Genomic DNA, 1,068,057 nt, shown 5'->3' with positions numbered 1-1,068,057 from the left:
CAGTATAGTGTAAGGAGATAACAGTTTGTGGGGGGATGACAGTGCAGTGTGGGGTGGTGACCAGGGCCGCCATCAGGGGGGTGACAACCATGATGGTTTTCACGGGCCCGGCGGCTCTGGGGGACCCGGCTGTCCGGGCCCCATGTGTAGCGGCCGAACTGCCGCTGGTGCAGTTGCTCCGGGGCCCACACGCTGATGTCCCTATATCTTCAGGGGCCCAGTCAGTGCTGTGGTCGTGTAATAGTGCGACCGGGCCCCTTAATAAAAAAAAAAAAAACACAGCCGCAGCAAGTGCTGCTGGGAGGAAGTGGTCACTTCCTCCCAGCTCACTCCACACGGGAGCCAGGCCATGAATAGGGAGAGTCAGCTGACTCCTATCAGCCCCAGCCACCTTCCTGCAAAGAAAAGGTAAGAGACGGGGGGCGTGTCCTGACATCCGATGTGAGCGGTCGCAAGTGATGTGAGCTCCCGGTCGGCGGCAATAAAACTGGCATAAACAACTGCAAATATCTACTTAATGGGCAACAAAAGGAAACAGACTCAGCCCTCACACACCCAAGAATCAGGCACGCCAAGAAACTCGATCGGTCTCGATAAGTATTTCCGAGATACAGTGAAAGTGCTCGGTGGAGGCCTAACTGACAACATGGCGACGCCATCTTGCCCGCGCAAAACGCCCGACCCCAGCACGACAGGAGAAGAGATCTCCCAAACTACCAGCATTGCAGACGGGCTAGCAAACATAAGGGAAACCCTCGCACATTTACCTTCCAGGGACGAGCTGGCTAACATGATAGCGAAGCTAGAATCCTCAGTGCAAGATCAAGTCTCCGCCATTTCTGCAGACATCAGGCAAGTAAACACGAGGGTGGGAGACCTGGAAGAAGACAGAGACCAAATTTTAGACAGACTCCTCACCCTAGAACATCAACAAAAAAACAGAGACACCAGAACCCACTACATTATGAGAAACACTGAAGACCTCGACAATAGAGGCAGAAGAAATAACATTAGGATAAGAGGGATCCCAGAATCACAGGAAAATCCTGAAAACCTCCATAACATAATACAGTCTTTGTTTAACAAGATTCTACAGAGACCAGAAGACACCCCAATTCTACTAGATAGAGCACACAGGGCTTTAAGACCCAAAGGCCTCCCACAAGACTCCCCCAGGGACATTATATGCAGAGTTCATTATTATACCGTAAAAGAGGACATTATGAGAACCGCTAGGGACTCGTCAGACATACTGTTTAACAATGCGAAAATACAGATCCTCCCTGACCTGGCATGGCTGACCCTGAGGGGCAGACGGGCGCTGAGACCGTTAACATTAGCCCTGCAACAAGCCAATATAAAATATAGATGGGGATTCCCCTTTGCTCTCACGGCCTCCCATCAAGGAATACAAGCCACCTTAACTTCAGCAGATGAGGTAGAAGCTTTCACCCAACGACTAGGCATTCCTAACATAGAGATACCGGACTGGTACGACATCTCAGAACCTGAAAAGACCAAACCACAAACCATGAGACAGACGGGACAAGCGATGGACACGCGAAAAAGAACGTCATGGAAGACCCCGCCAGCCTCACCATTCTTAAGATCAAGGAAAAATCAAATGACTCCTAGGAAAATAAACTGAAACGTGCCCAAGAAGCGAAGAAGAAACAACTTCTAACACTTAAAGAGACATATCATTGACTAAAGTAATATTGATCGTACTCACCCGCCTAATCACCGACTAAGGGAAGGGTAACTATACTCTGTAAATGCCGAATAGTATTGTGATAAATCATAGTATGTAATGACTATACCTACCTGTTACACATGATTATGTATGCAACAACATTATGATCAAATAGATAGCTGATGACTCACAAGTACACAGACTAAAACGCATACAGTAGACACGATGTTATTACGCTATTACGTTGAAGAATTGTTTAATGCTATCAAACAGAAAGTTCAAAACACCATACCACTTTTAATACTTGTCACAGGCATACCTATTTAAGAGGCCCACCCAATTTACAAATGTTCATAGCCAGTTAAAGACGACAAGCGTCAAATGGCCGCCTACCGGAGAGTTTACTCAGCTACGGAGGCACAGAATTAGAGGCACTATACACAGTACTATAGTGCTCCAGTTCACTTAGGACACAACCCACGGCCTTAACGGCCAAGAGCGGTACAAACACCTACTTCATCCCTCCAACGCATACCTTTGCATCATCTGGGCTAGCCCCTAGCGCTAGACGAACCCAGAGGAGAGTACCGTCTCCTATCTAGAGATCTACCCATAATCACTCCGCACACTATCACGCAACCCACTAAAAGGTAGATTTCTATACCCACACGAAGGGTCCAAAGTTCGTCCAGAACCCCCCCTTCGTGATACTACTTACCTACAAATCTATCGAAAGATACCTGTAAATAGTTGATGTTAGATTGTTTAATTGTTTATGTACTCGATTTGTATGCCTATATACTAGCAGTGTTACATTCCCACACAAGCATCCACAAACCATTAATCCACCTCCTGATCATACCCAGTGTACTTACAAAGTACTAATCTCCTGAAAATTTACCCCACCTTTCAAACAGATAAAATATAAATAATATTACACTTCATAATGGGCTCACTGAAAATATGTTCCATCAATGTAAGGGGGTTGAACACACCAGAGAAGAGGAAGATGGTTCTAACGGACTTAGCAAAAAACAAAGCAGACATAGTATTTCTGGAAGAAACACATCTGAAAGGTGCAGAAGCCCCAAAACTCAAACATCATCAATTCCCCCATGTATATTACAATAACTATAATCAGAGCAAGTCACGAGGCGTAGCAATATTAATAGGGAAACAAGTCCCATTCACGTACTCGACACATCTCACTGACGAATCAGGCAGATTCATTATCCTACAGGGCACAGTGGGGTCGGAACCTATTACCCTAGTAGCAATATATTTACCCAATAAACATCAATGCGGAGCAATGAGGAAGATAATGGCAAAAATAAAGCAAAATACTAAAGGCATTCTCATTATAGGAGGAGATTTCAATGTATCACTAGACGCCAATAGAGACAGCACTTCAACACATAGTACACACCTTAACGCCACCAGAATCCAAATGCAACACATCATCAACACCCACCAACTATCAGACTGCTGGAGAATATTCCACCCGACGACTAAAGATTATACTCACTACTCCATCCCAAACAAATCATATTCCAGAATAGATTTTTTCCTCATAGAACACAGAGACTTAGGTCTGATATCAGACACTTCGATAGGCCCAATGACATGGTCTGACCACTCGCCAATATATCTTACAATATCCATCCCCTCACTCCCACGTCCAAAAGGAACGTGGAAATTAAACCCCTTCTTATTACAGACACCAAAAGTGAAGGACTCAATAGAAAAATCAATAAAACATTACTTCCACGAAAATAAAACCCCAGACACCTCCGCCTTTACACAATGGGAAGCCCACAAAGCAGTAATTAGAGGGGAACTGATCAAGTGGGGCGCCCAACTCAAAAGGGAAAAAAACAAAAAAATCAATGATCTACATAAAGAAATCTCACAACTAGAGGAAGAGCACAAACTATACATGACAGACAAAGCATATTGCAAACTTCTAGCCCTTAGAGCCGACCTAAAATCACTCCTCCAAGACAAAGCGAAAAAAGCGATTCTGTGGACAAAACAGCTCCACTACGCTCAAGGAGACAGAAGTGGAAAATTTCTAGCTCAAGCCTTAAAACAAAAACAGATGCTCACATACATCCCCAAAATCAAACGCTCAGATGAGACCTACGCACACACCACAGAAGACATAGCTGACACTTTTCATAGCTACTATACATCTCTTTATAACCTAAAAGACAAGGAAGGCAATGCAGAAGAAATTAAATCATACCTAGAAACCAAATTCGACGTTATCCTCCCAACAGCTGCCACGAGGTCCTTAGAAGAACCATTCACTATAGACGAAATAAACATAGCTATAAAACAGACCCCACATAATAAAAGTCCAGGCCCAGATGGGTTCTCAGCCTCTTATTACAAACTATTCCAAACGGAACTAACCCCACACCTACTAGAAGCAATCAACTCTATCCCACAAAAAGAACAGATTCCAAGACAGGCCCTAGAGGCAACAATAACCCTCATACCCAAACCAGGGAAAGACATTGAGAAATGCACCAGCTATAGACCAATATCCCTAATCAACGTGGACATAAAAATTTTCACCAAAATGTTAGCGACTAGACTCAAACCATTCCTACAAAACCTCATTCACCCAGACCAAGCAGGCTTTGTCCCAACTAGAGAAGCAAAAGATAATACATCAAAAATCATAAACTTAATACATAACACGAAATACGCCAAAAATCCAACCCTACTCCTAGCAATCGATGCTGAAAAGGCATTCGATCGAGTTGATTGGTCCTTCATGTTCAATACTCTAGAAATGCTAGGATTTGGACAAAGATGGATGAAATGGATTAAGGCAATTTATTCCGTCCCAACAGCCAGACTAAAGGTGAATGGACAACTTTCCAGACCATTCACGATAAGCAATGGCACACGCCAGGGGTGCCCGTTATCCCCATTACTCTTCATCCTGACATTAGAACCTCTACTACAAGCGGTAAGAAACCACCCCGACATTAAAGGTATTACAGTTCAACAAAATGAATATAAAGTATCTGCGTTTGCAGATGATTTACTCTTCACCATTGAACACCCCGTCAGCAGCCTTCCCAAACTAATCCAAATCATAGACGACTACAGTGCACACTCAAATTTCAAAATCAACACAGACAAGTGTGAAATCCTCAATATCACCACACCTATAGATCAAACAAAGAAACTAAAACAAAGATTCCCCTTCCAATGGGCCAACCACTCCATCAAATACCTAGGGATCAAAGTCACCAATACCCATAAAACATTATACAAAGCGAACTTCCCAGACCTATTAGCTGCAATCCAAAAAGATTTACAAAGATGGGACAAACCACACTTCAGATGGATGGGCCGAATTGGCATTATTTCAATGAATGTCCTCCCACGCATCCTATACCTCCTGAACACCATCCCCATACACATCCCAGGGATTTTCTTCAGGAATGTACAATCGCTGCTAACCAAATTCATATGGGCCCATAAACGGCCGAGAATTGCATTTAACCTACTGACCAAACCTAAAGAGGGCGGTGGGCTGGGATGCCCCAATATACAAAGATACCACAAAGCAATACACCTGGGTAGGGTTTTAGAGTGGTCACGAGAGGGGAAAGCTAGGAAGGCTTGGGTGCACATTGAACAAGCACAAGTGCAAACTCCACTACGATCACTCCCCTGGTCTCTACCCATAGACAAAGAGACCGCAACAAAAGACCTACCAACCATTACAACCACCCTTCAAGTCTGGAAAAACATTTGCACGAACGAAGACTTTATCCCGACACCTTCACCCTTCTTTCCAATATCCCACAATCACAGATTCCCCCCAGGCAGGAATAATACACTACTAAACAAACTCCAAATCAGACCTGCAAACAGGGAAGTTATGCTAAAAGATATAGTCACAACAGAAGGACTCCTACCACTAACCGACATTACTGGGGTACACCAGCCTACGCTGTCACAAGCGTTCCAATATCACCAACTTACTCACTTTCTATCCAAAGAAGGCTTACTACACTGGCAACCCAGAGAGGCCACTAGGTTTGAGAAACTGTTCACACGCCCACCAAAAACCCAAACTATTTCCATATGTTACAAGTTACTACAAGACAACACAAATGGCGCACTCCCTTGGTACACAATCAGAAACAACTCATGGTTTCCCTCCCCAGTGGAGGAAAAGACCTGGAGGGTGATTTTTATGAAAATGTTAAAAGCCCACTCTAGCGTAACCATCCAAGAAATAAATTATAAATTTTTATCCCAATGGTACACCACTCCAATAGACGTCAACAAATACGATGCCAATGCACCAACAACCTGTTGGAGATGCATGAAGGCGCTAGGCACTTACCGCCACTTATGGTGGGACTGTGGCAGAGTAAAGGGTTTCTGGAAAGAAGTACAGAGAATCACAGATCTCGTAAGCAAAGTCTCACTACCACTCACCCCAGAGGCACTGCTTTTCTTCCACATCCCACTATCCTTGAAACAATTCAAAAACTCGATAATACTTTATCTTTTAACCGCGGCCAAACTGGTAATAGCAGGGCTATGGAAAACTGATGTTAGACCCTCGAGACGAGAGTGGTATCAAAAAATCGAACACATTCATAAAATGGAAGAATTGAGATTGTCAGCACTAGACAAATACCTCACTTATTACACAATATGGGACCCATGGAACTCCTATCTAAGAAACCCCAGTTAATTACACTTAACTTCATGTAAAATAATCCAATTTCAGATGGCAGCAAGTAGAGTAAATTGGCACACTAGTGAGCCCTACCTGCTCAAGAAGAGCTCAACTGCGCTCTCCTCCCAGAACTCACACATATACACATGTCGATAGGAAATATCTTGTTATGTTGAAGACAGTTGTATTCTGTGTGTTTTTTAAAACAACTGTTGGGAATTGTATCACAACACCAGTATGTTACATTGCAAAACCTTCTGTATCACTGTCACATATAAGAATCTTGAATGTACACTGCTAAACCCTTACTATGTTTACTAATTCTGAAATGTGAAACTGTTTATTCTATATGTAAAACCAAATAAAAAGATATTACATAAAAAAAGAAAAAAAAAAAAAAAAAAGAAAAGGTAAGAGACAGGAGGGTGGCTGAAAGATGAGCTTTGTGTGTTTGTGTGTCTGTATGCATGTATCTATGCCAGTATGAATGTATGTCTGTATGAATGTATGTCTGTATGAATGAATGTCTGTATAAAGATAAGGTAATGGGGCTGCGGCACAATAAAAAGAAAAAGAAAGAAGACAATAAATATATATAAGTCCTAGCTTAGTTGAGTTGCTGTATGAGCAGAGTCCAGACGGTAGGAACTGTGATCCTATGCTGATCTCTTGGGCTGCGGGGTTCCGCTTCTTGTAATCTGTTAAGGCGATTTAGGCGGCAGAGAGGCACCAGAGGGCGAGAGGCCTTAGGCGGCAGCCTAAATCGACTAATTAGAAAGCCACCACTGAATGGGGCAACACGAGGGCACTCTTAGCACCATAACCATTACAGCTAGCTCCAAATCTCGACTACCTATTCCACTAAATATCTGGGTTACTCTACCTCTTTAAAGCTAAATCTAATCATCCCCTAACAACAATTTGTTTTGTACTGGTCGCAATTTAATGGTTAAATGGTATTTACCGCGAGGCTGGCAAGGCATTTGCTTTGGGAGGCACTTTCTGGGGGACGGCAAAAAAACCTCCCCCCAATCGCCCTGGCAAATGTCTTGCCAGCCTCTTGCCCTGGGGGTCCAGGAGATGGCCGGCTGGCCATCTCAGGGCCCACCGAGGCTGGCAGCGGCGGCACTTTCCGGGCGGGCGGAGAGGGAGCTCTGATCTTCCTGTTCAGCTTCCTCGCGCGCACCGCAGTGATGCCGGAGCAGGAATATGACATCACTCCTGCCCCGGCATCACTACGCGGCGCACGAGGGAGCTGAACAGGAGGATCAGTGCTCCCTCGTCGACTGCAGTGACAGACCGGCCGCCCAGCAGCCCCACTAGACCCCAGGGAAAGCGAGAATCCATCCACCTTAGCACTCCCAAATCTAGGGAGGCTAAAGGGACTGAATTTAAAAAAACAAAAAAAAATGTATGCCTAGGGCAGCACAAAACCAGGATACACCACTGCCCTCAGCCGAGTCTCTCTTAGGCAGAAATGTCTCCTGGCAATATTTTGCATAATCGTACAGTATTCCAAAGAACATATCTACCTAGGTTGTTTTGCCAGAGTTCCCATGCCACCATTTCCTAACGCTGGTAAATAGAATGTTTTTTGCACTTTATTATTCTGACAAACACCATCTTGCCTGCAGTGATCATGCTCAGTAGGCTGTGTGTTCTGATGTGTTTTTCAGCCTGATAATTTGACTGTCACCTGTTACATATTTCATACAAGTATGCAATTTAAAAGCTTTTGAAACAGTGCATATTTAAATATTGGGAAATACATTGAATGCGAAGATGAAAAATAAAAAAAAATAAATGCCTCTTACATCCAAGTCTGAAATATTAATTTAATTTCATAAAATATTTCTGTGGATCTATGTAGTGGAAAGCCTTCTAGTTAACACACAATCTGAGCCTCACAAAGTGAAATGGTGCAAGAAGCATATAAAGTGGTATTTAGAATAATTTCCATTGCATGTAGAGTCCTCTCGTAAACAGACCTTTGAGCATTACTGTACTGTGCTTTACTTAGACGCACAATTAACCTAACCTTCATATTAATCTGGGAGTGAACCATGGTTGAAAAATAAACATTGCATAAATGTAAATATACATTCGGTTAGCGATGGTCAATTGACTCTTAATAGCTGTAATTGACAAAGCAGAAGAAAAATCTGTGTACTATAATCAGAGATGACGGCCTCCTCAAGCAACCATGAAAACATATTCTGGAACATGTATGAACTTTATTGTGAAGCTGCCACTTCTTGATGTATTTTACAAAGATATCCTACAGTTTTATGCAAGCAAAGTTCAACTTAAAGTTCCATTTAAATCTCCACTGTGCTATATTAAAAGCCAAATCAGAGAGTCTTTAATGAGGGCAGTTGGTGGACTGGGAGCAAGGATAAGTACAAAACTCAGTTGACCAGTGGCTTCTTATCTGCTATCAAGTTAAAGATACACTATTAGCACCCTAACCACTACAGGACGCTGTGATCAAGTGGTCAAGAAATGTCAGCTTATCTGCTTTCAATTTAAATGAAAATGCTAATATCCATAACCACTACATGACATGGTTGTGGTCAGTAAATATCAACTTATCTCATTTCAAGTTAAAGAAACACTCTAAGCACCATAGCCACTACAGGACGTTTTTATGGTTGTTATGGTACCAGCAGTGCACGGGAGCCTGTCACTTACTCCCTCTGTAATGAGCTATGCCATCAGTAATGGACTTAGCTCATTGGCTGATAGTGCTCAATGAACATCCAATGAGCTAGTATTGCACAGCAGGGCTTTAGCTCAATAGAACTGATTGCAGCTTGTTACAGGAACTTCCAGTTCTCTAAGGAGGTAGTGACCAGCACCTAGAGGGCCCTGGGTAAGTTGTCAAACTATTTAAATTGTTAGACAATGCACTCTGGTGGTTGTGGTGCTTGAAGTGTTCCTTGAACCTGCTAGATCTTCCCACACTATACCCTGCTACTCATTTCCACCGGCCCGTCATGGAACACAGCGGGGCTGGCGCTCGTAAAGTGCCGATAGTGCCGGCCCTGCATAGACTGGCAGGGAAGATCCTGCCCGATTGCCAGTCCGGGCCTGGATGTAAGTAATGTGCATTTACCTCCATCGTAGGAATGTAATAGTGGCACTACCATCTTGGAAACTTTCTCTCATTAATACTTCATACATGGACATGAGATCCCTCCCATTGTGGCAAATGTAACAAGGTACTCTTGCCTGTTATTGCCAATGTTGAAATAAACCTGGATCAATTTCACAAGCATACTCTTGGCAATCCACAGTGATTGCTGGAGTGGGTGCAGACTTCATGGATAGTTTGCTGAAAACTGCACTCACGCAAGAAGCTATTCCTTGTCTCTACTACCTCAGACAGAGAATCGGAAGTGCAGTGCTTAGCTCATTGGGTGACAGTGATCAGCGGAGGCTCACAGCCAATGGACAAACCCTGCACTGCTGGGATAAGCTCAGGAGATCTAATGGAAGCTAAAAAGTTTCCAGCTCTCTATCATCAGTAGTGGAGTCGTGAAGCCTCACCCACCGCACCCCAGGTAAGAAGTCAAACTGTTTTACATTTGGCATTATGATTGGGTGACTTGTAAAACCAACACACACTTTGACTGAGAGAAACACACCCTTACTGATACACACACACACTGACATACACAGTCATTAGCACACACACTGTTTTACAAACAAACACTTTCAATGACAGACACACACTGATACACCCACTCAATGATAGGCACACACTCTCAGAAACATAAACACTGACATACGCTCACTGACAGACACTGACATACAAACACCCTCACTGATTTGACACACTCTGACAGACACATACACGATCACTGGCAGTAACACACACACTGACAGACACACAGTAACTAATTTGATACATACTGAAAAACGCACTCACAGATGCACAGACCCTCACTGATGTTACACACTCTGACAGACACACATTCATTAGCACAAAAACTCACTCACAGACACACTCAATCACCCACAGATACACACAAACACTGACAGTCACACACACTCACTGACAGATACACACTGACAGACACACACTAACATACATACATTCACTAACATACACATTAACTGACACATACTAGCGTACAGACACACACTTACACATGCATTCACTGACATTTTCTCGTACACTCAAAATTATTATTTTTTTATTCTGATTTAAGTCCACCCAGCCTTCCTACATTTGGGAGAGTTGAAGTTACATATAGTGTAGAATATTGCATATTCTGTATATTCCTATTCAAATACATATTAAGGTGTGGCTGTATAATGGGTTAAACAGAACAGATGGTGTTTCCTATTCTGTACCATGAGGTCTCTGGAATTTGCTGTATAAGAGATTTGGGGTGGTCTTTATATGGGGAATTTCCTTATATGGCTATTCTAAACTACAGGTTATGACGTAATTTGGGCTATAAAGGGCAGAGGACAAAGGACCACGTTCTCTTGCCTTTCCTGCTACGATCCGATGTCCTGAATTGCTGATACAAAGACGACTCTGTAACCATTAAGACATACCATCTGTTAAGTATATTATGATTTGCTATTGAAGTAGAATAAATACTTATTTTTTATAAAGAACGTCAGATTGCGTATTAATACTTTTCAATAATATAGACATATATTATTGTGGCGAGCATTTGGCCCAAGACTATATATACATATATATATATAAAAGACTTATTCAACTAAATAAACACACAGGAAGATATTACATTGACGAGCCAGCCAGACTGTTTTTCTGGCATTCCACACTTCCAAGGGGGGTTACTGATCAGAGGAAGAGAGAGAAAGGACGGATCGAATTACTCTGTATTGCAAGTGTGTGCAGCCAGAAATTCAGACAAAGCACCGTGTTTAAAAAAAAAACTGTGTGCAGATTTCTGTGTGTTAATCAGAAGACAAAGATTTTCAAATCACAAAGACTGTTCCAAGATTATATTCTACAACAGACAAAAGCACGTGTTATAAAGAAAGCAGCACAAGATACAACGTGTATTCTAGAAGCAAGCACGTGGAAGAGATTGGCAAGCATCCAGAATCAAACTGCGCAGACTAAAAGCAGACGGACGTGCAGTAAAGATCAAATTGTCTGGTGAGTAATAATGGATTTTGTTACAGAAATTGCAGAGAAAAGTAAACTTGATTTTGTGTTTAATAAATGCTATACAGATAGTCAATTGTGGGCAAGTTTATATGAGCAATGTAAACAAGCAAATGCAGCTATTGATAATAAACTGTTATGTTTAAATAAAACAAAAAAGAAAATTAGAAATGTTTTAAAATTGGTAGAAACCTTTGACACAATGATTCTTAGAACAGGAGTAGCTCCTACAAAATTGCAAGTAAAGGTGCAAGATTTAAAAAGTACACAGACAGACATTAAAGAGAAATCTGTATGTGTAACAGAAATCAAATGTACTAACTGTGATAGACTACAGGCAAGTATTTGTGATTTGGGAGAACAGTTGGATCTTAAATCTGAATTGATCTGTAAGCTTAGAAATGAAAATAAACAAATGTGTGTAATCACAAGGAGCGATCATAATTTGATACCCGAGACCGTTGATGTCACAGAAATATCATCCCAGTCTGATTTGCAACGTAGAAAATTGTTAGATAAGGCTGCAAAACTTAAATTAAAAATTCAAGAGCAGCTGATGAAAGTTACCAAAGATATTCCCCCATATAATCCATCAATGGATGCCTTTGGTAATGCAGACATATTTGAGTCTAATTTATCTAAACATAATTTGAACGACGAGCAAAGAAATAGACTATTCAAAATTTGGCTGCCAACATACATTGCACGTAGACTGACCCCACCCATAAGTACCCCTAATGATGAAGATGGTGAAATAGTCCATGGGAATGAGCGAGATAGATTGACACAATTAATAAGATTAACAACAGGAAATGAGCATGTGGATATTGAGGTTTTAGAAAAATTAAAACCAAATATAAATGAAGATGTCTTCAGTTTCCTTTTAAAATTTGAGCGTGCATACAGATTGGTAATGAGTATTCCTGATGATCAGACACCAAAATCTATGATAAATGCATTTGTAAAAAAATTTAAATATCTTGATCCAATATCAATTGCATGCGCTCTCCAGTGTCAAAATATTGAGGACGCAGCATCATTTATTGATAGGATAAGACGGGAATCCAGACAACAAACAGTTAAAAAATCTGTCTGTGCAGTAAGGAGAGATAGGGGAGAGGAAAAGCCCAGCTACAGGAAGTACTCCCCTCCCTCTCCTCCTGCAGCTGTTAAAACTCAGACAAAGAGGAGAGACCCTCCGAGTTTTAATATGCCCCACTCACACTATGAAAGAAACTCGACACATGGTCTGGTCTGTTTCTATTGTAACAAGCCGGGTCATATAAAGAGAAACTGCAGGAATTATTTTCATGATTTACAATCAAGGGATCATGGCAAATCAAATGGATTTATTCAAAATAATCCTAATATAGAAAACTCCAGAGATTCGCCATATACTCCTCTGATAAGGCAAGTGAGAGAAATTGTTGCTTCCTCAAACACAGGAGACAGACATGGTGTGATTTCTAACATGTCTAATCAGCCTGACCAAATTTTAAATTCACAATGACAATCTAAAGTAATCAGGCCACGTCCACTTGAATTTTTGGCTCCATTAAATTTAGATGGATGTGGTAGACCATACATTAAATGCTCTTTAAAAGGTTATGACACGGAATTTCTCATCGATACAGGTGCTCAGTTAAGTATAACTAGTTTACAACTACCCTTATCACCAAATGCACCTATATGTACAATTGTAGGATTTGACAGAAGTGGAGGATCTATGGCAACATTAGTAAATAATGTTACTTTAGAAATACCTCAGTGTTTAAAAACAAAAATTGATATCTGGTACTGCAAAAATGTTGATAATATCATAGGCACAGATGTTATGCAAAGAAGAGGTTGGATTGTTGATTTGGGAAACAAAGCTATTTGGAAAGATGCTAACGGTAGGAAACCAGTGCTATTGGATCCTACTGAATATGGGGAGTTAGGAATTGTTTGTCCAGTAGATGTAGTGTCTACAGAAAGGCAATGGCCTAATACTAGGGATAACCTTGAACTTAAAGAGATTGTACAGAGTTATCCAGATTTATGGGCACAAAGTAAAAATGAATGTGGAAGATTTAAAAATGTGCTGATTGACATTCAAGGTCCTGATCCACTCCCACAGAGGCAGTATAGATTACCCCCAGATTCAATTGATTCTATTGCAAATGTCATTAATGATTTGGAACAGAGAGGAATAATTAGAAAAGCAAATAGTCCATGCAACCATAATCTGTGGCCAGTGATAAAAAAAGAATCAAATTCCTGGAGATTAACAATTGATTTAAGAACATTAAATAAATACACACCACCTTCTGCACATGTGGTGGCAGAAACCCCAGATATGATGTCACGATTGACGTCAACGGCTAAAGTATACTCAGTACTAGATGTAAGTAATGGATTTTTCTCTGTACCACTGAAGCATAGTTGTCAATATAAGTTTGCTTTTACATTTCAAAATCAGCAATATGTGTTTACTGTGTTACCCCAGGGTTTTCACAGTTCTCCAACATATTTTCATCAGGCATTGGCAAAAGTTTTGTCTAAGTTTTCTAGGCCAGAATGCTTGTTACAATATGTTGATGATATGCTTTTGCAGACTGAAACTGAGGAAGAACACCTGATTCTGTTAAATGAATTATTTTTCCTTTTGCAGGATTCTGGTTTAAAACTGAACACGCGCAAAGTAACACTGATGCAACCAGAAGTACAATACTTGGGTGTACACATTGGTCCAGGACACAAGAAGCCAGTGCAGGAAAGAATCAAAACTATTTCTTCTCTTCCTGTACCGACTTCACACAAGGCCTTACGCCAGTTCCTAGGATTAATGAATTTTTCCAGAGAATTCATTGAAGGGTTCGCTGAAAAAGCTAAACCTTTATATGATCTCTTGAAAAATAGTGAATCTTCATTTGGACCATGGACAGATGAACATCAGAATGCATTTGAGGTACTTAACCCCTTAAGGACCAAACTTCTGGAATAAAATGGAATAATGACGTGTCACACACGTCATGTGTCCTTAAGGGGTTAAAAGAGACTTACAGGTTGCACCTGCTTTAGCGACAATACATCCAACTGCATCTTTTGCAATTCAAGTACATACTTCAGAGACGGCTGTCTCCGCAGTACTATTACAATTGCAACAAGAGATATGGAGAGTAGTGGGATATTTTTCTAAAATTCTTTCCCCAGTGGAAAGAGGGCTAGAAATTTGTGCCAGACATTTGGTAGGAGTACATTTTGCGGTAATGGCAACGGAACACATAGTGGGATTCAAAGACATAATTCTGCAAACACCACATACACCTTTGAAATTACTTCTTGAAAAAGGAATTCCAGGTGTGTCACATCAGAGATTTTCACAATGGTTAATAGCTCTATCACCAAAGCAAATTAAGGTAGAACATAAGGCAAAGTATGTACTTCCACAACTAATGCAATATGAGGGTAAACCCCATGAATGTTTAGCAGAAGTTGAAGAGAATTTTCTTTCTCTTTTCAGAAAGGAAGCAAGTGAATCTGATGAACCTGTGTTTGTTGACGGGTCCAGATTCTGTTCAGATGGGAAGTACTATACAGGTTATGCTATATGGTATCCAAAACGAGGATATTCAGTAGAGCATAAATTGCCAGGTCATTTGTCAGCACAGAGAGCAGAACTTGAAGCATTAAAAACAGTACTAACACTTGAGGAAAAAGAAGGGCGTCCCCTAGTGATATATAGTGATAGTTCATATGTGGTTAGATCACTAACAGAACATTTAGCTATATGGAAAAGAAGAGGGTTCGTAGATGCCTCAAATAAAGTGTTAGCACACAAAGAGACACTAGAGACCATATTTGGAATTGCGTCTCAAGAACCATGTTTACATGCTATAGTTAAAGTTCCTGCCCATCAAAAAGGTAAAGATTTACTTAGTGAAGAAAATGAAATAGCTGATAAATTAGCAAAAAGAGCAGCTTTAACTGGTGAAAATGCATTGCAGACAGAGCCTATGTCAGTAGCAGTGGTTAGAAAGACTAACACACAGCCTCCATCTTTTGCAGAAGAACAGGCAAAGGATTCGTCCCTTGCGGCTTCTCGGGTTGATCCAAAACCTCCATTTGTTCATGAGAACGGGGTTTTGTGTCATGACCAAAACGGAGAACTGTGTCCGGTCATGCCAGAACATCTAAAAGTGTTATTTACACAATATAATCATGAGAGTTTAGGTCATATTGGACAGCAGAAACTATTAGAGGTACTCAGAAATAAGTTTTATTGGGATAACATGGAAAAGACTGTACAACAGGTAGTACAATCATGTTTGATATGTGCACAAATAAATCCCAGACCTAAAGGACAAAAACCACCTATACAACGTATAGCACCTGCAAATGGTCCTTGGTCAACTTTACAAATTGATTTCATTGGGCCATTACCAACAGGTAAGAATGGATTAAAATATGCGTTAGTAGTTGTGGATGTATTCTCTAAATGGTTAGAAGTAATTCCACTGACTAAAGATGATTCACAAAAAACGGCTGAAGCATTATGGACACACATTTTCTCAAGATGGGGATTCCCTAGACTTCTAGAGTCAGACAGAGGTACCCATTTCACAGGGAAAATCATGCAAGCACTGTGTGCTATTCTAGGCATAGAGCAGAGATTTCATGTTCCATATCATCCACAATCTGCTGGGATTGTGGAACGTATGAATCGAACATTGAAATCTAGACTTTCAAAGATGTTACGTGAGAAAGGCAACACATGGGTACAGGCACTTCCTGCTGTACTTATGGGTATTAGAGGCACTATTTCTTCAACTACACAATACACTCCATTTGAATTGATGACAGGTAGGAAAATGCAGTTGAATTTTCCTAATGAACCATATTTGTCTACCCCACAGAAAGATGCAATTGCTAAAAATAAATGGTTGCAAATGATGCAGGAAAATTTGGAGCAAATTCTTCCACATGCAGCTACTCGTATGTGCAAAATGGCACCTCCTGATTTTTCAAAGTTTTTAAAGGGGGGTATGGTCATGATAAAAACTTTTAGGAAAACTGGACCTTGGGAGGCAAACTGGGAAGGTCCTTATAACATAACAGATACAATGGGACAAACAATGGTACAAGTGCAAAGACCTCTTGATGGTTCACGGAATAAACGGAGGCAAAATTGTTTTTGGGTTCATGCAGATCAGTGCAAATTGTATAAACCTACAACATAATCTGATAATATATTGATACTGCTTTGTTTTTCTTGGTCTATTTTAGATAATTTGTAAGCAGACCTACAGACGAAAGTTGGCCGGTGACAGACGATGTGTTCGCAAAGACAACCGTGTAGCAGAAAGAAGTTGTTCGTCAGCATCCTGCTAACATTGATGACCACAGTTCTTGTAATAGTTATTTTTAAGATGAACAAAACGACTTTCAATCAGGAATTAAAGAATGACTTATTGGGAAATATTAGAAAAAAGAGAGACAATGAACAAGTATTGAAAGGCCATGTTTGTTTCGGGACAAAAGATGGCTATCTACAAGTATGCAATGTGCGAATTAATTTCACAGGAGATAGTGTTATTAATTTAAACATTACAATAGGTCCTAATGATTTATTTAGTTGGACTAAAGGTTCATTTGTACAAGACAATGTAAAAACGGGATCATGGGAACTTAACATATTACAAAATGCATATATCATGATTGTAGTTAATGGAGAGGAAATGGTAAATTGGTCAGGTGACATGTATGTGAATGTTGCGCAAACTTCAGTAACAACACGAGGACGAGGTGGTGAGGTACTTTATACAATACAATATTGGCTTATACATTTAGAGCCAGAATTCCTCTTAAAAAACAATACTCCAGGTATACCTTGGATATGGGAAATACGAGCATCTAGGGAATCGTTGACAGTAAGAGTTAACATGATGTTTCTGGTAACTGATTATGTTATGCGGGATATTATAATGAAGCCTAGTCTTGTAGATATCCAGGAAGGAAAGGAAAGACTTAGATTAACATGTAGTACACATATAAGTTTACCCCCTGAGTCTGTAATGACATGGAAAAGGGAAGGAATGTTTTTGGGTAGTATGTCACATACAACGCCAAATGTTATTCACAGAGGTGTACTAGGAAAGGTGGATTGGTCGAAAGAAATGTTTGTTTTCTATTTAGACAATCCTACCTACAGTGATAGTGGAAACTATCAATGTTGTATAATGTTAAGAAATCATCACGAGAGATGTGGTGATGTTAAGGTAAATGTATTCTCTCCCAGAATGGTAGAATGCAAAAATAAGGTTTTTAAGTTATCAAGTCCCTTTCAATTGAATCATTTTCAATCAAAGCCTTTGTTATTAGATGGGAAATTTGCAACAATAGTTTGGCATTTTAATGTTTCTCAGTGGAAAATTTCAACTAAATTTCCACAATGTAAGGAACATTTATTAAATATGGAACGAGGCTTAGAACATTGGTTTGGAGGAAGTAAAGTATCAAACAGGAAAAAAAGAGATATTGTAGAAGGTATTATGGCTGGATTTGGTACTATAGGAAGTATCACCAATTCTATGGATATTCAAACATTAAAGAAAGATTTGGGAACTGTAGGGTTAATAGGGGGAAAAGGATTGCATATTCAAAGAGGTTTAAATCAAATATTGAAAAGTATGGTTATGAACACAGCCTCTGTTATTGCACCCTCTGTTCAACATTTACAGGAAGCTACTTTGGCATTAATGAGAAATGCAGAGTCATCCCAGGTAGCCAAAGCTTGTTTAGAGATACAAGTTGAATATTCTACAGATTTTAAGGTGATGGCACAAGCATTACAAGGTGGTGTTACTCCTATAGAACTCAAACGTAGTTTACCTGAGCAGTTTGCATTCGCAAAAAATCATACAGATTTATGGGTTAACAAATGGTTGGGATGCAACAATGATATATGTATAAGTTCTTCTTTAATACCAATTTCTGGTATTGAAAAAACACTATTTTCAATGTCGGTATTAGGAATTCCTATTAGTAACACACAATTATTATTTTATAAATTACAATATCCTGATTTTGTATCTTACAATGACATTACTGAACTTGAACAGGTAGATCTTTCTAGTTGTCTACATTTTGCATCCAAAATAATATGTTTAAATAACCAAGTTGAAACCATTTATCATTCATGTTTTCATAACCAAAGTTCATGTTCCGGTAAAATTAAAACAGTTAAAAATCCTCATGAAATTGTAACTCCCATAGAAAAAGACAAAGTATGTGTACAGGTTATGTCAAATAATGAGTTAGTAAGAGCTACATTTTCAGAATGTACACATTCAGAAACATTACAGAAAGGTTTATATTGTATCAATGGGGGTCCACTGATAATACATATACAAGGAACTCAAGTTAACATATCGAAGAGTCCTATACAAGACATAGATATCATGCCTATTCAATTAAATGTTTCACAAACAAATGAGTTTCCATGGAGAAAATGGGCAGATGAGATTAGGACAGAAATTCAATTTGAACATGAACAGGGTAAATTAAAGGTGATCGAACATGAATGGTCAATTGTTTCTAGTTCCTCTTGGTGGAAAGACATAATTAAAAGTACAAACACACTTGCTAAATCATCTGTAGGATCAGCAATTGTAAATATTTTATTTCATCCATTTATTATTGTTATATGTGTATCTATAATATGTATTGTTTTACAAGTAATTATGCAATGTAGAATTAGAAAAATGTATATACTCGTAAATGAAAAGGTTAAACAGAAGGAGGATACACTAAAGAAAACTGTAAACAGGGTAATACACAATACTTCCAAGGAATCTCAGATACTGGGTAGCTATGAACACATCTCTTCTTATACCCAATGAATGTGATATGAAATGTGATACGAATGATGTATGAATGGACAGGTAAATAACATTTTGTTATGGTTTATAAATAAACCATAAACAGAGGGAAATGTAGAATATTGCATATTCTGTATATTCCTATTCAAATACATATTAAGGTGTGGCTGTATAATGGGTTAAACAGAACAGATGGTGTTTCCTATTCTGTACCATGAGGTCTCTGGAATTTGCTGTATAAGAGATTTGGGGTGGTCTTTATATGGGGAATTTCCTTATATGGCTATTCTAAACTACAGGTTATGACGTAATTTGGGCTATAAAGGGCAGAGGACAAAGGACCACGTTCTCTTGCCTTTCCTGCTACGATCCGATGTCCTGAATTGCTGATACAAAGACGACTCTGTAACCATTAAGACATACCATCTGTTAAGTATATTATGATTTGCTATTGAAGTAGAATAAATACTTATTTTTTATAAAGAACGTCAGATTGCGTATTAATACTTTTCAATAATATAGACATATATTATTGTGGCGAGCATTTGGCCCAAGACTATATATACATATATATATATAAAAGACTTATTCAACTAAATAAACACACAGGAAGATATTACATATAGTTACATAGTTAGATAGCTGAAAAGAGACTTGCGTCCATCAAGTTCAGCCTTCCTCACATTTGTTTTTTTGCTGTTGATCCAAAAGGCAAAAAAATAATAAATAAATAAATAAATAAAAAAAAACCAGTTTGAAGCACAATTTTGCAACAAGCTAGGACAAAAATTCCTTCTTGACCCCACAATGTCAGTCAGATTTATCCTTGAATCAAGCAGTTATTACCCTACATTGAAAGATTATATCCTTGAATATTCTGTCTTTGCAAGTATGCATCTAGTAGCTGTTTGAACATCTGTATGGACTCTGATAAAACCACTTCTTCAGGCAGAGAATTCCACATCCTGATTGTTCTTACAGTAAAAAAACCTTTCCTTTGCCTTAGACGAAATCTTCTTTCTTCCAGTCTAAACGCATGGCCTCGTCTCCTATGTAAAGTCTGGTTTGCGAATAGATTTCCACACAATGGTTTGTATTGGCCCCGAATATATTTGTATAATGTTATCATATCCCCTCTCAGGAAATCCTTCCCTGAGGACTACTGTGTGTTTTTTTTTACCACACCACAGTAAAATGTCGCCACGGAAATGCCTTACTAGCCTTGCAATAGATGCAGCACTGTATACCAGCAGTATAAGTAGTGAGCACTATGTATACAAGTTTGCAAGTTTATAAATTGAACTTTACCATCATATACAGTATGGTCATGATGACAAAGTTTAATTGATCAGTTTGGCACAGTAAGAGCTGCAATACCATGAGAGTTGACAGGACTGCACAAGATTTCATAACGATTAAATCCTGTTCGGTACGAGAATGGTGAGCAACTGGTATCCCTGTACACATGAATGTACAAGTGGTGGTGATTTATTAACAAAATATATATATTGTGAAACCTAATATGATTTTAAATGGCATTTAGGGAGACATATATAGGTGTTGACACTTAGTAAACTGCTAACCTAATAGAAAGGTCTCCTATAACATGTATATACAATGTAAACAAAATACACATGCACATAATGTCTATGTACTTTATGCTTTTGTCCATATATGGTCATTACATTAGCCACTCCCTCTGACATATTGTCTATGACATATCTATGATGTCAGTGGGTGTTTCATCTACATCATAAACGGTATATACTGTATATCACAGAGCAATGAGCTGCAGTGGGAGTCATAGTGAAGTGAATTCTTATCAAACAGGTAAGTATCTTGTTTACCTGCATTTAGCAATAATAATACCTGCTTACTATCAATCTGTATTTTAAAGGCCAACATTAGTGAAATTGTTACAGTTGTATGATAAACTGTATGTAACAGGCAGCATTCACTGAATACTGTAAAATATGAAATAGTAGGAGTTGTGTTTAGGAATTAGGTAACTAGTAACCAATGTTGCCCATGGTGAATAATACTGCCACTGATAATGCTACAGTAAAAGTACATTACTTATGTGACTGAGATGAGAGCCGACTGACTGCCCCAGAAAAATGTGTGATTTATATCAAATTGTTCCTAAAAGGTTTTTTTTTTTACTAATCCAAGGGACAGAGTCGCAGGAGTCTAGGCAAGATACATGATTAAAAACAAACCTCTTTGATCAATAAACAGATCTGTAATGTGCCAGCATGACTTTGTGTCAAATTTTAGAGAATACAATCTCATCTACACATTGTGTTAGACAATGTGCTAGCAAATGTATACATTACAATTCATTAACATTTAAATATTTTGCCCCTCATGGGTTTTACTGCTATTTACGTAGCATTAACAATGATATGTTGGTGTTGACTGGTATTGTCCATTGCTTTTCAATATTATGTGATTTTTCTGCCTGCAGTATTTTCTTATCGGGCAATTTTGAAATTTTAAAATGTAACAGTTGCAGAATAGTGGATTTGGTTTGCATAATTTACAGTCTGGCGCAAGGTGCACAAAGATGGCCGTCAAAGGCTGAATAGGAAAACAGAGCAAGTGATTTCTTCAAAAATGTCAATATGTATGAATTTAGAAAGCAAATTATGAGATTCTATAATATAACATAAAGTTTAAATAACTATATAAAATGTATTTTTTTTATGACAGTGTTCCTTTATTAATTGTATTCTTAGTGGTAATTGTGCCAGCACGGGGTTTAACTTGAATATATGCCTATCTGAATGTGAACATGTGAACTGGTGCAAACATTTCCCTTTTTATAACATTTATCCTTTTCTTATTTTTCTGAATTTCCTTCGCCTACACACCTGTGAGTCCTGTGAGCCAGCTCTGGTTGCAAGTGATGAAGATTTGGCATTCTCAATCCATCTTGGAGCATCTGAATTAGCGAGCAAGAAAGTCTAATTTTTATGACATAATAGTGGTCTTCTTACTGTTATATTGAATGATGCACAGTAGATACATTATATATAAATATATAATCATGCTGTATACTGTACAATATACAATGGTAAGAATTGGGAATTAAGATACCTTCGGAATGTTATTGTAACTTCTGTTTATTCTATTATATGTAATATTTTTTATATACATATTAGGAAGTAAACTGGATACAGAGTGTGTATCGACCATCATGTGACCAAAGGACCTTATAAGCTAGACCAGCCCTTTATAATGCTTCGGAAAACATTACGGGTTGCATTGGGACCAGTGGCAGCTGGTGAAGTTTTAAGATGGTGGAAACCAGAATTTGTGTTTTTTCTTATCATAGCGATAAAACATAACTAAACCAACATCATGTACAGATAGGCTAGGTAGGAAACAGTAAGTCAGACTGATTTGACCCCTGTGTAATGATAATCAGCATAACTGACTTAATTAGTGCCCTTGATACAGGGTTGTGACACCGATCGCTGTTTTTTAGGGTCAGGAAGGAATTTTTGCTTGTAAATCAAGATTTTTTGCCTTCCTCTGGATCAATGGGCATAGGCATAATAAATTTAAACACATTTAAACTAATAAAACTAAATAATAGTAAACTACTAATTAAAGTATTTTTTTGTAAATAGAATTAAAATTAGCTTGCAATCTAAATATGTATGGGTGTGGTTGTAGTAATCTAAACAAATTTAAAATTATATATCATATGTGGAACTGCTGCTGGCTAACAGTCATGGTATCTCAACCAAGACTAAGAATATAGATTGTTATGATGCTTGTAGTATTCTAAAAAGAAATTTAAGAAATACAGTTTCAAATATTTAAAATTGTATGTAAATATAATTGATTAACTTTAATTATGAATAGTTTAAACATATAATTTAATTAATTAGCTTAAGTAAACAAGAAAAAAAAACTAATACAATTAATTATTATAAAAACATAAATATGGGTTATATAAATTAATATATACTAGTATTAATATAAAAAGGTAAAAATATAAATATAAATAAACATCAACAAATAGGAATAAACTAATACAAATTAATATACATGGTACAAGTTCTGCTTTCCTTGGCGGTCTTATCTTGCATCACTGACTCCCTTTTGAATTTCTGGTTTCATGTTGCACTGGTACTTTCTGCTGCTCCTCTCCCCATTTTATTTCTTTACCTTCAACCTTCCCCTTTTTTTTTCTTCCCTTATTTACCCTCCTGTACTTCACTCTACTTTTTTCCTGTCTCTTCATTGTTGCCTTTGTCTACCTTGCTTGTTCTTGTTTTTTTTTTTTTTTATTCTCTTTTCTTGCTCTCTTTTAATAGATAATTGTTGTGAGACTTTATAAAAAAAATTTAAGGATTCCTTCAGACTTGAAACTAGTTACGTTAAACTGTTTCTGTTCTTGTTTGGACATCTATTTTTTTTTTTTTTACTTGTTTATACATTTGCAGTTTTGTGAGTAGATTTATTTTTTAAACTTGTATCTTACTTGTTTTTTTTTTTTTTATAATTTTTTTGTGCATGCAGTCAGGGTATTTATATTGGCAGACATTTTGTGCTATGATAGAAATTAAAATGTATATTGTCAGAGTCACTCTGAACAGAGCAGACTCCATTTTGTTATTTTCAAGCTAACAAAAGACATAAGATTTCTGTCCTTTCTGTAACGCTAACTAATGAGCTGGGAGCTTAGGAATGTTTGTATATACAAATCAAGTGATAAGAAATGAGAACGGGGGATGGACAGACTGTCTAAATGCTAATGGAATAGAATAAATTTTAAACCCAGACATTTGTGACAGAGAAGATTAAATAATTGAATTTTACTTTCGATATTGTATAAGATCCCATTGTAATTTAGAGGTTATATTTAGTTATAACTGTCATATTAGAAATTATAGCAGAATTTGCCAGACACATAGTCTGAAGAAAGCCCAAAGAAACTCTTTGAACTGACAGAAAACTTAAATTATAAATAACCATAAAGATAAGCTAAATGACGTAAAAATAGCCACCATGAAAAGTTAACTCTTTCCTGGATAGGTATGTTTAGTGGGGCGAGACTGCCCTCTATAGACCAAATACTTAAATTGCTATCTGGAAGGTAACCACACCTCCAGTTTTCTGTTGGTCTATCACCTAGTGACGAACAGAGAATTTTTCCCTTTAAAAAAAGTTAAGACAAAGGGAAGAGGGAGATGCAAAGGAAGCAAGGGAGGAGTGAGCAGTCGGGGGAAAAAGTCAAAGAATCGGAAGCAGGCTAAGAAAGAAAAGCAGAGTCAGAGCGAGAAAGAAACATTCCTTGACACTTAGCTACCTGAGGACATCTGATGAGAATGTCTACTCAACTGGTAATTATACTGGTTTCATTTAATTAATCTAAATTAATTCAAATTTTCTAATAGCATGATATATGACTGGATAAATCACGATCAGATTTCGATATTTAGAAATCTTAGTTACTAAAGAATATATAGTTATAACATCCCAATCTGCAGATGGGAAAAGAATAATTATGTATTAATGTGACATATCACATGTTAGCATATCGTGATATTTATTTAGGTGTATTGATTTACTCTAAAATAAGATAAAATATCTGTTTAGGCAAGTTAAAATTCTGCTTATAGAACATGGTAGATTACTCTTATTGGATGGTTCCAGGAAATGACTAATGAGCTGGTTTAAATGTTATTTTATTTAAAATTACATGAGAATAGGTCTTAATTACCTAGGAGGTCTAGCCAGCATTGAAAGGGTTATTCTAACTGTTAGCTAAGTTTTATGGTCTTTTTTTTTTTTTTTTTCAATATATAGATTTTTATTGGAATTTAGGTGAGTATCGAACATATAAATCATACAGCGTACATACATATTACAGCATATAGAAAACGTTCCTGTTACATTCAAGCCAAGTATTGATCGTTACGTTACAGTCTTCTTGTACAATGCCGTGCAACCGTGCACATAAAGTAGTTAGATGTTGGAGAAGATTATGATTAGCACATTCTTACAATATATACCGGTGAGGACGTTAACTTTGTTGCATAGGTGTATAGCCCACAGATATTACAGTAAACCTGACAGTTGCTGACTTGTACAAAGCACCGGGCGGTGACATCGCATGATGTACTATCGTGTTTAGTAGTGGATAGGGTGTAAAAAAGGGCATGCCCAGCGAACGGTCACTACTGCTACTGCCAATGTTGTCTTTATATGTGCATGATGGTGCATCCATTGTTTACTACAGCATTGACGCTCAACCATGTGTTTGGGGCGTTATGCTACTCGAGGTAAGGTTTAGCAGTAGATATAGTGGGGAGTTCAGGATATAGTTCCCCTGAATTTTATGTGCCGTTTTGTATATCCACGTCAGCTGTGGCATTTGGGTTCGCCCACTGTCAGGATTGTATGGAGAGTGTAGAGACGTTAAGGAGCAGCCTTTATGTACCCACAGTTAGGATGCTGAATCATGCCATTCCACACCATCCCAGTGCCTTGTAGTGTGTGGTTTTACATCGACCACAAAGTCACCGTAAAAAAAAAAGAAACGTAACAAATGTAAACATGCATACATATGTACCAAACTATTAAATTTATAACACAATATAACATAAAAGGGGAAGGGGGGGAAAGGTGGGTATGGGGACTTGATGAGCATCTGAACATGTAGGAAGACTACATTCGACATAGGAACTCAGGTTAGCTCGGGCTTGCTGAGCTAGATACTCTCCGGGTGTGATGGTGTTATACAATGCCACTTTATGGCTTGCGGGATTTGTAGGATGAATGTGAACTAAATTATGATTATTGGATATTGAATAGTGAACAGTGAATAGTTCCTACCCCGTTGCAGAGTAGGATTCCATGAGTGAAGCCCAGTTCTGCCACCGGGTCAGGAAAACCTTTGTGTTGCCACCTTTCGCCCATTCGAATTCATGGTGGTATGTCAAGTCTACTCTGCGCAAAACCTCTATTAATGAGGGGATCGTAGTGCTCTTCCAATGAGAAGCTATACTTAATTTTGCTGCTACTAGGATATTTAGTAATGCATCTCTTAATGGTAAATCACGTAAATTTGGGATGATGTGGAGAAGATATATTTCCGGGCGTATCGGTAATGTAGTCTTACAAAGCTCCTGGATACATTTCTGGATATGTTGCCAAAAATTTGTTAGGTTAGGACAGTACCAGAATATATGCTCCAAGGAGCCCACTTCTGCCTTACAACGCCAACACGTAGGGGGGGAAGCTGGGTATATTTTGTGAATTCTGCTAGGTGTTGGGGAAAATATTATATATATATATATATATATATATATATATATATATATATCAGTTTAATATGTGCTTGATTAAGTCTGTGTGTATGGGAGGTCAGGAATTGTCTTCAAAGGAGTCTCTATCTAGGAAATCACACCTTAGGTTAGAGGAAAAGGGATGGCTGGGAAAGTTAACACTACAGGATAGACAACACTTTGGGCCTTGGGAAAGTAAATCACATTTTACATATAAACTGATCTTCACAGGAGTCTCTATCTAGGAAATCACACCTTAGGTTAGAGGAAAAGGGATGGCTGGGAAAGTTAACACTTAAATAAAATAACAGGATAGATAACACTTTGGGCCTTGGGAAAGTAAATCACATTTTACATATCAATTGAGCTGAGGAGTTTGCTATTTACAACATGGGAACCAATTCCTTTAAAAATAGAAGATACTGACATCACATTAGATTAGGTTTGGTAAGACACACATGCTGCACACAACATCTCACAGCACATACACAATGTAGCCGATATTATTAGATAGATGGAATGTATGAGTGTTATGAATGTATTTTAACTATAACTCTGTACCATTCTTCTTCTGTAATATTTAACTGGGCAGATTCTAAGTAAAGATTTCTCTCTGGTAAGAACTATGGTGTTGGCTGTTTATTTGTAATATCGGATAGAATACCTTAGTAGTGCTAGTCATATATTTATCTGGACAAGGGGATAAAGATATATGTTAGTTCTTGGAAGAGGTGACACAGATATTACATTCACTATTAAAACACAACGCAGAGTGGATTTCTCTCAAATGGATACCAATTGGAAGTATTGGTGGTGAGAGAAGGATTATACAACATAATTGGTGCCGTGACCGTGGCCGGAAGATTTCTTTCTTCAGAATCTGCCTACGATCCAAGTTTTAACATCAACGTATTTGGTTCTGTGACTGTCAGCCAGAAGAGGTTTCCAGTGTCTGCATAAAGCTTGGTGAGTATATTTGCTATTTATTATATTGTTGCAGTGTATATTTTTAATATGGCATGTAAAAAGGTAGATGCAAAAATGACTTGTTCAGAAAATGTTAAACAATGGCTTATGAATTATATTAAGAGACATGGTGGTCCTTATGAAATCTCTCAGGATGGTAAACAGTCATGGGAAAAGATGCAGGAGTTTTTAGGAGAAGTGTTATTTGAGAAAAACGTGTCTGATAAAAAAAGAAAAGGGTGTATTATGCAAGCATTACTATCATGTTGTTTAAAATTAGAGGGAATTTTAAAAATAAAGGAGGATGAAATGGCAGAGCTTAACTCAGTAATTAACATGAAATCTGAGAAATTGAATAATAAGATTGTAGATCTAAGAGTGCATGCAGTTACAACTGGTGAAGCTTTGATTGAAAAGGCCAAAATGTGTGAGGAGCTTACAGTGGAGAATGAGAGGCTGAATGAGAACATTTCGAAGATGCAAAAAGAATTGGATGAATGCAGACATGCTACTAATATGGCTTTTAATAAAATGGCAGAAAGCATGGCACCTTTGAGTAGGTCTCCTGTATCTGAAATTCCAGGGTCTATTGCTAACCCAGGGATTGGAGATACAGGATGCAAACCTCTTTTTCCATGGGAGGATTTGAAAGAAAAGTCAGTGACAAATCTCCCTGCGGCTCCAACTACAACAACCACAGTGTTGAATCCAGATAATTCTGGAGAGATTCAGCTGGTTACTAAGCAGTTAAAGCCACAAGAAATGGATGCCATAGTTAGAGAAATAGGGCAGGTCCCTCAGGAGGATATCAATCGCTTTTTGAAATGGTTTTGTGGAATTCAAAGAGTGAAAGAGATGTATAGTTTGACAACTAGTGATATGGAGAGAGTGCTGCAGAGAGTTGTTGGAAATGGATTGTGGGTCAGGATTGTACAGACATGTGGTCAGCAGCGTAGAACTAGGGATATGTTGAAAGAGATCTTGAGAGCACTTTATGGAGTTACATCAAATGTGTCATTGTCTGGAAAAATTAAACAGCTGAAACAAGAGTCTCCGTATGAATTGTCAGCTAGAATCTCCACAGTGATGGAACAGTTTGGTGTCAGTAATCCTGGTTTTGAACAGGGAGGGATGGTGCATAGATCAATGTTTTTGGATGCATTAGAGGAAGATATTAAGGATGAGATATTATCTGTAACCCCAAACCCATCAGAAATGTGTGATTTACTGTTAAGAGCTGATAATTTGTGGCGAAGAAAGGTTAAAAATGAGAGTTTTGCTGTAGATGCTGCCAGGATTTTCAGAGTAGAGAGGAGAGACAGGTCTACCATGTATCCTCAGAAACCAATCAGGGGAAATAGATTTCAGCATATGGGAAATTTTAGAGGTGAGAATGAATCTGGTAGTGACAAAAGACGGAGAGATCCACAGAGGGACCATAGGAATAGGGATAGTGCTGAAGGGAGCAATGTAATGGGAGACAATTGGAGAAATAGATGGGAGGAGCCTCAGGTAATCAACAATAATTGGAATAATAGTAATAACTGGGAGAGGCTAAAATGGAGAGATAATAACTGGGAAAATCCCAGTTGGAGAGAAAACCGAAGAAACAACAGAGAGAATACTTGGAGAAGGAACCATAGATGGGATGAGCAGCCCAATAGACGAAATTGGGATAATTGGAGGAATAAAGAAGGGAATAGCGAATACTGGGACCTGAAGAGACAGACTGAGAGATTGGAGGCAGAAGTAAAAGCACTTAGGGAACAGATCAGAGAGGAGGGAAAGACTGATCAATTGAGGGTCCCCAGCAATTAATAACTCCCATCATTTTTTGGTTTTTCTCTACATCTGTGTGTATTTTTGTTTTTCTAATAGCCTTTAATAGCCTTAAGCTGATTTTTTATTTTTATCTTTGTATGGCAACAGATCGTTGTCAGTTTTCTTGCATGCTGACAAACATCTTTGATGGTTTGTCGTTTTTTTTTAAAAAAGGGGATATAACCGAGCTTCAGATTGGAAACAGAGTAATGTTGCAAATTTTTTCCCCCTACCATCCATTTCCAAAACCAAAATGGAAAGGTCCATTGTGCTTGACAAAATTGGCCCTTATGTGTATTTGTTAGACGTGGGAGATGAGAACTTTAATATAAATGTTAACACAGTCTCTTAGTTCTCTTTTCCAGATAATAGGAGATGGAGTGGATCCCTGGAAGAGCAGCCCACATAAGGAATATGAAGTGCAAGAAAACAGCAGTCGTGATGTGGTGGTTATGTGTATCGTTTTTTTATGTATATACTGTATAGCTTAGGAAGGAATGTCATGATGAAGAATAATAATAAAATGGTACATCAGAGTACTCCAGTAGAGGGATATCATAGGGAGAAAAGGAATTCGGAAAATTCAGAGAATATCAAAGTAACATTAAAAGTAAAGGAACAATCACCTGATGTTACATGTAAAGACAATCTTACAGTCGTTGGGCCTATAGGGGGGTGGATAGTGGTACAATGTAATATTTCAATGCCTAAAACTAACTTTCCCTCTGAATTTGCAGGTTGGAAATATCCAGGAGGAAGTGATTTACATAAGAGTACCAGTATATTTTGCGCCAATGCCACAAAGGACGTGAGGATAAAGATGCTGCTGGAGAGAAATTTTACATTTTCCCAGGATGGTGTTGTAACATGCAGCCCCCATCAGACTGGATTACGTAATACAGTTGACCCAGCAATTAACATAAGAATGATAAATTCTCAGGACTGTCCAACTACCACCCTGTGGCCAGAGCATGGCCTTTTCTTCCAACCAACACAAACTGTTGCGTATACTGATGTATCTTATGTAACATTACCATTATTGTTAAATTTTTTATTATTTAATATACCAGAGAGGTGCCCAGAGATGACGAAAGAATGGTTTAAAAATGTATTTCAAGCACATATTAATCTATTCTGGGATGCAACACAAGGGCTCAAGTTTAGAGAAAGAGGAAAAAAAGGGATCTGGGTACTGATATAATCTCAGGACTCAGTTTGGGAACATCAATTTGGAATAGGGCAGACATAGAGGGTCTTAACTCACGAGAACAAAATTATGTTAATGGGTTGCAGCAAATTCTGCTTAAAGAGGGACGAGTGGATTTTAACACTCTAGCTGAAACTGATGTCACGATACAGAACATTCACACAGTTGCTGCAGATTTGCAGTGGATTAATATATCGGTGAATGCTCTCAGAGAATCAGTTAATAACAATAATGTATCTAAAGCTATGGTATGTGGTATAGTTGGAAATTTACTAGACGAACATCTAAATTTAGGCCTCCAAGAAATAAAACGAGGGGAATGGCCCAGAATAATTAATTCTACCCTAGTCTTTGATCTGGTTAGGGAATATGGCATAGATTGTCAGAATGTAGTCCTTTCCAAAATTAAAGGTCTGCAGAGTTGGTGCAATAAGTGAAAATTAGGAAAAAAAAGGTAATTCCATTAATAATTGACATTCCAGTTTGGACAGAACAGCCTGTACCTGTTTATAAGATGACTATGTTTGGTGAGTTGGAAGTGGCTAATCACACTAACGTTTTAAAACAATCCCTTCCACAAACTCGCTTAGTAATAAAAGAAGACCAGTTCTGGAAAGTTATCAACCCCAGTTGCTGTGACAGACGTGGTAATGCTTGGCTTTGTTCCTGTGTACTTGAACCACTAGTCCAGGCAGATGGGTGCATGGTGGAAAACTCAGGAAGCTGCCCTGTTCACCTTCACAAACCCATAAATGGCTGGAAAAGAGTGGTGCACGGACAGGGTCCCACGATCTGCGCACTGGGAGTATCTTCAGTTCTGTGGCAGCAAACTATACAATGTAGGGTACCCCAAACAGGATGGTGTGTTAATCTTACCTATGGCTCCATGAAAGTGGGCAAGGAGGTCATAAGAGCCAATATCCAACTCACACAAAGATCTATGGACGTGGTACAGGAAGATCTAGGAAATTGGAATAAAATGGCTCCCTCACTTTTTAAGAAAATGCCACCACTTAATGTAGATTTGGATACATTATTTAAAAGAAATAATCGAAGGGTTGTGCAATTGCAAGAGCTGGTGAAGGAAAATGTAGCCAGCCTTAATGATTTAACAAATAGTTTTCAAGAGCCCTGGTGGAGCATACCCTACAATATTTACACACACCCAGGATTAAGAACTGCTTCTGTAGTATTTGTTTGTCTACAATTTGTTTTAATCTGCTCTCTATTCATTTTATATTGCTGTTGGAGGAAAGAACTAAAAAAAATCCATACAAAGCAGGAAAAATTAGAGCTCACATCCATTTTAGGGATATAAAATATATGTGTGGGTTCATGTCTTGCCTTGATTTTTTTTTTTATACAGAAATCAGAGTGGGTGGCGGGGTTGTATGTGAATAATCTCCTTATTAGATCTTATTCAAGTGGGGGAGTGTTGGGGAAAATATTATATATATATATATATATATATATATATATATATCAGTTTAATATGTGCTTGATTAAGTCTGTGTGTATGGGAGGTCAGGAATTGTCTTCAAAGGAGTCTCTATCTAGGAAATCACACCTTAGGTTAGAGGAAAAGGGATGGCTGGGAAAGTTAACACTACAGGATAGACAACACTTTGGGCCTTGGGAAAGTAAATCACATTTTACATATAAACTGATCTTCACAGGAGTCTCTATCTAGGAAATCACACCTTAGGTTAGAGGAAAAGGGATGGCTGGGAAAGTTAACACTTAAATAAAATAACAGGATAGATAACACTTTGGGCCTTGGGAAAGTAAATCACATTTTACATATCAATTGAGCTGAGGAGTTTGCTATTTACAACATGGGAACCAATTCCTTTAAAAATAGAAGATACTGACATCACATTAGATTAGGTTTGGTAAGACACACATGCTGCACACAACATCTCACAGCACATACACAATGTAGCCGATATTATTAGATAGATGGAATGTATGAGTGTTATGAATGTATTTTAACTATAACTCTGTACCATTCTTCTTCTGTAATATTTAACTGGGCAGATTCTAAGTAAAGATTTCTCTCTGGTAAGAACTATGGTGTTGGCTGTTTATTTGTAATATCGGATAGAATACCTTAGTAGTGCTAGTCATATATTTATCTGGACAAGGGGATAAAGATATATGTTAGTTCTTGGAAGAGGTGACACGGATATTACATTCACTATTAAAACACAACGCAGAGTGGATTTCTCTCAAATGGATACCAATTGGAAGTATTGGTGGTGAGAGAAGGATTATACAACACTAGGTACTAAATACCATCTTGCTATCATCTTAAAGTAAGCTTCCCATAGCGTGACACATTTTGAAGACTTTTTAGTATACCTGAGGGAGACTTCCCAGTCCTCCAGAGACGGGGTTATCCCTAACGAATTTTCCCATTTCAACATATACGGTAACTTGGAGGGTTCATGATAGTCCATCAGTTTCGAATAACAGAAGGATAGAGATTTACATGAGGGACTAAGTAGCTTCGCAGAATACCATTGCGTGCCTAGATAACTAAAAGATAGCGGGTCCATGTACTTAACTTCTTGAGTGAGTAGAATATGTTTGATGCGTAGGTACAAGAACACATCCCTAGGGGGCAAATCGTATTCTTCCTGCAATATAGGAAACGGAAGTATACCATCCTTATTAAATAGTTTGTGGACATGAGTTACTCCCATGGACGCCCAATGGGATGTTTGGAGATTAGGAGATATGGTGGAGAGGGCTGATACGGGAGCGAGATATAACGCTTCCGGCCTAGACCACAAAACCTTGCTCCAAGACGCCCATGATTTTGTTAGGAACCGGGAAGTTGGGAGAGTGGAAGGCAAGGTTAAGGTGAGGGACGCCCAAAGGGTTCCTGACAGAGATTGCGTACCTCCACAGGCTGATTCTAGGTCAACCCAGACCGGTTTGTGTGGTCCTGCCAAGAGATTCAAGCTCTGCGACAGTAGGGTGGCTCTATAATAGAAGAGGATATTGGGAACACTGAGACCACCTCTTTTGAATGGTTGCCATAAGGTGCAAAAGGAAACTCTTGGAGGTTTTTTTTTCCAAATATGGGCGTTGATGATTCTCTGAAAACGGTTGAGGAGGGAGATCGGTAATTCAATAGGTAGTGTTCTGAACAGATAGAGTATGTGCGGCAAAATCATCATCTTAATTGTGCTAATACGGCCAAACCAAGACGTAAAGAGTTTGTCCCATGACTCCATCTGCCGAGAAAGTTTGGATAAGACTGCTATATGATTGGCTTTTATGGTTTGGGGTTTTGAAAGCGTCAGTTTGATCCCTAGATAAGAGATTGCTTTCCTTTGCCACGCAAATGGGTATGTCTTTTCCAAGTCCTGTATTAATTTCTTATTAAGTCGTATGGGGAGGATCTGGGTTTTACTTATATTATTCCTATAATAGGAGACCTCTCCATACGTAGTTAATGTGTGTATGAGGTGAGGAATGGATCTGGAAGGATCGGCTAAAAAGAGGATAATGTCATCGGCAAAGAGTGCTATCTTTTTTTCTCCCGCCGGAGTAAGTAGACCAGGTAATTGTGTGTCAAGTTTTATCGTCCTAACTAGGGGCTCTAAACACAAAATAAAGATCAAGGGTGACAAGGGGCACCCTTGCCTTGTCCCATTAGTTATGCTGAAGCTCCTAGAAGTGAAACCCGAGTTGAACACTTTAGCGGAGGGGGCGGAGTATAGGGCTAAGATGCTAGTTATAAAGGTTTTGGTGAAACCAAAGGCCGATAGAGTACCAGACATATATTCCCAATTCAGGCGATCAAAGGCCTTTTCCGCGTCTAACGCCACCAGGACGCCCGATTTGTCGTTCGCTTTAGCCCAATCAATCATGTCCATACAGTATCTGGTGTTGTCCCCAACTTGTTTGCCGGGAACAAAACCCGCCTGTTCTTCCGAGACCAGTTCACCCAACAGGGGACAGAGTCTATTAGCAAGTAATTTGGCGTATAATTTGACATCGGCATTGAGTAGTGATATCGGCCTTAGGTTTCCACAAAGTGTTGGTGCTTTATTTGGCTTTGGCAGTGTGATAATATATGCTTCCAGCATTTCTTGGGGGAATTTACCAGTTATTCTAATCTTGTTAAACAGTTTTGTGAGATGAGGGATTAGACGTGGAGCCATTTTTATATAGTAGTAGTTTGATAGGCCATCAGGCCCAGGCGCTTTATGTTTGGGCAGGGAGTTGATTGTGGAGGCTACTTCTTGTTCTGTGAAGGGAGCATCTAAAAGGTTGTTATTATGAGCCGAAATTTGGGGAAGCGAAATTTGAGAAAGATATCGGTCTATGTCAGAATGATTTGGATTGGTCGTGTTTACATTATCGCGGAGGTTATATAGTCCTTCATAAAAGTGGGCTAATTCATCCACTATGTTAGTCGGATTGAAAATTTTTACATTGTCCTTGGAGTATATATATGGAATTTTGGTTTGTAAATATTTTGTCTTAAGCTGAGCTGCCAATAACTTGCCAGCCTTGTTTCCCGAAATGTAGTAGGTCTGTCGGGTGTTGCGTGCTTGGAGAGTGTATTTTTGCATATGGATCATATGGATGTCGTTTTGTATTTTAGTGATCTGTCGGGAGAGTGATTTGGACGGGGAGTGTTTGTTGGAGTCTTCTAGTGTTTTGAGTGTAGCCTGAAGGGAGGATTCTTTAGAAGTAAAAGTTTGTTTTGCTATTGAACCTAATTTAATAAATTGGCCCCTAAGCACTGCTTTATGTGCTAACCATTGAGTTTCTACAGTAGTGTCGTCCGTCATATTGGTATTGAAATAATTGTCGATCTCCGTAGATATATGTTGAATGTTAGAAGGATTCTCAAGAAGAGACTCATTCAAACGCCATTTGCCTCTTCCAGTTGTGGGATAGGGTGCGGTAAGCGTGATTAAAATAGGGGCATGATCGGACCAAGTCCGAAGACCAATCGATTGGTCTTTGAGGTGAGGAAGAGTTTTTTTGTCAACCAAGCAAAGGTCAATGCGCGAATATGTCATGTGGACATGTGAGAAGTAAGTATAGTCTTGTGCTTTAGGAAATAAGTTCCTCCATGTGTCATAAAGGTCTTGTTCATGAAGGAGCTTGGAAAACATTTTACCATTGTGAATGGAGAGTTTGCTGGGATATTTATTACTAGCTCGCTTGATGTCCAAAGATGGTGTAAGAGTGCAATTACAATCTCCGCATATTATTACATGACCTTTTTTAATGGAATTTATTTTTTTGATCGATTTGTTGAGAAATTAAAATTGAGCTTCATTAGGTGCATAGAGTGACACTATTGTCATTTGTATGCCATTTAGATCACCTACTAGTATGAGTAACCTACCAGCCGAATCGACATATCGCGTCGCGGCCGTAAAGACCCAATCTTTGTGAAAGAAAATTGCAACACCTCTAGATTTATTTGGGGAATATGCGTGGTATGCGACTGGGTACTTTAAAGAACGAATCTGAGGAGGGTTGTGTGTCGCAAAATGGGTCTCCTGCACACATACAATAGCGGCTTCCGCTTTATGCATATCTTTCAGTAGCTGCCTACGTTTATAGGGACTATTGAGGCCCTTAACGTTTAGAGAAAGGATTTCTAGTGTGTGAGGTGTCATTAAATCAATTTAGTGGGATATCAGCGTAAGCATTGCAGTGATAAGTACAATGCTTTAGGTTTTGTACTTCTGGGCGTATATTGTCTCCGAGCCTGGGCTCGTGTCTGAAAGGGCTCTCTAGTGTATCGTACTAGCACCTGTGTGGCAGGAAGCATTGAACCTACTGGGCATTTTGGTGGATTGAAATCCTTGAGTTCCATGAGTAGATGTAAGAGGGGAACGGGAGCATCAGGGGGAGAGGCACAAGGGAACATGAGGGGTAGATCAAAACAATAACAGTAACATAGGTATATACAAAAGGAACCTTGGCCAAGGTTCACACAAACAGCCATCCTAGGGGTAGGGAAACACATAACCCTAGACGACTTAGGGAGGGTTTTGGGGCTCCTCCCGACCTTTGTCCCAACATATCGTAATATCATAGTAAACCTAAGGGGGACGACTAGATATATTTTTAGAGCTTCCTAAGGGTATTAGAATAGTGTGACCCATACAGTCATTAATGGAAGCCCACTGGGTCGGTCACGCAAGTTTTATGGTCTTAAGCTGCAAGCTCCGTGAAAGAAAGTTTTTCTTTGTCTCTGTGAAGCCCATCATAAATCTTCTTGGCAATTGCTATGTTAACCATTGGATTGTGTATTGCCATGTATATAGAGAGGAGCCATGTTTACACTGTATATAGATGGGAGCCATGTTACTCTGTATATAGAGGGAGCCATGTTACTCTGTATATAGAGGGAGCCATGTTATTCTGTATATAGAGGGAGCCATGTTTACACGGTATATAGAGGGAAGCCATGTTACTCTGTATATAGAAGGAGCCATGTTATTCTGTATATAGAGGGAGCCATGTTTACACAGTATATAGAGGGAAGCCATGTTATTCTGTATATAGAGGGAGCCATGTTTACACGGTATATAGAGGGAAGCCATGTTACTCTGTATATGGAGAGGAGCCATGTTTACACTGCATATAGCGGGAGCCATGTTACTCTGTATATAGAGGGGAGCCATGTTACTCTGTATATAGAGGGGAGCCATGTTACACTGTATATAGAGGGAGCCATGTTACTCTGTATATAGAGGGAGCCATGTTTACTCTGTATATAGAGGGAGCCATGTTACTATCTGAGGTGGTTAACTATGATTGGCCCTGGCATGTGTGTTAGTCTGGCCTGCATGGTTGTCTGGCATGAATAAAAGTAGCATGTTTCAACTATATTAGTAGTTAGACTAGTTTGCCCTAAAACATATGCAAATGGGGAGTTTGCGGTTGTGCAAATGGACTGTTTGCGGTTGTTTGCGATGCGTTAAACGGGGAGTTTGGTCTGTCACTGTGAAGCGGGCGTAACCCTTACACTACCTGATCGATACAACATCATACCTGATGTTTTAAAGCACGTTATTCCAAACAATTTAGGAATGTTAGGTGATTTATGCCCTTTATGGATTAAAACCAGACTCTGCATCAACTATGTAATTTTCCATGGGAGTTTTGCCATGGATCCCCCTCCGGCATGCCACAGTCCTATTGTGGCCAGAAAGAGTCCCTGTGGGTTTTAAAAATCGCCTGTCCATTGAAGTCTATGGCGGTTCGCCCGGTTCGCCCGTTCGCGAACATTTGCGGAAGTTCGCGTTCGCCGTTCGCGAAACGAAAATTTTATGTTCGTGACATCACTACTGGGAAGCTGTATATAAGTTAAGTTGTTTATATCTTACCTTGCCCTTTGGGTGAGTATAGGTTACATACATATATTGCTGGTGTGTTTCCTACTTTTTCACATATACCTGTTGTTTTATTTTATTTGTATTTTTTTAGTTTAAAAACTGTTCCAATTACTTATCAAAAGTGTAAAAATCAAGGATGTGAAAATTATAATCCTTATTTGATTAAAGGGTAACACTCCAACCTATTATGGATTTTAATGAATAATTTAGGCTAAAAGAAAAACTATTGAGTAATGAAACCAATAACAAATGGTGGGAAATTGCTTTTTTGGAAAATTATTTAACCCCTTAAGGACCAAACTTCTGGAATTAAAGGGAATCATGACATGTCACACATGTCATGTGTCCTTAAGGGGTTAAAGGATAATTTAATAACTGAAACAAATACCATCATTCAATGGAGACAATGAGATTCTTTTGAGAAAATTGTATGACATTTTATTAATTTGCTCATTCCAATTAATCGATTTAATTGTCATACATGCAAAAGAGATAAAAGAAGAACTAGAGGAGGAAATGAAGGAATTGGAAGTTCATTACATGTTGAATGTAGGGAGTGTAAGTAAAGAGAGGAAGAGATGCACATGAGGTTTAAAACGTCCGATGAAAAAAATGCAGATGCCAAAAGTAAGAGATGCAGGAGTGAAAAGGAAGATAAGTTGAAAAATATATTTCCACACAGAATAAAATCCTCCATAAAAAAAATCATATAAACCCCCTCCCAAAAAAAGAAAACAACATTCTGCTAGAACCCCATTAAATAAGGGTAGGAGATTTGGGAAGTTTTTTGAAACTACTTGCCACCATAATAATTTAAAATTTAGAACAGTAGACTGTGACGATAGTCACCATCACTGGCGACCATATAAACTTGTCCCTTCTCTCAAGAAGAAGCCTGTGGAGGCGGGCGAAACGCGTCACACGGACGTCATTGGAGGGCGGACCCGGAAGCGATCACGTGACCGGACTACAACCAGGAAGCGTTTTCGAATACATTTGTTTTATGCTTTTATGTGGGTGACTCTGCGAGCCTATACCCACCACATCCAAAGTAAGGGTTTTTAACTTTTTTGTACAATAAACTAAATTGTGGTATTATTCAATTGGAGGTCCTGCCCTTCTTCCTTTTACACACAGCACAACAGAATCACCAGTGGACATATCCTTTGGATTATCCTGCAGTGTGGGGACATCCCCTCTTCTAAGGAGCCTTACAAACCCAGAGCCAGGGGTGATAGGGCTCTGGGACATGTGAGTTTTTCTCCTATAACTCTTTTTTTCCATATTACCATTACCAGATGGTCTGCACCATTATTTGTTTCTTTATGTTTACAGATTAATTTAGCGTGTTCTTTTGGTAACTATGGTTAATCAGTCGTTTAGAAATTTAGAGAGAAAAAATCAGATGAGACAAATCTAACTAAAGAAGAAGAATATTTATTAAAGCTCTGGCCAATATAGAGGACATAATAATAAAAGAGATGGATAAAGGGGAGGGGGGGGGGGGGGCTAGGGATTATGTCAATGGAATATTATTAAAAAGAATCTGCTATCTAATAATATATTGGGGGACAGAAAGACTTATAGGTCATTAGAAAAAGACCCAGCAGGATCTTTCAATTCAACATTAAGGGAATTTTTGACCACTGCGGTTAAAGGGAAACTCCAGTGCCAGGAAAACAATCCGTTTTCCTGGCACTGGGGGTCCCTCTCCCTCCCACCCCCAATCCCCAGTTGCTGAAGGGGTGAAAACCCCTTCAGTCACTTACCTGAGACAGCGGCGATGTCCCTCGTCGCTGCCTCCTCCTCCGCGCCGCTCCTCCATGTGATTCCGTCGGCCGGTGGGCGAGACTGATCCCGTCCACCGGCCGAGGAGACTTAATGCGCATGTGGAGCAATGCCGCGCATGCGCATTACGTCTCCCCATAGGAAAGCATTGAAAAAGATTTGCAATGCTTTCCTATGGGAAAATGAGCAACGCTGGAGGTCCTCACACAGCGTGAGGACGTCCAGCGACGCTCTAGCAAGGAAAATCCTTGCTAGAAATCAGGAAGTGACCTCTAGTGGCTCTCTAGTAGACAGCCACTAGAGGTGGAGTTAACCCTGCAAGGTAATTATTGCAGTTTATAAAAACTGCAATAATTAAACTTGCAGGGTTAGGAGTAGTGGGAGTTGGCACCCAGACCACTCCAATGGGCAGAAGTGGTCTGGGAGCCTGGAGTGTCCCTTTAATGAGGCTATTATTTCACAGAAGAATTTTGAGTTTTTGTGTAACAAAAATCCCATTGTTCCTATTTTTTTTTTTCAAAAATTCACAAATGTTTAACTTTTTCCCTCCCGGGTGTCTCATTATAAGTCGCTTTATTGTTGCTAACCTTTTTGCCTTTTTTGATTTCTATCTTCATAAATATGCACAGGAAGCATTTTCATACACTAAAGATACAAAACCCATTTGACAAAAAATGCATAACATTGAATTGGTAGAGGAATACAGCTGGGTTATATTAGACGTGATATCTTTGTACATGGTTATATGTCACGATATGGGGTTAGAAGACATTTATACTTATTTGAGTGAGAATGCCAACATTCACCAAGGTTTGAGTGATTTTGTTTTGTATTTGGTGAGATTTATATTAGAATGCAATTGTTTATTTTTTGAGGGCAAGTTTTATTTGCAGGTCACTGAGACCATCATGAGCACCAGGTTCGCCCCCGGTTTTGCCAACATCTACATGAGGAGATGGGAAGACTGGAGGGCAAATCTGTTGCCTTGACAGAGATAGATAACAATATTATTATTTGGATTGTTATTATTATTTCATGATATTGTAAAATATTTAAACTGCAATCAATTTAACCTGGAATTCACTCTGGAGTGGAGCATAGAGAAATATATTTCTTAGATGTTACTTAGATGTTACTCTCTTTAGTAAATAGGGGAATACGAGATCCAAATGCTTTTTGAAACCAACAGTTGGCAGTAGCTATGTCCATAGAAAGAGCTGTCACCACCAACTATGGCTGAAAGGGGGTATCCAGAGGTCAATTAACCAGGTTGAGACATAGTTGTTCAAAAGTTCAGGACTTTAAAATCCAGGTCAAACATATTAAAAATAAACTATTTAAAAAGGGATATAACAAAAATAGCATTGATAAAGAAATTAAAATATCTACTAATATAAAGGTTAGGATCATGGAGCACGTGAACAATATTAAAAAAGGCCTTACATCCCAGTTGGTTCAAGTGCATTGCAACTCATTTCCTGCGTTAATTTAAAAGATTTTGGCTGTATAGGAATCAAAAGGGTTGAAGCCCATTGCAGAGGGGGATATAGAATTTAAAATGTATCCCAACGTGAAAATATATAAGTTGAATACACTGGACCCGAGGGGATTAAATGTCGATATAGACCTGGTGTGTTTTTTGTAATTGTCTGGTGGACAGCACTAAATGTCAAAATTGAATATTATTACAAATTAACTAATTATATGGAGTAAGGGGATAACATCAATAATAATTTGGTATATTTTTGATTCACAGAAAATATGAATTTAATTAGTAAGTTTAAGGGAGAAGTCACTATATAAGATGATATGGGTGAAGATTACCGCAGGACCCTTTTAGACAGATATGATGTGTTGTGAAAAAGGATAACATGGGCATATGTGAGGGAACTTGTGATCACGTGATCAACATAATGGAACCATTCCTAGCAACGAGCAATGGAATGCACAGGAGTTCAGAATTGAAAGCAAGTCGAAGTGGTCATACTATGGGCAATGGAACACATGGAAGTTCAAGGTGGAATGCAGACGTAAATTATCATAGGGTCTACATGAGGAAATTAACTGCTAAATAGATAATTGCTGGGAGAAGAGGTGTATGTCAATCTGGAGGAGAGTACTGGTTAATTAATTATCTGGCGGAAATAATAATTGACTATCCAGGAGGAACGCCCACTGAACTACCAATGAACAATAGGGATTATATATATATGGGTACTTGGGGGGGGGGGGGTATCAGGCTGTAGGTTTTCATGTCATTTATGTTGTTTTAATTCACTGTGTGGTCCCTGGGGAACGAAAAGTGTTGGATCTGTAGCTATTTTATATATTTTGTATTAATACTTTTAATATAATTGAATATAAATCTTTTGATAACTGCTGGATCTCTGAGTTTAGTTCCCTAATTAAGCAGCAAGTAAGACACAAGAGGCTTTGGTCCCCCATTGATATAGGGGGAGGCACCTTGAGGTGGTTCCATAGTCAACATTCCTGTGAGTGCAGCCAGCAAACTGTCATTCTCCATATTACATAATATTATTTCACTATGTATTGCTAATTCTGTTTCAGGTACTCATCTGTATCCAGCTTACCGTATATATATATCTGTTAAATAAATATACATAACCTAATACAGGGGTAGGCAACCTTTGTGACTCCAGATGTTGCGGACTACATCTCCCATAATGGGCAAAGCATTATGGAAGGTGTAGTCCAAAGAATCTGGAGTGCCAAAGGTTGCCTATGCCTGAAATAATAGAAATAAACATTAAAAATGAATTAACATACATGATAAACTTGGTGCTTATAACAAGGTCTGATATATTTGGCAGGACTACCTTGCATCACTCTCCCCAATTGAATTTATGGGTTTTTTTTGCCTTATATCATACTTATTTTATGTGATTGCTTGATGTTTTGTTTTTCAGTGTATCCTCTCCGTTTTTTAATAAAACTCTTAAAATATATATATATATATGATATATAAACATATCCTAATAATGATTAGTTAAACTCTGGGACATACCTAATTACCAAAATAATAATCTGGATAATTTATATACAAACTCATAAAGATATAAATTAATGCAGTCTAAAAAAAAAACTAAATAACATAAGAAACATCACCAATGTAAATCACAATTTTAAAAATTAATAAAAATAGTTTTAAACTAATTATTTTAGTTGTTTAGTCATTATTTTTGTCTTGTTAATAAATATAGCAGACACAAAATAAATAAAAATAAGAAATATCACAAACGTAAAGCAACATTTTGAAATTAAATGAAAAAAAATGTAAATTTAAATTATGTGTGTTGTCATTATTTTTCGTTTCGTGGGCATATAAAGCATGTGTATCTGTGTCCATGCATATTTCTGTGTGAATGTGTATGACGGTGATGTAGATTAATTTAGAAATAAACAAATATGTTTAAATGTCTATCTGTTCCTGTCCAAATTTGAGATGATTAAATTGCGTATACGCAGAAGTAATTCAGACTGACACACGGAGTTCAGGTTAAAATAACTTCGAGGAAATTTATTAGCATCTGAAGAAAAAGCGGTCTCGCAGGCCCTTATAAGGGGGATTTTGCATCATCATTGATTATCAAGATATCAGTAAATAAACATCATTAATTGGATTAATTGTTAAGTGGCTGTGTCAATGTCCACCCATCAATATGATTAATTGGCTCAAAAACTAAGTGGTTAGCTAGGTGTCCTCCCACCGAGAGGTGGTATTGTTCTGGACACGGGTGTGGACGGAGCACGAGGCTTACTCGGTGGAAAGGGGGGCTTGGGCGTCATTTTGCGTAGTTAGTGATGTCAGTCTCGTGGTCAGGTGGAAGGTTCTTTTATGAATAGAACATTTCATTAGGCCGGCGTTCTCATGGCCTTCATATTATACTATGTTGCAAATTACAGAAGATTCAGCAATTCCGGGGTAAGTCATGTCTTTATAGAAAATACAGTCTCTATTCATTACACTAAATGCTGTTAGGAAATTCTGTCATGTAATGTGGACAAAAATGGAGGGTTTGTCATAATGTGAGGTTATGTGAGATTAAAATGGAGTTAGTACAATAATTCAATACAGGTTCAATAAAGATTTTTAATAATTCTACATCAGTCCCCCCTATGAAATGTTAGATTCTAAAAGATAAACTTTATTAGTTAGTATCAGAAGACGTGTTAGCCCAAAGGCACAGAAACCCCGTGGCCGCTAGCTAGGTGTTATTGCAAAGTGCAAGTCTGTCCCTTCATCTGACCCTAGTAGGCTAACTCATCCGTCTGCAGGGCACTCGAACGCTTCACTACCATGGGTGGCCCACGATGGCTAACCCACCACTTCTCCACACGGTAGTCTTTCCCATACAGACAGATGCTGTCCCTAAGCTGGTCCCTACCTAGAATTCTCGCACTTTATCAATAAAAGGGATAGTTTGCAGCGGTATACAGGGTGAGTTGAGATCTTGGAAGTCTCGGTCATCAACTGTGAGATGTGCGAAAGTGGGTGCCGCTTGGGCTACAGTCTTCAGGAGGAATTTTCTCAGACAAGGGAGGACACAACAAACGAGAAGAGCAAAGATAAAAAGAAAAATTAGTATTGCTATACCAATATGCATTAAAGCTTTTTGCCATCCTGTCATCCAACCAAACCATCTTTCCCAGGGATCTTTTATCCCAGAATTCCTTTTTAACTCTTCAGAGAGCTCATTTAATTTCTCTATGGCTAAGGTAACTTTACCATTAGGGCCTGTGTTTTCTGGGATGTAAGTACAACATGTCATGGTGTCGGGCAAAATTTTACATACACCTCCTTTCTCAGCTAGAATCATGTCTAGGGCCATTCTATTCTGGAAGGACATTTGGGAGGTAGCCTGCAGCTGTTCGGCTAAACCCTGGAGGGCATCCCTGGTGTAATTAACAAAGCGTTGTTTGTTGTAATAGATGTAATTTATCCAATTTAAATTCTTGTTTGCAGTAACTATGGTGAAAAGTGATTCAAATCCCGCGGCAACTTCATCTCTTGCTTTAAATTCATTGGGTACCCCCCAAGGCACCCCAATGGCATCAATGTAAATGTGAGGGTCAAAACTGCCTTTTACTGGGGCTTCACGCTTTACCTTGGTTGGTGTGTGTTTGGACTCATGGGTGTCGGGGTGTGTGTCAGAGATAATATGTATAGGCATGATGGCTTTAGCCAGAGTACACTCCCCCCACCATTCCTTGTCCATCCTGGATCTTAGCTGTAAATCCCCACACAACCAGTAAATATCCCCCAATGACCTAGTATGGAATTGCAGAAGGTTCATGGAGACAGTTCTGTAGGTGGCACAATACCCTTTTGAGAAGTTACCCAAAAATTTACCAATTCCATCATAATTAGCATAACAGGTGTAATTACCTTTATAGACTGTAACACCGTCTGGGGGTTTGACATCCTTGGCTAGAAGAGGATACTCTACTGTCCATGCTTTGCATATGGACCTATTGAAATCGTAGTGATAGGCAAAAAGACTCAAAACACATTCTTCTATATCTACTGGTAAGGTTAAAGGTACGGTGCCCAGGTGAGGCCGGGCACCACCACACACATAGCATGTGGTTCTGTTATGCTTGTTGGCATTATATTTCATCCATTCTAGCCATAGATTAACATCATTAAAACCTGTTTCAGCGGCCATGGTATCTTCAAAGGTGGGGTTTGCAATGGCCATCATGTCTTTAAAGGACTGGATGTGTGGTTTTAATGGGTTTGAGACCATATGGGTGGTCCCTTGCCACTCAGAAGAGTTGCACATATCTTTTAGGTAGAAATGCCCTAGCTTGTTATAGGAACCTTTTTTCCAATACATTCCCATCACATACTGGTCTGCATCTGTTGGACTGGGATGCTCAATATTTAGGATTAATTTCATTGGTATACCTCCTCCAGGCTTTCTCAGAGTCATTCTTTGGAGAAGGGATCTACCATGATCATCTACTTTAGATAAGGCACTTTTTGGTTTGTAACCCCAGGCAGGCCCGGCATTCCATCCCGCCGCCCCCCAATGGTTACAATTGTGCCCCCATTGTTTGTCAACTACACAAACATAGGGGTCCTTTGAATGAGGGATATCTCTATAGATATTCTGAATCTGTGATGTAGGGAATGGGCATTCTACGATGTCACAGTAATCAAAAGTATAAGTAGCCACACGGGTACATGATGAATTGTACCAGAAGGTGTACCCACTGGCATCTTTGGTGATGGCTACTTGCTGGGCCTTAATTAAGCTAATTAAAGGACCACTCTAGGCACCCAGACCACTTCAGCTTAATGAAGTGGTCTGGGTGCCAGGTCCAGCTAGCTTTTACCCTTTTTTTTATAAACATAGCAGTTTCAGAGAAACTGCTATGTTTATTCTGAGGGTTAAGCCAGCCTCCAGAGCCTCTAGTGGCTGTCTCACTGACAGCCGCTAGAGGCGCTTGCGTGCTTCTCACTGTGAAAATCACAGTGAGAGCACGCAAGCGTCCATAGGAAAGCATTATGAATGCTTTCCTATGCGACCGGCTGAATGCGAGCGCGGCTCCTGCCGCGCATGCGCATTCAGCCGATGACGTCGCGAGGAAGAAGAGGAGGAGGAGTAGAGCTCCCCGCCCGGTGCTGGAGAAAGAGGTAAGTTTAACCCCTTCCTCCCCCCAGAGCCCGGCGGGAGTGGGTCCCTGAGGGTGGGGGCACCCTCAGGGCACTCTAGTGCCAGGAAAACGAGTATGTTTTCCTGGCACTAGAGTGGTCCTTTAAGGAGATAATGTACCAGAGGTACATGGTTGTGCGGTATCTGCTTCCTCTGGGGCAGGAGTCTTCTTGCAATGGGAAGCGTGGATCCAGTGTGGCCTGCCGGCCAATTTGACGGAGGTTGCGGTGATCAGGAGAACTTGGAATGGTCCGTCAAATCTTGGTTCCAGGGTATGTTTCCGCACAAATTTCTTGACCAGAACCCAATCTCCGGGAAGCAGGTTGTGGGTATCTGTATCCAAATCGGGATCTGGAATTGAAGAGAAAACTTGGGCATGTATTTTGTTCAAGGCATTTGCAAGTTCAGTTACATAGTCTACTAAAACATCAGTTTGAAGCTGCAACTGTTGTGGGTAATAACAACCTAGTCTGGGTGCAGTCCCAAATAGAATCTCATATGGGGATAGTGAGTGCTTCCCTCTAGGTGTGTGCCTAACGCTGAATAAAGCTATTGACAGGCTTTCTGGCCAGGGCATCTTTGTTTCTTGTGACATTTTTAACATTCTGGCTTTTAGAGTGCCGTTCATGCGTTCCACTTTGCCACTACTTTGTGGGTGGTAAGGGGTGTGAAAGGCTAGGGTCACTCCCAGAGCAGTCCAAATTTCTTTAGTCACTGTTGCTGTAAAGGCTGGGCCCTGGTCACTTTCAATGACTTCTGGAAGTCCAAATCTACATACAATATCTGCAAGTAGACATTTGCTGTTGTCTTGGCAGTGATATTGGCCACTGGGTAGGCTTCTGGCCAGCCTGAAAACATGTCCACTATTACCAGTGTATATTCATGAGGCCCACTCTTGGGCATTTGTATGTGATCAATTTGAATTCTCTGGAATGGGTACATGGGCTTAGCCAGGTGTTTCAAAGGCACTTTGGTTGGCTTTCCTGGATTGCATTTTGCGCAAATGACACAGGCCCTACAGAAGCTATTGATCAATGTTGTGATTCCAGGTGCTTCATAATACTTCTGAATGAGGGCAGCCATTAAGTCTTTTGACAGATGTGCAGGTTCATGTGCCCATTGGACAACTGCTGGATATAAATTTTTAGGAAGGCAGAATCTGAAATTGTTGTAGTATATTCCGTCCTTTAGGACAGCTCCTTTCTTCTTCCATTTCTGGATTTCTTCGGGGGTAATTGCAGCTTGCTGTTCCCGCAAAATTCTTAGGTCAGTAGGAAGGGTCTGCAGGGTAAAAATAGGAATTTCTTCTTGTCCGGACACTTCTTCATCCACTTCCTGCAAATTTCTTGCTGCTTGCTTAGCAGCCTGATCAGCCAAATGGTTGCCCTTTGCTTCATCTGTATCCAACTTCCCATGTGCCTTAACTTTCAAGACGGCCACTTCTTCAGGGAGTAGGAGGGCATCCATTAGTTCCTTGATTGCAGAGCTGTGTTTGACTGGTGTACCGGCAGTGGTAAGAAATCCTCTTGTCTTCCAAATGAGGCCGAAGTCATGTGCCACACCCAGAGCATATCTTGAATCTGTATAGATGTTGGCACGTTTTCCTTCGGAGATTTTGCATGCTGAAGTCAGGGCTTGTAATTCAGCTTCTTGTGCAGACATTGCTGGTGGTAGAGATGATGATTTGATAACTTCATCTGTTGTGGTCACGGCATATCCTGTGTGGTATTTTCCTTCTTCATCAGCATACCTTGAACCGTCCACAAACAGAGTGAAATCAGGATTTGTTAATGGATTCTCATGTACAGTTGGCAGATGTATTGTCTCCATTTTCATCTGTTCAAAACAGTCATGAGGTGTCTCTGTGTCATAATCGTTCACTATGACCAGGTCTTGAAATTCATTTTCCAGGAAATGGCATGGCCATGCTTCAAGAAGGTCAGTTGTTGGGTACTTGGCAATGCCTTTTTCCTGTAGCTGTGATTCATCCATGGTGGCCCATAATTTTGCCATGGGCCCAAGATCATTCCATGATTTTGTTTTCAACTTGGTAACAGGGACATGTGGAATAGCAGTATCCCAATGACGGTACAAGTAATTGAGTTCTGGAGGTAGTTGGATCAGGACCATGCTATTGCCTTCAGAATCACAATAGAAGTCTTGAGCAGTGAGTTTCACCTCCACCCAGTGATAGAGTTCATCTTCATAGCAAGGTTCAGGAGTGATGTTTGGCTTGTACCACGTGGTACAGAAGGCATATCCTGGACCCTCACAGAGAGGTGTTTGTTCTTTATAAAAGGTTAAATCAGGATGCATTCTCTTGATGGTACCAGTGAGAAGGTAGATGTAGGTTTCATCCATGATAAACCCATAGTAGATACCCCCCTCAGGGAGTGGAAGAAGAGTGGATGGATTAAGAACTTGACATCTTTGAATGGTAATGTTGTCAGGTAGCAGGAGATGACACTGTAGACGTAGGTGTCTGGCAGGAGACACATGCTTGAGCTGAACTTGGTTGATGATGGCAGTGATGTCATGAGGGGCCAATATAACCAGAGGGTGGCCAAGGACCAGGTCTGCAGTTCTTTCAATAAGTTCTCTTGCAGCAAAAACAGCCCTAAGGCAGGAAGGGGTCCCTCTGGCCACAATATCCAGCTGGCAGGAGAAAATTCCAATAGGCCTCTGGCGGCCTCTGTGAAGTATTTTGCAGATGGTGGGACTCCAGAGAGCAGTGTGTGAGGGTTTGGCACAATAGGGGTGTCCAGGACAGTTGCTTCATTGACAGCACGGAGATCCTGAACCATTCTGTACTTCTCTGGTTCACCTTTTGGAGTTTTCTTCTTCACAGGAAATAATGGAGTGTTACACTTTGATTTACATTTCACGAGAGCACCCTTCTCCAAGAGGGCTTTGATTTGAATTAAAATGGCTGCAGCTTGTGCTGGCTTTAAAGGATATTGTGGTTTTCTTGGTAATTTTGCTCCTGGAATGAGCTTTACCACCACAGGTGGAACTTTTAGGTGGCCTATGTCTTCTGGGCCTGAGGACCATAGTTTTGCAGGTACTCTTGTCTTCAATGAATCCGGGAAATTGGACCTCAGTTCCTTTGCCTCCCCATGGGGTTCTTCTAGATGGATCATTAGAGGCAGGGAGCACAAGGCTGAGGTGTCTGATACAGATAGAGGGGTAGACAGTTCTACTTGTCCATCTGGAGTGAATGTAATAGAGGCCTGCAGGCGGGAGAGGACATCAGCGCCTAACAGGTTAATTGGGCATGTGGAGGATACCACAAAACGAGCAAGCAAGCTGGGGTAGTTGCCAACTCGTAATGGAGTAGTTAAGGGATTGTGTCTTGGTTGGCCATCCACTCCAACACAAGAAACATCAATATTTGACAGAAATGATGCATCTGGCAGGTCTTGTTCCCTTAGAACACTTCGGGCTGCACCTGTGTCAACCAAAAAGGTAGTAGGTTGTCCTTCAATGGGTAGAGTCACAGTGGCAAGTGGCCCCCCCTTTGGCGCCCCACGTTGGGCGCCAAATTGATGTAGATTAATTTAGAAATAAACAAATATGTTTAAATGTCTATCTGTTCCTGTCCAAATTTGAGATGATTAAATTGCGTATACGCAGAAGTAATTCAGACTGACACACGGAGTTCAGGTTAAAATAACTTCGAGGAAATTTATTAGCATCTGAAGAAAAAGCGGGCTCGCAGGCCCTTATAAGGGGGATTTTGCATCATCATTGATTATCAAGATATAATAAAGTAAATAAACATCATTAATTGGATTAATTGTTAAGTGGCTGTGTCAATGTCCACTCATCAATATGATTAATTGGCTCAAAAACTAAGTGGTTAGCTAGGTGTCCTCCCACCGAGAGGTGGTATTGTTCTGGACACGGGTGTGGACGGAGCACGAGGCTTACTCGGTGGAAAGGGGGGCTTGGGCGTCATTTTGCGTAGTTAGTGATGTCAGTCTCGTGGTCAGGTGCAAGGTTCTTTTATGAATAGAACATTTTTATTAGGCCAGCGTTCTCATGGCCTTCATATTATACTATGTTGCAAATTACAGGAGATTCCGAAATTCCGGGGTTAGTCATGTCTTTATAGAAAATACAGTCTCTATTCATTACACTAAGTGCTATTAGGAAATTCTGTCATGTAATGTGGACAAAATGGAGGGTTTGTCATAATGTGAGGTTATGTGAGATTAAAATGGAGTTAGTACAATAATTCAATACAGGTTCAATAAAGATTTTTAATAATTCTACATCAACGGTGCTTGTTGATTGTGTGTGTAGCAGTTTGTGTCAGGTTGTGTATGTGTGAGTGCATATTTCTGGTGTGCATGAATATGTGTGTGTGTCAGTTTGTGTGTGCAGCAATGTACATTTACAACAGTGTGGGTAGTAGTGTTTGCCTGAGACATTGTGGGCATGGTTAAGCAGTGTGAGTGCAGTATAATATTGCTGTGTTAAGTCAAGACACAGGTTTGATAGAAAATAGGCTACAATTTTGCAGCGGGTCATAAATATCTTTCTGAAGATCAGAGTCAGGGGGGAGAGGGAGAAAAACAAAACTAACAAACAAGCAGACAGTGCATAAGATGCTTTTTTTTCCCTCCCTCTCCCCCCTCACTCTGATTTTCAGAAATATATGTATGACCCTCTGCAAGAATTGTGTCTATTTTCTAACAAACCTGTATCTTATCTGCACTCCTGTCGCTTTAACCCCCGTATCACAACTCAACTTTGAATTCTATGTGTCGTCTTGCTCAGAAATGCTTCAGGCTTGAGAAAGGGAGGTTCTCCTGAAAGCTTGTCATTAAAAAATTCTGTTAGTCCAATAAAAAAGGTATTACAAGATACAGAGTTTATTTGTTTTTTACATCTACATCACTGGACTAATACGGCTACAATCTCTACTTGAACACTATATATATATATATATATATATATATATATATATATATATATATATATATATATATATATATATATATATATATATATATATATATATATATATATATATATATATATATCTATAATACCTTCCAAATGTCCCTATTTAGAAGGTGTTCAAATCTCTCTGTCCCTGTTTCCTACCATAATGTCCAATTTTCTAGGAGCTCCATATTGTTGGTGTATCTGTGTGTAAAACAAAGTTCCACTGCAATATTACTGTATTAAGAAATCAGTCTGTGTGAGAACAGCCCTCCCTCTGGCCACCATTCTATTCACACCTCTAAAATTAAATTGTCCCTCTTTGTCTACTTGGCATGGTGGAAGGCATGTGCTATCCTAATCCCCATTTACTATATAGAGTTGACCTTACTAGGGTTGCCATGACCCACTGTCCTGTCATTCTCAACTGAGTATCATTTACCAAAGTGTGACACTCAGCAATCAGCCATACCTTTACTTTGTCCTGGAGTCCTGCAATAGCGGTAAGTTGTGATTTATAGAAAACACGGTGCCCATGTGCAAAACATAGCATGGGGCAATGCAGATCTCCAGCTCAAACTATATTTCTTTCATGCAACTAAAATAAGCAGCAGAACAGACATCCTTAACCGATATCACAAACAAACACATAATTGACCTTATTGAAAAAAATAAGTCTATTTATTTTGCTTTCAGTTTTCATTTCCGTCCTCGTTATCGCTCTGTGATTTTCCCAGTTTGCTGGAAAAAAAAGAAATCAGCCTTCAGGTCTATTGAATTTTTTTCCCCTTTGCTTACAATATTATCTTTGCTGGCACGTAGGGGTATAATAGTATTTTTTGTTTTTTATTTGCAAAATTAATTTACAAATTGTACAATTGCCATGAAATTGATATTATTCTTGTTTATTTCATTTTTGTTGTGGTCCTTTATGGAAAGCAATGAATCAGTAAAAATATGGGCAGATGGTTGGGAAATATAAGGGAACAGAGAAAAAGAGAGTTTTCTATTGCATATGAATGAGGTACACAGTATCCTGAATGTGCACATTTAAATTGGGGTGATGCCGAATTGGCTAAATCTCTAAATATAAGGGAATCGATGCATGTTTACTGCAGAAACATATATTTTTTGCAGTACGTGTAGCATGATCTTTAACTCCTGTCTGTCTTTTCCATCATCTTGCCGAACATATCATGCGTCAGATAGGATATATATTCTGCATTACTGTTGTTTTATATTAGTTATATTATAGGACTTATTTATTTTCCATATTTATGATTTTGTTCTACCTGCATTTCTGAACACTGAAAATATATATATATATATTTTTTTTAAATTCTTTATTTTAGAAGTGCAGTGAAAAGAACAAGCTTGTATAATGACATGTGAGAAAATGCATAATGGCAGTATGTAAACAGATAAGGTCAAGATGTGCTGCACAAATTTTTTGTAATGATAACATGCTTATTCACCTGAAGACAGTAGTTGAGAAGTGAAAATAACAAAGGTCAGTCATTTTGACCATGCAAAGAGATGAAATAGCTAGACATGTGAGTGGACAGATGTCACATAACAATAGCCAACAAGCTGGGTTATTCTGATACGGAACAGCATGGGGCTGCACACGGGTAATAGAGAGGTAGAGAGATTGGCATAAGGTGTGCAATGGAATTGCTTTGAGTGTGAAATAATAAGAAAAGTTGCAGTGTGGTGCTCAAACAGTGGGAGTAATGTAAGTTAGGAGATTGAGAGCAGTGTAACATGTAGAGCCATATAATGCACAACATGGAACTTACGTTCAATGGCATTAAGTTCAAGTTTTTCAACCTACACCCGACGTATGGCGGGTGTTGCTGGTGTGGTGTCTATGGCTTGAGTCTCCGGTGTTAGCACCCCACCAGTCCCAGTTCCTGGTGCACTCCTGCGAACCTGTTGCATCAGTTCCATGGCAGATTGCTGCTAAGGCTCGGGGTCCCCTTGTATGGTGTAGTCTCGCAGGTGGAGTGGTGGTCTTCAGGATGGGAGGGAAGCTTGAAGGGGGTACTCTCTGGGTAGGTCGTTGCTTGGAGGTATGGCGGCATACCGCTGGTCTGATTTTGTGGTGTTGAAGTTTTCGTCGGGTTGCCCTCCTTCTCCTCCCTGCTACTCAAGCTGCTCCATGGCCCCATCCAGGAGTTGCTGGCTGCTGTACAATGTCCTGTGGGATCTTTGCCGGTGGTTCCGCCTCAAGATTGCCCCTACGAATGGCGAGTTTGGCCCAGAAGTCAATTAGTAGTCTCTCCGATAGAGAGGGCAGCGGAGAGCTGGGCGTGGAGTTGCATGTGGCATCTGCCATGCTATTCCTTGCTTGTTCAGTGATACAGATAGGGCAAATTTGGCGTTTTGTTGCTGAGTCACAGATTATGTTTGCCGGGATATCCCCCGCCGGCGGGAGGGAAGGAGGATGGTGAGAGAAAGAGTATGCCGAGGAGGCCTCCAGCTGAGAAGGTTGCAGCGGCTAAGGGATCGGCCGCCTCCCCCATGCCGTCTGGATATGCCCTCTGTAAGCCTCAGGTCAATCCCTGTGGAAACACTACCGATTTCGGATGAAGGTTCCGTTGCTTGTTGTCGCCGTGGTAGACCCCTGTTTCTGGGGCTTTTGTTCAGGCAATGTTTGGGGCTTTTTGCTAAGATTTTGGCTGTATATGAGCCGTTTAGCTTGGAGCTCATGTAGTATGTGACCGCTCAGCGTGGCTTCCAGGCTCTGCCCCCTGAAAATATAATTTTTAGGCAGCCCAGGACAAATCCAGGAAATAAATTCACAGAAAACATGAATCCTACCCCTAACCCTACCTCTAATCCTAAGAAATTCCTTCTGCTAATAACAGTACTGATATCAACGGATGGATTTCCTAGTTAAACCAGTAGAGAGTAGACATGTGCAATTCGTTTCGTTCTGAATATGTATTCGGACGAATTTCAGACAATTCGGACATTCGGGTACTTCCGAATGTCCGGATTGCTGAAGTGCCGAATTGCTGAGGTCCCGAAGTTCCGAAATTACCGAATTTCCGAAGTGTCGAAGTGCCGAAGTTGCCGAAGTTCCGAAGTGTCGAAGTGCCAAAGTTCCGAAGCACAGTATTGCCTAAGTACTAATATACTTACCCAGTGAAAGAAGAAGAATGTTACATTGTAAATAATTTTAAATAAAAAGTATACAAACATAGCCAGGATTCAGCTGTAAGCATTTGCAACACTTACAACAATCAAGTAACATACATTCATATAAAATGTAAGTTAATTAGCCTGTCAATGTAATGACAGGACTGAATAAGTAGATAACTCCCTAATTCCCACGGTATTAGGGAGCTATCTACTAAACGGCTGAAAGACCTAAATTGGTCTATCAGCCACATTTACTAATACTAAGTAAAGATTACTTAGTATTACTAAATTATGCCATGTCTATTTAACAGTGAGCAGCCTCTGGCTGCTTAGTGTAAAAAAAAAAATAAGTTCCCCCCTCCCGAGCCCCTGGCCCCCACCCCTGAGCGGTGGGTGGGGGCCCTAATGTAAAATGATGGGAGGATCTATTGTCCTCCCCCCAAGCCCCACCCCTGAGCGGTGGGTGGGGGCCCTAAATCAGAATAGGGGGGGGCCTAATGTCCTCCCCCATGGCCCCCACCCCTGAGCGGTGGGTGGGGGCCCTACAGTAAAATAAGGGAGGGGACATAATCTCCTCCCCGCTGGCCCCCACCCCTGAGTGGTGGGTGGGGGCCCTAAATACTAATAAGGGGGGACCTAATGTCCTCCGCCCCGGCCCCCACCCCTGAGCGGTGGGTGGGGGCCCTACAGTAAAATAAGGGGGGCCCTAAGGTCCTCCCCCCTGGCCCTCACCCCTAAATGGCGGGTGGGGGCCCTAAATACTAATAAGAGGGGGGACCTAATGTCCTCCCCCCTGGCCCCCACCCCTGAGTGGCAGGTGGGGGCCCTAAATTGAAATAAGAGGGGGGACCTAGTGTCCTCTCCCCTGACCCCCACCCCTCAGTGGTTCCCAAACCACTAGTCACCCCCTCCCCCCCCCAATAAAAATTATCCCCCTACCTACCCCCCCACCCTAAAAACTAATGAGGGGGGGACCTTTAACTAAGTACCTGTAAAAAAAAAAAATTACCATTCAATGTTTTCTTTCTTCTAAAATCTTATTTTTTCAGCCCCCAAAAAGGGCAAATAAAAAACCATAATAACCAACGCAATTATAAAAATAAAAAAAATGAGCGCAAAAAAAAAAAATTCCTTCTTCCCCCCGCTAAGGGCTCCGCGCAGACTGAGCTCTGCAGGGCGGGGGAAGGCTTATAAAGCCTTCCCCGGCCCTGCAATTAGGCTCAGAGCACTCTGATTGGTGGGTTTAAGCCATCCAATCAGAATGCTCTGACAGGTAAATGAAGAGACTGACAGGTAAGTCACAGCACTCTGATTGGTTGGTTTGAAATCCACCAATCAGAGTGCTCTGTGTCATTTTACACAGCGTGGGAAAGTTCTTTGGAATTTTCCCACTCTGTGTAATTTGACTCATAACTCTCTGATTGGTTACTTAATCCACCAATCAGAGAGTTATGACCCAAATTACACAGCGTGGGAAAATTCCAAATAACTTTCCCACGCTGTGTAAAATGACACAGAACACTCTGATTGGTGGATTTCAAACCAACCAATCGGAGTGCTGTGACAGGTAAATGTAGAGACTTTCCTGTCAGTCTCTTCATTTACCTGTCAGAGCACTCTTATTGGATGGCTTAAACCCACCAATCAGAGTGCTCTGAGCCTAATTGCAGGGCGGGGCAAGGCTTTATAAGCTTTCCCCCGCCCTGCAGAGCTCAGTCTGCGCGGAGCCCTCCATGGGTGAAGATGGATTTTTTTTGGGGGGGCGCTCGTTTTTTTTTTTATAATTGCGTCGGTTATTATGGTTTTTTATTTGCCCTTTTTGGGGGCTGAAAAAAGAAGATTTTAGAAGAAAGAACATTGAATGGTAAGTTTTATTTTAATTTTTTTTACAGGTACTTAGTTAAAGGTCCCCACCTCATTAGTTTTTGAGGTGAGGGGGGTAGGTAGGGGGATAATTTTTATTGGGGGGAGGGGGTGACATTTTTTAGGGCCCCCATCCGCCGCTCAGGTGTGGGGGCCAGGGGGGAGGACCTTAGGTCCCCCCTTATTAGTATTTAGGGCCCCCACCCACCGCTCAGGGGTGGGGGCCAGGGGGGAGGACATTAGGTCCCCCCCTTATTAGTATTTAGGGCCCCCGCCTGCCGCTGAGGGGTGGGGGCCAGGGGGGAGGACACTAGGTCCCCCCCTTATTACAATTTAGGGCCCCCACCCGCTGCTCAGGGGTGGGGGCCAGGGGGGAGGATATTAGGTCCCCCCTTATTAGTATTTAGGGCCCCCACCCGCCGCTCAGGGGTGGGGGCCAGAGGGGAGGACCTTAGGTTCCCCCCCTTATTTTACTGTAGGGCCCCCACCCACCGCTCAGGGGTGGGGGCCAGGGGGGAGGACATTAGGTCCCCCCCTTATTTTACTGTAGGGCCCCCACCCACCGCTCAGGGGTGGGGGCCAGGGGGGAGGACATTAGGTCCCCCCCTTAATCTCATTTAGGGCCCTCACCCACCACTCAGGGGTGGGGGCCAGGGGTGAGGACAATAGATCCCCCCCATCATTTTACGTTAGGGCCCCCACCCGCCGCTCAGGGGTGGGGGTGGGGGGTACTTTTTTTTTTAAACAGTGAGCAGTCACAGGCTGCTCACTGTTTACTAGACATGCCCCTACTCGCGGTATAGCGAGTAGGGGCAAAATTTATTAATACTTATTAATTTTTACTTCGTATTAGTAAATTTGGCTGAAAGACCAATTTAGGTCTTTCAGCCTTTTGGTAGATAACTCCCTAATATCGTGGGAATTAGGGAGTTATCTACCAAGTGGCTGCAAGAGAAGTCCCGAGGTGCCGAAGTCACGAAGTTCCGAAATGCCGAAATTCTGAAGTGTCGAAGTGTCGAAGTGCCGAAGTGTGGAAGTGCCAAAGTGCAGAAGTGCTGAAAGGCCGAAGTACGGAAGTTGACGAATTTCCGAAGTGCAAAGTTCCGAAGTGCTGAAGTGCCGAAGTTCCGAAGTTGCCGAAGTTCCGAAGTCTTGAAGTGCCGAATTGCCTAAGTCCTGAATTGCGAAAATCCCGAATTTCGGAATGCCGAACCGAATTTTTTTCCCATGCACATGCCTAGTAGAGAGCTTAATGTGACAACATTAAAAACACAGAGTATACATTTAATGGCACAATATTATGCAGGGTGTTTTCAATCTTTACAAGTTATGTTTTGTCTCTAAATGACTGACTAAATAACTAATGTTTTGTTTACTTTGCTTATGAAAATTATTAAATCTCATATACATTATGCCTCTCATATGTAAATGATGTTGTCAGTGTGTAAAAGTAATGTATTCTCAATTAACACATGTTTGGGATTTGTTTGTTTATGTTATTTAAATAAAATGTGACTTTATTTTCCTAGTAAAAGTTGTGACTTTTTCTTGTGACTTTTTTTTTCTATTCACCGGCTTGGACATATGCTGCTACAAAACTTAACATTAAAGGGAAACATTAAACATCATGAAAACTACAGTTAATTGTAGTGGTTATGGTATATAAGTCTAACCCATAGGTTGTTTGACAAAAAAATGCATCGGGCACAGTCGCTTAGAGTGAATCGTCTTCAGCCAAACTGATAATGTAGAAACAAAACAAACTGATTTTGAAATGTGATTCCATCCAAACTGGTTAGGAGAGGGCCAGGCTAACCCACTCCCAACACTCTCAGCTTTTCATTGCAGTCCAGGTTGATCAGAATTCCAATAATTTAATGCACTGTAACCATTAAACATGAAAAATATAAAAATCACAATAACGGATATGGTAACGGAATTCAGCATAAGTGTATTATAAATAGTACTGGCTGAGTATCATGTGCAATGTAGTTAAAAAACCTTTCAGGGGCACTGGTATGCTGTGTATGCAGGACAAATTCTGGTTTCTCTCAAAGCAAGGCATTACTGGTTAACAATGCTGCAGAGCTAATTATGAATGTAGAACACATGTTCTCCTGTTTCATTAATATCCCTAAAGTCTTACCTTTGAAGCTTTGATTGTTACCATTATAAAAGGGCAAGATGTGTAATCATGCACTTTCCTCGTAATTATTCACTCCTGATTTGGTCTGCACCTAGATAGTAATTATGGTAATGCCAAGTTTGTCAAAATAGGAGTTTGAAGAAAAAGTGATACTATATTCTTCTCTAACTAAGCGGAGATGCATAATGGGATATAATGAGCCGTGTAATTAAGACGCGTAAAATACCTTTTAACGTTTGATATTTTCATTTTGCATTACTCAATTTCCATCGGTAAGATATTAAGGCAGAGACTATTGGATGAAATGAACAGGAACATTTCTTTACACGGTTCTTTGACATTTTAAAGGGAACATCTAGTTTGTAATAAATCTGATCAAGGATGCTTGTTTGTAAATATGCCATGCGTCACTTGATGTTTATGTAGTGACACGCCACCTTGATTGATTCCTGGCAGTGACTAGACATGTGCAAGGGGACTAGACATGTGCATGTGACTGGGGTCTTCACTTTCTAAAATTGGTATTTCTGTACTTTCACATGGTGTCTGACCTCTCACTAAGCAATCTACATGTAAATATTTTTTTAAGGTTGTCTTAGGTACAACGTCAAAAAGAACACAATTTTATTTACTTATGCCAAAATTGGGATTAAAACGATTTCAGATTAATTAAGTAGTTTTGATGTATAAACAATAGCCTCTACAGACTCACTGCTTAATTATCTGCCATTTATGAGTTGAAACACTTTGTTCATGCAGCCCTATTTATGCCTTTCCTTGGCTGAGACTCACACAGCCTCTCTACACGCTTCTTGAAAAATAACTCAACTTTTTTAGCATCGCTTATTGCACAGAGTGTTTAATTTAGAATTTCTTTTCTCATGCTGTGCTAATAGACTGCTAGACACTGTAACAGCCTCCTGTGTGTAATTATAGTTCAATTAACGGAGAAGGACATGAGAACTTCTAAAGTCTGCACACTGTGTTGTAAGATCTGATTGAAAATGAAACATTTTTTTTCATAGAGGCTGTGTGAGTCACATTCAAGTGGGATGTGGCTAAGGCTGCATAAACAGAAACAAAAGTGATTTAACTAAATTACAGAGAATTGAGCAGTGAGACCACAGGGGCATTATCAATTTAATTATCAATTATCAATCACCAAAACTTTTATTAAGCTAAAGTTGAATTTAGAGTATCCCTTTAAGTTAAAAAAAAACATTCAATAATGTTTGGTACTTATTAGTAAAACTATTATTATTATTTATAAAGTGCCAACAAATTCTGCAGCGCTGTACAATGGGTGGACTAACAAACATGCAGTCATGTGTGTTGTCTACACAGGAACAGAAGAGGTTGATGACCCTCCTTACATGCTAGAGGGAGTTGGGTATAGTGACACAAAAGGTAAGGGTAGGGTAGAAAACTAGGTTGCTAGAAAATAATTCACTGAGGGCTTAGTTTATTTTTAATGAAAATTGCAGGAGAGGAATCAGGGAATGGGGAGGGAAAGCTGTTAACAGTTTAATCGATACGCTTTCCTGAAGAAGTGAGTTTTCAACGATTTTTTGAAGGAGTGGAGGCTAGGTGAAAGTCTAACGGAAAAGGAAAGGGAGTTCCACAGGAATGTGCAACCCTAGAGAAGTCTTTAAGATGAGCATCATAGGTGGAAGTACGAACAGAGGTTAGACGTAGGTCTTCGGCAGAACGAAGGTGCCTAGACAGGACATACTTGTGTATTAGTGAGGATAGGTAGTTTGGAGCAGCCAAGATATGTAGAGATTTGTAAGCAAGTACCAGAATCTTAAATTGAGCCCTATATCTTATGGGAAGCCAGTGTAGGGACTGACAGAGGGGGGAGGCGTGGGAGGTGTGTGCGGACAGGAAGATGTGCTTCTCCGCCTCATTCATATAGACCAAACGTAGGCAACCTTCGGCACTCCAGATGTTTTGGCCTACACCTCCCATGATGCTTTGCCAGCATTTTGGATGTAAGAGCATTATGGGGGATGTAGTCCACAACATCTGGAGTGCCGAAGGTTGCCTGTCCGAAGTATAGACTGTAACAGGGCAAGTTGGAAACACGTAAGACGGATGTGTTGTTGTCTATTTGAATTTGTGTGTATGTGTCTGTAAATTTATTTTAATTTATTTATAAAATGTCTTACCAGGAAAGATACATTGATATATCTCTCATTTTCAAGTATGTAAGTATGTATCTGTGTGTTAATGTGCATGTATATCTATGTATGTATGTGGTAGTGTATGTGCATACATCAAAGCAGTCAAACACCAGCACAACGTACAACTACACTCCTGCAATCTAACACACATATTACCTACAAACACACTCCTGCATTCAAACAACAAAATGATATACAAACTAAACCCTTCACTAAAACACAAATACTTCACACAAATGTACATCCACATTTAAAAGTGAACATTACATTCAAACTCGGTCCTGCAATCAAACGCAAACATCACATACAAACACACCCCTGTTTTAAAACACTAAAATTACATACAAGCACCCCTTCAAACGCCAACACTATACATTTCACTATAGTGTCAGTATATGCCATAGCTCTGTACAGATATACAACCTAGAATTTTTTTTTGACTTGGGGTTCCTTGGAAAAATATTGAAATATTAAGGGCGCCTTGAAAAGTTTGGGAACCACTGCCTTGATCAACTATGCTTTCAGCTTGGCTACTGTGGCCTTAAATTTAAAAATCAATAAGAATTAATTTTGAATTCTCACTTTATAAAAAGGATGAATGAAGTCCCATTGGCAAAATAAACAAGTTAAATTAAATAAAATGGGGACCTCTTCATCATCAAAAGAGCCTAACACTTAGCTCATACTTCTTTCCATTGGCAAAGGGACAAAGCGAGACATTTACATGGTGAGCTTGTGGATCCTCATCACTCCTAGTTCACGAAAACGATTTCCTAGTGCCCAATATCCCACTTGACTAAGTCTATGTGTTGTTTGTTTGTTTGTATTTTCCATTTCAAATGCAGCTTTTTTTTACATAATTGTCCATTTTGCATGGAAAGGAGAAGAGTGTTTCATTGAATTAAAAAGAAACTTGGATATTGCAAATATCAAACATTTTTTGCCCATTTCATCGACTGTTCAAACCTTCGTTTGTCCTTTGAAATTAAATAACTGTGTCATATGTTGGCATGTTTATTTTCATTTCAGGAACTGAGTGGAGAGGATTTTCTTTAATGATTAGGTAAACATGAGTTTTGGAGTGGAGGGGGGGGATAAAAAGGATTATTTTGATTTTCCATTTTGGCAAAGTTAGGTTATGTTGCTTGAGTTTCTCTGAACCCCAGGTCAGCATTGAATAAATGGACTGTGTATTTTTGGCCATGTACTATTATGTGCTTGTAGCTGTTAAGAATGGCAGATATATTTATTAACTGGAGTGTGTTTAACAATGTCACTGAATCATTCTAAAGATAGTCACATGACATACATCATGTAATATAAATGCAAATCTGGGATCAATGTGTCCAAAATCTCACCACTTGTTATATTCATTGTATGCAAAGCATTTAACTAATGTACAACCAACTGAGTTATTCTGCCTTCCCAAACAATATTGTTATGTTTTGGTTGCTTCATTGTTGCAAAATTATTTATAACAGAATGGAATCTTACTGTAAAACATTTAAAATAGCACGCATTAATGGGGACAATTTAAGAAAATTCCGTGCTACATATTTAAAGAAACACTACAGTCACCTAAATTACTTTAGCTAAATAAAGCAGTTTTAGTGTATAGATCATTCCCCTGCAATTTCACTGCTCAATTCACTGTCATTTAGGAGTTAAATCACTTTGTTTCTGTTTATGCAGCCCTAGCCACACCTCCCCTGGGTATGATTGACAGAGGCCTGCATGAAAAAAAAACTGGTTTCACTTTGAAACAGATGTAATTTACCTTAAATAATTGTATCTCCATCTCTAAATTGAACTTTAATCACATACAGGAGGCTCTTGCAGGGTCTAGCAAGCTATTAATATAGCAGGGGATAAGAAAATCTTAATTAAACAGTGTAACGGATCGCCTGGCACCCCGAGCGGGTACCTCCGTTAATGGATGCTCCTAGTGCTTCCTGAGGACTCCAAGCACTCTGGCAGACACCACAATCACCGAATTCGAGAAACCTTTTAAATTCTCCCAAGCATATGAATGCTGTAGACCATTGAATAGGAACCATACGAATAGGCTTGTACTCCTAGCAGTCAACTGGAACAGCATACATTAAATCCTTCCCCCAATAATGAGACGACACATCACTTTGAGGGTAAAACAGGAACTCTGGACTGGCTCATCCAGCCCGGCTTTTATTCACAAACAGGTACATACAGGACACTCCCAGGGGGAGGATGAAATTGACCAATCACATGGATGTACCTCCCAAACCTTTCCTCCCCTTAGATTAACACTTAACCCAATTATACAGTACACACTTTTCCCCAATTCCTGGATGTACCCCAAATACATATGATACACCCCTAAAACAGATATCCCCTGATAGCCCTGATCTGGGTGAGCAACATACTCAAAAATCACCCAGATCGGACCAGGGGTTCGGGAGTTATGAGCAGGCAAAGTTTTGACCGACCGCATGGGTAAAGTATCCGAAAACAGTTCCATGCATTTTGGCCCTGCGGTCGGTCACAAACAAGGGAATGAAAACAGGCGAATTGCCTGTGTTATAGAGCCTGGAGAGGGTTTGAATGAATTCCCTTGTTTGAGGGGTTCTTTCTACCGAACGGCGGGCCATTCGGTAGTTTCTATACGAAATCCTGGAAGTCTGGAGGTCTCAGCGGTGTTTGCCTAGTCGAGTGTCCGATTTTAGTTCCAGACGCTCGACGGCAAAACACCGCTGTTCGGTAGTTTAAGATGGCCGCCGCCACGTGTTCGGCTCCCGAATGGCGGCCACCCAGAGGACACAGACCACACTGCACTGATTGCCAATTACCCGTTTGCAACATTGTTGCAAACTGTAATTGGAGGCACACTCATTCCTGGGTGGTCTGGTTGTTCGGTAGTTTCACTCAATATACTGAATGGAGTGATTCTACCGAACAATCAGATGAATGCTGCATACAAATCACCCAGGATAAACTTAACACATATATAAATACATATATAATATTACAGGCAGTACACTCGAATATGCTTCACAGTCTTAAAGGGACAGTAGTCCCAAAAGTCCCAATGTGTCCATAGATGCTGTTAAAAGGGCCAGTAGCAGCAATATACAGTATAACAAGCCCAAATATAAATCTTTAAATGTACCAGTTTTCCAGGGGCCATAGTCAGCGGGTAAGAGGCAGGCAGCCAGGCCCCTCCAATGTCCAGTGGCGAGGTGGGTTCCGCCACAAACAGAACTTGCCATAAAGAAAGCCTAAATAGGGCTCTCTTTACAGGAAGTGTTTATGGAAGGCTGTGCAAGTCACATGCAGGGAGGTGTGACTAGGGTTCATAAACAAAGGGATTTAACTCCTAAATTGAGCAGTGAGGCTGCAGGGGCATGTTCTATACACCAAAACTGCTTCATTAAGCTAAAGTTGTTCAGGTGACTATAGTGTCCCTTTAATGTTCATCATTTTTTAACCTTCATATCAGTCAGAATGCATAAAAATATTTTATTATATACAGGATGGCCATACTCAAACCATCCCTTCATTCATTCTTGTGTTACCTGACGAAGATGTGACCAAGTGATAGTCAATCATACACTGCCAAAATTTCACATTACCCATTAAATAGTAACACAGGTCACTGGGCTGCCAGATGGAAATATCAACCTTGTTTAATTCCTTTGAATTTAATCTGTAACTTGCTTTTTTTTTTAAATAACATAGAATTTGGCTAAATCAACCTTGAACACTGAAAAACATACGGAAATATACATTGCAAAAAACTAAACATCAAGAGGGGGCGGGGCCCGACCGCCATGCTGACCGGTCGCAGGCTGGAGGGGCTCCTGCGGGATTTGGCCTATTTCGAGGATAATACCAACTTTACAGCCTGCCCCGGAGCCAAGACAGTACCTCCCGTGTCCAGGTAGTTGCCGGTGCCACTGTGGTCCCCGAGATCGGGAGTCTAGCAGCCCCAGAGGGTGATGTGAGGCTTCGGGGCCTGCAGCCCACGTGGGTGTAGAACGGGGCGGACGGCCGCCGTCCTGTTTTGGAACCTGGCAGCCGTGAAGCAGCCCAGTGATGCGTCCCGCGGGCCCTGCTCCTCCCCCATGGACCGGGGGGGTTATCCCGGTCCACACTGGAGGAAATTACCCCCAACGTTGGCCCATCGAGCCTGCAGGACACAGTGCAATCCACGCCAGGACGCCAAAATGGCGGCGACGCTACCGAAACTGCCTCCCTTCAAGCAGCTCCGTCCGCAGGATTACAGGCAGCATATACCACAGCCGAAAACACAGCAGAGCTGCCACTTGTAAGCTGGGCACACCGCCCAAGCTACCAATGCCCTGACCGCTGCTGCCGTGGAATTATACCAGGATCTGCTCTAACCCGCATCAAGTGACCGCCACAGCCACCTCTGAGCCGTCCCTCACGCTATCAGTGGCAGACACCTCCTCGTCAAGCGAACATGTCGCCCCCTGGCAAGGCACATCTATGCTGGACAGATATGTATATCCAATGGGCATAGGCTAACAAGAATTAATTCATGGACATGTAGTCCTGTCCCCACACTACACATCTCGAGGGACATTGTCACTGTTGGCAGCAAGGCTCCGATACTTACCTCCAGTTCATATCTTAGTTTAGCTTCCATGTACAAGCTTATACCATGCTGTATGATTTTATCTTTGGATTCTAAGCAACTTATTCCCTCTTGCATTACTTAAGCCTGCATAAGTCTTAATACTCCTCTCTTAGCATGTTTGACCTGTGATTAGCTACCTAACATCATTTACCCTACCCTATGTAGGCCTAAGCATGATAACCTTGATATTATAAAAAACAAAAAAGTGCATTTACTCAGACATGTCATGTACTCTATCAGTGAATTCTTTGGTGAAACCTTTGCACTGTCTGTGTTTATATGTGAAATTTGCAAAGCACTACAAAAATAAAGAATTAAAAAAAAAAAAAAAAAACTAAACATCAAGATTATATTAGTAATGAATACAACAATGTTCACAATACAAATACAAGCTAAAAAGAAATTCGAAATCAATGGTGTCTAGAAAGTGTCCTTGATTTCATGAGTACTAGTAGAATTAAGTCGATGATAGTGAATGCTAGAGCATTAACATCAACTGTGAATACACGAGCCAGAGTAGATGCAGCCATGGGCTACAGATAACTATTAAAGAAAAAAACTTATTTACAATGGAATAATTACATTCACCCCAACATGAGACTGATACCTCCAAAATGTATCTACAGGGAGGGTCAGCGTGGACAATTTCCATCTGTGCAAATGACTCAGAAAAACAATTTGGACAAACCAAAACAGTGCGAAATGAGCCATTCAGTGTACTGCAAAATATGTACATAATATGACATTTTCCAACCATTTGGTTCACATATTAGTGAGAAGAAGTAACCAGTATACATACAAAGGGAGCAGCAGTAAAAAAAATAATCTATTCTTATATATTTATTAAATATTTAGTATATAAATAGAGATTTTTTTTTACTGCCCCTAATTTTTGCATCTGTTCGGGCACTTCTCACTTGATCTGTCTATTAAGTCGACAATTACTGACTGTCCCCTAGCCAACAATCATCTTTTTCCCATCAAAGAATCTCTTGTTTTGGCTAATACAGCTTTAGCACTAAGTTACCATTTGGCTGTGTCAGAACTCCCCTATGAGTATGAAACTGTGTTTAGGATTTGTGTTGTAGGCATTTTTCACATTTGGAACCATGCTGGAGATAGCATCTTCACAGCAGATGGAATCGTAACAATGTGCTAGTAAGAAGAGTCTGATTTGGAAGTATGAGTCCTGTTTGATGATGTCATAGTTATCGCTTTGGTAGATATGTGACAGAAGGCAAACTAAATTTGAATGCCCAGTGTGTGGTGGATCTCATTCAGGTCTTCCTTTCAAAAATGGATCCAAACTATTCAGGTAGAAAATACAATGCAACAATGAGCTTAGGTAATTTGCCAAGACATTCAGTTTTTAGGAGTGTCCAATAGAACATTTAGAAGAAACTTATGAAGCCCACTACTAATTCTTGTTTGTGTTTGTTGGGACTACTGATTTGGTCTTTGACAGTCGTAGTTTGCTAACGCCTGTCATCAGAGTCTTGGAGAATTTAGTTTCCAGTAATTAGTAGGCCTCATGTACCTCATGCTTCTGCTCAAGAGTAGTTGTAAGATTTTCAAAGATCTGCTTTCTGACAGCAAATTGACTATTTAATCGTATATCAGATTCAACACTCTGAGGATCTCTCTGAAGTCAATTAACAATCTTCTTGCTGGTGAGAACTTTACTTGCTTGGAAACATGAAGCTCCGTTGCACGAGGCATGAAAGGGGACAATGTCTGCCATGGACCTCGGAGATAAAATATAAGCTTTTAATCAATGTTCTCTTATGCCTTTTTGAGTCTGACATATTACGGTGCAGAACTTGCTTTTCCATGCAGTCACAAATTGGTATGTACTGTAATGACACTCAAAGTGTTTAAGTCCCTGAAAACTGAGTTGTGTAAGTTTAGCAAATATTTTGCAAAGTTAAGGACAAAAAACGTGTATTTTGGAAGAAAAAAAATGAATCCCAGCGTGTAGGAGATATTTTGCAGCACAGTTGCTCTGCCCTAAATTTTAACTTGTTTTCAAACTCATTGTTCGACAAACAAATCACAAAATGCGACATTCAGAAGTTGGGGACAGAAGTCAAAAAAATCTGCTAAAGTAGCCAACGGCTTTCTTTACTCTGGTAAAAGAATCATTGCATCAAATCACACTATTTGCACAGGGTATCTCAGATCTACTGTAAAACTACTGTCATGGAGATGCATGTTATGTATTGAGAATTTCAGAACTAATCATGCCATGGCATATATAAAATAAAGTCTATCCAAGCATATGATTGGTAACTTTATTCTTTGTACTTCTTGTGACAGCTTCCTGCTCAAGGATGAGAAACACAGATAAACTCCTCTGAACTTTTCTTAATTTACCTCCATTAAATCTTACGTAACCTGTCCTAGCGATACACTAACAATATTGGAATTATTCTTATAATATATTATCTCTTCTAGTGTAGGCGATAAGCAAAATCCTTTGAGCAATTTGTTCCAGACAATAAGAATTTGTGAAGAATTAAGTGGTGTTTCCAAAATTAACGGTAGTCATTGCTTAGAGATCAAGTATTACTCTCCTTTTCCTGGTGCTCCCGACCAATGGTTACTTAAATGGCAGCATGCAGGTGGAAAAGAGCTGAGGACCTCACATGGTTCCTTTAAAGGAACACACTAATTTTATCAATAAATATATTTATTCATAATGATTGAGTGTTACTTTTAACTATTTGCTTCAGGCTCTACTTTTGAGATTGTAAAAAAAGAAGATAAAGTAACCTTTAATCCAGCGATCTCGTCACGGATAGTGCTCCACGTGCTAAGTCTATCAATGATGGTGATCTCGGGCCAGTTCCAGTTCTCAGAGAGGAGCATTGCCTCAACACTTGAGAAGAATTATCAGCGTTTAAACCAGGTATGAAGTCACTGAAAGTGCTCCACATGGTATAAGTCTATCAATGATGGTGATCTCAGGCCAGTTCCATTTCTCAGAGAGGAGCATTGCCTCAACACTTGAGAAGAATTATCAGCGTTTAAACCAGGTATTAAGTCACCGAAAGTGGTAGACTTCAAAGACTGGAGTTTGTCTATGGGAATTGCTTGCAATGGCTGTCTGATTGACAGCCACGAAAGGCATACTGACTGCCCAATGTTAACATAGCTGTATCTAAAAATATGTGGCACTTTTAACCCCTTAAGGACACATGACATGTGTGACATGTCATGATTCCCTTTTATTCCAGAAGTTTGGTCCTTAAGGTTAAAGGGATTGAAGCATTGTGATTGGGCATTAGATTGAGTTATCATGTATTTTATTTCTTTGCAGAGAATTGCTTTAATATATCTCTTGTTTTTGTGTGTTTTTGTTTTTTTTTTCCTTTCATCTTTATACCATGCTTGCTTCCAACATAAAATATTATCAACTGTGAAATAAAGCAAGTTTTCAGCTTTTTAATGATACTGTGTATATATGAGTATATATGAGTATACATACATAGCATATCACTTTAAACATCATTTTGTTCCACGATAAAGCTTTAAAGCACACAATGTGTAGTTTCCAAATCACAAGGGATAAATAGAAGCAAATTTTCTATTGAATATAAAAATGAGTACAGGAAGGCAGATAATAAAATTCACAGTGACGGCACGCAATATAAATCCGCTAGAGGATATTCACATTTAGAAATGATTATTCGCAATTTAGATTTCGTCTCTACTGAAGAACATAACATCAAATAATCGTATTCTAGCTAATTAAACAAATTTTTCAATGTTTTTAAAACACAATATAATGTTGAATCCTTGCCGTAGAGAATGTTTGCTACTTGTGCTAAGCTGAAATAATAAAACTATATTATAAAGCATTTCATTCAGGTGTCGCTGGAATAGTTTGTGGTAAAATTAAGCAGAATCTAATATAGTATACACTATGAAAGGATCATATAAATTGAGAACCCATCAGGTGACATACGTAAATAGCGTTTCAATATGGAAACCGTTCTCTGATATTGTATTTGATAGGCTTGTTGTATGTTTATTAAGGATATATATACCTTGCTCCTGGACATTCCCACAAATATATCCTCGTCTAGCACAGCTGGTAAAAATCTAAATATGGCGTGGGGAAACCATTCAAACCATTAAGTGGATTTGGCATATCTAATATAAAGTTAATATAATTTTTGATTATAAAGATGGACAGCAAAGGGGTTGAGGATCATAGTATATTAGCAGGGATAGTGCGTGATCTAAACAAAGCCCAGTGAGAGCATATTTCTTCATATTTCAATAAATCTGTATGAATCAATCTGTATTTTATTTTGGCTCAGTAATGAATTTAATCTCCAATAACGTGCTAAGCCGATATTCGCAGCCATCATTATATTTAAAAGTAATAGGTTGTTAGATTTAGAATTAATTGGTAGACCTAAATGAAAGAGGAACCGTTGGACATCTATATTGATCTGTTTTTTTCAGAATTTTTTCTGTATTCTTGATCACCATAAACTTGATTTTTTTTTAAACACTACAACTCCACCATAAATGGATAAAATAACCTACATTACACCCCCAACAATAATAAGGATTACTAGCATTAACTTGATGAATAATTTGCAGGACTCTGCACCATCTATGGAGGATTTTTAATTCAGGTTTGAGTAACTTGGTGCATTGCTTTTTTAAATAGTCTAAAAGAACTATACCACATTTCTATAATCTGTATCTGTATAATCTGCATCTGTACTCTGAATAATTCACACCCATATCTATGTCCCATTTTACCATACCTGCTGATTTTTTTTTTTTTTAATTATAATTTTTTTTTTTTAAGAGATATTAGACAAACAATAAAAAAGTATCCAGTATGGAGTACAACAACACAGGTAGTATGTTAACCCATTTTTAAATGTGTTATATCATGCTAAAATCCCTTGCGTCTGAACCATGATAGGTGAAACTTTGGGCTGGAGGTTGCTTGCCAGGAGCGGGATGCGCCCGAATCATTAACAGTATAGGGTATGTCAGATAATTACTTAAGGCGCAGATAATGAAGAACTAACGCTCGGGCAGGAGAGCAGTCAATGACCTAGGGCACTCTTATTGATTAGTTGGTATGGATTTAGGCCATGTAGGTCTGTTTTGGAACGTGCTACTGTTAGCTTGTGCACGTGAGAAGGAGCAGTGCACGTTCCTATAAAAAGTGAGGGTGGGGGGGGATATTATCTAGGCAGGGTGTCTGGCCGTTAGCTTACAGTATAAATTGTTTTATTTAGTTTGAATAATATTTTTTTATTATCTGTTATATATAAAACTGAAGACAAAAGACTAATAAGACTCTATGTGTGTATCCGTATACTCAAACCCCAAAGAAATCTGGGAGAGTAATACCTACCCACCAGAGTCTTATGTACCGCAGAGAGACTGCAGGGGTCTCAAAAGGGGCTTAAAAAAAAGGGGCCCCTGACGAAGATGCATTCTCTAAGCATCGAAATGCGCGTTGGGCGTTCTCATTTACATCACATGAGCACTGGGCACTGAATGGTCACCCTAGCACCATGACTTTCACTCATTATATGTATTTTTAACCTAATTTTTCTACTCTATTTTTTCTCATTATTCCTATGCCTGTCTAGTTAGTTTACCAGGGAAAGAGGCTTTATAATTTATACTGTCAGCCTGTTTTAGACTGACTTTCTGATTTCAATATTTTCTTTTCTCTCCCTGTGGCTCCTTTTTAAGGAGCAATATCCTGTTTGCTATTTATTGAATATATAGAAGGTGTTTTGCTGTGCGAGGTATCGACTTTAAGATGCATTCATATAATATAGATTCATTCATTATGCCTGCATACTCTTACAGCTTACACTTCTACTAAAATCTTTATACAGGGTTTTTGTGTGACACTGCTTAGAAGATGTTAAGTATTGGGGCATATATCACAATTGATAATCTCCTATATAGTCCATAATTTTTAATAAAGCTGTTATATAGGACTGGAGTATATATATTACATTTTTCTAGACTGTATCCCCTATACATCTTTCTCCTGCAGATGGCATGAGGAATATTTGTATTCATTGTATACCAACTTTATACAATAATTGTTTTGGGTCTCTACTACCATTTTTGTATATGATAGCCAGTTTATTCTCCACACTACTCTGCTATATATAATTTCCAGGCGATACAGATGGTCTAAGGATTGTTTTATATCTGAAGACCCTCTGCATCTTTCTTTCTTTTTTGGTATATATATAAAACTGTATTTAAAGGTAAATCTTCACCTTCAATATAGCAGAGAAGGATTTCTGTTATCACAGCTTGCTATTTTGTATGCATACCATGGCAATGATGATTGTTTACACTAAATAATGTGTAAACATTATAGCATCAGCCATATCAATAATATTTGGAAAAAACCTTCATCATATTTCCTAAATTTTTAACTAAAAATTTTTTATTACCCCAAACAAATCTAAGGAACATTTTATGGAAGGAATGGAATAGTTTTCTTCGAACTTTACATAAAGAGACACTATTTAACTTACTTAAAGGGACACTATAGACATCCACTACCCTCTCAGTAAAGTAATACTTCCTGATATTATTTTTAAACCTTTGTCCCTCTAATTTAAGACTATGTCCTCATGTTGTGGTAGTTTTTCTTCTTTTAAATATAGTCTCCTCCTTTACTGTGTTGATTCCCTTTATGTATTTAAATATTTCTATCATATCCTCCCTGTCTCATCTTTCCTCCAAGCTATACATGTTAAGATCCTTTAACCTTAAGTTAAACCTTAAGGGTAAGTTGTATCCTGCAATCCATGAACCAGTTTAGTAGCCCTTCTTTGAACTCTCTCTAAGGTATCAATATCCTTCTGAAGATACGGTCTCCAGTACTGCGTACAATACTCCAAGTGAGGTCTCACCAGTGTTCTGTACAATGGCATGAGCACTTCCCTCTTTCTACTGCTAATACCTCTCCCTATACAACCAAGCATTCTGCTCGCTTTTACAGCTGCCCTATTACATTGTCTGCCTACCTTTAAGTCATCAGAAATAATCACCCCTAAATCCCTTTCCTCAGATGTTGAGGTTAGGACTCTATCAAATATTCTGTACTCTGCCCTTGGGTTTTTATGTCCAAGGTGCATTATCTTGCACTTATCCACATTAAATGTCAGTTGCCACAACTCTGATCATTTTTCTAGTTTACCTAAATCATTTGCCATTTGACTTATCCCTCGCGGAACATCAACCCTGTTACATTTCTTAGTATCATCAGCAAAAAGACATACCTTACCATCAAGACCTTCTGCAATATCACTAATAAAAAATATTAAAGAGAATGGGTCCTAGTACAGATCGCTGAGGTACCCCACGGTTGACAAGCCCATGCTTCGAATATACTCCATTGACTACAACCCTCTGTTGCCTGTCACTCAGCCACTGCCTAACCTATTCAACAATATTGGAATCCAAACTTAAAGATTGCAATTTATTGATAAGCCTTCTATGTGCAACAGTGTCAAAAGAAATCTAAGTAGCCTTACTGAAATCTCCATAGGAAATCATTAAATAAGGCATTACTATGGAGAAATCGTAATGCGAGCCCGGTCATTGGAGGAGTGAAGGTGGACCTGAGGTCAGTGGCAGAAGAAGTTTTTAACCTCAAGTTTTAAACAAGCTTGTTTTTCTGGCACTATAGGTTCCCTTTAAATATTCAAACTTGTTCTGTTTTGTTTTGAATGGTATAATGTGTTATAAATGTGTCATGTTATGTGCTATGTTGTGTTACAGATATATGTTGTTATGTCCTACGTTAGAATTCTGTGATGCAGCGGTTTTGTAAAATAGTAAGACAATGATGGAACTAGAGGCAAACCGATGTTTGTGTTATGAATTAGTAGGTCTTTCTCTGTCCTCTTATTCACTCTTCAGTTTCAAGCAGAAGCGAGAAAGTGAAAAGATTGCTTCAAAACAATAATTTACAAAGTTAGCACTTGACTTTTGCCCAGCCTCTCAAAAGTATAGAAATATATACGATTACAATTGTAGTGGTGAAGTGCACAATAATTTCAAAATGTAACACCCAAACTTATATGTATCTTACAAACAAGCAGCATAATTTCATAGTGCCATTTTTATTTTTAAGGATGCCTGTTTTAGTGGGCAGAAGGTGGAGATACATAGCATTGTGAGAGTGTGAGAGTCCACATTTACCTTCTTAAATAAATCAAAACAAAATGATGTATGTATCAGACTCTCCCCTAGTCTTATATCCTTTAAGAAGGGCCTCAAAACCCATCTCTTCAGGAACGCTTACGGCCTCCCAGAGTAACCTCTACCTCACATACCCGTCCCTTGCTCTCTCCTAAAGGGCAGCACTCTACTCTCTCCTTCAGCTCTGTTTCACTTCCACCTTGTTTGATTGCTATGCCCTGTGTTTTATACCCCACCTCCTATAGACTCTAAGCTCATTGAGCAGAGTCTTTGTCAGTCTACTGTTCCTGTAACATTTTGCACTTGTCTCATTTATTGTAAAATTTCCCCCTCTTAGAATATTGTAAAGCTCTGCGGAACATGTTACATGTTGGCGCTATATAAATGCCAAAAATAATAAAATAATACTAATGTATTTATTTAATTCCTTTGCCCCTATATTCTTGTGATGTATTTATGCAGTAAGGGACAAATTCTGAAATTGCTTAGAACTTCACTCCTGAGCAATAAAGTTGCACATGGAAAATAATGGTTCAGAACACAGCTGTCTGTTGCACATTTACACAACCAGGGATCTTTGACAACAAACCAACACTCAGGATTACTTTATGGAGAGGACTTGACCATCTAACTCAGGCTTCCTCAAACTCCGGCCGTCCAGATGTTGCTGAACTACAAGTCCCATGATTCTCAGCCTATCTATTTCATTCATAGAATCATGGGTAGTTCAGCAACATCTGGACGGCCAGAGTCTGGGGAAGCCTGATCTAACTGTTTAGAAACACTGCCTTGTTGTCTGTGTGTGTAGCACTGTTTTCACTGCAATGCAGCTAGACTAAAATAGCTTCTCATTTTTTCTTGGGTGCATCGTTGTTAGATGAGCTTATATTCTGTGGCCAAATACTCGAAACCTTTTGGTTCTGGCTGGTTTGGTATTATTTGGGCATCATTTGTCTTCATTGTTTGTTAAATGTTTGTTACATGTGTTTGTTTGCTAAAAGTGGGCAAGTTTTTGACTTTGTGTCACCTAGTAACTCCAGAACTGAGTGAGGGGGAGGGAGGCTTTGCTCTCATTGTTTTTTATTCAGTAGATTAATTCTATGAATTCTACTTTTACTTGCTGGTTGGGCTACTTTATCTATTTATTAATGCTCTTACTTTCTTATTTGTTTTGTGATTGTGACTTGTATTTAAAACAATTTAACACTGCAATGCAAAGAAGTATTGTATTTACAAATGACAACACAACTGGACAGAACTCCATCTAAGAGTTGATGTGTTCTTATATGACCTCTAAACTTTTTAGTTTATTAAGGAGCTCATTAGCCTTAGTTTGTAATTTTGCAAAGCAATAAATTATATAAAGTGCTTACAAATAATATAAAACAAAATCTGCCACAGGGGGAAACGTATGTGTTAATTTGTACATTTTTAACCTACGGCGTCAATCACTGCAACAGAAAGTTTAATTAGGGTACTCTACCTTCTTAGATTAACATGTTTGAACAGCTGGAACAGATGCTGTATGTAGTTCATATGTCAGCCCTGCCAAATCTCAACAAAGGTTTGTTTTCCAATGATAACACAGTAAAAACTAAACAAAAGTTAATTTTGGAGGATTTAAGGTGTGATCAGTTAAATATTGATTTTACATTTCTAAATCTTTAATATATCGTACATGCAGCTAATAAAAAAAAAATATTAAAATAAAATCCAAAAATAACTTAGAATTGCCTACTGTGTGATATATATTCATAGTTAAAGCAATTTTGCTATGTTTTTATTTTTAGTATAATGACAAGTTCTCTTTAAAGTTTCTTAGTTGTGTACAATGAAATAGTCCATACATGTATCTTTAAAAAGAAAACATTTTGAAGTGGAAAAAAAATATGAAACAGCAACAGCCAGATTTGGATTAAATAATTTTATTACTCTAAAAATGAAAATATACTTGAGATAACTGAGTATCTGAGCACATGCATTACAAGGCAATTTTTTAGTTAGGCATGCATAGATGTATAGGTCAACCAGAAATTATATTGCATATACAACTAGGTTACTCTTATAGGATCTCCTTGTCAAAGCTTAGTACATGTATGACAAGTGTGAGCTAATCCTGCTTAAAAATCAGGGGTCTGCAATTTAAACCACCATGTCAAAATGTTTTGCTTAATCTTTATCATTTACCTCTTCATTTACAAACCTCATTACAAACTAAGACCTCGATTTACTATTGTTGGATACGTTTTTTCCGAATAATTTAATATTTTTGAATAAACTTTTAAAATAATTTAATATTATGATAAAAAAAATGTATTATCTTTTGGTATTTTTTTATTTAATATTTTTCGATAAGATATTTAAATAATTTTATATTTCAGAATAAATGTAAAAATAAAAATTGAAAACATTGAAAAAATATCTTATATAATAATATATGACTGTATCAAAATATATCAAAATAGAACAGCATATTTTATCTCAGGAATATGATATCATTTTAAAAAAAAATATCCAAAAATATGAAATAATTTGGGGGTGGGGCTTGCACGGCATGGTGGCTGGACATGCTTCCTGAGAGCTCCAAGCCTGAATATAACATAAAGCCCAAAAAACAACTCTCAGCATGCCAGCCCGCCACCAACTGAGACATACCTGGCCCTGGAACCGATTGAGACACCGGGTGAGTGCCAACAAGGTGCTCCCTGCTGACTTTCACTGTGCTTCCAGTGAGGCCTAGCGAAGCAACTGGGCGAGAGAGACAGCCACTCTCTAGTCCCTCAAACCCACGCAAGGTTGTCCTGCTGACCCGATCCCCCCCCCACTTTGGACCGGCGGGGGTCATCCTGGTCCAACACTCACACTCACCTGTCGAGCTGACTAACTGCCACCATTAACACATGGTGAACCGTGCCTCTACCAACAAGATGGCCAATGGATGCCTACAACAAGGGCGCACACAACATCCACCACACCAAGACCCAAGCGACTATATCAAGACAGTTCTGCAGAAATTGGATGCACACTTCAACAATTTCTGGGCTGCTCTTAATCCACCAACCAGAGTGTTATGAGTCAAATTACACAGCGTGGGTAAATTCCAAAGAACTTTCCCACGCTGTGTAAAATGACACAGATCACTCTGATTGGTGGATTTCAAGCCAACCAATCAGAGTGCTGTGACAGGTAAATGTAGAGACTTACCTGTCAGTCTCTTCATTTACCTGTCAGAGCACTCTGATTGGATGGCTTAAATCCACCAATCAGAGTGCTCTGAACCTACTTGCAGGGCGGGGCAAGGCTTTATAAGCCTTCCCCCACCCTGCAGAGCTCAGTCTGCACGGAGCCCTCCATGGGTGAAGATGGATTATTATTATTATTTTTTTTAAGTGCGTCGGTTATTATGGATTTTTTATTTGGCCTTTTTGGGGCTGATTTTAGAAGAAAGAAACCATCAAATGGTAAGTTTTATTTTTCTTACAGGTACTTAGTTAAAGGTCCCCCTCATTATTTTTAGGGTGAGGGGGGTAGGTAGGGGTTAATTTTTTGGGGGGGTCACTAGGGGTTTGGGGACCCCTAGTCACCTGCTCAGGGGCGGGGGCCGCGGGGGGAGGACATTAGGTCCCCTACTTATTAGTATTTAGGGCCCCCACCCACTGCTCAGGGGTGGGGGCCAGGAGGGAGGACATTATGTCCCCCCTTATTAGTATTTAGGGCCCCCACCCACTGCTCAGGGGTGGGGGCCAAGGGGAGGACATTAGTTCCACCCCTTATTAGTATTTAGGGCCCCCACCCATCGCTCAGGGGTGGGGACCAGGGGGGAGGACATTAGGTCCCCTCCTTATTCTAATTTAGGGCCCCCACCCACCGCTCAGGGGTGGGGGCCAGGGGGAGGACATTAGGTCCTCCCCCTTATTAGTATTTAGGGCCCCCACCCACCGCTCAGGGCTAGGGGCCAGGGGGGAGGACATTATGTCCCTCTTTATTCTAATTTAGGGCCCCCTCCGTGGGAATTAGGGAGTTATCTACTAAGCGACTGCAAGAGAAGTCCCGAAATGCCGATGTTCCGAAATTCCGAAGTGTCAAAGTCCCGAAGTTCCGAAGTGTCGAAGTGCCGACGTTCCGAAGTGCTGAAGTGCCAAAGTTCCGAAGTTGCCAAAGTTCCGAAGTGTTGAAGTGCCGAATCGCCGAAGTCACAAATTGCAGAAGTCACGAATTTTGGAATGCCGAACCGAACCGAAAAATTTCCCCATGCACATGCCTAGTAAAGTTCCAGTTGATTATGTGGTCATGTACAAGAAGAATAGCTTATTTGGGCTATGTCTTGCCATATACCGGAATAATTTACGCTATGTAAGTCTGACATATAAGACCTAGAAAATAAATACTGACATTTTAACCAAATAAATGTTGTGCATGGAATTAGAATCGTGTGAGAATAAAGTAGAAATACTGGAATGAAAAGGACAAACTTATGGATTTTTATATTCTCCGTTGTTTGCAAAGCAGACGTTTTTATTGACTTCAAGTTTCTGTCGCCAGACACACCTGGGACATAAAGATAATATTCCCAACAATACTTAGTCTGGCGATTAACGAAGAACCACGCTTTAACAACTCACAAGCTCATTAGTCTTATTATACAACCAACAATGCAGCCGTAACATGTTAATGTATAATTCTTGTATGTTATTAATTAGTGGGAATTTCTATCATTATGAATAAAGTCAGGTTTTGGGAAATTGATGGAGACATAATTATGAGCAATCTGTCACATTGTTTGAAAGTACAATCCATAATCTTTTCTTCTTGAGCTGCGTAGACCTCAGCTGAACTTTTATGTATAATTTATACAACTGTTTGAACACAGATTAGTGACAATAATACAGATTCATTAGTTAATTGCAGCAGATAAATAATCAGAAGAACCTTTCTTGTGTGTTGCTATACAAGTTGAATTAAGCTTTGATACATTATTACAGGAGCATTTGCCACTGATTTAGCTATAATTAAACAATCTTTAGCTATTGTTTAACAGTTTATGAATTGGTTCTTTTCCTGCTCATATCTATTTTCAAACAGCTGGTTGCTGTGATCACATCTAGTGGGTCTTAATAATGTACCTTCCCATAACCTTTCTTCTAACTTTATTAATTTAAAAAACGTTTTTTTATCTAAAATAATGCAATTGCATTTCTCTATTCTTGAAATATGTCCTAGGTTGTACAAATAATGTATGTATCTATCAATATCACTACAGAGAGGGAAAAGTCAAGGAAGCATTCTGAAAAAAAAGAGGTGGACTGTAAACTGCATTACTGGTCTTTAGAGGTGTCGGGGATTAAAACAATATTTCCCCATCGCAGTATTTCTAAGCAAAAACCATTTGAAATAAAAGAGCAACTGATGGGACTAGCTGTGGTCTAGATTTCAAAGAAGTAATAATTTAAAAAGCCAAAGTTCTGAATTGCAGATAACAGAATAGCCTGTTAAGCCAAGGTCATAATAATTCACACACTATCAGGAATTGAAGATAATTCAAAGTGAATTTTAAATTTAAGTAGCTGACCCTGAAAAAATTCTCCCAATCAGCTATGCTTTCAAATCGGCTAATTAGACCTTCAATTTGAAATTCACTTTGAATTTCTTGCAATGTACCGCTGTCAAACACAAAACCATTTTATGGAAAGTCAGGTTTTTGTCAGCTAGGTTGATTTGTCCCTAATTTGTGTTTATAGAAAAACAATTCACAAAAAGAAAAGAAATCTTTGTTGCAGTGTCATATTTCCTAAAACACTATCGATGCCTAGGTAATGCTGGGTTTCAGTACTATAGTAATTGCAATCTATTTTTAGTATTGGTAGCAGGTATAGGAAAGCACTGGTTGCTGGCTCTGTGTCCTTTGAAATGATACAATATATAGATAAAATAAATTCTACCACCGCTATCACTTGAGCGGTGTCACTGCTCTACTAAATGTGAGTAAAACTAGCATTTACTTTTACCTGTTTAACCTCCAAAAGCTACATATCCACCAGTGGGGATTATACCGCTGTATGCTTTTTTTTAATCAGAGCTGGTCTATAGCTCTATCAAATGTGAGTGTGAATCCACATATTCTTATTGTGTGTCTTACATGCAGTACTTGACTATCTACACTATTATTGTTTTTTTTCTGTTTTGTTACATATGCTTCCCACCAACATAAACCTGGATGATTTCCAGCCCGGAAATTGCCAAGAATATTTTGGCCTTATTGGACTTAGTATACTCATTATCTGGTGCAACCTGTTTTTGTGTAATATAAAACAGTGCCCTTCCAAGAAAATATAGACCAAAAAATATAGTGTTGTATTACCAGGCTAAACATAAAGTACTCCAGAAGTAGTAAGCATACAGTATCAGGGCCAAGCTAAGTTTAAGACTGCCAGAGGTACACTAATCAGGTAAGATGAAGTCATAATAAATGCTAAATAAGCTGGGTCTATACTAAATCACAATACAAGACACAAAACTCAATTAAGGACAACAGGAACCACAAAAGGGCAACTACCCAGAGATGGACACAGAATAAATAGTCCTGAGAATGTACATCATCATTCTGGATCAGTAGGCTGCCTTAGAATGTGACACACATATGTCACCTGACAATGTGTTGGAACAGGTATACTTACAAGCTATAGTTGTGTCAATAAAAGATACAGGTTTGGAATGTTCTGCCCTATTACAGCTGAAAGAAAATGTAAATGATGCTGCAAGATGGGCAGGTAACAAGACCCGCATGTGAAGAAATTTAATGTGAACCATTGGTATTTAGCAAATGCATTTCTGCATCCATTGAAGAAACACTACAAGCACCATAACCACTTGAGTGTCAGGAGAACACTGATTCCATCCCCAGTGTAATCTGTGATACAATTTTAATATTTTGAATTCCCCAGGTGTGCTTCATCCTATCTTTTTTATAGGAGAAGCAATGTCTTGTTGCAGCCTAAGCAAAGCTGATACACGACTTCACTCACTGGCTGAAAGCACTCAACCAATGCTCTCAGCCAGTGACACTAGTCCTGCTTTGCCCTACATAGCTCTGTAGAACTAACTAGATTCTTCCACAGGACAATCATGGAAGCAAAACGTAGGACTGCAGGCACCCAGTAAGACCCAGATAAATTGCCAGATTACAGTGGTAACCTCCATGAATTAGTCCTAGAGCTTGGTTGATATATTACTCATGAATAACATGCCAACCTTAATAATAATAATAATAATAATAATAATAATAACCTTAATCCAAAGAAGACCATCAGCATTAAAGACCCACTATAGTGCCAGGAAAACATACTTGTTTTCCTGGCTCTATAGGGTCCCCCTCACCCACAGGGCCCCCATCTCACCAGGCTCTAGGGTGAGGAAGGGGTTAATCCCTTACCTTTTTTCCAGCACTGGGCTCCCTCGGCACTGGGGACTCTCCTCCTCCTTTCCCTCATCGGCTGAATGCACATGCGTGGCACGAGCCGCGCGCGCATTCAGCCAGTCTCATAGGAAAGCATTCTCAATGCTTTCCTATGGACGCTGGTGTCTTCTCACTGTGAAAATAAAAGTGAGAAGCGCGGAAGCGCCTCTAGCGGCTGTCAATGAGACAGCCACTAGAGGTTGGATTAACCCATTTGTAAACATAGCAGTTTCTCTGAAACTGCTATGTTTACAGCAGAAAGGGTTAATCCTAGAGGGGCCTGGCACCCAGACCACTTCATTAAACTGAAGTGGTCTGGGTGCCTATAGTGGTCCTTTAAAGCAACGCTGTCACCACCCTCCCTGCAATACGAGTATTTCATTAAGACAGAATCTTTAGGAAATATTCATATTGATTGTGCGGGAATTTCACTGAAATTCCAGCCCAGTCAAGAGATATACAGAGACAAAGTAGGGACTACTCTGTCTCAGTATTCTTCCTACACCTGACACTCCTTGACACTCAATTGAGATATTGCCTTCAAAATGTGTCAATCCGCAGCCCACAGCGGTGTCACTCTCTGTTATACCCTTGTGCATATGCAAGAGTACAGCAGTGATGTTGGCTCCTGCCAGATGAAGCACCAGGAGCAGAAAATAATTGACTGGAAAAGGATGGTAGATGTTCAGGTAAGTAGTACTCACGTTTGCCTACCCTCCCAGACCACCAGACCCCCAGCGGCTATGTCATTGTTGGGGGTCTTTGCAAATTTTCCAAAGTCCCCAGACGGTGCCATCTCCCTGTTGTTCACAACCAATAACACAGTTATTTTCAAAATATTGTAAACTCCATCTTCACCCAGCTTGTCAATGAGAAGCAGCTAAATGTTCTTTGGGCTGTTTAAAGAGTGGTCTAGGCACCATAACCACAACATGCACATGTAGTGGTTATGGTACCAATAGATTGTGTGTGCCTTTGTCCAGTTTTTGGTCATACTGTTTTCAAGTTTTGACCAAAACCAGCAGTCCCCATGGCACTCGCAGCCTGACCCCCCTGCTTGAATATTCCTAACGTGTCCTTAAGTTCTAGTTGCATGAAGTGGATACATTGCCTAGACTGCTTGCTTGACAAGCCATGCTTTTCTATGACAGACTGAGTAAGGACAGAATTGTCAAAAAATACATTGCCATTTTATTTTTCTCATAGTCCAAATAATTACCAATAAAGTGCTCTTTTTATACAAAGTGCAAATGTGTAGAAATTTAAAACAGAGCATTAATATGCAAAGATGTGCTGCCAAGTAAACTGGAATTCCTCCAGATTCCAAAAAAGTGCAAACACCAACCAAACAAATGTCTCTGGCACAGTGTGTTTAAATATGTTCTCTTCTTCTCACTATCAAAGGTAAATACATTTAAAAAACAGGGCATATTTCCCGTACAGAAAGCAGTGCATGTACGCGCATGTAAAAAAAAGAGATTAAAGCAGTATATAGTGTAGTATTTTAATTTATACAGATTTAAAACCATATGAGTATACACAGTCACAAGTAAAAAGCACAAAAGGAAATTGTGCGAAACCCACTTATTCTGCCGTTTGCTTCCACCTGGTGTACCATTGACGTCACCACACTGATGACATCACTGTGGCAAATCTAGCCACTCAGAGATCTTAATTGTAGTTTAAAATGACTGGTGTAATTTCTCTGCTATGTGTTAGATTCTGCAATGTATGCGGCATTCGTGTGTTACACCACACGAATACCACTAATGTTACACCTTGATATCCACGAACAGTGAATCACTGCACTGTTCGTGAGTTAAGCAAAGTACCGAATGGGAGACCACCCATGGACGGCCGTGTGTCTCCAATTAGGTACTTTGCAACATTGTATCTATGTTAATTGCGGTTTGTTGCGGGTGGCCGCCATTAGTGTACCGACTACGAGGCGGCGGCCATCTTTGTTCGCGGAAAGCAAGCAGGGTTTTGTCGTCGAGTGCCTGGAACTAAAATCGGCTACTCGACGACACAAGCCCCCCTGGACTTCCGAGCCGTTCGGGAGTTTACCGTTTTCGGGACTTTCATTCCCTCAGTTCAGGCAATCGTTTAAACAAATTGGTCCTGATAAGGGAAACTGAACGGCGTTCGGTTATTTGTGCCCAGGTCCCAGCTATGTAATAAATGGTAAAACAGATGTATAGCCTAAATATTATGTTAGTTACAGATTTTAATATAAAAACTGTATTCCTCTATACCAAGGGATACTACCATTAGCAATGCATTCTGGGATAAGTATCTCCTTGGTACAGCAATGTATGATGGGTAATATACAGGGAGTGCAGAATTATTAGGCAAGTTGTATTTTTGAGGATTAATTTTATTATTGAACAACAACCATGTTCTCAATGAACCCAAAAAACTCATTAATATCAAAGCTGAATATTTTTGGAAGTAGTTTTTAGTTTGTTTTTAGTTATAGCTATTTTAGGGGGATATCTGTGTGTGCAGGTGACTATTACTGTGCATAATTATTAGGCAACTTAACAAAAAACAAATATATACCCATTTCAATTATTTATTTTTACCAGTGAAACCAATATAACATCTCAACATTCACAAATATACATTTCTGACATTCAAAAACATAACAAAAACAAATCAGTGACCAATATAGCCACCTTTCTTTGCAAGGACACTCAAAAGCCTGCCATCCATGGATCAGTCAGTGTTTTGATCTGTTCACCATCAACATTGCATGCAGCAGCAACCACAGCCTCCCAGACACTGTTCAGAGAGGTGTACTGTTTTCCCTCCTTGTGAATCTCACATTTGATGATGGACCACAGGTTCTCAATGGGGTTCAGATCAGGTGAACAAGGAGGCCATGTCATTAGATTTTCTTCTTTTATACCCTTTCTTGCCAGCCACGCTGTGGAGTACTTGGACGCGTGTGATGGAGCATTGTCCTGCATGAAAATCATGTTTTTCTTGAGGATGCAGACTTCTTCCTGTACCACTGCTTGAAGAAGGTGTCTTCCAGAAACTGGCAGTAGGACTGGGAGTTGAGCTTGACTCCATCCTCAACCCGAAAAGGCCCCACAAGCTCATCTTTGATGATACCAGCCCAAACCAGTACTCCACCTCCACCTTGCTGGCGTCTGAGTCGGACTGGAGCTCTCTGCCCTTTACCAATCCATCCATCTGGCCCATCAAGACTCACTCTCATTTCATCAGTCCATAAAACCTTAGAAAAATCAGTCTTGAGATATTTCTTGGCCCAGTCTTGACGTTTCAGCTTGTGTGTCTTGTTCAGTGGTGGTCGTCTTTCAGCCTTTCTTACCTTGGCCATGTCTCTGAGTATTGCACACCTTGTGCTTTTGGGCACTCCAGTGATGTTGCAGCTCTGAAATATGGCCAAACTGGTGGCAAGTGGCATCTTGGCAGCTGCACGCTTGACTTTTCTCAGTTCATGGGCAGTTATTTTGCGCCTTGGTTTCTCCACACGCTTCTTGCGACCCTGTTGACTATTTTGAATGAAACGCTTGATTGTTCGATGATCACGCTTCAGAAGCTTTGCAATTTTAAGAGTGCTGCATCCCTCTGCAAGATATCTCACTATTTTTGACTTTTCTGAGCCTGTCAAGTCCTTCTTTTGACCCATTTTGCCAAAGGAAAGGAAGTTGCCTAATAATTATGCACACCTGATATAGGGTGTTGATGTCATTAGACCACACCCCTTCTCATTACAGAGATGCACATCACCTAATATGCTTAATTGGTAGTAGGCTTTCGAGCCTATACAGCTTGGAGTAAGACAACATGCATAAAGAGGATGATGTGGTCAAAATACTCATTTGCCTAATAATTCTGCACTCCCTGTATGTGTAAAACCCAGTCCCCCATGTAGTCCCCTACTGGACAAACCCTGCATTGGGACTTGGGAAACCCTGTACATCTGTAACCTCATAAATACTGTGCCTGTAATTAAAAACCTCAGTTGACCTCCAAGCTATGTGTCGTCTAGTCCTTGGGAGGAAGGGATTGTAACTACGCTACCTGCATTTTGCCTGTTTTGGATCTGCTTATCCTGTCTACCAGCAGAGATACCGTGGATAATACTACTACTCCGCTACAATTGGTGGCAAGCGACGGGATTTTAACCACACAGCAAAGCAGCGTTCGGCAGAAATTAAAATGAACAGAAGAGAAGAAACAGCAATTCGTGAGTTAAACCATTCGGATGAAACCGGAGTTCGGGAACACGTGGAAACACATGAACAGCCGGTGAATGGAAACGAATTATGCACTTTTGAAATGGAGCACATTAAAGGAGTTACTAGAGGCGAGATGAACAATAGCCAGCAACAAGGCAAAGGCTATTCTAATTGCGGAGCTCATGGAAGGAGACAGAGCAGCGGCTGCTGCAGCACCTCCAATGAGAAAGGAGCTAACAGAATTTGAAAAAGAGTTCAAGAGCAGGATAGCCCTGTACCCAACCACACCACCCCAGGAGACTTTCAGGATCATGGCAGGATGTGCAAGAATACATCATGGCCAAACAGGGCCAAACAAACCAGCCATCCAGAGAGGGGTCACCGGCTCCACCCAGCATCATACAGGGAAAACCAAAAATTCCCTACCAAGCTTTTAACCCCTTAAGGACACATGACGTGTGTGACACGTCATGATTCCCTTTTATTCCAGAAGTTTGGTCCTTAAGGGGTTAAAAACATCATGGACACAGAGGGCGATATTGATGGATACTTGCAGGACTTTGAAAGACTGTGCCAGCTGCATGAGATCAGGCCTCATGATCAAGTACCCCTGCTGGCTGGTAAATTATCTGGCCGCGCAGCGGAAGCTTACAGGGCCGTGCCTGATGAGGACAGCAGAGATTACCAGAAGGTAAAGCAAGCCATCCTAGCCCGGTATGCCATTACCCCTGAGGCATACCGACTCCAATTCCGGGACCTGAAAAAACAGGAGAAGGACTCTCACACTGAGTTTGCACATCGCCTACAAAGAGCAGCCACTGGGTGGATTGAGGCAGTGCAAGCAACCACTAACAATGATATTATGCAACTACTGCTATTGGAACAGTTTTACTGGAGATTATCTACAGAGATGCAGAACTGGATAAGGGACTGTAAACCCTGTACCTTGCAAGACGCCGCTAAACTAGCCGACGAGCACCAAGACACTAGGCGAGAGCAGCGCCCACTACCTAAAGTATTTCCCCAGCCAAGCACCCTTCGGCCTGCCGTGGTCGACCCCCCACGATCTGGGGGGGGCTACAATCAGTACCAACGCAGATACAACAACCGGGCACACATCCGATGCCATACCTGCAACCACCTAGGACATGTACAAAGAGATTGTCCCCGAAACAGGGCACGACCACCATGGCCCAACCAAGGACAACCACCTGTCCCTAGAGGAGCAGTGCACTGCTATCAGACAGGAGCATTTGTACAGCCCTCCACCACCACCCAGATGGAAGAACCGCTAGGCACGCTCCACGAAGTTAACCCGGTGCAAGCGGCATCGGACAACCGCCAAAGCCATCGACAAGTGGTCCACATAGAAGGGAAGCGTATGGAAGGACTGAGGGATTCCGGGGCCACCATCACTTTGGTCCGAAATCATCTAGTTCCAAAAGAACAACTCACAGGGGATTGTATAGCAGTACGGGTGGCAGGGGGAGCAATCTACAAAGTTCCCACTGCCAAAATACATTTGAATTGGGGAGCAGGGGCAGGGCAGGTTGAGGTGGGGATGATGCAAGACTTGCCAATGATATCATTAGTAAAAGGGCAGGTTTTGTGTAAAAAGTGCAAAAAATTAATAGTAACACTAACTTTGGCCAGTGTTTGTGACTACATAGCTGCTAAAAAAGACTGGACATAGCACATTTTAAATACCATGTGTTGTCTAATTTTGAATTAATTAATTAATTCTCAATCCAAGTCTGCCATTTGGCCTGAAGGGCCAAGCAAAACAATCTGGTAAATTTCAATTTGTAAAAACTGAAAAGGGGAAAGCCCTATGCCCTATGCCCTATGCCCTATATTTGACCCTGTAACTTCCCAAAACCCCATAAAATTGTAATTGTGAGACACCGCTGAACACAAATATGTGCATTTTTTTGGAGTAAAAAATAACAATATTATGATAATCACAGTTAAAATATAATGCAGAACGATTGCAGAAAATAACAACATTTCTTAATTTATCACACTTTTTTATTTTATTTTATTCATATAAATATTTGATGTGAAATAAAAGCCCTATTTCTCCTGAACAAATTGATATATAATATGTGTGGGTGCACTTAACATGAAAGAGGTGAATTATTGTTAAATAAATATATAGCGCAAATTCCACATTTTGTTTTGGTTTTGTTTTGGTCAGAACGTGTACAAATGCCTCTGTCCTTAAGTGGTAACACACACTGAACCAGAGATGTTTCTTTGTTTGGCATTTTATTTTTCTCTCTATTTTTTTTTTTGTATTTCTCAGGTCATAGATTTAAATAACCAGATATCACTATTTGTTACATCAATGTTCAAAACCCAGCATAATATGGTCAAACGTATGCTAATTGCTCTAATCTAGAATTCACATGTTATTCCCCACCCCCATTAACAAATAACCTGCTTTTTTTTCCACTGTGGTCCAAACACTGATTTTTCCAGACAGAAAACCCATTTTAATTGATGCAAAAACACACGCTGTCCTCAAATCCAACTGCAACCTCTTCCTACAATAAAAGTGAAGTACCTCCCTCCTTCTTCACACTTTATTTCCCCTGCTCCTACTGCATAGCATTCTACCTCCTCTGACATAAGCCATTCTCTCAACTCTTACAGATGTTGCCAACGCAGATCCTGGCTACCGTACAGATTTAACACACTGAAAACATGCTGTGATCTTCACTAACGACTACGAGAGAAAGCGACTTGTAACTGGTCCCAAGACAACTTAATCAGGATTACGTCTTCTAGGAAATAAGGAGATATGAACAATTCAAACGCACTTTAGGTACGTACAAGAATGTAACCTCTTATTTGCAAGTTTATTTATTTATTTCGTTACATTTCTTCTGCTGATGTGCTTTGAGCGTCATTATTAAACTACAAACACAAACAACCTGTGCAACGGAGCTTTTCAATGTTTGTTTACAAACTGCAATCGTTTTCTGGGTCATTTTGGAATTCGAAACAAAACTAGGACAGCTTCGAATGGAGTCGACTGATTTTGTAACAGAGCTTTATTTGCTGTTGATAAGACGTATACATGCTAATCTGTTTAGAGTTGGCAGATGGTTTGAGAAAGTAATGAGTTAGACGCAGTAGAGGCAATATACGTAAGGATGCATTTATGTCGAACTTGAAAATTTCTAAGAGTAAAAAAGTAATTGTTCAGTATTCATAAAATATGAAAAGATATTAACAATAAAATGTTACATATAGTGTTAAACCATTATGAAATATATACATGTTTGCAAACACTATGCACATATAATAAACATATATATATATATATATATATATATATATATATATATTTTACTGTTGAATAAAACATATGATGTTCTTACGATATAACGATGCAGTATACTTATGTTGTGCTGTCTCTTTCGGGTTGTTCTTCATAAAGGCTGTTTTTTTTTCTCAACTATGTTAATGTAACAAATTATAATTACATTAGGAATTTTTTGATCTGATTATGTTCTCTCTGTACTTCCAGTCGTGCAGCTCCAAATTTGGTAGGCATTTTTTAAATATTATATCAATTAAAAATATCCCTCTTTCTGAGGATGGTTGAACATCTTTTTTTTATGTGATTAACTATCTTGGGCAACATTTGGTTTGCCATACATTATTCTGTACCGTGTCCATTTGAAATTAAATAACTGTATTAACAATATTTATCTGTCTGTCTGTCTGTCTGTCTGTCTGTCTGTCTGTCTGATCTTAACAGTTACACCTGGAGATGGATGATAAAAGAGACATAAAAAATATGTTTTAACTTTTTAAGTGAATCTCCATGAAAAAAAAAATGGAACAGAACTAAAAATCACTGCAACTGGTAATGTCTGATTTGATTGTTTAGTTTGTATAGTTTAATTTTAAGGTACAGGTGCAAGGTATTTTGTATAGCTGCTTCTATAGAAAATGCTAAGAAATACATCACAGTAATTCTAGCTCTGAACATGTGTGTTGGGTGGTGTGGTGTGGTATGACCTCACGTTATATAGTGGTTCTAAATATATGTGTTATTAACAATTATATTTAATATTAACAAAGTATTTAAAGAGATATTCTTGGCACCATAACAACTTCATCATAATCAAGTTGTAATGGTGCGAGGAGGTGCATCAGCTCTGCCACTTCATTTCTGTTCTAGTCTGAGGCTTCAGTCTAGAAGACCCTGACTGGGCGCCGCTGATAAGCTGAGAAAGTAAGAAGCTCTCCATTCTCGAAATAGAGTGACAAAGATACGGACCTTTTTTACTCTGTTGTGTGAATGGTGAGCAACTGATTGACGAAAAGAGTCAGTTGACACGCTTAGCCTATCAGCAGTGCTCAGTGCGAGGCTTCCTGATTGAAACCTTGGACTGGACCAGAAGTGAAGGAGCATAGCTGATGAATGCTGGATTGAAGACTTTAGGTTTAAACTGTTTGTTAATGGTTTAACCCCTTGAAGTAAGCCAGTGCCCCAGACCTACTTGCACTGTTACAACTTCATTCTGGTAAAGTTGTTATGGTGTCCAGAGTATTGCTTTTATGTTTTCAAGATTGTCCTGAAGTCTTGAGCGCCTTTATTACCCAACTAAATGGTACTCATTTCATTAACCTTGGAATAATGTGAGTTGCCTCTTTTAGGAGTTAAACTGGGATTTTGAGTTTATGCAGATTAAGTCTATCCCCATTAGCTATCTCACTTGCAGAACATGTTCAGATATATTCACCATTGCCCACCCCTGTGATGCTGACTTTACCACTCACTATTATTTGTTTATAGAGATACACTTTATTTTTTAACTAAACAAACATGTTCATAAAACATGGTAATTCCATATATAACCACTGCCATGACAGTAGTCATCCTAGTCTTTTTATCTGTGTCCACAAATTTTAGATATATAACATCCGTTATGTTGTGTTTGTCACGGTTATATTTTGCCACCATGTATGATTTGTTACATGGAAAATCCAGAATTCAGATGTGTTCTAAGAATTTAAGTCATTCTGACCCTCATAATATTTAGAAGAAGAACTGTATAGTATGTATCCTATTATAATTGTAGCATTTGTGTTTGATTTCACTGAATCTCTTAAAAAGTATAATGAGAAGGCAACATTGGTCCAAATTTTCACATAAAGGAACTCTCTGTCTTTACATTTTTTACACAAGAAAACCTTTATTTATAAAGCCAGAGGGTGTAAAATGCCATTTAGAATGTTTTGTTGCCCCCAAGATGCCTTAAAAAATTGTTAGCCTCTAATTGAGTGGCAAGACAGTCCCTTGTTGCAGATCTACTCCGCAGGACACTGTTGCGTTGGTTTGAAGTGTTCCTTTAAATGGCTTTTTCTTGCATGAGTGACACCTAAATCTATTGGTTCAATTGTATTTAGGATGCCACAGGGTATTCCATTAGCTGTCGCAATCTTCAATTAGGTGCTGTCAAAGGATACGGGGAGTTGTTGAAAAAATAATGACTTGAAGGACCACAGCTTTGTAACCACTAAATATCATTACTAAATGTGAAAATCTTGATATCTCTGCAAATGTTTTCACAGTGTATTATATTTCTTCTTCATATTCCGTTGCTTTCATAGTAATTGGTTTTAATTAACTGCATGAAATAAAATGTGGTGATTTGAAAATCTACTGTGAGAGATTTTCCTATAGAAGGTTTTCAGAAGGCAGCTGCTGTCCATAAGAGGCTGGCTGAGAGCCATCCAGATGTGCCCTGTTTCGCAACATGTAAATCCTGCCTTCTAAGTGCACTTTCATCGACAGTAATGGGAGCAATTTGTACCTACAGTCACATATGTTCTATAACGAGAACAAATTAAAAGTGGCATCAGACTCTCCCATTAATGGACTTCACTGGTTTCAGATCCAATACCAACCAAATTACTTGAGGCATCGTCATATGCACTGTCTTCAGGGCCATTATAGAAAAGAGAAATAAAACATGATGAAACATAGAAGTTAAATAGAAAAGGCACCCAACTGCAGAAAACATTACACACTACCATGTTTATAAAATAATACATTTTTATATTTCCAAAAACAGATTTCTATCTCTACTGTAATGCGTATGGTTCGTTGAATTTGGCAAATAAAAAAGAGAAAATGGTCTTTTAAAAAAATGTTATTTATGTATTTATATAACGAGAATATTGGATGGTAATGGTGATAAATGTACGGGTATCTTTGCTAAATTTTTATTCATTTCTTGACAACCAACTGGAAAAATGTATGCCGACATAGCTGAGTTAAAAATAAAATGTCTCCAATTTAAACTATTTTAAGTTAAATTTAAGCTAAATTATCATAATTTGCTGTTTAGTGAATGAAGCTCATTTTTTTTTATTTTTTTTGCCAATGTAATTTCCAGTAGTCTATTCATCTTTGTTATTTGCTTTATTTTTTGCAGCTAGGGATGATTCACTTATTTTGTTTTCTGTCAATCTTGAAAGCTAATTGGACAAGCTGTCGGAAGAACAACATTGAGAATGCAGGTTCAGGACATAGATTTTAAATTCTTATGACCAGGGATTGTGGTTGGATCTTTTTTTAGATTCTTGGAATATATCATCAAGATCTGGATTTCAACTTATTAGGGCACTGATTAGGACGTGGATATTGTTATGAGGAACAAGAGGGCAACATTGTAACCTAAACTCTTTTAATGGAACACGAAGAAACATGTATTCACACCTTAACACCTGTCACGATTCTGGGAACCAAAACACGCTAACAAACACACAGAAAAGGTGCAGTACCGGGCTAAGCACACAAAGAATAGTCAGGAGACAAGCCGAGTAAGGGGAACCAGAAGACAGAATAACGAGAGACAAGCCGAGGTCAAAGGGTAGGAGAAAGTCACAAGGTCGGATAAACAAGCCAGAGAGTACATAAACCAGAGAGAATCACAAGTAGAACAGCAATACTAGAAAGCAAAGACCACAACAGGGCAGAGAGAGACAGGAAAGGTAAGTATTTAACCCCTTTTAAACCCATTGCTTAACTCTGATTGGATAATTTCCAATCAGAGTTAACAATCACACGTGGGAGATATTTATACCTCCCACTGTGATTGAGGCACTGTGCCTTTAACGCCGGGTCAGGTGGCTGACCCCGGCGTTTACAAAACTGGGCGGTCTCCCAGCGTGCAGCGGCATGCATGCTGCCGCTGGGGGACAAAGAGAAAGATGCGGGCGGCATCTGAGGCTGGGAGGATGCCGCTCGCAGAGCGCACGAGGAGAAGGGGACCGCGGACGGCTGGAGGGTGAGTGCCGCGAGCGGACTGCAGCCTCCCCTCGCAGCCACCCGCGTGATCCTGACAACACCAAAATGATCCCCATGCTTGTTTTAAAAAAAAATATATATATATATAGTAAATCCAAATTTCTTTAGCCTAATTGAGATATTTAAAGAAAATAGTTAGTAACCAGTATCTTCCTATACACTTATTTATTATTTTTCTCAATGTCGAAGCTATTTTGAATCAGCATCCAAGTTCGGTCAGGTGTGAAATTAAGTAAATTTGAATTGTTTTGCTTATAAAGATCCAAGTGATACTGTATGTTGGATTACTGCCAACCCACCGAGCCATACTAATTGTCCCCAGGCAGAAAAAAAAAAACTGTTTTTATTTAGCAATGTGGTTTAACAATTATTTCCAATGGAAGGGACATTGCCATTTTTTTTAAACAAACCCCACAATAAATTATTTATTTATTTCTAGCTGTAACATGTTTCACACATAGAGGGAATTTCATATGTAAGAAGCCAAAATGAAAGCATAGTTGACTTTGCAAATGTTTTACACTTTCGCTACTTTGACGTTAAATTTAAAATTCACTGTGAAAAAATTCCTGACACTTCTCACTTTAGTAAATAGCATTTACATTATCTGTTTTATTAAGTTTAATTAGTATAAAAACTTACTTAAAATGTTTTTCTTAAGAAAAAAATTAATTTAAAAAAAATGAAGTGGTATGGATAAAATAGTTCATTTGGTGCCAGCACTAGTTGTTCAGAATTAACTCAACGTATCATTCTTCTGAGGATCACATGATGAGTACCATTGATTTGGGTAGAAATAAATTCTAAACTCACATATACATGAAAAAACAAAAAACAAAAAACAATCAATGGATTATTCCCTGTGTTTTTATTATTGTAAGAAGATTTAGTTATGTTGTGGGTTCCCTGAGATTACAGATTAGTAGATTAGCAGTTAGTTGTCTGCCAGCGTGTGTGTCAGGCTCACAGCGTATACTGTGCCCACTTGCCCAGTGCCACCACTCATATCTGGTGTCACAATAGCTTGCATTTATTAAAAAACTAAACTTTTTTGACTGAAATATAATAGCAGTCAGTTTCCTTCACTAGTGTGCGTTCAGGGCCTGCTCAGTGCCACCACTCACTCATATCTGCTGTCCCAATAGCTTGCATTTAAAAAAAACCAAAACTTTTTGGACTGTAATATAATCGTAGTCAGTTTCCTTCACGAGTGTGCGTTTCAGGGCCTGCCAGGGCACAGTGTCACACCAGTGCAACTCATATCTGGTGTAACAGTAGTGTACATTTTTTTAAAAAAAAATACAGTTTTGACTGTAATAGATTGAATAGCAGTTAGTTGTCTGCCAGCGTGTGTGTCAGGCTCACAGCGTATACTGTGCCCACTTGCCCAGTGCAACCACTCATATCTGGTGTCACAATAGCTTGCACTTAACAAAAGAAAACATTTTGGACTGTAATATAATAGCAGTCAGTTTCCTTCACTAGTGTGCATTTCAGGGCCTGCCAGGGCACAGTGTCACACCAGTGCACCTCATATCTGGTGTAACAGTAGTGTACATTTAAAAAAAAAAAAAAATTGACTGTAATAGATTGAATAGCAGTTAGTTGTCTGCCAGCGTGTGTGTCAGGCTCACAGCGTATACTGTGCCCACTTGCCCAGTGCCACCACTCATATCTGGTGTCACAATAGCTTGCATTTAAAAAAAACGAAACTTTTTGGACTGTAATATAATAGCAGTCAGTTTCCTTCACTAGTGTGCGTTTCAGGGCCTGCCAGGGCACAGTGACCCCCGGTATAAGCAGAAAGTTTGACTTGCTTGAAAGCAGAGAGTCACACCGGACAAGCACTCCTGTCTGCCCTGAACGCACAGGTGGAAAAGTGTCTGACTCCGCAGCAACTGGATATCGGCAAACTGGTTTGTGACAACGGAAAAAATTTGTTGGCGGCATTGCATTTGGGCAAGTTGACACATGTGCCGTGCATGGCACATGTGTGTAATCTGATCGTACAACGCTTTGTGCATAAGTACCCAGGCTTACAGGACGTCCTTAAACAGGCCAGGAAGGTGTGTGGCCATTTCAGGCGTTCCTACACGGCCATGGCGCACTTTTCCGATATCCAGCGGCGAAACAAAATGCCAGTAAGGCGCTTGATTTGCAACAGCCCAACACGTTGGAATTCAACACTCCTAATGTTCGACCGCCTGCTCCAACAAGAAAAAGCCGTTAACGAGTATTTGTTTGACCGGGGTGCTAGGACAGCCTCTGCGGAGCTGGGAATTTTTTTGCCACGTTACTGGACGCTCATGCGCAATGCCTGTAGGCTCATGCGTCCTTTTGAGGAGGTGACAAACCTAGTCAGTCGCACCGGAGGCACCATCAGCGACATCGTACCATTTGTTTTCTTCCTGGAGCGTGCCCTGCGAAGAGTGCTGGATCAGGCTGTAGATGAGCGTGAAGAGGAAGAGTTGTGGTCACCATCACCACCAGAAACAGCCTTATCAGCATCGCTTGCTGGACCTGCGGCAATGCTGGAAGAGGATTGTGAGGAAGAGGAGTCAGAGGAGGAATGTGGCTTTGAGGAGGAGGAGGAAGACCAACCACAACATGCATCCCAGGGTGCTCATTGTCACCCATCTGGTACCCGTGGTGTTGTACGTGGCTGGGGGGAAGAACATACCTCCAGAGAGATCACTGAGGACGAGGAACAGGAAATGAGTAGCTCGGCATCCAACCTTGTGCAAATGGGGTCTTTCATGCTGTCGTGCCTGTTGAGGGACCCTCGTATAAAAAGGTGCCTGAAATGTTACCGAATTACGGCAAGTCGGAAAGGATGCAGCAGTTCCAAAATCAATTAAAAAGTATGCTTTACACAGTGTATAAGGGTGATGTCACAGCACAACTGGAATCTAAGAGGGGAAGAGGTGAAAGTAATCCTCCTCCTCCCACGACCACGCCGGCAAGGACAGGGCGCTTTACAGACGTGTTGTTGATGGAGGACATGCGGAGCTTTTTAAGTCCTACGCATCGCCACAGCCCTTCGGGGTCCACCCTCAGAGAACGACTCGACCGACATTTAGCAGACTACCTCGCCTTAACTGCAGATATCGACACTCTGAGGAGCGATGAACCCCTTGACTACTGGGTGTGCAGGCTTGATCTGTGGCCTGAGCTATCCCAATTTACGATAGAACTTCTGGCCTGCCCCGCTTCAAGTGTCCTGTCAGAAGGGACCTTCAGTGCAACCGGAGGTATTGTCACTGAGAAGAGAAGTCGCCTAGGTCAAAAAAGTCTAGATTACCTCACCTTTATTAAGATGAATGAGGGATGGATCCCGAAGGGACTGACAGTGGGCGATACATTCGACTAAAAAAGGCCTGATGAGGGGGACTACTTAACACACCACTCCTATCTGGTGGCACATTAGATTGCACGCGCAGTGCCCCAAATTTGAAGTAGGAGGACCGACCAAGCATCTTTTTCCATCTCCCGCTTCCTAAAATCGATGCCTTATATACACGTCCCCTGATAGGGGACGTAACAGGGATTAAACTGATAGGAATAGTACTACTTAACACACCACTCCTATCTGGTGGCACATTAGATTGCACGCGCAGTGCCCCAAATTTGAAGTAGGAGGACCGACCAATTATCTTCGGCACTCCAGATGTTGTCGAGTACGTCGCCCCCTATGCTTTGTAAGTATTATGACTGTAAGAGCATTATGGGAGAGGGACTACAATATCTGAAGTGCCAAAGGTTGCCTATTCCTGGTCTGAAAGATTGTGGAGTGCCAAAGGTTGAATACTCATGTTCCGGTATTTGCTATTTATGCCTGCTATAATGCTACACATTATTGTGATGCCAGCCAAAACACTGTACCCCAAAAGCATCACAGACATACATGTGTCTTATTAGTATAACCAATCTCTCTCTCTCTCTCTCTCTCTCTCTCTCTCTCTCTCTCACACTCTCTCTCTCTCTGTCTCTCTCTCTCTCTTTCTCTCTTATAACCCAAGTGCTTCCTTGACATAGTACACTTATGGTAAGCAGTTCCATATAATGTGCTCCTTGTAAAAGGCCTTTTTTTTTAGCATAATTAATTTAGTTTATCAATAATGAACTCCTGTTCTCACCCCCTCTTTTTTCAGACTTACTTATTGTCTCTGTCCATGTCTTTGACCTTTTCTTTGAAACAATTTATATTTTTATATCAGATCTCTACTAACATGTTAGTTTCCTATTGTATGTTACCAGTCAGGGGAATCGTTGGCGTTTTGGTGATATTTTGACCAGTAGGGTGCTAGTTCTCCCCTCGGTTGCAGGTGACTTTGGTAATCATTGCATATATTGCCAGTAAGTTGTTGTAAGGCTTGGATATTTTACATGATTAAAAATCACGGATTTCAGTTGGGATAAGACATTTTTCTAACTTATTCTTAAGGTGTGCCCCCAAACAATGGGGCTAAAACCACACAATATGTTGTTTTCAGCCATGCAAGAGACTCTACTCTAACATATTTTATACCTCAGACACCAGCACCTTTTAGAAATATATGCAGTGAAGTACAGATTGAATAAAGGAATTAAGGTCCAACAGACCACAGTAGGAACTGGAGGGGTTTAGTTAAGTAGTCGGTATAGAGGTATGCAAGCTGGTATGTTGCAAACTATAATAATACCACCATATTGGCCAATCCAATATCTGTTACAGTGATTTAAAGCTTGGTGTCTTTGTTAGAACCCATGTATGTAATGTGTAATAATCTTCATAAATATCCACTTTATTCACTGGAGATAAAATCCAGAAAGTAAGTGACCAAACACTTGTTGATATTGCAATTTTTTTGTCTTTTGTTTAGTTGTCATGAGATTGATGTCAAAGCTCTAAATTATGTGATGGTGTGTTTTAGATATCCCTGCAACGTACTTCCATTTCCAGAAATGTATCCTTATCATCGGGAAATCACAGCACTTCTATCAATTCTCTTCAGGTAAGATAGCCACAGCATTTATCTTCAAACTTTATCTCTTTGTCTTTTTTTTTTTTTTTAAGGTAGTCTTTGTTCATATCAGCCCAAAGAGAAATAAAATGAGGAATCTGGTTGGTGACAGAACTGTATCCCTATTCAGATAAAATAAAGGTTCGGCGTTTGTTCAACTGTTAGAGAAGACAAGACCAGTTGTCTACCCTATTCGTCCAGTTGATTAACAACAGGCTCACATCCACATGAAAACTTTTGGCACTGCATAGGAATACACCTGAAATATTTGAAGGGAGGGTTCCTCTTTCTGAATTTAATTTCTTTTTTTTCCCCACATCGAGATATCCCTTTTTACTTGCAGAGCTCAGGGAGAGCTCTTTGTCTACTCAATATTTGACAGTGATTCTTGATCACCGACAGCATGCAGTGCTGAAAGACCCGTTTATGATATTATGGAGGCCCTAATGCAATACTAATTTATATCAGGAATTGGAGCAAAGTTTGGCCGAGAACTCTCTGATGATGCTCCCAGCAAGTCACTGCCCACTTCCCTGGTACGGCGTGAAGAGGAACATTGCTCCATGTCTTCCATTTCACTAATAGGGGTGACCTGCAGGGTGCTGGGAAGCATGCATCTTTGCTAAACGGTTAGTAAACCATTTATTGGTGATGCAGGACCTGTGCCCACAGACTTCAGGCACCATGACTTCGTCAACCTATGAAGTGGTTATTGTGCCTACAGTGTCCCTTTAACGTGCCTGCAGGATAATATAATGCCATTATTCATTCACATCACACAAATAAAAATAACAGTAGATGAAACACTTTGCGTATTATTGATTTTGTTTATATTTTCTATTTGTTTTCAACAGCATTATGCATTTTTCCTTTGTAAAATCTGATGGCGAAATTCTTCCTCCAACTATTCAAAAGTTAATGAAAGGATACAACAAGTACCTGCGCCCATTCTTTGATAGTAAGTGCTACTTGTCATAAGCTTACCTGTACGGCAATGTGCTGCTTTTGAAAGGTTTGACTTTTTACCTGGGGTCCGAGTGCTACCTTCACTAAAAATGCTGAAGAGCTGGAAGTTCCTAAGCAGGAACTCACATAATGTTGTGAGCTTTACAGGGTTTAGCCCGCTGCAGTGTATCACATAATCACTAGCCATAGTCCTTATGGTTCTTAAACTATTCCTTTAAAAGTTGTTGTTTTATAATTTTTTTTATTTATTTATTTGGCAAAACAACTTCACAGATATTAAGAGTAAAATTTCAGGGCTGTAAAAAGCTATTTTTATGTTTACATAGCTCTCGAAATCAGTATGATATGGTTTTTCTTGTGTCCTTTTTGTGTTTATGCAATGATTACTTTACCTTATTCTCTTCTGGTTGCCAAAATTGATGTTACCCCTTTTCTCAGTTAATTGTGAGAAAATAACATCGAACATTTAAGAGACTGTGACAAGGATAAGACGGGTATAAAATATATTAAAGGAACACAGCTCAGTGGGCTAATGCATCATCAGTACTGGCAGGGTTGACTCATCCATCCGAGGTAGATAAAATGAGTACCATTAAATTGGGTAATAGTAACAACCCCTGGATGTTGGGCTAAGGTAACATTCCCAGGATGTACTTAAAAACCATAGTAATTTGAATGTACCTTTCCTGGTTAAATACTCTGTTATTATTATTTTAATTAATCAAGTTGTTATGATGTCTGGAGGATCTGGTCTTATACTAGGCCAAAATAGCAAATTTGCTTCAAATATAACAATACTGTGTGAATAAATTCAAAGAAAATCATCTTTCAACCCCTCCCCCAAAAAACAGCAATCCTGGAATTTTTATTTTTTTTGTCACTCAAAGTTTTTAATAAGGTCATGCAATAGTTACAGATGGGTGTGATCACACAGATGTCCGAGTACAGTTACACATAGTTTAGCATGGTATACAATGACAATGCAATAACAGTTTATTATCAGGGGTAAGGGAGGGGGGCCTGTGGCAGCAGGGGGGGCGTTTGTCGGAGACATTGCTGCGTCCGGTACATAGGGGGGGAGGTGGGGGATTAGCAGTCTGTTAGTTAGCGTGTAGTGGGGGATCCTGGAACTATTTCATCCTTCTTATATTACAGTATTCTTATCAGAAAACGTGAACCTAATTACTGTCATATTGATACATTGTATCCCTTCTAGTCCATATGGACACAGTAAGGTGGGAGACATGAACCGGTGGATCTAGACACATTGGGTGGGGATACAATTAAACTTCTTGTATTGGTCAGATCTTTACACCACCTTCTTTGCCAGAAGATAATATACAGCCCTAGTGACCCTGCAACAAATATGCCATGCATGGTTTGTTTAGTTATGTGCCAGAGAATATATAGATATTTTTTTTCACTTTGGCTGTTGTTATGTTTTGTTTAGTTTTTTTTTTTTTTTTGCTTGTTTTAGCTGTATGCTGTTTTCATTTTGTATACATATAAAAAGAATAAAAGGGTTTCTTCTATCATTTTAATATTTTCTGGACACACTGGAACATGTGTTCCTCCTGATGCCGAGTCCGGGAGAAAAATACAATTGTATCCCAGGGTTAAAAATGAGATAAAAATAATTGTAAATATACTGATTTTCTTCCGAAATATTCTTTGCTACTTGCGATACTTCCAGCAGTATTTTAAGAGTGAACTCGTTTTCTCTACAAAGCTTCCCCATTGTGCATATCAATAAAGCCACATGGTTGAATGCACAAGACTAAACAATTTTAACCTTAAACAGATTTGAAGATTTGGAATAATCAGCAAGAGATATTATAAAGCATTCCAAGATAATGTCCCCTGAAGATATCCGCCGAGGTTTTGCTAAACTACGGGAGACAGTTTGATATTTATTTCATATATTTGCTTATCTACATTTCCCTCTGGTCATATGTTCTAATCTCAACTGTCAAAGCAATATATATATATTTATACATATATAGTTATGAATTATTAATATGCATTCAAATTAAAAAAGATATTTTTAAGAGCTAAATCTTCAATAGATTGTCAAGATGCTCTGTCAAAAAATGTTGTTCTATTATATTTATAGGCCCTTTCTAACATAGTAATGAATTGCTACTTTATTGCTCTATAATTTATTGTCTTTACACGTGATTTTAGAGTAATGATTTAATTATTATTACATTTATCTAATGTTATGGCCATTTTAAATAATTACTATATATTCAATCTTGGAACGGAATGCAGAGATTCTTTTAATTATTCATATACAAGCTACACCATAATGGCCCTCTACATAATTATTTTATAGAAAGTTCCCTTTCAACAAAATATTACCTGTAAAATGGTTTGCTAATTGATTCCACTGGGTTATCTTATTTAATACTATCACATTATTTAATCACTCAAGTACATTAGCTTTGTCTGGTTCTCACTTAAGATGTTATTATTACCAACTGAATAGTTCTTATTTTATGAACCTTGGGAGGATGACATAGCCTGTTGGTAAAAGCAGGAATCAAACTGCTGTAGAAACTTGTACCATGGACACCGTAGGTCAACTAGTGACCACTGAACAATTACTAGTAGTTAAAAGACAACTGTCGCCTTAAAATCTATTGTTGATTTTAAAGAGAACTGTCACCTTTCAAGTTTTGAAAGACTAAAGGACTTTTTGCAATGCTAAAGACTACCCGGTACGAGTGAGGAGATCCCCCACCACCCCCCTACGTCATTCTGACGAACGCGGAAGTAAAGGAGGTAAATACAGACGCTAGGATGCCCGGTTGCCGGTTGCGTCTAGATAGAAGGGGAGGAGCCTAATACTGAGCAGGAAAAAGGCGTGAAAAGACTCCTATTTAAAACAAGACTTAACTGAATGGATTTACACGTTGAAAAAAAGCTTTGGCTGAAACGCGTCAGTGTGTGGAGAGTGAGATTGCTGTTTTCTATTTCTTTGCTGCAGTTTTTACTTTGTAATAGAACCTTTTTAAAAGAAACTGTATCCTCAGCATTTCAAAAGAAGGGACAAGTAAACAGTCGGCATTTGATTCCAGCTACCACTACTTCTTATCCATTCAACGCTCTTAGTCTGAGCCAGCTTCTAAGTGGCTCAGCAATATGTGAGTTTGTACATTTATTCACTATTTTAAATTTATCTGGATGTTATTAGCCTATGTTTATCCTGATTTTATGTTCACAGGATTCAAATTGAATACAAGGGTAAATAAATTTACTATTTGTGTGTGCTCTCACCACTTATATTTTATTTTCACAAGTTTTGAAAGTAAATCGATTTTTTCAAAACGTATAAGTAAAAAAAAAAATTAGAAACAAAAAACTCATCCCTACCTTTAGTATATGACAGGATCCATCAGCCATATACATACACCTTGTGTCAGACAATGTTTGAAAACCAACAGTTAGTGTCTATGGTCTTTCCTGCTTCTGTGTAGGTGGTGAATCAGGGGACACCACAGAGAAAATCAGTTTTCAAGTACTGTCTAATCCAAGGTGGATGTATATGGCTGAGCATCCTATCATATACTAAAGGTAGGGACGAGGTTTTTGTTGCTTTTTTATTTTTTATATACTTTATTTAAAAAAAATATTTATTTTCAAACGTTGATAAAAGGATTATTATATTAAAAAATAGTTTAAGATGACAGTTGTCCTTGAATAGTCACTTGCTTGAAACTTTTCTTCTTGTGGAACTCACACAGCTTTCCATCTGAACAGATTGTTAAAAGATAGATAAAGATACATGAAGAGGCTTTCATGGAATGTTTCAGAGAAGAAGAGAGAGAGAGAGAGAGAGAAAGAAAGAAAGAAAGAAAGAAAGAGATAATTTATTCTTGAAAACTTCAGTAATAGGACCTCATACGCTCACAGAGTCCCACAATGTGAGAACCACATGACTGAGTCAGGTGGACCCTGATCTGGTTCATGTTGTAGGATCTAAAATAATTGATAAGTTCCCCAAGATGGAATTTCAGAAAGAGATGCTGTTTCAGGTACCATGGATCCTAATGATTTATTTTTAGGTTTTTGATTGTCCTAAAAAACTTGATTATTTTTGAATAGTTCTCTGTTCTTGGGCTGTAAATTGATGTTGAATCAATTTTAGAAAACATACAATTATAGATCCAATCGATATCTAATTGATGATGTCACTTTGTTTCTTATCATTCAGTCCAAGATGTTTTTTCACTTACCTGTATATTTACAGATGGCATCATTTGCTGATTGTCACAGCTAGTAATAAATAGCTAAAATCCATTTTTTTCATAGTACATTGTGTTGAGAACCTTCATATTTTATCATAAGTGAAAAAATTCATAAGTGAAAAAAAAGACATATAGTAAGATATATAACATACCTGTCTTTTTCTATAGAGGCAATTTTGTATTATCTGTGTAATACTCCCAATAGACCATTTATCCCAATCGCCGTTAAATTTTCTTAAAGTAAAGTAGATTTATAGATATTTATTAATGTAATATTCTAGCAACTTGCAATTGCTGTGTGTTGGGTGTTCCAAAAATGAAGTAAACTAACCTGGCCATTACTGATTTGGTTTAAACCCCAGAAAACACACAGGTTTATTCACACAAGTGAGATTTCAAAGTATATTTGAAGGGAATTTTAATTTTAGCCCACCTTGAAAAAAAATCTCTAAGCTAGCTAAGCTTTCATTTTAGCTACTCTGAATTAATTCTAAATTCACTTCAGTAAATAAGTCTGACATTGTTGCAGTACTTTCTTTAGCGTAAACATTTCTAAAGATCTTTCTTCATCATCCAGATAATGACTGTAAACCTAACCATCTGATTGGACCCTGTATGTCGCCTGTCTAATGATGGTGTAGAACAAATCAAATTAATCTTTTATCATTTTGTACTTTATAATACCAGTGAATAGAATAGAATTAATTCAGAAATATGCATTCTTTTTATAATGTCAAATAAAGTTATACATGTTAAATTACAAATTACAATAGACTTTCCATTATATGGATAGTTGGTAAGAACAAGTCACTTTGAACAAAAATCTCATGGTCGGACATAATATGATGTCTAGGATTGTATTTCTTAAAATTGTTTTACAGTTTGGGCATTTTGATTTTTGTTGTGTGCATTCTATGGTATTTGAGTTGATAATTATTTGATTGGAATGTGTGTTTTCTCCACAATACTAATGTGTAAATCTAATGTCCTCTTATTATCATACTCAAGTTTGTTTCAATATATACATGACTACACCATTTAATGCTCAATTCTCTGCCATTTAGGAGTTCAATCACTTTTGTTTATGCAGCCCTAACCACACCTCTCCTCCCTGTGACTCAGACAACAGACATGCTGTGTGTTTACATTGGAAGTTCCTATCCTATTTGAACGGAAATCACACACAAGAGGCTGTTGTGGGCTCCAGCAGGCTATTGAAAGAACAGGGGATAAGAAATTCTAAATACAAAACGTAGTACAATAAAGGAAGCTAAACATCTTGAACTATTTTTCAGGAAGTGAGGAGAGAAGTTGTGTGAATCTCAGCCAGTGGAGGTGTGGCTAGGGCTGCATAAACAAAGCAATTAACCTCAAAATGGCAGGGAATTGAGCAGTGATACTGCAGGGTATGATCTATAGAAAAAAAATGCTTCACAAATCTAAAGTTGTTTTGGTGTTTGGAGCATCTTTTTTTAACCACAGGTGGCCCATCTATTTAGCACTATAACCAGGGCCGCCATCAGGGGGTGACAACCGTGACGGTTGTCACGGGCCCGGCGGTCCTGGGGGGCCCGGACTGCTTTGGCAGTCCAGGGCCCCACAATTACACTCTGCACACATATATAGCGATCATCGCTATATATATGTGCAGCCGCGGGCCCCCCCGGCTCCCTGTATTTGCAGAGGGGGCCCAGCGGACTGCAGGAGCACTTTCCAGCATTTCCCTGCGTCTAACTCCCGCGAGATGTGCTGTCGGTAGAGCGTTGCCATGGGTTACCATGGCAACGCTCCGCGCGGCACGCACACCACATCTCGCGGGAGTTAGACGCAGGGAAATGCTGGAAAGTGCTCCTGCAGTCCAGAATGCCACCAGACCGGACCACCAGGGATCAAAGGATCTTCCCCCCTCCCTGAACAAGGTAAGAAACAGGGAGGGGGGAATAACTTTCATTACATTACATACATACACTAATAAACACACTAACACACACACACTGCATTTATTACACTAACACACACTGCATTAATTACACTAACACACACACTGCATTAATTACACTAACACACACACTGCATTAATTACACTAACACACACTGTATTCACAACACTAACACACACTGTATTCACAACACTAACACACACTGTATTCACAACACTAACACACACTCTGCATTCATTGCACTGACACACACACACTGCATTCACTACACTAACACACACTGCATTCACTACACTAACACACACACTGCATTCATTACACTAACACACACTCTGCATCCACTACACTAACACACACACTGTATTCACTACACTAACACACACACTGCATCCACTACATTAACACACACACTACATTCACTTCACTAACACACACGGCATCCACTACACTAACACACTGTATTCACTACACTCACACACACTGCATCCACTACACTAACACACACACACTGCATCCACTACACTAACACACACACACTGCATTCACTTCACTAACACACACTCTGCATCCACTACACTAACACACACATGCTGTATTCACTACACTAACACACTGTATTCACTACACTCACACACACTGCATCCACTACACTAACACACACACACTGCATTCACTTCACTAACACACACTCTGCATCCACTACACTAACACACACATACTGTATTCACTACACTGACACACTGCATTCACTACACTGACACACACTCTGCATTCACTACACCGACACACACTCTGCATTCACTACACCGACACACACTCTGCATTCACTACACCGACACACACTCTGCATTCACTACACCGACACACACTCTGCATTCACTACACCGACACACACTCTGCATTCACTACACCGACACACACTCTGCATTCACTACACCGACACACACTCTGCATTCACTACACTGACACACACTCTGCATTCACTACACCGACACACACTCTGCATTCACTACACCGACACACACTCTGCATTCACTACACCGACACACACTCTGTATTCACTACACCGACACACACTCTGCATCCACTACACCGACACACACACTCTGCATCCACTACACTGACACACACACTCTGCATCCACTACACTGACACACACACTCTGCATCCACTACACTGACACACACACTCTGCATTCACTACACTGACACACACACTCTGCATTCACTACACTGACACACACACTCTGCATTCACTACACGGACACACACACTCTGCATTCACTACACGGACACACACACTCTGCATTCACTACACGGACACACACACTCTGCATTTATTACACTAACACACTCTGCATTCACTACACTGAAACACACTCTGCATTCACTACACTGACACACACTCTGCATTAACTATACACACAGCATCCACTACACAAACATCCTGTATTCACAGTACACACACTACATCCACCACACATTTAAACATTCTGCATTCACTATTCAGAGACACTGCGTCTAAAACACACACTACATCCACTAAACACATTGCATCTAGTACACACAAAAACTACATCCACTACACACACTGCATCCGCTACACAAACACACACTCTGCATTCACAGCACAAACAGTATCTAATACACACAAACACTACATCCATTACACACATTCTAATTCCACTATACACACCACATTCAGTCCTGCATCATTGTCTGCGGACTAGGTAAGAGTCCTGTGGGCGGACTCGTGGGTGGGCCGGGGGGGGCGGGGGGTGGGGCGGGCCGGGGGGATGGAGCGGGGGGCCCAGACCTTGTGCTTTGTCAGGGGCCCCAAAATTTCTGGTGGCGGCCCTGACTATAACTATAGAATTTAGCAGGGATAACTGTATATATAGATATCTTATTCATAATATTATATGGTTTCTAAGAGTTCCTCTATTTGAAATATATAAATATTTGAGAATACAATAAAAATAGGGTTTGTCTCGGAAACAATCAAATGTTGTCTTATAAAATTTGTGATTAAATAAAAATATAAATATAGACATAATAGCCTAGACTAGCATAACTTAATGATCAATTATAATATTTTACAGCATAGGTTATAAGATTAAAGAATATGCTTGCAATGTTAGTAAAATAGAATCACATACTCTCTTGAACAAGTCAACCTCTCAGCCATGATAAAATGGAACAGAATCTCTGCATCCAAAATTTTCTCCTCTGTGTCTTATAGTAATATTAACACATATGTATTCCTTAGATGTTATGACCTACCTTAACTTGGCAAAGATACAAGGCCATGAGCATTTAATGACATAGCTTTGACTTAGTCATTTCACATGGGAGCATCTTAATACACAGTGGAGTGGAGACCAAATTGAAAACAATAGTTTGAGTTCTAATAGAAATGGAGACTTGGTACATTAGAAAAGCAATATATTATGCTTACAAGGAGTGTTACCTGATTTGTGGTTTTCGTTATCCTCTCTACCATTTAGACAAAACACACATTTCTGCTACATGGTCCATTCATCTATTCACTCTCATCACTCTTAGTTGACCTATACTGGAAACGGCTCCACTTGGTCTGCCATTTGTTTCTTAGTTTGTATGCTATAGCTTACTCTTGTTTTGGAAAGGTTATTTGATAACACTATCTTTCAGTAGTTTATATAGGTAGTAGTAGTTTATATAGGGTCTAATCTTTATTTCACTATGCAGAACATTAATGTTTACACATTATAATGATATAGGTATTGAATAACCAATAATACAATTAAAAAGCCTCTACAAAGGTATTTATTGCTACATAAATCACAAGCAGGTATAAATTTGGCGTATATCAGTAATTTTTATTTTGTGTATCTACTTAAAAATGCATACCGCAAATCAAAATAAGGTATTATTTATCAAATGCCTATAACAACTCTTCCTGCAAAGATAATGTCGAATGAAAAAGACCAGAAACAAAAACAAACAATAGTGCAGTCTCTTATATTAAAGTATTACTTTGGAGCAGCAGAACATTATATCAAATAATAAGGTGAAGTAGGACAATGCAGAAGAAGAATATTGATTGTTTTAAGTGCCTAACCCAAACATTTACTTTGAATGCCTATATATCCACTTTCTTTTACATTCCACAATAAAACACAATGCTGTCTTTTTCTGCTCCAGTGGCTATGTCACACTAATGCCCTCTATCTTTTCTTATATAAAATGGGTAGACATTTTTTATTAGATTTTGCTTGCTCTTCTGAATATCATTGTTACTTTAACAACCCAATCAACTAATGACTACATCTGGACAGAATTTGAATGTTTGGCAGTGATAGGGATACAACCCATAATCCAATAATCCATCTTCTCCTTAAATTGAAGTTGTAAACTTGAGACAATAAAATAAAAAAGAAGGTAAAAACCGGTAACTTAGTCAAATTAAGATTCCCCAGGGACCTAGACAGAATGCCAACTTTGGATCCCTCCTAAAGCTCTGAGTGTTGTGTGTGTGGTGGCTGTGTGTTATATGTGTATGGGGGAGATTGAGTGTTATACATGAGAGTGTGTGTATTGGCTGAGTGTTCTGTATGTAAAGGAGGCTGTGCATAGAGGAGGCTGAATATGCCTGTGCTTGCATGTATGTAGTAGCCGAATTTTGTTTCTGGATGTGTCTGTGTGTGTCTACATGTAGGTGAGTCTAAATGTCACTATGTGGTCCAGTGGAGGACACTATGGGCTGGATCCCTGGTGTTACAGTGAAGGGTTCACCCTTCACTGGCCCATAAGAGGTCCTCCCCATAATGCCTTCCACTGGGTAGAAGAGAAGAATGAGCTGGAAGCAGGATCCCTGATAGTCCTGTAGGGGATCATTGTGGTAAGCACCAAAGTTTGGTCCAGATCACTTTAAAAGCTCCCTTGCTGTTCGGTGCTTAGTCAGTGACTAAAAGCCCCGGCTGATAATATGTGTAGTTCCTATTTTTTTTTCTGTGTGCTACAAATTCTTACAAAAATCACAAAGCATGTTCCAAATTTTGTCTGCAGGGTAATATTTGTATTTTATGGTATTTGTTTCCAATGTGCTGTATAACCTTAAAAAGTCAAAAAATATCTAAAAGTGGTCTGTGATGCTCCATTTTCACAACCAGAGCAGCAGTGGGAATTTCTACATTTAATTTTATTTTTCAGACTTCACAAATACATATTTGCTAAATATATGCCGTAAACAAAATGTTAAATCTTGGGAAGTGATATTTCCCCTTTAGCTGTTAATACAATAACTAATTCTCTTCTTGACTCTGTTAAACCAGTTTTAGGAGAAGAATACAGGATTGTCCTAAATAAATAATCTCAGAAAAAAAAACCTGAATTTTACAAACACTTTTCTCCCCATCTATGGCACTCCCTCAGTCATTAAGATCATTCATTATTTCCTTTCTAATTAATATTAGATTACCTGTACTTGCTACGAGTTTGTTTTTATAAATGCTTACCCCTAAATAATTCACACATTCAACATTGAAATGAGACTGTAGGTAAACAAGCTCTGAACTGCAGATATTTATGCGCAACGCTTGAGATTTTTTTTGTTATTAAAGGAAAAGCCTAAGTTTAACCAATTAAGGACACATGATGGAAATATTCCGTCATGATTCCCTTTTATTTCTGAGCTTGTGTCCTTGAGGGGTTAAAACAAAAATGTCTGTTTAATAAACATATGCATTTATCCATTCTTCACATTTGTTTTCCTAAGTCCCTGAAGATCTACTTCTTGTGAAAGTCCCACACTTACCTACACAGTTTGCCCAGCGCTAACTTCCTTGGGGACGCAGCGAGCATTTTTGGAAGCTATAAAAACATACGTGAAAATATTTATTAGTAAAATGTTTCTAGGATTAAGAGATTGATAAATACGGAATACGTACTATAATATGTACAGCACATTTTAAAGTCTCATAAGTGAAAATGTTGTTAGAATGTTAGAAGTCACATCATTGTTATCTGTCAATAATAATTATAGCTTTTGCTTATCCAGTCCATTGAACTATTTCTATGAAACATCACATATGCCTCTAATTGCGTTGTGTAGAATTTCCATTGTACATATTAGAAGAAAATGGTAAAACATCTCACCATATAATTAAAGGGTCTGCCGAAGCACCAAAATTACTCTTAATTATTTAAGATGCAAATATTATTCCCCTGCAGTCTCACTGCTCAATTATCTGCCATGTAGAAGGTAAATCAATTTATTTATTTATTACTGGCATTTATAAAGCGCCAACATATTCTGCAGCGCTGGTTAATGCAGCCCTAGCCATTCCCCCCTCCACCACCGCTGCCCTTATTCATGGCTGTAACATGGCTGGAACATGTCATAATAGAGTATGCTTACTGTTGAAGTTCCTTTGCACATATGTATCATGGCTAATCAGTTACTATTTTGCGTGCTAATTTGGACATAACAATTTGAGACACATTCTACTGGATCTCTCCATATTTAGAAAATTGCACAGAATAGAATCTGTTTTGCCTTTATAAATCTCCACCCACACGACCTGCTCTATGAATTGCCTGCTAGTGCAATGCAGCCTCCTGTGTGAGATTAAGTAAAAGTCTTGATGTTATATTGTTGGATAAGCGGTCCAAACAATTTAATATTTCTGGATACACTTTTAAAATGATTAAAAACATTAAAATATATATATATAAAAAACATCATATATGAAAAAAGTATCAATATATCAAGAATATAAAAATGTCAATACATTTGGATATTTTCTCAATATTAAATAATTTTAAAGGTTTGTCCAAAAATATTAACTAATTTGAAAAGGTTTAATAAAACCTATTAAAAAAGCATATTTTTGGACCAGCACAATGTGAGTATTTAATTGTATTCATATAATTAATAACATATTTAGTACTTAGCAATTCTTAAGAAAAATTTGAAACATTTTACTAATAAATATTTTCATGTATAAGGAGAGGTAGTAGCAGTAAAAACAAGCCATTGTACAGAACATTGGTGAGACCTCACTTGGAGTACTGTACACAGTACTGGAGACCGTATCTTCAGAAGGATATTGATACCTTTGAGAGAGTTCAGAGAAGGGCTACTAAGCTGGTTCATGGATTGCATGATAAAACTTACCAGGAAGGGTTAAAGGATCTTAACATGTATAGCTTGGAGGAAAGGCGAGACAGGGGGGATATGATAGAAACATTTAAATACATAAAGGGAATCAACACAGTAAAGGAGGAGACTATATTTAAAAGAAGAAAAACTACCACAACAAGAGGACATAGTCTAAATTAGAGGGGCAAATGTTTAAAAATAATATAAGGAAGTATTACTTTACTGAGAGGGTAGTGGATGCATGGAATAGCCTTCCAGCTGAAGTGGTAGAGGTTAACACAGTGAAGGAGTTTAAGCATGCGTGGGATAGGTATAAGGCTATCCTAACTATAAGATAAGGCCAGGGACTAATTAAAGTATTTAGAAAATTGGGCAGACTAGATGGGCCGAATGGTTCTTATCTGCCGTCACATTCTATGTTTCTATGTTTCTATGTATGTTTTTATAGCTTCCAAAAAGGGGAAAAATAGGGCAGTCTTGCCTCATACCGTTATGAAACTCTAAAATACACAGCCTGAGATTGACACACTGGCCGATAGATTTGTGTTTATTGACCTCACTCTTCTGATTAAATAAGCTTTATTGATTTTTTCCAATACGTTTTCTATGTATCCCCTGTGGAGTCGATCTGTGACAGCAGAAGTCATTCATTTTTGGTATATGGAGTGTTCTTATATTTTAAATATGTTCCTAATAACATCAGATGACTCGTGTCCTTAAATAAAATCTACTTGATCATAAGGAATTAGAGTGGCATTAAATTCACACAGTAATATCTACAGAAAATAATATTGTCAATAAAACGGACAGTTAACACATTTGATTTAGATACTGAATAAAATTATCATGTGTTCTACCAGGATATATAAGCAAAAAATAAAAAGTTTTGAAATATAAACATTATAGAAACAGTAAAACATGCATATCATATAACTAGGATTAAGATATAATTTAAAGTTCTATTCTAACCAAGTAAAAAACATATTACTCACATAATATATGATTGCCTCTCAATTTATTCTGGTGTAATAATCAACAATTTGATTTTGGATGAGTTTGATGTTCATTGCGAAGAAGTATTTGACAGTGTGATTTATTAGAAGTCTTAAAATTCTGCAAATTTGTTCCAAAGTGCTATGTCATCTTCCCCATACTCCTCTATCTATTCAGGACAGTAACAAGCTCTGTTGCATAAAAATGAGTGTCATATATTAGTAAAACATATTTAACATGTCACTAGAACAATTTTAGCTTTAATCATCCATATTATTTATTTAATATAGCTCTTATAAAATGTAGACAAATAAAAAAAATCTTTAAATTAAAAATGGTAAATTATGTTTAATGCTCTGAATTCCACAGACAAAAGTGGTTCAAGGTTCTCAAGACTAAATTGAACTGCAGAGACATTTACTGATACATGATGTAAGTCTTATAGTTTATGAAAGGAACACTGAAGTACTATAACAACTACAGTGCCCTGTAGTGGGTATGGTGCCAGAAAGGCCCTGGTGCTCTCGATGGGTTAGTAGTCAAACTGTCCTCGCATGGTTTGATTGCTTGCCCAGGCACTAGGGTACTATTGGCATCATAAACTATACAGTAGTGTTCTTTTAATATATTAAACCTTTTACATTCATCTGTGGAGCCTTTACAGATAAACGTGAGGATTGTGTGTATTATGCCCCATAGTATAGCCACAAAAGCACTCAGTCACCGATTCTCTACGTAGCACATAGCTCTTTTATTTATCCCTGACGGTGATATCAAGTGTATGAGGGACTAGTGAGACCTGTTGAAGCAGTTTAATTATTCCCATTTACCAGGTAAGATATCCTATGGGGTGCTTTCAATTATTTTGAGAGTGCAGCCACTAAGGAAGCAAAGATAATCTATGTGTCCATCGTTCTAGATCACCATAAATATAGGTCACAAAGGAAGCTCCAGGCCCTTCGGGGACCTAGTACTGAGTTACAAAATATGATTTTACCCCCGACCTGCTGCATATAATGGGGGTGTAGAAGGGACTTCATAATAGTAGTCTAGGGAACTCATCGCCTAATTTGTTTATTTCGTATACGGTAATGCTTCATCAAACCCAGTTAGTTGGCCCCATAGTTGTAGTCTTTTGGGGGAACTAAAATACACTTTGGATTGATTTGGATGTAATTCAGTTTACAGCTCATTTACATCACAAATGGTTTGGCAAATTTCAGAGGATAGTTAATTGAATATACTCCAAAATCTTCAATTAAATTGGTTCAGTTATTTCATGAATTGTAGAAAAAAAAAAATAAAGAGCTTAGTGAATAATGTAATTCATAAATAATACGTTATGAGGCGACTTTAATGTTTGCTTCAAAGATTGATTTAGTGAGCAGCTTTTTCATATCTACATGATGAAATCTACATAAAATATTTATTTATATATTTTCTTTGTGAAAACAATATTTTTGACCTTTCCTTTATCTTTTATGTTTTTTTTTTTTTAATGGATTAAGCTGTAAACAATTATGGGCTTTTGAAAGGGTGGGCTTCAATTTACAGCCTTCAATATCCCTTGCTGATTTAATGACGTTGAAACCCCCAGTCGAAGGTTTTATCCTATTAAATTTTTATTTGGGGAACTAGTAACGCAAGCTCCTGTCATTATTGCATTTGATACATTTTGGAGTCATTAATATATTATTTTTTTGCATGCTTAAATATTTATAGTTTTTGTATGAATTAATTTTTTTTCGCAGAATGCTGCACCATAAGCTTGCCTCCTTAGCCACACCTCCTCATTCCTGCAAAATACTTCCTTATCAAATGTATGTACACAGCTCAGCCAATGAAAGTGCTGATTGGTCTAAACTGCAAAGCAACCTCCATTAGAAGTAGAGGACACTAAAGGAGGCATACAGTAAGGAAATGTATACGTTGTGAAATAAAAGCCACTCACTCAGTGCTATTGAGACTGAGACTGTGATAAGGAAGTCTTTTTCTGGAGTAAGAGGGCGTGGCTAAGAAGGCCTCCATGACAGCTAGGCCCCGCCCCCCGGAAGCTGCATTCTTAGAGAGAGGAGAGACAGTGTAGCTGCTGCTGATTTAATAGGGAAATCGATAGCTAGGCTAGTGTATTCAGTGTCCACTACAGTCCTGAAGGAGTCATCTGATCTCTGCTGTAAGGACAGCACCCCAAAAAGCCCTTTTTAGGGCTAGAACATCAGTCTGCTTTTTTTTTTTTCCTGTGTAATCTAATTGCAGTTGCCTGCCTGCCAGCGTGTGTGTCAGGCTCACAGCGTATACTGTGCCCACTTGCTCAGTGTCACCACTCATATCTGGTGTCACAATAGCTTGCATTTAACAAAAAAAAAACTTTTTTGACTGTAATATAATAGCAGTCAGTTTCCTTCACACGTATGCGTTTCAGGGCCTGCCAGGGCACAGTGTTACACCAGTGCAACTCATATCTGGTGTAACAGTAGTGTACATTAAAAAAATACAAACTAGAAATTTGACTGTGAAATAACAGCAGTCAGTTTCCTTCACACGTGTGCGTTTCAGGCCTGCCAGGGCACAGTGTCACACCAGTGCAACTCATATCTGGTGTAACAGTAGTGTACATTTAAAAAAAAATACAGGGGGCTTGTTGTCACCTTTTGGGGACCCTTGGTGTTGTACGTGGCTGGGTGGAGGAAGAGACCTTCAATGACATCAGTGAGGCAAGGAACGGGACATGGCTAGCTTGGTATCCAACCTTGTGTAAATGGGGAGTTTGCGGTTGTTCAAAAGGACTGTTTGCGGTTGTTTGCGGTGCGTTAAACTGTGGAGTTTGGTCTGTCACTGGGAAGCGGGTGTAACCCTTACACTACCTGATCGATACAACATCATACCTGATGTTTTAAAGCACGTTATTCCAAACAATTTAGGAATGTTAGGTGATTTATGCCCTTTATGGATTAAAACCAGACTATGTAATTTTCCATAGGAGTTTTGCCATGGATCCACCTCCGGCATGCCACAGTCCAGGTGTTAGTCCCCTTGAAACAACTTTTCCATCACTATTGTGGCCAGAAAGAGTCCCTGTGGGTTTTAAAATTCGCCTGCCCATTGAAGTCTATGGCGGTTCGCCCGGTTCGCCCGTTCGCGAACATTTGCGGAAGTTCGCATTCGCCGTTTGCGAACGTAAAATTTTATGTTCGCGACATCCTAATGCTGAGAATATTAAGAAGAAAACTTGGCATGGGCATATGGCAGGGCAAGGAGAGAAGGTAGTTATATTGTTTAATAAAAGGATTATAGATGAGATTAGAGATATCTAGAGGACAGAGATGAACTTTGGACAGAGAAGAAGATGGAACATCATACAAAATTCAGATAGGATGACCAAGGGAGAGGAGAAAATATAAATACAAAATAAATACATAATAGGAAGACATTTTCAGAATACTCCTGGGAACAGTCTAGTAACATATACATAGTTACATAGTTACATAGTTGAAAAGAGACTTGCGTCCACATATGTTGTTGCTTCCTCACATATGTTGTTGCTGTTGATCCAAAAGAAGGCAAAAAACCTAGTCTGAAGCACTTCCAATTTTGCCACAAACTAGGAAAAAATTCCTTCTTGACCCCAAAATAGCAGTCAGATGTCTCCTTGGATCAAGCAGCTGTTACCCCACTAATTAGAAATTATGTCCCTGTATGTTATGTTTTTGTAAGTATTTATCCAATTGCAGTTTAACCCCTTAAGGACCATACTTCTGGAATAAAAGGGAATCATGACATGTCACACATGTCATGTGTCCTTAAGGGGTTAAACATCTGTAGTGACTCTGACAAAACCACCTCTTCAGGCAGAGAATTCCGTATCCTTATTGCTCTTACTGTATAAAAACCTTTTCTTTGCCTTAGATGAAATCTCCTTTCTTCCAGCCTAAATGTGTGACCTGGTGTCCTATGTATAACCCTGTTTATGAATAGATTATGAATAGATTTCCAGATAAAGGTTTGTACTGGCCCCGAATATATTTGTATAAAGTTATCATATCCCTTCTCAGGCGCCATTTTTCCAAACTAAACAGATTTAATTTTTTTAACCTTTCTTCATAACTAAAATGCTCCATTCCTTTTATCAATTTTGTAGCTCGTCTCTGGACTTTTTCTAGTGCCATGATATCTTTCTTTAGAACAGGTGCCCAAAATTGCACAGCATATTCAAGGTGTGGTCTTACCAGCGATTTATAAAGAGGCAAAATTTTATTTTCATCCCGAGAATTTATGCCCCTATTTATACATCTGCCCATACTTTAAATATATTTGGCCAACATATATTTATTTTAAGAAATCTCAAAAATATATATTTAATATGTATTGTTACCCAAAGCCTTTTATTCTGATGTGTGTGTCTCGTCTTGTTTTAGATGGGCCTGTGACGGTGGGAATGAGCTTGGACATTGCCAGTATTGACACAATATCAGAGATAAACATGGTAAGCTGTTATCACAACGTTACACTGGATGTGTCCCCTTCCCAAATCCTGCATCCTCACTCAGTATGCATGGTTAATTCTACCAGTTAGTTTAATTTTCACTCTTTGGTGGAGCTGGTTTATCTTGACACTTTCAGAAGGAGGAATGAGACGAATGATTGTGAGCTCAGGGTAGGTGAGTAAATATTTATGACTGCCAAACAAGGGACGACTCTAATTTGGGCAATGTAGCGGTACCCAATAGCTCTAATATCTTCAGAGCTTTTATTAATTATCTATTGGAAAATGATTTGAGGAATGAATGGACAGTTCTCAAAGTATATACACTGCATTAAAGAGAATCTATAGTCCCGAAAATACTAATATATATATATATATATTTTCAACTGTAAGTTCCCTGCTAGTACAGTGACCTCTTTTTCTGTGGAAAAATAAATAAATATAGTTTACGTAACTTGTTTCAAACCTCAAAACGCTGCCTTTCCAGTTGCCCTCTTCATCTCCTTCTTCATTAGTAAGCATGCTGATGTCTTCTATCTTGTTGTCCAAGACTGACTCGATTTTTACTGTGGAAGTTCCTCTAGTGTCTGTCAGGAAGAAAGCCATTAGAGTTTTATTGAGCCCCCCGAAATATACAAAATAACAATGTTTACAACAATTGCAGGACTAAAACTACAGGGCCACTGCACCCATACTACTTCATTCAGATAAAGTGGCCTGGGTGGCTATAGTGATCCTTTAAAGCTAGGAACTGAGGCATGTAAGAGTATTACCAAAATGATGTACACTACAAATCTGGATGAGAGGCTAAATTAAAGCAGGGGCAGTACCTGTGGGACTGGTGATGACAGAGTTTTTTAATGAGTGGGTTACAGGACAGTATCTAATGTTCCTGGTTGCTACATTGAAAGTTGTGCAATCCCAGTGATGTGATTCACCTGGTGAATTGTGGGAAATAATCAGTGGGGATGAGATGTAAATTATGAGGTATGAAAACATGAAATTTCAGCTTATATAACAAAAACAGTTTTAACAATAGAGAACAAGCTACATATTTTACAAAGTTGTATAAACACTCTGGCACTGTGTCAAAATAGTATCTAATGTAATAATTACTTAAAGGGAAACTAAAGTGCCCTCTCCCACAGCGCTGAAGGGGTTAATAACCCCTTCAGTCACTTACCTGGGTCCAGGGCTGATGTCCTTGGCTCAGCTCCTCCCCTGCCGCCAGCCACCGGCAGGGGGAGGCCTAATGCACATGTCGTCTAAGAACCCGGAAGTCCCTATAGTGGCTGTCAGGTAGACAGCCACTAGCGGAGGACTTAACCCTGCAAGGTAAGTATTGCAGTTTATAAAAACTGCAATACTTACATGTTCAGGGTTAAGGGTTAGGGTGATGGGAGTTGGCACCCAGACTACTTCAATGGGCTGAAGTGGTCTGGGTGCCTGCATTGTCCCTTTAGCCTGTTGCTTATATTTGAAACTATCAGCAAGAGTTTAAACATGCTGGTAAAAACAAAACAAAAAAAAAACACCTCTTGTTCTTAATCCAAAATCCTATAAAGTATCCTGTTATATTCTATAAAAAATACGAAACAAAAACATGTATTGCCTTTTATTTCCAAATGTACATATATTCCTCACCTGTAACCGTGCTTAACGTTTATTTAAGAAAACTAAAAGGACTATCAACCGACACATACAGCATTATTTAACACATATTTGAACGCTATTTATATAAACACATCTTTCCTTTTAAATAAAATAGAAAAAGTACCTAATATTGCATTTCTTTAGGATTATACAGCTACCATATTTTTGAGGCAGCGCTGGACCGATGAGAGACTTTGCTTTGAAGGCAACAAGAGTTTAAGTTTAGATGGACGGCTCGTGGAGTTGCTTTGGGTTCCAGACACGTTTATTGTCGATTCAAAAAAGTCATTTCTTCATGATATCACTGTTGAAAATCGTCTAATAAGGATTTATCCAAATGGAACAGTACTTTATGCACTGAGGTAAATATTCTACCATCTAGTTTAATATATATGGGTTGAAGACTGCTTGCTCACACTGGACATAGCTCAGTCACATTTCGCTCCCTATATATGCTTGTCTCTAGTGAATTTTTATATTTGCTTGTTATTGGTAGTACTAGTCTAGGGCAGTGGCGTCTCTAGGATTCATTTTTAGGGGGGGCACAGGGTGGGCCAGGGACAAAAGTAGGGGGGCACATTCAACCCCGCCCTCGCCGCAGTTTGACCCCGTCCCTGCCGCATGTTAAGCCCCACCCCCGACAAAATGTGTTTTTTTTGTTTTTTTTAGAATCCCTGGTGGAGGATTCATTATTTTCCACCAGGGATTATTAAAAAAACAAACACATTTCCTTTGATACAGTGCCATAGTTGCCAACATTTGAAAAAAAATTCCAAGGACATTTTGCAGCACAGCTATCAATTACTGTCTGTGTATAATATCCCTGGACAGTCAGTGCTCTCTGTATAATACAGGGTTGTGTGTATAATAAATTGGGACAGTCAGTGCTCCCTGTATAGTGCTGCTCTCTGTATAATACAGGGCTGTGTGTATAATAAATTGGGACAGTCAGTGCTCCCTGTATAGGGCTGCTTTCTGTATAACACAGGTCTGTTTGTGTATAATATCCCAAGACTATACAGGAACACTGACTATCCCGGGATATTATACACACACAGATCTGTATTATACAGAGAGCAGCACTATACTATTATACAGATAGCTGAGCATATACCCTATGTCCCAATCTCTAGACTACTAGTACCTGTCAACAGCAGCTCCCAGACGTCTGTAACAGGGCTAAAGTGTGCGGCAGCTCACACAGATGATTCAGCTGTAAAGCGCACTCGCTGGCAGAGCCAAACTGAGAATCCAAAGCAGCCCTGGAAAAAAATGTATGCCATTTCTACAAGTCAATATGTATATATTGTACAGTGAGCACACAAGCTCACTGACATGTGCAAATAGGCTTACTGACAGAAAAAACTCTCTGACTCACACACAAGCTTACTACAGACAAACTCACTTGTATAAACACAAGGCTTACTGCAAAGAAGTTCAGGGACACACACAAGCTCACTAAAGACAAGCTCACTGACACTCACATGCTCACTAAATAGAAGCTCACTGACACACACAAGCAGTACCATCTTAACAGCGTTAAGGGACCCCGGGCAAAGCAGTGCACTGGGGCCCTTCCTACACAACAACTCACAGGAATAAACATTTTAATTATTCATAGACTGCTGAGTACATACACACAGTACACTGAATACATACACACACACACACACAGAGATTTCTGAATGCACACAGACTACTGAATGCACACAGGTGTTGCTGAATGCACACAGGCTGATTTATACACGTACACACAGACTGCTGAGTCCATACACACACACAGACACACACACAGACTGCTGAGTCCTTACACACACATAGACTGCTGAACAGGGCTGCCATCAGAAATTTTAGGGCCCCAAACACAGCTCCCAAGGATGAGCCCCGAGTCCGCACACAAGGATGAAGTGTGTGTGTGTAGAGCAAAGTGTGTTTAGTGAATGTAGTGTTTGTAGTGAGTGCAGAGTGTGTTTAGTGAATGTAGTGTATGTGTAGTGCAGAGTGTGTTTAGTGAATGTAGTGCAGAGTGTGTTTAGTGAATGTAGTGCAGAGTGTGTTTAGTGCAGAGTGTGCTTGTAAGGATTCAGTGTGTGTGTAAAATAGGGGGAGGGGAATATTATTTTTTTTATTTATTTGTGTATATTTCAATTTTATTCCCCCCTCCCTGGTTCTTACCGTGCCAGGGAGGGGGGAGATCGCATTTCCTGCTGATCCAGTGGCATGGTGGAGGGAGCCAGCCGCGGTACATTGAAGAGGGGGCCTAGCAGCACACATTGTCTTCCTTTCCGGCTCCTCTCTGACTAACTCTCACATAACAGGCATGTGTGCTGTGTGGAGCGTTGCCATAGTAACCCGTGGCAACGCTCTGGCGGCCGCAGGGTGCAGGAAAGTTACAGAGAGCAGCTGGAAAGGACCGTTATGGTTGTCATGCCCTGATGGCGGCCCTGCTGCTGAGTCCATGCACACACACACACAGACTGCTGAGTCCATACACACACACACAGACACAGACTGCTGAGTCCATACACACACACACACACACACACATACTGCTGAGTCCATACACACACACACACAGACTGCCTAGTCCATACACACACACACACACACACACTGCTGAGTCCATACACACACACACACACACACACACACACATACAGACTGCTAAGTTCATACACACACACACACACACACAGATTGCTGAGTCCATACACACACACACACATACACACAGACTGCTGAGTCCATACACACACACACACACACACAGACTGCTGAGTCCATACACACACACATACAGACTGCTGAGTCCAGACACACACACACACACACACAGACTGCTGAGTCCACACACACACACACACACACAGACTGCTGAGTCCATACACACACACACACACAGACTGCTGAGTCCACACACACACACACATCAAGTCTACCTGTTGCTGGCCTAGCTGTCTTCTGGCCTTTGCAGCAGCAGCATGGGCTGCTGCTTAACGGCGAGGGCGGAGCTTATATGTGGGAGGTGGGGCTTCGTTTGGGGGCGGGCCTGTGCTGGGGAGCCTGTCAGTGCTCCCTCCGGCTACAGACAGCACCCAGCACCGCTCCAGCTTCTCTCTCCTGCATTCCCTCGGGCTGTCACAGACTGTTACAGCCTGAGGGAATATAATCTAAACACATGGCCAGCAGGTTGCTGGTATTTGGGAGGGCCAAGGGGGGGCACAGCATGATGTAGGGGGGGCCATGGCCCCCTCTGCCCCCCCCAGCAACGCCACTGGTCTAGGGCAACAGTAATGACTGAAGCTGTGAGAGCTGTATAATCCCAAAAATGGAATGGGCTTTTTAATCCCCAAAATTAGAGAGTATAACCATGTCCCAAAGCTTCCTTTTTTCCCGTGATGCTAGCAGCCAGCAGAGAATGGAAGGAATTCAGGATCTAGAACCTGAATCAACCTGAACCTAGTTCATAATATTCTGAGCATGGCCCTCAACACCCTCTGTTGCTGTGTGTCCGTGTCTTGTTGCAAATACATGTCTGTTAGTCTGCCTTTTGTACAGCACTGTAGATTTTTGGGGCCTTTATAAGTAATAATACATTTCTGGCTGAAGGAACGGTCTACTGATGCGTTGGGTAAGAATGAACAGTGTCCACTTAAACCTCAGTGTTTGGCTTTCATAAAATGTTTCTCCATAGTTTCTCAGAACTTCTAGAGGTAAACCAAAAACTGCATGTATCTGCATGTTGTTACTGAGTCCATATCACTGATAAGTCAAGCAGATATATTTTTCTAGTTGAATGCGATTATGTCATGGGATGCTAACATGGAGCTAATGACCAAAACCATTCATGTATTACAGGATTACTACAACGGTTGCATGCAGCATGGATTTAACAAAGTATCCGATGGATAAACAGACCTGCACCTTGCAGCTGGAAAGCTGTAAGTAAATATCTCATTACCATTATCAGTAGATGTTCCCCCTGTAATAATCTTTTATTTCTTGCACAATCCTTAAGAAGTGAATATCATTGCATTCTGCAGGCAATAGTTTCATTGTGTTGTATGTGTTATGAAAGGCAAATGTAAGATCTTATCTAAATTATGCAATTCTATTCTGGAACCTTGTTTAAAAGAGTAACTGATCAAGTTTTGAAACATAAACATAATAATAACGTTATTTGTCAATTACAGATTAATTTTCTTTGTTTCAAAAATTACATTACAAAGAAACTATTTCAAATATTGAGCTTGAGAGCTACAAAACAAACATTTAGAATCATCAGTAGATGTACGTAGGATCCCACTTTAAAGGATTAGTCCAAACAGTGTTTTGAAGTGGTCATGGGTCAAGAACCCTGTATGTACACATGCTGAGACATTTTATGTTGGTACCAGAACTACTTTAATTCAACCTTGAGCAAATTCCATCAGCCAGGCCCGAACAAAAGTTTTTTTTTTTTATTCTTTATTTTGGTCACTCAGCATGTGAAAAAGGATCAATACAATATGTGGGCTATTGCCTTTTCCAGCTGCTCTCTGTCTAACTTTCCTGCACCCTGCGGCCGCCAGAGCGTTGCCATGGGTTACTATGGCAACGCTCCGAACATGGTGCCACGCTGAGTGAGTTTTTTTTTTTGTGTGTGTGAAAAACATGGCAGTCAACGAAATAACATAGCAAAAGTACTTCCCCCTGGGCACAAGTATAAGGTATACTCAGAAGTCGGGCTATCTAGTGTTAGCTTAGGTGCTCCAGGGAGCAGGGGTGGCCCCCTCCGGGGATTCACATTAGTAGGTAAACTGAACCATCTTGGTTGGGGGGCGAGGGGAATACCGGAGCCAGCGTTATATTGGATTCTCCGTCTAAGATCCGCGCTTAGTGCGGGCCCTTTTGTGTGTGGCTCAACTATAAAAGAGGGAGTCTGTAAATGGGGTGGTACAGTGGCCCATTCTAGTTGGGCTGGGTACGGCAGGTTAAATAAAAATTGTGAAAACATCTATGGGATCTATGGCATCCTACGGGATGGAGAATCGTCCTTTCTGTGTAACTCCCTCAGGTTGTGTTGCCTGCGGGTGTAGCGCGCCGGGACGATCTGGGTATAAATTCCCGTACTGTGGTGGGGTCTAGCCGGGTCAGGGTGGTCATAGATTCATCTTGCAGGGCGTTCAGGCCCAGCAGGGCCAGGTGTCAAGTTCCTGCGGATTCTTTGCCCGGTATGCAGTCCCTTGGAAGGTGAAAGTGATGAGTCGCAGGGCACCCCAGCGGTACTGGATATTGTTGGATCTCAGGCATTGTAGGTTCGGTTGAAACGATTTGCGCCAACTTAGTGTGCTCCTTGTAAGGTCGGGAAACAATGTTAACTGAGAGTTCTCAAATAATAGAGGGTTTTTCCCTCGGGTCGCAGCCAAGACTGCGGTCTTGTCTTGGTGGGTTTGGAATTTCAGAATGAGGTCAGCCGTGGCGGTTGGCGGTGCGTTTGACGGTTTGGGCAGGCGGAACAGGCCGTCTAGCTTCATAAGTTTAGCTTGTTTAGGCTGCAGTAGCGTTGCCATGAGGCGCCTTACATAGTGTGGGAGGTCGGCAAGCCCAATGTCATCGGGCACCCCTCTGAGCTTTAGGTTATTTCTCTGTCTGTGTTCCTCCAAGGCCTCCACTTTTTCTGCTGTGCCGAGTTGTTGTTTGCGGAGGTCTGACAGTCTCAGTTACAGAGTAGTTAGTCATGCATCTTGGGCATTTGCAGTGGTCTCTAGAGAGGTAAGCCTTGTGTTGGCCCTTTCCATAGCCTCTTTAAAGGTTACCCTGTTGGCAGCTAAGTCCTGCCTGAGTTCTGTGAACATTTTTGTTAACAGGGCTGCGGTGACCGGTTCCCCTGCTGGGGGTGCTTTGGTTGTGTGTCCGGTGGACTGGGCTGCCAATACACTTTCTCCCAGGTCCGGATAGAAATCCTCCGAGGAGTCGGAGTACTCAGCTTCCCCCAGCACCATTTTCTCCCACGCGGCCTTTTGCGAATTCCGCAGGAGTTCGCCAATATCATGGCCGAAAGGAGGTTTGTCTGGCCTCGGTTTTTTGTTTTTCTTGCCCATCTGTACTTCTCCTACCCGTGGGCTAGATTTGGGAGAGGTAGGTGCCCGATCTCCGCCGGTAAATCGGGTATTTTGCTTGCGTTGGTATGGAGCTGTACACAATGCGTCTTTGCTGATCTGCAGCTAGCCAGAACAATAGTTTTAAACTGACTAATGAAAATTCTATGCATATTCTATGTGCAGAGATTAATTTATTGACTGAGTGAGCTCAGCTGAACCTCCCAACCAGTGAATGAATGGCAGTATAGACATTCTGCAGTGCTATGCAAGCCATCAAGAGGGATATTAATTTCATCATTTTAAATTTCACTTTCTTTGTTTTGTCTACTCTTAAAAAGGAGAGAGAATTACAGATACTAAAATTCCAAGTTATCTTTTCAAGGCTGTCAGATACCTATTGATCTCCCAAAAATCAGTGGCTGCAGCCGAAACACAGCATGCTTGGAGTTGCTAGCTAGAAAGTCTGTTATTACAGTCCAGTGGAATTAACATCATGCAGCCTGTTATTCATTGGGATTAATCACTCTCCTAATTTATATATTGTACAATGCATGGACCACTTGGAAAATCTGATGAATCCAATTATTTCCAACAACTGTCTCTTTTTTAGTTTAGTTTTTAGTTTAGTAATCATAAAGGGATACTTCAATTATCGTAATAGTAAGAGTCCTTGGGCAAGACACCTAATGATATACATACCTCAAATCCTCATAGATTGTAAGCTTGTTTGAGCAGGGTCTTCTTTAACTCTAATATACCCTATAATTCTAAAACACTGCAGAATGTGTGGGCACTATATAAATGGTAATAATAATTGTGAACCCCTGTCTCAATATAGACAATTAAAAAGCAAAGGTGACTACACCAATCTTAGAGAGTTACTCCAATCATCATAACCACTACAACGCGGGGTAGTGGTTATGATGCCATTACCACCCTGGCCTTGTTCCCCTTTAATGAGGCAAACTATTTAGCAATGGTCCTCTCCTCGCAGGTCTTAGATGCTCACTGGTGGTCTTTCGGACGTGCTTCTGCAGAGCCAAGACTGTTGGTCATTTATTGAAAGCATCAGACCATTCACACCTCTGCCAATGACTGGCATTGTGTGTAATGATAATTGCACAGAATTGGGATTAACCACCACACAGCCTCTTCCCTTACTTTCCTATTAATCATATCATTCCCCTTGTTCTCTTTCTCTTTAGTCTGTTTCCTGCTCTCTCTTCCAAACTTATATTCGGCATTCTTTTTTTTTTTTTTACGTAAAGCTACCCCTACTTATCCAACTGCTCTCTAAAATAAAATATCGATAAAACACCTCTGAGAGTATCCTCCTCTATATGTTTCAACAAAAAGCTCCACTCTCCCCAAACATTCTTCTGTTGTTTCGTTACCTGGGCTGAAGTGACAAAGTTTAGTTATTGTTCATTTTAGACAATATGGAAAACTAGAGACCCTCCCCCTCTCTATTATTGGCTGATAATATTAATCTAGGCGTAAAGTTGAGGGGGAAAAGTTATTTATGGTTTCTAAAAGGAAACATGTATTTCTACATGCAAAAATTGCAGGTCAGCAATATGTTAAGAGTGAATAAATCTACATTTCAAATAACTTTGTAACACTTAACAGAAAACCAAAAAATACATGTAAAAACGCTAAAGTGCTTCTCCACTATAAATGCTTTAAATATTTTCTGCTTGGTAAATCTTCTCCAATATGTATGAGTGCAACCACTTACGAATGAGACCTGCGGAGCTCCATATTTAATTTATGAAGACCTGTTATGTTGATGTGCTAATTGGCTCACCGGGATAAATAACTTGCTTAACCTATTTAATACCAGAAGGAAGAGCAATCCCATACATTTTCAAAAGGTTACACATTTTAGGGACATTTTTTTACCATAGGCACCTTAAATATCCATACCTTACAGTTACCTGCAAGGCATTTGAACCAAATATTTACATATGTATTCATGGCGACTAATTAGAAATTCCTTTTTATTTGTTTTCACGTTAGGAAAAAAAAGGCTGCTTCTAAAAGTCTTAACGGGGCAGCTAGTAGATTTTAGTGTTTTCCTTATTAACATTTAATCATTTAATTAGTACCGGCAGTAAAGGAGCAATGAGATGTTTTTTTATGTAAGCCCCAAGTTACAGAATTTAGAGAATTGTAGACTATGTTCATTGGCATTAGGATGTCCATGTAACAAAAAAATGGGAGAAGAAGATGATTGTAAAAGCAGAGTTCTAAATTAAACCAGTCATCTCAAACCACTCAATGTCTGTGCTTTATGAATACTGTACACTTGTTATATATGGGCCTTAATATTTTTGGATAGGCATTGCAAATGATTTAATATTAATTATAATATTCTGGAAAATATTTAATATTGAGATTTTTTGTATATATAATTTTTATATTTGTTTTATATATTGATATTTTCTGATGTATTTTAGATTATATTCAGTGGTTATCATATTAACGAGTAAGTGTTTTCTTTTGTTACTATTAATTATTCTTGTAGTATCGCCATCACCATAGAAACCCCCAAAATCAAAGGGGGCACAGTCTTTTCCTTAAAAAATAAAATCTGGAAAATATTTGTGATCGTACTTCTAACCACACAGTTTTATACAGGCAAAAATAGCCACAATTACAGACAAGGTTCTCACTGGTATAAGTTCAAGCGGAGCATAATGATATACAGTATATACATATATATAGGAATCCATGTTTAAAATGGAATGAGGCAAAAATGTGATTCTTTGTTGAACTAATTTGCATATGCCCACCCAGAATCCTTTGTGGTTGCAACATCGCTGCAAGTCTTATGGCTTGACTGGTGTGCAGATTTTTGTTTAACATTGTATTAAGTATCCACAGACTTCAGGTGGAAGGGGTTTTCAATCACAATTTTTCCCCACCATAACCTAATTATATATATATATATATATATATATATATATATATATATATATATATATATATATATATATATATATATATATAATGAAGCCTAATGGACTCTGTAGAGGGGTCTCTCTAACACTCTGACCCACATTCACAATATAATAATTTAACATAGCTCTCTGATACCCAGCCCAAGTTGGCAGATGAATTACTGTTGCAGACTGGCTGATATGGCTGGCAAGCTGACTGCTGTGACTGGTATACTGCTGTGGCTGGCTAGCAGGCTGACTGCTGTGACCAGCTGGCAGGTTGCTGTGGCTGGCTAGCAGTCTGCTGTGGCCAGCTGGCTGACAGACTGGCTGCTGTGGTCAGCTGACATGCTGGTTGGCTGCTGTGGCTGGTTGGCAGGCAGGCTGGCTTGAAGGTTTGCTGCTGTGTCTGGCTGGTCAGATGTCTGTGGCTGGCATCTGTGGCTGGATGGCAGGCCTCTTTCTTCCCCCAGTGTGTCTCTTTGTGGCCCTCTTTGTGTCTCTTCGTCCCCACAGCCTCTCTGTGTGTGTCTTTCTGTCCAACCTTATCTCCGCTGTGTCCCTTTGTGCCACAAAGCCCGCCTGTGTGTCTCTTTTTGCCCCCCAAGCCCTTCAGTGTGTTTCATTGTCCTCCCTCAGCCCCTCTGTATTTCTCTTTGTGCACCCCATCTTCTCTGTGTGTCTGTTTTTGCCTCCCAAATCCTCCGTGTGCCTTTTTCCCCCAGCTTCTCCTGTGCCCTTCTTTGCATCCTTCCAACTGTGCCCTTCTTTTGCCCCGCTCCTTCTTTGCCCTTATTTAGCAACCTTCCCTTTTGTGCCCTTCTTTTTCCACACTCTCCTCCTGTGTCCTTCTTTGTCTCCTACCCTGTGCCTGCTCAGCCTCACCTCCCTATATGTAGCATGGGTGTGCATGCGGTCTGTGGTGTAGGAGCCTTTGTTTCCTCTACTTGCTCTGACAGGCAGCAGTTTGTTGCTCTCAGTAAGCACTTCCTGTCAGACTGGGTAGAGGAAACAGACTCCTCTACCATGGTCTGCCTGCTCGGCCATGCTACATGTAGTGACTGGCAGGAGAAAAGCACTGTGCAATTCGTTCCCCTCCTGCCAGGGCTCCCAGGGCAGACCGCCGGCCCCAATTTAGTACACCACTGTAGATATATATATATATTTATATATATATATAAATATATATATATATTTATATATATATATATATATAGTCTTAGGTGAGGCTTATAGATAACTACAGTTGCAAGAAAAAGTATGTGAACCCTTTGGAATGATATGGATTTCTGCACAAATTGGTCATAAAATGTGATCTGATCATCATCTAAGTCACAACAATAGACAATCACAGTCTGCTTAAACTAATAACACACAAATAATGAAATCTTGCCATGTTTTTATTGAACACACCATGTAAACATTCACAGTGCAGGTGGAAAAAGTATGTGAACCCCTAGACTAATGACATCTCCAAGAGCTAATTGGAGTGGGATGTCAGTCAACTGGAGTCCAATCAATGAGATGAGATTGGAGGTGTTGGTTACAGCTGCCCTGCATTATAAAAACACACACCAGTTCTGGGTTTGCTTTTCACAAGAAGCATTGCCTGATGTGAATGATGCCTCTCACAAAAGAGCTCTCAGAAGACCTACGATTAAGAATTGTTGACTTGCATAAAGCTGGAAAGGGTTATAAAAGTATCTCCAAAAGCCTTGCTGTTCATCAGTCCACGGTAAGACAAATTGTCTATAAATGGAGAAAGTTCAGCACTGCTGCTACTCTTCCTAGGAGTGGCCGTCCTGTAAAGATGACTGCAAGAGCACAGCGCAGACTGCTCAATGAGGTGAAGAAGAATCCTAGAGTGTCAGCTAAAGACTTACAAAAGTCACTGGCAAATGCTAACATCCCTGTTAGCGAATCTACAATACGTAAAACACTAAACAAGAATGGATTTCATGGGAGGATACCATAGAGGAAGCCACTGCTGTCCAAACAAAACATTGCTGCACGTTTACAGTTTGCACAAGAGCACCTGGATGTTCCACAGCAGTATGGCAAAATATTCTGTGGACAGATGAAACCAAAGTTGAGTTGTTTGGAAGAAACACACAACACTATGTGTGGCAAAAAAGAGGCACTGCACACCAACATCAAAACCTCATCCCAACTGTGAAGTATGGTGGTGGGGGCATCATGGTTTGGGGCTGCTTTGCTGCGTCAGGGCCTGGACGGATTGCTATCATCGAAGGAAAAATTAATTCCCAAGTTTATCAAGACATTTTGCAGGAGAACTTTAGGCCATCTGTCTACCAGCTGAAGCTCAACAGAAGATGGGTTTTGCAACAGGACAATGACACAAAGCATAGAAGTAAATCAACAACAGAATGGCTTAAACAGAAGAAAATACGCCTTCTGAAGTGGCCCAGTCAGAGTCCTGACCTCAACCCGATTGAGATGCTGTGGCATGACCTCAAGAAAGCGATTCACACCAGACATCCCAAGAATATTGCTGAACTGAAACAGTTCTTTAAAGAGGAATGGTCAAGAATTACTCCTGGCCGTTGTGCACGTCTGATCTGCAACTACAGGAAACGTTTGGTTGAAGTTATTGCTGCCAAAGGAGGTTCAACCAGTTATTAAATCCAAGGGTTCACATACTTTTTCCACCTGCACTGTGAATGTTTACATGTTGTGTTCAATAAAAATATGGCAACATTTCATTCTTTGTATTAGTTTAAGCAGACTTTGATTGTCTATTGTTGTGACTTAGATGATGATCAGATCACATTTTATGACCAATTTGTGCAGAAATCCATATCATTCCAAACTGTAACTGTATATAGGATTTTTGAAAATAAAGAATGCATTTAGATTGGTTATTTAAGTAATCTCTGTTGACCTTTAACTAATATAAATATGCAATTTCTCACAAAACTGTCAACATTTTGCTTATTAAAAGAAAGGAAACAGAAAATATCAAAGAACCTACCCTATGTATATGTATCAGTGTTCCAGTTTTTTAAGCTATGTGAAGAGGATAAAAAGTGTTTTTTGGTTCTGTATATAACTTCTTGGTTCATATGTAAAGCAAAACATCCACCTATGTCCCAAGGCCAACTGTTCGTCAAGCTCTGGCAAATAAATGACCTTTTATGAACAGTTCGGTACATCACTACTGCTGTGTTCAGCACTTTCAATGGCTTTACTTTATTTTTATAGATCTTGTAATTCTTGCTAGGACTGATGCATCCATTTATGCAATGCAGTTACTATCATGTTTATCTTGCTCTGTCTCCAGGGGGGTACAATATCAACGATGTCATGTTCTACTGGACAAGAGGAAATGATTCAGTTCGTGGACTTAACACATTACGCCTGGCACAATATACGGTTGAAGATCATTACACATCTGTATCTGAAGCAGTATATGAGACAGGTTGGTTGGGAAATTTGCTTTAACACAGATTCTTCTTGTTTTCCTCGACATGTGGTCTAAGAGAATGAATACCTTTCTTTAGCACTTTATTTCATGTTGACGTTTCTTGTTGTGCCTCTCTGATTAAAGAATTGATTGTTTTTGTATTGTTTTGTATTATTATTATTCATATAGCGCCAAAGTGTGACAGTGCTTTACAATGATAGAAATGGGATATGTAGAGGGGAAGAAGGCCCTGTTTAAACGAGCTTACAATCTTTGAGAATTTCAGATAGGCAGATATATATTGTTTAGTGTGTTGACCATGGACACTTCCTGGTAATATATTTGAATCTGTCTTTTCTGTTTCTAGTAACCATTGTATCTACTCAATTTCTTCTGAAAGGGGTAGTTTATGCACCTGGAAGGTCTAGAAACAATTTAAGGCCTTCAATTGTCTTTGCGTGGTGTAGATAAAAATGTCATGGCATTAGTTCTCCAACTAAGGTATAACCATAACTCCAGAAAATATTGCATTTACAGCCTAGGAGCCATAATCTTCAATCTGGTAACATATGTTTTTTGCAAAGTTGACAAGTATATATATATATATATATATATATATATATATATATTTTTTTTTTTTTTTTTAAAACAGTATATTGTATTCTTAGTGTTTTGTCCTCTGCAGTAGTCCAGAAGCATTGTATTGGCCTTAGTAGTCTTTTGATATTATCACATATTCCTTCGAGATAAGTAAGCACTGCCTACATGTGCTATCTTCAAGGAATGCGCCAGCAATCATGACTTAGACCAGAACTGTCACTTCTCTGGAAATTACATTATAGAATAAAAAACTGAAAATCATCTTGACCTTGTGTTAACTGTCTTTCATCCTATGCTCAGTTTTAGTAAGTGAGAACATAATCCAGTTGAATCCTGTCTGGCACAGCAAGGGCATGCTATGCAAATGAGGAGGAAAACAGAAACATTGTTTTACTTTCTCTTTTTCCTCTAACTATGTTCAATGGCAGAAAAGGGCAACATTTATAACAATGACTGACAGGGAGCCGAGGAGTAGGCGCCCAATTCCACGATAGATGTGTACATTTATACTAATTAAAACCATATTTATTAATTATATGGAATAAGTGACAGTTCCAATTAAGGTTTATTTTTAACCAGTTGTCCAGTAGTTGCACCCATTCTGGGGATTTGAACTTAAACCACTGAACTCATAAATGCCAATCTTCAGAATACTGGTAAGGGTGCCAGGAGGCAACATTATATTCCTCAATGTGTTCATATTTAGCAAGTTGATAGGAAACTTTACATTGCTGCACACTGCTCCTACAGTAAATCGAAGGTAATAGTTAGAAGTCTTGATGAGGTGTGTACTTAGTCCTGTGCCGGTTATATTATAATTAAGGGGACACCCAGGAAGTCTCCATGTAATACATTTGGGTACATTAGAAAATAATTATCTTGAATAATAGAAATCACAAATTGAATGAGATCAGACAAATACAACCAGGTGTTCATTGTGCCAATGACTAGTGCTGTTAGAATATTGTGTATTGTACCCACAGTTCACATGGTTCTAGGAAGAATCACGATACTGTACATTGTATTCACAGATAAAGTGGTTCTATAAGGAATCAGGATACTCTACAATGTTATTAAAGCTAATGTTGTTCTAGAAGGAATTAGGGTATTGGACATTGTATCCACAGATAATGTGGTTCTAGAAAGAATGAGGATACTGTAGAATGTTATAATAGCTAACATGATTCTTCAGGGAATTGTGAAATTGGACATTGTATCCACTCAAAATGTGGTTCTAGGAGGAATCAGGATACTGTACAATGTTATAGTGTAATAGGTAACGTGTTTCTATAAGGAATTAGGATATTGAACATTGTATCCAGAGATAAGGTCATTATAGAAGGAATCAGGATATTGTACAATGTTATAGCGTAATAGGTAACGTGTTTCTATAAGGAATTAGGATATTGAACATTGTATCCAGAGATAAGGTCATTATAGAAGGAATCAGGATATTGTACAATGTTATAGTGTAATAGGTAACGTGTTTCTATAAGGAATTAGGATATTGAACACTGTATCCAGAGATAAGGTCATTATAGAAGGAATCAGGATATTGTACAATGTTATAGTGTAATAGGTAACGTGTTTCTATAAGGAATTAGGATATTGAACATTGTATCCACACAACATGTGGTTCTAGGAGGAATCAGGATATTGTACAATGTTATAGCATAATAGGTAGCGTGTTTCTATAAGGAATTAGGATATTGAACATTGTATCCAGAGATAAGGTCATTATAGGAGGAATCAGGATCTTGTACAATGTTACAATGGTTCTAGGAGGAATCACAATATTGTACATTGTATCCACACGAAGTGTGATTCCAGAAACAGTCAGAATACATTGTGCATTATATCTGTCGTTAATGGGGTGCTGTGCTGTCTGTCTGACTTTTCAACAAAAAAGACAGGATGCATACATGATTTTCTTCATGGGAAAGTACATTGTGACTTATATAACCTGCATCTGGTTCTCCTACATTGCCTACAGCAGCCTAGATGGAGGCATCAGACTCAATCAGATGAAATAATATTTTTTTAGCTGTTCTTTGTTACATGACAGTGAACCACGTTTTTGTGTATAAAAAAAGATGTATGTGCTTTATTATTATGGCAAGAGTATTTTTTTTTTATATACATTAAAGATTATATTATTTTTCCTGACCCATAGAGAGAGGACGCATAAGGTATTTATGATGATAATAAAATCAGGGGTTTGAGGACAGACTGACTAAGATTAATACATTCGGTAAATTACACATAATTTGTAATGGACAGAAAGATACTGATTGTTGCTCTAACTCTTTGTTTATTTCGTTTTTGGCACCCTTAATAAATACAACTCTTTTCTTAGTTCTGTTGTAGAGCTGAATGTAGAAGCAGGAAAAAGTCCATTAATTTCTTTACTTGGTATGTTCAACTGATGATTTCAGTATCTTGTAATACCTTCTAGGTATATTTTGCAGTTGACAAGTCATCATCGATCTTAACCCTAAAAGGAATACAAATCTGTTTTACTAACACTACAGTGTTCTTGTCCCTACTCTTATTCATGTCTCCCCCCATGTGCATTAAAATTTAAAAACATTTAAGATTTCTTTACCTTTTTCCAGTCTAAGAGCTCCTTTGCTACTGCTTACTGCTATGTCTTCCCCAATGTCACGGAGGAGGCATGACCTCCTCCTTCAATCTCCAATCCAATGTTCACAGATGAGCATTGAGGACCTAATGGGCATGCATGGTGAGTGCAGCGCGCACATTCAAACTTACCTATACGAAATACTTTCCTATCGGGCTTCCACGCCATGTTACCAGGTTCTACTCAATCAGTACTGCGAAAGCACCTCTCGTGGCTGTTATACTTTCTGAAAAACTGCATGTTTTAAATTAAAGAGTTCAAATGACAAAGACAGTGAGATGATCTGGGTGACTATAATGTCCATTTAAAAATTCCCCATTCATTTCCATTTTAATTCCAATACATCCCTTCTTGATCTCTTTGCTAGTGACTTTCTGTTGTCCTCTGTTCATGTTGTAGGTTTTCCTTACATGATTTCTAAACCATTGCTCCCATATGCCCTACCTCATCCTATCTTACTTTCCTATAGCTGCCTATTTTTTAAGAAGTCCCATAAAGTTTACCATCTTTATGGGTAACTTCTCTTGTTACAACAGTCCTCAATCCCTCCACACATAACCTGTTCCTCTCCAGTCCACTTTACTCTTATCCTCCACTCTATTCTACCTCCACACACATTTTACAAAGCTCACATAAAATGTCATCTGTACCACTCTTCTGATGTGTTAATCTTCTTCTTTTGTTCCTACATTGCATGCTCGTTTGAGCCTCTTGTATCCGCAAACTTTATTTTGACTGTCAATTATTTGCTGCAATGTTATAAAGTGCTGTAGAATATATTTGCATGATATAGATAATATTTGCATAATATATTTCACTGTTCTGAATTTAGATTACAAAATGTACGAATATAAAGCCAATATATTGTTATTGAATCGCAATCTACAAATCTGCCCCTTTATTTACTGGTCGGAGCTTTGAATGATACATTTTACTTTCTTATCCTTGATATTTTTCAGGACGCTATCCAAAGTTAATCTTTCACTTTGACCTCAAAAGAAACATTTTGTATTTCATACTGGAAACATACGTCCCCTCAATTCTGCTGGTTGTGCTTTCATGGGTGTCCTTCTGGATCAGTCAGTCTTCTGTACCTGCTAGAATATGTATTGGTAAGTGTGGTACCTGTTAGTAAATACAAGAAAAGGTGAGTTACGAGTTGAGGGGAATTCCGACACAGCTCGTAACGCCAGATCATTCCTACCATGTTCATTCATATAGCTGGAACATCTCACCAGGAACTTAGGGACTACTCCTAGGAACTTAACAGATTAAAAACTAAATAGCCCGATTGAAATAAAACTAATGTTCCACAAATCTAGAGCTTTGTTTTACAACCCCGCTATATTTTTACTTAGATTACTGTCTCCCCACAATCATTCAATCAACATATACTGAAGCTAAAGAAAAGAAAATGTTACTTGCGCTTTTTCCTTAATCCCTATGTATATTTAGACAAATGGAGGTCATTTAGTTGCTCCAATGGCCATTGGAGGGATGCCCGCCTGCCAACGTCAAGGCAGACCCCCCCTAAGCGGGTCCTAACACTGACCCTTCAGCCTGCTTCCTTGAGCTTCTGGCAAAGATATCTCTAATGAGACAGAAAGGGGTATTTTTTATATACACCCCTTTACTTATTAACCCTTAATAGGGAACACATGGGATGGGTAGCAGCATTGTAACCAGGCTGTGTGATACAAAGTAAATACAAATACAAAAAGAGAAGTCCTGCGCTAAAGCAGCAAGGACTACAACACACATCAGCCCCAATATGTAGTAAAAACCAAAGAAAAGAAAATGTTACTTGCGCTTTTTCCTTAATCCCTATGTATATTTAGACAAATGGAGGTCATTTAGTTGCTCCAATGGCCATTGGAGGGATGCCCGCCTGCCAACGTCAAGGCAGACCCGCTTAGGGGGGGTCTGCCTTGACGTTGGCAGGCGGGCATCCCTCCAATGGCCATTGGAGCAACTAAATGACCTCCATTTGTCTAAATATACATAGGGATTAAGGAAAAAGCGCAAGTAACATTTTCTTTTCTTTGGTTTTTACTACATATTGGGGCTGATGTGTGTTGTAGTCCTTGCTGCTTTAGCGCAGGACTTCTCTTTTTGTATTTGTATTTACTTTGTATCACACAGCCTGGTTACAATGCTGCTACCCATCCCATGTGTTCCCTATTAAGGGTTAATAAGTAAAGGGGTGTATATAAAAAATACCCCTTTCTGTCTCATTAGAGATATCTTTGCCAGAAGCTCAAGGAAGCAGGCTGAAGGGTCAGTGTTAGGACCCGCTTAGGGGGGGTCTGCCTTGACGTTGGCAGGCGGGCATCCCTCCAATGGCCATTGGAGCAACTAAATGACCTCCATTTGTCTAAATATACATAGGGATTAAGGAAAAAGCGCAAGTAACATTTTCTTTTCTTTGGTTTTTACTACATATTGGGGCTGATGTGTGTTGTAGTCCTTGCTGCTTTAGCGCAGGACTTCTCTTTTTGTATTTGTATTTACTTTGTATCACACAGCCTGGTTACAATGCTGCTACCCATCCCATGTGTTCCCTATTAAGGGTTAATAAGTAAAGGGGTGTATATAAAAAATACCCCTTTCTGTCTCATTAGAGATATCTTTGCCAGAAGCTCAAGGAAGCAGGCTGAAGGGTCAGTGTTAGGACCCGCTTAGGGGGGGTCTGCCTTGACGTTGGCAGGCGGGCATCCCTCCAATGGCCATTGGAGCAACTAAATGACCTCCATTTGTCTAAATATACATAGGGATTAAGGAAAAAGCGCAAGTAACATTTTCTTTTCTTTGGTTTTTACTACATATTGGGGCTGATGTGTGTTGTAGTCCTTGCTGCTTTAGCGCAGGACTTCTCTTTTTGTATTTGTATTTACTTTGTATCACACAGCCTGGTTACAATGCTGCTACCCATCCCATGTGTTCCCTATTAAGGGTTAATAAGTAAAGGGGTGTATATAAAAAATACCCCTTTCTGTCTCATTAGAGATATCTTTGCCAGAAGCTCAAGGAAGCAGGCTGAAGGGTCAGTGTTAGGACCCGCTTAGGGGGGGTCTGCCTTGACGTTGGCAGGCGGGCATCCCTCCAATGGCCATTGGAGCAACTAAATGACCTCCATTTGTCTAAATATACATAGGGATTAAGGAAAAAGCGCAAGTAACATTTTCTTTTCTTTGGTTTTTACTACATATTGGGGCTGATGTGTGTTGTAGTCCTTGCTGCTTTAGCGCAGGACTTCTCTTTTTGTATTTGTATTTACTTTGTATCACACAGCCTGGTTACAATGCTGCTACCCATCCCATGTGTTCCCTATTAAGGGTTAATAAGTAAAGGGGTGTATATAAAAAATACCCCTTTCTGTCTCATTAGAGATATCTTTGCCAGAAGCTCAAGGAAGCAGGCTGAAGGGTCAGTGTTAGGACCCGCTTAGGGGGGGTCTGCCTTGACGTTGGCAGGCGGGCATCCCTCCAATGGCCATTGGAGCAACTAAATGACCTCCATTTGTCTAAATATACATAGGGATTAAGGAAAAAGCGCAAGTAACATTTTCTTTTCTTTGGTTTTTACTACATATTGGGGCTGATGTGTGTTGTAGTCCTTGCTGCTTTAGCGCAGGACTTCTCTTTTTGTATTTGGATATACTGAAGCTAACCAAATCAAACCACTTATTTTTCACTGGTAAATTTAAGGCGCTACGTGGTTTTTAATTCCAACTGACTTATAGGATCCAATGGATTGTTAGATATAATTCAGTCTCAAATTTATCCAATGCACTTCTGATGTACAGATCTTGCAATGTTAAATGTGGAACAGGTCTCTATTAGAGATGTCCCGAACAGTTCGCCAGGAACTGTTCGCCTACGAACATAGCTTGTTCGCGGTCGCCACGGCGGGCGAAAATATGCGATGTTCGGTCCGCCCCCTATCCGTCATGGAGGTGGGAGGGTCTGGGAGGAAGGGTCTGCTGCTGATTGGCTGGAATGTGTCTGCTGACTGTGAGGTACAGGGTCAAAGTTTACTCAATGATGACGAATAGGGGGCGGACCAAACATCGCATATGTTCGCCCGCCCCGGCGACCGCGAACAAGCTATGTTCGCCAGCGAACAGTTCCTGGCGAACTGTTCGGGACATCTCTAGTCTCTATTGCTCGTGAATATCATTCTGTGTTCTAAGCTGTACACATTGCAAGTACTTAGCAGTGATCAATGAACATGTTCATCTTTGTCTATATAATTCCTTGCAATGAAACAGACTATCTTTAAAAGAGATCATTAAGAATGGATAAAATCTAACCTGTTCAGTGTTTTGGCAACATTTAAAAATGAAGTGCTATTATTATATTATGTGAAAACAGAACCACAAAAAAAAAAAAAGCACATTTTCAATTATCTAAATAATTAGTCAAATAACTTAGTAACTACACATGTGTGTGCATAGAAACAGTAGTCGCCTATAACTGGAATATTCACTGGCCTGACAAAGTAATAATACAACATTAGTATTTTCTAAAAATTGATTGATTCGTTTTTTCTTAGGTGTTACAACCGTGCTCACCATGACAACGCTAATGATGGGCGCGCGGACATCTCTTCCAAATGCCAACTGCTTTATAAAGGCAATTGATGTTTACCTAGGAATCTGCTTCAGTTTTATATTTGGGGCACTTTTGGAATACGCCATTGCCCATTTTTGTACTCTTCGTCTACCAAATCAAAAGAACTCAACACAGGTAGAAAACAAAATATCAAGTTACATTAATTATCTGCTAATTATCGTCCAAAGTCACCTGTGTTCTGTCTGCTCTGTTTTTTTTAAATCATATTCGCAAAGACACTCGCACACTAGCATGATTATATTTTCACTTGATAGAACTAGTGTATTTACTGCAATGGTATATGTATGAAAAGGTATATATTGTTAGATTTTATTCAAAAGATTGCCTACTGTGATATTGTGTCCATAGTGCTACTTTATCAAAGATAACATTTACTTTATGGAAGATAACTGTCACGACATAAATTGAAAACTATAGAATGTTTTCATGGAATTAGCATTTGAAGAACTGTTTTTTTGCTTATCTCCTTTACTGACACAATATGGGGGTATATATCTGTATGCTCACATCACAGAGAAAAAAAAAAAGAGGCATAAGCAAAATAGCTAACGATTTACATATTTTTTTACAATGTAACTACTAGTATAGTTATAGCCAGCAGATGTATTTCCAGATGTTGTTAAGCCACTGTTTCAACTATTCTTGGCACATGATGGAGAAATTAAAATTACAATTATGAATGAGGTGCCAAGATATTCTGCAGCTTTGTGCAACAGGTAAACAAGATAAACGATTAACAAAACATGTTTAACATATGGGAAGAGTAAATGAAGAGGGCCTTGCCCAAATGAGCTTGCAATTTAAAATCTACAATCTGAGCATAGGTTCACCAAAGAGCAAGAAAGTTGTGATTCATTAAAAGATGCAGATCTACCTACTAGTTACTCCTGGGCCACGTCCCTACGTGGGAATATGGATTCATAAAGTATAGTCTAAAAAGAAGTATCATATTTTCTTGGTAGATGCATTGTAAGTTATGCGTTCAATGACAATAACTTTGATTTTTATAGGAAGAAAAATTAAGTACCATTAATTTGATGTTGTCAGATAATTTCCAGCATTGACCCAAACCTGGCATTATGCTAATGATCCCAAGGGGGTGAATCTACACAGTACGTGGTTGGGTATTGGGTCACTCAGACACTATCCCATGCTTTGCTGTTAAAAGATGTGTTGTAAGACAATAGGTTATTTCAAAGCATTGTGGGTTTGAAATCTTAAATCCTAAATACTGGGTATGCTTACTTGTTTATTGTGCGTGGGTTTTTGGGCTGCCTTGTCTAGGCTAAATGTCCTCAACCCAGTCCTCATGGCATGTCAGCAGTCCAGACTTTATCAGTATCCTCATTGGAACAGATTTGGCAAATGCCCAAATCTTGGACTGTTAGTGCAAAGACTGGTCCAAGGGACATTTTTTTTGAAGAGTTAGTATAGGAATATAATTGAATGATTTAGTAAAGCAATATATTTGCATGTTGGAATTATGCAATCCTTTATAAAGTAATACAAGCTATTTTCTTTTACCAATGCGCTTTAACTGTGATTTCTCATTGAATCGATGAATGAAAAACATGTCTTGACTCAAGAAGAATGCTTTCTAATTTTCTATATCTTTTAACATAAGGATATGGATGATGGTGATATCGATATGAATGGATCCATTGTTGCAGTCTCCAGTGAAGCGAACAACCAAACACAAGTTACTAACAGAGAAAAGAAAGACAATGGACGGAACAATAGTGCATTTCTTAAAGCCAAGAAGAGACTCCTATGCATTTTTTACTGCTTACGAGTTGAAAATCCTCATCATATAGATAATTATTCAAGACTATCTTTTCCTTTATCATTTATGGTGGTAAATGTACTGTACTGGGTGTATTATCTGTATTTCTAAATTTCCAACCTCACCTACTCGTACAGCTCTTGTATATATTGGGGCTATGTGCAAACGTATGACAATACTTTAGAGTTAAACAATCTTCATAATCTTTTTTTTTTTTTTTTGCTATTGTTGTTGCTTTCTTAGTAGATTAAAAACTGTATTTATTTGCTCAGAACATATTCTTAAAACATTAGGTAAAATTTATATTTTATGCTGTATATATTAAATACATTAAACAATTATTTCGTTCTGGAAACAACAAAATAGGTGTTTATATTTTCTACTATTTATGGTTTTGGTATTTTTCATATTTTTTTTGCACTGCATAAAAATCTTAATGTGAGCTAAATTATTATCTAACGCTAAAAGAAACAGAAAAAATAGCAGGATAATTAAGACGTATTACAATTTACGTTATAAAGATTTTTGTACGTGTTTCATAAAATGATCAGATACTTTATTATATGTAAACAATAGACACAATTTTTGAAAAAAATAAATAAAGACATATAATGTATCACATCAAATAGATTACCCATTGGCCCATAGACGTTTTTTTTTTAGTAAATTTGCACACAGAATTCATCTTGGGAGGAACTGGTGTGCTTTTATTTGTTTTGCCAAGAATGTAAGAAATATACTGGACTGTGCAATTTAAATTATTACGTTTCACTAACTTTGGTTGTGTTCAGTGGAGTATGGAGCTAAGAGCACAGATTTGAGGTGTATCATAGACCAACACAACTCACCATGACTGAAATCCTTAGCTGCACCGTATCTATAAGGTTCTACAAGGTGGCTGGTTTCCATTTATGTCACTTTAGGTCAACTAGTGTTAAAGTGAAAATTCTAGGAAATTTGCAGTTAAAATTGCATGTTCATTGTCCTCTATATATTAGCATTACAGCTGCTTAACACTCAGATGCATAAGAATATTTTGTTGAGGGACACGTGGCTCTGATTAAGCTCTGGATAAATCATTGGATGTTCCCTTGATAATGTTGGTGCTATGAATGCCATAGTGTTAGGTGGCAGAAGCTTCACCCATCACATGTGACAAATGTTTCAAAAGTTGTCCCTAATTTGCCTCCTGCATGTCTTTTGATTGTTTTGAAATTTCAGGGAAAAATAATGTTGTATTTTAGAGATTTCAATAAAGAATCAGTATTTATGAAAAACCGACAAATGATAGTTTTACTCTAAAACGACAGACTAGTACACTGTCCACAAGTCAATTAAAACAGAAACACGGCTGGTGCCATCACTCACATTCAAGATTTAAAGTTTGTACAGTTCATCAGTTGACTTTTTTTTTATAGGTTTCCGATTGGAATAAATATTATCGGAAAAATAGAAACATATGATGAACATCATCCAAGTGTTGGGCTACAGAAAATTTCAATCAATTGGTATCACAGAAATCTCATCAGTCGCAATTTTGTCAAAACAGTGCCAATTTCAGGGTCCTGACCCGCCTTCCTGATTCTGTTCACTGGTGTCCCATAACAATGGACACCAGGGAACTGTTCTTGGCATCATTAGATGCGCTCACACTTTAAACAGGCACTGGACCCTGCAGAGAGTTTTTCAGAGTCAGCAAATGATGAGAGCAATAGGCTAGCAGAGTTATTTCCAGAACCGGGAAATATTTGGCAACTGACACAGCAAATTTTAGGAAAGGCGTAGGCAACCTTCAGCACTCCAAATGTTTTGGACTACACCACCCACGGTGCTTTGCCAGCAGTATGGGTGTAAGAGCATGTTTTAGGGCATAACTGCTGAAATAAAAAAAAAAAAGTGTAATTTTCAAATGTGGCTGCTTTAGCCTAAAACGTGAAATTCCCTTTTCAGCTCCTCACACTTTCTGGTTTACTGAATCTGTTGGTGAAGGTCTCCAACTGTTTTACACGTTGACTAATTGCTGATGTTACAATCACTATGGTGGTTTACTTGTGGTACTGCAGATTAAATTATTGTAGATCTGTATACAGAAGTGTCACTTTATTTATTTAACTTTACACACATGCACTCGTTAAGACTTGTACTATCCCTTCTTTCTCATTTGGTATAATTTCTCTTTAAAAGCGCTAACTCAGCTGTAATTTATTGGGAATAGATTAAATAAATGTTACTAATGGTACTCTTATCTTTGAAGGCACAATTTACCTGCATCAATGTTTCCATTTAATTTTGGGATTATTGTGGTTATGAAATATTGTAAATTAAGCAATAAAAGAAACTATTGTACATATAGCAATAATTCCCTTATATAACACCATGTATGTTGTTTAACCATGCATTGTGTGATTGAAAGTTAAATATGATGTTTAATCCTCATTGCTTGCAATAAAAAAAAAAAATGATAACCTGAACAAACCAATGGGCCTTTATAATTGTGTTCTCTTTACTATGTCTCAGATTTTGAAGTTCTATGATAATACTGAATGATATAAAATTGTATCTGCATTCATAGGTAATAAGTTCATTTTCCTTATCTCTGATACAAGGAAAACATTTCTGTCAACAGACACATTTCAACTCAAGGATCAATTCAGAAAACAGTGAATGGATAATGGGAGGTGAGTTTAACGAGACACCATAGGCACAAAAAACAAATCCAAATTTAGCTTAATGAAACAGTTTTGGTATATACGGTAGATCATACTCCTTGCAGCCTCACTGCTCAATTCTCTACCATTTAGGAATTAAATCACTTTGTTAATACAGCCCTAAACACACTTCTCTGTATGTCACTTGGACAGCCATCCAAATATTTTCTTGTTAAGGAACCTAGATATACTATGATCCATTATCACACAGTCTGTTAATCTTAATTTGCTTATGTCCTGCTCTTTTAATAGCCATCCAGAGCCTGCAGAAGCCTTTTGTGTGTGATTAAAGTTCAATTTACAGTGCAGGATATTAAAAAAAACTTATAATGTAAGTTAACATCTGATTAAAAATGAAACCATTATTTTCATGCAGGCTGTTAGTCACTGTCAGGAGAGGTGTGGCTATGGCTGCATAAAGAGAAATAAGAGTGATTTAACTCCTCAATTGCAGAGAATTGAGCAGTGAAACTGCAGGGGCATGATCTGCATACTAAAAATACTTCATTACGTTGCTTTGATGCCTATAGCAGTATCCCTTTAATGATGAATTGACAACCAACTGTTTTACTGAGTAGTAGGAGTTTGATTCCAATGTCACAATTTAGACTTAATTGGTTGTATTCATTAAACAGTGAATTGTGGTCAATTGAATGCAAGATTGCAACATGTCAACCAAGTTGGAGACACAGCTATATTGGAGAATTTACCAATGCAGCTATTTTGACCTAGATTTTGCCATCTCTTTTTAAGTCCTGCACAATTTTTTGTTTATTGAATCTAGAAGTTTATGTTTTACTTGCCTTTCAAACATATTTTAACTTGCTGGCTGTTTACATATTTGGCAGTGTTATAACCCGGCACGAGTTACACAATATATCACACAGTTTACCAATATACCTAACACTTTTAATGTGATACAAGTTAAACAAAAAAAAAAAAGATCACAAAAAACATTTAAAAGTATTTAAAACTTTTTTTTAATGAAACCTCTAAACAAGCTTTGGTGCAGTTAGAATACTTCAGAACCTCCATTTTAGACAGGCTCCACTATATATTAGAAAACAAATCTAATTAAGTAGCATCATGAAGAGTAAAAAACTATCAAAACAAGGTATAGCTTATAAAAAGTATGCATTAAACATCTCCTGGAGTATCATTAAATCTAAAATTAAAAACAAGAAAGAACATGAAAAAATATGAACCTGTCTAGAGAAGGCTACCAGGACTTAATATCTTAGTAAGGAGGGATACAGCTAACGAGGTAACAAAGAAATCAGTGGTAATTCCAAATGGAATGGAAATATCTGCAGCTAATATAGGAGAAAATGTCCATATGAGAATTATAAGAAAGTGCTCACTAAAAATTACCAATATCAAATCTCATTTGGAGCTTACTAGGCATGGAGCATGCAATGCATTGATGACAAAACATGTTTTCTGCTCTGCAGAAGCCAAATCTGTTCTTTTTGCCTGAGCACAACATGGTAAATCCAGTATGATAAAATCCAATGCTGAGTATGCTATCCACGGAGTTAGGCGGTGATAACAGCTTCTTTGGTAATGAATAAAAAACTGGTCAGACCTAAGTTGCAAGATGATCAGAACCAAATGTATTCAGTGGTATTATTTGTTTCAGCCTGAAAAAGAGCTGAGACTGTAATGGAGATACACCTTGCACTATGATAATGGCCATACAACCACAGTCAAAGTTATGCTGGAGTGGTTACAAAATGCACAACCTGAATGTCTATTAAAGGACTATTAAAAATCCTGATCCTAACCTGATTGAACGTTTGCGGAAATATTGGACAATAATTATTCACAAACGGTCCACAACAAACCTGAAATAGAATAAAATTAAACATAAAAAGCAAATGAGATTGGTAGAAATAATATATAAGAAAGGAATTATGATTTTCACTTCAGTAATACTTTTTGACAACTCCAAACTCCAAAGTATTGTTCTAGATTAATGTGGCTTCACTGCTCAGTAGTTCAGCTAAGCTGACCACATGCTGTCATTATGGGATTATTCTTTGGATAAAAATGACATGTCTATAATACACTTTAACCCCTTAAGGACACATGCCATGTGTGACATGTCATGATTCCCTTTTATTCCATAAGTTTGGTCCTTAAGGGGTTAAAAAAGGGAATCACAATTTGAATGATCTGTACATCTTATCAATACCCTGTTATACAGGCACAAAAAAAAAGTATACGCCTCCTGAGAAATGTGCTTTTTTTGTATAGAACCCCAAATCTACAAAATTATAAGGAGACCTTTCTTGTTTTCATGCTATGATGACAGTGGAAGTAGGACATCAGCTCTCATCAGCATGTCTGATCTCTGTACCTACTTGACCAGTAAAAATAGAGAGGTGACCATAATGACTGCACCAAACCCATATCAGTTATTTTGTACAACCTAGCTACAATTGTGTGACAAGGACTTAAGTCGGCCAGCCGCCCGCTTGGCATTTACAGACACTGGGTTTATCAATTTCCTTGACATGGCTGACCGAAGGACCTCGCTATACTGTGGCTGGGGTTTATGCTCTTTTGTAAGATGTCATGCAACCACTAATTGCTTGTTTACATTTCTCTGTTTTTTTTCTTTAACTTCATATTCCTATAATCTTGTTTCAATAAACAACTAGTTTAATTTACAAACTTTAGTGTTGAATTTACAAAATCACTAGATTGGTGATTTAGTGTGACTTGTACTGACACTGTGAATTTACCTGACATATCAAAACTAACGATAAAAGGTTAAAAAACAAATTAGTATCACAATCAATATTTGGCATGACTCAAGCATTCCATACTCTCACAATGAAATAAGATGTACATAGTTCTACTGACAACACATTGAGGTCGTATGCCTCATTAATTTGGGAATAAGGCGACTGATGGTAATAACTTCATGACACAGCTTGTTCTTCCACTGCTTGGTTATATACAAGTTTTTATTTCTATTCTACAGTCACTGTATTTTTTATCTATCGGATCTAATTATTCATCTCATCCGTGCATCTGTCTGCCCATCCATCTGTCCATTCCCTAGCAGATTTCTTTTCAGTATACAAGGTATGTGACAAAAATGTTGCTAAATGTTTGCTGATGTAAATTAAGTTCACTTAAATATTAAAGGACCACTATAGTGTCAGGAAAACAAACTTGTTTTCCTGGCACTATATAGCCCTTAGGTCCCCCCCCCCACCCTCAGGGTCCCCAACCAGCGCTGGGCTCCCTCGGCACTGGTGACCTCTCCTCCCCCTCCGACATCAGCTCCCGAATGGAGCCGAATGCACATGCACGGCAAGAGCCGCGTGCGCATTCAAAAGGCCCATAGAAAAGCATTACTCAATGCTTTCCTATGGACGTTCTGCGTGCTGCGGTCTGGGTGCTCAATGCGATTTACGCATTGAGCGTCGCAGAAGCGCCTCTAGCGGCTGTCAGGAAGACAGCCACTTGAGGCTTGATTAACCCTTCAATGTAAACATAGCTGTTTATCTGAAACTGCAATGTTTACAGCTGCAGGGTTAAAACCTGGGGGACCTGGCATCAAGACCACTTAATTGAGCTGAAGGGGTCTGGGTGACTATAGTGGTCCTTTACGTGCAAAGCCTGAAGCATTGCACCATATAGGACATGATATTGGCTGTTTAAATCACTGGTAATAGCACTTAGAACAGGAGAGCTCAACTTTGAATCTTAGCCAGACCACCTCACCAGTAAGTGTCCCTGGGAAGAACACCTAACTATATATATATATATTTCCACCTACCTCAGATTTCCATAGATTGTGTGCTTGTTGGACTTCTTCACCTCTAAATAGCCTCTTTCTATAATTGTAAAGCACTGTGGAACATTTTGGTGCTATGTAACTATGTAACCATATAAATACTAATAATATACCTTTTTAAAATATCATATAATGTTTACATATATGAAAGTAAACAGTAACAAAATGGAAATTACTAGGCTATATGGGCTTTTTCAGTATTGACCTGTAGCTACAGCTTTTGATCCAGAGTTTGGGCCCTAGCATATGAATAATATATATATTGGAGTGGGCCAAAATTCAGAGTAGGATTCATAGACAAATAACTTGAAACAAAACAAAAATAACAAACAAATAATTTGTTAGTCGTTATTTTTTTTTGTGAGGCGACAAATGGAGCTAATTTAACCCCTTAAGGACTGAGCCAAATGTACACGTTGTGAACAAAACAAAACGTAAACAAAACCTGCCATTTGCGCTATATGTCTGTCTAACCGTAATTCACCTCTTTCATATTAAATGCACCCTCACTTATTATATAGCATTTTATTCAGGGGAAACAGGGCTTTCATTTAATATCAAATATTTAGCTAGGAAACATAATTTAATATGAAAAAAATGGGAGAAAATAAGAAATTGTATTTTTTTAGTTCTACATGACATTTTAACTGTCAATGTCATAATACTGTTTGCTTTTACTGCAATAAAATACACATATTTGTATTCAGCAAAGTCTCACGTGTAAAACAGTACCCCCTATGTACAGGTTTTATGGTGTTTTGGGAAGTTACAGGGTCAAATATAGCACATTACATTTGAAATTGAAATTTGCCAGATTGGTTACATTGCCTTTGAGACTGTATAGTAGCCCAGGACGATATTATTGATGTGATATTTTTTACTGTTTTGAAATATTTGTGTTCAGTGAAGTCTCCCGAGTACAACAGTACCCCTCATGTACAGGTTTTATGGTGTTTTTTTAAAAGTTACAGCGTCAAATAAAAGGCTTGTGTTTCATTTTTTTCACATTGAAATTCGCCAGATTGGTTACGTTGCCTTTGAGACCCTATGGTAGCCCAAGAATGAAATTTACACCCATAATAGCATTCCATTTGCAATAGTAGACAACCCAAGGTACTGCAAATGGGGTATGTCCAGTCTTTTTTAGTAGCCATTTGGTCACAAACACTGGCCAAAGTTAGCGTTAGTATTTGTTTGTGTGTGAAAAATGCAAAAAATGCCAAATTTGGCCAGTGTTTATGACTAAATGGCTACTAAAAAAGACTGGACACACCCCATTTGCAATACCTTGGGTTGCCTACTATTGCAAATGGTATGCCATCATAGGGGTAATTTTTTTTTTAAGTAAAAAGAAAATAGTACGCCTCTGGTTTTAAGGGGTTAAAAGTTGTCCTCTTCCGTATCTAGTAAAACAAATCACCATACGGTAAGCATTCATTGTATGTAATATCACTGAAATTGGTTCATCAATAAAAAAAAGTTATTGACTCATAAAACCCTATTCTGAATTTTGCCCAACCCACGTATAAATATATATATATATAGGCTTGACTGGTGTGCAGATTTTTGTTTAACATTGTATTAACTATCCACAGACTTCAGGTGGAAGGGGTTTTCAATCACAATTTTTCCCCACCATAACCTATTTGGATTTTGCTTCCCAAGCACTACGAAGCCTCAATAAGCAAAGCAGTAACCAACCTCATGCTGATGAGTTGCATTAACAACGAAACAGCTGTCCATGAGTGGTTCACTGGTTTTGCATCTTTTCCTAAATTGTGTTCCAAGCAGTTGTATACAGCAAACACAGATTAAAAGGAATCCATGTTTAAAATGGTACGAGGCAAAAATGTGATTCTTTGTTAAACTAATTTGCATATACCCACCCAAAATCCTTTGCAGTTGCAACATCGCTGCAGTTTTGGGATTTCTGTGGGAAAAGCAAGTCTTAAGGCTTGACTGGTGTGCAGATTTTTGTTTAACATTGTATCAACTATATATATATATATATATATATATATATTCTATCTATCTATCTATCTATCTATCTATCTATCTATCTATGAAACCAAGAAGTCTGCACTCACCTGAACATGCATACTTATAGGCGTGCAGCTGGGGTCAAATCATATTCTGTAACTAAACCCCCATTTTTTGCCTAGGTGATGTGTCTTTAAATAAAACTATTACATTGAAATTGCTGTTTAGTGAATAAGCAAGTGCACTGGATTTTGTATGTTGTATAAATTGGGCCCAGCAGCACCCTATAATGTATGCATGTTCAGATGAGTGCAGCCTCTTGGTTTTATATATATATATATATACAGTTGCAAGAAAAAGTATGTGAACCCTTTGGAATGATATGGATTTCTGCACAAATTGGTCATAAAATGTGATCTGATCATCATCTAAGTCACAACAATAGACAATCACAGTCTGCTTAAACTAATAACACACAAAGAATGAAATGTTGCCATGTTTTTATTGAACACACCATGTAAACATTCACAGTGCAGGTGGAAAAAGTATGTGAACCCTTGGATTTAATAACTGGTTGAACCTCCTTTTTGTTTCCTGTAGTTGCAGATCAGACGTGCACAACGATCAGGAGTAATTCTTGACCATTCCTCTTTACAGAACTGTTTCAGTTCAGCAATATTCTTGGGATGTCTCGTGTGAGTCGCTTTCTTGAGGTCATGCCACAGCATCTCAATCGGATAGAGGTCAGGACTCTGACTGGGCCACTTCAGAAGGCGTATTTTCTTCTTTTTAAGCCATTCGTTTGTTGATTTACTTCTATGCTTTGTGTCATTGTCCTGTTGCAACACCCATCTTCTGTTGAGCTTCAGCTGGTAGACAGATGGCCTTAAGTTCTCGTGCAAAATGTCTTGATAAACTTGGGAATTCATTTTTCCTTCGATGATAGCAATCCGTCCAGGCCTTGACGCAGCAAAGCAGCCCCAAACCATGATGCCCCCACCACCATACTTCACAGCTGGGATGAGGTTTTGATGTTGGTGTGCTGTGCCTTTTCGCCACACATAGTGTTGTGTGTTTCTTCCAAACAACTCAACTTTGGTTTCATCTGTCCACAGAATATTTTGCCAGTACTGCTGTGGAACATCCAGGTGCTCTTGTGCAAACTGTAAACGTGCAGCAATGTTTTGTTTGGACAGCAGTGGCTTCCTCTGTGGTATCCTCCCATGAAATCCATTCTTGTTTAGTTTTTTATGTATTGTAGATTCGCTAACAGGGATGTTAGCATTTGCCAGTGACTTTTGTAAGTCTTTAGCTGACACTCTAGGATTCTTCTTTACCTCATTGATCAGTCTGCGCTGTGCTCTTGCAGTCATCTTTACAGGATGGCCACTCATAGGGAGAGTAGCAGCAGTGCTGAACTTTCTCCATTTATAGACAATTTGTCTTACCGTGGACTGATGAACAGCAAGGCTTTTGGAGATACTTTTATAACCCTTTCCAGCTTTATGCAAGTCAACAATTCTTAATCGTAGGTCTTCTGGGAGCTCTTTTGTGAGAGGCATCATTCACATCAGGCAATGCTTCTTGTGAAAAGCAAACCCAGAACTGGTGTGTGTTTTTTATAGGGCAGGGCAGCTGTAACCAACACCTCCAATCTCATCTCATTGATTAGACTCCAGTTGGCTGACATCTCACTCCAATTAGCTCTTGGAGATGTCATTAGTCTAGGGGTTCACATACTTTTTCCACCTGCACTGTGAATGTTTACATGGTGTGTTCAATACAAACATGGCAACATTTCATTCTTTGTGTGTTATTAGTTTAAGCAGACTGGGATTGTCTATTTGGTTCACATACTTTTTCTTGCAACTATATATATATATATATATCCCTGGCTTTGCACTGCTCCCTGTCACAGGTGATTATTTTGGGGCTCTATTTAACCTTGCCCTGCAGAGAGTCCCAGGAGGAAGTAGTTTCCAAGTAAGTGGGTTAATCTCATAAGAGCAGGCATTAGGCTGCTAGAGTATGCCAAGAATGGGGTACATTAACGTTGTGCCAGGCTTATGCAATATATGATCATATAATGTAACTAAACTCCCATTATGCAATTCATGCGGAAAACACATTCTGATGTAGCAACTAGCAGGTTTATTTACTAAATAGAGAAGGGTAACTTGAAATAAACAAATAGCCAAGTTGATAAACTTTGCAGAGGTTCCATGTTGGATAAATATTATTTTCCAATATTCCCTGTTTGTAAATACGCACTCATGTCAATTTTGTTCCTAGTAAATATTTGTAAAGTATTAGACATCTCTAATAACCTTTACCTGACTAACACAAATCAGACAGCTAGTTTTGTTAAATGCTGGCTGTCCTTTTTATTGTAAGGTTGCAAATTCGTATTTGACCTATAGATGTCACTTTTTACCTCTTTTTACATACTGCCAAAGTGAGCTATTCTTACAAAACTCTAGTATAGAGAAAAACTCAGATTCTAAAAATAAAAAAAAGGGTTTTTGTGAATTATAAATATAATCACTGCAATAAGAGACTTTGGAACTATGCAATAAATCACACATTTAATTTGCATTATTTCATCTGATATATAACTATCGACATAAAAGCATATTTACTACTTTACTCAGTGCAGGGTGTACTCCACGAACAGTTTGTTTCACAGTAAGTAAGTAATATAATATTTAAAAAACCCAAGCATTTTATTATCATGATCAAAGTATTTTGGTGCTAAGCTATTCATTTAAATATATTACATTAATAGTATAAACTTTAATACTGGTAAAACTGTTTATTTACAAATCTAAGTTGATAAGATAGTTTTTACAGGACTACGCTTGTGATATCAAAAATAATGTCCAAGGTGATATCTAGAACTTCAGCTAGAGTGGTACCATAGGCTCATAAGTGCTCCTGTATTCAAGGTCTTTTAGGGCTAAGTTCTTGGGGTTATTATAATTAAAATAAATTGTATTGAAGTTCTTTTTTTTTTTTTTTTACTGAGGTTGGTGCTTTGGTGACAATGATACGTTATGATATTGTATTTAGGAAGAATACTCACCAGTAAAGATATGCAAACAAGGGTGCAAAGATTGCGGCTCAACCAATCTGGTATAAAGTCACAGAAATAACTTTTCTTTTTCTTTATGTGAATATTTTATGCTTACTGTTTTATTTTCTTGTCTAGGTCAAGATTAGATGAAGACTACTTTTGTTATTTAAGAGAACAGGTTTAGGGATTTATTCGCTAATGATTAAAGTGGATCTGCCACTTGTGGGGGTCTTTGCATAGTTTGCAAAGACCCTTGAAGGTGACATTTCTGGTTACTTTCTTGAAGCTGTCCATCATGGCCACTGCCATCTTCATTTTCAGGATCCTCGTCAACTCCATGCTCTTCCTCATATGCCAAGAAATGCGTCAATGCTGTACTCTTGAACATGCGCAATAATTCAACACTGAGGTCTACGGATGATCCCACAGCAGACATTGCTGGTGAACAAGATTTGGTGGTGGAGCTCTGCCTATTGTCAAATTTTGTGAGCCTCAGATTTGTCCATAAGACAAATGTTTGTATCACTTTGGAATTACAAAGAAATCTTAGAGATTTTGGATCCTTTCTTGTTTATTTTTACCCCCGTTAGCTCCGGTTCCATTTGTGTAATTCATTATTTAATTTATTTAATTCATATTTTGCTAATCTTGAAAGATTTGGACACTTGAATTCATTAAGGGAAAAGAAACAGAATCTTGCTGTTGGCATTTAGATAATAGTATTTTCTGTCCTCTGAAAAGCAAGTCACAAAGCTGTACGCATGTTAAAGAGGTCTCTCATTCAGCACGATCTTTACTTGGTAACAAGAGGAAGAGTGGTATGATGTGTGTACGAATGTGCATGATGATGGTGAACATTTAGAGAGAACATGTCTGAAGAAAACAGACTTATGGTTTAACAAAATGTAAACATGGACATTTCTATGAAATGGCAATGTTTTATATTTCCCGATGTAAGACATAAGACTTGTGGACCAATATTACTTCATTCAGTTGATTGCAGCCCGATTTACATCCTGTTGTAAAAAAATGAGCAATTTCAGTTTTGCATGTTTTTTTTTAATTGCATGAGCTTTCTTTCACATAGTCTGTCTATGATTTAAATGTTTTAGTTATTTCCTTGGGCAGATTACTTCTGACTTGCATCCAATAGCAAATTCTTTAAAAATTACTTGAAATTTAAGGTGAAGTTTTGCTCACACTTCACTCATGAGTTATTTGGATGATCCATCCATGTTGTTGACTTGCTTTCTGTTTGAAGTTATTTAGCATGTCGGCAGCCATTTTATTAAGTCTGTGTTAGAGATTCACTCCTGCATAAAAGTAATGGAGGCCTCAAGTTTCAATAGTGAGAGCAACAGTAACAGAAAGGAAACTTTTAATGAGCCGGAGGTGCTGGTAGATTTTTTGTAAGGTATCTTGGATGGCCACGGATGATGGATATGGACATATGGCTGCTGGTAATGAGTGTGGATAGATGGCTTGGATTATGGGTATGGATGGATGGCTGGGAGTAATGAGTGTGGATGGATGGGGGATCATATTGATTCACTATACCCTGCTCATGAATGCCTACTCCTTTGTTGAAGATGTAGCTCGATAATAGCACCAGTGAGGACATCTTTACTCAAGTTTTGCTTATTTTTTTTTGCGTTATATAAAACGCATAATTGATTTTTGAAAGTGAAAACTAAACTTTTGCTCATTGCGAACCCTAAAGATTTCAGCAAGAAATAATGGTAACATGTTTCTAGTAAAACACACATCACGGAAAAATCTTCAAGACGTAAATACAATTTTTTAAACAAAAATCACATACATGATTTTTGTTCAAACTGTGATTTTTGATGCAACATAAAAATAGGGCTTCTAGAGTTCTTAAAATGTCCCTTTTAAGTATAGTTAAAATAAAATGGAACATTAAATGAAAAAAATATTAACACAAGTAGTAGGTGATTTCATTTTTTTCATTTGTGTAATTTCCAGAGAATTGTTAGTTCCCCTTTAACTTGTCCTTTACTAGACGTGAAACTAATCAGGATTGGAATCGTTCACTGAAAATGTTTTCTTTTTATATTCGTCCAGCCAACCATTCATGATTTATCTTCAGCATCTCCTGATCAAGATACACGACAGCATCCTTAGTATAAAGATAAGGAAATATAATCATAGAATTACAACCATAATATGAATAGATCAATCATGTGAAATATTTGTTTGTTGAAATGGCATATCAAAAATCTAATTTAGAATTCAATGTCAATGAAAAAAAAATGTAGAGCTACAACATTCATACTATTTTAGTACAATGAAACACCTTCATTCATAAACCAAGTATGCTAGTACAGAGGGACACACCGGGAACCTGATGTACGACAATGGACCTAATATTACAATATACAAACATAAAACAAATGGATAGAAGATATTGGATTTCTAGTGCTTGTGCAATGGCTTCCCAAACCAGAGTCTCTTCCTTCTGGCTGTAGATAAATGTGACAAGGTGATGTAGGGAAGCAGCGCCTTCAGTAAGGTCCGCTTGCTTCTCCGCAGACTTGTAGTGCACATGGTTGTTGAGAAACATACAACCAGTCGTGAATTTGTCCATCTACAAGAACATATGTTTGTTTTGTTTTATGAAACGGTGATGTAGGGAAACAACGCCTTCAGAAATGTCCTCAAATCCAATTGAGTATAGCAGTGCTTTCCAAACTTTTTAAGTTCAACAACCATCCAAGTCTGTGGAGAAGCAAGCGTATTTGCACAAGAGATGCAACTTCTCTATTGAGTTTGCATAATTAATGCATACCTGTCAAGTGTCCCTATTTAGGAGGGACAGTCCCTATTTTGAGCTGAAGTCCCTTTCCTATCCTAATGTCTCTCTTTTCTAGGAGCTCCATATTGTTGATGTGTCTGAGTGTATAACAGAGCTCCACAGCACACAAATTCTCACAGTACTGTATCTTTAAACTCGTATACATGAGTGTAGAAATCAGTCTGCGTAAATAAAATACATTGTTCTAATTTCCATTTCAGTTACAGAAATTGTTATTAGTAAGTCACTTTAGAGTAGCCAGACAAACCCCGTCCCTGTTTACAACTCCACAATGACCCCCGGTTCTTTCTGTAATGGCACAAGATGAGCTAAAACCAGCTTGAGATCTGAGCGGGGACCCACCGAAGGGCAGGCGATTTGAGCTGTTGTCTGTTCTCAGTAATCTCTTGCACCCTGTTTTTTGCTGTCCACAACTCCACTTGCACCCCTCTCACTAAAGTATTCGTCGTTGTCCATTTGAAATGTTGGGATACATGGGAATGAACTAATGTTTGTTCATCCATTGTTTCTTTCATTCAACCATTATAAGTCGAATAAGAAGCCACAATAACTCTATAGTACTTGCTCTTGTTTCACTATAGATTTCTATAAGAAAACAGAAAGCGTGCAAGTACAAACATCATATATTTTTTAGAAGCATATTTTTTATATAAGAATGGAAAGCCAGAGACATGCGAGTTTATTCAATAAAGTCCAAATGCCCCTGAACCACATTTCCAAATATCTAGTTTTGTCTGGTGTATTCGGACTGCAAAATCTGGACCCTGGTCACAAGATTTATCAATGTACAAATTTTGGCAAGTAGCATCTAATTGTATGTAAATACCCACCATATTTAAGCCTGTCTGGATGCAACCAAATGGCTGAAATCTGGTAGTAACATCCCCAGGAGGTACTTGGAAACCAGAGTAATCGGAATGTACCTTTCCTGGTTAGATACTTTGTTATTATTATCTGGATATTGAAAATTTGGAACCAGATTGTTAAAATCCAGACCTGGTTTAAAAAAAAAAAAAAAACAACCTCAAACTATTTTGCTGTTGGTAATGGTTAGGAAACAGGTAAAAAAAAAAAAAACGTTGGCAGTGCATGGTTAAGTAATGTGGCAGCTGACCAGTTTTTACTAACCAGTGGTTACACACACAAAAAAATATGAGGTGAAAAGAACCCCCTGAAATTCTCTGTTCACCCCCACATGGTATGTTGTGGGCTGCGACATCTACTAAACAGCGATCAGCCCATCTGCTTATGCCTCTTACCTTGGGTGTGCAATGCCGTATTAACATAATGGGAACAAGGGATCCTCTCTTTGGTCACCCCTTACTCCCCTCCCACAGCCGAGTAGTTAGGGGATTAAATGGATTAGTGACTGGGCAGCTATGGCTGATCAGTTACTAACAGGTCTTATTAGAAGGCAAATAGAGGGCAAAACCTGACACTGGTCCTTCTGCCCCAGCCATGGGCAGCAGGTAGGTGCGATATGATAATGATAGATAGGGCATATTATTGTCTCCCTCTGCCCTCCACCCATGGCCAGCTGGGGAGTTTTTTATATAATAAAAGAGGGCAGGCTTGCCAAGTTTTCCACCTTAATGGCCCAATATCCATGGGCAACAAGTGGCGGGTATTTATATAAAAAAGGGGAGTAAATTTGCCAGTTGTTTACCCCACCACAACCCATAAATGGGCTGTGGGAGGGGATAAAATATTATGTTAGGAAGGCGCATGCCACTGTTCCCCAATAAAAATGTCCATTTCCAGTAGTACCAGAGACTGCCAAATCCACCCAGCACTAGTCTGCTAGGAAAAAAGGCTTTTTCTCCACCCCTATGCCCCCCATACCCTGTAGGTATACAATGTTTCTTCAATAATCTTTAGGTTGTGTTAGCCATATGAGATAACCTTAGTCGTGGTACAACTGTATCTGAGGGACTGCAGTCCAACTACACCAATGGCTATACCATATGGTTAACACATAGCTGCAGGAATCAAAAAAGGAGGTGTTTCACTAGCCAAATCCAGTGTTACCTACTGATGCCCACCATCCTCATTGTCTAACTTTGGAAATGGCATCCAAACATACGTTCTAAAAAAATAAACACATAGCAAAATAATTAAAAGAAAAAAAATATTGCACGTCCTATAAAAAAAAAATAATCCTTTAAGCCTGGTGGTTGGAGGAAACTGAGCAATTTGTTCTGTAACATGCTGCGGCATAGAATATGTTATCATTATGTTTAGTGCCTTCATTGGCTGGAAATGAGCTGTGATTGGATTCTACTTCTCCCCCATAGTCATCACAGGAAGATAAAAATTGGAGAAATACCAGCCATGTATTCGTCAGTGTTTAGAGTTACACAGAAAAGCTGCAAAAGTTATTTTGTTAACATTGTAATTGTGTACATTCATATGTTAAGGTGTTGTTTGTGTTTTGTCATCAATTTGTCCTGTGCTATCAAATTCCACCTGATTCCTAATTCTAAAGATCTACTTGCAGTATATAATCGTTTTAATACGATTCACACTTTTGCGTTGTTAACAGTGATGTTCCGTCTGAACATTTAAATCTTCATGTTTCATAATAGATTCTAAGGATTGAATAAACTCTGAGCATTAATTGCAGTTTTAACTTGCTTTTAAATAAAATATTTTTTTTTTCCAGGCAGATTGTTGAGTGAATGAAAAACATCAGTCCATTCTCTCCTCTGTTTCCCATCATTTTTGCTTATATAAACAGGCCCCTATAAGCTGTGGTATGTACGAGAAAGGTCAGCTCTAACGCATCCAATTAACTGTAACCAAGCACTTTTGTTTGGCTTGTAAAAACGGATGAAAAAACACTGAACATTGAATAATAGTATCAAATGATCTCTGTTTGAATATCTAGGGTTGTAAAACAGCTGGATAAACTGAATAAAAATGTACAAGACCACATTTACTGTATCCCTATAAAAATTACACTGTCTCACAAAAATGCTTTATGTGTGTGTAACCTCCAGAGCCCTGCCGTGGCAATCTGTTCTCATGTCATTGAAATTCCAAGTGGAATGGTCCTAGGATTAGGTAGACTTTACCACTCCTTGTAGACTTACATCGATACCTAGAACAGATATCTGACCACCTTGGCAAAGTCAACTCTTATCTCATGAAAGCCAAGGCAATTCCAGTGATTAAAATTATCGAGTTACTCATGGTAATATACTAAAGTAAGAATTATTGTGAATTCAAAATGAGTTCAAGTTCGAAGGGACCATTAAGACTTTATTTAGATGAAATTGCTATGGTGCCTGGAGTGCCGCTTTAAGGCTAAAGTAACCGAGCAAACAAAATTATCTCAATCAACCTTGTTTCCAGTTCGAAATTCATTTTGAATGCTGCAAAATTCATACTTTAGTGTATAATCCTGACTGTGTTAGAGTTACTTGTTATTAACTGTGTCAATTTACCACGTGTTACTACTTAGAATGTTGCATTAGCATGTCTCATGACACATAAGAGCAAGATTTATCATGCATAAAATATACATATTAGTGATTATTTTGCATCTTCTCCAGCTCCTAAATTTCCAGAGCACAAATTGGCAATCACGATTACCTTCCTAGGATGAGTCAACATAAAATATCTTGAAAAAGACCTCTTAGAAGGTCGAAACGTTGCTGCCTTTTTGTTTCATTAAATCTGCCTGCGGCTTTAACAAGAGTGCGTGGGAATTTCTTTGTTGCCTTAACGTGTTGGGATTGCTGGTCCTGTTCTGGAGCACCGGTGGCTGCAAGGATTGAGTGTGGTTCCTATAATCACCTTTGCAACATAAAATAGCTGTCCAAAGTTAAATCCACGTAACTTCGTACTATAATAGGGAACACCACAATGTCTATTGCAACAGGTCTGCAGCACATTTATAATTTTTTTTGATCTTTGAAAAATAAACATTCCGTAGAGTTTAGTGACATCTACATGGAGGGCTTTTGAACAAGGAACTAAAATGATTCCGTACATGACAAATTAACTAAAACTTGTTTTTTTTTTCAATTGATTTCCTAATTATCAATGAATTTACATTTGTATTTTTAAATTAATCTCTGGGTTATAATGGCAAAAATGATTCATTTAAAGGACTATATGCAAGCGCACAACATGGATGTCCATTATTATGGGTGAGAAGGCAGGTTGAATTATTATTATTTTTTTTAAATATGTTTCCCTTATTCATTTGATAAATATTGGAAAAAATGTTTTGAAAAAAATATATATATTTATAAAAATTAAATCTAATCTCAATTTGCAAAAAAAAAAAAAAAAGTCTTATAATAAAAATAGCTTTACATCTATACAATTTTAATATTTATGACTTGGGATGTCTCAGCAGGAGGGTACCGTTTTAAACAAACTTTGCACATAGATATAAAGCCTCATAAGAAAGCAGAGAATGAGCAATGCCAATTATGGTTTTTCGTTTTTTTCTGTTAGAATAGAGCATGATACTCTCACTATGTCAATATACATATGTTACAATATATACACATTATTGATTGTTGACACGTTGATAATCATGTACAATTTTTTCTTCTTATTATTTTTAAAATAATAAACAACATTTGGGAAAAAAAATAAAGTGGCGAGATTGGTGAAACAGATCTTTTCACTGCCACAGTGGAAAGCCGTGCGATGGGGTGCTAACAGAAAACCAGGTGAGATTTTATTAATTGGTTATTTGGCAATGACAACCAATAGATCATGTGACAATTCAAAGAGCAAGCAAAGGAGATCTAAAAACATGGGAAATTTAAGGTACATGACGCAACTGATTATGTCACTTAAAGAAGACAGGATAAGGACTGCAGCTGGTATAATGTGATCCAAGATCATGAACTTACCCCAGATGGACGAATACAGCCCCAGGATGGGTGGGGTGAGGGGAAAGGTAAAATATTAAAGTTAATCAACTGCAGTAATAATTTGTTATTTCTTCAGTACACTGCTTCCTCCAGCAAACTATCTTTGCATTCAGTTCTAATCATTGTTATATGTCTCCTGAGAGTGGGCATGCCCCAAACTTAAAGGGACACTATAGTCACCAAAACAACTTTAGTTAGTGAAGCAGTTTTGGTGTATAGATCATGCCCCTGCAGTTTCACTGCACAATTCTCTGCCATTTAGGAGTTAAATCACATCTGTTTCCATCAATGAAGCCTGAGCCACACATCCTCTAGCCATGAGTGACACGGCATGCATGAAGAAAAACTGTTTTCCTTTATAATTAGATGTAACTTACGTTAAAAGTTTTTATCTCCAAGGATACATTGAATTTTAATCACACACAGGAGGCTTCTGCAAGGTCTAGCAAGCTATTAACAAAGCAGGAGAAAATAAATACTAAATTAAACAGAATTTGCAATACAGGAAGTATAAACTTTAGATGACTCATTATAGGAAGTGTTTAGGAAGACTGTGTAAGTCACATGCAGGAAGGCGTGACTAAAGATGCATACCACATTGATTTAACTCCTAAATTGCAGAGAATTAAGCAGTGAAACTTCATGTGCATGCTATATACACCAAAACTACTTCATTAAGTTAAAGTTGTTGTGGTGACTATAGTGTCCCACAAACCTTCTCCAATATATTCATCTTCTTTTGTTTTTATCTGACCTACTTTTCTTGAATAACAGAGGCTACTTTGTCTTATGTATTTTTTCCTGTGGTTTACAAATCTTGACAAATGGTAGAACTTATGGAAACTCAACTTCCTTTGCCAAAATTTGACACATCCCATATTCCTGCAATGCTCACCTTTCCATCGAGTCTATCCTCTTTAGTCTCACAAACTCTCTTCTTTGCAGAGGCCAGCGCATGCCCAGTACAATTGTCTCTGCTTGCGGCTTTCTGTGCATGCATGGCCAGTGTTTGTTTCCAAAGACACCGGGAGGATGTTATTGACAGGTTTTTAGAAATGGTGCCATGTGGGATGAAGACTCAGGGCCAAAAATGATGGAACGGAGCAAAAAAAAAAAAATGGCTGGGGAAGAAGATTAATAGTTTTATCATTTCTAGGGAGGGGGCAATAAAAAAAAAAACTGATCGCTTATGATAGACATTGAAAGCTTGTTTGAGCAACCTAAATATCCCCTTACTATCATTGAAAACCACTGCCAGGTTGGCTCTGTATAAATCCTAATAATAATTAGAAGAAGAATACCTACAAATATGTTAAACTGACTATTTATATTCAGAACATGCAGGGATAGGGGGATGAGTAGAATATTTTTGGTTTGCTTACTGGACATTAAAACTAATCATCAATATGCATTTTGTCCAACTCTGGGCTGCATTCATTGGCTGAGAGTGTCTACTGATACATTCAACCACTGAATGGCGCCCAATTATAGATGTAATTTAAGCATTGCTAGTGTAGACGAAATTACGAGACCATAACCACTGCAGTAGTTGTTGTTGTGCTCATAATGCCCTTTTATATATCAAACTGATGGTGCAGGTGTTTTTGTCTTTCTTTTCTATGATACAATATAATTGCCAGTGAATACTATTGATCTCATTTTGTGTTTGACCTTGATCTTGCAGTGTCTATCATTAGCGGAGCTATAAAAACACTTAACTCTTTGCTGAAGTGAAATTATCCCCCCGGGAAGTGAAAATATGAAAGGTCCATAATGTTAGCTATCATTTGGCAGGATATGAATTGGCAGATTGTAAACTGGCCGATTATGACAGAGCTACAAGGTTGGCTATGAGCATTCTTACCCACAGAGCTGCAGAGCAGCGTACAAAGTACCTCGATTTGAAAAGACAATTGAACTTCTAAAAATATATTCAACCGTCTTTGTTATGCTATCCTCATTCATTCACCATGGCTGGCTGAATTTCACATCCTTCTGGGTATTGGCATTGCTTCTGATGAATTGCTGCTATATATTGATTCTACATTGTTAAATTGACTTGAATGTATTGTTTCTTGTTGACATTTTGTAACAGGTAGATAAAATTAAATAACTGTAAGCCAACAATGCCGTATCTATAATCTCTACCGTATCTCCTGATACTTTAAAAAGGTTGTGTACATACATTTTGAATTATGAATATTTCAGAAGAGACCTTGTTATTCAGTTCTCAGCTTTAAGCAACACGCTGTTCATTGAATAAATCCTTTTTTTCTTACTAGAATCTAATGGATTTAAAGGATCTGCATTGACAATTATCTGACACTTGATCGATACAAAGATTTGTGCGAATTTGAAAGTGTGGCGCAAGAATGTTTTTTGTTCTTAAAATAATCCTCCAAATACCATAGTTTTACAGTCTGATGAAGTGGTTATGGTGTGAGGCGTTCCCCTGCTGCAACTGCCACTTCTGCTCTTCTCCAGCAGGCGACGCCAGATGATCTGAAACCAAACTTAAGTAAGGAACTAGCAGATCATCAAAAAAGTCGTCTCTCAGTTCACTTAGAACTTTCAATATATAAATGGGAGGGATGGATCAGCGCTGTAAATATCTAACTAGAGGGGGTGAAAAGAGGCTGGCAGCTAACCCCAAGAGTAGGGATCACTCTTTGCCTACTAATGAAAATAAAACACAGAAAAAAAAGAAAGAGCTAGGGGTAGCGCCACAATTTTGATATGCACAGTGATATATACAGTATGTATTATATAATAGATAAACAAATATATAGTTAAAAGTCCAAAATGGTGTTCCTATGTATTTTGTGGGCATTTCGGGATTTTGTGAAAAAATGTTACTTTTTCTGACCAGAGGATTATTGAGTTCAGTATGTTCTCTAAACTCAATTATCTTGCTGGCTCAGAGGAGGAGTTATATACTGTATAAATTGAATGCCTGTGTTTCCATTAAACCAGTCTTGTCCCAGCATTAAGATTTGGCTCATGTGTGGTTTATTATGCGACACTAGCGATATTGGAACCTGTGGATTATTGGCGTATTGTTTTTATGGGAAAAGGTTATACAAGACGGTGATACATTCTCAGACCATCACAACTGGTTGGCAGCGGCGGGATAATCCCTTTTTTCTGAACTGAGAATCCAAGGTGGGCACTGGTGTACAGTGAATGGAAGGCTGGTACACACAGCTTAACCCCTTAAGGACACATGACATGTGTGACATGTCATGATTCCCTTTTATTCCAGAAGTTTGGTCCTTAAGGGGTTAAACACAGCACATTGAAAGAACTATTAGCAGTTCATGGAAGTAGTGCCAGCAACAAAGCGAAGCGGGTCATAATCAGTGAACTGATGGAGCTAGACCAAGAGAACTTGGCTGCGCCAACCCTGACCATTCGGGAAAACGAAACGGAGATCACAAGAGAGATTAGGGAACAACTGGCACTGTTCGGGCCAAACCCATCTCCCGAAATCATCATGCAGGTGATTAATAATGTAACTGAAAATGCAAACACCAGGGAACAGTGAGAGCTGGAATTATGTTTAGCTGAAACACAACAAACGGCAGCAATATCACCAAACAGAGGCAGCAACACAGTCGAATCGCAGAAGATTCCCTTTAGCGCATTTAAAAGTTTTAATGACACGGAAAGTGAAATTGATGGCTATATGGCAGATTTTGAATGCCAGTGTGTGCACTACACAAAGTGGCTGCAGATGAATGGGTCCCTACGTTAGCAGGAAAGCTATTGGGCAAAGCAGCAGATGCCTTTCGGGCCGTTCCAAACCACGAAATTCACAGTTATGAGCGGGTAAAAGAGGCGCTCCTAGCCAGGTACGCAGTAACCCCTGAGGCATACTGCAGAAAGTTTAAAGATTCCCGCAAAGTGGACAAAGACTCCTACAGTGAGTGGGCATGCCAGTTACAGCTGTCAGCATCCAACTGGATTACAAGTTGCCAAGCGACCACTGTAGATGACATCCTGCAGCTCAATCTATTGGAACAATTTTATAATTTTATACAGACGGATGTTAAAGAGTGGGAAAGGTACCACAGACCCCTTCCCAAGGCAGCTTGACTTGTGGATGAATATACCCTTCTACACCCCAGGTCAAACCCCCCAGGACTGATCCACCAGCCCAGCCTGCAGTGGGGAGATACCAGACCCCAACCCGGCACACGTTGATCAACCCTGGGCGCTCAGTTAACAACAAACCATGCTGTCATCGCTGCAAGCAACTGGGGCACGTTTGCAATAATTGTCCCCTGGAAGCCCCCAGATCCAACTGGACTCGGACTGGTTTTTCCAACCCCCGGGCTGCTGCACACTGCGTAGACTACCCTGCGCCAAGAGCTTGGGACACCAGAGAATTGAGCCGTGAGGAGCCTCTGGGAACACTTCATAAAGTACACCCTGTCCAGTCAACCATTACAGACCACCGACAGCATCATTGTCAGCTGGTGCTGGTGAATGGAACAACTGCACGAGGCACTGGTGCCGCCATCACATTTGTCCAGAGGCATTTGATTGATAACTCCGAACGTCCTGGAAAATCTGTTGCTGTCTGGGTGGCCAGGGGAGCTATCTACCGTATTCCCACCACCCATGTCCACCTAGATTGGGGCGCCGGAGCAGGCAACGTTAATGTGGGAGTCATGAAAGACTTACCCACTGAAGTATTATTGAGCAATGACATCGGCCCGTTACCTTCCTTGTTTGTACCCACACCAACCTTTTAACTATATATTAGTTTATCTATTATATAATACATACTGCTTATTTTGCTTTTTTCCCCTATTTGAAGTTTATATATTTTATATATATATATATTTATATTAATGAATGTTTATTTCCAAGGGCAGACAATGATGATTTCTAGGCTTGAGGAAAATGCATTAAATACTTTACTTTTTTTAATAGAGTAAAATGTTATTGGGCGTATAGGTTGGTATTTAGACTTTCATAACACACATTTATAGTTCCAGTGTAATTGGGAACCCAGTCATAAGGTACTTTCCTGTATCAACATTATGACCTTGGTATGATGCCTGAGTGAACTGTACGGTATGGGTACCATGAGTGTGAAAAGCACTGGGCACTAAGGACTGGAGGCCCACTGCAAAAATGGAGGAATAACTTGTCTATTAACTCTGGGGTTCTCTGCATGTATAATAAGTCCGCATTTTACTGCAGCTGGGTCGTAAGAAAATATATTTGACCATGTGTTTCCTTAGTCAATAGGAAGCATTAGGGGGCGTATTTTACAAACGTCCCATAAATTGCTGTTTGGTATGTGATGGATGGGAAACTAGCTGAGTTTCTAGATTGGAGAGTGCTGACGGCTCAACAGTGTGAGAATGCTCCCCCTACTGGCCGCTTGCTGACAGCTAATTCTAATAACACATTGACACAAAGATGACTTTCAGGGTCAGCTGAAGACTAACTTGTCCCATATTAGGCTGTTACAAAATAGACAGCTCAAACCAACCTCTAATTATTTTTCTTAAGTTACTTACCTTAAAAAGTGGCTAAACCTAATTATTTATTCTTTGGCAAACCATCTAGTTTTCTAAACACATTTTAACTAGTCATTATTGAAATGAACCTCAGAGGGTTTACTATGAAAGGACCACATAGGGAACAAAATGCAGAAAAAAAACTGTTACAATGAAGATTTTGCATAACTGAATGTACAAAAGAGATTGTTTTATAATTGCCAAAATTTTACAGTAATATTTGTACTTTGTGCAAATGTTAAAGGCTGTGTTTCATTTATTAAATAATTCACAGAGTCTCATTAAGATGAGCACTGAAAATTCCATTTCTTATCACGGCTTTGTTATAAAATGAACATTACTTTGGCAACGTTCCACATGGTGGCTGCACAATTTGGGGCTTTTTAATACTGTTAAATAGACGTTCAGACTGTTTTTTAATGTTCAGAAATGTGTTATTGAAATTGCTTTGTATGCATGAATCATTATACACAGATAATTATCTTGAATATCTAAATAACAATTCTCTACTTGATGACCTTGGTATATTTTGCATTAAATATAAGGTTGTTTTTACAAATACATATTTTCATTTTTTTAGTAATACATCTTTTTGTATTTGGTGTATATTTATGAATATGTTGTTCTCAACATAGCCTTTTGCAGTTTGTATATATTAAATTAATGTATAGTTACTAGTGATGTACCGAACTGTCCGCCGGCGAACAGTTCCTGGCGAACTTAGCGTGTTCGCGTTCGCCGCGGCGGGCGGACACATGCACAGTTCGATCCGCCCCCTATTCGTCATCATTGGGCAAACTTTGACCCTGTGCCTCTCGGTCAGCAGACACATTCCAGCCAATCAGCAGCACTCCCTCCCTTCCACACCCTCCAACCTCCCTCCCAGCATCCATTTTTGATTCATTCTGAAGCTGCATGCTTAGTGAGAGGAGGGAAAGTTTAGCTGCTGCTGATTAGATAGGGAAATTGATAGCTAGGCTAGGGTATTCAGTGTCCACTACAATCCTGAAGGACTCATCTGATCTCTGCTGTTAGGACAGCACCCCAAAAAGCCCTTTTTAGGGCTAGAACATCAGGCTGCTTTTATTTTTTATTTTTTATGTGTAATGTAATTGCAGGTGCCTGCCAGCTTCTGTGTGAGGTTCACATTGGATACTGTGCCCACTTGCCCAGTGCCACCACTCATATCTGTTTTTACAATAGGTTAAGCTTTAGATTTTAAAAAAAATATATTTTTTTCACTGTAATAGAAGAGCAGTTGCCTGCCTGCCAGCTTCTGTGTCAGGCTGGATGCCTTGCCCATTTGCACAGTCAGTGCCACCACTCATATCTGTTTTTACAATAGCTTAAGCTTTAGATTAAAAAAAAATATTTTTTTTTTCACTGTAATAGAAGAGCAGTTGCCTGCCTGCCAGCTTCTGTGTCAGGCTGGATGCCTTGCCCATTTGCACAGTCAGTGCCACCACTCATATCTGTTTTTACAATAGCTTGTATAGCGTGCTTTTAAAATCAAAAAAACATTTCCACTGTAATAGAAGACCAGTTGCCTGCCTGCCAGCTTCTGTGTGAGGTTCACAGTGGATATTGTGCCCTCTTGCCCAGTGCCACCACTCATATCTGTTTTTACAATAGCTTAAGCTTTAGATTTAAAAAAAATTTTTTTTTCACTGTAATAGAAGAGCAGTTAGTTGTCTGCAAGCGTCTGGGTGTCAGGCCTCCTTCAGCGTGTGCTCTGCAGACCTGTGCCAGCGTACTTTGACAGTTGCCACTCATATCTGGTGTCTCTGTAGCGTGCTTTTACAAAGAAAAAAGGTTTCCAGTGTAAGCTAATAGCAGCCAGTCAGTGTCCTTCAAGTGGCTCTGTCAGGCCTACAGTGTGTGCTCTGCAGAACTGTTCCAGTGCAGATTGCCAATCATATCTGGTATCTCTATAGCGTGCTTTTACAAAGAAAAAAGGTTTCCAGTGTAAGCTAATAGCAGCCAGTCAGTGTCCTTCAAGCGGCTCTGTCAGTTCTACAGTGTGTGCTCTGCAGAACTGTTCCAGTGCAGATTGCCAATCATATCTGGTGTCTCTATAGCGTGCTTTTACAAAGAAAAAAGGTTTCCAGTGTAAGCTAATAGCAACCAGTCAGTGTCCTTCAAGCGGCTCTGTCAGGCCTACAGTGTGTTCTCTGCAGAACTGTTCCAGTGCAGATTGCCAATCATATCTGGTATCTCTATAGCGTGCTTTTACAAAGAAAAAAGGTTTCCAGTGTAAGCTAATAGCAGCCAGTCAGTGTCCTTCAAGCGGCTCTGTCAGGCCTACAGTGTGTGCTCTGCAGAACTGTTCCAGGGCAGATTGCCAATCATATCTGGTGTCTCTATAGCGTGCTTTTACAAAGAAAAAAGGTTTCCAGTGTAAGCTAATAGCAGCCAGTCAGTGTCCTTCAAGCGGCTCTGTCAGGCCTACAGTGTGTGCTCTGCAGAACTGTTCCAGTGCAGATTGCCAATCATATCTGGTATCTCTATAGCGTGCTTTTACAAAGAAAAAAGGTTTCCAGTGTAAGCTAATAGCAGCCAGTCAGTGTCCTTCAAGCGGCTCTGTCAGGCCTACAGTGTGTGCTCTGCAGAACTGTTCCAGTGCAGATTGCCAATCATATCTGGTATCTCTATAGCGTGCTTTTACAAAGAAAAAAGGTTTCCAGTGTAAGCTAATAGCAGCCAGTCAGTGTCCTTCAAGCGGCTCTGTCAGGCCTACAGTGTGTGCTCTGCAGAACTGTTCCAGTGCAGATTGCCAATCATATCTGGTGTCTCTATAGCGTGCATTTAAAACCAAAAAATGATTTTCACTGTTATAGATTGAATAGCAGTTTAGTGTCCTTCAAGCGGCTCTGTCAGGCCTACAGTGTGTGCTCTGCAGAACTGTTACAGTTCACATTGCCAATCATATCTGGTCTCACAGTAGCTTGCACGCATAGTAGCACTAATCCCCAAAAAAATGACAGGCAGAGGCAGGCCACCCCGCAGGGGCCGTCGTGGTCGTGGTGCTGTGATTCCCTTTTGCCCTAGAATAATATCCAGTTTTCAGAAGCCACGTACCCTGAACTTGAAAAGTTCTGAGGACATAGTTGACTGGCTAACACAGGACACCCAATCTTGCACAGCCTCCGCTCGGAACCTTGACGCACCATCCTCCTCCAGCTTAGCTTCAGGCACCTCTCAAGATACCACTCACCCGCCTGCCGCCACCACCGAAACTAGCACCACAGCCGCTTTACTTGGTATGTCAGAGGAGTTATTCACACACCCGTTTGAAGAAATGAGTGATGCGCAACCATTATTGCTAGAGGATGTAGATAACAGGGATATGTCTCAGGCAGGCAGCATTAAACACATGGAGGTACGGTGTGATGATGATGATGTTGTGCCTGCTGCTGCTTCCTTTTCTGAGTTGTCAGATACAAGCGAAGCGGTTGATGATGACGATGCGTCCATGGATGTCACGTGGGTGCCCGCTCGGCAAGAAGAAGAACAGGGCGAAAGTTCAGATGGGGAGACAGAGAGGAGGAGGAGACGAGTTGGAAGCAGGGGGGGTCGTCGCAAGGAGCTAGTGGCACAGTCAGACAGCATGCATCGGCACCCGGGGTCAGCCCGACAGCACGCCAATCAACGCATGCTGCGTCCACCACCAGAATGCCGTCATTGCAGAGCTCAGCAGTGTGGCATTTTTTTTGTGTCTGCCTCTGACAACAGCGATGCCATTTGCAACCTGTGCCAAAGGAAACTGAGTCGTGGGAGGTCCAACACCCACCTAGGTACAACTGCTTTGTGTAGGCACATGATCTCACATCACAAACGCCTATGGGATCAACACATGAGTACAAGCAGCACACCTACTCTAAGCCGCCATCCTCCTCCTGGTCCAGCATCTTCAGCCACGTCAACCACTGCTGTCCTCCTTGCCCCCTCTCAACCATCCGCCACTCCGTCTCCCGCCTTGAGCAGTTCCCGCTCATCTGCCCACAGTCATGTGTCTGTCAAGGACATGTTTGAGCGTAAGAAGCCCATGTCACCAAGTCACCCCCTTGCCCAGCGTCTGACAGCTGGCTTGTCTGAACTATTAGCCCGCCAGCTTTTACCATACAATCTGGTTGAGTCTGAGGCGTTCAAAAAATTTGTAGCTATTGGGATATCGGCAAAGTGGTGTGTGACAACGGAAACAATTTGATAGCGGCATTGAAGTTGGGCAAGTTGACACATGTGCCGTGCATGGCACATGTGTGTAATCTGATCGTACAACGCTTTGTGCATAAGTACACAGGCTTACAGGACGTCCTGAAGCAGGCCAGGAAAGTGTGTGGCCATTTCAGGCGTTCCTACACGGCCATGGCTCACTTTGCCGATATCCAGCGGCGAAACAACATGCCAGTGAGGCGCTTGATTTGCGACAGCCCTACACGTTGGAATTCAACACTCCTAATGTTCGACCGCCTGCTCCAACAAGAAAAAGCTGTTAATGAATATTTGTATGACCGGGGTGCTAGGACAGCCTCTGGGGAGCTGGGAATTTTTTTGCCACGTTACTGGACGCTCATGCGCAATGCCTGTAGGCTCATGCGTCCTTTTGAGGAGGTGACAAACCTAGTCAGTCGCACCGAAGGCACCATCAGCGACATCATACCATTTGTTTTCTTCCTGGAGCGTGCCCTGCGAAGAGTGCTGGATCAGGCCGTAGATGAGCGTGAAGAGGAAGAGGAAGAGTTGTGGTCACCATCACCACCAGAAACAGCCTTATCAGCATCGCTTGCTGGACCTGCGGCAACGCTGGAAGAGGATTGTGAGGAAGAGGAGTCAGAGGAGGAATGTGGCTTTGAGGAGGAGGAGGAGCAAGACCAAACACAACAGGCATCCAAGGGTGCTCGTTGTCACCTATCTGGTACCCGTGGTGTTGTACGTGGCTGGGGGGAAGAACCTACCTTCAATGACATCAGTGAGGAGGAGTAACGGGAAATGAGTAGCTCGGCATCCAACCTTGTGCAAATGGGGTCTTTCATGCTGTCTTGCCTGTTGAGGGACCCTCGTATAAAAAGGCTGAAGGAGAACGACCTGTACTGGGTGTCCACGCTACTAGACCCCCGGTATAAGCAGAAAGTGGTGGAAATGTTACCGAATTACAACAAGTCGGAAAGGATGCAGCATTTGCAAAATAAATTAAAAAGTATGCTTTACACAGTGTATAAGGGTGATGTCACAGCACAACGGGATTCTAACAGGGGGAGAGGTGGAAGTCATCCTCCTCCTCCCACGACCACGCCGGCAAGGACAAGACGCTTTAAAGACGTGTTGTTGAGGGAGGACATGCGGACCGTTTTAAGTCCTACGCATCGCCACAGCCCTTCGGGATCTACCCTTAGAGAGCGACTCGACCGACAGGTAGCAGACTACCTCGCATTAACTGCAGATATCGGCACTCTGAGGAGCGATGAACCCCTTGACTACTGGGTGTGCAGGCTTGACCTGTGGCCTGAGCTATCCCAATTTGCGATAGAACTTCTGGCCTGCCCCGCTTCAAGTGTCCTGTCAGAAAGGACCTTCAGTGCAGCAGGAGGTATTGTCACTGAGAAGAGAAGTCGCCTAGGTCAAAAAAGTCTAGATTACCTCACCTTTATTAAGATGAATGAGGGATGGATCCCGAAGGGACTGACACTGGGCGATACATTCGATTAAAAAAGGCCTGATGAGATGAGCTGCCTTGGTCTAAAAATGGTCCACACGCTGCTGTACTTTAGCTCTGAATGACGTTTGACTTGCGTGACTTATCCGCCACCAACTAGGGTTCAAGCCGTCATGTTTTAGGGCACTTTCTGCCTGTGAAACAAACATCAATTTTTCTGGCCGCTGCTACAGCAGCGGCTGCAACAATACCAAATTTTTCAGGCATGTGTACATGCCTAATTTTTAGGCCCACTGGTGCAGCACTGTGGCTTCAAAAACCAGACAAAAAAAAAATCATCCAAGATGGCACCAATATACCAGTGGTCTAAGCATCTTCCCACCTTGGCCTAAAAAGGGGAGGTGATTCCACAATTAAAAATCGCTGCCATATACACGTCCACTGATAGGAGACGCGGAAGGTATTAAACTGATCAGAACAATACTAAACTCACCACTCCTATCTGGTGGCACATTAGCTTGCCCGCGCAGTGCCCCAAATTTCAAGTAAGAGGACCGACTAAGCATCTTCTTCCATCTCCCTGTTACAGAAATCACTGCCATATCCATAGAAATTGTACATAATATCCCAGAGAGTTTTACAGGGCCAAATCTTGTCGCCTGTTGAAAGAGGTGACCTTGCTCGGGTCCCAGGTGTGCGGTTCCTAAAATGGCTGCCATATACATGTCCACTGATAGGAGACGCGGAAGGTATTAAACTGATATGAACATTTACTAAACTCACCACTCCGAGTGCTGTTATTTATTTAAATTTTCTGTGGTGAGGCTTTACAGGACAGAGTGCTTCTCCACGGGACATGTTAACTCGCGGGCAGCTGGCTCATCAAGGAACCAGAGCAGCTTTAACGAGCAGCTTGAATGGTGTCCCAATAGCTTGCATTTAAAATCCTGTTAAATGTTTTATAATAACGTCAGATTGCTTTGCAGCAGGATATCCTTCCAGAAGAGATGTATTTGACAAAATGTTGTAATACCTTTAGTAAAAATTAGTGAAAAAATAAATCACAAGCAGTGTACAAATGGCTAATTAAAGCTAAGGATTTCAGGATTAACCATGTTTTAGAGAAGGAGATCCCACCAAAAAAAAACCCCTTGTTCGATTCTAGAAACCTGGTGTGTATGGTAATCTGACCCAAGTCAATGAGGCAAAACTGCAGATGGAAAAAACATGCAAACTCACAAGTTACATTAGCACCACCAATCAAAAAACACTGAATAAACAGACGCAGAACTGTAGCCGTCTCTATATTTTAAAGTAAATTAAGTCATACAATTCACCACCCTCATTTTCTAAAAGGGGAAAAATTACTATGGGTCACTTTACCACCAGTGAAGTTCAGCCCACCCCCGGCTCCAACCAAGTGACTGAAATCCTCCAAGATGGCACCAATATACCAGTGGTCTAAGCATCTTCCCACCTTGGCCTATAAAGGGGAGACGATTCCACAATTAAAAATCGCTGCCATATACACGTCCACTGATAGGAGACGCAGAAGGTATTAAACTGATCAGAACAATACTAAACTCACCACTCCTATCTGGTGGCACATTAGCTTGCCCGCGCAGTGCCCCAAATTTCAAGTAAGAGGACCGACCAAGCATCTTCTTCCATCTCCCTGTTACAGAAATCACTGCCATATCCATAGAAATTGTACATAATATCCAGGATAGTTTTACAGGGCCAAATCAGTTGAAAGAGGTGACCTTGCTCGGGTCCCAGGTGTCCGGTTCCTAAAATGGCTGCCATATACATGTCCACTGATAGGAGACGCGGAAGGTATTAAACTGATATGAACATTTACTAAACTCACCACTCCGAGTGCTGTTATTTATTTACATTTTTTGTGGTGAGGCTTTACAGGACAGAGTGCTTCTCCACGGGACATGTTAACTCACGGGCAGCTGGCTCATCAAGGAACCAGAGCAGCTTGAACGAGGTGACCTTGCTCGGGTCCCAGGTGTGCGGTTCCTAAAATGGCTGCCATATACACGTCCACTGATAGGAGACGCGGAAGGTATTAAACTGATATGAACAATACTCCACTCCTATCAGTAGGTCCACCCCCATCAGGGGTGTTGAGGACAGGTGTCAATCCATACCTGCCAAGTGACCCTATGTAGGAGGAACAGTCCCTATTCTGCTCTGTGTCAGTGTGTATCAGTGGCTTTGAGGACAGGTGTCAATCCATATCTGCCAAGTGACCCTATGTAGGGGGAACAGTCTCTATTCTGCTCTGTGTCAGTGTGTATCATGGTCTCTGTGGACGGGGAACAGTCTCTATTCTGCTCTGTGTCAGTGTGTATCAGGGGTGTTGAGGACAGGTGTCAATCCATATCTGCCAAGTGACCCTATGTAGGGGGAACAGTCCTAATTCTGCTCTGTGTCAGTGTGTATCAGGGGCTTTGAGGACAGATGTCAATCCATACCTGCCAAGTGACCCTATGTAGGGGTAACAGTCTCTATTCTGCTCTGTGTCAGTGTGTATCATGGTCTCTGTGGACGGGGAACAGTCTCTATTCTGCTCTGTGTCAGTGTGTATCAGGGGTTTTGAGGACAGGTGTCAATCCATATCTGCCAAGTGACCCTATGTAGGGGGAACAGTCTCTATTATGCTCTTTGTCAGTGTGTATCAGGGGCTTTGAGGACAGGTGTCAATCCATATCTGCCAAGTGACCCTATGTAGGGGGAACAGTCTATATTCTGCTCTGTGTCAGTGTGTATCATGGGCTTTGAGGACAGGTGTCAATCCATACCTGCCAAGTGACCCTATGTAGGGGTAACAGTCTCTATTCTGCTCTGTGTCAGTGTGTATCATGGTCTCTGTGGACGGGTAACAGTCTCTATTCTGCTCTGTGTCAATGTGTATCAGGGGTTTTGAGGACAGGTGTCAATCCATATCTGCCAAGTGACCCTATGTAGGGGGAACAGTCTCTATTATGCTCTTTGTCAGTGTGTATCAGGGGCTTTGAGGACAGGTGTCAATCCATATCTGCCAAGTGACCCTATGTAGGGGGAACAGTCTCTATTCTGCTCTGTGTCAGTGTGTATCATGGTCTCAGTAGGCGGGGAACAGTCTCTATTCTGCTCTGTGTCAGTGTGTATCAGGGGCTTTGAGGACAGGTGTCAATCCATATCTGCCAAGTGACCCTATGTAGGGGTAACAGTCTCTATTCTGCTCTGTGTCAGTGTGTATCATGGTCTCTGTGGACGGGGAACAGTCTCTATTCTGCTCTGTGTCAGTGTGTAGCAGGGGTTTTGAGGACAGGTGTCAATCCATATCTGCCAAGTGACCCTATGTAGGGGGGAACAGTCTCTATTATGCTCTTTGTCAGTGTGTATCAGGGGTTTTGAGGACAGGTGTCAATCCATATCTACCAAGTGACCCTATGTAGGGGGAACAGTCCCTATTCTGCTCTGTGTGAGAAAGAGGAACGGGAAATGAGTAGCTCGGCATCCAACCTTGTGCAAATGGGGTCTTTCATGCTGTCGTGCCTGTTGAGGGACCCTCGTATAAAAAGGCTGAAGGAGAACGACCTGTTCTGGGTGTCCACGCTACTAGACCCCCGGTAAAAGCAGACAGTGGCGGAAATGTTACCGAATTTCAAGTCGGAAAGGATGCAGCATTTGCAAAATAAATTCAAAAGTATGCTTTACACAGCGTATAAGGGTGATGTCACAGCACAACGGGAATCCAACAGGGGAAGAGGTGAAAGTCATCCTCCTCCTCCTCCCACGACCACGCCATATCTGCCAAGTGATCCTATGTAGGGGGAACAGTCCCTATTCTGCTCTGTGTCCGTGTGCATCAGGGTCTCTGAGGACAGGTGTCAATCCATATGTCAAGGTGTCAATCCATATGTCAAGGTATCAATATGTCATATGTCAGGTGTCAATCCATATCCATTGTGATTTAGGAATTTTAGGTGATTTCTGCCCTTTATGGATTAAAACCAGATTCTGCATCAACTGTGTAATTTTCCATGGGAGTTTTGCCATGGATCCCCCTCCGGCATGCCACAGTCCAGGTGTTAGTCCCCTTGAAACAACTTTTCCATCACTTTTGTGGCCAGAAAGAGTCCCTGTTGGTTTTAAAATTCGCCTGCCCATTGAAGTCAATGGCGGTTCGCCCGGTTCGCCAGTTCGCGAACGTTTGCGGAAGTTCGCGTCCGCCGTTCGCGAACCGAAAATTTTGTGTTCGCGACATCACTAGTCATAATACAGCTAACATTATAACATCTCCCAAAGCACTGAATATAAATAATCGTAGAGATACATTGTAAACGTAGTCACTTTGGAAGTTGTAATAGCATTAGAGATCTATTGCCCCTCACTCCACTGTCACCATTCTTAGTTCACAGATGATCGAGAGGACAAAACCAATAGATTAGGAGCAGTAAAATAGTCTACATTAATATAGTGTATATTCATTAAATATATAATATAGAAATATAGATTTTATTTTTTACTGACTCTCCTTATTTTCACTTGATCTGTGAATATGATCAACATTTAGTGGGTGTCCCATAACCATTAATAAAGTCACTTTTTCCCATCATTCATATTTCTTTTGTTTTGGCACCTTGGACAAAACTCAGATTCACAAAATAAACTAAGTGGTTCATTCATTGTCTGTGTCATGTTTTTTTTTTTTAATTCATCCACATAGAATTTCAGAGTTTGGGATTTTAAACAAATTGGCAATGTCCCATAATTTGAAATCGCAATTCGCTTGAAACTGAATCTACAAGTCTGATAGAAAACTGTCTGATTTATCTATAGAAACTTCCACATGTAAAGCAAAATTCTAATCAATCTATACAGATTGAATTGGAGATTTTATTTTTCTTATCTATTTGAGTCTAACATAGTCTGCCAGTTTTCACGTCTGCATAACCGACTCCTTAGCGGCTTGACCCTTGTGTGTTTAATTTCTACAGCCTTTTCTAAACTGTGAAATATGTGTCTCAATAGAAATACCCATAATATATGTGCCATTCACAAGATTATACAAAGCAAAGAACAGACTATAAGCTTCTTTTACCGAAAATTTTGGGTTCGCGACAACACTAATAGTTACCTTCTATAACAGGCACCTCAAAATCTTCCCCCCAGATGTTACAATTCACATAGTTCTTTGGCCATCCATTGCATTCAAAGAATTCTGGGAGTTGTTCTGGAGGTCAAAGTTTGAGATACCTGTTCTATAATAATCAAAATGTAAACCATCTGCTATATGCCACTTTTATATTTGGGAATTTACTATGCAGTGAGTAATAGTGAATTGAACAAAAAATGTAGGTCAATATGTAAAACCTGGGCAAGATATCCAACTCGTGGTGACCTGGAGATTTATTTTTGGGCAGCGTCACCATCTTTGTGTTTCATGTGTTAACTCACTCATGTCAGTTTCTCACAGAGTGTTAGTGACGTGATTCTCTCGGAAGTGACAATGCTGGAAGGAGGTGAATACAACCAATGATGAAGTTGACAAAGGCTGTGAAGTTAACATAAAGAAACGTAGTCCCCACTCTTCCTTATGAATAACCTTTTAAAAAAACTAACAAAAACAATGGAGCAGCAAAGGGAGGATTTGGGACAGATCTATGGGAGGAGGGGAAAGACAGAACTGCTTTAGGATTGTCTGAATAAGACTGGTAATGTCACAAGTCTCTTTTTAGTTTAATAAAATAATAGGACACCCCATCTTTGTGTGTACCCTGTGTAGCTACACAGATCACATACTAGAGCAGGGGTTCCCAATTAATTTTTCCTGTGGAACCCTTTGACATAGGGTATCAACATTGTGGAACCCAGCCCCCACCCCCTACCCCCCAAAAAAATCTAAATCACGCCATTTTTTTGTATGTGCCGGTGTGTGTCAAAGTGTGTATATCTGTGCTTCTATGTGCCAGTGTGAGTATCTGTGTGTGTGTGTATATCTGACACACAAATACACACACACACACACACACACACTGGCACATAGGGGCACACAGATACACACACAGACACACAGATACACACACCTTGACACACAGTGTGTATCTGTGTGTGTGTGTGTGTGTGTATGTATCTGTGTGTCAAGGTGTGTGTATCTGTGTGTCAAAGTGTGTGTATCTATGTTTTTATGTGTTTGTGTATCAAGGTGTGTGTATCTGTGTTTGTATGTGCCAGTGTGTATGAATCTGACACACAGATACACACACTGGCAGATAGTGGAACACAGATACACACACTGACACAGATACACATGCCTTAACACACAGTGTGTATCTGTGTGTCAAGGTGTGTGTATCTATGTTTCAAAGTGTGTGTATCTGTGTTTGTATGTGCCGGTGTCTTTCAAGGTGTGTATATCTGTGTTTGTATGCGCCAGTGTGTGTATCTTTGTGTCAGTGTGTATCTCTGTGTGTGTATGATATACACACACACTGGCACACAGATACACAATGACACACACCTTGACACGCAGATACACACACTCAGATAAACACTGACACACACACCTTGACTCACAAATACACACACACTCAGATAAACACAGTGACATACACACACTTGCACCGATATATACACACTGGCAGACTCTGATACACACACACACGGGCACATACACACACACACACACACACTTAGATACACACAGTGACACATAAACAAACCTTGACACATAGATACACACACTGACACACTCAGACACACATACTCTTTGACAGACACACATACACTCTCCCTGACAAACACACACACTCTTTGACAGACACACATATTGTGGTGAAACCAGCCTCGCCACTGTCCACTGGAGGAGCCTGGTCGCCCGCCTCCTGCCGCTGGACTATGGCCCCTGTTCGTTTTCCCTGCAGAAAGGCTGGTTTGTGCCTTTCTGCGGACTGTTAAAGCCATGCTACCCAAGATAGCTATGCCATGGAGCCCAGCCGTATACTGAAAGAATGTATGAAAGACTTTGGCTGCATGGCGATTGAACTGTATGTATGTGATCTGAGCGCCATCCGGTAATAATGTGCGCTCAGATCTAAGCTATCTGGGGATAGGTTCTATGTGATAAACGTAACAGTATGTAATTTTATGTATTTTATTGTCCTTTGTCTGCCATGTGGCTAATGGAGTTTTGCCTCTGTCCTTGGAGATAATTGGATTACTTCCCAATTATCTCCAGGACAGAGAGGAGGGATTGTGATGCATTGTGGGATTGTAAGCTTGTGATTGGTCAATGTCCAATATGTTTACCCGTTTCCCATCTGGTCCCCTAGGGGAGTGTCCACCAGATGGGAGACCTGCATAAAAGCCGGGCAGTTAGCCCCAGTAAACCAGTTCCTGCTTGACCCTCAAAACGAAGTGTCAGGAGTGTAAGCTGATTGTATGCTTTTCCTGTTCGGCTGTTTCCAGTATTCGTGTGTTTCCTGTTCGGGAGTTGGTGAATTCGTGTAGTTTGCAGTTCAGGAGATTGGTGCTTACAGTACCTGTCGGTGCATCTGGAAAGGGGAATATCGCCTAAACGGTTTTTAACCTCTGGTGAGCAAAACAGTCCGTTACACATATACTCTCACTGACAAGAACAGGTACATTATCACTAACAAACACATACACTCTCACACACTCACTGAAACACATACAAACTCCCTAACAGACACACATACAATATATTTATTTTTAACATTTTACTCCACCGAGCCCCCTTACCTTTAGGAGTGCTGGCATGGAGTCCCTGGGGCCCATTGGGGCTGCTGGGCGGCTGGCACGGAGTCCCTGTGGTCCAATAGGGCTGCTGGGCAGCTGGCGAGCGGTCCCTGGGGTCCAGTGGGGCTTCTAACCACGCCTCTTAGTAATGCCGGAGTGATGTCATATTCTGGCTCCAGCATCACTGCTGTGCGCGTGAGGGAGGTGAGCAGGGAGATCACTGCTCACTGCTCCCTCGTCGCCCGAATTATGGCGGAACCCCAATAAGTGTCCCGCGGAACCCTACACGAATTGGGAAACTTTCTCCTAGAGTATAACAATGACAGTGATTGTCATTGATTTGTACAGAAATCCATACTATGGTTGCTGTATCTGAAGGTTTTCATTGGAAGAAGTTTCATACAATGAAATGTCTTTCTATAGCAGTGTTCATTTTGGCGACAAACTTCCATTTAGTTTTAGTCATAGTCTTTTGACTAAAAAGCCATTTTAGTTTTAGTCATATTTTAGTCATCTGAATTGTATTAGTTGTAAACACACCTAAAATTTTATGGGTTTAGCTAAAGTCTCTGTCTGTCTGTTTTGCTTCTTCCCCAGACCCTCTGTGTCTCTCTGTGTGCCCCCTAGCCCCCATGGGTGTTTCTCACCCAAGCCCCGGTGGCAATTTAGGCAGCAAATTTCAATTTAGTTTTAGTCACAGTCTTGACGAAAAGGCCATTTTAGTTTTAGTCGTATTTTAGTCATCTGAATTGTTTTAGTTTAAATCTAGTTTTAGTCGACTAAATCTCAAAAATTTTATTTGGCTAAAATTTGACTGAAATTATTAGTTGACACAATTAACACTGTTCTACAGAACAAAAAAGCAAACAAACAAAACGCAAAATAACAATACATTATGTAGTAAGAAAACAGTGCATTTAAGCACACAACTTCAATCAAGTAGCAGTAAATGTTTTTGACAATTACTCAAAGTCACTGAGCCCTGGCATGCCAAGGTATACACACCATTAGTGTAAAGAATAGGTAGTGGACTGTACTTTATCTGTTGTTAAAGATCCCCGTACTTTCATTAAATGTTTAGTTTACACGAAGATGGACATAAACATTCTTGATAGTGTTTATGAAAGAAGACAAATTGTCCATGACTAAGATATCTCTGCAGACTAGTTTAGTTCAAAGTTCCTAAAACTCATTTTTACACGTTGCCAGGGCAGGATGCATTTTTAGAACTTAAAGAGCAGAAGAAAACTGTTAAGTTTTTAAAATTTTAAGAAAGACGCAGACGTAGTCATAGTTTTAGTGTTGACTCTAAAGTCAAGTCATCTTAAAGGAGCACTTCAGCATTAAAAAAACAATATTCGATTTTAACAACTGGAGGGTTCCTTAACCCCTTTGCATGCCAAATTCCCCCCTGTTTCTAAAAATAGAAATAACTTACTATTTTTCTCCAGTGCCAAATCATCTGAAACCATGCCCTCCCCCCCTCCCCCTCCCACCCCCCCCAGGAGACTGCCAGTGATCACACTCTCCCTTGCTCTCTGGCTGAAATTGGTGCATGCATGTAAATTGCCATGCACCGATCAGATGCAGTGAAAGTAACACTTGCCTACTAGAATGCATCACATAAAGAAACAGTACACTAATGTGTAAAACAATCGTTCTGCTAAACAATCATTCTGCTAAAACAATCATTCTGCTAAAACAATCGTTCAAGCGGCATGAACTAAGAAGCCCTCCTGACTCTCAGCTTGACGGCTAGGCTGGCACTCCAAATTCTGTTAATAAAAGTGCAGATTTCTCTTGAAATACAAAATTTGATTGTAATTAACTTCAACGCACTTCAGCAAGTTTGGAGGATGCCAGTAATTCTATGTTCCTTTAATAGCTAATTTTTTTCAGAATAGATGGATGGATGGATGGAGAGATAGATCAGACAGACAGACATATATGGTTCTATTCTTATGAAAATATCCATATTTTGCAGAAACTGGATGTATTTCATAAACAAGTATAATAATTATATTATGATACTTTGCGAGTAAAACTTTAGACCAGTACGTTTGTCATGTTCTCTTCTAAAATCGACATGGAAAATAAATAGTTCATTACCTTATTCCTTTGAGTGTTCTGACAGCGGTGCTGGGGATGTAGCACTTATGATAGAATTTTCATTGCTATGCAAATTGAAAATAAACTCCAATGCAATATACAATTGTTTCTTTGTGTTTATGAGCTCTTTTGGGATTACCTGCCTTTTAACTAGGATGTGCAAAATGAAATGTTAACTACGGGTATTTATTTTTCAATATTATTTTTTTTAAAGTTGTAATAGACTACCGTTTAAAATAGATGCTACTTTTCCCACAGTTCTATTGTTCTGCCTATTAATAGACAATTTCTAAAAATACATACTGTAGCTATCACAAAACATTTGCGAGAACCACGAAAACACTCTCCAATTTCCCGCCAGCACGCATGTCAAAATATCAAATTGTGCTGGTACAGAACAGACCTCAGGGACCTAAATTAATCAAGTGAAAAGTAATTTCTGAACAAAAAATGTCTTGGACACCAAGATGAATACAAAATACAAAAGATAATACATAGACAGTGAGAGAGAGAAAAAAAAAAGTGTGGTTGGACTAACTCGGGAGACCTTTAAATAGTGCTAGCATTTTGCAATATATATCTTAAAATTAATACATTTCATATTCAGTTACAAAAAAAATATGGTTGATTGAAATACAATTTTGAAAGCAAGCACAACTTTGGGTCAGGAGGGTAAGATTTACAGATTTCCAAGTTTTCCAGTTGAGATATTGTGTTCCGTGAGACTTGCTTAGCATACTAAATAGACTCAGAATGTTTTGAAAATCATATCTTGGATAAGGTCTTCCTTAAAGATCAATCTCTGTTGGTTGCACTGAATAACCTATTCTTTGGATATCTTAAAATTCTGAAAATGGTAATTTAACATCTTAGTATGCCTCAAAGTGTAGATAGGAAACTCTTCAACTACTCAATCACTTCACTCTTTTTATGTACTGGCCAAAAGATCCAAAGAGCAGAGAAATAACTGATATCTCTTTAAAAACAACATTATTTTGAATAATGCCCCAACCTTTCTCAGCCCCTGTGAGCTTTTCCCCACCCCTACCTTTCACTATTTCTGGAACTTACGGTGGTGTCAGCATGGCCGAGAAAGGCTCCGTGGCACCCGTGATAGCAACATGCTTCTGCAGATGTCCTGACCCTTTGGATTCCTGGTGTGGTCTCCCTGGCTGCACCACTGGCCATTCTAAACCTGAACTGATCTTTTACAAAACACAATCAGTTATTCGTGTTCTCCACAGCAGAAACATCGACTGTTGCTTTGCCAAACAGCAGTAATCATAAAGCTTTTCCGCAATAATCACATCAAACATTGATGTAATGTCTAATTTCAGTATTTAACTGTAGGGACTCACAGTACACGAGTTTAATGACAATATTCTATTGTAATGATCCAGTGCAGTGAAAAAGATATCTGGATACATTTCAGAAAGTCTTGCAAATGAGCCACATCTAACACTCCGAAGGGATCCAACTCATATAAATAAACATTTGCATCTCACTATAATAAAGATGCAGCTGCGATCTGGAATTGCTAGATATTATTTAGTAAAATGGTGCTGTGTTTCATTAGTCTACATATCCACCTGCTGTCTGTCTGTCTATTTACATATCTGTCTATCTATGCAAAAATGCAAGCAAAGTTGACTTACATCATTTTATGTGGTCAATGTGTTTGCATCACTCATATCTCACCTTCGAAAGCAGGATTTAAAGTGAATGATGTAGCTAAGGGCTTCATAAGCTTTATATTGATCAGTTACCTGCTTAAACGAACACTCAAAGCACCATGACAACTGCATCCTGCTGTAGTACGTATGGTGCCAAGAGTGCCTATGCAATGTAAGAAGTCAAACCATTTTAGCATGATTCGACATCTAACCCTAGTCCTGCCTTGCCCGATGCTGCATTTGCCTCATCCTCCGCATCCGATCTTCTTCAGTAGAAGAACTCAATTGCCTCTTTAGAGCATAGCAGGGCCAATGCACAACTGTAATCAATGGATGAGATCCAGTAAAAGAAAGTTATGGAAAAATGTCACCTCTCAATACACTTTGAATAAATACATTTTTACCAATATAGCTTGACAACGTACCTGTGGTCTGCTAGTTGCCTGCTACAGCGTCCTCTTTCAAGGTGCTTCCAATAGCTCCCCTGAGCTAAGCACCAGATTAGCGGCTGAGATAATCACCCGAGTTCTCTCAGCCAATAAGAGAAGTATTATTAAACAGTTTGACTACTTATCCTGGGAGAACACCAGAGCACACCTGGCACCATAACCAGTACAGTGACAATAGTAGATATGGTGCTCAGAGTGTTCTTTAAAATATATTTATAGTCTTTAAATTTTAAGTAGTAGAATTGGAGAATTTTTCTACCAAACTAAGCATAATTCTTTGTTATAAAGTCACTTTCTAAAAATGTTACACTGGTCCCTTTCTGTTTCTGCGAGTGTCATGTAGTTCACATTTTGGGATTTTGAGCTTTAAATGCATTGTTTTTCAGCTTGTGGCAACCCATTTCCATCACACATTTTGACCAGAACAATAATAATTTTGTTCACAATCACTAAGGTTGTAACTATCATTTCAGATTAATAACGCTTTGGCAGCTCTGTTCGGAACGTTCTCTGACTTATACAGAATGAAAGCACATCTGTTTCTTTGGGGTATACAAATCACATTTATAGTTTTTTTTTCTTTTTTTTTTCATTTCTATCAGGCACAGTATCAAGGGGCACCAACAGATTCTTCAGCAGAATAACATTTGTAATACAAATATATTCGTAATAAATAGAACCAGACAAAGGACACAACGACCACTGTTATCTTGAGCCATGTTGATGTGACTTGAGGACAGTAATTGGAACAATTATTCTACAACTTGCAATTTACAGCCAAAGTGTTGTATGATTAAAAAGATGGAATGGTCCAATATGCATACCTCCCAACTCTGACGTCCTGAGAATCAGGACCCCAATGGGAGGGATGTAAAAAGGGGGGGGACTGTGATGAAATCAAAGCATTATCTCCACCACCAAAGGGGAAGACCTGCCAAGAAAGGGGGTGGGATCGTCTGAGTTAATGACAAGTCAGCCTAGTCTGAATGCAATAATGCAGGCCAGCCACTAAGGGCAGACCCTGCAGGGAGCGCTATTTCAGTGCTTCTTGCAGGGTCCTAGTACACTAATCATAGAGAGAGTGCATCTATTGATGTGCTTGTGCTATGATTGTTGGAGACAGTTCCCTTGTGTCCACAAAAAGTAGGACAGCAGGCAACTAAAAATCAGGACTGTCCCACAGACTTCGGGAAGGTTGGGAGGCATGATCTAAAAATCAGGACTGTCCCACAGACTTTGGGAAGGTTGGGGGGCATGATCTACAAATCAGGACTGTCCCACAGACTTCAGGAAGGTTGGGAGGCATGAATATGTGAACCATTTAAGCAGACTAGAAAATAACAGCTCTCATTGCTTTCCACAAATAGTCACACTGATGCAGTGGCGTACATATGACCCATGGGGCCCCGGTGCGAAAATTGATCCGTTTCCCCCCCTCCCCCCCACGCTTCCTCTGCGCGGGCCGGGGCCGCAACACATGGCGGCAGGCACCTGGTCGCAGGGCGCGGTATGTACGCGGCATGCACACACACTTAAAGGACCACTACAGACACCCAGATCACATCAGCTCAATGAAATGGTCTGGGTGCCAGGTCCCTCTAGTTTTAACCCTGCCGCTGAAAACATAGCAGTTTCAGAGAAACTGCTATGTTTTACTGAGGGTTAATCCAGCCTCTAGAGGCTGTCTCATTGACAGCCGCTAGAGGAGCTTCCGCGAATCTCACTGTGAAAATCACAGTGAGAAGACACTGAATGTCCATAGGAAAGCATTGAGTAATGCTTTCCTATGGGCGGTATGAATGAGCGCGGCTCTTGCCGCTCATGCGCATTTGGAGCTCAGAGGCGGAGGGATCCCCAGCGCCAAGGGAGTCCGGCGCTGGAGAAAGGTAAGTGCTGAAGACACACACTCTCACGAACAGACGCATACACACCAGCTAACAGACACACACATTTACTGACAGAGACACACTCAGCGACAGACATACATACACACTTACAAAACATACACTCTCACTGACAAACACACACTCACTAACAGACATCAAATAGACTCACTAACAGACACACACAAACACACTCAGTAACAGACACACAAAGTAACACACTCACTGACACTCACTATCAAACACACACTCAATAACAGACACACTCACTGACACTCACTAGCAGACACACACACACTAACTAACACACACTAACACTCACACACTAACACACTAACACACACACACTAACATACACACACTAACACACACTAACACTAACACACTAACACACACACACACTAACACACACACACTAACACTAAAACACACACACCCTTTATTTATTTAATCCCCCCAGCCTCCTTACCTGTGGGAGTGCTGAGGGGATTCCTTGGGGTCCAGTGGTGTCACCCGGCGGGCAGGCTGGCGGGCGCGCGTGGGCCCCCTGGTGGGCCGAGCCCGGTCGGAGCCGTGACCCCTGTGACCCTGGTATGTACGCCACTGCACTGATGTCACAATAAGGATTAGTTGAGTGTGCCATCTCACTGGGTTTCTTTGACCTGGTAAGCCATGAGCTCTAAAACACATAATCCTGCCTAACTGTGTCGGACCAGTTGGGGATAAGAAGCTTTGAGCTGTCGTCAGTGCAAATCTCTATACTTTGCTACTTTTTGGTACAGATGGCATATCAGAACATCATACCAGTCAGTACCTGTCTCTGTTGCTTTGAACATGCTGTATTCAACATTTGAGTAATGCTGGAAAAAAAGCAGGCGGATAAATGAATAAACCAACAGTGTTAAATCGAAGGGTCTTCAGTCTTTTTTCTCTTTCTAACCGCTCAACGTAAGCAATATGGGTAGAGTAAAAAGACAGATTAAGCATAAGGTTGGTAGGTCCAGAAAATCTATTTGGCCAATCTGCCTTAAACAAGATAGATGATATAGATCAAGCTATGACCTATGGTGTTCTATTTATACATCTCTGTGGTGTATTCCATTTATCGATAAAGATGGATTTGGTCTATCTTTATCGATAAATGGAAAAAAGAAACAAGCAGGATTGTTTGCTCTCAGCACGCTTTTGAAAAATCTATCTAATTACTCGAAATTGGTTAAGAAATCAGTTTGAGTAAGTTACAAAATTATTTACACCAACAAGTCCCTTTGTCTGTATATTGAAAAATAAATCATATATGCATATGCTGTATGTCCTTACAACTGGAATTAATTTCTTAAAGGGACACTATAGTCACCAAAACAACTTTATTTTAGTGAAGTAGTTTTGGTACATTTAGAAATTATCACCTTAGTTTCTGTTTATACAACCCTACACACCTCACACCTCACATGGCTGATGTGATTTTCAATCCGATTTAACTTGCTCTAAAAGTTTTTCTCTCCTGCTCTGTATATTGAACCATGCCAGTGTGTGTGCATGTATCTGTGAGTATATTTGTGTATGTGTGCCAGTGTGTGTACCTGTGTGTTTGGCTGTACCAGTGTGTGTATCTGTGAGTAAGTGTGTGTATCTGTTTGTGTCAGTGTGTGTGGATGTGTCAGTGTGTGTATCTCTGTGTGTGTGTGTGTCAGTGTGTTTATCTGTATGTCAGTGTGTGTATGTGCCAGTGTGTGTGTATGTGCCAGTGGGTATAATCTGTGTGTCAAGGTGTGTGTTTTGTGTGAAGGTGTATGTATGTATCAAGGTGTGTGCATGTGTCAGTGTGCTTATCTGTGTGTGTTAATTTATATGTGTATCTGTGTAAGTATGCATGTGCATACATCTCAGCAATCAAACACAACATGCAAACACCCCCTTGCGAACACAAACATTACATAAAAACACCCCGGAATTCAAACTCCTAAATTAGATACAAATGCACCCCTTCACTCAAGCACCAATGCTATAAACAAATGTACATCCCCATTTAAAAAAACAACACTAAATCCAAACACCCCTGCATGCAATTGCAAACATTACATACAAACACACCCCTGTATTATAACACTAAAATTATATACAAACACCAACTCTATATACAAAAGCACACCTGTATTTTAAAGCCAACGCTCCATAAAATCACACACACACCCTTCATTTAAATGCAAACACTACACAAGTACACCACTGCATTCCAGTGGTAATAGCACATAAAAATACATCCCTACATTCACACACACACTCTATAAAAAAACATGCTTACACTCAAACGCTGCTCATAAATATAACCCTGCAAGGATTGACAAATGGTAGATCCCTAGTTGGCATAGCATCTTGGGAGTTGAACGACAGATGGAGATCTATCTTTTCGTCGCTCTTGCGCTAGAGTGGGGGGGGGAGCACACTTTCTTTTCTTGCACTAGGGCCTTTTCTACATTAGTTCCACCACTGGAGTACATGATTGTATACCAGGGAGTGGGGAGACAAATGCTTGCCCAGAGTAAAATCAATATTAAAGACAGCCCTGAAGCAAGCTATTTACAGTGCAGGAGATAAGAATTTCTAAATTAAACATACCGTGCAATAAATGAAGTGTAAAATTTAGATATCACTTTACAGGAAGTGTTTAGGAAGGTTGTGTCAGTCACATGCAGGGAGATGTGACTAGGGCTGTATAAACAAAGTTATTTAACTCCTAAATGGCAGAGAATTTAACAATAAGACTGCAGGGGCATGGCATTTATACCAAAACTGCTTCATTAAGCTAAAGTTGTTGGTGACTGTAGTGTCCTTTTAACCAGGAATTGACAAAGGAATATAACATTTGCAACCAAATTAGCTGGGCTAGAAAGGTAGTTGAGAGAGGGAGATGTTTGGCTGTTTTTCCATACATTTTATGTTTCCTTGGCAAGTCAAGAAAAACAAGTAGCAAGAGAGGTGAGAACGGACAACAGCTCAATTAGCCTGCCTTTCGGTGGGTCCCCGCTCAGATCTCAAGCTGGTTTTAGCTCAACTTGTGCCATTACGAGGAGAACATATCTGAAGCATATATTAGACTGGTCTCACCCGTACAGGCAGTCCAGATCAGAAATGCCAGCAAGTTCCCTCTGCACGAGAGATACGGCAACCCCAGACGATCGTTTTAATGTTGTAAGGTATCATCAGTGGGGTATAGCCAATATTCCTCTAGGCACTGTGAGCAAGGGATCCACATCTGGATTGCACTTTAAACTTAAGGAGAGAAAAACAAGTAGCAAGAGAGGTGAGAACGGACAACAGCTCAATTAGTAATGGGAGGAATGGATCAGCGCTGTAGATACCTAACTAGAGGGAGTGAAATGAGGCTGGCAGCTGGCAGGGATCCCTCTTTTCCTACTAATGGAAATAGCAACACAATTTTGATATGTACAGTGATATATACAGTAGGTATTATATAATAGATAAACAAATATATAGTTAAATGTTCAAAATGGTAAAACAAGTACAAGAGATAATGTAGATATGCACCTATCAGAACCTATCAGAACTATTTTTCTACCAAGTGTCTGGGTAATTCTTCAATGGGCGTAGGAGGGTGGGTTCAGCAGTGGAGTCCGTATGAAATAACAGAAAGGAATAACAGGGTAGTATGTTCTTACAGGAAAAAAAAAAGAAAAACAATATAGACCTATTAACGTATTATGAAGCTGTAACTAGCTCCAGTATGAATGGCATACAGTGGTACAATCCCCACTTGCAAGGATACTTGAGAATGAAGTCTTTGTAGTAGGTGGACTATAAAAGTAAAAAGAAGCAACAATAGTGCTCACTGAATAAAATGCTAGGAGTAAGGATAAATGGAAACATACTCACATTTGCCAGAGCAGACGGACTGCTCTATGGATCAGGCATGGGTGGTATAGTCCCCACCAAGGATGTATTTGGAGTAGTAGTAGTAAATAAAATCCAAATAAAATAGTAGTGATAATAAAAATGTAGAAAAAATAGTAAAATGGCACACTCTAGTAAAGTGTAAAATAAGCCAAAATACCTTTATTCATATAATAATGAAACACAGGTTAAAACGGCATAAATAGTAACCACAATGCTTTTCGCCTCTAGGGCTTCTTCAAGTTGAGATAAAAAGGAGTGATCTGACATATGAGGGTTTAAATAGGGTAATGAGGTATTGCCAATTTGAAATTGGCCCAAAATGGCATAATGATAATCTATTGTATACCTTTAAAAATTAACACTCTATATATGTTGAGAGAGATGGGATTAATATATTGGTTATATTTATATTTAAAAATAAAGCTTTTATGTGATAAAAATGGAAATAGTAAAGTGGTCAATAAAAAAAAATGCATTTTATTTAAAAAGACAAAATAGTTCTGGGTAGATAAATATAATAAATTAATATGTTTTAAACAGTCAAATAGCCTTACGGAGAGACCTTACCCTGGGCTGGATAATAAAAAGAATATTATGGAATAGGGAAGGTGGAGGGGATATTGGAAACACAGATTTCATGATTATCAGAAAATATAGCAATATAGGTAAAACATCTTTAGAGTCCAGAATTGACGATCTAATATATGTATAACTGTGTAAAATGTTATATTTGACTTTTACATTGTATTAGTATATAAACATAAAATATATTTTTTAAACATGGTATAATAGGCTAAAAGTGAAAAATGATATGATCATAAATGAAATACAGATAAATACAATGAAAATAAATACATATGAACATAAAACATATGGTAAAAATGAATATATATATATATATATATATATATATATATATATATATAAATGGTAATTATCTCCATAGAATATTTTAAAAAGTATATTTAATAACAAAAATAAAGAAAATTAAAAAGGTCAAAGTCTACATTTAATCCATTTGGGGCAAGGGTTTTTAAAAGATAGACCAATACATTTCTTTTTGACCTATGATTTTTTGATAAATCTATTAGTGCATCTGGTATAATGTTTTCTGCCTTTAATAATTTTAAGAGCGCTTCACATCTTTTTTTGTAGTGAATGATAGTGTATAATTATTGGACATCGCATGTTACTAAAATATAATCTGTTTGCCATATGAAATGGTTTAAAAAGCGAAGGAGGGTCATGGGGTCTTTGAGATATGATTTTATTTTTTTGACTGAGGGTTGTAGAATGATATCTATGTTTTATGAGAGATTGGATAAGGCAGAATTTATACTGGAAATGATGGGTCTACCTGGTGCATTTTGATCGTTTTTGTGTATTTTTGGTAGAAAATAGATGACAGGGATTTTAGGGTAAGGTACACTTATATAAGTTTATTCTTTTTTGTTAAAATGTTAGATTCAAGACCTTTTTTAGAAAATATATCTACAATATTTTTATGGCTGCAGTGGGATCATGTGATAGTTTTTTTGTAGACTTTGGGGTCATTAAGTTGTTTGAAAGCCTCTTCTCTTTTGTCGGCTGGTTTTATGACAATACTGTCATCTTCTTTTAGTTCTTTGAGGGCCAATTGTTCACTGTGGGTTAAATTGTGATACTGGTGTTTATGTTTTTTAATTTTCTTAAGGTCTTTTTGAACTAATTTTTTAAAACCTTGAGTGGGTCTGACTTGAAGCTATCTGGGTAAAAGTTAGAGCTTTTCTTTAAATGGGTGGTGATAATTTTAGGCTTCTTTATGGGCTCTGCAGGTGGATGGTTGGGAATAAAAGGAGCATCTGTAGAAATTGTTTTTTCTAAAAATAACCTCTTAAGTGACGCTTTTCTAACAAATTTATTAACATTTAAAAAGCTTGGAAGGGTTGGAAAGGGTTATTGGGGGCAAATGTAATGCCTTTGCTTGAAACAGAGATATGTGTGGAAGATAAAACTTTTTGGGACAAATTCAAAATTCCTAATGATTTTTCGTCAGGGGGGCTTATTGTCTGTCCAATCTTTCTCTTTTGTAGTCTTCTGCCTGCTCTTCCTCCTCTATACTTAGAGTTCTCTTTCTTGTTCTTGATGGGTATGGTGTTTGGGGAGGGGCATTGGTGTTTGGATGTATCTCTAATCTGTAGTAATAGATAATATATAATAATAATTTCTGAATCTATAGAAAGTTGGTATTTGTTTTGGTGACTTTAATTAGTAGGGGAATGTTGATGGTCATTAATCTTGAATGTGTATCTCAACCTTTGGGGTCTCTGAGGAGTGTCATGGAGAGTTCTTCTGTGAGTAGGTGAATAATTAGTGAGAAGAGATTTTCTGTATGTAGGATAATTTTGGTATTAAGGTGACTGTGAGATTCCTAGGGATACAATTTGAGGTTCTAATTGTTCATTGGGGTGACTGGTGAATTTTGTTGTGATGTATATTGCCCTGATAATGGTTATTGGTATGTTTGTGATAATATGATCTGTTGGAAGGTGGGTGAGAGATGTGGTGATGGTGTCTACTGAAATTGTTGGAGTTAGAATGGTTATAAGAAGTGTGTGTTCTGGATTGCCTCTTTAACTTAAACTTGCTCACGGTACCTAGATATTGGCTATACCTCACTGATAATACCTTACAAGGATTAAACAATCGTTTGGGGTTGCCGTATCTCTCGTGCAGAGGGAACTTGCTGTCATTTTGGATCTGTACTTCCCGTATGGGTGGGACCACTCTGACATGCTTCAGATATGTTCTCTCTGTAATGGCACAAGATGAGCTAAAACCTGCTTGCGATCTGAGTGGGGACACACCGAAGGGCAGGCTAATTGAGCTGTTGTCCGTTCTCACCTCTCTTGCTACTTGTTTTTCTCTCCTTAAGTTTAAAGGGCAATCCAGACATGGACCCCTTGCTCACGGTGCCTAGAGGGATAATGGATATACCTCACTGATGATACCTTACAAGGTTGAAACGATCATCTGGGGTTGTTGTATCTCTTGTGCAGAGGAAACTTGCTGGCATTTCGGATCTGGACTGCCAGTACGGGTGGGACCAGTCTGATATGCTTCAGATATGTTCTCTCTGTAATGCCACTAGATAAGCTAAATCCTGCTTGAGATCTGAGTGGGGACCCACCGAAGGGCAGACTAATTGAGCTGTTGTCCGTTCTCACCTCTCTTGCTACTTGTTTTCCTCTCCTTGGCAAGTCTGTACAATTAATCTGTTCCTCCAACGGCAATGACGAAAGATGGATTATTAGATGTAGCTGAAGTTATTATATCACTTCTTTGAAAACCATGTCCACTCAAATGTGACCTTTGCCAGGTTATTTTTTAAATCCGTGCGCAATCATTTTTCGTTATTCGATTGTACTGCAGTAAATTGCTCACCCTTTCAAAATATCTATTGATTTTATACGTGTCTCCCCTATGTTTTAATACAGAGTTAGTCAAGCTTGTGAAACCCGTCATTCATAGACTACAGACAGTACCCATCAAGCTCTGACTAAGAATGATGGATAAAATAGGTCAAAACTGACTACCTGTCAGTATCTCTTCTTTTACCCATTCAACATTACTATAATTACATGTATCACAATACATCCAAACAATAGGTTAGCACACTAATATATTACAGTTGTTAATTATTAATCAGAAACAAACATTGGTGTTTATTCTAAAAACACCTAATTGTAGTGAATTGCAAATTTTTGTCAAAAACAGAGGATTTGCAAAATAATTCAGCTATAATCACCTATATACAATGTTATCCTGAAATTTGCAATTTGTGTTTCTGTTTATTTTCAAATCAGTGTTTAGTGAATAAAATAGAACTTCACTTTATGTTCTTTTTGAGATATTAAAGCGCGGCACTATTTTGCTGGTATTTAGTTTATATTTTACACAGGTGTTTTATTGTGCCTGTAGCTGATTTTTGGATATAATAAAACGATTTAATATTTTTGCATAATCTTTAAAAATGCATTGTCAATATATTAAAATATCGAAAAATATATCAGATATAAAAAAATATATAAAAATTATAGAATATTTTTCAAAGTGTGATATAATTTTTAAACGTTTATCCAAAAATATTAAATTATTTTAAAAGCTCCAAAAATATTAAACCAAGGACTTAGTTTCCTAGTGTCCCACAGTGTCAGCATAGCGAGAGCACATAATTTGGGCACTAGGACCTTGCAGAGAGGGCTTCAGTAGTGGTCTTTGCAGGGTTCTACATATTGGAACCTGGTGAGGAGGCTTTCCGTCAGTCTGGTGGGCTTGAAGCAAAACTGACATGCCACTTTCTGGGCTGGCCGGGCCACTTTGAATGTCACCATTGATGCAAGTTGCATCATTGGTGACGTCCCCATGAAGACTTGCCCACCTGTCCTGATTCAATGCCTCACTTTTGTGGGAGGTTTATAAACCCTACGACCTAAATATTTAGCAGTCAATCCAAAAGAAGAGTCTCAAAGCATGGTTATAAATAGTCTGTTTTAAGTAAAAGAGTCAAGCTGTATAAACTGTATTATTAAAACAAACTAAACATTTCCGAATTGTTTAAAATTAAATAAAATCCACTTTAAAATGTAGAAATAAAACCAACTAAAATACTTTGGTGTACTTGTTTCTCGGCAGTAGAGGAAGATCTACACAAAAGAATAGAATTATATCCACTTAGTAAATGAGCAGATTGAAATGCGTCATATCAAAAGCAGACAGGATGCGGGTATTATTGGAACCACTTGTGACGAGAAGACTTAAAACAAAGCAAGCAAGTAGGTCGTCATTAGAATTACTATTGAGACCTAAGCCATCACAATTTTCTTTGCTCACAATGAAAAGCCCTTGAATTAGACAGGACATTTTTTTTAATAATATGAACATGAAAAATAATTAGATACTGATGTAGCTGAATAGATACATAGATAGAATCTCATCATGTGAACTGCGTATGAACAAAAAGTTCTAATATCTATCATTTCATTTTATTTTTCATATTTAAAAATATTTAAATAGAAAAAAAAAATGTAATTGCCACGGCCAGTAAAAATACTCAGAAAGACATCTCTTGCAAGGAGCAGCGTGCACTAATATATTCATGCAAGTTTCTAGTGTAGTTTATTTCAGTTGTGTTTATGGTATGTATTATATTGTTTGCAACTTATGCCATATTATTTCTAGGGGCAAATGCAAGTGTACGCGTAGTCGTAATTATTGTAATAGTTGTTTTACACGAAAAGGGTACATTTTGCATCAAGTGTAAAATTGCAGAAATTTTAGATAATACATTTGGCTTCATTAGATACTCTATACCATTGCACCACCAGCCCTAACCTTGAGTAGTGAGTAGGGATATACATTTAATATATTTTATATATTTTAGGGAACACACTAGTTTGGGCTCCTGCCCTCATCTATGAGCAATGAGGGTGGGCACAAGTATAATAGATTGGAGTGCTTATCAGTTGTCCACTGTAGTCATCCATGACTAGCAGTATAATGAGTGGAGGCATGTCTTAATCCCCCTTGGCCCACACCTATGTTAAGTAGGTGGGGCATAAATATAAAGGACAAGAGAGTACATGCCAGTTGGTGGGCAGTGGGTGGAGGTTGTAAATATTATTAAGGGTGGTGAACATACTTGATATACCCCGATACATCCTAGTCCCCCAATGAACCCCTAGTAGTTCCACTGTATGCCAAGTCCACGTGCCCCTATACCCAAGTGGCAAAGGGATTTATCTTTCATAACCTTGATGTTAATCAAATGGTATACCCTAGCTGTAGCTGTAGTTGAACTGCAACCATCATGACGCTCAACCAGTCTACTTACCACGCCAGGATTTACAACCAGCATTCCAAAAAAAAGCCAACCTAAAACATGTGCTACAAACAAATAAAATCAAAAAAATGTATTGCATTCTAATAAAAAAAGAAAATAAATCATGATGGCACAGATGGGCTGAACGCAGAGTACAAGCCAACAGAGGAGAGGAAATCACTTTTGTTTGTTTATTTGCTTATAGAGCAAGTTGATTGGCTCGTTTTATTTGCGGATTCTCACTTAACTCAACATGTATTACACATCCCATTGCTCTCCAGTGCAGCACTGAAATGGTTCATTGAGCACTGAAATGATTAATTAGAACTTCTATTTTTTTTGGTGAAGTTGGAAAATGCACTTTTTCCAAGCTGTAAAATGGTAAATGATAATTTGCAATTGGTATCAGTGGGAGTCGATGTTAGCACGCAGGCAATAAGACAAGGGTGAATCGTGCAAAAAAAAAAAACAGGATTTTGTGGCCGGAACATCTACTGGCTGATGTAATAGCAACAGGTTACAGCTGATATTTTGCAATCACGTTATTATTATTTTTTACAGATTATCACCTGTTTTCTTTGTTTTGCAAATAAAGGCGCTACTTTTGAAAAATAAGGAGCACTGGATATTTCAATTTTATCCTGAACGAACACTTTGCAGCCATGGGTGCTCCCCTACGCTTTCCTTTCTGGCATAATCACCGACAATCTCTGGAACCAGGTAGAATTTTTGTAGAAGAGGCGACATGATACTTCTTTGTAAGTGATTGATATAAATTACCTCTCAAATACTGTTTTTTTGTTTATATAGCTGTCATGTCTACTTTAAGCATTTATTTGAACACTATTCTTCTTAAATGATGATCAACATATAAAAAAAAGCTCAGTAAAACACAGGAAGGAACATTTTACACTTGATATTTTTATTAATATAACCCACTAAATCACATTGGTATCGGAACTCCAGCGTACTTCTCTACTTACAATAAATGAATATGTTAAAGTATAGCTTTTGCCTACTAACATATTGTCATTCCCTTCTCCTGCTTTTAGTTTGATGTATTGTACAATTACCAGTAGGAAATTGTATACTTTAGAATACAAAATACACTGTAAAGAAAAGGCTTAATGTCTGATATTATTGCAGAAGGCCTAATAAAACAATCCGTTTATTCTCCATTACAAAGCAAAATAGGATAATATATATTGTATAATGAATTGTTTGCACGTTTGATGTATTCCGTCATTTTGTATTGTAGAAACTGCAATGGGAAAATTATTCCAATCAAACCTCATCTGTAATTCAGTGATGCAGTCTGAGAACAAATGAGTGTGATTTAAGGATACGTCGTTTGCGCATGTCATGCAAGAAGCAACGTATGCTTACTTCAGCAATAGGTAACATTTAGAATACAATGTACTGATTGATTGTATGTTATGGAATCTTACAGCAATCGCAAAGTAAAAATAGTTAAGAACGTTGGCCTTGATTTATTATTTTCTTTTATAAGAATTTCAAATGATCACAATCTGTTAGAGATCTACAAAAGTCATCAATAAAGCTTATAGTAACATTACATTTTCTAACAGAATGTGATCATTTGAAAAGCTTACCCCAAATAATTAAATTAAGACGTTTGTTTGTAAACTTTGGGTGGCAAGGACCTCCTGTTTTAATGAATCATTGAACAACCTATTAAAACATCTATGCAACTACTGAACCTACTACTCTTCCTCTGTGTGATGTACTTTGCAAGGTGCTAAGCAAATACACCTGTTAAATGTGTATATATATATATATATATATATATATATATATATTTATCCCCTTAAGGACCAAACTTCTGGAATAAAAGGGAATCATGATGTGTCACACATGTCATGTGTCCTTAAGGGGTTATACAGCATTGCAACATATCTGTAAAGTAATAAGCTAAGAACACCGTTAGTGTCATAGACATATATATATATATATATATATATATATATATATATATATATATATATATACACTATTAAATAACTCCTGCACTTAGTGTACCCCCTCTACTGTAAACTGTAAACCAAAAAGTGCTAATTACATCTCTTAGTGCTATATAATGATATATACCATATACATGCATTGTATAACTCTTACATCTACTATAAAAATATGTAAAGTACTAGGTACACCAGTTGGCACTATATAAGTAAAATATACATATACTGTAACCTAATACACCTCCCTGAACTGTAATATAAAGTACTAGGCACACCTGTGAGCACTATATACATTTACAGAGAGGGTATACCTAAATAAATTTACAGAGAGGGTATACCTACTGCACTTACTGTAACTCCCTCCCCTTTTAAGTGTACCTACTGCAGTTGCATGTTATATAGTTACATAGCTGAACAGAGACTTGCGTCCATCAAGTTCAGCCTTCCTTACATTTGTTTTTTGCTGTTGATCCAAAAGAAGGGGGAAAAAAACAGTCTGAAGCGCTTCCAATTTTGCAACAAATTAGGGAAAAAAATCCTTCTTGGCTCAGAATGGCAGTCAGATTTATCTTTGGATCAAGAAGCTATTACCCTACATTAAAAAAAATATATCCTTGAATATTCTGTTTTTGACAGTCACATGTGATTCATTGTTACAGGTGTCCTGGAACTCAGTGGTAATAACAACTTCACCCTTAGTGATCCCTCCTTTTGCATCACTCTAAAGGCTACAATGAAACATTGAGGATTACTTACAAAAATAAAAAATGAGAATGCAAAGTGATTGTAAATGTCAAGGGGCACTCCACTGCCTAAATAAAAAAATATATTTTAAAAATAAATAAATCAGTTTAGTAGATGTACTCCAAATGAAAACATGCATGATTTCAATTATAATTTATTTTTTCCTTGAGGGAATATTTAAAAACAGTTTGTAAAGACAACAAATCTCTTGCTTGCAGTCTTTGCAAACCTTCCTCTTCTAACCACGCCCAGATTTCCCGTGGCTGTCCAATCACAGACTTCCCAATCCAGTTCAATGAGAAGTCTTTGCACAGCAGGTGCTCTGGGCAATTACTGCCTCTTGAGTTTGGCTACGCTGAGCTAAACAACCAGGAAGTAACAGGGTCTGTTGTCTGATTGACAGCCAGGGGGTGTAACCAGGTTAATTTAGAAAAGTACTATTTTTTATTGAAATCTACACTTTTTGTAAAATTCAAAAAAGAGGATACACTCTTCACACATAAACACTTCAGTGAGCTAAAGTGATTTAGGGGTCTGGAGTGTCCCTTAAAGGTGAACATTTCTGACCTGGAAATACTCTCTAAGTCAGCTATGCTTTTAGTTCAGCTATTTTGTTCTTACATTTGAAATTCACTTTGAATTCTCACGTTAGTGAATAACCCTGTTTTAACAGTTTGCTCAGTTCATTTTTCAGAAAACGGCATTTGTCTTGTTTTTAACTGATTTACTCACTTCATAAGTGCAATTTTCATCCCGAATGATCTATTCAAGTGCGAATTCAGAGCACAGAGAATTCCGTCCCACTTATAGTTTATTGAATACAATCCTGGGCCTTCCTTCGTCTCTTATTGTAGATAATTACAAAAGATAAGATTTGGCGTAAAACATCTGACAATATTATATGACTTTATGCTTCATGCCGATATTGCAAAGAGGAATTTAAGACCCCAGAAAGCACAATGAACAACGAAGGCAGGATCAACAAAACATGCAAGTGTTTTATAGGGTATGAAATTTAAGAGTCTTTAAGGATACATATTAAGGTTTAAGTGACTTACAGAATAAATACCAGGTCTTATAGCACAGTCTCATATACACGTAAAAGCATTTCAGGCCTCCATTAAGGGAATGGACATTGGCTGACTTTGCACGACCATGCTATAATGCATTGTAGTTCTTTAAACATGAATGAAATGGGAGAGCCCCGTGAACCATGGGAAAGACTGAACAAACATTACTAGTGTTTATTCAATGTACATATGGAATTTGTAGAGGTCCATGTTCCTGAGTTCATCCATCATTTGCAGCCACGTTAATGTAACAATAACATTTTAAACGAAACCCTGAAACATTTTCATTATGTATTCTTGTAAACTTTGCTGTGTTTTTTTTCTTTTCTTTTCTTTTTTTTTTAGTGTTCTGTTTATGAAGGATTTTCAAGTTTACTTCTTACAAAAATATATTCCATGTGGAACGGTCTCTGTCCAACTGATAGATGTTAGAGTAGAGCACCGGGTCTGGCTAATGAGGGGAAAATAAGGAGACAATGATCACTGCGAAAAGGCAACATTGTAGCTTACAGATTGACCTTTGTAGAATTACTTAATCACTCAATGCTGTAGGTAAAATTGCCAAGTAATGGATGGATGTGCATTATGTGTGCAATACAATTGATGCAAACTATACTAACAACTGAAAACGAAATGCGTTGTATTGGAATTCATACCAAAGTCAAAGTCATGTGCATTTCATAGGCATAGGACATAGAATCATAGAAACAGAATGTGACGGCAGATAAGAACCATTCGGCCCATCTAGTCTGCCCAATTTTCTAAATACTTTCAATAGCCTCATCTTATAGCTAGGATAGCCTTAAACTCCTTTACTGTGTTAACCTCTACGACTTCAGCTGGAAGGCTATTCCATGCATCCCCTACCCTCTTAGTAAAGTAATACTTCCTGATATTATTTTTAAACCTTTGCCTCTCTAATTCGCTAATGTAAGACTATGTTCTCCTGTTGTGGTAGTTTTTCTTCTTTTAAATATAGTCTCCTCCTTTACTGTGTTGATTCCCTTTATGGGAATATTCAAAGGTACAGATCCCTTCTTTATTTCTAAACAGAACCAATATTAAACTGCGTCTACATTCCCACTGGACAGTTTGTGAAATGGGACCAGGTTTTAGTGTTCATAAACACTGCTATCCCTGCGATTCCGATTATTCTAAATAGTTTTAAAAAGTTGCAATCAACACTTACCTGTTTACATTTCCCAAAGAGAATGTATTTGAAGATTGTATGCTCATGTAACCAAACTGTTTGTAACAGTGTTTTTTTTTGTTTTCTCTCATTTGTCCTCTCTTTGACTTTATCAATAGTGTGCATTTACTAGATGTATAATTTTATGCATTTACGATATCTCAAAATAAAAAAATAAAGATTGTCTAAAAAAAAAAAAAAACAGGCACTGCTATTTCAAGGCAAGAAAGCCATGTACCTATTCATTACTCATCCTTAGAAAAAATGACATTTACATTTAATGTTTTCATCTAGAGTACATCTTCATTTTAAATAAAAATATAAAACCAAAAACAAACTTCTTAAGAACTTTCTCTGGCTGTTATCCCTTGGCAGCTGTCCTGACCATGGTCTGTGGAGGCAGACCGGAGAGAGACGACTTATTCAACAAAGTGTTAATTGATGGGAATTCAAATTTAATTTGAAATTTCAGTCCACATTAGCTGAATTGAAAAAAAAGAATCAAGTCAGCTATGTTTTCAGCTAATTTTTAAATTCACATTAAAAATAATTTTTCACTTTATTAAATACGGTACTTTGGCATATTGCCACAAAGCTAGTACAGACAATCGTTCTCACATCCCCCGATGCTTTACCAGCATTATGGGAAATGTCATCAACATCCACGTAAGGTTGCCTACCCTTGAATTTGATTCAATTCCAGCTGTCTACCGATACAAATAGTAACAGTAATTTATCATTTTTTTCTAAGGATAATTACATATTGGAAACACAAACTTTTTTTTTTTTTTTTTTTATAAGAATTGCAATTCCCTAAATATAAAGAAGACGAAAACGCAGGGATGAAAAGTCAGCACCCTGGCCAGTCTCATCGATGATACTCAACGGAATGTGATACATTTCCACATATTTCACCAGGAACAGCGATGAAATTGGCAGCAGTAATTTATCTACTGTATGTGAAAGGCTCAGCTCTCTCTGGGCAGAATTTGCATTAAATTTTATGGTGTGCTCACAAATGCTTAGGACAATAGGAAAATATAATAAGAAACAGCTCCAAGGAATGAGAGCAACTGTGCAAATTATGATTCAACTAGGAGTTCAGATACAGATAGTGAAAATACAAGACCTCCTGGCTTCATATTTTGCAGTTGCCTCGGGGTCTGGATATTATAGATATTTATTTTTCCTGTTTATAGTTCAGTGGGGAAGAGGTGGAACGCTCATATCAAGTTATAGGGAAAACATTATTCCCTTTTCACTTATTTATTTTTTCTTCTACTAAAAAAATCTTTAACTGTTTGGTTGTTTGCACAGCAATGTACCATGGGATTAAACGGGACATGACATTTTCTGAATTATTCCCTCAGTTATTTTAGAGTTAACCTGTCATGAGGTTCACCTTAAAAGAATACTCCAAGCACCATAACCACTAATCTCACTTTAGTGGTTAATGTGTCAGGAGTCCATTGATGTCCTTCCGGTTAAGCAATTAAAGCATTGGAGACTGATTTCACAACTTATCTGGGGTCTGCTGGATGTTGGTCGCCTCCTCCTGTGCCCCAGGAAGCTGCAGCCCTGGAATCACTCTCTGCCAATGAAAAAGGGCTTAGCTCAGTGGAGCTAACAGAAGCTCCTAGCAGGAGATTACGGTTACACCATTGGAGATGACCTGGAGGTACCTAGAGACAAACCATTCTTAAACAATATGACTACTCACCCCAGGAGGGTGCGATGGCTTTCTTAAAGGGACACTCCAGGCACCCAGATCACTTCTGCCCATTGAAGTGGTCTGGTTGCCAACTCCCATCACCCTTAACCCTGCAAGTGTAATTATTGCAGTTTTTATGAACTGCAATAATTACCTTGCAGGGTTAAGTTCTCCTCTAGTGGCTGTCTATCAGACAGCTACTAGAGGGACTTCTGCCTTCTTAGAACACGAAAAGTCTTTTAAATGACTCTGGACATCCTCACGCTATGCATGAGGACCTCCAGTGTCGCTGGAATCCCCACAGGGAAGTGTGGGCAGAGCCTGACCCAGCGCCGAGGGACATCGGCACTGGATTCAGGTAAGTCAGAGAAGGGGTTTTAACCTGGGATGGTGGGTGGGAGGGAGGGGGACACTCCAAACGGGTTTGTTTTTCTGGCACCGGAAAGTCCCTTTAATACAGGTAATCATGTCCTATAACACTGATATTTTGATTTCATTGTAGTAATGCCATCTGCACACCGGTCATACATTCCTCCAGCATGTATAAAGAATAACACAGCTACTACAGTGTAACCATTGTGAGTATTGTGACAGCAAGCAGATGGTAAGCAGAAGATTAGCAAGCAGAGCTGACACTCAGTTCTCAGCATAGACCACCATGCTCTTTTTACTGAAGTTTATCCTGACAATTAATTAATTAATTCACAATTGCTAGTACACAATGCAAATATGATTTTTATTTTTTGTTCTGCTAAATTCTGCTAAAATAATTAACATTTCAAATAGAATCTTGAAATAATGAAGAAGCCCTACGTACAGCAGATCATATACGAAACCTTAACTATCAGCAAATCTCAACTCCCAAAAATATTTTCTAGCCTTTTCCTATGGTTGGGGAAGCAGAGGTTCATGGGTATTGTAGTTTGCAAACAGATGGAGGTGTTCGATTTGAATGCCAAGAAAGAGATATATAGAATGTTTCTAACAAAAAGTGAGGCAAAGTTCCAAAATTGAAGCTGTCACCATGGAAACTAACAGAATCAGGGGGAACATTCCACAGGTTTTTCACTGGCCCTACTTTTTCAACTTTGTCCCACTTCTCTGACATTTATTTAACTTTCCTCTTTTCCAAAAGCATTTATTTTCCAGCTCTGTTTCTTGCAGGAGCATGACGTGCTACTAAAGTTCAAAATAGCTCTTGGTTGTATTATAGAAGGAATCATTACTTCTATCGCGCTGTGTTTTTTCCACTAAACAAAGCACTGTAGTAAATTAATAACTGAAAATCAAAATTATGAATTACCCGTGATACAAAGTGAATTCAATGTAGATTTCAAATGTTAGGCCAAAAAAAACTCAAATTCACTTTTTGGGTTATTCACTAAAGTGAGGACTGCCAGGGTATTTAAAGGAACCCTATAGTGTCCTAGTTACCATTTAGCTAACTGCCCCCCAGGCAAGGGTTAAAAAGATATCGTACTTACTTTCTGACACTGTGCATGGCTAGCCCTGCCTACTTAGCTGAGATCATTAATCTTGCCTATTCCAACCATGTGAGAAGCTAGTTCGCATGCATGGCAAAACGCTGTGCCAATCAGAAGGTCTTGAAAAAGCCATGTTTCACATAGCTATTTCTGTTTTACATTGCAGGGTTAAAAAGACAAAGACATGATCTGGGTGCCTATACTGTCCCTTAAAAGTGAAATGGTTTGATGTCTTAAAGGGGCACTCTAGTGCCCAAAGGAAAAAAAAAACACTGTTTAGTAAACATACCCCAAATTAAAACATGCACACTTTTAATTATACATATTTTTCATTGTGGTTTATCTAACGACACCATATAAAATCTCCAAATCTATTGTCTACAGCCTTTGCAAGTTCTCCCCTTCTCACCCCACCACACTTCTCAATTGAGCTCAATTTTCAAATTGAGCTCAAAGTTTTTGTAAAGAAGGTGCTCTGGGTAATTGCTGCCTCTTTAGTTTAGCTCCACTGAGCTAACCAAACCAGGAAGTAAAAGGGGCTATCCTCTGATGGACAGCCAGGATTTGTAACCAGGTTAAGTTATAAGAGTGGTAATTTCTTTTGAAATCTGCACATTTGCTAAATGAAAAAAGAGCACACACTTTTCACACATAAAGCAATTCAGCAAGCTAAAGTGCTCTAGGGGTCCGAAGTGTCCCTTCAAGGAGTTCTTGCAAAGGTAAAAAACATCATACGATTATTGTCATTGATTTCAGTAGCAGAATCAGAGAACTAGTTTGCAAGTTTAAAGCAGCACTGTCAACATCTGAGAACTTTAAATAATTTGGTGATATTACTGCTGGGGATCCAGTGGGTGGAGATGGGCAGGCGAAGCTGAATGGTACATATCTGAACCTGTCCCTAGCAGATGCAGTCATCCATTTCCAGCCGGTCCTCTTCTTCTTTTCTGCATGCATGAAGTACAGCACAGAGGTCTAGGAAGGATCCCATGAGGCCCTCCATAGATAGAGTCAATTTCCCTGCAATTGTTAGTGGTGACGGCTGGGTGGTTTGACAATTTTTGGCGGTGGTAGGTAAGTCCAGTGTGTAGAAGTGTCAGGCATAGGAAAAATACTGAGACAAAGTAGTATCAGTATATATTTTGACTGGGTTGGAATGTCAGTGACATTCCAACATTGTCAATATGAGTATTTCATAAAGATCCTATATTCATTTTGCAGGGAGGAGGATGACCATGCCACTTTAAAATCAAAACGGTAAGCTGAAAAGACAAAAATGATTTCAGCAAGAGGAGGAGATTTTTTTTTTTCTAATTTTTATGTTTTGTTCAACTTGCTGTTAAGTGAATAAAGCCATATATCGTTCTTTGGATAGCTGTATGTGCTATCTCAGCTGTAACTAGTCCAGACAGTTTGTGAAACCTGATACAATAGTTCAGTATCGATATTTTGGAAACTAGTGGTTTCTTGGCATTGTTGCTGGCATTCCTCGAAGATCACGGGAGCGTTCTATTTGCAAATCAACTGCCAGGCTATGTAAGTTGTAAGCAAAATAAATGTGCAAGAATAAAACTTAACAATATTACTTCTTGACTTAACTTAATCATATAATTTGTCTTTAAAACATTCCAGATGAATAAAGAATTTACCCATGCAGTGTGGTAACTGAGCCAGTACAAAGTATGTGCATATGAAGGTTAAATGATGTGTTACTTGCTGTTGGGGGCATGCAGCTAATTCAAAACACACACACACACACACATATATATATTTAGCACGGTATTTACTATATATATGTAATTGTTGCAAAAGAAGAGAGCACTTTTGAGACTTTAGAGTAGTTTTAAATGTTGCGTTATTCACGTAAGGCAACATGAAAATAAATGTATCTGTCAATGTTTCAGTCCGCACTTGGACGTTTGTTACTATTCACAAGAATGTTAAAAGAAAAAGTGTGTGAAACAGAAACCACGAAAGTGAAGTGGATCTAAAAAAAATCCAGAATCCAGTAATTGTAATATATTCAACTTTTACACGCCAGAGGCGATCAGATCCTTTAACTTTAACATTCGGGCTATTACAGTGAGGGAAAAAAAGTTATTGATCTCCTGCTGATTTTGAACATCTGCCCACTGACAAAGAAATGATCAGTCTATAACGTTAATGGTAGGTGTATTTTAACACTGAGAGACAGAATAACAAAAGAAAAGTCCAGAAAAACGCAGGTCAAAAAAGTTATAAACTGATTGCATGTCAATTAGTGAAATAAGTATTTGACCCCTTCGACTTAGTACTTGGTGCCAAAACACTTGTTGACGTTTCTTGTAGTTGGCCACCAGGTTTGCGCACATCTCAGGAGGAATTTTTTTCCCATTCCTCTTTGCAGATCCTCTCCAAGACATTAAGGTTTCGAGGCTGAAGTTTGGCAACTCGAGCCTTCAGCTCCCTCCACAGATTTTCTATGGGTTTAGGGTCTGGAGACTGGCTAGGCTACTCCAGGAACTTAATGTGCTTCTTCTTGAGCCACTCCTTTGTTGCCTTGGCTGTGTGTTTTGGGTTATTGTCATACTGGAATGCTGGAATGAATTGTCACAACGCATTTTCAATACGCTGGCTGAGGGAAGGAGGTTCTCACCCAAGATAAGATGGTACATGGCCCCATCCATCGTCCCTTTGATGCGGTGCAGTTGTCCTAAACACCCCCAAACACCCCCAGAGGATAATGTTTCTACCTCCATGTTTGACGGGGGAATGGTGTTCTTGTGGTCATCCTCCAAACATTGCGAATTGAGTTGATGCCAAAGAGCTCGATTTTGGTCTCATCTGACCACAACACTTTCAGCCAGTTCTCCTCTGAATCATTTAGAAGTTCATTGGCAAACTTCAGACGGGCCTGTCCATGTGCTTTTTTGAGTAGGGGATTTAATGTTACCAATTGTTTTCTTGGTGACTATAGTCCCAGCAGCCTTGAGATCATTAAAAATATTCTCCCGTGTAGTTTTGGGCTGATTTCTCACCATTCTTGTGATCATTGAAACTCCACGAAGTGAGATCTTGCATGGAGCACCAGACCGGGGGAGACTGGCAGTTATTTTGTGTTTCTTGTATTTGCGAAAAATTGCACCAACTGTTGTCACCTCACCAAGCTGCTTGGCGATGGTCTTGTAGTCCATTCCTGCCTTGTGTAGGTCTACAATCTTGTCCCTGACATCCTTGGACAGCTCTTTGGTCTTGGCCATGGTGGAGAGTTTGGAATCTGATTGATTGAATGATTGCTTCTGTGGACAGGTGTCTTCTATACAGGTAACGAGCTGAGATTAGGAGAATGCTTTAAGAGTGTTCCTAATCTCAGCTCCTTACCTGTATAATAGACACCTGTGAGACAGATAGCTTGCTGGTTTATAGGGGATCAAATACTTATTTCACATATTGACATGCAAATCAATTTATAACTTTTTTGACATGCGTTTTTCGGGATTTTTTTTTATTCTGTCACTCACGGTTAAAATACACCTACCATTTAAATTATAGACTGATCATTTCTTTATCAGTGGGCAAACGTTCAAAATCAGCATGGGATCAAATACTTTTTTTCCCTCACTGTATATGTCTGACAATTACTGGGATTTTTTTAGACCTATTTATTTATGTATTTATTTTCTTTCTGTTTCTTTCTGTGTGGGTCCTATCCTTATTGTCATGCACCTTTTCCTATATTAAAAGGTTTGTGAATGGGGGCGTGTCCTGGACCTGATCCTGAACATGCCCTGCTGGCTTCATGGAGAATCAGCCCTCCCACAGCACACAGACCCGACCGGACAGGTTTATATATCTACCCCTAACATGTCTCAGCACAAAAGCAAGAGGGCTACTGCCAGGCACGAAACAATATTTTTTTTCGGTGCAAAATTAAGCCAAAATCAAGGCTCAACACACCGCAATGAAATCCAAGATGGCACCGACACGGACCCGGACAAGGCCTTGGAGCCTCAGTCGCCGGATGTAACACTCACCAAGGAGGTGCTACAATCCATGTTTGATTGCATGGCGTCAAAGCTCCAAAATACCCAGCAAAAATCCTTCCAAGACCTACGGCGAGACTTACAAGAACTGGGTGACTGCACATCTGCAGTGGAAAACAAAGCAGCAAAACAGGTGGATGCCAATAATGATCTTGCTACAACAGTGGAGGAGTTAAGGGCGCAATTAGACTACTAGGAGGCAAAAATGGCAGACATGGAGGGTCGAGCACACTGCAGCAACCTCCGTATCAGAGGATTGCCAGAGTTGGTAAGCTCTCAAGACCTGCAGGCCCATGCAAATGAGTTATTCTGACCTTCCCCAAGAAATGCTCCTGCTAGACCGCATACATAGGGCAGTTAAACCCCAATATCTTCCTAAAGAAGTGACCATCACTAAGCTTCACTACTACCATGCCAAGGAATTAATCCTCAGATCCAGCTGAACAAGGAAAGATGCACCCTCCAAGTTTAAAAGCATTCAAATATTTGCCGATATATCAGCAGGGACCCTGAAGAAGCGAAGATCCTTCCTGGCTGTCACGGACCTGCTCCGAGAAAAAAATTCCATACAGATGAGGATACCCTACTAAACTGCTCATTCATTGTGATTGAAAGATCAACGTACCCAAGACACTTGAGGAAGACCTCCGTACACTACGCACCTGGGGACTTTCTTTACATGAGACCATCAGTGAACCTACCAGATCCAAACGAGTGTCACCGGAATAGAAGAAGGCATGCAAATAGATGATCTGAATACACTTTGCAGTCATCGATGCACACTGCGGAGAATGCCAGACAACGCAAGTATATAGGTTCACTCTGGTGACCTATTCCTGTATTTTAGCACAGGGACACACTTATGCAAAAAAAAAAAAAGCGATTAAGTTTACTTACATGTGATATGTGTAAAAAAAAATATATAAATATATGTTCACCTAATGTAGAATTAGAGTCTTCTTATATAAAACTTTGCAAAACTTGTACTGAGGGCTGACGAAGCGGATGCTTCTCCGGGATGGATGCTTACGGCTTCCTCCCCCACGGCACCATGACGAGGTGCCTAGCCAATTCACAGGCTTGTTTAAATTATTTAAAAGTTATTTTATTGTTTTAATTTTATTCTGTTTTATTTTGGAGGGAATGCATGTATTACGTCCCATACAGTCGCACCATTGGGCATTTAGACAAGGAAACCAGGTCACTGATTTAACCTTACATGCATTAGCTATCGGGGCAATGCCCCTAGACAAATCAGTGCTGGCAACGCTGAGTACACAAGACACAGAGGTAAGTGCAGAGGGGACCCATGAGGAGGAGGTCTCCTGGCTTGATGGAGCTGGGACAGGCAACACCTCCACACTAGAAGTTTTAATAAAAGTTATATATGTGTTTTTTATCTGGCAACCCCCATGAAAATGTATAGCCATAATGTAAGGGGATTAAATATTCCCATGCAGAGACACCAACTGGGAAGAGATTTAGACATGATATAGACGTGGTCTGCCCGCAGGAAACCCATTTTAAAATGGGCATACCCGACATTGACTAACACTCACCCACACTAATTCACTCCACAGTGCGAACTAAATCTAAGGGAGTTTCCATTCTTGTTAGCAGACACATAGCGTTAGAATTATACACGAAAAATATAGATGATAACGGCAGATGTGCTATATTTATTGGAAAATGTAACAATGTACTTTATACAATTGCAAATGTCTATGCACCTAACACAGAACAGCGGAATTCTATACACAAAGTCATCCTTAGAGTAATAAAAATTCAACAAGGCATCACCATTTTATGCGGGGATTTCAACCATGTGTTAGACACGGCCCTTGACATCACCCTGTCAACACACAGCCCAAGGTACACAACACTTAAACGACAAATGCAGGGCAATGGTGAGGCTACTTTCAATGCACCACTACTACGACACCTGGAGAGTGACACATGTGACAGACAGAGAATAGACTTATTTCTCCATATCCACAACTCTTATTCAAGGATTGATAGATTCCTGATGAGAGGCTCTGACTTAGACCAAGTGGTCGAATGCAGAGTGGGACAAATATTGTGGTCGGACCATGCACTGGTCAATCAAACCCTGAAAGACCTGTACGATTTCAAAAAAACGCAGCCCTTGGAGGCTAAATGAGTCTCTTTTAAGAGACCCTGACTTCTCCCGACAACTCTCAGTGGACATCTAAAATTACTTCACTGACAACACCACCACTGACATGCAGCAACATACCATCTGGCAGGCACATAAATTGGTCATGAGGGGCATCCTTATAAAAAAGAGCCTTGTACCTCCACAAGCAGGCAAAGAAGCAGCTGCTGCAATGGCAGCGAGAGCACTACACACTAAATTCTCATAACTAAATTAGCCCAACACCGCTCCTACGGGAACAAATCATACAAATTACAAGACTAATACAACAACAAGCACTAACAAAAGTAGACTTCTATCTGAAAAAAACTAAAAGCAACACAATACTTTATTAACTGTTGTCTGTTTAAGGAGAATAACTTTGCATGTAATGATACAGGGGCTATTAATAATTGGGGGTATGTGACATTGTACAGAGGCTATTCTTTTGGAAGGGTTTTGGATCAATAATTTGAGGACAATGCATTCACATAGTTTAAATGAGGATTTTGATTATGACTTATATGATGTCCATTTTATATTATTGTATTACATTTGCTATAATAATGATTTGTTGTTTTGTATTTACAATTTGTTATTATTTATTTTTGTATTGATTGATTGATTTATCAAAGTTACTGGGATGAATGAAGCACCAGAAGGTAATAAAAAAAAAAACGTACCTCCTGCACTGCAATTCTGCGTAGATGCAACTTTGCCATCCCATGATCCCCCGGGCTCATGTCATGTGTGCTTGGGGCGTCTCACAGAGAAATCCCAGCACTACAGGATTAACTAATTCACAATACATTGACTTCCTTTGTCTGACAAAGTTTGCAAATTAACGTTAAAAAAAAAAAAATCTGTCAAGAATTAGTGCAACAAATAGATAACTTTGGTTAGCCGTCAGGTTGTGCTAAAATTGCGGAAATGACAATTCCTCTTTAATCAGCCTTTCTTTCCTGCCATCAAAAAGGCAAGCTAACTTCACATCTGTTTTGACTCCTAATCCCTTCCCTCTAATATAGTCTGCTGTTTTCATTGTAAATATATTCTAGGAGTTGGTGGTTGATGATGATGGACTGAAAGAAGGTCGAAGTATAGTCAGGTATACAGTTCGGGCCACACAAAGGACAAGAGTTCTACCAAAGAAATGTGTTCACCTACAAATAGTGGTTAATATTATCTAAAATCTATTCCAGTGGAATAAGAAATAAGAATAAGAAATAAGAAAACACACTAGCTGCCCCAAAAATTGGATCCTCCCAATCAATGTAAAGATTTAGCCTTAACTTAAAATGTTCTTCGCTATTAGATGGTGGTTATATGTATAAGTATGTAGACTTGTGTCTAAACACCTTCGTAATGTATTTGGCTACATACGTACATTAACTAAAGTGCTTTGTGTGAACATCCATACTCCTAAACCTTATGACTGAGGAATGTAATGCACAATTGTGTCTCCTAAACTTTGAATGGTTCCTTTTCAAGACTGTTGCTGAAAAATCTTTATGGCTTTAATAAAGTTCTCAAATAGCACAAAGTGACAAGAAAAATAAAACTCTACATAGCTCATGAAACATTGGCAAGCACATAAACATCTGTGAACATATGGTTTTACTTAAATCTCCCTCCCTCGCCTTAAGGTAGAAATGTGTAGTAGCCGAATTCATTAGTGCATGTAAGAAAGTCTAACTGTTATTGCTGTGATAACGTATCAGCCATATACATTTATTCAGACATTAAAATGAAACATTTTGACATCATAATGAAGATGTCACAGACTCTACTATGGCTTATTTAAAAAAAAATAAAAAAAAATTATAAAGGTTTTTTTTTAGATCCACATATAAGGTTGTAATCATCCAGGGGTTCACATAGCATGTAATAATTTGATTATTAATAGTGATTTGATTTTTAGCTTAGAACTAGCATATTTAGAAAAAAATATAATTTTTCGCAGTTTGACTATTTTGGCAGAAATCTTGCAAGTTGATTGGCAATTCACAACAATGGGTGAGATTTGTTCTGAAAAGTGACAGTTAAATTCTGTCATTATTTTGATCGTAGTTTAAATAAAGTGTTGATCGTATTTTAATTGAACTGTTCTAAAAATGATCTAAAAAGAAATCGTTTACTTCAAAGTATATTCTGCCGGCATTCACAGAAACTTCCATTTCAGAAGACCGCCAAATTTAGAGTGATAGAATACAAAGAGTTTTTTTGTTGGTTAGTTAAACCATCCCTATGCTGCACTTCCCCCTCAAACAAAAAAAAACCCAAAACACACAATTTACTTACCTCTGTTCCAGCACAGTGGACAAGTTCTCCCTTCAGAATGGTCCTCCTAGTCTGACATCATTCCCCCCCTTCTGCCTGGGATGTAGGAAGAGGATAGCCTAATGGGAGGACCTGCACAGCATGGATGGAGGGGTGTACTCTATCGGATGCCTTTCACCAGCATGGTGTGCGTGCAGGCGTCCATTAAGCAAAATATTAATATTAACCACTCTTGTTCCAAGCTGGCCATGTTATGCTTAATTATGCTGTTAGAGGCAAAGTTACACCTCTGGCAGGGAAGAAATTGAACTTAATATGTGCAACTTTTCATAGTAGAATCAAGGCACCATGTGAACTTGCAATCACTGAAGGGGTTATAGTGCCTGGAGTAACTCTTTAATAAAATTTACTGAATAGTAGATTTAAAAGTATTGACAATATTCTCATAAATATCCCCCAATACATTATTTATAAACCTTCGACCTAAAATTTGAAATGTCCTTGTCTTTCGATCCAGTCGTCATTTTAGTGAATGACCCAAAAAGGGTTAAGTTTGATTATCCAAAGGTACCTGATGAATTAACTCCCAAGTGCCTGTTTTACAGTAAAGATACAAAGGATGTGGTATTATTATAGAGATTACAAACTGTACCAGAGAGTTAAAATGGCTTCCATGCATTTTTTTTTATCATTTATTAACGACATTCGCTTTAGAGTTTATCTTTGAATATGCTACAAGACCCATGTGTGTCAGATCTTGCTTCTGTCGTACTATCAAAGGTTTCAACATTTTTTATTAGGCCAATAATGATGCAAAATACATTAGAAGAGAGAAGTAGTGGAAAAGGCAGCTAAAGTTGAATTACCCACTGGGAATTGGAAATATTTTAAAATATCTGAGCTGGCGAACATTTATTTGAAAATAGAAATGTGCAATCCCGTCGTTACTTATTAAAAGGTTTTTTTAAGCTTTCCACAGCACGATTACTTAGCTCTTATTTTCCGAGCTCATTTTTTAAAATTGTTTTTTGTACTTGGTAAAATGTCAGTATAATACATTTTCATGTTATTATTATTATTAATATTCTGATTTAAGGATTAAAGTGCCAACAAAGTTTTAGTTCCAAAATGAGTTGATGTTCATACGAGGAGTATAAAAGCATATTTTATAGAGGTTGAGGTTATTTCTGCTACTGAATTTAGCCAAAACCCAATAAGGGGGCTCTGGATTCTCCTACTGTCATTTTCACTGTGGTTAAATCTGCAGCTCTGTGTTTCGAGATCACAAAAAAAGAAAACGGCTCTTTGTGTGCCAAATAGTGCACAAGGGATTGTTTTGCTAAGTATTGCAGTGTCACTTGGTGGGAAATTAAAGATCCAATATTTTGCCTTCCATGAGGAAAGCCGAATAACAGCTTATTCGCTTGGATTTTCAGTGGCAACTGGGTTTTCTGTTATACTATTATACTAACTGGTTTGAATGGCCCATAAGGGACATTATATAATTGCCCAGAGGAGTAATGGCAAGGCTTTGGTCCTCAAAGAGAACATTTTTCTTGAAGTTCTGTTATTCAGCTGGTTGAGCATAAAATTTAATTTAGGATGAGAGATCCTGTCTTGGATCAGTCGCATGCCAAGCCCACCGTGTTTGCAGGCTATCATGGTCTTTAGCAGGTCAGGTAAGAGACTTTTGTCAGGGCTATCGTTTGGTTCTTTATTGGTAACTTTAGACATGGTAACTCACAATTTAGTATAGCTATCAAGCCAAAGTGGGAGAAGGAATTTATAGAGGAAGGTTAGTAAAAAGGGGAGAACTGAAATAAAAGAGATTTAGACAATAAACCCTAAGCAAGTTTATTTATAAGTGAGATATTGACAGAAGGTAGATGAAGAACCTATAAATAATATTATTGGTAATAGTTAGATTGAGAACCTATAAGTGAAATTATAGGTAGGTATCAGGATAGAAAACAGAAAACAAGAGTTAGGCAATATGCCCTAGACAGGTTAGTAACAAGATATAATTAGATAGTTGAGAAAACCTATAGATGAAAGTATAGGTTATTTAGAGGGACAAAAAAAACAGGACAGAACTGAAAGGTTTCAGAATTGCAAGTAAAACACGTTTAGAGAATCAGCCCCCTGTTTCGGAAGGAGTACTGATAATTCAGGTAAATTACACTTTGCAATACTGGTTAGCAGCGTAGATCAGGTAGATATTAAGCAGGTTGGTAACATAAAGCAGATTAGTAGTGGAGACCAGGTTGGTATGAAGTAGGTTGGTAACCTTAAGCAGATTGGTAGTGTAGTTCAGGTTGGTATAAAGCAGGTTGGTAACATAAAGCAGATTAACAGTGGAGACCAGGTTGGTATGAAGTAGGTTGGTAACCTCAAGCAGATTAGTAGTGTAGTTTAGGTTGGTATAAAGCAGGTTGGTAACATAAAGCAGATTAATAGTGGAGACCAGGTTGGTATGAAGTAGGTTGGTAACCTCAAGCAGATTGGTAGTGTAGTTCAGGTTGGTATAAAGCAGGTTGGTAACATAAAGCAGTTAATAGTGGAGACCAGGTTGGTATGAAGCAGGTTGGTAACCTTAAGCAAGTTGGTAGTGTAGTTCAGGTTGATATAATGCAGATTGGTAACCTTAAGCAGGTTGGTAGTGTAGTTCAGGTTGGTATAAAGCTGGTTGATAGTGTAGATCAGGTTGGTATAAAGCAGGTTGGTAACATAAAGCAGATTAGTAGTGTAGATCAGGTTGGTATGAAGCAGGTTGGTAACCTTAAAAAGGTTGGTAGTTTAGATCAGGTTGGTATGAAGCAGGTTAGTTTCAGGTAAGTGTATAGGAGCCAGGATCAGAAGTTCTTTCAGGTAGACCATAAACTTCAATCAATGTAAAGGCCCCCTTCTGAGCAAGGTGTGGCTCTTTATAGTCAGATGTAGCCATTCAATTTAAGGCAGGTGTGAGAGGGACTGTGAATTAAGACTAGTGGCTAGGGAAGCCACTAGAGGTGGAAAACTGAAATTGTAGAAATGAAAACAAAAGAAATGAAACATGATTTTGTATGTCAGGATAGGATCCTGACACAGGCATTACTCCTAAACCAGAAGATAGTTTAATGTACAACAAGGGTGTAAAAAACAAGGGTTATAGAGGATAATTCGTCCAAATGTCCCACAGATATCCTGGTTTTCAACTGAGTTGTTTATTGTGTAAACTTTGCTGTGAGAAACAAGGGCTATGCCATCAAGATCAGGGACAGAGGTTGGATGTGGAACACGAGAAGGATCAGTGAAATGGTTTTACTAAGACCAGGTCAGAAGATAAGCTAGAACCATCTATTAAGGTAAGAGACCAAGCTAAAGCCATGTATGAAAGTTAGAAGCCAAGCCAGAACCAAATATAAATGTCAGACACCAAGCTAGAACCATATATGAAGATCAAAAGCCAAACTAGAACAATATATAAAAGTATATATTTTGCAATACACTAATTGGCCCATTTTGCACCATTTTAGTTAATTTAAATCATTTTCTTTTTTATTGCATTGACAAAATTTGTCGGAGCTCAAATGCCACATGGACGAATTTCCGTCCACCCAAACTAAAAATTTTCTTGGATGAATCAATTAGACCAAAGCAAATTTTTCAACATGCACAAGTTTACCGCCTACCAACTTTGTTTGCTTAGACTACTTGCCAAGTGTTAAATATATATATATATTGATTCTGAGTCACATAGCTTATTTTAATATCCTAATAATAAAGACAAAAGATAGTAGTGACTATTCATGATATAAACTTGAAACAAATATTGCAGAGTGCTGTTCTTGTCAGTTTATATTGTTCTTAGAAAAAGTCCGGTATCAAATCTCATTGTGTGTTTGGTTTATTAAGATTCTTTGGAGTTGTGGTCTCAGCTGAAGATGTTTGTTTTTTCATTCTGCTCCAAAAGCTCTGAAATCCCACATGGATAAAGCAAAAATGTAATACATAAAAACAAGACAAAAAATAAACAATGTCAAATAGTTTTGTTTATTAGAATGAACATAATAGCACAACAATGAAAAGTTTAATGTCAAAGTGTTGATAAGTTCAATGGTAAATTGTAATAAAATTTAAACAAAACTTTGGAAAAAAAACATCTGATCGGGGAAAACTATCAAAAATCAGCTACAAGCACAGCTTAGTTCAGGGATAGTCAACCTTCGGCACTCCAGATGTTGTGGACTACATCCCCCATAATGCTCTTACACCTACAATGCTGGTAAAGCATCATGGGAGGTGTAGTCCAAAACATGTGGAGTGCCAAAGATTGCCTATGCCTGGCTTAGCTTTACATTTGCAATATGGTCTTCAATTTACTGATATTCACTACAGAGTGATTAAACCCCCAAGGGTACGAAACTTACTGTTTTGCTACAACTCAACACATATCTTGACTTTATGTAATGCAGTAGACACAGTTTCAAGTGAAATAGTCTTATTCCAAACTCTTCCATATAATTGTCAGCCTTTAAAAAAATAGCCTAGCCTCACTCTGGTGATCGCCAAAATGACTTACTTAAATGAAACAATGCTTTGCATTGCTGGAAACATGTTAAAAGAAGACTGATCAATTAGTGAAATGTCAAAGTTTCTCATGTTATGCTAGTGAGAAATAGCATTAAACAGCAGTCCTCACGGAAGTTTTGGAACCAAAACTCCCAAATGATTGGCCATCCAAATGCTTGCAGACTATTATAAGAGATAATTTCATAATTTTATATATAAACGCATTAGCATAATGTAGGAAAAATGTATCACCCATGAGTAAGCATTCTCTTCATCCATACATTTGTAAAGCGCTGCGGAATTTGACGGCGCTCTATAAATAATATAATAATAATAATAATAATAATAATAATAATCCAGATATATTTGTAAACAAGCTGCAGTTTTATTTGTTTTAATCCTTTTATGACAGACGCTGTGCCAGGGCCATGGTTTGGGGGGACACCCGGAGCATGCATTTTGCAGGAATGGAAAACAACAACAGTAATGCAAGGCTGCGCCAAAGTGTATCAATGTGGACTACGGATAGTAAAAAGCATATAGATAAGACATATATATAAAGTGCAAACAAATAGTTAGCAATTAGGATGTTGTTATTACATGTAAAATAATCCAAAAAGTTTATAAGTGGCACTGTGGCGATAAATGTCTTTAAGGTGCTTGGTGATGGGGTGTCCTCTCTGTTTAGAGTAGTCCGATTGTTCTCGTAATATGGAAGACACAAGATAAAAGACCAATCGTACAGAATGTATGGGTCAATATATGTAAAAAAAAGATATATATATTCGACTCACATTTAAAAGAGCTATAACCAGCTCTGGTATAACAGGCGTACAGCGGAATGATCCCCGCTTATGGGATATATGGGTGATTGTCTTCTGTTTAACTGTTTAACAGGGTATAGGATTATTATAAAAAATGTACTTACAAGTATAGTTCAGGCCAACTGCACTATGGTAATAGCGTTGGTGGTATGACCCTAACCTCGGATAAACTTGCAGGCAAGCGATAATATCGATAAGATTGATAAAAAGTCAGGTAAAAATAGAAAATGTGTATAAAAAGATAGTTGGCACAGATAGTAACCAAAAAACCTTTTAATTATATAAAATACACAAATAATAAAACCTTTTACGCGTTTTGCCACTAGGGCTTTTTTATTTTTTACAACATTTTGCAGGAATGGTATGATAAAAACAATTAGTGTCAAAGGTTTTCGAAACTAAACAATTAAAGTGACAGTGCTTGGATGAATATACTCTCAATGCAAATTATATATTGGCTCAATGAAAATTATAATTAAAGTGACATTACTATCCAAAAACTCCTCAAATATATACCTGTGGTCACCTTCGAAGGAGCCTCTGAAGCTGGGGACTGGACAGAGTCTGACACTGGGCACCCGGAACATGCATTTTGCAGGAATGGTCCTGCCGTAGTGACCAAAATTCATACATACTATTTCATTTCTTTCCCACGGTTTGAATTAGTGTACGACCCACCTATAGTAGGGTACTGTGAAGTAGTCTTGGGCTTAACACAATATGGCCATATGGTGGAACTAAATCCTCATATTTCTTTGCTGAGATAGCTTAAGTAGCTGTATAGATTTCAAAATATATTTTTATATGTGTGCTGTAACTTAATCTGTATTAGAACGATGATGATGTCACAGAATTACCCTGAAGATGTTACAAATATTAGTATAGCACCTATTTGAAACAAATTTGGCACATATTTTGGATAAAACAACCATTTTGCATCATTTTAATTGTTGCTGCTTGCATTCTGTGTTCATTCTACAGAAACAATGTGGGTGACTTTTTAAAATAATTTAGGGACCTAATACCAATTCACAGTAGTACTAAACTATGCAGTTATACCATTATGCAGAGGATTGCAAGATAAAATACCACTTCACAATGAATCAATATTATGTATTGATTGGCAGCCCACTCTCCCCACTTCCACCTTCCTAATTGTTAGAATGCAGCAATACATTTAAACTTGCTTACTGTATTGAAATAGAGAAAAATAATCTGTAATTTCTAATTCCCATACAGGCATTTATAAAGGACAGAATTAAGTTTTGCCAGATTTGTTTGTTTCTCTAAACTGTGAACTTCAGTTCTCTCTGATCTATGAACTACATTTCCTCTGCATAAAGTGCATTCAAAGAGCATGTGAATAGTACTTATTATAGCATAGAGTAATAGAAATAGTAATAGTGATTATTATTATTATTATTATTATTATTATTATTATGTAATCAATGGGCCTTTTCTATAGGCAAGGGCCTGGAGCTTCAGCTCCCTTAGCCCCTGTGTTAATTTGGGATGTGGTAGAATTATACATTCGCAACATGTAAAGGCATGTATAGACAGCAAACAAATCTATATCAACTGTCTGGTTCTATCTTGTCATCATTGGGGAAGTCCTACCTAGTATTATAAAGATGTATGTAATAAAATGACTAGGTTCGTTCTGCAGAGCTTTGAAATGAATATACAATGAATATACAAATAAATAGAGCTTTGAAATAAATATACAAATAAATACAAGTACGGTAAATTGTGAATGACAATCAAGTTCAGGCTAACAGAAAACTTTTATAGTATACGAGAGACAAGAGCTCATGAAAATCAGGAAAAAAAATGGTGGAAATGTAACAAAAATACTACCGGTAAATATTTTTTGTTGGTGTGTTATCCTTGATGACCCTGTTTATATATTATCATTCTGCATCAATTTGCAAGAACGTATTACAGCGCTGGTTTAATAAACCTGCGATGAGACAGTGATTAAGCTCCAGCGGTTGCAAAATTGAATCAGATGGGCAATCTCTCTGCTATCTAGAGTTCTGTGTATTATAATAAAGTAACCTTTTAAACATATCTTGGCAGTAACCAGGTTTTGTTTTAAAGACAATGATAGCTTAACCACCAATCAATGTATTGCCTTGGTTCAATATAAGATATAGTATTACAGCTGTAGCTAAATTTTGGCGTACACTGCACAGCTACAATTCAAAGATTTAGGATTTCTGAAAAACTGGACGACGTTCATTTCAAATTCAGAAATGTGGATTTACGATTGTCTTGTCCGTGTTGTAATTTGCATGTGAATACCCTTAGCTCACTGCATCACAATAATCTGTATAAATACATCCTTATCGTAGAAAAGCTTTAAATTGCATTTTATTTCTTTTCTCCTTGCCTCATCCCATAACGTCCTGGATTATATTAACGTTAATTTAGATTTGGGATGACGGGCTGACGGGCTGATTTGATTCCATCTTTCACCATGCAGATCAAGGAGCTTTTGTTCTGATGTATTTGACGATATTGCCTGTGACACCCTATTTTATATTAGCAGGTAAAAATATCATTGCAAAAGAAAAGATTGGATATAAATGCAAGTATCCTTGAGGTTCACCAGTCAGTGGGGAAATATCTTCAGTTTGCATATTGTTAGGTATTTTACAACACTATTACACGATCAATGTTTTCTCATCTCATTATTAACAAATTGGTAAATCTGACAGAGGTAAACACAAAGAAACAAAATCAGTTATTGCTCACCAATTGGGGCTGATTATGTTTTCAGATGTTGTTGCAGTACCATTTTCAGAGGCATTAAGAAAAAATATATTTTCTAAAATTTTATGATTAGAAACATGATCAAAGGAAAAGGCCAGGGGTGCACTAGTGCAATTCAGAATAAGTGTAATTTTGAACACAAAACACAATATGTAGATTCCATTCTCTGTCTGTCTCTGTGGGTCTGTCATTCTTGCATTTCTGTCTGTCTGTGCCACGTGCCTCTATGTCTGTCACGATCCCGGGGAACCCAACACGCTAACACACACACAGACACACACACAGAAAGTGTGCTGTACCGGTCCTTAGAGTGGCCGGGCTAAGCACACAAAGAATAGTCAGGAGACAAGCCGAGTAAGGGGAACCAGAAAACAGAATAACGAGAAACAAGCCGAGGTCAAAGGGTAGGAGAAAGTCACAAAGTCAGTATAACAAGCCAGAGGGTACGTAACCAGAAAGCACACGTTCACAATCGATACTATAAAGCAAAGACCACAACAGGGCACAGATAGACAGGAAAGGTAAGTATTTAAATCCTAGCCTGAATCCTGATTGGCTAACCACCAATCAGTATTAACAAACACACGTGGGGGATATCTATACCCCCCACTGTGTTTGTTGCACTGTAGCTTTAACGCCGGGTCACGTGAGTGACCCCGGCGCTTAGATAATAGTGCCGGCTCCCAGCGTGCAGCGTTAGACATGCTGCCGCTGGGAGGAGGAGAGGAGGACGCGAGCGGCGTGTCAGGAGGAGAGGACGCCGCTCGCTTAACGGTAAGGGGAGAGGGGACCGCGGGCGGCGACGGACCGAGGGTGAGTGCTGCGAGAGGATTGCAGCCTCCCCTCACCGCTGCCCGCGGAGCCCTGACATAACCCCCCCCTCGAAGACCGCCCAGGGGGCGGGAAGCCGAAGGCTTCAAAGGAAACCGCGCATGAAAGGAGCGGATCAAGGAGGGGGCGTCCAAGTCAGAGACAGAAACCCACGACCGCTCCTCCGGGCCATAACCCTTCCAATCAACTAGATACTGCAACCGACCTCGAGAGAAACGAGAATCAAGGAGAGCAGCCACCTCATATACGTCACTAGAGACCGCGCGGAGGGCATCGGAACGCCTGAGAGAGCCAGAGAACCGATTACAGAGCAAGGGCTTCAAAAGGGAGGTGTGAAAGGTGTTAGGTATGCGCATGGAAGGGGGCAAGGCCAGGGAGTAGGATACAGGATTCACCCTACGCAACACCTTATAGGGACCAAGGAACTTGGGCGCGAACTTCATCGAGGGAACCCTAAGGCGGAGATTCCTAGAGGACAACCAAACCCTATCACCCGGAGCATAAGAAGGAGCCGCACACCTACGACGATCAGCAAACCTCTTTTGAGTAGCAGCAGCACGACAAAGAGCAGCATGGACCTGATCCCACATCTTCCGTAAGGAGGCGAGGTGCTCGTCCAAAGCGGGCATTCCCTTGTCGGAGAATACACCGGGAAGGACAGCGGGTTGGAACCCATAAGCCACCATAAAAGGACTTGCGCCAGTAGAAGAATGAGACACAGTGTTCCTGGCAAACTCAGCCCAGGGAAGGAGACGGGACCAGTTGTCCTGGTGTGCATTCGTGAAACAGCGTAAATACAACTCCACAGACTGATTTGCTCGTTCGGCAGCTCCATTAGATTGCGGATGATAGGAGGAAGTAAACGATAAGGAGACCCCCATCTCAGCACAAAAGCCTCTCCAAAACCGAGAGACAAACTGAGGGCCCCTGTCAGATACGATATCTTGTGGTATACCATGCAAGCGGAACACTTCTTTGGCAAACACCTGAGCCAACTGAACCGCAGAAGGTAGCTTCTTAAGCGGAATGAAGTGCGCCATTTTGGAGAACCTATCCGTTACAGTCAAAATTACTGTCTGCCCATCAGATGAAGGAAGATCCACAATAAAGTCCATGGATAAGTGTGTCCACGGTTTCTTGGGTACAGATAGGGGCATAAGGAGTCCCAGGGGTTTAACATTAGGGGACTTACACTGTGTACAGACACGGCAAGCCTGCACGTAATCTACCACGTCTTTTTTGAGTGAGGGCCACCAAAACTGTTGGAGAAGACCCTTGTAAGTCTTGGTAACCCCTGGATGACCAGCCGTTTTGGCTGTGTGAAATAAAGTCAACAACTTCTTTCTGTCTTTTACTTTCACGTACAGCTTACCAGTAGGTGTCTCAGAGGGTGCTTGGGGTTGGTATGACTTGATACCATCAAGAAAAAGAGACGAGATAACCAAACGGGTAGTAGCTATTATATTAGTTGTGGGTACAATGGGCTCAGGAGTGGAGGTAATAGAATCTACAGGTTCGTACTGGCGGGAGATGGCATCAGCCTTGACATTTCGATAACCAGGCCTGTATGTGATTATGTACTGAAAACGTGAGAGAAATAAAGACCATCTAGCCTGACGAGAGGATAACCTCTTAGCATCTGCGATATAGGATAGATTTTTATGATCGGTTATAACCAAAATCTTGTGTCTAGCTCCCTCTAACAAGTACCTCCATTCTTTAAATGCCATCACTATAGCTAATAATTCCCTGTTCCCAACGTCGTAATTCTTTTCAGACTCTGACAAGCGTTTTGAAAAGTAACCACAGGGAAGGAGGGGTTCGTCATACGATTGTCTTTGTGACAACACTGCTCCTATACCTGATTCAGAGGCGTCTACTTCCAGTACAAAGGGAAGGGAAGGATCAGGATGGTGTAACACAGGGGCAGTGGCAAATGCCTTTTTTAGAGTCTCGAAGGCCACAATAGCATTAGGATTCCAAACCCTGGGGTGTAAACCCTTTTTTGTCAGTTTAGTGATAGGGGAAATAATGGATGAGAAGTTTTTAACAAACTTTCTATAATAATTGGCAAACCCTATAAATCGCTGTATTGCCTTAAGTCCTTGGGGAAGGGGCCAGGACAGTATAGCTTCCAATTTTGAAGGATCCATGCTGAATCCTTGTTCAGAAATAACATAACCCAGGAATTGTACAGAGGTTTGGTCGAATAAGCATTTCTCTAATTTACAATAAAGACCATTCTGCAACAACCTTTTAAGCACCATCCTAACATGAGTATGATGTGTCTTCAAATCTGGAGAATATACAAGTATGTCATCTAGGTAGACTACAGCACAGACATGCAGTAGATCTCTAAGGACATCGTTTATGAGGTCCTGAAAAACGGCAGGAGCATTACACAATCCAAAAGGCATGACCAGATACTCGTAATGCCCACTACGCGTATTGAACGCCGTTTTCCATTCATCATTCTCCCTAATACGAACAAGGTTATAAGCCCCCCTGAGGTCTAGTTTAGTAAAATATCTAGAACCTTTGACACGATCAAACAATTCGGTAATGAGGGGAATCGGATAGGCATTTTTAATCGTTATATTGTTTAGGGCTCTGTAGTCTATACACGGTCTCAAATCGCCCTCCTTTTTTGCCACAAAAAAGAAACCAGCACCAGCAGGAGAGGAGGACCTTCTAATAAAACCTTTACTTAAGGCCTCTCGTATGTACTCCTCCATGACCTGGTTTTCTTTCTCAGAAAGAGGGTAGACCTTACCCCTAGGAGGCATAGTACCCGGTAATAGGTTTATGGCACAGTCATACTCACGGTGTGGGGGTAGCTTATCTGCCTCCCTTTTTTCGAAAACCAAAGCAAGGTCTGCATACACAGAAGGGACAGAAACAGAAAGCGGTTTAGCCGTGGGCACGTTAAGTAAACAAATGGGACGTACTTGGGCCATACAGTCTCGTTGACAAGATTCCCCCCAGGAGAGTATGTCTAAACAACCCCAATCAAGTACTGGGTTGTGTTTCACTAACCAGGGAAAACCCAGAACTATGGAAGCAGTAGGGGAGTCAATTATTTGGAAGGTTAACCTTTCCTTGTGTAAAGCACCCACACACATCTCTATATCTTGGGTCTCATGGGTCACCAGAGGTCTCTCAAGGGGTCTACCATCTATGGCCTCAACGGCCAAGGGTGTGGCCTTTTGGATCAAAGTCAAGGCTGCGGTTCTGGCAAAGGTCTCATCCATAAGGTTGTCAGCCGCACCTGAATCGATCAAGGCTTTAGTTGTTATGGTGGTTTTATTGACCAAAAGAGAGACCGTAATAAATGGTCTGGAGATGGACACATGAGGGGACAAAGTCATAACACCCGAGGCCGACCCCTCTCTAGGCCTTAGGTGCTGGAGTTTCCCTGTAATTTAGGGCATGTATTACAGTGGTGACCCCTCTTTCCACAATAGAGACATAACCCCTCCCTTCTACGATACGTTCTTTCAGCCTCAGTTAACCCCGTAGCACCCAATTGCATGGGTTCGGGGGATGGTTGCCTAGGAGCGGGTAACGCTAGTAATGCAGTACTGGGTAGAGCAGGTAACACCCGTGTATCCAGCCGTCTTTGACTACGTCTCTCTCTAATGCGGTTATCAATAAGGATTACATAGTCTATAATATCATCTAGAAGGACAGGCAGTTCCCTGGATGCTATTTCATCCAGTATGTAAGCGGCCAAACCCTCCTGAAAGGCTGTTACGAGGGCGTCGTTATTCCAAACCACTTCAGCTGCTAGAGTGCGGAATTCGATAGTATAATCCGCTACAGATCTGTTACCCTGTCGAACCCTAAGCAGAGCTTTGCCAGCAGAGGCAACCCTACCGGGTTGATCAAACGTGCGTTTGAATGCGGACAAAAAATCCGCAAAGGACATAGGAGACATATTTTCCCACATGGGGTTTGCCCATGCTAAAGCTCTCCCAGACAGGTGGTTTATCAAAAAGGCAATTTTGGATCTGTCGGTGGGATAGGAACGTGGATTCATCACCAGATGGATGTCAATTTGATTGAGGAAACCACGACACAATGCTGGGTCACCACTATAGCGCTGTGGCGGTGTCATATGGACTACATGGGCAGGAACGGGTACTGGAGTGGCAATGGGTTCGGACACAGCAGCAACCGCCTCCTGGACGGCAGGCTGCAGGTGTGCAGTACGAGCCAGTATGGTCTGCAAAGCTTGAGCAAACTGATCCATACGGTGGTCCAAGCCATCCATTCTAGCCTCCTGATTAACTAGGAGCTGTGGTATGTCAGCAGGTTCCATTATGGCCCTGTTGTAATGTCACGATCCCGGGGAACCCAACACGCTAACACACACACAGACACACACACAGAAAGTGTGCTGTACCGGTCCTTAGAGTGGCCGGGCTAAGCACACAAAGAATAGTCAGGAGACAAGCCGAGTAAGGGGAACCAGAAAACAGAATAACGAGAAACAAGCCGAGGTCAAAGGGTAGGAGAAAGTCACAAAGTCAGTATAACAAGCCAGAGGGTACGTAACCAGAAAGCACACGTTCACAATCGATACTATAAAGCAAAGACCACAACAGGGCACAGATAGACAGGAAAGGTAAGTATTTAAATCCTAGCCTGAATCCTGATTGGCTAACCACCAATCAGTATTAACAAACACACGTGGGGGATATCTATACCCCCCACTGTGTTTGTTGCACTGTAGCTTTAACGCCGGGTCACGTGAGTGACCCCGGCGCTTAGATAATAGTGCCGGCTCCCAGCGTGCAGCGTTAGACATGCTGCCGCTGGGAGGAGGAGAGGAGGACGCGAGCGGCGTGTCAGGAGGAGAGGACGCCGCTCGCTTAACGGTAAGGGGAGAGGGGACCGCGGGCGGCGACGGACCGAGGGTGAGTGCTGCGAGAGGATTGCAGCCTCCCCTCACCGCTGCCCGCGGAGCCCTGACAATGTCTTTGTCTGTTCCCTTTGTCTGTCTGTCTATCTATCTATCTATCTATCTTATTCGGTCTGTCTGTCTATCTATCTATCTATCTATCTTATTCGGTCTGTCTGTCTATCTATCTATCTATCTATCTATCTTATTCGGTCTGTCTGTCTATCTATCTATCTATCTTATTCGGTCTGTCTGTCTATCTATCTATCTATCTTATTCGGTCTGTCTGTCTATCTATCTATCTATCTTATTCGGTCTGTCTGTCTATCTATCTATCTATCTTATTCGGTCTGTCTGTCTATCTATCTATCTATCTTATTCGGTCTGTCTGTCTATCTATCTATCTCCTTTTCCTCTCCCTATATCTATCTATCTATCTCTTTAAGAGGTATGAGAATTTCTGTTATGTCTTTTACTGTCACACGAAAAATCTAGGAGAAACAGGATATCAAAACCCTGAAAATTGATTGAGCACATTGTGTTATCACAATGCAGAACCAACTGTCAGTGACCTAACAAAAATCAGAGATAATAACTAATGGTTGCATCAGTCCTGTAGCACATTTTCTGAAACACAGGTCTACATCAGGCATTTTTAAAAAACTTTACATTTATATAAGCCACGCATACATTGATGCATTATTTTCCTTTTAAGAAAGTTAGACGTCCATTATTCAACACCTTTTGTCATCCTTTGGAAGCACACAGCTAGTCAGCTGTCTGCTCACTCACAGTCTGGGAATTTTGAAACAATTCCTACTGGCAAACTCCAATAAGAGGAAAAACACGGATATAAACAAACAGCAAAGTGCATGACTTTTCGTAAGCAACCAAGTAAAACATCTTCAGATTACATGAATCTTCCACGTAAAAAACACTATGAATTGAGTCCAGACATTCCATTAGACAGTCTTGATAAAAAGGCACTCTCAAAAAGGAAATGAATAGTTCAAAACTGTCACTTACCTTCATTGCACTTCCATGTTCTGGGAGGTGACTTGCGTACATCTCTGTTTTGGTTCTACTGCTAATTTACATGACATGCCCTGGTTGTGCCAGGAGAACCAGATATACACTACACATTATACAATCAAGGTTCCACTCCATTCTCCTCTCCACTATTCTTTTGTAGAATACTCTCATTACTGAAGGTGATTAAAATCATGGAAGATTCAAGGAGAGTAAAACCATTTTGGTAAATATGCCTAGTTGAAATGTGATGCCTTTTATAGATGTTTCCATGTATCCAATCATTAAGGGGTCCATAGAATTTACAGATACTGCTGGATTGAACACAGGTAGAGATTACACAGACAGATGAGGGTGGGCTTGGATAAAACCAGATATCGCTGAACCAGCCCAATGTACGTCCTGTAAGTCCCATTGACAAGAACTTTATGTTAAATTGGGCCCTTACTGTGGTGCCTTAGGAAACCACCCTATTAAATATATACAGAAAGTATTTTGAAATCCAGATGAGTTATGCTGCCAAATGTTATTGGTGAAATATCTTTGCCAAAGAAGAACTCATTTTTATGTGTCCCCCATAAACAACCATTTAATTTCTACCGAGTTGGGTAGGGAATTTTGCTGAACAATATTACAAAGATATTGATGAAAAGGTCATTAAATCGTTTATCCCTTGCTGCTCTTGCTTGCTTTGCAATGGAATCATATTTGTGTCTTGATTTGAGTGTCTTTTAACCTAAGAACGCATTTTTTTTTTATATTTATTTATCTGTAACTTAGAATTTAGAAGATGCAGCACACGGATGTGTATTGGTGAATATGGTAATGAATGTATTATATATATATTCCCCAAATCTGTAGATTTAGAGGTACTGAGTGCTAGCACTAGGGAAGTATGAGACAATGTTTCCTATTTTGTTGATGTAGGAGTTAACTTGGAACCTTTACTCCTCAAATAGTGGATTCATTTAAATTCCCTTTTATCGTCAGATTTTGTCAGCATCGACTACTTCCGTTTACCTTCCCATTAAACAGACTCCGACAGACAGACCCTCTCTTTACATGGGTGGAGATTGCTGTTAGTCTTAGGAAACTATGAACCTGAGGAGTCTCGTATCGCCATAGATGACAGGAAAAAAGTCAAATGCCAGATTCCATCTAACCCGCCAACCTTAATGATATAGGATTACACTTATAAGCCTGCTTATAGCACTTTTTATGAGTAAAACATCCAACTAAATGCTCAAAACAGTGAACTAGTCTCAGTATCCAGATTCTGGGGTATAAAAGCAGACATTCAAATCTGGAATACACGATTTTGGTAGTGAAGGAGTTAATAATAAGAGTAATGAAATACATTATCTTGATGTAGACTACTGTATTGATAAAAAAAGAAAACAATAATATATTATGTCTGGCATCTCATTATGTGCAGTGTAAACAAAGAAATGCTTGTAATTAAAATTATGTCATTAGTAAATAGTTATAGATTGCACATAAAGATTTATACTCATAAACGGAATATATGAGTTTTTTTTTCCCAAAAAACACGTAAACATAGATAAATATGTCCCTTTTTCGAGAAATGTCACTTTTGTTTGGTTTGTGTAAGCATCTATGCTTCAGATCTAAGCTTACTCCTTCATCTGTCAAAAATCTGAGTTTTTATTGCTTTCAGAACTAAAATTGGTGTACATTTCAAACTTTCCGCCCTGTTAAAACTGACAGGGTTACTCTGTGTACTCTCAATTGTAAATTAAAAACAATTTAAAATGTAGGCCAAACTAATGAAACACAGAGATCCCAGGTGTCCCTACAGGGCCGCCACCAGAAATTTTGAGGCCCCTGACAAAGCACAAGGTCTGCCCCCCTCCCCTCACCCCCCACCCCCCGCCCCCGCCCCAGTGTAGTGGATGCAGTGTGTGTGTTAGTGTAGTGAATGCAGTGTGTGTGTTAGTGTAGTGGATGCAGAGTGTGGCTTAGTGTACTGGATGCAGAGTGTGTGTTAGTGCAGTGAATGCAGTGTGTGAGTCAGTGTAGTGGATGCAGAGTGTGTGTCAGTGTAATGGATGCAGAGTGTGTGTTAGTGTAGTGGATGCAGTGTGTGTGTTAGTGCAGTGAATGCAGTGTGTGTGTCAGTGTAGTGAATGCAGAGTGTGTGTTAACGTAGTGGATGCAGTGTGTGTGTTAGTGTAGTGGATGCAGAGTGTGTGTTAGTGTAGTGGATGCAGTGTGTGTGTTAGTGTAGTGGATGCAGTGTGTGTGTTAGTGTAGTGGATGCAGGGTGTGTGTTAGTGTAGTGGATGCAGTATGTGTTAGTGTAGTGGATGCAGTGTGTGTGTTAGTGTAGTGGATGCAGGGTGTGTGTTAGTGTAGTGGATGCAGTATGTGTTAGTGTAGTGGATGCAGTGTGTGTTAGTGTAGTGGATGCAGGGTGTGTGTTAGTGTAGTGGATGCAGTATGTGTTAGTGTAGTGGATGCAGTGTGTGTGTTAGTGTAGTGGATGCAGAGTGTGTGTTAGTGTAGTGGATGCAATGTGTGTGTTAGTGTAGTGGATGCAGTGTGTGTGTGTGTTAGTGTGTTTACTAGTGTATGTATGTAATGTAATTAAAGTTATTCCCCCCTCCCTGTTTCTAACCTGGTTCAGGGAGTGGGGAAGATTCTTTGATCCCTGGTGGTCTGATGGCATTCTGCCCCCCCCCCCCCCCCCCCCGGCTCCCTGTATTTGCAGAGGGGGCCCAGCGGACTGCAGGAGCACTTTCCAGCATTTCCCTGTCTCTAACTCCCGCAAGACGTGGTTTGCGCGTCTCGCGGAGCGTTGCCATGGTAACCCATGGCAACGCTCTAACGGCCGCACATCTCGCGGGAGTTAGAGACAGGGAAATGCTGGAAAGGGGGCCCGCGGCTGCACATATATATATCGATGATGATGATATATATATATATATATATATATATATATATGCAGAGTGTAATTGTGGGGCCCTGGACTGCCAAAGCAGTCCGGGCCCCCCAGGACCGCCGGGCCCGTGACAACCGTCACGGTTGTCACCCCCTGATGGCGGCCCTGTGTCCCTATGTAGGATAGGCACTCCCATCCCTATCCAAATCCCTCTGTTGGTGTGTCTGAGTGTATAACAGAGCTCCACAGCAATAATAATCCTAGTAATGTGTCTGAGTGTATCACAGAGCGCCACAGCAATAATACTCCCAGTAATGTGTCTGAGTGTATAACAGAGCTCCCCAGCAATAATACTCCCAGTAATGTGTTTGAGTGTATAACAGAGCTCCGCAGCAACAATACTCCCAGTAATCTGTCTGAGTGTATAACAGAGCTCCACAGCAATAATACTCCCAGTAATGTGTCTTTAAACTACAATAAATGTGTTTAGAAATCAGTCTGTGTAAATAAGATACATTGTTCTTGACTTAAATTACAGATTAATTTTATAAATTGTTATTAGTAAGTCACATAAAATTTCTCAGAACAGTCCGACCCTGGCCTTACCTCCTCTCGTACCCCTAAATTAATGTGTACCTCTTTGCCCATTAGAAATTATGACAGGTATGCAAATTGAAAGCATGGCCTGAGAAATTTTGGAGTGTAGCTTTTTTGGCTTAATATTTGAAATACAATTTAATTTCACTTAGAATTTCTGACATTTAACATTTTAGCGAATGTGGCAGAAATGCCTCTCCAACGTGTTCTTGGAGGGGTCTGCTTGCCAGCCTCCTGCCAAAAGACTATGGGCCCTTTGAAAACTTATATGATTCATGTACTTTTGTACTCCAGAAAGAGAGACCGACCGTTAGCCCTAATTCCCTGGAACAGTTTTACGCATAGGACCATGTCGGTCAAAATTATGACTTCCATGGAAACCCCTGAACCGATCTGGATGATTTTTGGATATGCTGGTCCCCCAGATCGTTTTGTGGGGTTTCCATGTGTTTTGGGGGTACATTTGGGGTGTTGTTAAAATGTATGTTTTCTGTGCCTGGAGATAATTGAGTTTGGTACAGTTCCTGACTCAATTATCTCCCAGACACAGGGGAGGGATTATCCTGTTTTGTGTGGGAGTGTCCTGGACCTGCGAGCCAATGTAATTACAGTGTGTACTTTGTCACAGTCCCCTCTCAGGTCCAGTGGAGAATGCCCCTGGAATATGCTATAGAAAACCCCTTGCATGGGGCCTTGCATATATGGCCAGTTGTGGCTGCCATTAAACAGTTCCTCTTCACCCTTTACATAGGGCCTTGTCTCATTTGTGCAGAGAACAGCTATATTCAGGGTCGGCGCTACCTGTAAGGCGACCTAGGCAGCCGCCTAGGGCGCACCTTAGCAGGGGGTGCCGGATCCCTGTGCCTGGAGTCCCCGCTGCGGCTCCTAATGCTGCACCGCCTGAGCGCTTTAGCAAGCCCCAGGCAGCGCAGCACTGCTGTATTGAGGGCGGCCGGGTTTGAGTGACTGGCAGGAGGGAGGCACAGAGCGCTCCCTCCTACCGGTCTCTCAATGTAGCGTGGCCGGGCGGCGCGGAACGCGGGACAGGATCCTCTGTTTCCTGTACTCGGCTGCTGGCCGAATGACAGGAAGTGCTCACTGAGTGAGCACTTCCCTTCAGTCCGCCGGCAGCCGGGTACAGGAAACAGAGGTTCCTGTCCTGCGTTCCATGCCGCCTGGCCACGCTACATAGGCAGGAAGGAGGGTAAGAACCATTAGGGGAGGAGGGAGGTGTAAGGACCATTAGGGGAGGGGGGAGGAGTGAGGACCATTAGGGGAGGGGAGGGGGGAGTGAGGACCACTAGGAGAGGGGGGATGGTAAGGACCACTTGTGGGGGGGGGGGGGGTAAGGGCCACTAGTGGAGGGGGGGAGTAAGGACCACTAGGGGAGGGGAGGGAGGAGTAAGGACCACTAGGGGGGGAGTAAGGACCACTAGTGGAGTGGGGGAGTAAGGACCACTAGTGGAGGGGGGGAGTAAGGACCACTAGTGGAGGAGGAAGAGTAGGGACCACTAAGGGAGGGAGGGGGGGAGTAAGGACCACTAGTGGAGGGGGGTAAGAACCATAAGGGGAGGGGGGAGTAAGGATGACTAGTGGAGGGGGTGGAGTAAGGACCACTAGTGGAGGGGGGGGAGTAAGGAGTAAGGACCTCAAAAAGGAAATGAATAGTTCAAAACTGTCACTTACCTTCATTGCACTTCCATGTTCTGGGAGGTGACTTGCGTACATCTCTGTTTTGGTTCTACTGCTAATTTACATGACATGCCCTGGTTGTGCCAGGAGAACCAGATATACACTACACATTATACAATCAAGGTTCCACTCCATTCTCCTCTCCACTATTCTTTTGTAGAATACTCTCATTACTGAAGGTGATTAAAATCATGGAAGATTCAAGGAGAGTAAAACCACTTTGGTAAATATGCCTAGTTGAAATGTGATGCCTTTTATAGATGTTTCCATGTATCCAATCATTAAGGGGTCCATAGAATTTACAGATACTGCTGGATTGAACACAGGTAGAGATTACACAGACAGATGAGGGTGGGCTTGGATAAAACCAGATATCGCTGAACCAGCCCAATGTACGTCCTGTAAGTCCCATTGACAAGAACTTTATGTTAAATTGGGCCCTTACTGTGGTGCCTTAGGAAACCACCCTATTAAATATATACAGAAAGTATTTTGAAATCCAGATGAGTTATGCTGCCAAATGTTATTGGTGAAATATCTTTGCCAAAGAAGAACTCATTTTTATGTGTCCCCCATAAACAACCATTTAATTTCTACCGAGTTGGGTAGGGAATTTTGCTGAACAATATTACAAAGATATTGATGAAAAGGTCATTAAATCGTTTATCCCTTGCTGCTCTTGCTTGCTTTGCAATGGAATCATATTTGTGTCTTGATTTGAGTGTCTTTTAACCTAAGAACGCATTTTTTTTTAATATTTATTTATCTGTAACTTAGAATTTAGAAGATGCAGCACACGGATGTGTATTGGTGAATATGGTAATGAATGTATTATATATATATTCCCCAAATCTGTAGATTTAGAGGTACTGAGTGCTAGCACTAGGGAAGTATGAGACAATGTTTCCTATTTTGTTGATGTAGGAGTTAACTTGGAACCTTTACTCCTCAAATAGTGGATTCATTTAAATTCCCTTTTATCGTCAGATTTTGTCAGCATCGACTACTTCCGTTTACCTTCCCATTAAACAGACTCCGACAGACAGACCCTCTCTTTACATGGGTGGAGATTGCTGTCTGTCTTAGGAAACTATGAACCTGAGGAGTCTCGTATCGCCATAGATGACAGGAAAAAAGTCAAATGCCAGATTCCATCTAACCCGCCAACCTTAATGATATAGGATTACACTTATAAGCCTGCTTATAGCACTTTTTATGAGTAAAACATCCAACTAAATGCTCAAAACAGTGAACTAGTCTCAGTATCCAGATTCTGGGGTATAAAAGCAGACATTCAAATCTGGAATACACGATTTTGGTAGTGAAGGAGTTAATAATAAGAGTAATGAAATACATTATCTTGATGTAGACTACTGTATTGATAAAAAAAGAAAACAATAATATATTATGTCTGGCATCTCATTATGTGCAGTGTAAACAAAGAAATGCTTGTAATTAAAATTATGTCATTAGTAAATAGTTATAGATTGCACATAAAGATTTATACTCATAAACGGAATATATGAGTTTTTTTTTCCCAAAAAACACGTAAACATAGATAAATATGTCCCTTTTTCGAGAAATGTCACTTTTGTTTGGTTTGTGTAAGCATCTATGCTTCAGATCTAAGCTTACTCCTTCATCTGTCAAAAATCTGAGTTTTTATTGCTTTCAGAACTAAAATTGGTGTACATTTCAAACTTTCCGCCCTGTTAAAACTGACAGGGTTACTCTGTGTACTCTCAATTGTAAATTAAAAACAATTTAAAATGTAGGCCAAACTAATGAAACACAGAGATCCCAGGTGTCCCTACAGGGCCGCCACCAGAAATTTTGAGGCCCCTGACAAAGCACAAGGTCTGCCCCCCTCCCCTCACCCCCCACCCCCCGCCCCCGCCCCAGTGTAGTGGATGCAGTGTGTGTGTTAGTGTAGTGAATGCAGTGTGTGTGTTAGTGTAGTGGATGCAGAGTGTGGCTTAGTGTACTGGATGCAGAGTGTGTGTTAGTGCAGTGAATGCAGTGTGTGAGTCAGTGTAGTGGATGCAGAGTGTGTGTCAGTGTAATGGATGCAGAGTGTGTGTTAGTGTAGTGGATGCAGTGTGTGTGTTAGTGCAGTGAATGCAGTGTGTGTGTCAGTGTAGTGAATGCAGAGTGTGTGTTAACGTAGTGGATGCAGTGTGTGTGTTAGTGTAGTGGATGCAGAGTGTGTGTTAGTGTAGTTGATGCAGTGTGTGTGTTAGTGTAGTGGATGCAGTGTGTGTGTTAGTGTAGTGGATGCAGGGTGTGTGTTAGTGTAGTGGATGCAGTATGTGTTAGTGTAGTGGATGCAGTGTGTGTGTTAGTGTAGTGGATGCAGGGTGTGTGTTAGTGTAGTGGATGCAGTATGTGTTAGTGTAGTGGATGCAGTGTGTGTTAGTGTAGTGGATGCAGGGTGTGTGTTAGTATAGTGGATGCAGTATGTGTTAGTGTAGTGGATGCAGTGTGTGTGTTAGTGTAGTGGATGCAGAGTGTGTGTTAGTGTAGTGGATGCAATGTGTGTGTTAGTGTAGTGGATGCAGTGTGTGTGTGTGTTAGTGTGTTTACTAGTGTATGTATGTAATGTAATTAAAGTTATTCCCCCCTCCCTGTTTCTAACCTGGTTCAGGGAGTGGGGAAGATTCTTTGATCCCTGGTGGTCTGATGGCATTCTGCCCCCCCCCCCCCCCCCCCGGCTCCCTGTATTTGCAGAGGGGGCCCAGCGGACTGCAGGAGCACTTTCCAGCATTTCCCTGTCTCTAACTCCCGCAAGACGTGGTTTGCGCGTCTCGCGGAGCGTTGCCATGGTAACCCATGGCAACGCTCTAACGGCCGCACATCTCGCGGGAGTTAGAGACAGGGAAATGCTGGAAAGGGGGCCCGCGGCTGCACATATATATATCGATGATGATGATATATATATATATATATATATATATATGCAGAGTGTAATTGTGGGGCCCTGGACTGCCAAAGCAGTCCGGGCCCCCCAGGACCGCCGGGCCCGTGACAACCGTCACGGTTGTCACCCCCTGATGGCGGCCCTGTGTCCCTATGTAGGATAGGCACTCCCATCCCTATCCAAATCCCTCTGTTGGTGTGTCTGAGTGTATAACAGAGCTCCACAGCAATAATAATCCTAGTAATGTGTCTGAGTGTATCACAGAGCGCCACAGCAATAATACTCCCAGTAATGTGTCTGAGTGTATAACAGAGCTCCCCAGCAATAATACTCCCAGTAATGTGTTTGAGTGTATAACAGAGCTCCGCAGCAACAATACTCCCAGTAATCTGTCTGAGTGTATAACAGAGCTCCACAGCAATAATACTTTCAGTAATGTGTCTTTAAACTACAATAAATGTGTTTAGAAATCAGTCTGTGTAAATAAGATACATTGTTCTTGACTTAAATTACAGATTAATTTTATAAATTGTTATTAGTAAGTCACATAAAATTTCTCAGAACAGTCCGACCCTGGCCTTACCTCCTCTCGTACCCCTAAATTAATGTGTACCTCTTTGCCCATTAGAAATTATGACAGGTATGCAAATTGAAAGCATGGCCTGAGAAATTTTGGAGTGTAGCTTTTTTGGCTTAATATTTGAAATACAATTTAATTTCACTTAGAATTTCTGACATTTAACATTTTAGCGAATGTGGCAGAAATGCCTCTCCAACGTGTTCTTGGAGGGGTCTGCTTGCCAGCCTCCTGCCAAAAGACTATGGGCCCTTTGAAAACTTATATGATTCATGTACTTTTGTACTCCAGAAAGAGAGACCGACCGTTAGCCCTAATTCCCTGGAACAGTTTTACGCATAGGACCATGTCGGTCAAAATTATGACTTCCATGGAAACCCCTGAACCGATCTGGATGATTTTTGGATATGCTGGTCCCCCAGATCGTTTTGTGGGGTTTCCATGTGTTTTGGGGGTACATTTGGGGTGTTGTTAAAATGTATGTTTTCTGTGCCTGGAGATAATTGAGTTTGGTACAGTTCCTGACTCAATTATCTCCCAGACACAGGGGAGGGATTATCCTGTTTTGTGTGGGAGTGTCCTGGACCTGCGAGCCAATGTAATTACAGTGTGTACTTTGTCACAGTCCCCTCTCAGGTCCAGTGGAGAATGCCCCTGGAATATGCTATAGAAAACCCCTTGCATGGGGCCTTGCATATATGGCCAGTTGTGGCTGCCATTAAACAGTTCCTCTTCACCCTTTACATAGGGCCTTGTCTCATTTGTGCAGAGAACAGCTATATTCAGGGTCGGCGCTACCTGTAAGGCGACCTAGGCAGCCGCCTAGGGCGCACCTTAGCAGGGGGTGCCGGATCCCTGTGCCTGGAGTCCCCGCTGCGGCTCCTAATGCTGCACCGCCTGAGCGCTTTAGCAAGCCCCAGGCAGCGCAGCACTGCTGTATTGAGGGCGGCTGGGTTTGAGTGACTGGCAGGAGGGAGGCACAGAGCGCTCCCTCCTACCGGTCTCTCAATGTAGCGTGGCCGGGCGGCGCGGAACGCGGGACAGGATCCTCTGTTTCCTGTACTCGGCTGCTGGCCGAATGACAGGAAGTGCTCACTGAGTGAGCACTTCCCTTCAGTCCGCCGGCAGCCGGGTACAGGAAACAGAGGTTCCTGTCCTGCGTTCCATGCCGCCTGGCCACGCTACATAGGCAGGAAGGAGGGTAAGAACCATTAGGGGAGGAGGGAGGTGTAAGGACCATTAGGGGAGGGGGGAGGAGTGAGGACCATTAGGGGAGGGGAGGGGGGAGTGAGGACCACTAGGAGAGGGGGGATGGTAAGGACCACTTGGGGGGGGGGGGGGTAAGGGCCACTAGTGGAGGGGGGGAGTAAGGACCACTAGGGGAGGGGAGGGAGGAGTAAGGACCACTAGGGGGGGAGTAAGGACCACTAGTGGAGTGGGGGAGTAAGGACCACTAGTGGAGGGGGGGAGTAAGGACCACTAGTGGAGGAGGAAGAGTAGGGACCACTAAGGGAGGGAGGGGGGGAGTAAGGACCACTAGTGGAGGGGGGTAAGAACCATAAGGGGAGGGGGGAGTAAGGATGACTAGTGGAGGGGGTGGAGTAAGGACCACTAGTGGAGGGGGGGGGGTAAGGAGTAAGGACCTCAAAAAGGAAATGAATAGTTCAAAACTGTCACTTACCTTCATTGCACTTCCATGTTCTGGGAGGTGACTTGCGTACATCTCTGTTTTGGTTCTACTGCTAATTTACATGACATGCCCTGGTTGTGCCAGGAGAACCAGATATACACTACACATTATACAATCAAGGTTCCACTCCATTCTCCTCTCCACTATTCTTTTGTAGAATACTCTCATTACTGAAGGTGATTAAAATCATGGAAGATTCAAGGAGAGTAAAACCACTTTGGTAAATATGCCTAGTTGAAATGTGATGCCTTTTATAGATGTTTCCATGTATCCAATCATTAAGGGGTCCATAGAATTTACAGATACTGCTGGATTGAACACAGGTAGAGATTACACAGACAGATGAGGGTGGGCTTGGATAAAACCAGATATCGCTGAACCAGCCCAATGTACGTCCTGTAAGTCCCATTGACAAGAACTTTATGTTAAATTGGGCCCTTACTGTGGTGCCTTAGGAAACCACCCTATTAAATATATACAGAAAGTATTTTGAAATCCAGATGAGTTATGCTGCCAAATGTTATTGGTGAAATATCTTTGCCAAAGAAGAACTCATTTTTATGTGTCCCCCATAAACAACCATTTAATTTCTACCGAGTTGGGTAGGGAATTTTGCTGAACAATATTACAAAGATATTGATGTAAAGGTCATTACATCGTGTATCCCTTGCTGCTCTTGCTTGCTTTGCAATGGAATCATATTTGTGTCTTGATTTGAGTGTCTTTTAACCTAAGAACGCATTTTTTTTTTATATTTATTTATCTGTAACTTAGAATTTAGAAGATGCAGCACACGGATGTGTATTGGTGAATATGGTAATGAATGTATTATATATATATTCCCCAAATCTGTAGATTTAGAGGTACTGAGTGCTAGCACTAGGGAAGTATGAGACAATGTTTCCTATTTTGTTGATGTAGGAGTTAACTTGGAACCTTTACTCCTCAAATAGTGGATTCATTTAAATTCCCTTTTATCGTCAGATTTTGTCAGCATCGACTACTTCCGTTTACCTTCCCATTAAACAGACTCCGACAGACAGACCCTCTCTTTACATGGGTGGAGATTGCTGTTAGTCTTAGGAAACTATGAACCTGAGGAGTCTCGTATCGCCATAGATGACAGGAAAAAAGTCAAATGCCAGATTCCATCTAACCCGCCAACCTTAATGATATAGGATTACACTTATAAGCCTGCTTATAGCACTTTTTATGAGTAAAACATCCAACTAAATGCTCAAAACAGTGAACTAGTCTCAGTATCCAGATTCTGGGGTATAAAAGCAGACATTCAAATCTGGAATACACGATTTTGGTAGTGAAGGAGTTAATAATAAGAGTAATGAAATACATTATCTTGATGTAGACTACTGTATTGATAAAAAAAGAAAACAATAATATATTATGTCTGGCATCTCATTATGTGCAGTGTAAACAAAGAAATGCTTGTAATTAAAATTATGTCATTAGTAAATAGTTATAGATTGCACATAAAGATTTATACTCATAAACGGAATATATGAGTTTTTTTTTCCCAAAAAACACGTAAACATAGATAAATATGTCCCTTTTTCGAGAAATGTCACTTTTGTTTGGTTTGTGTAAGCATCTATGCTTCAGATCTAAGCTTACTCCTTCATCTGTCAAAAATCTGAGTTTTTATTGCTTTCAGAACTAAAATTGGTGTACATTTCAAACTTTCCGCCCTGTTAAAACTGACAGGGTTACTCTGTGTACTCTCAATTGTAAATTAAAAACAATTTAAAATGTAAGCAAAAAAAGGAGAAAAAGGAAGACTTAAACGAGCACTCAATGGATAGGGGGTAACCCTCAAAAACTACCAGGGTAGTTGCAGACAAAAATAGAAACAGGATGAGTGCCCTGCGTTATTAATACGTAACCTTTACTAATATATATTAAAAAGATAGGTGAAAAACCACCAAAAAAGGTATGAACAAGTAAAAATCTGTTATAATACCGATAGAGTACAGTGTCCCACACTAAAAATAAGTAATGAATATGTGGGTCTAACCGGATATATAACAGGTAATCCAACGTATGTGTGAGGGGTTAAAACCCAATTATGTAGACCCCCACCATGTTGGAAATACAGACTGCTTCAAAAATCAATAGCAAGGACAATGATACCAGAAAAAGCAGGTATAGCCGTGAGAACAGAGACCTTAATCAATAGATCACTGAGGCCACAGGTAAGGCTTCAAATAATAAATTGGCAATCATGGGATCATACTCTAGTACATCATAACCCTAGAGAGAGGTCCTGTTCAAAAGTTTTCAGTGTCCTCTCTTAAATACCTATGTGCAAAAGAGCAGTAATTTTGCACATAACAAATATACAAATATAAATGAATACAGAGGTCACATGGACATATGATGTAGGCGTAATAGGTAATAAGCTGTATGCCTAGATAGAGGGAACAGCCTTGATAGTTGGTATAGTACAAATGTTAAACAGATAAACCCCCCTCTATCTCCTAGGTAATCCTAAATAGCCTAACATATAAATGCCCAAATAGCACACTCGATAGTGTGCCCTATGTAACCAGACTCCTGATAAGTCGGAGAGAGACTTCAAAATGTACCCGGGAGAAACAGGGTGCAGCCCGGCCAACACAATAGTTATTGATAAAAAGGTTTTGTGGACTGCAACAGCATCACAGTAAACCTTGACCACCTCTCCGGGTTTCGCCTGATAGGAGTTGAAGTCCGCTCAGAATCCATCATATCTCAGTTGTCATGATGAACGAAAAAAGGGAGATACATCTGGATTGTCAGCCCCTGACGCGCGCGTTTCGCCCGCAGCTCATCAGAGGATTTAAAATGTAGGCCAAACTAATGAAACACAGAGATCCCAGGTGTCCCTACAGGGCCGCCACCAGAAATTTTGAGGCCCCTGTCGGGGTGCCAGGCAGTCCGCCACAGCGAATAATCATGCCGTGTCCATGGGTGTAAGAAATACAGGGTAATGTAACTAATAATAATAAGTGGCCATTATGAGAGAGGACAGATCCCACCAGCTATGATGATCTATGGTGAGTTAATTATGGTATTTGCACCTTTAGTTAGGAGTAATTTGGAAATGTATTTCATATTAAATAACTTATAAATTGTAAACCACTCTGGAATGTATTTAGTTAATAAGACGTGGGGGTGAATAAATGTACACTGAAAAATCTTATCTCATGAACCCTCATAAATCATTTCTTAAACAGGTATATGCGATTTATAAGTTGACTTACTTAAGTTTGTTGTTATGTCTCTTTTATATTGGTGACTTTTTATTGTGTAATTAACTTAAGGTAATGAGGAGTTTCATGGTTAATGCTAGGGCAAGGTATGGGTTAATGTTTACTGTTAGTGTAGTGCAGGAGTTCATTTTTAATGTTTAGTGTTATTGTAACATAGAGGTTAATGTAAGGGAAGTTCTGCATATTTAGGGACAGCACTGGATCATGCATCTCCCAATTCTGCCTGAGATTAGTGGGAGTTACATTCCTTGCAAGCAGCTATTTCAGCGGCAACTGTTAAAATTGAATAAAAAAATACAAATAAAATAAAATATATATATATATATATATATATATATATATATATATATATATATATACATGCATTGCATTAGCACACTGATAGTAAATAGCTTTGACATTATCATATCTTTCAAACGTTCCCATCATCTGCAGGATTAAACCACAGCCGTAGATATTTCCCTTACAAGAATCCCAATAATATTCATTGTAACCAGCCACTAATAGTAGCACTGCCTTCATGGCTGAGTGTGAGAGGTGACCCAGATTCTAGAATGTTGCAGAGTGTGTGAGATGTGACATGCTGTATAATGTCAGCCTATGATCCAGGGGCAGAGACGGGGGGAGGGACAATAACTGATGGAGGGAAGGGGGAGTGGAGGGGGTGAATGAGGGATGGAGTGTGCTGCTGACAGCAGAAGTCTAACACACTTTTTCCTTTACAACTTTCTCCCCCTAGCACTCCACTTCTGATAAACTTTAACACGGCGCTTAGTTTTCTTGCATTCACAGACAGCTGACTGTAAGGAGAATGACATGGTTTCATTTTAAGCTCAGACTGCGCACAGATAGTAAACATGATTCCTTTCTTGAGCCATACAATTCTGGATGCTAGACGTCCGACAATGTCCTAGCATGGATGCTGCACAGCTGCTACCCTGCTGCTGCCTGCTATTAGCCCTCGCAGACGGCTTAATAGCCAGCAGAATCTGCCCGGACCTCATCACTGACAGCTGTCTGTGCACTGCCGAGCGCTCCAAAGGACTCCGGAGGCAGAAAGTCATCCACATCAGAGTGGTGTGCAATGGAGGGGACTTAGTGGAAGTTTTACAGCCTGTTTTATTGCCTAACAAAACAGTCACCCTGTGAGTACATAAACCCACCTCATTCCGAGTGTTTGGATTTAATAAAATGTAAATAACACGGCTACAAAATCTCTCTGTATCTCTTTATCTACTAATACAGCTATCACAAATGATAAAAAAAATCTGTCTATCTATCTTTCTCATTCGGTCTGTCTATCTCTCTCTCTTTTTCAGTCAGTCTGTCCATCTGTCTGTCTGTCTGTCTATCTATCTCTCTCTCTCTATTTCAGTCAGTCTGTCTATCTATCTATCTATCTATCTATCTATCCATCCATCTATCTCATTTGGTCTGTCCGTTTATCTATCTATCTATCTTTCTCATGCGGTCTGTCTCTCTGTCTATCTATCTATCCATCCATCTATCTCATTCGGTCTGTCCGTTTATCTATCTATCTTTCTCATTCGGTCTGTCTCTCCGTCTATCTATCTATCTATCTATCTATCTATCTATCTATCTATCTATCTATCTATCTATCTATCTGTCTATCTGTCTGTCTGTCTGTCTGTCTGTCTGTCTGTCTGTCTGTCTGTCTGTCTGTCTGTCTGTCTGTCTGTCTGTCTATCTATCTATCTATCTATTTCAGTCAGTCTGTATCTCTGTCTGTCTACCTATCTATCTATCTATCTATATATCATCCAGCTATTTATTCAATATATTAAACACCTCATTCATTGTACAATAAGTTGGTTACTATACATTTTGTAAACTGTTCAAGGCTTACAGGAATATCTTCTTTGGCTAAGTTACTTTTTTTGTAATCCTTTGCAAAGTATTATCATGCAAAAACTCCAAACTCACTTATAATTCCTTATTAATGTTTCAATTGTTGTAATATATAAAGTAACAGCATATTTTGCAGTGCTGTACAATACGGGGGCTAACAAATCAGTAGTTCTAACCAGACAAGTTGGACATACAGGAATAGAAGGTGCTGAGGGTCTTGACTGAGCAAGCTTACAGACTGGTGGGGTATAATTACACAAAATATAAAAGTTAGATGACGCAGTGGGAGGGGTTGAAAGATGTGGAGAAAGGAGAGGGATGGAACGATGTTAATAGTTTAATTGATATTGGGCTTGTGTAATTTGTTTTGGCTTTTAAGGGCTTTTCTTAATTTTGATCTTTAAGCTGTTGAGTAGATTGCTTCCTAATCTGGTATCCTTAAATATAGAAATCCTACATAAGAACAGCACATTAGGGAGTTAACTACTAAACAGCTAAAACATAAAAATTAAGAAAAGGGTTTTTCTTAATTTTGATATTTCAGCAGTTTAACAGATAATTCCTTAAATTGGTACTTTGTAACTTTATGAGTGAAATCCTGATTTTTTTTTCTCCATATGAATAATGGGCATGTGAATTTCAGAAATTGCTTATATATCTGGACATATTTTGGTTCCTCATGCATATCTCTAATAGATATGTCTATTCGGAGAAGTCATTTTAATGGTCTAATGGAGCGAGCAAGCGAGTTCCATAGGGAAGTGTTGATGTTGGGAGTCAAAGCAGAGAAGAGACACAGGTCTTTTGCAGAGCAGAGGGGCCTTTATGGACCATATCTGTTGAAGGATAGGTAGATAGCGATAGTTTTATTAAGCAATTTGCCAGTAACAACCAGTATTTTAAATTGAGACCTGAAGCTTTTACATAGCATAAACTGAAAGAGAGGTGAGGTGTGATTGGTCAGGATACGCCTGACTGCCGCATGTATTATGAACTCTAGCAGAATTAGCTGGGAATAAGTACAACTAGTGCAGAGTAGGTTGGCGTACCTGAGACAGCAGATGTTCTACCTGTCTTCTTCTGATTTCTCCCCTCCCCAGGTGAATCAGTTATCATGATTATGTAGAAAATGTAGCATTTGTTTAAAAAATAAAAAATAAACATTCATTTAATTACGTGTATTTTGTCATAGTTGATATTCCCCATGACTATATTTGGTGGGTTAAATAACATGCAGCCAATATCAAAATTACAAAAAACACCTGCTTCATGAAATATACAATTGATAATAAAAGTCATAAGGGAAACCATTTTCATACAGATATATTAAGATGTTGGGAAGTTAATATTTAACTTTGTTTTCCCATAAGACTGAAGCTACTAGTAGCTTTTCAAAGATGTCTAAGTTAGAGAAGAACACACAGAAGCTATAGGGTCCTGATTTATGACGTTTTGTCTTACATAGAACCTCAGGTGTGCCACATTACAGAGTCTTGTTTTGAATGCAAATTATTACATTTATGCATCGTACTGGTCAAATGGTAAGTAAACAAACCATGTGTGTCTACCTCAGCGTTTCCCAACCCAGTCCTCAAGGCACACCTACCAGTCCAGGATTTAGGGGTGACCCAGTTGTGTCTAAGGTCTTTTTTATTTTATTTTTCTAAAAACACCTTAGCCACTGCTATGTAATCCCTAAATCCTGGACTGGTAGGTGTGCCTTGAGGACTGGGTTGGGAAACACTGGTCTACCTGCCTGACCAGAACTGGAACCATATGCCAGATTAATATTTTATTTTTTTATTAATCTGCAAATTTGGAGATTTGTTATCCATTTGGTTAGCTTAATACTAGTTAAAGTGACTTGTCATTTTATGCCTGTGTTCTATATATAGTGCTCAACAGATGTCACTGGATTCTAAAATAACTTAACCTGGATTCAAATAGCTCCGCCTTTTGCATCCCATAAATACTGCATAAGTTTAATAACCCTTGTTATGAATGTTGATTCAAGAAGGTCAAGTTCCTTTTGCGGCCATCAAATCTATCAATCTTACTGGAGATATATCTTAATTCCTTCACTACCTAGAAATTTTATAAAACAAAAACAACAACTCTAATCTATGCGTTTTGTGTCCTAAAAAGTAATGTGCGCATGTATTTTTAATGTTAGTGTGCACAGCACATTTTCTAATAATCTGGAAATTTATTTGTCAAACATTATGCTGATACGTGTATTTTCATTTTGGATTTACATAAATTATATAGAGTTATATATATCCACATAGTAATGTAAAATGTGTTGAAGTTTTAAGGGACACTGCAATGCTCCAAGCACCATAACCCAACAGACTATGGCCACCACTGAGAAGCTTGAGACGTCTGTCCGATAGTTTAATCTCAGTATATAAGAAGAATTAAGGTCTGTATCAGGGCCAGTGCGAGACTATTTTGCACCCTAGCAAGACCCCCCAAAAACAAAAATTGCCAACTTTGTGTGTCTCTTTCTTTCTCCCACAACTCTTTTGTGTGCCACTTATCCTCAGCCCCTCTTTGTGTCTCTTCCTCACTAGCACCTTAGTGGGTCTCTTTCTACTCCAGTGCATTTTTGTGTCTCTCTACTGCCTCCAGACCCTCAGTGTCTTTTCGCCTCCCCAACCCCTCTATGTGTCTTTTTATCCCCTCAGCCCTTCCATGGGTCTCTTTGTCCCGCAAGCACCTATGTGTGTCGCTCTGTCTCCAACCATTTTGTGTGTTTCTTTTTACCCTTCCCCAGCCCCTCTGTTTGCCACTCCCCTCCTCAGTCCTCTGTGTGCGTCTCCACCTCCCCCATCTGCCCTCTATGTGCCTCTCCCCCTTCCCTCCCCCTCAGCCCTCTGTGTGCCTCTCCTCCACCCCTCAAACCTCTGTGTTCCTCTCTTCTTCTCAGGCAGCTCTCTGTGTGCCTCTTTCCACTCATACCTCCTTCCTTGTAGTGTGCTGAGCCATGAACTGGGGTAGAGGAGCTTTTATTTCCTCTCCCCCATCTGACAGGAAGCAGTTCAGTGCTCTCAGTGAGCACTTTCTGTCAGTCCAGATAGGGGATAACGAAACTCCTCCACTGTAGTCCGTGGCTAGGCCACACTGCATGCTGTAACTGGCAGGAATAAATCGATGTGCTCTCCCCTCCTGCCGGTCACCCAGAGAAAGCGCCCCCTAGGTAGCTGCCTAATACACATAGCAGTCACGCCGGCCCTGTTCTGTACTTATTATTATGTGTTATGTCATATAGAACTGCAGATTGATATCGAGGGTAGGTTTTTTTTGAATACTTTCTGGTTTCTGAGGATACCTCTATCTCAGTTTCCTGCCAATCATTGTTATAAGTCCTGTCATTTGCAGCTGGCCATCATCATTGAGAAAGCAATGCTTCTACTTCACTTGTTCCTTCCCTGTTTTTGCCTTGTCTGAAATGAATTTTGACATCATTGGCTACATTTTTAAAAGAAAAGAGGGCATCCTATGACAAAAGGTGATTTTCAATGTTTTATTCAATGGTGTAGCTTCTAGAAGTGACAGTTCCCATTTAACTCGTAACTTCAATGTTCGTGGAGAAATGGGCATAACTCTATTTTTGTTAAAGACTCTCATATCTCATGTCTTATGTTGGCTTCCTTTGGGAACTGAAACCAATTTGAGATAACTTCTAAAATTTGAATCAGTGCAAATGGACTCAATCCAAGAAATATTGCCAAGATCCTTTACAACTTTGGAAGTAACAATACTGCCAAACACTCTATTTTCAAGGACTATACTTTATAGCCAATATTTGTAAAATTTGAAAACTGGCCCAGGTTGACTGCTTAGGTGATGAATGAGCAAAACCCTTCCCTTAAAATTCTAAAAGGAACACTAGTATTACAAAAAGACATCTTTAAAAAGTTTTGCTTTGTTTGCTTCCTGTTAAAGATTGGAAAATAATTCAAACTTACCTTTTCTCCATTACTGTCCTAGTCTCTGAGCTGTAGCCACTCCTTGTCTTACGAAATGCTTCTTATCAACAATCTTGGTTCAATCCAACGCTTCTCACAGAGAAGCATAGAGGACCTACTGAGCATGCGTGACAATCGCCAGCCAATCAGATACTTCTTACAAAGAAGCACTGAATACAATATTTATCTCTGAGATGCATTAAAAGTGTTTGGTGATGCTGGATATGAACACTGATTGAATTTCCGATTTGCTGCCATAAGAGGCATTCTAACTAATAAGAGTAACCATTTCCATGTCTCACAAAAGGCAATGCTTTTTCAGAGTGCAAGGACAAGGGCTATGCATGAAAAGGAATGCAATATGATGTAGTGGTTTTGGTGCTTAGAAATGTTATCTTCATGTTTGAATCACTGGAAGCCCTAGGAGGGTGGGAAGCATTAACACTAAGATGGTCTGCCAATAAACCTACTTTATGTAAAGACACACCTGGTCAAAATTCAGCAATTCACAACAAAGAACTCTATATGTATACCTAAGTTATGGTCTGCATCACTGTTACTTTGAGGCAAATACTCAATTTGTGGTGGCTAGTAGTGGTGAAGATTTTTTTTTTTCTGAATAGAATTGGTTTCAATTTCCATTAATTTTTGGTTCTTAGAACTTAGTATAAAATGTTTTGAATCAAACTGAAAATTGCCCTACAATGAATTTGTTCCATTAACAAAAAAAAAAAAATCTCTAAAAAAAAACCCTGTAAATTAGTGATTCAAAGTTGATACTAAGAGGAAGTGGCTAATGGGGCAGTAACCACCACAAAACTAATACAGAATTCTAAATGAACCAAATCGGCCCAGCTATCGTGCAATTGTTTTTTATCAGAATTTGAATGAATTGTGGTTCATATTTAAAAAATTCAAAAATGCACCAAATTGGTCAAAATTCGTCCAAATTTCAATTCAGAACAAACCAAATCTCCAGGCTTAGTCGCTAGTGGTCATTCTGCGCATATCAAGATTCTAGGGTTCTTTGTAATGAAATCTATTACACTGAGATGCATAAACAAAATAATTTTCTTGTATATTAGTGATTATTTCATTTGTATCACAAGAATTAATCAGAAAATGCTAGGAAGAACGTTTGATTCTCAGTCTGGAATATATGAGCATAACTCCTCGTAGACAAAGCTTTACTGAGCAAGGTTTCCTAGAAATTCCAGTGATTTGGAGCTGAATGAAATATTACATGCCTCATTTATTTTTTCTGCTCATTATAAACAGGAAAAACAGTCAAGAAACAATCAGCAAATTGTTTCAAAACTGGCCCTAAAGCTCGTTTTTTTTTTTTTTCTTTAACAAATCAATTTAAGCCAGTAAAAAGCAAAGATTGCATGCAACTTGATGTATGCTGAGGGGGAAAAACATGGCTAAAGGAAATATCATTCAATCTAACCGTGTTATACAAACATGAGATTTAATCTACATTCCACTGATAAAATCAACAAAACTTCTTTTTCCAATGTTACCCAAGGGGGTTCTGAAATTATTGCTGTAAATCTTGTAAGACGATGATAATTACTAAATTGTCTACTCAACTGATATGATTTATGTGACTACTTTTTGAAAAATAATTTTTACATGTTGACGTGGCTACATTTAGCAGAAGGGGCAGAAGTAATCTGATGTTTTTCTGATTGGAATTGTGCGCATGTCAATTGGATACATTGCATGAGCAGAATTAGATTTCTGCAATTAAGCAATTTCTTTCTGATTGATAATCTATAAAATGATTTTGTTTGCAATGCAAATTGCAGGAGGGCAGGCTTTCAATGCCATAAAAGTGATTAAACTTTGTATAATTTCTAAGATCAGTGGCCAAGATTCGGGTGTGACGCAGAACAAATATCTCATCTCATCTCATTGCTTATCTCGACTTCCTACATCGATGTCTTGTTAGAGCAAGAAGTACTACACACTGGAAGATAAAGAAACGTGAATGGGACACATTTAAGGATACTAAAAACAATATATCTATACTTAAAATTACACCATAATGTATCCCGGGTCTGCATAGCAAGTATAACAAACTTTAGAAAACATTATTTACACTAGTTAATGTATTTTTTTCAAGGCGTTCACATTACTGGCGAAATATGAAGTTTAATTCTCCAGCAATTGTAAAACTTAAACTGAAGTTTATTCTTCGTAACGCATCCTTCATAGACTGTGATGTAGATCTTAAATGTTATCTATATTTTAATTGGCTCCTATCCAGGCTTACATAAGGGAATGTTGTCAGTTATATCCTGTTTATATTGCAGGGATCAACCTAGAGTAAATTGTTGATGAGTGAAGAAGACCAAATGGGTTCTGAAGTGTGCATTGCTTTTCCTGGCAAGTTAGCCTTTTTAGTCTATTTGATCATATCATGTATTAATATTAGGGAGGCAAAGTATAGGCTGATACAAATAAAATGAAATACTCATAAGTATTTATTAGTGAATCATATGGCTTTATTCAATATATAAGTTTGACCTGCTTGTTCCAGTATTTCATTGAAATAGTGGACCTCCTATTGGAGGTGGACTTGTCATAAATTATAGTCTAGAGATTATACTAGATTGTATAATGAACAATAAAGCATGTTGCTGGCTAGAGAGAGAAGTTATGGTCATAAGGCCAGACTTATTTAACCTCACAGAAAATTCACAAATACTCAAGTAGCTACTCCTGCCAAGGGTCCTGTCCTGTGAACAGTAAGTTGGAGACTACTGTGAGAGGTGATCACCCAAACTGGACAAGTAAGGTTCAGAAAACATATTACTTGGCTTAAATTCTTATTTATGCTGTGGTATTCAGGTGATAAAATCAGAATTTAAACAAACTGTGCAAATACATTGAACATCCTTGTATAAATGCCAAATGTTTCTGGTGGTGTAGAATGGTGGGGGAAATTTAATTGGCACAAAGGCTTCTTGAAACCAAATGAGCATCCTTCAAATACCACAAGTTACAAGCGTACATAATCTGTTTTTAATCAATTTCGTCTGGATTTCAGCTGTCCGTTGGCATTTGTTACGGCTGAAATCAAGACCAAATTCAAGCCCGTTCGGTACCTGATTTATACAATCGGTACATTGTTGAATTCCATCAGCAATGTCCACATATTGCAGTCCGAATGGCCCTGGATGCAGACGTACGATCTTGCCCCAGTACAGGGCCATTCAGACTAGTGAATAACCCTGTATGCCTTAGTACATACCATTTTAACTTAAAACAGCATTAATATTTATTTGTTAGAATGCACAGAAAGCATATGAAGTTAGGGGAAAAGTGTGTGATCTGTTGTTCTGGGACATGTAGAACAGTATAATTACCTATTTAATTTTCATTTTTTTTTTATTCATGCATTCATTCTTTGCAGAATTATCCAAGGATTAGAAAGAATTAGAGATTTTAGTTATCCCTTGTCAGGCAATGTAAACAGTGCCGAAAATGTAATGTCTGAATTTTTTTTTGTTTTATAATATACAGGAGGTTGAAAGTGAAAATGGTACTCTTATGATATTCATTCAAGGAATGTCATTGTATTTTGAAGTATGCATATTCCACAAAAAATTGTATATATATATCCTGATTGTATGGTGTCAAAATACAACAAATGTAAGTACCAGGTTAAAACAAGACTTCTATATTTCAAAGGCCACTATGTGGTGCTTTTAATTCATGACCCATGGCCAGATCTCGTCCTGACTCCACCTTTCTCTAGCTGATATTAAAAAGCACTATAAAGACTGAGCCATGCTGACTCCTGTACAGTGTAGAAGTGATTGCATCAGTATCAGAGTTTTGTTCACTAAAGTGAGAATTCGAGGTGAATTCAAAGTGAATTTCAAATTTAGGACTACAGTAGCTAAACTGCAAACATAGCTGACAGCGAATTTGTCAAGTTTGGCTAGTTTGTCCTTTAATTTAAAATTCACTTTGAATTAATCGTGAAATTTCCCTTTAATGAAAAATCCTGTTAAAGTTGCTCTGTGTTTTAAATTACGCTTTCTATAAAATAGAAAACAAAACCCAGACTCCATATACACATTGGTAATAACGAGTTTCATGAATATAAAATCAATGCCCGCCCTTTTGTTTATTTGAAAACTTTGTTCTTATCTTAACTATATGTCATCGGCAACATAGTTTCAGATACTTCAAATCAGACAGCCATCTTTCAAACTATGATTTTTACAACCTTATAAATAGCCGAAAACCATATCACCACAAAATGGTCCAATTTTTAATTTAACAAAATTGTATCATTGAAGTGAGGTCCTGAACCCTGATCTTCCGCATAACATTTTTTAGGATGTGTTTTGTGGGACATTTACATCCTTGACATTGGTGTTGATCCAGAACCAAACGTACAATGTTCACAATCAGCAACAAGCTGTTTCTTAGATTTCCTTAACTGCTTGGAAATTGCAATGAGAAAAAAAAAAAATCCTTGCAGACAATCAGCCGGCTTTCATTCAATTTTATTAGTCCTCGGAGAAAGATCTTTACCATATGGATTGTAACTCTTAAATATTGTGTTTTTTTTCTTCAGGAAATAGGCTGTACGGGAGAGAAAAAGAGAGTATTGTTATACTTGCAGCAGCCCAGTTGTTAATAACTAATCGTTCTATTCAGTGAAAATTGCTTTTACGTTACCTAAAACTACATCTCTAAGCAGAAATTTTATGTCATTTCAAATCCCAACATTGTAAAGGATGTAAAAAACTACAGCAGTTAGTTACTATACTTAATAAAAGAAGCTTATAGTCTGTTCTCTGCTTTGTATAATCTTGTGAATGGCACATATATTATGGGTATTTCTATTGAGACACATATTTCACAGTTTAGAAAAGGCTGTAGAAATTAAACACACAAGGGTCAAGCCGCTAAGGAGTCGGTTATGCAGACGTGAAAACTGGCAGACTATGTTAGACTCAAATAGATAAGTAGAATACAATCTTCAATTCAATCAGTATAGATTGATTAGAATTTTGCTTTACCATGTGGAAGTTTCTATAGATAAATCAGACAGTTTTCTTTCAGACTTGTGGATTCAGTTTCAAGCGAATTGCGATTTCAAATTATGGGACATTGCCAATTTGGTTAAAATCCCAAACTCTGAAATTCTATGTGGATGAATTAAAAAAAAACAAAAAAAACATGACACAGACAATTAATGAACCACTTAGTTTATTTTGTGAATCAGAGTTCTGTCCAAGGTGCCAAAACAAAAGAAATATGAATGATGGGAAAAAGTTACTTTATTAATGGTTATGGGACACCCACTAAATGTTGATCATATTCACAGATCAAGTGAAAATAAGGAGAGTCAGTAAAAAATAAAATCTATATTTCTATATTATATATTCAATGAATAAACACTATATTAATGTAGACTATTTTACTGCTCCTACTCTATTGGTTTTGTCCTCTCGATCATCTGTGAACCAAGAATGGTGGTAGTGGAGTGAGGGGCAATAGATCTCTAATGCTATTACAACTTCCAAAGTGACTATGTTTACAATGTATCTCTACGATTATTTATATTTTCAGTGCTTTGGGAGATGTTATAATGTTAGGTGTATTATGACTAGTGATGTCGTGAAAACAAAAATTTCGTTTCGCGAACGGCGGACGCGAACTTCCGCAAACGTTCGCGAACTGGCGAACCGGGCGAACCGCCATAGACTTCATCGGGCAGGCGAATTTTAAAACCCACAGGGACTCTTTCTGGCCACAATAGTGATGGAAAAGTTGTTTCAAGGGGACTAACACCTGGACTGTGGCATGCCGGAGAGGGATCCATGGCAAAACTCACATGGAAAATCACACAGTTGATGCAGAGTCTGGTTTTAATCCATAAAGGGCATAAATCACCGAACATTCCTAAATCACAATGGATATGGATTGACACCTGACATATGACATATTGACACCTTGACATATGGATTGACACCTGTCCTCAGAGACCCTGATACACACTGACACAGAGCAGAATAGGGACTGTTCCCCCTACATAGGGTCACTTGGCAGATATGGATTGACACCTATCCTAAGGATCCCTGATACACACTGACACAGAGCAGAATAGGGACTGTTCCCCCTACATAGGGTCACTTGGCAGATATAGATTGACACCTGTCCTCAGAGACCCTGATACACACTGACACAGAGCAGAATAGGGACTGTTCCCCCTATATAGGGTCACTTGGCAGATATGGATTGACACCTGTCCTCAGGGACCCTGATACACACTGACACAGAGCAGAATAGGGAATATTCACTAAATGCCAAACATTCCAAACATTGTTATACAGGGGAATATTCAGTAAATAAGGATAAGGGGGGGGGCACCTACTGTTCTCCCCCCCGGCCCCCACCCCTGCGCGGTGGGTGGGGGCCATAAATCACAATGGGGGGGACCTACTGTCCTCCCCACTGCCCCCAACCGTGAGCGGTGGGTGGGGGTCATAAAAATAATGAGGGGGGGACCTACTGTATGATGTTGTATCGATCAGGTAGTGTAAGGGTTACGCCCGCTTCACAGTGACAGACCAAACTCCCCGTTTAACGCACCGCAAACAACTGCAAACAGTCCATTTGCAAAACCGCAAACTCCCCATTTGCACAAGGTTGGATACCAAGCTAGCCATGTCCCGTTCCTTGTCCTCACTGATGTCATTGAAGGTCTCTTCCTCCACCCAGCCACGTACAACACCAAGGGTCCCTGAAAGTATGCTAATAAACTGAAAAAATAAAAAATCTCCCAAGAAGGAGATCTAAAACTGGCATAGGAAAAGGTTAGACAACTATAATAAAGTGATACCTACAAATCCTAGTGAGCATAGGTGTATAATAGAGGGAGAAACGGAAAGCAGAGTAATGCTTCCTAATACCCTTTGTTAAAGTAAATTGAGTAATGGACAAACGTCTTTATTGTATCATTTATAAATAACAAAGGGATACTATACTCATTCCCCTATAGTGGCTAATTGTGTAATAATGGTAATACTATTACCTATTATATAATATTGGCAGGGGCAAGGAAATTCCCTCTAAATAGATGGGTATAGGCAGAGAGTATGGAGACCGGAGTGATAAAGTGTCAATAAGGTGATATAAAGTTACCGTATATACTCGAGTATAAGCCGACCCGAATATAAGCCGAGGCCCCTAATTTTACCCCAAAAAACAGGGAAAACTTATTGACTCGAGTATAAGACTAGGGTGAGAAATGCAGCAGCTACTGGTAAATTTCTAAATAAAATTAGATCCTAAAAAAAATATATTAATTGAATATTTATTTACAGTGTGTGTATAATGAATGCAGTGTGTGTGTATGAATGCAGTGTGAGTGTATGAGTGCAGCGTGTGTGTATGAGTGCAGCGTGTGTATGAGTGCAGCGTGTGTGTATGAGTGCAGCGTGTGTGTATGAATGCAGTGTGAATGTATGAATGCAGTGTGAATGTATGAATGCAGTGTGAGTGTATGAATGCAGTGTGAGTGTATGAATGCAGCGTGAGTGTATGAGTGCAGCGTGTGTGTATATGAGTGCAGCGTGTGTGTATGAATGCAGTGTGAATGTATGAATGCAGCGTGAGTGTATGAGTGCAGCGTGTGTGTATGAGTGCAGCGTGTGTATATGAATGCAGTGTGAGTGTATGAGTGCAGTGTGTGAGCGTATGAGTGCAGTGTGTGTGTGTGTATGAGTGCAGTGTGTGTGTGTGTATGAATGCAGTGTGTGTGTGTGTATGAATGCAGTGTGTGTATGAGTGGTGTGTGTGTGTGTGTGTTGCAGAGCCTTGGTGGGGGATGGGCAATTTTTTTTTATTATTATTTTAATTTTTTTTATTATTATTTATTATTTTTATTTATTTAATTTAATTTTGTATTATTTTTGTATTATTATTTAATTTTTCTTTTTTTTATTACTACTAACTATTTTTTTTTCGTCCCCCCCTCCCTGCTTGATACATGGCAGGGAGGGGGGCTCTCCTTCCCTGGTGGTCCAGCATTGGCAGTTCAGTGGGGGACTGTGGGGGCTGTAAGAGAGTTTACTTACCTCTCCTGCAGCTCCTGTCAGCTCTCTCCTCCTCCGCGCCGTCCGTGCAGCTCCCTCTGTCAGCTCCCACTGTAAGTCTCGCGAGAGCCGCGGCTCTCGCGAGACTTACACTGGGAGCTGACCGAGGTGCTGAACGGACGGCGCGGAGGAGGAGAGAGCTGACAGGAGCTGCAGGAGAGGTAAGTAAACTCTCTTACAGCCCCCACAGCCCCTGTCTGTATTATGGCAATGCAAATTGACATAATACAGACTATTGACTTGAGTATAAGCCGAGTTGGGGTTTTTTAGCACAAAAAATGTGCTAAAAAACTCGGCTTATACTCGAGTATATACGGTAAATGTATCACAGACACACAGCCACCCTTTCTCTTAGCTAGTTTACAGAAATGCTGGATAGGTAGAAGGGCTATAAATACTCAGAGAGATCTAAGAAAAATCCTCTAAACTAGACCTTATCTACTTAAACACATTCAAGGGTGTTCTAAGCTAAAGCTCAATCTAAACGTTTAGATGACTGCCTGATTTCCCATCACAGATGCTGGCTAGGAATAACAGTGTGCAAGACAAAGAGTGGGTCTAAGTGCCCATAGTGCAGTAAAGTGTCCCTAGTGAAGTGAAAAAGAGAATAACGAGCTGGCGCCCAAGAGAATAACGAGCTGGCGCCCTATCAGGGGATGATTTTAGGAACCGGGAGATGGAAAAAGATGCTTGGTCGGTCCTCCTACTTCAAATTTGGGGCACTGCGCGTGCAATCTAATGTCCCACCAGATAGGAGTGGTGTGTTAAGTAGTACTATTCCTATCAGTTTAATCTCTGTTATGTGCCTTTTTTTTGTTTGGTTTTTGAAGCCACAGTGCAGCACCAGAGGCCCGAAAAATTAGGCATGTACACATGCCTGAAAAATTAGGTATTGTTGCAGCCGCTGCTGTAGCAGCGGCCATAAAAATTGATGTTTGTTTCCCAGGCAGAAAGTGCCCTAAAACATTGCGGCTTGAACCCTAGTTGGTGGCGTATAAGTCACGCAAGTCAACCGGCATTCAGAGCTAAAATACAGCAGTGTGTGGACCATTTTTAGCCCAAGGCAGCTCATCTCATCAGGCCTTTTTTAATCGAATGTATCGCCCACTGTCAGTCCCTTCGGGATCCATCCCTCATTCATCTTAATAAAGGTGAGGTAATCTAGACTTTTTTTACCTAGGCGACTTCTCTTCTCAGTGACAATACCTCCTGCTGCACTGAAGGTCCTTTCTGACAGGACACTTGAAGCGGGGCAGGCCAGAAGTTCTATCGCAAATTGGGATAGCTCAGGCCACAGGTCAAGCCTGCACACCCAGTAGTCAAGGGGTTCATAGCTCCTCAGAGTGTCGATATCTGCAGTTAAGGCGAGGTAGTCTGTTACCTGTCGGTCGAGTCGTTCTCTGAGGGTGGATCCCGAAGGGCTGTGGCGATGCATAGGACTTAAAAAGCTCCGCATGTCCTCCATCAACAACACGTCTTTAAAGCGTCCTGTCCTTGCCGGCATGGTCATGGGAGGAGGAGGATTACTTTCACCTCTTCCCCTGTTAGATTCCCGTTGTGCTGTGACATCACCCTTATACGCTGTGTAAAGCATACTTTTTAATTTATTTTGCAAATGCTGCATCCTTTCCGACTTGTTGTAATTTGGTAACATTTCAGCCACTTTCTGCTTATACTGGGGGTCTAGTAGCATGGACACCCAGTACAGGTCATTCTCCTTCAGCCTTTTTATACGAGGGTCCCTCAACAGGCACAACAGCATGAAAGACCCCATTTGCACAAGGTTGGATGCCGAGCTACTAATTTCTTGTTCCTCCTCCTCAGTGATCTCAATGAAGGTATGTTCTTCCCCCCAGCCACGTACAACACCATGGGTACCAGATAGGTGACAACGAGCACCCTGGGATGCCTGTTGTGGTTGCTCTTCCTCCTCCTCCTCAAAGCCCCATTCCTCCTCTGACTCCTCTTCCTCACAATCCTCTTCCAGCGTTGCTGCAGGTCCAGCAAGCGATGCTGATAAGGCTGTTTCTGGTGGTGATGGTGACCACAACTCTTCCTCATCCTCTTCACGCTCATCTATGGCCTGATCCAGCACTCTTCGCAGGGCACACTCCAGGAAGAAAACAAATGGTATGATGTCGCTGATGGTGCCTTCGGTGCGACTGACTAGGTTTGTCACCTCCTCAAAAGGAAGCATGAGCCTACAGGCATTGCGCATGAGCTTCCAGTAACGTGGCAAAAAACTTCCCAGTTCCCCAGAGGCTGTCCTAGCACCCCGGTCATACAAATATTCATTAACGGCTTTTTCTTGTTGGAGCAGGCGGTCGAACATTAGGAGTGTTGAATTCCAACGTGTCGGGCTGTCGCAAATCAAGCGCCTCACTGGCATGTTGTTTCGCCGCTGGATATCTGCAAAGTGCGCTATGGCCGTGTAGGAACGCCAATGGCCACACACCTGCACGGCACATGTGTCAACTTGCCCAACTTCAATGCCGCCAACAAATTTGTTTCATTGTCACAAACCACTTTGCCGATATCCAGTTGCTGCGGAGTCAGCCACTTTTCCACCTGTGTGTTCAGGGCAGACAGGAGTGCTTGTCCAGTGTGACTCTCTGCTTTCAAGCAAGTCAAACCCAAGACGGCGTAACACAGCCGTATCCGGGATGTGGAATAGTACCTGGGGAGCTGGGGGGGGGTGCCGTTGATGTGGAGCAAGACGCAGAAGCAGAAGAGGACTCAGCCGAGGAGGTTATGGAAGAGGATGGAGTAGGAGGAGTAGAGGAGGTGGCAGCAGGCCTGCCTGCAAGTCGTGGCGGTGTCACCAACTCCTCTGCAGAGCCACGCATTCCATGCTTGGCAGCCGTCAGCAGGTTTACCCAATGCGCAGTGTAGGTGATATACCTGCCCTGACCATGCTTTGCAGACCAGGTATCAGTGGTCAGATGGACCCTTGCCCCAACACTGTGTGCCAGACATGCCATTACTTCCTTTTGCACAATCGAGTACAGGTTGGGGATTGCCTTTTGTGCAAAGAAATTTTGTCCGGGTACCTTCCACTGCGGTATCCCAATAGCCACACATTTTTTGAACGCCTCAGACTTAACCAGCTTGTATGGTAAAAGCTGACGGGCTAATAGTTCAGACAAGCCAGCTGTCAGATGCTGGGCAAGGGGGTGACATTGTGACATTGGCTTCTTACGCTCAAACATGTCCTTGACAGACACCTGACTGTGGGCAGATGAGCGGGAACTGCTCAAGGTGAGAGACGGAGTGGCGGATGGTTGAGAGGGGACAGCAGTGGTTGATGTGGCTGAAGATGCTGGACCAGGAGGAGGATGGCGGCTTTGAGTTTGTGTGCTGCTTGTACTCATGTGTTGATCCCATAGGCGTTTGTGATGCGCGATCATGTGCCTACGCAAAGCAGTTGTACCTAGGTGGGTGTTGGACTTCCCACGACGCAGTTTCTTTTGGCACAGGTTGCAAATGGCATCGCTGTTGTCAGAGGCAGACACACAAAAAAAATGCCACACTGCTGAGCTCTGCAATGACGGCATTCTGGTGGTGGACACAGCATGCGCTGATCGGCGTGCTGTCGGGCTGACCCCGGGTGCCGATGCATGCTGTCTGACTGTGCCACTAGCTCCTTGCGACGACCTCCCCATTCTTCCAACTCGTCTCATCCTCCTCTCTGTTTCCCCATCTGAACTTTCGCCCTGTTCTTCTTCTTGCCGAGCGGGCACCCACGTGACATCCATGGACGCATCGTCATCATCAACCGCTTCACTTGTATCTGACAACTCAGCAAAGGAAGCAGCAGCGGGTACAACATCATCATCATCACACCGTATGTCCATGTGTGTAATGCTGCCTGACTGAGACATATCCCTGTTATCTACATCCTCTGGCAATAATGGTTGCGCATCACTCATTTCTTCAAACGGATGTGTAAATAACTCCTCTGACAGATAAAGTGAAGCGGCTGTGGTGCTAGTGTTGGTGGTGGCGGCAGGCGGGTGAGTGGTATCTTGAGAGGTGCCCAAAGCTAAGCTGGAGGAGGATGGTGCGTCAAGGTTCCGTGCGGAAGCTGTAGAAGATTGGGTGTCCTGTCTTAGCCAGTCAACTATGTCCTCAGAACTTTTCAAGTTCATGGTACGTGGCCTCTGAAAATTGGGCTTTATTCTAGGGCAAAAGGGAATCACAGCACCACGACCAAGACGGCCCCTGCGGGGTGGCCTGCCTCTGCCTGTCATTTTTTTTTGATTAGTGGTACTATGCGTGCAAGCTACTGTGAGACCAGATATGAGTGGCAATGTGCACTGGCAGAGGTTGGCAGAGTAAACGCTGTAGGCCTGACACACCCACTTGAAGACAACTAACTGCTATTCAATCTAGAACAGTGAAAAAAGTGTTTTGGTTTTAAATGCACGCTAGCATGACACCAGATATGAGTGGCAATGTGCACTGGCAGAGGTTGGCAGAGTACACGCTGTAGGCCTGACACACCCGCTTGAAGACAACTAACTGCTATTCAATCTAGAACAGTGAAAAAAGTGTTTTGGTTTTAAATGCACGCTAGCATGACACCAGATATTAGTGGCAATGTGCACTTGCAGAGGTTGGCAGAGTACACGCTGTAGGCCTGACACACCCGCTTGAAGACAACTTACTGCTATTCAATCTATAACAGTGAAAAAAGTTTTTTTGGTTTTAAATGCATGCTATTGTGACACCAGATATGAGTGGCAATGTGCACTGGCAGAGGTTGGCAGAGTACACGCTGTAGGCGTGACACACCCGCTTGAAGACAACTAACTGCTATTCAATCTAGAACAGTGAAAAAAGATTTTTGGTTTTAAATGCACGCTATTGTGACACCAGATATTAGTGGCAATGTGCACTTGCAGAGGTTGGCAGAGTACACGCTGTAGGTCTGACACACCCGCTTGAAGACAACTAACTGCTATTCAGTCTATAACAGTGAAAACAGTTTTTTGGTTTTAAATGCACGCTATTGTGACACCAGATATGAGTGGCAATGTGCACTTGCAGAGGTTGGCAGAGTACACGCTGTAGGCGTGACACACCCGCTTGAAGACAACTAACTGCTATTCAATCTAGAAGAGTGAAAAAAGTTTTTTGGTTTTAAATGCACGCTAGCATGACACCAGATATGAGTGGCAATGTGCACTGGCAGAGGTTGGCAGAGTTCACGCTGTAGGCCTGACACATCCGCTTGAAGACAACTTACTGTTATTCAATCTAGAAGAGTGAAAAAAGTGTTTTGGTTTTAAATGCATGCTATTGTGACACCAGATATGAGTGGCAATGTGCACTGGCAGAGGTTGTCAGAGTACACGCTGTAGGCGTGACACACCCGCTTGAAGACAACTAACTGCTATTTAATCTAGAACAGTGAAAAAAGTTTTTTGGTTTTAAATGCACGCTATTGTGACACCAGATATTAGTGGCAATGTGCACTTGCAGAGGTTGGCAGAGTACACGCTGTAGGTCTGACACACCCGCTTGAAGACAACTAACTGCTATTCAGTCTATAACAGTGAAAACTGTTTTTTGGTTTTAAATGCACGCTATTGTGACACCAGATATGAGTGGCAATGTGCACTTGCAGAGGTTGGCAGAGTACACGCTGTAGGCCTGACACACCCGCTTGAAGACAAGTAACTGCTATTCAATCTAGAAGAGTGAAAAATTTATTTTGGTTTTAAATGCACGCTATTGTGACAAGAGATATTAGTAGCAATGTGCGCTTGCAGAGGTTGGCAGAGTACACTCTGTAGGCCTGACACACCCGCTTGAAGACAACTAACTGCTATTCAATCTAGAACAGTGAAAAAAGTTTTTTGTTTTTAAATGCATGCTATTGTGAAACCAGATATGAGTGGCAATGTGCACTTGCAGAGGTTGGCAGAGTACACGCTGTAGGCCTTACACACCCTCTTAAAGACAACTTACTGCTATTCAATCTATAACAGTGAAAAAAGTTTTTTGGTTTTAAATGCACGCTAGCATGACACCAGATATCAGTGGCAATATGCACTGGCAGAGGTTGGCAGAGTACACGCTGTAGGCCTGACACACCCGCTTGAAGACAACTAACTGCTATTCAATCTAGAACAGTGAAAAAAGTGTTTTGGTTTTAAATGCACGCTAGCATGACACCAGATATTAGTGGCAATGTGCACTTGCTGAGGTTGGCAGAGTACACGCTGTAGGCTTGACACACCCGTTTGAAGACAACTTACTGCTATTCAATCTATAACAGTGAAAAAAGTATTTTGGTTTTAAATGCATGCTATTGTGACACCAGATATGAGTGGCAATGTGCACTGGCAGAGGTTGGCAGAGTACACGCTGTAGGCGTGACACACCCGCTTGAAGACAACTAACTGCTATTCAATCTAGAAGAGTGAAAAAAGTTTTTTGGTTTTAAATGCACGCTATTGTGACACCAGATATTAGTGGCAATGTGCACTTGCAGAGGTTGGCAGAGTACACGCTGTAGGTCTGACACACCCGCTTGAAGACAACTAACCTCTATTCAGTCTATAACAGTGAAAACAGTTTTTTGGTTTTAAATGCACGCTATTGTGACACCAGATATGAGTGGCAATGTGCACTGGCAGAGGTTGGCAGAGTAAACGCTGTAGGCGTGAAACACCCGCTTGAAGACAACTAACTGCTATTCAATCTAGAAGAGTGAAAAAAGTTTTTTGGTTTTAAATGCACGCTATTGTGACACCAGATATTAGTGGCAATGTGCACTTGCAGAGGTTGGCAGAGTACACGCTGTAGGTCTGACACACCCGCTTGAAGACAACTAACTGCTATTCAGTCAATAACAGTGAAAACTGTTTTTTGGTTTTAAATGCACGCTATTGTGACACCAGATATGAGTGGCAATGTGCACTTGCAGAGATTGGCAGAGTACATGCTGTAGGCCTGACACACCCGCTTGAAGACAAGTAACTGCTATTCAATCTATAACAGTGAAAAAAGTTTTTTGGTTTTAAATGCACGCTAGCATGACACCAGATATAAGTGGCAATGTGCACTTGCAGAGGTTGGCAGAGTACACTCTGTAGGCCTGACACACCCGCTTGAAGACAAGTAACTGCTATTCAGTCTATAACAGTGAATACAGTTTTTTGGTTTTAAATGCACGCTATTGTTACACCAGATATGAGTGGCAATGTGCACTTGCAGAGGTTGGCAGAGTACACGCTGTAGGTCTGACACACCCGCTTGAAGACAACTAACTGCTATTCAGTCTATAACAGTGAAAACAGTTTTTTGGTTTTAAATGCACGCTATTGTGAAACCAGATATGAGTGACAATGTGCACTTGCAGAGGTTGGCACAGTACACGCTGTAGGCCTGACACACCCGCTTGAAGACAAGTAACTGCTATTCAATCTAGAAGAGTGAAAAATGTATTTTGGTTTTAAATGCACGCTATTGTGACAAGAGATATTAGTAGCAATGTGCACTTGCAGAGGTTGGCAGAGTACACTCTGTAGGCCTGACTCACCCGCTTGAAGACAAGTAACTGCTATTCAATCTATAACAGTGAAAAAAGTTTTTTGTTTTTAAATGCATGCTATTGTGACACCAGATATGAGTGGCAATGTGCACTTGCAGAGGTTGGCAGAGTACACGCTGTAGGCCTTACACACCCGCTTAAAGACAACTTACTGCTATTCAATCTATAACAGTGAAAAAAGTTTTTTGGTTTTAAATGCACGCTAGCATGACACCAGATATCAGTGGCAATATGCACTGGCAGAGGTTGCAGAGTACACGCTGTAGGCCTGACACACCCGCTTGAAGACAACTAACTGCTATTCAATCTAGAACAGTGAAAAAAGTGTTTTGGTTTTAAATGCACGCTAGCATGACACCAGATATTAGTGGCAATGTGCACTTGCTGAGGTTGGCAGAGTACACGCTGTAGGCTTGACACACCCGCTTGAAGACAACTTACTGCTATTCAATCTATAACAGTGAAAAAAGTATTTTGGTTTTAAATGCATGCTATTGTGACACCAGATATGAGTGGCAATGTGCACTGGCAGAGGTTGGCAGAGTACACGCTGTAGGCGTGACACACCCGCTTGAAGACAACTAACTGCTATTCAATCTAGAAGAGTGAAAAAAGTTTTTGGGTTTTAAATGCACGCTATTGTGACACCAGATATTAGTGGCAATGTGCACTTGCAGAGGTTGGCAGAGTACACGCTGTAGGTCTGACACACCCACTTGAAGACAACTAACTGCTATTCAGTCTATAACAGTGAAAACAGTTTTTTGGTTTTAAATGCACACTATTGTGACACCAGATATGAGTGGCAATGTGCACTGGCAGAGGTTGGCAGAGTATACGCTGTAGGCGTGAAACACCCGCTTGAAGACAACTAACTGCTATTCAATCTAGAAGAGTGAAAAAAGTTTTTGGGTTTTAAATGCACGCTATTGTGACACCAGATATTAGTGGCAATGTGCACTTGCAGAGGTTGGCAGAGTACACGCTGTAGGTCTGACACACCCGCTTGAAGACAACTAACTGCTATTCAGTCTATAACAGTGAAAACTGTTTTTTGGTTTTAAATGCACGCTATTGTGACACCAGATATGAGTGGCAATGTGCACTTGCAGAGATTGGCAGAGTACATGCTGTAGGCCTGACACACCCGCTTGAAGACAAGTAACTGCTATTCAATCTATAACAGTGAAAAAAGTCTTTTGGTTTTAAATGCACGCTAGCATGACACCAGATATAAGTGGCAATGTGCACTTGCAGAGGTTGGCAGAGTACACTCTGTAGGTCTGACACACCCGCTTGAAGACAAGTAACTGCTATTCAATCTAGAACAGTGAAAAAAGTGTTTTGGTTTTAAATGCACGCTAGCATGACACCAGATATTAGTGGCAATGTGCACTTGCTGAGGTTGGCAGAGTACACGCTGTAGGCTTGACACTCCCGCTTGAAGACAACTTACTGCTATTCAATCTATAACAGTGAAAAAAGTATTTTGGTTTTAAATGCATGCTATTGTGACACCAGATATGAGTGGCAATGTGCACTGGCAGAGGTTGGCAGAGTACACGCTGTAGGCTTGACACTCCCGCTTGAAGACAACTTACTGCTATTCAATCTATAACAGTGAAAAAAGTATTTTGGTTTTAAATGCATGCTATTGTGACACCAGATATGAGTGGCAATGTGCACTGGCAGAGGTTGGCAGAGTACACGCTGTAGGCGTGACACACCCGCTTGAAGACAACTAACTGCTATTCAATCTAGAAGAGTGAAAAAAGTTTTTTGGTTTTAAATGCACGCTATTGTGACACCAGATATTAGTGGCAATGTGCACTTGCAGAGGTTGGCAGAGTACACGCTGTAGGTCTGACACACCCACTTGAAGACAACTAACTGCTATTCAGTCTATAACAGTGAAAACAGTTTTTTGGTTTTAAATGCACACTATTGTGACACCAGATATGAGTGGCAATGTGCACTGGCAGAGGTTGGCAGAGTATACGCTGTAGGCGTGAAACACCCGCTTGAAGACAACTAACTGCTATTCAATCTAGAAGAGTGAAAAAAGTTTTTTGGTTTTAAATGCACGCTATTGTGACACCAGATATTAGTGGCAATGTGCACTTGCAGAGGTTGGCAGAGTACACGCTGTAGGTCTGACACACCCGCTTGAAGACAACTAACTGCTATTCAGTCTATAACAGTGAAAAAAGTCTTTTGGTTTTAAATGCACGCTAGCATGACACCAGATATAAGTGGCAATGTGCACTTGCAGAGGTTGGCAGAGTACACTCTGTAGGTCTGACACACCCGCTTGAAGACAAGTAACTGCTATTCAATCTATAACAGTGAAAAAAGTTTTTTGTTTTTAAATGCATGCTATTGTGACACCAGATATGAGTGGCAATGTGCACTTGCAGAGGTTTGCAGAGTACACACTGTAGGCCTGACACACCCGCTTGAAGACAACTAACTGCTATTCAATCTATAACAGTGAAAAAAGTTTTTTGGTTTTAAATGCACGCTATTGTGACACCAGATATGAGTGGCAATGTGCACTTGCAGAGGTTGGCAGAGTACACGCTGTAGGCCTGACACACCAGCTTTAAGACAACTAACTGCTATTCAATCTATAACAGTGAAAAAAGTTTTGGGGTTTTTAAATGCACGCTATTGTGACACCAGATATGAGTGGCACTGTGCACTGGCAGAGGTTGGCAGTGTACACGCTGTTGGCCTGACACACAGACGCTTGCAGACAACTAACTGCTATTCAATCTATAACAGTGAAAAAAGTTTTTTGTTTTTAAATGCACGCTATTGTGACACCAGATATGAGTGGCAATGTGCACTGGCAGAGGTTGGCAGAGTACACGCTGTTGGCCTGACACACAGACGCTTGCAGACAACTAACTGCTATTCGATCTATTACAGTGAAAAAAAAGTTTTGGGGTTTTTAAATGCACACCATTGTGCCACCAGATATGAGTGGCACTGTGCACTGGCAGAGTACACGCTGTTGGCCTGACACACAGACGCTTGCAGACAACTAACTGCTAATTAATCTATTACAGTGAAAAATTTTTTAGGGTTTTAAATGCACACTATTGTGACACCAGATATGTGTGGCAATGTGCACTTGCAGAGGTTGGCAGAGTACACGCTGTAGGCCTGACACATCCGCTTGAAGACAACTAACTGCTATTCAATCTATAACAGTGAAAAAAGTTTTTTGGTTTTAAATGCACGCTATTGTGACACCAGATATGAGTGGCAATGTGCACTGGCAGAGGTTGGCAGAGTACACGCTGTAGGCCTGACACACCCGCTTGAAGACAAGTAACTGCTATTCAATCTATAACAGTGAAAAAAGTTTTTTGGTTTTAAATGCACGCTATTGTGACACCAGATATGAGTGGCAATGTGCACTTGCAGAGATTGGCAGAGTACATGCTGTAGGCCTGACACACCCGCCTGAAGACAAGTAACTGCTATTCAATCTATAACAGTGAAAAAAGTTTTTGGGTTTTAAATGCACGCTAGCATGACACCAGATATAAGTGGCAATGTGCACTTGCAGAGGTTGGCAGAGTACACTCTGTAGGCCTGACACACCCGCTTGAAGACAAGTAACTGCTATTCAATCTATAACAGTGAAAAAAGTTTTTTGTTTTTAAATGCATGCTATTGTGACACCAGATATGAGTGGCAATGTGCACTTGCAGAGGTTTGCAGAGTACACACTGTAGGCCTGACACACCCGCTTGAAGACAACTAACTGCTATTCAATCTATAACAGTGAAAAACGTTTTTTGGTTTTAAATGCACGCTATTGTGACACCAGATATGAGTGGCAATGTGCACTTGCAGCGGTTGGCAGAGTACACGCTGTAGGCCTGACACACCAGCTTTAAGACAACTAACTGCTATTCAATCTATAACAGTGAAAAAAGTTTTTTGGTTTTAAATGCACGCTATTGTGACACCAGATATGAGTGGCACTGTGCACTGGCAGAGGTTGGCAGTGTACACGCTGTTGGCCTGACACACAGACGCTTGCAGACAACTAACTGCTATTCAATCTATAACAGTGAAAAAAGTTTTTTGTTTTCAAATGCACGCTATTGTGACACCAGATATGAGTGGCAATGTGCACTGGCAGAAGTTGGCAGAGTACACGCTGTTGGCCTGATCACAGACGCTTGCAGACAACTAACTGCTATTCGATCTATTACAGTGAAAAAAAAGTTTTTGGGTTTTTAAATGCACACCATTGTTCCACCAGATATGAGTGGCACTGTGCACTGGCAGAGTACACGCTGTAGGCCTGACACACAGACGCTTGCAGACAACTAACTGCTTATTAATCTATTACAGTGAAAAAAAAATTAGGGTTTTAAATGCACGCTATTGTGACACTAGATATGTGTGGCAATGTACACTTGCAGAGGTTGGCAGAGTACACGCTGTAGGCCTTACACACCCGCTTAAAGACAACTTACTGCTATTCAATCTATAACATTGAAAAAAGTTTTTTGGTTTTAAATGCACGCTATTGTGACACCAGATATTAGTGGCAATGTGCACTTGCAGAGGTTGGCAGAGTACACGCTGTAGGCCTGACACACCCGCTTGAAGACAAGTAACTGCTATTCAATTTATAACAGTGAAAAAAGTTTTTTGGTTTTAAATGCACGCTATTGTGACACCAGATATTAGTGGCAATGTGCACTTGCAGAGGTTGGCAGAGTATACGCTGTAGTCCTGACACACCTGCTTGAAGACAACTAACTGCTATTCAATCTATAACATTGAAAAAAGTTTTTTGGTTTTAAATGCACGCTATTGTGACACCAGATATGAGTTGTGGCACTGGGCAAGTGGGCACAGTTTCCACTGTGAGCCTGACACGCAGACGCTTGCAGACAACTAAGTGCTATTCAATCTATTACAGTGAAAAAAAAAGGTTTGGGGTTTTTAAATGCATGCTATTGTGCCACCAGACATGATTGGCACTGTGCACTGGCAGAGTACACGCTGTTGGCCTGACACACAGACGGTTGCAGACACCTAACTGCTAATTAATCTATTACAGTGAAAAAAAAAATGTTGTTTTTAAATGCAAGCTATTGTGACACCACATATGAGTGGTGGCACTGGGCAAGTGGGCACAGTATCCACTGTGAGCCTGACACACAGACGCTTGCAGACAACTAACTGCCATTCAATCTATTACAGTGAAAAAAAAGTTTTGGGGTTTTTAAAATGCACGCTATTGTGTCACCAGATATGAGTGGCACTGTGCACTGGCAAAGTACATGCTGTTGGCCTGACACACAGATGCTTGCAGACAACTAACTGCTAATTAATCTGTTACTGTGAAAACAAAATTTTGTTTTTAAATGCAAGCTATTGGGACACCAGATATGAGTGGTGGCACTGGGCAAGTGGGCACAGTATCCACTGTGAGCCTGACACAGAAGCTGTCAGGTAGGCAGGCAACTGCAATTAGATTACATACACACAAAAAACAGACTGATGTTCTAGCCCTAAAAAGGGCTTTTTGGGGTGCTGTCCATACAGCAGAGATCAGATTAGTCCTTCAGGACTGTGAGGCACAGGGTCAAAGTTTAGTCAATGATGACAAATAGGGGGCGGATCGAACCGCGCATGTGTTCACCCGCCGCAGCGAACGCGAACACGCTATGTTCGCCAGGAACTATTCGCTGGCGAACAGTTCGGTACATCACTACTCTCCATACAGACATGCTGAAACTCTGTAAAGATGCTGTTATAATGATACCTTATACTCCGAGTTCCACAAACCTATATTTTATGGATACAAACTGTACGTTCTCCTATTTATGCACCTTATCTGCTCAGTATAGCCTTTACCAAGACTCCATCCAAAACGTTTAGTTGGTTTTCTGCTCTGCTCTGGTTTGCTGTTTTGTGTTTATGACTTTTTCAATTATGATCATTGCCTTGTTACTATCAGTTCTGTAATATTTATTTCCTTTATTATCCGAATCCCTCCTTATCAATCTTCCCTATACACAAGTATCAATTTAACAGGGTAGTAACAGTATCAAAATAATTAGCAAGTCTGTAGCAGATTTCTTAGTTGCTGAGAGGTATACTTTGTTTAATCTTGTAAAAAAACAGATACAATTTGTATCTTGTAATACCTTTTTTATAGGACTAACAGAATTGTGTAATGATAAGCTTTCAGGAGAACCTCCCTTTCTCTTTAGACTTGAGAAAGGGAGGTTCTCTCGAAAGCTTGTCATTAATAGAATGAGAAGCCAGGAATCAGCAACAGTAAAGGGGGGAGTCCAGAAAAAGGAGTCCAGTGAATCAAGCAGGGATCAATATCTGGTAAATGAAATAAAGAGCAAAGAACAATCTTAATTCTAAAGCCAAACGTTTGTAACCATTTTTCCAACTTAAAAAGAGTGATAATCTGATAATTGCAGTCTTAATTTTTGAACCAAAGTCATAAAAATCGAAATCCCTCCAAGCAGTACCGTAGGCTGCAGAGAGGATTGTTGTACAGAGATGTAGTTTGTTACACGATACCAAAAGTTGTAAGCCAGTGAATCAAAGCTAGCTGAAACAGTTCATGAGGTAATGGGGATGAAGAAGACTTGTCATTAGACAGAACGTTGAGGCCTGTGGAAGTTAAACCTAATGGTAAAAATACAGTGTGCATAATATATTAGGTTTTTGAACACAATAACAGTGCAAAGGGTTTCTGGTGGTGGCTATTAAACATCTGTATATAAAGCCCCACCAGAAATCTCTTAAAGGTGACAGTTTCCTATATGACCTTACAGGTTCTTTAACTTTTGCCCCTGAGTGGAGACTAACTGAAGTGCAAGCTATTACGTGGTTGCCCATTCTCAGTGTTCTTATGCCGTCTGCTTGTTTTTGCATCAATGCATTTTCATAGGGTCTCCCTAAGTTAAAGGGTAATCGATATTTTGGCACTGTGCTTACTGTGCCTATAGGGTTATTACTCAAACCTTGCTGACAAGGCCCAGAGAGAGCAGTCTGTTGGGGTTGTTCTATCTCTTGTATAGTGGGAGCTTGCCAGTATCTAGGTATGGACTATCCTTGTGGTTTGGCAGTCTGATATGCATCTAATCTAGGTTCTATCTGTATTTGAATATGTGAGCAAGAGATGGTGGACATGATTTTAATGCCAATGACTTGTTTATTTATTCCAAATAAATATGATTGTAACGGAGCTCCGTGTACTCCGATCGAGTACCCTCCGTTGATGGATGCTTCCTAGCTTGCGCTGAGGACCACAAGCACCGCACTGGACACCACAACCACCGCAGACTCCACAACCGCCGTAGCTTAACGGGAGCCGTGCCGTCTTCCTTCCACCCTGGATCGGCTTCTGTCCTCCAGTACCGTGTGGGGAAGACCTCTCCTCCAGGATCCGGAACAAGCTCTTAAAAGAGCTAAGTGATTAAAGCTCAGGGGAATATGCAGAGCATAGCAATCCCCAGTGTGATACAGCAATTCCCTCCAATAACGAGACAAGGCTACGTTTTGAAGGGTCAAGAAGAACTGAGGACTGGGACACCCAGCCTGCTTTTTATTACAAAAAGGTACACACAGGACACTCCCAGGGGGAGGTTGAAATTAATGAATCACATACATGGTACCACCCCCACGTCTCCTCCCCTCAGATAAACACATCACATAATTATAGCATACAGTAAAAATACAGTTTTCACACATACACTGTAACTTTAAAACTATACATATTTACTCCATACTCCATACTCCATAAAAATTACATATTTAAACTCAGCATACATCAAACATAAACACTTCCAAAAATCAGCCAAATCCCTCCAGTGGATCAAAAGTTAGCTGGAAGTCCCTTTATGACCGACCGCAAGCACAATTTCCTGCCCAAAACAGTTCCATAGATTTTGGCTGTGCGGTCGGTCAATTTCATGCCGAAAAACGACTTCGAACGGGACTTAGTCTCTGGAGCTGAAAAACGAAGTGTAGGAGAAGGTAAGGGTCAGCGGTGTTAGGTAAAATGTGTAGCCGATTTCAGTTCCACAGAATCTTTAGCATACACCGCTGACCGCATTCGACTGAACAAAGATGGCCGCCGCCACGTGCAATTAACCTGCAGTAACCTCACAGCCTGGGAGGTAAATTGCCTGCACACTTTAACTTCTGGGTGGTCCGCCTGTGTGGTATTTGGTTCAGTAAGCCCTATTTACTGAACCAAGTGGGAGAAAGCCAGGGGCAAGTTATTTTACAGGTCTGGGGACATAGTCTTAAAGGGGTATTGTTCAGCAAAGTCACAATATGTCCCCAGACGGTTCTTAAAGGGCCATACACACCCAATAAAAGTTAGTAAGTTTTCAGGGACGCAATCTTCCAGGGGCCATAGTCATGAGGAAGGAGGCTGGCAAATAGGGTTCTCCACAATCCAGGGAAGCAAGGCAATTTTCCATTTAAAGGGCCAGTTACAAATAGCGATTTGTAACAATGATTTTAATGCACTTTAGTTTATTCAGATATATTATATATATATATATATATATATATATATATATATATATATATATATTTACTGCTGTATATCATACTTTGTAACTCTGCCATTTCTCACCAAAAGCAAGCAAACAAAGCATTGTATTAAAAAGAAGTAGGACTTACAAGTCATTTATTTTAGACAAAGTACTTAGACACAGTTTTTAACAAGATGGTTACAGCTATCAGTTATGTTTTACAATGTTTAAAAAGGAGTATTAATGAAAATATAATTGTGTTTTGCTTGGTAATGACCCAATGGTGATTCATTTCAATTACTATATACAACTGCAAAACTAGTTGGGGTTGACACTCTGTTATATATGTATCTGCATAGGCAGATAATGCATTGAACAATATTCAAATTGTTATCACTTTATTAAAAGATGAGCAAAAAAATAACTTGACGTTCCTGTGTTTTTGTAATTTACTTTGGATATAACTATCTAGGAGAATAGAGACTGGGACGAAGAAGCTTCTTGCACTATTATAAATGCAACGAACACAAGTTGTTATGGTACTTGGAGTGCACTTATTAATTCGGGGAGAAATCTGGTTGTCATTTAAATTCACAATGGAATTTTTTTGGGGTGGGGGAGGGGGGAATAAACTTGATGGATTTGAAAACTATCTCAACCTAAATGACTAATATTTTTTTTGCAGGTATATGTGTTAATATTTATTTTATTATAAACAATTTGGAAATTGTGGCTTGTTTTCATAGATTTTGGTAGATAAATTCAGCAGAGCTCAGCATTGTGGGCTCAGGAAAATCATGAATTAGGATGCACAAAGTCTCGGCTGGGTTTAGTAATTAACGGAAATTGCAAGTGGCAACTTTCACAAAGTCTTGATGATAAAGACCGAACAAAGAGAAACAGTACCCAAGCAGTTGGTGCACCTGTGGATTTAAATCGCAAGGTCAGAGATACAGAATAGATCTATTCTTCATTATAAATGTCGCCTAGGGAATTGTGATTAGCTGGTTGGGAAAGCTAATTGCGTGAACACTGTCAAGATGCACATCATAAACAATGCACAGGATGTATCAATGATGCGTGATTTGATTAACAATACATTGACTAAATACATACAACCTGCCCGTTATTGCTGCTTGTAGAATTCAGTTTAATATCCCGGAGGTTAGCACATGGAGGTGATGTGCTTGATTGACTCTTCTAAGTGAGAGGAGGGCTTGATACAAAATTGGTTTTCTAGAAAGCACTTGCTTTGAATGTAACAGCTGACTCTTTGAATTAAACAGAAAGAATAATTCACTTTATTTACCCGGGAGAGCTAGAATTTGGACCTAAGAACAATACCAAGCTTGTTGCTATATATATTTAGAATCTCGCATCCAGAGGATAGGTATTTGATTTAGTCAACCGGTTCACTTGAAAATGTCCCACCACTATCAGATTGATTCATATTTCAAATGTAAGGCTAGAGAAGCTGAATGTAAAGCATAAAAGGTTTCCAGTTTGGCTATTTTGATTATTTTGCCAATTAACAAAAATATAAAATGCATTCACACACAGTGACACTAACCCCTACACACAAATGTAGCAATGCATATTGACACTAAACACAAACCCAGACAGCATTCACAAACACTGAAGCTACATACTGTATACTCACTTTCTGTATGCTCACAGCCCCCTTCAGCATTCACTTACACCCATTCACATTACTCAACAATCCACCTCTGCATTCATATACATTGACAATATACACACAAAACATAAACATGCAAAACACGTATTTCTGAGTGAGGGAAAAAGTATTTGATCCCCTGTTGATTTTGAATGTTTGCCCACTGACAAAGAAATTATCAGTCTATAATTTCAATGCTACAATGCCAAAATTTGCATTTTATTGCAGTAAAAGCTAACAGTATTATGACATTCACAGTTAAAATGCCACGCAGAACCCCCCCCCCCCCCAAAAAAAAAGACAAATCTTAATTTCTCACACTTTATTCGATTTTATTCATATTGAATTTTGCGCAAATTCCAGGTTTTGTTTACGTTTTGTTTTGATCACAACAATTGGCTCAGTCCTTAAGGGGTTAAATGTTGATTTTATTACAAATCAAATAAGACGTAACCAATACAGGGAAAAAAGGAGATACAGTAAAAAAAAAATTATGTTTGCATTTATATATTATATATTTAATAAATAAATAAATAAGTATATACAATTACAGTAAACTAGGGATGGGGGGGGAGTAAGGAGACTTGGGAGTTTTTTGGGGGGGAAATAAACAAGATAACACAAAATATTTATGATGACAAGAGTACCAAATATATATATAAAATAAAGATATATAACGTGGCACTCACCCTTTCTCAGACAGCAATTGATTTTTGCCTGGGTGCAATCCCACGTTGAAGAGATATATAAACAAAAAATGAAGAGATGCACTCTCAGGGCTTTGAAAATGAAAAAAAGGAGGATTTATTAACCCCTTAAGACCGGAGGGCGTACAATTACGCCCTATTTTAAGCGGCTCTAAACGCCGCCGGGCGTAATTGTACGCCCTCCGGTCTTTTGTTACTTACCCGGTCGCCGGCGATCCCACGCCGGCGATCATGGTTGGGGGGACTCCCAGGGAGCCCCCCACGGCACGTCCGTCCTTTTCAGCCCCCCCGGGCCATGTGAGAGTGAGGTCCTTGCGAGGACCTCACAATCACATGGCCGGGATAGCTGGCTGCAGCAATGCCAGCAGGGGGACTAACTGTAATGACAGTTAGTCCCCCTGCTGGCTGGAAATAAAATAAAAATGTTTTAAATAAGTGTAAAAAAAAATATATACTTAGATCATATATATATTTATCATATATATATGATCTAAGTATATATATACACATACACTGTCTAGGTGTATTTTACTATTAATATATATATATAATTATGTACATGTATTAATATCAAATTACACGTAGACTGATACTGATTAAATATATATATATATATATATATATATATATATATATATATATATATATATAATTTTTGTTATATATATATTTATATATAACATAAAAAATATGTAAATACGTAAAGAAATAAAATAAAAAAATAATTAAAAATAAATAATTAAAAAATATATAGATGTGTGTTATTTCGTTCTAACTGTATTGTGATATTAATATATATATATTTATATCAAAATACACGTAGAACGAAATAATATATATATATCTATATACATAAATACGTATATATCACTATATATATATATCTATATATAAATAAAAATATTTTTTAAAAATTATATATATATATATACATAAATGGAAAATAATCTTGCACTCCATATAGTAAAAATACTTGCCCGGTGCTTGTCAAGCAAAATGTAGAAAAGTTGAAAATGATAGCACTCCCAGGACTCCAACTTAAGATTTAACAATTAATAGTTTACAAAATAAAAAAAATAAAAAAATCAACGTTTTAGTCTGCTATTTACAGACTTTCATCAGGACTACATATATTAATTATACACATATATTTATGTAATATATTTACATAATTAGGTATCCTAATTAATTACAATTTGCGGGACCTGCCTGACAACCCATCCCGAAAGTATAGGGAATTTAATTTGCTAGCACCATATTTAACCCTATAACTTTCCAAGACACCATAAAACCTGTACATGGGGGGAACTGTTTTACTCGGGAGAGTTCGCTGAACACAAATATTAGTGTTTCAAAACAGTAAAATATATTACAATGATGATATCGCCAGTAAAAGTGAAGTTTTTTGCATTTTTCCGGGCACAAACAGCACTTACACGGACGATATTATTGCTGTGATATCTTTTACTGTTTTGAAACACACATATTTGTGTTCAGCGAAGTCTCCCGAGTACAACAGTACCCCTCATGTACAGGTTTCATGGTGTTTTCAAAAGTTACAGCGTCAAATATAAGGCTTGTGTTTCATTTTTTTCACATTAAAATTCGCCAGATTGCTTACGTTGCCTTTGTGACCCTATGGTAGACCAAGAATGAACATTACCCCTATGATGGCATACCATTTGCAATAGTAGACAACCCAAGGTATTGCAAATGGGGTATGTCCAGTCTTTTTTAGTAGCCACTTAGTCACAAACACTGGCCAAAATTGGCGTTTTTGCATTTTTCATATACAAACAAATACTAACGCTAACTTTGGCCAGTGTTTGTGACCAAATGGCTACTAAAAAAGACTGGACATACACCATTTGCAATACCTTGGGTTGTCTACTATTGCAAATGGTATGCCATTATGGGTGTAAATTTATTTCCTGGGCTACTATACAATCTCAAAGGCAACGTAACCAATCTGGCGAATTTCAATTTCAAATGTAACACGCTATATTTGACCCTGTAACTTCCCAAAACACCATAAAACCTGTACATAGGTGGTACTGTTTTACATGTGAGACTTTGCTGAATACAAATATGTGTATTTATTGCAGTAAAAGCAAACAGAATTATGACATTGACAGTTAAAATGTCATGTAGAACTAAAAAAATAACATTTCTTATTTTCTCCCATTGTTTTCATATTAAATTATGTTTCATAGCTAAATATTTGATATTAAATGAAAGCCATGTTTCCCCTGAATAAAATGATATATAGTAAGGGGGGGTGCATTTAATATGAAAGAGGTGAATTACGGTTGGACAGACATATAGCGCAAATGCCAGGTTTTGTTTACGTTTTGTTCTGTTCACAACGTGTACATTTGGCTCAGTCCTTAAGGGGTTAAAGAAGATATTACGTTGAAAAAATAACCAACGTTTCGACCCGTTCGGGTCTTTCTCAAGGAACAGGTCGAAACATTGGTTATTTTTTCAATGTAATACCTTCTTTAATAAAGCCTCCTTTTTCATTTTCAAAGCCCTGAGAATGCATCTCTTCATTTTTTGTTTATATATATATATATAATACAAAAATATACCTTTACACATTTTTGTAGTGCTCCTCCTGTTGCTTGTTTCTTTTCATGTGATCGGTCAACCAAACGGTGAGAACATGCATCAGTGTTCTGCAAAAATGATATATAACGTTTACATTTTGCAGTGCACTTATTGCCCCATTTTCAAGCCATGTTGGTTTGTCTGAATCATGTTTACTGAAACGATCACATTGACAAAATGTATCCAAACTGAAATGCCACACGGACAAATTTTCAATCAACAGAAACCAAACTTTTTCGCTGGACACACATCTACTAAATATAATAAATACGACATACAAATATTATATCATATACCAGAAAATATACAGATTTACCCTAGTAATACATTCCATTTGACTTTTTGGGAGATACTTGTATCAACCCATCTGTAAGTAATGGGTTAGCATTATGTTACCAAATATTTTATGCAAGCATGCCTAAATGTTTCAAACAGCACACAACCATATTGCAAGTATGAAATAACTTTGGCAAGTGATTGTGGGCAGCTGATAAATTAGATTTTGTGTGTAACGATATAACCCACTTCATTACGTGCATTTTTCGTCGGAACAATAAACACCATGTGGCAAGTGGGACATATAACCGCAGGTTCCGTCTGTCTATGTTGTAATATTAATGCAAACTGCCTATCAATTGGATCGTTATAATATCTGGCACTTGGAAAGCCCGCATGGCTAGACTGATTAAATGTCTCAGCATAATTTGTCTCAAATTAAAAATGAATTTCCCTATAATCAGTAACTAGTATACAAATATTTTATTGGTAGTGACAAGATTGACACAGAGTTCTCAGATTATAGGAAGTGATCATAATTAGTTGGTGTATAGCCAAGTAACACCGCTGAAGCACAGTTTGTAATAAAGCAAGTACTTAATTACTTAGTAGTATGAAACAAAGAAATGACAACACAGGCATTGCAAATTATAATGAAATACCATCAGGGATTCGGAGAAGTGGACAAGGAAATAGAGAATTTGATTGTTTAGAGTAGACTAGTGGGGATAAAGTTGTCATTATATTGCAAATGTATATGTGTGTATAGAGAGACGAAAAACCCATGTATTTCAACATTTTAAATGGACAAAAATGTGTGATTAGGCATGCAACCAGGTGGTGGGACCACTTCAGAATATATTAAAGGGGATGTGTTACTAACGATTTTAATATTGTGTTGACTTATCCTTATATTTTATAAATAAGTACTTATGAGGTGTGACAAATAATATTAAATGTTGAAATTCACTGCCATTTTTATCCTGCAACTGGGTGCCTCCATCTTAGCTCCCTGTCAATCATTGTTATAAGCTCTGTCATTCGCTTCTGGCAATTAGCATAGTGAAAACATACAGAGACGAGGCAAAATTAAACACATTTTTTCAATTTTTCTTGCTCATTTGCAATTTTTCCCTGGGGTTATCTTGGCTAAAGTGGAGTATAATGTAACTTTCTAAATAATTTATAGAAATTAAAACAAAAATAGGCATCTCAAAAATAAAAGATGAACATATGTTGCAGGTGATTTTCCATGTAGTACCCAATAGTGCACTTGCAGAGAAGTTACCATTTCTCTTCAAGAATGTCACGACATGTTTGTATAACTGAAAGAAGGAAATTACGAACACGATTAGGCATTTCATGGCATTATTTTTGAAGGGGCTCCTATAAACTTTACTGTGACTTTTATCACTGAAAAATCTGTAAGCCACACAACGTTCTAAGAACTTAGTAAAGAGACAATATTATAGAAAAGTGGAAGAAAGGGATTTTGTAAACCTTGCATAGCATGTGATTTTGTGTAAATGTTTATATTCACACAAAATATATTTTGACTACAATATATAATATACATATGCTCTGTTTAGAAGCCAACAACTTGCTCAAATTGTACTTATAGCTCAGCTGAATTTCTACATCGCCCAGCTTAGATTAATTTGACATCCTGCCAAATTCAGCTTCTGAACCAGTACATGTACGCCGCCATTTTGAAATCCACATATTTGATCTCAGTGTCGATTAATGTGGTTAAAATTCTCAGCAGTCAATTACTGTGGGTGTAAACTATTGTGGAACTTTGTCTTCATGCCTCACAAGTCATATACAAATAATTGGACGTTATTAAGATTTCTCGTCAGGTGATAATGTGCAAGCAGTAATTCATTTTAAATGCTTTATGACTATAGCAAAGGTTACCGTGTATGTAATGTAATTGTAAAAGTTGAGTTTCTTATTTGTTATCGTTTGTTTTACTTTTGTATGCTTGTGGTTATGTTAAATTTCCTTTTTCAAACTTAACTGGGTATATTTAAAACTGCCATGTTGAATAGTTAAAGATTTTTCTTGAAGATTTATTTCAGGAGTTTGTCCATATGAACTTCAGTAGGCTTGCCTCATTCGAGCTAAGAATCATGGGAAATGTGAGCTGATTTACATGAAATGCCCTGACTTTGCCTTCGCGAACATTTTTGTGATGACACTGAAACATTTTATTCCTCTAAATACATAAAAGTGGTAGATAACATTGCTAATATTCTACTAGATACATCAATACTTACATTTTGAAGTGACTAACCTCTTTTTCTATGCCGTATAGTTAGCAATTATTGATACTTTGCATAGTCTAAGCGACATTGCCTTTTATTTAATATTAGGTTTTAAGGTCATTTATTTATTTAGATTATTTATTTAGAGTTTCTGCTTTGGTTTTCAACTTACTTACTTGTTTATTCTATAAAGAATGTTTAATTTATTCTGTGTTTGTTGAAATACTGTCTATAAGTAGAAGGTATTAAATAATTACATTTACTTTTCGACTGAAACTAAACTGCATTTCTTCAAAGAACTTTAAATATCCAGTGATCATGTGATGTCTATCTATGACACATGGGAACACGTGAGATATATTTCTCCATGATAAAAGGGTTGATCTTCATAGGGAATGTAGTTTGGAAACATGGTGTGGGGTGGCTATGCTTGTTAACACTGCCCTTAAGCATGTGTGTGACTTTTTGTGACCTCCTAGATAATTGACTTTCTATCTCCAAATCTATTTAAATCCCCAAATCTATTTAGTATTCACTGCACTCAACTAAACATTTTTTTAACCCAGAAACATCTTTACAAAACAACTGATTTTTTAAAACATTTTTTTTTTTAAATTAATACTTCAATTATTAATGCAGGTTTACCTCTCACTAATAAAGCTACATTAGTCACCAGGGCTTAAATGTCTGTATAGTATTTTAATGTCTGTATAGTATTTTAATGTATTTTTAAACAGTTTGGCATTTTAAAAATACTATTTTGTAATAATGGTAAACAAATTGTATGCATTGTGCACTTATCTAAACAAAGTTCCTTCTTCTGTTAAATGCAACAGTGATAAAATAAGTTGTGATCAAATGTAAAATGATAAAAAAAAAAGAGCTTTTAGTCTGGAAGGCGGAGTCGGGTGCAATATAGGAAAAACATCTGAGCGCGAGGCTTATTAACCCCTTCACTACTAAATGTTATGATGTCACAGAAATGTGAATGTTTAAATTTTTCAAAACATTGGTTAAATAACTGGCATGTTAAAAAATTATAAAAAAACACTGAGTATTTGAGGGATGGTATATAGAGTGTCCTTACAAGTGTGCTTACAAGCTTGCATACATTCAGGATCTTTCCCCCCATCCCCCTCCCTTTTTCGCTCACTTAATAGTTTTATTTAGTAAACATGTGATATTAGAAGGAAGTCTAAAGGCATGCTCTTGCTCCTTAGCTGAATTGTTATGAGAAATGCTGCGCAGAACATAAAAAGCAATCCATGAAACTTAGTTGGAAACAGATTTTTTTTTTGCTACCCTTTTATTATGCAGTATTGTTACATATTAACTATACTCTTGCCATCCATCATGGCGGAACCAGTCACTTAGCAAAAAAAAAACTACTGTATTTGCTTCTGATGCTCAGTTCTTTATAGCTTGTTGTGAACTAACAGTAATCCCTCTGCTTAAAGTCAAAGGAGTGCTGTACACAAGTAAGCTAACCTGGGAGCTCTGAAGAAGGAGGTCCATGGCCCACCAGGAACAACTAAAAATGGAGGTCCACAGGTGTCGCAACATAGGGTGAAGGAAAAAGTGAAAAGGCTGCAAGAGTCTGAGAAAAAACATGATATTTGTTACTTGATACTATACTCCCAGCAGACAGCATAGTGATTACTAAAAATAGGATTCACAACATAGGGTGAAGGCAAAAAATATATTAAAATGTAAAAAAGATACAACGTTTCAGCCTAGAGGCCTTAATCATGTATATGACTATGGTTGAAACATGGCAACTTTTTTTGTCCTTTTTGATCTCCAATAAATATATTTTTTGTAAAGCCTATTTTTAGTAATCACTATAGAATGTGACGGCAGATAAGAACCATTCGGCCCATCTAGTCTGCTCAATTTTCTAAATGCTATCATTAGTCCCTGGCCTTATCTTATAGTTAGGATAGCCTTATGCCTATCCCATGCATGCTTAAACTCATTTACTGTGTTAACATCTACCACTTCAGCTGGAAGGCTATTCCATGCAGCCACTACCCTCTCAGTAAAGTAATACTTCTTGAAATTATTCTTAAACCTTTGCCCCTCTAATTTAACACTATGTCCTCTTGTTGTGGTCGTTTTTCTTCTTTTAAATATAGTCTCCTCCTTTTCTGTGTTTATTCCCTTTATGTATTTTAATGTTTCTATCATATCCCCCTGTCTCGTCTTTCCTCCAAGCTATACATGGTTAGATCCTTTAACCTTTCCTTGTAAGTTTTATCCTGCAATCCATGAACCAGTTTAGTAGCCCTTCTCTGAACTCTCTCTAAAGTATCAATATCCTTCTGGAGATATGGTCTCCAGTACTGCGTACAATACTTCAAGTGAGGTCTCACAAGTGTTCTGTACAATGGCACGAGCACTTCCCTCTTTCTTCTGCTAATAGCTCTCTCTATAAACCCAAGCATTTTGCTGGCATTTCCTGCTGCTCTATTACATTGTCTGCCTACCTTTAAGTCATCTGACATAATCACCCCTAAATCCCTTTCCTCAGATTTTGAGGTTAGGACTCTATCAAATATTTAGTACTCTGCCATTGGGTTTTTACATCCAAGATGCATTATCTTGCACTTACCCACATTAAATGTCAGCTACCACAACTCTGACCATTTTTTTTAGTTTACCTAAATCATTTGTCATTTGGCTTATCCCTCCTGGAACATCAACCCTGTTACATTTCTTAGTATCATCCGCAAAAAGACATACCATACCATCAAGACCTTCTGCAATATCACTAATACAAATGTTAAAGAGAATGGGTCCAAGTACAGATCCCCTTGGTACCCCACTGGTGACAAGCCCATGCTTCGAATATACTCCATTGACTACAACCCTCTGATGCCTGTCACTCAGCCACTGCCTTACCCATTTAATAATATTTTGGTGTGAGTTTTGGTGTGAATCATCAGCTAAGTTAAAGCAGACATATGAAGGTGTGGGCACAACCCGATAGCTAGCTAAATATCACCTGGCCTCTGCTTTATTCCATAAAAAAAACTTTGAGTGCTTTTTGCATTTTAATTTACATTGAATGTCTGGGTGTCTTGGCACAGCCAGGGCATACCATGTAAATTAATATTAATATTAAGGATGTTGCACTATATAACGAAGTTGTGTAAGGGAATGTGGAAATGCCACTTTCAAAGAAGGGACTGCTCTTTGTAACTTGAATTTTTATGAGCATTTGTAAAGTCTAGGGATGGATTCTGAAGATGAATTTAACTATCTCATAGTATTATGAAATAATCACTAATACTAGAAATAGTATTAGAAACATTATTTAACATTACTTAAGGGCTATATATTTTTTTGTCCTTTTTGCTAAATCTGTACCAAAAGTCTCTTTATACAAAGCATTTGTATTTTTTCTTATACTGAGCAGCTGAAGGTGATTCATTGTACATTTCAGTAGCCTAGTTGCCTCGTTAATGAGATAAAACACATGAACTGCTTATATTATTATTTAAATACCATTCTTTCTTTGATCTCTAGGTAAGTCATTAAGCTAAGCTTCTTGCTACATCAATTTTTCGGACTCCAATCAGAAGGATTCACTGACGTTTTCTTCAAGTTCTTTAACTTTAAAAGCTTGATTTTCTGCATTCAGAGGTATAGATATATATATTTCATTTCCTATAATTACATAAATACATAACAACAGTAATTAACATTTTCACTACCAAGCGTTTTGCAGAAAAAACACTGTGACAAACTCCCCTTTTCAAGTGAGTTTGCCACGAGTTCCTGGATCAGCCTGTTTTCCAGCCTCCTGCCCACAGACTATGGACCTTGTATGATGTGATACAAAAGTCTCCATTTGTGTATTTGGACTATGTGGTTCGGGAACCGACTAGCCGCACGAATCGGAGACCACCCTGGAGCTTGTTATGCCTAATTCCTGCATAGTAACAATTTCCACCTCGGTATTCTAAGTGTTCGTCTGGGTGGCCGCAATTCCTATGGATGACCATGAGGTGGCGGCCATCTTGTTCGCATGAACGCAGGCAGCGGTGTTTGGGCATGAATCTCATGGAACTAAAATCAGACACAGAAACTCCCGAACATTGCTGGACATCCATCATCGCCTGCGCTCGGTTCTACACAAGTTAGAAGGGCACTGTTCGGTGGAATTGTTCGTCTAAAAAAGGGGAACAAGCTCCAGGGTAAGACCATTGACTATGTTTGGTAGTTTGTTCATTTTTAAACTACCGAACTAGATCGACCGCAAGCCCTGATTCTCTGGAACTGTTTTGGGCATGTGACCATGCTTGCAGTCGGTCAAACAAATGACTTTTAGGAAATTCCTGAAACCCTGAACTGATCTGGGTGATTTTTGGATATGTTGCTCACCCAGATTAGGGATATCAGGGGATCAGGGTTTAATGTATTTTTAGGGTACTTTTGGGGTGTTTTGGAAATAGTATGGTTTTTCTGTGCTTGGAGATAATTGGATTAGATTAGTATACTTCCTGATCCAATTATCTTCCAGGCACAGAGTAGGGATTATCTGATTTGGTATGGGAGTGTCCTTGACCTGAGAGCCAATGTAATTGTGTATTTGTTTCTACTGTGGTTTACTCTCGGGGGGGAAGTGCCCCTTGCATGGGGACATGCATACAAGGTCAGTTGTGGCTGCCATTAAAGTATTACAGCTTGCACTTCCAGAACTATGTGTCATCTGGTTACTGGGAGGGGAAAGGGCTATTCTTTAATCACTGTTCCAGTGAGGAGGATTCAAGGGGAAAGTCCTTGTAAGGACTAGAACTCCCAGGACTGAGCATCGACCAGTGCCTGGGGGTGTCTAGAGCGAATTTCCCATTCGGCTCCAGGAAGGAGGGGGTCCAGGACTAGAGCTCCCAGGACTGAGTGTTGTGCAGTGCCTGGGGGATGCTAGAGTGAGTTCCCCATTCGGCTCCAGAAGAGAGCAGTTCCTGGGCCCCAGTCAAGCCACGGCGACTGTGGGCAGAAGTGCTGCGGTTTGTCCCCTGTTCCAGCTAGGAAGCGGTCCTTGGCGGAGGTACCCAGCCAGGGGTACAGGGAGCTCCGTTACAAACACTTTCAGAGTAGTTTGGGTGTCCTGAAAAGTAATGTTTTAATGTGTTTTTGTTTTAATATGCCTAGATAGTGTATTATTTAATGGAAACCAAAAAAAAATTATTATTTCGATCGACTGGAAAAATATAAAACATAATTTACCAATTAACGAGGTTACAGATAATGAAAACAGAGTTGTTATTAAATAGCATTTCTCAATAGCATTTTAGAAATACATCAACAAATGCCAAAATCCTATATGCATTAATTTCACCATGATTATTTATGTTATTTTTTTTTTTTTTCCAATTTGACAATTTTTATTTTTTTTTGCAGAACATAGGGGGTACAGAAAAGAAAGGGTAAGGTTAGGAGGGGAAAGTAATACTAGTTTCACCAGTTGTTCATTATCAATTTACATTACCTAGTTATACATTTTTGTTGTTTCCAATTTGACAATTTTTATCTTTCTTTCTTAGCATAATGCGTAATTATTTCCGGGGTACAGAAGAAAAGAAGGGGAGGGGCATAACTTTTTAAGTTTTTACATTCTTGGCATAATTCCATGAACACGTAAACAAGTCATACATTGCAGTAGTCAGTGCTTTATGCATCAACAATATCCACAACCTGGGAGGCCGGGGAGATGGTTGTCGGTCACAGAATGTTCTCTACCCTCTAGGGCGTCCCTTGGGAGGGTGCCCGCGCCTACCCTGAGGTGCCACTTACTAATGTGTTTCATGCCTCCGTGGTGAATGATATGGGGGGGAGCTTATGGGGATGTGTAGGGGAGGGGTCGGGGGTAACTTATATACAAGTGGGTATAAATCAAAACTGCACTACGTTATCAGCCTGATTTGACGGGTGCTACAGGTACCTGCTACATTTCCAGTCCCCGTGTGACACGATGACTGTGGGTGAAAGGAGAAGGAACAATTGTGACTTCAGCCCATAGGTCCTTATTCCCGCTTAGCATGATTCGACAATTGGTGTAGTTGCGTCTTTTTACAACACTTTACAACACTTTATAACCCTTTATATCACTTTATATCACCCATCCCTCGGTGTTCCCATCCACTCTGTTGTTCACTCTTCCCCATCTATTGTACATCCCGTTTGTGTCCAGTAGCTATCCCATATGCAGCGTGCTTCCGCTGTTGCCCCCGTTATTCCTATTTGGCGATATGCCATTGATTCATAATCCCAGTTTGTCTGGATTTGCCTAAGTAGTGCAGATTTCTTTGGGGTCGTTTGTGTTTTCCATGTTCTAGCTATGAGGAGGCATGCGGCCACTATCGTATGAAATAAGAGTTTTGTATGTACCCTGGTAAGACCTTCTGGCCAAATGTACAGGAGGCAGATTTCTGGTGTGAGTCTCATAGGTGCAGGCAATATGTTCGTAATGATTTCGCTTACCATGGCCCAATATGGTTGGATACGTGGGCAGGACCACCATATGTGAAGTAGGGAGCCCCTGTCTGCCTCGCATCTCCAACAACTGGAGGATGTGCCCGGGTATACATGTGCCAGTCTCGTTGGTACTAAGTACCAGCGGTACTGTAGTTTCCGTACCTGTTCGAAGTGTGTGATACAGGAGGTGTTACCCTTGTGGGCCGTGAAAGCTTGAGCCCATTGGTCCTCGGTGAAGGTGCATCCCAAATCTGCGTGCCATGCGTGTTTAAAATTGTCTACCGTGAGTTTTTTACTCTCCAACAGTGTAGCGTATACTAAGCTAAAAATCTTTTTGTGTGGTGCCCCCTTGAAGCACCAGGCGTCAAATCTGGTCATTGTTGGCGTCTGGAGGCTGGCTGATGTCTTTTGCAAAAGAGATTTAAGCTGTAAATACGGGAAGATTGCCCTAGTAGGTAAATTGAACTGCTCCTGTAGGTCTGGGAATTGTTTTAAGGACGTTCCGTTATATAGGTGGTATACGTGTGTACATCCCGCTTTCTCCCATATGTTGTGATCAAATGTCTGGTTCCTCAAATGGATGCTATACATCGTTGTGGCTAGCGAAGTGGCCAGAGGGCCGCTTAGTTGGACTTGGTGTGTATCCCATGTATTTAATAACAACTTGGTCTGTTCTAAGATGTACGGTGTATCCGGCCGTAGCCGTTTCGGGACCCAGAATAGGTGGTGTAGCCCCACTTTGCCCGCCCAATAGGATTCTATAGCCACCCATTGGGGTACGGAATCTGTCCTGTGTGTGGTTGCTACTGTGGAGAGGAGTGCGGCCTTGTAGTATAAATGTATGTCAGGGAGGTTCATTCCTCCTTGTTGTATTGGTTTCTTGAGTACTTGGAGTGCTACCCTGGGTTTTTTGTTTGCCCAGACAAAACGAGTAACTTGTTTCTGTAGGGCTAGTGTGTATTGTTTGGGGATGGGAATCTGTAATGTACGGAACAGATATTGCAGTTTGGGGAGTAGTGACATTTTGAATGCCGCTATTCGCCCGTGCCAGGAGTGGAAGTCACTTTCCCACTGGTGAAGTATTTGTGTGAGTTCACTGGACAGCCTTACGTAATTATACTTAAACATTAATTGTGTTGACCTAGCTACCTTAATACCTAGAAAGGTTAGGTAATCATCCCTCCAGTCAAAGTTAAAGGAGTTCTTCAGGTTACGCAAGAGTTGGCCCGGTAGGTCAATGCCCAACGCCTGCGTTTTCGTTAGGTTAAGTTTATAGTAGGATACTTTATTATAGTCTTGTATACACTGTAACAAGTTAGGTAAAGAAATTTGTGGTTGCGTCAATGTGAGGAGTATGTCGTCCGCAAAGAGGTTTAGGGTATATTCCCTGTCGCCCACTTGTACTCCATTAATGGATGGGTGTGCCCTTATGACCGCTGCCAAGGGCTCCAGCGCCATCACATACAGCAGTGGCGAAAGGGGGCACCCCTGCCTTGTCCCATTAGTGATCCTGATTTTATCAGATACAAACCCGGAGTTTAGGACTCGGGCCGCTGGTGCTGAATATAAGGCCCTGACCGCCGAGATGAAGCCCCCCGGGAGCCCGAACCTTCTCAGGGTCGCCTCCAGGAATCCCCATCCCAGCCGGTCAAAGGCCTTCTCCGCATCCAAGGACAGCAACACACCCCCCCCGGACCCAGCCGCTTTAAGGCTGTGCATGAGGCTAAGGACTTTCCTTGTGTTGTCTGCTCCCTGTCGGCCCCTCACAAACCCCACTTGGTCGTCATGTATAATATGGGGGAGCATGGGTCCCAGTCTTAGTGCAAATAGTTTAGCTAGGAGTTTGACGTCCGTATTGAGGAGCGAAATTGGTCTGAAGTTCTGTGGGCATGTCGGTTGTTTACCTGGTTTGGGGAGAGTAATGATATGGGCAACCTGCATCTCTCCCGGTAGTGTCCCCGTGTGTATCGCTTCATTGAATACTGCCGCTAAATGTGGTGCTAGAACTTCCCCAAATTTGTGATAGTAGGAATTCGCGAAGCCGTCTGGGCCCGGGGCTTTAGCTTTCGGTAGGGTTTTAATTGTGTCTCTAACCTCCTCTGCGGTGATTGGACTCGCCAATGCTTCCTGTTGTACAACCGTCAGGGTAGGGAGCTCTACGCTATCTAAGTAGTCAGCAATCTCTGTCTCCAGTGGTTTGTGTGTTGTCGGATCGTGTTTGAGATTATAAAGGCCTGAGTAATATTTTGCAAACTCATTGCTGATGTCTAAGGGGGTTATAGCCTTCCCTCCTGCACTGGTGTTTAAGTACGCTATTTTTTGTGCCTGTTGTTGTTTTTTTAACCTCGACGCCAGTAGTTTCCCTGCTCTATTCCCCTGAGAGTATTGTGTTGCCTTCATCCTTTTCAAATTATATCCCACTTTGTCAAGCGCATTTTGGCGCAAGTCGTGCCGTATTTGGGAAATTTGATTTTTCCTCTGTGTTGTCGGGTTAATCTGATTTTGGGCCGTCAGGGAGTAGAGCTCTTTTTGCCACCCTAGCACTTTAGCATGTGTTTTGCGTTTTATATGTGATGCTTGTTTTATGAGTATTCCCCTTGCAACCGCTTTATGAGCTTGCCATAATGTGTGGTGTGACAGCGAGGGGCTCGCGTTTTCCCTAAAATAGGTTTTAAGAGAGTCGTTCAGTGAGGTTGAGAAGGTGGTATCGGTAAGGAGGGTCTCGTTTAGGCGCCAGGGGCTTTTATGCTTAAAATCGTATTTGTCTTTCAGAGTTAATTCCACGGGGGCATGATCTGACCATACTATTTGTCCCACCTTGCTGTCTATTATCTGCTCCAAGTCCGCCCCCCCCACCAGAAACCCATCTATTCTGGAGTAGGTATTGTGGACTGACGAATGATAGGTGTATTCTCTGTCTTCGGCGTGTGTTACTCGCCAGGCATCATAATAGTGGTGCAAGGTCAGTAATTTCATCAGGGCTGCACATTGCCTTTTTAGTGGCCTATATCTAGGGCTATGCTGGGAGAGTGTAGTGTCTAGAGTTGGGTTCAGGACATGGTTTAGGTCCCCACAGATAATCGTCATTCCTTGCTGTATATTCGCTACCCTTCCTATTATTTTATGGAGAAAATTCCTCTGGTTGGTGTTGGGGGCATAAATATTGGCTATCGTGTACAAAACATGGTTTATACGGCCTACTATAATGGCATATCTGCCTTCTTTGTCTATGTCTTCCAAAATCAAATCAAAGGCTACTTTTCTGCTTATGTAGGTGGATACCCCTCTAGATTTGGTAGCTGCCGTGGAGTGGAACTGGTGAGGATATAAAGAGGTCAGAGGGCGTGGGTGCGTCGTTCCCCTAAAGTGCGTCTCTTGTAAACACACTATGTCTGCATCCTGTACCCTAACGTCCCTCTCCAGGAGATGCCTTTGCACTGGGAGGTTGAGTCCCCTCACGTTATGACTATACAACTTTAGGGTGTCATATAAGGGAAGTATCTGTATATTGCAAGTGAAAGTAGTTCGAAACGAGGGCTCTGCCTTCCCCAGCCATGTCGAGCCAGGCAGATCCCCTCCTGCATTCTCCTTTGGGCACCTGTCTTGTAGCCCATTCCGGAGTCCAGCTCCAGGTTTGGGAGTGCAGCGTATCTGTTATCATAAAGGACAATTAAAATGGTTGGGCCACCCACTAGGCCCGGGCGGGGGTTGGTGCGGGATAGGTAAGGTGACATAACAGTGAAAAAACAAATGACATAACAATTAACAACACAACTTTGCCATACAATTACTAGAGAGAACAATATTGCCAATTTGTTGGCTAGGTACCCATAGGGGGAACCTTGGGGGTCGGAGCTAAAAGCTTCGATCCTGGTTGATGGTGCTACCGCGAGGCTGGCCCTCGCTGACTCAATAACAATTTTATAGACCCTGTACATACTTATCTATTCAATACCTTTATCCGCTAGTTAACTAGTCTCCGTAACATGGGGAATGTCTCGTGAGGCCACGCGGGCGGTGTGCCTGGGGGCCGACCTACCCCGCTCCTGGTAGAGCTGGCACTTCTACTACTGCTATTGGGGTCGAGTGATTCCCCTCTCCCGCCACCATCACCCCATGTTACCAAATTTGTTTGTCACTCGGTTTGTTAGGCTAAACCAAAGCCTCTGTTAATAGTAGTTAACACTAAACACAATCAATACTTATAACTATGTACTAAGCGGTGTCATCTGATACTTGCGGACTCGGGAAAGTTCTTGGCAATGTGGTGGCATTTATTTCCTCGCCTTCTTCCATGTTGAAGGCAAGCGGTTGTCCTGAGTCTGTTTTGCTTGAGAGGCAGGCATGTCAATACCCCAGTCTTTTAAGAGTTGTAGGCCGTTGTCCGGGCTTGTGAGAGCTGTGAGAGTCCCGTTGCGGTGAACTAGCAGCTTGGTCGGGTATCCCCACCTGTATGCGATGTTATTCGATCTGAGAGCTTCCGTGATCATGCTGAAGGATTTTCTCGCTTTGAGTGTCATGGCGGAGATGTCTGCGAAAATCTTGATTTTCTGGTATTCTGTAGGCAAGTCCATGCGTGTTCGGCTAGCCTTGAGGACTGCTTCCTTGGCGTGAAAATAATGCATTTTGAGCACTACATCCCTTGGGATGTCTGCAGGCAAGTATTGTGGTTTTGCGACTCTGTGTATACGGTCCAGCAGCAGGACGTCTTGCGGGATGTCCGGTACTAAGAGGCGGAACATCCCAGTTGCAAAGGCCTGTAGATCTTGCGGGCCTACTTGTTCCGGAATATTCCTCAGCCTCAAATTGCTCCTTCTTGCGCGGTCTTCTATATCGGCGAGTTTCGCCTCGTATTGGTTTAGGCGGTCCCATGTCTCCTCCATCCTGTCAGTTAGGCGATTATGTGCCTCAGTTTGTGCTTCCACGATGTTTTCCAGTTCCGAGGTACGGGACCCCAGTTTTTGGATGTCTGTGCGGATGTCCGTGAATGATCTCTGCAGTGTACCTTGCAGCTTAGCTTCCATGTTGTCGAACATAGCCTGCAGGCTTTCTGCTGTCAGCACGAGGCCTGCAGTCTCCGCATGTGTTCCTTGCTCGTCGTCTGACTCAGCGCCATCTTGCGAGTCTTCCGGTATCAGGGCCCCTTTTGGTTGCCCCTGTTTGTTGCCGAAAAAGTTCAGTTTGTCTTGCTTTTCTGATCCCCTTTTGCTTCTGTGATGAGACATGGTATAAGATTTCCCGGATTTTTGTAATTTTCCGTCAATTTGGGTCTTTCAAAGGTATATGAGGGCCTAAAAGCCGCGGAGCTAACAAACCATGCGACTGCTCGCGTTCAGGTCCAGGCCACGCCCCCCGATTATTTATGTTATAATATGTTTTATTCATGTATTGTTTTCAAAGATGTTGTATAATATTGTATTTCAGACTAGATTATATGTACCCAGATTTTTATATGAATTTTTCAATTTTATGTATTCATGCTGGTCATTACATGAAAAGCCCTGCCACATAAGGGCACATTTATCCTTAAGAGAAATAGACTGGCATTGCAATTGCACTCGGTATATATACTACAACAGAAGGACACCTCCCTTTTTTGACAAAGCTCACCAAGTACGGGCGAAATGCGTTGATGAGCTGAGTAAAAGACATTCACTTACCATCATTTACCGGTATCAGCAGAATCTTACAGCGGTGTAAAGTTACAGCGTCCCTCCGTTTCGGCTTTCAATATTGCAGCTTGAAGAAAGAATTGTACACCGATTCAGCTGCTCAGACAGAGTGGTAAACCTTCTTTGCACACACTGCCTATCTGCAAATACTGGACTTTTAAGTGGTTATCATAACTTATTTACCACTTTTTCTTATATATGTGCCAAGCTTTTTACAAGGGTTTTAACAATTTGAAATAAACTATTGTTTGACTATATCCCCTTTTAAGTATCCTTTTAAGGGACTACGAAACACTAGACTGTGGATACATACTAATACTCTCAAACGTTTATGCTATTTTATGCATATAAAGTTTGTTCCTGTACTTCCTGACTTGGCTTTCATCAAATGATACAAGGGGATTTTTCCAGTGACCAACTTAACCTGCTTTTCCAGCATTGCGGTCTCCAGAAATATTTCATAAGGCGCATATAGTCTGAGCCACTGTTTACGGCTCAGCACCACGTGAGTGGGCAATTTTATATTTATTCTATTTTGTTTATCTTATGCAGGCTATACTATGTTCTTTATTTTATATTTTTAGGGCATTCAAGACATATGGTAATATTGCCTGTTTTATATATTTTACCTGTTTTATATTTGGTGTATAGAGTTTGCTCTCACTATACTATTTATGCTATTTCATTGTACATTTTCTGTGTGATTTGGAGTGATTCACACTTGGTGATTTGAGCACTTCTATCAATATTCTTCCTTTCTATTATTGTGTTTTATATATACTATTACTCTATTTTGGCAACAATACCAAATATACTGTTATCAACCTTGATCAATTTTATATCCACCGCCTTGGAGGTGGAAAATAGACTTTGCACTTAAGAATACAAATACTTTTTATGCTAATCCCATTTTTGACAACATCTAGGGGTAGACTTCTCTTCCATATTAGATTTTACAGGTTTTCAGGAATCACATTTCATGTGCCTCGCAGCTTATACTTTTTAAACGTATATATATATATTTTTTTATTATTATTATTGTAAGCCTTTGCGCTTTTTTTTATTTTATTGGTTTATACATGAGTACCGAGGAGAAGGGGTTAATGAAGCACATAACACCATGTCATCTTAAATGAAATGGGGTTATGTGCTAGAATAGAGGTGACCAAAATGGAGATCCCCAGATGGTACAAAATTACAACTCCCATGAGGCCCAAGTTCATAATGGAATTTTAGTTCTATTCATTTCTGGACACACTTTTAGAGCAAAATACTTAATTTAGACCAATTGTTAGCACATTCTAAGATACAATATTATTCTATGTATAATAAACAGTAAGTTAGTTGCTGTAGCAGCAGTGCCTGGGAAGGTGTGTGTTTCTGTTCTATATTCTGTTCCTTAGTAGTTTGTTATGATTTTGTGCAGGAGGGTTCCTTCCTTCCATTTCACTCAGCCATGAAACCTTAGCTTCCTCCAAAGTATTATTTTAGTCTTCTCTAGGGGAATTCCAATGTACTAAGCTTAACATTGGACTCACTATCTTCCTATACAAAATACTCAAAAACTAGTTTCAGACTATGAGCTTAGCTAGAATGAAGTGTTTTTTTACATTTTTATGCAGAGTTATTCACTAACGGGAGAATTCTAAGAACATTCAAAGTGCATTTCAAACTTAATGTAAAATATCCGAACTTCAAAAAGTCAGATATGCTTCCAGTTCGCTACGCCGACCTACAATTTTAAATTCACTTTGAATTCTCACTTTAGTGATACTAATAGTGTATCAGTAGTGAAAGTGTAGTGTATAGTTTATATAGAGGGAAAAAGTAGGAGCATATATATATATATATATTATATATTTAATAAACGTATAATATTTATAGGTTTTTATTTTTAATGCTCTTTTCTTTTAACCTCAATTGGTTACTTCTCACTTGGTTTGTGAACCAAATGGAGGAAAAATGCATTCTACAATGTTTATATGTTGCAGTACACTGATGGCCAGTTTTGTACCGATGAATATTTTTTTCTTAAACAATTGAATGAACAAAATTCATACCAAAACGTCAAATGAACAAACCCAGAAAAGTCCAAAGTATTTTTTTTTCTTTCAAGCCAAGTTGGGAGGTGCGGGCGGACAGGAAGATGATCCTCGCCCCCGCATTCATTATGGACTGTAACGGTGCAAGTTGGGAGCACGTAAGACCACTGAGAAGCGAATTACAGTAGTCAAGGCGAGAAAGGACAGTGGAATGGACCAGCATTCCAAAATGACTTCTCTGTACATACAGGTGATACTCGAAAAATTAGAATATCGTGCAAAAGTTCATTTATTTCAGTAATGCAACATAAAAGGGGAAACTAATATATGAGATAGATGCATTACATGCAAAGCAAGATAGTTCAAGCCGTGATTTGTCATAAGTGCGATGATTATAGCTCACAGCTCATGAAAACCCAAAATCCACAATTTCTGTAAATTAGAATATTGTGAAAAGGTGCAATAATCTAGGCTCACAGTGTCCCACTCAAATCAGCTAAGTGTGCCATAACACCTGCAAAGGGTTTCTGAGCCTTTAAATAGTCTCTCAGTCTGGTTCAGTAGGAATCACAATCATGGGGAAGACTGCTGACCTGACAGTTGTGCAGAAAACCACCATTGACACCCTCCATAAGGAGGGAAAGCCTCAAAAGGTAATTGCGATGGAAGTTGGATGTTCCCAAAGTGCTGTATCAAAGCACATTAATAGAAAGTTATGTAGAAGGGAAAAGTGTGGAAGAAAAAGGTGCACCAGCAGCAGGAATGACCACAGCCTGGAGAGGATTGTCAGGAAAAGGCCATTCAAATGTGATGGGGACTTTCACAAGGAGTGGACTGAGGCTGAAGTCAGTGCATCAAGAGTCACCACACACAGACAGATGCTGGATATGGGCTTCAGATGTCGTATTCCTCTTGTCAAGTCGCTTCTGAACAACAAACAACGTCAGAAGCGTCTTACCTGGGCTAAAGAAAAACAGACCTGGTCTGTTGCTCAGTGGTCTAAAGTCCTCTTTTCTGATGAGAGCAACTTTTGCATCTCATTTGGAAACCAAGGACCCAGAGTCTGGATGAAGAATGGAGAGGCACACACTGCAATATGCTTGAAGTCCAGTGTGAAGTTTCCACAGTCTGTGTTGATTTGGGGAGCCATGTCATCTGCTGGTGTTGGTCCACTGTGCTTCATTAAGTCCAGGGTCAACGCAGCCATCTACCAGGAGATTTTGGAGCACTTCATGCTTCCTTCTGCAGACAAGCTTTATGGGGATGCTGACTTCATTTTCCAGCAGGACTTGGCACCTGCCCACACTGCCAGAAGCACCAATGCCTGGTTCAATTGCCGTGGGATTACTGTGCTTGATTGGCCAGCAAACTCGCCTGACCTGAACCCCATAGAGAATCTATCATTGCCAAGAGAAAGATGAGATACATGAGACCGAACAATGCAGAAGAGCTGAAGGCCGCTTTTGAAGCAAGCTGGTCTTCCATAACACCTCAGCAGTGCCACAGGCTGATTGCTTCCATGCCACGCCGCATTGAGGCAGTAATTGCTGCAAATGGGGCCCAAACAAAGTACTGAGTCCATATGCATGCTTATTCTTTTCAGAGGTCCGATATTGTTCTCTGTACACTCCTTGTTTTATTGATTGCATGTAATATTCTAATTTACTGAGATTGTGGATTTGGGATTTTCATGAGCTGTAAGCCATAATCATCACACTTATGACAAATCACGGCTTGAACTATCTTACTTTGCATGCAATTTGTCTATCTCATATATTAGTTTCCCCTTTTACGTTGCATTACTGAAATAAATGAACTTTTGCATGATATTCCAATTTTTCAAGTATTACCTGTAAGTCTAATATCCAATATGCAGTTGTTAGTCAGTTTATTCACTCTATTATATATATATATATATATATATATATATATATATATATATATATATATATATATATATATATATATATATATATATATATTTTTTTTTTTTTAAAGCTGGTGAATTGGCTTCTTGGAAAAGGGAAATCATTTCCCAGGGGTTTTTATGGTTTAGTCAATGCCTACATTACGTACTTTCCTTTGAGAAACTAGTGGCGTATTCAATAAAGTGAAAATTGTCAGGATTTTAAAGTGAACTCAAGGTGAATTTCAAATTTAGGGCCAAATTTTTCCAGATTGACTATTTGGCAATACATTTTAAATTCACTTTCCATCCCTGGCAATTTTCACATTAGTGAATAACCCTCTTATAGTATAACCATATCACGGAGCTTGGTGGGTTTTATATCGATTCTCTTTGTGAGTGGAGTAATTACTAAGATTCTAAGTGAGAACTTATTTCACAATTTTTATATCCACCATTTTCCTATCTCCACCCCCAAAGCACAGCCCTAAGATACAAATGCTTAAATTAATTAGGGTTTTGATGTATTCAAATATACAGAGGAAAAAAACATGATTCTATAAGACCATCGCTGCGTTTGGACCCAAAAATGGGACCTTGTGTCATACTATCTAATTATGGGGATATGAAGAAGCTATTTTAATTTATGTTGCATTGAAGAATGGGTCATTCGACTAATTAGTTGCTTGAAGAATGTTTTTCCAAACTATTGTCATGTACATAATTTGAGATGCTGACCAAAATGGTTAAAGGGTTACTCCAACCATTATAACCACTACAGCCACTGGTGCTGTTCCTTGGTAATGGGGATAACAATTTTACATTGTGATTATGATTTGCCGTCTTACCTTGGTCCCCACCGAGTGTCGAGACTCTGCTCCTGCTGACTTATCCCATCTGGCTTCTGCATAAGCTTGATGTTGATCCCTCTGGCAATTCATTGGCTGATAGAGTCAGGTTCTTGCTCTCTGTCAGTGAATAACATCCTGTGCATAGAAATGTGACCGGCCAGGTCTCTAGTTTCAGTTTTGAAATGATGCCCTGTCATTGATGGTGCCAGAGGTGGAATAAAAACTTTCGACAACAGAGGGGTTTAATTCAGTATGAGCAGTATCTTATAGTGAATTCTGCACAAATGGACTCCAGGCACCATGACCACTTCAAATCACTGCAGTGTTAATGGACCTTAGAGTAACTCTTTAACCCTTTAAGAACCAAACTTCTGGAATAAAAGGGAATCATGACATGTCACACATGTCATGTGTCCTTAAGGGGTTAAAGGAGCTCTCTAAGCACCATAAATACTACTATAGTGTGCCGAGTGCCCTCTTTAAAAGCCACTAAACCCCATAAAAAGAAGTGTGATTGCATTTTCCTGATACTCTTTAATCATAAACAATGTAAGTAATTTCCTTAATCTGCATGTGACAAAGCAAATCAGTTTGGGGGGTAATTAGCAGAGTGCGGTGAAGTTTACTTGCCATAAGCAAGCTTTTTGAGAAGCGATGATCATTGTCCTTTGGATGTAGTTGAATTTAATTCTTGTAATCTTGTAATGTGAACCTTGCTGCAAGCACTGGGTTTCAATGTATTTAACAGGAGCATAAATTGTTTGGATGGAATCCACAGCATCGAGAAGCAACTCAACGTTGCATAAATGACATTCACAGAGACATTTTAGCAGGCGTGCTGATATTTCTAAAGGCCGCATTTTGGTCTAGTAAACATTAAACTCCGATGTTGGATGTCTTCTGACAAAGCGGAAAAGGATTTTCAATTTAAATTGTGCCCACTGGTCATTATTGATTTTGGTTTCCGTGTGTGTTTTTTTTTTTTTTTTTCGAGAGAGATCTCAATGACTCATGAAGCAAGACAGTACACATTATCAATATTTCAATGAGCCAAGCCGTTTCTGAAGGATACTAAAAGAAAAAAGCAATCAATTGTTACAAGAGTATTTTTGGCATAAATGTTTTACAATGCTTAACCATGTTAAAACCAATGGGGTCTATGCTGTTAAGTGTTTTCACTACCTTTCACTACCAATAAATACATGTGTTTCTGTATGTGCAGATCTTGAAGACACTATTGGCATCTCCTTGTATGTTTATAACTTCCTGTGTGTATTTGTCTCTGTGTGTATATGCTTATTTGTGTGACTCTGTCTCTCTTTGTATTCCTCACATTACATGAGGGCAATGTGAGAGTCATATGATAGTAAATGGTAGACTACTATAATATATTTTTTAAGGGTCACTACACAGCATTTAGGAGGAAATGTGGAGGCAATAAATGTGGAGGCAATAAGATAACATTCAAGGTAATAAAAATGGGGTAATATGACATTCAGGGTTTAAAATGTCAAGTTCCACGCTACTAACGGTCCCTTTTAAGTTACTTGCCTCTGAAAGCCTGGAGTGAATTTCCACTGGCCAAGGCTAAATATTTTAGTCGACAATGACTAGTGAAAATTTTGATCCTTGACATATGTGGCAATATATACATGGGCTAACATGAAGTCATATGGAGGAAAGTCATATGAAGGAAAGGTGTGACAACATTGGTGGCAAAATTTATATGGGGAAACATGCCAAAGCAGTGGCATTAGACAACTTAAGGGGCAATAACAAGAGGGCATATGACAATACTCAATATGGGGGCAATACATTGTTGGATGATTTCTTTGTGAGCTTTATAGAATATATAAAATTACATCAGAAAACAATGGAAATATTGAGCATAATGTAGAATTTGCACATGTCATTATAACCCCTCTCTAAGAATGTTATTGCAGATTTGCAATGCATTTCTCTTCTCCTTTTGACTTTTCAAAGATTTCAATGGATGGTCCCAAGTAGGGGAGGCCATCGCTGATGCAATAACAATCATAGTGATCTTTATGTTGAACTGCAGAGGGTATAGTATGGCTAGAAATGAATGCAAACCATATTATAATGAAGCTAACCTTTGTTTTATAACAATTAGAAAGCCATTACATTTACAAACCTTTATTTTATAGTCCTTGTTTCCTCTTCCATCACTTACATCAGAATTAAGCTCCCACTTGAAGTCAGTAGGTTAAAATACTTTCAATTCAATTCTTACCACCCAAAAAATTTAATTGGAATAAATTTATTTGAGGTTCGGCTCACCCAAATGTCATCCATGTAAAAGATTTGGGAACCAATTCAGATGACCCAAAAGGGTGCAAACAATATTCGTAACACTGAAGTGCAAAATATACACATAATATTCATATATTCATGTCTATCTATATTGCAATACAGTGATAGACTAATTTGCGGTCCCTGTTAATGAAGCTAATTCCGACATAATTTTGACTGAATAGAATGGTATTTTCCAGTCAAGTCTGGTCCACATTTAGCCTTTATTTGTGATTTTGAGAATTTGGTTTTGTATTTTAGGCGTTCGGTTCATACTATCCCCGGTTTATTTATTTCTTATTTAATTATTAATTTACTTTTTGCTTGATTTATATTTTATTTATTTGATTTAGAGGCTGTTCCCCTAACCATCAATCATCTCTTCTTCTGGTGCCCCAGACAGAATACTGAAGCACAAAGTAAATGAAATTAAATGGCCATTTTCTGTGCCTTTTTTTTTTCCTGATACGTCCATATAATGCTTTAGACTAATGGAATTCGGACGAAACGTCAATCGGCTAAAATTCTGACGAATTGCAGTTAGTTTAAAACGTAATGCACATGTCTATACTTTAGGAATTTTCAGAAAATAAATGATGGCCCAGGTTCTTAAGTTAAATCAAATGAGCAGATTTTTTTTTTTTTTTTGCAGTGCATAAGATGTTACAGCGTTTCACGGGGTACCCCAAAGGCATTCCTCGTGTTAGTCAGACAATAGGTACATTGGGGTATATGCTTGTACTTGCACATTTTTGGGTTAAGGTCGTGTTCTGACAAGATGATGTGCAACGTTAGTTAGTTATATAGCGACATGGGTTATGCAGGCAGAATATACATATCATATAAGGTACTTAGACAAGTGAACACGGTACACATGAGTAGGCACTATGTTTTGTGTAGTGGTATTGCTGATCCAGGATTGCTCCTAGGCGACTCACCCGGGAAGGCAGCGCATATGTGGCAGTTACAGGCAGTGTGTGGGAACATATATTAAACATGACTGTTGCAAGCGAAGTATGAGTGCAGGTCGAGTAACAGTGTCTGCCGTGTTAGGGTGCCGTGAGTGTTAGTATGGTACATGGTACTGGTAGAGGGATGCATGCGGTATGCTATGGTCAGAGGTGCAGCATGTAAACTTAGGTATGTTTAAGGCCAGGTAGCTAGCCACAGATATAATATAGCATAATATAATGTCACCCAGTTTGATCAAGAGTCTGTAAGGTTGCATACTCTTCAGGAATCACCGATATGGTAGGTCTGGTGCTTCAGTAGCCAAAACTTTTTCCCACTTCATAATGCGAGGTTTCTCAGGAGCTGTTGCCGCCTGTCCCGTTGTTGTTGTGCAGCATGAAGTGAGTGTCCGGTAGAGTGGGCATAGCAGGCAGTGGGTTCCTCGTTGGATTCTCCTGGGCTCCTGTAGTGTCAGTCCTGCCACTGAGGGTTGGTGTCAGTCGTGTTGGTGAGCTTTATGTCATGAGCGTGCTGCTTTCTGGGTCGTTTGGTTAAGGCTTGTGTGGAGTGAGTGCGTAGTAATTACTTCAGAGTCACGCCTTGCCTCTCACTTGGAGATCCTGGAGGGAGTGGATGCCGTACGGCGCTTCCATTCCTCAGTGCCACCGCTGTTCCCTCTCCGTGTTGTGTAAGTGGGTAGCTTGGTTTTTGCTCTGATGGCCTCGGGGGTCGGTGAAGGTTTCTCCGCCTCCCTTTGTTGTAGGGACGGCAGTCAGGAACTGCTTTGTGAATCGTGTATGCGTGGAGGTAGCAGGTCCCCTTTCTACCTCCTGAGCACATGGCGCCCGCCATTTTAGGTTCAGCGCGCGGGTCTCCCCAGCTCCATTTGTGGCTTCTCGGTTGGGGTCCCAGGGTAAGGACCGGGATCACCCCCCCGGTCCATAGGGGGGGAAGCAGGGCCGGAACTGCTCGTGATTGCACCTCGGGTTGGGGTCCGTGGGGCAGGATAGCGGGGCAGCGGCCGTCCGCTCCGCTCACCGCAGGTGAAGGCCCCAGTGTCGGCCACGAGATTCTCCCCCAGGGGACTGCAGCCTCGAAGGCCAGCCTCTCCCTGGACCCAGCGGTCCCCTTGCTCCGGGTAACTTTGTTGTTGGTCTAATTAGGGCGATCAAGGCAAGTTGCAGTGCCTGGATTATCGGTTTGTTGCAGGAGCTTCTCCTGCCTGCGACCGTCCCGCTCGGCGGTCCGGCCTCGCCCCCATGAGCAGATTTATTAAAGCAGATGAAAAGCAACATTTTGTCCCAGGCTTGACAAAGGCCCTGTTGTGGGTAGAAACGTTGATTTTCATCTGCTCCAATAAACCTGCTCACTGGATTTACTTTGAGTGCCTGGACCATCATTTCTTTTTTTTGCAAACTTCATTGTGAGTATTGGCCAACCTTAAGCCTGGTTGCATCCTGAGATCCAGGAGATTGCGGTATCCATTACAGTAATTACAATTACATACTTTAGGAATTTGTCCAGCTTGACAAAGACCATGTAGGTCGAAACGTAGGTAGGGCTTAATTTTAAAAAAATATTTTGCAAACCACTTGAAAACTGTTTGACAAACTTTTCTGCATACTTTTTTGTTTTTTTTATACTTCTTCATTGAATATCTTTTTTACATCAATCTCCGCACATAACCACACTTTTTTTTCCAATTGAGATGATTTTACACGTGACCCTTTAAAGCGTCTGTAACTGGTCATTAGAATTCTCACTACAGCTCCAAGCTCGCGTCTTCTGGGCTTCCTTTTAATGAATATGTGCATTCCTCTGTCTCTTTAAAAAATAATGAATGTATAAGCCGTCCCCAATTAAAAAATTCTTATTTTCTGCACTATACTTCTTTTAAAAACGCTATTGCTGAGCTGTGCCAATTTACATATAAATCCCTCTTTACTAAATAAAAAAAAAACAATTTTACTAAAACTGCAAAAAATAAAAAATATTTCATAACACGTTGAATATTTTTTTATGAGAGCTTGTCCATCATACTGTCAGCATTGCAGGCTAATAGGATTACATAACACGCTTGTTGGAAAATGTTGTTAATATTCAGCACGCTATATTTAATGTTAGATGTAAGTCTCTTGATAATTAACTATATATTTCTCTTACATGTAGAAAGAAGCATTTTCAATCTTATTACTCACTTGTGAAAGGGATAACCGGCTGCAAAATTATGTTTGCAAGAAAAATATTTTAGGAGTAGTTCTCATGCCTCAGCAGTAGCTCAGCGGGACGTATGGCTTTAGATGAAAAATGACATTTAAAGTGAACCTCTAACACACTATAAAAATGATGAACTAAATTTGAAATAATAAAATATAAGGAACAGTGTTGTAGGTCAAGAGATCTTATAATGAGAATGCTGACTCAGATTACACTGGGAACCTCAAAGCGGCCGTTGAGGCCAAGTGATTTTTTTAGCACAGGGATGTCAAATAATGAGGTGGCCTTCAACTCCCAGGATGCTTTGAATGCAGTAGATGGCCAGAGGATCATAATAGTTGTAGTTCAGCAATATCTGGGGGCTGGAGTTAGAGATGCCCGATCTAGAAGGACTTTGTCCTGTTTATTGATGGTAATGTTTGAGTTGAGGATACAAAAACACAGTCCATTATCCGGATTCAGTGTCCGCACCATATAGTCAAGTTTAATAAGGGCATGGTGAGAAAAGACTCTAGGAATAATGCAGCAAAGGAGGAAAATAGAAATAGAATAATGCAGCAAAGGAGGAAAAAGTTGTGCCAATTATAAACAAATGTGTTTAGAATATTAAAACACTAAAACAAATAAACAAAGAACAAGTAGCAAATTTAAAAATCCAAAGTCAATATGTAAACTTGCAAAGGTAGCAGCCAAGTCCCATAGGGGTTCTTTTTATCCCATTCTATAGGGATAGCAGATACAAAGTTTCTTGGGAACCAGATATACATGCAAAATAAAGCAAAGCAGAAAGCCAATAGTGCAATATGTTCAAATATTACGTGGTACTTTTAAAGTGCAAGTCACATATGGTCCTACTCATGTTTTATATAGCTAAGACCAGCTCTAGTATGATGGGTTTACAGTGATATGATCCCCACTTGTAGGATACCTGTGCTAGTGACTAGTGTAGTCAGCAGTGCAGTTTTCACAGTGGTATAGGGACCATGAGCCCAAAAATGACATAAAAATTACAGCAATAGTGCTCGCTGTGTACACTAAACCAGGAGTAATACATAAAAATAAATTTACTCACATTTAATTGAACCGCTCAATGAATAAGGTGTGAGTGGTATAATCCCCACCAAGGACTCTTTTGTGAGACCCACTCTGGAGTGATGAAAAGGATACCAGGCAAAAAAAAAAAAAAGCAATAAAAAAAAAGAAAAATGGCACAATCACAGTGTAAAATATAAAAAAGTGTGGAGGAGTATCGCCACCTTAAAAAGACACTGGTAAGAATATTATAACCAACATAATAGGTCTACAATAGATAGATACACTTAAAAAATGGGATAGAATGAGATCTAAAATACAAATAAATACTCAATGTAAAAATACCCAAAATACCTTTATTAACACAGTAGTAAAACAAATTAAAAGTCCACAACGCGTTTTGCCACTTTTTACTCCGTTATTATTTTTTTAAATTATTTTATTGCCTGGTATCCTAATTTTACTCCCAGCAAGAACTACTCAAGAAATCCTTAGGTGGTGATTATTCCACCCACGTCTTATCCATAGAGCAGTGTGTCTGCTCTGGCAAATGTGAGTAATATTCTCTTATTTATTCTTCTGGTTGCTTTTTATACAGTGAGCACTATTGTTGTTTCTTTTTATTTGTTGGTCTACACATCATTGAAACCAATCTTCATGTATCGCATAAGTGGGGATTGTACCACTGTATGCCTTTCATGCTAGAGCTGGTTTAAAGCTCTAAAAAACATGAGTAGTACCATATATATTTTTATATTTTCTGGACATACTGCACCATTAACCTCTCCTTCTTTCCACATATGGATCGCATCTGATTTCCCAACAAGAAAATGTATCTTGAACAAGTTTGTGATTGCTCCTCAGGAAAGTATTTACCATCATCTTTTATTGGACTCTCTATCTTGGACATATATTCATTAATTTATATTTTATTTGTTATTATTATATTTATCTAATTTTATATTTATTTCTATTTTAGGTCTCATTCTATCCCATTTTTAAGTGTATCTATCTATTGTAGACCTATTTATGGCATCTTATGTTGGTTATAATATTCTCACCAGTGTCTTTTTAGAGTGGCACTAATCCTCTACACTTTTTTATATTTTGTACTTGTCTCACTACTATAGGGATAGAGGGATACCCTTCCTTTTGGAGGAAAAGCTGCCTTAATTTCACTTTTCCCTGTTTGTTCTATCAGCGCTGACCCTTTACTACTGTTTCACAGTATAAAAGTAGCCAAAATTACTTTACTTAGAATGCTATTTATTAAACATGTTGTAGATTTTTTTTTTTTAAAGCATTCTAATTAAAGTGATTTTGGCTACTTTTATACTGTGATTGTGCCATTTACCTTTTTTATTGCATTTCTATTTTTGCCTGGCATCCTGCTTTTCATTCCAGATTGCCTGGTATCCTGTTTTTCACTCACAAAAGAATCCTAGGTGAGGTTTATACCACTCACGCCTTATTCATTGAGCGGTGTGTCTGCTCAATTAAATGTGATTATTGTTATTTATTACTCCTGGTTTAGTGTACACAGTGAGCACTATTGTTGTCATTTTTATGTCATTTTTGGACTTATGTTCCCTATACCGCTGTGAAAACTGTGCTGCTGACTACAAGGGTTGATAATACCACCGTACGCCCATCATACTAGAGCTGGTCTTAGCTCTATAAAATGTGAGTAGGACCATATAAGACTTGCACTTTAAACGTACCACATAATATTTGAACATATTGCACTATTGGCGTTTTTCTTTGTTTTATTTTGTATATCTATATGGCTCCCAAGAAACATTGGATCCGCTTTCCCTATATAAAAGGACAAAAAGTCTCCTCTATGGGATTTGCCTGCTACATTTGCAAGTTTATACATTGACTTTGGATTTCTATATTTGCTACTTGTTGTTATTTGTTTTAGTGTTTTAATATACTATACATATGCAGAGTTAGTTTCATTTGAATTATGACATAACACACTATATTTTTATGTTTTATTTCTTTATGTGGGTACGTGAGACACAGGTACATATTGTAAAGTGCTTCTCTACGACTAACACTATTTATGTATTTTTGAGAGTTTTTCCCATGAGTGTTGTAAGCTGCTGTTTCACATTTTATTGTTTTTTTTTCCGAATAAGCAAATGTAAGTCCCATTTTTGTTTGATTCACTTTTTTTTAAAGGGTCACTATAGGGTCAGGAACACAAATATGTATTCCTAACCCTATAGTGAAAACCCACCATTTAGGTGGCTTGCCCCCCCCCCCACCCCCTTGGCCCCCTCAGCCCCCTCAGAATGGTTTAACCAATATATATAGGGTATAGTACAGAAACATATACCAATGGGGGCTCCACAATCACCAATTGTTAGTATAGTTACCATAGATTTCTCATGATGACCATATAAGAGACCATATAAGAGATAAGAAATGAAATTATATATGGTGAAGCACTTAATGACACAGGGTAAAACAATAAAAACAGAAATATACACTCACAAGGAAGATGGCACAAAGAGACATATATCTTATTGTGCAAATACGCTTGGCAACCCCTTCTGGGTTAAGTCCCCTTTAAAAACAGGTCCAATGTCAATGCCTTCTAAGGATGGATCTTTTCTTTATAGGTCTGTATATAAAGAGGCACCAGGCAAGGCTGACAGGTAAAAATAAAAAAACAACAGAATTTAAATGTACCGCAACTAAGGAGACTTTTAAAATTAGGAATGTTATTTATCTTCTTGAATGTAAATGTGGCATTCAATATGTGGGACGTAACATAGAAACATAGAAACATAGAAACATAGAATGTGACGGCAGATAGAAACATAGAAACATAGAATGTGACGGCAGATAAGAACCATTCGGCCCATCTAGTCTGCCCAGTTTTCTAAATACTTTCATTAGTCCCTGGCCTTATCTTATAGTTAGGATAGCCTTATGCCTATCCCACGCATGCTTAAACTCCTTTACTGTGTTAACCTCTACCACTTCAGCTGGAAGGCTATTCCATGCATCCACTACCCTCTCAGTAAAGTAATACTTCCTGGTATTATTTTTAAACCTTTGTCCCTCTAATTTAAGACTATGTCCTCTTGTGGTAGTTTTTCTTCTTTTAAATATAGTCTCCTCCTTTACTGTGTTGATTCCCTTTATGTATTTAAATGTTTCTATCATATCCCCCCTGTCTCGTCTTTCCTCCAAGCTATACATGTTAAGATCCTTCAACCTTTCCTGGTAAGTTTTATCCTGCAATCCATGAACCAGTTTAGTAGCCCTTCTTTGAACTCTCTCTAAGGTATCAATATCCTTCTGAAGATAGGGTCTCCAGTACTGTGTACAGTACTCCAAGTGAGGTCTCACCAGTGTTCTGTACAATGGCATGAGCACTTCCCTCTTTCTACTGCTAATACCTCTCCCTATACAACCAAGCATTCTGCTAGCATTTCCTGCTGCTCTATTACATTGTCTGCCTACCTTTAAGTCATCAGAAATAATCACCCCTAAATCCCTTTCCTCAGATGTTGAGGTTAGGACTCTATCAAATATTTTGTACTCTACCCTTGGGTTTTTACGTCCAAGATGCATTATCTTGCACTTATCCACATTAAATGTCAGTTGCCACAACTCTGACCATTTTTCTAGTTTACCTAAATCATTTTCCATTTGGCTTATCCCTCCTGGAACATCAACCCTGTTACATATCTTAGTATCATCCGCAAAAAGACACACCTTACCATCAAGACCTTCTGCAATATCACTAATAAAAATATTAAAGAGAATGGGTCCAAGTACAGATCCCTGAGGTACCCCACTGGTGACAAGCCCAAGCTTCGAATATACTCCATTGACTACAACCCTCTGTTGCCTGTCACTCAGCCACTGCCTTACCCATTCAACAATATTCGAATCCAAACTCAAAGATTGTAGTTTATTGATAAGCCTTCTATGTGCAACAGTGTCAAAAGCCTTACTGAAATCTAGGTAAGCAATGTCTACTGCACCACCCTGATCTATAATTTTAGTTACCCAATCAAAAAAATCAATAAGATTAGTTTGGCATGATCTCCCTGAAGTAAACCCATGTTGTCTCTGGTCTTGAAATCCATGTGTTTTTAGATGTTTAACAATCCTATCCTTTAACATGGTTTCCATCACTTTCCCCACTACTGAAGTAAGGCTTACTGGCCTATAGTTGCCCGACTCCTCCCTATTACCTTTCTTGTGAATGGGCACAACATTCGCTAACTTCCAATCTTCTGGGACTACTCCTGTTATCAATGATTGGTTAAATAAATCTGTTAATGGTTTTGCTAGTACACCACTAAGCTCTTTTAATAGCTTTGGGTGTATTCCATCAGGTCCCATTGACTTATTTGTCTTTACTTTTGACAGTTGAAATAGAACCTCTTCCTCTGTAAACTCACATGTAATAAATGACTCATTAATCCTTTTTGTTAACAGAGGTCCCTTTCCTTCATTTTCATCTGTAAATACCGAACAAAAATATTCATTGAGGCAGTCAGCTAGACCTTTATCCTCATCTACATACCTTCCTTCTTTTGTTTTTAATCTAACTAATCCTTGTTTTACTTTTCTTTTCTCATTTATGTATCTAAAAAAAGTTTTGTCCCCCTTTTTTACTGACTGTGCTATTTTCTCTTCTGTGTGGGATTTGGAAGCTCTTATAACTTGCTTAGCCTCTTTCTGCCTAATCTTATAGGTCATTCTGTCTTCCTCACTCTGGTTTTTTTTATAATTACTAAATGCTAACTTTTTGTTTTTTACTATTTTGGCCACATCTGCGGAGTACCACAGTGGTTTCTTGAATTTTTTGCTTTTACTGACAAACCAAGAGATGGGGCCACTACTGCCCCCAGATAATGGCAGTAGAGTGCCAAGGGCCACACAAGCACAAAACAACCCACTGCAACAGGTACAGAGCCAGAAACCCACAGCAGCAGCCAGCAGATAAGAACCATTTGGCCCATCTAGTCTGCCCAATTTTCTAAATACTTTCATTAGTCTCTGGCCTTATCTTATAGTTAGGATAGCCTTATGCCTATCCCACGCATGCTTAAACTCCTTTACTGTGTTAACCTCTACCACTTCAGCTGGAAGGCTATTCCATGCATCCACTACCCTCTCAGTAAAGTAATACTTCCTGATATTTTTAAACCTTTGTCCCTCTAATTTAAGACTATGTCCTCTTGTTGTGGTCTCCTCCTTTACTGTAGTCTCCTCCTTTACTGTGTTGATTCCCTTTATGTATTTAAATGTTTCTATCATATCCCCCCTGTTTAGTCTTTCCTCCAAGCTATACATGTTAAGATCCTTTAACCTTGCCTGGTAAGTTTTATCCTGCAATCCATGATCCAGTTTAGTAGCCCTTCTCTGAACGCTCTCTAAGTAGTGATGTCTCGAACACAAATTATAGACTTCAATGGGCAGGCAAATTTTAAAACCCACAGGGACTCTTTCTGGCCACAATAGTGATGAGAAAGTTGCATGCCGGAGGGGGATCCATGGCAAAACTCCCATGGAAAATTACACAGTTGATGCAGAGTCTGGTTTTAATCCATAAAGGGCATAAATCACCTAACATTCCTAAATCACAATGGATATGGATTGACACCTGACATATGACATATGGACACCTTGACATATGGATTGACACCTGTCCTCAGAGACCCTGATACACACTGACACAGAGCAGAATAGGGACTGTTCCCCCTACATAGGGTCACTTGGCAGATATGGATTGACACCTGTCCTCAGGGACCCTGATACACACTGACACAGAGCAGAATAAGGACTGTTCCCCCTACATAGGGTCACTTGGCAGATATGGATTGACACCTGTCCTCAGGGACCCTGATACACACTGACACAGAGCAGCATAGGGACTGTTCCTCCTACATAGGGTCACTTGGCAGATATGGATTGACACCTATCCTCAGAGACCCTGATACACACTGACACAGAGCAGAATAGGGAATATTCACTGTAGCGGCACCCCGGTGTATTAGGGGTTTACGCCGCTGAGAAGGTGTCCTTTCCCCCTTCTAGATGAAGTCAGCTAAAGCATAACAGGTTCCCAGGAATTACGAATGCAAGTAATTAGCCATCCCCTCCAAGCACGAGACGAGACTCTGTGTTGAGGGTCAAAGTAGGAATAACGTTTATTCTGCAACTCGGGCTTTTATGCCGTACAACAACACCTCCCCGTATCCGGAGGAGATAATACATTTACAGTGGGAGTCACTCCCACTGTACCGAGCAGAATATTTTACAATTATTACAGGTTTAATAACACACACAATATGTAACGAAAATACAATGTGCTACGTGTATTAGGGAACGGAGATCTAAGGGAACAATATACGTGAAAATCCCCTAGATCGGTTGGGCCGTTCGCTAGATACACGTTTGCACCAATTACGCAGGAACCATATAATATAAACAAAAACTCTCTTTTGGATCCGGTGTCTTTATTTTGGTACTTTGAATCCGTCGACCAGCATGGGCGTACGTTGTCGGTAAGGTCGAAATTCGTCGTGTGGAAAGTTCGGTCATTAGTCCATGCGGTCAAAATGGCCGCGACCCATTGTTATCTCCACGTGGCGGTGTGTACCGTACGGATCCACAAGTACCCGAAATCCACAATAATCCACATACAACGGCAATTCTCCGAGATGGTATCTGTCACTCCAAAAGGGGTCTGTCACATTCACTAAATGACATACATTGTTATACAGGGGAATATTCAGTAAATAAGGATAAGGAGGGGACCTACTGTCCTCCCCCCTGGCCCCCACCCCTGCGCGGTGGGTGGGGGCCATAAATCACAATGAGGGGGATCTACTGTCCTCCCACACGCCCCAACCCGTGAGTGGTGGGCGGGGGCCATAAAAATAATGAGGGGGGGACCTACTGTATGATGTTGTATCGATCAGGTAGTGTAAGGGTTACGCCCGCTTCACAGTGACAGACCAAACTCCCCGTTTAACGCACCGCAAACAACCGCAAACAGTCCATTTGCATAACCACAAACTCCCCATTTGCACAAGGTTGGATACCAAGCTAGCCATGTCCCGTTCCTTGTCCTCACTGATGTCATTGAAGGTCTCTTCCTCCACCAAGGGTCCCCGAAAGGTGACAACAAGCCCCCTGGGACGCCTGCTGTGTTTGGTCTTCCACCTCCTCAAAGCCACCTTTCTCCTCTGACTCCTCTTCTTCCGACTCCTCTCTCTGCATTGCCTCTCTCTGTGTTATTATAAGGTGTGTTAAGTAGTACTATTCTTATCAGTTTAATCCCTGTTACGAGTAGAGGACTATTTCCTTGTTTCACCAAACCCCTTCAAAGATGGAAAAAGCGGTATGAGTTGAAGGAAAGAGGAAATGTGGTCAGGTGGTGGTGCCAGCCCCACCGAGGGCTTGTACCCAGGTATGCTAATAAACTGAAAAAAGAAAAAATCTCCCAAGAAGGAGATCTAAAACTGGCATAGGAAAAGGTTAGACAACTATAATAAAGTGATACCTACAAATCCTAGTGAGCATAGGTGTATAATAGAGGGAGAAAGGGAAAGCAGAGTAATGCTTCCTAATACCGTGGTTAGTACCCTTTGTTAAAGTAAATTGAGTAATGGACAAAAGTCTTTATTGTGTCATTTATAAATAACAAAGGGATACTATACTCATTCCCCTATAGTGGCTAATTGTGTAATAATGGTAATACTATTACCTATTATATAATTTTAACAGGGGCAAGGAAATTCCCTCTAAATAGATGGGTATAGGCAGAGAGTATGGAGACCGGAGTGATGCTGTCATAAAATGTGTCAATAAGGTGATATAAAGTTAAATGTATCACAGACACACAGCCACCCTTTCTCTTAGCTAGTTTCCAGAAATGCTGGATAGGTAGAAGGGCTATAAAGACTCAGAGGTCTAAGAAGTATCCTCTAAACTAGCCCTAATCTCCTTAAACACCTTCAAGGGTGTTCTAAGCTAAAGCTCAATCTAAACGTTTAGATGACTGCCTGATTTCCCATCACAGATGCTGGCTAGGAATAACACTGTGCAAGACAAAGAGTGGGTCTAAGTGCCCATAGTGCAGTAAAGTGTCCCTAGTGAAGTGAAAAGGAGAATAACGAGCTGGCGCCCTATCAGGCGACATGTATATGGCATCGATTTTAGGAACCAGGAGATGGGAAAAGATGCTTGGTCGGTCCTCCTTCAAATTTGGGGCACTGCGCGTTCAATCTAATGTCCCACCAGATAGGAGTGGTGTGTTAAGTAGTACTATTCCTATCAGTTTAATCCCAGTTATGTGCCTTTTTTTGTTTGGTTTTTGAAGCCACAGTGCAGCACCAGAGGGCCGAAAAATTAGACATGCCTGAAAAATTAGGAATTGTTGCAGCCGCTGCTGTAGCAGCGGCCATAAAAATTGATGTTTGTTTCCCAGGCAGAAAGTACCCTAAAACATTGCAGCTTGAACCCTAGTTGGTGGCGGATAAGTCACGCAAGTCAACCGGCATTCAGAGCTAAAATACAGCAGCGTGTGGACCATTTTTAGCCCAAGGCAGCTCATCTCATCAGGCCTTTTTTAGTCTTTTAAATGCAGAGGTTGTCAGAGTACACGCTGTAGGCCTGACACACACTTATGAAGGACACTGACTGCTATTATATTACAGTCAAAAACTTTTTTGTTTTTAAATGCACGCTATTGTGATACCAGATATGAGTGGCACTGTGCACTGGCAGAGGTTGGCAGAGTACACACTGTAGGCCTGACACACACTTATGAAGGACACTGACTGCTATTATATTATAGTCAAAAAGTTTTTTGTTTTTAAATGCACGCTATTGTGACACCAGATATGAGTGGCACTGTGCACTGGCAGAGGTTGGCAGAGTACACGCTGTAGGCCTGACACACACTTATGAAGGACACTGACTGCTATTCAATCTATTACAGTGAAAACATTTTTTTGTTTTTAAATGCAAGCTATTGTGACACCAGATATAAGTGGCACTGCGCACTGGCAGAGGTTGGCAGAGTACACGCTGTAGGCCTGACACACAGACACTTGCAGACAACTAACTGCTATTCAATCTATTACAGTGAAAACATTTTTTGTTTTTAAATGCAAGCTATTGTGACACCAGATATAAGTGGCACTGTGCACTGGCAGAGGTTGGCAGAGTACACGCTGTAGGCCTGACACACAGACACTTGCAGACAACTAACTGCTATTCAATCTATTACAGTGAAAACATTTTTTTGTTTTTAAATGCAAGCTATTGTGACACCAGATATGAGTGTTGGCACTGGGCAAGTGGGCACAGTATCCACTGTGAGCCTGACACAGAAGCTGGCAGGCAGGCAACTGCAATTAGATTACACAGGAAAAAAAAGCAGACTGATGTTCTAGCCCTAAAAATGGCTTTTTGGGGTGCTGTCCTTACAGCAGAGATCAGATGAGTCCTTCAGGACTGTAGTGGACACTGAATACACTAGCCTAGCTATCCATTTCCCTATCAAATCAGCAGCAGCTACACTTTCCCTCCTCTCACTAAGAATGCAGCTTCCGAATGAATCTAAAATGGATGCTGTACAGGAGGTGGTAGGATCTGGAAGGGAGGGTATGCTGCTGATTGTCTGGAATCTGTCTGCTGACTGTGAGGCACAGGGTCAAAGTTTACTCAATGATGACGAATAGGGGGCGGATCGAACCGCGCATATGTTCGCCCGCCGTGGCGAACGCGAACACGCTATGTTCGCCAGGAACTATTCGCCAGCGAACCGTTCGGTACATCACTATCTCTAAGGTATCAATATCCTTCTGAAGATACGGTCTCCAGTACTGCGTATAATAATCCAAGTGAGGTCTCAGGAGTGTTCTGTACAATGGCATGAGCACTTCCCTCTTTCTATTGCTAATACCTCTCCCTATACAACCAAGCATTCTGCTAGCATTTCCTGCTGCTCTATTACATTGTCTGCCTACCTTTAAGTCATCAGAAATAATCACCCCTAAATCCCTTTCCTCAGATGTTGAGGTTAGGACTCTATCAAATATTCTGTACTCTGCCCTTGGGTTTTTACGTCCAAGATGCATTATCTTGCACTTATCCACATTAAATGTCAGTTGCCACAACTCTGACCATTTTTCTAGTTTACCTAAATCATTTTCCATTTGGCTTATCCCTCCTGGAACATCAACCCTGTTACATATCTTAACATCAAGACCTTCTGCAATATCACTAATGAAAATATAAGAGAATCGGTCCAAGTACACATCCCTGAGTTACCCCACTGGTGACAAGCCCAAGCTTCGAATATACTCCATTGACTACAACCCTCTGTTGCCTGTCACTCAGCCACTGCCTTACCCATTCAACAATAGTGGAATCCAAACTTAAATATTGCAGTTTATTGATAAGCCTTCTATGTGCAACAGTCTCAAAAGCCTTACTGAAATCTAGGTAAGCAATGTCTACTGCACCACCCTGATCTATAATTTTAGTTACCCAATCAAAAAAATCAATAAGATTAGTTTGGCATGATCTCCCTGAAGAAAACCCATGTTGTCTCTGATCTTGAAATCCATGTTTTTTAAGATGTTCAACAATCCTATCCTTTAACATGGTTTCCATCACTTTCCCCACTACTGAAGTAAGGCTTACTGGCCTATAGTTGCCCGACTCCTCCCTATTACCTTTCTTGTGAATGGGCACAACATTCACCAACTTCCAATCTTCTGGGACTACTCCTGTTATCAATGATTGGTTAAGTAAATCTGTTAACGGCTTTGCTAGTATACCACTAAGCTCTTTTAATAGCTTTGGGTGTATTCCATCAGGTCCCATTGACTTATTTGTCTTTACTTTTGACAGTTGAAATAGAACCTCTTCCTCTGTAAACTCACGTGTAATAAATAACTAATTTATCCTTTTTCTTAACTGAGGTCCCTCTCCTTCATTTTCATCTGTAAATACCGAACAAAAATATTCATTGAGGCAGTCAGCTAGACCTTTATCCTCTTCTACATACCTTCCTTCTTTTGTTTTTAATCTAACTAATCCTTGTTTTACTTTTCATTTCTCATTTAAGTATCTAAAATAAGTTTTGTCCCCCTTTTTTACTGACTGTGCTATTTTCTCTTCTGTGTGTGATTTGGAAGCTCTTATAACTTGCTTAGCCTCTTTCTGCCTAATCTTATAGATCATTCTGTCTTCCTCACTCTGTTTTTTTTTATAATTACTAAATGCTAACTTTTTGTTTTTTGCTCTTTTGGCCACATCTGCGGAGTACCACAGTGGTTTCTTGAATGTTTTGCTCTTACTGAAAAGCCTAATGCAATTTTCTGTTGCCTTCAGTAGTGCAACTTTTAAATAATCACATTTCTCTTGGACGCCATTTAAATTGCTCCAGTCTGATAATGACTCCTTTACACATATTCTAAGTTTAGAAAAGTCTGTTTTTCTAAAGTCTAAAAATTTTGTTTTTGTGTGGTGTGACTCAGTCACTGTTCTTATATTAAACCACACTGATTGATGATCACTGGATCCTAAACTTTCATCTACAGTAATATCGGATACCAAATCTCAATTTGTTAACACTAAATCTAGTATGGCCTCTTTACGAGTTGGCTCCTCAACGACTTGTTTTAGAGACAATCCCAGCAGGGAGTTTAGAATATGTGTGCTCCTGGCACAAGCATCTATTTTTGTTTCCCAATTCACATCAGGAAGATTAAAGTCACCCATGATGATAACTTCTCCCTTCATAAGGAAACTACATGTCAGAATCCTGGAACATTTTAATGGCATTAAAAGAGGAAATATAATACACAGCGTCCCCCGACACTATATAAACTGCCCTGATTTTAACCTTTTTAAATAAAGGTTTAATGTAATGGATTTTAAATGTATAGGGATAGATGCTATTACTCCCCATTGGAGAGGAGGAGATATTGAGAAAAGCTTTAGCTATGAAAGAAACAGAATGGATACATAGACTTAAAACTTCCTCCCCTAGTGGTTTGAATGTGGATATAGATCTGTTGGTTTTTATGGATTGATCGACTATGCACATATTAATGTTTTACATTTTGTATCCTTTTTAGAAAAGACAAACTTCATTTATAATATATATATATATATATATATATATATATATATATATATATATATTTATATTTTATATCTTATATTTTATATATATATTTTTTCTCATCATTGGTGCCTTTTTAAAACCAGGTTTTAACCCTGGTTTATTATTATTCTCATTATATATTTTTTTTTTCAATATTCCTGAAGTTGGTGCCCTTGTTATGTCCTCCAGCCGGAGATTTTTGATGATTCTTCTTCCTTACTATTCTTGATTATCATGTGGTTTTAATAAAATAAAATATTGTTTTGTGTTATTAACTATTTAATTATATATATATTAGTTTTATTGGTATTATATACTTTCTGTATTGTACTATGCCACACAATAAGGTTTTTAGAAGTATTTTGAGTAAATAAAATTGATTGATGCAACTATGTTTATAACTATTTTTAAGAATGTATTAATGTATTATTATATTAGCACATTAAGAGTGTACAAGAGGTTGTTCCACTCCGTTTTTTGCCTTTAGTATGTGAGCGCGATTGCTCACAATAGTCAGTCAGATCAAGTGGTCTGATATTGACTAATGTCCTCGGGCATACAGCAACAATAAAGTTTTTCTGCGTGTCAGGCTGGAAAGCATTGGATTGGCTAAAATCGGCAATGGGTCGGGGCCAAACGCCATTTTGGCAAATCAGCACCTCCTCATAGAGATTATTTGAATCAATGCATCTCTATGAGAAATATTCAGCATCTCCATGCAGAGTGTGGGGACACTGAACGGCAGTGCTGCCTACAATGCAGCCCTGAGCCAGGAAGCCCCTCCAGTGGCCATCTAAGGAGTGGCCACTTGGAGGTGTCCCTAGGAGAAGGTGTCCCTTTCAGAGAAAAGGCAATGTTTACATGAAAATGCCTGAAGGGAGCTATTATACTCACTAGAACAACCACATTAAGCTGCAGTTGTTCTGGTGACTATAGTGTCCCTTTAATAAAAAATATGTGATTCCTAACCTAAAAGGTCAATATTTGGTCTTATACAATAAAATCAGTGGCTGCTTATAATATCATCAGTTATACATATTTTATTAAAATAACGATTTATGACATTTAGGGCAAATCATTAAAAATGCAGTTTAGTTTAAAGAAATACGAGTTTCCATTATAATTGTATGTTTCTAAAAGGCACAAACTGTTACTTTTCACTCCCTGTGTTCCTCTCTAATTAACAAGTACATTCTTTATGTGTAAGAAAAATAATTGACCCCTTCAAATGGAATGAAATAAAACGAAAAAAAATAAATATTCTGAATGAATGACAGGCTTAAACGAAAGCTCAGTTATTTGAATCCTTTTTTTTATTTGTATGCTTGAAAAGAAAATGGGACTCTGGAGAATTGACTGCAGATGGACAATATGTGAATGCAACTCCTTGAAAATTCTTGTCGTAGTGAAAATGTTACTTTTGGAAATAAATAAACCAAAAATTAGAATTCTGACATTTTTGCCTATAGCTGTGCTGTCATATTTTTACGGAACAAAAAACAGCCCAAAATGCATAATAAAGAACACTCAACTATTTTTAATGTATAAAGTAATCTGACGTAGATTTTAATTCACGTTTTTTATTTAGATGGTACCATAAAGGGCTTATGATTAAAACAGCATATACTTCCTGTTTTTTATTTTCCTTGTGCTGTCAGTCCAAGAAGCCTGTTTTGTAACCTTTCATGACATCAGGAAAAAAGCATATAGGAAAATGTATCTGTGATACTTTGTTAACAACTATCGGCAGCTGATGTTTCCTGCTTGTGGACTTATTCAGAATTATTTCAATAAAGTAGTATCTGATGTACAGTGTATTAGTCCCAACCACATTCTGAAAATACAAGTTAAAGGGACACTGTAGTCAACAAAACAACTTTAACTTAATTGAAGCAGTTTTTTGTGTATAGATCATGCCCCTGTAGTCTCACTGCTCAATTCAGGAGTTAAATCACTTTGTTCCTGTACATACAGCCTTTGCCCCACCTCCCCTGGCTGTGTCTGACACAGCCTGCATGAAAACAAAATGGTTTCATTTTCAATCAGATGTTAACTTACTTTAAAAGTTTTTATCTCCTGCTCTGTAAATTGAACTTCAATTACACACAGGAGGCTCCTGCAGGGTCTAGCAAACTATTAACAGAGCAGGAGACAGAATTTGCAATAAAGGAAGTGTAAACGCTAGATGACTCTTTATGGGAAGGGCATAGGATGCTGGTGAAAGTCAAATGCAGAGAGGTGTGCCTGGGGCTGCATAAACCAAGTGATTTAACTCGTAAATGGCAGAGAATCGAACAGTGAGACTTCAGAGGCATGATCTATACACGACAACTGCCTAATTGAGCTAAAGTTGCTTTGGTGACTATAGTGTCCCTTTAACTTTGTATGTAACGTCCATGATTTCCATTTTTTTCTACATGCATTGACACACTGGTGACATTGATATTATGAATATATCATAATGAATATATAAAGACCATGGTCATATCGGCATTTACATGTTACTGTGTGCATATGGACACTTAGTTTCCCCTTACTCACGCTTATCATTCGTTCATCAAATAACTTTAGAGGCATAGTAGAAAGTAAGCATTCTATGTAAATTTCTTTGAGAAAATCTGGAATAGCATTGAAAGCAATGTTTTAAGAAAAAAACAAAGCCAAACATGATAATTTACTTCCCTTTTAATGGAATAATTCTCTGTATTATTACAAAAGGATTATTACGTAATGATCCATAGAAAAGCAATCCTATGTTTAAGACATATAATTAATAATTGTGATCAATTTGCCTAATCTTGGGTATCTGGCATTTAGGTGACCTCATGTAAGACATTAGTAAGAAAACTAACTCTTGAACATCAAATGTGCACAAATCAGACCAAAACATGTATCAGGTGCTTAAACAGTTAAACGTGAAAAACATAGATTAAGAAATCAATATGTACAAAGGTTAACATCTCCCCACCCTAAACAAAATGTAACAATAACAGCAAACAGAAATGCACAAAACCAGATCTGCACCAAAACAAACATTTTTCTGATATCTCCTAAATCACTACTTTTGGTGTTTTTAACTACTTTCAATGCATTATTTTACTTTAGTTTGAAATGTGATGAGCATAAACTCAAGAAAGCATATAGATATGACAAAATTTACCAAGACAAAGGATGAACAGTCCACAATACAACACATTTAAGAGCGAGCAAACGCATGAGTAGCGTTGGCAAAAAGACGGGGACACAATGGCAGTTCCACTGGGGGTGAACTCCACAAACGAGATAGCCAGATAAACGAAATGATACAACGGGAGGGGCACACACTACCATACGACCCTACTGGTGTTCCCTGACCTACACGCACAACACCGTTCACACGGACACTAATCACACCTACAGAACATAGTGAAGGTATTAAGCTTATCAATACATCCATATATACCCTCAGGGCTAACCTTGTTTGATTTCAAATGGTTCTTAGCCTGGTAATGCCCATATGTTAAATTCAACTATAGATCAACGACTACACATCTTGGCAGTACCTGCGAGTACAATGTGTAAGGCAGCAAATGTTTAATTTAATTTTCGCATTTATGGAGACCTAAGCGTCTCATTATGTATATATACAACTGACTTACTTTTGATTTCAAATGTTTCTTAGCCTGCTATTATGCCAACACACTAAGTTCAACTATGGCTCAACGACTGCACATCTTGGAAAGACCTGCGTGTCTAATGCCTAGGACAGCAAATATCTAATTATACTTCAGCATTTAGAGAGACCTGCGCGTCTCAAAATGAATATACGCAACTGCTTTACTTTACTGCTATAATCAAACAATAAAAATAAGATAAAAAATAAATAAAATAAACGTGATGAGCATAACATTATCTTGATAAAAGTCCCTGAAATTCTGATGATTTGTTACATCTGCTTAGAACTCTAATAAAATATTTTTTTTTTTTAGTATTAAGTCACAAGAGAAGTCACTCTCAAGCAATTAAATTCCCTGGCCAGGGAATTGCACAGGGGCTGTATCTATTGGAAATATAGAAATATTGAATGTGAGGTTGTCTCTTGATGTACATATACATCTCAAACCACAAAGCCAAAGTTCAAGTGGTTTATTGATGTTTTTTTTTCAGAACACAGATATGACATTATCTTTCTTTTATAACTATTACATGACTTCACAACATCTTCACAACGTGCTTAAGTACAGCATATGATATATAATATATACAAAAGTTTATATAAAATATAATACAATGATAAATAATATAAGAAGAACAAACACATTAATGAATGAAAGAAAGAAAGAAACATATTAGTTAGCTGCATACATATTTAATTCAAAGTCAGTACTTGGTAGAAGCTCCTAGGACTCTCTGAGGTTTTTGGGATATGTCTAGCAGATTTGCATCTGCATCTTTCAGTGTTTTAACATTCTCATGGGAATGTTTTTATATATAGTGTATACATAAGTTTAAAACAGAAATTCTGAGAGCATAAAATATATGACACAATCAATAATTAATGGCAAATGTGCAGACCATAGATTTACAGTGACAGTTCAAACGACACATAAAATGTATAGAAAATCAAAAGAGATGAGTTTACCTAAAGCATAATGTTTAAACTTAAAGCAGCACTGCCCTCCAAACCCACTATCAAACCCACCCTCCTCCAAAATGAGTATTTAACAAAGATAAAATCTTTATGAAATTCGCAGATTGATTGTATTGGATTTTCACTGAACGTCCAACACAGTCAAAAGATATACTGAGACAAAGTAGGGGCTACTTTGTGTCAGCATTTTTTTCTCTGCCTGACAAAGCTTGACATTTGGCGGAGCCTTGTCATATTCCCCACGCGTCACTAGTGACAGCTGTACAGATATGAACTCTTTCTATGAAGGATCCTGTGGGCTTGTGGTATCCCCCATAAACCTCAATGGTGTACTCCCACACATGCTGAAGCACCAGGAGCGGAAGAAGAGTTTTAGGAAGAGAACATGTTCAGGTAAGTAAATCTCGCCTTTATCTGCACCTCCTGGCCACTGGAACCAGAGCAGTGAATTCACCACCGATGATCGTTGTAAATTATGCAAAGTCCCTACATCTTGACAGATCTGCTTTAAACGTTTTTACAGTCATAAATTGAAGAGTGAAGAATATCAGGAAATGTAGCTTTAAACAGTGTTAAAGGGTTACTCCAAACATTACACCCACTGTAGCCTACTGTATTGATTATGATGTAATGAGTACCCTTGATGTTATTCATTGGTAATGGTGCCATCCAAGGAAACCATTACCAAACCAACATTTTGCTCTTTTGCCTGGGAACATTCTGGGCTTGTCTGAAGCCAGTAAATGAGATACCGATCCTACCTGGTAATCTCATTGGTATATCTCATTGGCAAAGAGACATGGAGACAACAGCTAGTTAAAATAGCAATAAACACCAGAAAAGAGGCTTACATGCAGTAGTTCCTCATAACTGGTTATAAAACAAAACAATATACACTGTATTTCACGTCTCTCACAGTGGGGAATTAATGTTTCTGACATAATTTGATGTATTTTTTCCTGTTCTTCTTTGAGTTAAATGAACCAACTGTTTTGCTTAATCAAGTTTTTGGTTTGGCAAAATGTCCAGATTCTTCTGAACTTTGAACTTGTACAAATCTTTTTGCTCATTATAAATGAAAACCTAAAGAGTGTCTGCCTCAGACTCATGGGACTCTACAATATTAGTGACTGTGTAATTGATTTAATGTCTTCCCCTTATTTTTATTTTTATAATTTTTCAAAATTTAAAATAAATACATTTATAAATCAAAAGGCATCTGCCAAGTTTCACATTGAGCCTGCAGAGTTTGTCCTAGAAATATTCCCTCTTACTTCTGTAAACATCAAAGTAATAAAAGACCACTAACATCGCTCAGGCCACCTCATCTCAATGAAGTGGCCTGGGTGCAGTGGTCTTATCCTTTTAACCTGTAATTTAAAACATTGCAGTTCATTAGAAACTGCAATGTTTGCTTTGCAGGGTTACATCCACTTCTGGTGGCTGCCATACTGACAGCTACTAGCTACTCTTACATGGCACATGATGTGGAGGTCCAGATATAAAAGCATTGATTCAATGCTTGGATTAGTGGGTTGCGTTCGCCATGCATGTGCATCAGGTACCCAATGCTCCTCTTTGAGCCATGCCTCCATCGTGATGCTTCAGAAGCCACAGAACTGGAAAAAGGTAAAATTTAATATAATCTTCATTTTTATGGAAAATGGGGGAGGACTGAATATACCTAGGGACAGTGGCATTATGGCATTAGGAATAGAGATTTGCACTCATAATGCTTTAGTATTTGTTTAATAGAACACTCCAAGCACCAAAACTACTACAGCACGCTGTAGTGGTTATGGTGTCAGGAGTACCTTGTTACTCTTTTAGGGTCAGTTATAAAACTGCACTGTAGTGGTATGGTGCTTGAAGCTTTCCTTTATGCATATTATACAGAGGTCTAGGTGCCATGAATATACTTTTGTCATCCCTAACATAAGAGTGAAGGGAAGGCAAACTGATAACTTACCTAGGTACCTATGTAGGTTTTCAATATCTCTAAGTTTGTAAGAATTCATATTTTTAGTTCATTCAGAAATCAGCAGTAACATAATTAGTGATGAGTTCCTAACAGGTTCAGTAGAACAGAGCAAGGTCGTTGAAAGATTCTGCCATACTTTTTTCCAAGAGTCTAAATAGGAGACTAAATCTGGCCATGGTCTTGTTGCCTTTGGCATTACGAAAATGTATCTAGGCAATGACCCAATGAGCTATATAATTTTAGCATCCAAACTAAGACTTGGAGGCTGCAAAGTGTTTTATAAATTTTAATATCTAAATGTAAAAAAAAATAGTTTGTATTTGTTTTTTATACTAATATAGTTCAAGAATTTCCAACTTAACTCCCACTTTTCATTTATTTAATTTTTTTTGAATATTTCCTTTGGTCTTCAAACAAAGACTTGTGAAACATTAAACGTACGGTTTATTGACATTCTTCATGTTTTGCTTTGTGCAGACTTCTCAGTAACAACAAGATCTCGTTGGTGAAGAACAAATCTTTTCTCGGATTAAACTCGCTTGAGAAACTGTGAGTAAGATTTTTATTACATCTCACATCTTGAAATATTTGCAAAAGCTGAGAAATTGTTAAAAAATAAATAAAATAAAATCTGATGTATTCAACAAACTGGTAACTTAAGTCACAACTCTTGAATGTGTTACACTTGACAATGTTCTAGTCTGGTTGATTTACTGATCAAAAAAAAACATGGTGAACCAGAAAGACCACGGACTCATGACAAATAGTTCTATAAATAAAAAAAGAGAAACAAGAGAAACATTTCATCGAATGTATTTTCACACAGCAGAAACAGAGGCGTTCAAAAACAATTTGCAAGACTCTTCGTCTTTCGTTCAAATGTCCTCCTTGTGCTCCGTCACGTTGAAGATAATGCAGTTTCTGTTTAATCCACTTATTTCACCTTTAAAATAATGACTGGAAGCTTTTTGCAATAATTTGCATTATTAATATTTTTTTTTTATTTTTTTTTTAACTCCTTACCGGGAAGATTTATGAGCACATCATTATTTTGGATAATCTCTAACACATTTAGATTTTAGGTGCAAGGTTGTTACATAAGGGTGAAAATGAAAATCTAATTGGAAGACAATACAACTTAGATACAAAGTGAACACCAACGTTACACACATTTATTTGAAGGACATAAGGAATAGGCAAAAGTACTCACCGATGATATACAGAAGTCCTCCCACGATGCCAACTGCACCCAAATCTTTAGATTTAAGGTTTCCATTAATTCACAGTTTTACCACTTAATCTTTGATCACAAGAGGTTGTAGAAATGGACACTTTAAACCAAATATCAATAGCCAAATAGTTTATGATTGACCTTCTTTATTCCTTCAATAGCCACTCGGCAGCTGATTTAACATCAACTTACCAAATTAAACCAAAACGTTTACCTGGTTACTAATCCAAACCCCGATGTGCTCTTTCAAATCATAGATGCAATGCCCATTAAAGATTACTCTCACATGTTCAGGTAATCAACCTAAGTGAGTGCTATGCTAACAATTCATTTAGCAAATTTTCTGTTTGTTTCACGGTTGTAAACATTTGGTGTTTAGGGTTCAGTTGAATACATGTAAACACTGTTTAAGCTCATGGGCTTCTCTTCTTGGTAATAGTATCATAATTATAATTTACTTACCAGCACATACAGGGTGTTGACTTCAAATAATTTAAAATACATTTAAAATTAAACGAACACTCCGGTCACATAACAACCTCCAGCGCTGATCTCAAGGTTCCCCCGGCGTCATCCAGCTTTTCTATCTTATTTACAGTAAGCACAGAGTGCCGCCAGGCAGGGGTGCCTCTGATTGGCTAGAGCGAATCAGTATTGTGCTAAAGCCAATCAGTAGATTCCCATTCATAAAAAGGCAAAAAGACAAAATAGCCAAACTCTAAAAAATTCTCTAAGTCCTTCCAGGTAGGCTACCATGACCTAAAATTTGAAATTCACTATGAATTCACTTTGAATTCCAAATTTAGTAACTAACCTTTTAAAGTTGTATGAAAGTGAGAATGATTCTCTTAATTAATGTACATCAGACACTCTAACATAAATAATGACCAGTTCCATTATATTAAAATATATTAACTTCTCCTAAACTCTATAATATGCTGCCAAAAGACTCCCATTGTTTCCCAATTAGACATACAGGTGATACTGAAAAATTAGAATATCGTGCAAAAGTTCATTTATTTCAGTAATGCAACGTAAAAGGGGAAACTAATATATGAGATATTTGAGATAGATGCATTACATGCAAAGCAAGATAGTTCAAGCCGTGATTTGTCATAAGTGCGATGATTATGGCTTACAGCTCATGAAAACCACTTTTTGTAATTTTCCACATAAAATAAAATATCTAAAGTTTGAAAATCACCAAATTTGACCAAATCAGGTGAAAATATAAGCAATCGCTTATAGTAAATCTAAGGGATTAAGATGCTTTATTTTTAAAATATAGCCAAGTGGAGGGTATAAGGTCCTCTGTAATAATGTCAAGTGACACTTGAGGAATCCCCAGGAGGAGGGATGAAACTAGCTATGACATCAGTCTCCGTCTGGCAGCGAGAGAGGGTCTCTCTGTTAGATGCCGAGCACATAGAAGTCTGCACTGGTACAAAGTAATGGGCAAGTTTCCAGGAATTACAGAGGAGTTTTGTTGCATTGTTACTTTTGTCTTGTTATATTGCAGACATGATTCATTTCGGAAGAGAACTTTATACCCTCCACTTGGCTGTTTTTTAAAATTTATTTTGGTTTGAAATAAAGCTTGGTGCTAACAGGATTCTGGCGATTCTGTCGTCCGTGTTTAGTATTGATAACCCCTTCTGGATCCAATGATTTCCAGGTGCCCAGCTGTCTAAGTGGCACACGGCCACTCTTTGTTTGTGAGTTGATTCATATGGGATTGCACTGGGAGGGTACATATTTTAAATGATATTGCATTTACTACACATTGCATTGGAGGAATAAAAACAGAAACATGTGTTGCTTCTGTTTCTCCAACTAGACATACTTGTTCAATGACAGTATAGGTCAGACATTTTATTAAAAGATATGAGTACACACAACAGTGTGGATATCTAGAGCTAGTTATATTTTTCCGCTCTCACAAACACATATTTAGTTTAGTTCTCCATGTAGCCCCATACTCCTCTGGAAGGTCGCACTGAAATTGGTCGCATTGAGGAGATGCAATGCGTGCCGGTGACAGACGTCCCACACTCAAAATCCCATTGGCCAGTCCAAAACCTTTGTTCCAAGCTGGTTAATGAAGCTGCTGGATGTGGTGTGACACCTCTGGACAAACAGACTCCAAGCACCATCACCACTTCAAATCAAATCACTGAAGTAATTACATGAAGCTTGAACCAACCCTTTAACAATCAGGGTTTGTGACCATTCTATTTTAATGCACAATTTTTCTGCTCCTACATAGGTGTATAGGAGATGCACTTTAAACTGGAGCATGTTCAATATTATAGGTCACATGTTACATAGTTACATAGTTACATAGCTAAAAAGAGACTTGCGTCCATCAAGTTCAGTCTTCCTCACATATGTTTTTGCTGTTGATCAAGAAGAAGGCAAAAAACCCAGTCTGAAGCGCTTCCAATTGTGCCACAAACTAGGAAAAAATTCCTTCTTGACCCCAAAATAGCAGTCAGATATCTCCTTGGATCAAGCAGCTATTACCCCACTAATTAGAAATGATATCCCTGTATGTTATGTTTTTGCAAGTATTTATCCAATTGAAGTTTTAACATCTGTATAGACTCTGACAAAACCACCTCTTCAGGCAAAGCATTCCATATCCTTATTGCTCTTACTGTAAAAAAAACTTTTCTTTGCCTTAGAGGAAATTGCCTTTCTTCCAGCGTAAATGTGTGACTTTGTGTCCTATGTATAGCCCTGTTTATGAATAGATTTCCAGATAATGGTTTGTACTGGCCCGAATATATTTGTATAATGTTATCATATCCCCTCTCAGGCGCTGTTTTTCCAAACTAAAGAAATTTAAATGTTTTAACCTTTCTTCATAACTAAAATGCTCCATTCCTTTTATCAATTTTGTAGCTCGTCTCTGCACTTTTTCTAGTGCCATCTCGAGAATTTATGCCCCTATTTATACATGACAAAACCTTAATGGCCTTAGGAACGGCAGATTGACATTGCATATTGCTGCCTAATTTGTTGTCTATAACAATTCCCAAATCCTTCCCGTGTATGGTTATCCCTAGTTCACTACCATTTAGGGTGTAACATGTGCACAAATGTTTTTTTATGCTATAAATGCTCATATATACACACACACACACACACATTATATATGCTAACATAAATGCTAAAATGCAATCATGCAAACATTATTCACGTGATACAGACTTCAATTTTACGTGGGTTTGACGGGCCTCTCTATGCTCTGCATACTGGCTGGGATTTTAAGTGCAGGATACTTGAATATACAAGCAGTTCTCTGTAACGGGATGTTTCTGCAGTTGAGGAGTGAATGAACTAATTACATAACACCAATAAAGCATTTTAATGACTTGTTTCATCCTTTAAACAGATTCTCTTTATCTGTTCATTTGTTCTAGTGGCCGTTATAGTGTATTCAGCACATCTGACTAAGCAGGAAATAGCTACTTTTCTTAACTATTTATAGAGGCATCCGCAAAACTGCCCTTCAGATTTGTACGGCAAACCCTGGCAGTCCATTTAGTGAAATGACTTTTATTAGGTATTGTGTAATTGAAACTATATAATTTCTTTGTAATTGTGCTGTATAATTAGATTGTGTAATTGAAGCCACATAACGCACTGTATAATTGAAACCAGTACCCAAAAAAGTAACAGCTGGATAGGAGGTGGGGAACAAGGAGAAACTTTCATTGAAAGAAAGTGCTTGCTGTCTGATTGTGTTCAAAAGGGAACACGTACCATTGATGCACAGCAAATTATGGATGGTGATTATAAAATGTGATTATAAAAATGGTGATTATAAAATTGTCTTATGTTAATATTCTGCCATATTTTTTTACATTCACGTTTTATTTTTATTTTTATTTTTCGCTTTTGAACACTTACAATGTATTACAAGTGAAAAAATGGAACAAAGAGGACTGTAGGCATAGTTGGTTAAACCGTATCCGATGACTTCATAGAAACGTACATCTTCAATAAAAATGTAAGCAATACAATCAAATCAGGAAAAGTCATAGCTGTAATTTGTAAGTGTACTTTACACACTTTTCACTCAACAACATGTAATATTTAATGACACATAGAGCATTAATGGCATAGAGGATATAAACCTAAATCTAGGAAAAGTCTACATTGTGTCTAGAAGTATTAATCCTGAAACAAATCAAATAATTGATGGCAGGTGGGGAGAAGGAAATGAAACTAAAATAAAAATATGAACAATTAAAATTTTGGGCATCATTGTCACAGTTTAATATCCATGAGTCCAAGGATTTCGGGCTGTATGTTTGAAACATTAAGTTGATACAATATTAGATGTATAACAATGTTTAAATATCTGATTTTTTGGCATTGGTAAGGAACCTGATGGCTTATTAACGTCTCTATGCGTAATGAAGGCTTCTGCTGCTAGTGGCAACAAAACTCTGTAGTGTGCTCATTGTGTACAGAGCACTCAACCCATGCACTTCCATGCATGGACTGAGGTCAGGCACCGGTTGTCGGAATGTAGCCAGGACTTTGACATACAAACTGAGTGGTATGGGGTGGGGTAACATTTTTCAACCTTCAGTAGAGGGGCAGAGGGACTGAATGGAGCCCTACCAGAGGAACCAGTTTCTATGCAGTGTGAAAACTAAAGTTTGTGTATAAGTGAAGGTAAAAGGGTCATTATAGTCCAAATTGATTAATAGCCTAGATTAGTAAATGAAAGTTAGAAGACAATATATAGTATTTTGGAAGTGCAGAGTGTGTTTATTTTCTGAAAATATCATAGCTTCTAATCAGGGCCGGACTGGGAAAAAAATTAGGCCCGGGCATTTTTCAATCAGAGTGGCCCCCTAAGAAGGGGGCAGGGCCTGAGAGGGTGTGTTTTGTCATCACTAATGACAAGCACGCCCCCTCTCAAAGTGAGCATGTTGGTTCAATGCGCAGAGCCGCGCTGAAGAGCTCTGGCATTAGAAAAAGGCCCTGTATTTGTTCTGCGCAGTGCAAGCAAATTTAATAACATGCTTGCGCTGTGTTTGCTTTTAAATTGTCTCTGGTGTCTCCACAAGTGGGATACCAGAGGACAAAAAGGCCAGGAAAGTGTATGGTGCATGTGCTTGGAGCCTGCTTGTGGGATTGCGTGTGTGTAGAGTGTGGTGTGGTATTGTGTAAATAGGTCAATTTCATTTGTGTTTGTGGTGTAATATGTGTGGCTAGGGGCTGTAGAGTGTGTGTATAGGGGGCATGGTGTTATAGGGGATGTAGCGAGTGTGTGTTTAGAGAATGTTGTATGTGTTTGCTGACACAGAATGTAGTGTGTGTGTAGGTGGTGCAGTGTGTGTGTGTGTAGGAGATCTAGTGTGTAAAGGACCCAGAGTGTGTATAGGAGATTGTGTGTGTGTGTGTATAGAGGATTAAGAGTGCATATAGGGTAAGGGATCTAGCGTGTATCTGAAGCGTAATGTGTGTAGTGCTGTAGTGTGTGTGTGTATATATATACATATATATACACACATATATATATTTGGATGTATTGTATGTGTGAGGGGCGCAGTGTGTGTGTATGTAAGAGGGGTGCTGTGTGGGAGGGTGTTTTTATCTGCCGTCACATTCTAATTTTTTTGTCTGTTAACTCACTGAGGGTTATTTATATATTATATATATATATATATATATATGTGTGTGTGTGTGTGTGAGCGAGGGTGCTGTCTGTCTGAGGGTGCTGTGTGCTGTGTGTCTGAGTGTGCTGTGTGTCTGAGTGTGCTGTGTGTCTGGGTGCTGTGTGTGTCTGGGTGCTGTGTGTGTCTGAGGGTGCTGTGTGTGTCTGGGTGCTGTGTGTGTCTGAGTGCTGTGTGTGTCTGGGTGCTTTGTGTGTGTCTGAGGGTGCTGTGTGTGTCTGGGTGCTGTGTGTGTCTGAGTGCTGTGTGTGTCTGAGGGTGCTGTGTGTGTCTGGGTGCTGTGTGTGTCTGAGTGCTGTGTGTGTCTGGGTGCTGTGTGTCTGGGTGCTGTGTGTGTCTGGGGGTGATGTGTGTGTCTGGGTGCTGTGTGTGTCTGACTGCTGTGTGTGTCTGAGGGTGCTGTGTGTGTCTGGGTGCTGTGTGTGTCTGAGTGCTGTGTGTGTCTGGGTGTTGTGTGTCTGGGTGCTGTGTGTGTCTGGGGGTGATGTGTGTGTCTGGGTGCTGTGTGTGTCTGAGTGCTGTGTGTGTCTGAGGGTGCTGTGTGTGTCTGGGTGCTGTGTGTGTCTGAGTGCTGTGTGTGTCTGGGTGCTGTGTGTCTAGGTGCTGTGTGTGTCTGGGGGTGATGTGTGTGTGAGTGTGATTTTTTTATTTAAATGTAATTTTAATAATTTTTTAATAATTATTTTTTATTAATAATAATAGTAAAAAAGTTATATCCCCCCCTCCCTTCTTACCTTTAGCCTGGGAGGGGGGGAGGGGGCGTTTTGCCTGGGAGGGGGGGGGAGCCGTTTTGCCTGGGAGGAGGGGGGAGCCGTTCTGCCATTGGAGAGCCATGCTGCCTGATCCCTGGTGGTCCAGTGGTGAGAGTGAACTCTAGCCTGCAGGCTAGAGTTCACTCTCGCGAGATCTGAGCGTTGCCACGGTAACCGCGGCAACGCTCAGAATCCCGCGAGAGGACCCGGCGGAGCTGCTGGATAGAGCTCCGCCGGTCCTCTCCTCCCTCCCTCTCTCACACCCCAGCAAGCGGCCGCCTGGAAGTGTCTCTGGGTCGGTAAAGAGAGATCTTTGATCTCCCCACCGGCCCATGGAGACACACAGCAGGGCTGGCGCTTGGGTAGCGCTGGCCCTGCAGGAGCCGGCCGGGGAGATCCTGTGATCTCCCTGCCGGCCTCGGCCCCACGGCCATCGCGGCCCACCGGGCATTTGCCCGGTATGCCCGATGGCCAGTCCGGGCCTGCTTCTAATAAGATAAAGGAGAATGAAAGGTCTTCTTCAAACTCGCTTTACATCCACAAGGACTGTGTGAAGAATTTCTTTCTTCACATACTGTAGCCATCTACGTATAGCTGCCACTGGTCTTTTATGGTTTGTGCAGGTTCAATTGTAAATTTTTACATAAAATTTATATGTTTATGTATATTATACGTGATGATTGGTTTAATAAGCCTTCATCAATAAAACCACCAGATCCTACATTCATTAGAGTCTGTAGTATATTTGCTCTGAGTACCTAGACTATAAATCTAATTCTAATGTATTTTTTTTTATTTACTGGGAAACATGTCTGCAGATGCTCTCCAACCATGTGTGTAGATTCTCAACTGCAAAAGTGTAGCGTTAAATGTCGGCAGAAAAAAATAAGCAAAATGAAACGGGTTATATCAGGATTTAATTTAAACTAACACATTTTGAAATAGCTCCTGCTCGAAGTCTTGTGATCTGTTAGCCCCTTATTTATGACCAGATTCCAAGTTAGAACATTGATCATGTTCTTTTTGTTGAGACCTTGTAACATAGTAGAGCACGTTCCCTTAAAGGGGAGCAGACACTTCTCTGTAATTTAACATTGACTAAAACATTCAAAATGACCTATAATTGTTAATTTATTTTTTCCTTGAGATGCTCCATTTTAAAAAAGAATTCTATTAAAGATTTAGCAAATTACATCACAGTCATTGTCAGTCTAGGCACAGTTCGCTCACAAATATACATTAAAAACTGCTATATCTACAAAAAAGCAAATGAACAGAACATGCAATATTGCCTGCAAATTAACACAAAGATATTTTTTTGATTGCACTTACAAGATGACAGCGTTTAAATCGTCTTAATGGATAATGGGGGGAGCTAGACCTCCTTCCTGGTAATCTCCAAACTCTAGAAGCCATGCACCGGAGTCCAAGTGGACCACCCTCTTGAGCTTCAGTAGAAATTATCTATTTGACAATAAAATGATTATTAAATTAAAATAAAACACGTTTACAAAATAAAAAAAGTCCTACGCATTTCGCTCTCCCCAGATAATTTCTTCAGGGACCAAAATATAAAACAAACAGTAAAATCAATAACAATACAAATGGCAAAATAGCTGCACAGTTGGGTCGTGCATTGATAATGATTAGAAGAAATAGAAACATTGTTTCATTTTTCATTGTATCTACATGCTTTCTCTGTGGTGACTGACAGTCAGGTGAATAGGACAGAGCTAATAACAATGATTGACAGGGAACTAAGATGGAGGCATCCAGATGCAGGATAAAGAGGTGGTGATATCTATTTTTGACTTTATTTTTCATACCTTACAAAAACATATTTGTAAAATAGAGGAGATAAGTAGATATAATACAAAAAATCTTGGCAAGTGACAGTTTCTCTTTAACCCCTTAACCCCTTAAGGACACACGACGTGTGTGACATGTCATGATTCCCTTTTATTCCAGAAGCTTGGTCCTTAAGGGGTTAAGGACCAAACTTCTGGAATAAAAGGGAATCATGACATGTCACACATGTCATGTGTCCTTAAGGGGTTAAAGGAACAATGGAAGTCATTATGTGTGATGTTCTCAACCACATCATGACAAGGAGATTGGAAAAAATGGAAACATTTTGTATATTATGACTGCCCTGTCAAATAACATTTCATGCAGAACTTAAATCCATATTACATATATTCAGTTTCCCTGTTTGGACTTGAGGACACTAGCAATGATGACATTTTGCGATTTGTTTTTACAATCACAATTTTCACCCTTTTCATTAATTGCATCAACACATATAATATACCTTTTTTAAAGGACAAAACTGGCTTTAATTTGACGTGCCCTATACATTTGTATAATAACAAATACAGAAAAACACAGTTTTGGCAATATTTATATTTATACAATCGTTCACATATATTAAGAATCTTTGAAGAGTAATACCCAACAATCCATTCATGAAATTTCAGAATTGTATCAATAAACCAGTGCGTCCAAACATTTTTTTTTTTAAATCATCTTTTGGTGTCTTGAAAAAATTATAAAATCAACTCTAACACAGATCTTAATAAAAACTGAACTTCTGTTCACCCTGCACCCCTCAAAAATATATAATGTGTTGTGCGATATGATTCAATGGAGTTAAAAGGTTATGAAGCAGGTGTCTGATGTTCTAGCCAAATAAATAAATAAAACTCAGGTCAGTGGGTATTGAAAATTTCAATCCAGTTAAATACTCAAACCAATTATTTCAACAACTGAGAATAATGTTTGGCTCTCACTCTTTGCTTTACAGAACCATGGGGACTTGTGGAATGTGTAGACTTTATTTGAATTTATGATACGTGCTGTGACCTCTCTCTAAACCTGATATAAGCACTTAAGGAAAGAGTGAAAAATATCTGTAATTACAATAAGTTTGGCTCATATAAATGTACTGTTTCTTGTTATCCCAATATATTTTCTCATTTTTTTCAACAGATTTTGGCAGTTTTAGAGCACACTAACTGCTCACCACAATAGATCGTGGACTGATAAAAAAAAGTACATGTAGAAAAAAGTCTGGATCTTCTAAAAAATAGATAAATATATATTTTTATTGCATTACCTTTTTTTTTTCTTTTCATAAAAATACTGGGATCACTTTCAGTCTGGAATCACATGGTTAGTAGGTTTATCTAATTCAAAATACATTTTAAAAAAAATCAATGTATTCATAGACTGTTACAAAAAAACTTATAAATATAGTAAAGTTATAACATGTTGTGTTCCATGGTTAAAAATGGTATGAGTTTAAACTAAATTGTAGAATATAAGCTTTATATATTTATATAGCTGTTGTTTGCAATGATGTCATACAGTTTCTAATAGGGACAAAGAAAACACATTCTAATAAAATTATATTTTAACTTATTTTACAAATTTCACATTCCCTTTAGAATGTGACTGAAGGGTAATCTACAGTAGAAATTGTGTTAAAAGTTATATAATATAAGAAATATAATGTTCATATAATATAAATGGAATATCCATTGTTTGGCGGTAGCATAGTCACACATAAGCCTGTGTTTAATAATTAACATATTTTTTTGCTTGTTTTTGTTAATTGTAGACAAAATCCCATCTTCAAAATAAGGTGACTTGGTTGAGGGCAATGAATTTAGCTGATTAGGGGCATTTGTTACATTCCTGTTTGTAATGTCTCAACACACTATGAGTAAAGGGTTGCTCAAAGCACCCTAACAACTATAGGTAATGGGGACCAGTTACCTGTAATCCATAGACTAGATTCAGTTAAATAAACTATAAAATGTTTTTTATTTGTTTATTTATTTTTTATATCAGGATATATGTTTATCTATTACTCAAAGGTCACAACCTAATCCAAAAGGATCCTTTGGCCAAAATGAATGCAAAATGGTAAATCACAACATTGACTCAGATTTGGTTTGAGGTCCCAAATTCAGGTCCAGCGACTAAGCTCAGCTGAGATAAAACTAGTTGGAGACTCAAGTAGAAGAACATTGGTGGATTATAAATTACACCTTATTGCCCTGGAGCTAGCTCAACATGCACTAGTTGTTAATTACTTAACCACATAGCTATACTTTTCTAACAATTTAAAGGTCCAATATGCTGTTACATTGTCACTTACCTTTCTACGTCCTTTAAAGATTGTGATGAACAGATAATATATTTAAAATATATATTTTTTTATTTCTTTCATCTTCATCATTCCTCCTCTTGTAAGTCGTTTCCTTCTTATAACTTCTCTTTTTTGATCTGCTTATTAACAATTTAACGTTCCAATATTCTCTTATGTTGTCAACAGTCCCGTTATCATCCTTGAGAGATTATGATAAATACACCATTTATTTAAAAAAAAAAAAAAAATCTCCTATATTCTTTCTCTTCTTGTGACACTTTTTTCTCCTTATACTTTCTCTTTATTGATCTGCTTTTTGAAAGAAAACTACCTTTAAAGGTTTATATCTCTTTAGTTGAGCAACATAATCCATTTTAAAAACTCATTCAATGTATTTTTCTTTTTTTAATTTTACACAAGGATAACATTTCAACAAAAAAGTTTCTTGTATCAGGACTCTAGAAAAGAATCTCACAAAGCTTAGCTATCAGAAATTCTTAGGCAAGATTCATGACAATGGTAAGTAAAAAACAATAAATAATAGTCAATATCAAGCATATATTTAAAAAGAGAAGTCTCTCATCTCTGAGACTTACGGCAGAAAGCCCAAATATTGCCATAATGAAGATAATATATCCATATATGACAACAAAAGCTGTAGAGAAGCCAGCTTTATTGAGAACAAATGTTAGCAGTCGGCACCTACCTGAGGAATGATATGCATTAAATATGATTTAATCCTGTTTACCTTTTAGGACTATTATTCTTAGCTCATTGTGGTCAAGATTGTTGGATTTTATCTAGAATGTGTTGCGGCTATGCTACTTCCGGCTTTGGATATATTCTCCTTATTTGCTTACACTCTAAAAAGTATCTTGTTATGAAGATTAACTCTTCAGGGCACGTTTAGCACTGGCATATTGCCTTTTATAAGAAAATGTTCATCATTATTGAGAAAAACATTATAGTGTAGATCAATATAGATATACAGACAAGGTCTAAAAGCTTATCTAGAGCTTCTCGAGATTCTTTAGAATTTTGAACCATTTTGAATCCGAGATAACCTCAGGTACTTAGCAAATATATTCCACTCATTGTTTCTAGCATACAGGCTTAGATCAGTCTTAACGTGAACTAAGCTGCATATCCAACAATGAAATCTCACAAAACATGATAAATGTTTTATATACTGTTGGTTAAATAAAACCTTAATTGTGTCCTTCCCTATGTGTCCCCATAAGGCTTTAATGAGCATGATATTGAAAGCATAAGCCATGAGCTGCCAGGGTTGAACATATGTTTTTTTTAGAAGCTGAGATTAAAATCACCAATAGAAACAGCAGACAATAATGGACAGGCAGTGAAAATGTCCCATTCTTTAACAAATTCACTAGAAGACTTAATGAAAGAAGGATAACTGTAACACAATGTAAATTGCAAATTTGATCTCTGCAGGAGAAAATTAATCTCTTATCACTATTATTCAGTTACAGAATCCCAATTTTCTGCCTACGAGTACCTGAGCAGACAGAAGAAAATGAAGCATTTTGGAGCATTTATCTTTTTATCGAAATTATATATTGCCAATTACTGAATTTACAGTGTACTGTTGTGGTTATAGTGCTTGATGGATCTTTTAAATTATCCATCAATATTTTTACAGTGTGATCACTGATCAATTGCCTATTTCAAATACAGGAAACATTTTGGTTAAGCTTAACTGTGCTCGTTTCCTGTCTCTTAAACTAACCCATTTACACAGATAGACACACACATGTGGGAGTTAAATAAGGAAAAGGGATCAGGGGTTCAGCAACATTAGTCATGGTGTGTGTAGAAAGGGGGACAAGGACAATAAGCGTGTTATATAATTCTAAATACCAATCATAATATAAACTCTCTGGTTCATCAACAGGAGACATTCAGAGAGAACATGTGACAAAAAATAATGGTTATTTAGTTGCAAAATTGAAAAAAAAAAATACAGGTATAAACCACCCAGATGCAGCGTGTATACAATGGATACAAAACGGTAATTACCCTTCTGGGTTTTAGGTATAACAAAAGGATTCCTCTCAATCCCCAATACAAATAGCAAAAACAGGATATACCTAAGAACATGAACAGAGAAAGAAAAGCTGATAAGGTAATAGCGTTAATTGTAATAAACCCCAATTATTAAGGTTGCACTCACAGAAAATTCAGGCTCGTCAATAATCTGTAGAATGTCACAGATCCAGCAGTGTTCAGATATCCAATAATGCATGTAAAGAGATATAAAGAAACATAGTGCAACGCTGATATAAAATTAAATCACACGCTTTAATGGTTACACGTACAGCATATAAGAAGATAAAAGGCCCATCAATACAACTCTGCATTCTCCGGTCCTAATCTCTGTAGTGTGGAGTATAGGGGTCCTCACAGGTGTTGTAGGCAAAATATGGGGAAGCCGAACGGACGTATTGCGTTCCAGACACACACCATCTACGTCATCATCCCCCACTGACCAATACCCATGATTTCCTGATTGGTGGAACGCATGTGCGTTCCAAAGACAACTACCGGAACTCCATATATGGATAGAGCTGATTGATGGATCTGCAAAAGATGGGAAGAGACAGGCGGATTGGCCGAGAGTAACCTGACACATAAAAGAGGGACTTTCAAATGAGGCTTCGGTCTCAATACAGACTGCAGCATTTTATCTCTTGGACAACTTAGTATTTTTTTTACTCCAGATGAAGTCTAAAGTTACTAGACAAAACGTAACCGGACCGGGCAATGCAGGACCGGGCAATGCAGAGTTGTATTGATGGGCCTTTTATCTTCTTATGTGCTGTAAGTATAACCATTAAAGCGTGTGATTTAATTTTATGTCAGTGTTGCACTATGTTTCTTTATATCTTATTTAGTTGCAGTAATGAGGAAACACGCATGCACGCCATTCGGCAAAACTAAAATTAGAATCCGTGAATTTAGGAGCCTCTGTGTCTTTAATAAAATCATAGATTACTGGTTATTATAGTTGCATTTGTGTCACATATGACTCATTTGTATATCCTCAATTATATTAATGTGATGTCATTTCCTCCGGGGAATGTAAGGTGTGCTGGGAAAGCTATCTCTGCTACTCGAGAAAGCAGAGACAGCACACTTCCTTACATATCTTAGGATAATCAGGGGAGCTCTTTTGCTTCTCCTGCCCCAACGACCAATGCATTCATTTCACACGGTTCCATTTCTGTGTTGTTATGGAAACTTGGTGCAATATTGTCAAACCTTACTTAAAATGTTTGCAATTTGCTTTTCATCTCATTACAATTTATTGTTTGGTGAAAATTCCAGCTGGTTTATTCCATTCACTTGGTTTTACTTGGCATCGTCGTCTTAGGTTAAACTCTTATCTCACCAAATAAATTGTTCTATCTTGGCTCCAAATTGACCAGGGATCGTGCTGTGGTCAAAGCCCATGTTTCAAAACCAAACTGGAAGATAGTCATCAAGAGATATCACAAGTAGCTATTAAAGTTGTAGAAAACCAGTGACCAGCTGACCACAGTAACATCAAACCCTCAATCAGTCAGAAGAGGGGAAAGAAAATGCCTTGTCTCCAAGACTTCAGAATGAGGTGGAACTAGCCCTAACCCACAAACAGTTCTCACACTCAGAAACAGCTAAAGTATATGTGACATTGTAACATTGGGATAATGGGTCACCTGAGGTCCCATCCGGGAAGAAAGAAAACGGTTTGAAAAATTATGATCTTCTGCCTCATTTAGATTTCCTAACCAAGTTTTTTATTTTCTGCTAAATAAGACAAATATTGTGCCCCATTACCCATCTACGAAAGATCATAGCCCCAGCATACATATTTTTAAAGAAATTTGCATTATTAAAAACTGAACATATGTTTATAAAATCAGAACAGGTTGCTGGCTATCATTAAGCAACTTAATACATGCATAGTTCATAAAAATAATCAAATAAATATTTGTATGTTTGTTTCTTACTGTTGTTGTTTCCAAATCTTATTTCTGTGAACTGAACCACACTTTGCTTTACTGCCATAGTAAACTCAATTACAATTATCGTTAGTCGTGTCCTGAAACTATATCCACTCTTGCTCACAAGAAAAAATTCAGTTAGGAGCATAAAGGGCCGTCTTTAAAGGGGGGCAAATGGGGCAGCTGCCCTGGGCCCAGTTACTCCTGGGGGGCCCAACGTAGCTGCCCCGTGGGCCCCCTGCTGGTGTCCAAACCCTGTGGGCTGCGGCACTTGATGTAATCAGAGGCCCCCGGCCCTTTCAGAGACTGGGCTCCTTTTATGCAGCTTGCTGGGAGGAAGTGAGGTGAGATCACTTCCTTCCAAGTAACTCAGTGCCGCTGGCGAGTAAGAGAAGGTTGAGGAGGCATACACAGGGGCAGGGGAGGGACTAAGGAAGTCAGACTCCCATCAGCCTTGGCCATCCACCTTCCACTGAACCCTAGGGAAGTCCCCCTTCCGTACCAAAAAGGTAAAATATGGTGTAAATTGATATATGTGTGTGTACCTGGGTCTGAGTCAGTGCATCTTGCTATATGTGTGTTTTTGGCTGTGTGTGTGTGTGTGTATCTGACTGTGTGTATGTCCATGTGTGTGTGTGTGTGTGTGCATCTAGCTGTGTGTGTGTACATCTGGCTGTATGTCTGTGTATCTGGCTCTATGTGTGTGTGTATGTGTACTTGACTGTGTGTGTGTATCTGGCTGTGGTGTGTGAATTTGTCTGTGTGTGTATGTATCTGGCTGTGTTTGTGTCAATGTGCTTCTGGATTTGTGTGTGTATCTGGCTGTGTATCTAGCTGTATGTGTATCTGGCTGTGTTTGTGTCATTGTGTGTACCTGGCTGTGTGTGTGTATCTATCTGTCTGTGTGTGTTTCTGGCTATATGTGTCTATCTGTGTATGTACATCTGTGTGTATGTGTATCTGTGTGAATGTTTACCTGTTTATGTGTACTTGTGTGTCAATGTGTATCTGTGTGTGTGTGTGTGTGTGTTTATGAGCTGTTTAGTGAATAAAGACCTTTGCAACACAATATGTATGTAGGAGTACTTTTATTACATATTTGTAATCACAGTTTTAAAGTAAATATTATATACCTACAAAAGTACCAATGCTAGGTGACAAAAAAAAAACAGTGGCATCAGCCCAAGGGTAAATGTATAGCCATTCCCAAAACACTGCCGTATATCACACCCTATGTCCAACCCTAAACCCTAAAAAAACAATGAAAGGATAACATTGCCCTTGGTAGCAAAGTACAGTTTGCTAGATTTGGAAACTCAACCAATTTGGTGACCTTTTGAGTTTCTAAATTCTAAATCAAACGTCACCTTCAAATAAACTGAATAGTGCGATAGCGGGGACATTTAGGTTGATTCTGAGTTTGGAATTAGTTTTGCAGTGTCTACTGCCACAATAACACCACCTTTGTATCACAAATTTACAGTTTGAGAGGTTTTATTAATTACAAGGTCACTACAGGCACCTTTTTTTCCTTTACTTGTCCTTTAATTTTTAAAATCCAATGTCACTGGAGCAGTAATCAGCCTATGTTTATCTGATACATGATTTCATTGCTCCATTAGTTATATGAACACTGTTCACTTTTTTTTATTTTTTATTATTCTTTATTTATTTCATTTTTTGTGAAACAAGGGATGGGGTTACAGAAAGGAAGGGAGGCATCAAAAAGTAAATTTCTTCGGTTTTTTTCGTAGCTATGTTGAGCCTATTGCACACATTACAGTGAAATTCCGTACAGGTTAACCTTTTTTAGGGTGCACATGCCATGTAGAGGTCTTGACCTCTAGCCCTTTTGGGTGTCCTGGTGTATGTGACCTTATTGTTTGTTTGTGGTGGGTTTGGCCTGTTGGGTGCTGAGCAGGAGGTGCATTGCTATGGGTTTTTGTGTGCAGGGTTTTTAGGTGCCTGTACTTGGGCTTCCAATCGTCGTGTGTGTCGGAGGGGGTATTGGGTGAGGTGTAGCTTGGGGTTGATATGTAACTTGGAATTTGGGTTCCGTGTACAGGGTGAAACTGTTGGGTGTATGTGTTGTGTGTTGTGTGATAGTGTGTGTCTTCCTTCGTGTGGGGTAGTGTCGCTGGTACGAGGTTCTTTCCTCGTGAGTTTTAGTCGTGAGGTTCTGCTGGGATCTGGTGGGTTGGAAGGTAGGTTGTGGGATTTTTCGGGGAGTTCTGCAGTGCGGTTTTTAGTTCTTGAGCATTGGGGTCTCTTTGCGGAGGGGTGGTGCGTCCGTTACCTCGGGTAGGGCGCATGCGACTCCGCTCTGTTCTGTGTATCTGGCGGAGGGGGCTGCCCCAGAGGTCCGGGTACGTGAGTCTATTTGTTTAGTGGGGCAGAAAGTTGTCCATTCAGTCTCTGTAGGTGCGTCTTGGTTCTGGTCGGAGAGAGGGGGGAACAAGAGGGAGAAAAGAGAGAGCAAAGAAAGGAAAGAGAAGTAGAGAAAGACGAAAGAGAGAGAGAAAAAAAAAGAAAAAAAAAGGGGGGAGGGGGGGTCCAGATTGGGGTATGGGTTCTGGAGGGTGGGGGCATCGGGGTCTCTGGGTGACCTAGGGTGCCAGTGTGGTCCCAATGATCCAGGGGTCCCATATTTTGTGGTAAGATTGTGTGGTGTCATGCGCGAGGGCTGATAGTTTGTCCATTTCCATCGTTTCGCTGATTTTTTTTAATACTTCCAGGGTGGTTTGGAGTGAGTTGCTTCCCCAATGTTGAGCTATGGTTCTCCGGGTGGACAGGGCGACTCGTGCCGCCAGTTTGTTCTGTTCCCTGGTAAGTGAGTCATGTGGTTTTGACAGGAGCCAAATCCAGGGGTCTAGTGGGAGGTTGCTGTATAGAATTCTATTAACTCTGCGCGCAATATCTTGCCATAACCGGGCTATATGCGGGCAGTGCCACCATAGGTGGATGTAAGTGTCTTGTGCGCTGCACTCCTTCCAGCATCTGTCGGAAGTGGTGGTGCGCATTTGTTTCAGTTGTAGGGGGGTGTGGAACCAGCAGAACATCGTTTTATACGCTTGTTCTTTATGAGTGACGAATATGGAGATAGCCGCTGTGGCTTCCCATATGCTCTGCCAGTCTGTTGGATCCTTAGGCGGGCCTATATCTCTCTCCAATGCCGTGGTGTACGTTAATGCGTTGGGGGTGTTGGTGAGGTGTAGGATCCCATAAATGGTGGAAATCTGTCCCTTTTGTACTGGTGTGTTCATGCACATTTTCTCGAAGAGTGTATGAGCGGCCGTGGCCGTGGGTTGGTTAGCTGGGTGGGTTAGGAAGCTCCTGATTTGTAGGAAGCGGAAGTGTTCGAAAGTGGTGTGTGGTGTGTCATTTGGGAGGTTTGCGAAGGGTTGAGGTGCGTTCCTTGGAAAAAGTGATAGAATCGGGTCAGGTTGTTGTCCTCGTATCTTGCAAAGTGTTGTGGGGTCATTCCGGGTTGGAATTGTTTATTTCGGAGTAGTGGCGTTAGTGGGGAGGGATTGTTGGTTATGGCGTATTTCCTGGTTATTCTATCCCAGACTTGGATTGAGTGGGTAATTGCTGGTGATGTGGGGGGAATTTGTGGTCTGTCCTGTTTGGGTAGCCAAAGGTATAGGGAGGGGAAGTCGTGGCCGAAAAGGTCATGTTCTATGTCTACCCATAGTTTGAGCCCCGCCGGGGTGTGGAGGTTTTGGATTTGTGCCATTTGGGCAGCTTGATGGTAGTCCCAGAAGTTGGGGAGTCCCAATCCTCCCTTCTTATGTGGGATATAAAGGGTCGCTCTTTTGATCCTGGCTCTTTTGCCTGCCCATATGAATTTGTCTATTTGGGACTGTAGGGTTTTGAAGTCCGTTCTAGAGATGGGTATAGGTAGAGCCTGGAATAAATACAGAAACCTTGGGAGTAAATTCATTTTGACTGACGCTAGTCGCCCAAGCCAGGAGATTGATAAGTGTTGCCATGTTTCCAGGTCTAGGCTGGCCCTGTCTAGCAATGGGAGGTAGTTAAGTTGATATGTGAGCTGCAAGTCTCGTGGCATATGTGTGCCTAGATATTTAATGCTTTGGGCTTCGCAGCGGAATGGGTACATCCTGTTTAATGCAGACAGTTCATCATTGGGGATGTGGATTGGCAGGGCCTCATTTTTCTGAGATTCAGTTTGTAGCCCGATAGGATTGCGTATTCTTCTAGGAGGGCTAGCAGCGGTGGTAGGGAGGTGTCGGGGTTTGTCTGTGTAAGCAATAAGTCATCGGCATAGGCTATTTTATATTCGTCGTTGCGTATTTTTATGCCTGTTATTGTCGCTGTCTGTCGGATTTTTTTGGAGGAGGGGTTCTAGTGATAGGGCAAAGAGGAGGGGGGATAGGGGGCAGCCTTGCCTTGTGCCGTTGTAGATGAATGAGGGGGGTTGTGAGGGGGGTTGTGCATTGTGGATTAGAAGGTTCGCCGTGGGGTGGGTGTATATACCCCTGATGGAGTCTATAATAGGCTCTGGGAATCCCATCCTCTGGAGGGTTGCAAACAGGTAGGGCCAAAGGACCGCCTTTTCGGCGTCAAGGGAGAGGAGAAGGGTGGGCTGGCGTCGGTGGTTGGCCGTCCAGATCAGGTCGTATGTTCTTCTGGTGTTGTCGCAGGCCTGTCGGTGTGGGATAAAGCCGACCTGGTCTGGATGGATTAATTTGGTGAGGAAGGGTTGAAGTCGGTTTGCTAGGAGTTTTGTGAATAGCTTGTATTCTGTGTTTAGTAGGGATATTGGCCTGTAGTGGCCTGGGTCCTGGGGTCCTTGTGGGGTTTGGGGAGTATGCATTTGTTCGCTCTGAGCATATCTGGGGGAGTGTGTCCCCTTCCAGTAGGGACGTGAAGAGGGTAAGGAGATGCGGTAGGAGTGCCGTCGAGAAGGTTTTGTAGTATAGACCTGGGAATCCGTCTGGTCCTGGGCATTTGTTGGGTTTCAGGGTCTTCAAGGTTATTGCTATTTCTTCTATCATTATAGGTGTGCTTTGGGCCTGTTTTCCTGCCTCCGTAAGGGTAGGCATGGGGATCTGGTTTAAGAAAGCCTCTATTTTTGTCTGCATAGAGGAGGGGTCCTTCCGTATATCTGGGTTATGGTCATATAGGGAGGAGTAGTATTCTTGGAAGGTGGTTGCTATTTGTTCTGGGATGGTGCTTATGTTACCATCCGGGGTTCTGATCTGGGTTATGTGTTTGTTGCGGGTGCGTTTACGGAGTCTATGAGCAAAGAGTGTGTCAGCTTTGTTTGATTTCTCGTAGAACATTTGTCTGGTCATTGTAGGGCCTTCTTTGAGTCTTGTGCAATACAGTTTTGTATTTCTTGTCTGTGTGTGTGCAGTTGCGTCATGAGGGTGGGGGTCGGGTTAGATTTGTGTTGGAGTTCCAACGTTCTGAGGGCGATCAGGTGTGTTTCTAGCTGCTGAAGTTGTAGTTTTTTGTGTGCTGTGTCCACAGCTATCAGCCTGCCCCTTATGACCGCCTTGTGGGGTGCACCGCCCAGAGGGTGCATGCGGATGAGACAGAGCCTTTGCTGGTGTTGAAGTAATCAGTAATGTCTGTTTGGGTCTGGTCTCGGATTGTTTTGTTATGGAGGTGTATGGGGTTAAGCCTCCAAGACCATGTCTTTGTTGTTTGTGGGATTGTGATGGTGAGGGTGGTTTCCGCGTTGTCCGACCAGGTGATTGGGCCTATCGTCGCGTTTGTGATGTGAGGGAGCAGGGAAGGGGACGCCAGGAACATGTCTATACATGACTAGGAGGAGTGGGGGTGGGAGTAAAAGGTGTAGTCCGCGGTGGAGGGATGGAGTAACTTCCATGCGTCTACGAGTTGGGTGCGGGAGACGAATGTCTGTAGCATTTTGTCGTTCCGGGTGGAGGGCGGGGGTCGTGCACGTGGTGTGTTATGTCGCCGTCTGTCCGTTTCCGGTGATAGGGTAGCATTGTAGTCTCCACCCGTAATCAGGTGGTGTGCAGAGAAGAGGCAGAGGTGTGCCTGGAAGGAGCTCCAGAATTGGGCGTTGGGGTGTGTGGGGGCGTAGACAGAGGAGATGGCGTATCTATGTGGTCCCACCTGGCCTACTAGGGTTATGTATCTACCTTGAGGGTCTGGGACTGAGTGTGTAATGGTTAAAGGACAGGTTTTTCGGACCATGATGGCCACTCCGTTAGTTTTGCCCTTGGGGGAGTTTGCTAAGTAGCAGTATTTATAGTGCCTGCTCAGAAGGGGGAATGCCCTTGTTTGTTCGTAATGGGTTTCCTGGAGTAAGATTATGTCCGCCTTGGAGCGATTGGCCCATCGGGTGAGGTGGTGTCGTTTGGCCGGGCTATTAAGGCCTTTGCAATTGATAGAGAGACATGTGAGATGTGCGGGGGAGGGGTTTCCCTTTTTCCCGGGGCCCGGTGTGGGTGGTGTCTGGAGTTGTGATGGCATCTCGGGATGGCTGTGGTTGGGGAGGGGAGTTGGGGTGGGGGGAGGAAGGGGTTGGTGAGAGGGTATATAAAAGAGAGAGAGAGAGAGAAAAAGAAAAGGAAGGGAAAGAAAAAAAGAGGGGGGGATGGATAAGGTTGGTGTGTGTGAGCCTGGTCTTACTTGTACATTGCCAGGCCATCCTGGGGGTCCGGAGTGGTCAGTCTGTACCTCGCTGGTCCAACGAGGAGGTGTGGTGGGCAGCGGAGGGGGAAAGAAGAGGTGGTGTGTCGTGTCCAAGTCTCCCTCCTCCCTGAGCAGTGGTGCACTTGGTTACACACTTGAGCAGCATCTGTAGGCAGAGAACATTGTGTTAGATGTATATATTAGGAATGTGTTCATGTAGGTTATATTAGCGTAGTGGTTTTTCCCCTTGTTTGCAGTCGTAGCGGAGCTAGTAGTGGGGTAAATGCATATGAGGTTTTACATGTGTACAAAACTTGTATACAGAGCAATATTACGGAACAGAAAACATTGCTAACAAAGAAAGATTAAACTGTAGTTAAAAAAACAATAACATTGCATTGAGAACCTTTGATCATTATCACCGCATCAGGTGCAGTGAGGTTTGTGACCTGTCCTGAAGTGGAGGGCTTTTGCTTTGGTCTGGGTTGGTCATACTATATGGGTGGTGGCCCACTTCCAATGGGTTTTTATGAGACAGGCTGATATGTGGGGGAGCGTGTGGGGGTTAACTAAAGGTAGCGGTACCGGGGACTCTCTTCCAGGCTGCGAGCACTGTTTCGTGGATCTAGCGTCAGTTCTTGGGTGTGTTCCCTTGTTGTGTTTCCCTTATCAGGGGTCGTTGCTAGGGTTAATCGTATGGTGTGGCCCTGGAGCCGTTTGTATGTTATGGGGGCTGGCGCCCGGCATATTGTAGGTGGCGCGGGGGGTGGGGGGGCTTCCGTCTACTGGGCTTTCAATTGTCTGGGTCCCCTTGTGTCCCACTCTATCTCTGTCTCGCCGTTTGGCTTCTGGTGTCATCCGTTGGGGGGGTCCAGGTCTCCGCCGGGTTGTGCCATGAGGGTCAATGGTGAACTGCGGTTGGGCCAGGGCAGGAGTCTGGGGGTCTATCATGGAGCCAGCTTAGCGTCTCTGTGTTGACTGACGTCAGGGTATGCCAGTCTGGTGAGGGTGTGTGTCCGGGGTTCCTGGTGTGTTTATGGGGAGCGTGGGTCAGCCCAGGGGAATCTACCTAACCCAGTCGTTTCTGCCCTGTCCCAGAAATACATAATTGCCGCAAACCCTATCAGCAAACCTCGCGGTCCGTACCATGCATCATGTGAACTTTGCAGTGGCCTAACAAGCAAGGGTGCATTATGTTACTCTTTCAAATCCAATAGCGAGGGTGAGGGTGATCGGGGTAGCTGAGTCGCGAGGCCCAAGTTGTACGATCGATAAAAAAAAAATATATATATATATATTTTGTGTCCTCCGGTCTCTGGTGTACATTTCTATTGCATGTATGCTTTTGGGGATCTTGGTGCTTCTCGACGTAACAGGCATTAGGGGGTAGCATGGAGGTCAATGTCATTAAACGTTGGGGTGTTCCAGGTATAGCTTCGGCGTGCCTGTCCCTTGGCGGGGAGAGTATGTAATAAATAAAAATAAATATAAATCCCCCTTTTTTTTACCTCCCTCAGGTTGGTTGTGTGTTCCGTGGTCTCTAGTCCTGGGGCCAGCGGAGTGGGTAAAAATGGTCCTGGGGGTTGGGGAATGTGTCCGTGGGCCTTAGCCGGTGCGGTTGCCCCTGGAGTTGTCCCTGTCTCAGGTGAGTGGGGTAATGGGTGGGGTGGGGAGGCTTGGTGTTACTCACCCGGTCTCAAAGTTTCTGGATTCAGTGGTTGTGGGCCCGGTCCCAGTATTTAGTCACGGTCTTCGGCTTGTGACGGTGCCCGTTTGCGGGGCGTGCCGCGCGGAGATCTGGAGTATCTCTCTCTTTGTGTACGGGGTCTGCCGCCTCTGTCATCGCTGATGGAGGCAGTAGGGTGAGGCCCAGTGAGTCCGCGAATGGGATAATAAAAAGAAGAAAGAAAACCAAAGGTACAAAATATTGTGAATCACCAAAGTGATAATATATAAATGAATATACCGTATATACTCGAGTATAAGCCAAGTTTTTCAGCCCATTTTTTGGGCTGAAAAACCCCAACTCGGCTTATACTCGAGTCAGAGTCTGTATTATGGCAATTTGCATTGCCATAATACAGACTGGGGGAGAAGGGGGCTGGCAGAGCCGTAACTTACCTCTCCTGCAGCTCCTGTCAGCTCTCTCCTCCTCTGCGCCGTCCGGTCAGCACCTCGGTCAGCTCCCAGTGTAAATCTCGCGAGAGCCGCGGCTCTCGCGAGATTTACACTGGGAGCTGACAGAAGAGCTGCACGGACGGCGCAGAGGAGGAAAGAGCTGGCAGGAGCTGCAGGAGAGGTAAGTTACAGCTCTGCCAGCCCCCCTCTCCCCCCCACTGAACTGCCACTGGACCACCAGGGAAGGAGAGCCCCCCTCCCTGCCATATATCAAGCAGGGAGGGGGGACGAAAAAAAAAAATATATAAATAAAATAAGAAATAATAATATAAAAATAATAAGAATAAAAAAAAATTAAAAATAAGAAAAGGGGTATAAGGACCACTATGGGAGGGGGGGGGGGGTATAAGGACCACTATGGGAGGGTGGGGGTGGGTTAAGGACCACTATGGGAGGGAGGGGGGTATAAGGACCGCTATGGGAGGGAGGGGGGTATAAGGACCACTATGGGAGGGAGGGGGGGGGATAAGGACCACTATGGGAGGGTGGGGGTGGGTTAAGGACCACTATGGGAGGGAGGGGGGTATAAGGACCTCTATGGGAGGGAGGGGGGGATAAGGACCACTATGGGAGGGTGGGGGTGGGTTAAGGACCACTATGGGAGGGAGGGGGGTATAAGGACCGCTATGGGAGGGAGGGGGGTATAAGGACCACTATGGGAGGGAGGGGGGGATAAGGACCACTATGGGAGGGTGGGGGTGGGTTAAGGACCACTATGGGAGGGAGGGGGGTATAAGGACCTCTATGGGAGGGAGGGGGGGGATAAGGACCACTATGGGAGGGTGGGGGTGGGTTAAGGACCACTATGGGAGGGAGGGGGGTATAAGGACCGCTATGGGAGGGAGGGGGGGTATAAGGACCACTATGGGAGGGAGGGGGGGTATAAGGACCACTATGGGAGGGAGGGGGGGGATAAGGACCACTATGGGAGGGAGAGGGGGGATAAGGACCACTATGGGAGGGAGGGGGGGATAAGGACCACTATGGGAGGGAGGGGGGGGATAAGGACCACTATGGGTGGGAGGGGGGATAAGGACCACTATGGGAGGGATGGGGGGGATAAGGAACACTATGGGAGGGAGAAGGGGTTAAGGACCACTATGAGAGGGAGGGGGTGGGATAAGGACCACTAGGGGAGGGGAGGGTAAGGACCACTAGGGGAGGGGTGAGTCAGGACCACTGGGGGGGGGGTGAAGGAACACGGGGGTGGGGAGGTAAGGACCACTGAGGGAGGAGGAGGGGAAGTCAGGACATATGGGGGGGGGGGAGGGGGCGGCAAAAAATGTTTTGCCTACGGCGGCAAATATCCTTGCACCGGCCCTGCACACACTGCATTCACACACTGCATTCATACACACACACACTGCATTCATGCACACACACACTGCATTCATGCACACACACACTGCACTCATACACACACGCTGCACTCATACACACACGCTGCACTCATACACACACACATACGCACACACTGCATTCATTATACACACACTGTAAATAAATATTCAATTAATATATTTTTTTTAGGATCTAATTTTATTTAGAAATTTACCAGTAGCTGCTGCATTTCCCACCCTAGTCTTATACTCGAGTCAATAAGTTTTCCCAGTTTTTTGGGATAAAATTAGGGGCCTCGGCTTATATTCGGGTCGGCTTATACTCGAGTATATACGGTAATACAAACTGCAGATGTGTAGAATTATACGAAGTCGAAATTCGAAACTCACAAAATTAAGTTGAAATCAGGCGTATCTCCCTCTATATTGGGAAACTGGACAGTATAGAAGACCTCCAGCGATGAATCTCAATATGAGATGATGACAAATCTTCTAATGCACTCCAAATACAGAAAAGAAAATAGATAGTGCAGATGGTATAAAAAAAACTTAACAATTTTATTGCATATATTGCACTTACAATGTGTCAGAGTAAAATCAGCTTGTCTCCACACTAGGTGGTATTCATAAGCAGCAACTGAACCAATCAGGATGCAGGATCAGGAACAGTAGTAGCAGCACCAAACAATATACAAATAAAAGTTCAGTATAAAAAACAAATAAAACAATTCCGCGAATGGGATAATGTCTGTCGGGCTCGTCAGTATGTGGGTTTGGTTGTCTTTCCGTACCACTAATTTGAAGGGGTGCCCCCACATGTATCGGATGCCGTGATGGTTTAGTGTGAGGGTCAGTTGTCGGAGATCCCTCCGTTTCTTCAGAGTAGATGGGGCAAGGACCTAGTAGAATGCCAGGCGGGCTCCCTGGTGTTGTGGCGGGGTGGTTCTGGCTAGGCTGAGGAGCTTTTCTTTGATTGCAAAGAAATGCAGCCTGACTATGACATCTCTGGGAGTATCTGGGTTCAGTACAGGCGGTCGTAGTGCTCTGTGTGCCCGGTCTAGTAGGAGGTCTTGTGTTGAGGCTTCAGGCATGATTGTTTTAAACAATTCAGTAAGTGTGGTGTGCAGGCCGTATGCTGTGACTGTTTCGGGTAGGCCCCATATCCGAATATTATTTCTTTGGGATCTGTTGTTTAAATCTTCCAAGCTTTCCTCCATGGTTTCTATTTTAGCATGCAGGTAGGCGATGTCTTGGGAGTGTGCTTGGGTGGTGGCAGTGAGATCTTTGATGCATGTCTCTGTGTGATGGGATTTGTTTGTCAGGGCCTCAATGTCTTCTCTCATACCTGAAAGCCTTTTGTCCAGCACTGTCGCCATGTGGAACTTGATATCTGCTGTGGCCTCCTTTAGCATCTTTTGCATGTCGTGCAGAGTCAGTGGGGCATCTGAGGTTCTGGCATATTCATTGTCGTCCGAGTCTGTGCCGTTGTCCTCCACTTGTTGGCGGCAAGATGGCCGCCGTTGTTCTTGTTGCGGGCGGAACATCGTGGCGACCGAAGGCATCTGTTCCTTCTTCTGTTTGCCGCCTCCCATTGGTCTGGGTTGTTGCTGGCTGAGCAAGGTGGGTGTTGAGGGTTCTCTGGGGAAGTTTGAGTGGCCGTGCGTGCGGATGTCGGCGGATTCAATATGCTGGGAAGAGGGAGCTATAGAATTATGCTGCCATCTTCCTGAACGGTCAGGCTCCGCCCCCCACTTTTTTGTTTTTTTTGCATTGTTTATGTATTTTTTAATTTTGACATCTTTCATTTTTACAGTCCATATCTGGGAAGTTTGAGCTCTGGTTTTATTTATTTATATATTTTCAAGTTTCCCGTTTTCTCTTCTAAACCTTAAAGTTTAAAGTCTCAGTGTAGTTTAGACAATTGTCAAGGTCTTAGAGTCTTGCCAAACATATGGGTCCTTTCATTTGTTGCCGCTGATTGAGTGCAAAAGCTTGATATAAAGCACTGTAACAATAAAGTGACAAAGGCTACGGTAGGCTTATTATAAGTTATGGACATTTATGTTTTTGTTTAAGCTATTGTCTCTTTTCTTTTACTATGTCTGTATAATGTTTGTGTATGTATAGTGTTTGTGTATGTAGTGGTTAAGCAATAAAGACTATTCTTTAACCCCTTAAGGACCAAACTTCTGGAATAAAAGGGAATCATGACATGTCACACATGTCATGTGTCCATAAGGGGTTAAAGCAATAGTTTTTGGTGTGCATCCTTTTGTCTATTGATATTTGTTCTTTGTCTTTCGAATGAGTTTCTTCAGGGTAGCACCATGCATCTATTTTAGTATTTACTGTTACATACTTTATGTGCATGTTCACCTTGCAAATATTTTATTTGAAATATATTTTATATAGTTTTTAAAATATAATTTATAGTCACAAAATATAACTATTACTTATGCTTTTGTTCATTGGATGTAAAATGGACAAATCCACTAGAGGCGACACAATGAGCAAGTGGAAACAACAGACATTTAACCTTTTTAGTGCTTTTCAGTGTTTCCCCCAAACACTACAGGGGTTAAGGATAGGTTGATTTGACATTTACCAGCATGCTTTTAGTCTTTGAATTTGTTCCTCTTGATACATTCTATTGTTTAAGTTTCCTTAGCAGTTTGAATCATAACAGTGACGTTCCTTAAGATAATCTATTCCTTAAATGATTTTAAAGAGCTAAATATTTAACTGTAACAAAACCCTGCCTTCTGTCACCAGTTGATAGTGCGTTGTGTTTTCTGGTAATGTGGAATCTGCAGACTATTCATTTGTCTTATAGCTGTCAGCAAGTTTATATAGTAGGAAAAACAAATATGGGTTTGTAAATAGGTTTTAAAGACATTTTAAGTAAACGGTATGCCTCAAATAACTGTACGATGAAGATCCTTATGTTGTCACGGATAATCTGAAAATGATTTACAAAAACTTTTTTAGTGACTAGCAAAATATTGAGCACTCAGATTGGAATGAAATTAATCTGAATGTTGTCACCAAATAAACTATCTCTCATTTATCTATCTAACCATCTATACATGGGCGTCCACAGGAATAATTGTAATGCCATCCATGCTTGGCCCCTTTTTGGCAGTGTCATAGTAATTATTGCATAACGCAGAGGGTTGAGAAACCTGATGCAAAATCTTAATAAAAGAATCACGTTGCCATTGTCTGATTTAAGTATTGCAATTTCTAATCTGTTTTAATGTTAACACTATTCAATGCACCCCATTAGTTAAACGCCCATGATCAAGGCACTATCACTGAATTATAACAATTAAAATGTAAAATCTGCATTTGGTGTTACACTTGGTCACAGCAATAGGTGGCATGCACAGCACCAGCTATAACACCAGATTGCACCCACATCACTTTTCACATCACAGCACCACAGCACCAGACTGCACACAAAGTTACTGCCACAGCACTAGGTAGTGTGCACAGCAGTTGCCACAGTACTAGGAGACACAGCACTAGCTACAGCACCAGAAAGAACCCACAGTACCAGATTGCATGCATAACACTTCCCACACCTTATAAATGCTAATAATAATAATAATAATAATAATAATAATAATAATAATAAAAGGGGCCATGGAGGGTGGGCCCTCTAACATAGGCCATCTCAGCATCCATTAGAGAGTCTGTTAAAAAACAAAAAAAACATTTGTACCTGTGCTTCTCTTAGCCCCATTTTGTTTCTTATCCTGTCTTTTGAATGTCTTACCCCTATTAGTATATCTACCCCCCTTAGTTTACTTTATTCTCCATTTTACCCTTTGTGTCTTACACCCCCCTTGTGTGTCTATTACTTTGCACTTTGTGTGTCTTACTTTCTCCCAACCCCTCTGTTTGTCTCTTACTTCTCTACAGTCTCTTATGTCTCTTACTTCCCCCAGCCCTTTTGTGTGTCATTGTCACCTTCCCAAGACCCTCAGTGAGTGTCATTGTCTCCTTCCCAGCCATTGTGTGTCCCTGTCCCCTTCCCAGCCCTTGTGTGTGTCCTTATCGCATCTCCAGACCCTCTGTATGTCTCTTGATTCTCTTCCTAGTCCCTCTGTGTCATTGTCCCCTTCTTCAACTCCTCTGTGTCATTGTCTACTTCTCCAGCTCATCTGTGGCTTTATTCCCTTCCCAGCCTGCTGAGTCATTGTCTTCTTCTCCAGCTCTTCTGTGTGCCATTGTTCCCTTCCCCAGCTCCTCTGTGTCATTGTCCCCTTCTCCAGCTCCTCTGTGTGTCATTGTCCCCTTCTCCAGCTCCTCTGTGTGTCTCTTGATCCCCTTCTCCAGCTTCTCTGTGTGTCTCTTAATCCCTTATCTAGCTCCTCTGTGTGTCATTGTCCTCTTCTCCAGCTCCACTGTGTGTCATTGTCCCCTTACATAGCCCCCTTACCCATCTCCTCTGTGTATCCCTGTCCCCTCCCCAGTCCCTCTGTGTGTCATTATTCCCTTTGCAGACCCTTTCTGTGTCATTGTTTTCTTCCCCATCCCCTCTATGTTTCTGCCCCCACCTCCTTGTGTTTCACTTGATCCCCTTCCTTTACCCCTCTGTTTTTCTCTTTCTCCTCTCAGTCCCTCCATTTGTCCCACCCCCTAACCCATACTTGTATCTCATACACCTTTTATCCCCTTTACGTGTCTCATTCCCCTTGCAGCCCCTCCATGTGTCTCATTTCCCATCCCCTGCCCCTCTTTGTGTCTTACCCCCCTTCCCTCATCCAAATGGTGTGGCAGAGCAGACCACGGTAGAGGATATTCTGTTTCTTCTATCCAGCTTGGCCACACTACATAGATTGACTGGCAGGATGAGAAACGCCATCCTGCCAGTCACCCAGACATTGCACCAGGGGCGGATCCAGAACCCAATCTCGGGAGGGGTACTGAATGTAAAAAATCTTAATGTAATATTTACTGCATGAACGGCAATAACATTATCATATCACATGATCATTAACCTATGATTTAGATCTATCTATCAATCTCATAGGATGTATCACTTTTGATGAAACAGTATTTAATCTTACTTTTTAAAAATACTTTATTAAGCTCCAACTGCTGGTCCTAGGTGGGATCGGGTTTATGGGGACTAGAGGCAAGTCCCCTATGCTATATTATTAAAACATAACCATCACATCTCTAATGGAATGAAAACCACCATTGCATCTCATGGGGTAAGCAATGACTGAATAGCCCAAAATTTGCAACCATTCAGATGTAAATCCCTACTGGTGACACAATCAGTGAAGGGCAGGGATTTGCAACTTATCCACGCAAGTATACACATGTCATGTTAGTCCTCTTACCGATTTATTTACAAACAGGCGGATAAAGATGAGGGTCACGCGCTACATAGTTACCCCCCCACACATTGAGTTTGATGATGGAGGAGGGTTATATAGCTTGGCCGTTCTTTGTCCAAACAGCAAAATAACATGAGTCCTGCATGGATCAAAGCCAAATGAGGTTGACTTTTTATGAAGGCTTCCTCCCCGGCAATAAATATCCTGAGATTCTCCGACAAAATATTTGTATTAATTCTAAAACAATCATGCTCTGCACGCATTATTTGAATGGTCATAAAACATAAGGGTTTATTTATTAAACAGTGAGTTATGGTATTAAGAAGAGGATTAAAAAAATAGTTAAATATGAAAATGTGCCTCCTTGACTCCCATGGCAATTTACCTCATCATATACTGTTTAATGAATGCTCTCCTTCAAGGGATGCCTGGAGAAGGAGGACTCCTTGGAGGCCTGATTATTTATGCAGGCATATGGAGACGTTTTAAACGCTCCCTCCAGTCCTATGTATTCTTTGCACAAACCCATTCATTTTTGCTTAAACATGCAATGCCCCTCACAATGTTGAGACAGATGATCACGCATAGCAATGAACAGAAAATAATAAGTACAGTCAGTGATGATTTTGTGAAGCAGGATGATGCAAACAATTTTCTTTATGACAGAACACTAAGTAACAAAAATCTGAGTAGGTTTGGGGTAGCTTGATCACTTTTAATTTAAAAATATATACAAAAGCAAGACGTCATGTAAATAAACATACGATAAAAAATGGAAAATGAGATTAAGTCATGTATGTCATTTTATTCAAGTATATTAATGATTATCATTTGATCACCTGGGGTATTAAAATATTCAGTAATATTAAACACAGAATATAGCCAATATTTTATGCAATATCAATGACAACCTGCTTCTTCTAATGATCAATCGATTGAAATGTTTATTCAAAATATTGATTTTCTCAGAGCAACAATTTAATCATAAAAAAAACCAAAACAAAATACAAAGTCAATATTCAGTCATATACCAGGAGCTGGTATCTAGGATACAATTGAAAAAAAAAAAAAAATCAGAAAAGCTTAAAATTACTAAAGATAGTTAAAAGAAACACGTCTCATATGCAGGAAAGTGGATACTTCCAAATTTTCAAAAAAGTGATAAATCTAATTTGTTGTTCTCTCTCCCGAAGCTTGTCCTGTGTAGATACCACATCTCCAATTTAATAACAAACAACAAGAAATATAAATTTAGGATATATTGAAAAATTATCTTGTTTTCTTGTACGCCTTGGGGTCAGGGAGGAACTGGCAACAGTTGGCTGGGGCGCAGGAACAAACATATTTGTTTGGGCTGCTACTGAGCTACAGCTGAAACCGAATGCAAAAGTCTACTATGCAACAAAGTCTGTATGGGCAGGCTAAGGTAGCCTTGGCTAAAAAGGAACAAACGTGGGCCACGAAGGGCTTGCTTTTAAGGTAGACGACTTGCAGGGCAAATTTGGAGTTTGAAGAGTTCTCGGGTACATATTATCTCTCCTACATTGTTGCAAAGTTTGCATTGCTCATAACTTCACCTATTGTTGGTACGCTTATAGGGAGGGGTAGGCGATCTTCGGCAGCCCATCTCCCATCATGCTCTTACAGACACAATGCTGGCAAACCATCAGGGGAGATATAGTCCACAACATCTGGAGTGCCAAAGGTTGCCTACCCCTGTATGCTCCCTTACTCCCTCTTAAGAAAATAGGCCATTAAAGATACAGAAGTCCAAACACATACATTTTAAATATTCTGTTCTGTGCTCACATTTTTATAGCTTCATGTATTCTTGTTTGTTGAAGACACATTATGCAATTAGAATTGCGTGCATTCAAAACCTCAGCCAAAATTAATGATCTGTTAATAAAAAGTTAGAGTGCTGAGTAAATGAGTTTATACACAATGTGTTTATTCAAAATCTTTACATGTTTGCTGACTATCCATCTTGCTCTCAGCAATGTAAGAAAACAAACGGAACATTACTGGAAACTTTTACGAAACGAATGTCTAGCATTACTGCTCAATGTGAAGATGGACAAGGGTCTTGCTTTAGAAAACATGTACTTGTCACATAGATATTGTTATATGAAAACAGAAAATCTTGATGTAAATATTTGGTCTGTGAATTTACACAGAACACCAATTTGCTGTGAGAAAGCAAACAAATAAGTTAAATAGCAGCCAGATGGATTGTAAACTTCCCAGACCAAAATAAACCACACTCTTTTCTCAATATAAACAGAATAAAAAATGAGTTTATCCTTCTGTGGAGAAATATGTTTTCTTTTATTGCAAATTTACACTGTTTGGGTTATGTATACAGGCCAATTCTGGGTCAACAATCCAAAAGTGGGGCAAGCAGGAAGACCATTCTATGAGTCTCCATGGTGACTGTTCCATTTTTGGTACCTGCAGCAGAGGGAAAAAAAAGATAAATATTTAAAGAGACACTCCACTGCCCATAATAACAGTAGTTCTGCCTTTGCCCCCAATATCCTGTTACAATAGTGCTTTAACCAGCAGGCCATGACTGGGGTCAGGGGTATGGAATCAGTGACAGGTGCCCCACCCGATAGTTGAATATTGGGATAGCTGTCTAATGAATGGGCAGGAATAGCATCCCAGTTGCTGATATTATTAACAACGAGTTGCCGCTCACTGTTTAGTAGACATGTCCCTACCCATGGCATTATAGTATTAAGGGAGTCATATTGATCCCTATATGCTTTATTTTTATTATTGTTTCTTTTCAATGTGACAGCTGGCTAGCAAGCACTGTCCAGCTACCACATAACTTAACCACTGTGTCACCAAAGTTTTTTTTTCATTATTAAGAGTGTCGGAATTCTAAGCAGCCTGACATCATGCAGTCGAGCTGAATCACAGACCAGATTCTGGTTCACAGAACGATTTGGTTGAATTCATATGGTGGAAAATCTGTGAAAATCAGTAAATATTATGGATATATTATGCAGTACACTGATGGACACTTTTTCATGTAATTTGGTTCAGAGATCAAGTAAGAACAAATAACCAATAGAGAGAAAAGGATAAGAAGCTGTGGGAAATCTAAATTGATATGTTTGCATATTGTATATTTATTAAATATATAATATATAAATACAGATTTTTTTTCTTCTTCTCCTTTTTCCCCTTTACTGGTCACTTTTCTTGCGAATAGAATCAACATTTAGTAGCTGTTCCCTAACCATCAATCATCTTTTTATCAATCAATCATTTCTTTTTTTTGGCGCCACGGACAGAACTCCAAATCACAAATCAAACAAAACTGTTTGTCCATTGCCTGTCTCTTTTGTTTCGTGATTCGTCCATATAAAGTTTCAGAATTGTTTCGGAATTTGGTGGAAGTAACACCAATGATCCAAAATTTTGATGAATTTAAAATGTATTTGAAACCAAATGCACAAGACTAATATAGTGTAATGTCCTAGAGGCGGTGTATATTGGATGTTTGCACTCATTATACATAGAATGTATGTACGAAATATGGAATACATGTATATATTGATTCTGTATTTTAGATCAATAAAAGTTTTTTGGCTACTTTATTGTACCAATCCTCTTTTTATTGCACTCTCTATGCACTTTAAACTTTTTTTTTACCTATTCCTGGCATTTTAACCTTTCCTGGTTACTTTTACTTCCACTGGCAATTTTAAAGTTCCAGTACTCCAAGAAATCCTAGGTGGGGATCATACCACCAGTGCCTATCCATAGAGCAGTACCTCTGCTCTATCTTTGTAAGTATTATTTTATTTCCTCTACTACTCTCTTAACCTATCACAATTGAGAGCACTATTGCTGCTTTTTATTTTTCTATATTGGAGCCTTGGATCACCAGACGGTGCTGACGGACGTATCGCCGCTACAAATCCTATAAGCGGGGATTATACCGCTGTACGCTATCCACACCAGAGCTGGCCATAGCTCCCTCAAATGTGAGTTTTTTACCTCTTCTTATCTGCACACTGAACCACATCAAAATTGAGAGCACTATTGTCGCTTTCTGTCTTTCTTTTCCGAGTTCTGGACTACCAGACGGTGTTGACGGAGACGCCCTCCCTACATATCCTATAATCGGGGATTATAACGCTGTACGCAATACACACCAGAGCTGGCCATAGCTCTCTTGAATGTGAGTTCTCTACATTTTGTTACCTATCACACCCTGAACTTTCATACTATACCATTAGTCGCCTCTACCTCTCTTGTATTTACATATACGGAACGGTCTACACTAGACACATCCACAGAGGAACTCTATCAAGTATCCTAGACAATCTATTGGCACCCTATCAATACTTTACTGGACTATCTACCCTTATTTGGCGCAGCCCTTCCATATCTTTTTGTATCTATCCACCGAAGGACCCGAGGGGTTTTCCTTCATTTGGGTTGCTGCCTACCTTGACTAATTTTGTGATTACTAGCACTGAATTCTTTTTGTGTTTATGTATATATTGTTAGTGATGGTTAGCGACACTATGTATATGTATATGCCCATAGCTGTATCACTGCATGTCACAATTATTAAGTGAACAAAATTTGCATTCCAGATCATGGCCATTAATAGTATTAGTTTAGAGTTAGTAAGATGTATTCTGACAACGTGTTAATCTGGTCGTGTTATCCATTGTACAGTAAGAAGGATTCCATACATTCTTTGGTCCGCTATGTGGTTTTGAAATCACCACTGCACTTCGTTTTGCTTAGAATTTTCCACATCTCAGTTTCCCATCTCAGTATTTTTTTTATTTTTATTTTTTTATTTGCAAGCTGGGATAATAACTCCCTCTAGGTTTAAGTAATTTTGCCTGTACACTTTTTACAGCTGTTTCCATGTAAAATATGTTATGATTTAAGTAAGAAAAGTCCCTTGGGATTATCGTTCCAACCGTGACAGATAAAATAACTGTGCTGTGATTTTCATAACTCAGTTCTATACGTTTTAGAATATAGAAATAATTCGTCACATTACACTATAGCACCCACTGACAACGTACTTCTTTGGGAGGGGATGTAACATTTTAGGGCTCTGGGGATTAGACCAGTCAACTCAGCATTATTAACCCTCACACCCACTTTAGAATTAGGAGAAAGATAAGGGTATAACTGTTCCTAATGTTCCACTTATTACTATGGTCTTCTAGGAAAACCTGCATTTTAACGTCCCCAACCATCTGCATAAGTTAGGGGAGGAGCAGAACACGAAGTGATTGGTTAAATCTGACCATGGAATAATAAGTGCCCCCTGTGAATCCTATGTACCACTGCAAAAGAAGGGATAAAAAAGACAGCGAGTTTGGGTCTATTTGCGCAATATAATAACAGATAAGGTAAAAAATCCAAGATGGTAGCATTCATTTACTTTTCCTGCTCAAAAAGGAACATATTTTATAAAATCTGGCCACATCGATGTACATAGTAACAACCCCTTTCTGTCTTTATCTGCTAACAAATTAAGTTTAGCATTTCATCTGAAAAGCAAATTGATATGTTTTTGTTTTTTTGTTATGCCATGTTATTTTCTAAAATAACTTGTTTTCACTCTTTATATGAAAAAAATAATAATCTGTGGAATAAAAAATATTCTCAAAGGACTTCCACGAAGAAGAGATTGATGGTAACATAATTTCCATATTTTTCACAAGCTACAGTCTAAAGATTTCACATGTGTACTTGAGTTTTTGCCCAGTCTCAAAATTGTACCAGTAGTAAAAAGTCCAAAAAGTACATTAACAGCATTTACATTAATCACTAAATATATGGTTGCTTTTTGCAATAAAAACATAGAGCACCACAAGTTATTGAATAACTGTTTCACGTGCATTTGGCCTATTGTCTCTTTATGGATTTTAATTGTGGTTAATTAACAGCTGCTGTCTAAATAGGTAGCATCAAAGTGAGACATCGCAGAAGTCACCTCCCTCAACTTAATTCACTCGCCCCTAATTAGGCAATAAGATGAGGGCTCAGTACTGAGGAATCTTTTGGAGAGGGTAGAAACTAGACGCTTATTGATGTTGTCACAGTAGAGTCCTCTGATATTGACTGATTGACTATTGTCCTGTCTCCTGTCACTCAACTGATAACTGGGTGATTTAAAAAGACACTATAGGCACTCACAACACTTCATCTCATTTAAGTGGTCTGGGTGCTCTCACCCCTGTTTGAATCCGGAAAGTGAAAAAAATTGCCATTCTGCATTCGGCAATGTTTACCTTGTAGTATTTAATTGCCTTCTTCAGACAGCCACTAGAGGTGCTTCCTCCAAATACTGCTATTTCTCTCTGAGACCATCTGATATGACTTAGTTCTGAATGTTGCTGTGCATGGCCTCCCATTTAGCGTTGGATTGGCTGAGATTATCGATCTCAATGATCTCAGCCAAGTAAGCAGGACAGTAGTGCAGAGACTGGTGCATTGTGGGAGAAAAGGTGCATTGAGGGAGAAAAGGTAAGTAATTTACACTCTATAAATGGTGGCCACTAAACTGCCCCCAGGGAACTGTAAAGTTAGGAATACAGATACACATTAGAGTGTTCCTTTAACTGTATCATTTGCTACTGCCTAAAAAATCTAAGATTGTTATTTATTTAAGCAAAACTACTAATCTATGCATCTATTATTTTAATCTGTGAAGATATGTTTTACCGGAAGTTATTAAATTAAAATGTGTCCAGAAGTCAAACTTATTTCATTTTTACTTATACAGGACATACTTGAAAACGAGAGAAATCTCTATGTATCTTTCCTGGTAAAATATTTTATAAATAAATAAATACATGGCTCCCCTACTCATCAATGTAAATAGGATTTTTTTGTTTGATATACTGTCTGCATTTTTATTATTTTTTATTCTTGCCAGGATGTTACTGTATAATCAGCCTGCATTTTGTATTTCCAACAAGTTCCCAGTGGCTAAGACATGTTTAATTTAAGATTATTTTTTTTTTGCTCCTTGTATAATTACATGGTTGGCCAGTCTAGGGACCGATGAAATCAGAGTCTGTAGAACGAGAAAAATAGTTACCATGATGTTGGATTGCAAATCGACTTATAACACAGACTGTATGACATACAGTGCTTATAAAATGGCACTGTTTTTGTTTTTTGCTGTTTTCTTAAGAAAAAAAAGATTTTCATATTTCATTTTAGAAATCTGTGTGCATGCAAGTCAGGGTCATCCGTTCCCCATCACCTAGTTTGAATGCAACCCTGCAGGGACTAACCTCTGTCCCCTTCTCAGAAAAGGCTTTGATGATATGGCACAGAATAGTATAAATGTACTGATAAATAAAAATCTATTCTAGCTCTTTATGGAAATATTAACCCCTTCCACCTCAACCCTCTGTACACATGGGATAAACTGTGTTTTGCATTCCAAAGAAACTACTGTATGTGATTTCTTTCTTTTTTTATTTTTAAATCCTGTCTGAGATATATTAAGATGAGGATTGCTGGTTAATGAAAAAAAACATTGTATCCACCAACAACAGGTATTACCAAACTGCAATGCGAGAATTTACAATAAATTGACGTATAAGCAATTTTTTTTGCGTAATGCATTCTGATTTTAACAGCCTGTCAAATATTGTTATTTTTTCTCTATAGTGAGTCCTGTGAGTTCTAATAAATAGTTCAAGGAAACCATCAAACAAATGCTTATGATCTACTGTCCAGTGTTACATTGCCTAAGAGTAAACATTAATAACGGTACCAGCAAGATATATTGAGAAAACACTTACGTTACATAGTTACATAGGCTGAAAAGAGACAGGTGTCCATCAAGTTCAGCCTCTCTCACATCATTTTTTGCTGTTGAGCCAAAAGAAGGCAAAAACAACAGTTTGAAGCACTTCCAATGTTGCAACAAACTATGAAAAAAATCCTTCTTGACCCCAGAATGGCAGTCAGGTTTATCCTTGGATCAAGAAGCTATTACCACACAATGTTCAAAATTATAACCTTAATTATTATGTTTTTGCAAGTATTTATCCAATTGCTGTTTAGATATCTGTACTGACTCTGCTAAAACCACATCTTCAGGCAGAGAATTCCACATCCTTATTGTTCATACTGTAAAAATTTTTTGTATTTTGCCTTAAAGTAAATCTCCTTTCTTCCTGTCTAAACTGGGACCTTGTGTGCTGTGAATAGTCCTGTTTGTGAATAGATTTTCAAACAATTGTTTATTTGGGCCCCGGATATATTTGTATTATGCTATCATATACTCTCTGAGGTATAAAGAGGTTTAAATTTGATAACCTTTCTTCATAACTTAAACGTTCTATTCCATTTTATTGATTTTGTAGCCCGTCTCTGCACTTTTTGTAATGCCAAATATCCTTCTTCAGAACAGATGCCCAAAATTGCACAGCATATTCAATATGTAATTACACATGCAAATATAGATATGTATAATTGATAGGAGTCTTCATATAAACCATAATACTTTGCTTAAAAAGATGAACAGTAAAAAAGAAAATAGGGTAGTACGTAATAACAATTAAAAAATATATATTTTAATATGCCAAAAACACATCAAGTCCATTTTGAACTTCTAAAAGCTCTAGAAGAGACTGCACAGATAGTACAATGCACGTCACAGGAAACAGTACAGCGAGACACAAAAGGTATCTCCTGTGTAACGGCTCAGCAATAAATGTTAAAGAAGAAAGAATCCAATGATACAGTATATGAATTAACACCACATATGGCAAATAAAAAAGTATCCTACTTACAAATTCCAGAGCATGGATCCTCTTTGGGCATAAAGAGCTCAGGTGGTTTGATTCCCACCACGCATATTATGGGATATTATGGAAGCTGGGTGCCAGGTAAAACATCTCTAAATAATGTATATAAAATTAGCTATCTTTAATAACATAAATAAAGATAAGGTAATAAAATTAATGAAAATCTAAAACGGAATCCACATTTAATGTGTTTCATCTACGAGGCTTTTTCCAAAGTCACGATTTTAATGACTAATGTAAATATTGTTTCTATGGGATAGATTATTTGAAAGAAACATTCAAAAACTGAAATAAATAAATATTATAATAGTCTGTAACAAATGTAGACAGCTATGTTGTGAATATTAGGCTTTGTGAAATTTAAGCTAAATAAACATTTCAGTCTCTCTCAGCGGGACCTTCACACTTTTTAATACAAAGGAAAAAGAGTTGTGTTGAGGAAATGATAAGTAAGTATGCCATGAGAACAGGGATCACTACGTGATTGACCATGAGTCATAAAATTGAATTCATATTGCTAATAAGAGGGCAGCTGTGTCTTAGGGGTCTTAATCTAACACTGCAATGTTAGAAATATAAATATGTATTCCTAATGTTAGAGTGGTTTGCTATATACAGAATTTAGATTTTTTTGTCCACTCATTAATAGGTAAAATAGTTTGTTTTGTATTTACCTTTAGTCACCCAGTCCACCAGTCATGCTGGGGCTGCCTCTCCTCTCTTGGCTGATATTATTATTACAGATGATCTCAACCAATCCAATGCTTTCTTTTATGGATGCATTGGGAGGCTAGTGTGCATGTGCTGTCCCGTCATGATCTCCTAGTCATAGAAATGTATCTCTATGTGGAATTGCAAGACTATACCAGGAAGCACCTCTAGTGGTTTTCTGAGTGACAGCCACTAGAGGTGGTCTTAATGGCAAATGAAAGGCAGTGTTTATGATTGTTGGCCTGCAGGAACAGGCTCTTTGCACCTGAACCAGCACATTATGCTGCAGTGGTTTTAGTGCTTAAATTGTTCTTTTAAAACTGCAGTCATATATATGGAGAATGTCCGCCCTGATCATAAAACCAAAGAGGCTATTCACTAAACTTTGAATTGTAGCAACTGGAATTCCATGTAGGCTAAAATAATTAAGTTGTGCTATTTCCATATCAGCTATTTTTGCCTGGATTTTGCCATTGGGGTTTTAATGCACCACAAATTGGAGTAAATCTGGAGACTAGTGAACAAACCACCAAGGCATTTTGCAGTTATTCGTGTGTGGCTGGTCTGATCCTCTATAGCCTGAAACTTTGATTCTAAAGATGTGACTTTGGAAGTGCATGTGCCTTCATACCAGAAAATCCACAAAGGAAAATTGCATAACAAAATACTGAAGCTTTAAGAAAGTGTTTAATGAAAAAAAAAAAGAAAAATCTGAGTCTGGGAATTCCTGTACCTATGGGATATTATGGGTAAACCTCAATATATTGGAGAGTGTATGTACATGTATGTATGTTTGGGATGCTATGAGTGTATATACATGCAAGGAATTATGTTTTGCAGTGTGTGTGGTTGTCCACTTTTGGTCCTATGGTTAAAATCATCTAATCTGAGGTCATGATAGAGCTGTGCATGAATACGCATGTTGAATCACCTACAAAATATGGTTCAATAAAAAAGCTACAAAACTTATTTTAATTGATGGAAAAGTAAAAAATGTATTTGCTATGGAAAAATGTAATTTGTTTCTTAAGATACATGCCGTTTTAAATTAATCAGTTCACCTCTATTCTTCAGTTTGAACACCCCAGAAACCAACATTAACAGTGATCAAATGGGGAGTCTTGTTTTCCCTATAAGGAGTTCTAAATAGTTCTATGCTGGATGTCATTCAAACATAATGTCCACTCGATGCTCGGAACAGTGAGATTAACTGTCTAACAGCTGCCCCACTAGACACCAAAATCGTCCCGTGGAGAAGGTGGTAGATCATGTTTTAAATGACTAAAATCTGCCCACTCCTGATTTATCAGCTGCAGAAGTGCATCTCTGATCAGCATTTTGTTTGTCTGAATTCTGCTTTTTTCCATAATGACAATTAAGATCATTAAGATTAGTTTTCTTGAACAAGAATGAATACATTGTTACAGTTGCCAAAGAGATGTCTTCTGCCTTGAGGGGGTTTTCATGATGACAACACTGTATGTTCTGTTCTGCTTAGTAAACACTGTCTGAGTTTAGTGACACAGCTTTAACTGGTCCATGGAGAATAGGAGGCCCAACACACAGTCTTAGAGAATTTAGCCAACTTTATCTTGCTGATTAGGTCTTCACAATGGGCCTAGTGTATCTTGAGGTGAACCTAGATATTAATGAGAATTGTTCACTGCTTGGCCTTTCTCAGCATTTCCCACAAGAAACATCATAATGTGCACAATGTGGTCAGTCCGTGCTTTGCAGCTGGAGACAAGATATTTTTGAAAACAAATCCCTTGTGGCTAGAATGTTGCTTACTAGTAAGTAAAACAAGTATGAATGGTTTGTGTGTCGGAATATTCAGCCAATATACTATGATGATAAGGGAATAGTACAGGTCACTCTAGATACTTCCTAACTTCCGTTCTCAAGAGTTTGCTTAAGCAAAAATCATTGAAATAACAGCGAAATACATTCCTTTACCATTCTTTAGATACACCTGCCCATTAGCACTATTAACTTTGCAACACAGTGTATAAAGCATGAAGAATGGCCATAACGTTTATCTGGAATCCATCCATTGCAGATGTCAAATGTTATTTTTGTAAAAAGAAAAACAAATCACACAAAAAAATGCTGATGAATTTAAATTAAATAAACAGTGAATTGTTAAATCCCAATTATGAAAAATGTTTTCAACTCAGCTTTTTAGACTTTTTGGAGTTTATTCACTGAAAACAGAATCTTATTAAATTGAAAAGCAGATTGCAAAATGTAGGCTAAAATAGGCCATCTGATTTTTTTCAAAAACATTTTTACATAAGTACGTACCCAATGAATCAGATAATAAAATCAGTGCTTGCTTTACTACCCAGTGATTTTGAATTCTAATGCATTATTTAATATTTCACAGATAGTATTACACATGTATGTATCTATTGTATATGTTTGCCCTACAATATCCATAATGCTAGTTTTCTTTTCGTTACTTTTAGCATGCAAATAAAGGTACTAAAGACATGGAAGCCTCTTTGACAAATCAGGGTGTATATGTCAATAAAAAAGACTGAACCATTTACTATAAGTCCTTTCTATCAGACATTCTGTACAATGGTGTGAAAACTATTAACATAAATCTTAAAGCTACAATGAGAGACAATATGGTGCCGTTTGGCTGTCAAATAATACATTTAGCTACACAAGCTAAAGAGCTAAACCATTTGGTTATGCCCCTTTAAGAAACCATTCACAGTGTTGAGGTCATTCCTGCCGTTAGGCAGGGGACTCCTCACCATGTGGTGTGGTTTTGTTACAAAGTCTCTGGATAGGGGACCCTGCATCAACACCTAGCCACACATTGGCCAAAGAGGGCTTCTTTTCGAGATTCTGAAAACTAAGTGAAGAGATGGTTACATTGGAATTTAGGGTTAAGGGGTGCACTTTAGAACCAGGACAAACGGCTATAAAATTGTTGTGACCATTATTTTGTGAATCAGTAAAAGTGTTTTGTGGAGTGTACTGTTACTTTATATCTTTTAAAATGTAGCATCACCGGTGTCCATCAAAACTATTACAGATATATATTCAACAAAATGTCAAACCCAACAGCTGGATTAGATGCAATATAGAAAAAATAATCTTTACTGCCTATCTGTATCAAGACAACACAAGCATTAAGTCATGGTTTTAAGATAGTCCTGTCAAGAAAAAACGAGCACATTCAATATAAAATGACAAAAGGAATATATTAAGCCATCAAGAATCTTGCGAGTGGAAATATATGGCATTTCCTGTCTGAGGAAGATTCCCCAGAGAAGCAAAATGTCAGGGTTCTCATGTTTTAAAAGACTTCACACATTCTCTTTGCTACTTTGCGTCTAAGTACTGGATTTTCTACCTAGCCATTGTTTGATCTGAATCCATCTTCTCCACTTTGAAGCACTTTCATGTGCAATGGGACTTGCCAGCTACAAATGTCATTAGGTGTATGTCTTAGACATCTTCGAAGGCATATACACACTCATTATGTCACTGAATTAATATATTAATGTATGACAAGACACGACAGCTTTGTATTTGTTAATGATCACAGTAATCTGCCCACCAATGAAAGAAACATTTTTCAGCAGTACAATGTGTTTTACTGTAAATTTAATTTTGTGTTCCAGGTGAACTGCTGGGATTATTGTTGCAACCTTTGAGTGATTATCATTGTGCACTGGCTGTTTTGTGATTTTTTTTTTCCTGATATTTAAAATTTGATTTTCTCTAAAATGGGTATTACAAGAGCAATAAGATTTGGTAGCAGTTTAGCCAGAAGCGGACAATTTGATCAAAATCTTATGGTGGGGTCTTAGGGATTACATTAAGCAATTAGAGCCATGATGTAGAAAGAGGTCAAAAGTAGGAATTAAGTATAAGTTAAGGAATTGGAATAGAGTACATGATATAAACTAGAGATAGGTTCAAATGTAGGAATAGCAAAGAATTAGAAATAAGAAAAAAAATTGAGGTTAGAGTTAGATGAGATCTGGTTAAATATAAAACATTCTAGGTGATTACCCTGTTCATAATTATACAAAATGGACTTTCTAGATCTAACTAGCCTTGGCTCCGCTTTGAATCTGATTCAAATCCAGTCCTGCTGGGTATACCTTGATCAGGGATGCCCTCCTCTCGTTGTAGCCAGCAAACAGGCTTTTAAACAGTCAAGGTTATTTACTAGAGTGAGAATCAAAGGTAAATTTAAAGTGAAATTTAAGGCCAGACTAGCTGAATGAAAAGCACAGATGACTGAGAGAATCATTCCAGTTCGGCTATTTTGACCTTAAATTCACTTTGAATAACCCCAATATTCTTTCAGCAATAATATAAATGAAGAAGCGTCTTACAATCCATTAACGTTTTGTCCGGCCTCTGAGGTTCCAATTCCTCCAATGATTAGCTTTACAAAAAACACAGCAGTACAAGTAACACGGAGAACTCCTACAGATTGTGTTTTTAGTAGTGCTTTCTAAACACTAACATTTATTCACTGCTCAACTGAGAAATAGGGTAAATAGATGAATAAACTCTTCCAAGAAGCACAAAGCAAGAACATAGTGCTGAATGTATCACAAACATCAAAAAAGCAATAATGGACAAATAAAAGAAAATATATGCACAAAAAGTCTCTTGATATTCACATACATAAATATCAAATCCAAATTTGTGTCTCCATATTGCTGCCAATTCAGACTAAAATTGTAAGGCCTCCCTTTTTTATCCCATGTAGAAAACCATTATACTTTTATATATAATAACTAATAAAATCTGTCAACATTGAAGTTGCTGTTTAGTAGATAGGAGAGTGTGCTGGATCTTGTGTATCCTTCCGAGGTAGATAAAATGAGTACCATTAAATTGGGTGATAGTAACAACCCCTGGATGTTGTACCTTTCCTGGTTAAATACTTTGTTATTATATATATATATACAGCTGTAACTCTGTTAATTTATATACATATATATATATATATATATATATATATATATATATATATATATATATATATATATAAATGATTGGAAATGACCGCACTCCAAGGACTTGATGATAGTAAAAATAAAATATAACTTTTATTCTATATCATTTAAAAATATCGACGTTTCAGCCCCAATACATCCTTTAATCAGGATGGCAATATATATATATATATATACAGTATCAATGTTCTACAAACTGAAACTAGATGTTAGCCACGCTCTGTGAACTAAAAGTTAATTACGTCCTACTAGGGTAATATTTAAGAAGTCCGATTTATTTCAATTCACGTTTTAATAAATGTAAGCCATAGTTTAACCATTTGCTTATCAACAAAATGCCACGTGTTGTTTACCTCTATAGCACATGCATGGTTAAAAGAATCATTTAGATGTTGTTCATGTATAATGGGGCATGCTCTGCTAATAGATAGCTCTGTGTATATTTTTATATCCCCAGAGATCTGAAGAATAACTTGATTAGTACCATCGAGCCTGAAGCATTTTATGGGCTATCTGAACTGAGGCGCCTGTAAGTATTAATTCTGTTTCAATTGCTTTGTAAATTGTGTTCATATCGACTTTTTAATCCACGGGGCACTGATGTATATCACTAGGAAATAAACTCTTGCAATGTTCTTTAGACTTGTGCAGATGTACAGTGTAGCAGTCATTTCATCTATTGTTACGGTAATAAATCCTGCAGTGAAATACATAAATATAGTATGTTGCATCAGGCTACTTTAAGCTAACAGCAACTGGTATTATAATTTCTACTTCTCATGATAACCCAACCAGAATATCTCGTGGTGCCATTAGTACAGAGAAGACTCAATATCACCATACATCCCCAGCAGGTCCCATTCATGTAACATTGTGAAAATGACAAAATAATGTTAACCCTTTATTTGCTATCATTGAATAAACAAAATCTTCTTTGCAATTCCCACGCTAGAAGTATATGAATGAATGTGACCTAACATTGTTTGTAGTTCGAAAGAAAACGCTAAAAGATTAGAGGTCTACAAAAACTATTCTCTGTCAGTCTGTAGTAGGCATCTAAAACTCAGGACCCCACAGATGTTGCTGAACTACAAATCCCATGATTCTCTGGCTATCTGTTGAATTTAATGAATTATGGGAGTTGTAGGCCATCAACACTCAGGGGGCAGAGTTTGAGATGCCTACTCTATAGTTAATGTACAGTGCCTAGACATGAGCAAGACATTTTTCTCATTAATCTTCACAAACCATCTCTGACGGATGAAGTGTGTTTTACTGCAGTCCTTTTCTCTGTTTAATTGACAGTTTGTGGTTGCCATTTTATTTTTCAAAAAAACACAAGTATCACTATTTCTACATTTGTATTCTTTTGCTGTGAAGACATCTTATTTCTTTAATTTAGCATAGAAACACAGACACATAGAATGTGATGGCAGATAAGAACCATTCGGCCAATCTAATCTGCCGAATTTTCTAAATACTTTCATTAGTCCCTGGCCTGCTCTTATAGCTAGGATCTCCTTATGCCTATCCCACGCATGCTGATTTGGAAGTCCTAAATTTGGAAACACCTTATTTTCATTAATGTTTTAGATAGTTAGTGCATTTAAGGCCGTCTTGGTCTGATATAAAAAAAAATGGAAAAAATAGTGAATATTCTTTATAGTGTTCTTGAATTGCCACAACCATTTTAGAACTTCGAATAATGCCTAGTGAGTTGTGAGAAAAAGGAAACGCGTGTAATGATTTGTCAGTTAATTAACATTAAACTGAACCTTAGTTAACCTTGATAAAGAGGACCCGAAAGGTAAAAAAGTCCCAGCGTTGCTTTAACAAGAAATTGACAGAGAGCATATCTTGATAAAACAAATAAATTGGCATACAATCTGATCTGGACATTATGCACTGATATCCTGAGTCTTGGCATGCTTAGAAAACAATTGAAAATATAAAAATAAATATATATAGAAACATAGAAACATAGAATGTGATGGCAGATAAGAACCATTCGGCCCATCTAGTCTGCCCAGTTTTCTAAATACTTTCATTAGTCCCTGGCCTTATCTTATAGTTAGGATAGCCTTATGCCTATCCCACGCATGCTTAAACTCCTTTACTGTGTTAACCTCTACCACTTCAGCTGGAAGGCTATTCCATGCATCCACTACCCTTTCAGTAAAGTAATACTTCCTGATATTATTTTTAAACCTTTGTCCCTCTAATTTAAGACTATGTCCTCTTGTTGTGGTAGTTTTTCTTCTTTTAAATATAGTCTCCTCCTTTACTGTGTTGATTCCCTTTATGTATTTAAATGTTTCTATCATATCCCCCCTGTCTCGTCTTTCCTCCAAGCTATACATGTTAAGATCCTTTAACCTTTCCTGGTAAGTTTTATCCTGCAATCCATGAACCAGTTTAGTAGCCCTTCTTTGAACTCTCTCTCTAAGGTATCAATATCCTTCTGAAGATAGGGTCTCCAGTACTGTGTACAGTACTCCAAGTGAGGTCTCACCAGTGTTCTGTACAATGGTATGATCACTTCCCTCTTTCTACTGCTAATACCTCTCCCTATACAACCAAGCATTCTGCTTGCATTTCCAGCTGCTCTATTACATTGTCTGCCTACCTTTAAGTCATCAGAAATAATCACCCCTAAATCCCTTTCCTCAGATGTTGAGGTTAGGACTCTATCCAATATTCTGTACTCTGCCCTTGGGTTTTTACGTCCAAGATGCATTATCTTGCACTTATCCACATTAAATGTCAGTTGCCACAACTCTGACCATTTTTCTAGTTTACCTAAATCATTTGCCATTTGGCTTATCCCTCCTGGAACATCAACCCTGTTACATATCTTAGTATCATCAGCAAAAAGACACACCTTACCATCAAGACCTTCTGCAATATCACTAATAAAAATATTAAAGAGAATGGGTCCAAGTACAGATCCCTGAGGTACCCCACTGGTGACAAGCCCAAGCTTCGAATATACTCCATTGACTACAACCCTCTGTTGCCTGTCACTCAGCCACTGCCTTACCCATTCAACAATATTGGAATCCAAACTTAAAGATTGTAGTTTATTGATAAGCCTTCTATGTGCAACAGTGTCAAAAGCCTTACTGAAATATTGTTTCTGGACCGTGTTTTAGACTATTTGTTCTATTCCTAAAACAACAAACAAAACATATGCTTGCCAGAGTTCTCTGCATTAGTATTTTGGTCTTATATTTATCAATCCATCAAAAAAACTATTTGAGAATCAACAAGCATAACTGTTAATGTTAGTTGATTATTGCTGTTGATGTTGTAAATGCAATGCTTACATGTGTTCACACTCTTTATATGTTTTCAAGTCATTAAGCAATAGACTTAGCAGTCATTCATGTTTAATTGTTTGGGAGAACACATTTGTTCTTGATTTTAAAATACTAGGTAGTACAAATACAGTTGTAATCAAAAGTATTCAACCCTCATTGAAATCAGATTTATTGTCAAAATTAACAGCTGTTTGCAATGAGCAAATCAAACAAAAGCAATTGAAATAGCTCAACAGAACAAATGTTTTAAGTGGTTTCCCCAAATTCAACTGAAAATGCAACTTATAATGACTTGCCCAGTCGCAATATTATTCAAGCCCTTCATGGCAAGCATTTTTAGTACTTAGTAGAGCTCCCGTTTGTTGTTATGTCCTGCGGCAAACAAAATGCATAGCCAGACACCAGCTTCCGGCAGTATTCTTCAGGAATCTTAGCCTCATGAGCAATGGCCTCCAGTTCAGTAATATTTTTGTGTTTTCATGCTGCAACCACCTTCTTCAAATCCCACCAGCATTGATGAGGTTCAAGTCAGTTGACTATGATGGCCACTGTAGAAATTTCCAGGAATTTTTCTGCAACCAAGCCTTGGTGGAATTTGATCTATGCTTGGGATCTGTGTCTTGTTGGAAGGTCCAATGACGCCATATGCTTCAGCTTCCTCACAGACGTCTTCTCCTAGGATTTCCTGAAATTTCAATGAATCCATCTTGCCTTCCAAACTCTGCAGATTTCAAGTCCCAGAGGATAAAAAGCAGGATAAAAAGCATCACGAGCCACAACCATGTTAAACTGTAGGCAGAGTGTTCTTTTTAGCATATACTTCATTCTTCTTCCTCCAGACACATATGCCTTCGTAGAAATATGACTGCAGTCAATAGCTTCATTTTTTGCCCAGTCCAGGAAGTGTAACCTCTGTTCCTTTAACTTTGAATGAGCAAACTATGCTTCCAATGGTGTCTCTAGGAACGGTCAGTGTCTTGTTCATTGCAAACAGGTGAGAGTCTGTAAATTTTGAAAATAAAACTGATTTTCGATGGGGGTTGAATAATTTTGATTACAACTCTATAAAGGGTGCAGCCTAAGTATATCTATTTATGTCTCAATTCTAGCCTTTTCTACACTGATGAAGTAGCAGTCAGCTGTAATACAAATTATTCATTAATCCTATCTTTAAGTTGATTGTTTTATCTCAATTGAAAGCACACTACCTGTTTAAAAGTTAAAATTGCTAAAATGTATACAGTACCTGATCTATTAAAGTTTTCATGACTTAGCAATAGCAATTCAATATAATAAAAAGTTTGTAACTTTTTTTCAGCCATCAAGCAAAAAAAAAAAAAAAATCAATATCAGTTGATGTTATTATCAAGCTATGGCAACCATACTTAAAAGGTTATGTTGAAAATTCTTTTAAAAATTGTGACATATAGAAACAGAGATATCCACGGCCGCACACGCAACCCGCTTAGACAAAGTGGAACAAGAGCTCCGTGAGCTGAGACGTGAGCAGGCCCAGACCCAGAACCGCATGGCGATGATGGAGGATCGGAGGAGATGGAAAAATGTTAAAATAAGGGGCATACCAGCCCAGATAAGCTCCGCTGAACTCCCACACCTCATACGAAGGCTACTTACCCACCTCTTTTCGGCCAAGCAAGCAAAACTGATGGCCCTAGACGGGTGCTTCAGGCTACCGACACCCACAGCGCGCTCCACTGAAGTATACGGAGACGTAATCATAAGGTTCCAGAATGGGCCGGACAGACAAGCGCTACTCACAGCACTACGGAACAAAGCACCGTACGACTTTGAAGGCCACAAGCTCACGTTTTACCCAGATCTTTCCAGAGCAACTTTGGGGTGGCGGAGATCTTTAAAACCACTAACGACAGAACTGATTCGGCACCACATCCCCTACAAATGGGGCTCCCCAAACTGCCTGATGATACCCCGAGAAGCAGGAAACTTAAAAGTCCAAGAGGCCACGGAAATAAATGACATTCTGCAACACCTGGGACTACCCATGATGCAGGCAGGTTCGACACCGGAGACTCGAGAGTCTCAACCTCACACTTGGGACCCAGCCAGGATCCGATCCTTTGTACCAGCTGCCAAACGACTCACTTCGACACCGGCAGTTACCACCTGAGAGACTGGTTAGATTACACTACCTCTCTACTCCAGGACTATCTAACGCTATGTTATATCCGCAATGTTTTTGTTTTAGTTCTGTTACCTCCATAAGGTTTTAGATGGATAACACTTACGCTGACACGTAAACCCCCTTATTAGCTGAATTACTAGCTGACTTATTAGCTGACTTAAGGACTGCACCTCGCTCTCCCTCCCCCCCCCCCCACTTACTCACCCACAGCCTGTACACTATGCACATTGGGTTAACTAGAGGGTGATAGCCTCCCCCATGCCCAGTTCTATGCCAGCAAACTAGCACCTGACCGGGAGACAAAAGGTCCAACTCGCCTCTACTCGCCCATACATGTAACAACATAATCCCCCCTGAGAGGTGAGAGACCACCCAGCCACTACCGCAGACCACACAGTAAAGCTCTGTAGTTTCCAACGCTGACAGTCGCTCACTAGCCTGCAAACTTGCTGTGTGCTTGCTTTTGTTTTTACTGTTTGATTTTGTGTTTTATTTTCAATATAAAATATGCTGTATCTCAATGCCCGACCTTTGTTAATCTCATGTTGAACCCGAAGTACTGCATCTGCTGTTGGGGCAAAGAAAGTACTACTGTTATACTTGCATAACAAAAATAAAGAATTAAAAAAAAAAAAAAAATTGTGACATATAACATGTTCGACATCAAATAACATATAACATGATGATCTTGGTGAACCCCAACACAATTAATCTATTTTACTTTTGTTTACTTTAGTTCATCTAAATGTTTAATGTTCAAAAAGCACCACTTTAATGTCTTGGTTTAATGGCCGCCTGAATAACTGCTTATTTTGCAGTTTGAATTGTTGCAAAGAATTTGTGAATAGAAGTCACACCAGCAAACTCATAGAATTTTATAACACCTGTTGGGTAAAATTATTTAGCATGGTTACTATGAATCAGGTTTACTAAAGTTCAAACAATAATTTCGCAAACACACATAGTGGGGGGTGGGGGCACTCCTTACTCCCGCAAATCAGGTGATCTCTTCAGTATGTAGTTAGCTCAGCAGGTCCAAGCTCATGAGATATACACCCAAGGGATTGATGTGGTTGTCCTTGAAGCTTACAATTCACTGGCAGAACCACTGGTGTTAACGTTTTTTATTTTTCTCCACCTCTTACTGGTCCATAACTGTTCTTACACACTATAGGAAAGACTTGTCCACTTTTAGGCTGAGCCTGCACCCTTTTTGACAAACTCTGTCCAGTTTTCAGATTGTACTACCTAATACAGTATATATGTGTCACTGATATATCGATGATCATACCACCAACACAACAGTTGAATTGAGTTACACTTAGCTTGACCTCAGATGACTCAGTTTGTTTAACAAGTTTTTTTAAAGAGCACTTGGCTTCAAATTGACTGTAAATTGAGTATAGCTCTGCTAAATACTATGTTGGAAAATCATGAAAGTTTTGTCAGATACACCAGAGATAATTTTAAACAAGCAGAAGTGTGATTAACAGCTCCGTTACATCATGTATTAATGAAAATGAGCCTCTCATAAACCAGTTTACCACTCATAAAGTATCAATATAATGTCCTCATACTACAAGATTTCTGGCATTAAAAGGCTGTTACATTGTTTCAAATTGTGTTTCCATTATACATCTTTTTATCTCTCTTCTTTGGCGATCTCCATTAATGTTCCCATTAGTAATTGGATATATAACTAATGTGCATTATTAATTAAAATAATGGCAAAACCCTTTAGGCTCCCAATGTTTCCTCATACAGTGTATGGACATTTAAAAAAAAAAAAATTTTTATACTAAAGGTATTTTATGTGGATTAAGTGCAACACCTAATTAAAGTTAATAATAGGCACAACAGAGCTTAAATATTCATTAAAAAAAGCCTTCATCAATATTACATGATAAGAGCACTGCTGGCTGAAGTCAAATATGATTAGAATTTGGGAAAAGTGTGGATTTTTGAACAGTTTCTCAGTATTGCATTAGTTAGTTTAAACTTCATTATTTTTCCAGCAATTGAAATGGGAGACATTATCCAACATCCCCTTTCCAAAAATAACCAATTTACCAACAGAATATCACCAGATTTCTAAATATAGTGAATGTATTGTGATTTATCTATCTATATACTGATCAGCCACAATATTAAAACCAGTGACAGGTGAAGTGAATAGCAATGATTATATCATTACAATGGCACCTGTCAAGGGGTGCGGTATATTAGGCAGCAAGTGAACAGTCAATTCTGGAACTTCATGTGTTGGAAGCAGGAAAAATGGGCAAGTGAAAAGATCCGAGTGACTTTGACAAGGGCGAAATATTGATGGCTAGACGACTGGGTCAGGGCATCTCCAAAACGGCAAGTCTTGTGGCATGTTCCTAGTATGCAGTAACTAGTACCTACAAAAATTTATGCAAGGAAGGAGCACTGGTAAACTGACATCAGGGTCGTGGGCCCCCAAGGCTCAGTGATGCACATGGGTATCACAGACTAGCCTATCTGGTCCGATCACACATAAGAGCTATTGTATCTCCAGTTCCTGAAAGACTTAATGTTAGCCGTGATAGAAAGGTGTCAGAACACACAGTGCATCACAGTTTGTTTGGGGCCGCATAGTCGTAGAATGGCCCGAGTCCACCGCCAAAAGCACCTTTAATGGGGACACGAGTGTCCGAACTAGAACAGAGAGCATTGGAAGAAGGTTGCCTGGTCTGATGAATCACATTTTCTTTTAGATCAGGTTGATGGTCGGGTGTGTCATTTACCTGGTGAAGATATGGCAGCAGGATACACCATGGGAAGAAGTCAGGCCAGCAGAGGCAGTGTTATGCTCTGGGCAATGTTCTGCTGGTAAACATTGGGTCCTGGCATGCATGTGGATATTATTTTGACATGTATTAACTACCTAGAGATTGTTGCAGATCACATACACCTCATTCATGGCAATGATGTTCCCTGATGGCAGTGGCCTCTTTCAGCAGAATAATGCACCCTGCCACATTGCAGAAAATGTTCAGGAATGGTTTGAGGAACATGAGAGAAGTGTTCAAGGTGTTGATTGACCTCCACCAAATTCCCAAGATCTAGATTGAGCATCTATGGGATGGGATATACTGGAACAACAAATCCAATCTCTGTAGGCCCCTTGCAAAATGCAGGACTTAAAGGATCTGCTGCTAATGTCTTGGTGTCAGATGCCACTGGCCATTTTCAGAAGCACAAGGAGGACCTACAGTGTATATGCGTGTAATAATAATTCTGCACATCGCCACTTTAGCTTCATTCAAAAGCCATGCACAGAAAATCTAAAACAAATTTAGACAGACATTTGTTGGCTTCCCGAGACTTCTTGTATGAAGCTGTATATCACATTTAAGCTAAATCTTTATTTGCGACTCAGGAAGCAAAAGAGATGACATTTTAAAGCCAAAGGAGTAGGATTACTGGTGCTAGACACATTGTTCTAAAATCTCAGAAAAAAATGGACCTGGGATTTTCAGTGACTGCAATGCGAGAGGCATTTAAAGATGCTAGACCATTAAAGAAGCAAACAAACAGAAAATCAAAAACATCTGGCTTTAAGCAGGTTTGAGAAGTATACGATATTGTAACACCGATAGAACAATTCTAAACACTCTGTACACAGCAATGGTATAATAAAGTCACGCACAGGTGACTTGAAGTGTAAGTGCTGCACCAGCAGTAGAACACCCCAGGGTTCTCTTCTACCACCTAATACAATGAGACTACAATGGGCAAACTATCATTAAGGGGGATAATCTAGAACCAGGGCCTATGTGTCATAGCAGAAGCTGTGAAGGTATTTGTCATGGCTTGCATATTTGTAAATTTGGGTATTGTAAATTTGTACTTGTGTGAACGCATGTGTAGAACTTTTAGAATTTGTCACAGAAATTAAGCAGTGACTGTAGCGGAGAGCCGATCTTGCACAGCTATTCTCCACTAGAGATTCCAGTGAGGCTCAGGAACAAGGTGATGTTAAGTCCACAGGCAAGGTTTCCAGCAGGTAAAGTAATACAGCAGTATCCCCATCGCAATCCCAATAACTGGACGACACACAGTTTCAGGAGTAGTCTGACAAGCTTTATTCCACAGTTCCTTATAAAGCCCTCTCCCATGCAAGGGAGGAGGTTCTATCACTTAAGACATTATCCAATCTCTAAGCAGTAACCTCCCACAGATCTCCTCCCCTCCTCTAGCATCATAATCCCCTTATTGTGTACACAGTTTTCCCCGAGTTTTGGATGTACCCTAAATACTTGGGGTACATCCACAAATCCAACATCCCCAGATAGCTCTATTCTGGGGGACCAACATACTTAAAAATTAGCCCATTCGGATGAATGGTTCGTGAGATATGGGGTTCCAAAGATTTGACCGACCGCATGGGTAAAGTATCCGAAAACAGTTCCATGCATTTTGGCCCTGCGGTCGGTCACAAACAAGGGAATGAAAACAGGCGAATTGCCTGTGTTATAGAGCCTGGAGAGGGTTTGAATGAATTCCCTTGTTTATGGGGCTCTTTCTACCGAACGGCGGGTCATTCGGTAGTTTCCATACGAATTTCTGGAAGTATGGAGGTCTCAGCGGTGTTTGCCTAGTCAAGTGTCCGATTTTAGTTCCAGACACTCGACGGCAAAACACCGCTGTTCGGTAGTTTAAGATGGCCGCCGCCACGTGTTTGTTTCCCGAATGGCGGCCACCCAGAGGACAAAGACCACACTGCACTGATTGCCAATTACCTGTTTGCAACATTGTTGCAAACGGTAATTGGAGGCACACTCATTCCTGGGTGGTCTGGTTGTTCGGTAGTTTCATTCCCTTGTTTTATTTGAATGATTCTACCGAACAACTAGAGGAATACAATTCTTTACATACATTTAACTGTCATTATACCCGGATACCATGCTTTCTATACATGTACATACACATTAAACCAGCCATATGACCAAATACACTTATTCTCATACATGTCGTGGGACAGCCCGGTACCAATCCGCTACACTGCTCCCCCTTGCCCACAAGCCGGCATACACAGTCTGATCCAACACGGATCGGCTTGGGGATGTCCGGGGGCTCACGGATCATTTCTCTAAGTCAGTTTGTCTTGACAACCCGTCAGCATTTCCATTCTGCTTACCCGGCCGGTACTGGATATTAAAGTCAAAAGGCTGTAGCGCCAAACTCCAGCGCAGCAGCCTGGCGTTGTCTCCAGCCACCCGGTTCAGCCAGACTAACGGGTTGTGATCCGTGAGCAAGGAAAAGGGCTGTCCATATAAATAGGGTTGTAGCTTCTTTAGGGCCCACACCACAGCCAGGCATTCCTTTTCGATGGCGGCGTAGCTTACTTCTCGAGGTAACAGTTTGCGACTGATGTAAGCCACTGGATGTTCCCCGCCATCGGCCCCGACTTGACTCAGTACTGCCCCCAATCCAAACATAGAAGCGTCTGTGTGAACAAGAAAACGTTTAGTTGGATTGGGAGCTGCCAAGACAGGGGCATTTATCAGTGCATTTTTCAATTGTTGGAATGCCTGCTCACACTCCGGGGTCCAGTTTACTTGGCGGGGAAGGTTCTTACGGGTCAGGTCAGTGAGGGGTTTGGCCAGGGCGCTATAATTGGGAACAAACTTCCGGTAATACCCTGCTGTCCCTAGAAACGCTAAAACCTGGGTCTTAGTCCTAGGGGTGGGCCACTGGGCTACAGCCTCTACTTTGGCGGGTTCGGGTTTTTGTTTACCGCACCCTACTCTATGTCCCAGGTATTGTACCTCAGCCATGCCGATACTACACTTGGCCGGCTTCAAGGTCAGACCTGCTTCCCTTATCCTATCTAGTACAGCTCCGATGTGAGCTAAGTGTTCCTGCCACGTATTGCTAAAAATAGCAATATCGTCCAGGTAGGCACATGTATAGTCCTGGAATCCATCTAGGAGTCGATCCACCATCCTTTGGAAGGTGGCTGGGGCGTTTTTCATCCCAAATGGCATGACCTTAAACTGGTACAAGCCAAATGGGGTGACAAAGGCCGACTTCGGGATGGCGTCTGGGGCCAGGGGGATTTGCCAATACCCTTTACACAAGTCAATAGTGGTGAGGTATTGGCCCCTGGCCATTCTGTCCAGTAACTCGTCTATCCGGGGCATCGGATAGGCGTCAGATACAGTCTTCTCGTTCAATCTCCTATAGTCCACGCAGAAGCGGGTCGTACCGTCTCGCTTTGGTACGAGGACTACAGGAGATGCCCAAGGACTGTCTGAGGGTTCAATCACCCCCAGTTGGAGCATTTCGTCGATCTCCTTACGCATGTTTGCCCGTACCGCTTCTGGAATGCGGTATGGCGTCTGGCGCATGGGTAGTTGCCCTGGGGTCTCGACCCGGTGAGTTGCCAGAGGCGTGTATCCAGGTACATTAGAGAACGTGTCGCGTTTCTCTTCCAATAGTTGCTGTACCTCGATCCGCTCCTGTGGGCTCAGCCGATCTCCCAGCGTAACCTCCCCTAAATCTCCGGACAGCTGCCCATCCCCCAGCAAATCGGGGAGGGGTAAGCTGTCAAACTCTTCCGTGTTAGGGGCACAGATGGCGGTTACCTCCTCAGTACGCTCGTGGTAGGGCTTCAGCATGTTCACATGGAGCATGCGTCGCCCCCCAGTCCCTGTGCAGGGGCCGATAATATAGGTGGTATCGCATCTTTGCTCCACCACCTTATATGGGCCCTGCCAGGCGGCCTGTAACTTATCATGTCGGACAGGTTTTAAAATTAGTACCTTCTGCCCGACCTGAAAGCTACGGTCCCTGGCTCCCCGATCATACCATGTACGCTGGCGGGTCTGGGCCTCCTGAAGGTTTTCCCGTACCGTCTTGGTCAACGCTTCTAGGCGGTCCCGAAAGGCCAACACATATGGTAGGATGGGAGTGCCATCTGTGCTCCGGTCTCCCTCCCAATGCTCTCTAATAAGATCCAATGGGCCTCGGACCCTCCTTCCAAACAATAATTCAAACGGGGAGAACCCTGTGGATTCCTGCGGCACCTCCCGGTATGCAAATAGGAGGTGCGGCAGGAATCGTTCCCAGTCCTTGTGGGTCTCTGCGAAGGTTCGGAGCATCTGCTTCAAGGTACCATTGAATCGTTCGCAGAGCCCGTTCGTCTGGGGGTGGTAAGGGGCGCTGATAATAGGCTTAATGCCACAGATCCTCCAGAGGTGTTGGGTGAATTCTGCGGTAAACTGGGTACCCTGATCCGAGATAATCTCCCTGGGTAATCCCATCCGGGAGAATATCCGCATGAGGGCATCCGCGACCGTCTCAGCGTGGATGTTGGTCAGAGCCACTGCCTCTGGATACCTGGTGGCATAATCTACGACCGTTAAAATATACCGTTTTCCCGACGGGCTAACTTTATTGAGGGGGCCTATCAGATCCACCGCTATTCGGCTAAAAGGTTCCTCTATTATGGGTAAGGGGTGAAGTTTAGCCTTCCTGCGATCCCCCCTTTTTCCCACTCTCTGGCAGGTATCGCAAGTCGTGCAATATCTGCGTACTTCCTGGCTAATCCCTGGCCAGAAGAAACTCTGGGTTAGTCTGTACCTGGTGCGACTAACCCCTAGATGTCCGGATAGCGGAATATCATGCGCTATCCGGAGTAATTCAGCCCGGTACCGCTGTGGTACCACTAATTGTCTCCTCGCTATCGGGTCTAACCCCGTAATCTGTTTGGTTGTTTCCCTGTATAAAAGTTGTTTATCCCAGATAAACTTCTCTCCCTCCGCCCCGGGGGAACCCGTGCCAACCTTGTCCCTATACACCTGAAGCGTGGGGTCTGTTGCGACTTCAGCTACAAATTTATTAGGTGGAGCCCAGGGGACACATTCTAGAGGGGGGGTAGGGTTGCTTACCTGGACCTCCGGCAGTGTGTTGTGGTCCTGGGTGCGGGCCTGTTGTCGGGTGACTACAGGGTTGACCTCTCCTGTGGTGGGTGACTGGGGCTCAAAAGCAGAAGTGAGCCTCCCCAGATCGTTCCCCAATAAAACCTCCGCCGGTAAATGTGGCATCAACCCCACCTCCACTTCCCCTGCCCCCGCTCCCCAATGTAAATGTACCCTTGCTGTAGGTAGCCGGTACACTGCTCCCCCAGCTACCCGGACGGCAACAGTTTTGTTCAGTTTTGCCTGATCTGAAATCAGGTGGCTCTGTACCAAAGTGATGGTGGCTCCCGAATCTCGTAATCCCCGGACTGCTGTACCATTCAGATATACCGTCTGTCGATGGTGCCGTAGATTATCCACATTGGCCTGGACCGGATCTGCCTCGTGCAGTACCTCCCATTGTTCCACAGTAGTAATGGGGACTGCGGAACCATATGGGGTGGTGACTAGGTCCTGGTAGTGGTGGGCTGCGGCCGCCCTGGGTGGAGGTGGGCCTGGACGAATCCAGGTGGAACGGTCCCGTAGCTGTGGGCATTCCCTTTTATAATGTCCCCACTTCTGGCAGTGATGACAGGGGCCAGCGGTGGGTTGTCTGAACCGGGGCTGTGCAGCGGGTGGTGGAGGTGGTGGTAGCGGTCTCGGTGGAGCTGGGGTGTAGTTGTTTCCCCCGAATGTTTTAAAGGTTGCTTTTGGAGCTGCAGGTTTTTGTGACCTGCGTGCATCCAGGTAGTCATCCGCTTTCCTAGCCGCCTCGGTAAGGGAAGTAGGGTTTCTGTCCCTTACCCATTCCTGGACCTCATTGGTTACTCCCTCATAGAACTGCTCCATCAGCAACATTTGTATTACATCCTCCATAGAACGTGCCTTGCTAGCTTGCACCCACCCGAGCGCTGCCCCCTGTAATCGGCATGCCCACTCTGCGTGCGAGTCCTTCTCTGTTTTCTTTAGATCCCGGAACCTCCGCCGGTATGCCTCGGGTGTTATAGCATACCTGGCGAGTATAATTTCTTTCACTTTACTGTAATTCCTTATTTCGTCATTAGGTACAGTCCGATATGCCTCTGCTGCCCTCCCGGTTAACCTTCCGGCCAAAATAGGTACCCAGTCCTCTGCGTTAATTTTATGCAGTGCACACAGTCTTTCAAAGTCTTGCAGGAAAGCGTCTATATCTTCCTCTGCCTCCACATATGTTTTAAAAGCCTGGTATGGTATTTTAGGCTTACCTTCCTGTGGCACATTAATTGCAGAGCTTTGTTCTGGTGCCTGTGTCCTTAGGATGAATTCTTGTACCTCGGCCATTGTCCTGGTAACAATTTCTGTTGGGGGGTTTTCCCCATAAAAGGATAGCCTGAACTGAACCTGCCTCTGGAATTCCGATCCTTGTGGTGTTCCTCCCGGCTCCCTCTGTGCCGGAACTGAATCGCCCTCCATTCTGTACTCTGCCATGAGTTCTGTAACAAGTACTGCTTTCTTCTTATTGCTGGCTTGTATACCCCTTGCCTCTAGGAGGTCCTTTAGCGTGGAGCGTTTTAGCGCAGAAAAATCAATCTCCATCCGTACTCCATTTACGCTTGTTCCTCTGTGAGTTTGGATCCCAGCGCTGCCAACCAATGTAGCGGAGAGCCGATCTTGCACAGCTATTCTCCACTAGAGATTCCAGTGAGGCTCAGGAACAAGGTGATGTTAAGTCCACAGGCAAGGTTTCCAGCAGGTAAAGTAATACAGCAGTATCCCCATCGCAATCCCAATAACTGGACGACACACAGTTTCAGGAGTAGTCTGACAAGCTTTATTCCACAGTTCCTTATAAAGCCCTCTCCCATGCAAGGGAGGAGGTTCTATCACTTAAGACATTATCCAATCTCTAAGCAGTAACCTCCCACAGATCTCCTCCCCTCCTCTAGCATCATAATCCCCTTATTGTGTACACAGTTTTCCCCGAGTTTTGGATGTACCCTAAATACTTGGGGTACATCCACAAATCCAACATCCCCAGATAGCTCTATTCTGGGGGACCAACATACTTAAAAATTAGCCCATTCGGATGAATGGTTCGTGAGATATGGGGTTCCAAAGATTTGACCGACCGCATGGGTAAAGTATCCGAAAACAGTTCCATGCATTTTGGCCCTGCGGTCGGTCACAAACAAGGGAATGAAAACAGGCGAATTGCCTGTGTTATAGAGCCTGGAGAGGGTTTGAATGAATTCCCTTGTTTATGGGGCTCTTTCTACCGAACGGCGGGTCATTCGGTAGTTTCCATACGAATTTCTGGAAGTATGGAGGTCTCAGCGGTGTTTGCCTAGTCAAGTGTCCGATTTTAGTTCCAGACACTCGACGGCAAAACACCGCTGTTCGGTAGTTTAAGATGGCCGCCGCCACGTGTTTGTTTCCCGAATGGCGGCCACCCAGAGGACAAAGACCACACTGCACTGATTGCCAATTACCTGTTTGCAACATTGTTGCAAACGGTAATTGGAGGCACACTCATTCCTGGGTGGTCTGGTTGTTCGGTAGTTTCATTCCCTTGTTTTATTTGAATGATTCTACCGAACAACTAGAGGAATACAATTCTTTACATACATTTAACTGTCATTATACCCGGATACCATGCTTTCTATACATGTACATACACATTAAACCAGCCATATGACCAAATACACTTATTCTCATACATGTCGTGGGACAGCCCGGTACCAATCCGCTACAGTGACCCTCCCGAGTTTGGGCTCAGGATTCACCCCTGCATGGCAGACAAATAATGTTTACCAACATTCCAACAAGCTGAGTTATCCTGTTAAAATCAAGGGGAACTGAGATATCACTCTCTGATGCCCTCAAGGTCCCTGAGTTCTTTGTGAATGTATTGGATAATGTTTGTCTTGAAGAGTTATCAGTAGGAAGTATTGTGTCTGAATATGGGGCATTTCATTGTATGACAATTGCAGGTTAATAGAAGAACTCACGCAATACTATCTGATGAACAGTATTAACTCATCAATGGAATTATTATTATTATAATAATAGAGAATGTGTTTTTTTTTCAGTGACTTATCAAATAATCGAATTGGCTGTTTAACCTCAGAAATGTTCATAGGACTCAATAATCTACATAAACTGTAAGTATATTGAGATTAGAAATTATTTAAATAATGCCTTTGATATAGTATGCACTTCTAATTAGTAGATCTATGCCATTATCGCAGTCTGTCCATTCTATTAATGTTCAAACAAGAAAAACATATGGGATACGGCTGTTCAATCTAAAAAAAGAACATACACAAAATATAGTGTAATACAATTTTAAATTAGAAGTGTGCGCTGTGAAGATATGTCATGCGCCCAAGGGTGCCTCCCCCAATGTTGCTGGGGGGCTGTAAATCCCTCTTTTCAATCTAAGAACCAGGACTTCAATTGATAAAAGTTGAAAAATCTGCAGCTTTATTGTAAATTTAAAAGGTGAATAAACACCTATATAATGCTATAATAACAGCAATAGATGGTCCTTCGCGTTTCGTCCCAGACTTGGAACTTCCTCAAGGACTGTAAAATCAAATAACAATAACAAATATTGAAACAAAGCAGCCTAACAAACCCCACCAAGTCCCTTTAAATAGGGTTAATCCCTACATCCATTGGTGGTTCCGTGGGCGTTATCTTTCATCTGTGGTCCTGACTGGTTCAATTGCAGCTCCTATTCACCTGTAGGTGATCCAAAATAATTTTTCCTCGTCCCGGCCAAAATTCAATCACCTGTTGGTAACCGGAACCGGAAGAGCATTCCACACGGTACTTCCGTGTTCCATTGACTATAGCCTTGTACCATAAAAGCCAATATGGCGGTGCGTTCCACTGTGGAATGAATAAAACAATATGTGTCCATCTAGTGGTAGCCAGAAGAAATACATGATAGGAAATAATTGATAGAGGGAAAAATGATGTATGTCTGCTTAAAGAGAGATAATGTTATTACCATATATTGAGCTCCCTGCTTAGATAATGTTATTCATGAGTTAAAAAGAGGGTACAGTAAATAATCAAATATAAGATCGTATTAATTATAACCATCTTTATTCACCCATTATATTTCTAATGATATTTAAAGTGAACCAGCTAAAATAATATTATAAAGTAACAAGTGCATTAGTAGTATAAAATAAGCAGTAATAATACTGAAAATATATGTTCTTATAACAATTCATATAACCATTTAATGTGATCAATATTACACACACACATATACTATTTAGTTGTTGCATAACATAATCTCACACAAACATAATATTAAATGCCCCTACTATCATGATATACCAGAATGTTTATTTAAAGGGGACCATTGTATTTTCCGAAAAAAATTAATATTACAATTCTAAATATCCACTGGGGGTATAAATGAAAGAGGAGAGGAAAGAGATCAAATGGGAGAAAGTGATTCTCAAAAAATAGTTCTCCATTATAAAAAGCAAACTAAATATATGTCCACATTCAGTCCCCTGGGTTCTAGTGTTTGAAGTTTGTGGATCCATTATGTCTCACGTTGAGCCGACTTCTTCAATCTATCGGCACCTCGCCAATGTGGCAAAAGTCTTTCACTGCCAATGCATTTAAAGTTGTTGAAAGAAAAACGGGGGCAGGAATTATAATGAACCGGGACTGAATGTGTCATAAGATCTTTCTTGATATTGTTAAGGTCTTATGACACATTCAGTCCCGGTTCATTGTAATGCCTGCCCCCATTTACAAGTTGACAGTACAAGTCCACATATATTCAATTACATAGCTACTACTGTCATATATATAGCTTTAGAAAGTAGACAATGGTCCAGACACTCAAGGTGTAACCAAAAACTCAGGTTTATTGGAACAGTGTGCAACTATGCAACATTTCGACCCCCAAAAGGTATTTTTCAAGGGTGTTTTCAAGGGAGTTGAAACATTGCTTGTACACTGTTCCAATAAAACTGCGTTTTTGGTTACACCTTAAACCATTGTCAACTTTTTAAACTACAGAGTGGGGTTTGACCAACCTCAGGTCCGGTTGCATTGTGGGAACCAAGAGAGTGCGGTGTCCCTTACTCAATTAACACATGGATAACTTTGTCCAAAAAAAAACCCACAAACACTTGAATAGAGTTGGCCTTAAAGTGATAGAGGCCTTATTGCAGATGCTCTCAGGTTGGGGATTAGTTTAATTTATTATTTCTAAAGGAAACTGCTGCCATAACTATGTGACATCCTCAGATCTGCCTGACCACAAAGGTAAGGATGACAAACGATTTTCAGTTCCTTCATTGTTGGCTTAGCACTGAGTGAAGCAGATACATGTCCTTGGAAATCCTAGAAAGATGAATCTGTTTGTTGTTTTATGTTTATTTGGTATACTTTAACACATTTTCTATATGTTCGTCCGGATGGACATAATCCAGTGAAATCTCGGAATTCTGTTGCACTAATTGCAAAATCTGGACATTGTTGAATAGGGTGAGCGATGTCTGGATTCTGCAGTCTAAATGACTCCATATACAGCCGGATGGTTTTGTCCCACTACGGTATGGGACCATTGGGATTCTAGTGAATTTTCCTGCTTTAACCGACAGCTGGAAATGTTTCCTGCCTTGCCTGATTTGAAATATAACTGGGCACGATCAATGGGTTGAGCAGACTTACACTAAACTTACCAATCATGCCAGTTTTGCACATCGTGTATGGTTTCTTTTTTTCACACAGCAATAAAATATGCAACACATATTAACTGCATGTTTTGGGACATATATTTACTACAATTACTAAATGCTTGTGATTTTAGTTTTTTTTTTTTGGTTTTTTTTTCAATGCAGTGTTTCTTAAACATATAGGCATGGGACATCAAATAAAATCCCTTTCACCATCTCCTGAAAAGTTCCCTCCACTGCCCAAATAAAATAAATAAATACAAAAAATCTGTAAAAACAAATTAATCAGATAATGAAAGTGAGTGGGATGCCAGATAACAGAAAGTAGAGGGTGCTAAATATAGTACAATAACATGTCCCAGTTAACTCATCTAAGTGGATATACTGACTCATAGAAATGGTGTTGAATGCTTTAGTAGTGAATACAAAGAAATTCTGAGCATTTATGAATGCTAGCAAATCGTTACTGTCAAATTGTGTATATTGTCACTTCTGTAGTGTTAATGATTAGAAATAGGGTAATAAAGCAAAACAAATATTATATGTGTAGAACACTTTGTATCACTAGGCGACATTACATTAATATTGTGATTTAAGTAAATAATGGCATACTTGGAATTTAAGTATAACTTTTCACATAGAATCCATTTTGCTATAACTAGTATTCTTCAAATATTACGCCTCCCTTGAGGAACTGGCTAACATTTCAAACCAGTCCTGGTTTTCCTAATGCCTTCAGTAGGAGAGCTGACTATTTGCAATAAACTCATTTCCAGGTTTAGGGTAGGGAGCAGAAGCATGCAGGAAGTCCAGGAAGTCCATACTGTATACATTATCCAACTTATTTAGGGGGGTAGTAAGGAGTCCAAATAATATTAGTAATAATACGATTTAAATAAAGAAATGTAAATCAGTTGCTGACTGATATGACTGCACTACATGGGTGATGTTTGCATTTATTAGAGTTCAGATCAGCTAATGAATTAGTAAGTCTTCAAGGCATTCCAGAGAGAACAGGAGGGGACATTATTTACTTCCCTGTGTTTACTTCCATCCAGATTGTGGCATTTGGAAGCCAACACAGAGATTGCAGTATCGTCCTTTGCAGTCAGTAACTTCCAGCCGCCATGTTAATGCCTTGAAGCTTCTCAATATGGCAATGAGGCTGCGAAAAAAACAAAACAAAAAACACACTTTCACACAAATAACAACTGTTTAAGACAGCTTAAGTCACTTCTTCTCCTGTGAATTAATATATCTGCAGTTTTCTATTCATCACTGTTTTATAATAAATGTGCTGTTATTGTGTTAGTGAAATAATATATAGCATGGGTATTCAGGTACATTCAGTAAACTAATAATATTTACGGTACTTAAAAATTTCTCACTTAAAAGAAGAAACAAGATTAAAAAAATGCCCCTTTTTGACTCTCATGTGTACACCTGCATATTGTCCTTTTCATTATTGCTATCAGCTCTTATTTTTCTCACCAGGTATTTTTTTAATTGCAATTTTCTTTTCACTTGTGATTGAAAACAACTTAAAGAGACTCTTCTCAGCCCAAATCCAAAATTTATAAATCACTATTTAGTAGATATACTCCCAATGAAAACATGCATGCTTTTAACTGTGCATCTTTTAATTGGTGGTATATATGAAAAATGCTTGCAAAAGCTGCAGATCTATTGTCTGAAGCCTTTGCAAGCCCTCCCTTTCTAACCCCGCCCAGAGGTTCTGTGGCAGTCTAATCACAGACTTCTTTACCAGGAAGGTGATCTGGGCAATTGCTGCCTCTTGAGTTTTGATCCGCTTAGCTAACCAAACCAGGAAGAAACAGGACTGGTAGACAACCAGTCATTGACAGCGGGAGTGGGAAGGGTCACAAGATTAATTTTAAAAAGTGCCAAATTCTATTGAAATCTGCACTTTTCATAAAATGAAGACAAGGGTGACATACTCTTCATACATAAAGCACTTCAGCAAGCAGAAGTGCTTTATCAGTCTGGGGTGTCCCTTTAAAGGTCAATTTATTTGTTGAGAGTAAACAGCATATTGACATTATTTACACTGTTAAGCAAAAAAAAAAAAAACTATCATTGTGAGTGTACCTTGCTGCTTCCATTTTCACTTTTCCTTACATCTACAAATGGTCAAACATCTCAGCCATAATAAAAAACTGCCCTGTGGTAATAGTAACACTATGGCATTAAGAATACAAATGTGCATTCCTAACACTACAGTGTTCTAGTCACCATTTAGTCACCCTGCCGGAGAGAGTTAAAAGTTAAGTCCTCAATGGTTAACATGCTATGTTTTCCATGCCACACTGCTCTGTCTGTGGCTGGCTCTGCCTCTTTGACCGAGATCATTAAGATTGATTATCTCAGCCAATCCAATGCTTCACCACAGGAAAGTATTTGGAGCAAAACACTGTGCTTCTCAAATCAGAAGGTCTCAGTGAGATTGTCTGATAAAAATAGTGAAGTTTTAGTAGATGCCAAAACACAGCCAATAGAGACAGGTTAACCTTGCAAAGAAAACATTGTTTCAGCAGAATAGCAGTGTTTTTAACTGCAGGATAAAAACGGGGGCACAATGCACCCAAACCCAAACTGCATTGAGCTGAAGCGGTCTAGGAACCTCTGGTGTTCCTTTAATAGTAGGGGTCTGGGGTATCCCCCCAAAAAAGGATAATTGAAAAAATGATTTATGCTCTTTTAGCTCGAGAAAACCATGTTAAAGATATGGAATCATTTAGCAGTTTCTACAGCTTCCAATAAAGCTTCTTTTTGTGTTAAATTGTAATATGGTGTTAATTACTGCTTTAAATATTAATTATATACAGTGTAAGAAAAAAAATGACTTTAATTTCTACTACAGAGACTTCCATTCAGAGACTGATTAAAATCTTAAATAGTTTTTCTTTCTTTTGCACAAATGGTCAAATTAACATTTTGATAGGAAATGTGTCAAATCTAAGTATCAACAAAAGGTTAAAGGGACACACCAGGCACTAAAACAACTTCATATAAATCATGTTTTTATGGTTCCTGGAGGCTCCCAGAGGTACCCTTAGCTCAAGGGGTTAAACTATTTTTGAGCAGTTTAATGCCAAAGATGCCTCCAGCGCTGGTCTAACCTCCTCCCTGGCATCTGGCTTCTGAATTTCCAGATTGATTGGCTGAAAGCGGTTAGTGACTCCCAATTCACTAAACTGGTTTGCAAAGAAACTTACCCAATCAGCAGAGCCCATGCCTTGCGGCACCCCTTGCTTCCTGTAAGTGAAAATTCATAAGCCGGATGTCGCCTGGGGTGGAACTGAGACCAGTGCTGCAGGCATCTTTGATGTTAAACCACTCAAAAATGGTTTAACCCCTTGAGATAAGAGTGCCTAGATTAAGTTGTTTTGGTCCCTGGAGTGTCCCTTTAATTCTCATAATTCCACATAAGTCATGTCATCTATTTCGGAGGTGATACTAATATTAAACACGTTACACAAACAGTTCACAATTCTAGAATTGCATTGAATTATTTTTTTCTATTTCAGAAACTTATCTGGCAACATTTTCTCAACACTTCCACCTGGACTTTTCCAAGAGCTTTTGTCTTTAAAATCTGTGTGAGTTATAAATATATATAGACCTGCTAAATTAATAGTCAGTCTGTCTATTTATCTATCTATCTATCTATCTATCTATCTATCTATCTATCTTATTCGGTCTGTCTATCTATCTGTCTGTCTGTCTATCTTAATCGGTCTGTCTGTCTATCTATCTGTCTGTCTGTCTGAATATACACATATTATGCTCAAAATTTTGTTGAAGCAGATATGCATAAGAAATATCTAAAAAAAAAATAATTTGACCCATATGAATGTTGTTTATTCAATCAATGAAAATATAGCTTGAAATCAAATCATTGTATTAAAAAAAATATATAATAATAAACAAATATAATTCCTCGTCTGCTTGGAATTAAGATTTCCTGAAGCATAGCTTGATCCATAACTCATATTTAATAAATGAATTTCTGTAACTCTTCTATTTCATATAGTTCCCATCTACGTTGATGCATCACTCTCTCCATAATAAACAATCTACAGAATCTGATACTGTCTCTTTCTCCTATTCCTCCAGATGTTTCAATTCGGAGTCACTCATCTGTGACTGTAATCTTAAGTGGATCTTACACTGGGCAGAGAATGCTTCAGTTCACATCGGTGAGGAAACGCTTTGCGCCTACCCCAGTGCTGTCCGAGGCCTGCCATTCCGTAGTATGAAAGATAAACAGTTAACCTGCGGTGAGACACTTTACATTTTTGTTATTTTAGCTTTTGTTAAAATGCATGCTACCCTGAGCTGAGCATGATACCCTGAAATAATGCTCAACAATCCAGCATTTTATAGGGGCACTCCAACTAAAACATCATGTTACATAGTTTAAACATTTATATTTTATAACAGTTTCCATCATAATATTTATGTTAGTTTCATCTGACCTGGAGATGAAAAGCAACTTTAGATAGACCTTCCTGGACACATTAGGAATACTATAAACGTATAATCAAAGTCTTATCAGGAAGGCAGCATTGAACTTCTCTTGTTTTTTCAGCTATTTCCTGGACTAAATATTATTAATACTGAATTTAATGGTACTACGTTTATAAAACTGGGAAAGATGGGCCAAAGGACGAGTCTAATCTTTTGATAGCCATTGGCCAATTAATTTGTGACAATGCAGCAGACAGTAAAAGACGTTTATAGCTCTTAGATACGCAAGGCAAATTGCTGTGAGTTTTATTTCTTAAAAGTTGTGTTTAACACACAAAAATAAATGGGTGTTTAATATAATTCGTTCTTTGTGTTTTTATTTATTTAATGCTTTGGCATGCATTGTGCATTACTGTCAATCGTTCCAATATTTTCTTTCTTTGTTGATAAGGATTGGAGTGCAGAATTATTCTGCTTCAGGTTTGGCCTTATGATCACAGACTGACATAATATTACAATAATGGGAAGATACATCTCCTCTCATCTTCTGAAAAGTATATGTTCATAAGAGTTTAGTGTTCTATGTTGGGTTAGAATTAGGCCAACGGTTACTAGTATATTTTGACGGTTAGAATCAGGTTTGGAGTTTGGCTAGATTGATTCCTAACTTTAATTATTACCCTGACGTTAAGTAAGTGTGGGTATGGTAATCTAACCATAACTCTCATGATCTTGTGCTTGCCAAGTCAACCTCTTCAGACAATGTATGTGGACATTACCAAGAAATTGGAGAATGGTCACCTCATCGAACTTGTAAGGGAGTTTTCATGGGGATATAATATTGACATCATCTGTCTGTTCTTTCCAAATTGGCTTGAAGTACTGCACAGTGCAAGAAGGAGCAGATTTTTGGGCTAGATAAATTTTACGAGCACTGCCGGTGGATTTCATGAGCGTCATGCTTCATTCTGGTGTTACAATGGGACTTCATTTAACATGTATTCTTCATTCTGGTGTTACAATGGGACTTCATTTAAATTCTACAAAATGATTTATTACCGCGTTGTAATCCAAACAATGTTTTCAGATTACCCATCTGTTTTTTGGCAGATTACATCACAATTACTTTACTGTACTACTGAATCATACAATCACACATTTGCACATTTTGTCCGTTGTCAATACACAGCACTTTCCCTTCTTCTTAGTTGCATAGTTTGTATTCCAACCTCAGATCATAACGTTCACAGGGCAAATTCATAATTTAAATAATAATGTATCTATCGTTCTATCTGTATCTCTCGATATATATCTATTTGTAGTTCTATCTCTCTATCTATATGTCTCTATCTCTCTCTGGACAGTCGCTAACTAATTGCCTTTATAATTTGAGATCAGGAGTTCACATAACTAAATGTGTAGAGGACAAAAGACAACCCAATTAATGATATAATGTTGTAATACTATGTATGGGTACAAGTATAATTAACAGCAGTCTGACAGTCCTTAACTACCTCCACACCTCAAACTGTCAGTCAAACCCTTAGGGCACTGTGCCCTAGCAATAGCAATTGGCTACATTTCGCTCGAAGCACATGTACTTTACTTGCCCTCTATAACCTTAAGCATTACAGAAGAAATTACACACAATTTTTTCCAGCTACTTTGCAATATATTAAAATACATATTTTAGCATTTTTTAAAATTTTAAGTCTGTATCTACAATAATTGTATAATTTGTTATTTATTTTGTGTATTCATATTGTTATTACCTAACCAGTAAACAATTAAATGAAAAAAATGTACATTATATTTATATATATTTTTTAAAGGGTGAATGTGAGGAAATAGGACTGTAACAGAACAATGGTTCTTTTACTGGCCTGTCATCACGCCAGGTCTACGTTGTGACTTGTTTTGTCAAAGATGCCTGGACCATAACCATGTCCCCTCTATTGCTATATGTACAAAGCATAATTCTAGAGGTAAAGCAGACTCTGCAGGGTTACATTGTGCCACAGTAAATTATTCAGGGATAATGTTTGATGGTTTACCCCGGCAGTGCAGGCTCATCCTCTGTACACAATTAGGGAGACCGAGTGGGGTCTGTTAATTGGTACCATTGTTTCCCCCTCTGTCTGGAATTACCTGTATCATATGTCGTCTGTTAATTTGAGTTTGATTTTTTTTTTAATAACATAGAGAACTGCCAGGGATAGAATATCCTACACAAACTGGAGCTATCAGTGCACTATGTCCTACATTGCCAGTGGATACACTACTCAAGGTACCGGATCTTAGTGCTTAGTATAGCAGTTAGCTGTGCAGGTTAGCGAAAGAAACCAATGGACGCCATTGTGCCGGAACTGCTACACCTCCCGTAGCAGTGACTCCGGGGCCGTATCGTCACAGTGAAGCACTGAGCGTTTATTTAAGAACATAACATTGGTTTCCAGGATGACTGCACTGTCTCAAAGTATTGAGCAGAATCATTGTTGATAAACAACTGCCATCATAGCATTCCACAAATATAAAAAAGATAATTTTATATATCGAATGGCCAAATTCAATGTAAGACATTGTGTTAAAAATAATTCCCAAAACGATTCCATGGACAAAATTCACCCACCATGTGGACAAATTTCAGACCACCCAAATTAGTTTTTTTTTTATTAATTGATTAGGCCGAACCACATTTTTTTCACCGTGCATAAGTCTAGTCATCATTACAACTCACTGTTTAGTAAGCAGACTCCTACATGTGTGGCGAAGAAGAAAAAATCCTTGCGATTGTTTCTAAACATATTTTTCAATTACAATCTGCTCTAAAACATGAATTGGGCAAGTTAGAAGTTGTAAAAACCATTATTTTGTGTTGAATACATTTTGTCCACCGTGATGACAAGAATGTAATGCCCAGGACAACATGCTGTTAGCTATGGGAGTCAAGGAGATTATCACAAAAAGACGGTTTTGGATTAACATTACAAATCATATATCAGACATTGTCTGTATTAAAAACAGATGTTCTGCTGTTGAATATAAACGTTTTTCTCATGCCTCGCTTATGACATCAGCCATTAGGGATTATAAAAGCTTCATATGAAAAATTGTTTCATAAAACGTTGTGTAAGTTTAGCCAAATAATAATAATAATAATAATAAAAAAAATTCTACTTTAGAAGTTCACAGGGTCACTAAAGAACTAAAGAAGCGGCTAAATGAAAATACAAATGTTGAAGTCATTTCCCACACTAGCAAATTCTGTTTAATTGGAAACACCAATTAGAACTATGCTATAAAAATATTTTCATATTTTTCTCTTTCCTTTTTGTAAATATAGATGGACCCCTGGAAATCCCTCTATTTCATATGATCCCATCTCAGAAACAGATTGTTTTTAACGGAGACCGCCTACCATTTCATTGCACTGCAACATACATCACAGAACACACCCAAATCCATTGGCTACATGATAGACAACTGGTGGAAACCGATGAGGAACGTGGAATATATGTGGAAGAGAGTATAGTACATGACTGCTGCTTAATTACACGGTAAAGTTACAAATTCCTTTGTTTTCTGCAATATGTGCAGGCCAAGCAAGCGTTAATAACACAACTTTATTCTTAGAGAATATGAAAAGGAAATAAAAATGTTTTGTTGACTTAACAATGAACTGGTCAATAGAGACAGAAAGTTGCTCATTGAATCTTTGTTGAGTCCATTGCGTACTATGATATTTCTGAGTGTAATTTATAAACTCTTGCAAGACAAGGGGGGTTATGGACACAGCAGGTTCTCAACTGGTTGTTTAGCTCTCAATGTCCAACTAAAAGCTGTACATCCTGCTATTGACTGACAGCTTGTCTACAATTCCTAAATCACTACTGAATTTTAACTACCTCCATCCTCTGTCCATCCATTCCATTCAAATAACTCTGGGAGTTGGAGGCCATTAATATCTGGGGGTCGGAAGTTAAGATCCATTCTTTAATCAGTTGCAGTGCATTTTTTCTTCATTTTATCATTTAAAGGATTGCGGAGAATAGGCTAAACTTCTTAATTTTCTACCACCCACTCTAAAAGGATTTACATTAAAGGATGAATATTCTTGTTCCGGATTAAGATTAGACAGGCAATCTCACAATGGCAATGAGCAACGAGTTTTAAGTTTTTTGTAATTAATCAAATTTAGCCAAAAATGTGTATGCGTTCATAGGGTATGTATCTGCGCACCAAAACCTCTACATAAAGCTCTAGTAGTTTTGGTACTTGCAGTGTTATTTTTAATAAATACTATCCAGATACTGTAATACATACAATAAATATTGAATACCACTGACGTCATATCTGAAATCATTTAAACAACATATGGTTTCAATCTGTCTAAATAAAAGAAAAAAACAGGTGAACTTAAAATAGCAGTTTCATTGTTCTGTTTTTTTTCTCTAAAAAACCTTTATTTTACTTTTTTTTCGCTTCAACTTCCCTGACCAATGTAAAAATATTTGCTTCAAAATAAACATCAAGACAATGAGGAGAAACGTGCCGCAACAATTTTGGCAACTGAGCACACCCACAAAAGTTATTTTAAGTTCGATGTCTTTTCCTGCAGGAGAAACGGAACTAAACAATGAAACACTGACCTATTTACCGAGGCACCTGGGTTATAGGAAGATCAATCCCTGAACATTCTATGGGAATACAATGTTTATTTACAAGCATGGTCTATTCACTAAATGGTGAATTACAGTGTGTAAGCAGCCGCCTTGCAAAATTTAAGATAAAACAGAGTTAAATAATACCCTCGTTTGTAGTTTGTTCTTTAAAGTTGGTTGCCAAGTACCTATAACTCACTGGTTAGCAAGACAAAACATGTTTTGTTTTTTACTTTGTAGATTTTTTTTTATTTTTTATTTTTTTAAACAGAAGGCTCTGATGATATTATGTAATTTTGAAGCTGAAAAAAAAATGTCTAGTTTAACTTAATTAACTTTTTTTTTCAGCTGAAGGGAAACAGTCATTTCACGGGATCTTTACAATTATGTTTACTTATCCTGCAACTAGGGAACGTCATCTTGATTGTCTGTAAATTATTGAGATACATGTTGCCGTTTTCTGTCATTGTACAGAGTTAGATGAAGAGAAACTGAAATGAAATGTTTTTTTGTTTTTTTTAAATCCTCTTCTGCACCATGTGCCTTGACTGTGTGATGGGCTGAGCTGCATTGTGATGTCACTTTCTAAATCTTTAATATACATTTTAAAATAATGTATACCTTCACAGATAAAATAAGGTTAAAGGAACACAATAGGCACTCAGATCACTTCATCTCAATGAAGTGGCCTGGGTGCCATGTGCCTCTCGTTTCACCCAGCAGCTGAAAACATTGCCGTTCTGCAAGAACAGCAATGTTTTCCTTTGCAGGTTCAACCTGCCTGTAGTGGCTCTAGTAGCGTCCATGAAATAGCAGAGTAAACCTGCTATTGAAATCAGATGTTTTCAGAGATACCATATGATTTGTGCAGTGCTGCATTTGCTGCGCATGGGTTCAAGTCTCCTACTACTTTCCTATGGGAAAGCACTGGATTGGCTGAGATAATCGATCTTGATGATTTCACCCAAATATATGGAGCTTCACGGAGGTGAGGGAGAAAAGGTAAGTAAACCACCGTTTCAACTCCATGACAGCACTGGCCCAGTCACCTAAGCAGTGACTAGGACACCATATTAGCATTAGGAATAAATATTTGTGATCCTTATGCTATAGTGTTCCTTTAATACACATTATAGATGAGTTTCAGTATGTTATTCAATTGTGTAATTTTTAAAGAAGTGACAGTTCTATTAAAAAAATAAACAAAATAATAACAACTCAAAAGTCTTCTATATCAAACTGTTATATTAACTGTATGAAGTAAAGTACAAAATAGTGAACTTAAAACGGAATTGCAAAATTTAGGTCAAAGTAGCTGATTTGGAAAAAAATGAAAACATCACAGGATGGATAATTTTGGCTACATTTTGCAATTTAGTTTCCAGTCTATCACAATATACAGTTAAGTGAGGAAATCCATTCTTTGATTTTAACTGCGTTGGAATTCACGTCTATTAAAATGACGTGTAGTTTACTGCATCAGCGTTGTTGAATAATATCCCTTTTGTATTCACACTTCACCCTAGCCCTTCTCACTATACTGTACGTTGAAATAGGAGCACGGTTTGGCTGATACGATTGATCCTGAGGACTGGTCTGATATTTTTGATAAAGCTATGCACATTACGTCATGTGCTATAGAAAACTGCTTCAAAGTCATTTAAATAAAAACATAGCTGACTGATGTTTTTTTTTTCTAAAAAATTGCAATTTTGACCTAATATTTGAAATTAATTGCCTTAATCAATAACTCTGCTTGTTATCTGGAGGATAATTTTCTACTTAAGCAGTTCATTTAAAGCTAAATCTGATCTCCAAAGTCGTTTAGATCATTCATAAATATATATTTCTCTACTAGATTGGGCTGGAAGAGCTATCAATTTTTTATGTGTTTTCTTTTTCAATTAAGGAGATAAACTGAATGCACAATTAGAAGTGCATGATGGGAACTTTTAAATTTAGCTTGAGAAACATTAGTGTGATTACAGTTTAAAGGTCTTAAGGAAAATAAACTATATCTCTGGAGAGAAAATCGAAAACAACATCAGAATTACTTCTTAAAAGCAATGCTTCTTTATTTCAAGCAGTGCAAAAGCAAACCCCCTCATCAGAGTTATATAGACATTATACCTAGTTACACGACAGGAAGCCATGTGATGACACACAGGAAGTAAAAATGTTTGCATAAAGAGGAATCCTGATTGGCTAATTTGAAAAACAATTCAAATTAATTTTTTTGTAAAATATTTTAAACTGCTTTTTAAATTTATCTTATTCAATTTATTTGTGTGTCTTTGAAAATATAAAATGGATACTCTAAGCTGGAGCTTACCACGTTAAAAATAAATTAATAAAATTTAAATAAAAAACAGAAGAATAAAAAATCCTCAGGATTTTAGTGGGATCTTTCTAGACTAGAAAAATGACCTCACCGTTTGTGCACATCCCATAAACCCTTAAGTCAATAAGAATTCAAAGACGTTGACTTTAAGACGCATTTTGCCTGAAAGGTGTCTTGAATCCTATCATGTGTCCCATCTGTAACTCAAGCATGTCCTGTATGAATCAATCATATTTATTATCCATTTCACTTGATGAAAAAGGCTACACAGAGATAGGTCAAAAACTACATCAAATTTTATGTTGTCCAAAATGAATGCTCTGTTGTCCAATTTAACTTTCACCCTCGGACAGACTAAACTCAATAATTAATATATTGCAAATTACCTGATAAAACAGAATTTTTATGCACAATTTTAATCCTTGTCAGGCTAAATAGTGAGCAGTATTGAAATTTTTTTGTTACTTCTTCGGGGATCCACAGAGACATGTTTTTTGCTGCAGTCTACATGTAAGTATCTTTATAAATGAATGCAATACAAGATGCATTCAAGTACAATGGGATTGGGCACTCAGGGTATTAAAAGGTGTCACAGCACTGAGCAGAATATGTTTTTTTTAAAGGTAATAACTTTTGCTTATATTTTTTTTTCAATTGCGCATATCCTTCAATAACATTTGTTTATGCGGTTAAGCAGGTCGGGTAATTCAATTCAGAGGACATTTCGTTTTTAACAATACATGCTTTTAAACGTTTGCTCTGCAGATATTGTAGTGGGCATATTTGAAGCAGTTACAGTCTTTTCAACCCCGGCTCGATTTTGGATAAAATTCAATTTTAATATGTGATATATAGCTTTTCAATTACCAGATAGTTAATACTGTGTAAACACATTTTTTTCCTGCTAATTAAGTCTTCTTTACCACACCATATCCATAGTCCAATCACATTTTCCTTGGCAGTCAGTGTTTAGTTATGGATACTTAAAAAGGTTGTTTCAGGTTCCTCTGAAAACTTATATTTGTCACTTGGTGCCAACAATAACCATTCTTAGTCCTTTTTCGCAAAAATCTGTTTTCTTTTTATCCCCACTTAAACAAATGTCACATTTATATATCACAGCAGATTGTGTGAAACATTTCACGCAGGCTGTTGACTAGACAGCCTAAAATATTTTAGATTTAGAACTTGGAAATTATTATCTTAAAACAAAAAAAAACACACACACACACAAAAAAAAAAAAAACACGACACATGACTGCAACCATATAAAGAAGTAGTTTAATAAAAAATCAGGTTAAATTCTTGAATTTAAGGTAGAAAAAAAGAGTGCAAATTTACAGGAACCGTAATTTATATCAGAGAGAAAATCTTCAAACTGAATTTAGGGAATCGAGTGGCAATTTTGGCTACCTGTTGAAATATGACTTTTTTACTGTTTCCGCAAATATCATCGGTTCATCCTCATTATTTGCACTCCTGGGAAATTGATGTATTTTCCCCCAGAATCTTTTGGTTTTTACCTCTTCTCTAACAAGATTGTAAGAAGTACCTCTTCATCCTTGCTGGCTAACCCATAGCAAGAATTCTCCTATTGCAAATTTGGACCACCCAGTTCTGGTGACCGATACACTTTTTCAGACTGTAAACATTTTTAAAGCAGTGCTTCCTATTTACGCTAGCACAGCCCCTATCCTATACATATATTGGAAGATCAGGTGATATGATTTAAAGTGTAACTCTGAGAATTAAGCTGCAGTGAAGTTACTTTGCCTTCCTTGTGGGTGTGTAGGACCTTATGTGTGAACGTTTCTTATCTATTTGTTATTTCAAAAATAGGAGATGCTATGAACTTTATGGCATTTATATAAAAAAAAAATGATATGGTCCCCTAGAAATACGGTGCATCTACCAGTTGTATATTATATGTGTTAGACTCATTGCATATTTCCTGTTCCGATAAGCTATGCTAGATGTTTCCATTTTATTTATTTTTTTAACATAAACTACTTTTAATTCCCCTAAACTTTTATCTTCCATTTATTGCAACATTAATACATCTGGACGTGGTATTATTGGTGTTAATGTATTGGACACATTATTGATAATTACAATTATTAATAATAATGATAATTGCAAAATAAAAAACTAAAACGTTTTTCGGGGGATTTGCTTTGAATTCCAGACAGTTCAACAGTTTGTCTTCTTTCCATTGAGATAAAAGATTGACATTCATGTTTTAATATAGTGAGAATTTGCCAGCATGACATTCTTACTTCCTACAGAGGCAGACAAAGAGCAGTGTAGCCCACAAAAAAAAAAAAAAATAATAATAATAATAAATATATATATTATATATTTTTTTATTTATATATATATATTAACTTTTTTGCATAATCATTTCTCAGATGCATTGCTCCTTATCTGCCTGTAGTACCCCTTTAAGACTGCAGAGTTGGGTGTTGCACATTTGCCTTATCAGCTCCTAAAACGCATTAAAATAGCAACATTTTTCATCTGCTGCCTCATAAAATTCCATCTTACACCTGATGTCTTATTTTTTTTCTGATTTCAATCTGGTTTTCTGCTTGACTGGATGCAATCATTGACTCCTATGTTTAAGATTTGTCCACCAGCTATTTTTAAGGAAAACAAATTGGAGATCAAATTATCCGGAAATTCATGTTATTGTTAGCACAACTGGTGTTTATAGCTTTCAGTGATGTGTAGCAGGTCTAAAAAGTTGAGAATGACAAAAGTGCCAATAAAGTAGACTAATCTTAGCAAATGCATGTTTAAATGTTTCGAAAATCTATAATCAGAACATAAATATGTTATTGAATAAATGTCTAATTTTTCATATTGCACATTTTTGTTGTTTTTTTTGTGTGTAATAGCCGTACTCCTGGATACATTCAATACTCGGAATCACATGTAGGGGGAGCTAGTTACTGGTTAGGGAATGTATAAATGACCTTTATCAATCTGCTGCTTCATACAGTCTTTCAAACAAAGGTGCAGATTTCAGCATAATAAATGAAATTAAAAAACTGCTGGAAAATCGTGATTAACAAAATTGGGTTTACAGAACAGTTTAAGAGAAGCAGAGTAGAGATGTCCCGAATAGTTCACTTGCGAATAGTTCCTGGCGAACATAGCTTGTTCGCGTTCGCCACGGGTCGCAAACATATGCGATGTTCGGTTTGCCCCCTATTCGTTATCATTGAGTAAACTTTGACCCTGTACCTCACAGTCAGCAGACTCATTCTAGCCAATCAGCAGCAGACCCTCCCTCCCAGACCCTCCCACCTCCTGGACAGCATCCATTTTTGATTCATTCGGAAGCTGCATTCTTTTTTTATTTTTTTTAATTTATTTTTTATCTTTTTTATTTTTTTTCAATTCTTTATTTTTATTTTGGTTGTGCATAAAATAACATTGGGCTTGCACAGCTCCAACAGCTGTTGCAAGCATTTCTTTGACAGGCATTACAAACATAACTTGGTGTAGTGGGTACTCACAGCATTTATTTCTATATTTGCTTTGTTATCTGGTGCCACACTCTAGCAGCCCATGAGGGCGTAAGATTAACCAGATAGTGTCCCATACGGGCATAAGACAGACAGTACAGTATAGCTCGCTAGTTGCCCATGCGGGTGTAGGGAACAAACAGTAAGATATATCACAGTGATAATACTCTCTGGTAACTAATGTGATGTTAAAGGGACACTCCAGGCACCCAGACCACTTCTGCTCATTGGAGTGGTCTGGGTGCCAACTCCCACTACTCCTAACCCTGTAAGTGTAATTATTGCAGTTTTTTTAAAACTGCAATAATTACCTTGCAGGGTTAACTCCACCTCTAGTGGCTGTCTACTAGACAGCCACTAGAGGTCTCTTCCTGGTCCATAGCACAGGAAACCTGTGCTAGAGCATCGTTGGACGTCCTCACGCTGTGTGAGGACCTCCAGCGTCGCTCAAATCCCCATAGGAAAGCATTGAAATTCATTTTCAATGCTTTCCTATGGGGAGACCTAATGCGCATGCGCGGAATTGCTGCGCATGCGCATTAGGTCTCCTCGGCCGGTGGGCGGGATCAGTCTCGCCCGCCGGCCGAGGGAGCCAGTAGGAGGAGTGGCGCGGAGGAGGAGACAGCGGCGAGGGACATCGCCGCTGCCTCAGGTAAGTGACTGAAGGGGTTTTCACCCCTTCAGTAACTGGGGATTGGTGGGTGGGAGGGAGAGGGACCCTCCAGTGCCAGGAAAACGGATCGTTTTCCTGCCACTGGAGTTTCCCTTTAATGATAAAGCACAGTGATAATGCTCTCTGGTAACTAATGTGAAGTTAATGATAAAGCACAGTGATAATGCTCTTTGGTAACTCATGTGAAGTTAAATGTAAAGCACAGTTATAATGCTCTCTGGTAACTCATGTGAAGTTAAAGGTGAAGCACAGTGATAATGCTCTCTGGTAACTCATGTGGGGTTAAAAGTAGAGCACAGTGGGAATGCTCCCTGGTAACTCCTGTGGTGATAGGATATACACATTGTTAGTAACTCTTGTGAGTTTAGGTTATGCCCAGTGGTAGCGTACGTTAGCGGTTGATACATGGTTCCAGTAAACACATCTATGGTACATATTTGCGACTCAATTGAAATTAGTGTAGGCACTCTGGGGAGACACGTAGGCAGTTCTTGTTGAGATGTATTAAACACTTTGGTAGCACACTGTAGCGTCTCATGGAAAGTCAAAACAACATAAGCACTTTAGTGGTGTGCGTTAGCCCCTCAAGTGAGTTGTTTATATGCGCAGGGCTCGCGGGCTGCACTCATGGGGTAGTGGCTGGCTGCTCATTGGAACATGTGAGCAGTTTATACGAATATAATATTATATATTATAATTATATATTATAGGAATAGTACTACTTAACTCACCATATAATAACGCAGAGAGAGGCAACGCAGAGAGAGGAGTCTGAAGAAGAGGAGTCAGAGGAGGAAGGTGGCTTTGAGGAGGTGGAAGACCAAACACAGCAGGCATCCCAGGGGGATTGTTGTCACCTTTCGGGAACCCTTGGTGTTGTACGTGACTGGGTGGAGGAAGAGACCTTCAATGACATCAGTGAGGACAAGGAACGGGACATGGCTAGCTTGGTATCCAACCTTGTGCAAATGGGGAGTTTGCGGCTGTGCAAATGGACTGTTTGCAGTTGTTTGCGGTGCGTTAAACGGGGAGTTTGGTCTGTCACTGTGAAGCGGGCGTAACCCTTACACTACCTGATCGATACAACATCATACCTGATGTTTTAAAGCACGTTATTCCAAACAATTTAGGAATGTTAGGTGATTTATGCCCTTTATGGATTAAAACCAGACTCTGCATCAACTATGTAATTTTCCATGGGAGTTTTACCATGGATCCCCCTCCGGCATGCCACAGTCCAGGTGCTAGTCCCCTTGAAACAACTTTTCCATCACTATTGTGGCCAGAAAGAGTCCTTGTGGGTTTTAAAATTTGCCTGCCTATTGAAGTCTATGGTGGTTCGCCCGGTTCGCCCGGTTCGCCCGTTCGCGAACATTTGCAGAAATTCGCGTTCGCCATTCGTGAACAGAAAATTTTATGTTCGCGACATCTCTAAAGCAGAGTAATTGCTGAAGATGATGAGTAAATTCACTCTTGCTGCAGCCTTAATACCTCATCTTGAGTGAGCAATGTTTGATCGGCCTTACGTTTGTCTGTCCAAAAGTTTCCAGTCTACATTATGGGATCAGAGTTGTTATTTGGTTATCAATAGAGATGACAATTATAGGGCAGATACCTTCTTACACCTGAACATGCTGTTCATCCCAGAAACATTGTAGTTGTTGGTAGTATTTGGCAGTTAATGACTCAGATCTCGTTTGGCATTCTATGTAATATCCATGAAATCACAGGCTGATATCCCTGATATCACAGGCATGTGATAATAACTCTTCACACCCTATATATAGATTGTGTTGTTACCACCACTCACTAAATAATAATAATAATAATAATAACAAAGTATTTAACCAGGAAAGGTACATTCAGAATGCTCTGGTTTTCAAGTACGTCCTGGGGATGTTACCTTAGCCCAACATCCAGGGGTTATTACTATTACCCAATTTAATGGTACAAACAAAATTAATAAAACCTATCCCCACAGTCCAGTGGATGGGACATGAGAGTAGGGGGCATTCCAAGCACAATACAGCTTTCTGGTTATGTTGCAAGGAAAACCCTGGGCACCATCCCAGTGTAATTTGTCAACATGTTTAAGAATGGTCTGACAACTCACTGTAGCTGGTTTGGCATTCTATGTCTGTAATAGCAAGTGGTCTATTTTCTACCCTCAGTTGGGTTTATCTGAGCTGAGTTACATAAGCCAGTTTCAACAGATGAAAATGTAACCAACATCCCAATATCTGACTTGTAAATTTCCGAGTAGAATATTCATACTATCCAACATTTGTTCTTGTAAGTTGCAGGCTGGTACACCCCAATGTTTATGAATAGGCCATTTAGCTGAGAGATAGTCACTGACTGATTCTTGTTGGTTTCCTGATAAGTGCAAATAAATATGTTGAAGTCAGAAAAAAAAGGAAAAACAGCATGTATTTTATGAAGAATGTTTAACAAAGAATATATAGATTTTAGAGAACATAGGCCTTGATTTAATAAAATTTCCAAATGACTCAATGCTATTAGAAACATTTACAAATTATTTATCTAGAAAAATTCCCATTAATTTGAATGGACTTTGACTTTAATGTACCTAGTAAGTCACATAGACTTTCTATTAATAAAAAAAATGTGAAAAAAAAACAGTATTGAATAATTCGTAAAGTTTATTAAATAGTGACCATAGTCACTTTAGTTTGCCTAAACTTCCTAAAAAACATTCGCAATTCTATATACAAAATAACACTTTTAGAACATATGAGAATACGAGATTGATGTGAACTGGAAATGTTTTACAGTGATCTGATCTTGGCAAGCGTGGACATGGACGACAATGGTGACTGGGAATGTCAAGTGAACACAACGTATGGAAGTATCACTAAAAAAACTGAGATCATAGTTCTGGAAATTGGTACACCGTACTGTCCTGCCGAAAGAATAGCGAATAACAAAGGGGAATTCAGGTAAATAATCATTTATATATTTGTCAATGAATGAGTGAGTGAGACTAGATGTTATTCTGGGATATTCTGGGACAAAGTGAGTAAATCTTGTGCAATGATAGAATTTAATTTTATTATAGAACTCTAACAAGAAGTCGTAGCACTCCAAAAGCTTTCGTAGACTTTAACACACAGTATTTGAGAAAACGTGATCAAGACAAGCTAAGCCTCAATGGTTTACAAAGTTGCTTCTAATGCATTTACTGGCATGCAGAGTCTTACCTATAAATCTCTTTACAGCTGCCTCAAAACTACATTTGCAATCTGATTAATAAGTAAAGCCCATTTCGGTTTCACTGTGCACAGGGGAGGTCCCATTCATTTTTTGTAACTGACTGCCGATCGCATTAATTTCTATCTGGGCATGCAGGGAATGCATTTTTTTGATAATGTTTTTGCAGCAAAAACACATTGCTTGTGTTTGGCATAGCAAATATTTTGAAATCACATTAACCCTTGTGATGAGTCCAACGTCAAGAGTGATAAGAATCATGGTGAATGTAGTTCAAAAATTTTGGTAGTACCAGTGTGACTATCACAGAAATGTATTTTTTCCTTTGGGGGTGCTTACATTTGTAGCAGCGCTATAGAGATTGATACAGAAATCATGCTAGCTAACTTTAAGAACATCTATTCCTTGTGAAGAATAAAACATTTATAAATGCTTTGGTGTAGTTTCAAATTAATGCCAAAGGTGTTTTGTCATTGGAAATAAATCAAAAGCAGCGCAGATCACGTACTCAACCTTATCGATCGTCTTTCAGAAAAGTTTAAGAAAATATGGTTTAAAGAATATATCAAACGTGTGTGCTGAGTCAATGGATTATTCTGCATTGGAAAATGAGTGTATTATAAATTGCCAGAAGCCTTTAAACCTGTTAAATATATTAGTAGGGCTAGACATTGCTCCTAAGGCATCTTCACACTGATATATCTGCAGACTAATAATCTCTTATGGAAGAGGTCTCAGATATTTTTTGATGTCCTGTCAAATATATAAGCAGGAAGACGGCAGGTACTAGTGTAAAGCTGATAAGAGCTGCCTTGGTTGCCCTTCGCATTTCAAAAGGAAAGTTCTAGATGTTTTGACAGCAGAATTCTTTTGTTGTTTTAGTGAGATGGGTGGAATAATAATGAAGAGGCAAAGACGAGAAACAGTCTGACTAACCGAGAAATACATATCTGATTCAATGTGTGTGTTTTTCTGGCTTGTTGAAACAAGCTGGGTAAATTATTTAAATATATGTTGGTCTACAAGAAAATTGCAGATATTTTAGAAATATGACTCTATCTATCTATCTATCTATCTAACTATCTATGTCTGTCTGTGTCTGTCTATCTGTCTTTATGTCTCGCTCTGTCTGTGTTTGTGTCTATCTGTGTCTGTCTTTCTGTATCTGTCTCTCTCACTCTGTCTGTCTGTCTGTCTGTCTCTCTCGCTCTGTCTGTCTGCATCTGTCTGTCTAGCCATCGATTCGTCTCTCTCTGTCTGTCTGTCTCTGCCTATTTTTGCCTATCTGTCTGTCTGTCTATCTATCTCTGTCTGTCTTTCTGTCTGTCTCTGTTTGTCTATCTGTCTTCATCTCTTGTTCTGTCCATCTCTTTCACTCTGTCTGTCTGTCTCTGCCTGTGTCTGTCTGTGTCTGTCTTTCTGTGTCAGTCTGTCTCTCTCGCTCTTTCAGTCTGTCTGTCTCTCTCGCCCTGTCTGTCTCTGTCTGTGTCTGTCTGCGTCTGTCTGTCTAGCCATCCATTCGTCTCTCTCTGTCTGTCTGTCTCTGCCTATCTCTGCCTATCTGTCTGCCTGTCTATCTCTCTCTGTTTGTCTGTCTGCCTATCTGTCTGTCTATCTGCCTGTCGTGTCTGTCTTACTATCTTTCTATCTGAATATACATATATTATGCTCTTAATTTTATTGAAAGCAGATATGCATAATATCTTCTGTGACAAAATTCTGCCTAGTACAATGGAATTGGTAAGTATTATAGAGTAATAAAGTAGTTTGTATTTAAATGTAATTAAAATGTACATGCTATGGTAGATGTACATTAAAAATCCGATTTTCCCTTAAAATATGTAGGCAGTAATGACCGTTCGACCTCAGTTTGCCTATGGCAGATTAGACTGATTGATAAAAGTTATGTGTTCTGGTTCTCAAAGACAAATGACAAGAGATTTTTTATGTAAACAAACTAGGGAGTTATAATCTCAGAGCAATTATCTACTTTAGATTTTACAGATGAGGAGAAATTTGTCAAATTATGTCACATTTTAAAGCTGTAATTCAAAATAATTTTACTTTGAAAATGCTGGCTTGATGTAAGGAACTATTTATGTTTTAGAAGGCTGCTTATATTTAGACTAAATTTAAAGGAACTCTGTAAGCACCATAACCATTGCAGCTCACTGTATGGGTTAAACAGATTAACTACTTACCATGGGATTATGCCAGAGGACTCCTGCTACCATAACCACGGTGGATTTATTCAGAGTTTTAGATTGATAGTTGTCTGGAAATAGGTTTAAGAGATTATGTTTTTTATATGTATATAAAAGGGACAGAGCTGTTCACTCTCAGCCATTAAGCTAGGCCTTCCATGGCAGGGCTTAACGTAGATGTCATGAATGCACCCTACTTCAAGAGTGTGCGTGATGTAGTTGTGGTGGTGAAAAGGTTAAAGTTCACTCTTAATGACAAAATCCCCCTTAACACCACCCACACTTTAACATAATAATATAACTATCACTATTTTAACGCTGCCACCACCAAGACAATCTATAAATGAGGTGCCTTGGTCCCCCAGGTACATCAATAATAAAAACCCACCAAATATTACTTTGCACAATATCTATGTAATTGCAAAATACTAATTAGTCTCTTCAGGTAACTTGATTCTTTACCAGACAAAGGCAAAACTTAATAAATTCATGTTTGTTATGAGCAAAAAATAGTCACAGTGCATACAAAAATATATGATAAACAACTTATTTACACCAACAGATAAAAACAAAAAGGATAAAATAACCAAGTCCTAATTACTCACTTAGGTTTTCAAAGTAAAACTTCTGCCCAGGGGGTCTCTGGCAAGGAAGGATGATGGTGACTCACTCAAAATTAGATCTTGGCCCAAAGCAAGTACACCAACACCCCTCCAAATCATTGGATATATACCCTGTGGATTATCAAGTCTTGCCCAGGGGTTGAGTTAAGGCATACCTATAGAAATAATAAGTGACCACCTCCTTTGTTCCAGACCAACATCAATCCAAATGGAAACATTTAGATCTATCTTCTCTTATGTACCTGCCACAGAAATAATAATTGCATTTACAAATGTGTTATTATTTTCCCATTCCCTAGACATGTCACACGCCCCACCCGCGATCCAATGGGATGGACATCACAATTCCTTCCCCTATGGTTAAGTCAGACCACTCATGTTTGGGCTTGTTTAGAAGATGGCGCTTGTCACTTAATTATTTTTCTGTTGGGTAAATATTAATGTTTTTCCTTCCTTTGGATATGAAACTGGAACAAAAATACTTGAGAAGTGGAGCGCTGGACAAATGGCAGAGATCAAGTAATAGGGTATATAATAGGAAACCTAACGACCTATTCAGCAAAATATGCACAATAATATTACAAATACCCTCAATCTCTGACTTAAATGACTTAAATTTTTGTACTATTTTCCAAATAATCTGTACAAAATATTTAAGCGATCATGTACTGTAATTAACATGAGAAATAATAGACAGATTAACTGCAACAGACTAATTAATAAACAGTCCAGTAATGTCTGTGCAGGTTCCTTTAAATCAGATATTCTTTCGGATGATGGTGCTCCGTAGTGAAAATAAGTATATGTGGAAACACAGAAAAAAAAAGAGAACCAATTGGTTAATTAATCTCAATGTCGATGTATATTCATAAAGTGCAGTCCAAATTTTTAAAAAATAAAATTGGCTTTATTATACTTTCAACAAAAAAAAATCAATTTAAAACTTTCATAATAAAACATATTATTGCAAATCCAGACCTCATAAACGAGTGTCTGTAGACTGGTTTACAGAATGCAGACTAGGTGCCGACCTTTAGTGCTCCCGGCGTCCCGGATCAGCAGTTTAGTTGTAATATTGCTGAATGCAGTAAAGGCAGATGCGTCCTACATGCTGGCTTTCCGTGATTACCAGTCAGTCCCTCCAAATGCGTTTCTCCGTAACAACGGCTTTTTCAATGGATATGGACTCACTTGCAACTTGCCGCTTATATAGCGGTTTCTCTTTCCAATTCATACTTTTAATTAAACATTGTTTTTAAAACATATTATACACAGAATATTCATTCCTACTACATTGTTTCAGCGGTTATAGTATACATTTCTCGTTCTTATTCATTAGAATAAGTTACATTTATATGTAACCATGGTTACTCCCGCTATAATTGCGTTCAAAATTTAACTGCCATTTACTCATATTGTCACTGTTCTTTAATATAGTACAAGATACAGCTGGGAAGTTAAACAGAATAAGTATTTAACATTTATAGAACCTTAAAACTGTCTCCCATATTGCTAACAATTATTCATTAATTAATACATTGAGGCAAAGAGTGGCCAAAAATGCAACCAATTGTTTTGGAATATATATCTTAAGAGATTATACAACTAAACACAATAAGAGTTTTCTATTTGTGAAATTAGAAAGACTATTGAAACAAGAGCTGAAAACCAAATGGAAGATAGCTACATTGCAGCAATACATCATAGACAATATTACTCCGAGAGGATTAAGGCTATTCAAGGAACCTGCATTCTCAATAGAAGATCTTGAGTTAAAAGAGAGATGGTATGAGGCAATGGAAGATTGTTCTTTTGTCTTCATAGACATCATCATAGAATGCAGGAAGAGACAATTTATAGAATTAGACCATGGGATTAAAGAAATCCAAAATATTTTGGAGCCCTTATTGGAAGATGGAAACTCACAGGAGAAGATTTTGAAGATCTTAGATAATGTAGAGAGACTAGAAGAGGAAATTAAGAAAACTAAGAAGAAGAAGTTTATAAGGGATATGGAAGATTATAAAAATTATAGAGTGAGAAACTTCCATAAGAAATACCATATGCAACATAATCATACTTACCATCAGGAAGAACTGAATAGCCATCACCCACCCAAGAACAACTATCAAGCTTCGAAGCGAGAATGGCAACAAACAGGTTATCGCAATTCAAGTCACAATAGACCACGACAAGTGCAACATAAAGAAAATAATCCCAATTTTATACCTGTAAACAGGAATGGAAGGATAAATGGAGGATGGAGAAACGAAGATCATAACAAGACAGAGGATCAATCAGTAAGAAGAAGGACACAACCAATGGAACAGGAACACATGGAGAGAACAGATAGGCAAAATAAAGAAAATAACAATATTAGAACATCAGGAAAGTGGATACAGAAAAAGACCCTATATTCAAACAAAGAAAGAAGGAAAGAACATAGACAAGAAAGTGTGACGAAGGACAGAACATCTGAATTAAGAAGACAAGAAGATAGAACGCTAGAAACAAGAAGTCAAGAAGAAATGAATATTGCACCTAGAACGAGCAATACAATGACTATACAAGCAGAGATCCATAATTCTTCTAGAGAGGAGTTTTTTTTAGGCAAGAACACAAGGGAGATTACATCATGGTTCCATCCAGTAACACCAAAGGGAGTAAAAGGAAAGAGCCAAATTTAGAAGAGATAGAGGAGGTAGAAGAGCAGGAAACAATCAGCAAAAGAAACAAAACGAACAACCAGTAGGCATTTTCAACCTCGCAGATATTCCACTGTCATCCTCACATATTACGGCTCTAAATAGAGGCCTAAAGTTTGCTCCAACAGTACATGCTGACAAATCCGGCAACAATATCGACATAAAAAGATTTATCAGAAAAATTTGTATTAAGAAACATTTTGCACAAATTCAAGATATGCCTAAGAATGAAGAACCTTCTGATGCCTTCCAACACAGTCAATTAAGACCTACCTCTACTTTTTGCCCAAGCAATCAAGTATCTGCTGGGATGGAAATGTTTGAGGAACTTGTCACGGATGATATAAGAAAAATGAAGAGAAATAATTATCAGAAGAATAATCTTACTAAAAAAGAAATAGAAGCACTAGCGGATTTAGCAAATAATACTGACATATGTATCAAATCAGCAGACAAAGGTGTAGGAATTGTGATCATGACGAAATAATACTATCTGAATGAGGCAAAGAGATTGTTGGGGGATGAGGAAACCTATAAAAAATACCTAGAGACCCATTTGGGGAAATACAAGAAGCACTTACGGACATGCTGACAAAAGCAAAAGAAATAGGAATTCTAAAGGTGCCAGAATACAGATTCCTAAACATAAATTTCCCAAGAACGCCAACATTTTATTTCTTGCCGAAAATCCATAAAAACTTATGATCACCAACAGGCAGACCAATTATCTCTTGGATAAATTCCATCACCTCGAATCTATCACAATATATTGATCATTTCTTACAGCCATACGTGCTGAAAGTGAAATCACATCTAAAAGATACAACACAGATAATTCGTGAACTAGCTTCTATAACATGGAAGGATAATTTTATCTTAGTGTCTATGGATGTGACCTCATTATATACTATAATTGAACACGAACAAGGCTGCAACTCAGTAAAGAACACACTGAGAAAGACTGATGGATTAGAAGGTTCACAGATTATGTTCATCATTCAAGGGATTGAATTTATACTTAAAAATAACTACTTTCTTTTTGAAGGGCAATTTTATTTTCAGAGAAGAGGAACTGCAATGGGGACTGGATTTGCCCCCAGTTTTGCAAATATATTCATGGGTGAATGGGAAGAAAATTATATTTGGAAAACACACCCATGGAACAAGAATATTCACAGTTATAAGAGATATATAGACGATATCTTCTTGATATGGGAAGGGAATATGCTAGAACTAGAAGAATTTCTTCAATATACCAACAATAATTCCTGGGGGGTTAAACGCAATACAGTCCACAGCACCACATTTGTGGACTTCTTGGATATTACTATCTATTTTGAATCAGGAACTATCAAAACTAAGACACACTTCAAAGAAGTAGATGTCAATAGTTTCATTTTGAAAGAAAGTTGTCACCTCCCAGTTTGGTTGAAGAATGTGCCATATAACGAATTCAGAAGATTAAGACGAAACTGCACGGACCAGCAAGCATACTTAGAACAGGCGGAGAAGATAAAAGAAATTTTTTTGGCTAAAAACTATGACCCCCAAGGAAGTTGAACAGGCACTAATAAAAGTAAAGGATTTGGATCGTAATGATCTCTTGAAAGAAAGAGAAAAAGAAGTAATAAGACCAACGCAGCATACTAACCTCTTTCCACCTATCATTTTAGATTATAGTAAAGAAAATGTACAACTAAGAAAGATCTTAAGAAAACACTGGCATCTACTCAAGAAAGATAAATCATTGGTTAATATCATACCAGATAAACTAAGGATCATTTTTAGAGGAGCCAGGAACATCAAGAATAAGTTTACAAATAATCATTTAAAAATGAGTAAGCAGGAAGAACTAAGAATGAAAAAGAGAGGTTTCTTCTATTGCAATGAATGCATTGCATGTAGGACCAGTAGAAATACTCCAACGACAGGTATCCGTGAGATCATTAGGATGAATTCGAAGAATAAGAATGAAACATTTAAAATTCGAGATTTCATTACATGCAAAAGTACAAACGTAATCTACGTACTGGAATGCCCGTATGGACTCCAGTACGTGGGCAGAACAAAAAGACAAATATGTACGAGGATAAGAGAACATATGCTAAACATTAAAAATAAATACATGCAACATACGGTATCGGCTCATTTTGCGCAATGTCATAAAGCGGATATGAGCCTATTGAATTTTAAAGCCATATGTAAATTAAAGAAACATTGGAGAGGTGGAGACTATATTAAGCAACTGGGAGTACAAGAAATGAAATGGATATATAATTTAAACACTTTACAACCGCATGGTCTAAATGCTGAATTCGAATTGTACCATTTTTGGGGGGTAAAATATTAGTGAAAATAAGGAACCACTGTAAAATACTATTTGATAAAAAATCTATTCTACTTGAGAGAATTTCAGGAGAAGAACTTTTAATACATATATTTTAAATATTTTTTTTTTAATTTTTTTTTTTTTTTTTTTAGGACAGATATGTGCTCTAAAAGTGGAGCACAATTCTTTCAGTCACCAATATCAGAACTGAAAGAAATGATTTTTTACTTATATTTGTTAACCTTCTCCTGATCTCTATATGTAAATAATTGTTAACAATATGGGGCATAGTTTTAATGTTATATAGCATAATACATTTTTTTAGTCACCAATATCAGAATGGAAAGAAATTATTTTTACTTTTATTTATATTACTGATAAAATCTGTTAACCCTCTCCTGATCTCTATATGCAAATAATTGTTAGCAATATGGGATACAGTTTTAAGGTTCTATAAATGTTAAATACTTATTCTGTTTAACTTCCCAGCTGTATCTTGTACTATATTAAAGAACAGTGACAATATGAGTAAATGGCAGTTAAATTTTGAACGCAATTATAGCGGGAGTAACCATGGTTACATATAAATGTAACTTATTCTAATGAATAAGAACGAGAAATGTATACTATTTATAACCGCTGAAACCATGTAGTAGCAATGAATATTCTGTGTATAATATGTTTTGAAAACAATGTTTAATTAAAAGTATGAATTGGAAAGAGAAACCGCTATATAAGCGGCAAGTTGCAAGTGAGTCCATATCCATTGAAAAAGCCGTTGTTACGGAGAAACGCATTTGGAGGGACTGACTGGTAATCACGGAAAGCCAGCATGTAGGACGCATCTGCCTTTACTGCATTCAGCAATATTACAACTAAACTGCTGATCCGGGACGCCGGGAGCACTAAAGGTCGGCACCAAGTCTGCATTCTGTAAACCAGTCTACAGACACTCGTTTATGAGGTCTGGATTTGCAATAATATGTTTTATTATGAAAGTTTTAAATTGATTTTTTTTGTTGAAAGTATAATAAAGCCAATTTTATTTTTTAAAAATGTGGACTGCACTTTATGAATATACATCGACATTGAGATTAATTAACCAATTGGTTCTCTTTTTTTTCTGTGTTTCCACATATACTTATTTTCACTACGGAGCACCATCATCTGAAAGAATATCTGATTTAAAGGAACCTGCACAGACATTACTGGACTGTTTATTAATTAGTCTGTTGCAGTTAATATGTCTATTATTTCTCATGTTAATTACAGTACATGATCGCTTAAATATTTTGTACAGATTATTTGGAAAATAGTACTAAAATTTAAGTCATTTAAGTCAGAGATTTAGGGTATTTGTAATATTATTATGAAACTGGAACAAGGCTAATGGCCATTAACATATCAAAGGATTGAACTATCAATTGAGAGTTTCAGACCATATGGTCAAAGTCAGTTAGTTTACATGGAAACTAGACATACAGGTGGCTCAAGTGTAAAATGTCTCACCTTGCAGGACCTTTGATAGTTTAAAAGGGCAATCCTTTTCACACCTTGCAGAAGCCTCTTTTGATCAAAAGAGCAATTTACCTCTGCCATTTGTCCTCTACCCAGGGGTCAAATTATTGATTTACTGCACAAGTTATATTAAATAGCAATATTCTATAGTGCAACAATGAATTACGTACCCTTGCCATGACAGTAGGAGAGTTAACAGAATTTTCTGTTTAGTAACCTCTGGCTTTTGGGCATTAGTAGGGGAGGTGGGAGCAGTGCCCGGATATTCCAGGTAAGAAGTCAAACCATTCAAAAATAGTCAGATTTTTACAAAGGATACTACTGGCACCATAAACACTACAGTAAGTTGTTGTGATTATGGTGTTTGGAGTGTTTACTTAACAAGCTATACTAGATTTATCTATCTATCTATATGTATCTATCCCTAAGGTTATAAAGATACAAGCAGCTGACTACTGGTTCTGACAGAGACATCCCTCACCAGGAAGAGGATTCACCAATTAGGAGCCTATTATTCTAGCCTATGTAGTCTGATCCCTTCTCATAAACCTGTCCAGAAGATGTTTATAGAATGAGTAGTTTCATGTGATGAGTGGAACCACTCTATAAACCGATAGCAGCTGTACCATGACCAACAGCTGCTTTTGACTCTTACAAATCACAGCAGTAATCTGCCTCTCTCAGAGCTCTTAGTGGGTGCAGGGTGCTCTCCGTGTCTTCAGCTTTGCAATAACGCATAGTTGTTATGGTACTTAGAATGACTCTTAAAACACTCAGCAACTGCAACAAACTCAGAAGTGACTACTTTGCAAAATGCTACTGCTGTGGTTTACATTATTCTATTAACTTTGAATCACATATTAATCCTATTACTTGCTGACATTTTTTGGAGGAAGCCTTGCATACATTAACTGGTTTTGTATTTTTTTTACATTTATTTCCAATGATTTTCTAGTCATTAGCCCAGCATGGAGCGATACAAATGAGCTAATGAGCAAATGGATTGACTGCTGACTATTGACTGTCTTCTGTTTAACTACAGAAGAACATTATAAGCTCACTATTCCTAATGCAAAATCTTTCTTTCTTTCTTTCTCCCCTTTTGTGCTCTCTTTCTCTCTCTTCCTCCTTCCTTCTCTCTTTTCTTTCTTTCTTTCTTTCTTTCTTTCTTTCTTTCTTTCTTTCTTTCTTTCTTTCTCTCTTTTTCTTTTTCCATTTATCTTTCAATCTCTCTTTTTCACTCTCTCTCCTTTCCTCTCTTTTTCCTCTCTCTGTCTTTCTCTCTTTTTCTTTCTCTCTATTTTTCCTTCTCTCTCTTTCTCTCTCTCTCCTTCTCTTTCTCTCTCTTTCTCTTTCATTTTCTCTCTCTGTCTCTATTTTTCTTTTCCTCTATCTCTTTCTCTCTTTCTCTCTATCTTCCTCGTCCCTTCTCTCTTTTCTTTCTTTCTTTCTCTTTTTCTTTTTATATTTATCTTTCAATCTCTCTTTTTCACTCTCTCTCTCTCTGTCTTTCTATCTCTCATTTTCTCTTTTTTTCTCTCTCTGTCTTTCTCACTTTTTCTTGCTCTCTCTTTCTTTTTTCTCTCTCCCTCTTTCTCGCTCTCTTTTTGTTTTTTCTCTTTCCCCCCTCTCTCTCTCTCTCTCTCTTTCCCTTCTCTCTCTTCCTCTCTCCTTTTCTCTATTTTTTATTTCTCCATTTTCTCTCTCTCTTTTTCTTTTTTATCTCTCCCTCTTACTTTCTCTCTCTCTCTTTCTCTCTCTTTTTCCTTCTCTCTTTTTCCTTCTCTCTCCTTTTCTCTCTTTTATTTCTCTATTTTCTCTCTCTCTTTTTCTCTCTCCCTCTCTCTATTTTTTCTCGCTCGCTCCCTCTCTTTCTCTCTCTCTCTTTCTCTTTCTCTCTCGTTTTCTCTGTCTTTTTCTTTCTCTCTCTCCATCTTTCTTTCTCTCTCTCTCCTTTTCTCTTTCTCTTTTTCTCTGTCTGTGTCTCTTTCCCTTTCTTATATTTTTTTTCTTAGGTGGCCTAAAACACTAGCAGGTGTGACGGCTGTCTACCCGTGTGCGCAGATTGCATTTAGCTCCTTGCTACACCAGGGAAGAAGATCAGAGCAGCAAGCTTGGCGTAAGTGTCACCGGACAGGACAATGGGCAGAAGAAGATTATTCCAATTGTCCTTATTTTCATGAAGTAACCAGACTTCTTCACGATTTTAGTCTGGTAAATGTCTATCGTCTTTTCAACTCTGGTCGTAAAACATGTGATAATGATTATTTTTCCTGCATGAATAGGTTTGGCAATGCTAGACTATTTTTATACATATAGATTATTGTTATTACGGAATTTTGGTATTTGCAGAGGAAGCCACATCTGGGGATATGGAAACAGGGATTGTGCTTATATTTCTTTTATAAACAGACAGAATTTCAAAGAATTTACTTTAAAATGACTTTGTCAGCATTATTATAATAAGTCTATCTAATACCATTTCACACCATGATAACATCGCCCTATTTAGCATTCTCACAAATCTATTTATTAAACTCTAGAATAGCTGAACTTGCAAGTTCATTTTTGTGTATCGCCTTTAAATAAAGAAAAGTTTAAACATTTGCTTGATTTGCATAATTTTGCTGTTTTGTCAGCTTTAACATATATATATATATATATAATTGAGAAAAATGAATTCATATATTACAGTGTATAATGGAAATAATACCTTAAGTTCTTCAGAACTCATAATAAACCCAGAGACTAAAGGCTGAGTAGTTTCTGAATGACCCCAGAATCTCATGATGGCATAATTTTTCCCAGTACACATTTGACTATATTTTTTATATTACATGATTTTTTATGCTAAGGTCATTGTTAGTGTTGTGGTATGGCTTAGGGTTAGGATGTAAAGGGACACTGTAATGGACCACCTGGCTCCCTGACCGGGTACCTCTGTCAATCGCTTCCTAGTAATCCTTGAGTACCATAACCACCGCAACTGACACCATAACCACCGCAAACCCATCTCTTTAGGAAAGCTTATGGCCTCCAAGACTAACCCCTACCTCATATACCTGTCTCTTGCCCTCTCCTAAAGGGCAGCCCACCTTATTTGATTGCAAATTCCTGTCCTAATGTGTTTTACACCCCACCTCCTATAGAATGTAAGCTCAATTGAGCAGGGTCCTCTTCAACCTATTGTTCCTGTAAGTTTATTTGTAATTGTCCTATTTATAGCTAAATCCCCTCTCATGATATTGTAAAGCGCTACGGAATCTGTTGGCGCTATATAAATGGCAATAATAATAATAATAATAACCCCACAAACTGCCCCAGCTTGGTTGGGGTCTCACTGTCCTCCACCCACCCTGGACCCAAGACCAGGATCCAGCTTCCAGTGGGTAGACCCCTCCTAGTCCAGAGAGCGAAGCAGGTTGCTCTTACAAGAGCAAGTGTTGTGATCCAAGGGAGTATAGTGATGATAGCAATCCCCAGAGTGAATATAGCTCTCCAATCCACCAAACATGAGCCCAGACTTCATGAAGGGTAAAATTAAATCTGTTTAATGGCAGCCACAACTTGCCTTATATATTCAGGTCCCCATGCTTGGGGCACTCCCCTCTGGACCTGAGAGTAGACTACAGTAAAAACATATGCACAATTACATTGGCTATCAGGTCCAGGACACTCCCATACAAAATAGGTCAATCCCTCCCCTATGCCTGGAGGATAATTGAGTCAAGCACTGTATTAAACTCAATTATATCCAGGCACAAAAAAACACAAATTTCTACATAAAAAAAAAAAATACCTTAAAACACACAAAATCCCCACAAAAGTTACATCCCCTGATAGCCCTGATCTGGGTGACCAACATATCCAAAAATCACCCAGATCAGTTCAGAGGTTCAGGAATTTCCTGGAAGTCATAATTTGTCCGACCACCCACATGGCCCCATGCCCAAAACAGTTCCAGAGAATCAGGGCTTGTGGTCGGTCTAGTTCAGTAGTTTAAAAATGAACAAACTACCAAACAGAGTCAATAGTCTTACTCTCAAGCTTGATCCCCTTGTTCATGGAAACATTTCCACCGAACAGCGCCTTTCTAAGTGTTGTAGAACTGAACGCAGGCGATGCCGGAAGTCCAGCAGTGTTCGGGAGTTTCTGTGTCCGTTTTCAGTTCCATGAGATTCGTGCCCAAACACTGCTACCTGCTTTCATGCGATCAAGATGGCCGCCACCTCGTGGTCATCCATAGGAATTGCGGCCACCCAGATGAACACTTAGAACACTGCGGTGGAAATTACTACAATGTAGCAATTAGGCTTAACAAGTTCCAGGGTGGTCTCCGGTTCGTGCGGCTGTTCGGTTCCCGAACCAAATATAAAATCCCACGAACCAAGTATTTTCACAAAGTTGTTTAAAGGGCCCATAGTCTTTTGATAAGAGGCTGGCCAGCAGGCCCCTCCAAGAACACGTAACGAGTTCATCACAGACGCTATAGTCAACAAAACAACTTCTTCACTGCTCTGCCATTGTTATGGTACTTTTTAGCAGTAAACCAAAATGTTTAAATGTCTATCTGTTCCTGTCCAAATTAATAAAATTGAATTGCGTATATACGCTGAAGTAATTAAGTCTGACACACAAGGTTCAGGTTAAAATAACTTCGAGAAAATTTATTGGCAAGTGATTAAAAAGCGGGCGCGCAGGCCCTTTTAAGAGGCATTTTACGTCATCATTGATTATTAGAATATCAGCAAATAAACATCATTAAGTGGATTAATTGTTAAGTGTCGGGATTAGTGTCCTCCTATCAATATTATTAATTGGCTCAAAAACTAAGTGGTTAGTCCCGTGCCCACCCACCAAGAGGTGGGATTGTTCTGGACACGGGTGGGGACAAGGGGGTCTTGAGCGTCATTTTACACGGTCGGTGATCTCAGGCCTCGTGGCCAGGTGCAAAGTCTCTTATGAATAGAACATTTCATTACTATTGTGTTCTCATGGCCTTCAAATTATACTATGTTGCAAGTTAAAGAAAAGTCAGCAATTCCTGTGTTAATCATGTCTTTATAGAAAATACAGTCTTTGTCTATTGTATTAGATGTGCTGGGAAATTCTGTCATGTAAGGTAGTTTTAAAATGAACAAGTTAGGTTATGAGGACAAAATGGAGGATTGAAGAAGTCAGGTTAGGAGGACAAAATGGAGGATTGTCACAGTATAAAGTTAAAATGGAGTTAGTGCAATAATTCAATACAAGTACAATAAAGATTTTTAATAATCCCACATCAGTCCCCCCTATGAAATGTTAGATTCTAAGAGATAAAAACTTTATTAAGTTAGTATCGGGAAGACGTGTTAACCCAAAGGCACAGAAACCCCGTGGCCGCTAGCTAGGTGTTAATGCAAAGTGCAAGACTGTCCCTAGATCTGACCCTGATAGGCTAACTCATCCGTCAGTATGGCTCTCGAACACTTCACACCCATGGGTGTCCCATGGCAGCTAACCCACCACTTCTCCACACGGGGCCTTTACCATTCACTGACAGATGCTGTCCCTAAGCTAGTCCCTTCCTAGAATTCCTGCACTTTATCAACAAAAGGGATTGTTTGCAGCGGCAGACAGGGTGAGTTGATGTCTTGGAAATCTTGGTCATCAACTTCGAGATGGGTGAAAGTGGGTGCCGCTTGGTCAACAGTCTTCATGAGGGATTTTCTCAGACATGGGAGGATACAACAAAAGAGAAGAGCAAAGATAAAAAGAAAAATTAGTATAGCCATACCAATATGCATTAAAGCCTTTTGCCATCCTGTCATCCAACCAAACCATCTTTCCCAGGGATCTTTTATCCCAGAATTCCTTTTTAACTCTTCAGACAGGTCATTTAATTTCTCTATGGCTAATGTAACTTTACCATTAGGGCCTGTGTTTTCTGGGATATAGGTACAACATGTCATGGTGTCGGGCAAAATTTTACAAACCCCTCCTTTTTCGGCTAAGATCATATCTAGGGCCATTCTATTCTGGAAAGCCATTTGGGATGTGGCCTGCAACTGTTCGGCCAACCCCTGGAGGGCGTCTCTGGTATAATTAACAAAACGCTGTTGATTATAATAAATGTAATTTATCCAATTTAAATTCTTGTTTGTGGTAACTATGGCAAAAAGTGATTCAAATCCTGCAGCAACTTCATCTCTTGCTTTAAACTCATTGGGCACCCCCCTAGGCACTCCAATGGCATCAATATACACATGAGGATCAAAACTTCCTTTCACTGGGGCGTCACGCTTAACCTTAGTGTGCCTGGACTCATGGGTGACGAGGTGTGTGTCAGAGATGATATGTATAGGCATAATGGCTTTAGCCAGAGTACACTCCCCCCACCACTCTTTGTCCATTCTGGATCTTAGCTGTAAATCCCCACACAACCAGTAAATATCCCCTAATGACCTGGTGTGAAACTGCAACAAGTTCATAGAGACATTTCTGTAGGTAGCACAATACCCCTTAGAGAAGTTACCCAATAATTTACCAATTCCATCATAATTAGCATAACAAGTGTAATTACCTTTATACACGGTAATACCATCTGGGGGTTTGACATCCTTGGTTAGGAGAGGATACTCCTTTGTCCATGCAATACATATGGACCTGTTAAAATTATAGTGATAGGCAAAAAGGCTTAAAACACATTCCTCTACATCTACTGGCAGGATTAGAGGTACAGTACCCAGGTGAGGCCGGGCACCGCCACACACATAGCATGCGGTCTTATTATGCTTATTAGCATTATATTTCATCCATTCTAACCATAAATTTACATCATTAAAACCTGTTTCAGCGGCCATGGTATCTTCAAAGGTGGGGTTAGCAATGGCCATCATGTCTTGAAAGGTCTGGATATGAGGTTTTAATGGGTTAGGGACCATATGGGTGGCCCCTTGCCACTCAGAAGAGTTACACATATCTTTGAGGTAGAAATGCCCTAATTTACGGTAGGAACCCTTTTTCCAATACATTCCCATCACATACTGGTCTGCATCTGTTGGGCTTGGATGCTCAATGTTAAGGATTAATTTCATTGGTGTACCCCCCCCAGGCTTTCTCAAAGTCATTCTATGGATAAGGGATCTACCATGATCATCTACTTTAGATAAGGCACTTTTTGGCTTGTAACCCCAGGCAGGTCCGGCATTCCATCCCGCCGCCCCCCAATGGTTACAATTGTGCCCCCATTGCTTGTCAACTACACAAACATATGGGTCTTTTGAATGAGGGATATCTCTATAGATACTCTGGATTTGTGATGTGGGAAATGGGCATTCTACAATATCACAGTAGTCAAAGGTGTAAGTAGCCACATGGGTGCATGATGAATTGTACCAGAAGGTATACCCACTAATATCTTTGGTGATGGCTACTTGCTGGGCCTTTATGAGGCTAATTAAGGAGAAGGTGTACCAGAGGTACATGCTTGTGCGGTATCTGCTTCCTCTGGGGCAGGGGACTTCTTGCAGTGGGAAGCGTGGATCCAATTTGGCCTACCGGCCAGTTTGACGGAGGTTGCGGTAATCAGGAGAACTTGGAATGGACCGTCAAATCTTGGTTCCAGGGTATTTTTCCGCACAAACTTCTTGACCAGAACCCAATCTCCGGGAAGCAGGTTATGGGTACCTGTATCCAATTCGGGATCTGGAATTGAAGAGAAAACTTGGGCATGTATTTTGTTTAAGGCACTTGAAAGTTCAGTTACATAGTCTACTAAAACATCTGATTGGAGCTGTAACTGCTGCGGATAATAACAACCTAGTCTGGGTGCTGTCCCAAATAGAATCTCATATGGGGACAGTGAATGCTTCCCTCTAGGTGTGTGCCTAACACTAAATAAAGCTATTGACAGGCTTTCTGGCCAGGGCATTTTTGTTTCTTGTGACATTTTTAACATTCTGGCTTTTAGAGTGCCATTCATGCGCTCTACTTTACCACTACTTTGTGGGTGGTAAGGGGTGTGGAAGGCTAGAGTCACCCCTAGAGCAGTCCAAATTTCTTTAGTCACTGTTGCTGTGAAAGCTGGGCCTTGATCACTTTCAATGACTTCTGGGAGTCCGAACCTGCATACTATCTCTGTAAGTAGGCGTCTTGCGGATGTTTTTGCAGTGATATTGGCCACTGGGTAGGCCTCTGGCCATCCTGAGAACATGTCCACTATGACTAGTGCATATTCATGGGGCCCACTCTTGGGCATTTGGATGTGGTCAATTTGAATTCGCTGGAAGGGGTACATGGGCTTTGCCAGGTGTTTTGCAGGCACCTTGATTGGTCTTCCTGGATTGCATTTTGCACAAATGACACAGGCCTTACAGAAGCTGCTGATCAATGTTGTGATTCCGGGTGCTTCATAATACTTCTGTATGAGGGCGGCCATCAATTCCTTTGACAGGTGTGCAGGCCCATGTGCCCATTGGACAACTGCTGGATATAAATTTTTGGGAAGACAAAATTTGAAGTTGTTGTAATATATTCCGTCCTTTTGGACAGCTCCTTTCTTTTTCCATTTCTGGATTTCTTCAGGAGTGACTGCAGCTTGCTGTTCTCGCAAAATTCGCAAATCAGTAGGAAGAGTTTGCAGAGCAAAAATAGGGACTTCTTCTTCTTCTTGTTCGGACACTTCTTCATCCACTTCCTGCAGATCCCTGGCCGCTAGCTTAGCAGCCTGATCAGCTAAATGGTTGCCCTTTGCTTCATCTGTATCCAATTTCCCATGGGCCTTGACTTTCAAAACGGCCACTTCTTTAGGGAGTAGGAGGGCATCCATTAGCTCCTTGATTGCAGTGCTGTGTTTGACTGGTGTACCGGCGGTGGTAAGAAATCCTCTTGTCTTCCAAATTAGGCCGAAGTCATGTGCCACACCCAGAGCATATCTTGAATCTGTATAGATGTTGGCACGTTTTCCTTCGGAAATTTTGCATGCTGAAGTCAGAGCCTGTAATTCAGCTTCTTGCGCAGACATTGCTGGTGGTAAAGATGATGATTTAATAACTTCATCTGTTGTGGTTACGGCATATCCTGTATGGTATCTTCCTTCTTCATCAGCATATCTTGAACCGTCCACAAACAGGGTAAAATCTGGATCTGGTAATGGATTCTCATGTACAGTTGGTAAGTGCACTGTTTCCATTTTCATCTGTTCGAAACAGTCATGAGGTGTTTCTGGGTCATAATCATTCACTATGACCAGATCTTGAAATTCTTTTTCTAGGAAGTGGCGTGGCCATGCTTCCAGAAGGTCAGTTGTTGAGTATTTGACAATACCATTTTCCTGTAGCTGTTCTTCATCCATGGTGGCCCATAGCTTCGCCATGGGCCCAAGATCATTCCATGACCTTGTCTTCAATTTGGTAACAGGAATATGTGGGATAGCAGTATCCCAATGGCGGTAGAGGTAGTTGAGTTGTTGAGGTAGTTGGACCAAGACCATGCTATTGCCTTCAGAGTCACAATAGAAATCTTGAGCAGTGAGCTTTACATCAGTCCAGTGGTAAAGCTCATCTTCATAGCAAGGTTCAGGAGTAATGTTCGGCTTGTACCACATGGTACAGAAGGCGTAATCCGGGCCTTCACAAAGAGGTGTCTCATCTTCATAAAATGTCAAATGTGGATGCATGACTTTCTTGATACATCCACAGAGCAGATAAATGTAGGTTTCATCTGTGATAAATCCATAATAGATACCCCCCTCAGGGAGTGGAAGAAGAGTGGACGGGTTAAGAACTTGACATCTTTGGATGGAAATGTTGTCAGGCAGAAGAAGATGGCACTGCAGGCGTAGGTGTCTGGCTGGAGACACGTGCTTGAGTTGGACTTGGTTGATGATGGCAGAAATGTCATGAGGGGCCAAAACAACCAGAGGGTGGCCAAGGTCCAGGTCTGAGGTTCTTTCTATGAGCTCTCTTGCAGCAAAAACAGCCCTGAGACAGGAAGGAGTCCCTCTGGCCACAATGTCCAGTTGACATGAGAAATATCCAATAGGCCTCTGGCGGCCTCTTAAGTCATTAGTTTGGGTGAGAACTCCTGTTGCATGGCCTTGTCTTTCAGAGACAAATAATTTGAAAGGTTTGGAGTAGTCAGGTAGGCCCAAGGCAGGAGCAGAAGCAATGGCACGTTTTAGAGCATTGAAATTGTCCAGAGCTTCATTGGTCAAACAGAATGGGTCAGACTTAAGAGCATCATAGAGAGGTTGCATAAGCAGAGAGGCTTCTGGGATCCATGCTCTGCAGTAGGAAATGAGGCCTAGGAAGGCATGAAGAGACTTTGAAGTCATTGGAGGTGGAATGTCCAGTACAGCTCTTACCCGGTCCCGAGTAAGATGTCTGGTACCTTGAGATAGGCAATGTCCAAGGAAAATTACTGAAGGTTGGCAGAATTGGAGCTTGATGAGCGAAGCTTTACATCCTTGTTCTGCCAAATAGCAAAGGAGACTAATTGAGCAATTTTCAGTAGTGGGTATATCATCTCCACAGAGCAACAAATCATCCACATACTGGAGCAGAACAACTTCTGGGTGCTCGGCTTGCCATGGGTCAAGGATGGTGGCCATGGCCTTTGCAAATTGACTTGGAGAATTTTGTGCCCCTTGGGGCATGACAGTCCAGGTATACTGTTGCATCTCATGGGTGAAAGCAAACAGGTATTGGCAGGATGGGTCCAGTGGGACACTGAAAAAGGCATTGGCTAGGTCAATGACTGTGAAAAATTTTGCAGATGGTGGGACTCCAGAGAGCAGAGTATGGGGATTTGGTACAAGAGGGGTGTCCAGGACGGTAGCTTCATTGACAGCACGGAGATCCTGAACCATCCTGTACTTCTCTGGCTCACCTTTTGGAGTTTTCTTTTTCACAGGGAATAATGGGGTGTTGCATTCAGATTTACATTTTACCAGGGCACCCTTCTCCAAGAGTGCCTTGATGTGGATAGAAATGGCAGCAGCCTGTGCTGGTTTTAATGGATATTGTGGCTTTCTTGGTAACTTAGCTCCTGGAATAAGCTTTACCACCACAGGGGGAACATTTAGGTGACCTATGTCCTCTGGGCCTGAGGACCATAACTTGGCGGGCACCTGTGTTTTTAATACCTCTGGGAAATTGGACCTTAATTCTGCTGCTTTCTCACGGGGCTTTTCTAAATGCAGCATCAGAGGCAAAGAGCACAAGGCTGAGGTGTCTGATTCAGATAGAGGTGTGGACATTTCTACCTGCCCATCCGGGGTGAAGGTGATGGATGCTTGCAGGCGTGAGAGAACATCAGCACCTAACAGGTTAATTGGGCATGTGGAGGATACTACAAAGCGAGCAAGCAGGCTAGAACCAACTCGTAGTGGAGTTGTTAGAGGGCTATGTCTCGGCTGGCCATCCACTCCAACACAAGAGACATCAATATTTGACAGAAAAGATGGGTCTGGCAGGTCTTGTTCTCGCAGAACACTACGGGCTGCACCTGTGTCAACAAGAAATGTGGTAGGGTGGCCTTCAATGGGCAAAGTCACTGTGGCAAGTGGCCCCCCTTTATCCCCTGTAGACACTGCCATGACAGGGGTCACAGACACAGGCTTGCCAATTTCCTATTCATCGGGTTCCTCAACTATTGGAACCTCTTTTTCGGCCTTAGTGGCCGGGGCAGGCCTGGATGGCTTTCTTGGCTCTCTTTTGGGTTCCGGGCAATCACTTTTAAAATGCCCTTTAGCCTTGCAATTAAAGCAGAAACCATCCTCTGGTCTGGTGCCCCTGGGAACAGGGGTACTGCGTGATACCATAAGAGGAGCAGAGCTTGGCCTTCTGGGGGTCTGGGCAGATTCTAGGCCCCTAGCAACTAAAAGCAGGGTATCCAGGGGAACAACCTTATATTCAGGGCGTGCAGCAATAATTCCCTTGCGTATAGAGTCTTTAACACCTTGGACAAACGCACCGGACAGCATTTGTGAATGAATCTTGTCAGTAAGATCAAACCCCAAATCTGTAAACATTTGATACAGTCTTGCATGAAACCTTTCCACTGATTCTCCTTTATCTTGTATAACATCAGTAAGGCCAGCAGCCTGATCTGCAAGTTTGTCCTTAGCCCATTCTCTTAATTGGGTGCAAAAGGTTACCCCGGAGGGGTAATCAACATCACTGGAAAGCAGATCTGTACTGAGGTGACGGGCCATGCTTGGCCAATATGCATCCCCTGCTTTAATAGCACAAATGCTGAGTAGATCACGCCATGCGGCGGAATAAGTCTTTTGAATTTGAACTATCCCTCGGTAAAAGGGCATAGGCTGCTTTTCTGGGTCAGGGAGTGATTTCATTAGAGCACTAGCTTGAGTGGGGTTGAACGCAACATACTTAGGAGGGGCCCGTTCTCCCCGACCCTTGTGGCCGAAGGGGTCATCGATAGAACGATGAGCTGAGGCTCCCGCAGCAACCTCTGATGAGACATGGGATACCCTGTCCTCCTCTTCGTCATCGAATTCTATGATATTGGCTCTCTTACGTGGTGCAGGGCCCCGCGTGAGGTGAAAGGATCGGGGGATGGGAAAGAGCCCCAGATGCAGGGGTGGCTAGCGAGTCATAACCTGGGGACAGGTAGTCACCGGGGATTACCGGCATCAGGGCTGAACTGGGGGCCGCCATATTGGAGGCGGGAAAAGGAGTTGCATTAGGATTAAGGGAAGAAGTGGCGGCCATGTTTGATATGGGCACTTCCGGGGCAGACTGAGCCGGACTGGGCATGACCGGAACCTGGGGAGTGGCTTGGGGAAAGGGAGGGTAACCGGGGTAGGGCAGGGCCATGGGATATGGGAAGGGGTAGGGCCAGGCAGGGGAGGGCAGAAGAGTAGGGTGGGTAGGTACATTTAAGGAGGTAGGGTATTGGACTGGGGTGGAGCCGGTTATGGGAGGAGACAGGACGGGATTGGTAGGGATGGGTGCAGAAGGAGGAGTCAGAGCAAGGGAGGGAGGGGTAGTTAGTTGGGCAGATGCTGATGGGAGGGGATTAGCTACGGAGAGGGATTGCAGGGAGGAAATGGCAGATGAAATGTTAGGATTAGGCATGGAAGGTAGCGTGGGGATGGATGAGGATGATGGGACTGTTAGAGACGGGGAAGGGGTAAAGAAAGATCCATCAGAATTCAGGACCGGGCAGACAGGGGAGGTGATGGGATGGGATTCGGGAGGATTGGGAGTGGGGAACATGGTCAGCTGGCTATCACCTACTGCTGACTGAACCTTGGGGATAGACATCCCCTGGGCGCCATTTTGGGGCGCTGGCTGAGGGTAAACCCCAGCAACACAATTCTTATGGTACACAAACAATTTCACACCTTTGTGATTTATCTCTTCCTCAACCCAACCTTCTAACTGAATAGCCTTCGCTACTCTATACCATGCTTCAGCAGTCTTTAATAAATCATTATCTGTAAGCTTGCCTTTCATTTCTGCCAGTAACTTGCGCCAACTTTCTGGTTGCAATCTTCCACATGTCGGTACAGCAATTTTACATACTTTTGCAATCTTTTCAACACCTTTAACCATCTCCTCACCCTCTCTGTTTTCTACCAAATCACATGCTAACCAGCCCTTACTGGGCTTACCTAAATCCTGTCCCATAGTCCCTTTACCCCTATACCAGCGTCCTAGATATAGAGAGAGAGAGGGAAAACTGAACAGGAACGTCTACAATGCTCGACTGCCACCCGAGAACCGTGGGACTTTCTCAGGTGCGTCTTCCCAAAACGTAGACTAGTCACTGAATCCGCCTACCCGGGGAGGTAGACACGGATTGGAGCGAGGTGAGAAGTGTGTGACCAATCACTTCTCTTTTAAGAGAAATGGGAGTGGATAGTATAATAATATAGAAAGTGTAGAAAAGATGAAAGGCAAGGAAAAAAATCCTTAGAGACAGACACCGGAGTTCATGAGACTCCTATTAAACAAACAAGACAACAATACAGTTGAAATACAGTGCATGCATCACAGTTCAAATGAAATCAACAGTAATTCCTTTCCTTTACTCGTGTGCTTACTCCAAAGTCACCTCCCTCAATCCCGTAGTATCTTACTACCAACGGCCAAGGATAACAGCTAACACCGGTCCGAAATCCATATGCCTCCCTCGTCACAGCAGCCCACTAATAGTGTCTGCGCTACCCTCACCCTTGTAGTGCCCCTATAAAAACCCACTTTATAAGTCTCACTACTCCGTGGTGATGAAGACAGCAATGCCTGCCCGAATTCACACACCACAAAATAAAAATTGGAATGGCTCCAGCTCAGCGCTCAAAGCTGGAGGGTACCACCACTCTGCAAGCAGAGTAACGCGCACAGAGAAGCTAGCTAGGCTATCAAAGTGACACAAGAAGGATCCCCAGGAAACTATGAGTCTACACAATCTCCACAGATCCAACACTCCTCTTTTTCCCTACAGCCCCAGCCACGAGGCTCCTAAAAGAGTTAAACAGGAAAAGATGACCTCCAGGAACACATCCACAGGTCAACCCCCCTTTTTCCCTACAACCACAGCACCGTGGTTCCTAAAAGGGGTAAAACAGGCAACAGAAGACCCAGGCAAATCCCCTCAGGTCCACCCCCCTTTATCCCAAAAGGGGTAAAATACAAACAGATAGACAGATATACTGAAGACCCAGGCAAGTCCCCTCAGGTCCACCCCCCTTTATCCCAAAAAGGGGAAAACAAGCAAACAGACACTCAGCCCGGGCACCTAAGCTAAAATAGGCCAATACAAACACACCCAGGCAACAGATAGACTAAAATGCAGGTAAACAAGTGAGTAACGAGACACCGGGCAAGATATTACCTGTCTTTGATGTCCTCCCGGGAAGCAGTCACAGACACGTGGACGGGTCAATCAAAGGGGCCGGAACATACCGGTGGCTCTGCAGAAGTCTCTACCGTGTACCTGGAGGTGATCAATCTCCTTTCCTTCCCCCCGGATTCCTCCGTCCACCCTTGTCTTCCTTAGGACGGCTCACCGGCCGGACATAGCCCGATGCCCCACGTTGGGCGCCAAGTTGTTATGGTACTTTTTAGCAGTAAACCAAAATGTTTAAATGTCTATCTGTTCCTGTCCAAATTAATAAAATTGAATTGCGTATATACGCTGAAGTAATTAAGTCTGACACACAAGGTTCAGGTTAAAATAACTTCGAGAAAATTTATTGGCAAGTGATTAAAAAGCGGGCGCGCAGGCCCTTTTAACCCCTTAAGGACACATGACGTGTGTGACACGTCATGATTCCATTTTATTCCAGAAGTTTGGTCCTTAAGGGGTTAAGAGGCATTTTACGTCATCATTGATTATTAGAATATCAGCAAATAAACATCATTAATTGGATTAATTGTTAAGTGTCGGGATTAGTGTCCTCCTATCAATATTATTAATTGGCTCAAAAACTAAGTGGTTAGTCCCGTGCCCACCCACCAAGAGGTGGGATTGTTCTGGACACGGGTGGGGACAAGGGGGTCTTGAGCGTCATTTTACACGGTCGGTGATCTCAGGCCTCGTGGCCAGGTGCAAAGTCTCTTATGAATAGAACATTTCATTACTATTGTGTTCTCATGGCCTTCAAATTATACTATGTTGCAAGTTAAGGAAAAGTCAGTAATTCCTGTGTTAATCATGTCTTTATAGAAAATACAGTCTTTGTCTATTGTATTAGATGTGCTGGGAAATTCTGTCATGTAAGGTAGTTTTAAAATGAACAAGTTAGGTTATGAGGACAAAATGGAGGATTGAAGAAGTCAGGTTAGGAGGACAAAATGGAGGATTGTCACAGTATAAAGTTAAAATGGAGTTAGTGCAATAATTCAATACAAGTACAATAAAGATTTTTAATAATCCCACATCACCATTTAGGAGTTAAATTGCTTTGTTTATGTAGCCCTCGTCACCCCTCCCTGCATGGGACTTACACATCCTACCTAAACACTTCCTGTAAAGGGTCATCTAATGTTTACACTTCCTTTATTACAAATTCTGTTTAATATTTTTGGAAGAACTTCTAAAATAATTTGTTCAACATTTTTTAAATATCCAGAAATCTATATATATATATATAGATTTCTGGATATTTAAAAATCACATATATATATATATATATATATATATACAGGGAGTGCAGAATTATTAGGCAAGTTGTATTTTTGAGGATTAATTTTATTATTGAACAACAACCATGTTTTCAATGAACCCAAAAAACTCATTAATATCAAAGCTGAATATTTTTGGAAGTAGTTTTTAGTTTGTTTTTAGTTATAGCTATTTTAGGGGGATATCTGTGTGTGCAGGTGACTATTACTGTGCATAATTATTAGGCAACTTAACAAAAAACAAATATATACCCATTTCAATTATTTATTTTTACCAGTGAAACCAATATAACATCTCAACATTCACAAATATACATTTCTGACATTCAAAAACATAACAAAAACAAATCAGTGACCAATATAGCCACCTTTCTTTGCAAGGACACTCAAAAGCCTGCCATCCATGGATTCTGTCAGTGTTTTGATCTGTTCACCATCAACATTGCGTGCAGCAGCAACCACAGCCTCCCAGACACTGTTCAGAGAGGTGTACTGTTTTCCCTCCTTGTAAATCTCACATTTGATGATGGACCACAGGTTCTCAATGGGGTTCAGATCAGGTGAACAAGGAGGCCATGTCATTAGATTTTCTTCTTTTATACCCTTTCTTGCCAGCCACGCTGTGGAGTACTTGGACGCGTGTGATGGAGCATTGTCCTGCATGAAAATCATGTTTTTCTTGAAGGATGCAGACTTCTTCCTGTACCACTGCTTGAAGAAGGTGTCTTCCAGAAACTGGGAGTTGAGCTTGACTCCATCCTCAACCCGAAAAGGCCCCACAAGCTCATCTTTGATGATACCAGCCCAAACCAGTACTCCACCTCCACCTTGCTGGCGTCTGAGTCGGACTGGAGCTCTCTGCCCTTTACCAATCCATCCATCTGGCCCATCAAGACTCACTCTCATTTCATCAGTCCATAAAACCTTAGAAAAATCAGTCTTGAGGTATTTCTTGGCCCAGTCTTGACGTTTCAGCTTGTGTGTCTTGTTCAGTGGTGGTCGTCTTTCAGCCTTTCTTACCTTGGCCATGTCTCTGAGTATTGCACACCTTGTGCTTTCGGGCACTCCAGTGATGTTGCAGCTCTGAAATATGGCCAAACTGGTGGCAAGTGGCATCTTGGCAGCTGCACGCTTGACTTTTCTCAGTTCATGGGCAGTTATTTTGCGCCTTGGTTTCTCCACACGCTTCTTTTGACCCTGTTGACTATTTTGAATGAAACGCTTGATTGTTCGATGATCACGCTTCAGAAGCTTTGCAATTTTAAGAGTGCTGCATCCCTCTGCAAGATATCTCACTATTTTTTACTTTTCTGAGCCTGTCAAGTCCTTCTTTTGACCCACTTTGCCAAAGGAAAGGAAGTTGCCTAATAATTATGCACACCTGATATAGGGTGTTGATGTCATTAGACCACACCCCTTCTCATTACAGAGATGCACATCACCTAATATGCTTAATTGGTAGTAGGCTTTCGAGCCTATACAGCTTGGAGTAAGACAACATGCATAAAGAGGATGATGTGGTCAAAATACTCATTTGCCTAATAATTCTGCACACAGTGTATATATATATATATATATATATATATATATATATATATATATATATATCTCAATGTATTAACTAAATTAACAATTTATTAACAATTTTTTAAATATTAAATCACTTTAAAAGCTTTTTCTAAAAATATGAAATCATTTGAAAGGCTTATCCAAAAATAATATATAGAATTTTACACTTTGTCTGTAGAGTTAAAGGTGACGTCAACTTTTTTAATGTTCTTTCTCATTAAATGTAACTTTTGGAGTGCTCTGTGTATTTTTGTTTTTAAAACATTGTATTCATGATGGAACTTACGTTCTTAGTTATAAGCTTAGGACTAATGTAAAATTATATTGTAGCTGTTGCATTTCCTTATAAGACACAATATCCCCTGCAAAATTATATATGTTATCATGTTACAGAAACACTTCACTGAACCCATTCACTACCCAAATCATATGTGCATGATTATTAGGTAATGTTGTTTACACATCTTTAAAATTTGCTAATTAAATATGTTTATTGCAAATTAATGTCGTTTTCAATTGCTGCCCATACAGCAGAGCACTGACATTTTAGCTTTGTCTCTGCTGAATCCCCTCACAGCTGCACAGACTGGTGGGGAGATCTAAATTACAGTATAAATTGCTTTTGTGCATCACTTACATATTATATCGAAACTCTCAGAAACTCTGAAAAATCATGTTTCAAAAAACTCTCCCAGAGTTCCCAGCATGCAAATGAGGACAAACAGACATCATGTTTTATTTCTGCAATTATCCTTAGCCACGGACACTGTTTTAAACTTTTTAACAGGTTATTTGTCTGTTTGCATGGGAACAAAAGGTACTCAATAAAAACAACTGAATTATTTGAAAATGTTGGCACAGCTCTCAGTTTGAAGGTTCAAGTAATGCTTTAAGGTCCAAGGACATGCCATCATCACTATGTCATCTCTAAAAACCTTATACCACCATGGAATGTAATTCTTAACCAACCAAGACGCTACAGTACCTCACTTATACATCAGTATGTAGCCTCCGAGCAGGACATATTTGATGATGATATAAACAAACACTAGTCCTTGTTTGTTGGTAGGTCATGTTTAAACATTTCATATATCTCCTCTGTGAGTAATTACTTTAAAAAGAAAAAAAAAGTAAGGGCCAGGGGAGTGAACAACAAATTGCAAACATCAAGTTATCAGAGGGTTAAATATATAATTGGATATCAATCATGTTTATGGTTTCTTGATATGTTGCTACTAGAGTTCAACAATGCATTAAAAGCTGTGCATTATAATTATGTCTTCACAGATGCCGGTAAATGTCACCAACGTCCTTGAATACGCTCGACAATTAATGGCATACACCGGAGGAGCATCTGATTTTGCAGATAAGATGGATGTCGTGTTCATAGTGGATATGATGGAAAAGATGATACCATTCTTGGACCAAATCAAACATGTAGGTTAAGGGAAACGATTTAATTTTGTACGTGTTGGAATGATTTGTAACTGTTACAGCCACCGGAACCCAGTGGTGTTTAAGGGACAGAAATACATTAAAATGCCATATGGCAGGCTGTGTTTGAAGATCATGCAGAGTGATACGCACTTCTCTAGGAGAGGGTAGCTGTCTGTGTGCCCATCTCTTGCCAACTCTGGAAGGCTCCTGCACTTTATAATCAAATATGTCTCACTGTGCCAGCGTATCAATAGTCTAATACAAGAAAAAAGTGAGGGGTAGGTTAGCGCTAATAATATACAAAGGAGGCAGCAACCTTACAGAGGGTCACCCTCTAACCCTCTGGGATAAGGATGTACAGGAAAAGGGAGAGAAAGGCTGCGCCAAAAGAGACCTAAAAAATACAATAAAATAAGTCCCAATAAAAATATAAAAATGAATATAAAAATAAAAGAAGGATAAATGTCAATGTTGCACTGGTAGGATGTTCTCTCTTCTTATGATGCTTTAGATCCTCCCGTGATATGTAAAATATAAAAGGGAAAAGGACCAATGGTGCAGGTTGTGGGGTACGTGGCAGATGAAGAATAAAAATGTAATGAACTCACATTTGCATGAGCTATGACCAGCTCAGGGGGAATAGGCGTTCTGCAGTATAATCCCTGCTAGTAGGATATCACGAAATTCTGATCCACTCTGGGTCTGGTGCTGTCCAATTCTCAGGAGAGGGGAGAAAAATATATAGACAACAGATAGTGCTCTCCGAAGATAAGATGTGGTATAAATACAAAACAAAATAAATATACTCACAGTATAAAGTGCAGATGACACTGCACTTGAGATATAGCGTGGGCGGTATAATCCCCACCTTAGGATATATAAAATGCCAGGAAAAGATAATATAAAATTGGAGTGATAAAAATATATAATAAAAGTATGAATGGCACAAAGATAAAGCCAAACGTAATTTATTATTAAAAGTATATAAATGGTATATAAATGGATTTTATTATATACTTTTAAATTACGTTTGGCTTTATCTTTGTGCCATTCATACTTTTATTATATATTTTTATCATTCCAATTTTATATTATCTTTTCCTGGCATTTTATATATCCTAAGGTGGGGATTATACCGCCCACGCTATATCTCAAGTGCAGTGTCATCTGCACTTTATACTGTGAGTATATTTATTTTGTTTTGTATTTATACCACATCTTATCTTCGGAGAGCACTATCTGTTGTCTATATATTTTTCTCCCCTCTCCTGAGAATTGGACAGCACCAGACCCATAGTGGATCAGAATTTCGTGATATCCTACTAGCAGGGATTATACTGCAGAACGCCTATTCCCCCTGAGCTGGTCATAGCTCATGCAAATGTGAGTTCATTACATTTTTATTCTTCATCTGCCACGTACCCCACAACCTGCACCATTGGTCCTTTTCCCTTTTATATTTTACATATCACGGGAGGATCTAAAGCATCATAAGAAGAGAGAACATCCTACCAGTGCAACATTGACATTTATCCTTCTTTTATTTTTATATTCATTTTTATATTTTTATTGGGACTTATTTTATTGTATTTTTTAGGTCTCTTTTGGCGCAGCCTTTCTCTCCCTTTTCCTGTATCAATAGTCTAACCTTCTTTTATGAACATAAATAAATAAACTAAGTTATGTACTTCCATATTTTGTAGAGTCTGGGCATGGTTCTAACCTTCGGTGGTTTGATGACACACACTGATCTGCAATTCAGTTATTTTTTTATTTTATTTTTAAGTAACCAAGAATAACAGGTTTGTTCAAATTATCTGTATTAGTTGACTCTATAATCAGTTGTTGTTATATATAGTTATAGAAGTGACAACACAGATGACAAGAAAATCCACAAACTATGTACTTGCCTTACAAAAGCACATAGACACACAAACACACATACATCATTAAATCAAAATGATTATTGATCCTCTTTATACAGATCAATATATTACAATATATATTCTTTCCCATGTCGTACAACACTGCACCAGTGGCAGCTTGTGATGGTGGTATACACAAGTAAAAAAAAAAATATATATTATATATAATGTTTTGGCACTGCAATAGAGGAGGCACTCCCAATGTATTGACCTGCTTTTCCACCCCATCTTGGCTTTGCGGTTGTTTGTTTTGATCACTCTTCTAAACTATCCCAATGAAATGTGTCCATTTGAAGGTTCTTGCTTGATATGTTGGATTGTTGTATCTAATCACTTATCTAAACTCTTCTTCCTCTTTTTTTTTTTTTTTAATAAACAGAGCACATCTGCCTTCTGACAGTTATATGGCAGTGGTTCATGGAACTAAATATTAGTCTTACATAAAAATAGAAGAGTCTGCCAAGGCATATTATTGAGCAACTGCATGTTCTAAGCATTGTGCATGAAGTCTTTTTTTCTATTAGCCATTGAAAGTGGCAAATAATGGGTATAGCAAAGTAAGAGGAAGTTCATAAAAACTATGTTTTATCATATTCTGTACTTGACAAATGAACCCCTAATCTATATGGGAATGTTGTGCAGAATACTTTTACCATTGCTTCAGTAAGTCTGCATTTTATAGCATTTGAAACAATCACCACAAATATTTAGAGACTTTTTATTTTGGGGGACATCTAAAGTAAATTATAAAATTAACAATATTTTGTTGGAGTATGTGTTTGGTTTCATTCTTACAATCTAATGTGCAGTATCAGTATTGTTCTAAGTACTCATGTCCTTCAGTTGTATATGATTCCCCAGCAATGTATTAATTTATTTATTTAGAAGACATATTACATCACATAACTTTTACGTGTTCCACTGATTATGAAAGATTATGAAAGATAAAATAGTTGATTACTCCGTTTAACTAATAGACTCCCTAGTGGTGATATATCATTTTGCCTGTCGAAACTACAATAAACTTCATGCTGTCTGTTATACCTCGCGGCCCGCGCTGCTCCGGTCCCGCCGTCCATCCTCTCCTGCCGGGTGGTGCAGACCTCCGACCGGTGTCGCGCGTGCGCGCTCAGTTGTGCGCACACACGCCTGGGAGCACATCCGGGGGTGGGGGTGTGCGCGGAAGGTAGCCGACAGGGGTAAGAGAGACACCCGTGAATCCTCAAAGTGATAGTAGCTTATTACTACTATCTATTTATATCCTGCCTCATTCTGTCCCTACCTATCAGATTTCACCTTAGCCTATGTTAACCTCCTTCTGACATCACTTCCTTGCCCTGTCATGGTTTATTGTAGCCCGAGAGTGCGTTCTATGCACTTGTCTTTCTTTGGTTTCTGACTTCGGCTTGTTTCTGGTTATTCTTTTCTCTGGCTCCTTTGACCCATGGCTTTGTTTATAGCTTGCTCGTACCTCTCTAACCCTGACCTTGACTCTTCTGACTATTCTTATATCTCTATTTTCCTCACGTTAAGTCCGGCCACTTTAAGGTCCGGTAATACGTCTGTCTGTGCTCGCCTCGTTTGTTCTCTAGTTTGCGTGTTGGGGAGTTCAACCTTGACACTGTCTAAGTGGGACTGGGATTTCTATGGGTAGCACCTTCCCAGGTTCCTAAACCAATGCATGGAATTATGTGGCACCATACATTCATTGAGGCTCACCAGTACTTTAAAAGTAAGCTAGGATGAAGCAGGTTATCCAAGAGGTCTAAGCCTTATCCTGTTTGTGGCGTACTTCGAAAGAAAATAATATTATTTTTAAAAAATACACTTCTCTGAATGTATCATTACAGGTGAGTATCTATTTTGCTAACTAAAATAAAAAAAAACATGCTTTTTTAAGGATAATGTCATATCTCTGGAAATTACATCACTGAATACCGTTTTATGAATCGCTTGTGTTAACCATAATTTATATTCCAATAATTTTCAACCTTGAGTGTCTTTTTCTCTGTTTTTGCATCTTTTTTCTGAGCATTTTTTGCCTTACCTAGGTACAGACTTTGTTCAGAGTGCAGAGGTCTTTCTGTTTTATCAGAATAATTGCTATTATAACATTACAAAGGAAAGGTGTATTAATGACTTGCAGCAAAGAAAGGTTTATTTTACATAATGAAACTGTTTATTCAAAGTGTTGAATGTTAACAAGTCTTGACACGACAGTAAATGATTATTTTTTTTTATGTAAAAATGAAATATGCACACGTCAATAATGCATTATTGATTTCTAAGAGGCCATTCAAGTCATTTCCAACAGTAAATACAAATTAAATCAACATACATGTGTGCAAACAAGAGAATGTGTCACAATTCCGTAGGGGAAAAAAAACAGATTGCTATGATGACCGATTTATATTCAAGAATAATTTATCAAAAAATGTCAGGTGCATAGGTCTCTTTGACTTGGATTCTAGTAAACTTATGGAGAATGAGCAACTACATCATATGTCGCATTGTCAACTATATTTTTTACACTAAGCTGTGAAGTGTAATACATTGAAACCAAATGTCAAAATGCAGGCCTAGAATAAATTGCTAATATGGAAATCTCATTGTGATGGATAATCCTGCATAGATATGTGATTTACTTCCCTACGGTTCTGTTATCAGATTACCACAATTCATTATGAATCAAATATTGCACAACATGCAGGCTCTGGCAGATAATAAAGTCACTTTTGTTTCACTTTTCCAATTTTCTATTTTGAGGTTCATTCGTTAAAATATCAATTGTAGTAAATTGAAAAACGAATTTCGATATTTCGGCTAAATTAAGATGTGATCAAAGTGTTACAAATCGGCTTTTTTTTTTACATACATTTTGCAATTTAACTTTCATTTCATTATACTTTGGCTTTTATTAAATAAACCCCTGCAATGTTAATTATACACCATGTTGTTTATCCACTAAAACGTCCAGGATTATTAACTAAAATGAGCATTGTCAGGAATTCAAAATTAAGTCAAAGTGAATTTCATAATTCAGGCCCAAACTAACAAATTGGAAAAAATCTCTATGTCAATTTTGGTTTCAGTTTGATTACTGTAGCCTTAAAGTGTTAACTAACCATCATAGATCTGTACACATCCGGATGGTTACTAGCGAATAACTGTTTTAGAAAATGCGAATGGGAAAAAATTAAATAGCTTTGTTTCGATTCATTCATTTTCTGATTTAGTTTTGTCTGAAATTTGGAAAATATTGACTTAGACTAACCAAAATTTGTCAGAAAATGTTAATTTCCAAAATTCGGAATCTACTCAACAGTGGGAAGACCAAAATTAAGAAAAACACTTTTTCTGATTTTCTCTTTTTCAGTTGTTTTGTAGATGCCTAACTTGATATACAGATACAAATATATCTGAAAAAAATTGATTCAATTAGTTATGGATCCATTCATTTTCATTTTGTTGCTGTGTTGTGGCACGTTGGACATTTTGACATTCCTGAATTGCAGGATCAGCCAAATTTCTGCCCAAATAATTTTGTTCCAACAATTAGCCCTACAGATGACATTGATCTTTCTTGCCATCCCATCTATGACTCTCCTTCTATGCCACCCCATCTATGTCTTTCTATGTCACCCCTTGTATCCTAACCTGTGCCCCAACTTGTGTCTCGCCCCCGTCACGTCGTTTATCTGAAATGTAGTCTCTTGCTGCAGGTTGGGAGCTGCTGACTGCACTGTCTCACTGTAGCTCCCATGCGTATTCTACCAGTGGAGACGGTGGGGACAAGCTATAACTTCCTATCCCGCCTCCCTCCACCCACAGCACAAGCACTAATGAGTCTTCCTAGCATGGCCTTTGAACACTACACATCCCAGTGGCTGGTGCCATAATTGCAGAACATTCTCCTGTTATAGAAAAATACTGCCATTTGCTTTATCAGTATTTTTGCAATACCAGCATTGGCCACAAATCCTTAAATACTGGCTGTGCAGGTAAAGTTCCAGCCAGGTGGCAACCCTTGTTGAAACATACCAAGATATTCAAATGGCAGACTCTAAATGTAAAAGAAAAAAAAACACATTAATGAATAAATACAACACTATTTTTTTCTGCTGCCTACTGCTTTCATGTGAGAAACACCCAAATCCCTGTCGCTGTCATCTTCAGCTTGCGCGGGTTGTCTTTTTCCAAATGGCTATGTATAAGCAAAACAAGTTGAACTGCAAACAATTCTAGAGATTCATTTGCTATTTTGTTTTGCATCACATTTTACAATCCAGTGTTGAGATTAACGCGTATGAACTGTATGCACTTGCTTTGACATTCGCAGTTTTTCATAAACGCACACACATATACTCGTTACAGGTAATTATTAACATACAGGGCAGTTACAATTAACAGCTTTTTTTTGCGCCTACCAACAATGGCAACTGCCAGAGGAACAAGAGGAACATATATTGCAAAATAATTAATTGTAGAGTTAACTGTAATTGTAATTGTAGAATTGATTATTTTAAATATATTAGTACAAAGATTTTTTCAAAGATTTTGTTTCTAGCTGGAATACCTGTCAGTTATCAGGATTCTTTGACCACTCTGTCTGATGACACTAGTCATGTCTTTGTGTTTTATAAGGGCCTCTCGCTCCATATTGCCTTTATTGCTAATCTAAGCTGAGCTTATCTTTTCTCTCTCTGATTTAAAGTAGCTCAATTGTGTAGCACTGTACTTGTGGGTACTTAGTAAAGCTGATCTTCAGTCCCGGCATAGATGCATCAATGCACTTGCAACAGCGACTCTACCCTGTACCCTTTCCGTTAACCACTTGCAGAGCTAAAATCCTATTGTTAACTAATTCTGTCTACCTGGCATTTTGCTTTTACTATCTGATTTAAATTGGTAACTCTTATCCATGTGTGAAGTAGAATACAGTGCCGGAGACAAACTGTCTGTGAGCATTTTCTTTAGTATAAAGCAAGATAGATGGGACCTTCTTATCACTTGTAATATCGGGCATGGCAAATAAGATAGAATTCACTATTCTCAGTTACTAGATCCAAAAGTGACCCGCTACTGTAACTCTCCTCCTATAAGTTAACTCCATATTTACTTAGGACATGACATTAGCAAAGGCTAAGGAAGTAAGAAAAAATAAAATGGAAGTAACTTTTTAGATATATTTTTGTGGTTAACTAGGCTTGCACAACTGACAGATAAAACTGCAATTATTTTGTAGATGATTTAAAAATGAATCACAAGGAGAATAGGAAATGAATACCTTATTAGCTTTACTGTGATATGTGGTGATCAATGGGTGTGTTCTGCACATCTGAATGTTCAAGTATAGAAACATAGAAACATAGAATGTGACGGCAGATAAGAACCATTCGGCCCATCTAGTCTGCCCAATTTTCTAAATACTTCCATTAGTCCCTGGCCTTATCTTATAGTTAGGATAGCCTTATGCCTATCCCACGCATGTGTAAACTCCCTCACTGTATTAACCTCTACCACTGCAGCTGGAAGGTTATTCCATGCATCCACTCCCCTCTCAGTAAAGTAATACTTCCTGATATTATTTTTAAACCTTTGCCCCTCTAATTTAAGACTAAGTCCTCTTGTTGTGGTATTTTTTCTTCTTTTAAATATAGTCTCCTCCTTCACTTTGTTGATTCCCTTTATGTATTTAAATGTTTCTATCATATCCCCCCTGTCTCGTCTTTCCTCCAAGCTATATATCCTTTAACCTTTCCTGGTAAGTTTTATCCTGCAATCCATGAACCAGTTTAGTAGCCCTTCTCTGAACTCTCTCTAAAGTATCAATATCCTTCTGGAGATACAGTCTCCAGTACTGCATACAATACTCCATGTGAGGTCTCACTAGTGTTCTGTACAATGGAATGAGCACTTCCCTCTTTCTACTGCTAATACCTCTCCCAATACAACCAAGCATTCTGCTAGCATTTCCTGTTGCTCTATTACATTGTCTGCCTACCTTTAAGTCATCAGAAATAATCACCCCTAAATCCCTTTCCTCAGATGTTGAGGTTAGGACTCTATCATATATTCTGTACTCTGCCCTTGGGTTTTTACGTCCAAGATGCATTATCTTGCACTTATCCACATTAAATGTCAGTTGCCACAACTCTGACCATTTCACTAATACAAATATTAAAGAGAATGGATCCAAGTACAGATCACTGAGGTACCCCACTGGTAACAAGCCCATGCTTTGAATATACTCCATTGACTACAACCCTCTGTTGCCTTTCACTCAGCCACTGCCTTACCCATTAAACAATATTGGAATCCAAGTAGGAATAGCAAGGAACATTGCAGCATTTACCCCAAAATTGAAACATAAACCTAGAACCACTACGATAAACCCTGCGTGCACATCAATATCCCCACACTGTGATGTTTAATTAACAGCAATTAACTTGGTGTACTAACGAACATTGTTACGCATTATAGAAGCATTGCTGTTATTTATCTCTGACTATTCCATGAACCACGAGGCTTACAATGAAAAGGTGCTTATGGAATCCTCCTAATTAAGGTGCAGATGCTTACAGATGACTCTCCCACTTCTAAACTCCAATAAATACATCCTTAGGACTCTGAGTACTGATATAAAGTATTTATTCTGACATCAAAAGCCAATAGTGTGCCAACAAGTTGACATCTTGTGGCCTATTTCTCAAGCCAAACAAGGTACTCAGAACAGAAATAAGAGGCTAGAAGATCCCAGTTCAATGGGGTTTAAAATCTAGAGCTCTGGGTGTTTCAGTTATAAATAAATGTTAATTATGAGAGCTTTTTCTAATGCTCTGTATATTCACTTTACTCTGAAATGTAGCAAATGTAATCCCAGTGGTAACATTTAGGTACTTAGGCACAACAATTAGGCTGATCTGGAAAACATAATGCCTATTTTTTCCTGATTTTTTTCCATTTCTTTTCCAAATTGCTGTAAATAGAAGATTCATTAATGAACCTTAGATGGTTACAAATATGAAAAATTGACAATAAAATAACCTGTTTTATGCCAATTTAACAAAACTCCACAACTCAGTTATCATTCAGTTTGTTCCCATTTGATGAATATCCCTATCAAAGCTTGTTTTTTCGAAGGATTCTTTTTTTTTTTTTTTTTGGTCACTAATTAAGCTAAAACCACTCGGCTTCTATTGTTTTACTAGAAGTGATCTAGTATGTGCTCTTACATCAAAATGCTAAACTTTGACATCTTATTTTCAGTCACATTTTCCATAAAATTAATTAATGAAATAATGAGGCATGACTATTATTATTATGCTATTATTATGCTATTATTTATATAGCGCCAACAAATTCCGCAGGGCTTTACAATGGGTGTACGAACAGACATGTAGTTGTAACCGGACAAGTTGGACACACAGGAACAGAGGAGGTTGATGGCCCTGCTCAATGAGCTTACATGCTAAAGGGAGTGGGGTAAAATGACACAATAAGGTAAGAATAGTATTAGACTAGTGACAGTTGCAGAAGAGGAATCAGTCGGGAGCTATTAACAGTTGATTTGATACGCTTTTATGAAGAAGTGGTTTTTTTAATGATTTTTTGAAGAAGTGGAGACTGGGTGAGCATCTAACGGAGGACGGAAGCGAGTTCCACAGAAACAGTGCAGCACTGGAGAAGTCTTGAAGGCGAGCATCAGAGGTGGGAGTATGGACAATAGATAGACGTAAGTTTTCAGCAGAGCATAAGGGCCTAGACGGGACATACTTGTGTATTAGGGAGTATAGATAGGTGGGAGCAGCATTATGTAGAGATTTGAAAGCAAGAACCAGAATTTTAAGTTAAACTCTATATCTTACAGGAAGCCAATGTATAAAATTATAAACTATATGCATTTAACATAGCGTCTCCGTTTCTCAAACATTGATGCTTTCTGAATGTAAATATTGAAGAGTTTGAGTGAATTGCAGGATAACTTGTGGCTATTGAAAGTAGTGCAAACTATTCGGCAAAAATAAAGTCTAATGTATTTGCAGAAAATAAGTAGACTACGTGAAGAACAGATGGTATGGAGCAGTAGAATAACATAATTATGATATAAAGAGAAAAGCCGCTTCCACCACATGTCACTGACATAATTCAGAAAGAAATGCTGATTTCAAAGCAGAGTTGAGTTCAATTAAATCAATGGTAGGTTTGACGATTTATTTGCATTTTATGTTTTTTTAGCACCAATTTGCTAAATGAGACCTTTTCTAGAGGAGCAATTACACTCGTGTGTATTAATAACAAAGTTAATTCTAGATTCCCAGGTACGTGGTTTTTATTAGGGCAGTCCGATGTTAGAAATATACAATACTATTAAAAAAGCAAATAAACACCTGCTGGCTACTAAATCTTCTACCTATCAAATCCAATGGAAGAAAAAAATCCGTTTAGTGCTATAAAGTTTAGCGAGAGGAATCAGGGTTATTCACGAAGACCTATCAGTCCTGTTTACCACGGATGCATCTGGACTGCAAACTCCAGACCATGTTTACAGTGCTTAACTATGTCCAAATGTTGCAATTCTCGCACTGAATGAGCCAGAATTGTGCCCTGATTTTTGCTTGTGATATTTATTTATTTATAAAATATTTTACCAGGTAGGATACATTGAGATTTCTCTACTTTTCAAGTATGTGCTGGGTAAATATGCTGCCAGAAGGCAGCAAACTGGGCCCAGATCCTTAAGATCCCGGTCCCAGAAAATGTCTAAACCAGGGTTAGGCAGCCTTCAGCAGTCCAGATGTTTTGGCCTACATTTACCATAATGCTCTAACAGTAATAATGCTAGCAAAGCTTCAGGGAAGATACAGTCCATAACATCTGGATGGCCAAAGGTTGTCTACCGCTGGTCTAAATTATTTGCCTATTGGGATAGTCCAGTAAATTAACAAAAGCGGATCTGACACTGTCCCTCTCCCCATGCCTCCCCCATAAACATTTAGTAGGGCCATTTTAATGATGAGGGTTGAAAGGAATGAAATGCGGGCTCTGAATTATTACATGGGGGGCCATGTGGGCGCAGCCAGTGTCTACAGCAAATTATATCGGGCAGAGAGAATGTATTCGTGGACACCAATATCTCTGGAATTTCTATGAGACATATTACTAGTATACACACTGGATACAATGTACACAGCCGTTATCATGCCAAGGTTTATCAGTCATTATTATATACATTCATCCTCTTACATGTTGTATTCAATGAATATTGTACAGGTGAACTATTTTGCGGAGATACAAAGAGATATACTCAGATGCTACAGATGTGTCCAGCTTACCAATAATATATATATATATATACAATTATCATCAAGTTTTCATTAGTTTTTGTACAGATGATAAATTGCATACTGATTGTTTTATATTCTTACAGCTTGGAGACACAATGGTTGAAATTGCAAGTAATACTATGCTAATAGATGATCACGTTCTTTGGATGGCCCAGAAAGAATCGAAGGCTTGCACGCGGATTGTGCAATGTCTACAACACATATCAAGCTTCTCCCTGAACAAACATTCAAAGGTAACATTCAGCATATTCATTGATATGTATATATTTATCTCAATAGCATATAAACATAGAAACATAGAAACATAGAATGTGACAGCAGATAAGAACCATTCGGCCCAATATTTCAAAATACTTTCAATTAGTCCCTGGCCTTATCTTAAGTGTAGGATATCCTTATGCCGATCCCACACATGCTTAAACTCCCTGTGTTAACCTCTACCACTTCAGCTGGAAGGCTATTCCATGCACCCACTACCCTCTCAGTAAAGTATTACTTCCTGATATTATTTTTAAAACTTTGCCCCTCTAATTTAAGACTATGTCCTCTTGTTGTGGTAGTTTTCCTTCTTTTAAATATAGTCTCCTTTACTGTGTTGATTCCCTTTATGTATTTAAATGTTTCTATCATATCCCCCCTGTCTCGTCTTTCCTCCAAGCTATACATGTTAAGTTCCTTTAACCTTTCCTGGTAAGTTTTATCCTGCAATCCATGAACCAGTTTAGTAGCCCTTCTTGGAACTCTCTCTAAAGTATCAATATCCTTCTAAAGATATGGTCTCCAGTACTGCGTACAGTACTCCAAGTGAGGTCTCACCAGTGTTCTGTACAATGGCATGAGCACTTCCCTCTTTCTACTGCTAATACCTCTCCCTATACAACCAAGCATTCTGCTAGCATTTCCAGCTGCCCTATTACATTGTCTTCCTACCTTTGAGTCATCTGAAATAATTACTCCTAAACCCCTTTCCTCAGATGTTGAGGTTAGTAGGGTATCAAATATTCTGTAATCTGCCCGTTGGGTTTTTACGTCCAAAGTGCATTATCTTGCACTTATCCACATTAAATGTCAGTTGCCACAACTCTGACCATTTTTCATTTTTTTCTAAATCATTTGCTATTTGGCTTATCCCTTCTGGAACATCAACCCTTTTGTAAATTTTAGTATCATCAGCAAAAAGACATACCTTACCATCGAGACCTTCTGCAATATCACTAATAAAAATATTAAAGAGAATGGGTCCAAGTACAGATCCCTGAGGTACCCCACTGGTAACTAGACCTTGCTTCGAATATACTCTGTTGACTACAACCCTCTGTTGTCCGTCACTCAGCCACTGCCTAACTCATTCAACGATATTGGAATCCAAACTGAAAGATTCCAGTTTATTGATAAGCCTTCTATGTGAAACAGTGTCAAAAGCCTTACTGAAATCTAGGTAAGCAATGTCTACTGCACTTTTAGTTCCCCAATCAAAAAAAGATTAGTTTGGCATGATCTTCCTGAAAATAACCCATGTGATTTTAGATGTTCAACAATCCTATCCTTTATCATGGTTTCCATCACTTTCCCCACTACTGAAGTAAGGCTTACTGGCCTATAGTTGCCTGACTGCTCCCTAATTTCAAATCTTCTGGGACTAATCCTGTTAACAGCATAGTGATGTTCTTACTATAACAAAGCTATATCTCATTCTGATTCCCATTGCGATATCTCTGCAGAACTCCAAAAGTGAAAATGTCAAGCTAAATAGAAACCGTAAGCCTGTATACCAAGAGATGGGGCACAAAAATCCCAAATTAGAGGTGTACATTACTCACCATGTTCACAATTCTTTTTGACCTGATTTGACTTACTGTTTATGTTTTGTGCATTGCTGACCTGGTGTGTCTCTTGCTGACCTTATATTCCAAAAACCTGGACCCAGTTGGTCTAATTGTTCTGCATACATCTGGCATTCTTGACTTTGGATACTCCTGACTATTGCAAAGTTGCCTCTTGTGGTCTTCTGAATAAAATAGAAAAAAAAAATCTGAGACATTTATTTGTAAGATTCCCTTTTCATCTTATCTGTTACACCTAAATTAAGAAAATACTTGTTTTGAGCTTACTTTAACTCAATTAATAAACATCCATATTTGTACATCCCCCTAACACAGAATTACTCAAAAACTGGATGGTCAGATAAGGGATGTCTACCACTCTCACAAATCTTTGCCAGTCAATAACACAGCAATTAGCTGAAAAAAGTTCATTGAAGTTTACTAACAGCTGTTGGTCGAATGTTTTACTTTGATGTTCTAGAATTAAGTTAAATTAGCTTTAGCAGAGCAGTAAGAATGCATGAGCAGAAATAGCATTGTTACCGAGTGAATGAGTACCTCCAGGGTACAATATAACTGTCAAATTAATCTTAACAAATTAATAAGCACCTTAATTTTCTAATAAGACAGTAATGCGATGTGTTTTAATTTGACAATACTTAATACAACAGTGCGTTCAAATAAGACAATACATAGTATGGAGTCTGTATGACTAATTTGTGTTTCTAATTTGTGTATGACTCTTAAACTAATGAAGAATGTAAACCTGACTGTTTTACTGAGCAGCCAATAGGATGTAAGTTATTCTGTCCACATTCCGTGCTCTTCAGAGAAACCATTATAAAAAATTCTGTCTGTCTTACTGCATGTCGTTATTTTAAACAGTAATGTGGCTTCCATAATATTTCTCTGATAATATTAATGTATTAATGTATAATAATGTATTGCGATTTAAGAGATCCAATATCAATATTGTAGCTTTAAAAAAAAATGGTCAAGAAACGTCATCTAAGTGATTTTGAATATGATGTTGTTGGAGCCAAATGTGGTGGTTTGATTCCAGAAACTGTTGACCTTCTGGGATTATTATGCTTCACATCTTCATCATGTACAAAAAATGGTACAAAAAAACAAAACGTTAGCGTTAGAAAGGTTTACCTATTAATGCGCCCTCTGAGTGTACCATTATTCAATTACTGTAGGTCAGACATCCCTAAAGTTCTGTTGATATAACTGTTGTGTGCTAAAACTCTTCCATGGATATATGAACTAAAGTAGCGCTTTACTCTAAGGCGGTCTACTTGCCCTAGATAAAATTACCATGACAAATACTAGATTAATAGGTGCACAGCTATATTGATACTGAATTCCAACCAAACATAGGCCTATGTAAGAGTAGAACCTACTAGCCTTTTTCAAGTTTCCAATGAGCTTAAGCGTTTAGATATTCCAGGCATGGCTTAAACTTTCCACTTGGCACTAACCATTGGAGAGCAAAAATGTAGTAGAAATTCACCACTTGAGGGTATACTATGGCTTGCAATGGCAAGTAACTTTTAGGCCTGGCTTATAGCATGGGGCTACAAATGTTAAGCCCTGATTTTTGATTTGGTTTTTGTCTCACCTTGAGCATTTAATATTTACTTCCATGACTTTGGATTTTATACTCAACTTTGTAACTTGTATTGTCACTGATCCATTGAGACTCTGTGATCCATTGAGATTATATTGTCTATGATCCACTGATTAAATTTTTGACCTTCAGTCTTCATGTCCTGTATCTAAAACTCCTTTACATTTTACTTTTCCTGTCGTATTGCTTAGCTCTGACATATGTTTACAAACGGGCTTGTGCTCCCTTATACTGAATTCTAATGCTATATGTCTAGTTGTGACATAACTTCTATACAGTAATGTAAAATTATAGTCTACTGTTTTAATAGATTTATTAATATGATACAGGTCATTGATGCAATTGTACAATGCTCATTACCAAGGCAGTCTAACGCTATCTTGTCCAGAGTTATTAATTATTTATGCCAGCACTGCTCAATTTTTCTATTCGGTATAAGCAAGACAATAAAAAAGAAGAATTCTGCTCAGTTGACCTTTAGACGGAGCAAGGTCATTTTATGTTGTTCACTAGCAATTAACCTGATAATTGGGCTATAATGGCAATGTATATAACTTTGCTCTTAAGTATTTTCTGTTTTTAATACATCAGAGAGACATTTTGGAAGCAAATCAGTATCCAGGTTATGACTACATTAAACAGGATTTTCAATATTCTTTACTAATAAAATAAAAAGGGAATTCAATGCTATAGTGATATAATATGAAAATTTTAACTCAGCCTCTGTTACATGCCCAGTTGTACGTTTTAGTTATGGCTTTATTAATAAAAAATAAAAATAAAAAAATAAAATAAAACTCATCTAAAAAAGTTGACTTGCATGGTTTGATGAGAAAATATAAACGTGGCTGTGATTTTTTTTTTACAAGGTTATTTTCACAGAATAATGAGAGATATACAGAGTACTGCTGATGGTGACAAGTAAAATTAATGCAGTAAAGTCAGCATTCTGCTCACAAGTTAAAGGGTAACTGTTACTTCTCTGGAATTTACATCATTGAATAAAATATTGAAAATCACCTCGAACCGATGTTAACCTTTTTTTCCTAATGTGCTCTATTTTTTAAGCTTAGATGAAACATTTAGCAAATTATACAATAATCCAGTTCAGACAAGGCAAAGCCTGGGCAAGCAGTACAAAAAACATTGTTTAATGTGTCCTCTACTGTATGCCTTCTATAGGCTGACTGGCAGGTACAAAGGACAAAGCTTTTAACAATTGTTGAAAGGAATTAGATAGAGGCACCTAGTTGTAGGATAAAGAGGTGAGGGGGCAAAGAGACACACAGAGGGAATGGGGGGACAAAGAAACACACAGAGGGGCTGGGTGGACAAAAAAAACACAGTGGGGCTAGGGGGACAAAGAAATACACAGAGGGGCTGGGTGGACAAAGACATACATAAAGGGATTACGGGAAAAAGAGACCCACAGAAGTGATGGGAGAAAGACACACTGAGGGTCTGGGGAAGGACCAAAAGAGATACACAAAGGGGTATGGGGAGAAAGAGACACACAAAGAGGCTGGGGGAAGAAAGAGACATACAATTTTGTCATTTTTTGTTGGGTGGGTGGGGGGGAGCTCCAAATATCTGATGTTGCCTATGGTGCAAAATAGACTTGCATGGCCCTGATGGCAATACCCTAGGTACATCCTTCCACAAGCTCAACCAAACCAAAGACAAAGACAGATAAACTATACATTTCTTCCCAGATCCTCAGAATCATGTTTGCAATCATGATTATACCAAGGGACAGAGTACAGTGTCTCCATACCCTAATGCTAGGAAATAAAAACTACTGTCTGTTATTTTAGTTGTTATGGGGCTGCATCTTTATCCCCCCCCCCCCCCCCCCCCAGGTTTCCATCAGACAAATTACCAGTGGGAGCACAAGAACACCCATATTATCCAATGTAGATGGAGGTTTTCCAGAAATGTGAAATAAATAATAATTAAACTACCATTATATGTGTTCCTCTTTACCTACACCAGTATACCAATGCAACTGGTCTTCTAAAGAAATCATTAGCATTGTCTTATTGTTCTTTATTAAGCAATATACTGTGTCGGAGCTGATGTACTGCAACTGAGTACTTCTGCCAGGTCAGCTTCCTCTCAACTACCAGGAGAATTTAGACCCAGACGGTCGATTGGGGTCTTTGAGGACCTCTTCCACTAGACCAGGCTGCAGTGAATATAGCTTTCTCCCACACATTAGTCGAGACTAAACGTAGAGGGTGGAATATCTTTACTGCACACTACACAGCTATATATGCAGAGAAATGTTGATTCTCCCTGCACATAATCATCTATTCAATGCTATGCACAGTACAATAGTCCCTCTCTGGCATCACTCTGTCTGGGGAATTAATTAAGTTAGCCTCAGCCAATATAATATGTTCCCGTCTTTGCACTCGAAGCCCTAAAGGCACAGCACACAAAATATCCCCAAGAACCTACTTTCCCTGGACCTTACCCTCACACAATATACGTCCCTGGTAAGCTCAACACCGAGCGCCCTCACTGTCCAAATGATGCCCTGATCCAAAAATACGAGCCCTACTTACGGTGTTGTTGTGGTTCATGGTTTTGGATGAATTTATTTGCGCAATTCAAAAGGCTTTCACAATACATACTGTGTTAAACTTTTAGGAGAACCAAGATGGCTGCCGACTATGTGCTTCAAAGAGCATCAAGATGGTCACCAGTCATGTGTCCTGGTGTAACCTAGTTACACTAACAATAGACATCACCTAGTTACACTAACAATAGAGTTAATGGAAGCCCACTTATATTTGCAAGCATTCAAAACCAACTCTTTTATTTTGTACAGCTATAAATTACGTTTATTATCTGCATAAGGTATTTCTGCAAAGTTATATCCTAGCATGTAAAGTGCAGCAAAAGGTAATGTTTAATAAAAATATGTTAAAGAAAATATAACAAATATTAATAAACATGTTCTAGCTAAACACTTGTAATACTAACTAGACAATTATCCTTTGCATTACTAATTGTAAACGTATAAAAGCTATAACAATATTATACAGTTTTATACTTAACATCCCGGGATCTTAGATGAAATGAAGATCATGGTTTCTGCTGCTCTGGATAGATCAAACTTCATGTCCAAGATACAAAATATGGGCCTAGAGCGCATACTTGAAGCCTTAGAAAAAAAATAGTGAGACTGCAAACTCCAAAAAGCAACTCAAAACAGCCTCACAATAACCATAGTATCATGTCCCTCCTTCCAGCCTATTCCCTACCCATCAACCTGCCTCCTGACTCTAAACTAGTTGAACTGGTTTGTTAATTAACCTTTTCAGTGCTTTAGACTGGCATTTATGCAGGGAATATCTGTTTAATGGTGAACTTGTAACTTTAAGAGTTATGGGCATAAAAGCACAAATATTGGGTGAAAACGGTAGTTCTATTTCAAGTCCATAACAGGTGTGTTAAAGATACAGCAAGGAGTTCCAAGTGTGGCGCTCTTGTGAGGGGAGCACTCTCATGTTCCAAGCATCCTCCGATGCCTCCTCACCTCCCCGATCTCTCTTCCAAATACCATCCTATTTTGTAATCAGGAGACCGGGTGAAACCTGCACAGTCCCTATCCAAAGAACAGTTCCAAAGTGTTTCAGGGTATTCAGGGTATCCCCCGGTCAGATGCTCAAGATGTAGGACAAGACAAGGTAATCCCCAGAGGTCACCAAGTCTGGCTGGGAAGCACAATAAGTGTCATGGGCCCCCTCATCTATCCCCATAGTGAAATAGCTCTTTCAGGTACTCTTGGGATGAGCTCTATAGTCTGTGAGCTTTCAAGCCTCTCCAAAAGTCAGGGCATCCATCACAGAGACCATTGTGAAAAGAATAGAAAAACTGAAAATATTTATTATGAATTCAGTCAGGAAATAATGGAGAACTATGCATTTTAAAATAATGGAGAACTTTTTTTGCCCGATTGGGGAGTGACGTTAGCTTTACTTTACATTTTGGCAATACTTAGGCAAAACTTTGACAACAAATTATGCTATTTAAATCAAAAGTAATTAAGCAGGTAATTTACTGATTTAACTTGCTTGAAATATGATGTGTAAGATAACAGATGTCGATACTTCTTCTCTAAGTTGGGCAATTTGTGCATGTTAATTTTCTTAAACACTTTGGCAACTGACCAGCTCTTCGATGTGTTTTGACAGGTTTCCCTTAATATTGCACTGGAGGCTGTCATAATCAGACCAGCGAGCTTCATTGGCATGACTTGCGTAGCCTTCCACAAAACATCTGCAGACTCAGAGACATCATTGATCCAAGATAATATAGATGCAAAGACAGAAAGTGCTCAGAATTTAATTGTCAAATGCAACTCTGGTCATCTCAGCGGCTCACTGCTAAATTGGCCTACTAAAGTAAGTGCTTACCACACACTTATGTTTATTATATATAAATTTGAATTATTATTTGTATTAAGAGATTGCACTTGTTTGGCATAGAACTGCCTTTTTATATTAATATTATGGCACAGAAAATATTCTAGTTGTATTGATCTCACCATCTGGAGCGAATTGACTTATCCCAATATTGGAATGTTGTTGTTCCATTTGGAACGGTGTAAGAATCACTCGAGACACCTTTTATTTTAAGGACCTAAACATGGCAATCATTTATATGATTTATTTACTAAATCGGGAAATGAAAACGTTGTACATTTCCATGATTAAACTACAAGTGAACTGGACATTTTCTAATTTAGCTCTTTGGCTCACATTTACATATGCAGTTTTCATTTCACCACATTTTACCTTCTTCTTTCCAAATTGCCCATAAACGGTTTGCCCCTGATGGTATAAAATGTTATGTCATGCCTTAAAGTCACTTTATCCAACTTAATTGAATACATCTGATAACATCCACGTCATGAATTTACCACATTGCTTGGGATCAGAGAGCCACAGAGTAATACAACAGTTAAACTCAGCCTCTGTCCTTCTTCAATATAGTTTAATTTTAAAGGATCACTATAGTGTCAGGAAAACAAAGCAGTTTTCCTGACACTATAGTCCCCCTTCCGTGGCGCTGAAGGGGTTAAAAACCCTTCAGCAGCTTACCTTAATCCAGCGCCAGGCTCCCTCGGCGATGGTGACCTCTCCTCCCTGTCCGACGTCACTTCCCCCGTCCGACGTCACTGGAGCCGAATGCGCATGCATTCAAAGTGTCCATAGGAAAGCATTTCTCAATACTTTCCTATGGATGCTCTGCGCAATGGATGCGAAATTCGCCTCCAGCGTCGCAGATGCGCCTCTAGTGGCTTTCCGGAAGACAGCCACTAGAAGCTGGATTAACCCCAAATGTAAACATGGCAGTTTCTCCGAAACTGTTATGTTTACATGTGAAGGGCTAAAACCTGAGGGACCTGGCACCCAGACCACTTCATTGAGCTGAAGTGGTCTGGGTGACTATAGTGTCCCTTTAATTATGCATCCTGGTTTATAAACAATGTTTATTTAGGTAAAAAATGGTGTGTGTGTTGATGGACGTTGATAAATATGGTTTAGAAACCTACTGGATATCTGGTTTTATCATTCTAAGGAACACATGTTTTTGGTCTAAATGTAATGCTAAGAGATTCTGACTGGGCTAGATTAGATACATTGTGACATATTGAGTACAACCTTAAGAAACATAATGTTTGGGGCTGCTGTTTCTGATCAATCGGTATAATACAAAATAAGTGTACATTTCATATACTTAATCCTAATGCCACTGGAATGTACAGTCCCGGATTGTACCAAGACTATACATTATATGATGATAAGAGATTTACTAAAGTCTGAAATATTTAAATATAAATTTAAAGAAACTCTGTAATAACAATGGAAATATAGCATATAAATAATCAGTAGCTATTATTCAATACGTCAAGTGTTCATGTGAAATCATGTTTTTTTTTTTTAGTAGGGCATTCAGTGGAACAACCGGGTCAAGTCGTTCCAAAAACATTTGCAGTTCATAAAATAAGTTATTCCTGGAAATTCCTGGAAAGAGTGGCTTACCGTCTGTAAATTACTCCCCTTTAGAAGCAAATGTTTTTTTCCCGGAAATGCATGCTGGGAGGGGAGTTGGTGGCAACCAATCACAGTGCAATGATGATTCTCCTAGCTAAAACAAAACTGGCCCAATGGCAGAGGAGAATGTAACATTGAATTCTTCTGGAAAGACTTGTCTTTACCCATCTGACTTGTTTCCTCAATTCCATCTCTCTCCTTGACCCTCTTTCCTAGTTTATTACATTTGCATTAGATTATGATTGTTTTAAGGCAAAACGCTTGCTATTCAATGACAAGTTTGACATGCAGTTCGTAAAACATATTGCTTTCAACGTATTTCTATTTTTTCTTACCTTTTAGCAATTTCCTAATAATTATTAGAGGACAGGGATAGGTTAAAAAAATAAAACATATTTAAAGGGGGTGTGATGACAAGAGGTTTTGAGAAGTCATGTATTTTTTTTTTTATTTAAGTCCCTCACATGTTGTGCTGCATGTGATGTTGAATAATCTCCCTGTCTCTCTGGACCTATTACTTTGTTTTGTTTTTATTATTTTAATTGACACATTATGGCTGCACATTTTGATAATATTTTGCCGATAATTAATGTAACTTATATCTTCTGCCAGAGGCGGCTCTAGACTTTATGAGGCCTTAGGCGAAACGCAAACATGAGGCCCCACTAACAAAAAAAAGTGTCACATATACACATTGATGCACTGTCTACCTGTGTATGTGCCTGAGAGTGTGTCTGACAGAGAGTATCCTTGTGTGTGTGAATGTATGTGAGAGGGAGAGGGGGGTGATGGTGAGAGGGGGGTGATGGTGAGAGGGAGAGGGTGATGCTGAGGGTGGTGGTGGGGGGGGTGATGCTGAGGGTGGTGGGGGGTGATGCTGAGGTGATGCTGGGGGTGGTGGGGGTGGTGGGGGGAGGTGAGGCTGAGGGTGGTGGGGGAGGTGAGGCTGAGGGTGGTGAGGGGAGGTGAGGCTGAGGGTGGTGAGGGGTGTGATGCTGAGGGTGGTGGGGGTGATGCTGAGGGTGGTGGGTGGTGAGAGGGTGATGCTGAAGGTGGTGGGGTTGATGGTGAGGGTGGTGGGGGGTGGTGAGGCTGAGGGTGGTGGGGGGTGATGGTGAGGGTGGTGGGGGTGAGGCTGAAGGTGGTGGGGGTGAGGCTGAGGGGGGTGGGGGTGGTGGTGAGGGTGGTGAGGGGTGATGCTGAAGGTGGTGGGAGTTGATGCTGAGGGTGGTGGGGGTGATGGTGAGGGGGTGAGGGTGGTGGGGTGTGAGGCTGAGGGGGGTGGGGGTGGGGTGTGAGGCTGAGGGGGATGGGGGTGAGGCTGAGGGGGATGGGGGGTGAGGCTGAGGGGGGTGGGGGGTGAGGCTGAGGGGGGTGGGGGGTGAGGCTGAGGGGGTGGGGGTGAGGCTGAGGGGGGTGGGGGGTGGGGGGTGAGGCTGAGGGGGGTGATGCTGATGGGGTGGAGGGTGAGGCTGAGGGGGGCTGGGGGTGAGACTGAGGGGAGTGATGCTGAGGGTGGTGGGGGGTGATGGTGAGTGTGGTGGGGGTGGTGAGGCTGAGGGTGGTGGGGGTGATGGTGAGGGTGGTGGGGGTGGTGAGGCTGAGGGTGGTGGGGGTGATGGTGAGGGTGGTGGGGCTGAGGGGGTGGGGGGTGAGGCTGAGGGGGTGGGGGTGAGACTGAGGGGGGTGATGCTGAGGGTGGTGGGGGTAAGGGTGGTGGGGGCTAGGGGTGGTGAGTCTGAGGGTGGTGGGGGGTGAGGGTTGGGGTGAGGCTGAGGGTGGTGGGGGGTGATGGTGAGGGGGTGAGGGTGGGGGCTAGGGGTAGTGAGGCTGAGGGTGTTGGGAGGTGAGGCTGTGGGGGGTGATGGTGAGCCTACCTTTCCCTGGTGGTCCAGTGGGCTCCCTGGTAGTCCGGTGGCCACTGCTCCCGGTCTGAAGCTCTGCAGAGCTGCAGACCGTGTAGTCTCGCGAGATTTCAGAGCGTTGCCGTGGTAACCCGCGGCAACGCTCTGATTGGCCAATTCTCGCGAGTCACATGGTGACATGCTCTGCACACTGCCTAGCTGCAGACCAGTGTCTGCGATGGTGGCCGGGCAGCCAGGAGGGGCCTCGCACCCGGCGGCATACCGGGCAAGCCGCCGGGCCCCTTCCTGGTGTCAGGTCCTCGGTCACTGACCGAGGACCTGACACACTCTGCCCACAGGCGGTTTAGGCAGCCGCGAGGCCCCCGCCAGCGCGAGGCCTTAGGCGGCCGCCTAAACTGCCTAATTAGAGAGCCGCCTCTGTCTTCTGCTAACTCAATACGTAAGCCAAGATGAAACTTACTGTGAGAGTGATGAGTTACACTCAGAAGTAGCACAGATTGTTTATTGACTTTTGAGCATGAGGCATTATGTATTCTACATCTGTCTGTACGTATCAATGCATGATTGCATGGCAATGACTTAAAGAACCTCATACCATATATCAGGGTATTTTTTATATAGAAAAGCTAGGGAAGGTAAGAAAGGGGGAGGGCTGGCCCTGTATGTGTCAGGATCGGGACAGGGATCCAACACGCAGAGTACAAACAGGTACAGGGTACGTATACCGGACCTTAGAATGGCCGGACTAACGTAAGTAGTAGTAAAGAATGGTCTAGAGACAAGCCGAGGTCGAGGGAACGAGAGAGCAGGTAAACGAGAGACAAGCCGAGTCAAAGGGTAATAGAGGTAAACGAGGTAGAACAGACAAGCCGGGGTCGAGGGAACGAGAGAGCAGGTAAACGAGAGACAAGCTGAGTCAAAGGGTAATAGAGGTAAACGAGGTAGAACAGACAAGCCGGGTCAAAACCAAAGAAACTAACAGAATACAAGAGCACTGAGTGACTAGACAAGCTAGAACCACGACAGGGCAATGAACAAACGTAGAAAGCCCTCTTTTATACCCTGTTTCTAAACAGGTAATCACGCCCCCGACGAATCCTCATTCGTGCTTGGGGCTTGATTGACAGATCGGGTTGGGTTGTCGTCATGATGTCGGCTACTGAACGCCGCATCATAAAAGGAAGTGGATCCCTCGCGGCCGGCGTGTAAACGACCGAGGGAACCGCGAGGAACGAGTGATTCAACCCTTTTGCGAGGAAGAACGTCCAAGTGTCTCACCTCCACAGAGGTAGAGACAGCAGGTACCCTGACAGTACCCCCCCCCCCTCAGAAACGCCCACCGGGCGGAAGGAACCGCGACGAGATGGAAAACGGGAGTGAAAAGCCCTGCGGAGGCGAGGCGCATGCACATCCTCCTGAGGTATCCAAGACCTCTCCTCAGGACCATATCCCTTCCAATCAACCAGATATTGTAACTTCCCCAGAATCGATGATGGAATTGATTTCATACTCCTCTTGTCCCTCAACCTGAACAGAGCGAGGGGAGGATGCCGTGGAGGAAAACTTGTTACATATTAGGGGTTTTAACAAGGAAACATGAAAGGAGTTAGGAATGCGTAAGGCAGATGGAAGAGCCAGACGATACGCAACTGGGTTAATTCGAGTCAGGACCCTGTAAGGTCCAATGTAACGAGGAGCGAATTTCATAGAAGGAACCTTCAAGCGAATGTTTTTGGTACTCACCCATACCCTGTCCCCTGGAACAAAGACTGGAGCCGCCCTTCTATGTTTATCAGCGTGTTTCTTGAACAACATGGAATTATGCAGAAGAATTTGTCGAGTCTGATCCCACAACTTCCTCAGATTGGCAACATGAACATCAACCGACGGTACTCCTTGGGAAGGAGAAACCGAGGGAAGAATGGAGGGATGAAAGCCATAATTCATGAAAAAGGGGCTAGAACGAGTAGAATCACAAACGAGATTGTTGTGTGCGAACTCTGCCCAAGGAATCAGACCAACCCAATCGTCCTGGTGTTCGGAAACGAAACAACGCAAATATTGTTCGATCTTTTGATTAGTGCGTTCAGCAGCTCCGTTAGACTGGGGATGATAGGCAGAAGAGAAATTCAATTTGATACCCATTTGAGAACAGAATGACTTCCAAAAACGGGAAACAAATTGGGAACCTCTATCAGAAACAATTTCGGAAGGTATCCCATGTAAACGAAATATCTCTTTAGCGAATATCTCAGCCAATTCAGGGGAAGATGGAAGTTTAGGTAAGGGCACAAAATGAGCCATCTTAGTAAACCTGTCAACCACCGTGAGAATCACAGTCTGTTTTTTAGAAACAGGTAAATCGACAATGAAGTCCATAGCCAAACAGGTCCATGGTTTCTCGGGAATTTCCAAGGGATGCAAAAGCCCACAAGGAAGCGTCTGAGGTCGTTTAGTCTTCATACAGACCTCACATGCTTCGACGAAATCCCTAATATCTTTACGTAAGGTGGGCCACCAGAAATATTTGGCTATTAAGGAGCATGTCTTACGAATGCCAGGATGCCCAGCCACCTTACTATTGTGAAAGCATTGTAGCAGTTCTAGTTGGAGTTCAGCAGGAACAAAATGCCGTGACTCAGGACTCTGTCTAGGAGCCAGATGTTGTAGCTTCATAATCTCGGCAAGCAACGGAGAATGAATCCTGAGGCTAGTGTTGGCGATAATATTGCACTTGGGAACTATAGAAGAGAAAACCGTCTCAGATATAGTAGAAGGTTCATGTTGGCGAGACAAAGCATCGGCCTTAGAGTTCTTAGAACCAGGTCTATAAGTGAGCACGTAATTGAAATGGGTGAGGAACAAAGACCAACGAGCTTGCCTGGCGGATAAGCGCTTGGCCTCCCCAATATAAGACAAGTTCTTGTGATCCGTCAGAATAGTAACAGGATGCAAGGTCCCCTCCAATAAATGTCTCCACTCCTTTAAGGCCATGATAACAGCTAGTAGTTCCCTGTCACCAATATCATATCTGCTTTCAGTCCCAGATAGTTTATTGGAAAAAAAACCACATGGATGTAATGGTTTATCTACGCCTAACCTTTGAGACAAGATGGCACCTATACCTGTCTCTGAGGCGTCTACCTCGAGTAGGAAAGGTAAAGTTGTATCGGGGTGAACTAAAATTGGTGCAGAAGCAAAAAGTTCCTTAAGTGTCTTGAAGGCAACGAGAGCTTCAGTAGACCAAGTCTTAGTGTCAGCCCCCTGTCTGGTCATATTGGTAATAGGATCAATAATGGAAGAGTATCCTTTAATGAAGCGCCTATAATAATTGGAGAATCCAATAAACCTCTGAATGGCCTTGAGACCCCTAGGTAATGGCCAATCTAAAATAGACTGGAGTTTATCCGGATCCATTTTAAAGCCTTCCCCAGAAATCACGTAACCAAGAAAGTTTATCTGAGATTGATCAAAACTACATTTCTCCAATTTGCAGTACAATCCATGTTGTAGGAGTTTGCGCAATACCCTTCTGACTTGTCTGTGGTGGGTCTCAATTTCTCTAGAGTGTATTAGTATATCATCTAAATATACAATAACACAATCCTGTTGAAATTCCCTAAGAACTTCATTGATCAGATCCTGAAATACTGCCGGTGCATTACAGAGCCCAAAAGGCATTACCGTGTACTCATAGTGCCCATATCGAGTATTGAACGCTGTTTTCCACTCGTCTCCCTGCTGAATTCTCACCAAGTTATACGCCCCTCTGAGATCTAACTTGGTGAAAATCTTGGAACCCTTTAAACGATCAAAGAGCTCAGTAATCAAGGGAATTGGGTATGCATTTCTGATAGTTATTTTATTCAAACCTCGGTAATCAATGCAAGGCCTTAAGGTGCCATCCTTTTTATTCACAAAAAAAAAACCGGCCCCGGCAGGCGAGGATGATCTCCTAATGAATCCCTTGTCTAGATTCTCACGGATATATTCCTCTAAGACTAAGTTCTCCTTAGTGAATAAAGGATATACATTGCCCCTCGGAGGCATAGTACCAGGTAGGAGATTAATCTTGCAATCAAAGGACCTGTGTGGAGGTAAAGTATCAGCATTCTTCTTGTCAAAGACTGCCTTTAAATCTATGTATCGAGACGGTATTTGTAAGTCTGTAGACTGGGTGGAGTTAACCGGTGTATTACCTACGCAAAGTGGTGAGATTTTCTGTAAACACCTGTCCTGGCAACCCTGACCCCATGAAGTTATCTCCCCTAGCTCCCAATCAATAATAGGGTTATGTTTCTTTAACCATGGATACCCCAGAACTATAGGAACAGAAGGGGAAGAGATAAGCATAAGGGATATATCCTCCTCGTGTAAGATACCAACAGTCAAAATAACAGTTATAGTCTCATGAGAAAGCACAGGTTCAGATAATGGTCTACCATCTATGGCCTCAACGGCCAAGGGAGTATCTCTTAGCTGAGATGGGATAGAGTGTTTAGAAACAAAAACTTGGTCGATAAAGCTCTCAGCAGCTCCGGAGTCTATCAATGCCATAGTCTTTATTACTCCCTTCTCCCATGCTAAAGAAACCGGTAGTAGAAGCCTGTGATCTTTATAATTGTGTATAGAGGACAAAATAGAAACACCCAAGGCCTGTCCTCTAGAGAAACTTAGGTGCGAGCGTTTCCCGGACGATTAGGACAATTTAGGCGAAGGTGCCCTCTTACTCCACAATACATACACAATCCCTCCTTTCTTCTGTACTGTCTCTCCTCTTCTGAGAGGCGAGTATTGCCTATTTGCATAGGTTCAGAAAAAACTGGGATAGTGGTTTGAGGACTTTGAAATAAAGGCGCTAGTTTAAAGGAAGGTCTACGAATATTATCACGAGTGTTCTGTCTCTCTCTTAAACGTTCGTCAATACGAGAAATAAAAGAAATTAAATCCTCCAAATTTTCAGGGAGCTCTCTAGTAGCCACCTCGTCTAGGATTACATCAGATAATCCGTTTACAAATACGTCTATATAGGCCTGTTCATTCCACTTAACTTCTGCCGCCAAAGACCTGAACTCTAGTGCATAATCCACAAGGGTTTGGTTATCTTGTCTAAGGCGCAATAGTAATCTAGCTGCATTGACCTTTCTACCTGGAGGGTCAAAAGTTCTTCTAAAAGCAGCAACAAAGGCATTATAATTATAGACTAACGGATTCTCATTCTCCCACAGAGGATTGGCCCATCTCAGAGCCTTATCAATGAGGAGTGTGATAATGAATCCAACCTTTGCCCTATCTGTAGGGTAAGAGCGAGGTTGTAATTCAAAATGAATACCAATTTGGTTTAAGAAACCACGGCACTTCTCCGGAGAACCACCATAACGTACAGGAGGTGTAATACGGGAAGAAGCACCTACAGTGGCTACTTCTAGACCTGAACTTACAGGAGAGATGGACGTAGCTCGCATCTCCTCCGGTGGATTACTAGATCGAGATAATAAAGCTTGCAGCACTAGAGCCATCTGGCCCATTCTGTGATCCATGGCATCAAATCTAGAATCGGAAGGACCAACCTGAGTGTTTGTACCTGCAGGATCCATGGCCCTGTCGTAATGTCAGGATCGGGACAGGGATCCAACACGCAGAGTACAAACAGGTACAGGGTACGTATACCGGACCTTAGAATGGCCGGACTATCGTAAGTAGTAGTAAAGAATGGTCTAGAGACAAGCCGAGGTCGAGGGAACGAGAGAGCAGGTAAACGAGAGACAAGCCGAGTCAAAGGGTAATAGAGGTAAACGAGGTAGAACAGACAAGCCGGGGTCGAGGGAACGAGAGAGCAGGTAAACGAGAGACAAGCCGAGTCAAAGGGTAATAGAGGTAAACGAGGTAGAACAGACAAGCCGGGTCAAAACCAAAGAAACTAACAGAATACAAGAGCACTGAGTGACTAGACAAGCTAGAACCACGACAGGGCAATGAACAAACGTAGAAAGCCCTCTTTTATACCCTGTTTCTAAACAGGTAATCACGCCCCCGACGAATCCTCATTCGTGCTTGGGGCTTGATTGACAGATCGGGTTGGGTTGTCGTCATGACGTCGGCTACTGAACGCCGCGTCATAAAAGGAAGTGGATCCCTGGCGGCCGGCGTGTAAACGACCGAGGGAACCGTGAGGAACGAGTGATTCAACCCTTTTGCGAGGAAGAACGTCCAAGTGTCTCACCTCCACAGAGGTAGAGACAGCAGGTACCCTGACAGTATGTGAAGGATAGCACAAAATCTAGCCTAATAAAAGTTAGTGAGGACAACATAGAGTCCGTTTGGGTTAAGTTAGAATTTGGTAATCACACAGTAACTCGTGTAGGTTAGAGTTAGATAATCTACTAGTTGAGGAAATAGCTAAAATGACAATGAAGGGGGACATTATCATCATAAGTGACTTTAATCTTCCTGATATGAACTGGAAAACCAAAATAGCTGCTTGTGCCAGGGGCACACATATTCTAAACTCCCTACTGGGATTGTCTCTAAAACAAGTCATTGAGGAACCAACTCATAAAGAGGCCATATTAGATTTAGTGCTACCAAATGGAGATTTGGTATTAGTTATTACTGTAGGTGAAAGTTTAGGATCCAGTGATCATCAGTCAGTGTGGTTTAATATAAGAACAAACATTTTAGACTTTAGACAAACAGACTTTTCTAAAATTATAATATGTGTAAAGGAGTCATTATCAAACTTGATCAGTTTAAATTGAGTCAAAGAGAAATGGGATTATTTAAAAGTTACACTACTGAAGGCAACAGCAAATTCCATTAGGCTTGTCAGTAAGAGCAAAAAAAATAAAGAAACGTTAGCATTTAGTAATTATAAAAAAAAAATATCAGGAAGATAGACAGATCTATAAGGTTAGGCAAAAAAAAAGGCTAAGCAAGTTTTTAAGAGCTTCCAAGTCACACACAGAAAAGAAAATAGCCCAGTCAGTCAAAAAGGGGGACATTTTTTCAGATACATAAATGAGAAAAAGAAAGTAAAACAATGATTAGTTAGATTAAAAACAAAAGAAAGAAGGAAGGTATGTAGAAGAGGATAAATGTCTAGCTGACTGCCTTAATTAATATTTGTGTTCAGTATTTACAGATGAAAATGAATGAAAGGGACCTTGGTTAGGAAAAAGGACAAATTAGTCATTTGTTACATGTGAGTTTACAGAGGAAGAGGTTCTATTTCAACTGTCTAAAGTAAAGACAAATAAGTCATTTGGGCCTGATGAAATACACCAAAAGTTATTAAAAGAGCTTAGTGGTGTACTAGCAAAACCATTAACAGATTTATTTAACCAATCATTGATAACAGGAGTAGAAAGTTAGGGAAAGGTAGTAGGGTGGAGTCGGGTAACTATAGACCAGTAAGCCTTACTTCAATAGAGTGGAAAGTAATGGAAACCATGTTAAAGGATAGGATTGTTGAACATCTAAAATCACATGGATTTCAAGATAAGAGACAACATGGGTTTACTTCAGGGAGGTCATGTCAAACTAATTTAATAGATTTGAATAATTCAGTAATTCTTTGATTCTTTGATTCTTAGATTGATTGGGTAACTAAAAAAATAGATCAGGGTACAGTAGACATTGCTTACTTAGATTTTAGTAAGGCTTTTGACACTGTTGCACATAGAAGGCTCATCAATAAACTACACTCTTTGGATTCCAATATTGTTGAATGGGTTTGGCAGTGGCTGAATGACAGGCAACAGAAGGTTGTGGTCAATGGAGTATATTCAAAGCAACTTTGTTACCAGTGGGGGATCTGTACTTGGACCCATTTTCTTCAATATTTGTATTAGTGATATTGCAGAAGGTCTTGATGTAAGATATGTCTTTTTGCTGATGATACAAAGATATGTAACAGAGCTGGTGTTCCAGGAGGGATACTCCAAATGGAAAATGATTTAGGGAAACTTAAAAAATGGTCAGAGCTGTGGCAAATTACATTAAATGTGGATAAGTGCAAGTTAATGCATCTTAGATGTAAAAACCCAAGGGAAGAGTATAGAATATTTGATACTGTCCACTCCTAACCTCATCATCTGAGGAAAGGGATTTAGGGGTAATTATTTCAGATCACTTAAAGGTATTCTGACAATGTAATAGAGCAACAGGAACTGCTAGGATAATTCTTGGTTGTATAGGGAGAGGTATTAGCAGTAGAAAGAGGGAAGTGATCATGCCATTGTACAGAACACTGGTGAGACCTCACTTGGAGTATTGTACACAGTACTGGAGACCATATCTTCAGAAGGATATTGATACTTTGGAGAGAGTTCAGAGAAGGGCTACTAAACTTGTTCATGGATTACAGGATAAAACTTACCAGGAAACATGTATAGCTTGGAGGAAAGACGAGACAGGGGGAATATGATAGAAACATTTAAATACATAAAGGGAATCAACACAGTACTAGAGGAGACTATAATATCAGGGAGTACTACTTTACTGAAAGGGTAGTGGATACATGGAATAGCCTTCCAGTTGATAGAGGTTAACACAATGAAGGAGTTTAAGCATGCGTGGGATAGGCATATGGCTAGACGTAAGATAAGGTCAGGGACTAATGAAAGTATTTAGACAATTGGGCAGACTAGATGGGCCGAATGGTTCTCATCTGCCGTCACATTTCCATGTTTCTTTGTATTTAAAAAACAAAAATGTTTTGGGATTTTAAGTTATTTTAATATTATAAAATTGATTGTTTAGCAATAAGACCACAAAGCGTTTTAAGAACTGGGTGTTGATCATTGCAGCTCCAATTCTTGTATACAAAATACTTTAAACAAGGTAAAAAAAAACAACAGGTTGATTTATTGCTTGCAGATTTGAGTACACCACCCTTGTAAATCCATGGGTGGGAAAGTTGACAAACTAGGTACAGAAACCACTGTGCTTTGAATATGCAGATAGAAGAATTTTGCAACACTGTGGAATGAAAAGGCCTTTGTGGTGAGGGGTGAATGCATTGATGATGGCAAATATTTATCATTTATTTTTTTCATGTGGATTCCTGTATGGAAAAGACATTATAATGACTCTACAGGGCTTAATCACTAATCATTGAATTGTGATAAACTGAAAATTAAATTAAGATTGCAACTTTTGAACTGGATGCTTTTTCCAAATTCCCTCTTTTAAAATATGAATATTTTGGCCTAAGATTTAACTCATGTGATTTTAAGTTCACTGTTTAATTATTAAACCCCTACACAGATTTCACATCAAATTTTATTTTTTACGTGACGTTAACTCATGTAATTTTGAATTCACTGCTTAATGATTAAACCCCTAAACTGATTTCACTTAAAATTACTTTTTATTCGCTCTATGATGACTACATTTTGTGCGAAGAGGTATTTTTTTCCTATTTTTCTAACATTTAGAAACTATAATTAGGGTGAATCAGCGCCTAACGAAGTCTCATATTCGTTTTGACAATCATGACAAACTCTGCACTCGATGTCTGTAAAATATGCAGAACTAGGCAGTTTGACTCAGACTCCTAAATCATGATATTTTTGCCAAAATTATTTCCTTCTGGATAGGTTTTTTGCTACAAAAAAAAACAAATGAGTAAACATTAGTATGGCGAACTAAGACCCTTTTTGTAAGGCTTTTTTACATGGCTTAGATGAAGCGGTAAATTTTGTGTTGTTGAGCCAATCTCTTAAAATATCTAAAGGGTGGAAAAAAAACCTCATCTCTCATTTCTAAATTTAACGTTGTGCCAGCTGGTTCATTTCATTCTCCTGCATCAAAAAGCATCTCTTATTCTATGTGACTGTATCAATAGGATGTCTAAACAATCTATAATGAAGTTAATGTATTCATTTTATTCAGCGTATTAGGAAGACTGCAAAACAAATTTAAAAAAAAAATTAATTCTGTTGGCAGCTTAGTGTCAAAGTATCTATAAGACCTGATGATTACCAATTGATGACTTTTTGTAGCATTTCTGTATATAGCATTATTTATGATATTTATTACTGTCATGATAGGTACAATTTAACTGATATTGTTTCTAAATGCAGTGAATGGATTGTTTATCACAGAAATTAAAAGATCTATTCAATATACAATATTTAGATATACACTCATCTTCCCTTTGGTACAGTACTGCCATGTCCTCATTTTCATGGCTGGTAGACTTCTTTAAATCCTGTCTGTGGTACATCTTCACTTGGCATACAGTGTGTTTTCATTTTTCTTTCTTTGGGACACTTTCACAAGCAAGACAGAACACCTACATGACTCAAAAAAGTCAGGGAGTTCTGATACTCCCTAGCCAGCAACAGCACTGCAGGCTGTTGGTAACCATTATAAATATAATAAAAAATACTTTTATTTTATTCGCTTTAAAATCATTGCTTCATAGTCATCAGCTCTTTGTTCACCTTTCAAACCTCCTCTGTGATGCCAACATGCTAGTCCTTGTTCTCTCTATCCAGTGCTATGGAGTAACCATAACAACCATTGCACATGTACTGTGGTTGTTCTTCCTGGAGAGCAGTAGCTCCATCAGTAGGAGGTCTCATATGCTCCCTGTCACTCTTTTCTTATCCCCTGAAGTCTATGTCAAAGAATTGATAGACCGGTGGAGAATTACCTATTTTGAAATAGTTGTTCTTCCAGCATAACATTAGAATTCTGTGCTCTTTAGAAGGAGCATAAGTTCAGTTTACCATCACAAACACACCTTAAATAATATCAATTAAATAGTTTGTCCCGTTACACCAACACACTTTAAATGATTTCAAATAAATACTGGCAACTACTCATTTTGATATTGGATATGACCAAGCCTCTTGAACTGTAACTGGATCTTATGTATTCTTATAGAATTCACAATCTTGATCGCACTTCTTTTGCTGCCAGTCTTGGCCATACTATATGTGTCCATTACTTGCCCTCTTTCCTTTTAAATTATAAACGGAGTACTCAAAATGTACTTTGTCTGTCTATTTGACTGACTTTAGTTATTACTTTTAGTCAATGTATCCAGTGTTGTGAATTCTTTTTTTCATGTTAAATAAGTAAACTATAATGCTGATGATAACAATAAGTAGCCTTGGTGGAATACATAATCTCTTCCTGCTGATGTTCCTAAGTTGGCTCAATGTGACCTAGGTTGCAGAAAGGAAAGTCAAAATCTCATATATAAACTGTACAATAATCGATAATAAGTATTAATACGCCCAGATAAACTGAGCATCTCTCCGTATATATATTTTATTTTTGTTGCAGGTGATATACATTACATTGGTTCAATAAAGGCATAATGCATAACAAATTATATGCAAAGTGAAGAACAGAAGTCATGATAAAGATTTTTTTTAAATAAGAGATATTATAAATCTCCTGAAATCTAACTGATGGGCCCAGCTGTGATGGGTACGGGCAACGGGTGAGGGGGGTTGTGACAGTTTCCCCAAGGTTGGTGATCATAGTGGAGCTAAACTTTGAGCCATAGGGCATGGAATATATTAGCCTTCTTAACAAAGAAAGAAAAAGAAGGAACATAATGAAAAACCAAGAACAAACCTCTACTTTTCACTAGCTGCACAGAAGCAAAGAAGTCCAAAAAAAATAACTATTGGTTTCCAGACACCGTTTGACCCAAAGTGCATTTGTATGTGACCGAAGGATCCTGTTCTAAATTAAAGTGAGGGTTGAGTTTTTCTAACTTTGTTTAAATATCCTTCATAAAGAAAATGTATCTTTTTAAAGCTTGATGAAAGGATTATTATATAAAAAAAATAGTTACAAGATAAAGTCATCCTTTAAGTTTTGAAAGGTTTATATTTAAAGAATAAAAGCTAGACACTATACAAAAAATTAGTTTGTCTTCATATAAACTAGACTGTGGTTGCAATAAAAAAATTACAAAAAAAAAATACATTTAAAAGATGCACAGAACAAAACAAAATTACTCCTGTTGCCTAAAAGGTATATATATATATATATATATATATATATATATAGTTATATAGTTACATTCTCTGAAAACCAGAGGAGATCTTGTTACGCTCAGAGGTGTTTATTGAAGCTGTGATGAATGGTAGTATTTTTTGTTTTTTGTGCTAGGTGCAGTAATGTAGCATGTCAGTCTCACATGTGTTGAACGTTAAAACGATCACGACAAAGTAAGCTAACAAGGTTTGTAATGAGTTATGTTTCTAAAAGTAAAAATCCAGATATCTATAACTTATGTTTGTTTCTTTGAACATAGAATAAGAACGGTTAAAGGCGACCATGTGGTAAGAAGTTTGGCTTTAAAATCAGGGACGTTTTAGCCGCAAGGCTAATAAGGCATTTGCCTTGGGCAGCATTTTCCAGGGGGCGGCAAAAAACACCGCCCCCAAATGCCCAGGGCAAATGCCTTGTTAGCCTTGCGGCTAACTGACATGATGGGCTGGTTGCTGGGCGGGCGGCGCTGGCGGGCGGCTGGCGAGGGAGCACTTCCTCTGAGCTGTCTGCTTAGCTCCCTCGCCAGCCGCAGAGTGAGGCTGGGAGCCAGAATATTACGTCATCTTTCGGCTCCCAGCCTCACTCTGCAGTGCGCGAGGGAGCTGAGCAGAGTGCTAAGGGGAAAGTGCTTCCTAGCCAGCCGCCCAGCAGCCCACCCGCCCAGCAGCCACTGGACCACCAAGGAGAAAGATTCCCAAAGGTAAGAATGCTGGGGGGGTGCGTCTGTTAGTGTGTGCGTGTCTGTGTCTTTGAGTGTGTGTGCGTCTGTTAGTGTGTGTGTGTGTGTCTGTGAGTGTGTGTGTCTGTTAGTGTGTGTCTGTTAATGTGTGTGTGTCTCTGACTGTGTGTTTGCCTGTTAGTGTGAGTGTGTGTGTCTGTTAGTGAGTGTGTGTGTGTCTGCTAGTGAGTGAGTGTGTGTGTGTGTGTGTCTGACTGTGTGTGTGTGTCTTTGCCTGTTAGTGTGAGTGTGTATGTGTGTGTCTGCTAGTGAGTGAGTGTGTGTGTGTCTGACTGTGTGTGTGTCTGTTAGTGTGAGTGTGTATGCCTGTGAGTGTGTGTGTCTGTTATTGAGTGTGTGTTTCTGTTAACTAGTGTATGCGTATCTGTCAGTGAATGTGTGTGTGTATTTAGAAGGCAGGGCGGGGGGAAGGGTTGGGTTCGGGGTGGCGTGGGGGGGAGGGGAGCACCTGAGTTTTGTCCTGCCTATGGCAGCACAAAACCAGGATACACCACTGTTTAAAATATAAAGCTAGCACTTTGTTTTAAGGACGTCCTCATTGTGAGAGCCTATTCTGCTCTTTTTTATGACTATTGTCGTGAATTGTACACAGAAATTTCACATTTCAGTCCAAAAAAAAAAAGAATTAAATGGGAACAATTCATCTATGTATTAATTTGCCAATTCATCTATGTTTCTGGCGTTTATGGTTGGAAACTGTGTCATTTCAAAGAATTTTGGAGGTTTGGTAAATAAAGCTATACATATATATATATATATATATATATTGTTTTGTAATTAGGATGTTTATTGACTTTTTTTGCTTTGCAAAACAAAAGGAAGACATCAAAATCAAGGTCTAGCTGACTGCCTCAATGAATATTTGTGTTCAGTATTTACAGATGAATATGAAGGAAAGGGGCCTCAGTTAGGAAGAAGGACAAATTAGTAATTTGTTACATTTGAGTTTACAGAGGAAGAAGTTATATTTTTTTGATTGGGTAACTAAAATAATAGATCAGGGTGGTGCAGTAGACATTGCTTATCTAGATTTCAGTAAGGCTTCTGACACTGTTTCACATCGAAGGCTTATCAATAAACTGTAATATTTAAGTTTGGATTCTATTATTGTTGAATGGGTAAGGCAGTGGCTGAGTTACAGGCAACAGAGGGTTGTAGTCAATGGAGTATATTCGAAGCATGGGCTTGTCACCAGTGGCGTACCTCAGGAATCTGTACTTGCACCCATTCTCTTTAATATTTTTATTAGTGAACTTGCAGAAGGTTTTGATGGTAAGGTATGTATTTTTGCTGATGATACAAAGATATATAACAGTGTTGATGTTCCATGAGGGATAGGCCAAATCGCAAATGAATTATGTAAACTAGAAAAATGGTCAGAGTTGTGGCAGCTGACATTTATTGTGGATAAGTGTAAGATAATGCATCTTGGACGTAAAAACCCAAGGGCAGATTACAGAATATTTGATACGGTCCTAACCTCGACGTCTGAGGAAAGAGATTTAGGGGTAATTATTTCTGATGACTTAAAGGTAGGCAGACAATGTAACAGAGCAGCATGAATTGCCAGCAGAATGCTTGGTTGTATAAGGAGAGGTATTAGCAGTAGAAAGAGAGAAATGCTCAATGCTCAGAACACCGGTGAGACCTCACTTGGAGTATTGTACGCACTACTGGAGACCGTATCTCCAGAAGGATATTGATACTTTAGAGAGAGTTCAGAGAAGGGCTACTAAACTGGTTCATGGATTGCAGGATCAAACCTACAAGGAAATGTTAAAGGATCTTATCATTTATAGCTTAGAGGAAAGACGAGACAGGGGGCATATGATAGAAACATTTAAATACATAAAGGGAAATTAACACAGTTAAGGAGGAGACTATATTTAAAAGAAGGAAAACTACGACAGCAAGAGGACATTATCTTAAATTAGAGGGTCAAAGGTTTAAAAATAATATCAGGAAGTATTGCTTTACTGAGAGGGTAGTGGATGCATGGAATAACCTTCTAGCTAAAGTGGTAGAGGTTAACACAGTGAATGAGTTTAAGCATGCGTGGGATAGGCATAAGACTAGACTTAAGATAAGGTCAGGGACTAATGAAAGTATTTAGAAAATTGGGCAGACACACCTTCTCAATGCAGCGAAACTCCTAATTCCAAGCAGATGGAGATCGACACAGGTACACACCCTCAGGCAGTGGATGGATAAGGTGGAGGAGATCCACAAGATGGAAAGACTAACGGCGGCACTGCGAGACAACATGGGAAAATACCAACAGACTATACACACATACAGCTGATCACATTTAAAGGAGGAGACCGGGAGCTTGCATATGCCCTAAAATACGAGACACACGACACCAGGGCTACCCCAGAACACACAATATCTGACCAATCACCCCACTGGGCCACTTAACATGCAGACACCCAAGACCACGAAACTTGGCCGGAACCCCGGACGCACTGAAGTAGATACCCGAACCCCAAACATACACTACCAACAAAGGGGGGGGGAGCACAGGGTTGACGAATGGACAGTACAGCGGGGGCACCCACTAACTCACGGAGGAGCTAACAGCCAACACGAAGCTGGCGAGCAACACCGCCAGAGAACCCGAGCCCCATAGCCCATATACTTAGACACGCGCCCCATAGCAGCAGGGCAGGTCCACTGAAAAATGGCCTGGACGCACCGGGGGGACGAACGGGAAACGGAACAGGGTGACCGACACAAACAGGGTATGACAGAACAACAGCAGAAAGCAAACCAGCCTGGGTCGCTACGAACGCCCCTTCAGGTAGAAAACCTGTAGTGGGTGACTCTACCTCGGCTAAAGTAGCAAGAGTACTGGGCGAACCTGGCTGGAGTACCCAGCGAAAATCTTGCCGGCCCAGACAATGAGCCGAGACCACCAGAAGGCTACCTATCTTAGACACATTATAACAACATAAGTGACAGTAGGTGCAACGACATACCGTACATATTCCGCACGTCCTAGGACACAACACACCAAGAAGACACACTGAATGTAAGACTACACAACCCAGTGGGGTGTACCAATGACTGCTCTGACCCAGACGTTACCAGTAGGATGAAATACTGTCCGGACGATACACACAACGAGGTAACCCAGATATCCTAACGAAGACAAGTGATAGAGGAAGTAGGGACGGGACACCCCTCAAAGAAGGGAGGTATCTCAGATCACTAAGAAGTACATATGGGAAGAAAGACCTACTCACACATTCGCTACCTGATTTAGCCATATTTCAACTCAAAGAGAGCCATATACGCACACGAACATACAAGGTGATAACGCTTACTATTGTATACCTTTGCAAGTTTGCAAAAAGTTTTGCAAAAAACAATAAAAACAACATAACTACAGAAAAAAAAAATTGGGCAGACTAGATGGGCCAAATGGTTCTCATCTGCCGACACATTCTATGTTTCTAAGTCACCTAGCAGAGAATAACAAACCTATACATATTTTTAAATATATTTATCCTGGATCTCTAATTTATTCTGCATTGTGCTGATTTGTTTCTTTTAACATTTGTTTTACACAGTGAGTTCTATATTTTCTTGAAAATTTGTCTAGAGGTCCTTTGGCTTGTTACACAAACTGGGAAACTAGCTAGAATGACCCATCACAGCTAACCCCTTATACAATATATTTGCTAGACTTGCTACTCTAGTCACATATGTGCATGTGTATTTCATATTTATAAATAGTACATGCACAGAACTCATTGCAAATCCTTGGAATTTCAAAATGCTACTTTTTAAACATTAATGCTTTTTTTGTGACCATTCATATTATTGCTCATCTTCCTACTGGTTGCAAATATTTTTTTTTAATCAAAGGGACACTAAAGGCTGCTTTCATGAGATGAAGTTCTGGGTGCAGTGTCCCTGTCCCCTTAGTCCTGCAATGTTAAACATTAATATTTTCTTTTTTTTCCCTCCTTCTAACTTATTAGTCTGTATATCTAGCAAGGACCACATAGAGCCTGACACATTAAAGCTCATTTGGTGGGTCTATGATATGCATATATAGACTCTAAGATTGATTTTCATTAGGAGGGCAATAGGACCATATATTCCTATCTATTTTTTAGCTATTTTTTGTCTTTAAAGGGATACAAATTTCATTACTATTACTACCATTATGATTTTTTATATGATTTATTTATCTTTTTTGACTACTTGACTATCTCCAGACATTTGCAGCCCATATACCTGCTGTTTGCAAGTTATGTGGTCTGCATAATTTGTTTTGTTTTCTATAAACATTGTAGTTTTAGAGAAACTGCAATGTTAACATTTCAGTGCTAAGACTGCCTCTAGAGGCGCTTGCTGCAGTTTCACGATTTTGACTCAGTGAAACGATATACGAGTATATAGATAAAATATTACTCACAATTTCCAGCGCTACAATTCAGCTCTGGTTTTGAAAACATGAAGTGGAAAAATCCCCACTCAAGGATATGTGGTGTTCTTCAAGCTTTTTGTCTTGAGTAGCAGCAAAGTGATCCAACCCAGAAAATAAAAGGGGGTTGAATATAGTGTGAGTAAAATATACAAAATGTACTTACAATTTGCCGAGCAGACTCACTGCTCGGTGTATAGCGTATAGCTGGTATAATCCCCACCTAGGGATTCTTGGTACTTCTTGAGAACAATAAAAAAAGGAATGTCAGGCAAAAAGTAATAATAAAAGCTAAAAAAAGGAATATGGCAAATAAAAAATTTAGCCAAAAATTCCTTTATTAAACATAAATATTAAAATAGATTCTAAATGTGTTTCGCCTACAGAGGCTTCTTCATGTAGAAACTGATATACTGATATATATATATATATATATATATATATATATATATATATATATATATATATGTGTGTGTAATAGTTTTTTTCCTAACTTGTTTTGGTTTTCATTTTTACTCTGTCATATTTTGCAAGCTTTCTCCCAAACTTATTGAAGGTCTTATGCCTTTAGATAAGGTCCAACAGGCTAACCTCACAGATGTACCCATTATTCATATGTGGGAATTCATATTACCCAATAAATGGCAGCTGTTCCCCAATGCTGCTGCTATCATTCAGTTGTTTTTATATTGTTTCTGTGTTTTATCATTCTTGGAATTAAAGAGCGTCCATTTTTTACACCTTGTGTCTTTGGAAGATTTATTATTTGAAGTGTTTGCAAAGTTGTTGCTTTTATTGTTCGATTTATTATATTCATATGCAGATCCCCATTTCTAAAATATATTTCATGTTGTCTAAATAGTTCACTTTGCCGTTCTTTTCAACACTGTTCAACACGTTCTGTGCCAAAATGTAATCTATTGCAGACCTTCCTGGCTCTGATGGGTAAACGTTTTGCTTGTCAGATTCTTTCTTAGAACTGCCAGACACGTACGTAAATGATTTTTTAATGTCAGTGGCCGTATGTTAAACATTATGTTGAGATCACTAAATCATTTCTGTTCCAAGCAATGGCTTTAGGTCAACAAAGTATGGTGATGACTTTCATGAGTTTTATTTGTAATATAGGTTTGCCGAAAAAAATATGGATTAAATACCTTATGACCAATTTAGATATTTTCTGAATTGTAGTTAAGATGAGAACAAAAATAAATTTTCATTGCCCTCACGTACCCTCAAAACCCATAGCCTGTTTAAGCGCATTTAAATACGCCTTTGTTTTCTTTAACTGTTTTACGTAGGTGTTTTTTTCTGAAACACCACATAAAAAATATATGTAATCATGTAATGTGATATGTTTTTGATAATCACACAAGACTGTGAGAGCTGAATACTCAGAAAAACTTGAAGGAACAGGTCAGTATTCCAACGAATGAGATCCTTCTACTTATCCAAATGCAGAGATCATTTGAAGCAACTTATATTATTTTGGACTTGTTAGGAGAGCAGACAGAACATCATCCTAGAGTAAATTGACTGCTGACAGTAGGACAAGGAACCAGACTTTGTTGGGTGGACACTATTCGACAAGCATTCAACTTAATTTGGGTGATCTGTAGGAACCGCGTAGAAGCAGAAAGTCCCAGGAGTACAATCGGCAGGTTCAAAATATTGTGAATTATTTAATGGACGTTATATGGATAATTAGGTTACCCTAATTGATCCCAATTATAACAGTTTCTCCGTTTCAGTGTTCTGTACATATAATTTACTTGTTTTTGATGATTTCTATTCTAAAAATGTTCTACACATAAATATTTGGAATTTCTACAGGTTCATTAATCTCGTGTCTATATCAATAGTATCTATCTATGGTATCTTGTTTTTGAAAACAAAAGGGCTGAACACACCTCACTATTGTACTTCTTCACATTTTACTTTTTTTTTTGTTTTAAACATTGAACATTTTGTAACTGGAGCCTGAATATACCTCTGTATCAAATGGTTCGAATTTGACTGTGCATATATATTTTCCATAAGAACTTCTGTTTGCATATATATTATGATTTTTTGTTTAAAGATACAACAGCTACATATTTTGTATAGGGCAGTATTATATAAGTATAGCTTTAGAAGAAATAGTGTGTATAAATGGCACTAAAAAATCATGCAATATTTGTATAGTGCTGCAATAGACCAACCACAAAAGTGTGCATTCTTACTTTACATACCCCATACCAAGTCGAACAGGAAAAGCACGGACCGGAGTTAACCCACAATTAAAAATGTATCACAAATACAATTGTTTCTTAACCCTCCCCCCTCCCCCCACCCTCCACCCCCCCAAAAAAAGTAAACAAATAAAATAAAAGCCTAGAGATAAAAAACAAATATGGTGAAGTATAGAGAAGCATCATAAGGTGGCATGTTTTAGGTGAAATTACCATACTAACAATATACAAAGTCTTCGCTAGGCTCTGTTTAGTTTACTTTTAGTTTGTATAGAATATCCAGCATAAACTGGAAGACGTGTTTATTCTATGTTGCTCCCAAAGGAACTTGAAATGTAGAAAGACATATAGTGCAGTACCCTTGGATAAAAGCAAATACTAGTATATGTATTTATCAGTGATATATATTACACATAAAGTATTAGCTTCTAAAATGCTTAAATTAAACAACGGTCAGTGACTGGATGGGCTGTTGTCCTCTCATTACTACAGTAGAATTTCAGAATACCAGCTGTAGAAACGTTCAGCAGTCTCCCGGTGGTACAGCTAATAGGTCTGGGCAAATGCTGCACACTTTGGAGACATCCATGACTTTTTCTTGGTTCTCAATCTCCTTCCACCCCCACCTTTATAACAGAAATCCCACTTCCTGAAGATAAGCATGAGCGATTTTTGGAAGGGTTTTCCTAAGTGTTGGATTGCCCACCCCCTCCTTACTCCTCTGATAAAAAGTAAATGCAAGCAACAAGAGTAGTGTGCAGCGCAAATACGTGATACCACAAATGAAATGTAATACATGCACTGTGGAGGTGTATATACCCAATAGAAAACACACACAAATATACCCCAAATATATAAACAGGATCAGATGGTAACCAGGAATCAAAATGCTGGAAGGTTCAATAATGTAACCTCTTTCTGAAAGTCTGTTTTCGGGTAATGGTGTTTATGGAAGATAATCCAAAGGTTATTCCTCTGTATGAAGCTTGTTCCTCGGAGTAAATGATGCAGAACAGGCACACCAATTAAAAAGCAAGTATTCACATTTATTTATAAAAAATAAAAAAATCTTACATAAAAGTTGTAGTGATGCCGTTCATAGGTAGATACCATAAGCACAACGCGTTTCAACGAACACACTTGTCTTCCTCTTTTAACCTCGCTCCGCTTGCCAAGGGGTGCACTTAAACTTTAGGAAACCTCAGTGACAATTTCCTTCCCACAAGGTGCTGCTGGCTTGCTTTGCATCTGAATGCTGAGTCTTCTGCTCAAACATTCCCCAGGGAAACAAGAGGAATGCAGAAAGGTTCCCAAAGTATCCCAAGCATCACAGGATATGCGTTAAACAGTTATTATATGTAAGTACTAGGCTAGGTGCCCCTTTTGAATAAACACACCAATCTGTTATTTTTATATAAAAATTGAAGTTCTAATGCAAAAGTGACAGCGTAGACTGCACTATAAAAAATGTAGCTAAATATGTGTTCATAGTAACTTGTTCCACGTTATCAAGACCAGTACTTGCTAGTTGAAAGAGTAAATATAAAATTGCTGCTTTCAAAAGACTGTTTGCTGTATAATAATTATTTCAGCGTAATTTGTACTGTGTGATAAAGTGATATCATATTAAATAAACAGCACCCTATCAAAATAACTTGTCTTCTAAATATAAAGGTTGAGAGCTGAAGTTGCCCTTTAAATTAAAATAAATATGCATGCAATGCATATCACTGTGCTGTTTTATATTCTGAATTGAAGCCCTGTATTATGGATTTAAATTGTGAGCACTTTACAGAAATATATGCATATTTTAGACATTTCTGTTGACACTATGCCCCTCGGTTATTTGAGAATTGCTGTTTCATCACCCTCTGTGAACATAAAACTTCAGGAGAACATAATCGAGGGCAAACTTCACATGGAATTTGTATTTCTTTGTTGCATTGTAACCTTTGTATTCAACCTTTGTACAAGTTTAAAAACTGACTTTTTTTATTATTTTGTTTTATAATGTGTTAAACTTGACGTTTGAGAAAAAATCTAGTCAAATATCTTGGCTAGAAGAAATACTTAGTAAAGAGTGGCCAAATAAACTAATAGCGATAGGCATACGACTTCTATCGAGAGATTCAGATAAACCCCTGGAAGCTATAATCAACAAATGGCAGAGGGATCTTGGAATTCAGATTAGCTACAAACAATGGAGAGAGGCTTTTATTTTAGTGTATAAAAATATACATTGTCTTAATTTAGTGGAGTGCCAGTTTAAAATTGTAAATAGATGGTACATGGTACCCAGCAGAATAAGTACATTTTCGAATATGCATGATTCCAACTGCTGGAGATGTAATCTAGAATGTGGGAACTATTTACATGTCTGGTGGGACTGTGGGCCTATCCAATTATTTTGGAAAATGATTCTATCTAAGATAAAATCGTTGACCTCGGTAGAACTCATTTTTTCGCCACATATATGTCTACTAAATTTAGACATCAGGGAAGTGGGCAACAATGTAGTCCCCCTGATAATTCATATATTGATGGCTGCAAAAATGATAATTGCAAGGTATTGGAAGATAACTCTGGTTCCAACATGGCCGGTAGTTAAGGAACAATTGAAATTCCAATTAAAAATGGAAAGCGGCCTAATTAGAGGTCAAGAAGATAAATATAATTCATGGCTTTCTAGGTTAGGACACAGCTAAATCTCTCCCCTCCTGTGAAGTTTGTAAATATATAAAGTATTTTTTAAGTTGTATTCCTCCAGAGCTCCAGCAGGAATTAGTTTTTTTTTTTTCTTTTTTACTATCTTGACCATGGCTATGTATGTTATGATTTGTTTTTATGTTATGGTGTTGTGTTCTAGATGAGTCTATGGTTAATATCAGGGGTGATACAATTGAAGATGTTGCGTTCAGATATTTTAATCCTGATTATTAAAGACTACATATGATTTTCATTGTCAGACAAGTCGTGAACACTGTATTATGTCTAATGTATGTAATGTATGTATTGTTGAAAAACAAATTTCAAATAAAGATGAGAAATATAAAAAAAAATGTGTTAAACTTGAGATATGTCGGAAAGTTTCTGTCCTCATCTTCATATCAAAAAAATATCAAGAAAAAAGTATTGCAAATTCAATAGTGTCAATTGTTTATGTATATGTCAAATAACACGTATCACAACTCAACTTTGAAGACTATGGGTTTTGAACAACAATTGCTCCCCAAGGGAGTGAGTGTGATAAAAAAAAAAAGTACTTTAATACAAATTCTAAAACCAACAGCTTTAAAAACACACCTTCTGGCTTTCACCATCAATTAATACAAGACAAAAAGGCGTTTATAAGTGTATCCTTTTTAAACTAAATTGTTGAGTGCTTGGTAGTTGCATGCAAAGATAGAGTAATACATTAACTTCATACCCCGATTTTGAGGTTGTAGAATTATAATGTAACATGTAAAAGAGAAATATAAAAATACATAGTGCAGATAATATTGATACAAGTGGTCTGTGCTTGATAGTGCAGTGGTACCACTCACATTTATTAGAGCCTGAATGGTTAAGGCTTAATACTTGTGCAGACGTGCTCTTACAGGCACCACCTTCTATGTGTCGGTTTTGCTCAGAAATGCTTTTGACTTGAGAAAGGGAGGTTCTTCCAAAAGCTTGTCATTCCAAAATTATGTTAGTCCAATAAAAAGTTATTACAAGATGCCAATTTCATCTGTTATTTGACATAAGACTGGTTACATATATAGAAAGAAGAGAGAATGAGAAAATATTGTATTATTGTGTCTTCTTCAAGAAACACTCTAAGATTAAAAATAAGTATTAAAAAAAGTATTAAAGAGCTAAAAATCTTACATGTTATCCAGCAGAAGGTCAGTCTCCTTACTGAAACCCAATCTGCTTCCATAAGGTCATCAATCCTGAGACGCATAGATGAGCATTGTAGAACTATGTTTCATGCTTAGAAATTGTCGCACTCTACAAATTCAGTACTTCTCAAAGAAAATATTGAATCCACATTCAGTGCCATCATGCTGTGAGAAGCCTTTGAAAATTAATGAAAAACCTTTAGTGTCTGTCTGACAGCCATTGTAAGCGTGTTTTCTGACAAATTTAAGAATTACTTCTGTCAGAAATGGCTATTTTTTACATTGCCCAAAAAAAAGCACCCTTTGCTTCCTCAGTAGTGATGTCCCGAACAGTTCGCCAGGAACCATTCGTCAGCGAACATAGCGTGTTCGCGGTTGCGAACACGCGCGGTGTTTGGTCCGCCCCCTATTTGTCATCATTGAGTAAACTTTGACCCTGTACCTCAGAGTCAGCAGACACATTCCAGCCAATCAGCAGCAGACCCTCCCTCCCAGACCCTCCCACCTCCATGACGAATAGGGGGCGGACCGAACATCGCGCGTGTTCGCGACTGCGAACACGCTATGTTCGCTGGCGAATGGTTCCTGGCGAACTGTTCGGGACATCACTACTGAGGAAGCAAAGGGTGCTTTTTTTTGGGCAATGTAAAAAATAGCCAGCGGCGAACTGTTCGGGACATCACTATTCCTCAGTCTATAATAGAGTTCACTGTTAGAAAAGTGAGGTCAGTGCTTCTGTAAAGACAAACCTTTTTCTTTTCCCCACTAGATTAAATGATAAAGAGAAACTCGCAGATCTGATTTGTTGCTGGTCTCAGAGTCTCAGGTAACATTTCTATGGAATTATCTACTGCCTCCCAATAGCAGGGCACCCAATTATCCTGATCCTGTACTTCAGCAGAGCTCTTTACATGGCTCTGTAGGTTGGGGGGTGGCCAGGAGGATGTTTGTCATCCTGGTTTGCTTCATTACAGGCTAATATGCCCCTTCAATTGGTGAACACGCTCGTGGCCTGGCCAGACCGGCCCATTATGTGTCGCCAATGATGCAAATTGCATCACTAGTGACGGCCCCTTGAAAATCCCCCCGATTACATATGTATGTGATAGGTATAGAAATGTACATGCATATTATCTCTCTTTCCCATTTTTTGAAAGGAATTCAGTCTTTAAACCCTGTATGATAAATATACAGCTGTAAAAAAAATGAAAAATTAAATAAAAAAAGATACTAACTCATTTTCATATATAAACTACTTTGTTAAACCAAATTAAATCAGAAACATAAAATATTGAGAATATTGAGGTTGAGAATCAATTAAAATGTTCCATGTATAAAGGTATTTTTCACTAGTCTACAGTTGACCTTATCAGATACTTAGTTTGTAATTATAGTCTTTAAGTACAGAAATATTCCTTGTCTCATCACAGAAACTGCGTAGAATGCATTACCTAATTAAATGTTTCTATCTCGTCTCTGAAATTATGTATGTGCTGTTTTTCACAGTATGTACAAATCATAAGAAAGGGATTTTTTTAGCAAAGTGTGAATTATTCAATACTACAACAGACACAACCTAATCGTTGTGTGCAATTCCCATTAATAGTACAGATACGTTAATTGCCCTCATGCTTGTTACATTTTAGATTTCAAAATTGCCCACGTAAAGTGTTGCTATAAAATCTTTTATTATTATTTGTATTAATATTATTATTCTACTATATAGGAGCTGTACCCATCAAGGGGGTTGCTGACATATTTAGACCAGGAGGGAAATTACCACCCAGTGGCCCAACTTGAGGGCAAACCAGCACATTGTCACATAAAACTCCAATTTCTTTCTAAACGTAGTACATCTATATTTTTTATAATAATGTTACAATGTGTTTACTACAATTATAAAAAAAATATAGTTACATAATATATTTAGTAATGTGCTATGAGTTGCAGCACACAAACCTCTCAGTACTGTAGCCTCCTGCCTCACTTTCCAGCCCTCTCCGGGTATGCCTGGTGAAATACAAAGATAAACAGTTTTTTGCCTTCTCGATGATCAAGTAATATGTATATGTGACTTGTTCGACTTGTAATTCAAAATTCGTGCACTGAAACATTTTGATCTATTAATTTCACATTTTTACAAAATTCTCTTCTCATAGCAGTTTTAGGAAATTGATTCTTCCCTTTGTGATTAAGATTTCCATTGTGATTAAGACTTTAATCAACTGATAAGCAAGTTGATTAGCTGATGGGATGGCTTAAATGTATGATGCCGTGTGAAGGTATCTGTAATTTTACCCTAAATTCGTCTATGTTTCTATCATGACAGCTGCAGATGTAATTTATTATTAAATATAGGGTTTTAACTTATGCCATCTTTAAAGAATCACTTGAATTGCGTGATCAGGACATTCAGTTGGGACACAATGTGAAGAGTAGCAGACAGATGACACTGCTGCTAACGCATTTCACGCCTTAGTGGCATTTTAACAGAAACAAAAATGCATGAATATTATCTATATACTAAAAACCAAAAAGGAACTACACTAAATCCATAAATACAAGTCTGGGTGCAACCAAACCTGGGGCCGTCACTAAGGTCCAAGAAAAAGATTGTAGTCACAGAGAAAATAAATATGTCCAGGGACTCCAAGGCTTAGAAAGGCAAATTTATTGGAACTACCATATCCAGCAGCAACATTTCAAACAAAAGGTATTTTTCAAGCTGAAACGTTGCTGCTGGACACTGTAATTTCACTAAATTTGCCTATCTAAGTATGGCGTGCCTGGACCTTTTTTCCGTGATTGCTAAATAGTATCTATAGTGATGAAAATAGAAATTTTGAAGAATGCAAATTTATATATTTTCAAATAATAACTCTTCCATATGTTCAGTACCTATTTTATATCACTTTAGATGCTAAAAGTGTCAAGCAATGTGACTTAATATAATATAAGCCTTTTATGTTGACTCATCAAAAGGCATCAAAATCCTTAGAAAAAACACTGAACCGTTTCTAGTTACTCTACAAGGAAATATAATCAAAATAAACATGTATATGGTTCATATATCAAGCAGTAACATACACATGTGAGCATCATTTACATTTCCCTTATTGGTAGATTTGTAATTTCATGTAAATAATATTTGAACTCTACATTATCATATATGCCTAAAATAAAATCAACTATCAGTAAAAAATAAATAACACCATCCCTTTTTTATATATGAAGTGGTGTTTAATACTAGATTTCTAGATCAAAGGGTCTGGCCGTAATAATATTTGATTTTCATTTACCTTTGTTTATTTACAGTGAATGCACAAGAACACACATACTCACACACACACACACACACACTATTTACTGAAGACATTTTATTATATTGAGCTTTTAAAAATAATCTCTTTGGATTACATTTGAATTTGTCTTGGATTACTGTGAATATTGTTTGAGCCTTGTTTAATTCTTGCATGATATCATTTTCTGTTTAGAACTCAAGAAGAAATAATGTATTTATATTAGTTTGCCGTATAAAATGTTCCATTGCAATTGTTGCAGTATAGAGCAGTTTCAGCATGGGATACTGCTTAAAAATGGCGAGAGAGTTATGCATGTCCATACCACTATTGTGAAGGTATGTGTACTTTAATTTAAACTAATTATTTAAACTTTTATGGACAGAATGTGTATATACATTTCAGTTACTTGTCAGGGACTTTAAACTAAAAATGTACAATATAATATTCCTGTAACTATTTTCTCCATAACAATTATATTACTGTTTTTGATGGTGATATACAATGATTATGAGACACAAACTGGGCTGCAACTGGCTTTTGTTCAATGTAGTGTAATGCACAGACAGTCCTTATTCTATAGAACAACAGTGACATCAAGTGGCCTTACTAACCTTTCCCTAGTTGGTAATTGTTTATGGTCACCTATATACACTCTATCCTATTAACTATTATATCCATTTATCCCATTTTGATACAGTTATTAAAAAGAGACCTGTTGTATAGGTTTTAAATTGATACATTTGGGAAACCTAACGTCATAATATTTGTTAACACTTTGCTATAAATACTGTACATACACACAGATTGTTTTAAGATTAGTTTTTAATGGTTGTTTGCTTAGCTTAACCCCTTAAGGACCAAACTTCTGGAATAAAAGGGAATCATGACGTGTCACACACGTCATGTGTCCTTAAGGGGTTAATGTAGGTAATAATCAACTGGAGTGAGAATGTAAAAAAAATGTATTTTGAACATAAGATACGTAAGTGGTGTTTGATACTAGACTTCTAGATCAACGGGTCTGGCCGTAATAATATTTGATTTTCATTTACTTTTGTTTATTTGCGGCAAATGCACAAGAACACGCATACTCTCTCTCACACACACACACACACACTATTTACTGAAGACATTTTATTATATTAAGCTTTTAAAAAGAATCTCTTTGGATTACATTTGAATTTGTCTTGGATTACTGTGAATATTGGGGGCAAATTACTGTATTACTGTGAATACTGGGGGGAAATGTATGCTTTGCTTTGTTTTATTGATGTTTAACAAAAATCTAATTGTTGCAGACCTTTTGAGATACCAGCTCAGAACATGTTAAAATAATTTAGCCTCAGGAATACCTGGTCCTGAATATCTGTACAATATCTAACATTCTCTAGAACAATTGTGGAGCATTCTTCCTTTAAGGTGGTCTGTCACTTATGTAACATGTGGTTGGTAGGCTATCTTTGGAATAGAAATATATAAACTAAAATAAATCTTACACTGAAGATCGCTCTCTTATTATCCAGTATAGTGTATTATCCAGTATATCCACAACTCTAACAAATTTACTAACTTTGAACTATACATTTGTTCACAATGCTGCTATCACAATGCATAGAAGGAATGCTACTGTCTACAGTGATGTTGTATTATTTTCTCATCACAATAGCACTTTAAAACGGGAACATTTGGGGAAACAGCATTAGTTCTAATCATGCAAATAATGGCGTCACTGAAATTAAAGGGACACTATAGGGTCAGAAACACAAACATGTATTCTTGGCCCTATAGTGTTAAAAACACCACCTAGCCCCCCTGGTCCACCCTTCTCCCCCTAAATATAGTACAATCTTACCTTTTATTGCACTCTGATCTGCTGGCTCTGCCCCTGGTTTGCCTGCTTGGCTGACATCATCAGACGTGATTGTCTCAGCCAATCACATAGCAAAGTGCCACAATCACACACGTGTGAATATATTTACCAAATAGTAGACACAAATCGTCATGAAAAGAGATAAAAACAATACAGTATATAGTAAAGTATTTAATTACACGAATAAAAATGATAAAAAGATAAAAAATGTACACTCACAAATATATTGGCACAATAAGGACATACGTCTAGATTGTGCTGTAAAAGCTTGTCAGCCCCTTCCTGGGCTAAATTCCCCTTTGCAACATGGATCCAATTCTGCAGATTCTCCAGATTCAGTGGTAGTCAGTCTATATTCAGCTGAACTCCAAGTCTGTAGTGTCGTCCAAGAAAGTCTGTGGGGGTGCTGGCAGGCTTCAACCGCTCAATGCGTTTCGTCTCACTGACTTTTTCAAGAGCTGTGTGTGTCTTCCTTCTTCCGGTTTTTAAATCGTTAGCAAAGCATTGGATTGGATGAGAATGTCAAGGAGGCAGATCAGGAACGGAGCCAGCATAAGTCAAACACTGCCCTGGCCAATCAACATATCCTCATAGAGATCAATGCATCTCTATGAGGAAAGTTTAGTGTCTCCATGCAGAGGGTGGAGACATTGAATGTTAGTGATGCACACTGTGCAGCACTGCCCCAGGAAGCACCTCTAGTAGCCATCTGAGGAGTGGCCAGTGGAGGTATCCCTAGGCTGTAATATAAACACTGCATTTTCTCTGAAAAACAAAAACAGTGTTTACTGCAAAATGCCTGAAGTGAATGCTTATACCCACCAGAACAAATGCAATAAGCTGTAGCTGTTCTGGTGACTATAGTGTCCCTTTAATTGAAGTAGTAGTTTTACAGCAGATGTGGATTTACATTTTAGCAAGTTCTGGTCTATACAATAAGGTTAATACATTTCAGATGTTGATCCCATTGTACAGCGCTACAGAATTTGCTGGCACTATATAAATAATCAAATAATAAAATGATCTTCTGTTGTGCAGAATCGCAAAATTAACACCCATACAATGCACGTTATTCTATAAATATTCAATAGCCGTGATTTGGATTAACAAAATGTTTCTTCTGATTGTAGATTCTATTCAACACTGCTTTTTAGTTCAGATGAAAATAGAATCATTTCAACATTCTAAAACAGTTTACAGTCTGTAATGTGTCAGGCACCATGCAGCAGTCACTTATGAATCATTTAAATACCCAAATCAGCTGTGAAATTATCATGCATGTAAAGAGATGAAGGAATCTAAGGGGGAGGGGGTTGCATATAATGTTATCATTAATATGTTAATTAAAGGGATTTCATCAAAAGACAATGAAATTGTCAAATGGTTATTTATACTATGATTAAACAAGTGTCACAAGTTCTCTTAATCACAGTCCTTTAGCGTCAGTAAGTGAATGTGTGCCATCTATTCCAGGCCCTCTAAACTCAGCGAGAATAAGGGATCCTAGTTTATGATTTCATAGACGATGAACTCACGTCTCCACAGTATATAATAAGTCCCTCCTGAGTCCTTTGTTTAAAGATTTGACTGCTGGAGTATAGGTCCCAGGATGACAAGCTATCAAAGCTTAAAACCTAGCCACTGGAGTATTTATACTGCTAGGGTAGGCGACCTTCTGTGACCTTTTTCGGAGAAAACAGCACTATACGTAGATAAAACAAGTTCCCCGAGCTCTGCGGCTCCTGCATAATTATTGAAACTCTGATCTGTGGTCACTGTTAATTTATTGTACTGTTAATACCATGGAATCAAACTGTTATGCCTTAAAACCAAGTTCCCATATGTTTATGAAGTGTATGGGAACTTCGTGCAGAGACCCTCATATATGTCTAAGATAAAACGCCATTGAAGTCATCCACAGATAAATCACGAAAACACAGATGTTAGACGATCACTTTCTTTTTTTGCATTTAGAACTAATATAGTTTTATTTCTTACAGTGTAAGTTGCAAAGAATTCAGAGTGAATTCAAAGTGAATTTCACATTTTAGGTCAAAATAGTCTTATAGTCTAATTAGTCTAATCCAAGTCAACTTGTTTATTAATTCAACTATTTTGGCCATTATTTGAAATTCACTTTGAAGTCACTATGAATAACAGAAGGTTCACAAAACAGTGAATACCTCTACGTTGGTGATTTATATTAATCAAATAGTGATTAAACAAATGTATTTATAAATTAGAACTATATGAGCACATTGGCTGATCTCACATTCTCACAAATCCATCATAATGGATGGGACTATTTTTTACACATTGCTCATTGGTTTTGATACTTGTCCAGTTGTTTCCTTTGTTCATACCAATCGGTTGCTCTTGCTGTAATACAAAACAAAAAGATAAGTCCTGCGCTCACTCCCATCACTCCTGGATGGCAGCAATGACCACATTACACATCAGTCCCAATATATAGTTAAAAAACAAAGAAAAAAGTTACCTGCGCTCTCTCCTTAATCCCTATGTATATTTAGACAAATGGAGGTCATTTAGTTACTCCAATGGTCATTGGAGGGAATGCCCGTCTGCCAACGTCAAGGCAGATCCCCATAAAGCGGGTCCTACACTGACCCCTCAGTCTGCTTCCTTGAGCTTCTGGCAAAGATATCTCCACTGAGACAGAGAGGGGTATTTTTTATATACACCCCTAAATACTTATAAACCCTTAATAGGGAACACATGGGATGGGCGGCTGCATTGTAACAAAGCTGTGTGATACAAAAAGTGAATGCAAATACAAAAAGATAAGTCCTGTGCTCACTCCCATCACTCCTGGCGGCAGCAATGACCACAGTACACATCAGCCCCAATATATAGTAAAAACCAAAGAAAAAAAAAGTTCATTGCGCTCTCTCCTTAATCTCTATGTATATTTAGACAAATGGAGGTAATTTAGTTACTCCAATGACCATTGAAGGGAATGCCCGCCTGCTGTAATCACTGACAAGAACAAGAATAGTCTTTGGGATCAGGATAATGCATAATCAGAAACCCACTAATGGGGAGCTACAAAATGTATCCAGAGAACAGAAATGTATCATACGTTGTGAGAATTTGAGAACTTGTTGGACTAGAAAATAACTTTACATGCCCGTAAGAGGAATGTGTTTTGGCCCGTTTGTTTAGATATAAATTGATAATGCATGCATATGTCTTCCCCTTTTCTGTTTTTCTCCAGTCATGTCCAGTCAAGGTTTTTGTCCTTTTTTACTTCTTCCTGTTCCTGCCACGTCTTCCTCCCTTTCCGTGCTCCTTATGCATCTCATTCATTATGTCATAGCTTCCTCTACTGCTCTTCCTTCACCATGCTCTCGATATGGTTTCCTGTCCAGTTCTCTGAAGCATTACCTTCTCCATTTTGCACTATGTCCTGCTCTCGCCTTCATCTCTCTTTGCATGTTGTGTGTTCCTTACTCATTTATCCAACATTCCTTATTGTACTATTCATACCGTCCCCACTTCCATTCGTTCTCCATTCAACTCAGTGTCCTCCTGTCTTCACCACCTCTTCTCTTTATTAATCTCCCCCCTTCATCCTCCTCTGCATAATGCCCATCAACTTTCTCCATTACTCCCATTTGCCTTGCTGATTCATTACTCATTTACCCACTCATACTACTGCTTTAAAGTTATCTCTTTCTTCTACCCCCTTCTCCATCCCTCATCTTGTAATTTTCTCTTCCTTTTTTCTATTCTCTGCATATCAAGGGGTCTCACACCTTTTCTTTGACATTTTTGAGCAAAACATTTATTTCAGAAGCTAATGTCCAAATTGATGTGTTTATTTGTTCTTCCTTGTAATTATTTTTTTTTAATGAGTAGAGTGGTTTTCAGATTAGAACTTGTGTTTTTATTTTTTTAACTTTCCTTTTTATCTTCAAACTTTTTACTTACAATCTTCAAGAAAGATCTTACATTTAAAAAAAACCTAAAACCTTGCATAGGGTCAATCCTGCCTTTCAATTTAACTCTATATGCTGGATTTGACAATACTTTTCCTTTTCTGCGACACATGTTAGAGCATGTTAATGTGGGTTAAAAACAGTCAGTGGCTGTTAAATTTTACTCCTGTAAAAACCTATGGGATCCATTCGAAGTCAATCTCAATCAAAAGGAACTAGTCATTTAAAAAATGTGTAATGTCTTCCTCTATTAGCGGATTTGTTGTGTGCAATTAAATTCTTTAGCTATAGTTAGATGAAATTAGCAAAATAAGTATACTGGGAACAATCATAATTTTTCATAGGAAACCATCGAAACCACAAAACCGTGAGGTATATGCAAGACTGTTTTGCAGTATTTTAGGCAAAAAACAAAGAAACTTTTTTTGGTATGTAAATACAATGCCCAGTGGAACTGTGTATAAAGTTCCACTTGTCAAAGTTTAAATGGATGTGTCCCATTGTTCATATTAACCCCTTCAGATCCAGAGCAGAGAGCAGTATAATACCCTCCTATTTTCTGTGGTGCTAAAAGGGCAAAATACAGCTTTAAAAATAAAAATTAAAAAGACACATTATTTTTTGGTTAAGTTTTTTTGTTAGATTGCTTTTTGATCAAGCTTATTACAAAAAATATATATATTTTTTCAATTAACATATTGACAGGTAAGTAATTATTTATTCTTTTCTAATAATATTTATTAGAGATAGAAAATACTTATTTGAGGTAGGAGTAGTAGTAGGAAAATTACAAATTTTAATATGGTCAGGACTTTGGGAGGGTTGGTCACTTTGAATTTAGGGATCACTAGCCATCAGGAAAAGGTCGGTGGGGGTCATGACATTTTTGGTATTTGGACCAGGTGGTCATATTTATGGAGGAGGGTTTTTTCTAATTAGCATGAGAGGAATTGGGCACCCTCTGTGCATTCTCTAGTTTGAATACTATTGAGTTAAAGTGCTTGAAGAACCATAGTATGGTCATTATAATATTACCTTCTATCCCATTGGCCATGAGGGTGAAGGAAGAGTTGAGGGCTGGTTGGCTGGCCCCTACCCAATCTTTAATTATCTAAACCCAACTGCATACAGGGTAGAGGAGGTGGAAGTAACAATTTGCTGCACCCTACATATTTTATTTTTGGAAAAGTGGACAGGCATTAACTAGGCTTTTGGTTAATATTGGAGTCAAGGGCTTGGATTCTTTATATGAATTTATAAAAATCTATTTGTATGTGTTTATTGTATCTGCATTCTGCAACATATATACTGAACCTCGAATATGCTTATTCATATAATGTGTCGGTCTATACGTAGACTGCTTGCACCAATACCTGCGGAAAATGTTCGTAGCATTCAGATCCATTAGAGCAGTTTTGCAAACATCTCACCTCCTCTTTAAATATAAATGAAGCACATTTTTTGATAATATACAAAATTAATTAAATAAGAAATAATTAAAACCAACAATCTGTATATCCCAGGGTCGCCTAACGCCCTACAAAGGCCCAGACTAAGTGAGAAAAAGCTCTGATGTGCCGGATCCCCCTAAAAAACAAAGTAGAACACACACAAACAGAGGTTGGGGACAACTCACGAGGACCCCAACCTCAGTGTAACCACTGGCTGCCATCCCGATAAAGTCGAACATATATGTAGGGAACTTCCGACCTCAACCCACTTAATGGCACAAAGCTGGGCAAGACTCAAGGACAGGCAGAAATGAGCTAAATAATAAGAGGGAAGAGGGAAAAGGAAGAAAAGAAAAGAGAAAGGGTGGTATGCCCACACTTGTCTACAGCACTAAGGTGCAATCTTAGTACGACAAATGAGGGTGGCCACAGAGGCGACCTAGGTTCACCTGTTCACTTAAGGTATACCGATTTATACACGAATATATAATAGATAGGACTCGTTCACATGTTTTACTGTTAAATCGCATATCATGATTTTGTGACAAATGTTGTGCGTATTGAGACAAACTTGAATACTCTGATTTCCTGTTGAACCTGTTAACAGTACTAATGTCAATGTTAATTTTCAAAACTGAAATAAAAACCAAGATTGACCAAAAAAAAAGAAAAAAAAGAAAAGAAAAAGTTTCCTGGATTGAAATTTTTAATTATTTTAGTAAAGTTTCAAAAGATTTAATCTTATGCTCTGAAATGAGATATTTTATGGTATCAATATTCAACAGTTTCCAACTGTTCAGAGAGATATTATCCATTGCCTTTTTTTTTTTTTAACCTCTTGTTTTGGGAAATCAAAAATGTTGTAATTAAGCCTTAGGTTCTTGTTAATTTGTTTCCATATTGATTTGAAATATAAGAATTAAAATAATTATTGTTTTTGGATTCCATATTAAATCTAGAGGATTTTTAATTTGACAGGTGTCTATCTATATATTATACCAAGTCACTGGTTTTAATTGATCATTTTGCAATAAGCAATATGCATAACAATGCCTGCTTCATAATATTTATCAATGTTCGGGAATCCTAGGCCACTTTTTTTTAAATATTTTTAAAGACCATATCATTTTTAATCCTTGTTTTTGTTCGTCTCCATGCAAAATTAGAAAAAGCTGTTTAATCAATGCTAACCAAGAGGAGGGCATTACTAATGGTAACATCCAAAACATGTAGATTCACTTAGGGAGTACATATGATTGTAGAATGTTGACTCTGTCATACCAGGATACTTCTAATTGACGCCATTCTCTAAGATTTCTGTTTGTTTGTTTGAAAAGATGGAGAAAAATTACCTCTATTAAGCTATCTAAATTTTTACACATCTGAATCTCTAAGTAAGTGAATATCTTAGGATGAAGAAAATTATCCTGAAAGACTGAAAATTTATTATAGCGTTTTGGTCAATATTGATATATAACATTGAATATTTTAAGACTTCTTGTAGGGTTATTTCTTAGTATCCAGTGATGTAATGACAACAGTGTATAGAGTACACAATATAAAAGCCCTGAGTCATTAAAGGAGATTTAGATTTTTTTTAGAGTTTATGATTCGGGAGTTTAGAGGGTACATGCCTACCACATTATGTGGACTGTAACTGAAATCACTGTCACCCCGGCTTTGATTGGCGAAGTATCATGAGAGTTTGCAGACTGCAGGTATCTGTTCACCCTAAGCCCCACAAAAAATTTTCACACCTAACCTTATGATCATCCCTGATCCCACATTTCAAACCCTCTTTATTGAGCCAGGATTAGCAATAAATCTTCTTATCCTAACACACTCATAACATAATTAGGCATCTTTACCCCTTGTGTATAAAACATATTGCTCTAAATACTTGGCATGGTGTGATTGTGGCATAGCAGGGTATATCTTCATTTTTCTGCTTCCGAGTAATATCAGTCTCAAGTCGGCCAAACAGTCAACTAGTAAAATAATTCCGCAAAGTCTCATTAAACTGGATGAAAATTGCAGGTTCTGTATCTGTAAATGTCGACAGCCCAACCTTTTCAGGAAGAGAAACAGCCCCAAAACTGAGCAATTGAGAATAAAAAAAGGTTTTTCTTATACTTTTATTTCTTCATTTAAAATGGCAGGTTAGAACACTGTAGGGGAAGCACCAAGAAGAAGACTATTTTACGAGTTTGATGCTTTGGTGGCATTTTATCAGATGTGTTTACTTTAGTAGAAACAAAATGTATTTTGCCCAGATATACTTTGTGAATTCAGCGAGGCCATATGTATAATTGTAAGAAGTTAAGGAACCAAACTGGAAAACTGGAAATTTAAATTGTTTCAAACTTACAAAAGGGAGCGATATCTATTCAACATCTGGCTATCTACTTTTTGGCCACTCCTGAATTATAAATTATGTGTGGATACATTTATACAGGTTTGAAATGTATTTATCTCTGTCAAACAGGCCCTAATTAGTAAATATCATTACATTTAAAATGTGCCAACTACAAATCTTCCATATTTTGCATTTATTATGTATTTCTTTTAGCTAAGTGGTAAAATTTGTCATTATCTTCCTAATACGAAAAAAATACTTATTGCTACATTTTTCTGTGTGCAATCTGTTTCCAAATGATGATATCATTCAGGATTAATGTGTGAAGTCACTGTATCATAGACACCTGTTCTCTTTTGTAGTGCCTGTCAAAAATAATTAATGACTCCCCTTTATTAGCAAGGGGTGAATGAGAACACAATTTTAATTGAAAGGTCTTGTAAAATCAAAATTATACACAAATTCCACCTAAGGACGCTTAGAAAAGGTTCAAAAGAGAATTATTCTAATGAAAGTGTTTAATTGATGTACTTGAACTCATTTACCGTTACACAAACACCGCACACAATTATTTTTATTATGCATATATATAACATTAAATGTTCTAAGAATTACATGAACCTTGATTAAAGTGCTTGAATGAAACATGCATTATTGAAAACTCTTAAATCAAGAATAAATGGTTTTATTGCACAAATATTTTTTCTCTCCAGAAGGGTTAACACAGAATTATATAAACGATTTCTGGATGCAGTGGGTCACTGTGAATAGCAGCTCCCTAGAAGGTGGGAAATGGGGTGGGCCAGTGATGCAATTGTATCACTGGCACTGGCCAGTGGGTGGACCCATCCAAAAAGGGGGTATGTCTGTGAAAGAATTGGCAAGTGAGTTCGGTGTCATACCAGTGCATCATCGAGGTAGGTTCAATAATGGCTGACCATGCAGGGAGCATTATTTCAGTGCTCTCTGTAGAGTCCCAATGCCCGAAGCATTGCGTGAGTGTATATAGTGATGTGTTCAATTTGTACGTTTTGGGGGCAGTTTCCTGGGACGGCTGGGCCGGACCATAAAAATGTGTCTGTCCCTCCAATATCGGGATATTTGAGAGCCTTGCACATAGTAAGTAAAAGAGAAATTTTATTTTCACTAACTGGAAGATTAATAGAACAGCAATACCACTTTACTCATGATACGCAAAGAGACAGACAGATGCAAACAGCTTTTTCCACTAACATTTGCTTTTGTAACATTTTTTAAATGCTTAGACAGGTTAGTCTCTTTCTATTATGTGGAAAAATGAGGGGGGCTACCCTAGAAAATAATATAAAACAATTTTACACCAATTCAAAAAAGAAAAATAAGTGCAAACTTAAAATAATCCCCTGCCATTACCAATGGATATCCAAGAATGTGGTGAATTAAAATACACATTTTTTGGGTATGTGATCCCTTTAAACGTTTTGAAAAAATATGTGAAAAATTGTCAGCGCTACATACGGTAGCCTTGTAATAAGGCAGCCTATAGAGGATGTGTAAAAAATCAAACTGGTCTCTGTGAATTAGTGGTATAAATATAACAACACCTATATCCCACAGTAAGTAAGATTATACACAAAAAAATATAAAAACTTGCTTAAGAGTCCATAAAGTTCTATAAGGGAGTCTTGAAGGGGTTAATCTTGTGTTGTAGTAGGAGATGTAACATCAAGAAATACACTGTAGCTTTTTCCATGGGTAGTACCTTAAAAAGATACAAAAAAGGCTTGCATAGTGTAAAACCGTTTTAATAGTAAAAAGATTCCAAGCCGGCTGTTTACATCAGACCTTTGCATCCAATTTCACTTCAACGCGTTTTGCTCCCAGTGTAAGAGGCTGCTCTAAGCACCATTCAACTCCCCCTTCCAAGCTCACTCTGCTCACACACCAAGCGGGCGAAACGTGTTGAAGTGATATCGGATGCAGAGGTCTGATGTAAACAGCCGGCTTGGAATCGATCACACGCTAAACGCTCCTATTCTGCAGACTATACCCCACCGTATCAGCGCTGAGATCGGGCGGGAATTTTGAACTGTTGAGAGCAGCAGACGGTAAACGGCTGTTCAGCCTCTGATTTTACAAATGTGTATTTGTGATATCTTGGAGACAAGTATCACCACTTGCTAATGTAAGGGTTTCTATTTGGGGGAAGGGTATCTTTTTACTATTAAAACGGTTTTACACTATGCAAGCCTTTTTTGTATCTTTTTAAGGTACTACCCACGGAAAAAGCTACAGTGTATTTCTTGATGTTACATCTCCTACTACAACACAAGATTAACCCCTTCAAGACTCCCTTATAGAACTTTATGGACTCTTAAGCAAGTTTTTATATTTTTTTGTGTATAATCTTACTTACTGTGGGATATAGGTGTTGTTATATTTATACCACTAATTCACAGAGATCAGTTTGATTTTTTACACATCCTCTATAGGCTGCCTTATTGCAAGGCTACCGTATGTAACGCTGACATTTTTTCACATATTTTTTCAAACGATATTTAGGGCAAGATCTTTAAGGAATTTTGCTTTATGTCTAGCTGCTTGGTTATATATTGTTAATATATTTTTATTTATTTATATTTATATTTACTTTTTAAGATTGCGCTCTCCTGTTTTTCAAAGTTCCTTTAAACGTTTTGTTGCTGAATTTCGAATTCCCAGTAAAGCCCTTTTTTTTTTTTTTTTTTTTACAATGGAAAATCAACTTGTATTCATCTAATTAGAATTGAACTGAGCAGTACATTTAATACAATTCCTCTATGTATTTATGCTAGCTGAAAGACAGCCAAGTAAACAGAGATATTTTGAATGAGGGGAAAAAATATTCTTACAAAGATAAAAGAGATCATTGATTTAGGATTTCTGTCAAATATACAAATTGACTTTTTCAAAATGTTCTACATGCTGAGCGAGCCCTTCTTAATGTAACCCTATATATAGATGTTTGCTTTTAAACAATGTGTTTCAATCTGATTTGATTGCTGGAAACAACTGATAAGGAAAATGTATTGTTGGCTAAATGATCTGAATTTAGGATATTACTCATCACTAGATGTCAATATAATTCATTCGTACCAAACATACATACAATATTTTGATTTCTCGAAGGACAGTAGTGATTATTTTGACAGCTGCTGACTTTTTACGTAAAGATGCGACCGATATTACTGCCAAGACTTGAAATATAGCATACCAAAAAGAAAGTGACGTGGTTAACTGTGCTACGTTAAGATCTATTAAGCTTTTCATTTGAGTTGCACAAACCTAATTAAATGTAATCACTGTTACATCACCTGCAGTGGTGGATATAATTGATGTGAATTCAAGTGCTTCTAATAGATTTCCGAGTCACCACCAAAAGTCAAGACAAAAATAATAATAATAATAAAAAAAAATCCTGGATTATCTATACTTTATTTTTGCTTTTAAAGTGGGCTTGTCATGGATTGAAAGTGGCTCTTAGTATCTACCCAGGTCCCATATATTCACCAGAAAGAGTTTATTTAAATAAAAGTCTCTGTTGTTCAAGGGGAAAAAAAAATGAGGGAAAAAAAACAAGAAACAAAACATACAACAAATAAATCGAATCTGATATGAAGAATATTTGAAAGATCCTTGGGGTATCTTGTAGATATAGAATATAGGCCTGGCTGTATGACTGATTATAGAATTGCCCTCCATATGTATATTTGAACAGAACCATAAGACTAAACGCTGTCTTTCTGAATAATACAGTATAAAAATAATCGTATTGTCTGCTTTATATTGGCAAAGCTCCTGTACCAAGAGGCAATTACAGTTCATATAAGACCGTGCTTAATATCTGCATCCGTTAACTTGTACAGATAATGCAGTGAAAATGTTAATCTTAAATATTGTTCACTATACAATTAAATAGTGTAAGGGATGCATTATACGTGTCTGGTTATAGTTTCTATAAAGCAGATACCATGCATCTCAACTAGAAATTGTTCTCCTTTACACAGACATTGACATTGTGAATACAACCGATAAATGTTATTGTATAGCTGTCACTATGTTTGACTATGTTTATGGAAAACAAATGTTGGAAGGTATTTTTCATAAGCTATCAAAAGCAAGACATTGTCTGTAACGCTGTCAATAGAGTTAACAATTTAAATTAAAATCCTTTTTAAAATGAGCCTCCCTGGATAGGAATGATCTAGAAACCCTAAAACCCCCTTAAAATCTAATCAACCACAATATACAAAACAAGTAATAAAAAATGTTTAAACCAATTTTACACCAGTTAGAAAAAGAAAAATAAGTGTAAACATAAAACAATCCTCTGGAATCACAGAGATCTCATTTTTTCCAGTGATCCTTTATAGTTTTGACAGGAGTAGTTCCAAATTCTCTGTTTATGTATCAAGCATCGTCTTAAAGGCAACCTTCGTAAGAGGAGGACAAAGCAAGAATTATCCTGTAAAAATAGAAAAATGGAATCTTTATGGAATCTTGAATTCATTTTTGTTCTACCATTATTTCAAATGCATTTCAGCAACACTTCTATTCCTAAGGAGGAAACCTTCATGTGGTGTATCAGCACTGCCAAGGTGGGATATTGCTGTCCATCTGAAACCTAAGAATTTCACCTCTAAGATTGCCAACAATTGACTGCACGTTTGTTTTCTTTTTCTCATTAATTTTTTCATTGCCCGTGGCAACTTTCACGTATTACCTCTCTTTGAAGACCAAGGAAGGTGTGAATTACAGCAAGATGATAAAAGCAAACGTGGCTTGTTAGTAAATACTTTTCCTTAAATAAATATATTCTTTCATTATCAGAGTCCATACAGATGTTCAAACAGCTACTAGATGCATACTTGCAAAAACAGAATATTCAAGGATATAATCTTTCAATGTAGGGTAATAACTGCTTGATCCAAGGATAAATCTGACTGCCATTCTGGGGTCAAGAAGGATTTTTTTTCCTAGCTTGTTGCAAAATTGGAAGTGCTTCAAACTGGGTTTTTTGCCTTCTTTTGTTTCAACAGCAAAAAACAAATGTGAGGAAGGCTGAACTTGATGGACGCAAGTCTCTTTTCAGCTATGTAACTATGTAATTAAAAGAGATGCGAACATTAAAATCAAGCATTCCTAGTCTATTAAAGTTCTATACTCCTTGTAAGTTTACCTTGTGTATATTGTTAAAGCAAGGTGCGTAGGAGTGCTTATCATGCTGGCACTTACTGATAGTTTCCATTAGGCTGAAACATATATATTTGAGTATAATGAAAGCATTCTGAGATAGTTTCTTTTAATCCCGGTGAATTGATTCAACCAATTCAGAATTCCATGTTTTGAAAAGTCATAAGCCGCCTCTTTTCTATTAAATTCAATAGTATACCTCCCCACATTGAGATGTATGGGACTGGGACATGATAAACTCACAAGGTGAAGTGTATCTTGGAAACAATGGGTTAAATCTTGTTGATGACCTTTGGAAAACCTCCAGAAACGAACAGCAATTAAGGCATATTTAATGTTGTTGTTTGTTGTTTGTAAACCAAATTATTTAGAGGAATTTACAACAGGTATCTTGTATTAGCGGCTCCTGGATTGAGTCACTAGACATCACACTGTAAACTCATGATGCATTGGAAATAGGCTTACCGATGATTGTCTTTATTATGCCATTAACAAGTCCCCTCACACCTAGCCTCGTAACCCAGATGACAAGTTTTTCATCACTTACATCACACTACATAAAAACAGGGCTGATTAGCCAGTGACGTCTCCTGTTATGTAGTTTGTGCACCACTTGTACTTTACCTAGCATACTTTATTTGTTGTGCTCTGTTACTCAATTGCACAATATGTTGTGCATGCGTTATTCTAAATTTTGCAATGCGATTGTCACGCATGTCATGTTTATGATTTTTTCTCACATGCTTAAAAAAACATATTTTGATAAAACAAAAAAAAACTTGCCGACATTCCAGAGCTCTGAGCAGGTGGGTGATGCACCCCCCCCCCCCCCACCCCCCACCCAGAACCTGAAGTTCACCCTCTGGAAGCTAAGTCAATTGTTTCATCTTTGATAAGAACTTCCTTCTCTCAAGCCTGCTGAGCATTCCTTCCATAGTCTGCTCTCAAGTTTCTCCAAGCATTTCTGTTACAGTCTGATCTCAAGCCCGTTAAGCATTCAGGCACCAGCTGCTCCCTGACCTGCTATCTCTAAAACCAAAACGAATCTCTGCTGTTACAACTTCATTCATAGCTTTCTTCATTACCCTAAAAAACTGCAAACACCAAATGTGCTAGATTGCATGTATATAGGAAACTGTTTACTCCAATTAAACCAACAGTGAAGTATTTAAAGATACTGTACCTGTATTTTCCTATATTGAATAGACAATTCCTATTTTATTCTCTAATTTTCTAATCATCAATTTAAATCCTAAGAAATCTGCAGTTGCGCTCCACATCAATCTATGTAAACGTGACACATTCACTGTCAGACACACACTGACAGACATACACATTGACTTACAGACATACACATTGACTGAAAGACACACACTCTCAGTGACAGACACACACACACACACACACACACTGAAAAACACACTCACTGACAAACACATATACATTCTCATTGACAAACACACATACACACTCACTGACAAAAACATATACATTCTCAGTGACAGACACACACTCCAACACACACTAACACACTCACTAACAGACACACACACACTAACACACTCAGTACAGACACACACACACACTAACACACTCAGTAACAGACACACACACACACACAAACACACTCAGTAGAAGAAACACACTCACTAACACACTCAGTACAGACACACACATACACACACTAACACACTCAGTAACAGACACACACACACACACACACTAACACACTCAGTAACAGACACACTAACACACACTTAAAAAGAGAAAATGTAAGGTTCAATTCATCCAGCCTCCCTACCCAGTGCAGCTGGCTGTAGATCGAAAGACAGGTGGGGAGACGGGCGGGAGGGCAGGCGGCAAGTGAGTTCTGATCTTCCGGCTCAGTGATGTCATATTCCGGCTCTGGCATCACTGTGGTGCGCGTGAGGGAGCTGAGCAGGAAGAGCTAAGGGGAGAGTGCTCCCTCGCTGCCTGCCTCAAATATCAGTGCATGCCAGCCTGGGGGGGGTGCTGCCAGCTGGCCAGCTCTTGTGCACCCATGGACAAGAGGCTGGCAAGGCATTTGCCAGGGCATTTGGGGGCAGCTTTTTTGCCCCCCCCCAAAAGTGCCGCCCATGGCCTTGTCAGCCTTATGGTAGATACATCGCTGGGGTGATTTCAGATCTCCTGAGATCTCATCACGGGTACACGTAATGGAGGAGGAACTCCAGCGCAAGTTGAATACTTTGCACTTAAAACATAGCTATCTCTTGTGCACGATTTTGTAGATTGTGTGCGAGTTAACAATATTGGGCACACAAGATATGAACTATGTAGTGTGCACAAAGTATTATGTGCGCATGCCCTACTATCTTGTGGGCACATTCTACCTGATTGTGCACACAAGATATTTTATTTGGTACATCTGGGGCTCTATATTAATCCATTTTGAGAGCCAAATTGAATTTGAAGTGGATTTCCATATTCTCATCAAAGCTCTCTTGGAACAGAAATACTGTTATTTCTTTAATACAGTGAGTATTATGTTTTTTCTGTTTATTTTATCCTTTACAATTTTGTCTGTTTTATATTATTTTTTATAATATATTTTACATTGCTATGCACTCTGAATATATTGTGTTCCTTATAAATGTTCCTTTAAAATGTTCTGTCTTTGTCTGACTTGCATCACTGGCAATGCAAGTGTAATCCCTATGAAGCAGTTTTCCTCTGGTCCAAAGTTTTTTTTTTTTTTGGTGTCACGGCATTGATAAGCCAGCCGGGTAACGGCATTTTTTTAGAGACAGGTTTTAGTAAATCTACACCATTGTTCTTATCATTAAAAATCCTGTTGCTAAGTAAAAGGTCTGTGCGTCTCTGGATGATGTATTTGTTGTCATGGTTTTCATTGATGGAGAGAGAAACGTGGATTGCTTATTTTTTCCCTATGGTTAGTTTATTAGTTACTATAGTGATAATGTTCAGTGTTTAGAAATCTAATCAGCTTTATTTGCTAAATAACAGGAGATTGCAAAATATAGTAATATCTTTTGTGATGAGTATTTAAGGGAGGCTTCCAGCAACCTCATTTATTTAAAAAAGTATTTTAGAAGTACAATTACAAAAAACAAAAACAAAAAAACAACTTCAAAAGATACTCTAGAACAGGGATAGGCAACTTTCGGCATTCCAGACTACATCCCCCATAATGCTCTTACACCCATAATGCTGGCAAAGCATCATGGAAGGTGTAGTCCAAAACATATGGAGTGCCGAAGGTTGCCTATGCCGCTCTAGGAACCTTATCCTGAACAATTTGTTCACTTAGATGTGTTTTATTTTTTTTAAATTGTAATTATTTGTACAAAGAGATAAATAATACCAAACCACCTCCCCGGTGCCTCAGATTCTGTAGCATTTCTGTTTTTCCCCCTATAGTTTATTTTTTTGTATCACAGTTGTACAGTGCTAACAGGATTATTCCAAAAGTGTGAATTTAAGTGAATTTAAAATTTAAGGGCAAGGTAACGTAAAGCATAGCTGACTTAAAGAATGCTTCTAGTTCACATATTTTTAACTTTCATTCCAATCCACTTTGAATTCCCTTTAGATGTTCACTTTAGCGAATAACCCTGTTTAAAGGAACACTCTAGGGTCAGGAACACAAACATGTATTCCTGATCCTGTATTGTTAAAACACCATCTAGCCCCTCCCTGACCCCACTTACCCTCTTAAATATAGTAAAATCCTACCTTTATTCCAGTCTACTGATGGCTCTGCCCCTGATTTGCCTTCTTAACTGACATCATCAGAAGTGATGATCTGAGCCAATCACACTACCTTCACATAAGAAAGCAATGGATTGGCTAAGATTGTCAAGGAGATGGGGCAGGGGGTGGAGCCAAATGCCACCCTGGCCAATCAGCATCTCCTCATAGAGATATATTGAATCAATGCATTTCTATGAGGAATGTTCAGTGTCTGCATGCAGAGTGTGGAGACCCTGAATGTCAGTCACACTGTGCATTACTGCCCCAGGAAGCACCTCTAGTACCCATCTGATTAGTAACCATTGGAGGTGTCCCTAGCCTGTAATGTAAACACTGCCTTTTTTCTGAAAACAACTGTGTTTACTGCAAAAAGCTTGCAGGGACTGCAATAAGCTGTTGTTGTTCTGGTGACTATAGTGTCCCTTTAAGATTATCAAATATTTTTCATGACTTCCTTTTTAGAACGCTCATGGCGATAACGTAATACATGAAAAATACATGAATGATGCCACATGCCAAAATCTTTAGCTTATTCAAACAACCTCTTATGTTTCACTTATCTTGAAAGGGTTAATTGGACATCTACTCATTCTCCACTTTTAACAATGTTCTGTATTACTGAACCAAAATAATGTCTACAATTCATATAGTTTTATCCGCATAGTAAAACAGTCTACTTTTTATTTTAATTTAGACTTTTTTTCGTTTATCCATTATAGAAATATTGGAGGATGTGGTTTTTAGCTCTTATAGTGTATCAATATGTCAGACAGAATCTGAAATATTTCAGAATAAAATGAACATACTGTGTTTCACATGGGAATAGATGTAGAGGAAGATGAGTTAGTAAACGGTAACCAATTCTCTATACCAAAGATGTACCGCAAGCACACAGTAATATATACTACCACTTTGCTGTCTCTGCATATATACAACCAAGGATTTTATTGATTAAGATGCACAACATATACAGGATACTAGATACGTCTTATGTGATTCACATTAACTAAGTTGCAAGCTCCATATTCTCCAATACAGCATTCCTTGAAATTTGGAAATTTAAGTCAATGCCCCCATCTCCAGGTAGCTGGATGAATGTTCAAGTCATATAACAAAGTCCACTTTTATAAAGTCTTGATAAAGTGCATTAAAGCACAAAACATGTACATTGCTGTGGTTGTACTGCGATGTGAGCTGATTTCACTGCATGTCAGTGTTTGCCTTTATAATAAGATAATATAGATTACGATTTGGTGGAACGAACTGTGGTAATAGTTTGTTCACACACATTGTATCTTCAAGAAGACTGAGTTCCTGCAGCAGCTTTGGGTGAGCGGAAGAGGGAGGGGTGAGAGGGGGATAATGCCTGTGAGAAGAGGCTTCCAAGGCAGCACGGAGACCATCAGGAGGGTACATCCCATCAGGGCCGGACTGGGAAAAAAATTTGTCCCAGGCATTTTTTTATCACAGCGGCCCACTAAGAAGGGGGTGGGGCAGAGAGGGTGTGTTTTGTCATCACCAATGACAAGCACTCCCCCTCTCAAAGTGAGCATGTTGGTTCAATGCCCTCCCCAGGGCAGACCATGCACAGAACATGCTTGCACTGTGTTTCCTTGCAACTTGTCTGTGGTGTCTCTATAAATGGGATACCAGGAGACAAAAGGGTCAGGAAAGAGTATCGTGCATGTGTTTGGAGCCTGCTTGTGGGATTTCATGTGTGTAGAGTGAGCTGATTGTGGTGTGGTATTGTGTAATAAGGTCAGTTTTAGTTGTGTTGTGTTTGTGGTGTAATGTAATCCATGTGTGGCTAGGGACTGTAGAGAGTGTGTGTATAGAGGATGCAGTATGTGTGTGAGGGGTGCAGTGTTTGTGTGAGGGGTGCTGTAGTATATATGTATATGTATGCACATATATATATATATATATGTTTATAAGTATTGTATGTGTGTGTCTGTGTGTGGTGCAGTGTGTTGGGGGGTTATGTGTGTATGTGTGAGGGGTGCAGTGTGTGAAGGGTGAAGTGGGTGTGTGTGAGTAGTGTAGGGTGATATGTGGGGTAGTGATGTGTGTATGTGAGGGTGGTGTGTGTGTGTGTGTGTGAAGGTGCTGTGAGTGTAAGGGTGATGTGTGTGTGTGTGTGTGTGTGTGTGAGGGTAATATGTGTGTGAGAGGGAGCTGTGTGTGTGTGTATGTGAGGGTGATGTGTGTGAGGGTGATGTGTGTGAGAGTGGTGTGTGTGTGTGTGTGTGTGTGTGTGTGAAAGTGTTGTGTGTGAGAGTGTTGTGTGTGAGAGTGTTGTGTGTGAGAGGGCTGTGTGTGTGAGAGAGTGTTGTGTGTGAGGCATTATACCCCTCCCCCACCTCCCTTCTTACCTTTAGCCTGGGAGGGGGGGGGACCATGCTGCTTTGATCCCTGGTGGTGCTAGTGGTGAGTGAACTCTAGCCTGTGTGCAAGATAGAGCTCCACCGGGTCCTCTCACCCTCCCCAGCCACATGTCTGTGCAAGTGGGCTGGTGAGGGAGATCTCTAATCTCCCCACCAGCCCATCATGGACTACTGCATAGCCGGCACTCAACCTCCCCTGCTGGCCTCGGCCCATGGCCATCATGACCCAATGGCCAGTCCAGGCCTGCATCCCATAATATGTTAATGGGGACTGGCCATGCTTTAGGTTCTTCAAGGAGCTACTTGGTCCAGTTGGGCACATGATCACGTTGCAGAATCTGGTGATGGCATGAACCCATTACAAGGTACAGCCTCTCCACATGCATGGCCACACTGGTAGGAAGTGATGCCTGATCTATTCCTCCCACTGTTCAGAGGAGGTTACAAACTGCCCATCACAGCCCCCTGAGCACAGCATGCAGTCGGTGCCAGATCAACACTGGGCCACAGAGAAGCCACTCTACTGGCAAAAGGTAGGGAAAGAGTTCGGTGACTAAAACATCTTTAATTTCAATATTTGCATTTATGTGTGTGTGTGTGTGTGTGTCTGTTGGTGTGTTTATGTGTGAGTCTGTTAGTGCTTGTGTGTGCCTGGCAATAGGTGTCTATGTTTGCCTGTGCATGGCTGTCAGCATGTGTATATATTTGTCAGTGTGTGTGACATTGAGAATCACTGTGTGAATGTATGTCTGTCTGGCTATTTGTGTATGTGTTTGTATTCTGATGAGTGTGTCTGGAATGTATATATGTGTGGGTTGATAAGTGTCTCTAAGCATGTGCGTGAGTATGGTGGGTTTGGTGGGGGCTCAGTCGCTGTATTTGTAAGGGGCCATAAGTGTTAAGATTGTAGCCCCGCACAGTGGACTGAGAGACGAGGCATCGGGTATGGAGTGATATGCAGGCAACTGCTAGCTGGACACTGTACTACATGCAGAGGGTAAACGGGAAGGAGTCCCCACCACTAGACACCCTTGCCAGTTAATTGTATTATTGCACTCATTTCTTTTCGTTATGAGAGCCAGTGGAGGCATCATGTTCAAGTTTTGCCTAAGGCTTTGCAAAGTCTAGAGCCGCCTCTATGAAGCATGGTTCATTTGTTGCTCAACGTTACTTGATAAGCTTTTTATAGCTCTACATTTATTATATACTCCAAGCAACCAATACAAATATTTAGGTTTTGTTTTTTTGCCTTGGTGTTGTAAAGCTTTCAAACTTTCATTTATCCTCAGGTTTGTTCAGCAGATGACAGATCTACAGATCTCAAAGGCTTTATCTTTTAGTGTTTTAGAGTTCATCTGTCTGTTTCAATTACTATGAGGTAGACTGGCTACACGCACACGCTTCACTACAGTTCTCTACAGTTTTACAGAAATGAATTCGAGAATACGAAACGCTGCAGAAAACAAAAAGCAATACCCCAAATTCCACATTTGTTTTCTTTATTGCACTGCATCATACGTACACAAATAAATTATACCCCCAAAAATGGGTCAGTGTATATTTATGTATTTTACCTCATATTTCATCCACCTTTGTCTAAAGATTCCATCAGCTGCTCTTGCTTCTACACCCACGGCATTGTACGCCATGTCACACACAATGCAAGCTGGCACAATTCTCCATTCCCGCTGTGCTACTCGCATTGTATCATTGTTTCTATATGCTAGATTCCCAACACTTTTTTTTCCCATGCAGAAAAGACTAGCACTTTCGTGGTGTTTTAATTATATTTAATATTTTTTCTTCAGAAAGTGGCACAGTAATCTACCGTTCTATATTTGAGTAAATGCTGCTTATAAAGTCGTGATTAAAAGAAGTTTGAAGGCAGACTCCTTTCTAGAATTCTAGAGAAAATGATGTAGTGAGCAAGGGTTTGCAAGCGCTTGGTGGCACTGTGTCCTCAAGGCATACACAGCAAGTCCGGTTATAGGAGTGAGTGGTCAGAATGTCTGTGAGCATGTTTAATGATTTGTTGTATAATGTAGCCCACCAATTATCACAGTCTTTCAAGGAAAGGCATGAATATTTGTTAAAGAGACATTCAAAGCATCATGACCACAACAGTTCCTGAAGTGCTTAAGGTACCAGCAGTGACCTGATGCCCTCCCAGAGCAATTTGTCAAATACTTTATCTAGTTCATGTTAAGGAACCTGCTGCCACAGCTAAATATATTTGATTATCCTTGAAAGAGAATTTGACTAGCTCAACTAAGCTAAAAAGGGCAGTTCAGGGTCATTCTCATTGGCAGAGAACTTCAGACAACCTATTTCTACCAGTGACGGCAGTCCTACATTAAATCTGTATAACTCAGTAAAGATATCTGACAGGAGTGACCAAGGTAAGATGTAAAAACAATCTGAAATAGACAGATGACAGATTACTCTGGGAGAATGCTACAACTATCCTGGCACCACAACCCCTTCAGCACTACAGTCTGCTGCTGGAGTGTTCCTTAGTGGTGAGTGGTAGAGGAAGTATAGTTGTAAGAATTGCTCAGGATGCAATGTAAGAGGATACAAGCAGTTTAAGTGCATATTAAATGTAGACAAATGGGACAATTGTTGGGTATGAAAGTCAACATGTGTCGCAATATACAAACAAAGAATAAATCAACTCCCTTGTTCGTGACACTATATGACATACTGTGCACCGTATGATGTCTTCAGGAACATCTCATCCTTACATCTTGTGATGTCACACTGATGTCAAAACTATGCAGCAATCCTAATTATTGCTTTAAATTAACATTTTTGACAAAGCATTTCAAATTATTTCAAATTTTCGGATAAATGTCTAAATTTTTTTTTTTCCAGAATATTAAATATAAAAAATACATCATATATATATATATATATATATATATATATATATATATATATATATATATATATATATATATATATTATATATATATATATATATATATATATATATATATATATATATATATATTTATATATATATATATATATATATATATATATATATATATATATATATATATATATATTTCCTGGCCATATCCATGGCAGCACAACATTGGGTAGCTCCTCCCTATCCCCATTGGACAGGAATAATAATTAAGCCGTATAAGTACCACCTCCTGCCCCTCCTTCCCCAGTCTTTTTTTCCTGTCCTATCCCTAGGACATGTCGGTCTTTCAGACTGCTAAATTTTATTTTATGGCTTACCTGAGGATTAGTTCCTCTGGCCCCTGGGGAGTTCAACCTCTCTCCCCTGGGAAGTCTCCAGTATACGGCCCTGTGCAAAGGTGTCCCCCTGGAGAGAACCCCTTTAATGACCGGGGGTTTTTCCTTCCAATTGCTCAGTGGTAACATGGGAAGGAAAATGGAATTTGGCTGGGTTCTGGTTTGGTATTTCCCCACCAGGATCAAGGTAATATGGTTTGATTTTTACCTGCTGGTTTTTGCTTCCAGGCGTGGTTTGGTTTTCCGGCACTTTTTCTTTCTGTTAAGTTTGCTGTGGAAGCGTTCTGGGTTCCCCTGGATACATGGTTCCCTGCTCGGCGTTCGGAAGTTTCCTTTTCGCCTGCGCGGCGTTCAGGGGTCTCCTGGGCGCCTGCGTGGTTTTCGGGGACTTTGGGACGCATGCGCGGCATTCGGTACTTTCTGGCATTCGCGTGGTTTCATTCGCATAAACGCGCGAACGCCATTTGCACGTATTGGCGCGTTCGCGCACAAAAATCTGTTCGTTTGATTTCTAAATTAGGCCTTTCGCGCATCTTTTCGGTCATTTGCGCATGCACGATGACGTCAGACGCCCTTTTAAAGCGCCAGGCCTCCTTTTTTTTTTTTGGTCAGTTTGAAATTTCAGCTTTTGGAGAGTTTCTGGCACCGTTGAGCTCTAGGAGCTGCAAGATTCGTCTTTTCAGGTTCCTTTTTCTTTTAAGGTAAGTTTTTCACATTTTTTGTTTGGTTTCTTGTAGTTTATCTTCTTGGTTTTAGTTTCGCTGTTCCATCTATTATTTATAGATGGATTCGCGTTCAAGATCCAGAGAATCGGATTCTTCTCATCATAATAGGTCACAATCTAAGCGACATAGGTAAGCCATCCTTTTTGGGAAAACTTTATATTGATATTATAAATAAATAAAAGAGTGGTAATGTACTAATGCTCCCCAAATCCTGTGATAACAGAGCCATAGAAGGGAAACGTCTCTGTTTGAATTGTCTCTCAGCAGCTGCTGGACCTTCTCAGTCAACACCGGACTTTAGGCAGCTTATCAAGCATGCAGTTGCCCGGGGCATCAGAGAGGTTGATAAGACCCACAAGCGACCTAGATATTCTGAGCCGTCAGATTGGTCTCCTGATAACTCGGAGGATGAGTTTATGGATACAGCTTCGCTGAGAGACTTGGCTTTTTCCTCGGAGGAGGATGCTATGCCGGATCCTGACTTCCTGGTACCTGCGGAGGTGGATCATTTGATTGCTAGGGTTAGAGAAATCCTTGCCTTGAAAGAACCCTCAGAGGAGGAACCCTCTACATCTAACCGCTATTTCTCAGACCTTAGGAGGAAAAGAGCAGCTTTCCCTGTCCATACCACTATTAGTGACCTTATTAAAGAAGAATGGTCCAGGTCTGATAGGAGATCATCTGCAAAAGGGAAGTTCTCCAGATTATACCCGTTTGATTCCAAAGATGCTGAAACATGGGATCTTCCACCCAAAGTTGATGCTGCTGTGGTTAGGCTAGCCAAGCGCACTACCCTGCCAGTGGATGATGCAGGCTCCTTCAGGGATCCAATGGATCGTAAGATGGAATACTACCTGTCTAAATCTTATGTAGCCTCAGGCACAAGTCTCCACCCTGCCGTTGCTCTCAAGTCTGTTTCTAGAGCTATGAAGGTTTGGCTGCAGGAGCTGGAGGGGGACATCAGGAGTGGCAGAAGCCGTTCCTCTATTATTGATGCCCTGAAGGATATGCGTCTAGCGATTGATTTCTCTTCGGAGGCCGCGGTGGATCTGGTGAGAGGCCTTGCTAGAAATATGTCCTACTCGGTTTCCTCCAGGCGGGCACTTTGGCTCAGATCTTGGGCGGCCGATGCTTCCTCCAAGAATAGTTTGTGTTCTCTACCATTTCACGGGAATATGTTGTTTGGCAAGAATTTGGATGAATGCATTAAGAGGGCGGCTGAAGGTAATAAAGCCTTTCTACCCCAAGAGAGGAAGTATAAAGGATCCTTTCGTGCCCGGAAAGAGTACCATTCCTTTCGTGACAGTAGGTCCTACAAGCCTGGTAGGGAATATTCCAGATTTCAACCTGGAAGAGGAGCCCCTTCTGGAAACAGAGGAGGCAGGTCACGCGGTTCATCTTTCTCTAAAAATCCAAGGAATCTATGACTACGTGCTGCCCAAAACCGAAGGTGTCGGGGCTTGTCTTCTCCAGTATCTTCCGAGATGGACCGTTTCCACAAGCGACATTTGGGTGCTGGATATTATTCGGAGAGGTTACCTGCTAGAATTCTTCAAGCATCCTCCCAACAGGTCCTTTCACCTCAAAAAGTGGCCAGGAGACAAGGAAAAGTGCATGGCTCTACAAAACTTCATCCTTTCCTTGCAGAAGGAGAAGGTCATCATCAAAGTGCCAGCAGGCGAAAGAGCTCAAGGGTTTTACTCCCACATCTTCTTAACAAGGAAAGCCTCAGGAGGATGGAGACCCATTCTGGATCTACACAGACTGAACAAGCATCTGCACATTCGCAGATTCAAAATGGAATCCCTGCAGTCTATAATAAAGGTTGTGTCGCCCAACCAATGGATGCTGTCTATAGATCTGTTAGACTCATATTTTCACGTACCCATTGCCCGAATCCATCAGAAGTTTCTGAGGTTTGCTGTAGAAGAAGGTCATTTCCAGTTCAGGGCCCTCCCCTTTGGACTGAGCACACCCCCAAGAACGTTTACAAAGGTCCTGATTGTTCAGAAAGCAGAACATTGCTATTTACCATTATTTGGACGACGTCTTGATCTTAGGAAACAACGTAGATTCTGTAACATCCCAGGCTATTACCAGCATTCAGTTTCTGCAAGCTCACGGCTGGAAGATCAACACCAAGAAGAGCCACCTCCACCCAACGCAATCTATGGTTTACTTAGGTGCCCACTTCGACACTCTGAAGGGTACTGTCCAGCTCTCTTCAGCAAGAATACTGAAACTCAAGAGATTATTGAGAAGAATGCTGAAATCCTCAGTTGCCCCTGCAAAGGCTATAATGAGCCTCCTTGGTTCCATGTCCTCCACGATAGGTCTGACCAGATGGGCTCAGTGGAGAATGAGACCGTTCCAAGCCAACTTCCTGAGTCAATTCTCATCCGGGAACCTGTTCCAGCCCATCAAGCTTCCCCTAAATGTACGCCATTCTCTGATCTGGTGGCTAAACAGAAAGCACCTATCCAGAGGTTTTCCATTAGGGGACATCGCGTGGAGAACTGTGACAACGGATGCCAGCCAGTGGGGTTGGGGCGCTCATTATCTCCACGACTTTGCGCAGGAAGAATGGAATTTCAGGACAAGCAATGTTCATTCCAATCTGCTAGAGCTTCTGACTGTCCTCAAGGCTTTGAAGCACTTCTCGATCCATCTCAAGGGTCAATGGGTGAAGATAAGGACGGACAACTCCACCGTAGTATCCTATGTCAATCACCAAGGGGGTACCAGGAGCTGCAAGATGATGGAAATAATGAATCGCCTGATGTGGTGGGTTCAGAGAAACCTGGCGGGCATTACAGCCATCCATCTTCCGGGGAAACGGAATCAATTAGCAGATTTCCTCAGCAGATCCAGAATAGATCCAGGGGAATGGTGCCTATCTCACAGGGTTTTCCGCATGATTGTGGACAAGTGGGGTCTCCCTCAAGTAGACCTTCTTGCCACTCGGTCCAACCGGAAGGTAGCCCTTTTCTTCACAAAAGACGAAGACCACCTGGCACTGGGAAGGGATGCCTTATCAAGCCCCTGGAGGTTCAGAATGGGCTATGCGTTCCCCCCGTTTCCACTAATTCTACCGCTCCTGAGGAAGTTGAGAACGGAGCAGGTATCTCTCATCCTGATTGCGCCTTATTGGCCTCGGAGACCTTGGTTTCCTCTGCTTCTGAGTCTTTCGGTGGAACCTCCTCTCCCACTCCCCAAAGATGCGGATCTTCTGTCCCAGGGTCCTGTGAGGCATCCAGACCCTGTCTCTCTCAACCTCATGGCTTGGAGACTGAAAGGAACCGGCTTTTGAACAGAGGATTCTCCCAGGTCGTTATTGATACTATGCTGAGGGCGCGTAAGCTTTCCACTTCAGCCACTTATTATAGAGTGTGGAAGGTTTTCTCCGACTGGGCCCTTCACAGAAATGTGGATGTTCAAGATCCCTCCTCCTCTAATATTTTGGATTTCCTGCAATCTGGCCTTGCTAAAGGGCTGAGCTATAACACTCTCAAGGTACACGTTCTGGCCTTGTCCGCCCTAACCAGTCATAGATGGGCATTGGACTTGGATGTCATCAGATTCATCAAAGGGGTCCTTCAGATGAAACCTCCTATTAAACCATTTGTCCCATCCTGGAATCTCCCTCTGGTTCTGGATGCCATGAAACTGAAACCGTTTGAGCCATTTGAATCAGTTTCCCTACAGGTTCTCTCTATTAAGACTGCCTTGCTGGTTGCCCTAGCTTCTGGCAGGAGAGTTTCTGAGCTCAATGCTCTGTCCATCAAAGAGCCTTTTACTATCTTTCACAAGGACAGAGTGGTCCTCCGTACGGTTCCTGTTTTTCGACCAAAAGTCACCTCCTCCTTTCACATCAATGAGGATATTGTTCTTCCATCTCTGAGGTCGGATTCCCATGAGCTGGGGAATTCTGCTGACCTGTCCTCTCTGGATCTAGTGAGATGCCTCTGGATGTATATTGAGAGGACTTCTGCTTGGCGTTCTTCTGACAGTCTTTTCGTCCTGCATAGCGGCTGTAAGAAGGGTTCACAAGCTCCCAAATCTGCCATTAGCAGATGGATAGTAGCGGCTATCATTCTGGCTTATCAGTCTGCCGGATTTCCGGTCCCTGTGGGTCTTAAAGCCCATTCCACTAGGGCTCTCTCTTCTTCCTGGGCAGCCGCAGCTAATGTCTCTCCTGAACTCATTTGTAAAGCAGCTACATGGTCTTCCTCTAAAACTTTCATTAAGAGCTACCAAATTGATGTCAGAGCAGGGTTGTCTGATCAATTTGCTAAGTCAGTCCTGTCTGTATCCAATACCTGATTTCTGTGTCTTTCACTTGTTGTGGTGTTAATACACTTTGCATTTGAAAATTTTGAGTCTGTGTCTCTTTCCCTCCCTGGTTTATTGCTTGGGTATTACCCAATGTTGGGGCTATTGCTGGAACACGTGACTGGGGAAGGAGGGGCAGGAGGTGGTACTTATACGGCTTAATTATTATTCCTGTCCAATGGGGATAGGGAGGAGCTACCCAATGTTGTGCTGCCATGGCATATAACCAGGAAAAGAAAATTACGGTAAGTATGAATACATTTTCCATTATATATATATATATATATATATATATATATATATATATATATATATATATATATATATATATAAAATCTTGTCAATATATCAAAAGTATTAATATACTTTTCAAAATATTACATTATTTTAAAAGTGTATTCAGAAATATAAAATTATGAGCAAAGCATTGCCAAAAATACTAAATTGATCTATATATTTGTATATTCTGTTTGCGTCTTCTGCCTTTCTCTCTATAAGGTACTTTGTGGCATGTACTATGTCCTCTTTAACCCCTTAAAATCAATTAGTGTATCTGCAGTTACAGCAATCTGATTAACAAATGTCCTCATTTATCAACATCAGATCTCTAAATGCTTCCAGTGCTCAGTAAACTGGATATTTCTCATTGACATTGAGTCTTAATGATCTAGATCAGGGGTTCTCAACCTTGTCCTCAAGGACCCCCTACCAGTCCAGGGTTTAGGGATTACCTGAGTGTGTCTAAGGTGTTTAGAAAAAGAAAACAAAAACACCTAAGAGTCTAAGGTGTTTTTTTTCCCTTTTTCTAAACACCCAGGTAATCCCCAAATCCTGGACTGGTAGGGGGGTTCTGAGGACTGGGTTGAGAACCCCTGATCTAGATTGTTATGATAGCGTGGATTGTCACTGATTCTTAAGGAGTTAAATACTTTCAGAATTATTCTTTATTTAAGTGGAATATAGTGATTTTGTTTGAGGCATAAATTAGTTTATAAACCAACTTACAGTATCAGTAATCATGGTTTAAAAGCACAGTTGTGATTTTGATCACAGTAGGTAAAAGAAAAAAAAATCTATATATCATCATCCTGAGCTATTAGAAATTTAATTAAATAGCAGTTGACACAGGTTCGTTGTATAATAATCCTACTTCATTCCCCAGGCAATCTTGAGTCACTAATAAGGATGTTACTAAATTCAGCACTGCAAATACATAAGCAAGTATATTGTTGTGTTACAGTAGGTATCTGTGGAGTGCATGTTCTCATGGCTATTATTTGGTTTAAATTACCCCTGACGCTTGCTGTTTTTCTGATTGGTTTAGAATCCTGTGAATTTTAATGTATATCAATGCTGGTAGTATTAACATTCCACCGGTATTGGAATTGTTCACTGGGAACATTCCCATCTTCATTGATAAAGTAGCAACAGGAAAAAGTAAAAAAAATAAAAAATAACATCAGAACACATGAGACTAATATCTTGCTTAACCTACGAGCTTGCAATGTAAAATTAGTAATGGGGAGTGATACAATAGGTAGCAGGGATTACTTTAAATCTGCAAGTTATAAAGGCAGGAAAAAGCCAAACAATTATTATTATTATTATTATTATTATTATTATTATTATTATTATTATTGCCATTTATATGGTGCCAACAGATTCAGCAGCACTTTACAATATTATAACTATAAATTGGACAAATACACGAAAACTTACAGGAACGATAGGTTGAAGAGGACACTGCTCAAACGAGCTTACAGTCTGTAGGATCACAGTTTTATTCTATGGGAAGAAGAAGAAAAAGTACCACTCTAACGTTAGAAAGACAAACATGTATTGATTTGAGTTATCTAGCAGCAATTTAGTTTATATCTCCTCCCAACACCCGAAAAATTTAAATAAAGTGTTTAATTGCCCCTATATACCACAGTATGCTGCTTGGAGAGTTTCTGTGCCCAGAACACAGGTCATCACAACAATTTAATTGTCATGGAAGTGACATCATCTCCGAAATGGTGGAGCTTAGAATCCTCACATCAAATGACACTTCAAGGATGTGTTGGTGGAATTGATGGTCACAGAAGAAGATCTTCTCATTTTTCTCATCCCCTCTCTCTATAGATTTTAATGGATTAGCTGTAAGGTTGAGGTTAACTGTGAAGAATTTGATGCCTTTACCTCTTCTGCTCTCTGTCCACTTCAACTGTTGGGCTAAAATTGGACGTTAGGTAAAATTAGACTTTCTCTTTTATTGTAATTAAAAAAAAACATTAAGTGCCATAGAGGTGTATCTGTTCTATACAAACCTTATTGCAAAACTTACCAGAGTACACACTTCAGTAGTGTCTAATGCTGAAAATAAATGATTGATTTTCATCAACCCATTAGCAAGTCCTTTTAAAATATGCATGGATGCATATTGTACTTAATACAGAATTTAGTTTTTATTTATTTTATTTATTTTTTTAAATAAAAAATATTTGGCTATCAGTTTACATACAACATCCATGCACACACACATAAAGGTCATGCACCTACACACAACAAAGTGTAGTCAGAAAGTCAATGATCCAATGCAGTCAGAACCAAGCAGCCACTTACATGTACACTACACAATTACACACAAAATCATGTACATACAAAACTACATATCAATACATCATTCCAACACGTCTACTCATAACCAAGCATCCACACGCATGCACAAATATACACACATAACCGCATGCACATATATATTCACACGTTATTCTTACTCTGTGTTTTTAAGAAGTAAAATTTCAATGTATGATTCATCTCGATAGATGGTTTACCAAATCATAACCTGCAATAAAGAAAAGGCCTCAAATTGAGAATATTCTGGTCAAGGATAGGGCATATTAGTTTGAGGTTATGCCATTCAATTTCTTGAAAGCTCTGTGCTTCGATAAAATCACTATTACATCAACGTCTCATAAGCCAGTGCCCCAATTTAGTTAGTTAAAAAATCAGATAACCTCACTTATCCGTGCCTAACTCAAGGCACAACCTTTTATTTATAAACTTCCAAAATCGTTCTGACAACACAATCCCTGTAGTCCTTGGCTGAGAAGCCTTTTCACCCTGCAGTGTTTGCTGGGTCTCAGGGTTGTCACAAATACTAATAATTCATATTTTAGGCCCTTGGTTGAAATTTTACCATCTGGAACACAAGGCATGTTCTTGTATATGGCAGAACTAGGACACATTCATTCAACTGTGTTTCTGTTTATAATTACAGATTCATGAGCTGTGCAATTTGGTAGATACTGCCAGCTAGCTATCGTCTAAATCCAGCAGCCCAATTAATGACCTTGAATTGTACATTTAAAGCCCAGCATTGTTTAACTCCTTACAACAGGTGCACCTTAAATTGAGGTTCGTATGGATATTTTTAAAATTGTCCTACAGAGATAGAATTTTTTTTCCAAATACAGTATATAAAATATATTGCATGCGGCTTGGTAGGAAACTCAATGCAATCTGGTGTGACCAGCCAAGTTATAATATCTAATTTAATAAACAAAGCGCTCACCACATTTAACATGTTCTACAGCAGAGTGAACTCTTTTATATGTGAATAATAATAGTAAAATATTTATGGCTTCTAAAACCTATTAGAAGTAGCTAGAGTGAATTTGTAACCATTGTAACCATTTTTGTTCTGCTCAACATAAGTTGTTCAGATAGTTGATACAAAAGAGTGTATATATATATGCAGTGATCAACCACAACATCAAAGTCACCTGTCTAATATTGTGTGGGTCTACGTCATGCTGCCAACACAGCTCTGATGTGTCAAGGCATGGACTTAACAAGACCTCTGAATGTGTCTCATGTTATCTGGCATCAAGACAGTGGACAGTGGAAGTGGAGTTTCTATGGATCAGATCTGTTGTTCCAGCACATCCCACAGATGTTCAGTCAGATTTAGAGCTGGGGAATTTGCAGGCCAAGGCAACACATTGAACTCTTTTTCATGTTCCTCAAACCATTCCTGAACAATTTTTGCACTGTGACAGGGTGCATTATCACACTGAAAGAGACCACTGTCATCAAGGAACATTATTGCCATGAAGGGTTGTACATGGTCTGCAACAATCTCTAGGTATGTGGTACATGTCAAATTAACATCCACATGAATGCCAGGATCCAAGCTTTCCCTGCAGAACATTGTCTAGAACATAACAATGCTTCTGCCAACCCTGTCCCAGTTAAACACACATACATCCGGCCATGCACCTCATCTAAAAGAAAAAATGTCTTTAGATCAGGCAACCATCATCCAGTGCTCCATAGTCCAGTGCTCACATCTTCCCATTGCTTTGGGCAGAGGACGGGAATGCGACAGGTGTGTGCTCTGACACCTTTCCATCATGGCCAACATTACGTTTTTCAGAAATTTGAGCTACAGTTGCTCTTCTGTTTGGTCAAACAAGATGAGCTAGCCTTCACTCCCCAGGTGCATCAGTGAGCTTTGGGTACCCTTGACCTGAAGCCAGTTCACCAGTTGTCCTTCCCCGCACCACTTTGGGTAGGTACTAGCCATTGTATACTGAGACCACCCCACAAGACTAGCCATTTTGGAGAAGATCTGACCCAGTCATCCAGCCATTACTATTTGGCCCTTGTCAAAGTCACTCAGATCCTTTTCGCTTGCCCATTTTTCTTGCTTCCAACACATGAATTTTAAGAAAAGACTGTTCACTTGCTGCCGGTCATGAAAACTGTCCCTTGTTGCACTGTGCAATCACAGAATTGACGTATTTTCTGTGTTCTGATGCACACCAACTCACCCCTAGCTTCCTAGTGCCTCATTATGACATCAAATAAAACATGAAACCCTTCGATTGGTCTCCTTTTGTAGTGTTAGTCTATGTGGTGTTTTTGATGATGTGTACACACTTATGACATAATGGTCCTCTGTAACCAATCACAAGCCCATTTAGGATATATATACTTCCTGGTTGTCCTTGTTTTCTTGCTCTTTTATGGTCCTTGTTACATGAGAGTGTGTTTATTCTGTGTATTGGATTTATTGATATCTGACCTTGACTTGTTTGACCATTCTTGCTCTCTGTTATCCTGACCTTGGCCTTACCATGTATTCTGTTTATCTCTGATATCCTAGACTTCAGCTTGTCTCTCATTTATTCTCTGTCTGATTGCAGACATTTCATTTATCTTTTTTAGGCCCTTGCCTTGCCATTCTAGAACCAGTACGTGGTCTTTTACTGTTTCCTTTAGGTTTGTGGGCTAGGGTATTTTCATTCCTGACACTGCCTAATGTATCCCCCCTCTTGATAGGTGCCAATGTAATGAAATAATAAATGCTATTCACTTCACCTGTCAGTGGTTTTAATGTGGTGACTGATCAGTGTATAAATAGAGAGAGAGTTTGTGGGTAATACAGATACTATAGATTTTCTAGCGAGACTTGCTACAAAATTCTACACCCAGAATAAACTAATTCAACTTTAATTGTTTAATTAGTCTCCATATGAATGTAGCAGCTTTAATATTTGCAGATCAGTTTTTAACTTGTTGTCACTGGAATTCTATCACGTAGCTAGTTGTGTCATCTATACGTATTGCTTGTGCAACTGACCTCAACATGTTTCAACATCTTTAGGTTATTAATCTCATATATTTTTTAGATGGTTCTTCTAGCTCTACAACTGTGGCTCCTTTGCTGCCAGAAAGATAATACAAATGTTTTCATTTGTACATTATTTGTACTTTCACCAATTCCTTTGACCTATCAAACTTGGATTGACATGAAAATACGTAAGTGAAACATCTGTATTGTCTTAACAGCTGCAGCAAGGCAGGCTTTGGATGCAGGGAGAAAACTGATATGGCAAATAGCCAAATGGATTAGGGCTCTTTAATTACCAACACAACTATTTGAAATAAAATTAAAAAAAAAAAACATTCTATAACATAATAAACTGTTGATAAATTAATCCAAGACTTTGGGGCCAGATGATTAGAAGGGAGCTGAATCTTTACTAAAAGGTAGCAATCTTTATAGTCTTCTGATTTATGTTTGGTTCTCTGAAACATTGTGATTGATCAGCTTTATTTGACTAGGATTTTAATTTTGCTCTTAAAGTAGACCTCAGATCTATCTCTGGGTATAATATATAGTCCAGAAAAATCTATATACTCTTCAAGCTCACTGCTAACTAAATTACTGAGATAGAAACATGCACTTCAATTTGACATCCTGATGGCAAGATTGCCCTGTAGGACAATCTACGGAGACGTGTCCTCACGACTTGGTCTCCTGCAGCTCCTCTTAAACAAGTTATTCCTCATTACTCAGAGTTTATTTCCAAATAAGAATCATTCAAAAGAGGAGTGGTACCGGTATGATGAAAAAAATAACCGTATTGACAGAATAGTTTAATGTATATTTATAAATCAATATAAATCATCCCTGAAGAACAACGGCAACCACTAATTGGGAATAAGGTAGTAGTTGTCTTTAAGATATTGTTTGGGTAAATACTGCACACTTAATTGCACATTCACAACAACCTTTATGAAAAATGCAGAGTGATAGTTAAATGTTTTTCTATGACGTAATGAAAATATCTTGCGTGACAAATTTTGGTAGTATGTTAACATGCATTATTTAATTTCTTCCATGTCAGTAAGTTGTGAAATACATAATTTCTCTGAATTTAATAAAGAAACAAGACTATTGTTCAGAGACTGGACCCAGTTTATTATACACGTGTATTCTAAGATAACTAACTGATTATGCAGAAACAGAAGGACTTAACTCCTTCTCTACCAAATTCAATTCATTTATAAAAGTGCTATAAAAATTTAAAATATTGGGTGCATAACTAGCACATATTCATAGTTTGCATATAGACTTTAAACTTAAAAAAAATTTAAATCTACACTTTTTTAATTTATTTTTTCACTCTTTGCAAAAATATTTGTTTTATAGCTTAAAGTCACCAAAACAACTTTAATGTATAGAAGCAGTTTTTGTGTAAAGATCATGACTCTGAAGTGCTCAGTGCTCAGTGCTCAATTCTCTACTATGTAGGAGTTAAATCACTCGTTTCTACCCATAAAGCCATAGCCACACCTCCCCTGGCTGTAAATGACGCAGCCTGCATGATAAAATATATTTTTGCTTTTAATCAGATGTTAACTAACATTAGAAGTTTTTAACCCCTGCTATGTAAATTGAACTTTAATTTTAAAAAAATAGGAGGTTCCTGCAAGGTTATTAGCAGTGCAGGAGATGAGAAATTCTAAATTAAACAGACTGTGACATAAAGTAAGTATACATATTAGATGACAGGAAATGTTTAGGAAGGCTGTGCAAGTCACATAAAGGGAGATTTGACTAGGGCTGTGTAAACAAAGTGATTTAACTCCTAAATGGCAGATAATTGAACAGTGAGACTGTAGGGGCATGTTCTGAACACCAAAACTGCTTCATTAAGCTAAGGTTGTTTTAGTGACTGTAGTGATCCTTTAAATTATACCATTTAGGGTGCAAAATATTAGCAGTGGGATAAACATTAAAAAACATTAAAAAACATTAAAAGCAACGAAGAAAAGCAAATTGTTTAAATTAAAGCATGTTTATACCAGTTGTGCTTAATTAAGTCACTCAATATGAATTATATTTATTTTAATGTAGGTATTATTTCAGTGTCAGGATATGCAATCTTTGACATTCTTACGATTGTGGACTTTAACTCCTGAAATGCTGAGCCAACCTTGACTTATACCCTATGGCACTCAGCTGGCCATGATATAGAGACAAGTAGACTACAAAAGTAGAATTTATTGAAAGTATACTTTGTTCTGTATTCATTGATATTCTATTTCTATTTCATTTTATATATTTAACTCAAAACTGTAATAATGTAGCCAAGCCAGCGAAACCACTAATACTATATTCCATCCACAGTATTTTGATTGCTGGCCCCTGTAAGTCTTACTTTTGAAGCATTTTCCTCCAAGTAATGAAAAAAGCATTGTGTCTATCAAATGAATGAAGGATGAGAATGCCATAATAATAAGCCTAAATATGTCCCTAGGAGGAAAATATATTGCATAATAGGAAGAGCCTGTTTCTTTATAATAAAACAAAAACATAATAAAGCAATGAAGCATCTCTGAAAAGCATTCAAATGATTCTGTTGGGTTACAGCCACTTCCAATTAGTGTGTTAAACTCTCAGGCCATCCCAAGTCAACAAAAATCACAAAAGACAAAGGCAGATACAGCAAGTATACCAACATGAAACGCAAGTATAAAATGTATCTCAGGAAATCATTGTTCTTCTGCTGCAGCTGGATTGTTGTGTGTTTTATCACAGGGCAAAAAACAAACTATAGTTCCTCCTGTTCACTCGTGGATAATCAAGCCGTGGAGGGCTCTGGATTTCACAATTATTTTTGGTCTTTCCTCTATAATTGTGATGGCAAACATTTGGGAGTCCAAGTGCAGAAATTGCAACTCGAACTTAACGTATTATTTGCAATATTCTAACACTGCAATTAAAAACATAAACAGACTTCGGGATGTGTGTGATATGTGTGGTGGGTATTTATTTCAATTTAACTGTATTAATAAAATTAAATTAAAAAAAACAAAAAACCTTCTCATATGGGGATTTTCCTATTGAAATGTGCCTTAGGCCCAAAAAAGGCTGTGCACCACTGTTACTGAAAATGTCAACCTATGGTAAATCTAAAAATTAAGGGACAATTAAGTTTAAAAAATACTTAAGCCATGTTCAATATTTCATATACCTAACAAAGCAAAACACATAGTAAAGATACACTCCTCACAGGAAAAGCAGCTTAACTTTCTGAAATGTGTGTAATTTTATAAAAAGTGTAAATTTCAATACAAAATTGAACAATTATAAATGAATCATGCTACACCCCCCAGCTGTCAATCAGACAACATGCTCTGTTACTTCCTGGTTTGTTTAGCTCAGTAGAGCTAAACTCAAGAGGCAGAAATAGCTCAGAACACCTGCCTTGCAAAAACGTCTCATTGAGTTGCATTGGGAAGCCTGGGCTAGAGAAGAAGGGGTTGGCTTGCATAGGATTAGCAGCTTTTGCAAGCTTTTTTTTTCCCTCAAATATATAACCCAATGACAAAATGCATGTATGCATGTTTTCATTTAAGGTATATCTACTAAATTGTGATTTATCTATTTTTTATTTTTTGCAGTAGAGTGTCCCAAGTTGCTGTGCCCAATGTGCATTATTTATTCTTCCTTTTATTGTTATTAAATAATAAATAATAATAATAATAAGTGTGGTGCATTTTAATTGTTTCACTGTTAAAATATTGTTAACTAATGTGAATGTAATGTGTAGTGGATGCCTGGAATAGTTAGCTAATAGAGGTGGTATGATTGATCACAATGTGGTAACAGTTAATTTGTCTTTAAAGGAACACTATAGTCACCTAAATTACTTTAGCTAAATAAAGCAGTTTTAGTGTATAGATCAGTGGTAGTCAACCTTTTTCTACCTACCGCCCACTAATGCATCTTTTTGGTTGAAAAAATTTTCTTACCGCCCACCAGTTTTCGCGCAAATGCGGAATATTTTTAAGAAAGGAGGGTGTTTTTAAAAAAAATAAATGTACGTACATTTATCTTTTTATTTCTACTTAATGCAGGTTTATAAGGTTTTTAACTTTATAACGTTTAATGAGAAAACAATAAAGTAAATTGAAATTACCTTTACTAGTGATTAATGAGATCCTTGAGGTTGATGCTGCGAGACTAAATATTTGATATCTGGTTCGATTTTCGTAAGGAACAAACGAAGGTCTCTTTCAGTGATATTCAGACAACTTCTCTGTTTGCGCATAATATGATTTCTCATTTGTGCGTCAGCTCATCTCCTCTCCCTCCTCAATTCCCCTCCCCACCTTTTTTTCCCCTTTTTTCTATTTTTTAACCGTCCTTGTAGCAATGCCCAGTAGGAAGGCTGAGCTAGGTAGCCCACTTACTATAGTCCACTATAACAGACAGGCACACATACAAGACACACACACAAAGACACACACAGACACACACACACAAGACACACATACAGACACACACAAGACATATACATACAAACAGACAGGCACACATACAAGACATACATAGACACACACACATACAATGACACATACATACAAAGACAAGACACACATACGACACACACACACAAGACATACATACAGACACAGACAGACACACATACATACACACACAAAGACATAGACAGGCACACACACACAAGACACATACATACAAACAGACATGCACACACACATGCAGACACACACATAAGACATACATAGACACACACACATACAATGACACATACATACAAAGACAAGACACACACACATATATATACAGACAGACACACACACACAAGACATACATACAGACACAGACAGACACACATACATACACACACAAAGACACAGACAGACACACATACATACACACACAAAGACACAGACAGGCACACACCCACAAGACACATACATACAAACAGACATGCACACACACATGCAGACACACACATAAGACATACATAGACACACACACATACAATGACACATACATACAAAGACAAGACACACACACACACACATATATATACAGACAGACACATACACACAAGACATACATACAGACACAGACAGACACACATACATACACACACAAAGACACAGACAGACACACATACATACACACACAAAGACACAGACAGACACACATACATACACACACAAAGACACAGACAGGCACACACACACAAGACACATACATACAAACAGACATGCACACACACATGCAGACACACACATAAGACATACATAGACACACACACATACAATGACACATACATACAAAGACAAGACACACACACACACACACATATATATACAGACAGACACATACACACAAGACATACATACAGACACAGACAGACACACATACAAACAGACACACACAGATGCAGACATACATAGACACACATACAATGACACATACATACAAAGACAAGACACACATACATACATACAGACAGACACACACACATATATACACAAGACATACATACAAAGACACATACAGACAGACAGACAGACACACACACACACACACACAAGACATACCTACAAAGACACACACACACAAACAAACACACACATTATATTTAAGTCACCCTCCTGTTTCCTACCTTTAAGGTGCAGGAGGGTGACTTTCCCTGGGGTCCAGTGGTGGCTCAGGTGGATGGGAGTCAGAGTTCCCACTCTGACTCCCTGGTGTTCCTCCCGCGCGGCTCTCAGTTTTAGCTGGGAGGAGTGACCGGGGAATCACTTCCTCCCAGCTCTGATGTCATCACAGGGGGCCCGGTCGCGCTGTTAAAGCGCCCAGCGCTGACCGGGCCCCCTTACAATCTGCATCCATCGGGTGGCCCTGACAGCATGGGCCACCCGATGGACACTTTGGAAGGCGGCCCCGGCGGTTTACCGGGCGGGCCGGAGCCGCAAATGGTCACGGCGGTACCCAGTCGCACGGGTACCGCCGGCTCACACCCGCCCGCCCGATCAACCTGGAAATCCCTACCGCCCACCTGGAATCCTGAAACGCCCACTAGTGGGCGGTAGGGACCAGGTTGACGAACCATGGTATAGATCATTCCCCTGCAATTTCACTGCTCAATTCACTGTCATTTAGGAGTTAAATCACTTTGTTTCTGTTTGTGCAGACCGAGCCACAACTCCCCCTGGCTTTGATTGGCAGAGCCTGCATGAAAAAAAAAACTGGTTTCACTTTCAAACAGATGTCATTTACCTTAAATAATTGTATCTCAATCTCTAGATTGAACTTTAATCACATACAGGAGCTTCTTGCACGGTCTAGCAAGCTATTAACATAGCAGGGGATATGGAAATCTTAATTAAACAGAACAAAGGGATTTAACTTCTAATCAGAGGATTGAGCAGTGAGGCTGCAGCGGCATGTTCTATACACCAAAACTGCTTCATTAAGCTAAATTTGTTCAGGTGACTATAGTGTTCCTTTAACTATAACAGAGAACTGAGACATCTGTCAGCCCAGAGGAAAGGGTTGTAAATTAAGGTCTATTGTATAGTTACATAGTTACATATTTACATAGCTGAAAAGAGACTTGAGTCCAATAAGTTCAGCCTTCCTCACATTTGTTTTTTTGCTGTTGATCCAAAAGAAGGCAAAAAAAACCCAGTTTGAAGCACTTCCAATTATGTAACAATCTAGGAAAAAAAATCATTCTTGACCCCAGAATGACAGTCAGATTTATCCTTAGATGGAGCAGTTCTTACCCTACATTGAATTTTTTTTTTGTAAGTATGCATCTAGTAGCTGTTTGAACATCTGTATGGACTCTGATAAAAACACTTCTTCAGGCAGAAAATTCCACATCCTTATTGTTCTTACAGTAAAAAAAAACTTTCCTTTGCCTTAGATGAAATCTTCTTTCTTCCAGTCTAAACACATGACCTTGTGTCCTATGTAAAGTCCGGTTTGTGAATAGATTTCCACACAATGGTTTGTATTGGCCCCGAATATATTTGTATAATGTTATCATATCCCCTCTCAGGCGACATTTTCTAAACTAAAGAGGTTTAAATTTGTTAACCTTTCTTCATAGCTGATATGTTCCATTCCTTTTATTAATTTTGTAGCCCGCCTCTACACTTTTTTTAGTGCCACATTGTGTAGCTCTGACCCAGGAAGCACCTCTTGTAGCTGTCTGAGTGACTGCCACTAAAGGTGTTCATAGGCTTCTAGGCAGCAATTTAAAGACTGCCTCATCTCTGAAAAGGAAATGTTTACATCAAAAAACCTGCAGAGACAGAAGGTGGACTCCAGAACAACTACATTAAGCTGTAGTTGTTCTGGTGACTATAGTGTATGTTTAATAAGGCTCATATTAACTTTACAGCCTAGCATATTTTATTTTGCTTACAAGAATTTAATTAATAAAAAATAAGATCCAGACCATTTTAAAAGAATTTATTGAATTTGACAGCACAGTCTTTCTCGGTGGTGAATTCCAAATCTTTACTGTTCTTACAGTTAGTAATCTTTGGACTGCTGCAGGTGAAATCTCCTCTCTCAGTGGAAGTTTCAATAGAACCAGTTGTTCATTTCTGGTAAAGAACAGATTTCCTAGAGGGATGTTTGTATTAGCCTTTAATAACACATTAACCTTTTTTTTTTTAAATACCACTTGTTCCTACCTGTTCTCTGTAACATACATATTGTACTGCGTGTAAAGAATTCATTTAGCAATGGATGCTTTCTGTGGTCTTCAAGCCTGTCAATAGACTATATATTTTGTACACAAACACTGAGGAAAACTTAAACAAAAGAGGCAAGCCCCAAAACAGTCCTAATACCCTGATAGAGGTTTTAACATAAAGCAAAGCATTGCCTGAAATTGTAAAACACAAAGAAAATACATTTTATGTTACTTTTTTCCCTAATTGGGTATACATATATATAATTGGGTATACATATATATATATATATATATATATATATATATATATATATATACATATATATATATATATATACCCAATTAGGGACTCAATAAAGTTGTAACATAAAATTTATGTATATGTATACCCAATTTTTTAATTTCAGGCAATTCTTTGCTTTATAATAAAACCTCTGGGTATTAGGACTGCTTTTGGGCTTACCTCTTTTGTGTAAGTCCTCCTCAGCCCTTCTTATTATCCTTTACATTGGGTTATGTCCACAACCCAAAACAACTTTGGTGAGGAGTACGTTCCTCCTCTACTGACACTGTATATTTTATTTGTACACAAACACACTTGCTATTCTTACAAAGCATTGAAATGTAGGAGACTAGCAGTTTGGCAAATCCACTGCCTTGCATTCTGAAAATCTAAGTTATTCCTTAGACGTTCGCTTGCTCGTTCACATCTTATTTAATCTTTCTACATTATAAGAGCTAAATGGCTCATATTAACAGCCCTTGAGATACTGTCCTTTTAGCCTGTGGATATTGTTTTAGTTACTAAATAATATATTAAGTTCACTTCTGAGGCTTCATTTTATTGTATTATAAATGTTTCATAATCAGTTATTGCATGCATCAATACATAAAATATTCTCATTTTAGAGAAACACTCCGTATGATGATAATTTGCGTTATTTATGTGTACCAAGAGGATTGTGGGAAGTGTTCTTTATAGATATTTGTGATGGTTTATGGGGTATGTCAAGGCATTTTTATGCATCCAATTACTTTAATTGATTTCAATCAAACATAGAACTTTATAGAGGATATAAAGAGTCCATCAATAGATTAAAAAAGTAATCTAAAGTTACAAGTAAGTATAAACTGTGTATTTTTCCCCCAAAGATCAGCACGCAGCTTCCTGTTCAGCGATAACAGTAAAAAATTATAGGCTAATAGGCATATAAATATTTTAGATACAGTTTTAATAAAATATAATCATCTGATGATTTTAGCTGTTTATATTTATTAATGACTGTGTGGCATTATGGAAATTCAATAGTTAAAATAAAGCAAAAGCTATATCTTAAAAATACAAGTCACTTAAAGGATATTAAACGTTGATTATTGATTAATTACTCACACAATGTCAACAATGTCATTGTTGTCCAATTACACGGCTAAAAAGCACACGATGTCACGGTGTTGCTTAAATAGTTGAAAAAAAATAATTTTGGTTGTTGTATTTGTAGCAAAAATACTTTGATTATGTCGATAAATCCTCTTCGGAGTGATTGGAATCAATTAACCCCTAAAAGATAAGAGATCAGGCAAGTACGATGATATAATGATGGTTATGGCATGACATTTTCATGAAGCGGTTAAGCAGGCTGTTTAATGAAAGGTATAGGACAATTTTATGTAAAACTGCTAACTGTTAATTGCTCATTGGCAGCTGTTAACATGAAAATAATTATCAAACGTTAAGTTGTAAACACTGAAATAATTAGTCAAAAAATATGTGGCCGTAAAATATATCAAATTTGAATCTGGTCAGCTGTTTTTTGAAAAGCATTCCTGTACTGACCATCTGAACAATATTAAAAACGAGCCCACCAATTTGCGTGTTAGTTTGGAATTATTTGGCCCATGCTGTTGATGGTCAGCCATTCGTAGATAGATAAAAATTAGATATAGCTACGGGTATACAAATAGATAGCTGGATGTAAAGACAGATGAAGGACAATCGTATAGATACACAGATGGAGGAATATTTGGTTGGGGGATGGATAGACAGAAAGATTTAAGTTTGGTCCGAAAATTTTATGTGTATTCCATTAAACTTTCTAAACTTTGTTTAGAAGCAAATTATAAAAATAGTCTCCAGTTTTAAAGTAATAATATAACTAATGCAGCTACAATATTTGAAAAGCCTTTTAAACTAATCTATGTGATAGATATTGTGCGACTGTGCTAGTGCTATTTATACATTTAGTATAATGCCCTTTTTGTTTCCTTAATCACATAGGAAAATCTTTGCAAAATGAACTTTAGTTAAATCATTTTAAATAGTAAAGATCGCAGTGCTTAACCAAGCAAACATATCATTAAGTGGGTTTCGTAGATGATGATTTGATAACTCAATTTTTCAATTGAGTGCTGACATAAAAGGTTCAGCAATCGATGGTTTATATTCTGTTTTGTTCCACCCTCACACCATTATTTTTGCTGAAATTATGCCAGTTAATTATCACAGCTGGTAGAACCTCATTTACACAAGCACAACCCTTCCACAATGTACCTTGCAACATTTGTCTGCAGCAAATGAAGGCATAATAGATTCTGTAAACAACTTTATCAAGAGATAGACATATTTTTTTAAACACACTGAGCTGATTTCAATTGGTTAGCTAGTAATTATTTATGAAAATGTTAAGTAGAAATTGCTTTTTTTTTAAAGATATTTATGCGGCAGCTAAACATTTAGAACAGATTAGGTAAAAAAAAAGTGACATCAGTTTTAATCTCTTTAATTCTCTTTAAATCACACAACTGAATAAAACATTAACCCCTTAGTGACCAGACCATTTTTCAATTTTCTTACCGTTAAGGACCAGGGCTGATTTTACATTTCTGCGGTGTTTGTGTTTAGCTGAAATTTTCCTCTTACTTGTTTACTGTACCCGCACATATTATATGCAGTTTTTCTCGCCAATAAATGGTCTTTCTAAAGATACCATTATTGTAATCATATCATATAATTTACTATAAAAAAATGTATAAAATATTATGAAAACATTTAAAAAAAAAACACTTTTTCTAACTTTCCCCCAAAATCTTTTACGCATCTACAACTGCCAAAAAACGCCCATACTAAATAGTTTCTACATTTTGTCCTGAGTTTATAAATACCCGATGTTAACATGTTCTTAGTTTTGTTTTGCAAGTTATAGGGCAATAAGTACAAGTAGCATTTGCTATTTCCATTTTTTTTTTAAATTAACAGAAGTTACATTGCAACAATGATATATGTCATGAATCCCTAAATAACCCTTCACATTTACATATTTTTTTAAAAGAAGACAATCTAAGGTATTAAACTTGGGTATTTTAACTATTTTCATGCAACCATGTTACCACCAACCTATGCAAAATTTAAAAAAATATATATTATTGATTTTTTTTTACACACATAGCAGGGGGCCTAGCAGCCACAAATACATCACTAGATACCTCCATAAACTGTTTGGGGCTAAATCCTGCGACATCCACATTGATGCCAGGATTTGCGGTGAAGGTTGTGATATATGGCCTCTGGCGATGAGGCACTACCCACTCCTCAGTAGCACTGCCAGCTGGAGCAGCACGTCTCCTTCTGGCAGGGGGCCTAGCAGCCACAAATACATCACTAGATACATCACTAGCAGAAGACACTGTATCTACTGATGTATCTGAGCACCTGGCAGGGTCAAAATCAGGGTCTGAGTCAGACTCTAACGCAAGGATGGCATACGCCTCCTCAACGCTATACAACCTCTGTGACTTGATCACAATCACTTTATTTAGTGATATGTGGCAAAAAAAATCACAAAAAAATGAACCCCTAACAAAATGCACAGACAACACAAAAGTGCTGCTGTGCAAGAGCCAGTGATTTATAGTGGTCACTGGCAAGATAGAGGTTAATGGCTCTAAAGAAAAGCCTTTGGTTTTTCAACATTTTACAAATTCCTACCTAAAACTACCTAAAACACAAGTGAAGAGAGAGAGGTAGATCCACACTGATCAGAGTCAATATTTACTAATATTGTCCTAACCAGACAAATGGGGATCATATTAATAATAAATATTATTATAGGGGCAAGCTCTGATTGGATGACCCTAGCACGCCTCTATGATGAGGCAGGCTAGGGACACCCCCAGAAGCCCCATGATGCACTGCTTTTAGAAAGGCAGCGGCATATATAAAGCCACATGACTGGGGGGAGGGGAGATTAATACATTTATTTTATTAGTTTTTTAAATTTATTTTATTGATTTTATTTAATAGCTCTAACTCTCAGTGTCTCAGTCCTTAAGGGGTTAATAGCTCTGACTCTCAGTGTCTCAGTCATTAAGGGGTTAATAAATCGCTCCGACTCTCGGTGGATTTGCGTGTGTTTATCTTCCGAGGCAGCATTTGTTTCCAGTGCAGTTGACAAATGGTGTTTTCCAATTTGTGAAAATATTTTGTTTCCTGTATCAATTGCTACATAATGACTTATAGCATACTATAGTATGTTAGTATACAGTCATGTAGGTACTTGCAAAAAAAAAAAAAAGTTTAATGGACTCATCTTGAGGTCCAGTGAGTAGCTGTTCCTGGTTCAAGAGATTTGGTTCATTATCACTAGCAGGTATTTGCCTTTAACAAAATAATTATAGGTTTAGAAAATAGATGTAAATACAAAAATAACATTACCAGTTACTATGCTATGCCATTTCATTACCTGATCCATACAATGTGGTCTGACCAATGAGGTTATTTGAATTAATATGTATCAACTCTCTCAGCTGCCGTACTTAGAGGACAACGGTCATAAAGTTTTTAAAACGTTTATTATATTTAATGAAATTTAATGATTTACAGAATTTGGACCACCAATTGACCAAAATTCTGACAAATCCCAGTGTATTTGAAACCGAATGCACAAATCACAGCTCACTTAACTCAAACTAATTTTAAAGCTTTTACTATTTTTAGAAATCCATGACCTATTACTCAGATAAAATAATGGGCGCTGGTGGGGCAGGGCGGGGCCTGACCACAGGACTGAGAGGAAGCAAGCCTCAGCAGCTCCTGCTAATCAGAACTGAAAAAGAGGAATAAAGCTACAGAAACGGCACTAAAAAGCCAAACAAAGGCCACCAAGTGACAGGGAAAACCGGGACATACATGAAGATACCCGACAAGCGACACTTGACCCAGTACGCACCCGACACACTGACGAGGCCTACCAGCATGGCGGGCGTGGGAAAGACGGCTGCTTTCTCGTCACCAAGAATGGCTGGAAACCTGACCCAGAGCTCTCGTTTCCCCCCCCCCCATTGGGACCATGGGAGGGAACCCCCATTCGGTCCCCCAGCCAAGCAACCCCTGAGCGACATGACCACGAAGCCTGGAGGCTGCTAGCAAGGCCTACACCATGGCAGAGGACCCACTCACCACAGCGTGACAAGGAGGGAAACTGAGCTCTAATACAATCGTATCTTCAGCGCACTTTGGGAAAAGCTAGAGACCCTCATGCAGACCCCCGAATTGGGAACCCCACCAGGTGACACATCACAGAGCCAGACATGTGCAGTTACAGGGAGGGACATGGCAAACCCCCCACACTCCGCTCACACGACAAGCAACCACCGGAGCAGATGCCGCCAGTACAGAGTGACCAAGATCCAAGAGACTCCCAAGCCACAGCGCCAAAGGCAGCCCCGCCGATGTGTAACGACCCAGCAAAGAACCGAGAGAGGCACAGCCCATCCAGTCTGGCCAAGAAGATGACGAAGCACATGCCCAAAATGGCAGCACTAACAAAGCAACAACAACCAGACCTGCAACCACTCGGCAAAGAAACTTTGCGCCCCCTCATTCCCAGTTAACGGAACAGGCAACAATTTGCCCTGGCAGGGTATCGGATGATCGGAGACCAAAGCCTATGACTCTCTCCTGGCCTAAGTGCCTAATGATGGAATTCAACTAGATACCCACGTGAGCTTAGTTTACACCACAGCTGACTTATAGATCTCCGTTGATTACACAGAGGAACATCGGGGGGGGGGGTATTACTTTATCACTCTAAGCTACTTGTTCATATGCCAATCACACCTACCCACAGCTTCCCTCACACTCACTTACCATGAATCTACTCACATGCTCATACGACTACACTACTCTAACCCCATATCAAACAGGCATCCCTCCATCACACTATCACACTAGCAATGACTTGCACAATGTTTGATAACCTGAACAGACTGCTGTTGCGTGTGTTAATGCATACCAAAGTTACCTCTTGCATATATACCTAAAACTGTGGAGTTCTCCCTAATGTCACTGTTATTCTATGTGTATTACTGCTCTTGCATCTACTGATGTGGCAGCACAAGACTGATGTTACATGTGCACAACAATAACAATAACAACAACAACAACAGCAACAACAAAAAACTGGGGCTGAAAGAAATAGTGCCAAAAATTTTTATGGGTGTCAAAGATAGTTTGAAGTTGAGTGTTCTCTGTTTTATATGTTGTATATATTGAGAAAGTGGATACTTCCATTTTTTATACGTAAAGCATTAGGAGAGTGCTACTCATATTTATACATTAGTAGAGTATGATTTTGTTAAGAATATTCAATTTCTTTAAATATCGGTTTAAATATAGGTTTTGCAGCATTTACTGAACTCCTGTCCATAAGACAATATTCCACGGCAATGTCAAATATAATTTAAAATACTGTTTTGTTCTAAATATGATTTCATTGGTAGAAATACAGTTCCAAATCTTGACATTCTGACCTTAATGAATGCATTCTCCAAACCATATGTGAGTGATCTTGAAATAAGACTAGGTATACGTATCGTACCAGGACTGCTTTCTGGTTATTATGTGGAAAGATTTCCACGATAGGCTGTCAAACCTCCACTGATACGCTGCTAGATTCCTGAAATGTCCTGTGCTTTTGACAGCTGCTGCTGCATTTAGAATTAGTTTGCAAAGATAATAAAAATGATATGGGTGTTATATTAGCATATATACACAGTTATCTATTCCTTATCTATATGGAGGACATAACTGGCAAAATAAAAGGAAGTCTCATTTCTACATGTTCCACTTTATCTTAAAGAGTCTTCATTTAAAATAAACAAAAACATTTTTTTTTGTATTTTGTATTTTTGTTAAATTAATAATTGGATTATAAAACTAACCTTTGCTTTTTAGAGAGAAGTAAAACTTACATGTAAAGTTTAGTAAGTGGTGTTCAACTAAGATCCCTTTCTTTAGTTGGACTACACATCCCATAATTCTTTGAGAGCTTTTGGTTAGACCTGTATCTTCTATATGTACTGCTATTTGAGCTATTCTGCAGAATTACTTATGTAATTATATCTTCCAATCAAAATATAGCAAGAAGGCTCGTGGTAGATAAATTATTATCCTGAGCAGTAAACTAACTCAATAGTAAAGAAAGCAAATTTACATAGAAAAATAGACAGACTAAGAGAACAAATGGCTGTTATCTACCATTAAGATATAGTATTATAGAAATGATTCATTGTCTAAATCCAGAATTGTGGTGGTCTGAAAAATAATTTTCAGGTCAAAGAGCCAACCTGTGAACATCGCTAATATTTTACAAGTCAAATTTTTTTTCCCTAGATATTGCCATAGAGGTTTCAATTCACTATGATTTGATTTTTAGCAAATACGTTGAATTCTGCTTTATTTTACAACACTGTTCCTTGTAACACCTGGTATAGTATTGTTTAATAGAATTCTGGAAACTAATGTTAGAATAAACTAAAATAGTTTGGTTCCATTAGGGATGGATGAAACTTTCTTGCAGTAAAGTCAACAAATCCAAAGAAACTCTCGGGCATGAGCCCATTTTGCATCCTTGGTTCTAACCATCCGAGTACCATATTATTTCATAATGGAATTTGGAGTAGCCACATTGTCTTTGATTTCTGACAAATCACAATGCAGCATGAAATATTTCATAACATCATTTTAACAGTGTCATTCCTGCAACGCATCTAAAATTAGTTCTGTCATTCACCACATATGACAGTCTCTTTGGAACAAACAGTAACAGAATTAATTCATTCTCCAGTTCTTTATGCAATAAATGATGCTCACTGTCTAGCTGTATGTTGCCACAGCAACTGATTCCATTGTGCAATATGTCACATGACTAGATATGCGAGGAAAAAAAATGAATGGGCACATTTGGCAAAGGGAAAAAATATTCTGTGCAATTTCTTCGGACTATCAGACATTTCATGTTATAGCTTTGCATTTATTCACTCATGTTTAAAAATAAATATCCAGGCCTGCGGATTTGTTTTTAAATATGAGTGAATGAATATATTGTTTTTCATTTTTCTTCTAATGAGAAACAGTCTGCACTGTTATATTTCCCTCTTCATATATATATGTACCAAAATGTGGAGGACTGACAGAGAAAGTGTTACAGACTTTTATATTTGGCTTTTGATTATTCACTGGTTAAAAAGACAACACACTATTTTTCTCTTGTTTTCTTTCTGTTTTACCCCTTTGTAACCCCTGTATTCCTTATAAGAGACCATGGGACTATTTGCTGGAGTTTTGGAGGATGCACAAGGATAATCACTATTTAATTTTTTTTTAAACAAATAGATATCTGCTGTTTTTTAAAGTTCACTGAAGACTATATACACTGATCACAACATTAACACACCTGCCTGATATCGTATAGGTCCCCCTCGTGCTGCCAACACAGCTTTGATGCGTCAAGCCACGGACTCTACAAGACCTGTAAACATGTCCTGTGGTATCTGGCATCAAAGCAGTAGCACCAGATCCTTCTAAGCCAGCAATTTATGAGATGGGGCCTCAAGGGATCTGATTTGCTGCAACACATCTTGCAGATGCTCTCGGATTGAGATCTGGGGAATCTGGAGGACAAGGCAACACTTTCAATTCTTTGTCATGTTCCTCAAACCATTCCTAAACAATTTTTGCAGTGTGACTGGGCTCGTTATCCTGCTGAAAGAGGTCACTGAGATCAGGGAACACCAATGCCATGAAGGTATGTACGTGGTCTTCAACAATTAGAATGTGGCATGTGTCAAAGTAACATCACATGAATGCCAGAACCCAAGGTTTGCCAGCAGAACATTGCCCAGAGCATAACAATGCCTCCACTTGCCTGCCTTATTCTTATAGTGCATCCTACTGTGCTCTCTTCCCCGGGTAAAAGACCCACACACACCCAGCCATCCACCTGATCTAAGTTAAAACATTCATCAGACCAGGGAACCTTCTCCCATTGCTCCATTGTACAGTTTAGATACTCACATCCCCATTAAAGGTGCTTTCTGTGGTGAACAGGGGACATCAGTTACTATAATCCAGTCTGCGAGGCACTGTGTATTCTGACACCTTTCTATCATGGCCAGCATGATGTTTTTCAGCAGTTTAAGCTACAGTGGCTCTTCTGTATAATCAGTCCAGACGGGCTATCCTTGACTCCCCACTTGTATCAATGAGCCTTGGTCGCCCATGACCCTGATGCCACTTCACCGGTTGCCCTTCCTTGCACCACTTTTGGTAGGTACTAATCACTGCATCCCGAGAATACTCCACAAGACTTGCCGTTTTGGAGGTGCTATGACTCCGTCATCTAGCCACCATTGTTTGGCCCTTGTCAAAGTAACTTTTTTCACTTGCTCATTTCTCCTGCTCCCAACACTTGAAATCCTAGAAGAGATAAGTGCCATTGTAACAATCAATGTTGTTCAAATCACCTGTCAGTGGTTTTAATGTTGTGGCTGATCAGTGTAGGCACCATACATACACATTTAGTACCAGGAGGATTAAATCACTGTTGGTACCGGGGAACTCCAATGGTCTTCTGATCCATTTAAATACAGTGGTTGAGTGCCTGCCATGGTAATTCTTTGTTGTCCCCCAGCTTTCCTCAATATTGAAACAAGGAGTCCCAGGTATCTTTCAATATCCGGGGATCCCCTCTGTCATGTGAGGCCGATATTAGTGGTACCAGGCTGACTGTGAGCAGCATTCAAAGTGAACTTTGCACATGGCCATTTCAGTTCCTTTAAATTACTGATGTGCCGCAATTATTCTGAGTCTGACCCCAATACGAGGCAGACCGGCAGGGTTTAAAAAATTGTGGTTGAGGTCTCCCTGAATACCCAAAAGAAATCTCTATTTCTCTTTTTTTTTTTTTTATTGACATATAATATGAATGGGGGCACTTTAAAAGCAAGGATGAAATTGTAGTAGAATGAATGTACGGTAAAAGTGCAAAGAAGGACTTAGTCACAACGTGTTGTATTTAAAAAGAGCCTTGGTCCTTAAGAAGTTAATAATTCTGAAAGTAAGTCAGGAGATACATACATACTATTAGAATACAAATGGGAACTCTGAATAACTTAAATACCCTTTATAACAAGAATATAGTAAAAGTGATATTTATAGTTTGTAACAATGCATCAGTTGTTCAATGGCTCATTGATAATAAAAAATTTATATATATCTACTTGTGCTAAGATTGTATTCAATAAGAATTCTGGGCATATTGATTTGGTAGATTCCCTTGAGATCTGGCTATGATTTATGAAACTGCAATTAACACGATTGCTACAATAGCATATTAAACAATTGTAGAGCAAACCCTGGGAACTGCTTCTCATAAATAAATCTAAATCTCATAAATTACCCGGACAGAAAGACTTTCCAACGAAACAGGCACTAAAACAGAATACAACTTCTTATAGAGATATGACAACCAAAATGAATGAGCGGATATTACTTTCATTAGAATATATACCAAGACGTGTACATGTATTATAGAAATATTTCCCTTTTAATAGTAACGCCTTCTCTCTTTACTTTCGATGTTAAGAGCCATAATGTGTCTGGAATCAACAATGTCTTTGTTTACTGCAATCTACTGATGTAATGAAAGAGCAAAATTAAAAGCAATAATATTTAAATGCATATTTATATGAGAGTCCACATTAAATAAGATTAAATACATTTAGATAAACTTATAGATAAAATCTTTATTCTTACTTTAGAATTGTTTGCAGAGATCTCACTTAAAGAATCTGGCTAACGTGTGAACTGTCAAAAATTCTAAATTAATTTGAACTGAAATAGCAATTTTAGGTCAATGCAGCTAAATTATAAAACTGTTTCATTCTGAAAATGTGGCTGAGAATTTGAAATTTACTTTGAATTCAATATGATTTCCTCAAAATGTACACTTTAGTGAATTACCCTACAAGGGAAGTCACAAGGTTCTATGGCAGGGATAGGCAACCTTCAGCACTCCAGTAAACTAGCCATGTGGTTCCTGGTGGTTTTATCTGCCTGGATCTGAAAATTGGGTTAAACCCATGATGCCAAAAAAAAGAGCTTAAGGTAAGTGTGTTTCCTTTCTCTCGTGCGATAAGACATATCACCATTAGGTAAGTACTTGGTTTAGGTTGGTACTTGCATAGTGTTTTGTAGGCAAATGCTCATAATATCTAATCCTCAGGAAAGGATACAAATCAGGATCTGTTTCCCAGATCTAAAGGAAGCATTCTTTTATTTTATTTTGACAGATGCTTTAAAGGATTTTTTTCACATCTAGTGTAGTCATCATTTATCCAAAGTTCTTTGATTTCCATGAATTCTACAGAAGAATACCATCTTTTAGTCTGACGTTTTTTTAAAGGCATTTTCACAGAGCAGCTTTTCTTTTGATCTATACATTGTACTAGCCAAAATGATGGCAACGACAATGTATAATCGGTGAATAAAAATGTTATTATAAAATATCAGTGCATTGACATGAGTCTCGGTCAACTCTAACAATTGCAGTATGTTTCTGAACTTAGAAACCAGACATGTGCCTCAGACACAGGCTGACGAGCGTGCTGCATTTATTTTAGTATTTTATCATTGTGCCATATCTTTGAGGATGTCAAGGACATCATGTAACTCCAACACATGGAACCTAGCTAGATAATAGAGAAAGAGAAATCTAGGATAGCAGCATATTACCAGTCCTTACAATGGCTGTGGCTTTAGACAATGCCTGTAACGAGGAAAAATAGTGTGAGTGTATGAACAAGTAGAATAATCAGAGTTAGCTATGGTCAAGGACTTCATAGAACAAAATAAACATAATACAAGATGTGAGTCAGGGACCAGAAATCAGAATAAATGTTATTCCAAGCCGAGTAAGGAAAGCCAGATTTTAGGATAAGAGAGAGACAAGCCAAGGCTACGCAATAATAATAAAAAACAATCACTAACGAACAAGCTAAGAGGTCAGGAAAAACTGGGGTTTAATTAGCCAACTAAATGACTACTTTGTGACACAAATTACACATTCATGCACACGGTCAAAGGTGCAATTCGGAGCGGCCAAATTGGCTAGTATATGGGAAGGTGCAAATAACTTATTTAGGCCGTGAGCAGCATCAGAGAGGTTTCCAGACATAAAGGAGAGTGTGGAAAGAAGGTAAGTGCACAGGAAGTACAGCAATATGACTTGTATTAGTCATTTGACAAATAGACAGTTTTAAAAACTGATAGGTCCTTTATCATTCCTCCATTAACTGACAGTGTATACTCCTCTCCCATTCTAAGCTTCATGTTGGGTATGTGACCTCTGACCTTTAGATATTGCTCTATACACTTGCAATGCCTCTAGCTCTTACAGGGTTTTTCACTATACAACGAATTGTCAAGAATTGACAAGAACATTACAAACCTGAGTCCCAGATAGCCAAGCTACAAAAATAACCAAATCTGACACATTTTCCAGTTGTAAAGATTAGAACACTGGATGCAGACTAATGGTAGGTGTGACCCAAAAATCAAAACGAAAAAAAACAACATAAAAAAATGTAATTCAATTTGCATTTGTTCTCATTAAAATTTTTATTAAAAGTGGTTCTGTCACATTCTGGGCTATTTGGACATGATATAAACACCCTGGATGGTGACTTCTCTGCCTCCAGTGTGATGGCAGGGAAAGGTAGTTTTTGCATATCTGAACCTGTCCATCAGAGCTAGCGCCACCTTCTTCCACGAGGTTCTCTTCAGCTCCTGGGACTCCAAGAGCCAAGACATGCACAAGAGTACAACACTATTGTCTATGGAGGATCCTGCAAGATCACTAGAGATGGCTGAGGGCTAGACAAAGTTTGCAACAAAAACAGAGAATATGAGAACTCTGAGAATGGACAAAAGCTTAGAAAAACTCAATAGCTTTCCCTTGGGTAAATCCCTGCGCAGGACTCTAAATAGTTTTTGCTCACCTGTGCCATTACAGAGGGAATATATAAGACAAATTACCTATAGGAACATATAAGACAAAGCTTGACAGTGATAGCTCCAAGCTTCTTGAAGTGTAGGAAAAATACAGAAGACAAAGTAGACCCTACTTCGTCTTATGCTATATTTTGACTGGCTTGGGATTTCGATTATATTTTACCAGGCTTTAAGAGCATTTGATAAAGATTTTATCCTTATGGAATGCAATTGTTTGGCAAGGGGAAGTGATGGAGCCACTTCAAAACTAAAACATTCATAATTAAGATTATATTTTAATATTCTGAGAAGTCTCTTGAGTGCTTTCCATTTATTTGGATATTTTAATATAAATATTATTGTAGATATATACATATATATATATATATATATACAAATATTTACAAATTCTGGCACTGTTCCCACAAATAAGCACTTAGAAAAATTCAGACCAAGGTGCTTCACAGTGCTAAATATATAAAAATCAAAAAAATGAGAGCACTCACTGGTTTTGCAAAAGCTGTGTATTCAAGTTCTAGGCAAACAAATCAACGTTTCGACCGTCAAGCGGTCTTTATCAAGATGCCAAATCATTACAAACATAGACAATATATAGCATGTGTACAGATAAACTTACCCTATCACCGTGTAAAACCCATTACCCCGACCTGCCCCTGTGACCGGCGCCAAAAATCGCGTCCTGACGTGCGTGATGACGTCATGTCATGTGATCGTGATACTACCAATTGCTTAGTTACGGACACCCCATGTGACCTACAGTCATGTGATCGCAACCAGTGTCAGTTGCTAAGAAACGCCTAAATAACATGGACTATAGTGCAAAGTAAATCGGAGAGAAATAAAAACATGCATGGAGGATACACATATTGTTCAAGTGGCTGGATTGAATGCTCTAATGTATATGGGAACCTAAAATGTAGGCATCTGAATGGCAATATTGAAGAAGCAAGAAAATAGCTAAAAGATGTACTAAAATGTGGAAAACATATGAATGTAGCAAATCAGTAAATAAATAGAAATAGACATACAAATAAAAATAAAAATAAAAATAAATATAAAGATAAAAATAAATAAAAATAAAATTAAAAATAAAAATAAAAATAAAAATAAAAATAAATATAAAAATACAAATAAAAAAAATAAAATAAAAAGATAAAAAATTAAAAAATAAACATTAATAAAGATCAAAATAAAACTAAAAATCCAAAAAGATAAAATACAAAACAAGTGAAGCGACATACATGAAATAAAGTGATATGAATGAAGCAACCTGATAATAATACTGGTGAAATAGTATCTCAATTTATGTGAAAAGCTAACTGTGTGTGAATGGGGACTAAGTGAATAATATATCGACCAGAGTAATCTGATATGTGATGTTATTGGAAACAAGACTGCCCCTGTACTGTGAATGTGTAAAACTGAGGGTATGTGAATCCATCTATGAGATGAGACCCTGTCACAGACATGGTGACCAAAAGAGTGAACCAAGAAGTGCAAAGCTGGTGAAATTTGAACAAAGTGCGAAGAGCACCTCCTAAAAGAAACTAAACATGCCATAGGAGACCGACACAATACTGCTGTCCTAACTTATACATTGACAATCCAATTTACAATATTGCATATAGAGCCTATCTGACAAAAGGTAAATTATATATGCTTGGGAATCGAATAAGATACTACTTATACAACAAACCATCTTTTTGTTGGACTTCCAAGAGAATTAAGGAACAAAAATTGCATATAACCCAAAGATATTCCAACCAAGAATAGGGCTGTAAATTTGCTGGGGACCCTGACAAAAATGTAGATATGTCTTAACAAGTGTTTAAAAAACAACTGAAGCTGTTGTATTCGTTCAGTCCCTTGGGTTGAACCGTGTCAAGGTAATGAATCCAAAATGTCTCTCTTTGAAGAAGAGTTTTTGATCTGTCGCCACCTCTACCCAAAGGAGGAATGTGATCAATGATGGTGAATTTGAGAGTTGGTAAATGATGTTGCAATTCAAGGAAGTGTTTCGCCACCGGTTTATCTGTTTTGCCATCTCGGAATGCCGTCATAATCCCCGATCTATGGCCTCTAATACGATCTCGTACTGTCATGTCTGTCTTGCCCACATAATATTTGCCACAAGGGCAGGAGATTAGGTATACCACATGATCACGTAGGCAGGTCAAACGGTGTTTAATTTGTATCCGTCTGCCTGTATGTGGATGTGCAAATGAAGATCCTGTGAGCATGTGGCCGCAGGTAACACAACCTAAACATTTAAAGCAACCTTTCTTTGTATTCTCCTTTTGAGAAATATAGCGACTTGGTGTGTCAGTTCGAACTAAAATGTCTTTTAAGTTTTTGTTGCGTGCAAATGCAATGCGTGGTTGTTGTGTGAAGATGGGATTCAATGTTCTGTCCGAGGACAAAATGTCCCATCTTTTTTTAATTCTTTGTGAGAATCTTTGGCCTTCAGAATGAAACAGTAACGGAATCGTAATCCTTGGAACAGTGTTCTGTTGTTTACTTTCTCTTCCTTCAAAGATTTTTTTAGCCTTTACAAGGCAATTTTGTAGGACTTTTCTTTTATATCCCCGTTCCAAGAAGGAATTGGTCATATCCTGAAGTTGAGTGTTGCAAGTAGTTTCTTCTGAGTTGTTTCTTAACACTCTAATAAATTGCGAGATAGGCAAGGAGTTTTTTAAGGCGTTGGGATGGGAACTGTTTGCATGCAATAAAGTATTGCGATCCGATGGTTTTCTGTATAACCGATGTGCTATACCTTGATCCTTTCAATACACTTCAACATCCAGAAATTGAATCTTTTCATTGTCACATGTGAGAGTAAGTTTAATTGGTGAATCGAGAGTATTAAGTTCCTCCACCATGATTTCCAGCTCATTTATCGTGCCTTTCCATAATATGAAAATATCGTCCACGAATCTGTGGTATTGTATCAATTTCTCCTGATACTTAGAGATTATATGTGTATTTTCATATGCGTACATGAAGCTGTTGGCATATGTTGGCGCTATTGCTGATCCCATTGCTGTGCCGGTTTCCTGGATATAAAAATTATTTTCAAAACGAAAATAATTATTAGACAGCGTAAGAGATAAACCTTCAAGAAGAAATTCAATCGGAGGTCCTTCATAAACTTCGGATCTTGTCAGGAGAGCGCGCATTGCTTCAATGCCCATTGTGTGTGGAATCACCGTGTACAAATTCTTAACATCTGCCGTTGCAAAAATGTACTGAGACTCTGGAAGTTTACAATTTTTAATTTTGTTAAGGAAATCTTGAGTGTCCTTTAAGCATGTTGATAATTGTGCCACTGTGGGTTTGCAAAAGAAATCTACAAACTTCGCTACTGGCTCCAATATTCCTCCCCGGGCGGAAACTATGGGTCTACCCGGTGGCTTTTGTGGGTCTTTGTGTACCTTCGGTAAGGTATATAAAATCGGGATTTTCGGATGTTTGTTTAATAAAAATTCTGCCGTATGTTGGTCGATCCAATTTGCTGTAACACCCAGCTGAATCCAATTCTGTATTTTGGTGCTGATTTTGTCTGTAGGGTCAAAGGTTAATTTTTTTTATAGGTTTTACTGTCAGACAGCTGTGTCAGAATTTCTGTTCTATAATCGGTATAATCTTGTAAGACGATGGCTCCCCCTTTATCTGCGGATCGAATCACTAGTGTATCATCCTCCTTCAGATCTTTTAGTGCGATCCTTTCGGTGCGAGTCAAGTTGTCTGGCCTGTCTACTTGTTGAGACATCATTTTGTTCATATCCGTTTTAAGGACAGTTGAAAAAGTTTTAATAGACTGATGAGTGTTCTTGGGTTCCCATGTGCTTTTTAATTTAAATTGAGAACCTGTTCTTGGTGTTAGCGTGTTTTGTAAGGCTTGTATATTTAATGTTCTGTTGATCTTGAATAATTCAATATCCATCTTGAACTGCTCTGGTTTGGAGGTGGGAACAAAAGAAAGTCCCTTAGATAATATGTTGATATGAGCAGAGTTTAGGATTTTGGATGATAAATTGAATATAGGATTCATTTCCTCTTGATCGGTGGTTTTGACCTTGTGTTTATATATCCTGTTCTTTTGTCCTCTTCTAATGGGTCTCCATCTTTTGAACCTCTTCCTGGACGTGTGGATTTGCCTGGAGGATCGTTGGTGTGTTGGGCCATCTCTAAAAAAGGCGAGGGGTGTGATTGATGTGTTGCTCGTATCGAGCCTCTTTGGCTTGAGTCAGACCTGGTTTCTGTTTCAGAAGTAGATTCTGCTGAGCTGGTTTCAATGGAAACAAACTGTGGTTTGCGAACTCACTGTCTATTCCTTTGGAATGGCGGTCTGCGTCTTTCCCCCGTAATCAAATGATACACCTGATGGTGTGTGTAATCAAAATTAACTTTTTCTAGCTTCTGTTTCTTGAATCTTATGAGTTCATTCCTATATCTCATGATTTCATCTTGTAGTTTTACCAAATATTGAGTAGAAGAAGCTGCGTTTAACGTGGTTACGTGAGACATCTCAAATTTGTTGATTGAATCCTTCGTGAATACTAGCTCGTTTTTAACCTCATCCACCACTATAATCATCCAATCAAGTGAGCACTTGTTGGCAATCCCTATCCATTTTTTACAAAATTCTGGATTTTGTCTCCCAATGGTAGGTGAGTTCCTTACCCTAAAGCCTCTTGGAATTCTTTTTGCACGATAATAGTCAGAAATAAATATTCCATGTAGATCTAAGTCCACTTCCCGTCTCTTTAGTTTTGTTAAATCATTATATAAGTCTTTGATGGAGTCTGTATGAACCAGATCAGCTGTGGTATTGGGCCATAAGATGTTTTCTGCCTCTTGAGCTGAGATTTGTATTACCTCAGCTGTGTCAGCTAGGGCTCCAGCCCTCAAAAGAAAATCCTCCATGTTAATGCTTGATACAAAAAAGGTTGCACTTGATAGGTGCGAGTTTATCAAAACAAAGCCAAAAAATCAAAATAAAAATAAAAATGAAATACTCTGGAGGTGCAACAGACAGTGTAAGGAGAATACAAAGAAAGGTTGCTTTAAATGTTTAGGTTGTGTTAGGTTGTGTTACCTGCGGCCACATGCTCACAGGATCTTCATTTGCACATCCACATACAGGCAGACGGATACAAATTAAACACCGTTTGACCTGCCTAAGTGATCATGTGGTATACCTAATCTCCTGCCCTTGTGGCAAATATTATGTGGGCAAGACAGACATGACAGTACGAGATCGTATTAGAGGCCATAGATCGGGGATTATGACGGCATTCCGAGACGGCAAAACAGATAAACCTGTGGCGAAACACTTCCTTGAATTGCAACATCATTTACCAACTCTCAAATTCACCATCATTGATCACATTCCTCCTTTGGGTAGAGGTGGCGACAGATCAAAAACTCTTCTTCAAAGAGAGACATTTTGGATTCATTACCTTGACACGGTTCAACCCAAGGGACTGAACGAATACAACAGCTTCAGTTGTTTTTTAAACACTCGTTAAGACATATCGACATTTTTGTCAGGGTCCCCAGCAAATTTACAGCCCTATTCTTGGTTGGAATATCTTTGGGTTATATGCAATTTTTGTTCCTTAATTCTCTTGGAAGTCCAACAAAAAGATGGTTTGTTGTATAAGTAGTATCTTATTCGATTCCAAGCATATATAATTTACCTTTTGTCAGATAGGCTCTATATGCAATATTGTAAATTGGATTGTCAATGTATAAGTTAGGACAGCAGTATGGTGTCGGCACCTATGGCATGTTTAGTTTCTTTTAGGAGGTGCTCTTCGCACTTTGTTCAAATTTCACCAGCTTTGCACTTCTTGGTTCACTCTTTTGGTCACCATGTCTGTGACAGGGTCTCATCTCATAGATGGATTCACATACCCTCAGTTTTACACATTCACAGTACAGGGGCAGTCTTGTTTCCAATAACATCACAGATCAGATTACTCTGGTCGATATATTATTCACTTAGTCCCCATTCACACACAGTTAGCTTTTCACATAAATTGAGATACTATTTCACCAGTATTATTATCAGGTTGCTTCATTCATATCACTTTATTTCATGTATGTCGCTTCACTTGTTTTGTATTTTATCTTTTTGGATTTTTAGTTTTATTTTGATCTTTATTAATGTTTATTTTTATTTTTTAATTTTTTATCTTTTTATTTTATTTTTTATTTGTATTTTTATATTTATTTTTATTTTTATTTTTATTTTTATTTTTAATTTTATTTTTATCTTTATATTTATTTTTATTTTTATTTTTATTTTTATTTTTATTTGTATGTCTATTTCTATTTATTTACTGATTTGCTACATTCATATGTTTTCCACATTTTAGTACATCTTTTAGCTATTTTCTTGCTTCTTCAATATTGCCATTCAGATGCCTACATTTTAGGTTCCCATATACATTAGAGCATTCAATCCAGCCACTTGAACAATATGTGTATCCTCCATGCATGTTTTTATTTCTCTCCGATTTACTTTGCACTATAGTCCATGTTATTTAGGCGTTTCTTAGCAACTGACACTGGTTGCGATCACATGACTGTAGGTCACATGGTGTGTCCGTAACTAAGCAATTGGTAGTATCACGATCACATGACATGACGTCATCACGCACGTCAGGACGCGATTTTTGGCGCCGGTCACAGGGGCAGGTCGGGGTAATGGGTTTTACACGGTGATAGGGTAAGTTTATCTGTACACATGCTATATATTGTCTATGTTTGTAATGATTTGGCATCTTGATAAAGACCGCTTGACGGTCGAAACGTTGATTTGTTTGCCTAGAACTTGAATACACAGCTTTTGCAAAACCAGTGAGTGCTCTCATTTTTTTGATTTTTATATATATATATATATATATATATATATATATATGCAATACACTGATAGGTGCATTGTTCCCACCACAGATCAAATGAGAAAAGTAACTATCACGGTCGAGTGATAACCCAACATGTAGTATGTAAAACCCACAGAAAACCCAAATACGTATTACCGAAACCTTAGAATGGTTGGGTTTAATGTAAGAGAAAAGAGTTGTCAAAGAATAGCCAAAAATCTGCATACCAGACATCAGGAGAGAGAAATAAGAGTAGCCGGGTCAGGATACCAGAAAGCAGGAGGTCAAAAGCCAAGCCGGGTCAGTACACAGGAATAACAATAATAATGCAAGGAGAAACAAATATCACTAAGGGGACCACAAGGAACCATAATAGGGCAAGGAACAAGACAAAAGGCACCCCTTTTATAAGGAAGCGTCTTTTGCTTTAAGGCTAGGCCCCCAAAACGTTCTGGTTTGGTATTGATGACGCAGAGTTGCGTCATTGATGTCATGACGTCGGCGCAAATGCACCGCGTCATGAAAAGAGGCGTGTTTCCAGCGTCTGGCGTGGGACATGCCAAACACAGCCGCAGTGGAGCCGGCATCGGATCCCACACCACGCGGGCGCGACGGATCAATGGTAAGAGATTGTGACAGTAACTAATAGAGGGAAACAAAACAAACTATAATTGTATAATATAATATTTATTAAATATATAATATATATAAACATACATAGATATATTTTTATTGCTCCTCCTTTTTTTTCCCTTAACTGGTCACTTCTCAGTTGATCTGTGAATAAAATCAACATTTAATGGCTGCCCCCTAGGCATCAATATTCTTTTTATTTCAATATATCATCTCTTGTAATTTTAATGTTTTTGTTATTCCTGCTGAGCGATCTACGCACAAAATAGTTTGTTTTAACCCACATGTACGTGATACTTTAGCTAAGTTACAAATAAATGTTATTCTTCAGAAGGTTTTAGCCCCAGCAAGATCTTAAACATTACACGCAGCCATCACTTAGTGGGAGAGTCACAAGGAAGCTGTTTAAACATAAACTGCAAGTCATACACGAGCGCTTCAATCAATATTTATTTAATAATATCATAATTCACTTCTGTTGTGTATAGCTCTGTTGTATCTTTATATTTACAATATTGCACTTTGTATGTATCTATTAAAATGTATTGTACCTCTTCAGGCTTTGCAGTGTGTTATACATTAGATTGTTGGGCATCAATAATCACACACCTCTCTTGTTCCAGATGTCGCTGATCCAAGCTTCTCTTTCTCCACTTTTAACTTGTGCAAGATCCTAAAAACACTTTCTTCCTACCCACCCAAAACCCACTGTTACTGCTGTCACTTCTAGCAGTTAGTGATCTCTCTCCAAGCACAGGTCCTCCTTTCCATGCCAACATCTAAAAAAAAAATCAAAATGTACAATATGCACCTCTGTACAATATACACTACCCCTGTGTAATGTGCATGTCTGTACAATATACACTAAAATACACTACCCTGTACAATGTGCGTGCCTATACAATAAACACTACCACTGTACAATATGCCTTACACCTGTACAAAGCGCACTCAGATGGGATGTGCGTACAATGTGCAACAAAGGTAAATCTATAGTCCTTGTGATCTATTCTTTTTGGCCCTCACAGAAACATAGTTTTCCTCTTGGGATGCTGCTACCCCTGCTTCATTATGTTAGGGGGGTATCAGCTATCCCAAACTCCAAAAGGTAGTGAGATGAGTATCTTAATCGCCTAATACTTTTCAAATTACCACCCTGTTCACCTTCCCTCTCCTCCTATGAAATCTATGTCATGCATTTATTTAAAACATGTTTTCTTTGTGTTTCTCTCATCCTGCCCTCTTCCTTTAGCAAGCTCCATAATATTTACTGGTCGTAACAAGCCCCATAACATTGACATATGTATTTAAACTTACTCTTCCTTTTCTGTGATTTTCTTTTTTGTTTGATAACCGATTCCCTTTAAAGACTAAATTGACAGATCTTGAAAGATGCCTACATGTTGTGACAACAGCAATAACATATTAGCAGCTTTTAGATATTTTTTTAATATCCGATTTCAACCTGTCTCGTGTGAAATGAGTGGCTTAAGCAATTTGCCGATTAGGCGGCTCCACCTCCTACTTTATGTTTCTGTAGCAGTTATTACGATTTATAAAATTAGAAAGATCGAATCAGGCATGAAATATGTTTGTGCAGAATAAGAAACAAGTAATGGTAATGCGTTTAGTACACCTTTCGGAACATTGCAAAATCTTCAAGTTGTATGTCGTTTTTTTTATTTGTTTTTGTTATACATAATAAATTACTCTTTAAATGTATATCTAAATGTTGTGTTTTGGATTTTATGATGTGACCACTTTGTGACAGAAGCCCCTGTGCCCCTGGCTTGTGGAGGGGCATGGAGCATACCCTCCTCCTTACCCTGTCTGAGAACACTCTGTGTTGAACTTTAAAGTACTGTTGCTTGGGGTTGGACAGTGGGTGGCTGAAGGGACCAACTGCCCAGAGATGTATGTTGTGTGGGGATGCTATGTTGGGGAAGGGCATTTTGGGGGGGACAGCAGGGGGAATATCATTATCTCTGGACTGGTCATGTTAACTAATCTAATTGAGAGTTATTAGCCCAGATAGAGTGATGCCGAAGAGGGAATTAGTTGTCATATGGTATTGTATGGATCACCCCCTGGAGGAGGAATCCACATTTTAACTTTGTATATAGAGCGTTGTCTGTTTAATAAAGTGTTAATTCAACCCTCTACATTCAGTCTCAAGTAATGTGTGGGGGGGAAAGACTATAATCACTTCTGCTATACAGGAGAGAAGGCATGAAGAGGAAAAAAAGCTATGAGAATAGCCTTATCCAGTGGAAAAGGTCAGCAGAAACCCCAGTCCTAGTTTTGCAACTAGATCTGAAGCGTTTCAGTGTCCCCTTGTAGCAACGAGGAAGCTGACCTAACGGAGGTACTCAGCCGGAGTACAGGAGCTCCATTAAACTGTTGTTAACTTAAAATAGTGCAGATATATGGGCAATTTTATAGTGAAAAAGATTAAAGGACATCGAGTGCTCTTTGGGTGGGGAAAAATAAGAGCAACCCCATTGTATCACAATTTTATTCCTGCTAGCACTGTTGCAGGGGAAGTACACACTCGTGGCATTGGCACCAGAAAAAAAGAAGTCCAGTGTAGACAGCTTATGGATGGTCTTGTTAGCTAGCGTTCTAGCTGTTGTGCACAACATATTCCATCTGTCTGACATTATTTACCTGTCCAAATGCTCATTTGGGTATCGTAAGGCACATAGTCCACACGGCAGAAATGTTAAATATTGGCCATCATTGGTGTAGTTATTATAGTCTAGCATTAATTATGTTTTGGTCAGAAGATGCAGATAAAAGTGAACCAATGCCATGTTGGGGTCTCTACATTACTAATTGCCAACTCTGAGCAAAATTGTAATTTAATAAAAACTAAATTATTGAAGTTTTTTTTTATTATTCTTAAAACCATATTAGATGAGAACTATTAAATATTGCCTACGTGACAAATAAATGAAATCTCATAGATATATAGCGGATCACAAATCACTAAATTCCAATACTTGCTATTTGAAATCCATCTAACAAATTAAATGGTGCATCTAAATTATATTGGTGGAAATATATTGTAATTAAGTTTCTTAGCTTGTCTCACTTTTCATTTATGGAGGCAGTCTGTGAATAGATTCAATCTATTTGAGATCCATCACCAGCATACTTCTTAAATATGTGGTATAATTTAATTGATTTTATACTTACATACAAAACCCCTCATATAGATTTGCTTATGCCTTTGAAATTTTATCTAAAGCCATTGTGTTGCCTGCAAGGAACAAAAAAAAAAAAGTAAAAAAAAATAAAAATACGCTACACAAAAGGAAAACTTTGAAAAGTAGAAATAAAGAAGACGCCATTGACCATAATTAAGTAGATACATTAAAGAAAAGAGGAATTAAAGATTACATTTTTAATGGAGGCTCCATAGATGTTAACAACACAAATGTCTTGGGAATGTATTGATTGAGCCATTTGTTAAGAAAATGAGCTTGTAATTGCTTCTGAGAGACTTGGTATCTCACATTATACTCATTAGATTTTTTTTCTATGATGTCCGGTCTCAACAATGAAATAAAATAAAAAGAGAGTGTAATCAGTTAATACAAAAAGAATATAGACAAAATACTTAAAAAGAATTACAGTCTGCAACTTTATGGGTCATCAGCTCTGTCTGCTAGAATACCCAGCCTGCAGCTCTGATAAAATAAGTTATGTTGCAATGCGCACAAAATGTAATATCCAACTTTATAATATCACATATATATAAGATATTTTTTTTGCACAAAACATCAGTTTATATTTTTCACAAAATAGTGTTTTTTTTCTGCATGCTCTTTTCCAAATGTTTTAAAAATTAAAACATGTGGAACATTTGAACATTTGCTAATTGAATAAATCATTGAATCAAACCATTTTGTACACCAACAGAATTACTCCCTGCAGTTTTCATATTTAATAGATATTGCTACATTTTGGGCTTGACTCAGATGAATGTAACCAAGAATGAAAATGATTCTGAAATAAAATTCATTTATTATTTAGTTTGTTTTTCTGTTTCGAATATAAATCTTTGAATAACAATTTTTTTAATTTTATTTTAAATTTGAGAAATTATTAGGCAAGCAGACCATGAAATAAATTGTTTCTAGTTTTCTGTCATAATTGAAAAAAAAATAAAGCACTTTTCCCAGCAGTGGATTTTGGAACGGCAGTAAAAGCTTTCATTCACTAATGCAAGCAGCTATTTTTTTTAAAATTAATTAAATTGTGTTTGTGGCTGCATCGTGCATGCACATGTCAAAGTATATGTAAAAGATTTAGTGCAGGGACTATTGGGATAAAATCATCTAACCAGATCTATGGCCATTATCCCTTTTTCTCTTAGAAGTGAGAGATCATAAAGTCACCCCAAGCACCATAACCACTACAGTTCTTATCCTCAAAATGCCACTAGGATAGGCAGGATATATAACCATATCAATTAATCTATTTTTGTCATGCCTACTGTATTATAGAGATTATATAATCACAGAATAGTAAAAACACGTCAAGTTTTTTGTTTTAAAGCACAACAATTAAAGTAAAAAAAATGTAATTGTATACATGTGAATTAATACATTAATATGATTTTTTACAAAATATAGACAAAATCAAATCACATATCTAATCTAATTATATAGCTAATGTAAGCCTTAGATGAAAAAAAGAAAGAAAATACAAGTGAAAAGCTATTCTTAAAATATAAGGTTGCACCATATAAAGTCAATAGTGTAGAATTTGATATTATCTCCATCTGTAGCACCATTCTACTGTAGATTAATTCTGGAGTTGTTGATAACAAAGGGGTCCCTACTGAATGCATGGTGAGAATATCCATTATAAAAGATTATTGGAAGCACATAACATGCCTTAGAATATCCAAGGAAATATAAAATATAGGAGCCAGCAAACAGTATTACTTTCCTTTGCTCAGTGAAGAATAACAACATTTTCTTTGAAAATGAAGGAACAAAGTATACTGTTTATGTAATAAATACAGCCAATGTGAGTAGTCCCTTCTATTGGCAACACGAGATTCCATTTCTTATTAAAAGATGATTTTCAGTAGCTCAATAAACACACACAGAAGAGAGATAAGTGTTAAACAGAGGTGAGAAACAAGATTACACAGAGAAGCATCTGGGTCCCTTTGAGTGAGATTTAAAATATTACAAGAATAGCAGGTAAAGATGTAGATGGGAGAGGTGCCGTAGGTAAGATTGCATTGGCTCAAGCCTCAGGTACCTTTTGAACCAAGCAGTGACCGTGCATCCAAGTGTAGTGAGTTAAACTGATTCTTCTGTTAATCTTTGATTATGCATCCATATCAGAACATGCTACGGAAAAATTATCATCGAATAAGACTGCCAATTATATAAAAAAATATCCAGTTAAATACACAAGTTTAAATATGTCACCCACAGGGTTATTATGGTTATTTACTAATATGAGATTTCAAAGTAAATTCAAAGACAACATTATCGTTTTTATCGAGACAGTCACTAGAGACGCTTCTGACAAAATAGCACATTAAAACTCAGCTATTTCAATCAAAGGATATCAGAGAGTACATTATTATTATTATTATTATTATTATTATTATTTATAAATCGCCAACAAGTTCCGTAGGGCTGTACAATGGGGGGACTGTACATCTGAGTGGCGCAGTGGGGCACCAAAGACTCCCAAAGCTTTCATGTGTGAAATCATTGCTCTCGATGGTCTCATCCAAATGAGGTGGGTCTTCCACACAGAGACTGGAGCAGCGAGGGCGGAGAGGTAAATAAAGTCCACCTTTCTAAGCCTCACACAGTGAGGGATGGGGGAGGAACATTAATATAAAGGAATTAAAAGTATAGCTTTAGGAATACATGTTTGTATTTTCTTAAAGGACCACTATAGTACCAGGAAAACAAACTCATTTTCCTGGCTCTATAGGGTCTTTAGGTCCCCCCCAGCCTCAGGGTCACACTCTAGCCAGGCTGAAGGGGATGGAAGGGGTTAAACGCTTACCTTTCTCCAGCGCCAGGCTCCCTCTGCGCTGGGGACTCTCCTCCCTCTTCCGACGTCATCCACCGAATGCGCATGCTCGGCAAGAGCCGCGCTCACATTCAATCAGTCCATAGGAAAGCATTTCTCAATGCTTTCCTATGGACGTCAGCGTCTTCTCACTGTGATTTTCAGTAAGGCGCTTCCGCGCTTCTCACTTTGATTTTCACAGTGAGAAGCACGGAAGCACCTCTAGCGGCTGTAAATGAGACAGCCACTAGAGACTGGATTAACCCTATTGTAAACATAGCAGTTTCTCTGAAACTGCTATGTTTACAGCTGCAGGGTTAACACTAGATGGACCTGGCACCCAGACCACTTCATTGAGCTGTATTCCCCATCTCTTGTGCATATATCAACAGAACATTCACAGTGTTAATTAGTGTTCCTAGAAAGGCTTTACTTTAATTTAACCCCTTAAGGACCAAACTTCTGGAATAAAAGGGAATCATGACATGTCACACATGTCATGTGTCCTCAAGGGGTTACATTAGTACCCAGTTTGTGCTAATGATTACATTTAGAAAGTTCATATATGCGTGTTTGTTATATGTGCTTTTAGCTTTCACCACCTCAGTAATTGTTGACTTCAGAGCAGATGGTAGATGCCATGACCATATTGCATTCTGCACATTTTCTGGTCAATGACCATGATTATTCAATCAGATTTTTTTTCGATCCTCTCTTCCTCTTTGGCTCTAAATATCCCCTTTCTCCATAAAGCGTGCTTATGAGAAGTTATATGTAATCTGCAATTCTAGGGTAAACTGAAAAGTGTGGATTAATAAGGAGAAATGTTCCAAATGGTTTTATCTACTTTTAGAATTATTTGAAGAATTTTTGAAATTCACCTTATAATTAACATAATTAACATCCCATATGCGTTTTAAGACTTCAAAACCCAAATAAATAAAAAACTGTAGGGACACAAAATGATAGAGGTGGAAAACATGTTAAAGTGGACCGAACCCTTTTGACTTGATTGGTCTCCATTAAACTTATTTCTTCTTTTAAAACTTTGTCTCAAAATTGCACAGTTTGTTCACAGCCGTACTATTATACATCTTCTCTATTCTCACCATCTAAATTCAACTGACTTACTGTTTTCTCTCTAAGCATAACTGGATGTTCTCTCTTCACCCTATAATTCACATGTTTAATATATATTTTGAGCTTAGAAAAGCTACGAATGTTCCTTCCTCTTCTCATTTTACCTTTCAATTGTATCACTCTTCCTGTAAGAAAGTAAGAAAAATGTATACATTTCAATGCATTTTATAGCCCTTGAATGTAGCATACTTGTCACGGAGGTTTAATGGTGCTATAAGATCAATGTGATTTTTACTATTTGCTTCGTTTCACAATACCTGTCTGTCACCAATAACTAATATGTCCACTGAAGACTGTGATTATCCCAGACTTAAATTTGATTATTTTTACTGCACCATTTTTCAAGATAATTTTTGTTTGCTACGCTTTGTCCTCTGGCAAGTGTTTCATATAATTAAAATCGGTTTGAAACAGTAGTACAGAATACAATAAAATCGTCAGTTTCTATCATTAGTATTGATTCTATTTTTTTTTTGTACCAAGAGAAAAAATGTTCATGTACTTTCTGGATCTGTAGTTAGAGCCAAATTCTCAACATATACCAAAATGCTAATATTATATTTTTTTAGATATTGAATATATGAGTCAAATATTTAACCAAAAGAAGTGTGTTTATGGGTGTTTAATTGCATGTCGATTTGTTCTGAAAAATAGGTGCTTAATCATAGTCTGTATTCTCTATGATTAAAAGGTACTGTATCATAGTCTATATTCTCTGATTCATCTTCCTCAATCAACTCACGTTGCTCTAATCTTCGATCTCTGTTCCTCTTTTAAAAAATATTAATTATAACCTCTAATCTTTCTTTTTCTCCTTTGTTATTCTCTACCCTTTTTTTCCTGTTATTATTATTCTTATTCTTATTATTATTATTACTATTTATATAGCGCCAACAGATTCAGTAGCGCTGTTCTTGGTTCCCTTCCTATTCCCTACTGTTCTTATTTCTCTCCTGTTATGTCATTCATATTCTTCACTCTTCATACCTTTTCAATGTTATACATTTCTTATCCTCAATTCTTCCAACTTCTGCCTTTGTTATATATGCATAATTACCATTTCCAAAGTCTGTCACCTTGGCCATTTTGCAAAGCAAACTTCAAAATGTATGTATAATTTATACTTTGGATATAAATATCAGTTTGATTTGTATTCTTCTTCAAGTCAATATATTCAAAAATATATATATTTAAAAACTATGTAGAAATCAAGCTGGCTATGTAAAAATATTCGTGTGTACTCACTTGCAGTGGGAATGCTTGACAAAGTTATTCCCGTTATATATTTTGAGGAAGAACAATGTTCCCAAACTTCCCACTGCACTATTTTTTTTTATCTCTAGTGTCAATCAGACATCTGGCACTAGTGACTGTTGCCTCCCACTATGGCAGCTTTGTAAACTCCTGGCAGTTTTTTTAGCCATGAAGGTTACATTTTAGTTAGAATGTTAAAATGTGTCTGGAAAATGTTAGGATGTGTCTTGGACAGAAAGGTAGGCAGGGTTAGGGTGCTATTGCAGCCTGCAAAGAATATCTGTAAGGTGCTCAGTGTGGCCAGAAACTTCCCTGGCTGCTAAGATAGAAAAGATGCAGTTTAAAGGGTCACTCCAACCCTTTTGGGGGGGTCTTTTCTGTGTAATGTGCCCTAATGGGTACTATGGAAACCATATGGGCCAGAGAGGGGAGGGGACTGGTGAGGAGGGAGTGCTTTAAAAAAATTAAATAATGGACTATCTGCAATAGAGGGAACTGGAACACACAGTGGATGGGAGAGAGAACCAATCTTCCCCTTGCACTCTACCTGCAAGAGAGAATATGATCATATCTGTCGTCAGAGATTCTAGGCTGATAATGTCATGTGTGTTGCAGGTTCAACTATCCCCCAGCACACACTTCAAAATATATGCAAAAGAGGGAGCTGGGAAGGAACACATAAGCAGAAACACTGCACATACATTTTCTTACCACCATGACCACTTCAAATCACCGAAGTGGTCATGGTGGTTGGAGTAACCCTTGACTTCCAATTATCAGAGTAGAGTAAACAAAAGATTTATAGTCTTCTCAGAATCCCAGAGGGAAAGAATGGATTCCTTGGAGACAGATGCGCTTCTCTGAAGAATAAAGACCATTGCTGAAGCAAAAGTTAAATAAGAGATGATTGTTGGGAAAAAAAAATGAATGGCAGCTTGAAGACAGTCTCTAAATGTTGATTTTATTTACAGATCAAGTGAGAAGTGACCAAGAGAGGGAAAAAAGGATGAGCAGTAATATATATATATATATATATATATATATATGATTTTCTCACCCCTCCTGTTTGGTATGTATTCCTCATTCTCGGGTCCTCTACCAGAGACCTGGGAGTTTGAGCATTCTGCACTCTTCGGACAATGATCTCAGATGTCCCATCTGAAATCTGTTGAAGCCACTCTTCCAACTTGGGAGTCACAGCCCCAAGTGCTCCTATCACAACTGTCTTCCCTTTCCACATCCTTTGTAGTTCTTTATTCAGTCCTTGGTATTTGTCCACCTTCTCATGTTCCTTCTTCCTGATGTTATAGTCACTGGGTATTGCCACATCCACCATGACTGCAGTCTTCCGTTCCTTGTCTACCACCACGATGTCGGGTTGGTTGGCCAGCATTTGCTTGTCTGTCTGGATCTTGAAGTCCCACAGGATCTTAGCGCTATTTTTCTCAACTACCCTTTGTGGTATTTCCCATGTGGACTTAGGCAGGTCCAATCCATATTCTGTGCAGATGTTTCGGTACACAACTTGGTTGTGTCTCTCCATGTATGCTGTTCCTGCTAACATCTTGAATCCAGTCCCTAGGTGCTGGACTATTTCAGATGCCTGTTTGCACAGTCTGCACCTTGGGTCTTGCCTGGTGTGGTAGACTCCAGCGTCTATTGGCCTGGTGCTGAGTGACTGTTCCTGTGCTGCTAGGATTAGTGTCTCAGTGCTGTCTTTCAGCCCTGCCTTTTCCAACCCCTGGTAGGATTTTGTCATGTGAGCCACATCCACTATCTGCCGGTGGTACACCCCATGGAGAGGTTTGTCTTGCCAAGGAACCTCCTCTTTTTGTGCATCCTCTATCTGTTAAAGTCTCAGGCATTCCCTTAGCAGTTCATCTTTGGGAGCCATCTTCGTGATGTACTTGTGGATGCTCTGTGTTTCATCAAGGACTGTGACCTTGACACTCATCATATTATTTCAGTCACAATCGAATATAGTAGAGAATATAATTTTTATACAATTAGTTATTCTGATATTATTTACCTTACTATGAACTAAATGCTACCAGTTAGAATATTCTCTGTTCTGCATCATCTTATGGTAGAAGGAGGTCCCCAGTCAATAGCTCCCGTCACATGATTGCTTAGAACTCCAGTAGTTTTCAAAAATCTCTGCAGCTATAAACTCACCCATCCGTGATAGACTTCAAAACAGAAAACTGTTGTCCTCTCTGCCAATAAAAACACTTGTACAGCGTATACACGCTGTGCAGGGACATACTATGCAAGCCTCTACCTCCTCTCACAGGCTTCAACACATTTTTGAAAGCTTTTTTCACAAAACACATTTAAATGCATTATCTATATATAATGCATTAGCAAACTGGGTCAATTGCATCCTGTATTTTAGCTTTCATAACAAAAATAGGCTATAGATAAAATGATAAATGGCAACAAAAAAAATAAGTAATGGAACCCATAAGTAGTATAGATAAATAGAAGCACAAATAATTTACTAATTATAAATATTGTATTTTCTCCAGCCCACATATATGGAGGTCTGATCCTTTGAGAAATATGTCACCAAAATATTACCATCTTACTCTGTTTGAACATCACCACCCATAATGCCTAGCGATCGCTGTTTGTAGACTACTATTACCACAATTACCTGCCTGCAGGTTACAATTTACTATCATTTATTTTTTATTTTTTTTGTAGTAAAACAACTGGAGTGAGAAGGTTAAAAACCCATGTCCCACTTTGTCAGTGGGTGTTGATTGCAATGATTTTTTTTTTTAAATGGACTTTTCTTTTAGCTACAAATATACTGATTACACCTGGAATATGGAGAAACTGTGATTATATCATGATGGGTTTCTGAATTCCATCACCTGATGCTAATAATTCTATTTCACATATGTTGGTTAAACCCTGTGATACACTTTGAAAGAGAATAAATGGATTACTTAAATATCCCAGCTTTGTAATAGTATTTGTTGAAAAAAAAAAACTGGTTTAACCTGGGGCTCAGAATGAATTTGATGGACTAAATATTTGTTGGCAATTGGTCTGCACAAATTTAAACTGATGCTATACGGGGAACACGACTGGTTGTCATGGAAACTGCAGCGTAGATTTTAATTCCACTTTGTGAGTAATGTTAACACAACAATGATGCGTCTGCTACTACAAGTATCTCGCTCCCTCGATGTCAAATTTAAATACAATTTAAACATGTCCTTAATTTTTTATGTTGCTTTTTTTCTGTAAACCACATGTTTATAAACTGCTGGTTTTCAACCATTAATTTTACTGCAACTTCCCACTATCCTAAACTATGAACAGGTGGTAAATCTGCAGTCTCTCCATTGCAGGGTCACATTTTGACAACCCTTAAATCTTTTGTGATTTGACACTTCTTTTGAAAAAATTGTACATAGCAGATTATTTCCTACTTTATAGAGCCATGTAGTGACCCATTATCTTACAGTTCAAATTATCCAATCAATTGCCAGGTCTTTAACCACTTTATAATAGGGATAGGCAAATTCCATCATTTAATGATTTTCCTGGCATACCTCATGACAAGGGTTAAAAATATATATGTGTATACTTATTCAATCAGCTGTATAATGCAAGCTTAATATACAAAAAGTAGTTCTCATGTGTCCAAGTGTTTGATTTTATTTTTTCCTGTATTGGTAGTTTTATAAAAGGAATCTCTAGCTAGTTCTAGTTAGTTCTAGTTTTGAATGTATTTAGCAAATATTAAGTGGACCACACTTCCATCCATTTTAGATGTGTAATTAAATGCAAGGCTATTAGGGAGCCACTGTTTGAAGATGAACTAGAATGTAGAAGACTGGTATCGTTTAACATTTCTACCAAGATCAGCAGCACTAAACTCTATCATTGGGGCATTTAATCCCGAGCAATGCAGAAAAATGACTGTGAAACTACTGAGCCAAACTCCAGAGCCATGCTGATGTCTCTAACTCAAGCCATTACACCGGGTCTGGTTTAGTGTTCCCCCTTTCAACTGAAGCTGGCCACAACTCATATCACGGTCTGCCATGTGTATCCACAATATGGATCAAGACAGGCAGTAATTATTATCATTCTTTTATTTTGTTTTATTTAATTCTAATGAAGGGGGAAAAATATTTTTGTTTTTTATCCCTAAGAAGACTAACAAAATATAATTAATAATATTTTGCATGTAAAAAAGTCCTACCTAAACTCATGTTAAAGGTGGTCAGCTAGAATTCTGCTCTCTTTATTATTGCTAGCACTGTTTTTATTAAAAAGAACCAACATATTTAGTAGCATTGATTGTAACTTCTCATCATATATACAACCCATTGGTCCTATCCACCTATATTTCCTTTTGTTACAATAAATTTAGCCTAAAGGAAGCACACGTTGCACAATCCAACATGATTTCTTGAGTTTCTATGCCCAATGAGTGCTTAACAAGGTCCATCTAGAGAGATATGCAGGTGATGCTTAACAGTTATTTTTCTGTTAGCACTGTGGGGAAGAGCAAAACATATCCTGCAGTAAATTGTCAATAACCCACTGGAATCAGGATTATATACTAAAGTGTGAATGTCAAAAATTCCATGTCAGAAATTCAAAATCAATTCAAAATCAATTTAAAATTCTAAGCCAAAATAGCCAATCAGAAAAAAATCCTCAAGTCAGCTTTGCCTTCCGGCTATCTGGGTCTATAATTTAAAATCCACTTTAAATTTCCAACTCATCACACTTTAGTAAATAACATATAGACAAAAAAGGAGGAATTCCCAATTCTTATCAGAGTCCTGGTGCAACCAGACCTGGGGTTGGCTACCCCTACCGTAATAGTTGAACAAAGTTGTGGTCCAGGCACTCAAGGATCAGCAGATTTATTTGGAAAAGTGCAACGTTTCGATCTCCAAAAGAGCTTTCTTAAGCTTGAGATAGATCTCTTGGAGATTGAAAAGTTGAACTTTTCCAAATAATACTGCTGTTTAAACTGATCCTTGAGTGCCTGGACCACAACTTTGTTCAACTTTAGTGAATAAGTCACCTTGTCTGGGTTGTACACAAGTTTAAAAAGAATAGGGTAATGCAGTATTTAAACACGGCAATGAAATTCACTATTGTTACCATGTAATTGTCACGATTCCGGGAACCCAACACGCTAACAGACACACACACACAGAAAAGGTGCCGTACCGGACCTTAGAGTGGCCGGGCTAAGCACACACAGAATAGTCAGGAGACAAGCCGAGTCAGGGGAACCAGAAAACAGGATAACGATAAACAAGCCGAGGTCAAAGGGTAGGAGAAAGTCACAAAGTCAGATTAACAAGCCAGAGAGTACGTAACCAGAAATCACAAGTTCAGAATCAATACTATACAGCAAAGACCACAACAGGGCAGGGAGGAACAGAAAAGGTGAGTATAAATACCCTAGGTTAAATTCTGATTGGATAACTTCCAATCAGTATTAACAATCACACGTGGGAGATATCTAAGCCTCCCACTGTGATTGTGGTACTGTTGCTTTAACGCCGGGTCACTCACGTGACCCCGGCGTTTGCATAAATCAACGACCTTCCAGCGTGCAGCGTTATACATGCTGCCGCTGGGAGGCGTGACGGATACGAGCGGCGAGCGGCGGAGAGGAGACGCCGCTCGCCGACAGGTAGGAGGAGGGGAGACTGCGGGCGGCGATGGACTGAGGGTGAGTGCTGCGAGCTGCGAGCAGCCTCCCCTACTAGCCGCCCGCGGACCCCTGACAGTAATGTACTACCACTGCTCCCTTTTGGTAAAAGTGACATCAATAAAGACACTTAGCACCAATGTAATAAAACAGGCTCATGGGTTTGACTCCACTCTTTTTATATCATTAACAATACAAGTGTTTCGGGACAAGTGTATTTTATTTCATTGTAGAATGCCTCTATCAATGGCTGCTTCGCTATAATATGTGCCTATTAAAGTACTTGTGCCAAGGGCTTCAGAGATAGGAATCCGATCTTATGTTTATACTTCTTATTTAATCTTTTACTCTTGTATTTAATTATATTTCTGTATGCTGATCTGTTAATTTTTGATATATAACTGACAATGCTACAAATATTGGTTGTTGAACAATCATACTCTACGCAACTACTTTTATTAATTACATTTATTATCCGTCAGAATGCATGTGAGAATTAGAAATATATATTTAATCTCAATTGAAGCCTCCTAATATGAATGATAATGCTATAACTTCTACAAGCAAATAGTTTCCCTGTCTTGAACTTTGTTTTATTACATACAAGTCATCAGATAATAGTATTTTTTCAGAGAATTTCAACAGAATGTTGTCTTAACAAAACCAAAACATTATTTTCTAAAATTTTTAAAAGTTATATTTTTTTAACTTATAGTGCATACAGTAAAATAATATATAAAGAAAAAGCAATACCACAAAAAAGGAAAAAGGAAAAAGTTATGTTTCACTGCATGTTGGTTGAATTAAGTTGAAAAATATTGACCAAGCCAAATCTTTACATAGACTATTTCCAATAAACGAAGCTGTTCTCTTGGAATTGTCTCTCCTGGGAGGTGACTTAGGGTATACATTGACATTTGACTAATGACAGCTCTCAATCTGGTTTGCTGGTAACCGGATTTTTTTTCCATGTAGGGAGTGCACTTTCGGTCTCTAGAGAGGTACTTATTCTTTTCATACGATGCAACAAACCATTACTTTGCAGGATATTTTATTAACCTAAAGGTTAGGATGTGTGTTTACTCTCCAAGAACACATTACAAATTGGGAGCAAAATTTTTTTTGTCCTAGCATATAGCTCTTAACAGGAAAGACACTTTGTTTCTATCATACTCCTTCATCCACCAACTCTATAGATCCTGGGTCATGGACTTGTTGGCCACTCGCAACAGGTCCGTTAGAAACTTTATTGTACTTCAAAATGCTAAACTTTAAGTAGTTGTATCTTTTATGTCTTTTATGTAATAAGTTAGAAATATCTAGCAGAATGTAGGGGTATTAAGAGTTTGACCAAACTACCTAAGGGGAAGGAGTCTAATGCAAACTAGATGACTGTTGAAGGCTATGGCCTTCAGTTGAGTTGTATAATAACACTATAGGCTGAAACTAAGCTGACCCCATCAGTGTTCCAGTGACCTAAAAACTAAAAGTAGGCAAGAAAGAAGAGTTAATGACGTCGAAGAAATGTTTTCACAAATACATGTTTCTTTCAAATTTAGGCATAAACAAATTACGACAAAAAATATTTCACTATAGGAATTTAAAAATTGGGAAATTTTACTGATGTTCAAAGAAACTCCAGTAGAAAGGAAGACATTATCGTTAAGAAAATTAAAGTAGGTCATCAATAACTTAATAGGTGTCTTGCTGAGCCTGTGATGTTAACTGCCTTCAGAGAGGTTAACTTGCAAGAGACAATAATATCTTAATGGTTTATTTAAATACTGGTTGAGTAATTCATGATAACAATAAACAATAATGTTCCTCTGTGTTTTTCAATATGATTTTCAACACACATATATATATTTATATATATATATATACACACAAATACACTCTCTTTTTTTTTCCTATTGTATCTTAGTTTTTAGTGTATGACTTATAACAGTCTGAATCAAGGCACTGAATTAATGACTGTAGTATTGTATGGGTCTAAGAATGTACAGGATGCAGGACAGTCTATGCTGGCATGAGGTTTTTGAATGACTGTTATGGTGGTAAAGTGCAACATTTGGTATCTAAGGAATTAAGACAAGGTGGGGGATGTGTTTACGTTTCTAACACCCATACCTACTTCAAACAGAAAGCATTGTACACGTTATGTAGACTGTGATGGAATGATTAATTGGAATGAAATAATATTTGCATAATCAATAGGTATATATCATACTTCTAGCTAAACATGTCTGTGAAAACAAGAATAGTTTTAATATTTGCCTTATTTAACATGGAATGCTTGGCAACGGGACTGTGCATTGCTAGCTGTCAAATCCCTCTTTTTACAAATGATGCTTCCAGCAGCATGCGTGAATAGCCGAGTCTAACTTCATGTCAGATTATTCATGCAGAAAATACATTTTTATGAGGACTTTTAGCATAAACCAAAAGGTTGTTTCATTTTTCTTTTTTTTTTACACTTTTTAATAGCTGAGTTATAAAATATTAATTCAACCTCAAATCTCTTTCATGTTCACTTGTCTGTCTATAATAGGTCTTCCTATGTCCCTCTAAATATTAGTAGCTAAAGAAATGTATATATTTCCTTCACCATATTTAGTGATGTGATTACGTATGAATTATTCACTCATTAAATATGACTAGATTGCTGTATCTAATTATTTGATCTTGTTCCAAGCAATGTCTCGTAGTATATTTGCTATTTATTAAGTCTCTGCTTAAATATATGGAGATGTTATCTTTTTTTAAACAAGTGCCTGCTTCTGTCTATTTCATTTCAGGGTGGAATGGGGCCAAATTGTCGAGATGCTTTGTGGTCAAGAATAATGGGCATGACACAAACAGGGTTAATAACTAAAGGGAGAACTGTCGAGTATTTAAAATGAATTCAGACAGAGTAATTCACTACAGTGAGAATTTACGGTGGACTCATTCAAATTTAAGGTCAAAATATCTGAACTTGAACAAAAAAAAATCTCTTACCGGGTTATTTACTAAACTGAGAATGCAAAGTGAATTTCACATTGAAGACTAGAGTAGCCAGACTCTTTTTTTTCTTTTAAATAGTCTCAGTTCACTTTGAATTCATATTAAAGGGACACTATAGTCACCTGAACAACTTTAGCTTAATGAAGCAGTTTGGGTGTATAGAACATGCCCCTGCAGCCTCACTGCTTAATCCTCTGCCATTTAGGAGTTAAATCCCTTTGTTTATGAACCCTAGTCACACCTCCCTGCATGTGACTTGCACAGCCTTCCATAAACACTTCCTGTAAAGAGAGCCCTATTTAGGCTTTCTTTATTGCAAGTTCTGTTTAATTAAGATTTTCTTATCCCCTGCTATGTTAATAGCTTGCTAAACCCTGCAAGAGCCTCCTGTATGTGATTAAAGTTCAATTTAGAGATTGAGATACAATTATTTATGGTAAATTACATCTGTTTGAAAGTGAAACCAGTTTTTTTTTCATGCAGGCTCTGTCAATCATAGCCAGGGGAGGTGTGGCTAGGGCTTCATAAACAGAAACAAAGTGATTTAACTCCTAAATGACAGTGAATTGAGCAGTGAAATTGCAGGGGAATGATCTATACACTAAAACTGCTGTATTTAGCTAAAGTCATTTAGGTGACTATAGTGTTCCTTTAAATGTTTACTTTAGTGAATATCCTGAAAGTAAATTTTAAATTTAAGACCAAAGTAGCTACACTGGAAGCTTAATTGACTTGGAGAACATTTTTACAGTTCTGCTATTGAGGTCTTGAAGTTGAAATTAAATTTGCTTTACAGCAGTTTACCACTTCAATCACAAATGTGGTTAACATGCACATTTACCAAGATGCATGATGCCTGGTTACAGAAGATCTGGGCTGTGATATTCAAGACCAATACATATCCACACAAAGGTTATTTGAAGATATGATTAATGTTACATAGTTACATAGTTAGATAGCTGAAAAGAGACTTGCGTCCATCAAGTTCAGCCTTCCTCTCATTTGTTTTTTGCTGTTGATCCAAAAGAAGGCAAAAAAAAACCCCAGTTTGAAGCACAATTTTGCAACAAGCTAGGACAAAAAGTTCCTTCTTGACCCCAAAATGGCAGTCAGATTTATCCTTGGATCAAGCAGTTATTACCCTACATTGAAAGATTACATCCTTGAATATTCTGTCTTAGCAAGTATGCATCTAGTAGCTGTTTGAACATCTGTATGGACTCTGATAAAACCACTTCTTCAGGCAGAGAATTCCACATCCCGATTGTTCTTACATTAAAAAAACCTTTCCTTTGCCTTAGACGAAATCTTCTTTCTTCCAGTCTAAACGCATGGCCTCGTGTCCTATGTAAAGTCCGGTTTGTGAATAGATTTCCACACAATGGTTTTTATTGGCCTCGAATATATTTGTATAATGTTATCAAATCCCCTCTCAGGCGACGTTTTTCTAAACTAAATAGATTTAAATTTGTTAACACACAATATGTGGCACACACTAGTATAGCCCTAGTTATAATTTTTTGTCACTTTCACCTGGACTGGCTGTTTTCAGACCCTAAAGGTGTCCGCTGATAACGTGTCCATTAGGGAAAACAAAAATAACTTCAGACCCTAAAGGTGTCCGCTGATAACGTGTCCATTAGGGAAAACAAAAATAACTTTTTGAAGAACTGGCATAGAGAAGAGTTACACGTGGCACCCATTTCTCCCTCTCTGCTGTAATACCAGATTTTTGGTAGGCTGTCACAGTTTTTATTCATTCCTGTACACTATCAAATCACATTCAGCCATCAGAGCAAAGAATTTCAAATAGAAGTCAGTGTGCACATCTTGTCTTACTTGTGTGTCCTGCTCAGGACAGCAGTTTGCCTATGCCCAGAGTTTCGAAACTCAGCCATGAACTCTGAAGGCTACTCCAAGCATCTTCATTATCTTCTGCTGTAAAATGTTTACATTTTATGGTATCCAGTTTGGCAATCCAAAATGTATTTCTACACATACTTTTTTGGCATTCTTTGTTGATGTTACAGAACAGATATCAACCAACAATGCCGAGAGAATACAACGATGATTGACAAATACCAATATGTAAAATTATTACATACATGTACAAAGTAAATCTGAAAATACAATACATGGAGCAATATAGGATTAAAACAACATGTTGGCCGTCAACAGCAGACTAGATAAAACAAAAGAGGAGGTTAAAATCCCTTTTTTGCTCGTTTGCCTAGACATCTATATTATTTTTAATTTCCATTCTGTTGTTTTTAGAAAAAGAAGAAAAAGGGGTGTAGAGCATCACTTTCCAAGATAAAAGTTTTAATATACACAGTCATTTATTCAAATTCCTATTTATTTGGTAGCCATTCACAAGATTATCTGTACTGATTAATTATACTTCTGCCACTTCAAGGGAGTCTTTATTGCTGTCTTATTACATGCACTTACCAGATCTGTCTCCAGTAGTTGATCCACTGTCCTACCAGCTCTAGCTAATTACAGCCTGGCAGTGGTCCAGTGTCACAGATCGGCAATGGCTAGAATCAGTGGCTAAAGCTTTTAAATGAGACTAGTGTCTCAAAGTGCTGCATGTTCCTTTAAGTACTGGGAAGGCTCAATGAGGCTGCTTGCTACCATTCTAATGCTAATCCAGTAAAGATCGGTGAGCTAAGACTGGGTACATTTGAACAGTGAAGAAAACTACCTCACCGTTGGTGGTAGTATAATTAACAAGTACTAGAAAATGTTCTCTGCTTTGCACAGGATCTGCAGGGCTGCTAATGAATATATTAAATGGATTGATCATTGCCCGATCTCCATGAACACTGATTGAAACTAATCTTTCCTCTGTTGTTCTTCTAGGAAATTCTTTATCCGTCTTGCAATTCTAATGCCCATTTCCAATCACTATAATTCTTGAACAATCCAAAAAGCCTTACAGAAATCTAGATCACTTGTTTCAACTGCTCCACCAGATTCTAAAATATTAGCAGAAAGGCAATAAAATATGCTTTGTGTGATTTTAGTATTTCAGATCCATGCTGCCTTGCATCTTCTAAGCCTACACATTTTGTCAATGTGACAGTCCCCATCTTTATTAATTGCTATACTGGTTTCTCTTATTACAGATATAATGGACACGTAGTTGCCTGACTCTACTTTATACCAGTTCAGGTCTAAAATCATGTGTTCTACCAGTAGTGCTCTTTGGACACCCTTTGGCTCTTCTAGATTATTATGGGTTGTATGTAAGTATATGGCTTGGGGACCCCTTGCCTATTATATAATTCTCTACACCAGACTGTATGGAGTGGAATAAGGGCAATGGAATTAGGGTCCCTACCTGGTTATGTTTCTCGTTTACCCCCATAGGGTGGAAGAAGAGAGGGATTATAAACATGGCCTCCTCTGGTCAATAGTAGAGTCAAATGTACCCCGATAACCTTTTTAAAGTATTAAAGGACCACTCTAGGCACCCAGACCACTTCAGCTTAATGAAGTGGTCTGGGTGCCAGGTCCAGCTAGGGTTAACCCATTTTTTTATAAACATAGCAGTTTCAGAGAAACTGCTATGTTTATTAATGGGTTAAGTCTTCCCCCAAATCCTCTAGTGGCTGTCTCATTGACAGCCGCTAGAGGCGCTTGCGTGATTCTCACAGTGAGAGCACGCAAGCATCCATAGGAAAGCATTGTAAATGCTTTCCTATGCGACCGGCTGAATGCGCGCGCAGCTCTTGCCGCGCTTGCGCATTCAGCCGACGGGGCGGAACAGAGGAGGATCGGAGGCAGAGATCTCCCCGCCCAGCGCTGGAAAAAGGTAAGTTTTACCCCTTTTCCCCTTTCCAGAGCCGGGCGGGAGGGGGACCCTGAGTATGTTTTCCTGGCACTAGAGTGGTCCTTTAATCTATCCAGGTTTGAGAGAGCTGAACTAGGGTGCCTACCTGGTTATGTTTCTCCTTTACCCCCACAGGGTGGAGGAAGATAGGGATTATAAACATGGCCTTCTCTGGTCAATAGTAGAGTCAAATGAACCCCGATAACTTTTTTTAAAGTAGTAATCTATCCAGGTTTGAGAGAGCTGATTGTCTCTTTTTCTATGTGCTGGTGTCTCAGAGATCCCAGCATGTAATTTTTTGAAATGTTTTATTTTATTTTCAGAGCCACATAAAATAGCGATGATTTGCAAGTCATATTGTTCAGGGCAGCACCGAAAGGGTTCACGTGGTTAGTGTCACTTATCTACTATGATCATGCATTTGGTCTCACGTGTGTATTATTTATACAGTGAGATCACAAAGCCATCTAGTAAATAGCTTACAATGTTGCAGTTTCTATGGTTTCCGATAGTGCAATATAATTAAAGGCAGAAGGTTTTATTTTCCGACATTGCATTACACCAGTTAGTAAATGTGTTTTTTTTTTTGGGGGGGGGGGGGGGTGGGGGGTGGGGGGTGGGGATGGGGGTTGTGTAACTTAGCCATGGCCCAAAAATTATAGCAGGAGACGCTAACAAATGGAATTCATATTCTAAAAAGTCAAATAAACTCTAAATGTTTCATTTTTTTTATTTTTACATTTTTATATCAGAAAGTTTTTTTTTGCCAATAATCTCTGGTAGCATAATATACTTTTTTTTTTTTTTTTTTAAATTGAGAACAAAATGTGTTTCATTTTTATTTTTTTTAGTTTGACATGTCCCTAAAGCATAAGCAAAACAAAACACAATTTGCAATTGCAGTTTTAGAGTGTTTCGCTCCCCAGAAATATTCTTTTTTTTTTTCATCTCTCTAGGTAGACTAATGTCCTTACACGTATGATCTCACCGACCAAGATCAATCACTTAGTTCTGTGGAATGGAACAATTGTCTAGATAGGATTTAATTCAATTTATCCTAAGAGATTAGACGGCTTTTTTTTTTTTTTTTTTTTAATATGGGCTAAGATAGCTGTGTTCACACCAATGTCTATTGTTTCCTTGTCACCTCTACTATGATACTCTAGATTCATCAAAAGAAAGATAAATATTTATGACATGCTAGTTTTGAAAGTCTTTATACAAGGTGTGTGGTCTTTTATCATTTGCATGAATTACACCTGGTTCATTCGAGTAACTTTAAAACAACTCTTGCTTTTATTACAGATTTCTATTATAGCTGTAAATATTTTTTGGGGTGTTTTTTTTTTTTTTTAATAGGCTTAACCATTATAGTACCAGAGGTTTAGGCAAAACAACATGCAGTTAGAGGGAGGACATACTGTACGTAGGGTACATTTTTATTATAGAAATATCTGGGATAGAATGTAATGATATTTTTAAATTTGGGGAATTGGGTTTGCACCTTGTATTTGCAGAACAGAGTGGGGCAAGGGGGGTGACTATTACCCTGTCTGATAATTTTAAATTGGGGCATATAGGTGACTAAGAACCTGGCAGGCTCTGAGCTCTTTTTACAGGAGAATTTTTAAGGTTTAAGGGACCAATTGAGGTCAAAGGACCAAACACCTAAGTTCCTATTATAGATATATTTTATTAACCCTACAAGGGGGGATCCATAATACGTATAGGTAATTCTAAAGGGCACATGCCTCCTCTTGCCCTAAGCTGCAAACACCCATGATCCCTGCTCTGCATTGCCAAGTCAAGGAATTAAACGAAAGATCATGGGTAATTAGCGGTCTGTTTAATTACTCCTTTCCCTGAAAATTGGATGGCAAACACGAGTTGATGTCACTGTTTGATTATTCCAACCCCATAATCTGACCCCAAATAATACAGCATATAAAATAGTGGTAGTGAAAGGAAAATGGGAAAAACATTTTTTTAAAGGATTACATGGCTTTTTAACCTTTTATTTACTTTATTTTATAAGCACTCTTTTATGCTGCACTCCATATTAGTATGGAGGTCGTCCTTCCTTCAAAATTTTGACTATTTTTTTTTTTAATTCTTTGTTTTTGTTGTGCAAAAATGTAACAGACATATTTGTTATGCCACGACAATAGGTACAGGCATTTCAAGAGGCCTAGTGCTGTGGCAAGTAAGAAAAACCGCACAGTTTAAAAAAAATAAAAAAAATAATAATAATAAACAAACAGAAACAAGGTATGTCAGGTTATAAGAATAGCAGTAAGCACATTCTAGACATATGGAGTAGGCTGACAATAACGCTGTCAAGGAAGAAGTCTTGTAACATGTTAAACTGTAATTATGATTTCTGTAGCTTAGTATCTTAGTTGCTTAGTAGCTGCTGGGTGCTATCTTTAAGGGTACGGCAGATTTTAGTTAATGGTGTATTAATGTGCCCATCGTGAGCTAGAAATTAGACAATCCTCATATCTGGGCCAACCTGGCTTGTTATCTAAGAAGAGGCAACACAGTTTCACAAAAGGACATACTATACATTATGCAGGCCGGAGCACCAACTGGCGTGCCAGAACAACATTAGGGCTGCAGTAAGTAAGGTGATAATAACATTGGGGACATATGTGTACATATCCTATTGCATAGTGTCCATGGCAGGTGACATAGAGGTCTAACGTCAGGATCAGCCGATCCCCTTCAACGGTAGTGATGGTACCTGTTTAGGTAAGTCTAGTCCTCTTGACCTCTCGGTGCTCCGCCTGGAATGGCATCACTGCTGGCACTACTGCATGTCATGGAGTGAGTATTTAACAGGGCATAGAGATACAACAACATTCTCTATAACAGGACATAACAGGAAATTAAAACGGGTTGGCGACATCATCTGCGCTGATGTGGAAGAGCAGCATGTGGAAACATGTCCCAAGGATTGCGGATGCTGCGTCTAGGTTGGTGTGGCGAAGTCAGCCGATGCCCCGGCTCTGTGTTTTGGGGGAGTCTCCGGGTGTTGCTATGTTGTCCAGTGGCATGTTCAAGGGTGGCATTAAGTTCGTGTGGATTGGGTGGAGGGGACTCGGAAAATTCCGCCAAGGTCCCTTCGGTATTGCCGGTTCCCGCCGTTGGTCTATGTGTGGAGTCTGGAGGGTCCCCTCCGCTTGTCAGGTTCGAGGGTTAGGTCGTTCAGGGTGTGGGTCCCGATGGTACCCCGTCTTTGGTAGGGTCAGTAGCTTGGGTATGCGGGCCCGTCGGGAGTCCCGTCTGTTCAGGCGCCATTTTCTAGTTCTCATCATAGGTGGACATTTACTTCTGCGGGTGGTTTTTTTCGGCAGAGTCTTGGGCGAGCTCGTAGCCCGTCTATGTGCCTCGGCCTGCTGACCCTTGGCCGCCACTCGATGGGTATCTGTCGCTTTAGCCACCAGCTTCGCCCAGAAGGCTTCCAGGATAGCTTAGCTGCTAGGTCCCCCTGGGACGCAGGCCTGCTTTGAGTGTGTGGTTGCTTTGCTTGGCTGTGGCCGGAGGGTAAGTCCGCCATCTTGTGCGTCTGTTTGTGTGGAGTGGTGCCGATGCTTTGTCTGCCAGGGGCTACCCACTCTGTAAGTAGTGGGGTGCGGACTGGGATGTCCCCCCCGGCCCAGGGGGGGGGGGGGAATGGGGCCCTGTGTGGTCCCGTTGGGTGAGGGGATCAAGGACGGGAGATTGGCTGCCTCTCCAGCCCGTATCCCTCGCTAGGCCGCAACCGCTCTGCAAGGCTTTTGGCGGCCGGCATCCAGGTTTGTCGATCCGGAACCCTCCAGCCATCATTTGTAGTGGGTAAGTCCCTTTTGGGATCCGGTTGTGAGCGGCAGGAGTCTATATTTGGCGCTTGGGTGAGTAGTTTTCTTGGGAGCTCCTGCTTGTTGCGACAGTCCGCCATGCTGGTCAGGCCCCTCCCCCCTTATTTTTTTGTATCCTGAGCTAGTTAGGTGTCGTTAATTGCATCACTCTAACACATGGTAGTCCAAACTACTGACTACTAGTGGATGGTAAAAGGATTATGTTGTTCCAAGCAAGCAGAGCAACAATGCACGTTTTGCTTCTGATTAAAAATGAACAACTTAATTAAAAGTTAGTATCCACTAGAGGAGTTCCACTTTCTAATGCGTGGGCCATATCAAAGGGATACTAAAAAGATTTTTTAAGGATTTTTAGAAGATCCTGTAATTTCACAAAATCATTTATATATCAGTATAAATGTCTAGCATTTACATTTAAGCAGCGGTTTTACGTGGAGGAGAAGCAAACACAATTCATGTAAAATGATGCCGTAAAGAATTGGAGAATATTATGAAAAAATAAAATAAAAGCTTAATAAAGCAAATGTTTGTTTACAGGATAGTGTACATTTAACCTGTTCAATACCTAAATCATGTATACATATTTCTTCTTTGTTTTACTTCTTTGCAAAGTGAAATTTTGTCTTTAAAACCATTTATTGAGATTTATGCTCCAAGAATTATTACTAGCTTGTGGAGGAATGGATTTGTCTTCCAGGAACACATTCCACCAATTTAATGATTGCAAGGGGCTGAAATGACAGTCTCCCTCTTCCTTCCAAACAGTAAAGGAAGGTTCAAAGATCATATCATTCTTACAGTCAGAAAAACGAGAGGAGTGACTGAGTTTTCTCGCGTGCCTCTTATGCCTTACAGAGATTATTAAATACTTTTATTTTAGAAATATATGATCTAACTGTATCTACTGCATGCTGAAATGCATTATTTTCCTGTTGCTGCCATTTTTAGTAAATAGTTCTACTAGCCATGCCATCAGGGTCCTTACATATATCTATAAGCAAGATGTTTGACCATTTCTTTTTATCTTTTTTGTCACACCTATAGTGTGTGAGAAGCATTGTATTTTTGCTTTTAACTAACTTTTCAGAGCCTGTATAAAATATTGCAAGATAATGGATACCATAGAGGAAAAAGTATACAGGTAGAGAATGGACTGGCACAATGATGTGTAGGCAAGGCACCATTAGACACCAGTCTGCCCTCTCCAAGACTGCGCTACTGAGAGTATAACTAGCTAATACCAATAACAAATAGTACATAAAATACTATGTATACAAAAAAGTAAAATAAAATAAAATAAAAATTAGCTTTAAAGAAGAAATGTCCTGATAGAATTCTTGTGTTCACTGCTAAGTTAATGTGCCTAAAAAGCGCAAAATGGAGAAGGAGGGCTTCTATGGTGAAGTAAGTTTATTTAAAAATAAGTAACATAAAACAAATATTTTACATTAAAAATCAATAAAAGTAAAAATACAAATACAAACTATAAGAAATATAAAAAATATATATAAAAAAGTAAAATCTATGGGTACTTGAATCACACACAATCCCCTGTAATACAATTCCCCCCACACCCTTGTAGTGAACTCACAAAATACCTATGTCTGACACTGACAAATCTGTGTGCTGGTGAGTAGAGTGCCAGGTGATGCCTAATAACGTACAGATCAGAGATCGACAAAGAGGATAACCGGCAGCGGGGAAGTGTTGTATATTCTGTCCACCCAGACAGAGGTAAAACTCAAAAGGTGTTTGCGCGCCAAACAATGCCGGGAACTAGTGGGTACGGCAGATCACAGGGGACAAGAAAGTAATGGATACTATATACCTTCTAAACTTTTATTCCCCCGATATTTTATAAAAGATAAAGTAATAAATTACATATAAAAATTTTTTTTTAAATGTATGTGTTATTTTTGATTCTGATGTTTGTTTTAACAGCAACCAATGCACAAAATTGCTGTTTTATCAGTTTATTTGTTAGCTGTGAATCCCATGTTTCAAATAAATGTTATTTCTCAAACAAATTACAGGCATATGCTATATAAAATAAATCAAGTGAAAGTGCCTAGCATGTGTTGTAGCAAGATGAAAGCTGTAGGAGGTATTTTTGAACTTCTCATATCGCTAATTAAGGTGTGCCTTGAAGGAAAAATAATGGTATTGAAAATGTCAACTATTTTGTTCTATCACTGATTTTTCCATCATCTCCATTCTTCCATATGCTTTTGATGACTATAAAATCACTTCAAAATATATTTCCAACTAAACAGCGGAAATAGTTATAATAAAAGCTGGTCGTGTGTATTGAACATTCACACAATGTAATATAAATCAGGTCCCCCCGTTTATCGTTAAAATCTTAATACCCCTAACATTTTACTTTTTTTTTCTTTCCTTTTTTTATTGCAAAAAAGGAATCGTAATGTTTCTCATGTTTAAACATAAAACAAAATAATGTTGAGAAAACAGTTTTATGATATAATATTTTCTATATTTTACTCCAGTGATCTGCATCATATTTTGTTGTTGTTGTTGTTGTTCATGCTGTTTTTAAATTATCAGGTATAGAAAGAAAGCCTGATCATTCTTGATTTACCATTGTTTGACGAGTACTTGACGAGTACATTCAAAATATTCTCTAGGAACCACAAACTCTCAACAATTGTTGGAAAACAAACCATTATATAGCAGCTACTTTATAGACAACCATCTCAGATTCTTTAAAATACTGGCTTACAATCACCTGGTTAACATCATCGCTGATATAAAGCTGGTGTGTTGCCATTTTATTTTTATAATTCTTTATTTTTGTAGTGCAGAGGTAAATACACAGGTTGGTTGAGAAATAAAAACAAGATACATGAGCTTTGTTGTGGATAAAGGTAAATAACACATGTTATGTATATTGCACTTTTTTTGTTTTGTAATGCAAAGAAGGTAGTGTGAACAAGAAGGCATGGGAAGCAGGACATTTAAGGAAAATCAAAACTAAGAAAATCATGCCCGGATGAGTAAAGACCCCTGGGCCCACAGACACATTGTCAGGCAGAAGAGACAACATGACCACGGTAAAGACTGCATGTCAGTCCATAGAGAGGCATATCCTTTCTCCAGACAGAGATCACTCCACTCCCATCACTGGCAGGACACAGTCCCTATATGCAGGTGCATGTACCGACATCCAGCACACCGCCTGCGTCTTTTTAGCCCTCCTTGAGTCATAGACAGGGCTAGCGTGTTGCATGTTGCTGTAGAGTGGCTTGCCATGGACCCGTAACGCTATGGTATCTGGGGTTGGGTTGCCAGGTGCGGTGGGAGAGGTATTGGTCGGTGCCATTTGCCATCCACCACAGCCCAAGATGTAGCTTATCCTTGGTGATCTCAGATGCTCTTTGTTCTGGTCCTCATTGTCAATTGTTAGTGCCCCTAGCCAGGCCTCATGTGCCGTGTGTATCTCTGGAAGCGGTTCTCTGATTTGCCCGCACAGGGAGCCAAGGGCCCCTACGGAGACTACCTTCTCCACGGTGTGCCCAACAGATGCAGTCGCCATCCAAACAGATGAGTCCTACAATTAAAATAGCCTCTAGTAGGGCCCTGGGGTGGGCTGGGATGACCCCCGCCAGTCCAGAGGGGGGAAGCAGGGCCGGCGCCACGTGGAGCAAAGAGTAGGTTCATTGCACACAGGAAGGGCAGCAGGGCAGCGGCCGTCTACCCCACTCACCACCTGAGTTTGCCTCACCTGAGTTTGCCTGAGGTGGCAGCCATCTCATTGAGAGACCAAAGCACGGTGTCCAAAACACTTTTTTTTTTTGCAAGGTACTTAAATAAATCGTAAATAAAAATATATATATTAATATATCAAAATATTAGAAAAAATATTTTTTTTTGTCAAAATACTAAATTGTTTTTAAATATGTATCCATAATATTAAATCATTTGAAAAGCTTATCCAACAAAGTGAAATCCAGGCCAATGTGTTCTAGAGATAAATATCTGATGTGCTATGGTAAACACATTAATGGAGCACTTCACTGCCCAACAATTAAACTAAATAAATAAATAACTGTCTAGTAGATATACCTAAAATAAAAAAAATTATTGGGGCATATCTAAAACCAGCTTGCAAAAGCTGCAGATTTCTTGCCAGCAGCCTTTGTAAACCCTCTCCCTCTAACCCCACACAAATTTTCTGTGGCTGTCCAATCACATAATTCCCAAAGCAGCTCAATAAGAAGTATTTGCAAAGCAGGTGCTCTGGGTAAATGTCTGCACCCTGACTTAAGCTTCAGTGAACTTAAAGGAACACCATAGTCCCCTAAATTACTTTAGCTAAATAAAGCAGTTTTAGTGTATAGATCATTCCCCTGCAATTTCACTGCTCAATTCACTGTCATTTAGGAGTTAAATCACTTTGTTTCTGTTTATGCAGCCCTAGCCACACCTCCCCTGGCTGTGATTGACAGAGCCTGCATGAAAAAAAAAAAACTGGTTTCACTTCTAAACAGATGTAATTTACCTTAAATAATTGTATCTCAATCTCTAAATTGAACTTTAATCACATACAGGAGGCTCTTGCAGGGTCTAGCAAGCTATTAACATAGCAGGGGATAAGAAAATCTTAATTAAACAGAACTTGCAATAAAGAAAGCCTAAATAGGGCTCTCTTTACAGGAAGTGTTTGTGGAAGGCTGTGCTAGTCACATGCAGGGAGGTGTGACTAGGGTTCATAAACAAAGGGATTTAACTCCTAAATGGCAGAGGATTGAGCAGTGAGGCTGCAGGGGCATGTTCTATACACCAAAACTGCTTCATTAAGCTAAAGTTGTTCAGGTGACTATAGTGTCCCTTTAACCTTGGCATTTCAAATGTTAGACTATGTAACAAAAAACAAACATGATTGTAACAGGTATGTAATAAAGAAATAAATTGCATTATTGTGGATTCAAATGTCATACAATTTGTGTTTTGTTTTCAACATTCTTCAAATGATATGAGCAACATTCTAATGTGTGCTTACGCAAATAAAGTCAAAGTGTGGGTAGATAATGCACAATCTTCTGTTAATGAAATATTCTGGTGAATTATGTGTATCTGTACTTTCCATTCTCTAAGTCCTGAGGCCATTATTTATCCTACAAAGTTGCCAAATTGCTGAAATGAAATCATATCGGCAGGTTGTGAATATTATATATAGGTATTTTGTTTCTGAATGAAGCAAAGCTCCTACTTAAATTATACTACCGTAAAACTGATTGATCAGATTTGCAAATGTGTCTCGTGTAGGTGTACTGCTAATATTTATGTATAAGCTAGAAAACTGTCTGGGAAGACCTGCTGGTGATTAAATAGCATGTAACAACTGTTTAACAATTCATACGTACCAGAGCTATTTTTGTTTTGTTTTTTCGCTTTTTCATTTATTTTTGTGTGAATACCTGGCTGTCTCTCCAAATTGCAAAGCTGATCACATATTGACAGCTTGCAATCACAAACATCTACTTTGCCAGTTGATTCTGAACAGCTGAGGGCAAACACCAATTCTATTTTTTTTTGTATCCTTTATTGTTTTTAAAGAAATTAGAGGAACTCTACTCAAACTGTTAAATGCATGTTCTAAAATGTATGGTATTATATAGATTACTGATTTATTGTTTTGTACCCTGTTATTATTCAGTTGGCTATGTTTTGTTTTTTTTTTGGTTTATTTGGTGTTTTGGTTTATCTCCCAGTACTGAGGAACTTTAGGCAACTGTTTATGGCACTGTCATTTGTAGTGGAGGGGACTCAATGAAATAAACAGACCAATACCTATGGTACCTTCTGTGCTTTTTGTCAGATGAGCCTAAAGAACCAGGCTTTAACTTTATAGGTGAACAATACAAAATATAAATACAGGTTGCACCAAATAAAAAATCCAATAAGTCATGAAATGCTTGGGATATTCTTTGCTGGTAACCATCCAGACTTCAGATAATTGAAGGAATATCTAATAAAACAGACAACTAACCGGTTATGGGACAGAGTATCTAGGGCTAGGTGCAGGACACACAACAAGTAAATATATGGTATAGCACTCACATTTGATAGAGATATAAAACCAGCTCTGAGTAAAACAGCATACAGCAGTACAATCCCCACTGATGTAGCTCTAGTAGTCAGTCTCTCATTATATAGATGGATATATAAAAAAACTATAAAAGGCAGACAATAGTACTCACTGTAAAAGATGCAATAATGAGTAAAAGGATAAGAATAATCTACTCACATTTAGTGGAGCAGTAGACACTGCACAGGTATTAGTGCCTGGGTGGAATAATTTCCATCAGGGATATAATGTGGAGTAGATCCTCCAAGTAATGATCAGTAATAATCCTCACTAGGGTATTCGTAGCAGATAAGTGCTTAACAGTATTGGCGTGCGAGGAGCAAAATATATATTTTTTTTAAATTACAAGCATAAAAAAGTGAAATAAATGGTCAGACACATATGCAGTAGTAAGTGAATGCCAAATACACATTAATGTTAAAAACAACTTATTAAAACAACTCAACATGTTTCGCCAACGAGGGAGCTTTTTTAAGTGTAAACACAAAGGGTTTTTCAGTAAGGGGTTTTGGGTATCCATTATTATAAGTGTTTGCAGCTTGTTTGAATACTCACTCATAGTTGGTCTTTTTTCGCCCTTATCCAACTTTCTATTATTATTATTATTATTTATAATTCTTTATTTTTGTAGTGCATAGATACCGTATATACTCGAGTATAAGCCGAGTTTTTCAGCACATTTTTTGTGCTGAAAAACCCCAACTCGGCTTATACTCGAGTCAGTGTCTGTATTATGGCAATTTGCATTGCCATAATACAGACTGGGGGAGAGGGGGGCTGTCAGAGCTGTAACTTACCTTCACAGCAGCTCCTGTCAGCTCTCTCCTCCTCCGCGCCGTCCGTTCAGCACCTCGGTCAGCTCCCAGTGTAAGTCTCGCGAGAGCCGCGGCTCTCGCGAGACTTACACTGTGAGCTGACAGAAGAACTGAATGGACGGCGCGGAGGAGAAGGGAGCTCACAGGAGCTGCTGTGAAGGTAAGTTACAGCTCTGACAGCCCCCTCTCCCCCCCACTGAACTACCAATGACACTGGACCACCAGGGAAGGAGAGCCCCCCTCCCTGCCATGTATCAAGCAGGGAGGAGGGACGAAAAAAAATATAATAATAATAAAATAAAAAATTATATTTTAAAAATAATATTTTAAATATATTTTAAAAATAATAATAATAAATTATAATAAATAGTAATAAAATAAATAAAAAATAAAAAAATAAAAAATATTATCATTATAATAATTAAAAAAAATAATAAAAATGCCCACCCCCCACCAAGGCTCTGCAACACACTGCACACACACACACACACACACACACACACACACACACACACTGCACACACACTGCACTCATACACACTGCACTCATACACACTGCACTCATACACACTGCACTCACACACACACACACACACTGCACTCACACACACACACACTGCACTCATACACACACACACTGCACTCATACACACACGCTGCACTCATACACACACACTGCATTCATTATATACACACACTGTAAATAAATATTCAATTAATATAATTTTTTTAGGATCTAATTTTATTTAGAAATTTACCAGTAGCTGCTGCATTTCCCACCCTAGTCTTATACTCGAGTCAATAAGTTTTCCCAGTTTTTTGGGGTAAAATTAGGGGCCTCGGCTTATATTCGGGTCGGCTTATACTCGAGTATATACGGTAGGTAAATAAGCGACATGACATTAAAAGGTAATGCGACAAAAAAAATTGCAGGTGTATTATAGGACATGGTAAGAGACGTGCACTTTTTTTTTTAAGTTAGTCAAGAGTAAAGAAACCCTGACAATAGCCAGATATTGAACAAAAACTATAGCAAACATGTTTTTGCTGAATTTTAGTAGTTTAAATGGCTAAAACATGAGATAAAGCACCAGTTGTATTGACTGAGTTAGATTGAGGGCATTATGCCCATGAGTAGTAGCATGCGATTCCTAACCGGAGAGAAGGAGACAAACATACAAATAACAGGTACATTATACCTGAGAATGTGAAATCATAGATACAGTTTTGTGGTAAGCTTTATATAACCTCTGCCTGGTGTCTTCACTCTATGCTGCATTTGGGTCTCAGCAGAGCGTCCATGGCAGAAGTGATTGCTCAGGCTCAGGTATCTCATTCAACTGATGCCTGCCAGGGGTACTGTGCATTTCTGCAACACAGCAAGGCAGTGCGGGTCTCCGTGCCCAAGTGTTGATAGAAGAGGCTGGTCTCCATGCAGTGTCAGAATCTGGAGTGGAGTGAGATGTTGCAGTCCTCTGGACCCAGGAACCTTCAGGTGGGGCATATGAGCTTGTCGGATCTTGCTTCTCTGTTGTGCTTTTTATCCCCGGTGGTGCTTCATATAGATTTTTAGCTTCTTGTGCTTGGGGTGGAGTGTGCAGCTTGATCTGCCACCATGATGGGGCCCGTTTTGCAGTCAGGACCTTCGGAGCTTTCCTCCCATGTTGAGGCAGCTTCTTGGGTAGATGACTGCTTGGCTGTTGTGAGGCAAGTGGCTGTGGTCTGTGCCACAAATTGGCAAATAGCGTGTCCAGCTTGTGTAGGACTCTGTGGTGCGAGTCAGTGGGGCTGGGTGACATGTGACGTCTTTAATGATGGATGTCGCGCTGGGTTGTAGGCTTATTGTGTGGCTCTGTCCTGCGTTCCCTTTAAGCCAGGTTTGCTTTCCAGGGATGGACCGCGATCACCCCCGACAGTCCAGGGGGGTAGTAACTGGGCTCGTGCTCATTGTGAGTCACCGCCATGCAGCGTCTGACCAGTAGATCAGCCGCCTCTCCCACCCAATACACACAAGGCCTCATGTTGTGAGGACTGTAGCCAGCAGGCTCCAGTGGGGTCACAGACCACAGTGTCCGTTCCCAGCCCAATCGTGGGTTAGGTGAGTCAATTTCTGTTGTCTATTTCAAGCTTTGTGGGGCTAAAATTTACTTGAATTGCCCCAATTTCTGAGGAGCTCTGGTAAAGCACGTCTATCCTCCATGCTGGTCAGGCCCCACCCCCCAACTTTCTTTTATTTTAACTTTATTGCTGTTTACTGATAAATGAAAGAGGTCTCAAATGAGAGAGAATGATTTGACACTGTAAGGATGTTTTTTTAAAGGCATAAACGCACAAACTGAAACATGGCAACATCAATAGTAGTTATTTTGCAACTTTCCGGGAACAAAATGGTCTATATATTGGTCATACCAGTCTACTGTATTACTCACACTTGGCTTAAGCCCTTAAACAGCTGGTACAAGTATGTGCACTCCACATTCTGGGAGTTAAGCTCACTACTATGCTTTCATATCTAGCCACCACTGAAAGATAAGAGACTGAGTCAAGTCACAGTCTTCTAATTTAAAAAAACTATATGTGATACAACAAATAGAGAAGTATAAGTAGAATTGATTAGACATGTCACCAATCCCTAGAGTTCAACAAATTTGCACCACAAGTATGATTTCAAATACACCAGTAATACATCATATATTATTGTAAAAACCAAAGGGTTAAATCATCTAAAACACTTGCACATAGATCGAACATATAGCAGAGCAAGGTGATTGGATCTTTCCATCCTCTGGCATGTGCAAACAGATAATTGGTTGTTGCATGTATGATGGATATTAGATATCGATTATTTACACATAGACTGGGTATCAAAATATTTTTTATAGGCAACATAAATTCTAAAGCACCTGTGAAATCAATGAGGACTTTACTAACAACTCTAAATCCCATGTTTTGTCCATGCCACATCTGATGGGACTTTAAAAATCATGGACGATGCAAATTCCATGAGTTTTAATATCACAGCCTCTATAGGCATGATTTCACCATTGTTGGTAAGTATTACCTAACTTGCCTGTTGCTGTGATTGCTCTACCAGAACCTGGGGCAGCAGGCAAGTTAGACTAAGCAGCAGTTAATTACTTGATTCAGACCCAAGATGGCTGTTCAGACATATAAAAAAAAAGTGACATTTGTCTAAAAAAAAAAAATCAATATTCAATCAATATTCATTTAAAAAACAAATTTCATTAAAGTACATAATTTGATTTACAAAAGAGAAGTGAAAATGTGATGAGAATTGTCCTTTAACGGTTACGGAACCAAAAGCATATGTACCTAGCATAAGCCAAAATTCACAATATCTGCAATCTGTGTGGTTATCCTGGATAGGCCAATTATAGGGTAAGTATAAAAACTGAGCCTTTTATGGATTTCAGGTGTGGTTGCTATAGTGATGACTTGGCAAATGCTAAAATGGAATCATTGTTTGTTGGTTAGTATTGGTAGACTAATAACGAGTCCATCAGTCCAGAGGATGAAAACTTATCTACTGGCTACTGATAATTTCAGCAACTTATTGACCAAAAACATTGCAAGCGAGTTCTAAATCTGGCTGTTAGAACATACAGTTTGAGAAAGACTTAGAAATTCTAATCACTTTAATGATACAAATGATTCCTAACAGAAAATAATTATCTCCCTTCATTTAAACATTACAATGGATGATTACATAATTACAATAAAATATGCTCAAAGTATCACATAGAGGAATAAACCGTTTAACCTAATGGGTTTTATGCCCCATAGTGCTTAATCATTAGTGATGTCGCGAACATAAAATTTCCGCAAACGTTCGCGAACCGGCAAACCGGGCAAACCGCCATAGACTTCAATGGGCAGGCGAATTTTAAAACCCACAGGGACTCTTTCTGGCCACAATACTAATGGAAAAGTTGTTTCAAGGGGACTAACACCTGGACTGTGGCATGCCGGAGGGGGATCCATGGCAAAACTCCCATGGAAAATTACACAGTTGATGCAGAGTCTGGTTTTAATCCATAAAGGGCATAAATCACCTAAGATTCCTAAATCACAATGGATATGGATTGACACCTGACATATGACATATTGACACCTTGACATATGGATTGACACCTGTCCTCAGAGACCCTGATACACACTGACACAGAGCAGAATAGGGACTGTTCCCCCTACATAGGGTCACTTGGCAGATATGGATTGACACCTGTCCTCAGGGACCCTGATACACACTGACACAGAGCAGAATAGGGACTGTTCCCCCTACATAGGGTCACTTGGCAGATATGGATTGACACCTGTCCTCAGGGACCCTGATACACACTGACACAGAGCAGAATAGGGACTGTTCCCCCTACACAGGGTCACTTGGCAGATATGGATTGACACCTGTCCTCAGGGACCCTGATACACACTGACACAGAGCAGAATAGGGACTGTTCCCCCTACATAGGGTCACTTGGCAGATATGGATTGACACCTATCCTAAGGATCCCTGATACACACTGACACAGAGCAGAATAGGGACTGTTCCCCCTACATAGGGTCACTTGGCAGATATGGATTGACACCTGTCCTCAGGGACCCTGATACACACTGACACAGAGCCGAATAGGGACTGTTCCTCCTACATAGGGTCACTTGGCAGATATGGATTGACACCTATCCTAAGGATCCCTGATACACACTGACACAAAGCAGAATAGGGACTGTTCCCCCTACATAGGGTCACTTGGCAGATATGGATTGACACCTGTCCTCAGGGACCCTGATACACACTGACACAGATCAGAATAGGGACTGTACCTCCTACATAGTGTCACTTGGCAGATATGGATTGACACCTGTCCTCAGGGACCTTGATACACACTGACACAGAACAGAATAGGGACTGTTCCTCCTACATAGGGTCACTTGGCAGATATGGATTGACACCTGTCCTCAGAGACCCTGATACACACTGACACAGAGCAGAATAGGGACTGTTCCCCCTACATAGGGTCACTTGGCAGATATGGATTTACACCTGTCCTCTGGGACCCTGATACACACTGACACAGAGCAGAATAGGGACTGTTCCTCCTACATAGGGTCACTTGGCAGATATGGATTTACACCTGTCCTCTGGGACCCTGATACACACTGACACAGAGCAGAATAGGGACTGTTCCTCCTACATAGGGTCACTTGGCAGATATGGATTGACACCCGTCCTCAGGGACCCTGATACACACAGACACAGAGCAGAATAGGGACTGTTCCTACTACATAGGGTCACCATTTTAAGCCCAAGGCAGCTCATCTCATCATGCCTTTTTTAGTCGAATGTATCACCCACTGTCAGTCCCTTCGGGATCCATCCCTCATTCATCTTTATAAAGGTGAGGTAATCTAGACTTTTTTGACCTAGGCGACTTCTCTTCTCAGTGACAATACCTCCTGCTGCACTGAAGGTCCTTTCTGACAGGACACTTGAAGCGAGGCAGGCCAGAAGTTCTATCACAAATTGGGATAGCTCAGGCCACAGGTCAAGCCTGCACACCCAGTAGTCAAGGGGTTCATCGCTCCTCAGAGTGTCGATATCTGCAGTTAAGGCGAGGTAGTCTGCTACCTGTCGGTCTAGTCGTTCTCTGAGGGTGGATCCCGAAGGGCTGTGGCGATGCGTAGGACTTAAAAAGCTCCGCATGTCCTCCATCAACAACACATCTTTAAAGCATCCTGTCCTTGCCGGCATGGTCGTGGGAGGAGGAGGATTACTTTCACCTCTTCCCCTGTTAGATTCCCATTGTGCTGTGACATCACCCTTATACGCTGTGTAAAGCATTTATTTAATTTATTTTGCAAATGCTGCATCCTTTCCGACTTGTTGTAATTTGGTAACTTTTCAGCCACTTTCTGCTTATACCGAGGGTCTAGTAGCATGGACACCCAGTACAGGTAGTTCTCCTTCAGCCTTTTTATAGCACGACAGCATGAAAGACCCCATTTTCAAAAAGGTTGGATGCCGAGCTACTCATTTCCCGTTCCTCTTCCTCAGTGATCTCAATGAAGGTATGTTCTTCCCCACAGCCACGTACAACACCACGGGTACCAGATAGGTGACAACGAGCACCCTGGGATGCCTGTTGTGGTTGGTCTTCCTCCTCCTCCTCAAAGCCACATTCCTCCTCTGACTCCTCTTCCTCACAATCCTCTTCCAGCATTACCGCAGGTCCAGCAAGTGATGTTGATAAGGCTGTTTCTGGTGGTGATGGTGACCACAACTCTTCCTCTTCCTCTTCACGCTCATCTATGGCCTGATCCAGCACTCTTCGCAGGGCACGCTCCAGGAAGAAAACAAATGGTATGATGTCGATGATGGTGCCTTCGGTGCGACTGACTAGGTTTGTCACCTCCTCAAAAGGACGCATGAGCCTACAGGCATTGCGCATGAGCGTCTAGTAATGTGGCAAAAAAATTCCCAGCTCCCCAGAGGCTGTCCTAGCACCCCGGTCATACAAATATTAATTAACGGCTTTTTCTTGTTGGAGCAGGCGGTCGAACATAAGGAGTGTTGAATTCCAACATGTCGGGCTGTCGCAAATCAAGCGCCTCACTGGCATGTTGTTTCGCCACTGGATATCTGCAAAGTGCGCCATGGCCGTGTAGGAATGCCTGAAATGGCCACACACCTTACTGACCTGCTTCAGGACGTCCTGTAAGCCTGTGTACTTATGCACAAAGCGTTGTACGATCAGATTACACATGCACGGCACATGTGTCAACTTGCCCAACGTCAATGCTGCCAACAAATTTGTTCCGTCTTCACAAACCACTTTGCCGATATCCAGTTGCTGCGGAGTCAGCCACTTTTCCACCTGTGTGTTCAGGGCAGACAGGAGTGCTTGTCCAGTGTGACTCTCTGCTTTCAAGCAAGTCAAACCCAAGACGGCATAACACAGCCGTATCCGGGATGTGGAATAGTACCTGGGGAGCTGGGGGGGGGTGCCGTTGATGTGGAGCAAGACGCAGAAGCAGAAGAGGACTCAGCCGAGGAGGTTATGGAAGAGGATGGAGTAGGAGGAGTAGAGGAGGTGGCAGCAGGCCTGCCTGCAAGTCGTGGCGGTGTCACCAACTCCTCTGCAGAGCCACGCATTCCATGCTTGGCAGCCGTCAGCAGGTTTACCCAATGCGCAGTGTAGGTGATATACCTGCCCTGACCATGCTTTGCAGACCAGGTATCAGTGGTCAGATGGACCCTTGCCCCAACACTGTGTGCCAGACATGCCATTACTTCCTTTTGCACAATTGAGTACAGGTTGGGGATTGCCTTTTGTGCAAAGAAATTTTGTCCGGGTACCTTCCACTGCGGTATCCCAATAGCCACAAATTTTTTGAACGCCTCAGACTCCACCAGCTTGTATGGTAAAAGCTGGCGGGCTAATAGTTCAGACAAGCCAGCTGTCAGATGCTGGGCAAGGGGGTGACTTTGTGACATTGGCTTCTTACGCTCAAACATGTCCTTGACAGACACCTGACTGTGGGCAGATGAGCGGGAACTGCTCAAGGTGAGAGACGGAGTGGCGGATGGTTGAGAGGGGACAGCAGTGGTTGATGTGGCTGAAGATGCTGGACCAGGAGGAGGATGGCGGCTTTGAGTTTGTGTGCTGCTTGTACTCATGTGTTTATACCATAGGCGTTTGTGATTTGTGATCATGTGCCTATGCAAAGCAGTTGTACCTAGGTGGGTGTTGGACTTCCCACGACTCAGTTTCTTTTGGCACAGGTTGCAAATGGCATCGCTGCTGTCAGAGGCAGACACACAAAAAAATTCCACACTGCTGAGCTCTGCAATGACGCATTCTGGTGGTGGACACAGCATGCGTTGATTGGCGTGCTGTCGGGCTGACCCTGGGTGCCGATGCATGCTGTCTGACTGTTCCACTAGCTCCTTGCGACGACCTCTCCCTGCTTCCAACTCTTCTCCTCCTCCTGCTCTCTGTCTCCCCATCTGAACTTTTGCTCTGTTCTTCTTCTTGCCGAGCGGGCACCCACGTGACATCCATGGACGCATCGTCATCATCAACCGCTTCACTTGTATCTGACAACTCAGCAAAGGAAGCAGCAGCGGGTACAACATCATCATCATCATCACACCGTACGTCCATGTGTGAATGCTTCCTGCCTGAGACATATCCCTGTTATCTACATCCTCTGGCAATAATGGTTGCGCATCACTCATTTCTTCAAACGGATGTGTAAATAACTCCTCTGATATACCAAGTGAAGCGGCTGTGGTGCTAGTGTTGGTGGTGGCGGCAGACGGGTGAGTGGTATCTTGAGAGGTGCCCGAAGCTAAGCTGGAGGATGGTGCATCAAGGTTCCAAGCAGAAGCTGTAGAAGATTGGGTGTCCTGTGTTAGGCAGTCAACTATGTCCTCAGAACTTTTCAAGTTCAGGGTACTTGGCCTCTGAAAACTGGGCATTATTCTAGGGCAAAAGGGAATCACAGCACCACGACCACGATGGCCCCTGCGGGGTGGCCTGCCTCTGCCTGTCATTTTTTGTTGGATTAGTGGTACTATGCGTGCAAGCTACTGTGAGACCAGATATGAGTTGCACTGTGCAGTGGCAGAGGTTGGCAGAGTACACGCTGTAGGCCTGACACACCCGCTTGAAGACAACTAACTGCTATTCAATTTATAACAGTGAAAAAAGTTTTTTGGTATTAAATGCACGCTATTGTGACACCAGATATTAGTGGCAATGTGCACTGGCAGAGGTTGGCAGAGTTCACGCTGTAGGCCTGACACACCCGCTTGAAGACAAGTAACTGCTATTCAATTTATAACAGTGAAAAAAGTTTTTTGTTTTTAAATGCACGCTATTTTGACACCAGATGTGAGTGGTAATGTGCACTGGCAGAGTACACGCTGTTGGCCTGACACACAGACACTTGCAGACAACTAACTGCTATTCAAACTATAACAGTGAAAAAAGTTTTTTTTTTTTAAATGCACGCTATTGTGCCACCAGATATGAGTGGCACTGTGCACTGGCAGAGTACACGCTGTTGGCCTGACACACAGACACTTGCAGACAACTAACTGCTATTCAATCTATAACAGTGAAAAAAGTTTTTTGTTTTTAAATGCAAGCTATTGTGACACTAGATATGAGTGCTGGCACTGGGCAAGTGGGGACAATATCCACTGTGAGCCTGACACACAGACGCTTGCAGACAACTAACTGCTATTCAATCTATTACAGTGAAAAAAAGTTTGTGGGTTTTTAAATGCACGCTATTGTGCCACCAGATATGAGTGGCACTGTGCACACTGGCACAGTATCCACTGTGAGCCTGACACACAGACACTTGCAGACAACTAACTGCCATTCAATCTATTACAGTGAAAAAAAGTTTGTGGGTTTTTAAATGCATGCTATTGTGCCACCAGATATGAGTGGCACTGTGCACACTGGCAGAGTACACGCTGTTGGCCTGACACACAGACGCTTGCAGACAACTAACTGCTAATTAATCTATCACTGTGAAAATAAAATGTTGTTTTTAAATTCAAGCTATTGTGACACCAGATATGAGTGGTGGCACTGGGCAAGTGGGCACAATATCCACTGTGAGCCTGACACAGAAGCTGGCAGGCAACTGCAATTAGATTACACACACAAAAAAAAGCAGACTGATGTTCTAGCGCTAAAAAGGGCTTTTTGGGGTGCTGTCCTTACAGCAGAGATCAGATGAGTCCTTCACGACTGTAGTGGACACTGAATACACTAGCCTAGCTATACATTTCCCTATCAAATGAGCAGCAGCTACACTTTCCGTCCTCTATCTAAGAATGCAGCTTCAGAATGAATCTAAAATGGATGCTGTACAGGAGGTGGGAGGGTCTGGAAGGGAGGGTTTGCTGCTGATTGGCTGGAATGTGTCTGCTGACTGTGAGGCACAGGGTCAAAGTTTGACGAATAGGGGGCGGATCAAAGCGCGCATGTGTTCGCCCGCCGTGGCAAGCGCAAACACGCTATGTTCGCCAGGAACTATTCGCCAGCGAACAGTTCGGTGCATCACTATTAATCATCTCCTGTGTTTGTAGCTCACTGTTTAAATGGGTGTTTTCAATATGAATTGTTCGTGGCATTTTGTTGGATTTTGTATCGATGGATTACTAGGTTTATTCACTAAAGGTGACTTTTGAATTTATGTTTGTATTAAAGTTGTTTTCTGGGACATTTCAGGCCCCCACTTCAAGTTAAACCATACTAAGTATATACTAACAATGCTATGTATATGAAAGAGTTAATTCACAAACCTAGAAAATAGTTCGTTTAAGCTTCCTAGATACTGAATGGCCAATCAAAACGTTGCAAGGCGGTTTGTAGCAAAACAGCCAATTGACCTCAAGCATTGTTTTACAAAGAGGGGAAAACTGATTTTGGATTTAGTAGACAAGTTAGAAATTAAATACAAATGAACAGGGGTCTACAGGACAAAATAAAGAATGCAAAAAAAAAAGTCTGCTTGTCACTATATCTTCTACCTTATTGACTAGGGAGGGAAAAATGTCTCCACCTATTGCTACATCCCATAATCATCAGTGTCTGAATTAATAATAAATGTAGGATTCTTGTATCTGCCTTCCTACTCTTTGTCTAATTAAACTGCCTGTGTACTCTGGAATTGCAGCAAATCATGTTACCCTATTCATTTTACAATATAGGCAATGGGAAATAATTAATGTAGCAATTTAGCCTGGCGCAACAGCCCAGCCAATCACAATTGTCATTCAGAGATGATGCAGAGGATGTATATGCCTTACATTGAAACTAAACTATCCACAATTTACAGTCCGAAGCCTGTTTGTTTGCATGTTTATCTTTTTGTGTGCTTTTATTTTTTGGCTAAAAACATTTTATTTTTTAAGTTTGCCTATTTTCATACTCAGACTATAAGGACTGATGGTCATCAGTAAATCTGGCTATATGTTGGCTAGCATTACATTATTTTTTTAATGGCTTTATATTTTATAAATAAAAGGCGTAGAAGGCAGTCATCTAATGTCCTAATGTGGACAAGGGCAAACATTTGAAGCAGAAGGAGACAGTCTGGGTCTTATTGTTGCAAGAGATCTAGGGAGTCTAATGTGCTTAGGTTATTTGCCATAGGATAGCATTGATTTTCTATAGGTTTTTTTTTACACGCTGGATGTCCTCATGCTAAGCATAAGGATGTCCACTGCTGTTTCACAGATTCAGTAGGTAGTGACTCTAGTAACAGTTTCTCTAAAACTACAATTTTATACATTGCAAGACTACTGCACCCAGACACCGTCAATGAGATTAAGTGGTCTGGGGGTGCCTATAGTGTCCCTTTAACTCAATCTACTATACATGGAATGTAAAACATACTATTTATTGGTTCTGCCTTTTTACTTCAGTATGTTTTGTTTTGTTTTCTGCCCACTAATGCTTCACATTCTGGGAAATGTGGAGCAAACCACATAACTGTCTCCTTGTTTTTTTGGTTTTGGTTGAGGATTCCTGATAGTTTTTATTTGCTTACCCTATTTAATATTTTAGCTTTGTACCTGCTGTTTGTTTAGCATTGCCAGACAATTTGTATACTATACGGTTGCATAAGTCAAGATATACAAATTAAAAAGTTTTCTGAGTTGGTTCTGAGTCAGAATCTATTAATAACTTTTTTTCACAAAATTCTAATAATTTACCAATCTGGTCATTTTTTAAAAAAACATAGTGAGGCTGTAATGGTCACCCTGTTGAACTGTTGTACAATGGAATTAGGTAATTTAGCATCCATCTTACATTTAGTGAACCGTCAGTTTGATGGCTTGCAAAGTCGGATTAATATGACACTTGATTTAATATATCCCCCTTTCATCATATATCAAACCTGTGTTTTAACTGTGGCTATGTGACATAAGCTCACATTCCCAAAGCTGTAGTTGATAGGATGGCCTTTGATCATATTAATACCCTTCTTTGTTGAATAAAACATGTAAAAAAAAAACATATTTCTTAACAGGCATATTACAAGTAAAGTAATCAAAAGATTTTCTCTAGAATGAAAAGTTCGAAGAGTCTGTTATTTTTTTTTAAAGACATATTCGTTAGCATTGTAACAAGACTTTTTAATGGCAAGATCCGCACCTTCTGGGCAGTTGTGCTATTTGCCACAAAAAACAGCTAATAAAGCCTGAGGTGCTGTCCAGGGTCCTGAAACATTCTAAAATATTCAGTCTGCTGTCCAAAGTACTAAATATGTTTCCTTGGTAGTTTTCCAGGCACCCACTAATGCAAAGTGCAATGCATATTGTAATGTACAGTCATACAGGGTTGGTCTATTTTAATAACCCCTTATTATTGTTTAAATAATAATGTTATTTATAGGATTCATTTAAAAAAACTAGTTAACACCTGCCTAAATGGCCCTTTATAGACAATACCAACATGACAAAAATAATTTATACAGTTATTTTTTCATTAGTATTTTTCTGTTTTGTGATCATATTCATATTTATCTAACTTTTTGAAATGGTGACAAAGAATCCAACTATAAAGAGTGATGAATTGAAACATACAGTATCGTTTTTTTGTGTTCTGTTAAAATTGTCTAAAGTCTTGCATAGAGATTATATTAAGAATGCAAGAGTATATTGGAGTTTTCATAGCTTGCATACCATCAGATAAACTCATCATGTAAAATAAAATCAATGATAATGACATGTATGTTTAATTAATTTTCATTAAACTATGAATTGTTCATTTAAATAAAAAGTTTGAGTTTGTAATTACATCAAACACAAATCTGTGCTGGCATAGCCTGGCATCTAATGCAAATTGTTCCCGTCATGTGGCTGTATGGAAGCTTGCATGTGCAGAGTATCACTAGTCTCGAACTGCTACATATTTATATTTAATGCACTGACTTTATGTCATAATGGATAACATATTAAACTATACCATATTTATATCATGACTATCAGAAAGGTAACAGCATTGATATTAATTGCAAAATAATAGTAGCATACATATGGGCTCACAAATATTTATAGCAAATGTACAGATGCATGTGCCAGCTTTAGTTCAAACCCATCATCATCTGCCTAGCTTTCTCAGAAGAAATAGAGCACACCAAATATGCAGTTACATATCAAAAGTAATTATACTCTAGCAGATATAAATTAAATAAACAAATAAAAAAGTACTTTATAGAAACAAAAAAAACAAGCAAAAATAGAATCTAGAACAGTGGTTCTTAAACTTTTTCAGTCAGTGACCTAAATAATGTACAATCCATTAGCTTAGTCACCCTTTCTTCAACAGGGAGATTAGCTCAATGACCCGTTTTTTTAGTGAATACGACACACTTTGCAATTTTTTGTAAAACATCTTGATTATATGTTTTTAAAAGTATCCCCATTGAAAGTAATATCACTAAAGTTAAAGGGAAACTCTAGTGCCAGGCGCTATAGCTCCCTCCCTTGTGGCCCCCTCATCCCCCTTGTGTCACTTAACTGATTTCAGCATCAAAATGTCTCTCAGCACTGGTTCAGGCTCTACCTCCACTCCTCCCCTGCCAATGTCAGCTGGTGGGGAGACTTAATGAACATGCGTGGTGAGAGCCACACTCGCATTATGACTTCCCCCATAGGAAAATGCTTTCCTATTGGGTTTCGGGTGATGCTTGGGGTCCTCATGCATAGCGTGAGGATGTCCAGTATCAGCTACCATCAGGAAGTCCCTTTCATTGGCTGTCTAACTTGAGATGGAGTTAACCCTGGCAGGTAATTATTGCAGTTTGTAAAAAAATACAATAATTAACATTGCGGGGTTAAGGGGCCTGGGACACTGCATCTATTTTTGTGCCCCAACACAGGGGTTTGAGGACCTAGATCCTGAGACAGATGATATAAAAATAACTTTTTTGGGGCAGAGCCTCATCTCCGAACAGAGCAGTCGCGGGCAGCACAAGCTCCCGCCTAACCTGCAGAATCTGGGGTATATCAGCAGCTAATTATCTAAACTACTTACCGGGGTGCACCAACCACGTCGGGGGAGTACCGCTGAACCGGTCAACACCCCACACATGTCCGTTGCGTTCGGGAGCCCGGAACGAGGCGTTGCGGCCTAAGAGAGTTGGAATAGGGGAGAGATGGCAGCTCTTCCCGAAACTAAACTCACCACGCAACTCACCTGGACCCCTACCCACCCCCCTCGGGACCAGTGGGGATTATCCCAGTCTCCACTGGGTGACTTGACTAAAGCCTCTCCTGCTGCATCTACATACCACATCAAGCAGATGCCTACGGCGGCCCGACTACTCAAGATGACGGAGGCCCTTCCACATGCCTCACAAGCCTTCAGCTGGTCCCATGTGCCTCACCACTACTCCATCGACTCCAGGCTGAATGCTATATTCCAGGCCTTCTGGGACAAGATGCTGAAACGCTCTACAGTCATCAGGTACAAACAGTGAAAGGGCTCACGGATGGTGACAGGAGGGATACCTCCAGGCAGCGCACCTACCCAAGCGCCTCACCACGCTCATGACCGCCTACCTAGGCTAAAAGGTACAAGAGGCCTGACCTCTTGACATCGACCACACAGGTGGAAGATCCCATGCTACTGGCGGCGGACAGCACATCAATCTTTCACCTTGGGGGGCAAGGACTAGGCCACTAAGAGGTACCGAGTCCATGGACAGAGGATGTCTGCTTTCACACAAGCCTGGGGCTGGAAGAATGCCCTACTCACTGGTTGCTCCCCGTCTGACCCCAGGCCCTCATAGGCATGCTCGATGGGCTTGCTGCCCCAGGCAATCGGCTGAGACAAACCGCAGTCTGACATGTGACACCATTTGCTGAAAGTGGATGCCATTAATGACCATGTCCTCATTGACAAACTCAATGCTTCTATATGTTTATATAAATTCCCCTTTTAGCTAACTTATCTATAGTGCAGCACTGTGCAACATTTTATCTTCCAGTGGTATAGAGCCTATTTCATACGATAGCTCAACATGCTTAACCTCACATTTTACTAGTTACAGCTCTGTGTTTTCTCTTCCCCACCACTTTTCATAACACTCCTCATCATAGAATAGCTAAGTATCTCATACGTACCTGTGTTTTAAAGTGACCGTTCAAAGGAAATATAGGCCTACTCTTGACTAACTAGCCTACAGCTCTGTAGCATTCACTAGCATGCTTTCTTATTTACTCTTCTAAAAACAATGTGCTGTTCCATCGCAATTGTACATAACTAATCTTTGAATACTGTATCCGGTTTTTAGTTATATGTATAATTGTACTATCGCATGCGCCTGCTTTGTTGTTGGGACAAGACAGGTGATTGCAAACTTCTCATCACTGCATATAAAAAATAAAAATGTTACTTTTTATAATGTGGAATTTTTCTGCCTGTTTTTAATCATCAGACCCAGAACGATAGTTGCAAATGTTTATAGCCATAATAAACTCTGATGATAATGACATTCTGAGTTATTCTATCTGTGAACACGTTATACACAAAATGGATTTAGTTGCCAAATTGACACTTGTAGTTTTTCCAGCAAAAACTATGGGCCTTTAGATCAATTTCAATGTGTTATAAAAATGGCCAGACCTATTAATCAGTAATAACAAAATAAAGATAAAATCAACCAAATAATCCAATATATAAATTGAGAACAGGTCTCAATGAAATTGAAGTGGAACAAAGGAAGATGAGGGATTAAAAGTCTTCTATGTTTCATGACGTTTATGGCACTTTGTTGAAGACTGCCAATCAGCGTTCTAAAATAATGTTTAGAAGGAAGTAGTGGGAGGGGAAACATGTGATACAAAAATGTTTTTTTTATGTTTAATTTTTTATTGGATATTTGAATTGTATTACAATAAAGACAAATACAAAAATATTGACACAGTAGTGATACAAATCATTAAAGATTCAAACTCCTTATCAAATAACATTAACATATGTTAGGTCAAATAAATAAGTTGGAAATATAAAAGGGTTCAATAAATAAATATTTTTAATTTACTAATTTTGTCTTAATATTAACATTGAGAAGCCCTTGTCAGTTATCCACAAATCTCAGTTTAGTTACTAACCCCCATTTTATGCATTTTCACTCCTCTCTTGATCATAGTTTTTATTATCCTAAGCCTTCATTCCTGGTAGCTGGTAAAATAGATGCCTGGTATTTATGGATAATTAAAGCTCACCTAAAAGGCTGGAGGGATGGGGATGACCATTAAATAAATTCCTCTTGTATCTGCAGTAAATCCTGTTAATTAATTATATGTTGCAGTGAATCTTCTGCAATCCTGTTAATGAATTATATTTTACATTATAACATTCTACCCTCTACATGTTAGTAAGGGATGGTGGAGAACATTGAGTAAATGCTACCTGGTAGATAGTGAGTCCTCCAGACTCCACAAAATATATTTTATCTTCTTAATCTCTGTATATTGTAAGAGGATGATACAAATAAATACCTTTCGTTTAGGAGAGACATTCCTTATTTAGGAAGTCAATTCATCTGTCCTACTACTATTTGATTTAATTAAATTATTGGATCACTTTTGTGTTGATGTCTTTCATGAATTTTACAGAGATGATTTTTAAAGTTTATTTAGTTTACATATTTTTCTAACCTCCGTAGTCATGGAGCCATCAATGTCTTTGCCCTCATTAAATTGTAACATTTATTGAGTACTGCTTGATGAATTCATTATATTAAATTGATATCTCATGTTCTTATTGTATTAAACAGCTATAACATAATGTCAAATAAATTTTCTTTGGGACTAGAAGAACAGTAATAAAACATTATTAAAAATTTTGCATTATAACGCAACACTCAAATATATGCATGCTCTACTTTCCCTGCACCCTACAGAAATTGTATTCTAAGCCCTCACTATATAGATCATGTGTAACATGACTAGCCAGTGATACATTTATATTTTCAGTCCTGAGCCAGTAAAAAGCCCACTTTAACATTTAAAAAGGCACAAAGCACTTTGCAAGTGGTTCTTTCTTGGTGCCCCTGTATCCTTAATAAGCAGAAAGGGTACAACATATTCCATCTCTCTTGTACAAAAATGAATAGGAACCCCATGACTACATTTTAACTGATGGGTCTCTGTAAGTAGCTTGAGTGTATAATATACTGGTCAGAAGTCATAATACATACGCACTGAGTCAGGGCTTGCCGATACCTTCTCATCTTCAGTTCCCAACAAAAGGGTTCATGGTAGACAATGTTGTTTTTACATGTACAATGTTTCATCAAAGTAATGTTGCTTAGTAAACATTGTTTTCCTCCTTGTTATAGTATGGCTAGCTGTCATATGTAGCTTAGCAAAACCTGCTGTTCCAATTCCCATGATGCATTGAGCGCTAAAGACTTGCCTAGTGTCCACAAGAGCTCGGGTGCTTCATGTTCACCAACTAGATTGCAGCAATGTAGTCAAATGAGGATTGGATGTCAGTTAGCAGAGATTAAAAGATCTCAAAACAAGAAATTCATACGAGAAATAACATCCAGGAAGCGAGAATTCAGGAAATATTGTAATAGTGGCATACTAAAACAATAGTAGGCAACTTTGGCACTCCTGTTGTTTTGCACAACATCTCCCATAATACTATAACAGCCAAAAAGTTGTCAAAAAAAAGTTGTACATCAGGGAGATGTAGTCCAAAACATCTAGAGTTCTGCAGTCTGCCTACCCTTGCTCCAAAAATATTACAGTAGTTTAGTATGAAGTTAAAGGAAGACTCTGGGAACTAAGACAATACATATGCAATTTTTTTTTTTAATTCTTTGGCCTAAGAGTCATGTAGGTTTTTTCCCCACTGTTTAAATTTCTTTAGTTTTGATTAAGATAAAAAAGCAACTTTGTTAAGCATTACTCCACTCTATAAGTCACATTCCCCCCACATTTTTGAAAGAACATCTTTCAATGTAGCTCAGTCAATGAGAGATCAGTGTGAACTGAGTAAACTCCAACAGTCAATGGATGCCCTATTATTTTCTGTATTGTATACCAAACCTCTGCTAAAGGGAAAGGGGACAGATAATAAGAGGATAATGAGGTGAAATTGTGACAGCAACTCAACTCATACTAATATCTCATTGACTGAGCTGAGTATTTACTCTGAAAATACCTAATAAGGAAGTTGCTTCATGAAAATATTTGGCATAGCTAAATGGGTGGAGTTACACTGCAGAGTGCTGCAAACTATGTTTTTTAGTAAAGCTAAAGAGATTTGAATGTGGTAAAAAAAAAAATCATATTCAACATGAATATGAGACCCAAACCAAATGCCTTTGTGTTGGTGCCTAGATTGTACCCGGAGTGTCCATTTAAGCAGGACAAATGAAGGACACCATAGTCACACAGTCCATTGCATCTAAATAAAGTGGTTTGGATGCAGAGTCTCTGCCATCTTAACTCTGCAATGTAAAAAAGTAATATTTACATTGCAGAGTTAAGTCCTCCTCTAGTGGCTGTCTATATGTTACTAGAGGTGCTTCCACTGCACTGACCAAGTAAAACTCGATGATCTGACATGGAAGCCCCACGTATTGATTCAATGTTTTCCTATATAAAGGTTTGAATGAAAGCTCAGCACTCGCTGCACAATAGTAGGCCATGCTTTCTCCGTGGCATCACCAGGAGTGGAGGGCTTTGCTGGAAAAAGATAAGTAAATGTATTGGCTAAGGTGGGAGGAACCTGTCTACAAGTAGGGACAGGAACACTAAAGCACTAAAACACACACAGATGGGTTTGGGAAGGGGATAATGACAAAGGGCTGAGAAGGTTACAATAACACACAGAGGGGCTGAAGAATGTGACAATGACACAGAGATGTGCTGGGGAAGCGGACAATGACACATACAGAAGAGCTGGAGCAGGGGACAGTAACACATAGAGGATCTGGGGAAGGGGACAATGACACACAGAGGGGCTGGGAAAACTAAGAGACACATAAGGGGCTGGAGGGAAGCAAGAGACACAAAGGGGAAAAGTAAGAGACACACACGGAGCATGTAAGACACAAAAGGGAAAATTCATAATGTACACTTAATGGGATGTGAGACACAAAACGGGTTTAAGATACACTAAAAGGGCTAACACATTCAAAAGATAGGAAAAGACTCACAAAAGGGGTAAGAAATTCAAAAGGACGTTAAGAGACACATGTAAAGTGCATTTTTATTTAGAGGGGCGGAAAGGGGGGCAGCAAAATGCATCTTTGCCTGAGTAGTCAAAAATGCTTGCACATGCATCCACAACACACACTGCATTCACTACACACACACATTTCGTGAGTACACTATACACACACACAATGCATACACTAAACACACACTGCATACAATACACAAATACAGACACTGCATCCACTACACACAGACACTGCATCCAGGACCACCATCAGCGTGTGACAACAATGACAGTTTTCACCTGGGCCCTCCATTCTTAATGTGCACACATATATATAGTGATTATTGCTATATATATAATAATAACAAAGTATTTAACAAGGAACGGTACAATCAGATTACTCTGGTTTTCAAGTACATCCTGGAGAAGTTACCTTAGCCCAACATCCAGGGGTTGTTATTATTACCCAATTTAATGGTACTTGTGCCCTGGCAGCTGCAAACCTACCACCGGTGCAGTCAATGTTGTTGCACCAGGGCCTGCATTCTGAGAAGGCCCATTGGGTGGCTCATGCACTTAGAGCCACCCGATGGGCTATGCTTCAATGGGCCTGGTCAGTGCTGTAAATCTCTAATAGCGCGACCAGGCCCCTTTATCGACCCTGGTAGTCCTAGGAGGAAATGAGCTCACTTCTTCCAAGCTAACACCCGTCCAGGAGGAAGCACTGGGAGGGAGAGCGAAGAAGAGAAAGCAAGACCCATGTCAGTCCCAGCCAGCAGAGTCCACCATCCTGCAGCGAAAAGGCAAGAAACCGGAGGGTGGCTAAAAAAATGAGTGCGTCTGTGTATATATCTATGTGTACCTGAATGTATGTGTGTATATGTCTGTGTCAGTGTGTATGTGAATCTGTATGTATCTGTGTGTCAGTGTGTACCTGTGTGTATGTGCATCTGTGTGCGTGTCTGTCTGTATCTGTGTGTATGTGCATCTGTGTGTGTGTCTTTATGTATCTGTGTGTCAGTGTGCACATGAGTGTATTGTGTTTATCTTTCTGCATCTACTTGTCAGTGTGTGTACCAGATTGTATTGTGTGTATCTGTGTGTGTGTGTGTGTGTAGCTGTCAGTGTGTGTATATGTGTGTCTGTGTCAGTGTGCATCTGAGTGTATTGTGTATATGTGTGTATGTATGTGTGTCTGTCATTGTGTGTATCTGTGTTTCTGTCAGTGTGTGTATCTGTGTGTCTTTTTGTATTTGTGAGCACGTAAGTGTATGTGTGTATATCTGTCAGTGTGTAACTGTGTGTCTGTGTATTTGCATGTGTGTCATTGTGTGTATCTGTATCAGTGTGTGGGGCAGTGTGTCTGTCAGCATATGTATCTGTTTGTATATGTATGTCAGTTGTCACCTGAGTGTATGTGTGTGTTTCTGGGACTGTTTGTATCTTTATGTCAGTGTACACCTGAATTTTCTGCGTGTATCTATGAGTGTAACTTTGTGTGATATGTGTGTCTGTGTATTTGTATGTCAGTGTGTCTGTGAATCTGTATATGCGTGTATCAGTGCGTGTGGCAGTGTATCTATCAGTGTGTGTGTGTGTGTGTGTGTGTCTGTTTGTTTCTGTGTGTCACTGTGCACCTAAGTGTATGTGTGTGTATCTCTGTCTGTTTGTATCTGTATGTGAGTGTGTCTGTGTATCTGTGTGTGTGTGTATCAGTGTGTGGCAGTGTATCTATCAGTGTGTGTGTCTGTTTGTCTGATTGTTTCTGTGTGTCACTGAGCACCTGAGTGTATGTGTGTGTATCTTTGTCTGTTTGTATCTGTATGTCAGTGTGTCTGTGTATCTGTATGTGTGTGTGTGTGTGTGTGTGTGTGTGTGTCGGTGTGTATCTAATAGTGTGTGTGTCTGTTTGTTTCTGTGTGTCACTGTGCACCTGAGTGTATGTGTGTGTGTGTCTTTGTCTGTTTGTATCTGTATATCAGTGTGCACCTGAATGTCTTGGGCTGGCCCTGATTGTAGTGAAATTAAAATTGTTTTTTTATAACTAAAACAAAGAAATGCTGATCTGGAAATATTTCTCCAATGGAGCTACTGTCACAGATTGGCTATTTAAACCATTTAAAGTTTTGCAATATGGCTTTCAATGGACTGTAGCTCGCAGGGATATTTACTAAAGTGAGAATTGTGTGGAATTTAAAGTGACATTCACATTGAAGGCCAAAGTAGCTGAACTGAAAGCATGGCTAACTTATGGAATGTATAATTTGTATAGCCCTGTGTTTAGTGAAAAAAAAATACATGGTAACATCCCTTTAAACTATCACACCTGCAAAACTGGGTATGATAGGAATTCAGTGCTAGACTGTGAACGTACCTCAACACATGGGGTGTTTGGGTGTATGTTAAAGCTTAATGTAGTTATTCTGGTGAGTTTAGTCAGTCCCAGTTTCCTAAGGGAAAGCACTGTGATTGGCTGACATCATCATTTCTGATGAAGTCAGCCAAGGAGGCAGATCAGGGACAGAGCCAGCACCAGCAGACTGGACTCAGAAGTACAATTTCACTATATTTATGGAGGTAAGGAGGGGCAGGGGGGCTAGATGGTGGTTTTAACACTACAGGGTCAGACGTACAAGTTTGTGTTCCTGACCCTATAGTGTTTCTTTAAGGTACAACCAAGTTGCAAAATAAGTTTGGAAAAACAAATATCGGAATTGCTCTATCTCAATATTATCTTTCTTAGATTTTCCATCAGAGATATAAAGTCAAATAAACTAAACAGATGTCACTGTTTAGCAAATAAACCACTAAACTAAAAATGGCAGGTGTTTGGGACAAAAACCTGTGTGTGCAGGGGTTACCATAACATGCAACACAGATACTGACTGGCTTTAAAAGAGAATATTTCTGTACACACATGCTATAAAGGAGTTTTGTAACAAGCAGATGATATTATGAATATAAAATCTGTGAAGACACAGAAAACCAGATAAAGAGAAATCATCGAGGCATAAAAAAGCTGCATAAAATAATCATGTATGCATATAGATGACTACTGTTGCACCTAGGGGAAATCTCTTAGAAATGGAATCTGTAAACTTAGTAATTATACATAATAGCTGAACACATTGGATAATAAAAAAAAATGAGTGGAGTGCTTAGAACGGGGAGTGTCGAACATTTTTTTTCTACCTCCGTGTGTTGCTCGGATACTATTGTAAATTATCCTCTGAAATATCCCAATTCATTTACATGCATTTCATGCTGTGCTCCAACTTGTTATTTTTTATTTTTTTGTGAAATCCGCCAATTGTGACGTTAATTACAGAAAGCTTCCACTACGGCAGGGATAGCTAACCCTGTCCTCCAGGTGTTTGTGGACTACATTCCCCATGATGACTAGCCAGCTTAATTATTAAACACTGAGCAACGATGGCTTGTATTGGACGCACACATGTTTGCGGACTACATTTCCCATCATGCCCAACCACCTTTATTGTTCACCACAGAGCTGCAACGTCTCAACCTGGAACCACAGGTATCTGTGAACTACATGTCCAATCAAGCTCAGCCAGCCTTTAAGCTTCTTTCAACTGCCTGAGCTTCAAATACTCCTTTAAGAATTCCAAAGCATCATGGGACATGTAGTTCTAAAAAAAAAAAAAAACATATGTGGTTCCAAGGTTAACCCTTGTTATTCCACGGTTAGTAATAAAATAATTACATAAAATTAACTCTGAAAGTACCAGGATGTTTGAATCAACAGATGCATGTGTTTACAAAATATTTTACAGAAGTATTTATTTTTAAACATCCCCTCCACAATTATTCAATAATCCACTTTTTTATCTATGAAATATTATGACTTATTAACAAACAAGCCATTTTTTTTGCAAACCCCATTTCTCCATTTGCACCACCTTTCTCTATGAAAGTATATATTTTTTTTCCAGATGATTTTCTAAACCCTTCTTCTTCATTTTTTTTTTCCAAGCTCCGCTTTGTTACAAGGGCTTTAATGTAAGTTGTCTCATTCTGTATTAAGTGAAGGAGAAAATGTGGTAGAGGTTGTCTCTTTAAATCAGATCTGCAGTGTTGACGGACCCTCTAGCAGAGATGGTAGCAACCATTTTCACCTCTACAGCAGGGAGCTTGACCATACCGACTTACACATGCAGTAGAAATGCCTTCTCTTTTATTATGCGCTCTGCCAATCTTATTCCCATGGTTACAGTTCTTGCTTGTATGGTTTGCATCCATTCTGCAGGAGGAAAAAAAAAAGCTCGACATCCCATATTCTTTGTGCTGTAGTTTAAAACCTCATGAAAGCCTTCCCGTTGTGACTTGCATTTTCAATTTTTTTATCTATTTTTCCCCCCCTCTCTCTCTCTCCCTGATGTACAGAATACTGTAGCCGTCGCTTCCATTCACTTGCCACAGTCTGTCTTTGCACAGTCTCCTTCCTTGCAATCTGTTGATAACTCCACAAGCAATCTACAGCTTATCGTCTTTCGGAATGGGAAACTCTTTCCTAGCACTGAGAACTCATCGTATCTTGCAGATGATGGTAGACACCGTTTGGTTGCAACGCCAGCTGTGTTTTATAAAATAGGTAAGTTGCTCATTTTTCCCATTTTTCTATTTCTTTTTTTTTTTTTACTGTGAATTTAAATGCCTGACAGCTACTTTGGAATGAGAAGCATAGGGAGATGGAAGCACAGCAGCCACTTGCTTAGCAGAAGTGCCGAGACATTTATTCATTTTTGTATATTAGTATTCAGAGCTTAGTCAAGAGGCAAGTCAACAGTTAATACCTGAACAGGGATGAATCTATCAGTGGCACGAGTCATTCTTGTGAACCAAATGTAATAAATGAAATTGTTCTCGTTAGAAAATCAACTCCATTATTGTACGTTCAACAAAGGGTAGCATTCTGTACTTTTATTGTCACCATTCATACATTTACAGAGCTAGCGGTTGGCATCAGCTCAGTTTGAACACTCAATTTCTGAAATCGCAGGGAAGGAAAAAAAATATGGGAACATGATATAAAATCTTTATTGCACATCTCACATTCTTAGAAACATATTAGGCATCTATGTAAAATAGAAGTAGTGTTCAAATATATTTGGTGGACTTATTAAAGCAACAATTTATCATATCATGCCTAGCGGAATCATCAAATTTAACTGCAACACTGTAGAGCCATTTTAATTTCTTGTATTTCAATATATAAAAAAAAAAATGATTCTGGTTTCTCTCCAGAATGAAATAATCAAGTTAATTAATCAAGACAGCATCAAACTTTCTAGCATGGAATAGTAATCTTTGTTCACAGACTGTGCAACTGAGTTTTACACGATATTTGATTTTCTTAATCAGTGCATCTCATATACCAGGAGGTTACATTTAGCATTAAACAATTTTCCAGTGCATTTGATCCGATTCAATTTGAATTACTTTTTTTTTGCAGATGGGTGCAATTTGGGAAACCCCAGCAGTCCAGTGACAGTAGCCCTAAGACACTATACAAAAGGCACAGACCCTATAGCTGCTTACTGGGACTTCAACCGCTTTGGTGGATATGGGGGCTGGCATGGAGAAGGTTGCCACATCATCTCTTCTGTAGCCAATTTTACCACTTTTCAGTGTTCATACTTTGGTAACTTTGCAGTGCTAATGGTAAGTACTTTAAAATAAGACAGTGGGGAGGCAGGTGTGTGCGAAAGGGCATGTCGGTGGGGGAGATGTAATTAAATAATCGTGTAGTGAACTATATGTTAACAGCCGTACCTTGAGACTAACTTAGCTTTCAATTTGCATTTCATTTCCTTTGAAAAGTTAATAGGTGACGAGCGTTAAAGCCTTAGGGTTGCATCTGTTTAATATTTAACCCCTCTGAGAATTGTGCCACCAGATTTTTTATTGGCTTGCATTGTCCTGCCAGGCATGTATTGCTAAACCGCAGGGCCTGTCCTTAATGCGAGAAATGACTGCCATAGAGAATAGGCTGCATTCATTAAATTCGGGGAGTTAAACAACAGTATTTAAAGCTACACCCTTCATTGATCTCTTACATCAGTTCAGCCCGAGAAGGCTGTCTGCATCATTTCTGACTGACTCTGTGTTGATCATACTAATTAGTTGAAGGGGATACCGCAATGTTGAATCATTTACTAAATAATCGAACGTGTTAAAAACGGACTGTGTTGAAAGCAAATAGGGTAGCAACAGCATGATGTACAAATAGAATGCTAATGGTCTTGCTAGCCATAAAAGCTGCTGTGAGTATTTAGAAATGGTTTTTATTTAACTGTTTGGTCAAAACTGAGAGATACATACTGGATCGTATTTCTCATGGAGGTAGTTATCATTGCAGTAATTCAGTATTCTGTGAAAGTAAGTTATTTGAGTAGAGCAACAGATTTTGCATTTTTCGCCTTTTTAGTGTGATTTTATTGATGACACGTCTAAGATTTTTTTAAATACAATGTATATAGTTATTTGCACTGTAATCATTTTTAAGTCGGTCGACTGTGCATGGTAATAAGATCCAATATGAAGAACAAGACTCCTATGTGCAGTAAAAGGATTGCAGGGGATGTGCCAGTTCTATATTGTGTATGGTTTACGCCAGAGGTTTCAAGTTCTACCTCATATGCATTCAATAAAGACAAGCACAGACGACAGTGCGATTGCATGGATGTGTGCATAGAATATCCGAGCTGCTGCAGTGAGATACAGCTCAGACGTCAGCCAATCATGGGAGGGGACTGTGTTCACTGCCCAAGACAATACAAGTACACAGCCAAATTGATTCTGCATTACGAGATGTAGTTCATTTATAAAACTGGTGTATAGGTGACATTTGGAATTCTCATTCTCTCTAAACAACAATTGCAATGGAAAAAAGAAAGCCATTGTCACTTTGCGTTTGTGGATCTCTGGTTTCGCATTATATCTGCTACGTGTCTGTTCCCTAATACCCAATAAAATGTTTTGCAAAATCTTAATTCAAGGCTGCTGTACCTGCGGGTAGGCAGGGGTATTAAACTCGGCTTGCAAATGTGCTTCAATTGTGAAATGTGAATAATTGCACTAGCATGCATTGTGAGATTGTGCATGTTCGTGGTGTTTTTGATATGATATTGCTTTGTGTAATTAAAAACTTCTAGACGAATGCTGTGCACATGGCTAATTAGCATGGTGTACACTTAGCCTTTGGTTTTGGGATTGTCTACAGTCATCAAACATGGTATTACTTAAAGGGACACTCTGGGCACCATAGCAACTTAACTGAATTAAGTTGTTATGGTGCCAAAAGGCCACCATAATAGGTGCACTCTTATCTCAAGGGGTTAATCTGTTCTCAAACGGTTTAACCCCAAAGTTGGCCCTAGCGCCAATCTCAACTCCGCCAGACGGCATTCGGCCTCTGTAATTTCAGATTTAGGAAGAGTGGAGTGCCGCTTTGGATGGGCACCCCTGATTGGCTCAGAGTTGTCAGCCAATCAGTGAATCACCATTTATAAAACTGGCTTAAAAAACACTTTTAAGGCACTCTGAGCTTTCCGAAACTGGATGCCCCCTGGAGGAAGGCTCACTTATGGGTTAAACTGTTTGAGAACAGTTTAAACCCTTTAGGTAAGAGTATGCCTGGGGGTCTCCTGGCACCATAACAACTTAATTTAGATGAAGTTGTTATGGTGCCCAAACTCTCCCTTTAAAAACAAACTATATTTAAACAAGATATCAAAACGCTTCTGTTCATTGTGTAAGAGATTGCTCGATGAGAATATATGATAATGATCTGTCTATTTATCCACCTCCCCCACTGTATCCCGGTCTGCCCATCTAAGTATCACATAATGATATTCTGTGCTATCGTTTGTAGCAAAATATAATTTGCAAGTTTTAACTTTGTGTCAGTCGGTATCTCTGGTAAGAAGTCATTCAGGATTATTTGCTAAAGGGAGAATTCAAAGTGAATGACAAATTAAAGACAGAGTAGCTAAACAGAAAGAAAAGCTTACCGTTCAGCTATTTTCATCTACAATTTAAAATTCACTTGAATTTACAATGAATTCTCACTTGAGTGAATAACTTTGTTTGTGTCTGTATGTACATGTCTATTGGGCCTTTCAGTATGTATATTTATCAAGAATGTGTGTGTGTGTGTTATACTTTCTTAAAGATTGTGAATAGAGAGTTTGTCATTTTTTCTGTTTGAGGAATTTGGAATATTCCACGCACCCCTTAAACTCCTCCCTTGACATGTCTACTAAACCCGTCAAACGCTGTAACAACTGCATCTTAAGGACAGGGGTAGCAATCAGAAAAATTGCCAGAGACATCCATCACAAAGACTGTAAAAAGGTTAAGCAGCTAGAATTCATTTCAAAACGAGTCCATTGAAAAATACATCATCTTTGTTCAAAGAGTGTAGCTAGGTTTGCATAGGTACATTCAGGATTATTGGGGAGAAAAGGTTGCAGCTGCAATAAATGGGAAACATGAAGCTCACAATCTACTTATTGTATTATCTACTTAGTGATTATGTGAGGTGTGAGAGATACAGTAATATTCTATGTGCAGCCAAGACATTTGAAGAATGTAGTCAGAACCTGTGTGAACCTTTTAATGGCAAGGGCTTCAGGTCTCTCTGGTTCAAATTGTTAAACTTCTAACTGCTACAATGGCCGTTACTCAATTGACATTCTTTTTTATTTTTTTGTATTTTGTTGTTTATATATGTGTGTTTATGTCTATATGCTGTGTTTCAGCAATCACTGCTTGAGCAAAGGAAGCCATTTTTGTGTATTTTTGCCTTTACCAGTCGTCTTAGAACTCCGAAAAGTGCTTAATAGAACATATGTGAGAGAGGTATCTGCCAACATCCCTCCTACAACTGGAAACAAAGTCATATTGTTCCCTCAAGAGGTGTTTGACTTTGCTTGATTTTTAGAAATTAGGCATCAGAACTATTAAACTCCATTTCTGAAAATAAGTGACTAGCTGAGCTCTTTAAATCAAAGTTGTGTGAATGGAACTACATGCAATTAAATGCTGATGCCAGAGAAAGCCATTCAAAGAGGCCAAGGAAGGTCAAGGATCGGGTCACCAACCAGAGTATCTACTTATCAGCCACAACATTAAAACCACTGACAGGTGAAGTAAATAACATTGATTACATTGTTACAATGGCATTTGCAAAAAGTTGGGGTATATTAAGCAGCAAGTGAACATTCAGTTCTTGAATTTCATGTGTTGGGAGCAGGAAAGCAGAGTGACTTTGACAATGGCCAAATAGTGATGGCTAGACAATTAGGTTAGAGCATCTCAAAAATGACAAGTCTTTTGGGGTGTTCCCAGTATGCAGTGGTTAGTACCTACAAAAAATGGTGCAAGGAAGAACAACTGGTGACCGGCGTCAGGCCATGCGTGCCCAAGCTTGTCTGGTCCGATCAAACAGAAGAGCGACTGTAGCTCAAATTCCTGAAAAACTTAATGTTGGCCATAATGGAAAGGTGTCAGAACACACAGCGCTTCACACCCCTGTCCTCTGCTCAAAGCACCTTCAATGGGTGACGAGAGCACTGGACCATGTAGCAATGGAAGAAGGCTGTCTGTTCTAATGAATCACGTTGCGTCGTTTATCCGGAAAAGAGATGGCAGCAGGAAGCACTATGGGAAAAAGGCAGGTCGGCAGAAGCAGTGTTATGCTCTGGTCAATGTTCTGCTGGGAAATCTTGGAACCTGTCATTTATGTGGATGTTACATTGACATATACCGTTTACATACAGATTGTTACACACCACGCACACCCCTTCATGGCAGTGGTATTCCCTAATGACAGTGACTTCTGTTAGCAGGTTAATGTACTCTGTCAAACTGAAAAAAATGTTAAGGAATGTTTTGAGGAACATGACAAAAAGTTGTCTTGGCCTCTAAATTCCCCAGAACTCAATTCTATTGAGCACCTACTGGATGTGCCGGGAAAAGAAATCTGATCCATAGAGACCCCAATTTGCAACTTGCAGAACTCCGAGGAACTGCCGATAATGTCTTGGTGCCAGATACCACAGTTCATATTCAAAGGTCTTCTGGAATACATGCCTTAATGCATCAGAGCAGAAGGAGGGCCTGCATGATACTAGGCAGGTGGTTTTCATGCTGTGGCTGATCAGTGTACATTAATTGCATGCGTGTTGTGATTTACATCTTTTACATGTACTCCAGCTGTGTGTGGTAAAATTACGTCACACGCATAGCTAAAACACATCCATATAAGGTAAATACCACCATGAGTGTGATGACATGCATCATTTGACAATATCTATTTTTAAACCAGCAAGCAGGCAAATATACAAACCAAAATTAAAGAAGAAAAACTTTGAAAAGTATGTAATAAACATTTATATACTTACTATAAACCTTGTCAAATTGCAATATTTAGAACATTTCTCAGCTAGGGGAATTTCTTAAGCATCACACCCTCCCTCACATATACCCTTCTCTGTTTTAGACACTAATGACACTGGAGCCAACTCTGCATGAATGGCGCAGATCACACTTCTCTCTTCTTCACTCTTCTGCTCTCTTCTTTCCCTGTCACATGTTGCATGGTAAACATGCTGCACAAGTGCACATGTGTAAATCTATTAGGCATGCCCAATGCCTAGCAGCATTCCTAGGGATAGGGCACTGATTGGCTAGATCAGCACCCCCCTGCAATAGGTGTGGAAAGCATAAGAAAGAAGAATCAGGCAAAAAAGTCATATTAACCTGCTTTTTCAGCCCGCTAAAGCTTTTGAATGAGACAGTTGTCTTAAAGTTGTGCATGTCCTTTTAAGTGGCAATGCACAGGTGTGGCTACCAGGCCAGTGTTTGTTTTTTATGTTTGATGACTGCCAGTCCATTGCTGCAACTGCACCAATGATATTTTGAGTTTACCAGTTGGCAAATAATATCCCTGTGGAATTTTGAAAACATCTCATGATCAGCACAATCAATTGGTTCATTTACTTGCAACAAACAAATTAAGCCTAATTGCAAAATAACTTTTAAACTAAATATGAAAGTTAACAGTAAATTGCCATACTTTTCTTGTTTATATGTATCTACAGCCATTAAATAGGTAATTTCTATCTCCCTCTGGCATTAATCAAGGCATGGAACATAAATAATCAAAGGTCCCTGCTCCTGCAAGCCCTGATTAACCAACTCAAAGCCCCTTGGGATCATGTGGTTCTGGAAATTGGTTGAAATTGCTTCCTGTGCCCACTATTCATATCATGCACGAAATTATTGCTTGATTAATCTTAACTTAGAATCCACAAGTGAAAGACAACTGATCAAATCAAGCCTTTTGGGTTATGACTATTGCTATTAAATAAGTTGTGTAACTCTGTGTTGACTATGGTCATAAACCGAAAACTGCAAAATGATAATTAAAATATGAAAATGTATTTAAGTCCGTCGATCGTTCATTTTCTGAGTGATCTAATTTCTACTGTAAACAAGATTCTAAAATTGGATCCAAATTAATTTACTTCTAAAAATCTTGCATCTCATTTGTCAGATGTAGTAGTAGTCGTCTTTACACGCACGATATACGAACATTAAGATGGCAGAAGGTGAATAGTTGGTTTTATCATAACTGCAGTATATAATAAATTAATTAGAATTTCCTTGTAAAATTGGAAAAACCTCCAAAAGGCTGTTATTGTGTGCACGTTGCAAAAACAGAAACAAAGAAAAGTGATACAGCAACTAAACAGAGAGAACCAACAGACATCTTGAAAGGGCACTTTGATGTAGAGCAGAGGTGAGCAACCTTCAATACTCCACATATGTTGTGGATTACATATGTGCTGATGCCTTGACAGCATTATGACTGTAAGAACATTATGGGAGAAGTAGTCCAACAACATCTAGAGAGATAAAGGTTATCTACCCCTGTTGTAGAATATGGGTAAGTACCCTTGAGGCATAAAGCTTTTTGCTGGTTCTTGTTTCAGTGTGGTCCTTGGCTCTCTTTGCACCATTTTTGTGTTTCAACTTTTTGTGTTTTTCTTAAATAAACACAATTAACTATATACCTAGTCTTTCAGAGATATTTATTTTTTGGGATAATATTCCAACAGATGTATTTTATGTTGCAGTACAGAGAGTGAGACTCTCCTCAATCCATGAACTCTGAGTGTTGCTTTCAACAAGGTGGGACATTTGCAATGTTTTGAATTTATATCCTTGGATTTTGGCCACCTTCACCTTACTTGGTACTTTATTTGTTACTTTTGTTATACCACCCAGGTATTAGTCTTTGGGACCCAAATCTATTGGGTCCTTTTCTCTATCCTCGTGTCAGTCTTGTCTAGAATCTCAAAAATGTTGAGGTAGATGATATCTGTAACAGAGCTTCATTACCTTAAAACCCAAAGTAATGTCTGAAATAATAGTAACTTTGTTAGTAATACATTTGCTTAAATAAAAAATTTGATCTTATTATATTTGACTTTGCTATTTGAAAGCTGTGTACAATAACAAGTATGTGTTTAATGGCTGGTCTACTTTCTCATTGACTGGAGAATGGTGATCATAGTTTATTTACCTCTTGAGCTATTTTGGCGGTGATGTTATTCTTTATTCTTGGTAGATATTGGGGTTTTGCACAATAAAAATCAACATCACCGTTATTTCTGCTGTAAGAATTGTGAATCTTTGCTTTGACTGGCAGTAAGAAAGATATAATCTAAAACATTTGCTCGTATGTGAAAGAAATGTGTTTTAATCGTAGGGCTTGGATTAAACAGATTTACAAAATGACCTAAGTCATGTTATCAGAATAACTCATGAACGTAAAAAAATATGTATTAATAAGGTAAACAAAATCCCATTGCAACATAAAGTAGTGAAAAAATGAGAAACAGAAAGTAATCATCTAATTCTCATTCAATTCTCACATACAGCATGCATTTATATTGGTAAATGTTTCCAAATATTCACAAAAACAACTGTAGCGTGATAAAGCAGTTTTTTGTGTTTAGATCATGAGCTCTGAAATCTCACTGCTCATTTCTCCGCCATTTAGGAATAAAATCACATTTGTTTCTGTCCATGCAGCCCTAGCCACACCTCCTCTGGCTGTGACTCACACTACCAGCAATCAGATATTAAATTACTTTAGAAGTGTTTTATATCCTACTCTGCAAATTGAAATGTAATCACACACATGAGGCTCCTTCAAGATCTACCAAGCTATTAATAGTGCAGGAGAGGAGAAGTTCTAAATGAAAAAGACTGTGCAATAAGGAAGTTTAAACATTAGATGTGTCTTTTTTATTATTATTATTATATTTATATAGCGCCATCAAATTTCGCAGGGCTTTACAATGGGTGGATGAACAGACATGTAGTTGTAACCAGACAAGTTGGACACACAGGAACAGAGGGGTTGAGGGCCCTGCTCAATGAGCTTACATGCTAGAGGGAGTGGGGTAAAATTACACAATAAGGTAAGAATAGACTAGTGACAGTTGCAGAAGAAGAAGTCAGGAGCTATTAACAGTTTAATTGATCCGCTTTTATGAAGAAGTGTGTTTTTAATGATTTTTTGAAGGAGTGGAGACATGGTGAGCATCTAACGGAGGAGGGAAGCGAGTTTCACAGGAACGGTGCAGCCCTCGAGAAATCTTGAAGGCGAGCATCAGAGGTGGGAGTAAGGACAGAAGATAGACGTAAGTCTTCAGCAGATCTAGACGGGACATACTTGTGTATAAGGGAGGATAGATTGGTGGGAGCAGCATTATGTAGCGATTTGAAAGCAAGAACCAGAATTTTAAATTGAGCTCTATATTTTATAGGAAGCCAATGTAGGGACTGACAGAAGGGTGAGGCCTGGAAGGGTGCGGGCAGACAGGAAGATTAGCCTCGCTGCCGCATTTATTATGGACTGTAACGGCGCAAGTTGGGAGCACGTAAGACCACTGAGAAGCAGATTACAGTAGTCAAGGCGAGAAAGGACAGTGGAATGGACCAACACCTTAGTCGCATCTGGGGTTAAGTAGGGGCGGATGCGCGCAATGTTTTTGAGATGGAAATGACAGGATTTGGCGATAGATTGACCATGAGTCTTGAAGGAGAGGTCGGAGTCAAAGAGAACCCCTAGGCAGCGAGCCTGCGTGGTGGAGCTGATGGTAGCACCATTGACTTGGAGGGAGACAGACACAGGAGTAACAACACTTGAGGGAGGAAAGACCAGAATTTCAGTTTTGGTCAAGTTTAGTTTAACCCCTTAAGGACCAAACTTCTGGAATAAAAGGGAATCATGACATGTCACACATGTCATGTGTCCTTAAGGGGTTAAGGAAGTGGGCAGCCATCCAGTTAGAAATAGCAGAGAGGCAGTCAGAGACACTAGTAAAGAGGGATAGGGAGAGATCAGGAGAGGACAGGTAGATTTGCGTGTCATCCGCATAGAAATGATATTGGAAGCCAAAGGAGCTAATGAGTTTAGCAAGAGAGGCAGTGTAGATGGAGAACAGGAGGGGACCAAGGACTGAACCTTGGGGACACCAACAGAGAGGAGTTGGGAGAGGAGTTACAGGAAGTGTTTACAAAGGCTGTGCAAGTCACATGCAGGGAGACTATAGTGTCCCTTTAAATAATGTATAAATGCAGTATATTTTATATAATTCTGTATGATGTCTATAACTTTAAATATGTACTACATGGGTAATCAATAAATCTTGGTTTAGTCCCTACCTGATACAGTCTGTGCTAATTCATGAAAATGTGACTTGTTAAGGATACTATTTATTCCTGCTACATATCATACTTTGCTTCTGTGTCTTTCTATACATGTGTATAGTAACAGTGTGTTTAGATATGACAGTACTAATGTGATTGTGTGACATATTATATATGGTGTAGATAGTAACAAAAGAATAAATGTTATAAAAGGCCATTTAGTTAAAAAATACGGTGAAATGCTGTTTAGAAAAATCCCAGAATGTTTATTGTGAATTAATTGAATAGGATGTTAATTTAAAAAATGCAAGATTTTTGGGAATGGGGCAAGCTTGATATTAATTTTAGTATTTAATACCCCTAAAAAAGTAATGGTACACATGTACACATTGATACGAAATAGACCTTTTTCACATGATTCCATGAGTTAATATATAATGCGTTTCTGTGTACAATGAACAAGGAATTAAGCAGCGGGTCGGTATATTGCAAATGGGTTATAGTTACATGATACGCAATTAACTTGAATTTCACCAATGCCTACTGGTGTTAAAACACATATACATAGTGTCACACAATTTGGTGTTACCGCGCTTTCAGGATATACCTTTGATATTGGCATCTACTGGTCAATGTTGTTCAGGAAGAAGCTTTTCAAATCTGAATTCATTCATAGTGTGTCCTGTGAGCAGGACACAAAGATCAATAAAACCGTAATATCAGAATTTTTTTTAGATACGACAATTTAGGTAATTTAAGGTTTCTCCAACTCTAATTTTGCAATCCACCCTCAGGACACGTTATAGTTTGGAGGATACACAATAACCATCTTTCATTCCCATGATGTTTGACAGTCTCTAGTCATTATAGTAAATAGAGTTCAACAACAAATGGAGTGCTACCTGTTGGCTACTCCTGTCATAAAATATGAGAGGGTGACTTGTTTGGCTTCAAACATCCACACATTTAAAGGGCAGAAACACATGGCGATCAGTTGCTTATTTAACCGCAGAATCCAGCTTTCCTCTCTGTTCTCGTTTTCATGGTTGTATGTATATATATATGTTTTTTTTCAGCTGTGTTTTAATCAACTTCTGAAATCCCTCGTTAGAGCTGTTATATTATCGGTGCAATTAATTGTCCCACTATGGCTGCCCTCTACTCCTGTTTGTACACTGAATCAAAGAAAATATTTCTGCTTCATAATAGCCCTAATTATCGCAAGTGTTGGATTCATCTGTTTTGCTTGGCTTGAAAAATAAACACAGTGTTTAAAGCCACAGAAGGCTGTATATGAAAGCACAGTATGTGGCTTCATAGTGAAATCATTCTAGCAGCTTTCTAGATTAAATAAATATTGAATATTCCTGTCTGTCTGTATGTTGTTCTATCTATCTACCTATCTATCATCTGTTTATTCTATCACTTTCCTGTGTATCATCTATCTGTCTGTCTATCATCTCTATGTAAATATCTATCTATCTATCTATCTATTTATCTATTCTATTACCTTCCTGTCTATCATCTATCTGTCTATCATCTCTCTGTAAATATCTATCTAGCTATCTGTCTGTCTGTCTGTCTATTCTATCACCTCCCTGTGTATCATCTGTCTGTTTGAGAAAGTTATCAATAGTCATTTTTATCAATAGTCATTTTCCCGAACACTGCTGTAAAACCCATTTTATTTATTTGTATAAAGGCGAAGATGAGACCTGTGGAGTCTACAAAATTGCACTCCTTACATAGACTGTCATGATGTGTCCTATTTTTTATCTCTCTACACAACAGATTTGTTTTGCCAGTAATTATATTACAGAACAGATCTTGTGAACACACTTCAGTATGTTAATAGTTAAGACCATTGTGTCAACCCTGAGTACCCGCTAAGCCTAAAGTCCCATAGCGCCAATCTTACTCTAACCAGTCAAATGCATTTCACTTGTCCCAAATGAACTGTTTTGGTAGAGTTCTCTAATCACAAACCAACAAAATTGATTCCTTTTGTTTGGTTGGTCTAATTTTCTGATACTGACCAGGAGCTATCCACCTATACCTCTCAGTCCCTATAACTGTAGGAAGGCTTAATGCTATTCTACTCAATAAACCCAACAAACACTTGACCCAATAGAGACATCCCACTCATAATGCAATCCCACCTCTATTCTTAGCAGCATCTTTATTTTTATTTATTTTTTAATTTTATTTTTTTTAATTCGATTTTACAGCTACCATTTATTTGTAGCTTGGCTATAATTCAGTTGCAATTCATTTAAGCTATTTTCGTTTGAGTCTCATTAAAGCAATGAATATAATCTGAAAAATATCCAGTTGGGTCAAGTAGCTTATCAGTCTGTTGTTTGTGAATACAGTGGATTTTAGAGGAATTTTCTAAAATCAAATGCTAAAATGAATTAAAGTAGCTATATTTGATATTATTAAATTCTGTGTTTAGCGAATAGATCCTTAAGTCATATTAGGTTGTAGGGGGGAGTCTAGGGTATAAAATGAAAAGCAAAGCCAGAGTGCATCAAGTTTTGCTTTGGGCTTCGAGATTTGGACATAAATAATATGGACAGGGATTAATCTGTCCAAATTGAGTGGAGAGTTTTGAGAATGAGCACGAGTACTCTAGAAAATGATATTAAAAGGAGCCTCACATAAATCTCTACTGGTATAAAAAGGCAAGTATCAAGGCTTTAAAAATTGTGAATTGAAGAATACTAAATCCTAAACGTACCAGGAAATGTATAATGAGAAAGAAGCCACAAGAAACGTGTAAAAATGGGTAAACATGTAAAATAAATATGCAGGAATATACAGGAGGAGCGCTGGCCAAATTGGGGAGAGGTATGGCATTTTATCGGAATTGCATTTTATCCTTACTTGACAATCTGTATATTCTGTATTTTCTCAGTTTACTGTTTAGTTAACAGGGCCCTACCTTTTCCCAAATTTGGGCAGCACTCCTCGTGTACATTCCTGCATATTTATTTTACATGTTTACCAATTTTTACATGTTTTGTTGTGGCTTCTTTCTCATTATATATTTCCTGGTACGTTTAGGTTCTAGTATTCTTCTAGTCACAATTTTGAGATTTGGATACTTTTGGATCACCCATAATTGTATTTATTTTATTTTTTTAAATGGGTAAGGTAGTTGGAGAATGCCATGAGAAATATGGAACGAATAAGAAAATGTAACAGGGCATAAGGGGTAAAATATAAGTAAAAATTGGATACAATTTTATAGATTTGGGGTTTTCATGAGCTGTAAGCCATAATCATCGCACTTATGACAAATCACGGCTTGAACTATCTTGCTTTGCATGTAATGCGTCTATCTCATATATTACTTTCCCCTTTTACGTTGCATTACTGAAATAAATGAACTTGTGCACGATATTCTAATTTTTAGAGTATCACCTGTATGCTGATCAATAAGTTACTAGTACACAGATAGTCTGTGCAGTAAAGCTAGTTAATTTCTATCGAGCCATCCCATTCTAGATGCTTCACACAAGGCTATAACAAAACTTAGAAATAGACAAAAGCTGCAAGTTTATTTTTTTTTAAACAACATAATTTAATGGTACCTTTTTCATTTGTATTATTCAAGGTAGGGTTCTCTATTGTGTAACGTCTATTTTAAAGCTACTTCCTGCTGCTTCGCAAGAGGACTTAAGATCCCTTCTTGAAGCCTTTACAATGATAGCAGCAAAGATCACGACAGAACCTTGTGTTTTGAAGGGATACAGTTACCTGCATTTGCAATGAAGCAAAAGTCCTAGTTGCTTTAGCTCAGTGGATTAAGATGAAGAAAGCACGCGTTTGCCAGTACAGAGTACTACTTTCATTGTGATGGATTACATTATTTATTCTCTCTAGGTAATGCTGCCTTAAATCTAGAATAGATCTTTCCTAGGAACATGAAATAATGATATCGAGGCTTTTTTATTGTACTGAAGGATGCCAAGTTTTTTTTTTGATTGCTCTCACTTAAAGTTTAGGGAGAGTGGGAAGAGAGAGGAAGCAAGTGTCTGTAACTACGTAAAATTGGAGCTTACTTTTGCAAAGAAAAATGAAAAGTGCAGATTTCAGATCCTTAGTGGAAAATCAACAGATTATTCTGAGTGGTGATCATGTCGTTGACAAAGTTGTAAAATCTGTTCTTTTGTGGGAAAACTTTCAGAATTGTAATTTTAGGAAAATATATTTTTCGTTTGGATTTTAAATATTTTAAAAATAATGGAATAATATTAGGATTGACAGTCTGTTGCTTAGACACAACCTTACATAATTTAGGTATTTAAACCACTGCATATTCTTGAGGTCACCCTAACAGTATTATTTAGGCCTCAATTCAATATTTTGGGATAAACTTTTCAAATTGTTTTTCAAACGATTAAATATCAGAAATATATCATATATAAAAAGTGGGGGGTTACAGCTTTAAAATATACAAAATAAAAATAACACATAGCATAATACTGTTTTAGTTCAAACAGGCTAGTGTCAGCTATACTCACAAGATGTCATGAGTATGTAGCGCTCACTGGAACCTCCCCTCGATGTAGGTAGGGGGGCTACTTGGTATCCAAACCTCCTGTCCACCTTCTTTCACCTTCTCCTTATCCAGTAAAAAGGGTGATTTCACTTCACTCCGACACAGGAATCACAGATTTTAAGTTATTGGTTATTGATTGATTTACTGTCATTATTGATTGCCATTATGTGTTGCAAATTACATTTTATGACAACATAACCACATCCAAGTCATATTTCTTAAAACTACAGTACTATAGAGTTGGTGTAAAATGTAAGAAACAACAAAATGTGACTTATTGTGTTATTGAATCGAAAAAAAATACAGAAATTTATGTTCAAATTTAACTGTCTGTATCTTTGAAGTTACATTTGTAAATTCTGAAAATTACAGAAAGAAATGTGTATCCCTGTTAACACTATTTTGTTTTAAAATGTCATCTAATACTAAATGTAGAAACATAAATCACCTGTAGTGAAATGTACAAAAGAACAAGTTGCATACTGTTCAAATGTAACATGCTCTATTATAAAATCGTGAATCTATTTATTTATTTATTTTATTCTGTGTTATAGCCTTTTGTCATGGCATGAGGTATTAGCAAACAATTTTTTAAAATAGATCCTGGCTTTCAAGAAAATCAGAAATATGTGACCTGTGTGGGTATGTTGATGCATGTACTGATGTCTTAAAAGGGCAAACAAATTACATTTAACACACATAAAAAAAAGGCTCAGCAGTGAAGTGGTTAACTGGATTATCAGGAGGAAGATTCTGATAAACTGGATTGAATGCTTTGGAATTTTAATTAGAATGTTATTGAATTATTGCTATTACTCAGAAAATCAATGATGCTACAGTAATTTATTGTGAGTGGTTTCCTTGGCCTGATCATATAGCCAATAGGGATCGGCTAACACAGCATGGGAACTCAATTTTGGATTCCTATCCTGGGGTTATTGTTACAAAAACTGTTACAAAAACCTTATTGCACTGTGTACCTTTAAATGCTATTTTCGCCTTTCTGACTTATGTGCAGTCGTTGGTATGGTTCAGCACGAATCCTTTGTGTAAGCGTATAGGTGGCCGCCATTTCGGGACTTTGCACGTGTTCGCGGCCATCTTACGTACGAACAGCGGTGTTTGCCAGCAATCGTCTGGAACTAAAAACGGAAACGCACCCAGGCGAACACCGCTGAGACCTCCAGGATAGCATAACTTCGTGCTGGACCTACCGAACAGCCCACCGTTCGGTAGGACGATTACTCTCCGCATGGGGAGTACAGCGACCTCCAGGATAACTATGGATGACCATGGGTTCGTGGAGTTTTCCCGTACGAACGGAGACCGACCGCAAGGCCTAAACGTGTGGAACTATTTTCGGCCAGAAAGTCTGTGCGGTCGGTCAAAACTTTGAAAACCCCTAACTCCTGAACCGTTCATCCGAACGGGTTGGTTTTCGGATATGTTGCTCCCCTGAACAAGACCTGTACAGCGGTGTAGGATTTAAAGGGGTACCCCCTGGTTTCGGGGTACATCCAGAACTTGGTTGAAAATATGTACTGTATAATTGGGTTAACTGTTTATCTGAGGGGAGGAGATGTGTGGGAGGTACCCAATATGTGATTGGTGATTTTATGCCTCCCCCTGGGAGTATCCTGTTTACATGTAACCACAATAAAAAGCAGGCTGGTCAACCCAGTCCTCAGTTCTTACTTGACCCTCAAATCGCTGCTTTGACTCGTTTTGTGGGTAGAAAAGGTATCCTAGCTATGCTATAGCTAGTGGGATGATTCCACACTTACAGGACTCGTATGGAATACTATGGAACTCGGCTCTCCCCTCTTCAGCAACTAGGAATCCAGACAACTAAACGGTCCAGCTCTCAGCTAGCCTAAGGGTAACCGTAACATTTGGTGGCAGCGGTGGGACGATTCTGGATATCCTAGGAGAGGCACGGAACGGATGGAGAGCACCTACGCAAAATTGAAACGTACAACCCTGAAAGATTTATTGGAAAGCAGAGGAAGGCACGCCAGCAACCGGCCAAAGAGGGAACTGATCGCAGAATTGACAGAACTGGATCAAAGCTCCACAATGGCGGAAACACCAATCACGGATGATGATGCAAAGGCAAGAATTGTTCGGGGGAGGCTTCCCTTATACGGGCCAAACCCATCTATAGAACTGATACAACAATTGATGGTGGAGGCAGACGCGGATTTACAAAAGACCCGAGCCTACAACGTTGAAATGGCCAACGCACAACGCACTGCTGAAGCCCCACAAGTAATCGTTCCTGTTGAAACTGCTGGGAAGCCTAAAATACCCTTTGCGGCATTCCGATCCTTCCTGGAGAGCGAGACAGGAATTGATGAGTACTTGGCAGACTTCGAAAGGCAATGCGCCCTGCACCAGATTCCCACCAGAGAGTGGCCCACGATCTTGTCTGGGAAGCTATCCGGGCGAGCCCTGGAAGCTTTTCGTACCTTGGGTGCTGAGGAAGTGACACAGTATGAACGAGTTAAAGAGACTCTGCTAAAAAGATACGCGGTGACTCCAGACACGTATCGCCGGCAGTTTCGGGGCACGAAAAAGAAGCCTAACGATACACATATGGAATGGGCGCACCGAATGCGGAGAGCGGTAAATCACTGGATGAGCGGAAGTAAAGCTGTGACTGGTGAGGAAATTTTACAATTATTCCTCTTAGAACATTTTTACGATGGCATGGAACAAAAAGGGAAGGAGTGGCTGCGAGACAGGCGACCTTCCACTCTAGAAGAAGCGGCCAAATTAGCTGATGAACATTATGATTCACGTCTTCACGAGTCCACAAACTACCGGGCTCCAGCACGGGTTGAGCCCAGAGAGGTTTACCGTGCACCTCCTCGTACGGAGTTCCGGGCCCCAGTACCCGCCGGACCCCCCAGACACTCAGGGTCATCCAATAACAATTTTGATCGTCCTAGGCCCACTTGCCACCGATGCAAGCAACCAGGACATTTCATGGCCAACTGCCCGCTTGGCACACACCAGACGCCCAGGAATTACAATTACCCCTCTGGGCCCTACCGTCCTGCCCGAGCCCTCTGTGTTAACCAGGAGACCCCTATGGAGGAATATTTGGGGCCGCTTCACGAGGCAGACCCGGTATATGCGGCTTCGGATAACCGACAGCACCATCGGCAGAAGGTATGGCTCGAAGGGCGATCTACCGAGGGGTTGAGAGACACAGGGGCTACCATAACACTGGTACAAAGTCATTTGGTGCCAGAACACAAGCGGTCAGGGCAGACCGTAGCCGTTAGAGTGGCGGGAGGGGATGTGTACAAAGTCCCGACCGCTAAAGTACATCTTGATTGGGGAGCGGGGAAAGGAGCTGTGAACGTGGGTATAATGGACCATTTACCTGCTGAAGTACTACTGGGCAACGATTTGGGCCCCATGACTTCTGCCTATGCACCAGTATATAACAATGAAGCGAACCCAGTGACTACACGAGCACAAGCCCGGACGGACCGAGAACCCTCACCAGTGCGGGAGACCCAGGTAAGACCAGCCCCGACTTCTCTTGACCTGTTAGACCCCATACCCTGGGACACCCCAGTTACCTTTGAGACCGAGTCTAGGACTGACCCGACATTACAAAAATACCGGGAACGAGCAGAGACAGGGGGGAGCGGGGCAGATAACGAAACTTTTCTATGGGAAAAAGGGAAACTATACCGCTTGACAGAGAAAAAGGGACAACGTAGGCGACAGCTGGTAGTACCCCACAAATACCGTCGGGAAATCCTCAAAATAGGACACGACATCCCCTTGGCAGGTCACTTAGCTATAACACGTACGCTACACCGCATTACCCACACATTCTTTTGGCCAGGAGTACACGCTGACGTTAAGAATTACTGTAATACTTGCGATGTATGTCAACGAGTGGGAAGGCGAGGCGATCACCCTAAAGCGCATCTAGTCAATATGCCCATTGTAGAGGAACCCTTTAGCAGGGTTGCTATTGACCTAGTAGGACCACTGGCCACCCCTAGTCCCTCCGGTAAGCGCTACATCCTTACCGTAGTAGACTACGCTACCCGGTACCCCGAGGCAGTCGCCCTGTCCAACATCCAAGCGGATACGGTAGCGACTGCCCTGGTACAAGTGTTCTCCCGGGTAGGATTTCCAAAAGAAATTCTATCCGACCGGGGCACCCAATTCACAGCAGAATTGACCCAACAACTCTGGCAGGTGTGCAAAATTAAATCCCTCCTGAGTTCACCCTATCACCCCCAAACGAACGGACTTTGTGAGAGGTTTAACGGAACCCTCAAGCAAATGCTCAAAACGTTCACACAGGAGTACCGAGATTGGGAACGCTTTCTGCCGCATCTCCTATTTGCGTATCGGGAGGTGCCCCAGGAAACGACAGGGTTCTCTCCCTTTGAGTTGCTCTACGGACGAAAGGTACGGGGCCCCCTAAACCTGATCCGAGAACACTGGGAAGGAGAGACGGAAACGGACGGTGTCCCTATTGTGCCATACGTATTGGAACTCAGGGACCGCATGGAGCAGCTAGCCAAATCAGTGCAGGCTAACCTCCAGTCGGCCCAGAAAAGACAGAAGGTATGGTACGATAGGGGGGCCCGAAGGAGAATCTTCACCGTAGGACAAAAGGTGTTAGTACTTAAGCCGGTAAAGACCGACAAGTTACAAGCATCATGGCAGGGCCCATACCAGATCGTAGAAAAAAGGGGCGACACCACTTATGTTATAGCCAGTTGTCACGACAACAACCTCAGGAAGACATTCCATGTAAACATGCTCAAGGAATACTTGGAGCGACCCGAGAACGTGACCGCCGTATGTTGTCCTCCCCAGGAAGACCCCGACAGTCTACCCATTCCCGACTTACTGGAAAAGAGTCCACCCACAGGGGTAGTGACCCAGGTTCAGATAGGAGACCGACTTAGCCCCACTGAAAGGGAGCAGCTCAATACACTCCTCCAGGCCAAGCACCTCACGTTCTCCCAGAAACCAGGGTACACCACCTTAACTACCCACCAGGTCGATACCCCCGGACAAACACCCTTACGCCAACCCCCGTATCGCATCCCCGAGGCAGTTAGAGCCGGAATGAAGAAGGAGATAGATGAGATGCTCCAACTCAGGGTGATTGAGCCCACCGATAGTCCCTGGGCCTCCCCGGTTGTCCTGGTACCCAAGAAAGATGGGACAACCCGGTTCTGTGTAGACTATAGGAGACTCAATGAAAAAACAGTAACAGACGCCTACCCTATGCCCAGGGTAGACGAGCTACTTGATCGCATAGCCAGGGGGAATTACCTGACCACTATCGACCTCTGTAAGGGTTACTGGCAGATTCCCCTGGCCCCGGAGGCTATCCCCAAGTCGGCCTTCGTCACCCCCTTCGGCCTATACCAGTTTAAGGTAATGCCGTTTGGGATGAAGAACGCCCCCGCTACATTCCAGCGCTTGGTGGATAGACTCCTGGATGGCTTCCAGGGTTTTGCCTGTGCATACCTGGACGACATAGCGATTCACAGCGAGTCCTGGGAGGACCACTTAGCTCACGTAGGAATGGTTCTGGATCAGATCCGGGCGGCTGGCCTGACTCTGAAACCAGAAAAATGTCACTTTGGGATGGCCGAGGTACAGTACCTGGGTCATCGGGTGGGGTGCGGAAAACAGCGACCAGAGCCGGCCAAGATAGAAGCTGTTGCCAACTGGCCCACCCCCATCACAAAAACCCAGGTTTTAGCCTTTCTGGGCACAGCAGGGTACTATAGACGATTTGTACCCGACTACAGCACACTTGCCAAACCCTTGACTGACTTGACCAAGAAAAACTTACCTCGACAGGTCCTGTGGTCTCCCCACTGTGAAACGGCTTTTCAGGCCCTCAAAAATGCTTTGGTTAATGCTCCTGTCTTGGCGGCCCCAGCCCTTAACAAACGTTTTATCGTCCATACAGACGCTTCCATGTTCGGGCTGGGAGCCGTCCTTAGCCAAGTAGGTGAAGATGGAGGGGAGCACCCAGTGGCCTACATAAGCCGGAAGCTCCTGCCCCGCGAAGTCAGCTATGCAGCGATTGAAAAGGAGTGTTTGGCCTTGGTGTGGGCATTAAAGAAATTGACTCCCTATTTATATGGACAAGAGTTCACTCTGGTCACCGACCATAACCCGTTGGTGTGGCTAAACCGGGTCTCTGGAGATAACGGCAGGTTATTACGTTGGAGCTTATCATTACAACCCTTCAATTTCACCATTTCCTACCGACCCGGGAAACAGAATGGCAATGCGGACGGGTTATCCAGACAAACGGACCTCAGCCCAGCATAACCAGCGGTCTGGACAGCCTTAGTCTGCCCCGAAAAGGGGTCAGACGGTGTCTGCCAGAGTGTTCCACAAAAAGGGAGCACTGTTACAAAAACTGTTACAAAAACCTTATTGCACTGTGTACCTTTAAATGCTATTTTCGCCTTTCTGACTTATGTGCAGTCGTTGGTATGGTTCAGCACGAATCCTTTGTGTAAGCGTATAGGTGGCCGCCATTTCGGGACTTTGCACGTGTTCGCGGCCATCTTACGTACGAACAGCGGTGTTTGCCAGCAATCGTCTGGAACTAAAAACGGAAACGCACCCAGGCGAACACCGCTGAGACCTCCAGGATAGCATAACTTCGTGCTGGACCTACCGAACAGCCCACCGTTCGGTAGGACGATTACTCTCCGCATGGGGAGTACAGCGACCTCCAGGATAACTATGGATGACCATGGGTTCGTGGAGTTTTCCCGTACGAACGGAGACCGACCGCAAGGCCTAAACGTGTGGAACTATTTTCGGCCAGAAAGTCTGTGCGGTCGGTCAAAACTTTGAAAACCCCTAACTCCTGAACCGTTCATCCGAACGGGTTGGTTTTCGGATATGTTGCTCCCCTGAACAAGACCTGTACAGCGGTGTAGGATTTAAAGGGGTACCCCCTGGTTTCGGGGTACATCCAGAACTTGGTTGAAAATATGTACTGTATAATTGGGTTAACTGTTTATCTGAGGGGAGGAGATGTGTGGGAGGTACCCAATATGTGATTGGTGATTTTATGCCTCCCCCTGGGAGTATCCTGTTTACATGTAACCACAATAAAAAGCAGGCTGGTCAACCCAGTCCTCAGTTCTTACTTGACCCTCAAATCGCTGCTTTGACTCGTTTTGTGGGTAGAAAAGGTATCCTAGCTATGCTATAGCTAGTGGGATGATTCCACACTTACAGGACTCGTATGGAATACTATGGAACTCGGCTCTCCCCTCTTCAGCAACTAGGAATCCAGACAACTAAACGGTCCAGCTCTCAGCTAGCCTAAGGGTAACCGTAACAGTTATGAAACAATATATATATATATATATATACATATAACATGTTGTATTAAATGGACTTATGTAAATTGGGCTGCAAATATTTAAGAAAAGCTGGATCTCTAGTTCTAGATCTGTGGTCTCTAGAAGAGTGATTTTTTTTTTTTTAAATCCACATTTTCATTAGCAAACGGGGTCACGTCCTATCAGCTCAGAAATGAATTTGCGAGCAATTATTGAATACAAATATATAACCCTGAGGGTTGCAATAGCTGTCACAATGGTTTAAAAAATAAATAAAAACAGGGCAGATGTCCCCACGACTAATAGTGCAGAGGATGTAAATACGTTGTGTCACAGTTGATGCATCACTTTGAGCATAACATATGCATGTGTTGTAGACTCGTGCATTCTGTTGCAAACGAATTGCAATTCGTCCAAATTACGGGCGGTCGGCGGTTCTTCTGAATTTAATAACTCCGAAACGCTACATGGAAAAACTACCAAGCAAACAAAAAGTGGGTAAACAGTTTTGAGGGTTCCTTGATTTTTAGTTCCGTTCACGGCATCAAAAAAAGTTATGATTGATGGGAAAAAAAGATGAAAAAAGTAGGCACAGTAAAAAATATATATATTTAAATATTTATATATGATATATTTAATAAATATATAAATATATGAAAAAGTAACTATTTTTTATCTGATCCTCCTCTATCTGCTATATATTTTTGACTGCTCAACCTCTATTTTTCTCTGTTGGTTACTTTTTCTCTGTCTGACCTGTGACCCAAATAATTTGCCTATTCGTGTACTGTAAAATGTGTACATAATATTTATATTATGTATGCAGTTTTCAGTACACTATTTGGTGCATTTTCATGCCTTTTGGTTCGTCTGAATCTTTTTACCAAAAATGACTGCATGAACAAAATGTATTGTGTCTGAAATGCCACATGGTATTATCCAGGTAATCCAAATCGACCAACACAAAAAAATAATGTTTTGAATTTGTTTTTTGCCTGTGCACAAGTCTACTGTGTGGATCTATTTGTGTTCTGCATTTGTTAGGTTTATAAGAATTATTTCTTTTTAATGGATACCTGTTTCATTCAGTATAAGATGAGGATATGTGGTGGTTACGATAGTGACGAACAAGGCTGGATTCTTAGTCAGGGTTTACTCAACTTACAGAATGACAATTCTTCCACTGTGGTCTCTGGGAAATAACAGAGTAAACCCTGCAATGAAAATCCAAGCTTACTGAAGACATTCCCAAGTCAGCATTTCATTCAGGGTACCACAGCGGAAAGAGGGACCCTGTTTTTTTTTTTTTTTAGCACTAATACGTTCTGGTGGGATATGCCATCCCTTGGACATGTTCATGAAGGCAGTAGGGGATCTCTGCAGTAGAGGACTAAGACTAAGCATCTCCATGGCTCTGTACTTTAAGAGAGTTTAGACTAATGGCAAAGGGTCAGGCTCCCACTGATATTGTACTTAACAGGAGGTGTTTAGGAAAGGATGACATTAAAATATTTACTCCAAGTACTGCAGCATATACTTGAAAAGAAAGCATGGATTTGAATTTGTAAGTCACACAGGTTATGTTACTAGAAATGTGGAGCTATATACGGGAAACTAATCATATGCATCTAGACAGTGCCCAGTGGTTCTTATCAGAGTTTGGATAAAAAAACAAAAACAAAAACAAGGTTATGTAAGCAGAGGGGGACAGTTAAATATTCCAGATAAAAAAAAATCCAGTTTGTTCTCCAGAACAATTGTAATAATAATCAGAGTTACCTTCTCATTTATTGTAAGCGCTGTATGTATACAATGTATAACTTTTATATACATTACAGGTCTTCTGTAATAAATGTTATAGTTATACATTGCATATATACAGAACAGACATGGTTAAGTGCAAGGCAGGGTTTTGGCAGTCCGTGCAAACCATGGGGCAATAAATGTAAGGGTCTTTGAAACATAAAAAACAAGGCATATCTGTGGACTAGCAGGTGGCCAGCCCTAGATCATCCTAAAGTTAAGACATTGTAGCTGCCTTGAAATGAATGTCTGTCAGAATGGGTAAATTAAGACATATCAATGATGTCATGATTCAATGTCTAACTTATTTACTTACTTGTAATTAACAGTTTAACCATAATTTAACCATTGATCATAGCTTGCCTCATAGTTTCAGTATTAAGTTACAATGGCTTGCCTTGCCATGAGTAACTTTGTTGCTTTACAGCCTCTATTTGTATGGGCACAAAATAAACTGTGCAATTACCCTTTTCATCATGGCTAGAGATCTTGGCTCATGTTCTCTTGTTATTGACTACTCTCTGGGATTGTGCTTGTGCTCCATTGTTGGCTTGGACCCTGGCTCTCATTATTGACTACTCTCTGGGATTGTGCTTGTCCTCCATTGTTGGCTTGGACCCTGACTCTTATTATTGACTACTCTCTGGGATTGTGCTTGTCCTCCATTGTTGGCTTGGACCCTAGCTCTCATTATTGACTACTCTCTGGGATTGTGCTTGTCCTCCATTTTTGGCTTGGACCCTGGCTCTCATTATTGACTACTTTCTGGGATTGTGCTTGTCTTCCATTGTTGGCTTGTGACCCTGGCTCTCATTATTGACTACTTTCTGGGATTGTGCTTGTCCTCCATTGTTGGCTTGTGATTCTGGCTCTCATTATTGACTACTCCCTGGGATTGTGCTTGTCCTCCATTGTTGGCTGGTGATTCTGGCTCTCATTTTTTGACTACTCTCTGGGATTGTGCTTGTCCTCCATTGTTGGCTTGTGACCCTGGCTCTCATTATTGACTACTCTCTGTGATTGTGCTTGTCCTCCATTGTGGCTTTTTGACTTGTGATTCTGGCTCTCATTATTGACTACTCTCTGGAATTGTGCTTGTCCTCCATTGTTGACTTGTGACCCTGGCTCTCATTAGTGACTACTCTCTGGGATTGTGCTTGTCCTCCAATGTTGACTTATGACCCTGGCTGTCATTATTGACTTAGCTCTCGGATTACCCCATTGTGTCTGCTCCCCTTCTAGATTTAGACCTCAGGCTACATTACCTGTCTACTATCTCGAGTTATCCCTATGTTCTTTTCCAACTCCAGTATTCGATTTGTTTCAAGGGAGGTAGAGAAATGTATAAAACTATCCAGAAAAATACAAAATAATCTAATTAGATACAACACACAGAAAAAAATCTCAGTCTTTTGAAAGTGGCAAAACATCTATACACGAGTGAGAAATATCAAACTGTGCAATACTGAGACTGAAAGCCAAAAATGGAACATATGCAGACTTAAAAAAAGCAAACTGCTTTAATAATTTGTTTCTGTTCATTTTTTTTTAAGATTAATATAATGCTATAGAAGGATTTTGTTAAAGTTAATACGGATGATGAAAATCTTTTTGGTGAAAATGAGATTTAAAAAAAATGCAAATTAAAATGAAAAATGATTAGCATCCAGATTAAATGCTTAATTATGTTAACAGAACTAGGCTTTGAGCTAACAGTAATATTAGACCTTTTTAACAAATCAATAAAATATGTTATCAGGAAGGATACATTGAGATATCTCAATGTCCATTAACATTCCATAGTTACAATAGAGTATAATATAATATTAAAAATACAAAATAATATTAAAATACATATAAAAATGTAACAGGGAACAAGACTAAAATATCTAATCAACCATGATTACAAGTGTGTTCTGTATTCACAGGGATTTTAAGTTGGAGGAAGATTTGATTGTGTCTATGAGATTATTTCATAATTGAGGTGCTCTGTAGGAAAATGAGGATTGAGTCATTTTATTTTGTATTGTGCTATACTAAATAAAGTGTTGGCATGGATCAGAGGTTATTGGAGGTGAAAACAGCCATGGAGAACTCACATAGGGTGGGAGCTTCCCAGAAAAGCTCTTAAACACAAGGCTGCAGAGATGGAGGGTACATCTGAATTCCAGCGACAGCCAGTTTAGCTCTTTTAACATGTCACAATGGTGGGTCATGTAATTATATTGTAGCACAAAGTGGCAGAATGAGTTATACAATTTAGTAAGTTTATGAGCGTGGGTTTCCGGCACACGTAAATACACTACATCTCTATAATTCAATGACCGACATTAGTATTTTTTGTACAATCTGCTTCCTTACAGCGGGGCTTAGGTAGGATTTGTTTCTGTACAGGGAACATAGTTATGGATAAAGTTTTCATGAGATTTGTTCAATGTTAAGGATGAAAGATATTTTGGGATCTAGCAACATACCTAGATATTTGAAAGAATGGACTGCCAGCATGGTCAGCGTGCTATTTGAAATTGTTCTGATGGATATGTGGGAATTATGTAATTTATGTAATTTAGGTACTGTTCTAAATATCATTGTGGCAGTTCTATTGGTGTATGTTATCCCTGATCCAATTTTCTACCTTTGTTAACTGGTTTTGGAGCACAGCCTCAAGCTGTATGGTAGATTTGGTTTGCTAGCGTACATTACAGTGTCATCTGCGTACATGTGTACAGTTGAGACTTTGGGGGCTGAGTATTTTATTTTATTTATAAAATATTTTACCAGGAAAGATACATTGAGATTTCCCTTGTTTTCAAGTATGTCCTGGGTCCACAAAACATTGCATTGATACTATAGGTTACAATAAAATACAAAAACAATATTAATACACAATATATACAAAATTTAACACAGAACAGGTAGGAAATATATAATCAACCTTGGGTAACACCACGTGTGACCTGGAGAGCTCCGTGTGAACACAATTTTAAGGATTTTTGAGGATACGGAAAGCAATGATATCGGACGGTAGTTAGATACCAAAGGGTCACCACTTTTATGGATAGGTACTACTCTTGCAGTCTTCCAAAGTTTGGGATTGTATCTAGGAATTCATTGATTAATGTAGGGACAGGTTTAGCAATTGCTGATGCACAGAGATTCAGCAACATTGCTGGAATTTGATCAGGTCCTCACTTTTTTATTATTTTTAGATTATGAAAGGAGCACTATATGGTTAGAAACACAAATATGTATTATTGACCCTATAGTGTTAAAACCACCATATAGTCCCCATGAACCCTTTGCCTTCCTAAATATAATAAAATCTTACTTGTATTCAAGTCTGAAGCTGCTGACTCTGCCCCTGAACTGCTTCTTTCTGCTGACATCATCGGAAGTGGTTGTCTGAGCCAATCACAATGAGGCAGATCAGGGGCAGAGCCAGCACAAGTCAAACACAGCCCTGGCCAATCAGCATCTCCTCATAGAGATGAATTGAATCGATGAATCTCTATGAGGAAAGTTCATTGTCTGCATGCAGAGGGAGGAGACACTGAATGTTTGGATGCATTTTAGGCAGCCATGACCCAGGAAGGATCTCTAACAGCTATCGAGGAGTGGCCAATGGAGTTATCACTAGGCTGTAATGTAAACACTGCATTTTCTCTGAAAAGACAGTGTTTACAGTAAAAAGCCTGGCAGAAATGATTCTACTCACCAGATTAAATTCAATAAGCTGTAGCTATATTGGGTTTTTGCAAATTTAGGCCTCCTCCACATTTGCAGCTTCACTTATTACTTTGAGAGAAATTTCTCATTCAGTATCTTTGCCCTTGAATGAGACGGTTGTCTCATTCTCCAGGTAATAAGCAGGTAAATATGATTTTTTTTCATTCCTAAATTTTTCCAGTGCTGACCTTATAGGGGACAGTGATCCTGGCAATCGGTGTTCTATTCCTAGGTATTTGAAAAATCATATTGATAGACCAATTGGTGATGTCGCAAAATCCCAGGATGCTCGCCTGTCACTATTGGTTTCTTGATTCTCAGCATTCTTTGCTCTTTTGTTTGTAAGAGTGAAGTGTGTGCACACAGTTTCTCATGCATTGCTAGTTCTAGTTACGTGAAACTAAAATTGATAGATTAGTGGGTGGGTAAGAAGTTGGTGAGAGGCGAATAAAAGGTGGTGCAAGGCTGAGGAAACTCCCCTAGCCTCCCCGAGGTGTGCCAAACAAAGCAAACCGGAAAAGTTTATAGTAAGTTTACAAACATGTATTACATCTTAAATATTTCAAACATTTCTAGCTTTTTTTTAGTTTATATGTTTGTGTAAAATTGTGCTGTCCCTTTAATAGAAGGAGCTTCGTCGTGATTGGATAATTTAGCAGGTATAAAAGGTTTGGAACAGTAAAGCTTTTGAAATTGTGTCACATGTAAAGCATTTACTGTATATCAAATGAGAGTAGAAATCCAAGTCATATGGATGGACATTAGGTGTAACAGCAGCAAATGCTTACTTAAAAATAAATTATTTAATGACAGAAGACATTTTTTATAGAAAGTTTCAGATACATAGAACAGATGAAATTTAACGTAGAGAAATGCAAAGTTGTGCTATTTTGGGGTCAAGAATGCACAAGTAACTTACACCCTAAATGGTAGTGAATTAGGTTTAACAACACACTAGAAGGATTTGGGAATTGTTATAGACAACAAATTAGGCAGCAATATGCAATGTAAATCTGCAGTTGCTAAGGCCAGTAAGGTTTTGTCATATATAAATAGGGGCATAAATTCTTGGGATGAAAATATAATTTTGCCTCTTTATAAATCGCTGGTAAGACCACACCTTGAATATGCTGTGCAAATTTGGGCACCTGTTCTAAAGAAGGATATCATGGCACTAGAAAAAGTGCAGAGACAAGCTACAAAACTGCTAAAAAGGAATCTAGCATTTTAGTTACGAAGAAAGGTTAAACAGTTTAAATCTCTTTTGTTTGGAAAAACAGTGCCTTTAGAGGGGATATGATAACATTATACAAATATATTCGGGCCAGTACAAACCATGGTCTGGAAATCTATTCATAAACAGGGCTATACATAGGACACAAGGTCACACATTTAGGCTGTAAGAAAGGTGATTTAATCTAAGGCAAATAAAGGTTTTTTTTTTTACAGTAAGAACTATAAGGATGTTGAATTCTCTGCCTGAAGAGGTGGTTTTATCAGAGTCTATACAGGTGTTTAAACAACAATTGGATAAATACTTCCAAAAACATAATATACAGGGATATAATTTCTAACTAGTGGGTTAATAGCTGCTTGATCCAATGAGATATCTGACTGCCATTTTGGGGAAGGATTTTTCTCTAGACTTGGTATTTTTTGCTCTAGACTTGATATTTTTGTCTTCTTTTAGATCAACAGCAAAAACATATGTGAGGAAGGCTGAACTTGATGGACGCAAGTCTCTTTTCAGCTATGTAACTATGTAACTATGTAACTATGCAATACACTTGAAGAATAGTGGGTAGATATTGATACAGAGAAAGGTACATGCTGCACTCTTATCTAGAAACAAAACCAGGAATAAAGATATTTCCACTTGTTTACAGTATTCAAGGTGGTACAATCCCAGGGGGTTACTGCAGATAATCCTGCTTACCAAACAAGTTGATTTGCTATACTTTATTCGGTGCTAGGTGAAGTAATTGTTGGTTTCCTACTGTCCTCTGTTCAATCAGAGATGTGTACAGTTCGATGGGGTTTTCTGCTTGTCTTTTTTTTTTTACTGTTAATTACTAAATGTAATAGTTTGTATACTAGATGATAGTTTTTTTTATTTTTTTTATTAACTTTCTCCATTATGTAGGAGATCCGTACTCAGACACCTGTTTATGTCTCTGAGTAATTTTATGTAATATAATTCTAGAATAAAAAAACCCTGCTCAAAATTATAGTGAATATTATTTGGCATTTAGGTTTGCAAATAAATTAGACAGGTAAAATACATGCTATTACATTTTAGTTTTTTGGGCTCACAATATCATTGTCTTTTGCATGGATTTTGCTCAAGGCAGAAACCTAGCACGTCTAGACCAGCTTCACCAATGGTAACCACTTTTAATGTCATCCATGATCTCGGTGAGGATTTTGTCCTAAATGATGTGCACTGATGAGAAAACATTAGGAACATAGTTTTTAAATTTTCCAACAGTGCTGAGCAGGAAGGGAGTGTATGTGAAATTTACGATACTTTTACATGCTTTTTACTACAGAGAAAAGTTTGTGGAGGGTATACAAGCAATATACGTATTAGAAATCATAATTGTATTTTCACAGATATAAAAAGAAATTAAATATGATGATTAAAACACAATTTTATTTTTCACACAAGAAAATGCATGCTACATTTTAGAGCATCCGAGAAAATTGTGGTATAAAAATGAATCCTTCTGAGTCTAGTGGCAGCCCATGTTCCTAAAAACGTGTACCTAATGCTGCAATTTGCTCACGTATGACCTTTTTATCATCACTTATAGTATCTCCATATAGATTTTGTATGTGCAACATTTTTAAAGCAAATAAATATACCTGGAAAAAAAGAATAAGCCTTTCCTTTGCTTTAGATATGAAATTAACAGCGTAAATAGGACACGTAGATTTTATCTGCCATTAAACTTATGTCACAGTGTTTCTATGTGATAAAAGTGTTGCCTGTAGTGCACGTCCTTCTTTAGATAATTTCCACTATTTTAATTGACATAAATAGAGCTGGTGAGATAAATGCTTCTAGCAATGTGCTCACATTTCCGGAAACTTATAATTTTTCAACTTTTTAGCTACCTACATTTTTTTAGTCTTTAAATTTTCATAACATGCCTATCTTTTTGTTTCTTTTCAGTTCCTTTTTTTACTGTTTCTTAACAAAAAATACTGAAGCTGGTGGAAAATCTTTTTCGCTTCATTTGTTATTCCTTTACAAAAAAATGAAAATAGCTCTTTTAAGAATGGAAACAACTCAAAAAAAAAAAATCTCCAACTCAGCTTAAGCAAAGATATTTTAGCAAACGCTCTGCATGTCAATCCTCAAGTCACTGGCACTTGCTATTCATGAATAAACTTCAAGTAATGAATTCTAAAACAAGATACAATAACTTGTTTAGATCGTAATATTTTTGTTAAAATGTTAATGGAACACGCTAAGGTTGGAATGAAATAGATTTATCTTTAACCTTAGTGTCTTTCTTTAATTTATTTTATGAGTCCCCATCTCTCCTTTTAAAATTATTTTAAAAAATGTATAATAGTATAATAAATAGAAATACTACACCAAATGCAGAACAATATAAAAATTCCGTGACCGGACCATTCTAAAAAAAAAAAATATAATACATAGTGCAAACAGTATAGGACATGAGAAATTAGTCCCTATATAGGATATAACTCACAGGATATAGAGCCGTCCCAGGCTCTATATAGAGGGCTCCAAAACAGGCTGAAGGTGAAACTTCAGGTAAAATATAACATACATTTTATTAAAGTGCTGGATAAAAAGGGACAAGTTAGCATAGATGTAGAAAAAGAGGAATACAGCCTAATAAACAATTGCAAATAGTCCCAAAAGAAAGTCAGCAGACGCATTTCAACTCCAGCTGTAGTGTTCACTCCATTGCTGTAGTGCTCACTCCATTGTCCGAATAAATAACATTTCAATCAGTCTTCAAATCAGCCCAGCTGTACCACTTCCTATTTCTGGCGTGGCGGGTGTGCGTCTTAATGCCGGCTTGTCATATGACGCGGTCGCAGCCGCGGCCACATCATTTCTGGGTTCCATTTGGTCATAGAAGGGCAAAATGAAACAAAAGTCCTATATATACATATATATATGAGGGCAAAATAAAACAAAAGTCCTATATATATATTTTTTTTTATTTTTTTTTCTATTTATTAAACTATTTATTCTTTAAGTGTTGGGGATACACTTATACTACACCTGCGTGTTGTTAATTTGGAAGCGCCTACACACCGTTGCACTTTAAAAAAAAATGTTCTTAACACCTTAAGGACACATGACATGTGTGACATGTCATGATTCCCTTTTATTCCAGAAGTTTGGTCCTTAAGGGGTTAAACTTACTTCTACTAAAACTCCAGGACAGCCTCTTCCCATTCCAACTCTTCTGAGGTTATCAGTTGTGATGATCCTGGTCCAATGAAATACTTCTCACTTCTCAGGAACTGGAGAGGTATGGGGCATGTGTAGCAATTGCAGTGCTTCAGGAACCCAATGCTTCTCAGACAGAAGGACTGAATCCTATAAAAAGCATTAACAAGGGTTGTTGTCATTATGCTGGGCAAGATGACACCAAACATGAAGGCCTATGATGTTCAATGGTTTTCAGAAGAAGAAGCCTCTTGGTCAAAAAATAAATCCTGTATGACTCTCAGACTGGATAAGGGTCAGTCTGAGAGTCACCAGAGATTTATTTTCTGACAAATGTATATATGGAAATGTTTTCCATTGCCATAAAAAAGGGATTGATCTATGTTCCAGAACCATAATATTAAAATATAATGGTTTTGGTGCTTAGAATGTCCCTTTAAATTATATCCTAACCAAAGATGGCATGCCAGTCCCAATGTTTGTCTAATTTAAATAAACCGCAGTTTTCAACCTATTCCAAGTTCACTTCATGAGTTGTTTGTGTGTAAAAATAACATGTTTTCAGTATTTTTACTATTTCATCATTAATGAAAGTCAGATTTTTTCATTTTAGCCCATGACAGATAGGGAGCAGTCAATGGAATGAGGTAGCATTTTATCAGTCGTTATGGTTATCTATTGAAGCACTGATAAGCGGAGTATTCTATGTTTTGGTTCTGTGGTTTGATCACTAAACAGTGCATTAATTTGGGTTGTAAACCATCTTGATAATGTCCACAGTTACTAGGCAAGACAACTGTGTCAATACATTCCAGTACAACAGCACATGGTGATGCAAGGTTTTGATATCCATTCTTTAGCTCTTTCATGACAAGGGATTACATTATAAAAGCAGTTATGTCTCATGAAGTGATTAAAATATGTGTAGTTCTACAACAGCTCTAATCTACGTTTGGCCTCAGTTGGTCTGCAAGCTCAGTCTAATGATATATACTGCCCAGCAATCAGTTGTTTGTTTGCGTTTTTCTTTGCCCAATCTATCAATAGAAAAGTGTTGTTGTTGTTTTTTGGGTTTTTTGTTTTTTTTGTCCATACCAAACAATCACAAACACTACAGCCTCAGCTGGTAGAAAAGTACACATTTCTACATAAAACCTTAAATTACATAGATCATTTCCAAATCTCTGCTTGGGGAATCGATGCGTAAAATACAAAGGGTTTTTTTTGCCTCCAGTGCTTTATTTATTGTGACAGAAAGCTTCTCTAGAATTTGGTGGGATGTGCAAAGTTTTCTGGAATCTATTATGCTCCCTTGTTATAGAATATGTTCATATACTGTCAGCTACTGACATGCCGATGCTATAGAGGTAGTGGAAACAATGTACTAATGGTACTGTGCACGAGGCAGTTTACTGACAGTTTTAGCATTTACTGTAACGGATTAATTGATGTCACACAAGGTTATTGTTTTATTTATTAACCAGTTATTGTTTTTTACTTGAATTTAAATATTTTAAGTGGAATCGGTATACTTAGATCGATTAGAAGTTCCAGGAAATGACAATGAATGTTGAAATGATGTAAATCAAGCTTGATTTTTACAAGAGAATAAACCGTATAAAAGTGATTATGTTTTAGCCAAAGATTTGATGCACACATTTTATTTAAAATAATCATTTATGAAATATTTTATAAATTGTATTATGGGGGATGGATAGAAATATTTAACGCTTCATTTGAACACTCTTTACTTAAATTCTTGAAGACACTAAAACTTGTCTTTGGTGGAATGTTAATGCTGTTTGTGTGATTGATGAGGGTGTTAAATCAATCTGTCATAATATACTTACTAAATAAAATGCAAGATTGTGTTGTGCACAAAATATTAAAGTGTTCCCCAAATGGGACTGAAGTAAACACATGATATATATTTTTTATTATTCTGACGGATGTAATCAGAAATATATGTCCTGATAACTTGCTTTAGTAAATAAAATAGTGTCAATCCAAAATCTAAACACAAATACATAGTGCTCTCTAGAAATTCCAAGATTTAAGATGAACTCAGTGCCACTCACGTAGTAAAGAGCATTATTCTGCTCTGACAGCTTTCCAATTGTGTTGCCAGATCAAATTCTTGTTAGATACCAGGTTAATCCGACAACCAAGGAAAGGAAACATGGAAACAGGGTTCTATATTAAATACTCAATGATATGCGAGTGTTATATTTCTGAATGTATAGAACATTATGTAATTAGTGGTTTGTATTTTAAATATGAACTATACTATAACTATACTATATTAACATAAGTTAAACAAACTACAAGTTTTTTTTGTGTAAATTGCATTTATTACCGTATATACTTGAGTATAAGCCGACCCGAATATAAGCCGAGGCCCCTAATTTTACCCAAAAAAACTGGGGAAACGTATTGACTCGAGTATAAGACTAGGGTGGGAAATGCAGCAGCTACTGGTAAATTTCTAAATAAAATTAGATCCTAAAAAAAATATATTAATTGAATATTTATTTACAGTGTATGTATAATGAATGCAGTGTGTGTATGAATGCAGTGTGTGTGTATGAATGCAGTGTGTGTGTATGAGTGCAGTGTGTGTATGAGTGCAGTGTGTGTATGAGTGCAGTGTGTGTATGAATGCAGTGTGTGTATGAATGCAGTGTGTGTGTATGAGTGCAGTGTGTGTATGAGTGCAGTGTGTGTATGAATGCAGTGTGTGTATATGAGTGCAGTGTGTGTGTATGAGTGCAGTGTGTATGAATGCAGTGTGTGTATGAACGCAGTGTGTGTGTGTATGAGTGCAGTGTGCGTATATGAGTGCAGCGTGTGTATGAATGCAGTGTGTGTGTATGAATGCAGTGTGTGTATGAGTGCAGTGTGTGTATGAGTGCAGTGTGTGTGTATGAATGCAGTGTGTGTATACAAGTGCAGTGTGTGTACGAGTACAGTGTGTGTATGAGTGCAGTGTGTGCATGAGTGCAGTGTGGGTGTATGAATGCAGTGTGTGTGTATGAGTGCTGTGTGTGTATGAGTGCAGGGTGTGTGTGCAGAGTGTGAGAATGTGTGTGTGTGTGTGTGTGTGTGTGTGTGTGTGTGTGTGTGTGTGTGTGTTGCAGAGCCTTGGTGGGGGGTGGGCAATTGTTTTTAGATTTTTTTTTTATTATTATTTATTATTATTATTTTTAGTTAATTTAATTATTATTTGTTTTTTATTATTATTCATTATTTAATTTAATTATTATTATTTTTTTATTATTACTATATATTTTTTTCATCCCCCCTCCCTGCTTGATATATGGCAGGGAGGGGGGCTCTCCTTCCCTGGTGGTCCAGCATTGGTAGTTCAGTGGGGGGGAGGAAGGGGGCTGTCAGAGCTGTTACTTACCTGTCCTGCAGCTCCTGTCAGCTCCCTCCTCCTCTGCGCCGTCCATTCAGCTCTTCTGTCAGCTCACACTGTAAGTCTCGCGAGAGCCACGGCTCTCGCGAGACTTACACTGGGAGCTGACCGAGGTGCTGAACGGACGGGGCGGAGGAGGAGAGAGCTGACAGGAGCTGCAGGAGAGGTAAGTTACAGCTCTGACAGCCCCCAGTCTGTATTATGGCAATGCAAATTGCCATAATACAGACTATTGACTCGAGTATAAGCCGAGTTGGGGTTTTTAAGCACAAAAAATGTGCTGAAAAACTCGGCTTATACTCGAGTATATACGGTAAGTCAGTTTCATGTCATAGGTAAATTCACTCAACAATTAGGAAATCATGAGATAGTCAATGTAGTCATAACAACAAAACAGATATCAATACGCTGAGAAATTATATACTGCTAAAACTGTAACAACAATTGCAAAAGGTATAAAAAATTAAGCTGGGTAAACACCTGAATTGCAGAATTTATCCAATGCAGCTATTGTGCCCTAAATTTTGCAATTCATTTTTTAAAAAAAAAAGGCTGAACTTGATGGACACAAGTCTCTTTTTCAGCCTATGTAACTATGTAACTCACCACAATTCGCTGTTAATAAATAAGTCATTATATATAGAAAAAAACACATATATCCTTATTTATTGTTTTTGGGGGAAATAAATGAAACTATTCTATATATGCCAGTATAGATATCATGTATTTATTCTTTCTTATTTCTTTAAAGGTAGCAAAATAAAAAAAAAATACGTTTCTGTTAAATATTTGTTTTCTTTTTGCTAGGATCAATTAAAAATAACAAAAGACACCCCTATTGTGTTGGTCAAATAAGGACAATTCTGATTCAGAGCTAAGAGAACAAAGCTAATCATATGTTTCCAAGTATAGATAACCAACACTCCGCACTAATATCATGTTGTTGACTTTCAATGGTAAATGTCGAACTTGCTGAAGATATGAAACTAATTATGTTTTCCTAGGTGAGGAAACCCTCAAATACCACCAATTTCATGAATACAGGAATACAAATAATAATAAAAAAAAAAATATATATTTTTTTAATTAATGATTTTGTAATGCTTTTTAGAGCATCTAGTGACTAGATGCTTGCTTGATGATGACGGCCATGTTTTAGTCACTAATCCTCCAGGACCACACACAAATTGCAGAGTGATTTTTTTTTTTTTTAGAATACCAGTACTTTCACATAAAGTCAGAGTACATGAAAGTGTGATATCATTTGATTACCTGTATTGTCTTTGGTCCTGTCTTTGGTCTTGATTTAATATTTTTGGATCAGCTTTTTAAATCTACGCAATCTGTCATAAAGAAAACACTTTTCAAATTATTTATCTACATCAGTAACTATTAAAGTGTATTATAATTCTTGTAGATAAACATTTTTCTAACCGATTGTGATCAACTGAAAAGTTTATCCAAAATCATTATTTTGAGGTTTTTGTTAGAAAGACAGTACTTCTAGCCAAAGAGGATTTAAAGATGGCCTCCGCCATGGATCAACAATAACCCAAGAGATGCACTAAAAAGTCGTACTTACTTATAGTTATACATTACATATTTTTACACAGAGTCTATAACACATGGAATATTTTATTTTAAATAATGATAAAAATTATTAAAATTTTCATTTAAAGATCATTCAAGGCATAACTTTACATAGGACACAAGTTCATGCGTTTAGACAGGAAGAAAGAAGATTTTGTCTAAGGCAAAGAAAAGTTTTTTTTTTTTTACTGAAAGAGCAATAAGGATGTGGAATTATCTGCCTGAAGAAGTGGTTTTATCAGAGTCCATACAGATGTCCAAACAGCAACTCGATGCAGAATATTCAAGGATATCATTTTTCAATGTAGGGTAATAACTTCTTGAACCAAGGATAAATCTGACTGCCATTCTGGGGTCAAGAAGGATTTTCTTCCCTAGTTTGTTGCAAAATTGGAAGTGTTTCAGACTGGGTTTTTTTGCCTTCTTTTGGATCAACAGCAAAAAAAAAAATGTGAGGAAGACTGAACTTGATGGACGCAAGCCTCTTTTCAGCTATGTAACTATGTAACTATGTAGCTTGTAAGAATACATGTGATACATAATCCAATCCTCCTGATTTTCCATTAATTGGCCAGATTTATGTTTTTGCTATTGCTTGGAAGACGAGGAGATAACACTTTCAGAACACATTCAGATATACATTTGCTGTTAATATAAATTTATTTATTTTTTTACTGCACCCCTTTTTTTGCCTTTATTGGTTACTTCTCAATTGATCTGTGAACCAAATAACAGGGAGACATGTCTATCAATGCATTGCAAAACTGAAAAATTATTGCTCTATTTTGGCTCATCTGAACAGATTCTCCTGAACTGTATGCATGGATACAATGTGTCCAAACCAAAATGCCAAATGGAAGATATCCCAATCGACTGAATCAGCTTTTTTCAATGCCCAAATCGACGCAGCCAAACCGTGCACCAGTTTATAATAAACAGTATGATGCCTACCAGAATTTGTATTCATAATATGTTGGAAAAAAATATCCCCGGAAGAAATCAATCAACAAAAACTGAAAATTGTAACTACTTTCATGATCATATCCCTTGGTTTAAAGTTTGAACTTTCTATATGGCATAAGAAAAATGTTTTCAACATACTCTTTGCCAACATAATGCATATTTTACCCCTCCGTGCCCATGTTACATTTAACAACCATATATACCCTGCTTACCAAACATCTTATTAATTTCATTTTTTTTTTTTTTTTTAAATATGCTGAATAGAAGGCTCATGAAGTATCTTTACATAATTCTATATCTCTAGATATGGCTGCCAAGAGTGTGCATTTAACTGTGGTGTGTTAACTTACTGTGATATATCTACATTACATTTATGACTCTGAACTCCGTTTGAAGAGCTGCTTGTATTGATTGCTTCTACATGTTATTCCCTATAGCGGGAAATGCGGAGAACAGACAAGGGAATCTTCAAATTTGATTCCAAAATAGTTTAATTAAAACATCCTTAGCACCTTTTACATTTTTTTTTTTTACAAATCCCAACTTAGTGAATGACCCCTATTTTTTACATGTTTGTATTAAGTTAGGTCTGAGCTGAAATATAACACAACTCTCTAGAAAGATCAGAATGCATTAATTAGGATTCATAATATATGAGTTAAAAATATCACATTGGCAACAAAACAGCATGTTACAATAGACTTCAACCATTATAGCATTGTATATATAACGTGGTGTGTGGGTGAACATATATAAAAGTGTGTATGCTTTTTTATGTAGATATCAGTCTATGTGCTAAAATTGAAACATGTTTCCATTGTTCTGTACATTAAATATAGCGAGTACGAAGTATGCCGATAGACATGAGAAATGGAACAGAACATTGACAAGGATGACAAGTAGATGATACAGGCAGAGACTGCAGGGTGAATGATCATCTATCCTTACATGTGTACCAGATCCCCGCTTGTCTTGTGTGTTATCTGTGAACATAACGTAATTTGACAAGTAATGTCACCCATACAAAGGAATGGAAGCCTGCCAATTAAATGTAGGTCCCCTCCTCACACACATGCGATACACATTGACGCACTTTGAGGCTTAATTCTCAGGATTTCAAATCATTGCAACTTCACATTGTGGAACGCAAAGGTTGAAACACCAGTTCCTAAGTACAGAAGCCAAGCTAAAATTTAGCTAAAGCATATTAATACGGTAGAGTCCGCAGGCAATTTTTAAGGGCAGAGTAATTTTAATTCACATTGCTATTATCATACTAATTTCATTTATGTACCTTCAGATTATATTACAGAACTCACTTTATGGTATTTAACATTGAACATGAGTAATTGCTATTGTATTTTCATCTGTTACATATTGATGTCACATCTGGACTCTGCTTTACATTTTACCCGGTCCTCTCCCCGTAGCTTTCCTTTCCTTTAAATTATTTTTCTTTTTTTTCCCCCCCGACTCGCTAGGATATGAAGAATATTCTGATGAGAAAAGTAAAATGCTTTAGAATTCATAATGATAACTCATTATTATCTATTGCCTGATGGCTAAGAATGGTGTTTTTTTCTTAATTGAAGTGGAGACATCCCTATCAATTATTATGACTACTCTTTAATATTCAGCTGTTCCACTGCCGCATGCTAATCAAAGAAAAATCATATTTGTTACTTTCTTTTCAAATGAACATGGCTGCAGACTGTACTTGAAAGAGGATGTAAGGTCTCCTTTTTCCCCCTATTATATAAATGGTAGTGCTATTTTCAGGACACGGGTCTTTGAGTTCTGGATGCTGTGGTTTAATATATGGAAAACGTGCTTTTAATTCCAGTATCGTAGACCATTAGTGATTTTCCTGGATGACTGGCTGTGCCTGATGTGAGTGAACATTACGCAACATAACAAATATCCCAGACACTGTCATTAACTAAAGTGTGAATTTTTGAGAAGTCAAAGTATATTTTGAATTGTCGGTCAAGAAGGTTGAACTGTAATCGTTCTCAAAGTCAAGAGAAAATGACTTTGTATTCAGTTTGAATTTCTGATAAAACACACTATATAGTACTACTCAATAAATAGTGGATTATCAAGAAAGCAAAGTGAATTCAGTTTTCATTTCTGTTCTATTTTGGAATGTGTAGTTTCAATTTCAGTTTTAATTCACTTTGAATGACCAACAACACAGTAAAAATGAATAATCGTCTTTAGTGAAATGGACAATGCATTATCAGAATGAACTTTGGGAAAGCCAACTAAAGTAAATATTAAAGGAACACTATAGGCACTGTAACTGTTTGCTCTTATTAAAGTGGCCATAGAGTCCGAAGACCTCTGGTGCCATAATTCCATTTAGTGTTAAACCCTTTTAGCCTCATTTTTTTGCCTGCTCAATGTGAATAGCTTTTTTGTAATTTGTTGTGAATACTTTCAATTTGTCCATTTTAAACAGTGAAGAATCCTAGGTAGGACATTTCCATTCTCACATATATAGCATACATTTGACAAACATTATAAATTTGTAAAATTACCTAAAGATGACCGATTCTATTAAATAATCCCACCAACATAATAACAATTAAGTTGCAATGGGAAAGGAGTGTCCAGCTGCCATCTTACCTTCAACAAAATAAGTTGGGGCTCCGTTACCTGGAACTTCTGCTTTCAGAGCCCTCAGTTTATTAATGGGCACCCATTCAGAAAAATGCTGTGTAACAAAGCTTAAGTTGTTTTGGTGGTGGGGATGTCCAGTAGCACAAAACATTGGACACCACCTGCTAAGAGTAAAATTACTTTTCATACATTGAATTGCAATTGCACTTGTCATTGTAGACATTTACAGGGAGTGCAGAATTATTAGGCAAGTTGTATTTTTGAGGATTAATTTTATTATTGAACAACAACCATGTTCTCAATGAACCCAAAAAAACTCATTAATATCAAAGCTGAATATTTTTGGAAGTAGTTTTTAGTTTGTTTTTAGTTATAGCTATTTTAGGGGGATATCTGTGTGTGCAGGTGACTATTACTGTGCATAATTATTAGGCAACTTAACAAAAAACAAATATATACCCATTTCAATTATTTATTTTTACCAGTGAAACCAATATAACATCTCAACATTCACAAATGTACATTTCTGACATTCAAAAACATAACAAAAACAAATCAGTGACCAATATAGCCACCTTTCTTTGCAAGGACACTCAAAAGCCTGTCATCCATGGATTCTGTCAGTGTTTTGATCTGTTCACCATCAACATTGCGTGCAGCAGCAACCACAGCCTCCCAGACACTGTTCAGAGAGGTGTACTGTTTTCACTCCTTGTAAATCTCACATTTGATGATGGACCACAGGTTCTCAATGGGGTTCAGATCAGGTGAACAAGGAGGCCATGTCATTAGATTTTCTTCTTTTATACCCTTTCTTGCCAGCCACGCTGTGGAGTACTTGGACGCGTGTGATGGAGCATTGTGCTGCATGAAAATCATGTTTTTCTTGAAGGATGCAGACTTCTTCCTGTACCACTGCTTAAAGAAGGTGTCTTCCAGAAACTGGCAGTAGGACTGGGAGTTGAGCTTGACTCCATCCTCAATCCGAAAAGGCCCCACAAGCTCATCTTTGATGATACCAGCCCAAACCAGTACTCCACCTCCACCTTGCTGGCGTCTGAGTCGGACTGGAGCTCTCTGCCCTTTACCAATCCAGCCACGGGCCCATCCATCTGGCCCATCAAGACTCACTCTCATTTCATCAGTCCATAAAACCTTAGAAAAATCAGTCTTGAGATATTTCTTGGCCCAGTCTTGACGTTTCAGCTTGTGTGTCTTGTTCAGTGGTGGTCGTCTTTCAGCCTTTCTTACCTTGGCCATGTCTCTGAGTATTGCACACCTTGTGCTTTTGGGCACTCCAGTGATGTTGCAGCTCTGAAATATGGCCAAACTGGTGGCAAGTGGCATCTTGGCAGCTGCACGCTTGACTTTTCTCAGTTCATGGGCAGTTATTTTGCGCCTTGGTTTCTCCACACGCTTCTTGCGACCCTGTTGACTATTTTGAATGAAACGCTTGATTGTTCGATGATCACGCTTCAGAAGCTTTGCAATTTTAAGAGTGCTGCATCCCTCTGCAAGATATCTCACTATTTTTGACTTTTCTGAGCCTGTCAAGTCCTTCTTTTGACCCATTTTGCCAAAGGAAAGGAAGTTGCCTAATAATTATGCACACCTGATATAGGGTGTTGATGTCATTAGACCACACCCCTTCTCATTACAGAGATGCACATCACCTAATATGCTTAATTGGTAGTAGGCTTTCGAGCCTATACAGCTTGGAGTAAGACAACATGCATAAAGAGGATGATGTGGTCAAAATACTCATTTGCCTAATAATTCTGCACTCCCTGTAATGTTCACATTGTTTGAACAAAATTGCCAACTTTTCACTAGGTCTGTGATTGTCCGTGTGTACATATGTGGTTGTGTGTATATATATATACACACACCCACATAACCCCCCCCCACACACACACACACACACACACAATCACATACCTACACACACAATCACATACTTAAAAACACATAATCACAACGCACACTTAACAGAGATGCACACACAATCACACACATAATCACAGACATCCACAAACACAATCACAGACCCACACACGTACAATCACAGACACACAATCATATCCACATATAACTAGATGTACACACACAATCATCACATACATACACAGATTTAATGAGAGGTCAATCCAACCTTCCTACCTTGCTCTGGGAGGGCTGGTGGTCAGTGGTTGCTGCTGGGATCTCTGTGCTCTTCCTGCACAGGTCCCTCGCGTGCACTGTAATGACGCCGATGCCGGGATGACTTCCTATCCCACTCACTGCAGGGCGAAGACAGTCAGACACAGTCAAATGCATACAGTCATACACATATACTGTCAAATACAGCCACTTGCATACAGTCCCAGGTATATAGTCACTCGCACACGGTCAAACACACAGTTACAGGCATTAGCACGCACAATTACAGGCAGACTGTAACACAGCTACAGGCAGCATCACACAGTCCCAGGCAGACAGTCACATACACTCAATGACATGCAGTCACACGCACAGTTACAGGCAGACAATCACACACACAGTCACAGGTAGACAGTCACACAAACACAGTCATAGACAGTCACACACACAGTCATAGACAGTCACACACAGTCCCAGGCAGACAGTCATACATGCAGTCACAGGCAGACAGCAGTCACACACACAGTCACAGATAGTCGCACACACAGTCACACGCAGACAGTCACAGGCCGACAGTCACACACATTGCAGCAGACAGTCACAGGCTGTCACTAACACACACACACACATACAGTCACAGGCAGACAGTCACACACAAACAAACAGTCACACATACAGTCACAGACAGTCACACATAAAGTCCCAGGCAGTCACACACACACACACACACAATTACAAGGAGTCAGTCACACACACACAGTCACAGGCAGACACAATCACAGTTACACACATACAGCACACACTCTCTCTCACTTACTGGAGGAGGAGGGGAGTCACTGACATCCCTGGTGTATAGCAGTTGTTGGGGGAAGCAGGTACTCCTTCCTCCTTCCTCTCTGTGTGAGCGTGTGAGCGTGTGAGCTATGTCGGCTGCCCAGTGCGCATACTCCTATGTTGCCCTGGGCAGCCTCACACATCCCCAAGAACAGCACTGGTGGCACCCCCCTACCTGGTGGCACCCAGGGTGGACCACCCCCCTGCTCCCGTCTTAGTGCGCCACTGCTTACCTGCTTGTATGCATGTCTACATATATATATTCTCTGTTGCCTACAGAGTAATATTGCTTATATTGCTTATAGACTGTTGTTTATCATTCATATTACTTTGTATGTTTTATTCTCTCTGTTTCAATAAAAGTAATTAAAACAAAAAAAAAACGAAACAAAACAGAATGTAATCAGCTATTTGGCTCCTTCTTATTTATCTACAGGAATTGTGATGAATGGATCATTAAAACTGCTGTACTACAATGTAATGCCAATGTTTGTTTTTAATGGAAAAGAAAAGTAAGAGAACATTTGCCAGCATATACTGATATTTGTTTGTTATACTTGCTGGATTTGAGCCACTTCTAGACACCTTTTATGGGCCTACAAATAATGCTATATACCATGGCCAATGCGCATGAAATAAACGTGTGAAATAATAAAATAAAAAAACCTGCAGAGATATTGGCATCTATAAACCTAAACTACTCCTTAACTTTAGAGAAAATACTTAAATTGATGACGCTGCTACAAGAGAAGGTGAATGGATCGATTTTATTTTGGAGCCAGAGAAGTGTGCTTGAACTGGCTAGAACTTCTACATTTATGAGAAATTTGATGAATGAAATGCAGAGCATCAACTTGGATAATTACAGCTATAAATTGTATTTCAAGCATTACCAATTCAGTAAAGAAAATGGTGAGAATATATTTGAGAATTACCCATGGAAACTGTATCTGATAAAAGCTACACATTTTTTTTTTTACAAATGTTGCTCTTAAAGTGCCATGGACCTTGTATGGTGGTAGTTCAGAATGACAGGGCTAAGATCCTGTGGACTTTCCAGATCCAGACAGACAAATAAGTGATAGTCAAACAATCAGACATTGTGGTGGTAGATAAGGAATGGAAGACTGCAGAAAATGTGGATGTGGCAATACAAAGTAACCATAAGATCAAGAAGAAGAAACATGAGAAGGTGAACAAATGACAAAGACTGAAAGAGGAGCTAGAAGAGATGTGGAACATGAAGGTAGTTTTGGTCCCAGGTGTGACAGAAGAACTAGGGGCTGTAAACCCCCAATTAGGGGAGTGGAGATCTCTGTCGAGAAGAGTGCAGGTCTAGGAACAGCTAAGATACTATGCTAAAGCTCTGAGTCTCCTCAGGCTTCTGGTAGAGGAGTCGAGAATGAGGAATACGCAATATACAACTAGGAGTGGTAAAACATTTTTTTATATATATATATTAACCAATCTGTGCACAGCCTTTCTGGATTAACTACAAGAAAGCCAATGCCACACATGTGGATACTGGAATGATTGGCTCTACACAAGACACTAGGAGCCTTCATCAAGTATTAGTAAATTTTAAAATTTTGGCTTAGGAATGTACCAAACATTAATTATTTTGGCAATTGCATATTGTACTGGATATTTCTGGCATAAAACAGGTCTAGTGGTGGGCAGGTTACCAAGTCAAGAACATAAAAGGTGATGACAGTTTAAAGAGCATGGCCTTTTATCGAAAACTTTACATATATTTTATTGAATTTCATATTCTCTAATTTAGTTTTTTTTCCTTTATTTTTTAGCATTCATATTTTGTTTTTCACACTTGCAGAGGGGAGCTTTCTGAAAGCTATGTTGTACATTTATGCACAGCAGATTTTTTTTGCCAGTTGTTGCTGACATTCACTATTGCACCCTTTCTGCTAATGACTCTCTCTTCCCCTCTCTCTTTCTATCTCTTAGTGGCTGTACTTCATAGGTTTGAACCCACTTTCCTCTTAGTCACAGCATCAGTCTCTCGATTTCTGTTGGTCAGTACTCACTCTCCAGCTTATACAGTTTGCATTACTTTGTCAATGCCACTTTCTACCTCTCTTCTTTTTTCCATCATTATCAAGTACCTAATTAATTTTCCAATTGAGTAGTACTCATTTTATCTGTCCTTGGAAGATGGGAAGACTGAGTTGACCCTAGAGTTAAGCAGGCCTCTAAACTTGTAGAGTGCACATGTACCAGAGTTGGTGGTGCACTTACCAATAAGGCTATTCCATAAATAAACATTGTCAGTTCTGTGTCTCAGACAATCCTCTGGAGCAGACAGGAAAGGTCTTGTTCATTAGAGGACAGTCCAATGCTTATTAGCAGGCTGGACCAACCCAAATAAGACATGACTTGTGGTGGAATTCTGTTTTGACATAGCTATTTGTTACAATAGCTGCTCTTATGCAAGCAAAGAAACCAACATTAAATGCCTGGTAAAGTGTAGAGACTGGTAAGATAGGGCCTTCATTATAGATGACTTCCTTAGAAGTAGTCATGTGATGTATGACTCATGGCTCTAACTGAAGGCCAGTTACTAAGGCATGGAGGTTGCTGGGAATCAGTGAAATTTCTTCCACTCAATTGCTCAGATATTTTTCTTGACACAGACAAGTGAACAACTGTATCATATACTTAGCCAAGCAAGGGGTTGCTGTAGATGCATCAGAAAAACAAGAATTCTTGCTTTTTAAGGTGTCTTTTCTTCAAGATGTTTGTTTAATACAGAATAGAATGTTTTCTTCAAACTGTTGGTCTACATATAATTTATGTTGCACATTTTAGTCTGTATTCTAAATTATAATTATAATTTTTTTTTTTATATTGGCATTATCAAGACAAGAAATGCTAAAATTGATGATTACACAATTAGTTAACAGCAGAATAAGTAATTAATTAGTAATTAGTAATACAAATTTGCCATAAACAATCCACCCTGACAAAAAAAGTTATGTTACGCATTAAAATTACTACTTTAAAGATATGTTCATTTTAGATAACCGTGTACTGCGGTGTTTATTTGTTGTTGTTTTTTTATTTTTTATTTTATTATGGTCCTGTTTCAGGAAAACTGAAACATGGCTGCTGGTGCTTTTCACTACAGATGAATTGCTTTCCTGGAATGCTGTCCTTCTTTGTAGAAAGGATTTGTCAAGCCAAAGTGTATCTTCTTTTAGATGCTTTATTACCTTAATGCTTCATTACTTAATGTCTGCTCTGTGTGGCACAATAAATGTCAACATTCTTTTAATAACTTTTTGCATTTTTCACCTTTATGAAAAAAGCGAAACAATGTCAGCCATTTCAGGCACTAAATGAATTGTGTGCATTTTAAAAAGTCCAGTGAAATAACTCACCTTGTACTCTATGCGTGTCGTATAAATTTGGCATAACAAACTACTTATAGAAAAGATTTACAAAGGGTTTACAACCAATTCTTCTTCCATTTCCAGCAGGCTCATCCTTTCACTGTGGAAACTATGAAATGTGTAATTTTTGCTGTCAAGCGTGGCGTTTATTATTAGGAGAAATAAGTGAATCTTAATTTTGTAATTTAAATTTTAATATTGCAGCATCTTTTAATACCTTTTTCATATACTAACAATTTTGCATCTACAGCACTGGACTAATATCACAAATCAAATACATGACTTAATATCAAGTCAGTAAAAAAGTACCGGTACTGTACTGTCGCTTTCCACTGATTCCTGTTAGGGTGCTGTTACGTCTGTCACGTATTTAACGGGAGGAGTCCAGGAGGCAGGAATCAGCCAGGGCAAAATACCAAAGGGAAAACCAAAATCGTGGTCGAGAAAAGCCGGGGGTCAGTATAGGCAGCACAGGTTCAGAGATGATACTACCTTCCTACTGTGCTTACTGTGGTGTCAAGTTCAGTGTGCCTATCCTGTCTTATTTGATTTATCTGGTATCTGACCCTCTGCCTGTTCTATCGTCTCTGAACCCGTGCCGCCTGAACTGGCCCCTGGCTTTTCTCGACTACGAATTTGGTTTTCTCTTTGGTACTTCACCCTGGCTGATTCCTGCCTCCTGGACTCCTCCCGTCAAATACGTGAGAAACTTAACAAATGCATTGTTTTTGTTACTTATACAAATGTCCTTCTGTGTTTAATGGGAGAGTTCGGATTGGCTGAAACATTTGAGCTCCTTCCTGGTTTCTGAGTAGGTTGTAGCAACCTGGGAATTTACAAGGATAGCTTGCAAAAGAGAAATGACTGACTCAGAAGGCATTTCTTAAATTGCTAAAGCATTTTGTTTATTCTAGTTTTCTCCCCCACATTTTTAGAGGCAAATAGAGCAATAATCTACTGTTTTACAAAGAACTTTACAGAAATTCTATAGTGTTCCCCCACCCCAATGAGTGTTTAAAAAGTGAGTTTTACATAACTTTCTTTCCTAATACTCTGATCTTGCCATGAGTGCTCATTGATGATCTCAGCCAGTCCAATCAATAGAAGGTGCATGCTCATACATGGGAAATTTTCGGGCTGCACCAATACAATGTTATCTAGGAACAGTCTTTGATTGAGAACCGAGTCCAGTTCTTACAGGGAAGAGTGTATAGTGGTTGTCAGAATGACAGCCACTAGAGGTCTATACATTGCAGGATAAAAACTGAAGGACCACTGCACCCAGGCAACTTGGCAGGGATGAAGTGGATAGGTACCGTTAGTGGTCCTTTAAATAGATGGCATTGTAAATTGTGCTGACATTCATTGTCAAATGTTCAAGTAACAAAAATATAGAGCTCTGTGTTAATGTTACCTGTCTATTTTATTTCTGAAATAGTAGACAGCAATTCTAATTAAGACATCAATATAATACTGTTGAGTAAGCTTTTCAAAATATTTAATGTTTTTGGATAAACTTTTAATAGGATTTCATTTTTTTGAAAAGTATTTTTTATATTTTTTATATATTGATAAATGGGGTATTTTCTTTGATATTTTAATATTTTGAATTTTTTTTTAAATTTAGCCAAAAATACCAAATTGAGTCTAAAGTATATATATAATATATATTGTGATATATATTACTGAAACTCATAACATGGCATTACTATAGGCAAATGCTAATAGAATGACACTATTGTGAAAGGGTGATTTGTTCACAGAGATGTTTAAGTACAGATTATACATTGTATTGTGCTATATGTATTGTAGCACTTTTTCAATTCAGTATCCGTTATTGAATGTTAGCATCAACATAATAAATACATACAGTTTATATTCATTTTTTGGAAATATAGTTTTAAATTGTTTTGTTATTGTTTTTCTGTAGCCAAGTAATTCAGAGGCTAGACATGTAGACATGTAATGCTACTGTATGATGAGATATTGAATGCTTGTTCTCTGTTTTAAAATAATAATTACGTGAAAATTACCTCATGATTAAAATATGCTCAAAATCAACCATATTGGCTCAAAAGTAGAAATTCCACATTTTTATTGTGTGTAGTGCAATAGACTATTAATGTGTAAATATGTTTGACTTTATAAATGTGTTAAAAATGGAGCACTGAGTGCGCGTGTTTGTGTATACACATTATTACTATATAAGTTTAAAGAAAGACTCATATCAAAGCTGTTGATCCAAAAGTGCAGATTCAGATGCAAAAAAAAAATATTTAAGTAAAACAAATGGTGTTGGTGTATGAGTTAAACACTGAATCCAGGTTGCCAGTGTCTAATTCTCTTGGGTTGATTGTCAGACACATGGGGCTGATTGTGATCATTGCTTCCAATTTCCTCTGTGTACTATAAGTTAAATAAAATATATTCACAAGAATTTTAGTTGAACTGATAACTTCTGCTAAATGCAGCCATCTTGCTAATTGGCCAATGCTCCTTTTTTTTAATTTATAACCTGTAATCCTTTTCCAGAAAGACATTTGTAGGCAACTTTTGGCAATTCAGTTGTTGTGGACTATATCACGAATAATGCTCTTACGGCCACAATACTGGCAAAGCTTCAATGGGAAATGTAGTCCACAACATCTGGAGTGTCGAAAGGTTGCCTACCCCTTTGATGTATACAATTTCCCAGGGCAGCATATTTACATATGATCTTTGGAGCAGATATCACACGCACACACTCTAAGCAAAACCTTTTCCCACTATACCTATTAAACAAGGGTTATTATACCATAGCCATATGCTTATAATGCAAAATGATCTTCTATGGATTGAACTCAACCTCAGTATTTGGGAGATCACTATGTGATAGGTTGTTATAAAACACATTAAATGTTAGTCTTGCTAAGTTGTTAGTCTAAGCACCATAAACACTTTTATATAATTTCAAAGTTCTTGTTACTTGGAGCACATTGAAATTCAAGTTGAATTCTCACGTTAGCAAATAAACCTGCTAAAGTGTACAAGAGTTCAAGAAAACACAACGTACCTCCAGGAAAGCAGACCTTCTCATGTGATGTTCCCAAATCACCAGATCCAGGACCCACAGTGTGTTGTACACAGTACATAGTATCTTGGGCACAAACTCCTATTTTCACAATTATTGTTCATTATTCTTTAGAAACATAGAAACAGGTTTTATATATGTTTTTTTCAGCACCAACATTCTAAATGTCTAATTCTTTAAAACTGACAAACACTGAAATGTGATGGAGCATTTAAAGTACACTGTCACCAGTATTTCTAATACATTAAAGTAAAACATTACCCCTGCATCCAGTATCTTGCAATGCATATATATAAAATATGTATTAAAAAGTGTTATATATATATATATATATATATATATATATATATATATATATATATAAAAGTAAATAGCACTTTTTAATACATATTTTAGTGTAATCCTAGCTGTATCACATCTGTGACCAAAGACCATACAATGAATGGAACGTTTGTTAACATTCATGATTTTCCACATCATACATTAATACTGGGCAGATCAAAACCCCTCTCCAGAGCTGGTTTAATCTATTGAAATGGTGCACAGTCTTCCGTTTAGATAAGCAGAGATTCTGACCAAAGAGGGATAAGTATTGCTCTTGGCATGGTGCAAGAGAAATGTAATGATTAGAGGTATTTACATGTATAAATACATTGTGAAATAATAAACGCAGATACTACATTACATCTGATCTTTAATTGTCAATAATAAACAACTGACAGTTTTCCTTTAAATTCAAAAAGTAAAAAAATGGTGTTGGAGCTTTCGACTAATTATTGTGCACGGCGTGTATAACAAAGAAAAAAGTTCTTCCCCAACATTTATATATACACAATCGTAGAAATATACACCCAGTGTGTGCATGCATAAAAAAATTAATATTCCAATGATATGGTCAACTGATCAAATGCAGAACAAGTTCAGTATATCTAAAATAAATGCACATAAAGTAAAAAAAGATATAGTGTAATCTGTTTAAATATAATAAAATGATGTAAGATGGAATCTCACTCATATGACTGAAAGCTGTACCAGACAGTATGTAGGTAGCCCATAGGTGAATATTCAGACCTTAGAAATGTATTCAACTTTCCCAAAAATCAGGACTCAATAACCAAAAATAAGGGTATTTATTTTTACGATTTTAAAAGCATACGTAAAGATAAAAAAAAAAAAAAGAAACAAGTCAGGGAAACTCGCCAAACATGCAGTGTATAATACCGACATTGCATGTCCATAGACACAGATCACCACTGGCATCCTGCCTAAAAGACACAAAAGCAGACGCGTTTCCACCAAAATTGGTCTTCTTAATATGCTGGAATAATCTTTCTTGACATTTTGTTTATACGTCCTGTAAATCCCTGTATCTCCCACATTTAAATTCATCCAATAGCAGTAATTCTAGTAGAATAAGTCTAAAATGATACTGTGTAAAATATGGCAATTATCTCTCGTTTTAATTTTAAGATATCTCACACAAAAGAAAAAAAGCGAGATCAAGTATTTTTTCTTCTGGGTTTGAAAACATGCAATTACATATCTCTGCACTGCTATCATCTAAAAAGGAAAACCACAACTACTGTGGCATGAAATAGAGGGGAAAAAAAGCAAGATCAACAAAAATGTGCTTTTAAATTTCACAAGATTTATCGTTAATTATTAACTTGCTTTTTCGAAAAAGAGCCAACATTGCAAAACACCTGCAAAATGAGGACAAATGTCTATAAAGCATTTATATACGTGTTTATTTCAGAAAATCTTGAATGATTAGTTTAGACTATAAAACAATATTAGCTATTTCTCCTTTTGCAAAGCGTATGCATAAAACTGAATTTACATGTAAATAGTAGGTGGAATAGCATTAAATTTAATGACTGATATATCATGAATTTCTCCATTGGACACCTACATAATTTTAATTAATGTTCTCCATCTCCAAAAATTAAATATAGATGAAGGTTAAAATTATTTGTATTGCTTATTATCGTTATTGCCAAAAAACAGAAACAGATACTGTTATTTGTGCATCACTTGTGCTAAGGGGTTTTTCAACAAATGCAGAGAACCTTACAATCCCATAGAACAAGGCAGGCTCCACATTGTACTGCCTCGACCACCTCAAGGCTTCTTGGATGCAGTAAACCTGGAATTATTGATCGTAATAAACATGGATTTCCTGTAAGTGCTGATAAGTATGGTGACGCTTGGCTCTACGAATCCTGATGAATTAAAGTGTCTGTTTTGACTAGTATACCATTAGGATAATTTGAAGAGAAAGCAGGAAGCTTGATGATAGGGTTACGTAGGCCTCGACCAACTAGACCGAAGGTAGCACAGGTGGAGTGGGTGTCAGGATTTTAAAATATAAACCTATTAAAATGTATGTCTATACGTGCTTGTGACTGTGTATATGATGGTGTCTCTGTATATGCATGTAACTATGTGTGTGACTGTGTGTTGATGTATCTCTATATATGTATGTATGTGATTGTGTGTGTTAGTGTGTGTCTATGTGTGTATCTGATTGTGTGTAGTGTTTATGTTTTTCTGTCTATGTGTGTATGTGACAAGTGTAAGTGACATGTGTCTGTGAATGTATGAGGTATAATAGGTGAATGGGTAGTTGTTGTATGAGAATTATAAAAATACATAAGGGGATGCTTACATGTCTTTCATGTCTTTGGAATCCTGAAAATCTACATCTTCAAAATAAACATTGGGCCCATGCCAGCATTTAAGGAAAATAGGCATTTCAGCCTTGATTGCATCGTTCACAAAAGCAAGTATGTCAGAGCTTCTGGTGCGATATGTATATTTTATTAACAAATGGCTGGGTGTTCTTGAGAAACATCTTGAGGTTGGTTTGATACAATTGTCATCTGCTTCCAGGAGATAAATACTCTTTGGAATTCCTTTGTAAGACAGGATGGTGCCTTTTTTTGCAATCATAAGAATGGTGACAAGACTGAAACATATGTGTGTGTGTTACAGCACAAACAAATTGCAAAACATATTCAGGAGAGAGACAATTGTGTTGGAATTTGTACTGTGTTATGGATTTCTGGTGAAGGTGTTGTGGATATCCCCTATATTTCTGGCACAGGTAGAAGTTTATCTTTATTAGACTGACTGTGCTGTCCTTTGAGATGTTGAGCCATCTATATGTGTTGAGACCATTAATGCGCTCACTTTAAATGACGCACTTCCTCCTTTTACATTACATGGTTACTCCAACTACAATGACCATTTCTGCTTTCAGAAGTGGTTATGGTTATAGGACTCTTTAGGTGCGGTGTTTTAGCTTGAAATGCTGCACATTTAGAGAATTTGCAATTGAAACATTTGATTGGAACTCACGGCGTCTGTGACGACATCAGATGGGGAGTGGAAAGCTGCGACGGGAGCTTTGCCAGCGCTGGGCTTCGAGTAAGTAGTTGTTTAGTATTCTAATATGATTTTAGGAAATAAAGAATATAACCCAATAGGGCATTTTGCATGGAAAAAAACATACTGTAAAAAAAGCGTCGGAGTAACCCTTTCAAGGAACATTTCTGAGGCTAGATTGACCCACGATCTTAAGACATCATATAGATAATTTATTAAAAATGTCCAAAAATAATGAATTACAAATATTTAAAAATCCTCCTTTTCATGCCCTGATTCTTCTTTTAATAAACATCTAGCAGAAGCAACAGACTGATGTCATCAGATCATTAAGATGCTCAGCAAATCAGCTATCAGCTATTTTACAGCTGGTACCAGCCTTTCACAGTTATTTCACAGTGTGATTGCCGCAGTGTGCTGTGATCTCCATTAGTTTGACTTAGATAGAGGTAGATCTCACTCAAGGGGCTTCCTTGCAGCTGCAGCAGTGTATAGAATTCAAACTGTTCCCACCCAATACAAACCTCCATGTTTTCTATCTCTCCATATCACCTATGCCCTAATACTTATTAACCCAGAAGCTTAGCCTGCAGGTATGTACTGAAGTCCTCCAAACTCCGCACTGAGGACCCGGCATTCATCAGCATTAATGTGTGTACGTTTCAGCTTGAATGGAGTGCTGCTAATGCATTCTGGTCCTCAGGGGAGACTGCATAAGTGGGAAGCATGCGTAACGGAACTACAATCTGACCCTGATGGACATGCTACCAGTATAAAACAGAGGGGATACAGTGAGCTGATCATCCATTAACCCCCCAAAACTTTACCAGAAGGTTTGGTGGAACTGCTCCCTATCCTATAGAAGCTGTCAAAACGCATATACTAGTGATCATAGCTAAAGAGACCCAAATATGTCACTGTAGCTCCTAAATCCCCATCCTAAAAATGTCTGTGAGTAATGTATCACCAAAATATTTTGACATAGGGTTCACGTGCAATGAAAGTTTATTGTCGTGTTAAAAGTCACAGGACCTGCTTTTATTTTACTGACCATGATTTTGTAGTTCCAGGTTTCACTATTGAAACATTGACATCCTACAAATATTTTAAACTGGAGCTTACAGATAGTTTTCGTTTAAGCTCACAGGAATAAACATTTTAAAGAAGATACAACATTGAAGTATGTTTCCTTTATCAACTCTTTTAAAACCTAGCAATTATGAGCATTTGAATATTCGATATTTGCGTGTTTACATTACTGTTTTCTCAAGAATATCATTATGAATGTCCCAATATCTGCAAATATTTTGCTTTTGTTTTCTATTGAGCAGCAGGAAACACAAGACCAGAAATTAACCATCAGAAATCTGCGGGTACTTTGAACAACTGATGAGCACTTGTTATTTAAAACACTCTGGTGCATCGTCTTTTTATACTCTTTACAATGAGCTGTGTTTGCAGCCAGATCTCAGACTAACAATACAATGCAATTCAGGAAAGAAAGTGGCCACTTGATGAATTTGGCAATCTTTCCCCTGTAGCGACAAATCAGCATATAGATTAGTACATTGAGAAAGTCACTCGAGCCTATGATAAATCAAAACAATCCGCAGAGACACCAACAGGAGGGATCAGCTTCCTTTACATCATTTAAATGTATCTATGTCTGTCCATCTTATTATAAGAACTGGCCATAATTTCAACGTCGGGGATCCTAAAAACAGGCCAGTGCGGAAGCACACGTGTCCTGACCTGTCTGTGACTAATGGGGGTTGCACTGCATGACAGTACATGTTCTTTACAGCTGCTGCCAATTCTATTCAGCCTTTATCTGAAATGTCAGCAAAAATATTGAATTAGTGGTGGCATCTTCAGATTGCAATAGTTGCCCAGGAGTGTAACGACCAACAATGCCAGGTGTACTGAGACATGGATGTCCAAGTGCTGCCCTTACATTAAATAAACCCTAATCCTAGTGCTATAGCCCTTACACTTGCCGGAGCCCTAACAAAAAGCTTTAGACCTTATACGACCGTAACACTTACATTAACACTAATCTAAATAAATATGTATTATTAAATATGCTTAATGCTGATATTAAGGAAACAGAACTCCAGTCTGAAAGCCTGGAGACATCCATCAACCACTCAACTTTGATTCAATTTATTGGTAACTCAGAATCTCAAGATTACATTATTTTCCCTTAATGCATGTCATTGTGCTCCCTGTATGTTTTATTTAAATATGCAAAAAATAAGTCATGTGCTCAAACTCCCGCTATTCCTGGGCGGCACAATGCCTATTTACACATCAGCCGCAATACATACAATAAAAACCATAGAAAATAGTAACTTGTACACTATCCAAAATCCCCATGCACATTTAAATAACTGTAGTTTTTTTTTTTTAATGTCACTCCGATGGCCACAAAGCTTTAAACCTTCTACTATAGTAACACTAACCTAAAAAATTTCGTATTGCGAAATATAGGCTAAAATAAATCAAAGAAAAGAGTCAGAGCTAAGCTGCCACAGAAAATAGATATTTGTAAAATGTACAGGCTGCACACCTTAAGGAAAAAAGGGGAGTCCCCTCTAATCCCCTAACAATAAATATAACATAAAGTAACACAAAACAGAAAAGAGTGCACCTTAGAAAAGATAATAATAATAATCCAAAAGACTTATCAGAAGTCCAAAATGGTGCAATCCACGTTCATAGGAAGAACTCTTGTAATACAGTAAATGGAATCAGTCTTCACGGGTGTGTACTTGAAATTCAGTGAAGCATATGGGGAAAGAAAACACAAAAACGGGACTCCAATGGTACAGTATGTAGATAAAATGAGATAATAAAATAGTGGTAATAGGTAGTATTCACAATCTCCAGAGCTAAAATCCAGCTCTGGTATGGAATGCGTGAAGTGGAATGACCCCCACTCAAGGATATGTGAAGTGGTACTGGTTGGCAGATGTGTAAGACAAATCAGTAGTCCAATATTGATGTGATCCAGCCCAAAATAAAAGGAATAAAATAAAGTGCTCACTGTGTCTTTATGAATAAAAAGATACAAAATATATGAAATGTACTCACAATATGTAGAGCAGGCTATACTGCTCGATGTAAGCAGGTAAAAACATATAAAATAAAATAAGTATAATAAAAAGGAATATGGCAATCAAATGATTTGGTGCCAAAAAATTCCTTTATTAAAATACAGTAAAAAACAATATCTAGGTGTGTTTCGCCTAAAAAAGGCTTCTTCAAGTAAATAATAATATGCGATTTTATTATCTTTTTTAAGGCGCACCCTTTTCTGTTTTGTGTTACTTTGTATTGCGAAATATGCCTATTGTGATATTAAGGAACCAAAACTCCAGTCTGAGAATCTGGAGACATCCATCAACCACTCAACTTTGATTCAATTTTTTATGGCAACTCAGAATCCCAAATAAAGCAGAATAGAACATTTAAAAAGAAAATATCAAGTGTGGTATTGTTTACCGCTATTTTGAACTACATTAAATGTCAGAGTTAGGACCAGGACCCTTTCCATTTGTGGAAGAGATGTGAAGTGAAAAGCTCTTGGCTCTCTTGCTCTATATTGATGGATGCAGCAGTATCTATCACACATTCATGTCATCTAACCAAGAAGAACTATACTCAATCAGGGATTCTATAATTGAATGGGAACACGGAGAATGATCTACATCCCAAGAAAGGCAATTAAATGTGGACAAACAGAATTTATGACGTTGGTTAACCCTTTCACTGCCACATGTGTGCATGGTTGTTGATTTATTAACAAACACGCAGAGCATAGTACTAGTCATTGGTCATTTAGGTTTAGCAGGGCACATTAGGGGAATAACCTATTCAGTTCCAAGTATTTTTATTTTTGTTAAAAATAAATGGTAAAACATTTGGATGTTTTCCTAAAACTTAAAAGTTTGGGATGTTTTCCTAAAACTTAAATATAAGACAAAACAACAATTAATGCTGTTCAAAAATATATAAAAACAATGTTTGTAAATTTACACAGGTTTAATTAAAATTTTTACACATTGGGGATAAAATAATTAAGATAACACGGCATCTGATTTATCACAACCGTATTATTTCAGACTGTTTCGGTTTTGTCTTTTGAATTTAGTTTACTAAAATGTGATGTTTAGTTAATATTTCTATTTGTGTTGCTTGGCAGATGTTCCTAGAAGAAAAAGGGTTAAACATTTTTCAGAGTGAAAATCAGGGTTTTCTTTGCCCTAAAAATATATATTGTTGCATTTCTTTTTTGGTTATATAACATTATACAATTTGTCTATGCATATGTTGACCTACTTAAAAGACATCCAGTTTCTTAAAAAGATCTGTATGTTTGTGTTTGATTTAGTGAGTTATTTATCCTTGCTGTTCATTTTATCATGTGAAATCTTTTTTCTTTCAGTCTGAAATGCTCATCGTATGTCCCTTTTATCTCTCTACGTGTTTGCTGTTTATTTCAAAGCAATTCATTACACACCCTTCTAGAACATAATGTTAAACATTGCAAATAAAAAATCTGCAATAGAAATGATAAACCTGCATCCCTATTTTACTTGTTTTACAGCATGTGACACGCTTTAGCTTTAATTTGTTTTCCTGCAGTTAATGGAGTTAGTGATATGCAACATTTACAGAATAAACAGCTGTGGATCTCTGCAGACCCTGTGGTGACATTTAGATTCTTAAAAAGGTCGCTGGTAACCCAGGGTATTTTATCATTTTATTGAATTTGTGCATCTTGCTGATGAAAAATCGGATCTGTGCAAAGTGTAACTGGCTTCAAGGAGATTATGTTATCATTGTATTCACGATCATTAGAAATGTATTTTAAAATAAAAGGCAAATGATAAAATAAACCATTTTTTTTTTTTTTTAAATCCTGCATCAAATATTGCTGGATTTCACAAATAAAAAGAAGGCAATATGTATAATGTAGCAGGGCTGAATTTACAGTTGAGATATCCAAAAGGTATACTACTATTTGGAAGTTGTAGTTCTGGGGCGGGTCTAACCTTTGAACACCCCTTGTTTACCGTGTGTGTAATTTTTATTTATGTATTTGTTTTCTAATTTGTATTCACTAAATAAAATTAATTTGAAAATTCAACAGCAAAAATGTTGTATAGCTTTAAATGTGATGATTTTTTTAATGCCCTACAAAATTATGGTATCCTTAAATTCTGTTGAGGGTCATTTAAAATAGAAAGGATACAAAATAAAAAAAACAAATGTAAGTCAAAATTAAATAATGAATCTTTATTCATAGTCATCAATATCCATACAACGAATGTGGATTTTTGTTTGATTCGTGCCTTGGAGCTCCAAATAAAGAGATGACTTGGGGACAGCCACTACATTTTGTGACACTACTGGCAGACACTATCTCTTTAAAGGATTTCTGTCTGATTCGTGCTTGGCTAATTTATATTAAGATGTTAACTGGCAATTTATATTGTCTATTACAATGGATTTGCACTTAGAACATTTATCCTGGGAAATCAGTATAAATCTGACCTTTGTACTGAGAAATTGTTGAAATTTCCCATGAAAATTACATTTTTAGAATTTATTTTTTTAAACTAACGTATATTATTTTGAAAATAAGAATGAATAAAGGCAAAGTTCTGATGGCATTGTCCAGTGTAATATCTATAGTGAGTTTATAATACAAAGTGTAGGGATAATTGTGGTTCTAACATGATATGTCTGACAAATGAAACCAAATTGTTAAGATATTATAGCATTTGTATACATCATATCATTGTTGATAAGCATATTATCAGTTTCAGACACTGAAGTGGGACATTTGTATTTTATTAAAAGTTCTTAAATATTTTACCTTTTGCGGTCCAATGTTGGATTTTCCATGGAGAGTACCACTGAGGATGAAAGGTACTCTCCAGGGAAAATCCAACATTGGACGGCAAGAGGTAAAATATGTTGTTGTATATATTCCAACATAGTATTACAAAGGGTTAACCATACGATGACCATAGCCATCTGCCTAGAGTCCATGAGTTAGACAGGAATCCCGAAACAATGAATTTGCTTGGCCTCATTGACTATCACCATGTGAAGAATGAAGGAGGGACAAACTGGAAGCATGCATATGGCACAGTGGGATCTTAATCCTTCTCTAAACTGTTACATGGTGGAGCCTAGGTGTAAAGTTGAAGGTTGATACAATCTGAAGCACTCTCTCTTCCTGATACCTCAATTTTTCTTCTTAGTTCCCTTGTTCAGCTCCTGGCACTTCCAACTGTTTGGAGCTGTGTCAATGCTATACTCTTATTCAAATGCAATGAGGTACCATAGGAAAGTGATAACCAATGGCAAGTTGTGGCAATGGAAAGTACACCTATCCATCAAAAATGATCTTGTCCAGAAGAAAAAGAAGTCTTTACTTTGTCTTATACAGTTGTGCTTGAAAGCTTGCATACCCTTGGAGAATTGGTAATGTGTGTACCATTTTTACAGAAAACATGTGTGAGTGACCAGGCAAACCACATTTATTTTATGTTTTATGAGATTCATATTCAACTGTAGGTTATAACAGAATGGCACAATCATAAAACAAAACATAGCAACAAATAAAAAAAAAAATTAAATGACCTATGTTCAAAAGTCTACATACCCTTAGTTCTTAATACTGTGTTTTGCCCCCTTAAGCATCAATGGCAGTGTGCAATCTTTTGTTAGGGCCCCCAATTCTTACAGGTGGTATAGCTGCCCATTCGTCTTAGCAAAATACCTCCTGGTCATGCAAAGTCTGTGGTCGTCTTGCATGAACCACACGTTTGAGATCTCCCCAGAGTGGCTCGATGATATTAAAGGACCACTATAGTGCCAGGAAAACATACTCGTTTTCCTGGCACTATAGTGACCTGAGGGTGCCCCGACCCTCAGGGTCCCACTCCTGCCGGGCTGGATGGAGAGGAACTTAAACTTACCTCTTTCTCCAGCACCGGGAGGGGAGCTCTCCTCCTCCTCTCTGCCTCCTCTCCTCCTCCTCGGCTGAATGCACATGCGCGGCAAGAGCCGCGCACGCATTCAGCCAGTCTCATAGGAAAGCATTCACAATGCTTTCCTATGGACGCTGGCATCTTCTCACTGTGATTTTCACAGTGAGAAGCAAATAAACGCCTCTAGCGGCTGTCAATGAGACAGCCACTAGAGGCTGGATTAACCCTAATATAAACATAGCAGTTTCTCTGAAACTGCTATGTTTATAGAAAAAAGGGTTAATCCTAGATGGACCAGGCACCCATGGGTGCCTATAGTGTCCCTTTAAGGTCAGGAGACTCTAATAGCTACTGCAGAACCTTCACCTTTTTCTGCTGTAACAACTGGAGGGTCAACTTGGCCTTGTGCTTAGGGTCATTGTCATGCTGGAAAGTCCAAGAGCATCCTATGCGCAGTCTTCATGCAGAAAATGAAAATTGCCTGCCAGTGTTTTCTGATAATATGCTGCATTCATCTTGCCATCAATTTTCACAATATTCCCCATGCCTTTAGAGCTCACCCCCCCAAAAAAAAAACAATCAATGAGCCACCACCATGCTTCACAGTGGGGATGGTATCCTTTTCACTATAGACCTTGTTGACCCCTCTCCATACACAGTGCTTATGGTTGTGAACATAAAGCTCTATTTTGGTCTTGTCACTCCAAATTACAGTGTGCCAGAAGCTGTGAGGCAAGTCAAGGTGTTGTCAGCATATTATAACCGGGCTTTTTTGTGGCATTGGCACAGTAAAGGCTTCTTTCTGGCAACTTGACCATGCAGCTCATTTTTGTTTACGTATCATCGTGTTATGCTCCTTGAAACAACCACTTTGTCTTTTTCCAGAGATGCCTTTATTTCTCCTGAGGTTAACTGGGGGTTTTTCTTTGTATCCTGAACAATTCTGCTGGCAATTTTGTCTGAAATTCCCAAATATTTCACTTCTCAATAAGTGATTAAACAGTACTGGCTGGCATTTTCAAGGCTTTGGATATCTTTTTATATTCTTTTCAATCTCTACAAAGTTCCATTACCTTGTTAAGGAGGTCTTTTGACAGTTCTTTTCTGCTCCCCATGGCTCAGTATCTAGCCTGCCCAGTGCATCCATGTGAGAGCTAACAAGCTTATTGACTATTTATACACAGACTCTAATTGAAATGTAAAAAGCCACATGTGTGTGTCACCTTGTGTGTCTGTAACAAAGCCAAAAATTCAAGGGTATGTAAACTTTTGATCGGGGCCAATTGGGTGATTTATGTTATCATTATTGTTGCTGGAATCGAGTAAGTACAGTAGGGGTTTACTAATCCTTACACTGCCTGGGTGGGCACTATAGTATCCATTTAATTGAATTTTATAAAGCATCCTGCACTTTATAGTGGACTGGAGGTTGGGATTGGTTTATCCTGTGTGCATTCTCTGATCAACGGCCATGATTTTATTCTATGCGTGTTCTTACTGGCTAAATACGCTTTTACTTAGAAATATATAGATTTTATTCTCCTATTTTTGCCAACAGCATTTAACTAAAATACAGAGCTCCCTTCAGTGCTCAAAGACATAAAATGTAAATCCTATATATTTTGCATAAATATTTGAACTTTTCTCAGTGTGAACGTATTGTAAACAGTGTGAATTTCATAACTTTTATATACATATTTGAACTTGTCTCAGTGTGAACTTGTCTCTTTTACCAAAAAAGCTATTTTGCATTCAGGCATTACTGGCTCTTTAATTATTAAAAGAACAACTGAGTGTGTTGAAAATTGTTTTATATTATTATTATTTAGTATGTTCGGACCCCAGATGAGTTCTCTCTGATCACTATATTACTTGTTACACTAACATTTTACTTTGTATGGTGATTTATTTAACACCCTGAAGCTTAGAATCATGTATTTTTTATTTTCATTTCATGAAAATAATTGATTTGTAAAAATGAAATATGTTTACTGGCTAGATTTTTTGAGATTGTGCACTTAATAGGTCATACCACAGCACCAAAACCTATACTGGTCTCAGCCCATACGTGTACCTCCTTCTGCCCTGCCCCTTCTGCATCTTAAGTTTTTATATTACTTTTCATCTTCCTTTTCATTGTATTGCCCCATCATATCTCAACTGTAGACCATTTTCAGTTACCTTGCAGAGAGTCCTATTTTTTAAATGTTTCCATACTTCACTTTTATATACTGTATTTTCATAAAATCGCATTAAACTGTTCAAACTAAACATGATTTATAGATATATTAGGTCTGATTATTGTTGCATGGTACATAAATATAATTGTAAGGTCGTTGGAGCCAGTCCTCATCAATCTGTTGTTAAAGTGTTAGATAAAGTGTTGTGTATGGTATATTTTGTGAATTCAATTCTAAAACTGAAAGTACAATTGAGTTTACCTCCAGGTTGTTTCACTAATTAAAATGTGGAAATATCCAGTTATCAGTATGACAATGTCTCAAAACTCTCTTACAATATGTAGATCATCATAGATGATGTTAGTCTCTAGATTCCTTTATAAGATCATCTGCTTTTCCAGTGACGTAGTAACTGTGGTAGAACTCATTCAGGGGTTCACTTATAAAGATGTACCTGACTGGTAAAGTCTATCAAAATTGAGCAAACTAAGTGGAGGAATCTTTAATAAAATACCTGTGAACAAGTGCTAAAAGCAATCTTTTTCCTGCATGTTACATGCCTCATGTAGTTCAGCAGGGTGCCTTTTCATATGTATAATTTTTTTATTTAAAGCAGAAAGATTCCATTCTATTTCCTACATGTCCTGGGCTGTCTATTAGCTAGATCCTATCCTGCTACTCCTTGTAGACACCAATAAATTTATCAGATGCTAGGCATTCTAAAAGAAAATTATATCATACAAATAATTGCTTTATTGGTAGTGTGTTAGAAAGTTAACTGGGCCTTAGTGTCCTTAAAGCTTGCAAAATATCCCATTGTTTTCTCCAATAAATGTTATAAAATACTAAGGTTGGGTTGAGTTTAAAAGGATGAGTGTATTTTTAACCTTTTTTTTAAAAAAAAAAATACAACAGTAAATAATAACAGTAATGAAGAAATATTATTCTCTCAAATTTGGTCACCTGTGTGGGCACCCCCCTAACAAGATTCAACATTAATGCAAATAAATAAGAGGAGCACCCGATCAATATTTCAATAGTCTACCTTTATAGTGTTTATATTCAATTTTCTCAAAACAAAAATAGTAAATACAAAAATATATAGAGTAGGATTTTAACAATTCAATATACCCCCAAAAACAATACAGTATTTGAATAGTATACTCACATGTGACAGAGCCACACAGTTTTGCTATAATCAGAATCATTGCTGTGCCTTTAAGGTAGCACTTCAAATTCTTGGATATATATCCCAAGCTCCAGGTATCATTTCTTTATACAGGATCTTCTGTATCTTTAGTTTCTTATAGGGATTAGCTTCACCTTAAAATCAGAAGAACACCAAACACAGAACTCTATTTAATATTGCTGGAGAAGCATTTCAAATAATTTAACATTTTTGGATAAACTTTAATATGATTTAATATTTTAAAAAATATTTTAATATCTTAATATTTCGATTTTTTATATGTTGATGTATTTTTTATATATGGTACGTTTTGATATATATATATATATACCAAAACACTCGCTTGAACGTGTGCCCTTTAAATCTGGCTCAAGAAGCGCACTTTACTGGATTTAGGTGAATACCAGTTTAAATCGACCTAAAATAGCTTCCCAATGTACCATGCAGAGGGGACTTCAGATATGTGCCATAAATTGCTTTATACTACAAACTACAACAATAAATAAGGACAGTAAGCAATATAGAAAGTATATAAGTCCAGTTCACAGCACTGAAGGACACCTCCAAGAAACGTTTAGAACTAAGATTGATAAGCTTGCTTTAAATTTACTTGTCTTTAAAATACAGGTTATTTTGCAAAACAGGAAATAATATTTGGTGATGAAATGTTGTCATTAGAGCAAAAATACTAGAAAATGTCTCTCGGGGCAAATTTCTATATTTATTTATAATTATTAGTTCTAATTCTAGAAAATGTTTGGAAAAACATAACAAGAAAAAAAATCATCAATACCATAATTGTTAAGAGACTAACCATTTTGAAAGTCGAATTATTGTCAGACTAAGCAAACAAAATGATTGTATGCCTGCAAACACTGACATTTGCTTTTGACGAAGCAGTCATGTGTAACCGGATTCATTGCTTGCTGCATTTGCAGCATTACGGCTGATTAAAGGCAATCTCTTGCTATTATAATATGTATGTTTTAGTCGATGCCGGTGTGGACTGAATTTAAATTTCACCCTGTCTTTTATTTGCTTAAAAGATTACTTTCAAGGTGACCAGAAATGAGCACATTCTTATTCGATGAAAGGTTTATTGAATCATGATGAACATTCAAGCTCTTGTGCTTTTTCCTGCCACATGTTTTTTTTTGTTTTTTTTTATCATACTGTACGTAAATGCATACTTGCCTTTAGCATTGTAACACAAGGATGACTGGCACTCAGAAAAAGGTCATCAAGTTAAGAATGAAATGAATGGTGTTTTCCGATGCGTTCCACTGTGGATCAATATTCATTTACACAGTCCTTGTCCTTGTTGTTCGGTAGGCATTGTGCTTTCAAAAGATTAGATTTATACCGTAGAGAGAGATGCAGGGTTAGACTGCTAAATATGCACAGCATGGATTTTTTTTTTTAGGAGTGCTGTTAATTTTAGGGGATATCTGGGTACATGTAACATAGATACAAATTATTAGACTTATCGACTTGTATTTGGCAGGCTGTTCGTACAAATTCTGTATCTTTGAAGAGACATATGCATGTATAATCAAGCAAACATTTAGGCAAGGGCTGATAGTTGAGTGATCACGTTTCCTTAAAAAAAAAAAAAAGAGAGAGAAAGGTTACTTAACTTTAATCCAGGGGTGAGAGGGTCCTCCATCACAGCTCTGTTCTGTCTTAGTATTCATGATCTCCTGGCCAAGCCTATATTTTTCTGGGGCACTCAGTAATCAGGAACATCACCTTCAGACTGTCTGGCAGCTGGTAGGGTGCAACTTAGAATCTTTTTAAAAATGTAGGCTTCTCCATAAAGTATGAAAGATAGTACACTCTGTTAACCCCTAAAGTAAACTGAATTTAATTAGGGATTTGGAGTGTTTATTATGAACCAACATCATTTAAAAGCTGATTATCAATAATGTGAATTTTATTGTTCAATAAGAATAAAAGGGGCACGGAAAGAAATCTGGCCAGCTATTAATCTTAGCAGTTTCACACACGACCCCAGTGGTATCTAGACTAGAAATCTCTTGACTGGGATAATCCCATAGGTTAAATCCTTAGAATGTTGTCAAATCTCAGTGAATTTCTCAGATTTTATTTTTGGGTAACATGCATATTCTTACAGCCTGCCCAAGCCTTTTTATCCAGACATAGACACATTGATCACTGTAGAGGTTACAGCTGTGCCTCACACAAGCTTAAAGGGACACTGTGGGTACTGTATCTGCTTCATCTCATTAACCTACTTATAGTGTCTAGAATCCACTGGTGCCATAATTTCTTTCAGCATTAACCAGTTTGAAATATTTTTATGTTTTAATGCTAAACGAGAGTCCTCAGCAGCCCATTCCCTCTGTGCTACTTTGTCTAATAAGGACGTATTAGCCTCAGCAGCAAGGGGCAACAATGATTGTCTGAGCGTGTCACCTGACTGCTCTTAGCCTATCAGAGTTCTAACAGACAGCATGAATGGGTATGACAACAAGGAAGTGTGTGATGTCTGCCTTAGTCACACCTCCAGAAGGGGCCAGACTATTGGTGGCCAGGCACCCTTATTTAGTGTTAAACTGCTCGAACATGGTTTTACACAGAATGGAGGGACAGTGCCAGAGGACCTCAGGCACTATAACCAATTCAAAATGCTGAAATGGTTATAGTGACTACAGTGTCACTTTATGAAAACCCCAAAGATTTTCTGATGATTTTCATTTCACAAGCAGAGGTGACATAGCATTAATTTACTTGACAATACTTGTCCCAACCGATGCTTTATTTTTATCATTGAAAAGGAGAGAAAAAGAACATGAGAGAAGAGCAACAAATAGGATAAAAATAAGTACTTTAAATTTCAAGCAATCTCAGGTTCCAAATATCTATAAATAATAAAAAAATAACCAATTTTGCTTGCATTTAAAGGGATATATTTGCCAAAATGTGATCAGCTTCAGTAGTTTTAATGTGCAATGTAATGAAGTAAATGCCATGGTTTTAAGAGCAGGTACAAATTTACATACTGTAATTGTGCACTAAGCAAATCGATAAAAACTTGGCCTTCCCATTAAACTACACCAATGCTGTGTGTCTGCATTTTAGTGACATTAAACTTTAATTGTAACTTTTGTTTCTTTAATAGATAAGGAAGCTAAAGTCATGTTGCTGATTTGAGTAGTTTAACACAGTATTGTGTATCTGCAATCATAACAAACACATACAGTTTTACAAACCCAACATTCTGACAGCTGATCAGACTAGGACCATTGCTGACCGCATTATAACTCATACCAGACAGTGGTGTCTGTCAACAAACTGGCAGCTAGTTAGTAACAATCTTTCAGTGAGAGCTATGTTTTGCTATAAAATTGGTGCAACTGATCTTGGGTTCCTCAAAGTAAATACATGTATGAATACCATCCCTTTTGCATTCTGTCTGCTGGATTAAATGGCTTTTGCCTTTCCCTATGTCATATGGATATGAGAGCCAATCTGTTGCATGCATGTTAAATGTTGCAGGACTGATTCACAAGGAACCAAATAACACGTTTGAATTATAGTTATAGTTATTGTTACATAGGCTGAAAGGAGACATGTGTCTATCAAGTTCAGTCATCCTCACATCTGTTATTTGCGGTTGATTGAAAAGAAGGCAAAATAAAAACAAAAAACTGTTTGAAGAACATCCATTTTTTTTAACAAACTAGGAAAAAAAAAAATCTTGACCCCAGAATGGCAGTCAGATTTATCATTGGATCAAGCAGTTATTACCCTACAGTTGAAAATGTATATCCTTGAAAATTATGTTTTTCCAAATGTGCATCTAGTTGCTGTTTAAACATCTGTACAGACTCTGATGAAACCACTTCTCCAGGCAGATAATTCCACATTCTTCTCATTCACACTGTAAAAAAAATATATCAATTTGTCTGATTCCTCATATTATTATTATTATTATTATTATTGCCATTTATATAGCGCCAACAGATTCCGTAGCGCTTTACAATATTTTGAGAGGGGGGGGATGTAACAATAAATAAGACAATTACAAGAAAACTGACAGGAATAATAGGTTGAAGAGGACCCTGCTCAAATGAGCTTACAGTCTATAGGAGGTGGGGTATTAGAAACATTAGGATAGGAAATATCAAGTAGGAGTGAAGCAGAGCTGGAGGAGAGAGCAAAGCACTATTCCATAGGGACAGGTATGTAAGGGAGAGATTACTCTGGGAGGCCATACGCTTTCCTGAAGAGATGGGATTTAAGGCCCTTCTTAAATGATTGAAGACTAGGGGAGAGTCTGATGGCAGTAGGCAAGTTATTCCATAGGAGAGGAGCCGCCCGTGAGAAGTCCTGCAAGCGTGAGTTGGCCGTACGGGTGCGAGCAGCGGTCAGGAGGTGGTCGCGGGCAGAGCGGAGGGTACGAGGAGGGGCATACCTCTGGATCAGTGAAGAGATATAAGAGGGGCTGGAATTGTTCAGTGCTTTAAATGTATGGGTTAGCACTTTGAATTGACTCCTATAGGATACAGGGAGCCAATGTAAGGACTGGCAGAGGGGCGAGGTGTGAGAGGACCGACTGGATAGGAAAATCAGTCTAGCTGCAGCATTCATTACAGACTGTAGCGGGGCAGTACGGCTTTTGGGGAGACCAATCAGGAGAGGGTTACAGTAATCCATGCGGGAAATTACTAGAGCATGGACAAGCTCCTTGGTAGCATCTTGCGTAAGAAAGGGGCGGATGCGGGCTATGTTTTTGAGTTGGAACCTACAGGACTTGGCAACAAACTGGATGTGAGACTCAAAGGTGAGACCAGAGTCAAGTATGACGCCAAGACAGCGCGCTTGTAGGGATGGACTTATGTGGATATCACTGACTTGAAGGGAGAGTGAGAGAGGAGGATCAGTATTAGGAGGAGGAAAGACAAGGAGTTCAGTTTTAGAGAGGTTAAGTTTGAGAAAGTTTCATAAATTGTTATGTGCTCTGGATCAGAGTGCTATATAAGAACTATACAATCTAGTGACTTTGTTGCATTCTTCTCTATAAGAGATGGGCAACAAATAAGGGTTAACGACAAGCCAGGTCAGGGAATCCAGAGACACCAAAAAATCAAAGTCAGGGACAAAGCCAGGTCAAATACTGGAAAAAAAAACAATACTACTCAATAATGACATGCTAACAGGCAAGGAAACCACAATAAGACGTCAATCACAGTTTAAAAGGAATCAGACCTTGACATCATAACCCTGCATCATTGGGCATGAAGCTCATGTTGCAACCTGTGTCATTCTAGGAATGAACACATGGATGAAGAGGAGAGTCAACAAAAGTGTGTTCCAAATTACACTAGTGCAAACAAAGTATAGCTCAGAGGCACAAATGTGCAGGAGTATCATTACTGGTATGTGGTCTTACAAATCGATGTTTAAAGCCCAAAGGACAAATTAGGAATATCATCACAAATCTGCAGACATATAATATTTTGGAGCTATCCGTGTGAAATCAAGTAGTTAATCAATGGTTAGGATGCCAAAGAAACCACAGTGGTTTATTTATTGATTTCATTCCAGTAGAAAGTGAATCCACATATTGTCAGGAAGCAATTTCAAGCTCTGCCCCACTGAACGCAGAATTCATAACCATCCCAAAGAAATGAGAGATGCGACAAAGTTAGGAATAATGGCTTTAATGCAAAAACAGTTTTGGGCATCGTGTCACCTTTATATGTGTAACAAGACTTTGAATGTAGATGCAAAATCTACAAGGAAGACATGAGCCCTGAGTTATGTTTATACATACCATCGTTATATGTTTTCCTGACACATTGTAAGTCAATGATTGAGACTTGTGAGTGGGAATTTTGAGGTTAGAATTGAGGTAATTACTAGACAGTAATGAAACAATGTATTTTCTTTGAAAAGGCAGTGTTTACAGTAAAAAGCCTGCAGAGAGTGACTATACTCACCAGAACAACTACATTAAGCTGTAGTTGTTTTGACTATAGTGTCCCTTTAACAAGTATTGCCCCTAATATTTATGTGAGTTAAGTTTGGAGCGAGAAAAAACCTGGAGTGGATTTCCCACTTGCAGTCAATGATATATATTAGGGTTTCTGGGGACATAATAATCTAGAAGACTGCAGGTCGAGTTGTTTAAAAATTTCTCCAGAACCCCAAAACAGCATTGTTTTTCCATACTACACAGTATTGAATTATGTACCTTCTATAGAAAACTATATTTTTAGGTTAGGGTTAGTATTAATGTAAGGTTAATGATTACCCTAATGTAGAGGTTAATGTATAGAGTTAGTGCAGGTTTTGAGTTAATAGTTAGTGTAATGTAGGGGTTAACTTGTAGTGTTAGTGCAGTTTAGGAGTTATTGGTTAGTGTAATGTAGGGGTTAATGTGTATTGTTAGTCCAGTTTAGGAGTTAATGGTTAGTGTAATGTAGGGGTTAATGTGTAGAGTTAGCGCAGGTTTTGAGTTAATAGTGTAATGTAGGGGTTAATGTGTAGTGTTAGTGTAGTTTAGGAGTTAATGGACATTGTAATGTCAGAGTTAAAGTTTAGTTTTAGAGTTTTGTTAAGGGCTAATATTTAATGTAGTGTACTGAAAGGGTTAATTGTTAAATGTAATGTAGAGATTATTGTGCAGTTAGTGTAGTGTAGGGTTTAATGGTTAGTGTACTGTAGGGGTTAATGATTAGTGTTCTGTAGGGGTTAGTGTTTATCGTTAGTTTAGTGTCTAGGGTAATATTTAATGTAGTCTACTGTAGGGGTTAATGATTCGTGTAATGTAGAGATTACTGTTTAGTGTTAGTATAGTGTAAGGGTTAATGGTTAGCGTAATGTAGGTGTTAATGTTTTGTGTTAGTGTATTGTAGCGTATATGTTAATATTTATTGTAGTGTACTGTAGGGCTTAATGATTAGTGTTCTGCAGGGGTTAGTGTTTAGTGTTAGTGTAGTGTACTGTAGAAGTAATAATTAGTGTAATGTAGAGATTCCTGTTTAGTGTTAGTGTAGTGTAAGGGTTAATGGTTAATGTAATGTAGATGTTAATGTTTTGTGTTAATGTATTGTAGTGTATTTGTTAGTATTTAAAGTAGTGTACTTGGGTTTATATTTAGTGTAGTGTATTGGGCTAGTGTAGGAGTTAAGAGGAATGGGAAGATTATTAAGAGGTAAAAAAATATGATGTGTGCAAAATTCGTTTTTCTGAGGTCTATACTCTGTTAAGTTTTATGAAGAACTTAACCTTTAAAACTAAAATATGTCATGAAGCTCTAAGCCCAAACCATATTACAAAATGCAATTTTATCCCAGCTTTTAAAAGAGATGCCATAAATAATATATAATAGCCACACAAGAAGGTCCGAGACACTATTAGTATTATGTGATTTGAATAATTTAGCCATACCTCCGTATCACGCTTACAAGTCGTCCTTTGCTCGTTTCCGCAAGGACAATGTTGCTTAGAAAATTCTGTTGCAATCAGTAAAAGTAGAATGCAATGATAAAAGCTAATAAAACAGACTTCCGAGCATAATTTAATTAAACAAAACGTGCTAATGTTTTTTTTCCATTAACTTAATATAGAAATTATAATAATAACAGCATGCATAATAATCTCTGTTTCAGGTAATATCCTAAGAAAAAAAACATTTCAACATAGTCTTTTCAAATTAATATGTACTTTGATGTGAAAAAATATGTATTATAATAAAAAATGGCATTATTACTATTATTATTATTATTATTATTTAAAAATGGATGATGAGACATGAATATCAGTATTCTAAAAGGAAAATTGCATACAACCAGTTATAAAGAAGGCGACCAAAGAGATCCCCAACAGTTGTAGACCTACAAACATTAAAGGCACAATGTAGGCACAGTTTTTAAATGTTTTTATTTTTTAATGCTAAGTGAGAGTCTCCAGCGGCTTCATCCTCTCTGTGCTGCTGTGGCAAATGAGGAAGTATTAGTCTGAGCATCAATGGGCAGTTGTGATTGGCTGAGAGTACCAGCTGACAGCTTTTAGCCTATCAGAGCTTCAACTGATGGTATGAGTGGGTATGATTACAAGGAAGAGTGTGAACTCTACCTTAGCCATACCTCCAGAAGGGTTAGGTTTGTGGGCGGTCAGGGACACTTCATTAATGTTAAACTGTTTGAACATGGTTTAAAATTGAATGGAGGGACAGTGCCAGGGGACTCCAGTCACTATAATGAATTCAAAACGATGAAATGGTTACAGTGCCTACAGTGTCCCTTTAAGGCTGGCAAAGTATCTGGGATGGTGTAGTGCTATCTGGGGGCCTAGTGCCCCTGAACTAGAGAGCATAACTACTATGGCACATACTAATGACTAAAAATTTATATTCTTACTTTATCAATTCAGAAATGCAAAGTAGGACCCATTTAAGTTGTTTATTAAACCACATGTTTTATGACCCAAGTCAGTGCTTTTTATGACCTAAGTCCATAGCGTTAAATTAAAACAAAGCCCCCTGCTTGGTTGGAGGCACTTATTAAATATCTCGGTTTGCCGTATCATGTCCTGACTTCAGATGCTTTGGATTTAGAATAGATGGATTGTCTATATTAATAAAGATATGTTTTGACGGAAGTTTCCCATAATATGAGTTTGAGCTCTTCTTGATGTGTCTCTGGTGTGTCTTGCCAACTCAAGCTAACCTTTTATAAATACAAAAGAAGCTATACTTTGTGCATTTGTTTCCCTGTTGGACAATGTAAAGCTGCCTTGATATTTAAAATTCCATTCAGTTTTTCTGTTGATATTTCTTTTTTCAACCAGAAAAGAGTGCACTCACTGGATTTTCTTGCTATATGAAGTGATAATTTATTGATACAAAATTCAGACAATTCAGGCAACATTTCAGACCTCTCCCAGACTCTTTTCAAGACAATGCCAGCTAAGGGCTTGACAAGACTTGACACTTTTTGTCAAGCATGTCTCTACATTCTCTTACGATATAATTCGACTGGGTTAAATTATTCTTTATGAAATTCTGTTTTTTTGGGGGGTGGAGGGAGGCAAGATGACAGTGCACCTTTAAAAGGGACACAGTCATCTACAAAAAATCTGCATGGCAGAGTTAATTTCTGAGTGCACACAAATCGATAACAATGCTGCTAAAAATGAAAAGGGATGCCATAGTCCACAAAACGTTAGCTTAACAACACAGTCTTGTTGTATAGATTATGCCCTTGCAGCCTCACTGCTTACTTCTCTGCACTTTTGGACTTAAATCACTTTGTTTATGCAGCCCGAGTCACACCTCCCTACATGTGAATTAAAGAGCATGCCTAAACACTTCCTGTAAAGAGACATCTAATGTTTATGCTTCCTTCATTGCAAATTCTGTTTAATTTCAAATGTCTTATCTCCTGCTCTGTTAATAGCTTGCTAGATCCTGCAGGAGCATTCTGTGTGGGATTAAAGTTCAATTTACAGAGCAGGAAATACAAACATTTAAAATCAGTTACATCTGATTGAAAATGAAACCATTTTGTTTCCATGCAGTCAGTGTCAGTCACAGCCAGGGGAGGTGTGGCTAGGGCTGTATAAACAGAAACAAAAGTGATTTTATTCCTTAATAACAGAAAATTGGGCAGTGAAGCTTCAGATGCATGAGCTTCTATACACCAATACTACTTAATTAAGCTAAAGTTGTTTTGGTGACTATATTGTCCCTTTAAGATAATATTTGACTGGCTCTGAAGCATGCATGCATCATATACTCTGATAGAACTGGAAGCACAAGCATTTGATCCCATAGACTTAAGCACAATTTGTTATGCAAAGGAGGCACATTTTACCCCAGTGCACATATTTGGTGTAGATGTTTGTGGGCTGTGTCTTGCTCATGAAATTCAATAAGATGCAATAATTTGACAGGAAGGAAGTTAAATTTGACTGAAAGTAGGTTTCTCTGTGAAAATAATGTACATTGGCTTGGCAAGAATGATTTATTCTATAGATTGATTAAATCAGCAAATTCTGCATTAATATTTGATGTTGCCAGGTGATCTCTGGTTTGCAAACTCTGCGGTGAAGAATTGATGCCTAAATGTTTAATGCAATTAACTGACAGACTATTTTCTGTACTTTCATTGCACTTCTTAGAGAGAATATTTCTGGAGAAAAGTGGAATGTGCTTGATACAATTTAAGGTTAATCCTTTCTAATAGACATTAGTAACTGAATGTTAGTTTTCCATCCATTAAACATAACTTACTACTACATTCGTATACTAGATAAATGTGTATTTCTCATGTCATAATAGAATCTACCACTGAGATCAACCTCTAGTTTGGGTACCATGATGGAAACATTCTGATAAATTAATGTTTACTAATCTTAGCCTGTCTTTTCCCATATTATGTTTCCTGTAGCTTTCATTTGAACTGTGATCTTCCTCATTACGTTTTGTACCATCTTTTCATTGATATTTTTAGGTCGTTAGATTTAAAATTAAAGATTCCTACTGTGTTTCCACAAATGAAGTGTCTGTTTTAAGAAGTTAATAAGATTCTAGAGCTTCAGGGGTCCATCTGATCTCTAGAGAAGAACTTCTCCTAAACTTTGAAGCTGAGTAAATCATCTAATCCAATAATCCCCAAACTAGTCATTAAGACCCACCAACAGTCCAGGTTTTGTCAGTACCTCCACTAGAATAAAACAGGGAATACATAAATCCTGGACTGTTGATGGGCCATAAGGACTGCTTTGGGAATCACTGATCTACTCGCTCAAGGTGATGAATTAACTTTATCTATTGCATTTTACAAACTTTTTTTTGTTTGCTTTTTATTATTATTTATTATTATTGTCTTAATTATTATTGGTAGCAGTAGAAGTAGTAACAAAGTAAATATATATTTAGGAAACATTATGCCAAAGTGATTGTGGACCTTCTGTAATATTTTGGGCCACATTTTTGTGCTGTAATTGTGCAATACATAGTACTAGAATGATAGTCTTTCTGACACTGTATTTTGAGGACTACCTGCGTGCTTAGAGCCAGATAGCTCAAGTACTCGTTCCCATTGCAGTATAGTTTGTCAGAGCATGAACAGCACCTATCAGAAATGGGAGAGTATTAAAAATGTACCAAGAGCATTAACTGTAGGATTCCAACCTACTGTTCATGTGATGAGGCAGAGGTCCTGGAGATTTAGGCAATGCTCAATTGTTTTGGGTCCTTCCTTCTCTCATTGGGTGGAAAATTGTATTAACCCATTACCCAGTGCACCTGTGTTGAGAGAGGAAAGTCATAATTGTGCATTTTGGAATACCCACTAGTATTTTTTTTATGTCATTTTTATTTGTGGTTCTGTATGTATTTAATATTTTGGAGTTTAGTTGGTTACATTGAAGAGTGAGTGACCTGGAATTTTGTACTTCCTCTGAAATGAAGATAACAACTGAACTGCCAATCGAAATGAATTAAATGCAACTGTGAAGTTTATATATATATCAAATACAGATGTTTTACATCTTTTATTTTGGTTGCAGTGTCAGACTTTATTTAATAACTCTTTAAGCTTCCTAACACTCCCTATACGGTGTGGGTCCGAGTTTCTATGGGTGAAAATTATTACTAGCATACAAGGGATGAACACACATGCTCCGTCTACAGTAAAATGCTGGATGTAAGTTAAGATGAAAATCATCAATCATAATTAGTTGGAATTCTATTCAACAAACCAGACTTAAAATATACCCTAGGCCCTGGTTAAGGACATTTTAGATCACAAGAAGTGCCAGGTGCAATATTTAATTAACCTTGTCTAAAATATTCTTTTAACATACTGGCGTTACTGTCAGTTAATATCAGCCTGTTGGCCTTACAGAGCTATTTTAATTAAGCTTTGTCTAACTGCTCTGTCTCTCTAGTGACATCTCAGTAGCTTTAAATATTGATCCGGTTGACTCGTTTTTTTTGTTTTTTTTATAATCTGATAAACTAAGTGGGTACACTTGACACTATTTGTGATATGTTGCATGGCATGTCAGCTCCACACAATGACATTCTGATGAATAACCCCAAGGTCACCAAGTTGCATACAATACATACCATTATACAGATATTATATGAAGAGATTCATTATGGAAAACTTGATCTAGAGTTCATAATTTTAATACACTTTTACACATTTTTTTTTGAATAGTCAATTTCCTCTTGCACACCTTGGAAAGCTTCATGGTAATGTACCTAGCAACCATCCCATAACCAATACTCAGGGCCGGTGCAAGAATTATTGCCACCCTAGGTAACAATCCATTTTGCAACTACATTCTCTCAGAGGTTTATTCACTAAATTCTGAATTGTAGTAAGATACACACACACTTCCCCATACATACACACACTGTCTAATACATGCATTCATAGTGCCCAATACACATGTACTGCCTAATACATATATCCATACACACATACTACCCAATACATATACACACATACTGCTTAATATTTATATCCATACACTTATACTGCCGAGTGCATACATCAATGCATTTAGTTGAATTTGAGTTATAATAATGGTGGGATTCCATTCATCTGAACTTTAATTTAATATATAAGAATATATTTACATGGCAACACACACACTAGTACTCACACTCTCACTGACATGCACACACTGTCACTTACTCACTGACGTATAAACACAGTGCCACGTACGCACTCACTAACACACACTCACTGACATACACAGTGTCACTAACACATTCTCACTAACACACACTCTCACTGACATACACAGTGCCACTAACACACTAACACACACTCACTGACATACACAGTGCCACTTACACACTCACTCACTAACACACACACACACACACTCTCACTGACACACTGTCACAACACTGACACACTGTCACGACACTCCTTAGTTAATATGCCCTTGTGCAGTACTCACACTCACCACTGTTTCTGTTTGGCACGGTTTCTTATTTATTTTCGTTAAGCACTTCACCTGGTCCTTCTTTAGCACCTATATAGTTTGGTTTCTCCCCTCACTCCTCGCCAGATCATTGTCTCTTGTCTCCTGTTTCCCCGGTTCCTGGTCCCCTGTGATTCTGGCTCCTTGATCCTGCATACTGTTCCTTGGTCCTGTGTTCTCCTGGTCTTCGTTCCTGTGTTCTCCTGGTCTTCGTTCCTGTGTTCTCCTGGTCTTCGTTCCTGTGTCCTCCTGGTCTTCGTTCCTGTGTTCTCCTGGTCTTCGTTCCTGTGTTCTCCTGGTCTTTGTTCCTGTGTCCTCCTGGTCATCTTTCCGGTGTCCTCCTGATCCTGAGTTACTGTGTCCTCCTGGTCCTTCGTTCCTGTGCCCTCCGATCCTGTGTTCTGGTTCCATGTTCTCTGCTTTATTACCAGTGATCCTGACCCTGCAGCCTTGTTCATTTATTCTGCATCTGATCTTGCTTCCTGGTGTCAGTATATCAGTCTTGTGACTCTGGATCTGTGCCCTACCTGCTACTCGTGGTAACTGCACAATCCTGCTCTTATACCAAAGGACTGATTCAGTATTTGTTGCCTGCACGATTCGTGCTTATTCTGATTTATTGTATATATTTTGTGGCATTGTGTATATATATTGTTTTGTTTTGTCTTTTGGTTCTCTGTAAATATATATCTTAATTTACCCTATTCATTTGTGTCTTGGCATTGATTTATTTGCTGTATTGGTTCCCACATTTAAAGTGACAATGCTGTTCCAGGGCAGCACCCCTTCATGTCATTACACACACAATGTAACACACACTCTCATTCACTTACACAATTTCACTTACACACTTAACACACATTCTTACTCACATACAAAGTGTAACCTGCACATTCACTAACACACACACTCTCACTGACATACACAGTGTCATTAACACACTCTCAGTAACACACTCTTACTCACATACACACTCACTAACGCACACTCTCACTCACATACACAGTGTCACTTACACACACACACACACTGCCACTCAACCACAAACTCACACCACTTTACATAAAGTCACACTTTATTTACACACACAGCAATTCAGTACACACAGACACACTAATTTACAATTATGTACAAAATAATTACTAACTTCTCATTACCTTCAAATGGTCTTAAGTGCTGTGACTGGAGGAGAGGGGTCCAGCCTGCAGGAAGTGTTCTTGTTTCTGCTGGGGGAGCAGGAAAGCCATGCACTCTGAGCATAGGTTGCTTCCTGCCCCCCACAGAGTGTTTCCGGTCTTCACAGGCAGGGGGCAGCATGGATACCAATTCATGTCCCGGCTCCCCCTGCCTGCAACAAGCAGAGTGTTCTTCCTGGGAGGTGAGGAGAGGTGAGGAAAGGAGCCCAGCAGATAATTGGCTGCGCTTGGGGGTGGCTGAGGAGCTATTCGCCCAGCACATCAGCAGCCAGGGCAGCCCTTCAGTAAACCTCTTGGTGGGGGCCCCCACATGGCTGTCGCCCCCAATACTACCATACATTGGGCCTATTCACCATTATTGTTTGGGATTTATGGTTTATTTTAGGAGAGATTTAAAAGATTTATTATTATATTTGCAACCAATGCTAGTATACTACAACAAGTCCAAGATCTGCGATTGTAGGTTTAACTCATGATAAAAACCAGAAAACAATTGACATATATGAAAATTCTAATAACCTACTAATTCCTGAAATTGGCATTTACTACCGTGCAGTTGAACTTGGCAGGAACACTCAGGGATGTGTACCTTCACAGAGTTCACTATTTAGTCAATAAAGACGGATAATTTCACTAAACATTTCACTAAACATTACATTATAGTATAATATATTTCATTATATTATGTAAGCAATAATACAACGTGTTTAGTCTATATGAATAGAATACAAACAGAAAAGCTTCAAATGACAATAACTCAACACAAACATTTGGTCGGTATTTTACTGCCACAGCCGGTATTTGAGGCAGTCGGGCTGGTGCCGGTATTGCAAAAAAAGTTAGTATTTTTCTTTGGTGTGACTGGGGGGGAGGGGGTGATGATAGAAATGGAGTCAGAATACCCCCACACACACATTGCAATATATATATATATATATATATATATATATATTTGTGTAAGGGGCAAAGTACTTGTATAAGAAGTGAGACTTCAGTAGGAACGGGAATAGTATAAAAGAGCAAGTCGGTTGTGGTGTGCCGATACCGACGATACGGTAGGCCTGTAAATAAAGAGGGCCCACCAAGTAGTATGAGAGTAAAGAAAAAGGAAAGAAAAGAAAGAGAAAGGTGTTGAAATGAGGAGTGGGTGGGAGGGGCATTCAGACGCTGACCTTGATCGGTAAGGAGTCAGGTAAGAGGTGTAGCTTATATAGGGGGTGAAGTTAACTTAAGCCCCTCCCACAAATACAGGCCAAACGGCCTTAATACTTGTGTAAGGGGCAAAGTACTTGTATAAGAAGTGAGACTTCAGTAGGAACGGGAATAGTATAAAAGAGCAAGTTGGTTGTGGTGTGCCGATACCGACGATACGGTAGGCCTGTAAATAAAGAGGGCAAAAAGTGAATAACAAAATATTTATTACAGTCAACAATATATACAATTTATCCAGATATGGCTTTAAAAGCATTTCTTAATTCTTGTGTTGGCTTGGGTATATATGTAGTATAGGCGGATGATTTCCAACGTCCCAATGCCTTGATGACGTGTACTGGTACGTTAGCGCTGGATGCGGTGGAGGCTGCTCCTATGCGAAACGAGTGACCAGAGTAGTGGGAAGGTTTGAGACCCAGCATTGTTAGCAGGGATCGTATATATCTCATGAATGCCGTGGTGGTGAGTACTGTGTGTTGTAGTTGGAATAACGGTTGTGATAATAGTGCTGTGGTGTTAAGAAGATAGGAGTCTAAGGCTGCTACTGGACACCATTTGTTTAGGGTAGGGTAATATGTGATCTCTACTGGGTGCGCATGTTGGCTTGTCTTTGATTGGGGTAAAGAGAGTATGTAGTGGTCGCCATGTTTTATTAGGTGTTTGTGTAGCAGGCACCTATCCTTTTGATTAGTTGTGACGGTGGTGAACTCCCTTGGCCTGAGGAACCCGTAGAAGGCTGTATACATGGCTGCTTTTATGACTGTGTTTGCGGTAGCGTGAAAAGGTCTGGAATCTAATAGGTCGGACAATGACTGAAAAAGTTTATTGTCTATGGGTAAGCGTTGTGGTGGTCGTGGAGGTACGGATTTTTGGATACCTCTGAGTATATTTTTTACCTGGTATGATGACATGAAGCTATGTGTGTTAGGTTTTATGGTTAGCATGTGGTGTTGTATGCCGGTAAGATATAGTTTAATTGTGTTATATGATAAGTGTAATTTGAGGTGGCAAAAGGAAGCGAAAGCTATGACGGATGTCATGACGAATGGTTGTGATATGTTGTGATCTGCAAGAAATCTATTATATAGTGTGAAGGCTCTGTTGTATGTAGCGTGAGTGTTGTGTGATAGTGCTAATGTGGCTAGATCCCTGCTATGTTCCATTATAATGTCTAGTCCATGATTAGTTGTGAGAACGGGGGTGCTAATGTGGCTGCTTGAGCTGCTGACGGGTGTGCTTGACGAAAGTCCTGAAATTTAAAACGAGACAGGCTGTCAGCTGCTACATTACTAATACCTGGCACATGAAAGCAAACCAAGTAGAAGTTGTGACATGCTGCCAACCACGTGAGTCTTCTAAGAAACCTCATGATTGTAAGGGATGATGAACGGCCTTTGTTTATTATGTGACATGTGGCTTGGTTATCGGAGTGGCAGCGAACAGACAAGCCTGACCATTGATGTCCCCATGCCACAGCAGCTGCCACGATAGGGTAGATCTCAAAAAGGGCTGAGGTTGTGAAAAACCCTTCAACGTCACGGACTTCTTCTGGCCATGCGCCCCAAAGCCATTTGGTACCGAAGATGGCTGAAAAACCCTTGTTGGATGCTGCGTCTGACCATATGGTTGGTGATGTCTCTGATAGTGCGGGGAGGAACAGACTTTTACCGTTCCAGCTGGTCAAGAACCTCCTCCACATTTGTAGGTCTGCTGTGGCTTGTAGGTCCATGGACAGTCTGTGGTTCTCGTGTTGAAAGTGGGGAAAAAGACAAAGTAGTCTGGATATGAAGGCCCTTCCTTGAGGGATGATGCGCATGGCGAAGTTTAATGAACCTATAAGGGACTGGAGTTCCTTGCGGTTGCATGTACCCAGAAAAATGTAGTGGTTTATGCTATTGATAATGTTGTCAATTTTGTCGTGTGGTAAACTTGCTTGCATGGATGCCGAGTCCAGTTGTATACCCAGAAATGTTATGATGGTGTCAGGACCTTCGGTTTTCTTGAGGGATACCGGGACACCCAAGTGGTTAAATAGATTAAGGGCTTCTTTGAGGCTGCTGGGCGGAAGTGAGTTCCCTTCTATCATCAGGAAATCGTCGAGGTAATGGATGACCATGGGGCATCTTGAAATGTTCAGTAGTAACCAGCAAAGTGTTTCAGCGAAAGTGTCAAAAATCTTTGGGCTGCTTTTTGACCCAAAGGTTAAGCGGGAGAAGAAATAGTATCTGTCTGCCCATTTTATACCATGTAGGTGCCAGAGTGTAGGGTGGATTGGTAGCAGTTTGAAGGCATTCGTAATGTCTGTTTTACTTAACCAAGCTCCAACCCCAGTTTGTGTGATGGCTGTAATGGCGTGATCAATGGTGGCGTATTGAAGGGAAAATTCCTCGGAGGGAATGAGGGAGTTGAGACTTGGGGTAGGGGAGGTATGAGGGGCTGAAAGATCAATAATGAGTCTTTGCTTGAGGGAAGTTTTACCCGTGACAATCCCAATGGGGTTTGTACGCCACGATGTAAATGGTGGGGTTATGAATGGACCGAACACGAACCCTTCTGCCAATTCTTGGGCTATTAGGGTATCTACTGCTGTCGGGTTCTGGTTTGCCGACTGTAAATTGGGGCATTCTAGTTGGCCAGTGGGCATGTGTATGATGCCTGTGTGGAACCCTTCGTTGAATCCTGTAACAAGAAACTCTACCAGGTGTCTGGATGGGTGGTTGGTTAGTAGTGCTGCTAGAACATCAATGTTAACAGACGTTAGGTATGGTTTAGGGTACATTTTATTAGGGCACATGGATTTGGCATGTGCCCTGAAACATTGAGAACAAATGTGCAACAATCTACATGCACTGAAACTACATGTGCCACCATTAAAGTTATTGCAAATTTGTGATTTGCCGAAGAAAATGATAGGACGGCCCAGCTTGTCTCTGGCGTTCCTTCCTGTTCTACCGGCGTAGCCAGTGTTGGGCACTTGGCTGTGGTTGTCTGCAGTGCTGGAACAAAAATTTGTGGTGTGTGTAGTAGAAGAACATGATACACAAGCCGGTGTCTTGAGCCCTGCAAAGTGTCTGCAGAAGATTTCTGTGTCTAGCCTGCTCCAATTGATACGGGTACCATACTGGGAAAGCGCGCCCGCCACTTTGGTGGAAAATGACCTGTGATAATCATAAAAGGGCGACCCGCCATATTTGTTACCAAGGTCCACCAGCTTGTGCATGTAACGGTCGAATTCCTCTCTTCTAGTAGGGTACACTTCACACATAACATCTCTGAAAATACCAAAGGCTAATACGAATTCAGGGATGGTCAGTTTACGGTTCAACCTGGAGTCTTTAGATCTGACCACCACCGATACCTCATCTTACATGTAGGTTTTGTTTTCTACCACATCCTGGGAGGCAATTAGTAAGGATGCTAAGTTGACATCTTTGCCCTCCAGGATGTCTTTCTTGATGTGGGCTGGGATAGTGTGTGCGGGATCAACGTCATGGGTATCTGAAGAGTTACCGTTTCCCGTGGCCACTGGTATGACCGGTGTCGTTTGAGCGGTGTCAGGAAGGCCTGCCTTGGTAAGGGCTGTGGTCACCGCCTCGAGGTTAGCCAGTCTGTCGTTGACCTTGCCCATGGAGCTCATGAGTGAGGTCAGCATAGCCTGGATGTCTCCCGATCTGGTGGTGCTGGGGCCTTCCCCTGCTTCCAGGTTGTTGGTTGTCGTGCTAAGGAGTCTAAATAATTCCGCTTTCCTTGCCGTAGCAGGGTAGGGAATTTGCCGTCTCCTTAACTTGGTGGTAATGCGTGGTATTGTCCAGGATCTGATTGACGCTGGACTGGTCATATCTTCCCTGTGAGAAGGTGTCTCGCCCCTAGCTGGGGTACTAGGGAGCGATAGCTCTTCACCACTGGCATGAGACATGTTTAACTAAAATAAAAGTTGAAATTATTATTTGAACAGGGTGTTTTAGTACTGGCTTGCTAGCTATGCCAACAAAATACCAAAGAAATGGCAATCTACAATACAGAAATAATAGAGAAGGACATAGCGCAATACTGTTGCAAAATAATATAATTGTGGTTTAAATGATTGCACTCACAAAAACAGTTTGATTGAAGGCACATCAAATATACTGCTGTGACGAGTTCAGGACTTGTGGACCATCAGAATCATGCATAAGAGGGAAGAAATAAAAAATATAGTGCAGAGTATCCAAGTAAAAAAGACACACTTTATTCACAAATGCACTTACAGAATTGCAGTGTCAAATAGGCACATCAAGGTTCAGATGGAATGGTACATCCCAGTGGAGAAATCCAGAGGAGCAGAAAAACCAGGTGCATAAATAAAATCAACAATATAATAAAAAGTAAAAACTCTAGCACTAAAGAAAAAGCCCTACGCGTTTCGTTCATAAAATGAACTTCCTCAGGGGCATCAGATATGAAGTCCTCCAAATGCAGGCATGAAATCAAGTCCAGAAACCTCCCTTTTAAATCCGCCCGGTTTGGCGCGAAAAAGCCGACTCAGCCGCTCACTTCCGGGTTCGGACTGCTTCCGGTTACGTCATGCGTTCCGGAAATGCTGTCCAAGCCTCAGTTTCGTTCCGTTAATCAATTCGGAGTTGAGACAAAGGGAAAGTTCCGTTATACTTGGGCATTCAAACCCACAAGTCCATAGTAAAAGAGACAGATGTATTACATAGATTAGCAGCATATCATATTATACCAGGAACAATAGAAAATGAAATTACAAAGCTGATACTAATGTAAAGGAACATTGTAGAACCCATAACTGGTGTAAAAAACCTTTGGGGGGGAAATAAAATAAAGTATCTAAATAGAAATAAGTAATAAAATATATATATAAGTTATCATTAAGCCTAATCTGTTCAATTTATGGAATTAAACGGACCAAACCCAACAATATATAAAAAACTTAGACAGATGAGTAATAAATAAAAATGAAATGTAAATAATTACAGAAAGCAAATCAAATCAAAATCAACATTTAAACCCATTGGTTTCATGGTTTTTAATGTATGGATCCAGTAACCCTCACGTTGTCTCAAAAACATCATTAGATCCCCACCTCTTTCGTTCAGAGTTACTTGTTCTATGCCTATGCACTTGAGTGTATTAAAGCTAAAGATGGGACAGCTATTACAGTGTACCGGCACTGAGTGAGTCAAAAGACCCTTTTTGATGTTGTTTCTATCTTTTGACTCACTCAGTGCCGGTACACTGTAATAGCTGAAATTTTTTACATTTCATTTTTATTTATTACTCATCTGTCTAAGTTTTTTTATATATTGTTGGGTTTGGTCCGTTTAATTCCATAAATTGAACAGATTAGGCTTAATGATAACTTATATATATATTTTATTACTTATTTCTATTTAGATACTTTATTTTATTTCCCCCCCAAAGGTTTTTTACACCAGTTATGGGTTCTACAATGTTCCTTTACATTAGTATCAGCTTTGTAATTTCATTTTCTATTGTTCCTGGTATAATATGATATGCTGCTAATCTATGTAATACATCTGTCTCTTTTACTATGGACTTGTGGGTTTGAATGCCCAAGTATAACGGAACTTTCCCTTTGTCTCAACTCCGAATTGATTAACGGAACGAAACTGAGGCTTGGACAGCATTTCCGGAACGCATGACGTAACCGGAAGCAGTCCGAACCCGGAAGTGAGCGGCTGAGTCGGCTTTTTCGCGCCAAACCGGGCGGATTTAAAAGGGAGGTTTCTGGACTTGATTTCATGCCTGCATTTGGAGGACTTCATATCTGATGCCCCTGAGGAAGTTCATTTTATGAACGAAACGCGTAGGGCTTTTTCTTTAGTGCTAGAGTTTTTACTTTTTATTATATTGTTGATTTTATTTATGCACCTGGTTTTTCTGCTCCTCTGGATTTCTCCACTGGGATGTACCATTCCATCTGAACCTTGATGTGCCTATTTGACACTGCAATTCTGTAAGTGCATTTGTGAATAAAGTGTGTCTTTTTTACTTGGATACTCTGCACTATATTTTTTATTTCTTCCCTCTTATGCATGATTCTGATGGTCCACAAGTCCTGAACTCGTCACAGCAGTATATTTGATGTGCCTTCAATCAAACTGTTTTTGTGAGTGCAATCATTTAAACCACAATTATATTATTTTGCAACAGTATTGCGCTATGTCCTTCTCTATTATTTCTGTATTGTAGATTGCCATTTCTTTGGTATTTTGTTGTTATTGCCTTGAGGATATAAGAGGAATCCTTTGTCTACAACACAGTTAATTAAGGGTAATTTGTGTGTTTGTTTCACCCAATACCCACTAAGTGTGTTTGCTATCTACACACAGGTGAATGTACACTGTTTGCTAGCTATGCCGTAAGGCGAAAGGATTATTCCTAAGTTGGTGGCTGGTGAGGCCCTGCTAGTGCCAAGTGGCTAGAGAGGCTCTATCTATGCGTTGGCGCGATGGCGTTTTTTATGTATGGCCACTAATCGTGGTGGCCGATTGATGGCCTCTCGGTGAATTTTATTCAGAAAAAGGGGTAAGGGCGTGACTGGTGAGGCCCTCTCTATGAAACATGCGAGGCGACTAGCTCACGTGTGGCTCGAGGGGTGTATGCCTCCGAGTATGAGGCGGGGTGTTGGCCTCGCGGGACCGCTAAACCGAAGCATAATGCCAAGAGGGAGATATAACGTTATTGGCCCCTATGACCCTATCTGCCAGTACTTTATCTATTTATTGGGGGTAATATTTGGATATTCTGTGAGCAGGTGTACGTACCTGGTGGTCTAATTAAAGATTTCTAGACAATCCGTTTAGGTGGCAGTAGATACCTGCAACTAAATAGATGGAGACCGTATGAAAATAAATACAATGCATAAACCATTTATATTTAATGTAAACCCAATCATCAAAATTTATTAAATGGTATGATGAACAATCGTGCCATAGGCCCGTATGTGGTATTTTGAGAGATTGTTCCTGACGTATGTAAAATCACTTTGGTGTCAGGATGTGTATATGAATATCTGTGAGTAATTGTATCATCTTTATGTGAATAAATGCTGTACTGTAAAATAACCTGTAGGTGGCGCTGTGGTTATGTGCAGCATGTATGTGTGACATAATTCTTATGGTGATTTAATGTATTCATAAAAGAGGGACTGCGATTGGGCGGTTTGAGTGTAAGAATTATGGGGGATGTAGTTCCGGCGTGGAAGTAGTTCCGGCCGTTTGTGAGTGTATGCTGGCCACTGATGAATCTGCTAAAAGGTATGTGGGAAAGTAAAACATTAAAGTATGGCTTTATTGATTTATGATTTTTTAAGTAAATGACAGGGGGCATGTTATTGGGCGGTTTGTGTGGAAGCTTTATGGGAAATGTAGTTCCGGCGTGGAAGTAATTTCAGCCGATGTGACTAATTGCAGGCATGATATACTAGTTAAAACAGGTATGTGAGAAATGTCAACATTTATGTGCTTTGTTAAGTATTACATAGCTGGAATTCAAATTGGTTAGTGGCAAAATCTACCGGTGAGGATACTAATGGCGGCCCCCGTCTGCTGTAAAACAGATTCCGAGTGTAAAATAAAGTAGACATGTTTTAGATTTGTACAGAAATGGGGTTTCCACAAATATATTATTTTTATGTACATGTATTTTTATCTGGTGTTTGGTACTGTCCGTCGGGCAACCTGAGTTTGCAAGAATGAGGGTAGTTTTATGTGCATACCCGTGGGACCCCTAGATGCCGTGGTGTCGGCTGTAAGGAACAGATAGGCAATAGTTACTTTTAGGCCAGTGTTTCACCGGGAGCCCGAAAAACGGGGTGTGAAGGACGCATTTATTAACAGTTTGCATGCCCGGACCGGGAATGGGGTTTAAAATATTGCCTGCCGTAAAGTGTGGACCTGGCCCATTACCGACGCCGTGGGGCTGTAGCCTGGCGGAACGGGTAGGTCAACTTACGGTATGCTCGTGCCTAGGATGTAATCCGCGGCGATGAACAGAAGATTTTGAAGCTGGTCGGACGGAAACCTGCTGCTGGTTCCAGGACACAGTTTCGGCGTGGAAGACCTCGTGAGAAGATAGAAGTATTCCAAAATGGCGACTGGATGAACCGGAAGTGCATTCAGACGCTGACCTTCATCGGTAAGGAGTCAGGTAAGAGGTGTAGCTTATATAGGGGGTGAAGTTAACTTAAGCCCCTCCCACAAATACAGGCCAAACGGCCTTAATACATATACAATGACACACACCACTCAGGCACAGTATACCAAAAATGACACACACAGTAACGCACAGGATACTCACAATGACACAGTATTACATACACTCAGACACAGTATACACACTGCCACATACTGGTATATAAATAATAATAATAAACATACACTACTACACATTCACCCTCAGAAACAGAATACACACACAAATCGCTACACAAACACAATTCTGTTCACAGATCTTCACAGACAGACAGAGATCAAACAGTGTAAGTAGTTTTTTTTTTCAGTTATTGGGGAATTTCTCCAGTCCTAATGTTTTTATTTTTCTATTATGTCACTACTTATGATGTTATGAACATCTGCCGATGTCCTGTTCTATGATATCATACATATATAATACATTTTTAAAGTTAGCACTGAAAAGTAGCAACCCTACTTAACCCTTCTTATAGAGCAGAAACTGAAGATTCATCCCAGGTGCTACCTAACACAAAATAGAATTGGTTTTCTTTAAGGAGACAAATGGATTCAACGAGGTTTATGTTCCGAGTTGTAGACAAATTCATTTGACATTTTGTGTATGAGCAAACGGTTCTTATAATCTTCATTGGACTTAAATTAACACTCTAACGTAAGAACACAAACACGTATTCCTAACGTTATAGTGTTTTTCCCAACTATTTAGGCTTCCTTTAAATAATCAAATAAATACATTTACTTACCCCTGTCCCTTTGCACACCAGTCCACACATGGCTAAGATCATCATTACTGAAAATATATGAAAGCAATTGGGGCTAGAACCATGCTCTGCGACTCATCATATCCTCATTTAGATACATTGATTGAATGCATGTCTACTAGGATTGCTCAGTGTCTGGATGTATAAAATGAAGGAGAAAGACATGTGCACAGGATTCTGTGACAGATCGAGTAGAGTAAAATATAGTGACGTGAAAGCATGACATAGGTTGTTTTCAGGTAAAGGGATAAGTACTAAGATTACCCTATGACATGCAGTTGAACTAAACCTAGATTTAAGCCACTGGGGTTAAGCTTAGCATTACAATACCTCACCATAAAAAACTGAGCTCTGGTTCCTGTAGGCCGCAGTGAGGCTTTCGGGTTCCTGGAGGCTAAACGTTTCGAGTGAGGTCTCAATCAGGCTCCCTGAGCACTCCCGATATGGGTAGTGTATTTTGGTAGGTATTGCAGCTCAGTAGTCGGGATAATTTCCCCAAGATTAGCTGAATAGTCGGGAGCTCATGTTGAATGAGTCTAGACAGCTCCATGGTCAGGCCCCGCCCCCCAAAAGACTGATACATTTTAAAATCAGGAGTAAGCTAGGAGTCTAGCGAGCTAGTGCCTGGTCTTCCATTACACAGAATAATGAGCTTGAATATCACAGTGTGCACTCTTTATTTATAATTGAATCCCTATCCCTGTGTGCTCATTAAATTACATTTTGCCTCAACCGGCACATCGTATTCATTACCTAAAATAAAATGTACAAATACATGCTGTGCAATTAAATGGGAGGAAGTGATGGCAACCATTTATATACATGACCAACAGTCACCCTTCTTTTCAATGAGTGTGATCAGTATCTATTTTAAATAGATTAGAGTGGTGTAATATATTAAAGCAAAAAAATAAATGTATATAAAGCTACCTTTTGTTTCCTCTAAATTCCATTGTTAGGTGTTCAGAGCAAAATAATGTATCTCCACCTGTTGGAAGGGAGCACTGTAATCCTGAATATAAGGGTTGATATAAATAAATGAAAAATATATATATATGTGAATGTGTTTTCGTTACAGAATCTATGTGGGTTCCATTTAACATTTGCGTATTTTTGCTCCCTTATACAAATGTTCAAAAAGCAGATTTGTGGAAAATGTAAAAAAAAAAAAAAAGCATTGTAAATGAAGAAAACTCACCTTAAAGTACATAGGTCTTGGACATTTTGCACAATATCATACTATAGATAGTAAAATGGCATATTGTCATAATTAAATAGTAATGCAGGTTGAAACAGACTCAAGGCCATCAAGTTCAGCCTTTAACACAGTGGTGGAGATTTAAAAACAAAACAAAAAACTGTTAATGGAATTGTGAGACAACGTTTTAAATGTGAAACACTCAGCATGGATATTCTGTTGGTTTCATTAATCTCCTCGTCTGTAAGAGTCCCTAGAGACGTTAGAGATAACATTTGTTTAAGCTAATATTAAGTGTGTATGATGTGGGTAGATCTGTACCTTTTCTTAATACATACACTGATCAGTTACAACATTAATACCACTGACAGGTAACCGCTTGGAGCATTATGGATCTATAACTTGCTTGAATCACTTGAATAAAAGAGAATTAAAAAACAAAAAACTAACCACTGACAGGTGAATTGAATGACATTGATCATATTGTTACAACGCCACCTGTAAACCAGTGGAATATATCAAGCTGCAAGGGAACAGTCAGTTCTTGAATTTTGTTGAAGCAGAAAAATGGGCTAGCAATCAGATCTGATTGCCTTTGACAAGGACCAAATAGTGGAGGCTCTATAACTGGGTTAGAGAACATCTTTAAAATGGCAGGTCTTGTGGGGAGCTCCCAGCATGCAGTAGTTAGTACCTACCAAAAGTAGTGCAAGGAAGGACAACCGGTAAAGCAGTGCCAAGGTCATACGTGCCCAAGGCTCTTTGATGCACTTGGAAAGGCTCGACTATCTGGTCTGATCACACATACTGCAGCTCAAATTGCTGAGAAAAGTACCCATTATAGAGATGTGACAGAATACACAGTGCATCACAGTTTTTTGTTTATGGGGCTGCATAGGCATAGACCGGTCAGAGTGCCAATGATGACCAACGTCTACCACCGAAGGTGTCTTCAATGAGGACGTGAGTGTCAGAGCTGGACCATGGAGCAATGAAAGAAGGTTGTCTGGTCTGATAAATCATGTTTCCTTTTAGATCAGGTGGATGGTCATGTATGTGTGCGTTGTTTATCTGGGGACGTGATGGCAGCAGGATGTATAATGGGAATAAGGCAGGATGGCAGAGGAAATGTTATGCTCTGGATAATGTTCTGCTGAGAAACCCTGGGTACTGACATATATGTGCATGTTGCCACCTACCTAAAAATTGTTGCAGACCACGTACACCCTTTCATCTCAATCGTGTTTCCTGATGACAGTTGCCTCTTTTAGCAGGATAATGCACCCTGTCATACTCCAAAAAAACATTCAGGAATATTTTGAGGAACATGACAAAGAGTTTGAGGTATTGTCCTGGCCTCCAAATTCCCCAGATCTCAGTCCGATTGAGCCTCTGTTGGAAGTGCTGGAACAATAAATCTGATTCACTGAGGCTCCACCTCTCAATTTGCAGGACTTACAGAATCTGCTGCTAATGTCTTGGTTCCAGACACCACACGACACATTCAGAGGTTTTGTAGATTCCATGCCTCGATGCATCAGAGCTGTTTGGGCAACACAAGTTCACAACCTACACGATATTAGGCAGATGGTTTTAATGTTGTGGCTGATCGGTGTATAACACAATCTTATAATTTAATGTATGTGTCTACGCATTCTAGGTTTGATGTGTAGGGAGAGAGCACACAGGCATAAATGTTTTATTGTACAAACAAAGCATACAGAAATTCACATTTTTATTCTATAAATTCTGATATTTTCACTGTAATTATTATTTTTTCTGCAGAAGAAAATAATAGTTTCACCTTTGTAATAAACGTTTGATCTTTCGAATATATTTTATTAAGGGACATTTTAGATCAGTAGTCATTTTATAAAACTGTAGCCATCGTGTTTCATTCTGCTTAACAGATGACTACACCAATACCTGAATTTTAAACATTTAGAATTTGGATACTTTACTTACACTTGATATGAGTCAAGGTTTAGTCACTACACCCCTCTCTGCAGGTTAAGTACTTTCTGATTAAAGATATATTTGCCTATTCATGTTGTGTCGAAAAGTTGTGGAATGACAGACTCATAAACTACTTGATCAGTATCTCCAGAGCATCCCATTATATAAAGTGAAGTTGGCACAGCGTTCTTCTCAGAGGGATTGATTAAGAAAAAAGATTCAGCACGTTTGCCCAATTACGTTGCACTTCAGTAAACTTGATGTAGCCATGGACAATTAACATTGCTGCTCAATTAGAGTAGACTTGACTATACGCATAGCATACCGAGCTAACATAGTTTAAACTAGGCTGCTCGTCACAATGCCTTTAAATATTTATAATTTGTTTTATTATTATTATTATTATAATTAGTGTTCATTATTATTTTTCAGCATGGTGAGTAAAATGTAACTGTCAATTAAAAAAAAAGAACCCCATTTTATAAAGGTCAATATAAATGGCTCTTTCATCACGTAAAAACCTGTAAGGCAGGGTGGTCAAAGAGTATATCCACAGTTTATTGCAAAATTAAACCTCCCATGATGTTCTGCAGTCTTAAACACCAGAGCAGTATGAAAGTTGGGGGTTCAACAACAGCCAGAGCAGTTTGCCTTTTGACTATACCTGCATAAATGTTGTTGTTTTTTTTTAACTTGACATTATTCAATCTTTTTTGGTAGTATTCTTGTCAAAGTAATACTCTTCTTTTTGTTTCCTCTCTTGCCAGGATTTGAAGACTGTGCTGTCTTTGCCGCAGTACCCAGGGGACTTCTTACACCCTGTGGTTTATGCATGCACTGCCGTAATGTTGTTGTGCCTGCTTGCTTCCATTATCACCTACATTGTGCATCACAGGTAGGGAGCCTTTTTCTTACATTACTTTCATACGTGTAATTATGCTATTTTCTTGAATTGCCTGTTAAATTGCAGTGTTTCGTATAGGCAGGTTACAATAGCAGAAGCATAGTACGCGCCACTAGTTCCAGTGGCAGAGAAGCTTGGGTAGCATTGGAGTTAGGATATTTGCAGAAGGAAAAATTTGCATTGTTTTCTATTTTTGGACTGTGTCTGTGATGCTCGCTGACAATTTAAAAGCATACTGAATATTTAATCACCAAACAATAAATACATATAATATTTTTCAATATTGGCTCGATTTTTCTGCACGTGTTCTTCGTCAGGATAAAATTGACACGACTTTGTTTGAGAGTGGTCTACACAGATAAATCTCCAGTTTTTAATGTATTAATCTTTAATGAATTCTACAAATACATTTTATGATTTCATGGGCAAAAAAAAAAAAAAAGGATCCATGCACATTTTTTTTGGTGGGGTACAACAGTATTTTCATGGTGGGTTTCAAAAAAAACATATTATTTTGTATTATTTATATGTATTCCTTTATAAAACCATTAGCAACAATAAAAATAAAAAAGTAGCATGAAGACAGCCATTCGTGGTTCACTTGTTCACTCCTCGTTCACCTGTACTGGGTAATCTGGTTAAGAAACCATCCACATTTCAATCAGAGCCCTCTTTTACATCTGGGTAAAGGCAAAAGTAATTTTGTCTAACAAACAGAAACATATTAGCCTTGTCCATAAGGTTACAGTCTAAATTGCAATAAGGCACCTGGATATGTGAATTAAAAGTTATAGATACGATATTATTTTACAGAATAAAAGGGAGCGGGTGCGTGAGAATGAAAGAGAGTTGGAAGGAACATGGTAGTGATATTCGTAGATGTGGGGCAGCTCAGAAATGTTCTATAAGTCTGAGGGATTTCATGATACAGAGAGAGAGACTTCTGTTGTTAGCAGGATAGGACTGGCTAGGGAGACAGCTAGCAATTTCCTTCTTGGGACACTAGCTTACAGGGGTTTTTGGATACAGCCTTCCAGCACCATTCTACTAATTAAAAGTAGTGGGAAGTGTTTAGATGCCTTTTGGCACTCTGCTGCAAGGATGAGGCATAAATTGTATTGGATATTTGCTAGCCCAGGGCTATGTGTTTGGACTAGTAGCTCACTATGTGGTGTAGCTCACCATGTCAAAGAATAGCAGAAGACCAGTAAATTGAGGTACCATTTGCTGTAAACCAATATACAAGATCCAGCGCACTCACTCATTCACTAAATGGCAATATCAAAGCTCACATAATGTAATAGTTTTGCAAAATAATGGGTGTTTAGTTACAGTACATGATCATGCATTGCATAAGCCTGCCACAACGCCAATGTACCCCATTCTTGGCAGGTCCTACTCTAGCAGCCTAATACCTGCTCTTATGAAAGTAACATGCTTACTTGGGCATTACGTTGCTAGGATAGGACCTGCAAGAAATGTGGTACATAATATTTGCCATGGTAAATAATGTGTTTTTTTTTAAGTGTGTATCCTACCCTGACTAATAAAGGAAGCACTAACAATTATCATCAAGTTATTATAAAATATGGTGGAATCAGCGATAAACTACGTGCCCCTGAGAATTTGGTTTGCTTTTTTAAAATTGTTTTATGTAACAAATTGTTACAGACAAACCTAACAATACAATAGACAAAGGTCTATAAAATGTTACGTGGGATACACAACAAAAAACAATGCAGATCGGTTGCACAAACTGGATGAGAAAATCTCAGTTCCTACAGGAGGTAACGGGAAGTATCCAGAGACAATCCATATAAAGATGAGCCACTTTGCAATCGAGGAGAGGAGCAGCCAAGCATGTAGATGATTTGTGGCGTTGTGGCTAAGGATGAAGTAGAAGGTGGGGAGAGGAAAGGGAAAGAAAAAAGAAAGGGAAACGTGAAAAAAATTAAGGACAGAGGTGAGCAAGCATTTAAAGGACATGGCTTGCTTACAGATAGCATGGTAGAATAACAGGATTAAATTGGCCCCTTACATGTAGTCAAATGTCATCTGATTCTGTTAAAAATAACTTAGTCAGATAGACCGTCATGTAACCATTTATAAATCTCTCTAAACAGTCATCCCAGGACCGGTGTGCAACATGTCTCTGCTCTCTGGATTGGCATCTTGTCCTAGTAATCATTTTAAAGTTACAATGTTTTGCTTGATTGTTTATATTATGCATTAAAATAGAGATTATATTATACCTGCAGGTGATTAGCTATAGAATTGTTGGTGATATAAAGTCAACTGTAGAGAATCCCTCCTATCTGTCACTCTAAGATCTGATATTAAATGTCACCTTATATAATAATCAGTAATATTACAGTTCCTCTTTTGTAGGTGTTCGTCAGGACAAGAAAGCATTGCATGTCCTTTACATGTGTTTGTTTGATGCATGCAATTTGATTTAGTTCATTTGTACTTTAATGTTGATTAGAATAGCAATATGTCTTTAATTCTGTTGCATGTCAAGACTGAATTTGTGATGAGCTGTAAGGGAATTTCAGTAGTGCTACAGAACATAATTAAAAGGTAGCTTTAATTAGAGACTAGGGAAATATAAAGGGACATACATAGCAAATGTCATGAAGACAAGGATTCAAGGGATGCAACCAATTAAAACACATGTTTCGATTGTCATGCTTGAAATGAAACAGCCCCAACGAGGAACCTGTTGGAGTAAATACTTGTCATTCTTGTCAAATGTTAGTATCTAAAAAAAGTTTTATGGATATTTCTGTCTGTCTGGCACTTATTTTATCCCAGGTGTTAAGAACACATTTTAATGTGTAGTAATTAATTGGATGAATTGTTACTTATGCTACGGAGAGATTGAACAGCAATTTTTTTGTAAAAGTTGGTCTGCTGGTTGGCTGAATAGGGATAGGAGACTTTATCATATCTGTGTCAGTGCAAATTATAGACAATACTGTCCTGTTCTGTCATCATAACACAGTGTTCATGAGGAATGCAGACACTAGCAATGTGTCCACAACAAAATGAAATAATAAATGTTTAACGCCAAAAGGCTTGCAATCACGATGCAATAATTCCAAAGCCACTTATAAACAAATAACATCTAGTAGACATATTTACAAATAAAGCTGTATAGACTCAGTAGCCTGCAGAAGTCCACCTTGATCTGCAACTAAACTAGGGTCTTCTTAAACCTTATGTGTCAAAGGAAATGGAATTAGGGGAGAGTAATGACTGGTTTTCTACCCCAACTTCATACATCCCGCTTACTCTTAAAACATTATTCTCCCTTAGTCATATCTCAACATATTTCTACTTATCTCATCTTTATCACACACCCATTCTATACAGCTTAAAGTGTCCTAATTAAGGATGAATTGTCCCTGTTTTGAGCTAAAACTCCTTTGTTCCTATTTTTTAAAATGTCCCTTTTTTCTAGGTGCCCTAACATCTTGGTGTGTATAAAGCATTTAGCAAAGCTTTACATCAATAACTCTAACAAAAATGTTTGTATAAAATCTCACAATAATTGTTTTTTGACAATAGTTTGTGTAAAAAAGTCACATAAATAGTCTCCATTCTTTCCACACCTCCAGTCACCCCCACTAGAATTAAAGTACCGCTTTTTGGTGATATTGAATTCTAGGTGCTATGCCCTCCTAGTTCCACAGCCCAGGGAATATATTACAGATAATCCCATAATACTTTAAGCATAAATGGCAATTGTCCAATCAGATATTCAACTTTATTTTAGTCTAAGTGTCATTCTCGACAGTCGTCACCATTGATGGCTGCTGGTTATTGCTAGTGTCTAGGGGGGTTCCCGCAAGAGGATCCCCAGCTCTGAAAAGGACCCGCTAGATCAAGATGGAACCCACTGGATTAAGATGGCGGTGCCGTGAGGACAGGTTCATTTAAGTAAACTCATCTTTACCTGCCCCCAGCCCCAGATGGTGACAGTGCTGCTTTAAGAAAATGATCCTACACTTCTTGCCCTAGGTTACAACTCTATTTTACCATAAACTGTTATTGTAAGAACGTTAAACTGATGTTTGGACAAAAAAGCTTGTCATGACTAATACATGGCAATACTTTAATCTTATATCTTTAGCAAGTGAATACCTGTGGGATTCAATCCATGAGCAGTGAGTTATAGTGAGGTTAAACCATAATTTTAAAAATTAAATATTGACCTAATTTTTAAAACTTGTTTGTGACCATAGCAGAACTGACTGTTTAGTGAATAAGCATGTATTGGGTATAGTCTCAGTTCACTACTGATCTTACATTTGGATATTTCAAATAAAAGGTTGATGCTATAACTACATTGCTCATTTTAGACTTAAGTCTAAAACAAAGCTTAGAGAGAACTGTCTTGAAAGCAATCATATATACTTGTGTACACGCGTGAAGAATTGACCAGATAATGTTTTATTGTGTAATAAAATAAGCAAATCATCTGAGTTGAAGAATATTTTCAATTTCAATTTGAGTCCATGTTCGTGAATAACTCTATAAGTGGTTAATGTGGATTGTAAACTCTCACGTCACTGTTTATTGGATACACTGTATACATAGATTCAGTAGATAAATCCCCAAATCGGAGATGTTTCAGGTAGAGAATGAATGAGACAAATGATTAAAATCTTCAAATGTGATTTTTCTACCATCTCTCCTTTCGTTTATCAATCTGCCACCTTGTACTGTTCTATATGTGAAGAAATAGTGTTCCTTATAATTATCTTTGATGCTTAACTCCAAATACCAGTCTGACGAAGGATCTGTTTTCCGGCATGTCTTCTCTTGTTGCTTAGCAACGTCAGCAGCTTGTTACGTCGTACAATCTCAAGTTACAGGTTTGATGTCTTTGGTCTCTGTTCAATCAGTTGGTTTTAGCTAAGAGACACTCTTAATTTAATTTCCTTTCCAGCTAATGGTTAAATATATAGTTATGTGTTTATTCTTAATGTTTCTCTATGACAGGCTGAATGTTTGACATTGTTCTGTATACACAAAGCACTGAATTGTAACACCAGATAAATTGCAAATACAAAGCTTTATAAATCAAAGCATACACACTGAATAGTATAAATGCAAAATAATGAGTGTGAGAAGGACTTCAATGATACTCAAATCTATGTAAAATACTTAATGTGCAATATTTAGCATATTCTTCAGAATTATAATATTATACAACACTTAAAAAACAAAATACAAGGACACATTGTCACAAAGCAGTCCCATCCCATTATGTTGCAAGGTCATTTAGATTTAGAACTGCCCATGTTTATAAGTACCTCTGTTTTTGAGTTATGACAAAAAAAATAAAAACATTACAAGACTAGAATTAGTATGCACAAATGATAGGAACAGAGTAGCTCAGTGGTGTTCACACATTTGAGGGCCATATGTCTTTGAGAAACAGGTCAACGCTAGTGCTTATCCATTCTTATTTTATTCTTCTCTCTACAATATCCGTTTTGTAGTCCAGATTACTTTGATAACATGTTTGTTTTTAAACTACATTCCATATAAGGCAGTCTTTAGTCTTGTTGCCAATGGATAGTCCTCTCTCTGTATTCATTCTAAAGTTAGACTTTTAATTCAGATGAGTTGTGCAGTGCTAGGCGTGTGGTCAAATTATGGATTTCGTAATTAAAAAATATGAAAGAGCTAGAGAGAGATATTATTGGACATTTGGGAGGTCGGGCTTAATCAGACCTAGACACCTCCTAAAAGGTGATATCATATTCATAGAGTAAAATACATAAATCTCCCAAACAAGGACAACCCAACCTTAGAGAACTGGAAAACAGAGAAAACAATATATCTAGCCAATAGAAAAATGCAAGTAACAGATTGAGAATAAACAGGACAGGCTAGAATAAAGAACTAATACGCCAGAATAGACCAATATAATTCTAGCAAATACCCGTAGAGATGTTAAACTAAGAAAGGACCTTGAACATAAGTGTTTCCGATGATCAGCCATAAAAAGTACGTATAAGTGAGGCATGGATTTTTGACCTAGTCCCACATTATCTGATGGCTTCTTATGATGCACAGCATTATTGGCATCCTCATTGATAAAAGATAAGTTTGGAACATCTGATTACAAACCACGTAACAGCACGCTCAGAGGATGCACCACCCTAGTGACCCATTCCAGTCTTAGGTTTGTCTGAGGCTGCTCACATCCAGTCTCTAATGATTTTAATGAGCTCAGTTTAATGATAAAAAAAATACAGTCCTTGTCATGGCCAAATAAATAATGGTTCAGGCACTCCGGAATAACAAAAAATAGCAGCTTTATTTGGGCAAAAACAGCAACGTTTTGACCTTTTATACAGCTTGATAAAGACCCAGTAAGGTTGAAACGTTGCTGTTTTTGCCCCAATAAAGGTGTCATTTTTTGTTACCCCGGAGTGCCTGAACCATTATTTATTCTGCATATCTTGGAAAGGAGGCCTGGCCAGCCTTGGCTTCAGAGCACCTGGGTTACTTGGTGAGTGTGATATCCAGTACGTCTCTAGTAGTCACGGCCAAGTCTCCCCTGAGGAAAGTAACTCAGGCAAGCTGTTAAAACATTGTTTTCAGCTACAGCTCTGCTTAAAGGGGTCTGACAGAGTTTACTTAAAAACCTTCAATTTGCCCCGAGCTAAGCTTCACCTCACAGGTCCTTTGCCAGGTTTTAGCTGATCTAATGGCTGTTAAGTGGTAATTTGAACTATTGAGAAGAATAAATGAACTGCTAACCTATATTAACTTTTCCAAATGTTGTATTTAATTACTGACATTATGTAGGAATTATGGGATTCAGCTAAATTTCATGACCTTATTAATGACTTTCTTAATTATATGCTCAATTCCAATATCCATCTAATTAATTATGGAAGAAGAGTACAGTTTGAAATTATGCTAGCCAGTGCAAGAATTAATTAGCTGCGATGGATGGGCATTCAAGATAACTGTCATCTGTTGTCACTAAAGCAGACATTGATTTCAGTGTGAGTTAAAACTAGATGGGTTTAGTCTAAAACTGCCTCCATCTTACAAAGTTTGCTAAATAAGTCCAGTATCATAAGAAACGTGCATAGATTCATCTTACGGATGTAAACATTTTTCTTTTGATGTAGGGGATATAATATGTAAACGTTTCTTCATCTCAGAACATACTTGCAACTTGCAACATTTTCTTTTCCTCTGTTCACACCCTCACTGCTAAATCCTGCATACAGCCTTTCTCAAGTGCCGCTTCATTCCTAGGAAACAACCTAACTCTTGCTGTCAGATGTTTCCCAAGTGTTTAGTCCTTTAATAAGGGCCTTGAAACTAATCTTTTTAGGCTAGTCTCTGATTTCTCAGTGTCTTTTTTATTCCATTCATAAATTCTGGTTGCACTGCTTACATCATGACTTTGTCACTTTCATAAGGTTACCAAAGCACAATAAGGGAAATATAAAAATGTGTATGTGTGATCCTGTTTGTACGTGCATGGACTCCACAAGATCTCTGAACGTGTCCTGTGGTATGTGGCCTCAAGACATTAGCTGCAGATCCTTTGAGTCCTACAAGTTGAGAGTTGGGGCCTCCTTAGATCGGATTTGTTCTTCCAGCACATCCCACAGATGCTCAGTCGAATTAAGAGCTGGGAAATTTGCATACCAAGGCAACACCTTGAATGATTTGCCATGTTCCTCAAACCATTTGTGAAATTTTTTTGCAGTGTGGCAGGGTGTATTATCCTGCTGAAAGAGACCACTGCCAACATACAACATCATTGCCAAGAAGGGGTGTATGTGGTCTGCAAAAATCTCTAGGAACGTAGGTAGATATGTGTCAAAGTAACATACCAGTAGGCAAGGTTTCCCAGGAGAACATTGTCCAGAGCATAACACCGCCATTATCAGACTGCCTTTTCTTCCCATAATTTCATCCTGCTGCCATCTTTTCCCCAGGAAAACAACACACACACACCTGACCATCCACCTGATCTAAAAGAAAACATGATTCATCAGACCAGGCCACCTTCTTCCATTGCTCCAGGGTCCAGTTCTGACGCTCACATGCCCAGTGGAGGAGCTTTTGGAGGTTGATCATGGGTGATCTGACCTTTCTGTGGCTATGCAGTCCTAAACGCATCAAACTGCGATGCACTCTGTGTTCTGACATTTTTCTAGCATGGCCAGGATTAAGTGAACCACAGTAGCTTTTGTGTCTTAAATACCTTTTGCATTTTTCAGTTTCGCTGTCTATTTTTGTTATTTATTTTCTGGTATTGCCAAAAAAACATCTTACATCTATTTAAATGGTCCAGACATCTGGCAGGAAACTCATCCTTCACTCTTGGATCTTACCTGATTGGCACACTTTAGCAATGTGTCGAACTAAATTATCACATGTATTTAAGTTAGATTTGGTTAAGGCAGCCCAATAAAAAGAAATCAAAGTTTCTCAATTTCTTAGATATTGGGATACATAGGGCTATTATCTGCAAAACATAAGTTACTGACTGGTAGTTTGTAAATTATATCAAGAATCAGCCAGGATAATTATTAAATAATTATTTTTAATGTAGTTTGTTACTTTGTGTTTTAACTGTGACTATGTGTTAGGGTGTTTGTTACTGTAACTCCAACACCCACTGTATTATTCTTCAGGTTCCTACTAAAACACAATAAGCCGTGTAGAGGTGATTTATAGGCCCCCAGGACAAAAAGAAGAGTTAGTTAATCTACTAGTTGAGGAAATGGCTAAGATGTCAATAAAGGAGGAAATTATCATCATGGGTGACTTTAATATTCCTGATGTGAATTGGAAAACAAAAATAGCTGCTTGTGCCAGGAGCACACATATTCTAAACTCCCTACTGGGATTATCTCTAAAACAAGTCATTGAGGAGCCAACTCGTAGGGAGGCCATACTAGATTTAGTGTTAACAATGAAGATTTGGTATCAGATATTACAGTAGGTGAAAGTTTAGGATCCAGTGATCATCAGTCAGTGTTGGTTTAATATAAGAACAGTGACTGAGTCAAGTCACACCACACAAAAACAAAAGTTTTAGACTTTAGAAAAACGTTCTTTTCTAAAATTAGAATATGTGTAATGAAGTCATTATCAGACTGGAGCAGTTTAAATAAAGTATAAGAAAAATGGGATTATTTAAAAGTTGCACTGCTGAAAGCAACACAAAATTCCATTAGGATTGTCAGGAAGAGCAGGAACATTAAGAAACCACTGTGGTACTCCACAGAAGTGGCCAAGATAGTAAAAAACTAAAAGTTAGCATTTAGCAATTGTAAAAAAAAAAAAAAAAAAAGTGAGGAAGATAGACAGATCTATAAGATTAGGCAGAAAGAGGCTAATCAAGTTATAAGAGCTTCCAAATCATACACAGAAAAGAAAATAGCCCAGTCAGTAAAAAAAAGGGGGACAAAACATTTTTTAGATACATAAATGAAAAATGGAAAGTAAAACAAGGATTAGTTAGATAAAAGACTAAAGAATGAAGGTATGTAGAAGAGGATAAAGCTCTCTCTGATTGCCTCAATTAATATTTGTGTTCAGTATTTACAGAGGAAAATGAAGGAAAGGGGCCTCAGTTAGGATAAAGGACAAATTAGTCATTTGTTACATGTGAGTTTACAGAGGAAGAGGTTCTATTTCAACTGTCATAAGTAAAGACAAATAAGTCAATGGGACCTGATGGAATACACCCAAAGCTATTAAAAGAGCTTAGTGGTGTACTAGCAAAACCATTAACAGATTTATTTAACAAATCACTGTTAACAGGAGTAGTCCCAGAATATTGGAAGTTAGCGAATGTTGTGCACGAAAGGTAGTAGGGAGGAGTCGGGGAACTATAGGCCAGTAAGCCTTACTTCAGTAGTGGAGACAGTAATAGAAACCATGTTAAATTATAGGATTGCTGAACATCTACATTCACATGGATTTCAAAATCAGAGACAACATGGGTTTACTTCAGAGAAGTCATGCCAAATTAATCTTATTGATTTTTTTGATTGGGTAATTAAAATAATAGATCAAGGTGGTGCAGTAGACATTGCTTACCTAGATTTCACTGTTGCACGTGGAAGGCTTATCAATAAACTGCAATCTTTAAGTTTGGATTCCAATATTGTTAAATGGGTTAGACAGTGGTCGAGTGACAGGCAACAGAGGGTTGTAGTCAATGGAGTATATTTGAAGCATTATCTTGTTACCAGTGAGGTACCTCAGGGATCTGGACTTGGACCCATTCTCTTTAATATTTTTATTAGTGATATTGCAGAAGGTCTTGATGGTAAGGTGTGTCTTTTTGCTGATGATACTAAGATATGTAACAGGGTTGATGTTCCAGGACGGATAAACCAAATGGCAAATGATTTAGGTAAATTAGAAAAATGGTCAGAGCTGTGGCAGCTGACATTTAATGTGGATAAGTGCAAAATTATGCAGATTGGATGTAAAAACCCAAGGGTAGAATACAGAATATTTGATAGAGTCCTAACCTCAACATCTAAGGAAAGGGATTTAGAGGTAATTATTTCAGATGACTTAAAGGTAGGAATACCATCTATTAGAGCAGCAGACAAATGCTAGCATCATTCTTGGTTGTATAGGGAGAGGTATTAGCAGTAAAAAGTACTCATGCCATTGTACAGAACATTGGTGAGACCTCACTTGGAGTATTGTATGCAGTACTGGCAGGGCCGGACTGGCCCACCGGGATACCGGGAAACTTCCAGGTGGGCCGTTGGCACCTGGGGCCGTACAGACAGCTGGCTCTTCCGGCGGCAGCAGGGGGAGCTGGCTGTGCTGGCTCTGCTCCCCTGCCCTCGCGTGCTACTTAATAAGAATGGGGCCGGAATATGATGTCCCGGTCTCATTAAGCTGCACGCTGGGGAGCAGAGACAGCACAGCAAGCTCCCCCTTCAGCTGCCAGAAGAGCCAGCTCCCACTGCGGCCGCCAGAAGAGCCAGTTCCCCCTGCGACTGCCAGAAGAGCCAGCTCCCCCCTGCGGCCTCTAGAAGAGCCAGCTCCCCCCTGCGGATGCCAGCACACCTGACCCAACTGTCTGCCCTGCACGACTCCCTTGCCGGTCGCTCACAGGTAGCTATATTATGTGTCAGTGTGAGTGTATGTGTGTGTGTGTGTGTGTCATGGTGTGTGTGTGTGTGTCTGTCTGTGTCATGGTGGGTGGGTGGGTGTGTGTGTCTGTCATGGTGTGTGTGCGTGTCTGTCTGTGTCATGGTGTGTGTGTGTCTGTGTCATGGTCTGTCTGCTTTGCTTCCCCAGTCCAGCCCTGAGTACTGGAGACCAGTAGGATATTGATACTTCCACAGTCTGGCCCTGAGTACTGGAGACCAGTATAATATTGATATTGATACTTTGGAGGGAGTTCAGAGAAGGACTACAAAACTAGTTCATGGATTACAGGATACACCTTACCAGGAAAGGTTAAAGGAACTTAACATGTATAGCTTGGAGGAAAGACGAGACGGGTGATATGATAGAAACATTTAAATACATAAAGGGAATCAACACAGAAAAGGAGGAGACTATATTTAAAAGAAGAAAAACGACCACAACAAAAGGACATAGTTTTAAATTAGAAGGGCAAAGGTTTAAAAATAATTTCAGGAAGTATTACTTTACTGAGAGGGTAGTGGATACATGGAATAGCCTTCCAGCTGAAGTGGTAGAGGTTAACACAGTGAGGGAGTTTAAGCATGCGTGGGATAGGCATAAGACTATCCTAGCTATAAAATAAGGCCAGGGACTAATTAAAGTATTAAGAAAATTGGGCAGACTAGATGGGCCCAATGGTTCTTATCTGCCGTCACATTCTGTTTCTATGTTTCTAAAACAAAATGTTTGTGAAGAAAAAAATCCATTGCTGTTTGCTTTATGCATCAACTACTAAAGTTTATTTTAAGATGATTAAGAAATCATCATTGCAAAGCAATCTATTAAAATAAGCAAATGAATAAACTACTTGAAACAGATAATAAATATCAAGAAATAAAATACTAGAGAAGCATGCATTTTAAAGAAAGTGTTTAACCTGTTCAGCGTCAGCAGTGCGTGCAGCATTAATAAAAGTGCTAACCTCTCATGTTTTTGAAAGGTTGATTTGCAGTTTGATTACCTGCTTGCTTTTTCCCACTGATTTAAATCAGACCGTCTGACTTGTAACATTTGACTACATTAGAATATGCATGTTACCTGATTATCCATAAAACAAAAATTATCTTGATTTCGCCTTTTTTTTTCCCATTCAGTTGCAGACCTGTCGATGACAGCATAAAAAAACTCAAATCAAGCATCTATTTATCAAGGCAAATTTTATACCAAATAGAATGTTCATGTGTTTCTTTCATTGGTAAAATATGCTGATTTAGATGCTAAAATGTGAAAAGTAGCTACTTGAAATTTAAAAAAATCGGGGTGAATTTACTAAAGAGTAAGTCGTAGTGTATTCAAAAACAAATTACAAATAAAATAAAAATAAAAATAAAATTACAAAATTAGTCACAGAAAATTCTCCAAAGCTGATGATTTGAGCTTATTTTCGTAAACATGATAACTGCAATAATTACTGCTTAAACTGCTTCCAGAGACTCTCCTCCAAAAGGAATCTGGTCTGGATTCCAAACATAATCAGAAAATAGGAGATGGGGCACACCTGGAACATGCGTTTCTCATCAGTGTTACTGCTGTAAAGACCAATATACACAAATATAGATTAAGGAACAGTGCACACACAAATAAAAACATATATATATGCTGACAGGATCAACATTCGCTCATCCCCATAGTGGCAAAAGAATGGCAATTAAACATTATATTACGTGTATGACTACACACGTCATATATATGATCACGTGCCCCTGTGGACTCTCGTACGTCGGTAAAACCGATATGACTTTGAGAGACCGGATTAGGGGACACCGGTCCGGAATAATGACGGCGTTCAGAGACCAACGGACCGAAAAACCCGTTGCGAAACACTTCTTGGCCAGTAACCATCATTTACCTTTATTACGGTTCATTGCAATCGACCATGTCCCGGCACAACCGAGAGGAGGTGACAGATCCAAGCTGCTCCTACAACGCGAGGCCCATTGGATTCATCACCTCAACACAGTGACCCCAAATGGACTTAATGAACATCTTGTATTGTCCATGTTTCTCTAAATTAGGATTTCTATAGCTATAAATTGAATTATGCTTATATAGGATATCATTTAATATGTTGAAAATCATTCCTGCAGCCCCATAGTACACTGCTTATTAAACTTGATAATTAAGCTGTAATTCCCGATCTCTATACGATAGAACAATTTACTAGTTTATAATGTAAAAAAACCCACACAGTCTATTCTGCAATAAGCAAACCAGCTACCACAGTTGGATCCTCGACGGTTATATACACGGAAAGAGTCCCTAACTTAGAGGGTAGAAATCATAGATTAAGTAAAAATAGGTTTAGATCGTCACAGAATAGATCTGTATGTGGGATATAATTATATACACTTATATGAATATAGTAAGTTTAGCGACATTATAATGTCATGCTTCCAGCTCAAATGCCTACAGTACGATACAGCAATAAAGGTTAAACTCATATACCCTGGAGGGGTATATACTACAATGCCCATAAACCTTGTATTGGTAGATAGTATAATGTGACCTTGTAACTAACTTCTGATATATGATCTAGCCCGATCCCTATCTACATGTGATATTATATGTACACTGTTTGCACACTTTAAGGTTTGCACATTTTTTTTGCACTTTTGTTTCACTGCACCCAGTTTTAGTACACACATAGATGTACACATGTGGATTCTTGGGACATGGGCTTAAGTTCTCTGTATACATATGTTGGTAGGCTGGTGTAGCCTCTTCGTTTTCGTTTTGCCTTCCTCGGGCATTTGTTTTTATATCTCGGACGTAGTTACCTAGCAACTACGCAATTTACGTAATACGCAATACGTTTTCACTCCTTAGACGTAGTTACCTAGTAACTACGCTATTCACGCAATACGTCACACGCACGATGTCACGTGGTGGTTCTCACTTCCGGGTTTTCAGTCTACAGGCTGTCCGATCATCTTAATGGTAAGCTTAACACATGATTATGTATAAATTGCCAGTAATTTTCAGTTTGCACTGTGATCTTGATAAAGACCCAGCAGGGTCGAAACGTTGATTTGTTTGTATACCACAGCGATGTATTCTTTTGAATGCAGTAAATAATTTTGCACTATTTTCAAGACCTAGTGTGCTCCCTTCAATATTTTTCTATATATATATATATATATATATATATATATATATATATATATATATATATATATATATATAGTCTTAAATACAATCTTAAAATATGATCATATGTTGTAAATGAATACCCATATGTGTTTGCTACAATAATTATGTTTGAATATATACAGTTGCAAGAAAAAGTATGTGAACCCTTTGGAATGATATGGATTTCTGCACAAATTGGTCATAAAATGTGATCTGATCATCATCTAAGTCACAACAATAGACAATCACAGTCTGCTTAAACTAATAACACACTGTCAGGGTACCTGTGGTCTCTACCTCCGAAAGAGGTAGAGACTTAGCTGTTCCTCCATCCAGACGGTCTGATGGCTCCCTTCCCCGCGGTCTATCCGGTCATGCTAGGCCGGCCGCGAGGGAGTGACTGCCTTTTACAGCATCTAGGCAGGAAGTAGTCATCAGGACACTCCCCCGGAACAACCTGTCAGTCAATGGCTGCAGGACCAATCAGGACGTCTTGGGGGCGTGGTTACTGCTCTGAACAGGGTATTTAACAGAGCTTCTTTCATTAGCTCATTGCCCTGTCGTGGTTCTAGCTTGTTCTAGTCACTCAGTGCTTGTGTATTCTATTATCCCTTTTGGTTTTGACCCGGCTTGTTTACCTTACTCTGCTTATCTCTGTTACCCTTGATTCGGCTTGTCTCTCGCTTACCTGTCTTCTGTTACCCTCGACCTCGGCTTGTCTTTGACCATTCTATACTGTACTACTTACGTTAGTCCGGCCATTCTAAGGTCCGGTATACGTATCTGGCTACTGTTTGTACTCTGCGTGTTGGATCCCTGTCCCGATCCTGACATTACGACAGGGCCAATGGATCCTGCAAGTACAAACAGTCAGCTGGCTGCTCCTGATCCTAGGTTTGAGGCCATGGATCACAGAATGGATCAGATGGCGCTTGCGCTACAGGCTCTATTAGCTTGTGCCAATAAACCACCAGAGGAGATACGTAATACCCCTGTTTCTCCTGTCGGTTCAGGTCTAGAGGTAGCCACAGTGGGTGCTTCTTCTCACATTACCCCCCCAGTACGCTATGGTGGGGCTCCTGAGAAGTGTCGTGGTTTTTTAAACCAAATTAGTATCCACTTTGAATTGCAACCTCGCTCTTATCCTACAGATAGGGCAAAAGTAGGATTTATTATCACCCTACTCATTGAGAAAGCTCTGAGATGGGCCAACCCACTATGGGAGAACGATAATCCATTAGTTTATAACTATAACGCATTTGTAGCTGCTTTTAGAAGAACATTTGACCCTCCAGGTAGAAAGGTTAATGCAGCCAGATTACTGTTGCGCCTGAGACAGGAGAACCGAACACTGGTGGATTATGCACTAGAGTTCAGGTCTCTGGCGGCAGAAATCAAGTGGAATGAGCAGGCGTATATGGATGTATTTTTGAATGGCCTATCTGATGTAATCCTTGATGAGGTTGCTACCAGAGAACTCCCTGAGAATTTAGAGGATTTAATTTCGTTCATCTCTCGTATAGATGAACGTCTAAGAGAGAGACAGAACACTCGAGAGGGGAACCAGAGACCTTCTTTTAGGTTAGCTCCCGCTGTTCCAAGTCCTGACTCCACGATATCTTTGCTTACTGAACCTATGCAGATAGGGTATACCCGCCTCTCTGAGGAGGAAAGACAGCACAGGAGAAGAGAGGGTTTGTGTATGTATTGTGGAGCCAAGGGTCATTTACTCTCGAACTGTTCTAACCGCCCGGGAAACGCTCGCACCTAAGTCTCTCTAGAGGACAGGCCTTGGGTGTTTCTATTTTGTCCTCTACTCCTGATTATAAAGATCACAGGCTTCTGCTACCAGTTTCCTTAACTTGGGGGAAGGAAGTAGTAAGGGCTATGGCATTGATAGATTCCGGTGCTGCTGAGAATTTTATCGACCAAGCCTTTGCTAGTAAGAACAATTTCCCATCCCAGCAAAGGGAGACACCTTTGGCCGTTGAGGCCATAGATGGTAGACCACTACTAGACCCTGTTATCTTTCGTGAGACCATACCCATTAATTTAAATGTTGGTATCCTGCACGTGGAGAATTTATCTCTTCTGCTCATTTCGTCTCCTTCCGTTCCCATAGTTCTGGGGTACCCATGGTTGAAAAAACATAACCCTATTATCGATTGGGAGTTAGGAGACATACTCTCGTGGGGCCAGGGCTGCCAGGATCGGTGTTTGTGCAAGGTTTCTCCATTAGCTAATATTAACATACCGGAGAATCCTACTCAGTCCACAGAAAGACAAATACCAGACCTTTACCTAGACTTAAGGGCAGTGTTTGACAAGAAGAATGCCGATTCTTTGCCTCCACACAGGTCATTTGACTGTAAGATTAAGCTTCTACCCGGCACTATGCCTCCGAGGGGCCATGTATATCCTTTGTCTGTTCAGGAAAACTCGGTTCTAGAGGAGTATATTCGGGAGAATTTAGAAAAGGGATTCATCAGGAGGTCTTCTTCTCCGGCCGGGGCTGGGTTCTTTTTCATTAAGAAGAAGGATGGCACGCTGAGACCTTGTATCGATTACCGAGGCTTGAATAAAATAACTGTCAGAAATGCCTATCCTATCCCACTGATTACCGAGTTATTTGATCGTCTTAAGGGCTCCAAAATCTTCACCAAGTTAGATCTCAGAGGGGCTTACAATTTGGTGAGAATCCAGCAAGGTCACGAGTGGATGACGGCATTCAATACCCGGTATGGCCATTACGAATACACTGTTATGCCATTTGGACTATGCAATGCTCCTGCAGTATTTCAAGATTTGATTAATGAGGTACTTAGGGAGTTTCAGCATGATTGTGTTATTGTTTACCTGGACGACATACTAATACACTCTAAGGAGATTGAGACTCACCATAGACAGGTCAGAAAGGTATTACACAAGCTGCTGCAACATGGTCTATATTGCAAATTGGAGAAGTGCAGTTTTGATCAGTCTCAGGTAGACTTTCTTGGATACGTGATTTCTGGGGAGGGTTTTAAAATGGATCCTGTAAAACTTCAATCTATTTTAGACTGGCCCTTGCCCAAAGGACTCAAGGCTATCCAAAGGTTTATTGGTTTTTCCAACTACTATAGGCGCTTCATTAAAGGATACTCCTCTATCATTGCGCCTATTACCAATATGACCAAACAAGGGGCTGATACTAAGTTCTGGTCTAAGGAAGCTCTGGGTGCTTTCAAGACTCTCAAGGAACTTTTTGCCTCGGCTCCCATTCTAGTCCATCCTGATACGACTCTGCCTTTCTTGCTCGAGGTCGATGCCTCTGAGACAGCAGTTGGGGCTGTTCTGTCTCAAAGGTTAGGGGTGGATAAACCGTTACACCCTTGTGGTTTCTTCTCTAAGAAATTTTCTGGGCCTGAGAGCAGATATGACATCGGAGAAAGGGAACTGTTAGCAGTCATTAAAGCCTTAAAGGAGTGGAGACATTTGTTGGAGGGGACCCTACACCCGATTACGATTTTGACGGACCACAAAAACTTGTCCTATATTGGGGAGGCTAAGCGCTTATCCTCTAGACAAGCTCGTTGGTCCTTATTCCTGACTCACTTCAATTATGTACTGACTTACAGACCTGGTTCTAAAAACTCTAAAGCCGATGCATTATCTCGCCAATATGAACCTTCTACTGTACCTGAACCAGTTCTTTCTTCTATAGTTCCGAAATGCAATATCATTGCTAATACGAATCTCAGGATTCATTCTCCATTACTGGCCGAGATCATTAAGTTGCAACATCTAGCACCTAAACAGACTCCTGCGGGCCGTCATTTCGTTCCTCCTGCTCTTCAACTGGAACTTTTACAGTGTTTACATAATAGCAAGATGGCGGGACATCCTGGTATCCGCAAAACTTACGCGTTGATCTCTAAGGACTTCTGGTGGCCTGCTTTACGGAGGGACATTGAGGAGTTCATCGCTGCATGTGAAGTTTGTACTAAAACCAAACAACCCCATACGCTTCCATGTGGATTCCTGCAACCCTTGGAGGTTCCAGAAAAACCATGGTCCTGTTTGGCCATGGACTTTATTGTCGATCTACCTATCTCTAAAAGACAGACTGTTATCCTCACCGTGGTTGACAGGTTTACTAAGATGGCACACTTCATTCCCCTGCCTAAACTCCCGTCTTCTCCCGAATTGGCAGAGATATTCGCTAAGGAGATTTTTCGCCTACATGGGATACCCTCTCAAATTGTATCGGACAGAGGCTCCCAATTTGTTTCCCGCTTTTGGAGGTCCTTCTGCTCTCAACTTGGTATTAAATTAAACTTTTCTTCTGCCTATCATCCTCAGTCTAACGGAGCTGCTGAACGTACCAACCAGAAAATTGAACAATATTTACGATGCTTTGTTTCTGAACACCAGGATGATTGGGTCGGTTTGATTCCTTGGGCGGAGTTTGCACACAACAATCTCGTTTGCGATTCTACTCATTCAAGCCCCTTCTTCATGAATTATGGTTTTCATCCGTCTATTCTTCCTTCGGATTCCCCTTCCCAGGGGGTGCCGTCGGTTGATGTTCATGTTGCCAATTTGAGGAAGTTGTGGGATCAAACTCGACAAATCCTTGTGCACAACTCTATGTTGGTCAAGAAACACGCTGATAAACGTAGAAGGGCGGCTCCGGTCTTTGTTCCAGGTGATAGGGTATGGCTGAGCACGAGGAACATCCGTTTAAAAGTGCCCTCCATGAAGTTCGCTCCTCGTTATATTGGACCCTACAGGGTGCTGACCCGTATCAATCCAGTTGCGTATCGTTTAGCTCTTCCTAATACCTTACGCATCCCGAACTCGTTTCACGTTTCATTGCTGAAACCACTCATATGTAACAGATTTTCCTCCACAATAGCCCCTCCTCGCCCCGTTCAGGTGGAGGGTCAGGAGGAGTATGAGGTTAACTCTATTATTGATTCTCGAATCTCCCGGGGGAGAGTACAATATCTGGTTGATTGGAAGGGATATGGTCCTGAGGAGAGGAGTTGGGTACCTCAGGAGGATGTTCATGCTCCCCGTCTCCGCAGGGCATATCACTCTCGCTTCCCATCTCGTCCCGGTTCATTCCGCCCGGTGGGCGTATCTGAGAGGGGGGGTACTGTCAGGGTACCTGTGGTCTCTACCTCCGAAAGAGGTAGAGACTTAGCTGTTCCTCCATCCAGACGGTCTGATGGCTCCCTTCCCCGCGGTCTATCCGGTCATGCTAGGCCGGCCGCGAGGGAGTGACTGCCTTTTACAGCATCTAGGCAGGAAGTAGTCATCAGGACACTCCCCCGGAACAACCTGTCAGTCAATGGCTGCAGGACCAATCAGGACGTCTTGGGGGCGTGGTTACTGCTCTGAACAGGGTATTTAACAGAGCTTCTTTCATTAGCTCATTGCCCTGTCGTGGTTCTAGCTTGTTCTAGTCACTCAGTGCTTGTGTATTCTATTATCCCTTTTGGTTTTGACCCGGCTTGTTTACCTTACTCTGCTTATCTCTGTTACCCTTGATTCGGCTTGTCTCTCGCTTACCTGTCTTCTGTTACCCTCGACCTCGGCTTGTCTTTGACCATTCTATACTGTACTACTTACGTTAGTCCGGCCATTCTAAGGTCCGGTATACGTATCTGGCTACTGTTTGTACTCTGCGTGTTGGATCCCTGTCCCGATCCTGACACACACAAAGAATGAAATGTTGCAATGTTTTTATTGAACACACCATGTAAACATTCACAGTTCAGGTGGAAAAAGTATGTGAACCCCTAGACTAATGACATCTCCAAGAGCTAATTGGACTGAGATGTCAGCCAACTGGAGTCCAATCAATGAGATGAGATTGGAGGTGTTGGTTACAGCTGCCCTGCCCTATAAAAACACACACCAGTTCTGGGTTTGCTTTTCACAAGAAGCATTGCCTGATGTGAATGATGCCTCGCACAAAAGAGCTCTCAGAAGACCTACGATTAAGAATTGTTGACTTGCATAAAGCTGGAAAGGGTTATAAAAGTATCTCCAAAAGCCTTGCAGTTCATCAGTCCACGGTAAGCCAAATTGTCTATTAATGGAGAAAGTTTAGCACTGCCATGTGGCCGTCCTGTAAAGATGGCTGCAAGAGCACAGCGCAGACTGCTCAATGAGGTGAAGAAGAATCCTAGAGTGTCAGCTAAAGACTTACAAAAGTCACTGGCAAATGCTAACATCCCTGTTAGCGAATCTACAATATGTAAAACACTAACAAGAATGGATTTCATGGGAGGATACCACAGAGGAAGCCACTGCTGTCCAAACAAAACATTGCTGCACGTTTACAGTTTGCACAAGAGAACCTGGATGTTCCACAGCAGTACTGGCAAAATATTCTGTGGACAGATGAAACCAAAGTTGAGTTGTTTGGAAGAAACACACAACACTATGTGTGGCGAAAAAGAGGCACAGCACACCAACATCAAAACCTCATCCCAACTGTGAAGTATGGTGGTGGGGGCATCATGGTTTGGGGCTGCTTTGCTGCGTCAGGGCCTAAACGGATTGCTATCATCAAAGGAAAAATTAATTCCCAAGTTTATCAAGACATTTTGCAGGAGAACTTAAGGCCATCTGTCTACCAGCTGAAGCTCAACAGAAGATGGGTGTTGCAACAGAACAATGACCCAAAGCATAGAAGTAAATCAACAACAGAATGGCTTAAACAAAAGAAAATACGCCTTCTGAAGAGGCCCAGTCAGAGTCCTGACCTCAACCTGTTGAGATGCTGTGGCATGACCTCAGAAAAAGCGATTCACACCAGACATTCCAGGAATATTGCTGAACTGAAACAGCTCTGTAAAGAGGAATGGTCAAGAATTACTCCTGACCGTTGTGCACGTCTGATCTGCAACTACAGGAAACGTTTGGTTGAAGTTATTGCTGCCAAAGGAGGTTCAACCAGCTATTAAATCCAAGGGTTCACATACTTTTTTCACCTGCACTGTGAATGTTTACATGGTGTGCTCAATAAAAACATGGCAACATTTCATTCTTTGTGTGTTATTAGTTTAAGCAGACTGTGATTGTCTATTGTTGTGACTTAGATGATGATCAGATCACATTTTATGACCAATTTGTGCAGATATCCATATCATTTCAAAGGGTTCACATACTTTTTCTTGCAACTGTATATTTATATAATGTCTATAATTTATTATTATTTGTGTGTGTGTGTGTGTTGTTCCTTAATCTGTATTTGTTATATATATTGGTCTTCGGAAATGCTTACAAATTTATATTTCGGTTGTGCTTCCCAATCCCCATTTTTAATGTCAGTTCTGTGCAGCAACAAAACACCGCGGGTTGGAGCCCAAAATTAATTTGGTATCTTCATCTTTATGCTCCGTCTTTTATCTCTTCCCTTACCCCATCCCTAGCCCCTCCCCAATTCCACCACTAAGCACGTCTCTTGGCACGCACAGACATGCACAGGCACACGCAGACATTTACACACAGACATAGGTAGGCACACACAGACATATACACACAGGCATGTGATCCCGTCTTGCACCTTTATGCACACGATTATGAGCTCACATTTACACTTATTGTGATAACATTAAGCACCTAACTTTATTGGTCGGTGTGTTGCAGATTGTGTTTTTGTGTGTATAATAGCTGTGATTGGTTTAATTGTGGTATGTGTTAAGTTTCTTTTTTTCACACGATAAAGGTATATTGCTAAGGATTGGGTATGGTGTTTTTTTATGGATAGATATTTTACTTCCATTAAGGGCTATGGGTTTTATTGTTGAATTTGTAAAGTATTGGGTGCACTATATAATGTCCATGTATTATAAGACTGTTAAAAAAAATAAAATTCAGTGACGAAGGGATTGTATTTTTTAAGTACTAGTACTTTTTTATATTAAATGCTGCTGCATATCAGAGGTCAACTGTGTTTTATTGTCCTTGCTTGTGCATTGTAAACTGATAACAAAGTTGAATCTGAGCCTGAATATGAAATAGACAGACATAATGTGGTGGATATAGTGTGTTTGCAGTGAATGCAGTGTGCGGGATGTGATGTGTTTGTAGTGAATGCAGTATGCATTTATAGGGGATGCAGTGTCTGTGTGTAAATGTGTCTGTGCTGGCGGGCAATGCAGTGTGTGTGTGTGTGTGTGTGCTGGTGATGCAGTGTGTGTGTGTGCTGGCAATGTAGGGTGTGTGTGTGTGCTGGTGATGCTGTGTGTGTGTGTGTGTGTGTGTGTGTGCTGGCCATGCAGTGTGTGTGTGTGCTGGTAGTGCAGAATTTATGCGTAGAGGATGTATTATGGGAATAAGGCTGTAGTGTGTGTGGAATGGAAGTGAGATGAGGTGATTACATTGCTGGCCTTCCCCTTTTCCCCTCCCATCAGCATCCTAATTCATGGGGCACTGATGTTGGGAGGTATAGTAAGGTACAGGGAGTGTTTTGTTTTTAAGAGGAGTTCCTAGAATTAAGGTAAAGATGTTTTTTTCAAGTTTAGTGCTTACTTTTGGGAATAAGGAAAGGGTTTGTTTGGGGTTAGGAATGGATTACATTTAGAGTTAGGGAATAAGGTGTGTAGGGCTTGTGGAGTTTGATGGGCTATTTGCAAATTACTCACTGTCCTAAGTTTTTGTCGTCCAGTCAGCCTCCTATGATTAAAAGAAAAGCTGCATCTTCATATGTACCAGCTCAACAGTCGTAGGACAAGCAATCAGGAAAAAAGGCCAAGGTAGAAACAATAATTTATTTCAGTATAAAAGTATCTTATAGTAAAGGAAGACCCTCATGTATGTGTCTGGAGACCACCAACTCATTTTGTACGTAAACCCGTACTTAATCATAGAGTTAATCATAGGCTTGCTATGCAAAATGTGAAAGCTGGCCCTACATACCACCCAACATCTGCACAGCATTAAGTGGGACACTGGTGGCGGGGCGAAAGGGGACAGGCCACAAAGCACATTGATGGCGATGACAAAAGTGGGTGGACCTGCCTAGAAAAAGCTTAAAGAATTGGCAGGTGAGCATGGTATGAATGCATGTCTGGATCCCTGTCAGTCAGAAAGGCTGTCCCACCAAGGGCAGAGAGAGAGACGATTTAGCATTCTCTGCATGGCCCTAGTGCCCTAAGTATAGGTGGAGCTTGAGTACACAGTTTCCTGTGGGACACCTGGTAACAAAGTTGAGAAGGTGACCGAACTCTAAAATAGGGACATTCCCACCACATTTGGAAGGTTGGAAGACTTAGGGAAGTACAGTTAAATCATCTATTTGTAAAATACAGGCATTCGTGTTAGAAGTGTAAGAACAATATGCATTCATCTCTGTAATCCTTTGAGAAACATATGCCCACCTCCTTCTCCATGGCTGCTCAAATGCAGCAATGAAGTTTTGTTTATTGGACCTTTGTTAATTGTGTGGATGAGAGGGATTCTGTCTTTCTCAACCCATTTATCGATGGATTTATAGAATTACAAGGGAACCCATCTCTGGAGTATGACATAAGATAAGTGGTGTTTATGGATTATTTGCATTACGAATAAAAGAAAAATCATGTGTGCTCAATTTTTTTAGTTAACGGATTAATGCATGATTCCGTTTATATTAAATGAAAATGTCAGGCATGATGACAAATGTGATGGACCCTATATCTTTTGGTAGATCCAATGAGGGAACCCCAGGGTAGCAAGAAAAAACAAAATGCTCACTCCCACTCTGTCCCCAAATGATGGCATCAAAGTTGTTAAAAGAATGCCAGGACCACAACTTGTTAATCCTCCTACATATGTAGGAGAAAGGGGGCATTTAATAGATTTGTAAGGCAAAAATCAGGACATTAATGTCAATGTCATAATAGAATGTCTAAATGTGTGTAGGTCTTTGTCACCGTATGCATATGTGTGAATGTGTGCTGCTGTATTTGTTTGGATCTGTAGGAATTTGGCACAAACTCCAGTAATTTTCCTCCCAGGTTTGGGGTCTGGATCCTTCATTAGGCACTGAAGGTATTGATTGGTGCAACCTACTTGGTGCCAATGGCAATTGTGAAGTATAATAAACTAATGAAGATCCTGTGCTAAAAATAAAAAAAGAAAAGAAAAGTTTATATGTCACAGAAAAACATGGCGTAAATTTAAAATATGGAAGACAGCTACGCATATGTGCAGTGATTCACAGCGAAAGTTGAAGTTCTCATGGTGCTTGGAGAAACCCTTTAAATTTCCAAATACCCAGCACACTTTGTAAACAAGGTCTGAATGTGACTATGAAGCCACTTAAAATATATAGAATTGTATAAAATTTAAAATCCAAGTTTAAAACTGTACTGCCTGTTCACAAGTAATTGATTCTGCAGGTTAGCACTGTAGCAGTCACTGTAATGTTTAATAAGTTTGGCAAGGCACAGTACAGGGATATAAATGGGTAATAAGATCATAAACATTTTCTCTTCTACCTGTAGCAGAAACAATCTGGACTTAAACGTGGCATCCTCCTGATTTGGGGACCCCATGTGTTGTGTCTTGCTCTTGGGTTGCTGTAGGTCCTTTGGTCATTGTCAAACTATGCCCTCAGGTTAGAATTTTAGTACAATAATTTCAAATAGTTTAATATTTATGAATAAACGTTAAAATGGTTTAATATTTAGAAAAATATTTTAATATTTTGATATATATATATTTTTATATATTTTTTTAAAATATTTTAACATTAAAAAAATGTTTTTGAAAAATGTGTCTAAAAATATTATATCATTTTAAAGGCTTGTCCAACAATATTAAGTTGAGGCCTATGTTGGATTCCTTTCTCATGTTATGTTTTTTTCCCACCTTTATGCTGTGGTGCTAACTCTCACTATTTATTTTTGTTTTCTTTTATGCTGCACTGAGAATTTTTGTTCCAGCTCATGCTGCGCTTGCATCCTGTTGTGATAGTAGGTTCCTTGCCAGCACTTATGCTGAGTTAGGCTCTTGGCTCACTCTCATACTGGGGGAGGCACGTTACCCGTCTCATGCTATGTTAGGTTCCTTACATGATCTCATGCTACATTAGGTACTTTACACGCTCTCATCGTACATTAGGTTCTTTGCTTGCTCTCATGCTAGCTTAGGTTCTTTACATGATCTCATGCTACGTTAGGTACTTTACACGCTCTCATCATACATTAGGTTCTTTGCTTGCTCTCATGCTAGCTTAGGTTCTTTGTTTGCTCACATGCTAGATTAGGTTCTTGGCTTGCTCTTGAGCTAGGTTAGATTTATTGCTTGCTCTTGCGCTACATTAGGTTTTTTGCTCAGTATCATGCTAGATTAGGTTCCTTTCTTGCCCTCATGCTGGGTTCTTTTCTCGTTCATGGTAAATTAGGTGCTCTACTCAATCATAATACAGTGGTGCTCTGCTCATTCACATGCTATGTTGATGTTTCTGCATTTGTCTTTGCATTTCCAGTGTTCTCATAGTGTTTTAGGGTTCTCATAGCATTTTGGGTTCTTTTCTAGTTCTACTGTTGCATTGGGCACTTTGCTTGCCCTTATGCTCAGTCTGGTATTTTTCAGGTTCTCATGCCTGGTGTCTTCTAGATTGCTAGTTCAATCCAAACTGCAATTTGTCCAGATTTGGGTCATTCAGGTGATTGGTCAAATTCCCGAAATGTACCTGAATCATGAACCAATTTAAATGCACATTAGCTGATCATGTTAATTTCAGCTCATAGTTCTGAATTCTGCCTATGGTGGTAAATGTTGATTTGGTTCACAGATCAAATGAGAAATGAGCAATAAGGGGAAAAAGGAGGAGCAGTTTTTCCCTCTATTGGTTATTTTGTCTCACTTGATCTGGGAAACAAATGGAGGGAAAATGCTCCTATTAGTGTACTGCAAAATACATTTATAATATTATACTATATAAATACATATTTAGCAGTACTCTGATTATCCTATTTTCATACCCTTTTAGTTCCTCTGATTCTGTTCCTAAATCAGTTTTCCGGTAACGAAATACTGTCAAGCTGAACAGACATTCAACCAAAATAGGGCATCCCAAAATAATTTCTGTTTTCAGAAAAAATGGTTCAACCGAGCAGAATTCTTTCACCATGCACAAGTCTAGTCTCTTCCTCAATCTCAGTCTTCATTGGAATGCTTTTTTGGTCTTATGCTATTTTCTTGATCTCATGTTGGATTCTTTTCTCTCTCATACTGTGTTGTGTTAGTTACTTGCTCTCATACTGTGTTGGGTTCTTTGCTTTCTCTCACACTGTGTTGGATTCTTTGCTTTCTCTCATCATACTGTGTTGGGTTAGTTGCTCACTTTTATGCTGTGTTGAATGCTTTGCTCACTCTCATTCTGTGTTGGATTATTTGCTTACTTTCATACTGTGTTAGGTTCTATTCTCAATCTCATACAGTGTTGGGTTAGTTGCTCGCTCTCATACAGTGTTGGGTTATTTTCTCGCTCTCATACAGTGTTGGATTAGTTGCTCGCTCTCATACAGTGTTGGGTTAGTTGCTCGCTCTCATACAGTGTTGGGTTATTTTCTCGCTCTCATACAGTGTTGGATTAGTTGCTCGCTCTCATACAGTGTTGGGTTAGTTGCTCACTCTCATACAGTATTGGGTTCTTTCCTCACTCTTAAGAGTTGGGTTACTGTGTTGGGTGGTGGGTTAGTTGCTTGATTTTATGCTGTGTTGGATTCTTTGCTCACTCTTGTACTGTGTTGGATTATTTGCTCACTTTCATACTGTGTTGGGTTACTGTGTTGTGTTATTTGCTCATTCTCATACTGTGTTGGGTCAGTTGCTCACTTTCATGCTGTGTTGGGTTAGTTGCTCGCTCTTACACTGTGTTGGGTTAGTTGCTCACTCCCATTCAGTGTTGGGTTCTTTGCTCACTCTCATACTGTGTTGGGTTCTTTGCTCACTCTCATACTGTGTTGGGATAGTTGCTCGATATTACACTGTGTTGGGTTCTTTTCTCACTTTAATACTGTGTTTGGTTCTTTGCTTGCTTTCATACTGTGTTGGGTTAGTTGCTTGCTTTTATGCTGTGTTGGGTTCTTTGCTCACTCTCATTCTGTGTTGGGTTATTTGCTCACTTTCATACTGTTTTGGGTTAGTTGCTCATTCTCATACTGTGTTGGGTTCTATGCTCACTCTCATACTGGTTTGGGTTATTTGCTCGCTCTCATACAGCATTGGGTTCTTTTTTTGTTCTCATATTGTGTTGGGTTAGTTACTCATTCTTAAGCTGTGTTGCTTTCATTTCTCACTCTCATACTGTCTTGGATTAGTTGCTCACTCCCATACTGTGTTGGGTTCTTTGCTCAATCTCATTCTGTGTTGGGTTAGTTGCTCACTTTTATGCTGTGTTGGTGTCTTTGCTCACACTCATACTGTGTTGGGTTAGTTGCTCGCTATTACACTGTGTTGGGCTCTTTGCTTGCTCTCATACTGTGTTGGGTTAGTTTCTCACTCTCATTCAGTGTTGGGTTATTTGTTTTCTCTCATACGGCGTTGGGCTGGTTGCTCACTCTCATACTGTGTTGGGATAGTTGCTCGCTCTTACACTGTGTTGGGTTCTTTGCTTGCTTTCATACTGTGTTGTATTCTTTGCTTTCCCTCATACGGTGTTGGGTTAGTTGCTTGCTTTTATGCTGTGTTGGGTTAGTTTATTGCTCTTATGCTGTGTTGGGTTCTTTGCTCACTCTCATTCTGTGTTCGGTTATTTGCTAACTTTCATACTGCATTGGATTCTATGTTCGCTCTCATACTGTGTTGGGTTCTTTTCTCACTCTTGCAATGTGTTGGGTTATTTGCTCACTCTCATACTGCATTGGGTTCTTGTTTCATTCTCATATTGTGTTGGGTTAGTTACTCATTCTTCAGCTGTGTTGCTTTCATTTCTCACTCTCATACTGCATTGGGTTAGTTGCTTGCTCTCATTCTTTGCTTACTCTCATACTATGTTGGGTTATTTGCTCACTTTCATGCTGTGTTGGGTTCGTTCCTCTCTCTTACACTGTGTTGGGTTCTTTGCTTGCTCTCATACTGTGTTGGGTTAGTTGCTCACTCTCATTTAGTGTTGGGTTCTTTGCCCACTCTCATAGTGTGTTATTTTCATTTCTCGCTCTCATACTGTGTTGGGTTCATTTCTCGTGCTCATACTGTGTTATGTTCTTTGCTCACTCTCATACTGTGTTGGGTTCTTTGCTTTCTCTCATACTGTGTTGGGTTAGTTGCTCAATTTTTGTCACGATTCCGGGAACCCAACACGTTAACAGACACACACACACACACACAGAAAAGGTGCCGTACCGGACCTTAGAGTGGCCAGGCTAAGCACACACAGAATAGTCAGGAGACAAGCCGAGTCAGGGGAACCAGAAGACAGGATAACGATAAACAAGCCGAGGTCAAAGGGTAGGAGAAAATCACAAAGTCAGTTTAACAAGCCAGAGAGTACGTAACCAGAAATCACAAGTTCAGAATCAATACTATACAGCAAAGACCACAACAGGGCAGGGAGGAACAGGAAAGGTAAGTATAAATACCCTAGGTTTAATTCTGATTGGATAACTTCCAATCAGAATTAACAATCACACGTGGGAGATATCTAAGCCTCCCACTGTGATTGTGGTACTGTTGCTTTAACGCCGGGTCACTCACGTGACCCCGGCGTTTGCATAAATTAACGACCTTCCAGCGTGCAGCGTTATACATGCTGCCGCTGGGAGGCGTGAAGGATGCGAGCGGCGAGCGGCGGGAGGAGACGCCGCTCGCCGACAGGTAGGAGGAGGGGAAACCGCGGGCAGCGATGGACTGAGGGTGAGTGCTGCAAGTTGCGAGCAGCCTCCTTTCCTAGCCGCCCGCGGACCCCTGACATAACCCCCCCCTCGAGGACCGCCCAACGGGCGGGAAGCCGAAGGCTTCAAAGGAAACCGCGCATGAAAGGAGCGGACGAAAGAGGGCGCGTTCACGTAAGAGGAAGAAACCCAGGACCGCTCCTCAGGGCCGTACCCTTTCCAGTCAACCAGATACTGCAAACAACCCCGAGAAAAACGAGAATCAAGCAGGGCAGCCACTTCGTACACGTCACTAGAGACAGCGCGGAGGGAATCCGGACGCCTGAGAGGACCAGAGAATCAATTACAGAGCAGGGGCTCTGTAGGGAGGTGTGAAAAGTGTTGGGAAGGAGGTAAGGCCAGGGAGAAGGACACAGGATTGACCCTACGCAATACCTTGTAGGGGCCAAGGAACCTGGGTGCGAATTTCATCGAGGGGACCCTGAGGCGGAGATTCTTAGAGGACAACCAAACCCTATCACCCGGAACATAAGAAGGAGCAGCACCTCTACGACAATCAGCAAATCTCTTCTGAGTAACAGCCACTCGAGAAAGAGTAGCATGGACCTGATCCCACATCTTCCGTAAGGAGGTTAGGTGCTCGTCCAAAGCGGGTATTCCCTTGTTGGAGAATACGCCGGGAAGGACAGAGGGTTGGAACCCATAAGCAACCAAAAAAGGACTTAAGCGAGTGGACGAATGGGTCACAGTGTTTCTGGCGAATTCAGCCCAGGGAAGGAGGTGAGACCAGTTGTCCTGGTGTGCATTCGTGAAGCAGCGTAAATACAACTCCACAGATTGATTCGCCCGTTCGGCAGCTCCATTGGATTGTGGATGATAGAAGGAGGTAAATGACAAGGAAATCCCCATCTCAGCACAAAAGCCACTCCAAAACCGAGCGACAAATTGCGGACCCCTGTCGGATACGATATCCTGTGGTATACCATGCAAGCGGAAAACCTCGTTGTCAAACACCCGAGCCAACTGAACCGCAGAAGGTAGTTTTTTGAGTGGAATAAAGTGTGCCATTTTAGAGAACCTATCAGTCACAGTCAAAATTACTGTCATTCCATCGGATGAAGGAAGATCCACAATAAAGTCCATGGATAAGTGGGTCCATGGTTTCTTGGGTACAGATAGAGGCATCAGGAGGCCCGGGGGTTTATCAGTAGGGGACTTACACTGTGCACAAACACGACAAGCCTGCACATAATCCACTACGTCTTGCTTAAGTGAAGGCCACCAAAATTGTTTAAGGAGACCCTTGTATGTTTTGGTAACCCCTGGGTGACCAGCCGTTTTGGCGGTGTGAAATAAAACTAACAATTTCTTTCTATCTTTTTCTTTCACGTATAATCTATCAACAGGTGTCTCAGAGGGTGCTTGGGTTTGGTATGCCTTGATACCATCCAGGAAAAGGGATGAAATAACCGGTACGAAATAACGAAATAACGGGTAGCGGCTATTATCTTAGACGTGGATACAATGGGTTCAGGAGCGGGGGCAATAGACTCCAAAGGTTCGTATTGTCGGGAGATAGCATCACCCTTGACATTACGGTACCCAGGCCTATATGTGATAATGAACTGAAAGCGTGAAAGAAATAAGGACCATCTGGCTTGACGAGAGGACAACCTTTTAGCATCAGCTATATAGGAGAGATTCTTATGATCAGTTATAACCAGGATTTCGTGTCTGGCTCCTTCTAATAAGTATCTCCACTCTTTAAAAGCCATCACAATAGCTAATAGTTCCCTGTTCCCGACGTCGTAATTATTTTCCGAATCAGATAATTTTTTAGAAAAGTAACAACAGGGTTGGAGGGGTTCGTTATAGGATAGTCTTTGTGATAATACAGCTCCCACACCTGATTCTGAAGCTTCTACTTCCATTACAAAGGGAAGGGAAGGATCGGGATGGTGTAGCACAGGGGCAGTGGCAAATGCCTTTTTGAGAGTCTCAAAGGCTTTAATGGCTTCAGGAGTCCAAACCCTGGGGTGCAAACCCTTTTTAGTCAGTTTAGTAATAGGAGAAATGACTGATGAAAAGTTTTTAATAAACCTGCGATAATAATTGGCAAAGCCTATAAATCGCTGTATTGCCTTAAGGCCTTGAGGAAGAGGTCAAGACAACATGGCTTCTAATTTTGAAGGATCCATGCTGAACCCCTGTTCAGAAATGATGTACCCTAGGAATTGTACTGATTTTTGGTCGAATAAACATTTCTCCAATTTACAATAAAAACCATTTTGTAGCAATCTCTTAAGTACCTTCCTCACATGGGCATGATGAGACTCCAGATCAGGAGAAAATACAAGTATATCATCGAGATAGACCACGGCACAGACGTGTAGTAAATCTCTAAGGACATCATTTATGAGGTCCTGAAAGACAGCAGGAGCAATACACAGTCCGAAAGGCATAACTAGATACTCGTAATGCCCACTGTGTGTATTGAACGCTGTCTTCCATTCATCGTTTTCTTTTATACGAACCAAGTTATAAGCCCCCCTGAGGTCTAGTTTGGTAAAAAATCTAGAACCTTTGACATGGTCAAACAACTCAGTAATGAGAGGGATAGGATACGCATTTTTAACTGTTTTATTATTCAGACCTCTATAGTCTATACATGGCCTTAAATCACCCTCTTTCTTGGCAACAAAAAAGAAACCAGCACCAGCCAGAGAGGAGGACCTTCTGATAAAACCTTTACCTAAGGATTCCTGTATGTACTCCTCCATGACCTGGTTTTCTTTCTCAGAAAGCGGGTAGACCTTGCCCCTAGGAGGCATCGTTCCAGGTAACAAGTTTATGGCACAATCATAATCCTGGTGTGGGGGTAGTCTATCAGCTTCCCTTTTTTCAAAGACCAATGCGAGGTCTGCATGCACAGGAGGGACAGAAACAGAAAGTGGTTTAGCTGTAGGCACATTGAATAAACAAACGGGACGTAAACGGACCATACAGTCTTGTTGACAGGATTCCCCCCAGGAGAGTATATCCAAACAACCCCAATCAAGTACCGGGTTATGCTTAACTAACCAGGGGAAGCCCAGTATGATGGAAGCTGTAGGGGAGTCAATTATTTGGAAGGTTATCCTTTCTTTGTGTAAGGCACCCACGGCCATAACCATTTCTTGGGTCTCATGGGTCACCAGAGGTTTCTCAAGTGGTCTACCATCTATGGCCTCAACGGCCAAGGGTGTGGCCTTTTGGATCAGATTCAAGGCTGCGGTTTTAGCAAAGTTCTCATCGATAAAGTTATCTGCAGCAACTGAATCGATCAAGGCTTTAGTTGTAACCGTGGTTTGATTGACCAAAAGAGTAACCGTAATGAATGGTCTGGAGATGGACACATGAGGGGAAAAAACCATAACACCCGAGGCCGACCCCTCTCTAGGCCTTAGGTGCTGTAGTTTCCCTGTAAACTAGGACAGTTACTTCGGAGATGCCCCCTCTTACCACAATAAAGGCACAAGCCCTCCCTTCTGCGGTACGTTCTTTCAGCTTCAGATAAGCCTACAGCACCTAATTGCATGGGTTCGGGAGGTGGTTGATTAGGGGGAGGTAATGCTAGTAGTGCAGTACTGGGTAAAGCAGGTAACCCCTGTGTATTCATCCTTCTTTGACTACGCCTCTCTCTTATACGGTTGTCAATTAGAATGATATAATCTATTAGATCATCCAGAAGAACAGGCAATTCCCTGGATGCTATTTCGTCTAATATGTAAGCGGCCAAACCCTCCTGAAAAGCTGTTACGAGAGAGTCGTTATTCCAAACCACCTCAGCTGCCAGAGTGCGGAATTCAATGGTATAATCCGCTACTGATCTACTGCCCTGACGGATCCTAAGCAGAGCTTTGCCAGCAGAAGCAACCCAGCCGGGCTGATCAAACGTACGTTTGAAAGCTGTTAGAAAGTCTGCAAAGGACATTGGGGACGTGTTCTCCCACATGGGGTTGGCCCATGCTAGATTTTTCCCTGACAAATGGTTGATCAGAAAAGCAATTTTGGTTCTGTCAGTGGGGTAGGAGCGCGGATTCATCACCAAATGAATATCAATTTGGTTGAGGAAACCACGGCACGATGCTGGATCACCGCTATAGCGCTGAGGTGGCGTCATGTGAACCACGGGAGCAGGAGCGGTTACTGGATCAGGACCGGGTTCTGGCCCAGCAGCAACAACTTCTTGAACGGCAGGTTGCAAGTGGGCAGTACGAGCCAGTATGGTTTGTAAAGCCTGGGCAAACTGATCCATACGATGGTCTAAACCATCCATTCTAGCCTCCTGATTAACTAGGAGCTGTGGAATGTCAGCAGGTTCCATAATGGCCCTGTTGTAATGTCACAATTCCGGGAACCCAACACGCTAACAGACACACACACACACAGAAAAGGTGCCGTACCGGACCTTAGAGTGGCCAGGCTAAGCACACACAGAATAGTCAGGAGACAAGCCGAGTCAGGGGAACCAGAAGACAGGATAACGATAAACAAGCCGAGGTCAAAGGGTAGGAGAAAGTCACAAAGTCAGTTTAACAAGCCAGAGAGTACGTAACCAGAAATCACAAGTTCAGAATCAATACTATACAGCAAAGACCACAACAGGGCAGGGAGGAACAGGAAAGGTAAGTATAAATACCCTAGGTTTAATTCTGATTGGATAACTTCCAATCAGAATTAACAATCACACGTGGGAGATATCTAAGCCTCCCACTGTGATTGTGGTACTGTTGGTTTAACGCCGGGTCACTCACGTGACCCCGGCGTTTGCATAAATTAACGACCTTCCAGCATGCAGCGTTATACATGCTGCCGCTGGGTGGCGTGAAGGATGCAAGCGGCGAGCGGCGGAGAGGAGACGCCACTCGCCGACAGGTAGGAGGAGGGGAGACCGCGGGCGGCGATGCACTGAGGGTGAGTGCTGCAAGTTGCGAGCAGCCTCCCCTCCTAGCCGCCCGCGGACCCCTGACAATTTTATGCTGTGTTGGTTTCTTTGCTCACTCCCATTCAGTGTTGGGTTCTTTGCTCACTCTCATAAAGTGTTGGGTTCTTTGCTCACTTTAATACTGTGTTGGGTTCTTTGCTTTCTCTCATACTGTGTTGGGTTAGTTGCTTGCTTTTATGCTGTCTTAGGATCTTTGCTCACTCTCATACTGTGTTAGTTACTTTGCTCGCTTTCATACTGTGTTGTTTTTTTTTTGCTCATTCCCCTCTCATTCTGTGTTGAGTTATTTGCTCACTTTCATGCTATGTTGGGTTAGTTGCTCACTCTTACACTGTGTTGGGTTAGTTGCTCACTCCCATTCAGTGTTGGGTTTTTTGGTCACTCTCACACAGTGTTGGGTTCTTTGCTCACTATTATACTGTGTTGGGTTCTTTGCTCACTCTCATACTGTGTTGGGATAGTTGCTTGCTCTCATACTGTGTTGGGTTCTTTGCTCAGTTTCCTGCTGTGTTGGGTTCTTTGCTCACTTTCATACTGTGTTGTGTTCTTTGCTTTCCCACATACTGTGTTGGGTTAGTTGCTCACTTTCATGCCATGTTGGGTAAGTTGCTCGCTCTTACATTTTGTTGGACTCTTTGGTCGCTCTCATACTGTGTTGGGTTCTTTGCTCACTCTCATAGTATGTTAGTTCTTTGCTCTCTCTCATACTGTGTTGGGTTCTTTGTTCTCTCTCATACTGTGTTGGGTTAGTTGCTCACTCTTATGCTGTGTTTTTTTTTCTCGCTCTCATACTTTGTTGAGTTCTTTGCTCACTCTCATACTGTGTTGGGTTCTTTGCTCACTCTCATACTGCGTTGGGTAAGTTGCTCGCTCTTACACTGTGCTGGATTCTTTGGTCACGCTCATACTGTGTTGGGTTCTTTGCTCACTCTCATACTGTGTTGGGTAAGTTGCTCGCTCTTACACTGTGCTGGATTCTTTGGTCACGCACATACTGTGTTGGGTTCTTTGCTCACAGTCATGCTGTGTTGGGTTCTTTGCTCACTCTCATAGTGTGTTGGGTTCTTTGCTTGCTCTCATACTGTGTTGGGTTACTTGCTCACTTTCATGCTGTGTTGGATAATTTGCTCGCTCTTACAATGTGTTGTATTCTTTGGTTGCTCTCATATTGTGTTGAGTTCTTTGCTCACTGTCATGCTGTGTTGGGTTATTTGCTCACTCTCATACTGTGTTGGATTAGTAGCCCGCTTTTATGCTGTGTTTGTTTCTTTGCTCACTCTCATACTGTGTTGGGTTCTTTGCTCGCTTTCATTGAGTTTTGGGTTCTTTGCTCTCTCTCATACTGTGTTGGGTTAATTGCTCACTTTCATGCTGTGTTGGGTTAGTTGCTCACTCTTATGCTGTGTTGGTTTTTTTCTCACTCTCATTCTGTGCTGGGTTTTTTTCTCACTCTCATTCTGTGTTGGGTTCTTTGCTCTCTCTCATGCTGTGTTGGGTAAGTTGCTCGCTCTTACACTGTGTTGTATTCTTTGTTCACTCTCATACTGTGTTGGGTTTTTTGCTCACTCTCATAGTGTGTTGGGTTAGTTGCTCGTTCTTAGGCTGTGTTAGTCTTTCTTTGCTCTCGTGCTGTGCAGCGTGTTTTGCTTATTCAGTTGCTGTGTTGGGTATTTTACTTGCTCTCATGCAGTGTTTTTTATTTATTTTTCTGCTCACTTTCATGCTGCATTCAATGCTTTGTTTACTCTCATGCTTTGTTGGGTGCATTGCTAATTTTCATGCTGAGTTGAATGCTTTGTTTGTTCTTATGGGCTCTAGCATTATGGTGGATGCTAGGAGTTTGAGACATATAACAAAGATGTGCAGCCTTCAGTCCATCCACAATACACCTCCATATTTGTACAGATTAATGCAGTAAAAAATATAAGAAAATACGTTTATTCCCGCAATTAGAGATATCCCGAACAGTTCACCGGGAACTGTTCGCCGGCGAACATAGCTTGTTCGAGGTCGCGCGGCGGGCGAACATATGCGATGTTCGGTCTGCCACCTATTCGTCATCATTGAGTAAGCTTTGACCCTGTACCTCACAGTCAGCAGACACATACCAGCCAATCAGCAGCAGACCCTCCCTCCCAGACCCTCCCACCTCCATGACGAATAGGAGGTGCACCGAACATCGCATATGTTCGCCCACCGATGCGACCGCGAACAAGCTATGTTCGCCGGCGAACTGTTCGGGACATCTCTACCCACAATACATGTGCTGGGACTGTGTTATGTATATGCAATACCTTGATATGACTTCAGTTACAAAAAGCTTATTAAATTGGCAAATGGGCTTTAAATACTCTTTTTGTTTCTTTATTCGCTACCATTTTTTTTTGTTATTTTACTGTTGTATGCATATTTTGTATGAGGTTTTTCTTCCTCTAATGCCATGTTTCCTTGATTATATAGCATTTGGTGTTCTTTCCTTGTTCTTATGTGTTGTGGACTGTTACTTGAAATGATATTATGTTTAGTTTTGCTTGCTATGATATGTGTGGAGAAATGATGCTGACACGATTAGCCCTGACTTGGACTGCTTATTAGTTTGGGTCAGTGACATTCACACACCTGATGTTGGTGAGTCATATCTTTTTCTTTTATAAGAAAAAAAACAAATTTTATTATATGTGAGTATCTATGTGTGAGTTTCTCAGTTTACATCCTCCAGTGTCTGCCTGTACGTACGTATGCATCTATACAATGTGTCTGTATGCATGTGTCCCTTTTACTGTATGCCTGTTTGTTTGGGTCTATTTGGGTGTGAGCCTGCATGTGAATGTATACACACTGATCATCCACAACATTAATATCACCGGCCTAGTATCATGTAGGTCCCCCTCGTGCTGCCAAAACAGCTCTGATGTGACAAGACATGGACTCCACAGGTCTGAACATGCCCTGTGGTATCAGGCACCAAGACATTGGCAGCAGAGTTGTGAGGTGGGTCCTCCATGGATCCGATTTGTTGTTCCAGCACATCCCAAGGATGCTCAATTGGATTGAGGTTTGGGTACTTTGGAGGCAAAGGCAATACTATTCCTGAACTATTTTTGCAGTGTGGCAGAGTGCTTTATCCTGCTGAAAGAGGTCATTGCTATCAGGGAACACCATTGACATTAAGGAGTGCACATGGTCTGCAACAATCTCTAGATAGGTGCCTCGTGTTAAAGTAACATCCACATGAATGCCAGGACCCAAGGTTTCCCAGAAGAACATTGCCCAGAACATAACACTGCCTCAGCCGGCCTGCCTTCTTCCCATAGTGCATACTTCTACCATCTCTTTACCAGGTAAATGAAACACACCCAGCCATCGAGCTGATCTAAAAGATCATCCTTGTTCCTTTGCTCCATGTTCCAGTTCTGACACTCACATCTCCAATGAAGGTACTTTCAGCAGTGGACAGGTTTCATCATTGGCACTGTAACCAGTCTGCAGCTACACAACTCCATACACTGCAAACAAAGATGCACTATGTGTTCTTTTTATCATAGCAGCATTATGTTTTTCAGCAATTTGAGCTACAGTAGCTCTTCTGTGTGATTGGACCAGATGGGCTAGTCTTCACTCCCCACATGCATCAATGAGCCTTGGACGCCCATGACCTTAATGCCGGTTCACCAGTTCTCCTTCCTTGCCGCACTTTTGGTAGGTGCTAACCACTGCATACCAGGAACAACCCACAAGACTTGCTGTTTTGGAGATACTGTGACTCAGACATCTAGTCATCAGTCACTCAGATCTTTTTACTGTCCATTTTCCTGCTTCCAACACATGAAATGCAAGAAGTGGCTGCTCGCTTGCTGCCTAATATATCGTTGACTGGTGCTATTGTAACAATGTAATCAATGTGATTCACTTTACCTGTCAGTAGTTTTAATGTTGTGGCTTATCAGTGTTTGTGTATCTATCTGATTGTGTACCTGTCTGTACATTATGAGAGTTTGCCTTTATGCGTCTTGACTTATGTTAGATTCCAAAACATATTATAGACATGTACTCTATTTTATTTAACAGCAGGAAAAAAAAACTGGAAAAAAAACATTGACTGAAAGAGTGTCTGTCAATCTTGACTCCCTCCCCTATTCAGAAGCTGAATAATATTCATTATTTATTTTCAAGAATTATTTTCAACACTTATCTATTTTCAATATTCAACATTCTAAGCAATATTCAATGTTTCTGGTTAACATACACTCCCATAGAAATTGTACGATATTGGTAGATTTGATATATCTTATGTATTTTTCATAATTATTGGATGATATTTTTAGGTAAGACCGCCCATACTTAATTATAAGGTTTTCACACTCAATGCATAATATATTTTGAATTAATAGAGACCATAGGATAATACACACTTGAAATATTTTATTATAAGTATTAGAATAACTACATTATTGTATCAGTATGTTTAATATAATGAGTCAGGTGTGATCTACTGTCAATGTCTATACCTTAGCTACATATATCCTGGACTTGATTAATCCTACTAATTAGACTATATATAAATAATTTAGCTTAAAATTAGGTTGGATATATATATTATACCGTGACCTCTTCACCCCCCTAGGGACCTCAATCCTGCAAATATAGGCAGGCTTATCCAAAGCCCCTTATTAGCCCCTATTGGCACTAATTTTCTTTTTTTTATTATTTATTTCTTTTTTGTGTTTGTTTTCTGGCCGATGGAGAAACGAGCGGAGTATAATAGAGATTTTCTTGTTTCATGATGGCATTTAATGTTGCTTCATTGAATGTTCAGGGACTGAACTCACCTCAAAAGAGGGGGGCTGCATATAAATTCTTAAATGAGAACCAAATAGATATTGCTTTTATCCAGGAGACTCACTGGATTGATCCTTCCGACAGGTTGTGAAGAAATATCCTCGGGTATTTGCCTCAAATTTAGAGGGGAAAAAAAAGAAAAGAGGAACTACTATTATGATCTCCAACAGACATGTGGTCAAAACTATACATTTTTCTCCTGATCCACTGGGTAGATATGTGCTCTTAGTTGTGAAAATAGATGGTACAATTTTTACCCTGGTAAATATCTACGCCCCAAATCGCAATCCGGAAGTACTACTTGATGTCAGGGTACCTGAAGCCTCTACCTCCGAAAGAGGTAGAGACTTAGTAGTTTACTCCTCCAGCAGGTCGGCTTCCTCCATCCCTCGCGGCTCCCCTAGACACTCTCACGCCGGCCGCGAGGGATCCGTCTCATTTTATGACGTCACGCACGCTGCCCGACGTCATGACGTCAGTCCGGACCGATCTGTCACTCAAGTGACTGGAAGCCACTCAGGACTCGTCGGAGGCGGGTATACTCACTGTAACCAGGGTATTTAAACCTGTTTCTCCCATTCACTCATTGCCCTGTCGTGGTTCTAGCCTGTCTAGTCACACAGTGCTCTGGCGATTTCAGTTATTCCTTTGGTTCCGACCCGGCTAGTTTGACTTACTCTGTTTCCCTCTGGTATCCTTGACCCGGCTTGTTCTTCGCTCACCTGTCCTCTCGTTCCCTCGACCTCGGCTTGTTTCTGACCATTCTCTTTACTCTCCGTACGTTAGTCCGGCCATTCTAAGGTCCGGTATATGTACCCTGTCCTGTTTGTACTTTGTGTGTTGGATCCCTGTCCCGATCCTGACATTACGACAGGGCCAATGGATCCTGCAGGTACAAACAGTCAGGTTGGTCCCTCTGATTCCAGGTTTGACGCCATGGAACACAGAATGGACCAGATGGCACTAGCACTACAGGCGCTATTATCTCGTGCCAATAACCCACCTGAGGAGATCCGTCCCATCTCTCCTGTAAGTTCTGGTCTAGAGGTAGCCACTGTAGGTGCCTCTTCCCGTATTACCCCACCTTTACGTTATGGTGGTTCACCGGAGAAGTGTCGTGGTTTTTTGAACCAGATTAGTATCCACTTTGAACTACAACCTCGCTCCTATCCCACAGATAGGGCGAAAGTTGGATTTATTATCACCCTACTCATTGAGAAAGCTCTGAGATGGGCCAACCCACTATGGGAGAATGATAACCCATTGGTATATAATTATAATGCCTTTGTAGCTGCATTTAGAAGAACTTTTGACCCTCCTGGTAGGAAGGTTAATGCAGCCAGATTACTGTTGCGCCTGAGACAGGAGAACCGAACACTTGTGGATTATGCACTAGAGTTCAGGTCTCTGGCGGCAGAAGTCAAGTGGAATGAGCAGGCTTATATAGATGTATTTTTGAACGGGCTATCAGATATTATCCTTGATGAGGTTGCTACTAGGGAGCTTCCTGAGAATTTAGAGGACTTAATTTCGTTCATTTCTCGTATTGATGAGCGTTTAAGAGAGAGACAGAACACTAGAGAGAGGAACTTCAGACCTGCCTTTAAATTAGCCCCTACATTTCAAAGTTCTGATTCCAATACCTCACTGTATCCTGAACCTATGCAGATAGGCAATACTCGCCTCTCTGAAGAGGAGAGGCAGTACAGGAGAAGGGAGGGTTTATGTATGTATTGTGGAGCCAGAGGTCATTTGCGTCTGAATTGTCCTACTCGCTCGGGAAACGCCCGCACCTAAGTTTCTCTAGAGGACAGGCCTTGGGTGTTTCTATTTTGTCCTCTACGCATAATTATAAAGATCACAGGCTTCTGCTACCAATTTCTTTAACGTGGGAGAAGGGAATGCTAAAGACCATGGCCTTGATAGATTCCGGAGCTGCTGAGAATTTTATCGACCAAGTCTTTGCTACTAAACACACTATCCCATCCCAGTTAAGGGATACACCCTTGGCCGTTGAGGCCATAGATGGTAGACCTTTACTTGAGCCTGTTATCTCTCGTGAGACTATACCCATTAACTTAACTATTGGTATCTTACACGAGGAGAACTTATCACTTATGCTCATTTCATCTCCTTCTGTTCCCATAGTCCTGGGCTACCCATGGTTAAAGAGACATAACCCTATTATCGATTGGGAATTAGGGGAGATAATCTCATGGGGCCAGGGTTGTCAGGAGAGGTGTTTACGCAGGGTGTCTCCATTGGCTATGATTAACACACCAGATAGTTCTACCCAGTCTACAGGGAGACAGATACCTCCTCTGTACATAGACTTAAAAGCAGTGTTCGATAAGAAGAACGCTGATACACTACCCCCACACAGGACATTTGATTGTAAAATGAATCTTTTGCCCGGCACCATGCCCCCCAGGGGTAATGTATATCCTCTATCCATTAAAGAGAATTCTGTTTTAGAGGAGTATATTCAGGAGAATTTAGACAAGGGATTCATTAGGAGATCCTCTTCTCCCGCCGGGGCTGGATTTTTTTTTGTTAAAAAGAAGGATGGCTCACTCAGACCATGTATTGATTACCAAGGTTTGAATAAAATAACCATTAGGAATGCCTATCCGATCCCCTTGATTACCGAGCTCTTTGATCGGCTAAAAGGTTCTAAAATTTTCACCAAGTTGGACCTCAGAGGGGCATATAACTTGGTGAGAATTCAACAAGGTCACGAGTGGAAGACTGCGTTTAATACCCGCTACGGGCATTATGAGTACACGGTCATGCCTTTTGGCCTTTGTAACGCACCGGCAGTATTCCAGGATCTGATTAACGAAGTTCTTAGGGAATTTCAACAGGATTGTGTTATTGTATACCTGGATGACATTCTCATACACTCTAGAGAGATAGAGACCCACCAAAGACAAGTCAGAAAGGTATTACACAAACTTCTACAACACGGCTTATACTGCAAATTGGAGAAATGCAGCTTTGACCAGACCCAGATAGATTTTCTTGGATACGTGATTTCTGGGGAAGGCTTTAAGATGGATCCTGACAAACTCCAGTCTATTCTAGATTGGCCATTGCCTAAGGGACTCAAGGCTATCCAGAGGTTTATTGGGTTCTCCAATTATTATAGGCGCTTCATTAAGGGTTACTCTTCTATTATTGCACCTATTACCAATATGACCAAACAAGGGGCTGATACTAAGACTTGGTCTACTGAAGCTCTCGTTGCTTTCAAAAATCTCAAAGAACTTTTTGCTTCTGCTCCAATATTAGTCCATCCTGATACGTCCTTGCCGTTCCTACTTGAGGTCGATGCCTCTGAGACAGGAGTAGGTGCCGTTCTCTCACAAAGGTTGGGGGTGGATAAACCGTTACATCCTTGTGGTTTTTTTCCAAGAAACTTTCTGGGCCTGAAAGCAGGTATGACATCGGAGACAGGGAATTGTTAGCAGTCATTAAAGCCTTGAAAGAGTGGAGACATCTATTGGAGGGCACCTTACATCCGGTTACTATTTTGACGGACCACAAGAACTTGTCCTACATTGGGGAGGCTAAGCGTTTGTCCTCTAGGCAAGCTCGTTGGTCCTTATTCCTGACTCATTTCAATTATGTGCTTACTTACAGACCTGGCTCTAAGAACTCTAAGGCCGATGCTTTGTCTCGACAATATGAACCTTTCACTGTATCTGAACCGATTCTTTCTTCTATAGTTCCTAAATGCAAGATTGTTGCTAATACGAATCTCAGGATTCATTCCCCGTTACTGGCCGAGATAATTAAGCTGCAACATCTAGCACCTAAACAGACTCCTGAGGGTCGACATTCCGTTCCTCCTACTCTTCAACTGGAGCTGTTGCAATGTTTCCATAACAGCAAGATGGCGGGACATCCTGGTATCCGCAAGATGTATGCTTTGATTTCTAAAGACTTCTGGTGGCCTGCTTTACGTAAAGATACTAAAGATTTCATCGCTGCGTGTGAAGTGTGTACTAAGACCAAACAACCTCATACGCTCCCAAGTGGATTCCTGCATCCCTTAGAGGTACCAGAGAAACCATGGTCTTGTTTGGCCATGGACTTTATTGTCGATCTACCTATCTCTAAAAAACAGACTGTTATCCTCACCGTGGTTGACAGATTCACCAAGATGGCCCACTTCATTCCCTTGCCTAAACTTCCATCCTCCCCAGAGTTGGCAGAGATATTCGCGAGGGAGATTTTTCGCTTACATGGGATACCTTCCCAAATCGTATCTGACAGAGGGTCCCAATTTGTTTCCCGTTTTTGGAGATCCTTTTGTTCTCAACTAGGTATTAAATTAAATCCCTCGGTTTCTCCTTCCCAAGGTGTACCGGCGGTTGATGTACATGTTGCCAATTTGAGGAAGTTGTGGGATCAGACTCGACAAATTCTTCTACACAATTCTATGCTGGTTAAGAAACACGCCGATAAACGTAGAAGGGCGGCTCCGATTTTCGTTCCAGGCGATAGAGTATGGTTAAGCACTAGGAATATTCGGCTTAAAGTTCCTTCCATGAAATTCGCTCCTCGATATATTGGTCCTTACAGGATCTTGACTCGAATTAACCCAGTGGCGTATCGTCTAGCTCTCCCAGCTGCCTTACGCATCCCTAACTCCTTTCACGTTTCATTGTTGAAACCCCTAGTCTGTAACAGATTCTCCTCCACGATCGCCCCTCCTCGCTCTGTTCAGGTGGAGGGTCAGGAGGAGTATGAGGTTAACTCCATCATTGATTCTCGTATCTCTCGGGGGAGAGTACAATATTTGGTCGACTGGAAGGGATATGGTCCTGAGGAGAGAAGTTGGGTACCACAAGAGGATGTTCATGCTCCTCGCCTTCGCAGGGCGTTTCACTCACGCTTTCCGTCTCGTCCCGGTTCCTTCCGCCCGGTGGGCGTATCTGAGAGGGGGGGTACTGTCAGGGTACCTGAAGCCTCTACCTCCGAAAGAGGTAGAGACTTAGTAGTTTACTCCTCCAGCAGGTCGGCTTCCTCCATCCCTCGCGGCTCCCCTAGACACTCTCACGCCGGCCGCGAGGGATCCGTCTCATTTTATGACGTCACGCACGCTGCCCGACGTCATGACGTCAGTCCGGACCGATCTGTCACTCAAGTGACTGGAAGCCACTCAGGACTTGTCGGAGGCGGGTATACTCACTGTAACCAGGGTATTTAAACCTGTTTCTCCCATTCACTCATTGCCCTGTCGTGGTTCTAGCCTGTCTAGTCACACAGTGCTCTGGCGATTTCAGTTATTCCTTTGGTTCCGACCCGGCTAGTTTGACTTACTCTGTTTCCCTCTGGTATCCTTGACCCGGCTTGTTCCTCGCTCACCTGTCCTCTCGTTCCCTCGACCTCGGCTTGTTTCTGACCATTCTCTTTACTCTCCGTACGTTAGTCCGGCCATTCTAAGGTCGGGTATACGTACCCTGTCCTGTTTGTACTTTGCGTGTTGGATCCCTGTCCCGATCCTGACACTTGATCAGATTATGGAAACAATAGACGAGATAGCTAGTGGTAATATATTAATGGGAGGTGATTTCAATAGTGTTATAGATCCAAGAAAAGATAGAAGCCACAAACAAACAGGGTATCCCAATTTAATAAACAGTTATTCATATAATTTAGCAGACTTTATAGCTAAAAATGTATTATACGACTGCTGGAGGATATTCAATCCAAGAGAGAGGGACTACACTTTTTTTTCTCATGTACATCAGACTTATTCTAGCATTGACATGTTTTTTGTAAAGGCAGGGCTCCTTGATTCAATTATTAAAGCAAATATTGGTTCTATAATATTATCGGATCATGCCCCTATTTATTTGAAAATCAAATCTAAAGATAGTTTTAGACCTAGGACAAGGTGGAGACTTAACAAAAGTATATTGAAGGTCGACCATATTAGGGACTCCATCTCAGTGGAAATTGAGAACTTTCTAAAAATTAACAACAATGGAGAAGTCTCGGTTCCTATGGTGTGGTGTACTCTGAAAAGTTTCATCAGAGGTTTACTAATTAAACATGGATCTGAACTCAAACGAAAGAAGGGAGATACTCTTCAACAATTGAGGATTAAATTGGTTGAGAAAGAACATTTAAATAAAAAATTAACAACTAAAGAACTAACTGACGAAATAAATAAGTTGAAATTATCTATCAAAGTTAAAACATATGAATTGGTAAAGAACCTTAGCTTTCTCAAACAAGGATGGTATCACAACAGTAATAAAATAAATAAAGACCTTTCAAATAAACTTAAATACTATAACAAAGATACATCTATAAAAAAAATTATTTCAGGGGATACCCACCTAATCTCACCAAATGATTTTGCTAAGGCATTTGCGGATTATTATAGTTCTTTGTATAATTTGGACAAAGTAAAAGCTACTGACTTAGAAATAGATAGCTTTTTAAGGAGTTTTAATCTCCCGAGAATTAACACTTCAAATCTAGAAAGACTTAATGCTCCATTTCTACTAACGGAAGTTATCGAGTCGATAAATAACTTAAAACTTAACAAAGCGCCTGGTCCGGATGGGTTTCCGGCAATATTTTATAAGACCTTTCTCAATTCTATTTCTCCCACTTTGTTAGAAATGTTTACAAAAGTATCCATAGACTCTCCCTTCCCGAAAGAGATGATGATAGCATCATTTATCCCTATTCCAAAGCCCGACAAGGATTCTACTCTAATTACAAACTATAGCCCAACCTTGTTGATTAATAAGGATATAAAAATGTTTTCTAGTATTTTGTCTAATCGACTTAACCCCTTAAGGACACATGACATGTGTGACATGTCATGATTCCCTTTTATAACAGAAGATTGGTCCTGAAGGGGTTAAAGAGGTTATAAACGAATTCATTGGAGTAGACCAGTCGGGTTTTGTGAAGGGAAGAAGCACTACTGACAATACTCGTAGGATCTTTAATTTAATATATAGAATAAATGAGAATAGAATGGGTTCGGTGGTTATGGCCCTCGATGCCGAGAAGGCCTTTGACAGGGTCAATTGGAGATTCCTTGACTCTGTCATGGGCCAATGCGGCATAGTGGGCCAATTTAGGAGTAAGACTTGGTCACTTTACAAGAACTCCTCAGCAAAAATTAGTAATCCTTTTTTTGATTCAGATATTTTTGAAATTAATAATGCTACTAGGCATGGTTGCCCTCTGGCCCCCTTATTATACATATTATCAATTGAACCTCTGGCTACCCTGATTAGACAAAACATTAATATAAAAGGAGTGGAAATGCGAGATAGGGATGTGAAAATAACCCTGTTCGCAGATGATATTATTCTTACCTTAGTTGACCCACAGGTTTCAATTGCATATTTGTTGGGAGACATAGCTACATATAGTTTTTTTTTCTAATTATAAAATCAATATGAAAAAATCTCAAATTTTATCTTTTATGTTAAGTGATGCCCAAAAAGATATAATATCTAAACAGTTTTATTTAGCCTGGGCCAAGGAAGAGATTGATTACCTGGGGATTAAGATTTCCCTTGAAACTACTAGAGTGATACAATCGAATTCTGATAACTTATTTAGAAATTTACAACATCAAATTATAAAATGGAAGAGATTGGAACCCTCCTGGATTGGTAGATTAAATATGGTTAAAGCATTTTTGATACCGAAACTTTTATATCTCTTCAGGGCAATTCCATTCAGAATTAAGATAGAGATGCTCAACCGGTTTCAACGTTTATTTTCCAACTATATATGGGCTAACAAACCCCCTAGGATCGCATTTGAAGTATTGCGTAGGAGTTACTTGAAAGGGGGTATAGCCTTCCCGGATGTGTCTAGGATTCATGAAGCCTGTAAAGCATCCCAGCTGCTATTGTGGATGAATCCAGACCAAGACATTTCCCCATGGTTTAGTATAGAACAAGAAAACAGTCCCAGGCACAAATTGTCCATTCTTGTATGGATAGGCCTTTTAAATTTAGTTGAATTGGAGAAAAATATTTTTTCTAATAATATTTTAAATGATATGGTCACAACTTCAAAAATACGTATGAAGAAATTAAACTTGAAAGATAAAATACTTTATGATGGGGCGGGGCCGGACCGCCGAGCTGGACAGTCGCAAGACAGACCAGCTCCGGCGAAACTTCAACTTATATAAGCAAAAATGCTATATTGGCTAAATATACTGACCGGCAGCGGCGGCCCTCGATGGGCACAGAGCCCGGGACCCAGGGAGAGGCTAGCTCGCGGAGTTGTAGTCCCCTGGGAGGGGAATCATCGAGGCTGAACTTGAGGCCTACTCCAGCGGTGAGCGGGGCGGACGGCCGCTGCCCAGCTATCCCGCGAATGATACCCGGCCGGGGACCTGGACCCTCGAGGAACCGGCTCCGTTCCCCCCCCCCTGGACCGGGGGGGTGATCCCGGTCCTCACACTGAAACCCTGCCACCCGGACAGCCATGAAGGAGACGGAGGCCTTGCAATACCGCCAGATCTTAAAATGGCGGCAAACACGCACCTCACTAATAGATCTGGGCGGGAGAGACTCACCCCACATTCACCGCAACCGTTATAGCCCCATAGCGCTGCAGGATCTACCACTCATGGACTGCAACCGCCCACTGGGACACTTACCACATGGAACCCTCCTCTGAATCTCAGCTCCGGTAAGGAGAGGGACCCACAACCAGCGGCGGGGAACAGGGCATCACGCATTAAGCCTGCTACCACCATACCGGCAGATCATGTCAGCCCTCACTCTGCATCATATCACCCCTTGGAAATCCCGGGGTCCAAACCCAGAACATCTGATGTCACACAGCACCCCACGCAGCGACGACTAGCCGGCCCACAGCAACCGCAAAGCGAGCAAAACAGACCACAAGGAGTCCTAACCGAATTCACAGAAGGCAAGATTTCTCGGACACTAAGGGACCGTTTAAGCATGACCCGAATAGCCTTTACCCTCCCTAGTGTAAATATAATAATATGATGTCTGCCTTACAGTAATGTGGGTATTTCTGTATTGTCTATATTCCTGTATAACCAACAGCTGCAAGGGGTTAACTGTATAGCTCTCGACCCTGATCTACTGCATCCATTCACGAGTGGCTACAGGGGAGTAAGAGGTGAAATTACTTAGTTGATACCTAACTACATTGTTCATACTTAAGCATGTACTCATCTAACCTAAGCATACTACCTGCCTGCAACCATATGATTCTAACATTAAGCTACAGTCCTATAAACTTCCTTATTGTCTCGTAGAATCTCAATTTAAACAACATTTACTCAGCATGACTATACATATGTATTGCTAACTTAGTATATAGCTTGTTTAACCTATCTCATCACACGTATGTTTTATTCTGAATACGCATAGTTACCTTAGCATACTACGTAAATAATCTATGCCATGCCTAACTATCTTGATTTAAACCTGTTCATAGACATAAAAAAAAATAGTGCATTGTCCTAACATACCCTAATGCTTTCCATGTTATCACTCATTGTTTTGAACTAAGCACGCGGATTGCCTTTGGGGTACCGAGTGCCTGAATGTTATCAACATATGGACTGCAAAAATAAAGAATTAAAAAAAAAATACTTTATGATACCCCAATAGAAGTATTACGATATATATTGATAGATTTAGATATTAAGTCTTGGCTCCAATTAGGGATAAGTAAGATTTCAGACCTGTGTGAAGGACACAAATTGGCTACATTCAATCGATTACAATTAAAATATAACATACCTATTAGCGATATATTTAAATATCTAAGGTTAAAGAATGTCTTAATGTCTAAACTAATACTCAAAAAACATCATATAACCTTTCAAATTACTAATAGTCAGAAAAAAGGGAGTATCGCTAGACTTTCTAGACTATTAGATTTATTGGAACAGGATCCTCAAATTCCTTCTTTTAATAAATGGGAATCGGATATTGGTAAATCTATACCCTTTACAGAATGGACTAGAGCTACTCAATTAGTAAAACAATCTATGCATACTGTATCACTAGTAGAAACCCACTTTAAATTAATATACAGATGGTATCTGGTCCCAGTTAGACTTCATAAAATCGCATCTACGCATACTAAGGTATGTTGGAGATGCGGATTAGAAGATGGGACTTCTAATATACCATATCTGGTGGGAATGCTCTAGACTCAACAATTTAAAATCACATATGTTTGAATTAGTAAAATCTAAAATTCATGATGATATAAATTAAATTAGTCCATAACTGTCCATAGTCCATAACTGTTTTTATTTAATATTGGATTTCCTACACAGTATAGTAATTTAAGACGACTCTTGACTCATATCTTCTTTGCCGTTAAAATTAATATTTGCTAGATGTTGGAAATCCCCTATCCCCCCCCCCCCCCATAATAAAACATACAATCTTCTGAGTAAATATAACTATTTCTGGTAAACACCCGATGCATATTAGAGTTTTTTGATGTTTGGATACATTCTACAACTGCTATTAAGAAGAAGAAGAAGAAGAAGAAAAAAAAATTAATAATAACAAGAACTTCAACAAAATAATCATCATGCTATGCCCCCTCCCCTCCTATCCCCATGGTGCCCTTCCTATTGTGTTTTTATAATCCACCTATTCTAGACTGTAAGCTTGTTTGAGCAGGGTCCTCATCAACCTATTGTTCCTGTAACAATTTGTATTTGTTTCATCTTTTGCTAAATTTTCCCCGTCATAATATTGTAAAGTATTCTGGAATCTGTACTATATAAATACCAATATTAATAATAATAGTATACTAATACTAATCATCGTCATATATGAGTATTTACCTGACTATTGACCTATTTTTCAAAAATTTCTGATTAATATACACTATTCAATACTCTGAGCCATAAGATATATTCACGGGCAGTATGCAGAGTCTTTAGAGCATCTGAACAGTCTAGTTTGGCATTTCACAATCAGAGCAGAATCAAAGACACTAGCATCCACAGCACCGCTAATTATATAAAAACAAAGTGTAAAGTCTTTCTATCATAGTGTGTGAGCTCTTTATTTACACGTGCTAATAGCCCACTCATAATCTGTTTGTTTCCATCTGCAGTACTATTCGGATCAGCAGAAAAGGATGGCATATGTTACTTAATTTCTGTTTTCATACTGCGCTAACGTTCACTGTGTTTGCTGGAGGAATCAACCGAACAAGTTATCCAATAATATGTCAATCCGTAAGTAATGTTTGCATGATACAATTTGTAAGAATATATCTAGGATTTGTTACAGTGAAGTTGTGTGCCTAGTTAACCTGTACACAGTCTGTACCCCACTTCTCAAATAGGAGAGACTGCAAGTATGAGCTGGATGGTAAAGACTATCCAGCTATATGGTATATTTTTTAATGGTTAAATGGAATTAAGATATTTTTTATTAGACATTTTCTTGTATCTTCCCTGTATGTTTGTTGAGAAGTTATCTCTTAGCTTGCAATTGACCTCATATTCCTGATTACCTGCTTATTTGGAAACGTTTGAATCTTTGTAACTGCTTTCTTCCAGCTCTGAAAGTAGGAAGGAGTTGGGGTGGTGTAAAATAAACAAAGTGGGGTATATGTACTAAACTTCAGATTTAGATTTAAATTTTAGCTAATTTAAATCTAAACGGCAAAATGTAGGCTACAATAAATTATTTAGTATATAGATGCCAAATTTGCGTTATTATAATTTTGAGTGATTTTTCTAAAGAGCATCAAATCCAGACTTATTACCACAACACTGTGTTTTCATGAAATTAATATACTGGCACCAGATAAGCAATGCACTGTTGGTAGTATATAAAACCAAATCAATATCTGTTGATTCACTGTAAAGTATGGTATTCCCCATACAGGAAAGGCAATAGCATGCATGAAAGTCCCTCCAGACAGCCTAAAATGCAAAAACTAATTTCACCACCCCACCCATGCGTACCCCCACATGCCATCCCCCACTCTAATGCAGGCTCCCGCACGGGCCCCCACACACAGTCACACAAAACATATTACAACTATTTAAACAGACTATTAACACACAGACTCACAAATACACCCACTGACACACCCACTGGCATATACACAGCTTGACACACAGAGACGTGCACTGGCACAAACACACACAGATATACACACAAAAACACACACACTGACACATACACACATGCTGACACACTACGATACACACTGATACACACACTGGCACATACACACAAATACACACATCGGCACATACACACAGATACACATGGACAAACAGATACACACACTGGCACATACACACAATGACACACAGAAACTTCACCAAACATAAATTAGCTTACTAGCGCATGGAATCCCGCGAATCTATGTTCGGGGAAAATTTCCCGAACATAGATTAGCGAACTAGTTCTGATCTCAGCTAGGGCTTATTTTCAAGGTAGGTATATTACAAACATCCCGTGATTACTTATTGTCAGGAGATGTTTTATTTTTTGGGGAAAATGGTAGTAATCCTGCCAAACTGATTTTTTCCACACTACACAAGTCTATCATTTATTCTGATAAAAATCCTTTTTTTTTTCTCTCTCTAAATAAATGTGTACTAGATACAACAGGCATTTTCTCTCTTTTTTTTGTTTTTATATATATATATATATCTTGATCTTGATAAAGACCGCTAGACGGTTGAAAAGTTGATTTATATGCGTGTTATTTAATATATTTTTTGATTTACTAAATCCATGGAGTGCTCTCATTTTTTGTTCTGTATATATATATATATATATATATATATATATATATATATATATCCAACGAGTCCTTGCACGCAGACAAACCAGCTTTATGTTTGCTGGGTGCACAAAAGTCTGGGACAAAGGTAAACATATATCGAAGAAATGGCTTGCACTCACAGTCTTTTCAAGGGTTAAAATCTTAAACACAAAATACATTTATTGATCCTGATGAGAGCTCCGAAGGAGGGCTGAAATGTCTATATTTTTTATGGATATACTGCAATAAAGATTAAGATTTTAAACCTTGAAAAGAACATGAGTGGAGTGCAACCATATATACATATATAATCAGCTCTAATGTGACTCCACATCCCAACAGTACATTTAAAATAACCTTGAGGCTCATTTTTTTTCAAAACATGTCACATATGGTCTCCATGCATGGCTGAAGATCACATCGACTGTATTGTCTTAACATAGAGAAATATTGCATTTCTGTGTTATGCTTTTGCTTCTAATTTAGTCCTCATTACAATTTTATAGCAAAAGTGCATGCAACAGATTCCGATAAATATATTTAGAAATACCTCCCTCCTTTATGTTTGTGACTTAAATAACTCTTGTGGCTTGTCAACCACCATTGATGACCACGATTGATGAAGATGTCTTGAATGTTCATTGAAAAAAATATCTATGAAACGTTTCATATTTATTCTAGGAAGTTTCAAAATGTACTGAGCCTGAAACCTTTTAAATAATTAACCTTTTAATAAGTGGTCAAGTTATGGGAAACCCAACTTCTCAGGGCATTAAAACAATATTTTAGTCACATAGATTCAAGTCAAAAGATTTGACCCTCACCTGGGTTCCCTGGGTGTCTGAGGTTAGTCTTTTCTTTAAATGTTGCTAAAGTGGACGTTCCCCTTCCACATTCGATTTATCAGTTTCATTCCTATTTAAACAAAATTCACAGACTGAGTTTCAGCACTGTATGTACTAAGGCTCAAAGAGACTCTATCAGTAACTTCAACTAGTATAATCAAGCTGCATAGATGTAGTGTGTAGCCTGAGACACCACTCAGCAAGTGTACTAATTTTGGTATATTTTTAAAACGTCAGGTCATAGGTTCCAGCACAGTCAACTTATTATTTATTTATGATGAGTTGAGTAATAATTTCTATTCTCGAGGACATGACTGAAAATAAGAGAAATTCTCAATGTTCTGACCCTTGGAAAAAATTTAGAGTTATTGTAACTATTATAGTTAAGAAACTATCTATAGAATTTATACAAAAGGGTAATTGCTCACATTTCCTGCAAGTCCAACTGCCTAGGTTAGAAGAGTGCAATGGCACAGTGATTTCAGCAGATAATAACTGTCTTATATCCACTTGGTTATCTGTCTAATAATGATCTTAGTACAAAAAAAATTGCAGGCGCAAATAAATGAGTAAAAGTAGTAATTATCTACTTTGAATAAACTGGCCCTTTTCACTGGATAACATGTTATGTAGTTATATAAATCTCTTAAATTATCTACTTTGTGTTGTTGATTTTTATTTTTCGAAGTCATTTTATATATAATTTCTTTCTAATTCACAACGTACAGGCAACTTTGTATGTGAAGCATAATCTTCAGGTGGTTTTATTCCCATGGCAAAGTGGACTCTAGTGTATGCGACCCCTTTCAACCAAATGAACTGCCCTTTATAGGAAACCAATACTTTTTTATGGTTGTGAATTGACAATTGCACCATGGATATCTAACCAATTTGCATTGTAAGCAAGGCAGTGCCTTGAAATCTTGGCATATGGTATACATTTAAAACAAAACCTTTCTTTTTTTTAGTTAGCGTTCTAGTTAACCAAATTGTATGCCTAGTCTAAATAAAAAATGAAATTACAGTCTCCTTTTCATAGATGTCTACCTTACCTGTTGGACACAGCATGCCGTTTTGGTGCATAAACCAACAGGCATGCAAGTAGCTTAATTTATTGTCAAGTGATCAGCACCCTGAATATATACACGCACAGGAACATGTTTTAATAAAATCTCAAGTCTGGAATGTACACATAACATACAATAAAAAAAAAATATATATTTTCAATTAAGAAAGTGTTGATAGATGTAATCAAAACGCAAGCCTTTATCTGAGTTGTGGTAATTCTATTGCTAATATTCTTATGTTTAAAATGAATGTACATTATGTTAGAGTAAATATAAACACAAGAAGATTTGCAAAACTCTTTAATAGATATTAAAGGAACACTATAGGGTCAGGAACACAAACATATATTCCTGACCTATTAGTGTTAAACTAACTACTCAGCCCATGCCCTCCCCTCCCCCCTCCTTCCCCCCAGAGATCCCTCTCTACATACCGTATTTATCGGCGTATAACACGCACTTTTTTCCCCTGAAAATAGGGGAAAAATCGTGGGTGCGTGTTATACGCCGATATCCCATAATTACTTACCTGTCCTGAAGCGTGGGCCGGCTTCACAGCGCGCACCGCGGTACAGGAACTTTAATTTAAGGTTCCGGTTTCCGGCGGGACTGAAAGGAAGTGTGCACAATAGTGTGCACACTTCCTTTCAGTCCCGCCGGAAACCGGAACCTTAAATTAAAGTTCCTGTTCCGCGGTGCACGGTGTGAAGCCGGCCCACGCTTCAGGACAGGTAAGTAATTATGGGAGGGGAGGAAAGTACACTATGGGAGGGGAGGGGAGGGGGAGGAAAGTACACTATGGGAGGGGAGGGGGAGGAAAGTACACTATGGGAGGGGAGGGGGAGGAAAGTACACTATGGGAGGGGAGGAGGGGAAGTACACTATGGGAGGGGAGGAGGAGGAAAGTACACTATGGGAGGGGAGGGGGAGGAAAGTACACTATGGGAGGGGAGGGGGGAGAATACTATGGGAGGGGAGAGGGGAGAATACTATGGGAGGGGAGGGGGGGAGAATACTATGGGAGGGGAGGGGGGGAGAATACTATGGGAGGGGAGGGGGGGGAGAATACGAGGGGAGGGGGGGGAGAATACTATGGGAGGGGAGGGGGGAGAATACTATATACTATGGGAGGGGAGGGGGGGAGAATACTATGGGAGGGGAGGGGGGGAGAATACTATGGGAGGGGAGGGGGGAGAATACTATGGGAGGAGGGGGGGAATACTATGGGAGGAGGGGGGAATACTATGGGAGGGGGGAGAATACTATGGAAAGGGGGGAGAATACTATGGAAAGGGGGGACACTATGGGATGAGGGGGGAATACTATGGGATGAGGGGGGGGAATACTATGGGATGAGGGGGGAAATTTCCTGGAATTTCTTTCTAAAAATGAGGTGCGTGTTATACGCCTGTGCGTGTTATACGCCGATAAATACGGTATCTTAAAACAGAATGCACCTGCCATGGTTGATTATATATTTCCTACCTGTTCCGTGTTAACTTTTATATATATTGGGTATTAATATTGTTTTTGTATTTTATTGTAACCTATAGTATCAATGCAATGTTTTGTGGACTCAGGACATACTTGAAAACAGGGAGAAATCTCAATGTATCCTTCCTGGTAAAATATTATATAAAAAAATAAATAAAATACAATGTAGGTGATTAGGAATTTACTACAGAGATCATTTTGGGACTACTATACAGCTTGCAATGCCCTGTGTAATGCAAACCGTTTAGTGGTACATACTCTATGTCATGATTATGTCATATACAGGGAGATATGTTACTCATGCATATAAGCAGGTTATGCAACAATTTTTACATATCTATTTTTATTGCATTGCATGTAGCTCTTAAAATCAATGTATTGTAAAAGTGCAGTTTTCTCCTACCTCTAAATGCTATAAGCTTATCTGGTGTTCCAAATCTCATGCTAATATTATTGAAACAAAAAGTGCCTGGTAGCGAAATAGTTCAACCCATTGAGACATTTTGATGTGTACTGTTAAGCACAATAGCGAAAATACGTTTAATGTTAAGTGGGTTATGTGTTTTTCTTAGAAGTGGCTTTTTCATTTTATACAGATCTGCCTTTGTACAAAATAATAATATGTCAGACCAAACAAACAATGAACCCGATTCCATCATGTTGCGCTTTTAGCAAATAAATAAATAAATAAGTAAACCTGGCGTCGAGGGCACATTCTACCACATCCTGATCAAGCGATGGCACTCTCTAAAATTGCTATTTTCTAAAATGTATTCTGTTTGACAGTTTTGTAACAACAGAAAGTTATTGTGATATTCATTTCCTTTTTTTTTTGCACAGCAAACAACACTTTGGATATGTTGTTGTTGGGGGTTTTTTTTTGCACACACCAGCTACGAAGAAAAGATTATCTCTGTGTATGAAAGATTATATTATCTGAGAAGAGAATTGTTTGGAATGAACAGCTGGGTAGTGAGCAAAGTAGAAATTGCATGCTATTCTACGTTACAGTTGTTGCCCTTTGTATGCATTAGAATAGTTGCTATGGATATTTGATTTCTCTAAGAAAAAACATGAATTCCTTTTATGGTTGAGATTTTATCTAATACGCATAGCTATATGCTTCAAACATTGCACTGTAATTTCTTTGGTTTTCCTTGGATTTAAAAGAATAACCTGATTCTGGAGCCATGTCCAAAAATAGCTCAACTCCGATATTTCTAGGTGCAAACAAAGCCGCTACAAAGCTCCATCTGTGTTCAGAAATAGAAATGGACAGGCATATCTGTCCTTTTTCTCATACCAGTATTCAGTGAGAATCTGGGTTTTGGAAACCGTTACTCTCTAGACTTGAGCATTGTTTTGTGTGATTATTTTTTATTTACTTCCCTACAATTGAGCCTGTGAGATTTCTAGATCTGCTAATGAAATAGTTATCTAGCGATACTTTTTCTGCAGGTGTTTCTAAAAGTCACCTGTGTTCCTTGAACAGATTTTAGAACCTTACTTTCAAAGGGAATCTATGGGCTAGGAATACAAAATTGTATTCCTAGCACTATAGTGCCCCCTTCACTTGCGCACCCCCTCCACCGCAATGCAGAAAGGGTTAAAAACCCTTTTGTCACTTACCTGATTCCAACACCGATGTCCCTTGACGCTGGGTCAGGCTCCTTCTCCCTCAATGTCAGCCAACATCGGGGACCTAATGCTCGCATTTGGACTACACTATAGGAAAGCATTGAATCCATTTTAGCTGATCCTGGATATCTTCGTGCAGAGCATGAAGACGTCCAGCATCAATTAGGTGACTAAAAGTCACCTACGACTCAGAAGTGCCTCTAGTGGCTGTCTGGTAGACAGTCACTAAAGGTGGACTTAACCCTGCAATGTAATTATTGCAGGTTATTAGTAACAGCAGTAATTATAATTGCAGAGTTAAACTGGCAGGGGCACTGCACCCAGCCCACTTCGATGAGGTGAAGTGGTCTGGGTACCTATCGCTTCCCTTTAAGGAATTGTTCTAGAGAAGTAAAAATTCAAAATGTGGACAAAGCCTCTCATTGAAGAGACCTTGAACTCCAGACCCCTAAAGCAGTTTATTTTGTTGAAGTGCTGTATGTCTGAAGAGTGTATCTTCTTTTTTCATTTTTCAAAAAGTGCAGATTTCAATTGAAATTGACAGTTTTATATATTAAATAGATTCTAGCTGTTTTCCTAGCACTATAGAATGCTACAATTCCCCCCTCCCTCGCCCCCCTCCTGCATCGCTGAAGAGTTTAAAACCTCCTCAGTCCCATACCTAAACCCAGCATTGATGTCCCTCGGTGCTGGATCAGGCTCGGACCACGCTCCTCCCCTGCCGTTGTCAGCCAGTGTGGAGACCTAATACGTGTATGCAGCAATTATTCAATGCTTTCCTATAGGGAAAAATCTGAAGCTGGAAGTGCAGAGCGTGAGGACGTTCAGCTTCAGATACCAAACCAAAGGTCCGTTTCAATTTAGGAAATCCCCCTAGTGGCTGTCTGGTACCTGGTACCTTGTGGTTGTCTGGTACCTTGTGTATCATCTCATCATTTCATGTTTATATAAATTGTAACTCTTACTTTGTTTCTCAAAAATAATTTAGGAGACTGGATAAAGACGTTTAATATGGTGTGTTTTTCATGTTTTGCATAAGATTAATCTGCTATCTAAATATTTATTTCCATTATTATAAAATGGAGAAATTTTACAAAATGTTACAGGAACAATAGGTTGATGAGGACCCTGCTCACAGTCTAAAGGAGATGGGATATGATATTTATTTTCATTGTGCACATGGTTTATGTAACGCATTTCACAATTTATTGTTTGTCCTTTAAATCTTTCTTAGAGCTAAAATATTTATAGCAAAACTAAGTTGACACAATAGATTTACTCTGATCCATCCTCTGGTTTAAGGTAAAACGCGGTCTCATATTGTCACTTCGGCTTTTTTCAGATCAGCGCATTCTCCCTAAAAATAAACAATTCCTCGGCTCATACATTAGGTAAGCTGGATGAAAGTCACAGAACATTTAACTTTTATAAACAAATTTCACCAAGTTGTCGATCTAAAGACACAAGGTGTAATTTATTCATCAGTTGATTTATTTTGTTGTCAACAGTTTATTTTTGTCAGAAATTCAGAGCCTTTTGTGTGTGTATATGTTTGTTTTGGTTTGTATGGTGTCACTGTATTCCAAAAATATGTTACGCCTGTGCCATTTATATCATGAAGGAAGCCATACTATATTTCAAATCTGTTTGCAGGATTAGAGTTAAGTATATAGAGTTAAGTATATGTATATAAGTATAGACTTATCACCATAACATTTGTTTTCTTACTCATGGTTAGAGTACCATGATTAGGTCTTGTACACCTATTGGAAAATAAAAGTGAGTGGTCCTACCAAGTAAAATACTGTGTCCTTGGTAAACGAGGTGGAATGGTAAAAAGGCTGAGCCCATAAGCATGTCACACACTGATAGGGTTTTTAGACTCAGTATAGAGAACACAGATACTCAAGATGTGTATCTACGGATCTTTACCTCCCAGTTCCCAACAGCAAAGACCAAGTCAAATAGTCTGACTACCCTGTCATCATTTGAGGCAAAGGCTCAAAAATATTGTGGAGTATCAGAATTTATTAGTTACAGACAATTGAGTAGTCAGAAAAGGTTAGAATTCCATCCCCTGTAAGAGGAAGTCATGGTTTGTCAAACAGCAACTCAGGAACAGGCAGACCTGACACATAAGAATTGGAACTCTGCATCGAGCAAACAAATAGGCAGATAAACACCAAACTTCGAGAACACCAAAATCCACAAATAGTGCGAGGAACCTGAGTTTGAAGACTAATATCTCTTTGAAATCTAGAACATACATTTTGAGTCAAGTAGTATATAAAATCACATAAAAGTCAGAATTGCAGACAAGCATGGAATGGCCAATGAGACATCAAAACATAGAATGTGATGGCAGATAAGAGCTATTCGGCCCATCTAGTCTGCCCAATTACTGTTGCAGAGAACAGTTATAATGTTGTGTTAAAGGCACTGTCTACAGAGCGCTAGTAGTTCAGAGGGCCAGACACATGTAAAACACAGACAGACACATCAGCAAAAAAGGCCGTAAAGTAGTGGCGGCTAGTGAGGTTTTAAGAGGGGGGACGCCAATCTCTTCCCCTAGAATTTTACTACTCCCTATACAGTACAGAGGTATTCATATAATACAGAGAGCTGAGCATAATGCAGAGATACTCATACAATAAAAATGCTGCACGCAACATAAAGATATGTATAAAATACACAGAGCTGAGTACAATACAGATATAACCACACCACAAACAGAACTGAGAAAAAATAGGGATATAATACACAGAGTTGGGCACAAAAGAAAGATACTTTGAAAATACACAGAGCTGGTCACAATACAGAGTTAACTCGCCCACACAGCCAGGATGGCTGTGATTGATTACACAGAGCTACAATACAGAAATCCCTACACATTACATGTCTCTGTAAAATGTTCTCTATCTCTGTCTATCTTCCTATCCTTCTCGTAGCTCTCTCTTTCATGATCTCATCTTCAGTAGTGCTCCTGATTTGATAACTTTAGCTTTCTATGAAATATTGCTGCTGTTATGAAACATCCGCTACTCCACAAGATCTCAGCACACAGTGTTTGCATAGTTAAAGCTTTAAGATATTGATAGATTCCAACCATTTTAGCTACACCTGACTCACTATTAACTCTCAGCATACAGGACTAAAGCAGCAGGATACTCATAGACTCTGTATTACATGTGCAACTGGCAATATAATTAATTGGCAGTAGTAACAAGGAGCCAAGAAGTAGCTGACATGGTTACAGAATCAACAATCCTTACAGATTAAAACAGATTAAAATTAGAATCAGATCAGTCCTCAGAGTCACAGCCACAGTCCTGCAGTTTTAAGCTTTACAACTTTTCAACTAGCCACAGTAGGAGTGTCTCAGGTCTCAGCTGTAGATGGGCTGAGCATTTTAAAGAAGATGGTGAATATGTGCAGTAGGAGTTACTAAAACTATTAGTAACAGGCAGCACAGTGCTCTGTGTCAGAAATGTCCACTCCCCTTGCTACCCATGGGTAAATTTGAGTAAATTCCCTTGTTTAATCAGCCGTCAGGCAGTCAGTAAGGCTATTGAGGAGAAAAAAAGATGGTATACACAAACATGTTGCAGTGGCCAGGATCTGCTGCTGTGCTCTCTCTGTGGTACTTCCAAGATGGTTTCTTTGCTTATCTTTCCTTTGGACACTGTCCCCACCTGCTGGTGCTATCAGTCAATGATGGCTCCTGAATAGAGAGGCCAAGGCCAACAGCATGCCTGGGCTCATGGGAAACTGGTACTGCTGCCTGAATAGCAACTCAATGGAAATTCCTGAAATTCATTAAAGGAAATTAGGCATGTGCAAAACCTGCAGAAACAGGGAAGATTTCAAACCAGACCTATTTGTATATGCATAGATACTGTCAAGTAAGCTTCTCTAAATAGCTACCAATGTTGGGGGAGGGGCCCTGAAGAACTTAAACCTATTACAGAATGAAAGAGACAATGTGTTCCCCATTTCTTCCATTTTATGGCTTACCCATAGTAATAGCTAGCAAGTATTCTGTGAGCACAGATGTTAACCGCTAGTCATCACTGATATTTTGATTTTAAACATTAATAGCATTCATAAGGGGCATTAAAACAATGCACATTTTGAGAATCCATTGGGTTTAGTGCCAGCATCATCATTACTGGTTGCATCTCCAGTAGATAATCCACTTTGTTGACATAATACTGAACATAAATATTAGTGAATCCGATGGGTCACCATACCGAGAAAGACAATGCCAAGAGAAATTCTTAACCTATAAAATTATTGAAAAAAAATAAAAACAATTGTGAGTATATGGGGGTGGATGGGAAGACAGTCTGATATGTTTTGTGATTGAGACTGCCTCCCATCTGATATTCAAGGTTTTATATATTAATTTTCAATAAAACAAATTTAAGTATTTATCCATTTTCAAGGGTGGAGGCTTTTTTTTTGTGTGTTCCTCATTGGGAACAACTATATATCTAGTTTTGAAGGTAAAGGCTTCTTGTCAAGCCTCGCCGCGAGTCTCAGAACCTATTTCTAAAAGGTATGCAATTCAAAAGCAATAAAAATTGCATCTGATGTTTAGACCTTGCCAACTCATATGTAGAAGAAATAATATGCATGCTGAAAGGCAATGTCTGCTTCTCACAGATGATCAGACTTTTCCAAATTCTCTTTGAGGAAACACAGAGGGAACAGGGATTTTTTTTTTCACCTCTTCCCAGTTTGATATTTCGTCACACAGGGGATGTTAGGTTCATTTTCATTATGGCTTAGAGCAATGTGGGAAACCTGCAACCTCGGTGCACAGTAATTGAAAAATAATCTGATGTTCCCCATGCTGACTTTAAGTAAAAGGGGGTGCAGAGCTATTAGGCCAGTATAGATTTTAGGGCCAGGTCCATTTGCATTTACTTGTATTGCGACCCATGCATGTATCACTCTTTAGGGGTCCCTTTGTGAATCTTCCTACAAGTTAAACCTATATGTTTATAAATAAACAGACTTCTGCTTGTAGCAGAAAACATTATTTTCAGATTGTGAAAGCTATTTCCCTCTTTTTTTATTTTTTTTTTGTTTTTTACACTTTTGTCTTTATTTAGTGGGTCACGATTCGAGGAACCCAACACGCTAACACACACACAGACACACACACAGAAAGTGTGCAGTACCGGACCTTAGAGTGGCCGGGCTAAGCACACACAGAATAGTCAGGAGACAAGTCGAGTAAGGGAAACCAGAAAACAGAATAACGAGAAACAAGCCGAGGTCAAAGGGTAGGAGAAAGTCACAAAGTCAGTATAACAAGCCAGAGAGTACATAACCAGAAAGCACACGTTCAGAATCAATACTATAAAGCAAAGACCACAACAGGGCAGGGAGGAACAGGAAAGGTAAGTATTTAAACCAGAAGGTTAATTCTGATTGGATAATTTCCAATCAGAATTAACAATCACATGTGGGAGATATCTAAACCTCCCACTGTGATTGAGGCACTGTGCCTTTAACGCCGGGTCAGGTGACTGACCCCGGCGTGTAACAAATTGGGCGGTCTCCCAGCGTGCAGCGTCATGCATGCTGCCGCTGGGGGACTTGGAGGAAGATGCGGGCGGCATCCGTGGCTGGGAGGATGCCGCCCGCCGAACACATGGCAGGAAGGGGACCGCGGACGGCTCGGCTGGAGGGTGAGTGCCGCGAGCGGACTGCAGCCTCCCCTCGCAGTAGCCCGCGGGATCCTGACATAGTGTTACTGCACACTCTCCATAAGTGGGATGAATAGCAGTAAGTTGGGTAGTTGTAACAGCTGTAGGTCTTGTATGCTTGATACAGGAGGATTTATTTTATGAAAAATTATGGGGGTTATGTATAAAGAGTATTTCTAGAGAAAACTTTTAAAAGTGAAAAAGTTACAAGAATGGAATGTTTTAGTAGATTGATTCACTTTTGGAACCTCCATGTTATTATCACTTCTCAAAGCACCATTCCATAAGGCAGCTTAGGTGGCCACCTAGATCCTGGGCACAGAGAAGTCAGGCATGCACCTCTGGCTCTATCTGTAAGTGGGCCTTCCCTGAGCTGCCATTGAGATCAAAGAATCATTTTAAGAGCTCCCTTGCATTCCCCCTGCTCTTTTTAATGACTCAGGGCTACAGCAAGCACTCATTGACGGAGTCATTGATGGAGAGCCGGGCCAGAAGAGAGTTATTAAAGTGATCTGAACCTGATATTGGTGCAGACCACAATGCTGCCTCACCAGACCACCAGGGGTTCTGCTCCCCAGGTCACCCTCCACTGGATCACCAGGGATCAAGTCCAGAGTGCCATATATTGGACAACCAGGGATAACAGCTCCCTTTGCCAAAAGGTAAGCACGAGGGTGCAAAAGTACAACCACACATGATAAACACAGACACCACCCTCACACACAACACTTGGACTCCTCCACACACAAAATATAGCCACTGCACACACAACAATAAACCAGCAAACACTCAACTAACAAAGGCACACTCAACCTTCAATGCACATACAGCTCTCCCCTAAACAAAATACTACACACACTCTCACACACATTATTAAGTCTCCACCAGACACATACAACACTCAGCTACCACACACGCACACAACACTCCCAGACATAGGACAACCTTAATCCTGCTGTGGGCTGAGATAGTGTAAAACCTACAATGCCCATTTTTATATTGTTTTTCAATTCATAAGTAGTCAGTGATATTTTTTTTCCTTTCTTCCTAAAACTGCTTCATTAAGCGAAATTTGTTTTGGTAACTATAGTTTACATAAATTAACTGCAGCATCAACAGATATTAAGGATCATATGGGATGGTACTCACAAATCTTTGAAAATACATAGCTTTGCAAAGTAGAGAGAGAAGAGCAGTCCTTTATATCTACATAGTGCTAACAAATATAGCACTCAAGAATACAGCAATCCAAATACTGACCATGTTTTATCAGAAAGAAAGGTTATTGTATTCAGAGCTTGCATAGGTAGATATTTATAATACCAGGGGTTCTTACTAACAGTAGGTAGGTGATAAAACTTCTCACTTCTAGACCCTTGGCCTACTTTGAGACCTTTTGAGACCTACTTTGACCTCTAACTTTCATGTTATAAAACTATTTAAAATTGTTTTTAACTGTTTTTGTTTGGTTTAGAAATGTATGTTGCTAAGTCATATTTTTGAGGGAAGTACCTCTTGAGGGAAGTACCTCATTAACACAAAATTACAGTTCCATTGCTTCTATTAACAGACATTCATGCACTGTAGCCACCTCTTTGAGGGTCTCGCCACCCTCTTTCCTGTATTGTACAAGAATGGTTAATAAACTCACCAAGGTGTTTGAATACTATCTTATGATACATATACGTAAACTAAAGCAAATCATTTCCAGTGACTCTGGAACACTGAGGCAGCTTGGATATTGACTAATGAAGCCCTCTTGAACCATTATTGCTGTATTGCCTTATTAATGTTGAATTTTCATTTCAGGTCGGTATCGTGTTACATTACTGCAGTCTATGTACGGTGTTGTGGATTGGCGTAACTGCAAGGAATATCTACAAGCAAGTGACAAGAAAAGCACCACAATGTCCGAACCCTGACCAGCCTCAATTTCCAAAGCAACCTATGCTCAGGTATGAAAATCATTTTGTGTCCTATTGACGGACACTAGACTTGGGCATTCGATTTTCAGAAGAATTAAAAAATCAGCTCATTTGTCCATTCGTCCAAATTCCGAATCTCCGCATGGCACAATGGAAGAATGAACGAATGGACCAATGAACCAATCACGTGATTAATTAAATTCTTCTATGAGCAATTGGTTCATTAGTTCATTCCTGTAAATTGATAAATTTGGTATCCTTATGTGGGATGACTATCTAAGGATACCAAATTAGGGAGCTATCTAGTAAACAACTTAAAGAACAAAATTAAGAAAACAGCTTTTCATAATTTTGCTATTTCATCTGCTTAATGGATAGCTTCCTAATTTTGTATACTTATGGTTGCTATATTTAACCGCACATTAGGGACTTATCTACTTATCTAAACCATTGAAATATTAGCCGACAATCACCGCATTCCATTTGTCTGAATGGAAATTCCAAACTAAAAATATTGGACACTTTTTGTTGGAAATATGTTGCCCAATGGGCAAAATTAATTTTGGATGAAACAAAATGTATTTTGTCTGAATTCCTTTGGACAAACCAAAAATTGTTGCCATGTGCAAATCTAGTGAACACTACATTCTGTTGACATATTTTGTGCCCTCTGTGGCATGTGTTTGGTCATCATGTTTCCAACTGTCCAAGGACTGCTTCAGTGTACTGTCTAGTAGTTGTTGAGCAGAATACTGTAATATATACAAGATTATTGATGAAACCAGGTTTTGGTCAAATTAGCCAATTGGAAATATTCTACAACTCCAACAATTTTCCCATCTCAACTATTTCAGTCTAAACTTTTCATTTATTTCCTCTCTTTTTCTGTAGTTTACATTTTGAAAAATTAGAAAATAAAATTACAAACATGGGCATTATAATTGTGATACATGGTGATAAGGATACTTGTTATGAATATATATATGGATCCTATTTGTATAAGATAAAGGGACACTAAACTGTCCAAATAAAAAATAAAAACTGTTAAATCTCCATTTAGCATATATACAATAAATGTATAATATAGCATTTAATTATGATTTTTCATAGAAGGTATATCTAAAATAGATTGTAAAAGCTGCAGATCTCTTGTCTGAAACCTTTGCAGCCCTTTTGCCTTTCCGTGGCTGTCAAATCACAGACTTACCAATGTAGCTAAATCTGAAGTCTTTACAAAGCATGTGCTCTGGGCAATTGTCTATGTCTTGACTTTAGCTCCAACAACCAGGGAGTAACAGAATCGGTTGTCTGATTGACAACAGGGGGGGTGTAACAATGTTAATTTATAAAACTGCCAATTTCTCAATGGGTGGACATGGAAAATAAGAAGGGATCAATTATTGATATCTTTTGGACACCTAAACATATACATCTCTCATCTCTCGTTAAACCTGAAATAGTGCATGTATGGGACCACTTTAGAACCACACAGGGGTGCACTGACAAATTTCACCCCTGGGCACCAATCACTTCTCTAGAAAATATCTCACCATGGCTATTGTTACACAAATGGCACAAACTAGGCATTTTCCATATAGAAGACTTTTATGATAAAGGTGCTCTGTTAACCTTCTATGCTATACCGAACTCATTTGAATTCTCCTACTTACAACTAAAATGAGTACTCTCCAGCTGGATACATCACCAGGCAGTTTCACACACCAACCCTAAGAATAGCATAACACAGCTTTATGAAAGGTTCCAAAAGACACCAGTCAAACCCAAAACCCCTATCACTTTTGCTATAACACTCTTTTAGATTCTGTACCATTAAACTAATTCAAATATATGTCACAATGGGTGGCAAAATGCGAACAAGCTCCTGACATCACAAAATGGAATATAATACTCAATGCACTTAAGGGTTTGGCACCCTGTTACTCCCACATAGAAGCACAGAAAAATGTTTAATTTATCAATGGTATTACATGACTAGTCGCCTCCACAAAATATACCCAGAGTGGTCACTTGCTGGAGATGCTATGAGGGAGAGAATACCATGACCCACATTTGGTGGTTATGCCCAGGTCTTGAACATCTATGGTCTAGGGCAGGCATAGGCACTCCAGATGTTTTGGACTACACCTCCCATGAAGCTTTGACAGCACTATGGGTGTAAGAGCATTATGGGGGATGTAGTCCACAACATCTGGAGTGCCGAAGGTTGCCTATCCCTGGTCTAGGGTCTGCCCACTTTTCCACAAGATGCATATAAGGGACATTCCAATCACCCCAACTACATGCCTCTTTCTCTCATTTCCATCAACGTCACCGCTGACATCCAAGAGATTGGCGGCACATATCATACTTGCCGCCCAAAACCTCCTAGTGTCCTCTTGGAAACAAAAGATATGCTCCACACTAACGCAACTCATGGATAAAACCCACCATTATTATATATATGAAACAATGTTAGCTACCACACCAGCCCAATCCTTACAAACTCTGCATACTTTGCAGACTTGGTTGGATTTTAGAGATAGAAACGCTGCTTCCTCACAAGATACCAATAATTAGTTGTCTCGCTCTACTATGGAATCTTATGGAGATTATCTATTGCACTTTACTTTATAACATAGAATATGACAGCAGATAAGAAACATTCGGCCCATCTAGTCTGCCCAATTTTTTTTAATACTTTCATTAGTCCCTGGCCTTATCTTATAGTTAGGATAGCCTTATTCATATCCCACGCATGCGTAAACTCCTTTACTGTGTTAACCTCTACCACTTCAGCTGGAAGCCTATTCAATGCATCCACTACCCTTTCAGTAAAGTAATACTTCTGGATATTATTTTTAAACCTTTGTCCCTCTAATTTAAGACTATGTCCTCTTGTTGTGGTTATTATAATTTATTATCAGTTATGTTACTATAATTCAATCTAAGTAGATCACTTAGATATGAGCACAACCTACATGCTCCCACAGAAGGCTTGCTAAGAGGCCGAGACACGTGTCTTAGAGTTACGTACTCTATTTACGCAAAGCCGGGGTCCAAAACATATTTCACATTTCAATAAACTATTACAAAAAAAAATCTGCCAATTTTTATTGAAATCTGCACTTACTGTAAAATTAAAAAAAAAAGACACACTCTTCAAACATACAGCACTTCAGCAAGCTAAAGTACTTTAGGTGTTTGGAGTGTTACTTGTTACTTTAACAACGATTATATTACTAAATATATAGAAATATAATTACTAAAATATTTTTTTCATGTATTGATTTCCTCCTATATAAGAATCAAGGCACTGTACAATTCCAAAGTCATATTTTAGAAACAAAGAAACAGTTATAGAAAAGACAATGTTGAAATGGAATTGGAATTAAAAAATCACAACCACTACAGCTCAATGTAGCAGTTATGACGCAAAGAATCTGCTGGCACCATCCCCTGGTTCACGTCAAACAGTTTCAGAGTGGTTTGAATAAAAACGGGACCCTCCAGGCAGCTGTGGCTCAGTTAATGCATTAGTGAACTTTTCCATTAACCCATCCAACTTAGGGTGGAAATGATAGCACTTGGGTCTTGTTAGCCTACAGACTCAGTATATGCTTAAAAGAAGAATAAGCAATTAAACGATTCAAATCTATCATCCAAAACCTACCTTAGATTATAGCAAAATGTTAATTATTACTTTTAGAAGCAAAATATTTTAATTTTTTCTCCAGATTTTATTATGAGCACCTTGTAAATAAGTCCTCATTCTTCACCTTTCCAAATGCATATAGAACCAAGGCAACACCCTCTACCATGTGCTAAATAATTGCAGCTAATTATTTGAAACAAGACGATTATCTAAAATTGTAGTCTTATCAAGAAAGAAAATTGCTCTAAGGTTTATGTAAGCAGGGCCACAAAAACATATTAAATGTCACCAATTAGAGACCGTAGTAATTTAGCAAAGACGCATCGTGGTGTTCTGTCAATAGATGCACAAGTCTTGTATATATATATATATATATATATTGAAGCTTACAAAGTAGTTTAGTGAATAAAAGAGAATTAAATAATTTTTTTAACAATGGGCAAATGCATTTTAAAAATCATCTTAATATGAAGTCCTACAAGGGTGAGTTGGCCGTACGGGTGCGAGCAACGGACAGGAGAAGGTCACGGGCAGAGCGGAGATAACAAGAAGGGGCATAAATATGGATCTGTGAAGAGATATAAGAGGGGCTAGAATTGTTTAGTGCTTTATAGATATGGGTTAGCACTTTGAATTGACTTCTATAGGATACAGGAAGTGAATGTAAGGACTGACAGAGGGTAGAGTGAGATGACCGACTAGAGGGGAAAATCAGTTTGGCAGCAGCATACATTACAGACTGTAGCGGGGCAATACGGCTTTTGGAAAGACCAATTAGGGGAGGGTTACAATAATCAATGCATCAAATTACTAGAGCATGGACAAGCTCCTTGGTAGCATCTTGCTTAAGAAAGGGGCGGATACGGGCTATGTTTTTAAGTCGGCAACATACTGGATGTGAGGCTCAAAGGTGAGGCCGGAATCAAGAATGATGCCAAGACAGTGCGCTTGCAAGGATAGAAATATGTGAATACCACTAACTTAAAGAGAGAGCTAATGAGGAGGATCAGTGTTAGAAGGAGGAAAGACAAGGAGATCAGTTTTAGAGAGATTGAGTTTCAGAAAATGGGAAGACATCCAGTCAGAGATGCAAGAAAGGCAAGCAGTGACACGTGGCAGGACGGCAGGGGAGAGGTCCGGGGAGGAGAGATATATCTAGGTGTCATCAGCGTACAGGTGGTAGTGGAATCCAAAAGAGGTAATACGTTTGCCAAGCGAGGCAGTATAAAGAAAAAATAGAAGGAGACCAAGGACAGAGCATTGGGGGACTCCAACCGAGACAGGACGAGGAGAGGAGGTATCATTACAAAAGGAGACACTGAATGAGTGTTGGGAGAGATAAATGGAAAACCACGAGAGGACAGAGTCACAGAGGCCGAGGGATTGAAGAGGTGAAGAAGGAGAGCATGATCAATGGTGTCAAAGGCAGCAGAGAGGTCAAGAAGAATTAGTATGGAGTAGTGGCCTTTGGATTTAGCTGTGATTAGGTCATAAGTAATTTTGATAAGAGCAGTCTCAGTAGAGTTTAGAGGGTGCAAGCCCGATTGAAGAGGGTCAAGGAGAGAGTTGGAATTGAGGAAGTGAGACATACGGGTAAAGACAAGTCTTTCCAGAAGCTTTGAGGAAAAAGGAAGCAGGGATATGAAATAGTTAGAGGGGGAGGACGGGTCAAGAGATGGTTTTTTTGCAGGATAGGTACTACAGTGGCATGTTTAAGGTCAGCAGGGACAATGCCAGAAGAGAGAGAGCAGTTGAAGATGTGTGTTAAGGAAGGCACAAGACAAGGGGAGAGAGATTTGATAAGGTGAGATGCGACAGGATCAAGCAGGCAAATGTCATATAAGTTCTCATAAGACTAGAATTAACCTTGAAATAGCCAACATGCAATTCATTTCTTGTAGAAAATGATCATGTGGAAAATTGCAATCACCCTCAAGCACAAGCTTGACTGTTATGATAATTAGCTAGTTCCATACATCATTTTAATCTTCCTTTCCCGATGTCACATCTCAAGGGAGAATCATGCTAGTTAGATATTAAAGTGTGGTTTTACAAGGTAGGGGAAATAAATATTTATAAAAAAAAAAAATAATTCTAAATGTACGATTCCAAAAAAGAATACTACATGCGGTGTTTGCTACTCAAAAAATTAAAAGTAATTACCGTATATACTCGTGTATAAGTCGATCTCATGTATAAGTCGAGTGCAGTTTTGTGACCAACAATTGTGAAATATACTATGCCTCGTGGATAAGTCGAGGGTAAAACTTGGGGCTATGAAATTCTGTGATTTTTATAATTATATACACACACACTCATACAAACACACACACTGCATTATATACACACACACTCATACAAACACACACTCTGCATTACACACACACTCATATAAACAATCTGCATTATACACACACACTCATACAAACACACACTCTGCATTATATTCACACACTCATACAAACACACACTTTGCATTATATACGTACACTCTGTGTGTATATAATGCAGAGTGTGTGTGTGTATATATAATGCAGTGTGTGTGTGTGTGTGTGTGTTTGTATGAGTGTGTGTGTATAATGCAGATGGTTTGTATGAGTGTGTGTGTTTATATGAGTGTGTGTGTGTATAATGCAGATTGTTTGTATGAGTGTGTGTTTGTATGAGTGTGTGTGTATATAATGCAGTGTTTGTTTGTATGAGTGTGTGTGTATATAATGCAGAGTGTGTGTGTGTGTGTGTGTATATATAATGCAGAGTGAGTGTTTGTATGAGTGTGTGTTTGAGTGTTTGTGTGTGTGAACTGGGTGGGGGAGGGCATTTTTATTATTTTCAATTTTGTTATTTTAATATTTTAATTTTTTTATTTTAATATTTATTTTAAAAAAAATTATTTAAGTATTTTTTTATTTTATTATTTAATTTTTATTTTATTTTAATGTAATTTTTTTATTGTAATATTTTTTTTATTTTCGGCCCCCCTCCCTGCTTGATACATGGCCAGGGAGGGGGGCTCTCATTCCCTGGTGGTCCAGTGGAATGGCGGTTTAGGAGGGGGCTGGCAGAGAGCAGTAACTTACCTTTCCTGCAGCTCCTGTCAGCTCCCTTCTCTCACCTCCGGTCCGGCCAGCTCCTCTGTCAGCTCCCACTGTAAGTCTCGCGGTCTCTCGCGGCTCTCGCGAGACTTACAGTGGGAGCTGACAGAGGAGCTGGCCGGACCGGAGGTGAGAGAAGGGAGCTGACAAAGCTGCAGGAAAGGTAAGTTACAGCTCTCTGCCAGCCCCCAACAGGACCGCCGGGCTTGTAATGAGCCCGGCGGTCCTGGTCTGTATTATGGCAATGTAAGTTGCCATAATACAGACATTAACTCGAGTATAAGTCGAGTTGGGGTTTTTCAGCACAAAAAATGTGCTGAAAAACTCGACTTATACTCGAGTATATACGGTAGGTATTAAATATCAAAGGTTAACATCATATTGAAAAAAGACTAATAAGCTAAAAAAATAATGAGTGGTAGTTAAAAAAATCTTTATGAAAAATGATGTACAGTGGGTAGATCATCTGCAAATTGTTTTGTGATGGCAGTTGCAGTGCAATTCTCTCTCCCCAACTTTTCTTTTGACATGAAAGGAGAGGGACAGAATTAAGAGGCAACTGCCACTTCAAAACATTTTTAATATAATAATCTTTTTATCAAGTTTTGAAAGGATATATATTTTTCTAAAATGAAGTATATGTAAAAAAAAAAAAAAAAAAAAATGAAAAGCACATACCTGCCTTTAGTATCAAAAGATCCGTCAGCCATATACATGCACTTTGGCTCAGGCAGTCTTTGAAAACCAACAGTTAGTCTCTATGGTCTTCCCTGCTTCATTCCTTGCACAGAAGCAGGATAAACCATAGAGACTAACAGCTTGTTTTCAAACCGTATCTGACCCAAGGTGCATGCAAATTGCTGAAAAAGACTGTCACATACTAAAGGTAAAGATGAGAGTTTCTCTTTTTTTTCCATATACGTCATTTAAACAAAATCCATTTCCTTTCAATACTTGATGAAAAGGTTATTATATTTAAAATACCTTTTGAGGTGTCAGTTGTCTTTTAAGACAACACCCACAAGCAGCAGCTACTACCTAGGAGTATAATCCACATCAATTACAGACAGGGCCGCCATCAGGGGGTGACAACCGTGACAGTTGTCACGGGCCCGGCGGCCCTGGGGGGCCTGGACTGCTCTGGCAGTCCTGGGCCCCACTTTCCCTCCCTGCACACATAGATCGCGAATATCGCGATCTATGTGTGCAGCCGCGGGCCCCCTGCTCCCTGTTACCGCAGAGGGGGCCCAGGCCTCCAGCCTCTTCTCCTCCCTGCTAATAACTCTCGCGAGACCCGGTTGCCATGGCAACGCTCCGCGGGTCTCGCGAGAGTTATTGGAGGAGAGAAGAGGAGAAGCTGGAGGCCTGGGCCCCCTCTGCGGTAACAGGGAGCCGGGGGGCCCCACCATGCCACCGGACCACCGAGGATGGAATCTCCCCCCTCCCTAGACACAGGTAAGCAGGGAGGGGGAGAAACTATTTAATTAATAAAAAAAATTTTTTTTTAAATAATGTTAAAATGACCCCCCCTCCCCCTCCTCATTGCAAATTTACACACACACACTACATACACTGACACAACACACACACACTACATACACTGACAAAACACACACACTGCATACACTGACACAACACACACACTACATACACTGACACAACACACACACACACACACTGCATACACTGACACAACACACACACTACATACACTGACACAACACACACACACACACTACATACACTAACACACACTACATACACTGACACAACACACACACTGCACATACCAACACAACACACACTGCATACACTAACACAACACACACTCTGCATACACTGACACAACACACTCTGCATGCACTGACACAACCCACACTTTGCATACCTTGACACAACACACTCACCGCATACACTAACACAACACACACTCTGCATACACTGACACAACACACACACCGCATACACTAACACAACACACACACCGCATACACTGATACAACACACACACCGCATACACTAACACAACACACACACACCGCATACACTAACACAACACACACACACTGCATGCACTGACACAACACATACTCTGCATACACTGACACAACACACTGCATACACTAACACAACACACTGCATACACTAACACAACACACACTGCATACACTAACACAACACACTCTGCATACACTGACACAACACACACTGCATACACAAACACACACACTGCATACACTAATACAACACACACTGCATACACTAACACACACAGTGCATACACTAATACAATACACACACTGCATTCACTAATACAACATGCACTCTGCATACACTACACACTAACACACTCACTGCATCCACTATACTGACACACACTCTGCATTCGCTACACATTACCACACTCTGCATTCACTACACTAACACAGACTCTGCATCCGCTACACACTAACACACACTCTGCATTCACTACAAATTTACACACACACTACATTCATTACACTGACACACTCTGCATTCACTACACCCGAACACACACTCTGCATTTATTACACACTAACACACACTCTGCATTCACTAAACTATGCACACACTCTGGATTCACTATACTGACACACACTCTGCATTCACTACACTAACATACACTCTGCATCACCTGTACACACAGCATCCACTACACAAACATCCTGTATTCACAGTACACACACTACATCCACCACAAATTGAAACATTCTGCATTCACTATACACAGACACTGTGTCTAATACACACACTACATCCACTACAGACACTGCATTCACTAAACACATTTCATCTAGTACATACAAACACTACATCCACTACACAAACACACACTACATCACTGTACACACACTACATCCACTACTCAAACACTCTCTGCATTCACTACACATTAACACTCTGCATTCACTACACTAACACACACTCTGCATCCGCTACACACTAACACACCCTCTGCATTCACTACACATTAACACACACTCTGCATTCACTACACATTTACAAACACTCTGCATTCGCTGCACTAACACACACACTACATTCATTACACTGACACACTGCATTCACTACACACTAACACACACTCTGCATTCATTACACACTAACACACACTCTGCATTCACTAAACTATGCACACACTCTGCATTCACTAAACTATGTACACACTCTGGATTCACTATACGAAACACACTCTGCATTAACTGTACACACAGCATCCACTACACAAACATCCTGTATTCACAGTACACACACTACATCCACCACAAATTGAAACACTCTGCATTCACTATACACAGACACTGCGTCTAATACACACACTACATCAACTACAGACACTGCATCCACTAAACACATTTCATCTAGTACATACAAACACTACATCCACTACACAAACACACACTACATCACTGTACACACACTACATCCACTACTCAAACACACTCTGCGTTCACTATACACACTGCATCTGCTACACTAACACACTCTGCATTCACTGCACAAACAGTATCTAATACACACAAACACTACATCCATTACACACATTCTAATTCACTTACACTATACACACCACATTCAGTCCCGCATCATTGTCAGCGGACTAGGTAGGGCGTGGGCGGGCCCGGGAGGGAGGGGTCGGGGGGGGGGGGGGGCCCAGACCTTGTGCTTTGTCAGGGGCCCCAAAATTTCTGATGGCAGCCCTGATTACAGACAGATCAGGAAATGCATTTTACCCTTTACAAAAACAAAAAAAACTAAATAATAATTAAAAATTAAGACTCTGGCACTCCTAGCAAGGAAAGTGATATAAAGGCAGCATCCAATTTGTTTTTCAAAAAACTTGACTTTGATTTTAACACCAAAGTAAAATAGCATAATCATCGAGCTATAAAGCATTTATTATATGCTACTCTGAGAAATTACAATGGCAACAGTCATTTAGAATTAACCATATCCAGTTTTTTGTACTGGTTAATTGCTCTCAATTCATAATGACCTGCTGTGTTCCCTGAGTATTCTACAGGCAACAGTTGGTCTGTTGATGCAGTGGTAGAAGCCTAATACTGAGGGTAGGTCCTCCAGATGTTGTGGACTCTAATGCTGTTACAGCTAAATTCTGGCAAAGCATCAGAGGAGATGTAGCCTATAACATCTGGAGTGATGAAGGCTGCCTACCCATAGACTCTCTCCATCTAACCTTTTCCAGATTACTCGATCTGCCATTTCTAATCTAATGTTTACAACTTCAGAATACAAGTTATCAATTTGGCAAAGTTTCTGTAGAAGTTTAAAACATATTTTTATTTTTATTCCTCTGGATGTTGCTGCCTTTATGTCAGCGCGTTTCGCACAACCTTTGTAATCATCAAGTAAGTGCTCGTATTTCAAAAAAAACTTTTATCTCTTTCAAAACTTGTATCTGCTGATCAATCTATCACATGAACAAAGCATGTCACATAGCATTTCCAAATCAAATCTGGCGTTATCTGTGAGCACCTCTAATCCAGGAGCAGCTAAAAACCCAGAGAGCATTCAGTTTGTCACGAAGATTTAGTTTTATCTGTTCTGTATGATTTCATCTCTCTGAAGTCCCTGCCATTGACATAAATTCTTTCCAGTATATTTGTCTCAAACAGAAATGTGTATATAGATTTATTTCCTACATCACACTCTGAGTACTGAATTGATTTGCAAGCCATTAAATTTATTGATGTTTACTGAATATTTTGCTATGTATAGCTGTGAAATTATAATTAAATCCCAACTTGTCCGAATTTTGGGCAACCGGCAATTCATCTTAATTCTCCAGAACTAGGAAATGAGGTAGAAACAAGACATTTAGATTGTTCCATGTTTCAGAGTTCTGTGAGTGGTGCAAAAATAAATAAAAGATGGTGGATGGAGAAAAGACCATTGACGGTTAGGATACAGAGACTAAAAGTTGATTATATTCACAGATCAAGTGAGAAGTAACTGATACAGGGGGGAAAAAGGAGGATCAGTAAAAATAAATCTATATTTATATATTGTATATTTAATAAATATAGATTTTTTTACTGCTCATTCTTTTTTACCGCAGTGAGTTACTTCTTCTGACTTGATCTGTGAACCAAAATGTATCGAAAAATGCGCCTATCCATGTACTGCAAAATATATACATAATATTTATGTCGTTTATACAATTTCAATCAATTTTTGTTAATCTGAATAATTTTTCCCCAAAACAATTGACGGACGAAATTTGTCTGAACTGAAGTGTCATATGGACAAAACATTTTGGGGGGGATGAACCAATTTTTTTCACACAGGTCTATAAAATACTCATATTGATTGATTCTTTCTTTTCTTAAGATATATTGAGAAAAAGTAGATATGATATTGTCTTATGGTAAAAGTCGGAGGCTGAAAAAAGTTTATTCTTGCATCATACTAGTTCTATTGAAGATCCTGCAGATTTGCTGGATCTTCATAGATGTTTGTTTACACTCTCACAAACCCCATGGATAATGAGGGTGTGCCCACTTAGGAGAGCTTCAGGTCATCACAATTTACTTTAGCTTTTCTCTTGAGCACACTAAGCAGAAAAGTCACACCGAGGGTCTTTGCATAATATACAAATGCGTTCAAAACTGACAGACCCACTGTTATTTAGAGTCACATTGCAAGCACTAGATTGATACAAACAAAAGACAAATATTTCTTTAAAAAAATATTTCTATGATATTTTTGTTATCATTTGTTAAAGGACCACTCAACCACTCATATGTAAGGATGATTGATCCCATAATAACAACAGCTTATAAAAGTGCTAATTTCTATTAATAAATAATGTTTGATTATTTTATATATTTCAATGAAAGACCTCTGATTGGCTATTTCCCCATCTCTTCTGGGAGTGGTGAGGGGGTAGAGGTGGGCAGGGCTTGCAAAGACTGTAGTTTATAAGAACTGCAGGTTTTTGCAAACTGTTTTAAGATATACCCCCAATGAATACATGTTAAAAATGCATGCATGTATTAATTGGGGTTGTATCTGCAAAAGAGTTATTTCTTTTTTTTTTTTCAATTTGGAGTGGAGTGTTCCTTTAAGGAATTGGTTTCATACCCTTATTTAACATGGTTAAATGTTAGCTGCCAGATGTTATATTTACAGGCATATGGACAATTTGCCAAGACCGTGGGGCACGCAAACCTTATTTAATTAATTTAATGGATCTCACACAATAATTAAATGCATTCTACTAATGTTCCCATTTGACGATCTTTGACTGGGGTAATTTTTTAAAAACAGGGCATGTCACTTACAGCCCTGCCAAGTGAAGAGAGCCAGCATGGCTTTCTGACTGCATTCCACGCTGTGCTGGGGCATCTTAATCTGCTATTTTATAGCTGGTATCTGCGTAGGGAGTCCATTGTATAGAGGTCTTTTTTTTTCTAAATGAGCATTGTTTGACTGCGATACATTAACTCCCTTTGTTTTCTACCCATTGCATATTGACTGCATCTGAAACCTTTCGTGTGTGCTTAGTGGTATTTATTTGTGCACTATAAAGCTAATCTAACCGGGAGACATTGGATTCAGTCATCTTAACACAAGAGCCCAACAGAATAAAACAACACTCATAAAAAGAAAATAGGCACATGGTTGTAGATGCACGAGCTGTACAGTTATTGCTTCTCATGTATGCTTGGAGGATTTAAAATCTAGCTGGAATTATATCTGACCTATTCTGAAATAGGAGCAGTCCAGAATAAATCAGTGACAAATCAGGACAAATATAAATCATTTTTCAGGACACCCCCATTTCGGCTGAATGTCAGTACAGCTTGGCACAATTTCGGAACCAAGATTCTAATTTGGAAACCAAATAAGAGGAACAAAAAAAGGTGCTAAAATGAGCCCGTGTGCTGCAACATACATACATAATATGATATTATGTATATATTTTAAAGTACACTGTTAGAAATATTTTCCCACCATTTAATTCCCAGATCAATTGACAAAATTTACATGTATATATATATATATACAACAATAAGAAAGCACGGCACTCCTCCTCTATTATACTATAGGTCAAAAAATGCCTAGGTGCAATCCCGCGTCCCAATATAAAATACTAAATAAAGGGAGCACTCTAGGTCTTCTCTTCAGTGAAAAAAAGGTATTTACTGTATCAAAATAGAATACATTACATGTGCAAACAAATCGACGTTTCGACCCTGCTGGGGTCTTTATCAAGATCACAGTGAGGCATTACAAATACAAACAATTTATACATATGTGTGTAATAACGCTTACCAATTAGACGATCAGACTAGCAACAGGCTGAAAAACCCGGAAGTGAAGGAGCCACGTGGGAGGTGCAATCAACTGCGTGCATGTGACTAGGTTGCCTCGGCAACCTTACAAACAGTGTCAAACTTTCTCCGGTGTCTAGCAAACAGAGGTACCCGGAAGTGAGAAACCCACGTGAAGGCTTCCATGTGACATGCAAGAGCGTGCATGTGACCGGGTTGCCAAGTAACCGGATACACAGTGCTGAGTCTCCTGATCTCAGCGAAACCCAAAGAAAGCACCACTTATGGAGGAAAGAATCAATCTAAGCACCAGATACAACTCGATCGAGCTCTCATTACAAACCATTGTGTCTAAGTGAAATACAATCTATGCATAGTGTAAATAGTGAACAAACTAAAACAAATGAGAGCCAGTGCCAAAAGCGAGTATATCTGGGGGGCAATAGACTACAATACAAAATAAAGTAAAATACACTACATAAATAGAATAGATCGCCCACCTGCATTTTCTATCATCTGATTTTATATCCCATATTTACTCTAATTATATTACTATTCCAAACAGTTTTCAGGGTCACGATATCCATTCTTAATGCATGTATAATAGTATAATTCCAATACCAGGAGAAGCATTAGGCATATTTTTCTCAATGACTACATTAATCATACTACACTATATATACTCAGAGAAACACAATCACGTTGCTGATTCTCTACTAGTGTTACTACAGTTGAAAATGGACATAAATAAAATTACTCCTTTATCCAACCTGCTAAAAGGCAGACAAAGGCACAAAAAGAATATATATATAAAAAAAAATCTAACAGAATAAAAAATAAAACACAAAAATATCAAAAAAGTCAAATAAGTGTCAAAAAGTTCGTCAAGAATTATACTTGTATGAGTTATTTTAAAGGAACATCGAGAGGACCAGATGTTCATTCAGTCCTTTCGGGGTCACGGTATTTAAATGATGAATCCAATAAGCTTCCCGTTGGAGTAGTAGCTTAGATCTATCCCCTCCTCTAGGTGGAGCCGGGACATGATCAATCGCTATAAACCGGAGAGTGGGCAAATGATGTTGTACTGATAGAAAGTGCTTGGCCACTGGTTTATCTGTTCTTTGATCTCTAAAGGCTGTTGTAATTCCCGAGCGGTGTCCCCTAATCCGATCCCTTAGCGTCATGTCGGTCTTCCCAACGTACGATAGTCCGCATGGACATGTAATCATATATACCACATGTGTGGTCATACAGGTAATATAATGATCAATCGGGATACGTTTCCCACTATGGGGGTGAGCAAATGTAGCTCCGGTCAGCATATGGCTGCATGTGACGCAGCCACTGCATTTAAAACAGCCCTTTTTTTGGATTATGGGCGTCTTGGCATAGCATTGTCGAGGATCGTTCTTTACTAGTAAATCCCTCAGATTACGATTTCGTCTGTAGCTAATGATGGGATTAGTTTTGAATTTTTCAGGGAGGTTTTGGTCTACCTGGAACATATTCCAATGTTAGTAAATACATTTTTTCAGCACAGGAGTAGCGGTGTTGAATGTAAATGGAAGGAAAATAGTATTCTTTTTCTTAGGTCTTACATTGTCAATCTGATTGAATTTATTCCAAGCATTAGTTTTAGCTGTTTCCAGCGTACGAGGATGGAACCCTCTTGCTAAGAAGCGATCCCAAACCTCTTGTAGCTGCTGTTCACGATTAGCAGGGTTGCTATTATACCTCATAACCCGAAGAAATTGTGAGATCGGGAGTGAATCCTTCACATGTTGGGGATGAAAGCTAGTAGTTCCGTGTTCCGATCTGTAGTTTTCCTAAATAAGGTATAGCCTAATTGATTTTCGTTTTTGTATATCCTCACATCCAAAAATTCAATGCTATGCTCATTCCAATTTAGAGTTAGCTTAACCGGAGTTGGTAGACTATTGATCTGTTGGACCATCCTTTCAAGTGTGGTAATGGTGCCTTCCCATATTATGAAGACATCATCCACAAATCTGGCATATTTTATTATATAGGGTTGGTATTCCTGCAAGATGTATTTCGCTTCAAACCAATACATAAAGCCATTGGCGTAGGCTGGTGCCATGGCTGCACCCATGGCAGTTCCCGACGTTTGAAGATAGAATATGTCTTCGAATTTGAAATAGTTACACGATAACGCGATATCTAGCCATTCCATCAAATATGGGATGTGCGGACCGCTGTATGTGTCATTGTTAAATAGGATCCCAGTTATAGCTTCCATCCCTTCTTTTTTTGGTATTATTGTATAGAGACTTTGGACGTCAAGGGTAGCCAGAATAATTTCTCTATTTGTGAGATCGATGTTTTGTATTTGACTGATAAAATGTTGTGTGTCCTTCAGGCATGTTGGTAGTTTTCTCACACTACTATTGATGTGATAATCGATTAATTGAGCAATCGGCTCAATTAATCCGGCCTTGGCCGATATGATTGGACGGCCTGGTGGCTGCTCCGAGTTTTTGTGTATCTTCGGTAATGTGTACATAACCGGATGTTTGGGAAATTTAACAAACAAAAATTTAGCCGTTTTTTCATCTAGATACCGGTGTGACAATCCTTCATCAATCAATTTTTCAATCTTTTTTGGGAATTTTGCAACTGGGTTAAAAGTAAGTGGTAGGTATGTGGACGTATCATGTAACTGACGAAGAATTTCCTTCCTGTACTCATCATAGTTTTGAATAACTATGGCACCGCCTTTGTCCGCTGGCCGAACTGTAATGGTGGGGTCCTGGATCAGATCCTTTAGTTGGTAGACTATTGATCTGTTGGACCATCCTTTCAAGTGTGGTAATGGTGCCTTCCCATATTATGAAGACATCATCCACAAATCTGGCATATTTTATTATATAGGGTTGGTATTCCTGCAAGATGTATTTCGCTTCAAACCAATACATAAAGCCATTGGCGTAGGCTGGTGCCATGGCTGCACCCATGGCAGTTCCCGACGTTTGAAGATAGAATATGTCTTCGAATTTGAAATAGTTACACGATAACGCGATATCTAGCCATTCCATCAAATATGGGATGTGCGGACCGCTGTATGTGTCATTGTTAAATAGGATCCCAGTTATAGCTTCCATCCCTTCTTTTTTTGGTATTATTGTATAGAGACTTTGGACGTCAAGGGTAGCCAGAATAATTTCTCTATTTGTGAGATCGATGTTTTGTATTTGACTGATAAAATGTTGTGTGTCCTTCAGGCATGTTGGTAGTTTTCTCACACTACTATTGATGTGATAATCGATTAATTGAGCAATCGGCTCAATTAATCCGGCCTTGGCCGATATGATTGGACGGCCTGGTGGCTGCTCCGAGTTTTTGTGTATCTTCGGTAATGTGTACATAACCGGATGTTTGGGAAATTTAACAAACAAAAATTTAGCCGTTTTTTCATCTAGATACCGGTGTGACAATCCTTCATCAATCAATTTTTCAATCTTTTTTGGGAATTTTGCAACTGGGTTAAAAGTAAGTGGTAGGTATGTGGACGTATCATGTAACTGACGAAGAATTTCCTTCCTGTACTCATCATAGTTTTGAATAACTATGGCACCGCCTTTGTCCGCTGGCCGAACTGTAATGGTGGGGTCCTGGATCAGATCCTTTAATGCTGCATGTTCTTCTTTTGATAGATTATCTCTATGGTGAGGTGGAGTCATCACGATCGGGTCTATCTCGTGTCTCACAACCTGCATAAAAGTCTTAATCAAATGATTAGGGGTGTAGATATCTTTCTTATATCGATTAGGGAAGATATGTGTCGTAGTGGGAATCTCATTTCTCGTTATTTCATGACTGTACAAAGTTCTTTGTAATTTATACAAATCAATAGCCATATCAAATTTCTTGGGCTTAGCTACAGGTATAAACGTAAGTCCTTTCTGTAAGAGTGAGATGTGATGTTGGTCCAAGGTCTTATTTGAAAGGTTAAATATAGATGTTATTTCCGAGGCCTGGGAGGTTTTCCCATGGCTCCTATATTTCTTGTGACCCTTTTGTCCCCGTCTGATGTTTCTCTTATGTCTCTGCGGTTTTGTTCTTTTGTATTGATTAACCGTGGTGGGTCGTTTAGATGCCCCCCAGATATACTCGCTTTTGGCACTGGCTCTCATTTGTTTTAGTTTGTTCACTATTTACACTATGCATAGATTGTATTTCACTTAGACACAATGGTTTGTAATGAGAGCTCGATCGAGTTGTATCTGGTGCTTAGATTGATTCTTTCCTCCATAAGTGGTGCTTTCTTTGGGTTTCGCTGAGATCAGGAGACTCAGCACTGTGTATCCGGTTACTTGGCAACCCGGTCACATGCACGCTCTTGCATGTCACATGGAAGCCTTCACGTGGGTTTCTCACTTCCGGGTACCTCTGTTTGCTAGACACCAGACTTTTAGATTGAAAGATTGACACTGTTTGTAAGGTTGCCGAGGCAACCTAGTCACATGCACGCAGTTGATTGCACCTCCCACGTGGCTCCTTCACTTCCGGGTTTTTCAGCCTGTTGCTAGTCTGATTGTCTAATTGGTAAGCGTTATTACACACATATGTATAAATTGTTTGTATTTGTAATGCCTCACTGTGATCTTGATAAAGACCCCAGCAGGGTCGAAACGTCGATTTGTTTGCACATGTAATGTATTCTATTTTGATACAGTAAATACATTTTTTTCACTGAAGAGAAGACCTAGAGTGCTCCCTTTATTTAGTATTTTATATTGGGACGCGGGATTGCACCTAGGCATTTTTTGACCTATAGTATAATAGAGGAGGAGTGCCGTGCTTTCTTATTGTTGTATATATTTGTCAAGTGCTAGCGTGGCACTTACATGAGCACCCCCGAATTTAAAAGAAAAACGCTTATCACCTAAACGGTGACTCCTAGCGCAATCAGGATCCATTCATTATGGAGGATTTTCTAAACCAAGCTGGAGCATTGGCAGAAACAGCAGAAATTCTGTCTATCTCAGAAGAACAAGCGTTATCAGTATTATGGCCACGTAGCTCACAAGATCTTCCGCATACACATTCAGCAAAAGATTTATACAATGATCTATCTAGATTGAAAAAAAGAGAAGTGGACCTGGATCTACATGGGGTTTTTCTGTCCGACTATTATAGATCCCAACGGATACCAAGGGGGTTTCGGATAAAAAACGCCCCAACCATAGGGAGACAGAATCCCAATTTCTGTAAAAAATGGATGAATATCTCAAATAAGTGCACCCTATATTGGATGATAATAGTGATCGAAGAGGTCGGGACAGAATTACTCCAGGTTAAAAAATCAATACAGGAATTTGAGTTGACCCACGTTACTGTGTTGCAAGCTACGCCATCTACTGAGTTCATGCTGAAACTACAAGATGACATTCAAAAATACCAGAATGAACTTATTCGTTTCAAAAAGGTCAAAGTGGAGAAAGTGAACCACGATTATAGATTCCATCAGGTTTACCGGTGGTTAAGTGGGTCAGATTCTAACACACGCAACCCCATCCCTAGATTTAGAACACGCATCAGGAAACCCGCTCTACAAACAGTGGATATTAGCTCGGGTGAATCAGCCTCGGATGGAGAAAGGAACGCTGATCCTCAAGCGGAAAAACAGGCTCCTTTTTTAAAGGATGGAGGACATCTAAACGACCCACCACGGTTAATCAATACAAAAGAACAAAACCGCAGAGACATAAGAGAAACATCAGACGGGGACAAAAGGGTCACAAGAAATATAGGAGCCATGGGAAAACCTCCCAGGCCTCGGAAATAACATCTATATTTAACCTTTCAAATAAGACCTTGGACCAACATCACATCTCACTCTTACAGAAAGGACTTACGTTTATACCTGTAGCTAAGCCCAAGAAATTTGATATGGCTATTGATTTGTATAAATTACAAAGAACTTTGTACAGTCATGAAATAACGAGAAATGAGATTCCCACTACGACACATATCTTCCCTAATCGATATAAGAAAGATATCTACACCCCTAATCATTCGATTAAGACTTTTATGCAGGTTGTGAGACACGAGATAGACCCGATCGTGATGACTCCACCTCACCATAGAGATAATCTATCAAAAGAAGAACATGCAGCATTAAAGGATCTGATCCAGGACCCCACCATTACAGTTCGGCCAGCGGACAAAGGCGGAGCCATAGTTATTCAAAACTATGATGAGTACAGGAAGGAAATTCTTCGTCAGTTACATGATACGTCCACATACCTACCACTTACTTTTAACCCAGTTGCAAAATTCCAAAAAAAGATTGAAAAATTGATTGATGAAGGATTGTCACACCGGTATCTAGATGAAAAAAACGGCTACATTTTTTTTTTAAATTTCCCAAACATCCGGTTATGTACACATTACCGAAGATACACAAAAACTCGGAGCAGCCACCAGGCCGTCCAATCATATCGGCCAAGGCCGGATTAATTGAGCCGATTGCTCAATTCATCGATTATCACATCAATAGTAGTGTGAGAAAACTACCAACATGCCTGAAGGACAAACAAAATTTTATCAGTCAAATACAAAACATCGATCTCACAAATAGAGAAATTATTCTGGCTACCCTTGACGTCCAAAGTCTCTATACAATAATACCAAAAAAAGAAGGGATGGAAGCTATAACTGGGATCCTATTTAACGATGACACATACAGCGGTCCGCACATCCCATATTTGATGGAATGGCTAGATATCGCGTCATCGTGTAACTATTTCAAATTCGAAGACATATTCTATCTTCAAACGTCGGGAACTGCCATGGGTGCAGCCATGGCACCAGCCTACGCCAATGGCTTTATGTATTGGTTTGAAGCGAAATACATCTTGCAGGAATACCAACCCTATATAATAAAATATGCCAGATTTGTGGATGATGTCTTCATAATATGGGAAGGCACCATTACCACACTTGAAAGGATGGTCCAACAGATCAATAGTCTACCAACTCCGGTTAAGCTAACTCTAAATTGGAATGAGCATAACATTGAATTTTTGGATGTGAGGATATACAAAAACGAAAATCAATTAGGCTATACCTTATTTAGGAAAACTACAGATCGGAACACACTATTAGCCGCTACTAGCTTTCATCCCCAACATGTGAAGGATTCACTCCCGATCTCACAATTTCTTCGGGTTATGAGGTATAATAGCAACCCAGCTAATCGTGAACAGCAGCTACAAGAGGTTTGGGATCGCTTCTTAGCAAGAGGGTTCCATCCTCGTACGCTGGAAACAGCTAAAACTAATGCTTGGAATAAATTCAATCAGATTGACAATGTAAGACCTAAGAAAAAGAATACTATTTTCCTTCCATTTACATTCAACACCGCTACTCCTGTGCTGAAAAAATGTATTTACTAACATTGGAATATGTTCCAGGTAGACCAAAACCTCCCTGAAAAATTCAAAACTAATCCCATCATTAGCTACAGACGAAATCGTAATCTGAGGGATTTACTAGTAAAGAACGATCCTCGACAATGCTATGCCAAGACGCCCATAATCCAAAAAAAGGGCTGTTTTAAATGCAGTGGCTGCGTCACATGCAGCCATATGCTGACCGGAGCTACATTTGCTCACCCCCATAGTGGGAAACGTATCCCGATTGATCATTATATTACCTGTATGACCACACATGTGGTATATATGATTACATGTCCATGCGGACTATCGTACGTTGGGAAGACCGACATGACGCTAAGGGATCGGATTAGGGGACACCGCTCGGGAATTACAACAGCCTTTAGAGATCAAAGAACAGATAAACCAGTGGCCAAGCACTTTCTATCAGTACAACATCATTTGCCCACTCTCCGGTTTATAGCGATTGATCATGTCCCGGCTCCACCTAGAGGAGGGGATAGATCTAAGCTACTACTCCAACGGGAAGCTTATTGGATTCATCATTTAAATACCGTGACCCCGAAAGGACTGAATGAACATCTGGTCCTCTCGATGTTCCTTTAAAATAACTCATACAAGTATAATTCTTGACGAACTTTTTGACACTAGAGAGATGAGTTGGCCCATAATGTTGTCAAATGTGACCGGACAGGGAGGGGGTAACCCTCAAAGTATAAAGTGCAAAGAGAGAGAGAAAAACTGTCCTTATAGAAAAACCTGATAGAGGGATGTTAGTATCAAAAGAAATATAGAGCAGGTATAGTATCCTGTCCCAAAAGGTATAACAATATCATACTTTAATAGGGTAAATAGACGCCAGTTCTGCGCAATAGTAGGTACTGGTTACCTCTTGGCTGGCAGCCAGACTTACTAGCATAAAACAGAACGGGGCGTGTGGGTAAGGGGGTTGGTACTATGTTAGTATATACTAAAATCACATAATACCAAACACATATAGAAATAACAAATTGAGAGAAGACAAATAGATAATTAAAACCACCCTGTCCTTGCTCATAGGTTGGTCCAAAATATTGGTCAGTGGCAGTAGGAAGGGAAGGGCGAGTAGGAAGTAGGGGGGAGAGGGGAAGGGGGTGAGCGAAGCTAGGCTAAGCAAAAAATGCAGTGCCTAGGAGAGCAAACTTTTATTCCAGTGTACTACTAGTGTACTATGGTGATTGACCACTAGGGGTCGTTCCAACGTAAGTATCAAATCTGGCAAGCCCGCCGGATTGACACAAAAATATTCAATGTGGATGTATATACCAGTAACGGCTCAAACCAGTATCTGACAGACACAAGTCGGGTATAACGAGTCTGTCACTATGGTATTAAGCCTTATACTGACTTAATATCCGGTACTGTGGTAAATGACCACTAGGGGTCGCTCCAGAGTAAGTATCAAATTTGGTTAAAATTGCTTATAGGTTGCGATTTTTAAAAATCGCAATTTTTAATCAACTTTAAATAAAATTTGAATCTTTTAAGTCCGGAGAGCAGCCTAATTCATGTGGATTCTATCTGATTTGGAGCTTTGGTCTGGCGCCCGGCATTGGCTTCAGATAAACGTGAGTGCTGGGGATTTCAAGTATTTTTTATATATATATATATATATATATATATTTATATATATATATATATATATATATATATATATATGGTTTTTTTTGGTGCCATTGAGAGAATCCAGACGCTATATATATATATATATATATATATATATATATATATATGTGGGGGTTTTTGGCGCCATGGAGAGAATCTAGAATCACAACCCCAACAGGATATGTACGAAATTATATCTTTCAGGTAGTCCTAAATTCGGTCACATCACAGCTGGGCATTCGGGAATTTGACAGATCACCAAATCAGCCTAAATTGTAGTTTGTCCCAAAACAAATTTCCAAGTCAACTGCTTACAATGCTGGAATGGGGGGGGGGGAGGAGGGGAAGGGCAGGTGGATGCAGGGGCAATCATGGCACCATAGCCACATAACCACTATAGAGAGTAGAGAGTAGTAGTGGTTATGAATCTGGGAGTGTTCCTTTAATCCAGTCCTTTAATCCAGTTTTTTAAGTTATATTATATTTTTAAGTTATATTTTAGAAATGTCTACTTCAATGTGCAGAACATATTACTTTCTTTATCTTTAGGAAGTTGCCTTTGTAAAAATGCCACCATATTTCTCACAAACACGTGTAAGCAGCAAAGTTGAGCAAGAAATGATGAAATATCTGACAAGAAAAGTGAAGTAACATTGTATTCTCTTAATATTTCTTTAAACAATTAATAAATAAATTGAGTACATTTTTTATTTGTTGGTGTCCCTGAGCAGCAGACTAAGCATGGTATTGCTGTTTCATTCTGTGTTTATATGCTACCGTATATACTCGAGTATAAGCCGACCCGAATATAAGCCGAGGCCCCTAATTTTACCCCCAAAAAATGGGAAAACTTATTGACTAAGACTAGGGTGGGAAATGCAGAAGCTACTGGTAAATTTCTAAATAAAATTAGATCCTAAAAAAATTATATTAGTTGAATATTTATTTACAGTGTGTGTATATAATGAATGCAGTGTGTGTGTATGAATGCAGTGTGTGTGTGTGAGCGCAGTGTGTGTATGTGAGCGCAGTGTGTGTATTAGTGCAGTGTGTGTATTAGTGCAGTGTGTGTATGAGTGCAGTGTGTGTATGAGTGCAATGTGTGTATGAGTGCAGTGTATGTGTATGAGTGCAGTGTGTGTGTTTGAGTGCAGTGTGTGTGTGATGCAGAGCCTTGGTGGGGGGTGGGCCTTTTATATTATTATTTTTTAATATTAATTTGTTTGTTTTATTATTAATATATATTTTTAATATTATTATTATTAATGTTTTTTATTGTAAAATTTTATTTTATGTATATTTTTTTTCGGCCCCCCTCCCTGCTTGTTACCTGGCCAGGGAGGGGGGCTCTCACTCCCTGGTGGTCCAGTGGTGTGCACTGTGTAGGAGGGGGCTGGCAGAGTGTTTACTTACCTCTCCTGCAGCTCCTGTCCGCTCCCTCCTCCGCGCCGGTCCATTCAGCACCTCTGCAAGTCCCAGTGTAAGTCTCGCGAGAGCCGCACTATGACCCCGTGGCTCTCGTGAGACTTACACTGGGAGCTGACAGAGGTGCTGAACGGACAGGTGCGGAGGAGGAGGGAGCTGACAGGAGCTGCAGGAGAGGTAAGTAAACACTCTGCCAGCCCCCATTCTGTATTATGGCAATGTAAATTGCCATAATACAGACACTGACTCGAGTATAAGTCGAGTTGGGGGTTTTCAGCACAAAAAATAGTGTATATATACGGTATTTGTATTTTGTTCTAAATTAAATGAATAGGTAGCGTGGAGGGTAGGCAAAGATGATGGAGGATAAATTTAACCAGCTGTAAAGATGTAATGAATGTAATGTAATGTTATGTAATGTTATGTAATGATACATACATTAATCTACATTAAAATTACATATAGAAGAATTAATATAGCAGGATGGAGAATTTCTTGATTTACACATAGCTTGGGCCCATAGTAGGCTATTAAAGGTATAAAAAAGTAATGTACAAGCAGTGTATTTACTATAGTAAGAGTCCGGCCATAGAATATCATTTTCCTTAAACATAAATTTTTTATTTTTTTTAAAATACAAATTATTCTAGATGTCATTGGGTCCCTTTCTGTTCTTCAGATTCTCTGGTATTTTATCATTGTTCTTCTTCCAGGAAGTTAATGTTTTTATTACAAGCCATTCTAAAATCAAGTAAAACCTTTACCTTCCACGTTTACGTTAACTGCTAGTTTCTTCCTCGGGGCTTTATTTCATATCCTAAAACTGCTGAAATCCACCGTCTAGAAATGAGCAAAATTTATTTTAACGTTTAAAACAAAGAACAATTTATTTTGTTTGTTTTACTCAAAAAGGTCAGGATTGAAAGTGACACTTAAGGGACGATTTTCCACCCATTTTTAATGTATTTTATAAATGATTTGTCTGCCTGTCAGTCCTTCTGTCCGTCTGTCCATCCATCCATTTGTCTGTCTATGTACCGGTCTGCTTGTTTTTCTATGTATTTGTCTATTTCGCCCAAAATGAGCAGCACTGCGTGTAAAGTTGGGGGCGCATCCAAAGAAAGATGTGCATCAGTCTGTAGTTAACGTATGGACAGCCTCCTTGGATAACCCCATTTAGGTCAGTCTAAGCATGGCCCTGGATTTGCCCCAGACTACATGGAGGTGATCCATATATTATCCATACAGTATTATCCCTCATTCCTGGAAATAATTGCAAAGATTCCATCAGCATCCATGCAGTACGGAGTTTGAATATGATCTGTCATAGAAACATAGAAACATAGAATGTGATGGCAGATAAGAACCATTCGGCCCATCTAGTCTGCCCAGTTTTCTAAATACTTTCATTAGTCCCTGGCCTTATCTTATAGTTAGGATAGCCTTATGCCTATCCCACGCATGCTTAAACTCCTTTACTGTGTTAACCTCTACCACTTCAGCTGGAAGGCTATTCCATGCATCCACTACCCTCTCAGTAAAGTAATACTTCCTGATATTATTTTTAAACCTTTGTCCCTCTAATTTAAGACTATGTCCTCTTGTTGTGGTAGTTTTTTTTTAAACTTTTTTCTTCGTTTAAATATAGTCTCCTCCTTTACTGTGTTGATTCCCTTTATGTATTTAAATGTTTCTATCATATCCCCCCTGTCTCGTCTTTCCTCCAAGCTATACATGTTAAGATCCTTTAACCTTTCCTGGTAAGTTTTATCCTGCAATCCATGAACCAGTTTAGTAGCCCTTCTTTGAACTCTCTCTAAGGTATCAATATCCTTCTGAAGATAGGGTCTCCAGTACTGTGTACAGTACTCCAAGTGAGGTCTCACCAGTGTTCTGTACAATGGCATGAGCACTTCCCTCTTTCTACTGCTAATACCTCTCCCTATACAACCAAGCATTCTGCTAGCATTTCCTGCTGCTCTATTACATTGTCTGCCTACCTTTAAGTCATCAGAAATAATCACCCCTAAATCCCTTTCCTCAGATGTTGAGGTTAGGACTCTATCAAATATTCTGTACTCTGCCCTTGGGTTTTTACGTCCAAGATGCATTATCTTGCACTTATCCACATTAAATGTCAGTTGCCAAAACTCCATTTTTCTAGTTTACCTAAATCATTTTCCATTTGGCTTATCCCTCCTGGAACATCAACCCTGTTACATATCTTAGTATCATCCGCAAAAAGACACACCTTACCATCAAGACCTTCTGCAATATCACTAATAAAAATATTAAAGAGAATGGGTCCAAGTACAGATCCCTGAGGTACCCCACTGATGACAAGCCCAAGCTTCGAATATACTCCATTGACTACAACCCTCTGTTGCCTGTCACTCAGCCACTGCCTTACTCATTCAACAATATTGGAATCCAAACTCAAAGATTGTAGTTTATTGATAAGCCTTCTATCTGCAACAGTGTCAAAAGCCTTACTGAAATCTAGGTAAGCAATGTCTACTGCACCACCCTGATCTATAATTTTAGTTACCCAATCAAAAAAATCAATAAGATTAGTTTGGCAAGATCTCCCAGAAGTAAACCCATGTTGTCTCTGATCTTGAAATCCATGTGTTTTTAGATGTTCAACAATCCTATCCTTTAACATGGTTTCCATCACTTTCCCCACTACTGAAGTAAGTCTTACTGGCCTATAGTTGCCCGACTCCTCCTTATTACCTTTCTTGTGAATGGGCACAACATTCGCTAACTTCCAATCTTCTGGGACTACTCCTGTTATTAATGATTGGTTAAATAAATCTGTTAATGGCTTTGCTAGTACACCACTAAGCTCTTTTAATAGCTTTGGGTGTATTCCATCAGGTCCCATTGACTTATTTGTCTTTACTTTTGACAGTTGAAATAGAACCTCTTCCTCTGTAAACTCATGTGTAATAAATGACTCATTTATCCTTTTTCTTAACTGAGGTCCCTTTCCTTCATTTTCATCTGTAAATACGAACAAAAATATTCATTGAGGCAGTCAGCTAGACCTTTATCCTCATCTACATACCTTCCTTCTTTTGTTTTTAATCTAACTAATCCTTGTTTTACTTTTCTTTTCTCATTAATGTATCTAAAAAAAGTTTTGTCTCCCTTTTTTACTGACTGTGCTATTTTCTCTTCTGTGTGTGATTTGGAAGCTCTTATAACTTGCTTAGCCTCTTTCGGCCTAATCTTATAGGTCATTCTGTCTTCCATTCTGTCCATTGAAATAAAAGGAAGGTCATGTAATCTATGAGAAGTATTTGCTGTGTTTAGGCATGCGGTTCTTAATGAGCCAAATGTGAAGTCCTTTGAAATTAAAGAGTCTAAAGGAGGAAGTGGGTCTAGTGCCTGTCTGGGTGACAGCCATTATTGGTGTGTTTTGGGCCAAATGTAAGCTTTTTCATTTTTCAGAAACAGCAACGTTATACACTGTCAGAACAAATGTGCAGCACTTATGTACCAAAAGCACTACATTAAAATGTAGTTTTTGTTCCTGATTAGAGTGTCCCTTTAAGTTAAAGGTGGCAAGGCAAATACTTCTCAAAACACATGTTGGTTTGAACTAGTACGTCTTTTGGTTATTTAAGGGACACTATAGTCAATAAAATGACTTTAGTTTAATGAAGCAATTTTGGTGTATTGATCATGCTCCTGAAGTCTAACTGCTCAATCCACTGCCATTTAGGAGTTAAATCCCTTTGCTTATGCAGTCATAGTCATACCTCCCTGTATGTGACTTGCACAGCCTTCCTAAACACTTCCTGTAAAGAAAGATCTAATATTTAAACTTCCTCTATTGCACAGTCTGTCTATTTTTCTCTGTTCATAGCCTTCTAGAAAATGCAGAAGCCTCCGGTGTGTGATTAGTGTTCAATTTACAGAGCAGGAGATAAAAAATTCAAAAGCAAGTTAACATCTGATTGAAAATGAAACAATTTTCTCATGCAGACTCTGTTAGTCACAGCCAGGGAAGGTGTGGCTAGTGCTGCATAAACAGAAACAAGAGTTATTTAACACCTAAATGGCAGAGAACTGAACCGTGATACTACAGGGGCATCATCTATCCACCAAAACGACTTTATTAAGCTAAAGTTATTTTAATGCCTATAATATCCCTTCAAGCATGCTGAATTGTTCATCTTAACACAATGCTTTTTCTAAGTCATCCTTTTTCAACTATTACTTGTATTTGTATCTTAAGGAATTAAACATATTATAAAATAATTAGTTTGGGTTTTTCCGCTTTGTACTTTTCATTTTTCATTTGTTGGTCCTTAAAAATAGAATCAGAAAAGGTCACATTTTTCATTTAATGGTGATTTCTTTTTGAAGTGCAGCTGTATAAATGTTCTAATTTTTAATTAACAAGTGTTCTCAAAAATAAAACTCAGAAGCAGTCACGCTTTCCAAGCATTTCAATGCTTTTTTTTTTATGTTTTGAAGTTTTTAGCAGTTACAATTAAAATCATTAATAAATAGCAGCTAACGAAAAACATTACTTAGATATAAGATCTGTGAAGTAATAGCAGATAGTGTAACTCGTTCTATTTTTTATATTACTGGGATTTATAAAGCACCAATATATTCCTCAGCGCTGTACAATTAAGGAAAATATATACAGCGCAATAAACACAGAAACATACAAACAGTAAGGAGGGCCATACCCGTTACCTAAGATCTTGCCATTGAAGATTTTTTAAGGTTATAATCAAAATTATTCAACTCCCATTGAAAATCAGGTTTATTGTTAAAAATTGACAGACTTCCAACGGTTTGCAATGAACAAATCAAACAAAAGCAATTGAAAAAAACTCAACACACCAAATGCTTCAAGTGTTTTCCCCAAATTCAACTGAAAATGCAACTTATAATGACTTCTCCAGTCTCAAAATTATTGGGGCAGAAAAAAGTATTACTTACCATTTTCTCCAGCGCTGAGATCAATTCCTGAAGCTATTCACCCTGCATCGTCCAATCCAATGCTACTTAAAGCACATGCGTATCATGCTCCTCCAATTGGAGGCTTGCTGTGAGACCCAAGATTGATTCAGTTCTCACAGTGGAAGCATATCTGATGGCTGTCAGGTAGACAGTCACTAAGAGTGAATTTAACCCTGCAATGTAAGCATTGTTTGTACACCGTTTACATCGCAGGGTTAAAATTAAAGGATTATTGCATCCTGACCACTTTATTGATTAAGCATTTATTGAGATGAAGTGGTCTAGGTGCCTCCAGTGGTCCTTTAATTTTAGGTATGTGAATGTGGCCAAGAGCAGGTCTGTTCTGAGAACCATTAGGTGTCTTATTAATAACAATCAAAGGGTTACTACAGCTATTATGACCACTTCAGTGATTTGAAGTGGTCATGGTGGTAGGAGTAGTATAAAATGCTGCACATACAGAGATACTCTGTTCAGAGTTTCCTAATGACAATTCTGTGCATAAATTCCATCTGTTGTCAGCGCGCACTTCACACTGATAACAGAAGTTAAAACACTCTGCCTACAAGGAGAAGCTAGCTCTCCCCTTCCTCGCTGTTGGTGTTCCCTCTCGCTTCCCTCCGAAGAATATTTATTTCAAAAGTCCCTCCCTCCTCCCCACTCCTTCCTTCGCCTGTCCTGGAACACGCATGCTCTCCAAGCCAACATATTCATTCTTCGTTTCTCTTCGTTTACAGGTTTTGCAGCAAATTGAGAGGGGATGCCTTCTCCACAATGCTCAATAAGGCATTTTGCACAGGAAAGTCCCCCCCTTTCAAAAGCGTTACTGTAACTCTTTCATGCAATTCCTTCTTCCTACAACAAGAACAATGTATCTCATTTAAACAGACTGACTTCTAATTACATTTATTGTAATTTAAAAACATGTTAATATGAGTATTATTGCTATGGAGCTGTTATACACTTAGACATACCAACAATATGGAGCACCTAGAAAAGGGGGACATTAGGACAGAAAAGAGGGACCGAGGGATTTGGGCTCGTTATAGGGAGGTATGCTAAAAGCTACATTTTTGTAGGTTAGTTCTCTTACTGTTTAGTAAGAAAAAGATTTGCATTTCTCTCATTTATATATATATATTTGTTTTGGTAGAGGGAGCAAATAAGCAGATTTGAGTTACCATCATTAAGACTATATTTAACAGAATCTAAATGTAAGTACGCCTTGCATGTCTTATAGACTACAGCCATTTTGTTTGTTAATTATAAAATGCTTGTTAAACATTATGATGGTTTTTCATCAAGTAAAACCAAATGCTCTCTGTGTTTTCTACTTAGGCACACTGCCTTGTTGCTTTCAAAGATAATAAAAATAGATGCTGACATTGTGTGGGTTTAATTTAAAGCGTTTCATGTAAGCAGACTATTGAGTAAGCTGAAATGTATTTGTGTTTTCTATGCCTCGTTCCATCTCTCTAAAACAGAATTGTCACAAATACATGCAGTTATCAGGGTTTATTGACTTAATAAAGGTTGATGTGTTAATAGAGATTTAATGTTACTATGGAACGTATGTGCTTAGTTCTAAGCAAGAGGCTTCTTTGTAAGTATGATTAGGTTGTCTTGACATGAGAGCCAGGCATTGAATTCTGCAATAATGTGAACAAATCAGTCAGGAGCTTGCAAGGAGTAACGGGTCTGGCAGCTGGAATTGTTTAAGGCAGTTTGACCTGTTAACCAAACGTGGAGCAAAACATTTGTATTAAATCAGTTCATTTCTATTTCCTGGAGGAACCAGTATTCAAGTTGGCCCATTCATAGAGAGCTGTTAAAGCAGTCTCTCGGGCTAAATTCTTGAAAAATAAAAAAAAAGGGAAATGAGATGCTTGCATGGTGCTTATTCTGGATATTTCTCAAGAAACGGAACACCAGGGAACAGAGGCAAAACATCTGGATAGGCATCCCAAATCTAGACTGTCCGACAGAACCTGGGACTGTTGGTAGATATAACAACAGGTAGCCCTTTATGGGATAGTCCAGGGGTAGGCAACCTTTGTCACTCCAGGAGTTGAGGACTACATCTCCCATATTGCTCTTACAGCTATAATGCTGGCAAAGCATCAGGGGATATGTAGTCCACAATATCTGGGATGACAAAGGTTGCCTACCGCTGTCCTAGTCTGTGAATAGATCACATATTGTAAATACAGATTAGGAAAGGACATTGATAAAAGTGCTCTATGATCCTTTTTTTCTCTTTATTCATATTTTTTGCAAACAAATATTTGCTACCAACCTTCCACATGGGTGGCAAGGTCATGGTGTAATATATCATGGCGTTATAGATTTAATGTATTCTCTCCCCAGCAAGTGGCTGAGAAGCTGACATGTATCACTTAAACTTTGTCTAATTTGTTCCACATAACATCGAGAAGGATAAAAATGCTTACGTTCCTTTAAACCTGACACAGGGATGGCCACATAAATAGCATCAGGCAATTGATGTTTCAATCCTTCCCTGTTTAGCATATGTGACATATCTGGCATTTTGATAAATAGCCCCTGCTCTTTGTCTGACATTTCATTTCGACGTAATCACGAAGAGCTCTCCTGTCATGTGATGGACGAAGGAACTTTCATCCTTGGGATATTATTCTCCAAGCAGATAGGTTGTTAACGGACACACTAAATGGAATGAACGCAAAATAGGATATGATCCCTATACTATACCTAGGAGATATACTGATTATTTAATGTTTTACAACACATTTTACTAAGAAATATCCCATCTAATTAGAATTGTAACATAATGTTTGAAAGTATATTAATATTTATAAAGTGCCAACAAAACAGGTTGCTCCTCCCCTAATGAAATGAGTTTACATTTGCACCATTTTTATAAGCCACAAATGTTTTTTGACTGTTTCATTTCCAATAGAGGCAAACCTTTACAAAAGTAATTAATGCATTGAATATAGGAAAGCATTGAGCCTGCCTTAAAAGCCAACAGTCCACATTTTTATATGGAAGATAATGGGGGATTATTCTAAGACTTGCTGAGTTTATTCTTAAACTAGTTTGAAAGTCATTACTTTGCATAGTTACATAGTTATATAGATATATAGGTTGAAGAGAGGCATTCGTCCATCAAGGTCAGCCCTTCTTACCTCTGTTTTTTGCTATTGATCCAAAAGAAGACAAAAGACCCAGTTCGAAGAGCTTTCCAATTTTGTAACAATCTAAGAAAAAAATCCTTCTTGACCATAGAATGGTAGTCACATCTCTCCTTGGATCAAGAAGCTGTAAAAAAAAAAAAGACTAAATATCCTTTCTAGTCTAAATGCGGGACCACAGGTCCAATGTATAGTTTATGAATAGATTTCCAGACAATTGGTTTGTACTGAAAAAACAAGCACAACAGGCCGTGTCTAATAAAATACAAATAGTAAATACACTTATAAAATTATGAAAAAGCCCAAGGGACACAGGTCAAAATTTTCAACTTATCGCCAGGTGTTCTTGCATCTTATATAGGAGAAATCTATGTGAGTACATGTGTCAGGGTACCTGAGGCCTCTACCTCTAAGGGAGGTAGAGATTTGGTGGTTTGCCCGTCCAGGCGAGCTGTTTCCTTCGTTCCTCGCGGTTCATCCAGTCACTTAAACACCGGCCGCGAGGAATCCACGTCCTTTTCTAGCGGGACGCTCAATACGTGACGTCATGACGCTATCACGAGCGACCTGTCACTCAAGTGTCCGATATCCAATCGGTACTTGTCAGAGGCGTGATTACCATCCAGAGCCAGGGTATTTAAGCTTACTTCTCTCTTCAGCTCATTGCCCTGTCGTGGTTCTAGCTTGTCTAGTCACTCAGTGCTCTGGTATTCTAGTTTACTCTGTTTGGTTTTGACTCGGCTTGTTGTACTACCCTGCTTCTCTGTTCTCCCTTGACCCGGCTTGTCTCTCGCTTATCTGTCTTCCCGTTCCCTCGACCTCGGCTTGTCTCTGACTATTCTCTATTACTCTCGGTACGTTAGTCCGGCCATTCTAAGGCCCGGTATACGTACCTTTCCACTCTTTGTACTCTGCGTGTTGGATCCCTGTCCCGATCCTGACATTACGACAGGGCCAATGGATCCTGCAGGTACAAACAGTCAGCTTGGTTCTTCTGATCCCAGGTTTGACGCCATGGAGCATAGGATGGATCAGATGGCTCTAGCACTACAGGCACTTTTGTCTCGTGCTAGTAACCCACCTGAGGAGACACGTACTCCTTCTATTTCTCCTGCAGTCTCAGGTCTAGAGGTAGCCACTGTAGGTGCTTCTTCCCGTATTACCCCACCAGTACGTTATGGCGGGTCACCGGAGAAGTGCCGTGGTTTTCTGAACCAGATCAGCATCCATTTCGAATTACAACCCCGCTCTTATCCTACAGATAGAGCGAAGGTTGGATTTGTTATTACTTTACTCATTGAGAAAGCTCTGAGATGGGCCAATCCTTTATGGGAGAATGATAATCCACTAGTCTATAATTATAATGCCTTTGTAGCTGCGTTTAGAAGAATTTTTGACCCTCCTGGTAGAAAGGTCAATGCAGCTAGATTACTGTTGCGCCTTAGACAGGACAATCGAACACTTGTGGACTATGCACTAGAGTTCAGGTCCTTGGCGGCAGAAGTTAAGTGGAACGAACAGGCTTATATAGATGTGTTTCTGAATGGGTTATCAGATGTAATTCTTGACGAGGTCGCTACTAGAGAACTCCCTGAGAATTTGGAGGATTTAATTTCTTTTATATCTCGTATTGATGAACGCATAAGAGAGAGGCAGAACACTCGAGATAGGACCCGTAGACCCTCCTTTAAACTAGCGCCTACCTTTCAAAATTCTGAGTTCGAGGACTTACGTATTTCTGAACCTATGCAGATAGGCAGTACTCATCTCACAGAGAGAGAGAGACAGTACAGAAGAAGGGAGGGTTTATGTATGTATTGTGGAGTCAGAGGACATTTACGCCTAAATTGTCCTAATCGTTCGGGAAACGCTCGCACCTAAGTTTCTCTAGAGGACAGGCCTTTGGTGTTTCTACTTTGTCCTCTATTCACAACTACAAAGAGTTCAGGCTTCTGTTACCCGTTTCTTTGAGGTGGGAGAAGGGAGTAGTAAAGACTATGGCACTAATCGATTCTGGAGCTGCTGAGAGCTTTATAGATCAGGGTTTTGTTGCCAAGCATGCTATCCCATCCCAGTTAAAAGAGACACCACTGGCTGTTGAGGCCATCGATGGTAGACCGTTACTTGAGCCTGTTATTTTCCATGAGACCATACCGATTAACTTAACTGTTGGCATCCTACATAAAGAGGATATATCCTTAATGCTCATTTCTTCTCCGTCTATTCCCATAGTCCTGGGGTACTCCTGGTTGAGGAGACACAACCCTATTATTAATTGGGAGTCAGGGGAGATAGTTTCGTGGGGAAAGAATTGTCAAGAAAAATGCTTGCGGAAGGTCTTACCTCTCGGATTAACTAACACATCGACTACCTCTGACAATCCTACAGAGACACAAATTCCGTCTCAGTATCTAGATTTAAAGGCAGTATTTGACAAAAAGAAAGCCGATACCTTACCCCCACACAGGTCCTTTGATTGCAAAATTAACCTACTCCCTGGTACCATGCCTCCCAGAGGTCATGTATACCCATTATCTACGAAAGAGAACTCAGTTCTAGAGGAGTATATTCACGAGAATTTAGACAAGGGATTCATCAGGAGGTCCTCCTCCCCTGCCGGGGCTGGATTTTTTTTTGTTAAAAAGAAAGATGGTTCTTTGAGACCTTGTATTGATTATCGAGGCTTGAATAAGATAACCATTAAAAATGCCTACCCGATTCCCTTGATCACCGAACTCTTCGATCGTTTGAAGGGCTCTACAATTTTCACCAAGTTAGACCTCAGAGGGGCATATAACTTGGTGAGAATCCAGCAGGGACATGAGTGGATGACGGCATTCAATACTCGCTATGGTCACTATGAATATACGGTTATGCCTTTTGGGTTATGCAATGCACCAGCGGTATTCCAAGATCTGATAAATGAGGTTCTTAGGGAATTTCAGCAAGAGTGCGTCATTGTATACCTAGATGATATACTTATACATTCTAGTGAGATTGAGACTCATCACAAGCAAGTCAGGAGGGTTTTGCACAAGCTTCTTCAGCATGGTTTGTACTGCAAGTTGGAGAAATGTAGCTTTGATCAAACCCAGGTAACCTTTCTCGGCTATGTGATCTCTGGGGAGGGATTTAAGATGGATCCGGATAAACTCCAGTCCATTCTAGAGTGGCCTTTACCCAAAGGTCTTAAAGCCGTACAGAGATTTATTGGTTTTTCCAATTATTATAGGCGCTTTATTAAGGGCTATTCTTCAATTATCGCACCTATCACTAATATGACCAAACAGGGGGCTGATACTAAGAATTGGACTACTGAAGCTCTTCTTGCGTTCAAAACTCTCAAGGAGCTTTTCGCTTCCGCTCCAATTTTAGTTCACCCCGACACTTCCCTGCCTTTTCTGCTTGAGGTAGACGCATCAGAGACTGGTTTAGGTGCTGTCCTATCTCAAAGGTTGGGTGTTGATAAACCATTACATCCATGTGGATTTTTCTCTAAAAAATTGTCCGGTACTGAGAGCAGATATGACATTGGTGACAGAGAATTACTAGCGGTTATCAAAGCTTTGAAAGAGTGGAGACATTTATTGGAAGGTACTTTACATCCTGTTACCATTCTAACAGACCACAAAAATTTGTCTTATATCGGAGAGGCCAAGCGTTTGTCCTCCAGGCAGGCTCGTTGGTCATTGTTTCTTACCCATTTCAATTACGTTCTGACTTACAGACCTGGCTCAAAGAATTCTAAAGCCGATGCGCTATCTCGCCAATTTGAGCCTTCTGCTTCAGTTGAACCACTTGTGTCCTCCATTGTACCCAAATGCAATATTATTGCTAATACCAGTCTTAAAATTCATTCTCCGCTACTTGACCAGATCTTGAAGTCACAACATCTAGCTCCCGGAAACACTCCTGAGGGAAGAAACTTTGTTCCTCCTGAACTTCAACTGGAGCTCTTACAATGTTTTCACGAAAGTAAGATAGCTGGTCATCCTGGTATTCGCAAGACATACTCTCTGATATCCAAGGATTTCTGGTGGCCTTCACTTCGAAAAGATATTGAGGAGTTCGTCGCAGCTTGTGAGACTTGTGCCAAGACTAAACTACCTCATGCTTCTCCATGTGGCCTGTTACACCCCTTGGACGTTCCTGAGAAACCTTGGTCCTGTTTGTCCATAGACTTTATCGTTGATTTACCTGCTTCCAAGAGACAAACTGTTATTCTCACGGTGGTGGATAGATTTACTAAGATGGCTCATTTCGTACCATTACCTAAACTTCCGACTTCTCCTGAATTGGCGGAGATTTTTGCGAGAGAGGTTTTTCGCCTACATGGGATTCCTTCGGAGATTGTTTCTGATAGAGGTTCTCAATTTGTCTCACGTTTCTGGAGATCCTTTTGTTCTCAAATGGGTATCAAATTGAACTTCTCCTCTGCCTATCACCCTCAGTCTAACGGAGCTGCTGAACGTACTAATCAAAAGATCGAACAGTATCTACGTTGCTTTGTTTCCGAACACCAGGACGATTGGGTCGGTCTGATTCCTTGGGCGGAGTTCGCACACAATAACCTTGTTTGTGATTCAACTCGCTCTAGCCCTTTCTTCATGAACTATGGCTTTCATCCTTCGATTTTTCCTTCGGTTTCCTCTTCTCAGGGGATACCGTCGGTTGATGATCATGTCGCCAACCTGAAGAGATTATGGGATCAGACTCGGCAAATTCTATTACATAGTTCTTCGTTGTTCAAGAAACACGCTGACAAGCATAGAAGAGCGGCTCCTGTTTTTGTTCCTGGGGATAGGGTATGGTTGAGTACTAAGAATATTCGCCTAAAAGTCCCATCTATGAAGTTTGCTCCTCGCTACATAGGTCCTTACAGGATTCTCACTCGTATCAACCCGGTTGCGTATCGCCTTGCTCTGCCACCTGCCTTACGCATTCCTAACTCTTTTCATGTCTCCTTGTTGAAACCTCTTATTTGCAACAAATTCTCCTCTAAGGTTTCCTCCCCTCGTCCTGTTCAGGTGGAGGGTCGGGAGGAGTACGAGGTCAGCTCCATCATTGATTCCAGAATTTCAAGGGGAAAATTGCAATATCTGGTCAACTGGAGGGGATATGGTCCTGAGGAGAGGAGTTGGGTACCTCAGGAGGACGTTCATGCGTCTCGCCTTCGCAGAGCATTTCACCTCCGCTTCCCATCTCGCCCCGGTTCCTTCCGCCCGGTGGGCGTATCTGAGAGGGGGGGTACTGTCAGGGTACCTGAGGCCTCTACCTCTAAGGGAGGTAGAGATTTGGTGGTTTGCCCGTCCAGGCGAGCTGTTTCCTTCGTTCCTCGCGGTTCATCCAGTCACTTAAACACCGGCCGCGAGGAATCCACGTCCTTTTCTAGCGGGACGCTCAATACGTGACGTCATGACGCTATCACGAGCGACCTGTCACTCAAGTGTCCGATATCCAATCGGTACTTGTCAGAGGCGTGATTACCATCCAGAGCCAGGGTATTTAAGCTTACTTCTCTCTTCAGCTCATTGCCCTGTCGTGGTTCTAGCTTGTCTAGTCACTCAGTGCTCTGGTATTCTAGTTTACTCTGTTTGGTTTTGACTCGGCTTGTTGTACTACCCTGCTTCTCTGTTCTCCCTTGACCCGGCTTGTCTCTCGCTTATCTGTCTTCCCGTTCCCTCGACCTCGGCTTGTCTCTGACTATTCTCTATTACTCTCGGTACGTTAGTCCGGCCATTCTAAGGCCCGGTATACGTACCTTTCCACTCTTTGTACTCTGCGTGTTGGATCCCTGTCCCGATCCTGACAACATGAAAGAAATAAAAAGGAGAACCAACAGTGTAGTATTTCTTAATACGTAGAAAAGCACAACATAAACGTGTATTAATGCTCACTCACATATTATAGAGCTTTAGATCCAGCTCTGGTCTTAAAAGAATGCAGTGGTATAATTCTCACTTATGGATACATATGCTTCATTCATAGCTACAGTTATGTTCCATGGTGAAATGGTGGAGCTTTCGTCTCAAGCCCAATATTTCTGGCGTAGGATGGTATAATCTCTACATGTTTCTTTGTTGCACTTTATTTGTCTTACTTTGGGGTACTGAAGGAGTCCCACATTTTTAGTGTCTGCTTCCTTGAGCTATCTGTTGCCTAAGTGCTAGTCCACCCTAATTTTTGTTCATTTAAATGATTTGTATCGTCCTCAAATATATTTGTATAATGCTATCATATCCCCTTTGAGGTTCTGCTTTTTAAACTAAACACATTTAAATTTGTTGACCTTTCTTCATTAATAAAGTCTTCCATTCCTTTCATTAATTTTGTAGCCCATCTCTGCCCATCTCTGCATTTTTTTTTAATGCCATAATATCTTTCTTTAGAACAGGTGCTCAAAATTGCACATTATATTCAAGGTGTGGTTTTACCAGGCAAAATGATATTTTAATCCCGATAATTAATGCCCCTTTTTATACAAGACAATATGTTACTGGCCTTAGCAACTGTTGATTGACATTGCACATTGTTGTCTAGTTTGCTGTTTATTTCTATTGTCTTTGTTGTCTATTTCCCAAATCCTTTTTGTGTGTTGGTATCCCTAATTCACTACCGTTTAGGGTAAAAGTTGATTGTGCATTATTTACCCTGAAGTGCATTACTTTGCATTTTTCTACATTCAATTTCATCTGCCATTTGAGTGTCCAGTCCCCAATCTATACAAATCCCTCTGCAGCATAGTAATTGGGCAGACTAGATGGGCCGAATGGTTCTTATCTGCCGTCACATTCTATGTTTCTATGTTTCTATGTAATATCCTGCTTACATTGTATTACTTTACAGAGTTTTGCCATCTGCAAACATTGAAATGTATTTTAATGCCTGTTTGATGATCATTTATAAATATATTTAATAGAAACTGTTCCAGAACAGAACCTTGAGAGACACCACTTATCTGTCAGGATCGGGACAGGGATCCAACACGCAGAGTACAAAGAGTGGAAAGGTACGTATACCGGGCCTTAGAATGGCCGGACTAACGTACCGAGAGTAAAGAATAGTCAGAGGCAAGCCGAGGTCGAGGGAACGAGAAGACAGATAAGCGAGAGACAAGCCGGGTCAAGGGATAACAGAGAAACAGGGTAGTACAACGAGCCGAGTCAAAACCAAAAGAGCAAACAGAATACCAGAGCACTGAGTGACTAGACAAGCTAGAACCACGACAGGGCAATGAGCTGAAGTAAGGAGTAAGCTTAAATACCCTGGTTCTGGATGGAAATCACGCCTCTGAAAAGTACCGATTGGATATCGGACACTTGAGTGACAGATTGCTCGTGCTAGCGTCATGACGTCACGTATTGAGCGTCCTGCTAGAAAAGGACGTGGATTCCTCGCGGCCGGTGTTTAAGTGACTGGATGAACCGCGAGGAACGGAGGAGACAGCTCGCCTGGACGGATACACCACCAAGTCTCTACCTCCCTTAGAGGTAGAGGCCTCAGGTACCCTGACAGTACCCCCCCTCTCAGATACGCCCACCGGGCGGAATGAACCGGGGCGAGATGGGAAGCGAAGGTGAAATGCTCTGCGAAGGCGAGAAGCATGGACGTCCTCCTGAGGTACCCAACTCCTCTCCTCAGGACCATATCCCCTCCAGTTGACCAGATATTGCAATTTTCCTCTTGAAATTCTGGAGTCAATGATGGAGCTGACTTCGTACTCCTCCCGACCCTCCACCTGAACAGGACGAGGCGAGGAGACCTTAGAGGAGAATTTGTTGCAAATGAGGGGTTTCAACAAGGAGACATGAAAAGAGTTAGGAATGCGTAAGGCAGGTGGCAGAGCAAGGCGATACGCAACCGGATTGATACGAGTGAGAACCCTGTAAGGACCTATGTAACGAGGAGCAAATTTCATGGACGGAACTTTTAGGCGAATATTCTTAGTACTCAACCATACCCTATCCCCAGGAACAAAAACAGGAGCCGCTCTTCTATGTTTGTCAGCGTGTTTCTTGAACAGCGAGGAACTATGTAATAGAATTTGTCGAGTTTGATCCCATAATTTCTTCAGGTTGGCGACATGATCATCAACCGACGGTATCCCCTGAGAAGAGGAAACCGAAGGAAAAATTGAAGGATGAAAGCCATAGTTCATGAAGAAAGGGCTAGAGCGAGTTGAATCGCAAACAAGGTTATTGTGTGCGAACTCCGCCCAAGGAATCAGACCGACCCAATCGTCCTGGTGTTCGGAAACAAAGCAACGCAGATATTGTTCGATCTTTTGATTAGTACGTTCAGCAGCTCCGTTAGACTGAGGGTGATAGGCAGAGGAAAAGTTCAATTTGATGCCCATTTGAGAACAAAAGGATCTCCAGAAACGTGAGACAAATTGAGAACCTCTATCAGAAACAATCTCTGAAGGGATCCCATGTAGGCGAAAAACTTCTCTCGCAAAAATCTCCGCCAATTCAGGGGAAGTCGGAAGTTTAGGTAATGGCACGAAATGGGCCATCTTGGTAAATCTATCCACCACCGTGAGAATAACAGTCTGTCTTTTGGAAGCAGGCAAATCAACGATAAAGTCAATGGACAAACAGGACCAAGGTTTCTCAGGAATGTCCAAGGGGTGTAACAGGCCACATGGGGATGCATGAGATAGTTTAGTCTTGGCACAAGTCTCACAAGCTGCGACGAACTCCTCAATATCCTTACGAAGTGAAGGCCACCAGAAATCTTTGGATATCAGAGAGTACGTCTTGCGAATACCAGGATGACCAGCTATTTTACTTTCATGAAAACATTGTAAGAGCTCCAGTTGAAGTTCAGGAGGAACAAAGTTTCTTCCCTCAGGAGTGTTTCCGGGAGCTAGATGTTGTGACTTCAAGATCTGGTCAAGTAGCGGGGAATGAATTTTGAGACTGGTATTAGCAATAATATTGCATTTGGGTACAATGGAAGACAAAAGTGGTTCAACTGAAGCAGAGGGTTCATATTGGCGAGATAGCGCATCGGCTTTAGAGTTCTTTGACCCAGGTCTGTAAGTCAGAACGTAATTGAAATGGGTAAGAAACAACGACCAACGAGCCTGCCTGGAGGACAGACGCTTGGCCTCTCCGATATAAGACAAGTTTTTGTGGTCTGTCAGGATGGTAACAGGATGTAATGTACCCTCCAATAAATGTCTCCATTCTTTCAAAGCCTTAATAACCGCTAGTAATTCTCTGTCACCAACGTCATACCTGCTCTCAGTACCGGTCAATTTTTTAGAGAAAAATCCACATGGATGTAATGGTTTATCAACACCCAACCTTTGAGATAGAACAGCACCTAAACCAGTCTCTGATGCGTCTACCTCGAGCAAAAATGGCAGAGAAGTGTCAGGGTGAACTAAAATTGGAGCGGAAGCGAAAAGTTCCTTGAGAGTCTTGAACGCAAGGAGAGCTTCAGTAGTCCAATTCTTAGTGTCAGCCCCCTGTTTGGTCATGTTAGTGATAGGTGCAATAATGGAAGAATAGCCCTTAATAAAGCGCCTATAATAATTGGAAAAACCAATAAATCTCTGTATGGCTTTAAGACCTGTGGGTAAAGGCCACTCTAGAATGGATTGGAGCTTATCCGGATCCATCTTAAATCCCTCCCCAGAGATCACATAGCCGAGAAAGGTTACCTGGGTTTGATCAAAGCTACATTTCTCCAACTTGCAGTACAAGCCATGCTGGAGAAGCTTGTGCAAAACCCTCCTGACTTGTTTGTGATGAATCTCAATGTCACTAGAACGAATGAGTATATCATCTAGGTATACAATGACGCACTCTTGCTGAAATTCCCTAAGAACCTCATTAATCAGATCTTGGAATACTGCTGGTGCATTGCATAACCCAAAAGGCATGACGGTATATTCATAGTGGCCATATCGAGTATTGAATGCCGTCATCCACTCATGTCCCTGCTGGATTCTCACCAAGTTATATGCCCCTCTGAGGTCTAACTTGGTGAAAATTGTAGAGCCCTTCAAACGATCGAAGAGTTCGGTGATCAAGGGAATCGGGTAGGCATTTTTAATGGTTATCTTATTCAGGCCTCGATAATCAATACAAGGTCTCAAAGAACCATCTTTCTTTTTAACAAAAAAAAATCCAGCCCCGGCAGGGGAGGAGGACCTCCTGATGAATCCCTTGTCTAAATTCTCGTGAATATATTCCTCTAGGACTGAGTTCTCCTTTATAGATAATGGGTATACATGACCTCTGGGAGGCATGGTACCAGGGAGTAGGTTAATTTTGCAATCGAAGGACCTGTGTGGGGGTAAGGTATCGGCTTTCTTTTTGTCAAATACTGCCTTTAAATCTAGATACTGAGACGGAATTTGTGTCTCTGTAGGATTGTCAGAGGTATTCGATGTATTAGTCAATCCAAGAGGTAAGACCTTCCGCAAGCATTTTTCTTGACAATTCTCTCCCCACGAAACTATCTCCCCTGATTCCCAATTAATAATAGGGTTGTGTCTCCTCAGCCAGGAGTACCCCAGAACTATGGGAATAGACGGAGAAGAAATGAGCATCAAGGATATATCCTCTTTATGCAGGATGCCAACAGTCAAGTTAATCGGTATGGTCTCATGAAAAATAACAGGCTCAAGTAACGGTCTACCATCGATGGCCTCAACAGCCAGAGGTGTCTCTTTTAACTGGGATGGAATAGCATGCTTGGCAGCAAAACCCTGATCTATAAAGCTCTCAGCAGCTCCAGAATCGATTAGTGCCATAGTCTTAACTACTCCCTTCTCCCACTTTAAAGAAACGGGTAACACAAGCCTGAGCTCCTTGTAGTTGTGAATAGAGGACAAAGTAGAAACACCCAAGGCCTGTCCTCTAGAGGAACTTAGGTGCGAGCGTTTCCCGAACGATTGGGACAATTTAGGCGTAAATGACCCCTGACTCCACAATACATACATAAACCCTCCCTTCTCCTGTACTGTCTCTCCCTTTCAGTGAGATGAGTACTGCCTATCTGCATAGGTTCAGGAATACGTAAGTCCTCGAACTCAGAGATTTGAAAGGTAGGCGCTAGTTTAAAGGAGGGTCTACGGGTCCTATCTCGAGTGTTCTGCCTCTCTCTTAAGCGTTCATCAATACGAGATATAAAAGAAATTAAATCCTCCAAATTTTCAGGGAGTTCTCTAGTAGCGACCTCGTCAAGAATTACATCTGATAACCCATTCAGAAACACATCTATATAAGCCTGTTCGTTCCACTTAACTTCTGCCGCCAAGGATCTGAACTCTAGTGCATAATCCACAAGTGTTCGATTTTCCTGTTTAAGGCGCAACATTAATCTAGCTGCATTGACCTTTCTGCCAGGAGGGTCAAAAGTTCTTCTAAACGCAGCTACAAAGGCATTATAATTATAGACGAGTGGATTATCATTCTCCCATAAAGGATTGGCCCATCTCAAAGCTTTTTCAATGAGCAGAGTAATAATAAATCCAACCTTTGCTCTATCTGTAGGATAAGAGCGGGGTTGTAGTTCGAAATGGATGCTAATCTGGTTTAGAAAGCCACGACACTTCTCCGGTGACCCGCCATAACGTACTGGTGGGGTAATACGGGAAGAAGCACCTACAGTGGCAACCTCTAGACCTGAGACTGCAGGAGAGATAGAAGGAGTACGTGTCTCCTCAGGTGGATTACTAGCACGAGACAAAAGTGCCTGTAGTGCCAAAGCCATCTGATCCATCCTATGTTCCATGGCGTCAAACCTGGGATCCGAAGAACCAAGCTGACTGTTTGTACCTGCAGGATCCATTGGCCCTGTCGTAATGTCAGGATCGGGACAGGGATCCAACACGCAGAGTACAAAGAGTGGAAAGGTACGTATACCGGGCCTTAGAATGGCCGGACTAACGTACCGAGAGTAAAGAATAGTCAGAGGCAAGCCGAGGTCGAGGGAACGAGAAGACAGATAAGCGAGAGACAAGCCGGGTCAAGGGATAACAGAGAAACAGGGTAGTACAACGAGCCGAGTCAAAACCAAAAGAGCAAACAGAATACCAGAGCACTGAGTGACTAGACAAGCTAGAACCACGACAGGGCAATGAGCTGAAGTAAGGAGTAAGCTTAAATACCCTGGTTCTGGATGGAAATCACGCCTCTGAAAAGTACCGATTGGATATCGGACACTTGAGTGACAGATTGCTCGTGCTAGCGTCATGACGTCACGTATTGAGCGTCCTGCTAGAAAAGGACGTGGATTCCTCGCGGCCGGTGTTTAAGTGACTGGATGAACCGCGAGGAACGGAGGAGACAGCTCGCCTGGACGGATACACCACCAAGTCTCTACCTCCCTTAGAGGTAGAGGCCTCAGGTACCCTGACATTATCACTTTAATTACAACGCTCTGTAATCTATCTTTTAGCCAATGTTCTACCATAAAACAATAATTTTCATCTAGACCAATTTCTTTGAGTTAGAACTTATTGTGTGGTGCCATACTGAATGCCTTGACAAAAACCCAGTAACTCACATCCACTACGACACCCTAGAGTATACTTACTTCTTTGTAAAATGCAATTAAATTAGTTTTACATAACCTATATTTTATGAAACTATGCTTATTTTTGCTCATAACAATGTTCTTCCCTATGAATTCCTGAAAAATATCCCTTAATAACCCTTCATAAAATTTCCCAACCAAGAAGTTAAGCTCACAGGTCTATAATTTCCAGGCAAAGAGTTTGAAACCTTGTTTTTATCATTATTTGTTGGAAGATATTCTATTTATCCTCAGTAAGTTTTTTTTTTCCACTAAATAGTTTATGCTAGTCAATAAGTTGCAAAGCTGACATTAACTTAATGAAAATGTTTTTTTTTTAAATTACATGTTTTAGTATACCCCATGTGCTTTTGCTTTTTTGACTTCATTTCAAAACACACCATATTGTGATCACTATTTACCAAGTGCTCCCCTACTTGAATGTTTGTCAAAAGATAAATATTGTTTGTTATAACCAGATCCAGACAAGCATTCTTTCTTTAATTGTGACATGAATGTGTCATTTAACATGTTCAAAAATCTGATTAACCTTGCTGAACTACTAGGCCCTCTATCACAGTTTATATCCGAGTAATTCAAATCTCCAATAATTAACATGATACCCAGATGTGCAGCTTTCCCAGTTTGCTCTAACAGCTGTTCTTCCTCATCAATTTTAACATACCAGTAATAACCAATAATTGATTTCCCTTCTTTTGCCCAACGCAGATATCTACCCATAAAGCTTCCACATTTTCCTTGTCACATTCCACTTGCTTAATATTTGACTATAACTCATGGTAAACACTACATACAACACAGGGCACAAGACACCAGTGCAATAAAAGTAAAACGTAAATTTAAATAGGATTACCAATACATATATATACAGGGATCGCACTGCTGTATTCAAGCAGCACTTTAACCCCCACCCCTCTCTGAAAAATTAGCATTGCGTTAATATAGAATAATTATGAAATTCTCATATTGAATGTCAATACGACAAGAAATATACTGAGACAAAGTAGGGACCACTTTCTCTCAGAAATTGTTATACGCCTGACATCCGTAGACACTGGGCGTCATTTAAAAGTGTCAATCTCCCGAGCTATCACCAGTGACAGCTGCATGGAATTGGCTTTATCTATGAAGGATCCCGCAGTCTCCCGGGATTCTCCATAGACCGGAACGCATGCTCGAGAGTAAAGTATTGATGTCAGCTCCTGGCACTGAAGAACCTGGTGCTGAGGAGGACCAGCCAGTTGGACCCTTGCAAGGGAAAGGTTTAGTTGAGTAGAACTCTACTTTGTTTGCCTCCCCCCGCCAGTGGACCCTCAATGGAGATGTCACTGTCTGAAGTCTTTGCAAAGACTGCAAAGTCCCCAGACGGTGACAGTGCTGCTTTATTGGATGATCAACTTGTATTGGGATACTCTCAAACACATTTTATCCTATGATTATTCAGACATCCTCAGGAACCCCAGAGTGTCCTGATATATATAGGACAAAATGTGGCCACTTTAAGAGTCCACTAAATAATTGAGTAGTGTTGAATAAGTTACTTTGGATAGTTTTTTTTTAGCTTTTAGCTGGATTTATTTTTTATCTCATGTTAAGGTACAATATGATACAAGATACAATACATTTAACTTGCTACAAGACTTGCAGCTGACATATTGATCTAAGACAAGATGTTACAATACCTATTTGCGAGCAGCAAGGTGCTACAACATATACTAAAAGTCCATGGTTGCTTGGCAGAGATGGTCATTACGCAACTCAAAATATAGTTAATTATTTACTCTCACCATGTAACTCTATTATAATAGTAAAGTGTTGTGCTTTCAAAATGATACATTATTACGTATCTACAGCTCAATATAATATATGTGTTTATCTCTTGAGAATAAGAGATTTGTGGTCAATGATTTGTTTGCTGCCTTATTATTTTGATACATTTTCATCAAATTTGGCCTTGATACTACCTGCATCTGCTATAATGTGTGTCTGAACTCAGACTTTCAGCTAAGGAACTTATTCATAGTCGGTTTTGGTGAGATGGTTACCAAAAGGAAAGATTTTTATCAAAACAGCACAGGAAAAAAATTTCAGCTATTTTCTTCCCATGTTGGTAGTCATATCATAACAGTTTACAGTTTAGCTGTCATCGTTTGAATTTTTAGCAATCCAGTTGCTGTGGTTCTGCAATGCTCGTGGAAGCAACAGCAGCTGGATGCCAGGGGCTTAGTGATCTCTACTGACTGTTAGTCACATATGTAGAATGTGGTAATGAATAGTCCAGAAAAGGATAATTTGTTCTATGTGCTTAGATACAGTAGAGGATCATGCCTCTAGGTGAGCTCCAATGCAATGCAGAAATAATTTTGTGCCTCTCAACTTAAAAAAAATAAACCCCTTCCCCAGCTAAGGGGGATAATAAATAATCCTAAAATTGTGACTACCTGCTCTGGAGTTGTGGAACGAAGACAGTTCTTTTCTTAACTCTACTGGCTTACCAAGTAGCGAGTGTATATATATATATATATATATATATATATATATATATATATATATATATATATATATATATAAATCTTTGTTGGCTCAATCACCTCTTGCAGTTCTCTTGCACATTGCTGAAGAATTAATATTATTTTTTAATTTGTATAGCATAACTGAAAATTGCTTCAAATTGGGCATTTGTTTACCTTTTTGGATAAACTATGAGATACGTGAAATGTTGAGCTTGATAAGCATGTCTTTTGTAACCTACATAATGATGTTATACTGGTAATAATTTATCCACGAAAAAGAGAAGAGGAGACAACACCTTTGCACCATGACTCATATTTCAATGTCTCCTTCTGCCAGACTTTTTTTTACGGATCACTGCCTCAGATTCTACCTATGGGCAGTTCCACCCAAAAATAGCCAGATAATAGTCTACTGTTCTTTTTTTTTCCTTTTGAGTGTGTTCCATTTTTGTTCTGCATTTTCTAAAACGGCTAAAACGATGCAATAGAAAATGGGAAGTTAATCATTCGGCAGGTTTCATTCCCAAGAAAGACAGTTCAATTGAACTGCCTTATCAATAAGTAAAGAACTTCAGCTGGATTTTCGAAATAAGAATGTCAAATAAAAATAGAGCTTTTGAATAGACTTCATTTTTCACAGTACCAGTTTATGTTTCTGTGTAATTTGGCTTTTTTAATTCTAGCATATAAAATTACATTTTGATTTCTAAATAATTGGAATAATAGATTGGGTCAGAGAATCCGCAATACAAATTATGACATAGTAGGATAAACCTTTAACATGGAAAAACTACAAGTTGATATTTATTCATTGCTTGGAGACTATATCGAGAACAAAAAAATATATTCCAAATATGTCTATGTTTTGGAAAACATGAAAAGAAATCCTTTCTTTTATCGTAGAGTGTATTTTTTAGAAATAAATAATTCACATTAAAAGTTATAAAAGTTATGTTGCCTAAACCCTCATATTATCTTCATAACGATATAATATACATTAATCAAAATGATTCAACCCCCATTGAAATTCAGGTTTAATGTCAAAATGTACTGACTTTCAGCTGTTTACAATGAAAAAAATCAAAAATAGCAATTGAAATAGCTCACACAACGAATACTTAAAGCGGTTTCCCCAAATTCAACTGAAAATGCAACGTATATGATCATGCATTGCACAAGCCTGCCACAACATCAATGTACCCCATTTTTGGCAGGTCCACTTACTTGGGAAATTCTTCTTCCTGGTACTCTCTGGAGGTCAAGGTTAAATAGAGCCCTGGAATAAGTCACCTGTGACAGGGAGGGGTGCAAAATTGGGGAGATTGCCTGGACTCCCAAATATATTTATGTATGTTATATGTTATACAAACCATTATGTTGCCTAAATCTTTATGAAAAGTAAAATTATGTTAAAATACAAAAATCTGAAGTTACAACATTACCCATGTAAGCCAGTTTAAATAGCATACAATGAGATAATTAACTGTATTCTGCCCTGCAAATGTAATAAAATTAAATATCTGTAAAGTGGAAAATAAACATTTAAATTCAAATGTATTATCTGTTAATGGTCTCATTTAGAACACAAATTAGCTGAAATGACAAGCAGATGTGGCGAATATTGCATTCCGGAATCTTTACAGCAGATTGGCACAGTGATAAATAGTAAGCTCCCCAGAATGGGTTTGTGTTCGGTGACTGCTTAAATGAAGTGTAGAATGAAGAGGCAAGGAGAATCTTTGGAGACAGTAGTTGAGATGTATGCATTTGCAGATTTAGTTAGCCCTCTTTATTCTAGCATCCGGTCTTCCAGTCTAATAAAGGAACTAATAGGAAGTTAGTGGTGGGGAGGAGATGATAAGCTTATTAAATCTGGTCCTTCTTCACATCTTACCTCTGTTCAATTTCTGTATGTCAATTACTTTTTGTATAATATATAATTATAAAGCGCTATAATTGCAATGCGGTGTGGATTATGTTGGCGAAATATAAGTGCAAACGGTAATACAATAAAATACTAATAATAATAATAAGATGGCAAGTCTGAAAAGTGGCTCTTGCTGAAATGTTCTTCATCGTCAATGGTAGACAATAATGAGGTAGACCTGTTGGGATGGAGCTGCAGTAGTTTAGATGGAACAATACCAATAAGTGTATTAGTATTTAGGTGATCCATAGTGTTAAGATTGGATAGATCCTGAATGCGTAAATGTAGGAAATTGAGAAGAATATAATGTAGCACTGTAGCAGTGGACATGGGATATTGGTTAGATTGTTGGATTGCTGGATTAACTAAATATAAACTGTATATAAATTCACTATGAGGAAGAGTGCAGGTATTGGAGTTGAAGGTGAAGATGAGGTCACTATGATTTAGTTTTGGATAAGTTAAGGTTTATATATTGAATGTGGTTAACCAGGTAGGGTATGTGCTAATCTCATTAAGGAGTTCAAAACTTTGATAGAGAATACTTTTGCCATAAAGGGACTTCTAAACCTCGATAAAAGACCCTTACAGTTTAAACATGGGTAGATTGTGCTTTAGAGATCCTTCGTTAAGGATTCTAAGCTCTGATGTGGACTTCTGATGTTTGGTAATAAGTTCCCGCCATATTGGCGACACAAAAGAACTTTTCGACCCTTTTGACCTAAATCTTAAACTTAGATGAATTGTAAATCTGCCAAACTGCAACTATAAAAACTCATTCAATACAAAAACAATATAGAAGTACTTTGTACAAATAGTTATGCTTATAGAAATTGGGTTAATCCTTTTATTGTTGCATATAATATTTAACCTGTTTAACTAACCCAGATTATATATAATAATTTAGCCATTGGTTTAGCTACATAATATTTAAGAAGGGATGCTTTCATTTCATTAATATATTACTTAGTGAGGTCATATCTTTCTCTTATTAGCCGAGACTGACACAGCAGGGGTTAAGGATTTAAGTTAACTTCGTACTGTATACAATTATACTAGTCAGTAATCAGGACAGCTTTTGTAACATAGCACAATGATTTGGAAAAATGCTTAGTCAATAGAGCTCTTATTATATTACAACGTGAAAAAAAATTATACAAGATGGAAATTATTTTTTTTTCGCTAAAGATTAGAAACAGTATAAAATAAATTACTTTTGATGTACATGTTAGAATTGCTGTGTGCATTAATGATTGTTAAGCATAAGTTTAAAGGAGGATAAAGCAAAGGGTAAAAAGCCAATTAGCATTTAGATAGATGAAAAACCAATCTTGGAGATCAAAGTGTGATTGTTACAGGTACCTCATCTGCCAGTGACATGACTGATAAAAAAAATATGATTAGTTTATACAGCAGTTTGAGAGTGATCATAATGAATTATGTTAAAAGGGAGTTAATTGTTGAATATATGCATGTTTAATCCTTTTTTGTTCTCACTCAGTCCAGAACAGAGATACTTACTCAGGGCTATTCACTACAGTGTGAACTGTTTGAATTTCTTCATGAATTTAAAATGTTAGGCTACAGTAGATGAATTGGATTTTTTCAGCTTAAGTTTCAGTTTCACTGACTTGCCTGAAATTCTCTTCAAATTCACATAAAATTTCCAAAACATGAAAAAACAAAAAAAAAACAAGGTGGTGCAGTTTGGCTATTATAGTCTGAATTTGGCAATTTGGTTTTCTCTACAGTTTTCTATGTGAATACCCCTCAAAAGGATGAACTTTCTAGAACTGAACTTCCTACTACGTTAAACGCGCTGATTCAACTATCAATCAGCATTGACAGAAGGCTTAGAGAAAGAAAGGCCGAAAAAGCTCTCTCGAGTTCATTATGGAAAAAAACATTTAGTCCTTCAAAAATAACTGAAAAACCATCATTACCAAATGAACCTATGGAAATAGGCACTATAAGAAGTCCTCTCACACTAGAAGACGTCTACTAAACCTCTGCATGTATTGTGCCTCGCAAGATCACTTGATCCCAGATTGCCCCTTATTGAAACGGCCAAAGGGCGGTAAGCATGCTCATACCACTTCTATACTAAGTGCACTTCCTTTTAAATCAACCACTCAATTCTCCTCTATTTCTCTCATATTACAGTGGGACAAAGAAAGAATTACGACTGAAGCCATCATTGATTCTGGGGCAAACGGGGTGTTCATCGATTCATCCTTTGTAACCAAAAATAAAATTCCTTGTGTTCGCAAAAGCACTTCTGTTTCTGTCAGAGTGATTGACGGCTCCCTCATATCCTCGGGCCCTATAATAAATGAAACTATTCCTGTAAGAACAACCACCCATCATACTCATACTGAATATCTTATATTCGATATTATCTCTTCACCTCTTTATCTGGTCATGCTAGGAATCAACTGGTTAAGGGACCACAACCCACAAATTACTTGGTCTCCCTTCTCTCTCACCTTTAACTCTGCTTATTGTAAGAAGACATGCTTACAACATATTCCAATTTTTCAGATTATTGAAGAACCAACTATACCTTCCTGTTATTCTGAGTTCTCAGACGTATTCAGTAAAAAGGAAGCTGAAACACTCCCACCTCATCGTCCCTACGACTGTCCTATAGACCTCATACCTGGTGCCCCCATACCTTTTGGGCACATCTATCCTCTCTCTGAATCTGAATTAAAAATCCTCAAGGAATACTTGGATGAAAACCTCCATAAGGGGTTCATTAGACCTTCCAGCTCACCTGCTGCCTCCAGTATGTTTTTCGTGAGAAATAAAGACCAGACTATACGTCCCATCATAGATTACAGAGCTTTAAACAAAATAACAGTTAAAAATCGTTACCCTCTTCCCCTGATAAACGAATTGATTGAATGGTTAAAAACTGCTACTATCTACACCAAGCTAGACCTCCGTGGGGCATATAACCTCATTAGAATCAAGGCTAACGATGAATGGAAAACTGCTTTCCGAACAAGATATGGCCTCTACGAGTATCTTGTGATGCCTTTCGGCCTCTGCAACGCCCCCGCAACCTTTCAACATTTTATAAATTACATCTTCAGGGATCTTCTAGACGTCTGTGTTATAATTTATTTAGATGACATTCTTATATATTCTAATAATCCTGAGGAACACAAAAACACATGAGATGGGTGTTATCCAGACTTAGAACTCATAAATTATACGCTAAACCAGAAAAATGTCTTTTTAACGTCAATGAAATAACCTTTTTAGGTTACGTTATCACCCCTCATTCGATAAGCATGGATAGTTCTAAAATCAATTGTATCCTCAACTGGCCCATTCCTTCTAATGTAAAAGAATTACAACGTTTTCTGGGGTTTGCCAACTTCTACAGAAAATTTATAAAAAAATTACTCTGACGTAGCTCATTCACTTAATTCACTTAACAGCAAAAACATCCTTTCAATTGGAATGAAAAGGCTCAAAAAGCCTTCGATGAATTAAAAAGAAGATTTACAACTGCTCCTATTCTTCAACTTCCAAACCCCACATGTCTCTATGTCCTTGAAACAGATGCTTCAGAAACAGCCATCGGAGCTGTCCTCTCCCAACACAAAACTCCTCAAGATCCTCTTCATCCAGTTGCCTTTTTTTCACGTTCAATGTCTCCTGCCGAAAAAAATTACCCTATAGGAGAAAAAGAATTATTGAGTATTAAAGCAGCCTTAGAAACCTGGCGACATCTTCTTGAAGGAACACAAGCTCCTATAATGGTTTATACTGACCATAAAAACCTTGCATATCTTCACTCCAACAAGACTCTCTCTGCTAGGCAAGTAAGATGGAATCTTTTCTTCTCCCGGTTTAATTTTCAAATTGTTTTTAGACCCGGATCTAGGAACAAAAAAGCGAAATGTAAACGTGACACATTGCCACACTCTTCCTGCATGATTTGCTTGGAGTTACCTTGACATTACTCTGGCAATATTTAATTTATCTTAACCTCTACAGCAGACAGCTTTCCTTTACTGTAAAAGGGTGCTCTTGCACCTACAAGCTAGGTCCAGTTCTTCTGGGCGCCAGTGGGACAAGGTTTAGGGGAGTAGTATTTCTAGAGCAGAGGAAGGGAGATTTGGACACTGAGGATGGGAGCCTACAGTTTTTCACAAGATTACTAGTTTTGTAGAGTGGGACTGCACACAGATCCATATAATTTGACTGATCCTGACTGAGCATTGCTTAACCTGCTATGCTCTTCCTCTGGATCCAAGAGGCCAGTAGTAACTCTTCAGCAACTAGGTATATAAATAAGGTTGGTGTGTATTTTACCTCCGGCAAACACTCTGTAGAACCTCAACAAAGGTAATGTTTGCCTAATCCAAGTAACTAAGTAATAACAAAAAAATTACAATGCATGTCTTTTTATTTCTTTGCAAATATTTTGCTAAATATAAAACAAATGTGGAAAAATTATGCAGTAGAAATTATGAGATTCCTAGGACTTTCTAAATTTTGATATGCTGGAGTCCTGATCCTCCTTGTTCCTTTGGTTGATGATATAATATTTAGATGTTGAAAGGAGAAGATATCTAGTTTAGGAATCGAATAACAAGTACTAAGTGATGAAGCAAAACAGAAATTCAAGACCAATAGACACATTCATGCACTACACACTACTGCCTCTATTTGGAAAAAACAATGGTGCCTTAAATATCTATAAAACATATTTTACAGGAGGAACTAATGGAGAAAAACTATAGCTTATGTATACCTCTCTCATAGCTCACCTTTTATTTTATTTATATATATATATATAAAGTAATGATAGCACTCCAAGGACTTCGAAAATATTGTGAAAAAAACTTAGCTTTTATTCAGGCATCTGCCACAGAAGATGAACGTTTCAGTTCTCTAAGGAACTTTCATCAGGATCCTGACGAAAGTTCCTTAGAGAACTGAAACATTGATCTTCTGTGGCAGATGCCTGAATAAAAGTTTTTTCACAATATTTTCGAAGTCCTTGGAGGGTTATCATTACTTTATTTCTATTATTTGGCGATTAAGCACCAGGCCTTTTACTATTAATCCAGGAGTGCAAGCAATTGTATGGAACTTTATATATATATATATATATATATATATATATATATATATATATATATAAAATAGAAAAAATACCGGCACTCTAGGTCTTCCAAATGATGTTATTTATTTTCTGTCAATCCAAAGGGTCAATGTTTCAGCCCCCGTTCGGGGCTTTCATCAGGACACATCACTTTGATGTGTCCTGATGAAATCCCCGAAAGAGGGCTGAAATGTTGACCCTTTGGATTGACAGAAAATAAATAACATCATTTGGAAGACCTAGAGTGACGGTATTTTTTCTATTTTATACTACATTGTTACTGGGCACCAGGCTGTATATTTTGAAAGTTGGAGTGCAGGAATTCGAGTTTTACTATATATATATAAAAATAGTCCAAGCCTTAATCTCAATGAAGTGCTTACGAGCCTTGCATCCCCAGGTGCCGTCTAACTTTAGAGTGTTAAACCATTTTCAAATGGTTTAACACCAAAGTAGCATTGGCTTGGCAGTCAGTGATAGGCTGAGATGATCAGCATTATATACTGAAACAAAATCCCCATTATTTGACTTAGTGAGGCATTTCTTATACATACATATATATAGGACCTGAGAATGAGGAATAAACATACCACCCAGGAGGGGTGAGAAAATAAATGTAATTTATTTTCTTATAAATATATATATGTAGCAAAAACCAATAAAGTTATGGTGGGGAAGGATCGTGATTTAAAACCCCTTCCACCTGAAGTCAGTGGATAGTCAGTTCATTGTTAAAACATCTGCACACTAGTTAAGCCATAAGACTTGCTTTTTTCCACATAAATCTCACATTTGCAGTGATGTCCCTACTGCAAAGGATTCTGGGTGGACATATGCAAATTAGTTCAACAAAGAATCAAATTTTTGTGTCATTATTCCATTTTAAACATGGTTTCCTTTGAGTCTGTGTTTGCTGTATACAACAGCTTTGAAACACAACTCGGGAAGAGTTGCAAAGCCAGTGAACCACTCATGGACAGCTGTTTCGTTGTTAATGCAATGTATCTGCATGAGGTTGGTTACTGGCCTGCTATTGAGGATTGGCGTTCAATCCTTCAATATAATATTAATATTTCTTTTACAAATCATTTTTTTTTTATTTGGATGAATCCATGGTAACTTTAATTTGTCTTCTTCAGAAAAGCATGCAGTAAAGTAAGCTCAAAATCATATATTAAACACAAAGTGCAAAGTCAGTCTTTTCTTGCTTTACAATTTTTAATTATTTTCTATATTTATAATTCAGTTCATTTTGCTATGGTGCTTCTTATCAGATAAATGGTTTTCTTCCTTTGATTTGTCTAATTCATCCTAGAACTGAAATATTAAAACTCATAACAAACTCATTGGTTTTCTTTCTTTGATAGTAAAGATATCACATACTTTTTTTAAATATTTTTACAAAATCAAACATCTGAACATCCATTCAGCTTTAATAGAGATTGATAGTAACACTATAGTAACACTAGCTTAAACTCCTATTCTGTCAATCCTCAAACTGGGTGTCACGACTCTCTAAATGACCAGTCAATATTGTATATAATTAATATACTTCCAATGAAAACTTGCATGCATTTAATAATGCATTTTTGATTAGGGGTATATATAAAAACAACTTGCAAACGTTGTAGACATCTTGTCTGCAGTCTTTGCAAGCTCCCTTTTTCTAACCATGCCCAGGCTTTCTGTGGCTGTCCAATCACAGACTTCCCAATGCAGCTCCATGAGAAGTCTTTGCAAGGCAGGTGCTCTGAGCAATGGCTTCCTCTTGAGTTTAGTTCCTCTGGACTAACCAAACCAGGAAGTAACAGGACTGCTTGTGTGATTGACAGAGTGGGGGTGTAACAAGTAATTTATAACAGTGCCAATTTCTATTTAAATTTGCACTTTTTGTAAAATTAAAAAAGCAGACACTCTCTTAACAGAAAAAGCACTTTAGCAATCACTATAGTATCCGGAGACCTATTTAGGTCAAACGCAAATTGGCAGACATTGAGGCCCGCTCGAGGAGGAAAAATATCCGCTTCAGGGGGATCACGGAAAACGTGGCTGCAGTTGCCCTATCTGGGTAACTCATAGGACTGTGTAAATACCTACTGCCAGACGTCGCAGAGGGAGAATGGCTCATGGACAAGGCTCACTGCTTACCAAGGCCCCCAAGGCTTGCCCAGGACATGCCGAGAGATGCAGTGGCGAGACTTCACTATTTTAAAACAAAGGGAGCATTGCTCACTGTGGCAAGGAAACTTCCCAAGTTACAAGACCCCTATGCTGACATCCAGCTTTACGCGGATTTATCTGCGTTGACTATGAATCGTCGAAGGGAATTTATAATGGTGACGAAGACACTGAGGAATCTTCATATGCAATACTTACCCAGCAAAGATCCTTATATGGAGAAATGGGAGAAATTATACTGCCAACGAACCAGAGGTGGGCATGGTCCTCCATAAAGAATGGGGACTATTCCTTTTACAAGTGCCCGAGGAGCCGGCTGCCGTGTCACTGAGACGCCTCCAAGGAGAATGGCTGATGGCGGGATCTCCCAACAGGCCAAAAAGAACTGAACTTACGGGACTCTTTTACTGGCATGCTAGCCTGAAGCTCAAGTTCACGTAACATATAATTTACGAGTCGAATGTTGATGCTGACTGAATGCATAAACTAATATGGGGTTGTTTTCAGTCTCAGTTTTCATTTTCATTTTATGTTTCTATAAGGGTAACAACCATAGTCATGTTTACGATTCATGTTGGTGGGTATAACCTCTCGCTCTCCCTCTGGGAGTCCTATTGCAAAATCACAATGAGATATCTGGTGCCGCATAGGCTATCTCGCATCTATAACGGAGCGTCTGGGCTCTGTTACATAGTTACATAGTAACATAGTTACATAGTTACATAGCTGAAAAGAGACTTGCGTCCATCAAGTTCAGCCTTCCTCACATTTGTTTTTTGCTGTTGATCCAAAAGGAGGCAAAAAAAAAACAGTTTGAAGCACAATTTTGCAACAGGCTCGGAAATAAATTCCTTCTTGACCCCAGAATGGCTGTCATATTTATCCTTGGATCAAGCAGTTATTACCCTTCATTGAAAGATTATATCCTTGAATATTCTGTTTTTGCAAGTATGCATCTAGTAGCTGTTTGAACATCTGTATGGACTCTGATAAAACCACCTCTTCAGGCAGAGAATTCCACATCCTGATTGTTCTTACAGTAAAAAAACCTTTCCTTTGCCTTAGACGAAATCTTCTTTCTTCCAGTCTAAAAGCATGGCCTCGTGTCCTATGTAAAGTCCGGTTTGTGAATAGATTTCCACACAATGGTTTGTATTGGCCCCGAATATATTTGTATAATGTTATCAAATCCCCTCTCAGGCGACGTTTTTCTAAACTAAATAGGTTTAAATTTGTTAACCTTTCTTCATAGCTGATATGTTCCATTCCTTTTATTAATTTTGTAGCCCGCCTCTGGGACGGGTTGCATGCTGCATTTGTTTTGGGACTGTCCCAACTTAGGCAGGTTCTGGGAGCAAGTGAGATTGTTCATCTCCACAACAGCACACTTTAGCCTTCCACTGCAACCAGAATACTCCCTCCTCCATATGATCCCTGAGTTAACATCCCATCCTCACTGCAAGGTGATAATTAACATACTCACAGTAGCAAAGGCTAGTCTAACGTTCTATTTGAAAAGCAAAACAATCCCCCTACTGGAGGTTATCAGTAATAGGCTAGACATAATTAGCTCCTATGAAAAAATGGCATGTGGGCTACAAGGGTGCTAGGACAAATATGTCCGTGATTGGAGTAGCTGGTCCTCTAGGACAGAGAATGGGTCTAGCACCAGCATTAATACACTTGAGGTGGTCAGGCAGATGGGGCATAACAAATAGTGCTCAGCTAACAAGATGACAAATAAGGTAAATGTGTACACAAGACACTTGGATGTACTAACTGATTCGGTAACTGTGTGAGCTCACTACTCCTAATGTTTATTTTATTTCTGTATCCTCTCCCCCCCCTACCCCCGTTCCTTTGTTTTGGTCCTATGTTTTGGTTATTTGAAAATATGCAAAGTAAGAAATTGCTGATCACTGTGCATCGTTCAGGGAATTATGCATTGGATATAATGATCTGTTCTATGGGATAAGCTACGCAGCTATAAGATACACAGCGACACCAGAACTGCTTGTGAGCCCACCACTCTGCTCGTGTCAATTGTTTAATGTAACACGGATACAAAGTATAAGTATCGATTGTACGCTGAATGTATGACGATCATTGCAATGGTGTACACAAAAGCATAATTCATTAAAAAATGATATATGGAAAAAAAATGCTGTTCTAGGAGCAGCATTTGATATATAACCAAGTTTTACTCGGTTACAGAGAAGGATGCGCTTTTAGTGACGGTCTTCCGCGAGAAGCGTGTTTTACATTGCAGGTTTCAAAACACAGTTGTACTGCACCAGACCACTTCATTAGGATAAGGGATCTGGGTGCATTTAGTGTCCCTTTAACTCTAAGGATAATGCTATCTTCTTTATTTAGTATTTAACTTATCAAGATACAGTAGTTGAGCACACTGTGGTTCATATATCGTCTGGTGTTTACTAAAGTAACTACTAAGATGTGCATGGGCAGTGCATTAATATCCAGACAGGCGGCATGGTAGAATTAAGAAACACCGAATCCCTACCTAGATCTGCCCCGATATATGAGTGTTCATCTTCTTTGGACTCCTTTGGACTCTTTTGGCCATTTGTGTCCAGTTCCACCCCCTTTACAGGCTCCAATGAAAGAAAAAAGATGAATAAAGCAATCCAGGAGATGGGATAAGATGATTAGAATAATTCTATTTGAGTTTATGTAAATATAAACATGCGCAATAAAAATGTATCATAGAATATTATGAGGTCCAAGGACCCAAACCACCAATCTCATTTTGCTATTTTTTATACCAATCATATTTCGTAAAACATATTATTTTAGAAGTCTATGTTCTCAGATCTATGAAGGGTACATGCAGCTCCTGCTCCTGTCTTTGCTCCACTTAGCACTTGTCGTATGTACTTAAAATAAAGAAAAAAAATATCTATTGCACTAACAGCATGTCTGCTTCCCCTCTTTCTTTTTATAATCAGGGTTCTCGGTTATACATCCATGAAGTTAATATGCTCATTGGTCGATTGGCTATTTTTACCCGATGGACCGCAGAGTTGCGAATAGCAATAATGAGAAATTTGCTGGACTAACAATAGGTTATTTTGGGTTGTTATTGCTGCTGATAGAAGCCTTGCTCAATAAATGTTAACTTGTCAGCAACGCTTTCAAATAAATGACAAGTTTGAAAATTTGTGCAAAAGTTACGGATTTCAGTGTTCCAAACACCCCTGCGGTGAATTTAAATGCTAAAAGCCGAGAGAGACAGCTGAAAAAACTAAACATTCTGATCAACTTCATTCGAAAGCTATATTCTGATTGGTTGGTTGCATGGTATTTTTAGCCAATCAGAATCCAGCTCAATTTCAAATTATAGTGACAAGAAAATATGCAAATTAAAAAAATCTAACGGCACATCCTAATCTATTATACAATGGAGGCTTGTGGGAGAAATGAAATTAAAGGCAGGGTTAATTCATGTCTTACTATAACTTAAATGTCTATTATTATATTGGCTTGCAAAATCGGAAGTATACATTTTAACTGTATCCTTTTTTCAATAGGTTCTATCTGATTGCTGGAGGGGTTCCTTTCATCATATGTGGAATAACTGCAGCAACAAACTTAAAAAATTATGGAAATGAAAACAATACGCAATAGTAAGTAGTCTTTGCACATTTTTACCAAAAAAAATCATGCACGTTTAAAAAGCTGGTATAATAAAAGACACGAGGCAGATCGGATATGTTTGCTTCATAATGAGAGTAAATTTAAATGGCCCTAAAAATCTTACTTCTGATTCTGTAAATACTTCTGTAGTTCTGTTATAAGGACATCTTACTGTCTCATTTTGCGGGCAGTTAAAATATAATTGGTTAACCAGACACAATTATTCAGTGGGCATACATGACTACAAATGCATTCTGGTTAACCTCTTAAGTATTGAACCAATTGTACAAGTTGTGATAAAATCAAAATGTACACAAAACCTTGAATTTGCACTATATGTCTGTTCAGGCGTAATTCATCCCTTTAATATTATGTACAACCACACTTATCATATATAATTTTTTTCAGGAAAAACAGGGCTTTTATGTTTCAAATATTTGTATATTAAGCATAATTTAATATGAATAAAACATAAAATAATGTGAGAAAATACGAAATAGTGTTTTTTTTTTTTAGTTCTGCATGGCATTTTAACTGTGAATGTCACAATACTTTCAGCTGTTACTGCAATTAAATACACATTTTTGTATTCAGCGATGTGTCATGGGTAAAACAGTACCCACAATGTACAGGTTTTATGGTGTTTTGGAAAGTTACAGGGTGAAATATAGCACATTACATTTTTCATTGTATACACATTGAAATTTGCCAGACTGGTTATGTTGGCTTTGAGACCAAATGGTAGCCCAGGAAAGAAAATTACCCCCATGATGGCATACCATTTGCAAAAGTAGACAACCCAAGGTATCGCAAATGGGGTATGTCCAGTCTTTTCTAGTAGCCACTTAGTCACAAACCCTGGCCAAAATTAACATTCATATTTGTTTGTGTGTGAATAATGCAAAAAACTAAATTGAACGCTAATTTTGGCCAGTGTTTGTGACTAAGTGGCTACTAAAAAAAGACTGGACATACCCCATTTGCAATACCTTGGGTTGTCTACTTTTGCAAATGGTATGCCATCATGGGGGTAATTCTCATCCCTGGATTACCATACGCTCTCAAAAGCAACATAACCAATCGGGCAAATTTCAATGTAAAATATTTGACCCTTATATTTGACCCTATAACTTTCAAAAACGCTATAAAACCTGTACATGGGGGGTACTGTTATACTCGGGAGACTTTGCTGAACACAAATATTAGTGTTTCAAAATAGAAAAACGTATCACAACAATTATATTGTCAGTGGAAGTACCGTTTGTGTGTGAAAAGTGCAAATGCTAAATAAAATGCATTTTCACTGACGATATCATCATTGTGATATGTTTTACTATTTTTAAACGCTAATATTTGTATTCAGCTAAGTTTCCCGAGTAAAATAGCACTCCCCATGTACAGGTTTAATGGTGTCCTAGAAAGTTACAGGGTTAAATATAGGGCTTGTGAGCCAAGTTCTCTGGACTTTCAGCCTGGGTTGTCGGCAGGTCCCTCAAATTGTAATTAATAAAATGACTTGATTATTCAATTATTCAATTTATTTACTTATTCAATTGATTATTTTTATTTTATATATATATATATATAATTATATATATATATATATATATATATTGATATTAAAATACACTAATATTAATATATATATATATATATATATATATATATAATTATATAAACATATATATATTTATATTAATATTAAAATACACTTTTATTAATGGTTTATGTATGTGTTTGTGCCTATAAAAGTACTTAGATTTTATATATATATATATATATATGATCCAGGTACTTTTATTTACTTTATTAATCTTTTTATTAACTTTTGTTAACTTTATAAACTTTATTGCAGGCATTAGGGGGGGCTGCCTGAGAGCTCACCCATTCTACAGTTAACCTATAATATATATTAAAATTATTTCAGCAGAACGCCTTCACAGTATGAAAGAGATCTCCATTAAACTGGGGAAAGAAATACAGCTACATAAAAACCTATTGTGGATAACTAACTTAGAGCTTGACATATATAATGTGCCTGTTCCACTTCCAAGGAATGGGGACCCACAAATATTTGCATGCGGTAACCCAATTATTAAACCCTGGACTGTGGCTTAGGAACCTATGAAATAAGTAAGATGAATGCCACACAATGAAATCAAAGGACACTCGCACTGAAATAACTGATTGTAAAACAAAGGCAAATTGTTACTTAACCATTTGGTTCCTGCAGGGTTAACTGAAGTCGTGAATTATTTCCCATGACTGGATCCGTTCAGTGAGCCATTGATTAATTACTAGTGAAGTTTGTTTGATCATCCAGGGTGTATGTAGCTTGCTTATAGATGTCAGTTTGTCCTGAAATGTATCAACCTGCCCCAGGCAAAACAGACTAAATGCTATATATAGAATGGCAATTCCTTCTACAATTCCTTCTACAATTTTGTTCTAAAAATACTGAGATAACAAACGCAATATTATAGAGGAACAAGATTTACTGGAGGTAGATTTCTCCTGACAATATAGATGGGTGCATGCTGGCAAGATAGATGGGTGGGTGGGTAAATAGGTGGCTTGGTGGGTGGATGAGTGGGTGGGTAGATTGATTGGTGGGTGGATGAGTGGGGGGTATATTGATTGGTGGGTGGATGGGTGGATTGGTGGGTGGATTGGTCGGTGGATGAGTGGGGGGTAGATGGATTGGTGGGTGGGTGGGTTAGTGGGTGGATGGGTGGATTGGTAAGTGGATGAGTGGGTGGATGGATGGTTAGGTGGGTGGATTGTTGTGAGGATGGGTGGATTGGTGGATGGATGGTTAGGTAGGTGGATTGTTGTGAGGATGGGTGGATTGGTGGGAGGATGGGTGGGTTGGTGGATGGATGGTTAGGTGGGTAGATTGGTGGGAGGATGGGAGGATGGACAGACACATGCTACTTCCTTGGTGGTTAAACAAAAGACAGGAGGAAGCTTTTCACAATGTCATTAAATGAATAACACACTGTTGTTATTGTACTTCCCTTATTGCTCAGTTCACTATTGTTACCCATAACAGTATTACACAGGATGGTTCAAAAGTCGGAACCACTCAAATGCTTCTATGTCACTTAACAATGTTATCTTTAGGGAAACCTATGTCATTGGTACACCTCTTTGTCTATTACATACTGATGTTATTAATCTAGCATTAAATATATTACAGGTATTTGGAATGTTTTTGACTTTTGACTTACCCTGTAATGCATTGAAAATTATTTGGTGTTAGAAAACCTTGCTTTGTTCCTGTTATATACTGTTTTGCATTCTGATAACCTTTCTGTTATTCCCATTCACAGCTGTTGGATGGCCTGGGAACCCAGCCTTGGTGCTTTCTATGGCCCAGTTGCATTTATTGTACTCGTCACTTGCATATACTTTCTCTGCACCTATGTGCAGCTGAAGCGTCACCCTGAACGCAAGTATGAATTGAAGGAGAGAACAGAGGAGCAGCAGAGGTTGTCCGGTGCTGAAATGGGGCACAGCCATATAGCCGATGTTGGACCTGTTGCCCAGGCAACTTGCTCTTTGATGTCAGCTTCTCTGCTGGAAAATGAACATTCATTTAAAGCTCAGTTAAGAGCAACCGCGTTCACCCTTTTCCTGTTTACTGCAACCTGGACTTTCGGTGCCCTTGCTGTCTCCCAAGGTCCCTTCCTGGATATGATATTTAGCTGCCTCTATGGTGCATTTTGTGTAACTCTAGGGCTCTTTACATTGATCCATCACTGTGCAAAGAGGGATGATGTTTGGCATTGCTGGTGGTCGTGTTGCCCCTCGAAAAGAAATGCATATGCCTCGCAGGCTAGTGCCCGCCAAAAAGTTAACATTAATGGAGAGGCTCAAGTGCACACAACGTGTATTCAGGACTCACCATGTCCTAATAAATCACCTTTATATAACCACCCATCCGTAGGACATTGCAAACTGACTAATTTACAAGCCGTCCAAAGTCATGTAAACTGCCTTTCACCGGTCACACCATGCTGTGCAAAGATTCACTGTGAACAATTAATGGAGGACGAGGGACACATACACGTACACAATGAAAGTGCTTTTAGGCCCAACATGCATGTACACAGGTGTCTGAAAAGCAGAACTAAACCCCGTTACTTCAGCCGGCACAGATCAGCTGCGGAGAGAGAATATGCTTATCACATTCCTTCTAGCATTGATGGAAGTATCCATAGTTCACACACAGACAGTCCACACAGTACCCACGAGGGCCCGACCGGCCACAGGAGAGGCTGCTGTGCAGGGAGTGACCCTTATCCTACTATCAACCAGCCAGAAAGCAGTGAAGCAAGTACTGCAATATTTAGCTGTAGTAAAATGCCAGAAAGTGACACTGTGCACCATACAGCTCATTTTGAGATGCACCCAAGGAGACAATCATATCCATTTAATACAACAAATCCTAATGGGATTCTGAAAGGAAACATGCACGAAGCCATGATCTATAGCTCAGATAGTACAGGAAATATCAAAACCGGCCCTTGGAAAAATGAAACTACTGTGTAGTTAGTTAATGGGTTCGGTGAATTTGTCTTTCCACCCTGATAAACATGATGCTATGTTTTTAATTTCACTTGTTAAATGTTCGTGCAGCACACTATTACATTGAATCGATGTACAATGCTTCGTTCTGTATCTCTCTTTTTTCTTTTTTTTACAAACAAATTATAAAATGAATCAAGTGGTAATCAAAGAGATGTATTTAAAGAGGTTTAATAATTAAGTCTATTTTGCAAATTAACATGAATGTGAGATTGATCGAAGAGGCAATACTCTAAATCTTTAATGCCATTATTTTTGTAAAAGGATGTGTCCATGCCCTCTTTAGGATAGTGGTGGACACTTGGTAGAATGCTCGATGGTGGAAATCCCTCCTGTCAAATTCTACAAATATTTTATTTTTAAATATCTCCTGAGGACACATGTTAAATATTTATAAGGTATCAATTAAAACATAACCTCTAACCTTCCATCATCCTCAGAAGATGACCTGACAGTAGGGGGTTATTTTTATTAGTGGGCTACAGGTTATGCCCATATTAAGTATAATAAAATACCAATGAACGTGTACGATACAGGCACAATTTTACAAGTGATACAAAATATGGAAATATATTGTATCTGCAAAGATACGGTTCTCCAGCTTCTGTGGGCCATCATTGACATGACTACCAGTCATTATTATAGTAGTCTACAGCACCTGGAGTCCCATATTTTGAGCGGTTGTGATTTCACCAATAATCTGTTCTCTGATTATGCAATGGTACAGAGTAAATATAGTATCAAGGTATTTAATCTGCACAACATAGCAGTAATGTGAAGTAATTAAGGATTAAATAATTTCTCAGTTCTACCCCTTTATAAGGTGACATTGCCTCGGGATGGTTGCCATGAGTTCTTCAGAAATGTGTCAAGTCTGCTCAATGTGAATCTCTTTCCATGTTGGAGAGAAGTGATAATTAATGTCTCCTTTTACATCTGCTGTGTTGTATTGATTGTGTTTTGCATGACGCAATTCAGGGTATTACCATTTTGTTGAGTTTTTTTTTTTTATGTTATATGTTTAAATTGCAGTATTGTTAAAGGCTGTGAAAAAAAATTCATGTGAGTTATTAATCTAGAACATTAAGACTCAACAGAAACTCACCTCTGCACTAGTTTAAGTGGCACAATCCTTCCTATGAGATTTTAAAACTTTGATTAACGTTCACTCATATGTCTTTTGCGAAGCATGCAGTACCCATTGTATGTAACACCGTGCAGTGTTCTAGCAACTGTCTAAATGAGTTTTCCACAACGTTGTAAAGTTTGCCTTTGGACCCGTGAGTTGATCTTGCTGAACTTTCATCCACAGTTCGAATTGTGCTGGTTTCTCATTAACTCTTTGAGGACTACAGTCATGATTTTTTTTCTTATATGAGTAAATTGAAATGATTATTATTAATGCAAAACTATTCACACGACTTTAAAGAGTGTAAACAGGATTTGCACAGTCTCTTGACTTCATAAACTTTAATACATATAACATATATTTATTTATATACTCACAATAAATATGCTTTGGATATCTGCCTAGTATGTATGGCTTTGGTCGAAGTTAGAAAATGACTATTCTTGTCTTCAGAATGACAAGTCCATATAAGAACTACTTGGGTAACACTGGCCGAAGTTGAAAGTGCACACAATTTATTTCAGTTTATTTATTTTTTATTTTTTAAAAACTGAACATTGAACACATACTAAAAATACAAATATTTTCATATTATAACTATTTCCCGGGTATTTAAAAATATTGTTAAATTAAAAGGAACTTCCTTACAGGTAGTGACTTAGACTTAAATATAACTTTTTATAATGTCAGAAATTTATATACATAGCTAATAAAACAAAAATAAAGGTAAAAACAAATGTTAAGAATAAAGATATTAATTACTTGAAATTTATCTACACACATTTAGTCGTTTTTACTTAAAAAAAAAAAATTACTATTGGACCGCAAAGTATTTTAGCAGATACACAGTTATGGGTCAATTCATTAAAGGCTGATGTGAAAATGTCCATGTTATTGCTACTATTTTTGTGAACTATTTAAACAGATAAAACTTTTTTTTTATTTTATTTTTTAATTATAGTTTGTAACATTTACAGTTTCAATCATTATTTTTTTAGAATTATTTGTATTAAAATAAAGAATACCATGGCTTACTTCAATGAGAGGTTTATTCATTAAACTTTAACATTTTGTGAATTGCTAACCAGAAATTTGCAAAATGTAGGGCAAACAAATCTGGTTTTAAGAAATATCTCAATGCCACTATAGTCCCAGCTTGACTACTTTGGCCTAGATTTTGTGATTCATTTTTCAATTCACTTCATTTCTGGATTTTATCCAGCAAACTAGTTCATGGATTTCAGGATAAAACTTACAAGGAAAGGTTAAAGGAACTTAACATGTATAGCTTGGAGGAAAGACGAGACAGGGGGAATATGATAGAAACATTTAAATACATAAAGGGAATCAACACAGTAAAGGAGGAGACTATATTTAAAAGAAGAAAAACTACCACAATGAGAAACAATCGTCTTAACTAAGAGGGGCAAAGGTTTAAAAATAATATCAGGAAGTATTAATTTACTGAGATGGTAGTGGACGCACAGAATAGCCTTCCAGCTAAGGTGGTAGAGCTTAACACAGTAAAGGAGTTTAAGCATGTGTGGGATAGGCATAAGGCTATCCTAACTATAAGTTAAGGCCAGGGACTAATGAAAGTATTTAGAAAATTGGGCAGTCTAGATGGGCCGAATGATTCTTATCTGCCGTCACATTCTATATATCTATGTTTCTATAAGTAAATTAATTTCTAGATTTTCTCACATTACTGCAATTTTTTTTTACAAGCATCTACATTGTTAAAGTGCTTTAACTGGTCACACATTGTCTATATTAGCCTACATTTTATTTTGTCTTCAATTCAGAAATAGATAAAGTTGAACACCCATGTTTGAAATAAAAATGCCACATTATAAATAAATGAATATATATATATACATATAATAATATAAATGAAGAAATAATAAATATATAAAAGTATACAAAATAAGTTGATTAGTGTTTATTTTAATTTAGAGCTCTGTTCTTATACACATTTGCCAGACTATAGGAATTCCTCGATGAACATCAGTTAATGCATTTTAAAGTAAACATTTCGTTTATTTTAACGTGTTTATTATTTAACTAACAAAATCAACCCAAATAACTAATACATGGTGTGCATATATTTTAATAATAAAAAGCACACCTGTATAATTTCTATAATATTATTTTACATCAAAATATTTATTCATTTTTAAATTTTGTTTGAGAGCTTTGTAATGTAAATACAAATAATTACTTAGATTGCCATATGTTGTCGTGGATTTTTGTTTAAAACAATAGGTACGCAAATGTCTTTTTTTTTTATTCTCATGCATCATTTTAACATTTACACATTGGTTAATTTTTGTTATTATTATTATTTTTAGCAACAAGCATTATTGTGATATACCTAATAAAAATATGGTTTACAAGTTAAAAAAAGGTAAATAAAAAGTTAGCAATACTTAATACTTAAAATGAAAGCAAAGCAAAAGACGCACCCAATCCAATATATATATGTGCCATTTTGATTATTCTGCAATGCTCTATGTGCCAAATTAAAGGTTAAAGTTTAAAATAAAAACACATAACCACAAATGTTTTTTTTTTCTTATAAAGAGAGTTTTGCCTTAATTAAACTATATTATGAACCTGAGATGTGGAAATGTGGCTGTAGATATGAACTATCAAGTACATAAAAAGCTTGTTTGCTAAACAATTAATTTCAGACACCTGACAAATAATTTTTACAATTTTAAACAAAATAGCATGTTGAAAAATAAAATCCAAAATGGCTTATTTGGGATTTTTTTTTTCTTTTTGGCTCCAACAAGTCGTGATCAGCTGAATGCCCAGTTGTTTAGCATTTGATTTTTTCATGAAACTGAAAAATATATATTTTAGTTTGGTGATAACTCATTTATTATTCAATTGTAACACTCTAAGATGTTTTTATTAAGGTAAAATCTCTGAAAATGTATAGTCAGTTCCTGATGAATAATTGCATAAAACAAACTTTAAATGAATTGCACAGTAACCTAGTATAATATAAGCCAATAGTGAAAATTAAGAAAATGCAATAACACGTAGACAGTCATCACAACTCCAGCTATGATGGACTACAATTCCTGGTGCTGTCGGCCTTTTGGCATGCTGGGAGATGTAATTATTAATTATTGGACTGATCAAAGTTTATTACTGATTGCAAAACCTCTGATATAAACTTGCCCATTTAATGTGCATTATTTTTTTTATTTTTTATTTTTTTTTATTTATGAATTACTTTCCCCTCCATGCTTAGCTGATATTTTACTTACAAATGAATATTTTAAACTTTTGAAATGTTATGAAAATCTATGAATGTTTTCTGCCGTTGGTATTAATTAGCACTCAAAGGGTTAATGCTCAGTATCTGAGTGTAAGAATGTCTATCGCTGTATTTTTGTAAATCCTAAATATATATATATTGTAAATGAAGCAGTGTATATACATATATCTACATAGATCCACTCCATTTTATGTGTGTCTTGAAAGGGGCATCAAAATTATGCACTAGAGGTGTAGCTTCATTTAGATGAATTGTTATTTTTAGCTAACATAAGAAAACGTTGTGAACATTTCTTGTGTGTGATTTATTACTGCGAGCTATAAAAGAAGGCAACTGCAAAATTAATAATTATGTGAATAAGTGCCAAGAGACAAAAGGAATTCTAGATTAAAGAAGGGTTAGTGACAAACATGGGGCTTAAAAATAAAGCTGAAAATGAGGAGAAGGAAGAAAAATTACAATCGTTTCAGAGTAGAAAAAAATCTTATTGGATTCTTTGTAAAAACGACTTAGACCTGGTTGCTCAAAACTCAGATAATATGCTAATGTTCAGTCATTTAAGAAGGTGCTCAAGGTCTATAGACTGGTCCCTATTTCTTGGTGATCGAGCTCTAGAAAGCCTGCTTGTGTCCTACTATAGACAAAATAAATATATATATATATATATATATATATATATATATATATATATATAAAAAAGCATTATTCAGAGATGGGGTGCTCTAATATTCTAATATGCCATTTTTGATATAAGCATAGCTGCAGCCAAAATATATTTTTTCCCACTCTAGACCCAAAGCGACTTTCTGAATAAGTCAACAGTCTAATTTCCTTTTTAGCGAACGTAAAGATATTACATAGTGCTACATCATTACTGTTCTACTAATAGTGTAGCATGGACAACCTTTGCAGTACTTGATATAGTGAATAAATATTAAACAAAACATTGTTTGAAGACTAGAATCAAACTATTACCATATGTTTTGAGAGCCCTGACTATTAGTACATCCGGGACTCTAGTAACATAGTTAGCTATCATAGGTCTATTGCAAGGAACCAATGGGATCTCTGTATTTAACTTCCACCGTCGTCACAGTCAATAGACCAGAGGACTGATTGAAAATGCCTTACACTTCCCTGCAAATCCTGTCGTTCAAGTAATAAATGAATATTGTGATCACAAAAATATTTAAAACATGACACTAGTGTATGTGTATTATTTTTTTAAAATATTCAGAAGCAGAAGTGTTGACAGAACCCTCAAAATAAAAAATTTCACAGCGTTGGATTTTTTTTTTCTTATAACTATAAATGGAATCTCAATTTTGTCTCTGTAAACATAAAGTTCCAAATGCAAACTGTTATCATAAAGTATCATGGTGTATATTTGTCTCTGTGCAATTTCTTTATCTAACATCTTTCCAGTATAGAATACAAAAATAATTTTATTTGTTTTGTTGTATTTATTTTTCCGTCTAGTTTAAGAACTGGGCAGTCATAATGAATTGCAGCCAGAAAACAACCAAGAGACCTCAGTTGTACTGTTCTTGTTTATACAGTAAATTAAAATAATTTATTACATGTTATGGTATTATCTTATACCGGCTATTATTGTACAATGTAATGGAATTTAATTATTAATTACATTTCAAGTTAGTGATATAATTTACATGGTATTTTATTTACCATATATTCAAGCAGAACAAATAGTCATTTTTCATTTATACTAGTGGGGGGTGGGGGGGGAATTACCTATATTAATTAGTTGTCAAAAGAGGCAAAGGGAAATGCAGAGTCAAGTAGTAAAGAGGTTAATAAAGAGGACTAATTAAAAAATGCACAAAGACGAGTAACTGCAAATCTCTGCATCTCTCTCTTTTATTGTGTTAGATTAATGCAAATTCCCTCGCAAATATCGGAACATGGATGGATCACACAGAGGTGAAAATAAGAGAGTGGGATTAGAAACTAGAAACAAACAAAAAAATATTTACATCCTCACACTGTATATCCAGGTATGATTCTTGGAGTATGTTATTACTCATAAAGGGACACTTCACTACCCAAATACAAAGAAAATGAACATAACTGTTTGGTAAATATGCACCCCATGAAAAATTGCACGCAAATTTATTATGCATTTTTTCATTGGAGTATATCTAAAAGCAGCCTGCAAAGGCTACAGATCTCTTGTCTACAGCCTTTGCAAGCCCTCCCCTTCTAACCCCGCCCAGTCTTTCTGTGACTGTCCAATCACAGACTTCCCAGTTCAGCTCCATGAGAAGTCTTTGCAAGGCATGTGCTTTGGGCAATTGCTGACGCTTGAGCTCCCCTGAGCTAAGCAACCAGGAAGTAACAGGGCTGGTTGTTTGATTGACATCCAGGGTGTGTAACAAGGTGAATTTATACAAATGCAAATTTCTACAGAAATCTGCACTTTTTGAAAAATTAGAAAAAAAGAACACATGCTCTTCACACATAAAGCACTTTAGCAAGCTAAAGGAGGAGACTATATTTAAAAGAAGAAAAACGACCACAACAAGAGGACATATTCTTAAATTAGAGGGGCAAAGGTTTAAAAATAATATCAGGAAGTATTACTTTTCTGAGAGGGTAGTGGATGCATGGAATAGCCTTCCAGCTGAAGTGGTACTCCATAAATGGAAAACAGTGAGCATATAACAAAATTAAGTTTTATTGACTTGTAGAAATGCAAAAAAATGCAAGCTTTGTTGACTTGTAGAAATCCCAATTTCCAAAGGAACAGACCCAAAGCAAAACTGGATAAAATCTAAAGTAAAGTGCTACAAATTCAAGCAAGATATACGTTGGAATGCTGTATTGCTCCTCTTTTAGAACACTGCTCTAGTCTTAAAGAAGAATATTTAATTTGAGAATGTAATATTATTAAAGGAACACTCCTAGCACCATAACCACTACAGCCTGCTGAAGTGTTCCTTTTAAAGTACTTATACAAGAAATGCCTATTAATGTCTGTAATGAGTGCTTTTTCGTCTAACAAAAATAACATTAGATTAGGTCAAAACTTAATCATACATGGATTGTTTCCCTGCTGGAGGGCCCTTTTTCCTATTCATTATATACACAGGATATGCATGATATCAAGAGAACATGCATATATCATTTCAACCAAGCTCTTCTTAGAAACATATGAAAATATCCATTTTATGTGTAGGTTCAGACAAAACAAAATATTTATGGAAAGAAATGTAAAAGATATACTGTGCTTTCAATTAAATTATAGAAATTCACATACCAAAAAATGGTAACTCTGATCCAGTTCGTTCAAATTTCACGATCAATTCTTCATTGATTTGTACATTTATTTAATCTGGAATGCATTAGAAAGATAACTTTTTGTTAAAACAATTTAGACAAATTGAATTCTAAATTGAATGCTTTGAAAACACGTAGCATTAGCAAATGCTATTCAAGGCGAAACCATAAGCAAATAACTGCCAGTGTTACAATGCATCAAATCCCCAATTTTAAGCAAAATGCACAAACAATGAGTGTCTGGTTTGCAGTCTAAAATGCTAAATGATATTGTGCGTTTTTTACTTCAACATCTTCACCCCACCACTGTAGTTTTTATTTAGAGAATAAAATCCCTGCGCAAACAGTCCTGATCAGGTCCTATTCCTACTTTTGTTGTATTCTGCTCATCTATCTTCAATTGTCTTCTTCTTCCTGTGATTCCGATAGGTGGGGAGACTGTCTTCCAGTGGAATAATGTGGGTTGTCAAGTCATATCAAATTAGATTTTCTGAAAATGTTGGTTGTGTGTAAGTATGAGTAAATGAGTGTACTGAATATCGCTGTCTCTGTATTGTAGTTTGAAACTTCAGTTGTTCTTCTGTGAATGGTCTCTTTTTCTCTTCTTCAACAAGACTGTCTTGTAATGTGTGCTGAAATGTTGTTATCGCGGAGCTTTTAAGATGATACAAAACTCATCCCTAACTTCTTTTCCACACAATTTGCACTTAGCTAACTGCCCATTAATGCTGTCGAAGTGATCTAACAATTTTGTTTGATGTGACACCGTAGCCACCTCTGCCTCCCATTCTGCTACTATGTAGGTTTTGTTGGTGGTTTTACCTGTGGAACTACTCGTAGCCTTCTCTGCCTTAAGAGGAACACTTCTACTAGGCTGGTGCTAGGCTTCCAACAGGTAGTAATAGTAACACTACTACCACTGATTGTTCTAGCAGAGGATGCGGCAAGATGGATAATATGCAATACTGTTCTACTGGGCTGGTGCTAGTTTTCCAAGAGGTAGTAGCAGTAGCACTACTACCACTAAATGTTCTAGCAGAGGATGTGGCAAGATGCATAGTACGCAATACTGTTCTACTAGCATCTACAGGCTGCTTTGACGCAATTGGAAATGCTGGTGGCACTGTCAATGCTATAAGAAGACTAAAGTCTATAGCAGATGTGCTTGGAGTAAGAATAACACATCCACCATTGAAATCAGAGATTTGAGACATTTGCTTACCTGAATCCTTTGCACAATGGAAATATCTACGACTCCTTCAGAGTCTGTCCTTATATGGATGCTGGTGATAGTACTGCTTGTAGTAGTGGTGGCAAGGTTTACTAGTCCTGCTCTGTGTTAACTCCTTTGTAGGACTTCTATATGGACATGGAAAATACAACCTCTCAGACTCAGATGAACCTACTCTGCTAGTATAAAACATAGCAGAAATATGAAAGTGATGGAATTGGCATTCGTTAGACTACTGGTAGGACTGGCACTACTAGTGATGCAGATGGTTTTGGTAATAGAACCTTTATACAATGGCTACTTTGTAATCTCAGATTGCTAGCCAGTCCTACTATACTGATTGGTGCTTAATAGTCTATAATCAGCACCCACAACTTCACTTTACCTCCCTATCCTGTTTACTTTTGGAGGTGGACTAAGATGACTACTGCTAGTACTGCTATTAGTGGTCCTTCATAGTTCCAACAGCTAGGCCTGCCTGCTTTCTGCTGTTGATGCTTTAGCAGCTGAAGACATTCCTGCTGCTGTTCTAGGTGTTTAATGCAAACCACCTGAAAAATGCTTGAAGAAGACAATGTGATCCTAGTTGCTAAGGTGATGAAGAATTAGTCAACAGTGCTTGTTCTACTTTAAAGGAACACTATAGTCACCTAAATTACTTTAGCTAAATAAAGCAGTTTTAGTGTATAGATCATTCCCCAGCAATTTCACTGCTCAATTCACGGTCATTTAGGAGTTAAATCACTTTGTTTCTGTTTATGCAGCCCTAGCCACACCTCCCCTCGCTATGATTAACATAGCCTGCATGAAAAAAAAAACTGGTTTCACTTTCAAACAGATGTAATTTACCTTAAATAATTGTATCTCAATCTCTAAATTGAACTTTAATCACAAACAGGAGGCGCTTGCAGGGTCTAGCAAGCTATTAACATAGCAGGGGATAAGAACATCTTAATTAAACAGAACTTGCAATAAAGAAAGCCTAAATAGGGCTCTCTTTACAGGAAGTGTTTATGGAAGGCTGTGCAAGTCACATGCAGAGAGGTGTGACTAGGGTTCATAAACAAAGGGATTTAACTCCTAAATGGCAGAGGATTGAGCAGTGAGGCTGCAGGGGCATGTTCTATACATCAAAACTGCTTCATTAAGCTAAAGTTGTTCAGGTGACTATAGTGTCCCTTTAAGCAATTAGATGGCTAGAAGCAGACACTGACTGAGTGCTGCTATTGACAGTGCTAATGGCAGTGGTGATAGTACTTGCGAATGACAAGTTAAGGCCGATGTGTTGATTGTGGTGATGTTTGACCCTGTATCTAACAGGTCTTGAAGGCATTGGCAGAAACATTTTCTCTGCCTCCCACTTGGACGCTTCTTTTTTGGAGGATATTTAGATCCATTTAAAGTTTTCCGAGCAATATAAATAAATTGGGTCTGGGTAATATAGTGTTACACTAATTATTTAATAGACAAATTCTGTGTGTCAGGCTTTCTCAGAGAGAAAAGGGTGCTTTATGTATTAGTGTGACTAACTTTTAGACGCTTGGTGTGTATTTGATGTTCTTGTTCACTGCTTCAAGTAAAGCTCCATTAAATAGCTACTTCGTAAGTATAGCTAAATAAATAAAGGAGGTTTATATGATTAGCAATAAAGAAAGAAAGAAAAAATATTTCTTTACCGTGTCTGTATTCAGAACAGAATTAATCAGTGCCAGACTGGGAAGAGGGCAGAGCCAGAGTGTGAAGGGGTGTTGTGTCATCACCAATGACAAGCATGCCTTGCCTTAAAGTGAGCATGTTGGTTCAATGCTCTTCCAGGGCAGCCTATGAGCAGAGCCCTGCTGAAGAACTTTATATCTCCCCTCCCATCTTCTTAACTTTGGCCAGGTAGTGTAGGCATTGCAAACATTGGTGGTCCAGTGGTATTGAGTAACTTTAGCCTTCAGCTCCTATAGCTGCAGGCTGAGGTCACTCCTCTTACAAGCTCCAAACTTTGCAATGTTGGAGCATTGCCATGGTAACTGCAGCAATGCTCCGAACTTGGAAAAGGAACATTCTGAGCCAGGCAGGCATGCAAGCAAGAACCCTCAGAACCTCTGTCCCTTTCCTCTCATTGAAGTGCCAGTGTGCAAAATATCTTTGATCTCCCCACCTGCCTGTGAAGGCATTTTCCTTGTTTGCCCAATGTCCAGTCTGGGCCAGTAACCAACTATATTAACCTTAGGCAACTTCCTAGTACTCAGGGGTTAAGCAAATCCGCCATTCACCATTCCTTTTTATCTGTTCTATTGACGGACTCAGGGAATTTTATGAATAATGCAAGTTCTGAGGTTAATTTACTAATAGATCAATCTACTTTCCAGTATCTAGTTATTTTGACACAATACCACCATATATGAGCCATATTTCCCATACCCTTGCAATCCCTCCAACACCGGTCAGAATACACATTGTTCATATTATGCAGTATAGATGGAGCCAGATACCATCGATATAAAATTTAGTAATGAATTTTTAAATAATCTATACAAAAAGATTCCTTTTAGTGCTTTAAAGAAACTGAACCATTCCTTAAGCTCGTATTGTAACTAACTACATCTCCCATGACACCATATGTTTCAGTTTATCTTTAAGTTTTGTGTTGTAAAGTGAGTAACACATAGATACTGTACCCTTTCTGTTTGGATCACATAAAAAAAAGTTTTTCAGTGTTGATATCTCTAGTGACTTATAGTTTTTGTCAGTGTCTGATACGTTAAATAGTTCTTTTATTTTTTCGATAATCAGTATACATTCAGATTTAGAGTCATTCATTAGTCCATACTTGAATTTCAATTTCTCAAATGAAAGGATGGCATTGCCATGAAAAAAGCTACATAGGTTTGTTATAGAGTATTTTTTCCATAATTCTATATTCAAAGATGGAATATGGTTTTTCAGTGATTCCATTGGCATCGCTCTATACAATCTTGTAGTGTGGCTGTTATTTTTTTTAAAACAATGTACCAGGCCCTGAGCGTAGTTTTGGTTGATAGAAATAATTTAGTAATTCTAGATCTTTTTTCAGGACACACCCAAGGTATCTCCGTGAGTCTAAATAGGAAAAGTTGTGACTCTTCTATATCCATCCATCTTGGCTTATTACCTTGACTATTAAAACTCACAACCACTGCAGCATTAGTAGCAAAATAATATTTTCGGATATCCGGTACACCAATACCTCCGTCAGATTTATTATGCTGCAGGGAGGTAAGTTTAATTCTACTAGATTTATTCCCCCATAAAACTTTAACATTACTGAATGACCTTTATTGAAAAATGATAACGGGGTAGACAGGGGTATGGTCCTAAAATAATATAAACATTTTGGGATGATTGTCATCTTAATAGATGCAACCGTCCCCAACAATGAGAGCTCCATCCCACCCCATCTCTCCATCTCTCTTTGTAGGTCCGGCCACACTTTCCCCAGGTTATGGGTATGCATATTTACTAGGTTTTTTTTTTTTATTCTTTATTTTTGCAGTGCATATGGTGTTAACATTCAGGCACGTGGTACCCCAAAGGCAATCCGCATGCATATTTCAAAACAAAGAGTGATAACATGGAAAGCATTAGGGTATGGTAGTACAATGCACTATTTTTATATTTATGAACAGGCTTAAATCACGCTATTTAGGCATATTATAGATTATTTTTGTTGAACATGCTAAACTAGGCAATTTTATTATACGTTATTAATCTATTAAACAGACGCTTATATCTGCGTTAAACCCCAGCGATGCACATAAAAAAGAAAAACAGTGGTCTAATATTTATATTCGTGTCTACATGCTAGTGGATTCGTTTTTGTAATCGCTTATGTAGTCGCTATGTGGTTGCATATGTAGCTTATCTCATCTATACTTGGTTAGGCTTAAGTATTGATTGTTCGATTACTTGTTGAACTGACAGGTATACTTAGGACTACCCTACATTTGTGGATAACATTAGCTTGTCACATTTGCTTAGAACATTTGCTAATTTAACAGCTTTATAACAGTAACTTTCTATCAGATTATGGATAGCATATGATTAGTGACTGTTTAGCTACGTCGCATGAAAGCAGCACGATTAGTCTTGAAGTGGTTTACAACATATATCGTGTTCTGCACTGTTTTTGTTAGTATGCATACATGCCTAGAGGACCTGCCCTATTACAAGACAGATTATACGATTCAAGAGACTGATTGATAAAAAAAACAAACCTCAGGCATGCTCATAGATTATCAGCAAGCTTTCAGGTAATTATGATAAACGGTTGGTAGTTACCGCAGATTATTGTGCCCCAGGGACCTCCCCATCTGCATGGTATGCTGGGTGGGCAGAGGACCCCTGCCCCTCAGGTTGAACTAGGGCTAATGGGGGAAGGCAAGCATATAGTACAGACAGCAGACGGCAATATTAAGAAAAAGAGGGTCCAGAACAAAGGTCAAGACTCTGCATGGAGTTAACTGTGGCAGCGTGATAGTGGCAGATATCTCAGGGACTCGCTGTGAGTGTTCACCTCTAGCTGTAGGCTGCTGCGTCCGTGGGTTCTGACTGCAAGATGGAGAGTTTGTGTGAGCTGTCGCCCCCTTGTGGAGAGGCTGCCATCAGGTGTTATGGCCTTGTTGTGAAGGCAGATCAGGCTGGAGTCCCTCCGTGGAGTGTCGCCTCTTGTCGGGTCGGCCCGAAGGTAGGTTCTTTGGTGGGGAGCGGTATGGGCTACCTCTGAGCCTTGTTCGCAGGTCTGTCGCTATCTCCATTCCACTCGCCGCCGGTGGGCCCGGACTTTTAGCGGTTACGTTCCGGCGGGTATCGAGTGGGCACAGATCAGAGCCCCATCCGATCCAGTCTCTCCGACCCCGGTGTCTGTCTCCACCAGGGCTCTGTGTGGAGTGTGGCCAGTCAAGAGGGAGAGTCCACATGCCTCTGTGTATGAGTGTTCAGCGTTGAGTTTGCCGCCATTTTACACGCGGCTCCAGGCCTTATCCATAATGTGGTGGCAGTTCTATGCCGCAGGTTCACTGCTGTCGCCGGGGTCTCGGGGCACGGGCCAGGATAACCCCACTGGCCCAAGGGGGGGAGGCGGGGCCCGCTCCACGAACTTGTAGGGGTCTGGTGCGACACAGTCGGGCAGGATAGCGGGGCAGCGGCTTTCTACCCCGCTCACCGCCTAAGTAGGCCTCATCCTATGCGGACGACATGCGTCTTTCTGAGGGACTAAAACAGGGAGTGCAAGCCTCTCCTCAGGTCCAGGGCCCCTTCGTGTATCGGACCGCGTTCACTGGCCGTCAGGAGTGTGCTAGGTTAGCTTTGACTTGCTTAAATTTCGCCTGATTGCAGGAGCTCTTGTTTCATGCGGCTGTTCTGCATGGCGGTCAGGCCCCGCCCCCCATTTACTAGGTTTTTGCATAAATTGATGCCAAGGTATTCCAAATATTCATTTCTCCAGTCAAATAAATACAATCTCTTAAGAGTGCTGACCTCTATATGGTTTATATGAAATGGGAGGGCCTGACTACTGGACTCGTTTAATTTATAATATGATACTTCTCCGAACTGATTTGATATCTTTGAGATGTTGTAAAGATTCCTTCCGGTTTTTAATTGCTAAAATAATATCATCAGCGAACAAGCCAATTTTGTGAGTGGATTCTTTGAACTTTATACCTTCAATTTTCGGAACTATTCTGATCAATTCAGCCAGGGTTCTACAGGAAAGATCAATGAAACTGGAGATAAAAGGCACCCCTGTTTTGTGTTAAAGAGAAAATTTGGTATTGAAAGCTAGAAGCTGAGATATGGGCTGTGGGGGCACAGTGTAGCACCTTTATTGCATTAAAAAGGATGTTGAATCTGCTCAATGTTTATCCTAGTCATTTTCTGTGTATAGTAGTTCACATTGAAATGCTGCACATACAGGATCATTGCACCATAACCACTTCGAAAGAATGATACTTGAAGTTATTTGAATGAAATCACTCATAGCTAGCACTTTAATACAAGTGCTACTAATGTTTCCATCTGATTTTCTGTCAGAAAATATATATTTTTTTTATTTAAAACCAGTTACTCTCACTGATTTCTATCTGAAAACAAATACATGTAAAAAGTTAAAGGGGCACTATAGTCACCAGAACAACTACAGTTTATTGAATTTGTTCTGGTGAGTAGAATCATTACTTTCAGGCTTTTTGCTGTGAACAGTCATTTCAGAGAAAATGCAGTGTTTACATTACAGCCTAGTGATAACTTCACTGGCCACTCCTCAGATGGCTGTTAGAGATCCTTCCTGGGTCATGGCTGCCTAAAATGCATCTCCTCCCTCTGCATGCAGATACTGAACTTTACTCATAGAGATTCATTGATTCAATGCCTCTTTGTCAGTCTCAGCCAATCCTATGGGGTAGCATTGTGGTTGGATCAGGCTACCACTTCTGATGATGTCAGCAGGCAGTGGGCAGGTCAAAAGGAAACAGCGACAAAGCCAGCAGTTTCAGGCTTGAATACAAGTAAGATTTACTATATTTAGGGAGGCATGAGGGGAACAGGGTAGCTAGATGGTGGTTTTAACTCTATAGGGTCAGGAATACATGTTTGTGTTCCTGACCATATACCGCTCCTTTAATCCAAGTTATAGGTGATTTTTAATGTTTATAAATGTCTATAAGAATCTTACATCACTAAAAAAAAAGGCCTACATCTACAGGATTTTTAAAAGGGATATATCCTTGGCTAAAAAAATATTATAGAAAATAAAAAAGAGAACAAAATAAGAATCCAATTGTTATTTAACCGTACTGCCAAACCTCCTGCTTCCCATGCCTCTGAATGAAAATCATTGAACCACACATAGATGAATAAAGTTTTAGAAGCATAAAAGAACCAAAGGTGGAACAAAATAAAAGGTTCATCTAAAGTACACATTGATTTGCTTTTTCTTTCTTTTACCTCATTTCCATGAATTGACCATTTCGCCGTGAGATTGTTCGCTCTCTAGAGAAACAAAGTACTCGCTATGCGATCATCATGAATCATTACAAGAGAAGGGCTGCTAAAATAATGTGATTGAACTCCCAGTCACGAGGGCAATGATAAGGGTGAGTTCACGTGGGTGACTGACATTTTGTGTCTCATTGCAACAAAATTGGATTTGATCTTACAGAGATTCATCAAAGCAAAGAATATTGCCTTAAATAACAATCTAAATGAGCATGTGTATCGATGTATCTATTTTTTTTTTTAATAACTCCCAAACCAGTTCCCATAGAGACACTAATGGTATGGAATTTGGGAATTTGCTAACCGCTGGACAGTTGAGGAGTGAACGATATCAAATTTGGGAAGAAATAATCCAGATAATGTTTTAAAAACTGCATTTAAAGGAAAACTTCACCACCAAAGCAGAGTGTCTCAGTGTTTTTGGTCACCACCTTACTTCAAACCATTAAACCCTGACCCTTGTTCACACTGCCCGCCCCTCTGCTTGGCCTCTGCGTGGGACAGGAATTGTTCCTCTAGGAGCTGTCGATTGGATATCACTTGCTACCCATTTTGAGTAACAATGCATAATGTCATAATGTCAGCCTATCACCGGCACCAAAAACAATTACGTATATTTGCTTTTTTCTTTCATTGTTTTGACACTTTAAACTTTACTACACATGGAATTTGGTAAAGAGATTAAGGTGGCTTTTTCATTTTCTAACTTCAAGCACCTCTGCAAAATACAATAACGGCAACAAGGCACAATTCTAATTAGTTATTGATGAATTGGGAAATGGCTTTATACGTGAGATACTAGAGTGCCCCTTTCATAATGACTCTAATCTCCTGCCCTGTCTTCGTATCAGAAATACAGCATTGTGTTGTGAGATCCACTTGCTTATTTACTTAAAAATGCATGGAGCTCTGCAGATACAATTGTTTGTGTGCTGCTGATTTGTGTTAACCACCTTTATTTTATTCTTTGTTGTTATTTATAATACTTGTCTCCAAGCTTCCTCTTACCCAATTTCAGCACCGTCTTCACTTTCAGCCTCCTTATACACATCTTACTTGCATTAGACACAACTGAACTGAATTTGTCAACCAAGGCATTGGGTGAGGGCAAGTTAATAAAGCCAAGTATTGATCTATACAATGTGTTAACAGAATGGATAATTAATATTATGGATTTTGAGAAAAATAGCATGGATCTGGCTTCCGTTAAACCCAATCAATTTATTGCTGTACAGTATTACAAATATCTTCCCTGAATCTGTAAATAACCGAATTAAAACAGTAAAAAAGAAATCTGATGAAATTAGACAAAGGTGCATGGATGTAAAATAATGGCGTTTGGCTGAGGAAATACATTGTATACGATGGTTTACTAAATATATACAGAGACCGAACTGTCTCAAGACACTGTTTGTATATATTTAGTTAAACTGTTGTATACTAAGGGATACCTACGGGGATGTTCCTTTGGGGAAGGTGACATTGATTACCAAACACAATTAGGTATATTATATATGTGGTGGGATTAGTATATATTTTGTTGTACATACATTATACATGGTGCCAGAGATATAACAAAAAATAATAATCAGTTCTAGTAATTAAATAATACCTATTTTATTACTCTCACCTGGGCATACACAAGTATGAGGTGAGGCAAAAAGCCATCTGGTTTTAATATGTTTTTTTTGTGGTTTTTTTTATGTAATAAGTTAATTTTGGAGTCGAGTGAATTCAATTTCAATTAATGCTGGGTACTCGAGCTGCTCGAATCTTTATCGTTAATACCAGGTCTGCCTGCCAAATAATTTTATTGGAGCTGAATCTTTTACTCTTAAAATGAATGGCCTCAGCTTATGTTATATCCACATACAAATATTTACTAGGTAGCATGTACAGTTGAGCTGGAAGGAAGTAAGAAACACACAAAGCGGTTGGGGGGGCGAACTTAAGAGACACACAAAGGGGGTTGTAAGAGAAACATAAGGGGTGTAAGACACACAACAGGGAAAAATTATGAATAAAATACACCAAAGTAAGGTTTAAGACACAAAATGGGGATAAGAAACACAAAAGGGGGTATTAAATTCAACAGAGGGGGGTTAAGAGATACACAAATAACAATGCATTTTTTTCAGGGGGGGAGGGGGTAAAATGCATTTTTGCCTGTGTAGCCAAAATTCTGTGCACCAGCTCTGGTTAAAATGTTCCTTTATTTCACTGTATTAAATAGCAAGTATATACAATGTGAATCCAGATTAATGAAAAGTAAACAGGTGGATGGGTGGTAAGTTTATAATTTATCTACATCAAATAGTATACGAAAAAAGAATGCAGCATATCAAATATATTTTCCAAAGAGAAAGGTAAGCCAATGTGAGCAGAAAATGAGCAATCACGCAGAACTATGAACTGTCCAGAAGGTCAACAGAAGAATGGGGTGATGTAATGCCATGCCCGCCTATAGCCTCAATTAAAACGCAATTTCACCTAAGACCCTGACGAAATGTGAAAATAAACTACCGTAGAAGAGTAATTAGATCAAAGGAGATAGCATGTGATGAAAGAGAGGAGACTATGAGACTAAAAGCATGTCAAAACATATAGCCAATACTCAAGCATTAAACAGATAATATCTCCATTTCAATTTTGCTGCACTAACAACATAAAACTCAGTCACGTGATGTGGAAGCCCATAGGAAAGATTAAATACAATGGTTTCCTATGGGGAAGCTTCAATGGTGCACGGTGTTTGTCAGGCATATGCATGAGGTCACTCATCTATGAGGAGCATAGGATTTGACCATCACAGAGTAGACCATCACTTTTCCATGATGTTAAAGGAGGTGGAGAAGTGAGCAGCATCAAACGAGTCTTGATGCTGGAAAAAGTTAAGCAAAAACCTTTATTTTATAAATTGTATGGTAAATGTTGGGGGTAAAGCAATATTTAGCTAAAGACAAGGGACTATACCGTGCATATTGGTGGATGGAAGTAGCAGTCAGTGGTTGCAGAAGCTCAACAAGTTGCCACATTTTTCCAATAAAATAAAGTAGCCCAACTTTATTTTTTCATATCTTTTAATTGCATTGGAATTTCAGCTAAATAATAATACAATCTAAATGAGATTCGGATAAATGTTCCATACCAGCATTCTATGATGCTTTAATAATGTGTAGCTTCCCTAGACACACGAAACACGCAATAGGCATATAAAGCTCAGTAATATTTTGTATGTTTTATCTCAGACCAAACCCAGATGAAGATCATCTTCCTTTATTATCCACTCAGTGACAGATGACTTGCCTGGAATGTCATTATTGTGTTCTCCCTTATCCCTGTTCATGAAGAGGTTAGTGGAAACTACATGAAAACAGAAAAAATTCAACAAATGCTAATCTTCAAATGGTGATCTTTCCCATTACTAAACATCTTTGCATTATACTGAACTGGTAAAGCTTCATCAGAATTTCAATCAATGCTGGCCAATCAATGTCAAGGTGAATTACTATGTTGCAGCTATTAACTCTTTCCAGAACTTGAGCGTCTGCCATGAGTTAGAATAAGCGGACGTAGTTGACTGACTCCACATTAATAAGGGTTAATGGAAGTGTACCTTGTGGAGGCATATCAATAAAAACACATATTGCTATTAAGATCTGAAAAAAAAAAATCGAACTTATGTGTGAATTTTAAATCACCCGTTCGGTGTCCTATTACTGAGCAGTGGAATTTATTTCCCAATAAAATCACTTTTGTTTATAATGATCATTAAGAAAGTCTCTCTGCAGAGTATACTTAGTATTAACACACTAAATCCAGCCTGCCGGCATTTTAATTAGAACAATGGATAGAGATATAGATTCCTGTGCTTGACCACAATTATATAAATGATATAATACTGAACAGGGTGCTGTAGGGAAGTTGTGAATTCCTTGACGAGAATATTTTGCTAAGTGAAACTTAGTGGATTTTCTTTGTTTGTTTTTTCTTTTCTGTTTTATCTCAGAAGGACGTCTATGAGGATGCTAAATAAATGCCATATAAGGGTTTTCAGTATCCTGGAATGCTGATAGCACAGGTTAGTATTTTTGGCATGATATTCATGAATTTGTCATTTTCTTCGATGGGACTTAAAAGTGTTGCCAAAAAGTATATATTTTCATGGACGGGATTAGGTTTATCGATTTCACAGTCGAGTCTATAAATTCCACTTACTGCCGGGCAACACTTACAAGCTCTGCCTGACAGAATAAAGAATTACTGTAGTTGGTCAAAATAATGGTGAATTAGCATCCTTATGGCATAATGATTTCTGTGCTAGATTTGCTTCCACCAATCTGTCATTATGTTGACAGTTAATATGTTGCTGAAAAAGCAGACAAGAGTGTTATTTTAAATATTTAAATGTACAGGTATACTGTATATATAAAAGTAACTAGGTCTGTTAGCATATAGGCATATAGCCAGATATGTTATTGTTACCAAACATACTAACTTCTGATCCTACAAATTGAACTGTTATCGGTGAGGTGTGACTCAGAAAGGGGATTTACCAGTGACTCATTTGTATCCTGAGGGGCATGTCCATGATGTTCGACAACTGTTGCTTATTTGAAAGTTAAAAATAATTCACACATTCACACAACTCTAAGTATAGTCCATGAGCTGTTTGGGCTACATTTTTTAGGGCCTTTTTATGGGACTGTCCCACTGGATACAGGGCAGTTGGAATCTATGAAATCCTGTTTGTTGCAATAAATAGTTTGTTTTTTTTGTTAAGAATGCCTGTCACAATATTTTACTTTTTTATTCAATAGTTATTGCAAATTCTTCATCGTTTCCAGTCCAGCTAAAATCCAAGAACAATACAAGACGTACGTTGATCTGCATCAACAATCATCTCCTGTGGGCAACATTGGTAATTTAGTCTGATCTAGATCAGTGGTTCTCAACCACTTTTGGACCTAGGCACACGTTGAATAAAAGTCAATTTTCCATTGCACACCTGCTTCATATTTCTTTTACCTTAAATCAGCAGCTTATAAATGTCCCATGTCTTTGAGCCCTTACTGGAGAAATATGCATGCATCTAGCCAACCTGACTTATTAGTTTGAATTCATTGTCAGAAAGGAACGCTGCTACTTGTGCACATTTGACATTTGACATTTTAAAACCACATTCAACCTATCAAAGCCCTGAATTCAATTTGCTTGTGGTACAGTACGAGGTGGCTTGAAGCACACAAGCAACAACTTCACAATGGCTGAAAAGCACTGATCAAGATACATATGTAATTAGACATCGTCAAAGTTAATAGTTCCAGACAAGTTAACTGTTGGATGAACATGAATGAGTAAAGTCTAACTTTTCTTTACAGCTGCTAAATGGTTAAATGGCTCTGACATATGTACAAAAAAAAAGACATGAAAAGGAAATCATGTATGGCAGAAAATTATGTATAGCAGCTACTAAGGTACAGTAACCTTCTAAGTCAGAAGCTCAAGACAGAACGAGCAATAACCGACAAATTTATGATACATGAAATAGGCTAAGATCCTTGCATTTATAGATGTACCTTGAGAGAAGGTTATCTTTATCATACCCTGCTGATTTGAAACCATAAGTCATAATATTTTTGCAAGATATAAATTGCTAATTTTACTAAGAAAATACATCTTCTTTCAGAAGTCCATAATTTTTCATTAAACTATGGTTTCATATATCTCTGTGGAGAAATTGTATCAGTCTGCTATGTACTGCGTAAAAAAAAAAATTTAGCGTTTCTGATTTTTATAGATTTATGATTTGAATGAATTAATTCTGAACTTTTTTCTTGCAATATTTTAACCTGAGGTGAGGCACAATGTGTATACATTTCCTGAAAATAATTTTTTCTTATCCAGCCTTTTAACGATTTACGTGTATTATTTTACATCCATGTAATCTAAATAAAGTCGTAGTTTTTTAAAACAAAAATGTAAAAAAGACATTTTTCTAAATGATTGCTTCTTCTTTTCTGAGCCCTAAAGCTGTCTGGGAATCTTCAATACTGGAACAAATTAGAATATATTGTTCGTAGATAATTAATTAACAAGTCTAGTAGAAATTTAATAAAACACAAATTCTCTTTTTTTTTCTTTGAAGACTTTTTTACTTCTTCTGAAATTATATTTTTGGGAGGGAAGCATCGCAAGAGATTTAGAAATATAAAAAAAATTCAATGTAGTGACTGAAGATGATCTCATCCGTTTTAATAAACAATAGTACAATGCAAGACAATAATTGCATGGTTCATCAAACATTTGCCATTAGACATAATAAAACTAACAAACGGGCAAAGCATTTTAATTAAAGGCACTATGGATATATACAGCACTCTCAAAATTGTATTTAGTTCCTCAATGCTTAAAATTGCAGGCCTTTTAATCACAATTCAAACATGAGAACTTATGGCAGAACATAATTATTTCAAAGTATAGAAAGTGCTGAAACGGTGGTTGAATGACACAAACTTCTTCAGGGGTTTCATTCTCGGAGAACCACATTGGGTGACATTAACTACAGATACAAGTCTATCAGGTTGCGGTTCAAGGATTATGGTCCAGAAATATTGTATCTTTGAATATCTTTGAATATTCTGGAATTGCAGGCAGGCTACAGAGCTCTTCTTTAGGTAGATTCTGAAGTCAGGAATTGTTGGGTCAAAGTCAATGTAGACAATACCTCTAGCATAGATAAATCACCAAGGTGGAACTTGGACCAAGAGTATGATTGAAACACTGTCCCCACTAATGAACTGGGCTCAGAGGAACCTGGAAGGCTTATTGGCAGTTTATCTTCTGTGGAAAGTCAATGTGAAAGCAGATTTCCTCAGCAGACATCCGGTTCAGCCAAGAGAGCAGAGTTTAGCAAAACTGACATGATAAATTATTGTAGACTAATGGGGGAGTTTGGATACAGATCTGATGGCTACGATATCCAACAGTCAGGTCAGTAGATTCTTCCCAAGAGGAGAAGATGGATGCTCTATCTTGTGGTTGATACTTCCATAAGGGGTATGTTTTCCCTCCTGTACCAGTAGTTTTCAGGATCCTGAGGAGATTCCAGAAGAAGAGAGTGACAGTTTTGACAGTCATCCTTCATTGGCCTTAGAGACCTTGGTTTCCCCTATTATAAGACTTGTCCAGGTGCCCTCATCAGTGCCCACCTCTTTCTTTGCCAGCACACTAACACTTATTGATCTGGAGTCTTCTTCTCCATCCATCTCCTCAATCACTACAGCTGATTTCCTGGAAACTGAAAGAGGAAGGTTGAGAACAAAAGGTTTCTCAGAAACTGTAAACCCTCATGCGGACCAGAAAAAAAATCTTCCTCCTCTTATTATCGAGTTTATTGCATTTCCACCTCTGAATTTTCAGCCTTCATACTGTTGAACTTTCTGCTAGCATGTTTAGATAAAGGCCTTAGCTTGAATACTTTAAAAATGCAAGTTTTTGCCCTGTCAGCCCTTTCTAGTGTCAGATGGGCTTCGAATGAGCATGTCATCCATTTCATGTGGCAGTTTTACATATTAGGCCTCTGATAAAGTCTTGCTCTCCTCCATGGGACTTGCCATTGGTTCTTTTAGCATTACCAGCTTCTCACTTTGAACCACTGGACCAAATTCCTCAGATGTTTCTGACTTGGAAGGTGATGTTGCTGGTTGCTTTGACACCAGGTAGAAGAGTGTCTTTACTCAGTTCCTTATGCTCAGACAATTCTCTAACATCTTTCATGGTGACAAGGTGGTCCATTGCACCTTTCTGGAGTTCCGGCCTAAAGTCGTATCAACTATTCATATATCCCATATGCTGGAAAATGAAATGTCATGGAAAACACACAATGTGGTTCGAGAAATTAAGATATATCTCCATGTTCAGCAGACTGGAGGAAATTTTCTCATCTATTAATTGTTCCCACTGATCACAGAAAGGGAGAAGCAGCATGTATTCTTCCATTGCAAGATGGTATCAGCTATCTCCAAAGGTGATGAATCCTGTACCTAATGATTTGAAGGCGCATTACATCAGGTCTGTGGTGGTTTCCTGAGCAGCTGCTGCACATGTTCCTCTAGCAAGAAAATGGGGGATGGGTCTGCGCCACTGGGTACAACAGATAATGATATTAAGTCCAATGGGATCTATATCGTGTGTCCAAAATTCTACTTAATACGGTATCCAGAAGATGTCAATGACATGGAAGATAATCCAATTTTGTAAGAAATAGAAGAGTTCTTACTTACAGTTGACAGAGCTTAATCCAGCTCTGGTGTGAATGGCTTGCAGCGGTATTATCCCCGCTTGCAGGATATACAGCAAGAGTCCTCTTCTATGTAGTGGCAGGTAACCAAATGGGAAATAAAAATGGAAACAATAATGGTGCAGTATGTTCCACACATGCGATAAAAGATATAAAATATAATAGATACACTCACATTCGGTAGAGCTTCAGCTAGCTCTAGTTTGATAGGCGTGCAGCGGTATAATCCCCGCTTAGAGGATATGGGATGAGTGATCTTGACACGAATATCAATAGCTCGGAGAGAAGATAAAACAGCGATAGTGCTCTCAATAAAATCTTTAGTGATAAAATAAAACAATAAAATATACTCACAATATATAGGGCAGACTGACTGCTCTATGTAACAGCGTAGGTGGTATAATCCCCACCTAGGATTCTTTGGAGTATTATATCCAGGAAGTAAAAAAAATAAAAAATAAAAATAAAAGAAGTATAAAATATATATAAAAAAGCCAGGTAGTAGTAAAAGATGATGGTTACAATGTAAAAATGACCAAAATCTTTTTATTAACAGTATATAAAAACAGTAAAAGTATCCAAACGCGTTTCGCCAATATAAGGCTTTATCAATGGATAGCAAACATTTCAACCTGGCTGGTTAGAGTTTATATAGGTATAGAGATGATTTAAAATTGGCGCCAAAATTGTACAACCAATAGTAAAACAGATATTTTTTGCACATTCATAACAGCATTTAATGGTAAGAATTCAATAGATATAGCTTCACAGATGCTTATAGCATAATTATTTTACAAAAACGAGCGTTATTGGTTAAGTATTAACATGTTTTCGGCCGGATCACGTGACGCACGTCATAAGCGTGACGTCACTTCCGGCCGCACGGAATTGTGGGGCATGTAGTTATGAGATAAACTCCATGTATGTAAAGCCCTGTATTGGGCTGAAAGGAAAGAGGAGTGGTTAGGGAACACTTAGGGAGGGACTTGGGAGATGAAAATAATGGCGGCGGCCATCTTGGATGGGGAATGTACTGTTAAGAGATAACATAATAAGTAGCCATATTACTGGTGGCATATATAAGTACTTCTATAAATATTAAAGCAGTGAAACTACTAATGCATATAATATCATAGTAAAAACATAATAGAAACCTAATAATAATAATAAATGAATTGATATAAAAACATAATAGAAACCTAATAATAATAATAGATGAATTGATATAAAACAGATAAAATAATGTAATTAAATAAAATTAAATAAATCAAAGTCTGCATTCAAACCATTAGGGATAAGTGTTTTTAAATTAAAAACCCATTCCATTTCACATTTACCTAAAATGTTTTTGATGTTGCCTCCTCTCCATGGAATAGTGCATTTTTTTATGCCGATACATTTTAAAAGACCAGGATCATTATTATGGATAGTAAAATGTTTAGACACAGTATGATTTTGGTATCCATTAATTATATTTCGGCAATGTTCCCCTAATCGTGTTTTGAGACTTCTTGTGGTCATACCCACGTATTGGAGCCCACATGGGCATTCTAGGAGGTAAATTACATTTTTTGTAGTACACGTAATAAAATCTTTAATATTATATGTTATATTGGTTTTATTAGATTGGAAATGTGTGGTTTTAGGTTTAACCGACTGATCAGTACATTTACAAACTTTGCAGCGTTTGCATTTAAAAAACCCTTTGGTGTTGGGTAAAAAACAGGATTGAGATTTCTTTGTACTTTCTTTAGTAAAGTTGGAGGTTAAAATGGATTTCAACCTAGGAGCTCCTCTGAAAACAATGTTTGGTCTTTCTGGTATGATTTGCTTGAGAGTATCATCATGTTGTAATAAGTGGCAGTGTTTATTTATAATTTTTTTAACGTGGTTACTTTTATTATTAAAATTAAAAATAATCGGAAGACTGAAATGGTTATCGGAGGTTTTTTCTTTATAGTGTAGAAGTTCTGATCTTTCTTTGGTTCTAACTGCATCTATTGTCTTATTAAGATTGTCTAATGGATAATTTTTTTCTGTAAATTGATTTTTTTAAAAAACAGCTTGTGAATTAAAATCTTCTATTTGAGAGCAATTTCTTCTCAATCTTAAAAATTGACTTTTAGGTGCACTTTCCAGCCATGGCTTGTAGTGGCAACTTGAGCGATCAATAGCTGTATTCGTGCATACTTTTTTAAAAAAGGTTTTGGTATTTAAAATGTTGTCTTTGATAAAAATTTCCAGATCTAAAAAATTAATAGTAGTTTTACTGTATTCACAAGATAAAATAATACCTCTGTTATTACAATTGAGGTGATCAATGAACAATTTCAAAGAATCTTCGGGGCATTCCAAATAAAAAAGAGGTCGTCTATATATCTAAAATAGGTAACCAAGTTCGCCCGCCAGGCATGCTCGCCCCAAATGGCAGTGGATTCCCAGTCTGCCATAAAGAGGTTAGCATAGCTGGGGGCGTTTCAACCAACTGTTTGTGGTCTTCCTCAGGTGCTCTTCTCAGAGCACCTGAGGAAGACCACAAACAGTTGGTTGAAACGCGTTGTGTGTGCAATATTGCTTTTTATTACTTATCTTTTAACTATTTGTTAAAATAAACTACTTATCCTGATACTCCTGGCTCCTGGCTCCTGGCTCCTGACTCCTGACTCCAAACTTGATGATCATTGAGACCTAAGGGGAACCGGCCTGAGGATTTAAGGAAATGTGCATGTCCCATTTAAGCGACATGAAAGCTGTATAAGTCCTGAGCCTACTTCTAAACGGCTCAAAAAAGTGTGAGTGATTCCATCTCAAAATTTCCCTTTACAGTATATATATTATACAGGTTGCACTATGTCCTTCTTTGTATTTATATTTTTTGTATTGGGATTTTCCATTTGTCAAATCTAATCATTGTGTACTAAGGAGGAGATACCTACTTGCTATACTTCAGGTAATCACTCCTGTTTGGTGTGTGTGTGCGCTTTAACTTTTTTTGGCTGTACATGTTTCTTTAAGTATACATAGTGGTGATATACTTGGTTTTGGCTGCACCATCCACCGATTTGATCCTTTAGCGCCACTTCTATACTATTTCCTGTTACTTAACCAATAACGCTCGTTTTGGTAAAATAATTATGCTATAAGTATCTGTGAAGCTATATCTATTGAATTCTTACCATTAAATGCTGTTATGAATGTGCAAAAAATATCTGTTTTACTATTGGTTGTACAATTTTGGCGCCAATTTTAAATCATCTCTATACCTATAAACTCTAACCAGCCAGGTTGAAATGTTTGCTATCCATTGATAAAGCCTTATATTGGCGAAACGCGTTTGGATACTTTTACTGTTTTTATATACTGTTAATAAAAAGATTTTGGTCATTTTTACATTGTAACCATCATCTTTTACTACTACCTGGCTTTTTTATATATATTTTATACTTCTTTTATTTTTATTTTTTATTTTTTTTACTTCCTGGATATAATACTCCAAAGAATCCTAGGTGGGGATTATACCACCTACGCTGTTACATAGAGCAGTCAGTCTGCCCTATATATTGTGAGTATATTTTATTGTTTTATTTTATCACTAAAGATTTTACTGAGAGCACTATCGCTGTTTTATCTTCTCTCCGAGCTATTGATATTCGTGTCAAGATTACTCATCCCATATCCTCTAAGCGGGGATTATACCGCTGCACGCCTATCAAACTAGAGCTAGCTGAAGCTCTACCAAATGTGAGTGTATCTATTATATTTTATATCTTTTATCGCATGTGTGGAACATACTGCACCATTATTGTTTCCATTTTTATTTCCCATTTGGTTACCTGCCACTACATAGAAGAGGACACTTGCCGTATATCCTGCAAGCGGGGATAATACCGCTGCAAGCCATTCACACCAGAGCTGGATTAAGCTCTGTCAACTGTAAGTAAGAACTCTTCTATTTCTTACAAAATTGGATTATCTTCCATGTCATTGACATCTTCTGGATACCGTATTAAGTAGAATTTTGGACACACGATATAGATCCCATTGGACTTAATATCATTATCTGTTGTACGCAGTGGCGCAGACCCATCCCCCATTTTCTTGCTTTGTCTATTTATCTCCAGGGACATTAGAGGGAGTCCCTGTTTGGGACTGCTGCCTTCCTGATTAGCGCTGACTCTATTCCTTGTTTTGTTATCACATGTTCCTCTAGACCTGGTTTGTAGGGGAACTACATGGTTTTCTATCAGCATGTTTATGAGGTATAACCATTGGATATTCAGTCTTCCATAGGACTGAGTCTGTAAAAGCAGTTTTAAAAGTGTCTTAATATGTTAGGATTAAAAAACAATGTTCAGCAAAATGTATGTTGTTGTCTCTTTTATTACCTTCCTGATTTGGGGTGAGATTGGGCATGACCCAAGGTTAGTGCTGCCATGGCCATTGCCGTGAAATTGAAAAATTAATTCATACATACTGGTATTTTCTTTTCCCGAAGATGGGCCGTGGCAGCACTGCATCTCCTCCCCCCCCCCCCTTTCTATGGCTTGCTACAAATTGGGAATCTAGAGCTGAAGGTTTATTGATTTTACTCCTGTTCACAATGATGGGAGGAGCTAATTCAAGAGTAGTACTGCCATGTCCATTCCCGGGAAATACACTTTATTCACTTTGTAGGTCTGTAAAATACATACACTTTATTTATCCAACAGAGCTGTAAAATTAGATATACATTTCCAGATGACAAAAGAACATTTTGATATATAGCAGATATGGCAATGAGAAAGAACAATTATTAGAGTGTGTGAGTTTTGTTTAAAAACTTTTTTAAGACTTTTTTAAGACTAAGTCACATTATTATTAATTCGGACGGGCCTGATCCACCCTCCCCCACTATCAGGACCATGCAGTTCTCCCTGGATGGTCCTAGTAACACTGCACAGTGTGAGTGCACAGACTGATGGGACACAAGGGAACTCAAGCAGGACACAGGGACAGCACCCCAAAATCATGACTGTCCCGCCAAAAGTGGGACAGTTCCAAGGTACCCATGCAGAGTCCATTTTAAAGGGAAATATTACCTTATCCTCAAATCTACTTACACATTTCCAGTTTGCCAGTGTTCCACTTCTGATCTTTTTTGATTTGCCTTTCTTTGGTGCACTTTGCAACATGCCGGTGTCTAAAACCAAGTGATGTCATGTCTATACTCCTTAGTGAGTTAACATAGGAACCACAGTGTGTGCACTTTGGTTGCCACACCTGGAGAGCAGAGGGACCACCTTCTGTGGGAGGTCTCTTCTGCTCTCCCTGCATCTCAATTCCTTAGGCATTGATTTTCTGCCGAAGAACTGAGAGACAGATAAAAAAAAAATTCTTCAAATCCATACATTTGCTAGCAAAACTGCTAGCATAATGTACAGGGAGTGCAGAATTATTAGGCAAATTAGTATTTTGACCACATCATCCTCTTTATGCATGTTGTCTTACTCCAAGCTGTATAGGCTCGAAAGCCTACTACCAATTAAGCATATTAGGTGATGTGCATCTCTGTAATGAGAAGGGGTGTGGTCTAATGACATCAACACCCTATATCAGGTGTGCATAATTATTAGGCAACTTCCTTTCCTTTGGCAAAATGGGTCAAAAGAAGGACTTGACAGGCTCAGAAAAGTCAAAAATAGTGAGATATCTTGCAGAGGGATGCAGCACTCTTAAAATTGCAAAGCTTCTGAAGCGTGATCATCGAACAATCAAGCGTTTCATTCAAAATAGTCAACAGGGTCGCAAGAAGCGTGTGGAAAAACCAAGGCGCAAAATAACTGCCCATGAACTGAGAAAAGTCAAGCGTGCAGCTGCCAAGATGCCACTTGCCACCAGTTTGGCCATATTTCAGAGCTGCAACATCACTGGAGTGCCCAAAAGCACAAGGTGTGCAATACTCAGAGACATGGCCAAGGTAAGAAAGGCTGAAAGACGACCACCACTGAACAAGACACACAAGCTGAAACGTCAAGACTGGGCCAAGAAATATCTCAAGACTGATTTTTCTAAGGTTTTATGGACTGATGAAATGAGAGTGAGTCTTGATGGGCCAGATGGATGGGCCCGTGGCTGGATTGGTAAAGGGCAGAGAGCTCCAGTCCGACTCAGACGCCAGCAAGGTGGAGGTGGAGTACTGGTTTGGGCTGGCATCATCAAAGATGAGCTTGTGGGGCCTTTTCGGGTTGAGGATGGAGTCAAGCTCAACTCCCAGTCCTACTGCCAGTTTCTGGAAGACACCTTCTTCAAGCAGTGGTACAGGAAGAAGTCTGCATCCTTCAAGAAAAACATGATTTTCATGCAGGACAATGCTCCATCACACGCGTCCAAGTACTCCACAGCGTGGCTGGCAAGAAAGGGTATAAAAGAAGAAAATCTAATGACATGGCCTCCTTGTTCACCTGATCTGAACCCCATTGAGAACCTGTGGTCCATCATCAAATGTGAGATTTACAAGGAGGGAAAACAGTACACCTCTCTGAACAGTGTCTGGGAGGCTGTGGTTGCTTCTGCACGCAATGTTGATGGTGAACAGATCAAAACACTGACAGAATCCATGGATGGCAGGCTTTTGAGTGTCCTTGCAAAGAAAGGTGGCTATATTGGTCACTGATTTGTTTTTGTTTTGTTTTTGAATGTCAGAAATGTATATTTGTGAATGTTGAGATGTTATATTGGTTTCACTGGTAAAAATAAATAATTGAAATGGGTATATATTTGTTTTTTGTTAAGTTGCCTAATAATTATGCACAGTAATAGTCACCTGCACGCACAGATATCCCCCTAAAATAGCTAAAACTAAAAACAAACTAAAAACTACTTCCAAAAATATTCTGCTTTGATATTAATTAGTTTTTTGGGTTCATTGAGAACATGGTTGTTGTTCAATAATAAAATTAATCCTCAAAAATACAACTTGCCTAATAATTCTGCACTCCCTGTATAGATGGAATTTCAAGCTCTTTTAAAAGATCTAAGGTAGATTTTCCCATGACATGTTCCTTTTAATGCTACATTTAATTGGCTACTCACAGTGAGCTGGATCAATGTTTGCCGAAACAGGTTTCATTACGCTAGTTACTGCCAGTTTGGGACAGTACTCAAAAGTAGCCTCTTTCATGGAGTCCAACAAAATAGTCCAGAGTACTAATTTACTATGTTTCAGGTAAGTGTTGAGAAAGGAGTATATGTCTCTTGTTATTTATTTTAAATATATTTTAAATAAGGCAATAACATAAAAAATGTATTTAAGTAACATTTCTGAAAACCTATTTCCAAAAATATTCCCTCCCAAACTTGACTCTTTATTTTATAGTCTTTGTGTAAATTAAAACATGCAAATAGACATTACTTAACCCCTTAAGGACACATGACATGTGTGACATGTCATAATTCCCTTTTATTCCAGAAGTTTGGTCCTTAAGGGGTTAAACAACCCAACAGTGAAAATAGTGTAGTTAAAGAATAATGTAGATCTTAAAACCTTACAGATTGTGGTACTTTCTTATACTATTCGAGATATGACTCATTGTTATGACCAAGTTGTTCTAGTGATGGAGCAATTCATTATTAGTGGTCTAATGAATAAGGTAATTGTTCTGGGTGAGACAGATGTCACCCGTTGTCAGTGACTTACAATGACTCCAGTTTATTACCGAATATGACCACTGGAAGAAAGATGTTCAATATAATATCACATTGCTGTATATAGTGAAATTAACTATTTAACTCTTCTGTGAAAGTTTAAAAAAAAACAACAACAAAACAAAAACAAATCCAATTAGATTGTGTTTCTTATTCATCTGAGCCAAGCCAAACCAAGTAAATTCAATTATATTTAAATGTTTATATGTAATATCAATTATCATCAGAAGAAGAGAGATTTAAAAAAAAATAATGGAAGGGATATAATAAATAAATACGTTAATAATTCTATTTCCCACTTTTGGTAGGATAGCCTGGATTTTGAGGTTTTGTACTGCCATCCTGAATTAGTGTCCTGGTATTCCACACACAGGGACCTTAAAACCCATCTCTTTAGGAAAGCTTATGGCCTCCCAGAGTAACCTCTACCTCGGATGCCTGTCTCTTGCTCTCTTCTAAAGCACTCTGTTCTGCTTCTCCTCCACCTTATTTGATTGCTATTTCCTGTCCTAATGTGTTTTATACCCCACACCCTATAGACTGTAAGCTTGTTTGAGCAGGGCCCTCTTCAACCTATCGTTCCTGTAAGTTTTCTTATAATTGTCCTATTTATTGCTAAATTCCACTCCTCTTATAATATATAAAACACTACAGAATCTGTTATATAAATGGTGATAATAATAATAATAATAACTGTTCCCGGGAAGCAGAGCTCAAACACATAATTAGATTCACTCTCTCTGTGTAGCAGGCACCAGGCCCATGAAAGGAACAGTTCAGTAGCACTCTCTGCATGGTCCTGTAGGTTGGAGGCCAATCAGGAGGCTGTCTGACATGCTTGATTTCAGGTTAACACACCAATTCAACCTTGGGTCCATAAAAAGCTCACCCATCTATTCCGATTCTATACCTCCCAGTGTTGGGAGGTATGTCCATGTTTCGGAGATCTCTGGAGAGAATCCATGTGTAAAAATGCAGTTTCCTCTGACAATGTTGCTCTCCACAACTTCAATAGGTGATTTAATAAATTAATAGAAATTGAGCTAAAGATTAATCAGAGTGCCTGAGTGAAGATATAATATCCACTCCTCTTTTTTAACCGTTGACTAAGTTAACATGTGTTATTCTTGTTTGATGTTACCAGTACCTATGTATTTGCTTAGCTATGAAATGGATGTCTAGAATAAAGCTATAATCTTCATGCAATTGTTGTGCCTCCTCCATTTATTTGGATTACGTGAGGTTTCTGCGGAGTAAGGATAATTTTTATGGCCAAGTAATCAGACTTCATTAATGTGCAATACCATGCATAAGCAGAAGTTTTATGCAAAATTAAATTGTCTAACTACTGTACTGTACTTACTGTGTTTTGTTGGAGTAGAGCTAATTTCTTTTGCACAATAGTGTTCACTTAGCTGTTAAATATTAACACATCCAACCCCTGTTTGCAATAAATAATTGTATTTTGTTTACCTTTCACTCCTTGCCATGCCAGTCTCCATGATGCTGGTCTCACCTCCATGGCTTAGATCATGGTCTAAATTAACCCAATGCTTCCTCATAGGGATGCATTGTGTGGGAAGTGCACCAATGCTGCACCAAGTTTAGTGATGTCCCGAACGGCTCGCAGGCGAATAGTTCTTGGCGAACATAGCTTGATCGCGTTCGTCACAGATGGCGAACATATGCGATGTTCGGTCCGCCCCCTATTCATCATCATTGAGTAAACTTTGACCCTGTACCTCACAGTCAGCAGACACATTCCAGCCAATCAGCAGCAGACCCTCCCTCCCAGACCCTCCCACCTCCAAGACAGCACACAATTTGGATTAATTCTGAAGCTGCATTCTTTTTTTTTGTGTTTGTGTTTATTATACATTATCCTCCATAGCCAGTAACCTGTGTTTATTATACATTATCCCCCATAGCCAGTAACCTCTTTTTATTATACATTATCCCCCATAGCCAGTAACCTGTGTTTATTATACATTATCCCCCCATAGCCAGTAACCTGTGTTTATTATACATTATCCCCCATAGCCAGTAACTTGTGTTTATTATACATTATCCTTCCATAGCCAGTAACCTGTGTTTATTATACATTATCCCTCCCATAGCCAGTAACCTGTGTTTATTATACATTATCCCCCCATAGCCAGTAACCTGTGCTTATTATACATTATCCCCCCATAGCCAGTAACCTGTGCTTATTATACATTATCCTCCCATAGCCAGTAACCTGTGTTTATTATACATTATCCCCCATAACCAGTAACCTGTGTTTAATATACATTATCCCCCCTATAGCCAATAACCTGTGTTTATTATACATTATCCCCCCATAGCCAGTAACCTATGTTTATTATACATTATCCCCCATAGTCATTTATTGTTGAACCTAGGCAGCATGATGTCTTAGGCCGGCCCAAAGAGTGAGTGAGTGAATAATATAATATATATGTTCAGAAACATATTAGTAATATATGTAAATTGGGTTCATGCAAAGAGGGTGAAAAAGTATTAAAGAAAGACACACTTATTGCATCAAATTTACAAAGCCAAACTTTTAAAAGCTTTCCTCATTTCTTTCTCGGGATGAGGAATATATCGGTTGCAGACTGAGGATTTCCATCTGCCCAATCTTTTAATAATATGCACTGGAGTGTCAGTGTTGAAGGAGACCGAAGCTGCCCCTATTCTAAATGAAAGACCCGAGACATGGATACAACCCAATCTTAGGAGTAGTGTTCTGATGTAGAAGATGAATTTAGCCGTAGTCAGAGAGATTCAGTGAGAGTAGTGGTGAAATGTGTGTGGCATGACTGAATGTGGGTAAGTAAGAGTCAAGTATTTTAACTGGGCACTAGTTCTAGGTGGGATAAAGTGGTATAGCGGATGGATGAGTAGTTTGGTTCGTTTTAGAGGTTTGTAGAGAAAGTATATAGTGATCATGATTTTTAGCGATATCCAATATTTTTAAGGTGGTCTCAAACAAACATAAAATGCAATATAAAATTTGTGGGAATATTGAATAGTCGTGTACAGTAAATCAGAGAGGGCTCAGAATATCGAACCATTGATTGGTAACCTGGATGAAGTAGGGGGTCTATCTGTTTTATTAAATACGCAGTAATATGCTTTTAATGGGATAGGACATTAGGAAAGGTGTGTGATTGGGATAAGTGGTTGTGGCTGTATTTACCATATCCTGGGACCGACCTGGCTCCTAAGCTTGAGCCGCGCGTGGCTGGATCACTCCTGCCTCCACACGAGCCGCATGCGGCTTGATCTCCTCTTCTGACTTAGCCGCGTGCACTGACCGCAGTGATCGGTCACGTGGCCCGCCTGGCACTAGGAGCACGGCTCGAGTCACGAGCTCGCTCTTAAAGGGGCAGTGGGAGCCAAAAGTTGATTCAGGCTCCCATTGGCCCACGTCATTCCAGCACCCCCACACACGAACGTTTTGGGGGCGTAGGCATGACGTGGGCCAATCAAATGTTAAAGGATATTTAAACGTCCCTAGCCCTATCCACTTTGTCCTATAGTGGTTTCTGTGTCAGTAGCCTTTAGTGCGTTCCTTGATCTATTTTGTTTATTTTGGTATTGACCATAGCTTTGTTGTTGACTCTGAATTTATCTTTATCCCTTTCCTGTCTTGTTTGCCCGTGTGACTGATTAACATCTACCTGACTCTGGGTTGTTCTCGTTTTCGTAGTCTCTCTGTTACCATGACCTTGTCTTGTTTCTGATTACACTGTATCTCTGTCTGACGTTTAGTCTGGCCCTTCTAAGTCCAGGTAATAAGTTATATCGTAGTCTTGTCCCTTGCTATCCTAAACTCTGCGTGTTGGGGTATTACATCATGACATTATGATAGGACCATGGGCCCTGCAGGTTTAGGACAGCAAATGGCCTCCTATGAGGCAAGATTTTAAGAACAGGATCACCGTATGGACCAGATTGCCCAGGCCCATCAGACACTTTTGTCCAGAAATGCTTATTTGGCCCCTGAGACACTGGTATGCGTACCATCTCAACCCGTACCTCCTATTCCAGAGGCATCTATCCTGACTAGAGATGTCCCGAATAGTTCGCTGGCGAATAGTTCCTGGCGAACTGTCAGGGTACCTGAAGTCTCTACCTCTGAGAGAGGTAGAGACTTAGAAGTTTATCCGTCCAGAAGGGCTGTTTCCTCCGTCCCTCGCGGCCCTCCCGGTCATTTACACGCCGGCCGCGAGGGATCCACTTCCTTTTGTAACACGACGCCCAGCTGTCGACGTCATGACGCCAACCCAGACCGACCTGTCACTCAATTGTCTGGAAACGAATCAGGACTCGTCGGAGGCGTGTCTACTCTCCTGAGCCAGGGTATTTAACAGTGCTTCTTCCATTTGCTCATTGCCCTGTCGTGGTTCTAGCCTGTCTAGTCACCCAGCGCTCTTGTTTCCAGTTATCCTTTTGGTTCCGACCCGGCTTGTTTGTATTACTCTGCTTATCTCTGTTACCCTTTGACTCGGCTTGTTCCTCGCTCACCTGTCTTCTCGTTCCCTCGACCTCGGCTTGCCTTTTACCATTCTCTCTATCTCCGTACGTTAGTCCGGCCATTCTAAGGTCCGGTATACGTACCTTTCTACTGTCTGTACTCTGCGTGTTGGATCCCTGTCCCGATCCTGACATTACGACAGGGCCAATGGATCCTGCAAGTACAAACAGTCAGCTTGGTTCTTCCGATCCTAGGTTTGAAGCCATGGAACACAGAATGGATCAGATGGCCCTAGCACTACAGGCGTTATTATCTCGTGCTAATAACCCACCAGAGGAGACGCGTACTACTTCTATTTCCCCTGTGAGTTCAGGCCTAGAGGTAGCCACTGTAGGTGTCTCTTCCCGTATTACCCCACCAGTACGTTATGGTGGTTCACCTGAGAAGTGTCGTGGTTTTTTAAACCAGATCAGTATCCACTTTGAATTACAACCTCACTCCTATCCTACAGATAGGGCGAAGGTTGGATTTATTATCACCTTACTCATTGAGAGAGCTCTGAGATGGGCCAACCCATTATGGGAGAATGATAACCCGTTAGTATATAATTATAATGCCTTTGTAGCTGCATTTAGAAGAACTTTTGACCCTCCTGGTAGAAAGGTCAATGCAGCTAGATTACTTTTGCGCCTGAGACAAGAGAACCAAACACTTGTGGATTATGCACTAGAGTTCAGGTCTTTGGCGGCAGAAGTTAAGTGGAATGAGCAGGCTTATATAGATGTATTTTTGAACGGGCTATCAGATGTAATCCTTGACGAGCTTGCTACTAGAGAGCTTCCAGAAAATTTGGAGGATTTAATTTCGTTCATTTCTCGTATTGATGAGCGTTTAAGAGAGAGACAGAACACTCGAGAGAGGAACTTTAGACCTTCCTTTAAATTAGCTCCCCTATTTCAAAGTCCTGATTCCACTACCTCACTGTTTCCTGAACCTATGCAGATAGGCAATACTCGCCTCTCAGAAGAGGAGAGACAGTACAGGAGAAGGGAGGGATTGTGTATGTATTGTGGAGTCAGAGGTCACTTACGCCTGAATTGTCCTAATCGCTCGGGAAACGCCCGCACCTAAGTTTCTCTAGAGGACAGGCCTTGGGTGTTTCTATTTTGTCCTCTACTCATAATTATAAAGATCACAGGCTTCTGCTACCAGTTTCTTTAACTTGGGAGAAGGGAGTACTAAAGACCATGGCTTTGATAGATTCCGGAGCTGCCGAGAATTTTATCGACCAGGCCTTTGCTACTAAACACACTATCCCATCCCAGTTAAGGGATACACCCTTGGCCGTTGAGGCCATAGATGGTAGACCTTTACTTGAACCTGTTATCTTTCGTGAAACCATACCCGTTAACTTAACTGTTGGTATCTTACACGAGGAAAACTTATCGCTTATGCTTATTTCGTCCCCTTCTGTTCCCATAGTCCTGGGTTACCCATGGTTAAAGAGACATAACCCTATTATTGATTGGGAGTTAGGGGAGATACTCTCATGGGGCCAGGGTTGCCAGGAGAGGTGTTTACGGAGGGTTTCTCCATTGGGTGTAATTAACACACCAGGTAGTTCTACCCAGTCTACAGATATACAGATACCGCCTCTGTACCTGGATTTAAAAGCAGTATTCGACAAAAGGAATGCTGATACTCTACCTCCACACAGGACTTTTGATTGTAAAATTAATCTACTACCTGGTACCATGCCTCCGAGGGGCAATGTATATCCTCTATCCACCAAAGAGAATTCAGTTCTAGAGGAATATATTCGGGAGAATCTAGACAAAGGATTCATTAGGAGATCTTCTTCTCCTGCCGGGGCTGGTTTTTTTTTTGTTAAAAAGAAGGATGGTTCCCTAAGACCTTGCATTGATTACCGAGGTTTGAATAAAATAACCATCAGAAATGCCTATCCGATCCCCTTGATTACCGAGCTGTTTGATCGCCTAAAGGGCTCTAAAATTTTCACCAAGTTGGATCTCAGAGGGGCATATAACTTGGTGAGAATCCAGCAAGGACACGAGTGGATGACAGCGTTCAATACCCGTTATGGGCATTATGAATACACGGTCATGCCTTTTGGCCTTTGTAATGCACCGGCAGTATTTCAGGATTTGATTAATGAAGTTCTCAGGGAATTTCAACATGATTGTGTTATTGTGTACCTGGACGACATACTTATACACTCTAGAGAGATTGAGACCCACCACAGACAAGTCAGAAAGGTATTACACAAACTTCTTCAACATGGGTTATACTGCAAATTGGAGAAATGTAGTTTTGACCAGTCTCAGATAGACTTTCTTGGTTACGTGATTTCTGGGGAAGGCTTTAAGATGGATCCCGACAAACTCCAGTCTATTTTAGATTGGCCATTGCCTAAGGGACTCAAGGCTATTCAGAGGTTTATTGGTTTCTCCAATTATTATAGGCGCTTCATTAAGGGATACTCTTCTATTATTGCGCCTATTACCAATATGACCAGACAGGGGGCTGACACTAAGACTTGGTCTACTGAAGCTCTCGTTGCTTTCAAGACTCTCAAGGAACTTTTTGCCTCTGCTCCAATTTTAGTCCATCCTGATACGACTCTGCCGTTCCTACTCGAGGTCGATGCCTCTGAGACAGGCGTATGTGCTATTCTGTCACAAAGGTTAGGGGTGGACAAACCACTACACCCTTGTGTTTTTTTTTCCAAGAAACTGTCTGGCCCTGAGAGCAGATATGACATCGGTGACAGGGAATTATTAGCGGTCATTATGGCTTTAAAGGAGTGGAGACATTTATTGGAGGGGACCTTACATCCTGTTACCATTCTAACGGATCACAAGAACTTGTCCTATATTGGGGAGGCTAAGTGACTGTCCGCCAGACAAGCTCGTTGGTCCTTATTCCTGACCCACTTCAATTATGTGCTTAGTTATAGACCTGGTTCTAAGAACTCTAAAGCCGATGCTTTGTCTCGCCAATATGAACCTTCTACTATATCTGAACCTGTTCTTTCCTCTATAGTCCCGAAATGCAATATTATCGCTAACATGAATCTCAGGATTCACTCTCCGTTACTTGCCGAGATCTTAAAGTTGCAACATGTAGCCCCTAAACAGACTCCCGGGGGTCGACATTTCGTTCCTCCTGCTCTTCAACTGGAACTGTTACAATGTTTCCACAACAGCAAGGTGGCTGGACATCCTGGCATTCGCAAGACGTGCGCTTTGATCTCTAAAGACTTCTGGTGGCTTGCTTTACGTAGGGATATCAAAGATTTCATCGGTGCGTGTGAGGTTTGTACTAAGACCAAGCAACCTCATACGCTTCCATGTGGATTTCTGCATCCCTTAGAGGTTCCAGAAAAGCCGTGGTCCTGTCTGGCTATGGACTTTATTGTCGATTTACCTATATCTAAAAAACAGACTGTTATCCTCACCGTGGTTGACAGATTCACCAAGATGGCTCACTTCGTTCCTCTGCCTAAACTTCCGTCTTCTCCCGAGTTGGCAGAGATATTCGCAAGGGAGATATTTCGTTTACATGGGATACCCTCCCAAATTGTATCTGACAGAGGTTCCCAATTTGTTTCTCGTTTTTGGAGATCCTTCTGCTCTCAACTGGGTATCAAATTGAATTTCTCTTCCGCCTATCATCCTCAGTCTAACGGAGCTGCTGAACGTACCAACCAAAAGATTGAACAATATTTACGTTGTTTTGTTTCCGAACACCAGGACGATTGGGTCGGTTTGATTCCTTGGGCGGAGTTCGCGCACAACAATCTTGTTTGTGATTCTACTCATTCAAGCCCCTTCTTCATGAATTATGGTTTTCATCCATCCATTCTTCCCTCGGTTTCTCCTTCCCAAGGGCTACCGTCGGTTGATGTTCATGTTGCCAATTTGAGGAAGTTGTGGGATCAGACTCGACAAAATCTTCTGCACAATTCTATGCTGGTTAAGAAACACGCTGATAAACGTAGAAGGTCGGCTCCGTTTTTTGTTCCAGGCGATAGAGTATGGTTGAGTACTAGAAACATTCGTTTAAAAGTGCCTTCCATGAAGTTCGCTCCTCGTTATATTGGACCTTACAGGGTTCTGACTCGAATTAACCCAGTTGCGTATCGTCTAGCTCTCCCATCTGCCTTACGCATCCCTAACTCCTTTCATGTTTCATTGCTGAAACCGCTAGTCTGCAACAGATTTTCCTCCACGGTATCCTCTCCTCGCTCTGTTCAGGTGGAGGGTCAGGAGGAGTATGAGGTCAACTCTATCATCGATTCTCGAATCTCCCGGGGGAGAGTACAATATCTGGTCGACTGGAAAGGATATGGTCCTGAGGAGAGGAGTTGGGTACCTCAAGAGGATGTTCATGCTCCTCGCCTCCGCAGGGCGTTTCACTCCCGCTTCCCATCTCGTCCCGGTTCCTTCCACCCGGTGGGCATATCTGAGAGGGGGGGTACTGTCAGGGTACCTGAAGTCTCTACCTCTGAGAGAGGTAGAGACTTAGAAGTTTATCCGTCCAGAAGGGCTGTTTCCTCCGTCCCTCGCGGCCCTCCCGGTCATTTACACGCCGGCCGCGAGGGATCCACTTCCTTTTGTAACACGACGCCCAGCTGTCGACGTCATGACGCCAACCCAGACCGACCTGTCACTCAATTGTCTGGAAACGAATCAGGACTCGTCGGAGGCGTGTCTACTCTCCTGAGCCAGGGTATTTAACAGTGCTTCTTCCATTTGCTCATTGCCCTGTCGTGGTTCTAGCCTGTCTAGTCACCCAGCGCTCTTGTTTCCAGTTATCCTTTTGGTTCCGACCCGGCTTGTTTGTATTACTCTGCTTATCTCTGTTACCCTTTGACTCGGCTTGTTCCTCGCTCACCTGTCTTCTCGTTCCCTCGACCTCGGCTTGCCTTTGACCATTCTCTCTATCTCCGTACGTTAGTCCGGCCATTCTAAGGTCCGGTATACGTACCTTTCTACTGTCTGTACTCTGCGTGTTGGATCCCTGTCCCGATCCTGACACGAACATAGCTTGATCGCGTTCACCACAGATGGCGAACAGACGCGTTCGCCACAGTCCGCCCCCTATTCATCATCATTGAGTAAACTTTGACCCTGTACCTCACAGTCAGCAGACACATTCCAGCCAATCAGCAGCAGACCCTCCCTCCCAGACCCTCCCACCTCCTGGACAGCATCCATTTTAGATTCATTCGGAAGCTGCATTCTTTATTTATTTTTTTTTATTTTTTGAGACAGAAGTGTGTTATATTTGAGCATGCTAGGCTGCACGTGCATATATCATGGCTAGTTGCACTGAGGGTATGAGTATATAGCAGTACATTGTTGTGAAAAATGGCTGTCATGTTTAGGGTGTAGCTTGCACGTTATCAACTGTGTATTTATATCAGCAGCTCCACCACTAGTTATAAATCAAGTGTGAGTCGCCCCATGAGATGATACTTAGTGATGTACCGAACTGTCCGCCGGCGAACAGTTCCCGGCGAACTTAGCGTGTTCGATCCGCCCCCTATTCGTCATCATTGGGCAAACTTTGACCCTGTGCCTCTCGGTCAGCTCGGATTAGATAGGGAAATTGATAGCTAGGCTAGTGTATTCAGTGTCCACTACAATCCTGAAGGACTCATCTGATCTCTGCTGTAAGGACAGCACCCCAAAAAGCCCTTTTTAGGGCTATAACATCAGGCTGCTTTTTTTTTTTTTTCCCCCTGTGTAATGTAATTGCAGGTGCCTGCCTGCCAGCTTCTGTGTGAGGTTCACATTGGATACTGTGCCTACTTGCCCAGTGCCACCACTCATATCTGTTTTTACAATAGGTTAAGCTTTACATTTAAAATAAATAAAAAAAATTCACTGTAATAGAAGAGCAGTTGCCTGCCAGCTTCTGTGTCAGGTTGGATGCCTTGCCCATTTGCACAGTCAGTGCCACCACTCATATCTGTTTTAACAATAGGTTAAGCTTTACATTTAAAAGAAATAATTTTTTTCACTGTAATAGAAGAGCAGTTGCCTGCCTGCCAGCTTCTGTGTCAGGTTGGATGCCTTGCCCATTTGCACAGTCAGTGCCACCACTCATATCTGTTTTAACAATAGGTTAAGCTTTACATTTAAAATAAATAATTTTTTTTCACTGTAATAGAAGAGCAGTTGCCTGCCTGCCAGCTTCTGTGTCAGGTTGGATGCCTTGCCCATTTGCACAGTCAGTGCCACCACTCATATCTGTTTTAACAATAGGTTAAGCTTTACATTTAAAATAAATAAAAAAAAATCACTGTAATAGAAGAGCAGTTGCCTGCCTTCCAGCTTCTGTGTCAGGTTGGATGCCTTGCCCATTTGCACAGTCAGTGCCACCACTCATATCTGTTTTAACAATAGGTTAAGCTTTACATTTAAAATAAATCATTTTTTTTCACTGTAATAGAAGAGCAGTTGCCTGCCTGCCAGCTTCTGTGTCAGGTTGGATGCCTTGCCCATTTGCACAGTCAGTGCCACCACTCATATCTGTTTTTACAATAGGTTAAGCTTTAGATTTAAAAGAAATATTTTTTTTTCACTGTAATAGAAGAGCAGTTAGTTGTCTGCAAGCGTCTGGGTGTAAGGCCTACTTCAGCGTGTGCTCTGCAGACCTGTGCCAGCGTGCTTTGACAGTTGCCAATCATATCTGGTGTCTCTATAGCGTGCTTTTACAAAGAAAAAAGGTTTCTAGTGTAAGCTAATAGCAGCCAGTCAGTGTCCTTCAAGCGGCTCTGTCAGTCCTTCCTTCAGCGTGTGCTCTCCAGAACTGTTCCAGTGCACATTGCCAATCATATCTGGTGTCTCTATAGCGTGCTTTTAAAAACAAAATTTTTTTTTCACTGTTATAGATTGAATAGCAGTTACTTGTCTTCAAGCGGGTGTGTCAGGCCTACAGTGTGTGCTCTGCAGAACTGTTCAAGTGCACATTGCCAATCATATCTGGTGTCTCTATAGTGTGCTTTTACAAAGAAAAAAGGTTTCTAGTGTAAGCTAATAGCAGCCAGTCAGTGTCCTTCAAGCGGCTCTGTCAGTCCTTCCTTCAGCGTGTGCTCTGCAGAACTGTTCCAGTGCACATTGCCAATCATATCTGGTGTCTCTATAGCGTGCTTTTAAAACCAAAATTTATTTTTCACTGTTATAGATTCAATAGCAGTTACTTGTCTTCAAGCTGGTGTGTCAGGCCTACAGTGTGTGCTCTGCAGAACTGTTCAAGTGCACATTGCCAATCATATCTGGTGTCTCTATAGCGTGCTTTTACAAAGAAAAAAGGTTTCTAGTGTAAGCTAATAGCAGCCAGTCAGTGTCCTTCAAGCGGCTCTGTCAGTCCTTCCTTCAGCGTGTGCTCTGCAGACCTGTGCCAGCGTGCTTTGACAGTTGCCAATCATATCTGGTGTCTCTATAGCGTGCTTTTACAAAGAAAAAAGGTTTCTAGTGTAAGCTAATAGCAGCCAGTCAGTGTCTTTCAAGCGGCTCTGTCAGTCCTTCCTTCAGCGTGTGCTCTGCAGAACTGTTCCAGTGCACATTGCCAATCATATCTGGTGTCTCTATAGCGTGCTTTTAAATCCAAAATTTATTTTTCACTGTTATAGATTGAATAGCAGTTACTTGTCTTCAAGCGGGTGTGTCAGGCCTACAGTGTGTGCTCTGCAGAACTGTTCAAGTGCACATTGCCAATCATATCTGGTGTCTCTATAGCATGCTTTTACAAAGAAAATTTGTTTTTCACTGTTATAGATTGAATAGCAGTTACTTGTCTTCAAGCGGGTGTGTCAGGCCTACAGTGTGTGCTCTGCAGAACTGTTACAGTTCACATTGCCAATCATATCTGGTCTCACAGTAGCTTGCACGCATAGTACCACTAATCCCAAAAAAAATGACAGGCAGATGCAGGCCACCCCGCAGGGGCCGTCGTGGTCGTGGTGCTGTGATTCCCTTTTGCCCTAGAATAATGCCCAGTTTTCAGAAGCCACGTACCCTGAACTTGAAAAGTTCTGAGGACATAGTTGACTGGCTAACACAGGACACCCAATCTTGTACAGCCTCCGATCGGAACCTTGACGCACCATCCTCCTCCAGCTTAGCTTCAGGCACCTCTCAAGATACCACTCACCCGCCTGCCGCCACCACCAAAACTAGCACCACAGCCGCTTTACTTGGTATATCAGAGGAGTTATTCACACACCCGTTTGAAGAAATGAGTGATGCGCAACCATTATTGCTAGAGGATGTAGATAACAGGGATATGTCTCAGGCAGGCAGCATTAAACACATGGAGGTACGGTGTGATGATGATGATGTTGTACCCGCTGCTGCTTCCTTTTCTGAGTTGTCAGATACAAGCGAAGCGGTTGATGATGACGATGCGTCCATGGATGTCACGTGGGTGCCCGCTCGGCAAGAAGAAGAACAGGGCGAAAGTTCAGATGGGGAGACAGAGAGGAGGAGGAGACGAGTTGGAAGCAGGGGGGGGTCGTCGCAAGGAGCTAGTGGCACAGTCAGACAGCATGCATTGGCACCCGGGGTCAGCCCGACAGCACGCCAATCAACGCATGCTTTGTCCACCACCAGAATGCCGTCATTGCAGAGCTCAGCAGTGTGGCATTTTTTTTGTGTGTCTGCCTCGGACAACAGCGATGCCATTTGCAACCTGTCCCAAAGGAAACTGAGTCGTGGGAGGTCCAACACCCACCTAGGTACAACTGCTTTGCGTAGGCACATGAGCTCACATCACAAACGCCTATGGGATCAACACATGAGTACAAGCAGCACGCCTACTCTAAGTCGCCATCCTCCTCCTGGTCTAGCATCTTCAGCCACGTCAACCACTGCTGTCCTTCTTGCCCCCTCTCAACCATCTGCCACTCCGTCTCCCGCCTTGAGCAGTTCCCGCTCATCTGCCCACAGTCATGTGTCTGTCAAGGACATGTTTGAGCGTAAGAAGCCAATGTCACCAAGTCACCCCCTTGCCCAGCGTCTGACAGCTGGCTTGTCCGAACTATTAGCCCGCCAGCTTTTACCATACAATCTGGTTGAGTCTGAGGCGTTCAAAAAATTTGTAGCTATTGGGACACCGCAGTGGAAGGTACCCGGCCGGAATTTCTTTTCACAAAAGGCAATCCCCAACTTGTACTCGATTGTGCAAAAGGAAGTCATGGCATGTCTGGCACACAGTGTTGGGGCAAGGGTCCATCTGACCACTGATACCTGGTCTGCAAAGCATGGTCAGGGCAGGTATATCACCTACACTGCACATTGGGTAAACCTGCTGACGGCTGACAAGCAAGGAATGCGTGGCATTGCAGAGGAGTTGGTGACACCGCCACGAATTGCAGGCAGTCCTGCTGCCACCTCCTCTACTCCTCCTACTCCATCCTCTTCCATAACCTCCTCGGCTGAGTCCTCTTGTGCTGCTGCATCTTGCTCCACATCAACGGCACCCCCCCAGCTCCCCAGGTACTATTCCACATCCCGGATACGGCAGTGTCACGCCGTCTTGGGTTTGACTTGCTTGAAAGCAGAGAGTCACACCGGACAAGCACTCCTGTCCGCCCTGAACGCACAGGTGGAAAAGTGGCTGACTCCGCAGCAACTGGATATCGGCAAAGTGGTGTGTGACAACGGAAAAAATTTGATAGCGGCATTGAAGTTGGGCAAGTTGACACATGTGCCGTGCATGGCACATGTGTGTAATCTGATCGTACAACGCTTTGTGCATAAGTACACAGGCTTACAGGACGTCCTGAAGCAGGCCAGGAAGGTGTGTGGCCATTTCAGGCGTTCCTACACGGCCATGGCTCACTTTGCCGATATCCAGCGGCGAAACAACATGCCAGTGAGGCGCTTGATTTGCGACAGCCCTACACGTTGGAATTCAACACTCCTAATGTTCGACCGCCTGCTCCAACAAGAAAAAGCTGTTAATGAATATTTGTATGACTGGGGTGCTAGGACAGCCTCTGGGGAGCTGGGAAATTTTTTGCCACGTTACTGGACGCTCATGCGCAATGCCTGTAGGCTCATGCGTCCTTTTGAGGAGGTGACAAACCTAGTCAGTCGCAACGAAGGCACCATCAGCGACATCATACCATTTGTTTTCTTCCTGGAGCGTGCCCTGCGAAGAGTGCTGGATCAGGCTGTAGATGAGTGTGAAGAGGAAGAGGAAGAGTTGTGGTCACCATGACCACCAGAAACAGCCTTATCAGCATCGCTTGCTGGACCTGCGGCAACGCTGGAAGAGGATTGTGAGGAAGAGGAGTCAGAGGAGGATTGTAGCTTTGAGGAGGAGGAGGAGGAGCAAGACCAAACACAACAGGCATCCCAGGGTGCTCGTTGTCACCTATCTGGTACCCGTGGTGTTGTACGTGGCTGGGGGGAAGAACATACCTTCAATGACATCAGTGAGGAGGAGGAACGGGAAATGAGTAGCTCGGCATCCAACCTTGTGCAAATGGGGTCTTTCATGCTGTCCTGCCTGTTGAGGGACCCTCATATAAAAAGGCTGAAGGAGAACGACCTGTACTGGGTGTCCACGCTACTAGACCCCCGGTATAAGCAGAAAGTGGCGGAAATGTTACCGAATTACAACAAGTCGGAAAGGATGCAGCATTTGCAAAATAAATTAAAAGGTATGCTTTACACAGCGTATAAGGGTGATGTCACAGCACAACGGGAATCTAACAGGGGGAGAGGTGGAAGTCATCCTCCTCCTCCCACGACCACGCCGGCAAGGACAGGACGCTTTAAAGACGTGTTGTTGTTGGAGGACATGCGGACCTTTTTAAGTCCTATGCATCGCCACAGCCCTTCGGGATCCACCCTCAGAGAGCGACTCGACCGACAGGTAGCAGACTACCTCGCCTTAACTGCAGATATCGACACTCTGAGGAGCGATGAACCCCTTGACTACTGGGTGTGCAGGCTTGACCTGTGGCCTGAGCTATCCCAATTTGCGATAGAACTTCTGGCCTGCCCCGCTTCAAGTGTCCTGTCAGAAAGGACCTTCAGTGCAGCAGGAGGTATTGTCACTGAGAAGAGAAGTCGCCTAGGTCAAAAAAGTCTAGATTACCTCACCTTTATTAAGATGAATGAGGGATGGATCCCGAAGGGACTGACACTGGGCGATACATTCGATTAAAAAAGGCCTGATGAGATGAGCTGCCTTGGGCTAAAAATGGTCCACACGCTGCTGTATTTTAGCTCTGAATGACGTTTGACTTGCGTGACTTATCCGCCACCAACTAGGGTTCAAGCCGCCATGTTTTAGGGCACTTTCTGCCTGTGAAACAAACATCAATTTTTCTGGCCGCTGCTACAGCAGCGGCTGCAACAATACCAAATTTTTCAGGCATGTGTACATGCCTAATTTTTAGGCCCACTGGTGCAGCACTGTGGCTTCAAAAACCAAACCAAAAAAAAATCCTCCAAGATGGCACCAATATACCAGTGGTCTAAGCATCTTCCCACCTTGGCCTAAAAAGGGGAGGTGATTCAACAATTAAAAATCTCTGCCATTTACACGTCCACTGATAGGAGACGCGGAAGGTATTAAACTGATATGAACAATACTAAACTCACCACTCCTATCTGGTGGCACATTAGCTTGCCCGCGCAGTGCCCCAAATTTCAAGTAAGAGGACCGACCAAGCATCTTCTTCCATCTCCCTGTTACATAAATCAATGCCATATCCATAGAAATTGTAGAGAATATCCAGGATAGTTTTACAGGGCCAAATCATGTCGCCTGTTGAAAGAGGTGACCTTGCTCGGGTCCCAGGTGTGCGGTTCCTAAAATGGCTGCCATATACATGTCCTCTGATAGGAGACGCGGAAGGTATTAAACTGATATGAACAATACTAAACTCACCACTCCTATCTGGTGGCACATTAGCTTGCCCGCGCAGTGCCCCAAATTTCAAGTAAGAGGACCGACCAAGCATCTTCTTCCATCTCCCTGTTACATAAATCAATGCCATATCCATAGAAATTGTAGTGAATATCCAGGATAGTTTTACAGGGCCAAATCATGTCGCCTGTTGAAAGAGGTGACCTTGCTCGGGTCCCAGGTGTGCGGTTCCTAAAATGGCTGCCATATACATGTCCTCTGATAGGAGACATGGAAGGTATTAAACTGATATGAACAATACTAAACTCACCACTCCTATCTGGTTGCACATTAGCTTGCCCGCGCAGTGCCCCAAATTTCAAGTAAGAGGACCGACCAAGCATCTTCTTCCATCTCCCTGTTACATAAATCAATGCCATATCCATAGAAATTGTAGAGAATATCCAGGATAGTTTTACAGGGCCAAATCATGCCGCCTGTTGAAAGAGGTGACCTTGCTCGGGTCCCAGGTGTGCGGTTCCTAAAATGGCTGCCATATACACGTCCACTGATAGGAGACGCGGAAGGTATTAAACTGATATGAACAATACTCCACTCCTATCAGTAGGTCCGTCCCATTGTGATTTATGCCCCCCACCCACCGCGCAGGGATGGGGGCCGGGGGGGAGGAAAGTAGGCCCCCCCATTGTGATTTATGGCCCCCACCCATCGTGCAGGGGTGGGGGCCGAGGGGGGGAGGACAGTAGGTCCCCCCATTGTGATTTATGGCCCCCACCCACCGCGCAGGGGTTGGGGAGGACAGTAGCTCCCCCCAGTGTGTATCATGGGCTTTGAGGACAGGTGTCAATCCATACCTGCCAAGTGACCCTATGTAGGGGTAACAGTCTCTATTCTGCTCTGTGTCAGTGTGTATCATGGTCTCTGTGGACGGGGAACAGTCTCTATTCTGCTCTGTGTCAGTGTGTATCATGGTCTCTGTGGACGGTGAACAGTCTCTATTCTGCTCTGTGTCAGTGTGTATCATGGTCTCTGTGGACAGGGAACAGTCTCTATTCTGCTCTGTGTCAGTGTGTATCAGGGGCTTTGAGGACAGGTGTCAATCCATACCTGCCAAGTGACCCTATGTAGGGGGGACAGTCTCTATTCTGCTCTGTGTCAGTGTGTATCATGGTCTCTGTGGACGGTGAACAGTCTCTATTCTGCTCTGTGTCAGTGTGTATCATGGTCTCTGTGGACAGGGAACAGTCTCTAATCTGCTCTGTGTCAGTGTGTATCAGGGGCTTTGAGGACAGGTGTCAATCCATACCTGCCAAGTGACCCTATGTAGGGGGGACAGTCTCTATTCTGCTCTGTGTCAGTGTGTATCATGGTCTCTGTGGACAGGGAACAGTCTCTATTCTGCTCTGTGTCAGTGTGTATCAGGGGTTTTGAGGACAGGTGTCAATCCATATCTGCCAAGTGACCCTATGTAGGAGGAACAGTCCCTATTCTGCTCTGTGTCAGTGTGTATCAGGGGTTTTGAGGACAGGTGTCAATCCATATCTGCCAAGTGACCCTATGTAGGGGGAACAGTCCCTATTCTGCTCTGTGTCAGTGTGTATCAGGGGTTTTGAGGACAGGTGTCAATCCATATCTGCCAAGTGACCCTATGTAGGGGGAACAGTCTCTATTCTGCTCTGTGTCAGTGTGTATCAGGGATCATTAGGATAGGTGTCAATCCATATCTGCCAAGTGACCCTATGTAGGGGGAACAGTCCCTATTCTGCTCTGTGTCAGTGTGTATCAGGGATTTGACTATCTTTATTCAGATTCAAAAATTACAATTCCAGGAAAAATTTAACAAACATTTACAAGAACATGTTATGCACATCATAGAAACAACGTAAACCTCTTTAAAGCCACAAACTTAAGACAAAAAATACGTACACACAATGTGTAAGGGTTTGAAAGAATATTCTGAATCCTTACATGTTTACTTTATCGTTTGTTTGATTTTTGTGAACCATATATAAACTACAAGCAGCGTGAAAACTATAAAAACTCAAGTGGCCATGCTGATCAAATTAAATAGTATGCTTTACACAGCGTATAAGGGTGATGTCACAGCACAACGGGAATCTAACAGGGGAAGAGGTGAAAGTCATCCTCCCCCTCCCACGACCCCGCCATATCTGCCAAGTGACCCTATGTAGGGGTAACAGTCTCTATTCTGCTCTGTGTCAGTGTGTATCATGGTCTCTGAGGACGGGGAACAGTCTCTATTCTGCTCTGTGTCAGTGTGTATCAGGGGCTTTGAGGACAGGTGTCAATGTTAGGTGATTTCTGCCCTTTATGGATTAAAAGCAGACTCTGCATCAACTGTGCAATTTTCCATGGGAGTTTTGCCATGGATCCCCCTCCGGCATGCCACAGTCCAGGTGTTAGTCCCCTTGAAACAACTTTTCCATCACTTTTGTGGCCAGAAAGAGTCCCTGTTGGTTTTAAAATTCGCCTGCCCATTGAAGTCAATGGCGGTTCGCGCGGTTCGCCGGTTCGCGAACATTTGCGGAAGTTCGCGAAAATTTCAGGTTCGCGACAACACTAATGAGACTAGTGAATAACATAATAAAGGAACGGTTAAGGTAAAGGCATGTAAGGAACTACGACAATAAACTCTTTAGGAGGTGAAATAATGACATGTTTAAACGCTTTCTACTTTACGATTAGTTAATGTGCAGAGAACAGTTCATGTGATCAAAGGCATGGTGTGGAGGATCGGCTATAGTGGGACATGCTTGGCAGGCTGCTGTTTACTGCTTGTGCTCATCCGATCCCTTCTGGGCGCCAGGTGCAGACCCTGGGAGTCCCTGATACCTGGAACAACAAAGGCAAGTCTCAGGCTGAGTTCCGGGTTCGCGGCTTGAGGTGGTGGAAGCTTGTTTTGTCGGGTGGTCGGATCTGTCCCGGTGGTGCTTCACGTCCGGTGCAGGATTGTGGTGGCTTAAGGTGGAGACGAGTGCTTGAGGGCAGGCTCTCCATTTCTGTTTGTGCCTCCGTTCCCGTCTTCGACGCCATTTGCGTTGGTGGATTTTAAAGGGGACTGCTTCGCTTAGCTGTGGTGGAGCTTGTTGGGGCTGTGGTGGAGCTTGTTGGGGCTTCCTGCTTGTTATTTGCTTCCAAAATTGATTAAAGAGTCTGTCCAGCTTAGACTCAATATCCTGCCATGCTTTGCTGGTACCAGGAGGACACGCGGCTGCCGCCATATTGGTAGAGTCGCAGATGAGTATGTCAGCCTGGGCGGCTGTGCTCTGTGCGTCCATTAGCTCAAGACAGCCTCTCAGGGGTGGACCGGGATAACCCCCACCAGTCCGAGGTGGGGGGGTAACAGGGCTCCTGCCGGGAAGTAGCTGCTCCTGGGCATCCCAGGATCGGGAGATCGGCCGCCTCTCCCGCCCGGTGAGCACCAGGCCACACTTGTCACGCGGAGGTATAAGACTCTGTCGAGTTGCTGACCGCTATTAAGCATGTCGGGTCGGTCAGGTAGGAGCAAAATTGCTGGGTCATCCCCTTCTGGGGTGAAATTTGCTTGTTGATAGTTGCTTAAAGTGAGATATTGAGGGAGCTCACACGAAGTGCATCTTTCCTCCATGACATCTAGGCCCCGCCCCCCAGAAGCTGCATTCTTAGTCAGAGGAGGGACAGTGTAACTGCTGCTGATTTAATAGGGAAATCGATAGCTATGCTAGTGTATTCAGTGTCCACTACAGTCCTGAAGGACTCATCTGATCTCTGCTGTAAGGACAGCACCCCAAAAAGCCCTGCCTGCCAGCGTGTGTGTCAGGCTCAGAGCGTATACTGTGCCCACTTGCCCAGTGCCACCACTCATATCTGGTGTCACAATAGCTTGCATTTAATATAATAGCAGTCAGTTTCCTTCACACGTGTGCGTTTCAGGGCCTGCCAGGGCACAGTGTCACACCAGTGCAACTCATATCTGGTGTAACAGTAGTGTACATTAAAAAAAACTAGAAATTTGACTGTGAAATAATAGCAGTCAGTTTCCTTCACACGTGTGCGTTTCAGGGCCTGCCAGGGCACAGTGTCACACCAGTGCAACTCATATCTGGTGTAACAGTAGTGTACATTTAAAAAAAAATACAGGGGGCTTGTTGTCACCTTTCGGGGACCCTTGGTGTTGTACGTGGCTGGGTGGAGGAAGAGACCTTCAATGACATCAGTGAGGACAAGGAATGGGACATGGCTAGCTTGGTATCCAACCTTGTGCAAATGGGGAGTTTGCGGTTGTGCAAATGGACTGTTTGTGGTTGTTCGCGGTGCCTTAAACAGGGAGTTTGGTCTGTCACTGTGAAGCGGGCGTAACCCTTACACTACCTGATCGATACAACATCATACCTGATGTTTTAAAGCACGTTATTCCAAACAATTTAGGAATGTTAGGTGATTTATGCCCTTTATGGATTAAAACCAGACTCTGCATCAACTATGTAATTTTCCATGGGAGTTTTGCCATGGATCCCCCTCCGGCATGCCACAGTCCAGGTGTTAGTCCCCTTGAAACAACTTTTCCATCACTATTGTGGCCAGAAAGAGTCCCTGTGGGTTTTAAAATTCGCCTGCCTATTGAAGTCTATGGCGGTTCGCCTGGTTCGCCCATTCGCGAACATTTGCGGAAGTTCGCGTTCGCTCTTCGCGAATGTAAAATTTTATGTTCGCGACATCACTAACCAAGTTTGATTAGGTTATAGCAGACGAAGTGCCTCTTGTGGCTGTCTTTTTGTTAACCCTGCAATGTAAACATTGCTGTTCTTACAGAGCAGCAATGTTTTACAATGCCGGGTTAAAACGACAGAGATGAAGTGGCCTGGGAGCCTTTATTATGGCTTCATAGATACTTTTACAAAAGGATTAAGTCCTGCGCTCACTCCCATCACTCCTGGGTGGCAACAATTACCACAGTACACATCAGCCCCAATATATACAGTAAAAACCAAAGAAAAAGTCACCTGCGCTTTCTCCTGAATCCCTATGTATTTTTAAACAAATGGAGGTCGTTTAGTTACTCCAATGGCCATTGGGAGGAATGCACGCCTGCCAACGTCAAGGCAGACCCCCCTAAAGCGGGTCCTACACTGACACTTCACCTTGCTTCCTTGAGCTTCTGGAAAAGATATCTCCACTGAGCCCATCACTCCTGGGCGGCACTGAGTTAGCTTTCAGTCTGTCTATGATTCAGAAATTCTCTTGTCTCCCTATTACCCCTATTGCGTATCTCGCCTCTGGTATCATTGTAACCTTGTTCCTGGTTGTCTAGAGAAGCAGTATTTCTGTTACCATGTCTTTTTTCTTCATTTTGTCTTAGATAGATTTCAGGCAACATTGGACTCCCATTCAGGTTACAAGGTCTTGGAATACGGCGATATGAAATGGGGGACACAACATTCTGTGGTAGGCCGTTATCTTACAAAAAGCATCTATAAGGCCATTCTTTGCTTCCATGCTCGGCTCCTACCTATACGCCAACCACCAGCAGTGTCACATCCTTCTACTATATTAGTCTCTAATGCTTCTGCTTGAAGACTTTTCTATATATCTATAACTCTCTTCTTAAAAATGTATTACCTGATGTTACTCCGAAACGTACCTCTCTCAAATTTCACAGTATGTCTTCTTTCTTATTCTAACTATGCACATTCTACAGATAATGGTGTCAGTTTGTATTTTGCTCAATCCTTTGGGATATTTCCAACTTATATAAAAAAACATCCTCAACAAAGCATAGCTACTTCTAAAGCAATGGTTAGTTTCCATGATTAAGTAATAAAGGGTACCTGAGAATATGTCCCTTCATTTTTACACTATATAGTCTACATCTATGATTGAACATATTGACACTTATTGGCATTACGTCAGTTCCAAAGGTATGGAATACATACTTTACAACAAAATTGTTTCCCGATAATGAAAATCTTGCTTACCTAATATATCAAAACCTTTGAAGTGTCTTGCAAAGTTTGGTATATTAATATTGATGTGATAGACAACCTTTTCATGAGTATCTGAAAGAGAAGAAGAAAAAGAGATTTCAATGTAGGTAAAAAAATAAAAGGATGAATGTGCTGATTGTGAAATTATATCACATCTTCCGTTATAGCTTGAAATGAGTGAAAGAACATGAAGAAAAATACTGTATTCAAGGTCTGAAACGCAATACTGTACATACATAATTTGTCAAATAGGCTCGGAAGTAACACCAAAAACGTACATCAAAAGGGGATTAGTTCTTGATTAGTTGAGAATTTGCTTGTTTGAGCAGGAAGCAGAGAAAATATTTGAGGCTTAATGAATTCCAATCTTTAAATACTTTGCTGATCATGTACCTTTCCTTAAAAGGAATTAAAATGCTTTTCTACTGCAGAGAATTCACCAGCTCTGCATAAGATAAACTTCTAAGCAAGAAAGTTCTGCACAAGAGAAAAGTTCTGGATTAAGACTGTAATAAGACAAACAGTGGGGTATTTATTAATATTTATGGAGAACATGATAATAAATGAAGGATACATATATATATTGACTGGTTAGCGCAGTGGTAGAACGTAGAACTGGGAAACCCAGACCACCTCACCAGCAAGTATCCCTGGGCAAGATACCAAATGATATGTAGCCACCCACGTCTATAATATGAGAGCAACGCGAACCAAGAGAGTCATGCTGGCTCGAATGTCGATTGGTTTAACAAAGGCTGCATCAGATGTTAGGAAACCAGGACAAACTGACGACAAGTGGGCTACTGGGACACACCATTTCCCGGACACAAAGTGAGAACCTGCTTTTATGTATCTTTTACAATACATTATATTTTTAGACTAGGGTTAGGGTTTACGGTTGAAGTTTGGATTAGGGTTCATGCTAAGGTTACATAGTTACATAGTTACATTGCTGAAAAGAGACTTGCGTCCATCAAGTTCAGCCTTCCTCACATTTGTTTTTTGCTGTTGATCCAAAAGAAGGCAAAAATACCCAGTTTGAAGCACAATTTTGCAACAAGCTAGGAAAAAAATTCCTTCTTGACCCCAGAATGGCAGTCAGATTTATCCTTGGATCAATCAGTTATTACCATACATTGAAAGATTATATCCTTGAATATTCTGTTTTTGCAAGTATGCATCTAGTAGCTGTTTGAACATCTGTATGGACTCTGATAAAACCACTTCTTCAGGCAGAGAATTCCACATCCTGATTGTTCTTACAGTAAAAAAACCTTTCCTTTGCCTTAGACGGAATCTTTTTTCTTCCAGTCTAAACGCATGGCTGTCACGGTAATATACCCCAACACGCAAGAATAGTCCAGATAGTCTAGAGGCAGAAAACCAGATACGTCTTACCGGACCTTAGAATGGCCGGACTTGACGAGGACAAGAAAAGACAGTCCAGAACGAGCCGAGGTCAAGGGGACAGAGAGACAGCGTAAACTAGAACAAGCCAAGGACTGGTACACAGGAGAGCAAACCGGCGGACAAGACAAGCAAGGATAAAGAGAAAATGGAGTCAGGAACAAAGCCAAGGTCTAGCACCAAAAAACCACAACTGAACGATTCAAGCACTAAAGGGAACTGAATCAGAAACCACGATAGGGCAAGGTACTAAGGGAAAAGGTGAGTATAAATACCCTAGATATCAATTTGATTGGCCCCTGTCATATCCACGCCCCCAAAACGTGTGCGTATGAGGAATGTGGCATGACAGGGGCCAATGGGAGACCGTTTCAATTTTCGGCTCCCACTGTCCCTTTAAGAGCGCGTCCGAGACACGCGGCATGCTCTTAGAGTCAGGCGGGACACATGACCACTTCTCACGGTCACTGCACGCCTGTCTGATATTGCCGTCGGATGAGCCGCGCGCGGCTCGTGCAGAAGCAGGACCGTGCGCGGCGAGAACAGAAGACCCAGGCCGGCCCCTGGAGAGGGTAAGTACCGCTACAATGGCCTTATGTCCTATGTAAAGTCCGGTTTGTGAATAGATTTCCACACAATGGTTTGTATTGGCCCTGAATATATTTGTATAATGTTATCATATCCCCTCTCAGGCGATGTTTTTCTAAACTAAAAAGGTTTAAATTCGTTAGAGCTAGTGTTAGGTGCTGGGGTAGCATAGGGGTGGTGCAGTAAAGGTTCAAGGTAGTTTAAGTTGTAGGTTAGTGTAGGGGTTAAGGGAAGTTGTTTAATGTTAGGGAATCATTGGACATAAGGTGCATGTCCAAGTGAAGCACAGATAAGTGAGACTTACACTCCCTGGTGCTGAATACTCCAGCAGTCCAGCTCTGCCTGAGATAAGTGTCCATGAACACACAAACATTTTTATTCAATGAGTTAAGTGCTTCAGTGGAATTAGAAGTTACTTCTCAGAAATGTGACTTAGAACGCTTAGAAACAGTTTTCAGTTTATATGACGGCTTTTTTCAGGTTGGGGCACCCATTCCAGATAGATGGAATGGGTGCCCCAACTGAAAAGGACTGAAATTTCTTCTGCACAAGTCTAATTCATATCACTCATATTATCTAGCAAGTTTAGGTCCTAAGGGATGTAGACACAGAGATCTTAATCCAGTAAAAAAGAAGCAGCCATCTCTGAAAAAGGAGCCTGAATTGTGTTGCTCATTCACACTCAGGGCTATTCATGTCAAGAGTTCTGTTAAAGTACTCTGCTCAGTCATGGCCTGAATACACTGATTGCAACTGATGCAGCATTATATTCTGGATGTAGGGAGACTGCAACAAAATATCATATTGATATTATAGTGAAATATAGATTCTAAGTATTGATAAGAAATATTAGAGCAAGATATGTTCTGCTTTTCACCTATTCTGCTGAGTCTTCTAAATGCTATTATCTTGCATTTGGCCCTCTGCTATCATTCCTATTTATTGTGACTAGCATATGGAGCATATATAAGCCATGAGCTCCTTCTCTGGGAGCAGATAGACGTCATGCACTCTGTTTGCTATGTAGACCTGGTCTCCAAACATTCTTTAGGCGCCTTATGGTCCCACTCATTGCGTTTTCTCTTGCATTCCAATGGCTGGAACACTTAACAAATCCAGAGACATATCACATACTGAGCAATGGTAGATTCTTGTCTCCAAAATATCATTCAAATTCATTCCAATCCTAAACAAGAAGTACATAAGATTAAAGGGAAACTATAGTGCTAGGAAAACAATCTTGTTTTCCTGGCTCTATAGCTTTCCCCTTTGTCAAGCCCCCTCCCCCCCCTGTCACTTACCTGGGTCCAGCGCCAATGTCCCTCAGTGCTGGCTCGGCTCTGCCCATGCTCCCTCCCCGATGTGAGCTGGCTGGGGTGACCTAATGCTTTGCTATGGGGCTATTCAATGCTTTCCTGGGGGCCCGGAAGTGGTAGACAGCCACTGGAGGAGGAGTTAACCCTAGCAAGTAATTATTGCAGTTAATTAAAAATTAAAATAATTACATGAGCTGAAGTTGTCCGGGTGCCTACAATGTCCCTTTAAAATAAGAACAAAACACACATAAGAAAGCTATTGGTAAATCCAAATGTAAGTCATAATAATATTTTATCCCTATAATTCTTTAACATAATGATAAGGTGAATGACTTTAATTATCATGGATTTTTTAGTTGAACTAATCAGTTTTGTACATATTTAAATTCAAATTAGTATAGCTGGAGTTGAGAAAAGGACCCAATCGTTCTATTCTAGAAGAATAAAGATAAGTTCTATAGGCAAGATCTTTAAATCATTGCTGTTCAATTCTTCCCGTAATGGGCTAGTGAGACGAACAAGCTGTTTAACACATGACATTACACGACGGAAATTGTATGTCAAGGATTAGAAGCACAATCTATACATCATTACTTCTGTTCCAGCGTCCAAACTAAAACATGTGCGTTGTGACCCCTCTCTGCATTGTAAGTGGTCACAGAAATGTTGTCCTGGAAATTGTATTGGACAGCTAAAAGGAATAGATTTTTGTTTATGATGATTGTCTTTCCATCGTCGTACAATGTGCGGCTGGTTTCAATCACATGCTGAAGCATAAAATGATACCATTTATTACTATAGAATCTCTGATTTAAACTGCTCATCCCCACCATGGCACATGGAGGGTTAACCTATTTACAGAGCAATTTTTTTTCTTTTTTTGTGCTCACAGCTTTGTCGATTTTTACAACACTCTCTCCATATTAACACCCAGCTAAGTCATTACAGAAAGCCTAACTCTGCAGCAGAAATTCGCCCTCCAAGCATTTTTCCAAGGTTATCGCATACATTATTTTATAATATTACTGATGCATTTTTTTTTCTTCTTCTCAAACCTTCAGGCTTCATAAAATCCCCTATCAGTGTTTTTTGTTTTTTTTGCCAGCCCCATTTTACATGCGTTCACCTTTTTTTTTTTTTCTGTCCACAATATGCTTCCTGTCTAGAGACAATTAACCCTATGAAATTTGGATAGTATTAAGAAACAGACTTTGATCATAATTATGTAACTGTTTAAATGGTACAAGGGTTCTGTATGTAGCGTAGTGCAAATCATTGTGCACAACTCCAGTATTTTAAGTTATATTACTTTGCTGAGAAGGTAGTGGATGCATGGAATCCCCTTCCAGCTGAAGTGGTAGAGGGTAACACAGTGAGGGAGTTTAAGCATGCATGGGATAGACATAAAGCTATCCTAGCTATAAGATAAGGCCAGGGACTAATGAAAGTATTTAGTAAATTGGGCAGACTAGATGGGCCAAATGGTTCTCATTTGGCGTCACATTCTATGTTTCTATGTAAGTTGTAAAACATAATGTTATATCATGATGCGTCACAAGGCGGCACATTCTGTAAGGTAGTACAATGTAAAGGCTTAATTTGCATTTTGCAACAATGGGGAACATTATATATTTAGCAAGTGTTGAAAAAAACGTGTACTAGTAGCCCCGGAAGGCAAAAAGTGAAAGCTTTATTCTATACTTCTAAAGTTCTACGTTGAAGCTTTTTTTTAGGTCAGACTCGAAAAATAATGGCTGCAGTTATCTGTACGTGACAAACATATCAATCATTGTTTATAGAATGTAACCTACTTTAAGTATCCCAATTTTGGCAATGTTTTTGTACTGCACTCTTGATAGATGCCAGCTACGTCACTTTGAAGACGTTAACAGGAACTGCAGTCCCGGTGTTGATACCTATTTTTTATGGATAGTAACTCAGACCCAAAGACCTGAATAGTTGATTGGCTAGAAATTGCTTTATTACTGATAAAAGGTACTCATTTTAGAATTGAAGATTCGATTTGGAGCAAACTGCAATTCGACAGAATTTGGGCCGATCGGTTGTTTTGCAGAATTTGTAAATTCTGAGCCAAAATATACCTGGTCAATATTAGAAATTAAGCCAGATGCACCAAAAAAAAGAGACAATTGATTTATTGGATTTTATCTCACTACGTGTTTTCATGTTTTTATGTTTTTATGTAACTCTTATGTTACACGTTGCTAAAACATAAAACGCTGATGGAATGCACGCAGGTCAAATATCATGATATGGAACGTTTACTGCACAAACAAACTGTCTTTTTTCTGTAAACAAATGATATCTATACTGTGACCTGGCTTCTGCGTAAACCCTTTTTCTTCAAAATACCGCACATCTATCAGTGCAAAAATAAAGAATTTAAAAATTAAAAAAAGAGAGACAATTGATGCGGAGAAAAAAAAAATGATTAAGACTAAGGGACAGTCACTAAATATTGATTTTATTTATCAAGTGAGCAATAGAAAACGACCAGGAAAAAAAAATCTATATTTATATTTGATATATTTAAGAAATATAACTTATATAAATATAGATTTTTTTTTTTTTACTCACTTGATCTGAGAACTAAAGGGCAGGGAAATTTTCCTATTAGTGTATGCTAGGAAAATATATACATAATACGATATATTTTTGGTTTGTTCATCAGATTCAGATAGCGAATCGTTATTCGGCCAAGCCAAACTGATATCCAACCGATATTAACCATAGATTATCTATGAATGGAAAAAACTATTTTGGTAGGATTGAAATTTCTTGTGCACAAGTCTAATTCATATCTCCAATATTATCTATCAAGTTTAGGTCCTAAGGGATATAGACACAGAGATCTTAATCCAGTAAAAAAAGAAGCAGCCATCTCTGAAAAAGGAGCATGAATTGTGTTGCTCATTCACACTTAGGGCTATACATGTCAAGAGTTCTGTTAAAGTGCTCTGCTCAGCCATGGCCTGAATACACTGATTGCAGTTTGTCCTTCACTAATGAATCTATCAAGGTTCCCACTGTGATTTCTGGAGATAGTTCTTTGTTATTCTCAGATACGGGAAACCAGGAACAACAAAACAGACAAATTCAGCATGGGTGTAGGAACCGCATCCCCCCCAGCAAATCATGCGGAGGGGACAGGTTATGGAGAAATCCCCCCCAGCTCCGCCGGCCGCGGGTGCCCTCAGGCTGAGTGCGGCTCCAACAGGGAACCGCATGCACTGCAGACTGGGAAGGGGAACACCTCCCCCTCCGCGCAGGAGCGCCAGGTGTGACGTGACTACCCGGCACTCAGTCTGACACTGCGCCCGCCGGACGTCCAGTGGTCCCCCTGCTATGTCAGGTAAAAGGGGGGGACAACAGTTTGTAGGGGGGAGAGCAGAGCAGAGTGGGGCTACTAATAAGGATAGGGGTAGAGGGGTAGGTAGAAAAATAATTGGAAGGGTTTAGGGGGACTACTAATATGTATGGGAGGAGGGGGAAGGTAGAAAAATAATTGGAAGGGGTTAGGGGGGCTACTAATATGGATGGGGAGAGGGGTAGGTAGAAAAATAATTGGAAGGGTTTAGGGGGGCTACTAATATGGATGGGGAGAGGGGTAGGTAGGAAAATAATTGGAAGGGTTTAGGGGGGCTACTAATATGGATGGGGAGAGGGGTAGGTAGGAAAATAATTGGAAGGGTTTAAGGGGACTACTAATATGGATGGGAGGAGGGGGAAGGTAGAAAAATAATTGGAAGGGTTTAGGGGGGCTACTAATATGGATGGGGAGAGGGGTAGGTAGGAAAATAATTGGAAGGGTTTAGGGGGGCTACTAATATGGAAGGGATGAGGGGGAAGGTAGAAAAATAATTGGAAGAGATTATGGGGGCTACTAATATGGATGGGGGAGAGGGGTAGGTAGAAAAATAATTGGAAGGGTTTAGGGGGGGTACTAATATGGTTGGGGAGAGGGGTAGGTAGAAAAATAATTGGAAGGGTTTAGGGGGGCTACTAATATGGAAGGGATGAGGGGGAAGGTAGAAAAATAATTGGAAGAGATTATGGGGGCTACTAATATGGATGGGGGAGAGGGGTAGGTAGAAAAATAATTGGAAGGGTTTAGGGGGGCTACTAATATGGTTGGGGAGAGGGGTAGGTAGGAAAATAATTGGAAGGGTTTAGGGGGGTACTAATATGGATGGGTGGAGGGGGAAGGTAGAAAAATAATTGGAAGGGGCTAGGGGAGTACTAATATGAATGGAAGGGGTAGGGGGGATTAATATGCATGGAAGGGGTAGGTGGGGTTCTTATGTGCATGGAAGGGGTAGCGGTGGTTCTAATATTCATGGAAGGGGTGGGGTGGTTCTAATATTCATGGAAGGGGTAGGTGGGGTTCTAATATGCATGGAAGGGGTTAGGGGGTACTAATATGCATGGAAAGGGTAGGGGGGATTAATATGCATGGAAGGGGTAGGTGGGGTTCTTATGTGCATGGAAGGGGTAGCGGTGGTTCTAATATTCATGGAAGGGGTGGGGTGGTTCTAATATTCATGGAAGGGGTAGGTGTGGTTCTAATATAAATGGAAGGGGTAGAGACTGTAATGTATGGAATGCACTTCTGAAAGTGTCAGTAAATGGCAATTAGGAAATGTGGTCACCCTAAGTCAGGGGCAGTATTACACAATCTGTATATGTATAACAAAATATATAAAGTAATCTGCAAAGTACAAAATGTTTGTGTCATATGTCGTGCTAAAAATTAAGCTAGGAATGTGCATTTTTTTTAATATAATTTTTAGAATAATGATACAGACATTTTATTTCTTACATTTGTGATGATTATTTTTTCCCCTCTATATTCAAGGGACACTATAGTCACCAGAATCACAACAGCTAAGCGTAGTAGTTCTGGTGTCTATAGCATGTCTTTGCAGGCTTTTTAATGTAAGCAATGCCATTTTGTAAAAAGGCAGTACTTACATTACTGCTGAGGAATACCTCTAGTGGACACTCAGATGGCCACTAGAGGTGCTTCCTAGTCGAGACATGAATGCCGCCCTATGAAGTATCTGCGCATGTGCGGCAAAGCTGCGCATGCGCACCAGGGAGCAATGATGCTTCTGAATAGAAGTGTTTTATTGCTCCCTGCTCACTAGTTCATCATTTTGAGGAAATAGGGGGCGCGGCATCAGGCGATTCCCGGCGCTGTCTCCGGGTAAGTTAAACCCCTTCCCTGTAGTGACCCTTTAATGTTATTATTTTATCATTTATATAGCGCCAGCAAATTCCATAGCGCTGTACAATGGGATAAACAACTCCTAGTTTATGGAATAAGAATATACCCGGCGAGTAAAAATGCTATCCCCCCAGATTTTTGGGGGTTCCTACGCCCATGAAATTCAGGACTGTGCCTTCAAACCTGGAACTGTTGGGAGGTGTGCTACAGAAATGTGAGTTGGAAAATGAAAAAAAAAAAATACTGTATTATCTGAGCTTATTTGCATATGTCACATGATATTCTGGGAAAGCTGGGAAAACAATCATTCAATGTAGTTCTGTCATTTTTTTCTTTGTTATTTTCCTTTGTTTGAGTTGTGTGTCCATACATGAAAACACAAGGCTGTACACCACAACAACTGTGAACATAAAATATAACAAGCCAATCTTCACAGACATTATATTAGGATCTTCCAGAAAACTGGAATCAAATTGAGAAAAAATACTTTTTCTTAAATGATCTAGTGATAACCAGACGTATACGGAAATACACAAAAATAGTAAAAAAAATAAAAAATAAAAATAGTACAGACAAACTATTCCCCCCAGGTATCACCCCACACCCAGCACTCTCTTTGTGCACAACTATGGCAAGTATCCCAGTGAGAGTTACAGTCAAGTAATCTCGTTTCTCTAATCAATAAACATAGCAAATCTGATAAAGGAAAGGAAAGGCTTAGTCCGTATCCCACAATATTGTCAAAACAGTAGGTGCAACATACGAGGGTTGGGGGGAATAAGGAAAAGTAGGTCCAAAATATGTTTACATATTTTTTTTTTTTTACATGTTGGTGTATTTTAGAATTTCATTAAATCAGTGGAAATGTTTTAATATTTATTTTCACTTTTTGATCTCAAAACAATTTTGGCAACACACACACTCACGTATACTCACCACAAAATAGAAAAAATTCCATGTATCAGAAGAAAATGTTAAAATCCTTTCCTTTTATATTCCCTTTAATATCCCTGTCTCCCATCACTAAGTGACTAGGTCTCTGAATGCATCTGAAAACCTGATATTATTTAACAATACATGTGTCATAGTGAGCAGCAGAATACATGATTTATAACTGTTATTACTGGTAAAAAAAAAAAAGGCACATGGGATACAATGTAAATAAAATTAATTTTACTGGAAATATTTCAATTGTAATCTCATCACAGTAGCGTGGGTAAAAGCTGTCATCTTGCGTAGAAGAATGTTTCCATAGCAACAACAGATGCTGCAAATAATGATCACTAAGACATGTTCACAATCTTAAACGTCATAATGACAGGGATGAGGTGGATATTAAAAGCATACGTTGAAGGTTTTGCAAGATATATTGTCATAAGAGCAACACTACTGCATTCAAAGACTATATTTCATATTTTAGATCTGGTCAGAGCTGAAAACTTAAAAAAAACATTGAAAATGGACAAAAGATTGGATGTAGGAGCTGGGCTAAAGGTAGACAGTTTGAATCTGAGCTCTCACAATTCTTTATCAGTTGTATGACTTAAAGATAGATTGTCCTTTGTCAATACTCTGACATACATGAAGCTTCCATGCATTGTTGGTGCCTGCAATTAATTATATGTTTAACCCTTTATGCTTTCCGAGCTAGAAAGGGTTAATGCTTGTTTTTTTAGAAAACTTTATTTAGATTAAGATGATAAATTATAACAAACAAAAAAAAAAGTATAAAGGGCAAGCCCTTCCCAGAACCTAGAACCAAATTCAATGAAGCTAAACTCACACAGGGATAATTTTAACTAAAATGACTTTGCGATGTGTGTGACTTGGAATAAAATGCCCTAGAGTCAGGCACTAAACTAGTAAACTAAACCCTATCATTTATAACACTGACAGTTCGTCCACATAATATAATTTTACCCACACACTAAAATGCATCCATCTCACCACAGACAGCCTAAAAAGACAGTTTATCTTGTGTGGCTGGAACGTTTGCCAAATATCGTGTTGAATGCATCAAAAACATCCTGAGGTACAATTATTATTTAAAGATTTTTCTTATTTTTTTTGTTTTATTTTTTTTAAGAAAGCCCCGGGGAACCTTGAAATCCCAGCTGGAACTACAATCCAAACTGCCGTCAGAGTTATGATGCTATTGCAATATATAAATCCATCCACATACCAATGATATTTCTTGATGTTGAGTACAACGAACATAGAAATATCACAGATATTTTCACGTGCGTGCTCAATAAGTGAATAGTGTTTATTGCACTAAAGAGTGTTGTAAATAGATGGAAAATACGGGTCTGAGAATACGTATTTCACAATTAACCCATGCTTCTACAGTGTTAGAAAGAGATACAAATATTTTATCAAAAATGATACCACACTAAATTTTGTAGCAAAATAGAAAAAGGTTAGTTTATTGGCACGACATAGTGGTATAGGAAAGAGTGCAAATGTATCCTACGTAAAGATAAATATATATCCCAGTTAACATAACTAGTCCACCAAATTTAAAGTGCAAAACATTACTTAAAGTGCTTAGTGCCAAATCGCCATAAGTATTATAACTCTATACTCTAAAGTACAAACAAATATACATATACAATTACAATACTGCCTGCCAACAGTTCCTTTGCACAAAGCAAATAACTAGGATAAGTAGAGGGCACCCAGATGTCAGTAATCTGTGCAACAGAGTTCCTGAAGCATCCTTAAAGTGTCAATGATCTGTCCCAATCCTGAGTGTATGGTGGTAGATCCAATACAGAAAAAATGAAAAACAAAAAATTTAAAATGCAAAATATATAAAAAAAAATAAAAAATTATGAAAAAATATATGTATTCAAAAAAATCAAAAAAGCATTCTGTAGTAAAGTCTAGGTTAGAGCTCACCCAAAAGTATACAAGGTGGCCTCCTGGTGGACAATCATAATGTATAGATTCTCCTGAAAGTAGGAAAAGGATGGATTCATCCACTGTAGGTCTACTTCACTTTGTCTGTAGGCGTTCATTAAGTAGTAGCAGGATGAAGCAGCATGTAGCAGCTGGATGGAGGAAGGCAGATCCGGGGCTGCACGCTTGGGACATTGTACCCCTTCAAATGGCCCTGATACAACGTCCCGAGCATGCAGCCCCAGATCTGCCTACCTCCATCCTGCTACTACATGCTGCTTCGTGCCTGCCAAATCAAGTGATTAACCCGTTTGCTGTTCAACTGTTTATTTGCTTACTTCATGGCTTCCAGACATAATTGCCCTGATCTCAACTCCTGCTTTCCAAATGGACTCGGAAATATATTGTAAACGTCAATGAGGTGGCCTTGATCTCCAATAATTATGATTTCTCAAACAACTACCTTTTTGCAGTTCTATACATTTACTTATTAAATTAACATTTTTAGAGTTTATTTTGTAGCATCTAGTTTCCACAGCGCCACAGGTTCCAAACAGACGGAAACGAAAAGCATGATGTTCAAGGTAAGATCTACAAGTGCAAATTAAAATTCTTGGTAAGGTAAATTTTTGTTTTTTGTTGGGACCTTCCTCTCAGTTTTCTAAGTTATATGAGATAGGAAGTGCAAGTTTTGAGGTTTGCCATTCATGTTCAAATTGCTGACTAAAGGGCAGCAGAATTTTGATATCCACTACAGGGGTTACCTGTTTATCCTATGTGAACATGCAGATCAATCAATAGTCCACATGTATTGTTCTATCTGTTCTGCTGTATAAACCATTTTTGTAATATGACACTAGGAAAAGCATCCATTACTTTTCTGTGCCTGTATCCTTCCCTATACCCTCATGAATCTCCATGTGAATATTGTCTTATTTGTATTTTCTTTGTTTTGATAAATTCTTGTCTGTAGTCATGAGACAAAATAAATGACTGTCTTGTTGCAAAGGTTTGCTGCCATAGCAACTTTAAAACTATTTTCATTTTATATAATTCTAAAATAACACCATAATGTCCGAATACCCTTGTAGGTCAAACATTACTAACTTTAGTTTGCTTACTTTAATCTTGGTAGGTCAATACACTGAAGGAGAAGTTTGGGCACCATAGCTACTATGCCAACTGTCCCCTGTTTCTTGGTCAAACCATTTTTAAGCAGTTTGATCAAAACCACTGGACCTCACGACACCTATGTCCACATTAGCCACATATCCGTTTAATCCATATGCTAATCCACTCAATGATTGAGCACATCAGCTGACCCAATGAGTCGAGGAATGGTTTTAAACTGTGAATGAAACTGATATTGCTAGTGAAAATGTGGAATTTTCATATTAGCAATATCCGGAGAGGACTGGGCCATACCTTGGGTTACCTTGAAAACTGTTTGACTAAGAATCAGGCAATCTAAAGGCACCATAACCACTACAACAGCAAGTAGTACAAGTAGTAGTTATAGTTCTGAAACTGTCTGTAACATTCTATTATCAATCTTTATGATCCCATTTGGATATACTATATGTATATAGATATGTACTAGCTTTTCAATGGTTATGTGACAAGGTAATCTGTAATTATTAAATTGTGATTTTAAATAATAAATAGGCCTTATTTATAAATAACTACATTCTGATTTTATGTTTAGGATAGAGTGTGGCTCCAGTTCGCATCACAGCCTTTCCATTTTATGTTGGCTCTCTTTATTGGTTTTGTTCCTAACAAATACATTCTTCTATAGCCATCAACAGTGATCACGTGAAGGAACACTCCAAGCACCATAACCATTACATATTGTAGTGGTTATGGGGCCAAGAGTGCCTTGGTGCCAACCCATTGTCAATAGTCAAACCACTTTAAAATGGTTAAAGTGTCTCCACTACTGATGATGGATATCCAGAACTGCAAAGCGGGAGCTTCCTATAACTCTCCTAAGCTAAGCAGTGCAGGTTAGTTCATTGGCTGATTGTTTTCCACCAATGAGCTAAGCCCTGCACCCCCAGAGAGCTTCAGGATTTGCACAGGAAATAGGGAAAGCAGTTTGCAGCACTGGGATGACCCCAGGTAAGAAGTTAAACCATTGTAAAATGTTTGACTATTTCCATGAAACAGCACCAGGGAACTCCAGCCATCATAACCACTATGACTTGCTGTAGTGGTTATGGTTTTGGAGTGTTGTTTCAATACACATTTAATATTGACTTAGAAATGATTTTCAACGGTTGACCAGCAGAGAACTTAAAGGGATCCTATGGTGCCAGGAAAACAAAGCCATTTTCCTGGCACTAAAGATTTCTAAGGTGCCCCCTTCCTTGCACCCGCCCTCCCACAGTGCTAAAGGGGTTAAAACCACTTCAGTCACTTACCTGAATCCAGCGCCGATGTCCCTCAGCACTGGGTCAGGCTCTGCCCACATAATGGCCACGCTCGCATTAGGATTTCCCCATAGAAAAGCATTATTCAATGCTTTCCTATGGTGAAAAATCTGACGCTGGAAGTACTCCTCAGTGTGAGGACTTCCAGCATCAGATAACGGTCAGTTTTGATTCCGAAAGCCCCCTTGGACCCATTCTTTTTAATATTTTTATTAGTGATATTGCAGAAGGTCTTGATGGTAAGGTGTGTCTTTTGATACTAAGATATGTAACAGGGTTGATGTTCCGGGAGGGATAAGCCAAATGGCAAATGATTTAGGTAAACTAGAAAAATGGTCAGAGTTGTGGCAACTGACATTTAATGTGGATAAGTGCAAGATAATGCATCTTGGACGTAAAAACCCAAGGGCAGAGTACAGAATATTTGATAGACTCCTAACCTCAACATCTGAGGAAAGGGATTTAGGGGTGATTATTTCTGATGACTTAAAGGTAGGCAGACAATGTAATAGGGCAGCAGGAAATGCTAGCAGAATGCTTGGCTGTATAGGGAGAGGTATTAGCAGTAGAAAGAGGGAAGTGCTCATGCCATTGTACAGAACACTGGTGAGACCTCACTTGGAGTACTGTACACAGTACTGGAGACCATATCTTCAGAAGGATATTGATACCTTAGAGAGAGTTCAAAGAAGGGCTACTAAACTGGTTCATGGATTGCAGGAAAGGTTAAAGGATCTTAACATGTATAGCTTGGAGGAAAGACGAGATAGGGGGATATGATAGAAACATTTAAATACATAAGGGAATCAACACAGTAAAGGAGGAGACTATATTTAAAAGAAGAAAAACTACCACAACAAGAGGACATAGTCTTAAATTAGAGGGGCAAAGGTTTAAAAATAATACCAGGAAGTATAACTTTACTGAGAGGGTAGTGGATGCATGGAATAGCCTTCCATCTGAAGTGGTAGAGGTTAACACAGTAAAGGAGTTTAAGCATGCGTGGGATAGGCATAAGGCTATCTTAGCTATAAGATAAGGCCAGGGACTAATGAAAGTATTTAGAAAACTGGGCAGACTAGATGGGCCGAATGGTTCTTATCTGCCGTCACATTCTATGTTTCTATGTTTCTATGTTTCTTGTGGGTGTCTGGTAGACAGCCACTGAGGGCAGATTTAGAGCTGCAATTTAACATTGCAGTTCTCTGGAACTACAATGTTTTTACATAGCAGCACTAAGTGCAAAAGGGACACAGCACCCAGACCACTTCAATGAGCGGAAGTGGTCTAGGTGCCTACAGTGTCCCTTTAACGTTGTTTTATTCAGAAGTTTCCTGGAGTTTTTCTAGACACACAACCACTTAGTTTTTATTAATGATAATTGAATATTGTCTTAAAGCTCATTTTTTATTTGAACCTTATCCACTTCTTAGTGTTGGAGACTCTATTATATATTCTATTTATAAACAGGGCTATACATAGGACACAAGGCCATGCATTAAGACTGGAAGAGAGAAGAATTAGTCTAATGCAAAGGAAAGGTTTTTTTACAGCAAGAACATTAAGGATGTGGAATTCTGTGCCTGAAGAGGTGTTTTTTTTATTTTATTTTTTATACTTTTTATTTTTGCAGTGCAGTGAAAGATAACAACATGCGCGAGGTACCCCAACGGCATTCCTCGCACTCATTTTTAGCCCTTTTAACAGTGGGGCATGCGGAATTACATGCACATTTTTAATTAAACAAAGAAGATATAAACCATGTGTTGACAGAACGATGGATATTATCACAAGTTAGCTTTATAAAATGTAAAACAAAGTTTGTGTAAGTCAGGCGAAATAGATAGAACTACGCTAGAAATAAAACTGCTTACGTATTGAGCAAGATTAAGTGACATGCTGAATTATACATGCAACAAGTGGGCCAATTTGCTGAGATAGTAGGGAGCTGTGTCTTACACTAGGATGTGCACCGACCGGCATTGGGACATCGTGTAGGAGATATCTTAAACTGCAAGGCCTCAGCTGGACATTTTAGGACCCTCTCATATTTATGGATTGCCCTGCTCAATTATAATGGTGTGTGGTATGCGAGGTCTAGAGCTTTACTAAGGCAGTGAAAGGAGGTGATGCTGTGCTATCAGAAAAGGGGCTGAATTAAAAAATAAAAGTAAATGGCAATGTAGTGGGTTATAATTAGTTACGTGGGTAAATGCAGGTGGGTCTCCGAGTGTCCAGCAATTTCAGTCCTGCATATAATACAGACTATGTGTAGGGGCCGGAATGGCCGCAGCTCTCAACCTATGCCTCTGGTACGTTTCTCTGGATAGACCGTGGTGTGGCTGAACAAGGTGTCTCCCTCCGCTTTCCTGTCGGTCCATGACAGGGGTTGGTTCTCAGTCCGAGTTGGTTTGGTCATAGCTGTCATTGGTCGGCCGGTGTACCTCCTCGTGCCTGGTCCGGGAGGGTCTGTGTCTGTGCAGAAACTGTATGCCACACGGCCCTCTCTTCCATCGTGCGCCAGGATTGCTGTGCCGCTGCTGCTTGTCTTTCGACCGCTTGATGTTAAGTGCCTGCCATGTTTGGGTCTCACACCCGGTTTCGGTCGCTGTGGAGTAGAGCTTCGTCGTTCTTGGGGTGGGAATCCTCCCCTGCCTTGGAGCTGTGGAAGAGCTGGTGCTTGGAGGCCACGAGCCTGGACGCCTGCATGGCCCAGGGTCGCCCCTTGTGGGGTGGTGCGGTGAGTTTCAGTCAGGCGCTGACGTGGTCGTTGTGCTGTTCTCCGCCAGTGTGGGGTCATACCCTTCATTGCTCTCAGCCCAGGAGGTCCTTGGACGTGGGATTATATAGCATGGAATGTAAAGTTGCCCTGGTAAGTGTCCCCAGTCCCCCTTCCGCCTTCGGCTCTGACTCTTGCGGTCGCATGTCTGCGTGGGGTTTTTGGCAGCATGTAAGCTTCTAACTTCGCCCAAAAACTGTTGAAGATTTTATCAGCAGAGTCTCTTGTGCAGTCTTTAGTTATTGCTGTAGTAGCTTGGCGCCATCGCTTGCCCAACACTTGCGTGTCAGGGTATTCCACCATCTTGGGAGCCCCCGCCTCCAGTTTGTTTAGGGAAGCCTTTGTGCCTGTCGCTCGATGCGGAGGTCGGAGCACCCCGTTCGGTGGGAACCGAGATATCCCCCGTCGGTCCATGGGGGGGTGAGTTTGTGCTGTACATTCGGTGCGGTTGGCATCCGGCGGGAAGGCGGCCGTCCGTCCCCCGTGCCTCCGCTAGGCCTCATGTTGCCGCTGCGGTTCCCGGTCAGGCACAGTGTCACAAATGGCTCCGGTGGGTCTGTGGGAACTTTCTCCGTGCACTGGTTCCAATTGTGAGTAAGGTTCAGTAGTTAGTTTTAAGTTTTTTGCAGTTTTCGGGCTCACAGTGCAGGAGCCCAAGTAATGTGTGACTTGTCTGCTAGCTAGTTCGGCTCCGCCCCCCTGAAGAGGTGGTTTTATCAGAGTCTATACAGATGTTTAAACAGCAGTTAGATAAATACTTGCAAAAAAGATAATTTATAGGGATATCATTTTTAGTTAGTGGGGTAATAGGTTATTGGTCCAAGGAGATATCTGACTAGTTTGTTGCAAAATTGGAAGCGCTTCAAAATTGACTTTTTTGCCTTCTTTTGGATCAACATGAAAAACAAATATGAGAAAGGCTTAACAAATTGGGTGCATGTCTCTTTTCAGCTTTGTAACTCTTAAAAGTATGGTCAGAAAATTCCCTAGACCATGGAACATCTATGCAAATGGCTTAAAAATGTGACGTACTGTAAATTTCAATATATTTGTTAGAATGATTCCATTTTATTGACTATGATTCAGAAGCCTGGACTGTGAAATACAGATTTCCAGAGACAATTACGCATGTAAAATAATAGATAATACTTAGATAAACACAAGACAGATATCTAGAGGCATTTAAACCCACAGCCAATATCTGTTTGTCGAGTACATTTCATTCTAACATCTTATTTTTCTCCGATTCTAATTATGTTCATAGACAAATAAAACAGATCCTTTCCTTGCTAAATGTAATAATAGAGAGCCACCTTTCTTGAAGAAAAGTATTAATATTTAATATTGATAGTAGGATCAAAAGGTAATCTCTACCAACAGAATATTCAAGAAAACATACATTACAAATGTAAAATGACCTTGCTCGTTCATTGTTCATGAATAAGAATCAGTGTGGATCTTCATCAGATGTATTTGCTCCTATATTCTATACCATTCTCTTTTCTGTGTAAAATGTTTACAAAACTTTATGGAGCATGTGTTTTCACATTTAGTGTCTACCTAATGCAATAGAACTTTGACATTTACGCCCATTGTTCAAAGATAATAATATCACATAACTTGTTAGTATTATGGAAACTTGGCACAAAATGTATGGTAAAGAAGGAAACATTCATAAAATGAATAATTTTTTCGATAAATGTATCTTTTAAAATTTAGGCTTGTGTATTAAAATCTTCTATATGAGAGCCGTTTCTACACAAACTGGCTTTTTGGGGCACTTTCTAACCAAGGTTTATAATGGCAACTAGATTGTTTGATTGCTGTGTTAACGCATACTTTAAAAAAAAAAAACGTTTTAGTGTGAAAGATACCTTATTAAATGCACAAGATAAAATTATGCCTTTACTGTAATCTTTTAAATAGTTAATAAAGGAAATATGAAGGTCTTCTGTGCCCTCCCAGATAAAAAATAAACCATCGATGTATCTAAAATAGGTGACCAGGTTCGCCCGCCAAGCATGCCCACCTCATACGGCTGTGGATTCCCAATCAGCCATAAATATGTTGGCATAACTGGGGGCGAACCTGGTCCCCACAGCTGTCCCTTTTTTTTGGAGGTAAAAGGAATCAAGAAACCAAAAATAATTATTTGTTTAAATAATATCGATACCTTCTAATATAAAATCAATCTGAGTATTTGGAATTCTATTTTCTTTAGTTAAAATATAGTTTACTGCCTGACATCCTACATGATGGGAAATTATAGTACATAGGGACTGCACATCACATGTGGCTAGAATAAAATTGGATTGCCATTTAAAATTGTTTAAAAAGCATAATAGTGACATAGAATCTTTGAGGTAGGATTTAATTAGTTTCACAGAGGGTTGGAGAAGTATGTCGACGTACTCTGATAAATTGTATAGGAGAGAGCCTATATATTTAATGCTTGTTTTTAAAGATGCTTATACATATAGCATCTTCGATCCCCATATAGTTTAACTATATCATTTCCACTTATGTTTGATATATTCTCTACACTCTATTTCCTGATTGGCTAATTTTAATTACACTGTACCACTATATTAACACAATTTGCCAGGTTGTTATTTTTAATCCATTTGAAGAAGCCACATATGGTGAAACGCGTAATGTTTTTTTTATATTGTGTATGTTATCAAAAAAAGTCTTTTGGTCACTTAGTAGTGCCAATCTTCTTTTTATTGTATTTTATATGCACTTTTTTATTTTTCCTGGGTATTTTACTGTTCCTGTACTCAAAGCAATCTGAGGTGGGGATCATACCACCAATGCTTTACTTATGGAGCAGTGTTTTCTGCTCTTGACTTGTGTGTATAATTTTATTTATCTTATACTGTATTTTATCATATTGAAAGCACTATTGTTGCCTTTTTTTCCTTTTTTGGAGCCTTGGGTAACCAGACTGTGTTGACGGATGCACTTTTCCTGCATATCCCATAAGCAGGAATTATACCACTGTACGCAACCTTCACACTAGAGCTGCTCATAGCTATTTTAAATGTGAGTGTATTACCATCTTTTTACATATATCTCATTTTTGGATCTTGACTTATTGCACTATTTATATATATATATGTTGCCTTCGTATCTCCTTCTTGTCTCTTCTTGTTGACGTACCCATCCCTGAAGAAGAGTCTTCCCAAGTACTTTTGACCTTCCCCTGCTGTTCTAGTGAGACTTTATTTTTGACTATTTATTCATTTTTATTTTTATTTTTACTCTATACAAGTTTCATTGGCGCAGCCCTACTTCATTTCATTTTTTTGTACCGAAAACTAATTTCGTTTCTGAAAAATTTGGATCGAAACTAATACTGTCAGGGAAGCCCTAAAAAAATGGAGAAAGAGTGCCCATGGTGTCCCTTTAACAAAAAAAGATTACTCCCAAACTGCATATTAGTGACTCAAAGTTGGTGTTGTTAAGTTGCAGTGGCTACTAGCAGTAGCTGCCACCAATTTAATTCTGAATTAGAAACAAACCCATCAAAAGCAGCTATCTCTAGTCAGTTTACTCAGAAATGTAGAAAAATTGAATTCAGAATTCGAAAAAATACGCATTTGCACCGAATCTGCCAAAATTCAATTTGGTTTGAACTGAATTAGCAAGTCTGCTCCCGAATGCAACAGTGAAATAAAAATCATACACTTATAAATACATATATTTATTAATCATTCCCACCCGCAACTCCAAAATAGTTAGATTACAGGGTGATATGCAGGCCGTTTGTGGATGATTGGCTTATATAAGACATTGCTTCTTCACTGTGAATGTGGATACAGTAGGGAAACAATTTGGTGTGTAAAATTGCTTTAGTTAATAAATAGTGAATACACTTTGTAAATAACCCTGAAAAAATGCTGTTCAATAAAATATTAATTTTCTGCAATTGAAAGGGAATTCAAAGTCTCATAACAATTTTTCTAAATTCATCAATTTGAGTTTATGTCAATTCACGCTTTATTCACGTGATTAACCCTTTGTATCACTTAGCTGATCCTAGATCAATCAATAAGTAGAATCGCCCAGATCTCATTTGTGTTCTGTAACTTGGACATTTAGATGGAAACATTTTCTGTTAGAGAAAATAAATGCATGGGCAAAACAAGATTTCCTGAAAATGACAAACCAAAAAATCAACACCTTTAATATAGTTATATTTTTATTAAGGGTCCATTATTCACAGCCGCATCGCGTGTAGCTTTTACTCTGTGGTTCGGAGTGTAGCGAAATTATATTTAATATTATGATTATGTGCTAAAAGAAGCATGGATACATACTAGTAATGGCTTTTCGATTTACTGTTGCTATTTTATGACACACTCATATATTGCTTGTTCTGGTTAGTCAAGAAGATCAGAAAAAAAATGCATATATTAAAATAAATTTTAAAGATGCATTAAAATGCCTTCCACTGCCAATAGAGAGGGGAGGGGGGAGGGGGAATCATTGCTCAAACTGTAAAACATTTTAGAATTTATTTATCAAAAGGTGGACTGAAAACCAATTTGCTAATTTTAAGACATAATTGCTGCATTGGAATTTTTTTTGTAATTTTCGAGGTTAATTTAGATTGTAAGCTCAAAGGCTTTCTCGCTAAGTACTTTGTGTAAAAGAGTTTCAACGGCTAGATCTCAGTTCACAAGCAGGGCCCTTTTTAACTCTTTCATTTGTATTGTCTGTCGGTTTCCTTGTGCCATTTTCCCCAATTGTACAGCACTGCTGAATATGTTGGCGCTTTATAAATGCAAGCAATAACAATAATACCGCTAGGAAGATTCCAGATCGTATCTAGTGGCATACCTATTTACAAAGATATTTGTCAAATCATACAGACGGATAGGGCTATTCGTGCAAGGCGGCTCTCTTTCATACCATATAAAAGAGCGGGTTTGTGCAAACAGCAATCATTTGTGCAGGCAATTCCATGATGGCAATTGTTTCAAGTTGTGCAACGGTTGTATCAATAGACAGAGCTCTTAAAAAGTACCTGTAATGGTGAATACAACATATGCTCATTTTAAAGAGCATAAAATTCGATGTATAGGGGTGGAGCCTGGCCAGCAAGTGGACAAGACGTGCCCTGCATGAGCTTCTGCTCCACAGGCAACTAATCTACAAATTCCTCGGGCTGCAGTCCCCTAACTCTCTATCGAATATGCTCACTCAACAGGGGACACTTGCACGAACCTAACAATGCCAAAATCGAAGCCCGGGACAACTGGGACCCGCAGCAGCAACCTGGGGCCTACTAGCAGAGGTGACAGGGAAAGACGGCTACTTTCCCGCTTGGCGCCGAGAACAGCAGGCAAGCATGAAACACTTCCCTCCCCTATGGACCGGTGGGGGATATCCCGGTCCCCGCCAGACAGAGAGCCTCATGCCCTATACCTCACGTCGGAGCCCACAACCCTCACACGCACAGGGCGAACAGGGGCCTCCAAGATGGCGGACGCTTTGGAACGCATGAGAGGGCACCCATGAGAGCCCGCAAATAGGGAACAAAGACCATGGACGTGGACTCTAACCAACAACACATGGAGCAATTATTTGGCAGCCTAACACACAGGTGGTACCCACGAGCACCCACTGACACGATCAGGACCATGTTGTCTACACGCATTTAGCTAGCTGCTCTCATACCCCCAACCACCCATACATTTACGTAGCTTGTCTCACAAGACCACACTTAGTCCTCCTAACCTAGTTAAGAGCTTGTCGACACACGACCAGACATACACCTCATGAGTATCTACGACATAGCTCTAGACGATCACACACAAGATCAGCTTGTTTTTCTCTTAATAAAAATTGTGCATGTACCAACTAATACCCCAAATGTAAAGCATGTTATGATGCCAGAGGTATGCCGTTGGGGTATCTCAGGCTCGTATGTAACTACCCTATGCACTGTAAAAATAAAACATTTTAAGTTAAAAAATTCAATGTATATATTGTGCTCGAAGATTTGCTAGCAAATATATAGATTGGGAGAAAAACCTGTTTAAAAATAGGTAATTCTCCCACCTGTCAATCAATTATTCCGCACAAACACAGACAGATACAAGGAAAGCAGAAGAAAGTTCCTACAGGCAGTCCTTCAGATCTCGACCATAGCAACCATTGCACATGCGCTGTGGTTGCTATGGTAACTACCTAGCCAAAGCTGTTAGCACTGCAAAGTGTGGGCAGAATGGATGTGGGTGTTTCAGAAGCGTGACATGAAAGTAGGAAACATGGTGGCACTTAAATTCAGGCTGTTTTGTCCTAGATTGGTTTAAGTTTCCACTAATGGACAGGCCTATATCAAACAAGGCATAAACTAGTTTGTGCTTACAGGCTACCTAATGGGTCCCGAATCTATTAAATAATGCATATTGTCTTATATTATTATACTGAATTATTATATATGTGTTTCACTATTATTAATAGCTCACAATGCAGATTTAATTATTTTTTTTTTATTTGTAGAACAGATCTTTATTTAACGCTGATTTATTTTTGAAACCTTCGAGCATGAAAGATGTGTTCGCATGTAACAATATTTGCAAATATGTATTAATAGAACTGGGGGGGAAGAGAGGCAAAGAAAGAACTGTCAAAGAATATTTATAGATTGAGTGCAAAATGTGCAGAAAATCTGAAAATATAAAGTGAAAATCCTGCCCCGTGAAAGGTTGTATCCATAGAAATATCAAGACTACTAATGCATTTCATGCTTAATACGTATAAATCACAATGTCTAACCTACACTCCCATCTAATGGTAAGAGCACAGTAATACATCAATGTGCAAGGGAAGGGACTAGCCTTTATAAAAAAAAGGTAACAATCTGGTGTATTGGTCTTATTCAGAGACTCAGAGTTAAATTTGAGAGATGAGGAGGTGAGCTAGATGCGTTTATTGTTATTTTACAAATTGCAAGTCAGATAGGATCAGCATGTCAGCTTGTGAATGGAATCACGAGAAATTCATTGGAAGCAAGTTTTCCTTAACAGGTAAGTAACAGTTTTCCTAAATACAACAAAGTTACGCTCAGAGTATTCTCAGGCATTTGTAAACAGAGAGAACTGAGCTGGTTACCTATGTTTGTGCAATACAACTATGTCTCAGGATATTGCATTATTATTTTGAAAACTTTGATAGGTTGAGAAGGCACCTGCCTACAAGTACCATTTTTGAGCTTAGGTGGCTAGTGGAGAGAGATAAATACCAGGATCCTTGGTCAGCATCCTCTGTATGAGAGAGCAAATAATGGGGCAGCACTATATAACAGGATAAAAGGCAGCACACCTAAAAAGGGAAATTCTCTCTTGAATAATGGTAAGATAGACAAAAATATAGGGTGCGACAGAAGACAATATGGAGAGTAAAAAAGGAACAGGGAATAAAATAGGTATATGAAAAGCAGAAGCCATAAGACAGTGGCAGTCATAACAAAGTAAAGTCTTAGGGATAAAATAAAGTCTGTAGTTGCCTTTGATAGGTATCCTCCTTCTTTAGACTTGATAGTTACCGGGATGCTCAGGGTCCACAAGAGAGAGAAATAAAACTCCAATAGTGTAATAAGTCCAACATAATGTGCACAATTAAAGAAGACTTCCAGATTTTCTACTCACATATCATAGAGCTTAAGCCAGCTCTAGTGTGAAGTGCATGCAGTGGTTTTGATCCCCCACTTATAGGATACCAATGGAAGGTACGGTCAGCAGATTTCTTAGCAGCCGAATATACATAAAACCAAAAACAAACAGCAACAAGAATAAAAGGCAACAATAGTGCTCTGTGTATAAAGTAATAGGCCAGGAATAATAAAAGATAAAATGTACTCACAATATTCTGAGCAGATTACCGTTCAGTTTAATCAGCGTGGGTGGTATAATCCCCGCCTGGGATTCTTTTGTGAGGTCCTCATTGGAGAAGTAAAACAGGATGTCAGGTAGAAAAGAAATAAAAGCAAATAAATAAAAAATACAATAAAATAGAAAAGGTATATGGCACAATCTCTGAATAAAATAGCCAATAAATCTTTATTATAAATAAAAAACAATCCGTTTCTCCCAAACAGGGCTTTTTCAAGTGGTTATCAAACTTTGATAACCACCTAAAAAAGTCCTGTTTGGGAGAAACACAGAGCTGAGTACAATACAGAGATACCCACACCACAAATGGAGCTAAGAAATAATAGAGATATAATACACAGAGCTGGACACAGCACAAAGATACCTATACAATACACAGAGCTGGACACAACACAAAGATACATATAAATAAAAAAACACAGAGAAATGACACACAGAGCTGGAACAACAAGGAGATACTCATAATTATCCCACACAGCCAGGATCAATGTTATGGATTACACAGAGCTGCAATACAGAGATTCTCACACATTATGTGTCTCTGTAAAATGCTTTAGATCTCTCTGTTCATCTTCCTATCTCTATTTTAGCTCTCTCTCTCTCTCATGATCTCATCTTCAGTAGTGTTTCTGCTATGATAACTTTAGCTCTATGTTTATATATCTGCTGTTATGAAACCATATGAAACCATGTCAGTGTGCATATGGTTAAAGCATAAAGATACTGATAGACTCCAAACATATTAGCTACACCTGCCTCACTATTTAACTCTCAGCACACAGTGTGCACATGATTAAAGCAGCAGGATACTAAAAGACTCCTTATTTCCTTTTCAGCTGGCAATATAATTAATCTGCAGTGGTAATAAGTAACAATCATTACAGATTAAAGCAGATTGAAGTCTGAATCAGATGAGTCCTCAGAGTCACAGCCCCAGTCTTGCAGTTTGAATCTTCACAACATTTCAACTCATCCACACATGAGTGTCTACGGTCTCAACTGTAGAGTGACACATCACTTTAACCCCTTCAGGACGGAGTCAGTTGTACACGTTCTGATCAAAACAAAACGTAAACAGAAACTGGAATTTGCGCTATATGTCTGTTCAACCGTAATTCACCTCTTTCATATTAAATGCACCCACACTTATTATATATTATTTTGTTCAGGAGAAACAGGGCTTTCATTTCATATCAAATATTTATATATGAAACATAATTTATTATGAATAAAATAAAAAAAAGTGAGAATTTATTTACATTTTACAATTTGTAGTTCCGCCTCACATTTTAGCTGTAAATGTCATAATACTGTTAGGTTTTACTGCAAAAAATGCACATATTTGTAATCAGCGATGTCTCACGTGTACAACAGTACCCCCCATTAACAGGTTTTATGGTGTTTTGGAAAGTTACGGGGTCAAATATAGAACGTTCCATTTTCAAAATTCATGTTACCTTTGAGACGGTGTGGTAGCCCAGGAATAAGAATTACCCCATAATGGCATACCATTTGCAAAAGTAGACAAAGTAGGGGTATGTTTAGTCTTTTTTAGTAGCCACTTAGTCACAAACACTGGCCAAAGTTAGCGTTCATATTTGTTTTTGTGTGAAAAAAGCAAAAAACTAATATTTGGCCAGTGTTTGTGACTAAGTGGCTACTAAAAATGACTGGACCCCATTTGCAATACCTTGGGTTGTCTAGAAACATAGAATGTGACGGCAGATAAGAACCATTCGGCCCATCTAGTCTGCCCAGTTTTCTAAATACTTTCATTAGTCCCTGGCCTTATCTTATAGTTAGGATAGCCTTATGCCTATCCCACGCATGCTTAAACTCCTTTACTGTGTTAACCTCTACCACTTCAGCTGGAAGGCTATTCCATGCATCCACTACCCTCTCAGTAAAGTAATACTTCCTGATATTATTTTTAAACCTTTGTCCCTCTAATTTAAGACTATGTCCTCTTGTTGTGGTAGTTTTGCTTCTTTTAAATATAGTCTCCTCCTTTACTGTGTTGATTCCCTTTATGTATTTAAATGTTTCTATCATATCCCCCCTGTCTCGTCTTTCCTCCATGCTATACATGTTAAGATCCTTTAACCTTTCCTGGTAAGTTTTATCCTGCAATCCATGAACCAGTTTAGTAGCCCTTCTTTGAACTCTCTCTAAGGTATCAATATCCTTCTGAAGATAGGGTCTCCAGTACTGTGTACAGTACTCCAAGGGAGGTCTCACCAGTGTTCTGTACAATGGCATGAGCACTTCCCTCTTTCTACTGCTAATACCTCTCCCTATACAACCAAGCATTCTGCTAGCATTTCCTGCTGCTCTATTACATTGTCTGCCTACCTTTAAGTCATCAGAAATAATCACCCCTAAATCCCTTTCCTCAGATGTTGAGGTTAGGACTCTATCAAATATTCTGTACTCTGCCCTTGGGTTTTTACTTCCAAGATGCATTATCTTGCACTTATCCACATTAAATGTCAGTTGCCACAACTCTGACCATTTTTCTAGTTTACCTAAATCATTTTCCATTTGGCTTATCCCTCCTGGAACATCAACCCTGTTACATATCTTAGTATCATCCGCAAAAAGACACACCTTACCATCAAGACCTTCTGCAATATCACTAATAAAAATATTAAAGAGAATGGGTCCAAGTACAGATCCCTGAGGTACCCCACTGGTGACAAGCCCAAGCTTCGAATATACTCCATTGACTACAACCCTCTGTTGCCTGTCACTCAGCCACTGCCTTACCCATTCAACAATATTGGAATCCAAACTCAAAGATTGTAGTTTTTTGATAAGCCTTCTATGTACAACAGTGTCAAAAGCCTTACTGAAATCGAGGTAAGCAATGTCTACTGCACCACCCTGATCTATAATTTTAGTTACCCAATCAAAAAAATCAATAAGATTAGTTTGGCATGATCTCCCTGAAGTAAACCCATGTTGTCTCTGATCTTGAAATCCATGTGTTTTTAGATGTTCAACAATCCTATCCTTTAACATGGTTTCCATCACTTTCCCCACTACTGAAGTTAGGCTTACTGGCCTATAGTTGCCCGACTCCTCCCTATTACCTTTCTTGTGAGTGGGAACAACATTCGCTAACTTCCAATCTTCTGGGACTACTCCTGTTATCAATGATTGGTTAAATAAATCTGTTAATGGTTTTGCTAGTACACCACTAAGCTCTTTTAATAGCTTTTGCAAATGGTATGCCATCATGGGGGCCATTCTTATTCCTGGGCTACCATACGGTCTCAAAGGCAACATAACTAATCTGGCAAATTTCAATGTCAAAAAAATGAAATGCAAACCTTATATGTGACTCTCTAACTTTCCAAAACACCATAAAACCTGTACATGTGGGGTACTGTTATTCTCGGGAGACTTCACTAAACACAAATATTAGTGTTTTAAAACAGTAAAACATATTACAACAATAATATAGTCCATAAAAGTGCCGTTTGTTTGTAAAAAATGCCCAAAACGTCACTTTTACTTAAAATATCATCGTTGTAATACAATTTACCAGTTTTAAACACTAATATTTGAGTTCAGCGAAGTCTCCCAAGTAAAACAGTACCCCCTATGTACAGGTTTTATGGTGTCTTGGAGAGTTACAGGGTCAAATATAGTGCTTGCAAATTAAATTCTCCGCACTTTCTCCCTGTGTTGTCAGGCATGTCAATCACATTTTAATTAATCAAATGACATAATTATGTTAAAAGATTACTTAAATATACACGTAGAATTTTAATATATATGCATTTATAGGTATTTAAATTCTACGTGTATATATATTAATAGGCAGTATTCTTTTATGTAATTATATGTAATCTTTTATGTAATTATATGTATTCATCTCTATATTTATATATTTGCGGTTATTTGTATTTTATATATAGATAGATATATATAGAATGTCATTCTAAGTGTATTTTGTTACCAATATATATATATATATTAATAACAAAATACAGTTAGAATTAAATTACATATGAATATATAATTTATTTAAAATTTCGTTTCAATATTTTATTTATTTATTTTATTATTTTATTTATTTATTATTGTAATTATACGTATATATATATATATATATATAGGAAACATGGGGGGATGGTTGCACTCACCTAAACATGCTTAAATGGGGTGCTGCTGGGGGCCATATTATACAATAAATACACAAGATCCAGCGCACTCTCCTATCTACTAAACAGCAACTTCAATGTTGACAGATTTTATTAGTTTGTAAAAGTTTTTTTTAAAAACACCTAATCTAGGCAAAAAAATGGGGATTTAGTTACATTATATGATCATACATTGCATAAGCCTGCCACAACGTCAATGTACCCCATCTTTGGCAGGTCCTACTCTCACAGTCTAATGTCTGCTCTTATGAGATTAACCACTTACTTGGGGAAAAATTCCATCTGAGGCTCTCTGCAGTACAAGGCTAAATAGGGACCTGAGATGAGGCAAAGATGGGGTACATTGACGTTGTGGCAGGCTTATGCAATGTATGATCATATAATGTAACTAAATCCCCATTTTTTTGCCTAGATTAGGTGTTTTTAAAAAAAACTTTTACAAACTAATAAAATCTGTCAACATTGAAGTTGCTGTTTAGTAGATAGGAGAGTGCGCTGGATCTTGTGTATTTATTGTATAATATGGCCCCCAGCAGCACCCCATTTAAGCATGTTTAGGTGAGTGCAACCATCCCCCCATGTTTCCTATATATATTTGGGAGTCTAGCCAACTCCTTGGTTCTGCACCCCTCCCTGTTACAGGTGCCTCATCTCAGGTCCCTATTTAGCCTTGTACTGCAGAGAGCCTCAGATGGAATTTTTCCCCAAGTAAGTGGTTAATCTCATAAGAGCAGACATTAGACTGTGAGAGTAGGACCTGCCAAAGATGGGGTACATTGACGTTGTGGCAGGCTTATGCAATGTATGATCATATAATGTAACTAAATCCCCATTTTTTTGCCTAGATTAGGTGTTTTTAAAAAAAACTTTTACAAACTAATAAAATCTGTCAACATTGAAGTTGCTGTTTAGTAGATAGGAGAGTGCGCTGGATCTTGTGTATTTATTGTATAATATGGCCCCCAGCAGCACCCCATTTAAGCATGTTTAGGTGAGTGCAACCATCCCCCCATGTTTCCTATATATATTTGGGAGTCTAGCCAACTCCTTGGTTCTGCACCCCTCCCTGTTACAGGTGCCTCATCTCAGGTCCCTATTTAGCCTTGTACTGCAGAGAGCCTCAGATGGAATTTTTCCCCAAGTAAGTGGTTAATCTCATAAGAGCAGACATTAGACTGTGAGAGTAGGACCTGCCAAAGATGGGGTACATTGACGTTGTGGCAGGCTTATGCAATGTATGATCATATAATGTAACTAAATCCCCATTTTTTTGCCTAGATTAGGTGTTTTTAAAAAAAACTTTTACAAACTAATAAAATCTGTCAAATTGAAGTTGCTGTTTAGTAGATAGGAGAGTGCGCTGGATCTTGTGTATTTATTGTATAATATGGCCCCCAGCAGCACCCCATTTAAGCATGTTTAGGTGAGTGCAACCATCCCCCCATGTTTCCTATATATATTTGGGAGTCTAGCCAACTCCTTGGTTCTGCACCCCTCCCTGTTACAGGTGCCTCATCTCAGGTCCCTATTTAGCCTTGTACTGCAGAGAGCCTCAGATGGAATTTTTCCCCAAGTAAGTGGTTAATCTCATAAGAGCAGACATTAGACTGTGAGAGTAGGACCTGCCAAAGATGGGGTACATTGACGTTGTGGCAGGCTTATGCAATGTATGATCATATAATGTAACTAAATCCCCATTTTTTTGCCTAGATTAGGTGTTTTTAAAAAAAACTTTTACAAACTAATAAAATCTGTCAACATTGAAGTTGCTGTTTAGTAGATAGGAGAGTGCGCTGGATCTTGTGTATTTATTGTATAATATGGCCCCCAGCAGCACCCCATTTAAGCATGTTTAGGTGAGTGCAACCATCCCCCCATGTTTCCTATATATATTTGGGAGTCTAGCCAACTCCTTGGTTCTGCACCCCTCCCTGTTACAGGTGCCTCATCTCAGGTCCCTATTTAGCCTTGTACTGCAGAGAGCCTCAGATGGAATTTTTCCCCAAGTAAGTGGTTAATCTCATAAGAGCAGACATTAGACTGTGAGAGTAGGACCTGCCAAAGATGGGGTACATTGACGTTGTGGCAGGCTTATGCAATGTATGATCATATAATGTAACTAAATCCCCATTTTTTTGCCTAGATTAGGTGTTTTTAAAAAAAACTTTTACAAACTAATAAAATCTGTCAACATTGAAGTTGCTGTTTAGTAGATAGGAGAGTGCGCTGGATCTTGTGTATTTATTGTATAATATGGCCCCCAGCAGCACCCCATTTAAGCATGTTTAGGTGAGTGCAACCATCCCCCCATGTTTCCTATATATATTTGGGAGTCTAGCCAACTCCTTGGTTCTGCACCCCTCCCTGTTACAGGTGCCTCATCTCAGGTCCCTATTTAGCCTTGTACTGCAGAGAGCCTCAGATGGAATTTTTTCCCCAAGTAAGTGGTTAATCTCCTAAGAGCAGACATTAGACTGTGAGAGTAGGACCTGCCAAAGATGGGGTACATTGACGTTGTGGCAGGCTTATGCAATGTATGATCATATAATGTAACTAAATCCCCATTTTTTTGCCTAGATTAGGTGTTTTTAAAAAAAACTTTTACAAACTAATAAAATCTGTCAACATTGAAGTTGCTGTTTAGTAGATAGGAGAGTGCGCTGGATCTTGTGTATTTATTGTATAATATGGCCCCCAGCAGCACCCCATTTAAGCATGTTTAGGTGAGTGCAACCATCCCCCCATGTTTCCTATATATATTTGGGAGTCTAGCCAACTCCTTGGTTCTGCACCCCTCCCTGTTACAGGTGCCTCATCTCAGGTCCCTATTTAGCCTTGTACTGCAGAGAGCCTCAGATGGAATTTTTCCCCAAGTAAGTGGTTAATCTCATAAGAGCAGACATTAGACTGTGAGAGTAGGACCTGCCAAAGATGGGGTACATTGACGTTGTGGCAGGCTTATGCAATGTATGATCATATAATGTAACTAAATCCCCATTTTTTTGCCTAGATTAGGTGTTTTTAAAAAAAACTTTTACAAACTAATAAAATCTGTCAACATTGAAGTTGCTGTTTAGTAGATAGGAGAGTGCGCTGGATCTTGTGTATTTATTGTATAATATGGCCCCCAGCAGCACCCCATTTAAGCATGTTTAGGTGAGTGCAACCATCCCCCCATGTTTCCTATATATATTTGGGAGTCTAGCCAACTCCTTGGTTCTGCACCCCTCCCTGTTACAGGTGCCTCATCTCAGGTCCCTATTTAGCCTTGTACTGCAGAGAGCCTCAGATGGAATTTTTCCCCAAGTAAGTGGTTAATCTCATAAGAGCAGACATTAGACTGTGAGAGTAGGACCTGCCAAAGATGGGGTACATTGACGTTGTGGCAGGCTTATGCAATGTATGATCATATAATGTAACTAAATCCCCATTTTTTTGCCTAGATTAGGTGTTTTTAAAAAAAACTTTTACAAACTAATAAAATCTGTCAACATTGAAGTTGCTGTTTAGTAGATAGGAGAGTGCGCTGGATCTTGTGTATTTATTGTATAATATGGCCCCCAGCAGCACCCCATTTAAGCATGTTTAGGTGAGTGCAACCATCCCCCCATGTTTCCTATATATATTTGGGAGTCTAGCCAACTCCTTGGTTCTGCACCCCTCCCTGTTACAGGTGCCTCATCTCAGGTCCCTATTTAGCCTTGTACTGCAGAGAGCCTCAGATGGAATTTTTCCCCAAGTAAGTGGTTAATCTCATAAGAGCAGACATTAGACTGTGAGAGTAGGACCTGCCAAAGATGGGGTACATTGACGTTGTGGCAGGCTTATGCAATGTATGATCATATAATGTAACTAAATCCCCATTTTTTTGCCTAGATTAGGTGTTTTTAAAAAAAACTTTTACAAACTAATAAAATCTGTCAACATTGAAGTTGCTGTTTAGTAGATAGGAGAGTGTGCTGGATCTTGTGTATTTATTGTATAATATGGCCCCCAGCAGCACCCCATTTAAGCATGTTTAGGTGAGTGCAACCATCCCCCCATGTTTCCTATATATATTTGGGAGTCTAGCCAACTCCTTGGTTCTGCACCCCTCCCTGTTACAGGTGCCTCATCTCAGGTCCCTATTTAGCCTTGTACTGCAGAGAGCCTCAGATGGAATTTTTTCCCCAAGTAAGTGGTTAATCTCCTAAGAGCAGACATTAGACTGTGAGAGTAGGACCTGCCAAAGATGGGGTACATTGACGTTGTGGCAGGCTTATGCAATGTATGATCATATAATGTAACTAAATCCCCATTTTTTTTGCCTAGATTAGGTGTTTTTAAAAAAAACTTTTACAAACTAATAAAATCTGTCAACATTGAAGTTGCTGTTTAGTAGATAGGAGAGTGCGCTGGATCTTGTGTATTTATTGTATATATATATATATATATATATATATATATATATATATATATATATATATATATATATATATATGTGTATATATATATATATATGTGTATATATCTATTATATATATAATATATATACATATTATATATATGTAACGTCATTCTAAGTCTATTTTAATACTGATATATATACTAATATTAATATTAAAATACATTACGTATGACGTTACATATATATAATATGTATATATATTATATATGTATATATAATATATATACATATATTATATATATATAGATACTTTTAATTTATTTTTAAACAGGTCTAATACTTTTTTTTTTACACTACCTACCAGCAGGGGGACTGTCTGATATTTTAGACAGTCCCCCTGCTGGCAGATCCACAGCCAGCTATAGGGGGCCTCACTTGCCGGAGGAGGGCTGCCTGGGCTGTCAGGCAGCCCTCCAGAAGAGGATCGCGGCGGAGGTAAGTACCGCCGAGGTCCTGGGGGCTTAAGCCGTTACGGCGTTCTATGCCGCCGCAACGGCTTTAAAGCCCTTTAAAGCCGCGACGGCATAGAACGCCGTAACGGTGTTAAGGGGTTAAAGAAGTTGTTGGGTATGTGCAGTAGGCTTTATCAAAACAATTAGTGACAGGCAGCACAGTGCTCTGTGTCAGAAATGTCCCCTCCCCTTGTCACCTCTGGGCTTCCCTTGCATTATAATCTATGAATTCCCTTGCTTTATATATATATATATTAACTATATATTTACATAAATTCCCCTGCATCTCAAGGGCTATAGGAGGAGAAAAAAAGAGATAACGTTACATTTTTATTATTATATCTCCTTAAAAAATAAATGTATGTACGTTAAGAGAGTCACTGACGGCTCTCGTGCTACTCTTTAAATACTTAGGCTGTCGGTCCCTCTGTGCACTGCAAACTTTGTACCTGCCTCTGCAACGCTATATCTACACTCCTTTGACTATTTTCTTCTAAGACATCCTAAACTTCTATTGTTGTCTTATTTTAGAACAAAACCTGCAACAGAGATGAGTGAAAGGCTAAACATAATGGGCTTGAGGCATTTTTCAACCTACATTACCATTAAAGTATGTCGTTTTTATATCCTGGACCTAACCAAACCATAGCAGCCAAGTCTTGTTTTGTTTTGTTTTAGGAAGGTAAACTGCTAATTATGTGCAATCATGTTTTGTGACAAAATACTCAAAACCATTATAACTTTTTTTCCAACTAAATATAATTTTCTGTGCACGCATTCCTTAAAATGTTGAGCAAGATCCGATTTCCAATAGTCGCTTTCAGCAGATTGTATATAAAACCCAGTGTATGTAAATGCTAGCAGCATGCAAGGTATCTGTAAGAAATGTTTTCGGTTATTATTCAAGCGGAAATATATCTGATTTTGTATACATGAGAGGAAGAGAGGATTTCAGTTAACAACACGAACAATGAATTTCAAACAGTGAATTCTGATTTGGTGGAAATAAATCTATCTGTTCCAACAAGTAAAATTACAAGAGCACTTGAACAATCCTCCTATTTATGAGAAATTGGATCATTTAGAAATCTAAAAGTATAATTCAAGATATCAAAGTACATAAAAGGAGAGCTCATGCGAATACAATGTTCTGATAGTAGTCGTGCAGGATTAAAATATGTTCTTTTAATTTTATTACATTAAAGAGACATGCATCACTTTTTTTTTTTGACAATCTTTATTGTTTAAGTGTTTAAAGTTACAGACATGCATGTACTCACACAACTGCAAAGACGTGCCAATAAAAACAATGGAAAATAAACATCATCATGGCATTTGAGAGATCAGCATCAAGCATTGAGAAATCAGAATTTATTAGATATAAGAAACATGCACAGGTAGAATATGTCAAAAAACAAACTAGTAAAATGATTAGACTGTAGTAGTTATGTAGTTAGGGCACAATAAGGCAGCCCATTATAACTGACTTGCAGCAAACATTGTGTGTTAGGGGAACAAAAATCAAACTACTAGATTAGAGTAAAGGCACGGAGCACTCGGCTGATGCCAAGAGGTGGCGAGCCCCAACTGTCTCCAATGTCTGCCACTCCTCCATCTGTTACAGACTGGATGGTAACTGGGGTTCGATGTTGCAGCTCATCGGCCTTACACATGCAGAGGCACAATGTTTAGTTGTCCAGGTTAGGCATGCTCTTCCGGGAGCGTGGAGGCTTGTTTCTCCATAGGTGATGTGGGTCGTGATGAGCAGGTAGGTCAGAGCTTTGAGGGAGAGCTGGCCGCTGTGATGGCTTCTTGCACTGTCTCCTCCGCTGTGTCCCCTGCTGTGTCCTTCTGAGGAGATGCTGGGAACGCGGTAATAGGCATTGGTGACTCACAGGAGGGCTCCTGGGGCTGAGATTTGGCTAGCAGAAATAGGGGTAAGTCTCCTTGAATAAAGCTTCGTCCAAAACTGCACTTGAAGTTCAGGAGGAACTTATCCAATGTGTAGGCAAGCACTAGGGATTGCCCATGTCAGCAGCAGACCCCAACAGGGTGACCATTTTGTGTGTAAGGCCTCAACCTTCTAGAAAACCAGGCTGCTTGAGTTGTTGTCGTTGTAACCTCGTCACTACCCAAGTGAGGACAGGAATATCCTCCACCGGTCCAAAGGGGGGGGGGGGGGCTGGGCTTAGGGTTAGCAGGCTCCAAATCAAGGCAGAGGAGACGCCACCTCTACTTCCTCGATTTTATCTGAAGGCCGCAGGGAAGCCTTGCCTGGTTTGTGTTCATCAGCAATAGGAATAAAATAGTTATGTAGGCAGTATAGTGCTCCCCGGGAATATAGCAAGATTTCAACCAAATGGAGAATTTATGGTGTTTTATGTGATTTTCCTGGTGGAGAGGCAGCACCATGTGACTTTCTCGGTCAGCTGCCAGGCCCCGCCCCCAACTCTGAAACAGCTCTCATTCAAAAACTTTAGCTTTGAATTAGATACTTGCCTCTCTTTGGGGACTGAAAAAAGCAGGTAACCTTCTTATTCTTTCCAAACCCACTTCAGGGGGATACTGGTCTAACCAAATCAGTGTCCTATTCCTAGGAATTCTGGCAAAGTGCATTGAGCATGCCTGGTAGATTTATATATGTGCAGTTGGGATCAGTGTGATCATGCAAAGCAGCCTTCAATGTCAGATTGTCACGTATTCATCTGCACATAAAAATGTGATTATTGGCATTTACTGTCCTGACAGGAAAAGTTGTGCCGAGCAGAAATCAATCCACAGGATGGTTTGCACTGAGCAGCAATAAATCCACAGGAGGGTTTGCACTGAGCAGCAATCAATCCACAGGAGGGTTTGTGCTGAGCAGCAATCATGCAAATAGGAACCTGGTAACTGCTTTTGGGGTCAAAGGCCGGTTAAAGCCTATAAGATCCACAGACGGGGTATTTAGGCCCAGTTCTCCTCTTGCTCAGTGCCCTGTCGTGGTTTCCCTTGTGGCTGTCCGAGAGCGCATTATCGATTCTGGTTATTTGACTTTGGCATTGTTTTTGACTTCCCTGTTTTCTGGCATCCCTGACTCCTGGCTTTTCCTTATCGTTGTGTCTCTTTCTGTATCCCTTGACCTCGGCTATTCCTGGCTATTCTTTGGTACGTTAGTCCGGCCATTCTAAGGTCCGGTATACGTTACCTATCAGTCCTCTGTGTTACACAATTCTACGTGCTGGATCATTCTGTAATCCCGACACAGATTTCTCTCTCCTGCTTCTGCACAATGATCTCCTGACTGGGCTGAAACTGAGATGGCTAGGTGAAAGAAGGAAGGGGGGTAGTGGGTTGAAGAAATTCCCCAAGTTTATAATAAGTTTAGAAATGTGTTTAGAAGCGCTTATTAATAGATTAAGTTTATCTGGCTTTATTTTGGTTCGCATATTTGTTTAAAACTGCTTGCTGTTTTTAAAATAATTGTCCAGTGATGCATGTCCTTTTATACATGACATTTAGCTCATTATCCTAAGTAGCTAGCATTTGCTTATGGAGCCTACCCTGTGACCCTCCTTGTATTAGTCCTAAATACTCCCTATTTCCATAAATGTGCTAGTGGAAACTAAATTATAGAACATGGCCCATGATCATATGGTTTTTGACAACAAGGCTCAAAATTCCCACTGACCCCCCAGCCTTTGGAGAGTGGAAGTTCAGCCCTGAGAAGTAGGTCATGGACACTCTACTGCACTCATTGCTGTTTGAAACCAGTCGCATATTGTAATAGTGGCAGCACAGCTAATATCTGTGGTTATCAAGAGTGGGGTTAAACCAGAGCAAAAGTCATGTAATCAGCGGTTTAAAGAATGTAGAAATCTGGCAGTCAACCACTAGTTTTCGCAGGGCACAGGCAGTTAGTACATCAAATTCTGCATGTCTCCCGGACAGGGTAATAGATTTATAGGGAAGAGAAATCACAAGTAAGTTCCTCTTTTCTTCTCCTCGTATATGTTAATGAACAGCAAAATGTAAATAAATAAGTCATTTTCGTCACAGTGAACTTAATCCCCCCATCTTTACTGTGATTGACTTGTTTAGCTATTGTGGCATAGTTGTAAAGACTACAAATATTATTATGAATACAAGGCAGCTGGGCAAGTCGTATCGCAACCCATAGCTTTCACCTACGTGCTAGGAATTTTCAGATGTTGTAGGGGTAAAGGAGCTGCGTGTGCTTCTGCCTTGTTCATGTCTCACAAATGAGGTTTGCAATGATAAGTAAAGTATAGTCTAACTAGTAACATAGCCTAACATTGCCTTTGTGAATCGGAGCACAGTTTCACAGTATATACAGAATATATTGCTGTGAAAGCTAGGAGTAGAAGTACAGGTGCTGTGTAGCTGGAACCACGTCCACTGTACCAACATCTCTACTTCTCTATTGTTTTGCATCCATGAATTACGCCACTGCCCCGGGAAATCATTTTTTATGGCATAACAAGCCAATGGGGTCCAAGTCATGCTTTTTTTTTTTTTTTGGTTACCCCTTTGCAACTAATTCCTTGCATGCCTTAAGGGAGAAAGTTGTGTCATTGGCCTAACTAGTGATGGTCTTGTGAAGATAGTGATAGATCTGGACCCACTGTAACATAAATACCTTCTCTCCCATTGTACAGCGCTACAGAATTTGCTGGGGCTATGTAAATAATAAAAAAAATATTAATAATCATAGACGGAAGGTGCTGACATGACGTCCTACTGCAATGAAATAGACAGCGGTCTGTCACAGAGCAGCGAAGAAAAAGCTAAGCTGAAATTTAAACCGTTTGAGTCTCGAGCACTCTGTTATAATTGCGTGTCTACTGACTCCTGTTGTTACACAACTGGTGATAATCTCACAGTCTCATTAGCCTCAAAGATGACACTGCATTTAATCAAAGCTATTTCTCATGAAATGCCAACCCTAAACAGAGTATAAAATATATTATGTTTATTAGACTCAAAAACTGTATCTATCCCTTTATGTGTGGTACCAGTTAGTTTACCATCACAGCCCACCTGTACTAAGAAGGGTTAATCCATAGTTGTAGAATCCCACTTATGTCTGGACTGTATCCAAGGTACTTTTGTTCACCATATATAATGCGTAGATACTGTAAATACCATCAGTCACCATGACGGATATCATTGCTCTTCTGTTCCAATAAGCTAAGCTCAACAATGTAACCGAGTACAATGTGGTTTTCAAGTATAGCAATATTATAAAGTGTACTTGCTGTCACCAAAGCAAGCTGACCAAGAAAAAGCTCTTAAAGATTATCTGAATAAAGGCCACATGAAATACCAGAAAGGAAGGCCATGAAGTGCGCGTACATCGTGATGGATTGATCATGTCTCCAAAATTGTTGCCGTTTTATTTTGTCCTCTCAACCTGGATAAATATCTTTAAATCTTTATATCAAAATATATATTTTTGATTTGTGTTCTTATGAAAGATTGCACATTATCTATTATGATAGACAGACAAATAAAGAGATGAATGGGAAGATGGACAGACGGATGAATAGAGAGACAGGCAGACAGACAGACTAACAGTAAGACGGGCTACGAGGTTGTAAGATCTAGAAACTCAAAACAATTGTAAAAACAATGTACATGTCCAGATTTAATTCCTGTAGGCCCACAATTTAAAAAAAAAAAGATTTGTGTGCAGGCTGCATGATCACGTAGGCACGATTTAGCACACCGTGTTAGACACTGAAAACTCATATTGTTAACTCATGTGCACAATTTTGTAAATTGTGCGCATAAGTTAACTATATCCTGGGCAGCAGGGCCAGCGCTTACCTACCTGCTGCCTTTGTAGTCATTGGTTCCATTCTCCACAGAGCCCTGACTACAAGGATCCCTGGATGGACTCCAAAATAGCAGCGGTTAGCCAGCCCCTCCAGACATCAGGAGGAAGTGACTTACACCACCACCCCCCAGACTCCCAACAGGCCTGACAAACCAACAAAGAAGATTCTTGGTCCTAAAGGGCATGTGTGCAAGTCCTTAAACGCTGCAGACAGCGTTAGTGCATCTACGAGATGCCATCACCACCATCACCACCGAGGCTCTAAGGGACAATGTAAAATAAACCTTCCTGTCCCTCTCACCCTTTGTCACTTGGTCTCCCTGTTCCATAGTTCGGTGTCACGGTTACTCTGTCCCCCTAATCCCACGGACTTTTGTAACTGTCCTCCTCTCGTTATTATTATTTCCCAGTCAATGACATTTAAAATTCACTTTTAATTCCCACCAATTCACACTTATGTATATAAGCCCTTCTAAATTGAGTGAACATGATGTTCTCTTATCTTTATCTACTATTTTCTCATGTCCAGTTTCCCGAAGACAAATGCTTGACAGTATTAGAGATATCTGAAGTTTGACATTTGTTTTGCATTGGGTATATATCAGTATTTTCAGCAATACTGCCTATTAATATAAAGTTAATAAATCTTCAGAAGCCTAGTTTCTCTGATATGCTTCAAAGCTATTATTTTAAAATGAAATAAATAAAAAAAACCTTTTTTTTCCATTTATATTTATTACTTAGATTATAGCTTGCACATAATGTGTCCTTAATGTAGTAGCCGTGAGCAGATACATTGTGTATAATAGAACATTATATGAATATATGGAAGAATGAGCTATTTCCTAAACACTTTAAAGACCAGCTGGGCTACAGCAGACTTTATATGATAAATTATAATCTCAGGAATTGCAATAGTTGGTTAACAGCAGGGACTGAGTGATTGCTGTAAAAGATGCTTTCAACGATTTTTTCCAAGCAGATCAGTTAAACTCTGTTTGATTTACCACTACGCATTATTTGTGAGGTCATTTTAGAAGTGACTAAAGATCTCCGGTGAGAGTTTGTCGTAGCGTAGATTGGACAAGTCAGCTTGTGTTACCAAATAAAACCCCAATGTCATTGTATCATATGCTTTAAATAATGGCAAAAGAGTCAAGCGAGACTGCCACAATATTCCAGTGAATTTTACTTAAAATGACAGGAATATTGGCGCCCATGCTTGAACTGAACATTACGTCCCGCTGCTATTTGCTGAGCATATTTGTCAGATATATGCTGACGATATCTGTCAGATTTCATTGCTTGATTGTGGCACATTTTGTAAGAATATTTTGTCAGTGACTTTTCGATAAATTTCTTGTAAACAGTTGTAAATGTTTGTACGGCATGCCAAGCCAAATGTGCTTAAAAGAAAAAAAAAACATAAAGATTAAAAGTGAAACTCTGTGGTTTAAACATTTTCACATTGAAAGGGGTATTAAAGGTACAGTAAATATATATTTTTTAATAATCAGGGCAATAAATCAATGTTTGCTTGCCAACATCAGTAAAAGAAGGTTAGAAGTCAAGGATTATATTTTGAGAAAATCAAAGAATACCCTTTAAGTAATTAAAACAATCCAAAACTATTTTGATTTATTAGCATATAAAAATAGCTTGTCTTTCTTTAATTTAAAATAGCTTTTCTAGTTCTTTAATTGTACCCATCAAAATAAATAACAAATAAATAAAATAAAAATAAATAAAAATGTTTTAATCATAGATATTTGGAGAGGTTCTTAAAGGGATACTCACGGTATCTACAAAATCTCATATGCTCATTAAATCTCATGGTAAAATAACTTACGTGACCGTTGGCTGTCTTCAAATCAAGGAAGTAGTCATAGTTTTTTGTTTTTTCTTGAGTTCTTAGTTGTGGTTCATTCTGAGAGACATGTACGAAATGAACAACGGTCCACCAAATCCATCACTTATCAACTTTATACCACCCGTGAAACTTTTACACTGCAACTTTCAACTAATTGACTTCTTTTTTTCTCCTTAAAGATTACATTTTATGTTTTTGTAAGATAAAAATCCACCGAAGGATGTAGGCATTTTTGGAAAGTTTTAGAGAGCAATAATATTTTATAGGGGGTGGGGGATTGGAAGGCAGGTAAAAGAGAGCTGAGATTCTATTGGTTATATTCTGCCGATACAGTGTCTATCCATTGTTTATAACTATTGGGATTTAGAAATTCTATTAGTTGAGCAATCAAGGCTGCTCGATGGTAACGTTGGAAATTTGATATTCTTTTGCCATATATATATTTATTTTAAAAATCTGTATTTAATTTTTAAGGAGACCTGTAAAGATAGCTTTACATATATATGTGTGCTCGGAGTTATGCAGATTCTGCAATATTAATATGTATTTGCTTTATCCCTAGACTATTCCCCTGTTTTTCATTTCCAAAGATGAGTAAGATATGTGCTTTGAAACATGATCGGTCATTGTAGCCCAAGGCTCCCACTCCCCCTTGAAATGTCATTATAAAAGCTTATAAAAATGTATGGTGATCATGCATGCACAACCCACCTTCATATATTACCATCACCTGACATTTTTATATAGTAATGTAAAGCAGTGAATAACGTTTGTGCAAGAGAATGAAAATGGCTCCAGCTTCCATTCATGCGTGTGTGACTAACTCATTCCAATGAATAAAATACACATCCTTGTTTCACTTTTCCTTTAGCCTTTACACCTCAATCTTTGACAGAACACGATAGTATGCAGCGTCAAACGGTTGTGAATTTAGTGGTTTGAAGGAAGATAAAAAGAAAAGAAAATGGTAGTATTTTTATTTTACAAAGGGGGGCTCAACAACATTGATAATGGTAAAGGAGTAAAGAGTCTTTAGAATAGTTTATGTAGTAATTAATTTCAGACATATTGGGTAAGTAGGGAAATCTTTGAAGTCGTAGGGAAAGAATTTGTATAGAGAAGAGCATAGGAAGCATTTACATCCAAGGTCTCAGATATAATTGGTACTTTATAGGCTAATGCAGGTGTCTACAGTTCTACATTGTATTTGAAATCAAACCATCTGTTGTTTATCCAGAGAAGAGATATTGAAAGAAAAATATAGTGGATCAAGGATTGTATAGAGTATATGGGAAAATATGTGTTTTTACTTCTGTATTAACATTTCAGATCCTCGTAAATATAGCCAAAATTAAAGATTCGGGTATTGATCACTATCTATGGTTTGATATTATCTCAATGTTAATGACTGCCAATGAGCTATTAAAGAATTTTACAAAATAACAGTTATGCCTTTTTACATGGAGGGGGGGGAAGGCCACGGCGAGTCCAGTGCAGCGTGGGAGAAGAGGTGAGAAAATTCACCTTTTCAGGGCGATCGGAGTGAGGTCAGTCACCTAAACAGCCACACCAGCCTACACCAGCTCTTTAACATGTTTATACAGGGAGTGCAGAATTATTAGGCAAATGAGTATTTTGACCACATCATCCTCTTTATGCATGTTGTCTTACTCCAAGCTGTATAGGCTCGAAAGCCTACTACCAATTAAGCATATTAGGTGATGTGCATCTCTGTAATGAGAAGGGGTGTGGTCCAATGACATCAACACCCTATATCAGGTGTGCATAATTATTAGGCAACTTCCTTTCCTTTGGCAAAATGGGTCAAAAGAAGGACTTGACAGGCTCAGAAAAGTAAAAAATAGTGAGATCTTGCAGAGGGATGCAGCACTCTTAAAATTGCAAAGCTTCTGAAGCGTGATCATCGAACAATCAAGCGTTTCATTCAAAATAGTCAACAGGGTCGCAAGAAGCGTGTGGAGAAACCAAGGCGCAAAATAACTGCCCATGAACTGAGAAAAGTCAAGCGTGCAGTTGCCAAGATGCCACTTGCCACCAGTTTGGCCATATTTCAGAGCTGCAACATCACTGGAGTGCCCAAAAGCACAAGGTGTGCAATACTCAGAGACATGGCCAAGGTAAGAAAGGCTGAAAGACGACCACCACTGAACAAGACACACAAGCTGAAACGTCAAGACTGGGCCAAGAAATATCTCAAGACTGATTTTTCTAAGGTTTTATGGACTGATGAAATGAGAGTGAGTCTTGATGGGCCAGATGGATGGATTGGTAAAGGGCAGAGAGCTCCAGTCCGACTCAGACGTCAGCAAGGTGGAGGTGGAGTACTGGTTTGGGCTGGTATCATCAAAGATGAGCTTGTGGGGCCTTTTCGGGTTGAGGATGGAGTCAAGCTCAACTCCCAGTCCTACTGCCAGTTTCTCGAAGGCACCTTCTTCAAGCAGTGGTACAGGAAGAAGTCTGCATCCTTCAAGAAAAACATGATTTTCATGCAGGACAATGCTCCATCACACGCGTCCAAGTACTCCACAGCGTGGCTGGCAAGAAAGGGTATAAAATAAGAAAATCTAATGACATGGCCTCCTTGTTCACCTGATCTGAACCCAATTGAGAACCTGTGGTCCATCATCAAATGTGAGATTTACAAGGAGGGAAAACAGTACACCTCTCTGAACAGTGTCTGGGAGGCTGTGGTTGCTGCTGCACGCAATGTTGATGGTGAACAGATCAAAACACTGACAGAATCCATGGATGGCAGGCTTTTGAGTGTCCTTGCAAAGAAAGGTGGCTATATTGGTCACTGATTTGTTTTTGTTATGTTTTTGAATGTCAGAAATGTATATTTGTGAATGTTGAGATGTTATATTGGTTTCACTGGTAAAAATAAATAATTGAAATGGGTATATATTTGTTTTTTGTTAAGTTGCCTAATAATTATGCACAGTAATAGTCACCTGCACACACAGATATCCCCCTAAAATAGCTATAACTAAAAACAAACTAAAAACTACTTCCAAAAATATTCAGCTTTGATATTAATGAGTTTTTTGGGTTCATTGAGAACATGGTTGTTGTTCAATAATAAAATTAATCCTCAAAAATACAACTTGCCTAATAATTCTGCACTCCCTGTATACTGAGCACGGACTTGGAAAAGAATAGGATTATTCCACAAATGTCGCAAAATATAAATTTTGAAAACCTTGCAATGTCGACATATAAATCTCAAGACTGTGTGATCACTAACAACAACAAACTTTAATGCCAGTTTTAATTAATATCAATTTCTAACTTTAGGCGTATTACCATCTGAAAATTGATTTTTTTTTTTTTTTTTTATTGTGATTGTGATGTAAGCAAATACGCAACACCAGCCGAAATGGTTACCAAACAGTTTTGATGCCTATAGTGCCCCTTTAAGTTTAATTTTCATCCATTGGAATTGTATTTTTTTTTTTTTTTTTAAAGGTCCAAAAGAAGCCTGTGAGGAGGGGCCACACTTTTCCCATCATCATAGCAAGATGAAGGTAGTTCCAGTTACCATATATTCATAGTTCTAATAATTTGCTTCACGCTCCAATACCGGTTTACACAAAAATTATACAAGTGCAATAAATTTACTAGAATCAATTTCTAGCCAATTTATTTCTACTAAAAACACCTTTCCCATTCAATGCAAGGGAGGTCGAGGATCTAAATTCTTACTTTAAAACTACAGTGTCAAGAATACAAGTTTGTATTTCTAACACGTTAGTGTTCCTTTAAACCCTCTATAGACTAGTATTAGAAGAAGAATTACATATTGACTGTGTATGCCCTGATGATATATTGACAACATTCTACGACGATAGAACACAAGCACCGACAATTGATAAACAAACTGATCCTGTTTGCCAGGATGTTAACACCAGGTTCCGAAACCAACCTGTTTATCTGGCATTGTTCCTTTCAGAATATATGAACCTTCCGTGCTAATAGCTGTGAAATTAACGCCATGCTGGTTTTATAGAATTAGATATATAACATATTTTATAGCATTCACCGATACCCACATATTGTATCTGGGATTTTTTTGCTATAAACCATTTAATGTGGTATCTTCTAGCACCACTGGATAGCTGTAAATCATTTGATTGACTTCATGAGCACTATTCCCTATTACACGCTGAGGTCCCAAAGCAGGAGCCTACTTGCAACAAAAATTAGCATGCTGTACACATTGATAGACATATAGGTTTTCAAGCTGTTGCTATAAAATTTGTTCTATAAAGAAAGAGTTCATGCTGGAAAAAAAAATTATTGGTTTCTACAAAGGATTTCAATTATTGTTAAAAAAAAATGTACCATATTTTATTAAATTCCATATATTTATTTCACTTAAACACATTGAAATTTACTGTTTTTAAGAAACAAGAATATTTTTTTAAAATGTTATTAAATACATTCTACGTTGGAACACATTTTACATTTAAATAAGGAACAAACTTTAATGACACCTTGGTAAAATGCCAAAGGATTATTGATTAGCAGATATATTTGCAGTGTTTCAGCGTTCAGTTAATTAAGCTATATAAGTGTAAGACAGACACACACACACACACACACACACAAACAGACAGGCAGTCAAATAGACATAAAGATAGACAGACAGACAGACAAGCCAACATACAGACCGACAGACAAAATGTTAGAGCAGTGGTAATGTCACTGCCTTAGATCTGGTAGAACTGCGGCTGCATGAAGTGAGTCTCACCAGTGGAAAAAAGTTGAGTAAAACTATTTTTTAACTTTTTTTATTTAATTTAAGGAATCTGTGACTCTAAACAAGGAGTAGAACACTATATTAGGAATATGTGTTTGTATTTGTAATACTATAGTATTCCTTTAAGTTCTTTAAAGTTTTAAGAATCTGAGGCATCTGGAAATGATGATGATCAGCTACTTAGGTGTGGGTGATGTTAAGACTGATAATACTGGAAGTTACATACAAGTTCTGGTAAGTCAACTGGCCACTTTATTAAACACCATCCTTCCTTTAGTTATAATGGCACCTGTAAGACAAAGTTACAATGGCACCTGTAGGACAAAGCAGAGAGTTTGAGAACAGAAGGGACATTTGTTATGTTGAAGATTTATATGAGGACATTGATATAGGAGACCCAGAAATGTATGTCTCAAGAGTCTGTCCTCTGAATAAACTTTGTCCAAGGTATTGGTCCATGTTTTGGAGGACATGAATCCCAATGTACTTTAAAGTTAGTTCCCATCTTAAGTTTGGTGAATCCAAGTGGGGGTTCTTTGGCTTGGACTGCTCCCATTGCCGTATTATAACATCAGTTGCACATGATATTATTCAATACTCTGGATGGCTGAACTAAGCAATATACACAAGAGCCCTCGAAACAGTAGCCCGCTGTAGGAAGCCATGTGGATGGTGCAGTGGTTATCATGCTTGGAGTAACCCTTTAAGATTTGTATTGGAAATGGATAAAATACCATATCGTGTCTTTAACGAATAAGTGTAAGGATATATTTATAAGAGGAAATCATTTAAGAATAATATACTCTAATTTATTATATCTGAAAAAGGTAACTCCGGGTCGTGCTAAAAAAAAAAAAAAAATCTGAGCAGAAGGAGAGAATTTTGACTGCAGGGAAAGTAATTTAGTTCAATTAAATTGAGAAAAAAAAAATGAAAAGTAAGAACTTTTTTCTTTACTTCTCAGAACATCTAATAATGTGAATGGCCAAACGTACGAATTGCAATGACTTTTATTTTTCTGATTGTGCAATTTTTTCAAATTATGATTAAGCAGCAGCTACTTTCTGACATTATCTGCTGAAGTTTTGTGTATCATCTCTTTTAGAAGAAAATATGTCAATACTGCATTGTCTTAACTACTGAGTTATTTTATAATATTGTCCCTTAGTGAATACTTCTCAGTGATTACTAATGACGGGTGAAATTTTCACCTCCGGATAAATAAGAGAGAACAATGTTATTACTCACCTCAGCCAGCCATGTTTTAAAAACTCTATAGTACACTGTACAGTGCTTAAAGGACCACTATAGGCACCCAGACCACTTCAGCTTAATGAAGTGGTCTGGGTGCCTAGTCCAGTTAGGTTTAACCCTTTTTTTCTATAAACATAGCAGTTTCAGAGAAACTGCTATGTTTACAAATGGGTTAATCCAGCCTCTAGTGGCTGTCTCATTGACTTTCACAGTCCTATTGACTTTCACAGTCCTATGGACTGGCTGAATGCGCGCGCGGCTCCTGCCGCGCATGCAGCCGAGGAGGAGGAGAGGAGGCGGAGAGGAAGAGGAGAGTCCCCCGCCCGGCGCTGGATAAAGAGGTAAGTTTAACCCCTTCCTCCCCCTAGAGCCCGGCGGGAGGGGGACCTTGAGGGTGGGGGCACCCTCAGGGCACTATAGTGCCAGGAAAACAAGTATGCTTTCCTGGCACTATAGTGGTCCTTTAATAGAATCTAGGATATTTTGGTGATACTGTTTTGGTGGGGTTGTATTAACACTTGCCTTGTTTGGTGCAGAGCTATACGATGATATTCAGGAAGTATTTATAATCTGACTCTAAAGTATCACTCTGGGTACCGGAACAACTTAATCTCCGGTGCCATCTTACCTGACGGGATTAAACCGTTAACAAATGGTTCAACCCCAACGTTTGCAAGCCAGCAACCAATCGCTCTACCCCTGCACTTCTACTCAGTATTTGAGGCTTCAATCAGTGAGCCGTGGACTGGGAGCTTGTGATACAATGACAGTATCAGGCATCTGGGACCTTGCAATGAAGTTGTTATGTTGCCCTGAGTGGTCATTAAATGTAAGTGCAAAATACCAACACAAATTGTAACCTTTAACCTTCAACTCAATGACTAACCCTAATCTTTAATTGTAAGACTCTCTGTAGCTCTTAGCCCTAATGCAAATAATTACCTCAAGCAAAACCCTAAATCACATCCTTACTCCAAATGCTTAAGACACCTAAACACTAAACCAAACCTTTACCTCTTTGATTAAAAACCTTACCTCTTATCCAGACTATCAACACCAATGGCTAAACCAATCACAAACCCAAATCTCTCTCTAAACTGTACTGTGCTTAATAGCATCTAGGATAATTTGGTGATACTGTTTTGATGGACTGTTTTGATGGATCTAGGATATTTTGGTGATACTGTTTTGATGGACTGTTTTGATGGATCTAGGATATTTTGGTGATACTGTTTTGATGGACTGTTTTGATGGATCTAGGATATTTTTGGTGATATATTTTTTAATCATGAATCAGTTTTGCTAGCTTTGCACCATAGATCATGTGTCAATATGATTATTCAGAAATGGGTCCAAAATGTGCCACTCCTGATACAAAAACAGATTGATCAGCCACAACCTTAAAACCAATGACAGGTGAAGTGAATAACATTGATTATACAGTTACAATGGCACCTGTCAAGGGGTGAGATATATTAAGCGGCAAGTGAACAATCAGTTCTTGAATTTCATCTGTTGGAAGCAGAAGAAATGGGCAAGTGAAAAGATCTGGGTGACTTTAAAAAGGGCCAAATGGCGATGGCTAGACAACTGGGTCAGAGTATCTCCAAAACGGCAAGTCTTTTGGGTGTTCCCAGTATGCAGTGGTTAATACCTATCAAAAGTGATGCAAGAAAGGACCGGCATTAGGGTCATGGGCGCTTTAGGATCAACGTGGGGAGTGGAGTCAAGTCCGTCTAGTCTGATCACAGATTGGAGCTACTGCAGATCAAATTGTTAAAAAACTTAATGCTGGCCATGATAAAAATTTGTCAGAACAAAGAGTGCATCACAGTTTGCTGCATATGGGGCTGTGTAGCAACAGACTGGTCTGAGTGAACCCTGTCAACTGCTAAAAGCAACTTCAATGCAGACGTGAGTGTCAGAAGTGGACCATGGAGCAAGGTGTGATAAATCACATTATCTTTTAGATCAGTTGGATGGCTGTGTGTGTGTGTCATTTACCTGGGAAAGAGATTGCCGCATGATGCACCTTGCGAAGTAGGCAGGTCAGCAGAGACAATGTTATGCTTTGGGTAATGTTCTGTTAGGAAACCTCGGGTCCTGGCATTCATGTGGATGTTAACTTGAAACATACCACCTACCTAGAGATTGTTCAAGACCATGTACACCTCTTCATGGCAATGGTGTTCCCTGATGGAAGTGGCCTCCTCTTCAGCAGGATAATGCACCCTGCCAAATATTTGCAGGACTTGTGGAGTCCATGCCGTGACACATCAGAGCTGTTTTGGCAGAACAAGGGGGACCTACATGATATTAGGCAGCTGGTTTTATATGTTGTGGCTGAATAGGGTATATATGCCCAAAAGACACATTATACTAATATATAAAATGTTACTTGTACTTATACAAAAGGGGATGAAAATGTTAATATCTGTAAAATATTGTCTTAAACTTTAACTGTCTTTCTTATTACATATTGTGAAACGCTTATATACTCAATTGTGCTATGTCCTCGCTAAGATAATGTAATCAGTGATCCAAATCTTATGTAGAAATCAGCAACATAATTACCGCATTTTAAAAATAGCAACAGTTATGCAGATTAATGACCTTTACTTGCATTGTCTTCTTGGAGTTAATTCTCAAGAATTATTGCTACCAAAGGGATTCCTTGCTGTTGTATTGCCTGTGTACAAGTCTATACTGCGTGACTTTTAAAAACTGAGTTATAAATTACCTATGTATTTCTCAGCATTATCAAATAGGCAGCGAAGACAAGTAGCTGGTGATCTAAAAAAGGATACATATGAGATGTAGATTATTGGCACTGTAGATGTTTATGGACTGCAGTTTCTATGATGCCAATTCATGCTCTAAGCTGTTTGAACCAATTTCTGTGCCAAGACAAACAGTGATAATGCTTAACATTAAGGAAGGATGGTCTACTCTAAAGCTATATCGATAGTTGCTTGTGTTGGGAAGATAGATTCAAACTAATGTAGTGTGGTGCAAGAATTATTTTTGGCTCCCTCTTGCACAAGGTTGGCCAAAAGTTAGATCCCATTCTGTCTAACTCCCACAATGCTATTGCTTCTGGGTTTTTACCATTTTCCCATCCTTGTGGGCTTGTATTTGTGAGCAGTGTTTGTGCATTTGAATTTAAGCATGTTGGAATTCCATTGGAATGCAGTGGTGTACTTGTGTGTAGTGTTTATGTTTGAATGGGAGTGTTTGTATGTAGTGTTGGCTTTTACATGCAGGTAGTATTGGTGTTTGAATAAATGGGTGTTTGCATATAATTTTGGAGTTTGAATGCGGGGGAGGGTGTGTGTGTATGCAATGTTTGTGTTTCATTGCTAAGTGTTATCATTGCATATCCCTGATCTGTGAATTGTGGAAACAAGATCCAGATCTAACCATGTAAGAGTTTTTGTTTTGTGTTGTTTTTTGTCAATCTGTTTTTTATTGGAGGCATAAAAAGGTACAATACAGAAAAAAGAATAATGAGTTATGGCAAATGTGTACATGGCATGAGTACAGTAAATGTGCACCACTAAACTCCATAATATTCAGCCTCTTTTTTTTTTTTTAAATGAACATATAAAAGAGAGCAGATTAAACACAAAATAATTATACCCAGCTACACAAAAGTAAAATCCAACCCCAATGAGCAGAAGAATATTGCCAATGGTATGCTAAATAAAGAGTGATGTTGCGACCCAATAAGGGTTATCACTGGAGGACAGACTGATATTTAAGTAAGGCACACTATATGGTGCACACATGGTATTAAGAAACACCGTGCACCTCATGCTACAAAGCTGATTGTGATTACCCGATACTCTTGCTTGCCACAAGTGTCCCACATTGAGTTTGAGTCACAGTGATTGAGGGCTGGCCACCCCGCCAGCCCCAGGCCACAGTAAGAGCCCACTGCTTTAGTCACTCCTGGTAAGGTGAGCAGGATCACGGAGGATTGTGGTCTTGGATTGATGGCCTCCGAGGGTGTGGGATGTGCTTTAGTGGTGTCTCCTTCAGAGCCCTCAGCCCAGGTCCTAGACCTCTCAGAATACAGTAGCAGGGCCACCATCAGGGGGACTGCTCTGGCAGTCCCGGGCCCCCTCTTTCCCTCTCTGCACACATAGATAGCGAATTTCGCTATCTATGTGTGCAGCCGCGGGCCCCCCGGCTCCCTGTTACCGCAGAGGGGGAAACAGCACACAGTTTCTTCATTGCCTCCAATAACTCTCGCGAGACCCGCGGCCTTCTGAGTGTTGCCATGGGTTACCATAGCAACGCTCCGCGGGTCTCACAAGAGTTATTGGAGGCAATGAACTGCGTGTGAAGAAACTGTGTGCTGGGCCCCCTCTGCGGTAACAGGGAGCCTGGGGGCCCCCCATGCCACCGGACCACCAAGGAATGGAATCTCCCCCCTCCCTGGACAAAGGTAAGCAGGGAGGGGGGAATAACATTTAATTTAATATAAAATTAATTTGAAAATGCCCCTTTCCCCCACCCCTCCCCCTCTGCAGATTGCACATTTACACACACACTGCATCCACTCCACTGACACACACACTGCATGCACTCCCCTGACACACACACTGCATTCACTACACTGACACACACACTGCATTCACTACACTGACACACACACTGCATCCACTCCACTGACACACACACTGCATCCACTCCGCTGACACACACTGCATCCATTCCACTGACACACACACTGCATGCACTCCACTGACACACACACTGCATTCACTACACTGACACACATTCTGCATCCACTACACTGACACACACACTGCATACACTAGTACAACACACACACTGCATACACTACACTGACACACACACACACACACACTGCATACACTAGTACAACACACACACTGCATACACTACACTGACATGCACACTGCATCCACTACACTGACAATCACTCTGCATCCACTACACTGACACACACTCTGCATCCACTACACTGACACACACACTACATCCACTACACTGACACACACTCTGCATCCACTACACTGATACACACTCTGTATCCACTACACTGACACACACACTGCATACACTACACTGACACACACTCTGCATCCACTACACTGACACGCACACTGCATACACTAGTACAACACACACACTGCATACACTACACACACACACACTGCACACACTGCATACACTACACTGACACACACTCTGCATACACTAGTACAACACACACACTGACACACACTGCATACACTACACTGACACACACTGCATACACTAGTACAACACACACACTGCATACACTACACTGACACACACTCTGCATACACTACACTGACACACACACTGCATACACTACACTAACACACACTGCATTCATTACACTGACACACTGCATACACTAGTACAACACACACTGCATTCACTGCACTAACACACACACTACATTCATTACACTGACACACACTCGGCATTCACTACACACTAACACACATTCTGCATTCACTACACTAACACACACTGCATTCATTATACACTAACACACACTCTGCATTCACTACACTATGCACACACTCTGCATTTACTATACTGACACACACTCTGCATTCACTACACTGACACGCACTCTGTATTAACTATACACACAGCATCCACTACACAAACATCCTGTATTCACAGTACACACACTACATCCACCACACATTGAAACACTCTGCATTCCCTGTACAGAGAAACTGCGTCTAATACACACCCTACATCCACTACAGACACTGCATTCACTAAACACATTGTATCTAGTACACACAAACACTACATCCACTACACAAACACACACTACATCACTGTACACACACTACATCCACTACTCAAACACACTCTGCGTTCACTATACACACTGCATCCGCTACACAAACACACACTCTGCATTCACTGCACAAACAGTATCTAATACACACAAACATCCATTACACACATTCTAATTCACTTCCACTATACACACCACATTCAGTCCCGCATCATTGTCAGCGGACTAGGTAGGGCGTGGGCGAGCCTGAAGGGAAAGAGGGGGGCCCCAGACCTTGTGCTTTGTCAGGGGCCCCAAAATTTCTGATGTAGTATGGTGAGTGGTCAGGATTTCATCCTCTCTTTCTTCCAGGGCATGGGTGTGATCTTGTTCTGCTGCGGCGGGCCTGACTTGGATTGCCTTGTGGCTAGGTATTAGAAACTTCTGCTAGGTATCAGTTATAGCATGTACATTCCCAAAAAAATTCAATCTATGCATTGGGGGCTTATCTACTAAGTGTTTACATAATTGTTTATTTCGGGGGGGCTATGTTTTTGAAGGGTTTTTAATCTATAGTGGCTACTAGACCTATTTTTTTTTGGATTGAGTATTTTCTTTTGCACTTTCTTAAATATGTTCTGCTAAATATACTAAAATACCTTAAATAAGGTAGTCATTCTAGTTTCCAGTAGTTTAAACGGTATAATGATGAAAATCTGATTGCATCTTTTTCATTTCCCTAAGGGGTTGTATTATCTAATTAAGTTATACTCTGTATAAATGAATTCCTTTCACAGATAAGATTAGAGTAATTTAAATATGGTCACTCCAGATGAGGATGAACAAGTTTAATGGTATTAAATAAATACAGTTAATTCTGAGTATGGAGTATAAGTAGTCTCAATGGTGGCAATAGTAACTTAATAAAAAAAAAATATTACAATGTTTAACTGTTTAGTATTCCTAATTGAGATTTAAAGGGCTGCACTGGGTCATCCAGTTTTAATTATACGATATTTGATATAATTTATTTTTATGATTTATTTTGAGCAAATGCATTTACCGTAATCTTCATTATATTGCACAGATTCTCTAACATCATCTGTTCGTTTTCTTTTAATTTTTTTTAGACAATCATTATTTAGCAGGGTTGTCAAAAACTGTACATGGTCAGAGTTATCCCAAACAGGGAATAAAAAAAAATAAATAGGACAATAATCTGGAAGTCAGTACATTGCAAAATGTAATCATACAAAGATTACAATTGGTGCATATGGCAAGGGTGGAAAATAAACTGTGCCAACTAATAACAAAAACATAAAGTATCCTGAATGGATTGCATAAATAACCCATGATTCAGCCCATTAGAACATATACAGGTGGCAAATATTGAAAAAAAAAAATAAGTATGAAGAATTTTATTATAATTGTAGAATGTTTCTGACACAGGGCACCAAGAAAATTAAAGACCAAACATTATCTCCTGCCTAGTCACATAGGTTGTACCATCTTAGCATGCCCTTAAAATATTGTAATTATTGCAATTATCTTATTTATAAAAGCATACATGTTTGGTATCTACATATAAACTCTGACAGAATATGTTGGATGAACTGCAGATACCGGGCTGATTTGGTTATATACTCATACATTTGTGTGCGTATTGAATCACCCAAGTGGCACATCAAAAGGTTGAAACAGTAAATATATATTAAATAATAATGGCAAACATATATAATTACATACAGGTGGATTGTCTACAACACTACAATTATTGTAAGTAAATTATCCTAATGACTATATTTTGTGTTTGGATGACATCTAGTGGCCTTATGAGATTATTGTAATGCTAAATGTAAAATTATCCTGCTCAAGTGGACTGTTTGTATCGTCACATACTTCACATAATGTATCATAAGGTATAATCAAGTTACCAGGTTGGAATATTGCAGTGTTTCTGTAATGGTGAAAAGAAGGGTATTAACATAATTATCAGAGTAACAAGGGGCTCCTGAAAAACTGTCCCCACATCATTTATAACTAGAAAAGCTACAATTTCTGGGGAAATTGTGTGAAGTGTTCTTGCCTATAAATCCTACAGTGAAGAGCTTTATATTGTGAGAATCACAAGACCCATACCTATATTTTGATGTATAGTATGTCTCTGAGATATTAACAATGAAGGCACAGTCGCAGTTTAGAAATTGCCCTTCAAATGTGAGCTTTGCAGAGTGGAATTTCAATGAATGTCAATGGAAGGCGTGAGTTGCAAACAAATGGTCATATTGTGAAAACTATCAGGACTATGGCTTAGCTGTGGGCATTTTTAGTGGCAGCAGGGATAGCTGAACATTTTGATATAAGATTTGTGTAGGTGGGCCTGAAAATGAGGGAGTGGTGGCAGTTTAGAAATCATGTCCTGATTTTTCAGCTTTTGCCAGCTCCCACTCTAGCTTTGCCATTCATTCCTATGGGACAAATTTCGCCACAAGAACGACGATATTCCGAGAACCATTCGCCGAAACGTTCCACGAAGTAATAGCAATCCGATCGGGAACAATCTGCACGTTTTGGTATATTTTTGTCTATGTAGTGTAAAAACTGTGGGAGGAGTTAGGGTGGCAAATTTGGCTATAATAAGAATAATAAGAACTAGAAAAGCTAAAATTTCTGGGGAAATTGTGAAGTGTTCTTGCCTCCACCAGTAGTCTACAACTGGAGTGGGCGGAGTAACTGTTATTATTTATTGATATAGCACATTTAATATCAAAGTTGTTGCCCAAAGTGCTTCACAGTTACATTAAAACATACAGTTATAAAAAAATGAGCAGGTGTAAAATGCTTTGTCTATGACATCACTTGCTGCTGCAGCCTGGCACAGGTCAGAGTATTTTTGCGGTTGCCATCTTCAAACGGTCATATTTCTAAAACTAAAAATCCTACAGTGAAGAGCTTTATATTGTGAGAATCACAAGACCCAGACCTACATTTTGATGTATAGTATGTCTCTGAGATATTAACAATGAAGGCACAGTCGCAGTTTAGAAATTGCCCTTCAAATGTGAGCTTTGCAGAGTGGAGTTTCAATGAATGTCAATGGACTGCGTGAGTTGCAAACAAATGGTCATATTGTGAAAACTATCAGGACTATGGCTTAGCCGTGGACATTTCTAGTGGCAGCAGGGATAGCTGAACGTTTTGATATAAGATTTGTGTAGGTGGGCCTGAAAATGAGGGAGTGGTGGCAATTTAGAAATCATGTCCTGATTTTTCAGCTTTTGCCAGCTCCCACTCTAGCTTTGCATTCATTCCTATGGGAAAAATTTTGCCACAAGAACGACGATATTCCGAGAACCATTCGGCGAAACGTTCCACAAAGTAATAGCAACGCGATCGGGAACAATCTGCACGTTTTGGTAAATTTTTGTCTATGTAGTGTAAAAACTGTGGGAGGAGTTAGGGTGGCAAATTTGGCTATAATAAGAATAATAATAACTAGAAAAGCTACAATTTCTGGGGAAATTGTGTGAAGTGTTCTTGCCTCCATCAGTAGTCTACAACTGGAGTGGGCGGAGTAACTGTTAGTATTTATTTATATAGCACATTTAATTGCAATGTTGTTGCCCAAAGTGCTTCACAGTTACATTAAAACATACAGTTATAAAAAATTAGCAGGTGTAAAAGGCTTTGTCTATGACATCACTTGCTGCTGCAGCCTTGCACAGGTCAGAGTATTTTGGCGGTTGCCATCTTCAAACGGTCGTATTTTAAAAACTATAAATCCTACAGTGAAGAGCTTTATATTGTGAGAATCACAAGACCCAGACCTACATTTTGATGTATAGTATGTCTCTGAGATATTAACAATGAAGGCACAGTCGCAGTTTAGAAATTGCCCTTCAAATGTGAGCTTTGCAGAGTGGAGTTTCAATGAATGTCAATGGAAGGCGTGAGTTGCAAACAAATGGTCATATTGTGAAAACTTTCAGGACTATGGCTTAGCCGTGGACATTTCTAGTGGCAGCAGGGATAGCTGAACGTTTTGATATAAGATTTGTGTCGGTGGGCCTGAAAATGAGGGAGTGGTGGCAGTTTAGAAATCATGTCCTGATTTTTCAGCTTTTGCCAGCTCCCACTCTAGCTTTGCCATTCATTCCTATGGGACAAATTTCTCCACAAGAACGACGATATTCCGTGAACCATTCGGCGAAACGTTCCACAAAGTAATAGCAATCCGATCGGGAACAATCTGCACGTTTTGGTATATTTTTGTCTATGTAGTGTAAAAACTGTGGGAGGAGTTAGGGTGGCAAATTTGGCTATAATAAGAATAATAAGAATAATAATAATAATATATATGTAAGATAACATTAAGTGGTCTTGCTATGCAAGAACACTTAATAATATATATGTGAGATAACATTAAGTGGTCTTGCTATGCAAGAACACTTAATAACTAGAAAAGCTACAATTTCTGGGGAAATTGTGTGAAGTGTTCTTGCCTCCACCAGTAGTCTACAACTGGAGTGGGCGGAGTAACTGTTAGTATTTATTTATATAGCATATTTAATTGCAATGTTGTTGCCCAAAGTGCTTCACAGTTACATTAAAACATACAGTTATAAAAAATTAGCAGTTGCAAAAGTCCCTGTCTATGACATCACTTGCTGCTGCAGCCTTGCACAGGTCAGAGTATTTTGGCGGTTGCCATCTTCAAACGGTCGTATTTTAAAAACTATACATCCTACAGCAAAGAGCTTTATATTCTGAGAATCACAGGACGCAGACCTACATTTTGATGTATAGTATGTCTCTGAGATATTAACAATGAAGGCACAGTCGCAGTTTAGAAATTGCCCTTCAAATGTGAGCTTTGCAGAGTGGAGTTTCAATGAATGTCAATGGAAGGCGTGAGTTGGAAACAAATGGTCATATTATGAAAACTATCAGGACTATGGCTTAGCTGTGGACATTTCTAGTGGCAGCAGGGATAGCTGAACGTTTTGATATAAGATTTGTGTAGGTGGGCTTGAAAATGAGTGAGTGGTGGCAGTTTAGAAATCATGTCCTGATTTTTCAGCTTTTGCCAGCTCCCACTCTAGCTTTGCCATTCATTCCTATGGGACAAATTTCGCCACAAGAACGACGATATTCCGTGAACCTTTCGGCGAAACGTTCCACAAAGTAATAGCAATCCGATCGGGAACAATCTGCACGTTTTGGTATATTTTTGTCTATGTAGTGTAAAAACTGTGGGAGGAGTTAGGGTGGCAAATTTGGCTATAATAAGAATAATAAGAATAACTAGAAAAGCTACAATTTCTGGGGAAATTGTGTGAAGTGTTCTTGCCTCCATCAGTAGTCTACAACTAGAGTGGGCGGAGTAACTGTTAGTATTTATTTATATAGCACATTTAATTGCAATGTTGTTGCCCAAAGTGCTTCACAGTTACATTAAAACATACAGTTATAAAAAATTAGCAGGTGTAAAAGGCTTTGTCTATGACATCACTTGCTGCTGCAGCCTGGCACAGGTCAGAGTATTTTGGCGGTTGCCATCTTCAAACGGTCGTATTTTAAAAACTATAAATCCTACAGTGAAGAGCTTTATATTGTGAGAATCACAAGACCCAGACCTACATTTTGATGTATAGTATGTCTCTGAGATATTAACAATGAAGGCACAGTCGCAGTTTAGAAATTGCCCTTCAAATGTGAGCTTTGCAGAGTGGAGTTTCAATGAATGTCAATGGAAGGCGTGAGTTGCAAACAAATGGTCATATTGTGAAAACTATCAGGACTATGGCTTAGCCGTGGACATTTCTAGTGGCAGCAGGGATAGCTGAACGTTTTGATATAAGATTTGTGTAGGTGGGCCTGAAAATGAGGGAGTGGTGGCAGTTTAGAAATCATGTCCTGATTTTTCAGCTTTTGACAGCTCCCACTCTAGCTTTGCCATTCATTCCTATGGGACAAATTTCGCCAGAAGAACGACGATATTCCGTGAACCATTCGGCGAAACGTTCCACAAAGTAATAGCAATCCGATCGGGAACAATCTGCACGTTTTGGTATATTTTTGTCTATGTAGTGTAAAAACTGTGGGAGGAGTTAGGACGGCAAATTTGGCAATAATAATATATATGTGAGATAACAGTAAGTGGTCTTGCTATGCAAGAACACTTAATACTAGAAAAGCTACAATTTCTGGGGAAATTGTGTGAAGTGTTCTTGCCTCCACCAGTAGTCTACAACTGGAGTGGGCGGAGTAACTGTTATTATTTATATAGCACATTTAATTGCAACGTTGTTGCACAGTTACATTAACCCCTTAAGACCGCAGGACGTACCATGCCGTCCTTATTTGGGTGGCTCTAAACGCCGCAGGACGGCATGGTACGTCCTGGGCGGTCTTACCCCCCACGTGGCCGGCGGAACATGGCCGCTGCAGATCGCGGTCGGGGGGCATGCCTGGCCCCCCAGGCAGCCCCCCTGTGCCTGGGGACCGCGGTCTGCAGCTTCCGATCGCAGTGACAGGCTGTCACTGCGATCGGTATTTACCATGTGTCAGCCGATTTTAAAATCGGCTGACACATGGAGCCGGCGGAATTCTCTGCAGCAGATCGCGGTCGGGGGACATGCCTGGCCCCCCAGGCAGTCCCCCTGCGGTCAGTGACCGCGATCTGCAGAGTATGATCGCAGGGAGAGGCTGTCTCTGCGATCTGAATGCAGAGACAGCCTCTCCCTGCGATCTGATCGCAGTGACAGCCTGTCACTGCGATCAGAGTTACTATGTGTCAGCCTATTGGCTGACCCATAGTAACTGCAGGCAGGATCCCCCTGCAGATCGCGGTGGGGGGCATGCCTGGCCACCCAGGCACTCCCCCTGTGGCCAATTACCGCGATCTGCAGGAGGTGATCACAGTGACAGCCTGTCACTGTGATCACTGATCCTGTGTGTCAGCCAGTGATGTAAAATCACTGGCTGACACTGTCTCTGCCCCTCTCCTCCCCTATTAACCCCTTAATGTAAAAAAAAAATAAAGTTAAAAATAAAATACACTTACATCATTTATATATATATTATATATATGATCTATATATAATATATATATATACGCACACATTTACACATACACTAAGTGTATTTTAATATTTATATATATAATTATATATATATATATATATATATATATTAATATCAAAATACACGTAGAAGGATATTGATTAAATATATACATAATTATAATTTTATATATATATATATATATATATATATATAAAAATATGTAAATACGTTAAAAAAATTAAAATAAAAAAATAAAAAAAATATATACCGGTATGTGTGTAATTTCATTCTAACTGTATTTTGATAATATATATATATATATATATCTATATATCTATATATATATATATATATATATATATATATATATATATATATATATATATAGATATCAAAATACACGTAGAACGAAATAATATATATATGTATATACCCAAGTATATACGTATACATCACTATATGTATACCTATATATAAATAAAAATAATAGTAAAAAAATTATATACATATATATACATATATATATATATATACACACACGTGTATATATAATAATTTTACATATATATTTATGTAATAATTTTACATAATTAGGTATCCTAATTAATTACAATTAGCGGGACCTGCCTAACAACCCAGGCCGAAAGTATAGGGAATTTAATTTGCTAGCACTATATTTAACCCTATAACTTTCCAAGACACTATAAAACCTGTACATGGGGGGTACTGTTTTACTCGGGAGACATCGCTGAATACAAATATTTGTGTTTCAAAACCTTAAAATTTATTACAACAATGATATCGTCAGGGAAAGTGAAATTTATTGCCTTTTTCGCACACAAACGGCACTTACACTGACGATATTTTTGCTGTCATACTTTTTACTGTTTTGAAACACAAATATTTGTGTTCAGCAAAGTCTCCTGAGTATAACAGTACCCCTCATGTACAGGTTTTATGGTGTTTTCAAAAGTTACAGAGTCAAATATAAGGCTTGCGTTTCAGTTTTTTCACAATGAAATTCGCCAGATTGGTTACGTTGGCTTTGAGACCGTATAGTAGCCCAGAAATAAGAATTACCTCCATAATGGCATACCATTTGCAAAAGTAGACAACCCAAGGTATTGCAAATGGGGTATGTTCAGTCTTTTTTAGTAGCCACTTAGTCACAAACACTGGCCAAAATTGGCTTTCAAATTAGTTTTTTGCATTTTTCACACACAAACAAATATTAACGTTAACTTTGGCTAGTGTTTGTGACCAAGTGGCTACTAAAAAAGACTGGACATACCCCATTTGCAATACCTTGGGTTGTCTACTTTTGCAAATGGTATGCCATCATGGGGGTAATTTTCATTCCTGGGCTACCATACAGTCTCAAAGGCAACATAACCAAACTGGCAAATTTCAATGTGAAAAAACTGAAAAGTGTAACATGCTATATTTGACCCTGTAACTTACCAAAACACCATAAAACCTGTACATAGGGGGTACTGTTTTACACGTGAGACATCGCTGAATACAAATATGTGTATTTTATTGCAGTAAAAGCAAACAGTATTATGACATTCACAGTTAGAATGTCACATAGAACTAAGAAAATTTTAAACAAATCATATTTTCTCTCATTTTTTTATATTTTATTCATATTACGTTATGTTCCATACCTAAATATTTGATGTTAAATGAAAGCCCTGTTTCCCCTGAACAAAATGATATATAATAAGTGTGGGTGCACTTAGTATGAAAGAGGTAAATTATTGTTGAACAGACATATAGTAAAATTCTGTGGTTTGTTTACATTTTTTTTGGATCACAACTTGTACATTTGGCTGCGGTCTTAAGGGGTTAAAACATACATTTATAAAAACATTAGCAGGTGTGAAAATCGCTTTGTCTATGACATCACTTGCTGCTGCAGCCTTGCACAGGTCAGAGTATTTTGGCGGTTGCCATCTTCAAACGGTCGTATTTTAAAAACTATAAATCCTACAGCAAAGAGCTTTATAATGTGAGAATCACAAGACCCAGACCTACATTTTGATGCATAGTATGTCTCTGCAAAATTAACAATGAAGGCACAGTCGCAGTTTAGAAATTGCCCTTCAAATGTGAGCATTGCAGAGTGGAGTTTCAATGAATGTCAATGGACTGCGTGACTTGCAAACAAATGGTCATATTGTGAAAACTATCAGAACTATGGCTTAGCTGTGGACATTTTTTGTGGCAGCAGGGATAGCTGAACGTTTTGATATAAGATTTGTGTAGGTGGGCCTGAAAATGAGGGAGTGGTGGCAGTTTAGAAATCATGTCCTGATTTTTCAGATTTTGCCAGCTCCCACTCTAGCTTTGCCATTCATTCCTATGGGACAAATTTCGCCACAAGAACGACGATATTCCGTGAACCATTCGGTGAAACGTTCCACAAAGTAATAGCAATCCGATCGGGAACAATCTGCACGTTTTGGTAAATTTTCGTCTATGTAGTGTAAAAACTGTGGGAGGAGTTAGGGTGGCAAATTTGGCTATAATAAGAATAAGAATAACTAGAAAAGCTACAATTTCTGGGGAAATTGTGAAGTGTTCTTGCCTCCACCAGTAGTCTACAACTGGAGTGGGCGGAGTAACTGTTATTATTTATTTATATAGCACATTTAATTGCAACGTTGTTGCCCAAAGTGCTTCACAGTTACATTAAAACATACAGTTATAGAAACCATTAGCAGGTGCAAAAGGCCCTGTCTATGACATCACTTGCTGCTGCAGCCTTGCACAGGTCAGAGTATTTTTGCGGTTGCCATCTTCAAACGGTCGTATTTTAAAAACTATAAATCCTACAGTGAAGAGCTTTATATTGTGAGAATCACAAGACCCAGACCTACATTTTGATGTATAGTATGTCTCTGCAATATTAACAATGAAGGCACAGTCGCAGTTTAGAAATTGCCCTTTAAATGTGAGCTTTGCAGAGTGGAGTTTCAATGAATGTCAATGGACTGCGTGAGTTGCAAACAAATGGTCATATTGTGAAAACTATAAGGAATACGACTTAGCTGTGGACATTTTTAGTGGCAGCAGGGATAGCTGAACGTTTTGATATAAGATTTGTGTAGGTGGGCCTGAAAATGAGGGAGTGGTGGCAGTTTAGAAATCATGTCCTGATTTTTCAGCTTTTGCCAGCTCCCACTCTAGCTTTGCCATTCATTCCTATGGGACAAATTTTGCCACAAGAACGACGATATTCCGAGAACCATTCAGCGAAACGTTCCACAAAGTAATAGCAACGCGATCGGGAACAATCTGCACGTTTTGGTAAATTTTTGTCTATGTAGTGTAAAAACTGTGGGAGGAGTTAGGGTGGCAAATTTGGCTATAATAAGAATAATAATAACTAGAAAAGCTACAATTTCTGGGGAAATTGTGTGAAGTGTTCTTGCCTCCACCAGTAGTCTACAACTGGAGTGGGCGGAGTAACTGTTATTATTTATATAGCACATTTAATTGCAATGTTGTTGCACAGTTACATTAAACCATACATTTATAAAAACATTAGCAGGTGTACAAAAGTCCCTGTCTATGACATCACTTGCTGCTGCAGCCTTGCACAGGCCAGAGTTTTTTCGCGGTTGCCATCTTCAAACGGTTGTATTTTAAAAACTATAAATTCTACAGCGAAGAGCTTTATATTGTGAGAATCACAAGACCAAGACCTACATTTTGATGCATAGTATGTCTCTGAGATATTAATAATGAAGGCACAGTCGCAGTTTAGAAATTGCCCTTCAAATGTGAGCTTTGCAGAGTGGAGTTTCAATGAATGTCAATGGACGGCGTGAGTTGCAAACAAATGGTCATATCTTGAAAACTATAAGGACTATGGCTTAGTCGTGGGCATTTTTAGTGGCAGCAGGGATAGCTGAACGTTTTGATATAAGATTTGTCTAGGTGGGCCTGAAAATGAGGGAGTGGTGGCAGTTTAGAAATCATGTCCTGATTTTTCAGCTTTTGCCAGCTCCCACTCTAGCTTTGCCATTCATTCCTATGGGACAAATTTCACCACAAGAACGACGATATTCCGAGAACCATTCGGCAAAACGTTCCACAAAGTAATAGCAATCCGATCGGGAACAATCTGCACGTTTTGGTATATTTTTGTCTATGTAGTGTAAAAACTGTGGGAGGAGTTAGGGTGGCAAATTTGGCTATAATAAGAATAATAAGAATAATAATAATAATATATATGTGAGATAACATTAAGTGGTCTTGCTATGCAAGAACACTTAACTAGAAAAGCTACAATTTCTGGGGAAATTGTGTGGTGTTCTTGCCTCCATCAGTAGTCTACAACTAGAGTGGGCGGAGTAACTGTTAGTATTTATTTATATAGCACATTTAATTGCAACGTTGTTGCCCAAAGTGCTTCACAGTTACATTAAAACATACAGTTATAAAAAATTAGCAGGTGTAAAACGCTTTGTCTATGACATCACTTGCTGCTGCAGCCTTGCACAGGTCAGAGTATTTTGGCGGTTGCCATCTTCAAACGGTCGTATTTTAAAAACTATAAATCCTACAGTGAAGAGCTTTATATTGTGAGAATCACAAGACCCAGACCTACATTTTGATGTATAGTATGTCTCTGAGATATTAACAATGAAGGCACAGTCGCAGTTTAGAAATTGCCCTTCAAATGTGAGCTTTGCAGAGTGGAGTTTCAATGAATGTCAATGGAAGGCGTGAGTTGCAAACAAATGGTCATATTGTGAAAACTATCAGGACTATGGCTTAGCCGTGGACATTTCAAGTGGCAGCAGGGATAACTGAACATTTTGATATAAGATTTGTGTAGGTGGGCCTGAAAATGAGGGAGTGGTGGCAGTTTAGAAATCATGTCCTGATTTTTCAGCTTTTGCCAGCTCCCACTGTAGCTTTGCCATTCATTCCTATGGGACAAATTTCGCCACAAGAACGACGATATTCCGTGAACCATTCGGCGAAACGTTCCACAAAGTAATAGCAACACGATCGGGAACAATCTGCACATTTTGGTAAATTTTGGTCTATGTAGTGTAAAAACTGTGGGAGGAGTTAGGGTGGTAAATTTGGCTATAATAAGAATAATAATAACTAGAAAAGCTACAATTTCTGGGGAAATTGTGTGAAGTGTTCTTGCCTCCATCAGTAGTCTACAACTAGAGTGGGCGGAGTAACTGTTAGTATTTATTTATATAGCACATTTAATTGCAATGTTGTTGCCCAAAGTGCTTCACAGTTACATTAAAACATACAGTTGTAAAAAATTAGCAGGTGTAAAAGGCTTTGTCTATGACATCACTTGCTGCTGCAGCCTTGCACAGATCAGAGTATTTTGGCGGTTGCCATCTTCAAACAGTCGTATTTTAAAAACTATAAATCCTACAGTGAAGAGCTTTATATTGTGAGAATCACAAGACCCAGACCTACATTTTGATGTATAGTATGTCTCTGAGATATTAACAATGAAGGCACAGTCGCAGTTTCGAAATTGCCCTTCCAATGTGAGCTTTGCAGAGTGGAGTTTCAATGAATGTCAATGGACTGCGTGAGTTGCAAACAAATGGTCATATTGTGAAAACTATCAGGACTATGGCTTAGCCGTGGACATTTCTAGTGGCAGCAGGGATAGCTGAACGTTTTGATATTAGATTTGTGTAGGTGGGCCTGAAAATGAGGGAGTGGTGGCAGTTTAGAAATCATGTCCTGATTTTTCAGCTTTTGCCAGCTCCCACTCTAGCTTTGCCATTCATTCCTATGGGACAAATTTCGCCACAAGAACGACGATATTCCGTGAACCATTCGGCGAAACGTTCCACAAAGTAATAGCAATCCGATCGGGAACAATCTGCACGTTTTGGTATATTTTTGTCTATGTAGTGTAAAAACTGTGGGAGGAGTTAGGGTGGCAAATTTGGCTATAATAAGAATAATAATAATAATAATAATAATAATATATATGTGAGATAACATTAAGTGGTCTTGCTATGCAAGAACACTTAAATATATATGTGAGATAACATTAAGTGGTCTTGCTATGCAAGAACACTTAATAACTAGAAAAGCTACAATTTCTGGGGAAATTGTGAAGTGTTCTTGCCTCCACCAGTAGTATACAACTGGAGTGGGCGGAGTAACTGTTATTATTTATTTATATAGCACATTTAATTGCAACGTTGTTGCACAGTTACATTAAAACATACAGTTATAAAAACATTAGCAGGTGCAAATGGCCCTGTCTATGACATCACTTGCTGCTGCAGCCTTGCACAGGTCAGAGTATTTTTGCGGTTGCCATCTTCAAACGGTCGTATTTTAAAAACTATAAATCCTACAGTGAAGAGCTTTATATTGTGAGAATCACAAGACCCAGGCCTACATTTTGATGTATAGTATGTCTCTGAGATATTAACAAGGAAGGCACAGTCGCAGTTTAGAAATTGCCCTTCAAATGTGAGCTTTGCAGAGTGGCGTTTCAATGAATGTCAATGGACTGCGTGAGTTGCAAACAAATGGTCATATTGCGAAAACAATCAGGACTATGGCTTAGCCGTGGACATTTTTAGTGGCAGCAGGGATAGCTGAACGTTTTGATATAAGATTTGTGTAGGTGGGCTTGAAAATGAGGGTGGCAAATTTGGCTATAATAAGAATAATAAGAATAACTAGAAAAGCTGGGTGAGATCTAATATACTAATCTAATATACTAATATGTGTCTGCTCTGAAGGGAACCAAGTAGATTTGGAACTATATTGTTCTCCTACTGAGAGGGAAGAGAAAGGGAAGGAGGGAAGGAAAGAAAGAAAAAGGAACACAAAAGGCTGTTAGTAAATGCTACCAATTACTTATATTCACCAGATATCTGTTTCACTCTGCATATGAACATTTTTTTTTTTTTTTTTTTTTTGTGCTTTAAAGAAACAGTACACCATTCTTTTGTATCTTTTTTTTTTTTTTTTTTGCAGTTCAATACTTTCTTTTCAACTATCTAGGAAAAAATATTTTGGAATTTAAAAATTGGAGTTATATTATAGAGGACTTATTTGAACAAACCAAAAACCAAAAGCCCTAATTAATACACAGGCTTTGAAAAAGAAAGTGTCCAGCATAGGCAATCATTTAAAATCTGCGAACAATCCCAGTAAATTTGAGTAAATCTGGGTGAGATATAGAAGACAAAATATCTCAATCTATACTGTGAACAGAGACCTTAACGGGGTATACCGATTTACTGGAAGAAAGAAGAAATAATAAAAAGGAGGAAAAAAAAAAGGGAAAAAGAAAGGGAAAAAAGAAAAAAAAAAAAAAAGTGGAAACATCTTTATTACCTAGCACGGTTCGCTGCCGCTTGAATTGTCTTTAAACAGCCCCTTCCATTTCAACCAAAGTCTTATTTAATCTTTAATCTCACTTTAAAAAAGGGACTATACTCCTTGACATTTATGGACTAAAACAGAGAAATTTTTCTTTAAATAAGTATCAGGCGCCTGAACAAAATATAAGCCTGAAAGAGAAGATAAAGAGAGGAGAGAAAGAAAAAGAAAGGTGTTGACCTCCTGGAGTGAAAAAGAGAGAAAAAAAAAAGGGGGATAAAAGTAAGGAGAGAAGGATAAAAGAAAGAAAAAAGATGTCAACTAGAAGAAATCAAGATCTAAAGCTCTCTTCCAGTAAAGATAAAGAGAAGGAGAGGGACAAGGGAGAGAAAAAGGAAATTAAAGAGAAAAGATTATCTAACTTTTTCACATCTCAAACTGAAAAATCAATATCAGAAACACCCTCAAAAGAAGTTAGTCCTAACAGTAAAGAGAGAGATACAACTCAGATGGAGACTGTAAAAGTGATAGATACCTCTCAGATAACCCCAGACTTCCTCAAAAACTGTTTTGAGCAACAATTATCTGATATAAAACAAGAGATTACGAACAATAACTCTGAATTAAAAAAGGAGATAAAAGAAATTGGACAAAAGATCAGACTGGTTGAAGATAAATTGGAACATACAGAATGTTCTATTGTAGAACAACAAGAAATACAGGAGAAACTCCAAAAGAAAATTCAAGAATTAGAGATAAAGATCATAAATATGGAAGATCGCTCCAGACGAAAGAATCTGAGGATAAGAAACATATCAGAAGATATAAGTCAAGACAAATTGGAAGATTTCCTAAAATCGTACTTTGTGGAATTAGGAATCCAGATGGATGAGAAATACAAATTCCTGGAAAAACATCACAGAATCCAGAAACCAAGTAATCTACCAAAAGAAATCCCAAGAGATGTAATGGTGTGTTGTAACTCCTATATTTTTAAGGAGGAAATTAGAAAAGCATCAAGGCAAAACAGTAAGAAAGAAGAATTTAAAGATATCAAGGTGTTCCCAGACCTATCATATGAAACAAGGAAAAAAAGACGTTCCTATGCTCCGGTGACTGAGTCTCTAAGGAAAAATAATGTCAAATATTACTGGGGTTTCCCATCGAGACTTATAGTGGTACATGAAGCAAAATCTGTATTTTTTGATAATGTGACCTCCGCTAATATCTGGCTGCAAGAGAGGGCTTTGAAATGAGATTAGAGGAAAATGTAATATATATTAACTAAGAGAGTGAGGGAATGTACATTGACTAATATTTTTATAAGAATTACACAAAGGAGTACGTGTGCAGATGATTCACTCGATTATAATACTGAAAATGCTGGTATAGGGGGAAAAAGTTAAGGTAAAGGGAGAGAGAGTCTAAATGGATGATTGATGATAGATAATGGAATAATCTACCAATTAGAAATGTCAAACCTTTAAAGGGGGAAAAGTAAAGAGAACAGAGGGAAAATTGATGAGAACATTATATGCTTGGTTTTGATAATCAATAGAGAATGAAATAGTTAATAGATACAGAAAGAGATACAGAAGGAATAAATAGATTAAAGGCACTTAGATGATTTAGGAATTTTTTTTATATATATATATTTATCTATCTATTTATTTATTTTTAGTTTAAATTATTTGATTCTAATAGACTTACAGAGCTTATTTTTTGAGGTGATTTGGACGCTGTCTCTTTATTTATTTATTTTTCTACTTACCCCTTTTTTTTTTTTTTTTTTTTTCCTATTCTAGTTTAAAATATCACAAATTGGTGGTTTAACTATCTTAGTAGAATAAGAACATAAGAGAACATTTGTAAAAAATTTGAGAAATGGGGGAGAAAGGGGAGGAAATTTAACACTATATAAATGTACAAAAGAAAAGATATAACACTTTTAATATAATAATATCCTTTGAAATAAAGGAAACAATAATTAACACTTAGACACTATAATACGTTTAATAAACTTGCACAACACTTACCTACTAAGGAAGATTGTGAAAGGGGTGAATATTTTTATTCATAATATTTTTTTTTCTTTTTCCATTCAAATATGCGTGCTTAACTTTTGAAATAATAAATTGTTTGACACCAAATTAAGGAATTAGATATAAAAGGGAATTAGAGGTAGTGTAAAGGGAGAAGAAAATAGTCACAATAAAAGTTATCGTTAATGATAATACACAGCAAGTATCATAAAATAGTTCACTCTGAAGTTAGGAAAAGATCCATAGCATATAAATAGATAAGTCAATAAAGCCGAATAATATATAACGTATAAAGAACTTATTTTTCCCCTACCCTCTCCATATCCCCTTTAGTATCCCTATTCGTTACATTGTGATACCCTCTTTTGAACTCTGATACACTGCATCTCGCTAGTCTGAGGCGAGGCTTAATCCCCATATTACTCCAATATTAGATGGAGTTTGGATGCCACACCATAGGGAATAGGGTGTGGATTCCTGTCCCCAACAAAGGGGGTTGGAGACGGGATGCGTCATGTATTTTTTACATGAGGGACCATGGTTTTTACCATGTTTTATCTGTTGTTGTTCTTTTTTTTTTTTTTTTCTCTTTGGTTGTTGTGTTGACTGTGCCGAGACTATGTCCTATTCTTCTACTTTCTCCGAATGGTTAAAATTCTGACACTTAATGTACAGGGTCTAAATAATCCACATAAAAGATCCATGGTATTTGAATATATTAAAAAAGAAGGTGCAAAAATAGTTTTGTTGCAAGAAACTCATTGGTTAAGGAAAGATACAAAAAGATTTATTCCTAATACTTTTAATATCAAAATATGTTCTTCACTAGAGGATAAAAGAAAATGTGGGGTTGCCTTCCTTGTAACCAGTGACATAGATATACAGATTATGTACCAGGAAATAGATAAAAACGGAAGATACACTATAGTAATATGTAAAATACAAAATGAAATATATACAATAGCGAATTTATATGCACCAAACGTTAAACCTATTGGCTTTATACAAACGGTACTAAATAAAATAGATAATATTAAAAAGGGAAAAGTCCTTATAGGGGGAGACTTTAATTGCATTATGGATGAAACGCTAGATAGAAACTCACTTAAAGGGGTTATCCAAAACAAAAAAACATCAAACCAGCTTAAACTTTCAGTAGGTAGACATGGTTTGCTAGATATATGGAGAATCTACCACCCCCAAGAAAGGGACTTTACGTGTTTCTCAAAAGTTCATTATACATATTCAAGGTTAGATCTATTCTTGGGTACAGTAGAGACATCACTTAAGATAAAGAAGGTCATAATTCAGGAAGTTACTTGGTCAGACCATAACCCGGTTATATTAGACCTTAATATAAGCCCAGATAATAAAATAAGGAACAGTTGGAGACTAAATGATCTTTTATTAAAAAATTCTCAAGAAATAGAGAAAGTGAAAGAATTAACTAAATGTTTCTTTGAAGATAACCAAAACAAAGGTACATCAGATGTAGTAGTTTGGTGCACCTATAAGGCAGTCCTGAGAGGGCACTTTATTAAAATGGGTTCAATAAGAAATAAGAGTAGAAGTTCCTCCTTGACAGACCTATATATTTCGCTAAATGCTCTAACAAGGCTTAATAAAGATAACCCCTCCAAACAAATGAGTGAGAATATAGATAAAATTAAAGAAAATATTAATGAAATTCTATGGCAGCAAACCGCCAAAAAATTGGAACGCTTAAGAATAAAATGGTATTACAGAGGCAACCGGGCAAATAAAATGCTTACAAATAAAGTTAAAGGATTTAGAATGGCCACGAGGATACAGAAAATTACAACTGAGGAAGGGCCACAACTAACCCCTGAAAAAGTTGGTAAAGCATTTAACTCTTTTTATCAAGAGCTATATAACTTGCCTAACCAACCCAACAATCCAGAAACATATTTCAAAAATAAAAAGATGAAACAGCTATCAGCAGAACAGGTTAATAGTATCAATAAACCTTTCACTGAATTAGAGATTAAGGAGGCAATAGATACGTTAAAAAAGAATAAAACTCCAGGCCCGGATGGCTACCCTAACATATTTTATAAGCAATTTAAGGAAGAATTGGCGCTCCATTTGAAAAATGTATTTAATAAAATTGTGGAGGAAAAGGTCATCCCGGAGGAAATGTTATACGCAAACATTATCCCTATACATAAGCCAGAAAAACCACCAGATCAAGTAAGAAGCTATAGGCCTATTTCCCTGCTAAATTCGGATATAAAGATATATGCTAGCATTCTAGCGAACAGGTTGCAAACCGTCTTACCTTTTATAATTCATAAAGATCAGGTCGGTTTCATAAAAGGTAGACTATCCAGTAATAGTGTGAGAAAAATAATTGATATCCTAGATAGCACTAATGATTCGGGAGTCCCATTTCTGGCCCTATCATTGGATGCAGAGAAGGCCTTTGATAGGGTCAGGTGGGACTTCCTGATAGCAGCTATGAGGGCTTTTGGTTTTGGTGGATGGCTAATGGACACTGTAAGGGCTTTATATTCTTTCCCAAGGGCTAGAACTATAGGGAGAGGTATAACATCCGACTGGTTTAAAATAAGCAACGGGACGAGACAGGGGTGCCCTCTCTCGCCGCTGCTCTACTTGTTATATATCGAACCTCTAGCCTGTGAAATTAGGGAAAACTTAAAGATTAAAGGTGTTAGAATCGGTCAGGAAGATTATAAATTATCACTATATGCGGACGATGTCCTAATCTCCATTACAGATCCTGTATCATCATTGGATGAACTGATGAAAGTTATAACTGAATTTGGAAATTATTCCAATCTCAAGCTGAACGTAGATAAAACAACTATATTAGCAAAAAATCTAAGTAAGGAAGATAGAGGGAAGATTGGGGATAAATATGACTTCGCTTGGGCTAAGAAACATTTGCAATATTTAGGTATCAAAATTACAAGTAACCCAAGTAAAATCATAGAGAACAATATTCTCCCTATGATGAAACAAATAAATAAACAACTTAAAGACTTAAGAACTGCAGAGATATCATGGATTGGGAGAATAAATGTTGTAAAATCATATTTAATGCCCAAATGGAGCTATATATTCTGCATGATACCTCTTAAAATCCCAAAACCATGGCTTACAATGATACAGACAGCTAATGAGAAGTTTATATGGCTGAAAAAAAAACCGAGGGTGAATAAAAAAATACTAAATATGAGTTCCAAAAAAGGTGGGTTGGGGGTCCCAGATATTTTAGAGATATATGAGACATGCGCGTTGGCTCATTTAATTATATCACTAAAAGAGAGCTCCGCAGAAGAAGCTTGGGCAAAAATAGAAGCCACAAGACTGGGATCTCCAGACTTATTAGCTATATTTTGGAGTCTACAAAAGAGAAATAATACAAACATAGGCCTAATTACGGATAATTTATTATGGCAGTGGAAAAACTGGAAAAAGAGACTTAAGATATTGGATAAAATTATCACGGATATACCCTTCAGTATTTTGACAGTCAATATAGAAGATTTAAATATAAAAAACTGGACGGCTAATGGTATTAATAATATAGATCAAATAATACAACAGAATCAAATTATGTCCTTTGAGGACATTAGGCAGTTATTTTCCCTTCCCTATAGAGAGAAATTTACATATTTAAGGATAAAACATTTTCTACATAAACATAGGGCCATAGAGTCATCTGAAGGATTACATACATTCATGAATTTAATTAACTCTAAAAGTAATAAAAATTTAGTATCACATTGTGCTAAACTATATAAATTATATAAATCGAGCCCAACATTTCCAGCCCTTGTATCTTGGGAAAAAGACCTACAGGTTACTATTACAAGAAATGAGTGGATAAATGCAAATAATGCCGTAACTAAGGCTATTCATTGTTTAAATTCATCTGAAAGTCATTATAAGATCATTAATAGATGGCATTATGTCCCCACTAAACTGGCAAAAATGTACCCATCCTCTCAATATAAGTGTTGGAGATGTGGCTCATCTAGAGCAGACTATGTCCACATCTGGTGGTCATGCCCAAACCTAAGGCAACTATGGAACAAAGTAGCAACATTTTGTCAAGAGGTGATAAAAGTAGATCTTGACTTTACCTGTAAGTCCTTTGTATTACATCTAGGCTGGCCTAGAATTTCAAGAAGCAAAAAAGATATAGTGATCCACATTCTAACGGAAACCAAAGCAACATTGGCGAGATATTGGAAATTATCTGATTCCCCCATTTGGGAAATGATAAAATTTCAGGTCCTGAACCATTGCAAAATGGAGATTGGAATCCTGAGACAAGATAACTATACTAATCCTAGAATAGAACAATGGGAGGAATGGGTAAAAAAGTTAAGCCCTACATAAGGAAAATAGTGGTATCCATTATTTGATTTTAGTACAGTATGAGTATTGGACACTACTGTTAAAAAACTACGTAGCGAACAATAAAGAAAGAAAAGGGAAGAAAGAGAGAAAGAAAAGGAAATTTTTTGAGAAGAATAAAAGATGATAAACTTTCTGTGACTTATGAATATAGACAGATCAGAATTTTTTTTTCTTTTTTTTCTTTTTTTTTCTTTTTTTTTTTTTTTTTTAATAATTTCTCATCTTACAGAGCTAACATTGTTGATACGTCTTGGGGCTCTAATGTTTATATATTTTGCATCTCTATATAAAGCCGTTTTCTTGGCTATTAATAATGTACATCTTTTTTTTTTTTAAAAGAAAAAAAAAAAGAGAAAGTAGAAGAAAGGGAAAAAGTAAAGGGGAAAATATCAAGCCCTATAGTAAGGTATTATTTATCAGGACATATATAGATATCGGCACAGTGTGACTTTATGTTCGTTTTTTTTTTAAGCTTACATGGTTTATCATTTATCATAGACAGTAAATAGTTATTTAAGGTTCTCTCAAGTTGAAGTAAAGATACTAAATTTGGTATGTCGTCCAACTTATAATTAAGAGGATAAGTAAGGGTAATAAACTAAAAGATTCAGTATCCTAGAGGGCTAGTACTGTCGAAATGTATTTATTGTTTTATTGTTTTATTGTCTATATTTTTATTTATTTATTTTTTTTTATTTTTTTTTTTTATTAAGTCCTGTACTGTCCTGTATTGTCTATTGTGATACATTTTTTTGAAAAAAAAAAAATTAAAATAAAAAAAAAAAAGAATAACTAGAAAAGCTACAATTTCTGGGGAAATTGTGTGAAGTGTTCTTGCCTCCACCAGTAGTCTACAACTGGAGTGGGCGGAGTAACTGTTAGTATTTATTTATATAGCATATTTAATTGCAATGTTGTTGCCCAAAGTGCTTCACAGTTACATTAAAACATACAGTTATAAAAAATTAGCAGTTGCAAAAGGCCCTGTCTATGACATCACTTGCTGCTGCAGCCTTGCACAGGTCAGAGTATTTTGGCGGTTGCCATATTCAAACGGTCGTATTTTAAAAACTATACATCCTACAGCAAAGAGCTTTATATTCTGAGAATCACAGGACGCAGACCTACATTTTGATGTATAGTATGTCTCTGAGATATTAACAATGAAGGCACAGTCGCAGTTTAGAAATTGCCCTTCAAATGTGAGCTTTGCAGAGTGGAGTTTCAATGAATGTCAATGGAAGGCGTGAGTTGGAAACAAATGGTCATATTGTGAAAACTATCAGGACTATGGCTTAGCTGTGGACATTTCTAGTGGCAGCAGGGATAGCTGAACGTTTTGATATAAGATTTGTGTAGGTGGGCTTGAAAATGAGTGAGTGGTGGCAGTTTAGAAATCATGTCCTGATTTTTCAGCTTTTGCCAGCTCCCACTCTAGCTTTGCCATTCATTCCTATGGGACAAATTTCGCCACAAGAACGACGATATTCCGAGAACCATTCGGTGAAACGTTCCACAAAGTAATAGCAATCCGATCGGGAACAATCTGCACGTTTTGGTATATTTTTGTCTATGTAGTGTAAAAACTGTGGGAGGAGTTAGGATGGCAAATTTGGCAATAATAATATATATGTGAGATAACAGTAAGTGGTCTTGCTATGCAAGAACACTTAATAATATATATGTGAGATAACATTAAGTGGTCTTGCTATGCAAGAACACTTAATAACTAGAAAAGCTACAATTTCTGGGGAAATTGTGAAGTGTTCTTGCCTCCACCAGTAGTATACAACTGGAGTGGGCGGAGTAACTGTTATTATTTATTTATATAGCACATTTAATTGCAACGTTGTTGCACAGTTACATTAAAACATACAGTTATAAAAACATTAGCAGGTGCAAATGGCCCTGTCTATGACATCACTTGCTGCTGCAGCCTTGCACAGGTCAGAGTATTTTTGCGGTTGCCATCTTCAAACGGTCGTATTTTAAAAACTATAAATCCTACAGTGAAGAGCTTTATATTGTGAGAATCACAAGACCCAGACCTACATTTTGATGTATAGTATGTCTCTGAGATATTAACAAGGAAGGCACAGTCGCAGTTTAGAAATTGCCCTTCAAATGTGAGCTTTGCAGAGTGGCGTTTCAATGAATGTCAATGGACTGCGTGAGTTGCAAACAAATGGTCATATTGCGAAAACAATCAGGACTATGGCTTAGCCGTGGACATTTTTAGTGGCAGCATGGATAGCTGAACGTTTTGATATAAGATTTGTGTAGGTGGGCTTGAAAATGAGGGAGTAGTGGCAGTTTAGAAATCATGTCCTGATTTTTCAGCTTTTGCCAGCTCCCACTCTAGCTTTGCCATTCATTCCTATGGGACAAATTTCGCCACAAGAATGACGATATTCCGAGAACCATTCAGCGAAACGTTCCACAAAGTAATAGCAACGCGATCGGGAACAATCTGCACGTTTTGGTAAATTTTTGTCTATGTAGTGTAAAAACTGTGGGAGGAGTTAGGGTGGCAAATTTGGCTATAATAATAATAATAATAACTAGAAAAGCTACAATTTCTGGGGAAATTGTGTGAAGTGTTCTTGCCTCCATCAGTAGTCTACAACTGGAGTGGGCGGAGTAACTGTTAGTATTTATTTATATAGCACATTTAATTGCAATGTTGTTGCCCAAAGTGCTTCACAGTTACATTAAAACATACAGTTATAAAAAATTAGCAGGTGTAAAAGGCTTTGTCTATGACATCACTTGCTGCTGCAGCCTTGCACAGGTCAGAGTATTTTGGCGGTTGCCATCTTCAAACGGTCGTATTTTAAAAACTATAAATCCTACAGTGAAGAGCTTTATATTGTGAGAATCACAAGACCCAGACCTACATTTTGATGTATAGTATGTCTCTGAGATATTAACAATGAAGGCACAGTCGCAGTTTAGAAATTGGCCTTCAAATGTGAGCTTTGCAGAGTGGAGTTTCAATGAATGTCAATGGAAGGCGTGAGTTGGAAACAAATGGTCATATTGTGAAAACTATCAGGACTATGGCTTAGCTGTGGACATTTCTAGTGGCAGCAGGGATAGCTGAACGTTTTGATATAAGATTTGTGTAGGTGGGCTTGAAAATGAGTGAGTGGTGGCAGTTTAGAAATCATGTCCTGATTTTTCAGCTTTTGCCAGCTCCCACTCTAGCTTTGCCATTCATTCCTATGGGACAAATTTCGCCACAAGAACGACGATATTCCGAGAACCATTCGGTGAAACGTTCCACAAAGTAATAGCAATCCGATCGGGAACAATCTGCACGTTTTGGTATATTTTTGTCTATGTAGTGTAAAAACTGTGGGAGGAGTTAGGATGGCAAATTTGGCAATAATAATATATATGTGAGATAACAGTAAGTGGTCTTGCTATGCAAGAACACTTAATAATATATATGTGAGATAACATTAAGTGGTCTTGCTATGCAAGAACACTTAATAACTAGAAAAGCTACAATTTCTGGGGAAATTGTGAAGTGTTCTTGACTCCACCAGTAGTATACAACTGGAGTGGGCGGAGTAACTGTTATTATTTATTTATATAGCACATTTAATTGCAACGTTGTTGCACAGTTACATTAAAACATACAGTTATAAAAACATTAGCAGGTGCAAATGGCCCTGTCTATGACATCACTTGCTGCTGCAGCCTTGCACAGGTCAGAGTATTTTTGCGGTTGCCATCTTCAAACGGTCGTATTTTAAAAACTATAAATCCTACAGTGAAGAGCTTTATATTGTGAGAATCACAAGACCCAGACCTACATTTTGATGTATAGTATGTCTCTGAGATATTAACAAGGAAGGCACAGTCGCAGTTTAGAAATTGCCCTTCAAATGTGAGCTTTGCAGAGTGGCGTTTCAATGAATGTCAATGGACTGCGTGAGTTGCAAACAAATGGTCATATTGCGAAAACAATCAGGACTATGGCTTAGCCGTGGACATTTTTAGTGGCAGCATGGATAGCTGAACGTTTTGATATAAGATTTGTGTAGGTGGGCTTGAAAATGAGGGAGTAGTGGCAGTTTAGAAATCATGTCCTGATTTTTCAGCTTTTGCCAGCTCCCACTCTAGCTTTGCCATTCATTCCTATGGGACAAATTTCGCCACAAGAATGACGATATTCCGAGAACCATTCAGCGAAACGTTCCACAAAGTAATAGCAACGCGATCGGGAACAATCTGCACGTTTTGGTAAATTTTTGTCTATGTAGTGTAAAAACTGTGGGAGGAGTTAGGGTGGCAAATTTGGCTATAATAATAATAATAATAACTAGAAAAGCTACAATTTCTGGGGAAATTGTGTGAAGTGTTCTTGCCTCCATCAGTAGTCTACAACTGGAGTGGGCGGAGTAACTGTTAGTATTTATTTATATAGCACATTTAATTGCAATGTTGTTGCCCAAAGTGCTTCACAGTTACATTAAAACATACAGTTATAAAAAATTAGCAGGTGTAAAAGGCTTTGTCTATGACATCACTTGCTGCTGCAGCCTTGCACAGGTCAGAGTATTTTGGCGGTTGCCATCTTCAAACGGTCGTATTTTAAAAACTATAAATCCTACAGTGAAGAGCTTTATATTGTGAGAATCACAAGACCCAGACCTACATTTTGATGTATAGTATGTCTCTGAGATATTAACAATGAAGGCACAGTCGCAGTTTAGAAAATGCCCTTCAAATGTGAGCTTTGCAGAGTGGAGTTTCAATGAATGTCAATGGAAGGCGTGAGTTGCAAACAAATGGTCATATTGTGAAAACTTTCAGGACTATGGCTTAGCCGTGGACATTTCTAGTGGCAGCAGGGATAGCTGAACGTTTTGATATAAGATTTGTGTAGGTGGGCCTGAAAATGAGGGAGTGGTGGCAGTTTAGAAATCATGTCCTGATTTTTCAGCTTTTGCCAGCTCCCACTCTAGCTTTGCCATTCATTCCTATGGGACAAATTTCTCCACAAGAACGACGATATTCCGTGAACCATTCACCGAAACGTTCCACAAAGTAATAGCAATCCGATCGGGAACAATCTGCACGTTTTGGTATATTTTTGTCTATGTAGTGTAAAAACTGTGGGAGGAGTTAGGGTGGCAAATTTGGCTATAATAAGAATAATAAGAACTAGAAAAGCTACAATTTCTGGGGATATTGTGTGAAGTGTTCTTGCCTCCATCAGTAGTCTACAACTAGAGTGGGCGGAGTAACTGTTAGTATTTATTTATATAGCACATTTAATTGCAATGTTGTTGCCCAAAGTGCTTCACAGTTACATTAAAACATACAGTTATAAAAAATTAGCAGGTGTAAAAGGCTTTGTCTATGACATCACTTGCTGCTGCAGCCTGGCACAGGTCAGAGTATTTTGGCGGTTGCCATCTTCAAACGGTCGTATTTTAAAAACTATAAATCCTACAGTGAAGAGCTTTATATTGTGAGAATCACAAGACCCAGACCTACATTTTGATGTATAGTATGTCTCTGAGATATTAACAATGAAGGCACAGTCACAGTTTAGAAATTGCCCTTCAAATGTGAGCTTTGCAGAGTGGAGTTTCAATGAATGTCAATGGAAGGCGTGAGTTGCAAACAAATGGTCATATTGCGAAAACAATCAGGACTATGGCTTAGCCGTGGACATTTCTAGTGGCAGCAGGGATAGCTGAACGTTTTGATATTAGATTTGTGTAGGTGGGCCTGAAAATGAGGGAGTGGTGGCAGTTTAGAAATCATGTCCTGATTTTTCAGCTTTTGCCAGCTCCCACTCTAGCTTTGCCATTCATTCCTATGGGACAAATTTCGCCACAAGAACGACGATATTCCGTGAACCATTCGGCGAAACGTTCCACAAAGTAATAGCAATCCGATCGGGAACAATCTGCACGTTTTGGTATATTTTTGTCTATGTAGTGTAAAAACTGTGGGAGGAGTTAGGGTGGCAAATTTGGCTATAATAAGAATAATAAGAACTAGAAAAGCTACAATTTCTGGGGAAATTGTGAAGTGTTCTTGCCTCCACCAGTAGTCTACAACTGGAGTGGGCGGAGTAACTGTTATTATTTATTTATATAGCACATTTAATATCAATGTTGTTGCCCAAAGTGCTTCACAGTTACATTAAAACATACAGTTATAAAAAAATGAGCAGGTGTAAAATGCTTTGTCTATGACATCACTTGCTGCTGCAGCCTGGCACAGGTCAGAGTATTTTTGCGGTTGCCATCTTCAAACGATCATATTTCTAAAACTATAAATCCTACAGTGAAGAGCTTTATATTGTGAGAATCACAAGACCCAGACCTACATTTTGATGTATAGTATGTCTCTGAGATATTAACAATGAAGGCACAGTCGCAGTTTAGAAATTGCCCTTCAAATGTGAGCTTTGCAGAGTGGAGTTTCAATGAATGTCAATGGAAGGCGTGAGTTGGAAACAAATGGTCATATTGTGAAAACTATCAGGACTATGGCTTAGCTGTGGACATTTCTAGTGGCAGCAGGGATAGCTGAACGTTTTGATATAAGATTTGTGTAGGTGGGCTTGAAAATGAGTGAGTGGTGGCAGTTTAGAAATCATGTCCTGATTTTTCAGCTTTTGCCAGCTCCCACTCTAGCTTTGCCATTCATTCCTATGGGACAAATTTCGCCACAAGAACGACGATATTCCGAGAACCATTCGGTGAAACGTTCCACAAAGTAATAGCAATCCGATCGGGAACAATCTGCACGTTTTGGTATATTTTTGTCTATGTAGTGTAAAAACTGTGGGAGGAGTTAGGATGGCAAATTTGGCAATAATAATATATATGTGAGATAACAGTAAGTGGTCTTGCTATGCAAGAACACTTAATAATATATATGTGAGATAACATTAAGTGGTCTTGCTATGCAAGAACACTTAATAACTAGAAAAGCTACAATTTCTGGGGAAATTGTGAAGTGTTCTTGCCTCCACCAGTAGTATACAACTGGAGTGGGCGGAGTAACTGTTATTATTTATTTATATAGCACATTTAATTGCAACGTTGTTGCACAGTTACATTAAAACATACAGTTATAAAAACATTAGCAGGTGCAAATGGCCCTGTCTATGACATCACTTGCTGCTGCAGCCTTGCACAGGTCAGAGTATTTTTGCGGTTGCCATCTTCAAACGGTCGTATTTTAAAAACTATAAATCCTACAGTGAAGAGCTTTATATTGTGAGAATCACAAGACCCAGACCTACATTTTGATGTATAGTATGTCTCTGAGATATTAACAAGGAAGGCACAGTCGCAGTTTAGAAATTGCCCTTCAAATGTGAGCTTTGCAGAGTGGCGTTTCAATGAATGTCAATGGACTGCGTGAGTTGCAAACAAATGGTCATATTGCGAAAACAATCAGGACTATGGCTTAGCCGTGGACATTTTTAGTGGCAGCATGGATAGCTGAACGTTTTGATATAAGATTTGTGTAGGTGGGCTTGAAAATGAGGGAGTAGTGGCAGTTTAGAAATCATGTCCTGATTTTTCAGCTTTTGCCAGCTCCCACTCTAGCTTTGCCATTCATTCCTATGGGACAAATTTCGCCACAAGAATGACGATATTCCGAGAACCATTCAGCGAAACGTTCCACAAAGTAATAGCAACGCGATCGGGAACAATCTGCACGTTTTGGTAAATTTTTGTCTATGTAGTGTAAAAACTGTGGGAGGAGTTAGGGTGGCAAATTTGGCTATAATAATAATAATAATAATAACTAGAAAAGCTACAATTTCTGGGGAAATTGTGTGAAGTGTTCTTGCCTCCATCAGTAGTCTACGACTGGAGTGGGCGGAGTAACTGTTAGTATTTATTTATATAGCACATTTAATTGCAATGTTGTTGCCCAAAGTGCTTCACAGTTACATTAAAACATACAGTTATAAAAAATTAGCAGGTGTAAAAGGCTTTGTCTATGACATCACTTGCTGCTGCAGCCTTGCACAGGTCAGAGTATTTTGGCGGTTGCCATCTTCAAACGGTCGTATTTTAAAAACTATAAATCCTACAGTGAAGAGCTTTATATTGTGAGAATCACAAGACCCAGACCTACATTTTGATGTATAGTATGTCTCTGAGATATTAACAATGAAGGCACAGTCGCAGTTTAGAAAATGCCCTTCAAATGTGAGCTTTGCAGAGTGGAGTTTCAATGAATGTCAATGGAAGGCGTGAGTTGCAAACAAATGGTCATATTGTGAAAACTTTCAGGACTATGGCTTAGCCGTGGACATTTCTAGTGGCAGCAGGGATAGCTGAACGTTTTGATATAAGATTTGTGTAGGTGGGCCTGAAAATGAGGGAGTGGTGGCAGTTTAGAAATCATGTCCTGATTTTTCAGCTTTTGCCAGCTCCCACTCTAGCTTTGCCATTCATTCCTATGGGACAAATTTCTCCACAAGAACGACGATATTCCGTGAACCATTCACCGAAACGTTCCACAAAGTAATAGCAATCCGATCGGGAACAATCTGCACGTTTTGGTATATTTTTGTCTATGTAGTGTAAAAACTGTGGGAGGAGTTAGGGTGGCAAATTTGGCTATAATAAGAATAATAAGAACTAGAAAAGCTACAATTTCTGGGGAAATTGTGAAGTGTTCTTGCCTCCACCAGTAGTCTACAACTGGAGTGGGCGGAGTAACTGTTATTATTTATTTATATAGCACATTTAATATCAATGTTGTTGCCCAAAGTGCTTCACAGTTACATTAAAACATACAGTTATAAAAAAATGAGCAGGTGTAAAATGCTTTGTCTATGACATCACTTGCTGCTGCAGCCTGGCACAGGTCAGAGTATTTTTGCGGTTGCCATCTTCAAACGGTCATATTTCTAAAACTATAAATCCTACAGTGAAGAGCTTTATATTGTGAGAATCACAAGACCCAGACCTACATTTTGATGTATAGTATGTCTCTGAGATATTAACAATTAAGGCACAGTCGCAGTTTAGAAAATGCCCTTCAAATGTGAGCTTTGCAGAGTAGAGTTTCAATGAATGTCAATGGAAGGCGTGAGTTGCAAACAAATGGTCATATTGTGAAAACTATCAGGACTATGGCTTAGCCGTGGACATTTCTAGTGGCAGCAGGGATAGCTGAACGTTTTGATATAAGATTTGTGTAGGTGGGCCTGAAAATGAGGGAGTGGTGGCAGTTTAGAAATCATGTCCTGATTTTTCAGCTTTTGCCAGCTCCCACTCTAGCTTTGCCATTCATTCCTATGGGACAAATTTCGCCACAAGAACGACGATATTCCGTGAACCATTCGGCGAAACGTTCCACAAAGTAATAGCAATCCGATCGGGAACAATCTGCACGTTTTGGTATATTTTTGTCTATGTAGTGTAAAAACTGTGGGAGGAGTTAGGGTGGCAAATTTGGCTATAATAAGAATAATAAGAACTAGAAAAGCTACAATTTCTGGGGAAATTGTGAAGTGTTCTTGCCTCCACCAGTAGTCTACAACTGGAGTGGGCGGAGTAACTGTTATTATTTATTTATATAGCACATTTAATATCAATGTTGTTGCCCAAAGTGCTTCACAGTTACATTAAAACATACAGTTATAAAAAAATGAGCAGGTGTAAAATGCTTTGTCTATGACATCACTTGCTGCTGCAGCCTGGCACAGGTCAGAGTATTTTTGCGGTTGCCATCTTCAAACGGTCATATTTCTAAAACTATAAATCCTACAGTGAAGAGCTTTATATTGTGAGAATCACAAGACCCAGACCTACATTTTGATGTATCGTATGTCTCTGAGATATTAACAATGAAGGCACAGTCGCAGTTTAGAAATTGCCCTTCAAATGTGAGCTTTGCAGAGTGGAGTTTCAATGAATGTCAATGGACTGCGTGAGTTGCAAACAAATGCTCATATTGCGAAAACAATCAGGACTATGGCTTAGCCGTGTACATTTTTAGTGGCAGCAGGGATAGCTGAACATTTTGATATAAGATTTGTGTAGGTGGGCCTTAAAATGAGGGAGTGGTGGCAGTTTAGAAATCATGTCCTGATTTTTCAGCTTTTGCCAGCTCCCACTCTAGCTTTGCCATTCATTCCTATGGGACAAATTTCGCCACAAGAACGACGATATTCCGTGAACCATTCGGCGAAACGTTCCACAAAGTAATAGCAATCCGATCGGGAACAATCTGCACGTTTTGGTATATTTTTGTCTATGTAGTGTAAAAACTGTGGGAGGAGTTAGGGTGGCAAATTTGGCTATAATAAGAATAATAAGAATAATAATATATATGTGAGATAACATTAAGTGGTCTTGCTATGCAAGAACACTTAATAATAATAATAATATATATGTGAGATAACATTAAGTGGTCTTGCTATGCAAGAACACTTAACTAGAAAAGCTACAATTTCTGGGGAAATTGTGAAGTGTTCTTGCCTCCACCAGTAGTCTACAACTGGAGTGGGCGGAGTAACTGTTATTATTTATTTATATAGCACATTTAATTGCAACGTTGTTGCCCAAAGTGCTTCACAGTTACATTAAAACATACAGTTATAGAAACCATTAGCAGGTGCAAAAGGCCCTGTCTATGACATCACTTGCTGCTGCAGCCTTGCACAGGTCAGAGTATTTTTGCGGTTGCCATCTTCAAACGGTCGTATTTTAAAAACTATAAATCCTACAGTGAAGAGCTTTATATTGTGAGAATCACAAGACCCAGATCTACATTTTGATGTATAGTATGTCTCTGAGATATTAACAATGAAGGCACAGTCGCAGTTTAGAAATTGCCCTTCAAATGTGAGCTTTGCAGAGTGGAGTTTCAATGAATATCAATGGACTGCGTGAGTTGCAAACAAATGGTCATATTGTGAAAACTATAAGGAATACGACTTAGCTGTGGACATTTTTAGTGGCAGCAGGGATAGCTGAACGTTTTGATATAAGATTTGTGTAGGTGGGCCTGAAAATGAGGGAGTGGTGGCAGTTTAGAAATCATGTCCTGATTTTTCAGCTTTTGCCAGCTCCCACTCTAGCTTTGCCATTCATTCCTATGGGACAAATTTTGCCACAAGAACGACGATCTTCCGTGAACCATTCGGCGAAATGTTCTACAAAGTAATAGCAATCCGATCGGGAACAATCTGCACGTTTTGGTAAATTTTCGGCTATGTAGTGTAAAAACTGTGGGAGGAGTTAGGGTGGCAAATTTGGCTATAATAAGAATAATAATAACTAGCAAAGCTACAATTTCTGGGGAAATTGTGTGAAGTGTTCTTGCCTCCACCAGTAGTCTACAACTGGAGTGGGCGGAGTAACTGTTATTATTTATTTATATAGCACATTTAATTGCAACGTTGTTGCCCTAAGTGCTTCACAGTTACATTAAAACATACAGTTATAAAAACATTAGCAGGTGCAAAAGGCCCTGTCTATGACATCACTTGCTGCTGCAGCCTGGCACAGGTCAGAGTATTTTTGCGGTTGCCATCTTCAAACGGTCGTATTTTAAAAACTATAAATCCTACAGTGAAGAGCTTTATATTGTGAGAATCACAAGACCCAGACCTACATTTTGATGTATAGTATGTCTCTGAGATATTAACAATGAAGGCACAGTCGCAGTTTAGAAATTGCCCTTCAAATGTGAGCTTTGCAGAGTGGAGTTTCAATGAATGTCAATGGAAGGCGTGAGTTGCAAACAAATGGTCATATTGTGAAAACTATCAGGACTATGGCTTAGCCGTGGACATTTCTAGTGGCAGCAGGGATAGCTGAACGTTTTGATATAAGATTTGTGTAGGTGGGCCTGAAAATGAGGGAGTGGTGGCAGTTTAGAAATCATGTCCTGATTTTTCAGCTTTTGCCAGCTCCCACTCTAGCTTTGCCATTCATTCCTATGGGACAAATTTCGCCACAAGAACGACGATATTCCGTGAACCATTCGGCGAAACGTTCCACAAAGTAATAGCAATCCGATCGGGAACAATCTGCACGTTTTGGTATATTTTTGTCTATGTAGTGTAAAAACTGTGGGAGGAGTTAGGGTGGCAAATTTGGCTATAATAAGAATAATAAGAATAATAATAATAATATATATGTGAGATAACATTAAGTGGTCTTGCTATGCAAGAACACTTAATAATAATAATATATATGTGAGATAACATTAAGTGGTCTTGCTATGCAAGAACACTTAATAATATATATGTGAGATAACATTAAGTGGTCTTGCTATGCAAGAACACTTAACTAGAAAAGCTACAATTTCTGGGGAAATTGTGAAGTGTTCTTGCCTCCACCAGTAGTCTACAACTGGAGTGGGCGGAGTAACTGTTATTATTTATTTATATAGCACATTTAATTGCAACGTTGTTGCCCAAAGTGCTTCACAGTTACATTAAAACATACAGTTATAGAAACCATTAGCAGGTGCAAAAGGCCCTGTCTATGACATCACTTGCTGCTGCAGCCTTGCACAGGTCAGAGTATTTTTGCGGTTCCCATCTTCAAATGGTCGTATTTTAAAAACTATAAATCCTACAGTGAAGAGCTTTATATTGTGAGAATCACAAGACCCAGACCTACATTTTGATGTATAGTATGTCTCTGAGATATTAACAATGAAGGCACAGTCGCAGTTTAGAAATTGCCCTTCAAATGTGAGCTTTGCAGAGTGGAGTTTCAATGAATGCCAATGGACTGTGTGAGTTGCAAACAAATGGTCATATTGTGAAAACTATAAGGAATACGACTTAGCTGTGGATATTTTTAGTGGCAGCAGGGATAGCTGAACGTTTTGATATAAGATTTGTGTAGGTGGGCCTGAAAATGAGGGAGTGGTGGCAGTTTAGAAATCATGTCCTGATTTTTCAGCTTTTGCCAGCTCCCACTCTAGCTTTGCCATTCATTCCTATGGGACAAATTTTGCCACAAGAACGACGATATTCCGTGAACCATTCGGCGAAATGTTCTACAAAGTAATAGCAATCCGATCGGGAACAATCTGCACGTTTTGGTATATTTTTGTCTATGTAGTGTAAAAACTGTGGGAGGAGTTAGGGTGGCAAATTTGGCTATAATAAGAATAATAATAATAATATATATGTGAGATAACATTAAGTGGTCTTGCTATGCAAGAACACTTAACTAGAAAAGCTACAATTTCTGGGGAAATTGTGAAGTGTTCTTGCCTCCACCAGTAGTCTACAACTGGAGTGGGCGGAGTAACTGTTATTATTTATTTATATAGCACATTTAATTGCAACGTTGTTGCCCAAAGTGCTTCACAGTTACATTAAAACATACAGTTATAGAAACCATTAGCAGGTGCAAAAGGCCCTGTCTATGACATCACTTGCTGCTGCAGTCTTGCACAGGTCAGAGTATTTTTGCGGTTGCCATCTTCAAACGGTCGTATTTTAAAAACTATAAATCCTACAGTGAAGAGCTTTATATTGTGAGAATCACAAGACCCAGACCTACATTTTGATGTATAGTATGTCTCTGAGATATTAACAATGAAGGCACAGTCGCAGTTTAGAAATTGCCCTTCAAATGTGAGCTTTGCAGAGTGGAGTTTCAATGAATGCCAATGGACTGTGTGAGTTGCAAACAAATGGTCATATTGTGAAAACTATAAGGAATACGACTTAGCTGTGGATATTTTTAGTGGCAGCAGGGATAGCTGAACGTTTTGATATAAGATTTGTGTAGGTGGGCCTGAAAATGAGGGAGTGGTGGCAGTTTAGAAATCATGTCCTGATTTTTCAGCTTTTGCCAGCTCCCACTCTAGCTTTGCCATTCATTCCTATGGGACAAATTTTGCCACAAGAACGACGATATTCCGTGAACCATTCGGCGAAATGTTCTACAAAGTAATAGCAATCCGATCGGGAACAATCTGCACGTTTTGGTATATTTTTGTCTATGTAGTGTAAAAACTGTGGGAGGAGTTAGGGTGGCAAATTTGGCTATAATAAGAATAATAATAATAATAATATATATGTGAGATAACATTAAGTGGTCTTGCTATGCAAGAACACTTAACTAGAAAAGCTACAATTTCTGGGGAAATTGTGAAGTGTTCTTGCCTCCACCAGTAGTCTACAACTGGAGTGGGCGGAGTAACTGTTATTATTTATTTATATAGCACATTTAATTGCAACGTTGTTGCCCAAAGTGCTTCACAGTTACATTAAAACATACAGTTATAGAAACCATTAGCAGGTGCAAAAGGCCCTGTCTATGACATCACTTGCTGCTGCAGTCTTGCACAGGTCAGAGTATTTTTGCGGTTGCCATCTTCAAACGGTCGTATTTTAAAAACTATAAATCCTACAGTGAAGAGCTTTATATTGTGAGAATCACAAGACCCAGACCTACATTTTGATGTATAGTATGTCTCTGAGATATCAACAATGAAGGCACAGTCGCAGTTTAGAAATTGCCCTTCAAATGTGAGCTTTGCAGAGTGGCGTTTCAATGAATATCAATGGACTGCGTGAGTTGCAAACAAATGGTCATATTGTGAAAACTATAAGGAATACGACTTAGCTGTGGACATTTTTAGTGGCAGCAGGGATAGCTGAACGTTTTGATATAAGATTTGTGTAGGTGGGCCTGAAAATGAGGGAGTGGTGGCAGTTTAGAAATCATGTCCTGATTTTTCAGCTTTTGCCAGCTCCCACTCTAGCTTTGCCATTCATTCCTATGGGACAAATTTCGCCACAAGAACGACGATATTCCGTGAACCATTCGGCGAAATGTTCTACAAAGTAATAGCAATCCGATCGGGAACAATCTGCACGTTTTGGTAAATTTTCGGCTATGTAGTATAAAAACTGTGGGAGGAGTTAGGGTGGCAAATTTGGCTATAATAAGAATAAGAATAATAATAATAACTAGAAAAGCTACAATTTCTGGGGAAATTGTGAAGTGTTCTTGCCTCCACCAGTAGTCTACAACTGGAGTGGGCGGAGTAACTGTTATTATTTATTTATATAGCACATTTAATATCAATGTTGTTGCCCAAAGTGCTTCACAGTTACATTAAAACATACAGTTATAAAAAAATGAGCAGGTGTAAAATGCTTTGTCTATGACATCACTTGCTGCTGCAGCCTGGCACAGGTCAGAGTATTTTTGCGGTTGCCATCTTCAAACGGTCATATTTCTAAAACTATAAATCCTACAGTGAAGAGCTTTATATTGTGAGAATCACAAGACCCAGACCTACATTTTGATGTATAGTATGTCTCTGAGATATTAACAATTAAGGCACAGTCGCAGTTTAGAAAATGCCCTTCAAATGTGAGCTTTGCAGAGTAGAGTTTCAATGAATGTCAATGGAAGGCGTGAGTTGCAAACAAATGGTCATATTGCGAAAACAATCAGGACTATGGCTTAGCCGTGGACATTTTTAGTGGCAGCAGGGATAGCTGAACATTTTGATATAAGATTTGTGTAGGTGGGCCTTAAAATGAGGGAGTGGTGGCAGTTTAGAAATCATGTCCTGATTTTTCAGCTTTTGCCAGCTCCCACTCTAGCTTTGCCATTCATTCCTATGGGACAAATTTCGCCACAAGAACGACGATATTCCGTGAACCATTCGGCGAAACGTTCCACAAAGTAATAGCAATCCGATCGGGAACAATCTGCACGTTTTGGTATATTTTTGTCTATGTAGTGTAAAAACTGTGGGAGGAGTTAGGGTGGCAAATTTGGCTATAATAAGAATAATAATAATAATAATAATAATATATATGTGAGATAACATTAAGTGGTCTTGCTATGCAAGAACACTTAATAATATATATGTGAGATAACATTAAGTGGTCTTGCTATGCAAGAACACTTAACTAGAAAAGCTACAATTTCTGGGGAAATTGTGAAGTGTTCTTGCCTCCACCAGTAGTCTACAACTGGAGTGGGCGGAGTAACTGTTATTATTTATTTATATAGCACATTTAATATCAATGTTGTTGCCCAAAGTGCTTCACAGTTACATTAAAACATACAGTTATAAAAAAATGAGCAGGTGTAAAATGCTTTGTCTATGACATCACTTGCTGCTGCAGCCTGGCACAGGTCAGAGTATTTTTGCGGTTGCCATCTTCAAACGGTCATATTTCTAAAACTATAAATCCTACAGTGAAGAGCTTTATATTGTGAGAATCACAAGACCCAGACCTACATTTTGATGTATAGTATGTCTCTGAGATATTAACAATGAAGGCACAGTCGCAGTTTAGAAATTGCCCTTCAAATGTGAGCTTTGCAGAGTGGAGTTTCAATGAATGTCAATGGACTGCGTGAGTTGCAAACAAATGCTCATATTGCGAAAACAATCAGGACTATGGCTTAGCCGTGGACATTTTTAGTGGCAGCAGGGATAGCTGAACATTTTGATATAAGATTTGTGTAGGTGGGCCTGAAAATGAGGGAGTGGTGGCAGTTTAGAAATCATGTCCTGATTTTTCAGCTTTTGCCAGCTCCCACTCTAGCTTTGCCATTCATTCCTATGGGACAAATTTTGCCACAAGAACGACGATATTCCGTGAACCATTCGGCGAAATGTTCTACAAAGTAATAGCAATCCGATCGGGAACAATCTGCACGTTTTGGTATATTTTTGTCTATGTAGTGTAAAAACTGTGGGAGGAGTTAGGGTGGCAAATTTGGCTATAATAAGAATAATAATAATAATAATATATATGTGAGATAACATTAAGTGGTCTTGCTATGCAAGAACACTTAACTAGAAAAGCTACAATTTCTGGGGAAATTGTGAAGTGTTCTTGCCTCCACCAGTAGTCTACAACTGGAGTGGGCGGAGTAACTGTTATTATTTATTTATATAGCACATTTAATTGCAACGTTGTTGCCCAAAGTGCTTCACAGTTACATTAAAACATACAGTTATAGAAACCATTAGCAGGTGCAAAAGGCCCTGTCTATGACATCACTTGCTGCTGCAGTCTTGCACAGGTCAGAGTATTTTTGCGGTTGCCATCTTCAAACGGTCGTATTTTAAAAACTATAAATCCTACAGTGAAGAGCTTTATATTGTGAGAATCACAAGACCCAGACCTACATTTTGATGTATAGTATGTCTCTGAGATATTAACAATGAAGGCACAGTCGCAGTTTAGAAATTGCCCTTCAAATGTGAGCTTTGCAGAGTGGCGTTTCAATGAATATCAATGGACTGCGTGAGTTGCAAACAAATGGTCATATTGTGAAAACTATAAGGAATACGACTTAGCTGTGGACATTTTTAGTGGCAGCAGGGATAGCTGAACGTTTTGATATAAGATTTGTGTAGGTGGGCCTGAAAATGAGGGAGTGGTGGCAGTTTAGAAATCATGTCCTGATTTTTCAGCTTTTGCCAGCTCCCACTCTAGCTTTGCCATTCATTCCTATGGGACAAATTTCGCCACAAGAACGACGATATTCCGTGAACCATTCGGCGAAATGTTCTACAAAGTAATAGCAATCCGATCGGGAACAATCTGCACGTTTTGGTAAATTTTCGGCTATGTAGTATAAAAACTGTGGGAGGAGTTAGGGTGGCAAATTTGGCTATAATAAGAATAAGAATAATAATAATAACTAGAAAAGCTACAATTTCTGGGGAAATTGTGAAGTGTTCTTGCCTCCACCAGTAGTCTACAACTGGAGTGGGCGGAGTAACTGTTATTATTTATTTATATAGCACATTTAATATCAATGTTGTTGCCCAAAGTGCTTCACAGTTACATTAAAACATACAGTTATAAAAAAATGAGCAGGTGTAAAATGCTTTGTCTATGACATCACTTGCTGCTGCAGCCTGGCACAGGTCAGAGTATTTTTGCGGTTGCCATCTTCAAACGGTCATATTTCTAAAACTATAAATCCTACAGTGAAGAGCTTTATATTGTGAGAATCACAAGACCCAGACCTACATTTTGATGTATAGTATGTCTCTGAGATATTAACAATTAAGGCACAGTCGCAGTTTAGAAAATGCCCTTCAAATGTGAGCTTTGCAGAGTAGAGTTTCAATGAATGTCAATGGAAGGCGTGAGTTGCAAACAAATGGTCATATTGCGAAAACAATCAGGACTATGGCTTAGCCGTGGACATTTTTAGTGGCAGCAGGGATAGCTGAACATTTTGATATAAGATTTGTGTAGGTGGGCCTTAAAATGAGGGAGTGGTGGCAGTTTAGAAATCATGTCCTGATTTTTCAGCTTTTGCCAGCTCCCACTCTAGCTTTGCCATTCATTCCTATGGGACAAATTTCGCCACAAGAACGACGATATTCCGTGAACCATTCGGCGAAACGTTCCACAAAGTAATAGCAATCCGATCGGGAACAATCTGCACGTTTTGGTATATTTTTGTCTATGTAGTGTAAAAACTGTGGGAGGAGTTAGGGTGGCAAATTTGGCTATAATAAGAATAATAAGAATAATAATAATAATATATATGTGAGATAACATTAAGTGGTCTTGCTATGCAAGAACACTTAATAATATATATGTGAGATAACATTAAGTGGTCTTGCTATGCAAGAACACTTAACTAGAAAAGCTACAATTTCTGGGGAAATTGTGAAGTGTTCTTGCCTCCACCAGTAGTCTACAACTGGAGTGGGCGGAGTAACTGTTATTATTTATTTATATAGCACATTTAATATCAATGTTGTTGCCCAAAGTGCTTCACAGTTACATTAAAACATACAGTTATAAAAAAATGAGCAGGTGTAAAATGCTTTGTCTATGACATCACTTGCTGCTGCAGCCTGGCACAGGTCAGAGTATTTTTGCGGTTGCCATCTTCAAACGGTCATATTTCTAAAACTATAAATCCTACAGTGAAGAGCTTTATATTGTGAGAATCACAAGACCCAGACCTACATTTTGATGTATAGTATGTCTCTGAGATATTAACAATGAAGGCACAGTCGCAGTTTAGAAATTGCCCTTCAAATGTGAGCTTTGCAGAGTGGAGTTTCAATGAATGTCAATGGACTGCGTGAGTTGCAAACAAATGCTCATATTGCGAAAACAATCAGGACTATGGCTTAGCCGTGGACATTTTTAGTGGCAGCAGGGATAGCTGAACATTTTGATATAAGATTTGTGTAGGTGGGCCTTAAAATGAGGGAGTGGTGGCAGTTTAGAAATCATGTCCTGATTTTTCAGCTTTTGCCAGCTCCCACTCTAGCTTTGCCATTCATTCCTATGGGACAAATTTCGCCACAAGAACGACGATATTCCGTGAACCATTCGGCGAAACGTTCCACAAAGTAATAGCAATCCGATCGGGAACAATCTGCACGTTTTGGTATATTTTTGTCTATGTAGTGTAAAAACTGTGGGAGGAGTTAGGGTGGCAAATTTGGCTATAATAAGAATAATAAGAATAATAATAATAATATATATGTGAGATAACATTAAGTGGTCTTGCTATGCAAGAACACTTAATAATATATATGTGAGATAACATTAAGTGGTCTTGCTATGCAAGAACACTTAACTAGAAAAGCTACAATTTCTGGGGAAATTGTGAAGTGTTCTTGCCTCCACCAGTAGTCTACAACTGGAGTGGGCGGAGTAACTGTTATTATTTATTTATATAGCACATTTAATATCAATGTTGTTGCCCAAAGTGCTTCACAGTTACATTAAAACATACAGTTATAAAAAAATGAGCAGGTGTAAAATGCTTTGTCTATGACATCACTTGCTGCTGCAGCCTGGCACAGGTCAGAGTATTTTTGCGGTTGCCATCTTCAAACGGTCATATTTCTAAAACTATAAATCCTACAGTGAAGAGCTTTATATTGTGAGAATCACAAGACCCAGACCTACATTTTGATGTATCGTATGTCTCTGAGATATTAACAATGAAGGCACAGTCGCAGTTTAGAAATTGCCCTTCAAATGTGAGCTTTGCAGAGTGGAGTTTCAATGAATGTCAATGGACTGCGTGAGTTGCAAACAAATGCTCATATTGCGAAAACAATCAGGACTATGGCTTAGCCGTGGACATTTTTAGTGGCAGCAGGGATAGCTGAACATTTTGATATAAGATTTGTGTAGGTGGGCCTTAAAATGAGGGAGTGGTGGCAGTTTAGAAATCATGTCCTGATTTTTCAGCTTTTGCCAGCTCCCACTCTAGCTTTGCCATTCATTCCTATGGGACAAATTTCGCCACAAGAACGACGATATTCCGTGAACCATTCGGCGAAACGTTCCACAAAGTAATAGCAATCCGATCGGGAACAATCTGCACGTTTTGGTATATTTTTGTCTATGTAGTGTAAAAACTGTGGGAGGAGTTAGGGTGGCAAATTTGGCTATAATAAGAATAATAAGAATAATAATAATAATATATATGTGAGATAACATTAAGTGGTCTTGCTATGCAAGAACACTTAATAATAATAATAATATATATGTGAGATAACATTAAGTGGTCTTGCTATGCAAGAACACTTAATAACTAGAAAAGCTACAATTTCTGGGGAAATTGTGAAGTGTTCTTGCCTCCACCAGTAGTATACAACTGGAGTGGGCGGAGTAACTGTTATTATTTATTTATATAGCACATTTAATTGCAACGTTGTTGCACAGTTACATTAAAACATACAGTTATAAAAACATTAGCAGGTGCAAATGGCCCTGTCTATGACATCACTTGCTGCTGCAGCCTTGCACAGGTCAGAGTATTTTTGCGGTTGCCATCTTCAAACGGTCGTATTTTAAAAACTATAAATCCTACAGTGAAGAGCTTTATATTGTGAGAATCACAAGACCCAGACCTACATTTTGATGTATAGTATGTCTCTGAGATATTAACAAGGAAGGCACAGTCGCAGTTTAGAAATTGCCCTTCAAATGTGAGCTTTGCAGAGTGGCGTTTCAATGAATGTCAATGGACTGCGTGAGTTGCAAACAAATGGTCATATTGCGAAAACAATCAGGACTATGGCTTAGCCGTGGACATTTTTAGTGGCAGCAGGGATAGCTGACCGTTTTGATATAAGATTTGTGTAGGTGGGCTTGAAAATGAGGGAGTAGTGGCAGTTTAGAAATCATGTCCTGATTTTTCAGCTTTTGCCAGCTCCCACTCTAGCTTTGCCATTCATTCCTATGGGACAAATTTCGCCACAAGAATGACGATATTCCGAGAACCATTCAGCGAAACGTTCCACAAAGTAATAGCAACGCGATCGGGAACAATCTGCACGTTTTGGTATATTTTTGTCTATGTAGTGTAAAAACTGTGGGAGGAGTTAGGGTGGCAAATTTGGCTATAATAAGAATAATAACTAGAAAAGCTACAATTTCTGGGGAAATTGTGTGAAGTGTTCTTGCCTCCACCAGTAGTCTACAACTGGAGTGGGCGGAGTAACTGTTATTATTTATTTATATAGCACATTTAATTGCAATGTTGTTGCCCAAAGTGCTTCACAGTTACATTAAAACATCCAGTTATAAAAACATTAGCAGGTGTAAAAGGCTTTGTCTATGACATCACTTGCTGCTGCAGCCTTGCACAGGTCAGAGTATTTTTGCGGTTGCCATCTTCAAACTGTCATATTTTTAAAACTATAAATCCTACAGTGAAGAGCTTTATATTGTGAGAATCACAAGACCCAGACCTACATTTTGATGTATAGTATGTCTCTGAGATATTAACAATGAAGGCACAGTCGCAGTTTAGAAATTGCCCTTCAAATGTGAGCTTTGCAGAGTGGAGTTTCAATGAATGTCAATGGAAGGCGTGAGTTGCAAACAAATGGTCATATTGTGAAAACTATCAGGACTATGGCTTAGCCGTGGACATTTCTAGTGGCAGCAGGGATAGCTGAACGTTTTGATATTAGATTTGTGTAGGTGGGCCTGAAAATGAGGGAGTGGTGGCAGTTTAGAAATCATGTCCTGATTTTTCAGCTTTTGCCAGCTCCCACTCTAGCTTTGCCATTCATTCCTATGGGACAAATTTCGCCACAAGAACGACGATATTCCGTGAACCATTCGGCGAAACGTTCCACAAAGTAATAGCAATCCGATCGGGAACAATCTGCACGTTTTGGTATATTTTTGTCTATGTAGTGTAAAAACTGTGGGAGGAGTTAGGGTGGCAAATTTGGCTATAATAAGAATAATAAGAATAATAATATATATGTGAGATAACATTAAGTGGTCTTGCTATGCAAGAACACTTAATAACTAGAAAAGCTACAATTTCTGTGGAAATTGTGTGAAGTGTTCTTGCCTCCATCAGTAGTCTACAACTAGAGTGGGCGGAGTAACTGTTAGTATTTATTTATATAGCACATTTAATTGCAATGTTGTTGCCCAAAGTGCTTCACAGTTACATTAAAACATACAGTTATAAAAAATTAGCAGGTGTAAAAGGCTTTGTCTATGACATCACTTGCTGATGCAGCCTTGCACAGGTCAGAGTATTTTGGCGGTTGCCATCTTCAAACGGTCGTATTTTAAAAACTATAAATCCTACAGTGAAGAGCTTTATATTGTGAGAATCACAATACCCATACCTACATTTTGATGCATAGTATGTATCTGAGATATTAACAATGAAGGCACAGTCGCAGTTTAGAAATTGCCTTTCAAATGTGAGCTTTGCAGAGTGGAGTTTCAATGAATGTCAATGGACTGCGTGAGTTGCAAACAAATGGTCATATTGTGAAAACTATAAGGAATACGACTTAGCTGTGGACATTTTTAGTGGCAGCAGGGATAGCTGAACGTTTTGATATAAGATTTGTGTAGGTGGGCCTGAAAATGAGGGAGTGGTGGCAGTTTAGAAATCATGTCCTGATTTTTCAGCTTTTGCCAGCTCCCACTCTAGCTTTGCCATTCATTCCTATGGGACAAATTTTGCCACAAGAACGACGATATTCCGAGAACCATTCAGCGAAACGTTCCACAAAGTAATAGCAACGCGATCGGGAACAATCTGCACGTTTTGGTAAATTTTTGTCTATGTAGTGTAAAAACTGTGGGAGGAGTTAGGGTGGCAAATTTGGCTATAATAAGAATAATAATAACTAGAAAAGCTACAATTTCTGGGGAAATTGTGAAGTGTTCTTGCCTCCACCAGTAGTCTACAACTGGAGTGGGCGGAGTAACTGTTATTATTTATTTATATAGCACATTTAATATCAATGTTGTTGCCCAAAGTGCTTCACAGTTACATTAAAACATACAGTTATAAAAAAATGAGCAGGTGTAAAATGCTTTGTCTATGACATCACTTGCTGCTGCAGCCTGGCACAGGTCAGAGTATTTTTGCGGTTGCCATCTTCAAACGGTCATATTTCTAAAACTATAAATCCTACAGTGAAGAGCTTTATATTGTGAGAATCACAAGACCCAGACCTACATTTTGATGTATAGTATGTCTCTGAGATATTAACAATTAAGGCACAGTCGCAGTTTAGAAAATGCCCTTCAAATGTGAGCTTTGCAGAGTAGAGTTTCAATGAATGTCAATGGAAGGCGTGAGTTGCAAACAAATGGTCATATTGCGAAAACAATCAGGACTATGGCTTAGCCGTGGACATTTTTAGTGGCAGCAGGGATAGCTGAACATTTTGATATAAGATTTGTGTAGGTGGGCCTTAAAATGAGGGAGTGGTGGCAGTTTAGAAATCATGTCCTGATTTTTCAGCTTTTGCCAGCTCCCACTCTAGCTTTGCCATTCATTCCTATGGGACAAATTTCGCCACAAGAACGACGATATTCCGTGAACCATTCGGCGAAACGTTCCACAAAGTAATAGCAATCCGATCGGGAACAATCTGCACGTTTTGGTATATTTTTGTCTATGTAGTGTAAAAACTGTGGGAGGAGTTAGGGTGGCAAATTTGGCTATAATAAGAATAATAAGAATAATAATAATAATATATATGTGAGATAACATTAAGTGGTCTTGCTATGCAAGAACACTTAATAATATATATGTGAGATAACATTAAGTGGTCTTGCTATGCAAGAACACTTAACTAGAAAAGCTACAATTTCTGGGGAAATTGTGAAGTGTTCTTGCCTCCACCAGTAGTCTACAACTGGAGTGGGCGGAGTAACTGTTATTATTTATTTATATAGCACATTTAATATCAATGTTGTTGCCCAAAGTGCTTCACAGTTACATTAAAACATACAGTTATAAAAAAATGAGCAGGTGTAAAATGCTTTGTCTATGACATCACTTGCTGCTGCAGCCTGGCACAGGTCAGAGTATTTTTGCGGTTGCCATCTTCAAACGGTCATATTTCTAAAACTATAAATCCTACAGTGAAGAGCTTTATATTGTGAGAATCACAAGACCCAGACCTACATTTTGATGTATAGTATGTCTCTGAGATATTAACAATGAAGGCACAGTCGCAGTTTAGAAAATGCCCTTCAAATGTGAGCTTTGCAGAGTAGAGTTTCAATGAATGTCAATGGAAGGCGTGAGTTGCAAACAAATGGTCATATTGCGAAAACAATCAGGACTATGGCTTAGCCGTGGACATTTTTAGTGGCAGCAGGGATAGCTGAACATTTTGATATAAGATTTGTGTAGGTGGGCCTTAAAATGAGGGAGTGGTGGCAGTTTAGAAATCATGTCCTGATTTTTCAGCTTTTGCCAGCTCCCACTCTAGCTTTGCCATTCATTCCTATGGGACAAATTTCGCCACAAGAACGACGATATTCCGTGAACCATTCGGCGAAACGTTCCACAAAGTAATAGCAATCCGATCGGGAACAATCTGCACGTTTTGGTATATTTTTGTCTATGTAGTGTAAAAACTGTGGGAGGAGTTAGGGTGGCAAATTTGGCTATAATAAGAATAATAAGAATAATAATAATAATATATATGTGAGATAACATTAAGTGGTCTTGCTATGCAAGAACACTTAATAATATATATGTGAGATAACATTAAGTGGTCTTGCTATGCAAGAACACTTAACTAGAAAAGCTACAATTTCTGGGGAAATTGTGAAGTGTTCTTGCCTCCACCAGTAGTCTACAACTGGAGTGGGCGGAGTAACTGTTATTATTTATTTATATAGCACATTTAATATCAATGTTGTTGCCCAAAGTGCTTCACAGTTACATTAAAACATACAGTTATAAAAAAATGAGCAGGTGTAAAATGCTTTGTCTATGACATCACTTGCTGCTGCAGCCTGGCACAGGTCAGAGTATTTTTGCGGTTGCCATCTTCAAACGGTCATATTTCTAAAACTATAAATCCTACAGTGAAGAGCTTTATATTGTGAGAATCACAAGACCCAGACCTACATTTTGATGTATAGTATGTCTCTGAGATATTAACAATGAAGGCACAGTCGCAGTTTAGAAATTGCCCTTCAAATGTGAGCTTTGCAGAGTGGAGTTTCAATGAATGTCAATGGACTGCGTGAGTTGCAAACAAATGCTCATATTGCGAAAACAATCAGGACTATGGCTTAGCCGTGGACATTTTTAGTGGCAGCAGGGATAGCTGAACATTTTGATATAAGATTTGTGTAGGTGGGCCTTAAAATGAGGGAGTGGTGGCAGTTTAGAAATCATGTCCTGATTTTTCAGCTTTTGCCAGCTCCCACTCTAGCTTTGCCATTCATTCCTATGGGACAAATTTCGCCACAAGAACGACGATATTCCGTGAACCATTCGGCGAAACGTTCCACAAAGTAATAGCAATCCGATCGGGAACAATCTGCACGTTTTGGTATATTTTTGTCTATGTAGTGTAAAAACTGTGGGAGGAGTTAGGGTGGCAAATTTGGCTATAATAAGAATAATAAGAATAATAATAATAATATATATGTGAGATAACATTAAGTGGTCTTGCTATGCAAGAACACTTAATAATATATATGTGAGATAACATTAAGTGGTCTTGCTATGCAAGAACACTTAACTAGAAAAGCTACAATTTCTGGGGAAATTGTGAAGTGTTCTTGCCTCCACCAGTAGTCTACAACTGGAGTGGGCGGAGTAACTGTTATTATTTATTTATATAGCACATTTAATATCAATGTTGTTGCCCAAAGTGCTTCACAGTTACATTAAAACATACAGTTATAAAAAAATGAGCAGGTGTAAAATGCTTTGTCTATGACATCACTTGCTGCTGCAGCCTGGCACAGGTCAGAGTATTTTTGCGGTTGCCATCTTCAAACGGTCATATTTCTAAAACTATAAATCCTACAGTGAAGAGCTTTATATTGTGAGAATCACAAGACCCAGACCTACATTTTGATGTATCGTATGTCTCTGAGATATTAACAATGAAGGCACAGTCGCAGTTTAGAAATTGCCCTTCAAATGTGAGCTTTGCAGAGTGGAGTTTCAATGAATGTCAATGGACTGCGTGAGTTGCAAACAAATGCTCATATTGCGAAAACAATCAGGACTATGGCTTAGCCGTGGACATTTTTAGTGGCAGCAGGGATAGCTGAACATTTTGATATAAGATTTGTGTAGGTGGGCCTTAAAATGAGGGAGTGGTGGCAGTTTAGAAATCATGTCCTGATTTTTCAGCTTTTGCCAGCTCCCACTCTAGCTTTGCCATTCATTCCTATGGGACAAATTTCGCCACAAGAACGACGATATTCCGTGAACCATTCGGCGAAACGTTCCACAAAGTAATAGCAATCCGATCGGGAACAATCTGCACGTTTTGGTATATTTTTGTCTATGTAGTGTAAAAACTGTGGGAGGAGTTAGGGTGGCAAATTTGGCTATAATAAGAATAATAAGAATAATAATAATAATATATATGTGAGATAACATTAAGTGGTCTTGCTATGCAAGAACACTTAATAATAATAATAATATATATGTGAGATAACATTAAGTGGTCTTGCTATGCAAGAACACTTAATAACTAGAAAAGCTACAATTTCTGGGGAAATTGTGAAGTGTTCTTGCCTCCACCAGTAGTATACAACTGGAGTGGGCGGAGTAACTGTTATTATTTATTTATATAGCACATTTAATTGCAACGTTGTTGCACAGTTACATTAAAACATACAGTTATAAAAACATTAGCAGGTGCAAATGGCCCTGTCTATGACATCACTTGCTGCTGCAGCCTTGCACAGGTCAGAGTATTTTTGCGGTTGCCATCTTCAAACGGTCGTATTTTAAAAACTATAAATCCTACAGTGAAGAGCTTTATATTGTGAGAATCACAAGACCCAGACCTACATTTTGATGTATAGTATGTCTCTGAGATATTAACAAGGAAGGCACAGTCGCAGTTTAGAAATTGCCCTTCAAATGTGAGCTTTGCAGAGTGGCGTTTCAATGAATGTCAATGGACTGCGTGAGTTGCAAACAAATGGTCATATTGCGAAAACAATCAGGACTATGGCTTAGCCGTGGACATTTTTAGTGGCAGCAGGGATAGCTGACCGTTTTGATATAAGATTTGTGTAGGTGGGCTTGAAAATGAGGGAGTAGTGGCAGTTTAGAAATCATGTCCTGATTTTTCAGCTTTTGCCAGCTCCCACTCTAGCTTTGCCATTCATTCCTATGGGACAAATTTCGCCACAAGAATGACGATATTCCGAGAACCATTCAGCGAAACGTTCCACAAAGTAATAGCAACGCGATCGGGAACAATCTGCACGTTTTGGTATATTTTTGTCTATGTAGTGTAAAAACTGTGGGAGGAGTTAGGGTGGCAAATTTGGCTATAATAAGAATAATAACTAGAAAAGCTACAATTTCTGGGGAAATTGTGTGAAGTGTTCTTGCCTCCACCAGTAGTCTACAACTGGAGTGGGCGGAGTAACTGTTATTATTTATTTATATAGCACATTTAATTGCAATGTTGTTGCCCAAAGTGCTTCACAGTTACATTAAAACATCCAGTTATAAAAACATTAGCAGGTGTAAAAGGCTTTGTCTATGACATCACTTGCTGCTGCAGCCTTGCACAGGTCAGAGTATTTTTGCGGTTGCCATCTTCAAACTGTCATATTTTTAAAACTATAAATCCTACAGTGAAGAGCTTTATATTGTGAGAATCACAAGACCCAGACCTACATTTTGATGTATAGTATGTCTCTGAGATATTAACAATGAAGGCACAGTCGCAGTTTAGAAATTGCCCTTCAAATGTGAGCTTTGCAGAGTGGAGTTTCAATGAATGTCAATGGAAGGCGTGAGTTGCAAACAAATGGTCATATTGTGAAAACTATCAGGACTATGGCTTAGCCGTGGACATTTCTAGTGGCAGCAGGGATAGCTGAACGTTTTGATATTAGATTTGTGTAGGTGGGCCTGAAAATGAGGGAGTGGTGGCAGTTTAGAAATCATGTCCTGATTTTTCAGCTTTTGCCAGCTCCCACTCTAGCTTTGCCATTCATTCCTATGGGACAAATTTCGCCACAAGAACGACGATATTCCGTGAACCATTCGGCGAAACGTTCCACAAAGTAATAGCAATCCGATCGGGAACAATCTGCACGTTTTGGTATATTTTTGTCTATGTAGTGTAAAAACTGTGGGAGGAGTTAGGGTGGCAAATTTGGCTATAATAAGAATAATAAGAATAATAATATATATGTGAGATAACATTAAGTGGTCTTGCTATGCAAGAACACTTAATAACTAGAAAAGCTACAATTTCTGTGGAAATTGTGTGAAGTGTTCTTGCCTCCATCAGTAGTCTACAACTAGAGTGGGCGGAGTAACTGTTAGTATTTATTTATATAGCACATTTAATTGCAATGTTGTTGCCCAAAGTGCTTCACAGTTACATTAAAACATACAGTTATAAAAAATTAGCAGGTGTAAAAGGCTTTGTCTATGACATCACTTGCTGATGCAGCCTTGCACAGGTCAGAGTATTTTGGCGGTTGCCATCTTCAAACGGTCGTATTTTAAAAACTATAAATCCTACAGTGAAGAGCTTTATATTGTGAGAATCACAATACCCATACCTACATTTTGATGCATAGTATGTATCTGAGATATTAACAATGAAGGCACAGTCGCAGTTTAGAAATTGCCCTTCAAATGTGAGCTTTGCAGAGTGGAGTTTCAATGAATGTCAATGGAAGGCGTGAGTTGCAAACAAATGGTCATATTGTGAAAACTATCAGGACTATGGCTTAGCCGTGGACATTTCTAGTGGCAGCAGGGATAGCTGAACGTTTTGATATAAGATTTGTGTAGGTGGGCGTGAAAATGAGGGAGTGGTGGCAGTTTAGAAATCATGTCCTGATTTTTCAGCTTTTGCCAGCTCCCACTCTAGCTTTGCCATTCATTCCTATGGGACAAATTTCGCCAGAAGAACGACGATATTCCGAGAACCATTCTGTGAAACGTTCCACAAAGTAATAGCAATCCGATCGGGAACAATCTGCACGTTTTGGTATATTTTTGTCTATGTAGTGTAAAAACTGTGGGAGGAGTTAGGGTGGCAAATTTGGCTATAATAAGAATAATAAGAATAACTAGAAAAGCTACAATTTCTGGGGAAATTGTGTGAAGTGTTCTTGCCTCCATCAGTAGTCTACAACTAAGTGGGCGGAGTAACTGTTAGTATTTATTTATATAGCACATTTAATTGCAATGTTGTTGCCCAAAGTGCTTCACAGTTACATTAAAACATACAGTTATAAAAAAATTAGCAGGTGTAAAACGCTTTGTCTATGACATCACTTGCTGCTGCAGCCTTGCACAGGTCAGAGTATTTTGGCGGTTGCCATCTTCAAACGGTCGTATTTTAAAAACTATAAATCCTACAGTGAAGAGCTTTATATTGTGAGAATCACAAGACCCAGACCTACAATTTGATGTATAGTATGTCTCTGAGATATTAACAATGAAGGCACAGTCGCAGTTTAGATATTGCCCTTCAAATGTGAGCTTTGCAGAGTGGAGTTTCAATGAATGTCAATGGAAGGCGTGAGTTGCAAAGAAATGGTCATATTGTGAAAACTATCAGGACTATGGCTTAGCCGTGGACATTTCTAGTGGCAGCAGGGATAGCTGAACGTTTTGATATAAGATTTGTGTAGGTGGGCCTGCAAATGAGGGAGTGGTGGCAGTTTAGAAATCATGTCCTGATTTTTCAGCTTTTGCCAGCTCCCACTCTAGCTTTGCCATTCATTCCTATGGGACAAATTTCGCCACAAGAACGACGATATTCCGTGAACCATTCGGCGAAACGTTCCACAAAGTAATAGCAATCCGATCGGGAACAATCTGCACGTTTTGGTATATTTTTGTCTATGTAGTGTAAAAACTGTGGGAGGAGTTAGGGTGGCAAATTTGGCTATAATAAGAATAATAATAATAACTAGAAAAGCTACAATTTCTGGGGAAATTGTGTGAAGTGTTCTTGCCTCCACCAGTAGTCTACAACTGGAGTGGGCGGAGTAACTGTTATTATTTATATAGCACATTTAATTGCAATGTTGTTGCACAGTTACATTAAACCATACATTTATAAAAACATTAGCAGGTGTACAAAAGTCCCTGTCTATGACATCACTTGCTGCTGCAGCCTTGCACAGGCCAGAGTTTTTTCGCGGTTGCCATCTTCAAACGGTTGTATTTTAAAAACTATAAATTCTACAGCGAAGAGCTTTATATTGTGAGAATCACAAGACCAAGACCTACATTTTGATGTATAGTATGTCTCTGAGATATTAACAATGAAGGCACAGTCGCAGTTTAGAAATTGCCCTTCAAATGTGAGCTTTGCAGAGTGGAGTTTCAATGAATGTCAATGGAAGGCGTGAGTTGCAAACAAATGGTCATATTGTGAAAACTATAAGGACTATGGCTTAGCCGTGGACATTTCTAGTGGCAGCAGGGATAGCTGAACGTTTTGATATAAGATTTGTGTAGGTGGGCCTGAAAATGAGGGAGTGGTGGCAGTTTAGAAATCATGTCCTGATTTTTCAGCTTTTGCCAGCTCCCACTCTAGCTTTGCCATTCATTCCTATGGGACAAATTTCGCCACAAGAACGACGATATTCCGTGAACCATTCGGCGAAACGTTCCACAAAGTAATAGCAATCCGATCGGGAACAATCTGCACGTTTTGGTATATTTTTGTCTATGTAGTGTAAAAACTGTGGGAGGAGTTAGGGTGGCAAATTTGGCTATAATAAGAATAATAAGAATAACTAGAAAAGGTACAATTTCTGGGGAAATTGTGAAGTGTTCTTGCCTCCATCAGTAGTCTACAACTAGAGTGGGCGGAGTAACTGTTAGTATTTATTTATATAGCACATTTAATTGCAATGTTGTTGCCCAAAGTGCTTCACAGTTACATTAAAACATACAGTTATAAAACATTAGCAGGTGTAAAAGGCTTTGTCTATGACATCACTTGCTGCTGCAGCCTTGCACAGGTCAGAGTATTTTGGCGGTTGCCATCTTCAAACGGTCGTATTTTAAAAACTATAATTCCTACAGTGAAGAGCTTTATATTGTGAGAATCACAAGACCCAGACCTACATTTTGATGTATAGTATGTCTCTGAGATATTAACAATGAAGGCACAGTCGCAGTTTAGAAATTGCCCTTCAAATGTGAGCTTTGCAGAGTGGAGTTTCAATGAATGTCAATGGAAGGCGTGAGTTGCAAACAAATGGTCATATTGTGAAAACTATCAGGACTATGGCTTAGCCGTGGACATTTCTAGTGGCAGCAGGGATAGCTGAACGTTTTGATATAAGATTTGTGTAGGTGGGCCTGAAAATGAGGGAGTGGTGGCAGTTTAGAAATCATGTCCTGATTTTTCAGCTTTTGCCAGCTCCCACTCTAGCTTTGCCATTCATTCCTATGGGACAAATTTCGCCACAAGAACGACGATATTCCGTGAACCATTCGGCGAAACATTCCACAAAGTAATAGCAATCCGATCGGGAACAATCTGCACGTTTTGGTATATTTTTGTCTATGTAGTGTAAAAACTGTGGGAGGAGTTAGGGTGGCAAATTTGGCTATAATAAGAATAATAAGAATAATAATAATATATATGTGAGATAACATTAAGTGGTCTTGCTATGCAAGAACACTTAATAATAATAATATATATGTGAGATAACATTAAGTGGTCTTGCTATGCAAGAACACTTAATAACTAGAAAAGCTACAATTTCTGGGGAAATTGTGTGAAGTGTTCTTGCCTCCATCAGTAGTCTACAACTGGAGTGGGCGGAGTAACTGTTAGTATTTATTTATATAGCACATTTAATTGCAATGTTGTTGCCCAAAGTGCTTCACAGTTACATTAAAACATACAGTTATAAAAAATTAGCAGGTGTAAAAGGCTTTGTCTATGACATCACTTGCTGATGCAGCCTTGCACAGGTCAGAGTATTTTGGCGGTTGCCATCTTCAAACGGTCGTATTTTAAAAACTATAAATCCTACAGTGAAGAGCTTTATATTGTGAGAATCACAATACCCATACCTACATTTTGATGCATAGTATGTATCTGAGATATTAACAATGAAGGCACAGTCGCAGTTTAGAAATTGCCCTTCAAATGTGAGCTTTGCAGAGTGGAGTTTCAATGAATGTCAATGGAAGGCGTGAGTTGCAAACAAATGGTCATATTGTGAAAACTATCAGGACTATGGCTTAGCCGTGGACATTTCTAGTGGCAGCAGGGATAGCTGAACGTTTTGATATAAGATTTGTGTAGGTGGGCGTGAAAATGAGGGAGTGGTGGCAGTTTAGAAATCATGTCCTGATTTTTCAGCTTTTGCCAGCTCCCACTCTAGCTTTGCCATTCATTCCTATGGGACAAATTTCGCCAGAAGAACGACGATATTCCGAGAACCATTCTGTGAAACGTTCCACAAAGTAATAGCAATCCGATCGGGAACAATCTGCACGTTTTGGTATATTTTTGTCTATGTAGTGTAAAAACTGTGGGAGGAGTTAGGGTGGCAAATTTGGCTATAATAAGAATAATAAGAATAACTAGAAAAGCTACAATTTCTGGGGAAATTGTGTGAAGTGTTCTTGCCTCCATCAGTAGTCTACAACTAAGTGGGCGGAGTAACTGTTAGTATTTATTTATATAGCACATTTAATTGCAATGTTGTTGCCCAAAGTGCTTCACAGTTACATTAAAACATACAGTTATAAAAAAATTAGCAGGTGTAAAACGCTTTGTCTATGACATCACTTGCTGCTGCAGCCTTGCACAGGTCAGAGTATTTTGGCGGTTGCCATCTTCAAACGGTCGTATTTTAAAAACTATAAATCCTACAGTGAAGAGCTTTATATTGTGAGAATCACAAGACCCAGACCTACAATTTGATGTATAGTATGTCTCTGAGATATTAACAATGAAGGCACAGTCGCAGTTTAGATATTGCCCTTCAAATGTGAGCTTTGCAGAGTGGAGTTTCAATGAATGTCAATGGAAGGCGTGAGTTGCAAAGAAATGGTCATATTGTGAAAACTATCAGGACTATGGCTTAGCCGTGGACATTTCTAGTGGCAGCAGGGATAGCTGAACGTTTTGATATAAGATTTGTGTAGGTGGGCCTGCAAATGAGGGAGTGGTGGCAGTTTAGAAATCATGTCCTGATTTTTCAGCTTTTGCCAGCTCCCACTCTAGCTTTGCCATTCATTCCTATGGGACAAATTTCGCCACAAGAACGACGATATTCCGTGAACCATTCGGCGAAACGTTCCACAAAGTAATAGCAATCCGATCGGGAACAATCTGCACGTTTTGGTATATTTTTGTCTATGTAGTGTAAAAACTGTGGGAGGAGTTAGGGTGGCAAATTTGGCTATAATAAGAATAATAATAATAACTAGAAAAGCTACAATTTCTGGGGAAATTGTGTGAAGTGTTCTTGCCTCCACCAGTAGTCTACAACTGGAGTGGGCGGAGTAACTGTTATTATTTATATAGCACATTTAATTGCAATGTTGTTGCACAGTTACATTAAACCATACATTTATAAAAACATTAGCAGGTGTACAAAAGTCCCTGTCTATGACATCACTTGCTGCTGCAGCCTTGCACAGGCCAGAGTTTTTTCGCGGTTGCCATCTTCAAACGGTTGTATTTTAAAAACTATAAATTCTACAGCGAAGAGCTTTATATTGTGAGAATCACAAGACCAAGACCTACATTTTGATGTATAGTATGTCTCTGAGATATTAACAATGAAGGCACAGTCGCAGTTTAGAAATTGCCCTTCAAATGTGAGCTTTGCAGAGTGGAGTTTCAATGAATGTCAATGGAAGGCGTGAGTTGCAAACAAATGGTCATATTGTGAAAACTATAAGGACTATGGCTTAGCCGTGGACATTTCTAGTGGCAGCAGGGATAGCTGAACGTTTTGATATAAGATTTGTGTAGGTGGGCCTGAAAATGAGGGAGTGGTGGCAGTTTAGAAATCATGTCCTGATTTTTCAGCTTTTGCCAGCTCCCACTCTAGCTTTGCCATTCATTCCTATGGGACAAATTTCGCCACAAGAACGACGATATTCCGTGAACCATTCGGCGAAACGTTCCACAAAGTAATAGCAATCCGATCGGGAACAATCTGCACGTTTTGGTATATTTTTGTCTATGTAGTGTAAAAACTGTGGGAGGAGTTAGGGTGGCAAATTTGGCTATAATAAGAATAATAAGAATAACTAGAAAAGGTACAATTTCTGGGGAAATTGTGAAGTGTTCTTGCCTCCATCAGTAGTCTACAACTAGAGTGGGCGGAGTAACTGTTAGTATTTATTTATATAGCACATTTAATTGCAATGTTGTTGCCCAAAGTGCTTCACAGTTACATTAAAACATACAGTTATAAAACATTAGCAGGTGTAAAAGGCTTTGTCTATGACATCACTTGCTGCTGCAGCCTTGCACAGGTCAGAGTATTTTGGCGGTTGCCATCTTCAAACGGTCGTATTTTAAAAACTATAATTCCTACAGTGAAGAGCTTTATATTGTGAGAATCACAAGACCCAGACCTACATTTTGATGTATAGTATGTCTCTGAGATATTAACAATGAAGGCACAGTCGCAGTTTAGAAATTGCCCTTCAAATGTGAGCTTTGCAGAGTGGAGTTTCAATGAATGTCAATGGAAGGCGTGAGTTGCAAACAAATGGTCATATTGTGAAAACTATCAGGACTATGGCTTAGCCGTGGACATTTCTAGTGGCAGCAGGGATAGCTGAACGTTTTGATATAAGATTTGTGTAGGTGGGCCTGAAAATGAGGGAGTGGTGGCAGTTTAGAAATCATGTCCTGATTTTTCAGCTTTTGCCAGCTCCCACTCTAGCTTTGCCATTCATTCCTATGGGACAAATTTCGCCACAAGAACGACGATATTCCGTGAACCATTCGGCGAAACATTCCACAAAGTAATAGCAATCCGATCGGGAACAATCTGCACGTTTTGGTATATTTTTGTCTATGTAGTGTAAAAACTGTGGGAGGAGTTAGGGTGGCAAATTTGGCTATAATAAGAATAATAAGAATAATAATAATATATATGTGAGATAACATTAAGTGGTCTTGCTATGCAAGAACACTTAATAATAATAATATATATGTGAGATAACATTAAGTGGTCTTGCTATGCAAGAACACTTAATAACTAGAAAAGCTACAATTTCTGGGGAAATTGTGTGAAGTGTTCTTGCCTCCATCAGTAGTCTACAACTGGAGTGGGCGGAGTAACTGTTAGTATTTATTTATATAGCACATTTAATTGCAATGTTGTTGCCCAAAGTGCTTCACAGTTACATTAAAACATACAGTTATAAAACATTAGCAGGTGTAAAAGGCTTTGTCTATGACATCACTTGCTGCTGCAGCCTTGCACAGGTCAGAGTATTTTGGCGGTTGCCATCTTCAAACGGTCGTATTTTAAAAACTATAAATCCTACAGTGAAGAGCTTTATATTGTGAGAATCACAAGACCCAGACCTACATTTTGATGTATAGTATGTCTCTGAGATATTAACAATGAAGGCACAGTCGCAGTTTAGAAATTGCCCTTCAAATGTGAGCTTTGCAGAGTGGAGTTTCAATGAATGTCAATGGAAGGCGTGAGTTGCAAACAAATGGTCATATTGTGAAAACTATCAGGACTATGGCTTAGCCGTGGACATTTCTAGTGGCAGCAGGGATAGCTGAACGTTTTGATATTAGATTTGTGTAGGTGGGCCTGAAAATGAGGGAGTGGTGGCAGTTTAGAAATCATGTCCTGATTTTTCAGCTTTTGCCAGCTCCCACTCTAGCTTTGCCATTCATTCCTATGGGACAAATTTCGCCACAAGAACGACGATATTCCGTGAACCATTCGGCGAAACGTTCCACAAAGTAATAGCAATCCGATCGGGAACAATCTGCACGTTTTGGTATATTTTTGTCTATGTAGTGTAAAAACTGTGGGAGGAGTTAGGGTGGCAAATTTGGCTATAATAAGAATAATAAGAACTAGAAAAGCTACAATTTCTGGGGAAATTGTGTGAAGTGTTCTTGCCTCCACCAGTAGTCTACAACTGGAGTGGGCGGAGTAACTGTTAGTATTTATTTATATAGCATATTTAATTGCAATGTTGTTGCCCAAAGTGCTTCACAGTTACATTAAAACATACAGTTATAAAAAATTAGCAGTTGCAAAAGGCCCTGTCTATGACATCACTTGCTGCTGCAGCCTTGCACAGGTCAGAGTATTTTGGCGGTTGCCATCTTCAAACGGTCGTATTTTAAAAACTATAAATCCTACAGTGAAGAGCTTTATATTGTGAGAATCACAAGACCCAGACCTACATTTTGATGTATAGTATGTCTCTGAGATATTAACAATGAAGGCACAGTCGCAGTTTAGAAATTGCCCTTCAAATGTGAGCTTTGCAGAGTGGAGTTTCAATGAATGTCAATGGAAGGCGTGAGTTGCAAACAAATGGTCATATTGTGAAAACTATCAGGACTATGGCTTAGCCGTGGACATTTCTAGTGGCAGCAGGGATAGCTGAACGTTTTGATATAAGATTTGTGTAGGTGGGCCTGAAAATGAGGGAGTGGTGGCAGTTTAGAAATCATGTCCTGATTTTTCAGCTTTTGCCAGCTCCCACTCTAGCTTTGCCATTCATTCCTATGGGACAAATTTCTCCACAAGAACGACGATATTCCATGAACCATTCACCGAAACGTTCCACAAAGTAATAGCAATCCGATCGGGAACAATCTGCACGTTTTGGTATATTTTTGTCTATGTAGTGTAAAAACTGTGGGAGGAGTTAGGGTGGCAAATTTGGCTATAATAAGAATAAGAATAACTAGAAAAGCTACAATTTCTGGGGAAATTGTGTGGTGTTCTTGCCTCCATCAGTAGTCTACAACTAGAGTGGGCGGAGTAACTGTTAGTATTTATTTATATAGCACATTTAATTGCAACGTTGTTGCCCAAAGTGCTTCACAGTTACATTAAAACATACAGTTATAAAAAATTAGCAGGTGTAAAACGCTTTGTCTATGACATCACTTGCTGCTGCAGCCTTGCACAGGTCAGAGTATTTTGGCGGTTGCCATCTTCAAACGATCGTATTTTAAAAACTATAAATCCTACAGTGAAGAGCTTTATATTGTGAGAATCACAAGACCCAGACCTACATTTTGATGTATAGTATGTCTCTGAGATATTAACAATGAAGGCACAGTCGCAGTTTAGAAATTGCCCTTCAAATGTGAGCTTTGCAGAGTGGAGTTTCAATGAATGTCAATGGAAGGCGTGAGTTGCAAACAAATGGTCATATTGTGAAAACTATCAGGACTATGGCTTAGCCGTGGACATTTCTAGTGGCAGCAGGGATAGCTGAACGTTTTGATATTAGATTTGTGTAGGTGGGCCTGAAAATGAGGGAGTGGTGGCAGTTTAGAAATCATGTCCTGATTTTTCAGCTTTTGCCAGCTCCCACTCTAGCTTTGCCATTCATTCCTATGGGACAAATTTCGCCACAAGAACGACGATATTCCGTGAACCATTCGGCGAAACGTTCCACAAAGTAATAGCAATCCGATCGGGAACAATCTGCACGTTTTGGTATATTTTTGTCTATGTAGTGTAAAAACTGTGGGAGGAGTTAGGGTGGCAAATTTGGCTATAATAAGAATAATAAGAACTAGAAAAGCTACAATTTCTGGGGAAATTGTGTGAAGTGTTCTTGCCTCCATCAGTAGTCTACAACTAGAGTGGGCGGAGTAACTGTTAGTATTTATTTATATAGCACATTTAATTGCAATGTTGTTGCCCAAAGTACTTCACAGTTACATTAAAACATACAGTTATAAAAAAATTAGCAGGTGTAAAAGGCTTTGTCTATGACATCACTTGCTGCTGCAGCCTTGCACAGGTCAGAGAATTTTGGCGGTTGCCATCTTCAAACGGTCGTATTTTAAAAACTATAATTCCTACAGTGAAGAGCTTTATATTGTGAGAATCACAAGACCCAGACCTACATTTTGATGTATAGTATGTCTCTGAGATATTAACAATGAAGGCACAGTCGCAGTTTAGAAATTGCCCTTCAAATGTGAGCTTTGCAGAGTGGAGTTTCAATGAATGTCAATGGAAGGCGTGAGTTGCAAACAAATGGTCATATTGTGAAAACTATCAGGACTATGGCTTAGCCGTGGACATTTCTAGTGGCAGCAGGGATAGCTGAACGTTTTGATATTAGATTTGTGTAGGTGGGCCTGAAAATGAGGGAGTGGTGGCAGTTTAGAAATCATGTCCTGATTTTTCAGCTTTTGCCAGCTCCCACTCTAGCTTTGCCATTCATTCCTATGGGACAAATTTCGCCACAAGAACGACGATATTCCGTGAACCATTCGGCGAAACGTTCCACAAAGTAATAGCAATCCGATCGGGAACAATCTGCACGTTTTGGTATATTTTTGTCTATGTAGTGTAAAAACTGTGGGAGGAGTTAGGGTGGCAAATTTGGCTATAATAAGAATAATAAGAACTAGAAAAGCTACAATTTCTGGGGAAATTGTGTGAAGTGTTCTTGCCTCCACCAGTAGTCTACAACTGGAGTGGGCGGAGTAACTGTTAGTATTTATTTATATAGCATATTTAATTGCAATGTTGTTGCCCAAAGTGCTTCACAGTTACATTAAAACATACAGTTATAAAAAATTAGCAGTTGCAAAAGGCCCTGTCTATGACATCACTTGCTGCTGCAGCCTTGCACAGGTCAGAGTATTTTGGCGGTTGCCATCTTCAAACGGTCGTATTTTAAAAACTATAAATCCTACAGTGAAGAGCTTTATATTGTGAGAATCACAAGACCCAGACCTACATTTTGATGTATAGTATGTCTCTGAGATATTAACAATGAAGGCACAGTCGCAGTTTAGAAATTGCCCTTCAAATGTGAGCTTTGCAGAGTGGAGTTTCAATGAATGTCAATGGAAGGCGTGAGTTGCAAACAAATGGTCATATTGTGAAAACTATCAGGACTATGGCTTAGCCGTGGACATTTCTAGTGGCAGCAGGGATAGCTGAACGTTTTGATATAAGATTTGTGTAGGTGGGCCTGAAAATGAGGGAGTGGTGGCAGTTTAGAAATCATGTCCTGATTTTTCAGCTTTTGCCAGCTCCCACTCTAGCTTTGCCATTCATTCCTATGGGACAAATTTCTCCACAAGAACGACGATATTCCATGAACCATTCACCGAAACGTTCCACAAAGTAATAGCAATCCGATCGGGAACAATCTGCACGTTTTGGTATATTTTTGTCTATGTAGTGTAAAAACTGTGGGAGGAGTTAGGGTGGCAAATTTGGCTATAATAAGAATAAGAATAACTAGAAAAGCTACAATTTCTGGGGAAATTGTGTGGTGTTCTTGCCTCCATCAGTAGTCTACAACTAGAGTGGGCGGAGTAACTGTTAGTATTTATTTATATAGCACATTTAATTGCAACGTTGTTGCCCAAAGTGCTTCACAGTTACATTAAAACATACAGTTATAAAAAATTAGCAGGTGTAAAACGCTTTGTCTATGACATCACTTGCTGCTGCAGCCTTGCACAGGTCAGAGTATTTTGGCGGTTGCCATCTTCAAACAGTCGTATTTTAAAAACTATAAATCCTACAGTGAAGAGCTTTATATTGTGAGAATCACAAGACCCAGACCTACATTTTGATGTATAGTATGTCTCTGAGATATTAACAATGAAGGCACAGTCGCAGTTTAGAAATTGCCCTTCAAATGTGAGCTTTGCAGAGTGGAGTTTCAATGAATGTCAATGGAAGGCGTGAGTTGCAAACAAATGGTCATATTGTGAAAACTATCAGGACTATGGCTTAGCCGTGGACATTTCTAGTGGCAGCAGGGATAGCTGAACGTTTTGATATTAGATTTGTGTAGGTGGGCCTGAAAATGAGGGAGTGGTGGCAGTTTAGAAATCATGTCCTGATTTTTCAGCTTTTGCCAGCTCCCACTCTAGCTTTGCCATTCATTCCTATGGGACAAATTTCGCCACAAGAACGACGATATTCCGTGAACCATTCGGCGAAACGTTCCACAAAGTAATAGCAATCCGATCGGGAACAATCTGCACGTTTTGGTATATTTTTGTCTATGTAGTGTAAAAACTGTGGGAGGAGTTAGGGTGGCAAATTTGGCTATAATAAGAATAATAAGAACTAGAAAAGCTACAATTTCTGGGGAAATTGTGTGAAGTGTTCTTGCCTCCATCAGTAGTCTACAACTAGAGTGGGCGGAGTAACTGTTAGTATTTATTTATATAGCACATTTAATTGCAATGTTGTTGCCCAAAGTACTTCACAGTTACATTAAAACATACAGTTATAAAAAAATTAGCAGGTGTAAAAGGCTTTGTCTATGACATCACTTGCTGCTGCAGCCTTGCACAGGTCAGAGAATTTTGGCGGTTGCCATCTTCAAACGGTCGTATTTTAAAAACTATAATTCCTACAGTGAAGAGCTTTATATTGTGAGAATCACAAGACCCAGACCTACATTTTGATGTATAGTATGTCTCTGAGATATTAACAATGAAGGCACAGTCGCAGTTTAGAAATTGCCCTTCAAATGTGAGCTTTGCAGAGTGGAGTTTCAATGAATGTCAATGGAAGGCGTGAGTTGCAAACAAATGGTCATATTGTGAAAACTATAAGGACTATGGCTTAGCCGTGGACATTTCTAGTGGCAGCAGGGATAGCTGAACGTTTTGATATAAGATTTGTGTAGGTGGGCCTGAAAATGAGGGAGTGGTGGCAGTTTAGAAATCATGTCCTGATTTTTCAGCTTTTGCCAGCTCCCACTCTAGCTTTGCCATTCATTCCTATGGGACAAATTTCGCCACAAGAACGACGATATTCCGTGAACCATTCGGCGAAACGTTCCACAAAGTAATAGCAATCCGATCGGGAACAATCTGCACGTTTTGGTATATTTTTGTCTATGTAGTGTAAAAACTGTGGGAGGAGTTAGGGTGGCAAATTTGGCTATAATAAGAATAATAAGAATAACTAGAAAAGGTACAATTTCTGGGGAAATTGTGAAGTGTTCTTGCCTCCATCAGTAGTCTACAACTAGAGTGGGCGGAGTAACTGTTAGTATTTATTTATATAGCACATTTAATTGCAATGTTGTTGCCCAAAGTGCTTCACAGTTACATTAAAACATACAGTTATAAAACATTAGCAGGTGTAAAAGGCTTTGTCTATGACATCACTTGCTGCTGCAGCCTTGCACAGGTCAGAGTATTTTGGCGGTTGCCATCTTCAAACGGTCGTATTTTAAAAACTATAAATCCTACAGTGAAGAGCTTTATATTGTGAGAATCACAAGACCCAGACCTACATTTTTATGTATAGTATGTCTCTGAGATATTAACAATGAAGGCACAGTCGCAGTTTAGAAATTGCCCTTCAAATGTGAGCTTTGCAGAGTGGAGTTTCAATGAATGTCAATGGAAGGCGTGAGTTGCAAACAAATGGTCATATTGTGAAAACTATCAGGACTATGGCTTAGCCGTGGACATTTCTAGTGGCAGCAGGGATAGCTGAACGTTTTGATATAAGATTTGTGTAGGTGGGCCTGAAAATGAGGGAGTGGTGGCAGTTTAGAAATCATGTCCTGATTTTTCAGCTTTTGCCAGCTCCCACTCTAGCTTTGCCATTCATTCCTATGGGACAAATTTCGCCACAAGAACGACGATATTCCGTGAACCATTCGGCGAAACATTCCACAAAGTAATAGCAATCCGATCGGGAACAATCTGCACGTTTTGGTATATTTTTGTCTATGTAGTGTAAAAACTGTGGGAGGAGTTAGGGTGGCAAATTTGGCTATAATAAGAATAATAAGAATAATAATAATATATATGTGAGATAACATTAAGTGGTCTTGCTATGCAAGAACACTTAATAATAATAATATATATGTGAGATAACATTAAGTGGTCTTGCTATGCAAGAACACTTAATAACTAGAAAAGCTACAATTTCTGGGGAAATTGTGTGAAGTGTTCTTGCCTCCATCAGTAGTCTACAACTGGAGTGGGCGGAGTAACTGTTAGTATTTATTTATATAGCACATTTAATTGCAATGTTGTTGCCCAAAGTGCTTCACAGTTACATTAAAACATACAGTTATAAAAAATTAGCAGGTGTAAAAGGCTTTGTCTATGACATCACTTGCTGCTGCAGCCTTGCACAGGTCAGAGTATTTTGGCGGTTGCCATCTTCAAACGGTCGTATTTTAAAAACTATAAATCCTACAGTGAAGAGCTTTATATTGTGAGAATCACAAGACCCAGACCTACATTTTGATGTATAGTATGTCTCTGAGATATTAACAATGAAGGCACAGTCGCAGTTTAGAAATTGCCCTTCAAATGTGAGCTTTGCAGAGTGGAGTTTCAATGAATGTCAATGGAAGGCGTGAGTTGCAAACAAATGGTCATATTGTGAAAACTATCAGGACTATGGCTTAGCCGTGGACATTTCTAGTGGCAGCAGGGATAGCTGAACGTTTTGATATTAGATTTGTGTAGGTGGGCCTGAAAATGAGGGAGTGGTGGCAGTTTAGAAATCATGTCCTGATTTTTCAGCTTTTGCCAGCTCCCACTCTAGCTTTGCCATTCATTCCTATGGGACAAATTTCGCCACAAGAACGACGATATTCCGTGAACCATTCGGCGAAACGTTCCACAAAGTAATAGCAATCCGATCGGGAACAATCTGCACGTTTTGGTATATTTTTGTCTATGTAGTGTAAAAACTGTGGGAGGAGTTAGGGTGGCAAATTTGGCTATAATAAGAATAATAAGAACTAGAAAAGCTACAATTTCTGGGGAAATTGTGTGAAGTGTTCTTGCCTCCACCAGTAGTCTACAACTGGAGTGGGCGGAGTAACTGTTAGTATTTATTTATATAGCATATTTAATTGCAATGTTGTTGCCCAAAGTGCTTCACAGTTACATTAAAACATACAGTTATAAAAAATTAGCAGTTGCAAAAGGCCCTGTCTATGACATCACTTGCTGCTGCAGCCTTGCACAGGTCAGAGTATTTTGGCGGTTGCCATCTTCAAACGGTCGTATTTTAAAAACTATACATCCTACAGCAAAGAGCTTTATATTCTGAGAATCACAGGACGCAGACCTACATTTTGATGTATAGTATGTCTCTGAGATATTAACAATGAAGGCACAGTCGCAGTTTAGAAATTGCCCTTCAAATGTGAGCTTTGCAGAGTGGAGTTTCAATGAATGTCAATGGAAGGCGTGAGTTGCAAACAAATGGTCATATTGTGAAAACTATCAGGACTATGGCTTAGCCGGGGACATTTCTAGTGGCAGCAGGGATAGCTGAACGTTTTGATATAAGATTTGTGTAGGTGGGCCTGAAAATGAGGGAGTGGTGGCAGTTTAGAAATCATGTCCTGATTTTTCAGCTTTTGCCAGCTCCCACTCTAGCTTTGCCATTCATTCCTATGGGACACATTTCTCCACAAGAACGACGATATTCCATGAACCATTCACCGAAACGTTCCACAAAGTAATAGCAATCCGATCGGGAACAATCTGCACGTTTTGGTATATTTTTGTCTATGTAGTGTAAAAACTGTGGGAGGAGTTAGGGTGGCAAATTTGGCTATAATAAGAATAATAATAATAATATATATGTGAGAGAACATTAAGTGGTCTTGCTATGCAAGAACACTTAATAATATATATGTGAGATAACATTAAGTGGTCTTGCTATGCAAGAACACTTAACTAGAAAAGCTACAATTTCTGGGGAAATTGTGAAGTGTTCTTGCCTCCACCAGTAGTCTACAACTGGAGTGGGCGGAGTAACTGTTAGTATTTATTTATATAGCACATTTAATTGCAACGTTGTTGCCCAAAGTGCTTCACAGTTACATTAAAACATACAGTTATAGAAACCATTAGCAGGTGCAAAAGGCCCTGTCTATGACATCACTTGCTGCTGCAGCCTTGCACAGGTCAGAGTATTTTTGCGGTTCCCATCTTTAAACGGTCGTATTTTAAAAACTATAAATCCTACAGTGAAGAGCTTTATATTGTGAGAATCACAAGACCCAGACCTACATTTTGATGTCTAGTATGTCTCTGAGATATTAACAATGAAGGCACAGTCGCAGTTTAGAAATTGCCCTTCAAATGTGAGCTTTGCAGAGTGGAGTTTCAATGAATGTCAATGGAAGGCGTGAGTTGCAAACAAATGGTCATATTGTGAAAACTATAAGGAATACGACTTAGCTGTGGATATTTTTAGTGGCAGCAGGGATAGCTGAACGTTTTGATATAAGATTTGTGTAGGTGGGCCTGAAAATGAGGGAGTGGTGGCAGTTTAGAAATCATGTCCTGATTTTTCAGCTTTTGCCAGCTCCCACTCTAGCTTTGCCATTCATTCCTATGGGACAAATTTCGCCACAAGAACGACGATATTCCGTGAACTATTCGGCGAAACGTTCCACAAAGTAATAGCAATCCGATCGGGAACAATCTGCACGTTTTGGTATATTTTTGTCTATGTAGTGTAAAAACTGTGGGAGGAGTTAGGGTGGCAAATTTGGCTATAATAAGAATAATAAGAACTAGAAAAGCTACAATTTCTGGGGAAATTGTGTGAAGTGTTCTTGCCTCCATCAGTAGTCTACAACTAGAGTGGGCGGAGTAACTGTTAGTATTTATTTATATAGCACATTTAATTGCAATGTTGTTGCCCAAAGTACTTCACAGTTACATTAAAACATACAGTTATAAAAAAATTAGCAGGTGTAAAAGGCTTTGTCTATGACATCACTTGCTGCTGCAGCCTTGCACAGGTCAGAGAATTTTGGCGGTTGCCATCTTCAAACGGTCGTATTTTAAAAACTATAATTCCTACAGTGAAGAGCTTTATAGTGTGAGAATCACAAGACCCAGTCCTACATTTTGATGTATAGTATGTCTCTGAGATATTAACAATGAAGGCACAGTCGCAGTTTAGAAATTGCCCTTCAAATGTGAGCTTTGCAGAGTGGAGTTTCAATGAATGTCAATGGAAGGCGTGAGTTGCAAACAAATGGTCATATTGTGAAAACTATAAGGACTATGGCTTAGCCGTGGACATTTCTAGTGGCAGCAGGGATAGCTGAACGTTTTGATATAAGATTTGTGTAGGTGGGCCTGAAAATGAGGGAGTGGTGGCAGTTTAGAAATCATGTCCTGATTTTTCAGCTTTTGCCAGCTCCCACTCTAGCTTTGCCATTCATTCCTATGGGACAAATTTCGCCACAAGAACGACGATATTCCGTGAACCATTCGGCGAAACGTTCCACAAAGTAATAGCAATCCGATCGGGAACAATCTGCACGTTTTGGTATATTTTTGTCTATGTAGTGTAAAAACTGTGGGAGGAGTTAGGGTGGCAAATTTGGCTATAATAAGAATAATAAGAATAACTAGAAAAGGTACAATTTCTGGGGAAATTGTGAAGTGTTCTTGCCTCCATCAGTAGTCTACAACTAGAGTGGGCGGAGTAACTGTTAGTATTTATTTATATAGCACATTTAATTGCAATGTTGTTGCCCAAAGTGCTTCACAGTTACATTAAAACATACAGTTATAAAACATTAGCAGGTGTAAAAGGCTTTGTCTATGACATCACTTGCTGCTGCAGCCTTGCACAGGTCAGAGTATTTTGGCGGTTGCCATCTTCAAACGGTCGTATTTTAAAAACTATAAATCCTACAGTGAAGAGCTTTATATTGTGAGAATCACAAGACCCAGACCTACATTTTTATGTATAGTATGTCTCTGAGATATTAACAATGAAGGCACAGTCGCAGTTTAGAAATTGCCCTTCAAATGTGAGCTTTGCAGAGTGGAGTTTCAATGAATGTCAATGGAAGGCGTGAGTTGCAAACAAATGGTCATATTGTGAAAACTATCAGGACTATGGCTTAGCCGTGGACATTTCTAGTGGCAGCAGGGATAGCTGAACGTTTTGATATAAGATTTGTGTAGGTGGGCCTGAAAATGAGGGAGTGGTGGCAGTTTAGAAATCATGTCCTGATTTTTCAGCTTTTGCCAGCTCCCACTCTAGCTTTGCCATTCATTCCTATGGGACAAATTTCGCCACAAGAACGACGATATTCCGTGAACCATTCGGCGAAACATTCCACAAAGTAATAGCAATCCGATCGGGAACAATCTGCACGTTTTGGTATATTTTTGTCTATGTAGTGTAAAAACTGTGGGAGGAGTTAGGGTGGCAAATTTGGCTATAATAAGAATAATAAGAATAATAATAATATATATGTGAGATAACATTAAGTGGTCTTGCTATGCAAGAACACTTAATAATAATAATATATATGTGAGATAACATTAAGTGGTCTTGCTATGCAAGAACACTTAATAACTAGAAAAGCTACAATTTCTGGGGAAATTGTGTGAAGTGTTCTTGCCTCCATCAGTAGTCTACAACTGGAGTGGGCGGAGTAACTGTTAGTATTTATTTATATAGCACATTTAATTGCAATGTTGTTGCCCAAAGTGCTTCACAGTTACATTAAAACATACAGTTATAAAAAATTAGCAGGTGTAAAAGGCTTTGTCTATGACATCACTTGCTGCTGCAGCCTTGCACAGGTCAGAGTATTTTGGCGGTTGCCATCTTCAAACGGTCGTATTTTAAAAACTATAAATCCTACAGTGAAGAGCTTTATATTGTGAGAATCACAAGACCCAGACCTACATTTTGATGTATAGTATGTCTCTGAGATATTAACAATGAAGGCACAGTCGCAGTTTAGAAATTGCCCTTCAAATGTGAGCTTTGCAGAGTGGAGTTTCAATGAATGTCAATGGAAGGCGTGAGTTGCAAACAAATGGTCATATTGTGAAAACTATCAGGACTATGGCTTAGCCGTGGACATTTCTAGTGGCAGCAGGGATAGCTGAACGTTTTGATATTAGATTTGTGTAGGTGGGCCTGAAAATGAGGGAGTGGTGGCAGTTTAGAAATCATGTCCTGATTTTTCAGCTTTTGCCAGCTCCCACTCTAGCTTTGCCATTCATTCCTATGGGACAAATTTCGCCACAAGAACGACGATATTCCGTGAACCATTCGGCGAAACGTTCCACAAAGTAATAGCAATCCGATCGGGAACAATCTGCACGTTTTGGTATATTTTTGTCTATGTAGTGTAAAAACTGTGGGAGGAGTTAGGGTGGCAAATTTGGCTATAATAAGAATAATAAGAACTAGAAAAGCTACAATTTCTGGGGAAATTGTGTGAAGTGTTCTTGCCTCCACCAGTAGTCTACAACTGGAGTGGGCGGAGTAACTGTTAGTATTTATTTATATAGCATATTTAATTGCAATGTTGTTGCCCAAAGTGCTTCACAGTTACATTAAAACATACAGTTATAAAAAATTAGCAGTTGCAAAAGGCCCTGTCTATGACATCACTTGCTGCTGCAGCCTTGCACAGGTCAGAGTATTTTGGCGGTTGCCATCTTCAAACGGTCGTATTTTAAAAACTATACATCCTACAGCAAAGAGCTTTATATTCTGAGAATCACAGGACGCAGACCTACATTTTGATGTATAGTATGTCTCTGAGATATTAACAATGAAGGCACAGTCGCAGTTTAGAAATTGCCCTTCAAATGTGAGCTTTGCAGAGTGGAGTTTCAATGAATGTCAATGGAAGGCGTGAGTTGCAAACAAATGGTCATATTGTGAAAACTATCAGGACTATGGCTTAGCCGTGGACATTTCAAGTGGCAGGAGGGATAGCTGAACGTTTTGATATAAGATTTGTGTAGGTGGGCCTGAAAATGAGGGAGTGGTGGCAGTTTAGAAATCATGTCCTGATTTTTCAGCTTTTGCCAGCTCCCACTCTAGCTTTGCCATTCATTCCTATGGGACAAATTTCTCCACAAGAACGACGATATTCCATGAACCATTCACCGAAACGTTCCACAAAGTAATAGCAATCCGATCGGGAACAATCTGCACGTTTTGGTATATTTTTGTCTATGTAGTGTAAAAACTGTGGGAGGAGTTAGGGTGGCAAATTTGGCTATAATAAGAATAATAAGAATAATAATAATAATATATATGTGAGATAACATTAAGTGGTCTTGCTATGCAAGAACACTTAATAATATATATGTGAGATAACATTAAGTGGTCTTGCTATGCAAGAACACTTAACTAGAAAAGCTACAATTTCTGGGGAAATTGTGAAGTGTTCTTGCCTCCACCAGTAGTCTACAACTGGAGTGGGCGGAGTAACTGTTAGTATTTATTTATATAGCACATTTAATTGCAACGTTGTTGCCCAAAGTGCTTCACAGTTACATTAAAACATACAGTTATAGAAACCATTAGCAGGTGCAAAAGGCCCTGTCTATGACATCACTTGCTGCTGCAGCCTTGCACAGGTCAGAGTATTTTTGCGGTTCCCATCTTTAAACGGTCGTATTTTAAAAACTATAAATCCTACAGTGAAGAGCTTTATATTGTGAGAATCACAAGACCCAGACCTACATTTTGATGTCTAGTATGTCTCTGAGATATTAACAATGAAGGCACAGTCGCAGTTTAGAAATTGCCCTTCAAATGTGAGCTTTGCAGAGTGGAGTTTCAATGAATGTCAATGGAAGGCGTGAGTTGCAAACAAATGGTCATATTGTGAAAACTATAAGGAATACGACTTAGCTGTGGATATTTTTAGTGGCAGCAGGGATAGCTGAACGTTTTGATATAAGATTTGTGTAGGTGGGCCTGAAAATGAGGGAGTGGTGGCAGTTTAGAAATCATGTCCTGATTTTTCAGCTTTTGCCAGCTCCCACTCTAGCTTTGCCATTCATTCCTATGGGACAAATTTTGCCACAAGAACGACGATATTCCGTGAACCATTTGGCGAAATGTTCTACAAAGTAATAGCAATCCGATCGGGAACAATCTGCACGTTTTGGTAAATTTTCGGCTATGTAGTGTAAAAACTGTGGGAGGAGTTAGGGTGGCAAATTTGGCTATAATAAGAATAAGAATAACTAGAAAAGCTACAATTTCTGGGGAAATTGTGTGAAGTGTTCTTGCCTCCACCAGTAGTCTACAACTGGAGTGGGCGGAGTAACTGTTATTATTTATATAGCACATTTAATTGCAACGTTGTTGCACAGTTACATTAACCCCTTAAGACCGCAGGACGTACCATGCCGTCCTTATTTGGGTGGCTCTAAACGCCGCAGGACGGCATGGTACGTCCTGGGCGGTCTTACCCCCCACGTGGCCGGCGGAACATGGCCGCTGCAGATCGCAGTCGGGGGGCATGCCTGGCCCCCCAGGCAGCCCCCCTGTGCCTGGGGACCGCGGTCTGCAGCTTCCGATCGCAGTGACAGGCTGTCACTGCGATCGGTATTTACCATGTGTCAGCCGATTTTAAAATCGGCTGACACATGGAGCCGGCGGAATTCTCTGCAGCAGATCGCGGTCGGGGGACATGCCTGGCCCCCCAGGCAGTCCCCCTGCGGTCAGTGACCGCGATCTGCAGAGTATGATCGCAGGGAGAGGCTGTCTCTGCGATCTGAATGCAGAGACAGCCTCTCCCTGCGATCTGATCGCAGTGACAGCCTGTCACTGCGATCAGAGTTACTATGTGTCAGCCTATTGGCTGACCCATAGTAACTGCAGGCAGGATCCCCCTGCAGATCGCGGTGGGGGGCATGCCAGGCCACCCAGGCACTCCCCCTGTGGCCAATTACCGCGATCTGCAGGAGGTGATCACAGTGACAGCCTGTCACTGTGATCACTGATCCTGTGTGTCAGCCAGTGATGTAAAATCACTGGCTGACACTGTCTCTGCCCCTCTCCTCCCCTATTAACCCCTTAATGTAAAAAAAAAATAAAGTTAAAAATAAAATACACTTACATCATTTATATATATATTATATATATGATCTATATATAATATATATATATACGCACACATTTACACATACACTAAGTGTATTTTAATATTTATATATATAATTATATATATATATATATATATTAATATCAAAATACACGTAGAAGGATATTGATTAAATATATACATAATTATAATTTTATATATATATATATATATATATAAAAATATGTAAATACGTTAAAAAAATTAAAATAAAAAAATAAATAATAAAAATATATACCGGTATGTGTGTAATTTCATTCTAACTGTATTTTGATAATATATATATATATATATCTATATATATATATATATATATATATATATATATAGATATCAAAATACACGTAGAACGAAATAATATATATATGTATATACCCAAGTATATACGTATACATCACTATATGTATACCTATATATAAATAAAAATAATAGTAAAAAAATTATATACATATATATACATATATATATACACACACGTGTATATATAATAATTTTACATATATATTTATGTAATAATTTTACATAATTAGGTATCCTAATTAATTACAATTAGCGGGACCTGCCTAACAACCCAGGCCGAAAGTATAGGGAATTTAATTTGCTAGCACTATATTTAACCCTATAACTTTCCAAGACACTATAAAACCTGTACATGGGGGGTACTGTTTTACTCGGGAGACATCGCTGAATACAAATATTTGTGTTTCAAAACCGTAAAATTTATTACAACAATGATATCGTCAGGGAAAGTGAAATTTATTGCCTTTTTCGCACACAAACGGCACTTACACTGACGATATTTTTGCTGTCATACTTTTTACTGTTTTGAAACACAAATATTTGTGTTCAGCAAAGTCTCCTGAGTATAACAGTACCCCTCATGTACAGGTTTTATGGTGTTTTCAAAAGTTACAGAGTCAAATATAAGGCTTGCGTTTCAGTTTTTTCACAATGAAATTCGCCAGATTGGTTACGTTGGCTTTGAGACCGTATAGTAGCCCAGAAATAAGAATTACCTCCATAATGGCATACCATTTGCAAAAGTAGACAACCCAAGGTATTGCAAATGGGGTATGTTCAGTCTTTTTTAGTAGCCACTTAGTCACAAACACTGGCCAAAATTGGCTTTCAAATTAGTTTTTTGCATTTTTCACACACAAACAAATATTAACGTTAACTTTGGCTAGTGTTTGTGACCAAGTGGCTACTAAAAAAGACTGGACATACCCCATTTGCAATACCTTGGGTTGTCTACTTTTGCAAATGGTATGCCATCATGGGGGTAATTTTCATTCCTGGGCTACCATACAGTCTCAAAGGCAACATAACCAAACTGGCAAATTTCAATGTGAAAAAACTGAAAAGTGTAACATGCTATATTTGACCCTGTAACTTACCAAAACACCATAAAACCTGTACATAGGGGGTACTGTTTTACACGTGAGACATCGCTGAATACAAATATGTGTATTTTATTGCAGTAAAAGCAAACAGTATTATGACATTCACAGTTAGAATGTCACATAGAACTAAGAAAATTTTAAACAAATCATATTTTCTCTAATTTTTTTATATTTTATTCATATTACGTTATGTTCCATACCTAAATATTTGATGTTAAATGAAAGCCCTGTTTCCCCTGAACACAATGATATATAATAAGTGTGGGTGCACTTAGTATGAAAGAGGTAAATTATTGTTGAACAGACATATAGTAAAATTCTGTGGTTTGTTTACATTTTTTTTGGATCACAACTTGTACATTTGGCTGCGGTCTTAAGGGGTTAAAACATACATTTATAAAAACATTAGCAGGTGTGAAAATCGCTTTGTCTATGACATCACTTGCTGCTGCAGCCTTGCACAGGTCAGAGTATTTTGGCGGTTGCCATCTTCAAACGGTCGTATTTTAAAAACTATAAATCCTACAGCAAAGAGCTTTATATTGTGAGAATCACAAGACCCAGACCTACATTTTGATGCATAGTATGTCTCTGCAAAATTAACAATGAAGGCACAGTCGCAGTTTAGAAATTGCCCTTCAAATGTGAGCATTGCAGAGTGGAGTTTCAATGAATGTCAATGGACTGCGTGAGTTGCAAACAAATGGTCATATTGTGAAAACTATCAGAACTATGGCTTAGCTGTGGACATTTTTTGTGGCAGCAGGGATAGCTGAACGTTTTGATATAAGATTTGTGTAGGTGGGCCTGAAAATGAGGGAGTAGTGGCAGTTTAGAAATCATGTCCTGATTTTTCAGATTTTGCCAGCTCCCACTCTAGCTTTGCCATTCATTCCTATGGGACAAATTTCGCCACAAGAACGACGATATTCCGTGAACCATTCGGTGAAACGTTCCACAAAGTAATAGTAATCCGATCGGGAACAATCTGCACGTTTTGGTAAATTTTCGTCTATGTAGTGTAAAAACTGTGGGAGGAGTTAGGGTGGCAAATTTGGCTATAATAAGAATAAGAATAACTAGAAAAGCTACAATTTCTGGGGAAATTGTGTGGTGTTCTTGCCTCCATCAGTAGTCTACAACTAGAGTGGGCGGAGTAACTGTTAGTATTTATTTATATAGCACATTTAATTGCAACGTTGTTGCCCAAAGTGCTTCACAGTTACATTAAAACATACAGTTATAAAAAATTAGCAGGTGTAAAACGCTTTGTCTATGACATCACTTGCTGCTGCAGCCTTGCACAGGTCAGAGTATTTTGGCGGTTGCCATCTTCAAACGGTCGTATTTTAAAAAACTATAAATCCTACAGTGAAGAGCTTTATATTGTGAGAATCACAAGACCCAGACCTACATTTTGATGTATAGTATGTCTCTGAGATATTAACAATGAAGGCACAGTCGCAGTTTAGAAATTGCCCTTCAAATGTGAGCTTTGCAGAGTGGAGTTTCAATGAATGTCAATGGAAGGCGTGAGTTGCAAACAAATGGTCATATTGTGAAAACTATCAGAACTATGGCTTAGCTGTGGACATTTTTTGTGTTAGCAGGGATAGCTGAACGTTTTGATATAAGATTTGTGTAGGTGGGCCTGAAAATGAGGGAGTGGTGGCAGTTTAGAAATCATGTCCTGATTTTTCAGATTTTGCCAGCTCCCACTCTAGCTTTGCCATTCATTCCTATGGGACAAATTTCGCCACAAGAACGACGATATTCCGTGAACCATTCGGTGAAACGTTCCACAAAGTAATAGTAATCCGATCGGGAACAATCTGCACGTTTTGGTAAATTTTCGTCTATGTAGTGTAAAAACTGTGGGAGGAGTTAGGGTGGCAAATTTGGCTATAATAAGAATAAGAATAACTAGAAAAGCTACAATTTCTGGGGAAATTGTGTGGTGTTCTTGCCTCCATCAGTAGTCTACAACTAGAGTGGGCGGAGTAACTGTTAGTATTTATTTATATAGCACATTTAATTGCAACGTTGTTGCCCAAAGTGCTTCACAGTTACATTAAAACATACAGTTATAAAAAATTAGCAGGTGTAAAACGCTTTGTCTATGACATCACTTGCTGCTGCAGCCTTGCACAGGTCAGAGTATTTTGGCGGTTGCCATCTTCAAACGGTCGTATTTTAAAAACTATAAATCCTACAGTGAAGAGCTTTATATTGTGAGAATCACAAGACCCAGACCTACATTTTGATGTATAGTATGTCTCTGAGATATTAACAATGAAGGCACAGTCGCAGTTTAGAAATTGCCCTTCAAATGTGAGCTTTGCAGAGTGGAGTTTCAATGAATGTCAATGGAAGGCGTGAGTTGCAAACAAATGGTCATATTGTGAAAACTATCAGGACTATGGCTTAGCCGTGGACATTTCAAGTGGCAGCAGGGATAACTGAACATTTTGATATAAGATTTGTGTAGGTGGGCCTGAAAATGAGGGAGTGGTGGCAGTTTAGAAATCATGTCCTGATTTTTCAGCTTTTGCCAGCTCCCACTCTAGCTTTGCCATTTTTTCCTATGGGACAAATTTCGCCACAAGAACGACGATATTCCGTGAACCATTCGGCGAAACGTTCCACAAAGTAATAGCAACACGATCGGGAACAATCTGCACATTTTGGTAAATTTTGGTCTATGTAGTGTAAAAACTGTGGGAGGAGTTAGGGTGGTAAATTTGGCTATAATAAGAATAATAATAACTAGAAAAGCTACAATTTCTGGGGAAATTGTGTGAAGTGTTCTTGCCTCCATCAGTAGTCTACAACTAGAGTGGGCGGAGTAACTGTTAGTATTTATTTATATAGCACATTTAATTGCAATGTTGTTGCCCAAAGTGCTTCACAGTTACATTAAAACATACAGTTATGAAAAAATAAGCAGGTGTAAAAGGCATTGTCTATGACATCACTTGCTGCTGCAGCCTTGCACAGGTCAGAGTATTTTGGCGGATGCCATCTTCAAACGGTCGTATTTTAAAAACTATAATTCCTACAGTGAAGAGCTTTATATTGTGAGAATCACAAGACCCAGACCTACATTTTGATGTATAGTATGTCTCTGAGATATTAACAATGAAGGCACAGTCGCAGTTTAGAAATTGCCCTTCAAATGTGAGCTTTGCAGAGTGGAGTTTCAATGAATGTCAATGGAAGGCGTGAGTTGCAAACAAATGGTCATATTGTGAAAACTATAAGGACTATGGCTTAGCCGTGGACATTTCTAGTGGCAGCAGGGATAGCTGAACGTTTTGATATAAGATTTGTGTAGGTGGGCCTGAAAATGAGGGAGTGGTGGCAGTTTAGAAATCATGTCCTGATTTTTCAGCTTTTGCCAGCTCCCACTCTAGCTTTGCCATTCATTCCTATGGGACAAATTTCGCCACAAGAACGACGATATTCCGTGAACCATTCGGCGAAACGTTCCACAAAGTAATAGCAATCCGATCGGGAACAATCTGCACGTTTTGGTATATTTTTGTCTATGTAGTGTAAAAACTGTGGGAGGAGTTAGGGTGGCAAATTTGGCTATAATAAGAATAATAAGAATAATAATAATAATATATATGTGAGATAACATTAAGTGGTCTTGCTATGCAAGAACACTTAACTAGAAAAGCTACAATTTCTGGGGAAATTGTGTGAAGTGTTCTTGCCTCCATCAGTAGTCTACAACTAGAGTGGGCGGAGTAACTGTTAGTATTTATTTATATAGCACATTTAATTGCAATGTTGTTGCCCAAAGTGCTTCACAGTTACATTAAAACATACAGTTGTAAAAAATTAGCAGGTGTAAAAGGCTTTGTCTATGACATCACTTGCTGCTGCAGCCTTGCACAGATCAGAGTATTTTGGCGGTTGCCATCTTCAAACGGTCGTATTTTAAAAACTATAAATCCTACAGTGAAGAGCTTTATATTGTGAGAATCACAAGACCCAGACCTACATTTTGATGTATAGTATGTCTCTGAGATATTAACAATGAAGGCACAGTCGCAGTTTCGAAATTGCCCTTCAAATGTGAGCTTTGCAGAGTGGAGTTTCAATGAATGTCAATGGACTGCGTGAGTTGCAAACAAATGGTCATATTGTGAAAACTATCAGGACTATGGCTTAGCCGTGGACATTTCTAGTGGCAGCAGGGATAGCTGAACGTTTTGATATAAGATTTGTGTAGGTGGGCCTGAAAATGAGGGAGTGGTGGCAGTTTAGAAATCATGTCCTGATTTTTCAGCTTTTGCCAGCTCCCACTCTAGCTTTGCCATTCATTCCTATGGGACAAATTTCGCCAGAAGAACGACGATATTCCGTGAACCATTCGGCGAAACGTTCCACAAAGTAATAGCAATCCGATCGGGAACAATCTGCACGTTTTGGTATATTTTTGTCTATGTAGTGTAAAAACTGTGGGAGGAGTTAGGGTGGCAAATTTGGCTATAATAAGAATAATAAGAACTAGAAAAGCTACAATTTCTGGGGAAATTGTGGGAAGTGTTCTTGCCTCCACCAGTAGTCTACAACTGGAGTGGGCGGAGTAACTGTTATTATTTATTTATATAGCACATTTAATATCAATGTTGTTGCCCAAAGTGCTTCACAGTTACATTAAAACATACAGTTATAAAAAAATGAGCAGGTGTAAAATGCTTTGTCTATGACATCACTTGCTGCTGCAGCCTGGCACAGGTCAGAGTATTTTTGCGGTTGCCATCTTCAAACGGTCATATTTCTAAAACTATAAATCCTACAGTGAAGAGCTTTATATTGTGAGAATCACAAGACCCAGACCTACATTTTGATGTATAGTATGTCTCTGAGATATTAACAATGAAGGCACAGTCGCAGTTTAGAAATTGCCCTTCAAATGTGAGCTTTGCAGAGTAGAGTTTCAATGAATGTCAATGGAAGGCGTGAGTTGCAAACAAATGGTCATATTGTGAAAACTATCAGGACTATGGCTTAGCCGTGGACATTTCTAGTGGCAGCAGGGATAGCTGAACGTTTTGATATAAGATTTGTGTAGGTGGGCCTGAAAATGAGGGAGTGGTGGCAGTTTAGAAATCATGTCCTGATTTTTCAGCTTTTGCCAGCTCCCACTCTAGCTTTGCCATTCATTCCTATGGGACAAATTTCGCCACAAGAACGACGATATTCCGTGAACCATTCGGCGAAACGTTCCACAAAGTAATAGCAATCCGATCGGGAACAATCTGCACGTTTTGGTATATTTTTGTCTATGTAGTGTAAAAACTGTGGGAGGAGTTAGGGTGGCAAATTTGGCTATAATAAGAATAATAAGAATAATAATAATAATATATATGTGAGATAACATTAAGTGGTCTTGCTATGCAAGAACACTTAATAATAATAATAATATATATGTGAGATAACATTAAGTGGTCTTGCTATGCAAGAACACTTAATAATAATAACTAGAAAAGCTACAATTTCTGGGGAAATTGTGTGAAGTGTTCTTGCCTCCACCAGTAGTATACAACTGGAGTGGGCGGAGTAACTGTTATTTATTTATATAGCACATTTAATTGCAACGTTGTTGCACAGTTACATTAAAACATACAGTTATAAAAACATTAGCAGGTGCAAATGGCCCTGTCTATGACATCACTTGCTGCTGCAGCCTTGCACAGGTCAGAGTATTTTTGCGGTTGCCATGTTCAAACGGTCGTATTTTAAAAACTATAAATCCTACAGTGAAGAGCTTTATATTGTGAGAATCACAAGACCCAGACCTACATTTTGATGTATAGTATGTCTCTGAGATATTAACAAGGAAGGCACAGTCGCAGTTTAGAAATTGCCCTTCAAATGTGAGCTTTGCAGAGTGGCGTTTCAATGAATGTCAATGGAAGGCGTGAGTTGCAAACAAATGGTCATATTGTGAAAACTATCAGGACTATGGCTTAGCCGTGGACATTTCTAGTGGCAGCAGGGATAGCTGAACGTTTTGATATAAGATTTGTGTAGGTGGGCCTGAAAATGAGGGAGTGGTGGCAGTTTAGAAATCATGTCCTGATTTTTCAGCTTTTGACAGCTCCCACTCTAGCTTTGCCATTCATTCCTATGGGACAAATTTCGCCAGAAGAACGACGATATTCCGTGAACCATTCGGCGAAACGTTCCACAAAGTAATAGCAATCCGATCGGGAACAATCTGCACGTTTTGGTATATTTTTGTCTATGTAGTGTAAAAACTGTGGGAGGAGTTAGGGTGGCAAATTTGGCTATAATAAGAATAATAAGAATAATAATAATAATATATATGTGAGATAACATTAAGTGGTCTTGCTATGCAAGAACACTTAATAATATATATGTGAGATAACATTAAGTGGTCTTGCTATGCAAGAACACTTAATAACTAGAAAAGCTACAATTTCTGGGGAAATTGTGTGAAGTGTTCTTGCCTCCATCAGTAGTCTACAACTAGAGTGGGCGGAGTAACTGTTAGTATTTATTTATATAGCACATTTAATTGCAATGTTGTTGCCCAAAGTGCTTCACAGTTACATTAAAACATACAGTTATAAAAAATTAGCAGGTGTAAAAGGCTTTGTCTATGACATCACTTGCTGATGCAGCCTTGCACAGGTCAGAGTATTTTGGCGGTTGCCATCTTCAAACGGTCGTATTTTAAAAACTATAAATCCTACAGTGAAGAGCTTTATATTGTGAGAATCACAAGACCCAGACCTACATTTTGATGCATAGTATGTCTCTGAGATATTAACAATGAAGGCACAGTCGCAGTTTAGAAATTGCCCTTCAAATGTGAGCTTTGCAGAGTGGAGTTTCAATGAATGTCAATGGAAGGCGTGAGTTGCAAACAAATGGTCATATTGTGAAAACTATCAGGACTATGGCTTAGCCGTGGACATTTCAAGTGGCAGCAGGGATAACTGAACATTTTGATATAAGATTTGTGTAGGTGGGCCTGAAAATGAGGGAGTGGTGGCAGTTTAGAAATCATGTCCTGATTTTTCAGCTTTTGCCAGCTCCCACTCTAGCTTTGCCATTCATTCCTATGGGACAAATTTCGCCACAAGAACGACGATATTCCGTGAACCATTCGGCGAAACGTTCCACAAAGTAATAGCAACACGATCGGGAACAATCTGCACATTTTGGTAAATTTTGGTCTATGTAGTGTAAAAACTGTGGGAGGAGTTAGGGTGGTAAATTTGGCTATAATAAGAATAATAATAACTAGAAAAGCTACAATTTCTGGGGAAATTGTGTGAAGTGTTCTTGCCTCCATCAGTAGTCTACAACTAGAGTGGGCGGAGTAACTGTTAGTATTTATTTATATAGCACATTTAATTGCAATGTTGTTGCCCAAAGTGCTTCACAGTTACATTAAAACATACAGTTATGAAAAAATAAGCAGGTGTAAAAGGCATTGTCTATGACATCACTTGCTGCTGCAGCCTTGCACAGGTCAGAGTATTTTGGCGGATGCCATCTTCAAACGGTCGTATTTTAAAAACTATAATTCCTACAGTGAAGAGCTTTATATTGTGAGAATCACAAGACCCAGACCTACATTTTGATGTATAGTATGTCTCTGAGATATTAACAATGAAGGCACAGTCGCAGTTTAGAAATTGCCCTTCAAATGTGAGCTTTGCAGAGTGGAGTTTCAATGAATGTCAATGGAAGGCGTGAGTTGCAAACAAATGGTCATATTGTGAAAACTATAAGGACTATGGCTTAGCCGTGGACATTTCTAGTGGCAGCAGGGATAGCTGAACGTTTTGATATAAGATTTGTGTAGGTGGGCCTGAAAATGAGGGAGTGGTGGCAGTTTAGAAATCATGTCCTGATTTTTCAGCTTTTGCCAGCTCCCACTCTAGCTTTGCCATTCATTCCTATGGGACAAATTTCGCCACAAGAACGACGATATTCCGTGAACCATTCGGCGAAACGTTCCACAAAGTAATAGCAATCCGATCGGGAACAATCTGCACGTTTTGGTATATTTTTGTCTATGTAGTGTAAAAACTGTGGGAGGAGTTAGGGTGGCAAATTTGGCTATAATAAGAATAATAAGAATAATAATAATAATATATATGTGAGATAACATTAAGTGGTCTTGCTATGCAAGAACACTTAACTAGAAAAGCTACAATTTCTGGGGAAATTGTGTGAAGTGTTCTTGCCTCCATCAGTAGTCTACAACTAGAGTGGGCGGAGTAACTGTTAGTATTTATTTATATAGCACATTTAATTGCAATGTTGTTGCCCAAAGTGCTTCACAGTTACATTAAAACATACAGTTGTAAAAAATTAGCAGGTGTAAAAGGCTTTGTCTATGACATCACTTGCTGCTGCAGCCTTGCACAGATCAGAGTATTTTGGCGGTTGCCATCTTCAAACGGTCGTATTTTAAAAACTATAAATCCTACAGTGAAGAGCTTTATATTGTGAGAATCACAAGACCCAGACCTACATTTTGATGTATAGTATGTCTCTGAGATATTAACAATGAAGGCACAGTCGCAGTTTCGAAATTGCCCTTCAAATGTGAGCTTTGCAGAGTGGAGTTTCAATGAATGTCAATGGACTGCGTGAGTTGCAAACAAATGGTCATATTGTGAAAACTATCAGGACTATGGCTTAGCCGTGGACATTTCTAGTGGCAGCAGGGATAGCTGAACGTTTTGATATAAGATTTGTGTAGGTGGGCCTGAAAATGAGGGAGTGGTGGCAGTTTAGAAATCATGTCCTGATTTTTCAGCTTTTGCCAGCTCCCACTCTAGCTTTGCCATTCATTCCTATGGGACAAATTTCGCCAGAAGAACGACGATATTCCGTGAACCATTCGGCGAAACGTTCCACAAAGTAATAGCAATCCGATCGGGAACAATCTGCACGTTTTGGTATATTTTTGTCTATGTAGTGTAAAAACTGTGGGAGGAGTTAGGGTGGCAAATTTGGCTATAATAAGAATAATAAGAACTAGAAAAGCTACAATTTCTGGGGAAATTGTGGGAAGTGTTCTTGCCTCCACCAGTAGTCTACAACTGGAGTGGGCGGAGTAACTGTTATTATTTATTTATATAGCACATTTAATATCAATGTTGTTGCCCAAAGTGCTTCACAGTTACATTAAAACATACAGTTATAAAAAAATGAGCAGGTGTAAAATGCTTTGTCTATGACATCACTTGCTGCTGCAGCCTGGCACAGGTCAGAGTATTTTTGCGGTTGCCATCTTCAAACGGTCATATTTCTAAAACTATAAATCCTACAGTGAAGAGCTTTATATTGTGAGAATCACAAGACCCAGACCTACATTTTGATGTATAGTATGTCTCTGAGATATTAACAATGAAGGCACAGTCGCAGTTTAGAAATTGCCCTTCAAATGTGAGCTTTGCAGAGTAGAGTTTCAATGAATGTCAATGGAAGGCGTGAGTTGCAAACAAATGGTCATATTGTGAAAACTATCAGGACTATGGCTTAGCCGTGGACATTTCTAGTGGCAGCAGGGATAGCTGAACGTTTTGATATAAGATTTGTGTAGGTGGGCCTGAAAATGAGGGAGTGGTGGCAGTTTAGAAATCATGTCCTGATTTTTCAGCTTTTGCCAGCTCCCACTCTAGCTTTGCCATTCATTCCTATGGGACAAATTTCGCCACAAGAACGACGATATTCCGTGAACCATTCGGCGAAACGTTCCACAAAGTAATAGCAATCCGATCGGGAACAATCTGCACGTTTTGGTATATTTTTGTCTATGTAGTGTAAAAACTGTGGGAGGAGTTAGGGTGGCAAATTTGGCTATAATAAGAATAATAAGAATAATAATAATAATATATATGTGAGATAACATTAAGTGGTCTTGCTATGCAAGAACACTTAATAATAATAATAATATATATGTGAGATAACATTAAGTGGTCTTGCTATGCAAGAACACTTAATAATAATAACTAGAAAAGCTACAATTTCTGGGGAAATTGTGTGAAGTGTTCTTGCCTCCACCAGTAGTATACAACTGGAGTGGGCGGAGTAACTGTTATTTATTTATATAGCACATTTAATTGCAACGTTGTTGCACAGTTACATTAAAACATACAGTTATAAAAACATTAGCAGGTGCAAATGGCCCTGTCTATGACATCACTTGCTGCTGCAGCCTTGCACAGGTCAGAGTATTTTTGCGGTTGCCATGTTCAAACGGTCGTATTTTAAAAACTATAAATCCTACAGTGAAGAGCTTTATATTGTGAGAATCACAAGACCCAGACCTACATTTTGATGTATAGTATGTCTCTGAGATATTAACAAGGAAGGCACAGTCGCAGTTTAGAAATTGCCCTTCAAATGTGAGCTTTGCAGAGTGGCGTTTCAATGAATGTCAATGGAAGGCGTGAGTTGCAAACAAATGGTCATATTGTGAAAACTATCAGGACTATGGCTTAGCCGTGGACATTTCTAGTGGCAGCAGGGATAGCTGAACGTTTTGATATAAGATTTGTGTAGGTGGGCCTGAAAATGAGGGAGTGGTGGCAGTTTAGAAATCATGTCCTGATTTTTCAGCTTTTGACAGCTCCCACTCTAGCTTTGCCATTCATTCCTATGGGACAAATTTCGCCAGAAGAACGACGATATTCCGTGAACCATTCGGCGAAACGTTCCACAAAGTAATAGCAATCCGATCGGGAACAATCTGCACGTTTTGGTATATTTTTGTCTATGTAGTGTAAAAACTGTGGGAGGAGTTAGGGTGGCAAATTTGGCTATAATAAGAATAATAAGAATAATAATAATAATATATATGTGAGATAACATTAAGTGGTCTTGCTATGCAAGAGCACTTAATAATATATATGTGAGATAACATTAAGTGGTCTTGCTATGCAAGAACACTTAATAACTAGAAAAGCTACAATTTCTGGGGAAATTGTGTGAAGTGTTCTTGCCTCCATCAGTAGTCTACAACTAGAGTGGGCGGAGTAACTGTTAGTATTTATTTATATAGCACATTTAATTGCAATGTTGTTGCCCAAAGTGCTTCACAGTTACATTAAAACATACAGTTATAAAAAATTAGCAGGTGTAAAAGGCTTTGTCTATGACATCACTTGCTGCTGCAGCCTTGCACAGGTCAGAGTATTTTGGCGGTTGCCATCTTCAAACGGTCGTATTTTAAAAACTATAATTCCTACAGTGAAGAGCTTTATATTGTGAGAATCACAAGACCCAGACCTACATTTTGATGCATAGTATGTCTCTGAGATATTAACAATGAAGGCACAGTCGCAGTTTAGAAATTGCCCTTCAAATGTGAGCTTTGCAGAGTGGAGTTTCAATGAATGTCAATGGAAGGCGTGAGTTGCAAACAAATGGTCATATTGTGAAAACTATCAGGACTATGGCTTAGCCGTGGACATTTCTAGTGGCAGCAGGGATAGCTGAACGTTTTGATATAAGATTTGTGTAGGTGGGCCTGAAAATGAGGGAGTGGTGGCAGTTTAGAAATCATGTCCTGATTTTTCAGCTTTTGCCAGCTCCCACTCTAGCTTTGCCATTCATTCCTATGGGACAAATTTCGCCACAAGAACGACGATATTCCGTGAACCATTCGGCGAAACGTTCTACAAAGTAATAGCAATCCGATCGGGAACAATCTGCACGTTTTGGTATATTTTTGTCTATGTAGTGTAAAAACTGTGGGAGGAGTTAGGGTGGCAAATTTGGCTATAATAAGAATAATAAGAATAATAATAATAATATATATGTGAGATAACATTAAGTGGTCTTGCTATGCAAGAACACTTAATAACTAGAAAAGCTACAATTTCTGGGGAAATTGTGTGAAGTGTTCTTGCCTCCACCAGTAGTATACAACTGGAGTGGGCGGAGTAACTGTTATTTATTTATATAGCACATTTAATTGCAACGTTGTTGCACAGTTACATTAAAACATACAGTTATAAAAACATTAGCAGGTGTAAAAGGCTTTGTCTATGACATCACTTGCTGCTGCAGCCTTGCACAGATCAGAGTATTTTGGCGGTTGCCATCTTCAGAAGGTCGTATTTTAAAAACTATAAATCCTACAGTGAAGAGCTTTATATTGTGAGAATCACAAGACCCAGACCTACATTTTGATGCATAGTATGTCTCTGAGATATTAACAATGAAGGCACAGTCGCAGTTTAGAAATTGCCCTTCAAATGTGAGCTTTGCAGAGTGGAGTTTCAATGAATGTCAATGGAAGGCGTGAGTTGCAAACAAATGGTCATATTGTGAAAACTATCAGGACTATGGCTTAGCCGTGGACATTTCTAGTGGCAGCAGGGATAGCTGAACGTTTTGATATAAGATTTGTGTAGGTGGGCCTGAAAATGAGGGAGTGGTGGCAGTTTAGAAATCATGTCCTGATTTTTCAGCTTTTGACAGCTCCCACTCTAGCTTTGCCATTCATTCCTATGGGACAAATTTCGCCAGAAGAACGACGATATTCCGTGAACCATTCGGCGAAACGTTCCACAAAGTAATAGCAATCCGATCGGGAACAATCTGCACGTTTTGGTATATTTTTGTCTATGCAGTGTAAAAACTGTGGGAGGAGTTAGGGTGGCAAATTTGGCTATAATAAGAATAATAAGAATAATAATAATAATATATATGTGAGATAACATTAAGTGGTCTTGCTATGCAAGAACACTTAATAATAATAATATATATGTGAGATAACATTAAGTGGTCTTGCTATGCAAGAACACTTAATAATATATATGTGAGATAACATTAAGTGGTCTTGCTATGCAAGAACACTTAATAACTAGAAAAGCTACAATTTCTGGGGAAATTGTGTGAAGTGTTCTTGCCTCCATCAGTAGTCTACAACTAGAGTGGGCGGAGTAACTGTTAGTATTTATTTATATAGCACATTTAATTGCAATGTTGTTGCCCAAAGTGCTTCACAGTTACATTAAAACATACAGTTATAAAAAATTAGCAGGTGTAAAAGGCTTTGTCTATGACATCACTTGCTGATGCAGCCTTGCACAGGTCAGAGTATTTTGGCGGTTGCCATCTTCAAACGGTCGTATTTTAAAAACTATAAATCCTACAGTGAAGAGCTTTATATTGTGAGAATCACAAGACCCAGACCTACATTTTGATGCATAGTATGTATCTGAGATATTAACAATGAAGGCACAGTCGCAGTTTAGAAATTGCCCTTCAAATGTGAGCTTTGCAGAGTGGAGTTTCAATGAATGTCAATGGAAGGCGTGAGTTGCAAACAAATGGTCATATTGTGAAAACTATCAGGACTATGGCTTAGCCGTGGACATTTCTAGTGGCAGCAGGGATAGCTGAACGTTTTGATATAAGATTTGTGTAGGTGGGCGTGAAAATGAGGGAGTGGTGGCAGTTTAGAAATCATGTCCTGATTTTTCAGCTTTTGCCAGCTCCCACTCTAGCTTTGCCATTCATTCCTATGGGACAAATTTCGCCAGAAGAACGACGATATTCCGAGAACCATTCTGTGAAACGTTCCACAAAGTAATAGCAATCCGATCGGGAACAATCTGCACGTTTTGGTATATTTTTGTCTATGTAGTTTAAAAACTGTGGGAGGAGTTAGGGTGGCAAATTTGGCTATAATAAGAATAATAAGAATAATAATAATAATATATATGTGAGATAACATTAAGTGGTCTTGCTATGCAAGAACACTTAATAACTAGAAAAGCTACAATTTCTGGGGAAATTGTGAAGTGTTCTTGCCTCCACCAGTAGTATACAACTGGAGTGGGCGGAGTAACTGTTATTATTTATTTATATAGCACATTTAATTGCAACGTTGTTGCACAGTTACATTAAAACATACAGTTATAAAAACATTAGCAGGTGCAAATGGCCCTGTCTATGACATCACTTGCTGCTGCAGCCTTGCACAGGTCAGAGTATTTTTGCGGTTGCCATGTTCAAACGGTCGTATTTTAAAAACTATAAATCCTACAGTGAAGAGCTTTATATTGTGAGAATCACAAGACCCAGACCTACATTTTGATGTATAGTATGTCTCTGAGATATTAACAATGAAGGCACAGTCGCAGTTTAGAAATTGCCCTTCAAATGTGAGCTTTGCAGAGTGGAGTTTCAATGAATATCAATGGACTGCGTGAGTTGCAAACAAATGGTCATATTGTGAAAACTATAAGGAATACGACTTAGCTGTGGACATTTTTAGTGGCAGCAGGGATAGCTGAACGTTTTGATATAAGATTTGTGTAGGTGGGCCTGAAAATGAGGGAGTGGTGGCAGTTTAGAAATCATGTCCTGATTTTTCAGCTTTTGACAGCTCCCACTCTAGCTTTGCCATTCATTCCTATGGGACAAATTTCGCCAGAAGAACGACGATATTCCGTGAACCATTCGGCGAAACGTTCCACAAAGTAATAGCAATCCGATCGGGAACAATCTGCACGTTTTGGTATATTTTTGTCTATGTAGTGTAAAAACTGTGGGAGGAGTTAGGGTGGCAAATTTGGCTATAATAAGAATAATAAGAATAATAATAATAATATATATGTGAGATAACATTAAGTGGTCTTGCTATGCAAGAACACTTAATAATATATATGTGAGATAACATTAAGTGGTCTTGCTATGCAAGAACACTTAATAACTAGAAAAGCTACAATTTCTGGGGAAATTGTGTGAAGTGTTCTTGCCTCCATCAGTAGTCTACAACTAGAGTGGGCGGAGTAACTGTTAGTATTTATTTATATAGCACATTTAATTGCAATGTTGTTGCCCAAAGTGCTTCACAGTTACATTAAAACATACAGTTATAAAAAATTAGCAGGTGTAAAAGGCTTTGTCTATGACATCACTTGCTGATGCAGCCTTGCACAGGTCAGAGTATTTTGGCGGTTGCCATCTTCAAACGGTCGTATTTTAAAAACTATAAATCCTACAGTGAAGAGCTTTATATTGTGAGAATCACAAGACCCAGACCTACATTTTGATGCATAGTATGTATCTGAGATATTAACAATGAAGGCACAGTCGCAGTTTAGAAATTGCCCTTCAAATGTGAGCTTTGCAGAGTGGAGTTTCAATGAATGTCAATGGAAGGCGTGAGTTGCAAACAAATGGTCATATTGTGAAAACTATCAGGACAATGGCTTAGCCGTGGACATTTCTAGTGGCAGCAGGGATAGCTGAACGTTTTGATATAAGATTTGTGTAGGTGGGCGTGAAAATGAGGGAGTGGTGGCAGTTTAGAAATCATGTCCTGATTTTTCAGCTTTTGCCAGCTCCCACTCTAGCTTTGCCATTCATTCCTATGGGACAAATTTCGCCAGAAGAACGACGATATTCCGAGAACCATTCTGTGAAACGTTCCACAAAGTAATAGCAATCCGATCGGGAACAATCTGCACGTTTTGGTATATTTTTGTCTATGTAGTGTAAAAACTGTGGGAGGAGTTAGGGTGGCAAATTTGGCTATAATAAGAATAATAAGAATAACTAGAAAAGCCACAATTTCTGGGGAAATTGTGTGAAGTGTTCTTGCCTCCATAAGTAGTCTACAACTAGAGTGGGCGGAGTAACTGTTAGTATTTATTTATATAGCACATTTAATTGCAATGTTGTTGCCCAAAGTGCTTCACAGTTACATTAAAACATACAGTTATAAAAAATTAGCAGGTGTAAAAGGCTTTGTCTATGACATCACTTGCTGCTGCAGCCTTGCACAGGTCAGAGTATTTTTGCGGTTGCCATCTTCAAACGGTCGTATTTTAAAAACTATAAATCCTACAGTGAAGAGCTTTATATTGTGAGAATCACAAGACCCAGACCTACATTTTGATGCATAGTATGTCTCTGAGATATTAACAATGAAGGCACAGTCGCAGTTTAGAAATTGCCCTTCAAATGTGAGCTTTGCAGAGTGGAGTTTCAATGAATGTCAATGGAAGGCGTGAGTTGCAAACAAATGGTCATATTGTGAAAACTATCAGGACTATGGCTTAGCCGTGGACATTTCTAGTGGCAGCAGGGATAGCTGAACGTTTTGATATAAGATTTGTGTAGGTGGGCCTGAAAATGAGGGAGTGGTGGCAGTTTAGAAATCATGTCCTGATTTTTCAGCTTTTGACAGCTCCCACTCTAGCTTTGCCATTCATTCCTATGGGACAAATTTCGCCAGAAGAAAGACGATATTCCGTGAACCATTCGGCGAAACGTTCCACAAAGTAATAGCAATCCGATCGGGAACAATCTGCACGTTTTGGTATATTTTTGTCTATGTAGTGTAAAAACTGTGGGAGGAGTTAGGGTGGCAAATTTGGCTATAATAAGAATAATAAGAATAATAATAATAATATATATGTGAGATAACATTAAGTGGTCTTGCTATGCAAGAACACTTAATAATAATAATATATATGTGAGATAACATTAAGTGGTCTTGCTATGCAAGAACACTTAATAACTAGAAAAGCTACAATTTCTGGGGAAATTGTGAAGTGTTCTTGCCTCCACCAGTAGTATACAACTGGAGTGGGCGGAGTAACTGTTATTATTTATTTATATAGCACATTTAATTGCAACGTTGTTGCACAGTTACATTAAAACATACAGTTATAAAAACATTAGCAGGTGCAAATGGCCCTGTCTATGACATCACTTGCTGCTGCAGCCTTGCACAGGTCAGAGTATTTTTGCGGTTGCCATCTTCAAACGGTCGTATTTTAAAAACTATAAATCCTACAGTGAAGAGCTTTATATTGTGAGAATCACAAGACCCAGACCTACATTTTGATGTATAGTATGTCTCTGAGATATTAACAAGGAAGGCACAGTCGCAGTTTAGAAATTGCCCTTCAAATGTGAGCTTTGCAGAGTGGCGTTTCAATGAATGTCAATGGACTGCGTGAGTTGCAAACAAATGGTCATATTGCGAAAACAATCAGGACTATGGCTTAGCCGTGGACATTTTTAGTGGCCGCAGGGATAGCTGAACGTTTTGATATAAGATTTGTGTAGGTGGGCTTGAAAATGAGGGAGTAGTGGCAGTTTAGAAATCATGTCCTGATTTTTCAGCTTTTGCCAGCTCCCACTCTAGCTTTGCCATTCATTCCTATGGGACAAATTTCGCCACAAGAATGACGATATTCCGAGAACCATTCAGCGAAACGTTCCACAAAGTAATAGCAACGCGATCGGGAACAATCTGCACGTTTTGGTATATTTTTGTCTATGTAGTGTAAAAACTGTGGGAGGAGTTAGGGTGGCAAATTTGGCTATAATAAGAATAATAATAATAACTAGAAAAGCTACAATTTCTGGGGAAATTGTGTGAAGTGTTCTTGCCTCCATCAGTAGTCTACAACTGGAGTGGGCGGAGTAACTGTTAGTATTTATTTATATAGCACATTTAATTGCAATGTTGTTGCCCAAAGTGCTTCACAGTTACATTAAAACATACAGTTATAAAAAATTAGCAGGTGTAAAAGGCTTTGTCTATGACATCACTTGCTGCTGCAGCCTTGCACAGGTCAGAGTATTTTGGCGGTTGCCATCTTCAAACGGTCGTATTTTAAAAACTATAAATCCTACAGTGAAGAGCTTTATATTGTGAGAATCACAAGACCCAGACCTATATTTTTGATGTATAGTATGTCTCTGAGATATTAACAATGAAGGCACAGTCGCAGTTTATAAATTGCCCTTCAAATGTGAGCATTGCAGAGTGGAGTTTCAATGAATGTCAATGGAAGGCGTGAGTTGCAAACAAATGGTCATATTGTGAAAACTTTCAGGACTATGGCTTAGCCGTGGACATTTCTAGTGGCAGCAGGGATAGCTGAACGTTTTGATATAAGATTTGTGTAGGTGGGCCTGAAAATGAGGGAGTGGTGGCAGTTTAGAAATCATGTCCTGATTTTTCAGCTTTTGCCAGCTCCCACTCTAGCTTTGCCATTCATTCCTATGGGACAAATTTCTCCACAAGAACGACGATATTCCGTGAACCATTCACCGAAACGTTCCACAAAGTAATAGCAATCCGATCGGGAACAATCTGCACGTTTTGGTATATTTTTGTCTATGTAGTGTAAAAACTGTGGGAGGAGTTAGGGTGGCAAATTTGGCTATAATAAGAATAATAAGAATAATAATAATAATATATATGTGAGATAACATTAAGTGGTCTTGCTATGCAAGAACACTTAATAACTAGAAAAGCTACAATTTCTGGGGAAATTGTGAAGTGTTCTTGCCTCCACCAGTAGTATACAACTGGAGTGGGCGGAGTAACTGTTATTATTTATTTATATAGCACATTTAATTGCAACGTTGTTGCACAGTTACATTAAAACATACAGTTATAAAAACATTAGCAGGTGCAAATGGCCCTGTCTATGACATCACTTGCTGCTGCAGCCTTGCACAGGTCAGAGTATTTTTGCGGTTGCCATGTTCAAACGGTCGTATTTTAAAAACTATAAATCCTACAGTGAAGAGCTTTATATTGTGAGAATCACAAGACCCAGACCTACATTTTGATGTATAGTATGTCTCTGAGATATTAACAATGAAGGCACAGTCGCAGTTTAGAAATTGCCCTTCAAATGTGAGCTTTGCAGAGTGGAGTTTCAATGAATATCAATGGACTGCGTGAGTTGCAAACAAATGGTCATATTGTGAAAACTATAAGGAATACGACTTAGCTGTGGACATTTTTAGTGGCAGCAGGGATAGCTGAACGTTTTGATATAAGATTTGTGTAGGTGGGCCTGAAAAATAGGGAGTGGTGGCAGTTTAGAAATCATGTCCTGATTTTTCAGCTTTTGACAGCTCCCACTCTAGCTTTGCCATTCATTCCTATGGGACAAATTTCGCCAGAAGAACGACGATATTCCGTGAACCATTCGGCGAAACGTTCCACAAAGTAATAGCAATCCGATCGGGAACAATCTGCACGTTTTGGTATATTTTTGTCTATGTAGTGTAAAAACTGTGGGAGGAGTTAGGGTGGCAAATTTGGCTATAATAAGAATAATAAGAATAATAATAATAATATATATGTGAGATAACATTAAGTGGTCTTGCTATGCAAGAACACTTAATAATATATATGTGAGATAACATTAAGTGGTCTTGCTATGCAAGAACACTTAATAACTAGAAAAGCTACAATTTCTGGGGAAATTGTGTGAAGTGTTCTTGCCTCCATCAGTAGTCTACAACTAGAGTGGGCGGAGTAACTGTTAGTATTTATTTATATAGCACATTTAATTGCAATGTTGTTGCCCAAAGTGCTTCACAGTTACATTAAAACATACAGTTATAAAAAATTAGCAGGTGTAAAAGGCTTTGTCTATGACATCACTTGCTGATGCAGCCTTGCACAGGTCAGAGTATTTTGGCGGTTGCCATCTTCAAACGGTCGTATTTTAAAAACTATAAATCCTACAGTGAAGAGCTTTATATTGTGAGAATCACAAGACCCAGACCTACATTTTGATGCATAGTATGTATCTGAGATATTAACAATGAAGGCACAGTCGCAGTTTAGAAATTGCCCTTCAAATGTGAGCTTTGCAGAGTGGAGTTTCAATGAATGTCAATGGAAGGCGTGAGTTGCAAACAAATGGTCATATTGTGAAAACTATCAGGACAATGGCTTAGCCGTGGACATTTCTAGTGGCAGCAGGGATAGCTGAACGTTTTGATATAAGATTTGTGTAGGTGGGCGTGAAAATGAGGGAGTGGTGGCAGTTTAGAAATCATGTCCTGATTTTTCAGCTTTTGCCAGCTCCCACTCTAGCTTTGCCATTCATTCCTATGGGACAAATTTCGCCAGAAGAACGACGATATTCCGAGAACCATTCTGTGAAACGTTCCACAAAGTAATAGCAATCCGATCGGGAACAATCTGCACGTTTTGGTATATTTTTGTCTATGTAGTGTAAAAACTGTGGGAGGAGTTAGGGTGGCAAATTTGGCTATAATAAGAATAATAAGAATAACTAGAAAAGCTACAATTTCTGGGGAAATTGTGTGAAGTGTTCTTGCCTCCATAAGTAGTCTACAACTAGAGTGGGCGGAGTAACTGTTAGTATTTATTTATATAGCACATTTAATTGCAATGTTGTTGCCCAAAGTGCTTCACAGTTACATTAAAACATACAGTTATAAAAAATTAGCAGGTGTAAAAGGCTTTGTCTATGACATCACTTGCTGCTGCAGCCTTGCACAGGTCAGAGTATTTTTGCGGTTGCCATCTTCAAACGGTCGTATTTTAAAAACTATAAATCCTACAGTGAAGAGCTTTATATTGTGAGAATCACAAGACCCAGACCTACATTTTGATGCATAGTATGTCTCTGAGATATTAACAATGAAGGCACAGTCGCAGTTTAGAAATTGCCCTTCAAATGTGAGCTTTGCAGAGTGGAGTTTCAATGAATGTCAATGGAAGGCGTGAGTTGCAAACAAATGGTCATATTGTGAAAACTATCAGGACTATGGCTTAGCCGTGGACATTTCTAGTGGCAGCAGGGATAGCTGAACGTTTTGATATAAGATTTGTGTAGGTGGGCCTGAAAATGAGGGAGTGGTGGCAGTTTAGAAATCATGTCCTGATTTTTCAGCTTTTGACAGCTCCCACTCTAGCTTTGCCATTCATTCCTATGGGACAAATTTCGCCAGAAGAAAGACGATATTCCGTGAACCATTCGGCGAAACGTTCCACAAAGTAATAGCAATCCGATCGGGAACAATCTGCACGTTTTGGTATATTTTTGTCTATGTAGTGTAAAAACTGTGGGAGGAGTTAGGGTGGCAAATTTGGCTATAATAAGAATAATAAGAATAATAATAATAATATATATGTGAGATAACATTAAGTGGTCTTGCTATGCAAGAACACTTAATAATAATAATATATATGTGAGATAACATTAAGTGGTCTTGCTATGCAAGAACACTTAATAACTAGAAAAGCTACAATTTCTGGGGAAATTGTGAAGTGTTCTTGCCTCCACCAGTAGTATACAACTGGAGTGGGCGGAGTAACTGTTATTATTTATTTATATAGCACATTTAATTGCAACGTTGTTGCACAGTTACATTAAAACATACAGTTATAAAAACATTAGCAGGTGCAAATGGCCCTGTCTATGACATCACTTGCTGCTGCAGCCTTGCACAGGTCAGAGTATTTTTGCGGTTGCCATCTTCAAACGGTCGTATTTTAAAAACTATAAATCCTACAGTGAAGAGCTTTATATTGTGAGAATCACAAGACCCAGACCTACATTTTGATGTATAGTATGTCTCTGAGATATTAACAAGGAAGGCACAGTCGCAGTTTAGAAATTGCCCTTCAAATGTGAGCTTTGCAGAGTGGCGTTTCAATGAATGTCAATGGACTGCGTGAGTTGCAAACAAATGGTCATATTGCGAAAACAATCAGGACTATGGCTTAGCCGTGGACATTTTTAGTGGCCGCAGGGATAGCTGAACGTTTTGATATAAGATTTGTGTAGGTGGGCTTGAAAATGAGGGAGTAGTGGCAGTTTAGAAATCATGTCCTGATTTTTCAGCTTTTGCCAGCTCCCACTCTAGCTTTGCCATTCATTCCTATGGGACAAATTTCGCCACAAGAATGACGATATTCCGAGAACCATTCAGCGAAACGTTCCACAAAGTAATAGCAACGCGATCGGGAACAATCTGCACGTTTTGGTATATTTTTGTCTATGTAGTGTAAAAACTGTGGGAGGAGTTAGGGTGGCAAATTTGGCTATAATAAGAATAATAATAATAACTAGAAAAGCTACAATTTCTGGGGAAATTGTGTGAAGTGTTCTTGCCTCCATCAGTAGTCTACAACTGGAGTGGGCGGAGTAACTGTTAGTATTTATTTATATAGCACATTTAATTGCAATGTTGTTGCCCAAAGTGCTTCACAGTTACATTAAAACATACAGTTATAAAAAATTAGCAGGTGTAAAAGGCTTTGTCTATGACATCACTTGCTGCTGCAGCCTTGCACAGGTCAGAGTATTTTGGCGGTTGCCATCTTCAAACGGTCGTATTTTAAAAACTATAAATCCTACAGTGAAGAGCTTTATATTGTGAGAATCACAAGACCCAGACCTATATTTTTGATGTATAGTATGTCTCTGAGATATTAACAATGAAGGCACAGTCGCAGTTTATAAATTGCCCTTCAAATGTGAGCATTGCAGAGTGGAGTTTCAATGAATGTCAATGGAAGGCGTGAGTTGCAAACAAATGGTCATATTGTGAAAACTTTCAGGACTATGGCTTAGCCGTGGACATTTCTAGTGGCAGCAGGGATAGCTGAACGTTTTGATATAAGATTTGTGTAGGTGGGCCTGAAAATGAGGGAGTGGTGGCAGTTTAGAAATCATGTCCTGATTTTTCAGCTTTTGCCAGCTCCCACTCTAGCTTTGCCATTCATTCCTATGGGACAAATTTCTCCACAAGAACGACGATATTCCGTGAACCATTCACCGAAACGTTCCACAAAGTAATAGCAATCCGATCGGGAACAATCTGCACGTTTTGGTATATTTTTGTCTATGTAGTGTAAAAACTGTGGGAGGAGTTAGGGTGGCAAATTTGGCTATAATAAGAATAATAAGAATAATAATAATAATATATATGTGAGATAACATTAAGTGGTCTTGCTATGCAAGAACACTTAATAATAATAATATATATGTGAGATAACATTAAGTGGTCTTGCTATGCAAGAACACTTAATAATATATATGTGAGATAACATTAAGTGGTCTTGCTATGCAAGAACACTTAATAACTAGAAAAGCTACAATTTCTGGGGAAATTGTGTGAAGTGTTCTTGCCTCCATCAGTAGTCTACAACTAGAGTGGGCGGAGTAACTGTTAGTATTTATTTATATAGCACATTTAATTGCAATGTTGTTGCCCAAAGTGCTTCACAGTTACATTAAAACATACAGTTATAAAAAATTAGCAGGTGTAAAAGGCTTTGTCTATGACATCACTTGCTGATGCAGCCTTGCACAGGTCAGAGTATTTTGGCGGTTGCCATCTTCAAACGGTCGTATTTTAAAAACTATAAATCCTACAGTGAAGAGCTTTATATTGTGAGAATCACAAGACCCAGACCTACATTTTGATGCATAGTATGTATCTGAGATATTAACAATGAAGGCACAGTCGCAGTTTAGAAATTGCCCTTCAAATGTGAGCTTTGCAGAGTGGAGTTTCAATGAATGTCAATGGAAGGCGTGAGTTGCAAACAAATGGTCATATTGTGAAAACTATCAGGACTATGGCTTAGCCGTGGACATTTCTAGTGGCAGCAGGGATAGCTGAACGTTTTGATATAAGATTTGTGTAGGTGGGCGTGAAAATGAGGGAGTGGTGGCAGTTTAGAAATCATGTCCTGATTTTTCAGCTTTTGCCAGCTCCCACTCTAGCTTTGCCATTCATTCCTATGGGACAAATTTCGCCAGAAGAACGACGATATTCCGAGAACCATTCTGTGAAACGTTCCACAAAGTAATAGCAATCCGATCGGGAACAATCTGCACGTTTTGGTATATTTTTGTCTATGTAGTGTAAAAACTGTGGGAGGAGTTAGGGTGGCAAATTTGGCTATAATAAGAATAATAAGAATAATAATAATAATATATATATGTGAGATAACATTAAGTGGTCTTGCTATGCAAGAACACTTAATAACTAGAAAAGCTACAATTTCTGGGGAAATTGTGAAGTGTTCTTGCCTCCACCAGTAGTATACAACTGGAGTGGGCGGAGTAACTGTTATTATTTATTTATATAGCACATTTAATTGCAACGTTGTTGCACAGTTACATTAAAACATACAGTTATAAAAACATTAGCAGGTGCAAATGGCCCTGTCTATGACATCACTTGCTGCTGCAGCCTTGCACAGGTCAGAGTATTTTTGCGGTTGCCATGTTCAAACGGTCGTATTTTAAAAACTATAAATCCTACAGTGAAGAGCTTTATATTGTGAGAATCACAAGACCCAGACCTACATTTTGATGTATAGTATGTCTCTGAGATATTAACAAGGAAGGCACAGTCGCAGTTTAGAAATTGCCCTTCAAATGTGAGCTTTGCAGAGTGGCGTTTCAATGAATGTCAATGGACTGCGTGAGTTGCAAACAAATGGTCATATTGCGAAAACAATCAGGACTATGGCTTAGCCGTGGAAATTTTTAGTGGCCGCAGGGATAGCTGAACGTTTTGATATAAGATTTGTGTAGGTGGGCTTGAAAATGAGGGAGTAGTGGCAGTTTAGAAATCATGTCCTGATTTTTCAGCTTTTGCCAGCTCCCACTCTAGCTTTGCCATTCATTCCTATGGGACAAATTTCGCCACAAGAATGACGATATTCCGAGAACCATTCAGCGAAACGTTCCACAAAGTAATAGCAACGCGATCGGGAACAATCTGCACGTTTTGGTATATTTTTGTCTATGTAGTGTAAAAACTGTGGGAGGAGTTAGGGTGGCAAATTTGGCTATAATAAGAATAATAATAATAACTAGAAAAGCTACAATTTCTGGGGAAATTGTGTGAAGTGTTCTTGCCTCCATCAGTAGTCTACAACTGGAGTGGGCGGAGTAACTGTTAGTATTTATTTATATAGCACATTTAATTGCAACGTTGTTGCCCAAAGTGCTTCACAGTTACATTAAAACATACAGTTATAGAAACCATTAGCAGGTGCAAAAGGCCCTGTCTATGACATCACTTGCTGCTGCAGCCTTGCACAGGTCAGAGTATTTTTGCGGTTCCCATCTTCAAACGGTCGTATTTTAAAAACTATAAATCCTACAGTGAAGAGCTTTATATTGTGAGAATCACAAGACCCAGACCTACATTTTGATGTATAGTATGTCTCTGAGATATTAACAATGAAGGCACAGTCGCAGTTTAGATATTGCCCTTCAAATGTGAGCTTTGCAGAGTGGAGTTTCAATGAATGTCAATGGAAGGCGTGAGTTGCAAACAAATGGTCATATTGTGAAAACTTTCAGGACTATGGCTTAGCCGTGGACATTTCTAGTGGCAGCAGGGATAGCTGAACGTTTTGATATAAGATTTGTGTAGGTGGGCCTGAAAATGAGGGAGTGGTGGCAGTTTAGAAATCATGTCCTGATTTTTCAGCTTTTGCCAGCTCCCACTCTAGCTTTGCCATTCATTCCTATGGGACAAATTTCTCCACAAGAACGACGATATTCCGTGAACCATTCACCGAAACGTTCCACAAAGTAATAGCAATCCGATCGGGAACAATCTGCACGTTTTGGTATATTTTTGTCTATGTAGTGTAAAAACTGTGGGAGGAGTTAGGGTGGCAAATTTGGCTATAATAAGAATAATAAGAATAACTAGAAAAGCTACAATTTCTGGGGAAATTGTGTGAAGTGTTCTTGCCTCCACCAGTAGTATACAACTGGAGTGGGCGGAGTAACTGTTATTTATTTATATAGCACATTTAATTGCAACGTTGTTGCACAGTTACATTAAAACATACAGTTATAAAAACATTAGCAGGTGCAAATGGCCCTGTCTATGACATCACTTGCTGCTGCAGCCTTGCACAGGTCAGAGTATTTTTGCGGTTGCCATGTTCAAACGGTCGTATTTTAAAAACTATAAATCCTACAGTGAAGAGCTTTATATTGTGAGAATCACAAGACCCAGACCTACATTTTGATGTATAGTATGTCTCTGAGATATTAACAAGGAAGGCACAGTCGCAGTTTAGAAATTGCCCTTCAAATGTGAGCTTTGCAGAGTGGCGTTTCAATGAATGTCAATGGAAGGCGTGAGTTGCAAACAAATGGTCATATTGTGAAAACTATCAGGACTATGGCTTAGCCGTGGACATTTCTAGTGGCAGCAGGGATAGCTGAACGTTTTGATATAAGATTTGTGTAGGTGGGCCTGAAAATGAGGGAGTGGTGGCAGTTTAGAAATCATGTCCTGATTTTTCAGCTTTTGACAGCTCCCACTCTAGCTTTGCCATTCATTCCTATGGGACAAATTTCGCCAGAAGAAAGACGATATTCCGTGAACCATTTGGCGAAACGTTCCACAAAGTAATAGCAATCCGATCGGGAACAATCTGCACGTTTTGGTATATTTTTGTCTATGTAGTGTAAAAACTGTGGGAGGAGTTAGGGTGGCAAATTTGGCTATAATAAGAATAATAAGAATAATAATAATAATATATATGTGAGATAACATTAAGTGGTCTTGCTATGCAAGAACACTTAATAATAATAATATATATGTGAGATAACATTAAGTGGTCTTGCTATGCAAGAACACTTAATAATATATATGTGAGATAACATTAAGTGGTCTTGCTATGCAAGAACACTTAACTAGAAAAGCTACAATTTCTGGGGAAATTGTGAAGTGTTCTTGCCTCCACCAGTAGTCTACAACTGGAGTGGGCGGAGTAACTGTTAGTATTTATTTATATAGCACATTTAATTGCAACGTTGTTGCCCAAAGTGCTTCACAGTTACATTAAAACATACAGTTATAGAAACCATTAGCAGGTGCAAAAGGCCCTGTCTATGACATCACTTGCTGCTGCAGCCTTGCACAGGTCAGAGTATTTTTGCGGTTCCCATCTTCAAACGGTCGTATTTTAAAAACTATAAATCCTACAGTGAAGAGCTTTATATTGTGAGAATCACAAGACCCAGACCTACATTTTGATGTATAGTATGTCTCTGAGATATTAACAATGAAGGCACAGTCGCAGTTTAGAAATTGCCCTTCAAATGTGAGCTTTGCAGAGTGGAGTTTCAATGAATGTCAATGGACTGCGTGAGTTGCAAACAAATGGTCATATTGTGAAAACTATAAGGAATACGACTTAGCTGTGGATATTTTTAGTGGCAGCAGGGATAGCTGAACGTTTTGATATAAGATTTGTGTAGGTGGGCCTGAAAATGAGGGAGTGGTGGCAGTTTAGAAATCATGTCCTGATTTTTCAGCTTTTGCCAGCTCCCACTCTAGCTTTGCCATTCATTCCTATGGGACAAATTTTGCCACAAGAACGACGATATTCCGTGAACCATTTGGCGAAATGTTCTACAAAGTAATAGCAATCCGATCGGGAACAATCTGCACGTTTTGGTATATTTTTGTCTATGTAGTGTAAAAACTGTGGGAGGAGTTAGGGTGGCAAATTTGGCTATAATAAGAATAAGAATAACTAGAAAAGCTACAATTTCTGGGGAAATTGTGTGAAGTGTTCTTGCCTCCACCAGTAGTCTACAACTGGAGTGGGCGCAGTAACTGTTATCATTTATATAGCACATTTAATTGCATCTTTGTTGCACAGTTACATTAAACCATACATTTATAAAAACTCTAGCAGGTGTACAAAAGGCTTTGTCTATGACATCACTTGCTGCTGCAGCCTTGCACAGGTCAGAGTATTTTGGCGGTTGCCATCTTCAAACGGTCGTATTTTAAAAACTATAAATCCTACAGTGAAGAGCTTTATATTGTGAGAATCACAAGACCCAGACCTACATTTTGATGTATAGTATGTCTCTGAGATATTAACAATGAAGGCACAGTCGCAGTTTAGAAATTGCCCTTCAAATGTGAGCTTTGCAGAGTGGAGTTTCAATGAATGTCAATGGAAGGCGTGAGTTGCAAACAAATGGTCATATTGTGAAAACTTTCAGGACTATGGCTTAGCCGTGGACATTTCTAGTGGCAGCAGGGATAGCTGAACGTTTTGATATAAGATTTGTGTAGGTGGGCCTGAAAATGAGGGAGTGGTGGCAGTTTAGAAATCATGTCCTGATTTTTCAGCTTTTGCCAGCTCCCACTCTAGCTTTGCCATTCATTCCTATGGGACAAATTTCTCCACAAGAACGACGATATTCCGTGAACCATTCACCGAAACGTTCCACAAAGTAATAGCAATCCGATCGGGAACAATCTGCACGTTTTGGTATATTTTTGTCTATGTAGTGTAAAAACTGTGGGAGGAGTTAGGGTGGCAAATTTGGCTATAATAAGAATAATAAGAATAACTAGAAAAGCTACAATTTCTGGGGAAATTGTGTGAAGTGTTCTTGCCTCCACCAGTAGTATACAACTGGAGTGGGCGGAGTAACTGTTATTTATTTATATAGCACATTTAATTGCAACGTTGTTGCACAGTTACATTAAAACATACAGTTATAAAAACATTAGCAGGTGCAAATGGCCCTGTCTATGACATCACTTGCTGCTGCAGCCTTGCACAGGTCAGAGTATTTTTGCGGTTGCCATGTTCAAACGGTCGTATTTTAAAAACTATAAATCCTACAGTGAAGAGCTTTATATTGTGAGAATCACAAGACCCAGACCTACATTTTGATGCATAGTATGTCTCTGAGATATTAACAATGAAGGCACAGTCGCAGTTTAGAAATTGCCCTTCAAATGTGAGCTTTGCAGAGTGGAGTTTCAATGAATGTCAATGGAAGGCGTGAGTTGCAAACAAATGGTCATATTGTGAAAACTATCAGGACTATGGCTTAGCCGTTGACATTTTTAGTGGCAGCAGGGATAGCTGAACGTTTTGATATAAGATTTGTGTAGGTGGGCCTGAAAATGAGGGAGTAGTGGCAGTTTAGAAATCATGTCCTGATTTTTCAGCTTTTGCCAGCTCCCACTCTAGCTTTGCCATTCATTCCTATGGGACAAATTTCGCCAGAAGAACGACGATATTCCGTGAACCATTCGGCGAAACGTTCCACAAAGTAATAGCAATCCGATCGGGAACAATCTGCACGTTTTGGTATATTTTTGTCTATGTAGTGTAAAAACTGTGGGAGGAGTTAGGGTGGCAAATTTGGCTATAATAAGAATAATAAGAACTAGAAAAGCTACAATTTCTGGGGAAATTGTGTGAAGTGTTCTTGCCTCCATCAGTAGTCTACAACTAGAGTGGGCGGAGTAACTGTTAGTATTTATTTATATAGCACATTTAATTGCAATGTTGTTGCCCAAAGTGCTTCACAGTTACATTAAAACATACAGTTGTAAAAAATTAGCAGGTGTAAAAGGCCCTGTCTATGACATCACTTGCTGCTGCAGCCTTGCACAGGTCAGAGTATTTTTGCGGTTCCCATCTTCAAACGGTCGTATTTTAAAAACTATAAATCCTACAGTGAAGAGCTTTATATTGTGAGAATCACAAGACCCAGACCTACATTTTGATGTATAGTATGTCTCTGAGATATTAACAATGAAGGCACAGTCGCAGTTTAGAAATTGCCCTTCAAATGTGAGCTTTGCAGAGTGGAGTTTCAATGAATGTCAATGGACTGCGTGAGTTGCAAACAAATGGTCATATTGTGAAAACTATAAGGAATACGACTTAGCTGTGGATATTTTTAGTGGCAGCAGGGATAGCTGAACGTTTTGATATAAGATTTGTGTAGGTGGGCCTGAAAATGAGGGAGTGGTGGCAGTTTAGAAATCATGTCCTGATTTTTCAGCTTTTGCCAGCTCCCACTCTAGCTTTGCCATTCATTCCTATGGGACAAATTTTGCCACAAGAACGACGATATTCCGTGAACCATTTGGCGAAATGTTCTACAAAGTAATAGCAATCCGATCGGGAACAATCTGCACGTTTTGGTAAATTTTCGGCTATGTAGTGTAAAAACTGTGGGAGGAGTTAGGGTGGCAAATTTGGCTATAATAAGAATAAGAATAACTAGAAAAGCTACAATTTCTGGGGAAATTGTGTGAAGTGTTCTTGCCTCCACCAGTAGTCTACAACTGGAGTGGGCGCAGTAACTGTTATCATTTATATAGCACATTTAATTGCATCTTTGTTGCACAGTTACATTAAACCATACATTTATAAAAACTCTAGCAGGTGTACAAAAGGCTTTGTCTATGACATCACTTGCTGCTGCAGCCTTGCACAGGTCAGAGTATTTTGGCGGTTGCCATCTTCAAACGGTCGTATTTTAAAAACTATAAATCCTACAGTGAAGAGCTTTATATTGTGAGAATCACAAGACCCAGACCTACATTTTGATGTATAGTATGTCTCTGAGATATTAACAATGAAGGCACAGTCGCAGTTTAGAAATTGCCCTTCAAATGTGAGCTTTGCAGAGTGGAGTTTCAATGAATGTCAATGGAAGGCGTGAGTTGCAAACAAATGGTCATATTGTGAAAACTTTCAGGACTATGGCTTAGCCGTGGACATTTCTAGTGGCAGCAGGGATAGCTGAACGTTTTGATATAAGATTTGTGTAGGTGGGCCTGAAAATGAGGGAGTGGTGGCAGTTTAGAAATCATGTCCTGATTTTTCAGCTTTTGCCAGCTCCCACTCTAGCTTTGCCATTCATTCCTATGGGACAAATTTCTCCACAAGAACGACGATATTCCGTGAACCATTCACCGAAACGTTCCACAAAGTAATAGCAATCCGATCGGGAACAATCTGCACGTTTTGGTATATTTTTGTCTATGTAGTGTAAAAACTGTGGGAGGAGTTAGGGTGGCAAATTTGGCTATAATAAGAATAATAAGAATAACTAGAAAAGCTACAATTTCTGGGGAAATTGTGTGAAGTGTTCTTGCCTCCACCAGTAGTATACAACTGGAGTGGGCGGAGTAACTGTTATTTATTTATATAGCACATTTAATTGCAACGTTGTTGCACAGTTACATTAAAACATACAGTTATAAAAACATTAGCAGGTGCAAATGGCCCTGTCTATGACATCACTTGCTGCTGCAGCCTTGCACAGGTCAGAGTATTTTTGCGGTTGCCATGTTCAAACGGTCGTATTTTAAAAACTATAAATCCTACAGTGAAGAGCTTTATATTGTGAGAATCACAAGACCCAGACCTACATTTTGATGTATAGTATGTCTCTGAGATATTAACAAGGAAGGCACAGTCGCAGTTTAGAAATTGCCCTTCAAATGTGAGCTTTGCAGAGTGGCGTTTCAATGAATGTCAATGGAAGGCGTGAGTTGCAAACAAATGGTCATATTGTGAAAACTATCAGGACTATGGCTTAGCCGTGGACATTTCTAGTGGCAGCAGGGATAGCTGAACGTTTTGATATAAGATTTGTGTAGGTGGGCCTGAAAATGAGGGAGTGGTGGCAGTTTAGAAATCATGTCCTGATTTTTCAGCTTTTGACAGCTCCCACTCTAGCTTTGCCATTCATTCCTATGGGACAAATTTCGCCAGAAGAACGACGATATTCCGTGAACCATTCGGCGAAACGTTCCACAAAGTAATAGCAATCCGATCGGGAACAATCTGCACGTTTTGGTATATTTTTGTCTATGTAGTGTAAAAACTGTGGGAGGAGTTAGGGTGGCAAATTTGGCTATAATAAGAATAATAAGAATAATAATAATAATATATATGTGAGATAACATTAAGTGGTCTTGCTATGCAAGAACACTTAACTAGAAAAGCTACAATTTCTGGGGAAATTGTGAAGTGTTCTTGCCTCCACCAGTAGTCTACAACTGGAGTGGGCGCAGTAACTGTTATCATTTATATAGCACATTTAATTGCATCTTTGTTGCACAGTTACATTAAACCATACATTTATAAAAACTCTAGCAGGTGTACAAAAGGCTTTGTCTATGACATCACTTGCTGCTGCAGCCTTGCACAGGTCAGAGTATTTTGGCGGTTGCCATCTTCAAACGGTCGTATTTTAAAAACTATAAATCCTACAGTGAAGAGCTTTATATTGTGAGAATCACAAGACCCAGACCTACATTTTGATGCATAGTATGTCTCTGAGATATTAACAATGAAGGCACAGTCGCAGTTTAGAAATTGCCCTTCAAATGTGAGCTTTGCAGAGTGGAGTTTCAATGAATGTCAATGGAAGGCGTGAGTTGCAAACAAATGGTCATATTGTGAAAACTTTCAGGACTATGGCTTAGCCGTGGACATTTCTAGTGGCAGCAGGGATAGCTGAACGTTTTGATATAAGATTTGTGTAGGTGGGCCTGAAAATGAGGGAGTGGTGGCAGTTTAGAAATCATGTCCTGATTTTTCAGCTTTTGCCAGCTCCCACTCTAGCTTTGCCATTCATTCCTATGGGACAAATTTCTCCACAAGAACGACGATATTCCGTGAACCATTCACCGAAACGTTCCACAAAGTAATAGCAATCCGATCGGGAACAATCTGCACGTTTTGGTATATTTTTGTCTATGTAGTGTAAAAACTGTGGGAGGAGTTAGGGTGGCAAATTTGGCTATAATAAGAATAATAAGAATAATAATAATAATATATATGTGAGATAACATTAAGTGGTCTTGCTATGCAAGAACACTTAATAATAATAATAATATATATGTGAGATAACATTAAGTGGTCTTGCTATGCAAGAACACTTAATAATAATAATAATAATATATATGTGAGATAACATTAAGTGGTCTTGCTATGCAAGAACACTTAATAATAATAATATATATGTGAGATAACATTAAGTGGTCTTGCTATGCAAGAACACTTAATAACTAGAAAAGCTACAATTTCTGGGGAAATTGTGTGAAGTGTTCTTGCCTCCATCAGTAGTCTACAACTAGAGTGGGCGGAGTAACTGTTAGTATTTATTTATATAGCACATTTAATTGCAATGTTGTTGCCCAAAGTGCTTCACAGTTACATTAAAACATACAGTTATAAAAAATTAGCAGGTGTAAAAGGCTTTGTCTATGACATCACTTGCTGATGCAGCCTTGCACAGGTCAGAGTATTTTGGCGGTTGCCATCTTCAAACGGTCGTATTTTAAAAACTATAAATCCTACAGTGAAGAGCTTTATATTGTGAGAATCACAAGACCCAGACCTACATTTTGATGCATAGTATGTATCTGAGATATTAACAATGAAGGCACAGTCGCAGTTTAGAAATTGCCCTTCAAATGTGAGCTTTGCAGAGTGGAGTTTCAATGAATGTCAATGGAAGGCGTGAGTTGCAAACAAATGGTCATATTGTGAAAACTATCAGGACTATGGCTTAGCCGTGGACATTTCTAGTGGCAGCAGGGATAGCTGAACGTTTTGATATAAGATTTGTGTAGGTGGGCGTGAAAATGAGGGAGTGGTGGCAGTTTAGAAATCATGTCCTGATTTTTCAGCTTTTGCCAGCTCCCACTCTAGCTTTGCCATTCATTCCTATGGGACAAATTTCGCCAGAAGAACGACGATATTCCGAGAACCATTCTGTGAAACGTTCCACAAAGTAATAGCAATCCGATCGGGAACAATCTGCACGTTTTGGTATATTTTTGTCTATGTAGTGTAAAAACTGTGGGAGGAGTTAGGGTGGCAAATTTGGCTATAATAAGAATAATAAGAATAACTAGAAAAGCTACAATTTCTGGGGAAATTGTGTGAAGTGTTCTTGCCTCCATCAGTAGTCTACAACTAGAGTGGGCGGAGTAACTGTTAGTATTTATTTATATAGCACATTTAATTGCAATGTTGTTGCCCAAAGTGCTTCACAGTTACATTAAAACATACAGTTGTAAAAAATTAGCAGGTGTAAAAGGCTTTGTCTATGACATCACTTGCTGCTGCAGCCTTGCACAGATCAGAGTATTTTGGCGGTTGCCATCTTCAAACGGTCGTATTTTAAAAACTATAAATCCTACAGTGAAGAGCTTTATATTGTGAGAATCACAAGACCCAGACCTACATTTTGATGTATAGTATGTCTCTGAGATATTAACAATGAAGGCACAGTCGCAGTTTAGAAATTGCCCTTCAAATGTGAGCTTTGCAGAGTGGAGTTTCAATGAATGTCAATGGACTGCGTGAGTTGCAAACAAATGGTCATATTGTGAAAACTATAAGGAATACGACTTAGCTGTGGATATTTTTAGTGGCAGCAGGGATAGCTGAACGTTTTGATATAAGATTTGTGTAGGTGGGCCTGAAAATGAGGGAGTGGTGGCAGTTTAGAAATCATGTCCTGATTTTTCAGCTTTTGCCAGCTCCCACTCTAGCTTTGCCATTCATTCCTATGGGACAAATTTTGCCACAAGAACGACGATATTCCGTGAACCATTTGGCGAAATGTTCTACAAAGTAATAGCAATCCGATCGGGAACAATCTGCACGTTTTGGTAAATTTTCGGCTATGTAGTGTAAAAACTGTGGGAGGAGTTAGGGTGGCAAATTTGGCTATAATAAGAATAAGAATAACTAGAAAAGCTACAATTTCTGGGGAAATTGTGTGAAGTGTTCTTGCCTCCACCAGTAGTCTACAACTGGAGTGGGCGCAGTAACTGTTATCATTTATATAGCACATTTAATTGCATCTTTGTTGCACAGTTACATTAAACCATACATTTATAAAAACTCTAGCAGGTGTACAAAAGGCTTTGTCTATGACATCACTTGCTGCTGCAGCCTTGCACAGGTCAGAGTATTTTGGCGGTTGCCATCTTCAAACGGTCGTATTTTAAAAACTATAAATCCTACAGTGAAGAGCTTTATATTGTGAGAATCACAAGACCCAGACCTACATTTTGATGTATAGTATGTCTCTGAGATATTAACAATGAAGGCACAGTCGCAGTTTAGAAATTGCCCTTCAAATGTGAGCTTTGCAGAGTGGAGTTTCAATGAATGTCAATGGAAGGCGTGAGTTGCAAACAAATGGTCATATTGTGAAAACTTTCAGGACTATGGCTTAGCCGTGGACATTTCTAGTGGCAGCAGGGATAGCTGAACGTTTTGATATAAGATTTGTGTAGGTGGGCCTGAAAATGAGGGAGTGGTGGCAGTTTAGAAATCATGTCCTGATTTTTCAGCTTTTGCCAGCTCCCACTCTAGCTTTGCCATTCATTCCTATGGGACAAATTTCTCCACAAGAACGACGATATTCCGTGAACCATTCACCGAAACGTTCCACAAAGTAATAGCAATCCGATCGGGAACAATCTGCACGTTTTGGTATATTTTTGTCTATGTAGTGTAAAAACTGTGGGAGGAGTTAGGGTGGCAAATTTGGCTATAATAAGAATAATAAGAATAACTAGAAAAGCTACAATTTCTGGGGAAATTGTGTGAAGTGTTCTTGCCTCCACCAGTAGTATACAACTGGAGTGGGCGGAGTAACTGTTATTTATTTATATAGCACATTTAATTGCAACGTTGTTGCACAGTTACATTAAAACATACAGTTATAAAAACATTAGCAGGTGCAAATGGCCCTGTCTATGACATCACTTGCTGCTGCAGCCTTGCACAGGTCAGAGTATTTTTGCGGTTGCCATGTTCAAACGGTCGTATTTTAAAAACTATAAATCCTACAGTGAAGAGCTTTATATTGTGAGAATCACAAGACCCAGACCTACATTTTGATGTATAGTATGTCTCTGAGATATTAACAAGGAAGGCACAGTCGCAGTTTAGAAATTGCCCTTCAAATGTGAGCTTTGCAGAGTGGCGTTTCAATGAATGTCAATGGAAGGCGTGAGTTGCAAACAAATGGTCATATTGTGAAAACTATCAGGACTATGGCTTAGCCGTGGACATTTCTAGTGGCAGCAGGGATAGCTGAACGTTTTGATATAAGATTTGTGTAGGTGGGCCTGAAAATGAGGGAGTGGTGGCAGTTTAGAAATCATGTCCTGATTTTTCAGCTTTTGACAGCTCCCACTCTAGCTTTGCCATTCATTCCTATGGGACAAATTTCGCCAGAAGAACGACGATATTCCGTGAACCATTCGGCGAAACGTTCCACAAAGTAATAGCAATCCGATCGGGAACAATCTGCACGTTTTGGTATATTTTTGTCTATGTAGTGTAAAAACTGTGGGAGGAGTTAGGGTGGCAAATTTGGCTATAATAAGAATAATAAGAATAATAATAATAATATATATGTGAGATAACATTAAGTGGTCTTGCTATGCAAGAACACTTAACTAGAAAAGCTACAATTTCTGGGGAAATTGTGAAGTGTTCTTGCCTCCACCAGTAGTCTACAACTGGAGTGGGCGCAGTAACTGTTATCATTTATATAGCACATTTAATTGCATCTTTGTTGCACAGTTACATTAAACCATACATTTATAAAAACTCTAGCAGGTGTACAAAAGGCTTTGTCTATGACATCACTTGCTGCTGCAGCCTTGCACAGGTCAGAGTATTTTGGCGGTTGCCATCTTCAAACGGTCGTATTTTAAAAACTATAAATCCTACAGTGAAGAGCTTTATATTGTGAGAATCACAAGACCCAGACCTACATTTTGATGCATAGTATGTCTCTGAGATATTAACAATGAAGGCACAGTCGCAGTTTAGAAATTGCCCTTCAAATGTGAGCTTTGCAGAGTGGAGTTTCAATGAATGTCAATGGAAGGCGTGAGTTGCAAACAAATGGTCATATTGTGAAAACTTTCAGGACTATGGCTTAGCCGTGGACATTTCTAGTGGCAGCAGGGATAGCTGAACGTTTTGATATAAGATTTGTGTAGGTGGGCCTGAAAATGAGGGAGTGGTGGCAGTTTAGAAATCATGTCCTGATTTTTCAGCTTTTGCCAGCTCCCACTCTAGCTTTGCCATTCATTCCTATGGGACAAATTTCTCCACAAGAACGACGATATTCCGTGAACCATTCACCGAAACGTTCCACAAAGTAATAGCAATCCGATCGGGAACAATCTGCACGTTTTGGTATATTTTTGTCTATGTAGTGTAAAAACTGTGGGAGGAGTTAGGGTGGCAAATTTGGCTATAATAAGAATAATAAGAATAATAATAATAATATATATGTGAGATAACATTAAGTGGTCTTGCTATGCAAGAACACTTAATAATAATAATAATATATATGTGAGATAACATTAAGTGGTCTTGCTATGCAAGAACACTTAATAATAATAATAATAATATATATGTGAGATAACATTAAGTGGTCTTGCTATGCAAGAACACTTAATAATAATAATATATATGTGAGATAACATTAAGTGGTCTTGCTATGCAAGAACACTTAATAACTAGAAAAGCTACAATTTCTGGGGAAATTGTGTGAAGTGTTCTTGCCTCCATCAGTAGTCTACAACTAGAGTGGGCGGAGTAACTGTTAGTATTTATTTATATAGCACATTTAATTGCAATGTTGTTGCCCAAAGTGCTTCACAGTTACATTAAAACATACAGTTATAAAAAATTAGCAGGTGTAAAAGGCTTTGTCTATGACATCACTTGCTGATGCAGCCTTGCACAGGTCAGAGTATTTTGGCGGTTGCCATCTTCAAACGGTCGTATTTTAAAAACTATAAATCCTACAGTGAAGAGCTTTATATTGTGAGAATCACAAGACCCAGACCTACATTTTGATGCATAGTATGTATCTGAGATATTAACAATGAAGGCACAGTCGCAGTTTAGAAATTGCCCTTCAAATGTGAGCTTTGCAGAGTGGAGTTTCAATGAATGTCAATGGAAGGCGTGAGTTGCAAACAAATGGTCATATTGTGAAAACTATCAGGACTATGGCTTAGCCGTGGACATTTCTAGTGGCAGCAGGGATAGCTGAACGTTTTGATATAAGATTTGTGTAGGTGGGCGTGAAAATGAGGGAGTGGTGGCAGTTTAGAAATCATGTCCTGATTTTTCAGCTTTTGCCAGCTCCCACTCTAGCTTTGCCATTCATTCCTATGGGACAAATTTCGCCAGAAGAACGACGATATTCCGAGAACCATTCTGTGAAACGTTCCACAAAGTAATAGCAATCCGATCGGGAACAATCTGCACGTTTTGGTATATTTTTGTCTATGTAGTGTAAAAACTGTGGGAGGAGTTAGGGTGGCAAATTTGGCTATAATAAGAATAATAAGAATAACTAGAAAAGCTACAATTTCTGGGGAAATTGTGTGAAGTGTTCTTGCCTCCATCAGTAGTCTACAACTAGAGTGGGCGGAGTAACTGTTAGTATTTATTTATATAGCACATTTAATTGCAATGTTGTTGCCCAAAGTGCTTCACAGTTACATTAAAACATACAGTTGTAAAAAATTAGCAGGTGTAAAAGGCTTTGTCTATGACATCACTTGCTGCTGCAGCCTTGCACAGATCAGAGTATTTTGGCGGTTGCCATCTTCAAACGGTCGTATTTTAAAAACTATAAATCCTACAGTGAAGAGCTTTATATTGTGAGAATCACAAGACCCAGACCTACATTTTGATGTATAGTATGTCTCTGAGATATTAACAATGAAGGCACAGTCGCAGTTTAGAAATTGCCCTTCAAATGTGAGCTTTGCAGAGTGGAGTTTCAATGAATGTCAATGGAAGGCGTGAGTTGCAAACAAATGGTCATATTGTGAAAACTATCAGGACTATGGCTTAGCCGTGGACATTTCTAGTGGCAGCAGGGATAGCTGAACGTTTTGATATAAGATTTGTGTAGGTGGGCCTGAAAATGAGGGAGTGGTGGCAGTTTAGAAATCATGTCCTGATTTTTCAGCTTTTGACAGCTCCCACTCTAGCTTTGCCATTCATTCCTATGGGACAAATTTCTCCACAAGAACGACGATATTCCGTGAACCATTCGGCGAAACGTTCCACAAAGTAATAGCAATCCGATCGGGAACAATCTGCACGTTTTGGTATATTTTTGTCTATGTAGTGTAAAAACTGTGGGAGGAGTTAGGGTGGCAAATTTGGCTATAATAAGAATAATAAGAATAATAATAATAATATATATGTGAGATAACATTAAGTGGTCTTGCTATGCAAGAACACTTAACTAGAAAAGCTACAATTTCTGGGGAAATTGTGAAGTGTTCTTGCCTCCACCAGTAGTCTACAACTGGAGTGGGCGCAGTAACTGTTATCATTTATATAGCACATTTAATTGCATCTTTGTTGCACAGTTACATTAAACCATACATTTATAAAAACTCTAGCAGGTGTACAAAAGGCTTTGTCTATGACATCACTTGCTGCTGCAGCCTTGCACAGGTCAGAGTATTTTGGCGGTTGCCAGCTTCAAACGGTCGTATTTTAAAAACTATAAATCCTACAGTGAAGAGCTTTATATTGTGAGAATCACAAGACCCAGACCTACATTTTGATGCATAGTATGTCTCTGAGATATTAACAATGAAGGCACAGTCGCAGTTTAGAAATTGCCCTTCAAATGTGAGCTTTGCAGAGTGGAGTTTCAATGAATGTCAATGGAAGGCGTGAGTTGCAAACAAATGGTCATATTGTGAAAACTATCAGGACTATGGCTTAGCCGTTGACATTTTTAGTGGCAGCAGGGATAGCTGAACGTTTTGATATAAGATTTGTGTAGGTGGGCCTGAAAATGAGGGAGTAGTGGCAGTTTAGAAATCATGTCCTGATTTTTCAGCTTTTGCCAGCTCCCACTCTAGCTTTGCCATTCATTCCTATGGGACAAATTTCGCCAGAAGAACGACGATATTCCGTGAACCATTCGGCGAAACGTTCCACAAAGTAATAGCAATCCGATCGGGAACAATCTGCACGTTTTGGTATATTTTTGTCTATGTAGTGTAAAAACTGTGGGAGGAGTTAGGGTGGCAAATTTGGCTATAATAAGAATAATAAGAACTAGAAAAGCTACAATTTCTGGGGAAATTGTGTGAAGTGTTCTTGCCTCCATCAGTAGTCTACAACTAGAGTGGGCGGAGTAACTGTTAGTATTTATTTATATAGCACATTTAATTGCAATGTTGTTGCCCAAAGTGCTTCACAGTTACATTAAAACATACAGTTGTAAAAAATTAGCAGGTGTAAAAGGCTTTGTCTATGACATCACTTGCTGCTGCAGCCTTGCACAGATCAGAGTATTTTGGCGGTTGCCATCTTCAAACGGTCGTATTTTAAAAACTATAAATCCTACAGTGAAGAGCTTTATATTGTGAGAATCACAAGACCCAGACCTACATTTTGATGTATAGTATGTCTCTGAGATATTAACAATGAAGGCACAGTCGCAGTTTAGAAATTGCCCTTCAAATGTGAGCTTTGCAGAGTGGAGTTTCAATGAATGTCAATGGAAGGCGTGAGTTGCAAACAAATGGTCATATTGTGAAAACTATCAGGACTATGGCTTAGCCGTGGACATTTCTAGTGGCAGCAGGGATAGCTGAACGTTTTGATATAAGATTTGTGTAGGTGGGCCTGAAAATGAGGGAGTGGTGGCAGTTTAGAAATCATGTCCTGATTTTTCAGCTTTTGACAGCTCCCACTCTAGCTTTGCCATTCATTCCTATGGGACAAATTTCGCCAGAAGAACGACGATATTCCGTGAACCATTCGGCGAAACGTTCCACAAAGTAATAGCAATCCGATCGGGAACAATCTGCACGTTTTGGTATATTTTTGTCTATGTAGTGTAAAAACTGTGGGAGGAGTTAGGGTGGCAAATTTGGCTATAATAAGAATAATAAGAATAATAATAATAATATATATGTGAGATAACATTAAGTGGTCTTGCTATGCAAGAACACTTAACTAGAAAAGCTACAATTTCTGGGGAAATTGTGAAGTGTTCTTGCCTCCACCAGTAGTCTACAACTGGAGTGGGCGCAGTAACTGTTATCATTTATATAGCACATTTAATTGCATCTTTGTTGCTGTAACGTGTATATACCCCTACACGCAGGATCCAGCAAAACAGAAGACAGCACAGAGGAGAGATACGTCTACCGGACCTTAGAGTGGCCGGACTCGACGTAAAGGAGAAGTACAGAGTCAGGAGCGATCCGAGGTCAAGGGCACAAAGAGACAGCGTAAACGAGAACTAGCCGGGGTCTGGTACACAGGAATCAGCAAGCCGACAAACAGTACAGACAAGGATAAAGCGAAAACGAAGTCAGAATACAAAGCCAAGGTCAAATACGGAGAAACACAACTGAATACAACAAGCACTAAAGGGAACTGTAGCAGAAACCACGATAGGGCAAGGAACTAAGGGAAAAGGGTAAGTATAAGTAGCCTTCAAACTAACGTGATTGGCTCCTGTCTCTTCCACTCCCCCAACAGGTAAGTGTATGGGGTGATTGGCGTGACAGGAGCCAATGGGAGCCTTTTTGCAATTTAGGCTCCCACTGTCTCTTTAAGAGCGCGCCCGAGATTCGCGGCGCGCTCTTAGCTGCAGGCGGGACACGTGACCGCTTCTCGCGGTCACTGCCCGCCTTCCTGTTTGAGCAGTCGGATGAGCCGCGCGCGGCTCGTGCAGCCGCAGGACCGCGCGCGGCTTGAAGAGAGGACCGCGGCCGGCCCCCGGATAAGGTAAGTACCGCTACAGTACCCCCCCCTGAGGACACGCCCTCCGGGCGGGCAGGACCAGGTCTGGCAGGAAAACGCGAATGGAAAGAACGTACAAGGCGGGGAGCATGAACAGCATCCGCAGAAATCCAACTGCGCTCCTCAGGCCCATAACCCTTCCAATGTACCAAGTACTGAAGCCGACCCCTGAGGAAACGAGAGTCAATAACAGCAGACACTTCGAACTCCTCATGACCCTCCACAGAGACAGGAGGGGGAGGGGGTGTACTCCGGGTATAGCGGTTGCGTACGTAAGGCTTCAACAACGAGGTGTGAAATACATTGGGTATACGCAGATTTTTAGGCAGACCCAAGGCATAAGAAACGGGATTAACCTTATGTATAATGCGATAAGGACCAATGAAGCGGGGAGCCAATTTCATAGAAGGCACCCGGAGGCGAATATTCCGTGTGGAAAGCAAAACCCTGTCCCCCACAACATAGGAAGGAGCCGCTCTGCGATGCTTGTCAGCCTGAGCCTTCTGGCGGGCAGCAGAGTCCACCAAAGAACGCTGAACCTGCTCCCAAGTATTACGCAAACCAGCCAAATGCTCATCCAGAACTGGCATGCCCTGTGAGGAGAATGCAGCCGGAAGAACAACGGGATGCTGGCCATAGACAACGTAAAAAGGGCTTTTGCCGGAAGAATCATGAGTGGCGTTATTCCGAGCAAATTCAGCCCAAGGAAGCAGGTCAGACCAATTGTCCTGATGGTGAGACACAAAACAACGGAGGTACTGCTCCAGAGACTGGTTGGCACGTTCAGCAGCTCCATTAGACTGGGGATGGTAAGCGGAAGAAAATGAGAGGGAAATACCCATCTCCGAACAAAAGGCTTTCCAGAACCTGGAAATAAATTGGCTACCCCTATCGGATACAATAGATAAGGGAATACCATGTAATCGAAACACTTCTTTAGCGAAGATAAGAGCCAGTTCCTTGGAAGTGGGCAACTTGCGAAGAGACACAAAGTGAGCCATTTTGGAAAACCGATCTACTATCATTAGGATGACTGTGTTACCATTCGAAGGGGGTAATTCAACAATAAAATCCATTGATAGATTAGACCAAGGTCTCTCGGGAACGGGTAACGGATGCAACAGCCCACAAGGAACTCTACGAGAGGTTTTCATACATGCACAAGTAGAACAAGCACTTATATAGTCAGTAACATCCTTACGTAAGGTATCCCACCAGAAATACCGAGAAACGGCTGACACTGTTTTGGAAATACCAGGATGTCCAGCAGTCTTAGTATCGTGATACAGTGACAGAATATCCCGTCTCTCGGGAACGTCAACGAACAATTTATCATTAGGCCTCTCGCCAGGTGCCATGCTCTGTTTCGCTTGTATGGCCTGCAAGAGGGACGAGGAAATAGACAATATAGTAGTTGCTATTATCCTGTCTGGGGGAATGACAGGAGTGACATCAATCTCCTGTTTGTCAATAGTCTCGAATTGTCTGGACAGAGCGTCCGCTTTAGTGTTCCGGTCGCCTGGCCTATAGGTTATTATATAATTAAAATGAGACAAGAACAGTGACCACCTAGCCTGCCTGGAAGACAATCTTTTAGCTTCGCTAAGGTAGGACAGGTTCTTATGATCCGTAAATATGAGGATGGGATCCTTAGTGCCTTCTAACAAATGTCTCCATTCTTTAAGTGCTAAAATGATAGCAAGGAGTTCGCGATTACCCACATCATAATTCCTTTCTGCTTTGGACATTTGTTTAGAAAAGAAGCCACAAGGATGCAATGGCTTGTCAGGAGACTCTCTTTGGGATAAGACAGCACCTACCCCTATATCGGAAGCATCAACCTCAAGTATATATGGCAATGAGGGGACAGGATGCTGTAAAATAGGGGCAGAGGCGAACGTAGTCTTAAGAAAGTCAAAAGCCTGAAGTGCCTCAGTAGACCAGACACGTGTATTGCCATCCTTTTTAGTCATACGAGTAATAGGCGCTACTATAGACGAAAAACCTTTGATAAAACGTCTATAATAATTAGAGAAACCCAGAAAACGCTGGATGGCTTTCAGACCTTGTGGCAGAGGCCATTCTATGACCGCAGCGAGCTTCTGGGGATCCATCCGAAAACCCTCAGCGGAAATCAAATACCCTAAAAACTGGACCTCGGATTGGTCGAATAGACATTTTTCTAATTTGCAATAAAGACCATTAGCAAGAAGGGTCTTCAGAACTGTCGTAACATGTCTGTGATGAGTGTGAATGTCTGTAGAATATATTAAAATGTCATCCAAGTACACAATAACAAATGAGTGAATAAAGTCCCTTAAGACATCATTAATAAATTCTTGGAACACTGCTGGGGCATTGCAAAGTCCAAATGGCATGACGGTATACTCATAATGACCTGACCGAGTGTTAAAGGCTGTTTTCCATTCGTGGTCCTTTTTTATACGTATCAAATTGTATGCTCCTCTAAGATCTAATTTGGTGAATACCGTAGCATGTTTGAGCCTGTCAAACAATTCTGTTATTAACGGTATAGGGTAAGCATTTTTGATGGTGATTTTATTAAGACCTCTATAATCAATGCAAGGTCTTAAATCACCTTCTTTCTTCGATACAAAGAAGAACCCCGCTCCAGCCGGAGAAGAGGATCTCCTAATAAATCCCTTTTCTAATGATTCTTTAATGTACTCCTCCATGACACGGTTTTCTTGAACCGATAGGGGGTACACCCTGCCCTTGGGAGGTATAGTACCAGGCAACAAATCAATAGCACAATCGTAGGGTCTGTGAGGCGGTAATTTGTCAGCCTCTCTTTTATCAAAGACAGTCTTTAAAGTTAAATACTGAGAGGGTATAGCCGTAGATAAAGGAGGAACAGTAGGAACGTTAATAGAATTCACAGGCGTGACTTCAATAGTACATGACTCATGGCAGGCTTCACTCCATGATTTTATCTGCCCTGTCTCCCAGTCAAAAATGGGATTGTGGGCACGTAACCATGGATACCCTAATACCAACTGTGAAGAGGGAGAGGTGATGACCTGGAACCGAATGGTTTCATAGTGTAGAACCCCTGTGTACATGTGTAGCGGTGCAGTCTCGTGAGTAACAACTGGAGATATCAATGGTCTACCATCTATGGCCTCAACGGCCAAGGGTATCTCCTTCTCCCTGATGGGAATATTGTTTTTCTTTACAAAACCAGAGTCTATAAAATTCTCAGCTGCCCCAGAATCAACCAGGGCGTCTATGTTTTCAACTATACAACTCTCTCCCATATGTAAAGAAACAGGGAGAAGCAGTCGGTTAGGAGGCAAAGTAGGAGACTTAGAAATCACACCCAAGGCCAGTCCCCTATAAGGTCTTAGGTGCGAGAGTTTTCCGGGAGCAGAGGACACTCCTTTACCATATGGTCTCTCTTACCACAATATAGGCAGAGTCCCTCCCTTCTCCTATGTAATTTCTCAGTATCTGAGAGTTTGGCAACCCCTAATTGCATAGGTTCCTCTTCAGGTACTTTAATACTCTCCGGTATATTAACTCTGGGTTGAATAGGTGTAACAAAACGTCTATTCCTGTTCTTAGTATAGAGCCTGTCACGAATCCTATTATCTATATCGATGAGGTAGTCAATAAGGTCCTCTAAGGCAATAGGAAGCTCCTTAGCTGCTACCTCATCCAATATAGAGTCTGATAAACCTTCCATGAAGGCCGTAGTTAACCCATTATTGGTCCAATCGACCTGTGAGGCAAGGGTACGAAACTGTATAGCGTAATCAGCCACAGACCTAGAACCCTGTTTAACCCTCATTAATGCTCTAGCGGCATTCTTAGACCTTTTCATAGTATCAAAAGTTCTACGAAAAGCTGTTAGGAAACTGTGAAAGTTATGCACCATAGGTCCATTAGCCTCCCAAATAGGGTTTGCCCATTCAAGTGCTTTGTCGGTAAGTTGGTGCATAAAGAACCCAACTTTAGACCTCTCTGTGGGAAATGAACGTGGATACATTTCAAAATGAAACTCTATTTGGTTAATGAACCCTCTGCATGTCTTAGAATCCCCTCCATACCTAGGAGGAGGCGTTAAATGTGCTGTAGCGTTAGGCATAGTCGATACTTCAGGAAGCAGGGGTGCAGGAGGGTTAGGTGCGGTTGCTGGAATGGTTCTAGCTAAGAGCGTCTGGAGAGCCTGAGCTATTTGATCCATACGGTGATCCTGCTCTACAAATCTAGCCTCATGGGTCGCCATCTGTTGAGCTAAATCTGCGGGGTCCATGGCCCTATCGTAATGTAACGTGTATATACCCCTACACGCAGGATCCAGCAAAACAGAAGACAGCACAGAGGAGAGATACGTCTACCGGACCTTAGAGTGGCCGGACTCGACGTAAAGGAGAAGTACAGAGTCAGGAGCGATCCGAGGTCAAGGGCACAAAGAGACAGCGTAAACGAGAACTAGCCGGGGTCTGGTACACAGGAATCAGCAAGCCGACAAACAGTACAGACAAGGATAAAGCGAAAACGAAGTCAGAATACAAAGCCAAGGTCAAATACGGAGAAACACAACTGAATACAACAAGCACTAAAGGGAACTGTAGCAGAAACCACGATAGGGCAAGGAACTAAGGGAAAAGGGTAAGTATAAGTAGCCTTCAAACTAACGTGATTGGCTCCTGTCTCTTCCACTCCCCCAACAGGTAAGTGTATGGGGTGATTGGCGTGACAGGAGCCAATGGGAGCCTTTTTGCAATTTAGGCTCCCACTGTCTCTTTAAGAGCGCGCCCGAGATTCGCGGCGCGCTCTTAGCTGCAGGCGGGACACGTGACCGCTTCTCGCGGTCACTGCCCGCCTTCCTGTTTGAGCAGTCGGATGAGCCGCGCGCGGCTCGTGCAGCCGCAGGACCGCGCGCGGCTTGAAGAGAGGACCGCGGCCGGCCCCCGGATAAGGTAAGTACCGCTACAGTTGCACAGTTACATTAAACCATACATTTATAAAAACTCTAGCAGGTGTACAAAAGGCTTTGTCTATGACATCACTTGCTGCTGCAGCCTTGCACAGGTCAGAGTATTTTGGCGGTTGCCATCTTCAAACGGTCGTATTTTAAAAACTATAAATCCTACAGTGAAGAGCTTTATATTGTGAGAATCACAAGACCCAGACCTACATTTTGATGCATAGTATGTCTCTGAGATATTAACAATGAAGGCACAGTCGCAGTTTAGAAATTGCCCTTCAAATGTGAGCTTTGCAGAGTGGAGTTTCAATGAATGTCAATGGAAGGCGTGAGTTGCAAACAAATGGTCATATTGTGAAAACTATCAGGACTATGGCTTAGCCGTGGACATTTCTAGTGGCAGCAGGGATAGCTGAACGTTTTGATATAAGATTTGTGTAGGTGGGCCTGAAAATGAGGGAGTGGTGGCAGTTTAGAAATCATGTCCTGATTTTTCAGCTTTTGACAGCTCCCACTCTAGCTTTGCCATTCATTCCTATGGGACAAATTTCGCCAGAAGAACGACGATATTCCGTGAACCATTCGGCGAAACGTTCCACAAAGTAATAGCAATCCGATCGGGAACAATCTGCACGTTTTGGTATATTTTTGTCTATGTAGTGTAAAAACTGTGGGAGGAGTTAGGGTGGCAAATTTGGCTATAATAAGAATAATAAGAACTAGAAAAGCTACAATTTCTGGGGAAATTGTGTGAAGTGTTCTTGCCTCCATCAGTAGTCTACAACTAGAGTGGGCGGAGTAACTGTTAGTATTTATTTATATAGCACATTTAATTGCAATGTTGTTGCCCAAAGTGCTTCACAGTTACATTAAAACATACAGTTGTAAAAAATTAGCAGGTGTAAAAGGCTTTGTCTATGACATCACTTGCTGCTGCAGCCTTGCACAGATCAGAGTATTTTGGCGGTTGCCATCTTCAAACGGTCGTATTTTAAAAACTATAAATCCTACAGTGAAGAGCTTTATATTGTGAGAATCACAAGACCCAGACCTACATTTTGATGTATAGTATGTCTCTGAGATATTAACAATGAAGGCACAGTCGCAGTTTAGAAATTGCCCTTCAAATGTGAGCTTTGCAGAGTGGAGTTTCAATGAATGTCAATGGAAGGCGTGAGTTGCAAACAAATGGTCATATTGTGAAAACTATCAGGACTATGGCTTAGCCGTGGACATTTCTAGTGGCAGCAGGGATAGCTGAACGTTTTGATATAAGATTTGTGTAGGTGGGCCTGAAAATGAGGGAGTGGTGGCAGTTTAGAAATCATGTCCTGATTTTTCAGCTTTTGACAGCTCCCACTCTAGCTTTGCCATTCATTCCTATGGGACAAATTTCGCCAGAAGAACGACGATATTCCGTGAACCATTCGGCGAAACGTTCCACAAAGTAATAGCAATCCGATCGGGAACAATCTGCACGTTTTGGTATATTTTTGTCTATGTAGTGTAAAAACTGTGGGAGGAGTTAGGGTGGCAAATTTGGCTATAATAAGAATAATAAGAATAATAATAATAATATATATGTGAGATAACATTAAGTGGTCTTGCTATGCAAGAACACTTAACTAGAAAAGCTACAATTTCTGGGGAAATTGTGAAGTGTTCTTGCCTCCACCAGTAGTCTACAACTGGAGTGGGCGCAGTAACTGTTATCATTTATATAGCACATTTAATTGCATCTTTGTTGCACAGTTACATTAAACCATACATTTATAAAAACTCTAGCAGGTGTACAAAAGGCTTTGTCTATGACATCACTTGCTGCTGCAGCCTTGCACAGGTCAGAGTATTTTGGCGGTTGCCATCTTCAAACGGTCGTATTTTAAAAACTATAAATCCTACAGTGAAGAGCTTTATATTGTGAGAATCACAAGACCCAGACCTACATTTTGATGCATAGTATGTCTCTGAGATATTAACAATGAAGGCACAGTCGCAGTTTAGAAATTGCCCTTCAAATGTGAGCTTTGCAGAGTGGAGTTTCAATGAATGTCAATGGAAGGCGTGAGTTGCAAACAAATGGTCATATTGTGAAAACTATCAGGACTATGGCTTAGCCGTGGACATTTCTAGTGGCAGCAGGGATAGCTGAACGTTTTGATATAAGATTTGTGTAGGTGGGCCTGAAAATGAGGGAGTGGTGGCAGTTTAGAAATCATGTCCTGATTTTTCAGCTTTTGACAGCTCCCACTCTAGCTTTGCCATTCATTCCTATGGGACAAATTTCGCCAGAAGAACAACGATATTCCGTGAACCATTCGGCGAAACGTTCCACAAAGTAATAGCAATCCGATCGGGAACAATCTGCACGTTTTGGTATATTTTTGTCTATGTAGTGTAAAAACTGTGGGAGGAGTTAGGGTGGCAAATTTGGCTATAATAAGAATAATAAGAATAATAATAATAATATATATGTGAGATAACATTAAGTGGTCTTGCTATGCAAGAACACTTAATAATAATAATAATATATATGTGAGATAACATTAAGTGGTCTTGCTATGCAAGAACACTTAATAATAATAATAATAATATATATGTGAGATAACATTAAGTGGTCTTGCTATGCAAGAACACTTAATAATAATAATATATATGTGAGATAACATTAAGTGGTCTTGCTATGCAAGAACACTTAATAACTAGAAAAGCTACAATTTCTGGGGAAATTGTGTGAAGTGTTCTTGCCTCCATCAGTAGTCTACAACTAGAGTGGGCGGAGTAACTGTTAGTATTTATTTATATAGCACATTTAATTGCAATGTTGTTGCCCAAAGTGCTTCACAGTTACATTAAAACATACAGTTATAAAAAATTAGCAGGTGTAAAAGGCTTTGTCTATGACATCACTTGCTGATGCAGCCTTGCACAGGTCAGAGTATTTTGGCGGTTGCCATCTTCAAACGGTCGTATTTTAAAAACTATAAATCCTACAGTGAAGAGCTTTATATTGTGAGAATCACAAGACCCAGACCTACATTTTGATGCATAGTATGTCTCTGAGATATTAACAATGAAGGCACAGTCGCAGTTTAGAAATTGCCCTTCAAATGTGAGCTTTGCAGAGTGGAGTTTCAATGAATGTCAATGGAAGGCGTGAGTTGCAAACAAATGGTCATATTGTGAAAACTATCAGGACTATGGCTTAGCCGTGGACATTTCTAGTGGCAGCAGGGATAGCTGAACGTTTTGATATAAGATTTGTGTAGGTGGGCCTGAAAATGAGGGAGTGGTGGCAGTTTAGAAATCATGTCCTGATTTTTCAGCTTTTGACAGCTCCCACTCTAGCTTTGCCATTCATTCCTATGGGACAAATTTCGCCAGAAGAACGACGATATTCCGTGAACCATTCGGCGAAACGTTCCACAAAGTAATAGCAATCCGATCGGGAACAATCTGCACGTTTTGGTATATTTTTGTCTATGTAGTGTAAAAACTGTGGGAGGAGTTAGGGTGGCAAATTTGGCTATAATAAGAATAATAAGAATAATAATAATAATATATATGTGAGATAACATTAAGTGGTCTTGCTATGCAAGAACACTTAATAATAATAATAATATATATGTGAGATAACATTAAGTGGTCTTGCTATGCAAGAACACTTAATAATAATAATAATAATATATATGTGAGATAACATTAAGTGGTCTTGCTATGCAAGAACACTTAATAATAATAATATATATGTGAGATAACATTAAGTGGTCTTGCTATGCAAGAACACTTAATAACTAGAAAAGCTACAATTTCTGGGGAAATTGTGTGAAGTGTTCTTGCCTCCATCAGTAGTCTACAACTAGAGTGGGCGGAGTAACTGTTAGTATTTATTTATATAGCACATTTAATTGCAATGTTGTTGCCCAAAGTGCTTCACAGTTACATTAAAACATACAGTTATAAAAAATTAGCAGGTGTAAAAGGCTTTGTCTATGACATCACTTGCTGATGCAGCCTTGCACAGGTCAGAGTATTTTGGCGGTTGCCATCTTCAAACGGTCGTATTTTAAAAACTATAAATCCTACAGTGAAGAGCTTTATATTGTGAGAATCACAAGACCCAGACCTACATTTTGATGCATAGTATGTATCTGAGATATTAACAATGAAGGCACAGTCGCAGTTTAGAAATTGCCCTTCAAATGTGAGCTTTGCAGAGTGGAGTTTCAATGAATGTCAATGGAAGGCGTGAGTTGCAAACAAATGGTCATATTGTGAAAACTATCAGGACTATGGCTTAGCCGTGGACATTTCTAGTGGCAGCAGGGATAGCTGAACGTTTTGATATAAGATTTGTGTAGGTGGGCGTGAAAATGAGGGAGTGGTGGCAGTTTAGAAATCATGTCCTGATTTTTCAGCTTTCGGCGAAACGTTCCACAAAGTAATAGCAATCCGATCGGGAACAATCTGCACGTTTTGGTATATTTTTGTCTATGTAGTGTAAAAACTGTGGGAGGAGTTAGGGTGGCAAATTTGGCTATAATAAGAATAATAAGAATAATAATAATAATATATATGTGAGATAACATTAAGTGGTCTTGCTATGCAAGAACACTTAATAATAATAATAATATATATGTGAGATAACATTAAGTGGTCTTGCTATGCAAGAACACTTAATAATAATAATAATAATATATATGTGAGATAACATTAAGTGGTCTTGCTATGCAAGAACACTTAATAATAATAATATATATGTGAGATAACATTAAGTGGTCTTGCTATGCAAGAACACTTAATAACTAGAAAAGCTACAATTTCTGGGGAAATTGTGTGAAGTGTTCTTGCCTCCATCAGTAGTCTACAACTAGAGTGGGCGGAGTAACTGTTAGTATTTATTTATATAGCACATTTAATTGCAATGTTGTTGCCCAAAGTGCTTCACAGTTACATTAAAACATACAGTTATAAAAAATTAGCAGGTGTAAAAGGCTTTGTCTATGACATCACTTGCTGATGCAGCCTTGCACAGGTCAGAGTATTTTGGCGGTTGCCATCTTCAAACGGTCGTATTTTAAAAACTATAAATCCTACAGTGAAGAGCTTTATATTGTGAGAATCACAAGACCCAGACCTACATTTTGATGCATAGTATGTATCTGAGATATTAACAATGAAGGCACAGTCGCAGTTTAGAAATTGCCCTTCAAATGTGAGCTTTGCAGAGTGGAGTTTCAATGAATGTCAATGGAAGGCGTGAGTTGCAAACAAATGGTCATATTGTGAAAACTATCAGGACTATGGCTTAGCCGTGGACATTTCTAGTGGCAGCAGGGATAGCTGAACGTTTTGATATAAGATTTGTGTAGGTGGGCGTGAAAATGAGGGAGTGGTGGCAGTTTAGAAATCATGTCCTGATTTTTCAGCTTTTGCCAGCTCCCACTCTAGCTTTGCCATTCATTCCTATGGGACAAATTTCGCCAGAAGAACGACGATATTCCGAGAACCATTCTGTGAAACGTTCCACAAAGTAATAGCAATCCGATCGGGAACAATCTGCACGTTTTGGTATATTTTTGTCTATGTAGTGTAAAAACTGTGGGAGGAGTTAGGGTGGCAAATTTGGCTATAATAAGAATAATAAGAATAACTAGAAAAGCTACAATTTCTGGGGAAATTGTGTGAAGTGTTCTTGCCTCCATCAGTAGTCTACAACTAGAGTGGACGGAGTAACTGTTAGTATTTATTTATATAGCACATTTAATTGCAACGTTGTTGCCCAAAGTGCTTCACAGTTACATTAAAACATACAGTTATAAAAAAATTAGCAGGTGTAAAAGGCTTTGTCTATGACATCACTTGCTGCTGCAGCCTTGCACAGGTCAGAGTATTTTGGCGGTTGCCATCTTCAAACGGTCGTATTTTAAAAACTATAATTCCTACAGTGAAGAGCTTTATATTGTGAGAATCACAAGACCCAGACCTACATTTTGATGCATAGTATGTCTCTGAGATATTAACAATGAAGGCACAGTCGCAGTTTAGAAATTGCCCTTCAAATGTGAGCTTTGCAGAGTGGAGTTTCAATGAATGTCAATGGAAGGCGTGAGTTGCAAACAAATGGTCATATTGTGAAAACTATCAGGACTATGGCTTAGCCGTTGACATTTTTAGTGGCAGCAGGGATAGCTGAACGTTTTGATATAAGATTTGTGTAGGTGGGCCTGAAAATGAGGGAGTAGTGGCAGTTTAGAAATCATGTCCTGATTTTTCAGCTTTTGCCAGCTCCCACTCTAGCTTTGCCATTCATTCCTATGGGACAAATTTCGCCAGAAGAACGACGATATTCCGTGAACCATTCGGCGAAACGTTCCACAAAGTAATAGCAATCCGATCGGGAACAATCTGCACGTTTTGGTATATTTTTGTCTATGTAGTGTAAAAACTGTGGGAGGAGTTAGGGTGGCAAATTTGGCTATAATAAGAATAATAAGAACTAGAAAAGCTACAATTTCTGGGGAAATTGTGTGAAGTGTTCTTGCCTCCATCAGTAGTCTACAACTAGAGTGGGCGGAGTAACTGTTAGTATTTATTTATATAGCACATTTAATTGCAATGTTGTTGCCCAAAGTGCTTCACAGTTACATTAAAACATACAGTTGTAAAAAATTAGCAGGTGTAAAAGGCTTTGTCTATGACATCACTTGCTGCTGCAGCCTTGCACAGATCAGAGTATTTTGGCGGTTGCCATCTTCAAACGGTCGTATTTTAAAAACTATAAATCCTACAGTGAAGAGCTTTATATTGTGAGAATCACAAGACCCAGACCTACATTTTGATGTATAGTATGTCTCTGAGATATTAACAATGAAGGCACAGTCGCAGTTTAGAAATTGCCCTTCAAATGTGAGCTTTGCAGAGTGGAGTTTCAATGAATGTCAATGGAAGGCGTGAGTTGCAAACAAATGGTCATATTGTGAAAACTATCAGGACTATGGCTTAGCCGTGGACATTTCTAGTGGCAGCAGGGATAGCTGAACGTTTTGATATAAGATTTGTGTAGGTGGGCCTGAAAATGAGGGAGTGGTGGCAGTTTAGAAATCATGTCCTGATTTTTCAGCTTTTGACAGCTCCCACTCTAGCTTTGCCATTCATTCCTATGGGACAAATTTCTCCACAAGAACGACGATATTCCGTGAACCATTCGGCGAAACGTTCCACAAAGTAATAGCAATCCGATCGGGAACAATCTGCACGTTTTGGTATATTTTTGTCTATGTAGTGTAAAAACTGTGGGAGGAGTTAGGGTGGCAAATTTGGCTATAATAAGAATAATAAGAATAATAATAATAATATATATGTGAGATAACATTAAGTGGTCTTGCTATGCAAGAACACTTAACTAGAAAAGCTACAATTTCTGGGGAAATTGTGAAGTGTTCTTGCCTCCACCAGTAGTCTACAACTGGAGTGGGCGCAGTAACTGTTATCATTTATATAGCACATTTAATTGCATCTTTGTTGCACAGTTACATTAAACCATACATTTATAAAAACTCTAGCAGGTGTACAAAAGGCTTTGTCTATGACATCACTTGCTGCTGCAGCCTTGCACAGGTCAGAGTATTTTGGCGGTTGCCAGCTTCAAACGGTCGTATTTTAAAAACTATAAATCCTACAGTGAAGAGCTTTATATTGTGAGAATCACAAGACCCAGACCTACATTTTGATGCATAGTATGTCTCTGAGATATTAACAATGAAGGCACAGTCGCAGTTTAGAAATTGCCCTTCAAATGTGAGCTTTGCAGAGTGGAGTTTCAATGAATGTCAATGGAAGGCGTGAGTTGCAAACAAATGGTCATATTGTGAAAACTATCAGGACTATGGCTTAGCCGTTGACATTTTTAGTGGCAGCAGGGATAGCTGAACGTTTTGATATAAGATTTGTGTAGGTGGGCCTGAAAATGAGGGAGTAGTGGCAGTTTAGAAATCATGTCCTGATTTTTCAGCTTTTGCCAGCTCCCACTCTAGCTTTGCCATTCATTCCTATGGGACAAATTTCGCCAGAAGAACGACGATATTCCGTGAACCATTCGGCGAAACGTTCCACAAAGTAATAGCAATCCGATCGGGAACAATCTGCACGTTTTGGTATATTTTTGTCTATGTAGTGTAAAAACTGTGGGAGGAGTTAGCGTGGCAAATTTGGCTATAATAAGAATAATAAGAACTAGAAAAGCTACAATTTCTGGGGAAATTGTGTGAAGTGTTCTTGCCTCCATCAGTAGTCTACAACTAGAGTGGGCGGAGTAACTGTTAGTATTTATTTATATAGCACATTTAATTGCAATGTTGTTGCCCAAAGTGCTTCACAGTTACATTAAAACATACAGTTGTAAAAAATTAGCAGGTGTAAAAGGCTTTGTCTATGACATCACTTGCTGCTGCAGCCTTGCACAGATCAGAGTATTTTGGCGGTTGCCATCTTCAAACGGTCGTATTTTAAAAACTATAAATCCTACAGTGAAGAGCTTTATATTGTGAGAATCACAAGACCCAGACCTACATTTTGATGTATAGTATGTCTCTGAGATATTAACAATGAAGGCACAGTCGCAGTTTAGAAATTGCCCTTCAAATGTGAGCTTTGCAGAGTGGAGTTTCAATGAATGTCAATGGAAGGCGTGAGTTGCAAACAAATGGTCATATTGTGAAAACTATCAGGACTATGGCTTAGCCGTGGACATTTCTAGTGGCAGCAGGGATAGCTGAACGTTTTGATATAAGATTTGTGTAGGTGGGCCTGAAAATGAGGGAGTGGTGGCAGTTTAGAAATCATGTCCTGATTTTTCAGCTTTTGACAGCTCCCACTCTAGCTTTGCCATTCATTCCTATGGGACAAATTTCGCCAGAAGAACGACGATATTCCGTGAACCATTCGGCGAAACGTTCCACAAAGTAATAGCAATCCGATCGGGAACAATCTGCACGTTTTGGTATATTTTTGTCTATGTAGTGTAAAAACTGTGGGAGGAGTTAGGGTGGCAAATTTGGCTATAATAAGAATAATAAGAATAATAATAATAATATATATGTGAGATAACATTAAGTGGTCTTGCTATGCAAGAACACTTAACTAGAAAAGCTACAATTTCTGGGGAAATTGTGAAGTGTTCTTGCCTCCACCAGTAGTCTACAACTGGAGTGGGCGCAGTAACTGTTATCATTTATATAGCACATTTAATTGCATCTTTGTTGCACAGTTACATTAAACCATACATTTATAAAAACTCTAGCAGGTGTACAAAAGGCTTTGTCTATGACATCACTTGCTGCTGCAGCCTTGCACAGGTCAGAGTATTTTGGCGGTTGCCATCTTCAAACGGTCGTATTTTAAAAACTATAAATCCTACAGTGAAGAGCTTTATATTGTGAGAATCACAAGACCCAGACCTACATTTTGATGCATAGTATGTCTCTGAGATATTAACAATGAAGGCACAGTCGCAGTTTAGAAATTGCCCTTCAAATGTGAGCTTTGCAGAGTGGAGTTTCAATGAATGTCAATGGAAGGCGTGAGTTGCAAACAAATGGTCATATTGTGAAAACTATCAGGACTATGGCTTAGCCGTGGACATTTCTAGTGGCAGCAGGGATAGCTGAACGTTTTGATATAAGATTTGTGTAGGTGGGCCTGAAAATGAGGGAGTGGTGGCAGTTTAGAAATCATGTCCTGATTTTTCAGCTTTTGACAGCTCCCACTCTAGCTTTGCCATTCATTCCTATGGGACAAATTTCGCCAGAAGAACGACGATATTCCGTGAACCATTCGGCGAAACGTTCCACAAAGTAATAGCAATCCGATCGGGAACAATCTGCACGTTTTGGTATATTTTTGTCTATGTAGTGTAAAAACTGTGGGAGGAGTTAGGGTGGCAAATTTGGCTATGATAAGAATAATAAGAACTAGAAAAGCTACAATTTCTGGGGAAATTGTGTGAAGTGTTCTTGCCTCCATCAGTAGTCTACAACTAGAGTGGGCGGAGTAACTGTTAGTATTTATTTATATAGCACATTTAATTGCAATGTTGTTGCCCAAAGTGCTTCACAGTTACATTAAAACATACAGTTGTAAAAAATTAGCAGGTGTAAAAGGCTTTGTCTATGACATCACTTGCTGCTGCAGCCTTGCACAGATCAGAGTATTTTGGCGGTTGCCATCTTCAAACGGTCGTATTTTAAAAACTATAAATCCTACAGTGAAGAGCTTTATATTGTGAGAATCACAAGACCCAGACCTACATTTTGATGTATAGTATGTCTCTGAGATATTAACAATGAAGGCACAGTCGCAGTTTAGAAATTGCCCTTCAAATGTGAGCTTTGCAGAGTGGAGTTTCAATGAATGTCAATGGAAGGCGTGAGTTGCAAACAAATGGTCATATTGTGAAAACTATCAGGACTATGGCTTAGCCGTGGACATTTCTAGTGGCAGCAGGGATAGCTGAACGTTTTGATATAAGATTTGTGTAGGTGGGCCTGAAAATGAGGGAGTGGTGGCAGTTTAGAAATCATGTCCTGATTTTTCAGCTTTTGACAGCTCCCACTCTAGCTTTGCCATTCATTCCTATGGGACAAATTTCGCCAGAAGAACGACGATATTCCGTGAACCATTCGGCGAAACGTTCCACAAAGTAATAGCAATCCGATCGGGAACAATCTGCACGTTTTGGTATATTTTTGTCTATGTAGTGTAAAAACTGTGGGAGGAGTTAGGGTGGCAAATTTGGCTATAATAAGAATAATAAGAATAATAATAATAATATATATGTGAGATAACATTAAGTGGTCTTGCTATGCAAGAACACTTAACTAGAAAAGCTACAATTTCTGGGGAAATTGTGAAGTGTTCTTGCCTCCACCAGTAGTCTACAACTGGAGTGGGCGCAGTAACTGTTATCATTTATATAGCACATTTAATTGCATCTTTGTTGCACAGTTACATTAAACCATACATTTATAAAAACTCTAGCAGGTGTACAAAAGGCTTTGTCTATGACATCACTTGCTGCTGCAGCCTTGCACAGGTCAGAGTATTTTGGCGGTTGCCATCTTCAAACGGTCGTATTTTAAAAACTATAAATCCTACAGTGAAGAGCTTTATATTGTGAGAATCACAAGACCCAGACCTACATTTTGATGCATAGTATGTCTCTGAGATATTAACAATGAAGGCACAGTCGCAGTTTAGAAATTGCCCTTCAAATGTGAGCTTTGCAGAGTGGAGTTTCAATGAATGTCAATGGAAGGCGTGAGTTGCAAACAAATGGTCATATTGTGAAAACTATCAGGACTATGGCTTAGCCGTGGACATTTCTAGTGGCAGCAGGGATAGCTGAACGTTTTGATATAAGATTTGTGTAGGTGGGCCTGAAAATGAGGGAGTGGTGGCAGTTTAGAAATCATGTCCTGATTTTTCAGCTTTTGACAGCTCCCACTCTAGCTTTGCCATTCATTCCTATGGGACAAATTTCGCCAGAAGAACAACGATATTCCGTGAACCATTCGGCGAAACGTTCCACAAAGTAATAGCAATCCGATCGGGAACAATCTGCACGTTTTGGTATATTTTTGTCTATGTAGTGTAAAAACTGTGGGAGGAGTTAGGGTGGCAAATTTGGCTATAATAAGAATAATAAGAATAATAATAATAATATATATGTGAGATAACATTAAGTGGTCTTGCTATGCAAGAACACTTAATAATAATAATAATATATATGTGAGATAACATTAAGTGGTCTTGCTATGCAAGAACACTTAATAATAATAATAATAATATATATGTGAGATAACATTAAGTGGTCTTGCTATGCAAGAACACTTAATAATAATAATATATATGTGAGATAACATTAAGTGGTCTTGCTATGCAAGAACACTTAATAACTAGAAAAGCTACAATTTCTGGGGAAATTGTGTGAAGTGTTCTTGCCTCCATCAGTAGTCTACAACTAGAGTGGGCGGAGTAACTGTTAGTATTTATTTATATAGCACATTTAATTGCAATGTTGTTGCCCAAAGTGCTTCACAGTTACATTAAAACATACAGTTATAAAAAATTAGCAGGTGTAAAAGGCTTTGTCTATGACATCACTTGCTGATGCAGCCTTGCACAGGTCAGAGTATTTTGGCGGTTGCCATCTTCAAACGGTCGTATTTTAAAAACTATAAATCCTACAGTGAAGAGCTTTATATTGTGAGAATCACAAGACCCAGACCTACATTTTGATGCATAGTATGTCTCTGAGATATTAACAATGAAGGCACAGTCGCAGTTTAGAAATTGCCCTTCAAATGTGAGCTTTGCAGAGTGGAGTTTCAATGAATGTCAATGGAAGGCGTGAGTTGCAAACAAATGGTCATATTGTGAAAACTATCAGGACTATGGCTTAGCCGTGGACATTTCTAGTGGCAGCAGGGATAGCTGAACGTTTTGATATAAGATTTGTGTAGGTGGGCCTGAAAATGAGGGAGTGGTGGCAGTTTAGAAATCATGTCCTGATTTTTCAGCTTTTGACAGCTCCCACTCTAGCTTTGCCATTCATTCCTATGGGACAAATTTCGCCAGAAGAACGACGATATTCCGTGAACCATTCGGCGAAACGTTCCACAAAGTAATAGCAATCCGATCGGGAACAATCTGCACGTTTTGGTATATTTTTGTCTATGTAGTGTAAAAACTGTGGGAGGAGTTAGGGTGGCAAATTTGGCTATAATAAGAATAATAAGAATAATAATAATAATATATATGTGAGATAACATTAAGTGGTCTTGCTATGCAAGAACACTTAATAATAATAATAATATATATGTGAGATAACATTAAGTGGTCTTGCTATGCAAGAACACTTAATAATAATAATAATAATATATATGTGAGATAACATTAAGTGGTCTTGCTATGCAAGAACACTTAATAATAATAATATATATGTGAGATAACATTAAGTGGTCTTGCTATGCAAGAACACTTAATAACTAGAAAAGCTACAATTTCTGGGGAAATTGTGTGAAGTGTTCTTGCCTCCATCAGTAGTCTACAACTAGAGTGGGCGGAGTAACTGTTAGTATTTATTTATATAGCACATTTAATTGCAATGTTGTTGCCCAAAGTGCTTCACAGTTACATTAAAACATACAGTTATAAAAAATTAGCAGGTGTAAAAGGCTTTGTCTATGACATCACTTGCTGATGCAGCCTTGCACAGGTCAGAGTATTTTGGCGGTTGCCATCTTCAAACGGTCGTATTTTAAAAACTATAAATCCTACAGTGAAGAGCTTTATATTGTGAGAATCACAAGACCCAGACCTACATTTTGATGCATAGTATGTATCTGAGATATTAACAATGAAGGCACAGTCGCAGTTTAGAAATTGCCCTTCAAATGTGAGCTTTGCAGAGTGGAGTTTCAATGAATGTCAATGGAAGGCGTGAGTTGCAAACAAATGGTCATATTGTGAAAACTATCAGGACTATGGCTTAGCCGTGGACATTTCTAGTGGCAGCAGGGATAGCTGAACGTTTTGATATAAGATTTGTGTAGGTGGGCGTGAAAATGAGGGAGTGGTGGCAGTTTAGAAATCATGTCCTGATTTTTCAGCTTTTGCCAGCTCCCACTCTAGCTTTGCCATTCATTCCTATGGGACAAATTTCGCCAGAAGAACGACGATATTCCGAGAACCATTCTGTGAAACGTTCCACAAAGTAATAGCAATCCGATCGGGAACAATCTGCACGTTTTGGTATATTTTTGTCTATGTAGTGTAAAAACTGTGGGAGGAGTTAGGGTGGCAAATTTGGCTATAATAAGAATAATAAGAATAACTAGAAAAGCTACAATTTCTGGGGAAATTGTGTGAAGTGTTCTTGCCTCCATCAGTAGTCTACAACTAGAGTGGACGGAGTAACTGTTAGTATTTATTTATATAGCACATTTAATTGCAACGTTGTTGCCCAAAGTGCTTCACAGTTACATTAAAACATACAGTTATAAAAAAATTAGCAGGTGTAAAAGGCTTTGTCTATGACATCACTTGCTGCTGCAGCTTTGCACAGGTCAGAGTATTTTGGCGGTTGCCATCTTCAAACGGTCGTATTTTAAAAACTATAATTCCTACAGTGAAGAGCTTTATATTGTGAGAATCACAAGACCCAGACCTACATTTTGATGTATAGTATGTCTCTGAGATATTAACAATGAAGGCACAGTCGCAGTTTAGAAATTGCCCTTCAAATGTGAGCTTTGCAGAGTGGAGTTTCAATGAATGTCAATGGAAGGCGTGAGTTGCAAACAAATGGTCATATTGTGAAAACTATCAGGACTATGGCTTAGCCGTGGACATTTCTAGTGGCAGCAGGGATAGCTGAACGTTTTGATATAAGATTTGTGTAGGTGGGCCTGAAAATGAGGGAGTGGTGGCAGTTTAGAAATCATGTCCTGATTTTTCAGCTTTTGCCAGCTCCCACTCTAGCTTTGCCATTCATTCCTATGGGACAAATTTCGCCACAAGAACGACGATATTCCGTGAACCATTCAGCGAAACGTTCTACAAAGTAATAGCAATCCGATCGGGAACAATCTGCACGTTTTGGTATATTTTTGTCAATGTAGTGTAAAAACTGTGGGAGGAGTTAGGGTGGCAAATTTGGCTATAATAAGAATAATAAGAATAATAATAATAATATATATGTGAGATAACATTAAGTGGTCTTGCTATGCAAGAACACTTAATAATAATAATATATATGTGAGATAACATTAAGTGGTCTTGCTATGCAAGAACACTTAACTAGAAAAGCTACAATTTCTGGGGAAATTGTGAAGTGTTCTTGCCTCCACCAGTAGTATACAACTGGAGTGGGCGGAGTAACTGTTATTATTTATTTATATAGCACATTTAATTGCAACGTTGTTGCACAGTTACATTAAAACATACAGTTATAAAAACATTAGCAGGTGCAAATGGCCCTGTCTATGACATCACTTGCTGCTGCAGCCTTGCACAGGTCAGAGTATTTTTGCGGTTGCCATCTTCAAACGGTCGTATTTTAAAAACTATAAATCCTACAGTGAAGAGCTTTATATTGTGAGAATCACAAGACCCAGGCCTACATTTTGATGTATAGTATGTCTCTGAGATATTAACAAGGAAGGCACAGTCGCAGTTTAGAAATTGCCCTTCAAATGTGAGCTTTGCAGAGTGGCGTTTCAATGAATGTCAATGGACTGCATGAGTTGCAAACAAATGGTCATATTGCGAAAACAATCAGGACTATGGCTTAGCCGTGGACATTTTTAGTGGCAGCAGGGATAGCTGAACGTTTTGATATAAGATTTGTGTAGGTGGGCTTGAAAATGAGGGAGTAGTGGCAGTTTAGAAAAAGTAATAGCAACGCGATCGGGAACAATCTGCACGTTTTGGTAAATTTTTGTCTATGTAGTGTAAAAACTGTGGGAGGAGTTAGGGTGGCAAATTTGGCTATAATAAGAATAATAATAATAATATATATGTGAGTGTAACGGATCGCCTGGCACCCCGACTTGGTACCTCCGTTAATGGATGCTCCTAGTGCTTCCTGAGGACTCCAAGCACTCTGGCAGACACCATAATCACCGAATCCGAGAAACCTTTAAATTCTCCCAAGCGTATGAATGCTGTAGACCATTGAATAGGAACCATACGAATAGGCTTGTACTCCTAGCAGTCAACTGGAACAGCATGCAATATATCCTTCCCCCCAATAATGAGACGACACATCACTTTGAGGGTAAAACAGGAACTCCGGACTGGCTCATCCAGCCTGGCTTTTATTACACTAATCCACATACAGGCCACACCCAGGGGGAGGCATAAAATAACCAATCACATACATGGTTCAGCCCACACATCCCCTCCCCTCAGATAACATTAAACTCAATTATCCGGTACACTTTTTCAGCCAAGTTCTGGATGTACCCCAAAACCCGGGGGTACACCTTTAAATCCAGCATCGCTGGATAGCCCTTATTCAGGGGGACAACATATCCAAAATTCAAGTAATTCGGATGAATGGTTCGTGAGATATGGGGTTCCAAAGATTTGACCGACCGCATGGGTAAAGTATCCGAAAACAGTTCCATGCATTTTGGCCCTGCGGTTGGTCACAAACAAGGGAATGAAAACAGGCGAATTGCCTGTGTTATAGAGCCTGGAGAGGGTTTGAATGAATTCCCTTGTTTATGGGGTTCTTTCTACCGAACGGCGGGTCATTCGGTAGTTTCCATACGAATTTCTGGAAGTATGGAGGTCTCAGCGGTGTTTGCCTAGTCAAGTGTCCGATTTTAGTTCCAGACACTCGACGGCAAAACACCGCTGTTCGGTAGTTTAAGATGGCCGCCGCCACGTGTTTGTTTCCCGAATGGCGGCCACCCAGAGGACAAAGAATACATTACACTGATTGCCAATTACCCGTTTGCAACATTGTTGCAAACTGTAATTGGAGGCACACTTATTCCTGGGTGGTCTGGTTGTTCGGTAGTTTCACTCAATATAATAAATGGAGTGATTCTACCGAACAATCAGATGAATGCTGCATACATATCACCCAGGTTAAACTTAATACACATATAATATTACAGGCAGTACACTAGAATATGTATCACAGTCTTAAAGGGACAGTAGTCCCAAAAGTCCCAATATGTCCATAGATGCTGTTAAAAGGGCCAGTAGCAGCAATATACAGTACAATATGCCCCAAATAACCCAGGGGCCATAGTCAGCAGGTAGGAGGCTAGCAAACAGGCTTCTCCAGGGCCCAGTGGCGAGGTTGGTTTCGCCACATTTCTCCCCTTTTCCAAACAGACTAACAGGGTACCTGACCTCTTGCCGGTCAGTGCCCTTGTTAGTCCAGCAGCCCACCCACAAAACAGAAACAGCAGTACAGCCCACCAACAATAAATGGTTACTACACCTGAGTAAGAGAAAAACTTGTCCAGGTCCAGGTGCCTCACCATGGCTGTGTGGGGGACTGGTAGGCTGTTTTGGTGGGTTGCTGAGTGGGCAGAGCCCAGCGGTACTCTGCCCTGGTGCCAGCACTACCCCGGGAGTAGTCTGGTTGGAGCCTTGCTGGAGACCGACTGCCTCCCCTTTAGCTGCGCAGCTCTGCTGCTGGAGACCGACTGTCTACCCTTGAGTTACACAGCTCTGCTGCTGGAGACCGACTGTCTCCCCTTTAGTTACACAGCTCTGCTGCTGGAGACAGACTGTCTCCCCTTTGGCTAAACAGCCCTGTTGTGGGGGGGCAGGACCGACCGTCCCTACCCCCTGTGCTGGAAGTGCAGAGACCACGGTCCCATCTGCACAGGTGTGGAGCTTACAGTCTCCCCCTGGTACATTAAGCTGTCGCTGGGGAGAGGTGGTAACCAGCTCCTCTCCCATTAGAACACTCTGCCCATCGATGATCCGTCGCTGGGGAGAGGTGGTAACAATCTCCTCTCCCATGCCTACTTTCAGTCTTTGTGGAGGGAGACCGACTGTCTCTCCTCCCAATTCAGTGTCCTGCTGCTGGGGAATAGAGACTGGGCTCTCTATTCCCAAACAATCATGCTGCTGCTGGGGGGTAGGACCAACTACCTCTGCCCCCTGTAACTCAGCCTTCCGCTGGGGAGGGAGGACGCTGCTCTCCTCTCCCTGCACTTCACACTGCCTTCCCGGCATATCACTCTGCTGCTGGGGGGAAGGACCAACTACCTCTGCCCCCTGTAACTCAGCCTGCCGCTGGGGAATGGAGACTGGGCTCCCAATTCCCTGTGATTCACACTGCCGCTGGGGAATGGAGACTCGGCTCCCAATTCCCAACAAATCACACTGCCGCTGGGGAGGGACGACGGCCCCTTCAGCTCCCTGTAACTTGGGCGCAGAGACCACGGTCCCATCTGCGCTGGTGAGGGGTTTTCTGTCTCCCCTTGGTGGGTTAGGTTGTCGGTGGGGAGAGGGGGTATCAGGCGCCTCTCCCTGCACTGTAGACTGCCGCTGGGGATCAGGGCTGACCCTCTGTACTCCCTGTAGGCAGGGCGCAGAGACCACAGTCCCATCTGCGCTGGTGAGGGGCTTACTGTCTCCCCTTGGTGAGCTGTGCTGCCGCTGGGGAGAGGTAATAACAGGCTCCTCTCCCTGAACCGTAGACTGCCGCTGGGGATCTGGGCCAACTGCCCAGCATCCCTGTAGGGCCGGTAGAGAGATCTCGGTCCCATCTTCACCTGCCATCTGTGGGTCTCTCCAGGACCAGTCTATGAGGTCCCCAACTTCTGCAGCTGGTAGTGAAGCAGGGGGTACCTCAGCCACCTTTTCCCAGCTGTAGGCTAGCAGGTCTGGGTCTGCCACCCAGTTTTCCCGGTCTGCGTCCCTGCTCTGCGGCTGGCAGGAATTTAATAGTTCTACATAGTCCATCTCCAGCTCTCGTTCCATGGCAGCGAAACGGCGGAGGTCTTGTCCCAGTCCAATAGATCTCGGGCCCTGTATCATCTCACCTCGGTAATGAAAGATAGCCCAGTACCGTGACTCTGCTGGACTGCCGAAGTCGACATCCTCCACTAAGGCTTTCCACAACAGGCCAGGGCTCGTGTAGTTCTCCCCCTCTGGCTGGATGCCCTCTGCCCTCCACGTCTCTGGCTGGACAGTGCACCACCACAGTGCCCGGTATGAGGTGTCCAAGCTCAGTTCCCTTTCCACGAGGTACTCGAGTTGTCTTACCCGCTGCCCTCCAGGTTGGTCTCCCAGAAGCGGCATCCGCCAGGCCATTTGTTCCTCCAACCGGTATGCGACACCAGGAAGGCGCTGCTGCCGTTGATACTGGACTTCCTCCAGGGCATCGTACCATAATTCTATCCGGGCATTATCTCTCCATTCTAATTCACTCTCTTCCTCAGGTGTGTGTGTTGCCCAGGGGTCTACGAACCCCATTTTCC

The 1,068,057-nt window shown here is 39.3% G+C and overlaps 2 protein-coding genes across 4 annotated transcripts; both read left to right on the top strand.

The window, feature by feature from the left end:
* The first annotated feature begins 88,000 nt into the window (after positions 1-88,000).
* LOC134575780 (gamma-aminobutyric acid receptor subunit pi-like) lies at positions 88,001-140,520 on the top strand. The gene is made up of 10 exons (XM_063435187.1): positions 88,001-88,214; positions 97,634-97,714; positions 98,578-98,681; positions 116,432-116,499; positions 118,297-118,514; positions 122,011-122,093; positions 130,479-130,616; positions 134,802-134,954; positions 138,397-138,590; positions 140,101-140,520. Exons 2-10 carry the CDS (start codon positions 97,665-97,667, stop codon positions 140,368-140,370), a joined length of 1,278 nt encoding a protein of 425 aa, XP_063291257.1. The 5' UTR covers positions 88,001-88,214; positions 97,634-97,664; the 3' UTR covers positions 140,371-140,520.
* A 99,799-nt stretch (positions 140,521-240,319) lies between these two features.
* ADGRA1 (adhesion G protein-coupled receptor A1) lies at positions 240,320-823,806 on the top strand. Of its 3 annotated transcripts, XM_063435182.1 has the most exons (19): positions 240,320-240,732; positions 319,914-319,985; positions 365,765-365,836; positions 381,788-381,859; positions 387,961-388,032; positions 388,550-388,713; positions 392,247-392,460; positions 402,904-403,068; positions 414,734-414,932; positions 431,711-431,860; positions 443,216-443,365; positions 450,791-451,000; positions 600,051-600,258; positions 601,120-601,328; positions 692,401-692,528; positions 742,656-742,779; positions 756,903-757,048; positions 817,586-817,681; positions 821,024-823,806. In XM_063435182.1, exons 1-19 carry the CDS (start codon positions 240,476-240,478, stop codon positions 822,243-822,245), a joined length of 3,930 nt encoding a protein of 1,309 aa, XP_063291252.1. In that variant the 5' UTR covers positions 240,320-240,475; the 3' UTR covers positions 822,246-823,806. The 3 variants fall into 3 exon arrangements, with proteins under 3 accessions (XP_063291252.1, XP_063291254.1, XP_063291253.1); XM_063435184.1 differs by lacking the exons at positions 240,320-240,732; positions 319,914-319,985; positions 365,765-365,836; ... (3 more) ...; positions 392,247-392,460; positions 414,734-414,932 and having other exon boundaries at positions 403,013-403,068; XM_063435183.1 differs by lacking the exons at positions 240,320-240,732; positions 319,914-319,985; positions 365,765-365,836; ... (3 more) ...; positions 392,247-392,460; positions 402,904-403,068 and having other exon boundaries at positions 414,779-414,837.
* Positions 823,807-1,068,057: the final 244,251 nt, after the last annotated feature.

This window comes from Pelobates fuscus, chromosome 10 (genome assembly GCF_036172605.1).
Source record: "Pelobates fuscus isolate aPelFus1 chromosome 10, aPelFus1.pri, whole genome shotgun sequence".
NCBI lineage: Eukaryota > Metazoa > Chordata > Amphibia > Anura > Pelobatidae > Pelobates > Pelobates fuscus.
The sequence above is the reverse complement of the archived record's forward strand: the minus strand, read 5'-3'. Positions and strand labels throughout refer to the sequence as shown.

What these genes read in the sequence shown, in the direction of transcription:
- LOC134575780 (XM_063435187.1), top strand. Translation starts at nt 97,665, where the DNA reads ATGTATCCTTATCATCGGGAAATCACAGCACTTCTATCAATTCTCTTC. An exon ending in CCTGCGCCCATTCTTTGATA is followed by an intron (nt 98,682 to 116,431) that starts GTAAGTGCTACT and finishes GTCTTGTTTTAG; the next exon opens with ATGGGCCTGTGACGGTGGGA. An exon ending in ATCAAAAGAACTCAACACAG is followed by an intron (nt 138,591 to 140,100) that starts GTAGAAAACAAA and finishes TTTTAACATAAG; the next exon opens with GATATGGATGATGGTGATAT.
- ADGRA1 (XM_063435182.1), top strand. Translation starts at nt 240,476, where the DNA reads ATGCTAGACGTCCGACAATGTCCTAGCATGGATGCTGCACAGCTGCTA. An exon ending in CTATCTGAACTGAGGCGCCT is followed by an intron (nt 365,837 to 381,787) that starts GTAAGTATTAAT and finishes TTTTTTTTTCAG; the next exon opens with TGACTTATCAAATAATCGAA. An exon ending in CTCAATAATCTACATAAACT is followed by an intron (nt 381,860 to 387,960) that starts GTAAGTATATTG and finishes TTTCTATTTCAG; the next exon opens with AAACTTATCTGGCAACATTT.